This window comes from Lissotriton helveticus, chromosome 5_2 (assembly GCF_964261635.1).
Source record: "Lissotriton helveticus chromosome 5_2, aLisHel1.1, whole genome shotgun sequence".
Lineage (NCBI taxonomy): Eukaryota > Metazoa > Chordata > Amphibia > Caudata > Salamandridae > Lissotriton > Lissotriton helveticus.
In genome coordinates this window covers 4677971-5748624 of record NC_136066.1, presented here as the reverse complement: position 1 = coordinate 5748624, position 1070654 = coordinate 4677971, and the positions used below count along the sequence as shown (strand labels likewise).

Genomic DNA, 1070654 nt, shown 5'->3' with positions numbered 1-1070654 from the left:
GCGGAAGACGGGAACCCGGAAGCAGTTCTCCATAACCCCGGAAGTCCCGCCCCCAGCTCTGCCCCGGAAAGTAGAAAAACCAACGAACCACTAGGAACGGGGTTCCAACCCGCGGACTCGTGGCAGGAGGCAGCAAGGAAGGAACCGGAGCGGAGAGAGAGAAGCGAGGAGAACGAGAGCCGAGCTGCAGAAGAGGAGGAGGACGGCGGCGACGTGTGGACTGAGGACTGGTGGAGTCCCCAGGAGGTGGCTGGAGAGCGGCCGCAACTCACCAGGGAGTTGCGGCGGGCCACGTGAGTAACCACCATCCGTTTCCGTGTGCCTCTTGTAGATAGTTGTAAATAGTGTAAAGCCGCACAACCCTGAGCACAAGAGCACGTTATATATATATATATATATATAGGCCCCTTCCACACCGTGAGCACCCTGTCACCCCTTTTTTCCCCCCTATTGTCGGTCTCTTCCACCTCCCCATCCGACCCTCCCTCACTGTCACCTCTTCCGTACCCTCACGTCACGGTGTCGGTGGCAGTTACGTTACTGCACGAGAGCGTCAGACTAACGGCTCTGTATTCTTCTCTCGCCCCAAACCTCCGAGGCCCACCGGTGGATATCCAAGACACGACGGAGCAGCCGAGAGGGAAGACGCACACCACCCTGACGACTTCAGCCAAGCAGTCGGAAGTCGTCCACCACCCTTCCCGACCCGAAGTCTTCTCTCCTCCGGACACTATCCAGGACCCCAGCGGCCCCCTCCCTGTGACTATATATCACCACCTGGCTGTATCAACAATAAAACCACGTAACCATAGCGCACTATATCTGGCCTCCCCGCCTGTTATTCCGGCCCGCCGAAGCCCACACCCCACAGGCAGGTACCATGAACTCTGCTGTTCACTTGCCATACACTCTGCTGTGCACTTTTCACAGTTTACTAGTGAGGCAGGTACCATGAACTCTGCTGTTCACTTGCCATACACTCTGCTGTGCACTTTTCACAGTTTACTAGTGAGGCAGGTACCATGAACTCTGCTGTTCACTTGCCATACACTCTGCTATGCACTTTTCACAGTTTACTAGTGAGGCAGGTACCATGAACTCTGCTGTTCACTTGCCATACACTCTGCTGTGCACTTTTTACTGTCTTCTAGTTAGGCATGTGCTATGTACTCTGCTGTGCACTTTAATTAGGCATGCTATATACTTTAGTATTAGTACACTGTTTCAAGATTTGTTTATGCGCAAACACTTGGAATTTCTGTTTGAACAAAGGGGGTGGAGACTAGTTAAAAGCCTGTTTAGAGGTGTGGCGCCGCGGCCAGGGCGACTGACGCTGGAATCTGGGGATCAGGGTTCTATCCCCGGCTCCGGCGGCAGGTTAGCCCAGCACCATGTGACTCTGAGCATTAGCTTGCTTAATCTTCCCGACGGCCCCCAGCGCCTAGAGACCCTAACGGGTGATTGTGCGCTATACAAATGTGGATTATTATTATTATTACCCTAAGGTTGCGCGATATGCTAGCTTGTTGTTTATTTGTCAGCTGCCCTACCAACTAATTAAAGGCCTCCATTTCCAGCCTCTGTTTCCTGCTGAGCTCAAGGTTACCCTTTACTTGTTTGTTTGTTTGTTCAGCTGCCCTGCCATCTGTTTAAAGGCATCCACTTCCAATCCCAGTCCCCTGCCAGAATCAGCCTTTTAATTGACATGAAATCGCTCCAGATTAACACTTGCATCTAACCTGATAACTCTGCCCACACTTATCAGATGTGCCCACTGTCATCCATGCTGTTTGCGATGGGCATGGAGGCAGTCCCTTGCCAGCTGTGGCAACACCACTTTCAGAAAGGTCTGTTTCGCAGCACACAGAGTACTAACTACCTTGTATCCTGCTGATGTGGTGGTTGTTGTAAAACATCTAATATCCCTTCGATTGCAAACGCGATTCTCCGCTTTGGACAACTCTCTGGTCTCACTAATAACTGGGAGAAGTAGATATTACACCCGCTGACAAGCAAGACTCATCCAATGGAGATGGAACTCCAGCCCTTATGGACTGCAACCTCTGTTTAACTATATGGAGACTGAGATTCACGAAGGCAAATAACTGTGATGAAGATGGCAGATGAAATTGTTCTTTTTGCAGATGGCAGATGAATAGAGTGCAGGATTGCTTTGATACAAACTGTGACCCTGCCAGGGGGGGGGCGGCACTGGTAGGAGCGGCGGGGCGGGGGCATGGGGTGGGTGGGTCAACAGATGACGGGATAATTAGAATATTTAAAAATAAATAAAGCCACATTACTTGGGCTCGCCACACTGTAGCGTAAGGTGTTTTTTTTAGATCTTATTTGGCCGATCCCGTGGTCTGTCGACTCCCCCGGCGCTCTCACCTGTGCCGGCCGCGCCTGGATCCTGCCTGGATTCCTTCATGTATTTACAAATGTGCCTATGTTTCCAACACAACACATTTTCATCACATTAAAATCACAGCCAAGCAGACTATTCTGGGCAGGCAAGCCCCCCCAGCGGAGCGGACCGCCTTCATCAGACTGTCCCGAGACGGTAGTCTAGAAGTCCTGGATTATTGTGCCAGACTCGATGAGATTACTTCCGGTGTCATCCGCGCCAGACACTGCTGCATGTTGCAGTTGAAAAAGACATATCTGCGCCTACACCATTAAACACGGCTATGCACACACACACACACCCACACACACACACACACACACACAGACGCACACACACACACGCACACATAACAAATGTGCCTCCAGTCATCGCCACAGTTGAAATGCGCTTGCCCGAGGCCACGCAGTGGCCATCAGGAGGGCGGGCTCCTAGTCGCGGAGGGCTGCCCCCGCCCACCTTGTGGCCAGCCTCTCCTCGCCTGGGCAGGTATCGCCCAGTAGGAGGTAGGCCGCTGACGCACGTCCGGGGCGGCGAGGAGGAGCCTCAGGGGGTATATGACCCCAGGGCACCTTTGTGTAGGCCTCTTTGCCGCTCCGGACGGCGCGCGACAGCGTCGGGACACTCTTTTACTCTGCGGTGAGTGTGGCCTTACCCCCCCTCCGCCTACTCCTTCCTTGCTGAAGTATGAGTTATGGCTCGGCGGCCCGCTTAGTGTCGGGCCGCCGTGGAGGTGAGGGTTGCGCCGCGGCGACGAGATTTCTCCCCTCCTGCACTCTCTCTTTGGGGTGCGGGCGAGACCAGTTAGCCCACAAGGTCGTTTGGCCGGCCATTGGGGGTGATGTCCCCCCCCCCCTCCCATGCCTCATATCCTTTGTGAGCCGGGCGGCTCGAGTGGCCCTCAGTTGGGCCCCCAAGGAGGGAAAAGCTCTTGCGCTGGCGGGTTCCCGTCTGTGAACGAGTGTGAGGGGACAAGGTGTTAGCACATGTGTCAGGGCGCATCCTATTGTCTCGGCCCGGGCCCTGAGCTTGCCGTTTGCCGTCTTCGTCACTCAGGCCGGGCGGGGACCGTGAGATGGGTTAGGATGGTCCCTAGCTCCCGCCCCCCTTGTCCCCGTGCGGGCCGCAATTGAACGCTACGCTTCGTTGAATTGAAATTTCATCATCGACAGTGTCTTGTATCTTTGGTGCATTGCTTTTGTGTCTATTTTGTTAGGAGATGTTTGGTAAAGGGGGTAACCGAGCATAATCTTCGCGTGCTTGCTATCATGCAACGCTAAAACATTTCCTGGAACAGTATTGCTCTGTGTAGGTGGGGGATATGTGTGTCGACAGCCATTTTGAATATCGAAACTTGCTGGACATTGTATGCATGTTATCGTTTTATTTCATTGATGAATTCGTTTACATGCGATTGCTTATTCTATTGATGATATACCACGTGTGGTGGGCAGTATTCATGTGTGGGGCAGGTATGGCTTTGATGTTCTCATCATGTCCTGTTATGCTTGGTGATTCCGAGCATTTTGTTGCATAACCTCTCACGGCCCCCCCCCCCCCTATTGCTTGCCATGTGGTGGGCGGTCTCGGTGTGTGATGCCGCCATGCCCGGGTTGCGTGCCGTTTAAGACTTGTTTCGGCAGGGGATTTGTTTATTGCGCTTTGCACGTTGCGGACAGCCATTGTGGTCAGTAGTGTATGTTGTCTCCCGTGCTGGTGTCACAGGCCGGATATCGGCAATTCCTTTGGTACCTGTGCGACTACCATGCCCCGCTTTATTTTCACGTCCACAGCTACATTACTACACCCCCATGCTTCGGTGCCACTGCGGGATCCGGCGGCATTGAGCATCGGTCCTGCGGAATCGGTGGGAGTCACGGCTATGACGCCGCTATTTATGTTCTTGTGAATACGTAAATTAATGTCCTTATTTTATGTGGTGTGTGGCGCGATGGGTTAAGCCTGGTTCTCCTTCCGGGTGCGGCTGGGTGTTCGGCGTCTGGTTGCACGGGCAGCCGGGTGTCGGTAATATCGGTAGCTGGTCGTGAGGGTTGGCTACACTGCATGTGGTCACTGCTTCAGGCCTCATGCAGCAGTAACAGTTTGTGGGGACGCTTTCCTATTGTGCCATTTCTTCACGATTGCAGGCTCAGCTCGCTTCCTTTTATCCCGTTCCGCACTCCCGGCGCCGCGCGGGTTCAAGCAGCTTCAACACCCCTTCGGGGAGGTTTGTATACTGGCGAAGCAGGAGGGGCAGGTTCAGGAGGGAGCCCTGTGCATGAGATTGGAGTGCATTGATGCAATCGCTCGGTGGCCACAAAAAGAGGTGTTTTTATGCTGTTTTACAAGTGTCATGGCGTTGGCAGCAGGAGGGATATGCCTTCCCGTGCGCTATGGTCTTAATTGGGCCCATATTAACTTCAGTGCGATGGATAAGCCTTACGTGCGCAAATTTGTTCATTGCAGGACTGATTTAATTTACACGTGGCATTAGATATTTGCGCGCGAGGGTTCAGCCCATTACGCGCGTAAATGTGTGGGAGCATAGTATCATTGGGCCATAGTACCTCGCGGCCCATTTGTGTTAAATCTTCTTTTAACGCGTTGCATGGCATTCTCAGCGCGATGGGTAAGGATATTCTGTGCACAGTTTAGTTTATGTCGTTCATATTTACAAGGAGGTATGGTATCATTGGGCCTTAGTACATCGAGGCCCAATTGTGTGACTGATTCAATTTGCACGTGGCATTAGATATTTGAGCGCGAGGGCTCAGCCGATTACGTGCAAATTTGTGGTTTGTGGCTGTATTTACAATTGGAGTACAGTATTATAGGGCCATAGTACCTCGAGGCCCAATCGTGTGACTTTCTAAATTTTAACGTGACATTGCGTATTGCTGCGATTTTTCAATTTTTATTTATTATGTTTTGGCTCTCAAAAGAGGGCCACATAAAAGTGTACAAACTTCAACACACAGCAAATACATTTACACAAAGGAAGAAAAAAGCAAGCACAAAACATATACCGTTTGAAAACCCTAGGATAAATACAATACAGACATGTGAACAAAAACTACACAAAGTCGGAAAGTCAAAACATCTCCCGGAACATATTAATAAATAACTAGGAAGCCTTTAAAAAAATTAAAAATATGAAAGCAGAACATTTCATTGGGAGGACAATAAAGTGCAGAGAGGAAGCCATTCAATGTGACAATGCCCAGACGAAGACAGATAGTTTTTAACCATCTGAAGCGCAATTTACGAAGCGCAGGGCAGATCAGTAACACATGCATACAGTCCTGAATATTCACTTTACATAAATTGCACAGAGGAGATGAACCATTCCATTTAGATAACAATCGATTAAGAGGTATTAAATCGTAGCGTAGAAGAAACCAAAATCTACGTATACCATGCGGTAGGGACCATAAAACATAGGGTTGAGGTTGTTTCAACTGATAAGAATCAAGGAGAAGAGCTACATTCCTTTTTTCACAAATTGATTTTTTATCAGATAGAAAACATAGGTCCCATGAGGCTGCTTTCAACACCGACTTTAACTGTAATGGAGAGTACAGAAAAAGAGTAGTTTCATCTAGATTTAACAGAGTTACAGCTTTTCTAAAATTACAAACAAGTTGAGAAAACTCATTAAAATTACCCAACAATTCCTTTCTGAGGAGAGCTCTCATTGTCCCTACTTCAGCTCTAGCAAGGCAAGCCACCCATCTTACAAGGGCACATAATCCCTGGACCCAACTACTCCTAAGCCCAAAGTCGAGCCTACAGGCTGCCAGCGAGCACGCAGTATTTAAGGAAGTGAGAGATCTTAGGAGCTTCCCCTCAAAAAGTCCCATTTTTTCACCTCAATAAGTTCAATACCATACAGTATTGTAGCGGGGATTTTGGATCTATATACTTCCAATAAACTCGGAAAGTGCCGTTTCCCCGTTGCATGGTATAGGGAATTTAAACCTTTGCCATGGGCAATAGCTTTGCGTGTACAATGCTCTATATGGAGCTTCTCACTCAAATTAGCTGTAACAATTTTCCCTAAAAAAGTATAGGACTTTACCACCTCCAGTTTTTGATCCCCAATAAACCAACCATAATCTACAGATCGGCACCTCTTCCTGCCAGCTATACACATGACTTTACTTTTGGTAATGTTGATCTTCATGACATGGGCTGCCGCAAAAGAATGCAAAGCATGAAGCCGATTGGCTAATCCCTTAGGAGTTAAGTCAAGTATGAGGACATCATCGGCATACATCATGCAGGAGATCGGTGCCCCCCCCACCACCGGGGCAATGCCCTCCCCGGCTGCCAAGGCGGCAGGTAAGTCTGCCGTATATAAGGAGAACAAAAGGGGAGCCAATAAACAGCCTTGTTTAAGGCCATTCGAAGTTAAAATTGTATCAGATAACCCCCTTTCGCCCCCCAACAAGACCCTGCACCAGGTCTCTGTGTGTAAAGCCTTCACCAACTCCAACAAATAGAGTGGGAGCCCAAGCACTGCCAATTTTCTCCACAGCGTTCCACGATCAACTTTGTCGAACGCTGTGGAAAAATCAATAAAGGCGGCATACACAACTCCTCCTCTCACCTGAACATACTTATCTATAACCACATGAAGGGCTGTAAGGTTATCTAACGTACCGTGGTTCCTACGGAAACCAGTCTGTTCTATTGGCAGAATATTGTTCTCCTCAACCCACTCGGAGAGGGATGTTAAAATACATTTCGCAAATACCTTTCCGATAGAGTCGAGGAGCGCAATCAGACGGTAGTTACTAGGACTATCCCTAGTACCCTTCTTAAAAATAGGGACCAAGATACTTCCCCTCCAAGAGGCAGGTACCATCTTAGACAAGAAACAGGCTCTAAACAGCGGATACAAGATTTTACTCCACCTTGCAGGATCAGATGTCAAAACCGTCATTGGGAGTTCATCTGGGCCCATTGCCCCTGAGACGCGCATGGTTTTTATAGCCATCTCGATTTCTTTTTCAGCGGGATAATTACTTAGACCCACAGAAGTAGCACCGCTGTCAGAATCATTACCAATGGTAGCACCGTTGGTAATATCATCAATTAAACTCCCATTCCCTGAGTAGAGATCCCGAATATAGGTAGTCCATACCTCTTCCGCTATAGCGATAGGAGATGGGCTTACTCTAGAGCCACACCCCCTGCCGATTATTGCCCAAAATTCTCTGATCCTGCCATGCACAACTGCTTCCCTCAGGCTAATCCATACCTTATCCTCCCCTTCCTTTTTTATTTTTTGCCGGAGTCTACTTCTCTTTCTTTTTAACCTGGAAATTTCTTTTCCGCGATCCATGACTCTGTCGAGATATTGTTCACGGACTAATTTGTTTATTTCCCCATTCAGGCTACGCAAAATACTGGGGACCACCACTCCGTTTTTGGGGCGGGGCATTTTTTTTGCATACGAAGTAATTTTTCGCATGAATTCTGCAAAGTAAACCATTTCATTCCCACGCCACTCATCTAAAACTAATAGGGTATCGGATAGAAAATCCTGCACCCCATTAATGGCTGAAGGATTCCAAAAGCACCTTCCAGAAGAAACATGGAAGGCCGCATCACTGCCGTGCATAGACCAAGGTGCGATTGTCAAAGGATTTAAAGAAATGGTTACAAACAGTATGCTATGATCACTCAGAGAGGTAGCTATGACCTTAAGGTCCAGAATAGAAGGAAACAAACCATAGTCTGTGATTACATAATCTAGGATAGAAGACCCAAAGGGAGACTTGTGAGTAAATTTAGCAGGCACATCCGACGGTAATCTCCCATTTAATATGAGTCCGTCGACGACCGCTAGTTCATTTAGCAAAATCTTCCCACGTTTATTTGTCACTAATTTATCAGGGAAGAGTGATTGAGGAATAAAATAAGCCTCTTCCTTAGGTTTATTCCTAAAGTGCTCCAAACTAACATTGGAGATTTTGCAATTCAAGTCTCCCGCCAACATAATTTCCGGAGGAGATGGGACATTCTTGATTGAAACAATATATTGAAATACCTGCTTTAATATCACATTAAAACACTCGTCAGGAGGAATATAAACATTCAAAATCACAATAGGGGACTTTATGCCATTGTTAAACAAATTATCAATGGTTATAGCATGGAACAATTTGCTTGGATCAATATAATGGGAAAATCTCCATTGCATTTTGTTTGATAGTAAACAAGCAATACCCCCCCTAGCATGCCCTTTCTTGGAAGGGACAGCAGGCACTTCCAGGGCATAATAGTCCTTAGAAACCTTCAACGTATTAATACACCACGTTTCCTGTAAACAGATCACATCAGCTCCCAGGGAATATAAAAAATCAAATTTCTCTGGGCTACTGTGAATCCCTGCCGCGTTCCAGGAAATGATATTTAATGAGGTGTTAAAGATGTTGAAACAGTCTGGGATTATCTTTAGTTCTTGTAGATAAGGCACTTTGCAGCCAGTTCCACCGATTATTGTCCTCTGAAATAGAGGAATTCTGAGTCAGCGGAAGTGGCTTTACTTGGGAGACCGAGCGTTTTCCCTTGGATACCCAAATCCTCAGGTCTCTAAGGGGAGAGGCTGCACCATTTTGCTCCTCTCCTCTGAATACCTCCCCAGAAAACAAGTTTGTATTCCCAAGCTTGAAAATCGGAAGAATATCAATACCTGTACGTTGAAAGTGCTCAGCTTGCTGTAATATCAAGTTTACAATGATAGGTGAATAGAATTTAACCCTTATACTCGTTACCTTAACTTCACCAAATAGGGAAACTAACTCAATGTCCCTAGTTTGGATATGACGGAGACTTTCTATCTCATTAAAACGTTTAAGGAGCCAAGCTCTATTTAAGGGCAAGTCCCCGTCAAAAAGAGGTAAGAAGTCTAACTCAAGAGTTTCCACTGGAGCTTTTAAAGCTGTTACGGGGCGATCCGGAACATGGCGATCTCCCCTCTCAGCAACTACTAAGAAAGGAGAGGCCAAAGGATTAAGAGACCCCGATTGATATTGAATGGAACCTTCAGTCGCTGTCGGTAGAAAGAGACTAGGGAGGGGGCCCCCCCTTTGTGGGATACCATCCAAAGATGTTGACGGGCATAATTCACTTTCTACCTTAAAAAAAGTAGAAATGGGGGGGTTCACTTCCATATCAATATCCGCATTTGTGGGTATAGAAGAAGGATCTGAAACTATCACTTCATTCTCCAGTGTGGTCAGAGAATTTTGAAAAATTATCCGACGCTGCCTTTTCTTCTTGTATTTTCTTAATGGTTTCTTTTTATTCCCCTTATTCTTTCTGAGTTTACCATTTTTAACCTTTATCTCCTGTTTATCATTAATAGGTTCTTTGTTACTTTCAGACATGAAGATGGGAAAAAGATCTTGAGCTGCTTTAAGGCCAGATGTGGATTTATCTTCCTCCACAATCTCAAGAACTGAGTTGTTAATACAGTTGGGCACTGCAGTTTGGGGCATAACTACAGTGTGTGATATCAAGACCGATGTCCCCACTTTCTTGTCAAGATCCACTGGAGCCACATTTATTTCCCTCAATGACAAACCATGTTCAATCATAGTGGGGGGGACACTTCTCGTTTCAGATGACTTTTGTAACAAGGACTTCAGTATTTGGGTGACAGACTCCAAAATACAATCCGAGTTACCAACAAATTTCCCTAAAAGAGATAAAATAGAGGCTAGTAATTGTTCCAAAGCAATCATCGATTCAGAAATTGGTTTTTCACATGCTACCCCTGGCTGACAAATACCTGATAAGTCAAGACCCGGGGGCCCAGAAGCGATTAACAAATCGGACATATCCTGACCATTCAACGAGGGGGTACTACTATACAACAATAGTCCAGATGGAGTAGCACCCCCCGAGGATTTGATAGGGGCTAGAGACTCCACTTTCCCTGTACTTACATAACGGCCGCAGAGATCAAAGTCAATGGATAGTGGTGACGAATCTCCACCCAACTGATCCTTCGGCGGGGTTTGGGACGCAGATGGTAAATTAGATGGTAAATGAGTGAGTTCCCTATCAAGTACTGGGAAGACGAACTCACTCTCATCATTCCCTTCCGAGAGGACACGGGGAGGAGACACCACTGACACAGACTGTTGTAGTACAGGCTGCACGAGAGAGGGCAGCGGGGATGTAGTGGCTTGACTATGGACCCCTAAAGCCATGGCACAGGCACCTTTTTTTGTAGATAAATTAGCGGTCTTGGGGGAGGGCAAATCCCAAAACTCGAAGAGTTGACATTGGCCCTTCAAAGGGGGGTTATTTACAGATTTATTTCTGGTGTGATTAATATCTTTGTTCACAACAGATATACCACCCACTTCCCTACCAGACCGCAATTTCTTAGACATATTCTAAACAAATGTATCCACAAAATAATCTTATAAGAATAAAATTACTCCTGAAGGGTAAAACACAGAATAATATGGTCCTCCTAAAATAAAAAATATAGTCCAGGAGATGCAAGAATGACTGCCCGACAATGAGGGCAGAGAAAGTAACAAAACAGTCTCAATAAAAAGTTACTTTCTCCAACAGACAGGGGTATTTCCCATAGGCGAATGAACACAGGATATAAATCACTGTCGATGAAAATAACTGGGCCCAGCCCGGCCTACCTCGGCCACTGAGGGCCACAGAGGGCCCGCCCTTGTCCCGGGCTTCTCCCGGCGCCCTCCCGCGCGCTCCCGCGCAGCGGTGCCCTTCAACTTCTAATAAGCTATTAGAGCTAAGGGGGGAGGAGCCGGCAGGGAGAGCGCCCCAGCTGATGTCGATTTGGGGAAGTTGCTGGCGCTCCTGGGACAGGTAGTCCTACGCCAGCAACAGCTCGCAGCCCTGCTTCCCTCTCTCACCCTCGTTCAAGCTGGAGTCCGCCTTCCTCGCAGCGGGACCCGCGGAGCGGGTTTCGCAAGCAGTGGGTTGAAGGCAGGTAAAAGGAAAGGCTCTGCAGAATGTAGCAACAGCGTCAGGGCACAAATGATAAATCCCGTATTGCTGCGAGATCGGTAAGACTATTGCGGGCGCGAATTCGTGGCTTGAGTCCATTCATAAAGGTATAGTAGCATTGGGCCATATTATCTCAAGGCCCATTTGAGTGACTCTTTCATCTTTACACTTGGTATTGCTTTTGCAGTGTGATGACTTAGCCTAATGCGTGTGCAGTGGTGTTGATGGTGTCCGTAGTTACAAAGTATATAGTACCTTAGGACATTAGCATCTCGAGGCACTATCAAGGGACTCATTCAGTTCGAACACTTGGCGACGCATATTTCTGGGAGAGAGGTAAGCCATTACGGCTGCAACTTTGTTTTGTGTTCGTATCTCCAATTGGTGTTTACAGCATCATGGGGCCATGGTATCTCTAGGCCCAATCGGTGATTAATTCATTTTATTCGTGGCCTTGCATATCTCAGCGAGTAGGGTAGGCCGATCACGTGCACTAGTTGCTTATTCATTCTCCCGACATCTCATCTACTAGGGGTCATTATTATAGTGCAGATGAGGAACTAAACTACTAATGCACCTACTTCCGGTTGCGAACGAATACTTGCCTAAATCCACAACATTATACCTAAGTTAGGTAATACTGGTTGGCTGAAATATCTTTCCTGGTTTTGTTCCCTTGTACCTGTGTTATGAAATTGTCAAGCTATTTATAAGGAAGGCACATTACGATTTCGAATGAGTGTCAGCCGTGACGGTGCTAACCCTCAATTCCTGTTACTGCTTTACAATACCATCCCACATCGGTGGTGCCTTCCTTTCAAATCTCTAGGAACAGGTGCGAGTGCACAAGCCTAATGTCACCACAAGCCTGGCTGTGTATTACAGTGTGCAGGACCTCACAAATCTTACCTGTGATCTGTGAAGTATTCTTGCAGAGACGACATGAGCCACCACCACCGAACCCACCTTACCCCCAAACTGACTTGTACACAGGTTAGGATGATGATGGGCACGGGGAAGGAGCAAGAGGACGTGCGATGGTCTTAACTGCTTGTAGGGAACCTCTCTGTTTGGGGACCCACTGGGTATACCCGACAGCTGTAGAGGAGAAAGAAAGGCCCCTTAGTACTGGACACAAACACACAATCACATCCTTCTACCTCTCCTAGTACACGTGTGGAAGGTTACAGTACCTGCAGTCTCCCCTACTATTTAATCTTTACATCTTTCCTCTCATCTTCGCTCTTCAGCAGCTGGAGGTCACCGTGTATAACTACGCGGATGACCTCCAGCTCATCTTTGATCTATCCTCTTACCCCCTCTCTGTCTCCAGTTTTCAGCACACTATGACATTCATCAGGGACTGGATGAACCACAACCATCTCAAGCTGAACCCGGACAAAACCGAGTTGGTTCTTACCGGTGGTTCTTCCAGTCCCTGGAACTCCCTCTTCTGGCCCCAAACCCTCGGTCCCGCCCCCACCCCTTCAACCACGGTGAAAACACTGGGGGTTAAAATGAATAATCAGCTCACCCTTCACTCTCAAATCAGTTCTGTAGTTTCCTCCTGTTTTCCTACCCTCCGAACTATTCGCACTGTCTCCCGTTTCTTCACCCCCCAGGCACTCAAAATGATCATGGCCGCGCTCGTGATATCACGGTTGGATTATGCCAACGCCGTCTATAATGGCATACCAGCATACAGCCTAAGGAGGCTACAGTTGGTTCAAAACCAAGCTGCCCGGCTGGTTTTTGGTCTCCCACGCTTCCACCACTCTACACCCCTCCTCAGGGAGCTTCATTGGCTACCTGTTAAGGAACGCTCTCTGTTCAAAACTGCCTGTATGGTCTTCCAGGCCCGTCAAGGCACCGCCCCTGCCTTCATTTCCTCACTTATAAAAGATTACGTCCCCCCAAGAGAACTTCGATCCTCCACCAAGTCCCTTCTTCAAATCCCACGCTTCAGGCGCAAAAAGTGGGGTGGGTCCAATTTTTCCACCTTGGCCCCCACTTTCTGGAACTCTCTCCCTGACCACCTTCGTGCTTCCACCCATTATGCATCCTTCCGGAAGGAATTGAAAACGTTTCTTTTTAAACAGGCTTTCCCTGCGTAACCCTCTCTCTTCCCGGCTCTATTACCGGTTCTCACTTTTGTCTCTGTAGTTAATACCCTCCACCAGCGCCAAGGAACCGACAGGTGTACGCCGCGCTCTACAAATGTTTTAAATTAGAAATTAGAAATTAGGTTGTCCTCAGGTAACAGTGCTCCAGCGTGATGAAGGGATAATCCAACCGTGGGGGATCCACTGTTAGGTAGCAAAAATCAGCAAAGGTGCTTTAGTGTAGATAACCAAAATCAGCAAATGCGCTTCTGGCGCATTAAGGCAATTCAAAATACACAAATGCGCTCCAGCGCAGTGTGGCAGGAACATAGGCAAGAGCGCTCCTAGTACATAGAAACCAAAATCATCAAACGCGCTACCATCGCGATAAGGTATCAAAAAATAAATTAATGTGCTCCAGCACGGTGTGGCAGGAACATAGGCAAGGGTGCTCCCAGTGTTTGGAAACCAAAATCATCAAACGCGCTACCAGCGCGATAAAGTATCAAAAAATAAACAAATACGCACCAGCACAGTGGCAGGACTGTACAGGCGACTTAAATGGCAGGAATAATGTGACCCCAGAGCGTTTGCGAGACAAAGGCAAGGACGCTCCCAGCGCGTGTCAGGCACGAAGAAATAAGCGTCTCTTTTACCTTACCGGTAAACAGGTAGGGAGGGACGCTCCCAGCGTGTCGCGGCCGTCAAGGGTCAGTGCGAACAGCGTAAAAGGCAATGAGATACGGCATGTAGCAGGGAAGCCGTTTACAGGAATTAGGTTCGTGCAGTAAGCTTACCGCTGGTTCTGGAATTCGAAGCACAGAGCGGGCGGAAACCATGGTCCTTATGTGGTTTCCCCCGGAAGTGCTTGTGATCATGTCTGCGTCTGGAGAGCAGCTAGACTGCTAACACCTCCGGACCGGAAGTCGGGCATACCATGCCGTCCAAGGAAACGAACCCGCAGCCCTCCCTCAGGCACACAGTAAGCTACGCTACCGGACCAGACCAGGTCAGCACCCCCCACCAAAACACAGCCCCCACCCAAGAAGCCTCAAACAGGGGTGGCCGGGCGCGGCTGGAGGGGATGGCTAAGGTGAAAGGCCCTAACCAATCGGGGAGCATTGTGTACGTGAGACAAGGGTTCCCAGGAACGCTCCTCAGGACCATAGCCCTTCCAGTCCACAAGATAGAAGAGCCTACCCCGGGTGCGACGGGAATCGAGGATGGCCCCGACTTCATATTCCATGTTGTCGTCCATCAGTATGGGAGCAGGAGGAGCGGATACATGGAAAACAGGGTTCACCTTCATGTGGGAAGGCAGGGTGAGTCTCATGGAAACGCGATTAATCACACGCTCAATAGGAAAAGGACCCACAAAACGGGGCAACAGTTTCTTAGAACCATGTACGTTGAGGTTACGTAAGGTTACATAAGGAGAGCCACACCCTGTCCCCGATTGCATAGGCAGGTTCCGGTTCCCGGTGTCTGTCAGCATTGTGCTTGTACGTCTCCTTAGGTTTTGCCAGCTCAAAACGGGCTTGTTGCCCGAGGTTGCGGAGCATGGAGTGGTATGCTCGTATGGTGGGCAAGGAACTGGTCGACCTCTCCTCCCAGGGTACCGTCGATGGATGCTTCCCTTGGAGACAGTAGAAGGGAGACATGCCTATAGCCGAATGGGAATTGTTGTTGTAGGCGTATTCCACCATCCAGAGCACGTCTGCCCATTCCTTGTCAGTCGTCAACAGCAGGCAGCGCAGGTACTGCTCCATGGTGTGGTTTGTCCTCTCTGCCTGACCGTCGGTCTGTGGGTGATACGCTGAGGACAGGCGGACGTCCATGTCCAAGGCTGCGCAGACCTCCTTCCAGAACCGGGAAACAAACTGAGGACCCCTATCGGTGATCAAAACAGACGGAATCCCATGTAAACGGATGACGTTGTGCAGAAAAGTCAAAGCTAGTTCTGCCTCCGAGGGCAGTTTCTTCAACAGGACGAAGTGTGCCATCTTAGTAAGATGAGCCACGATGGTCAGGATAGTGGTGTAGCCAGAAGTGGTAGAGGGTAGCTCAACCACGAAATCCATGGACAGTGTGTGCTACGGATAAGGAGGCACCGGAATGGGATGCAGCAGACCCACAGAAGAACCTGGCAGAGTCTTCGCCTGGGCACAGACCGCACAACGGGCCACGTATAACTGTACGTCTGTATTCATGGTAGGCCACCAGAAGTGTCTTTGCAACAAGTCCAAGGTTTTGTGATATCCCGGGTGGTTGGATATGGGATGATCATGACACCAGTACATGGCTTGTTGTTGATTGACAGGTAAGTAGTATTGTTCCCCTTTATACAAGAGGCCATTCCGTACTGTCACTCCTTCGTGCGCCTCCACCAGGATAACAATATCCGCTTGACTGAGCCGCGTCCGTAACTGGGTAAGAAAAGTGGATGACATCACCACACCCTGAAAGCAACCGTCGGGTATGATCGGAACAGGTTCAGCAGCCGGCGGGTTCTGGTCATCCTCTTCTAGACGTGACAAGGCATCTGCCTTGGCGTTTTCTCTGCCAGGACGGTAAGTAATAACGAAGTTGTACTCGTTGAAGAACAGTGTCCAACGGGGTTGTCTGGCGGTCAGGGCCCGGGCTGAGTGGAGAAACTGCAGGTTCCGGTGATCAGTATAGATGGTCACCGGGTGTTTGGCGTCTTTCAGGTAATAGCGCCAAACCTCGAATGCCGTCTTGATGGCCAGAAGTCCCCGGTTCGATATGGCATAGTTGCATTCAGCTGATTGCAGCTTTCTGGAATAGTAGGCCACTGGGTGAGGTAAACCCGTTTCGGCATTTCTCTGTGAGAGGACCCCACCCAAGGCATCACGTGAGGCATCCGCTTCTACTATGTACGGCTGTTCGGAGTCCGGGTGTATCAATATGGGAGCCGTGGTGAACTTGTTCTTGAGGTCTTGGAAGGCATGTTCCGCTGCGGTATCCCAACAGAACCGGATACCTTTTCTTAGCAGTTTGGTGATGGGACTCACTATACCGGAGAAACCAGGGATAAAACGGCGGTAGTAGTTCGAGAAACACAAAAATCGTTGGACCTGTTTTACGGTGGTCCGGATGGCCATTGTGTGATGGCTTCCACCTTTTTGCTGTCCATCTGGATGCCTGCGGGGGTGACGATATGTCCCAAGAACTCAACAGCCGTGACATGGAATACGCTTTTCTCTAGTTTAACGTATAGACCATGTAGTTCCAATTGTCGTAATATGGTCCTGACGTGTTGAATGTGTTCGGCTGTGGTCTGCGAGTAAATCAGGATGTCATCGATGTATACGATACAGTACAGGTCGATGTATTCCCTGAGCACTTCATCAATGAAGAACTGGAACGCCGCGGGGGCATTGCAGAGTCCGAAAGGCATGCCCTGGTACTCGAACAATCCATATTTGGTTCGAAATGCGGTCTTCCATTCGTCACCCTTTCGAACTCTGACAAGATGGTAGGCCCCCCGCAAGTCCAGTTTAGTGTAAATGGTGTCGTTCTTTACTTGGTCCAACAGGTTGGATATCAGAGGAAGCGGGTACCTGTTTTTTATGGCAATGGCGTTGATAGCTCTAAAGTCTATGCAGGTCCTCAAGTCTCCCTCCTTCTTTGCCATGAGAGAGGACACTAGTAACCGGAATGCCGTATGAAGCCATTGCGTAAATACTCATCCAGATATGAGCAGAGGTGTTCGTTTTCTTTCTTCGTGAGAGAATAAATCCGACTGCAAGGAAGCGTGGAACCCGGCATCAAGTCTATCCTGCAGTCAAAGGAGCGGTGAGGAGGAAGGGTCTTGGCTCCTTTCTTGTCGAACACTGCTGCAAGATCCAGGTAGTCGTCCGGTACGGTGCCATGAGATATTAATCCAGTACCGGTCAAGGGCAGAGGATTAACCCGTATTGCTGTTTTTCTAAAGGACTCCCGCTGTGTGTAAAAGGAAGAAGTGCACACTTCTGAGTCCAAAGACATACTACCAGATGCCCAATCGATCCGTGGATTGTGGCGTACTAGCCATGGAAGACCCAGGATTACTCGAAATTGGGGCGCATCTATGACATCAAAGAAAATGTGCTCCGAGTGATGGTTCTCAAAGGTCATGACCACTTCCTCGGTTTGGTATCGGATAAGGCCGGAGGTGAGATCAGTGCCATCCACTGCCATGACGGTCTCAGGTTTGGCTTTTTGTACGGCATTCATTCCCAGACCCTTCATGTATTGTGTATCAATGAAGTTGCCCGTTGCTCCTGAGTCTAGAAGCGCTGTGACACACCATACCTGGCCGGTCCGTCCTCCTAAGATAACCTCCACGCCAGGTGCTGAGTGCCCTGCATAAAGGCAGGGGTCGCGGTCTCTTCAAAGTAACAACTCAGTAGTTGAACCCCCTTGTCTACTGGGTTTCCTCGTTTCCCGACTTGGTGCCTCGGGAGATGGGTAGCGCATTTGGCTCGGCTCGGTTTCACTGGGCATTCTCTCACGAAGTGACCGCTTTTGCTGCAGTACAAACACTGGTCCTGTTTTCTTCTCCTCTCCCTCTCTTCCGAGGTCAGAGGTCCCCGAATCCCACCTATCTGCATAGGTTCTGGTGCATCGGTCGAGGTCACGGGTTCTTCTTTTGGTCTTTCCTTGTACGCCAGAAAACGATTGTCACTTCCTTTGGCCTTCTCGGTCTTTCGTTCCTGTAGTCGGTAGTTCATTGTCTGCAGCCTGAACAAAGGTATGACGAGCAAACATGCGTCTCATAGTTTCCTTGAAAACCGGCAGGTTATACAGCATAGGATCGTCGTTGTCCACCAACGAAATGGACCATTGGGCGGCATCGCCTCCCATGTAGGAGAGTATAAAGGCAACCTTGGAGGCGTCATCAGGAAAGGCCGCCGCTCGGGCCATGAAATGGAGATGGCATTGGTGCAGGAAGACGCTGTACTTGGTGCTTTCACCATAAAAGCGTTCGGGTGGTGCCAGCTGGACGGGGTGCGGTGCTATCACTTGAATGGTGGTATCAGGTGAAACAGAGGTGGACGCACCATCAAAGATGAATGTAGGTGGACGGATCAATCCTTCCTGCCTGACTCGGGTAGTGGAAGGCCTTGCCCATGGGTTGGCAGCGCCACCGGCCACCTGACCTTGCAGGACCACTATGTCCTGCATTAGGCTAAGGTTTTCTGCCTGTATCCAAGCTAATAAGGCTGCTATGTCCTGTAGGGTAACTTCGGGGTCGCCCATGTCGTCCGGGCAAGAAGTATTACGTGGGCTTCGAATTCTGTCCAGGACCTCACAAATCTTACCTGTGATCTGTGAAGTATTCTTGCAGAGACGACATGAGCCACCACCACCGAACCCACCTTACCCCCAAACTGACTTGTACACAGGTTAGGATGATGATGGGCACGGGGAAGGAGCAAGAGGACGTGCGATGGTCTTAACTGCTTGTAGGGAACCTCTCTGTTTGGGGACCCACTGGGTATACCCGACAGCTGTAGAGGAGAAAGAAAGGCCCCTTAGTACTGGACACAAACACACAACCACCCCCTTCTACCTCTCCTAGTACACGTGTGGAAGGTTACAGTACCTGCAGAGGTTGTCCTCAGGTAACAGTGCTCCAGCGTGATGAAGGGATAATCCAACTGTGGGGGATCCACTGTTAGGTAGCAAAAATCAGCAAGGGTGCTTTAGTGTAGATAACCAAAATCAGCAAATGCGCTTCTGGCGCATTAAGGCAATTCAAAATACACAAATGCGCTCCAGTGTGGTGTGGCAGGAACATAGGCAAGGGGGCTCCTAGTACATAGAAACCAAAATCATCAAACGCGCTACCAGCGCGATAAGGTATCAAAAAATAAAGAAATGCGCTCCAGCGCGGTGTAGCAGGAACATAGGCAAGGGTGCTCCCAGTGTTTGGAAACCAAAATCATCAAACGCGCTACTAGCGCGATAAATTATCAAAAAATAAACAAATGCGCTCCAGCGCGGTGGCAAGACTGTACAGGCGACTCAAATGGCAGGAATGATGTGCCCCCAGAGCGTTTGCGAGACAAAGGCAAGGATGCTCCCAGCTCGTGTCAGGCACGAAGAAATAAACGTCTCTTTTACCTTACCGGCAAACAGGTAGGGACGCTCCCAGCGCGTCCTGGCCGTCAAGGGTCAGTGCGAACAGCGTAAAAGGCAACGAGATATGGCATGTAGCAGGGAAGCCGTTTACAGGAATTAGGTTCATGCGTAAGCGTACCGCTGGTTCCGGAATTCAAAGCACAGAGCGGGCGGAAACCATGGTCCTTATGTGGTTTCCCCCGGAAGTGCTTGTGATCATGTCCGCGTCTGGAGAGTAGCTAGACTGCTAACCCCTCCGGACCGGAAGTCGGGCATACCATGCCGTCCAAGGAAACTGACCCGCAGACCTCCCTCAGGCACACAGTAAGCTACGCTACCAGACCGGACCATGACATACAGGGCAGATAGGAAATCGTTTCATATACTCACCTGTTAAGCCACTTACTGGCACCCCTATCCCGGAACCAACAATGGAGCCTAGGGCATGGAAGTAACTGCAGATACTGGTCTACATGAAACTTGGTGACTTACATTACATTTGCATGCTCTGACACTCAGTCGCCAAAATATTCCTACATTACAGGCTAAAACTAAACACCCGTACCATACTTAGCTCAAAGAACTACTGTAGCTCACCCACAGAGTATCGGCGCCTGGCTCCAAGGAACTGCTATCTAGCACATACTATAAGCCACTATACGATAGGTCTGACCATCTCCTTGCAGTCAAGGAGCGAGATAGGAAGCTGACTTAGACTTCACAATAACACCTAAACGGGGGTTTTGCTGTATGCAGACACAGGAGAATGCATTACAAGTTTTTTAACAGAGTGGGGGTGTGGCCAAGCAGCATGGCTGGCAGGACGTGAGCTCCACCAGCTCCCGTCCGACGGACCAGAAAATCCTGAAATTAATCCTGTCCAGGCATCTACAGCGGACTGAATCGACTGCCGGAGATCCCCTTGTCCTGGAGACCCCCTGGCTGGCGGCTGGTCGAGACGGCGCCCGCGAATCCTGCGGAAGGGAGAGCCGTTACAGAGGGGCCAAGCCGAGCATCTAAGCAAGACCGGGGATCGCGGCCTGGTGCGGAGGGGTGCGGTGGGAGTGGCCTCTCTGGGCTCCCCAGCGACGGCCGTGTTGTCGTCTCCTCGGCGGAGCCTGATGCCATTTGGGGCTCCGCCGCTCCAACGCCTGTGAAGCCCCGGTGGGCTCTCCAAAAGCACACGGCTCGGCCCAAACCCTGTCGGAGGATCGGAGGTGAGGCGCGGCACCCGCCTTCTCGCCCGGAGGCTGCCGAGTGATCTACGGGGGGCGCCCCTGCCCAGATCGGTGTCCCTGGAGCCGGGACGGGTGGCACTGCGGGACTTGGGGCCTGGCGTGGAGCCCGGGGCGGAGTGGCCTCGCGTCCCGCCCGGTGGCTCTGAGGTCCGGTGCTGAGGCCCTGCCGGGCTGGGCCGCCATCTTGTCCGCGGCATAGCAGAGACAGGGGCTGCGGGCTGCTTCGGGGCCTGTGTGACGTTGTGCTGCTTTCCCCCTCCCGCCCACAGGGGTCGGGTGCCTGAGCGGCCCTGTGTCGGGCCGCGGAACGGAAGAGGGGAGCCAATCTCCGGTGCCCCACAAATGGATATGGGCCCCTAGCCATGGTGACACGGTGTTGGTGAACGGACGTGCGTGCCCGCACTAGCCCTCCGCTCCTGACTCGACGCTTGGTGGAGCCGTTTCTCTCCGCTGGTGCTGGGCCCCGGCCCCCTGGAGTGTGCTGGTTCCCCCGGGCCCCGCCGGCAGCTTGGTGAGAGAGGGGGCTGCTAGATCGCGCTCCGGCTGCTCCCGAGAGACTATTTCTTTGGCTGGTGGCCCTTGGGTGATTGACTAGAGGCCCCGGACTCCCCGCAGGGGCACAGCATTGTGGGCAAGCATCCCGGAATTCCAGGTGCCTGAAAAGCCGTAAGTACATAGGAGTGGAGGACTATTGGAGTGTTAGCCCATCATGACACCCTTGACCCCTGCATTGGCCTGCCTGTTCTGAACCTCGACGCTTGCTGGACGGAGGAGGAGGGATGCATCCTGTGTTCGCTCCCCTAGGACCCCTGGGTCCGTCCAATTCCCGGGCGCTCCAAGGCTGAGCGGGTGGTCGACTTCAACGGCCCCCCACGGACGCCGCTGCTCTAGGGAGGCGAAGGTGGACCTTATAGCCTTCGGCGCGGGTGTATGGGCCTGCCTTGACGCGGCCTGGTGTCCTCTTGTTCCTCGAAGAACTGCCTGGAGCCCTGCGGCAGGAAGACAGGGGGAACGAGAAGTCTCGGAGTCACCCGGGGGGGGATCATTGAGTCCTGTTGCCACTGGCGATGCGTAAAGACAGGATGTCGAAGTCCACCCAGCCCAACACTATTACGCAATACACTACCCAGAGGCTGCCCTCACAAAGAATTACCCGTCAGACTGGCCAAGAGGAGGGTGCGTAGGGGGCGGCGGAACCATCCAGAGCCGAACTGCTGAAAGCTATACAGGGCTCCCACACTGTGCTTGAGCGTCAGATCGAGACAGTTTCTATTGATGTCAACCTCTTGCGGACAGATCTCCGTAAGGTGGCGGATAAGGTCTCCGACGCGGAGGGCAATATCACTCAACTGCAAGGTGAGGTGGCCTCCCTCAAGAAAACGGTAATGACCCTCACGGCTGCGACACATGCCCTGGAGCGGAGAGCTGAGGACGCGGAAGGTAGGGCACGCCGTAGTAACATCAGGGTCCTAGGCGTGCCGGAACGGTTGGAGGCGGGCAACGCCGAACGTTTTCTGGAAACTTGGATTCGGACCCATCTGTGTCCACGGGGACTGTCCAGTGTCTTTGTTATCGAACGGGCGCACAGGGCCCTGGTGCCGCCTCCGCGCCCGGGGGATCCCCCGAGAGCGCTCATCGCCAAGATACTAAACTACAAGGACCGAGACTGTATACTGAGAGCGGCGAGGGAAACGGACAACCTCACTATTGAAAACAGCCGCATCTCCATAGATCCTGACTACACCCAGCAGGTGCAGGAGCAGAGGAAATCTTACCTGGCCGTGAAACAGAAGCTCCGGGAGATGAAGCTGCAGTATATGCTCTTGTACCCAGCTAAGCTCTAAGTACACAAAGTCGTGCTCATTTCTTCGAATCCCCGGTGGAGGTCTGGGAGTGGCTCGAGATACGAGGCGATGATCTACCACCGGGAGAACGAGGAGGACCCCCGGAGACGTGGGGCACCCGCCCTCAGCGACGGCGCCGCGGGAGACGAAGGCGCCGATCTGCCTCAGTGGATCCTCCAGAACCTAGAATCATGGTGGGTGAGGATGGCGTTCTCCTGCTGAGACCGCCCGGGGGGAGGCAGGCCCGGAGTCTCCGATCAGGTCTCTCCCTGGGGACACTTTGGTTCTGGACACCCTACAAGATACGGTGCCCACCACAGATACTGAGGCAACAGTGATTCCAGAGACGGGACTACCCGAGACTATGACGGAGTCGGACCCACCCTGAGGTACTTGTGAACTCTGCAATGTTGTCCTTGGTGTGGGAGGAACTTTGGTGCCCTTGCTGATGTTTTGTGATGCTGGTGGGCTCGGCGGTTTGCTCGGGATGATGGAATGGAGCGGAGGACTTGCATCCAGCTGAAAGGGGAAGCTAGGGCGGGGTAACTGTATGCTCTATTGTAGTATCTTGCCTAAGGTTTGCTATATTAGTCTGGGTCTAGCGGGGAGCTGGGAGGGGGGTGGGTGGGAAGTACCGGTTGGGTTGTGTGTGTGTGGGGGTTATATGGAACAGATGGGGTGGCTGTGCACGTCCTGGCACTGGCAGGGGGAGGGCAAGGTAGCATGTTTTATTGTTTTCACTGCCTGTTTGCTCGTGGGTGGGGATGGCGGGGTGTGTTCTGGGGGAGTTGAGGGGTTTGGGGCTTTCAAAGGTTGGGTGGGGTACAGGGGGATGATTGTTGTTGGCATCGAGGCACCGTTCAGGGTCACAAGCGGGGGAACCCACTGGAATGCGATTAGTACCCCGGAAGGGCATCAACACAGGCCATGGGATATAAGTTGCTGACATGGAACGTGCGGGGCTAGGCACTTGCAACAAGAGACATAGGGTCCTGTCCTTCCTCCGCCGCCACGGAGTCGCCATCGCATGTCTGCAGGAAACGCATCTAACAGACGAGGGTGCTCTAAAACTGGCTAAAAAATGGAGAGGTCAGGTGTTCCACTCCTCCTTCTCTACCTATGCTAGGGGGGTATTGATCTGGGTGGCCCCGGGGGTACCCTTTGCAGTACAATATGTAGAGGCTGATATAGAGGGCAGGTACCTGCTACTGCGGGTGAAGCTTGATGGAAGGGATTTCTCGATCTTAAATTCATATGCGCCCAATGTTGATGACCCTGACTTCTTCTCCCGGCTCCAGGATGTCCTGGTTTTAGAGCTTGATGTCCCCCTCCTTTGGTTTGGGGACTTTAATTGTGTGTTAGACTCGAAGTTGGACAGGCATCCCCCCAGGGCCGGCACAAAACCTTGTATGACGGCGAACCTTAGGGAAGTGATGGCTAATCTAGGGGTTGTCGACGTATGGCGACAGCACCATCCCTCACAAAAATTGTATACCTGCTACACTCCGACGCATAATACTCATAGCAGACTGGACAGGGTACTCGCTGCGAATAGGGACGTATCCCTCTCTCTAACGGTCACCCACCAGGCCCGCTTCTTGTCGGACCACTCCCTGGTGACGTGCTGTTATATCCTCATTTTAATGTGTATCCCTTTAAGTAGTATGACTATGGTCGCATGCCATTGCATGCGACATGTTTTCATTTAAGGGTGTTCTATATTCCACATGTTGGTGGAACTGTAATGTTGTTTTGTGGAGAATCAGTTACAGCTGAACTCTGATACATGAAGATGGATTACCGTGCTGCCAATAAAGATACATCATAATTATACTACATTATCCTGATTATTTAACAAAATATGGCGACGAGGGAAATCACCACTAAGCAGCACGGAATTTGGTGATGTTGAACCCGAAATTTTTTATTCGTTTTCAAATTTTATTGAAGTCTTGGTATGTATTTTGAAACTTAATTTTCTCTTAATGTACTATAATTGTACCTGCGGCTGAAAGGAGTGTTACTGTGCTCTGATTGCACCTGCGGCTGTATTTTCTCTTAATTTAAACAAACTTTACATTCAATTTTTTTGCGTTCCGTACCGTGTCAGATGCAAATATCCTTTTTATCAAATTCAACTTTATCCTCTATGCGTGACACTCATTAAACATTTTTTCTAAAATCTGATGTTTATTTACCTGTTTATTGACTTTGGGACACACGAAGAGTTTCGAAAGTAAATATTTTCCCGATGTTCATTTTCGAGTGTCTCGAGCTCATGCGCAATGATTTCTGATGACGCATAGCGTCCACCGCGTCTTCACGTTCACTACGTCACACGCACAGCGGCGATTTTGATTATCATTAGGAGATGAGGCAATCACGGCATTACTTTTTGCCGATGATACAATCCTCATCTCACAGACCCCGAAGGGCCTCCAAAATCTGGCGAATTCCTTTCATGGTTACTGCGAAAAGAAGGGGTTGGAAATAAACTCATCCAAAACCAAATATATGTCAATAAATCCACAAAAGTCATTTAAGAAAAACTTGTCCTTAAATAAACAAAAATTGGAATATGTGGAGAGCTTTAATTATCTGGGTATTACACTGGACAGTAACAGCTCATGGAAGGGACACCTGACAAAGAGTAGGTTGGCTTTTAAGCAAAACTCTATGCCTATCATAAAAGTGCACGGAACTAGTGACTCCAAAGCCATTACACCGGCATTGGAAGTCTTTAAAGCAAAAGCCCAATCGGCTGCACTTTATGGTGCTGAGGTAAGGGGGCATTGCTGTAAACGCAATTTTGAACGGGATGAAAACCACTTTGTGCGCAGGTTATTAAAAAATACCGACTAGAACCCCCCTAGTTCCAGTATTCCTAGACCTGGATCTTAAACGGGCAGATCACCAAGCAGCCCTCAGGCCATTGATGTATTGGGTAAGGTTATGGACGACCCCTAATTTGTGTAACTATAAAAATGGACTGATAGAAATTACCCAGATTGATGAGTACAAGAAAATTGCATGGCTAAAACACATTGAACAATGGTGTTCCAGGTTAGGGCTGTCCCATTTTTGGGACGAACCCCACAATATGACCTCTGTGTGTAAAAAGATTTTAAATACTACCTATTGGTCGTATGTTAACGACGAGACATCCCACTGTCCATCTATTGGTACATTGATCCAGAAATTTTTGTACATAAAGGATATTGCTGCATTCGAATCATTTATGGATGAGATAAAACCACCACTAGCAAAAACTTTGTATTTACAATTTAGATATGGGGTATTACAGACCAATGCTCATTCATGCAAATGGGGAAATAGCAATGAGGATGGTATCTGTACCCTCTGCCCACTAAAGGCAAAGGAAGATGATGTCCACCTACTGTTTTTCTGTCCCGCTTATGCATCACCTAGACAGCGCTGGATAAAACACGTGTGTAAAAATTTGGGTGTCAGGTCGTACAAAGAGGCTGAGCGTATTATAAGGTCTAATACCACACAATTGGTGTTTTTTTGTATAAGCAGATTCTTATTTAAAGTTTTCATTATTAGAAAACGTTTAGGTTACAAACTATAATGCAATAATGAATTCTGCATTCTTCTCACACAATATTAAATACCGCAGAATGCACTGAGTTTATTTCTTGTACAAATCATACGGTTTTAAAGATTTTAACCTAGGTTTTATCTGGCTTTTTACAAGGAATCAACCTTTTTTTTATGGTTTTAATTAGATTTTATGTGCATAATTTTATTGCATAGAACTAATTGTTACTCTGCCCCACTATATATTAATTGTAATGTGTCATGTGATCAATTATTGCCAAATGCATTTTTTCTAGCTCCTGTCGTAAATGTTGTAAATGTTTTTTTCTTGCCTGTACTTCCTGCTTTTATGGCTATCAGCCGAAATAAAGTTGAACTGACTGACTGACTGACTGATTATCATTGAATTGTTGCCCTGGTAACGCGACGTATTTCTTTTGCCGATTTAGAGGATTTGCATACTTCGTTTTTCGACACAATTTGGTACAACGCTTGGAAGTAAGTGATTATTCATTTTAACCTGTTTTGTGGAAATTAAAAAAAAATAATAATAATAATTATATTTTCAAGACTATCTACACCATATACTGTATCCTGCTACTGGCAAAATACTATCATCAATAGTTTAGTGTCATAACTATCGGTATATTTACAAAATAACATGCAATTTGATCCTCCTGCAAAATTTTTACAACTCAAAGGAGATCCACCCATGCCTTGGACAAGGTGGAAAGAGGAATTCATGACTTATATGAAGGCTATTGATGGTGAAAGAATGGGCTCTGAGAGGAAGAAAAGCATTATTTTGCATTGTCTTGGTTCGGAAGGGCAAGTCATTTTTAGATCTTTACCACAAATAATCTCTCAGAGTGATGGAGGGGGAGATTCCATGAATGTTTATACTGAAGCCTTAGCAAGACTTGAGAAAAGATTTAAACCCAATGTCAGTATTGCTTTGAACCGGTTCAAATTTTACACTAGGAAACAGAAAGAAGACGAATCCTTTGATGACTTTTTAACATCTTTAAGATCTTTAAGTTTACATTGCAATTTTGGTATGATGACAGATGAAATGATACGAGATCAAATCATCGTACATGTTAAATGCAAAAAGATACAAGACAAACTTTGGGTTATGGGTGATCCCAATCTTACAGAGACGATTGCAGTAGCTAAAGCTCAAGAACAATCTGACTTATGGATGAAAACTATTAGGAATAACACGGAGAAGAAAGTATCTGAAGAAGAAGTTTGTGTTATAAAAAAATAGACATGATAACAAGCTAGTTGCTAATCAACTTTCAACAAAATATACGTCATTTAGACCTAAACAAAATTTTACACAAAAACCTAATGAATTTAATAATATGCAAGGAATATGTTTTAGATGTGGAAACAAATCTCACTATGCTTCTTTTCCAGGTTGTCTAGCACTAAAGAAAGAATGCAATTTCTGTAATAGAATTGGTCATTTTAGCAATATGTGTAGAGACAAACGCACTCAAACTTATAATAATAGTTCTGTTTCTTCAGTAGCAGAAGAAAACGTAAATATTATTAATGATATTGAGTCACAAACGAATGGTTTTGTAGTATCTATCATTGATGACCAAGCATTGTTACACCTTAAATCACCTAATTGCATTTTCAAGATTTGTGAACAGGAGTTGTCTCTTATGGTGGATTCAGGTTCACCATGGACTATTATAACACAAGAATATTTCAGCAACACTTTAGCCAAGCCTGAAATGTTGGATGAAATGAAAGAGTCTGATATTTCTGCCAATAATTTTTCTTGTTCAAAAATTGATATAATAGGTTTCTTTCAGGTGATGATTCAATTTAAGAATAGGAAAGCTGACATAAAATTGTACATTTCCCTCAAAGGTGTTAATGTTTTAGGATGGCTGGATCAATGGAAATTAGGAATCCAGATAAATCCACGTGCTAAAGAACCCATTTCTCTTTGTGATGAAAGTCTTATGGGTACTGTTTCTGCAATTGATCCATCTAGTGTAAAGCTTACCAATTTTGAGAAAGGCTGTAATCTAATAAAATCTTTTAGTTCTGTTTTTTGTGAGAAGCTAAGGAAACTCAAACATTTTTCACATAATATTGTTCTCAAAAGAAATCATACACCAGTAGTACAAAACTTTAGAGGTGTGCCCATTAACATAAGGGAAGAACTTAAAGGCATGTTGAGGGATTTACTTGATGAGGGAATCATTGAACCAACAGAATCATCAGAATGGGTTTCTGCCATAGTTTTGGTAAGAAAACCAGATCAAAAATTAAGATTGTGTGTGGATTTAAGGGCGTTAAATGCCAACATTGTAATTGACTGTCATCCTTTGCCTAATATTAATGAGTTGGTGTCAATGATAGAGGGCGCAAAAAAAATTTCAACCTTAGATTTAAGATCAGCTTACCACCAAATTGAATTAACTGAAGCATCTAGGAAACTCACAGCATTCATAACACCTCAGGGTTTATTCCAATACATACATATGCCGTTTGGTCTTGCATCAGAGGCGTCCGTTTTCCAAAGGACAATGTTACATATTTTCAGAGATTTGGATATGTTTGTAAAATGTTTTCAGGACGACATTTTAGTTTTTTCAAAGAATGGGGGCGAACATGAGACCCATTTACAAGAAGTATGCAGAAGATTAGAATCAAATGGTTTAACACGTAAGGCACATAAATGTAAGTTATTTCAGGAGTCAGTTGAGTATTTAGGACACACACTATCGGGGGATGGTGTTGTTCCGAAAAAAATCAAATGTAGATGCAATTATTAAAGCACCCGCTCCAACAAATAAAGATCAGTTGTTGTCGTTTGCTGGAATGTGCGAATATTACAGCAAATTTGTAGTAAACTTTGCAACTAAGATGGAACCCCTAAGAAAATTGTTGAGACAAGGAGAAGAGTTTAAGTGGTCTGTTGCACAACAACAAGCTTTTGAAACAATCAAAAATGATATTATACTTTCACCTACACTTAAACCGTTTCGCATGAACAAGGAATGTGTAATTACAGTGGATGCAAGTTTGTATGGATTAGGTAGTGTGTTGTCACAGAAAGAAGGTAATGTAAGGATTGCAGGCTGGTTCCACAGGAGCGTCAGGAATCCGAAGAGTAGTCCGCAGCCTTCCCCTACGGTCTTCCGACTCTATCAAGCACTAGAGTACGAGAGACACGCCAGGGGAAAACAGGGAAACAAAACAAGGAAAGAAGGGGGGAGACAATGATGGCTGATGGAATTCTCCAGTAGTGAATATGGGGTACTTCAATGAAGGTAACAGGAAAACAGGAAGGCTGAAATGACAAGAGGAAACAAAACACTCTAGCTCTACTCCAATTAAACGGGATATTGATTATACATGTACATAAACATATCACGTACCCCAGGTTCTTAATATGACGCTGATTTAGCAGATGAAGGTGGAAGTAAGGTACAGCGTCTGGAGCTATAATAAGGATGACACAGTTATTGAAAGGAGTACTATAGTCTAGATGTTGTATGTTCGATAGCACTCTAATCAACCCCTCTCTTACTTCGACTATCTTGGAACTGCCTTTGAAGACCCCTTCAATACCGTCTGGTACACAAAGAACCTTCCATTCAATTCTTCTGCAGATGTCTTTATGAATTATCACCATCTATGAGAACCAAACAAAATCTATACAGTCTATTCACATGTAGCAATAATAAGGCAAAAGATTGGTAGCGCATGAACGCTCTTACCGTGATTCCCTGTAGTGAGGAATAGAGGCACCCACCCAGATCCACGCAAGAGTGCCACGAAATACAAAGGACGGGGTTTCCAGTATATAATGGAAAAAGATGGTGGAAGCTCCTGGAAACAGGGACCTTGCAGGTAAAGTGGGGACTGAACGGGGACAGGAAAATAATAAGGAGAAACCTAACTGACTAACTATGAAAAGGAGAAATGGGGAAAACACCACACCGGACAGCGGAGCACAAACCCGGCTGTCAGGCGTAAAAAGAAATACTGGGATGCAAAAGGGAGACTAGTCCCACCGGATGGCGGAGCTAAGCCCAGCCGCCGGGTGGAACTGAGTGTCAGCGCAATACTCAGAAGTTCACAAAATGAAGCCGTGAACGCGTTCTCCGCAAAGCAGAGAACGGAGCGGTGCCCGGCCGGATGGCGGAGCAAGGCCCGGCCGCCGGGCGAGGCACCAGGAGTAGGGGAGAGGAGAGCTAAGAGCACGTACGCACAGAGCAATGCCCGGCCGGATGGCGGAGCAAAGCCCGGCCGCCGGGCGGAGCACACAGCAGAGTACGCCAGAGGCAGAAAGGCGCTGTAACCAAGAGCGTATGTGAGCCCACTAATAGTTGGTGAAGGGGAACTCTACACGCTGAACAGCGGACAACAGCAAAACAGAACCAAGAACAACGAATTCAGGGAAACAGGAACGGAACCGGAAACAAGGGAAGCTTGACGCAGGAACGTGAAGCGTCGTTCCCTGTTTCCTGGTTCCTTACATACCAGGTTTCTTAAAGGGACAGCGTAGGGGATTCCCAAAGCATGACAGTACACTCCCCCCACAATGCTCCCCACCCGGTTTGGGCTTGTCAGGGTATCTCCGGTGAAACTCTCTCAATAATCGAGGGGCATGAACATTGGCCGCAGGTTCCCATGTGCGTTCCTCTATGCCATACCCTTTCCAATGGACCAGGTATTGCAATGCTTTCCTAACCACCCGGGAATCTATGATGGCCCCAACTTCAAACTCCTCCGAATCATGCAGGATAACAGGAGCAGGTCGTACAGGAACCCTAGTCCCCGGTTCAACCGGTTTGAGTAGCGACACGTGGAAGACCGGATGGATCTTAAAGGAGGGAGGCAAGATGATCTTGATGGCTACAGGATTGATCACCCTCTCCACCTTGTAAGGGCCTATGTATTTAGGGCTAAACTTGCGTGGAACCCCCAAAGAGAGATGTTTAGTGGAGAGCCAGACCTCATCTCCTGGCGTATAAATAGGTTCCAGTCTCCTATGTAGGTTTGCCCCTTCTGTGTATCTCACCTTTGCCATCTCCAAATTCTCTAATGCTCTCTTCTGCACTTCGTGTAGGTGTTCTACCCTGTCTGAGGCAGCCGGAGTTGGACAATCAGTAGGGATACCTGAGGGCAATAACCTGGGGTGATAACCATAAGAACAAAAGAAAGGTGAGAATTTGGTGGAGGAGTGTGTGCTTTGGTTGTAAGAGATTTCAGCCAACCAGACCAACTCATCCCATTCATCCAAGGTTTGCAACGTCTGATTCCGTATGTACTGCTCGAAACACTGGTTAACCCTCTCTGTTTGTCCGTCTGACTGCGGATGGTGACTGGACGACAAACGGACATCAATGTGGAGAAGGGAACATAGACTTCTCCAGAATCGTGACACAAATTGTGCCCCTCTGTCGGACACTAGGACAGAGGGAAAACCATGTAAGCGGACTATGTGCTGCATGAATATGGATGCCAACTCTACTGCTGTGGGCAAACCCTTTAGGGGCACAAAATGAGCCGTCTTAGTGAACAAGTCTACTACCACTAACAGTGTATTGTTCTTCAGTTTTGTGAGTGGTAGTTCTACTATGAAATCAAGAGACACGGTATGCCATGGGCCTGCAGGTGAAGGTAGGGGCATAAGAAGGCCCACCGGATTGAGACGTGACACCTTAGTCTGAGCACACACACAACATGTCTTCACATACTGTTCGATGTCTTTCAACATTGTAGGCCACCAAAAACGGTCACGCACAACTTCTATTGTTCTCTTGATTCCGGGATGACCTGCTACTGGATGGGAATGATACCACTTCAGGACCTGTTCCTGTAGCTCTCCCGACGGTAACACCACTCCCCCTTGTACCCGTACCAGTCCTTTTCGCAGCGACATTTCCTGAGCTCCCACCACTTGCATCATGTCTACTGCTACTTGACTTGCTCTAACCTGTGATAGGAATATATCCTCGTTTTGTACAAGTCCTATGATGTTAGCTCTGGGAATGATGTTGACTTGCTCTATGGGGTCTGAAGGAATATCAAAACCCAACCGAGACAGGGCATCCGCCTTGCCGTTTTTTCTCCCAGGTCTGTATTGGACGGTGAAGTCAAATTCACTAAAGTATTGGGACCAGCGTAACTGTCTCATGGATAGGGCTTTAGCAGATTTGAGGTACTGGAGGTTTCTGTGGTCTGTATATACTACAGCAGGATATCTAGCCCCCAAGAGATACTGTCTCCATTCCTCAAACGCTTTCTTAATGGCCAACAGTTCCTTATCTCCTATGGCATAATTGTATTCAGCAGGGGTGAACTTATGTGAGAAGAAAGCGACCGGATGGCATTCGCCAGTCACCGCATCCGCTTGCGACAGGACACCACCCACCGCCACTTGAGAAGCATCCACTTCCACTACAAAGGGCAATGCAGGGTCTGGATAACGCAAGACAGGAGCGCTAGTAAACGCCTTCTTCAGCAGACGAAAAGAACGTTCTGCTTCATCGGACCACACAAAGGGAACGCCCTTCCTCAACAGTGCAGTGACAGGTGATATCAAGGTGGAGAAGTCACGGATGAACCGTCGATAAAAGTTCGCTAGGCCCAGAAAGCTTTGAATTTCCTTTACTGACCGAGGAGCTGGCCATGCCAACACAGCCTCTACCTTGGAGATATCCATGCTAAGGCCTCTAGGGGATACGACATATCCCAAAAAGGGTACTTCTTTAGTGTGAAAGGTACACTTTTCCAGTTTGCAATACAATCGGTTGTCAAACAGTCGTTCCAACACATTGCGAACATGTTGTATGTGTTCTGTCAGGTTACAGGAAAAGATCAACAAATCATCTATGTAGGCAATTACATAGATCTCAAGCATGTCCTTCAACACCTCGTTGATAAAAAATTGAAACGCCGCAGGGGCGTTGCATAGCCCAAAGGGCATCACGAGATATTCATAAAGACCATACTTGGTGCAAAAGGCTGTTTTCCATTCGTCACCCTCCTTGACACGCACAAGATGGTAAGCTCCACGTAGATCTAACTTGGTGAAATATTGGGCATTGCGTATCTTGTCAAGGAGGGAGGCGATGAGAGGCAGGGGGTAACGGTTCTTGATTGTGACATCATTCAACTTCCGATAATCTATGCAGCATCGCAGACCCCCTTCACGTTTCGGAATGAAGAATAAAGAAGAAGAGGCCGGGGACCGCGATTGCCGAATGAACCCTTTCTGGAGCATGGAATCCAGATACTCCCGTAGATACACATTCTCCTTTTCCGTAAGGGCGTAGACTCTGCTGCAAGGAATCCTAGCTCCTGCCTCTAAATCTATACGGCAGTCGTAGACTCTGTGTGGGGGAAGAACCTCAGCTTCCTTAGCATCAAAGACTGCCTGTAGATCTCGGTAACATAGTGGTAAGGGAGTACTAGGCTCATGACTGTCGTGGTCCGTACTTAATCCTTCTACAACTGCCCCTGCTACGGGTGAGGATACGACAGAAGGAAAAGTAACTGTAGACGTTTCCCAATTAATAACAGGGTTTTGGGTTCTCAACCATGGGATACCTAGTAATACTGGGAACTGTGGTGAACAAATTAAATCGAACACCACTTCTTCCTGATGATCGGGATCGATAGTCATACGAATAGGACTGGTACATTGGGTTACGGGGCCGGAAATAAGCGAACTACCGTCTATTGTGGTAACTATACTGGGTGTCTCTCTTGTAGTATAGGCTACCAGATTTTCTTTTGCCCAATCTTGGTCCATGTAATTTCCAGACGCCCCCGAATCTATCATTACCAATACATGTAGACCAAGCGGCCCCTGAGTCATATGTACTGCAATATATAGATGGTTCGTGGGAGTGGTGTTAACCTCAGAAGAAGAGACTGTAAGACCAGATCTACCTGGGTTCCTTGTCTCACAAGAACCCAGGCTCGCTAGTTTCCCTGTACCTTGGATTGTGTGGCTTTGGGTTTCACCGGGCATTCCCGCAAAAAATGTCCTGCTTTACCGCAATAAAGACATAGTCTAAGAGCTCTTCTCCTCTGTCTCTCATCTACGGTCAAAGGCCCTCTGACTACACCTATCTGCATAGGTTCGCAGTCTTCTCCGGCCTTCTCAGGGGTGCTTTTTTTCTCTTTAGTGCTAGCGTATCGGTATTCATGTTTCCCTCTCTCTTTTCTTCTTTCCTGGCAGCGATGATCAATCTTTACCACCAATTCTATCAAAGCTTGACAGGAAGTGGGAAGGTCTACTATCTGAGAGAGAGCGTCCTTTAATTCCTCTCGCAAACCCCTATAAAACAAGGTACTCTGTTTTGCTTCAGGCCATTCAGATTCGACCACCAAGCTACGAAATTTGGTTATGTAAGATACCAAATCTTGAGTACCCTGTTTAAGGTCTAGTAACTCGGTATCAGCAGAATGTGTGTACATGTGTCTGTCGAATAATTTGCGGAACTCTCGCCTAAAAGCCGGGTAACTGTGTAACAAAGGATCATCCCTGTCAACTAATGGAATCGCCCAATCTGCAGCTGACCCGCTAAGATAAGAAATCACAAAGGCTACCTTGGCCTGATCAGAGGGAAAACAAGCTGCTTTGCAAGAAAAGTGTAACTGACACTGGCTAAGGAAGGCAGCGCATCGTTTTGCGTCTCCTGTAAACCTCTCAGGTGGTGCCAGAGGAATGACAGGGGGGGTAGTCACTTGTACTACTGATGTACCCCCTCCAGAGGCTCCCGAGGGCTGCTGTCTCTGGAGGGTGTCCATCCTTGCCATTAGGGTTTGCGTTTCTACTTGTAGATTACCCAACATTCCAGCTAGGTCTGCTAGGGTCACTGCTTCGAGATCCATGACGCTCGGGTAGAACGTACCACTTGGGCTTCACGTTCTGTAAGGATTGCAGGCTGGTTCCACAGGAGCGTCAGGAATCCGAAGAGTAGTCCGCAGCCTTCCCCTACGGTCTTCCGACTCTATCAAGCACTAGAGTACGAGAGACACGCCAGGGGAAAACAGGGAAACAAAACAAGGAAAGAAGGGGGGAGACAATGATGGCTGATGGAATTCTCCAGTAGTGAATATGGGGTACTTCAATGAAGGTAACAGGAAAACAGGAAGGCTGAAATGACAAGAGGAAACAAAACACTCTAGCTCTACTCCAATTAAACGGGATATTGATTATACATGTACATAAACATATCACGTACCCCAGGTTCTTAATATGACGCTGATTTAGCAGATGAAGGTGGAAGTAAGGTACAGCGTCTGGAGCTATAATAAGGATGACACAGTTATTGAAAGGAGTACTATAGTCTAGATGTTGTATGTTCGATAGCACTCTAATCAACCCCTCTCTTACTTCGACTATCTTGGAACTGCCTTTGAAGACCCCTTCAATACCGTCTGGTACACAAAGAACCTTCCATTCAATTCTTCTGCAGATGTCTTTATGAATTATCACCATCTATGAGAACCAAACAAAATCTATACAGTCTATTCACATGTAGCAATAATAAGGCAAAAGATTGGTAGCGCATGAACGCTCTTACCGTGATTCCCTGTAGTGAGGAATAGAGGCACCCACCCAGATCCACGCAAGAGTGCCACGAAATACAAAGGACGGGGTTTCCAGTATATAATGGAAAAAGATGGTGGAAGCTCCTGGAAACAGGGACCTTGCAGGTAAAGTGGGGACTGAACGGGGACAGGAAAATAATAAGGAGAAACCTAACTGACTAACTATGAAAAAGAGAAATGGGGAAAACACCACACCGGACAGCGGAGCACAAACCCGGCTGTCAGGCGTAAAAAGAAATACTGGGATGCAAAAGGGAGACTAGTCCCACCGGATGGCGGAGCTAAGCCCAGCCGCCGGGTGGAACTGAGTGTCAGCGCAATACTCAGAAGTTCACAAAATGAAGCCGTGAACGCGTTCTCCGCAAAGCAGAGAACGGAGCGGTGCCCGGCCGGATGGCGGAGCAAGGCCCGGCCGCCGGGCGAGGCACCAGGAGTAGGGGAGAGGAGAGCTAAGAGCATGTACGCACAGAGCAATGCCCGGCTGGATGGCGGAGCAAAGCCCGGCCGCCGGGCGGAGCACACAGCAGAGTACGCCAGAGGCAGAAAGGCGCTGTAACCAAGAGCGTATGTGAGCCCACTAATAGTTGGTGAAGGGGAACTCTACACGCTGAACAGCGGACAACAGCAAAACAGAACCAAGAACAACGAATTCAGGGAAACAGGAACGGAACCGGAAACAAGGGAAGCTTGACGCAGGAACGTGAAGCGTCGTTCCCTGTTTCCTGGTTCCTTACATACCAGGTTTCTTAAAGGGACAGCGTAGGGGATTCCCAAAGCATGACAGGTAATAATGAGTGGTTGTAGCATTCGCATCAAGAACTCTCAATGCGTGTGAGAGAAAGTATGCGGTGATAGAGAGGGAACTCCTTGCTTGTGTCTGGGCAATTGAACATTTTAGGTTGTATGTTTGGGGTTCAAAATTTACTCTTAGGACAGACCACAAACCGTTGGTCAATATTTTATCGGTTGGTGGAGGATGGAATTCAACAGCTAGGATAGCCAGACTTTCCTCAAGGTTACAAGAATACAATTTTGTCACCTATTATGTCCCTGGCAAAAAGAATGTTACAGCTGACTGTTTATCGCATCTGCGGTATGAACAGGATATAGTGGGTGCACTAAATGAAAGGGATTTTGTAGTTACTGTTCAAGATATTTTACAAGATTTCAAGATATATCTGAATCTTTGTGGTTGGATTGTGTACAGAAGGATACTAAATGGGAGGAACTCAAAGGTTATATCAGTGAGGGATGGCCAAATAAAGATAGAGTTAGAGCGGAGCTGTTACCATTCTATAATGTGGAAGATGAATTGGAGCTAGAATCTGGTTTTATTTTTAAATCTGGTAAGTGTGTTCCTCCAGAAGGAATGCAGGATGTCATACTGAAGGTGGCACATAAAACTCATCCTGGCATTTCTTCTATGAAGAGGTTGGTTAGGTCGTATTTTTGGTGGCCTGGAGTTGATAGGTTTATTGATAGAACAGTCAGAGAATGTCAAGATTGTGCATCTAGTGATAGAATGTTGAAGACTGTTACTCCACCTCTCAAAATGGTAAAATGGTCATCTGAACCGTGGGAGAAGGTTGCATTTGATATTTCTGGGCCTTTCCACATGTTACCAGAGTCTTCAAGATATGCATTGGTTATGATAGATTATCACTCCAAGTGGCCGGAAGTTAATTTTGTTCCTAAAGCTTCCACTGAAGCAGTAATAGGATTTTTCAAAGAAATTTTTACTAGAGAAGGTTGCCCTTCAGTAATGGTCACTGATAATGGCGTGCAGTTAACCTCTATGGAAATGTCTGTATTTCTTAAAGAATGCAATGTTGTTCACAGGTTAACCTCTTTATACGAACCACATGAGAATGGGCAAGTGGAGAGATTTAATCGGGTGTTGAAGAATTTTATTGTAGAATCCATCAAATGCGGAAAAAATTGGGTAAATGCATTAAGAGAGAGGTTGTGGACTTATCGTATTACGCCCCACTCTACCACAGAGGTGAGTCCTTTTAAACTATTCAAGGGTCGTAACCCGGCCTCCAGTGTTTTACCATGGTGGTTAAAAGAGAAATATAGCAAGGTTTCTATGTATGATAAGGAGAATGTTATTGATGTTGCCAAACGTGTGGAAGATAAACAGTTAAAAACGAAATTATGATATGACAAGAAGTGGAATACAAAAAGACAGTTCTTTCAGATGGGTGAATGGGTTAAAGTTCTTAAACCAGGTTTATTGGCCAAAGGAGCCAGTAAATTTAGTGATCCTATTGAAATAAAAAAAGTGTTTACCAATAGTATCATGACCCAAGATGGTAGAATTTGGAATATGAGAAGGTTAGCCAAATGTTCTAAACCTTATAATGTTTACAATAATTGCTCTGACAAGAATCTTATTGTTGACAAAAAAGATTCTGTAGCTTATAGAGTCAAAGATGCAAAACGTGTTGTCATTTTACCCAAAAGATTTTCTGACTAAATATAATGTTACACTTTTGTGTTTCTAATGTTGTACATATGTCTTTTTGTTTTTCTTTTATTTGTTTGTTTTTGAAAAAGGAAGATGTGTTATATCCTCATTTTAATGTGTATCCCTTTAAGTAGTATGATTATGGTTGCATGCCATTGCATGCGACATGTTTTCATTTAAGGGTGTTCTATATTCCACATGTTGGTGGAACTGTAATGTTGTTTTGTGGAGAATCAGTTACAGCTGAACTCTGATACATGAAGATGGATTACCGTGCTGCCAATAAAGATACATCATAATTATACTACATTATCCTGATTATTTAACACGTGCGTAGCCCAGTGGCTTGCCCGGCCATCTCGTCCTCGGACCTGGAGGATGCCGGGGGATCTATTACAAGACCCAGTGGGAAAAGCCCCTGTGGAGACAGCTCTTACTGAATATTTGGATTTGAACTGGGGTGGAGCTGACTTGTCCTATGCGGTCAAATGGGATGCCATGAAAGCAGTGGTACGTGTATGGGCCTGACCTATGGTGTCCGGAAGCAGTTGCTCCGTAACCTGGGTAAAGCGGAGGACCGCCTACGGAACGGTCAGGCTGTTTCGGACCCAGGCGACCCGGATTTGGAGTCGGAGAGGTCGGCCAGGGAGGAGGTCCAGGACATACTGACCAGGCTGGATAAGTACACTCTAGGTCAGTATCGTCAGCGACTCCATCGCGAAGGGGATAAGGCTGGGAGACTACTGGCCTGGATTCTTAGGAGGGAATTCGCCCCGGAACGGATAGCTGCTCTGCGCAACCCTGCGGGGGACCTGGTGCATTCGGAGGCGGGTATCCTGGGGGTTCTACGGGCCCATCTGCAGGCAGTATATGCTGCAGACCCCTCGGTGACGGAGTCCGATTCTCAGGCTTACCTTCGGGGATTGCCCCTCCAGACTTTATCAGAGGAGGCAGCGGAGGAGTTAGAGGTGGCCTTGTCCCTACATGAGCTCAAGGTCGCGCTGGCCAGTCTGCCGCATGCCAAGACCCCTGGAGGGGATGGGTTTCCGCCAAAATTCTATCAGGCGTTTGAGGAGGCCCTAGCCCCCCGGCTCCTGCAGGTCTATGGTGAGGCGCTGGAGAGTGCCGCCCTCCCACCCACTATGAATCAGGGGGAGGTGTGCATGATTCCCAAACCCGGAGGCGACAGCTGCGACCCTGCAGCATATCGGCCCATTACTCTCATCAACACGGACGCTAAAATTCTCACGAAAGTGTTAGCCAATTGCCTGGCACCGCACATGGCGCACCTTGTGCATCAAGATCAATGCGGATTCATTCCCGGCCGCAACACTGCGATGAACCTCAGACGTTTGAACCATATTATTCATGAGGTGCGCGATAGACAGAACCCCCAGGTCCTGGTGTCCATAGATCTGGCCAAGGCATACGACACGGTGGATTGGGGGTATCTACTGGAAGTGCTTCGACTGGCGGGTCTGGGCCCCATCTACTGTAACTGGATCCGGATCCTTTATGAGTCACCTCGAGCTCGGGTTCGCCTCGGCGCAGCCCGATCGGAAGACTGGCCCCTGGGCAGGGGCACGCGGCAGGGGTGCCCCCTCTCGCCGCTGCTCTTTGCCTTGGCAATTGAATCCTTGGCGGACCTCGTGCGGATGGAAATGGCGCAGTGGGGTGTCAGGGTGGGAGACTCCGTCAATGTGGTCTCCCTGTACGTAGATGATGCTCTACTTTACTTAACATCCCCGAATGAGTCGCTGCCAATTTTGTTGCAGCTATTGGATCGCTTCGGCGCGGCCTCGGGTCTCCGGATTAATCCTGATAAGTCCCTCATTTTCCCCTTGGCGGGTTATGGCCCCGACCAGCGGGCGCACCTCCCACACCTGGGGTTGCGATGGGAACTGGTAGCCTTCCAGTATCTGGGCATCCAGGTGACACCGACGGATGATCAGTTGCTGGCCCGCAATGCCGGGCGCGTGGTGCGCTCCCTCCAGCAGTCCGTCTCGTTCTGGAACACGCTTCCGCTTTCCCTCATGGGACGATTGGCGGTAGCTAAAATGGTGATGCTCCCGCGACTGCTATACGTCCTACAGAATTCGCTGTGCCCGATCCCGACAAGCCTGTTTCGCACACTTGACTCATTACTCACGTCACTACTCTGGGCGGGTAAGCGCAGTAGAGTTGCTTTGCGCGCTATCGTCCGGAGTCGGGAGGAGGGAGGTCTGGAGGCTCCGAGATTCGACCTATACTATTACGCGGCACAGCTCCAACCAGCTGCACGCTGGTTCTCCGGCACGGCTAACTGGGAATTGAGCCTCTTGGCAGGACGGGCTGATGAGGAGACCCTACAGGTAGCACTGATGCAAGGACGAGGAGCGGATGTGTCCTTACCCTATGTGGTGAGGCACGCTGCAACGATCTGGCAAAGGTTCGTAGAGAAAATCCTGAAGCGAGCCCCTTTCCATAGGGAATTGCCAGTGTGGATTCTGGCGCCTGTAGTGCGGATGGAAGAACATATGTCCTTCCGGTCCTGGAAGGGGAGGGGGGCTGTGAAACTTTGGCGGATCTGTACCCGGATGACTCCTTTGTAACCTTCGAGGGGGCCACGGCAGCCTTTGGCCTGACGGAGGGAGTTTGAGTTTGAGTTTAAAAGTATTTCTTAAGCGCACGTACACCTAGCGGTTTCATGGCGCTGAACAGTACTGAACTCCAGAGGAATCAGAAACAAGAGCATAAGAAGAAGGTTTAGGTGGGGAAGGCATGTGTGAAAAGAAAAGTTTTCAATGCCTTGCGAAAGAGTGCATACTGGGGACAGGATCTCAGATCAGCCGGAAGGGAGTTCCAAAAGGCAGGGGCGAGTGTGGAAAATTTGGAACCTCCCAACTTTTTGCGTTTGAAACGGGGGACTACGAGCAATTGTTGGGTGGAAGAACGTAGCTCCCTAGGAGGAATATAAGAATGAATTTCAGAAATGATAAAGGCAGGGGCTGATCCGGTCCGGGCGTTAAAGATGATGCATTCTAATTTAAACTGGGCTCGTTCACGAATGGGCAGCCAGTGTAAGGTATTGAGGAGGGGAGTGACATGATGTGACTTGGATAAATTGAAAACCAGGCGTGCTGCCTGGTTCTGGACTAGCTGGAGGCGTTGCACGCTATACGCGGGCATACCACAATAGAGGGCATTGCCGTAATCCAGGCGGGAAATCACCATTGCCAAGACTAAGTTTGAGGGCCGGAAAGGAAAAGAACCGAGAGACTTTGCGGATAGTGCGAAGGGAAAGGAAAGAGGAGGACACCACAGTGCTAACTTGAGAGTGAAGTGAGAGTTGGTGATCCAGTTTGAAACCAAGAGTTTTAACAGAGGGGGAAGGAGATGGTGGAAGACCCAGCGAGGGGGGCCAAAAGGAAGGGGACCAGGGACTGGAGCAACCACCTGTCAGCACCAACTCCGTTTTGTCGGGGTTGAGCTTCAGGTGGTTGTGGTTCATCCAGTCCCAGATGAAAGTCATGACCGACTGAAAGTTAAAAATGGACTCTGGGGAAGCGGATAAGGAAAAAATACGCTGGAGGTCATCCGCGTAATTGTACACGGAGACCTCCAGCTGTTGAAGGGCAAAAATAAGGGGAGCAATATACAGGTTAAATAACAATGGGGAAAGGGATGAACCCTGGGGGACCCCACATTTAACTGGCTGGAAGTCCGCAGAAAAATCACCCAGGCGTACTGTACTGCCTGGGTGCGGCCGCTCAGAAAGGAGGACAGCCAGACCAAAGCCGATCCTCCGATTCCCGCCGCTTTGACACGGGACAGTAAGATGGAATGATCTACCGTGTCAAAAGCGGCGGAGAGATCGAGGAGGACCAGGGCCTGGGGATGGTTAGTATCCATACCCTCTCTGAGGTTTTCAAGGACCGATAATACCACGGACTCCGTAGAGTGTGAGGGACGAAACTCAGCCTGCCGGGGAGCTAATACCCTGTTCTCCTCCACGAAGGTGCTGAGCGTTCTAGTTACATGGCGCTCCAGAACCTTCGCCAAAAAGGGCAGGAGTGAGATAGGGCGGTAGTTAACCAGTACTGAGGGGTCCACTCCAGGTTTTTTTAAGATGGGTAGGATGACGGTCGACTTAAAGGATGGGATGACGATGCCCTGTGAAAGCGAGCTATTGAGAAGGGTGAGGGGGGGCGAGGCACAGGCAGCGTAAATCAGTCTCAGAATATGTGCAGGGCAGGGATCTAGAGGGGAACCGGACTTAACCAGCGGTAGGAGAGAAAAAAAGGATTCTTCTGTAAGGAGGGGAATGAAATCAAGGCCTGCTGTATTGGAAGGGCATAGGGGGTTGACAAAGGAAGGGGAAGGGGGGGATATTAGCTTTAATGGTAGAAATGTTATCAACGAAAAAAGAATTGAGGGAATCGCAAAGATACTGGGAAGGAGAGGGTTTGAGGGAAGCCCTGTCAGAGTATGCCAGATCGTGCACAATGGTGAAAATTTCTCTGGACTGATTTTCGGCGGCTATAATTTTGGCGGAAAAATAAGCGTTCTTGGTCACCAGGATGGATTTTTTATACTGGGCCAAGAGAGTAATATACTGATTTTTAAGTATTGGACAGTAACCCCGTCTCCAAGAGCGCTCTGCACGGCGGACGTTGAGTTTTTGAATTTTGAGATCCTGGTTAAACCAGCGATTTGCGTCGTTAGCGCGTCTGGATGATATACGTTTTAAAGGAACGACTAGGTCGCAGCCTGAACAAAGCCATGAATTGATGGAGTCAGCTTGTTCGAGAGATGACAGCCCATGAAGATCTGGGCAGGAGGCGGAAAGTGTGGCAGACAGGGAGGTTGTATCTACGTAGTTCCAGGAGCGCGCCCAGATGTTTTTAGGTGGGGAGATCTTGCGGGCTGGAGTGAGGGGTAACGAAAAAGAGATGAGGAAATGGTCAGACCAAGTGCATGGGGAAATGGTCAGGGACATTACCTACATTATAGGGGACTGCAGGACATGGCGCGAGTGACCTGGCCGCAGTTCCCAGAGGCGCCTCCGATGTCGCACACCCTTAACATCCTCCTTTCCTGTGGCAGGGGCCGACGGCTCATTGCGTTGTTGTATTCCGCGATGCGGAGGGACTCCGATCCTTCGGTTTCTCCGGCTTGGGCTGCATGGGAGACGGATCTCGGGGTCCCCCTGGAACCCGAACGGCGCAAACGAATCGGCACATTGACCCGTACGGTTTCGTGTAACGCACGGTTCAAGCTCATCCACTTCAATTTTATGCACGCACCTATATGACCCCAGTATCCTTACACCGCATCTCCAACGACAGACGGGACGACTGCCCTAGATTTGGACGGGGTGGGGCGGGATTTCGCCATCTAGCCTAGGAGTGCCCGCCGGTAGCGACCTTCTGGGGGCAGGTGGTTGGGCGCATCAGGCGGATTACGGGTCTCCGGATCGCCTTGGACCCACTACATTGTCTGTTGGCCCTGGTACCCAAGCCTAAAAAGAGTAAATTGTCCTATAAGCTGTTGCAGCTGCTATTGGTACTGGCAAGACGCAGGGTGGCCATCACCTGGATGGGAAGTCGAGCCCCGGAGCTGACATCTTGGCTTAGAGACTTCAAGGAATGGTCCCTGGCGGAGGAAACACACATGCAACATACACGTAGGGATGAGAAGCTGCAAGAGGACCTGTTAGCATGGCGCATGATGTGTGCAGTGGGATCTGTAGATAGTGATTCGGATGCCACCAGTGCTGAGCTGTTCACCCCACAGGGGTCGGTCTCCGGGGAAGAGGTTGACGGGAGTGGAGATGAGGGGATTGCTACGAGCTAGTGTCGTCCTAATACCGCACGCATACCCTCTGTAAATAAGTGATTTACTTGCCATCCCAAATGGATCTGTGTTTGAGTTTAATATGATAACTGCGCCCGGATGGGCCCTGATGACCTGAACGGAATGTATATGCCTGTGTTCTCACTGATGCCGAGTTTGTGGGGGGAGGGGAGGGAAAGTTTTGCCTTTTGTTCTAGTAAAAAGAAAAGAGTACAGTGATGATGTATTTTCACCTGGCTGTCACTACGGCATGTTTAGTGCTTTGTCATGACTACGGAGCCCATGTTTCTGGTACCAAACTGCCGCCCAGCCCCCGGGATGTGGCTGAATGGCTGTGTCTGTTGAGAAATCTCTGGCTCCTTGAGTCAAGGATGAGACATGTGCTGGTTTGCTCCAATCTATGTTTTTGCATCACACTCAAAATAAAGTATTAAAAAAAAAAATTTAAAAAGTTTTTGAAGAGAGTATAGCGCACCCCACTTGGACTCAATATATTAAAACTATGACTGATGTGACAATGGATGAGGCTATTTTTTCTCACTTAACATGACTTTGCCAACAAGTAGCACAGTACTGGACAAAGTATTTAGAGAATTATCTCTGATGATATCAAGGGAAATTGGACCTTATTGAGCCTAATGAGCTGTATGATAGAAATCCCAAAACTACTTTGGAAATGTGTGGGTGTAGCGCTGCTGCTGGCTAGAAGGGTTGCCACAAGATGAGGAGGGGACCCTCACCAAAAATGTCTGATTGGATAAAAGACCTGATTTATTTTAATCAACACATTGAACTATATGCTAAACTGCAGTCGATCACTTAGAGACCTGGGATATAAGGAACCAATATGAACCTACTTAACTAACAGAGAAGTACCATGTACTAACAGATGCGCTCCTGTACCCGTGCTAAGCGACAAAGAGGGAGAAGTGAACTACATGAACTAAAATAACGACAAGTTAAGTTTAGTCCAGCAACTGCTCTCTCGGAATTCTACCAAATTATTGAAAAGATTCTCTCAAGGAGTTCCTGAAATGTAAATCTGGCTCCACTGAGGACCACTGCGCACCCCAAATTCTCAGATTAATGCCCTTATTGTAAAACCTGCTCTCAACGGGATTTGCAACACCTCTTTGAAATCTGGTATCTTTCCTGCTATATGGAAATAGGTGTTCCTATTGCTGCTGCTAAAGAAGCCCAACACGGATCCCAGGGTGCTCAGCAATTTTAGGCCCAGTTCATTGATGCCTGCACTGGCAAAGATATCACCAACTTTCGTCCTTTGTTGAAGGTTGTCATTTGCTTCAAAACTCTCAATCTGGCTTCCGTGCGGGTTACGGCACGGAGACATCTTTATTGGAAGTGTCTGAGACCGTCAGAGCATCTTTGGACGGCAGTGCTTCTGCCATGGTTGTGATGTTAGCCCTGTCTGCAGCACTCAACACAGTGGCCCATTCCACCTTGTTGAATAGATTAAGCTTATTTGGCTTTCAGAGCACAGTGCTGTACAGGATTCGATCTTTTTTGAAAGATTGTTCTCATCGGCTTTTTCTTCTCCCTTTCTCATCTTCTCCCAAACCCCTGGCTTGTGGGGTGCTGCAAGGTCTGCCTCGGTTTGCTGCTCTTCAACCTTCACCTGGCTACGTTGGCCACCCTTATTGAGACCGGATTAGTGAATGTTGCTTCCTACGCAGATGATACACAACTGCTGTTCTTGTTTAAAGAACAGCAAGAAGCAGCCTTTACTCAATTTTAAGGAGTGCCTAAAAGCCACTACCAATTGGATGGACGTCAACTTCTTTAAACTGAACGTGGACAAAACTGAGGTGCTCTTCTTCAGCCGGATGGCTCCTCCCGCCTCCAGCCTCTGGCAGCCCATCAAACTGAACCACCGCTTCAGCCAGAAATTTGGGATCATGTTTTATTCCGACTGTTAGAAATGGGGTTGCCAATTCTACGGGGGGTAGCATGGAGCAGAGCGCGCAGGCCAAACTTCAGAGGACATGTGCAAAGCATCCACGCAGTACCCACAAACGACACACCAGGCACACCACAAAAGAGACACAACACTGCTTCTGGTTGGAAAAAGAATAAGTGTTGTATTATCTCCAACCTGCAAAGGTAAAACACAACAATAGCAGTAATCACAATGGGGCCAACTGGCGCCAGAGCAATGAATGCAAGGGGGATTATTTACAAGGGAAAATGAGGAAAGGAATAAAAGGTTAAGTTCTTGCGTACATGGCTGAAATAAAGACGTGTTATCATTGGCATGAAATCTTAGTAGAAAATGTGAGGGAAAGAAATACTAATGCTGAAACCCAAGGTCAATATCGCAGGGCCAACTCAGGTCTTAATCCTTGGTAGTAGGCTGTAAGTGCAAAACACAACATTAAGCATAACACACAGCAGGGTCTGCATCCGCGTCTCCTGTGAAAAGAAACAGGTGGCACCTGGCATTAACATCTGGCCTAGGCCGGAGCAGGCCTTAATCATGGGGCAGGAAACCCATCCAGCAAGAATACACATATCATTCGAGATCAGGCAACATCACATTAGGCCAGGGAAATAACAATCTCATCAGTTAAGTAGGAACATTTCATTCAGCAGGGTCTGGGCTGGCATAATCACATCCACCCTGGAGCATCAACCTAATCCTGAGCACCTGGGCACAAACACCCTCGTGGGCACAATTCAACAATACCCGGGGTGGTGACTCCCCCTGCTCTAGGTATGATCCTGGGGCCTCAGACAGGAGCCTTATCATTGGGGCCAAACCAGGAGGTACGCCTAAGATAAACCAGGCCTGAATCACATTAAACTTGGGGCACAACCCATTAGCATAGGCAGGTACAGTTCATTAACCAGGCACCCGTACTAACTTGGACCCTCAGGGCAATCCATACAGCGGGGACTCTGAGCTCCTGCGTGGGTAAGTCTAAAAGGGGCGACCCTCTTACAGATGGATGATCTCTACCCATCAAAACAAACTTATAATAATAGTTCTGTTTCTTCAGTAGCAGAAGAAAACGTAAATATTATTAATGATATTGAGTCACAAACGAATGGTTTTGTAGTATCTATCATTGATGACCAAGCATTGTTACACCTTAAATCACCTAATTGCATTTTCAAGATTTGTGAACAGGAGTTGTCTCTTATGGTGGATTCAGGTTCACCATGGACTATTATAACACAAGAATATTTCAGCAACACTTTAGCCAAGCCTGAAATGTTGGATGAAATGAAAGAGTCTGATATTTCTGCCAATAATTTTTCTTGTTCAAAAATTGATATAATAGGTTTCTTTCAGGTGATGATTCAATTTAAGAATAGGAAAGCTGACATAAAATTGTACATTTCCCTCAAAGGTGTTAATGTTTTAGGATGGCTGGATCAATGGAAATTAGGAATCCAGATAAATCCACGTGCTAAAGAACCCATTTCTCTTTGTGATGAAAGTCTTATGGGTACTGTTTCTGCAATTGATCCATCTAGTGTAAAGCTTACCAATTTTGAGAAAGGCTGTAATCTAATAAAATCTTTTAGTTCTGTTTTTTGTGAGAAGCTAAGGAAACTCAAACATTTTTCACATAATATTGTTCTCAAAAGAAATCATACACCAGTAGTACAAAACTTTAGAGGTGTGCCCATTAACATAAGGGAAGAACTTAAAGGCATGTTGAGGGATTTACTTGATGAGGGAATCATTGAACCAACAGAATCATCAGAATGGGTTTCTGCCATAGTTTTGGTAAGAAAACCAGATCAAAAATTAAGATTGTGTGTGGATTTAAGGGCGTTAAATGCCAACATTGTAATTGACTGTCATCCTTTGCCTAATATTAATGAGTTGGTGTCAATGATAGAGGGCGCAAAAAAAATTTCAACCTTAGATTTAAGATCAGCTTACCACCAAATTGAATTAACTGAAGCATCTAGGAAACTCACAGCATTCATAACACCTCAGGGTTTATTCCAATACATACATATGCCGTTTGGTCTTGCATCAGCGGCGTCCGTTTTCCAAAGGACAATGTTACATATTTTCAGAGATTTGGATATGTTTGTAAAATGTTTTCAGGACGACATTTTAGTTTTTTCAAAGAATGGGGGCGAACATGAGACCCATTTACAAGAAGTATGCAGAAGATTAGAATCAAATGGTTTAACACGTAAGGCACATAAATGTAAGTTATTTCAGGAGTCAGTTGAGTATTTAGGACACACACTATCGGGGGATGGTGTTGTTCCGAAAAAAATCAAATGTAGATGCAATTATTAAAGCACCCGCTCCAACAAATAAAGATCAGTTGTTGTCGTTTGCTGGAATGTGCGAATATTACAGCAAATTTGTAGTAAACTTTGCAACTAAGATGGAACCCCTAAGAAAATTGTTGAGACAAGGAGAAGAGTTTAAGTGGTCTGTTGCACAACAACAAGCTTTTGAAACAATCAAAAATGATATTATACTTTCACCTACACTTAAACCGTTTCGCATGAACAAGGAATGTGTAATTACAGTGGATGCAAGTTTGTATGGATTAGGTAGTGTGTTGTCACAGAAAGAAGGTAATGTAAGGATTGCAGGCTGGTTCCACAGGAGCGTCAGGAATCCGAAGAGTAGTCCGCAGCCTTCCCCTACGGTCTTCCGACTCTATCAAGCACTAGAGTACGAGAGACACGCCAGGGGAAAACAGGGAAACAAAACAAGGAAAGAAGGGGGGAGACAATGATGGCTGATGGAATTCTCCAGTAGTGAATATGGGGTACTTCAATGAAGGTAACAGGAAAACAGGAAGGCTGAAATGACAAGAGGAAACAAAACACTCTAGCTCTACTCCAATTAAACGGGATATTGATTATACATGTACATAAACATATCACGTACCCCAGGTTCTTAATATGACGCTGATTTAGCAGATGAAGGTGGAAGTAAGGTACAGCGCCTGGAGCTATAATAAGGATGACACAGTTATTGAAAGGAGTACTATAGTCTAGATGTTGTATGTTCGATAGCACTCTAATCAACCCCTCTCTTACTTCGACTATCTTGGAACTGCCTTTGAAGACCCCTTCAATACCGTCTGGTACACAAAGAACCTTCCATTCAATTCTTCTGCAGATGTCTTTATGAATTATCACCATCTATGAGAACCAAACAAAATCTATACAGTCTATTCACATGTAGCAATAATAAGGCAAAAGATTGGTAGCGCATGAACGCTCTTACCGTGATTCCCTGTAGTGAGGAATAGAGGCACCCACCCAGATCCACGCAAGAGTGCCACGAAATACAAAGGACGGGGTTTCCAGTATATAATGGAAAAAGATGGTGGAAGCTCCTGGAAACAGGGACCTTGCAGGTAAAGTGGGGACTGAACGGGGACAGGAAAATAATAAGGAGAAACCTAACTGACTAACTATGAAAAGGAGAAATGGGGAAAACACCACACCGGACAGCGGAGCACAAACCCGGCTGTCAGGCGTAAAAAGAAATACTGGGATGCAAAAGGGAGACTAGTCCCACCGGATGGCGGAGCTAAGCCCAGCCGCCGGGTGGAACTGAGTGTCAGCGCAATACTCAGAAGTTCACAAAATGAAGCCGTGAACGCGTTCTCCGCAAAGCAGAGAACGGAGCGGTGCCCGGCCGGATGGCGGAGCAAGGCCCGGCCGCCGGGCGAGGCACCAGGAGTAGGGGAGAGGAGAGCTAAGAGCACGTACGCACAGAGCAATGCCCGGCCGGATGGCGGAGCAAAGCCCGGCCGCCGGGCGGAGCACACAGCAGAGTACGCCAGAGGCAGAAAGGCGCTGTAACCAAGAGCGTATGTGAGCCCACTAATAGTTGGTGAAGGGGAACTCTACACGCTGAACAGCGGACAACAGCAAAACAGAACCAAGAACAACGAATTCAGGGAAACAGGAACGGAACCGGAAACAAGGGAAGCTTGACGCAGGAACGTGAAGCGTCGTTCCCTGTTTCCTGGTTCCTTACATACCAGGTTTCTTAAAGGGACAGCGTAGGGGATTCCCAAAGCATGACAGTACACTCCCCCCACAATGCTCCCCACCCGGTTTGGGCTTGTCAGGGTATCTCCGGTGAAACTCTCTCAATAATCGAGGGGCATGAACATTGGCCGCAGGTTCCCATGTGCGTTCCTCTATGCCATACCCTTTCCAATGGACCAGGTATTGCAATGCTTTCCTAACCACCCGGGAATCTATGATGGCCCCAACTTCAAACTCCTCCGAATCATGCAGGATAACAGGAGCAGGTCGTACAGGAACCCTAGTCCCCGGTTCAACCGGTTTGAGTAGCGACACGTGGAAGACCGGATGGATCTTAAAGGAGGGAGGCAAGATGATCTTGATGGCTACAGGATTGATCACCCTCTCCACCTTGTAAGGGCCTATGTATTTAGGGCTAAACTTGCGTGGAACCCCCAAAGAGAGATGTTTAGTGGAGAGCCAGACCTCATCTCCTGGCGTATAAATAGGTTCCAGTCTCCTATGTAGGTTTGCCCCTTCTGTGTATCTCACCTTTGCCATCTCCAAATTCTCTAATGCTCTCTTCTGCACTTCGTGTAGGTGTTCTACCCTGTCTGAGGCAGCCGGAGTTGGACAATCAGTAGGGATACCTGACGGCAATAACCTGGGGTGATAACCATAAGAACAAAAGAAAGGTGAGAATTTGGTGGAGGAGTGTGTGCTTTGGTTGTAAGAGATTTCAGCCAACCAGACCAACTCATCCCATTCATCCAAGGTTTGCAACGTCTGATTCCGTATGTACTGCTCGAAACACTGGTTAACCCTCTCTGTTTGTCCGTCTGACTGCGGATGGTGACTGGACGACAAACGGACATCAATGTGGAGAAGGGAACATAGACTTCTCCAGAATCGTGACACAAATTGTGCCCCTCTGTCGGACACTAGGACAGAGGGAAAACCATGTAAGCGGACTATGTGCTGCATGAATATGGATGCCAACTCTACTGCTGTGGGCAAACCCTTTAGGGGCACAAAATGAGCCGTCTTAGTGAACAAGTCTACTACCACTAACAGTGTATTGTTCTTCAGTTTTGTGAGTGGTAGTTCTACTATGAAATCAAGAGACACGGTATGCCATGGGCCTGCAGGTGAAGGTAGGGGCATAAGAAGGCCCACCGGATTGAGACGTGACACCTTAGTCTGAGCACACACACAACATGTCTTCACATACTGTTCGATGTCTTTCAACATTGTAGGCCACCAAAAACGGTCACGCACAACTTCTATTGTTCTCTTGATTCCGGGATGACCTGCTACTGGATGGGAATGATACCACTTCAGGACCTGTTCCTGTAGCTCTCCCGACGGTAACACCACTCCCCCTTGTACCCGTACCAGTCCTTTTCGCAGCGACATTTCCTGAGCTCCCACCACTTGCATCATGTCTACTGCTACTTGACTTGCTCTAACCTGTGATAGGAATATATCCTCGTTTTGTACAAGTCCTATGATGTTAGCTCTGGGAATGATGTTGACTTGCTCTATGGGGTCTGAAGGAATATCAAAACCCAACCGAGACAGGGCATCCGCCTTGCCGTTTTTTCTCCCAGGTCTGTATTGGACGGTGAAGTCAAATTCACTAAAGTATTGGGACCAGCGTAACTGTCTCATGGATAGGGCTTTAGCAGATTTGAGGTACTGGAGGTTTCTGTGGTCTGTATATACTACAGCAGGATATCTAGCCCCCAAGAGATACTGTCTCCATTCCTCAAACGCTTTCTTAATGGCCAACAGTTCCTTATCTCCTATGGCATAATTGTATTCAGCAGGGGTGAACTTATGTGAGAAGAAAGCGACCGGATGGCATTCGCCAGTCACCGCATCCGCTTGCGACAGGACACCACCCACCGCCACTTGAGAAGCATCCACTTCCACTACAAAGGGCAATGCAGGGTCTGGATAACGCAAGACAGGAGCGCTAGTAAACGCCTTCTTCAGCAGACGAAAAGAACGTTCTGCTTCATCGGACCACACAAAGGGAACGCCCTTCCTCAACAGTGCAGTGACAGGTGATATCAAGGTGGAGAAGTCACGGATGAACCGTCGATAAAAGTTCGCTAGGCCCAGAAAGCTTTGAATTTCCTTTACTGACCGAGGAGCTGGCCATGCCAACACAGCCTCTACCTTGGAGATATCCATGCTAAGGCCTCTAGGGGATACGACATATCCCAAAAAGGGTACTTCTTTAGTGTGAAAGGTACACTTTTCCAGTTTGCAATACAATCGGTTGTCAAACAGTCGTTCCAACACATTGCGAACATGTTGTATGTGTTCTGTCAGGTTACAGGAAAAGATCAACAAATCATCTATGTAGGCAATTACATAGATCTCAAGCATGTCCTTCAACACCTCGTTGATAAAAAATTGAAACGCCGCAGGGGCGTTGCATAGCCCAAAGGGCATCACGAGATATTCATAAAGACCATACTTGGTGCAAAAGGCTGTTTTCCATTCGTCACCCTCCTTGACACGCACAAGATGGTAAGCTCCACGTAGATCTAACTTGGTGAAATATTGGGCATTGCGTATCTTGTCAAGGAGGGAGGCGATGAGAGGCAGGGGGTAACGGTTCTTGATTGTGACATCATTCAACTTCCGATAATCTATGCAGCATCGCAGACCCCCTTCACGTTTCGGAATGAAGAATAAAGAAGAAGAGGCCGGGGACCGCGATTGCCGAATGAACCCTTTCTGGAGCATGGAATCCAGATACTCCCGTAGATACACATTCTCCTTTTCCGTAAGGGCGTAGACTCTGCTGCAAGGAATCCTAGCTCCTGCCTCTAAATCTATACGGCAGTCGTAGACTCTGTGTGGGGGAAGAACCTCAGCTTCCTTAGCATCAAAGACTGCCTGTAGATCTCGGTAACATAGTGGTAAGGGAGTACTAGGCTCATGACTGTCGTGGTCCGTACTTAATCCTTCTACAACTGCCCCTGCTACGGGTGAGGATACGACAGAAGGAAAAGTAACTGTAGACGTTTCCCAATTAATAACAGGGTTTTGGGTTCTCAACCATGGGATACCTAGTAATACTGGGAACTGTGGTGAACAAATTAAATCGAACACCACTTCTTCCTGATGATCGGGATCGATAGTCATACGAATAGGACTGGTACATTGGGTTACGGGGCCGGAAATAAGCGAACTACCGTCTATTGTGGTAACTATACTGGGTGTCTCTCTTGTAGTATAGGCTACCAGATTTTCTTTTGCCCAATCTTGGTCCATGTAATTTCCAGACGCCCCCGAATCTATCATTACCAATACATGTAGACCAAGCGCCCCCTGAGTCATATGTACTGCAATATATAGATGGTTCGTGGGAGTGGTGTTAACCTCAGAAGAAGAGACTGTAAGACCAGATCTACCTGGGTTCCTTGTCTCACAAGAACCCAGGCTCGCTAGTTTCCCTGTACCTTGGATTGTGTGGCTTTGGGTTTCACCGGGCATTCCCGCAAAAAATGTCCTGCTTTACCGCAATAAAGACATAGTCTAAGAGCTCTTCTCCTCTGTCTCTCATCTACGGTCAAAGGCCCTCTGACTACACCTATCTGCATAGGTTCGCAGTCTTCTCCGGCCTTCTCAGGGGTGCTTTTTTTCTCTTTAGTGCTAGCGTATCGGTATTCATGTTTCCCTCTCTCTTTTCTTCTTTCCTGGCAGCGATGATCAATCTTTACCACCAATTCTATCAAAGCTTGACAGGAAGTGGGAAGGTCTACTATCTGAGAGAGAGCGTCCTTTAATTCCTCTCGCAAACCCCTATAAAACATGGTACTCTGTTTTGCTTCAGGCCATTCAGATTCGACCACCAAGCTACGAAATTTGGTTATGTAAGATACCAAATCTTGAGTACCCTGTTTAAGGTCTAGTAACTCGGTATCAGCAGAATGTGTGTACATGTGTCTGTCGAATAATTTGCGGAACTCTCGCCTAAAAGCCGGGTAACTGTGTAACAAAGGATCATCCCTGTCAACTAATGGAATCGCCCAATCTGCAGCTGACCCGCTAAGATAAGAAATCACAAAGGCTACCTTGGCCTGATCAGAGGGAAAACAAGCTGCTTTGCAAGAAAAGTGTAACTGACACTGGCTAAGGAAGGCAGCGCATCGTTTTGCGTCTCCTGTAAACCTCTCAGGTGGTGCCAGAGGAATGACAGGGGGGGTAGTCACTTGTACTACTGATGTACCCCCTCCAGAGGCTCCCGAGGGCTGCTGTCTCTGGAGGGTGTCCATCCTTGCCATTAGGGTTTGCGTTTCTACTTGTAGATTACCCAACATTCCAGCTAGGTCTGCTAGGGTCACTGCTTCGAGATCCATGACGCTCGGGTAGAACGTACCACTTGGGCTTCACGTTCTGTAAGGATTGCAGGCTGGTTCCACAGGAGCGTCAGGAATCCGAAGAGTAGTCCGCAGCCTTCCCCTACGGTCTTCCGACTCTATCAAGCACTAGAGTACGAGAGACACGCCAGGGGAAAACAGGGAAACAAAACAAGGAAAGAAGGGGGGAGACAATGATGGCTGATGGAATTCTCCAGTAGTGAATATGGGGTACTTCAATGAAGGTAACAGGAAAACAGGAAGGCTGAAATGACAAGAGGAAACAAAACACTCTAGCTCTACTCCAATTAAACGGGATATTGATTATACATGTACATAAACATATCACGTACCCCAGGTTCTTAATATGACGCTGATTTAGCAGATGAAGGTGGAAGTAAGGTACAGCGTCTGGAGCTATAATAAGGATGACACAGTTATTGAAAGGAGTACTATAGTCTAGATGTTGTATGTTCGATAGCACTCTAATCAACCCCTCTCTTACTTCGACTATCTTGGAACTGCCTTTGAAGACCCCTTCAATACCGTCTGGTACACAAAGAACCTTCCATTCAATTCTTCTGCAGATGTCTTTATGAATTATCACCATCTATGAGAACCAAACAAAATCTATACAGTCTATTCACATGTAGCAATAATAAGGCAAAAGATTGGTAGCGCATGAACGCTCTTACCGTGATTCCCTGTAGTGAGGAATAGAGGCACCCACCCAGATCCACGCAAGAGTGCCACGAAATACAAAGGAAGGGGTTTCCAGTATATAATGGAAAAAGATGGTGGAAGCTCCTGGAAACAGGGACCTTGCAGGTAAAGTGGGGACTGAACGGGGACAGGAAAATAATAAGGAGAAACCTAACTGACTAACTATGAAAAGGAGAAATGGGGAAAACACCACACCGGACAGCGGAGCACAAACCCGGCTGTCAGGCGTAAAAAGAAATACTGGGATGCAAAAGGGAGACTAGTCCCACCGGATGGCGGAGCTAAGCCCAGCCGCCGGGTGGAACTGAGTGTCAGCGCAATACTCAGAAGTTCACAAAATGAAGCCGTGAACGCGTTCTCCGCAAAGCAGAGAACGGAGCGGTGCCCGGCCGGATGGCGGAGCAAGGCCCGGCCGCCGGGCGAGGCACCAGGAGTAGGGGAGAGGAGAGCTAAGAGCACGTACGCACAGAGCAATGCCCGGCCGGATGGCGGAGCAAAGCCCGGCCGCCGGGCGGAGCACACAGCAGAGTACGCCAGAGGCAGAAAGGCGCTGTAACCAAGAGCGTATGTGAGCCCACTAATAGTTGGTGAAGGGGAACTCTACACGCTGAACAGCGGACAACAGCAAAACAGAACCAAGAACAACGAATTCAGGGAAACAGGAACGGAACCGGAAACAAGGGAAGCTTGACGCAGGAACGTGAAGCGTCGTTCCCTGTTTCCTGGTTCCTTACATACCAGGTTTCTTAAAGGGACAGCGTAGGGGATTCCCAAAGCATGACAGGTAATAATGAGTGGTTGTAGCATTCGCATCAAGAACTCTCAATGCGTGTGAGAGAAAGTATGCGGTGATAGAGAGGGAACTCCTTGCTTGTGTCTGGGCAATTGAACATTTTAGGTTGTATGTTTGGGGTTCAAAATTTACTCTTAGGACAGACCACAAACCGTTGGTCAATATTTTATCGGTTGGTGGAGGATGGAATTCAACAGCTAGGATAGCCAGACTTTCCTCAAGGTTACAAGAATACAATTTTGTCACCTATTATGTCCCTGGCAAAAAGAATGTTACAGCTGACTGTTTATCGCGTCTGCGGTATGAACAGGATATAGTGGGTGCACTAAATGAAAGGGATTTTGTAGTTACTGTTCAAGATATTTTACAAGATTTCAAGATATATCTGAATCTTTGTGGTTGGATTGTGTACAGAAGGATACTAAATGGGAGGAACTCAAAGGTTATATCAGTGAGGGATGGCCAAATAAAGATAGAGTTAGAGTGGAGCTGTTACCATTCTATAATGTGGAAGATGAATTGGAGCTAGAATCTGGTTTTATTTTTAAATCTGGTAAGTGTGTTCCTCCAGAAGGAATGCAGGATGTCATACTGAAGGTGGCACATAAAACTCATCCTGGCATTTCTTCTATGAAGAGGTTGGTTAGGTCGTATTTTTGGTGGCCTGGAGTTGATAGGTTTATTGATAGAACAGTCAGAGAATGTCAAGATTGTGCATCTAGTGATAGAATGTTGAAGACTGTTACTCCACCTCTCAAAATGGTAAAATGGCCATCTGAACCGTGGGAGAAGGTTGCATTTGATATTTCTGGGCCTTTCCACATGTTACCAGAGTCTTCAAGATATGCATTGGTTATGATAGATTATCACTCCAAGTGGCCGGAAGTTAATTTTGTTCCTAAAGCTTCCACTGAAGCAGTAATAGGATTTTTCAAAGAAATTTTTACTAGAGAAGGTTGCCCTTCAGTAATGGTCACTGATAATGGCGTGCAGTTAACCTCTATGGAAATGTCTGTATTTCTTAAAGAATGCAATGTTGTTCACAGGTTAACCTCTTTATACGAACCACATGAGAATGGGCAAGTGGAGAGATTTAATCGGGTGTTGAAGAATTTTATTGTAGAATCCATCAAATGCGGAAAAAATTGGGTAAATGCATTAAGAGAGAGGTTGTGGACTTATCGTATTACGCCCCACTCTACCACAGAGGTGAGTCCTTTTAAACTATTCAAGGGTCGTAACCCGGCCTCCAGTGTTTTACCATGGTGGTTAAAAGAGAAATATAGCAAGGTTTCTATGTATGATAAGGAGAATGTTATTGATGTTGCCAAACGTGTGGAAGATAAACAGTTAAAAACGAAATTATGATATGACAAGAAGTGGAATACAAAAAGACAGTTCTTTCAGATGGGTGAATGGGTTAAAGTTCTTAAACCAGGTTTATTGGCCAAAGGAGCCAGTAAATTTAGTGATCCTATTGAAATAAAAAAAGTGTTTACCAATAGTATCATGACCCAAGATGGTAGAATTTGGAATATGAGAAGGTTAGCCAAATGTTCTAAACCTTATAATGTTTACAATAATTGCTCTGACAAGAATCTTATTGTTGACAAAAAAGATTCTGTAGCTTATAGAGTCAAAGATGCAAAACGTGTTGTCATTTTACCCAAAAGATTTTCTGACTAAATATAATGTTACACTTTTGTGTTTCTAATGTTGTACATATGTCTTTTTGTTTTTCTTTTATTTGTTTGTTTTTGAAAAAGGAAGATGTGTTATATCCTCATTTTAATGTGTATCCCTTTAAGTAGTATGATTATGGTTGCATGCCATTGCATGCGACATGTTTTCATTTAAGGGTGTTCTATATTCCACATGTTGGTGGAACTGTAATGTTGTTTTGTGGAGAATCAGTTACAGCTGAACTCTGATACATGAAGATGGATTACCGTGCTGCCAATAAAGATACATCATAATTATACTACATTATCCTGATTATTTAACACGTGCGTAGCCCAGTGGCTTGCCCGGCCATCTCGTCCTCGGACCTGGAGGATGCCGGGGGATCTATTACAAGACCCAGTGGGAAAAGCCCCTGTGGAGACAGCTCTTACTGAATATTTGGATTTGAACTGGGGTGGAGCTGACTTGTCCTATGCGGTCAAATGGGATGCCATGAAAGCAGTGGTACGTGGTACGTGTATGGGCCTGACCTATGGTGTCCGGAAGCAGTTGCTCTGTGACCTGGGTAAAGCGGAGGACCGCCTACGGAACGGTCAGGCTGTTTCGGACCCAGGCGACCCGGATTTGGAGTCGGAGAGGTCGGCCAGGGAGGAGGTCCAGGACATACTGACCAGGCTGGATAAGTACACTCTAGGTCAGTATCGTCAGCGACTCCATCGCGAAGGGGATAAGGCTGGGAGACTACTGGCCTGGATTCTTAGGAGGGAATTCGCCCCGGAACGGATAGCTGCTCTGCGCAACCCTGCGGGGGACCTGGTGCATTCGGAGGCGGGTATCCTGGGGGTTCTACGGGCCCATCTGCAGGCAGTATATGCTGCAGACCCCTCGGTGACGGAGTCCGATTCTCAGGCTTACCTTCGGGGATTGCCCCTCCAGACTTTATCAGAGGAGGCAGCGGAGGAGTTAGAGGTGGCCTTGTCCCTACATGAGCTCAAGGTCGCGCTGGCCAGTCTGCCGCGTGCCAAGACCCCTGGAGGGGATGGGTTTCCGCCAAAATTCTATCAGGCGTTTGAGGAGGCCCTAGCCCCCCGGCTCCTGCAGGTCTATGGTGAGGCGCTGGAGAGTGCCGCCCTCCCACCCACTATGAATCAGGGGGAGGTGTGCATGATTACCAAACCCAGAGGCGACAGCTGCGACCCTGCAGCATATCGGCCCATTACTCTCATCAACACGGACGCTAAAATTCTCACGAAAGTGTTAGCCAATTGCCTGGCACCGCACATGGCGCACCTTGTGCATCAAGATCAATGCGGATTCATTCCCGGCCGCAACACTGCGATGAACCTCAGACGTTTGAACCATATTATTCATGAGGTGCGCGATAGACAGAACCCCCAGGTCCTGGTGTCCATAGATCTGGCCAAGGCATACGACACGGTGGATTGGGGGTATCTACTGGAAGTGCTTCGACTGGCGGGTCTGGGCCCCATCTACTGTAACTGGATTCGGATCCTTTATGGGTCACCTCGAGCTCGGATTCGCCTCGGCGCAGCCCGATCGGAAGACTGGCCCCTGGGCAGGGGCACGCGGCAGGGGTGCCCCCTCTCGCCGCTGCTCTTTGCCTTGGCAATTGAATCCTTGGCGGACCTCGTGCGGATGGAAATGGCGCAGTGGGGTGTCAGGGTGGGAGACTCCGTCAATGTGGTCTCCCTGTACGTAGATGATGCTCTACTTTACTTAACATCCCCGAATGAGTCGCTGCCAATTTTGTTGCAGCTATTGGATCGCTTCGGCGCGGCCTCGGGTCTCCGGATTAATCCTGATAAGTCCCTCACTTTCCCCTTGGCGGGTTATGGCCCCGACCAGCGGGCGCACCTCCCACACCTGGGGTTGCGATGGGAACTGGTAGCCTTCCGGTATCTGGGCATCCAGGTGACACCGAAGGATGATCAGTTGCTGGCCCGCAATGCCGGGTGCGTGGTGCACTCCCTCCAGCAGTCCGTCTCGTTCTGGAACACGCTTCCGCTTTCCCTCATGGGACGATTGGCGGTAGCTAAAATGGTGATGCTCCCGCGACTGCTATACGTCCTACAGAATTCGCTGTGCCCGATCCCGACAAGCCTGTTTCGCACACTTGACTCATTACTCACGTCACTACTCTGGGCGGGTAAGCGCAGTAGAGTTGCTTTGCGCGCTATCGTCCGGAGTCGGGAGGAGGGAGGTCTGGAGGCTCCGAGATTCGACCTATACTATTACGCGGCACAGCTCCAACCAGCTGCACGCTGGTTCTCCGGCACGGCTAACTGGGAATTGAGCCTCTTGGCAGGACGGGCTGATGAGGAGACCCTACAGGTAGCACTGATGCAAGGACGAGGAGCGGATGTGTCCTTACCCTATGTGGTGAGGCACGCTGCAACGATCTGGCAAAGGTTCGTAGAGAAAATCCTGAGGCGAGCCCCTTTCCATAGGGAATTGCCAGTGTGGATTCTGGCGCCTGTAGTGCGGATGGAAGAACATATGTCCTTCCGGTCCTGGAAGGGGGGGGGGCTGTGAAACGTTGGCGGATCTGTACCCGGATGACTCCTTTGTAACCTTCGAGGGGGCCACGGCAGCCTTTGGCCTGTCGGAGGGAGTTTGAGTTGGAGTTTAAAAGTATTTCTTAAGCGCACGTACACCTAGCGGTTTCATGGCGCTGAACAGTACTGAACTCCAGAGGAATCAGAAACAAGAGCATAAGAAGAAGGTTTAGGTGGGGAAGGCATGTGTGAAAAGAAAAGTTTTCAATGCCTTGCGAAAGAGTGCATACTGGGGACAGGATCTCAGATCAGCCGGAAGGGAGTTCCAAAAGGCAGGGGCGAGTGTGGAAAATTTGGAACCTCCCAACTTTTTGCGTTTGAAACGGGGGACTACGAGCAATTGTTGGGTGGAAGAACGTAGCTCCCTAGGAGGAATATAAGAATGAATTTCAGAAATGATAAAGGCAGGGGCTGATCCGGTCCGGGCGTTAAAGATGATGCATTCTAATTTAAACTGGGCTCGTTCACAAATTGGCAGCCAGTGTAAGGTCTTGACGAGGGGAGTGACATGATGTGACTTGGATAAATTGAAAACCAGGCGTGCTGCCTGGTTCTGGACTAGCTGGAGGCGTCGCACGCTATACGCGGGCATACCACAATAGAGGGTATTGCCGTAATCCAGGCGGGAAATCACCATTGCCAAGACTATAAGTTTGAGGGCCGGAAAGGAAAAGAACCGAGAGACTTTGCGGATAGTGCGAAGGGAAAGGAAAGAGGAGGACACCACAGTGCTAACTTGAGAGTGAAGTGAGAGTTGGTGATCCAGTTTGAAACCAAGAGTTTTAACAGAGGGGGAAGGAGATGGTGGAAGACCCAGCGAGGGGGGCCAAAAGGAAGGGGACCAGGGACTGGAGCAACCACCTGTCAGCACCAACTCCGTTTTGTCGGGGTTGAGCTTCAGGTGGTTGTGGTTCATCCAGTCCCAGATGAAAGTCATGACCGACTGAAAGTTAAAAATGGACTCTGGGGAAGCGGATAAGGAAAAAATAAGCTGGAGGTCATCCGCGTAATTGTACACGGAGACCTCCAGCTGTTGAAGGGCAAAAATAAGGGGAGCAATATACAGGTTAAATAACAATGGGGAAAGGGATGAACCCTGGGGGACCCCACATTTAACTGGCTGGAAGTCCGCAGAAAAATCACCCAGGCGTACTGTACTGCCTGGGTGCGGCCGCTCAGAAAGGAGGACAGCCAGACCAAAGCCGATCCTCCGATTCCCGCCGCTTTGACACGGGACAGTAAGATGGAATGATCTACCGTGTCAAAAGCGGCGGAGAGATCGAGGAGGACCAGGGCCTGGGGATGGTTAGTATCCATACCCTCTCTGAGGTTGTCAAGGACCGATAATACCACGGACTCCGTAGAGTGTGAGGGACGAAACTCAGCCTGCCGGGGAGCTAATACCCTGTTCTCCTCCACGAAGGTGCTGAGCGTTCTAGTTACATGGCGCTCCAGAACCTTCGCCAAAAAGGGCAGGAGTGAGATAGGGCGGTAGTTAACCAGTACTGAGGGGTCCACTCCAGGTTTTTTTAAGATGGGTAGGATGACGGTCGACTTAAAGGATGGGATGACGATGCCCTGTGAAAGCGAGCTATTGAGAAGGGTGAGGGGGGGCGAGGCACAGGCAGCGTAAATCAGTCTCAGAATATGTGCAGGGCAGGGATCTAGAGGGGAACCGGACTTAACCAGCGGTAGGAGAGAAAAAAAGGATTCTTCTGTAAGGAGGGGAATGAAATCAAGGCCTGCTGTATTGGAAGGGCATAGGGGGTTGACAAAGGAAGGGGAAGGGGGGGATGTTAGCTTTAATGGTAGAAATGTTATCAACGAAAAAAGAATTGAGGGAATCGCAAAGATACTGGGAAGGAGAGGGTTTGAGGGAAGCCCTGTCAGAGTATGCCAGATCGTGCACAATGGTGAAAATTTCTCTGGACTGATTTTCGGCGGCTATAATTTTGGCGGAAAAATAAGCGTTCTTGGTCACCAGGATGGATTTTTTGTACTGGGCCAAGAGAGTAATATACTGATTTTTAAGTATTGGACAGTAACCCCGTCTCCAAGAGCGCTCTGCCCGGCGGACGTTGAGTTTTTGAATTTTGAGATCCTGGTTAAACCAGCGATTTGCGTCTGGATGATATACGTTTTAAAGGAACGACTAGGTCGCAGCCTGAACAAAGCCATGAATTGATGGAGTCAGCTTGTTCGAGAGATGACAGCCCATGAAGATCTGGGCAGGAGGCGGAAAGTGTGGCAGACAGGGAGGTTGTATCTACGTAGTTCCAGGAGCGCGCCCAGATGTTTTTAGGTGGGGAGATCTTGCGGGCTGGAGTGAGGGGTAACGAAAAAGAGATGAGGAAATGGTCAGACCAAGTGCATGAGGAAATGGTCAGGGACATTACCTACATTATAGGGGACTGCAGGACATGGCGCGAGTGACCTGGCCGCAGTTCCCAGAGGCGCCTCCGATGTCGCACACCCTTAACATCCTCCTTTCCTGTGGCAGGGGCCGACGGCTCATTGTACGTTGTTGTATTCCGCGATGCGGAGGGACTCCGATCCTTCGGTTTCTCCGGCTTGGGCTGCATGGGAGACGGATCTCGGGGTCCCCCTGGAACCCGAACGGCGCAAACGAATCGGCACATTGACCCGTACGGTTTCGTGTAACGCACGGTTCAAGCTCATCCACTTCAATTTTATGCACCGCACCTATATGACCCCAGTATCCTTACACCGCATCTCCAACGACAGACGGGACGACTGCCCTAGATTTGGACGGGGTGGGGCGGGATTTCTCCATCTAGCCTAGGCGTGCCCGCCGGTAGCGACCTTCGGGGGGCAGGTGGTTGGGCGCATCAGGCGGATTACGGGTCTCCGGATCGCCTTGGACCCACTACATTGTCTGTTGGCCCTGGTACCCAAGCCTAAAAAGAGTAAATTGTCCTATAAGCTGTTGCAGCTGCTATTGGTACTGGCAAGACGCAGGGTGGCCATCACCTGGATGGGAAGTCGAGCCCCGGAGCTGACATCTTGGCTTAGAGACTTCAAGGAATGGTCCCTGGCGGAGGAAACACACATGCAACATACACGTAGGGATGAGAAGCTGCAAGAGGACCTGTTAGCATGGCGCATGATGTGTGCAGTGGGATCTGTAGATAGTGATTCGGATGCCACCAGTGCTGAGCTGTTCACCCCACAGGGGTCGGTCTCCGGGGAAGAGGTTGACGGGAGTGGAGATGAGGGGATTGCTACGAGCTAGTGTCGTCCTAATACCGCACGCATACCCTCTGTAAATAAGTGATTTACTTGCCATCCCAAATGGATCTGTGTTTGAGTTTAATATGATAACTGCGCCCGGATGGGCCCTGATGACCTGAACGGAATGTATATGCCTGTGTTCTCACTGATGCAGAGTTTGTGGGGGGAGGGGAGGGAAAGTTTTGCCTTTTGTTCTAGTAAAAAGAAAAGAGTACAGTGATGATGTATTTTCACCTGGCTGTCACTACGGCATGTTTAGTGCTTTGTCATGACTACGGAGCCCATGTTTCTGGTACCAAACTGCCGCCCAGCCCCCGGGATGTGGGCTGAATGGCTGTGTCTGTTGAGAAATCTCCGGCTCCTTGAGTCAAGGATGAGACATGTGCTGGTTTGCTCCAATCTATGTTTTTGCATCACACTCAAAATAAAGTATTAAAACATTTTTTTTTTTAAGTTTTTGAAGAGAGTATAGCGCACCCCAACTGGACTCAATATATTAAAACTATGACTGATGTGACAATGGATGAGGCTATTTTTTCTCACTTAACATGACTTTGCCAACAAGTAGCACAGTACTGGACAAAGTATTTAGAGAATTATCTCTGATGATATCAAGGGAAATTGGACCTTATTGAGCCTAATGAGCTGTATGATAGAAATCCCAAAACTACTTTGGAAATGTGTGGGTGTAGCGCTGCTGCTGGCTAGAAGGGTTGCCACGAGATGAGGAGGGGACCCTCACCAAAAATGTCTGATTGGATAAAAGACCTGATTTATTGTAATCAACACATTGAACTATATGCTAAACTGCAGTCGATCACTTAGAGACCTGGGATATAAGGAACCAATATGAACCTACTTAACTAACAGAGAAGTACCATGTACTAACAGATGCGCTCCTGTACCCGTGCTAAGCGACAAAGAGGGAGAAGTGAACTACATGAACTAAAATAACGACAAGTTAAGTTTAGTCCAGCAACTGCTCTCTCGGAATTCTACCAAATTTCTGAAAAGATTCTCTCAAGGAGTTCCTGAAATGTAAATCTGGCTCCACTGAGGACCACTGCGCACCCCAAATTCTCAGATTAGATGCCCTTATTGTAAAACCTGCTCTCAACGGGATTTGCAACACCTCTTTGAAATCTGGTATCTTTCCTGCTATATGGAAACAGGTGTTCCTATTGCTGCTGCTAAAGAAGCCCAACACGGATCCCAGGGTGCTCAGCAATTTTAGGCCCAGTTCATTGATGCCTGCACTGGCAAAGATATCACCAACTTTCGTCCTTTGTTGAAGGTTGTCATTTGCTTCAAAACTCTCAATCTGGCTTCCGTGCGGGTTACGGCACGGAGACATCTTTATTGGAAGTGTCTGAGACCGTCAGAGCATCTTTGGACGGCAGTGCTTCTGCCATGGTTGTGATGTTAGCCCTGTCTGCAGCACTCAACACAGTGGCCCATTCCACCTTGTTGAATAGATTAAGCTTATTTGGCTTTCAGAGCACAGTGCTGTACAGGATTCGATCTTTTTTGAAAGATTGTTCTCATCGGCTTTTTCTTCTCCCTTTCTCATCTTCTCCCAAACCCCTGGCTTGTGGGGTGCTGCAAGGTCTGCCTCGGTTTGCTGCTCTTCAACCTTCACCTGGCTACGTTGGCCACCCTTATTGAGACCGGATTAGTGAATGTTGCTTCCTACGCAGATGATACACAACTGCTGTTCCTGTTTAAAGAACAGCAAGAAGCAGCCTTTACTCAATTTTAAGGAGTGCCTAAAAGCCACTACCAATTGGATGGACGTCAACTTCTTTAAACTGAACGTGGACAAAACTGAGGTGCTCTTCTTCAGCCGGATGGCTCCTCCCGCCTCCAGCCTCTGGCAGCCCATCAAACTGAACCACCGCTTCAGCCAGAAATTTGGGATCATGTTTTATTCCGACTGTTAGAAATGGGGTTGCCAATTCTACGGGGGGTAGCATGGAGCAGAGCGCGCAGGCCAAACTTCAGAGGACATGTGCAAAGCATCCACGCAGTACCCACAGACGACACACCAGGCACACCACAAAAGAGACACAACACTGCTTCTGGTTGGAAAAAGAATAAGTGTTGTATTATCTCCAACCTGCAAAGGTAAAACACAACAATAGCAGTAATCACAATGGGGCCAACTGGCGCCAGAGCAATGAAGGCAAGGGGGATTATTTACAAGGGAAAATGAGGAAAGGAATAAAAGGTTAAGTTCTTGCGTACATGGCTGAAATAAAGACGTGTTATCATTGGCATGAAATCTTAGTAGAAAATGTGAGGGAAAGAAATACTAATGCTGAAACCCAAGGTCAATATCGCAGGGCCAACTCAGGTCTTAATCCTTGGTAGTAGGCTGTAAGTGCAAAACACAACATTAAGCATAACACACAGCAGGGTCTGCATCCGCGTCTCCTGTGAAAAGAAACAGGTGGCACCTGGCATTAACATCTGGCCTAGGCCGGAGCAGGCCTTAATCATGGGGCAGGAAACCCATCCAGCAAGAATACACATATCATTCGAGATCAGGCAACATCACATTAGGCCAGGGAAATAACCATCTCATCAGTTAAGTAGGAACATTTCATTCAGCAGGGTCTGGGCTGGCATAATCACATCCACCCTGGAGCATCAACCTAATCCTGAGCACCTGGGCACAAACACCCTCGTGGGCACAATTCAACAATACCCGGGGTGGTGACTCCCCCTGCTCTAGGTATGATCCTGGGGCCTCAGACAGGAGCCTTATCATTGGGGCCAAACCAGGAGGTACGCCTAAGATAAACCAGGCCTGAATCACATTAAACTTGGGGCACAACCCATTAGCATAGGCAGGTACAGTTCATTAACCAGGCACCCGTACTAACTTGGACCCTCAGGGCAATCCATACAGCGGGGACTCTGAGCTCCTGCGTGGGTCAGTCTAAAAGGGGCGACCCTCTTACAGATGGATGATCTCTACCCATCAAAACAGTCCTCCAATTCTCCCTGTGGGCCCTTGCCGAGTCCGGGGGCTCCGGTGTACAATTAGGGCCAACGGGGCCCAATGACAGTCCTCCCAGGGGCGGGCACCGACCCTGTGCCCCGACTCCAGGCCCCAACCAACAGACACTGAGGATCTAATTTAGATCCGGGCCCACTTCGGGGGACTTTCAGTCACTCTGGACCCAGTTGCAGGCTCTCCCCAGGCTAATCCGGGCCAACAGACCCCACTCACCGGCTGTTCCGAGGCTCTCTTCTGCCTCCTCAGTCTTACCCAGGACTTCGAGGCGGAAGGGGCAGGCACCGACAATGTGCCTCTTGGCCCCCCCTCCGTGCTCTTGCAGGCAGCCGCGGGACTCGCAGCAACACTCGGGGCACTCCTTCACCGGCGGAGGCGGGGTAGGCTCCCGCCCTCCGCTCTCTCCTCACGGCGGCATCACCTGGGTTCCTCCGGGACCTCTGTGGGCCTCTTCCGGCTGCCTCCTCTGCACGAACGGGGCTCCCTCCTCGCCACAAGAGCCCCGCGACACCGCCAGCTGGTTTCTTCCAGCCTCTTCAGGCTGCCCGGGCGGCAGCCAATCACTGCGTGGCAGCTGGGGGGGCGCGGCTAGTGACGTCGCGTCTCCCCGTCACGTGATGCGGGAGACGGTTTCGCGCTTCTGAGGCCTAGCGCGGCCTTTCCCTCACTCCGGCTGCCCTCTCCTGGTGCCGGGGGCCACCTCGACGATGCCCACAGCAGCGGGGGGTCTCCTGAAATAGCGCCGGGCCGCGGCGGTGATTTTTGGCAACTTACAACCGGCGTGAGGCAGCGCCAACACTCCCCGGGCTGCGGCAGTGAGATCGGCAGCGATAAGGGGTAGGCTCCCTTTTATTAATTATTTTTAACACACCATAAGCGTGCCAGCACGTGGGGTAGGCTCCCGCGGCGCTATTCGCTCCGCAAAAGGGCGCGAACACGTGGTGTAGGCACCCACAGCGCTATTCCCGGCGCTCAGCTCCTCTCTCGGGCCACACAGCTTTCAGGGCCCTGGGGCTCAAAGAGCCAGCAGCACTTCAGCAAGCAACAGTTCCTTGGGGGCACAATCCTCCCAATACAGCGCTTCTGCAGCACAGCGCTTCCCAGATTATAGCGCTTGGCAGGCAATCAGCAGGGCAGTCTTGGTCACAGCACTCTGGGGTCACAAGCAGTCTTCTGCAGGCCAGCGCTTCCAGGCACACAGCGCAAGGGGGGCGGACAGTCCCAGTAACACGCCCAGAGGTCCCAGGGTAACTCTTCTCACCTCCTGGGGGGGTCCAGTCCACAACACTCCTTTCCTTCTCGGCGCTTCTTTGCGCAGCGCTTGCGTGGTGCAAGGTCCCGGCCACTCCAGGGACCTTGGGGGGCCCTCCTTCTTCAGGGGCTCTGGGGACAGAGCAGTAGCACTACTGGGCCAGGTCAGCAGGTAGTGGGGGCATCATCAAAGCAGGGTGGTAGGCTTTCACCATCCCCACTGCAGCGAGGCCCTCCTCCCACACAGCAGCCTTGAACTCCTGAAGTGGGGCTTTACAAGCCCTGGGGACAGTAGGGGAGTTCTGGATGGGTGCAGGGTCCAGCACACAAGCCCAAGTGGCGGTATCCCCTGGCAGCAGGTCCCCTCACATTCCTGTCCCAGCTCTGTCTCTTCACATGGTGGCACATCCCCCTTACTTATACCCTCCTCACCTTCCCTCCCAGACAATGCCAGAACCTTCTAGAACTCTGTGGCAAACTGGTTTAGACTGGCTCAGGGGGAGGAGTAGAGCACCCTGGGTACCAGGCTTCCCTCCAAAAGCTAGGGGTGGCTGGGTACCTAACACCTAGACTGCTAACCTCCTGCAGTCAGGTGGCACAACGCACAGCCTTGGCAGCCATTTTAAATACAGTGTTTCACCAGGGTACATTTTACAATGGGGGGAAATAAATGTACACACCATTGCATGACATTCAACAGTAACCAGCGCATCTCGTACCTCACATGGCCTATACACTTTATTCACCATGGGGGAGACATCCTACAATTAGAGGGTTAAAAGCGAAAAGATTTGGTGGAAAAGGGGGCCAAGTCCAACACCGACCTTTCCTTTACTAAAATCAGGCAAAGAATGAATGTTGTTAAAGTGGCGAGTCTCCCCTGTAGCCTATGATTAATGCAGCGCGATGGTTTTAATTAGGGCCTATGTGATTACATGTTCATGAAGGCTGTTCATTTTATTTGACTATTTTGGTGCCTCTAGTACATTTTATTCTATGTGTCATAGTGGTTACTTCTGTGCTTTATGCACGTAGAGATAAATGATGGGATGCATTAGTTGTTGTTCACAACAATGATTTCCACTATAGATACTATATACACTGTATATGTATGTATTATACAAGCATTTGGTTCACCAATTTTAAAATATGAATGAACTTTGGTCAACATGAATTTCTTTTGTCTATGATGATAGTAGTGTATATAGACCAACACCAAAATGGCGCCAATCAGATTGAAGAAGGATGTTGCGACAGCCGAAACGCGGCTCTCTGTGCAGGGTCGGAGGAGGCTTACATTGAATAAAAGAGCCTTTACCTGAATTGCCCTTCTGTGCGTGCTCTTTTCCTTCAGTGGAGAAGAGGTTTCCTGTTGATATATATATAAATAAATGTATTAATATATTGTCGTGGAGTGAGTGTAGCGGGCCGGAAAAGCAGGCGAGGAGGCCGTATATAGTTGGCAATATTCGGTCTTTATTACTGATGTACAGCACAGATAGTCCCAACAGATCCAAGGGGTAGCACCAGGCGATGAAGACAGAGGCGCTGCTTCTTCTCCTCTTGATGTCCGCGGACGGTCCGGATATATTCCGATGACGGGGAGGTTCCCAGGAGGACCGGAAGAGAGGAAACAAACAAGGGACCGTTAGTCTGATCGAGTAGACAGAGAGTCTCAACTGTACACCTTCACCCGGGTAGTGCAAGAGCGGGGTCGGAAACGGACAGTGGGGGAAGGACGGTACCGGGAATAAGGAACACAGGTCAGGGTAATAGAGAGGGTGCTGGGGTGGGGTGTGCGAGTAAGGAAAGGGCTTTCTACAGTGAAGTGCTATATACGTATAATACAGTGCACGGGTAGTGTGACTATAATACAGTGCATGGGGAGTGTGACTATGGAGAGGGGGTATATATACAGGGGCTTTAACACGAACTCCTAGTGAGTAGGGATAAAGGAGGCAAAAGGCACTCACGCGGTCCGCCGTAACTCTCCTTTGAGTTACGGCCGCTCTCCAGCCACCTCCAAGGGACTCCACCACTCCTCCGTCCACACTTCTTCCTCGCACGTCTGGTCACCTTCTCCGTCTCCAGCCAGAGGGTCCTGCCACGAAACTCCGACGCCTTGTTGTGCTGAATCCGGGCTTTTATCCTGTGCTGACTCTGCCAGGGGGGCGGGACTTCCGGGGTCAGCTTGGTATGGTTCCTCCCTTCCTGTTGCTCGGGTTGGCTCCTGTGGGAGAGAGAAGGGCGGGGTTTCGTTGGTGATGGAGGTTGCTCGGCGTCCTGTCTCGGCGGTGGCGTGTCGGTGAGTTAAACTCAGTCCCGGGGGTGTCGGACAAGGCATGATAGGGGGGTTTTGGTCCTCGGGGAGGGGTTTACGGGCCGTTCCATCACATCCCCTTCCCCTAGCTGTCGTTCTTGTAATGGGCGGAGAATGCGGATACCGGGACAGAAAATCCGCATTTCCTTGATCGGAACCCTTTCTATGTTTGGTCTGAAAATGAAAGGGTTGGAGGGACAAAAACCAACGCAGGACCCGGTCGTTCTGCCCTTTGTTCCGGGCCATCCACTCCAAAGGGGCGTGATCTGTATAGAGTATGAAGTCTCTGCCCTCAAGGTAATACCGAAGACTTTCTACCGCCCACTTGATGGCTAAGGCTTCTTTTTCAACCACCGCATATTGTTTTTCCCGGGGGAAGAGTTTGCGGCTCACAAATAGAATGGGTCGTTCATTTCCCGCGGCATCCTTCTGGGACAATACGGCTCCTAAGCCGTAGTCCGATGCATCTGTCTGTAGGATGAAAGGGGCTGAATAATTGGGGGGGACCAATACAGGACCCGAGGTCAAGGCTTCTTTGAGGTCTGTAAAGGCATGCCAGGCTTCCGAGGAGGGATTCCTGAGTTGTTCATCTGAGCGGTTTGTTTTTTTCAACAGGTCCGTGAGGGCTGCTGCTCTTTGAGAAAAGTTGGGCCCAAAGCGCCGATAATACCCCAGGAGTCCTAGGAAGGCTCGGAGGTCTTTTTTTGTTTGTGGAAACGGGAGGGATCGGATGGCTGCCGTTTTGCTCTCTTGGGGTCTAATCAGGCCGTCCCCCAGAAGAAACCCCAAATATTTAACTGTTTTTGCGGCCAACGTGGTTTTGGCCGGATTGATGGCAAACCCGTATGAGCCTAAGGAGCTGATAACACTGGATAGGTGCTGTAGGTGTTGGGGCCAGCTGTCGCTAAAGATGACGATGTCATCTAGATACGCGCCTGCGTAAGCTGTATGGGGTCGCAGAACCTGGTTCATGGCCCTTTGGAAGGTGGCGGGGGCGCCATGAAGTCCAAAGGGCATGACAAGGAATTGATATAACCCGTCCGGGGTAGAAAAGGCCGTTTTTCTTCTATCTTGTTCCCGGAGGGGTATCTGCCAGTACCCCTTGCAGAGATCGAGCGTGGAAATGAATTTTGCTTGTCCTATTTTTTCGATCATTTCGTCCACCCTGGGTAAGGGGTAGGTGTCGAACTTGGAGACCTTGTTGACCTCCCGGAAGTCGATGCAGAAACGGACCGAGCCGTCCGGTTTTGGTACCAAAACGATAGGGGAGTTCCACTCGCTGACTGAGGGTTCAATTATTCCCATTTGTTGCATGACTTCCACTTCCTGTCGGATGACATCTCTACGGGCCTCTGGTACTCTATACGGCCTCAGGCGAACCACTTTCCCACGTTCGGTTTCAATCCTGTGTTCGGTGACCGTGGTTCGACCGGGGGAGGTCGAGAAGACGCCTTTCAAGGGTTCCAAGGTGTGGCGTAGCTCCTGGATTTGAACCGGGTTAAGGTCGGGATCTAGACAAGGGTCGAAAGAGAGGATGGAGTTCTTCTGGGTTCCAGACAGCACCGGACGGGGTCCTTCCCACTTCTTAAGCAGGTTAACATGGAAGATTTGAGAGGTGCCTCGGGTAGGATCCAGTTCTATTTCGTACGTGACGGGTGTTACTTGCCGAAGGATGGGGTAGGGTCCTTGCCATTGGCCCAATAATTTGTGGTCGGACGAGGGCATCATAAGGAGCACTAGGTCGTTGACCGCAAAGACCCGACTGCGAGTGCCCTTGTCATATTGTCTCTTTTGGTTATCCTGAGCGGTCTCTAAGTTTTGCCGGACGATATCACGAATCATAGATAGATGTGTCTTGAGGTTTTGCATATATTCTGGGAGTGGACGTGTCCGATCCGGTTCAGCTTCCCAGGCCTCCTGGGCCATGTCTAGGAGGGTACGGGGGGCTCGAACGTACAGTAATTCATATGGGGAGTACCCCGTGCTGCTCTGGGTTTTACAACGGATCGCAAACAAGGCCAAAGGAAGCATGTCTTCCCATCTCTTCGCTTCGAGGCCTAAGAGTTTTTTTAACGTTTGCTTCAACGTGGCGTTGTATCGTTCTACGAGTCCGTCTGTTTGCGGGTGATACGCAGAGGTCCGGAGTTGTTTAATTCCCAACTCCGCACATACCCGTTTCATAAGGGCTGAAACGAAGGGGGTGCCCTGGTCGGTGAGAATTTCCCGCGGGAAGCCAACCCGCGAAAACAAGGCGATCAGAGCTTTCGCTATTGCCTGTGTGGTAGGTTGGCGGAGTGGTATAGCCTCCGGGAAGCGGGTGGCATAGTCCACTATGACCAGGGCATAGCGACACCCGCTGCGGGAGGGCAAGAGGGGACCGATTAGGTCCATCCCGATGCGGCTGAAGGGAACGTCTATGACAGGGAGGGGTTGCAAAGGGACACGGGGTGGTCTGTGTCGGCTGTTCTTTTGGCATGTTATGCATTCGCGGCAGTAAGTCTTGATCCTTTGATACACCCCTGGCCAGTAGAATTTCTCCAAGATGCCTTGGCTGGTTTTCTCGTCCCCGAAATGACCCCCCAACAGGTGACTATGTGCTAAAAAAAGGACTTTGTCTTGAAAGGGGCCGGGGACAAGCAACTGAGCATTCTGTTGGGGCCCCCCCTTTCGATATAACAATCCATTTTTCTTAAAGAAGGAAGGACCTACTTGTAAGGGATCTTCTTGATCGAGTGCTTTTCCCCAGGCCTCCTGTAGCAGAGGATCTTCTCGTTGGGCGGCCCTGAACTCTTGGTCTGTCTGCCAGGGGTGCTCGTCAATAATGGCAGGATAAGCGCTGTGGTGTTCCTTCTTTTCTCTTCTCTTTTGACTCCTAGGTTTGTGGGGTTTGGGATCGGGCACTGGGTCGGGACACTCGGGATAGGGAGCTTCTTTCCACCACTGAGTCAGGGAGTCGGAAGTCTTTTGTAGGAGCATCGGTAGACCCGGATAATCACTCCCTAGGATAGCTTGTTCTGGCAATGCGGGTACAAGGCCCACGGTGAGAGAGGTCCCGGGGTCTTGGGAATGTTGGACTCGTACCTGAGTGGTGGGATATTGTTTAGTGTCTCCATGCACGCATTGTATAGCTACAACCCCAGTAGGATTGCTGAGGGGTTGGGCAAGGTCTTGTGGTCGTAGAACACTCTGTCGACATCCAGTATCGGCGAGAGCCCTCAGAGGCTGTCCATTTATGGACACTGGACAATAGAACGGCGGTGGCGTGTAACCGGGAGGGTTACACAGGTAGTTCCTGACGAAACCGACCTCCATCGGTTCCTCCTTTTGTGGACACATCCGTGCAATGTGTCCGAACCCACCACAGGAATAACACTGGGGTCCGGGAGTCGGGGTTCGGAACACTACGGGGGAGGGAAACAGCGGTGGTGGTTCTGGTCGACGGCCTTGGGGAGGCCGGGTTGGGCGAGTGGACGTAGTAGGCAGGGGCCTGTGGGGGTGGTCGTCCTTACCCCGCTGCAGTTCTTGTGCCCTGCTATAGGCAGATGCTATCTCTATAGCAGTCTCAAGGGTGAGGCGGGAGTGCTGCCTCACCCAGCGTTGGGTAGCCGGGTGTAAGGAGTTAAGAAACTGTTCCAGATAGATTTTCTCCAATATGTTCTCCTTGGTAGAGGTTTCGGGACGCAACCATCGGTTGGCGAGATCGCGGATCCGAAAGGAGAGGGCTCTCGGGTTCTCTTGGGGCTTTTCCCTGGCCTGGCGAAGTTTCACCCTGTAGGTATCATCGTCGATGCCAAGGCGTTCTAGGATGCACCTTTTAATGTCAGCATAGGGAGTGTTGCCCTGGATATTGGCCTGTTGGTAGGCCGCTTGGAGATCACCGGTGAGGAGTGGACCCAAATACTGTCCCCAGCGATCGGCAGGCCAATTGGCGGCTTGTGCTATCCTCTCAAAGTTTGTGAAAAAATAGTCCGGGTCTTCTCCGGGGACATATTTCTGAAGAACGACAGAGGGAAGAGAGGTCATCGGTCTTTGCTGGCCCAGGGCGTCTGCTAACTTGGTCATGGTATCTTCATGGGTCGCCCCCTGGCCTTTCAGAACATCATGGAGCTGACCTCTGTCGTCTTCGGCAGTCTTCAGGAATTGCTCCATAAGTTTCCCGAAGTGTTCTTGGGACTCGGCCATCTTCTTTATTACGGCCTCCATACCTCCAGCAGATCCCACTTCTGACACCAAATGTCGTGGAGTGAGTGTAGCGGGCCGGAAAAGCAGGCGAGGAGGCCGTATATAGTTGGCAATATTCGGTCTTTATTACTGATGTACAGCACAGATAGTCCCAACAGATCCAAGGGGTAGCACCAGGCGATGAAGACAGAGGCGCTGCTTCTTCTCCTCTTGATGTCCGCGGACGGTCCGGATATATTCCGATGACGGGGAGGTTCCCAGGAGGACCGGAAGAGAGGAAACAAACAAGGGACCGTTAGTCTGATCGAGTAGACAGAGAGTCTCAACTGTACACCTTCACCCGGGTAGTGCAAGAGCGGGGTCGGAAACGGACAGTGGGGGAAGGACGGTACCGGGAATAAGGAACACAGGTCAGGGTAATAGAGAGGGTGCTGGGGTGGGGTGTGCGAGTAACGAAAGGGCTTTCTACAGTGAAGTGCTATATACGTATAATACAGTGCACGGGTAGTGTGACTATAATACAGTGCATGGGGAGTGTGACTATGGAGAGGGGGTATATATACAGGGGCTTTAACACGAACTCCTAGTGAGTAGGGATAAAGGAGGCAAAAGGCACTCACGCGGTCCGCCGTAACTCTCCTTTGAGTTACGGCCGCTCTCCAGCCACCTCCAAGGGACTCCACCACTCCTCCGTCCACACTTCTTCCTCGCACGTCTGGTCACCTTCTCCGTCTCCAGCCAGAGGGTCCTGCCACGAAACTCCGACGCCTTGTTGTGCTGAATCCGGGCTTTTATCCTGTGCTGACTCTGCCAGGGGGGCGGGACTTCCGGGGTCAGCTTGGTATGGTTCCTCCCTTCCTGTTGCTCGGGTTGGCTCCTGTGGGAGAGAGAAGGGCGGGGTTTCGTTGGTGATGGAGGTTGCTCGGCGTCCTGTCTCGGCGGTGGCGTGTCGGTGAGTTAAACTCAGTCCCGGGGGTGTCGGACAAGGCATGATAGGGGGGTTTTGGTCCTCGGGGAGGGGTTTACGGGCCGTTCCATCACATATATATTTCGATTTTTTTTATTACTTTAATATATAAACTGTAACCTTATAAACAATTATATTCAACTTACTTTTTGTATGTCTATTTAGAAAACATAGTAATTTATATCTCTCTATATATATATTTATTGTATATTAAAAATGCATATATGTATATTTTTAAAAATATTATACATGTATAATATATATATATATATATATATATATATATATATATACACACACACACACACACACATATATATATATGTCTATATACATATAATAGTGCAGATATCATTGAATATACATGAGTGAAATCAAGACCTAATTATGAATAATTAAAAATATTAACATATGCCTCTTGGCGCCAAATCTTAGGTATTGCTACATGATTCATTTCCGATTTATTTATGGCATTACTTGCCATTAAACACCTTTCCAAGATGGCCGATTCATTCAATACACACCATTTATGTAACTCTCGCAACACAGAACTTTCACTTCCGGGTCCAAGCATTTATAAACACCCCTTTCTTCCTAGCAGTCTCGTTGTCATTTTTAGGTCTCGGCAACGAGAACTATTGTCGCCTAGTAAGCTAGCAAGGGACTACAGAGAGGTGGACGAGCCGACCAGGGTCTGTGGACGCGCACAAAGGCAGGCAGGCAGGCAGGCATGCGCCAGACACACACACAGACAGACACACGCACGCATGCATGCATGCACACACACACACACACACTCTCACACTCTCTCTGCGCCCCCCCCCACTCACCGGGCTCTTTCCCTCCGCATCGGGTCAGTCACGGCAGAAGGCAGACTCGTGTCTTCTCCGGTGATCTTCAGCTGATGTGCACGCCCACCTGCGTCGTGCGCGCCCACCACGCTGTATCGCGCCCGTTGATCCTCTGGCGTGCACACACACACACACACACACACACAGACACAGGCACCCCCCCCCGCCCCCCCCCACTCACCGGGCTATTTCCGCATGTCTCTTGCCCTCCGCGGCTGGTCAGTCTCGGCAGTAGGCAGATTCGGAGGTCGGCGTGTCTTCTCCGACGATTTTCAGCTTGCACCGCTACAGCTGATGTGCACGCTCACGGCACTGCGTCTCGTCTCGGGCGCCCGCACCGCGCTGTTTCACGCCGGGCGATCCTCCGCTTGTTAAAGGACCTGTGCCCTGCTGATGCTCCTTCCACCATCCTGGCACTTTTGGTGAATTTACACTCATGCGGCTCTCCACCTGCCAGCTCTTTCTCGGTTGTAAACACCCGGCTCTCAAAGCGCCCTATCTGAACGCCCTGGCGCGTGACTCACTTCCTGACCTGAGCATGCACGCATCGCGACGGGAAGTGCGTACACCCCCCAGCTCTCCGCCATTGATCAGCCCCTGCTGACTGTTGCTGCGCCTGTTTACGTGAACTCTGGAAGCATGCACGAGCGGGCAACGAGCTTTGCGCTGCCTCTCGAGGGAAAAGGCATTGGGTAATAATGGTATCATTTTCAGAGAGAAGTTGGAGTCAGTGGAAGGATCGGAGAGGTTACTATGCAATGGAGTGGGTGACGAGCACATACCGATACTCCACCCCCCCCCTTTTCCCGCCTCTGAGCTCGCGCAGGTTCTCGGTTACACACTCCTCTGATCATGCCATGCTGGGGGCACTGAGTCATACAAAGTCCTGGAACAGGCTGCACGTTTAGTCACTCGCAGTGTGGTAATGCGGCCGTGTAGAGCTTATGATTCACGGGCTCCGTCCCTCGGAAGGAAGGTGGAAATCAGTGTCATCCTTCAGAGGTCGATAAGTAAGTACCCGGGTGATGGTGAGGTGGGGAGGTAAGGGAAATACTAGTGACTTCCAGGCGTGCCTGTCAGCCCGGGCTGACACAGCTTCGCGGGCTGGCGAGCATGTAATTGCAGCCGCACCCGAGTACTTAACAGGTCTTTACAGACCATTTAGTTGTAAATGAGGCTTTTATTGTGTGGTCACCCCTTCTCACAGCCACTTTGTCCGTGGTTGGAAGAATTAGCCCCTACCCGAAATATTTTCACCCCCCGCCCCCCCCCGAAATTTGGCTCTAGTTGCCCGCCTGGTGATTCCTCTATTTCTGCACGTCCAGGCGAAGGTGACGTCACTCTGTATTAACCTCTTTCACGATCTGCAGAGCAATCTACAAAGTTGTCACAAAATATCCCACCTAACTAGCAGATGTGCGAACACTTAACATAGATATGTGAACTATTTCTAAACTGTAAAAAGAAAATAAAGAAGGGTGTGGGTTATGAAAGGAGACCTAACTTAGTAGTTTGATTTGATTATTAAAACTCTGTTCTGCCTATCTGACTGTCACATCCTAAGGCTTGTCATCACTGCTACTGGGCGTTATATCACGACCACCAGTACTGCACCACCGCTTTCTGCCTCATCATCTCCCTAGCTCGATGGTTCCCGCGCCTTGGTCCTGTGGGACCCTCTTCATTTCGTTGAGGTGCTGTGCCTTTCCCAAACGTCTCTAGGCCAGTCCTAATAAAAAAAAACTCAAACGAACCATTGGATCCAGTAGAAACAATTTATAGCCGGTCAAGTGGAATTTACACCAGGATGGAACTTTCCAAAGATTTGCTTTATGAAACTTGTACGTGCACATACACATTGGATTGTACCTGCGCAGTTGTTAGAAAAGACTCTCTCTGTAAGGAGTCTTGAATTAATTATGCAGGTGCATTCCAGTTAATCGATTTTCGCCCACTTTAACCTTCCAAACCGAGACCAGACATATGCAAAGCATTAGGGGTGCTAGAACTAGGGGTGATCAAGACGAGGCAGCGCCCCAAATGACCTTAAAGGTCAGTCAGACAAAAAGCAATGGAAGCCCTTTGAAGTATGTTTCTTCCGGTAGCATAAGCCGTGCTTTCATCGACAGATTGTGAAGAATTAGACAACTTCTTTTTACAAACTGCTGCTAACTATTTTAGCACAAAGATTTATATAGATTTATATAATTTTCAACTTCAACGTACTAGCACTCTGCCTGTGAGAGAGTGCTGCTTTCAGCTGTTTGTTGCTTTTTTTCAGACAATTTGTGTATTTTACACCATATCAACATCAGACACAAAGTTCAATAACTAGGTCTAAGTTGAACAGATGTTGCCAAAACTGACTACTTGTGTGCGGTTTTCCAAAGACTTGTACAAAGTCGTGTTGCCAACACAGTGATTGAGGAGACAGGCAAGGGAGAAACATATGTAAATGTTACACTTTAGGCCCTGGTTATTCTGGCAAAAACAGCATCATGTCTGCTGCGGGTTTCGTGTTCAGCCTTTAAGTCCCAATTGCTGTCACTCAGTTCAGCGCTGTGGCTGATTGTATCTCGCTCATGACAGCTGTTTAAAGAGTTAGTCATTCAAAATTTCAGAATGAAGCACTGCAAACAGGAGGCCCTCTGGAAAGATAGGAGACAGTTATAAGCCCGTTGAACCTTTCCATATGGATGGTCTGAACGTTTCCTCTCACTACTGGTTTAAACATTCTCCTTGAGGTGAGGGTTAATAAAACATCACTTGTAGCAATTTACTGTTAAAGTAGGTTAGTCAACAAACTGGCTTGTGTGTACCACAGGTAATATGCCCTGTTCCTATCTATTTATATACAATTTGTATTACTCTGTATATAACATCCTATCTGCAGTATGTTGTATACATCAGTTGTCATACTACATGTAGACCTCTTTGTGATTGATATATATATATATATATATATATATATATATATATACACACACATATAATCAGTTTACATACTCCACTAAATATATATCCATCGTATGTCCTCCGAACATAGGAGCCCCCAACCCTTCAGGGCAGGGGCCTGAATATATATATATAATCATTTTACATACTCCACTAAAGGCGCACTACAAAAAGGAGCAGCAAGTAATACCTATGCAAAAGAAACAGTTGATGGGCGGAATGCTGGACAATGCAAACATTTATTTGCGGGTTTATAGCGCGTGAATAAACTCCCGAAGGAGTATCTCCGCGCGCATTCACCCCAAGTCACAAGCATCTGGGTTAAATCCATCATTCTTTTGCTCACCGCACCACCCCAGTTTGGACCCAGCCATATGCAAATCAGTCTTGACCCTGTTCCTTGTGAGCAACCCAGAAACCGGTCCCAGGATGCTTGTTTTGGTCCAGGGAGGACCTGGCTTGGCAGTTCGGTCTGGACTGTTCCCAAGAGGCACAGGGTCAAGACTGATTTGCATATGGCTGGGTCTAAACCGGGGTGGCATGGTGAGCAAAATAACAATGGATTTAATCCGTCCATCATTTGTTTGCATAGCACATCAAGTAATACAGGCAAGAAAGTCTAAATATTGGACTGGCCCTTGGAAATGCAGGTGGGTCAGAGGCTGCAAGGGTGAGTTAACAAGAGCTTAAATCGACAGACATGGGTTGTTCCAAGAGTTGGTTGGATCTAGCCTGAAAGGGGACCTCTTCGTGTTCTAATGCAAAACCGAGCTCCCACTTGCGAGGCGGTTCTTCTCGACTCTCCCACTGGACATCCTGGGAAAACACAGGTATGTGTCTAATTCTGTATTGGATCTGGCACCTGCCACCTGCCACTCTCCTAAGGAAACCGCCACTTCTGCCACTCTAAACTGCTGGTGCAGGCCCTTTTTGGTTGAATAAAAGGAATCTTTGTACTATTTGTTTCAGAAATTGTCTCAAGGAATCCTCAACTCTAAACAGGGTGGGCGATTCCCAGGTTCATGCCAGGGCTCTGCTGTTATCTGCAGCTGTTGCCTTCTAAAAGGTGAGGTCCCCAAAACCTTTCTTCTGCACAACAGGACTCATTTTGAGGTCTGTGGAGCCGGGTCTTCCACTGGAGACCTTCACCAAGCTCCTTGAGTAAACGTATGGTAAGAAATGGCAAGACTAGTCAGTGAGCAATAGTTATTGTGCATTCAGGATATGTTTACACACTTTCCCCTTTCCTGGACCACTTACTCTGGTCTGTTGAACGTACACACCTCTGAACTGTTGTCTCTGCAAGCTTGCCACAGTGCCAGGGGTTGGCTCCACAGAAAAAGGAAGGGATTGTGGGCCCTGCAGCAGCCAGTGACTGCAGCTTGAAGGGGCAGTCTCCCGCGAACAAACCCAACGTAGAAACACGAACGAAGTTTCCTGTGTCCTGCCAGGCTCTCTAGACACCCTCATCAAGGTTTTTATGGAGCTCCTGTGTTTACATCTGACACTTTTTTTTATCTTGAGTGGGTCTTTTTCCTGCTTTCAGAGGAGAGTGTCATCCAGTTCTCACTTGAGCTTCAGTTGCAGGCACTATATATGCCTTTATGCAGAATTTGATCATTTTATTTGAAATTTGACTTATGGTGTCACCATCCAACACTCACATTGTGCACTTAAGCAAGCTTCTATTCTGAAGGGAACACCAAAGGGTACAAGGACAAGACACAGATGGAAAGGGCAGGTTTGTAAAGACCTCTATTTACATGATCAATCTGGTTACAAATCCGTATTAATTAAACTTTCTGCCACTTTGCGAAATGTACTCGGAGGGAGTCTGGCATCTTCCCCTTAGGTCCTCAGTCTCCACAATAACCAGTCTACGGGCGCCCAAATATGATAGTCACACAGACAGCAACAATGAGAGCCAAGAGAACTCCCTCTGAATGTGATCTAGTTCCTGGTGACTTTGCATCCCTCTAGGCCAGCTGAAGGTGCATCACTCCTTCACATGACCTCCCCTTCCATCAGAGTCAGAGATCACACTGTCTAAATTGAATAATTTCAGATCATCTTCAAGTTCACGGTCCCGTCGGGGCTAAGGAGATCCGCACACCACATGAGGCGGACTCCATATTGACATGCTCATGGCAGGACACCTAACTTAGAGAATATTTACCATCAAAATTCTTATATTTCTCCAGTGCGCTTGCCCCTGGATCCTTCATTGCCCATAATTGCATCTCTTCCCACTCCTTTTTTCCCGATCAACCATCAATCATATCAACATAGTCCTTCTCTATCAATTATCCTAGATATTCAGCTACACATCTAAGCCTTCCACCATTCTGGGAGTTGGGGGGGGGGGGGGGAGAGGGGGGTTTCTGCGTCACTTCCTATATCATGGAACTTCAAAGTTTACTCTTTTCCAGACAGGACACAACTCTGCCCGCTTTGTTAGTGCAGGCGGCAGAGACATTTTGTATTAGAGCCAGGGTGCAACCTACAATCCAGAATCGTGCATGCACTAAGGGCCAGCTACTGCAGGGCGCACGTGTCCCCGGGCACGTGCCCTTCGGTCAGAGTTCAAGTGGCATTCCCAGAGGCCTCTGGAAACACAGAGAACAAAGGCTGCGCCCTGCTGCAGTCCCCCATCGTAAATGTACAGATGAAGGGCGCTGAGCCAAAGCCTATGGTGCCGCGGTTTTTAGGTCTCGCCTATTCTATCCCGTAAGTGATAAATAGACAAGAGTATAGAGGCTCAACCATGCTCTGAAACCATCACGGATTTTGTTGAGTGCATGTGCTCGTGCACGCGCTTTCCCGAGCCGCCTGCCTCTGAGAGCTTCACTTCAAAGGCCTTGCTCCCCCGCCCCTACTTCACACTTTTCACAGCCGCCAGGCCGTGTCTCGCATTTCTCCTCCCCCTCCCCCGCCCCCTGCTTCACACTTTACAGGGCCTGGTCTCGCATTTCTCCCCCCCCCCCTCCCCTGCTTCACACTTTTCACAGCCGCCAGGCCGTGTCTCCCATTTCTCCTCCCCCCCCCCCCACAGCAATGCCAAAAGCTTGTTCCTTTACTGCTTGCTGTCTTTGTCCTGACTTCTTGAGTGTGCTTAGGTAGGTTTTCATGTACGGTTACCTGTCCAGACACCAGTGCCACTCCGAGAGCAGCTTCTAGGGGGTTAGCGATGTAACTGCGAAATAAAGTGCTTGATTGGAGGATGCGGCTGCGCTCAGATAAGGCAGCTTCTGCGTTTATAGCATCCATCGTTGGTCCCCAGTGTATTCTCTTGCAGACTTTCATAACGATCTTAAATATTTTCTTAGGATTTAAAGCTGATTGACATTGTGTATGTTTCACAGTTTTTACTGCTCTTCCGAGAAGTTCTTCCTTAATATTTGCCCCTCATTTTAATGTTAACAATTTCAAATATGTTGTTAAGAATAACTATACGTCCACCTTTTTGTTTTTTGTATATGCATAGATGTCATGGGGCCATGTGCTGCATGAATAACTAGAGCTAGTCGTGTGTGTGTGCGTGGTGTTTTTTTTTTGTTTTTTTTTTTTAGTCCGCTTTTAACCAAGAGCAATTGATTTTCCAAAAATATACATTCCGTATATTTACTTAGGCTTTCAGCATGCCCTCCGTATTGATTGGTCTGCAGCAGTCATTCATGTTTTGCTTCCTCCCACTACAGCATACTGCATAGGGTGAGGCCACTGCAGCTATTGTTCCCTTGTGTGCAGTTGGCGACATTCAGCCGAAGCACAGTTTTTGTCAGCCACACAAAGTAATTCCCTTCACTGCTAGGGACTGGTGGGCAAGTGGCCCTTTGCTAAAAAAAAATTTACTTTTATTTTTGTAAATGTTTTTTTTTTTTAGAAAGTCAGGGAATAAACAGTGGCAAAGCCGGGCCAAATTATTGGCTTTACTAATGCATGTTTTTACATTTAATTGGCAGCATTTGGAGTAATGTTTTTTTTGTTTGTTTTTTTGGACACATTACTAAGGTAAAAAAACAACTTTACAAGTCATAAAATGCATTGGGCTTTTGTTTATAGATCAGAACTGAGTCCAAGTCAAATGTAAGCAACATGGGCAGCGATGTGGTGTGTCTGTGTGGCCTTTTTTGTTGTAAACTGGTCATGGCCTTTATACTGGATTTCGTGGCTTTTCCGCGTTTTTAAAGTTTCGCCTCCCTGCAGCGGCCCATGTGAGTGAAATGCTTCCCTTGTTCTGTACTGTCTTGCTGCGTCCTGTCCCAACCCCACTGCAGGGTGCCGCAGCTCTCAGTCAGATGATCACAACAGTGTGCGTAAAAACACGCTGAGCTCTGCAGAGATCTGGTTACTTAACATAAATTAAGCTCCACGGCTCCTGCAGGTTAACGGATCAGTAGATCAGTACAGCAAAATCAGCTGATTGACTGCAAGCACATCAAAATGCAGCTCACGGGGCAAAGTACATTATTTGTTAAAGTCACGCCTGTCAAACTCGATTAAAAAAAGTTTCAGACTTTTAAAAGGATACTCTATATAGATGAATGGACAGTAAAAAGCAGGTGACGGCCGCAAAATGCAGGTGAGTTGATAATTATGTTTGTATGTTTTTCCTAGATACTGATATTGTTGGATAGTTACGTCTCAATTTCAGGTGAACAGTTGTTCCAGTAGTAGCCGTAAAAAACACATAATGAACAGACGAAATAATATGGCACCTTTTAGCAAGTACATAGCTGAAAAACCTCTGTCCTTCACACTGTATTTGCCTGTGTCATCAGGTGCCCATTAAGTCCCTTGAGGCAGTATGCCGCAGGGAGTCTTCATTTTAGTGTCCCTGTGGAGTCACATGGGCAGTTGTTGGCCACCTTTTTATTTATAATAAGTTTATCTTAGTTTCTTAATCATAAAATCATTACATTTAAAATCAATACGCAGTTTTCTGTTGGAGAGAAATGTGAAAAGCTGTTTTGAAGCCCTTTGTACAAAGGCCAGTGGGCAGCAGTGTTCATTGGCCAGAAGGTGTCACTGACGTGGGTGCCACTTCAAAGGCCAGGATTATGCCAACCCCTTTATAAAACGTAATTCCATTTGGCGGAGTAATGCAGCCCTGGCAAGAAGTTTCAGGAACAACTGGCTCACAGTCTTTAAGACACATGATAGCGGTGGTTTGTAAAAATGTCACTTTGGATTTTGTCAGCTTGTTAAGAAGGATGTATTAAATTGTTGCGGGACTTCACTTAGTCAGCGGAGCTTGCATCCCTGCCCTCCATTGTTTTCTCCTTCTGACCCGTGATTCTGTGCTTTTTTCTCCTTCTTCATTGCGTCCTCCCCTCTCCCCCTCCATTCCTTCTTCCTCTTCTCTCTCTCCATTCCTTACGACACCCCCTCCATTCCTTCTTTGTCTTCTCTGCTGTCCCCCCTTCCATTCCGTGCCTGCTAACCTTCACACCTCTGCTTCTACACTCCCACCGCCTTCATTCTTTTGGTCTCCGCATGTGCGCTTTAAGGCTGTTACAATGTGTCTCAAACTAACTAGGCAATGCACAAGGAGTTAATATTCTGAAAGTGATTCATATGCCCCAAACATCCAATCCCCTGTGAATGAACTGTTCACACCTTACATAAATTTACTTCATACCCCCCATCCTAACATCTGGTATGCTAATAAAGCCTGCCCCTCGGTGGCATGGCTCAGGCTGGCCCACTGCTCAGGCCAGCTGCCCCCAGAGCACTTCTACTGGGCACATCTGCAAATAAAACAAACCATTTCTAGACACACTCTCTCCTAGGAGCAGCCTTTTCAGCTCGTCCATTAATTGCAGAATAACACTGGGTTTTAATAAAATGTAAAAGTAATTCCAGCATGTGCGTTAACGACGTGCGCCGTAGTACATAATGCCACCAGATTATGTTCTGAAAGACTTAGCTCCTGAGATATTGGGTGTTCACAGATCCATGTTCCACTGTATCTAGGTGTAACAGGAGGGCGTGCGGTCTCCTGTGATGTTGGGTGTTCACAGATTCATGTTACCACTTTATCTACTTTAGTTTTTAATGATTGCATTTTTTAAATACTCCATACGCTTTGTTTATTCTGTACAAGTGACAGTGGGCTGTGTTTGATTTGTTGGCTGGCATGCCCGAAGAAATGTGCTGAGTTGCTGTAAATAGAACATATTTATGTTTGTCTTTGCTGTAGCATAAATATTCAAAGCAGAGCACCCCTCGTACAAATTTGGAGGCTTACAGCCTCATAAAGGCATGATGATAGTAGCGGACCAATGACACTGCCTCTCCCTTTCTCTGGCACTCCAGCCCTGCCCCCTTACGCCCCCTCTTCACTTATCCATGTCATCCTGGATTGTGTGGAAAAGTACGTCATGACGTGCAGGAAGGAACTTGCAACAATCATGTGTTGCTATCTTTTCCCTCTTGCAAATATTTCTATCACTCATATACACGAAACCTTCACCTTGTGATTTGCACCATGTCAAACATGATCTTTTACTAGCACGCACTTCACTCTAGTACACCACACACCTCGCTCTCCATCATATGCAATAATGCGCAGTTACAGAAGCGGAGGAAAGCTTACACTGCTGCTGCCTGTGATGTATAAGTGCGTAAACTTGTTCTAATTTTGGTGGTCTTTCATGGTGGCAATCTATCTATCTATCTATCTATCTATCTATCTATCTGTCGCCCTCACTCTAACTGTCTATCGCGCTCACTTTATCTGTCTATCGCCCTCACTCTGTCTATCGCCCTTGCACTATCTATCTATCGCCCTCCCTCTATCTCTCTGTCGCCCTCACTCTATCTTTTGCCCTCCCTCTAGCTATCTATCGCCCTCACTCAATCTATGGCACCACCACAGCATCACTCAGGGGCACCACAGCATCACTCAGGGGCATCACAACATCACTATGCGCTACCACAGCATCACTAAACGCCACAGCATCACTTGTCGCCACCACATCTCTCAGCGCCACCATAGCATCAATCTGTGCAACCATTCAACAACAACTGGTTCAAATATGTTCTCTCAATGTTTCAAGCTTTATTACAAATATCACAAAAAGATGTTAATATTTCACTTCTGTTCTTGGATTTTCGTCACAATAAAATACACTAAACATAATCTTCAGAAAAGTTATTTATAAAAGTTTAAGCTATTGCCATTATAAATTACAATACCTTTTATTTAAGTATTAATTATTGAAAAACAACAAAAGCCACTGTTATTTGTAATATCAATACATCTAAGTCACGTAAATACAACACATATTGCAATACAAATGCTATAGGTGTCACATTTGCGAAAGGTATAACTATTGGCATTGTAAACGACAAAGCTATTAATTTCGCTATTTTCAAAACTAACACATAAATAAAAAAATTATCATTTACAATACCAATAGCTCAAACTTTCCAAATGCGAGACCTATTGCATTGCAAATGCTTGTTCAACTGGAGACTGTGAGGAATTCCCGTGACAGTGATCTATGATTTCCGATCGACCTTCTACTCGTGCTTAGTAAGTACAGGCATAACTTCAGGCAAATCGCTAAGCGCATTTTTTAGAGCCAGCATGCCTTAAAAGAAGCCACCGAGAGTAGGCATTTATTTTAAGAACTCGTATATCAGTAAAAATAGGCATCCATGCACTGAATAGTCGGCGTCTAACATTCGATATTAAAAGTGATCGACGTTGTGCATTCACTAAAGACTTCTCTTATCCGGCTTTAAATGCTTGTATTTTATAAATTGTCAAGCGGTCAGCGTTAAACATGAAAAAGCAGACTATTATATACCTTTGCATCTAATTCATAGAACTGTTTTGACAAGGACGGCTTATTCCACCAATATGCCCTGTCACGTCTGTTGGACTTTGGCTTAAATGTACCAATAAGGGAGCACCCGCTTGTCTCAGACACGACAATCATCGTCATTCTGTTATACATTTAAGATTAGACTGCAATGTATCCATGGGTGCAATGTTCGACATTTCAGCTCGAAATAAATTTAGGTCCATACAAGAGCGCATACCGCTATTCTTTTACAATTTTAAGAAATAGGTTAAGCAAGTGAATATATAAATCTTTCCACTGCAGATATCACGATTTCTTCTGATCATTCTGGATATCAGTCAACCTACATCCACATATAAAGCTCTAAAATACAAAGAAGAGCCCTAACAGGTATGTTGCCTATGAACCACATGCATTTAGATGCAGATCAGTATTAATAACCCTATTTTCTAAACTAAGACCATCTACACATTTTCATAGATTCGTTGGGCAATTATTATTCATTCGGAACTAGGACCCATTCCTGAAGATCAGCCTGATACCTTTGACATATCTAAGTAAGTGTCATTTGTGCACTGTATAAGAGAGTATGTGCTGTGAGCCCTGGCTCTATTTTTTAATTGCAATTGTATTTGATTTTTTTTAAATATTTTGATTTCATTCGACACCAAGCCAAGATTTACGTAACGGTGGCTAGAGAAGAGAAGACCCCAATCCAAGAGATAGGTCTTTAGATTGATATTGTTAACACACAGCATGATTGTTAGGCTATTGATGCATTTGATGAGTTGATGATGTTATTGATTTTTGTCGATAGATCATCTAATTTTATACAATTATTTTTGTATAGGGGTTTTTATTTTGATGAAAAATTAAGTCCTGGTGATGGTCTTATAGATGACAACATACAAGACCGAAACGTCGACCAAAGACATCAACTTCTCAGCATTACTTGCACTGAAGGACACCACGATACATTTATGATTTTGGTTTTCCTCATGTATTAACGGAGTTGATGCATTGTTATGAAATGACCAGTTGATATAGATATACTACTTTTCATGACTTTTATTTGAAAGTTTCGTTCTGTTCTTTGTCCCCATGAAATTTTCTTTGTGATTAACTTCAATACAAATAATTTCAAACATAACCTTTCTCTGCTGTGTGCTTCTTCTCGTTACTGTATTGTTTTACTTTTGTAAAAAACTGGTGATTAATATCAGAGTAATCCTGTGGATACATTTGGTTCAATTTAATAAAAGAACCTACAAATAATTACTACACTTATTCCAATCGATTTACAAACAAAATCCCTTGTAGCCATCCCTCACTTTAACTATATACATATAAAACAATTATTTTTATGCCATTTATTTAGCGTTCACCTTAAATTTTAACACTATTATATAATATATATATATTTATATATACATTATAATGCAGTGTTAATATTAAAGGTGAATACTATATTAATATTATATGTTTTAGCTTTTAAAGCACTACTCCTTCACATTCATACAGTTTCTGGGCTACATATTAAACAAGCTAGAGGATGTTTTTTAATCCTGGCAAATTAATAAGTGACCTAGCATTAAATGTGTCACAAATTAAGCAGTAGGAAAGGATCTGTTAATGAGACGTTTCAGGGAGTGCAGCAATTAAGCTCATCTGTAAACGTTGTGCTGGTGCTTACAATGAATATGACCGCTGTTTGTCGTGCACCTTTGTCTTATTGGTTTTGGTGTCACGGTACCTGATGCACCAATAACGCATACGCATAAATGTGAACACTGAAGCATGCCCATGTTCTTATTAGGATGTCCGCTAATATTCTGGGGCACATTTAAATAGGAGTCTGGGCAACTTTGAAGCATTAATTATTGTTTTTAAAAAAAAAAGGAAAAACAGTGAACAGTTGGGGACACTGGGCGTGTGTGACTAGGCATGATAATGGTGATAAGTCGGGCCACAACAAACGTGCATAAAACACTGCTATGCAAAAACGGGTACCAACCAGTATCTATTTTATTATTCCTTATCTGTAGTCCAAGATCTTAAAATGCAGATAACCAGTGATTAAGGATCCCACTGCCCTGTGTGTCTTGGTGTCACTGCACCTGCTGCACCACTTATTTTATTTATTTGAAAGGTTTTAGATAGCGCTGGCTAGACCCGGAGGTATGAGGGCGCTTTACGTGAGTATCAGCCCATAGTTGCAGGGTACACAGTATCAGAGCAAAGCTACATTTGAGAGGTCAAGAAAAACAATAAGGACATATTCGTAAGGGACAAAGCAGGCAAGGGGAGAGATTCAGGGGAGAGGGGGTATGAGCAGGGGAAGTAGACAAAGAATGGAGGAAGGGGAGAGTCAAAGCATGTAAGAGGAGGCGGCGGGTGACGGGGGCACAAACCGGTAGAAGAGTAAAAGCTGATGTATACGCCGAAATCTGAAGTGTGAACCACGCCCATGCTGATAATAGGATCTCTGCTAACATTACAAAAAACATTTTAATAAAAGCCCCGGCAACTCTAAAAATACAATTTCAGTCCAGTAAACGCAGCTGTAAGAGAGATAGTAATAAATTATAGATAATTGAATAAAGAGCTCTGTTTTAGCTTTTAAAGCATGGCTTTTGCCCATTCGTACAGTTTATGCGCTAAATGTTAAGCAAGCTACCCCCAAATAAAGTATGCTATTTAAACCGGAAAATTAATAAACGCACTAGCATTAGATGTGGCACAAATTAAGCCCTATGAAAGGATCAGTTAATATGACGTTTCAAGGAGTGCTAGTAATTTAATTCGTCTCTAGCTGTTGTGCTGGTGCTTAAAATTCATATAACCACTGTTTGGCAGGCCCCACTGTCCTTTGTGTCTTGGTGTCACTGCACCTGCTGCCCCACTAATCCATACGCATAAATATGAACTCTAAACCATGCCCATGCTCTTAAGAAGATATTTGCTATCATTATAGTACACATTTGAAAGCCTTCAAATAGAAACAAACAAGCACTGTACTAAAACCAGCGTTACAGAATCACTTGTGGCTATGTACCGTTGCCTTATCCGTACAGGGTGTGCGCAGCCAATTACACTGTTTCCGTGAACTTTAAAGAGTTTATAAATTGAGCAAACAGTCCAGAGCCGGGAAACTTTGTAAAATGCTGGAAAATAAAACAAAGCAATCACAATACAAAAAGCGCTGGCCCATGGGCACTGCAACATAAGCATTGGCAGTTTCAGCTCCAAAACAACTTCACCAACACATGTGGACAGTTTGTATGCGCACTGTTTAAAAAATTAACCGCCCAAAATACACTATAAAAGACTGACTTTTTATAATAGCCCCTGCACCACTATAGCTACAAATTAAGCACTATAAAAGCGAAAGTAACAAAGCCATTATTTAGCTGTAGTTTCAGACTCTATTGTAACAATATTTTAATTAAAGACACATTTTATGTATAGTTTATGTGCTCTCTGTAACAAACTAACAAAAGGAATATAATCCAGGAAGCTGAAAACATTGCGTTAAACTGTCATATAATGTGAACCCAGGCACTTGACGAAATAACTACTTATAAAAAAAAAGAAAATTGTAGCTACGCTTTTAAACGTGTAGAAAAATATAAGGAGATTTAGGCAATACGCTATAAACAATTTAAACGAAACAATTTGCGTACGTTTATTTTGAAACTGGGCAAAGCTATTGTAATGCATTCCCATTTAGTTCAAACGAAAAACACAGACCGAAAGTCTGCTATAGTGTGAAACATCACATGTTTTCACCAGTTGGAAACGAAACCGGATCAGGCTAATTAAGTGCTTTAAACTGTGTAGTAAAGATTGTAATCTGGTGCCTGGCAGCATCTGGGAGATGCAAAACAACTAACAGCAGGATGCTGAGCTCCGAAAAAAAAAAAAAAATGGAAGTCACTGCTGAATTAAGGGCCAAAAACACCCCTCCCCCCTTTGCAATCGCATACTTCCAAATGCACACAAAATGCTATTACTTTGTTGTCGTCAAGAAATAAAAATTGTTCATGTTTGCCTATATTTTACAAAGAGTACGGACCCAAGAAACTCAGTCAAAAGCCGTAAAATAAATAACAAGAAAGCACTAAAAACAAAGCGCTACGCCCAGGTACATTAAAAAATTAGCTTTACTTAAAATATTTAGTCTTTGTTTTTGTGCATATGGGCATCCAATAAGTTATTTAAAGACGCTTTTAAACAATCCTTTATAAGCACCGTTTCAATACGTGCAACTCAAGAAAGTGTTAAAAACTGTGAGATAAATACAACAATTTTGCTATGCGAGCTGCCACAAGAACAATTCAGCATGCGCAGGCAGGTATATGTTCAACTAGGAACATTGAGAGATCGGTGCTTGCCTTTTGGTGACGTATTTGACTGTCTTTACTTGTGGCGCCATCTAACCTGTACATGGGCATGGTCAAAGGCACATTTAGAGTGTAATTTGGAAGGGAGGCCCACGCGCGCTACATCCTGCGCCTCAAGCTCCCTCTAGTAGGAATAGGCATGGAGGGGGGTGTGAGGCAGCGTCGAATGACCTGGATAGATCGGGATCCTAGTGTGCTTTGCAACTAAGACATCAAACACTGCAAATACAGAGCAAAGAAACTCCTTAAATACCAGTAAAGAAAAATAATAAAACGAACGCATATGTATCACCCCCAAAAAAAACACTACATGGCAGAAAGCAATAGCCACAAAACAAACAAAAGAGTTCCAACAGAAATACTTCAGGCCACTTACTGCATGTTTACTGTAGTTAGGCGGTGTTGCATGGGCGTTCCTGAAAAAAATAAAGGCTGATCTACAAAGCGCATTAGCCTGTCAAAAACTAACACAAGAAAACAGACAAGCTCAGGAACCAATTACTAACAAACTGCCGCAGTAGGCGGAGATTCTACACATATCCAGATTACTTCATGCCTAGTAGAGGCAGCGCATGAGCTGCCCTATGCGAGACCTAAAAACCGGCAACTGTTGCAGGTTTTCTGGATTATGTCTGTGAACTGAAATAGAAGATTTTGTATTAGTACTCACCACAAAATGAGGTTTGTAGATTGTTGGACCGCAGGGTACTTAAGATGTGAGGCACAATCCATTCTTCTATTTTTTTGTTATAAAGCAGGACTGTTTAGACATCCTCTCATTTTCCTCTGATGTCTCCATCTTTCTATTTCCCATTCATTCATCTCTTTTTCCTTATGCTGTTTCTGCTTCCCGCTTTCTCTCCCACCCTTCACTTTTGTCCTGATAATCTCTCATTTTCCACTTCCTTCCTTCCCACCCACTCACTCTTTCCTCTTACTTTGTATTTTCCCTCTTCTGTCTTTCTCATTCGCCCTTTTCCAGCTTACTCTCACAATCTTTTGGCTTTTCTAGTAGCTTTTATTTACTTCTTATTTTCTTCTATTCTTCCAACTGTCTGTCCTTCCCTACTCCTCTTACCATTCTTGTCTCCATTACAAACTTTCCATCTTTCTAATTATGTTGTCTTTCTTCTTCCATCACATCCCTCTCATTTCTCCTTGGGTCTTAGTTACCTTCCTTCTAACATGGTCCGTTTTGTACCTTTTGTGTTTTCATGCTCATTGTAGCTCTCCCTCTCTCCTCCAATCTTGCACTTATTTTTCTGCTCTACTCCCACATACCATCCTCCTCATATGCCTCATATACCTTCCAAATCCTCTGCGTGTCTCTTTTTCGTTCATCACAATACTATTTCTCTCAAGCACTTTTTTCTTGCAAGAGTATTTTTCATAAAAACTTCTTACAACCAGCTTTTCTCCTAACCCAAAGATTTTAGTTCAATCTGAGGAACCAATGTTATGTTTCACGTATAGAAACCAAAATATGTTAAAGTGCTTGATGGCTGCAGAAGCGGCTAAAAAACACATGTTTAAGCTCCCATCACTCAATAAGAACAATATAACTATGTCATTAGAGAGAACTATTTTGAAACGCTACTTCAATTATTCATTCACTAGGATGAAGAAAATACCTCAAAAGAATTGCACACTGCTGCTCTTTGGTACATGATTAATTTTAACAGACCTGTTCATTATTTTGGGCCCAGGATATCAACTGTCTCCAGCGTTGCAGTGCTGACTTTGGCTGGTAAAGTGATATCAAGCATGGGGGTAATCACACTTTTTTCCATTTAGTGAATGGGGTAGTACCGCGAGTGTGGTGGTGGATGCGGAGCTATTACTTAAACCACTGCTCTCTGCAGCACCTCATTGCGCATGGACAGAGGTTAGCTAATTATGCACAACACTAGAATATTAGTGTGGTGATGCGGACATCAGTCCTAAAATGTGTTACTGCAACCAAAGATGCAGTGCTCTTGGAAGGGAAGCCTCACACCCCAGCGCCTCACATAACACACCCTTACCTAAACTTCCCTCAAATATGAGCCTCCCCCACCTTTCAGGAGACTTCCACCTCACATTGCTGCCGGAGCCTCATACCTCACACTCCTGCATGTGGTTCCCTCCTCACACTCCTGCATGTGGCTCCCACCTCACACGTCTGCATGTGGCTCCCACCCCACACGCCTGCATGTGGCTCCCACCCCACACGCCTGCATGTGGCTCCCACCCCACACTCTTACTAGAGCCCTCAAACAACTACACGCCTCACATTCCATCGTCCCGCCTCACATTCCAGCGCAAGCCTCCCGCCTCACTCACATTCCCGCCCAAGCCTCCTGCCTCACTCACATTCCTGCCCAAGCCTCCTGCCTCACTCACATTCCTGCCCAAGCCTCCCGCCTCACTCACATTCCCGTCCAAGCCTCCCGCCTCACTCACATTCCTGCCCAAGCCTCCTGCCTCACTCACATTCCCGTCCAAGCCTCCCGCCTCACTCACATTCCCATCCAAGCCTCCCGCCTCACTCACATTCCCATCCAAGCCTCCCGCCTCACTCACATTCCCATCCAAGCCTCCCGCCTCACTCACATTCCCGCCCAAGCCTCCTGCCTCACTCACATTCCTGCCCAAGCCTCCTGCCTCACTCACATTCCTGCCCAAGCCTCCTGCCTCACTCACATTCCCGTCCAAGCCTCCCGCCTCACTCACATTCCCATCCAAGCCTCCCGCCTCACTAACATTCCCGTCCAAGCCTCCCGTCTCACTCACATTCATGGCCAAGCATCCCGCCTCACTTCCATTCTTGCCCAAGCCTCCTGCCTCACTCACACTGCTGCCCGGGCGAGCCTCCCTTCTCAGACTCCTGCCAGATCACCCAGCCTCGCCCACCCCACCTGAGCCCCCACCTCACCTGAGCCTCCCGCCTCACCTGAGCCTCCCGCCTCACCTGAGCCTCCCGCCTCACCTAAGCCTTCCGCCTCACCTGAGCCCCCGCCTCACCTGACCCCCCGCCTCACCCAAGCCCCCCGCCTCACCCAAGCCCCTGCCTCACCTGAGCCTCTCACCTCACCTGAGCCCCCGCCTCACCTGAGCCCCCGCCTCACCTGAGCCTCCCGCCTCACCTAAGCCTTCCGCCTCACCTGAGCCCCCGCCTCACCCGACCCCCCACCTCACCCAAGCCCCTGCCTCACCTGAGCCCCTGCCTCACCTGAGCCTCTCACCTCACCTGAGCCCCCGACTCACCTGAGCCCCCGCCTCACCTGACCCTCGCACACCTCACCAGAGCCTCTCACCTCACCTGAGCCTCTCACCTCACCTGAGCCTCTCACCTCATGTGAGCCCCACCGCCTCACCTGAGCCCCCCGCCTCACCTGAGCCTCACACACCTCACCGGAGCCTCTCACCTCACCTGAGCCCCCCGCCTCACCTGATCCCCCCTGCCTCATCTGAGCCTCTCACCTCACCGGAGCCTCTCACCTCACCTGAGCCCCCGCCTCACCTGACCCTCGCACACCTCACCAGAGCCTCTCACCTCACCTGAGCCTCTCACCCCACCTGAGCCTCTCACCTCAATTGAGCCCCCGCCTCACCTGAGCCTCTCACCCCACCTGAGCCTCTCACCTCAATTGAGCCCCCGCCTCACCTGAGCCTCTCACCTCACCTGAGCCTCTCACCCCACCTGAGCCCCCGCCTCACCTGACCCTCGCACACCTCACCGAAGCCTCCTGCCTCACCTGAGCCCCCCCACCTCACCGGAGCCTCCTGCCTCACCTGAGCCCCCCCACCTCACCTGACCCTCTCACCTCACCGGAGCCTCTCACCTCACCTGAGCCTCACACCTCACCTCAGCCCCCCTCACCTGAGCCTCTCATCTCACCCCCCTTCCTCTCCCCTCACCTGAGCCTTTCACCTCACCTGAGCCCCCCCTTCTCTTCACCTGAGCCCCCCCCGCCTCACCTGAGCCTCTCACCTCACCGGAGCCTCTCGCCTCACCTGAGCCTCTCACCTCACCGGAGCCTCTCGCCTCACCTGAGCCTCACACCTCACCTCAGCCCCCCTCACCTGAGCCTCTCATCTCACCCCCCCTCCTCTCCCCTCACCTGAGCCTTTCACCTCACCTGAGCCCCCCCTTCTCTTCACCCGAGCCCCCCGCCTCACCTGAGCCCCCCCCCGCCTCACCTGAGCCTTTCACCTCACCTGAGCCCCCCCCCCCCCGCCTCACCGTTCTCGAGCCATCTTCCTTTCCCTCCCGTTCAGTGCTCGCGCCGTCCTCGTGCGCTCTGCGCGTGCGCACTACAGCCCTTCTCACGGTCTTGTCACCCTCGCCGCGCGCCTCCCAGACTCCTCGCGCCCTCCAGCACTGCCGCAACTACTGGTCTGTCCGCGAGCCCCGAACGCTCTCCAGCTCGGCCCTCGCGCTGCTCCTGGCCTATGGGTGAGTTGCTCGCGCTCCTCCTGGCCTATGGGTGAGGTCCTCGCGCTCTCCGCCCGCCCCCTCCTCGGCAGGCGCTCGCGCTCCCTCTGAAGTGGTTTCCAGCCCTCGCGCCTTCTCTCGCCCTCGGTTCTTATCCCCTTTTCACCACCCCCCGTCCTCGTGCCGCGGCCAGCGCGAGCGGTGACCCCCCCCCTCAGCGCGAGCGGTGGCCCCCCCCCTCAGCGCGAGCGGTGGCTGTGCCCGCTGTGGCCCCCGGCGCCCCCCCCTCCCCTCCCCCCCGCGGTCGTTAACGGCCGAGCGTCCGTTCCCCGGAGGGCCGAGACTCCGCCGCCTCCTCGTGTTTCTTCGGACCCCCCCAGGCCCGCGGGGGAGGTGAGTCACGAGCGACGCCCCCTTCTAATACCCCCCAGAGTGTGATCTTCTTTTATTACCCCTCAGAACGGGAGGGTCACGCTTCCTTTGATCACCCTCAGAGGGGGGCAGCGTGACACCTCCTTCAGGACAGGCCCGGGCCGTGCATTGGGACCCCCCCCCTTGTATCACCCCTCAGAGCTTGACGTGTGATGGCTTCCATCAAAACTGGACAGTTTTTTTTATAAAAATGTGTGTGTGCTGGCTGTGTGATGGTCAGAGATACTTGGAAGTGTATATATATATATATATATATATATATATATATATATAAATAAAGGATATGTAAATAGCCCCTACCTGTGTAACACAACCCCATACACACACACAACCCCACACACACACAACCCCACACACACACAACCAACCGCACACACACAACCCCCCCACACACACAACCCCCCCACACACACAACCCCCCCACACACAACCCCCCACACACACATAACTCCACACACACACCCACACACACATAACCCCACACACAGATCTGAACTGCTACACTTCCTTTTATTACTCCTCAGAGCGGCACAGTGTGACACTTCTTGTATTACCTTTAACACTTGTAGCCACCCCCCTTATAATTACCCTCACAAGCTTTAGAGCTTGATGTTTATTTTCTTCAGAAATAAACAGTGAAACGTCCTTTTGTTATCCGAGGTGCACAGCATGACCCCCTCTTTAACGACTTGTTAGGGCTCCTTTTGTTTCTCTTTACACAGGTGCAGATCTGTCTTACAGCGGTGCGGTATAATGGGTCTGGGGAGCCCTTCACTCTGTATCAGGGAGAGGCACTCACCATGTACCTGTTCAATCCGCACTCCTTCATGCACCCTAAGTGGAATGCTTCCATCTTTAAGTCTTCACTCTCAGGCTGGCAACAGGGCTCGCCCCCCTTCCATTTCTCCTTAGTAGGATATACTGTGATCTGCACCGTTCCTATTGGAGCAGGGTCAAGGCCGATTTGCATTTGGCTGGGTCCAAACTGAGGTGAGATGGTGGGCAAAAGAACAGTGGGTTGGAATGCTAGCCCTAGTGATTGGAGCGGTTAGATTTATTGCAGGCATTCCTCTCATCACCCTTTGTGTGTTTTTTTTTTATGTAGTGTTATCTTTTGATACTGTTTGCAACTTACCTCAAAGGGACGCAGTAAAACCCCGCTGCTCTCCTCACCCTGTATGTTGTGTTCTCTATCTTTTCTTGCAGGATGCACACACTAGCCCCAGACTTCCAAGTATCTCTGACCATCACACAGCCAGCAGGCACTTGATTACTTTGTTCAGCCATGCTCAACAACTGGAATTATCTTTTACTGAACTATTTTGCTCTCATAACCTTATCCTCTCCCTCTGCCTTTACCCCAGATTGTCTGGCACCTGCCTCCTTTGCCAGAAAGCTAGTCATTCAATCTACCAGTTGCATACACAAGATTTATGCCCTCCCTCGTCCCCTTTCCTTCATAAATTGAGTGTTTTAAAAAGGTAATCTGGTGAGGCCATGTTAGGGCTATATCTGTTGATATGAGTAATCTGCGGACCCTCATAATGCGAAGCTTAAAATGTATTGATGTGTAAACTAGAACAAGTACCCCCTAAAGCACAGCTTTCCAAACTTTTCAGGTTGGTGACACACCTTTTTGCGAAAAAAAATTCAGGGACACAGTAACGCGAGCGCAGCGATTGAGCCCAAACCACCTAAGGGGGGTGGTTTGCATGGTTAAATTAATGCACCGGCGGCACAAGGGTCATGTAAATAGCCCCTAACTGTGTAACACAACCCCATACACACACAACCCCATACACACACAACCCCCACACACACAACCCCCACACACACATAACCCCCCACACACACATAACCCCCCACACACACATAACCCCCCACACACACATAACCCCCCACACACACATAACCCCCCACACACACATAACCCCCCCACACACAACCACACACGCACAACCCCACATACACACAACCCCACACACACAATCCCACCCACACACAACCCCACATTCTAATGTATTTTTTTTTATATACCGCAAACTCGACTGATGCAGTGCTTTAAATGGAAAAAATAAGTGCAGGTACTCACCAAAAGAGCAGTGGGCGGAATTTAGGGCGGGGCTAAGGGGGAACAAGGGGCGGGGTTAGCTTTTTGACCGTGCCAAGGTTGTATGCACGAAATCTGCATGCATTTTATCACCCGCCTAAGGATTACATTGCTGCTTCAGCCTGCCTTAAATCGAACTGGTGGCCTACAGCCCACTGAGCCATCTGTCCAGTACTGGTACTCTTTTGTGACATGCACACGTCACTTTTCTCTTGTAACATACTGTTTGCTACCTCTTACATTTTGTTTGCTCTCAATACTTGCTCAAGTGCCACAATTGCCTCATGTAACGTTTGTTCTTGTGTTTTAGTGTCCTCTATTTATTGCAGTATTATACCTCTACTTGTAACTTGTACGCTTTTGTAACCTGCACACATCACTTTTTCCTCTTGTAATGTATCGTTTGCTACCTCTTGTATTTTTTTTGCTCACAATTGTCAATATTACCTTATGTAACTTAACGTTTGCTTTTGTAATATGGTCACTTGTAATTTTCTCCTCATGCATCATTACTGTTCCTATTGTGAAGCGCTCTGACACCTTCGGGTAAAGTCCGCGCTATATAAAAACTCATAAAATAAATAAACCAGTCTCTCCTGGAACATTTGTAAACCGGAGTTAGGGCCAGAGCTGACAACGTCTGTACTGAGGAACCAGGTGCCAATCTCCACATTTTTGATTGGTCTTAAGGTCTGTCCAAGGTCGATGAAATAGGAATCAGTGAGTGTGGAAGTGTGCAAGAAAGCAATTCAGATTCGTGCGACTGTAAAAGCCTTCCCATATGTTCTTTTGTTATGTCCTGAGTAGTGCCTCCCACCGCCACCCATTAGATTTTACAGCCCCCTCTTAGCGCCCACTGTCAAAGATCTTTGGATAAGCAAATGACTCAGCAGACACACCCCTGCTCTGATTTACAAAGCAGCTCAAGCTGGGTACTGGTGACGAGCTCCATTGCCTCCCCTTTGGAAGTCGCCGCAAGTGGCCTGCAGCACCAGAGATTAGTCACGGATACGCAAGACGCGGCCCAACGCACGCCTCAAGGGGGCCTGACTGGGGGGCCTGACTGGCGCGACACACCTATGTTTATGGGGTGCGACACAGTAACGTGTCGCGCCACACAGTTTGGAAAGCTGTGCCCTAAAGCATTAACTAAATGGGCCCAAAAACTGTCCAGTGTTGATTATCGGCCCCATGCCTGTTCTGGTATGCCAACACCCACCTTACCTCTTGTGGATTATTTAAACCTCTAATGTTTTCAAGACACAAGGAATATGCTCCTATTTGTAGTCAACATTCACTCCCAAACTGCCAGCTAGCCCATTGTCGTTGAATATTGTAGTGTTTGCCACCTGTACATGTGAGACTGAAATGTTGCTTGCTTTACATTCTCCCAAAAAAGAATCCGGCCCGATCAACACTCATTGCGCCCAACTAATCAGCAAATTATCCCCCTTCACTCCCAAGTAAACCTGTAACTTTAACCCGGAGTGATCTGGGTATGTTATCCAAGTGGGCGAGGGTCACTGCCTAGCCTCCCACCCCTGGTATACCTTATGTCATGCAACTGTAACTACTTGTGGAATGTTAAGGCTTTCCATCATTTTGCAACTGCCAGCTTAATTGGGTTGTTTACACGGTCTCTTTATCCTGCTCCGGTAAAAGCTGCAGGTCCAGGTGGGGTACCCATTGACATCTATAAATCAAGTGTCCACTTATGGGTCCCTCTGTTAACTACTGTGTTACAGAGTGCTGCAGAGGGCCCCATTCTAGACTTCTGGAGATCTACTATCATAATCTCCATTTCTAAACAAGCATTGGTAAATGAATTCAGTTTTGCCTAAGTGATTATTAATCATTTGTTTTTTTGTTGTAATTTGTAGCTTGCTGAGTAGTTGTACAATATACGTTACAGAAAGTCTGTTTTAAAGTGTTATGGCTTGTGTATGTACAAAAAAAGCAATATATTGTGCTATTACTAGTGGAAGAGTGCGGTTAAGTATTAGCAGCATTTTGAAAAATGAAATGTATGAGGAAATAATAAAAATTAATTGATGTAATAGCAGTATTATGTGTTTAGAGGAGTTCTGACCACTTTTAGGCCCAGTGCCACTGCACCTGCTGCACCATTCAAATCATGCTCTAGTGTCTTCAAGATAACTGTATTTGTGACTGCCTGTTTAGTAGTAAAATATAGCAATATTGGGTGTTTAGGGTAGCTATGACATCTTTTGCCCCCCTATGCCACTGCACCTGCTGTACCATTCAAATCATGACCCTATTGCCTGTAAGATAACTGCATGTGTGACTCCTTATTTAGTAGTTAAATATAGCAATATTTGGTGTTTAGAGGAGTTCTGACAATTTTTAGCCTCAGTGGCACTGCACCTGCAGCACTATTGCAATCAGGGCCTTAGTGCCTGCTATTTACCTGCACTTGTGACTGCCTGTTTAGTAGTACAATTTAGCAATATTCTGCCTGTAGTGGGGTCCAGAGAGCTTTTGGCCCCTGTGCACCATTCAAATCGAGCCCCTTTTAACTGGAAGATAACTGCAATTGTGTATGCCTGTATAGTAGTAAAATATAGCAATATTAGGTGTTTAAAGGTACCCTCCCATGTCACATCTCTCCCACTTACATTTTTTTCATCCCTCTGCGAAGCCCACAGCTTTAGACTCCCTACAATTCTTGATCGCGCAAATGCTACTGCCACGTTTCCGCAGATCTACATACTTGGGCTTAAGGTAGCGGTAAGCAATCGTTCCTGGGTTCGAATGCCCTTTTGAGCCTGGCAAACCTACTAAATTGCATGCTTTTAAGGGTTTCCAACAACTCTTCTCTAATCTTTTCCCATACTGAGAAATGTTGGAAATTTACTCCTGAGAATGGCAGACATAAACCTTCTTCCATAGTTGGGGGAAAAAAGTGGTTGGAGGGAAAGTGAACTTGGAAACACTCAGATTTTCACATGAGTAAATCTACACATGCATATTTTGCTCCTGCTAAAATGCAGTTCACAAATATTTTCTAGGCTAAGCAGCTCCCACACCAATAAGGTTTTACGAAAAGAATGCCAAAACAATTCACACATTGACAAAACTAAAAAGCGGACCACCAATTTCAGACCTGCCTTTGCTAATGCTTGTTTATTTTTGTTTCCCATGATATTATTGAAACTGGTTACACTGATTTGTCCATTATGAATATTTTAAAGAAATACTAGCTTGCGTCAACACATGTTAAATTATGCTGCAAAGAAATGGTACCTGAAATTTTACAGTAGTTTAGCTAAAATATTTTTTTCCTGCTTTCATTTTTTGGGTCGAGCCTAGCGTTGCAGCGCATCTGCTGCTCGCTCTGCGAGGCATCCTGTAGTAGGGTATACTGTAAAAGTGCTGTGGAAGCCTCAGCCCATATTTTTCATTGGCTGGTGTCATTGTCCATGGTAAATGCTGGCTTCCGATTTGATAATGAGGCTTCTTAGTCCTTCCTTGTTACTGCCCTGTCTCCTTTTGTGACCGCCCATCAGAACTGGATCTTTTACTTGAAGTTACACTGTCTCCTTCATCAGTCAGAAAGCACTTGTTTAGGTCTCAGCCTGGCGAAAGCAGTGCATGCGCTGCTCTGCCATGCAGAGGGCTTCTTGGAATCAATACGGATTCCGAAGCCGTGTCCCATGTTCGCCTTCAGCTTTCATTCGGGCACGTCGTTTGGCGGCACGAATTATGCCAACGGCAGTTCAATGATTGCACCGAAGGCATGTCAATCCCTCCTTGTTGCCACCCTGTCTCCTTTTAGCCACGCCTAGCGAGATTGGATCTCTTACCGGCGGCGTGACACAGGCTTATTAGCTTGCTGCACTTTTATTTTTAAGACATCGCATGCGTTTATCGCGGGCAGCTTCAACTAGCCGTTTCGCTTGCAGTAAGCTTTACTTCACAGCGCTTTGTTTTCCTGAAGTTTTCCTTTGAATGTTCACACACCACCATATCGTTATTAAATTGTTTAGCTTTTTTTTTTTTTTTTTTTTAAGACATCACATGCTTTTGCTATCGCGGGCAGCTTCAACTAGCCGTTTTGCTTGCTGTAAGCTTTACTTCACAGCGCTTTGTTTTCCGGCGTTTTCCTTTAAATGGTCACACACAACCGTATCGTTATTAAATTGTTTAGCTTTCTTTTTCTTTTTCAAGACATCGCATGCATTTGTTATTGCGGGCAGCTTCAACTAGCCGTATCACTTGCTGTAAGCTTTACTTCACGGCGCTTTGTTTTCCGGCGGTTTTTCTTTAAATGTGCACACAGAACCGTATCGTTATTAAATTGTTTATCTTTGTATTGTATGTGTCAAGCTAATAAGTGTTAGTTTTTTCGTCGCTTTGTTCTCCGGCGGTTTTCATTTTAATGCCCGACGGGTTTCCTTCAATGCGCACAACAAGCGTATCTTTATTAAATTGTTTAGGTGATGCGCAACAATCACTTGCATGTGCGTGTGTAAGATGTGTGTGTAGTTGAGTTTGCTTCTACGGTGAAGTACTCTTCTGCTGCTAGTATTGTGCTTTGTGTGTTAACCAGTGGGTGTGTTTGTGTAATTGGATGTGGTGAATAAATTGCTGCTGGTGTGTTTGTCGTGCCGAGTGCACATGTGTTTGTGCTGCTCGTAATGTGTGTGGACTTGTAGGCATGTTTTGTGCTGGTGATGTAGGTGGGGTGCTGCTGGGTGGGTGGTGTGACAGTTTATCTAGTACTGGCAATGTGTAGTGGTGATCTTGTACGTGGTGCTTGGATCATGACGTGTGTGTTTGTAAAAGTCTATGCAGCCATGGTGGTCTGTGTTGGTGATGATGTGCTTAATGCTGGTTCAAGCATAGTTCAAGTTTTTATATATATATATATATATATATATATAATGTGTGTGGTAATCATGTCTAGTGAGTGTGGAGTGTGATTGAGTAGTGTGTGTGTGTCTGGTGATTGTCCAGTGCTTTCCGTGGTGTGCCGTCTGGGATGGTGCCGGGCTGTATAGTGTTGCGCAGTTCTGAATGCGGGTGTGTTGTGTTGCGCCAATATGCAATGTGTGTGGGTTGCGCGGTGCCTGCTGTGTGGGAGGGTTGCCGGAGATATGAAAGTGTATTATTCGTAAATATTATGGTGCTAAATTCCTGTAGTGTTATACAGCATTTCCTCACACCAGAAGAGCACCAACACCTCAGGCTCTCAATCCAGCCCTCAGTTTACAACCCCCCTCCCGTCGCCCCAGGGTCCCCCCCCCCCCATATTGATCTGAGGTCAGAGGGCGAGAGAGGCAGCAGAGCCCAGGCAGGCGGGAGGGAGGGCTGGGGCTGCTTGGGTGGTCTTGTGTCTCCCTCCGTTTGCTTAGCAGCTAATAATAGGAGATGCGTGTGGGGTAATTTGCCTCTTCCTCAGCCAATGGGGGGAGGTAGAGCCCTTTTCCATTCCAAACCTCCCACCCACCCAGCTGCCCCACCTCTCACTTCTTTTCAAGATCTGCTTGGAGGCAGCTTCTCACCAAATGTTGGTGCGACTGTGAAGAGGAGCTCCGAGACCCCCAGAGCGGCCCTTTTTCTCTCCACTCCTGATTTTCGATGTCTGGCCGTGCTTTGGTTTCTATATTTTTGTTGCAGCTGATCCCTCTTTGGAGTGTGTGCAGTTTTTTGAATTTTGATTTTCTATTGGTGTTGTTTTCGCCGCTCCTTCTGCAACTTTTAAAACTTTGCACCAATCAGGAAGAAGAGGAAAGGGAAAAGAGCATCCCAGAGGAGCTGGGATGACGAAGATCTGGGTTTCGGGTCTCCCCCCTTGATGCCCCCTTTGCCTGGCACCCCCGCCCTTCATGGATTATCTGTCTTGACCGCCTGCGGCTGACTTTCTTTCTGGTTGTGTCTTTGGGTCATTTTCTTTCGTTTTGTTGCTGCTAGTGATTTTGTTTTCCTCTCCTCGCCACCACCACCAACTCCCTCCTTGTGCTTGGATCCCCTATGGCAACGGGTCTTCGCCCCCCCCCCCTTGCGCCCCCAGGAGGGTTTGGGGGCAGCCCCCTGGGTACAGCACCCCTGCACCGCCGACTGTCAACCCGGACCTGCAGAGGAGAACCGGCTACTGCCACGCTGCCTATGGCCTGAAGCAGATCTTCAAGGTAAGAGGGTACGGGGGGTGCCCGGTGGGAGGAAGGGGGTGCAAGTGTGGCGAGAGTGACCCACTTCTTCAAGGTGCTGGAAGTTGTCTTTCAAATCATCTGGAGCTCGGCATCCTCGAACAGAAGCGGGCGAGAGTGTGTCCCGTCTCCTTGCATTAAAAGTGGCGCTCCTTTAAAAACAAGAATTTAAATGCAATAGGTCTCGCCTTAGATTAAGTTAAAGCTATTTGCTTTGCTAATGGTATTGTATAGCAAAGCAAATGGCTTTAACTTAATAAAAGGCGAGACCTATTGCATTTTTAATGTTTGTTTTTTCATGCCGCATGTTTATTTTTGCTTGTCGCTTTCACTTTAACAATAGCTGCTGGCCAACCCCACGAGTGCTGTGTGGGGCAGCAGCTATTGTCTTCATTTATTAGGACACTGCACTTTAAAGTCTACTCCTGCCAGTATTGATGCAGTGCGTTTTAACGCTCTAAACATGTCGAGCTCTCAACCTCACTCATGCCACCAGTCACTTGCGTCGGCATGCGTATGGTGTGCACCATAGATACCAAATGGTGCACAATCTTCTCATTAAGACTAGAATATTCTGACATGATACATTAATGATACATTAATGCCTGTTATTCTGTTTTGTTGCAGGTTGTTTTTAGATCTACAGGTACCACTTTTTAGGGTGCTGTAATGGTGGTCATTACCACACTTCACCAAGTTGTTGACCACTACCAAAAAGTGTAGGTAGATTGTATCTGGTCCTGAAGAATTGCCATTGATAAAAGGGCAAGAAACATGTTGACCCATGTCACAAGCGTGTAACCTCACATCATTAGAGTGAAGATACACGTCTTTTTTACTTTTAATGAGGGTGGTGGCCATGTTTCATTAAAATTATTTAGAGTGGACCTCCATTTCCTATTTTAATCCACACCCCTACACATCACTATCACCTGCACTGATCTAGGGCCTTCACACGCACTTCACACTACGGCATAAGGAATAAAGATCTCCGCCAAAAAGGCCCCATCTCGGGTGCCGATTAGGTATTGCAGTGCCGACCCAGTAAGGAGCAGACCCGATGATGAAGCAAGACACCTAGCTGGCTGGGTATGTGAGGGTCTTTTTCCGAAAAGATGAGATTCTTTTCCTAACTCCACACCACTATGTGGAGCCCCTGATCATACACAACCACCTGCTCGAGACATTAGGAACTGCATACCATTTTTGTAGAGCTGTATTCAATATTCCCTTATTAGGGAAAGTGCTAGAAAAATGTGCGCATCAACAACTGAGCCAACACATCTCTAAATTTGGGGGACATGGCTGCCAGCAGTTAGGCGGTCGCGTAGCTCTCACCTTCCTTCGTGTTTGGTGGTGTGCGTTGCAACGCAAGGGTCTCTACCTGAGGAACAGAGTCGGAGGGCGGGGTGATGGGCAGACCTCTTGGCCTCCCGCAGGGGTGTGCCTTCGGCGAGCGGAGACAGCCGCAGGGCTTTCTGTGCGCAGGGAGGTCCTCGGGCAGAATTTGTTACAGAGGAGCTCAAGGCAGTGCAGACAGAGTCTAAGCTGGGGAGTGTCCGGAGAAAGGAACAGTTGAGGGGGCAGTGTACTATAAAGAAGGATGAACTGACATTTATGACCCCAGCAAGGAATAAAATCGGTAGAAGACCGGCAGCAGCCCCAGCAGTTCTTAACACTAGGGAGGAAGGCAGACAGTTCAGGAAATAAAATCAATACTGAGGTAAGGAGGCTGGAGGGGCTTTCAAAAAGGGCAGGCTAATAGATACACCCTGAGAAATAAACAAATCTTGGTAATCCCTGCTATATCCGATCTAGCCTCAAACAGACAGACACCATTACCTCTCCCCCGACTCCAGATAGTCTGGAAAAACCCGATAGAGGGTCGGAAAACGGTGAAAGAAGGAGGGAGAAAAGAACCAAAATTACTTGTCTGAGTTAAAATAACCCCCTCCTTGCAGTCATATGTTAAAGTTCAAGCCCAGGGATAGGGGCAGCTAAACCAGCCTCCACCAACAGACAAATCTAGTAATGACCAGTATGGGGGAGATTGCGAAAAATAAAATTACCAGTTCTGCCTTGATATTCTAAGCGATTTAGAGACTACTAACAGATACCAAGCTCTGGCAGATAAAGGAATAGAAGAGCCGTCACAGGAAAGTAGTCCAATTTCGCTCTCTGAGCATGTTGTACACGCTAAACACCACACACAAGTAGGAAAAGAAACGCATCCAGAGGTGGAAAAGATGATAAATTCCCCTTTAAGTGCGATAAAAGAGTGATTTGATACATTGGAAATAAATCTGGGAAAGATGCATGAAGTATTTGAGCGCTTAGAATGTAAGGTGAACTCTTTTGTAGAAAGATTGGAAAACATGGAAGTACCTGCAGAGAAGCTAAACAAGGAGGTTGAAATAAATAAAAAAGAAACTCATCCCTTAGGGCAGGTAAAAAGGACTTAAGAGACCAGATCGAGACTCTAGAAAACAATGCATGACGAAATAATATAAGGATTTTATACATCCTCTCTTTCCCTGATTTCCTCCGCCACAGCTCTGTAGGGCTTCTCTGCAATCCTGTCCTTTGCTTTCATCTGCTGTCCTTCAAGCTCTGCTGGGCTTCTTTGCACTCCTCTGTCCCTGGCTCTCCTTCGCCACAGCTCTGCTGAGCTTCTCTGCACTCCTCCGTCAGCTGCTTTCCTCAGCCACAGCTCTGTTGGACTTCTCTGTCCCCTACTGTCCTCCACCACAGATCTGTTGGACTTCTCTGCAATCCTGTCCGTTGCTTTCATCTGTCATCCTTCTCAGCATTCTCTGCGCTGTTGTCCATTCCTGCCATCTGCCGTTCTTAATCACAGCTTTCTGGTGCTTCTTGGAAGTCCTCTGTCCCCTGCTCTCCTCCACAACAGCTCTGTTGGGCTACTTTCTTCTTCTCTGTGCCCAGCTCTCCTCAGCCACAGCTCTGTTGGTCTCCTTTGTTTTTCTCTGTCCCCTGCTCGCCTCCACCACATCTCTGTTGGTCTCCTTTTTTCCCCTCTGTCCTCAACTCTCCTCCACCACAGCTCTGTTGGGCTACTCTGCCCTCTACTCTCCTCCACCACATCTGTTGGTCTCCTTTTTTAGGTCTCGTGGCGCTGAACAGCGCGTAAGCGCTGTCTCACCAGAGATCTATTGTCGCTGGGTCTGCTTCCCAGGAGACAGCACCTGGCCGCGCGCATCTCCAAAAAGGCGATCGGCGCAGGCCACGCGCGCGTGAACACGCTCGCTGTGGCTGTCTGCTGGAAAGCTCCAGCGCATGCGCATACACTGAGACCTAGTCCCCACTGTCTGCTCTCCCCTGTCGCAGCCATCGCTCTTCAACCCAACCACAAATCAGTGCTCCCCCTAGTCACACGCTTCCCCGGGCACAGCAGACTCGCTTGCGCCACTGCTTCTTACCTTTCTGTGAGAGCCTGACCCAGTCCTCGGTGTCGAGTTCCTGAGCTCGACGTCCGTCTTGCGGGATCACGGGCTGAAATCCTCCTCCACCGGACAGCAAGAACAGCGGGGCATCTGTAGGGACCCCGCCGGACGCTTGCAACCCACAGGGCGCACTCCTGGCCGCGGCCGGCATTTTTTCGGCCAAGGTTTACGTGCACTCTACTGGACCCATCACGGAGCCGCGGGAGGGGGCGTGGTGTGTCGCGCGCGTGAGCTTCTACCGACAGCTCACGTCACGTGCCTCTTAGGTTTCGGTTTCGTTTATCTCTTTCCGTGTGCGCGAGACAGAAACAGCCGAGGGAGGGAGGCAGGCAGGCGGGAGGGACGCTGTGAGTGAGTGCCCCTGCCCCAAATCACTAAAATCTACCCATGCCAAAAAAACTAAAAACTAGAGCGGTCGCTTTTGAAGCTGGGGAACAGAGTTGGAGTCTCGGCGGGAGGGTCAAGATCCTGTGAATCTGGGCAAATCACTTAATCTCTCCATGCATAAAAATGAATCTGTCTGTGTGCACTGCAACTGGTTCATCATGTAAAGCGCTCCGATATCATCAAGCCGAGTTTGCTTTATATTAAAGTGAAGAAAAAACACAGGAGACTGAGTTCAAACACATGCACTTGTATGGAGTGTGGGGGCAAAAGGACGGCCGTTTGTGCTAGCATAACATGCTCTTGGCATTGCTGTGGGGAGGGGGAGGGGAAATGCGGGACACGGCCGCCAAGACAGGATGTGGCATAACGGCTCGAGCGGACGCCTTTGACGCTGGGGAACAGAGTTTTAGTCTCGGCGGGAGGGTCAAGATCCTGTGAATCTGGGCAAATCACTTAATCTCTCCATGCATAAAAATGAATCTGTCTGTGTGCACTGCAACTGGCTCATCATGTAAAGCGCTCCGATATCATCAAGCCGAGTTTGCGTTATATTAAAGTGAAGAAAAAATACAGGAGACTGAGTTCAAACACATGCACTTGTATGGAGTGTGGGGGCAAAAGGACGGCCGTTTGTGCTAGCATAACATGCTCTTGGCATTGCTGTGGGGAGGGGGAGGGGAAATGAGAGACACGGCCGGCAAGACAGGATGTGGCATAACGGCTAGAGCGGTCGCTTTTGGAGCTGGGGAACAGAGTTTGAGTCTCGGCGGGAGGGTCAAGATCCTGTGAATCTGGGCAAATCACAGAAAGGGCGCCAATTAGGTGACCATTGAGGAGGGATAATAGGGTCGGATTGCAGGGTAAAGGAAGGATGAGAAGAGTTGGGGGAGGGGTCCGTCCAGGACAATAAATGCAGAGAGATACGCATATGGGTGCGGGCAATGGAGGGACTTTTTGTTACCATTCCAGAATTTGTTTATTTATGCGTTTTGATATAGTGCAGACTTTACCAGAAGGTGTCGTGCCTCCAAAAGAAAGGGACTGGAAGTCCCACTCCATCCATCCCCCCCCACTCCATCCATCCATCCCCCCACTCCATCCATCCATCCATCCATCCATGCCCCACTCCATCGCTATCATCTTGCAAATCATCTTTATACACCAATACAGACTTTGCTAAAAATTTAATGCAACACATTGTCATATACAATGCCAATAACTCAAACTTTAATGCTGCGAGACCTATTGCATTGCAAATGCTTGTTCTTCTCTGTCCCCTGCTCTCTTCCACCACGTCTCTGTTGGGCTCCATTGCTCTTCTCTGTCCCATTGCTCTCCTCCACCACCGCTCTGTTGGGCTCCTTTGCTCTCTTCTGTCCACTGCTCTTCTCTGCCACAGCTCTGTTGGGCTCCTTCGCTCTTGTTAGATTATGCTTGTTGATGCTCTCATAATGCCATGTATAATTTAGCATTCGCTGCGCCATTTTCTTTTTCAGACTCCATTTTGTGAGACTCTACTCGCTTGTTACGCTTTGCTGTTCGAGCAGTATCGTACCCCTCCCCCAAGCGCCTTGAGACCCCCCCGGGTGAGTAGCGCGCTATCAAGTGTCATGATTGATTGATTGATAGGTTCGAAATGAATCCTTCCTTGTTCTGAGAAGTACCCTTTGCTAAGTTTAGTTTCTGTAACAAAGAACTGCTTGTGCCTGGTCATAGTTTTCCCTAGATAAGGAACCTCTCCCGCCTGGCTGTCAGTTTGAGCAGCACAGGATGAAACGGCCTTGAGAGTGTCCTGAACTGTGAAAGATATGAGAGTCAAAACCTTTTTGTCTTTCTCTGTCCGGCCACATCTGTTTGGAAAATTCCATTGTGAGCGTGTTCTTAGCTAACCATGCAATGTAGGGGGGGGCGTGGCCAGGGGCCAGCGAAGATGGCCGCTTTACTCGGGAGCTCCGCCGGAGCTGACCCCTTACCCCTGTTAATCCATCCTAATTTACACTCCTCATATAGCCCTAGCCTGGCACTTCGTGGCAGTGACGGCGGTGCTAACTCCGGAGACTCTACTCGCTTGTTACGCCTTGCGGAAATCCCGGACTGCTGGGCCCTGACGACTGCCGAGGGCGCCGGTGCCACACACCCGGGCTGGAAGTCCACGCGAGGCCCCGGCTTGACAGCCTGCGCGTGGTGGGTCGGCACGTGCCGGGGCTCGCAATTGCTGTCAGGAATCGGAAGGGGTGCTGGCGGTGGCGCGCGGCCATGTGGGGGCCCCCTGGACATGACGGAGGAGCAGTAATGGCGCCAAAATCATCGGTATGAGCCAGTGAGTAGGCCGGCCTGCTGCGCATTTGGGAGCCTGCCGCGACCGTGTGTTGCTCCGCTGTTTGTCTGGGTGACTGGCGGCTCCATTAGACACGAGTGATTGCCGGGCGTTGAGTGCGGCGGCACGAGTCGGAGGCGGCGTCCGCCGGCCTGAAGGGGGCCCATTTGCAGCGCAGGTGAAGCTGGGGTGCCTCCGGCCCCCTTGAAGGAGAAGTGGTGTGTGCTTGGATATAGGCACAGAGACGATCACACCACACCTTGTACAGAGACTCTGCCGAGCCACGTGGGCCATTCTGCTGCCTGGCCCCGGGGGCCGCCATATTAGAGAGGGACGGAGGTAGGAGCGCAGCGGGAACCCGACACGGTGTGCTATCGGACCGAGGGATTAAGGCCTCCAGTCTAAACGAGCTTCAGGGGAACACCGCTTGAGAGGGCGGACCACATTTAAGGCCTACACGGACTGTCCTGTGGGGTAACTTGGAGAGCATACCGCGTAGGAGGCAGCCGGGTGGGCCCCGGAACTGGTGGTGGAGGACTGCATCTATTGACGCCTGTTGAGCGTAGGAAAGGAAGGGGAACTACGAGCCACAGCCGCTGGTGGGAGTGAAGGGTCCCTGGAGCGCGCCTTGTGCCCAACTGCAGTCGTCGGGGTGGCTCTCCGGCGGGCTGTTGTGTGCCACTGGAACCTTGCTCACTGAATGGGTGAGCCAACACCATGAGGCCCAAAAACACTGTTGCCGCACAGACTAACAAGCTGGACAAGTGCGCAGTCCAGCTGGGGACTCCGCAGACTGCTGGTGCATCGGGAGACCAAGCAGCCCCTAAAGAACCGTCCCTGGCTTCAATCATAACGGTGATACAGACACTGGGTACTAATCTGGAGACAAAAATTGACAAAATCTCCATCGAAGTCAACCTTCCCCGCACTGACCACAGTAAAACCTCGGAAAAGGCTAAGGCAAATTAATCTGATATACGGGAGCTCAAAACCTCCTTGAAGGCACTCTAACAACGCGTAAACGAATTACTGCACCAACATCGCCAGGAGGCCCTGAAGCTGGAGGACCAAGAAGGAAGAGCCCGAAGGAAGAGCCCGCAGGAACAACATCCGCGTGGTAGGCGTTCCGGAGGATTCCGAGGAGCCTAGTGTGGAACTCTTTCTGGAAGATCTGATCCTCACCCACCTGAAACCTAAGCGCCTGTCCAACATCTTCACCATGGAATGCGCTCATCGTGCACCTATCCATAAGCCCAAGCCGAGAGCGCCAGCCTGGACAATTATAGCGAAAATCCTGCACCATAGGACGCTATCCTACAGGCAGACGGGTGACCTACAATACGAAAATGCCACAATCCGATTCTTCCCGGACTTCACACTTCAGGAACAACGAGAAAGGCGCTCCTATGCAGGAGTGAAGGCGGCGTTGCGAGATAGAGGAATCAAATACATGATGTTCTTTCCCGCCAAGCTCAAGGTCATTGCGGGGGGCAATTCTTTTATCTTCACTACGCCATCGGAGGTGCAAGACTGGCTCGACGGAGAGTCGTCACGGGCTCCGGACCGGACGAAGGGGGAAAGGTGGAGAGACAATCAGGTCGCCTCACCAGGATCGACGGCCGAGAGGTCGGATGTGGACGGTCAAAGTCAGCGCTCTTGGCGGTCGAGGTCGGCCAGCCCCAAATGGGGGACTCTTCGAGAGGCGGTTGGCCATTAGTGGAGGTTGACCTGGCTACCTGGACCTCCAACGAACTGTAATGTATTGTGTGCTCCTGTGCAAGAGTGTGGGTGCTACACTCTCTGGTGGGTCCTTGGGTATGGGGTGGTTGTTATTTAATCCTGTCATGACCCATAGCCTCTGTAGAGTTAGGCTGCGAATGTTGAAGGTCTACCCCCTTCTATGACTCTGTGGCCCATGATGACCTCCGAAGGGTCGAAATACTAACTTGTCAGTGACAGGCTGCAATCTGATGTGACTGTGATCAAATCCTTGAGGAGTGTACGCTTCTGTAGCATATTGTTAAGTTATGAGGGGTGGGCGTGTGCAGCGGTTGGAGCTGGGGCTGGCGCACTCTTCCCCTTAAGAAGGTTTTTCTGGAGGGGGAGGCTTCCTCACTCCTGGGTTGGGGTTGGGCGAAAGATGCTCTGCTAATTGGGGAGGTGGGTAGTTCAAAGCCTACGGAGCAGGGAAGCGGGGAGGGGGGTTGGGGGAAGACACCAGTTTCTGGGGGTATGGAGGAGCTGGGGTGCAGTTGTGGGACTGGGTGGGTAGTTTGGTACGGTCACACCGAGGTCAGACACATGTTCTCTAACATTGTTTTAGGAAGCGCAGGAAAGGCTTGGCCGGCATCTGTCTGAATGGCTATGAAGTGGGATAAAAGTCTTAAGATGATTAGCTGGAATGTCAATGGGTTGGGGGACAAACTTAAAAGAAGTGTTGTGCTACAGTTTGTTAAGCGCCACCTCCCTGATGTTGTTTTATTGCAGGAGACCCACCTGATGGGGAACACGTGCTATGCACTAAACAGATGGGGGTACACTTTGACGGCACACGCCAGTTTCACATCCGGGTCCTGGGGCGTTGGGATTGTTCTGCGATGAAATTTTCCAATGGTCATTGGTCGTACAGATGTGGATCCTCTGGGGCGCTTTGCTGCTATCTCAGGGAAATGGGAGGGTCGTAGACTCAACTTGGTAACGATCTACATTCCACGGGCCTTCAAAGGCAATCGTACCACGATCTGGGGAAGCTACTGCTTTCCCTCCCAGAGGGGCAGCTCCTCATGTGTGGGGACTTTAATGCTGTGGTGTCAGGTGAATTAGACAGACATCCAGCCAGGGACATTGGGGCAGGACATAGGTGGCTTCCCAACCTTATGGAGGCGTTTGGACTCCTTGACCTTTGGCGCCTCAAACATCCGACACAAAAACAATACACTTTCTTCTCTGGTCCACACCACACTTTCTCACGCTTAGACTACCTCCTGGCACCAATGCACCAAGACGCAACGATCCGTGAGTTCGCCCATCTGGCGCGGGATATATCGGATCATTCCCCACTATGGGCTCATGTAACAATTGGAGACCGGAGAAAGGGGTGTGTGGCGCCGATCAATGCCTGGTACATTTGGGGTGAGGACACAAAAAAGAAATTGTCTCAATCGATTGACCGATATTTTGTGGGAGAACGAATGAACTGTCGAATCGTCAGTAGTCTTGTGGGAGGCCTTTAAGACGGTGCTGCGGGGGGAGGCCCTTTCGGCGATTGCGGGCCACTGCAAAGAATGAGAAGCACAGATCGTTACCATAGAAAATGACCTGCTGGCGCTTGAGGGTACTGCGCAGAGTGGTGGGGATCCAGACACGCTCCACCAAATCCAACTAAAAGCTGCAGAGTACAAGGCTCTGGCCACTGATGCTGCCAAGACCGTGGCGAGAGACAGGGAGGGTAGATTATATGACCAGGGAGACAAGGCGGGCAAATTAATAGCATGGCTGGATAGGAAACTGCAGCGCAGAAGGTGGTGGCCGAGCTTAAGGTTGAATCGGGGCCGTTATTACAGAGCCCCACAAGATTGTCAGGGAGTTTGCGACGCACTTTAGAACGGTATACACTAGGAGATCCGAGCAGTCGGAGGAGGAGTCAGCGGCCTTACTGGGCGACATTTGTTCACCCCACCCTCTCGGCTGAAGAACAGGAGACTCTGGAGGCACCCCTCACCGCTGACTAACTAGTCATGGCCATTCATGTCCTTCGTCCTGGAAAGGCTCTCGGGCCCAATGGTCTTCCGGTCGAGCTTTATAAGCTCAAGCCTGACAGCCTTGGCATACACCTGAAGCATATGTTCGATGACCGCAGAGAACGTAATACTGCCGAAGGACCAACGAATAGCCACTATTGTAGCTATCCCCAAGGTGGGGAAACCTAAAGAGTCATGTGCCTCTTATAGGCCGATATCACTGCTGAATGCTGAGCCGAAAATCCTTGGCAAAGTGCTTGCCAATAGGCTCAAACCGATCCTGAACACCCTAGTACATCCGGACCAATCGGGCTCTATGCCCCACAGCAATACGGCACTTAACTTGCGCAGTCACCATGGAGTGTTGGGGTGTTGCCACCTGCTGCATGAGGATGCTGTGGTTGTGTCATTGGACGCAGCAATGGCGTTCAACACTCTAGAGTGGCCCTACATGATGGCCGTTCTCAGAAAGTTGGGATTTGGTCTGAACTTTATCAGTTGGGTGCGTCTCCTCCATACCGAACCACTAGCTCAGGTGATGGTCAACAACAAAATCTCAAACGTTTTCACACTAGAGAGAGTGACACGAGAGGGGTGCCCCCTCACCTCTACTCTTTGCGCTCTCCCTGGAACCACTTGCCACCTGGATTAGGCAGACTTCCTCCCTGAAAGGGATACGATGGGCAGACAGATGGGAGGACTGGATCTCGCTCTACGCGGACGATAGCCTCCTCTACCTTACAGCGCCGCATGAGGCCATCACAAGGGCCCTAGATATCTTTAATAGTTTCAGAGAGCACTCCGGCTATAGCATTAACTGGGGGAAATCCCTCCTCTACGTCCTACATGAGCCCCCTCAGATCCCGCGCGACTGCCCGATCCAGATAGCCATAAAAGGCTTCACGTACCTGGGCATCTTCATCTCCAAGGATCGGGCCACTCAATACGAGCGAAACCTTTTGCTGAACCTACAACGGCTCAAGAGAGACACTGCCACCTGGAAAAAACTCCCGTTGTCCCTGCTGGGCCGGGCAGCGCTAGTTAAAATGATGGCGCTGTCACGGTTTCTATTGTGGTATATAAATAAATAATACCGGATCTATTTTTGTCTAGGCATAGCAATAACAGATAGCTCAATAAATAAGAGTCAAGATTCGAGGTGGTAGGAGTTTGCAGGTTTATTACAGCATAAAGGACAGGAACAGGACAACCTGCATAGGAATAGGATGGCAGGGCCCGGCAGGGGGGTCCCGACAGCTGCCGGGCAGGATCTGGGATGAGCGCGCTAACATTTAATAACAATACACGATCATATATACTAAAACGGTTGCATTACAATACATACGATAGGCGGAGCAGTGGGTGTGGTCAATAGCAGTCGCGAAAGATAAGGGTGAAAGTAGGTGTAACAGAGGCGTATACATAGACATGTGATGCAAACGTAACAGAATATGTCATGAATGGGGTGGAGACATGGAGGGGGCTACCTAAGGAGCCGGGACCTCTAACCTAATGGTGCGCGCAAACTGACAATGACGTGTTACTAGGAGAAGCTGGGGGCTATGAACTCTGTGCTAAGAGCAGAGACTGAAGTCTGGAGAGTCAGGGCGACATGTACCTAAACAGTATCTAGTATCTGATGTTTAGAGAACATGTTGATAGAATCCAAAAGTTATCGGGGTAAAGGCTAACAGACTCTAAGACTGGAGCATGCATTATTCTACATGTAGTGCGTGATGAAGAATATTAAATGAGCATTAATACAGTATTTCTCTAACATGGAGACGTAAAGGCTAGACTATGATGGTAACTATTGATGCAGTTCAGTAGCTTAGGAATGCAGAGAAGGAGGACTAACTGATAACTGGAATCATAACATACTCTTGGCAGACTCAGAGGCAGAGCCAGGCTGAACCGGGCACTGCGAGGCAGGAAGTAAGTGAAGGGTCAGGAACACAGGTGGGGGCTGTATCGCTCCTCAGCGAGGCTCAGGAGACAGGAGCTGAATCTGGTGTCCAGGCCCTTTTGAGGGCTAGAAACGGGGACTTTACAATGGAATAACGTGCACACTGAGAAACGTGGCAACGTAGCTTTACATAGGCCTGATATTCGTAGTATTCACGAGAACTGGAAATTGGCATACTAGAGGTGGACACAGCTATAATTGCGTCTTTAATCGAACATGGTGAATACATATGCATATTAATCATGCACACATAACATATGATGGAGGACGCGTAGGGACACAGAACATGGCAAAATTTACTTTTCCACATTCCCTCCTTATCACTACGTTTCCATCAGGAAACATCAATATTCATGATACCATCTATCATTTCATACAGTATCATTTGCTCGTCACGAATTTTCTGGGAACGGGTTTTAGAACGGGACTTGGGACTAGGAATACAAGAGGTAGCACAAATGCCGCAAATCGCAGGGCCACATTGTATACAGAGGCAGCAGCTGAATATGATCGCTACTGCAATACCTAGAAAGGACAAGACTTTCCATCCCCAAGCGGAAATTATATTCCAGAACCAACCGGACCATGTCCAGGTGCCTGGATCTTGGTGTAACAGATGGGCAATTTTATGGAGTCTGGTTATAGCTGAATAAACAGACGGCGCGTTATTTGGAATGAAAATGCAGCAACTAGATCCGATGACTCTACAGGCCCCGCCCCTATCGGCCAATATGACGTCAAGGACGAGACGATTCTGTAAAACGACAAATCTCATAGCAGATTGCTCTTCAGTTAAGTTACCTAGAGCAGAGGCAGTCTCATTTACTACAGCTTCAAGGGTTCTGGTTAACCTACGAATTAGCTTACTATTCTGGATAGGTCCTATAAAGAAGAAGAAACCTCTATTGAAATCTGTATATTGTTCTAGAGCAGTTTCAGTATAATCGACAATTGGGGACTCGATCTCCCTTCTATGTCTAAGGTGTACTAGATGTGTGTTTCTATGATAGTCAGATGGGGCTAGGAAAACTGGTGGCAGTAGGAAGGCAATGTAACAGGTTCCCTCCCAATCGAGGGGCAGACGAACATATGCGGTCTGACCACAAATAAAATAAGAATGACGTGAAGCTTTGAAAATAGATTTCCCACTGTCACTATACTTGACAATAGTATTACAATCACTATGTCCTACATGTACGGAACCATTATTTCGGACACATAATTCGCCTTTGACTGGTAGTACTGAAATAGCAGGTAAGTCTGGAGTGGAATCAGACTGAACATTCAGGACCATGAAATTCGAAGAATAATTACCTAAATTGTAAACTTCGTTTTCTAGATCTAACCCTGTTCTGTGGGGAAGACCTTGCTTGTCTGGAAAACATGTACTGTTAAGAAAAGACATATCTGTTGAGGATGACGTTAACGTGGACCATGCTCCACACGAACCATTATGTGAAAATGGATAAGGAAAGAGTGGCAGAACTCCCTTCGGGGTCTGGAAAGGGGGGAGTCGACCACACACCCAACAATTAGTGGCATTGCTGGTCTGGTGTGAATAATGTAACATGCGGATAAAAGAATTGTTACGCATAGCGAGGCGGTAAGAGAGTTCATGAGGAGGCAGATCACTAAACGTGTGCTCTACTGTAGCATTAGAGGACTTATTTACATGAGAAACTGGAAAATACAGATAAAACGCATAACTGGTGCAGGAAATCATAATACTGAGAAATAATATGAAACATAGAAAAACGATACATCAGATTGAGTTTTGACTAACTCTCTCACTATGGGGGTCTATTTTATACATGTCAGAAACCGGTCTAACCGTGTCACCTAGGGGAGGACTTAGACAATCAAACTGGCTGACTTATTTTACTAGACCTTAATTTCTTCTTATACTCCTGTTGCGGAGTTTTCTCTAACAGGGAGGGTACAATATCATTGTCTTTTGCGGGACAGTCCTTAAGAATAGTACTTTGGCAGTCTTTTAAATGTTCGGAAATGTTCTTTGAGACTGGCTTCAATCCATAAAATTTCTTGATGTGCGAAAGATGCACCCAGCCTTTGCGTCCCTCCAACTTCACGGCTGTACGGGTGGCCAGGAGGACCTGTCGGGGCTCCTTCCAGCGAGGCTCCAGCGGACTTGAACGATCAAAATTTCGCACTAGGACCATGGATCCGGGAACGATTTCATGCGGTGCCACCTCGGTATTGTCTGGAAATGCGGCGGCAACCTGTGAACGACAAGAGTGTAGGGCAGACATCAAGGAAGCTAGGTAATCTGTCAGCATATTACTTGAAACATCGGTAATACTTCGGGGTCTAGGAGTACCCCACATGTTAGGGGGGCGGCTGAAAACGACCTCATACGGGGACAGACCTGATCTGGAATGTGCGACCATGCGCATATAGAACAGGGCGACCGGCAGAGCTACTAGCCAGTCCACACCTTTCTCTTGACAAACCTTTGCAATTCGGATTTTCAGGGTCTGATTATGTCTCTCTACGAGACCGGCTGCTTCAGGATGGCGTACACAATGGAACTTCCACTGGTATCCTAACAAAAGGGACACATGCTTCATGAGTTCAGATGAGAATGGCTGGCCGTTGTCAGAATATACGACCCTAGGGAGTCCATAACGGGGGAAGAACTCACGAACCAACTGCTTGGCAGTGGTCGCGGCTGTGTAGTCTGGAACTGGATATGCCTCCGTCCACCTGGACAAAGCGCATACAACTACAAGGACATACTTGAAACCTCGACATCGCTCCATCTGAATGTAATCCATCTGGAGGACTTCAAAAGGGTGGTCAGGGGGCTGGAATCCACCTTGTTCCACCGGGACACTTTTACCTGGATTAAACTGGCAACATATCATACAGGTACGGACTTTCTGCTTGGCTGCAGCTCGTAAATGCTTGTTGAACCAAAGGTTCTGGATACTGTCTAACATGGCTTTTTCTCCTAAATGTGCTGGACTATGTGCGGTATTAATAATGACTTGAACCATAGAGTCGGGGAGAAACCATGTGGCTCTACCCTTCGTTAACCATCCTTGATCTGTCTGTACCCCTCCTTGTTCGGACCATTTCTTGATTTCATCGGGAGTAGCATGTAACTGGATATCTATGACATCTTGAGTAGGGTCTTTAACTGTCATACATGTAGTCGGATCTGGAGTGTGTGTCTGTGTCGGATTAACTGAAGTGTCTGGAGTCTGAGCTGTAAGCTTGGCTGTGCGATCTGCTAGATCATTACCTTGAGAAATAGTGTCAGTAACTTTCGTATGTGCTTTGCACTTCATGATAGCAATGGATGTCGGTAAATGTATTGCATCTAACAGAGCTTGAATAAGGAGACCATGCTGAATCTTGGTTCCATGAGAAGTCATGAAACCTCTCTCTTGCCAGAGCACTCCGAAGTCGTGTACAACTCCAAATGCGTAACGTGAATCGGTGTAAACATTAACTTTCAGGTTCTTGGCGTGTATGCAGGCTTGAGTCAGAGCAACTAGCTCTGCTGCTTGAGCAGACAGGGTGTCAATGCGGTGTGTTTCAATAACTTCAGTGTCAGTAGTCACTGCATACGCGGCTACTAGTTCTCCTGTACTAGTTCTCATGCATGAACCATCCACATAAAGTGTCAGGTCGGGATCTGGTAATGGAATATCTGTCAGATCTTGTCTTGGCTTTGTCATGATGTTAACTACTTCCACACAGTCGTGTGTGGCAGAATTCGAAGTAACTGATGGTAACAATGTAGCAGGATTTAAAACGTTGCAGCGTCTGATTTCTATGTGTGGCTGGAACAGTGTCAATTCATAACCTGTTAAACGTGCAATTGTCAAGTGCTGAGTTTGTGTTCGGTTTAAAAGAACTTCCACGGAGTGTGGAACTTGTACTGTCAGGGAATGTCCTAATACTATGGAATCACTTTGTCTGATAGCTAGTGCTGTGGCTGCAACTGACTTGAGGCACGCAGGCAGAGCCTGGGCTACAGGATCTAATGTGCTCGAAAAATAAGCACAAGGCTTGTATTGTCCTGCTTGATCTACAGGTATCTCGATGAGAGGCAAGCCTACCTCCCTCTCTAGGCTGTTTCATGAATATGGCTGATACTCTGGATACTCAGACTGTGCATACTGGTACATCTGCTGTGTAACATGCTGTGTTGCAGCGATAGGCTGCGGTGCTGTAACTGTCTGTGGTGCATTCTGTGACTGAGGAGTCTGTGTAACTTGTTCTTGTCTCGGCGGACGTGGTCTTTCTTTAGTCTTACCGGTAGCTATGTTGTGTTTCAGAACTGCACACTCGTTTATAAAATGACCTGGCTGTTTACAATAATTGCAGTTTCCTTTAACGGGAGCTGCAGGATGACTGGCTTGATTCGGACCCCTTTTCTGACTGTCTTGAGGAACGGATTGTGCAACTAGTACTTTCATTTTCGTGTCTTTCATACGTTTTCTCTCGTGATCTTGCTCTTCTCTGATTCTATTCTGGTGATATTGAAGCATCTGTAACATTTGGGACGGGGTATTAGCTTGCCAGGTACTTTCGACCTTCAAAACTCGGTTTTTAATTTGTGGACTTGAATTCTCGACTAATTTAGTAACAAAAAGATGAGGGTATGATTCGCTACTTGTCTTGAGGCCACTGTTTATGGTAAAACATTTCTCAAATCTGGAATAATAATCACTAATATCTTCATCTTGTTTCTGTTTACAGGCTGAGATTGCATCCCAGTCTTCTTTTCTAGTTGTTAATAGTCTGGGCAAAACTTGTATTAATAATTCTGGTAATTCTTTACATTTATCTCCAAGACCGGTACCTGGTACTCGTGCCTTGTCTTCGGCTTCTAGAACTGTCCAATCGATCTTTTTCTCTCCCACCTCCCATTCTTTTTCTTTGAGTTTCTCATATACCCCTGCGGGCAACAAGACTTTTAACATTTTAATGATATCTGGATACGTGTATTCTCCCATACGGAGCATGTCTTTTAATTCTCGGTGGAACCCTGCTGGATCTTTATCATGACAGGGAATTAACTTTTTCATCTCTAAGAGTTCCATCTTTGTGATCGGGGTGTAAACAAACACTCGTTGCATTTCACCACCGTCTGTCTTAACTGGATGCACTTCTCGTAACGGATTCTGTCTGTCTATGTAAAAGGGTTTACTTTCTGGGGGTGAGACATGAACAAAATGTGGGTTCAAAAACATACTATATTTGTGGCGCTGTTCTAGAATGACACTAATTAAATCGGTACCTAAACCTTTCCATCTATACTGGAGTAACTCGTTCAGGACATCGTGTAACGGACCTGGATCAGAATGTTGACCCTCATACAATGTAATGAGGTGCTGGATCATATACATACCCACCAGTCGTTGCTCGGCTGGGGGCATTTTCAGAAACATTTGTGCCACTATTTCGTCTGGAAAAGTGGTAGAATCAGTAATCCATCGGACTGCTGATCGGACTAGTTCTTGTTCATGCATAGTACTTAACTCGTTATAACCGATTCGTGATTTCAGAATGTGATCGGTAGCTTGAAATACTTGTTCCAGAGAACCTTGTTCTGGTGCTGGATGATGAAAAATTGACTTGTGTTCTAGGCGCAAATGGCGATCTGGAAATCTAGATTTTCCTACATACGCTATTCTGTCGGGATTCTCGTCCTCTACCTCTTCTGTAGAAGAGTCATTTTCTTTCTCGCTTACTTGTGCTTCTTTACGTTGTTCGTGTATCCTTATTATTTCTTTACGAATCTTCTTGTACATACTCTCTATACTACTGATGGTCTTATGCTTACCCTCGGCTATATTATCACTCCACCTTGTCAGGACTTTCATTTCGGCTCGATCTTTGGTCGGATAATCTTGTTCCCTTATTAGACAATTAATCAGAAACTTTAATATCATGAGCTGGACTTCAACTTTTCTTTGGCACATGACGTCACTAATACTTTCTGGATCATTCCCTGTACGGATGAAACGATATATTCTGTCTAGATCTTCTTTCATATCTGGTAGGGTGACTAGATACTCGGTCACCTTTCTCACGCGTAATGAATATAAAACCATATTATCCTCGCCTGGGACTGGATCATAGCCACATTCGGTAAGGGCTTTTCTTATTTCTGCAACAGATTGATACCTGGGCGTACGCTGTGACGCTTGTGCATGTAATTCGGCTAACGTTAAACGCTTGTGTGGCGGCGGGGTTCCTGGAGGACCTCCCCCTGCGGCCCCTAAACTAGAGTCGTCTACTGATGCTCTTCGTCCTGGCAGAGTGGGAAATGGAAATGCAGGCTGGACTTGTATGGCGGGCTGGACCGGGGGTACCGTAACAGGTACTCCGGTGTCTGGAGGAGCAGGAATTGCCTGATTTACAGGGACCGGCGGAACAGGAACAGGATTTGCATATTCCGGGACTGTGTCGTCCAAATAGGACGAAATGAAAATATCAGCTGCGGTCGGTTTGTGACGTAGCTTGGTCGGAACTAATGGTGGCGGAAAATTACTGAATGCCTCCGGGGTCGCTTTTGGCAAGCCCTCGGCAAGAAGAGGATACATACCCTTGATGAGGGCATGCCTCTGTCTGTCTGACTGTTCTGTTTTAACTCGTTCACCTATCTCGATTAGTTCCCTTTCCTGGGCTCGTTCCAAGGATTCTCTACTTAGTTCAGACTTTCTGATTTCTTTTTCGGTTCTTTTATGAGATTCTTTGCGCCATAACTCAATGGCATCTTTCTGTGACTGTCTGGCTTTCTTTTTCCATAATGCTTCTTCTACTCTCATGATGCACTCGGCATCCCACGTACCTGATACGGGCCATCTATACTTTTCCTCTAACTGTTTGGTATACTCTACCCATAAATCTAGATACAATATGGCGCTTATGCCATGTTTCTGATACATGAAATGACCTGGACTGTCCCTAGGCGGAACAGGAACTGCTGCTTCTAGCAGACCTTTTCTGGTTTTTAACTGACGCAGTTTTGAAAAGAGCGGCATGACTGAACTATAATCTGGACACAACACAATACACAATAAACACGATAATTACTTCACACTCATACCACGACATTAAAATACATGAATAACATTCAGAATAACTGTTCGAACAGAATACTACCTGGAATACGGGAAACAGAATACATGAATTTTCTCGAGAACAGAGCTGACTAGAACAGAAACTAGATGCACTGCTGAAACAGTACGAAACTTACCGGTCTCATACAGAGACACGTCAGGACCCGCATCCACCGAAGTGGACACTTCGTTTTGTGGGTCTGTGTACCACCAACCCACGGACCAGAGTCAATTAGATTGACCCTGTCTAGATACTACCCCAGCAACGGTACTCACCGGGCAGCAAGAACGGAAGGCCTCGGACTGGACTGGACTGCTTCGACGCCGGACGGACGGACTTCGGACTTCTGTTACGGGTGGGCCTCCGGATACCTCGGACCTTGGACTCTCGGCTTGGGCTCTGGTCGGGACTCGCCGCGTTCCTCCACCGCCTCGTCTCGATGCTGGACCGCCTCCTCCGTCTCCTCCGTGGGCCTGAGGGATACTTGAAGCAGAAATATCTGCACGTGCACGGTATGGTTCCGTCACGGCTGCAGAGGGTCAGGGGGCCGGCGTGGCTTCACCGGCGCGTGGGGAAAGGGCAAGTCCCTATTCGGGCGCCATTATGTGGTATATAAATAAATAATACCGGATCTATTTTTGTCTAGGCATAGCAATAACAGATAGCTCAATAAATAAGAGTCAAGATTCGAGGTGGTAGGAGTTTGCAGGTTTATTACAGCATAAAGGACAGGAACAGGACAACCTGCATAGGAATAGGATGGCAGGGCCCGGCAGGGGGGTCCCGACAGCTGCCGGGCAGGATCTGGGATGAGCGCGCTAACATTTAATAACAATACACGATCATATATACTAAAACAGTTGCATTACAATACATACGATAGGCGGAGCAGTGGGTGTGGTCAATAGCAGTCGCGAAAGATAAGGGTGAAAGTAGGTGTAACAGAGGCGTATACATAGACATGTGATGCAAACGTAACAGAATATGTCATGAATGGGGTGGAGACATGGAGGGGGCTACCTAAGGAGCCGGGACCTCTAACCTAATGGTGCGCGCAAACTGACAATGACGTGTTACTAGGAGAAGCTGGGGGCTATGAACTCTGTGCTAAGAGCAGAGACTGAAGTCTGGAGAGTCAGGGCGACATGTACCTAAACAGTATCTAGTATCTGATGTTTAGAGAACATGTTGATAGAATCCAAAAGTTATCGGGGTAAAGGCTAACAGACTCTAAGACTGGAGCATGCATTATTCTACATGTAGTGCGTGATGAAGAATATTAAATGAGCATTAATACAGTATTTCTCTAACATGGAGACGTAAAGGCTAGACTATGATGGTAACTATTGATGCAGTTCAGTAGCTTAGGAATGCAGAGAAGGAGGACTAACTGATAACTGGAATCATAACATACTCTTGGCAGACTCAGAGGCAGAGCCAGGCTGAACCGGGCACTGCGAGGCAGGAAGTAAGTGAAGGGTCAGGAACACAGGTGGGGGCTGAGACAGGAGCTGAATCTGGTGTCCAGGCCCTTTTGAGGCCTAGAAACGGGGACTTTACAATGGAATAACGTGCACACTGAGAAACGTGGCAACGTAGCTTTACATAGGCCTGATATTCGTAGTATTCACGAGAACTGGAAATTGGCATACTAGAGGTGGACACAGCTATAATTGCGTCTTTAATCGAACATGGTGAATACATATGCATATTAATCATGCACACATAACATATGATGGAGGACGCGTAGGGACACAGAACATGGCAAAATTTACTTTTCCACACTATACGCCCTCCAAAACTACCCGGATCTACACAAAGATATTTTGCCACCATAGAGGCCATCCAGGGAGACCTTCTTTGGACCGGAATGCCCTGTATCTCCTTACAAAAGCTCACGCTTGGGTGGTTTGATGGAGATAGCGCTCCCGGACATCCGGAAATACTATTGGGCGGCGCACCTGTAGGCCATCAACCAGGGTACCTACTGTGCAGGGAATGACCCAGGGTGCGAGATGGATAAATGGCTTCATCTGGGCGGGAATTTTGAGGCAGCCCTCTACTCTAGACCGGGTAGGTACCGCCTAACAGGACCTACCAAGCACTCAGTCCAGCTGTGGCACATAGGCCAAAAGAAATTGGGTTGGGCTGACAAACTTACCCTAGCAACCCCGCTTTGGGCCTCGGAAAAACTGGGCACTCTTAGCTGCACAAAAGGAATCCGCAACTGGGACCTGATAGGGATAACTCGGATCAAAGATATGTGGGGCCCGGACGGGGTAATACCATTTGACGCTTTAAACACACCTATGACCTGGCCCGGACAGAACACTTCCGCTACATGCAGGTCCGGCATGCACTTCAGGCCAATATTCCTCCAGGGACGCAGCTCCCTGAGTCCTCACCACTCAAAGACAGACTACTTGATGGCCACCTCCCGGAGAGGTGCCATCTCGCTCACATATAAAAAACTCATTAATCATACCCAGGACCCACTACTAGCTCTGAGGGGGAAATGGGAGGCAGATGGACTCGAAATTGATGATGAAGAATGGCGAGAGGCGCTGGCATCCCCCAGGGAAATAGCAATCTCGGCAAAACTGCGACTGATTCAGTTGAAGATCCTGCATCGAGTCAATGTCTCTGGCACTAGGCTAGTCCTGATGGGTCGTAGCGAAGATGAACTCTGTCGCAGGGGGTGTGGGGAGGCTGGTACCTTCTTACACATAATATGGGAATGCCAGGTGATACAGACCTACTGGACTCGGGTGCTCAATTGTATGTATGAGGTGTGGGGGGTGGAATTGCGCCCTGAGGCTAAGAGGTTCCTTCTTAATATCTGGGAGCCCTCCGATCTCCCATCGAAAGGCAAACTATGGGCGACGTTAGGCCTAGCGATCGCAAAGAGAAACATCGCGAGGTTGTGGGGGGCTGTCACACCACCAACGCTCAGTTCCTGGAAGAAGGATATGTATTGGAGTATGGTTCAGGAGAAGACAGTTTATGTGGCCCGGGGATGTCCACGGAAGTGGGTGGCGGTGTGGTCCAACTGGAATGACTACCGTGGAAATATATGTGTACCCCCCCCCCACATTACTCCCATTGACGAGCTAACTGACTTATGATCTCCATAGAAATACTTATTCCCAGGATTAAATGTGATCTGACAGATTTGTAGTTCCTGTGACTTTCATACGGATGTCATGTACCAAAATGTATTCCTTGTATGTGATGACCACTTTACTTTGTTCTTTTTAAAAATAAAAAGATTTATAAAAAAAAAACATGCAATGTACATAATGTACCTTTGTGCTTACTGTTTCTCAGTTCCCTCTGTAGTACTCTTACAAGACTGTGCAGACGGAGCCCCTATCTGAGCTTATACTAATCAGGTGTGTGGAATTTATTAAAATATCTACTTGTCCATGGGGTAGGTTGCTTCATAAATCTACTTGTCCTGTAACAAAATCCCCTTTTCCCTTTGGTGCCGTGTAGTGCTGCCACAAATTATGGCAGCAATCCCATTATAAGCTCTTATGTAGCCTCTCTGATTATGCCAGGGCATGTACCATAGTAGTGTTTGAATACTAGTAATAATTTTATGTTGCTGTGTTTCCGCAGATCTACATACTGGGACTGAAGATGGTGGTAAGCAGTAGTTCCAGAGTTGGAATGCCCTTTTGAGTCTGTGCAAACCTTCTAACTTGCATGTTTTAAGGGTTTTCAACAAATCTTCTCTAATCTTTCCCATACTGAGAAATGTTGGAAATTTACTTCTGAGAGTGGCAGACGTAAACCTTCTTTCTGAGTTGGGGGAAAAATTAATTGGAGGGAAAAATAACTTTCAAACATCCAGATTTTCACATGAGCAAATCTACAAATGCATATTTGCTCAAGCTAAAATGCAGTTCACAAATATTTTGTAGAAGTACTATTTTTTGCCCTACTAATGTAAATTCTTGTGAATTCATGAAAGTCATATACCAAAGGTGCACTTTTGAGACTTTCTTTAATAATTGGGCCCTTAATTTGGTCTGGCGTTAACCATGACCTTTTGTGTTTATTAAAATTCTCTCTATCTCTGAATCGGCTGGCTTCACTGTGCGTGACGGCATACTGCTCTTTCTCAAGGAGCATATCTGTACACAAAGTAGTTTTGTTTAGTGCCAGTAAGTAATGTGGCAGTGTGTGCTTTTTTTGAGATCAAAAACGATTTTTACTTTTGCCAATGTTTGTTATAATGGTGAGGGCCTGGCAGCTCTCACATCAAGGTTTTACAAAAGCCATGCCAAAACAAGTCACGCATTGCCAAAACTAAAAAGCTGACCACCAATGTCAGACCTACTGGGTTTGCCAAGGCTTGTTTATTTTTGTTTCCCATAATCTTATTGAAACTGGTCACACAAATTTTCCGTTATGAATATTTTTGAGAAATAGTAGCATGCATCAACACATTTTACTAAATGATGCTGCAAAGAAATGATACCTGAAATTTTACAGTAGTTTAGCAAAATGTTTTTTTCCCTACTTTCATTTTTTAGGAACATTTTATATTGAAAGCAAAGAAACATTAATCTTTCTTTCAAGCTTCTGCAATTATTTGCATCTGATCTGAGCATTCTGTGAGCATCATGCATAGCCTCATGTTGCTAAACTTTGAAACAGTATGTACACATTTTCATACTGGAACCACTGTCAGTAGTGCAGTTGGAGCATACATTTACTTAGAGCACTCACCCTAATAATAAAGGCTTTCAATTAATGAACCATAAATACACGCTTGAACAGCATTAATACATGCACACAAATATTAACTTAACTACAGGCAGTACCCTTCCCTGATCCTTAATGTGGTACTGCAAACTGGCAGCCAAAGGATTTGTGTTGCAGGGGGTTGGGCCTACTGGTCCCAAGGACAAAATACACATTAAAACTTGTTGCCCTTGACTCCAAACAATATGTCCTGGGTGTCGGGCTATAGGAATTCAACATCCCTGACTAATAAAGGATTATTGGTTTATATTCTCAACTGTTTCCCTGACTCTTCATTCGATATGGAAGGCAGAGAGGTGGTCTGTGGTGACCCGGGTGGCCCTAAGCGGATCACTTCCTTCATTTGGCGCCTGAACAGGTACTCCATCGCAACATGACCCATCCATTTTCCACAAAAGGAGAGGGTGACGAGAACACAATAAGGTTTGAATGATGGCTCGGGGATCCCTGCATGAAGAGATATGTTTCTCGCAGCTGCTGCCTCTGTCCCACCGGAGAGTCCCTCGCCCAGTGGTGATCCTGACTGGAGTCCAGAACGGCGAACCTGTGATCTGACTGTTTGGTCCGAAGAGTCGGCAGTGGAGAACTGGTCTATCTGTGCGCCTGACATCAGGTGAGTCTGTTTCAGTTCATGTGGATGTGGTACCATTGTAAATTGGTCTTGTTTCAGTCTGAGGGCGGTTTTGGTGAAAAGTGTTTTGCAAATACTTTGCCACGTAAAATAACAACATAGTTTTTCTCTTCTTTGCATTGCCTGGTTTTAGTAAAATTTGGAGTTTGTGCTATCGTTGTCGTTCTACAGGTGCACGGTTGGCAGAATCTCAGCCTGCACCTCCTGAGGGCAGTCCTAATTTTGATATGTATATAAAACATGGCCTTGGCCCTATTATGTTCAGTATGTCATGGCACAAATATACGAGGGACAAAGCAGAGTTACATTGGCCTTTGACAGGATCCTTTGATGAACAAAAGATGTTAAAAAGACATAGTAGACAATCCATGTTTGACTCCCTCCGTACTTGGCAGAAGGAGGCCAAACGGAGGTGCTTAAAAATGGGAAAGGATGCTAGAAAGCGAGGTATGTAGACCCTTACACAGAAGGCTGGCGCTTATGATAAGGAGAAGTAGGAAACGGAGAAAGAATGTGCGGACAGGAGATTTTGGTTGCAAATTGGTTGCTCCTATATGGCTCAGGCGGAAGAAGATACTTTCATGGAGACCCTTTTAGATGCCTGACCCCCACCACCATATGTCCCAGAATGGATATACCCCATTGTTCCCCGTTAGCAACAACACCCTGCACAAGTTGCTCCTGTCTCTACTACTGTCACACCTATTGCCCCTACTTCTTCTCTTTCATTACAATCTCAGACTGCAGCAATACCTGTTACTCCCGTTGCAGTAATTTATCCTCCATTGTCATTAGTTACTGACACACCAGTGCGTGGTTCGGAAGATAGAGGTTTGACCGGATTCAGAGAACGGTTTGGTCGGTTAATGAGAAGTGAAGTGGGGGAAGGAAGAGAGGAAAGTAATAGCTGGCCAGGCAATTTGGTGAGCTTGCAACCCAATTTACTGTCTTGAGGCTATCCGGCAGGTAGAGCAAGACTTCGAACCCTTCTTACAGCAAAATGCCCTTAACCGCATGCGTGCGGGCGGAATTCCGCCCATACGCTGAGATTTCCGAAAGCGCACTTTACTTGACGAGCTGGGCTCGTCATCAGCGTAGCAGGAGGCTACCTCATGACGAGCCCAGCTCGTCATCAGCGTCGAAGGGGTTAAACATATGTCCGACGCACTAATTGACCTCTGGCATACACACATCAAAACGGAAGCACACTAAATATTATTTGATATTAGTGAAGGTGTTTAGGAACATTTCAACTCTGATTACTTATAGACGCCAATTGCAAGATAAGAGTCCCACTCAAATAACTCAGTTCCCAATGCGAGAAGTTCATCCCATTTACAACCCAGAAATCCCTGAAGTGACAGATCAACATGGAGCGATTATCAGACCGGCTGTTGGTGCCCGTTTTCGTGAACAATGGGTTTATACTCCAAGGAAAAGGCGTGAAGTTCTTGCCCTTAAAGCTACGTTGCCTGATCCTAGAAAAAATCTTACTGCTTACTATAAAGAATTGACGGAGGCTGCTTTTCTATTTATTTATTTATAACTGTTATGACCCTCACTGATATTGAAATGTTTTTGGGTCTACTAGTTCCAGTTGATATTTGGCGACAGGTGTATACCCAAGAGCATGTTGAGCGGCACGTGGGATGTGATTAAGGGTTGGAACAGGCACCATCCCCACTCCTCGCAAAGCCCTAAGTGGGAGGTTCAGGACGTAGAGTGAGGAGCAGGGGGTGGCAATGTGGTACCTCTGATGTCCCTGAGAGGGAGTACCCCATACACCATGTTGTTTACACTGCGGCTGTTGGGTTGTTGGCTGACAGTGGAGGGAGGGGGGTGGGATGGCGATGCTGGCAAGTTGGGGATGCTTCAGTGGGTGGGGGGAGGGGCGGGAAGATTCATGGCAGTGCTGTTCGTATGCTATGTTGCCAGTGGTTTAAGATGGCGTAAGACTTCCGGGAGAGTTGCTGTCTGGTTTGGGCAAGGGTGGGTGAGAGGGAGTTGGAGAATGCCTGACATGGTTGGGGGCTGTCAGTGGGTGGGGGGGGGAAGGGACACGATTACAGCACAATGTGGTTGCAAGTGCGATCCAGAATTCATGGTCAGACGGATTATGGTACAACCGGGCTGGAGTCTAGACATGGTGGTGCAGCTTTTGGTACAGTCCTTACCACGGATTATGGCTGATACAGGGTTGAGTAAAGTGTCAATATTATCTTGGAATGTGCGGGGTCTCAATGACGCCAGGAAGGGCAGGAATGTGATTGCTTATTTAGATAGGCATAATGTAAAAATAGCATTGTTGCAGGAAACCCACCTACACCCGCGCTCTGAGCCCAAATTTGCAAGTAAATGGGCGGTGATTAAGAAGTTTGCATCATATTCATCTTATGCAAGGGGGAGTGCTGTGCTCGTCAAGAAATCACTTCACCTGCATCTGTTGGGGGAGATCATGGATCCTCAAGGACGTTACGTGATATTGTGGGGCAGATTAGGTATAGATACGGTTGTATTTGTGAGTTGCTATGCACCAAATGTGGACACCCTGGATTTTTTCACGACACTCTGGGGACATGTGATGGGAGTGGGTGCTATTCATATTGTCTGGGGAGGAGACTTTAATGTGGCACTAGTCCCTGGGATGGATAGGTCGGATGGCTGTGGGCAATATAACAAACAGGCTAGAGATGTGCTGCTGGGCGTACTTGAGGAAGCTGGGTTGGTGGATAGCTGGCGGTTTGTTCACCCAGGGCGCAGAGAAGGACCCATTTCACAACACCCACCAATACCTGGGCTCTGCTTGATTACTGCTTTGTGTCCCGAGGGTTGGCCTTGGGTATAGGGCGAGTGGCACATCTGTCCAGAACATATTCGGATCATTGCCCAGTGTTGCTGCAGCTGGCTCTGCCGGGATATGACAAACTGAGGCCCCCGTGGCGGCTTTTCCCCTCAGTGTTATTGGATACGGTGTTCAAAACTGAGTTGGGAGAAGAAATAGAAGCATTCTTCCCCAGAAACAAGGGTTCGGTTAACAGTGTGGAAATGGTTTGGGAGGCGTTCAAAGTCACGGTCCGTGGGTTCTGTATATCCAAGAGCTGCGGTGTTTTGAGGGACGTCAGAAGAAAAATAGGGAAGTTAGACCGCGAGCTGAAAGAGTTGGAAATTACGATGACGAGAGGTGGAGACCCAGAGGTACATGGGCGATTTAGGGATAAGCTTTCAGAGTATGAGGAAGAGGCAACTAGAGAAGTTAGGTTTATGGGGAAACACTGGACAGCGCGTAGATACTGTAAAGGAGACAGGCCTGGAAAGGTACTGGCGGCGCTCACGAGGAAACGGCGGTTTAGCACTAATATATTGGAAATTGTTACACCAGAGAGCAAGGGCTGTCAGAATACACAGGAGATATTGGAGGAATTCCTGATGCACTATGGGAAACTTTATACCACGCAACAGACTGCAGACATTGACTTAGGAAGTTTCTTAGATGAGAACGCGGTGTGTTGGTTAAGTGATGTCCACAGGCAGTTCCTCGGCGCACCACTTGAACTGGACGAGATACGTGAGGCGATTATGTCGCTGTCTAATGGCAAGGCGTCGGCACTAGATGGACTGCCTGCTGAATTTTACAAATGCTACATTGATGTTATGGCACCAGTCCTAAAAGAAGTCTTTGAGGAGTCCTTGGAAGTTGGGAAGTTGCCGGGATCGATGAGGGAGGTAGTGATAACTTCCCTGTTAAAGCCAGGCAAGGACCCGATGGACACAGATTCCTACCAGCCGTTGTCTCTTATCAATTGTGACGCAAAGATACTTGCTAAAGTCTTGGCGACACGTCTATCTTTGATTATGACTAAGATAGTACTACCGGACCAGGCTGGCTTTGTGCCAGGACGTGCCACAACCCATAATCTTCGTACTTGGTTCTCGCTAATTCCTACCATAGCCCCTGAGATCCCGATTGCAGCCATATTTCTCGATGCGACGAAAGCGTTCGATTCCGTGGAATGGAAGTACCTTTTTGCTATATTGCATAGGATGGGGTTCCCCAGGATATTCGTGGAGTGGGTGGAACTGCTTTATACCAAGCCAGTTGCGAGAGTGTCGATTAATGGAGTATTATCACCTCAGGTGCCCATAACGAGGGGAACTAGGCAGGGATGCCCTCTCTCCCCGCTGCTATTTGCTATAGCCATTGAACCGTTGCCATGCCGCATTCGCCAACTACATAGGGAAAGTGCTTTCAAATGTTTCCAGCGTCAGATAGGGGTATCGCTGTATGCAGACGATATCACATTGTATGTCAAAGAACCGCAGCTCAACCTTAACTCGATTTTGCGCGAGTTCATAGCCATTGGAGGGTTATCGGGAGTGCTAATAAACTGGAAGAAATCACAATTTTTCCCACTTACGTGTGCAGTTCCGAGATTCCAATTGGACTACCCACTTGAATGGTGCGACACTGATCTTCGCTATTTAGGTATTGTTAGATCTCTGAATAGGGAGGAGAGACTTAGACTTAATTATGGTGTTGCCATTACTAAACTGGCCGATGATGTCTCACGGTGGAAATCGCTGCCATTGTCGATGGAAGGCAGAGCAGAGCGTCACTAATAAAAATGGTGGTGTTGCCTCGCTTTCTTTATTTATTTCAAAATATTCCTTATTATCCCGGGGCATATTTTTTCACTAGGCTGCGATCGGAACTCCTACGGCTATTTTGGGGGGGGAAACAACCGAGGGTACGATGGTCAATTCTGACTCAGCCCTACGAGAAAGGAGGCTTTGATGTGCCAGATTTCGAGGTCTACTACATAAGTGCTCAGGCGCAATATGCGTACCATTGGATGAACCGTTCGCCTTTTATGCCACAACTGGCGGTAGAGGATTGGATTGCGCGTCCTATCCCTCTTAGCGGGATGATTCAGGGTACGGTGGCAAACATAGACACACCAGCCACCACGGTAACGTGCACGGTTGATGCGTGGCATAGATTGGCTAAGATCCTTTGTACTTCACTGCTATATTCCCCAGTAATGCCACTCACATATCACCCCCAATTATCACTACTGCAGGAGGCGGGATTTAGACTAATGTGTCGACGTCTTAAGGTTGCCACGTGGGGGGATTTATTTCTAAACGGGCAATTTCGCACTAGAGAACAGCTGTTTCAAGGACTGCAACCGACCCCCCTTGAGGTATTTTATTACATCAGATTGCGTCAGGGGCTGAAGGAAGTGCTGATACACTTTCCGAACGAACCGGAGGTAGTGTTACCACTGCACGCTATGTTGATGTCGGATGGCCGCCATCTTGTTTCTCGATTGTATAATAATGTCAGGCTACAGCGCGACGGGCTGGAAGGTGAAGCGCGACAGCAGTGGGGTTTGGATATAGGCAAGGAAGTTACTGATGACCAATGGAATTATTGTTGTACTATCACTGCCAATATCTCTTCTAGCTGTAAGCTCAAAATCATACACTACAAGTTCTTACAAAGATTCTACTATACCCCGGTCCGGAAGCTGCGATTCCAGCTGGCAGAAGATGATAGATGTGCGCGATGCAATGCGGAGGGGGCGGGCTTCATTCATCTTGCATGGGAATGTCCGGGGTGTATAGCTAATGGACTCAGGTACACGAAGCCTTGCAGATTATGATGGGAGGAGCACTGGATAGGGACCCGCTGGTTATGTTGTTGGGATACACACAGCATATCCCTAAGCCCATTAGAAGATTTGTGGACACTGCTCTAGTGCTTGCCAAAAGGAGGGTTGCATGCCGGTGGGGTAGGGGAAGAGCCCCGAAGTTTAAGGAATGGTTAGACGATGTAATCTACTGTCAGGATCAACACAATATCTATGCTGATTTGCTACCGGTTCGGAATAAGCCGAAAGATATCTGGGGTCCTCTACAGGTGTATTTGATAAGAAATACAGCGTCCCCGGAAGGGTCAGATGATGACAACTAAGGTCATGGGTTATGGGTAGCACACTCTAATGTTTTGTTATCCCAGCGCTGCTGTAGGCATGTCGCTAATTCTCTTAACTTTCTGCTGTTATGTGCTTCTATCAATGTGGAGACCTGATTATTGAGGAATGCTCTTAATGCTCATCTGTGATATAAATATTATGGCTTTAAGACTCCAAATCTTTGACTTTATACAGCCTTTCTGTAGATGTAGCGAGATACAGCACACTCGCATTTGCATTTCGTCTGGACCCTTTACCTCGGACAATGTACCTATTACCCAGTCGCTTGAATGTGTTTGGAATGATTGTAACCACTGTAACCATGTATGATCCATGAAAACTGATAAATAAAGGTTTTAAAAAAAAAAAAAAAAGAGAGACTACAGGTGACATATGCAATAGTCCTATTCTTCCGGTCTTAAAAGGGCACCTTTAATCCTCCTAATAGTGCTAATGATGTATATCTTTTTGTGATTGATTCGCATGAGGTCAATAAAATAGTGGTCCCGCAATTCCTAGTGGTTCCAGATATCACTACACTTTTAACAATTATTCCTTCTGCTAATTTTTTCTCTGTCATTGATTTGAAAAATGCACTCTTTAGCATACCTATACACCCAGACAGCAGGTATTTGTTCGGGTTTTCTCTAGCTGGTAAAAGTTTTCGATTTTGTCGATCTTGCACTCCTCAAAGTCCTACTGAAAGGTCGGTTGGATTCACTCTCCCTTTCTCCAGGCAATGCATTGGTGCAGTATGTCGATGATGTGTTGATTGCTTCTGATATGGAACAAGGTTGCGAGGATAGTACAGCGAAGTTGTTGTTTCACTTGGCACATCATGGTCATAAGGTTTCCCTTTCGAAGCTTCAATACTGTCGACAGGAGGTCATCTATTTAAGTCACTTTTTGTCGAAGGAGGGTAGAAGGTTAACACCAGAACGTATAAGGACCATCAATAAAATGCCCTGTTCACAACATCAAAAGGATGTGTGTGCTTTTATAGGCATCACTTCCTACTGCCACCAGGGGATCCCAAATTATTCCTTACTAATCAAACCTCTGCTTGCATTAACAATGAAAGCAGAGCTTGAGCCTTTGCCTTGGACGCCAGATTGTCAGCAATCTTTTGAACAATCAAAAGCTGCGCTTTGCTCTGCTCCAGTGCTAGGCAAACCTGATTATAGGAAACCGTTTGTATTGTACGTCTGCGAGATGGCTGGTTGTGCTCTTTCTGTTTTGACTCAAAGATTTGGCGATAGACGGAGACCTTGTGCTTATTTGTCTGTTGTGCTCAATCCTGTCACATGAGGCCTCCCGAGCTGTCTGCGAGCGGTCGCAGCTGTGGCCACTTCCATCAGACAATCGGCTGGACTCATACTTCATACTGACCTCACAGGTACGGTACCCAATGCTGTGGATACACTTCTGAATAAAACAAGGACACAGCACCTCACCAGTGCAAGTCTTACCGGCTATGAATTGGCATTGTTTACTAAAGATATTACGATTTAAAGATGTGCCACTGAATCCATCCACGTTACTACCCCTCCCTTCCCAGAATGATGCAGTTGACAATTGTGACTGTATTTTCCAAACAGACGAAGAGACGAAAGGACTGGTAGACTTGACTGATGTTCCCTATCTGATCCCCAAGGAGAACTATATGTCAAAGGCTCTTGTTTTAAATTACCAGATGGCACCCCCACTGCACTACGAGCTTGTAAATTGAGAGAGGGGTTAGTTGTCAATATTTACACAAACAGTATGCATTTGGGGTGGGGCACAATTTTGGGCGCCTGTGGGCAAAGAGAGGATTCCTTACCTCCCATGGTACTACGATACAACATGGACATCTGACATGATTACCTGCACTGACACTTCCTAAGAAAATGGCTATTGTAAAGTGTAGTGCCCACAAGAAAGTGACAGATGATGTAGGTAGAGGGAATGCGTTCGCAGATCAGACAGCCAAGGAGATTACTCCGAGTAAGATGAAGAGAATGTATATTGCAGGCCCAGCAAGATGGGTTCCTGAGAACGCCATGTTTGAAAACACGGTTGAGAGTGTGAAAGAGGCCACGATAGAAGAATTAGCGGTGTGGCAAGAGAGTACAGCACACCTAGATGATGAAGGGTGTTGGACTGATTTGTCTGGAGAATAGAAATGCATGTTACCTTATGCATATGTACTCCCTGTGGTTACTATGGCTCATGGTCCAGCTCATATCAGTGCAAATGGTATTTGTAAATTATTGGCCCCGGTTTGGTGTAATGATAATTTTTCCAAGACAGCTACACATTTAGTGAAAAGGTGCATGATTTGCATGAGTCACAATCCAGGAAAAGGTACCCCTACACCATCCGGTAGTTTTGCACCACCTACATTTCCCTTTGAAGTCCTCCAAATGGACTCAATTTGAGCTAGAATATTGTAACAATCTCAAGTATGTGCAAAAATTCAAGAGACAACAGGTTTGAGATGGCCAGATGCTCTTCCGTTGGCTCGTTTGTCAAATAGGACTACAGCACATTCTAGAACTGGCTTATCATGCTACGAAATAGTTTTTGGCCGCCCAGCAAATGTCTGGGGTGTCCCAAGACTGAAGAAATATTCAGACATTGAATATCCTGTATTGCTTGATTATCTTGGACAATTGACAGAAAGTTTGCTTTCTATTCACAAACAGATACGAGACTCCCTGCCTCCTAAACCAGAGGGACCTGGCCACAGCATCCAATCTGGGGACTTTGTCTTGATAAAGAATTTTCAGAGAAAGAAGAATTTGGAACCCAGGTGGAAAGGTCTGGTGCAAGTTTTTCTGATAGATACATCTGCCGTGTGGATTCCTCACCTTGTGAATATCCCCCTTGCGTCAGCAACGTTCGGAAATTTTCTTCGTAGCACGCCGACGTGGACGACGTCACAAGAGTACGACCTCGCGCGCGACTCCGTCTGACGTCACCGACCCCTTATCAGGCCCACGCCGGCGTGATGACGTCAGTTCCCTTTTTTCCGCGTCTTCGACGCTAACGGTTTTCGGGATCTTCTGCGATACTTAGTATCTGGCTATTATTTAATTGTTACTGTTTCTCCCTTGCGACTTATTTCTTCATCGAGGATGTCGTCGAGGAAGACAGGATTTAAACAATGTGGGTCTTGTGCCCGCATGATGTCTATCAACGACCCACATAACGATTGTTTGTGGTGTCTGGGTTCAGACCACGACGTTAAGAACTGTCGTTCTTGTTTTAAGATGAACCCAAAGGCGCTTCGAGAGCGTGAAGCAAAACTACTTCTCGCGAAGGTAAAGGGAAGAGATGCTGGGAGATCTTCGAGGTCGACGTCGAGACGCTCGAAGTCGAAGCAAAGATCTCGATCGAGGTCGGCGTCGAGGTCCAGAGTGGGGTCGAGATCCAGAGCGAGGACGAGGTCCAGAGAGAGATCTAGATCTGGATCCAAGTCGGCTTCGGGTCACGCTTTGAGCTCCTCGAGGAGAAAGCACAAGAGGAGGAAGCACAGCTCAAGACATCATTCAGGGAAGGAATCTTCTGATTCGAAGAAGAAGTCTCGCAAACAGCATAAGGACTTCGTTTCTCCTTCTCCTGCTCAGTCAATCGGAGGTTCCCCGACTCCGGAACCGGAACTGGATCCAGTATCTTTACATTCTTCGGAACATAAGGATGAAGAAGAGGTAATTCCTCAGACTCCGGCTCCGATGGAGACTCCTGTGGACCCAGAAGGTCAGAATGAACCTGTGTCGGAACGACCTCCTTTAGAGCATCCGGTAGGTTCGTACCCTCCCTTTCCTGGTCCTGGTCAGGACCCCTCGCATTTTCTCAATGCGATGTTTGGAGTGTATTCCAGGGCGATGTACCCCGCTGGAGCACCTGTTGGTCCCATGGGTCCATTATCGTACAATTTGGGTATTCCTCAGTCGTACGCCCCGGCTCCATTTATGCCTTTTATGCCGACGCCTCTTACACCTTGGCTCGGTACGGCACCGCCGAGGTCTTCGACTCCGTATGTGGCTTCGCCGACTCCGGATCGACCTCGTAGTTTGGATCGAGGTTCCACACCTGTCCGTGAGTCTCGTCCTCCAGCTGCCCCGGCTCCTCGCTCGACGTCGAATCCGGCTCCGTCGGAGTCGTTACCGGATCCGTCGACTTCGGTTCGATTGGAGTGGTCGAGACGAAGGGCTCAGCGTCTTCTGGAACAAAGGGGAGGTGAAGATTCAGATGTGGAAGAGGGTGAACTTCTTGATCATGATGATGACTTTGAAGACCTGCGTGATGCTAGTGGTCTGGAGCTCTCTCCTGAGTGGCATTTACCTTCAGCTTCTGATGCTCCTTCTAGGGACGTGGCACCCTATCACGTCGTTATTAGGAAGGCTGCAGATCTTCTCAACTTGAAACTGCCCACGGTTGAGTACAAGCCCAACATCCTTACTGAAGTTTTGCACTCTCCCTCTTCTATTGTTGAACCTACACTGCCGTTCACTGATGCCTTAACAGATCCAATAAAAGAGATTTGGAAGAGACCGTTGTCTGCTCCTGCAGTTTCGAGATCTATTGCAAGACGCTATAGGGTGGCTCCTGATGACCCTGCGTTCCTCTCTTCGCACCCCTCTCCAGAAAGTCTTGTGGTGCAGGCGGCATGTTCTAACAGGGCTGCAGGCTCTTTCCCTCAAGTACCAGCGGACAAAGAATTAAAAAAGTTGGATCAGTCTGCAAAGAAGACTTTCTCTTCAGGGAGCATGGCTCTTAAATCAGCTAATGCTACTTGCCTTTTAGGAAGGTATGTCCATGCATTGATGGATTCTGTGAAGCAGTTATCACCTAAGCTTCCTGAGGAGGATAGAAAGAACTTTAATGAGGTGGTCTCAGACACTCAGGCTGCTGCACGCATGGTTATTCAGAGTGGCATGGACACAGTTGATTCTGTTGTCAGGATTATGGGCTCTTCTATTGCGACCAGGAGGGCCGCGTGGTTAAAATCCTCTGATTTCTCTGCGGATGTGCAATCTACGTTGCTGGACTTACCTTTTGAAGGGACTGGCCTTTTTGGTAAAAAGGCAGATGTAGCCTTGGAAAGGTTTAAAGATAGCTGTGCTACTGCAAGATCTTTGGGTCTCCAGATGAGAGGGTCGACAACTAGAAAGTTTAGAGGCTTTGGTAGATCCTCTTTTTGTCCCTTCAGGCAAGGCCAACAACAACAGCAGCAACAGCAGAACCCTCTATATAAGTCCTATAGAGGTAGACAGAAGGGTCGTGGACGTGGGTGTCAAGTCTCCTCTTCCTCCACTTCCTCCAATAATACCCAACCCGCATCAGCAAAGCAGCCCTAGATCCGCCATTCTGGATCACGTGGGGCCAGTAGGGGGTCGGCTTACTCATTTTCTACGAGATTGGGAATCGGTTACATCAGATCTTTGGGTTCTCAATCTCGTGGAAAATGGGTATGCACTTCCTTTTCAGGAGTTCCCTCCCAATTACCCTCCTTGCCAGGGTTATTGTTCAGAGGACCACCTGCTGCTCCTGCAGGAAGAAGTCCTGGCTCTGTTCCGAAAGGGTGCAATAGAGGTGGTTCCAGAGCAGGAGAGGGGTCAAGGGTGCTACTCCCGGTATTTCTTGATACCCAAGAAGGATGGCAGGCTTCGGCCAATCCTGGATCTCAGGATTTTGAACCTCTTTCTCAAACAGGAGAAGTTCAAAATGCTCACCCTTGCTCAGGTTCTTCAAGCGCTGATGGAAGAAGACTGGATGGTGTCGATCGACTTGCAGGATGCGTATTTTCACATCCCCATTCTGAAGTCGCACAGAAAGTATCTCCGTTTTACGGTGGGATCGCAGCACTACCAGTTTGCGGTCCTTCCGTTTGGACTTACTACTGCGCCTCGAGTTTTCACCAAGGTGATGGCAGTGGTGGCTGCGCATCTCAGGAGATCGGGGATACCTGTGTTCCCTTATCTGGACGACTGGCTGATCAAAGCGGAGTCGCCGGAGAAGGTGCTCCATCATCTGCAAGAGACAACTCAGTTGTTGCACAGGTTGGGTTTTTCGATAAACCTACCCAAATCTCACCTGGTGCCCTCCCAGCGCAACCTGTTCATAGGTGCGGTACTTGACACTACTGTATGTCGTGCATTCCCTCCACTTCAAAGGATTCACGACATACAGGAGATGATTCCTTTATTCTTCAATGGAGCGGTTGTTCCAGTCCTGAAGGTCCTTCGTCTGCTCGGTCTGATGGCTTCTTGCATTCTGTTGGTCAGTCATGCACGCTGGCACATGAGGGCACTCCAGTGGTGCCTCCGCAGGCAGTGGTATCAGCACAATGGAGATCTCAGGGAGTCAGTAAGGATCTCCAGAGAAGCTGCAGCGGATCTGTCTTGGTGGGACGTGGAAGGCAATGTGTCTCAAGGAAAGCCTTTTCAACTGCCTCCATCAGTGTCCACAGTGATAACGGATGCATCCACTCTCGGGTGGGGTGCTCATCTGGGGGACCTGGAGGTCAAGGGCTTTTGGTCTCCAGAAGAAAGGTTGCTTCACATCAACCTTCTGGAATTGCGGGCGATACGTTTGGCGCTCAAGGCCTTCCTCCCTTCCCTTCGCGGTCGGTCGGTTCAAGTCCTGACGGACAACACGACCGCGATGTGGTACATCAACAAGCAGGGAGGAGTAGGGTTGCAGTGTCTCTGCAGAGAGGCTCTGCGTCTCTGGTCCTGGGTTCAGGACCATCAGATTTGTCTGATGGCAAATCATCTGGCCGGGGTGCTGAACGTTCTTGCGGACAGTCTCAGTCGACAGCTCTCTGCCGACCACGAGTGGAGGCTTCACCCAGAGGTGGTTCACGACATCTTTCAGATGTGGGGGGCTCCTCGGGTGGACCTGTTTGCTACTCGCGAGAATGCTCACTGCCCGTCATTCTGCAGTCTCCAGTATCCGTTGCAAGGAGCCTTGGGGGACGCGGTTTCAGTTGAGTTGGGGAAATCAACTCCTTTACGCGTTTCCCCCCATACCCTTGATTCCTCGGGTTCTGAGGAAGATTCGCCAAGACCGGGCCCAAGTCATATTGATCGCCCCGGATTGGCCAAGAAGGGTGTGGTACACAGACCTTCTCCACCTCTCCTCTCACCCGCCGCTCCGTCTCCCTCACAGGGCAGACCTCCTCTCTCAGGTGGAGGGGCAGGTTCTACACCCCCACCTCCAGACATTACACCTTCATGCCTGGAGATTGAACGGGGCAACTTGAATTCTTTTTCTCTCCCTCACGATGTGGTGGATGTCATTCTTTCTGCCAGGCGCGACACCACTAAGTCCATTTATTCCTATAGGTGGTCTAAATTTGTTTCTTGGTGCAGGGAGAGGGATGTTGACCCTTTGAAGGCTCATTTATCTGATATTTTACAATTTGCTCTTTCTCTGGCGCAGCAAGGTTTGGCTGTGGCCACGGTCAAGGGGTATCTTTCGGCGTTATCAGCGTTTCTCTGTTTACCGGATCAGCCCTCTCTTTTTAAATCTCCGGTGGTTTTAAGGTTCTTGAGGGCTCTTATAAATATGTTCCCTCCTACTCCTTTTGTTGTTCCTCATTGGGATTTGAATCTTGTGCTGACTTTCTTAATGGGTTCTCCCTTCGAACCCTTGCACAAGTGTCCATTGAGGCTTCTTTCTTTTAAAACGATCTTCCTCGTTGCAATCACCTCGGCAAGGAGAGTAAGTGAGCTTCAGGCTCTTAGTTCCAAGCCCCCATTCCTGACCATTCATGCTGAAAGGTTGGTTCTCAGGACCAGGGCTGCTTTTCTGCCTAAGGTGGTTACTCCCTTCCATCTTGGACAGTCCATTACCCTTCCTACCTTCTATCCTCCCCCTCACCCTTCTAAGGAGGAAGAGAGACTGCACCGTCTGGACCCTAAGAGGGCGGTGTCTTTCTATCTGGACAGGACTAAAGACTTCCGGGTGGACGACCAGCTGTTTGTTGGTTTTGCTGGCTGTCGGAAGGGCTGAGCGGTGCACAAGCGCACTCTTTCCAGGTGGATAATCCTGTGCATCAAGATCTGCTACTCCCTTGCGGGTAAGGACCCTCCTGAGGGTATTAGAGCACATTCAACTAGAGCAAAGTCTGCAACATCTGCTTTGTCTAGAGGTGTACCTGTTGAGGACATTTGCAGAGCCGCGACTTGGGCCTCCCTCCACACTTTTGCAAAGCATTACTGCTTGGATACCGAGGTGAGGAGGGACGGCCACTTCGCGCGCTCTGTTCTCCAAGATTTCCTGGTGTAGCGGAGTGGACACCCTCCTCCGGGAGTGGGGACTGCTGTGGGACTCTATTCACAAGGTGAGGAATCCACACGGCAGATGTATCTATCAGAAGAACAAGTTACTTACCTTCGGTAACGCTTTTTCTGGTAGATACAATATCTGCCTGTGGATTCCTCACATGCCCACCCGCCTCCCCGTTGTCCACTCTGCTATACCTGGTCTTTCTGTATATATGGTTTATGCTATTGTATTGATTTTGTTCTATATGTACTGTGTACATTTGCATATTTGCTGTCGTTGGTCCGTCCGTGTGCCTCGAAGGCATGGAAAAAAGGGCGGAACTGACGTCATCACGCCGGCGTGGGCCTGATAAGGGGTCGGTGACGTCAGACAGAGTCGCGCGCGAGGTCGTACTCCTGTGACGTCGTCCACGTCGGCGTGCTACGAAGAAAATTTCCGAACGTTGCTGACGCAAGGGGGATATTCACAATGTGAGGAATCCACAGGCAGATATTGTATCTACCAGAAAAAGCGTTACCGAAGGTAAGTAACTTGTTCTTCTGGCTTCATAGACGGCTGTAAAGGTTGCTGCTCGAAAGAATTGCATCCATGGTACTCACTGCAAAAGTATACCTTTGCCGTTGCCTTACGATCAGTGGGTCAAGGAGGGCATAGGAGATGTTGAATGTGAATAGGTGCCCAGATTCGTGCCCTTTCGTGATGCAAAGCTGATTTGGACACAAACTGACAAAGAGAACAATGTTTTGAATGAGGCTGTCCCACCAGAAATACAAGCTATCCAGGACCTTCTCTCTGTTCAGTGATCCCACAGTGCCTGGAGCTGTCTTGTACAATTTACATCCTCGGACGAGGACCACCGAGTCTGGGGAAAAAGAAAGACTAGGGATGGAGTGCATAAGGTAGGAAAGTACTGAGTAGCAGTACCACCGAGGGAGTTGAATAAACAAAAAGTTGCATCTGTTTTGCTCTTGTTGTTAGAACATTAGTCAGGAAAGTATACTTTGTAAGTATACCACCTTTATCAGTGTGGGATAGGTAAGAAAAGAGCATAGGACAGAGCAAGCTCCACTGCCAGAGGAACACACACATATATTGATTTGTTTTAGGTCTCGCCTGGCGAAAGCGGCGCATGCGCAGCTCTCGCCATTGCGAGTACCTTTTGGAATCAAATCTGCGAGGGCTCTCTTGCACGCGTCTGCAATGGACAAAGATGGCTGCTCTCGCCATTTGTCCATTGCAAACAGCATGCGAGTATCCGTGGGACTGTGGACAGTCCCAAGCCATCTTGTTTTTAATGAGTTTGTCACCGCGTTCGGTTTCACATTCACTGTCAGCGCGTTCCTTTTAACGATTGTGTCAGCACGTTTGGTTTCACTTGCGCGTTCGGTTTCACTTTCACCGCCACTAGCGCAATGCTATCTTACAACAGAGGTGGAGACACTTTGCACCCGGGGAGAGCGAGAAATATAATTTTCAGAAGCGGTAGACCTCACTTGATGTTAAGCAGCCTTCAGCATTCTCTGTGATGCAGAGACATCAATGCTCCATTCCTAGACCGCTTTAAGTTTTAGCAGTGTCTCGTCCTTCACACAGAATAACCCCCAGCTCCTGTACAGTGTGTTAAGCCATGGGATTGGTCGTCATACGACCCGGAAGTGCTATAATGAAGGGCCAAATGACATCTGTTGCATGACCAACAACAAACGACGTTCTTCTGATAGATACATCTGCCGTGTGGATTCCTCACCTTGTGAATATCCCCTTGTGTCAGCAACATTCGGAAATTCTTTTTGTAGCCTCGCGCCGACGTGGACTCGGACGTCATAGAGACACGACATCGCTCGCGACTCCGCTGACGTCACCGACGCCTACAATAGGCCCACGCCGGCGTGATGACATCAGTTCCCTTTTTTCCGCGTCGTCGACGCTAACGGTTTCGGGATACTCTGTAGCTTTTAGTAACTCTGTTACTGTAATTCTTCATTTCTCCGTTCTCTGGCCTCTTCGCTCTTTTAATATGTCGACAAAGAAGACGGGTTTTAAACCCTGTAGAGAATGTGGAAAGATGATGTCCGTTACGGACCCACACCAAGACTGTATTTGGTGTCTAAGCTCCGACCACGACGTGGATGGGTGTTCGTCGTGTCAAAAGATGAATCCAAAGGCCCTGCTGTGGAAAAGTAAATTTTGCCATGTTCTGTGTCCCTACGTGTTCCCCATGTTATGTTATATGTGCACGATTAATATGCATATGTATTCCCCATGATCGATTAAAGACGCAATTACAGTTGTGTCCATCTCTAGTATGCCAGTTTCCAGTTCTCGTGAAAGCTACGAGCATCAGGCCTATGTAAAGCTACGTTGCCACGTTTCTCAGTGTGCACGTTATTTCATTGTAAAGTCCCCGTTTCTAGGCCTCAAAAGGGCCCGGACTCAGATTCAGCTCCTATCTCCTGAACCCTCTCCGAGGAGCGATACAGCCCCCACCTGTATCCCTGACCCTTCACTTACTTCCTGCCTCACAGTGCCCGGCTCGGCCTGGCTCTGCCTCCAGTCTGCCAAGAGTATGTTATGATTCTAGTTATCAGTCCAGCCCTCCTTCTCTGCATTCCTAAGTTACTGAATCGCATCAATAGTTTCAGTCATCGTCTAGCCTTTACGTCTCCATGTAAGAGAAATACTGTATTAATGATCATTTAATATTCCTCAACACACACTACATGTAGAATAATGCATGCACCAGTCTTAGTGTCTGTTAGCCTTTGCCCTGATAACTTTTGGATTCTATCAACATGTTCTCTAAACATCAGATACTAGATAGTGTTTAGGTACATGTCGCTCTGACTCTCCAGACTTTCGTCTCTCCTTCTAGCTCAGAAGTCATAGCCCCCAGCTTCTCCTTAGTAACACGTCATCGTCAGTTTGCGCGCACCACTAGGTTAGAGGTCCCGGCTCCTTAGGTAGCCCCCTCCATGTTTCCGCCCCATTTATGACATATTCTGTTACGTTTACATCACATGTCTATGTATACGCCCTGTTCACGCCTCTTGTTACACCTACTTTCACCCTTATCTTTCGCGACTGTTGCTAACTCCACCCACTGTCACACCTACTGTATGTACTGTAATGCAATTGTTTTAGTATATATACTTGTGTATTGTTATTAAAAGCCAGCGCGCTCATTCCAGCTCCTGCCCGACAGCTGTCGGGGCCCCCTGTTGGCTAGCCATCCCAGATCTTGCCCGTGCAGGTTGTCCTGTTCCTGTCCTTTATGCTGTATTAAACCTGCAAACTCCTACTACCTCGAATCTTGACTCTTATTTATTGAGCTATCTGTTATTGTTATGTCCAGTCAAAAATAGAGGTATTATTTATTTATTTACCACATAATGGCGCCCGAATAGGGACTTGCCCTTTCCCCACGCGCCGGTAAAGCCACGCAAGCCCCCTGATCCTCTGCAGCCGTGACGGAACCATACCGTGCACGTGCAGATATTTCTGCTTCAAGTATCCCTCAGGCCCACGGAGGAGACGGAGGTTGCGGTCCAGCATCCAGACGAGGCGGTGGAGGAACGCGGCGAGTCCCGACCAGAGCCCAAGCCGAGAGTCCAAGGTCCGAGGTATCCGGAGGCCCACCCGTAACAGAAGTCCGAAGTTCGTCCGTGCGGCTTCGTAGCAGTCCAGTCCAGTCCGAGGCCTTCCGTTCTTGCTGCCCGGTGAGTACCGTTGCTGGGGTAGTATCTAGACAGGGTCAATTGCATTGTCTCTGGTCCGTGGGTTTGGGTACGCAGATCCAACACGAAGTGTCCACTTAGGTGGATGCGGGTCCTGACGTGTCTCTTTATGAGACCGGTAAGTTTCGTACTGTTTTAGCAGTGCATCTAGTTTCTGTTCTAGTCCGTTCTGTTCTCGAGAAATTCATGTATTCTGTTTTCAGTATTCCAGGTAGTATTTTGTCAAAACTGTTAATTTAAATGTCATTCATGTATTTCAATGTCGTGGTATGAAAGTGGTGTAATTATCGTGTTCATTGTGTATTGTATTGTGTCTAGACTACAGTTCAGTCATGCCGTTGTTTTCCAAATTACGTCAGTTAAAAACTAGAAAAGGTCTGTTAGAAGAAGCAGTTCCTGTCCCGCCTAGGGACAGTCCAGGTCATTTTATGTATCAGAAGCATGGCATAAGTGCCATATTATATCTAGATTTATGGGTGGAGTACACCAAACAGTTAGAAGAAAAGTACAGATGGCCCGTATCGGGTACATGGGATGCCGAGTGCATCATGCGAGTAGAAGAAGTATTATGGAAAAAGAAAGCCAGACAGTCACAGAAAGATGCCATCGAGTTATGGCGCAAAGAATCTCATAAAAGAACCGAAAAAGAAATCAGAAAGTCAGAATTAAGTAGAGAATCCTTAGAAAAAGCCCAAGAAAAGGAACTAATCGAAATAGGTGAACGAGTTAAAACCGAACAGTCAGACAGACAGAGGAATGCCCTCATTAAGGGTATGTATCCTCTTCTTGCCGAGGGCTTGCCAAAAGCAACCCCGGAAGCACCATGTAATTTTCCGCCACCCTTAGTTCCGACCAAGCTACGTCACAAACCGACCGCAGCTGATATTTTTCTCTCGTCCTATTTGGACGACACAGTCCCAGAATATGCAAATCCTGTTCTGCCAGCTCCTGTAAATAATGTAATTCATGATCCTCCAGCCACCGGGGCACCTGTGGCAGTACCTGTTACGGTACCCCCGGTCCAGCCCGTAGTACAAATTCCCGCCACATCAGTCACTCTGCCAGCACGAAGAGTATCAGTCGACGATTCCAGTTTAGGGGCCGCGGGAGGAGGTCCTCCTGGTACCCCGCCGCCAAGTAGACGTTTAGGAGCAGTCGAGTTACATGAACGTGCGTTACAGCGTACGCCCAAATATAAGTCCATTGCAGAAATCAGGCGACTTCTTACTGAATGCTGTTATGATCCAGTCCCAGGCGAGGATAGTATGGTTATATATTCCGTACGTATAAGGCAGGTGTCCGAGTATTTGGTCACCCTACCGAATATGAAAGAAGATCTAGACAGAATGTATCGTTTCATTCGTACAGGACAAGATCCAGAAAGTATTGCTGAAGTCATGTCTCTCAGAAAAGCTGAGATCCAGTTCATGTTATTAAAGTTTCTGATCAATTGTTTAATACGGGAACAAGATTCCCCGACTAAAGATCCGACCGAAATGAAAGTTCTGACAAGGTGGAGTGATAATATAGCCGAGGGTAAGCACAAGACACTCAATAGTATTGAGAATATGTACAAGAAAATTCGTAAAGAAATAATAAGGTTACACGAACAACGCAAAGAAGCTCTAGGAAGCGAGAAAGAAAATGACTCTTCTACTGAAGAGGTAGACAACGAGAATCCCGCCAGAATAGCGTATGTGGGTAAGTCTAGATTTCCAGACCGACAGTCACGCCTAGAACACAAGAAAGTCTTTCATCTTCCAGCACCGGAACAAGGTTCTCTAGAACAAGTATTTCAAGCTACCGATCAAATTCTGAAATCACGAATCGGTTATAGTGAACTTAGTACTATGCATGAACAAGAATTAGCCCGATCAGCAGTCCGATGGACTACTGATTCTACCACTTTTCCAGACGAAATAGTGGCACAAATGTTTCTGAAACTGCCCCCAGCCGAGCAGCGACTGGTGGGTATGTATATGATCCAGCACCTCATTACGCTGTATGAGGGTCAACATTCTGATCCAGGTCCGTTACATGATGTCCTGAACGAGTTACTCCAGTATAGATGGAAAGGTTTAGGTACTGATTTAATTAGTATCATTCTAGAACAGCGCCACAAATATAGAACGTTTTTAAATCCGCATTTTGTTCATGTCTCACCTCCAGAAAGTAAACCGTTTTACATAGATAGACAGTATCCGTTACGAGAAGTACACCCAGTTAGGACACCAGATGGTGAAATGCAACGAGTATTTGTTTACACCCCAGTTACCAAGATGGAACTCTTAGAGATGAAGAAATTAATTCCCTGTCACGACAAAGATCCAGCAGGGTTCCACCGAGAATTAAAAGACATGCACTGTATGGGAGAATACACGTATCCAGATATTATTAAAATGCTAAAAGTCCTGTTGCCTGCAGGCATATACGAAAAACTCAAGGAAAAGGATTGGGAGGTGGGAGAGAAAAAGATCGATTGGACAGCTCTAGAAGCTGAAGATAAGATACGAGTACCAGGTACCGGTCTTGGAGATAAATGTAAAGAATTACCAGAATTATTGATACAAGTTTTGCCTAGATTATTAGCCACTAAAAAGGAAGACTGGGATGCAATCTCAGCCTGTAAACAGAAACAAGACGAAGACACTAGTGATTTTTATTCTAGATTTGAGAAATGTTTCATAATAAACAGTGGTTTGAAGACGAGTAGTGAGTCATACCCTATTCTTTTTGTTACTAAATTAGTCGAGAATTCAAGTCCACAAGTTAAGAATCGAGTTTTGAAAGTCGAGAGTACCTGGCAAGCTAGTACCCCGTCCCAGATGTTACAGATGCTCCAGTATCACCAGAATAGAATCAGAGAAGAGCAAGAACACGAGAGAAGACGTATGAAAGACACGAAAATGAAAGTACTAGTTGCACAATCTGTTCCTCAAGACAGTCAGAAGAGGGGTCCGAATCAAGCCAGTCATCCTGCAGCTCCCGTTAAAGGGACATGCAATTATTGTAAACAGCCAGGTCATTTTATAAACGAGTGTGCAGTTCTGAAACACAATATAGCCACTGGTAAAACTAAAGAAAGACCACGTCCGCCTAGACAAGAACAAGTTTCACAGACTTCTCAGCCACAGAATGCACAACAGACAGTTCCAGCACCGCAGCCTATAGCTGCAACACAGCATGTTACACAGCAGATGTACCAGTATGCACAGACAGAGTATCCAGAGTATCAAGCGTATTCATGAAACAGCCTAGAGAGGGAGGTAGGCTTGCCTCTCATCGAGATTCCTGTAGATCAAGAAGGTCCCTATGTACATAGTCAAGTATTGGGGAAAGACAGAAAGTTTCTGATTGATACAGGGGCAAGTAGGACGACTATTAGTCACGACGAGGTTCCAGGGGCTCCGCTCTCAGGCTCTAGAAATGTTTCCCTTGGATTTTCAGGAAAGCCAATTGTTAACGAGATTTCCAAACCAGTTACTCTGGAAGTAGGTCCATTGTCCCGAACTACTGATCTATTGCTTACGAAGTCATGTCCAGAAAATTTGTTAGGTATTAAGACACTGAAAGAATTAGGTGCAGTTATTTGCTGTTCCCCAGAGGGGATACGTTTGTTTTTACGTGACTTCAAGGGTCACTATGTTTTACGAGATTTTGATCCAAGATTGTCTAATGTCCCGCAGCATCTATGGGCGCAAGGTCCAACTGATGTTGGTTTTATGCAAATCACACCCCATCGTGTGACTCTCAAGCAAGGTATAGTCTTGCCACGAATCAGACAGTACAGATTGCCACCTGAGGCTGTAGCAGCCTTATCCAAAATTATTGACGAGCTCATTGCTCAAGGAGTAGTTGTAGAAACTGACTCCAATGTATGTAATTCTCCTATCATTCCAGTCATGAAACGTACTGATCCAAATGCACCCCCAGTATATCGATTAGTGATTGATCTTCGAGAACTTAATAAATGTATCATCCCCCAGTATCCAGTTGTTCCAGATATCTCATCTCTATTGACAGCCATTGATTCTGAGGCTACATTTTTCACAGTCATAGACCTCAAAAACGCATTTTTCAGTGTCCCCATTCATCCAGACAGCCAGTACCTTTTCGGTTTTTGTTTAAATGGAAGGAGCTATAAATTCACACGAGCTCCTCAAGGTTTCACAGAAAGTCCTAGCATTTACAGTCAAGCACTTAAGAGACAACTAGACAACATTCACATGCCAACTGACACTGCCCTGCTCCAGTATGTCGATGATCTACTGATCACAGCCCGTTCTGAACGTGCTTGCGAGCGAGCATCACTTACAGTCTTGTATTTCCTAGCTGAGATGGGGCACAAGGTGTCCCCTTCGAAGCTTCAATTCTGTGTCCAGCAAGTGATCTACTTAGGCCACTTACTGTCCAAGTGGGGTAGGCAGTTGACACCCGATCGTATCCAGTTAATAGCGAGTCTTCCTCAGCCCAAGACACAGAAGGAGGTACGTGCTTTTATCGGCCTTACTTCTTATTGCAGACAATGGATTCCTCAGTATGCATTTCTAGCCAAGCCACTGATACAGTTAACGACACAGGAGGCAGCCGTATCGACTGTCCTCCCTTGGACATCTGAACATACACTTAGTTTCAATGAATTAAAGAAAGCCTTATGCCAAGCTCCCGTTCTAGCTACACCGAACTACAGTAAGCCTTTTACACTTTTTGTCACAGAACGTAATGGTACAGCATTATCTGTCCTCACACAAGATCAAGCCGGACAATACAAGCCCTGTGCTTATTTTTCGAGCACACTAGATCCAGTAGCCCAGGCTCTGCCTGCGTGCCTCAAGTCAGTTGCAGCCACAGCACTAGCTATCAGACAAAGTGATTCCATAGTATTAGGACATTCCCTGACAGTACAAGTTCCACACTCCGTGGAAGTTCTTTTAAACCGAACACAGACTCAGCACTTGACCATTGCACGTTTAACAGGTTATGAACTGACACTGTTCCAGCCACACATAGAAATCAGACGCTGCAACGTTCTAAATCCTGCTACACTGTTACCGTCAGTTACTTCAAATCCTGCCACACATGACTGTGTGGAAGTTGTTAACACTATGACTAAGCCAAGACAAGATCTGACAGATATTCCATTACCAGATCCCGACCTGACACTTTATGTGGATGGTTCATGTATGAGAACGAGTACAGGAGAACTAGTAGCCGCGTATGCAGTGACTACTGACACTGAAGTTATTGAAACACACCGTATTGACACCCTGTCTGCTCAAGCAGCAGAGCTAGTTGCTCTGACACAAGCCTGCATACGTGCCAAGAACCTGAAAGTTAATATTTACACAGATTCACGCTACGCATTCGGAGTTATACACGACTTCGGAGTGCTCTGGCAGGAGAGAGGTTTCATGACTTCTCATGGAACCAAGATTCAGCATGGGTTCCTTATTCAAGCTCTGTTAGATGCAATACATTTACCGACATCCATCGCTATTATGAAATGCAAAGCACACACGAAAGTCACTGACATTATTTCCCAAGGTAATGATCTAGCAGATCGAACAGCCAAGCTTACAGCACAGACACCAGACATACCAGTTAACAAGACACCGACATCCACTCTAGAACAGACTACTTGTATGACAGTTAAGGACCCTACTCAAGATGTCATAGATATCCAGTTACATGCTACTCCCGAAGAAATCAAGAAATGGTCCGAACAAGGAGGGGTCCAGACAGACCAGGGATGGGTGACGAAGGGAAAAGCCACATGGTTTCTCCCCGACTCAATGGTTCAAGTCATTATCAATACCGCACATAGTCCAGCACACTTAGGAGAAAAAGCCATGATAGACAGTATCCAGAACATTTGGTTTAACAAGCATTTACGAGCTGCAGCCAAGCAGAAAGTCCGTACTTGTATGATATGTTGTCAATTCAATCCAGGTAAAAGTGTCCCGGTGGAACAAGGTGGATTCCAGCCCCCTGACCACCCTTTTGAAGTCCTCCAGATGGATTATATTCAGATGGAGCGATGTCGAGGTTTCAAGTATGTCCTTGTAGTTGTATGCGCTTTGTCCAGGTGGACAGAAGCATATCCAGTCCCAGATTACACAGCCGCGACCACTGCCAAGCAGTTGGTTCGTGAATATTTCCCCCGTTATGGACTCCCAAGGGTCGTGTATTCTGATAACGGCCAGCCATTCTCATCTGAATTAATGAAGCACGTTTCCCTTTTGTTAGGGTACCAGTGGAAGTTCCATTGTGTACGCCATCCAGAAGCAGCCGGTCTCGTAGAGAGACATAATCAAACCTTGAAAATCCGCATTGCCAAAATCTGTCAAGAAAAAGGTGTAGACTGGTTAGTTGCCCTGCCAGTCGCCCTATTTTATATGCGCATGGTCGCACATTCCAGATCAGGTCTGTCCCCGTATGAGGTCGTATTCGGCCGCCCCCCAAATATGTGGGGTACACCCAGACCCCGAAGTATTACAGATGTTTCCAGTAATATGCTGACAGATTACCTAGCTTCCTTGATGTCTGCCCTACACTCTTGTCGTTCACAGGTTGCCGCCGCATTTCCAGACAATACCGAGGTGAAACCGCATGAAATCGTTCCAGGAAGTCTAGTGCTTGTCCGGAATTTCGATCGTTCAAGTCCGCTGGAGCCTCGCTGGAAGGAACCGAAGCAAGTCCTTCTGACCACCCGTACGGCCGTGAAGTTGGAGGGCCGTAAGGGGTGGGTCCATCTGTCTCATGTTAAGAAATTTCACGGACTACAGACTGTTTCCAAGAACTTTTCCAAGGATTGCCAAGATTTTAAGGACTACCGAGATACTATTCTTAAGGACTGTCCCGCAAATGACATTGATACCAAGCCTCCCATGTTAGAGGAAACTCCGCAGCAGGAGTATAAAAAGAAATTACGGTCTAGTAAAATAAGTCAGCCAGTTTAATTGTCTAAGTCCTCCCCTAGGTGAAACGGTTAGACAGGTATCTGACATGTATGAAATAGACCCCCATAGTGAGAGAGTTAGTCAAAACTCAATCCGATGTATCGTTTTTCTAAGTTTTATATTGTTTTTAAGCTTAATGGTTACCTGCACGGGTTATGCATTTCATTTATGTTTTCCAATTTCTCATGTGAATATGTTTTCTAATGCTACAGTAGAGCACACGTTTAGTGATCTACCTCCTCATGAACTATCCTATCGTCTTGCTATGCGCAACAATTCATTTATCCGTATGTTACATTATTCACACCAGACCAGCAATGCCACAAATTGTTGGGTGTGTGGTCGACTCCCCCCTTTCCAGACACCGAAGGGAGTTCTGCCACTGTTTCCTTATCCGTTTTCACATAATGGTTCGTGTGGAGCATGGTCCACGTTAACGTCATCCTCAACTGATATGTCCCTTCTGAACAGTACATGTTTTCCAGACAAGCAAGGTCTTCCCCACAGAACAGGGTTAGATCTAGAAAATGAAGTTTATAATTTAGGTAATTATTCTTCGAAATTCATGGTCCTGAATGTTCAGTCTGATCCTACTCCAGACTTACCTGCTATTTCAGTATTACCAGTCAAAGGCGAATTATGTGTCAGAAATAATGGTTCCGTACATGTAGGACATAGTGATTGTACTACTATTGTCGAGTATAGTGACAGTGGGAAATCTATTTTCAAAGCTTCACGTCATTCTTATTTTGTTTGTGGTCAGACCGCATATGTTCGTCTGCCCCTCGATTGGGAGGGAACCTGTTACATTGCCTTCCTACTGCCACCAGTTTTCCTAGCCCCGTCTGATTATCATAGAAACACACATCTAGTACACATTAGACATAGAAGGGAGATTGAGTCCCCGATTGTCGATCAAACTGAAACTGCTCTAGAACAATATACAGATTTCAATAGAGGTTTCTTCTTCTTTATAGGACCTATCCAGAATAGTAAGTTAATCCGTAGGTTAACAAGAACTCTTGAAGCAGTAGTGAATGAGACTGCTTCTGCCCTAGGTAACTTAACCGAAGAGCAATCTGCTATGAGATTTGTCGTGCTCCAAAATCGTCTCGTTCTTGACGTCATACTGGCCGATAGAGGAGGAGCATGTAGAGTCATCGGATCTAGTTGCTGCATTTTCATTCCTAATAACGCGCCGTCTGTTTATTCAGCTATAACCAGACTTCATAAAATTGCCCATCAGTTACACCAGGATCCAGGCACCTGGACATGGTCCGGTTGGTTCTGGAGTATAATTTCTGCCTGGGGATGGAAAGTATTGTCATTTCTAGGTATTGCAGTAGCGATCATATTCAGTTGCTGCCTCTGTATACAATGTGGCCCTGCGATTTGCGGAATTTGTGCTACCTCTTGTATTCCTAGTCCCAAGTCCCGTCCTAAATCCCGTTCCAAGAAAATTCGAGACGAGCAAATGATACTGTATGAAATGATAGATGGTATCATGAATATTGATGTTTCCTGATGGAAACGTAGTGACAAGGAGGGAATGTGGAAAAGTAAATTTTGCCATGTTCTGTTTCCCTACGTGTTCCCCATGTTATGTTATATGTGCACGATTAATATGCATATGTATTCCCCATGATCGATTAAAGACGCAATTACAGTTGTGTCCATCTCTAGTATGCCAGTTTCCAGTTCTCGTGAAAGCTACGAGCATCAGGCCTATGTAAAGCTACGTTGCCACGTTTCTCAGTGTGCACGTTATTTCATTGTAAAGTCCCCGTTTCTAGGCCTCAAAAGGGCCCGGACTCAGATTCAGCTCCTGTCTCCTGAACCCTCTCCGAGGAGCGATACAGCCCCCACCTGTATCCCTGACCCTTCACTTACTTCCTGCCTCACAGTGCCCGGCTCGGCCTGGCTCTGCCTCCAGTCTGCCAAGAGTATGTTATGATTCTAGTTATCAGTCCAGCCCTCCTTCTCTGCATTCCTAAGTTACTGAATCGCATCAATAGTTTCAGTCATCGTCTAGCCTTTACGTCTCCATGTAAGAGAAATACTGTATTAATGATCATTTAATATTCCTCAACACACACTACATGTAGAATAATGCATGCACCAGTCTTAGTGTCTGTTAGCCTTTGCCCTGATAACTTTTGGATTCTATCAACATGTTCTCTAAACATCAGATACTAGATGGTGTTTAGGTACATGTCGCTCTGACTCTCCAGACTTTCGTCTCTCCTTCTAGCTCAGAAGTCATAGCCCCCAGCTTCTCCTTAGTAACACGTCATCGTCAGTTTGCGCGCACCACTAGGTTAGAGGTCCCGGCTCCTTAGGTAGCCCCCTCCATGTTTCCGCCCCATTTATGACATATTCTGTTACGTTTACATCACATGTCTATGTATACGCCCTGTTCACGCCTCTTGTTACACCTACTTTCACCCTTATCTTTCGCGACTGTTGCTAACTCCACCCACTGTCACACCTACTGTATGTACTGTAATGCAATTGTTTTAGTATATATACTTGTGTATTGTTATTAAAAGCCAGCGCGCTCATTCCAGCTCCTGTCCGACAGCTGTCGGGGCCCCCTGTTGGCTAGCCATCCCAGATCTTGCCCGTGCAGGTTGTCCTGTTCCTGTCCTTTATGCTGTATTAAACCTGCAAACTCCTACTACCTCGAATCTTGACTCTTATTTATTGAGCTATCTGTTATTGTTATGTCCAGTCAAAAATAGAGGTATTATTTATTTATTTACCACACTGCAAGAAAGGGAGTCTAAGCTTCTTGTGGCTAAGCTAAAGGCCGATAAGGTTAGGAAATCTTCGAAATCCCACTCGAAGAAGTCGAGATCGAGGTCTCGAGAGGCGTCGGCTTCGAAGTCTTCGTCAGATCATGCTTCGAGGTCACGTAAGAAGCATAAGAAGAGGAGACATGAATCTCGACGTCATTCGGGTGATGAGTCTGACTCGAGGTCGAGGTCACCCAAGAAGATGAAATCGAAAGTAATTCCTCCACAAGAATCGGATCAAGAAGGGAGGCCTCGCCTTCGGAGTCACAAATTCATTCTCCGACTCCGGTTCCCGATCCGACTCCGGTTCCCGATCCGACTCCGGTTCCCGATCCGACTCCGGCTCCATCTCCGACTCCGGCTCCATCTCCGACTCCAGAAGACGTCGGTGAAGTTCCAGTTGAGGAGGAGGTTTCGACTCCTGTTGTTGAAACAGATTAGAATCTACCTCGAGATCGACCTGAGCATCCACCTTTTCCAGCTCCAGGTCAGGATCGTTCGGCGTTTCTCAACGCTATGTATGGAGTTTTCTCAAGGTCATGGTACCCCTCTGGAGCGCCTTCGGGTCCCATGGGTCCAATGGCTTTCAATTTGGGTATACCTCATTCCTATGCCCCGGCACCTTTCATGCCGTATATGCCAGCCCCGACCCGATGTGGCAGTACCAGGCTCCACCGAGGTCGACGCCGATGTCGACGCCGGCTCGACCGAAGTCGACGACTCCAGCACCGGCGTCGCCCGCTCCAAGCAAGTCTATGGAACATCCTTCTAAGCCTTCGGATTCGATTCCGACATCGGCTCCGGCGCCGTCGGAGTCGACAGTGGATCCGGCTGCACTCCGTGTTAAGCAGAGGTCTAGGAGAGAGGCTCAACGTCTCCTGGAAGAGCGGAGGTATTGTGAGTCTCATTCCGACTTAGAAGAAGGTGAGCTGGATGGGAGTTATTTCGAGGACCTGGCAGAGGCGAGTGGTCTTGAATTTTCCCCAGAGTGGGTTTTACCATCAGGCCCTGATGCACCCTCTAAGGATGTTCAGCCATATCATGTGGTTATGAAAAAGGCAGCGGGACTTTTAAGTTTAACTTTACCTACTGTCGAATTTAAATCAAATCTGCTAACTGAGGTTCTTCATTGTCCGAGCTCTGCTGTGGAGCCATTACTCCCGTTTAATGATGCTTTGACTGAACCCATTATGGAGGTGTGGAAGAAGCCTCTTTCTGCTCCTGCTGTTTCGAAAGGTGTGGCTAGGAGGTATAGAGTAGCTCCTGAGGACCCTGCCTTTTTGTCATCTCACCCTTCTCCTGGGAGTTTGGTGATTCAAGCGGCATGTTCAAGGAAGTCGGTAGGTGCTTTTCCACAGGTACCTGGTGACAAAGAAGCTAGAAAGCAGGATCAAGTGGCCAAGAAGACTTTCTCTTCCGCAAGTATGGCGTTAATACCAACAAATGCCACTTGCCTTATGGGAAGATATGTCCACGCTCTTATGGACTCTATGCGTTCATTGATCCCTAAGGTTCCAGAAGATTGCAGGGGTGACTTTGAGGAAGTTTTATCTGACACTCAAGCAGCAGCTCGTCAGGTTATCCAGAGTGGCCTCGATACTGCAGATTCTGTGGCAAGAATCATGGGCACGGCTGTTGCCACAAGGCGTTCAGCTTGGTTAAAATCCTCGGATTTTTCTGCTGATGTACAGTCTGCTTTGTTAGATCTGCCTTTTGATGGTGAAGGACTCTTTGGCAAAAAGGCAGATACGGCCTTGGAGAGGTTCAAGGATATCAGGGCGACTGCTAGATCTCTTGGTCTTCAAGTTAGAGGTTCTACGACCAGGAAATTCAGAGGTTTTGGTCGCTCTTCTTTTCGTACATTCAGACAAGGTCAGCAGCAGCAACAACAGCAGCAGCAGCAGCAAAATACCTTGTATAGGTCGTACAGGGGAAAGCAAAGAGCACGTCCTCGAGGGCGTCAATCCTCCACCTCCTCCAACCCCCCAGCCACAGAAAAGCAGCCCTAGATCTGCCATTCAGGATCATGTGGGTCCGGTAGGGGGTCGGCTTACCCACTTTCTACGAGATTGGGAATCGGTTACATCAGATCTTTGGGTTCTCAATTTCGTAGAAAATGGGCATGCCCTTACCTTTTGGGAGTTCCCTCCCAATTACCCTCCTCGCCAAGGATATTGCTCAGAGGAACATCTGTTACTCCTTCAGGAGGAAGTTCAAACTCTATTAAGAAAGGGTGCGATAGAGGTGGTCCCAGAGCAGGAAAGGGGCAGGGATGCTACTCCCGGTATTTCCTGATACCCAAGAAGGATGGCAGACTTCGTCCAATCCTGGATCTCAGGATCTTGAATTTTTATCTGAAGCAGGAGAAATTCAAGATGCTCACCCTTGCTCAGGTTCTTCAAGCACTGCTGGAAGAAGACTGGATGGTGTCGCTCGACTTACAGGATGCGTACTTTCACATCCCAATCCTGAAGTCGCACAGGAAGTATCTCCGTTTTACGGTGGGATCGCAACACTATCAGTTTGCGGTCCTTCCGTTTGGAATTACTACTGCGCCTCGAGTCTTTACCAAGGTGATGGCGGTGGTGGCTGCGCATCTCAGAAGGTCGGGGATTCCTTTATTCCCTTATTTGGACGACTGGCTGATCAAAGCAGAGTCGTCAGAGAGAGTGCTCCATCATCTGCAGGAGACAACCCAGTTGTTGTACAGGTTGGGTTTTTCGATAAATGTACCCAAGTCTCACCTGGTGCCCTCCCAGCGCAACCTGTTCATAGGTGCTGTACTGGACACAACTGTATGTTGTGCATTCCCTCCTCAAAGGATTCGCGACATACAGGAAATGATTCCTTTATTTTACAATGGAGCGGTCGTTCCAGTCCTGAAGGTCCTTCGCCTGCTCGGTCTGATGGCTTCATGCATTCTGTTGGTCAACCATGCACGCTGGCACATGAGGGCGCTCCAGTGGTGCCTCCGCAGGCAGTGGTATCAGCACAACGGAGATCTCAGGGAGTCAGTGAGGATCTCCAGAGAAGCTGCGGCGGATCTGTCTTGGTGGGGCGTGGAAGGCAACCTGTCTCAGGGGAAGCCTTTTCAGTTGCCTCCTCCGGTGGCCACAGTGATAACGGATGCATCCACTCTAGGGTGGGGTGCTCATCTGGGGGATCTGGAGGTCAAGGGTCTTTGGTCTCCAGAGGAAAGGTTGCTTCACATCAACCTTCTAGAATTGCGGGCGATACGTTTGGCGCTCAAGGCCTTCCTTCCTTCCCTACGCGGTCGTTCAATCCAGGTCCTGACGGACAACACGACCGCGATGTGGTACATCAACAAACAGGGAGGGGTGGGATCGCTGTGTCTCTGCAGAGAGGCTCTGCGTCTCTGGTCCTGGGTTCAGGACCATCAGATTTGTCTGATGGCAAATCATCTGGCCGGAGTTCTGAACGTTTGTGCAGACAGTCTCAGTCGGCAGTTCTCCGCCGACCACGAGTGGAGGCTTCACCCGGAGGTGGCTCACGACATCTTTCGATGTGGGGTACTCCTCGGGTGGACCTGTTCACCACTCGCGAGAATGCTCACTGCCTGTCTTTCTGCAGTCTCCAGTATCCGATGCAAGGAGCCTTGGGGGACGCGTTTCAGTTGAGTTGGGGAAATCAACTCCTTTACGCGTTTCCTCCCATACCTTTGATTCCTCGGGTTCTGAGGAAGATTCGCCAGGACCGGGCCCAAGTCATATTGGTCACCCCGGACTGGCCAAGAAGGGTGTGGTATACAGATCTTCTCCACCTCTCCTCTCACCCGTCGCTCCGTCTCCCTCTCAGGGCAGACCTCCTCTCTCAGATGGAGGGGCAGGTTCTACACCCCCACCTCCAGACATTACACCTTCATGCCTGGAGATTGAACGGGGCAACCTGAATTCCTTTTACCTCCCGCCTGACGTTGTGGATGTCATCTTATCTGCCAGGCGTGACTCCACTAAGTCCATCTATTCTTATAGATGGTCGAAATTTGTCACGTGGTGTGGGGGAAAGTCTATTGACCCTTTGAGAGCCCATTTATCCGATGTTCTCCAGTTTGCCCTTTCTCTGGCGCAACAGGGACTTGCTGTTGCCACAGTGAAGAGCTACCTTTCAGCGCTGTCGGCATTTCATTGCTTGCCTGACCAGCCATCTTTTTAAATCTCCTGTGGTTTTGAGATTTTTGAAGGGCCTCACAAATATGTTCCCTCCTACTCCTTTTATTGTGCCTCAGTGGGACTTAAATCTTGTATTGACTTTTTTGATGGGTGCTCCCTTTGAACCTCTTCACAAATGTCCTTTGAGGCTTTTGACTCTCAAGACAGTCTTCCTAGTTGCTATAACCTCGGCAAGGAGGGTAAGTGAGCTTCAAACTCTTAGTTTCAAGCCCTCTTTCTTGACCATTCATGCTGATCGAATGGTTCTTAGGACCAGGGCTGCTTTTCTGCCTAAGGTGGTAACTCCCTTCCATCTAGGACAGTCCATTACCCTTCCTACCTTCTATCCTCACCCTCACCCTTCTAAGGAGGAAGAGAGACTGCACTGTCTGGACCCCAAGAGGGCGGTGTCTTTTTACTTGGACAGGTCTAAAGACTTTCGTTTGGATGACCAGCTCTTCATTGGTTTTGCTGGCTGCAAGAGAGGAAGAGCGGTCCATAAGAGGACTTTATCAAGATGGATCGTCCTCTGTATTAAGATCTGCTACTCTTTGGCCGGTAAGGAACCACCAGAGGGTATAAGGGCTCATTCTACAAGAGCTAAGTCTTTGTCCTCAGCATTGGCTAGAGGTGTTCCTGTAGAGGATATTTGTAGGGTGGCAACTTGGTCTTCCCTCCACACTTTCGCAAAGTATTACTGCTTGGACTCCGAAGTGAGGAGGGTCGGTCATTTTGCACGCTCTGTTCTTCAGGTTTTCCTGGTGTAGCGGAGTGGACACCCTCCTCCGGGAGTGGGGACTGCTGTGGGACTCTATTCACAAGGTGAGGAATCCACACGGCAGATGTATCTATCAGAAGAACAAGTTACTTACCTTCGGTAACGCTTTTTCTGGTAGATACAATATCTGCCTGTGGATTCCTCACTGACCCGCCCGCCTCCCCGTTGTCCACTCTTCTTTACCAGAGTTACTGTAATGTATTATATATTTATTTTGTTGTCAGGGTAATGTTTCAATTGCTTTTCTGCATTTGCTTTACACTGTGTGTTTTACCTTGACTTTTATGTACTGTGTATACTGTATACATTTTTACTGTCATTGGTCCGTCCGTGTGCCTCGATGGCACGGAAAAAAGGGCGGAACTGATGTCATCACGCCGGCGTGGGCCTATTGTAGGCGTCGGTGATGTCAGCGGAGTCGCGAGCGATGTTGTGTCTCTATGACGTCCGGGTCCACGTCGGCGCGAGGCTACAAAAAGAATTTCCGAATGTTGCTGACGCAAGGGGATATTCACAAGGTGAGGAATCCACAGGCAGATATTGTATCTACCAGAAAAAGCGTTACCGAAGGTAAGTAACTTGTTCTTTAGGCTGAATTCACAGGCTGTCCATGTAAGTAGAAAGCAGGTATGTTGTATGTAGGAACTATATTCCTGAATGTATAAGTACGTGCATCAAATTTCTTTATTGTTTCATTAACCATGCTCTACTTACGCACATAGTAAACCAAGTATTCAACTGTTGATTCTTTGGTCAAGTTCCTTAGCTGTGAATTAAACCTTAGCTGTTTAAGTTGACTTGCATACAGTATATTTATGACGGTTGACAAGCATCAGGCCTCATTTAAAAGCTTGATTTTCATTTCACGCTTCTTCCTAACAAGAAGTTCCCAAACTTCAAGATGCTGTTTGGAAGTTCCCATAACACTCTGTTCTGCAACTGGAACAGCTCCAATTCAGTGGCATGCTATGTGCAGAATTGCTTCGCCGCCATCTCCTTTATATGCCCTCTTCCTCCCTCGGTTTATATTTGTAGCCCTCCTTAATGACAGTGCAGCAAGATACAAGTAGTAATCGCTGGCTTTTGCCGCCAAATCCTTTACAGCTTTCTATTTTGTTGAGATTTATGTAATAAGTACGTACGGTTATATGACTTTCCTGCATCAATGTATAGTTACATGGTATGTTTTTTAACATTGGAACTATGAATGGCCTACCTTCTCGCTCATGATGTCTATAATATAAAACCCAATAAATATATTCGGGAACAAATATGCAGAGTTGCTTCTTTGCATGTATACTGGAATAAGTAATAACGAAATTAGAGATCGGATTTTATACAGGAATTTATAGGCTCCTGTGTCCTCTAACCCCTTCGGTGCTCATGACGAGCTCAGCTCGTCATGGCATATACCTCTCAGGTGCTCATAACGAGCTGAGCTCGTCATGACCACACCCGTTTTTATTACAGTCCAGCACTGCAGGGGAATTGCTCCAGCAGCCATGAGGGTAAGACCATATACTAAACAGTTTGGATCTACCACAAAGAACTAATCATACCAGACATAAATGCTTGACTACCTTGATGTCTATCCATATAAAAGCTCTGAATGTGTGGAAAGGTTGCTATCCAACTTTTATAAAGCGCTACAAGGCCACACCAATGTTACAAATGTGTTATACAGTTGTTAATAGCACACCATACTGACCGAGCACAGCAACAAGGGCCAGATGGAAGGGTCAATAATGACTGAATGTCTAAGATGTCTGCCCCACTCTCACCAGTCACAAACAAAAAATGTCAGCAAGGGAGTCAACAACCCCCCCCCCCATACAGCACCAGATATCAAGTAATTTGTCAATGGTGCACTGATACAAAAGACCTAACATCCAAAATTGGACACATTTCTCACTACTTTTCTCCAGCACTGGGCACTATAGAATAGGTCCTGCTTCAGTTTTGGGCAATGTATGCTAAAGCTGTACTCAAACTCTGGCTGCAGTAGACCTATGTTAGCCCCTAAAGTAATTGCAGTACTTCCGGCTAGGCAATGAGATATGGGAACTGAAGCACAGATAGAGCTCCGGGTTTAGACACAATAATCCAGTAAGCTTTTCAAATCTGGTCCAAAAATACCATACTTAGCCCCCTTGTTGGTCATAATATGCCACATATGGTGCTAAAAGTTATGGGAGTGACATTTCGCAGTATACGCCATTGATGTGCAAACTGTACAATGATAACAAAACCTTCCTGTTATGATGTTTATCGCTCCAAAGTTACTTTTGCTCTCTTTACGACCCTTCTATAATATTTACACAATGTTTAGTAACCCATTAACACATTCATTGACATTCAAGGACAAGGGTAAGATGCACTGCTATCGAAAGTGCTGTATTTGTTCTTTGTTTTGCACATTACCTTAGTAAAGCCTTTCCCACTAAAATACAAGCATTAAAAATGCAATAGGTCTCACCTTTCATTAAGTGAAAGCCATTTGCTTTGCTATACAATACCATTAGCAAAGCCAATGGCTTTAACTTAATCAAAGGTGAGACCTATTACATTTTTAATGCTTGTTTTATTTTTATTTTCCCCCTTGTTTATTATGTATCCTTTTGGTAGACAAGTTACTACGGAGGATCAGCCTAATGCTCATATACAACGTAGTACGATGTGGTCTATATGAAGTAAAATTGTGTGTGTCATTGTTCTTGTAACGGTGGGAATAATAATATGTGGGGTGTTGTGGTTTCTGGAAGGTGCACATAGTGTTACCACACTTAATGTAGGTGAACACATTTTCCCAGGACGCAATAAGAGGGTTGCCACACATAATGTGTTCATAGAAATGCACAGGAGATTTTTTGAAAAAGAGACTGCCTGCTATCCCACCCGATCTGTCACTAGCCTTTGAACTGCATACCCATTGTCGCTTGTTAACTACACATACGCTCGGCCACCTCAGTTTGTGGAAGTAAAGGGAATGTTCGGATTTGGTTATCCTGGACCATGTCTGAATCATCAAAAACAACAGGGTAGGGGTTATCATGGTTGTGAAAACAATACATATTGTGATAAATTTTATATAGAAAAGTAGAAGATAACACTATTGTGTTGGAATTACAAGGAGTTGACAGTACCCCGAGAGGCTGGTTATTTCCCTGCTTGTTGCTCCATAGTGATTAGTACAGATACCTTTTTGTACATCAATTGTTCAGGGACAATACTATGTAAAATATTCTTTCTCAAGATTCAAGCACTTCCGGAATGAATTCCAGATATGCTGCAGTGAATTATGAAGGGCCGATATATGCACATCCAGGTTTTTTCTTAATGCCCAGTGGCACTTATTCCAATGCTAACGATGATGTGGCTCTCGGAATGGTGCTGCCTTTAGGAGTTTCAAGTAAATATGTGAAACCTAGAACAAGATGGGTAAAAAGGACACTAACTAAATAATTTTGTGAAGGGTAAAAGACTTGAAAGTGAACAGCTATAGTAAAAAGCCAGAGAATATTTTGGATGTAAGTTGCAGATTCTATCCAATACCACTGTGGCAGTCTTGATGGACCCCCCTGGTTTGTGTGCATTGACGATCAGCGCGCACGTCACACATTTCTGAAAACTAGACACCCGGGGCATTCCAGGGAGGTATGGCTTGCGTGGCTCCCTTAACGGTTTCTTACCCAGAATCCCCTGCAAACCTCAAATTTAGCTGAAAAACCTTTTTCCACACATTTTTGTGTGGGGAAGTTGTGGCATCACTGGGCTGACATAAGTTTCCTACCACCCAGCATTCCCACAGGTCTACCGATAAAAATGTTGCCTCACTCGTGGGGAAGGCCCAAGTACCCGCGACAGGCAAGGGCCCAAAACGTATTGAGGCCACATCAAAATTGCCTATCACAAAGCGACCTGGTTTTGCATTTTTATCGGGAGACCTGGGGGAACACTGGGTGGTAGGAAATTTGTGTCAGCCTGATGATGCCACAACTTTCCCACACACAAATGTGTGAAAAAAGTTTTTTTTCAGCTAAAGTTCATGTTTGCAGGGGATTCTGGGTAAGAAAACGTTGGGGGATCCTTGCAAGCCGTACCTCCCTGGAATCAGACCAGGTGTCTAGTTTTCAGAAATGTGTGGGTTTGGTAGGTTTCCCAAGGTGGCCTCCGAGCCCCAGGCCAAAAAGTCATGGGACACCCCTTGCAAAATACGATTTTTTTTTTTAGCTAAATTTCAAGTTTGCTAGGGATTCTGGGTAAGAAAACGTTAGGGGATCCACACAAGTCATACCTCCTTGGAATACCCCGGATGTCTAGTTTTTAGAAATGTGTGGGTTTGGTAGGTCTCCCTATATGGCCGCTGAGCTCCGAGCCAATAACTCATGGGACCATCCTTGCAAAACCAGGTTGGATTGTGATAGGTAATTTTGATGTCGCCTCAATAGGATTTGGTCCCTTGCCTGTCGCGGGTACATGACCCACCCAAGCAAGTATTGTACCATTTTTCTTGTAAGACTTTGCAGAACTCTGGGTGGGTGGAAATTTGTGGATCCACGCAGATTCCAGAATTTTCCACAACAGAAATGTGAGGAAAATTTGTTTTTTTGGACAATTTTTTAGGTTTGCAAAGGATTCTGGGTAACAGACCCTGGTGGGAGCCAGTCAAGTCACCCCATCCTGAATTCTCCATGGTGTCTAGTTTTCAAAAATGCATATGTTTGCTAGGTTTCCCTAGGTGCCGGAAGAGCTAGGGTTCAATGACTGCAGCTAGGCACTTTGCCAAAAAAGGGTAATTTTTCACTGTGAAATTGTGGTGTGTCCACTTTGCGTTTTGCGCCGTTTCCTGTCACGAGCACTAGGCTTACCCACACAAGTGAGGTACCATTTTTATTGGAAGACTTTGGGAAATGCTGGGTGGGTGGAAAATTGCGGGTCCACGCAGATTCCAGAACTTTCCACTACAGAAATGTGAGGAACATATGTTTTTTGGGACAAATCCTTAGGTTTACAAGGCATTCTCGGTAACAGAACCTGGTGAGAGCCAGTCAAGTCACCCCATGCTGGATTCCCCTGGTTGTCTCATTTTCATGACACAGGTTTGCTAGGTTTCCCTAGGTGCTGGCAGAGCTAGGGTTTCTAAACTACAGCTAGGCACTTTGCAAAAAAAGGGTAACTTTTCATTGTGAAAATGTGGTGTGTTCATGTTGCGTTTTGAGCTGTTTCCTGTCATGGGCACTATGCCTACCCACACAAGTGAGGTACCATTTTTATCGGTAGACTTAGGGTAATTCAGATTTGTAAAGCAACTGTTATTACTGATTGACTTTCAATGCATTTCTGCCTTCCAATTGAAAGACAATGTGTAAAAAAAGTCATTTTGAAAAATGATCTATAATTCTAGTATGAGTATTCCTAATTTCGGAAATGTGCAAATATCTACTGTTTCTAAACTCTATATTTTGTTCCCATTTCAGAAATCCATAGGTGTCTTTCATACCTATTTTTCCATGTATACATTTTCCCAGAACAGGTGCTCTATACCCGGTACATGATAAAAAACCATTGCAAGTCGCTGCTCAGTTTTTGGCTCTGCGTTCGTCCGGTTCTTGGTGAACCTACAAGTCCTATATATCATCACAACCAGTAACGTCTAGTGGATGTAACGGTATATTGCTTTCAAAGAGCGGTCATAATTAGAAGAAGTTACAGGTGGAAACGTTGACACAAAAGGTTGTTTTTTCCAACTAATTTTCAATTTTTCCAAAATGTAACTGTTAGTTTCTATAAAGAAACCTTGAAGGATCGACACAAATGACCCCTTGCTGAATTCAGAATGTTGTCTATTTTTCAAAAATGAATAGCTTTCCAGGATCCATTATTGCTTTCATACCCATGTCTCCCATCAACTAGAAGGAGGTTAAAAGCACAAAAAAGTAGCAAAAATAGGCTATGTCCCAGGAAAATGCTAAAACTGTAAAAACTTTTGGTTTTCTGACAAAAGTCTGTCTTCTCTAAAAGCTGGGAAAATGGTGATTTCAGCCCCACAACCCCTTTTTTGATACCATTTGTAGGGAAAAACCCAGATGGTTTCATTTGCAGCACTTTTCACCCCATTTTTCCTTAAAAAAACAACATTTTGCTGTATTTTGGCTAATTTCTGGGTCCCCTCCAGGGGAATCCACAAACCCTGGGTACCTTTAGAATTCCCAGGATGTTGGAAGAAAAGGACGCAAATTTGGCGTGGATACCTTATGTTGTCAAAAAGTTAGTTACTTTGTTCGCCCTAAGTTGGCAGGGTATGCCCAGACGTGGGTCCCTTGCTCACTTTGCTACTGGATTCAAGATAGCCTGGCTGATGAGGGTTATGAACCCGAAACCGGTCCCAGGATGCTTGCTTCCAGTCCAGGGAAGACATGGCTTGGCAGCCCCACAAACCCTTTTCTAATACCATTTGTAGGGAGAAACCCAGACGGTTTCATTTGCAGGACTTTTTTTCCCATTTTTCCCCCAAAAAACAAAATGTAGCTGTATTTTGGCTAATTTCTGGGTCCCCTCCAGGGGAATCCACAAACCCTGGACACCTTTAGAATCCCCAGGATGTTGGAAGAAAAGGATGCAAATTTGGCATGGATACCTTATGTGGTCAAAAAGTTAGTTACTTTGTTCGCCCTAAGTTGGTAGGGTATGTCCAGACGTGGGTCCCTTGCTCACTTTGCCACTGGATTCAAGATAGCATGGCTGATGAGGGTTATGAACCCGAAACCGGTCCCAGGATGCTTGTTTCCGGTCCAGTGAAGACATGGCTTGGCAGTTTGGGCTGGACTGTTCTCATGAGGCACAGGGTCAGACTGATTTGCATATGGCCATGTCTGAACTGGGGTGGGGAAGTGAGCTAAAGAATGATGATGGATTAAACCCAGATCAGTTGACTGGGGGTGAGTGTTGGATTTGCTCTAACGCTCCGTCTATCATCCCCTTTGGTATCGCTTTGTTCGCCGTAAGTTGGTAGGGTATGCCCAGACGTGGGTCCCTTGCTCACTTTGCCACTGGATTCAAGATAACCTGGCTGATGAGGGTTATGAACCCGAAACCGGTCCCAGGATGTTTGAGCCTGTTACCAGGCTAGGTCGCCCCCACGCTCCACTGCTGCCTGCTGCCTGCTACCTTCTAGGTAGCCTCCACGCTCCTGATTTTGCCCCCTTTCTGTTTCTGCTTCGGGCGACCCAGCCGCCGCTGAGCCGCCCGCCCCAGACTCTTCCCGCCGCTGCCTCCCTGCGGCCCCGCCCCCGCCAGCCCATTCGCCACCCCGCTCCCGCCACCCAGCTGACCCTCCCTCCCGGCTCCTTACTTAAGGGGACTGCGCTCACCTGCGAGGGAGCGACCGCTGAGCCTGTTACCAGGCTAGGTCGCCCCCACGCTCCACGGCTGCCTGCTGCCTGCTACCTTCTAGGTAGCCTCCACGCTCCTGATTTTGCCACCCTTCTGTTTCTGCTTCGGGCGATCCAGCCGCCGCTGAGCCGCCCGCCCCAGACTCTTCCCGCCGCTGCCTCCCTGCGGCCCCGCCAGCCCATTCGCCGCCCCACTCCTGCCACCCAGCTGACCCTCCCTCCCGGCTCCTTACTTAAGGGGACCGCGCTCACCTGCGAGGGAGCGACCGCTGAGCCTGTTGCCAGGCTAGGTCGCCCCCACGCTTCACTGCTGCCTGCTGCCTGCTACCTTCTAGGTAGCCTCCACGCTCCTGATTTTGCCGCCTTTCTGTTTCTGCTTCGGGCGACCCAGCCGCCGCTGAGCTGCCCGCCCGCCCCAGACTCTTCCCGCAGCTGCCCCCCTGCGGCCCCGCCCCCCACCAGCCCATTCGCCGCCCCGCTCCCGCCACCCAGCTGACCCTCTCTCCCGGCTCCTTACTCATGACGCCCACGCGTACGCGCAGCGGGCGTGCCGATTGTGCGCCAAAGGCAAGCCCGTCCGCGCCTGGACCGCGCCCAGCGCCAGGACCCCTGGCCCCCGCCGTTGCAAGACCACCCGACGGACCTACTACGCTGCCACCCTCAACGCACTCAATGCCGGCCGGAACCCCGCCTGCTACAGAGCCACCCCGAAACGCACCCACGGACCCTTCACCTGCAAAGCCTGCCGTTTCACCTGCCTCCGAGCCTGCACCGCACCCGCCAAGCCGAGCACCAGCAACAACCACCTGAAGTGCATCTTGCTCAACACCCGCTCCGTCCACAGACACGCCGTGGAACTCTGGAACCTCCTCGACACAACATCACCAGACGTCGCCTTCCTCACGGAAACCTGGATGAATGCCTCCTCAGCCCCCGACATCGCCATCGCCATCCCGGATGGGTACAAGATCACCAGGAGGGACCGCGTCAACCAGACCGGAGGAGTCATCGCCATCGTACACAAGAACACCATCCGCATCACGATCAACTCCGACGACACCCTCACCGCCGCTGAACACCTCCACTTCCAGATACACACCGACCCCAAGACGACCCTCAGAGGCACCCTCATCTACAGACCCCCAGGACCATGCACACAATTCAGCAAAGACATCGCAGACTTCATCAGCCCGCACGCCCTCCCCTCCGCTGGGGACTTCAACTTCCACCTGGAGAACAACAACGACACCAACACCACCACCCTGCTGGACAACCTCGCCAACCTCGGACTCAAGCAACTGGTGAACACACCCACCCACTACGCCGGCCACACGCTTGACCCCGTCTTCTCCTCCAGCAAGCACATCTCCTTCAGCCACTCCACCGGACTTCATTGGACGGACCACAGCTGCGTCCACTTCAGCTTCAGAAGAACCACGACCCACCACATCCCGCAACAGGTTCCTCGCAGGAGCTGGAACAAGATCACCGCCGACCAGCTCACCACCTCCCTCAGCCAGAATCCTCCCGCCAGCGCAACGCACCCCAACGAAGCAGCCAGCAACCTCACACAGTGGATCACCAACTGCGCAGACAACCTCGCACCACTGAAGACCCCTCCCAGCAGACCCGGCAGCAAGAAAGCCTCCTGGTTCACCGACGAACTCAAGAACTCCAAGAAGAACTGCCGTACCCTCGAGAAAGCCTGGAGCAACAACCAGACCACAGACAACATGACTGCCCTCAAGCACGCCTCCCGCAAACACCACCAGCTGATCCGCACCACCAAGAAGACAGCATTCAAGGAACGACTGGACAACAACGCCCACAACAGCAAGGAACTCTTCAGCATCGTCAAAGAGCTCTCCAACCCCAGCGTCGGAAACAACGACATCACTCCCTCGCAAGACCTCTGCGACTCACTCGCCTTGTTCTTCCACAGCAAGATCGCCGACATACACATCAGCTTGGGCGCACAGACCATGCACCCAACCACCGAGCCAACGCCCCCCCCCACCACCCTCCGCGTCTGGACTCCGGTCAGCACCGAAGACACCACCCGCGTGATGAACACCATCCATTCCGGATCACCAACCGACCCCTGCCCCCACCACGTCTTCAACAAAGCCGACTCCATCATCGCACCTTAACTCCGGGACATCATCAACACCTCCTTCAACACCGCCACCTTCCCGGAGAGCTGGAAGCACGCCGAGCTCAGCGCCCTCCTGAAGAAACCAACAGCGGACCCCACTGACCTCAAGAACTACCGTCCCATCTCGCTCCTCCCTTTTCCTGCCAAGGTCATCGAGAAGACCGTCAACAGTCAGCTTGCCGCCTTCCTCGAGACGAACAGATCCCCCGACCACTCGCAGTCTGGCTTCCGAGCCAACCACAGCACCGAGACCGCCCTCATCGCAGCCACAGACGACATCAGATCCCTGCTCGACAACGGGGAAACAGCGGCCCTCATCCTCCTGGACCTCTCTGCAGCGTTCGACACGGTCTGCCACCGCACCCTAGTGCAGCGCCTCAACAACATCGGAATCCAAGAGAAGGCACTGGAATGGATCATCTCGTTCCTCACCGGAAGAACCCAGAGGGTCCGCCTGCCCCCGTTCAGATCCGAGGCCACCGAAGTAATCTGCGGCGTACCACAAGGATCATCACTCAGCCCCACCCTCTTCAATGTCTACATGAGCCCCCTCGCAGCCATCGCACGCCAACACAACCTCAACATCATCTCCTATGCCGACGACACCCAGCTGATCCTCTCCCTCACAAACGACCCCGCCACCGCCAGAACCAGCCTACACGAAGGGATGAAAGACGTCGCCGAGTGGATGAAGAACAGCCGCCTGAAACTAAACTCAGACAAGATGGAAGTCCTCATCCTGGGATCATCGCCCTCCGCCTGGGACGACTCCTGGTGGCCCCCTGCCCTGGGCACCGCTCCCAAGCCAACGGACCACGCACGTAACCTGGGCTTCATCCTGGACTCCTCCCTCTCGATGACCAGACAAGTCAACGCCGTCTCGTCGTCGTGCTTCAACACCCTGCGTATGCTCCGAAAGATCTTCCGGTGGATCCCCACTGAAACCAGGAAGACGGTCACCCAGGCCCTCGTCACCACCCGACTGGACTACGGAAACACCCTCTACGCCGGAACCACAGCCAAACTTCAGAAAAGACTCCCAACGCATCCAGAACGCCTCTGCATGACTCATCCTGGACATCCCCCGACACCGCCACATCTCCGGACACCTGAGAGACCTGCACTGGCTCCCCGTCAGCAAGAGGATCACGTTCAGACTCCTCACTCACGCACACAAGGCTCTCCACGACCTGGGCCCCAGGTACCTCAACAACCGCCTGACCTTCTACACTCCCACCCGCCAGCTACGATCCACCAGCCTCGCCCTCGCTGCCATTACACGCATCCGCAGAGCCACCACCGGAGGAAGATCCTTCTCCTACCTGGCAGCCAAGACATGGAACTCCCTCCCCATCCACCTCCGACTGACCCAGGACCACCTTTCCTTCAGGAAGCAACTAGAGACCTGGCTCTTTGAGCAGTAGCAGACCCCCCCCCCCAGCGCCTTGAGACCCCTCCGGGTGAGTGGCGCGCTATACAAATGCTATGATTGATTGATTGATTGTTTCCGGTCCAGGGAAGACATGGCTTGGCAGTTCGGGCTGGACTGTTCCCATGAGGCACAGGGTCAGACTGATTTGCATATGGCCATGTCTGAACTGGGGTGGTGGAGTGAGCTGAAGAATGATGATGGATTAAACTCAGATCAGTTGACTGGGGGTGAGTGCTTGCAATGTTCAACACTCGGTCCATCATCCCCTTTGGTATCGCTTTGTTCGCCCTAAGTTGGCAGGGTATGCCCAGACGCGGGGCCCTTGCTCACTTTGCCACTGGATTCAAGATAGCCTGGCTGATGAGGGTTATGAACCCGAAACCGGTCCCAGGATGCTTGTTTCCCGTCCAGGAAAGACATGGCTTGGCAGTTCGGGCTGGACTTTTCCCATGAGGCTCAGGGTCAGACTGATTTGCATATGGCCATGTCTGAACTGGGGTGGGGGAGTGAGCCAAAGAATGATGTTGGATTAAACCCAGATCAGTTGACTGGCGGTGAGTTTTTGATTTGCTCTAACGCTCCGTCCATCATCCCCTTTGGTATCGCAAAAAGTTACAGGGGCCTAAGCGCGAACTACCCCAAATAGCCCAAAAAAGGCTTAGCACAGGGAGGGGAAAGGCCTAGCAGCGAAGAGGAGAATTGGTGACCAGTGCGTTATTGGCATAGAGAATTTAGAAAAAAATATAACACAACACATTATGGACTTAATTGAGAACGTCATGGGGATGGCAAGTGGAAATTGGAGTTGGTCTCTTTTAGGTAGTTGGGGTTGGATCCTCAAGGAAATCATTTATTTTATAGCAATATTAATATTCTGTTACATTCTCATTCAATGCCTCCCCCTTTGTTGTTCTTAATGTGCCACTGTTTTAACCCCTTCCATGCTGATGACTAGCTCAGCTCGTCATCCGCGTTACCTACCGTGTGCTGATGACGAGCTGAGCTCTTCATGTAACGCGGTATTTACGAAAATGCCGCACACAGCGGGAAAAACGGCCGCGCGCATGCGGTTAATGCCCAAACAGAAAATGTCAGCCCATGTTACCAATGCCGCTATGATGCTCCAAGCTGATGTCGATGGTCTTATGAATATAGATGAGGGAATATTTGAGGATTCCTCCCTCCTTGCTGTCCCAATGTCTGATGCTCACTATAAAGTGAGCCCATAGCTTCACCTCGATTGCATTTCTAATTTTGAGGCTCTATTAGCTTCTGATGCTGTTACAGTTGCCCCGCATATGTACCTGTTCTCCCTGTTTTTTATTCTGCGTAACAGAAAATGTCTTCGCTCGTGCTAAAAGGAGGATTTGTTAGATTATACTCGTTTATGCTCTCATAACGCCATGTATAATTTAGCATTCGTTGTGCCATTTTCTTTTTCAGACTCAATTTTGTGTGAGGTTCGAATCTAACCCTTTCCTGTTCCGAGAAATACCCTTTGCTAAATTTTGTTTCTGGAACAAAGAATTGCTTGTGCCAGTGCATAGTTTTCCCTAGATAAAGAACCTCTCCCACCTGTCTGGTAGTTTGATCGCAGCCCAGGATGGAACGGCCTTGAGTGCCCTGAACGGCAAGATATGAGAGCATAAACCTTTTTTTTTTTTTTTGTCTTTCGCTGACCGGCCACATCTGTTTGGAAAATTCAATTGTGAGCGTGTTCTTAGCTAACCATGCAATGTACATAATGTACCTTTGTGCTTACTGTTCCTCAGTTACCTCTGTAGTACTCTTACGAGACTGTGCAGACGGAGCGCCGCTCTGGGCGTATACTAATAAATGATATTGGTGTATATTCTCCACTGTTTGCCTGACTCGTCATTCGGTATGCAAGGCTGAGAGGTGGTCTGTGGTGACCCGGGTGGCCCTAAGCGGGTCACTTCCTGCACTCTCTTCTGTCCCCTGTTCTCCTCAGCCACAGCTGTGTTGGACTCCTTAGTTCTTCTGTGTCGCCTGCTCTTCTCCTCCACAGCTCTGCTGGGCTCCTTTGCTCTCCTCTGTTCCCTGTTCTTCTCTGCCACAGCTCTGTTGGGCTCCTGTGTTCCCTGCTCTTCTCCGCCACAGCTCTGTTGGGCTCCTCTGTTCCCTGCTCTCCTCCTCCACAGCTCTGTTGGGCTCCTCTGTTCCCTGCTCTTCTCCGCCACAGCTCTGTTGGGCTCCTCTGTTCCCTGCTCTTCTCCGCCACAGCTCTGTTGGGCTCCTCTGTTCCCTGCTCTCCTCCTCCACAGCTCTGTTGGGCTCCTCTGTTCCCTGTTCTTCTCCTCCACAGCTCTTCTGGGCTCCTTTGCTCTCTGTTCCGTGTTCTTCTCTGCCACAGCTCTGTTGGGCTCCTCTGTTCCCTGTTCTTCTCTGCCACAGCTCTGTTGGGCTCCTCTGTTCCCTGTTCTTCTCTGCCACAGCTCTGTTGGGCTCTTCTGATAGATACATCTGCCAGTGGATTCCTCACCTTGTGAATATCCCCTTGCGTCAGCAACATTCGGAAATTCTTTTCGTAGCCTCGCGCCGACGTGGACTTGGACGTCATAGAGACATGGCATCGCACGCGACTCCGCTGACGTCACCAACGCCTATTATAGGCCCACGCCGGCGTGATGACATCAGTTCCCTTTTTTCCGCGTCGTCGACACTAACGGTTTCGGGAATCTCAGTAGCCAACTGGTACTTTGTTGCCTTATTGTTACCGCTTTCTGCTTCTTTGTTTCTTGTCTCTTCACGATGTCGACAAAGAAGACCGGCTTCAAGCCCTGCAGGGAGTGCGGGAAAATGATGTCCATAACTGACCCGCACGAGGACTGCATTTGGTGTTTGAGCTCTGATCACGATGTGGATGGATGTTCATCTTGTCGGAAGATGAACCCGAAGGCCCTAAGGGAAAGAGAGACCAAACTCCTGGTAGCGAAGCTGAAGGCTGGGAAAGGAAAATCTTCGAGGTCTCGTTCTCGAAGGTCGAGGTCGAAGTCAAGATCCAGATCTCGAGAGGAGTCGCCTTCGAGGTCCGCTTCAGACCAGGCTTCGAAGTCGAGAAGGAAGCATAAGAAGAGGCATGAGTCCCAACGTCGTTCCGGTAAGGAGTCGGGCTCGGGGTCGAGGTCACCGAAGAAGGTACGTTCAAAGGTGGTTACGCTGGATGTCTCGGATCATGAAGGTGAGGCCTCGCCTTCGGAATCACGGGTACAGTCGCCGACTCCAGCTTCGACTCCGTCTCCGGTGCCGTCCCCGGCCCGAGATGAGGAAGAGGTTCAGGTGGATGTGGATTCTGCGCCTGTCGAAGAGCCGAATCCGAACCCTCCACAAGACCAGCCTGAGGGTTTCCAGCCACCCTTTCCAGCCCCAGGCCATGACCCATTGGCGTTTTTGAACGCTATGTATGGCGTCTTTTTAAGGGCGTGGTACCCCTCTGGCGCACCTTCGGGTCCCATGGGTCCTCTGGCCTTCAATTTAGGAGTCCCTCACTCCTATCCTCCTGCTCCATTCATGCCCTATATGCCGGCTCCGACGCTGCCATGGCAATATCCGGCTCCGCCAAGGTCGTCGACGCCGATTCCAGCGTCGCCCGCTCCAGATCGACCTAGAGGGCATCCCTCTGAGCCATCGGATTCGATACTGGCGCCGATCCCGGCTCCGTCGGAGCCGTTGGTGGAACCAGCTGCGAGGCGTGTAAAGGAGAGGTCCAGAAGGGAAGCACAACGCCTTTTGGAAGAGCAAAGGTATATAGAGTCACATCCTGAAATGGAGGAAGGTGAACTGGAGGAGGACTGTTTTGAGGATCTGGCTGACGCTGGTAGCCTGGATTTCTCTCCAGAGTGGGAGGTGCCATCAGGCTCTGATACACCTTCTATGGACGTCCAGCCTTATCATGTAGTGATGAGGAAGGCGGCAGAACTTCTGCAATTGACATTGCCGACAGTGGAGTTTAAGTCCAATCTTCTTACAGGAGTTTTGCATTCGCCTAGCTCTGTGGTAGAACTGTTTCTTCCGTTTAATGATGCCTTAACGGAACCCATTTTGGAGGTGTGGAAAAAACCACTGTCAGCTCCTGCAGTATCCAAGAGTGTGGCGAGAAGGTACAGGGTTGCACCGGAAGACCCTGCTTTTTTGATGTCTCATCCATCACCAGAGAGTCTAGTCATACAAGCAGCCTGTTCCAAAAAGAATGTGAGTGCCTTTCCTCAGGTCCCCCGGGCCACATACTTGACCATTCATGCTGATCGAATGGTTCTTAGGACCAGGGCTGCTTTTCTCCCTAAGGTGGTGACTCCCTTCCACCTTGGTCAATCCATTACCCTCCCTACCTTTTATCCTCCATGTGAGAAGTTGGCCTGATGTGCAGTGTTCACTATTCTAGTGATCACTATATATCAGTCCAAACAACCCTTATTGATGATTGGTTGTAAGTCAACCTTATAGACCAGCTATCCTAGTAGCATGGATACGAGCAGTCTAAGGCTAAGACTCTAGAGGGCGTGTTAAGCCAGCTGTTTTACCATCACATTACCCCTTGAACACCCAGTGAAAGGACACCACACAAGTGTTATGAAAATAAACAGTGTATTTATTAGAATCACAACAACCCTGTACTCTTTATGAGGACAGGGTGCTAGGCACACAACAAAACTCTTACGAAAATACTTAAGTTAGCACGTTATACACAAATGCCCGAGGGGCACGAAAAACCATATACTCTAAAAGTGGAATGCGAAATTACTAGCAGGTAAGTACAGTACTAATAGTCTTTGGACTCGCTAGGACTTGACTATGGAATCGTTAGATTACTTCTAGGAGACCTAGGGGACTCGGGTGCAGAGTGTGTACTCTCACGCGGGATGCGGGACAAAGTCTATGGAAGCTAGTAAAGGCAAAGTTAGTGTTCCCGGGCGAACCCGACCTGGTAGGAAGAAAACGACAGTGGATCCTGACCCTAGGATAGTGAGGCTATGCTGGGACACCGAAGTGCCGAAGTTACCTAGCCCAGGGGCTGCAGCTGCATAGGTCTGAAAAGACGTCGGGAATCTCGTTGCCGGACCAGGAGCCTGGAAGAAGGAAGTTGCTGGCAGGCGACCAGTGAAGAAAAGTTCGATGGATCCAAGCCTGGATCAAGGAAGAAGAAAACCTGAAAGCAGAGGGGACCAAGTTCTTGAATCACTAGCCAGTGATTAAGTGGGCACCAGGATGGCACCGGGCGAAGTCACCTCGACTAGGTGAGTGGGCGACGCTGGCTCTGCAGATCTCACGGACCAGGAGGCGTTGTCGGCGACCAGGATGGAGAGGCGAGCTGTCCCACGATGGATGAAGCTGTCGGCGTCGAAGTTACCCAGGATTGGGCAACAAGCCTTGGCTAATTCAAGCCCACGCGGTGGACTCAAAATGGCGTCTTGAGTGGACCAGGAGGGTCCGGAGTGCTCCTCTTCTGGAAGGGAGCAAGGGCCAGTCTGGAGCAACCAGACTAGCAGCAGTGATGTCGTCGGGCGTCGTTCAGGAGGCCACAAGCCAGCGGGCTAGTAGCCAAACAACGCGGTGAGCAGCAAAAAGCAGAAGGGCCCCACGCCGATCGTGGAGATGCTGGGGGGCTACTCTTCGGTGCTGGAGCTGCTCAGGGTCGGGGCTTCTCGGACCCCAAAGCACTCACCAGGAAATTACTCGGCGGGCTTGCTGTGCAGAAGTCGTGCAGTCTTGAAGATGGCCGGTCCCTCGAGGTCTCGTCACACCCACGAATCTCAGCGTGACTGATGATGTAGGTAGAGGTCAGAGGTGCCAGGGAAGCCGGTTCTCGTCGAGCTGGGCAGTCTTGATCCGGAGGAGAGACTTGCAGCAGACCGCAGTGTTCTTAAGATGGTGCCTGCGGATGAAGGGTGACTACTCCTTAGTCACAAGGGAGAAATCTTAGGAAGAAGTCTTGAGTTCCTTTCGTGGAAAGTAGTTTCAGGATTCAAAGATGATCTGTTTTGGAAGGGGGCCAGTCTCTACCTTTATCTTGGAAAAGGGGGCTGGCACGCGACTAAGTCCTGCCCTAGGGGTGGGACCAGGAGGGGGGTGGTTACACCCACTTCCTTGGCGGGCTTTTCCCCAGCACAGGGTCTGGAGTGTCCCTGGAACTGGTTTAAGCCAGCCTATGCACAGTGAGCACCGGGGTGCCACGTGCAGTCACCTTCCTCTGAAGCCCTGCCTACCTTCAATACACAAAACCCTGTCTGGGACGGTGCTGGCACCACCCCTGGCAGGAAACCCTTTGTCCTTATCTCCTGCTCTGGGAGGACTCCCAGCAGCAGGAGGGCAGACTTGTGTCTCGGTGGCAGCATCCATTTTGTGGAGCTGAGGCTCTGTTTGACTTTAACCGGGGTTAGGGGTTGCATACATGTCGTGTCCCTCTAGAAGGGTGGAATGCTAACCCCGTCGCCAGAATTGGCGAGGGGTTAGTATTCCAATTCGTATGACACCTTACTCGACATGTTTTGATAAAGCGATACCAGAGTTGGCATATAACCGCGAGGATTATAATGCACTTAAGAGTATATGGTATGCGATATCATGGAAACGGCTAAGGGATGGATCCCGAAAGCCGCAGACAGGCTCAGCTCATGCCAGAGCACCATCTCACACGATTCCAAGCACTCTGCCTTCAGGATTGTTAAGGCCTGCCATAGGAGTGACTGATAGGAGATCTGTGTGTCCATTTTAGGGTTAGATATAGGTATACTATATCCAAAGCAAGGGGTGATTACACCACCTTGCCCCAGCTGTCAAGCAGCCAGTTGTGTCAGATTTGGATGGCCAGCCAGGGGTGGCATAATACATGCTGCAGCCCCTGGTAGGCCCTGGGTACACCTATGCCCTGGGTACCTAAGGTACACTGTACAGGGACTGATAAGGTGACTCAGTATCCAATTAGATATGTACCTAAGGTACATGGAATCCATTTTACAGAGAGAGCAGTAGGCCTGGGGTCCTGAATAGCAGGGCCCCAGGTCAACTAAGTCAGAAAACCAGCAAAACACCAGGCAAAAAGTTGGGGGCAACCATAGTCAGGGATCTACCTTCCTACATAACCCCCCCCCCAAACGAAAGGAGATAAGGCTAGCCTTGCCAGGTAAGCCTATATTGCCTGAGTGGCCATATAAGGAAGTACCAGCACTGGCATGGTTACCCCCTATCTCATGGTCCACTAAGCAATCCCTCACCCTAAGGGTGTCTGAGGGTCTCCACCATAGGGAATCTCTACCTGTGGTGTGTTTTGGCAAAGTAAAAGGCTGGTGCTGAAATGGAGTACTGAAGTGAGGCTCCACTAATTTTGGGCTCAGCTTCCTCCAACCATCATCCACCAACGAGGCCTTTCTTTCCAAGACTGAGTTGTTTTGGTCTCTCAGGGTCAACCTCTGGCTACCTACAGCTGGAGGTTGGGTCCCTCTGTTTGGCTTACTGGAGGGACAGGTCAGGTTTGGGGCCCTCAGGTCCCAAGTTTGGCTGTGCCCAACAGTGTCCATCTGTGGGAGGTCCCTAACTAATTTTAAGGGGGATCCCTCGGGAGTAGGTTTTATTTTCACTTGGCTAGGATTACTAGCTTCAGTGCCCTTAATCTGTTGATTGGGAAGTTCTTTTGGACAGGGGGCCCTTTGGGGTCCAACACTGGCCTCCCTGACCTCTACAGCCCTGGGCTGACTGAGGCAGGGTAGAGAGGGGCAGGTTACCTGCTCCAGACTGGGTCCCACCTTGGAAGGGTCCACTGACATCAGGGGTTCTGCCAGGCTAGGCCTGACTACCTCTGTGGCAGCTTCTTCACAAGGGGTCAGATCAGTTCCCTGAGGAGGCTGATCTTTTCCTAAAGTCTGGTGGGAGGGACATTTCTCTTCCTCCTCAATGCTCTCTGTCTGAGTGGAGTGATCCATAGTTTCAGGCTTCACAACACTATCATCTGTCTGAGTTTGAGCTGTGGCCATCACAACTCTCCCAACCTTTTCAGGAGGGGGCTCAGTTTGGGTGTGGGCTGTTACCATGACAGCCTTAACAACCTGTTCTGGGAAGGAAGTTGTCTGAGATTGGGTTGTGACTGGCACAACCCTCCTGACCTGTTCAGGGAGGACATCTTGGACTGGGGCTGTGGCTATCACTGCCCCACTAACCTTACCATGGGTGTTTACCATTTTAGAATGGGTTTCTTGCTCAACTTCAGCCCAGGCTGAGAGCTCTAAATCATTCCCCAGTAGGCAATCTACAGGCAAGTTTGGTGACACTGCCACTCTCTTGTGGCCAGTGACACCTCCCCAGCTGAGATTGACCACTGCCATGGGATGATCTCTCTGTACTCCATCAATATTGGTCACCTGGTATGTGGCACCAGGTAAAAGTTGCCTTGAGGGGACTAGACTCTCAGTCACCATAGTGATGCTAGCCCCTGTATCTCTATAGGCCTCAACTTTTATACCATTGATGAGGGGCTCCTGTCTGTACTTGCCCAAAGTGTTGGGACAAGTTGTGAAGTTGGCAAACCCCATGCCAGTCTCACAGACAAGAGTATCTAAGTCAGGGGACCTGGTTAGGCCAGAGTCCCCAGGAACTCCCAAAGTAAATGCACCCAAATTCTTGGGGGCACTCCCACCACCTGGGGGATTACTACTAGTAGTAACAGGAGGTTTGGGAATGTTACTTGGGGGTATGTTTTCCTTATTGTTATTCTTTGGGCAACTGCTGTCAGTTTTTAAATGACCCACCTGTTTACAGGGATAACAATAAGGTTGCTTCTGGTTGTTGGAAGGATTCTGGGACCCACCCCCCTCAGAGGATTTTTGGGGCCCTGATGTGGTTTGATCTGTAGATTTATTCCCACCCTTCTCTTGAGGCTTGGTTGATTCCTTTTTCTGGTCACCACCTTGGTTCTTGGGCCTAATCCTGGTTCTGACCCATTTGTCTGCCCTCTTACCCAATTCTTGTGGAGAGGTCAGATCAGAGTCTACCAGGTGCTGGTGTAATAACTGGTTCTGACAATTATTTAAAATTTGTTCTCTCATCATTAGATTATACAATCCTGTGTAATCTGTAACCTTGCTACCCAGCAACCAGCCCTCCAAAGCCTTAGTGGCACAATCCACAAAGTCAGACCAGTCCTGAGACTGAGTTTTCTGGGTGTCTCTGAACAGCACCCTGTACTGCTCAGTGGTTAATCCAAACCCATCAACCAGTGTATTCTTCAGGACCTGGTAATTGTTAGCATCCTCTACTCTTGTAGTGAGGAGCTTATCTCTACCTTTACCATCAAAGGAGAGCCACAGTATAGCTGCCCACTGACTCTGGGGAATGCACTGCACAGTGCAGGCCCTCTCCAGAGCAGCCATCCATTTCTGGATATCATCCCCTTGCTTAAAGGGGGGCACTATCTTAGTCAGGTGTTTAGTATCTAAACCCTTCTCTCTATCTCTTGGGAGATTGCTGCCACCAGTGGGAGCTAACCCACTCATCTGCTGCTCTCTTGCCAGGGCAAGCTTCTCTTTGGCCAGGGCAATTTCTTCCCTTTCAATCCTCAGTTCAGCTTGTCTCATCCTAGCTTCATGCTCCCTTCTCTGAGGGGAAGTAAATCTCCTCTGTGGAGGATTCCTTCTCCCCTGAGAAGAGGCATTAGAGTGCAGAGATCTATTGGAGTCCCTAGAAAGAGATCTATCTCTCCTAACTCCAAGGTTAGGCCCACTTCGGGTTAGTACTGGGGGTCCCCCAGATCCTAGCCCAAGTAAGTCTAAGTTGGCCCTGGTTAGCCTTCTGACTACCTCAAGACCTTTGTCTACCTCATCCCCAGAGAGTTCCTCCTGATCCTCCTCCTCCTCAACTGCAGTAGCAGTGTTGGGGAGGTCTGGATCCCCAGAGGTTCCCTCCAAGGCTGGCATGTTCTCATGTAACTGAGAAAGCTTTCTGGCATCATATGTCTCTAAGAGACCTATCAGAAAGGGAATGGTGGGGTTAGACCCCTGCTTCAGTTTCCTGGAGACACAGATCTGTCTCATCTCCTGGAAACGGAGAGCTGCATATCTTGAAGTGACCTGTGGAGGGTCAACACTGACCAGGGGAGTCTCAGTAGATTCTCCCTGGGTAGACATGCTTTTCTAGTGAGGTGTAAGTGGTGCACTTACCTACACTATATGTTTGCCTACTGATCCCTTGCTAGAGTTGTAGTTTAGGGTGTGCTAGGCCCTAGGAGCTACAACAGCTGGTTCAGTAGAACTCAGAGTATTCTAAGCTAAGTTATATGTACCTTTAGTACTTATGTGATCTTTCACAAGATATTCTTAGGGCATGTGTGGTAAAACAACAGCAAGCTCAAATCCCACCGCTGCCACCAATGTGAGAAGTTGGCCTGATGTGCAGTGTTCACTATTCTAGTGATCACTATATATCAGTCCAAACAACCCTTATTGATGATTGGTTGTAAGTCAACCTTATAGACCAGCTATCCTAGTAGCATGGATACGAGCAGTCTAAGGCTAAGACTCTAGAGGGCGTGTTAAGCCAGCTGTTTTACCATCACATTACCCCTTGAACACCCAGTGAAAGGACACCACACAAGTGTTATGAAAATAAACAGTGCATTTATTAGAATCACAACAACCCTGTACTCTTTATGAGGACAGGGTGCTAGGCACACAACAAAACTCTTACGAAAATACTTAAGTTAGCACGTTATACACAAATGCCCGAGGGGCACGAAAAACCATATACTCTAAAAGTGGAATGCGAAATTACTAGCAGGTAAGTACAGTACTAATAGGCTTTGGACTCGCTAGGACTTGACTATGGAATAGTTAGATTACTTCTAGGAGACCTAGGGGACTCGGGTGCAGAGTGTGTACTCTCACGCGGGATGCGGGACAAAGTCTATGGAAGCTAGTAAAGGCAAAGTTAGTGTTCCCGGGCGAACCCGACCTGGTAGGAAGAAAACGACAGTGGATCCTGACCCTAGGATAGTGAGGCTATGCTGGGACACCGAAGTGCCGAAGTTACCTAGCCCAGGGGCTGCAGCTGCATAGGTCTGAAAAGACGTCGGGAATCTCGTTGCCGGACCAGGAGCCTGGAAGAAGGAAGTTGCTGGCAGGCGACCAGTGAAGAAAAGTTCGATGGATCCAAGCCTGGATCAAGGAAGAAGAAAACCTGAAAGCAGAGGGGACCAAGTTCTTGAATCACTAGCCAGTGATTAAGTGGGCACCAGGATGGCACCGGGCGAAGTCACCTCGACTAGGTGAGTGGGCGACGCTGGCTCTGCAGATCTCACGGACCAGGAGGCGTTGTCGGCGACCAGGATGGAGAGGCGAGCTGTCCCACGATGGATGAAGCTGTCGGCGTCGAAGTTACCCAGGATTGGGCAACAAGCCTTGGCTAATTCAAGCCCACGCGGTGGACTCAAAATGGCGTCTTGAGTGGACCAGGAGGGTCCGGAGTGCTCCTCTTCTGGAAGGGAGCAAGGGCCAGTCTGGAGCAACCAGACTAGCAGCAGTGATGTCGTTGGGCGTCGTTCAGGAGGCCACAAGCCAGCGGGCTAGTAGCCAAACAACGCGGTGAGCAGCAAAAAGCAGAAGGGCCCCACGCCGATCGTGGAGATGCTGGGGGGCTACTCTTCGGTGCTGGAGCTGCTCAGGGTCGGGGCTTCTCGGACCCCAAAGCACTCACCAGGAAATTACTCGGCGGGCTTGCTGTGCAGAAGTCGTGCAGTCTTGAAGATGGCCGGTCCCTCGAGGTCTCGTCACACCCACGAATCTCAGCGTGACTGATGATGTAGGTAGAGGTCAGAGGTGCCAGGGAAGCCGGTTCTCGTCGAGCTGGGCAGTCTTGATCCGGAGGAGAGACTTGCAGCAGACCGCAGTGTTCTTAAGATGGTGCCTGCGGATGCAGGGTGACTACTCCTTAGTCACAAGGGAGAAATCTTAGGAAGAAGTCTTGAGTTCCTTTCGTGGAAAGTAGTTTCAGGATTCAAAGATGATCTGTTTTGGAAGGGGGCCAGTCTCTACCTTTATCTTGGAAAAGGGGGCTGGCACGCGACTAAGTCCTGCCCTAGGGGTGGGACCAGGAGGGGGGTGGTTACACCCACTTCCTTGGCGGGCTTTTCCCCAGCACAGGGTCTGGAGTGTCCCTGGAACTGGTTTAAGCCAGCCTATGCACAGTGAGCACCGGGGTGCCACGTGCAGTCACCTTCCTCTGAAGCCCTGCCTACCTTCAATACACAAAACCCTGTCTGGGACGGTGCTGGCACCACCCCTGGCAGGAAACCCTTTGTCCTTATCTCCTGCTCTGGGAGGACTCCCAGCAGCAGGAGGGCAGACTTGTGTCTCGGTGGCAGCATCCATTTTGTGGAGCTGAGGCTCTGTTTGACTTTAACCGGGGTTAGGGGTTGCATACATGTCGTGTCCCTCTAGAAGGGTGGAATGCTAACCCCGTCGCCAGAATTGGCGAGGGGTTAGTATTCCAATTCGTATGACACCTTACTCGACATGTTTTGATAAAGCGATACCAGAGTTGGCATATAACCGCGAGGATTATAATGCACTTAAGAGTATATGGTATGCGATATCATGGAAACGGCTAAGGGATGGATCCCGAAAGCCGCAGACAGGCTCAGCTCATGCCAGAGCACCATCTCACACGATTCCAAGCACTCTGCCTTCAGGATTGTTAAGGCCTGCCATAGGAGTGACTGATAGGAGATCTGTGTGTCCATTTTAGGGTTAGATATAGGTATACTATATCCAAAGCAAGGGGTGATTACACCACCTTGCCCCAGCTGTCAAGCAGCCAGTTGTGTCAGATTTGGATGGCCAGCCAGGGGTGGCATAATACATGCTGCAGCCCCTGGTAGGCCCTGGGTACACCTATGCCCTGGGTACCTAAGGTACACTGTACAGGGACTGATAAGGTGACTCAGTATCCAATTAGATATGTACCTAAGGTACATGGAATCCATTTTACAGAGAGAGCAGTGGGCCTGGCGTCCTGAATAGCAGGGCCCCAGGTCAACTAAGTCAGAAAACCAGCAAAACACCAGGCAAAAAGTTGGGGGCAACCATAGTCAGGGATCTACCTTCCTACACTCCACCACACCCTTCCAAGGAGGAGGAGAGGTTACACCGTCTGGACCCTAGGAGGGCAGTGAGCTTTTACCTGGACAGAACTAAAGACTGTCGAGTGGATGACCAGCTCTTCGTTGGCTTTGCTGGCTGCAAAAAAGGAATAGCGGTTCATAAAAGAACTCTCTCAAGATGGATCATCCTCTGTATAAAGATCTGCTACTCTTTGGCTGGTAAGGATCCTCCAGAGGTTATAAGGGCTCATTCTACAAGAGCTAAGTCGTCAACCTCAGCTTTGTCTAGAGGTGTTCCTGTAGAGGATATTTGTAGGGCCGCAACTTGGTCCTCCCTCCACACTTTCGCGAGGCATTACTGCCTGGATACCGAGGTGAGGAGGGATGGCCACTTTGCGCGTTCTGTCCTCCAGGATTTCCTGGTATAGCAGGGTGGACACCCTCCTCCGGGAGTGGGGACTGCTGTGGGACTCTATTCGCAAGGTGAGGAATCCACTGGCAGATGTATCTATCAGAAGAACAAGTTACTTACCTTCGGTAACGCTTTTTGTGGTAGATACAGTATCTGCCTGTGGATTCCTCACTGACCCACCCGCCTCCCCATTGTCCACTCTTCTATACCAGAATAACTGTATTGTATTTGTTTTATGGTCAAGGAAAATGTGTTATTTCAAATGTTTTCTTGCATTGGCTTCACACTGTGTGTGTTACTTTGACTATCGTGTACTGTGTATACTATGTATATTTCTACTGTCATTGGTCCGTCCGTGTGCCTCGAAGGCACGGAAAAAGGGCGGAACTAATGTCATCACGCCGGCGTGGGCCTATTATAGGTGTCGGTGACGTCAGCGGAGTTGCGTGCGATGCCGTGTCTCTATGACGTCCATGTAGCGAGGCTACGAATGTTGCTGACGCAAGGGGATATTCACAAGGTGAGGGATCCTCAGGCAGATACTGTATCTACCAGAAAAAGCATTACCGAAGGTAAGTAACTTGTTCCTCTGTTCCCTGGTCTTCTCCGCCACAGCTCTGTTGTGCTCCTCTGTTCCCTGTTCTTCTCCGCCACAGCTCTGTTGGGCTACTCTGTTCCCTGCTCTTCTCCCCTACAGCTCTGTTGGGCTCCTCTGTTCCCTGCTCTTCTCCGCCACAGCTCTGTTCAGCTCCTCTGTTCCCTGCTTTCGTCCTCCACAGCTCTGTTGGGCTCCTCTGTTCCCTGCTCTTCTCCGCCACAGCTCTGTTGGGCTCCTCTGTTCCCTGCTATTCTCCGCCACAGCTCTGTTGTGCTCCTCTGTTCCCTGCGCTTCTCCGCCACAGCTCTGTTGGCCTCCTCTGTTCCCTGCTCTTCTCTGCCACCGCTCTGTTGGGCTCCTCTGTTCCCTGCTCTTCTCCGCCACAGCTCTGTTGTGCTCCTCTGTTCCCCGCGCTTCTCCGCCACAGCTCTGTTGGGCTCCTCTGTTCCCTGCTCTTCTCCGCCACAGCTCTGTTGTGCTCCTCTGTTCCCTGTTCTTCTCTGCCACAGCTCTGTTGGGCTCCTCTGTTCCCTGCTCTTCTCCGCCACAGCTCTATTGTGCTCCTCTGTTCCCTGCGCTTCTCCGCCACAGCTCTGTTGGGCTCCTCTGTTCCCTGCTCTTCTCCGCCACAGCTCTGTTGTGCTCCTCTGTTCCCTGCGCTTCTCCGCCACAGCTCTGTTGGGCTCCTCTGTTCCCTGCTCTTCTCCGCCACAGCTCTGTTGGGCTCCTCTGTTCCCTGCTCTTCTCTGCCACCGCTCTGTTGGGCTCCTCTGTTCCCTGCTCTTCTCCGCCACAGCTCTGTTGGGCTCCTCTGTTCCCTGCTCTTCTCCGCCACAGCTCTGTTGGGCTCCTCTGTTCCCTGTTCTTCTCTGCCACAGCTCTGTTGGGCTCCTCAGTTCTCCTCTGTTCCTCCTATTTTGTTTAACACCTCAGTCAGCTTCTGGCTCGCCGCTCCTCTGTTCCCTGCCCCCCCTCTGTGCTCTTCCCACAGCTCTTCCAAGCCTTTCCTCCTCTTCCCCAGCAGCAGCCCTCCCACCCCTCAGCTCTGCCTGCACAGCCCTCCCACCCCTCACCTCTGCCTGCACAGCCCTCCCAACCTCACCTCTGCCTGCACAGCCCTCCCACCCTCACCTCTGCCTGCACAGCCCTCCCACCCCTCACCTCTGCCTGCACAGCCCTCCCACCCCTCACCTCTGCCTGCACAGCCCTCCGACCCCTCACATCTGCCTGCACAGCCCTCCCACCCCTCCCCTCTGCTCTGCACAGCCCTCTGCCCCTTCCCCTCTGCTCTGCACAGTCCTCCCACTCCTCCCCTCTGTACAGCCCTCCCACCCCTCCTCTCTGCATAGCCCTCCCACCCCTCTCCCCTGTCTGTACAGCCCTCCAACCCCTCATCTGTCTGCAAAGCCCTCCCACCCCTCTCCTCTGTCTGTACAGCCCTCCAACCCCTCATCTGTCTGCAAAGCCCTCCCACCCCTCACCTCTGCATAGCCCTCCCACCCCTCTCCTCTGTCTGTACAGTCCTCCCACTCCTCCCCTCTGTACAGCCCTCCCACCCCTCCCCTCTGCATAGCTCTCCCACCCCTCTCCTCTGTCTGTACAGCCCTCCAACCCCTCATCTGTCTGCAAAGCCCTCCCACCCCTCACCTCTGTCTGCACAGCCCTCCCACCCCTCCCCTCTGCCCTGCACAGCCCTACCACCCCTCCCCTTCGCCTGCGCAGCCCTCCCATGCCCCCTCTGCCTGCAGAGGCCTCCCACGCCCCCTCTGCCTGCACAGCCCTCCTCCATCTTCTCTGCCTGCACAGCCCCCCTGCCTGCACTGGGCCCTCAGTGCCTGCCCTGCACAGCCCTCCCATCCCTCCCCTCTGCCTGCACAGCCCTCCCATCCCTCCCCTCTGCCTGCACAGCCCTCCCATCCCTCCCCTCTGCCTGCACAGCCCTCCCATCCCTCCCCTCTGCCTGCACAGCCCTCCCACCCCTCACCTCTGCCTGCACAGCCCTCAGACCCCTCACCTTTGCCTGCACAGCCCTCAGACCCCTCACCTCTGCCTGCACAGCCCTCTCACCCCTCACCTCTGCTTGCACTGCCCTCCCACCCCTCCCCTCTGTGTGCACAGCCCTCAGACCCCTCACCTCTGCCTGCACAGCCCTCTCACCCCTCACCTCTGCCTGCACAGCCCTCCCACCCCTCCCCTCTGCCTGCACAGCCCTCTCACCCCTCACCTCTGCCTGCACAGCCCTCCCACCCCTCACATCTGCCTGCACAGTCCTCTGACCCCTCACATCTGCCTGCACAACCCTCCCACCCCTCCCCTCTGCCATGCACAGCCCTCCCACCCCTCCGCTTACACAGCCCTCCCACGCCCCCCCTCTGCCTGCACAGGGCCTCCCATGCCCCCCTCTGCCTGTACAGCCCTCCTCCATCTTCTCCACCTGCACAGCCCCCCTGCCTGCACTGGGCCCTCCGTGCCTGCCCTGCACAGCCCTCCCACCCCTCCCCTCTGTCTCCACTGGGTCCTCCGTGCCTGCCCTGCACAGCCCTCCCACCCTTCCCCTCTGCTGCGCAGCCCTCCCCTCCCACCCCTCACCTCTGTCTGCACAGCCCTCCCACCCCTCCGTTCTGCACAGCCCTTATTTATTTATGCGATTTTATATAGCGTGGACTTTACCCGAATGTGTCAGAGCGCTTCACAATAGGAACAGTAATGATACATGAGGAGAAGATTACAAGTGAACAAAGTACAACAGCAAACATTAAGTTACTTGAGGCAAAAGTGACACATGTGAGCAATCAATATACAAGAGGTAGCAAACAATACAATTATAGGAGGAAAAAGTGACATCTGTGCAGGTTATAAAGGTATACAAAGTACAAGTAGCGGTATAACGCTGCAATAAATGGTAAACACTCAAACACAAGAACAATCGGTATAATACTGCAATAAATGGTTGTTGGACTGGGCCCTTTTGGCAGGTTCACCCCTAAACTTTTTGCTTTGATATGTGACTTGGTGTTAGTTGTTTTTGGCTTCTGCGCACTTTCACTGTGTCCCAGTGTAAAGTGCGTGCGCACTCTGAGTGCGTGTGGTGAGATTGGCCAGCCTCCCATAGGAATGCATGGGGAATGTTTGTGTCCATGGTAGTTCCTGATGCGTGGGGAGTGCAGGGTCGAGTTTGGTATGTGCGGACTCGTGTGATTAAATGCTGCGCGATGATGTGTGCGGATTTAATGTGCCTAGTGTGAAAGTGCCACTTCTAGAAGTTTATCAAAAGAAGGGGTTTGGCCCAACGAGATAAGGGAGGGAAGGTAGGGCCGATTAACAAGAACAAAAATGAATGTACCCTCTCCTCCAATTTTTTGAGAAATTATTTATGAGGAAATAAACAAAAGTGAATGCGTTTATCCTAGCCGTCAATTTTGGCTAATTAGTTTTAATTATTCTTCATGTTTCAATAAATTCCAAAAAAGAACACAGACAATCCATTCTTGTGCTATCTTACTAACAATACACATAATAATACAATTAACATTCTGTCAAATCAATTTCACAATACTGACAAGAAATATAATAACAATCCAATTTACAAGCCACCGCTATTAACATCTGGCTTGCTGGAAGCTGCGACTCGGTCGCCCCATTACGCTGTATTTCAATTCGACGACTCAAGGACTCCAATAGGTGGTTCAGTGACGACCTAAAGGAACAAAAATTGGCCGTTCGGCAAGCTGAGAGGCAGTGGAGAAGAAATTACTGTCCTTTATTGAAAAACCAATATTCTTCATTGCTAACAGAGTACAAAAAAGCCATTTTAGCCACCAAAACTTTGTATTTTTCCACAAAAATTCATTCAGCTGAAAATAAACCTAGGGAGATTTTCACTATAGTCAACGATCTAGCCTACTCGGACAGGGCTTCACCCCGATCCCCTCCTACCCAGGCCCTGTGTGACCAATTAAATTCTTATTTTCTGGATAAGATTGCAATTATCAAGGCAAATATCCCCCCCCCCCTCTTCTAATTTTGTTGACCCTCTTCCCCCTACTGTCCAGTCCCGTCTCACCTCAATTCCTCCCTTCACCAAAGAAATATTTTTAGAGATGCTGCCTAAAGTCAAATCTGGCTCTCCGGCAGACATCTGTCCGGCACAAATTTTACAACAGATTTATTCTGCCTGCCCCCAGCCCCCAATCACTTTCCTCAATAGCTCCCTTACTCAGGGAGTCGTGATCCCCGCACTCAAATCAGCCACAATAGTGCCCATTCTGAAGAAGCCCGGCGCCGACCCGTCCACCCCAGCCAACTATCGCCCCATTTCCCTACTGCCCTATTTGGGGAAGGTGCTTGAGCGCCATGTCACCTCGGTACTCAGCGCCCTTGTAGAGGTGAATGGAGGCTTGGCGTCTCGTCAGGCCGGCTTCCGCCCTAGGCACTCTACCGAATCCGTCGTGGTGTCGGTCCTGGACAACCTCAGGGATGGCATGGACCAAAATAAACATCAGGCGCTGGTGCTCATCGACCTCTCCGCCGCTTTTGACACGGTGGACCATACCATCTTGCTTTCACGTGTCAGAGCGGCGGGAATCGAGGGCTCAGCCCTGGTCTGGCTATCGTCCTTCCTGAGGGACTGCACCCAGGCGGTTCGGTTGGGGGACTTCACGACTACCCCACTCCACGTCACTTGTGGTGTTCCCCAGGGTTCCTTACTTTCTCCTTTACTCTTTAACCTATACATCTTTCCTCTAATCTTTGCGCTCCAGCAGCTGGAGGTCGCCGTATATAACTATGCGGATGACCTCCAGCTCATTTTCAGTCTTTCTTCTTCTCCCCACTCTATTTCTAATTTCCAGTCTATTATGATTTTCATCAGGGACTGGATGAACCACAACCACCTCAAATTGAACCCGGACAAAACCGAGTTGGTTCTCATAGGTGGTTCTTCCAGTCCCTGGAACTCTCTTTTTTTGGCCCCCTTCTTTTGGTCCTTCCCCACTCCTTCCTCCACAGTCAAAACCCTGGGTGTTAAAGTGAATAACCAACTCACTTTACACTCACAAATCGTCTCCGTCGTCTCCTCCTGTTTCCTCACTCTTCGCACTATTCGCACTGTTTCTCGTTTCTTTTCCCCTCTGGCACTCAAACTGATCATGTCCGCTCTGGTGATTTCGTGGCTGGATTACGCCAACGCCCTGTACAACGGCATCCCTGCGTACAGCCTGCGGAAGCTCCAGATGGTTCAGAACCAAGCGGCACGATTGGTGTATGGTCTTTCGCGCTCTCATCACTCTACACCCCTCCTTAAGGAGCTTCATTGGCTCCCTGTCAAGGAACGTTCCCTTTTTAAAATTGGTTGTATGATTTTTCAGGCTCGCCAGGGTTCTGCTCCCGCTTTTATTTCCTCCTTGATTAATGAATATGCTCCAGCCAGAGAGCTTCGATCTTCGTCCAAATCTCTCCTCCAAATTCCGCGCTACAAACGAAAAAAGTGGGGAGGAGCCAATTTTTCAACTCTGGCTCCTACCTTCTGGAACTCCCTCCCTGACCATTTACGATTTGCCTCCCATTATTCCTCTTTCCGCAAAGACCTTAAATTTTTTTTGTTTAAACAAGCTTTTCCTCTGTAAATTGTGCCTCATGTTATTTCTTGGGCCAGCCATCCACGGCTCCGTTTTGCTTAACTTTGTCTACACAGCTCCAAGAAACCGCAGGGTGTATGTTGCGCTCTACAAATGTTTTAAATTCAATTCATACAATAAATCACAAAAAATAACAGAAAAAACAGTTGTGATATGTAAAATAGAATCACTTTTACACAGTTAAACAATACATTATGTTCCGAAAGTGAAATGATGAATTTTTACAAAGACTCCTATGGGCCAGGGATCAGACTATACTTAATATAGTAGCCGACGCGTTTCAAGTCCTGGTTTTTTGTATTGCCGGACTCTCATCAGGGCTGGATGAGTCTTTTCATAGAAAGCCAACTGGCCTTTCACCCACGAAATTTTAAGACCTTCTGGTGTGAGTTCATGCAGTGCTCGCCTAAAAGGTGCTCCTCTAGGGCGTAATGGTCTCAAACCTTCAAATTCATTGATTGAGGTCGTGGCGCATGGGTTCATACAATATTAGGTTGGTTTCAATTCAAGCAGGACGCCACGACTTAGAAATGTTCGGTTCAGTGCCGATTTCAAATCTTTAAACAAAGCATCATGATTGTTTCCAGTGAATCACTGGAAACGATCATGATGCTTTGTTTAAAGATTTGAAATCGGCACTGAACCGAACATTTCTAAGTCGTGAATCACTGGAAACGATCATGATGCTTTGTTTAAAGATTTGAAATCGGCACTGAACCGAACATTTCTAAGTCGTGGCGTCCTGCTTGAATTGAAACCAACCTAATATTGTATGAACCCATGCACCACGACCTCAATCAATGAATTTGAAGGTTTGAGACCATTACGCCCTAGAGGAGCACCTTTTAGGCGAGCACTGCATGAACTCACAACAGAAGGTCTTAAAATTTCGCTGGTGAAAGGCCAGTTGGCTTTCTATGAAAAGACTCATCCAGCCCTGATGAGAGTCCGGCAATATAAAAAACCAGGACTTGAAACGCGTCGGCTACTATATTAAGTATAGTCTGATCCCTGGACCATAGGAGTCTTAGTAAAAATTCATCATTGCACTTTCGGAACATAATGTATTGTTTAACTGTGTAAAAGTGATTCTATTTTACATATCACAACTGTTTTTTCTGTTATTTTTTGTGATTTATTGTTATTATATTTCTTGTCAGTATTGTGAAATTGATTTGACAGAATGTTAATTGTATTCTTATGTGTATTGTTAGTAAGATAGCACAAGAATGGATTGTCTGTTGAGTAGACTATGTGTTCTTTTTTGGAATTTATTGAAACATGAAGAATAATTAAAACTAATTAGCCAAAATTGACGGCTAGGATAAACGCATTCACTTTCGTTTATTTCCTCCTAAATAATTTCTCAAAAAACTTCTAGAAGTTGGCATGTCTGTGTAATAAAGGTGAAATGACTGTCTGGCTTGTGATTGGCTGGAGATGGTTGGTGTGCCTGGCTCCAGGAGTCAGGATGGGTCTGCCCCGGTGGTGAATAGAGAGATTGACAGCCAGATGGGTGGGAGGAGTGCATCTGGGACCTGAATAGGGCTGGGCTTTCCCTACACAATGCTGGCTCCGCCCCCTGTGGTGCGACTGATGTCCCTAGCCTGGCCAGTGAATGGGGAGAGGGGCTGAGCACAACAGAGTGCTCCAAAACCAGCTGCGTCTGGTTTTTCCCCACCCTACAACCCAAAGACAAAGGATTTATGTGTGTAAAAAGGGTCTGTGACCCCATGTAAAATGTTCTTTCCCTGATTCTAACTCGAGGGGGGCCTGCTGCTGCTGGGTGCCAGGAGGAACCGCCACTGGGGACTGCCTCCCTGCCTGGAGGGCCCTGTGAGCTGGCCCCTGGGCCCAGCCTTTCCCCCCCCCTCTGCCTTCCTAAGGACTTTTTGCTATACTTTCCCTGGACTTTGGCGGACCCTAGCGCTTGGGAGCGCTATATTTGTCCCTGCAGCGCCTGGGAAGCGCTTTATTCCCCTTGCCAGGAGCGCTGTCTTACTGGCCACTTGCCCTCTTTATTTAGGGGGAAGCAGGTGCCCACCCTGCATTTTGCCCGCATTGTTATACTGATTCTAGCGGGTGCCTACCCTGCTTCCCTTATTTAAACAACGATCAGGTGCCCACCCTGCCGGCCCGAGCGGCCAGGAAGCTCTGTGCCCAACCATAGGCAGGCCCTGCAGCATCCCTTCCGCTCCCCCCCCGCGCTGCCAAGGAAGGAGGCGAGACGCGGTGAGAAGCCTGCGGGAGCCGCTGCACTGCCGGAGGTGACCTGGAAGAGGACGGGGGCTCGGTAGAAGCCGACAGGAAGTAAGCGGGTTGACCCGTGGGACTCCCGTACTAGGGAAGAGCCCCGCGGTGTGGAACGCGCCTGCAGACAGAGCCAGGCAGGAGCCAACCCCGCCATCTGCAGCATTACCGGGAACAGAGTAGCGGACGGGAGCCTACCCCGTGCTCCAGGACCAGGTGAGGAGGGGCCTGGGGATGACGAGGGAACCCAGGCACGTTGTTGGAGGCTGCCCCCACCCACAGGGACTCCGAGAAATCTCCCAGTGCAGCCCCAGTGAGTGAGGGGGAGCTGACTGCACCGTAGTGTTGCTGCTGGTGACACATTTGTTTTTAGAGCCTGTCGGGCTCCACCTATTGCGGGGGGCATATTTGTGTTAGAAGCCCAAGAGGCTCTCGGGCACATTGAAGTTAGAGGGGGCGTCGGGGCACATTGCCGGTGACCGCCCCCCCCCCCTCCCCCAGTTGTGCTAACTTCATTCCGGGGGCATTTCTAGTAGATGGAGCCAAAAGGCTCCAACGTGAACGGGGGCATTTCTGGTGGTAGAGCGGCCCCGGTTGGCAGCGGGCCGCTCCCCCAGTGGTGGCAGCATTTTAATTCAGAACCCACGAGGCTCCCGAGGGCACAGTTGTTTTGGTCAGAGACTGCAAGTCTCACACATTGTTTTGGGCCCTATTGTTTATTTGGAAGCCCAGAGGAGAGCCAGGAGGCACGCTGGTGCCAGGCTCAGGTTCCCCAGCTGCCCAGCACTTAGTGGGCAACTACTACGTTTAGGCCCTTGCGCATTCTTCTTTGGCTGCCTGCGCAGCCCGCCCAGAGATTCTGGACATTGGGCCTGTGAGCCCCTGAGAGGCCAGGTTGGCCTGGGGTCAGTAATGGGATTTTTGGCGCAAATTTGATGACCTGCCTAATGTGATTCCTGCATCATGTGTAATCCCTTTTTGCCTATACCTCTGAATGTTTTTTTATGCTTAGGAGGTTGTTTTTCCTAGTATAGGTTATGCTAGTGAGTTCATGATTCCCTGCGTGATATATGCCTATGGTGGTTAGGGTTAAGTAGTGTGTACTTACCTTTTACCAGTGATTACTGGTTGTGTGCTACATTTGCTATTTGGTGCCACAGTTATTATATGTTCTATGTGCTAAGCGTTATCTCTACAAAGTGCTAGTTCTACCAAGTGCTTATTCCTGACAGTGGTCCATGTTATGTTATGTTATGCACATTTATTAAGCGCACAGATGCTCCAGCGAAGGAGCGTCCTGGCGCCCGACAAGGTAGCAGCACAACATAACTAGACAATACCGTGTAATAAAAACAGACTTAAGGGAACAAAAAAGTTTTAACGGCTCGGCGGAAGGAGAGCAAGTCACTAAGAGCGCGAATCGCCGGGGGAAGGGAATTCCAGAGCACTGCAGCGCGGACTTGAAAAGAACGGCCACCAGCCCTGCTACGCTTGTGGCCCTGTCCTGTGTATATAATCCCCTGTAAATTCCACCCGTGCCAGTTGGCACAGTGTAAATTGTGTGTTTATTATCTAATGGGTTTGGTATAATACAAAGGCTTTTTTTATATATAACCTTGTGTGGAGTTTCCTTTGTGGTGGGCCTTGGGTGTTGTTGCTGAGTGCGCGCACAGACGCTTCACACATCGCTTCCTAGATAAGCCTGACTGCTCGTACCAAGCTACCAAGGGGGTGAGCAGGGGTTATCTTGGCGGGTGACTTCCTTGCCCTGACTAGAGTGGTGGTTTCTGCCTGGCTTTGGCGAAAGCAAACCAGAAATACCCATTTCTAACAATGGTAGACACTCAAACACAAGAACAATCGTTACGTAGGCAACGGTGGCACTTGTGCAAGTATCTAAAGCAAACAAAATGTAAGAGGTAGCAAACAGTGTGTTACAAGAGAAAAGTGACGTGTGCATGTTACAAAAGAGTACCAAACACAGGTAGAAGGATAATGCTGCAATACTTGGCAGACACTCAAACCACAAGAACACACTGGGAAGGCACTTCCATAGTCATGGAGAATAGAATATTCAATACTGGAAGGTCTTTCTTCAGGTAATAGAGAGGGCGTGAATTAAATTTGGAAGTGTCTTTGATGGAGGAGAACCTTGAGATCAGTTTTAAAGGCCTGGAAGGAGGTGGTGGTCCGGAGCTGAGGCGGAAGTGAGTTCCAGATTCTCACTGCGTTGCCTGAAAAGGATTGGGCCATCGATCTTTCCTTCTTGAAAGTGGGAGGTTTGAGCAGTAAATTTTCCGCATTACGTGATGGTCTAGAGCCTCCAGAGAGTTTGTTTATTCACCAGGTAGTGAGGAGAGGAGGAATGCAAGGCTTTGTGGGTGATACAGGCAGTCTTGTAGATAGATCTTGCCTCGATGGGAAGCCAACGGAGGGTGGGTAACATGGCTGTGATGTGGTCACTTCTTTTGGCCCCATAAATGAAACGAGCTGCTGAATGGAGAACAGATTTAAGGGGGAACAGATGGGATTTGAGGAGGCCAGTAAGAAGAGAATTGCAGTAGTCCAGTCTGGAGAGGACCAGCGATTGGACCATTGTTTTAAGGTCTGTCTCCGGGAAGAAGCGACGAATTCCCCAAAGAAGGGGCAGTTGGTATCGAGCAGACTTTGCAATGGAATTGACGTGGGAGATTAAATTTAGTTTTTTATCGAGTATGACACCAAGGGATTTTGCACTGTCGACAATGATGGGTTTATTGTTAAGTCGATTCATCTGATCCATCCATGTTTGAACCGGGGAAGGAGAAAGCGAGGAGGAGGAATTCATTTTTGGAGGGATTCAGAATTAGTTGATGAGTTGACATCCAGTTTTGAATGGAGTCGAGAGTATAACTTAGGATGGAGAGATCGTGAGTGGAGGCAACCTTGAGGTAGATTTGAGTGTCATCCGCATAGAGATGATAGTGGATCCCGGATTTACTAAGGAGATTTCCCAGAGGTTCTAGATAGAGATTGAACAATGTGGGTGCAAGTATAGAGCCTTGAGGAACACCTTGACCTACCGCCAAAGGAGATGAAAGACTGTTCGCTATTTTGATCATTTGGGATCTATCGGAGAGGAAAGAAGCAAACCATTTAAGCACAGTGCCCTCCATGCCCGTTCTCTGTTGGAGAGTGTTGAGGAGGGTGTTGTGATTGACATTGTCAAAGGCTGCAGAAAGGTCAAGGAGAATTAGAAGACAAGACCCCCCCCCCGAATCGAGTATCCGCAGCGCATCATCAATCACTTGCAGCAGGGCTATTTCAGTGCTGCAGTTTTGGATGAAGCCAGACTGAAAATTATCAAGAAGATCATTGTCCTTGATATGACGAGAGAGTTGTTTCGCTACACATTTTTCTGTGATCTTCGCAAGAAAGAGTAGGTTGGTGATGGGGCGGAAGTTGTTGAGGTTATTTGCATCCGCAGTGGGTTTCTTAAGCAGAGGGGTGACCTGCCAAGTTTTGAAGGAGACAGGAAGGGAGCCTTGACTGAGGGAGAGGTTGACCAGAGTGGTCCAATAGGAAAGAGAAGGGGTATAGAAGTCAAAGGCAATGGCACTAGGGATGGGGTCCAGGGAATGGTTGGAGGGCTTTGTTACGTGGATGCAATTGAGGAGGGCATCTTCGGGGATGGGGTCAAAGTTCTGCCAAATGGCTAAGGATTTGCGCTCCTCTGGAGGGATAGAATGAGCGACCTGATCCACCAGTGATTTCACTTTTTCGTTAAGCAATATAGCGAAATCTGTTGCTTTCTTTGTAGAATCCTCCAGCTTGGAGGTTGGGGGAGAGCAGTTAGGATTCTTGATGAGATCGAATAGTTTTTTGGGTCTATTTTTGGATGAGTCAAGGAGGGTTCTGTAGTGCGACGCTTTCCCAAGGAAGATGTGTTTGTGGTACTGTAATGACCTGCTTTTCTGTATATTTTGGTGCTTCTGTCAGTCACCAGGCCATTACTTACCACATCCTTTCTCAGGATCCAGAAAGACACCACATTTCACAATACTTACCCAAGAAAGGAATAAACACTAACAACATATAAGACCTTTGCTGAGGAGCTCGCAAATAACAATTCACAACACCTCCCCATCCTAGAGGGTACACAGCGCATGCTCCTCCTAGCAATGTATTGGATAGAATAATTAGAATTTAGACATCCCTGCTGGGAGTCAATTTCCCTTCCGTATCAACAATTGCCCATTAGAGGGGAATCACCCATCCCTCTGTACGTACTTGGTAAAAAAGGGGCCTGACCTTCCTTCACAATGAATAAGGACAAATTATATGCTCTAAGGATCTTTTATTACATGATAATAGGATGACAAGGAAGAAGAAATAACTAAATATCACAGTAAACATTTGTAGCAATCACCAACACATACATATACATAGAACCTGAAAATAAAAGCATAGTTAGATAAAGTTAGATATACATGGAACACCTCACCATAATCTTAGGCATCTTTGCATCTGAAGAAGGGTCCAGCTCTCTTTCTCTCTCTCTGGTTCGGTCAGGACTCTCTGTTCCACAAACACGACTGCACGTCTGCACCGTGATGTATCACCAGACCACCAGACCAGTATCTCACCCTCTCTCGGGCCCCCTTTCTCTAATATAGAATGCAGCTCTCCATCGAAGTTCCTAGCAAACTCCACCTACAGGTCTCACTGGATTCCTGTACCACCTCGTACCAAGAGAGCACAACAAGCAGCTGGCCAAGCGTTTTGCTATGACTCCGGCTTCGAGTGAGCACATTCCTCCGATAAGAATCGGTCCTCTCTGGTTCACTGCTTGTGAACAACACATGGAAACTAAAATATAACCTCTCACTTAAAGAGGCTCAGAAGATGGCTACAGTTTAGAATATGGAGTTGCTCAAGCATAGGCCTCTACTCCTGCAAAGAGCCAAAATTAGTATGCAAGAAGGTATAAGATTATGCCAAAGCCAATAGGCAAGCCCTACCATTAAGCAAGATAAAGTCAGAAACAGAAAGAGACATAATCAAACCCTTCTTTGTAGCTTCAGGTCTACACATCACTATGTCTATGTGATGATATGAATTGCAAAGCAAGATAACATGAAAGCATGTCAAAGACAATAGTCAGCACTGCCATAAAACAAGGTAAAGTCAGAAATCAATCAATCAATCATATCATTTGTAAAGCGCACTACTCGCCCGTGAGGGTCTCAAGGCGCTGGGGTGGGGGATGCTGCTACTGCTCGAAAAGCCAGGTCTTGAGGAGTTTTCTGAAGGTCAGCAGGTCTTGGGTCTGCTGTAGGTGGATGGGGAGGTTGTTCCAGGTCTTGGCGGCGAGGTGGGAGAACGATCTGCCACCTGAGGTCGCTCTTCGGAAGTGGGGGACTGTAGCGAGGGCGAGGTTGGCGGAGCGGAGCTGGCAAGTGGGGGTGTAGATGCTGAGTCATCTGTGGAGGTACGTTGGTCCGGTGTTGTGGAGTGCCTTGTGTGCGTGGGTGAGGAGCTTAAAGGTTATCCTCTTGCTGACCGGGAGCCAGTGCAGGTCTCTCAGGTGGGGTGTGATGTGGCTGCGGCGAGGGATGTTGAGGATCAGGCGTGCAGAGGCTTTCTGGATGCGTTGGAGCTTTCTCAGGAGTTTGGCCAAGGCTCCTGCGTAGAGGGCGTTTCCATAGTCCAACCTTCTGCTGACAAGGGCCTGGGTGACTGTTCTTCTCGTTTCCGTGGGGAGCCACTTGTATATCCAACGGAGCATGCGGAGGGTGTTGAAGCAGGAGGAGGAGACTGCGTTGACCTGTTAAGTCATGGAGAGGGTGGAGTCGAGGATGACCCCTAGATTGTGTGCGTGGTCGGTGGGTGTTGGAGCGGTTCCCAGTGCGGTCGGCCACCAGAAGTCGTCCCAGGCCGAAGGGTTGGATCAGAGGATGAGGACCTCCGTCTTGTCCGAGTTCAGCTTCAGTCGGCTGTTCCTCATCCATTCAGCAACAGCCTTCATTCCTTCGTGAAGGGTGGTTTTGGCGGTGTGGGGGTCCTTGGTGAGGGAGAGTATCAGCTGGGTGTCATCGGCATAAGAGAGGATGTTGACGTCATCCCGAAGGGCGACGTGGGCGAGCGGTGCCATGTAGATGTTAAACAGGGTTGGGCTGAGGGATGAGCCCTGGGGTACGCCGCAGATGATCTCTTTGGCTTCGGAGCGGAAAGGGGGAAGGCGGACGCTCTGTGTTCTGCCGGAGAGGAAGGAGGTGGTCCAGTCCAGGGCCTTCTCTTGGATCCCAGCGTTGTGGAGGCGTGTTCGTAGTGTGTGGTGACGGACCGTGTCGAAGGCGGCTGACAGGTCCAGGAGGATGAGGGCCGCCGTTTCTCCGTTGTCCAGCAGGGACTTGATGTCATCGGTGGCGGCAATGAGGGCAGTCTTCGTGCTGTGGTTGCTGCGGAACCCGGACTGAGAAGGGTCCAGGATGTTGTTCTCCTCGAGGTAGCGGGTCAGTTGTTCGTTGACGGTCTTCTCGATGACCTTTGCCGGGAGCAGGGAGATGGGCCGGAAGTTCTTGAGGTCCTTGGGGTCCGCCTTGGGTTTCCTGAGTAAGGCGTTGATCTCGGCGTGCTTCCAGCTCTCCGGGAAGGTTGCTGTCTCGAAGGAGGTGTTGATGACTTTCCGGAGATGGGGTGCGATGGATGTGCTGGCTTTGTTGAAGATGTGGTGTGGGTATGGATCTGACGGAGATCCGGAGTGGATGGTGTTCATGATCTTGATGGTGTCATCGTCGTTGATGTTGGTCCAGTAGAGCAGGCGGTTGGTGCGGATGGTGGTCGTGGGGGCGGAGGTCTCAGTGGTTGTCGGGGCGGTCGTGGCGTTGAAACTGTCGTGGATGTCTGTGATCTTGCGGTGAAAGAAGGTGGTCAGCGAGTCGCACAGATCTTGCAAGGGTGGGACGTCGTTAATGTTGGAGCTGGGGTTGGAGAGTTCCTTCACGATGTTGAAGAGCTCTTTGCTGTTGTGCGCGTTGTTGTCTAGGCGGTCTTTGAAGGAGGCCCTTTTGGCGGATCTGATGAGATGATGGTGTCTGCGGGTGGCATTCTTGTGGGCGGCGTGGCTGTCCGCCGTTCGCTCACGGAGCCAGATCTTCTCCAGCTTTCAGCAGGTTTGCTTGGAGGCCCGGAGGTCTTCAGTGAACAAGCTGGCTTTCTTGTTGGTATGATTGTTGGAGGGTTTCTTGAACGGGTCGAGGGTGTTGGCGCAGTCATTGATCCACTGTCTGAGGTTGTGGTCGGCGGTGTCGGGGTCGGTATGGTCGGCGGATGGGCTCTGGGCGAGGTGGTGGTTAGCTGGTCTTCGGTGACTTTGCTCCAGCAGCGGTGAGGCATCTGTTGGGTGCGGTGGTGCGTGGTGGGTTTCTTGAAGGTGAAGTGGATGCAGCGGTGGTCAGTCCAGTGGAGTTCGGTGGTATGGTTGAAGGAGACGTGGGGGCTTGCGGAGAAGATGGTGTCAAGCGTGTGACCGGCAGAGTGGGTGGGTGTTGTGATGAGTTGTCTGAGTCCGAGGTTGGCTAGGTTGTCGATCAGGGAGTTGGTGTCGTCATTGTTCTCGAGGTGGAAGTTCAGGTCCCCGAGGAGGATGTAGTCCATGGAGGCGAGGGCGTGTGTGCTGACGAAGTCAGCGATGGAGTCGCTGAACTGTGGTCGGGGTCCGGGTGGTCTGTAGATGAGGGTTCCCCTGAGGGTGGTGTTGGGGTCGGTGTGGATCTGGAAGTGCAGGTGTTCGGCAGTACTGAGGGTGTCGTCGGTGTTGGTCGAGACTCAGAGTGTTCCTGCGGACGATGGCGATCACCTCCCGCTCTGTTGGTGCGGTCCTTGCGGGTGATCTTGTAGCCTTCCGGGACGGCTATGGCTATGTCGGGTGCCGAGGCGGGGTTCAGCCAGGTCTCTGTCAGGAAGGCGACGTCTGGGGAGGTTGAGTCGAGTAGGTCCCTGAGTTCAACGGCATGTTTTCGGGCGCGGCGGGTGTTGAGAAGGATGCATCTGAGGTGGTTGGGTTCTTTCCTGGTCTGCAGCATGGTGGGGCGGATGCTTGTGAAGCTGCAGTTCCGGCAGGTGAAAGCTCCGTGGGTGCGCTTCGGGCGGCCAGGAAGCAGGTGTGTGATCGTCCGGTGTTGAGTGTGTGGAGGGTCCTGGCATCGTAGCGGTGTCGGGCGTCGTGGTGTCCAGGGGTCTTGGCGCTGGGCGCGGTCCAGGCAGGGACGGGCACAGACGGGCTTGCCTTAGGTGCGCTAGCGGCACGCCTGCTGAGCGCGGCCGCGTAGCGGCTTCCATATGAGGGGATGTGGGAGGGAGGAGCAGCTGGGAGGCGGGAGCGGAAGGCGAATGGGATTGCAGGTGGGCGGGGACGCAACGGCGGGAAAAACGGGCGAGGGCCGCGGGAGAACTGGGCACAGGAAGGAAAAACAAGTTTAGGCAAGAAAACAAGTACAGGCACAGAAGAATAAAAACATGTCTGGGAAAGAAAGCAAGTTAGGCACAGGGGAATAAAAACAAGTCTGGGCAAGAAAGCAAGTACAGGCACAGGGGAATAAAAACAAGTCTGGGCAAGAAAGCAAGTACAGGCACAGGGGAATAAAAACATGTCTGGGCAAGAAAGCAAGTTAGGCACAGGGGAATAAAAACAAGTCTGGGCAAGAAAGCAAGTACAGGCACAGGGGAATAAAAACATGTCTGGGCAAGAAAGCAAGTTAGGCACAGGGGAATAAAACCAAGTCTGGGCAAGAAAGCAAGTACAGGCACAGGGGAATAAAAACAAGTCTGGGCAAGAAAGCAAGTACAGGCACAGGGGAATAAAAACAAGTATGGGCAAGAAAGAAAGTTAGGCACAGGGGAAAAATACAAGATTAGGCAAAAACAATGCAGGCAGAGCCGTGCAGCAGCGTGGGGAGCGACCTGCTTGCGAGCAGGGTCATAGGTTGCTCCTTTCACCGCTGCGCGGCTTCCATATGAGGGGATGTGGGAGGGAGGAGCAGCTGGGAGGCGGGAGCGGGGCGGCAAATGGGATTGCAGGTGGGCGGGGACGCAACGGCGGGAAAAACGGGCGAGGGCCGCGGGAGAACTGGGCACAGGAAGGAAAAACAAGTTTAGGCAAGAAAACAAGTACAGGCACAGAAGAATAAAAACATGTCTGGGAAAGAAAGCAAGTTAGGCATAGGGAATAAAAACAAGTCTGGGCAAGAAAGCAAGTACAGGCACAGGGGAATAAAAACAAGTCTGGGCAAGAAAGCAAGTAGAGGCACAGGGGAATAAAAACAAGTCTGGGCAAGAAAGCAAGTACAGGCACAGGGGAAAAATACAAGATTAGGCAAAAACAATGCAGGCAGAGCCGTGCAGCAGCGTGGGGAGCGACCTGCCTGCGAGCAGGGTCATAGGTCGCTCCATTCACCACTGTGCGGCTTCCATATGAAGGGATGTGGGATGGAGGAGCAGCTGGGAGGCGGGAGCGGGACGGCAAATGGGATTGCAGGTGGGTGGGGCCGCAGGGACGCAGCGGCGGGAAAAACGGGCGGGGGCCGCGGGAGAACTGGGCACAGGAAGGAAAAACAAGTTTAGGCACAGAGGAATAAAAACAAGTCTGGAACCAGGAGGTAGCCCTCTTAGGTTGGCCAAGAGTTATAGAGTGTGATAGGTGAAGAGAGAATGGGATGAGGAGGTGGTCAGACCAGTCTACATGAATAGGGGTAGCGATAGAAAGCATGCCTGCTTTAGAAATCACAAGGTCCAGGATTGATCCCTTAGAGTGTGTTGATTCTGTGCAGTGTTGGATGAGATCGTTAACAGAGAGGAAGGTGGCCAGCAAGTTCGCGGAAGAGTCTTGCGGTAAGCTCCAGTGGAGATTGAAGTCACCCACGAAGGTCTGATTATCACTTTGCGAATATTGGTCACTGATGAAGTCAGTGAGTTCCTCCATAAACGAAGGGCCGCTACACGGCGGGCGGTAAATTGCATGGAATCTGAGGGATGAGCGGTGGTGTAATTGAAGCTCAAGAGATAGGCATTCAAAAGTGCGGAAGGAGCTGATAGGAAAAGCCTTGAGTTGAAGGGAGTTTCTAAATATGACTGCAACACCTAAAGTAAAGCATAGCCTGTGGGTAGTAGGAGATCAAACATAGAGTGAGAGGTATCTTTGAACCAGGTCTCTGTGAGTAAGAGCATGTCTAAGTTGTGAAGGGTGATGGTGTCGGAGATTTCAAGTTTGTGTTTGATTGCAGATCTGCAGTTGTGAAGCAGACAGCGCAGCTCTGTCAAGACTGTTTTGGTGACTGGGGCACTTGGGCTAAGAAGGGTGATAGGGATATTGTTCTTATACGGGGATGCTCGGGGGGTTTAGGTGGATGCTTGATTCTGACAGAGGAGATGGTCGGAATATTGTAGATAGTAGGGTTACTAGGAGAATCAGGTTAGAGAGGAGTGGGGTTCAAGGGACTGTGTGAGTTGACCATGTTTGCATACGACACCCCACCCCTCCCCTCTGCCCTGCACAGTCCTCCCATCCCTCCCCTCTGCCTGCACAGCCCTCCCTCCACTCCCCTCTGCGTGCACAGCCCTCCCACCCCTCACATATGCCTGCACAGCCCTCCCCTCCCTCTCCTCTGCCTGCACAGCCCTCCCTCTCCTCTGCCTGCACAGCCCTCCCCTCCCTCTCCTCTGCCTGCACAGCCCTCCCTCTCCTCTGCCTGCACAGCCCTCCCTCTCCTCTGCCTGCACAGCCCTCCCTCTCCTCTGCCTGCACAGCCCTCCCTCTCCTCTGCCTGCACAGCCCCCCCTCCCCTCTGCCTGCACAGCCCCTCTGCCTGCACAGTCCCCCCTCCCCTCTGCCTGCACAGCCCCTCTCCCCTCTACCTGCACAGCCCCCCTCCCCCCGCCTGCACAGCCCCCCCGCCTGCACAGCCCTCCCCTGCCTGCACAGCTGCCCTCCCCTCTGCCTGCACAGCCCCTCCCCTCTGCCTGCACAGCCCCTCCCCTCTGCCTTCACAGCCCCTCCCCCCACCTGCACAGCCCCCCTCTGCCTGCACAGCCCCCCTCTGCCTGCACAGCTGCCCTCCCCTCTGCCTGCACAGCCCCTCCCCTCTGCCTGCACAGCCCCTCCCCTCTGCCTGCACAGCCCCTGCCCTCTGCCTGCACAGCCCCCTCCCCTCCGCCTGCACAGCCCCCTCCCCTCCGCCTGCACAGCCTCCCCCTCCCCTCTGCCTGCACAGCCCCCCTCCCCTCTGCCTGCACAGCCCCCCTCCCCTCTGCCTGCACAGCCCCCCTCTGCCTGCACAGCCCCCCTCCCCTCCGCCTGCACAGCCCCCTCCCCTCTGCCTGCACAGCCCCCCTCTGCCTGCACAGCCCCCCTCCCCTCCGCCTGCACAGCCCCCTCCCCTCTGCCTGCACAGCCCCCTCCCCTCTGCCTGCACAGCCGCCCCCCTCCCCTCTGCCTGCTCAGCCCCCCTCCCCTCTGCCTGCTCAGCCCCCCTCCCCTCTGCCTGCTCACCCCCCCCTCCCCTCTGCCTGCTCAGCCCCCCCTCCCCTCTGCCTGCTCAGCCCCCCTCTCCTCCCTCCCCTCTGCCTGCACAGCCCCCTCCCCTCTGCCTGCTCAGCCCCCCCCTCCCCTCTGCCTGCACAGCCCCCCTCCCCTCTGCCTGCACAGCCCCCCTCTGCCTGCACAGCTACCCTCCCCTCTGCCTGCACAGCCCCTCCCCTCTGCCTGCACAGCCCCTGCCCTCTGCCTGCACAGCCCCCTCCCCTCCGCCTTCACAGCCGCCCCCTCCCCTCCGCCTTCACAGCCGCCCCCTCCCCTCTGCCTGCACAGCCCCCCTCTGCCTGCACAGCCCCCCTCCCCTCCGCCTGCACAGCCCCCTCCCCTCTGCCTGCACAGCCGCCCCCCTCCCCTCTGCCTGCACAGCCCCCCTCCCCTCTGCCTGCTCAGCCCCCCTCCCCTCTGCCTGCTCAGCCCCCCTCCCCTCTGCCTGCTCACCCCCCCCTCCCCTCTGCCTGCTCAGCCCCCCCTCCCCTCTGCCTGCTCAGCCCCCCTCTCCTCCCTCCCCTCTGCCTGCACAGCCCCCTCCCCTCCGCCTGCACAGCCCCCCTCCCCTCTGCCTGCTCAGCCCCCCCCTCCCCTCTGCCTGCTCAGCCCCCCTCCCCTCTGCCTGCACAGCCCCTCCCCTCCGCCTGCACAGCCCCCTCCCCTCTGCCTGCTCAGCCCCCCTCCTCTCTGCCTGCTCAGCCCCCACTCCTCTCTGCCTGCTCAGCCCCCCCTCCTCTCTGCCTGCTCAGCCCCCCCTCCCCTCTGCCTGCTCAGCCCCCCCTCCCCTCTGCCTGCTCAGCCCCCCCTCTCCTCCCTCCCCTCTGCCTGCACAGCCCCCTCCCCTCTGCCTGCTCAGCCCCCCAGCCTGCTCAGCCCCCTCCCCTCTGCCTGCTCAGCCCCCCCTCCCCTCTGCCTGCTCAGCCCCCCCTCCCCTCTGCCTGCTCAGCCCCCCCTCCCCTCTGCCTGCTCAGCCCCCCTCCCCTCTGCCTGCACAGCCCCCCTCTGCCTGCACAGCCCCCTCCCCTCTGCCTGCACAGCCGCCCCCTCCCCTCTGCCTGCTCAGCCCCCCTCCCCTCTGCCTGCTCAGCCCCCCTCCCCTCTGCCTGCTCAGCCCCCCTACCCTCTGCCTGCTCACCCCCCCTCCCCTCTGCCTGCTCAACCCCCTCCCCTCTGCCTGCTCAGCCCCCCTCCCCTCTGCCTGCTCAGCCCCCCCTCCCCTCTGCCTGCTCAGCCCCCCTCTCCTCCCTCCCCTCCGCCTGCACAGCCCCCTCCCCTCCGCCTGCACAGCCCCCCTCCCCTCTGCCTGCTCAGCCCCCCCTCCCCTCTGCCTGCTCAGCCCCCCTCCCCTCTGCCTGCACAGCCCCTCCCCTCCGCCTGCACAGCCCCCTCCCCTCTGCCTGCTCAGCCCCCCCTCCTCTCTGCCTGCTCAGCCCCCCCTCCTCTCTGCCTGCTCAGCCCCCCTCCCCTCTGCCTGCTCAGCCCCCCCTCCCCTCTGCCTGCTCAGCCCCCCCTCTCCTCCCTCCCCTCTGCCTGCACAGCCCCCTCCCCTCTGCCTGCTCAGCCCCCAGCCTGCTCAGCCCCCTCCCCTCTGCCTGCTCAGCCCCCCTCCCCTCTGCCTGCTCAGCCCCCCCTCCTCTCTGCCTGCTCAGCCCCCCCTCCCCTCTGCCTGCTCAGCCCCCCCTCCCCTCTGCCTGCTCAGCCCACCTCCCCTCTGCCTGCTCAGCCCCCCCTCTCCTCCCTCCCCTCTGCCTGCACAGCCCCCTCCCCTCTGCCTGCTCTGCCCCCCAGCCTGCTCAGCCCCCCTCCCCTCTGCCTGCTCAGCCCCCCTCCCCTCCGCCTGCACAGCCCCCTCCCCTCTGCCTGCTCAGCCCCCCCTCCTCACTGCCTGCTCAGCCCCCCCTCCCCTCTGCCTGCTCAGCCCCCCCTCCCCTCTGCCTGCTCAGCCCCCCTCCTCCCTCCCCTCTGCCTGCTCAGCCCCCCCCTCTGCCTGCTCAGCCCCCCCTCCCCTCTGCCTGCTCAGCCCCCCCTCCCCTCTGCCTGCTCAGCCCCCCTCTCCTCCCTCCCCTCTGCCTGCACAGCCCCCTCCCCTCCGCCTGCACAGCCCCCCTCCCCTCTGCCTGCTCAGCCCCCCCCCCCTCTGCCTGCTCAGCCCCCCTCCCCTCCGCCTGCACAGCCCCTCCCCTCCGCCTGCACAGCCCCTCCCCTCCGCCTGCACAGCCCCCTCCCCTCTGCCTGCTCAGCCCCCCCTCCCCTCTGCCTGCTCAGCCCCCCCTCCCCTCTGCCTGCTCAGCCCCCCCTCCTCTCTGCCTGCTCAGCCCCCCCTCCCCTCTGCCTGATCAGCCCCCCCTCCCCTCTGCCTGATCAGCCCCCCTCCCCTCTGCCTGATCAGCCCCCCTCCCCTCTGCCTGATCAGCCCCCCTCCCCTCTGCCTGATCAGCCCCCCCTCCCCTCTGCCTGCTCAGCCCCCCCTCCCCTCTGCCTGCTCAGCCCCCCCTCTCCTCCCTCCCCTCTGCCTGCACAGCCCCCTCCCCTCTGCCTGCTCAGCCCCCCAGCCTGCTCAGCCCCCCCCCTCCTCTCTGCCTGCTCAGCCCCCTCCCCTCTGCCTGCTCAGCCCCCCTCCCCTCTGCCTGCTCAGCCCCCCCTCCTCTCTGCCTGCTCAGCCCCCCTCCCCTCTGCCTGCTCAGCCCCCCCTCCCCTCTGCCTGCTCAGCCCCCCCTCCCCTCTGCCTGCTCAGCCCACCTCCCCTCTGCCTGCTCAGCCCCCCCCTCTCCTCCCTCCCCTCTGCCTGCACAGCCCCCTCCCCTCTGCCTGCTCTGCCCCCCAGCCTGCTCAGCCCCCCTCCCCTCTGCCTGCTCAGCCCCCCTCCCCTCCGCCTGCACAGCCCCCTCCCCTCTGCCTGCTCAGCCCCCCCTCCTCACTGCCTGCTCAGCCCCCCCTCCCCTCTGCCTGCTCAGCCCCCCCTCCCCTCTGCCTGCTCAGCCCCCCTCCTCCCTCCCCTCTGCCTGCTCAGCCCCCCCCTCTGCCTGCTCAGCCCCCCCTCCCCTCTGCCTGCTCAGCCCCCCCTCCCCTCTGCCTGCTCAGCCCCCCCTCCCCTCTGCCTGCTCAGCCCCCCTCTCCTCCCTCCCCTCTGCCTGCACAGCCCCCTCCCCTCCGCCTGCACAGCCCCCCTCCCCTCTGCCTGCTCAGCCCCCCCTCCCCTCTGCCTGCTCAGCCCCTCCCCTCTGCCTGCACAGCCCCTCCCCTCCGCCTGCACAGCCCCTCCCCTCCGCCTGCACAGCCCCCTCCCCTCTGCCTGCTCAGCCCCCCTCCTCTCTGCCTGCTCAGCCCCCCCTCCCCTCTGCCTGATCAGCCCCCCCTCCCCTCTGCCTGATCAGCCCCCCCTCCCCTCTGCCTGATCAGCCCCCCTCCCCTCTGCCTGATCAGCCCCCCTCCCCTCTGCCTGATCAGCCCCCCTCCCCTCTGCCTGCTCAGCCCCCCCTCCCCTCTGCCTGCTCAGCCCCCCCCTCCCCTCTGCCTGCTCAGCCCCCCTCTCCTCCCTCCCCTCTGCCTGCACAGCCCCCTCCCCTCTGCCTGCTCAGCCCCCCCTCCCCTCTGCCTGCTCAGCCCCCCCTCCCCTCTGCCTGCTCAGCCCCTCCTCCCCTCTGCCTGATCAGCCCCCCTCCCCTCTGCCTGCACAGCCCCCTCCCCTCTGCCTGCTCTGCCCCCCAGCCTGCTCAGCCCCCCTCCCCTCTGCCTGCACAGCCCCCTCCCCTCTGCCTGCTCAGCCCCCCCCCCTCCTCCCCCCCCCCCCGCCTGCTCACCCCCCCCCCCCCCCTGCAGTGGGTCCTCCGGGCCTGCAGTGGGAGCTCTGCTCCTCCTCTTTGTTGCCACCGCTCCTGCGTGTTGTTTTGCTGCGCACACATCTCGCCTGCACAGCAAAGCTCAGCTCAGCACAGCTCAGCTCCGCCGGGAGGGCTGCCTGGGGGTCTACAAGGGGGGACTCTGGGCCCCGGAGCCTCTGATCGGACCCGCTCGTGCTGCGGTGAGCCTCGTGGGGGGAGCAGGGGGTGCGGGGGTCATTGGGGGGCTGGAGTGGGGCGACCCTGCTCCGCCGGGGCTGCGCCTGGCTCCACACACACTGGCGTGTGACTGCGGTGCATTCTGGGTCTTGTGGTCCGAGCCGGTTTCCAGCACCGCCCTCGTGTGTAGGGTGAGCCCCCCCTGGCACAGGGGGCGCTGTCCTGTAGGGGCGGGCGCAGCTGCGGGGTCCTGGGGTGGCTGGGGGGACTTTACCCTGTCATGGGTGGGCTCCTACCGTCTCTTGTCAAAGTGTGATAGTGTTTGATACACAGGTGTGCAGGGAGACCAGCCCAGTGTAGGCTCCTGTAGTGTTTGATACACAGGTGTGCAGGGAGACCAGCCCAGTGTAGGCTCCTGTAGTGTTTGATACACAGGTGTGCAGGGAGACCAGCCCAGTGTAGGCTCCTGTAGTGTTTGATACACAGGTGTGGTGGGAGCACAGCCCAGTGTAGGCTCCTGTAGTGTTTGATACACAGGTGTGCAGGCAGTGCAGCCCAGTGTAGGTTCCTGTAGTGTTTGATACACAGGAGCGCAGGGAGCACAGCCCAGTGTAGGCTCCTGTAGTGTTTGATACACAGGTGTGCAGGGAGACCAGCCCAGTGTAGGCTCCTGTAGTGTTTGATACACAGGTGTGGTGGGAGCACAGCCCAGTGTAGGCTCCTGTAGTGTTTGATACACAGGTGTGCAGGCAGTGCAGCCCAGTGTAGGTTCCTGTAGTGTTTGATACACAGGAGCGCAGGGAGCACAGCCTAGTGTAGGCTCCTGTAGTGTTTGATACACAGGTGTGGTGGGAGCACAGCCCAGTGTAGGCTCCTGTAGTGTTTGATACACAGGTGTGTAGGGAGCACAGCCCAGTGTAGGCTCCTGTAGTGTTTGATACACAGGTGTGAAGGGAGCACAGCCCAGTGTAGGCTGCTGTAGTGTTTGATACACAGGTGTGCAGGGAGCACAGCCCAGTGTAGGCTGCTGTAGTGTTTGATACACAGGTGAAGGTCTGCAGGCAGTGCAGCCCAGTGTGGGTTCCTGTAGTGTTTGATACACAGGTGAAGGTCTGCAGGCAGTGCAGCCCAGTGTAGGCTCCTGTAGTGTTTGAAACACAGGTGTGCAGGGAGCACAACCCAGTGTAGGCTCCTGTAGTGTTTGATACATAGGTGTGCAGGGAGCACAGCCCAGTGTAGGTTCCTGTAGTGTTTGAAACACAGGTGCGCAGGGAGCACAGCCCAGGTGTAGGCTCCTGTAGTGTTTGATACACAGGTGTGTAGGGAGCACAGCCCAGTGTAGGCTCCTGTAGTGTTTGATACACAGGTGTGCAGGGAGCACAGCCCAGTGTAGGCTCCTGTAGTGTTTGATACACAGGTGTGTAGGAAGCACAGCCCAGGTGTAGGCTCCTGTAGTGTTTGATACACAGGTGTGCAGGGAGCGCAGCCCAGTGTATGCTCCTGTAGTGTTTGATACACAGGTGCGCAGGGAGCACAGCCCAGGTGTAGGCTCCTGTAGTGTTTGATACACAGGTGTGCAGGAAACACAGCCCAGTGTAGGCTCCTGTAATGTTTCATACACAGGGAGCACAGCCCAGTGTAGGCTCCTGTAATGTTTGATACACAGGGAGCACAGCCCAGTGTAGGTTCCTGTAGTGTTTGATACACAGGTGTGTAGGGAGCACAGCCCAGTGTATGCTCCTGTAGTGTTTGATACACAGGTGTGCGGGGAGCACAGCCCAGTGTATGCTCCTGTAGTGTTTGATACACAGGTGTGCAGGGAGCACAGCCCAGTGTAGGCTCCTGTAGTGTTTGATACACAGGTGTGCAGGGAGCACAGCCCAGTGTAGGCTCCTGTAGTGTTTCATACACAGGTGCGCAGGGAGCACAGCCCAGTGTAGGCTCCTGTAGTGTTTGATACACAGGTGCGCAGGGAGCACAGCCCAGTGTAGGCTCCTGTAGTGTTTGATGCACAGGTGTGCAGAGAGCACAGCCCAGGTGTAGGCTTCTGTAATGTTTGATACACAGGTGTGCAGGGAGCACAGCTCAGTGTAGGCTCCTGTAGTGTTTGATACACAGGTGTACAGGGAGCACAGCCCAGTGTAGGCTCCTGTAGTGTTTGATACACAGGTGCGCAGGGAGCACAGCCCAGTGTAGGCTCCTGTAGTGTTTGATACACAGGTGCGCAGGGAGCACAGCCCAGTGTAGGCTCCTGTAGTGTTTGATACACAGGTGCGCAGGGAGCACAGCCCAGTGTAGGCTCCTGTAGTGTTTGATACACAGGTGCGCAGGGAGCACAGCCCAGTGTAGGCTCCTGTAGTGTTTGATGCACAGGTGTGCAGGGAGCACAGCCCAGGTGTAGGCTTCTGTAATGTTTGCTACACAGGTGTGCAGGGAGCACAGCTCAGTGTAGGCTCCTGTAGTGTTTGATACACAGGTGTGCAGGGAGCACAGCCCAGTGTGGGCTCCTGTAGTGTTTGATACACAGGTGTGCAGGGAGCCTGTCCAGGCGTAGGTTTCTTCAGTGTTTGATACACAGGTGAAGGTGCGCAGGGAGCACAGCCCAGTGTAGGCTCCTGTAGTGTTTGATACACAGGTGTGTAGGAAGCACAGCCCAGGTGTAGGCTCCTGTAGTGTTTGATACACAGGTGTGCAGGGAGCACAGCCCAGTGTAGGCTCCTGTAATGTTTGATACACAGGTGTGTAGGGAGCACAGCCCAGTGTAGGTTCCTGTAGTGTTTGATACATAGGTGTGCAGGGAGCACAGCCCAGTGTAGGCTCCTGTAGTGTTTGATACACAGGTGTGCAGGGAGCACAGCCCAGTGTAGGCTCCTGTAATGTTTGATACACAGGTTTGCAGGGAGCACAGCCCAGATGTAGGCTCCTGTAGTGTTTGATACACAGGTGCGCAGGGAGCACAGCCCAGTGTAGGCTCCTGTAGTGTTTGATACACAGGTGTGTAGGAAGCACAGCCCAGGTGTAGGCTCCTGTAGTGTTTGATACACAGGTGTGCAGGGAGCACAGCCCAGTGTAGGCTCCTGTAATGTTTGATACACAGGTGTGTAGGGAGCACAGCCCAGTGTAGGTTCCTGTAGTGTTTGATACATAGGTGTGCAGGGAGCACAGCCCAGTGTAGGCTCCTGTAGTGTTTGATACACAGGTGTGCAGGGAGCACAGCCCAGTGTAGGCTCCTGTAATGTTTGATACACAGGTGTGCAGGGAGCACAGCCCAGATGTAGGCTCCTGTAGTGTTTGATACACAGGTGCGCAGGGAGCACAGCCCAGTGTAGGCTCCTGTAGTGTTTGATACACAGGTGTGCAGGGAGCACAGCCCAGTGTAGGCTCCTGTAATGTTTGATACACAGGTGTGTAGGGAGCACAGCCCAGTGTAGGTTCCTGTAGTGTTTGATACATAGGTGTGCAGGGAGCACAGCCCAGTGTATGCTCCTGTAGTGTTTGATACACAGGTGCGCAGGGAGCACAGCCCAGTGTATGCTCCTGTAGTGTTTGATACACAGGTGCGCAGGGAGCACAGCCCAGGTGTAGGCTCCTGTAGTGTTTGATAAACAGGTTTGTAGGGAGCACAGCCCGGGTGTAGGTTCCTGTAGTGTTTGATACACAGGTGTGCAGGGAGCACAGCCCGGGTGTAGGTTCCTGTAGTGTTTGATACACAGGTGTGCAGGGAGCACAGCCCAGGTGTAGGCTCCTGTAGTGTTTGATAAACAGGTTTGTAGGGAGCACAGCCCGGGTGTAGGTTCCTGTAGTGTTTGATACACAGGTGTGCAGGGAGCACAGCCCAGGTTTAGGCTCCTGTAGTGTTTGATACACAGGTGTGCAGGGAGAACAGCCCAGTGTAGGCTCCTGCAGTGTTTGATACACAGGTGTGCAGGGATCACAGCCCAGTGTAGGCTCCTGTAGTGTTTGATACACAGGTGCGCATGTGTAGTGTAGTTCCTATATTCCCAATAGGCTCTGCGCATTGGAATAACATAGACAGCAGTTTAGACGTAGGACTGAGGTCATCTAGGTCTCTACTGACTATGTTAGACTTAATTAGGTTTGCCAGCTAGCTCAGAGGTCACTAGAAACGTTCTCGAATGTCCAGGAAAGAGTTAAATCTCCTGATTAGACAAGAAGGGATTAGTTTCTGACAACCGCATAAACATCAAAAAAAAACACGAGAGGTACTTTCAGACTCTGTATCTTCTCTGTCTCACTTCTCTGACATGACACTGTCATTTGTTTAGATTAACGGTGTGGTCTGAACATGAATACGGGACACAATTAGGTTCCAGTAGACTTCTCATTTCTAGACTCTTAGTACCTCTCGTGTTTTTTGCTGTGAAGTTGGGGGACAAGGTACTTTTTCAGTCTATAAACAAATTCCCCTAGGACCCTCCACCACTCCGTTTGTCTTTTTGTTAACCGCATAAACATGACAACTTTGCTCCCTCAGAATAAAGAGTATATCTCTAGTCGTGTGAAAACAATAGACAGCTATTTCACTCAGTCAATCGTGCATGCGGGCGTTTTCAATAAAAGGTGTTATTTATTGAGCAGTCTTCTTTCTCGTGCAAGAGAAGTGAGTTGCAACAATTGCAATGCTTATCATGAAGTAAAGTGAGTACAGAAAAAGGAGTATTATGAAATAAATCTGTAAAAGCATTGATATGGTTTCTTAGCCATATGATACTTTAAAACGGATAAAATATATACATACATAAACACATTGACTAACGTACTCAACTGGTGCTTCTAAGATACGCCTACCCCGGTGTACCTGACCTAAGCCTAATGCGTGGGAAGGAGTAAGTAAGTTGTAGTTTAAGTTAAGTGGTTTTTGCCAAGAATCTGAATCAAGAATTCTCTTAAGGGTTTAATCAGCTCCGTACCTTGGTAATAGAATGTAGGAGGTCTTGTATCTCTCTCTCAGAACTCGATCTCCCAGCAAACCCGCAAGGGTGACTGGAAACACCGGAGCTGGATTTTCTCGGCTGGAGACAAAGACAGCGTCTCTCTCAGTGCGTCAAATGGGAGGGTCGGCTTCCTTCGGCTCTCGCATCAGCTGGGCTTCAGGCAAGTAGATAGCCGCTCTGCTCCAAACCACCGTGTCTTTGCTTAAGGCAACGTTGGTATATTTATACCTGAAAGGTGCCGTGTTTGACGTAAGGTTGGACATACGACGTCACTAAGAACTAACAGTTCTTTCTGGACTCCAGGAGTTCTTGTGCAAATCAAAACAAAAGCAGGGGGATTTCCCGGGCTGCTGGAGGCTTGGTTTGTTTAAAGAACGCGTTGTACTTTCTAGGAGTCTATGGGAGTAGCCTTGCCGTATTTGGACCGCATTGGCTATTACTAAATATGGATATGATTCGTATGCCTTTATAAGGATATTATTTGTTATAACCATATAAGGGCATACATCGGGAATATCGAATTAGGGTCCTAGATAGAACCACAACACCCACTCCACGTATTAATGTCCATCATTACTAAATACTAAGCAATACTAAACATATAACAATGCATGTGTGTTTTCCAACCCACCCCAAAATACATATATTGCATTTGAAATGGTATTTGGTAAATACACGAAAATGGGTATTTATACTGTACGCTTTTCAAGCAGTGTGATCATTCGGGAAATGCATATATAAATATTGGCTGAATGAATTGCGAAAATTGCATTTGAAATGGCTCTGAATACAGAAAAGAAGGTCGAGACCATTTCATCACATATTTATACAATACTGTACAGGTGCTAGAGGCTGAGGTAAAATATTGTCTCTAGTGTCTCTAAAATAGAAGCTCTGTTCTCTAAGAATAGTTCTACTTTAAGCAGAGTACCATGTGCCAGAAAAAAAGGTAAATATTTTGGAAATGGAAAAAATAATTTCGCTTTCAGGGGAAAAAATAGTTCCAATTGTTTTCAGTAGTGTTGTTTATCAAACTGAAGGCCGAATTCAGAGTTCAGGGAACGCTATGTGCTCGTTGTTTTAAAAGTTATTCTCGTCGTTAGGAAAGAACATCATATCAGACAGGCTTGTGAAAAATTGGTCTATAACATCAGGTGAAAGTGCGACCAAGTTCGAAAATGCTGAAATTGTACATATGTGAGAATGATTGTTATCATCGATGTCGGGATCAGCAATGCTCACAGAAGGTTGTACCTGTTTGGTGCTGCTTTCCTCTCGTACTTCACCGCCACCTACTCGTAATGGTGAAGTCTCAACGAATGCCGTCATCAGAATAGGTAGCCGCTGGGGCCAACACGTTGCATGAGTCGTTACCGAGCCTAGCAAAGTATCGATATCCATTGGTAGTGTAAGACAGACGTCTAACACGCATTCTTCTCCGCATAGCAGACATCGAAGCACAGGTAAGATGCAATCTTGCCAGATTGGTCTGAATTAAAGAAACCGGGTTGTATTCAGATCTCTTAGCCGGGCTAATCCGAGGACTTTAGTGATTCGGTCTCGGTAGCGTATTGCTAGGATCGTTTCTTCCATTGTAGCTGGAGTTTTGTCTGTGGCTTGGCTTGCCATATCGGAGCAGAAGGATCAAAAATAAAATTCCTGCTATGAGTCCCAAAAGAAGAGGCAGGCAGCCGAAAAAGGAATGCACAAAATTCGAGAAAATGCCCAGAACTGTTTCAAAGGGTGCTAACAGTCCCGAAAAAATTGTCTTAAATACATGTGCGATGCCACTGGTATCAGACATGTTTAAAATTTGACCTAACATTTCTACGAACTGGACGGGGCAATTTGTTGATAATAGGGTATGTATCTCTGCTGCTGTCCTTGCAACTTGCAGATCATACGTCTCTTTGGACGAGGTTAAAGGCACAGTTGTCTGTAAAAGAATAGACTTCATTCTGCTTAAAGTATCAATTCGAATAGAAGAGATATTCAAAGAAGGCCATATTGCCGCCTCCATGTCTGGATTGCTGTTTGGATACAATACTTGCATACAGCAAGTGACCATGGAAGTAACGCTCACGAGATAGGCTTTTCCTGGCACCATGCCACAACAGCTGTGGTCACTTATTAGAACTAGCTGCCGTTAGAAAGCTGTCTGAAAAATGGCTCTATCTGTGTTGCAGGTGTGCCATGCAGGTGACATGAAAGGTTATTTGATGACCCTTCGCAGGCTCCATGCAAGTTAATACCTTGACACAGGAGTGTACCGCTTAGAGATTTTTAGGTTTTGCCTAGCGATCCGCTGCGCAGCAGCGTTCGCGCAGGCGAAATCTTTTGAGAATAGTATGTGCCTTTGTCCCGCCTCTCACTTCCATTGGCTAGCTCCATAAATGGAGGCTAGCCATTGGAAGTGAGATCTGTCCGTCATGGTCCGAGGCGATTCGTGGGCGTTCCGGCGATTTTTTTTTTTTGGATTTTTTTCTTCATTTTCCGCCCCTTGAAGAACGTCATTGCGGCGGTGGGTGTTTATTTTTTTTTTTTTTTTGCCTCATGTTTGCGGCCGCCATTTTTTCATGGAGCTGGGGCTGAGCGGATGTTCGAGATGTTCCGTTCTCCCCAGGAAACTGTCTTCGGCGGCATCCTTACGGCTCCCTTCTTCCTGCTGAGAGGCACAAACCACACAGCCGCGGAACACCAGAGTCTCCACAGCATCAAAATCGGCCGTCGGCACAATGCTGGCCGGAGCTGCTATCGCGGTAAGTCTGCACCCCCTGCCCCTCTCCTACCGGCACCCCACGGCCGTATTTGGGCTGGTGTTTGCCAGAGGGGAAGGGGGGTCATGCAGCTCCTCCGGCGGCTGTGCGGGCCTCTGGGCCGGAGTGGCGGGAGGTCGCCAACCGAGAGGAGTTGCCGCATTAGAGCGTCGGCAGAGCACGGCGGTGACCGGAGACTTCTGTGGTGAGTGCAGCAGTGCGGAGCTCGCTTGCACCCGATCCTCTGACCCCGCCCCCCTCTCCTACTGGCACCCCAAGGCCGTTTAATTACTTCTGTTGACGTATATTGTGCTCCGAGGTTGCTTGGGCATTCACCCCGTGATTACATAACCCCGTTTCCTGGCTGTTGAACCTTCACTGGCATTCAACACTGTTAATCTCTTTTGTCTCTTGTCTGACCCCTTCAACTGCCAGCTCGCTGATTTCAACACGTTTAAATCCCGGTTCCTTCCATTCTTGCGTTGAGGATTCGCTGCTCTGTGGCAGTCTCTGGCTGCCTCTCCACTCCCCCTTTAATAAATCTTATCTCATTTTTCACTCTGCTTGGATGAAATGTCACCTCTAAACCAATTATCCTTTGCTAAAATAGCCCTTTGCCCTTGTTTTAGATTTGATTAGCTTCTGCTTAACTCACAATTGCTTGAAGTGAGTGCGAGGAAGCTGCACTGAGATGCAATAAAGCAAATTCAAAATGCTAGGGTAATAACAAACATGCTTCCTGCAGAAGCGCCAGGATTAATCCTACTAGTTGGGACTCTGATATTACAAAAACAAGAACCTGCCGTTTGCTGAAGACTCAGGTTTCTGCGCCTGTCATTCACACTCAGAGCTGCAGGGATGGTGCAGTTCTGAGACTGTTCTCCGTGTGATCAAAGAATGCCAACCAGACATCAAAAACCTCCTTTTCATACAGTGTACAAAACCACAAAAAAGGCTGTGTTGCACGCTGCAGACAATTTAAAGGAAAGCAATGGGCAGCCGAGCAGGCACTCAAGCAAAATTTACAAGCCTGTAATAAATATTGCATGAACTAAAATGTTCAATCTCATCACATCCAGTCCAGGAGAAAAGACTAAACATGACAGAGCATGAGCACAGCTGGGCTGATGGCTCCCACAATTCGGGAGCATGTTTTGCAAATGCTATATGATGTCACTGTACTATTTCATTCTTAACGGTAGTAGTACACATAGCTGCCAAGATTGAATTTTATTGGTGTGATGGAGTAGTCTCAGTGTGTGTGTGTGGGGCTGTGTGTGTGTGTGTGTGGGGGGGGGGGGGGCTCACTGTGCGTGTGTGTGGGGGACTCTTTGTGCGTGTGTGGGGGGCTCTGTGCGTGTGTGTGGGGGGACTCTGTGTGTGTGTGTGTGTGTGGGGGGGGGTTCTGTGTGTGTGGGGGGCGCTGTGTGTGTGTGGCTCTGTGTGGGGGGCTTTCTGTGTGTGAGTCTCTGTGTGTGAGTCTATGCGTGTGTCTGTGTGTGTGGGTGCACATGCAATAGGTCTCGCATTTGCAAGAGATTAAGCTATTGGCATTGTAAATGAAAATGCCATTTATTTATCTGTTTTCAAAACCAACTCATAAATAAAAATGTTGTCATTTACAATGCCAATAGCTCTAACTTTGGCAAAAGCGAAACCGTTGCATTGTAAATGCTTGTTTACAATTGTTACCACTAAGGAATACCTCTTTTTTTCCTTCACTATACAATTTGTGTGTATAAGGTAAATTCCATGTTAACTTGATGTATCCTTTACCCAACCTTTCATACAGGCCTGCTGGTATATATTTTTGGCAATACTTAAACTGGAAAGTTTTTATCGGAATTGTAATTGTTCCGAGTATTATCCATTCAATGACAGGTCTCTCTGACATTGTCAATGGTAATCTCTCAAGTTTTTCAATGCTCAGAATCGTATAGTCTGCTCCTTTTTGTGCCAAACTGATTTGTTTATCAGTAAGGTTAAAGATAGAAAATAATGACGCTATGTTGATTAGATGCCATGGCACGTAGCCTGAACGCAGATTTTGCAACGTCCAGCCAAGTTGTACAATAGAACGCAATTGGGACTGACCATGTTGTAACATTAGTAAGTCCTGCTCTATTATATCAATAGCAGATGATACAATGCTGTCCAGTGAATATATTCTGGAGGACAGAGTCGTTAACCCATTGTCCACTACAGAAAGTGATTTTTCCAAATTTATATGATCAATTTCTCGTATTTTTTCAGCAGTTTCAATTTGCGTTACTTTCCAAGCTTCGTTGTAAGCAGAGTATATACCGGCGTATATGAAACGTTTTTGACGCTGTATGCGAGGTCCCAGTATGAAATCTCGCAAGTCAGCACCGTCTTTAAGTAAAGTCAAGTGTTGCTTAATTTCAGCCAGTGTGGATTTCTGTAGCCACTCAAGGCATAGTTTCCCTACACTGTATGTTGTAACTATCCCTGGATGTTGTCTCTGGGAGTATCTTGGGTCTGGCCTGTTCTGTTTGAACCCCTGTGTTTTGTTCAGGAATCTATCTTGACAGTTTAGTGTCTGTGGGCCAGATCAACCATTTTTTCCAATCAGGATTTGTTCTGTATTGGTGTAAAATATGGGATACATCTATCTCCACATCTGTAGTCCTATTACTATCAGGTATGGGCTTCGGAATAGACTGTTTATTTAAGTCTTTAATCTTGGCTAGGCCGAGACAAGTTGTTTGTTGAATGGTGTCACTCAGGAATATTATCTGTTCTGGGATCATGCAGGCTCTAAATAATGCTTCTAGACCTTGTACCTGCCAGTCTTTTGAACCCCAGATGGTTTTTGTTTCAATGTTGTTTTTCCAAAATTCAAAACCAAATGTAGACATGTTGTCATAACATTTTTCAGAATAAATCAATTTAGTATTTGTCAACATTGTTTTCATTCCTGTCCTATTTAACATTTTAAAATAAAACGTTTCTGGGTCACTGTTGTTAAACCCCTGAGAAGTATTGGAATTTCTCATAAAATGTTTTTGAGCTGCCTTTTGGCGGAGTTGGACAATGTTCCCATTGATTATAATTAAAAACATTTCTAGGTTGAGCAGATTTATGCAAATAGTGAATACCAAAATGAGTATAACAATACAACTCTTCATAATTTGATGAACCCTGTAAATAATCATGTTCTGTGAATTTAGCTGACATTACTAAATCTGACATCATATTATTAATATTTTCAAAGTCCCAATCATCAGAGAAAGTACTTGGTGTCACAAAGTCACTTAAGGAAACCTTAAACTGGTGTGGATATTTCAAGAGCTCAATCGGGCCATAGATTTCATAATCCATTTTGTCCCATGCTACCCCACCGGGTATTGGATTGGCTGTGATGTTCACTGATAACAGTTCTCTTTTCTCGATGTGAGAGGATCTGTGAGGCTTTGGGACCAAGTTGATGTTATGACTTGCTGTGTCCATTGTACTATATTTTCCATCAATAATTCTACCCAAACATAAAACCATGATGAGCCAAAGTAGGAGGAAAAGTACACCTAACACAATCCAAAATTCAATCCATGGTGAAATCAGATATGTTTCTTTTAGTTGGTGAAAAAGTTCAGTCATTTTTTCTTTGAAAGTTTTTGTTGCTGGTGTTTCTTCATGCTCGCTTGGATCTTCAGAAAAGTGATCGAAATTGATGAAGTAGCCAGATGCAGTTCTGTCAATTGTTGGAATTGCTTCCGGATTTCCATTAGTCTTTGCATTTTTCTTTGTTTCATTAGCATAGTCTGAGGCTACATCGTTGTAGATTGGTGTTTCTTGACGAACTGTTGCAATTGGGGTTTCAAGAGCCACAAGTTCCATGGCTTTGTTACATAGTCCTTTTGTATTCACTGCAGGTTTATCAAATGTGATTAGTCTCTCAGTTTGAACCTCTTGGATTGTAGCAAGATTTGATCTTCTGCTATTTCTTGGGAGTCCACTGGGCCTACTACTTATTATTGGCCACATGATTGTGGTTTTACCAGGTCGATGGAAACAACTCTGTTCTCCTTTTTACCAGCAAGGGGCGATAGTACTTCTGATCTTGTTCCGCTGACAGCTAAGACAGGTACTGCTTTTCTGTAAGAAGGCCCAAATTCCTTCTTCACCGCGATCTTCTCTCTGACCAGATCCCCAATCTTTGGAATCCAGACAGGTCTTGCTAGGACAGGTGGTTTTTCTTCAGTGGTCGTTGGCTTTAACTTTATGTTACTTAGACTTCTTCTTGTTTCATTTAAGTCCTGTAAAACAGCCAAACGGTCTTTGATATCAAAGGCTTTTTCTTTCACCACTGAAGTCTGACAATCTAAGTCAAGGATGTGCATTCTAGTGCCGAACAATAGTTCGTATGGAGTGATACCTTTTAGAGAATTTCTTGGCAGATTAAGACTACGTTGGACACTTGTTAGATGTTTGACCCACCCATCACCCGAACCTAATACCCTCGCCGTTATAGATTGCTTTATGTCAAGTTTTTTTCTTTCCACTACCGCATTTCCCTCAGGATGGAAGGGAGAAGAGTACCGCAATGCAATGCCCATGCTGGCCATGGCCTCCTTGTAAGCCCGAGAGCTAAACGCAGGACCCTCGTCAGAATGTAGCATGCCAATTGCGTATGTGCCGATAAAGACTCGCAAATCTTTTATAACAGTTCTGGCGTCAGCCGAGCGCTGGGGCCTACATCTTAAGTGAATCTAGTCTTAATAATTATGGGAACGCATTTCTTCGGCTGGATTTCTGCATATAGATAGCCTGATGCTTTCTAATAAAGGAGTCCTGGCAGTGGTCTGGTCCGATTCACAACTGCGATCTCTGTTGCAGTCTGGACAATCCTTTGCAAATTTGTAATTTTGCAGGCTCATCCCCGGCCACCAGTATTCTGATTGTAATTCTTTTAGAGATTTCACGATCTCTTGGTGCCTTAGACCCAATCCCATGTGTGCGTCTTCAATCAAGAAGATTCTCCGGTTCGTGTTTGGAATTACACTATCCCCCACTCTAGGGATTTGAGCAAAAGGAACAGAGTTTGCATCAATTATGTATGTATTATTGAGTGGATAGTCGAGAGGTAATGCTGCATAGTCGCCTTTTAATGAGGCTTTTAGCATGGTTTCTCCATCAATGTGTTTTTTAGAACGCTTTTTTGTGACTACGGGAGCCGGTTGAACCGCTGCCGCTGTGGCTCTGTCAGCCAATGAATTCCCTGCAACGTGAACGCCAACACCTCGATGACTCAGTGTATGTATCACATGAGTATTTCGTAGTTCTTTCTGCAAAAGAACTACTTGTTACCAGAGCTTTTTATGCTTTAATGTGACACCTGTGTCATCTTTGTAACCTTTTTTGATCCATGTCTGCATGTCATTATTGTAAGACCTGATGCTGAAATGCGAATCGCACTCTATTAGTGTCGGGAATTCACGATCGGCATTTTCAAGCGCCATCTTTAAAGATCCTATTTCAGCTCGCTGAGCTGTACAGTTTCTGAGTGATTCAGTTTTGGTGATTATCGGTTTGAATTTACCAAAGCGCCAGCGACCTTTAGCAATCGCGCACGCTGCGTTGTAGGATTTTTTTCTCTACATCGTAGTGTTGTGCAAATCTGTCCATGTAGATTACACAGCTGTCCTGTTCGAGAGGCAGAATTTCGATTGGCAGAGGATATTCATGTTCGTATTCTAGATCTTCTAGTTTTTTCATTTTCAGGTCAAAATAGTGCTTCACGTCTTCTGCAGCAAGAGAATTTTCCCTTTGGATCTAATGCCACTGCATTTAGATTGCGTGGGCTTGTTAATGCCTCAAGGGCTGATTCTGCTGTTAAAACAGATATCCTTTTGCCTTGGGCTAGGGCTCTTTCTTTTGCTACAGCAGTTTGAACCGCTATTAGAATCTTTTCAGTAGAACTGAATTTCATTTCAGCTTGTGTGTACAAGTGTGATTTGTAAGCTATTGGTACAGTTTCTCCCTCATTAGAGGTCAGGTACGTGAATCCGCATCTTCCTGGGATGACTCGGATTACAAGGTTGCGTACGCTTTCGTGTGTTTGCAATTTTGTTTTAGTTAACATGTCTGTTTGTAATGATCTTAAAATTTCTGTGTGTTTCTGAGTCCAATTGATTGGTTTGAAATCAGGTTTTATTAATTCATAGAGAGGTTTAACCCTCTCTGCATAATTTAGAATGTATGTTCTTCCGAAATTCAGGAAACCTAGTATTGATTGTAAATTCTTCAGCGTTTATGGAGCTTGGAGTACAGCACACTTCTCTAAGAAGTTGTCTGCTAGGCTTTTGCCTTCACTTGATAATTCATATCCTAAAAACAGGACAGTTAGATGGGGAATTCGTGACTTTTTAAAGTTGAATTTGTACCCTTCAGCTGCGAACCCAAGTATTATGGTGTTCACTCTTTTTAAGTGAGTCTCCAGGTCATCATCTGTGAGATAGATGTCATCGACATAAGATAATGCCTCTTCATCATATATTTGTAGTAACTCTGTTACCCTTGCTGAGAATAATCCTGGGCTATTCTTGAATCCCTGAGGAAGTCGACAGAATTGTTTTGTGACCCCATTATTGAGAAAGCGGTCAAATACCTGCTTTCAGGTGCAATGTTTTGACAAAAGAATCCGATATCTAATGTTGTTTTATATTTTTTGCGCACAATGTTATTCATTAGTGCTGCACTGTGTGAGTTTTGTACTGCAAATGTTTTGCAGCAAGAGTTTAAGTGTCTGTATTCCAAAACTAGACAATATGAATCGTCTGGCTTGGAGACAGGAAACAAAGGATTGTTCATTTGTGAGGTGCATGTTTCAATCACCCCCTGATATTCAAGTTGATCTAAGATCTCCCTGACTTGCTTTTTAGCTTCTTGTTTAACTGGGTACTGCCTTTGTGCAGTGGGTTGATTTTTTTTAACTGGATTTTGTGAGGAGGAGAATCCTCATCCCATCCTACATGATTTTTATATAATGCAGGAGCTTGGGCTACTGCCCATTTTCTTGCAAATGTATATTTTTTATGTATTGGAATATGATTTGAGAAGGCAGGCATAATCATTTCTTCGCCATGAGGGCACTCCCTGACAAACTCTGGTGGCCAGTCATAGCCTTTCGACAGGTTATCCCAAAAGTGACCCCTTACTTTCCTAATTGTGACCCCTCTAAACGCAATGTTATTTCATATAATTTATGGGGGTTTGCTAACCCTGGTGTCTGCAGTTTCCACCTGAATGTATTCATTCGTGTCCACTGTCTCCAGAAGATTCATCAGGATCTTGCGTGCTATGGTTACTTCTGCTGCGCTGTCTAGCATTGTCTGGGCCCACTTTCCGTTTTTCAGTTGTGTCCTCAGTATCCTCGGCATGTTTTATTCTAATACTAGCTACCTTCTTTTTTGGAAATTTTTATTTTTTACTTTGATGAGCAGGTTCCTTGTCTTTGGACTTGACGTGCTCTTCTTTGTGTTCTGACCGTCCTCTTCTTTCCGATTTCTGTGAGGAAGTCTAAAAAGATCGAGAGGGATGTGTATCGATATCTTGATATCTATCAGGTTTTCTCAATTTATCCCTATCTCTAAGGTTGTATCTTTTCTCAGAGGGCTCCCTCTGGGGAGACTTGCCTCCTCGTTCTGGAGATCTATCTCTTCGTTGAGGAGACCTTCCTCTGGACTGGAATAGTTTTTCTCTGGGAGTGGATTGTTTATTACCATCCCAACTATTTTTTGGAGTGTTTAGATTATTTTTAATAAATGTTTTTTCAGGATTTTCAGTTAGTTGGGGTTTTACTGGTTTCCCACCCAAACTATCTCTACCTAGTTCTTCATATGATTTTTCTATGATTCTGGCAAGTTCAAATGGTTGTTCTGCTATATCTGTTTACTTTCAATTTCTGCAGTTGTGTGATATCGTCCATTGCCAATTGAACTAATTCTCTATATGCCTTTGTTAATTCTTTTAGTTTAGCTAAAAGTTCTTCGCTTGACATTTTGTTAATGTCGGGATATGGTGTGTAGCTGGCTAGAGCCGGCCACGTGGCTCCTGGTCTACCTAGTGGCCTGAGCCTGGTGATCTGATTTTGATGTTTTAGGGCTCCATTAAACCAGAGCAGGTGCTCTTGGTAAGGCAGTGGGATTTCAACGTCCTCGAAAGGAGCGTATTCATCCGGAGGTTCCTCTATTTTGTAATAGTGGAAGTCCTGTGTTACAGCGTTTGCTGCTGGAAAATGTATCCATGAATAGAATGCCTCTGTCTGCCGATATTCGTGAGCCTCTACCACAAATATGACTGTACCACCTCTTGATGATAGTCCATTTTCTATAAGTTTAACAGTTATAGTTCTTCTTACATTTACCGGAATGATTATAGCATTCGGGTTTTCTTCTCGGAGACTTGTGTCATCCGCTAGGAGTTGAGCTGCTATTCTAGATCCCTCCCTTTCATCGTCACTTTCCGTCATTTTACTGAATGAAAGTTTTGTTGCTTTGCAGAGCAAGTTTCAAGGAAACAAAGATTAGGTGCACAATATTTTGGAACACTGTATCCTTCAACGTTGAATAAACCAAAAACTAATACATAGGCATCTCTGTGAAAAGCACGACTGAGTTACTCTAATGTCTTGCGGTAGATTATCGCCTTACCAAACGTTGGGCGCCATGTAGTGTAGTTCCTATATTCCCAATAGGCTCTGCGCATTGGAATAACATAAACAGCAGTTTAGACGTAGGACTGAGGTCATCTAGGTCTCTACTGACTATGTTAGACTTAATTAGGTTTGCCAGCTGGCAAAACTTTCTCGAATGTCCAGGAAAGAGTTAACTCTCCTGATTAGACAAGAAGGGATTAGTTTCTGACACCCGCATAAACATGACAACTTTGCTCCCTCAGAATAAAGAGTATATCTCTAGAGTCGTGTGAAAACAATAGACAGCTATTTCACTCAGTCAATCGTGCATGCTTAATTTCACCAGAGTGCAGAGAAATAGAGAGACGGGCGTTTTCAATAAAAGGTGTTATTTATTGAGCAGTCTTTCTCATGCAAGAGAAGTGAGTTGCCACAATTGCAATACTTATCATGAAGTAAAGTGCGTACAGAAAAAGGAGTAGGCTCCTGTAGTGTTTGATACACAGGTGTGCGGGCAGCACAGCCCAGTGTAGGTTCCTGTAGTGTTTGATACACAGGTGTGCAGGGAGCACAGCCCAGTATAGGTTCCTGTAGTGTTTGATACACAGGTGTCCAGTGAGTGCAGGCCAAAGTAGGTTCCTGTAGTGTTTGATACACAGGTTTGTAGGGAGCATTGTAGGTTCCTGTAGTGTATGATACACAGGTCTGCGGGGGTGCAGCTCAGATTTGGGTTTAGTAGTATTTGATACACAGGTGAAGGTGTGCAGGCAGTGCAGCCCAGTGTAGGTTCCTGTAGTGTTTGATACACAGGTGTGCAAGGAACACAGCCCGGTGTAGGTTCCTGTAGTGTTTGATACTCGGGTGTGCAGGGAGCACAGCGCAGGTGTAGGCTCCTGTAGTGTTTGATACACAGGTGTGCAGGGAGCATTGTAGGTTCCTGTAGTGTTTGATACACAGGTGTGTAGGAAGCACAGCCCAGGTGTAGGCTCCTGTAGTGTTTGATACACATCGTGCAGGGAGCACAGCCCAGTGTAGGGTCCTGTAGTGTTTGATACACAGGTGCGCAGGGAGCACAGCCCAGTGTAGGCTCCTGTAGTGTTTGATGCTCAGTTGTGCAGGGAGCGCAGCCCAGGTGTAGGCTCCTGTAGTGTTTGATACACAGGTGTGAAGGGAGCACAGCCCAGTGTAGGCTGCTGTAGTGTTTGATACACAGGTGTGAAGGGAGCACAGCCCAGTGTAGGCTGCTGTAGTGTTTGATACACAGGTGTGAAGGGAGCACAGCCCAGTGTAGGCTCCTGTGGTATTTGATACACAGGTTTGTAGGGAGCACAGCCCAGTGTAGGCTCCTGTAGTGTTTGATACACAGGTGCGCAGGGAGCACAGCCCAGTGTTGGCTCCTGTAGTGATTTATATACAGGTTTGTAGGGAGCACAGCCCAGTGTAGGTTCCTGTAGTGTTTGATACACAGGTGTGCAGGGAGCACAGCGCATTGTAGGTTCATGTAGTGTATGATACACAGGTGTGCGAGGGTGCAGCTCAGATGTGGGTTTAGTAGTATTTGATACACAGGTGTGCTGGGAGCGCAGTCCAGGTATAGGCTCTTGTAGTGTTTGATACGCAGGTGTGTAGGGAGCACAACCCATTTTAGGTTTCTGTAGTGTATGATAAATAGGTGTGCGGGGGTGCAGCTGGCATGTAGGTTAAGTAGTGTTTGATACACAGGTGTGGTGGGAGCGCAGTCCAAGTGTAGGTTTCTCCAGTGTTTGATACACAGGTGAAGGTGTGCAGGCAGTGCAGCCCCGGTGTGTGTCCTGTAATGGTTGTTACTAGGTTTGAAGCCCAGGTGTAGTTTTCTATGCTGTTTCGACTCACCAAGCTTTTCCTGCAGTCAGTACCGTGGGTTGTGAGGGGGGAGGACGGGAGCAGCTCTCTCATTCTTTGCTCTATTTTCAGGTTTGCTTTGTTACGGCGATTGAAGATGTTTAATCAGCACCATCCTCATCTCCCGCATCCTCCACCGCCTCACCCCCAGCAGCACTTCCACCAGCACATGATGCAGCTGCAACAACTGCTGCAGCAGCAGCAGCAACAGCAACAGCACCGCCCGCTGCCCATCCCTCACGGAGGAAGGTAAGTCTACGCACTTGCTGTACTCGTCACATCTTGTTCCCATGGAGGGCGGTTCTCCAGTATTGTATCTTTTATAGATTCACATGCTTGATTCTTCCCTGAGTCTCCCTGTAACAGTAATAAGAGCAGTGTGTCAATTCACATTGATTTAAGAAACCCAAACTTCAGCCAATCAGAGCAGAGGCCCTGGAGTACTCATCCACTGCAGACCCACCATACCTCAGATTTCTTACCGCACATCGTGTGATAGGGAGTCTTCCTGAGCTCTGCTCATTCAGTGTTTCCCTGTTACCCTTTTGACCAGTTCATCTCTTCACCTCATATCGTCATCTGAGGTAGAGTTGGTAAGTGTTTAGCTGCGCTTTCACTCAGAATGTCTGAGTCTGCAAGACTTGTGGAAAATCCAGACTTTTCTCTGAAGATCCACAAAAAGAATGTCTTTATTGCCTTTTTCCGGATCAGAGACCCATAGAATGCAAGTACTGCCATACTTTTTCCGTAAAACCCTCAAAGATTGAGAGCGTAGATTGCTTCTGTGGCTACAGAAAAAGAAGGCTGCCAAGGACTCGGGCTCTGAGTATGAGGAGAGAGCTCATACCTCCTCTAGAGAAAGAAAGGAGGGAGAAGTGTCCTCTTCTCACGCACAGTAAAAAAGTTAGGTCTCAAAGCAAAGAAGACTGAGGAAAAAAGATGAAAAAAGGAGCTGTCTGGCTCTTCTTCCTCTAATCAAAGATTTGGTTCAGTTCCTCCATCGGTTCCTTCCACCCCCTTCAAGGATGGATGAAGCACTCACCGGCTACAGCCACTGTTTCCAGGATCAGGCCCACCATCAACCGTCTCGTGGCGACTGCCACTATGTCGACGATCCGCAGTCGTCAAAGGACGTGATAATGTACTTATCACCTCCTTTTGGTTGGCACTTTGCCCCTGAGAGTTTTCACAAATTAATGGGCTGCTGATAGGAGTGCCTTGTTCGTAAAACTTTCTCAGAAACTGTCAACCATGTTAGTTTTGTCTGTCTCAGCTGTGTCTCTTCAGCTGAAATGACTCAAATCACTATGTGAAACTTTGGGGACCAGAAGTAGTGCAAATGCATTTAGAATTCTGAGATCGGATTCCTTTCTATTAATTGTTATCTCAGTTGCTAAGTTTTTGGGCTGGACGTGGACATCGAGGTCAAAGACGTTCCCTAAAAAATGTATGGTGTTGCTAACACACAATATATAGTTGAAATACACACAGCTCAGTCAACCATAGATGTAAGCTGTAATGCTCTTTGCTCTTGTGTGTTGGCTATCGTGCGCACTAGGTTGTAGCCCAACAATTTATTATCCGTTTGTGGTAATAGTGTATTTCATTGGTTTTATGTTTTGCTAACTTGAAGTCATCTTAAGTATACTACATTAGACATGGGTTTGAGTATGTAAGCTGACATGGAACTTCTTTTAATTGTGAATTGCTGTACAAGTGTTTAATAGTTTTTTTTATCGCTTTGATAAATTACCTGATTTGAAGTGTATCAACGGAATAGGTGGAGGAATTGCCATCGTCCACAGAAACACCCTTAAAATCTCGACAGACGCCGACGACACCCTCAGCACCGCCGAACACCTTCACCTCAAGATCCATACCGACCCCAACACCACCCTCAGAGGCACCCTCGTCTACAGACGCCCGACCTCAGTTCAGCGACTCAATCGCCGACTTCATCAGCACACACGCCCTCGCCTCCACGGACTACATCCTCCTCGGGGACCTGAATTTCCACCTCGATAACAACAATGACTCCAACACCTCCACCCTGATCGACAACCTCGGACTCAGACAACTCGTCACATCACTCACTCACTCCGCCGGCCACATGCACCCACGTCTCCTTCGACTTCACCACCGAACTCCACTGGACCGACCACCACTGCATCCATGTAAGGCCCAGCAATCCTCGGAGACGTACGATGCTATGTGTGGTCCACCTCCTGATATCTCTACGGTCTGATTATAGCCACAGACTCTTTTGAGTGATCAGGTGAGGGAAGTAAAGGGAGGGAACCGCAGGGAAGGAGATCTGTAACGAGAAGCACACAATGGTAAATACTTCCTAGTGTTACAGTGTTTATGGTAACCAATATAAGAATACTTTGTATGAAATTGCCTTCCTTAATACCTGTAAAGAAAAATAACTGTACTTCATTCCAGGGTAGAATCGCCTAAGCCACTGCCTCTACTAGATGAGTATCATAATTGTTTGTGGGCAATGTTATCAAATAAACAACTGCACTGCCGCGCAGTGATTTGTCGGCAAGCTTCGAGGTCAACTAACACCCAAAGTCTGTGCACAAAGTGGCAACCTCACAAGAGTCACGAAGACTCAACCAACGAGGTTGCGATTCCCGGACTAGCAAGATCGTGAACGCTATACGTGCGTTCTCTGAAACAGGCTTAGCCCCGCAAGAGTCAAGGAAAGAGACTCGTCCAACGGAGCTAACATGGAAAACTCAGCCCCGCAAGAGTCACGGAAAAGACTCAACGGGCTAATCAAAGGCTTTCATCCGCTCGTGACAGAAGCGGAAAATAGCACTCAGGAACAAATGCCAAGAGAAGTTTGGTGCAAAGCACTCCTACCCGATCCTGAAGTCGCTGTAGCTGCAGGGTACAAACCAGGAATTAGCGGCAGAGACGGGAGTTTCAGGAAGCACTATATCCGGTTTCCAGCGTGCGCCTGACGTCATCGATGGAACGTCCCCCACCGTCTCATGGGATATGTAGTTCTGTTAGAGACTCCTCCGTCTACACAGAGCTGCGAAATTCGTCAGTGTTCTTTTGGGCCGCCTGGAATGCGCTGTGACAATCCACTTCACCTTCAGGAAACCCACGACTGCACTCAGCCGATACCTCGCCGCAGCTGGGGCAAGATCACCGAGGACCAGCTAACCATCGCCCAGAGCCCACCGACCCCAACACCGCCGCCTGCAACCTCAGGGAGTGGATCAACGACTGCGCCAACACCCTCGCCCCGCTCAAGAAACCCCCCAACACCCAGACCAACAAGAGAGCCAGCTGGTTCACCGAAGACCTCCCAGGCCTCCAAGCGAACCTGCCGAAAACTGGAAAAAAATTGGGCCCGTGAAAGAACACCGGAAATCTACACAGCCCACAGGAACGCCACCCGCGGACACCACCAACTCATGAGATCCGCCAAAAGGACCACCTTCAGAGACCGCATAGACAACAACGCACGCAGCAGCAAAGAGCTCTTCAGCATTGTGAAGGAACTCTTCAACCCCAGCACGAACACCAACGACATCCTACTGTCTCAAGACCTGTGCGACTCACTGTCCACCTTCTTCTATCGCAAGATCGCAGACATCCACGACAGCTTTGACGCTGTCATCACCCCGGCAACCACCGGCGCCACCACCTGCACCAACCTCCTGCTCGCATTGACCAACATCAACGACGACGACACTATCAAGATCATGAACACCGTCCACTCCGGATCCCCAGAAGACCCCTGCCCACACCACATCTTCAACAAAGCCAGCAGCACCATCGCACCCCATCTCCGGAAAACCATCAACATCTCCTTCGAGACAGCGACCTTCCCGGAGAGCTGGAAACACGCAGAGATCAGCGCCTTACTCAAGAAACCCAAGGCGGATCCCAAGGACCTAAAGAACGTCCGACCCATCTCCCTGCTCCCGTTCCCGGCGAAGGTCATCGAAAAGGCCGTCAACAAACAACTGACCAGCTTCCTCGAAGAGAACAGCATCCTGGACACTTCCCAATCTGGATTCCGTAGCAACCACAGCCCCGAAACTGCCCTTATCGCTGCCACCAGGCATTAGGATCCTGCTCAACAACGGAGAAACTGCAGCCCTCATCCTCCTGGACCTGTCAGCCGCTTTCGACACAGTCTGCCACCGCATGCTAAAAATACGCCTACATGACGCCGAAACCCAAGAAAAGGTCCTGGACTGGACCACCTCCTTCCTCACTGGGAGAACCCAGATCGTCCGCCTCCCACCCCCCACTCACCCCCCTTCCGCTCCAAAGCCACTGAGATCAACTGCGGTGTACACCAAGGACCATCTCTCAGCCCAACATTGTTCAATGTATACATGGCACCGCTTGTCCACATCGCCTGACAACACGACCTAAACATAATCTACGCTGACGACACCCTGCTGAACCTCTACGAAGGAATGAAGGCAGTCGCAGACTGGATGAGGAACAGCTGTCTGAAGCTGTACTCAGACAAGACTGAGGTCATCATCCTCGGTCCCACCCCCTCAGCCTGGGACGACTCCTGGTGGCCGACGGCACTAGGAGCACCCCCTACACCCACCGACCACGCACGAAACTTGGGGGTCATCCTCGACTCCACACACTCCATGACAAAGCAGGTCAACGCCACTTCCTCCTTCTGCTTCAAACCCTCCGCATGCTTTGCAGGATCTTCAAGTGGATCCCCACCAGAACCAGAAGGACGGTCACCCAGGCCCTCGTCAGCAGTAGACTGGAATACAACAACGCACTCTATGCAGGAACCCCGGCCAAACTCCTGAAACGGCTCCAATGCATCCAGAACGCCTCCGCACGCCTGATCCTCGACATCCAGCTCCGCAGCCACATCACACCCCACCTGAGAGACCTGCACTGGCTCCCCATCAACAAGAGGATAACCTTCAAGCTCCTCACCCACTCACACAAGGCACTCCACGACACTGGACCAGCATACCTCAACAGCCGACTCAGCCTCTACCCCCCCCCCCCCCCAGCACCTTGAGACACTCACGGGTATGTAGTGCGCTTTACAAATGCTATGATTGATTGATTGATTGATTGATATATTCATGAGCTTTGTAAGATGACCAAGATATGATTATACGACACAATTGAGCCCATACCCTTTGTGATCAAAGTTCGTCTTATCCGCCCTCGCAGCTGCTCCACTGACTAAGATTCCTCTTCAATCCACATCATCCGTGTTGCTGTCTACGATGTCAGCGGACCCGTCTACAGCCCCATCAATGAGGGAAAAAGATTTTGCGCTTGCTCCATCAAAAGGCACCACTCCATCTCTGCTTCAGGATTTTTCCAAAATTTCTCCATTGCCCCCAGCTCGCCTCCTGGATTTTCAGGAAACGAGGATGAAGGTCCGTTCGGCTCTGCATACAACCCTTCACAATTAAGAGTCAAATGTCAGTAGTCGGAGGAAGATGAGGAGTAGGACGCCCCATCAGCTTACCTTGAGGGCAACTACTCCTTCTCTGATAGCGGGCATCCCTCCGCTCAGCATTTGGATACCTTCCAGGAACATTACCTGTACGAAGACCACGAGGATGAGCACCATCAAATCCATGAACCTTATCTATAGCATCATTAGACAACAAATCTCAAAGCCAGTGTCCGCATCTGTACAGGCGTCCAAAGAACTCTGTGACAACTTCGCCCATTTCTTCAACGACAAGATCTCAAAAATCGAACTATCATTAGACATCAACAACTCACACCTCACGAAGAGCATCACGGTTGTGCCACATGTTCCATCTCCTGGCTTCTCTCCCAACTCCTGGCTCAGCTTTCGTCCCTTTCAAGAAATGGAGATAATCACGTTGATCTCCACCTCCAAACCCTCCGCACATGTCCTAGACCCCATTCCTCCCCTACTGTTAAATAAAAAGAAACACGCCTTTGCACTGATCTGGAGCAAAATCATAAATAGCTCCCTAAAACACTGAGTGGTTCCTGATTGCCTTAAAATGGGGCAAGTCACCCCCCTGTTGAAAAAACCCAGCCTAGATCCGACAGATCTGAACAATTTCAGACCTGTGTCAAACCTCCCCCTGCTCTCAAAAACACTCGAAAGATGCGTACTACATCTACTAACACAGCACCTGGACAACAACAACCTATTGGACCCCCACCAGTCTGGCTTCAGAAAAGGCTGCAGCACAGAAAACGCGATTCTCAACATCATGGACGATATACATGGATCACTAGACTCTGACAAATGCTGCCTCCTCATTCCCATTGACCTCTCGGCAGCATTTGATACTGTTGACCACAAACTCCTCATAAGGGTTCTCCAAGAAAGAGCTGGTCTTGGTGAGGTAGTTCTCAAGTGGTTCTCCTCTTTTATCCACAATCGCACGCAAAAAATCGAAATCAAAATCTTAACCTCCGAAATCCAGCAAGTCAACAAGGGCGTCCCCCAAGGATCTGTGCTCTCTCCATAACTCTTTAACATCTTCATGGAACCTCTTTCCAAACTACTCAGAAAAGCCAACATCTGCTTCCACCTCTATGCGGATGGTACGCAGATCTATCCGGAAACTAACTCTCTCAAAGTCATTCAAAGACTAATTGATGTCCTGAAAGATGTACAAGACTGGCTGACAAGCAACCACCTGAAACTAAATCCTGACAAGACCGAGACGCTCCTCATCTCGAACAAGGATGATCTCCCCCAAATCACCGAATGGTTAAAGGCTATTGATGCGCTCAAGGGGAATCTCACTCTAGCAGATTCTGTCAAATCTCTAGGCATCACCATAGACCCAAAACTGAACATGATGAGACACATTAAGAACTCAGCCAAAAGTGCGTTCCTTAACCTCCGACTACTGAACAAAATCAAACCCTACATTCCAACCAAGGATCTCAAACTGGCCACCCAATCTCTGGTACTGTCAAGACTGGACTATGGGAACGCAGTCCTAACAGGAATCCGTAAATCGCACTTGGCCCCCATCAAAACAACATTACACGCGGCAGCAAGAATGATCACCGGCATCAAAAAATCTGATCATATCTCCCCTGCACTCAAGGAACTCAAATGGCTTCCAGTAGAAATGCAAAGTAGCTTCAGAACAGCCTGCTTAACCCATAAAGCCCTTCACACCGGCAAACCCGAGTACCTGGCGAAAAAACTCAGAAAAGAAGTCCAATCCAGGAATCTGAGAAGCTCTAACTCCCTCCTACTCATCCCACCTAAAACCAGAAGGAAAAGAACAGCGGAATGTTCTTTCACCGGAAGTGTCCCCAAAATTTGGAATTCCATCCCCCTGCATATCAGAACCCTGCCTTCCTTTGTGGAATTCAAAAGACAACTCAAATCCCTGTTCCTCAACCGATCCAAAGGAAGTGTATATCTTGGGACAGTCAGTAATCATCGAGCTCTGCTCCAATTCTAAGACTCAGAAGAATCTTGAAGCCAATAAGGCTCTGCACTACAATACGCTGCTCTTTACTCTGACACTCGTTGGTTGTTACATTGCTCCTATGTCATGTATCCGATGATTATATATGCTATGCTCCTACCATAAAGCGTTCCGATACCCTTGGGTCTGGACAGCGCTATAGAAAACTTCTTAAATAAATAAAATAAAATGTGTCAGTTTCTTTAGTCAAAGATTTACTTGTGATGCTTAACGATTATTACAAACGCTTCCCTGAGGCAAACTCTGCTCAGTGGCCTCCACCTAGGCAGGAAATCCCTATTGCCACTCCTGCTACACAAAGTACACCTAGGCGGCAAATGATAAAAATATACCACCTTCTATATCAATCTCGGAAAATTTGCAGTACAGCGACAACCAACAATTGGAAGAGGATGAGCTCCAAACAGATCCTGATACTTTTGATGATTGGGATGATTACGTCGCACCAATTCCACCTTTTCCGTTTCCACCAGTAGCTGATTTGTCGCATGCAGACATCAATAGGTTTTCATGACCTTTCTGGCCTAGTTACCCCAACTTTTGCCTGGTGTCAGTGTGTTCAGACTGTTTTACCCTGGGATACTGCTAACCAGGGACGCAGTCGCAGTGCTCTGTTCTCTAAGTTTGATGGTAAGCACTTTGTACACCCCACAATTGGCATACTGGGGTACCACTCGAAGTCCCTAGTATATGATACTTGATACCCAGTGTATTGGTACACCAGGTGTCTTCCATGAGCTGTAGCACGTATTGTGCCACCCAAGGGAGTCCATGCAAACTGTATCTACAGAGCTGCTATCGCAGTCTGCGTGAAATGGTGCTTGCACCTTTCACTTTGGATACAAGGTTTTCCTTGTATCCCGGCCACTGCACTTTTGACTTCTACGTCACCCCTAGGGTAGGCCCTTCAGTCCAAAGGCAGAGTGCATGATTCTAAGTGCTTTCTTACTACCATCTGATTGGGTTTCCTTTTTTTGGTTCTTGGATACATTTCTCAACTAATAAACCTTCTGTGTCTGTCATTACAATGTATACCCTCTTGATTTTTCTGTATCGGAATTCATCTACGATTGCCCAGGTCTCTTGCTCTTATCAGCATTGAGAAAGCCCTAGGTGTGGCAGCCACACGTGTTGGCTGTTCAGTGTCAAATCAGGCTCTCACCCTGATGTTTCTAAATAAAATCAATCAAAATATTAAGGCCTTCTTTGGACATTTACAACTGCAATTAGTTGCATGATAGCCTGTACTGGGGGGCTCCTTAGAGAACCACCACAATACCCACCTGTGTAGCCATACAGGGTCTGCTTGCCAACCTGCACTGCTGCCGACCCTAGACAGTGTCCTTCTGATGAGCTTAACTTGCGCAGGGGAAGCTGTACAAATGATTTCCAGCAAAGGAGAGGTTTGACCACCTCTCCTTTAGAATTAGTAACATTGGGGGGTGCTTTCGAGCGCCTCCAGACTGCTTGGAAGGGCACATTTGGTGCCCTCCTTGCGCATAAACCAGTTTTGCCCAGGTCGGGAACCCTTGGCTCCCGCTCTCGCGCAAAACTTACCAAAGGACAGGGGAGTGTCAACCCCTTGTCCAGGTCCTCCCTAGGGAGATGCCCAGAGCTCCTCCAGGTGGCAACTTCATTTTGCCATGTTGAATCTTGGCCCTTGTGAGTATCTGACTAGCTAGGCCAGCTGAGTAGCCTCCATGACCCCTGCCCCCGATAGATGGGTCACAGCAGAAGAGTTCCTCACCCCTTTTAGGGTTAAGTAAGGGCGCCTCTGACCGACTCCCTTACTTCCTAAGATCGTCTAATGACTCTTCTGCTGGTGGGCGCAGGAACTCTGTTGTTTCTTCGAGCCAGGACTAAAGACAAGACTGCTCCTGATGGGAAGACTCCTGTTGCAGCTTTGTCTCCATGCTCTTCAAGATTCTGCAACTTTGTGGCTGTGCATCCTGCGAGTCAACATGGACTCTGCCTGCATCCAAGCAAGAAGGAATCTCCCTTGGAGTGAAGGAGTTACTTATCCAGTATTGGGGTATCGAGGTCGACGAGGATTACTATCCTTTCTAAGAAGACCTCCGTCAAAGAATCGTCTACGAAGACCTCGTCGACTAAGTCCGCGTCGAAGTCCACGTCGACGACAGTACCGTCGACGAAGCCTCCATCGTCGACGAAGACGCAGTTGTCAACTGCCCCGTCGGCAACACCATCGACGACTGCCCTGTCGACGAAGAGCCCGTTAGCGATCGTTCCGTCGACGACGATCCCGTCGACGACCTTGGCGAAAAGCCCGTCGACGACAAGTCTATCGACGGAGAGCCCGTTGACGACAATTCCATTGACGGTGGATTTACCTGTTCAGTCTACGGCACCAGCTTTGATTGTTGCTCCTACTCAATCAACTCCTGTCTCATCTAGGTGTTTTCAGCTCAAAACGTTTCAAAGACAAGAGTATTGCAATATTTCACCACTTACTCCTTCACATCTCCTTGAAACATATGGGCAGGAATATGACGATGATTATGAGGACAAAGAGAATGAAAGACCGTTTGGGATAGCTCATCATCCTTCTGAGCTCCACATCAAATGTCAAGATGATGATGATGAGGAGGAAGATTATCATGAGCAGTATTATCAGGAGGATATTGTTGTTCCACACCATAGGGTTTATCATAGGCAGTCTCGCCAGAGTGAGATGAGCCATCTGCCTCCTACTCTTATACAGGACCTGCAAGCCATGCTAGCAGATTACAGGCAGCGTTTTCCCCCACAGCAGGTTACTCCACAAATTCCACCTCTACCTGTGGCTGTTCCGGATCTTTTGCCTCGGCCTGCGCTGCTGCTTCAATGCCTCAGATTCCAGACCCTCCTCAGTAACAACAGCTTCTCACCATGGGCAAGACACATCCTCCGAGGAGGAAGTTGAAGAGGGCAATCTACCAGATGCCCATACTGCAGATCCTTGAGATTCATACATTATTCCGATGCCTTCTCCACCGCCTCCTCTACCATCTGATTCACCCCAGAGGATATAGAGGGATTTCACAATCTTATGCAGCGAGCGGCTGCTAGATTTCAATTGCCTGTCACGGTTGAACAAACCGAATGCTTCTTACATGATTTTAAGGAGGAATCCAGAAAGATTACATGGTCTGTCCCGATAATTGATTACATCTGGAACGAAGGGATCAAGATAATGAAAACTCCTGCATCTGTTCCAGCAGTGATTCCACGTATTGAAAAGAAATACTGTGCACCTGCTAATAGTCCATCCTCTCACATTGGCCACCCCACAGCTAGATTCGGGCATTTCTCAGGCTGCCCAACAAAAATCAAAAACCCGGCAACACCCATTACTACACCGCCTGACAAAGAAGGGCGTTGTCTTGATCTAATCGGCAAAAAATTATCAACAGTGGCAGCAGCCTCCATTAGAGCAGCTAACTCACTAGCAATAATCAGGCGTTATGACTGCCAAATGTGGTCAGATATGGCCGGCCTTATTGAGCTTATTCCTGAAGACCGGAGACAAGAAGGCAAAAAAAATCCTATTAGAGGGAGAACGTGCTGCATCCGAAATCATAAATTGAGCACTTGACATTCTTAACACTAATTTTCGCCAGCTTGCAGGTGCGGCAGTACTCAGACTCCAGAGTTGGCTTAAGCCCACCACTTTCAGGCCTGAGGTCCAGACAAAAATTTTAGACATGGCCTATGATGGCGAATCGTTCGGAAAACACATCGATGAAGCCCTCCAAGCCATAAAGACTGACAAGGATACCGCAAGATCATTGGGCTCATTGCAATACAAACGTGGATCCTTCAGAGACGCAAAGGGATGTGGTTTTTCCTCAAGAGGAGGATACCAAAACCAGCAGAACAGGCAGTACCAACCCCAGTATAGGCAGACTTGCAGCCAGTCATCATACCTGCAATACAGCTCAGCTGGTTTCTCTCGTCAAGGTGGTCGAAAACGATCACAAAATCAAGGACGAGACGCCAACAGGAAGCAGTGATCTCCGCAGGGCGCCAATCACACCTACTCCTATTCCCGTGGGCGCGAAAACTTCAGCATTTGTGGAAAAGTGGCAAGAAATTACCTCAGATCAATGGGTTCTAGACCTGGTGAACAACGGACATACCCTAGAATTTGTCAAAAAGCCACCTACCACACCACCCAAGGGACCCCCTCCTCCCCCATCTTCACTTATTATTCAAAGAAGCCTTAACGATGCTCCTCAAGAATGCAATAGAGAAGGTTCCATCACATCAGAAACGGACCTGTTTCTATTCTCGTTTTTTCCTGATCAAAAAGAAGTCTGGGGAATGGCGACCAATTCTAGATCTTCGCAACCTGAACAGATTCTTCAAAAAACAAGGTTTCCGCATGGTCACACTTTCAGAGATTCTAGGCTGTCTAAACGAGGGAGATTTTATGGATTTTCTGGATCTGGAGGACGCTTACTTCCACATCCCAATCCATCCCAAACATCGCAAATATCTTCGCTTCACTGTGGCTGGCGCTCATTATCAGTTCAAAGTGCTCCCGTTTGGACTAAAATCGGCTCCGAGGGTCTTCACAAAGTGCCTAGCTCCTGCAGCAGCACCGTTAAGATCCCGGGGAATCCAAGTATTCCTGTATTCAGACGATTGGCTGATCAAAGGTCCTTCGAAACAAGCAGTCAAGACTGCCACTACAATGTCTCTTCATCTCTTTTAATTCTCTGGGGCTGACTGTCAACAAGAGCAAATCTCAGTTACGCCCGATGCAAGTCCTTCCATTTCTTGGAGCACTATTGGACACGGTCCAGTGTAAGGCATTCTTATCTCACGAACGACAGATAGCTGGCTTCAAAAGCTGGCAACTCTAATTTCAAGAAAAAGGTCAGGTTCTGTCCGCATGTTTGCTTCACTCCTGGGGATGTGATCTTCGGCAATAAATCTCATCCCTTTGGCAAGACTCAGAACGAGACCTCTACTAGAGGAGCTGCACCTTCAGAGGCAACAAGCCGTTGGTTCCTTCGACAATACCCTCATTCACACCACGCATGAAAAGTGCTCTCTCTTGGTGGTCGCAGGTGACCAACTTAGCAGAAGGACTCACTTTCATTCAGGATATTCCAAATTTTGTCTTAATGACAGATGCCTCCATGCAAGGATGGGGAGGTCATCTCCAAGATTTGCAAATACAAGGAAAGTGGTCTCAAGCGTACAAGAGACAGCATATCAACAGCCTGGAGTTACGAGCAATATTTCTGTCCCTGCAAGCTTTCCTTCCAAGGATTGCAGGTTCATCAGTGCTGGCTCGCACCAACAATACCACCAGCATGTTTTACGTAAACAAGCAGGGAGGGACAAGATTGGCAACTTCGTCACGAGAGGCTCAAGAGTTGTGGGAATGGGTCACACTCCACAACATAACCCTCAGAGCAGAACATATCAGGGGCCTCCACAATACCCTGACAGACACGCTCAGCAGGTCTCAATCGTACTGCCACGAGTGGGACCTAGAGCAGAATCAAGTGAACAAGGTGTTCCGAACCTGGGGCAAACCAGCACTGGATTTATTCGCAACGAAGGACAACAAGAAATGCCGAGATTACGCCAGCAGGTACCCTCAACAGGTATTTATTTATTTATTTGCTTGTATAGCGCTGAACTCTACCCCCGAAGGGGTATCTCCGCGCTTGATTCGCTGATGGTGCCAGATTCGGTGCCTTTAGTGGGTGTAAATAGGGAGCTATGTCTCACAGAAGAGATATGTCTTGAGTGCTTTCCGGAATGATAGAAGATTAGCATTTTGTCTCATACTAATGGGGAGTTTATTCCAAATGGAGGGTCCTATGTATGAAAGTGCTCGGCCGCCCTGCCTGGCCTTCTTAATGGGGGGAATTTTTAGTAAGGATTGATTGCTTGAACGCAGGAGACGTTCTGGTTTATGGATTTGGAATATCTGAGTCAGGTATTGGGGGCCTGATCCAAAAAGGCTCTTATGTATGATGCAGCAAATCTTGAAGTTGATTCGCTGGCCTATGGGCAACCAATGGAGCTGTTCCAATAGGGGCCTTGATGATGTTCTCGAGGGGACATTGAGGACTAGCCTGGCCGCAGTGTTTTGGGCCACTTGAAGACGGTTAAGTGCGTATTCATTTGCTGAGATGAAAAGACCATTGCAATAGTCCAATCGACTTATTACAAGGGCCTGGACAAGGGTCTTTCAATACACGTCTGATAAGAAGGGATAAACCCTTCTTCGGAGACCGAATGTCCGGAAACAGGATCCTGCCACTAAGTTCACATGTTCTTTTAGAACCAGGTCTTGGTCCAGTCTTACTCCCAGATTTTTCACTGATTGCTTTGGGCAAGGGACTGGTCCTAGCTCTAAGGGCCACCAGTCCGGTGACCATAGGAGATTGGCTTTCCCGAAGAGCATGACTTCTGTCTTGCCGACATTACACTGGAGGCAGTTGGAGGCCATCCAGGTGGATACCCCTCTCATGCCCTCGGCAAAGGAGTTCTTAATTTCCGGGGTAAAAGTCTGAAAGGGAAACAAGAGCTGGATATCGTCGGCGTACGACACTGGAGTAAACCCATATGCTCTCACAATGTCAGCAAGGGGGGCCATGTACACATTAAATAATGTGGGGCTTAAACATGAGCCCTGTAGGACCCCTTGGTGAGCTCCCTAAAGGTGGAACAGTAGGAGCCCTAGCTGACACTTTGTGAGCGGCCAGTGAGAAAACTCTCCAACCAGGACAGAGCTACGCCTCCAATTCCAGCTCTCTGCAAACGGCCGAGAAGGATCTCATGTGACACAGTGTCGAAGGCTGCGGACAGGTCTAACAGCACCAGAATCATAGAGCCTCCTCTATCTTGTGTCATCTTGATGTTACCTGTCACAGAGAGGAGCGCGGATTCGGTGCTGTAGTTGGGTCTCAACCCTGATTGAGAATGGTCCAGACCCCCTGTGGCCTCGATGAATTTTGACACATGTGTGTTCACGAGCTTCTCGGCCAGTTTGCTTAAGAATGGCAATAGGGAAATGGGGCGGAGATTGGGGAGGTCTGCCCATGGCAAGGCTGTGTTTTTACGGATTGGGTTAACTATTGCTTTTTTCCAGTCTTGTGGTATTTGTCCTTCTTTAAAGGAGAGATTAATAATTGTTTGTATCATTGGACAAAGTAAACTGCTTAGTGGAGTCATTATTTTGGCCGGGATAAGATCTAACGGAGAGCCTGTTTTGATGCTACCTATCAATGACAGGATTTCCGTATGACTGGCTTCAGGAAAGGCGGTCAGCTTAACTTGACTATTGCTGGAGGGTGTCCAGATGCATTCGGCACTGTCCCTAGAGTTATTGGCCATAGTAATTTGGTCATAGATAGCATCTATTTTATTTTCAAAGAAAAGAGAGATGTCATTACATAGGGTTTGGGAGAATTCATCAGGACTCTCACAGGCTGAGGGTTTCACAAAAGTCTGTAGGATCCTGTGCAGCTCTCTTGAGGAGTTCCCGGCTTCTGCTAGCTGTGATGTCAGGTTACTTTTCCTGGCTAGTCTGATGTTTTTATAGTAAGAAGATAAAGCTTCTGAATGATTTTTCCTGCTGTCTTCAGTATGGCACTTTCTCCATACTTTTTCTAGCCTCCTACAGTTCTGCTTTTCTTTCCTGAGCTCTTCCGTATACCATTTCTCCTGCTTTGATGTGGGGTGCTGTTTCAGAAGTTCCAGCGGTGCTAGGAGGTCTACTGCTTCCCTTAGTGCTAGGTTGTATTTAGAAAGAGCTGATTCTACATCATCTCTAGCTATTATGTGTGGTTCTTTCCATATTTTCTGGATCTCATCTAAGGTGACCCTTTGCCATTGTCTGCGCCATATGGGGGGAGCAGGGGGTTGTTTAGCAGGTTTGCCTAAGCCGGGAAGGGTAAATACAATTAGGCAATGGTCAGACCAGTTGACTCGGGTCGGTGGGTGACTACATATAGTAGGGCCGTTAGAGAAAATTAGGTCTAGAGTGTGTCCTCCTGTATGGGTGGACCCATTATTCTGCAGTTGAAATCCTAACTGGCCGAGGTCCGATAGCAGGGACCGGGTGTCTGGGTGGTCGGAGATATCCGCATGAACATTAAAGTCCCCTAGTAGGAGAAAGTTTTCTTTAGCTTTAAGATGTTGGGCTATTAGCTCGGTTAGAGAGAGGGAGAAACCAATATTGGGCCCAGGAGGACGATATATCAGAGCGCCTTTCCAGTTTTCCTTAGAGCCTGATGTTATCTTAAATATCATTACTTCCATCAATGGGCAGCTACTCTGCTCAATTAAGGAGACTTTTAAACATTCTTTGTGTATTATGGCTATTCCGCCTCCGATTTTTATTGGGCGGTCAAGTTTTAAGATTTTATATCCTACTGGGATACCAAGTGTTATGACCGAAGTGGTGTGTGGCTTTAGCCAGGTTTCTGTTAGAAAACATATTTCAGGGTTGGTAGTACTAATAAGGTCCCATATCTCAAGATGGTGTTTCGGAAATGAGCGAACATTAAGAAGAAGGCTTTTCAGTCCCTTGGGCTCTGGCTTTCTACTAACCACATCTCCAATGCAGATGGAGGTATGAGATGCCTGAAATCTGCACTGAACACATGAGAAAGGACCTTCCGGACATGGCCATTGGTCACTCATACAGCCCCCTGATCCTTTGGGTTGTAAGCTGAGAAGGGCTTGGGGTGTATATCTAATTCTGGAGTCCTTCAAGGGTTCCATCTTAAATCAATCAGAGTGTATAGCCCCTAGCCCCGTCCAGTCGCGGACGGGCGCAGACGGGCCACTCTTCGGCTCCTCTGCGCGCGATCGCTGCGCGCTCGGGAGGGGCGAGGGCTAAATAGCCCAGAGAAAAGCAGGCACTAGAGAGCTAACCGCTCAGGAAATGCCCCCACAGGAAGTGCCTGGCTCTTCCTGACCCGCCCTCCGCGCAACAGTACTGGCTACCGTGTCGGACCAGGGCGGGCAGGAGTGAAAGACGAGCACAGGCTTCCTTTGCTAACCAGAATTATTATTCCCCCCCCTATTGATTCAGGACTGGGAGAAAAGGTGGCACAAGTAGCGCTAACACAGCAAGTATGGCGTTTTTACATGAGTGCTGACCCAGAGAATTTAATGTTTTTTAAAACGTGTAAATTTCACAAATAAAAGTCCGTTTTCAATCAACAGAACAACATCGTTTTTAAATCAACAATGGTTAAAATGCAGGTAATTCTCTTCACACAGCAATTCAGGCACAGCGCAAGGCACAGTTGTAATACCTCTGGCGAGCAAAAGCGGATCGGGGACTCTGCCACAGTGACCATACCCTATCAAGGGAGAATGCCCTGTCCATGCGATGGTCAGGGATTTGTGCATACGCTTTTCCCCCAATACCTCTAATCCTGAGAGTAATACGCAAAATGAAGCTGGAGGGTTGCCGTCTCATCCTGATTGTATCCCAGTGGCCACGGCAGTACTGGTTCCAAGAACTTCTGTTACTACCTCAGGAAGAACCGATCCGCTTTCTTCCAACTCCCACGATGTTGTCGAGGGACAAAGGTCAGGTGGTTTATCTGGACCCTTAATCTCTACATTTACACGCATGGCTCCTGACTTCTTAGAATTCAAAGATCTTCACATCCCACAGGACTGTATTGAGATCTTGACACAATCTCGAGCTCGCAGCACGATTAAGACTTATCGTCTAAAATGGGAGCGTTTTTGCTGTTGGTGCGAGGCTGATAATATTCACCCGATTGAAGCTCCCGCGGAAAAGATCCTCCCTTATTTGCTCTATCTAGCGAGGTCAGGACTTACTTTTTTATCAGTCAAGGTCCATCTAGCCGCACTTTCCAGATTCAGAAAAGGTGCTAAACTTCCATCTCTCTGTTCATCCTCATTAATCAAACAATTTATGAAAGGGCTCTTCCAATTGTTTCCTCCGATACGGCCTCCCCTGCCCGATTGGGAGCTTAACACTGTCTTAACGCAACTGATGAAACACCCATTCGAGCCGATCCACAAGGCTGAACTCCAATTTTTCATGTGGAAAGTCTTCTTACTTTTGGCTCTAACATCCGCCAGAAGGGTGAGTGAAATTCAAGCTTTCACTATAAAGGAACCATTTCTACATTTCACTCAGAATTACGTTACCCTCCGGACTAATCCTACATTCATACTCAAAGTACCGTCACAGTTTCACCTCGACGAACCGGTAAGATCAAGGACTTTCTTTCCGAATCCATCCACACCAGCGGAAAGATCTTTACATTCTCTCGATATCAAACAATGTTTAAAATTATACCTACAAAAACCAAAGGACATTAGAAAATCTGACCAATTGTTCGTGGCTTACGGCCAAGCTACTCTTGGAACTACAGACACAAAAGCCACAATTGCCAGATGGCTGGCATCTACAATTCATTTCTGCCATGACAAGGCTAACAAGCCGTTGCTAAGGAAAGCCAAGGCCCACTCTACAAGAACTGTGGCAGCGTCTACAGCGTTGTTTGCTGGAGTGACTCTAGAAAATATCAGTCATGCTGCGACATGGAAGAATGTCCACACGTTCACGAAGCATTACTGCCTTCAATCTACACATCAGGAGGATGCAGCAACCTACGCCATCTTTTTCTTTGAAGTCAGATTCAGGTACCCTCTCTGTCTTTTTAAGGCTATCTATTGCTGTCATTATTCATGATGCAGGCAATTTATGCGTTTATAGAAATGTTCTCATATGTATATAATATGGTCATAAATTAGATGCATATCCATATAGTGATATTTGTATGCATGTTTCATTTCCATAGGTCTGTGACATGCTTTTAAGTTTTAAAGACTTGTTTATTTTTAAATTTTATTAACAGTTATGGATGCAATTTGGGCGTTTACGAACACTTGTCTTCCACCATCCGTAACCGACGGTATACTGCTTGATTCAGGCATGTGAATCTATGAAAGATACCCCAATACTGGATAAGAAAACAAGTTACTTACCTGTAACTACAGTTATCAAGTATTGGTATCTTTCATAGATTCACATGCACCCACCCTCCTCCCTGGAGAGTCAGTTCTCTATTATTTGGGATACTTGCTTCTCACTTGTGCTAAGGAAAATCTGAGGAGAACCGGCTCTGCTGAGTGTTCTAGAGGGTGCTGATTGGTTGGGGCCAACTTTTGGTTCTTTTACCATAATGAGGTAGACAGGCTGCTAAGATCTAGGCCTCAGACCTTTTCCTTTGGGCCTACTACTATTATTTACTTTTGGCACTACTTTTGTATTTACCGTGGGACTCCCGCTTCGGCGACGGGGAATGATTCAGACATGTGAATCTGTGAAAGATACCAACAGTGGATAACTGTGTTTTCAGGTAAGTAACTTGTTTTCTTCCCTGCACCCGGAGGCACCTCTGTATCAATGACCGGTTTGCTGATCCTGTCGTCCCATGGATATAACCCCGCTCTGCAACACAGGCAGTGGTTTATTGGTTCTCCAGAGGCCTGACTAGTCTTCCTTACAACTTAGGCAATTGTATGCCCTTTTCGGCAGGTATGAACCGCCTCAGCAGAACAGACACCACCACCATGTTTTATCTGCTAAAAAAGGTGGGACGAGATCTCAGGCCATCTCCACCCAAGCACAACAAATATGGGAGGGGCTGGTAGCCAACGGATTCCCAGTAAAGGTGGCGCATGTACCAGGAACCCAAAACGAGTGGGATGACTTCCTGAGCAGGGACACCAAGTAATGTGACAAGTGGGAGCTCAACCAGAAACAATTACAAAAGGTTTTCCAGTCTTGGGGGTTTCCAACCCATGATTTATTCGCTACATTCCTCAATAAAAAATGCAATCTCTTTGCCAACAGGTTTCCTCACCCAGGTTCTTGGGGTAACGCCTTCCACTTCTCATTGAAAGGAATTTTTGCTTATGTGTTCCTCTCATCCCAAAGATTTTACAGAATCTGAAACAAGAGCCGTGCTGGCTCATTCTTATCGCCCTGGCTTGGGTGTGGCTACACTGGTTCACCAAGCTGCTTCGCCTATTGGAGTGCTTTTCCGTTTATTTCTGGCCGACAGGATCTCCTTTCCATGAACCATGGCCAAGGGGTTCAGCCGCAGATTCACACTCTCCATTTATTGGCCTGGCTCCTCACCATGCTGAATTTAAAGCTCTGACCATTTCTGATGAATGCAAGTCGATTCTTCTGAAAGCTCAAGCTACTTCTGCACTCAAGTGCTACTCGGCAACATGGATTATGTTCTGTTCATGGTGTCCTTTGCAATCTTGCCATCCTTTTTTCCTCAACACCCGAACAGATTCTACCCTATCTTCTTCATCTCGCCAAATCAGGCCTTACCCATTCATCCATTAAGGTACACCTAGCGTCAATCTCCTGATACAGACTGCGTCTGGCCAGTTGTCCTTCTGGTCTAACAGGCTCATGAAGGAGTTTTTATGAAAGGTCTATTCAGAGCTTACCTGCCTATAAAGCCTCCTGCAGTGCTCTGGCAGCTGAACACAGACTTATCGCAGTTCATGAGGTCTCCATTATTCTGTTCACAAATGCGAATTGAAATTCCTTTCATGGAAGGTGGCATTTCTATTAGCCATTACATCTGCTAGGCATATTAGTGAGATTCAGGCTTTCACCACAACAGAGACTTTTTACCTATCGTTCCTCGAAGACGGAGTGGTCCTGCACACCATCCTTCTTTCATTCCCAAAGTGCCTTCAACATGTCATCTCGATGAACCAGTGATTCTGCCTTCATTTTTTCCCAATCCTCCTTCGCCTGCAGAGAGAGCTTTACATTCACTGGACATAAAGCAGTGTTTGAAATTACACTTGCAAAGGACAAAGACTTTCTGTAAATCTACTCAGTTGCTCATTTCCTTCGCTGCTCTCAGAAAAGGTAAAGCCTTAGTTGCTGGGTCTTCTCAACTCTAGTCTTCTGTCATGAGAAGGCTGGACATCCGCTAGCTGCAAAGGTGAAGGCTCACTTGACTCGGAAGGTGGCAGCGTCCTCAGCCCTGTTCGCAGGAGTAGCTTTACGTGACATCTGCAAGGCGGCGACATGGGTGCACCCCCATTCTTTCACAAGGCATTACTACCTGGATGCCTGGAGCAAGGTGGATGTGGCATTTGGTCAGGCTGCCCTGCAAAGACGATTCACACAAGGTATGCAGCTGTTAAGCTCAAATTTCTCTATGTTATAATGGTGGGTAGTTTTTCACAATTTGTTGTCCTTTTATTATGATTGATTAATGCAATGCTGTCTCTCTTCTGATTTTGTGCAATTTCAATGTCGATGATTCGACTAAACGTATTTAAGTTTGAGTCTCATGGTGGGATGGTTCGCCTTACCCACTGCCATTAGTCTTCAGAAACTGCCAACTACTCTCATTCAAGCACGTGAATCTATAAAAGATACAATACTGGAGAAGAAACAACTTACTTGCCTGTACACTGTGGTTCTCCAGTACTAATATCTTTTATAGATTCACAAGTGACTCTCCCTCCCCCCCGGTTCAGGCTCACCAATTGCATACCTCTATTATTTTATTCACATGCATGCTTGAAAATGGCGGCTCTGCAGGGGATGAGTACTCCAGGTCCTCTGCTCTGATTGGCTGAAGTTTTGGTGTATTAAATCCATGTGAATTGGCTAAGAACTACTATTATTTTTTCAATGGAGTTTAATGCTAATGCTTTAGCACTGCTTTTATTACTGTTACCGTGGGACTTCCACCATGACTACGGGGGAGATGCAAGCATGTGAATCTATAAAAGACATCAATACTGGAGAACCACAGTGTACAGGTAAGTAACTTGTTTCTTACTCAGCAGTGGTGTAGCATCAGGGGGTTGTTTGGGGTGTGACACCCCTTAAAATGAATGCATTCATGGCTTTGCAGTTGGGTCAGTGGGCCCTTAGTTGGGTTTGTTACCTCTGTGTCATGTTTTCTTATTGTGAGCCTAGAATGAAAGACAAAACAGTAAGCTTTCATGTAAACGAGAGAAAAAGAGACAGAGATACAATCTGATGGCTGATTTTAAAAATATGAAATCAAACCTTTCTTCCCTGCTTGTCCAAACTGTGTGATCCTAGGCACATATATTGTATTTCACAGATCCTCCTTTTTTCTTTGTCACATGTGAGCCCACTTTGAAATATTTGTGATCATGTTATCCAGTATTGGGGTATCTTTCATAGATTCACATGCCTGAATCATTCCCCATCGCCGAGGCTGGAGTCCCACTGTAAAAATATATATATATATATATATATATATATATATATACAAAAGCAGTGCCTTAGTAAGAACTGTAGTAGGCTAAAAAGACAAGAGGCCCAAACTTAGTAGCCTATCTATCTCATTATATGAAAAGAACTAAAAAATAGTTCCAACCAATCAGCTGCCAGTACCCTCTAGAACCTTCCCAGCAGAGGCAGTTCTCCTCAGATTTTCACCGCACATCGTGTGGAAGGGAGTCTCCCTGAGTGCCTACTCAGTTTTTCTTCATATTTTCTTCAAGATGTCAGAAAATAAAGCTCTCTTTAGAGCCTGCAGGACCTGTGATAAAAAGAGGGTCCATGTAGATGATCAGCACAAGGACTGCATCTACTGTCTACATCCTAACCATATGGTTAAGGATTGTGGAATATGTCATACCTTTCCTGCCAAAACCATCCGAGACAGGATTTATGTTTTTTTATGGCTTTTTTATTTATTTTATTTATGGTTGAAATCCTCTTCAGCTGAGGAGGATGACAAGGCCTTTACATCTAGCAAGAGAGCTAGATCCAGAGACAGCTCTTCGTTGGAGGGAAGGAAACACCACAAATCTTCTCATGGAGCTTCTGATCAGCCAAGGAGATCTCCCATTTCTCCTTCTGGATCAGCCTTGTCTCTGTCATCTGAGAGCTCCAGGCCTTCCACTACCAGAACCGTGAGTAAAGCCCAGGTCAAGACTCTCTCTGGTGTCTTCTCATACGATAGCTGTGACCTCTGCTGCTTCTATTTCTTCAACTACGGTCTCAACCATGGCTATTACCTCACTTATTGCGTCTTCTAAAATATCTACGTCAAAAAGATCTTCTGTGACCAAAGAATCGTCTTCCAAAAAGTTCCTCATCTAAACCTACGTCGACGACAACTTCGACTTCATCGACGACCGTTCCCTCTCAATGAAGACATCGTCGACGAAGAGCCCGTCGACGTCAAAGACCTCGTCGACGAAGATCCCGTCGACATCGGCACCACCGTCGACAAAGAGCCTGTCAATGACGACACCATCGACGACAGTCAACAACAGTTCCGTCGAAGAAGAGCCCGTTGACAACTACGTTGACGAAGAGCCCGTCGACGACGACACCGACAACGACAACACCGTCGACGACCCAGTCGTCTACGACACTGTTGGCCAAGGCAGCCCCGTCGACGACAAAGAGCGCCTTGATGACGAAAAGTCCATCGACAAAGGGTTGGTCAACAGCAATTCCTCCAGTATCTCAGATGATGCCTATTTCCTACACTTTTGTTCCAGTTGAAAACCTACCAAAGACAAGACTATAGCAATATTTCTCCATTATTGCCATCACATATTTTGGAGACTGTGGCGCCTCGGGGTCGCCCTGTCTATCTGGCGGAGGTGGGAGAGTAGGGGGTGACTCCCCCAATAGACTTACTGACACAGGTAATCTGGGTAATGCAGGTTTTATTATTTTTAGAGTTCTTTTTCGGGGTAGGGTCTTTCTGTAGTACGGAAGAGGGGTCTCCGTCTCTTCCGTGAGTCTTTGTAGTCGTTTCTCTGTCGCCTTCCGTCTCTCGCCCTGGTGCCTTCTGGGACTGGTGGTTCGTTCGTCTTCCTCCACGATGTCGCGGCGTCTCTCCCGTTAAGGAAGGAAAGATAGGGTGGATTTTAGGTACCGTACTACTTTTCAGCACAGGGTAGGGAGTGGGGGAACACACGTGCTCAAGAAGTATGCTAGGGTCCCAAGTGCAAGGGGGAGTGAGGGTCGGGGTAGTGCAGTGGATGGGAGACAGGCGGTCTTTAGGGAGTTTTACGCCACTTAAAACCCGCCCAGCCCGAAAGCCTTGATCGTACCTCTGGTAGCCACACTTCCCTCGATGAAGTGTGGCTGGGCGAAGCGCCTTCCTGTTGGCCTCCTGGCTTGGTGGGGTCGTCTCCCGCCGACCGGCTTCTGCTTCTCTCTCCTTCCTCGTCTCTGCCAGCCGCCTCTGTTCTCCTCCGTTGCTCTCTCTCCTCCGTCCTTGTTCCCGCCTCCGTCCTCCGCTGTTCTTTGTCCTCCGACTCCTGCTTCACCTCCGCTCTTCCTTCGTCTCCGCTCAGCTCCCGCCTCTCCTCGACCTCCGCTCTCCAGCTCCACTCCCTTCCGCTCCCGTCCTCCTCTTCTCCGCTCACGTCCTCCTCTTCTCCTCGCCTGCCAACTCTCTCGCCTCCTTCACCTCCGGGTGTAAAACACACCTGTGAGGGGTCCTGGGCGGTCTTTACCTGGTTGGAGGAGGCGGGTCCTGTGACGGGCTCCCAGTCCAGCTCCGCCCAATTAAAGAAGCAGGACTCGTCTCTGGCTTCCGTGTCCGGTTAGTCTAGGGCGTCCGTGTACCTCCAGGCTCCTGTATGCTGATTAAAAAGAGGTGAGACAGGTAAGCCTGGCGGTCCCCATTCCTCCCCGTCACAGAGACGTATATGGAAGATGATGAGTCTGATGACGAAGGTCCTTTTGGCATAGCTCACCATCCCTCAGAATTGCAAATAAAATGCCAGGATGAGGACGATGAAGAAGATTATCAAGAAGATCTATCTACACCTTATCACAGGTATCCCAAAAGGGCTCTACATCAAGGAGAGACAAGTCATCTTCCTCCTTCTTTGATTGAAGACCTAGGGGCCATGTTGGCTGTTTATGGGCAAAGGTTTTCTCCAGAGCCGACTATTCCTGTTGTCCCGCCCTCACCGGCAGTCATACCAACACCACTACCACCGGTGAAAGTTCCTGCTTCACCAAGACAGCCCTCTGCAACAGCACCACAGGGGGACCAAGATACTTCATCCTCGGACGAGAAAGGAAGGGAGGAAGGTGAATTACCCAACAACAGTGATGATGGGGACCCCTGGGATGACTACACCATTCCCATGCCCTCACCTCCTACTCCTCAGCCATCGTATTCTCCTCCTGAGGATATCGGTGGCTTTCACAACATCATGCAATAGGCCGCAACAAGATTCGAATTGCCAGTCACTATTGAACAATCTGACTGTTTTTTGCATGATTTTAAGGAAGGGTATAGAAAAATGAGCGATTCCAATTATAGACTTAATTTGGAATGAAGGTCTTAAAATAATGAAAACATCTGCCTCCATACCCGCGGTGCTGCCACGGATTGAGAAAAAATACCGAGCACCTCCAGATACTCCATCTTGCCTTATAGATCATCCATGCTCGGATTTAGTCATATCCCAAGCTGCTCAGCAGAGATCAAAGAATCCGGCCATCCCAATTTCAACTCCGCCTGATAAGGATGGTAGAAGATTGGATATGATAGGAAAGACATTTTCTACTAATGCTGCATCCTGGATCAAGCCCTGATCTTTTGACTGGGTAGGAGTGTTCTGCTTAATTCAGATACTCTGTCCATCACCACCCCCTTTATGAAGCATCCTCCATCAAAGCAGCAAATTCTCTGGTAATCTTGGCACGATATGACCGCCAGATGTGGTCGGATTTGTCAGAGTTCATAGACCTCATCCTGCAAGAGACAAGAAAATTGTGTTGGAAGGTGAACGAGCTGCGTCCGAAATTATCGACTGCGCTCTTGTCATCGCCAATACCAATTTCAGGCAGCTTGCAGGTGCTGCGGTAATTAGACGCCAGGGATGGCTTAAGGCAACATCGTTTAGGCCAGAGGTGCAAACCAAGATACTGGATATGGCCTATGACGGCGACTCATTATTTGGGAAGCATATAGATGAAGCCTTGTTGGCTATCAAAACCGACACAGACCCTGCTAAATCGTTGGGTGCTCTCCAGTACAAACGAGGATCTTTCCGAGGAACCAGAGGCTGTGGTTTTTCCTCTAGGGGAGGTTATCACAATCAGCAGAACAGGCAGTATCAATCACAATATAAACAACCTTACAACCAATCATATAGGCAAGCTTCTTCCGGTAGTTTCTCTCGTCAGGGCAGACGAAGACGGTCGAACAATCAAGGCCGTGACTCAAACAGAAAACAAGGAGTTCAGCCAGATGCCAGTCAAAATGTCCACTCTCCCTGTGAGCGCAAAGATCTCAGCTTTCTTTCATCAATGGCAACAGATCACGTCAGATCAGTGGGTCCGCGACCTACTACACAAGGGTAACACTTTGGAATTCATAAAGAAACCACCTACATCCCCGCCCAAGGGTCCCCCTCCCTAACGTCTTCACTTACTTTTCAAAGAAGCCTTAAACATGCTTCACAAGAATGCGATAGAAAAGGTTCCAGTGTCGCAGAGGTGAAAGCGTTCTACTCTCGCTTCTTCCTCATAAAGAAGAAATCTGGGGAGTGGCTCCCGATTCTTAATCTTAACAAACTCAACAAGTTTCTGAAAAAGCAGAGTTTTCGAATGGCGACGCTTGCCGAAGTGCTAAGCTGTCTCAACGAAGGGGACTTTATGGCTTCTCTGGATGCATACTTCCATATCCCTATACATCGCAAACATCGCAAATACCTACGATTCACAGTGGCTGGCGTCCACTTTCAGTTCAAAGTGCTTCCGTTCGGACTGAAATCAGCACCAAAGATCTTCACGAAATGCCTAGCTCCAGTCTCTGCAACCCTGAGGTCTCAGGGATTACAGTGTTTCCCTACCTCGACGACTGGTGGTTCAAGGGACCTTCGGAACAGATTACAAAAAAGACTGTCAGGAGATGCCTACATCTCTTTTCAAGTTTAGGTCTCACGCTCAACGTAAGCAAATCACAGTTGCATCCTCTCCAAGTGATACCTTTTCTGAGGGCATTGCTAGACACCATACAGTGCAAAGCATTGTTATCAGAAGACTACAAAATCTAGCAAAGTCAATCTCAGAAAGGTGGTCCGTTTCTGTCTGGACATTCGCATTCCTTCTGGGGATGTGCTAGTCTGCAATAAACCTGGTTCCGTTGGCAAGGCTCAGAATGAGACCTCTGCAAGAAGAACTACACCTGCAATGGCAACAAGCCGTAGGATCATTCGACGACTCCATCAAGGTGACATTGCGCATGATTCATGCTTTCCATTGGTTGTCTCGGAAAGAGAACTTGTCTCCGGGCCTCACGTTCTTGACAACCCCCCCAGAATTCGTTCTAACAACGGACGCATCCATGGAGGACTGGGGAGGCTATCTTGAAGACTTACAGATTCAAGGAAGGTGGTCCCAACAGTACCAGCAAAAACACATCAACAGTTTGGAATTGCGGGCCATCTTTCTCTCTCTGCAGGCTTTCCTTCCGAGGATTGCAGGCTCCTCAGTGCTGGTCCGTACCGACAATATGACCAGCATGTATTACATCAACAAACAGGGGGGACGAGGTCACTGTCCCTATCGCAAGAGGCTCAAGAGCTGTGGGAGTGGGTTACAGAACACAGTAGTTCGAGGCATGTGGGATGCTGAATTCATATCTGTGCATAGATCGCCACCTAGTGTTGGGTCCGGATGATTGCACTTTGTTGTCTTGGAAGAGTCTTCGAAGTATCACGAGATAGGTGACTCCTCCCCTGGACTACAGTGTGCATGGGCATCTTCTCCATCCTCAGATTGTTTTTTCCGCCATTGGGTTTGAATGCTAACTCCACAACTCCAACTTCGGAAATCGAAACAAAACTTTTCTAAAGGCCAAAAGGCCTTCAGCTTCGACGGTATTGTTCTCGCTCGGTACCTCTATACTCGATCCAGCCTTCCATCTCCTCTCGGTCGTCGACGCGGGCCGTTGGGCCTTTTCGACGCCACGTGAGCCGACCGTCGATGGAAAGAAGCCCTTTTAAAAGGTGCCCACAATGCCACTCCGAGTTCCCACATACTGACAAACACTCTGTATGCAACAAGTACCTTTCCCCAGATCATAGGGAAGAAACCTGCCCGGCCTGCGCCCAGGTTCGATCGAAGAAAACGATACGGATCCGACGGGCCGCAAGGCAGGAGATGCAGCGACAGGCACCGGAACCGGACAACATCTTCGATGATGACCAAGAACTATCGGAAGCTCCAGATTCGGACCTCGAGATCGTCACCGTCGAGGACTACTCGGACTCCGATGATGAGATCCCGCCGGGGGAAAACCGTGAGTACACTGCCCCCGACACCAATCAGCCCGTTACCAAAGGCTCCGGTCGAGGCATCGCCAAAAGGCCTTAGCCAAGATCATAAAAAAGTTTCGCCTGCTCCGCCATCCGGCTCGGCACCGAAACCTTCAGCGACCCCCAGGGCCCAGTACCACCGTCCCGAAGAAGGTTCCAGAGCCAACAAAGGTCGTCGACCCGAAGGGCGTCGAACCGAAGAAGGCCGTACAACCAAAAACTGTCGAGCCAAAAAAGACTGTCGACCACAAGAAGGCCGCTCAGCCAAAAACTGTCGAGCCCGGAAAGGTAGTCGAACCGAAAAAGGGCACGCAGCCGAAGGGCGTCGAACCGAAGAAGGTCGCCGACCCGAACAAGCCTACCGGTCCAAAAACCGTCGAAACAGCTAAAGGCGCCGACACACAGGGTGCCGTACCGAAACCCGTAGCACGGCCAGAAAAACCTGTTGCGCCAAAGACAAGTGCTCTGAAAACACCAGTCGATCCGAAAAAGAACGCCGACTCGGGGAAGGACACTCATCCAAAAAAGCCCACGGAGCACAAAAAACGGGTCGACCCGAAGGTTCCAGTCGATCCCGATTCACTCGTCGACCCCAAAAAACGGCCCGAGCCGTAGGAAAACCAATAAAACACCCAAAGTCGTTGAAAAACCAGGTGCTGCAGACCCAAAGGAGTCGAACACCCAACCCAGGACTGTAGAGGAAGAACTCTTCCACCCAGATCCATCAAACGACCAAGCCAAAATATACATCAATCCAGAGACTGGTAAAGTTACCATCCTGCACAGAAAGAAGAGGCCTTTGGACTCTGGCTCTCATTCCCCAATTCCATTAAAGAAAAAGGACTTTGGGACTTCTCCTTCTAGACCCTTCATCCCTTTTCAACCTATCATGCCTACTACACCCTTTAATCCTTACATTCCTTACTCTCCTTCTCATGGGGACAATGAGGGTAACATAGGGGATGAGCCACAGCCTCAATATGATATCCCCCAAGATCTTCAACCACAAGAGGAACCATGGGTAGAGCCAACAGACCCTTACGACACCCATTACATCCCTGATGTACCCTCTTATCCTACTTAGCCGTCACCTACAGATGACACCATAGTGTTCAGTCAACTGATAGATAGGGCAGCACAATTCCACAATGTAGATATGCATAATGACCCTGTTGAGGAAGACTTCTTATTCGACACCTTCCCCACCTCAGAAAAAAGTGTTAGAACACTACCCATGTTAAAGGGAGTTCTAAAACATGCGCCTGACATCTTTAAGGATACAGCCAGGGCACGGGTAATCAACCCCAGAATAGAGAAAAAGTATAGGGCTGCTCCTACAGACCCAACTTACATCAAAGGGCAGTTACCACTAGACTCACTGGTAGTGGCCAACACACGTAAAAGGGCCAACTCCCAAACAACTGGGGAAGCACCTCCCACCGATAAAGAGTCAAAAATACTGGAGGCATCAGGCAAAAGGGTAGCAGCACAAGCCTCCAACTCATGGAGGATTGCTAACACACAAGCCCTACTGGCTCGTTATGACAGGGCGCATTACGATCAGCTCGAAAGCCTAATGCAACACCTGCCTGAGCCTTTTAAAGCACAAGCTGCTGACCTCATACAAGAGGGCAAATTTATAACAAACGCCTCCATCAAATGCGCACTTGACGCAGCAGACACCGCTGCTAGGTCAATTAACACTAGTGTCTTACTACGCAGAAATGCATGGCTGCGTATTTCCGGTTTCAAGAATGAGGTGCAGTCTACCATTCTTAACCAACCTGTCAATCTGGATTTTCTATTTGGCCCTGCTGTCGACACTATTTTGGATAAAATGAAAAAAGACACAGAAACCGCAAAATCTATGGGGGCATTGCAATTTCAGGAACACAGGGGCTCCTTTCGTCGCTCCTCATACAGGGCAACTACACGAGGAAATACCTCGCAAACATCTGCCACATACAAAGGTAACACACAAGGTTCCTTCAACAAAAACACAAACCGAGGAGGTTATAGGGGCAACAATAGTAAGGGAAGAGGACGTGGAGGCAATAACACCAGAGCCTCCACTGCCACAAAACAGTGACTTCATCACGCTGCCTCCAGACCACCTAACACCAGTCGGAGGCAGGCTCCAACAGTTCCTGCCTGTCTGACACGCAATTACCACGGACAGGTGGGTTACAGAAATTATCCAGTTTGGTTATTGCCTAGAACTGACTTCTACGCCACCAAACATACCACCCAGACATCGTCCTATGTCCACAGAACACATCACCCTGCTCCAACAAGAGATGAAATGCATGCTGGAAAAGAGGGCCATAGAGCAAGTCCCTTTCCACCAGCAAGGGACAGGAGTATACTCTGTATACTTCCTTATTCCCAAGAAGGACGGTTCCCTCAGACCAATATTAGACCTCAGACCTCTAAATCAATACATACTGTCGGAGCACTTCCATATGATCACACTACAGCAAGTGCTCCCGTTGCTACAACAAGGGGATTTCCTAGCAACACTAGACCTCAAAGATGCGTATTTTCACATACCCATCCATCCAGCCCACAGAAAATATCTCAGGTTCACAATAGAAGGTCAACACTACCAATTCAAGGTTTTGCCCTTCGGGGTTACCACGGCTCCAAGAGTCTTTACGAAATGCTTAGCAACAGTAGCAGCGCATCTCAGGAGGCAACACGTCCATGTGTACCCTTACCTGGACGATTGGCTGATACAAGCCAAATCGTACCAACAGTGCGCAGCACACACATCTCAAATAATCCAGTTGCTACACAGCCTGGGGTTTTCAATCAACTACCCAAAATCGCATCTGCAACCATCCCACCAACAGCAATACTTGGGAGCCACTATAAACACCTCAGTGGCAAAGGCATATCCAAACTCAGCAAGGATAGCCAGCATGCAGATACTCATTCGCAAATTCCTGCCACAACACTCTCTGCCAGCGCGAGTCTTCATGCAGCTCATAGGCATGATGGCCTCCTGCATTTCCATTGTCCCCCATGCCAGTCTTCAAATGCGCCTATTACAAGAATGCCTAGCACGGCAATGGAACCAGGCTCACGGACAACTAAAAGACCTAGTGTTGGTAGACAGTCGCGCTCACTACTCTGCTGTGGTGGAACCCACAAAACCTTTCCAAGGGGCGACTGTTCCAAGAGCCGGTTCCACAACTAGTACTAACAGCGGACGCAACACTCACAGGCTGGGGAGCCCACCTCCTTCAATACACAGTACAAGGGTTCTGGACACCCAAACAAAAGAAACTGCATATTAACCAACTAGAGTTGCTAGCGATATTCCTAGCCCTGAAAGCATTTCAGAAATACTTGTACAGCAAGACGGTGTTGATCCGGACGGACAACATGACCGCAATGTACTATATCCAGAAACCGGGAGGAACGCACTCTCCACAGCTGTCCCATCTGGCACAAAGCATATGGAAGTGGGCGATTCCAAATCAAATTTTTCTTCTAGCAGAACACCTTCCAGGGAAGAACAATCAAATTGCCGACCTGCTCAGCAGGCACAGCCAACAACTACACTAATGGGAGATTCACCCCCAAGTTCTCCAACCATTCTTCGAACATTGGGGTCACCCAGAAATAGACCTGTTTGCCACAAAAGAAAACTCCAAACGCCAGTACTTTGCCGCCAGGTTTCCACATCCGTTGTCTCAGGGCAATGCGATATGGATGAACTGGACAGACAGATTTGCGTACGCTTTCCCCCCAGCACCACTGATCCCGCTGGTGGCACGCAAACTGCGGCAACACTCACTCACGCTAATCCTAGTTGCTCCCACATGGGCTAGACAACCATGGTACACAACGTTCCTAGAACTTTCAATAGTTCCTAATCAAAGACTGTCCCTTGCAACCCATCTTCTAACTCAGAACCATGGAGAAATCAGACACCCAGATCCCAATCAGATGAACCTAGCGATCTGGCCTCTGAGGTCTTAGTTTGGATACCTTAACTTGCCCCCAGACTGCATGAACATCATTAGGGAGGCAAGACGACCAACCACACGAGCGTGCTATGCAGCTAAATGGAAGAGATTTGTTATTTACTGCAACAATAACCAAATCAACCCATTAGACGCTTCCATACAAAACATTATATGTTACCTGCTGCATATACAAAGATGTAACTTAGCGTACTCTTCTATACGGCTACACCTCGCTGCTATAGCAGCATACCTTCAAAACAGGCAATACCTTTCACTGTTTAGAGTACCGGCAATCAAAGCCTTCATGGAGGGCCTAAAAAGGGTGATCCCTCCAACACACCCCCCTTCCCCAGTCTGGAATCTAAATATAGTACTTACCAGACTTATGGGCCCCCTCCTTTCGAACCTCTACACTCATGCGAACTACAATTCTTAACGTGGAAGGTTGCATTCTTAGTTGCCATTACCTCACTCAGAAGAGTGAGCGAATTACAAGCACTAACAATTCAAGAACCTTTCATGCAGGTACATGCCAACAGGGTGGTTCTTAGAAGAACCCTAAGTTCATGCCTAAAGTTGTATCCAATTTGCATATCAACCAATCAATAGAGCTGCCAGTATTCTTTCAAAATCCACAGTCAGTAGCTGAGAGAGCCCTACACACATTAGATGTAAAGAGAGCTCTCCTTTACTACGTAGACAACACAAAGGAAATCCTATTTCATAATCAGGAATAGCCAGATGGATAGTTAAATGCATTCAAATATGTTATCTAAAGGCAAAACGCACTTTAACCGTCCCCCCAAGAGCACACTCTACAAGGAAAATGGGGGCATCCATGGCTTTCCTAGGAAATATTCCTCTTGAAGACATCTGTAAGGCAGCCAATTGGACCACCATACACGCTTTCACAAAACACTACTGTGTAGATGTGCAAGCAAAACAGCAAGCTGCTGTAGGCCAGGCTGTCCTCAAAATTCTTTTTCAAACTGCTGCAGCTGGCACAGGTGGCCACCGCTAGAGGAGATACTGCTATACAGTCTATGCACAGATATGAATTCAGCAGCCCACATGCCTCGAACGGAATATGCTACTTACCAGTATGCATCTGTTCTTGGCATGTAGGGCTGCTGACGTTCATATTGCCCGCCCTCCTCCCCGGTGCCTGTCGCATCTGCAGCATTATCTTTGGCATGGCCATCTCTTACTTTCCTATCTCCATCTCTGCCACAATGGCGAAAAACAATCTGAGGATGGAGAAGATGCCCATGCGCACTGTAGTCCAGTGGAGGAGCCACCTATCTCGTGATACTTCGAAGACTCTTCCAAGACAACAAAGTGCAATCATCCGGACCCAACACTAGGTGGCGATCTATACACAGATATGAATGTCAGCAGCCCTACATGCCAAGAACAGATGCATACTGGTAAGTAGCATATTCCTAACCCTAAGAGCTGAGCATGTCAAGGGGCTTCAAAACACTTTGGCCGACACCCTCAGCAGATCTCTCTCAGGATGTCACGAGTGGGAGCTGGAGCAGGAGCAGGTGGAAAAGATCTTTCGCGTTTGGGGCAAGCCAACTCTAAATTTGTTTGCAACGAGAGAGAACAGCAAATGCCTTTATTACGCCAGCAGATTCCCTCAACGGGGATCAAGAGGGAATGCCCTGTCCATGCGATGGTCAGGGATTCCCCCCAATACCATTGATACCGAAAGTGCTTCAAAAGATAGAGGGAACATTGCAGTCTCATCCTGATTGCACCTCGCTGGCCGAGACAGTATTGGTTCCAAGAGCTGCTCCGATTATCACAGGAACACCCTGTTCGTCTACTTCCAACACTCACAATGTTGACAAGGGAAAAAGATATCAAGTTGAGAACTGCTGCACTCTGTTAATCTGCATCCAAAAAATTTAAAAAAGATTGTTTTTCCTTTGGGTGCTCGAGATGATCACCTCCTAGTCCTTGAGGTGCAAACAGAAATATACAAAGGAAACCTTACACAGTGTAAGGTAAAATCTTGTGCATTCCACTGGCGTGAATAAGCGCTGATATATTTTAAACATCAAGTAAACTGAGAAATTTTTCCATGTCAGAAAGCAAAGAATTTTTTAATTCTTGATTATATCAATGAAGACCATCATATTCCGTCATATGATCAAGCGTCAGTAATTCAATATTGAAGACATATGAATTAGTCATGTTCAGTCTATGAATCTCATGGATTACATGAGTGAGCTATATCCCCTATGCATTTCGTGCATAGCACTTCGTCAGGGGGAATCTACAATAAAACAGACGAAAACGAGCATGTATCGCTGTCCTGCCATAAGTTGGAATGCAAAAAGGAAAGTGTATTGAAAGTGTGAATACGGTACTCAATCCAGTAATTGTGCAAGAAAGGCGATATGTGATGAGTGAAGCGAAAGTTGTCCGGTATTGTGGCTGAAAAGTGACAGTCTAAAAAAGTACAACGTGACTGATGTGACAACCTTCAATCCATCAGCATGCATTATAAAAAACAGGAAACAAGAGGCACAGCGTACCTAGAGTGCCGAAAAACAAACATACAGGCGTGTGATAAATGTGAATAGTCACTTTAAAAACCTGTGCACGATTGCATCAGTGAGTGGCTAGATATTCGGAAAGACATAAACACCCGTGTGACAAAGTGTTTACTTGCTCAAAGCAATATAAACGTGAGTCTGCGGTATGAACTCTGTAATCCCAGGGTGAGTAAGTAAAAAGAACCCGGAAGACGCAGGTTAAATTAACGCGCGAGTTAAAGTACTGGTACTAAAAATAGAAAGCGGACTCGGCTGGGTGAGTGAAAGGTGAATAAACATGGAAAACAGAATAAACTTGGTATTTCTGATGGATACATCTGCCAGTGGATTCCTCACCTTGTGAATATCCCCTGCGTCAGCAACATTCGGAAAATTCTTTCGTAGCTAGTCACGCTGACGTGGACGACGTCACAGAAGCACGGCATCGCGCGCGGCTCCGCTGACGTCACTGAATCCATAATAGGACCCCGTCAGCGTGATGACATCAGTTCCCTTTTTTCCACATTGTCGACGCTAACACTTTTTTCTTGGGATCAACAGTAGCTCGTGTGTTACTTTGTTATGGTTACTTGTTTCGAGATATTTTGTTTCCTTTTGCCATGTCATCGAGGAAATGAGGCTTCAATCCCTGTGGGGCATGCAGGAAGTTGATGTCTATCACGGATCCGCACGAGGACTGCGTTTGGTGCCTTTCATCTGACCACGATGTCCAAGGATGCTCCAGCTGTAAGAAAACGAACCCAAAAGCGCTTCGAGAGGCGAAGCTACTTGTAGCGAAAATAAATGAGAAGAGAGGTAGGAGACGTTCGAGATCCCGTTCGAGATCGGCTTCGGGTTCGACTTCGGGACATACTTCTCGATCTAAGAACAAGAAGCATGGGTCGCGACGTCACTCTGGAAGAGTTAGATCCGAGGTCGAAGTCTCCGAAACATCGACATCGAAAGGACTATGTCTCTCCTTCTCCTGTTCTATCGAATCCGGTGTCGCTAGGTGAGCCTTCTCCTGAGGCTTCTCCGGAGCATTCCCCGGCGCCGGTCTCGAATCATTCTCCGGCGCCGACACACTCTCCATCTCAAGATGAGGTTGAAGCTCCATTACCTGAAGGGTCTTTGACGCCGATGCATCCTCCCTCGGGTCCGGTTGTCCCCACTCCTATTGTGCCACGACAGGAGCAGCCTATGGGTCCATACCCTTCCTTTCCAGGCCTGGGGCAAGACCCTACGCATTATTTGAATGCGATGTTCGGCATCTTCTCAAGAGCCATGTACCCCTCTGGAGCACCTTCTGGTCCCATGGGTCCAATGGCCTATAATCTTGGTGTTCCACAGGCTTATGCACAGGCACCGTTTTTGCCTTTTATGCCGGCGACGCCTTCTTGGAACTTCCCTGCGCCGAGGTCTTCGACGCGGATTCCATCTTCTCCGGCTCTGGTTCAGTCACGAACTCTTACGTTCCAGACTGTTCCTCCGGATCTGAGCTCGACGCCAGCTCCGGCTCAATCGGAGTCGTTTCTAGCTCCAACGACGCCGAGGATGAGGTCTAGGCGTGAGGCTCAAAGGCTTTTGGAGGAACAAAGGTATCGAGCAGAGGAGATGGAGGAGGGAGAATTACAAGAGTCTGAGGACTTTTTTGAAGAGCTTAAAGAGGCAAGTGGATTAGAATTATCTCCAGAGTGGGAGCTTTCTTCGACTTCTGATGCTCCTTCAAAGGATGTTGTTCCGTATCACACGGTTATTAGAAAAGCAGCTGAGCTTTTGGATTTGAGTTTGCCTACTGCAGAGTTTAAATCTAACATCTTAACAGAGGTGCTTCATTGCCCTTCTTCAGATGTGGAACCAATGTTGCCATTTAACGAGGCTATTACTGAGCCAGTTTTGGAGATTTGGCGTAAGCCCTTTTCTTCTCCTGTAGTATCAAGGACTGTGGCAAGGAGATATAGGGTTGCTCCTAGGGATCTGGACTTTTTGTCTTCACATCCCTCTCCAAAGTCTGGTGGTTCAGGCAGCCTGCTCCAAGAAATCTACCAGTGCCTTTCCTCAGGTTCCAAGTGATAGGGAATCAAAGAAATTGGACCAATCAGCAAAGAAAGTTTTCTCATCAGTCAGCATGGCTTTAAAATCTACGAATGCGACATGCCTTCTGGGTCGTTATATCCACGTTCTTATGGATTCTGCGAAGCAGTTGGTCATAAAATTACCTGTAGAGGATAGGCAGAACTTCAGTGAGGTTCTAGCTGACACGCAGGCTGCCGCTCATCAGGTAATGCAGAGCGGTTTGGATACGGCTGACTCTGTGGCAAGGGTCATGGGTTCTTCTGTTGCCACAAGAAGGGCTGCTTGACTGAAGTTATCTGAATTTTTTCCTGATGTACAGGCGACTTTGATAGATCTTCCTTTTGATGGATCGGGTCTGTTTGGCAAGAAGGCTAGCGCCGGGAAACCCACTGCGGGTAGCTGTTGCGCGTTACAAGTTAAATAAATAAGGCTGATGCGGCCTTGGAAAGATTCAAAGACAGCAAGACGACAGCTAGGTCTCTGGGTCTACAAACCAGAGGATCTTCAAATAAGAGATTCAGAGGTTTTGGAAGGTCTTCCTTTCGTTCTTACAAGCAGCCACAACAGCAGCAGCAGCAGAATTCCCTGTACAAATCGTACAGGGGCAGGAACAGGACCTGTGGTCGACGACGTCAGGCCTCCTCTTCCTCCTCCTCCTCTTCCTCTTCCTACCCCCCTCCTGCCACAGCAAAGCAGCCCTAGATCCCCCATTCCGGATCATGTTGGTCCTGTAGGGGGCCGACTTACTCATTTTCTACAGGATTGGGAATCGGTCACATCAGACCTTTGGGTTCTCAATCTTGTAGAGAATGGGTTCTCAATCTTGTAGAGAATGGGTATGCTCTTCCCTTTTGGGATTTTCCCCCAAATTACCCTCCTTGTCAAGGTTTTTGCTCGAAGGACCACCTACTTCTCCTACAGGAGGAAGTCCTGGCATTACTGAGAAAAGGTGCGATAGAGGTGGTTCTGGAGCAGGAAAGTGGTCAGGGATGCTACTCCCGGTATTTCCTGATCCCCAAGAAGGATGGCAGACTTCGTCCAATCCTGGACCTCAGGATCTTGAACCTCTTTTTGAAGCAAGAGAAGTTCAAGATGCTCACCCTTGCACAGGTTCTTCAATCGCTGCAGCAAGAGGACTTGATGGTGTAGATCGACTTACAGCATGGGTATTTCCACATTCCAATCCTGAAGTCGCACAGGAAGTATCTCCGTTTTACGGTAGGATCGCAACATTACCAGTTTGCGGTTCTTCCGTTTGGTCTTACTACTGCACCTCGAGTCTTAACCAAGGTGATGGCGGTGGTGGCGGCCCATCTCAGAAGGTTGGGGATACCAGTATTCCCTTTTCTGGACGACTGGCTGATCAAGCACAATCTCCAGAGAAGGTACTCCATCATCTGCAGATTACAACTCAGTTGTTGTACAGGTTGGGTTTCTCGATAAACGTGCCCAAATCTCACCTGGTGCCCTCTCAGCGCAACCTGTTCATAGGTGCGGTACTGGATACAACTGTGTGTCGGGCATTCCCTCCTTCACAAAGGATTCTCGACATTCAGGAAATGATTCCTTTATTTTACAATGGAGCGGTTGTTTCAGTCCTGAAGGTCCTTCGTCTGCTCGGTCTGATGGCTTCCTGTATTCTGTTGGTCGACCATGCACGCTGGCACATGAGGGCGCTCCAGTGGTGCCTCCGCAGGCAGTGGTATCAGCACAATGGAGATCTCAGGGAGTCAGTGAGGATCTCCAGAGACACTGCGGCGGATCTGTCTTGGTGGAGCGTGGAAGGCAATCTGTCTCCAGGAAAGCACTTTCATCTGCCTCCATCGATGACCACAGTGATAATGGATGCATTCACCATAGGGTGGGGTGCTCATCTGGGGGATCTGGAGGTCAAGGGTCTTTGGTCTCCAGAGGAAAGGTTGCTTCACATCAACCTCCTAGAGTTGCGGCCAATACGTTTAGCGCTCAAGGCCTTCCTCCCTTCCCTTCGCGGTTAGTCGGTTCAAGTCCTGACAGACAACACAACCGCGATGTGGAATGTCAACAAACAGGGAGGAATGGGTTTGCATTGCCTTTGCAGAGAGGCTCTGCGTCTCTGGTCCTGGGTTCAGGACCATCAGATTTGTCAGATGGCAAATCATCTGGCCGGAGTTCTGAACGTACATGCAGACAGTCTCAGTCGGCAGTTCTCAGCCGACCACGAGTGGAGGCTTCATCAAGAGGTAGGTTGTCACGTCTTTCGGACGTGGGGAACCCCTCAGGTGGACCTGTTCGCCACTCTTGAGAACGCTCACTGCCCGTCATTCTGCAGTCTCTGGTATCCGATGCAGGGAGCTTTGGGGGACGCGTTTCAGTTGAGTTGGAGCTCACAACTCCTTTACGCGTTTCCTCCCATACCCTTGATTCCTCGGGTTCTGAGGAAGATTCGCCAAGACCGGGCCCAAGTCATATTGATCGCCCTGGATTGGCCAAGAAGGGTGTGGTACACAGATCTTCTCCACCTATCTAGGTGTCCGCTGCTTCGTCTCACTCTCAGGGCAGACCTCCTCTCGCAGTCGCAGGGGCAGGTTCTACACCCCCACCTCCAGAGCTTACACCTTCATGCCTGGAGATTGAACAGGGCAACTTGAATTCTTTTTCTCTAGCACCTGACGTGGTGGATGTTATTTTATCAGCCAGGCGGCACTCCACCAAGTCTATCTATTCTTATAGGTGGTCCAAGTTTGTCTCCTGGTGTGGCGAGAAGTCCATTGACCCCTTGATGGCTCGTTTGTCTGACATTCTTCAGTTTGCACTCTCTTTGGCTAGCAAGGATTTGCTGTAGCGACAGTGAAAGTTTATCTTTCGGCTTTGTCGGCATTCCTTTGCTTGCCGGACCATTCGTCCTTATTTAAGTCACCTGTAGTTTTAAGATTTTTAAAGGGTCTTACGAATACATTTCCTCCAACTCCTTGTATTGTGCCTCAATGGGACTTGAATCTTGTCCTTACTTTCTTAATGGGTTCACCTTTCGGGCCCTTGCACAGGTGTCCCTTGAGGTTGTTATCTTTTAAAACGAACTTCCTGGTTGCAATTACCTCAGCAAGGAGGGTAAGTGAGCTTCAAGCTCTAAGTTCAAAACCCCTCTTCTTGACTATTCATGCTGAAAGAATGGTACTCAGGACCAGGGCTGCTTTTCTGCCTAAGGTGGTAACTCCCTTCCTTCTGGGGCAGTCCATTACCCTCTCTACCTTCTATCCTCCCCCTCACCCTTCCAAGGAGGAGGAGCGGCTTCACCGTCTGGACCCTAAGAGGGCGGTGAGCTTCTACCTTGACAGAACCAGAGAGTTCCGAATTGATGACCAACTCTTCGTGGGTTTTGTTTGCTGCAGGTACGGCAGAGCGATGCACAAGCGCACGCTGTCTAGATGGATTGTCTTGTGTATCAAGATTTGCTACTCTCTGGCCGGTAAGGAACCTCCAGAAGGTTTAAGCTCATTCTACTATAGCAAAGTTGTAGGAGAGTAGGGTCTGCAATCCTATGATCACCCAGATTTTTGCTTTTTGCTTCACTGGTTTACGACTTTCCCTGGCTGTGGGCCTGCTAATCAGACCCACAGCCTAGCTGTTCTCTCTACTCCAAATTGTACCCAGGTACTGAATTGGCACTGGGCCCTCTCCAAGTCCCTGTACCCAGGGCTGAGGTGTTCCCAGAAGTCTCCCAGGGGATGCAGCATGTATTATGCCACCCCTGGGTTGACTAACTAAATCAGACACAACTGGCTGCTTGACAGCTGGGGCAAGGTGGTGTAATCACCCTTTGCTTTAGATATAGTATTCCTATATCTAAACCTACAATGGACACCTATATTCCTATCAGTCACTCCTATGGCAGGCCTTAACAATCCTGAAGGCAGAGTGCATGGGATAAGGTGAAATGGTGCTCCGGCATGAGCTGAGCCCGTTTGCAGCTTGCGGAACCAAGTCCTAATAGCTGTTCCATGATAACGCATACCATATACTCTTAAGTGCATTATAATCCTCGCGGTTATATGCCAACTCTGGTATCGCTTTATCAAAACATGTCGAGTAAGGTGTCATACGAATTGGAATACTAACCCCTCGCCAATTCTGGCGACGGGGTTAGCATTCCACCCTTCTAGAGGGACACGACATGTATGTAACCTGTAACCCCGGTTAAAGTCAGACATAGCCTTAGCTCCACAAAATGGATGCTGCCACAGAGACACAAGTCTGCCCTCCTGCTGCTGGGAGTCCTCCCAGAGCAGGAGGCAAGGACAAAGGGTTTCCTGCCAGGGGCGGTGCCAGCACCGTCCCAGACAGGATTTTGTGTATCCTAGGTAGGCAGGGCTTTAGAGGAAGGTGACTGCAAGTGGCACCCCGGTGCTCACTATGCATAGGCCGGCTTGAACCAGTTCCAGGGGCACTCCAGCCCCTGACCTGGGGAAAGCCCGCCAAAGGAGAGGGGTGTAACCACCCCCCTCCTAGTCCCACCCATAGGGCAGGACTTAGTCGCGTGCCAGCCCCTTTTTACAGGATAAAGGTAGGAACTGGCCCCCTTCCAAATTAGATCATCTTTGAATCCTGAACCAACTTTCCACGAAAGGAACTCAAGGCTCTTCTCAAGATTTCTCCCTTGTGACTAAGGAGTAGTCACCCTGCAGCAGCAGGCACCATCCAAGCATCGCGGTCTGCTGTAAGTCTCTCCTACGGATCAAGACTGCCCAGCACGACGAGAACCGGCTTCCCTGGCACCTCTGACCTCTACCTACATCATCAGCCCAGCTGTGATTCGTGGGTGTGACGAGACCTCGAGGGACCGGCCATCTTCCAAGACTGCACGACGCTTGACCAGCACGACTCCCGAGTGACCCTCGACCGAGTGATTTGGGGTAAGAGAAGCCCCGACCCTGAGCAGCTCCAGCACCGAAGTTCAGCCCCCCTGCCTCCACGAGATCTGCGTGGGGCCCTTCTGCTCTTTGCTGCTCACCGCGTTGTTGAGGTCACTTGCCCGTTGGCTAGTGGCCCTTTTACGACGCTCCACGACGACAAATACTGCTGGTCTGGTTGCTCCAGACTAGCCCTTGCTCCCCTCCAACAGAGGAGCACCCTGGACCCTCCTGGTCCACTCCAGACACCATTTTAGGTCCACCGCGTGGACCTTGCATTTGCCAAGACTTTTGCCCCAATCCTGGGTCCAGCGACGTCAGAAGCAGATACCTTCGTGGGACAGCTCGCACCTCCATCCTGGTTGCCGACAACGCCTCCTGGTCCGAGAGACTGCAGAGCCCAGCAGCGCCCACTCACCTGGTTGAGGTGACTTCGTCCGGTGCCACCCTGGTGCCCACCTAAATCACTGGCTAGTGATTCAGAACTTGGTCCCCTCTGCTTTCAGGTCTTCTTCTTCCCTGATCCAGGCTTGGATCACCATGAACTTCTTCACTGGCCGCCTGCCAGCAACTTCTTTCTTCAGGCTCCTGGTTCTTCAACGAGGGTTTCCGACGCAACTTGAACCCTATGCAGCCGCAGCCCCTGGGCTAGGTAAACCAAGTAATCCGGTGCTTCAGCATAGTCCAACACTCTAAGTGTTCGGATCCACCCTTGTTTTCGACCCACCTAGTCGGGTTCGCCCGAGAACAGTAACTTTGTCTTTGCTAGCCTCCATAGACTTTTTCCCGCCTTACGCGTGAGAGTTCCCACTCTGCACACGACGTCCACAGGCCTCCTGCTTCTAATCTAAGGGTTTAGTATTGTAGGCCTAGCGTTTCTAAAGTCTATGAGAATAGTTACTTACCTGCTAGTAATTCGCATTCCACTTTTGTAATATATGGTTTTTCGTGCCCCTCGGGCATTTGTGTAAATTGTGCGACTTAAAGTATTTTCGTAAGAGTTTTGTTGTGTGCTTAGCTCCCTGTCTCATAAAGAGCCAGGGTAGTCTTGTTATAAATAAATATCTGTTTATTTTCATAACCACTTGTGTGGTGTCCTTTCACTTGGTGTTCAAGGGGTAATGTGATGGTAAAACAGCTGGCTTAACACGCCCTCTAGAGTATTAGCCTTAGACTGCTCGTATCCATGCTACTAGGATAGCTGGTCTATAAGGTTGACTTACAACCAATCATCAATAAGGGTTGTTTGGACTGATACAAAGTGCTCACTAGAATAGTGAACATTATATATCAGGCCAACTTCTCACATTGGTGAGCAGCGGTTGGGATTTGAGCTTGCTGTTGTTTTACCACACATATCCTAAGAATATCATTTGAAAGATCACATAAGTACTAAGGTACATATAACTTAGCTTAGAATACTCTGAGTTCTACTGAACCAGCTGTTGTAGCTCCTAGGGCCTAGCACACCCTAAACTACAACTCTAGCAAGGGATCAGTAGGCAAACAAATAGTGTAGGTAAGTGCACCACTTACACCTCACTAGAAAAGCATGTCTACCCATGGAGAGTCTACTGAGACTCCCCTTGTGGCAGTTGACCCTCCACAGGTCAAATCAAGATATGCAGCTCTCAGTTTCCAGGAGATGAGACAAGTGTGTACCTCCAGGAAACTGAAACAGGGGTCTAACCCCACCATTCCCTTTCTGATAGGTCTCTTAGAGACATATAATGCTAGGAAAATTTCTCAGCTAGATGGGAATATGCCAGCCCTAGAAGGTGACCTTGGTGATCCAGACCTCTTCAACATTAATGAAAATGCAGTTGAAGAGGGGGATCAAGAGGAGATCTCTGGGGATGAGGCAGACAAGAGGTCTGAAGTAGTCAGCAGACTTACTAGGACCAACTTAGACCTACTTAGGCAAGGAGCTGGGGGACCCCCAGTACTGACCCTAATAAGGCCTAACCTTGGAGTTAGAAGAGATAGATCTACTTCTAGGGACTCCAACAGATCTCTGCACTCTAATGCCTCTTCCCAGAGGAGGAGGATTTCTCCCCAGAGGAGATTTACTTCCCCTCAGAGAATAGAGCATGAAGCTAGGATGAGACAGGCTAATCTGAGGATTGAAAGGGAAGAACTTGCCCTGGCCAAAGAAAAGCTTGCCTTTGCAAGAGAGCAGCAGATGAGTGGGATACCTCCCACTGGTGGCAGCAATCTCCCTAGAGATAAGGAAAGGAGTTTAGATACTAAACACCTGACAAAGATAGTGCCCCCCTTTAAGCAAGGGGATGACATCCAGAAATGGATGGCTGCTTTGGAGAGGGCCTGCACTGTCCAGTGCATCCCCCAAAGTCAGTGGGCAGCTATACTGTGGCTCTCCTTTGAAGGCAAAGGAAGAGACAAGCTCCTCACTACAAGAGTTGAGGATGCTAACAACTACCAAGTCCTGAAGAACACACTGGTTGATGGGTTTGGCTTAACCACTGAGCAGTACAGGTTGCTGTTCAGAGACACCCAGAAAACTCAGTCGCAGGATTGGAATGACTTTGTTGATTGTGCCACTAAGGCTTTGGAAGGCTGGTTGCTGGGTAGCAAGGTTACTGATTACACAGGATTGTATAATCTGATCATGAGAGAGCAGATTTTAAATAATTGTCAGAACCAGTTGTTGCATCAGCACCTTGTTGATTCAGATCTGACCCCTCCCCAAGAATTGGGAAAGAAGGCAGACAGATGGGTCAGAACAAGGGTCAAGCAGAACCAGACTCAGAACCAGGGTGGTCAGAAGAAAGCAGACCAGAAGGGTAGTAACAAGAGTGAACAAAATGACCAGAAGTCTTCAACAGGTCCCCAACAAACCAAAGAGGGTGGGGGTCAGGCTTCACAGCAGAAAAAGAAGACTCAAGAAGGCCAGTCAAAAAGGTGGTGCCAGTACTGTAAAAGTAAGTCTCACTGGTTTAGTGAGTGCACCAAAAGAGGAGGGCAACCTCCTACCACTACAGCCCCTAAGGCAACTGCACCCCCTAGTACAGTCAGTAGTGGTAGTGCTCCTCCCAAGGGAATAGTTGGGTTAACCTTGGGAACTGAGGGGGTCTGACAACTTAGTTGGCACACTCACTCAGGCTGTCCTTGTCTGTACAGGGGATATGGATATGTCCCCTGATGTCAGTCCCAATACTTTGGGCAAATACAGGCAGACACCTTTGATAAATGGCAAAATGGCTCAGGCCTATAGGGACACTTGTGCCAGTGTCACCATGGTGACACCTAACTTTGTGGACCCTGGACAGATCATGCCAGGTACAGAATTCCTGGTGACCAATGCCAGCAACGTCACTACCAGTCATAGTATGGCGATTGTTGCTTTCTCCTGGGGAGGGGTAAGTGGCCAAAAGAAAGTTGTGGTTAGTTCAGACCTCCCAGTGGATTGTTTGTTGGGCAATGATTTGGAGTCATCACTATGGTCAGAAGTGGAGCAGAGGACTCACATGGAAATGTTAGGCTTGCCAGCACATGTGCTTGCTGTGACTAGGTCACAGGCCAGAAGATGCCCCACCAAACAGGTGCTGGATCCTGGAACAATGGACCAGACACCTCCCAAGAAGAAGAGCAGTAGGGTTAAGGCATTGCCTTCCCCCTTGCCCCAGGTTGAGGATCAAGTCTCTGAGGAGGCTGATCTGAGAGAGCTGAGGGAAACTGAGCCTAAAGAGCTTGAACTTGATCAAGTTGAGTTTCTGGGCTCAGGGGGACCCTCCAGAGAAGACCTGGGGAAGGCACAGTTAGACTGCCCTTCCCTTGAACCCCTCAGACAGCAGGCTGCTGCTGAGGCTGCAGGGAATGCCACAGGTGCCCACAGGGTATACTGGGAAGATGGACTCCTGTACTCTGAGTCAAGAGACCCCAAGCCTGGTGCAACCAGGAGGTTGGTCATCCCCTTGTCTCAGAGGGGTTTCCTTCTCACCTTGGCCCATGAGATTCCCCTTGCAGGTCACTTAGGCCAGACAAAGACTTGGGACAGGCTTGTCTCACACTTTCACTGGCCTCACATGAATGAGAATACCAAGGAGTTTTGTCGCTCCTGTGTCACTTGCCAAGCCAGTGGTAAGTCAGGTGGCACAACAAAGGCCCCCCTCATACCACTACCTGTGGTGGGGGTTCCCTTTGAAAGAGTGGGGATTGACATTGTTGGTCCAATGGAACCCCAGACAGCATCAGGGCACAAGTTTATACTGGTGGTGGTGGACCATGCCACCAGGTATCCTGAAGCTATTCCACTTAGGACCACTACAGCACCTGTAGTGGCAAGGGCCCTAGTTGGAGTGTTCTCCAGAGTGGGCTTCCCTAAGGAGGTTGTTTCTGACAGAGGTGCAAACTTCATGTCAGGATATCTGACTGCAATGTGGAAGGAATGTGGTGTCAACTACAAGTTCACCACACCCTATCATCCACAGTGCAATGGGCTTGTTGAAAGATTCAACAGGACCCTCAAAGGGATGATTCATGGACTACCTGAAAAGCTCAGGCGTAGATGGGATGTCCTGATACCCTGCCTCTTGTTTGCTTACAGAGAGGTCCCACAGAAGGGGGTTGGCTACAGCCCTTTTGAACTTCTGTATGGGCATCCTGTAAGAGGACCCCTGTGTTTGGTGAAGGAAGGATGGGAGAGACCTCTCAAAAAGCCTGCAACCAACATAGTGGACTATGTACTTGGTCTCCGCTCCAGGATGGCTGAATACATGGAGAAGGCATCTAAAAACCTTGAGGCCAGCCAAGAACTCCAAAAAGCTTGGCATGACCAGAAGGCTGTCCTGACTGTGTACAAGCCTGGACAGAAAGTGTGGGTGCTGGAGCCAGTGGCCCCAGCAGCACTCAAAGACAAATGGTCTGGGCCCCACACCATCATTGAGCAAAAGGGAGAGGTCACCTACCTGGTGGACCTTGGAACTCCCAGGAGCCCCCTCAGGGTGCTCCATGTGAAAAGGCTCAAGGCATATGTCGACAGGAAAGACATGAGCTTGCTCATGGCCACAGATGAGGGACAGGAGGAAGAGAGTGACCCTCTCCCAGACCTGCTCACTCAGAATCCTGATGATGAATCAGTAGATGGTGTTGTGGCAGCCTCTCTGAACATCAGCAACAGGATTGTAGACAAGTTCTGCAATCCTTTAGACATATGTTCTCTCCGACACCCAGCCAAACTGATTGGTGTACCCATGAAGTTGACACTGGAGACAGTCTGCCTGTCAAGAGTAAAATCTACAGACAGCCTGATCATGTCAGAGACTGCATCAAGACAGAAGTGCAGAAAATGTTGGAGCTGGGAGTCATTGAGCCCTCAGATAGCCCTTGGGCTAGCCCAGTAGTTCTAGTGCCAAAACCTCACACCCAGGGTGGTAAGAAAGAGATGAGGTTTTGCGTAGACTACAGAGGACTCAATGCAGTCACTAAGACTGATGCCCACCCAATACCAAGGGCAGATGAACTTATAGATAGATTGGCTTCTGCCAACTACTTAAGTACATTTGACCTGACAGCTGGGTATTGGCAAATCAGGTTAGCTGAGGAGGCCAAGCCCAAGACAGCATTTTCTACCCCTGGTGGGCATTATCAATTTGTGGTAATGCCCTTTGGTTTGAAAAATGCACCTGCCACCTTCCAAAGGCTGGTGAATCAAGTTCTCACTGGGTTGGATGACTTCTGTGCAGCATATCTTGATGATATAGCTGTCTTTAGGTCCACCTGGGAGGATCACCTGGTCCACCTGAGGAAAGTGTTAGAGGCACTGCAAAAGGCAGGTCTCACTATCAAGGCCACTAAGTGCCAGATAGTGCAGACACAGGTTGTATACCTGGGCCACCTTGTAGGTGGAGGCCAGGTTCAACCCTTGGAGAGCAAGATACAGGCCATCAAGGACTGGGCTCCTCCAACCACCCAGACTCAGGTTCGAGCTTTCTAGGGCCTGACTGGGTACTCTAGGAAATTTGTCAAGAATTATGGGTCCATTGTGACTCCACTTAATGACCTGACAAGCAAAAAGATGCCAAAGAAAGTTCAGTGGACAGCAAGCTGTCAGAAAGCATTCAATGACCTAAAGCAGGCCATGTGCACAGCACCTATCCTAAAGAGTCCAGATTACTCCAAGACCTTCATTGTCCAAACAGATGCTTCTGAGTTGGGTGTGGGAGCTGTTCTATCTCAGCTGAATTTTGATGGTAACGACCAGCCCATTGCTTTTATTAGCAGAAGGCTGACCCCCAGAGAGAAAAATTGGTCAGCTATTGAGAGGGAGGCCTTTGCTGTGGTGTGGGCCCTGAAAAAGTTGAGGTCATACTTGTTTGGCACTCACTTTAAGATTCAGACCGACCATAAGCCCCTCTTATGGCTAAATCAGATGAAGGGTGAAAACCCCAAACTACTTAGGTGGTCCATTTCCCTACAGGGGATGGATTTTACAGTGGAGCATAGACCTGGTACTGATCATGGCAATGCTGATGGGCTCTCCAGGTATTTCCACTTAGAGCAAGAAGACTCACCTGGTCAAGGTTAGCTTATTGTCCCAAAGTTTGGGGGGGGGTCATGTAGGAGAGTAGGGTCTGCAATCCTATGATCACCCAGATTTTTGCTTTTTGCTTCACTGGTTTACGACTTTCCCTGGCTGTGGGCCTGCTAATCAGACCCACAGCCTAGCTGTTCTCTCTACTCCAAATTGTACCCAGGTACTGAATTGGCACTGGGCCCTCTCCAAGTCCCTGTACCCAGGGCTGAGGTGTACCCAGAAGTCTCCCAGGGGCTGCAGCATGTATTATGCCACCCCTGGGTTGACTAACTAAATCAGACACAACTGGCTGCTTGATAGCTGGGGCAAGGTGGTGTAATCACCCTTTGCTTTAGATATAGTATTCCTATATCTAAACCTACAATGGACACCTATATTCCTATCAGTCACTCCTATGGCAGGCCTTAACAATCCTGAAGGCAGAGTGCATGGGATAAGGTGAAATGGTGCTCTGGCATGAGCTGAGCCCGTTTGCAGCTTGCGGAACCAAGTCCTAATAGCTGTTCCATGATAACGCATACCATATACTCTTAAGTGCATTATAATCCTCGCGGTTATATGCCAACTCTGGTATCGCTTTATCAAAACATGTCGAGTAAGGTGTCATACGAATTGGAATACTAACCACTCGCCAATTCTGGCGACGGGGTTAGCATTCCACCCTTCTAGAGGGACACGACATGTATGTAACCTGTAATCCCGGTTAAAGTCAGACATAGCCTTAGCTCCACAAAATGGATGCTGCCACCGAGACACAAGTCTGCCCTCCTGCTGCTGGGAGTCCTCCCAGAGCAGGAGGCAAGGACAAAGGGTTTCCTGCCAGGGGCGGTGCCAGCACCGTCCCAGACAGGATTTTGTGTATCCTAGGTAGGCAGGGCTTTAGAGGAAGGTGACTGCAAGTGGCACCCCGGTGCTCACTATGCATAGGCCGGCTTGAACCAGTTCCAGGGGCACTCCAGCCCCTGACCTGGGGAAAGCCCGCCAAAGGAGAGGGGTGTAACCACCCCCCTCCTAGTCCCACCCATAGGGCAGGACTTAGTCGCGTGCCAGCCCCTTTTTACAGGATAAAGGTAGGAACTGGCCCCCTTCCAAATTAGATCATCTTTGAATCCTGAACCAACTTTCCACGAAAGGAACTCAAGGCTCTTCTCAAGATTTCTCCCTTGTGACTAAGGAGTAGTCACCCTGCAGCAGCAGGCACCATCCAAGCACCGCGGTCTGCTGTAAGTCTCTCCTACGGGTCAAGACTGCCCAGCACGACGAGAACCGGCTTCCCTGGCACCTCTGACCTCTACCTACATCATCAGCCCAGCTGTGATTCGTGGGTGTGACGAGACCTCGAGGGACCGGCCATCTTCCAAGACTGCACGACGCTTGACCAGCACGACTCCCGAGTGACCCTCGACCGAGTGATTTGGGGTAAGAGAAGCCCCGACCCTGAGCAGCTCCAGCACCGAAGTTCAGCCCCCCTGCCTCCACGAGATCTGCGTGGGGCCCTTCTGCTCTTTGCTGCTCACCGCGTTGTTGAGGTCACTTGCCCGTTGGCTAGTGGCCCTTTTACGACGCTCCACGACGACAAATACTGCTGGTCTGGTTGCTCCATACTAGCCCTTGCTCCCCTCCAACAGAGGAGCACCCTGGACCCTCCTGGTCCACTCCAGACGCCATTTTAGGTCCACCGCGTGGACCTTGCATTTGCCAAGACTGTTGCCCCAATCCTGGGTCCAGCGACGTCAGAAGCAGATACCTTCGTGGGACAGCTCGCACCTCCATCCTGGTCGCCGACAACGCCTCCTGGTCCGAGAGACTGCAGAGCCCAGCAGCGCCCACTCACCTGGTTGAGGTGACTTCGTCCGGTGCCACCCTGGTGCCCACCTAAATCACTGGCTAGTGATTCAGAACTTGGTCCCCTCTGCTTTCAGGTCTTCTTCTTCCCTGATCCAGGCTTGGATCACCACGAACTTCTTCACTGGCCGCCTGCCAGCAACTTCTTTCTTCAGGCTCCTGGTTTTTCAACGAGGGTTTCCGACGCAACTTGAACCCTATGCAGCCGCAGCCCCTGGGCTAGGTAAACCAAGTACTCCGGTGCTTCAGCATAGTCCAACACTCTAAGTGTTCGGATCCACCCTTGTTTTCGACCCACCTAGTCGGGTTCGCCCGAGAACAGTAACTTTGTCTTTGCTAGCCTCCATAGACTTTTTCCCGCCTTACGCGTGAGAGTTCCCACTCTGCACACGACGTCCACAGGCCTCCTGCTTCTAATCTAAGGGTTTAGTATTGTAGGCCTAGCGTTTCTAAAGTCTATGAGAATAGTTACTTACCTGCTAGTAATTCGCATTCCACTTTTGTAATATATGGTTTTTCGTGCCCCTCGGGCATTTGTGTAAATTGTGCGACTTAAAGTATTTTCGTAAGAGTTTTGTTGTGTGCTTAGCTCCCTGTCTCATAAAGAGCCAGGGTAGTCTTGTTATAAATAAATATCTGTTTATTTTCATAACAACTTGTGTGGTGTCCTTTCACTTGGTGTTCAAGGGGTAATGTGATGGTAAAACAGCTGGCTTAACACGCCCTCTAGAGTATTAGCCTTAGACTGCTCGTATCCATGCTACTAGGATAGCTGGTCTATAAGGTTGACTTACAACCAATCATCAATAAGGGTTGTTTGGACTGATACAAAGTGCTCACTAGAATAGTGAACATTATATATCAGGCCAACTTCTCACAAAAGTCATCTACATCTGCCTTGTCTTAGGGGTGTTCCTGTGGAGGACATTTGCAGGGCAGCAACTTGGGCCTCTCTTCACCCAAAGCATTATTGTTTAGATGCAGAGGTGAGGAGGGACGGACACTTTGTTCGTTCCGTCCTTCAGGACTTCCTGGTATAGCAGGGTGGACACCCTCCTCCGGGAGTGGGACTGCTGTGGGAATCCATTCACAAGGCGAGGAATCCACTGGCAGATGTATCCATCATAAGAACAAGTTACTTACCTTCGGTAATGCTTTTTCTAGTGGATACAGTATCTGCCTGTGGATTCCTCACTGACCTCCCCGTTGTCCACCCTTATATACCTATAATAGTTGCTATTGCTATTGTGCATGTTGTTTTTAAGGCAATGTCTTGTTTCTTTTTGCTCTATTGCATTGTCTTCACACTGTGTGTGGTACCTTGATAATTTTGTACTGTGTACACTGTATATATACTGTTGTCGGTCTGTCCGTGTGCCTCGAGGGCACGGAAAAAAGGGCAGAACTGATGTCATCACGCCGACGGGGTCCTATTATGGATTCAGTGACGCCAGCAGAGCCACGCGCGCGATGCCGTGGTTCTGTGATGTCGTACTGTCAGCGTGCCGATCTACGAAAGAATTTTCCGAATGTTGCTGACGCAGGGGATATTCACAAGGTGAGGAATTCACAGGCAGATACTGTATCCACCAGAAAAAGTGTTACAGAAAGTAAGTAACTTGTTCCTTTCATAGATTCACATGCACCCACCCTCCTCTCCGGCAGGACAGCTCTCTATTTGGGATAACTACTTCTCACTTGTGCTAAGAAAATCTGAGGAGAACTGCCTCTGCTGGAAAGGTTCTAGAGGGTGCTGGCAGCTGATTGGTTGGAACAATTTTTCATATGAGGTAGATAGGCTACTAAGGTTGGACCTTCTGGGCCTCTTGTCTTTTTAGCCTACTACAGTTTTGTATATATATATATATATATATTTTTACCGTGGGACTCCCACCTCGGTGAATGATTCAGGCATGTGAATCTATGAAAGATACCAATACTGGAGAACTAAAGTTACAGGTAAGTAACTTGTTTTCTTATGCGCTCTACAAGCACCTCTTATATTTCATAAAATAGACTCTAATGTTGCTCCATCTATAATAAGAAGCTCGGCCATGGTTAGGATTTACATGACTACTCGCTTACCTGTAAGCTTCGAATGTCATTGTCGTTCAGGGAAAAGCCTTTAACGTTTCTAAAAAAATATCACTTTTCAGAAATGTTTCTCCATGCAGCGATACAAACTGATGTACTAATGTGAAACGTTTCTCCATGTTAAAAGAAATACGAGGAACGAGATGTTTTGTGTTTTCTGGATTTTAACGAATGATGTATTTATTGTATATGTTTTTTTATTTGCTAAGTCAAATCGAATAAAGTGAATTTTGACACTTTTTACAATTCATCATTTTTTTACATTGTTTCTTTCATGATATAAATGGCAAAGGTTTTTGTGGATCGGCACATGCACGTAGTCTTCAAGGCAAGCCAGAAGCATTGCTCAGCTCGCCCCACTAATTTGGCTGTCCATTCGCCTCTACTTGCTACTCAGGCTGAGTAAATGGGCTGTCAGTCACTTCATAACATTATTTGTAATATACGAGGACTGGAAACATGGTGCCAGTTATAGAAAGAGTAGGAACAGCGATTACCAAATAGCGAATTTATCCGAATCGCTATTTGGAAATCTCTATTCCTTATGTATGAAACATTTGGTTTCTTACTTGCGATTCCTAGTGTGTCGCAGATCGACCTACCTCATGAATATTAATGAGGTAGCTTACAGTTTGCGACCCATTAGGAATGCCTGCCATCACAGGGATGGTGGCCTACTGAGGTCAGAAAAGTACACTGTCCCAAGAGACATCCACAGTTAACAAAGGAATAAAACCAATAGTAATAACTACCACAAGCATAATACTACTGCCTAATTGAAATGATCCACCACTTTGAAAAAGATTGGATTACACAATGGAATAAGCAAAATATGCGTATTTTATGTCAAGGTACATTTGTTCATTTTATTCAAAACACAATGTATATACAATCAATATTGACTTAATGATAAGATTTAAAAAAACATGGTTAAAAACAAATATTAAAATACATCACAGTAAATACAAAAATACAAATAGCGTTGTGAGAAAAAAGTTGTCGACGCAGCGTTTCGGTGTATGTACAGATTCTTACACCTTCCTCAGGACAATTTCTCAACTACAGGTTTGTGAGTGAGATAAACTTGTTCACCAAAACACCAAGGTATTTATCATCATAAACCTTTGGTTTCAACTGTGCCAGCTTAATCCTGCAGTTCGCATCAGAAAGGACTCTTTCCTTAGGGTACAAACATATACCCACTCCACGTCTTACAGAGGGGCCACCGATTTCTATAGATCAGGTTCAGATTTCATTCAATGAGCTGAGGCGTAAAGAACGTGATTCAATTTAGAAAATCTACCGCTGCAGCTGTGTTTGCTGATGTGCTTATTATTTCGGCGGTGTTTCCTCACTTAGGAGTATGTAGGCAACGATTGGTTAAATTCAATCTTTACTTCGACAAACGGCCTCCCTGCGCCCTCTCGCGTGCGTATCGTCTTCACTATCGCCTACTGAGGTCAGCACACCACGATGTCTGTGATGTAAAGGAAAACTGGATGCGTTTCAACAATAAAAAATGTAACGTTTTGTTTAAATTTTTTAAGAGCAGACAGTGGTCTGTGGGACCGCTGCCTGTTCTTTAATTTTTTTCCTACATTCAGAAAGGGACCCCTTCCAAATTTGCGAATGCATTACCCCCAACTTTGAGTTGGTGGTAAAATATCAAGGTTTTTACGACCTCACTTAGGTCATAAAACCTTGATATATAAAACTGGAAATCGCTATTTGGAATGGACGCCCTAAACACGCCCTTCTAAATATCAATTTCTATACCCAAACTATGATTCTGGAGAATCGAGGTTTTCTGTCGCAAATGGCCCGGTACTGCGAATTGGGCCTTTTGCTACGACAAAAATGCTTCATACATGTGGGCCGTCAGGACTTTTTGTAGCAGAGATGAAGAAGCGGGGGTACAATGAAGATCTATTTAAAAGAAGTGAGCCCAGGGCAGGGACTCCAAACCTTTGGGTTGTACATGGCCAAAGTCTTGAGTTCCCAGGGAGAACTACCACACCCAAGGTGCAGGTGTGTAGCTTCTGTCGTTTTTTGGAGTGTGACACCTCTGAAATGCATTCTTGGCTTGGTAGTTAGGTTTTGAGGCCCGGAGTGGAGTCTGCTATGTACATATGGTGTTGGGAGGAATGCTTGTAAATAGTCGTAAGCAGCGGCAGTCACTCGGGATACCAATCCAACCCATTTTTTTTAACACACACTGCCTCTCTAGACAGAGGCCCACCTAATGCAAATCAGTACTGATCCTATTCTTCATGGAAACAGTCCATCCTGAGCCATGGTCTTCTTACTCCACCCTGCAGTCCACAGCTTTTTTAATTGAGAATTGAGATTCACCCTCCCCCAAAAGCTCACTGACTAAGCTACACCTCTGTGACTCAGTCTGACCCGGGCTGCACTATTTTCGCACCTTACCCTGACGCACCTAGAGGATGGCAAGTCACCAGGACACAATCAGCACCCTTCTGAAAACCGTGTTCTATCCATGGAGGGTAGTAAGTCACCAGGACACCGACTGTACGCTGCTCCAGCCCATCCTATCCTCCACAGAGCTGAGCGATTAGTCACCCGGACACCGGCTGCGCTCTCTTTGCATTTCATCCTATCCTTCACGGAGGGCGGTAAGTCACCAGGACACCGGTTGCTGCCTCTGCACCCCACCCTGTCCTCCACGGAGCGGGACAATAAGTCAGCAGGACACTGGCTGCCTACCTTTGCACCACACCCTGTCCTCCATGAAGGGCAGTAAGTCACCAGGAGACTGGCTGCCTTCCTCTGCAACCCGTGCTGTCCTCCACAAAGCTGGACAGTAAGTCACTAGCAAACCGGCTGCCCACCTCTGCACCCAACCCTGGCCTCCATTGAGCGGGACGGTAAGTCACCAGGACACTGTCTGCCTTCCTCTGCCCCCCATGCTGTCCTCCACGGACCTGGACAGTAAGTCACCAGGACACTGGCCACCTACCTCCACACCTCATCCTGTCCTCCTTGATAAGGCAGTAAGTCACCAGGACACTGGCTGCCTTCCTCTGCCCCCCCCCCACCCCGGCCTCCACGGAGCTGGACAGTAAGTCACTAGAACACTGGCTGCCCACCTCTGCACCCCACCCTGTCCTCCACGGAGCTGGACGGTAAGTCATCAGGACATAGGCTGCTGCCTCTGCACCCCACCCTGTCCTGCACGTAGCGGGACAGTAAGTCACCAGCACCCCACCCTGGCCTCCATGGAGCGGGACGGTAAGTCATCGGGACATTTGCTGCCGCCTACCTCTACATGACATCCTCCTGCTTTTGTTTATTTATTGTGTTCCAGCATGGGGTAACTCTTCATACAAAACCTGTACATTTGGCCAAGAGTGCAATCTGGTTCACGAGGCAATAGATGTTTTGCGTGGAATTACTATTCTCTGCATGCCTTTGTAAAGCTGGCCCCTTTCCTGACCATTCCTCTTCTCTGCATGCCTTTGTAAAGCTGCCCCTTTCCTGACCATTCCTCTTCTTCTCTGCATGCCTTTGTAAAGCCGTCCCTTTCCTGACCATTCCTCTTCTTCTCTGCATGCCTTTGTAAAGCTGCCCCTTTCCTGACCATTCCTCTTCTTCTCTGCATGCCTTTGTAAAGCCGTCCCTTTCCTGACCATTCCTCTTCTACTCTGCATGCCTTTGTAAAGCTGCCCCTTTCCTGACCATTCCTCTTCTTCTCTGCATGCCTTTGTAAAGCTGCCCCTTTCCTGACCATTCCTCTTCTTCTCTGCATGCCTTTGTAAAGCTGCCCCTTTCCTGACCATTCCTCTTCTTCTCTGCATGCCTTTGTAAAGCTGTCCCTTTCCTGACCATTCCTCGCCTTCCCTGCATGCCTTTGTAAAGCTGCCCCTTTCCTGACCATTCCTCTTCTTCCCTGCATGCCTTTGTAAAGCTGCCCCTTTCCTGACCATTCCTCTTCTTCTCTGCATGCCTTTGTAAAGCTGGCCCCTTTCCTGACCATTCCTCTTCTTCCCTGCATGCCTTTGTAAAGCTGCCCCTTTCCTGACCATTCCTCTTCTTCTCTGCATGCCTTTGTAAAGCTGTCCCTTTCCTGACCATTCCTCTTCTTCCCTGCATGCCTTTGTAAAGCTGTCCCTTTCCTGACCATTCCTCTTCTTCTCTGCATGCCTTTGTAAAGCTGTCCCTTTCCTGACCATTCCTCTTCTTCTCTGCATGCCTTTGTAAAGCCGTCCCTTTCCTGACCATTCCTCTTCTTCCCTGCATGCCTTTGTAAAGCTGTCCCTTTCCTGACCATTCCTCTTCTTCCCTGCATGCCTTTGTAAAGCTGCCCCTTTCCTGACCATTCCTCTTCTTCTCTGCAAGCCTTTGTAAAGCTGCCCCTTTCCTGACCATTCCTCTTCTTCTCTGCATGCCTTTGTAAAGCTGCCCCTTTCCTGATCCTTCCTCTTCTTCTCTGCATGCCTTTGTAAAGCTGCCCCTTTCCTGACCATTCCTCTTCTTCCCTGCATGCCTTTGTAAAGCTGCCCCTTTCCTGACCATTCCTCTTCTTCCCTGCATGCCTTTGTAAAGCTGCCCCTTTCCTGACCATTCCTCTTCTCTGCATGCCTTTGTAAAGCTGTCCCTTTCCTGACCATTCCTCTTCTTCCCTGCATGCCTTTGTAAAGCTGCCCCTTTCCTGACCATTCCTCTTCTTCTCTGCAAGCCTTTGTAAAGCTGCCCCTTTCCTGACCATTCCTCTTCTTCTCTGCATGCCTTTGTAAAGCTGCCCCTTTCCTGACCATTCCTCTTCTTCCCTGCATGCCTTTGTAAAGCTGTCCCTTTCCTGACCATTCCTCTTCTTCTCTGCATGCCTTTGTAAAGCTGTCCCTTTCCTGACCATTCCTCTTCTTCTCTGCATGCCTTTGTAAAGCTGCCCCTTTCCTGACCATTCCTCTTCTTCTCTGCATGCCTTTTGTAAAGCTGCCCCTTTCCTGACCATTCCTCTTCTCTGCATGCCTTTGTAAAGCTGCCCCTTTCCTGACCATTCCTCTTCTTCTCTGCATGCCTTTGTAAAGCTGTCCCTTTCCTGACCATTCCTCTTCTTCTCTGCATGCCTTTTGTAAAGCTGCCCCTTTCCTGACCATTCCTCTTCTCTGCATGCCTTTGTAAAGCTGCCCCTTTCCTGACCATTCCTCTTCTTCTCTGCATGCCTTTGTAAAGCTGCCCCTTTCCTGACCATTCCTCTTCTCTGCATGCCTTTGTAAAGCTGCCCCTTTCCTGACCATTCCTCTTCTCTGCATGCCTTTGTAAAGCTGCCCCTTTCCTGACCATTCCTCTTCTCTGCATGCCTTTGTAAAGCTGCCCCTTTCCTGACCATTCCTCTTCTTCCCTGCATGCCTTTGTAAAGCTGCCCCTTTCCTGACCATTCCTCTTCTCTGCATGCCTTTGTAAAGCTGCCCCTTTCCTGATCCTTCCTCTTCTTCTCTGCATGCCTTTTGTAAAGCTGCCCCTTTCAAAATGGGAGAGGTGTGGCGCCGCGGCCAGGGCGACTGACGCTGGAATCTGGGGACCACGGTTCGATCCCCGGCTCCGGCGGCAGGTTAGCCCAGCACCATGTGACTCTGGGCAATAGCTCGCTTAATCTTCCCGACGGCCCCCAGCGCCTAGAGACCCTTACGGGTGATTGTGCGCTTTACAAATGTGGACTTTACTTTTTACTTTCCTGACCATTCCTCTTCTTCTCTGCATGCCTTTGTAAAGCCGTCCCTTTCCTGACCATTCCTCTTCTACTCTGCATGCCTTTGTAAAGCTGCCCCTTTCCTGACCATTCTTCTTCTCTGCATGCCTTTGTAAAGCTGTCCCTTTCCTGACCATTCCTCTTCTTCTCTGCATGCCTTTGTAAAGCTGCCCCTTTCCTGACCATTCCTCTTCTCTGCATGCCTTTGTAAAGCTGCCCCTTTCCTGACCATTCCTTTTCTTCTCTGCATGCCTTTGTAAAGCCGTCCCTTTCCTGACCATTCCTCTTCTACTCTGCATGCCTTTGTAAAGCTGCCCCTTTCCTGACCATTCCTCCTCTCTGCATGCCTTTGTAAAGCTGCCCCTTTCCTGACCATTCTTCTTCTCTGCATGCCTTTGTAAAGTTGTCCCTTTCCTGACCATTCCTCTTCTTCTCTGCATGCCTTTGTAAAGCTGTCCCTTTCCTGACCATTCCTCTTCTTCTCTGCATGCCTTTGTAAAGCTGTCCCTTTCCTCACCATTCCTCGCCTTCCCTGCATGCCTTTGTAAAGCTGTCCCTTTCCTGACCATTCCTCTTCCTTGCATGCCTTTGTAAAGCTGCCCCTTTCCTGACCATTCCTCGCCTTCCCTGCATGCCTTTGTAAAGCTGCCCCTTTCCTCACCATTCCTCGCCTTCCCTGCATGCCTTTGTAAAGCTGTCCCTTTCCTGACCATTCCTCGCCTTCCCTGCATGCCTTTGTAAAGCCGTCCCTTTCCTGACCATTCCTCTTCTCTGCATGCCTTTGTAAAGCTGCCCCTTTCCTCACCATTCCTCGCCTTCCCTGCATGCCTTTGTAAAGCTGTCCCTTTCCTGACCATTCCTCGCCTTCCCTGCATGCCTTTGTAAAGCTGTCCCTTTCCTGACCATTCCTCGCCTTCCCTGCATGCCTTTGTAAAGCTGTCCCTTTCCTGACCATTCCTCGCCTTCCCTGCATGCCTTTGTAAAGCCGTCCCTTTCCTGATCCTTCCTCTTCTTCTCTGCATGCCTTTGTAAAGCTGCCCCTTTCCTGACCATTCTTCTTCTTCTCTGCATGCCTTTGTAAAGCTGCCCCTTTCCTGACCATTCCTCCTCTCTGCATGCCTTTGTAAAGCTGCCCCTTTCCTGACCATTCCTCTTCTTCTCTGCATGCCTTTGTAAAGCTGCCCCTTTCCTGACCATTCCTCCTCTCTGCATGCCTTTGTAAAGCTGCCCCTTTCCTGACCATTCCTCTTCTTCTCTGCATGCCTTTGTAAAGCTGCCCCTTTCCTGACCATTCCTCTTCTTCCCTGCATGCCTTTGTAAAGCTGTCCCTTTCCTCACCATTCCTCTTCTCTGCATGCCTTTGTAAAGCTGCCCCTTTCCTGACCATTCCTCCTCTCTGCATGCCTTTGTAAAGCTGCCCCTTTCCTGACCATTCCTCGCCTTCCCTGCATGCCTTTGTAAAGCTGTCCCTTTCCTGACCATTCCTCGCCTTCCCTGCATGCCTTTGTAAAGCCGTCCATTTCCTGACCATTCCTCTTCTCTGCATGCCTTTGTAAAGCTGCCCCTTTCCTGACCATTCCTCTTCTCTGCATGCCTTTGTAAAGCTGCCCCTTTCCTGACCATTCCTCGCCTTCCCTGCATGCCTTTGTAAAGCTGCCCCTTTCCTGACCATTCCTCGCCTTCCCTGCATGCCTTTGTAAAGCTGTCCCTTTCCTGACCATTCCTCGCCTTCCCTGCATGCCTTTGTAAAGCCGTCCCTTTCCTGACCATTCCTCTTCTCTGCATGCCTTTGTAAAGCTGCCCCTTTCCTTACCATTCCTCGCCTTCCCTGCATGCCTTTGTAAAGCTGTCCCTTTCCTGACCATTCCTCTTCTTCTCTGCATGCCTTTGTAAAGCTCCCCCTTTCCTGACCATTCCTCTTCTTCTCTGCATGCCTTTGTAAAGCTGCCCCTTTCCTGACCATTCCTCTTCTCTGCATGCCTTTGTAAAGCTGCCCCTTTCCTGACCATTCCTCTTCTTCTCTGCATGCCTTTGTAAAGCTGCCCCTTTCCTGACCATTCCTCTTCTTCTCTGCATGCCTTTGTAAAGCTGCCCCTTTCCTTACCATTCCTCTTCTTCTCTGCATGCCTTTGTAAAGCTGTCCCTTTCCTGACCATTCCTCTTCTTCTCTGCATGCCTTTGTAAAGCTGTCCCTTTCCTGACCATTCCTCTTCTTCTCTGCATGCCTTTGTAAAGCCGTCCCTTTCCTGACCATTCCTCTTCTTCTCTGCATGCCTTTGTAAAGCTGCCCCTTTCCTGACCATTCCTCTTCTCTGCATGCCTTTGTAAAGTTGCCCCTTTCCTGACCATTCCTCGTCTCTGCATGCCTTTGTAAAGCTGTCCCTTTCCTGACCATTCCTCTTCTTCTCTGCATGCCTTTGTAAAGCCGTCCCTTTCCTGACCATTCCTCTTCTTCTCTGCATGCCTTTGTAAAGCTGCCCCTTTCCTGACCATTCCTCGTCTCTGCATGCCTTTGTAAAGCTGGCCCCTTTCCTGACCATGCCTCTTCTTCTCTGCATGCCTTTGTAAAGCTGGCCCCTTTCCTGACCATTCCTCTTCTTCTCTGCATGCCTTTGTAAAGCTGTCCCTTTCCTGACCATTCCTCTTCTTCTCTGCATGCCTTTGTAAAGTTGTCCCTTTCCTCACCATTCCTCGCCTTCCCTGCATGCCTTTGTAAAGCTGTCCCTTTCCTGACCATTCCTCTTCTTCTCTGCATGCCTTTGTAAAGCTGCCCCTTTCCTGACCATTCCTCTTCTTCTCTGCATGCCTTTGTAAAGCTGCCCCTTTCCTGACCATTCCTCTTCTTCTCTGCATGCCTTTGTAAAGCTGTCCCTTTCCTGACCATTCCTCTTCTTCTCTGCATGCCTTTGTAAAGCTGTCCCTTTCCTGACCATTCCTCTTCTTCTCTGCATGCCTTTGTAAAGCTGTCCCTTTCCTGACCATTCTTCTTCTTCTCTGCATGCCTTTGTAAAGCTGGTCCCTTTCCTGACCATTCCTCTTCTTCTCTGCATGCCTTTGTAAAGCTGCCCCTTTCCTGACCATTCCTCTTCTCTGCATGCCTTTGTAAAGCTGCCCCTTTCCTGACCATTCCTCGTCTCTGCATGCCTTTGTAAAGCTGGCCCCTTTCCTGACCATTCCTCTTCTTCTCTGCATGCCTTTGTAAAGCTGGCCCCTTTCCTGACCATTCCTCTTCTTCTCTGCATGCCTTTGTAAAGCTGCCCCTTTCCTGACCATTCCTCTTCTCTGCATGCCTTTATAAAGCTGCCCCTTTCCTGACCATTCCTCTTCCCTGCAGGCCTTTGTAAAGCTGCCCCTTTCCTGACCATCCCTCTTCTCTGCATGCCTTTGTAAAGCTGTCCCTTTCCTGACCATTCTTCTTCTTCTCTGCATGCCTTTGTAAAGCTGCCCCTTTCCTGACCATTCCTCTTCTCTGCATGCCTTTGTAAAGCTGCCCCTTTCCTGACCATTCCTCTTCTCTGCATGCCTTTGTAAAGCTGTCCCTTTCCTGACCATTCCTCTTCTTCTCTGGATGCCTTTGTAAAGCTGCCCCTTTCCTGACCATTCCTCTTCTTCTCTGCATGCCTTTGTAAAGCTGGCCCCTTTCCTGACCATTCCTCTTCTTCCCTGCATGCCTTTGTAAAGCTGGCCCCTTTCCTGACCATTCTTCTTCTTCTCTGCATGCCTTTGTAAAGCCGTCCCTTTCCTGACCATTCCTCTTCTTCTCTGCATGCCTTTGTAAAGATGCCCCTTTCCTGACCATTCCTCTTCTTCTCTGCATGCCTTTGTAAAGCTGCCCCTTTCCTGACCATTCCTCTTCTCTGCATGCCTTTGTAAAGCTGCCCCTTTCCTGACCATTCCTCTTCTTCTCTGCATGCCTTTGTAAAGCTGCCCCTTTCCTGACCATTCTTCTTCTCTGCATGCCTTTGTAAAGCTGCCCCTTTCCTGACCATTCTTCTTCTCTGCATGCCTTTGTAAAGCTGCCCCTTTCCTGACCATTCCTCTTCTTCTCTGCATGCCTTTGTAAAGCTGCCCCTTTCCTGACCATTCCTCTTCTCTGCATGCCTTTGTAAAGCTGCCCCTTTCCTGACCATTCCTCTTCTCTGCATGCCTTTGTAAAGCTGCCCCTTTCCTGACCATTCCTCTTCTCTGCATGCCTTTGTAAAGCTGCCCCTTTCCTGACCATTCCTCTTCTTCTCTGCATGCCTTTGTAAAGCTGTCCCTTTCCTGACCATTCTTCTTCTCTGCATGCCTTTGTAAAGCTGTCCCTTTCCTGACCATTCCTCTTCTTCTCTGCATGCCTTTGTAAAGCTGCCCCTTTCCTGACCATTCTTCTTCTCTGCATGCCTTTGTAAAGCTGCCCCTTTCCTGACCATTCCTCTTCTCTGCATGCCTTTGTAAAGCTGGCCCCTTTCCTGACCATTCCTCTTCTCTGCATGCCTTTGTAAAGCTGCCCCTTTCCTGACCATTCCTCTTCTCTGCATGCCTTTGTAAAGCTGCCCCTTTCCTGACCATTCCTCTTCTTCTCTGCATGCCTTTGTAAAGCTGCCCCTTTCCTGACCATTCCTCTTCTCTGCATGCCTTTGTAAAGCTGCCCCTTTCCTGACCATTCCTCTTCTTCCCTGCATGCCTTTGTAAAGCTGCCCCTTTCCTGACCATTCCTCTTCTCTGCATGCCTTTGTAAAGCTGCCCCTTTCCTGACCATTCCTCTTCTCTGCATGCCTTTGTAAAGCTGCCCCTTTCCTGACCATTCCTCTTCTTCCCTGCATGCCTTTGTAAAGCTGCCCCTTTCCTGACCATTCCTCTTCTTCTCTGCATGCCTTTGTAAAGCTGCCCCTTTCCTGACCATTCCTCCTCTCTGCATGCCTTTGTAAAGCTGCCCCTTTCCTGACCATTCCTCTTCTTCCCTGCATGCCTTTGTAAAGCTGCCCCTTTCCTGACCATTCCTCTTCTCTGCATGCCTTTGTAAAGCTGCCCATTTCCTGACCATTCCTCTTCTCTGCATGCCTTTGTAAAGCTGCCCCTTTCCTGACCATTCCTCTTCTTCCCTGCATGCCTTTGTAAAGCTGGCCCCTTTCCTGACCATTCCTCTTCTTCTCTGCATGCCTTTGTAAAGCTGGCCCCTTTCCTGACCATTCCTCTTCTCTGCATGCCTTTGTAAAGCTGCCCCTTTCCTGACCATTCCTCTTCTTCTCTGCATGCCTTTGTAAAGCTGCCCCTTTCCTGACCATTCCTCTTCTCTGCATGCCTTTGTAAAGCTGCCCCTTTCCTGACCATTCCTCTTCTTCCCTGCATGCCTTTGTAAAGCTGCCCCTTTCCTGACCATTCCTCTTCTCTGCATGCCTTTGTAAAGCTGCCCCTTTCCTGACCATTCCTCTTCTCTGCATGCCTTTGTAAAGCTGCCCCTTTCCTGACCATTCCTCTTCTTCCCTGCATGCCTTTGTAAAGCTGCCCCTTTCCTGACCATTCCTCTTCTTCTCTGCATGCCTTTGTAAAGCTGTCCCTTTCCTGACCATTCCTCTTCTTCTCTGCATGCCTTTGTAAAGCTGCCCCTTTCCTGACCATTCCTCTTCTCTGCATGCCTTTGTAAAGCTGGCCCCTTTCCTGACCATTCCTCTTCTCTGCATGCCTTTGTAAAGCTGCCCCTTTCCTGACCATTCCTCTTCTTCTCTGCATGCCTTTGTAAAGCTGCCCCTTTCCTGACCATTCCTCTTCTTCTCTGCATGCCTTTGTAAAGCTGTCCCTTTCCTCACCATTCCTCTTCTTCCCTGCATGCCTTTGTAAAGCTGTCCCTTTCCTGACCATTCCTCTTCTTCTCTGCATGCCTTTGTAAAGCTGCCCCTTTCCTGACCATTCCTCTTCTTCTCTGCATGCCTTTGTAAAGCTGTCCCTTTCCTCACCATTCCTCTTCTTCCCTGCATGCCTTTGTAAAGCTGCCCCTTTCCTGACCATTCCTCTTCTTCTCTGCATGCCTTTGTAAAGCTGTCCCTTTCCTGACCATTCCTCTTCTTCTCTGCATGCCTTTGTAAAGCTGCCCCTTTCCTGACCATTCCTCTTCTCTGCATGCCTTTGTAAAGCTGCCCCTTTCCTGACCATTCCTCTTCTCTGCATGCCTTTGTAAAGCTGCCCCTTTCCTGACCATTCCTCTTCTTCTCTGCATGCCTTTGTAAAGCTGTCCCTTTCCTGACCATTCCTCTTCTTCTCTGCATGCCTTTGTAAAGCTGCCCCTTTCCTGACCATTCCTCTTCTCTGCATGCCTTTGTAAAGCTGCCCCTTTCCTGACCATTCCTCTTCTTCCCTGCATGCCTTTGTAAAGCTGCCCCTTTCCTGACCATTCCTCTTCTCTGCATGCCTTTGTAAAGCTGGCCCCTTTCCTGACCATTCCTCTTCCTCTCTGCATGCCTTTGTAAAGCTGCCCCTTTCCTGACCATTCCTCTTCTCTGCATGCCTTTGTAAAGCTGTCCCTTTCCTGACCATTCCTCTTCTTCCCTGCATGCCTTTGTAAAGCTGCTCCTTTCCTGACCATTCCTCTTCTCTGCATGCCTTTGTAAAGCTGCCCCTTTCCTGACCATTCCTCTTCTTCTCTGCATGCCTTGATAAAGCTGCCCCTTTCCTGACCATTCCTCGCCTTCCCTGCATGCCTTTGTAAAGCTGCCCCTTTCCTGACCATTCCTCTTCTCTGCATGCCTTTGTAAAGCTGTCCCTTTCCTGACCATTCCTCTTCTTCCCTGCATGCCTTTGTAAAGCTGGCCCCTTTCCTGACCATTCCTCTTCTTCTCTGCATGCCTTTGTAAAGCTGCCCCTTTCCTGACCATTCCTCTTCTCTGCATGCCTTTGTAAAGCTGCCCCTTTCCTGACCATTCCTCTTCTCTGCATGCCTTTGTAAAGCTGCCCCTTTCCTGACCATTCCTCTTCTTCTCTGCATGCCTTTGTAAAGCTGCCCCTTTCCTGACCATTCCTCTTCTCTGCATGCCTTTGTAAAGCTGTCCCTTTCCTGACCATTCCTCTTCTTCCCTGCATGCCTTTGTAAAGCTGCCCCTTTCCTGACCATTCCTCTTCTCTGCATGCCTTTGTAAAGCTGCCCCTTTCCTGACCATTCCTCTTCTCTGCATGCCTTTGTAAAGCTGCCCCTTTCCTGACCATTCCTCTTCTTCTCTGCATGCCTTTGTAAAGCCGTCCCTTTCCTGACCATTCCTCTTCTTCCCTGCATGCCTTTGTAAAGCTGCCCCTTTCCTGACCATTCCTCTTCTTCTCTGCATGCCTTTGTAAAGCTGCCCCTTTCCTGACCATTCCTCTTCTTCTCTGCATGCCTTTGTAAAGCTGGCCCCTTTCCTGACCATTCCTCTTCTTCTCTGCATGCCTTTGTAAAGCTGCCCCTTTCCTGACCATTCCTCGCCTTCCCTGCATGCCTTTGTAAAGCTGGCCCCTTTCCTGACCATTCCTCTTCTTCTCTGCATGCCTTTGTAAAGCTGCCCCTTTCCTGACCATTCCTCTTCTCTGCATGCCTTTGTAAAGCTGCCCCTTTCCTGACCATTCCTCTTCTCTGCATGCCTTTGTAAAGCTGCCCCTTTCCTGACCATTCCTCTTCTCTGCATGCCTTTGTAAAGCTGGCCTCTTTACTGACCATTCCTCTTCTTCCCTGCATGCCTTTGTAAAGCTGCCCCTTTCCTGACCATTCCTCTTCTCTGCATGCCTTTGTAAAGCTGGCCTCTTTCCTGACCATTCCTCTTCTACTCTGCATGCCTTTGTAAAGCTGCCCCTTTCCTGACCATTCCTCTTCTTCTCTGCATGCCTTTGTAAAGCTGCCCCTTTCCTGACCATTCTTCTTCTCTGCATGCCTTTGTAAAGCTGCCCCTTTCCTGACCATTCCTCTTCTTCTCTGCATGCCTTTGTAAAGCTGCCCCTTTCCTGACCATTCCTCTTCTTCTCTGCATGCCTTTGTAAAGCTGTCCCTTTCCTGACCATTCTTCTTCTCTGCATGCCTTTGTAAAGCTGCCCCTTTTCTGACCATTCCTCTTCTTCTCTGCATGCCTTTGTAAAGCTGCCCCTTTCCTGACCATTCTTCTTCTCTGCATGCCTTTGTAAAGCTGCCCCTTTCCTGACCATTCCTCTTCTTCTCTGCATGCCTTTGTAGAGCTGCCCCTTTCCTGACCATTCCTCTTCTCTGCATGCCTTTGTAAAGCTGCCCCTTTCCTGACCATTCCTCTTCTTCTCTGCATGCCTTTGTAAAGCTGCCCCTTTCCTGACCATTCCTCTTCTTCTCTGCATGCCTTTGTAAAGCTGTCTCTTTCCTGACCATTCTTCTTCTCTGCATGCCTTTGTAAAGCTGCCCCTTTTCTGACCATTCCTCTTCTTCTCTGCATGCCTTTGTAAAGCTGCCCCTTTCCTGACCATTCTTCTTCTCTGCATGCCTTTGTAAAGCTGCCCCTTTCCTGACCATTCCTCTTCTTCTCTGCATGCCTTTGTAAAGCTGCCCCTTTCCTGACCATTTTTCTTCTCTGCATGCCTTTGTAAAGCTGCCCCTTTCCTGACCATTCCTCTTCTTCTCTGCATGCCTTTGTAGAGCTGCCCCTTTCCTGACCATTCTTCTTCTCTGCATGCCTTTGTAAAGCTGCCCCTTTCCTGACCATTCCTCTTCTTCTCTGCATGCCTTTGTAAAGCTGTCCCTTTCCTGACCATTATTCTTCTCTGCATGCCTTTGTAAAGCTGCCCCTTTCCTGGCCATTCCTCTTCTTCTCTGCATGCCTTTGTAAAGCTGACCCTTTCCTGACCATTCTTCTTCTCTGCATGCCTTTGTAAAGCTGCCCCTTTCCTGGCCATTCCTCTTCTTCTCTGCATGTCTTTGTAAAGCTGCCCCTTTCCTGACCATTCCTCTTCTCTGCATGCCTTTGTAAAGCTGACCCTTTCCTGACCATTCTTCTTCTCTGCATGCCTTTGTAAAGCTGGCCTCTTTCCTGACCATTCCTCTTCTACTCTGCATGCCTTTGTAAAGCTGCCCCTTTCCTGACCATTCCTCTTCTTCTCTGCATGCCTTTGTAAAGCTGCCCCTTTCCTGACCATTCTTCTTCTCTGCATGCCTTTGTAAAGCTGCCCCTTTCCTGACCATTCCTCTTCTTCTCTGCATGCCTTTGTAAAGCTGCCCCTTTCCTGACCATTCCTCTTCTCTGCATGCCTTTGTAAAGCTGCCCCTTTCCTGACCATTCCTCTTTTCTGCATGCCTTTGTAAAGCTGCCCCTTTCCTGACCATTCCTCTTCTTCTCTGCATGCCATTGTAAAGCTGCCCCTTTCCTGACCATTCCTCTTCTTCTCTGCATGCCTTTGTAAAGCTGCCCCTTTCCTGACCATTCCTCTTCTTCTCTGCATGCCTTTGTAAAGCTGGCCCCTTTCCTGACCATTCCTCGCCTTCCCTGCATGCCTTTGTAAAGCTGGCCCCTTTCCTGACCATTCCTCTTCTTCTCTGCATGCCTTTGTAAAGCTGGCCCCTTTCCTGACCATTCCTCGCCTTCCCTGCATGCCTTTGTAAAGCTGGCCCCTTTCCTGACCATTCCTCTTCTTCTCTGCATGCCTTTGTAAAGCTGCCCCTTTCCTGACCATTCCTCTTCTTCTCTGCATGCCTTTGTAAAGCTGCCCCTTTCCTGACCATTCCTCTTCTCTGCATGCCTTTGTAAAGCTGCCCCTTTCCTGACCATTCTTCTTCTCTGCATGCCTTTGTAAAGCTGCCCCTTTCCTGACCATTCCTCGCCTTCCCTGCATGCCTTTGTAAAGCTGCCCCTTTCCTGACCATTCCTCTTCTTCTCTGCATGCCTTTTGTAAAGCTGCCCCTTTCCTGACCATTCCTCTTCTTCTCTGCATGCCTGTGTAAAGCTGTCCCTTCCCTGACCATTCCTCTTCTTCTCTGCATGCCTTTGTAAAGCTGCCCCTTTCCTGACCATTCCTCTTCTTCTCTGCATGCCTTTGTAAAGCTGCCCCTTTCCTGACCATTCTTCTTCTCTGCATGCCTTTGTAAAGCTGCCCCTTTCCTGACCATTCTTCTTCTCTGCATGCCTTTGTAAAGCTGCCCCTTTCCTGACCATTCTTCTTCTCTGCATGCCTTTGTAAAGCTGTCCCTTCCCTGACCATTCCTCTTCTCTGCATGCCTTTGTAAAGCTGCCCCTTTCCTGACCATTCCTCTTCTCTGCATGCCTTTGTAAAGCTGGCCCCTTTCCTGACCATTCCTCTTCTTCTCTGCATGCCTTTGTAAAGCTGCCCCTTTCCTGACCATTCCTCTTCTGACCTGCATGCCTTTGTAAAGCTGCCCCTTTCCTCACCATTCCTCGCCTTCCCTGCATGCCTTTGTAAAGCTGGCCCCTTTCCTGACCATTCCTCTTCTTCTCTGCATGCCTTTGTAAAGCTGCCCCTTTCCTGACCATTCCTCTTCTTCTCTGCATGCCTTTGTAAAGCTGACCCTTCCTGACCATTCCTCTTCTTCTCTGCATGCCTTTGTAAAGCTGCCCCTTTCCTGACCATTCCTCTTCTTCTCTGCATGCCTTTGTAAAGCTGCCCCTTTCCTGACCATTCTTCTTCCCTGCATGCCTTTGTAAAGCTGCCCCTTTCCTGATCCTTCCTCTTCTTCTCTGCATGCCTTTGTAAAGCTGCCCCTTTCCTGACCATTCCTCTTCTTCTCTGCATGCCTTTGTAAAGCTGCCCCTTTCCTGACCATTCCTCTTCTCTGCATGCCTTTGTAAAGCTGCCCCTTTCCTGACCATTCCTCTTCTACTCTGCATGCCTTTGTAAAGCTGCCCCTTTCCTGACCATTCCTCTTCTACTCTGCATGCCTTTGTAAAGCTGCCCCTTTCCTCACCATTCCTCTTCTCTGCATGCCTTTGTAAAGCTGCCCCTTTCCTGACCATTCCTCCTTTTCTCTGCATGCCTTTGTAAAGCTGCCCCTTTCCTGACCATTCCTCTTCTTCTCTGCATGCCTTTGTAAAGCTGCCCCTTTCCTGACCATTCCTCTTCTCTGCATGCCTTTGTAAAGCTTGCCCCTTTCCTGACCATTCCTCTTCTTCTCTGCATGCCTTTGTAAAGCTGCCCCTTTCCTGACCATTCTTCTTCTCTGCATGCCTTTGTAAAGCTGCCCCTTTCCTGACCATTCCTCTTCTTCTCTGCATGCCTTTGTAAAGCTGCCCCTTTCCTGACCATTCCTCTTCTCTGCATGCCTTTGTAAAGCTGGCCCTTTCCTGACCATTCTTCTTCTCTGCATGCCTTTGTAAAGCTGCCCCTTTCCTGACCATTCCTCTTCTTCTCTGCATGCCTTTGTAAAGCTGCCCCTTTCCTGACCATTCCTCTTCTCTGCATGCCTTTGTAAAGCTGGCCCCTTTCCTGACCATTCCTCTTCTCTGCATGCCTTTGTAAAGCTGCCCCTTTCCTGACCATTCCTCTTCTTCTCTTCATGCCTTTGTAAAGCTGCCCCTTTCCTGACCATTCCTCTTCTTCTCTGCATGCCTTTGTAAAGCTGCCTCTTTCCTGACCATTCCTCTTCTTCTCTGCATGCCTTTGTAAAGCTGTCCCTTTCCTGACCATTCCTCTTCTTCTCTGCATGCCTTTGTAAAGCTGCCTCTTTCCTGACCATTCCTCTTCTTCTCTGCATGCCTTTGTAAAGCTGCCCCTTTCCTGACCATTCCTCTTCTTCCCTGCATGCCTTTGTAAAGCTGGTCCCTTTCCTGACCATTCCTCTTCTTCCCTGCATGCCTTTGTAAAGCTGGCCCCTTTCCTGACCATTCCTCTTCTCTGCATCCCTTTGTAAAGCTGCCCCTTCCCTGACCATTCCTCTTTTCTGCATGCCTTTGTAAAGCTGCCCCTTTCCTGACCATTCCTCTTCTTCTCTTCATGCCTTTGTAAAGCTGGCCTCTTTACTGACCATTCCTCTTCTTCTCTGCATGCCTTTGTAAAGCTGGCCCCTTTCCTGACCATTCCTCTTCTTCTCTGCATGCCTTTGTAAAGCCGTCCCTTTCCTGACCATTCCTCTTCTTCTCTGCATGCCTTTGTAAAGCTGCCCCTTTCCTGACCATTCTTCTACTCTGCATGCCTTTGTAAAGCTGCCCCTTTCCTGACCATTCCTCTTCTACTCTGCATGCCTTTGTAAAGCTGCCCCTTTCCTGACCATTCCTCTTCTACTCTGCATGCCTTTGTAAAGCTGCCCCTTTCCTGACCATTCCTCTTCTCTGCATGCCTTTGTAAAGCTGCCCCTTTCCTGACCATTCCTCTTCTCTGCATGCCTTTGTAAAGCTGCCCCTTTCCTGACCATTCCTCTTCTTCCCTGCATGCCTTTGTAAAGCTGCCCCTTTCCTGACCATTCCTCTTCTTCTCTGCATGCCTTTTTTAAAGCTGCCCCTTTCCTGACCATTCCTCTTCTTCTCTGCATGCCTTTGTAAAGCTGGCCCCTTTCCTGACCATTCCTCTTCTCTGCATGCCTTTGTAAAGCTGCCCCTTTCCTGACCATTCCTCTTCTCTTCATGCCTTTGTAAAGCTGCCCCTTTCCTGACCATTCCTCTTCTTCTCTGCATGCCTTTGTAAAGCTGCCCCTTTCCTGACCATTCCTCTTCTTCTCTGCATGCCTTTGTAAAGCTGCCCCTTTCCTGACCATTCCTCTTCTCTGCATGCCTTTGTAAAGCTGCCCCTTTCCTGACCATTCCTCTTCTTCTCTGCATGCCTTTGTAAAGCTGCCCCTTTCCTGACCATTCTTCTTCTTCTCTGCATGCCTTTGTAAAGCTGCCCCTTTCCTGACCATTCCTCTTCTCTGCATGCCTTTGTAAAGCTGCCCCTTTCCTGACCATTCCTCTTCTCTGCATGCCTTTGTAAAGCTGCCCCTTTCCTGACCATTCCTCCTCTCTGCATGCCTTTGTAAAGCTGCCCCTTTCCTGACCATTCCTCTTCTTCTCTGCATGCCTTTGTAAAGCTGGCCCCTTTCCTGACCATTTCTCTTCTTCTCTGCATGCCTTTGTAAAGCTGCCCCTTTCCTCACCATTTCTCTTCTCTGCATGCTTTTGTAAAGCTGCCCCTTTCCTGACCATTCCTCTTCTCTGCATGCCTTTGTAAAGCTGCCCCTTTCCTGACCATTCCTCTTCTCTGCATGCCTTTGTAAAGCTGGCCCTTTCCTGACCATTCCTCTTCTCTGCATGCCTTTGTAAAGCTGGCCCCTTTCCTGACCATTTCTCTTCTTCTCTGCATGCCTTTGTAAAGCTGCCCCTTTCCTGACCATTCCTCTTCTTCTCTGCAAGCCTTTGTAAAGCTGCCCCTTTCCTCACCATTTCTCTTCTCTGCATGCTTTTGTAAAGCTGCCCCTTTCCTGACCATTCCTCTTCTTCTCTGCATGCCTTTGTAAAGCTGCCCCTTTCCTGGCCATTCCTCTTCTTCTCTGCATGCCTTTGTAAAGCTGTCCCTTTCCTGACCATTCCTCTTCTTCCCTGCATGCCTTTGTAAAGCTGCCCCTTTCCTGACCATTCCTCTTCTTCTCTGCATGCCTTTGTAAAGCTGCCCCTTTCCTGACCATTCCTCTTCTTCTCTGCATGCCTTTGTAAAGCTGCCCCTTTCCTGACCATTCCTCTTCTTCCCTGCATGCCTTTGTAAAGCTGCCCCTTTCCTGACCATTCCTCTTCTTCCCTGCATGCCTTTGTAAAGCTGTCCCATTCCTGACCATTCCTCTTCTTCTCTGCATGCCTTTGTAAAGCTGTCCCTTTCCTGACCATTCCTCTTCTTCTCTGCATGCCTTTGTAAAGCTGTCCCTTTCCTGACCATTCCTCTTCTCTGTATGCCTTTGTAAAGCTGGCCCTTTCCTGACCATTCCTCTTCCCTGCATGCCTTTGTAAAGCTGCCCCTTTCCTGACCATTCCTCTTCTTCTCTGCATGCCTTTGTAAAGCTGCCCCTTTCCTGACCATTCCTCTTCTTCTCTGCATGCCTTTGTAAAGCCGTCCCTTTACTGACCATTCCTCTTCTTCCCTGCATGCCTTTGTAAAGCTGCCCCTTTCCTGACCATTCCTCTTCTTCTCTGCATGCCTTTGTAAAGATGCCCCTTTCCTTACCATTCCTCTTCTTCTCTGCATGCCTTTGTAAAGCTGACCCTTCCTGACCATTCCTCTTCTTCTCTGCATGCCTTTGTAAAGCTGCCCCTTTCCTCACCATTTCTCTTCTCTGCATGCCTTTGTAAAGCTGCCCCTTTCCTGACCATTCCTCTTCCTTGCATGCCTTTGTAAAGCTGCCCCTTTCCTGACCATTCCTCTTCTTCTCTGCATGCCTTTGTAAAGCTGTCCCTTTCCTGACCATTCCTCTTCTACTCTGCATGCCTTTGTAAAGCTGCCCCTTTCCTGACCATTCCTCTTCTACTCTGCATGCCTTTGTAAAGCTGCCCCTTTCCTGACCATTCCTCTTCTCTGCATGCCTTTGTAAAGCTGCCCCTTTCCTCACCATTTCTCTTCTCTGCATGCTTTTGTAAAGCTGCCCCTTTCCTGACCATTCCTCTTCTTCTCTGCATGCCTTTGTAAAGCTGCCCCTTTCCTGACCATTCCTCTTCTTCTCTGCATGCCTTTGTAAAGCTGGCCCCTTTCCTGACCATTCTTCTTCTTCTCTGCATGCCTTTGTAAAGCTGCCCCTTTCCTGACCATTCCTCTTCTTCTCTGCATGCCTTTTGTAAAGCTGCCCCTTTCCTGACCATTCCTCTTCTTCTCTGCATGCCTTTGTAAAGCTGCCCCTTTCCTGACCATTCCTCTTCTTCTCTGCATGCCTTTGTAAAGCTGGCCCCTTTCCTGACCATTCCTCTTCTTCTCTGCATGCCTTTGTAAAGCTGCCCCTTTCCTGACCATTCCTCTTCTCTGCATGCCTTTGTAAAGCTGCCCCTTTCCTGACCATTCCTCTTCTTCTCTGCATGCCTTTTGTAAAGCTGTCCCTTTCCTGACCATTCTTCTTCTTCCCTGCATGCCTTTGTAAAGCTGTCCCTTTCCTGACCATTCCTCTTCTTCTCTGCATGCCTTTGTAAAGCTGCCCCTTTCCTGACCATTCCTCTTCTTCTCTGCATGCCTTTGTAAAGCCGTCCCTTTCCTGACCATTCCTCTTCTTCTCTGCATGCCTTTGTAAAGCTGCCCCTTTCCTGACCATTCCTCTTCTACTCTGCATGCCTTTGTAAAGCTGCCCCTTTCCTGACCATTCTTCTTCTCTGCATGCCTTTGTAAAGCTGCCCCTTTCCTGACCATTCCTCTTCTTCTCTGCATGCCTTTGTAAAGCTGTCCCTTTCCCGACCATTCCTCTTCTTCTCTGCATGCCTTTGTAAAGCTGCCCCTTTCCTGACCATTCCTCTTCTTTTCTGCATGCCTTTGTAAAGCCGTCCCTTTCCTGACCATTCCTCTTCTTCTCTGCATGCCTTTGTAAAGCTGCCCCTTTCCTGACCATTCCTCTTCTTCCCTGCATGCCTTTGTAAAGCTGGCCCCTTTCCTGACCATTCCTCTTCTCTGCATGCCTTTGTAAAGCTGCCCCTTTCCTGACCATTCCTCTTCTCTGCATGCCTTTGTAAAGCTGCCCCTTTCCTGACCATTCCTCTTCTCTGCATGCCTTTGTAAAGCTGGCCCCTTTCCTGACCATCCCTCTTCTTCTCTGCATGCCTTTGTAAAGCTGCCCCTTTCCTGACCATTCCTCTTCTCTGCATGCCTTTGTAAAGCTGCCCCTTTCCTGACCATTCCTCTTCTTCTCTGCATGCCTTTGTAAAGCTGCCCCTTTCCTGACCATTCCTCTTCTTCCCTGCATGCCTTTGTAAAGCTGCCCCTTTCCTGACCATTCCTCTTCTCTGCATGCCTTTGTAAAGCTGCCCCTTTCCTGACCATTCCTCTTCTTCTCTGCATGCCTTTGTAAAGCTGTCCCTTTCCTCACCATTCCTCGCCTTCCCTGCATGCCTTTGTAAAGCTGTCCCTTTCCTGACCATTCCTCTTCCTTGCATGCCTTTGTAAAGCTGCCCCTTTCCTGACCATTCCTCTTCCTTGCATGCCTTTGTAAAGCTGCCCCTTTCCTGACCATTCCTCTTCTTCTCTGCATGCCTTTGTAAAGCTGGCCCCTTTCCTGACCATTCCTCTTCTCTGCATGCCTTTGTAAAGCCGTCCCTTTCCTGACCATTCCTCTTCTTCTCTGCATGCCTTTTGTAAAGCTGCCCCTTTCCTGACCATTCCTCTTCTCTGCATGCCTTTGTAAAGCTGCCCCTTTCCTGACCATTCCTCTTCTTCTCTGCATGCCTTTGTAAAGCTGTCCCTTTCCTGACCATTCCTCTTCTTCTCTGCATGCCTTTTGTAAAGCTGCCCCTTTCCTGACCATTCCTCTTCTCTGCATGCCTTTGTAAAGCTGCCCCTTTCCTGACCATTCCTCTTCTTCTCTGCATGCCTTTGTAAAGCTGCCCCTGTCCTGACCATTCCTCTTCTTCTCTGCATGCCTTTGTAAAGCTGTCCCTTTCCTGACCATTCCTCTTCTTCTCTGCATGCCTTTGTAAAGCTGTCCCTTTCCTGACCATTCCTCCTCTTCTCTGCATGCCTTTGTAAAGCTGTCCCTTTCCTGACCATTCCTCTTCTTCTCTGCATGCCTTTGTAAAGCCGTCCCTTTCCTGACCATTCCTCTTCTTCTCTGCATGCCTTTGTAAAGCTGCCCCTTTCCTGACCATTCCTCTTCTTCTCTGCATGCCTTTGTAAAGCTGCCCCTTTCCTGACCATTCCTCTTCTTCTCTGCATGCCTTTGTAAAGCTGGCCCCTTTCCTGACCATTCCTCTTCTTCTCTGCATGCCTTTGTAAAGCTGCCCCTTTCCTGACCATTCCTCTTCTCTGCATGCCTTTGTAAAGCTGCCCCTTTCCTGACCATTCCTCTTCTTCTCTGCATGCCTTTGTAAAGCTGTCCCTTTCCTGACCATTCCTCTTCTCTGCATGACTTTGTAAAGCTGCCCCTTTCCTGACCATTCCTCTTCTTCTCTGCATGCCTTTGTAAAGCTGCCCCTTTCCTGACCATTCCTCTTCCTTGCATGCCTTTGTAAAGCTGGCCCCTTTCCTGGCCATTCCTCTTCCTTGCATGCCTTTGTAAAGCTTGCCCCTTTCCTGAGCACTGCTCTGCTGACCTGCTGTGTTTGTTCTTCATTGGAGGGGCTGGTCCCTCTTGAGCAGAGGGTCACGTGGACTCTTGCTTCATCTCACTGCTGGTGGGAGGAAAATCTACCCCAATGGAGAGGAGCTGTTCTCCCTTCACCCCAGCATGGAGACCACAGATCGGCTGGCCCATGTCTCTGGTGTTTGATTTGTTCAAACGCTCCGTCCATCATCCCCTTTTGTATCGCCATGTCTCTGGTACCCATGAGTGGGCTACTCTGGTACGGGAATGGTGGACTTTTATGTGGGTGCTGCACGCAGGGCGGGTCTATATGTTGGTCACCTTGGGAGCTGTCCCTGTTGACTGGGGACTCCCAATACCTCCCATGGTCTTGATTGGGTTTCCCGCAGGCTCAGATGCTTTTGGCTGTCAATCAACTCGATGTCAGTGGCTGTTCCAATCAGAGTCCCTCTAAATCCTGCTCTTGATCAGCCCTGACTGGCCTGAAATATGATTCATGCTATACCGACCCTCCAAAAACAAGTCAAAAGGACATGATGCACTTCCTCTGGATAGGAGGAGGTAGAGGAGGGGTGTGCCTTCCTCAAACTTGTAACTTTGAAATCCTCTGGACTTCGATGAGACCCTTCACACCAGTTTGAGAAAAGACGCTTGTTAAGGCCAGGACTGTGGCTGCTTTCTGTCTGCCGTGCGGGCTGGGACAAACCCTGGATCGTGGAAGAACCCTTGCTAAAGAGAGTGACTAGTAAAAGAGGATCTGACCTTCCCAGAGGGGAGAGGAACAGGCCCCTGACTGGTAACCATGGCAAGGCCCAGCTGACTGAGGTTCTCTCTGGAGATTGCCTCTGAGGAGTGATCTGCCCACCCCTAGGGAGATGTCTGTGATCCAGTAGCTATCACCAATGCAGCAAATGCCATCATCTGCAGGAGGCTGCAACCAGCACCTGGGGCCGTCGTACATAAAGTGCCCCCGGGCATTTTGGTATTACAGAAGATGCCGCAGGCGCTTGTACGGCCCCTTCTGTAACACTGATGCACATAAAATGCCAGCACTATCTTCAAGGGGGCGTCCCCTCATTTGCATGGGGGCGTGCTCTATGCAAATAAGGAAATCCCTTCGCCTCTCGCCCGCGCCGAATTAACGACGCGAGACAAACAAGCCCTCGGGAGGCGCACTGACAGAGCGCCCGACCTCTGCAGGGGGTAAATGGGTCCTATTAATCCCGCAGACATCACCTTTAGAAGTACAGGTGGGTGGCAGCCTGCTGAGTTAAACAAGGAGCAGCTGTGAAGCAGCCACTCTGTATTTCACGTGAATGCGCTGCCCCCGGGGCAGCACGAGGTCGCAACTACCCTGGGGGCAGCACATTCACCAAAATATGGTGCATATTCCATCATTGCGCCGAGCACCCCATTTTGAAGGAGCCGCCGACCCAATGAAGGACACTGGGCCCATGTGTGATGCGGCTCCTGGACACCTCTGGACTTCACACACCCCATCGTGGTGGTGGATTCTGGTGTCTTCTGCTGGTCACGTTTATTCTTTTTTTTTTTCTTTTTAATTCTTTATTGACAAGCAGGTCAAGGTGATCAACAAATACATTTTTAACAAAACATATAATATAAAATAACGGTACAGATCAAAATTCAAATAAAGTAACGCCAGACTCTTTGCATTACATATCCTTCAAATGTAGCCATAAGACAGAACAAAAAGCAAATAAATAAATGATTATAGTCCTGTATCAACAATGACAAAATGGAAAAACACAGATATATTCCCTGAGGCCTACTACTATTAGTGTCTTCTGTAGTCATGTACTATTCTAAAAAGGTGCCCCAAATTTTAACAAACTTCCCGGTTGCTTTTATTCCCCGGTTCCTTGCAATTGAGCCCTCCATAGTATAGATCTCATTAACTAACGCCCACCATTCCATTGTATGAGGAGGGTCCGGGAAGATCCAAGCTCTCGCAATAACTAATCTAGCACTGGTCAGAAGTATATTTAACAAGTCTGTGTTGGTAGTGCTAGATGGATATATAGCAAGTAAAATTGAGGCTGCTGATAATGCAGAACTAATCACTTTTTGTTTATGTGAGAAGTTGGCCTGATATATGATGCTCACTAGTTCTAGTGATCACCTTGTATCAGTCCAAACAACCCTTAAGGTGATTGTTTGTAAAGTCAACCGTATAGACCAGCTATCCTAGTAGCGTGGACAAAAGCAGTCTTTTAGGCTAATCTCTTTTGGCATGTGAAGCCAGCTGTTTTACCGTAGTATAACCCCTTGAATACCAGATGAAAGGACACCACACAGGTTGTTATGAAAATAAACAGTATATGTATTAATAACAACACCTCTGAACCCTTTATGAGATCAGAGGGCTAAGCACATGACAATACTAAAAAGGAAATACGAGTTCGCACAATATTTACACAAGTGCCTTAGGGGCACGACAAACCATATACTCAAAACAATGGAATGCGAGGAAAGAAAGTACTGTAAGGAGATCCAGAGGCTGGAGGATCGTTGGGACTACGCTACGAACTAGGTAAGTACGGAGCAGGAGGCCCACGGGACTCACGTGCAGAGTGGGAACTCTCACGCAGGATGCGTACCAACGTCTAAGGATGCAACAGTTTACAAAGTTAAGGATACCGGACGAACCCGGCTGGATGGAGGGAAAACAACAGTGGACCTGGACACTAGGAGAGTGAACACAGACTTCAGGACCTAGAAGCTTTAGTTACCTAACCCACAGGCTGCGGGTGCATAGGGCTGAAGTAGTGTCAGGTTTGCTGCGTTGATCCCGGTGATGCCTGAAACAAGAAGTTGCTGGCAGGCAGCCAGATGGAGGAGTCCGGTGGTTCCAAGGATGGAACTGGGAAGAAGGAAGTCCTGAAAAGGAAGGGGACAGAGTCTTGGTCACTAGCCAGTGACGGTGCTGGAACCAGGAGGGAACCAGATGCTGTCGCCGCGTTCAGGTGAAGAAGGGGTCGCTTCTCTTTGTAGCTGCGAGGACCAGGAGCTGCTCTTCCCGACCAGGCTGGAGGCACAAGCTGTCCCACGTAGTCTGCTGCTGTTGGCGGTGTCGGATCGTCGATCTGGACAACAGGCCTTTGCCTAATGCAAGCCACGCAGTGGAACAAAGATGGCGTCTGATGTGGACCAGGAGGGTCCGGGGTGCCCCTCTTTTACAAGGGAGCAAGGGCCAGTCTGGGGGACCAGACTAGCAGTGTTGAAATCTTCGGGCCGTCGTCTCAGAGGGCACAAGCCGGCCGGCAAGTGACCAGACAACAGGAAGGGCAGCAACCAGGCAAAAGGGCCCCACGCACATCACGGGGATGCTGGGGGGCTGGTCTTTGGTGCAGGAGCTGCGTCGGTGTGGGGCTTCTCAGTCCCCAATGCACTCACTTGAGGAACCCTCAGGGGTCGTGCAGGAAGCGCTGTGCAGGTTTCTTCAAGATGGCCGTCTCCACGTTGCTCGTCGCACCCACGGGTCCCAGCTGTGCTGTGGATGTGGGTAGAGGTCAGAGAGGTCTGGAGGTCCGGGTCTTGTCGAGCTGATCGTCGGATTCCGGGCTGGAAGGACTTTGCAGCAAACCGCACAGAAGCTTGATGGTGCCTGCGGAGCAGGATGGTCACTCCCTGACCATAGGGGAGATTCTTCAGTCTTCTGATGGATCAGGAGGTCGAAGGTCAAGAGTTTCTTTGTGGAAGGTTGTCAAGATTAATCTAACTTGGAATGGCACCAGCTCCTACCTTTATCCGGCTAAAGGGGGCTGCACTACGACTAGGTCCCTCCCCTGGGTGGGACCAGGAAGGGGGGTGGCTACACCCCCTTTCCTTTGTCCAGTTTCCCGCCAGAGCTGGGGCTGGAGTGCCCCAGCAACTGGTTGGAACCGGTGTACGCACAGGGCACCTTTTGTGCCCCAGGCATGTCTCATTCCTTTCAGCCTGGCCCTACCTAATACACAAAATCCTGTCTGGGGTGGTGCTAGCACCTCCCAAGGCAGGAAACCCTTTGTCCAAGCCTCCCTCGCTGGAAGGACTCCCAGCAGCAGGAGGTCAGACTTGTGTCTGTGGTGGCAGCATCCATTTTGTGATGCTGAGCTCGAGTTAACTTTAACCGGGGTTTACAGTTACATACATGTCGTGTCCCTCTAGAAGGGTGGAATGCTAACCCCGTCGCCAGAATTGGTGAGGGGTTAGTATTCCAATTCGTATGACACCTTACTCGACATGTTTTGATAATGCTATGCCAAAGTTAGCATTTAACCGCGAGGATTATAATGCACTTAAGAGTATATGGTATAGCGTTATCATGGAACAGCTATTAGGACTTGGTTCCGCAAGCTGCAAATGGGCTCAGCTCATGCCAGAGCACCATCTCACATAAATCCAAGCACTCTGCCTTCAGGATTGATAAGGCCTGCCATAGGAGTGACTGATAGGAATATATGTGTCCATTTTAGGGTTAGATATAGGAATACTATATCTAAAGCAAAGGGTGTTTACACCACCTTGCCCCAGCTGTCGTGCAGCCAGTTGTGTCAGATTTGGGTGGCCAGCCAGGGGTGGCATAATACATGCTGCAGCCCCTGGTAGGCCCTGGGTACACCTATGCCCTGGGTACCTAAGGTATACTGTACAGGGACTGATAAGGTGGCCCAGTACCAATTGGTGAATGCACCTAAGGTACATGCTTGTCAATTTAGAGAGAGAACAGCTAGTCTGTGGGTCTGATTAGCAGGCCCACAGCCAGGGAAAGTCGTAAACCAGTGAAGCAAAAAGCAAAAATATGGGGTGGCCATGGGATTGCAGACTCCACTCTCCTACAGTTTATATAAAATATTTTCTATTACCGACCAATACCCTGTTAATACCGGACATGTATAGATCATATGTACAATATCTGCAGCCACCAGCCCACACTTAGTGCATTTAGTACGGTCACTGCTCAGATTGTTTTGTGCCCATTTGGAAATTCTCAGTGGTGTATAGTATAAGTGAGATATTGTTCTGTACGATTGAAGTATTAGACTAGATGAATGAGTCACTTTATTAATGTTTACTAAAGCGGCTGTAATATTCTGAGTTGTCACATTAGATCCTAATATGGAAGTCCATTTTATCGCTAAACGAGGAGCTTCATCCAGCTTGTTTTGATTTAAGCACTTATATCCCATACTAATTAATGATTTCCGATTTGTTGAATAAAAACAACTCCATAAATCTGAGCTACTTACAGATATCAAGTTCATCTTACGGATTAAATAGTCCCTTATTTGAATATACTTAAAACGCATCATTTCCGGTAATTTGAACAAAAGTTTCAAAGTTTCAAATTGTAAGAAGCCACTTGAACCATATAAGTCTCCCAGTTTTAGAATACCATATTTAGCCCAATCTCGTCCAGTATTATCACTAAAAATCCCTGGAAGTCCAGGATTACCCCAAAGTAACAGGTCAGTGTGAAAAAAAGAAGTCTCACAATTAATCATAATCATATTCCAGATACGTACTGCATCCCGTGCGGTTTTAAATTTTACACGTTTAAAATAATTCGGGTCCTGCACTTTTGCCAAAAATTGTTTTGCCTCTCTGCCAAGCATAAATTGATGAAAAAAAAATTGATTATAACTAGTAAACAGACTACAAAGCCGGTTCAAAAAAGTTTGGAGGCCACTAGTGGCTTACCTTTGCAGGAGCGAATACGCTAGGAATATGCCCCCATCGCTGCGAGCATTGCAATTGGTGGAAGATGCGGCGCTCCCCTATGCTCCTCGCAATTTGTAACGCCCCCACTGCAGCGACTGTCTCCTCTACTTCCGCCCTACTCCTCCCCTGCTCTTCTTCTCTTCACCTTCTAACCTCTGCTTTCCTCTTTTGACGGCCTTCTCTTGGGCCTCTGGTTGACTGTTGGGCCCCTGGGGCCGGTTACTTGTTTCTGTTTGATATGTTTGCATTAGCCCGCTCCGCGGGAAGATTTGTGAGGCGGGGTATCACTGGGGTGTGCCGGGCAGCGCTTTTTGGCCCCCTTCTTGATCGACTTCGTGGGATCTTGCTGGACTTTGATGTGCAGATCGATGAGTGCGATTGGACGTTCCGATTTATGCAAACTTCGCACCACGAATTCTTTCACGCGGCCGGCCCCATGAGGGTTGTAGGCTTATCGCTGTGTCACTGTGACCCTTTTCTTATGTGTGTCTCGAACTGAGGCTTAATAAACAGAAGTTGAAATAAAAAAAGAAGCAAAAAAGTAGGCTCTAAAATCAGGGAAGTTAAGACCCCCTTTTTCCAATGGTAATTTCAGAATTGCCATCGATCTTCGAGGCTTCTTATAGCCCCACAAAAAGCTATTAATAATGCTGTCCAATTTTTTAAAAAGCAAATTATTAACGCGCAGAGGAATACAACGAAAAAGATATAAGAATTTAGGCAAGATATTCATTTTAATCAGATTCGATCGTCCCAACAGGTTAAGCGGAATCTTATGCCACTTTTTAGGTCTCGCTCTGGCGAGACAACTTATGTAGTTACTTTTCGGGGAATGTGGACAGCAGAGTTCCACGCGCTTTCCCTTGCCGAGATTGAACCTCGGGAGCGCGCACGTCGCCGTGCCTCATAAAGCCTCACTCACGCATGCGCACATACACAGGCATACACACACTGCATACACACACGCACCCCCCTTAAACAGAGACACGCACACACAGACAGACAGACACACGCACGCACACACACACTCAGACACACACCTCTCCTCTCCCTCAACACACTTACCTGTTCTGGCGGTGCTCGGCGGCGGTTCTGGCTGTCGGGCGGCGGTAGCGCTTTGCGGGGCTCTCTCACCACATGAGAGCCCTGCCTTCCCGATGCGCCCGGCCGCTCTTCACCCGGTCCCCCATCTCGGGACCGGGACTCAATCAGGAGCCTTCGTGGCTCCTCGGGCAGCTCTCTCTCGCTCTCGCCGCGATGGGGCGGGACTTGTGATTGGCCGGCTGCCGAACCGCTTCCGGGTCGTCGCAGGCAGCGCGGCGGCCCGGCGGGGATTTTTTTTTTTTTTACTTTTTGGAGAGAAACCTTTTGGAGATTTTCCCCTGACACAGAAGCCACAAGCGCAGGTATGACTAAGATTGCTGAAATTCATTTTGAGATGGTATAACCCCAAAGACAGCAGTTATTAATTTAGACGTTATTGATTTATAACTCGGAAATATTGGTGCTTTCATAATAAAAATAAAGCAGTGGTTAATATGCAAGCATATTATTGCAGTTTGCTTTTGAACGAACTGGGGTGTCAGTGGGGTTGTCGACTCTTAGCCTCAACATTGCAAGCACTACACCCTGTGCCATCTTGGCCTCTGCTGCGTCCCTGAGAGACATCTGGTTTTGACTATTTCGCCTGTGTCACATGTTTCCATTTATGCTTTGCAGCAAACATGAGCCCGCTGACCCCCACGGTGTACTGTAACTCCCACCACAACAAGAAACAAGCATTGAAAATGCAATAGCTCTCGCCTTTGTTTAAGTTAAAGCCATTTGCTTTGCTAATGGTATTGTATAGCAAAGCAAATGGCTTTAACTTAATGAAAGGCGAGACCTATTGCATTTTTAATGCTTGTTTAAAAGAGCTGCCACTTCTTTCAATAAAGGTTCATAGTTTAATGAGTTTATATCCGAGATCTTTGAAGAAATTTTAACCCCTAAATAAACCCTCAGCCAGACAATATCCTGGAACTTGAGGATTAGACTGGTAATTCATTATAACTTGCGTTTTATTTATGTTAAGTTTGTAACCTGCAATAGCCCAGAAATTATTAGCTTCTTCTGAGATCCCTACCAGTGCTTCTACCACATTGGTAGTGTAAATGGCTAAATCATCGGCATAAGCAGTGATTTTCAAAGTTTTGTCTTCATGATGCATGGGTTTTATTTTAGCTTGCTCTTGAAGGGCATTAATAAACGGTTCCATGGAAAGAGCAAAGAGTATGGGTGACAGAGGGCACCCCTGCCGTGTCCCCCGTAAGATTGAAAATTTAGATGAAACAGCCCCTGCATAGCTGATCTTGGCATTAGGATCTTTATACAAAGCTTGTATACTTCTTAAAAAACGTCCTTTAAAGCCGTATTGTTTCATCACCCCCCATAAGTAATCCCACCCCACTCGGTCAAACGCCTTCTCTGCGTCTAAAAGTATCATCCCGAGTGGGGTGTGATTAGTTGCTGCAACATCAAAGGCGGTAATCACCATGTTAACATGGGTAGTAGTGTCCCTCCCAGCTACAAAACCATGTTGTTGTTCATTTACCAACAACGGCATAAGTGGGGCCATGCGAAGAGCTAACATCTTGGAATATGCTTTGAATCTTGCTATACTGTTTTGGGTCATTTGTCTTTCTGTATGAGAGCAATACAGAGGGTTGAGGTTCCTAGGGAATCCTCTCTGGTTGGCTGCCCCACAAGCGGCAGCAGAGGATAGGGGGATGCTTCCGGGTAGGTACAGGGGGAGGGATCTAGGGAAGATGGAGGGAGGCTTCCGGGTAGGTACAGGGGGGAGGGAACCAGCTGTCCCTGGGGCAGGTATGGGGGGACTGTGGGGGAGGCTGGGGGGGGGGGAGAGAAAAAGAAAAGGACAAGGTAAGGTTTAAGGTGGTTAACATTAGAAACTGTGGACAGGGAATGTTATGGCAATTAATGAGAGGTGCAGAATGTTTTGTTTTATTAAGAATTTATAATGTTGCAATTTAGGTGTTTAGCTTGGAATGTTTCGGGCTTGAATAACAAGAACAAAAGGCGTATGGTGTATGAGGAACTTAAAATGTATGATCCACATTTAATTATGTTAACAGAAACGCATATTTGCTTTAAAGACAAGAAAATACTGAGTCAACTGGGATACGAGGTGGTGGTGTGCACTACTTTTAATGCTCCCATTAGGGGAGTTGCAATCTTGAAAAAAAAGCAACCATGGGGGGGTAGTGATTAAAACTGCTTCGGACAATGGAGGCCGGTGGGCCATTACTCAAATGCAGGTTGAGAACAGTAAATTTGTTTTTTGTGCCATATACGGGCCAAATATTGATGACCCGCGCATCTTTGATTGGTTAAATATTGAATTGCTCTCGTGGGAGGGGGAACTTATTATGATGGGGATTATAACTGCGTGCTAAACTATGAACAGGATGTGACTAAGAGAGGTTTATTTAGACGCATGCGTAAAACTAGGGCGGCGATATTAGAACTAGCTCGGATACACAATGTAAAAGATGTATGGAGGAACTTGTATCCAGATCAACCTGGCTATACGTTTTACTCCTCACCCCGCAAACTGTATTCACGAATAGACTTGGCATGGGCATCAGATGAGGTTATTGAGGTTGGACGTATGGAGATCTTTCCAAAGGTCTCGTCGGACCACAATCCAATTTTATTGTCATTCAGTATAATACAAAGGGACCCGGAAGTTAGATTGTTTACCTTTCCTAGATATATATTGGCAGATGCAGTTTTTGTCGGAACGTTGAAGGCGCATATTAAAGAATTTATTTAAATCAATTTAGGAAGTGCATCACTCTTATCAGTCTGGGACGCTTGTAAAGCCTCTATCAGGGGGCTCGTGCAACAGTATGTATATAAACAAAACGCAGAACAAAGGAAAAAGGATAAGATTGTAATAAATGGTATTTTGCAGCTGGAAAAACAATTAGCCGACAATTTAAGAGCTGGTGGTTTGGGGGCGCAAGATATTGAACAATTAGAAACTAAATTAGTGACTGCACGCTCGATCCTTAAATGTGCTTTAAGGGAAAATAATAGTCGAAAGCTGCTTAAATACAAATTGGCACAATATGAATGTGGGGATAAGGTAGGAAAGGCCCTGGCTTACAAGGTGATAGATGACCGAGCTACAACATTAGTCAAATCCATTAAAGGCCCTAATAATATATCATATACTCAGCCAGTACAAATAATGGATCAGTTTGTAACATACTATAAAAATCTATACACTCCAGAGGGTAGCTGTACAGAAATGCAGACACAAATGTATATTAATAAAAATCTCCCAGTTCGTGAATACCTAGATCAAGAATGTGTTAATGGGCTGGAGGAAGAAGTTACATTAAAGGAACTGCACTATGCTGTTACCTCTCTCACCTCTAATAAGGCTGCTGGTGAGGATACTCTCCCCATAGAATTATATAAAATTTGTGCAGATGAAATCTTACCACTTTTACGCTTAGTTATTAATTTAATTGGCGTCACTGGGCAGGTACCAGATTCGTGGAATACAGCTAAAATTATGTTTTTTCTTAAGAAAAATAAATTACCAACGGAATGCGGCTCTTATCGTCCTATATCATTGTTCACGTTTATTCTAATGTTGGGACCCTCCTCATAGCTTTGATGTGTCCTAAATTATCTAAGTTTGAGGATCTAATTAGTCCCTTCCTTAAATGATCAGTTCCCAGTTTGGAATGTGAGGCCCAGAGGGCTAGTGGTGCTTCTGTTAAAGTTTGGCAACAAGCAGGGGCTCTGGGGGGTTGCTGGACCCGTCTTCATGTGAATGCCCTCCTCACATTGTATGGACTTCAGGCGTCCAGCCAATGCCCTCCTCACTTTGTATGGACTTCAGTCGTCCAGTCAATGCCCTCCTTACATTGTATGGACTTCAGGCGGCCAGCCAATGCCCTTCTCACATTGCATGGACTTCAGGCGTCCAGTCAATGTCCTCCTTACATTGTATGGACTTCAGGCATTCAGCGAATGCCCTCCTGACATTGTGTGAACTTCAGGCATCCAGTCAATGCCCTCCTCACATTGTGTAGACTTCAGGCGGCCAGCGAATGCCCTCCTTACATTGCATTGACTTCAGGCGGCCAGCCAATGCCCTCCTCACATTGTATGGACTTCAGATGTCCAGTCAATGCCCTCCTCACATTGTATGGACTTCAGGCGGCCAGCCAATGCCCTCACATTGCATGGACTTCAGGCATCCAGTCAATGCCCTCCTTACATTGTGTGCACTTCAGGCGGACAGTCAATGCCCTCCTCACATTGTATGGACTTCAGGCGTCCAGTCAATGCCCTCCTCACATTGTATGGACTTCAGGCGGCCAGCCAATGCCCTCCTCACATTGTATGGACTTCAGATGTCCAGTCAATGCCCTCCTCACATTGTATGGACTTCAGGCATCCAGCCAATGCCCTCCTTACATTGCATTGACTTCAGGCGGCCAGCCAATGCCCTCCTCACATTGTGTGGACTTCAGGCGGACAGTCAATGCCCTCCTCACATTGTATGGACTTCAGGCGTCCAGTCAATGCCCTCCTCACATTGTATGGACTTCAGGCGTCCAGTCAATGCCCTCCTCACATTGTGTGGACTTCATGAGGCCTGTCAATGCCCTCCTCACATTGTATGGACTTCATGCGGCCAGTCAATGCCCTCCTCACATTGTATGGACTTCAGGCGTCCAGTCAATGCCCTCCTCACATTGTATGGACTTCAGGCGTCCAGTCAATGCCCTCCTCACAGTGTATGGACTTAGGTGTCCAGCCAATGTCCTCCTCACATTGTGTGGAGTTCAGCCGGCCAGCCAATACCCTCCTCACATTGTGTGGAGTTCAGGCGTCCAGTCAATGCCCTCCTCACATTGTGTGGACTTCATGCAGCCAGTCAATGCCCTCCTCACATTGTATGGACTTCATGCGGCCAGTCAATGCCCTCCTCACATTGTATGGACTTCAGGCGTCCAGTCAATGCCCTCCTCACATTGTATGGACTTCAGGCGTCCAGTCAATGCCCTCCTCACATTGTGTGGACTTCAGGCATCCAGTCAATGCCCTCCATACATTGTATGGACTTCAGGCGTCCAGTCAATGCCCTCCTCACATTGTATGGACTTCAGGCACCCAGCCAATGTCCTCCTCACATTGTATGGACTTCAGGCGTCCAGCCAATGCCCTCCTCACATTGTATGGACTTCATGCGGCCAGTCAATGCCCTCCTCACATTGTATGGACTTCAGGCGTCCAGCCAATGCCCTCCTCACATTGTATGGACTTCATGCGGCCAGTCAATGCCCTCCTCACATTGTATGGACTTCAGGCATCCAGCCAATGCCCTCCTCACATTGTATGGACTTCAGGCATCCAGTCAATGCCCTCCTCACATTGTGTGGACTTCAGGCATCCAGTCAATGCCCTCCTTACATTGTATGGACTTCAGGCGTCTTGTCAATGCCCTCTTTACATTGTATGGACTTCAGGCAGCCAGCCAATGCCCTCCTCACATTGTATAGACTTCAGACGGCCAGGCAATGCCCTCCTCACATTGTATGGACTTCAGGCATCCAGCCAATGCCCTCCTCACATTGTATGGATTTCAGGCGGCCAGCCAATGCCCTCCTCACATTGTATGTACTTCAGGCATCCAGCCAATGCCCTCCTCACATTGTATGGATTTCAGGCGGCCAGCCAATGCCCTCCTCACATTGTATGGACTTCAAGCATCCAGCCAATGCCCTCCTCACATTGTATGGACTTCAAGCGTCCAGTCAATGCCCTCCTCACATTGTATGGACTTCAGGTGTCCAGCCGGAACCTAAGCGTGTCTGGGCATCAAGGGACTAAACCCACCTGGCGTCGGCTACCCAACCAGGTGCCCCACCTGTGGATACCGAAGCCGGAGATCATGGCGCTTTTGGTATTTGATACGGATGCATATTTGTAAAATGAATCTTTTGATTGATTGTTTTGCTTTTCCAAACAGCAAAACCCAACAATCAGGGAGCTCCATAAATAGTGCTGCACAGGACATATAAAATCGAGCCGGGCATGTCGAGCACAGCGTTAACACTCTGAATCATCACTATTAAGGCGCTCCGGGTCCTGTGTCTTGGGGCGTCCTGTTTTTCAAATGTTTTTGCGCTTTGTGGTCGTGTTGCATGATTGTTGTCTGTATGAGTTCAAATCCGCAGATCTTCCACTCTCTTGCACTCAGGGCTACTGAGAAACCGGCAAAACCGCCTCAAAGAGTTGCTTACTCCTTATCTACATTTATTAAAGGTATTTGCATAATGCTGACCAATCACTGGTGAGATTTGTAAAGATGATAAGAGAAAGGTAAAATGAATGTACCAATATAGTTCGGATCCCAGTGGGGTTTGAAAGAAGGCTAGTGAGTGGTCACCAATGGGATTGCGTAAAAACAAAGCATGGAAAGATTGTCCAAACGGGGGTCATCTTCTTTGTCCAGAACCCACCATGGTAGCGTGCTGTACGTTTATCTGTGCTTGTTTAGTTTGTTTCTGATTTTTCTAGAAATCAATGCTTTTATTCTTTGTATCTTTGCAGGGTGATGCTTCCACCACAGCAGCCTCCTGCCCCACAGCAGCCCCCACCGCCACAGCAGCAGCCGCAAATGATGACCCTGCAGGCAACGACTCGTGCAACCATTTTAAGCCCCAACCCAATGCTGCAGCAAGCTCTGTTTATGCAACACATGCAAGGTACTGCCAGTTGTATGTTTGTCCTTGGGTCAAGGTGAATTTTAAAGAAATGTCCTCTGAGCCAAGCAAGACGCTTCCAGAGCAGTGTTTCTGAGCCAAGCAAGACCCTCCAGGGCAGTGTCTCTGAGCCAAGCGAGACGCTTCCAGAGCAGTGTGTCTGGGGCAAGAGCCTTCCAGAGCAGTGTGTCTGAGGAAAGCAAGACCCTTCCAGAGCAGTGTGTCTGTGATAAGCAAGACCCTTCCAGAGCAGTGTGTCTGTGATAAGCAAGACCCTTCAAGAGCAGTGTGTCTGAGCCAAGCAAGACCCTTCCAGAGCAGTGTGTCTGAGGAAAGCAAGACCCTTCAAGAGCAGTGTGTCTGGGGCAAGCAAGACGCTTCCAGAGCAGTGTGTCTGACCCTTCCAGAGCAGTGTGTCTGTGATAAGCAAGACCCTCCAGAGCAGTGTGTCTGAGCCAAGCAAGACCCTTCCAGAGCAGTGCGTCTGAGCCAAGCAAGACCCTTCCAGAGCAGTGTGTCTGAGTAAAGCAAGACCCTTCAAGAGCAGTGTGTCTGGGGCAAGCAAGACGCTTCCAGAGCAGTGTGTCTGACCCTTCCAGAGCAGTGTGTCTGTGATAAGCAAGACCCTCCAGAGCAGTGTGTCTGAGCCAAGCAAGACCCTCCAGAGCAGTGTCTCTGAGCCAAGCAAGACGCTTCCAGAGCAGTGTTTCTGAGCCAAGCAAGACCCTCCAGAGCAGTGTCTCTGAGCCAAGCAAGACGCTTCCAGAGCAGTGTTTGAGCCAAGCAAGACCCTCCAGGGCAGTGTCTCTGAGCCAAGCAAGACCCTTCCAGAGCAGTGTGTCTGTGATAAGCAAGACCCTTCCAGAGCAGTGTGTCTGAGGAAAGCAAGACCCTTCCAGAGCAGTGTGTCTGTGATAAGCAAGACCCTTCAAGAGCAGTGTGTCTGACGCTTCCAGAGCAGTGTTTCTGAGCCAAGCAAGACCCTTCCAGAGCAGTGTCTCTGAGCCAAGCAAGACCCTTCCAGAGCAGTGTGTCTGGAGCAAGCAAGACCCTTCCAGAGCAGTGTGTCTGAGGAAAGCAAGACCCTTCAAGAGCAGTGTGTCTGACCCTTCCAGAGCAGTGCGTCTGAGCCAAGCAAGACGCTTCCAGAGCAGTGTGTCTGGGGCAAGCAAGACGCTTCCAGAGCAGTGTGTCTGAGCCAAGCAAGACCCTTCCAGAGCAGTGTCTATGGGGCAAGCAAGACCCTTCCAGAGCAGTGTGTCTGACCCTTCCAGAGCAGTGCGTCTGAGCCAAGCAAGACGCTTCCAGAGCAGTGTGTCTGGGGCAAGCAAGACGCTTCCAGAGCAGTGTGTCTGAGGAAAGCAAGACCCTTCAAGAGCAGTGTCTATGGGGCAAGCAAGACCCTTCCAGAGCAGTGTGTCTGTGATAAGCAAGACCCTTCCAGAGCAGTGTGTCTGAGCCAAGCAAGACCCTTCCAGAGCAGTGCGTCTGAGCCAAGCAAGACCCTTCCAGAGCAGTGTCTATGGGGCAAGCAAGACGCTTCCAGAGCAGTGTGTCTGGGGCAAGAGCCTTCCAGAGCAGTGTGTCTGGAGCAAGCAAGACCCTCCAGAGCAGTGTGTCTGACCCTTCCAGAGCAGTGTGTCTGGGGCAAGCAAGACCCTTCCAGAGCAGTGTGTCTGGGGCAAGCAAGACCCTTCCAGAGCAGTGTGTCTGGGGCAAGCAAGACGCTTCCAGAGCAGTGTGTCTGGGGCAAGCAAGACCCTTCCAGAGCAGTGTGTCTGGGGCAAATAATACCCTCCAGAGCAGTGTGTATGGAGCACGCAAGCCCCTTCCAGAGCAGTGTGTCTGGGGCAAGACGCTTCCAGAGCAGTGTGTCTGGGGCAAGCAAGACCCTTCCAGAGCAGTGTGTCTGGGCCAAATAATACCCTCCAGAGCAGTGTGTATGGAGCACGCAAGCCCCTTCCAGAGCAGTGTGTCTGGGGCAAGACGCTTCCAGAGCAGTGTGTCTGACCTTTCCAGAGCAGTGTGTCTGAGCCAAGCAAGACCCTTTCAGAGCAGTGTGTCTGAGCCAAGCAAGCCCCTTCCAGAGCAGTGTGTCTGACCCTTCCAGAGCAGTTTGTCTGGCTGGGACAAGACGCTTCCAGAGCAGTGTGTCTGGGGCAAGACGCTTCCAGAGCAGTGTGTCTGGCTGGGACAAGACGCTTCCAGAGCAGTGTGTCTGAGCCAAGCAAGACCCTTCCAGAGCAGTGCATCTGAGCCAAGCAAGACCATTTCAGAGCAGTGTGTCTGAGCCAAGCAAGACCCTTCCAGAGCAGTGCATCTGAGCAAAGCGAGACCCTTCCAGAGCAGTGCGTCTTGGGCAAGCAAGAGCATTCCAGAGCAGGGTGTCCGAGCCAAGCAAGGCCCTTCCAAAGCAGTGTGTCTGGAGCAAGCAAGAGCCTTCCAGAGCAGTGTGTCTGGGGCAAGGAAGACCCTTCCAGAGCAGTGTGTCTGGGGCAAGGAAGACCCTTCCAGAGCAGTGTGTCTGGGGCAAGCGAGACGCTTCCAGAGCAGTGTGTCTGGGGCAAGAGCCTTCCAGAGCAGTGTGTCTGGAACAAGCAAGAGCCTTCCAGAGCAGTGTGTCTGGAGCAAGCGAGACCCTTCCAGAGCAGTGTGTCTGAGCCAAGCAAGACTCTTCCAGAGCAGGGTGTCTGGGCAAAGGATGACCCTTCCAGAGCAGGGTGTCTGGGCCAAGCGAGACCCTTCCAGAGCAGTGTGTCTGGGCCAAGCGAGACCCTTCCAGAGCAGTGTCTCTGAGCCAAGCAAGACCATTTCAGAGCAGTATGTCTGAGCAAAGCGAGACCCTTCCAGAGCAGTGTGTCTGAGCAAAGCGAGACCCTTCCAGAGCAGTGTGTCTGGGGCAAGCAAGAGCATTCCAGAGCAGGGTGTCCAAGCCAAGCAAGGCCCTTCCAAAGCAGTGTGTCTGAGCCAAGCAAGACCATTTCAGAGCAGTGTGTCTGAGCAAAGCGAGACGCTTCCAGAGCAGTGTGTCTGGGGCAAGAGCCTTCCAGAGCAGTGTGTCTGGAACAAGCAAGAGCCTTCCAGAGCAGTGTGTCTGGAGCAAGCAAGACCCTTCCAGAGCAGTGTGTCTGGGGCAAGCGAGACCCTTCCAGAGCAGTGTGTCTGAGCCAAGCAAGACTCTTCCAGAGCAGGGTGTCTGGGCAAAGGATGACCCTTCCAGAGCAGGGTGTCTGGGCAAAGGATGACCCTTCCAGAGCAGTGTGTCTGGGCCAAGCGAGACCCTTCCAGAGCAGTGTGTCTGTGATAAGCAAGACCCTTCCAGAGCAGTGTGTCTGAGTCAAGCAAGACCCTTCCAGAGCAGTGTGTCTGAGTCAAGCAAGACCCTTCCAGAGCAGTGTGTCTGGGCCAAGCGAGACCCTTCCAGAGCAGTGTGTCTGAGTCAAGCAAGACCCTTCCAGAGCAGTGTGTCTGTGATAAGCAAGACCCTTCCAGAGCAGTGTGTCTGAGTCAAGCAAGACCCTTCCAGAGCAGTGTGTCTGGGCCAAGCGAGACCCTTCCAGAGCAGTGTGTCTGAGTCAAGCAAGACCCTTCCAGAGCAGTGTGTCTGAGTCAAGCAAGACGCTTGCAGAGCAGTGTGTCTGGGGCAAGCAAGACGCTTCCAGAGCAGTGTGTCGGGGGCAAGACGCTTCCAGAGCAGTGTGTCTGAGTCAAGCAAGACCCTTCCAGAGCAGTGTGTCTGAGTCAAGCAAGACCCTTCCAGAGCAGTGTGTCTGAGTCAAGCAAGACGCTTGCAGAGCAGTGTGTCGGGGGCAAGACGCTTCCAGAGCAGTGTGTCTGGGGCAAGCAAGACCCTTCCAGAGCAGTGTGTCTGGGGCAAGCAAGACCCTTCCAGAGCAGTGTGTCTGGGGCAAGCAAGACCCTTCCAGAGCAGTGTGTCTGGAGCAAGCAAGACCCTTCCAGAGCAGTGTGTCTGTGATAAGCGAGACCCTTCCAGAGCAGTGTGTCTGAGTCAAGCAAGACCCTTCCAGAGCAGGGTGTCTGAGTCAAGCAAGACGCTTGCAGAGCAGTGTGTCGGGGGCAAGACGCTTCCAGAGCAGGGTGTCTGAGTCAAGCAAGACCCTTCCAGAGCAGTGTGTCGGGGGCAAGACGCTTCCAGAGCAGTGTGTCTGAGTCAAGCAAGACCCTTCCAGAGCAGTGTGTCTGAGTCAAGCAAGACGCTTGCAGAGCAGTGTGTCGGGGGCAAGACCCTTCCAGAGCAGTGTGTCTGGGGCAAGCAAGACCCTTCCAGAGCAGTGTGTCTGGGGCAAGCAAGACCCTTCCAGAGCAGTGTGTCTGGAGCAAGCAAGACCCTTCCAGAGCAGTGTGTCTGTGATAAGCGAGACCCTTCCAGAGCAGTGTGTCTGAGTCAAGCAAGACCCTTCCAGAGCAGGGTGTCTGGAACAAGCAAGACCCTTCCAGAGCAGTGTGTCGGGGGCAAGGAAGACCCTTCCAGAGCAGGGTGTCTGGAACAAGCAAGAGCCTTCCAGAGCAGTGCGTCTGAGCCAAGCAAGACCCTTCCAGAGCAGTGTGTCTGAGCCAAGCAAGACTCTTCCAGAGCAGTGTGTCTGGATCAAGCTGGTTGGTTGGTTGATAGCTTTATTTCGATATGCAGATATCATAAAAGCATAGTAGTAATCCCCCAGGTGGTGGGAGTGCCCCCAAGAATTTGGGTGGATTTACTTTGGGAGTTCCTGGGGACTCTGGCCTAACCGGGTCCCCTAACTCAGATACTCCAGTCTGTGAGACTGGCATGGGGTTTGCCAACTTCACTGATTGTCCCAACACTTTGGACAAGTACAGACAGGAGCCCCTCATCAATGGTCTGAAAGTTGAGGCCTATAGAGACACAGGGGCTAGCATCACCATGGTGACTGAGAGCCTAGTCCCCTCAAGGCAACTTATACCTGGTGCCACATACCAGGTGACAAACGTTGATGTAGTGCAGAAGAGTCATCCCATAGCAGTGGTAAATCTCAGCTGGGGAGGTGTCACTGGCCCCAAGAGAGTGGCAGTGTCATCAAACTTGCCTGTAGATTGCCTACTGGGGAATGATTTAGAGCTCTCAGCCTGGGCTGAGGTAGAACAAGAAACCCATTCTAAAATGGTAAATCTTCCTGAACAGGTCAGGAGGGTTGTGCCAGTCTCAGCCCAATCTCAAGTAGATTCCTTCCCTGAAAAGGTTAGCAGGGCTGTGATGGTAACAGCCCACACCCAAACTGAGTCCCTTCCTGAAAAGGTTGGGAGAGTTGTGATGGCCACAGCCCAAACTCAGACTGATAATAGTGTTGTGAAGCCTAAAACAATGGATCACTCCACTCAAACAGAGAGCATTGAGGAGGAAGAGAAATCTCCCTCCCACCAGACATTAGGAAAGGATCAGCCTCCTCAGGGAACTGATCTTACCCCTTGTGAGGAAACTGCCCCAGAGGTTGCCAGGCCTAGCCTGGCAGAGCCCGTGATGTCAGTGGACCCTTCCAAGGTGGGACCCAGTCTGGAGCAGGTAACCTGCCCCTCTCTACCCTGCCTCAGTCAGCCCAGGGCTGTAGAGGTCAGGGAGGCCAGTGTTGGACCCCAAAGGGCCCCCTGTCCAAAAGAACCCCCCAATCAGCAGATTAAGGGCACTGAAGCTAGTAGTCCTAGCCAAGTGAAAATAAAACAAACTCCTGAGGGATCCCCCTTAAATTTAGTTAGGGACCTCCCACAGATGGACACTGTTGGGCACAGCCAGACCTGGGACCTAAGGGCCCCAAACCTGACCTGTCCCCCCAGTAAGCCAAACAGAGGGACCCAACCTCCAGCTGTAGGTAGCCAGAGGTTGACCCTGAGAGCCCAAAACAACTCAGTCTTGGAAAGAAAGGCCTCTATGGTGGAAAATGATTGGAGGAAGCTGAGCCCAAAATTAGTGGAGCCTCACTTCAATACTCCATATCAGCACCAGCCTTTTTCTTTACCAAAGCACACCACAGGTAGAGATTCCCTATGGTGGAGACCCTCAGATACCCTTAGGGTGAGGGATTGCTTAGTAGACCATGAGATAGGGGGTAACCATGCCAGTGCTGGTACTTCCTTATATGGCCACTTAGGCAATATAGGCTTACCTGGTCAAGGATAGCCTTATCTCCTTTCGTTTGGGGGGGGGGGGGGTTATGTAGGAAGGTGGATATCTGACTATGGTTACCCCAACTTTTTTCCTGGTGTTTTGATGGTTTTTGACTTAGTTGGCCTGGGATCCTGCTATTCAGGACCCCAGGCTTCCTGCTCTCTCTGTAAAATGGACTCCATGTACCCTAGGTACATATCCAATTGGATACTGGGTCACCTTATCAGTCCCTGTACAGTGTACCTTAGGTACCCAGGGCATAGGTGTACCCAGGGCCTACCAGGGGCTGCAGCATGTATTATGCCACCCCTGGCTGGCCACCCAAATCTGACACAACTGGCTGCACGACAGCTGGGGCAAGGTGGTGTAAACACCCTTTGCTTTAGATATAGTATTCCTATATCTAACCCTAAAATGGACACATATATTCCTATCAGTCACTCCTATGGCAGGCCTTATCGATCCTGAAGGCAGAGTGCTTGGATTTATGTGAGATGGTGCTCTGGCATGAGCTGAGCCCGTTTGCAGCTTGCGGAACCAAGTCCTAATAGCTGTTCCATGATAACGCTATACCATATACTCTTAAGTGCATTATAATCCTCGCGGTTAAATGCTAACTTTGGCATAGCATTATCAAAACATGTCGAGTAAGGTGTCATACGAATTGGAATACTACCCCCTCGCCAATTCTGGCGACGGGGTAGCATTCCACCCTTCTAGAGGGACATGACATGTATGTAACTGTGAACCCCGGTTAAAGTTAACTCGAGCCTTGGCATCACAAAATGGATGCTGCCACCACAGACACAAGTCTGACCTCCTGCTGCTGGGAGTCCTTCCAGCGAGGGAGGCTTGGACAAAGGGTTTCCTGCCTTGGGAGGTGCTAGCACCACCCCAGACAGGATTTTGTGTATTAGGTAGGGACAGGCTGAAAGGAATGAGACATGCCTGGGGCACACAAGGTGCCCTGTGCATACACCGGTTCCAACCAGTTGCTGGGACACTCCAGCCCCAGCTCTGCCGGGAAACTGGACAAAGGAAAGGGGGTGTAGCCACCCCCCTTCCTGATCCCACCCAGGGGAGGGACCTAGTCGTAGTGCAGCCCCCTTTAGCCGGATAAAGGTAGGAGCTGGTCCCATTCCAAATTAGATTACTCTTGACAACTTCCACGAAGAACTCTTGACCTTCGACGTTCTGCTCCACAGAAGACTGAAGAATCTCCCTTGTGGGCAAGGAGTGTCCACCCTGCACCAGCAGGCACCATCAAGCGCCCAGCGGCTTCCCTTTGTCGTCTTCACTCGAGGATCCAGACTTCAGAGTCCGACGAGACCCGGATTCCCAGACCTCTCCGACCTCAACTCACATCTGCAGCAAAGCTGAGACCCGTGGGTGCGACGAGACACGTGGGACCGGCCATCTTGGAAGAAACTGCACTTCGCTTCCAGCACGACTCCCGAGGTAAACTCGACCAAGTGCTTTGGGGACTGAGAAGCCCCATCCCCGAGCAGCCCCTGCACCGAAGTTAAGCCCTCCAGCATCCACGAGATCTGCGTGGGGCCCTTCTGCTTTGTTGCTGCTCGACGCGTTGTCTGGTCACTTGCCCGCTGGCTAGTGACCTCCCAGACGACGAACCTGTGAATTTCCACTGCTGATCTGGTTGCTCCAGATTGGCCCTTGCTCCCTTCCAAAAGAAGAGTACCCCGGACTCTCCTAGTCCGCACCAGACGCTTTTTCCACTCACCGCGTGGGTTGCCTTTGCCAAGGCCTGTTGCCTCCAATCCCGGATCCAACACCGCCGACAGCGAGAGCCTGCGTGGGACAGCTCGTGCCTCCATCCTGGTCGTCGAAGACACCACCTGGTCCACGTGGCTGCAGAGTCAAGCGTCCACTCTTCACCTGAACACGACGACGACATCTGGTTCCTTCCTGGTTCCACTCCAGTCACTGGCTAGTGACTGTGAACATTGTCCCCTCTGCTTTCAGGTTTTCTTCTTCCTAGTTCCATCCTTGGAACCACCGGACTCCTCCATCTGGCTGCCTGCCAGCAACTTCTTGTTTCAGGCATCACCGGGATCAACGCAGCAAACTCGACACTACTTCAGCCCTATGCACCCGCAGCCTGTGGGTTAGGTAACTAAAGCTTCTAGGTCCTGAAGTCTGTGTTCACTCTCCTAGTGTCCAGGTCCACTGTTGTTTTCCCTCCATCCAGCCGGGTTCGTCCGGAATCCGTAACTTTGTAAACTGTAAGATCCATAGACGTTGGTACGCATCCCGCGTGAGAGTTCCCACTCTGCACGTGAGTCCCGTGGGCCTCCTGCTCCTTACTTACCTAGTTTGTAGCGTAGTCCCAACGATCCTCCAGCCTCTGGATCTTCTTACAGTACTTTCTTTCCTCGCATTCCATTGTTTTGAGTATATGGTTTGTCGTGCCCCTAAGGCACTTGTGTAAATATTGTGCGAACTCGTATTTCCTTTTTAGTATTGTCATGTGTTTAGCCCTCTGATCTCATAAAGAGTTCAGAGGTGTTGTTATTAATAAATAGATTGTTTATTTTCATAACAACCTGTGTGGTGTCCTTTCATTTGGTATTCAAGGGGTTATACTGTGGTAAAACAGCTGGCTTCACATGCCAAAAGAGATTAGCCTAAAAGACTGCTTTTGTCCACGCTATACGTCTATACGGTTGACTTTACAACCAATCACCATAAGGGTTGCTTGGACTGATACAAGGTGATCACTAGAACTAGTGAGCATCATATATCAGGCCAACTTCTCACATCCGCAAAGAACAACTGACCTAACTGTCACACCTGCGGCATGATGGAAAACTAGGGGTCATGACTGCCTTAGAGACACAGTGCCAGTTTATTCTGTGTGTTTCTGTGGGTTCGCGTTTCAGCTTTCTACACTGATGTTTCTACAATGCAGCCTATGTGCTGGCAATGTTCTTTCATTCCTCTTTGCAGGATTATGGTTTCTGCTGTGCATTAAAGCAGTTTTTCAAATGTATTATCTTTCTCCCTGCTTTATTGGAATTGTATTTATGTGCAAGGGGAATTGTTACAACATTGCTCAGTGTTTCTAGTATATGGAAGGCTGCATTGTGTTTTTATTTTTTTTATATATATATATTTATATCTACATATGTTTTTATATGTTTCCGGGGTCCCGAGCATGGGTGGGAATATTTATGTGCTTATGACTTAGATGACGATACCCCTGGACCAAGCTATACCTCTCTGAAGAGCTCTAATTAGAGCGAAGCACTGTGTCAGGCGTTGCTTTTATTCATTTCAGGTTGGCTTGGTTGGTATTTTCCAATTCAAAACTGTAATATTGTGCCTGGAGTGATGAATGGCTTTTGGCATTTTACAGCTCGGCAAGGACAGCACTGTGCTAGTCCTATGCTTAAAAACTTTGCTGTAGACATGGCTAAAGACTTTGTCCATTTCTATCTCGGTGTGGATAGCACTGTGCTAATCCTATGCTTAAAGACTTTGATAGAAAAGCAGACATTTGAGTTGAGCAGATCTAGAGTGTCACTGGTGTTGAGAGTGCTCTATACAGGAGCTGCTTTCCACCTAAACTTGAGAACTACCCAGAGTTCTCGGCTTCTTTTTTTGCATCTGCTTCTTTTTTGCATAATTTATTCGTCACTCTATGCTTGAAAGGGTATTTCTTTGAGATGTATATATATATATAGAGCTACATATATGGTTTCCACATATATGTTTTTATATGTTTCCGGGGTCCCGCGCATGGGCGGGAATATTCATGTGCTTATGACTTTGATGAGGATACCCCTGGAAGAGAACTAGGATTACAGGTAAGTAACTTATCCTTCTGTTCCGGCCGGCTTCCACTAGAACATTAGGGGTCTGACTCCTCCCCCCGTTTCGCTCCGAGGCCACCGAAGTCATCTGCGGCGTCCCGCAAGGATCTTCACTCAGCCCCACCCTCTTCAACATCTACATGAAACCTCTCGCAGCCATCGCATGCCAGCACAACCTCAACATCATCTCTTACGCCGACGACACCCAGCTGATCCTCTCCCTCACCAGAGACCCCGACACCGCCAGAACCTGCCTACACGAAGGGATGAAAGACGTCGCCGAGTGGATGAAGGACAGCCGCCTGAAACTGAACTCGGACAAGACGGAAGTCCTCATCCTGGGATCTTCGCCCTCCGCCTGGGACGACTCCTGGTGGCCCCCAGCCCTGGGCACCGCACCCAAGCCAACCGACCACGCACGCGACCTGGGCTTCATCCTGGACCCCTCCCTCTCGATGACCAGACAAGTCAACGCCGTCTCCTCATCGTGCTTCAACACCCTGCGTATGCTTCGCAAGATCTTCCGCTGGATCCCGACCGAGACCAGGAAGACTGTCACCCAGGCACTCGTCACCAGCCGACTGGACTACGGAAACGCCCTCTACGCCGGAACCACAGCCAAGCTACAGAAAAGACTCCAGCGCATCCAGAACGCCTCCGCCCGACTCATCCTGGATGTCCCCAGACGCAGCCACATCTCCAGCCACCTGAGGAACCTGCACTGGCTCCCCGTCGACAAGAGAATCACGTTCCGGCTCCTCACCCACGCACACAAGTCTCTCCACGACCTGGGCCCCAAGTACCTCAACGACCGCCTGACCTTCTACACGCCCACCCGCCAGCTACAGTCCACCAGCCTCGCCCTCGCAGCCGTACCACGCATCCGAAGAGCCACCGCCGGAGGAAGATCCTTCTCTTACCTGGCTGCCTAGACTTGGAACTCCCTCCCCATCCACCTTCGGCTGACCCAGGACCATCTCGCCTTCAGGAAACAACTCAAGACCTGGCTGTTCGAGCAGTAGCATACCCCTCCCCCCAAGCGCCTTGAGACCCTCCCGGGTGAGTAATGCGCTATACAAATGGCATGATTGACTGGGGATGAATGTGACGGTAGCTCGGGTGGCTCACAGATGTTCCCTCTATATGTATTCCAATTCCCCCACACTTGCATCCATTTCTTAGGGCATCCCCTTGATGTATATACTGTTTTCTCCATTAAAACATGCACCAATCCATATCCTCTTCCCATTCCCTCAGTGTTGGAGCCGTCTGCACTCTCCACTTTCTAACAATATGTTCGAGGCATGTGGGCTGCTGAATTCATATCTTAGCATAGATCGCCGCCTAGTGTTGGGTCCGGATGTTTGTACCTTGTTGTCCTGGAAGAGTCTTCGAAGTATCACGAGGTAGGTGACTCCTCCCCTGGACTAAAGTGCGCATGGGCATCTTCTCCATCCTCAGATTGTTTTTTTCCGCCATTGGGTTCGGATGCTATTCCTCAACTCCAACTTCGGAATCGAAACTTTTCAACTTTCTAAGGCCAAAAGGCCTCTACCTCGACGGTATTGTTCTCGTTCGGTACACCTTGACTCGATAATACTTTCCATCTCGATCCGGTCGTCGACGCGGGCCGTTGGGCCTTTTCGACGCCACGTGGGCCTGCTGCCGATGGAAAGGACCCCGTTTAAAAGGTGCCCACAATTTCACTCCAAATTCCCACATACTGATAAAAATACAATTTGCAACAAGTGCCTCTCTCCCGAGCACAATGAGGAAAACTGTCCAGCTTGTGTTCAGTTCCGGTCGAAGAAAACGATCCGGAACCGAAGGGCCGCTAGACAAGAGATGCCGCGGCAGGCACCGGAACCCGAGAACATCTTCGTAGACGAACATGACCTCCCAGAAGCGGCGGACTCCGACCTAGAAATTGTCACCGTAGAAGACCAGTTGGACTCCGATGACCAGATCACACCGAGGTAAACCGTGAGTACCACGCCCCCAACCCCGCTTCCATCTCAAGACAAGGCTCCGGTAGAAGCATCGCCTGTAGGCCTTAGCCGAGATCGACAAACTCCTTCAGAGGCCCCGCCTTCCGGCTCGGCTCCGAAGACCAAACCCAAGCCTTCAGATACCCCGGGAACGAGCGGCACTCTTCCCAAAAAGGACACCGAACTGAAGAAGGTTCTCGAGACGAAGAAACTGGTTGATACAAAAAAGGGCGCCGAAACAAAAAAGGTTGTCGATCCCAAAAGAATAGTCGACCCGACAACGGCCGCCGAGCCGAAAAAGGGTGTCGACCAACAAAAAGCAGGTCACACTAAAGATCCTGTCGACCTGAAAAAAACGGTCGATTCACCTAAAAAAACGGTTGATCCGAAAAAGGTTATCGAACCGAAAACACCAGTCGATCCTAAAAAGGTTATTGACCCAAAAACACCAGTCGATCCAAAAAAGGTTATTGACCCAAAAACACCAGTCGATCCGAAAAATGTTATCGACCCGAAAAAATAGGTCCATCCGAAAAAGGTCGTCGAACCAAAGAAGGTCGCCGAACCAAAATAAAAGTACACCCAACAAAAGACGTCGAACCAAAGATAGTCGCCGACCCGAAAAAAGGCCTTCGAGCCGAAAAACGCTCCACAGCCAAAGGCCCTCGAGCCAAAGACTCACCACAAACAAGCCACTAAGCCAAAAACATCGGCGCCAAAACCACGGACAGTTGAGGAAGAACTTTTCCCTCCTGATCCAGTGAGTGAAGAACAGCCTAAACTGTATATTGACCCGGAAACAGCACGGTTAACAGTTTACCACAGGAAGAAGAGACCTTTGGACACTGCACTTCTTCCTCTGTTCCTCCAAAGAAAAAAGATTTTGCAACATCCCCTTTAAGGCCTTTCACTCCTCCTCCTTTCTTTCGTAACGTGCCTTTTGTGCCTTACTCTCCTACATATGATGAGACAGAAAACATAGAGCAAGATCCTCAAGATAACTTTGTAGAACCTGAGGATCAGGATATACAAGATAACACATGGGATGACCAGAATGATCCTTATGATGCATACGAGCCACAACCCATTCCTGACACCTCTACATATCCTACAAAGCCGTCGCCTACTGACGACACCATTGTCTTTAACCAACTAGTGGACAGGGCAGCTAAATATCATAAGGTAGACATGCACACTGACCCAATAGAAGAGGATTTCCTATTTGGCACTTTTCCAACTTCAGAAAAAAGTGTACGCACACTTCCTATGTTAAAAGGGGTACTAAAACACGCACCAGACATATTTAAAGACCCAGCCAGAGCGCGTGTACTCAATCCCAGAATTGAGAATAAGTTTAAAGCAGCCCCTACAGACCCTGCTTATATTAAGTCACAATTGCCTTTAGACTCATTAGTTGTAGCAAACGCTCGAAAACGAGCTAATTCACAAACAGGAGATGATTCCCCTCCTGACAAGGAGTCAAAGATATTGGAAGCATCAGGCAAAAGAGTGGCATCCCAAGCAGCAAATTCTTGGAGAATTTCAAACACACAGGCTCTATTAGCACAATACGATAAAGCACATTATGACCAGCTGGAGGGTTTACTACAACACCTGCCAGAACCTTTTAAAGCTAAAGCTGACGACCTTATACAAGAAGGCAAATTAATCACAAAAGCTTCCATTAAATGTGCAGTTGACGCAGCTGCCACAGAAGCCAGATCCATCAACACTAGCGTATTACTACGCCGGCATGTGTGGCTACGCATTTCCGGATTTAAAAATGAAGTGCAATCAACCATCATCAACGAACCAGTTAACCAAGATTTTTTGTTTGGTCCTGCAGTAGATACCATCTTAGAAAAGATGAAAAAAGATACTGATACTGCTAAGTCTATGGGCGCACTTCAGTTTCAATAATCTAGAAGTTCCTTTCGCTACTCCTCTTTTCGAGGCTCATGTAGAGGTAACACATCCCAAACTTCCTCTACATTCAAAAGTAACACCCAGAGCACCTTTAATAAAGGCTCCAACAGAGGAGGTTATAGAGGCAATAATAACAAAGGCAGAGGACGTGGCGGCAACAACACCAGAGCCTCCACCGCCACCAAACAGTGACTTGCTCTCACTTCCTCCAGACCACTCAACACCGGTCGGAGGCTGACTAACTCAATTCCTACCAGTCTGGAACGCAATTACCACAGACAGGTGGGTGAGACAAATAATCCAGTATGGTTATTGCCTGGAACTCACTTCTACTCCACCCAACATACCACCCAAACACCGTCCAATGTCCAAAGAACACATCACGCTGTTACAACAAAATGTGACATCCATGCTAGAAAAGGGAGCCATAGAGCCAGTCCCTCTTCAACACCAGGGGACAGGAGTATACTCCCTATACTTCTCATTCCCAAAAAAGACGGGTCCCTCAGACCAATATTGGACCTCAGACCTCTAAACCAATGCATACTCTCAGAGCATTTCCATATGGTCACTCTACAACAAGTACTCCTGTTACTCCAGCAAGGCGACTTCCTCGCTACATTAGACCTCAAAGATGCGTACTTCCACATATCTATACATCCAGCTCACAGGAAATACCTCAGGTTCACAATAGAAGGTCTCCACTATCAATTCAAAGTTCTACCCTTAGGGGTCACTACAGCACTAAGGGTTTTCACAAAATGCCTAGCAATAGTAGCATCACACCTCAGAAGCCAACACATCCATGTGTTCCCCTACATGGACAATTGGCTCATAAAAGCCAACTCATATGCACAGTGTGCAAACCACACGTCTTAGACAATCCAGCCACTGCACAGTCTTGGATTTACCCAAAATCACATCTGCAGCCCTCCCACATACAACAATATCTGGGAGCAACAATAGATACCTCAGTGGCAAAGGTATATCCAAATCAAGCCAGGATAGCCACCATGCAGTCTCTGATTCAAAAATTTCACCCACAACACTCATTGCCAGCTCGAGTGTTCATGCAGCTTATAGGCATGATGGCCTCCTGCATATTCATTGCCCCTCATACCCGACTTCAAATGCGTCCATTGCAGGAATGCCTAGCACGGCAATGGAACCAAGCTAAAGGGCAACTAAAAGACCTAGTGTGGGTAGACAGCCGCACTTACAACTCTCTGCAGTGGTGGAACCCACAAAACCTTTCCCAGGGGCCACTGTTCCAAGAGCCGGTTCCACAGGTAGTACTAACAGCGGACGCATCACTGACAGGTTGGGGAGCCCACCTACTTCAATACACAGTCCAAGGGCTCTGGACAGTCAAGCAAAAGACACTGCATATAAACCACTTAGAGTCGCTAGCAGTATTTCTAGCAATGAAAGCCTTCCAGAAATACTTGTACTGCAAGGCTGTGTTAATCCGGACGGACAACATGACAGCCATGTACTACATTCAAAAACAGGGAAGGACACACTCTCTGCAGCTGTCTCACCTAGCACAGAGCATATGGAGGTGGGCAATTCCAAAAAACATCTTTCTCCTAGCAGAACACCTCCCAGGAATAGACCATCAGATGGCAGATCTACTAAGCAGACACAGCCATCAGATACACGAATGGGAAATTCACCCTCAAGTCCTCCAACCATTCTTCCGAAAGTGGGGGCATCCAGAGATAGATCTGTTTGCCACAAAAGAAAAATCTAAATGCCAGTCCTTTGCCGCCAGGTTCCCACACCCGTTGTCACAGGGCAATGCGATATGGATGAACTGGTCAGGCAGATTTGCGTATGCTTTTCTGCCAACCCCACTGATTCCATTTGTGGCACGCAAACTAAAGCAACAGTTACTCACAATGATCCTGGTTGCTCCCACATGGGCAAGACAGCCATGGTACACAACGCTCCTAGAACTCTCAGTAGTTCCCCACCAAAGACTGCGCCTCTCTCCACAGCTATTAACTCAAAACCATGGAGAAATCAGGCACCCAGATCCCAATCAGATTAACCTAGCTATCTGGCTCCAGAAGTCTTAGAATTCGGATATCTTAACTTGCCTCCAGACTGTATGAACATTATCAAGGAAGCAAGACGGCCAACTACTAGAGCATGCTAAGCAGCTAAATGGAAAAGATTTGTAATTTATTGCTATAATAACCAAATCAATCTGTTAGATGCCTCCATCCAGAACATAATCTAGCATACTCTTCTATAAGGCTACACCTTGCTGCTATAGCAGCATATCTCCAAAACAGACAACACGTGTCCCTGTTCAGAATACCACCTATCAAAGCTTTTATGGAAGGACTTAAAAGAATTATCCCTCCAAGACAACCACCTTCTCCGGTCTGGAACTTAAACGTAGTACTTACCAGACTTATGGGGCTACCTTTCGAACCACTCCATTCGTGCGAATTACAGTTCTTAACATGGAAGGTGGCATTTTTAGTTGCCATTACCTCCCTGAGGCGAGTAAGTGAGCTACAGGCACTAACTAATCAAGAACCTTTCATGCAAATACATCACAATAAGGTAGTGCTCCGTACCAACCCAAGTTCATGCCAAAAGTTATATCAACGTTCCATATCAATCAGTCAATAGATTTGCCAGTTTTCTTCCAAAACCTGCAGTCAGTGGCTGAAAGAGCCCTACACACACTAGATGTACAAAGAGCTCTGTTATATTACGTTGACAGAACTAAAGCTTTCAGAAAGACAAAACAACAATTTGTTGCTTTTGCTCCACAACATAAGGGTAACCCATTTCAAAAGCAGGAATAGGCAGATGGATAGTTAAGTGCATTCAAATATGCTATCAAAAGGCAAAGCGCACTCTAACAGTTTCCCCAAAAGCCCACTCAACGCGCAAAATGGGGGCATCTATGGCTTTCCTAGGAAATATTCCATTAGAAGACATATGTAGGGCAGCTACATGGTCTACCATACACACTTTCACTAAACACTACTGTGTGGACGTGCAAGCTAAACAACAAGCTGCTGTAGGCCAGGCTGTCCTCAAAACTCTTTTTCAAACTGCTGCAGCTGGTACAGGTGGCCACCACTAGAGGAGATACTGCTATACAGTCTATGCACAGATATGAATTCAGCAGCCCACATGCATCGAACGGAAAATGCTACTTACCAGTATGCATCTGTTCTTGGCATGTAGGGCTGCTGACGTTCATATCACCCACCCTCTTTCCCGGTGCATGTCACAGCTGCAGGGTTACCTTCTTAACATACATTTACATGGTCATCTCTTATTGTTCTATACTCCATCTTTGCCACAATGGGGAAAAACAATCTGAGGATGGAGTCGATGCCCATGCGCACTGTAGTCCAGGGGAGGAGTCACCTACCTCGTAAGACTTCAAAGACTCTTCCAGGACAACAATGTGCAAACATCCGGACCCAACACTAGGCGGCGATCTATGCTAAGATATGAATGTCAGCAGCCCTACATGCCAAGAACAGATGCATACTGGTAAGTAGCATTTTCCTTCTCTTGGCAGCCATCCAGCCCAGTGCCACCCATGTTTTCTCCTTGTTCCTCAAGTCCGTCTGTTTCTATATGTGTAATAAGCACTGTTTGGCATCCAGTGTTACTGGTTCTCCCATAGCTTCCCTCAAACATGAGGTGACTCTGTTCCAGTATCTGCTGATATGAGGGCATTCCCATATTCCCTCTCACCAAATTTGAGGCCAGTATCCCTCATGGGGGGTTGCAATAGCCGAACTCCTGTGCTTTGCATCCAAGTTGCAGTTCCAAGGGCTTGTTGGCTTCTTGACAAGAAGATCTTCGGGCTCCTAGAAGCCCCAACCTCGAGCACCTCCAGTGACCAGAATCTTCAGCCACATTGCATCGTGTGCATCATAGCCTGCATCTTTTGGTGAGCTGCTTGAGGTCCCCTCGCGACTCCAGTGCCTCCGGCCTGTGGGTGCACTTGGGGGTCACACTTGTTACTTTTGGGCTCCTCTGATTGCTCAGGGCCTGACTCCTCTGCCTTTGGTGAGTCCCCTGGACCTTGCTGGTCCCAACATTGCTCCTTCTTTGATTCCTGCGTGGCTTGCCTTTGCCAAGGCTTGTGTGTGCTCCTGACGGACACTCACCACTCAGCACTCGACATCCTTCATGGGACAGCTGTACCTAGGTCCTGTTCTTCCTCAGCGTTGCCTGGTCCTCACAGCTGCAGAGTCAAGGTCACCGTCATCCTTCCTGAAGCACCCGACATCGGAGGGCATTTATCTTCCAAGTCTCCTAGTCACTCCTGAGTGGCATAGACGCTGTCCCCTCTGCTTTCAGGTACTCCTCTCAAGAATCCATGTTTGGGTTCCCAAGGACTCTTTCTCCTCTTCCAGCAGCGTCACTTTCCTTAAGTCCTACTTTGGGTTCAGCGGCGGTTTCCGACACCACTTCTCACGTATGCACCCACCTTCCCCGGTGTAGGTAACGTGGGTAACAGGGTATGCACTGGTGGGGTGGCTCTCCACCTTCTGTATTCCACGGGGTTTCTTCAGGGTCCACTGGGAAGGGTCCTTAATCTTTAAAATTCAACAGTGACTTACACATGGTGTTATACGGAACACGCAGCTGTGTTTCCACACTGCACACGCTCCCTGGGATCCCTGTCTACTCACCATGGGTGCTTCCTTGGGATCCCAACACTTCTACATCCTCTCAAAACAATCTTGATTCAAGTTGTGGTTCTTATACCACTTTCATAGTATATGGTTTGGTTCCCCCCTGGGGCACTTTGTATTTCGTGCTATGTACTGTGTTTCTTTGCTGAAGTATTGTGTGCATCGTGTTCATCTCCGTGTTGGAGATATTGGAACATACTAGAGAGTATTATATAATAAATACATATGTTCGAGGCATATGGGCTGCAGATGGTACATTTATGAATAGATCGCCATCTGGTGTTGGGCTCGGATGATTGCACTTTGTTTTTCTTCTGGAGAAGTCTTTGTCGTCATAGGTGACTCCTCCTCTCGGTGTTAGTGCGCATGGGCATCGGCTCCATCCTTAGATTGTTTTTTTCCGCCATCGGGTTCGGATGAGGATCGAAGCGCTCCGGACCGACTTCAACAAAGAAGGTTATAACCGGCGCGTATTCCTTTCCAAATCGACGGTATCGTTATCGAACGCGACTTCACTCCATACCGACGCGATTCGAAGGACGACGACTACGAGAAACTCGACGTAGTCCAGCCCGGGGTCCATGGAAAGGACTCCATTCAAAAAATGTCCAACGTGTGGTGCTAAGTTCCCACACAAGGACCTACACGAAGTGTGCAACCTCTGCTTGTCCCCTGAACACGAATCCAGGGACTGTGAGGCCTGTGCAGCGTTCTCGTCAAAGTCGACGATTAGAAACCGTCGAGCCCGAAGACACGAGGTATCGAGAATGCAGTCACAAGCAATCCCGGAGCTGTTCGAGGACCAGCACCCAGAAGAGGAGGAAGAAGAGGCCGACGAGGCGGGGTCAGAAGCGGACGAGTCCGACGTCGAGGAAATCGACGTCCAACAAACCGTGAGTGACGACGTCCCTTTACCGAAAAACAGACCCCGCACGGTGTCGACCCCGCCCTCGAGCCCGGTCAGACAACCGAAAAAAGTTTCCAACGCCCCGCCTTCGAGCCCGGCAACGAAACAGAAACCGAAACACTCGGTCCCCCATCATAGTGGTTCCGGTTCCGATAAACCAACCACATCGACACCGAAGCACCAGGCCAAGGAAAGCTCGAAGTCGAAGCAGTCCATGTCGACACCGAAGCACGCTTCAGCGCCGAAAACACCCTCGACACCGGGGACATCTTCGATACCGAAGAAGTCGGATCCGAACAAAACTTCGGCACCGAAAATACAAATGGACATTTCAAAGAAAAGACACCTTTCGGAACCGAAAACTGCGGTACCGACACAGGAACACGGAACGGATCCTAAACAAAAGACTTTGTTTATTGACCCAAAGACTGGCAAGGTAGTCACAGAGCTACCTAAAAAGAGGAAACATGAACATTTGGACGACAAGGCTCATCCAAAGAAGAGAACAATGGGGACGAATACAACTCCTCCCCCTTCTCCCAAACCTCACACACCATCTTCGCCTATTCCTCACAATAGGCCAGATATTCCTCCCACACGTCCATCTACACCTACAACAGATGGAGAAAGTGACACAGGGGAGGGGGGACACCCTGGGGATGATGAGGACACAATCCCAGAGGAGGCAGACCCATGGGAGGAGTATAATGTGGGATCAGGTAATGATACCGACCTTGAGTCATATCCCTCAAAACCTTCACCTCCTGATGACAATACTGGGTTTGCACAACTCATTACTAGAGCAGCAACATTTCATAAGGTAGACCTACATACAGAACCTCTAGTACAGGACTTCTTATTAGAGACATCAGGAACACTACCAATGCTAAAAGGCCTTCTCAGTCATACATCAGAGATATTCAAAGACCCAGTGAGGGCTAGGGTATTGAACCCAAGAATTGATAAAAAATATAGGGCAGCTCCAAAAGACCCAATATACATTAAGGGACAAATTCCTCTAGACTCACTAGTGGTCACAAACGCTCGCAAGAGAGCAAACTCTTTATCTACGGGAGAAGCGCCACCTCCTGACAAGGAGTCTAAACTAATAGATGCCTCTGGCAAGAGAGTAGCATCTCAAGCGGCAAACAGTTGGCGCATAGCTAATACGCAAGCACTACTTGCAAGGTATGACAGAGCGCATTATGATGAGTTAGAAACACTCATCAAACATCTCCCTAAAGAACATCAAAAGAGAGCTGATCAACTTATACAAGAAGGGAAGTTAATTACTAACACTTCAATAAAGTGCGCCCTAGACGCGGCAGAAACTGCGGCAAGGTCGACAAATACAAGCATCATGCTAAGGAGACATGCATGGCTCAGAGTGTCAGGATTCAAACAAGAGGTACAAACCTCGTTACTTAATCAACCTTTTGATGGGAAAACACTTTTTGGCACAGGGACAGATGAGGCCCTAGAAAAAATGAAAAAGGATACAGAAACGGCTAAATCAATGGGAGCATTGCAGCAGCCGACACAAAGAGGTTCCTTTCGTAGATCCACCTATAGAGGAGGATCCAAAAGTACAGGTACAAACCAACAGCAAACCTCTTTTACACCTACATCACCCAGAGGTAATTCTAGAGGTGGATACAGGGGTAACAACAACAAGGGTAGAGGTCGCGGAAACAACAACAACCGCAACTCTCCAACCCCAAAACAGTGACTTCATAGAGCTTCCCCCAGACCATATAACACCGGTAGGGGGACGCCTATCACAGTTCCTACCTGTCTGGGAAAACATCACATCAGACAAGTGGGTAAGACAAATTATCCAACATGGTTATTGCCTAGAACTCACAGCTACCCCACCAAACATCCCCCCCAAACAGCGTCCAATGAAACAAGATCACCTGACACTGTTAAAACAGGAAGTAATATCACTGCTAGAAAAGCATGCCATAGAGAAGGTTCCACAGCACCAACAGGGAACAGGAGTATACTCCCTATACTTCCTAATCCCCAAAAAGGACGGGTCTCTAAGGCCAATACTGGACCTAAGACCTCTCAACGCATACATAAATTCGGAACATTTCCACATGGTCACGCTCCAACAAGTACTTCCTTTACTGAAGAAAGGGGACTTTCTTTCTACACTGGATCTAAAAGACGCTTACTTTCATATCCCTATTCACAAAGCCCACAGGAAATACCTCAGGTTTGTGGTAGAAGGACAACATTATCAGTTCAAAGTCCTCCCATTTGGTGTCACGACGGCACCAAGGGTGTTCACAAAATGCCTGGCAGTGGTAGCAGCTCACCTAAGAAGACAACAAATTCATGTCTTCCCATACTTGGACGACTGGCTAATAAAAGCCAGGTCGCAAGAGGAGTGTCTGCAACACACACAAAAGACAATTCAGCTACTACACCAGCTAGGGTTCACGGTGAACTACACAAAGTCACACCTACAACCAAACAAAGTTCAACAATATCTGGGGGCTACCATAGACACAGAAAAAGCCAAAGTGTACCCCAACCCAATAAGAGTCCAAGCAATGCTTACAATCATTCAGAGATTTCAGCCACAACACTCACTAACAGCAAGAGTGTTCATGCAGCTACTAGGCATGATGTCATCCTGCATACTGCTAATACCATATGCAAAACTACAAATGCGTCCGCTACAAGAATGCTTAGCGACACAGTGGAATCAGACTCAAGGACAGATTACGGATCTGGTGTTGGTAGACGACCGCACACACCGCTCTCTGAAGTGGTGGAACAGAACAAACATTACCAAGGGGCCGTCGTTCCTAGAGCCAATTCCACAGGTGACAATAACAGCAGACGCATCGCTCACCGGATGGGGAGCACATATGGACAAATACACAGTACAAGGAAGGTGGAGTGTGCAGGAAAAAACACTGCACATCAACTATCTAGAACTACTGGCAGTGTTTCTAGCATTGAAAGCCTTTCAGATACATGTTATCCACAAAGCAGTCCTGATCAGAACAGACAACATGACAGCAATGTATTATATTCAAAAACAGGGGGGGACGCACTCTCTCCAATTATCCAGACTAGCACAGGAGATTTGGAGATGGGCCATTCCTCAAAACATCTATCTGTTAGCCGAACACCTACCAGGAGTTCAAAACCAGATAGCAGACATCTTAAGCAGACAGTCGGAACAAATACACGAATGGGAACTGCACCAACAAATACTGCAGCCATTCTTCCAAAGATGGGGACAACCAGAGATAGACCTATTTGCCACTCATCAGAACGCAAAATGCCAAAGCTTCGTGTCCAGGTACCCACATCACCTGTCGCAGGGCAATGCGTTATGGATAAATTGGTCCAACAAATTTGCATACGCTTTTCCCCCTCTCCCACTAATCCCATTAGTGGTCAGGAAACTGCAACAACATTCAATGACCATGATACTAGTAGCACCCACGTGGGCAAGACAGCCGTGGTTCACCACGCTCCTGCAACTCTCACAAGTGCCACATCAAAAGCTACGAATTCTACCCATGCACCTTACACAGAACCATGGAGAGATAATGCACCCAGATCCAACTCAATTGAACTTAGCGATCTGGCTCCTGAAATCCTAGAATTTGGATACTTAGATCTCCCACCAAATTGCATGGAAATAATTAAACAAGCGAGACGTCCAACCACCAGAGCATGCTATGCAGCTAAGTGGAAGAGGTTTGCTATACACTGCACTAATAACAATATCAACCCTCTAGACGTATCAACAAGGGAGATTATTTGCTACTTGTTACACTTACAGCAATGTAATCTAGCGTACACATCTATCAGAGTACATCTAGCAGCTATAGCAGCATACCTACAAAACAGGCAGCGCATATCACTGTTCAGAGTACCAGCGATAAAAGCATTCATGGAAGGTCTTAAAAGAGTCATTCCACCAAGATTACCACCTGCCCCAGTCTGGAACCTCAACGTAGTACTCACCAGACTAATGGGGCCACCCTTCGAACCTATGCATAGGTGCGAAATACAATTCCTTACATGGAAGGTGGCATTCCTTATAGCCATTACCTCACTCAGAAGAGTAAGCGAGTTACAGGCATTAACAATACAAGAACCATTCCTACAGATACACCAGAATAAAGTGGTTCTTAGAACAAACCCAAAGTTCTTGCCTAAAGTAATTTCAGCATTCCACATCAATCAGCCAGTGGAATTACCAGTCTTCTTTCCAAAGCCACAGACGGTGGCAGAAAGGGCTCTACATACACTAGATGTTAAAAGAGCCATTTCATACTACATAGAAAGAACACAAGACTTCAGGAAAACTAAACAACTATTTGTAGCATTTTCCCCAACACATAAGGGCAATCCTATCTCTAAAGCAGGCATCGCAAGATGGATTGTAAGATGCATACAAATATGTTACATTAAAGCAAAGAGAACATTAACTGTTCCTCCTAGAGCTCATTCCACAAGAAAACTAGGAGCATCTATGGCATTCTTAGGGAACATTCCCCTAGATGACATATGTAGAGCAGCAACTTGGTCTACACCACATACATTCACAAAGCACTACTGTGTTGATGTACAGGCTGCACAACAAGCCAGAGTGGGCCAAGCTGTATTAAAAACTCTATTTCAGACAGTTGCGACAGACACTGGTGACCACCGCTAGGGAGGTAACTGCTGTACAATCTATTCATAAATGTACCATCTGCAGCCCATATGCCTCGAACGGAATATGCTACTTACCAGTATGCATCTGTTCTTGGCATAGAGGGCTGCAGAGTGGTACATGCCCTCCCTGCCTCCCCGGAAACCTGTGTCTGTCCCAACATTATCTTATTTAGATACATTTACATGGGCATATCTTTATGTACTACACTACACTACTCCATCTAACCCTACTATGGCAAAACAATCTAAGGATGGAGCCGATGCCCATGCGCACTAACACCGAGAGGAGGAGTCACCTATGACGACAAAGACTTCTCCAGAAGAAAAACAAAGTGCAATCATCCGAGCCCAACACCAGATGGCGATCTATTCATAAATGTACCACTCTGCAGCCCTCTATGCCAAGAACAGATGCATACTGGTAAGTAGCATATTCCTTTTTATAAATGCTTGGTGTGGTTCATTTTCACTTAATCTATACTATAAGATTGCATTCTGGTGAAACAAGCTGCTTTACACTCCTTCTGGACTAAGCCTGTAGGCTGCTTTCCACAGCTACCCCATAGAGAGCTTTCTACGGTTGTCTAAGAGCTCTTAAATCATCATAAGGGTTGTCTGGACTGGTGCAAGGTAGCCACTTACATTAGTGGACATCATATACCAGGCCAGCTTCTCACATTGGTAATTGAACATAGTACTTTTACGCCGGCCCCTTTTGAGCCTATTCATAAAGCCTCATTACAACACCTTTCCTGGAAGGCTGGTCTTACTAGTGGCTATTAAATCAGCATATAGGGTTAGTGAGATTCAGGCTTTATGCTCTCACAAAACGTATTGGTGTTCCATAGTAGTAAGTTGCTTATATGATATGTTTTCTTCGTGGTGTGAGTCTGTAGTAAGGAAGGGGTGGGTCTGCGTCCTTCTCGGGTGAAACACAACTTCTCGGGGAGCTCCTCTCCCGTCTTTTCCACTCCAGGATGACGTCTTTCGTGGTATGTGGCTCGCAATGGTCTAGGGTGAGCGAAAAGAAAAGGGGGAAAGACTGGGTTCGGTTGGGGGCTCAAAAAGTGATACGCGTGAGGGGAGGGGAGTGAGGAGATACACTGTGCACACTCTTCAAAGCTCTAGGTGACAGTGGTGCTCAGGGCAGGGAAAACAGGAACTCTGGTGCACGATTACTAAGGTCTAGCGTTTCCCTTCTTGCCCGTCCAACCCGAGATACGCGATCGTACCTGTGCAAGCCACGCTTCTCCGGAAGCGTGGCTGGGCGAGTCGCGGGGTCGTTGGCCTCCGGGCTCCTGTAGTCTCCGGGCTGGTACTGCGGTCGGCTCTCCGTCTGTGCTTCTCCTCTCGTCTCGATTCTCCGGTCTCTCCGCGGTCTCACACTCCTCACCTCCTCTGGTGTTTGAACACACAGGTCTCCCTCCGCTTCCGGGATTTGAAGGTCCGGCTTCCTCCGCGTCATCCGTGGGGGCGTGGCTTAGAGAAAACTCCTCTCAGTTAAAGTAACACTGGAATTTTTCTTCTTCCGTGGAATAGTGGTGGGAGGCTGCTCCGCCCATGGCCTAAATTGAGACTTGAGGATTTTCATGCATTCCTTATTGATAACCCTCTTAGTCTTTTTACCAATGTTGAAATAGGCTATGATATGTTTTGTGACTGCATTACTCGGGCATTGGACTCTTTGATCCCGGCATGCTGGTGTAAGAGTCGTACCCATGAGTCCAGTCTATGGTATAACGATTCGTTGTCCGTGCTAAGGAAGGCATGTAAAAAAAACGAACTTGCTTGGAGGAAAGAGTATGATCTTGGATTAAAAAAACAATATCTGGCCAAGCTTAAACTATATCACAGAGCGGTCTGTAAATCCTGGGAAGCTTATTATACTAATGAGATTAATCTCAGCGCTAACCCTGCCAAAAGTATTTTTAAGATTTTAAAAGACCTTAGAGTTAGAAGGAACTCGGAGCCTGTAATTACTTCAGAATCCCAGTGTGAAATAGTGGCCTCCTTTTTTGTTGAAAAGGTGCACGCAATATATAAATCCTTTCCTCCTGAGACTTCTTCCTCTGGTTTGATTCCTTTAAGGTCAGGCCCGAGCTCTAGCTCTAGGCTTATGGTTATTCCTGAGATTTCTCATGAAGAGCTTGGCAGGCTAAGTATAAAAATTAAATCTGGTTCTCCAGCTGACCCTGTAAAGCCCGCTCTTTTTAAAGAATTTCTCTCATTATTTTCAGCCCCGCTCTGTCAGATTCTCAACTTGTCCTTTTCCTCTGCGGTGGTGCCTACTCGGTGGAAACAGGCTTGGGTGTCCCCCATCCTTAAGAAGCCCATACTGGACCCGTCTAAGCCTGAAAACCTCAGGCCTATATCCCTCCTTCCTTGGGTGGCAAAAGTAGCGGAATCCCATGTCAACACCACACTAACCAACTTTCTGCAGTCCAATTACATTCTGGACATGTCCCAAAATGGTTTCCGGTCCGTACATAGTACCGAAACTGCCCTCCTGGGCATGACTGAGCATCTACGTACCATTCTGGATGCTGGTCAGACGGCGGCACTGATCCTATTGGACCTCAGTGCCGCATTTGACACTATTTCTCATGACATCTTGATACAACGCCTGGAGGAGGCAGGTATAATAGATATGGCTCTGGAATGGTTTCGTTCTTTTTTGTCTGAGAGATCATTTCGGTTACCGCCCCGCCCTATCTGAGGCTCACGCTATTGAACAAGGGGTTCCTCAGGGCTCTGCCCTGAGCCCCACTTTATTCAATCTATATGCTCAGCCACTTGCTGCGGTCGCCAAGCAGTGGGATCTTAACATCATCTCGTATGCGGATGACACGCCGCTGGTGGTAGCATTGACAGAAGAATCTACTATGCAGGCCTCTAAATTTAGAGATGGTTTGATGGCGGGGTCCGAATGGATGACCTCTAATTACCTACAATTAAACACCAGTAAAACTGAGGTTCTGATAGTTGGTAAGAATGCTAGTCTGTGGGGTGAACATTGGTGGCTTAGGGCGCTGGGTAAGACTCCTGAGTCTAAGGTTGAGGTCAAGAACTTAGGGGTATGGATGGATTCTTCCCTTAGTTTTCGGTCGCATACAAAAAAGGTTTCCAACACATGTTTTGGTTTATTACGGGGACTCAGACCTCTTTTGAAGTTCTTTGAGCCCGCAACACATCAGTTGATTATCCAATCAATGATTTTATCTCGACTAGACTATGCCAGCTCCCTGTTCTTAGGCGCCAATCAAGCCGGCATTGTTCGACTCCAACGCACTCAAAATATGGCGGCCAGAGTTTTGTTAGGGCTTCCTCGGTGTTGCTCTATCTCCAAGACTATCCGTAAACTTCATTGGTTGCCTATGGTTTAAAACTTTGTGTCTTTCATTTAAGATACTTAAATGTGCTTCACCCAGCCTGCTTTGTAACATTCTGACTCCCTATGTACCATCTCGTGCGTTGCGCTCTTTTGGGCAGCATTTAGTTACTGTCCCTCGCGTAAAGCGCTCTAGAGCTGGGGGCCGCTCTTTTTGCTATTTAGCGACAAAACTATGGAATTCTCTGCCACTTGAGATTCGAGGCATGGATGGCCTATTGGACTTCAGGAGAGCGATTAAAACGTATCTTTTCCCACCGCAATAGTTCTGTTATCGGCCCGTATCTAAATCCCCTGTTCTTTTGGTTCCCGGGACTGGTCTGTGTGAATGAAAGCGCCAGGACGCCCCTTTGCTGGGGCAGCTGTGCGCTATAGAAGCATATATAATATAACATAACATAACATAACATTCTGAGTCCTTCCAGACTTCCGGCTGCTGAAGAAAGAGAGGGGCGAGGGAATCGTTCATATCATCCCATCCGACCCTCCTCGTCACATATAGACTGTAAAACATTAATCTCTTAAGTGCTTCTCCAGTCCTTCCTGGCGAAAGGCAAACATTGACACTTTAGAAGATCTATGGTAAAGAAGTGCTCCTGAACCCCGCAAGTGGGAGGGACTATTCAGTGCTTATGTTTTCAATGGAGATTCCCAAGATAAAAGCAGGATAACTGGTAAGAAACTATTCCTTCCTTTCACCTTCCCTTTCTTTGTGTCAAAAAGCTGGTAAAGTAGTACAATTGACTTCCTGCAATGCTTGTTAAAACTAAATGATATCTGCTAAATAATGTAATGTTTGCATGTAGGACTTCCCACACCCAACAGAACCCCTTAAACAGAATACCTCCTATACATGGATCAAAGCCCTTGTGCTGTAGGTAGCCGGGTCCCTCAGAAGCACTGGCCACCAAGGTATGGCACAGACCAACATCCAGCAGAACACTGGAGGCTAAATCCTTCACCTCCATCCAACACAGCACAGATACATCAATGCCACCAAAACCTATACTCAATACAGTGACACTATAGAAGTCAAGATGTGTTGGATTTGCAAACGTTTGCTAATTTTCCAGATGTCTATTTGTTATCATTAAAAGATAAAGAAATTCATTGGTGCCTTTACTTATCGTAAGGAAAGCCTAGCAGAGTTTCTCAGTCTTTAGTGATGCTTTTCTTCTGCAGGGAGCATGCGTGGGTTTGCGATGGGGCCTTTACTTGTCCTATCCGAGTCTTTGTTCCTCAGTCTTCAGTGATGCTTTTCTTCTGCAGGGAGCATGCGTGGGTTTGCATTGGGGCCTTTACTTGTCCTATCCGAGTCTTTGTTCCTCAGTCTTCAGTGATGCTTTTCTTCTGCAGGGAGCATGCGTGGGTTTGCGATGGGGCCTTTACTTGTCCTATCCGAGTCTTTGTTCCTCAGTCTTCAGTGATGCTTTTCTTCTGCAGGGAGCATGCGTGGGTTTGCATTGGGGCCTTTACTTGTCCCAGCCGAGTCTTTGTTCCTCAGTCTTCAGTGATGCTTTTCTTCTGCAGGGAGCATGCGTGGGTTTGCGATGGGGCCTTTACTTGTCCTATCCGAGTCTTTGTTCCTCAGTCTTCAGTGATGCTTTTCTTCTGCAGGGAGCATGCGTGGGTTTGCATTGGTGCCTTTACTTGTCCCAGCCGAGTCTTTGTTCCTCAGTCTTCAGTGATGCTTTTCTTCTGCAGGGAGCATGCGTGGGTTTGCGATGGGGCCTTTACTTGTCCCAGCCGAGTCTTTGTTCCTCAGTCTTCAGTGATGCTTTTCTTCTGCAGGGAGCATGCGTGGGTTTGCATTGGTGCCTTTACTTGTCCCAGCCGAGTCTTTGTTCCTCAGTCTTCAGTGATGCTTTTCTTCTGCAGGGAGCATGCGTGGGTTTGCATTGGTGCCTTTACTTGTCCCAGCCGAGTCTTTGTTCCTCAGTCTTCAGTGATGCTTTTCTTCTGCAGGGAGCATGCGTGGGTTTGCATTGGGGCATTTACTTGTCCTATCCGAGTCTTTGTTCCTCAGTCTTCAGTGATGCTTTTCTTCTGCAGGGAGCATGCGTGGGTTTGCATTGGTGCCTTTACTTGTCCCAGCCGAGTCTTTGTTCCTCAGTCTTCAGTGATGCTTTTCTTCTGCAGGGAGCATGCGTGGGTTTGCATTGGTGCCTTTACTTGTCCCAGCCGAGTCTTTGTTCCTCAGTCTTCAGTGATGCTTTTCTTCTGCAGGGAGCATGCGTGGGTTTGCATTGGTGCCTTTACTTGTCCCAGCCGAGTCTTTGTTCCTCAGTCTTCAGTGATGCTTTTCTTCTGCAGGGAGCATGCGTGGGTTTGCATTGGGGCATTTACTTGTCCTATCCGAGTCTTTGTTCCTCAGTCTTCAGTGATGCTTTTCTTCTGCAGGGAGCATGCGTGGGTTTGCATTGGTGCCTTTACTTGTCCCAGCCGAGTCTTTGTTCCTCAGTCTTCAGTGATGCTTTTCTTCTGCAGGGAGCATGCGTGGGTTTGCATTGGTGCCTTTACTTGTCCCAGCCGAGTCTTTGTTCCTCAGTCTTCAGTGATGCTTTTCTTCTGCAGGGAGCATGCGTGGGTTTGCATTGGTGCCTTTACTTGTCCCAGCCGAGTCTTTGTTCCTCAGTCTTCAGTGATGCTTTTCTTCTGCAGGGAGCATGCGTGGGTTTGCATTGGTGCCTTTACTTGTCCTAGGCGAGTCTTTGTTCCTCAGTCTTCAGTGATGCTTTTCTTCCGCAGGTAGCATGCGTGGATTTGCGATGGGGCCTTCTCCTGCCATGCCGCAGTTCTTCACTCACTCAAGACATTCCATGATGAGAACTCCTCCCGCTGGAATCTCAATGAAACCCCCGCGGTTGGGCTTTCCAGGCCTGTCCTTTCAGCAACAGAATCGGATGTTTTACAAGGTAAGAGACACTTCAGGCCTATGATGGGCGTCACATCTAATGGAAGAGAGGACGCGTGTGTCGCTCTTTGTTAACATGACTTGTTTAAACATACAATATTCCAAGACTGGTCTTCCCTCTGGGCAAACATTTCTGGTCCCCAAACAGCCGTGGAATTCTTTCACCATCGGTGATACTGATTCTGTTTTTGAGAGAGCGCAAACATAAAAGAAGTGGAGAACATGGAGAAGTGTGGCTCACTGGTTAGAGGAGGCAGACCTGGAAGCAGACGTCAGCCCGGGACCAGGGTTCAATTCCCGGCTCGGTGGGGTCTTGAGTCCTAAAATGTCCATGGACTCGACAATTCTCGCTCCGGTGCCTACTCGATTCATGGGTTCACACTCTGCGACTCTGGGCAATAGCTTGCCTAATCTCCACAACGGCCCCTCGCGGCGGGATGCCTGGCTTTCACCTTGTGGATACCCTGCCGGGGTATCTCACAGGGGAATACCAGGACGGGTTCCCTAAGCAAGCGCTTAGAAACCGCTCGGTGATTTGCGCTATATAAATTCCTGTACATTTACATTTACATTTACATAAAACTACTTTTTGTTGAAGAACATTTCTAGACCCAAACACTAGATGGTGAAATCCTGCCCTGCATGTGAATCTAGAAAGGTCTCCGGCTTCAAAAGTAGTGCTAAAGGAATGTACATGCTGTCCTCTTTCTATTGCTGAGAAACAATGGACTTAGGGAGATGAGGAGGAAGACCATATCAAAATGGTGAGTTCTCTTGGGGGGAGCGGGGGGGGGGAGAGGGGGCCAAGATGGCGACTGCAGCAGACTTATCATTAGGAGCTCTGTTCTGGGCCCGCTAGGTATCCCACATTCATCCACCACATCCCTGCCATCTTGAGCCCATATACCCGCCTACATGTCACGTCTGACCCGGGGGGGATCACCAACAGCAGCCTTTTGTAGGAGTGGAGGCGCAGTCTGACCTGGTGTGGCGGCCTGGCTGGGGGGCTGGCTCGCACAGGGCGGGCTCGCACAGCACTCTGGATCACGTCCTCGCTTCCAGATACTGGTGGGCGCCCGGAGTTGGAGGTGCCTCTACCTGCGACTGCTATGTTGACCGAGGGCTGTACGAGTATCGCCCCTCACTGCTGGGGGAGCGGAGTGGGCCTGGTCAGCCCCCCGCCGAGCTGAGCGTCCTGCTCTGCAATCCTGAGCGCTGAACCTATCACTAACTGGAGGATCCAGTGCCTGGTGACTCAATCTTAGGAGGGCACGGATTCCCTGGGTGCGTCCTCCTGCCCTCTCTTGTGGGAACTCGGGGCTGGTGCTGCTGGGTGCGGGTGGCAAATCTTGCTGCCCTTACATGGGGCCCTCGACTGGACCGACCGGCCAACTGGCAGTGGAGTGACTGTGCTGCTTATCAGACCCCGACAACCGCCCTGGCTGGTGCACATAACACGGGACCCCAGAGGGGGGTTACTGCACCACTAATGCAGTGTGTTCACTATTGTTTCTATTGCTCTGGGAGATCTGTCTTGGCTGGGTGGCTGTCGACTCCGCCCTGAGCCTACTGACTTCTGTGTGCCACCCAGTAAAGAAGGTGAAGCCAAAGGGTGCCAGGCCACAGCTTACGGTAAGCGGCGAAGCGGAGATGGACCGGACGCCGATGGAAAAGACTCTTGGCAGCCTTCAACACCTTGAGAAGACTCTTCAGGCCCACTCTACACACTTCGACAGGGTACTTCAGGCCATCGTGAACACTAAGACTGGAAACCTGCATAGACTCTGTTTCTGTGGAGCTTAATCTGATGCCTCAAGTTGGCAGAACGAGTGGGGGAAATAGAGTCCCCTTTGGCAGCTGTAAGACCATCAGGTCAAGAACACAGGGGCTTCCGAAACAGGTGGAAGCAGAAGTCGCCACCTTACATTGCACGCGGTCGTCAACGTGGTCTTTTTCGGAGGTACATTTTTGTCTGGTAGCTTTTTAGATGTTAAAGACTTAGCAGACTTTCTCGGGGGCGTAGAAGGTCTAGATTTAGCAGGTGGAGAAGCCTTCTTTGTTGTAGATGTAGAAGGCAAGCTAAACTCCTTAGCTTTTCTCAACACCTTAGCCCCAGGAGAGGATACCTCATCTTCAAGTTTTCTCTTTTTAGGAGACTTGATAGACCCCGAAGCCAAACTCCCTACCTCAGAAAGAGCATCATCCATGTCCTTGAGCTTCTGCAGCCATTATAGAAGCCGACCTTCTCTGTCCCTGAGGGTCTTCTGAGGAAAGGTCCTGCAGATTTTACAATCCTTCACCTCATGTTCAGGGTATAGGCAATAAATACATTTTGTGTGGGGATCTTCCTTGAAAAGCCTAAGCTTCCCACAAGACTCACATGGTCTGAATAAAGATTTTGATGTAGACATCTCAAAAGTAGGAGAAAAAACCAGTAGATTGAGAAATACTCCAATACTGGAGAACCACAGATTACAGGTAAGTAACTATTGTTCTTTCACTTGTTGTGGTTTAACTAGATGCTCTGAAAGTGTTCCAAACAGTACTTGTTGCTTTCCTGCATGTCACATATAAGTATAGGCCTTACCTAGAATCCATGGGACGGTTTTGGGATGGGCAGGGATGTCTCACACTTTTCCCTTTTGCTTTGCACTGTGATCACCTTGGCAGACAAACTGGTCGATGCCCGTTTCCCCTAATATCATATCATCACCAGGAACGTGTGTGGTGCGGCCACTCCATCAAAACGCTATTGCATCCATGCCTTAAGCAGAGTCATGTACACATAGCTATTCTCCAGAAAACACACCTTAATGTCAAGAGTTACATAAGCTTTTGGCTGAATGGAGAAGGCAGGTACATGGCACTTCATCGTCCTTCTTGGCTCGTGGGGTACTAATATGGATAGCACTAGGAGTACCTTACTTTGTGAATACACGAAAGGTGGACGCCGGGGGCCAATATGTGATTCGGGAAGGCCAGCTGGATGGTGCACCTCTTACACTGGCTGTGATCTATGCTCCCAACACACAGCAGGGAACACTTGTGCTCTCTGGGGATCCGTCTTTACCTTGACTCTGGGGTGGGACCCATCCCCTCTGAGCAGCTGCTACTAGGCGTACAGCTCAGTACCTCAGTCAATGGTTAACATGAATGCGTCTTCAGAAAGCATGGCGGCTCCTACACCCATTGGACTGCGAGTACTCCTTTTACTCACAGGTGCACAAAGTGCACACCAGAATTGACCTTTTTTTATGGACGGCCCAACTTGATGCCCAGTTGGCTGGGGCGGAATTCCTGGCATGCACCCGGTCTGATCACTTGCCATTGCTGCCTACCTTGCAATGGGAACGTCAGTGTCCAGGTATACTCACCTGGTGACTACAAGTGGAGGCTTTGTCTGACCCACCTTTTCGTGCAGATCTAGCCCAATGCATCGAATGGTACTTGGCACTCAAAGCAGGTATGCTAAATCAAGGGCAGTCAAGTGGGTGCCCATAAGGTGGTGGTGCGCAGCCTCTGTTTATCGGCTTCCTGGGGCATACGCAAACCTTTGTTGAGGGACCTTTGGAACATTGAACGCGGCCTTAGTTCCCTAGAAATACGGGTGTATACACGTATTTTGAACGCATGCAATGGTAGTTTCTCCAATATTTTTCAGTGAAGAAAAAGGAAACTGTGAGAAATAACCCATCTCCTAGAATCTCACAATTTAGAGAAGTGAGCTTGCTCCGAAATGTTCTGGTTTTACTTTGTGGTATCCCGCCACTACATCGGCGTTTGATTCCCTCTGCCTGCTTGCGTGACAGGCCTTGTCTTTAAATCTTGGCGCCTGCGTTTAGTGTGTGTGGCAGACAAGTCACATGTAAGCTCGACTCGTTCAAGAGTACCCTGGGCAGAGCCAGAGCAAGGCATCTGGCTCGAGCTTGTATGGGCTCGCCCTCTACTTTTACTCCCCTGTCCCCCATGTGCAGTTCACTGCCCCAGAGCCTCCTTTTTGCTTCCACCCAGTGTGCTCTTGAGCGCATCTTTGCGGCTGCTACATGTCCTATACGCCACATCTTTACAGCATTAACCTCTTGAATGGCCTCTAACTTGTATCAGATTAGCGAGACTTTGCGTTTGTTTTCTGTTATTTTAGTTGGGTGAGCAAGCCTCGGAATTTTGCTGTTTCTGTAATTTCTCGATCGTGGTAAGCGCCATGCTCCCACCCCCCATGATGTGAAAAATCCCATGGAACTGCTCCCTTTCAGAAAGGCCCTTAAGACCGGGCCTTTCACCCTTCTGTCATGATCTGCATCGTCTGAGGGGCCTCTGCTTTTTCTTGTGCAGTACTTCCAGGTTGTAGCGCCTAGACGCCTTAAGGTATTAGTTTGCGCTCTTCAAATATAAAATCAAATCAACACAGTGCATCAGTGAAAGTGGCTGCTCGATGTTCCCGAACACGAGTGGCTAAGCTCACACTTGCCCTTGAGAAGAAAGGGTTCAGGTCCGCTCTTGTGCGCTTTTGTCCACTGACACAAAGGAGGTAAAAGTCTGCCTGACAGGTCCTCTCAGCCTGCGTCTACCTCACCCTCAAATCCGTCGTTTCTGGCCCGCTTTCACACACAAAAACACCACGCCTGTTCGCCTGAGGCACAGCATTAAGACACATTCCTTTCTTAAACACTTTAAAGCAAAACCAATCATGTGTCAATTAACGTGGAGTTACACCCTCTTATTTTGCTCGGCTACGTTAGCAATTGTTGAAAAAGGATCTTTTTCAAATAGCAGAATAGAACCGAAAGCAAGTGGAAAGATTGACTTCTATGGCTTTCAAAGAGCCAGTTAGTTATGCTCATAGACAAGCAGGCAACCACCCAACCGACTACAGACTTTCCAATAAATGCAATGTAGTCGCTGCAGTCCAATCTCCGTAGCTGTATCACAGCATAATTTGTTCGATTCCAAAAAAGCAATAAAGCTGTGGTCAAAGTATGTCATTAAAAATGTTAGGATTAAATAAATACACATTGGAAATATGCCATATTCACCAGACATGCAATCGAGCGGGGACTGTGACGATTTGTTGGTCGAACTCGTTGTGAAATAAACGATTTGTTAATGTCAATGTCAATGTCAATCGCCTCTTAAAAGTAAGCAACAATACATTGTTTTCTGCCATTGTTTACAAAAAGAATGAAAACCTGATCGAAGTAAGGAAAATGAAACAAAAATGTTGCTAAAACAGACATAATCGCACCACAGCACCACTCAGCACCATCACATTATCACTCAGCACCACCACATTATCACTCAGCAGCACCACTCTGCACCACCACAGCACCACTCTGCACCACCACAGCACCACTCAGCACCACCACAGCACCACTCAGCACACTCAGCACCACCACATTATCACTCAGCACCACCACATTATCACTCAGCACCACCACATTATCACTCAGCACCACCACATTATCACTCAACTCACCACAATATCACTCAGCACCACCACAGCATCCCTCAGCACCACCACAGCACCACTTAGCACCACCACATTATCACTCAGCACCACCACATTATCACTCAGCACCACCACAGCACCACTCAGCACCACCACAGCACCACACAGCACCACTCAGCACCACCACATTATCACTCAGCACCACCACATTATCACTCAGCACCACCACATTATCAATCAGCACCACCACATTATCACTCAGCACCACCACATTATCACTCAGCACCACCACAGCATCCCTCAGCACCATCACAGCCCCACTCAGCACCATCACAGCACCACTCACCACAACCACAGCACCACTCAGCACCACCACAGCGCAACCACAGCACCACTCAGCGCAACCACAGCACCACTTAGCGTCACCACAGCACCACTCAGCGTCACCACAGCATCACTCAGCACAACAACAGCATCAATCTGTGCAACCATTCAGCAACAACTGGTTCAAATATTTTCTCTCAATGTTTCAAGCTTTATTACAAATGTCACAAAAAGATGTTAATATTTCACTTCTGTTCTTGGATTTTCGTCGCAATAAAATACACTGAACATAATCTTCAAAAAAGTTATTTACAAAAGTTTAAGCTATATCCATTACAAATTACAATCACTTTTATTTAAGTGTTAATTATTTAAAAAAATTAAAAGCCATTGTTATTTGTAATATGAATACATCTAAGTCACGTAAATACAAAACATGTTGCATTACAAATGCTATAGGTGTCACATTTGCGAAAGTTAAAACTATTGACATTGTAAATGACAAAGCTATTAATGTAGCTATTTTCAGAACCAACACATAAATAAAAAAATTATCATTTACAAGACCAATAGCTCAAACTTTCCTAATGCGAGACCTATTGCATTGCAAATGCTTGTTGCGCTCGCCATGCAGCCCTTGGCCTGCCACGTTGCCAGCGGGCTGCGCGCGGGAGCATCCATGAACGTGACTTGTATCCTGATGATGCCTTGGTCTTCCTACGGGAGGTGGAGTCGTCGCTCTCAGGCCTAATGTAGATTTTGATGGCTCTGATTTGATCTCTGGTTTATGCAGGAGTTGTTCCCCGAGTGTGCAGACCTATTGAGGCCCGGACGGAACCCCACGGACTTGTGTGCAGGGCTCTCACAATACTTTCAAGTACTTCAGCATACACGTTTACTACCCTGAGAAGGACCTTAAGGCGGAAAACCTTGACGAAGCGATAATCTCCATACCCCGATCCGTGTCCTCCTGGCGCTCGCTCCCCAGACCCTATACGGTTGAGCAGGCATTTCTAAAATGTTTGTTCTTCCCCGATGGATGGACTCTCTTTGCGGCCCCTCCCCTTGTGCTCCCTGCATGGCCTGCTCCCTCCCCCTTGTGCTCCCTGCATGGCCTGCTCCCTCCCCCTTGTGCTCCTTGCTGCCCTGCTCCTAGAGCGAACACAGAGCGTGTGCCGCCGCCGGGGTGCGCACTCACTGAGGGTGGAATCAGAGCACCTAAACCGAGCTCTATTACAATGGCCTGTGGTGCGGTCGTGCACACCACAAGCCCCCAACACTTTCTTCTGCGTGCAGCTTTGCAAGGTATGAGCACCTATACCTGGCTGTCCAATCCTGCCGTCTCCCCTTAGGCTCAAGTTCAGACAGACGGTGGCAGCCAGTGCCTGCTCGCGCAGATCCGTACATCGCAAGAGCCCCATCGCAAGAGCCCCACACGCCCATACTCTTCATCGATTGTGATTTGGGATTTACCGCTGCTGCGCTGGGAAGTGCAACGCATTCAAGCAGCTCAGAGGAGCGACGTTCAGCCCACTCAAGGAGGTGAGCTTTGCATACGTCATTCCAAGGAATAGTTGAAACATCTGGGCGAGCGCCGGTTCCTTCTTAACATTGTGCTCTTCAAAAGACTGGAGCACTGGGGGTGCCGAGCCTCCTGCAGTTCACACCCCATTACAAGCCTGTTCCAATATCCCTCCGCCTGACCACGCGTTGAGAGCGCTCACTAGAAGGATTGAGGTGTTAGAACAACCTCTCACCAATGCCACCTCCAGAGGACGAAGGGGGCGTCTCACAACCCCAGGCTCCCACCGATGCGGCCTCCAGAGGACGAAGGGTGCGTCTCACAACCCCAGGCTCCCACCGATGCGCCCTCCAGAGGACGAAGGGTGCGTCTCACAACCCCATGCTCCCACCGATGCGCCCTCCAGAGGACGAAGGGGGCGTCTCACAATCCCAGGCTCCCACCGATGCGCCCTCCAGAGGACGAAGTGTGCGTCTTACAGCCCCAGGCTCCCACCGATGCGCCCTCCAAAGGACGAAGGGTGCGTCTTACAGCCCCAGGCTCCCACCGATGCGCCCTCCAAAGGACGAAGGGTGCGTCTTACAGCCCCAGGCTCCCACCGATGCGCCCTCCAGAGGACGAAGGGTGCGTATTACAGCCCCAGGCTCCCACCGATGCGCCCTCCAGAGGACGAAGGGTGCGTCTCACAATCCCAGGCTCCACTCCACACAGTTAAACTCCATACACCACCCTTCACTCTCCAGCGCAGGCTTCCGGAACTATCCCCAGAACGGCCAGATGCAAGTTACACATGGTATAGCCGCACGTCACTGCACTGACATGGGCGATGGTCCCAGCAGTGGTGGCTGTCATGGTCAGCACATACCCTCAGTCCCACTTCTGACCCCTGCTTGCTGGGACGGCGCCCCCGAGCGAAGGGGGATAAATGTGTACATTTCTTATTGAATTGTCCTTTGTCCTGTTTAAACGTAATAAACCCATTGTAAGAAACTAACTCTATATATACTGCACCAAAGTGAGGTACAGTGTGCACAGAGTCCAAGGGTCTCCAGAGGTTTGGTAGAGGCTAAAGTTAGATAGAACCTTACTCTCTAAAGTGGTAGCTTGGTCGAGCAGTAAGGCAGTATCAGGACAGTGTAAAGCATTTGATGTACACACTCAGTCGGCAAATGGTCTCACACACTCATGAACTGAACTCCAGGCCAATTGTTTTATTAAAAAAATATGCTGTAGTTTTATTTCTAGATCCAAGCAAGCCTGGTGCAGGTAAGCATAAAAATACTTTTCAGTAGTAAATTACTTGTATGAACACAGATCAAAATTGCGGTGTAACTTGTGCGGGTTTTGATTACAGTTTTAAGAAAGCAGTTTGTAACACATTGCAGGTATAGTACATTCAATTGAATGGGGGGACACACTAAACCTGTTTTGTTTGCTTGCTCACCGTCACAAGTTACCGGCTTTGGACCTGCGCTGGTGTTCCGCTCTCCCTCCGCTACCGCAGTCTGACAGCAGCCGCTGAGTGAGGGAGAGCGAGAGGGCTCAAGAAAAACTACCCTTCCCAGCTGCCCCTGCCCCGGGACCGGAAGCTGTATCCCGAAGTAGCGCGCCAGGTGGCGCATAAAATCCAGGCTCTACATCGGTGGAGCGGGGGACACACTAAGCCTGTTTTGTTTGCTTGCTCACCGTCACAAGTTACCGGCTTTGGACCTGCGCTGGGGTTCCGATCTCCCTCCGCCGCTGCAGTCTGACAGCAGCCACTGAGTGGGGGAGAGCGAGAGGGCTCAAGAGAAACTACCCTTCCCAGCTGCCCCTGCCCCTGGACCGGAAGCTGTATCCGAAGAAGCGCGCCAGGTGGCGCATAAAATCCAGGCTCTACATCCGCGTTGCTGGAGCGCCGGGCTAAGCCCGGGCAAAGGGCTGGCCCTTTACGGCCCTCTGAGGCCGGAGGAGGCTGGGCTAGCCCTCCCCCCCCCTAACTTCTCGCTACTGGACTGCTTTGAGGACAACATACTCATCTAAAGGTACTACTAACATCATCATAAAGCCCCGTGGCCCTAAAAGTGCTTGGTGATATCGCTTGGATTTCCAAGTCAGAAAGAGATAACTTCCACCTGGTGAGGACACCTCTTAAACCTGACAAGCATTGACTATCAAAGAATGAGGAAGGTGACCAAAATCGCTAGGATACCCACGCTACGTTCAAACACCAGACTGAAAGCAGCCATACCGCAGCCCCTACCTAGCCTAACAGCAATAGATTAGATGTTGCAACAAACTATAGGGGCAGTAGCTACGGCAATTGTAAACACTGAAAGAAGGCTATCACTCCCACCCACTGTATCTATCCAAGACTTAGGAGGGGACTTTTCAGTGGTTGGAACAGACGTTCCGGACACAAGCTTCTGCTTAACGTCTTCTTATGCTGAGCTCCCCTGCGCACAGGCACCCACAGGGACCCCCATAGTGGTTGAGGACACTCCTATAGATCTAAATCCTCCCCTTGCTCCAGAAAAGCTGACAATAACTAATACAGGCCCGAGAAGGAATAAAGAAACTTCAGTAAACAAGAAAAAGGGAAATAACCACACTGCCAATCATAACCTGGTGACACCAACACCTAATACTACACCAGGTATACCCTGTTGGGTGGCAAACATGGTAGCCGACTTACAGGCATGTCTGGAACAAACTATTATCACTCATATCAAACCCCTGGTGTCAAAGATTGATAGACTAACCTCTATAATAAATAACAGGGGGGTAGGAACGGCAAAGCCGGCGGCTTCCGTCGGAATCCCAGCTTCGGCCGAGCAGGAAAGGGACATATCAAACAACACACATAGGGATAAGGTGGCACCAGCAGTTAACCCGTCCACAACAAATCCAAAGAAGGAAACACAACTTACCACTTCTAAAAACACCAGAGTTCCCTTACCCCCTTGTCCTACCACTACCCCTCATGACCACATCCACCAGGGAGCGGGAAAACTTATTTCCGCAAATGGTAAAATGGGCCCCAACCCGAAGGAGAGTAATAATGTGACCAAAAATACCCTTCCCAAAAATGTAACAGACAAACCAGGCCCAGCTCGCTTCCCGACTATAAACCTCCCACCGGAAGCCCTGCCCTTTGTTGTAGTATTAACAGGTGTTCCGCCCTTAAAGGAAGGGAAAAGAGAAAACCATTCTGAGTTAAAAAAACAAGTGTGTGCAATGGTTAAAGGTGAACAGACCGCTACCCCCAAATATCTCAGGGGAAATACTTGCCGTCAGAAGAGGGGGTGTATTGGGAAGGGATTAAAAACGGTGGCAGGAGACATCATAATAATAAATTTTAGGGACCCTTCTGCAGTGAATTATATATGTAATGCCCCCTTAGGCAGCTCAAACACCCAGATATACCCACTGCACCTGTCATATTTTTATCCCACCACACCCCAGAGACCAGCGCATATAAACAGGGTCTGTGTCAGCAGGGATTATTATGGCCCCCAAAACAGAGTGCAACAGTGGCGAGCACCTGGGGAGGGTACATCTGCATACGATCTTGCTATCCCACTGTATGCCCATTGGAATAGGTTCTGTGTATTAGATGAGGTGGATTGACCTGCAAGGGGATTATCTGGTAAAGGGTCCACATGGATGGGAAACATACTATCCACCACCCCCGAAGAAAGTAGCAGCAAGGGAGCCAGTAAGAAGGATGTCCTAGAGCAACAAGGGGGGATACGGTGCACAGAGCATAAGGCATGTAGGAAAGACATGAGGGTTACATCTATTCCAGAGAAATCAGTAAGGCCAAATGCAGATAATGTAGTCGCCTTAAAGGATATAATAATAGTTGGGGAGGAAAGGAAACCCTTCCACCAGGGGATGGGGCAAATATTTTATTGGTAAATTGGTATAACGCGGTAGGCACAAATAGTAGAGGAAAGGTAATAAAAGAATTAGATTCCCGCTTAGATGTTCAGTTATCGCCAACAAATGTAGCAGCTGCCCCGTGCGTTATCCTCGCACGGGACTTTAATTGTCACCTCTGTGGGAACTTGAGGCCATTGAATAAGGACTGGTCGCGGTGCACAGTGTCAAAAGGACCACACTTTCTACACTCCGCAGAGGGGTGGGAAATAGATAAGGTGACGAAAAGGCACAATTTGGTGTACACGATGGACCTGATTGAGATAGGTATTAGTGGGGAACCTAGCCCAACCATTAAGGGTAGAGGCTGTCACTCGTATATAGATTTCATTATGGTGTACCATATATATATATATATATATATATATATATATATATATATATATATATAAATAAGCAATTGCAGCCTAATAAACACTAGAGCTGAATCATGCTGTAAAGAATTTCCACCATACATGAATAACATTCATGAGAAACAAAAATAAAGTTTGTTTTAGAACTGTTTTAATGCTCAGAAAACAGCAGAAATTCTTATAAAACACTGAAAGCATTGCAAACACACAGTCTAAAAAGACTGAAAAGCTAACCTGTAGCTGCATGCAATAAACTGACACCGTGCCTTTAAGGCACTCCTGACCCCTAGCTTCCCATCATGCCTCAGTGGTGACAGTTAGGTCAGTTGTTCTTTCCGGCTCCTTCTGGAAGGATCCTGGCAACACAGCTCCACTCTTTTCTGATTTCTTCAGAAAAATCTTTTCACTTTTGACAACTTTTTCTCTTTACTTCGACGTTTTACATCTTTAGAAGTAAGAGACTGTCCTTTTTTGACAGATTAAGGCATTTTTAACTCCTTAAAATGCCGTCTCTTTTTGACTCTTGCCCTTCTTGTGGTCATAAGAAGGCCAAAACAGACTCTCACGAAGTCTGTATCCTTTGTCTCCCCGAAGACCATGACGAAAGTCCTTCTCTCACTGTCAGCATCTGACCAGCAGAACTTTGAAAGACCGAGAGCAAATTCGTATTTGTGGCCTGAAGATCTCCAGTCAAGAAGGGCCCCAAGAGGGCTAGAACATCTTCTAGAAGTAAGTCCTTGCGTCCTTCAGCTTCAGCGTCGGGCTCGGCGCTGAAAAGAGATCTTCAAATGGGTCATTTATCGTAGAAAAGACCCTCGACGACGGGCTCGCCGTCGAGAAAAGGTATGTCGTCGACATCGAAGATTCATCCTCCGCCGTCATCAACCAGGCGGCGATCGGCGTCGAGAGACAAGACTCCTCCGCCGTCGTCAACCCGGCGACGATCGGCGTCGAGGAGCAGAGACCCTTCGCCGTCGTCATCTCGACGACAATCGGCGTCGAGGTACCAAGGCCATACGTCGGCAAGGCGTTCGACGTTGAGGGCAGGTTCTCTTCTGTCGTCGCAATCCCACCAGCGATCGACGTCGAGAACGAGGACACCTCCGCCGTCGTCAACTGGGTGACGATCGGCGTCGAGGTTGAAGTCTCCGACATCGTTTCAACCGCTTTCGGCGTCGAGGGCGAGACAAACCCCTCCGCCTCAAAGACCTTCAACGTCGAGACTGGATCCAGCTCCGCCGTCGTCTAGAAGACATTCGGCGTCGGCTTCTCATCGCCGTTCGACGTCGAGAGAGCACTCACCTGCGTCTCATCGGCACCGATCGACGCCGAGGATGCGTTCGACGTCGAGAGGACGGCAGGAGCCTAGATTGGCGTCCAGAATGCGTTTGACGTCGAGACAGGCCTCGGTGAGATCTGGGGACTCAGTGGTACTGGTGACGGAGTCGGCGTCACGACATTCGTCTCCTCACTCTTCCAGGAGGGCATATACAAAGTCGCCCACTCCTGAACCTGCTACCCGCGTCCGCAAGTCTCCTTCACAATCAAAGGGGGCCCCTGCTGCGACTCAGTTGTCCCCAAGATGGTACCTACCTGCAAGTCACTGGAAGGACTCTGGAGCAGCAAGGCGGATGCAGGAATATGCCAGCTCTGTACATAGGTCTCCTTTGCAGAGACTAGTGGACGAAGCAGACAGAGCGAGCCCTCCTAGACACAGACAGGAGAGGTCTCCAGAGACAAGGCGCCACAGGTCTCGCTCTCCGAGACGCGAGGACCGCACTGGGAGATCGAGAGAATGGAGGTTTTCTGAACATCGACGGCGTAGGAGAACACCATCTACATCCTGGTCTTCCTCCACCCAATCCTCCATGAGAGATTACTCTCCCACACTATCGGACAGCCCGACTACCAGGGTCTCTCCCATAGACGATATTGCTACCTACCATGAGGTTCTGCAAAGAGGTGCCCAAAAGCTTAATATTGAGATGTCTGTCCCGAAAGTCACGACAACAGTGATTTTCGAAACTCTCCATAAGAAGACAGCATCTCGACCTCTACTGCCACTGGTTGCTGGGATCCTTGACCCAGTCATGGACATGTTTTTTACTCCAGCGACCATTAAGGCGGTTCCGGCACGTCTCTGGAAAAAATACAAGCTGGCTACCTCAGATCCAATCTTCGTCAAGACAGACCCTCTTGCAGACTCTGTCATTGTGGCAGCAGCGAAAAAGACACATGCTGTTTAGGCCACTTCTTCTGTTCCACCAGACAAGGACAGCAGGTCCCTGGACTCGTGGGGTCGCAAGGTATGCACTTCTGCTGCTACTTCTCTTAAGGTCTCCAGCGCGGCTGCGTTGCTTGGCAGGTATGACAGGGCTCTCTGGGACTCTTTGGAGCGTATCCAAGCCAAGCTCCCAATGGAAGACCAGAAAGATTTCGCAGAGATAGTCACAGAGGGATCTTTGGTGGCTAACCAAGCAATAAGCACAGTGACAGGTGGCGCTGTGTTATCAGCGCACTCTTACGCTCATGGAATATGCGCCAGAAGATCGTCCTGGTTACGGTTTACAGGACTTAAGCCAGACGCTCAACAAAGGATCATGAACCTCCCGTTCTCCGGCTCTTCTCTCTTCGGCTCCCACGCTGACGAGGAGATGACTAGGATGAAAACCGAGTTGGACACGGTCAAGGCAGTTGGGCTGGAGAAGAAAAAAGAATGTTCGAGGCATATGAGCTGCAGATTGTACACTTAGCAATAGATCGCCACCTGGTGTTGGGTTCGGATGATTGCAGGTTGTTGTCTTCTTGGAAGAAGTCTTTGTAGTCACGAGATAGGTGACTCCTCCATTGGACAATACTGCGCATGGTCATCGACTCCATTCTCAGATTGTTTTTTTCCGCCACTGGGTTCGGATGAAAGTTTTCTGCTGTGGCTAGAAAACACTTTTCTGCATTTTCGAAGCGTGAAACTTTAGATAAACTTCTTTGATATCGAATAGACTGTTCGACATCACCAGCTACATCCCGGTGCGTCGACGCGGGCCGTTGGGCCTATCGGCGCCGTACGGCCTACGCCTCATGGACAGAACTCCATTCAAGAGATGCCCGGTATGTCGAGCAAAATTCCCTCATAGCGACCATCACGAGGTTTGTAACCTCTGTCTCTCGCCAGAACACGACGAGTCGACCTGCACAGCCTGTGCCTCCTTCCGATCGAAGAAGACCATTCGGGATCGGAGGGCCCGTCAACACGAGATGCGGAGTTCAGCGCCAGCACCGGAGGCCATCTTTGAGGAGGAGATTGTCGAAGAAGACGTCTCCGAGGACGAGGATCCACTCGAAGATATCTCCGAGGACGAGGCTCCACTCGTCGCCGAAGAAGACTCGCCTGATCTCCAGATCATATCGGGAGCAGAGGACTCAGACGATTCGAATCCATCTCGACAACCCGTGAGTACCTCTGCCCCTGCACCACAGATACTACCCAAACAAAAGGCAACGGTCAGCACTCCGCCCATGGGGCCCAGGCGAGACCAAAATGTACCCTCTAACGCCCCGCCTTTGGGCTCGGCTCCGAGGAAACAGACTACGCCTTCCGCTGCCTCAGCACCGAAAAAACCACATATGCCAATTCTACCTCCTCCATTGGCACCGAAACATCCTTCGACACCGAAGGACTCGTCGACACCGAAGCCAAAACGCCCTTCGGTGCCCAAAGACAAAGACCCTTCGGCACCCGAACCAAAAGACACATCGGTGCCGAAGCCAAGAACCGTACCGGACCCGAAAGCTTCGACTCCGAAACCTTCCGGTTCCAAAAACAAAGAAGGGAAGCCAGATTCCGGCACCGCAGGCCCAACAAAATATGTCTCCACGCCGAAACCTTCAATATCGGTACCAAAGACTCCAGACAAGCCTAAACCACCTTCGGCACCGAAAAAATTGCTACAGGACTCAGTTACTCCTAAGGCGAAGAACACTAAACAACCCCTATCGTCACTGAAAAAATCGACGCCGAAGAAGACTATAGAAGAGGAAGATCTGTTTAGACCAGATCCTAGACAGAAAAAAGTCCATATTAATCCAAAAACTGGACATGTGGAAGCAATTCCTTATAAAAAAAAGACCGGCAGATACACCACTTCCACCTGTGGTTCCTGCCAAAAAGCATTTTGCAACTTCTCCAATGCACCCTTCCTCTCCTTCACCTTCTTCCTCTCCTATTACTCCATATATTGAACCTATAACTTCTCCTGCTCAATCTCCTGCAAGAGTACCTGCAATTAAAGCATTATGGAAGGATTAAAACGAATAATTCCACCTAGGTTACCACCTGCACCAGTATGGAACCTAAACGTGGTCCTTACAAGACTTAGGGGTCCCCCTTTTGAGCCTTTACACAACTGTGTACTGCAATTCCTAACATGGAAAACTGCCTTCCTTGTTGCCATTACCTCTCTCAGAAGAGTGAGTGAAATACAAGCATCCACAATAGAAGAACCATTTTTTCAAATACACCCTACAAAGTGGTTCTTAGACCCAATCCATAATTCCTGCCAAAAGTCATTACTCCTTTTCACCTTAACCAATCAGTAGAGTTACCAGTGTTTTTTCAAAACCCGGACTCTGTTGCAGAAAGGGCTTTACACACCTTAGATGTTAGAAGAGCTCTGTTATACTACACAGACAGAACTAAATCCTTCAGAAAGACAAAACAACTATTTGTATCTTTCTCTCCCCCACACAAAGGCAATCCCATCTCTAAAGGAGGAATTGCCAGGTGGATTGTGAAGTGTATTCAAATATGCTATCACAAGGCTAAACGTACACTAACAGTTCCTCCTAGAGCGCACTCCACTCGCAAACTAGGAGCCTCTATGGCTTTCTTAGGAAACATACTACTAGAGGACATATGCAAGGCAGCAACATGGTCTACAATACACACCTTCACTAAACACTATTGTGTTGATGTGCAAGCCAAGCAGCAAGCTGCAGTATGTAGGAGAGTAGGGTCTGCAATCCTATGATCACCCAGATTTTTGCTTTTTGCTTCACTGGTTTACGACTTTCCCTGGCTGTGGGCCTGCTAATCAGACCCACAGCCTAGCTGTTCTCTCTATTCCAAATTGTACCCAGGTACTAAATTGGCACTGGGCCCTCTCCAAGTCCCTGTACCCAGGGCTGAGGTGCACCCAGAAGTCTCCCAGGGGCTGCAGCATGTATTATGCCACCCCTGGGCTGACTAACTAAACGGACACAACTGGCTGCTTGACAGCTGGGGCAAGGTGGTGTAATCACCCTTTGCTTTAGATATAGTATACCTATATCTAACCCTCAAATGGACACACAGATCTCCTATCAGTCACTCCTATGGCAGGCCTTAACAATCCTGAAGGCAGAGTGCTTGGAATCGTGTGAGATGGTGCTCTGGCATGAGCTGAGCCTGTCTGCGGCTTTCGGGATCTATCCCTTAGCCGTTTCCATGATAGCGTCAGACCATATACTCTTAAGTGCCTTATAATCCTCGCGGTTATGGTAACTTTGGACTGACATTATCTAAACATGTCGTGTAAGGTGTCATACGCTTTGGAATACTACCCCCTCGCCAGTTCTGGCGACGGGGGTAGCATTCCACCCCTCTAGAGGGAGAAGACAAGTTGGTAACCTGTAACCCCGGTTAAAGTCAGACAGAGCCTCAGCTCCACAAAATGGATGCTGCCACCGAGACACAAGTCTGCCCTCCTGCTGCGGGGAGTCCTCCCAGCAAACGGAGGCCTGGACAAAGGGTTTCCAATCAGGGGCGGTGCCAGCACCGTCCCAGACAGGATTTTGTGTATCCTAGGTAGGCAGGGCTTTAGAGGAAGGTGACTGCAAGTGGCACCCCGGTGCTCACTGTGCATAGGCCGGCTTGAACCAGTTCCAGGGGCACTCCAGCCCCTGCTCTGGGGAAAAGCCCGCCAAAGGAGAGGGGTGTAACCACCCCCCTCCTAGTCCCACCCATAGGGCAGGACTTAGTCGCGTACCAGCCCCCTTTTGCGGGATAACGGTAGGAGTTGGCCCCTTCCAAATTAGATCATCTTTGAATCCTGAAACTACTTTCCACGAAAGGAACTCAAGACTTCTTCCTAAGATTTCTCCCTTGTGACTAAGGAGTAGTCACCCTGCAGCAGCAGGCACCATCCAAGCATCGGTGTCTGCTGTAAGTCTCCTCACCGGATCAAGACTGCCCAGCTCGACGAGAACCGGCTTCCCTGGCACCTCTGACCTCAACCTGCATCATCAGCCCAGCTGTGATTCGTGGGTGTGACGAGACCTCGAGGGACCGGCCATCTTCCAAGACTGCACGACGCTTGTCCTGCACGACCACCGAGTGACCCTCGACTGAGTGCTTTGGGGTAAGTGAAGCCCCGACTCTGAGCAGCTCCAGCACCGAAGTTCAGCCCCCTTGCATTCACGAGATCTGCGTGGGGCCCTTCTGCTCTTTGCTGCTCACCGCGTTGTCCAGGTCACTTGCCCGTTGGCTAGTGGCCCTTTTGACGACGAACTTCGACGACAACACCGCTGGTCTGGTTGCTCCAGACTGGCCCTTGCTTCCCTCCATCAGAGAAGCACCCTGGACCCTCCTGGTCCACTCCAGACGCCATTTTAAGTCCACCGCGTGGGCTTGCATTTGCCAAGACTTGTTGCCCCAATCCTGGGTCCAGCTACGTCTACAGCAGATACCACCGTGGGACAGCTCGCCCCTCCATCCTGGTCGCCGACAACGCTTCCTGGTCCGAGAGACTGCAGAGCCCAGCGTCGCCCACTCACCTGGTCGAGGTGACTTCGCCCGGTGCCATCCTGGTGCCCATCTAATCACTGGCTAGTGATTCAGAACTTGGTCCCCTCTGCTTACAGGTATCCATCTTCACTGATCCAGGCTTGGATCACCACGAACTTCTTCACTGGTCGCCTGCCAGCAACTTCTTTCTTCAGGCTCCATAGACTGCAACGAGGATCTCCGACGTCTTTTCAGCCCTATGCAGCCGCAGCCCCTGGGCTAGGTAACCTGAGCATTTTGGTGCTCCAGCATAGTCTTACTATCTAAGTGTCAGGATCCACTGTCGTTTCAGCTCTACTTAGTCGGGTTCGCCCGAGAACACTAACTTTGCTTTTACTAGCCTCCATAGACTTTTTCCCGCCTTACGCTTGAGAGTTCCCACTCTGCACACGACGTCCCTAGGCCTCCCACTTGCAATCTGAAGGTTCAGGGGATTAGCCCTAGCGATTCTAAAGCCTATGAGAATAGTACTTACCTGCTAATAATTTCGCATTCCACTTGTGTAGTATATGGTTTTTCGTGCCCCTCGGGCATTTGTGTAAATTGTGCGACTTTAAGTATTTTCTTAAGAGTTTTGTTGTGTGCTTAGCTCCCTGTCTCATAAAGAGCCAGGGTAGTCTTGTTATAAATAAATATACGTTTATTTTCATAACCACTTGTGTGGTGTCCTTTCACTTGGTGTTCAAGGGGTATATGTGATGGTAAAACAGCTGGCTTAACACGCCCTCTAGAGTTTAGCCTTAGACTGCTCGTATCCATGCTACTAGGATAGCTGGTCTATAAGGTTGACTTACAACCAATCATCAATAAGGGTTGTTTGGACTGATACAAAGTGATCACTAGAATAGTGAACATTATATATCAGGCCAACTTCTCACACAGTAGGCCAAGCTGTCCTTAAAACACTATTTCTGTATGCTGCAACGGCTACAAGCGACCACCGCTAGGGGAGACACTGCTGCACAAACATTGCTAAGTGTACAATCTGCAGCTCATATGCTTCGAACGGAATATGCTACTTACCAGTATGCATCTGTTCTTGGCATGTAGAGCTGCAGAGTTGTACACGCCCTCCCGCCTCCCCGGGACTTGTATCCGTTCCAGTACTCATCTTACTTAGATGCACACGAATGGACATCCTTTTCTCTTTACTTCTACTAACTCCATCATTTCCCATCATGGCGAAAGACAATCTGAGGATGGAGTCGATGACCATGCGCAGTATTGTCCAAGGGAGGAGTCACCTATCTCGTGACTACAAAGACTTCTTCCTAGAAGACAACAACCTGCAATCATCCGAGCCCAACACCAGGTGGCGAACTATTGCTAAGTGTACAACTCTGCAGCTCTACATGCCAAGAACAGATGCATTCTGGTAAGTAGCATATTCCTTAAGCGCCGCTACAAATCCAGCCCGGGTAAAGGGCCTCAACAGAGGGTTCAAATCCCTCAGTGGTCCCAAAATAAGAACCAGGGGAAGACCCATTTTCGAGGAGGAAAGTCCAACAGAGGTAGAGGTGGTCACCAACAGCAGTCCTCTACCACGATGATAGGAGAGAAGTCCTGAGCAGTGGCTTCCTCCGCCTCCGTTGCCCACTCCAGTGGGAGGAAGTGCTTCTCAACATCTATCAGAGTGGGCCAGCATCACAAAAGATTGTTGGGTGCTAAATATACTGAGCAATGGATATGCGCTACGTTTCTGGGCGCTTCCGAAGGACATTCCACCAAAAAAGTCTTGTCCCCATCAGTTACAGCTGCTTCGAAAAGAGGTGAGAACTCTTCTCCAAAAGCAGGCGATAGAGGAGGTTCCACCCTCTCAAAGAGGAAAAGGAGTTTACTCCAGATACTTTCTTGTCCCCAAAAAAGATCAGGAGGGCAAGTTTCGACCGATTCTGGACCTTCGACTACTGAACAAAGTCATAGTGAAGGAAAAGTTTCGCATGTTGGCCCTTCACCAAATATGTCCAGTAGGGGATTGGATGTGTTTGGTGGACCTCCAAGATGCGTACTTCCACATCTCCATCACTAAACGACATCGAAAGTACCTGCGGTTTGTGGTCGGTCACAAACATTATCAATACAAGGTTCTGCCCTTTGGACTGAAGTCGGCTCCGCAAGTCTTCACCAAATGCATGGCAGTGGTGGCAGCCTTTCTTCACAGAAAAGGACTTTTCGTCTATCCATACTTGGACGACTGGCTGCTAAAAGGTCCATCCCCACCGCAAGTGAGTCACGACTTCCAGTTCTGCCTGCAGCAGTTACACGACCTCGGGCTGCTTGTCATCGTGGACAAGTCGGTGCAGCAGCCCACCCAGACCATCCACTATCTCGCCTCCGTTCTGGACGCAAGCGTGGGAAGAGCGTATCCTTCAGAGGAGAGACTGTTTTCCATGAAGCACAGATGCAGGCTTCTGCTCCAGATGCAGAATCCGACAGTCAGGCAGGTGGCATCCCTGCTAGGATCCATGGCGTCCTGCATCTTCCTAATTCCCAACGCCAGGTTGAGGATGCGTCCTCTGCAGCAGACTCTGGAGGACCAGTGGGAACAGTCGACAGGTCGCTGGGAGGATCAGATCTCTCTCTCTCTCAGGCGGCCAGATCCTCTGTCTCATGGTGGACCCAGCAGTGGAATCTGATGGTGGGAGTCCCTTTTCACCAACCACTACCAGTGCAATCGGTGGTGACAAACGCATCTCTGCAAGGCTGGGGCGCACACATGGGATGCCTTCAGATTCAAGGACGGTGGTCGGAAAAAGAACAGACCTACCACATCAACATGCTGGAACTCCGGGCAGTCCATCCAGCTCTGAAAGCTTTCCTGCCTGCAATCGAGTCCGATTCAGTCCTGGTCCAGACAGACAACACGACAACCATGTTCTACCTGAACAAGCAAGGTGGAACTCGGTCACGTCCGCTCTCCCTGGAGTCTCAGGCCATCTGGCATTGGCTGCTCGCCCGGAACCTCTCGGTGGTGGCTGTGCATCTTCCAGGAGAGCTAAACGTCAAGGCAGACTCCCTCAGCAGGCACTTCGAAGATCAATCAGACTGGGTGCTGCACGACGAGGTGGTGGCAGACCTTTTCCATCGTTGGGGTCGTCCGGAAATAGATCTGTTCGCGGACGACGAAAACACAAAATGCCACGCCTTCGCGTCCAGGTTCCACCGTCCAGGGACAAGAGTGAATGCTCTTTTGATGGACTGGTCAGGGACATTTGCCTACGCCTTTCCTCCTCTGCCCCTGATCCCGAAGGTGGTGTCCAAGCTACTCAGATCCAACATGACCATGAATCTGATAGCTCCAGACTGGCCATGGCAGTGGTGGTACCCAGACCTTCTACATCTGTCGGTGCTTCCACACAGGAAACTATCTTGCAGGCCGGACCTGCTGTCCAAGATGGGAGGGAGGATTCTTCATCCCAACCTTCCCTCACTGAACTTGACAGCATGGCTCCTGAAGTCCTACAATACGGACATTTAAATCTGCCTCCTGATTGTATGCATATTTTAAAGGAAGCGAAAAGACTATCCACAAGAACGTCATATGCGTTTAAATGGAAGAGGTTTTTTCTTTGGTGTAGAGAGCATCACTTTAATCCCACGAAGGGACAGGAGGATGTTATTCTCCCTTACCTTCTGTACCTAGCAGGATCTGGTCTTAAATATGCTTCGATCAGAGTGCATTTATCTGCCATTACAGCTTATAGGAAGTCACCTAGTCAGCCCTCCTTTTTCCAAATGCAGGTGGTCAAGGACTTCTTACAGGGGTTAAAGAAAGTGTATCCCCCTGTTAGAAACCCTTCTCCTCCATGGGAGTTGAACCTGGTGTTGTCTAAGTTGATGGGCCCTCCCTTTGAGCCCATCCACAGAGCTTCCTTGCAGCACTTATCTTGGAAGGCCGCTTTTCTAGTAGCGATCACATCAGCGCAGCACAGCGAGTAAGCGAGATACAAGCTTCTGATAGATACATCTGCCGTGTGGATTCCTCACCTTGTGAATATCCCCTTGCGTCAGCAACATTCGGAAATTCTTTTTTCGTAGCCTCGCGCCGACGTGGAGTCCTGACGTCATAGAGACATGACCTCGCTCGCGACTCCGCTGACGTCACCGACGCCTATAATAGGCCCACGCCGGCGTGATGACATCAGTTCCCTTTTTTCCGCGTCGTCGACGCTAACGGTTTCGGGATACTCTGTAGCCTTAGTACATTGTTACTTTGTTTCTTCAATTCTCCATTCTCAAATAATTTTGTTCTGTCGTCATGTCGACAAAGATGACCGGTTTTAAACCTTGTAGAGAATGTGGGAAGATGATGTCCGTTACGGACCCTCACCAAGACTGCATCTGGTGTTTAAGTTCGGATCACGATGTCGATGGGTGTTCTTCATGTCAGAAGATGAATCCGAAGGCTCTTCGTGAAAGAGAATCCAAGCTTCTTGTGGCCAAATTTAAAGCGAGTAAGGTTAAAAGATCCTCGAAGCATTCGAAGAAGTCGAAGTCGAGATCCAGGTCGAGGTCACGGGAGGCATCGGTCTCGAAGTCTTCATCCGGTCACGCTTCCGGTTCTCACAAGAAGCTTAAGAAAAGGAGACATGGATCCCGTCATCGTTCTAGATCGAAGTCTCCCAAGAGGATGAGGTCAAAGGTGATTCCTCCTCAGGTGTCGGATCAGGAAGGTGAGGCTTCACCTTCGGAGTCGATGGTCCATTCTCCGACTCCGAATCCGGATCCGACTCCAACTCCGTCTCCGGCTCCATCTCCGGCTCCAGAAGACAATGATGGAGTTCCTGTTGAGGAAGAGGTTTCGAATCCTGTTGAGGAAACAGATTCAAACGTACCTCGAGATCGGCCTGAGCATCCACCATTCCCGACTCCAGGTCAGGACCCCTCTGCGTTTTTAAACGCGATGTATGGGGTTTTCTCGAGGTCATGGTACCCCTCTGGAGCGCCTTCGGGCCCCATGGGTCCTATGTCTTTTAATTTGGGTGTTCCTCACTCATACGCTCCGGCACCCTTCATGCCGTTTATGCCAGCTCCGACTCCGTTGTGGCAATTCCAGGCTCCACCGAGGTCGACGCCGGTATCGACGCCGGCTCGACCGAAGTCGACGACTCCGGTTCCGGCGTCACCGGCTCCTTTGGATTCTATGGGACAACCTGCCAAGCCCTCGGATTCGATTCCGAAGTCGGCTCCGGCACCGTCGGATTCGGCGTTGAATTCGGCTGCACTTCGTGTTAAGATGAGATCTCGTAGAGAAGCTCAACGTCTTCTGGATGAACAGAGGGTTGATGAATCTTCTTCTGAAGTAGAGGAAGGTGAGCTAGAAGGGAATTGTTTTGAAGACCTGGCGGATGCTAGTGGTCTCGAGTTTTCTCCGGAGTGGTCTTTGCCTTCAGGGTCTGATACTCCTTCCAGAGACATTCAACCTTATCACGTCGTCATGAAGAAGGCAGCTGGACTTTTGGGTTTGGTTTTGCCCTCTGTTGAATTTAAGTCGAATTTATTGACAGAGGTCCTCCATTCTCCGAGTTCTTCAGTGGAACCTTTGCTACCTTTTAATGATGCTCTAAAGGATCCCATAATGGAGGTTTGGAAGAAGCCTTTTTCTGCCCCTGCGGTTTCAAAAAGTGTGGCTAGGAGATATAGAGTGGCTCCTGAAGATCCTGCTTTCTTATCTTCTCATCCTTCCCCTGAGAGTTTGGTAATTCAGGCAGCTTGCTCTAAGAAGTCAGTTGGGGCTTTTCCACAGGTGCCTGGCGACAAAGAGGCCAAGAAACAAGATCAAGTCGCGAAGAAGGTTTTTTCTTCGGCTAGTATGGCTTTGAAATCCTCTAACGCCACTTGCCTTATGGGAAGATATATTCATGCTCTCATGGATTCTATGCGTTCATTGGTCCCTAAGGTTCCTGAAGATTGTAGAAAGGACTTTGAAGAGGCTTTATCTGACTCTCAGGCGGCGGCTCGTCAAGTCATCCAAAGTGGACTTGATACTACTGATTCTGTGGCAAGGATCATGGGCACGGCGGTGGCCACGAGACGTTCAGCCTGGTTGAAGTCTTCTAATTTTTCAACTGATGTGCAGTCTGCCTTATTGGATTTGCCTTTCGATGGTGAGGGGCTTTTTGGAAAGAAAGCAGACACAGCCTTGGAGAGATTCAAGGACAGCAGGGCAACTGCTAGATCTCTTGGCCTTCAGATCAGAGGTTCTGTGACCAGAAAATTCAGAGGATTTGGCCGCTCTTCCTTTCGATCATATAGACAAGGTCAGCAGCAGCAACAACAGCAGCAGCAGCAGAATACCTTGTATAGGTCTTACAGAGGGAAGCAGAGGGCATGTCCTCGAGGTCGTCAAGCCTCTTCCTCCTCCGCCTCCTCCAACCCCCCAGCCACAGAGAAGCAGCCCTAGATCCGCCATTCAGGATCATGTAGGCCCAGTGGGGGGTCGGCTTACCCACTTTCTACGAGATTGGGAATCGGTTACATCAGATCTTTGGGTTCTCAATCTCGTAGAAAATGGGTATGCCCTTCCCTTTCAGGAATTCCCTCCCAATTACCCTCCTTGCCAGGGGTATTGCTCAGAGGAACATCTGTTACTCCTCCAGGAGGAAGTCCAGACCCTATTGAGAAAAGGTGCGATAGAGGTGGTTCCAGAGCAGGAAAGGGGTCAGGGGTGCTACTCCCGGTATTTCCTGATCCCCAAGAAAGATGGCAGGCTTCGGCCAATCCTGGATCTCAGGATCTTGAATTTTTATCTGAAGCAGGAGAAATTCAAGATGCTCACCCTTGCTCAGGTTCTTCAGGCTCTGCTGGAAGAAGACTGGATGGTGTCGCTCGACTTGCAGGATGCATATTTTCATATCCCAATCCTGAAGTCGCACAGGAGGTATCTCCGTTTTACGGTGGGATCGCAGCACTACCAGTTTGCGGTTCTTCCGTTTGGACTTACTACTGCACCTCGGGTCTTCACCAAGGTGATGGCAGTGGTGGCAGCGCATCTCAGAAGATCAGGGATTCCTGTATTCCCGTATCTGGACGACTGGTTGATCAAAGCCGAATCGTCAGAGATTGTGCTTCATCATCTGCAAGAGACAACCCAGTTGTTGTACAAGTTGGGTTTTTCGATAAACGTACCCAAATCTCACCTGGTGCCCTCCCAGCGCAACCTGTTCATAGGTGCTGTACTGGATACAACTGTATGTCGTGCATTCCCTCCCCCTCAAAGGATTCGCGACATACAGGAAATGATTCCTTTATTTTACAATGGAGCGGTCGTTCCAGTCCTGAAGGTTCTTCGCCTGCTCGGTCTGATGGCTTCTTGCATTCTGTTGGTCAACCATGCACGCTGGCACATGAGGGCACTCCAGTGGTGCCTCCGCAGGCAGTGGTATCAGCACAACGGAGATCTCAGGGAGTCAGTGAGGATCTCCAGAGAAGCTGCGGCAGATCTGTCTTGGTGGGGCGTGGAAGGCAATCTGTCACAAGGGAAGCCTTTTCATCTGCCTCTGTCAGTGGCCACAGTGATAACGGATGCATCCACTCTCGGGTGGGGTGCTCATCTGGGGGACCTGGAGGTCAAAGGGCTTTGGTCTCCAGAGGAAAGGTTGCTTCATATCAACCTTCTAGAATTGCGGGCGATTTGTTTGGCGCTCAAGGCCTTCCTCCCTTCCCTTCGCGGTCAGTCGGTTCAAGTCCTGACGGACAACACAACCGCGATGTGGTACGTCAACAAGCAGGGAGGAGTGGGGTCGCAGTGTCTCTGCAGAGAGGCTCTGCGTCTCTGGTCCTGGGTTCAGAACCATCGGATTTGTCTGATGGCAAATCATCTGGCCGGAGTGTTGAACGTTCGTGCGGACAGTCTCAGTCGGCAGTTCTCTGCCGACCACGATTGGATGCTTCATCTAGAGGTAGTTCGTCACGTCTTTCGGACGTGGGGAACTCCTCGGGTGGACCTGTTCGCCACTCGCGAGAATGCTCACTGCCCGTCATTCTGCAGTCTCCAGTATCCGATGCAAGGAGCCTTGGGGGATGCGTTTCAGTTGAGTTGGAGAGGTCAACTCTTTTACGCATTTCCCCCCATACCCTTGATTCCTCGGGTTCTGAGGAAGATTCGTCAAGACCGGGCCCAAGTCATATTGGTCGCCCCGGATTGGCCGAGAAGGGTGTGGTATACAGATCTTCTCCACCTCTCCTCTCACCCGCCGCTCCGTCTCCCTCTCAGGGCAGACCTCCTCTCTCAGATGGAGGGGCAGGTTCTACACCCCCACCTCCAGACATTGCACCTTCATGCCTGGAGATTGAGCGGGGCAACCTGATTTCCTTTTCCCTCCCGCCTGACGTTGTGGATGTCATCTCGTCAGCCAGGCGTGACTCCACTAAGTCTATCTATTCTTATAGATGGGCGAAATTTGTCTCGTGGTGTGGGGAAAAGTCTATTGACCCTTTGAAAGCCCATTTGTCTGACGTTCTCCAGTTTGCCCTTTCTCTGGCTCAGCAGGGTCTTGCTGTTGCCACGGTGAAAGGTTATCTTTCTGCGCTGTCAGCATTTCTCTGTTTGCCTGACCAGCCCTCTCTTTTTAAATCACCTGTTGTTTTAAGGTTTTTGAAGGGCCTCACAAATAAGTTCCCTCCTACTCCTTTTATTGTGCCTCAGTGGGACTTGAATCTTGTATTGACCTTTTTGATGGGTGCTCCCTTTGAGCCTCTCCACAAATGTCCCATGAGGCTTCTTACCCTTAAAACAGTCTTCCTCGTTGCAATAACCTCGGGAAGGAGGGTAAGTGAGCTTCAAGCTCTTAGTCACAAGCCCCCTTTCTTGACCATTCATGCTGATAGAATGGTTCTCAGGACCAGGGCTGCTTTTCTGTCTAAGGTGGTAACTCCCTTCCATCTAGGACAGTCCATTACCCTACCTGCCTTCTATCCTCCCCCTCACCCTTCTAAGGAGGAAGAGAGACTTCACCGCCTGGACCCTAAGAGGGCGGTGTCCTTTTACTTGGACAGATCCAAGGACTTTCGTTTGGAAGACCAGCTCTTCGTTGGTTTTGCTGGCTGCAAGAAAGGAAGAGCGGTCCACAAAAGAACCTTGTCGAGATGGATCGTCCTCTGCATAAAGATCTGCTACTCTTTGGCCGGTAAGGAACCACCAGAGGGTATAAGGGCTCATTCTACAAGGGCTAAATCTTCATCCTCAGCATTGGCTAGAGGTGTACCTGTTGAAGAAATTTGTAGAGCGGCAACTTGGTCTTCCCTCCAAACTTTCGCGAAGCATTACTGCTTGGATTCCGAGGTGAGGAGGGACGGTCACTTTGCTCGCTCTGTCCTCCAGGATTTCCTGGTTTAGAAGAGTGGACACCCTCCTCCGGGAGTGGGGACTGCTGTGGGACTCTATTCACAAGGTGAGGAATCCACACGGCAGATGTATCTATCAGAAGAACAAGTTACTTACCTTCAGTAACGCTTTTTCTGGTAGATACAATATCTGCCTGTGGATTCCTCACTGACCCACCCGCCTCCCCGTTGTCCACTCTTCTATGCCAGAGTTACTGTAATGTAATGTATATATATATTTTGTTGTCAAGGTACTGTTTCAATTGCTTTCCTGCTTTTGCTTAACACTGTGTGTTTTGCCTTGACTATTGTGTACTGTGTATACTATGTGCATTTCTACTGTCATTGGTCCGTCCGTGTGCCTCGATGGCATGGAAAAAAGGGCGGAACTGATGTCATCACGCCGGCGTGGGCCTATTATAGGCGTCGGTGACGTCAGCGGAGTCGCGAGCGAGGTCGTGTCTCTATGACGTCAGGACTCCACGTCGGCGCGAGGCTACGAAAAAAGAATTTCCGAATGTTGCTGACGCAAGGGGATATTCACAAGGTGAGGAATCCACAGGCAGATATTGTATCTACCAGAAAAAGCGTTACCGAAGGTAAGTAACTTGTTCGTTATGTACCAATGAGCCTTACACTATTTTCCACCATAACAGAGTAGTCTTAAGGGCACATCCTTCTTTTCTCCCTAAGGTGGTGTCTGATTTTCACATCAATCAGTCCATTTCCCTGCCATTTTTCTTCCCTGATCGCTTCATTCCTTAGATCTTAAAAGAGTACTTAAGTTCTACTTACAGAGTACAAAAGAGATAAGGAAGACAGATCAATTGTTTGTTAATTATGGCGCTGAGAACTGGCTTCCCAGCCGCTAAGAGATCCATTTCAAGATGGATTGTTTCATGCATTACCTTAGCTTATCAGCTGGTGAAAAGGCCCTTACCTTTACCTCCCAAGGCTCATTCCACCAGGGGGAAAGCGGCCACTGTTGCATTCTTGCATGACGTCCCTATGTCAGAAATTTGCAAGGCCGCAACCTGGAAATCAGTTTGTACTTTTACGAGGCACTACTGCCTAGAGTCTGATTCCAGGGCTGATGCTCAAGTAGGCCAGGCCTCCTTGAGGAATCTGTTTGGATAGTGTTTTTTTACTCTATCCTAGCTTGGTGTTTTTAAATAAGCTTACTGATTATATTTACTATGTTTTCATTTGCCTGCAGGGAGATGAGGTGAGGCTCGCTATTCTATTCTAATGCTTATGACTATTGATGAGTATCCCCTGGAAGAGAAGGATAAGTTACTTACCTGTAATCCTAGTTCTCTTCCAGGGGTATCTTCCTCAAAGTCATAAGCAACCCTCCCGCCTCCCCAGGCAAAGGACTATTTTAAGTTGGAGATATTGGTAACCTCTTAGTTTTCATGGTTTTTCAGTCTCCGCAAAGAACAACTGACTTAACTGTCACCCCTGAGGCATGATGGGTAGCTGGGGGTCAGGAGTGCCTTAAAGGCACGGTTTCAGTTTATTGCATGCAGCTACAGGTTAGCTTTTCAGTTTTTTAGACTGTGTGTTTGCAATGTAGCCTGGGAGCTTCCTATGCTTTCAGTGTTTTATAAGAATTTCTACTGTTTTCTGACCATTAAAACAGTTCCAAAACAAACTTTATTGTTGTTTCTCATGTTTCTAATGCATGGTATTCATGTATGGTGGACATTCTTTACAGCATGATTCAGCTCTAGTGTTTATTAGGCTGCAATTGTATATATATATATATATATATATATATATATATATATATATATATATATATATATATATATATATATAGTTATATAGTTATATATATATATATATATATATATATATAGTTATATAGTTATATATATATATATATATATATAGTTATATATATGTGGGGCACATATAATATAGTGTTTCTGGGGTCCTGCGCATGGGCGGGAATATTCTAATGCTTATGACTTTGTTGAGGATATCCCTGGAAGAGAACTAGGATTACAGGTAAGTAACTAATCCATATTGGTGATATTCTTTCACTCGTCTTTTCAGCGTATGGATATTTTTGCATAGAACTGTGATGATACTCACATCAGCGCCTGGGTGTGAGAGATCTTCCCTGAGGCTTATATTGGTGTCTAGGTTATAAAATCTTGGGTCTAGAAGCCGGCCAGTCCAGCCAGCAGTGGAACTGGAAGTTGGAAGCATAGGCACCATAGGAGTACCAGAAGTAGAAGGGCTACCAGTACTGCCTTAATGGTAAAGAGGTGACGTTATATAGCGTGTATGTGCCTAATATGGATCAGGCGGCCTTTTTTAATCACCTCTCAGGGAAACTAGCACCATTTTTGACTGGTCCTGTAATTAAGGGCAGTGATTTTAATTCTGTAACGGACACAGTCATGGATAGGTCCCACCCCTACCTCCCCCCCACCCCCGTTGCCAGAGACGCCCATACACAGAATCTACAAACCTAGACAGGACTGGCAGACTAGATGGGGACTGATAGAGACTGCGCGCACCGCCAGGGGGAACCGGATTATGCCTTTTTCTCATTCCACTTGAATAACACTTGCGCCTGGATGCGATATTATGCACTCTAGACATACACGTTAAGGTGGGACACAGTGAATATTTTGCACGAACACTTTCGGATCATAACCAGTTATTGTTGAGAATCCAGTGGGTGCAAGAGCGGCCTGTGGTTCCGACCTGAACATTGCGCCCAGAGGCACTGGAGGATCAGGCCTTCTGTGAAGAAGTCGGGATGGGAATAGCTCAATACTTTACTGAAAATGAGGGAAAGGCATCGTCACCGGCAATTAAATGGGACACTTTTAGGGCCAGATGTAGTATACCGGTCGGTAACGGCCAAAATTACCGAATTTCGGCCGTTACCGACCGGTATTAGGCATTTTAGATGTAGGGGCCTAATTTAAGGATTCGGTAATTTACCAAATCGGTAATTTAAGGAATCAGTAAATTACCGAATTCTTAATGTAGGAAGCACTCAAGTGAGTGATTTACACTTGTAAGGATTCGTTATTTACCACCAACTACAAGTTGGTGGTAAATAACGAAAACCGTTAAAAAACCTATTTTTTGCTTTTTAGGTCTCGGCCTGCGTAGGCTGCGCTTGCGCAGTCTCGCAGGCGAGATCTTATGTCTCTTAGTGTGGGGCTTGAACCCGCCCCTCTTCTCCATTGGCTGGCTTCCTAAACGGAGGCCAGCCATTGGAGAAGAGGGGCGTCTGTCAGTTTAAGCCCCGTCATTTTGGGATTCGGGGGCGTGTTTTTTCATGTTCTTTCTCTCCTCTTCCCATTGGCTGGAATTTTACATTCCAGCCAATGGGAAGAGGAGAGAAAGAAAAACACGCCCCCGAATCCGAAAATGACTGTGCGTTTCTCCGAGGCATTTCTGCATGGCCTCGGAGAAACGTGGTGGTGGGCATGGCGTGGTCCGCTTTGCTTCCGGAGCTCGCTTTGCTGCCATCTAACGAGGGTAAGTATCTGCCCTCGCTGTTGAGGACAGTCCGGCTGGTATTGGAAATGAGGGTGGTCGCGAGGGACAGTAGAGTGCCCAGGGAGAATATTTGAGGGGAGGAGTCCCAATCTCGTTGTCACAGTCGTAGACAGGCCCGCCAACAGCCACCACGCACCCGATGATTATATGGGGCCCTATGCACTCACCATCTTGTCTCCTGGGGCTGACGCCGGCCCCTGTCACCAGTCGGCACACCTACTCTAATCCGGGCCCCACCACCGGGGCCAAGCGGCATCCAGTGCACTGCGCACGCTCTGCCGGGGCGCGAATTCGGGAGTCTGCAGGGGGGGCCCGGTGTTGGTCCTGTCTATGCCTCCAATATACTGGCACCCGGTTGCGGCCGCGGACAGCAGCGTGCCGGAAGACTCTCCAAAATGACTGCCAGCATGGGGAAGCAAGTATGCCCCGACCGGGCTCCACCAACATTCCAGGTTGCGGGGCACTGCAGGCGCCATGTCGGCAGGTCCCTGCTGCTGCGCGGCCGTTAGGGTATACAGGAGGCACCGGCCTCCGCTCCAGGGGCGACGCGAGGACTCCAGTGCAGGCCAACCCTGAGCAACCGCCGCGCCGGCATTTTCCAGGATTTTCTAGTAATTTCTACATAAGGATCTCCCAATTGAAAAAGAAGTGACAGCAGGCTCGGCTGGCAGCGGGAGGATAGTGCGGGAGCAAGATCCGAAGAAAACAAAAGGCAACAGAGCACAGGACGAGCAGGCTTCGGCGAAGACTACAAAGCACACTTTTCTGGACAGACAACCAAAGAGCTATTGGGACTGGGAGCAGGCTCCCCAACTCGCTGGATTGAGAGTGCGTCTCGGCAGTATGGAGCGTGCAGGCCCCAGAGGCACTTCGAACAGGTAGGTTCCTGGGTCTTGGCGGTCAGGCACTGGTGAAGAGCGGTGTTGAGTCGCAGAAAGCGGTTCGGTTCGGAAACGAGGAGAACGGAATCGCCATGGCCAAGTGGGGTCAGGGGGATCCTCGCTGGATCGTGGAGCAGAGAGCAGATGCTACCAACGTTAACCACTGGCACTGGTAAGTGGTTATCAATTGTATAGATTTCCGGTGGTGCTGTAGAAGGTAGATTGATGGAAGAATGAACCAACCCTGTCGCTGAAAGAATGTAATTATTTTTCTGGTAAATAGTTGGGTGTATATGCTTTTAGTCGGGTATATGGAGAGGTCTCTGGTCTCTGGTTTGAAAGAGGTCTCTGGTCTCTGGTTTGAAAGTCTTAAAAAATGCTGTATATTCTATGTTTTTTTACAAAATATTGTTTCCTCTCACTTAATACGCCTACTAGTTGGCATTCGTCTCCCTTTCCCCTGGCCCTGTATACCCTCACGTGTCCTGCTTGTCATATAATGCATTTTGACATTGCATGCCAGCAAGATTGTTGGAAAATCTGAAACTTCCCTTCCCACCTTCCCCCTCCCCAGCATGCCCCCCCCTTCTCTCACTGGCATAGCCTCGCCCCCGCCCATAGCTCATAGCTCCCCTCTAAAGTGTCCATGTTCAATGTCCGATCCCAGTATTACTAGTTCTGGAGTTTGAGGAAACTGTATGCCCAGCACGGATGCCACCCAAGGCCACCTGACACAAAGGACCTGGATTGCAGACTTTCAGATCACCCGCTTTGTAATTTGAATTTCGGCCACGGATCCTGTAAAGTTTTCAGACTGTGCCAACAGACTAAGGTTCATAGACGCCGCTTGATACACCGACAGCGAGGCCACTACACCTGACTGCTACATGCTCCGTTAATCAGGCCGGCGACCGGCGAAATACCATGGCCCCAAAGGAGCTGTCCCACTTTAGGTCCGAGGACACTTGCACATGTACACCACTGACCCCCTGCCGTACTGTAACATCATCGGCACATACCACACTGTTCAGAGGTGTCTCCTATCTACACCGTGCGACTGGGACGGACCTGATGTGGGGAAGTCACGATAGGAAAGTTGGAACATGCCGATACGAACTGTTTTGTTTAGTTTGCTGTATTCATGGCTTAGTTCTAGAAAAACTGAAAAATAAGACGTCATTTATGGACCTATTCTTTTCTTGATTTCTGGCAATGTGACTATACTATTTATGATCTACTGTACCGGGGACAAATGGGGCGCAATGATACGCCCTCATATGCAGAATTGCACCCTCACGATCTACAGTTCCATTGCAGCCGGCCCGCAGGGTTGTAGGCTTTGCTATGTGTAATGCACCCTTGAGCATTAATAAACGTCTTCAAAAAAAAAAAAAAAAAAAAAAAAAAAAAATGGTAATATCTGTAATAGCTATAAATGTTTTTTCAATTATTAAAGAGTTCGCTGAGTCTGTTAAAAAAACAAAAAAAAAACAGACTAAGGTTCATTTCCACTTTGATGTGAAGATGCGCTTTGAGGCAATCGCTGTTTTACTTTTTCAATGGACCAAAGTTCTTGCATCGGGGAAGCACAGTTTACAACATCGGTGGTAAATGCCCTGTTCAGGGCCTGCATTTCAGATGCTGGCAGCGTTTAGTAAAGACAGGCTTGTTTCTGAAGTATACCCAGTACCTAAAGCTGGGCATACTTGCCGAGGATCAAAGGCAGAGTCTGTGGGTCTAGCGCGCAGATTCTGGCGGGATAATGCTCACATCTATTGTTATAGACGCTGCCCCAGGAGCTCAGCGGGCGCCACTCTGGCCGGGCGTGGGAGAGACCAACTGCAGACCTCCTGCCGTGCCTGTAAGAAGGGGAGCTCACAAAAGCAGTTGCAGGAGCCAGGGATGGAGAGATGCAGAACCAGGGGGGGACGCAGGCTTCTGCACATCCACCACCACATCCACCAACACCACATCCACCACCACCTCCACACCCATCACATCCACCACCACCATCACATCCACCACCACCATCACATCCACCACCACATCCACCACCACCACATCCACCACCACATCCACCACCACATCTACCACCATATCTACCATCACCACCACATCTACCATCACCACCACATCTACCATCACCACCACATCTACCATCACCACCACAACCACATCCACCACATTCACCACATCCACCACCACCACATCCACCATCACCACATCCACCATCACCACCACATCCACCATCTCCACCACATCCACCATCACCGCCACATCCACCATCACCGCCACATCCACCATCACCACCACGTCCACCATCACCACCACGTCCACCACCACCACATCCACCACCACCACATCCACCACCACCACATCCACCACCACCACATCCACCACCACCACATCCACCACCACATCCACCAACACCACATCCACCAACACCACACCCACCACCACATTCACCACATCCACCACCACCACATCCACCACCACATCCACCACCACCACATCCACCAACACCACCACATCCACCAACACCACCACATCCACCAACACCACCACATCCACCAACACCACCACATCCACCAACACCACCACATCCACCAACACCACCACATCCACCAACACCACCACATCCACCACCACCACATCCACCACCACCACATCCACCACCACATCCACCATCACCACCACATCCACCATCACCACCACATCTACCACCACATCCACCACCACCACATCCGTCTCGCATTTGCGAGAGATTAAGCTATTGGCATTGTAAATGAAAATGCCATTTATTTATCTGTTTTCAAAACAAACCTAAATAAAAGATTTGTCATTTACAATGCCAATAGCACCCATGCACTATTCAGGGGTGCAACAGGGTGTCAAAGTGCCACCCTGCCACCCTTGAATGTGTTCCCCATTTTACTGAATCGGTATTTACCGATTCAGTAATGCCCATTAATTTCCCAGACCTTCTACCCACAGATCTAGTCTGTGGGGGTAACTAGCACTAAAACCTCTGCCTCCGATGGAAATTCGTAAGCCTCCATGTAACAAGACACCTGTCTACTGGCTTTAACTTTTCCTCATAATTATTCACTCTTAAACTTCGATTGGCTTTTCGAACAGATGAGACCAACAGGCATTTGACTGTTTGTATCTTTGAGCATAGGTCTTGGTTGGTGCACGAACACCCTGATGTATTTCACCAACTTTTTGAATGTTGCCATTGGTGACCCCCTGAGGCATCTCTCCCGCCTTTGTTGATAACCTGTTTGCCCCCAGAACCCGGGGGACACTTAACCCCTGCAGTGTCTTTCCGGGCTTTGAATGTTGGCACCTTTGACCACAGATCTCGAAGGGTTTACGTATACCCCTTATGGCATCTCGCCTTCATTTGAAAGTCGGTACCATTGTCCACTGATCTCGAAGAAGGTACATATATATACCCCTTGTGGTATGTCACCAGCCAGCCTTTGATTACGTACTGTAGGAGAGTAGGATCTGCTCTTATAGTTATCCCCAATTTTTGCAGATGTTTCACTGTTTTTCGACTTCAGTCTGGCTGGGGCCTTGCTATCCAGGACCCCAGCCCAGCTGCTTCCTCTCTAAATTGATTCCAAGTACTTTAGGTACACTCCAGTTTGGTTACTGGGGTTCCCTTATGAGTCCATAGTATATGGTACCATAGGTACCAAGGGCATAGGTACCCCAGATGCCTACCAGGGGCTGCAGCATGTATTGTGCCACCCCCGGGAAGCCTTACAAAATGACACCACAGAGCTGCTACTGCAGCCTGGGTAAGGTGGTGCATGCACCCCTTACTTAGATATAGGTTACCTATATCTACCTTTAATCACTGCACATATAAACCTATCAGTCACCCCTATGGCAGGCCTTATCAATCCTGAAGGCAGGGTGCTGGGTTTTGTGTGAGAGGGTGCCCTTGCATGAGTAGGGCCCCTCTGCAGCCTTCGGAGTCTATTCTCTGGGGCTGTTCTGTGATGCAGTCAGACCATAGACTCTTAAGTGCATTATAACCTCGCGGTAAATGCTAACGTTGGAATGGCTGCACGGAAACATGTCGTGTTTGGTGTCAAACACTTTGGAATCCTACCCCCACCAATCCTGGCAGTAGGGGGTAGAATTCCACCCTTCTAGACAGAGAGACATGTACACACCGGTATACCCAGTACCAGTTTAAAAGAGCCCTGGCATCACAAAATGGATGCTGCAGCCACAGACACGAGTCTGGCTTCCTGCTGCTGGACGTAACTCAGAGTGCTTTAAAGTCTGCCCTGGGGGCACATTTGGTGTCCCTGTGCATAGCCCAGTTCAAATCGGTTGCAGGGGCTACCAGCCCCAGCTCTGGCATGAAACTGGACAAAGGAAATGGGTGTAGCCACCCCTCTTTCCAAACCCTCTCATAGTTGGGTCCCCAGAGTAAGTCCAACCCCTTCCTTGTATACAAGAAAGGAACCCCTGACTACAGGACTACAGATTACACCTTGACGAAACTCTGCTACAGATATCCTGGAACTTCGACGATCTACACGACTAGATGACTAAAGAATCTCCCTTGGAGTAAAGGAGTTACTCCCCTGCTTGGCAGGCACCATAGACGCATCTGAGCGGTCTGCATCTCCAAAGCTCCCGCCGGACTCTGAAGTAATTGGAGCCCAGGATGTGGATTTCTAGACTTCTCCGAGGCCGACCTAATTCCCCAGCGAAGCTGAGACCCGCAGCCCTCGTGAGTACCGTTGAACTGGAACCCCTGGACACCGTGCACATTTGCAATTATCTTAGCTTCTCGACGTTCCTTGAGGCTGTGCATTGGGTTACTTGTAGCCCAGAACCCGTGCACCTTTTCCACCGAAGATTGCTGGCCTACACTCCACGAGTGTTCCGTGAGCCGGCCCTTTGTGTTTTCGCTCGAGGTACCTTCGCGATCCCTGGTCCGTTGACTGGTGGGTCCCTGAGAAGGCAACTTTGACTTTCCGTGGGTTTACCTGGTTGCTCCAGGCGTGCACTGACTCTCCACCACTTGGTGAGTCCCTTGGACCTTGCTGAGTCCCTTGGACCGAAGCATTTCTTCATTTTCTGCGTGGGTTGCTGTTGCCAAGGCTTGTTGGGTCCAATCCGGTCACCAACTCTGCAGCACTCGACATCCTTCGTGGGACAACTCAAATCCAGGTCCTGGTCATCGTCAACGCCTCCTGGTCCTCGTGGCTACAGAGTCAAGCGTCACCTCTACAACCTGAAATCACCCGACATCGGTGGGCCTTCGACTAGCGTGCCCTGGTCACTGGCAAGTGACCCAGACTCTGTCCACTCTGCTTTCAGGTTCTTCTCATCTTCGATCCAGGTTTGGATCACACCAGACACTTTCCACTTAGGCAGCAGCAGTTTGCAGCAGATCGCCATTGAAATCAACAACGATTCCCGACACCAAAACACACCTATGCACCCGGCTTCCCTGGGTGAGGTAACTAGAGTACTCCGGTGCTCCTGTGGGTGTTGGCTCTAGAACCCCTTAAATCTAAAAGGGTTTGCTCAAAGTCTTCTCCCAAGTGTCCTTAATCTGTAAATTTCCCACCGTGACTTTCCCCATAGAAGCTAACGGTGTCTCGCGGCTTTGTTCTAACACTGCACACATTCCCCGTGGGTCCCCTGTGTCACTACCTTGAGTGGTTCCTTGCGGGCCCAGCGATACTACAATCAATCAATCATGTCACTTGTAAAGTGCACTACTTACCCGTGAGGGTCTCAAGGCGCTGGGGAAGGGGAGGGGTGCTGCTACTGCTCGAAGAGCCAGGTGTTGAGGAGTCTTCTGAAGGTCAGCAGGTCTTGGGTCTGTCGTAGGTGGGTAAGGAGGGTGTTCCAGGTCTTGGTGGGGAGGTGGGAGAAGGATCTGTTGCCGGCAGTCGTTCTTTTTATGCGGGGGACTGCGGTGTGGGGGAGGCCGGCGGAGCGGAGCTGGCGGGTGGGGGTGTAGAAGCTGAGTCGTCTGAGGTATGCTAGTCCTGTGTTGTGGAGTGCTTTGTGTGCATGGATGAGGAGCTTGAAGGTTATCCTCTTGTTGACGGGGAGCCAGTGCAGGTCTCTCAGGTGGAGTGTGATGGGCTGTGCTGGGTATGTCGATGATCAGACATGCAGAGTCGTTCTGGATGCGTTATAGCCGTCTCTGGAGTTTGGCCGAAATTCCTGCGTAGAGGGCGTTTCCGTAGCCCAACCTGCTGGTGACGAGGACCTGGGTGACTGTTCTTCTCGTTTCGGTGGGGATCCACTTGTAGATCCTGCGGCGCATGTTGATGCAGGAGGAGGAAACAGCATTTACCTGCTTAGTCATGGAGAGGGTGGAGTCGAGGATGACCCCTAGGTTGCGTGCGTGGTCGGTGGGTGTCTGGTTGTTCCCAGTGTGGTTGGCCACCAGGATTCGTCCCAGGCTGAAGGGGTGGATCTGAGAATGAGGACCTCCGTCTTGTCCGAGTTCAGCTTCAGTCGGCTGTTCCTCATCCATTCGGCGACGGCCTTCATTTCTTCGTGGAGGTTGGTCTTGGCAGTGTGAGGGTCTTTGGTGAGGGAGAGGATCAGCTGGGTGTCATCGGCATAGGAGATGATGTAGAGGTCGTGCTGTCGGGCGACATGGGAGAGGGGTGCCATGCAATGCAGATGTTGAACAGTGTTGGGCTGAGGGATGAGCCCTGGGGCACGCCGCAGATGATCTCGGTGGAATTGGAGCGGAAGGGGGGGAGGAGGATGCTCTGTGTTCTGCCGGAGAGGAAGGATGTGGTCCAGTCCAGGGCCTTCTCTTGGACCCCTGCGTCGTGTAGGGTGTTCGTAGTGTGCTGTGGCAGACCGTGTCGAAGGCGGCTGACAGGTCCAGGAGTGTCGAAGGGGGCTGACGGGTCCAGAAGCTACAGGCTCTAGGCCTTGTGTCTAGTCAAATTGTGGTTCTTATACCACTTCCTTAATATATGGTTTGGTACGCCCCTAGGGCTCAACGTATATTGTAGTAATGTACTGTGTGATATTAAGTGTAATGTATCTGCTTTTACCTCTAGCCTCACTAAGAGACTAGTAGGGTGTGTTTAGAATAAATACGTATATTTTATATATACCTAGTGTGGTTCTCCTTTCATTTGGTCATTCAAGAGATTATAGACTGGTAAAACAAGCTGCTTTACATTCCTTCGAGACTTAGCCTGAAGGCTGCTCTCCACAGCTACCACTAGGCTAGCTTTCAATAAAGGTTGTCTTTAACCTATCAGGTCTAAGGGGTTGTTTGGACTGGTGCAAGGTGCCCACTATAACTCGTGGACAGCATATGCCAGGCCAACTTCTCACAGGTACTATTAACCACAGATCTCAGAAGGCATGCATACTCCCTGGGATCTCTCTACATACAGCCTTTGCATGTTGGTACCTTTGACCACAGGTCTGATATACACCCCTTGAGGTACCTCACCAGTCCTTACGTGTTGGTACCATTGACAAAAGATCTCTGGAATCTCTGAGCCTTCCTCCAAGGTATCTCGCCAGCTCCTGGATGTTAGTACTTTTGAAATTGATCTGGGAGTACACATCTTTTTGGAGTATCTCATCAGTCTTTGAATTTTGGTTCATAAATGGGTCAAACATGCACTTTGAACTCTGGTATGGGATGATGCTCCTTTGGGTGTCAGTTGCCCTCAGACCTATTGCTTTGAATGTCTATAGATAAATGGTATTTGTGTAGCTCAAACCTAGCCAAAATAGACTGCAGAGTTCTGTTTAGAGTCCTAGTCGTGCATACAGTCGACGAGTGACAGTAGGGGTAGCTGTTTACTGGATTCTTCCTTCATTGTGAAATAGTGTTCTTGTAAGGTATGTGTCTACAGCTCTTTCCTACATTGGAGCAAAGTTGCCTTGTTTTTCCTGTTTACGCTTCTTATTTTCCAGTCTGATGGTGGCTTCCCTGTGGGCTTGCCAGGAGCCTTCAGAGATGTTGAGCTTGTCCGCAGGATAAGTGGGGGTGCTGTTGATGATGGCTTGAAAATGATGCCGCTCGTTGTAAAGATGGTGCAGGCCTGCAGGAGGAGCCAGTGGAGTTCCATCCGGATGGGTGTGACATCATCATATTTCTTGCGGACCCTGATAAGACGTACCGTGGCATATAGGATGCCCCAAGGGGTGCCAGTGCAGAGTCTGGGAGGCTATTTAGCAGGATTTTACCACCAGCCACATGAAAGAGTAGAACAGGTTGAACCAAAGTCCTAAAGATGCTTTGAAGAGGGCTGGGCCTAGTCCATCTTTGTTTTTTGGCAATCTGTTGCTTGAGTCAGAAGTTGCAGTCCACTGTGAATTTAAGTGACTCTGCATTCAGTAAAACTGGGGGTTCAAATCCCTGAAGGTTAATGACATTGAGCTGTGTTTGTACTATTTCTTGTTTGTTGTTCATGACAAATCATGGAAATTGCGTAAAGCTAGATTGCGCCTCGTTCAATATAAAATCTTACATAGAATATACTACAATAAAGAGAAATGACACAAGATGTTCAGGGTAGAGGCATCATATTGCCTTAAGTGTAGGAGCGTTAAGGGTATCTTCTTTCACACAGTATGGACCTGCCCCCTATCCAGGTCTATTGGAGGGCAATCGTTGAGAAGCTTGGTGCGATTATGGGGGTACAATTGCAGTCGGAGCCGGGTTCTGTCCTCCAGGGAATACCAAACGATGCTGATGCAACAGGGTTCAGCTGCTCTTCGGCTCTTTAGGTCTGATGGTGGCCAGACTTTGGGGTGCAGAAGAGGTCCCCGCGGTTCAAGAGTGGAGGAGGGGGATGAATCTCCGTATGGGGGCTGAATGTACCACATACAGTAGCGGGGGATGCCCCGAACGTTTAGTAAAATATGGGGTCCTTGGAGGCGCTACTATGGGCTGGACACAAACTGGTGTCATCAACAAATGTATATGCTGACACCGCCACACACTGAAGAAACCATCAGATTTGAATCCAAGAGTTTGTCCCTGCACTTAGGCCAGGAGACAGAAATGGGATTGAACGAATTTCTACGCTATTCACTGAGTATACATGGACACATTGGAGCCAATGCAACGCTGTCCTTGATGAATGTGCTTTACACACCTGAAGTTATTGTAACAGGGCCGCCTTTAGCACTGTTGGCGCCCTGTGGAACAATGTTTGTTGGATCCCCCCCCTCCCACGGGCACCACCCCAGACTCCCTCACTACCACCCTTAAACAGTGCCCCTCAAGTCTCCATAACCACTCTCTCAGATGTATTTAATTAGTTATCTAGTGTCTCCTATAGCAGTGTAGGGTGTCAGAGCACTTTACATCACTCACACATTACACCAAGACAATCAATCATATGTGTGTCAATCATTGTAGAGGAAATGTTACATAAGCCAGAAGACTACAAGGTGAGTCGCATGTCATGCACGCCGGTTGACTGTAGTTATACAGCCTGGTCTGGAGAAGCGCAGGCTCCGAATTTAAAACATAATCCCATGGTTGGGGAGTTACATTTAATAATACGGTTTTTTTGTTACCAAAATGAACCCTTTTTGCAACATTAGGATAAGGAAAGACTGGGAATAAATCATAATTCTCTAATCTATATTTTTCATTTTGCATGCAGCTCTTTGATTGCTGTTATGAGATCACTGTTCCATGTTAGATGTTAACATCTACACTGCTAGTAACACAAGGATCTCTGACAAAAGCAGGGACCCATTTAAATGAGATGCACTTTGTGATCTGCATGGTGCCTGTTCTTTGTGGCAGGCATCTTGACCCTACGTGCTGCTATAAAATGAGTTAAAACTTCCACGAGACAAAGCTCCTCTCTGCACTCCAGGAAGAGCATTAATCACCAGAGTTATCTTGACATGTTTATTGTAGTAAGAAAGTCCTGCAATGCAGCAGCAGGTGCTTTTCAAACCATAACATACTCCCAAACAAGGCGCCCCTTCGAAGAGTCTGCACCCGGTGCGGTGGCACCGGTTGCACCGCCCTAGAGCCGGCCCTGTATTGGTATGTTTGTTACCTAAAACATGCAAATGTTGTCTTGGGGTGAGCTTCAGGTAGGTCTGGCTGATGTGCAGGCGGTGTTTGGGGCATTGCCATATTGGTGAATAATGATGCGGTTATCTGTGAGTAGAGCCGCAAGGGGCTGCATGTAGTGGTTTAAGATGACTGGACACAGTATGGAGCCCTGGGGAGGGATCTTTTGGGACCTGGAGGTGACTCAGTGAACTGGGGTCATCTTAAGAGGACGTTCCCTGTAATGTGTAAGGTAGCGGTGGCCATGCTGTAGCATGCTCTAAAGCCAGGTGGTGTTATTAAGGTTGCTTTTCAATGACCTTGCTGATGAATGGTAGCTGAGTTACAGTCTGGTAGTGTTATTATGGTATCATCTAGGTTTCTTTAGGATTGGTCTGTCTTGAGAGCTTCTAGTGATGGTGTTCAGGGGGTGAAAGGTTGTCCTAAGAGAGCTTGGATGGGGATAAGATCTCATTTTTGTAAGAAGTGGCTCTTAGCAGGTTAAGTATGCCGGCGAGATCTGATCTTGAACGATGACCTCTGAAGGATTCTATGAGAAAAGGTGGCCATAAGAGACTTTCACGCAACAAGCGTAATGCTGGATATTCTACAGAATTACGCTGGAGTTATGAACCATCGACACTGACCATCACTGTCCTGATGGTCAGTCACAACAGGTTTTCTTTTAGAATCTCAGGGACCTCATTTTACTGAGACTTGTCTGCAGCACTGTAGGGCACCAGTTCAAATCCGAACTAGAATAACTTGGCCCTTGACTCTGCCTTTCATGCTTATACGGTTGATAACATTGATATTGGTCACTGATAAAGTTAATGTGACTGTATTAATAAACGCTATGCATGTTGAGTAGTGCTTTACCGTACATAATTGCATATGACAAAGAATATTTGACACTGTAAGCATTTAGGCCAGGATGTTCCCATGTGAGTTGATGTGTTTACATACTGAAACATTTCCTATTTCTTGTTTGGTTTGTAGGATTATCAGCGAGGCTTTGAGAGGAAGCGCGAATTAGAAGCAGGGTCTTCACAGGCAACAGGGAGTGGCGAGAAACCCATGGAAAAGACTGACTTGGAGGTCCCAAAAGCAGCATCAGAAGCAGAGCAGGGCGCCATCTCCCCAGCCGGTAAGTCATTATTTGCTGCTTACTTTGTTCATTTCTGGATCCTTTCCAGTATAAGCTTGTTTTGGGAATTTTAGATACTGTGTGATAAAGACATGTTTCTTCTTGTGTGTGTATTCTTTCCTCTATCACTCTTACCAAACATTACTGACCAGACATTGTGTAACACTGGGCCCTTTTATCCTGTGTGTATCTGTGAATGCACCTCAACTTGACTCGGAACAAGCTCTTCTTGCAGCCTGTTTTATTGGTAACCAGCGAGCCCGTTATGACGCGTTCCTGTTTTTTGTAATTATCTCAGGGGTAGGAGGGGTGAGAATGAGTGAGTAAAGGGCATCTGAAACAAAACAGTCACGTGACCTTGCAAGGCAATGGAGACCATAGAGGGCTTTATTGATTTACTGTGCACTCTATTGTAAACCACAAAACGCTTACTATACAGACGCACTCCAGCGCCTCGTGTGCCATTGATGGCATCTGGCGCTTTACCATGACCAACCAAGCCCTTCCTGCATCCTGTTTTATTAGTAACCATCAAGCTCGTTATGACATGTTCTTGTTTACTGTAACTATCTTAGGTGTGGTAAGCAGGGTGAGAATAAGTGAGTGAAGGGCAACTCAAATGAAGCATCACGTGGAGACCACGGAGGGGACTGCTGACTTTCTTGCTCTCTCTCTCATAACAAATGTTCTCCTGGTAATTGAAAAGTATGCTGTGGTTGAAAGACAAGATGAGACCATGATTTACAGGCCCGTTCCAATATGCTCGGAGAAGCACAAAGCAAGCAGCCATGGGGGTGTGGGAGGGAGCAAGCTGCAGCGGGAAGAGGGTGATTAGGGGACAGGATAAGAAAAAATGCAGAGTGGGGGAGAGCAATTTCACTACGGTCTGGGAAGCAGAAGGTGAGCAGACACTGCGTGCAGGATGGAGAAAGTGACAGCGAACGGAGGGTGATTGAGGAACGGGAGAAGAAACGAGATAAGAACGTAATGTTCGAGGCATATGAGCTGCAGATTGTACATTTAGCAATAGATCGCCACCTGGTGTTGGGCTCGGATGATTGCAGGTTGTTGTTGTCTTCTTGGAAGAAGTCTTTGTAGTCACGAGATAGGTGACTCCTCCCTTGGACAATACTGGTCATGGTCATCGACTCCATCCTCAGATTGTTTTTTTCCGCCACTGGGTTCGGATGAAAGTTTTCCGCTCCAGCTAGGAAACACTTTTCTGCATTTTCGAAGCGTGAAACTTTAAATAAACTTCTTCGGCATCGAACAGACTTTCGACATCACCAGCTACATCCCGGTGCGTCGACACAGGCCGTTGGGCCTATCGGCGCCGTACGGCCTACGCCTCATGGACAGAACTCCATTCAAAAGATGCCCGGTATGTCGATCAAAATTCCCTCATAGCAACCAACACGAGGTTTGCAACCTCTGTCTATCGCCGGAACACGACGAGTCGACCTGCACAGCCTGTGCCTCCTTTTCATCGAAAAAGACCATTCGGGATCGGAGGGCCCGTCGACACGAGATTAGATCAGCACCAGCACCGGAGGCCATCTTTGATGAGGAGATCGTCGAAGAAGACGTCTCCGCGGATGAAGATCCGATCGAAGATATCTCCGAGGACGAGGCTCCACTCGTCGCCGAGGAAGACTCGCCTGATCTCCAGATTATATCGGGGGCAGAGGACTCGGACGATTCGATTCCATCTCGACAACCCGTGAGTACCTCTGCCCCTGCACAACACACACTACCCAAACAAAAGGCAACGGTCAGCACTCCGCCCATGGGGGCCCAGTCGAGACCGAAATTTACCCTCCGACGGCCCGCCTTCGGGCTCGGCTCCGAGTAAACAGACTATGCCTTCGGGTGCCTCGGCACCGAAAAAACCACATGTGCCAATTCCACCACTTCCGTTGGCACCGAAAAATCCTTCAACACCGAAGAACTCGTTGACACCGAACCCAAAACGTCCTTCGGTGCCGAGAGACAAAGACCCTTCGGCACCAAAAGACACATCGGTGCCGAAGCCAAAGACAGTACCGGACCCGAAAGCTTCCACTCCGAAACCTTCCGGTTCCAAAAACAAAGAAGGGAAGCCAGATTCCGGCACCGCAGGCCCAGCAAAACCGGTCTCCACGCCGAAAGCGACAATATCGGTACCAAAGACTCCAGATAAACCTAAACCACCTTCGGCACCGAAAAAATTGCCACAGGACTCAATAACTCCTCCTAAGGCAAAAAACACTAAGCAACCTCTATCGGCACCGAAAGAATCGACGCCAAAGAAGATTATGCAGGAGGAAGATCTGTTTAGACCAGATCCTAGACAGAAAAAAGTCCATATTAACCCAAAAACTGGACATGTGGAAGCAATTCCTTACAAGAAGAGGCCAGCAGACACACCACTTACACCTGTGGTTCCTGCAAAAAAGGATTGTGCAACCTCTCCAATGCACCCTTCCTCTCCTTCACCTTCTTCCTCTCCTATTAATCCATATACTGAACCTATAACTTCTCCTATTCAATCTCCTGCATCATCACACCACACTGACGAGGAGTATGACTTAGGTGGGGGGGAATGATGTACCAGAGACACATACATACCCTTTAGATGAGGATATCAACCCAGAATATCCCAAGGAAGATGATGCATATAATTTTGCACCAAACAATGCTCCAGACATCCCTGATCCTCAGTACTACCCAACAAAACCTTCACCTCCAGAGGATAGTATTGGGTGTAATCATCTATTAAATAGATCTGCCCTTTACCATGGAGTTTCAATGCACTCTGATGCTATTGAGGAGGATTTCTTATTAGACACTTTTGAACAGTCACAAAGGTCTACCCAAATATTACCCATGATCAAAGGAGTCATTAAACATGCTCCAGACATTTTTAAAGATCCAGTAAGGTGTAGGGTGCTAATTCCCAGAATAGAGAAAAAGTACAGACCAGCACCAGTCTACATTAAGGGACATCTGCCACTAGACTCTTTGCACGTGTCAAATGCACGTAAAAGAGCCAATTTTCAAACTTCTGGTGACACACCCCCGCCTGACAAAGAATCCAAGATTATTGATGCGTCAGGGAAACGGATTGCTGCGCAAGCAACAAACATATGGCGCATAGCAAACACACAAGCCTTACTCTCACGATACAACAGGGCCCACTACGACCAACTAGAAAAGTCAATGGAACACCTACCAGATCAACACAAAGATCTTGCAGCAGAACTCTTACAGGAAGGTAAATTAATATCTAATGCCTCAATTAAATGCACACTAGATGTAGCTGACACAGCATCCAGAGCAGTTAACACTAGTATTATCCTCAGAAGTCATGCATGGTTACGCATTTCTGATAGATACATCTGCCTTGTGGATTCCTCACCTTGTGAATATCCCCCTTGCGTCAGCAACGTTCGGAATTTTTCTTTGTAGGGCGTCGGCGTGGGCGACGTCATAGGAACGCGGCATCGCGCGCGACTCCGTCTGACGTCGCCGACCCCTTATTAAGCCTACGTCGGCGTGATGACATCAGTTCCCTTTTTTCCGCGTCGTCGACGCTAACGGTTTCAGGGATCTTCTGTAGTTACAGATAGAGACTTTGTTTCTTTTTGTTGTTACTGTTTCTGTTCTTCGTCGAGGATGTCATCGAAGAAAACGGGATTCAAACAGTGTGGCTCGTGTGCCTGGATGATGTCAATTACTGATCCACACGAGGATTGTTTATGGTGTTTGGGATCAGATCACGACATCAAGTGCTGTCGATCCTGTTCGAAAATGAATCCGAAGGCTCTACGTGAATGAGAAGCAAAACTTTTATTAGCCAAAATTAAAAGTAAAGAAGCCGATAGATCTTCGAGATCAAGATCAAGACACTCCAGATCGAGACCGAAGTCGAGATCGAAGTCACGATCGAGGTCGCGATCGAAGTCATCGAGGTCGAGGGCCAGATCGGAGTCGGCATCGAAATCAGCTTCTGGACATGCTTCGGGTTCCTCGAAGAAAAAACATAAGAGGAAGAAGCATAGTTCTCACCATCATTCGGGATCTTCGGACTCTAAGAAGAAATCTTCTCGAAAGCATCACAAGGACTTTGTGTCTCCATCTCCTGTTGATGCTACCACTCCGGTAAGATCTCGAGAGCATACACCGGAGCCGGAACTGGATCCGAATCCGGCTTCGGGTCAGTCTTCGGAGCATGAGGACGTCGTGGAGGTCCCTCAATCTCCGATTCCGGAGGATGAACCGGAAAATCTAAAGGACCAAGAGGAGCCGAATCCAGTTCATCCTCCTACGAATCCTATGGGTTCTTACCCTTCTTTTCCTGGTCCTGGTCAAGATCCATCGCATTTCCTAAATGCTATGTATGGAGTGTATGCGAGGGCAATGTACCCCACTGGAGCACCTGCGGGTCCTATGGGTCCTTTGTCTTTCAACTTGGGTGTCCCCCAAGCTTATGCACCGGCGCCTTTTCTACCCTTCATGCTGACTCCATATCCTTCTTGGATCGGTTCAGCGCCGCCGAGGTCATCGACTCCGCGCACGGCTTCGCTGACTTCGGAGCGACTTCGGAATTCGGATCGAGGCTCGACGCCGGTTCCTGTTTCTCTACCTCCTGTTGTTCCAGCTCCTCGGTCGACGCCGGCTCCGACTCCATCGGAGTCGTTACCGAATCCGTCGACGTCGATCCGTATGGAGTGGTCGAGACGTAGAGCCCAGCGTCTACTGTAGGAGAAAGAGTATGTGGAACCTGAAGTGGAGGAAGGTGAACTTCAGGAACATGATGATTATTTTGAGGATCTTCATTCTGCTAGCAGTCTTGAACTTTCTCCGGAATGGGGATTACCTGTGGTTTCAGATGCACCCTCCAAGGATGTCGTTCCATACCATATGGTAATTAGAAAAGCTGCTGATTTACTATACTTAACTTTACCAACAGTTGAGTTTAAACCTAATATCCTCACAGAAGTCTTACATTCACCTTCTTCTATCATTGAGCCTACTCTACCTTTCACTGAAGCTCTGACCGAACCAATTCTGGAAGTTTGGAAAAAGCCTTTTTCTGCACCTGCAGTATCTAGATTGGTGGCGAGACGATATAGGGTGGCTCCTGGGGATCCTGACTTCTTGTCATCTCACCCTTCGCCAGAGAGTCTGGTAGTTCAGGCTGCTTGTGCGAATAGATCAGCTGGCTCCTTTCCTCAAGTTCCTGGAGATAAAGACTCCAAGAAGTTGGATCAGGCCGCTAAGAAGGTCTTCTCCTCAGGTAGCATGGCCTTAAAATCAACAAATGATACTTGTTTGCTTGGCAGATATGTGCATGCCTTAATGGACTCGGTCAAACAATTATCTGCTAAACTTCCAGAAGAAGACAGGAAAAACTTTAATGAGGCTGTTTTGGACACTCAGGCTGCAGCCCGCCAAGTTATTCAGAGTGGCATGGACACTGCAGACTCTGTGGCTAGAATAATGGGTTCTTCAGTAGCTACCAGAAGAGCTGCTTGGTTAAAGTCCTCAGAGTTTTCCACTGATGTACAGGCTACTCTTTTGGATTTACCTTTTGACGGGGTTGGTCTCTTTGGAAAGAAAGCAGATACAGCTCTGGAGAGGTTCAAAGATAGCCGGGCGACGGCTAGATCTTTGGGTTTACAAGCGAAAGGTACAGCCACCAGAAAGTTCAGAGGTTTTGGCAGATCTTCCTTTCGTCCTTTCAGGCAAGGCCAGCAACAGCAGCAGCAACAGAACCCTCTGTACAAGTCTTATAGAGGTAGACAGAAGGGTCGTGGACGTCAAGCCTCTTCCTCCTCTACTTCCTCCTCTAATACCCACCCCCCACCTGCAGCAGCAAAGCAGCCCTAGATTCGCCATTCCGGATCATGCAGGTCCGGTAGGGGGTCGGCTTACTCATTTTCTACGGGATTGGGAATCGGTTACATCAGATCTTTGGGTTCTCAATCTCGTAGAAAATGGGTATGCCCTTCCCTTTCGGGAATTTCCTCCCAATTACCCTCCTTGCCAAGGTTATTGTTTGGAGGATCACCTGCTTCTCCTGCAGGAAGAAGTCCTGGCGTTGTTCAGAAAGGGTGCGATAGAGGTGGTTCCGGAGCAGGAGAGGGGTCAGGGATGCTACTCCCGGTATTTTCTGATCCCCAAGAAGGATGGCAGGCTTCGGCAAATCCTGGATCTCAGGATCTTGAACTTGTATCTGAAACAAGAAAAGTTCAAGATGCTCACTCTTGCGCAGGTTCTTCAAGCGCTGTTGGAAGAAGACTGGATGGTGTCGATCGACTTGCAGGATGCTTATTTTCACATCCCTATCCTGAAGTCGCACAGGAAGTATCTCCGTTTTACGGTGGGTTCGCAACACTACCAGTTTGCGGTCCTTCCGTTTGGACTTACTACTGCGCCTCGAGTTTTCACCAAGGTGATGGCAGTGGTGGCAGCACATCTCAGAAGATTGGGGATTCCTGTATTTCCGTATCTGGACGACTGGCTCATCAAAGCAGAGTCGCCAGAGAAGGTGCTCCTTCATTTGCAAGAGACAACTCAGTTGTTACACAGGTTGGGTTTTTCGATAAATGTACCCAAGTCTCACCTGGTGCCCTCCCAGCGCAACCTGTTCATAGATGCATTGCTGGATACTACTGTATGTCGTGCATTCCCTCCACCTCAAAGGATTCGCGACATACAGGAAATGATTCCTTTATTTTTCAATGGAGCGGTTGTTCCAGTCCTGAAGGTCCTTCGTCTGCTTGGTCTGATGGCTTCTTGCATTCTGTTGGTCAACCATGCACGCTGGCACATGAGGGCGCTCCAGTGGTGCCTCCGCAGGCAGTGGTATCAGCACAATGGAGATCTCAGGGAGGATCTCCAGAGAAGCTGCAGCGGATCTGTCTTGGTGGAGCGTGGAAAGCAATCTTTCTCAGGGAAAGCCTTTTCAGCTGCTCATCTGGGGGATCTGGAGGTCAAAGGTCTTTGGTCTCCAGAGGAAAGATTGCTTCATATCAACCTTCTAGAGTTACGGGCGATACGTTTGGCGCTCAAGGCCTTCCTCCCTTCCCTTCGCGGTCAGTCGGTTCAAGTCCTGACGGACAACATGACCGCGATGTGGTACATCAACAAGCAGAGAGGAGTAGGGTCGCAGTGTCTCTGCAGAGAGGCTCTGCGTCTCTGGTCCTGGGTTCAGAACCATCAGATTTGTCTGATGGCAAATCATCTGGCCGGAGTTCTGAACGTTCGTGCAGACGTTCTCAGTCGGCAAGTCTGCCGATCACGAGTGGAGGCTTCACCCGGAGGTTGTTCACGACATCTTTCAGATGTGGGGGACTCCTCGGGTGGACCTGTTCGCCACTCGCGAGAATGCTCACTGTCCGTCATTCTGCAGTCTCCAGTATCCGATGCAAGGAGCTTTGGGGGACGCGTTTCAGTTGAGTTGGGGAAATCAACTCCTTTACGCGTTTCCCCCCATACCCTTGATTCCTCTGGTTCTGAGGAAGATTCGCCAGGACCGGGCCCAAGTCATATTGGTCGCCCCGGATTGGCCAAGAAGGGCGTGGTACACGGACCTACTCCACCTCTCCTCTCACCCGCCGCTCCGTCTCCCTCTCAGGGTAGATCTCCTCTCTCAGATGGAGGGGCAGGTTCTACACCCCCACCTCCAGACATTACACCTTCATGCCTGGAGATTGAACGGGGCAACCTGAACTCTTTTTCTCTCCCTCACAATGTGGTGGATGTCATTCTTTCGGCCAGGCGTGACTCCACCAAGTCCATCTATTCGTATAGATGGTCTAAATTTGTTGTTTGGTGTAGGGAGAAGGCTGTTGACCCCTTGAGGGCTCATCTGTCTGATATTTTGCAGTTTGCTCTCTCTTTGGTGCAGCAAGGATTTGCTGTTGCCACAGTCAAAGGTTACCTTTCGGCGTTATCGGCATTTCTCTGCTTGCCGGACCAGCCGTCTCTTTTTAAATCTCCAGTGGTTTTGAGGTTTTTGAAGGGCCTCACAAATAAGTTCCCTCCTTCTCCATTTGTAGTGCCTCAATGGGACTTAAATCTTGTCTTAACTATCTTGATGGGTTCTCCCTTCGAACCCTTACACAAGTGTCCCATGAGGCTTTTGTCTTTCAAGACGGTCTTCTTAGTAGCGATCACCTTGGCAAGGAGGGTGAGTGAGCTTCAAGCTCTTAGTTCTAAGCCTCCATTCCTGACCATTCATGCTGAACGAATGGTTCTTAGGACCAGGGCTGCTTTTCTGCCTAAGGTGGTAACTCCCTTCCATCTAGGACAGTCCATTACCCTTCCTACCTTCTTTCCTCCCCCTCACCCTTCTAAGGAGGACGAGAGACTGCACCGTCTGGACCCTAAGAGGGCGGTGTCTTTTTAGCTGGATAGAACTAAAGACTTCCGGATTGATGACCAGCTGTTTGTTGGTTTTGCTGGCTGTCGGAAGGGCAGATCGGTGCACAAGCGCACACTTTCCAGGTGGATAATCCTGTGCATCAAGATTTGCTACTCCCTGGCGGGTAAGGACCCTCCTGAGGGTATAAGAGCTCATTCCACTAGGGCAAAGTCTTCTACTTCTGCTTTGTCTAGAGGTGTACCTGTTGAGGGCATTTGCAGAGCCGCGACTTGGGCCTCCCTCCACACTTTCGCGAAGCACTACTGCTTGGATACCGAGGTGAGGAGGGACGGCCACTTCGCACGTTCTGTCCTCCAAGATTTCCTGGTGTAGCAGAGTGGACACCCTCCTCCGGGAGTGGGGACTGCTGTTGGACTCTATTCACAAGGTGAGGAATCCACAAGGCAGATGTATCTATCAGAAGAACAAGTTACTTACCTTCGGTAACGCTTTTTCTGGTAGATACAGTATCTGCCTGTGGATTCCTCACTGACCCGCCCGCCTCCCCGTTTGTCCACTCTGCTATACCTGGTCTTATTTGTATATATATTTGTATATTTATTGGGTTTTTGATACCTTTGCTACGCACTATTTGTGCTATTATGGTTTGTATGTACTGTGTACACTGTATATATGTATATTTCCTGTCATTGGTCCGTCCAGGTGCCTCGAAGGCACGGAAAAAAGGGCGGAACTGATGTCATCACGCTGACGTAGGCCTAATAAGGGGTCGGTGACGTCAGACGGAGTCGCGCGCGATGCCGCGTTCCTATGACGTCGCCCACGCCGGCGTGCTACAAAGAAAATTTCCGAACGTTGCTGACGCAAGGGGGATATTCACAAGGTGAGGAATCAACAGGCAGATACTGTATCTACCAGAAAAAGCGTTACCGAAGGTAAGTAACTTGTTCTTCAGGTTTCAAACCAGAAGTACCAACTACCATCCTAAACCAGCCCTTCAATCAGAACCAGTTGTTCGGGCCAGAAGTAGATAACACACTAGAGAAGATGAAGAAGGACACGGACACAGCTAAGTCTATGGGTGCATTACAATCCACCCAAACTAGAGGTTCTTTTCGCCGCTCCTCTTATAGAGGAGGCTCCAAGTAAACCGGCACAGATACCACATCATCTTTTAAGACACACACACAAACCTCCTCTAATAAAGGCTACTTTAGAGGAGGATACAGAGGCAATAACAACAAGGGAAGAGGTAGAGGTAATAACAACAACCACTCCTCTTCCACTCCCAAACATTGACTTCCCACTGCCTCCCCTACAGCATTCCACCCCTGTGGGGGGCAGATTATCACAGTTCCTACCTGTCTGGAATTCCATCACAACAGACAAGTGGGTAAGACAAATTATCCAAAATGGCTACTGCCTAGAACTCACAGCAACCCCCCCAAACATACCACCCAGGCAGCGTCCAATGTCCACAGAACACATAACTCTGCTTCAACAGGAAGTCCTAGCACTCCTAGAAAAAGATGCTCTTCAAGTAGTTCCTCTACAAGAACAAGGAACAGGAGTTTACTCCCTGTACTTCTTAATCCCCAAAAAGGACGGGACATCAAGACTGATTCTCGATCTCAGGCCCCTCAACCATTATATACATTCAGTGACCCATGATCACTTTACAACAAGTACTCCCATTGCTAGAACAGGGAGATTTTCTGTCCACACTTGACCTAAAGGACGCCTACTTTCACATTCCTATACATCCTGCACACAGGAAGTACTTAAGATTTGTCATACAAGGACAACACTATCAGTTCAAAGTCCTTCCATTCAGGGTCACAACTGCACCACGAGTGTTCACAAAGTGCTTAGCAGTAGTAGCGGCACATCTCAGAAGACAACAGATACATGTCTTCCCTTACCTAGACGACTGGCTCATAAAGGCCGTTCAGCCAATGTGTACAACACACAAAACAAACGATTCAAACATTACACGACTTAGGGTTTACAATAAACTACACCAAGTCGCACCTAGAGCCTTCGCACGTTCACCAATATCTAGGAGCTACCATAGACACATCGGCAGCTCTAGCGTATCCCAGTCAAGCCAGGATTCAAAGCATTCAGACCTTAGTCTCCCTTTTTCAATGCCAACACTCTCTTCAAGTCAGAGTGTTCATGAAACTAATAGGCATGATGGCGTCTTGCATCTTCATAGTCCCTCACGCAAGACTGCAAATGCGCCCATTACAGGAATGTCTAGCACAACAGTGGAATCAGGCTCAAGGTCAGCTCTCAGACCTGGTGTTGGTGGACAGCCGTTCATATCGCTCTCTGCAATGGTGGAACACCAAAAACTTGACAAAGGGACGGCCGTTCCTAGATCCAGTTCCACAAACAGTGCTCACGACAGATGCATCCCGCACAGGATGGGGAGCCCATCTCCTACACTATACCACTCAAGGCCAATGGAACAACCAACAGAAACAGTTACACATCAATCATTTAGAGCTGCTAGCAATTTTCTTAGCACTCAAAACGTTTCCAGTACAAGTACAAAACAAAGCTGTTCTTATCCGGACGGACAATATGACAGCCATGTATTATGTACAAAAACAGGGGGGACACACTCTCTGCAACTGTCCCAGCTTGCACAGAACATTTGGAGAGGGGCCATCCCTCAAAACATACACCTGACAATAGAACACCTTCCAGGAATCCACAATCAGATAGCAGATCTGTTGAGTCGTCACAAGTTCTCCAACCATTCTTCCAAAGGTGGGGGCATCCACAGATAGATCTGTTTGCCATCCACGAAAATGAAAAATACCCAACCTTCGCCGCCAGGTTTCCACACCCACAATCGGAAGGAAATGCGATATGGATGAACTGGTCAGGCAGATTTGCGTACGCTTTTCCGCCTCTCCCACTCATTCCACTAGTAGTGCGCAAGCTCAGACAACAGTCTCTCAAACTGATACTAGTGGCTCCCACATGGGCACGTCAGCCGTGGTTCACCACACTGCTGGATCTCTCACTGGTTCCACATCAAAAATGACGGCTCACGCCATCCCTGTTAACACAGAACCATGGAGAAATAAGACACCCAGACCCAAACCAACTGAATTTGGCAATCTGGCTCCTGAAGTCTTAGAGTTCGGTTACTTAAACCTACCACCAGACTGTATGAACGTTATTAAAGAAGCTAGAAAACCCACTACCAGAGCATGTTATGCTGCAAAGTGGAAAAGATTTGCAATATACTGTAACAACAATAACATTGATCCATTGGATGTTTCCATTCAAAGTATCATCTGCTACCTTCTACACCTACAAAGGTCCAATTTGGCATATTCTTCCATACGCCTACATTTAGCAGCAATTGCAGCCTATTTACAAAATAGACAGCATCTATCTCTCTTTAGAGTACCTGCAATCAAAGCATTTATGGAAGGATTAAAACGAATAATCCCACCTAGGTTACCATCTGCTCCAGTGTGGAACCTAAACGTGGTCCTTACAAGACTTATGGGTCCCCCTGTTGAGCCTTTACACAACTGTGAACTGCAATTCCTAACATGGAAATCTGCTTTCCTTGTTGCCATCACCTCTCTCAGAAGAGTGAGTGAAATACAAGCATCCACAATAGAAGAATCATTTTTTCAAATACATCCTAACAAAGTGGTTCTCAGGCCTAATCCATAATTCCTGCCAAAAGTCATTACTCCTTTTCACCTTAACCAATCAGTAGAGTTACCAGTGTTTTTCCAAAAAACAGACTCTGTTGCAGAAAGGGCTTTACACACCTTAGATGTTAGAAGAGCTCTGTTATACTACACAGACAGGACAAAATCCTTCAGAAAGACAAAACAACTATTTGTATCTTTCTCTCCCCCACACAAAGGCAACCCCATCTCTAAGGGGGGAATTGCCAGGTGGATTGTGAAGTGTATTCAAATATGCTATCAAAAAGCTAAACGTACACTGACCGTTCCTCCTAGAGCGCACTCCACTCGCAAACTAGGAGCCTCTATGGCTTTCTTAGGAAACATACCACTAGAGGACATATGCAAGGCAGCGACATGGTCTACAACACACACCTTCACTAAACACTATTGTGTTGATGTGCAAGCCAAGCAGCAAGCTGCAGTGGGCCAAGCTGTCCTTAAAACACTATTTCAAACTACTGCAACGGATACAAGCGACCACCGCTAGGGGAGACACTGCTACACAATCGATGCACAGTATACGATCTGCAGCTCCTTTGCCTCGAACGGAATATGCTACTTACCAGTATGCATCTGTTCTTGGCATGTAGAGCTGCAGAGTCGTACACACCTTCCCGCCTCCCCGGGACTTGTATCCGTTCCAGTACTCATCTTACTTAGATGCACACGCATGGACATCCTTTGACATCCTTTTCCTATTTTCTTCTACTAACTCCATCATTTCCCATCATGGCGAAAAACAATCTAAGGATGGAGCCGATGCCCATGCGCAGTATTGTCCAAGGGAGGAGTCACCTATCTCGTGACTACAAAGACTTCTTCCAAGAAGACAACAACAACATGCAATCATCCGAGCCCAACAGCAGGTGGCGATCTATTGCTAAATGTACAACTCTGCAGCTCTACATGCCAAGAACAGATGCATACTGGTAAGTAGCATATTCCTTACAGGCTTCTTTCCAGAAACAGTGCGGCGCTCAGAGCTAGTGAAAACATGACCGCTCCTGAGGTGTGCTCTTAAACTAAGAAAAAAGAAGTTCGTGAAATGGTCATTAAATGGGAGGGATGGATATGGATAGTAATTGGTCCATGCTCTTGGGGAGGGGTAAACTGAGGAAGAGGTATCACGCATGCATGCCATGGACAAATGGTGAGAGATTAGGAGAGCAACGATGGAGCCAGCGAATGCTAAAGCCTACAAAATATATACAACATGTATCTTTTGAGACCCCGTATGCGCTGTCTTGAGTCGAGACCTAAAAATACAGAGTGGGGGAGAGCAGTTTCACGATGATCGGAGAAGCACAGGGCAAGCATACGCGGAGGCATGGGATGGAGAAAGCGACAGCTGGTAGGGTGATTGGGGTACAGGGTAAGAAGCTAGATAAGAATATTATTCACAATCCTGTTTACAGAAACTGTGTGCACTCGAAGCGAATAAAAACATAACCACTCCTGAAGTGGGCTCTTAAACAAAGAAAAAAGAAGATCCTGAAATGGTCATTAAATGGGATGAGTGGATGGATAGTAGTAATTAGTGCCTGTTCTAGGGGAGGACTAAACAGAGGAAGAGGCATGACGCAGACATGCCTTGGACAAAAGAGACGAATGTTTAGGACAGCGTCGATTGAGCCAGCAAATGGGAAGCCTATGAGTGGGCCAAAGCCCGTAAAGAATATACAACAGGTCTCTTTCGAGAGAGCACATGCGCTGGCTGGAACCGAGCCCTAAAATGCCATCTAGGCCTAAGACCACTTCGGAACAAACACCTCCCCGAAGTAGACATTCATTAGGAGGTAGGAAATGAGTCTCTAAAATCACCTCCTTCCTTCCCCCCTTTACCTATTACTTTGGGGGGAGTGGACAGAAATTACTAAAGACATCTGGGTGCTAAAGATTGTATCTAATGAATACTTTCAAGGCCATTACACCGCAAGTTCCTCTGAAAGTGTCAACAAAACACCAACTTACTATGCTGAAGTATGAAACGTCGATCCTTCTGCCAAAACACACAATAGAGCGGTTACCCACACCGACAGAGAGGTCAGGGAGTGTACTCAAGGTATTTTATAATACAAAAGAAAGGGACCAAAAAAGAATACAGACTGATATTAGACAGACGGTTCACAAACAAATTCATATTGATAGAAAAATTCTGAATGCTCACCCTACATCAAATGTTTCCACATGTAAGGCATGACGACTGGACGTGAGCAATAGATCCTCAGGACGCATACTTTCACATTCCAGTAGCATCTCTACACAGAAAATACCTAATATTCAGAATAGAAAATAATCACTCCCAACACCCAGTCCTGCCTTTCGGTCTGAAATCAGGTCCTTGCATGTTTTCAAAATGCATGGCAGTCATATCTGCCTATTTAAATAAGAAGGGTGTTTTCATCTACCCCAGTCTGGACGCCTGGCTACTGAAATCCATCACTCAGCAGAAAGAAAGACAGGATTTTCCTGAAACCTCTGATTTTCTTTAAAAGCTAGTTCCTCAGGTCCGCGTACAGACGTCAACTCCCACGCCACCTCAGAAATGGACTCCTCTGGAGGCGACAATAGACACAAGAAAAGGAAGAGGAGAGTGTGTCACCTGTTCAAGCCAAATGTCATCTTTTGTGCAACACCATCAATCCATCAGCAGGACACATATCCTCTGCTATAGGTTCTGTGGCTTCTTGTATTTACATGGTCCCAGACGCAAGCTTGCACAAGACTTCTCCAACAATACAGGAGACCAAAGGTACAAGAAGAATTGGGAAGGCAAATTGCTACTAACCACAAACTTGAAACAATATTTAACATGGTAAACAATCAGGATCCTCTACAGGAAGATCCTGTGCAGAAACAGGCTCCCTCACAGACAGTATTCACAGATGCAAACCTATCAGAATAGGAAGCTCACCTGCAGGTACAATGGGCAGAACTCTAAAAACCATACCACATAAATCCGTTGGAGCGAGATCCATTCAGCCTGTCTCCCATGGAACCACAGTTCTGATGTAAACGGACCACACCACCAATATGCAAGACAAAAACAAGCAGAGAGGTACACGGTCAAGAGAACTGTCCACGAAAGTGTTGTCAGTTTGGATTTGAACTGTAGCTGGGATGTGTCATAAAAAGCAGAACACATCCTAATGACAGTGAATCAGCTGTCCGATGTTCTCAGTATGAAAAGAATCACAAATGACTCCTGGACGATGATGTCTTAGATAACATGGCCGAAGAGTGGGAAAGAAACCTTCGATAAACCTCTTTGCAATGACACAAAATGCTAAAAATTGGCTTTCAGGCTACCAGAACGGTGAGGCAATGACCTCTTGGTGAAATAGAGAGGAGGTTCTCTATGTGCCTGTCCTCTAAACTGTTAATCCCCTCTGTGATATGAAACTGAGTAAGACTTTAGCTAAGCAAATTCTAATAGCCACTTGGGGCCAGATGTAGGTAGCTAAATAACGGTCGGTAACGGACAAATATCTGTGAATTTCCTGTTACCGACCGGTATTTAGCCCTTCCTAATGTAGGAGGCTGTAAATAAGGATTTGGTAATTTACTGCTTCCTTATTTTAAGGAATCGGTAAATTACCGAATCCTTAAAACCTATGTAGGTAGCACTCAAATGAGTGCATTTTTGCTTTCAGTTTTTGTGAGAAAGTGCCTCTATTGCATGGTTAGCCCCCCCACCACCCACACTTTTTGCCTGGCTTCTATGTGCTTTCAAATGTAGTGCACCGGGTCCCTGTCAGCCAGGTCCCCTGTGCCAGTGCTCCTTGCCTAAAAGCAAATCCCTAATTGGCACTTCTGCCCTCTATAAGTCCCTAGTAAATGGTACTCTGAGTACCTATGGCCTGGTAGCTGGAGAGGATCTCCCTGGACCACCTTCACTGGGACTGCGCTCTGCCTCTGCCGCTTGCATGCCCCTGGCAGGGAGAAAAGGACAAAGCCGACATTGCATCCTGCCTGGGTGCCATGCCAACCAGCACTACCTGAAGGCATAGGTAAATGGCCCCTCTAGCAGGCCTGACAGCCCTTAGGCAGGGTGCACTATACCACATGAGGGCATGCCTGACTGAGCAGATATGCCACTACAATATTGGGGTCTCTTACCTAATATTGTTAAGTGCCAGTGAATCCATAGAGAGTACATGAGCTGGAAACTCGACAACTCAAGTTCCACGGCACCAAGATGGCTTCACTGAACCCATGAGTGTTTGGTACCAAACAACTCCCCTTAATAAACCCACACTGATGCCAGTAGTATAAACACAGAGGGCACCTTGTTGTGCTCTCTGGCTGACTGAAAGCAGCCAGCCACCACCGGACATGTTTCTGGACCCCTGGGCAGATACCCCCTGCTCCCCGAAATAATGCACTAAATGGGCCGAGGTGTCGCCCTTCCTCCCCCAGGATGGTCCACTGCTCAAAGAGGGGACCTTCAAAGGCTCCTGCGTATGTAATGCCATCCCCAGCCTCTGCTGCCAGCAGCAGATGGCAGCCCCTGCTCTCTGGGCCCAGAAACAATGCACTTCCTGGGCAAAGGTGTCATTCCTCCTCCCCCAGGATGGTCCAGTGCTCGAAGAGGGGACCTTCAAAGGCTCATGCGTATGTAATGCCACCCCCCGCCCCCCAGCCTCTGCTACCAGCAGCAGATGGAAGCCCCTGCTCTCTGGGCCCAGAAACAATGCACTTCCTGGGCAAAGGTGTCATTCCTCCTCCCCCAGGATGGTCCAGTGCTCGAAGAGGGGACCTTCAAAGGCATGCCTTTGTCATGCGACCCCCGGCCTCTGCTGCTAGCTGCAGATGGCAGCCCCTGATTTACATCCCCACTTTGGGTGGGAGAACCGGCGGGAAAAACTAAAAATTACAGGAGGTGTGCCCACCTCTGTCAACCCCACCGCTAAATGTAAATGTAAATGTAAATGTATAGGCATTTATATAGCGCACTACTTACCCGTAGGGTCCCAAGGCGCTTCGACCGCTGCGAAACCCTTCCTGGCTTCCCTGAGAGATGGTCCCTTAATGGGTATCTCCAGGGTGAGACCAGGCATCCCCGGCGGTCTGGTGGGGCCGTTAGTGAAGATGAGGCAAGCTAATGCCCAGAGTTGCCGAGTGTGAACGCTGATCAGAGTGGGCACCGAGGCGAGAGAATTATCGAGTCCGCTGACCCTGGTCCAGAAACCTGCCGCGCCGGGAATCGAACCCTGGTCCCGGGCCGTCCTCTGCTCTCGGGTCTGCCGCCTCTAACCAGTGAGCCACACTACTTCACTAAGATGGGCGATGCGAGGTGAAGCACACATTTCAGTCCCCACCGTCTTGAAGATGGGAAGATCCCTCCAATCAGGGCTAGGTCTATGCCCCCCTCCTACAGGAAGGTGGCATAATAGAGGCTGTTGTCTCCCCAGGCAAGGTGCCCATTGGCCCTTCCTGCTACACCCCGAGTATTTGGGTGGATCCCCCAGACCTTTCACTCAGATCTGCAATGACCTAAGAAAAAAGAAGATGACCCTGCAGAGAAGACTGAAGACGACGACTGCCTTGGCTCCAGCTCTTCGGGCCTGTCTCCAGTTTCTGTGAAGCTGCGACCTGTCTTGCAGCCTGCGACCTCTGAAACTCCTGGGAGAACTGCCGCCTTCAAAAGGGACTCCAATCTTCCCTGGACACCTAACCTGTCTTGAAGAAACCTACTCCAGGGACTCCCAATTCAGGCGGATCTGTGTCTCCTGCCCACTCTGCACCCGACACCCACGGCCCAAGTCTGAGTGGCTCACCTATGCAGTAAAGTCTCCCCAATGATCCTGACCTTGTACCCACTGTTGGCAGACCTCTCCTGGTGTCCACGACGGCATCTGCAGCGTGAAGCCAGAGGCTGCCCCTTACTCTGACCGGCGCCAGTAAGAAGACTGATGTCGAAGTGCTCCCGAAGCCCCTGGGCCTTGGTTAGCTGAACAGACGGTGCCCCTATGACCCCCTACATCCTAACTTACCTCTGGTGTCGTTGGTCTTCCTCTTGCGAACTCTAGTGCCACGCCTGCAGCCTCTTTGCCATAAGAAGAATCTTCATTGGAACGCATTGGGCGCCCAATGTCGAAATGGCACCCTGGACCCGGCCTCCCCTGTGCCGCTGGTGGTGTATGTTTGGTGCTGCTTTGTGGCTGTGCTTTACCTAACACCCAAAGCGTTGCCCCTGCAACCAATCTACTTACCTGCAAGCTGTGTGCCTCCTGCCCCCCCCCGCTCCACTGGAAAGCAGTGGGCCCGACTCCAATTTTGACCGCTGCACAAGGCCCCTGTTTTGGTAGTCACCTGACCCCTGGCCCTTGCTGACTTTTGGCTCTGAAGACTAGGATTGTAAGTGTAGTACTTAGCTGTTTAACCGCGTTATTGTTTTCCCCATAGGGTAACATTGGACTATGTTGAAAAGTTGAAGTGTCGATTTTTCAAAGTGAAAAGTATTTTTCATTAAAAATGTACTTACCTTATTACAAAGACCTAGGTCTTAAAATAAAATACGAACAAAGTATATATTCTAAAATGTATCGGAATCTCCTTGAGTTCTGTGTCCATCATTGATCCTTGTTGTGCAACAAATTTCTTCGACTCCTGTGTGTGAGGCCTCAGGCTGCTCGCCCACACTACCACGAGTAGAGCACTTTGGGTTTTACATTGAGCCCTGTACACTTTGGGGAACCTCTGGACCCTGTGCACAGTGCCACCACCTAGTGGTAATACCATGTACAGAGCCACCGTCCTCCAGATGTGCTACATCAAGGCATGGAGGGTGCTCTAGGCTCCTCCATGGGCGCACTCACCAGAGCTGAGCTGCCTGGTCATCCCATCATACTTTTACAAGCATCATTACCTGGACATCTTGGCCCATCAGCAAGCTCTGGTTGGCCCAGCCATGGTAAAGGCATCATTCCAGACATATGCCTCATCGCGCACTAACCAGGCAGCGTGGAGTCTCCTAAACCGCGTGTGCTCAGCGTGACTATCGCACTTATACTCGCCAGGAATGGACCCTGTAAGCATCTGTTCATAGCGTGCAGTGCTGTAGATTCACAGGCTCCCACCCTCGCCCAGCGAATGCGTCTGCCGCGTGCATGCATCTTATTGTGCATTGCGCCGGCCCACCCTCTCTTTCGCACTCCATACATCCTTTTGTCCGTTGTACGAAAAACAATCTAATATATACTCATTGCCCATGTGTAGTGTACAAGAGAAGGCATCACAGCACATCCCATAACTTGAGAAACTTCTTAGAAGAAAAACAACTTGCAAACACCACCCGGCAGGAGTGTCCCAAGCATTTGAATCTACAGAACTACACACTACAGGTACTTTACGTTCATTCTGTGAAATCTGAGGTTTGCTGGCCTCAGGGGGAGCGGTGTTCTCTTGCCTGAATATATGGCATATTCAAATGAGATGATTGTGCCATGTGACTGTTTTCAGCCATTCAGGCTCCGATTAGGGTTCTTCTGCTATTTTAAAGTTATTGTGGCTCTCCAAACTCGAGTAGTGGGAACTATATAGACATGTCAATCTGTAAATAGTACCTGCATTAGGAAACTGTAATTGCAGGTACACAACAGTCTCCCTGTGTTTAAAAAACAGCCTTGTTTTATTTAGGAAAATAGACTCTTTGATATCATCATTTTCAGGGCAAAACTCCAGCCCTAGGTTGGCACTAAGCGCGTTAAACTGTCCCACCGCAGAAGGAGGAGTAGCAGCGCCATATGTTAAATCCTAGTACTAGGCATATTCTGACCAATATTTTACCAGATGCAGAACCGTGCAATATCTGAATCCATATCATGAAAAGGATGTAATGGAGATTATGGTAAAGGTTAGTAACGTAAAGCTTATTTTCAGATTAAGAAAATCACAGGAAAAAAGACATTAAAAAAATAATTCCGTAATTTCTGAAAAGAAAGCCCTTTTTATAAGAGTTTCTCAATTCCATACTTTATTGTGTCTCGCCTAGAGAGTTTGGCTTTTAAAAACCAAGATTCATTTTTATACAACAATAGTAGCTAGATGAAAATCAAATGCCTTCTCCAAATTAGCTTTGTTTTGTTCAGCTGGAAATAAATGGAAGATTTGAGAAGAAAAATAGACCGCAGTAACGATGAATACAAACTTGCTCCAATGGTCTTCCACTCTTATTTACCGAACTCATAGGACAATGTCTCCTGAGCTGATATTCGACCAAAGGGAATAAAAATCTAACTTAATTGAACACGCCGTATTAAAAAAGCAGGTTTCTGGAAAAAACATCTGATGAGAGTCAAGCAAAAAATTTTATTTCTCAAAATTTCCACTAATTGGCAGAAGTAGGACATTGTGTCATCAGAAACATAGAGCAAAGTTAATGTATTTACCTTTTCTGTACTAAGTGGCAAGTTTAAAAAAAAACAATTTTTATTACGAGAGGTTGGTGTATTGTAGAACAATTTATTAAATTAAAATCCACCCAGAAAGCTCAATACATTGTTTTAGATGTTAGGCCACCAAAGGCGCAAATTGGTCCCATATCTTTTAGGTCTGTCCTGGTTTATCCAGTTTTTAGTGCTCCATAGTTCAATATCTTGAAAGTATTCTTTCGATTCAAATTCCTCGACATCTGATTAATCCTTTGTTGGGCTATTCCCCAATTCAGAGATTAGCCTGGAGATGCCAAGATGTGATCGGTACTTCAGTGCTGGCGGCTTACGCGGTAATGTTACAAACTCGGAGGACCAAGGGTTGGCTCCAGAAACTGTTTAGATTGTGGCAGTGTGAAGACTTGTATACAAAGCAGGCTGGAGCAAGTCCAAAGCATCCGAAAATGTGGGAGGAATTGTTGGTCTAACTCACTATTGCATGTTAGTATTTTAGCATTCATTGGTCTGTCCTGCTAGTTGTTGGTATGTAGATGTCTCAGTGATTCCATTAATGAATTCTATACTTGTGCAGTTTGAGAAGTAACATTAGGTTTTTTCACTGTGTGCACTTTAGTGTTTCAAAGCTTGACTTGAGGCATACATGACAAAGTAGACTAATTGTATTCGTTACTTTATCAAATGTGCGTTACTATATTTATGTACCTCTACATTAAAAAATAGAAAGGTACATAGCTTGTTTCTTATTTCATTTGACCTGCTATGTACTTCTCAAGCTGTACTTCCTCGCTCGTGAGAATTGTTCTGCTTTTTTAGCTTTCCTTTAATGTTCTTTAAGATATGTGATCTGTTTTTCAGAACCAGAAAACCAAGTGGAATCTACATCTGAAGACGCGCCTGAGCCCTCAGCGAAGAGGCTGAAGAGGTATGGGTTTCACTGGTCAAGGCCTGTGTTTGGCAGCGGTGGTGGCAGTGTGGGAAGAGATGGGGCGCCTCTGTTGGTTGGTGCGTTTGGTTTTCCTTATGTTCAATGGAAGGATTTCTCTATGATTGATTCGTAACTAGATGATCAGGGCATGTCTGAAGTGGAGATGAATGTTCTTGTCGTCAGAGGGCGAGTGCTGCTGTCTCCAACTTTCACTTCCCCCACTGCAGTGGATACTGCAGCCTCAGGACCTGAAAACTCTGCTTTTTGACGATGTTCTATAAAATTCAACACACGTCTTTCAATGGGTGATCGAAGGCCCTTCCAGCAGAGCTGTGGTTGCAGATGTAGCTTTTCTAAAAGCATATCACCATCACAGAGGTTTGATGAACATCCCCATAGTCGATTCCATGTATATCCAGGAAACCTTGGATATTTATTCATTCTCTGATTTCTGGTTTGTCACAAGTGTTGGCCTGCCCTGTCTTGGCTAATCTGTGAGTCGTCCTAATGTGATCTGCTGAGGCAATCTGCTAAGTAAAATATAAATGTAAATGTACATGTATTTATATAGCGCAAATCACCGACACGGTATCTAAGCGCTTGCTTAGGGAACCCGTCCTGGTATTCCCCTGTGAGAAACCCCGGCAGGGTGTCCACAAGGTGAAAGCCAGGCATCCCGCCGCGAGGGGCCGTAGTGGAGATTAAGCAAGCTATTGCCCAGAGTCGCAGAGTGTGACCCCGTGAGTCGAGTAGGCACCGAAGCGAGAATTATCGAGTCAGTGGAATTTTTGAGCCTGAGACCCGCCGAGGCGGGGAATCGAACCCTGGTCCACGGTCGATCTCAGCTTCCGGGTCTGCCGCCTCTAACCACTGAGCCACGCTTCTCCACGTAATTGAGCTCGAAGAGCATGTATTTATGCCTGAGCTACTCTCTCTGCTCTTTGTTCATTTTCAGTCCCCTGGCGGCTGCTTGCATCCTTCTAGCCTTGTGAAACAAGCTTGAGTTTGAGGAATGATTGAGAGTAGGTATGATCTGGACTGCACCTGAGGGACATGCTTCTGTGGTACCTTTCCAGGTGGCAATGGTATAGCAACAGTTCCCAACCCTCTCTTATACATCATTGCTTAACAGACTTTTCTATTTCCCTTTTCCCTTGTCAACCACTTTCCTATGAAAAATGAGATTGAAAATTAAATGTTCTGGAAATAGTTTAGTTTCTGCAACCACCCTCATTTTTTTATGAAAAGGTATGTCTGTGTGGATGTTGATACGCATGTTCTGCATACTCCTGCCTTGTAGTATTGGGCTCGACATTTGCAACTTTTTTCTCTTCGGAGAAGTCTTTAGAGTTACAGGGTATAGTGACTCCTCTCTTCGCTGGCAGTACCCCTGGGCACCACCTTCATTGTTTGATTATTTTCCACCATTGGGTTCAGACATGCACGGATCGGGCTCCGTGTCCGTTTCCTAATATCACTTTCCACTGGGACCAATTGACCACTCGACTCGCATTTTATGGAAGAACTCTGATCCTCAATCCCGCTTCTCCTTCGATTGAACATGAAAACCAGACAGATGTTGGTGCCTTTCTGTTGGGGTCTCAATCCTCTCTGGTACCCTGTCAACAAGAATGCCAGGTCAGGAAAGCGCATCCTCCAATACTGCCCCTAGTGCCACTCTGAGGTCCCCATGGCAGCACACCATCGAGTCGTAATCTCCGCCTTTCTATGAGCACGACAACAACACGTGCCAGGCTTACCCCACCTTCAAGTCGAAGAAGACTCTTCAGTACCAACGCAAGTGGAGGTAAGCCCATCCGGGCATACAGAGACAGGGGGCTGATAGCACCCCCAATATCTCGGGGGAACGCAGCACTAAACTGGAGGAAGAGGCCTTTCCATCAGAGCCCAGCTGGTACATTACAGTTTGGAGGCACGCTTACACTCTGAGTCCGAAGCTCCACAACTGTGGAAGACTTGGACTATGAGCATGGTAGACACCAACCCATGGCCACACAGCAACCACGTGCACCGACAGATGACCACTCCAGTGTGGGTCTGGCTCAATAACAGCCAGCTAGTGCACCACTGCCTCCGGGTCATGGCCATCACCAACCAAAGTCATTGGAGAGTATGATGCTCCCCTCTCCAGCTACAAAAGCAACGCCCCTGTAAGAGCTGACAGTCTACTCGACTCCGGACTCAAAGCCACCCTTGCACCGAAGCAAGCACTGAAAACATCGGCACTAAATGCTTCCACGCTAAAGATCCCATCGACGCCAAAGGAGAAGTTAGTTGCTTGTTAAAAGCATTTGTTTATGCACCCGCAAACTAGCTGGCTGGGTAAAACGGATATAGCAGCTGATGCCCAACTGCAGAGACATTTTAAGGCATGGGCAAAGTGGGCTCTGGCCCAGAGCCACAGCCTTTCAGGGGGGCCCTGATAGAGCGAGCTCTGTTCCGGAGAGAGTCATGCCATGATGATTTTGAATAATTCTTAAACAGATTGTTTTAAATAGCAATTTCCTTTAATTTATTTTTAATGTGGGTGATGTGTGAGAGTCTGTTACAGACCAATGTTGCTTTTATAATCCATGCAACATCCATAAAAAAAGTTTCTTTTACATCAAAACAGTTCCTCACATATGCAAAATGGGAGTCTGTCACAGAGTATAATTTGTAATAATGTAAGTGAGCAGCTGCTGTGTTTGTGAATATTGAAAACACGTGACTATCCTTGAATATTAGATGTAAACACATTTAGATTATGGACGAGTGTGCCTGTGCACGGTCAGTGTCTTTGAATAAGAGGGCATAAGAGAGCTAAAATTGGATCATAAATCAAAACGGTTTGGCCCAGTGCCCCCAAATACTCTATCATGCATCTGCCATCTTCCTGGATTGACCAAGGCCCCCGTGATGCAACAACTTTTTGTCACCTACACCAAACCACTCAAGGCCGTCACCCTCTTCAAAGCGGGCATAACCAGATAGCTGGACAAGGGCGTCCGATTTGCTTTAAAAAGGTTTAAGGACAACTACCTGCCCCACCAGGCCCCACCCTGTCCCCTACCCACAAAAAAGGGCCGTTATGGCCTTCCTTGGTAACATTTCTAGGGTTGATATATGTAAAGCAGCTCCTTGGTCCACTCTACACACATTTACCAAATACTACTGTGTGGTTTTCTTAACATACCAATAAGCAAAGGTTGGCCAGGCTGTTCAAGGTACCCTTTTTCTCTCCACTGCAACATCCTCCGGCCAGCTACCGCTTATGGGACAACTACGTTAGAGTCTGTGCAGAGAATGTGTATTTCTCTTCCAGGGAATCCTCATCAATAGTCATAAGCACTGAATATTCCCGCCCATGTGCGGGACCCCGGAAACAATATAAAAATATATATGTAAAAAACACATATATCTAACTCCACATATATGTATGTACATATATTATTTTTTCTCATACCAATGCAGCCCCAAAAAGAGGCTAACACAATGTAAAACCTTGTACATGTACTTCAATTATAAAGGAAACAAAGAACACATTAAATCAAATATCCTTTGAATATTGTGTTTTAATGAGTAAAACCACTCATAACTCCTGAAAATTGCTCATAAAAAGACATTGTTAGTCTCAGGCTGCATTGAAAAGCAATAACATAGAAAATGAAAGCATTTTCCAACAAAAAACTGGCACTGTGCCTTTAAGGCAGCCATGAACCCAGGCTTCCCATCATGCCTCAGGGGCGACAGTTAGGTCAGTTGTTCTTTGCATAACCCTGATGTCAGGGTTAAATATGTAGGAGACTAGGGTCTGCAATCCTATGATCACCCAGATTTTTGCTTTTTGCTTCACTGGTTTACGACTTTCCCTGGCTGTGGGCCTGCTAATCAGACCCACAGCCTAGCTGTTCTCTCTACTCCAAATTGTACTCAGGTACTGAATTGGCACTGGGCCCTCTCCAAGTCCCTGTACCCAGGGCTGAGGTGCACCCAGAAGTCTCCCAGGGGCTGCAGCATGTATTATGCCACCCCTGGGCTGACTAACTAAACAGACACAACTGGCTGCTTGACAGCTGGGGGCAAGGTGGTGTAATCACCCTTTGCTTTAGATATAGTATACCTATATCTAACCCTCAAATGGACACACAGATCTCCTATCAGTCACTCCTATGGCAGGCCTTAACAATCCTGAAGGCAGAGTGCTTGGAATCGTGTGAGATGGTGCTCTGGCATGAGCTGAGCCTGTCTGCGGCCTTCAGGATCTATCCCTTGACCGTTTCCATGATAGCGTCAGACCATATACTCTTAAGTGCCTTATAATCCTCGCGGTTATATGCCAACTCTGGTATCGCTTTATCAAAACATGTCGAGTAAGGTGTCATACGAATTGGAATACTAACCCCTCGCCAATTCTGGCGACGGGGTTAGCATTCCACCCTTCTAGAGGGACACGACATGTATGTAACCTGTAACCCCGGTTAAAGTCAGAATTAGCCTTAGCTCCACAAAATGGATGCTGCCACCGAGACACAAGTCTGCCCTCCTGCTGCTGGGAGTCCTCCCAGAGCAGGAGATAAGGACAAAGGGTTTCCTGTCAGGGGCGGGGCCAGCACCGTCCCAGACAGGATTTTGTGTATTCTAGGTAGGCAGGGCTTCAGAGGAAGGTGACTGCAAGTGGCACCCCGGTGCTCACTATGCATAGGCCGGCTTGAACCAGTTCCAGGGGCACTCCAGCCCCTGATCTGGGGAAAGCCCGCCAAAGGAGAGGGGTGTAACCACCCCCCTCCTAGTCCCACACATAGGGCAGGACTTAGTCGCTCCCCAGCCCCCTTTCTCAGGATAAAGGTAGGAGCAGGCCCCCTTCCAAATCAGATCATCTTTGAATCCTGAAACTACTTTCCACGAAAGGAACTCAAGACTTCTTCTCAAGAATTCTCCCTTGTGACTAAGGAGTAGTCACCCTGCAGCAGCAGGCACCATCCAAGCATCGCGGTCTGCTGTAAGTCTCTCCTCCGGATCAAGACTGCCCAGCTCGACGAGAACCGGCTTCCCTGGCACCTCTGACCTCTACCTGCATCATCAGCCCAGCTGAGATTCGTGGGTGTGACGAGACCTCGAGGGACCGGCCATCTTCAAGACTGCACGACGCTTGCCCAGCACGACCACCGAGTGACCCTCGACTGAGTGCTTTGAGGTTTGAGAAGCCCCGACCCTGAGCAGCTCCAGCACCGAAGTCTAGCCCCCTTGCATCCACGAGATCTGCGTGGGGCCCTTCTGCTCTTTGCTGCTCACCGCGTTGTCCAGGTCACTTGCCCGTTGGCTAGTGGCCCTTTTGACGACGAACCACGACGACAACACCGCTGGTCTGGTTGCTCCAGACTGGCCCTTGCTCCCCTCCAACAGAGGAGCACCCCGGACCCTCCTGGTCCTCTCCAGATGCCATTTTGAGTCCACCGCGTGGGCTTGCATTTGCCAAGAGTTGTTGCCCCAATCCTGGGTCCAGCGATGTCGACAGCAGATACCACCGTGGGACAGCTCGCCCCTCCATCCTGGTCGCCGACAACGCCTCCTGGTCCGAGAGACTGCAGAGCCCAGCGTCGCCCACTCACCTGGTCGAGGTGACTTCGTCCGGTGCCATCCTGGTGCCCACCTAATCACTGGCTAGTGATTCAGAACTTGGTCCCCTCTGCTTACAGGTCTCCTTCATCGATCCAGGCTTGGATCACCACGAACTTCTTCACTGGTCGCCTGCCAGCAACTTCTTCTTTCAGGCTCCATAGACTGCAACGAGGATCCCGACGTCTTTTCAGACCTATGCAGCCGCAGCCCCTGGGCTAGGTAACCTGAGCATTTCGGTGCTCCAGCATAGCTTAACTATCTAAGTGTCACGATCCTTTGTCGTTTCAGCTCTACCTAGTCGGGTTCGCCCGAAAACACTAACTTTGCTTTTACTAGCCTCCATAGACTTTTTCCCGCCTTACGCGTGAGAGTTCCCACTCTGCACACGACGTCCCTAGGCCTCCTGCTTACAATCTGAAGATTCAGTAGATTAGTCCTAGCGATCCTAAAGCCTATGAGAATAGTTACTTACCTGCTAGTAATTCGCATTCCACTTCTTGTGTATATGGTTTTTCGTGCCCCTCGGGCATTTGTGTAAATTGTGCGACTAAGTATTTCTTTAAGAGTTTTGTTGTGTGCTTAGCTCCCTGTCTAATAAAAATTTTCATGTGTGGTGTCCTTTCACTTGGTGTTCAAGGGGTAATGTGATGGTAAAACAGCTGGCTTAACACGCCCTCTAGAGTCTTAGCCTTAGACTGCTCGTATCCATGCTACTAGGATAGCTGGTCTATAAGGTTGACTTACAACCAATCATCAATAAGGGTTGTTTGGACTGATACAAAGTGCTCACTAGAATAGTGAACATTATATATCAGGCCAACTTCTCACAAAATACACATGAAAACGTACAGCTCTCATTTACCTGGGGAGGCGGGTGGGTTGCTTATGACTTTGATGAGGATACCCCTGGAAGAGAACTAGGATTACAGGTAAGTAACTTATCCTTCTCTTCCAGGGGATCCTCTTCAATAGTCATAAGCACTGAATAGAATAGCAAGCCCATCAACCCCCTGCAGTAAATGAGAAATACATCTTCTAACTTAAAAGACCCAACATCACAGCCCAGACTGGCTGCTAAACAGATTCCGCAAGGAGGCTTGGCCTACTTAGGTATCTGCTCTCGTGTCAGAATCAAGACAATAATGTCTGGTAAATGTATGGACGGACCTCCAGGTCGCCGCCTTACAGATCTCAGACATGGGCACATTATTGAGAAAAGCCGCAGTCGCAGCTCTTCCCCTGGTGGAATGCGCCTTGGGAGAAAACCCCAGGGGTTTTTGTGCTAGCTGGTAAGCAAGTTAATACATGAAACGATCCATCTGGAAATGGAACGTTTCAAGGCAGCCTGGCCTGTCCTGATCGATCAATAGTTAACGAAAAGATGATCAGAATGACGAATCACTTTAGACCTGTCCAGATAGAATTTCAAAACCCTTTTCAGGTCTAAAGAATGCAGAGCCCTCTCAGCTGGAGTAGAGGGGTTGGGAAAAAAAGTGGGCAGAGAAATGATCTGATTTACATGAAAATCTGACACCACTTTAGGCAGAAAAGATGGATGCGTCCGTAGCACCACCCTATTCAAATGGAACACCGTATAGGGTTCTGATGCACAGAGGGCTTGAATCTCGCTGACTCTGCGAGCTGACGTGATAGCCACCAAAAAAGCCGCTTTCCATGAAAGATGTTGTAAAGTGGCTTTGTGAATGGGTTCAAAGGGAGGACCCATTAACTTTGATAGCACCAAGTTCAACTCCCAGGGTGGAGAAGGAGGACGCACTGGAGGGTATACTTTTTTTAACCCTTGCAGGAAGTCCTTGACAGATGCTAGCTGGAAAAAAGAGGTTTGAGAAGGTGACCGCCTTTAAGCCGTTATGGACGCTAGGTGCACCTTGATAGAATTAAATTTCAAACCTGCTTTAGCCAGATACAACAAATAAGGAAGAACTGCTTCTTCTTGACATTTGATCGGATCATGACTATTCTGTATACACCATATATAGAATCGCTTCCACTTGCATGCATAAGAATGTCTCGTGGAGGGACGCCGTGCCTCTTTCAGAATGAACATGAAGTCCTCTGGCAATCCTAGATGGCCGTATTGGATGACCTCAGGAGCCATGCTGCCAAGCTCAGTGACGAAAGATTGGGATGGAAGATCCTCCCGTCCATCTTGGACAACAGGTCCGGCCTGCATGGCAGCCTCTTGTGAGGTGTCACTGACAGATGAAGCAGGTCCGTTGCCTTGGCCAATCGGGAGCAATCAGAATCATTGTTGTGCACGAGTGTGTTAGCTTGCTCACCACCTTCAGAATCAACGGGAGAGGTGGAAAGGGGTACACAAATTCGTTTGACCAGTCGATCAAAAGAGCATTCCCTCTCGAGCCTGGCCGGTGGAATCTGGAGGCGAAGCTTCAGCATTTGGCGTTTTGGTCGTCTGCGTACAAGTCTATGGAGGGACGACCCCAGGATTGAAAAAGTTCCTCCACCACTTCGTCGTGAAGAACCCAGTCTTCTTTGTCATCGAAATGACGGCTTAGAGCGTCTGCCCTCACGTTTTGTTCTCCTGGAAGGTGAACCGCCATGACAGATAGCCCTCGAGCCAGAAGCCAATGCCAGATCCTCTGCGTTTCCAATGACAAAGTTTGTCATGGAGCTCAGCCTTCAGCAGATGTGGTTACTGTTACAGAACGGCTACAAAAATCTGAGGCTCTGAGGTTCTCTCAGAAGGGTTCTGTGGGGTGAGGCGGCTCTGATTGGTTGTTGCAAGTTTTTGGTCTCTTTTACAAAAAGAGGTGGATATGCTACAAAATGAGATGAGGCCTAGGCCTTTCTTTCTCTTTTGTACCTACTGCTATGGTATTTTTTATTTAATGGGGCTCCCATTCCGACGACGGGGAATGATACGAAGCATTGGAATCTATGAAAGTTACCAATACTTGGGAACCAAAGTTACAGGTAAGTAACTTGTTTTCTTATCTGCGATATATTTAAGAGATGCTGCACTCCCTCTAAAGACCTCTTTGCTACAGAAGAAAACAAAAAATGGTAAGAGTTTGCATTAAGACGACCGGAAAACCGGACAAAAGGCAATGCCCATTTGATGACGTGGTCGCAAGATTTTCTGTATGCCTTTTGTGAGAAGTTGGTCTGATATGTGATGTCCACTATTCTAGTGGGCACCCTGTATCAGTCCAAACAACCCTTATGGTGATGGTTGTAAAGTCAACCTTATAGACCAGCTATCCTAGTAGCATGGACAAAGCAGTCTTAGGCTAACACTTCAGAGAGCATGTGAAGCCAATTGTTTTACCAATAATAGTCCCTTGAATACCAAATGAAAGGACACCACACAAGGTATATATCAAATATATATGTATTTAATACTAACACAACCCCTCTGCACTCTTTATGAGGTCAGAGTTCGAGATACAGCACAAGTTACTCAATAAGCATACTATAAGTTGCACAAATACAATTCTGCCCTAGGGGCCTCATGAACCGTATACTAAAGAAGTGGTATAAGAACCACTTCAGGAAAGGTGAGTAGGCCTAGGGCCTAGGAAATCGCTGGGGCTACACTGATCAACCAAAGGACTGGAAGTAGGAGACCCACAGGATAAGTGTGCAGTTTCTAAACACACATGCCAGTTACCATAGACTTTCAATGGGAACGTAAAGTTTACAAAGTAGTTGATTTCGGACACTTCCGGGTGGACTACGGGAAAACCCAGTTAAACTAGGACACTTGGATAGTTGTTACCCACGGGAGCACCGGAGTACTCGAGTTACCTCACCCAGGGAAGCCAGTTGCATAGGTGTTCTATTGTGTCAGGTTTCGTCGTCGAATCCTACGGAGAGCTGCAAGAAGATGCTGCAGGCGACCAGGAAGAAGATGTCCGGGTGTATCCGAGGGTGGATCGAAGTCGAGAAGAACCGGAAAGCAGATGGGACAGAGTCTGGGTTACTAGCCAGTGACCGGGAAGGAACCAGGCGATGTCGAGATGCAATCAGGTGAGGATGTGAAGCTCGTCTCTGCAGCCACATGGACCAGGAGGCGTTGACGACGACCAGGAGCGGGATACGGACTGTCCCACGAAGGATCTCGCTGTTGGCAGCGTCGGTATCCGGATGTTCAGGTGTTCTTTTGTGTCCGGTTTCGTCGTCTAATCCTATGGAGAGCTGCAAGAAGATGCTGCAGACGACCAGGAGTAAGATGTCCGGGTGGATCGAAGTCGAGAAGAACCGGAAAGCAGAGGGGACAGAGTCTGGGTCACTAGCCAGTGACCGGGAAGGAACCAGGCGATGTCGAGATGCAATCAGGTGAGGATGTGAAGCTTGTCTCTGCAGCCACGTGGACCAGGAGGCGTCAACGACGACCAGGAGCTGGATACGGACTGTCCCACGAAGGATCTCGCTGTTGGCGGCGTTGGTATCCGGATTGGACCCAACAAGCCTTGTCAAAGGCAACCCACGCAGGAAAGGAAGATCGGCTTCTGTTCAGACCAGCAAGGTCTGGGGAGCTTCCCCTTTACAGGAAAGCAGGAGCAAGCCCAGAGCAACCAGGCAAGCGGTGTTGATTCAAAGTGATGTCTTCAGGAGGGCCCCTAGCCAACGGGCTAGCAACCGCGAAGACGCGTCGAGGAGAAATGCAGGCACAGGCCCCACGCGTGGAGTGTGGAGGGCTGAGCTTCAGTGCACTTACTGCTCGGGGTTGGGGCTTCTCAAACTCCAATGCACAACTTCGAGGACGCCTCAGAAGCTGCACAGTTAGCAAAAAGCAGGTACTGCAGGATGTCCGGTCCCACGTCTCTCGTATCCGCCACGGGTCTCAGCTTTGCTGTGGATGTGGGTCAGAGTCAGAGAAGTCTGGAAGTCCAGAGGCTGCGTCGCTAAGTCTTCGGGATCCGATTGGAGCGTCAACAAAGCAAACCAGCAGTTTACTGGTGGTGCCTGTTTGCACAGGGTGGTCACTCCTTGACCACAAGGGAGATTCTTCAGTCTTCTAGTTTTAGTAGAATTTCAAAGGTCCAGAGTTTCAGTTCAGGATAATCTAAAGTCTCTAGACTCAGCTCCTAGCTTTATACTAATCTAAGGGGCTGGATTACCTGCTAGGTCCCTCCTATGGGTGGAACCTGGGAAGGGGGTGGTTACACCCCTTTCCCTTTGTCCAGTTTCGCGCCAGAGCTGGGGCTGGAGTGCCCCAGCAACTGGTTTGAACCGGGCTATGCATGGAGCACCTTGTGTGCCCCAGGCAGTGTCTCATTTCATTCAACCCACCCTGCCCCAATACACTACAGGCTGTCTGGGGAGGTGCCAGCACCTCCCTAGGCAGGAAACCTATTGTTCAGGCCTCCCCTGCCGGAGTTTCGTCCAGCAGCAGGAGGTCAGACTCGTGTCTGTGGCAGTAGCATCCATTTTGTGATGCTGAGGCTCTGTTTAAATTTAACCGGGTAAAGCTACAACTACATGTCTTCTCCCTCTATCCCTCTAGAAAGGTGGAATGCTACCCCCGCCGCCAGAACTGGCGGGGGGAGGGGGGGACAGTATTCCAAGGCGTATGACCCCTTACACGACATGTTTTGATAAAGCCAAACCAAAGTTAGCAATAACCGCGAGGATTATAATTCACTTAAGAGTATATGGCATGGCAATATCATAGAACAGCTATATGGACATGGTTCCAAAAGCTGCAGAAGGGCTCAGCTCATGCTAGAGCACCATCTCACACATAACCAAGCACTCTGCCTCCAGGATTGTTAAGGCCTGCCATAGGAGTGACTTATAGGTATATATGTGTCTATATATAATGGTAGGTATAGGAATACTATACCTAAGCAAGGGGTGATTACACGACCTTGCCCCAGCTGACTTATCAGCCAGTTGTGTCAGTTTGGATGGCCAGCCAGGGGTGGCATAATACATGCTGCAGCCCCTGGTAGGCCTTGGATGCACCTATACCCTGGGTACCTATGGTACACTATACAGGGGCTCACAAAGGTGACCCAATACCCAATTGGCTATGTACCTAAAGTACATGGTATGAATTTAGAGAGAGAACAGCTGGGCTGTGGGTCTTATTAGCAGTCCCACAGCCACACTAGAGTGGAAAAACCTGCGAAAAAACAGTGAAAGTGGGTTTGACCATCGGAAGCAGACTCTACTCTCCTACACCTTTCCTGCCTTGATTCTGCTGGCAATCCAGAAATTGTCAACATCGCCAGGGAAGATGATCCTGATAACTCTGGAATGGTCAAGCAGTGGTGGTTTATGGATCTTCGATAAATGTCCATCAAACCAAACAAGCGACCTCCACTCAAGTCAGCCTGTTATTGAGACTTCAGGGTCATACTCTACACCTGAACTTGACATCACTGAATTTGGCAGCTTGCCTTTAGAAGTCAGACAGTATGGTCATCTAGGATTACCACCTGTCCTCATCCAGTGCTTTTTCCAACCTAGATCTGAGACTTTAATTTTCCTATTTGCGGTACTTTGCATTTATGCTGCATAACCTTTTCTTGACATAAGGCATGCATGACAATTTAGTGTCTTTTTTCGCCAACATCCTGCGGACTCTAAAGGTACCTAGTGTTTGTAGATTCCCCTAGAGGAAACTGAGAAAATAATCAAAATATAGATACATTTGGTAGTTTTGTGACAAAGTGCTGTGTAGAAAAGTGCTTGTTCTAAAAATGGCATCAACGAAAGACTTTCTTTGCTAATATCAACATCTTCCCAGCTTTCAAGAACAAGCACAGCTATATACCAGAATTTTGGCATTTTCTAAGCGGTTTCCCAATATAACAAATTTTTGTGTTTACAACCTACTTGTAGTTTGTGATGGAAACAAGTGTGACGCTTATGAGTGATCCTAGAGAGCTAGATATTTTTTAAAAGCATACAAACTTTTGAATTCAAGAGGTCATTTGTGTAGAACGCTCAATGTTTCCCAAAGAAACTAACTGTAGAATTAAAAAATAATGAAATGAGTAGGAAAACAACAGCCATGTGTGACAACGTTGCATCTATAGGTTCGAGGCATGTGGGCTGCTAAATTCATATCTTAGCATTAGATCGCCGCCTAGTGTTGGGTCCGGATGATCGCACATTGTTGTCCTGGAAGAGTCTTCGAAGTATCCTGAGATAGGTGGCTCCTCCCCTGGACTACAGTGCGCATGGGCATCGGCTCCATCCCCAGATTGTTTTTTTCCGCCATTGGGTTCGGATGTGGTCTCGACGTCTCTGTCGAAACCGAGTAAAACTATCTTTTAGCGGCCAAAAGGCCTCGTTTTTTGCGTCGGTATTGTCTGCGCACGGTCTCGAGTCTTCCGTCTCTTGGAGCCGGAATAAGCGGAGTCTTGTTTCGCTTTTCGAACTTTGAGGCCTTCTCATCGCGACTCGACTGCAAAACTTTTCAGACATGGAGCGGAGCCCGTTTAAATACTGCCCGCTTTGTGGGTCCAAGTACCCACACATCAATCTACACCCCGTTTGTAACAAATGCCTTTCGCCTGACCACGACGACGGCAAGTGCAAGGCCTGTGCACAGTTCCGGTCTAAGAAGACTCTCAAGCTTCGGCGCGCGGTGCGCATGGAAGCTAGACAAGCGGCCCCGGATCCGGAAAACATCTTCGGCGACCAAGATGAAGAGGACCAGGGTCATCATCTTCAGATCTCCCCACCCGAGACGGAGGTCGAGGCGGATCCGGTAGACGACGACGGTGTCGTGGGTCAAGGCCTTGAATACGTCGACGAGGTAGGAGACGACGAAGAGATTTATGGGGCCGCGGCGGATAGCTCAGGGGACGAGCTCTGCCCCGAAGGTTTCGAGGATACCGACCGGGTCACGGGATCGCCTGTAGGCCTTACCCACGACCCCATGCCGCAAGCCACAGCCCCGCCTTCTGGCCCGGCCACGGACTTACTTGCTGAGCAGACTGTATCGAAACCGAAACCGAAAGCATCGGGATCGACTCCATCTAAAATGGCCGACCCGAAACCGAAACTTAAGGACTCGAGCGTCCCTAAGATGGCTGCCGTGCCAGCGAAAACGACTGTCCCCGCTAATCCATCGACTCCGTCGACCTCCGGTCCGCAGAAGTCGAAGAAGTCCGTCGATTCCGCTGCTGCTCATTCGAAATCGACGCCTGAGGAGGGGTCCTCTAAAAAAGATGGTCGGCACGGATCAGCATCGGCGCCGCCGTCCAAGCCCGCAAAGGCCGGCTCCACGGAGTCTACGCAAACGAAGACTGGCACGTCTGCGCACCGGTCCCAGGACTCGGGGTCGGTGTCAGCGGGTTCCGCGTCGAAAGCCCACAAGGCCCACAAAGACGTCGGATCCGAAGGAAAGGTCAAAACATCCTCGTCGGCTCCAAAACCAACTGAGAGTGAGGCGTCCCTCGTCGCCGCATCACTACAGCGAATTAGGGAGAAGGCCTCTGCTCCGTCGGCTCCGATTTCGTCGCCGAAGGCACAAACAGACAATCCAGCGAAGCCTTCTGGTAAACTTCTCTTTGTTTTGCCGCCAAAGGAGGCGCCGAAAGCCTTTTCCACCAAATCGGCACCGAAGAAGACGGTTTCTTCAACGGCTGGCCCACTTCCACGTCGGGTTCTCGAATCAGAGGATGATTCAGAGCAGTTCATCGACGCAGACACCGGCAAATTGACCCTCTATAAGAGGAAAATAACTTCAGAGTCAGTGGACTCATATGTCATCCCACTGAAAAAGAAAAGGGTGCCCCTTGATGCTTCAGGCCTCACAGAACCAATCCTGCCTCCTCCAAGACGGAGCCCTACTCCCTCACCAGAACACTCTGCGGGTGAGGGGTATGATGAGGATGAACAATACAATTTCCCTATCAATGAACCAGATGCACAACCGGATTCATATGATGACACTGGTGACCAGGGCACCCAAAATGTGGGGCAGGACCCGCAGCTTTTTAATGCACGTGCATCCCCCACTGAGGATTCAGCAGGTTTTCATGCGCTACTTGAGAGGGCAGCGGCCAATCATGATGTGGACATGCATGCTGACCCGATAGAAGAAGACTTCCTTTTCGACACATTCTCAGTCTCTGAAAGGACAGTAAAAACGCTGCCTATGCTTAAGGGAGTCCTCAAGCATGCGGGGGATATCTTTAAGGAGCCTACCAGGGCACGAGTGGTCAATCCACGCATTGAGAAGAAGTACAGACCTGCACCTGCAGACCCCGCATACATTCGGGGACAGTTGCCACTGGACTCTCTTGTGGTCGCCAATGCCAGGAAACGTGCCAACTCCCAGACAACGGGTGAAGCTCCTCCCCCGGATAAGGAGTCCAAAGTGCTAGAGGCAGGGGGCAAAAGAGTAGCTGCGCAGGCCGCAAACTTTTGGCGCATTGCCAATACACAGGCACTCTTAGCACGTTACGATAGGGCGCATTACGACACCCTAGAACAGGTTATACAACACCTGCCTCCAAAGTTCCAAGAAGGCACCAAACTGCTTATTGAGGAAGGGAAGCTAATCTCAAACGCAGCCATCAAGTGTGCACTTGACGCCGCAGACACAGCTGCTAGAGCTATCAACACTAGCGTTATGCTGAGACGACAGGCGTGGCTCCGCATCTCGGGGTTTAAACCAGATATACAGACAACCATTCTCAATCAGCCAGTCAATCCTGATAGTCTGTTTGGTCCAGATGTTGACACCACCCTAGAAAAAATAAAAAAAGACACAGAAACTGCTAAGTCCATGGGGGCCCTCCAGTCGCAACAGTTTCGTGGCAACAATTTTCGTCGCTCAGGTGCACGTGGAGTCACCAGAGGACAAATGGGTCAACAGTCTCAGTTCTCAAAAGGTGGAGCACAATCCTCGTTCCAAAAGCAGAACAAGGGAGGTTACAGAAATAACAGCAACAGAGGTCGCGGCAGAGGAAACAACAGCTCCCGCTCCTCTACCCCAAGCAAACAGTGACTCTCCGTCACTGCCCCCCGACCACTTAACACCTGTCGGGGGGAGACTGCAGCAGTTCCTGCCCGTCTGGAGAAACATCACCACAGACAGGTGGGTGCGACAACTAGTCCAGTATGGTTATTGCCTAGAGTTGAAATCCACTCCACCCAACATCCCGCCAAGGCAAAGGCCTATGTCCGCAGAGCACTTGCTCTTATTGCAGCAGGAAGTGGTGGTGATGCTGCAAAAAGGAGCAATCGAGCTCGTGCCGGTGAGAGAGGAAGGCACAGGGGTGTACTCCCTGTACTTCCTTATTCCAAAGAAGGACGGATCTCTCAGACCCATTCTAGATCTACGCCCCCTCAACCTGTACATACTGTCAGAACATTTCCACATGCTCACACTGCAGCAGATTCTTCCCTTGCTAAACCAAGGAGACTTCTTAGCAACCTTAGATCTCAAGGATGCTTATTTCCACATTCCACTACACCCGTCCCACAGGAAATACCTCAGGTTCACTATTCAAGGCAAGCATTACCAGTTCAAGGTCTTACCCTTTGGAGTCACCACAGCCCCAAGGGTGTTTACCAAGTGTCTGGCGACGGTAGCAGCGCACCTCAGGAGGCAGAACATCCATGTCTACCCCTACCTCGACGACTGGCTCGTGCAAGCCAAGTCGGAACGACAGTGCGCCGCGGACATGTCAACTACAATTCACCTTCTTCACGATCTGGGTTTCTCGCTGAACTACCCAAAGTCCCATCTACAACCAGCACATGTCCGGCAGTTCCTAGGTGCGACGATCAACACCCTGACGGCCATGGCTCAGCCAAACCAGGTCAGGATAGACAGTATGCAGTCTCTGATCCAAAAGTTCAGACCACAACACTCGCTTCCGGCGAGAGTATTCATGCAGTTGATAGGCATGATGGCCTCCTGCATCTTCATAGTCCATCACGCACGGTTACATATGCGCCCGCTCCAGGAGTGCTTAGCAAATCAGTGGACACAGGCTCAGGGGCAATTGACAGACCTAGTGTTGGTTACCAGTCGGGCATACGACTCTCTGCATTGGTGGACTCCACACAACCTTTGCAAGGGCCGACTGTTCCAAGAGCCTGTGCCGCAGATTATCCTGACAACGGACGCATCTCTCCAGGGATGGGGAGCTCATCTGCTCACTTACACAGTGCAGGGACTATGGACGACGCGGCAGCAAAAGATGCACATCAACTATCTAGAACTGATGGCAATCTTCATGGCGATCAAGTCCTTCATTGTACATCTGTGCAACAAGGTAGTGTTAGTCCGGACGGACAACATGACTGCGATGTACTACATTCAAAAGCAGGGAGGCACCCACTCGCCACAGCTGTCTCATCTGGCTCAGAGCATGTGGAAGTGGGCCATTCAGAGGAACATTTTCCTCATGGCAGAACACCTCCCAGGGAAGGACAACCAGATGGCGGATCTGCTCAGCAGGTTCAGCCATCAAATGCACGAGTGGGAGATACACCCATCTGTCCTCCACCCGTACTTCCAGCAGTGGGGTCATCCGGAGATAGACCTGTTTGCCACAAAAGAAAACGCAAAATGCCAACACTTTGCCGCCAGGTTCCCTCACCCACAGTCGCAGGGGAATGCGATATGGATGAACTGGTCAGGCAAATTTGCGTACGCTTTTCCGCCAGCCCCTCTGATACCGCTGGTCGCAAGAAAGCTAAGGCAACACGCGATGACTCTCATCCTAGTTGCTCCAACGTGGGCGCGCCAGGCTTGGTACACCACGTTCCTCGAACTCTCAGTGGTGCCGCATCAAAGACTGCGCCTCACGCCCAGTCTTTTGACGCAGAACCATGGAGAAATTCAGCATCCAGATCCGCAACAGCTCAACCTGGCGATCTGGCTCCTGAAGTCCTAGAGTTTGGATACCTTAACCTACCTCCAGAATGCATGAACATCATCAAGGAGGCAAGGAAGCCAACTACCAGAGCATGCTATGCTGCGAATTGGAAGCGTTTTGTCATTTACTGTACAGCCAATGACATCAACCCGCTAGATGCATCTATCCCCAACATCATTTGCTATCTGTTGCATCTTTACAAGTGCAATCTAGCGTACACTTCCATTCGGATACATCTATCCGCCATAGCGGCTTATCTTCAAAACAGGCAGCACCTCTCTGTCTTCAGAGTGCCCGCCATTAAAGCCTTCCTTGAAGGTCTGAAACGAGTCATTCCCCCAAGAACACCGCCAGCTCCGGTGTGGAACCTCAATGTCGTTCTCACCAGACTGATGGGACCGCCATTTGAGCCACTGCACTCGTGTGAACTCCAGTTCCTTACGTGGAAAGTGGCTTTCCTGGTAGCTATTACGTCTCTGAGGCGTGTCAGTGAGCTGCAAGCGCTCACAATCCAAGAGCCATTCATTCAGATTCATCCAAATAGGGTAGTGCTACGCACTAACCCCAAATTCCTTCCGAAGGTGGTGTCACAGTTTCATCTAAACCAAACTATTGACTTGCCAGCATTCTTTCAAAACCCGCAAACGGTGGCAGAAAGAATGCTCCATACCTTAGATGTACGGAGGGCGTTGATGTACTACATAGACAGAACACAACCCTTTAGAAAGACAAAACAACTTTTTGTTGCCTTCGCACCACAACACAAAGGCAACCCTATTTCCAAAGCAGGGATAGCCAGATGGATTGTTAAGTGCATCCAGATATGTTATCAAAAGGCCAAGCGCACTTTAACAATACCCCCAAGGGCGCACTCCACACGCAAACTGGGGGCATCCATGGCTTTCCTAGGGAACATTCCTTTAGAGGATATTTGCAGAGCAGCCACGTGGGTTACACCACACACCTTTACAAAACACTACTGTGTTGATGTGCATTCCAAGCAGCAAGCTGCTGTAGGACAGGCTGTTCTCAAAACACTTTTTCAGGTTTCTGCAGCTGGCACGGGCAACCGCCGCTGATGGAGGGACTGCTATGTATTCTATGCTAAGATATGAATTTAGCAGCCCACATGCCTCGAACTGAATATGCTACTTACCAGTATGCATCTGTTCTTGGCATGTAGGGCTGCTAACATTCATATCGCCCGCCCTCCTCCCCGGTGCCTGTCGCAGCTGCAGATATACTATTGTATTTATTCATTAGCATGGACATCCTTTACACTTTTCACTCCATCTCCTGCCACAATGGCGAAAAACAATCTGGGGATGGAGCCGATGCCCATGCGCACTGTAGTCCAGGGGAGGAGCCACCTATCTCAGGATACTTCGAAGACTCTTCCAGGACAACAATGTGCGATCATCCGGACCCAACACTAGGCGGCGATCTAATGCTAAGATATGAATGTTAGCAGCCCTACATGCCAAGAACAGATGCATACTGGTAAGTAGCATATTCACTTCTTGTCATGATGATCGATTTACAAAACCAATATACTGTTATGTCGATACAACCTTCTGGTTGTGGCGATATATAGGGATTTTAGGTGATCTAAGAACACGAGATGCCCAGAGCCAACAAGTGAGTTATACCTTACAATGATTATTCGTTGTATACCGAGTAAAGAGCATTTAGTTTGGTAAAATATAAAGAGTGAAAAATAGGTATGAAGGAAACCTATGTATTTCTGAAATGCACATGAGATACTGAGTTTAGAAGCATTGGTTATTTGTTTACCTCTGAACTTTTGGGTAACCATACTTATGTGATTCAGAGGCCATTTTACAAAATATCTTGTTCGAGGCATATGAGCTACAGATCGCACACCATGCATAGATCGCAATCTGGTGTTGGGCCCGGATGTTTGCAGTTTATTGTCTTGGAAAAGTCTTTGGGAGTCACAAGATAGGTGACTCCTCCTTTGGACAATAGTGCGCATGGGCATCGACACCATCTTCATATTGTTTTTGTCTGCCATCGGGCTCGGATGTGTTCCACGCGTTCCAGTTCGGCATCGTTACGGAGTCAACTTTCGACGCGCGATCCTTACCCAATTCTTCGGTATTGTCTCGATCGCGTTTCCCTCTCGACACACATCTTCGCAAACTTCTACTCCGGTTCCAGTCGTCGAAGCAGGCCTTCGGGCCTAGCTGCGCCAACAGTCCTTTCTGGCTCATGGAAAGGACTCCCTCCAAGAAATTTCCTCAATGTGGAGCCAAGTTTCCGCACGCTGATCTGCATGAGGTGTGTAACTGTACCGGGGTGGCTGGCGCTGAAGGGACTGAGTCAGAGACTTTTATAAATGATCGTAAAGAGGGCTTTATTTGGATATAGGATCTCCTCTTCCTGCTTGTAATCCTCTCAAGGCAAACGCTGCCGGGTCAGTGAAGGGCTTCGTCAAAGGCTCCAGGATTCCGTCGTCAGGATGGACCCTTTCTCATCAGGCACCGCAACCGGAAAGGAAGCAGAGAATAGGAGCTGGTTAGGGGCGGGATTCACAAGGATAGGTACAGGGCCGGGTGTGAGGATAAAGAACCCAAGTGTATCCGTGACAGGCGCCCTCAATCGTAGTGCGAAAACAGTGCTCGTGAGGAGGGAGGGGTGTCAGGGAACTAATTACACGGCTCTTTACACTATCTACAGATTTACACAACAGGTCGGGGACTCCGTCCCACCCAGCCCGCTACTTTGCCCCGTACCTGTTGGAGCCACGCCCCTCCCGTGGAAGCATGGCAGGGCGGATCGCGATGTCGGTGGCCTCCTGGCTTCTCCAGTCCTTCTCCTTCGGTATCGGCTGTTTCCAAAGTCTCTGCGTCCTCGCTCGTCCTCTTCCTGCCGGTCTCTCGCCTTTCTCGCTTTACCTCGGAAACGCCGTCCGTCGCTTACTGGGTTCCTCCTCTTCTTGACGCGGGTAGGGACGTCACGTGGGTCTGGGGCTCCACCCCCTTAAAGGGATATCGTTCTTCTTCCTCGGTGTCCCACCGGTGTCTATCTTCTTCCTCTTCGGGCCAATCGGGCTGCTGCGGAGAAGGGACAGAAGTGGGTAACAGGGGGGCATGTGTCCACCAGTTCGTGTTCTCGGTTTGTCCCGGGGGCGTTTTACCCGCCCCGTCACAGTAACCTTTGCCAGTCACCTGAATACGAGGCCAAAGACTGTCCGGCTTATGCCTCTTTCTGCTCCTAGAAAAACATCAGAGATCGTCGGGCTCAAAGAAGCATGGCTCGATCATAGACATCGATACCGGACAACATCTTCCAGGAAGGCATCGATGTACCGGAGCAGGAGCAGATGGAAGAAGGCACCTTCAGCGCCTCCACCGTCGAGCACTCCGACGTCGAAGACATCACCCCGGTGCAACGGGTCGTAAGTACTGATGTTGACCCTTCCCCCCCCCCCCCGCGTCCCCCACCTACCCATCCAAAGGCTTTGGTAGCACCTTCACCTTCTGGCCCAAGTGAACAGCATGAAAAAACTTCCCACGCCCCGCCTTCGGGCTCGGCAAAGAAGTCTACAATTAAGCCTTCAGGCCATTCGGGACCAAGTCAGCCTTTCGTCAGTGCTAAAACTCCATCACGGCACCGACCAATGAGAAACCAAAAGACAAACCATTGTCTTCCTCCGCTCGAAAAAGCCCGGTTCCGCACCGGCGCATTCGGCACCGAAACCAAAAGACACTCAAACTTTGGATCCGAAAAATTCCTCGGAACCAAAGAAACCACTGGTTCTAAACACACATCGGAACCAAAAAAACAACCGGTTCCAAAAACACCCGGCACCTCCGACCTGAAAAAATCATCAGAGGTAACCAAGCAACCGGTTCCAAAGACTTCAACACAACCTTCGGAACTCGCAAAAACTCCTCAGGCCTAAACAAAGGGGCATAAAACTACTGCAAAGACTGTGCCACATAAGCATTCGGACCCGAAAAATAGGCACCGAAACACCACGCTTTCGAGGAACAGCTTTTTTAACCTGATCCTACACAAAAAACTCTCGAAATAGACCCAGAAACAGGTCATCTTAGGATTAGTCCATCCAAGAAAAGGAAAATGGACAAACCTACACCATCTCCACTTCCCGTAAAGAAAAGAGACATTGCCACCTTTCCTTTAAGGATCTCTTCTCCACAATACATTTCTCCTGTTCCCTCTCAAAGACCAATACAATCTCCTCCACCTCCAGATACTGATGATACCACTGGTGACGAAGGAGATAATGAACCTCTACAAGAGCCTATTCATTATATCCCAAATGATCCATGGGTCATTATGGTACACCAAATGTTCCTGATGTACCACAGGAAGATGTCTATCCATCTAGACCATCCCCTCCAAAAGATACTATAGGTTCCACTCAGTACACAGGGCTGCACAATACCACGGGGTAAACTTACGTACAGACCTCATAGAGGAGGATTTCCTCATGGACACTTTCAAAACACCCCAAAGGTCCACCTCTATTCTACCAAAGCTAAAAGGGGTAATTAAGCATGCTCCTGAAGTCTTTAAAGCCCCAGTGAGAGCTTGTCATTAACCCTAGAATAGAGAAGAAGTACAAGGCTGCCCCAACGGATCCTACATACATTAAGGGACAGCTTCCATTAGATTCCCTAGTTGTTTCCAACGCCAGGAAAAGGGCAAACTTTCAAACATCAGGTGATGCTCCACCACCTGACAAAGTGTCAAAACTATTGGATGCATCTGCCAAAAGAACAGCATCACAAGCAGCCAACGTATGGAGGATTGACAACACACAGGCTCTACTAGCCAGATATGATAGGGTGCACTATGACGAGCTAGAGATCCTACTACAACACCTTCCAGATGAATATGAATCAAAAGCCCATGATCTTATACAGGAAGTAAAATAATAACTAATACCTCCATTCGCTGTGCTCTAGATGCCGCAGATACAGCCTCCAGAGCCATAAACACCAGTGTCCTTTTATGCAGACATGCCTGGCTAAGAATATCTGGGTTTAAACAAGAGGTTCAGACTACCATACTGGACCAACCCTTTGACGAACAACACTAATTTGGACCTGAGGTGGATTCATCTTTAGAAAAGATGAAAAAAGACACTGACACTGCTAAATCATTGGGAGCCTTGCAATCGTAAGCTCCCAGAAGCTCCTTTCGTCACTCCTCTTATAGGGGCGCCTCTGGAGGCTTCAACACAGATAATGCCACCACTTCATGCAAAAGTCCCACACAAACCTCCTCTACCAGAGGTTATTACAGAGGAGGCTACAGGGGCAATAACAGCAAAGGTAGAGGTAAAACTACCAATACTCGTACAGCCGCCACCACAAAATAATGACTTCCCGTCGCTTCCCCCCAGACCATTCTACTCCATTTGGGGGACGATTAACCCAGTACTACCTGTCTGAACAATATCACCACAGACAGGTGGGTGAGGCAAATTATCCAATCTGGTTATTGCCTGGAGCTCACGGCCACTCCCCCCAATATACCACCCAGACAGCATCCAATGTCAGCAGAACATTTAGCGCTTCTAAAACAAGAGGTGCTTTCCCTACTGCAAAAACGTGCAATAGAGCCAGTTTCCCTTCATCATCAAAACACAGGCGTTTCCTCCCTGTACTTTCTGATTCCAAAGGTTTTTGGGCAGGTGGAAAGTAACAGCATTAGAGTTGCTCTAGCTTTGCCGTTTGTTTTATTTTTATAGCGCGGGGACACACTAGTACAGTGTAACCAGGCGCTCTATAAATTCAATTATCAAAGAAGGATGGAACCCTGAGGCCCATATTAGACCTCAGACGATTAAACCCATACATACAATCAGACCATTTCCACATGGTCACTCTTCAACAAATCCTTTCCCTACTCAAACAAGGCGACTTCCTTGCCACTTTAGATCTCAAGGACGCCTGCTTCCACATTCCCATTCACCCTGCTCACAGGAAATATCTTCGGTTTGTAGTGGACGGGCAGCACTATCAATTCAAAGTTCTCCCATTCGGAGTTACCCCAGCACCCAGAGTATTCACACAATGTCTAGCAGTGGTAGCAGTTCATTTAAGAAGACAAAAGATTCACGTCTTCCCATACTTGGACGACTGGCTCATAAAAGTCAAGTCACATACTCAGTGTGTGTACATCATACACACACCACAATCCAACTACTCCACAACTTAGGGTTTACAATAAATCACCCAAAGTCTCACCTCCAACCATCCCAGAACACACAATATTTAGGTGCCACAATAAACCCTCAATAGGCCTTGCACATCCCAATCCAGCCAGATAGCAAGCATGCAGACCCTTATAACAAAGTTCCAACCGCAACACTCGCTGCCAGTTCGAGTGTTCATGCAACTAATAGGAATGAGGGTCTCTTGTATATTCATAGTACCTCACGCAAGACTCCAGATGCGCCCCTTACAGGAATGCTTGACACGTCAGTGGAACCAAGCTCAAGGTCATCTAATAGATCTTGTGTTGGTGGATGGCCGCACAAATCACTCTTTGCAGTTGTGGAACACACAAAACCTTTCAAAGGGCGACCGTTCCTAGAGCCACTTCTACAAATCGTGTTAACAGCAGACGCATCACTCACCGGCTGGAGAGCTCATCTACTGCATCACACCATACAGGGCAAATGGATACCTCAAAAAAAGCTACTCCACATCGATCATTTGGAGCTACTAGCAATGATTCTGGCATTAAAATCATTCCAGAAACTCGTATTGGGCAAAGCTGTCTTAGTCCAGATGGACAATATAACAGCGATGCATTATCTACAACAAGCATTTACAATGCAATGGTTTTGCCTTTGTTAAAGTTAGAGCTATTGGCATTGCTCTTGACATTATTTTTATTTGGGTTTTTTTTTAACATAAATAAATGGCATTGTCATTTACAATAGCAAATTCAACCACTCATCTAACCCATCTGAACACCCGGCCACTGATCCACCCGCTCATCTATCTACGCATGCACTTGCCAATCTCGACATTCACCCACCCAGCTGCCCACTTGTCCATTCTGGTACCCACTCATCTATCAAAGCAGGCGCCCGCCGACCTCATCATACATCCGCTCCCTCGTCCCTCCCTCCAGCTGCCCACCTACTCATCCATCCACTCATCCTTCCACCTATTCATCCATCCGCTCACACATCCAACCGCCCACTCATCAATCTGCTCATCCGTCCACCCGCTCATCCATCCTCTCACTCATCCATATGCTCATCCTTCCACCCACCCATCCGCCCGCTCATCCTTCCACCTACTCATCCATCCACTCATCCTTCCACCTACTCATCCATCCATCCACCCACTCATCCATCCGCTCATCCTTCCACCTACTCATCCATCTGCTCATCCTTCCACCACCTCATCCATCCACCCACTCATCCATCCACTCATCCTTCCACCTACTCATCCATCCACTCATCCTTCCACCTACTCATCCATCCGCTCACACATCCATCCGCCCACTCATCAATCTGCTCATCCTTCCACCCGCTCATCCATCCTCTCACTCATCCATCCTCTCACTCATCCATCCTCTCACTCATCCATCCGCGCATCCATCCGCTCATCCTTCCACCCACGCATCCATCCGCTCATCCTTCCACCTACTCATCCATCCGCTCATCCTTCCACCTACTCATCCATCCACCCACTCATCCTTCCACCTACTCATCCATCCACCTACTCATCCTTCCACCCACTCATCCTTCCACCCACTCATCCATCCGTTCATCCTTCCACCTACTCATCCTTCCACCTACTCATCCTTCCACCCACTTATTCATCCGCTCATCCTCCCACCCACTTATTCATCCGCTCATCCTCCCACCCACAGGGGAAATATTTCCTTATGGTGAAAAAGGTACAGTGAAAAGCTGCGAACATGCATTTCCGCCATGTATTCTCCAGCGGATTTTTCCTCCTCGTGGATAAAGCAAACACTTGATTGTATGTGGCACAATACACGTCGATTTATCACTTAAGTTCTGCAGTGCAGCGGTTATACGTGATTTGTGCGGCATCCCCTGTACATATAGCCATGTATCGGAGTGCAGACATTCATGTTTTTATCAGATTTATTTTCTGTGTATTGCACTACTTGAACAGCAGACACGAGTAAACAGAAAGTGGCAGTTCAGAAATATCACATTCTGAGGGCGGCATGGGGGGGAAAAAAAACCGATTTCACTGCGTGTCAAAAACATCGCAACACATTTTCCATTGAGCCAAGAAACCTATAGAATGTTTGCTTCTATGTAATATTTGCAGAGGTCCACATGAAAGAAAACTAATAGCAACTGAGCCCCGCTAATTTTATTTTCACTATTATGTAACTCCTGACTTTTACAGTCACTCTCACGTTTCCATCACCTTTCTTTCGCTGCTAAAACACCCGATTTTAATTTAATCTTAAAATTGTACTTCTATTTCAAGCGAATACTTTCACATGCTCTCTGCTTAGCTGCGAGGCATCTACATTTTTGAACCACCCGCAGTCCATTCATGATTCACAAGCCTGGACCTTTCATCTGTCCGTGCTCCAGCCTAACGCGCGCTGATCATAGTTTTACTCTACGTTTGAAACACTTCAGCTCTGGATATGAAGATGACACCGGTAGGTAGGTGCACACGTGTACAGTTCATTCATTGCACACGATTCTGCTGCAATCACCCATGACATTCGCAGGCCGAGTGCTTTTTACAGACCCAGGTATGCTCGCTGTTCTCATATAAAAAGTGAGAAAATAGATATTTACATTCCACCACAAGAGTTAGAGGCATTTTCTAATAAACGCATAGCCCATGTGGTTGTCGAAAAATAAAAGAACCGTCCGTTCTCAAACGGGAGAGCGGGATGTATCCATAACACGGAGTTTTTTTAAGCCACATCCAAGACGCTCGAAACAACACCCACACCACACGAAATACACATCTCACTCCATGCAGAGAGGAAATACACCTCACACCATGCACGGAGGCCAAATGTACACATCTGCCCACAACCCCGAGCAGGAAGGCGGGTGCCTGCAATGCGGGACCAGATTCGGGGGCGTTCCCGAGGACAGGCTTTCGGCTGACGTCGCCAAAAGCCAAAAATTCTCGGGAACGCCCCCGAATCTGGTCCGGGATTGACGGACAGAGCCGTCTTTCAATGGCTAGCCTCCATTTATGGAGCTAGCCAATGAAAGACGGGGGCGGATTCCCAGACCCATACTATACTCATTAGGTTTTCGCCTAGCGAAACGATGCTTTCGCATCGTTTTCGCCAGGCAAAACCTAAAAACAAGGGGGGACGCATTCTCTGCAGCTCTCTCAACTAGCTCAGAGCATATGGAGATGGGCAATTCCTCAAAACATATCTCTCTTAGCCCAACATCTTCCAGGAATACAGAATCAGATGGCAGATCTGTTAAGTCGTCAGACACAACAAATCCATGAGTGGGAACTTCATCCAAATGTGGGGGCATCCAGCGATAGATGTTATGTTATGTTAACATTTTGTTAAGCGCACAGCTACCCCAGCAAAGAGGCGTCCCGGTGCTAGTGGGCTTGTTCTACAGATTACACATAGAGCTAACCACAGAAATCACAAACCCTAGGACAGTGGAAAAAGGAAGGCCTTAATAGCTTTGCGAAAAATAAGTGTGTCCTCAATGCCGCGGATAGAGGGTGGCAAGGAAATCCACAATTTTGCTGCTAGGAGCCGAAAGGAGCGGCCTCCGGCACGACAGAGTTTTGTCCTGGGTACAATCGCCAGATGTTGTCCCAGTGATCGCAGACTGCGTTGGGGAGTGTATGGGGTTAAGAGAGGCCGCAGCAGCACAGGGCTATTGCATTTCAAGATTTTAAACGCCACACAAAGTGCTTTAAACTGGATCCGTGCGCCAATCGGGAGCCAGTGTAGACCTCTAATGGTAGCTCTGGCAGAGCATCTACAAGGAAGTCCTACCAGTGCCCTGGCTGCCGAGTTTTGGACTCGTTGGAGTCGCAAAACCTCGGCTTTCTTAGCGCCCAGAAGCAGCACACTCGCATTGTCCAGGCGCGATAATATCGTAGCCTGGGCAATAAGCTGCCGAACTAGCGCATTAAAGAACTTCAGGATGGGATGGAGACCTCAACAGGCCCACACAAGTCACCGCCACCTTCTTAGTGTGGGCCTGAAAATTGAGGGCCTCATCCATCCACACTCATCCACACAGATCTCTTCGCCACACATTTAAATACAAAATGCCCAAGCTTCGCCGCCAGATATCCACACCCGTTGACCAAAGGCAATGCGATATGGATGAAGTGGTCAGGCATATTTGCCTATGCTTTTCCTCCTCTCCGACTTATTCCATTAGTGATACGCAAGCTGCAACTACAGTCACTAACACTCCAACATAGGCCAGACAGCCCTGGTACACAACCTTGCTGGAACTATCGGTAGTTCCCCACCAAAAACTACATCTCTCCTCCCAACTGTTGACACAGAACCATGGAGATATCACACACTCAGATCCAGCACAGCTCAACCTAGCGATCTGGCTCCTGAGATCCTAGAGCTTGGGTACCTAAATCTTCCACCTGATTGTATGAACGTCATTAAAGAAGCTAGGCGCCCCACCACTAGAGCCTGCTATGCAGCCAAGTGGAAAAGATTTGTGATATACTGTACCAATAACGCAATGAATCCTCCAAATGCATCTATTCAAAACATCATATGTTACCTCCTGCATCTTCAAAAGTGTAATCTGGCATACACATCTATTAGATTACATCTCGCTGCCATAGCAGCTTACCTGCAAAATAGACAACATTTATCACTGTTCAAGGTACCTGCCATTAAAGCATTTATGGAAGCCTCAAAAGACTAATTCCTCCCAGGGTACCACCCTCTCCAGTGTGGAATCTAAACATCGTCCTCACCTGGTTAATGGGTCCTCCATTTGAACCTCTGCATAATTGTGAGCTACAATTTCTTACATGGAAAGTTGCTTTCCTTGTAGCTATCACATCTCTCAGGAGAGTCAGTGAGCTACAGGCACTCACTATTCAAGAACCATTTTTACAACTCCATCATAACAAAGTGGTTCTCAGAACAAACCCTAAATGCCTTCCTAAGGTTATTACTCCCTTCCATCTCAACCAATCTGTAGAGTTTCCAGTCTTCTTCTCGCAACCACAAACAGTAGCAGAAAGAGCTCTTCGTAAATTAGATGTAATAAGAGCACTTCTTTACTTCATTGACAGAACAAAACCTTTTCACAAAACAAAAATGCTGTTTGTTTCCTTTTCACAACCACATAAAGACAATCCCATATCAAAGTCTGGAATCGCAAGGTGGACTGTCAAATGTGTACAAATTTGCTATCACAAAGCAAAACGTACACTTTCTATTCCCCCTAAAGCTCATTCCAGTCAGTTTAGCAAAACAACAAGCTAGTGTGGGCCAGGCTGTACTCAAAACACTACTGCAACAGATACTGGTGGTCGCTGCTAAAGGTACGGTACTGCTATGCAATCTGTGTATAGTGTGTGATCTGCAGCTCATATGCCTCGAACGGAAAATGCTACTTACCAGTTTGCATCTGTTCTTGGCATGTAGAGCTGCAGAGTCGTACACGCCCTCCCGCCTCCCCGGGACTTGTATCTGTTCCAGTATTATCTTATTTAGATACAACATACATGGATATCTTTCTGTTCTCACAAAACTCCATCATTTCCCTTCTTGGCGAAAAAACAATCTGAAGATGGAGTCGATGCCCATGCGCACTGTAGTCCAAAGGGGGAGTCACTTATCTCGTGACTTCCAAATACTTTTCCAAGACAATAACAAACTGCAAACATCCTCGTCCCAACACCAGATGGCGATCTATGCATAGTGTGTAAAGCTGCAGCGCTACATGCCAAGAACAGATGCATACTGGTAAGTAGCATTTTCCTTTTTATACACAATAGCTTATATTTGGAATCCAGAAATGCAGAGCAATCCAAAACTTAATAACAAGTGTACTACTATTCTATGTTCCCACTTTTGTCCCGATAAAAACTGTACCTCAGCTGTGTAGCTTGGCTAATGGCCTGCAACAAAAAACATCTCAAAACATGACTTGGAGACATCACATTTCACCCAGGAAAATCAAAGTTTCTTTACAATGTGGGTAGCTGCAGATTTTGGGCACTAGCTTAGCCACCACCCAGGGAAGCCTACCGTATCCAGGCATTTCTGAAAGCTGGTCATACAGGGTAGTGTGACCTGTGTGGTTCTCACAAGGTTTTGTTTACCTAAAACCCTTTGCAAACCTCAAACTTTGACTAAAAACTTGCTTTTTTCTCAAATTTTCAGAGAGGTACTGAATCCGCGGAGAGCCACTAATTTCCTACCATCCAGCATTACCACATGTGTCCTGATAAAAATGGCACCTCACGTGTGTGGGTGGGCCTAGTGCCCCCAGCATGAAAGGGCTTTAATGCAACATGGACACATCAAATGTTTCCACACAAAACCGACCTGTTTTCTCATTTTGAATCTGTGTGGATTTTAGGCCCTAGGTCAGGCACCCAATGTACCAACCATTCTGATTTCTAACTGCGGATTCCTCACCTTTTGGATATTTTCCCAGACGTTTCATTGGATGTGGAAAATCTTCAGCAGTACCACTGCATGCTAGTAGACAGCCCCGTGGCTCTGCCTCCTTGTCGTTCCTCGCTAGATGTGATGTGTGCGGGCATATATCGAAGCCACCCATGCGCACTGACATCAGTTCCTTTCTTGACACTTATATGAGAAGAAGACCAGACTCCTTAGTAAAGACCAATATGCAGATCCCTAGATTGAGATCTTTTAATGTGGGGAGACCAGTTCATGGAACCGGGGGAGGGAGGGTCTATGAGGAATCTGCAGTTAGAGAGAAAGAGTGTTACCGAAGATAAGTAACTTATTCTTCTGCTAGAGACTTCTCACCGCAGATGCTTCACATTTTGAATAGATGCCCAAGCAATACCTCCTATGTGGTGGGTTTCGGAAGTAGCTCAAACCTTAACATCCCGGAGGACGGAGTGGGCAAATGCCTATCTCAGGGACCTGACGGTTCAGGCAATAGTGCCTCTTGAACATATGGAGTGACACCCTTGTAGCAGCTGGACACATGTCTAGAACAGGCAGCCTATGGGCCAGCACAGTGGTAGCAGCCTTGGCTCTGGTAGAATGAACCTGCTAGCCATCTGGAGCAGCAGATCTCAATCCAGAGCAGAATCCAGTGGAAGATGGTCCTTTTTCTGCACAGCGTTGCGTTTCTTCTCCCTTATGAACTCAATAAGGAGCTGATCCTCCACCCAGTGGTCACTGGTATGATCATTCTAGAAGCGGAGAGCTCTTTTTGGATCCAACCTGTGAAGCGATTCCTCCATCTTAGAGGGATGAGGTGAAGCAAAGAACACCAGAAGGGTAAGGGTCTGAGCAACATGAAATGGAATCCTCATCATCTTCGGAAGGAAGGAGGCACGTGTCTGGAGGATTAGCTTGTCTGGTTAAGGCAGGTCAACAGAAAGGGCCTGTAGCTCGCTGACCCGTCCCTTGTTATATTATGGCAACAACAAAGACTGACTTGAAGGTAAGGAGCCTGAGAGGACAACTGTTGAGGGACTGAAAAGGCAAACACGTGGAATGTGAGGACTACATTTTAGTCCCTTTGAGGCGTACCGTAAGAAGGAGGAGGAAAACCATATTGTAACCCCTTGAGGAAATACATCACCACTGATTTGAACAACTAAGGCTGGTCCAGCAACTAAACAACAAAACTTCAGACTGCTCGGTATGGGGTGGGTTGAACTGTTTAGAAGCACACTAGGTCACAAAGTTATACCAATGGCAGGTATATATAGATTTGGATGATGGACGTCTGGCTTCCAAGAGGACATTCACTACTTCTGGAGGAATGTTGAAAGCACTCAACTGTTGCCGTACAATCTCCAAGCATGGAGGTGCAGGTTGCGCAGGCCCAGGTGCAGGACCCGGCTCTCCTGATGCAACAAGAAATCTTCCAGAAGGGGTAGCTAGATTGGAGGACATAGCATAGCATGTGTATTTGTAGAGCGCACGTGTAGGAAGGTGGATACCTGACTATGGTTACCCCAGATTTTTTGCCTTGTGTTTAGCTGGTTTTCGACTTAGCCCGGGCCCTGATTAGCAGGATCCCAGGCCAACTATCTGCTCTCTCTGTAAAATGGACTCCATGTACCTTAGGTACATACCTAATTGGGAATTGGGTCACTCTTATGAGTCCCTGTACAGTGTATCATAGGTACCCAGGGCATAGGTGCACCCAGGGCCTACCAGGGGCTGCAGCATGTATTATGCCACCCCTGGCTGGCCATCCAAACTGACACAACTGGCTGATCACTCAGCTGGGGCAAGGTCGTTTAATCACCCCTTGCGTAGGTGTAGTATTCCTATACCTACCATTATATATAGACACATATGCACCTATAAGTCACTCCTGTGGCAGGCCTTAACAATCCTGAAGGCAGAGTGCTTGGTTTTATGTGAGATGGTGCTCTAGCATGAGCTGAGCCCCTCTGCAGCTTTCGGAACCATTTCCTTATAGCTGTTCTATGATATAGCCATACCATATACTCTTAAGTGCATTATAATCCTCGCAGTTAATGTTAACTTTGGTTTGGCTTTATCAAAACATGTCGTGTAAGGTGTCATACGCTTTGGAATACTAACCCCTCGCCAGTTCTGGCGACGGGGGTAGCATTCCACCCTTCTAGAGTGAGAAGACATGTTGTTCCTACTAATCCAGGTTAAAGTTAACCAGAGCCTCAGCATCACAAAATGGATGCTGCTGCCACAGACACAAGTCTGGCCTCCTGCTGCTGGACGAAACTCCGACAGGGGAGGCCTGGACAATAGGAGGCAGATGATGATGGTTCAGGGCAGTGGTGTATGAGGAGGGTGAGTCATGGGTGGGGCTTCAGTGCCAGAACAGGAGGCAGAGGATGGTTCAGGGCAGTGGTGTATGGGGAGGGTGAGTCATGGGTGGGGCTTCAGTGCCAGCACAGGAGGGTTCAGGCCAGTGGTGTATGAGGAGGGTGAGTCATGGGTGGATCTTCAGTGCCAGCACAGGAGGCAGAGGATGGTTCAGGGCAGTGGTGTATGAGGAGGGTGAGGCTTCAGTGCCAGCACAGGAGGCAGAGGATGGTTCAGGGCAGTGGTGTATGAGGAGGGTGAGTCATGGGTGGTGTGAGAAGTTGCCTGATATATAATGTTCACTATTCTAGTGAGCACTTTGTATCAGTCCAAACAACCCTTATTGATGATTGGTTGTAAGTCAACCTTATAGACCAGCTATCCTAGTAGCATGGATACGAGCAGTCTAAGGCTAAGACTCTAGAGGGCGTGTTAAGCCAGCTGTTTTACCATCACATTACCCCTTGAACACCCAGTGAAAGGACACCACACAAGTTGTTATGAAAATAAACAGTTATTTATTTATAACAAGACTACCCTGAACTCTTTGAGTCAGGGAGCTAAGCACATAACAAAACTCTTAAGAAAATACTTTAAGTCGCACAATTTACACAAATGCCCTAGGGGCACGAAAAACCATATACACAGTAAGTGGAATGCGAACTTGCTAGCAGGTAAGTAATACTTTTCTAGACTCAGGAATCGCTAGGCCTACAATTCTAAACACTGGGATTAGATGCAGGAGGCCTGTGGACGTCGTGTGCAGTGTGGGAACTCTCACGCGTAAGGCGGGAAAAAGTCTATGGAGGCTAGCAGTTGCAAAGTTACTGTTCTCGGGCGAACCCGACTAGGTGGGTCGAAAACAAGAGTGGATCCGAACACTTAGGGTGTTGGACTACGCTGGAGCACCGGAGTACTCGGGTTACCTAGCCCAGGGGCTGCGGCTGCATAGGGTTGAAGTTGCGTCGGAAACCGTTATTGAAGATCCAGGAGCCTGAAGAAAGAGTTGCTGGCAGGCGGCCAGTGAAGAAAGTACGGAGTGATCCAAGCCTGGATCAGGGAAGAAGAAACCTGTAAGCAGAGGGGACCAAGTTCTGAATCACTAGCCAGTGATTTGAGTGGGCACCAGGATGGCACCTCAGCCAGGTGAGTGGGCGCTGCTGGGCTCTGCAGTCTCTCGGACCAGGAGGCGTTGTCGGCGACCAGGATGGAGGTGCGAGCTGTCCCACGAAGGTTCTTGCTGTCGACGCCGCTGGACCCAGGATTGGGCAACAAGTCTTGGCAAATGCAAGGCCCACGCGGTGGACCTAAAATGGCGTCTTGAGTGGACCAGGAGGGTCCAGGGTGCTCCTCTTTTGGAGGGGAGCAAGGGCTAGTCTGGAGCAACCAGACCAGCAGTGGTTGTCGTCGTAGAGCGTCGTGAGGGGGCCACTAGCCAACGGGCAAGCGACCTGGACAACGCGGTTGGCAGCAAAGAGCAGAAGGGCCCCACGCAGATCTCGTGGATGCAGGGGGGCTGAACTTCGGTGCTGGAGCTGCTCAGGGTCGGGGCTTCTCTTACCCCAAAGCACTCAGTCGAGGGTCACTCGGGAGTCGTGCTGGACAAGCGTCGTGCAGTTCTGAAGATGGCCGGTCCCTCGAGGTCTCGTCACACCCACGGATCACAGCTGGGCTGATGATGTAGGTTGAGGTCAGAGGTGCCAGGGAAGCCGGTTCTCGTCGTGCTGGAGCAGTCTTGATCCGAAGGAGAGACTGGCAACAAACCGCGATGCTTGGTTGGTGCCTGCTGCTGCAGGGTGACTACTCCTTAGTCACAAGGGAGAATCTTGGGAAGAAGTCTTGAGTTCCTTTCGTGGAAAGTAGTTTCAGGATTCAAAGATGATCTGATTTGGAAGGGGGCCAGTTCCTACCTTTATCCTGCAAAAAGGGGCTGGCACGCGACTAAGTCCTGCCCTATGGGTGGGACTAGGAGGGGGGTGGTTACACCCCTCTCCTTAGGCGGGCTTTCCCCAGGCCAGGGGCTGGAGTGCCCCTGGAACTGGTTCCAGCCGGCCTATGCACAGTGAGCACCGGGGTGCCACTTGCAGTCACCTTCCTCTAAAGCCCTGCCTACCTAGAATACACAAAATCCTGTCTGGGACGGTGCTGGCACCGCCCCTGGCAGGAAACCCTTTGTCCTTGCCTCCTGGGCTAGGAGGACTCCCAGCAGCAGGAGGGCAGACTTGTGTCTCGGTGGCAGCATCCTTTTTGTGGAGCTAAGGCTCTGTCTAACTTTAACCGGGGTTACAGGTTACATACATGTCGTGTCCCTCTAGAAGGGTGGAATGCTAACCCCGTCGCCAGAATTGGCGAGGGGTTAGTATTCCAATTCGTATGACACCTTACTCGACATGTTTTGATAAAGCAATACCAGAGTTGGCACATAACCGCGAGGATTATAATGCACTTAAGAATATATGGGATGCGATATCATGGAAACGGCTAAGGGATAGATCCCAAAAGCCGCAGACAGGCTCAGCTCATGCCAGAGCACTATCTCACACGATACCAAGCACTCTGCCTTCAGGATTGTTAAGGCCTGCCATAGGAGTGACTGATAGGAGATCTGTGTGTCCATTTTAGGGTTAGATATAGGTATACTATATCTACAGCAAAGGGTGATTACACCACCTTGCCCCAGCTGTCGTGCAGCCAGTTGTGTCAGATCTGGATGGCCAGCCAGGGGTGGCATAATACATGCTGCAGCCCCTGGTAGGCCCTGGGTACACCTATGCCCTGGGTACCTAAGGTACACTGTACAGGGACTGATAAGGTGACTCAGTATCCAATTAGATATGTACCTAGGGTACATGGAATCCATTTTTCAGAGAGAGCAGTAGGCCTGGGGTCCTGAATAGCAGGGCCCCAGGTCAACTAAGTCAGAAAACCAGCAAAACCCCAGGCAAAAAGTTGGGGGCAACCATAGTCAGGGATCTACCTTCCTACAGGTGGGACGTCAGTGCCAGCACAGGAGGCAGAGGATGGTTCCGGGCAGTGGTGTATGAGGAGGGTGAATCATGGGTGGGACTTCAGTGCCCCCACAGGAGGCAGAGGATGGTTCAGGACTCTGTGTGTTGTATGAGGAGGGTGAGTCATGGGTGGGACTTCAGCGCCAGCAGAGGAGGCAGAGGATGGTTCAGGGCAGTGGTGTATGAGGGTGAGTCATGGGGGGGACGTCAGTGCCAACACAGGAGGCAGAGGATGGTTCAGGCCAGTGGGGTATGAGGAGGGTGAGTCATGGGTGGGACTTCAGTGCCAGCACAGGAGGCAGAGGATGGTTCAGGACAGTGGTGTATGAGGAGGGTGAGTCATGGGTGGGACGTCGGGACCAGCACAGGAGGCAGAGGATGGTTCAGGGCAGTGGTGTATGAGGAGGGTGAGTCATGGGTGGGACGTCGGGACCAGCACAGGAGGCAGAGGATGGTTCATGGCAGTGGTGTATGAGGAGGGTGAGTCATGGGTGGGGCTTCAGTGCCAGCACAGGAGGCAGAGGATGGTTCAGGGCAGTGGTGTATGAGGAGGGTGAGTCATGGGTGTGGCTTCAGTGCCAGCACAGGAGGCAGAGGATGGTTCAGGGCAGTGGTGTATGAGGAGGGTGAGTCATGGGTGTGGCTTCAGTGCCAGCACAGGAGGCAGAGGATGGTTCAGGGCAGTGGTGTATGAGGAGGGTGAGTCATGGGTGGGGCTTCAGTGCCAGCACAGGAGGCAGAGGATGGTTCAGGGCAGTGGTGTATGAGGAGGGTGAGTCATGGGTGGGACTTCAGTGCCAGCACAGGAGGCAGAGGATGGTTCAGGGCAGTGGTGTTGGACGTGTGCAGCGGACAGGCTGAGTCGGTACTGATACAAGGCATGTCCAATCAATCAATCAATCAATCAAGAAATGTGTATAGCGCGCTACTCACCCGGAGGGTCTCAAGGCGCTTGGAGGGGGGGGGGGGTCTGCTACTGCTCGAACGGCCAGGTCTTGAGTTGCTTCCTGAAGGAGAGGTGGTCTTGGGTAAGACTGAGGTGGATGGGGAGGGAGTTCCAGGTCTTGGCTGCCAGGTAGGAGAAGGATCTTCCTCCCCTGGTGGCTCTTCGGATGCGTGGAACGACGGCGAGGGCGTGGCTGGTCGATCGTAGTTGGCGGGTGGGAGTGTAGAAGGTCAGGCGGTTGTTGAGGTACCCGGGGTCTCAGTCGTGGAGGGCTTTGTGTGCGTGGGTGAGGAGGCGGAACGTGATTCTTTTGCTGACGGGGAGCCAGTGCAGGTCTTTCAGGTGTCCGGAGATTTGGCTGTGGCAGGGGATGTCCAGGATGAGTCGTGCGGAGGCGTTCTGGATGCGTTGGAGTCTTTTCTGCAGTCTTGCTGTGGTTCCGGTGTAGAGGGTGTTTCCGTAGTCCAGTCGGCTGGTGACAAGTGCCTGGGTGACCGTCTTCCTGGTTTCGGTGGGGATCCATCGGAAGATCTTTCAGTGCATGCCTAGGATGTTGAAACATGAAGACGTTGACTTGTCTGGTCATTGACAGGGAGGAGTCCAGGATGAAGCCCAGGTTGCGTGCGTGGTCCGTTGGTTTGGGTGCGCTGCCTAGGGGCGTGGGCCACCAGGAGTCGTCCCAGGCAGATGGTGATGATCCAAGGATGAGGACTTCCGTCTTGTCTGAGTTCAGTTTCAGGCGGCTGGTCTTCATCCACTCGGCTACTTCTTTCATCCCTTCGTGCAGGTTGGTTCTGGCGGTGGCGGGGTCATTGGTGAGGGAGAGGATCAGCTGGGTGTCATCGGCGTAGGAGATGATGTTGAGGCTGTGTTGGCGTGCGATGGCTGCGAGGGGGCTCATGTACACGTTGAAGAGGGTGGGGCTGAGTGATGATCCTTGTGGTACGCCGCAGATGACTTTGGTGGCCTCAGATCTGAACGGGGGGAGGCGGACTCTCTGAGTTCGTCCGGCGAGGTACGAGATGATCCACTCCAGTGCCTTCTCTTGGATTCCGACGTTGCTGAGGCGTTGTACTAGGGTGCGGTGGCAGACAGTATCGAACGCTGCGGAGAGGTCCAGGAGGATGAGGGCCGCTGTTTCCCCATTGTCAAGCAGGGTTCGGATGTCGTCGGTGGCTGCGATGAGGGCGGTCTCGGTGCTGTGATTGGCCCTGAAGCCGGACTGTGAGTGGTCGAGGGATCCGTTCGTCTCGAGGAAGGTGGCCTGCTGTCTGTTGACGGTCTTCTCGATGACTTTGGCAGGAAACGGGAGAAGCGAGATGGGGCGGTAGTTCTTGAGGTCGGTGGGGTCTGCTGATGGTTTCTTCAGGAGGGCGCTGAGTTCGGCATGTTTCCAGCTCTCCGGGAAGGTGGCGGTGTAGAAGGAGCAGTTGATGATGTCCCTGAGTTGGGGTGCTATGACGGAGTCGGCCTTGTTGAAGACGTGGAGAGGGCATGGGTCGGTTGGTGATCCGGAGTGGATGGTGTTCATCGTGTGGATGGTGTCTTCGGTGTTGACTGGGGTCCAGTCGTGGAGGGTGGTGGTGGGAGGCGTCGGTTCTGTGGTGGGATGCGTGGTCTGTTCGTCGAAGCTGTTGTGTATGTCTGCGATCTTGCTGTGGAAGAACGTGGCGAGTAAGTCGCAGAGGTCTTGAGAGGGGGTGACGTCGTTGTTCCCGGCGCTGGGGTTGGAGAGCTCTTTGACGATGCTGAAGAGCTCCTTGCTGTTGCGCTGCGAGGCCTCAGGGTAGTTACGCGCTATACAAATGCAATTTTTCATTTCATTGTGTGCGTTGTTGTCTAGTCATTCCTTGAATGCTGTCTTCTTGGTGGTGTGGATCAGCTGGTGGTGTTTGCGGGTGGCGTACTTGAGGGCGGTCATGTTGTTTGTGGACGGGTTCTTTCGCCAGGCTTTCTCGAGGGTGCGGCAGTTCTACTTGGAGTTCTTGAGGTCGTCGTTGAACCACGGGGCTTTCTTGCTTCCGGGCCTGTTGGGATGGGTTGTCAGTGGTGCGAGGTCGTCGGCGCAGTTGGTGATCCACTGTGCGAGGTTGAGGGCTGCTTGCTTGGTTGGGGTCCGTTGATCTGGCGGGAGGGTTCTGGTTCAGTGATGTGGTGAGCTGGTCGGTGGTGATCTTGTTCCAGCACCTACGGGGAACCTGTTGCGGGTGGTGGTGAGTCGTGGTCTTTCTGAAGCTGAAGTGGACGCAGCTGTGGTCTGTCCAGTGGAGTCCGGTGGAGTGGCTGAAGGAGATGTGCTTGCTCGAGGAGAAGATTGGGTCGAGCGTGTGTCCGGCGTAGTGGGTGTGGGTGTTCACAAATTGCTTGAGTCCGAGGTTGGCGAGGTTGTCCAGTAGTGTGGTGGTGGTGTTGTCGTTCTTGTTCTCCAGGTGGAAGTTGAGGTCCCCTAGGAGGATGTAGTCAGCGGAGGGGAGGGCGTGTGGGCTGATGAAGTCTGCGATGTCTTCGCTGAATTGTGTGCGGGGTCCTGGGGGTCTGTAGATGAGGGTGCCTCTGAGTGTGGTCTTGGGGTCGGTGTGTATCTGGAAGTGGAGATGTTCGGCGGCTGTGAGGGTGTCTTCGGAGTTGGTCGAGATGCAGATGGTGTTCTTGTGGACGATGGCGATGCCTCCTCCAGTCTGGTTGAAGCGGTCCCTCCGGGTGATCTTGTATCCGTCCGGGATGGCTATGGCGATGTCGGGTGCTGAGGAGGCGTTCATCCAGGTATCCGTGAGGAAGGCGACGTCCGGGGATGTGGTGTCGAGCAGGTTCCAAAGTTCCACGGCGTGTCTGTGGACGGAGCGGGTGTTGAGCAGGATGCACTTCAGGTGGTTGCGGTTGGCGCTTGGCTTGGCGGGAGCGGGTGGGTTGCAGGTCCGGATGCAGGCGAACTTGCAGGATTGGCAGGTGAAGGGTCCGTGGGTGCGTCCTGGGGTGGCTTGATGGCAGCCGGGGAGGCGTCCGGTGTTGAGTCCTCTCAGGGTGGCGGCGTCGTACGTCCGACGGTTGGGATGGCATCTGTGGGGACCAGGGTGGTCTGGCGCTGGGCGCAGTCCAGGCGCGGATGGGCGCAGACGGGCTTGCCTTTGGCGCGCCTTCGGCGCACAACCGGCGCGCCCGCTGCACGTACGCGTGGACTCTGCCATAAATGGAGAGTGGAGGGGGCAGAGCGAGGGAGGAGCAGCTGGGAGGCGGGAGCGGAGTGGCGAGTGGGGAGGGGAGCGATGCGAGGTGAGGCTGAATGAACGGGGGTGGGGCCGCGGGGGAGCAACGGCGGGGAGCGGGGTGGATCAGCGGGAGGACGGGGAGAACAGAAATACAATCAGGGGCACAGCAGTGACAAAACAGGGCGCAGGCAAACAGTCAGGGGCACAACAGCGGGAGAAAAACTGCGATGGAGCGGACAAACCAGTCAGGGGCACAACAGTGACAATCAGGGCACAACAGGGCACAACAGCGGGAGAAACTGAGTACTGGCACAATACAATAACAATCCAACAAAAACAGTTACTGGCAGGGGCGGCGGCAAACGGGGACTGGGCACACGCAGGTGGGCCACGCGGCGGGTGGAGCGACCGGCACTGACCAGGTCAGGTCAGGTCCAGGGACCCATCTTGGGACTACTGCCAGGCAGTCTTCCTCACTTCTCTGCCTGAGTGGAAGATTGTGCTTGAAAAAAGCCAGGGTAAAATAGAGGAAGGAGAGGGGCAGAACAGAATTAACAAGAGAGAGGTCAACGATTTAGGGTTATCAAAGGAATGAGGAGATATCTAGTGGAGTGATGATCCAGAGGGGTGCAAAATTAGGGGGGAGAGAAGTCCGAGCAGGTGTATAAGCCAGAGGGAGGTTGTGCCTGTGGTGCAGGTGGGCTGCGCTTGTGATGGATGTGGGTGGGGGCCTCCTATAAGCTTGTATTCCCTGGGAGTTTAGAATTCTTCTTTTCTTTTTTTTCTTTTGCTCGATCATGGGATATTGTTCCGTTTTTATTTTGCTAGTTGGAAGGTTGAACCCACGGAACCGTGAGTTTTCCTCATGGCTGACCAGTTGCCTGTCTTGGAGCCCCTCTTAAGCGTGTGTGCCTTGAGTGGGGCAGGTGACCCCCGCACGCAGTGGGTTCATGGGCTTTTTTCTTGCTCCCGGCGCAAAGAGTTGGCATTTCTGGCCTCATTTTTTAACGAGGACCCAGAGAGGGAAAACAGATGCGCCTTTATAATGCAGAGGTGGAAAGACTATCAAGCTATTGTGTTTATTTCAACAAATCGGCGTCTCTAAGAAACATTGGTAAGGTTGAGACTCTTCACTGCTTAAGACTTCGACGCAGATATCCCTTCAGCATGGTTGGGACTAGAGGTTCTTCGCTTGTTCTTGTGTTTGCTTCAACTCTCAGTTACCAAGATCCATCCCTGCAAACCCCTGTTTGAGTGTTGATCTGTCCGCACCTGGAATGTACCAGGGGGTTAAATGTAGCCTCCCCATACTGGCAAACCTTTCCACTTTGGTTATTTTGAATAAATAAAGGAAACCACGGGAGAATGGTAACAGGCATAAGTAAATAATGATCGTTTTGTTTTTTTCAGCTTGGAAGAAGAAGGCTGTGACGGAGAACCTTGTGTTGGCGTGAGCCAGGAGGAAGAGGAGACGGATTCCCCAGAAACAGGTGACCGGAGTGTTTCTTCTGGTGTTGAGAAGGGGGTGCTCACTTCACCCCTAAGGCAGTGTCAGAGCAGGTGCCATGACACCGAAGACGCTGTGGCCCTTTGCCAGAGCTTGTGCCACCTTTGCCCACTTAGGGGGGTGTAACTCTTCAGCCACTGAGGAAGGTTTGTCCTTTTGCCCATCAAGTAAGAACGCTGAGAAGGACAGATAGAGTCCTGCAGATCCAACGGGTGAGAACATACCAGACCTCTAGATCAGTGATTTAATGGAATATGGCAGCATCCTCCCAATCACAAGCATCCCTGCAACATTGACAGACATGTGGCCACACCCTCCGCCAGTTCCCTCTTTCTGAACCCCTTTGTTTGAAGAATAAAGAAAGAAAGTCCCTGAAACAAGAAAACATGCATAGTCTAAGAGCCATCTATAGAGTTTGACAGGGTGGGGGGTGTGAGAAGTTGGCCTGATCTATGATGCTCACTAGTTCTAGTGATCACCTTGTATCAGTCCAAACAACCCTTATGGTGATTGGTTGTAAGTCAACCTTATAGACCAGCTATCCTAATGGTAGCATGGACAAAGCAGTCTTAGTCTAAACTCTTTTGGCATGTGAAGCCAGCTGTTTTACCACAATATAACCCCTTGAATACCAGATGAAAGGACACCACACAGGTTGTTATGAAAATAAACAATATATTTATTAATAACAAACACCTCTGAACTCTTTATGAGGTCCGAGGGCTAAGCACATGACAATCTCTTAGGAAAAATACGATAAGTTGCACAAGATTACAATGGTGCCCTAGGGGCACGGCAAACCATATACTAAGTAAGTGGAATGTGAAAGTCGATAGGAAGAATAGAGCTGTCCAGAAGCTGTAGGATCGATGGGACCACGCTACACTAACACTAGGTAAGTAATAGGAGGCCCACGGGACGCGAGTGCAGAGTGTGAACTCACACGCGAGATGCGTAACAACGTCTATGGACAGTACAGTTCAAGTTAAAGGTGAGTACAGACAATCCTGACTAGTTAGGACAACAACGACTGTGGAACTGGACACTAGGACAGTTAAACTACCCTTGAGCACCGAAATGCTCTCGTTACCTCACCCACGGGCTGCGGGTGCATAGGTGTCAAAGTGTGTCGGGTTCTCGCGTTGAAGTCTATAGAGCCTGGAAGAAAAGATGCTGCAGGCGACCAGGAGGAAGATGTCCGGTGCGATCCAAGGGTGGATCGGTGAAGAAGAGGACCTTAAAGCAGAGGGGACAATGTTCACAGTCACTAGCCAGTGACTGGAGTGGACCAGGAAGGAACCAGATGTCGTCGTCGCGATCAGGTGAAGAGTGGACGCTTGTCTCTGCAGCCACGTGGACCAGGAGGTGTCTTCGACGACCAGGATGGAGGCACGAGCTGTCCCACGCAGGCTTTCGCTGTCGGTGGTGTTGGATCCGGAATCGGAGTCAACAGGCCTTGGCAAAGGCAACCCACGCGGTGAGTGGAAACGGCGTCTGGAGTGGACCAGGAGGGTCCGGGGTGCTCCTCTTTTGGAAGGGAGCAAGGGCCAGTCTGGAGCAACCAGACCAGCAGTGAAGAGTTCAAACTTCATCGTCTAGGAGGTCACTAGCCAGCCGGCAAGTGACCAGACAACGCATCAAGCAGAAAACAAGCAGAAGGGCCCCACGTAGATCTCGTGGATGCTGGAGGGCTGGTCTTCGGTGCAGGAGCTGCTCGGGGTTGGGGCTTCTCAGTCCCCAAAGCACTCGGTCGAGTTTACCTCGGGAGTCGTGCTGAAAGCGAAGTGCAGGTTCTTTCAAGATGGCCGGTCCCACGTGTCTCGTCGCACCCACGGATCTCAGCTGTGCTGCAGACGTAGGTTGAGGTCAGAGAGGTCTGGGAATCCGGGTCTCGTAGGGCTCTGAAGTCTGGATCCTTGAAGGAAGACGACAAAGTGAAGCCGCTGGACGCTTGATGGTGCCTGCAGTTGCAGGGTGGACACTCCTTGCCCACAAGGGAGATTCTTCAGTCTTCTGTGGAGCAGACTGTCGAAGGCCAGAGTTTCTTCTTGTAAGTTGTTCAGGATAATCTAATTTGGAATGGGACCAGCTCCTACCTTTATTCTCCTAAAGGGGGCTGCACTACTGACTAGGTCCCTCCCCTGGGTGGGACCAGGAAGGGGGGTGGCTACACCCCCTATCCTTTGTCCGGTTTCCCGCCAGAGCTGGGGCAGGGATGCCCCAGCAACTGGTGTGAACCGGTGTATGCACAGGACACCTTTTGTGCCCCGGGCATGTCTCATTCCTTTCAGGCCTGTCCTACCCAATACACAAAATCCTGTCTGGGGTGGTGCTAGCACCTGCCAAGGCAGGAAACCCTTTGTCCAAGACTCCCTCGCTGGAAGGACTCCCAGCAGCAGGAGGTCAGACTTGTGTCTGTGGTGGTGGCATCCATTTTGTGATGCCAAGGCTCGAGTTAACTTTAACCGGGGTTCACAGTTACATACATGTCGTGTCCCTCTAGAAGGGTGGAATGCTACCCCCGTCGCCAGAATTGGCGAGGGGGTAGTATTCCAATTCGTATGACACCTTACTCGACATGTTTTGATAATGTTATACCAAAGTTGGCATTTAACCGCGAGGATTATAATGCACTTAAGAGTATATGGTATAGCGTTATTATGGAACAGCTATTAGGACTTGGTTCCGCAAGCTGCAAACGGGCTCAGCTCATGCCAGAGCACCATCTCACATAATTCCAAGCACTCTGCCTTCAGGATTTATAAGGCCTGCCATAGGAGTGACTGATAGGAATATATGTGTCCATTTTAGGGTTAGATATAGGTATACTATATCTACAGCAAAGGGTGATTACACCACCTTGCCCCAGCTGTCGTGCAGCCAGTTGTGTCTGTTTAGATGGCCAGCCAGGGGTGGCATAATACATGCTTCAGCCCCTGGTAGGCCCTGGGTACACCTATGCCCTGGGTACAGGGACTGATAAGGTGGCCCAGTACCAATTGGTAAATGCACCTAAGGTACATGGATGTCAGTTTAGTGAGAGAACAGCAGGCTGTGGGTCTGATTAGCAGGCCCACAGCCAGGGAAAGTCGTAAACCATTGAAGCAAAAAGCAAAAATCTGGGTGATCATAGGATTGCAGACCCTACTCTCCTACATGACCCCCCCCCCCAAACTTTGGGACAATAAACTAACCTTGACCAGGTGAGTCTTCCTGTTCTAAGTGGAAATACCTGGAGAGACCATCTGCATTGCCATGGTCAGTCCCTGGTCTGTTCTCCACTGTAAAGTCCATCCCCTGTAGGGAAATGGACCACCTAAGAAGTTTGGAGTTCTCACCCTTCATCTGATTTAGCCATAGGAGGGGCTTATGGTCGGTCTGAATCTTGAAGTGAGTACCAAACAAGTATGGCCTCAGCTTCTTCAGGGCCCAAACCACAGCAAAGGCCTCTCAATAGCTGACCAACGTTTCTCTCTAGTGGTCAGCCTTCTGCTTATAAAAGCAATGGGCTGGTCATGACCATCAATATTCAGTTGAGATAGAACAGCTCCCACACCCAACTCAGAAGCATCTGTTTGGACAATGAATGGTTTGGAGAAGTCTGGACTCTTTAGGATAGGTGCTGTGCACATGGCCTGCTTTAGGTCATCAAATGCCTTCTGACAGCTTGCTGTCCACTGAACTTTCTTTGGCATTTTCTTGCTTGTCAGGTCATTAAGTGGTGTCACAATGGACCCATAATTCTTGACAAACTTCCTATAGTAACCAGTCAGGCCCAAGAAAGGTCTGACCTGAGTCTGGGTGGTTGGAGGAGCCCAGTCCTTTATGACTGTATCTTACTCTCCAATGGTTGAACCTGGCCTCCACCTACAAGGTGGCCCAGGTACACAACCTGACTCTGCCCTATCTGGCACTTGGTGGCCTTGATAGTTAGGCCTGCCTTTTGCAGGGCCTCCAAAACTTTCCTCAGGTGGATCAGGTGATCCTCCCAGGTGGAGCTAAAGACAGCAATATCATCTAGATACGCTGCACAAAAGTCATCCAACCCAGTGAGAACTTGGTTCACCAACCTTTGAAAAGTGGCAGGTGCATTTTTCAAACCAAAGGGCATCACCACAAATTGGTAATGACCTCCTGGGGTAGAAAATTCTGTCTTGGCCTTGGCATCCTCAGCTAACCTGATCTGCCAATAACCAGCTGTTAGGTCAAATGTACTCAAGAAAGTTGCAGAAGCCAACTTGTCTATGAGTTCATCTGCCCTGGGTATCGGATGAAAATTATTTGTTGAGAGTGGATCTGCACACCCGTATTCAATTGTAAAGATATCTTTCACAGATGATGCGAATTAAGAGGATTACATCAGATGAAAATCAATGTAAGGAAGACATCCAAAAACAAACTCAGTAATATAAGGAGCGATGTTATCCAGATCAAATACTTAGAGAATCTGTTCATACCTTATCAGGTAAATCTCGTGAAGAACTATTGACACCTAAAGCTAAGATTCCAATGAAAAGAGAAGTATTTGTCATCAAAAATTCAACTCAAACCACACAGATTAAGACTATAATCAGGAACCGTTGGGAACTCATTGAGAACGAACCAGATTTTGCAACAGTGTTTCATGGTTGTCCACTATTTGCACACACTAGGACCAAATATTTAAGGGAATTTTTGAAATCCCCCAAAAACAATGTAAGACAAAAAGAAAAAGGAATGTTAAAATGTTACAACTGTGGACAATGTGGTAATGTCATCACTGGTGATCAATTCTGGCATCCACACACGGGTGCAAGTATAAAATTAAGACACAATGCAGATTGCAACACGGAAGGAGTGATATATGCGATTAAATGCCCATGTGGGCTGGTTTATGTGGGACGTACCAGCAGGAAGATAAAGACACGAATAGTGGAGCATAAGAGTCGCATTAGGAATCGTAACACAAACTCCTCATTAGCCAAATATTGGGTAGAAGCCAAACACACTATTCCCCAACTCAGGTACACAGTTTTAGAACGTATTGTACATACTCCAGGAATGGATTTGAATACCCTCCTAGCTAGGAGGGAAACTCATTGGATAAAGTCTTTAGGAACTGTGATCCCGGGAGGTTTAAATGACCATTATGAATTATTATGTTTTCTTTAGTAACACATGAATGTTTATTAGATTGTAAGGGAGTACACTGAGATTCACCTCACACATCTTTAAACACATTAATTGTATATCCCTGCACCTACACGTGTTGTTCTTTTGGGTATATTTCTTTTTGATTGAATAGTTGGCACGTGCACCTCTATTTTCAGTAGGGGCCTTGAGATTCACTTATGTTCTAGCCTTGCTTTATTTCATGGTTCATTTTTATTCTCTGATTTATTTATTACACTCTTTCTGCATATTTTTTTTTTTTTGCAGCAATTTTTACACAGCGCTCTTCATTTTTACGTATTACTAATAGTTCGAACGAGGAGGTTTTCCAGTAACACCTACTTAAACAACTCAGCCTGTAGAGCACTTTTTTACTTCCTTTGCATTAGTAACCTGGTGCACGGAGGATTATGTGAACCTTTTACGTTCCCAGTAGTCCGTTTTTAGTGTTTGAGCATGTCTTTTTACATCCGGCGAGTTCCGCACCACGTGACCAGATGGGCGGACTCGCATCTTTGGATTCACACAGGGTGTCGGCGTTGGCGGCTACAGGTCGGTGTATTTATCAAATCCGACATGAAAAACCTTACTAGTTTTTTGGTACTCAGGTTTAATATACTCATAGTATGCTTACATTTCCATTGTAGATAGATTTTTCACGAGTCGAGAATAGCGGATTTGGCACTTCTTGTCATTACAGGCGGTAAGCTTCATTTTATCATCCACAGCCGGTTTAATTTCGCAACAAATCCCACACATTAGTTTTAAACAATTCCCGCCCGTGTATTTTCAGGATACGGGATTGGCACCAGTATCAGCGCTGGATTATCGGTCTCGGTGACGTCATCAGGGCGTTTTTCAGTGATAGTACGAAAACCCCTTTTTTTGAGCATGCAGTCATTTTAATAGACCTTCATCTTGGTGACGGTCTTTATTTATAACACCGGTAGCATTTCACTCTGGATACTTTTCACCCGCATGACATTTCACACGACCACTTGATTTTGCACCTTTCAGATATTGAGTAGACACACTATTTCTATATGGTTTCTTCACATTTACAACAAGGGGTATCTCTCCTCAATCACGGGGTTCTTCTTCTTTTTCTCGATGGCACTCCAGAGCGTTTTTCTGAATATTGTTTCTCATGTTTTTAATCGCGCTACCGGCGTATTAGTGACTACTACTGGTATGCTGTTACAGCGCTGAGCTAATTTAAAAAAAAGAATTCTTTTAATTCATTTGGGCACTGGTGTGAAAGAGAGCGGGTCGCTGTACTCGCGCTGCTCATATTTGCGCTATTGCTGTATTTACCGGAGGACTGGCCGCATTTAGGACTCCGTTCTGCTGAGGCACTCGGGAAGCTGACAGGCAGCTACAGCATCCAATTACAAAGTACTGGACTCGCCCCTCCCTCCCGCCTCGTTCTGACGCCGGTGGCTAGCACCGTTTGAGCAGAGGGCGTGGAGGGTCCGAGCCAGCTACTTCCTGGATTCCACCTGCAGCGCTCTAGTTGTTGGGACGCTGGGGGGGATATAAGGCGGATGTGCCCCAGGCAGCGCAGCGGACGAGCGCAGCGGGCGCGACGAAGGCGCGCCGAAGTTGCGCCTAAGTTAAGCCCGTCTGCGCCCGTCCGCGGCCGGGCGCGGGCCAGGGCCATACCCCCTGTCTCTCCATCGAGGCACTTGGCCTGGAGTCGTGAAGACCTACTGGCCCTCCGGGGCACACAACCCGGGCCATGCCTGCATAAAATGAAGGCGGAAGATATTCTAGGATGTAACTACTGTGATTTCGCTTTCTATCAGGGTGTCGCGACACCAAAGGGCCATCATGCACTGGTCTGCGGTCTACTTAACGTCCGCTCTTTGCGTAGGCATTGCCTTGACATGCATGATCTCCTTAGTAATAAACAATGGGATCTGGTCTTTATCACGGAAACGTGGCTCGACCAACATTCCATGCCTGAGGTTCTCGACGCTATCCCGGAGGGGTATTCTCTTGTGAGGTTAGACCGGGAGATGGGAAGAGGTGGCGGGATAGCTATCATAACCAGACAGGGCCTTCATTGCCAATTAGAACAGGCCAAGATCGTGGGTGGTGAGGTTGGAGCATTTTCCATCTCTGTCAATGGCAGTTGCACTCTGAAGGGCCTTCTGATTTATAGGCCTCCTGGCACTGCTGCAAGATTCAGTGAGAGTTTATTTGAGGGAATTACTGAGGCAGCAGTGCGAGTTGATAAATATCTGGTATTGGGTGATCTCAATCTTCACCTTGATGATCCCACTGACAGAGTAGCTAGGGACTTTCAGCTAAATATGAAAGTACTGCATCTTGAGCAGAAAGTTCTTAAGCCCACTCACCAACTAGGCCACACACTGGACCCGATTTTTGCTAATTGGGAACAGATAGAAGTCTCCGATCCCATCCCCATTCCCTAGACAGATCACCACCTGGTTCCCTTCCTGATTTACATTCAGGGAGCTCGGCCGGTGATACCGTCGGCCTCTAGACACCGCAGTCGACGATGGTCGAATTTTTCCCAAACTAAATTTAATTGGGCCCTCAAGGATAAAGGTCATCCAGGGGGAGTGGGAGTGGAAGCCATAAATACTAATTTTGATCAGCTCATCACGGAGGCTCTGGACCAGGTGGCTCCACTTGGCATAACAAGGGGAGGTGGCCGGGTGCAGAGCACGGCACCATGGTATGATAAGGAGGTGCGGGCAGCTAAAGTGGTGTGCAAACATGCGGAACAATGGAGGAAAGTTCTTACGGCACATGCGAAAATAGAGTACACAGCTAAACGGCGTATTTACCATCGATTGATTAGGAAAGCCAAAACCTTATATTTTGGCGCCAGGATTTTGGAAGCCGAAAATTCTACCAAAGAATTGTTCCTAATCTATAAAACGCTATCTGTAGGGAAACCTGCAGCAGTGCCGGAGGAGCTTTGCACAGTAGAGGGCTGCGACCCTATAGCAGAGTTTTTTGCTAAAAAGGTAGCAACAATTTATGCCTCCTTTCCACAGCAGACTGTCCAGATTTCTAAGCCTCTGGAAACAACTCATGTATTAGGGAAACAACGGCTGTCTAGTTTCACCACCCCCCCGACTGAGGAGCTCATTCGTATTTGTGGATCTATACGATCTGGTTCACCTAGGGACCCCACTACACCCAGACGGCTAATGGGAAGCCTGGATGTCCTCGAACCTTACATACGTCATCTGTTAAACACCTCTTACGAGACACAGACTGTTCCCGCTGCGTGGAAGCAAGCGATTGTTCTCCCGCTGCAAAAGAAAGCGATTGTCAGTTTTGATAAACTTGAGAACCTGCGCCCTATCTCCCTCCTGCCATATATGGCGAAGGTTGCGGAAAAAATTGCGAATCTCCAGCTGATGAAACACGTGGACGATACCTCTCTGCTCCACGATTCTCAGTTTGGTTTCCACCCCCGTCATTCGACGGAGTCTGCCCTTCTTATGGCGGTGGAGACCCTGCGTCAGGGTGTGGATGAAGGCCAGACTATGGCCTTGATCCTGCTGGACCTCAGCGCTGCATTCGACACTGTAGCACATTCCATCTTGCTACAGTGTCTGAATGAAGGTGGAGTTTCAGGAGCAGCGCTGGGGTGGATAGGATCATTTCTAACTGACAGACGCTTTCAGGTCCGGCTGGGTGACTGTTATTCGAGAGAGATTGGGTTGGGCCAGGGAGTGCCTCAGGGCTCGTCCCTGAGCCCTACCCTGTTCAATCTCTATGTCTCCCCTTTGGCAAGAATTGTTGAGAAGTATGGTTTGTGCCTAGTGTCCTATGCCGATGACACGCAGCTGGCCATCTCCCTCTCACGTACCCCGGATCTTGCGGCGGACAATTTCAGGAATTGCATGAAAGATCTTGCAACCTGGATGTCCGCCTACTGTTTAAAGCTCAACGGTAGCAAGACCGAGGTACTGATTGTGGGTGGGACGCCGGCTGCTTGGTCGTCGGCTTGGTGGCCTTCCTGCTTGGGTGAGACGCCAGTCCCTTGTCGGGAGGCAAGAAATCTTGGGGTCTGGTTGGACACTGGCCTGACCTTTGACACACAGGCCGGTCGTGTGGCTGGGGTATGCTTCGGCGTTCTGAAGACTTTGAAAAAGGTGTTAGATCTTCTCCCGCTTGCAGCTCGCAGAACGTTGGTGCATGCCCTGGTGACATCCCGCCTCGATTACGGCAATCTGTTATATTTGGGTGCCACGAGGAAAGTCACCAAACGCCTCCAGGTGCTGCAGAACGCGGCAGCCCGCTTAGTACTGAGGCTCCCCAGGAGGTCTCCCTCCAAACTAGCGCTCCACGCTCTCCACTGGCTCCCAGTTGCCAGTAGGGTGGAATTTAAATCTCTTTCCACATGCCACCGTATTCTGAATGGTAAGGCTCCTGCTCTGCTCAGAAATTTGGTGACTGGGTATGAGCCCACACGCAACCTGCGCTCCTCTTGCACGGGTCTTCTGACGGTGCCTAGAGTAAGGAAGGCGCGCATGGGAGGTAGATCCTTCAGATACCTGGCGGCCAAGCAGTGGAATGCTCTGCCCTTATGTCTACGTTTAGAACCGTCTGAATCCATATTTAGAAAAAAACTTAAGACTTTTTTATTTAGCAGGTAGACGACTGGGAGGGTGGGCGGATTGTTAGCTCTCACTTATCACAGCGCGGGGACACGCCGGTGGGCGTACTTCCAGGCGCTTTATAAATGTCCAAAATGAAATGAAATGAAATGTGAGAATTCAATACAGTTTCTTATGTTGCTGTTTTGTAGATCTCGTTGAATCTGCACTACAAGACGTCGACATTCTACGAATTTTGTACCCTTGACCTCATTTCATTGATCCCCTGACGAAGGGTTCATTTTGCAACTCGAAATGCATTGGGACTTCGGATATCAATTTGGTGTAACAACACTTATGTGACTGTTAACATACAGCAAGTGATTTGAAAATACGATGATTTAATATTTTCAGCTACTTTTGCTAATACTGAACACAAATGCAAAATGATGTACTTTTGTATTACTTGTTTTTGATGTAGATGTTATCTATTGATAAATAAATGTGTATGGTTTATGCAGATGAATTAAGGTTTAACACCTACTTTGAATTTTTAAAGGCTTAACGCCCAGCAGCAGTGCATCTAGTAGTCCAGGGCACCCCTGGGTTCATATTTACTAGGTATTGGATGGGCATCTGTCTTAGTGACAGCATTGAGACCCCTGTAGTCTACACAAAACCTCATCTCTCTCTTACCATCCTGGGTGTGAGGCTTTGGTACTAGAACTACAGGACTAGCCCAAGGGCTCTCTGAGGGTTCAATGACTCCCAATTCCAACATCTTTTGTACTTCCTTCTTTATGCAGTCCCTGACGTGGTCAGGTTACCTGTAGATTTTACTCTTTATAGGCAGACTGTCACCAGTGTCCACCTCATGGGTGCACCAGTTTGTCTGACTGGGGGTCAGAGAAAACATTTGTCTAAAGGATTGAAGGACCTGCTTACAATCCTCTTGTTGATGTTCAGAGAGGCTGTCAGAAAAGACTACACCATCTACTGACCCATCATCAGGGTTCTGAGTGAGCAGGTCTGGGAGAGGGTCACTCTCTTCCTCCTGCCCCTCATCTGTGGCCATGAGCAAGCCCATGTCCTCCCTGTAGACAAATGCCTTGAGCCTGTTCACATGGAGCACCCTGAGGGGGCTCCTGGGAGTTCCAAGGTCTACCAGGTAGGTGACCTCTCCCTTTTGCTCAATGGTGGTATGGGGTCCAGACCTTTTGTCTTGGAGAGCTGCTGGGGCCACTGGCTCCAACACCCACACCTTCTGTCCTGCATGATAAACAGTTAGGACAGCCTTTTGGTCATGCCAAGCTTTTTGAAGTTCCTGGCTGGCCTCAAGGTTTTTAGATGCCTTCTCCATGTACTCTGCCATCCTGGAGCGGAGACCAAGTACATAGTCCACTATGTCAAGTTTAGGCTTTTTGAGAGGTAACTCCCATCCTTCCTTCACAAGACATAGGGGTCCTCTTACAGGATGCCCAAACAGAAGCTCAAAAGGGCTGTAACCAACCCCCTTCTGTGGGACCTCTCTGTAAGCAAACATAAGGCAGGGTAAAAGGATGTCCCATCTTCGCCTAAGCTTGTCTGGTAACCCTTTTATCATCCCTTTGAGGGTCTTGTTGAATCTCTCAACAAGCCCATTGCATTGTGGGTGATAGGGTGTGGTGAATTTATAATTGACACCACATTCCTTCCACATAGCAGTCAAGTATCCTGACATGAAGTTTGCACCTCTGTCAGAGACAACCTCCTTAGGAAACCCCGCTCTGGAGAAAACTCCAAGCAGGGCCCTGGCCACAACAGGAGCTGTAGTGGTCCTAAGGGGAATAGCTTCTGGATACCTGGTGGCATGATCCACTACCACCAGTATAAATCTGTGCCCAGATGCTGTTGGGGGGTCCATTGGTCCAACAATGTCAATCCCCACTCTCTCAAAGGGCACCCCCACCACAGGTAGTGGTATAAGGGGGGCCTTTGTGGTGCCACCTGATTTGCCACTGGCTTGGCAGGTGACACAGGAGCGACAAAACTCTTTAGTGTCCTCAGACATGAGGCCAGTGAAAGTGTGGGGCAAGCCTGTCCCAAGTCTTGTTCTGGCCTAAGTGACCTGCAAGGGGAATTTCATGGGCTAAGGTGAGAAGGAAACCTCTAAGAGACAAGGGGATGACCAGCCTCCTGGTAGCACCAGGCTTGGGGTCTCTTGCCTCAGAGTATAGGAGTCCATCATCCCAATATACCTTACGGGCACCTGTAGCATTCCCTGCAGCCTCAGCAGCAGCCTGCTGTCTGAGGGGTTCAAGGGAGGAACAGTCTAACTGGGCCTGCCTCAAGTCTGCCCTGGAAGGTCCCCCTGTCCCAAGAAACTCAACCTGTTCAGGCTCAAGCTCCTCTAGGACAGTTCCTTATGGGGTCTTGGGGTCAGCCTCCTGAGAGGGCTGATACTCAACCTGAGGCAGGGGGGAAGGCTCAGCCTTACCCCTACTGCTCTTCCTCTTGGGTAGTGTCTGGTCCATTCTTCCAGGATCCAGCACTTGTTCAGCTGGGCATTTCTTGGCCTGTGACCTGGTCACAGCAAGGACATGTGAGGAGAGACCTAGCATTTCTACATGAGTCCTGTACTCCACATCTTACCACAGTGAGGATTCCAAATCATTGCCCAAAAGACAATCTACTGGGAGGTATTAACTAACTATAACCCTTTTGAGGCCAGTTACCCCTCCCCAGGGGAAATTAACAACTGCCATACTGTGATTGGTAGTGACATTGCTAGCATTGGTCACTAGGTAGTCTGAACCTAGCATGATCTGGTCAGGGTCCACAAATGTTGGTGTCACCATAGTGACACTGGCACATGTGTCCCTGTAGGCCTGAGCCATCTTTCCATTTATCAAAGGCGTTTGCCTGTATTTGCCCAGAGTACTAGGACTTACAGTAGGGGTCATATCCATGTCCCCAGTACAGACAAGAACTGCCTGAGTAGGTATTCTAACTAAGTCCGAATCCACCTCAGTTCCCAGGGTTAACCCAACTATAGCCTTGGGAGGTACACTACCACTACTAACTGTACTAGGGGGTGCAGGTGTCTTAGGGACAGTAGTGGTAGGAGTTTGGCCTTTCTTGGTGCACTCACTAAACCAGTGAGTCTTACTTTTACAGTATTGGCACCATGGTTTCTTAGGACCATCATTCTTCTTCTTTTGGGACGTTTGGGACCCACCCTCCTTAGGTTGTTGGGGCCCTGTTGAAGACTTCTGGTCATTTTGCTTATTCTCATTACCCTTCTGGTCTGCTTTCTTCTGGCCACCACCCTGGTTCTGGTTCTGCTGCTTGACCCTTGTCCTGACCCATCTGTCTGCCTTCTTTCCCAATTCTTGGGGAGAGGTCAGATCTGAGTCAATCAAGTGCTGATGCAACAACTGGTTCTGACAATTATTTAAGATTTGCTCTCTCATAATTAGATTATTCAATCCTGTGTAATCAGTAACTTTACTTCCCAGTAACCAGCCTTCCAAAGCCTTATTGGCACAATCAACAAAGTCAGTCCAATCTTGAGCCTGAGTTTTCTGGGTGTCTCTGAACATTAACCTGTACTGTTCAGTGGTTAAGCCAACCCCATCAATCAGTGCATTTTTCAAGACTTGGTAATCATTAGCATCCTCATCTCTAACAGTGAGGAGCTTGTCTCTTCCTTTACCTTCAAAGGAGAGCCACAATATAGCTGCCCACTGACTCTGGGGTACCTGCTGTACTTTGCAGGCCCTCTCCAGAGCAGTTATCCACTTGTGGATATCATCACCTGTCTTATAGGAGGGCACTATTTTAATCAGGTTTCTAGTATCAAAACCCCTTTCTCTATCCCTAGGGGTATTGCTGCCACCAGTGGGTACTACCCCACTCAACTGTTGCTCTCTAGCAAAGGTAAGCTTCTCTTTGGCAAGGGCAAGTTCTTCCCTCTGGATCCTCAGATTAGCTTCCCTCATCTTTGCTTCATGCTCTCTCCTCTGAGGGCAAGTCATTCTCCTCTGAGCAGATGCATGAGAGTGCACAGATCTATTGGAGCCCCTAGAATGAGATCTATCTCTTCTGACCCCAAGGTTAGGCCTGCTCATGGACAGCACTGGGGGTCCCCTAGTACTATCCATAAGTAAGTCTAAGTTGGTCCTGGTGAGTCTGCTGACTACTACAGGACCTTTGTCTGCCTCATCCCCAGATGATTCCTCCTCCTCCTCCTCTTCCTCAGCTACATTCTCTGTCTCAGGGAGGTCTGGATCACCACGAGTACCTTCTAAGGGGGGCATGCTCCTATCTGGATTAGAGGGGTCTGTGTCAGCAGCCCTTCTTGCATCACATGTCTCTAAGAGACCTAACAGAAAAGGAGTGGTAGGGTTAGAACCCTGTTTTAATTTCCTGGAGGTACACAATTGTCTCATCCTTTGGAAACTGAGAGCTGCATATCTGGAAAGGACCTGTGGAGGGTCACTAACCACTAGGGGAGTCTCTGAGGACTCTCCATGGGTAGACATGTCTTCTAGTGAGGTGCAAGTGATGCACTTACCTACACTATGGGTTTTCCTACTGATCCCTTGCTAAGAGTTGTAGTCAGGGTGTGCTAGGCCCTTTCTACTACAACAGCTGGTTCAGTAGAACTCAAGAGTATTTCTAAGCTTGTTATATGTACCTAGAGTACCATATGTGATCTTTCAAATGATATTTCAAGATTATATTTGGTAGAAAGAACAGCAAGCTCAAATCCCACCGCTGCCACCAATGTGAGAAGTTGGCCTGATATATGATGCTCACTAGTTCTAGTGATCACCTTGTATCAGTCCAAACAACCCTTATGGTGATTGGTTGTAAGTCAACCTTATAGACCAGCTATCCTAATGGTAGCATGGACAAAGCAGTCTTAGGCTAAACTCTTTTGGCATGTGAAGCCAGCTGTTTTACCACAATATAACCCCTTGAATACCAGATGAAAGGACACCACACAGGTTGTTATGAAAATAAACAGTATATTTATTAATAACAAACACCTCTGAACTCTTTATGAGGTCCGAGGGCTAAGCACATGACAATCTCTTAGGAAAAATACGATAAGTTGCACAAGATTACAATGGTGCCCTAGGAGCACGACAAACCATATACTAAGTAAGTGGAATGTGAAAGTCGATAGAAAGAATGGAGCTGTCCAGAGGCTGGAGGTTCGCTAGGACTACGCTATCTTCACCTTAGGTAAGTAATAGGAGGCCCACGGGACGCGTGTGCAGAGTGTAAACTCACACGCGAGATGCGTAACAACGTCTATGGACAGTACAGTTCAAGTTAAAGGTGAGTACGGACAATCCTGACTAGTTAGGACAACAACGACTGTGGAACTGGACACTAGGACAGTTAAACTACCCTTGAGCACCGAAATGCTCTCGTTATCTCACCACGGGCTGCGGGTGCATAGGTGTCAAAGTGTGTCGGGTTCTCGCGTTGAAGTCTATGGAGCCTGGAAGAAAAGATGCTGCAGGCGACCAGGAGGAAGATGTCCGGTGCGATCCAAGGGTGGATCGGTGAAGAAGCGGACCTGAAAGCAGAGGGGACAATGTTCACAGTCACTAGCCAGTGACTGGAGTGGAACCAGGAACGAACCAGATGTCGTTGTCGCGATCAGGTGAAGAGTGGACGCTTGTCTCTGCAGCCACGTGGACCAGGAGGTGTCTTCGACGACCAGGATGGAGGCACGAGCTGTCCCACGCAGGCTCTCGCTGTCGGCGGTGTTGGATCCGGAATCGGCGTCAACAGGCCTTGGCAAAGGCAACCCACGCGGTGAGTGGAAACGGCGTCTGGAGTGGACCAGGAGGGTCCGGGGTGCTCCTCTTTTGGAAGGGAGCAAGGGCCAGTCTGGAGCAACCAGACCAGCAGTGAAGAGTTCAAAGTTCGTCGTCTAGGAGGCCACTAGCCAGCCGGCAAGTGACCAGACAACACGTCGAGCAGCAAACAAGCAGAAGGGCCCCACGCAGATCTCGTGGATGCTGGAGGGCTGATCTTCGGTGCAGGGGCTGCTCGGGGTTGGGGCTTCTCAGTCCCCAAAGCACTCGGTCGAGTTTACCTCGGGAGTCATGCTGAAAGCGAAGTGCAGGTTCTTTCAAGATGGCCGGTCCCACGTGTCTCGTCGCACCCACGGATCTCAGCTGTGCTGCAGACGTAGGTTGAGGTCGGAGAGGTCTGGGAATCCGGGTCTCGTAGGGCTCTGAAGTCTGGATCCTTGAAGGAAGACGACAAAGTGAAGCCGCTGGACGCTTGATGGTGCCTGCAGTTGCAGGGTGGACACTCCTTGCCCACAAGGGAGATTCTTCAGTCTTCTGTGGAGCAGAACGTCGAAGTCCAGAGTTTCTTCTTGTAAGTTGTTCAGGATAATCTAATTTGGAATGGGACCAGCTCCTACCTTTATTCTCCTAAAGGGGGCTGCACTACTGACTAGGTCCCTCCCCTGGGTGGGACCAGGAAGGGGGGTGGCTACACCCCCTATCCTTTGTCCGGTTTCCCGCCAGAGCAGGGGCAGGGATGCCCCAGCAACTGGTGTGAACCGGTGTATGCACAGGACACGTTTTGTGCCCCGGGCATGTCTCATTCCTTTCAGGCCTGTCCTACCCAATACACAAAATCCTGTCTGGGGTGGTGCTAGCACCTCCCAAGGCAGGAAACCCTTTGTCCAAGCCTCCCTCTCTCGAAGGACTCCCAGCAGCAGGAGGTCAGGCTTGTGTCTGTGGTGGTGGCATCCATTTTGTGATGCCAAGGCTCGAGTTAACTTTAACCGGGGTTCACAGTTACATACATGTCGTGTCCCTCTAGAAGGGGGGAATGCTACCCCCGTCGCCAGAATTGGCGAGGGGGTAGTATTCTAATTCGTATGACACCTTACTCGACATGTTTTGATAATGTTATACCAAAGTTGGCATTTAACCATGAGGATTATAATGCACTTAAGAGTATATGGTATAGCGTTATCATGGAACAGCTATTAGGACTTGGTTCCGCAAGCTGCAAACGGGCTCAGCTCATGCCAGAGCACCATCTCACATAATTCCAAGCACTCTGCCTTCAGGATCGATAAGGCCTGCCATAGGAGTGACTGATAGGAATATATGTGTCCATTTTAAGGTTAGATATAGGTATACTATATCTACAGCAAAGGGTGATTACACCACCTTGCCCCAGCTGTCTTACCAGCCAGTTGTGTCTGTTTAGATGGCGAGCCAGGGGTGGCATAATACATGCTTCAGCCCCTGGTAGGCCCTGGGTACACCTATGCCCTGGGTACCTAAGGTACACTGTACAGGGACTGACAAGGTGGCCCAGTACCAATTGGTAAATGCACCTAAAGTACATGGCTGTCAATTTAGAGAGAGATCAGCTAGGCTGTGGGTCTGATTAGCAGGCCCACAGCCAGGGAAAGTCGTAAACCAGTGAAGCAAAAAGCAAAAATCTGGGGTGGCCATAGGATTGCAGACCCCACTCTCCTACAGGGGGTTCTTCCAAAAAGTGGGGAATATCCGGCCTGCCCTCTTTAATGTGCCATTGACAGTGGTGGACAAGACCTCTGCCCCTCTGCAGTAGCTATCCGTCATACAACAAACTCTTGAAGAAGTGTTCGCATAAGCTAGGTGGACAGATCACCATCATGGGTGTGAGAAGTTGGCCTGGTATATGATGTTCACTATTCTAGTGAGCACCTTGCACCAGTCCAAACAACCCTTATGGTGATGGTTGTAAAGTCAACCTTATAGACCAGCTATCCTAGGGGTAGCATGGATAAAAGCAGTCTTAGGCTAAACTCAAGAGGGCATGTGAAGCCAGCTGTTTTACCATATGTAACCCCTTTAATACCAAGTGAAAGGACACCACACAGGTTGTACATCAAAATATATATGTATTTATTTCTAACACAATCCTCTGAACTCTTTAGGAGGTCAGAGGCACCAGCACATAGCAAGATACTTAATTAAAATACAATAGGTTGCACAAAATTCCGTAATGCCCTACGGGCACTTCGAACCATATACTAAAATAGTGGTATAAGAACCACGTCAGGAACAAAGGATAGGCCTAGAGCATCGCTGTGGCTACCCTGTACTACCAGTGGATGGAGAGCAGGAGGCCCACAGGATGCGCGTGCAGTGTCTTTACACGCACGCAAGTTACCATAGAGTTAGAATGGGAACGAAAGAAATGGAAATTAGTTCTTTTAGGACACTTCCGGATGGACTAGGGAAAAGCTACTTGAAACTAGGACACTAGGATAGTCAATACCCGCAGGAGTACCAAAATACTCGCGTTACCTCACCCACAGGAAGCGGGTGCATAGGTGTCAAAGTGTGTCGGGTTTCGTCGCTGATTCCTATGGAGCCTTGGAGAAAGATGCTGCAGGCGACCAGGAGAGAAGTGTCCGGGTGGATCCAATGGCGGATCGAGGATGACTAGTACCTGAAAGCAGAGGGGACAGAGTCTGGGTCACTAGCCAGTGACCAGGATGGAACCAGGAAGGAACCAGGCGATGTCGCGAAGCAATCAGGTGATGTCGTGAAGCTTGTCTCTGCAGCCACGTGGGCCAGGAGGTGTCGAGGACGACCAGGAGCTGGATACGGACTGTCCCACGAAGGCTCTCGCTGTCGGCGGTGTCGGCTTCCGGATTGGAGTCAACAAGCCTTGGCAAAGGCAACCCACGCAGAAAAGGACGATGGCTTCTTAATCAGACCAGCAAGGTCTGATGGGCTGCTCCTTTTCAGGGAAGCAGGGGCCAGTCTGGAGCAACCAGACCAGCGTTGTAAATCAAAGGTTTCGTTGTCACAGAGGCCACTAGCCAACGGGCAAGTGACCGGACAGACGCTTTGAGCAGGAATATGCAGAAGGGCCTCACGCAGAACTCGTGGAGTGTGGAGGGCTGATCTTCGGTGCAGTTGGTGCTCGGGGCTGGGGCTTCTCAATCCCCAATGCACAACTTCGAGGGTGCCTCAGAAGTTGCACGGAAAGCAATTCGCTGGCTTTCCAAGATGGCCGGTCCTACGTCTAATGTCGCCTCAACGGGTCTCAGCTTTGCTGTGGCTGTGGATCGGGCTGAAGGAAGTCTGGACGTCTGGGTCTTGTCAGGCTCCGTGCTCGGGCTCCGGCAGGAGCGTCAACAAAGCAAACCGGTGATCGCTTGATGGTGCCTGCTTGTGCAGGGTGGCCACTCCTTGACCACAAGGGAGATTCTTCAATCTTCTACGTCGAGTAGGATGTCGAAGGTCCAGAGTTTCGTATCAGATTTTTATTCAGGATAAATCTAAAGTCTTGGGACTCAGCTCCTACCTATATACCAAATTTAGGGGCTGGATTACCTGCTAGGTCCCTCCTATGGGTGGGACCCAGGAAGGGGGTCGTTACACCCCTTTCCCTTTGTCCAGTTTTGCGCTGAGGCTGGAGTGCCCCAGCACCGGTTTGAACTGGACTATGCATGGGACACCTTGTGTCCCCCAGGCATTGTCTCATTTCATTCAGCCCCCCCTGCCCCAATACACTATAGCCTGTCTGGGGTGGTGCCAGCACCTCCCAAGACAGGAAACCTATTGTCCAAGCCTCCCTCGCTGGAAGGACTCCCAGCAGCAGGAGGTCAGACTTGTGTCTGTGGCAGCATCCATTTTGTGACGCTGGGGCTCTGGTTAACTTTAACCGGGATTAGTGGAAGTAACATGTCTTCTCCCTCTAGAAGGGTGGAATGCTACCCCCGTCGCCAGTACCGAAACCTACAAGGCCTGATTCCGATGCGCTCAAGCCCTCGAAACAGCCTACGACTCCGAAAACATCACCTTCGGGGCAAAAATCTACGCCAAAGGACACAGTAACAACTCCTAAGGCTAAAGACAAGCAGCAACCACCCACGGAACTGGAAAAATCGGCGCCGGCAAAGGTTCCGCAAAGAGAAGAACTTTTTCTACCAGATCCTCTACAAAAGAAGATCTACATTGACCCAAAGACAGGTCATGTATCCACTACACCACACAGGAAGAGGAAGTCAGACACAGCACCTACACCTGCAGTGCCTGTCAAGAAGAAGGACTCTGCCACATCCCCTATGCACCCTCCTTCTCCTATACTTCCTTCTCCTTCATCTCCTTTTCCTCTTAACAATTCACCACAAATGTCTCCTTCACATTCTCCTCCTTTATCCTCACACTCACCTCAAAATGATGATGAGTATAGTTTAGGAAGAGGGATAGACACAGATGAGCCTTTCCTATACCCTATATATGATACAGACTGGGAGTACCCAAACCCACAAGATACACCAGATATTCCTGACCCACAGTCATATCCATCAAAGCCTTCTCCCCCAGAAGATAATATTAGTTTTGGGCACTTGTTAAATAGGGCTGCCATTTACCACGGGGTCACAATGCATTCAGATGAGGCAGAGTAAGATTTTTTGTTAGATACATTTGAACAATCTCAAAGATCTGTTCAAATTCTTCCTATGATTAAAGAGATCATCAAACATGCTCCAGAGGTATTTAAAGATCCTGTACGTGCTAGGATACTAAACCCTAGAATTGAGAAAAAGTACAGGCCTGCTCCTGGGCATCCAGCCTACATTAAAGGACAACTACCCTTAGATTCAATAGTTGTTTCAAATGCTAGAAAGAGGGCAAACTCAGACGTCAGGTGAAGCACCCCCACCTGATAAAGAATCTAAGGTGATAGCTGCTTCAGGCAAGAGAATAGCTGCACAAGCTACCAATACATGGTGTATAGCTAACACACAAGCCCTCCTTGCAAGATACGACAGGGCTCATTGTGACCAGTTAGAACAACTACTACAAGGTCTACCTGAACAATATAAGGCGCAGGTAAATGACCTTATACAAGAAGGTAAGTCAATTTCGAATGCTTCAATCAAGTGTGCGCTTGATGTAGCAGACACTGCATCTAGAGCTGTAAACACTAGTGTCCTACTTAGACGTCATGCGTGGCTAGGTATTTCAGGTTTTTAAGCAGGAAGTGCAAACTACCATCTTAAATCGGCTATTTAACCAAAATCAATTATTTGGACCAGAGGTAGACACAGCACTTGACAAAATGAAGAAGGATACAGACACTGCCAAATCTATGGGAGCTTTACAGTCCACACAAGCTAGAGGCTCCTTTCGTCGCTCCTTCTATAGAGGAGGCTCCAAACAAGCTGGAGCAGACAATACAACGTCCTTCAAGTCCTATACACAAACATCCTCTAGCAAAGGATATTTTAGAGGAGGATATAGAGGTAACAACAACAAAGGAAGAGGTCGGGGTAACAACAATAATCAAACCCCTTCCACCACAAAACAGTGACTTCCATCTGCTCCCCCAGCACCATTCCACTCCTGTGGGGGCTGATTAATACAGTTTCTACCTGTCTGGAATTTCATCACAACAGACAAGTGGGTAAGACAAATTATCCCGTATTGGGGTATCTTTCATATGCCTGAATCATTCCCCGTCGCCGAGGCGGGAGTCCCACGGTAAATAAAAAAGCACATTATAGTAGTAGGCCCTAGAAAAAGGCCTGAGGCCTAGATTGTAGTAGCCTATCTACCTCATTATGCTAAAAAGACCAAAGTCTTTGCACCAACCAATCAGCTTACAGCACCCTCTAGAACCCTCTCTGCAGAGCCAATCCTCTTCTACGGATGACGATGACAAGGCCTCTACCTCCAGCAAAAGAGCGAGTAGAAAAATCCCACCATCCTCAAGCTGGTGGGAACTGAAAAATGTGCTTCACTCGCTTCCTGCACCTGAGGTGAGTTCATGTCCCTCTAAAAACCCATCCTTCTCTCCTTTAACCCCTTCTTACTCCAGTCAAACCCCTTTTGCTCAGCATTGTTATGGGAGGCTGCATTGTGTGTTTATTGTTTTGTGTGTGTGTGTGTGTGTGTATATATATATATATATAACTACATATATGGTTTCCACATATATGTTTCCGGGGTCCCGCACCTGGTTGGGAATATTCCTGGGTCCCGCGCATGGGCAGGAGTATTCATGTGCTTATGACTTGGATGAGAATACCCCTGGAAGAGAACTAGGATTACAGGTAAGTAACTTATCCTTCTTTCGTTAATCATAAGGGAGGGGAAACAAATTCGCTTAGTTTAACCCAGCGTGCTTTACAAATCAAACCGCTCTATCAGACCTAGAATACAGAGTTTTTGCCAATTGCTCATGAGGAATATCTAGAAAAACTTCATATGATGAGTTGTCTTTGAGAAGCAAAATTGATTTATCTGATAGAGACTACTAGCCGCAAATTCCTTCACGCAGAATTATCCCCAGGCGGAGACTGGATCCGGAAAATCTTTTGCTCTGCATCCCTGCGCGCCGGGGGGATGGCATCACCCGACTCCGCGCAGGCATTGTCCGCGTACGTGACGTCAGCGAGGTCACATAAGTCCCACCCCGGCGCGCCAACGTACGTTTTTTCCTTTTCCACGTGCAGCGCGGATTCTGTTTGTGCTACTGGGCCTGTTTAGGCCTTTCCCTTTCGCTATTGCGTGTGTGTGGGAACAGTGTGCGAATGCCTTCTGGCTTTAAGATGTGCTTGTCTTGTGGACCCCTGATGTCGGCGACGGACCCTCACCCCATCTGCATGTGGTGTTTGGGGGAACACCACGACTCCACTGATTGTGAGGCATGCCAGCAGATGAAGCTGAAGTCCCGGCGGGAGCGCCGGATAAAACCCCTCTCGGCTTGCATGTCCAGGTCGGTGGCGTCCTCTCGCCCGGCCCCTGCGAAGGGTTCTCGCCTGTCGGTAAATGTCGCAGTTTGTCCCCGAGGGTCGGTTTCCACATGGTGCGGCCCCGCGTGTCGTCCCCTTATCCGCTGTTTCCCGGTGTGGGGGCGACTAGAGCCCAGATGGAGACATTTGCGGCGACTTTGCAGGCCTCGCTGGCTTCTCCCCCTCCTCCTTCCCCTCCTGGGATGTCAGCGGATCCCTTGCAGTGTGCGGGGACCTCCGTGGTGTCGCCGGTGCATCCGGCCCCGGCGCCGACTGGCTCGGATCCAGCTTCGGAGGATGGGGTGCCGTTGGGGTGCGGCCCTTCGGAGTTCCCTACTCCGGACCACGGCGCCTCTGCTTCGCCGCGAACTCCAGCAAGAGTCCCTGTGGTGTCACCGAGTCTCAGGACACACCCCCGAGCTCCTCGCGGTCCTCTGGACAGGCGGCGGTCTTGTCCGAGGCCGAGGTGATGCCGCTTTGGCACTGGCGGCGCCACAGGGGTCGGCGGAGGGCCCCTCTCACCCAGTCAGGGGTTGAGGCTGGCTGGGAACCCCTCGTCCCTTCCCGGGTCCCTCTCATACCTCCACGCAGGCTGCTGCCTCGTCGTTGGTTGGGTCGATGCCTTTCCAGCGCCGGCCCCTCGCCGCCCTGGCCCAGCCCGGTCTCCTGCGCCAGGGCGGTCTCCCCCGGCGCCGGCCAACGACTATGTCCTGCCTCAGATTGCGGACTTTACAGTGCCAGGCCGACGTCAGGTTGTTGACTCGTCTTCAGACGCCTCCTCTTCTCCAGAGGTTCGCGTTTGCTAGTGTGATCGTCGCCGGAGACGAGCCGCCGCGTCATAGCTTTTTCACTGACGTCATCTAAGGGCAGCTCCTCGCCGTCGCTGTGGCCGCAGGCTTCGCCAGAGGAGCCGCAGGTTCCCCACTCCTCGGTCCCTCTTCCTTCTTTCCGGACCTGGCCCTTCCCTCCTCCGGTTGGCTTGGGGGATGGCTGCCTTAGCTTGCAGCCATCACCTAACGAGAAGCTGCTTTCCCCTGCGCGGGGCCCTCCAGAGGTGGGTGCGGCTTTCGCTCACGCTGTTTCCACGGCTGTGGGAATTTTGCGCATGGGTGATAAAGCTACCCATTTCCCCGCAAATCATCTTCTGGAGGTTCTCCATTCTGGTGGCAGGGAGCTGTTGCTTCCCTTGAAGGGTTCACTCCATTCTTCTCTCTTGGGGACTTGGGGCCGTCCCGCCACGCGGAACCCGGTGCCCCAATGCCTTCTACACCGCCATCATCCGGCGACGCATGATCAGGTGCGTCTTTCCCTTCACCCCTTGTAATGACGTGTTTCTCTGTATGTTTTGGTGCTTCTGTCAGTCAGCAGGTCATTACTTACCACACCCTTTCTCAGGTTACAGAAAGACACCACATTTCACAATACTTACCCAAGAAAGGAATAAACACTGACAACATATAAGACCATTGCTGAGGAGCTCGCAAATGACAACAAGTCACAACACCTCCCAATCCAAGAGGGTACACAGCGCATGCTCCTCCTAGCAATGTAATTTAGACATCCCTGATGGGAGGCACTTTCCCTTCCGTATCAACAATTACCCATTAGAGGGGAATCACCCATCCCTCCGTAAGTACTTGGTAAAAAAAAAGGGTCCCGACCTTCCCTCACAAGGAATACCAACAAATGATAAGCTCTAGGGTTTCTTTATTACATGATAATAGGATGACAAAAGAAAGAAATGACTAAACATCACAGTAAACATTAGCAGCAATCATCAGCACATAGATATACATAGAGCCTGAAAATAAAAGCATAGTTAGATAAAGTTAGATATACATCAAACACCTCACCATAATCTTAGGCGTCTTGTCATCTGAAGAAGGGTCCGTCTCTCTTTCCCTCACTGGTTGGTTCCGGACTCTCTGTGGCACACACACCTCTGCACCGTGATGTATCATCAGACCGCCAAAACACCAGACCAGCATCTCAGCATCTCTCAGCATCTCAGCTCTCTGCCTCTCAGAAACTCTCTCTCTCTCTGCTCTCTTGGACCCCCTTCTCTAATATAGAACTCTATCCTCTATCGAAGCTTCTGGAAGAACCCGCCTACCTTTCTCACAAGATTCCTGTACTTTTCCCCACCAGGCACCCAACAGCAGCTGGCCAAGCATTTTGTTATGGCGCCAATGCGAAGAAGGCACATTCCTCCTGATAAGAACTGGTCTGCTCTGGTTCACTGCCGGTGAACAACACATGTAATCTCAAATATCACCTCTCACCTACAGAGGCTCAGAAGATGGCTGCAGTTTAGAATATGGAGTTGCTCAAGCATAGGCCTCTACTACTTGGAAAGCAGAATGCTATTATACCAAGTCAAAGCCAGTAGGCTAAAGTCATAATTCACCTAACTCAAATAACACTATGCACGTAATCCCTCAGTATCCCCTATGGAGCACATGTGTGCACCATCACCAACGACACTGCACCTTGACATCCCACACCTTCTATGCTTTGGCAAGATTATTCTAATGCAGGACCATCCTACATTAAGGCTAAAGGAACATAGCACACTAAAGTCAGTACACAATGGTGGTGATCGAGGGTCATCACAGATCATCAGACCACTAAAGTGGCTCATTCACTACACCCCTCTACCAGAGGCCCTCTTTTGCAGACTGCCTTTCCTTCTCTGCTGCCGCTCTTGTCTCCCCCATCGCGGGAGGCCCGCTGGCTGGACTCCTGGGGGTGCAATATGTACGCCTCGACCAAAGCGGCTCTGCGGGTCCTTAACATGCTGTGTGTTTTGGCTCAGGCCACTTCTTGTTTGTGGGACTCGGCGGAGTCCCTTATGTCTGCTGCTTCACAGGAGGGTGTCTGTGTTGATTTGAGACGCCGCCCCGATTGCCTGTTCTGTGTGCTTCACAGCCACCCTAGTCCTCCTTGTTGGGACTGTGGTTCTGTTAGCTGCTGGCCAGCCCTTCTTCTTGACTGTTTGTTTTTCCTTCGGGTTTTCTGCACCATGCTGGCCCTGAGATTGGGCTGCTTGTTAAGCCTTCTGCGGAGTTTTTGCCGCAGGCCTTTTTCTGTTGTCCTCTGCTGCGGAAGTGTTTTCCTAAGAGGTTCCCATGTCTTGGGACATGACCTGCCCTATTTGGGGTACTGGTGGCTGTTACATAGCCCTGTTATGTGCTGGGGAGCTGTGGTAGCCTGCGGGCTTCTGCTCTCTGTGGTGTTATAGTATATTGCAGGTTCAATCTTCTTGCTGATGTCTTGGACTAGCTTGAGTTCCGCCCCAGGGTGTTCTTCTCTTGAGTCGCTGCGCTGTTTTGCCTGGTCTGGCCTGCTGTCCATGGCCTGGCGTCATGGTCTTGTCCAGTCCCACTTCTTTTTGGGCCGTGTGTGCGGTCTCCTCCCTGGGGCGTGTCTGGACTGTTCTTTTTCTTCTTCTTTGTCTGGAGTCTGGCTTGCTCTGAATGCTTCTTCCAGTGGGCCTTGCACCCGGTTTTACCTCTTCTTCCTGTGGAAGGGGTTGATCTCTGCCGTCTTGTCCCTTTTTTGCAGGCGCAGTTCGTCCCTGTGGGCTGTTGGGAGGTTCTTCCTGGTTGACCTTAGGTTAAGCTTTTAGGCTTCCGCCTGTTTACTGCTGGCGGCGCTGTTCTGTCTGGGATTGCCTTTGCTCTGCCTCTTCTCCTTGGGTTCTCTAGGTTACTCTTCTCCTTCGGTGCTCCTCTTCCTGGCCTTGGCCAGAGGTTTGTTGCCTTGTACGGGCATGGGGTGCTTGGCCTCCTTTTGCCTTGCCTTGCTTCCTCTGCTGGGTGAAGGACTGGCTGCCTCTTCTTTCTTTTCCTGCATCCCCTTTGGGGTTGGTGGTCTTCCACTGGCTGGGTTCCCCTTGCCTGGGGGGGACAGGGCTCCTCGTCCTGTTTTGGGTCTCGGCCCCCGTGGGACCTTCTGTTATGGCCAGGCGGGTGGAGTCCTCTTGCAGACCCTCCTTCCCCTTGGCTAGGGTATCTATTCTACGTGAAGGAAGCTGCGGCTAGTAGTCTCTATCAGATGTACGAGTTACTTACCTTCGGTAACGATGTATCTGATAGAGACGATTCTAGCCGCAGATTCCTTCATGGCCCGCCCTTCCTCCCTGTTCTGCGAGGACTTTTAGCTTGGTCTTTTGCACTTGCCTTCCTGTAGGTGACTGTCTTTTATGTGTACATTCTTTCCCTCTTTCTGGCAGGATGTTCGTCCTGTTGAATTGTTCCTGTCCTCCCCTTTTGGCACATTGGAGGATAGGTTTGTGGGAGCTTCTGTTCCTTTATGCTCTGGTTGCTCCAGGTTGGGGCCTACCTTCCACCCCATTCCTCCCCTCCCTTCCTCCCCCCTTTTCTTACTAGAGTACTGGGCCCTCTGTTGTCTTCTAAGTTGGGGTCTTTTGGCTGTGCCTCTACCCTTTGTTCCTTGTGGGGGTTGTCACACTCTGTGATGGGGCTGCCTTGGAGTTTTGTCGTTCCTTGTCTGTCCCGAACTGGTACCACTTTGTTGCTTTGGTTGGGGTTGTAGTCCTGCCACATGTTGCCTTGACATTTTTACATGTGCCCTTTGTCTCTGTACTGGCAGGGTTGCTGCTCAGGGCTGGGCTCTGTCCTTTAATCTTTTCCTGCCTTTGGGTGCTGCAGTGCCACACCTCATGGTGTTGTTCCTCACCATTCCTTTTCTGTTTTTCTCACACAGTTCCCATACTCTCACAGTTTTGTCTGATGGCTCTGTGTTGTGGCGCGGAAAAGTTCTCCGAAGAAAACTGACATAGGCGCGCCGGGGTGGGACTTATGTGACCTTGCTGACGTCACGTACTCGGACAACGCCTGGGCGGAGTCGTGTGATGCCGTCCCCCAGGCGTGCAGGGATGCTGCCCAAAAGATTTTCCGGCTCCAGTCTCACGCCTGGGGATAATTCTACGTGAAGGAATTTGCGGCTAGTATCCTCTCTACCAGATACATTGTTACTGAAGGTAAGTAACTCGTACATTAGTCTCCCATGACCAGTATGGAAGAGACTAGCTTGGATATACTCCCAATAACCAGTTTTTAACTGTTTCTTTGAGGCAAGAGTCAATGATGTGGGTCCGACCAAACTCATCTAAGGCCTAATTTTTCAAACCAGGATTGGACATGCCGAGCCACGGGAAAGTCAGGCCTTTCTCAATAGACAGCAATTCCTTACAACATTTCAGTATGGCTTACGCTCCTCCTCACCCAGTATGTAAGCGGCCTTAGCCGGGCAATTTCTTCCACCCTTTTAAGTACCCCATCAAGGAACATGGGGGTAAGGGGAGTACTCTTGGGAATATGGAGAAGCAAGCAAACAAATGTGTTTTTGCTAAGATAATGTGGGTCTGTATGCATGTGTCCCCATATTTCATTGTCATATAAGGCCGCTGATTGAACCTTTAGTTTGTATAGCTCTATAGCCAGAAGCTCTTGAAGTTGTCCCCTGGTGTGAGCACGGCCCTTCTTTTCTGAATATTGAGGGTCCACAAGGCCCTGCGTTTGAACATAATGGCCAAATATTAAAATCTAAAAACTCATTCCAGATCCTCAATGCCCAGGGCGAGGATGTTTTCGAATGATCTCTGTGGTCTAAATACCATAAATGTTGTTTTTGAGATGTTAATCTCTAGGCCTCTAGCCCCACAAATGGTCCAATAGTTGCTGCAATCCCATAGGTGTCTGAGAGATTAGGAGGATTTTGTCAGTGAATAATAAAGCAGGAACACAATTCCCTTCTAAATTGAAGGTGTCTATATATCCTTGACGAAGGGCCTCAATAACAACAATAACAAATTAGGGGAAAAGGGTGGGGGCCAACACGCATCCTTGTCTCACCCCTCTCCATATTGGGATTCGGATAGATACATCTGCCGTGTGGATTCCTCACCTTGTGAATATCCCCCTTGCGCCAGCAACGTTCGGAAATTTTCTTCGTAGTACGCCGACGTGGGCGACGTCACAGGAGCACGGCATCGCGCGCGACTCCGTCTGACGTCACCGACCCCATATCAGGCCCACGCCGGCGTGATGACGTCAGTTCCCTTTTTTCCGCGTCTTCGACGCTAACGGTTTCGGGATCTTCTGCGATACTTAGTATCTTTCTGTTAATTAATTGCCACTGTTTCTCTCTTACGACTTGATTCTTCTCCGAAGATGTCGTCGAGGAAAACAGGCTTTAAGCCATGTAGGTCTTGTGCCCGCACGATGTCCATCACTGACCCACATAAGGATTGTTTGTGGTGTCTTGGTTCGAGTCACGACGTCAAGAACTGCAATTCCTGTTTTAAGATGAATCCAAAGGCGCTTCGAGAGCGTGAAGCTAAATTACTTTTGGCAAAAGTAAAACAGGATTCTGGGCGTTATTCGAGATCGACGTCACGAAGATCGAAGTCGAAGCAAAGGTCTCGATCGAAGTCGGGATCGGCGTCGAGGTCCAGAGCGGGTTCGAGATCTGGAGAGGAGTCGAGATCTAAAGCAAAGTCAAAATCCAGAGAAAGATCTAGATCTAGATCTAAATCGGCTTCAGGTCACGCTTCGAGCTCCTCGAGGAGAAAGCATAAGAGGAGGAAGCACAGTTCGAAACATCATTCGGAGAAGGAATCCTCTGATTCGAAGAGAAGGTCTCACAAACATCGTAAAGACTTTGTCTCTCCTTCGCCTGCTTTATCAAAAGAAGGTTCTCCGGCCCCGGAGCCAGAACCGGAGCCGGATCCGATGTCCTCGGAACATGAGGAAGAAGAGGTGATTCCTCAAGAACCGGCTCCAGCGGAGACTCCTGCGGATCCGGAAGGTCAGAGTGAGAGTGTGTCGGGACGACCTCCATTGGATCCGGTAGGTCCGTACCCTCCCTTTCCTGGTCCTGGACAGGATCCTTCGCATTTTCTAAATGCAATGTTCGGAGTATATTCCAGGGCAATGTACCCCACTGGAGCACCTGTTGGTCCCATGGGTCCATTATCATACAATCTGGGTATTCCTCAGTCGTACGCCCCAGCTCCGTTTATGCCGTTCATGCCGGCGCCTCTTCCACCATGGCTCGGTACGGCTCCACCGAGGTCTTCGACTCTGCATGCGGCTTCGCCGACTCCGGATCGACCTCGCAGTCGAGATCGAGGTACCACACCTGTTCATGACTCTCGTCCTGTTGCTCCGGCTCCTCGATCGACGTCGGAACCGGCTCCGTCGGAGTCGTTACCGGATCCGTCGACTTCGATTTTCGATTGGAGTGGTCGAGACGAAGAGCTCAGCGTCTTCTAGAACAAAAAGATGATGAAAGTTCTGATGTGGAAGAAGGCGAGCTTCCTGATCATGACGATGATTTCGATGAGCTTCGGGATGCTAGTGGTCTAGAACTCTCTCCCGAGTGGGTTCTGCCTTCAGCTTCTGATGCTCCATCTAGGGACGTGGCACCCTATCACGTGGTCATTAGGAAGGCTGCTGACCTTCTTAATTTAAAGCTGCCCACAGTGGAGTACAAACCCAACATCCTCACTGAAGTCTTACATTCTCCTTCTTCAATTGTGGAGCCTACACTGCCATTTACTGATGCCTTGACGGATCCAATAAAGGAGATTTGGAAGAGGCCTTTATCTGCTCCTGCAGTTTCAAGAGTTATTGCAAGACGCTATAGGGTGGCTCCTGATGACCCTGCATTTCTTTCTACGCACCCATCCCCGGAAAGTCTTGTGGTTCAGGCGGCTTGCTCTAATAGGGCTGCTGGCTCCTTCCCTCAAGTACCAGCTGACAAAGAGTCTAAAAAATTAGATCAGTCTGCGAAGAAGACTTTCTCTTCTGGGAGCATGGCTCTTAAATCATCAAATGCTACTTGCCTTTTAGGTAGATATGTGCATGCGCTAATGGACTCAGTGAAGCAATTATCATCAAAACTTCCTGAGGATGATAAGAAGAACTTTAATGAGGTAGTCTCTGACACTCAGGCTGCTGCCCGCATGGTCATTCAAAGCGGTATGGACACTGTGGATTCTGTTGCTAGAATTATGGGTTCATCCATTGCGACCAGGAGAGCCGCATGGCTAAAGTCTTCAGATTTCTCTGCGGATGTGCAATCTACATTGCTGGACTTACCCTTTGATGGAACTGGCCTTTTCGGTAAGAAGGCTGATGTAGCCTTGGAAAGGTTTAAGGACAGCCGTGCCACCGCAAGATCTTTGGGTCTGCAGATGAGAGGGTCGACGACTAAAAAGTTCAAAGGATTTGGCAGATCTTCTTTTCGTCCCTTCAAGCAGGGCCAACAACAACAACAGCAACAGCAGCAAAACCCTCTATATAGATCCTATAGAGGTAAACAGAGGGGTCGTGGACGTGGACGTCAAGTCTCCTCTTCCTCCACTTCCTCCAATAATGCCCAACCCCCACCCGCATCAGCAAAGCAGCCCTAGATCCACCATTCTGGATCATGTAGGGCCAGTAGGGGGTCGGCTTACTCATTTTCTACGAGATTGGGAATCGGTTACATCAGATCTTTGGGTTCTCAATCTCGTAGAGAATGGGTATGCACTTCCTTTTCAGGAATTCCCTCCCATTTACCCTCCTTGCCAAGGTTATTGTTCGAAGGACCACCGGCTTCTCCTGCAGGAGGAAGTCCTGGCACTGTTTCGAAAGGGTGCGATAGAGGTGGTTCCAGAGCAGGAGAGGGGTCAAGGGTGCTACTCCCGGTATTTCTTGATTCCCAAGAAGGATGGCAGGCTTCGGCCGATCCTGGATCTCAGGATTTTGAACCTCTATCTCAAACAGGAGAAGTTCAAAATGCTCACCCTTGCTCAGGTTCTTCTAGCGCTGATGGAAGAAGACTGGATGGTATCGATCGACTTGCAGGATGCGTATTTTCACATCCCAATCCTGAAGTCGCACAGGAAGTATCTCCGTTTTACGGTGGGATCGCAACACTACCAGTTTGCGGTTCTTCCCTTTGGACTTACTACTGCGCCTCGAGTCTTCACCAAGGTGATGGCAGTGGTGGCTGCGCATCTCAGAAGGTCGGGGATTCCTGTATTCCCTTATCTAGACGACTGGCTGATCAAAGCAGAGTCGCCGGAGATGGTGCTCCATCATCTGCAGGAGACAACTCAGTTGTTACACAGGTTGGGTTTTTCGATAAATGTACCCAAGTCTCACCTGGTGCCCTCCCAGCGCAACCTGTTCATAGGTGCGGTACTGGACACTTCTGTATGTCGTGCATTCCCTCCACCTCAAAGAATTCACGACATTCAGGAGATGATTCCTTTATTCTACAATGGAGCGGTTGTTCCGGTCCTGAAGGTCCTTCGTCTGCTCGGTCTGATGGCTTCTTGCATTCTGTTGGTCAGTCATGCACGCTGGCACATGAGGGCACTCCAGTGGTGCCTCCGCAGGCAGTGGTATCAGCACAACGGAGATCTCAGGGAGTCAGTGAAGATCTCCGGAGAAGCTGCAGCGGATCTGTCTTGGTGGAGCGTGGAAGGCAATCTGTCACAAGGAAAGCCTTTTCAACTACCTCCATCTGTGGCCACAGTGATTTCGGATGCATCCACTCTCGGGTGGGGTGCTCATCTGGGAGACCTGGAGGTCAAAGGTCTTTGGTCTCCGGAAGAAAGGTTATCTCACATCAACCTTCTGGAATTAAGGGCGATACGTTTGGCACTCAAGGCCTTCCTCCCTTCCCTTCGCGGTCGTTCGGTTCAAGTCCTAACGGACAACACGACTGCGATGTGGTACATCAACAAGCAGGGAGGAGTAGGGTCGCAGTGTCTCTGCAGAGAGGCTCTGCGTCTCTGGTCCTGGGTTCAGGACCATCAGATTTGTCTGGTGGCAAATCATCTGGCCGGAGTTCTGAACGTTCGTGCAGACAGTCTCAGTCGGCAGTTCTCTGCCGACCACGAGTGGAGGCTTCACCCGGAGGTTGTTCACGACATCTTTCGGATGTGGGGGACTCCTCGAGTGGATCTATTCGCCACTCGCGAGAATGCTCACTGCCTTTCGTTCTGCAGTCTCCAGTATCCGATGCAAGGAGCATTGGGGGACGCGTTTCAGCTGAGTTGGGGAGATCAACTCCTTTACGCGTTTCCTCCCATACCTTTGATTCCTCGGGTTCTGAGGAAGATTCGTCAAGACCGGGCCCAAGTCATATTGGTCGCCCCGGATTGGCCAAGAAGGGTGTGGTACTCAGACCTTCTCCGCCTCTCCTCTCACCCGCCGCTCCGTCTCCCTCACAGGGCAGACCTCCTCTCTCAGATGGAGGGGCAGGTTTTACACCCCCATCTCCAGACATTACACCTTCATGCCTGGAGATTGAACGGGGCAACTTGAGTTCTTTTTCTCTCCCTCACGAGGTGGTGGATGTCATTCTTTCTGCCAGGCGTGACACCACTAAGTCCATTTACTCCTATAGGTGGTCAAAATTTGTTTCTTGGTGCAGGGAGAGAGATGTTGACCCTTTGAAGGCTCATTTGTCTAATATTTTACAATTTGCCCTTTATCTGGCGCAGCAAGGTTTGGCTGTGGCCACGGTCAAGGGGTATCTTTCTGCCTTATCGGCATTTCTATGTTTGCCGGATCAGCCATCTCTCTTTAAATCTCCGGTGGTTTTGAGATTCTTGAGGGGTCTCATACATATGTTCCCTCCTACTCCTTTTGTTGTTCCTCATTGGGATTTGAATCTTGTGCTGACCTTCTTAATGGGTTCTCCCTTCGAGCCCTTGCATAAGTGTCCATTGAGGCTTCTCTCTTTTAAAACGATCTTCCTCGTTGCAATCACCTCGGCAAGGAGGGTAAGTGAGCTTCAAGCTCTAAGTTCCAAACCCCCATTCCTGACCATTCATGCTGAAAGGATGGTTCTCAGGACCAGGGCTGCTTTTCTGCCTAAGGTGGTGACTCCTTTCCATCTTGGGCAGTCCATTACCCTTCCTACCTTCTATCCTCCCCCTCACCCGTCTAAGGAGGAAGAGAGACTGCACCGTCTGGACCCTAAGAGGGCGGTGTCGTTCTATCTGGACAGGACTAAAGACTTCCGGATGGATGACCAGCTGTTTGTTGGTTTTGCTGGCTGCAAGAAGGGCAGAGCGGTGCACAAGCGCACACTTTCCAGGTGGATAATCCTGTGCATCAAGATCTGCTACTCTCTTGCTGGTAAGGACCCTCCTGAGGGTATTAGAGCACATTCTACTAGAGCAAAGTCTGCAACATCTGCTTTGTCTAGGGGTGTACCTGTTGAGGATATTTGCAAGGCCGCGACTTGGGCCTCCCTCCACACTTTCGCGAAGCATTACTGCTTGGATACCGAGGTGAGGAGGGATGGCCACTTCGCGCGCTCTGTCCTCCAAGACTTCCTGGTGTAGCAGAGTGGGCACCCTCCTCCGGGAGTGGGGACTGCTGTGGGAATCTATTCACAAGGTGAGGAATCCACACGGCAGATGTATCTATCAGAAGAACAAGTTACTTACCTTCGGTAACGCTTTTTCTGGTAGATACTATATCTGCCTGTGGATTCCTCACTGACCCACCCGCCTCCCCGTTGTCCACTCTGCTATACCTGGTCTTTCTGTATATATGTTTATACTATTGATTTAGTTCTATATGTACTGTGTACATTGTATATTTGCATATTTGCTGTCGTTGGTCCGTCCGTGTGCCTCGAAGGCACGGAAAAAAGGGCGGAACTGACGTCATCACGCCGGCGTGGGCCTGATATGGGGTCGGTGACGTCAGACGGAGTCGCGCGCGATGCCGTGCTCCTGTGACGTCGCCCACGTCGGCGTATTACGAAGAAAATTTCCGAACGTTGCTGGCGCAAGGGGGATATTCACAAGGTGAGGAATCCACAGGCAGATATAGTATCTACCAGAAAAAGCGTTACCGAAGGTAAGTAACTTGTTCTTCAGGCTGTTAGTTGCCCCTGGGGCCCCATCTCACCTGGGCAAAGGTATCTTGATGAATTCTTACTGTTTGGCCAAGAAGGGCGTCAAGAACCCCTCGGGTTTTTCGTGTGTCCATAGGAACCCGAGGGACCAAGTCAAAGGCTGCTTTAAGGTAAACAAAAGCTATATACTGATGATCTTTGAGCCTTGTGTACTTCCAGATTATAAGGAGCAGCCTCAGGACTTGGTCTGTGGCGCTGACTTTGGGTCAAAACCTGGCTTAGAAAAAGATTAAGATCTCTGCGTCCTCAATCAAGTAATTTAGTTTATTTGGCAACTGCCTCGCATAAACCTTTTGGAGAATATCCAAAAGGATTATTGTCCTATAGTGGCCAGTTCTTCTCCGATCCCCCTTTTTATAAATCGGGATAATTTCCCCCCTTTCCATGTCCCGTGGATCGGAGCCCCTGCGGCTGTTGTATTGTTCAGGCAGTTCACATATGGTGCCCAAACTGACCTGTCATGGCGCAGTAGCTTGCTGAAAATGTATCTAGTCCTGGGCCTTTGCTGAGTTTAATCGCAGCAATAGGTACCCCAGTTTTCTCAAGTGTAAAGTGAAGGTCTGAGGGAAAAAGGTCAGGGAGGGAGCAAGCAGGTGCGATAAGCTTAATTGGGGCATGATCATATCAACTTAGTGAATTATCTATATATCGTTTTAAAAAATTCTCCAGGATCCCACACATGGGCAGGACTTTTAAATGCTCATAACAGGAGAAACAGCGGCCCTCATCCTCCTGGACCTCTCCGCGGCCTTCGACACTGTCTGCCACCGTACCCTAGTACAGCGCCTCAGCAACGGCGGAATCCAGGAGAAGGCACTGGAGTGGATCATCTCCTTCCTCGCCGGAAGGACACAGAGAGTCCGCCTCCCCCCGTTCAGATCGGAGGCCACCGAAGTCATCTGCGGCGTTCCTCAAGGCTCCTCGCTCAGCCCAACACTCTTCAACGTCTACATGAGCCCCCTCGCAGACATCGCACGCCAGCACAACCTCAACATCATCTCCTACGCCGACGACACCCAGCTGATCCTCTCCCTCACCAACGACCCCGCCACCGCCAGAGCCAACCTGCACGAAGGGATGACAGACGTAGCCAAATGGATGTCGAACAGCCGCCTGAAACTGAACTCGGACAAGACGGAAGTCCTCATCCTGGGATCATCACCCTCCGCCTGGGACGACTCCTGGTGGCCCCCCGCCCTGGGCAGCGCACCCAAACCCACAGACCACGCACGCAACCTGGGCTTCATCCTGGACTCCTCCCTCTCCATGACCAGACAAGTCAACGCCGTCTCCTCGTCGTGCTTCAACATCCTGCGCATGCTACGTAAGATCTTCCGATGGATCCCCATCGCGACCAGGAAGACGGTCACCCAGGCCCTCGTCACCAGCCGTCTGGACTACGGCAACTCCCTCTATGCCGGAACCACCGCCAAACTCCAGAAGAAACACCTCAGCACGACTCATCCTGGACATCCCCCGCCGCAGCCACATCTCCGGACACCTGAGAGACCTGCACTGGCTCCCGGTCAACAAGAGAATCACCTTCCGTCTCCTCACCCACGCTCACAAAGCCCTATACAACCAAGGCCCAGGATACCTCAACAGCCGCCTCAACTTCTACGCTCCCAAACGCCAGCTTCGATCGACCAGCCACGCCCTCGCCGCCGTCCCCCGCATCCGAAGAGCCACCACAGGAGGAAGGTCCTTCTCCTACCTGGCCGCCAAGACTTGGAACTCCCTCCCGATCCACCTCCGCCTGACCCAAGACCACCTCGCCTTCAGGAAGCAGCTCAAGACCTGGCTGTTTGAGCAGTAGCGGACACCCTCCCCCCAGCGCCTTGAGACCCTCCGGGTGAGTAGTGCACTATATAAATGCTTTGATTGATTGATTGATTGATTGATTGATTGATTGATTGATAACTATGATGAGGATTTCCCTAAAAGAGATGTATTATTACAGGTAAGCAACTTTTAATTCAACATATTGGTGTGTGATACCTTTGCTCCGAAGGGGTCCACTTCTTTGAAGCCGAGAGTTCACCCATGTGACTTCCCAACCTTTGGACTCTTATGTCGTTCAGTTCCAAATATCAGTGACTAATGCTGTATCTCCTGCCATGCTTCTCTTTCTCTCTCCTCTCTGGCCTCTCCTTTTTCCTCCCTGCTTTTGACTCTCACTGGTGTTTTGCCTTCCCCTGTCCCGCTAGGCGCTTCCCTTCCCTCTCCTTCAATCCTCTCTTTCTTTACTTCATATACTCCTGTCACATCTCCTTCCTGTCTCGCTCATTTACTTGCCTCCTCTGCCTTCTAACAAGAAAAGTAAACATGGACCAAGAAGCGTTCACTTGACAGGTGCAGGTTGGGGAACTGGCGTGCTCAAGAGTACAAGTGTATTTGTGTGGCAAGGCACACACAAAAGTATCTGACCATAAAATCTACATGATACATACAGTACAATCCAGAGCATCCCTGATAATCAGTTGGTTCAGTGGGGGACTCTCTATCCACAGAGTGATCACACTTGCATGGGTAAGATGGAAAATCACAAGATGTCTTCATTCCTGAGCGAGTGATAACTTACATGGTGAACTGGCTGGAAGATTGCAGGTCCAATGACCCTTTCCTTAGCACCGTCACTTGGGTTAGCCCCCGCCTCATTGATCTCACACAAATGGGTTCAATGGAAGGTTGTGAGGTCAGTCCTCATCCCCTTCAAGTGACTGGCCGATCATGGGTAAGGCGGAGGCTCACAAGGCCCCATGCACCCTACAGAGCTGCCTCTGGTGTGGCAATGCAAGGCTGTCGATGGCAGTCTGCAGCCGTAATTCCCAACAGCACCAGTTGCCTAGGAATTGTCGACGACTTTACTATGAAAAAGCCTAACATAACAACGGCAAATATATTGTAGTGAACTTGTGGGCTTCATATAATGTTCTTTGTTTCCAGGCCTCGATGGATTGCAACAGTGCCAGGTTGACTGCCTTCCAAATGCACAGAACATCTCTATGGATTCCAAGACTGAGGTGGGTAATTCAGAATTGTGTCATTTCCTCCCTCCTCGCCTCTCCCTGCCACCCCTCCCATCCCTCCAACATCATGGAGCTAGAAATGTTCAGTTAAGGATTACAAGAAGAGATATGCCTGAATTTCATATGTGGGTTAAGCCTCTGTTGGTGGTAGTTAGTAATAACTCCTGCGTCTACCACTCACATGTCAGCAGAAGACTGGGATTGGTCACATTTGCATACAAAATATTCAATAACTAGGCAAGTGAGAACTAAACATGTTGTAGTGTTTGAGTACTATTGTCCCAGTAAAACACATTTTGTAGCCACACCTCAAAAATAAAGAGTAATTTTATATTCGTCTAGACTACTAATATATCACAAAACGCAATGCGTGATGGCCAAGCAAGGGTTGGTGATAATGAACACAGAACAATACTCTCCACCAGCTGTAAAGAATGTTTCCTTCTCCAGCCTTGGATCGTTCATAGATTCACTTGCTTAAATATTCCTCAACTTCAGGCTGGGAACCCATGGTAGACAATGTTCTCTTCCAGGGGATCCTCAGAAATAGTCCTAAGCAGTGAAGTGATCCACCGACGCACAAGATAACTACAATATATAATTATATATTGTTAGACCTGACACCCTTGGATGGTGGTCCCCCAAACCTTTTGCCTTGGCCGCTCCTATTTTGCTAAATTCTTTTTTGTTGGCTTTAGGACTCTGCACGCTCTACCATTGCTAAAGTTCTGTCTCCCTAAAACATGGTACAATTGGCATAAACCTAATTAGCATATTGAATTTACATATAGGACTCTAGTAAATGGTACTACATGCAGTGGCAGCTAATGACATTTAAAAGTGGTGGGGTGAATCAGCAGCAGGTGTCAGGGCTCACGGCTAATGGGAGTAACTGTATAGCCATGTACTCCAGCCAAATTAGTTTCACTTACAGTTTGAAAAATGTAATATGTTAAAATTAATTTTAAAAAACAACACAGAAGGGGCGTGGCCAAGATGGCGGGCTGACAAGACGCTCTTGCCGTGAGCTCCTGAGACCCCGGAGCCCCTGAACCGTCCTACGCCGCTGATCTCCCCCGGACTGAGCGGAGGGGAGGTCGGACGCGGCTGTGAGCTCGGAGTGAGCTGTTTGAAGCCTCCGGAGACGCTGGAGCATAGCGCGACGCCTCGCCGTGCCGGTCCCTGGAGCAAGCGAGAATCACAGCTCCGACGCGGCCGCGAGAGAACGAGGTCGCGGCCAGCCCACGGAGCCCTTGGGACGTGGTGAGTCTCCGACCCCACCGACCGTCGGGGATTCGGGGATATACTCCTCCCGGACCACCGGAGCACTCTTGAGGGTGGAGGCGACGACCGCGGCCGAGCCGCGCCTTCCGGAGCGGACTGGGGAGGAGCCGGCGTAGAGTCGCTACGCGACCCCGGGGATCGGAGGGGCCGAGAGGCCTAGCGGACCGGAGATGCCAGCGGATTCCCTCCGGGGGCCCCAGCTGAGAGGTGCGCCGCGGGAGGCCCCAGGGGACGCCTCTGACTGCCCGGCCGGTCCCGTGTACGGTGGGGAGGACCCGAGAACGGGAGACTACCACGCTGGGCCTGGGCGGAGGAGCCGCCGCGCGAATCGCCTGTCCTGCCTACCGCCGGGCCATTGGCCCCCCCGGGCCTGCGCTGGGACACCACACTCGCAAGAGGGCTTCTCGGACCCGAGGACCGCCCCAGGGCCCTATGGACAATTGCCCAGCTAGCTGCGGTGGCACGATGTGTAAATGTAATGTAAATGTAAATGTATAGGCATTTATATAGCGCACTACTTACCCGTAGGGTCCCAAGGCGCTTCGACCGCTGCGAAACCCTTCCTGGCTTCCCTGAGAGATGGTCCCTTAATGGGTATCTCCAGGGTGAGACCAGGCATCCCCGGCGGTCTGGTGGGGCCGTTAGTGAAGATGAGGCAAGCTAATGCCCAGAGTTGCCGAGTGTGAACGCTGATCAGAGTGGGCACCGAGGCGAGAGAATTATCGAGTCCGCTGACCCTGGTCCAGAAACCTGCCGCGCCGGGAATCGAACCCTGGTCCCGGGCCGTCCTCTGCTCTCGGGTCTGCCGCCTCTAACCAGTGAGCCACACTACTTCATATCTGGCCAGGAGAGGGCCTACCCCGTATTGCGTCTCCCACTGCGGCGGTGAACGCCCGGACAGTTGCGGAGGAGTAGCGTCGCGGCCAACAGCCTGGAGCCAGCGTGGTGATCTGCTCCTGGGAGGTGGGGGTGCACTCGGAGAGTGTCGCTGTTGGACAGTGGTCGATACCCCTTTATCGGCTGACTTGCAGTTGTGTGTTGACTATTGCGCCCGCGTGTGGGGCGCTGCCCCAGGGCCCTGGGACTCAACTGATCTGACCTGCTGCGGAGGCACCCCGAGCGAGGAACGCAGCTCCATCAACATATCGACGGCCTTCCTCCCCCTGCGACGCGCCCCCACCTCTGAGATGTCGGGCAGTAGAGGGGGCAAGAAAGGAGAGCGCACCCTGCCCGAAATGCTGGGCAGAAACGCCCCAAGACAGGACAGGTCCCAGCCGGCACCGAGCCCTTCGACTAGCTCTCGAGGGGCGGAGGGGGGTGAGCCTCCGGTCACCAGGTCCTTTCTGGAGTCGCTGTTTAGCACCCTCAGGGAGGACTTTCAGGCGCTGAAACAAGAGGTGGCTGGCGAGGTCCGAGAGGTGAGGAGAGAAGTCGACTCTCTTGGAGACCGTGTCTCTACCATGGAGGAAGCTAATCAATCCCGGGACGAGGAGATCGTGCACTTGCAGCAGGAAGTACTGCGGCTTAGGGACCAACAGATTGACCTCCAGGCCCACGCCGAGGATCTCGAGAATAGGTCCAGGCGCAACAACATCAGGGTCAGGGGCGTTCCGTCTAACGAAGAGGGGGAAGACACAGCAGCCTACCTGAGGGACCTTTTTCGCGACATACTGGGCGAACCGCGAGACTTCCCAGTGAGAATCGACAGGGCACACAGAGTTGGACTCCCGCGCCGAGCCTCAGCGCCGCCCCCGGATATCTTGGCCTTCTTACCGGATTTTCCTCTGAAGGAGCGGATCCTGCGCGAGGCACTTCAAAAACACCCGGTGAACTTCCGAGGTCAGCAACTAGCCTTGTTTCAAGACTTATCCACGGTCACGTTGCAGAAACGCAAGTCCTTCAAGATTGCCACGGACTTTCTGCGAGAGCACGACACGCGGTACTCTTGGGGCCATCCCTTCAGGCTTATTTTCCGATGGAACGGAACGCTGCATCAACTGCGATCCCTTCAAGACACATGCGGAGTGCTGGGTATCACCGCTGCGGATGACGATGTGCCGGCGCCTCGCCGCCGTAACTCCAGGGAGGGATGGCAAACGGTCCGACGGCGCCGACCCACGCTCCTGCCTCCTAGACCGGACTCCCCCACGATCAGAGCGGACATGGACAGCGCAATACGGGAGGTCTCCGGCACCACGTCGTCTAGTGACACGGCCTTGACGGCCTGAGCAACCTCCGGGGGGAGATCGTCTTAGCATCATCGACATTGCAGGGTCGAGGGTTCTGGGGGGGAGGGGGGCTCCGGGAGGGCAATGGTGGTGGCTGGACGTCCACTCGGATACTTTTCCACAGACTTGTCCGCTAGGGACTGGACTGGGACAATGGAGTTTTCTGCAAAGTTGGGGCTGGGGCTGCAGGGAGAGGGGGGGGAGGCGGGTAGGGCTCTGGACGGGGGAGGGGGATACGGGGAGTTGGGGAGTTCGGGGACTGTTTGGGGAGTTGGGGTGGGGGGAATTCGGGGTTCGGGCTGTGCTGCATTTGCTTACTGCCGCGCTTGCTATGTTCTACTGTCACTTTACTGGGGCGAGTTGAGGACTACCCAAGGGGGGATCCAGAATTCGCATTGGGTTGATGTCCTAATTCCTTGTTGCTGCTCTTGCCTTGTCCTTCCTCCGCAGGGCCAGTGGGCGCTGTATCGTGCTAGTTGTATGTGGCTTTTGTTCCGACCCACGTTGCCGGCTTGTGCTGGACCCCCTGTTACTTCAGGCCCACTTAGCACCACTCTTACGATGTTTCTTCATGGCTCTTAGAATTGTCACTCTTAATGTCAAGGGGTTGAATAATCCGGTCAAGCGCAGGGCGATACTGTCCCTTCTCGAGAGTACCCAGGCGGACATCTGCCTCCTGCAGGAAACTCACTTGCTGGCCCGAGACTGTCCCAGGTTGCGGTCTCCAAAGTTTCCGGTGCAGCTCTTTTCCTCTGGGGCTACTAAGACGGCGGGAGTGGCTATCTTGATGTCCGGGAGGTTCAGAGGGGAGGTACTGCACAAGGTCGCGGAGCAAAAGGGGAGACTCCTGGCTTACAGGGTTAAGATAGGGAGATTTCTATTCACAGTGGGCTCCGTATATAGCAACAATGACAGTCAGGATCTATTTCTACAAACTGCCCTGGCAGACATTGCGATTACCCCAGATAGGCACATAATCATTGGGGGCGACCTAAATATGGTCTTTAACTCGTCCTTAGACAGGTCCACACAGCGCCACCCACACACCGGGGAATTTTCACAGCTGAGTAACTCCCACCTAGGGGATCTGGACATGCATGATCTTTGGAGACGCTTACACCCCACTACACAAGCCTATTCTTACTACTCCCACGCACATAGGACGTATGCGAGGCTGGATTATCTCCTGGTCACGGGGCCGATGGCGGAATTGGCATCCGCTTCTGAGATAGGGGTCCTCGCGTTGTCTGATCACGCTCCGGTGACGGGATCCTTCCGGCTGCCGCCGGAGTCCCCGCCTCGCGGGGTCTGGCGCCTCCGGGATACCCTGTTACACAGACCAGCGATACTGAAACAGGTACGCGCTGCGATTGCTGAGTTCCGGGAACACAATGAGAACGATGATACCTCCCGAGCGACGCAGTGGGCAGCCCTGAAAGCGGTGCTCCGGGGTGAATTTATCGCCATCTCCTCAGCGGAGAATAGGGACCGCCAACGGAAAAGGGACGAACTTACTGATACCGTGCGGGAGCTGGAACAGATGCATCGGAGGACAGGGGCCCCCAGAGTCTGGAGGCAACTCAAAGCGGCCCGGAAGCTCCTTTCCGCGCTCGACATGGATAGAGCGGAATATGCGGCGCTGCGCATGAAACACGCGTACTACACCGGCGGCGGCCGACTGCTAGCGAATAAACTTAGGGTGCAGCATCTGCGCCAAAGGGTCACGGAATTGTCCACCCCTGGCGGTACATTGGCCACGGAGGACCACCGGATCGCGGACGGATTCCGCCGCTATTACGCCGACCTGTACGCGGGTGAGGCCCCTTCGGCCTCAGCTGGGACCGATTACCTCGCGTCGGTCGACCTCCCTGTTCTCACATCAGAGCAGGCGGGACATCCGACCGGAGGAGGTGATTAGTGCTATCTCCCGCCTCAAGCATGGGAAGGCCCCGGGTCCCGACGGTTACACCCCGCTTTTCTATAAAATATTCTGTCCAGAGCTGGTGCCGTTGTTGACGCGGCTCTTTAACTCCTTTGCCGAACCTGGGGCCATCCCTCCGGATCTCCTACAGGGCCACGGTGACGGTTATCCCTAAGCCTGGGAAGGACCGGACCGAATGTGCCTCTTACCGGCCGATTTCACTACTCAATGTGGATCTCAAGCTCTACACTGGGATTCTGGCGGCGCGTCTGGCGCCGCACTTGCCGGGCCTTGTGGACCCAGATCAGGCCGGGTTTGTCCCGGGCCGACAGACGGTGGACAACACTAAAAGAGTGGTCCACGTCCTGGAGAAGGCCTCCCGTATCCCCGGTGAGCGCATGTTGCTCTCGGTTGACGCGGAGAAGGCGTTCGACCGGGTGCATTGGCCATACCTTGAACAGGTGCTTTGCAAATTGGGTATAGGAGAGAAGTTCCGCACCCTCATATTTAATTGTTACAAATCTCCCACTGCGATAGTGAGAGTGAATGGCTGCAACTCTGACCGATTCGCGATAGAGAGAGGGACCAGACAGGGGTGCCCACTCTCCCCACTGCTCTTCGCTCTTTACATGGAGCCTTTTGCTCAGATGATTCGGCGCACTCCGGAGGTGACCGGCGTCCGGATGGGGGGCTACATTCACACTATCAGCTTATATGCGGATGACGTGATTTTAATGCTTGATAACCCGAGGGAGTCGCTCCCCGCTTGCATTGCCGAGATGGACGCCTTCGCCGCGGTGGCGGGTTTTAAAATGAACATGAGAAAGTCGGCGGCCCTTGACATCTCGCTCGCCTCTGCTACACGGCTTGAGCTGCAGGGTAACTTCCCCATGCGATGGTCTAGAGATCTGATCCCATACCTTGGGGTACTACTGGGGCCCTGTCTAGGTGGCTCTAGCAAAGAAACAACGCAGAAAGAAGAAATAAAATGGAGCAAGATGCCTATTCGATATTTAGGTATTTACCTTACAAGCTCAGCATGGGATGTCTAGCTACATAATCTATTGCCTTCATTAGAAGCCTATTACAAAGGTTTATGATTATGGTGGAAGATGGGGAGCTTGCTAATGGGCCGAGTGGCCAGAATTAAAATAAACCTCTTAGTGATACTCCTCTGTATGTTAAATGGCTACCACCTAAACCTTCTAAAGCTACCACCTAAACCTTAAGCTAGCACCTAAACCTTCTAAAGCTACCACCTAAACCTTCTAAAGCTACCACCTAAACCTTCTAAAGCTACCACCTAAACCTTCTAAAGCTACCACTTAAACATTCTAAAGCTACCACCTAAACCTTCTAAAGCTACCACCTAAACCTTCTAAAGCTACCACCTAAACCTTCTAAAGCTACCACCTAAACCTTCTAAAGCTACCACCTAAACCTTCTAAAGCTACCACCTAAACCTTCTAAAGCTACCACCTAAATCTTCTAAAGCTACCACCTAAACCTTCTAAAGCTACCACCTAAACCTTCTAAAGCTACCACCTAAACCTTCTAAAGCTACCACCTAAACCTTCTAAAGCTACCACCTAAACCTTCTAAAGCTACCACCTAAACCTTCTAAAGCTACCACCTAAACCTTCTAAAGCTACCACCTAAACCTTCAAAGCTACCACCTAAACCTTCTAAAGCTACCACCTAAACCTTCTAAAGCTACCACTTAAACATTCTAAAGCTACCACCTAAACCTTCTAAAGCTACCACCTAAACCTTCTAAAGCTACCACCTAAACCTTCTAAAGCCCTCTCTGCCTGCCATGGTTACTGCTAACTACGCGGCCTTGGGCAGGAAAATGAAGGAGGAACTGCTCCGTTGGAGCAAGGGTACGCTATCATTGTTGGGACGGATCGCCGCGGTAAAGATGACCCTCTTGCCGCAGGTACTGTACCTGTTCCGGGCCTTACCACTCCAGCCGCCGAGGGGATGGATACGTCAGGCTCAGACCGATATCGCGCGGTTTGTCTGGCAGGGCCATAAACCCAGACTCAGGAGGGCCCTGTCTACGCTGGCACCCGAGTCCGGTGGTCTTGGCATTCCGGACCTCCACAAATATTTTCAGGCAGCGCAGCTGCGGTACCTGGTTGAATGGAGCAAATGGGAGTCTGACAGACACTGGCTGTTCCAGGATCAAGCGGTGGCGGGCAGGACTCTACAAGAGATACCCTTCCTTCGCAAAAGTCACCGACCCCCCAATCTCTATGCGTCCTTTGTCACCCAGGTCCCGCTCCGTGACTGGGACGCGGTGAATATTAAACACGACCTTACCACCTTCCCGTCACCGTTTACGCCACTGGTGGGGAATCCCGACTTTCACCCCGGAACGGAACCTGGAGCGTTCTCGCTTTGGCAGGCAGCTAGATGCTGCGCACTGTTCCATATCTATGGCCCTGAAGGTGCCGTGCCGTGCGAAGACCTTCGCCGGGAATACCACTTGCCTGAGACTGAGCGTATGCGATATCTGCAAGTACGCCATTGGGCGCTTCAGCCGCAGGTGCGGGAGCTGGCTGATCGGAAACTTACTCCGTACGAGATGTGGCTGGCAACGCGTTCCTCGGACGCCAAGCTCATTTCTGACATATATCGACTCTTGCAACCCCCCCCCTTACCACATTCATAACCCCGGGAGGGCTCGCTGGGAACGAGAGCTGGGGAGGGAACTGAGTCATAAGGAATGGGATGACATCTCCTACCGAGCGCGTCATTCCGCATACCACACTGGGCTCACTGAGACCTTCACTAAGATTTCTACATATTGGTACTACACGCCTCAGAGGTTGCACGAAATGAATCATCACGTCCCGGACACTTGCTGGCGCGACTGTGGGCAGACAGGCACACTTACGCACATTTTGTGGGATTGTCCGCTGCTGGATCCATACTGGAAAGAGGTCTTAGACGAGATAGACCAGTGCTTTGGCATCAAATTACCTCGCCTCCCTGCTTATGTGCTATTAGGGTTACCCAATGGAATGATGTACCCTCTGCGCTCCAAGAAGGGCAGACAGATAGCGATCGCCTTAGGCTCGGCGATCCAGAACATACTCATATACTGGCGAACCACCACCATTCCTAATTCCGTAGGCTGGCTGCACAGGTTATGGCACGTTCTGGGAATGGAGAAACTGTCCCTCACGGTGGCGGGGGAGGTGGATAGGTTCGACGACCTGTGGCAGCCTTTTCTAATCTTGTTGCAGTCGGAGTTCAAAGAGATTACCTGTCCACGATATCTTAGGCTGCTGCGACTGACAACCCCGATTACGCAACCGACATAGAGAGGGAGTACGTTGGAGGGTGTAGCTCCTCTAAGGAAGTGCAGGAGATGTAGGGCATTTGCACAGGCACGAAGGGTGAGGGAGGGTTTGGGAGGGAGGGTTTGGGAGGGAGGGTTTGGGAGGGAGGGCACGGGAGGGGGGAGTTGAGGGGGATTGTTGGTTCTGGAATCTGTCGTCTCAAATCCTTTGCCTAATACTATGGCTATGCGACTGCGTAGATAGCAATAAGTGATTTTCAGACGGTGGCACAGGAGGAAAGCCTATGCAGTACTTAATCACGACGATTGTATTTCTTGTTTGTCCTGTTTTTCTTTGTTCATGAAAATGCAATAAAATACTTTAAACCTAAAAAACAACACATCCACTTCTCAGGGCCTCCAAAATACAGACAATATCAGCTTCTGGGTTCACAGTAACTTGGGCCAATTGTCTTTTGATTGGCCCTGGACAGTCTGACGCAGCCATCAGGTGCCACTGGAGCATGTCCACCTGCCGATCACCTTATTTGTACTTCATTTGTCCATGTAATCGAGTAAAGGCAATTTTTAAGCAGCAAAGAATGTGTTGTATACGAACTAGAAAGTATCACTGCGGAACAGCAGGGAGAAGCAATGGTACTTCTCTCGATCGATACAGATAGGGCATTTGAGAGAATTCTTGCTAAAACTGTCACATGTCAGAAAAAGTCCAAGTACATGATCGCCAGTATCATGAATTCCTCGGCTAAACTCGGGATGAATGGCAAATATTCCTCATTCTTATCACTAACTACAGGCCTTGAGACAAAGGTGGCCACTCACTCTGTTGATCTTTGCATTGTCTATTTAACCCCTAGAAACGACCATGATTTTGAAGGTATAACACTTGGAAAATTAGAGTATAAATCTCCACTCTTTACAAATGATGTTCTGTGTTTCCTCACAGACCCTGAAACACTGATCCACGTCTTGTTGTGAAAACAAGACAATTTTACTGAGGCCCCAGGTTTAAAGGTTAATTTCTAAATCGTCTGCAGTGTGAGTTTCATACCTAGGTGGCTCTAGCAAAGAAACAACGCAGAAAGAAGAAATAAAATGGAGCAAGATGCCTATTCGATATTTAGGTATTTACCTTACAAGCTCAGCATGGGATGTCTAGCTACATAATCTATTGCCTTCATTAGAAGCCTATTACAAAGGTTTATGATTATGGTGGAAGATGGGGAGCTTGCTAATGGGCCGAGTGGCCAGAATTAAAATAAACCTCTTAGTGATACTCCTCTGTATGTTAAATGGCTACCACCTAAACCTTCTAAAGCTACCACCTAAACCTTAAGCTAGCACCTAAACCTTCTAAAGCTACCACCTAAACCTTCTAAAGCTACCACCTAAACCTTCTAAAGCTACCACCTAAACCTTCTAAAGCTACCACTTAAACATTCTAAAGCTACCACCTAAACCTTCTAAAGCTACCACCTAAACCTTCTAAAGCTACCACCTAAACCTTCTAAAGCTACCACCTAAACCTTCTAAAGCTACCACCTAAACCTTCTAAAGCTACCACCTAAACCTTCTAAAGCTACCACCTAAACCTTCAAAGCTACCACCTAAATCTTCTAAAGCTACCACCTAAACCTTCTAAAGCTACCACCTAAACCTTCTAAAGCTACCACCTAAACCTTCTAAAGCTACCACCTAAACCTTCTAAAGCTACCACCTAAACCTTCTAAAGCTACCACCTAAACCTTCAAAGCTACCACCTAAACCTTCTAAAGCTACCACCTAAACCTTCTAAAGCTACCACTTAAACATTCTAAAGCTACCACCTAAACCTTCTAAAGCTACCACCTAAACCTTCTAAAGCTACCACCTAAACCTTCTAAAGCTACCACCTAAACCTTCTAAAGCTACCACCTAAACCTTCTAAAGCTACCACCTAAACCTTCAAAGCTACCACCTAAACCTTCAAAGCTACCACCTAAACCTTCTAAAGCTACCACCTAAACCTTCTAAAGCTACCACTTAAACATTCTAAAGCTACCACCTAAACCTTCTAAAGCTACCACCTAAACCTTCTAAAGCTACCACCTAAACCTTCTAAAGCTACTACTTAAACATACTAAAGCTACCACCTAAACCTTCTAAAGCTACCACTTAAACATTCTAAAGCTACCACCTAAACCTTCTAAAGCTACCACCTAAACCTTCTATAGCAGCAATAAACCATCTAAAGGTACCACATAACCTTCTAAAGCTACCACCTAAACCTTCTAAAGCTCTCACATAAACCCTCTAAAGCTCTCACCTAAACCTTCTAAAGCTCTCACCTATACCTTCTATAGCAGCAATAAACCATCTAAAGGTACCACATAAACCTTCTAAAGCTACCACCTAAACCTTCTAAAGCAGCAATAAACCTTCTAAAGCTACCACATAAACCTTCTAAAGCAGCAATAAACCTAATGCAGAATAAATTGGTGACCTTTGGAAATGTAAAGCCTCAAAAGTACGAAGGCCCTCCCTATATAGTAAGCCATTATAGGGAGGGCTAGGATTCCCAAATGTGGAAAACTATATGTACAAAGCCCAACTGCAGCCAGCACTTAATGGCTCCTGTCTCAGCGTGGTGGGCCATTGTAGAAGTAGCCCATTCCAAGGTTCTACTTCATAATCTGCCGTGGCTGCCCGGAGACACAAGTCCTATGGCATCAGTAATCAGTTTTATATCACAACATTATTGCATTACTAGCATACCCTTACAATTCCTTCCCTGGAGTTGTCAATCACTCACAGCCCTGGCTTTCCTCTGGGGCTGTCAAGTACTGGTTTCCAGAGATGAAGCGGACACATACCTCTGAGGTGAGGAGATGCATACATGCATTGAGAAATGGAAGACTGGCGAATAGAAAGAAAACCCTCTCCGAGTCCAAATGTCATAATAAGCTAGCAACAAAAGGCTTTCACTCTTACATAAACAGCTTACAGGCAGACGAACCACACAGATACACGGCTAACCGGGCTAGAGTTTTTGGGGGACTGATTGGATACGAACGGCCAAGTCCACAACAGGCACACAGCTCACAGAGAGTGGATGTAGCATTGGAATGAGATAGTACTTTACCCCCACTGGATAAAGAAACGTTTATAGGTGTCCTGACTGATGTGGAAGGTTTGTGTCGAACAAGGAGACATGATTCTCACGTAGATCTGCATGCCTTCAAGCTTGTGAATCCATGAACGATCCAACACAGGAGAAGAAGAGCTATAGTTTGCCAGCATTGGTGGTGGTAACAGATGTGCATGCCTTCAAGCTTGTGAATCTATGAAAGATCCAACACAGGTGAAGAAGAGCTATTGTTTGGCAGCATTGGTGGTGTTAACAGATGTGCATGCCTTCAAGCTTGTGAATCCATGAACGATCCAACACAGGTGAAGAAGAGCTATCGTTTGGCAGCATTGGTGGTGTTAACAGATGTGCATGCCTTCAAGCTTGTGAATCTATGAAAGATCCAACACAGGTGAAGAAGAGCTATCGTTTGGCAGCATTGGTGGTGTTAACAGATGTGCATGCCTTCAAGCTTGTGAATCCATGAACGATCCAACACAGGTGAAGAAGAGCTATCGTTTGGCAGCATTGGTGGTGTTAGATGTGCATGCCTTCAAGCTTGTGAATCCATGAAAGATCCAACACAGGTGAAGAAGAGCCATAGTTGGACAGCATTGGTGGTGTTAGATGTGCATGCCTTCAAGCTTGTGAATCTATGAAAGATCCAACACAGGTGAAGAAGAGCTATCGTTGGACAGCATTGGTGGTGTTAGATGTGCATGCCTTCAAGCTTGTGAATCTATGAAAGATCCAACACAGGTGAAGAAGAGCTATCGTTGGACAGCATTGGTGGTGTTAACAGATGTGCATGCCTTCAAGCTTGTGAATCTATGAACGATCCAACACAGGTGAAGAAGAGCCATAGTTGGACAGCATTGGTGGTGTTAACGGATGTCCATGCTACCCACCTTTCTCACTTTCATAGAGGCTTCACTCTTTATACTTAGAATGTTTGTACTTTTCAGTAGCCAAATAAGACTGACAAAGAGTTGGAAATCGAGCAGCATACATCTCATTTTTTTATAGAGTATGAACATTACACCATAAGTAAGAAATTTAGTTTGCCAATTACTGCAGATCGTACATTAAAAGTTCACTGTTAATACTTAACTGGCCCCTGAAAATCTGGCAGACGGAACCTCAGTGACGGAAGTAAAGCTCACTGCCTGTCCACTGGAGTGGTTAGACTTTGGGTCATAAAAGGAGATGGATGGGCTCTGTTTGGCTATGGCTCTTTTCATTGTTATTGTAGTGCCTAATTGAACACTACTGCATAACACTTTCTACATCTGCTTCACAACCTAACTATGGGAACTATTCAAGTATCTTCATCTAGGAAAGATATCTAACCTGGAGAACCGTGAAAGTAGGTAGGAGCACTGCTTGCATGTAACAGCGCCGTCACCCCATAGCGTCTTGGTAGTTTCATTCAGTTTTTCACACAAAGTTCATATTATTTTTCAGCTAATGCCATCTTTCAAAATCGTATCTCTAGACACCAGTTTTTTGGGATTCCTCCCTCATCAGTAGAGAATATTTTCGGGTTGTTGGACATGCTGCCAATTTTCTTAGGTATAATCCCATTTGTAGCGTGCAGGCGTTACAAAGCTCGTGAGCTTGCGGGCAGGTCACAAGAGCCTTTTATCAGTGAAAGTGGGTAGCAGAGCACTGCTTGCATGTAGAACTGTGTTTACAAATAAGTAACTATGCAGTCAGTAACACAGATACTAATAGAGAAATATATGTATTACACCATGACATTCAACCTCTCCTCCTACACCGCCTGCCATGTAAATCTACTTCCAGCTCAACCTTCTGAAAGGTGATCCTCTTGCTAATAATCTAAGCTGTGACTCATGTGCTCTGGAGTTTGGGTTTGTAGCATGGTAGGCGGCCGATGATGCCCATGCAGCTTTGCTTGATAAACATGGGATATCGTATAGCTCCATTAGGACTTCCTCACGCTCACCCAAGTGCAGTCCTTTGCCTACGCTTGCTGCCCATTCCAGGTCGTGTCCAGTTGTAGAACATTACAGAACTCCCTCTAGATCCCCATCTCTAAGATGGCAGTTTAGTATGCAGGTTCTAGCAAGGCAAAGCCATACACACCAAACCCAAAATGTACTAGCTCAGTATCACAATACACATCAACATTTTACTGTCTTTAGCACTTAACAGGAGTTCTACCTTGCAATTGTGTTCCTACAGATCTCAGGATTTCTGCTTCACTGTTGACTATAGGATCAGAGTCGATGTCAAAACACGATCATCAACATCTATCAAGCTAATGTTTGACATCAAAGCACACCCGACCGAAATCAGCTTAGCATTCTCGATCAATCTTCTCAACATCATCACATTCTTAAAATGTGTACCTATTGCACCATCGTGACATCACACAAATCGACATCACGGTTTTCAGTGTCCATTCCATCAAATGAGATGTCTTTATTTACCCAAGAAAATATTAAGACTGTGACCATCTTCTGACTAATCTCCACAAATTCTAGGACCTCTGTGCTTTGTTAACCGATTTGAGGATCCATTATAAACACCTCCCTAGTCACCTCCACCTCCTAAGAGGAGTTCCTAGGCAGACTTCAAGGTTGCCGATAAGGAAGTTTCAATTGATTCTTAGACTGACATATGTTTCTCTTTTAGCAATACCTTCTCCATCGAGAGATCTGAACCCACTGCATGCACCCGTTCACCTAACACTCCCCTAAAAGATCCTTGCTCTTAAATGATGGGTATTCGGAATCACCTTCCATACCGACCTTCTTGATGTGCTGTCCTGCAAAGGTCACATCAGGATCTTCTAGAGCTGTGTGGTTTCTCGTAATTGGATGCTGTCCACTCTATCCCCAACGTAGGAATCTCCTAGCCCATGTAAATGCTTGACTAAAGATTGCACTTCCAAGAGGAAAACAGGGGACACAGTGAGCGATACCAGCGATGGTTGTTGCAGTTTGTTGTTATCATTATAAAGCAGCTCTGTGAAAAAGGAAATGTTTGAGGCATATGAGCTGCGGATTCTACACTTTGCATTAGATAGCCACCTGGTGTTGGGCTCGGATGATTGCATGTTGTTGTCGTCTTGGAAGAAGTCTTTGTAGTCAAGAGATAGGTGACTCCTCCCTTGGACGATAGTGCACATGGGCATCGGCTCCATCCTTAGATTGTTTTTTTCCGCCACTGGGTTCGGATGAAACTTTCCCGCTCCGGTTCGAAATCTACTTTTCAAGTACTTCGACGCGTAAAAATGTCTTCAAACTTCACCAAACAACTTTCGATACCAATAAACATCGACTATACTTCGTCAGCTCGATTCCGGTAGTCAACGCGGGCCTTTGGGCCTACCCACGCCGTGAGGCCTACACCTCATGGAAAGGACGCCATTCAAAAGATGCCCCGAGTGTGGAGCAAAATTTCCACACAGTGACCATCACGAGGTCTGTAACCTGTGCTTATTGCCATACCATGACGAATCCAACTGCACAGCCTGTGCATCCTTTCACTCGAAAAAGACCATTCGGGATAGGAGGGCCCGTCAATGCGAGATGCAGAGATCAGCGCCGGAAATAGTGGATATCTTCGAAGGTCCATGTGTCCCGGAAGAAGATTCCGATGATCTCCAGATCGTATCCGAGGCAGATGACTCCAATGACTCCATACCTTCGGGTCAACACGTGAGTACCACTTCCCCTACCCCAGCCCAAACACCAAAACCCAAGGCAAAGGTCAACACTCTACCTGCAGGGACCAGTCGAGACCGAAAAAACACTTCGAAAGCCCGGCCATCGAGCCCGGCTCCGAAGAAAATAATGAAGCCGTCCGGTAGCTCCATACTGAGCAAACCGCATGTGCCTATACCACCTGCTCCCTCGGCACCAAAACAAAAAGAAGTCCCAATTCCAAAAGTCACTCCGAAACCGTCGACTCCGAGAGACAAAGCGGCTCCGAAAACAACTAAGCCTGTTTCCGATGCCCCGAAAACAGCTTCCACTCCGAAGCCGATACCCTCGATGCCGAAACAGACAAAGCCTGCTTCTGATACTTCCAAGTACACGAAACAGGCTTTGGCTCCAAAGACAATACTTTCGGTGCCAAAATCTACGCCAAAGGACTCAACATCGGCTCCTAAGGCTAAAGACAAGCAACAAACAGGTTCGGAACTGAAAAAAACGGCGCCAAAGGCTGTGCCTCAAGAAGAGGAGCTTTTCCAACCAGATCCTTTACAAAAAAGGATCTACATTGATCCAGAAAAAAGGACATGTTTCCACCACACCACACAGGAAGAGGAAGTCGGATACATCACCTTCACCTCCAGTGCCTGTCAAGAAGAAGGACTCTGCCACATCTCCTATGCACCCTTCTTCTCCTGTATCTCCTTCACCTGCTTTTCCTTTAAACATTTCACCTCAAAATTCTCCTCCTCATTCTCCACAACATACACCTCCTCAGGATGTTGATGATGATGAGTATAGTATGGGGGGAGGGAGAGACCCAGATGACCCTTTTCCCAACCCAACAGGTTCACCAGACTGGGAGTATCCAAACCCACAGGATATACCAGATATTCCTTACCCACATATATATCCATCTAAGCCTTCTCCTCCAGAAGACCATATTGGGTTTGGACACTTAATAAATAGGGCTGCCATCTATCACAATGTCACCATGCGATCAGATGAGGCAGAAGAAGATTTTTTACTAGACACTTTTGAACACTCTCACAAATCTGTGCAAATACTGCCAATGATTAAAGGAGTCATTAAACAAGCAGCAGAAGTGTTTAAAGATCCGGTACGGGCTAGAATCATAAACCCAAGGATAGAGAAAAAGTACAGAGCAGCTCCTCGGGACCCTGCTTACATTAAAGGACAGCTACCCTTAGACTCCCTAGTAGTTTCAAACACTAGGAAAAGAGCAAACTCCCAAACATCATGTGAAGCACCACCTCCTGATAAAGAATCAAAGATCATAGATGCTTCAGGGAAAAGAATCGCTGGCCAAGCCAGCAATACATGGCGCATCGCTAACACACAGGCCCTCCTCGCAAGATACGACAGGGCTCACTATGATCAGCTAGAAAAGCTCTTACAACATCTACCTGACCAATATAAGGCGCAAGCATATGACCTCATACAAGAGGGTAAGCTTATATCAAATGCCTCCATTAAATGTGCACTAGATGTAGCAGACACTGCATCCAGAGTAATAAACACCAGTGTCCTCCTAAGACGTCACGCGTGGCTACGCATTTCAGGGTTTAAGCAGGAGGTGCAAACTACTATCTTAAATCAACCATTCAACCAACAACAATTGTTTGGTCCAGAGGTAGACACAGCACTTGAAAAAATGAAGAAAGACACGGACACCGCAAAGTCAATGGGAGCTCTGCAGTCCACACAAGCAAGAGGCTCCTCTCGTCGCTCCTTCGACAGAGGAGGCTCCAAACAAACTGGAGCAGACAATTCAACTTCTTTTAAAACAAATACATAAGCATCCTCTAATAAAGGATACTTTAGAGGGGGCTACAGAGGCAATAACAACAAGGGAAGAGGTCTAGGAAATAACAATAATCAAACCTCTCCCAACACAAAACAGTGACTTCCTTCTGCTCCCCCAACAGCATTCCACTCCTGTAGGGGGCAGACTAACACAGTTCCTACCTGTCTGGAATTCCATCACAACAGACAAGTGGGTAAGACAAATTATCCAGTATGTTTACTGCCTAGCGCTTACAGCTACCCCTCCACATATACCACCCAGACGGCGTCCAATGTCCACAGAACATCTAACGCTACTCCAACAAGAGGTTCTCTCATTGCTGCAAAAAGATGCAATAGAGATAGTTCTCTTAAAACATCAAGGAACAGGGGTTTACTCACTCTATTTCCTAATACCCAAATAGGACACGACACTGAGACATTCTAGACCTAAGGCCTCTCAATCTGTATATAAACTCAAATCATTTTCATACGATCACTTTACAACAGGTGCTCCCATTGTTGCAACAAGGCGACTTCCTTACTACACTAGACCTCACGGACACCAACTTCCACATTCCCATACATCCTTCTCACAGGAAGTATCTAAGGTTTGTACAAGAAGGACAACACTATCAGTTCAAAGTTCTTCCATTCGGGGTCACAACTGCACCACAAGTGTTTACAAAGTGCCTAGCAGGAATAGCAGCACATCTCAGAAGACAACATATTCACGTCTTCCCTTATCTGGACGATTGGCTCATAAAAGCCAAGTCATTCAATCGGTGTGTCCAACACACATCTCAGACAATTTAAACTCTAAACAAATTAGGGTTTACAATCGACCTCACCAAGTCACATCTCCAGCCCTCTCACATACATCAGTACCTAGGGGCTACAATAAATGGTGCACAGACATAATATCGACTCCAAAATATCGTCTGGACAGAATATCGAGTTTTAAATATCGTTTGGAGAAAATATCGACTAGACAGAATATCGACAGCCAAAATATCGTTTTTAAGGTAAGTGAAGTAATATCGACTGTAAATAATATAGACAGTGAAAATATCCAAGTATATAATCTAGATAGTAAAAAATATAGTTTTTTAAATAATATTTAATTATTTATAGTGTGTTTATGTTATAATATGTGTGAAAAGTGTCAATTTATTTTATTATTTTTTTTAATTAATTATTTTTTTAATTATTGTGTAATTTAATTCTGTAGCGGGTTGTGGGTTTATAGGGGAATAGGGTGGGAAGTAATTTAATTATAATTAATTAAATATGTAAATTTATTAATTGGTAGTAATAATTAATTAATTGGTAATTAAATAATATATGTTAATTATTTAAAATTTAATTGGTAATTAATTTTATTTAATTGATTAATTGCTAATTATGTCAATTAAAATAATTTATTTTCTCTAGCGGGTTGTGGGTTTATAGGGGAATAGGGTGGGAAGTAATTTAATTATAATTAATTAAATATGTAAATTTATTAATTGGTAGTAATAATTAATTAATTGGTAATTAAATAATATATGTTAATTATTTAAAATTTAATTGGTAATTAATTTTATTTAATTGATTAATTGCTAATTATGTCAATTAAAATAATGTATTTTCTCTAGCGGGTTGTGGGTTTATAGGGGAATAGGGTGGGAAGTAATTTAAATATAATTAATTAAATATGTTAATTTAATAATTGGTAGTAATATTTAATTAATTGTTAATTAAAAAATGTTTGTTAATTAATTAAAATGTAATTGGTAATTAATTTTATTTAATTGATTAATTGCTAATTATGTTAAATGAAAGGGGTATTTTTAGGGTTCAGGGTCAGTTTTTAGTTTTTGGGTAAAGGGGTATTTTTAGGGTTCAGGGTCAGTTTTCAGTTTTTGGGTAAAGGGGTATTTTTAGGGTTCAGGGTCAGTTTTCAGTTTTTGGGTAAAGGGGTATTTTTAGGGTTCAGGGTCAGTTTTTAGTTTTTGGGTAAAGGGGTATTTTTGGGGTTCAGGGTCAGTTTTCAGTTTTTGGGTAAAGGGGTATTTTTAGGGTTCAGGGTCAGTTTTCGGGTAAAGGGGTATTTTTTGGGTTCAGGGTCAGTTTTTAGTTTTTGGGTAAAGGGGTATTTTTAGGGTTCAGGGTCAGTTTTCAGTTTTTGGGTAAAGGGGTATTTTTAGGGTTCAGGGTCAGTTTTCAGTTTTTGGGTAAAGGGGTATTTTTAGGGTTCAGGGTCAGTTTTCAGTTTTTGGGTCAAGGGGTATTTTTAGGGTTCAGGGTCAGTTTTCAGTTTTTGGGTAAAGGGGTATTTTTAGGGTTCAGGGTCAGTTTTCAGTTTTTGGGTAAAGGGGTATTTTTAGGGTTCAGGGTCAGTTTTCAGTTTTTGGGTAAAGGGGTATTTTTAGGGTTCAGGGTCAGTTTTGGGTTTTTGGGGTACATATACAATATTGCCTATTTAATTAAATGTTGTTACTATATATATATGTTTTAAGAAATATGATTAAAAATTTTTTTTTTTTTTTTACTTTCATTAAATATTTAATTATTAAAAGTTATTTTAAGTATTGTTAATTATATTTTAGTAATTAATTTTTTATATTAATGTAATTAAACATTGTTTTTAGTAAAGTCGATATTTTTTACAACGATATTTTTGTAAACGATATTTTGTAGTCGATATTTTTGTACTTACCTGTTTGTACATACAAACTCGATATTTTTGTAGTAGATATTTTCACCTCGATATTTTGGGTACTCGATATTGTGGTAGTCGATATTCTTTCAGTGATCCACAATAAATATGTCTACAGCTCTAGCTTATCCCAGTCCAGCCAGGATACAGAGCATTCAAGCCTTAGTCAGAGCCTTTCAACAGCAACAATCTCTGCAAGCCAGAGTGTTCATGCAACTCATAGGCATGATGGCATCTTGCATTTTTATTGTACCATATGCAAGACTGCAAATGCGTCCGTTTTAGGAATGTCTAGCACATCAGTGGAATCAGGCTCAAGGACAACTAACAGACCTGGTGTTGGTGGACAGCCGCACACATCGCTCTCTGCAGTGGTGGAACACCAAAAACTTGTCCAGAGGGCGGCCGTTCCTAGAGCCAGTTCAACAGATAGTACTGACAACAGACGCATCCCTGATAGGATGGGGAGCACATCTGCTCCACCATGCCACTCAGGGAAGATGGACCGCTCAACAAAAGGTGTTTCACATCAATCACCTAGAGTTGCTGGCAATTTTCCTATCACTGAAGTCCTTCCAAGTGCACATACAGAACAAAGCTGTCTTAATCCGGACGGACAACATGACAGCCATGTACTACATACAAAAATAAGGAGGCACACATTTCCTGCAGCTGTCCCACCTCGCACAAAACATTTGGAGATGGACCATTCCACAAAAGATATATCTGCTTGCAGAACACCTTCCAGGAGTTGACAATCAGATAGCCGATCTGTTAAGTCGACAGACACAACAGATTCACGAATGGGAACTACATCTGAAAGTTCTTCTACCATTCTTTCACAAGTGGGGTCATCCAGACATAGACCTGTTTGCCACACATGAAAACGCAAAATGCCCAACCTTTGCCGCCAGGTTTCCACACCCGTTGTCCAAGTGCAATGCGATATGGATGAACTGGTGAGGCAGATTTGCGTACGCTTTTCTGCCTCTCCCACTAATACCACTAGTGGTAAGCAAGCTCAGACAACAGTCTCTCAAACTGATCCTGGTATCTCCCACATGGGCATGCCAACCGTGGTTCTCCACACTGCTAGAACTACCTAGACGCCTGTTCCTCAAGAGTGCATCTCCAACTCTTCTACAGCAGCACCTCGCTTACTGCATTCAACAATTGCATCAGCTGGGTCTACCCGTCAATTTAAAAGAAAATCCATCCTCAATCCAACACAGAGGATACATTACCTGGGCGCAACTTTGGACACAGTTTACGCAAGAGCGAATCCTTCGGAGGAGAGACTAGCATCCATTCTCCAGAAGTGTCAGACCCTCCTGAAGATACCTCAGCCCACGGCCAGGCAGGTCTCATCTCTACTGGGTTCGATGGCCTCATGTATTTTTCTATTTCCAAACGCCAGACTTCACATGACACCTCTACAGCAGACTCTAGAGGGTCAATGGTCTCAAATCTCCAATCGCTGAGAGGACACTCTAACTCTGCCTCTGTCTGTCCGGCTCTCCATCAGATGGTGGATGCGACGGACTCATCTCATCATAGGAGTTCCTTTTCAAGAGGAACTGCCCAAGCAGACTCTGGTGACGGATGCATCCCTTCAGGGATGGGGCGCTTATATGGGGTCACTACAAATCCTAGGAATGTGGTCAGAGAGAGAACTACTATACCACATAAACATGATGGAGCTCAGAGCGGTGCATCTTGCTCTCAAAGGCGTTTTTTCCTTCCATCAAATCGACTGCTCTGCTTGTTCAGACAGACAATACAACAACGATGTACTACCTGAACAAGCAGGGGGGCACCAGGTCCAGACCCCTGTTGCTGGAAGCACAGGCGATTTGGAAGTGGCTTCTAGCACGAGAAATTAAGATCTCCACAATTCATTTACCAGGCGTCCTCAACGTCAATACGGACGGCCTAAGCAGGCATTTCGCAGAAGCTTCGACTGGCTGCTAAAACAAGAAGTGGCGCAAGACATCTTCCACAGCCGGGGAACACCAGACCTAGATCTCTTCGCAGACGCAGAAAACGCAAAATACAGCGTCTCTGCCTCCAGATACCCGAAACCAGGCTCCAAAGGTCAGAGACATTACTCTGTTTTTCCACCAGTCCCCCTCATTCCCCTGGTGATCAGAAAACTGTACGAATCCAAGACAGAGATGATCCTGGTTGCTCCAGAGTGGCCTCGCCAGTGGTGGTACCCGGACCTTCTTCAACTGTCCAAAGTACCTCACAGGAGGTCACCATGTCATCCAGATCTGCTGACCAGGGCGGGCGGCAAGGTGTTCTATCCCAACCTGCCGTCCCTGAGGTTAGCAACATGGCTCCTGAGTTCATCCAATATGGACTTTTAGATCTCTCTCAAGACTGCATGCAGATTTTAAAAGAGGCTAGGAGATCTTCTACGAGGAAGTCTTACGCTTTTAAGTGGAAGCGTTTTTACATGTGGTGTACTGCTGAGGGTCATGACCCTATTCGAGGTCAGGAACAGGTACTGTTACCATACTTACTGTATTTGGCCAAAGCAGGTTCACAATACTCCTCCATAAAGGTTGTTTCTATATGCAGCCTCTCTAGGCTGATCTGCCTCTATGCTCTTGCCTTTTTACCTTTGAAAATAAAGATTGTGTGTTTCAAAGCAAACTCAAAGCAGTTTTCTTTATATGTATCATGAGAATATTATGACTTATGTTTCTTTATTTTTTCAAATGTTAAAGATTTACAATGCATTTGTGGCAGTTTTGAGCATAGTAACATGTTTTTAGGCTGTATATGTGTGTTTCGTGAATAAAGCTGACTCCAATGGTTCCCCTGTTGTGCCCTCTTCTCTTTCTACGGAGGAGTTGTGGACATTTATTCAGCGCGATCACCAGTGTCTCGCTTAAGAGGCCCCCGCAGCATCAAGTTGGCCTTGGACTTGCTGGACTCTGCCTCGGTGGAACTTTTGTTGCTTCCAGGTTACTGGAATTTCCACGGCCCCCCTCTGGGCCCGGGAAAAGATGGAGCGGTGAGGCAGTCATTGACTGCACGTTGGGCAAAGTGGATTTCCAGCCTTGCCCTCACTGTAAGGATCCCTGTGACTATGGGGTTGCTGCGGTCTGGGGACTCGAGGAGGGAGCGGAATTCGTGGGACATACGGACTTTGGGGGTTTGTAAACATCAGAGCTCTAATCCACCCCCACAATACCTGCCGGCAAGAATGTTGCATTCTGGGACCTGCAGGCGCCATGCATTAGGCGGCCTACAGGAGGTATATGTACATGGAACTCACCTGGGGGGGCAGAGCGGCTCACGAGCAATCAGGACGGGTTGGGGTATTTAAATCCAGAACAAGCGCCTGCATCCTAACACCACCCCTGGCGCTGAAGAAAAGGCAAACAGACATCGAAATGCATTCGCCATGATGTGTGTTTCGTGAATAAAGCTGACTCCAATGGTTCCCCTGTTGTGGCCTCTTCTCTTTCTACAGAGGAGTTGTGGATATATGTATATATGTAGATATATATATATATGTAGATATATGCATATTATTTGCTATTGCTCCGGGGTCCCCGCACGTAGGCGGGACTATTCATTGCTTATGACTTTGATGAGTATACACCTGGAAGAGAACTAGGATTACAGGTAAGTAACTTATCCTTATCTCCGCTCACAGAGTTGGTGAGATTCAGGCACTTTTGATTCTTTAACCATGTAGAATTTTCCATTCTAATAGGGTAGTCATGACAACCCATAACGTTTTCTTTTCAAAAGTGGTTTCAGAATATCATATTAACTATATTATTGCTTTCCGAGTTTTTTTAAAACTATCCTCTAGCTGAACGTTGCTTACCCTCGATAAACATCAGGAAGGTTTTATGTTTTTGTGTTAGCTCAAAATATCACACAAATTAAACCCTTTGTTTATCAGCTGTGGCCCATGTACACAGGCCTAATCTCCTCAAAAAATCTATTTCTTGCTGCTTTGCGTCCTCTATATCTCTTTTGTTAATTGGCTAATGAACGGCTGCCATGTAAACCCAGAGCCCATTCCACCATATGAAACCTGGTTCTCATCCAGGGGATACTCATCAATAGTCATAATCTATGAATAATCCCTGCCCATGTGCGGGATCCCGGAGCATATAGAAAATACATTTATATGTATACATAAGTGAAAAACATATATTTGCAGCCTAAAACATTTCCCAACTGGCAAATCTGCAAAACATTACATAGATTAGCATACACACAGTAGTGCTCTCCCAACCCCTAAGGAAGAAAGAGAGCAGTAAACATTTGCATACAACAATGCTTTATTGCCATAGGAAAACCTGTAATTGCAGGCATTTGCCAGTAGGCTGCAGTAGAGTATAAAGAAACAAAGAAAGACTAACACCTTGCCTTTAAGGCATTAGAGTAGGGGTACCGTGCCTTTAAGACCTGAAGGCGACCCCCTGCTCCCATGATGCACCACAGGTGGCAGTTGGGTCAGTTCTTTTTTCCGGCTCCTTCTGTGAGGATCCTGGAGCTTGAGCTCTTCAGTTTTTGACTGAAATTGTTAATTTGAGTGAATTTTTTCGGACAATTCGACATCTTCTGTTTTATTAAGGCTTCTACTCTGGTTTTTTGTGGTATTCCACAAAAAATTTCTGTCAGAATGCCTTCTTTATTTCGGAAGTGTCCTTGTGGCAAGAAGATGGCACTGGCTGACCCTCACTCAGTGTACATTGTGTGCCTTCCATCTGCACATGACCCTGACCACTGTCAGAAGTTCTCTAGGCGGACCCTTCGTGACAGAGAACGTATCAGACTATGCCATTATTGAGAAAGACAAAAGACATCAGGTGAGTCGCCATGAAGGCCCCAGGACGTCTTCAAGCAAGCATGGCCAAAAACTGCGACGTTCCGCATCTCCTGCCTCCAGAAAGAGGAAGGGAGGACGAAGATCACCGTCGATGTCGCCGTCGAAGAGGCCCAGATGGTCTTCTGGATCACCATCACGACGGCGAGAGTCTCCGCCGCATCCAAGTAAGTCTGCGTTGAGACTCCACACTTTGGGCTCGAAGTCTGTGGCTGCTGGCATGTCCAAGTCTCCGTTGACATCGAGGCTTCCGTCGAGACACTCTCCGCCACCCTCGAGAGTTATGACGGCTTCCAGATCGCCGCCGCCTGACGTGCCGCCATCGAGAGGGTCGTCAAGATCCCACCATTCGACTTCGAGGCGACGTCAGGAAGGGTCGCCGTCGACACGACGTCGAAGATGGTTGTCGTCGACACGACGCCATGGAGGTTCGCCGTCGATCCGCCGCCGAGGAAGATCGACGTCGAGGTCACCAACTCGACGCCGAAGATCGCACTTGATGTCACCACGGCGTGGCCTCGCTCTATGCCATTGGTCACACAAACATCTTCGACGTCTAAGCTTTCGCCGTCAAGGGAACAGGTCACGGTCATTGTGGAGTCACCTGGATCCAGGTCATCAGGAGACAGATCTTCATCTCCTGGGTTGAACATGGTGGAGATCTCTCCAGAAGGTTCCCCCAGATCTGCGGACAGATCACGCAGTGTCATATCTCACCGTCCTCAGGGGGCTGTAGTCCGGGCTCGGGTTACTCCCGCACATTCTCACCGTCTGGTCCAAGGACAAGTACTCCCGTCAGACCATCTAAGTCTCCTCCTCGGAGGCCACGACCCTCATCCAGACCAAGATCTCCTGCCAGATCACGCTCTCCAGCACGGCCAAGAATGCCTGCCAAGCCAAGATCTCCCCCCAGGCCAAGATTTCCGTCTAGACAAAGGTCTAGATCCAGGGGTCGGCACAGCCGTCATCGCGACAGGCCCCATAAAAGAGGACGCACAAGATCTCCAACTTGGTCCTCTTCTACGAGGTCTACGGTCTGGGACTATTCTCCGACCGTCTCCTCTACTCCTCCCTCACGAGTCTCACCTATTGATGACATCGCAACTTTTACAGATGTACTGGGCAGGGGAGCAAAGAAACGTAACATCTCTCTGTATACTCCTGTCGTACCCACCTCTATAATCTTTGATACCCTTCATCACCGGACAGCGCCCAGGCCTCTGCTGCCTCTGGTGCCTGGCTTTATTGAACCGGCGATGGCTACCTTCCTCTAGCCTGCAGTGGTAGGTTCTGTTCCATCTAGAATTGCCAAGAAGTACAAGGCTCCCGCAGAGGACCCCTTGTTCCTCAGATCGGATCCACCTGCTGACTCCGTTATCCTGGCGGCTGCCATGAAGTCCCATTCGGCCTCCACCTCATCTTCGGTACCCCCAGAAAAGGACAGCAAACTCATGGATTCGTTTGGCAGGAAGGTATGCAACACCTCTGCATCATATATGAAGGTGGCCAGTGCTTCTGCTCTACTCGGAAGGTACGATAGGTCCCTCTGGGACTCCCTCACTTGCTTCACATAGAAGCTTCCTAAGGAAGACCGACAGGACTTCGGCGAAATCCTACAGGAGGGAGGGCTCGTAGACAACCAGGTCATCCGTGCCGCAGCGTACGCTTCTGACCTCGCGGCCCATGGCTACTCCCATGGAATCTGCTCAAGGCGTTCGGCTTGGCTCCGCCTTACAGGCCTCAAGCCGGATGCTCAGGAGAAGATCTTGAACCTCCCCTTTAATGGTACGCCTCTCTTCAGTTCACACGCTGACGATGAAATGAGCAAAATGAAATCAGAAATGTACACTGTTAAAGCTGTGGGTTTGGAGAAGCGTAAAGAATTTAAAAAGCGCTTTCGTCAGGGGGACTAGTGATCTTACCAGCAGAGGGTTCAAACCCCTCAATGGTCATCCCAAACACAGCAGAAAACCCAATTTCAGCAGAGACGCCCTGGCAGAGGCAGAGGCAACAATAACAAACAGCAGTCTGCCTCAAAACAGCCTCCCAAGCCCTGAGCTGTTGCTTCCTCCGCAACTGTTCGCCACTCTGGTGGGAGGGAGTGTTTCTCATCATCTGGAAGAGTGGAGATCCATAACAAAGGACAGATGGGTGCTGAGTATTGTGCAGCATGGTTACTTTTTAAGGTTCAAATCCACCCCTTACCCCCCTGCAAGTCTTCCCCCAGATAATGCACCTTCCCCGATTCCACAGTCAACTGCTGCAGGACGAAGTTTCTGTCCTCCTCAAGAAGAAGGCCATAGAGGAGGTTCCTTCCATGCAGACAAATCAAGGAGTTTACTCCCGCTATTTTCTTGTTCAAAAAAGAGGAGTAGTCAAAGAACACAGGCCCATTCTAGACCTACCACTACTGAACAGATTCGTCAAAAGAGAAAAATTCCGCATGTTAGGCCTGCACCAGATCTTCCCGCATCTTCATCTCGGAGACTGGATGTGTGCCATCGACCTGCAGGACGCTTACTTTCACATACCTGTCTCAGTAAAGCACCGTAAGTTTCTCAGGTTTCAGATCTGACGCCATCACTACCAGTATAGAGTGCTTCCGTTTGGCCTCAAATCCGCGCCACAGACATTCTCCAAGTGCATGGCGGTGGTGGCTGCTTTTCTCCGCAGGCGGAAGATCTTCGTCTATCCCTATCGAGATGATTGGCTGCTGAAAAGCTCCATTCCGTCTCTGCTTCAGACCCATCTTTCGTTCTGTCTCAACCTGATGAACTCATTGAGGTTGCAGGTCAACTTCAAAAAGTCAGTACTCAACCCTTCCCAACGGATTCATTACCTGGGCTCTTCCCTGGACTCCAAGCGTGTATCCTTTGGAGGAGATGTTGTCATCCATGCTCCTGAAGTGTCGCCTTCTACTGGACAAACACAGTCCCACAGCCAGGCAAGTGTCCTCTCTCCTGGGATCGATGGCCTCGTGCATCTACATCGTGCCCAATGCACGCCTTCACATGAGGCCTCTGCAGCAGGCTCTCGAGGACCAATGGTCTCAGAGGTCAGGTCACTGGGAGGACCGTGTTTCTCTTCTACAAGGTGCAAGAGACTCAATCAGATGGTGGATGAAGCGATCCAATCTTCTCCGGGGAGTTCCATTCCTTCGCCCTCCTCCATCTCAGTCAGTGGTTACGGATGCCTCTCTTCAAGGCTGGGGTGCTCATATGGACCAGCTTCAGGTCCAAGTTCTCTGGTCCGAAGTAGAGCGAGGCTACCACATCAACTTCCTAGAGCTTCGAGCCGTTCATCTGGCTCTCAAATCTCTTTATCCTTCTCTGGGCACCAACTACATCCAAGTGCAGACGGACAACACAACAACTATGTTCTATCTGAACAAGCAGGGAGGCACCAGGTCAAGAGTCCTATCCCTGGAAGTGCATGCCATCTGGCACTGGCTCCTGGCATGAGGTCTGTCCATCATGGCAGTTCATCTACCAGGGATCCAAAATGTCCAAGCGGACTGCGTAAGCAGAGACTTCGTAGAAGCGCACGATTGGGTGCTCAACGAAGAAGTTGCACAGGTATTTCAACAATGGGGCGTAACGGACATAGACCTGTTCGCAGACGCGGCAAACGCAAAATGCCCCGTCTTTGCGTCCAGGTTCCCCCAACAGGGCTCACGGGGGAACGCACTTTTGTTCATCGTACTTATTTATTATTTATAAAACTTATAAAGCGCACTGTCGCCTTGCAGGCATCCTGGCGCTGATGGGTGCTCCTTTCGAGCCTATACATAAGGCTTCTTTGCAGCACTTGACCTGGAAAGCTGCTTTTTTAGTGGCGATTACCTCTGCCCGTAGAGTTAGCGAAATCCAGGCCCTGTGTTGTAAGGAACCTTACACAGTGTTTCACGCCAACAGGGTGGTACTCAGGACACACCCAGGTTTTATGCCTAAGGTAGTCTCAGACTTTCATATCAACTAGTCTATCACCCTGCCTACCTTCTTTCCTCAACCTACCACTCCTCCGGAGGGTTCTGAAGTTAGGAAGTCTGACCGTCTTTGTTAATTATGGAACCACTAATACTGGTCTGTCAGCCTCAAAAATGTCCATTTCTCTTCCAGGGGATACTCATTAATAGTCATAAGCACTGAATTATCTCCGCCCATGAGCGGGAACCCGGAACACATAACAATATACATATATATGTGTAAAAATATCAAAAAGTACATAGTACTAAACTAATTATACACATATAAATGTATAACAACCATAATATGCAGCCCAACATATATACAGAGGCTAATAAAACCAACATTACATAAGTTCTGAAGCATGAAAATATGCTATATATAAAAGCAATAAACAGGCATGAGCCCAAAATGCATTTCATAACCATGAAAAACTTTTATTTTCATCAAAGAACCTGTTGTAAACAGTTATTAGCCTAAAAAGGCTGCATATGAAAATTTGTCTGTGTACAGAAAATCAGACTGGCACCCTGCCTTTAAGGCCCCAGAGAATCTGCACACTTTGCCTTTAAGGCCTCTAGGAGAACTCTGTTCCCATCATGCACCACAGGTGACAGTTAGGTCAGTTCTTTTTTCCGGCTTGTTCTGTGAGGAACCTGGAACTTGAGCTCTGCTTATTTGTAGTATTTTTTTAGGTCTCGCCTTTACCATTCCGAAGGAATGGGAAATGGCGAGAATTCAAGTGCTCGAACTGATTGTCAAACCACCGCATTTTTTCGTGGCGTTTTCTTCGAGTGCACGTGGCCACAGGCACGCGCTTTTGGCCCATACACTTTCATGGCCATCTGTTCCTCAATGTCCCTCCCACCCTTCGTTTGATCTTGCCGCAAGTTCAGGCTAATGGCCCTCCCCCAGCACAGAGCGCGCATCGCGGCCGCACAGCACATCAAATGGCTTCTCCCAGCGTGTGCTGTGCGGCTTCTCCTCCCCTAATTATGTGGCCGGCCGTACTTGTGTTTCCCGGCCGCTCTTGTATTTAATTAGCAGCAGCAGCATTTCTCCTGCGCCAGGCCACATCAAAGGCTCTATGCCACTTTCACCCACACAGCAACACTTACAGACACGCAACGCCACTCACACCCACACAAGCCCACTATCATCCACGCAACACCACACTCACCCACGCAACGCCACTCACCCAAGCAACACCACTCACACATGCAACGCAACTCATCCACGCAACCCCACTCATCCACGCAACCCCACTCATCCACGCAACCCCACTCATCCACGCAACCCCACTCATCCACGCAACGCCACTCATCCACGCAACGCCACTCACACACGCAACGCCACTCACACACGCAACACAACTCACCCACGCAACGCCACTCATCCACGCAACGCCACTCATCCACGCAACGCCACTCACACACGCAACGCCACTCACACACGCAACGCCACTCACACACGCCACTCACACACGCCACTCACACACGCAACACAACTCACCCACGCAACGCCACTCACCCACGCAACGCCACTCACCCACGCAACGCCACTCACCCACGCAACGCCACTCACTCACCCACGCAACGCCACTCACCCACGCAACGCCACTCACCCACGCAACGCCACTCGCACACGCAACGCCACTCACACACGCAACGCCACTCACACACGCAACGCCACTCACACACGCAACGCCACTCACACACGCAACGCCACTCACACACGCAACGCCACTCACACACGCAACGCCACTCACACACGCAACGCCACTCACCCACGCAACGCCACTCACCCAACGCCACTCACCCACGCAACGCCACTCAACCACGCAACCCCACGCAACTCCACTCACCCACGCAACCCCACTCACCCACGCAACGCCACTCACCCACGCAACGCCACTCACCCACGCAACGCCACTCACCCACGCAATGCCACTCACCCACGCAACGCCACTCACCCACGCAACGCCACTCACCCACGCAACGCCACTCACACACGCAACGCCACTCACACACGCAACGCCACTCACACACGCAACGCCACTCACACTCACACACGCAACGCCACTCACACTCACACACGCAACGCCACTCGCACTCACACACGCAACGCCACTCACACACGCAACGCCAGACTACACATCATAAATAACAATCATTTGCAATGCTATAGGTCTCCCATTTACTTAAATTGAACATAATGGCATTGTAAATGACAATAACTTTCAAAAATGTTTACTTTTACAATAAATTGAAAAGGCATTGTCATTTACTATGCCAACAGCTTAAAGTTGCCTAAATGCAAGACTTATTGCATTGCAAATAGCCAATAGGGCTCGCTTTTGGGACCATCTAAGTGTTTATGCATGCGACATTTTATGTTGTTGCAACAAGGAAATTATGCTGCATAACTACTTATAAGGGCCCAAAAGCGAGACCTATTGGCAATGCCAATGCTTGTTCTGTCAGAAGTTGGTTATTTCTTACCTTTTTTTTTTTTTGACAAAAGATTATTTTGGTGGTGTTTTCTATCCTGTTCTGACTAACTGTTGGTATTTTTTTAGTCAGAATGCCACCTTTATTTTACAAATGTCCTTCCTGTGGGAAGATGTCAAAAAAGGATCCACACTCTGTTTGTGTGGTGTGTCTTCCAGCTTCTCATAAGGTGGAAGATTGTTATCACTGCCTCAACCTTTCCAGTAGAACTTTAAGAGAAAGGGAGAAAATGAGGTTGCTGGGCCTCCTGGAGAGAGAAAACCGTGGTGAGAAGAGTTCCAAGGGCTTATTATCATCTACTAAGCCATCTTCTCATCCTAAACGTCGAAGATCAGCGTCTCCAGAAGGTAGAACTAAGAAATCTCGACTCCAGGGAGCGTCGCCGTCAAAAAAGGTGCGGTCGACGTCGAGATCCAAATCGCCGTCAGCGTTGTCGGCGTCGAAGAGGGCTCCGTCGACGTTGAGGACTTCGCCGGTGAGGCAAGGTTCAGCGTCCAAACAGTCGCCGCCGAAATCTTTCTCGACGTCGAGACATCTGGTGTCGATTGCTGTGAAGACGACGTCGAGGGTGCCATGATCGACGTCGAAGACTCGTGAGAAGTCGACGTCGAGGGAAGAGAGGTGTCCGACGTCGAAGGAGGCATCGAAGGTTGGTGTGTCGACGTCGAAGGATGGTGTGTCGACGTCGAAGGATGGAGTGTCGACGTCGAAGGATGGAGTGTCGACGTCGAAGGATAGGCCGAGGTCGAGACGGTCGACGTCGAGAGAAAGGACGACGTCGAAGGAGTCGACGTCGAGACCTAAAAAGAGAAGATCGAGGTCTCCATCGCGACATAAGTCGATGTCGAAGTCTGCTTCGGGCTCGAAGCATGGAGGGTCTAGGTCTCCCCTACCTGAACACGGGTCGGCGTCGAGACTATCCAGACCAGCCTCTCGGACCTCAATTAGGTCTTTGTCGAGGTCAGACATTAGTCCAGAACATTTGTCTTCTCTGCGAGACCAGCAAGACTACAGGGCCCGGGTTGATAGAACCAGCGATGAGATCATTCTTAACTCCGGCCACGGTGGGTTCTGGTCCTTCTAGGATTGCTAAGAAGTACAGGGCTCCAGCAGAGGATCCTTTATTTTTGCGTTCTGACCCTCCTCCAGATTCACTTATTGTGGCGGCAGTCAGGAAAGCACATTCCGAGGCATCTACCTCTTCTGCTCCACCTGAAAAGGATAGTAAGAGTATGGATTCCTTGGGGAGAAGAATGTGCAACACCTCCGGTTCGGTCATGAGAGTGGCCAGTGCGTCAGCCTTATTGGGCCGCTATGATCGTCTTCTCTGGGACTCAGTGGCTCGTTTTGCTGAGAAACTCCTAAAGGAGGATCAGAAGGACTTTATGGAAATAGTAGAAGAAGGAGGATTGGTGGCTAACCAGAGTATAAGCGCAGCTGCTGATGCGGCGGATCTGTCAGCCCATGGCTATGCACATGGTGTTTGTGCTAGAAGTACAGCTTGGCTTCGCCTTACGGGGTTAAAGCCGGAGGCGCCGAGAAAAATTGTCAATTTACCTTTTAATGGTTCAACTCTGTGTGGCTCTCACGCTGACGACGAAATGTCTAAAATAAATGTGGAGTTGGACACTCTAAAGGCCGTCGGTCTTGAAAAGAAAAAAGACTTTAGACGTTAGGGTAATTTTCGTCCCTTTGACAAAAGATCTTTTCAGCAGAGGGGCCAACAGTCGAACTGGTCCTCGCAAAATCAAGGCCAGACTCAACAGAGGGCGCAATTCCAACAGCGTCGACCTGGACGAGGCAGAGGCAATGGAAACAGGCAGCAATCCTCTGCTACCAAGCAGCCTCAAAAACAATGAACGGATGCTTCCTCCACAACCGTGTGCCACTCCGGTTGGAGGAAGTATTGTGTGGTATCTGGACGAGTGGAAGCAAATCAGACGGGACAGATGGGTGCTGAGTATCATACAGAGCGGATACCTTTTGAGATTCAGGAAGCCCCCGCCTGTCATTCGCCCTCTAAAGATGGTTCAGTGGAATATAGGGCGTTTGCAACAGGAAGTGGACGTCCTTCTGAAGAAGAACGCCATAGAACCAGTACCATCTCAACAGAGAGGTCAAGGCCTGTACTCTCGATTTTTTCTCGTACAGAAAAAAGGTCCAGCTACGGAGTTCAGACCCATTCTGGATCTGAGGATATTGAACAAATTCATTCGGAAGGAGAAATTTCGAATGCTGGCTCTTCATCAGATTTTCCCTCAATTACACCAAGGGGATTGGATGTGCTCCATCGATCTGGAAGATGCCTACTTTCATATTCCAGTGTCCAGAAAGCATCGCAAGTTCCTCAGGTTCCAAGTAGGGGTTCGTCATTACCAGTACTCAGTCCTCCCTTTTGGCCTGAGATCAGCTCCCTTAACATTTTCAAAATGTATGGCGGTAGTGGCAGCGTGTCTTCGAAAGAGACGGATTTTCATATATTCGTACTTAGACGACTGGCTTCTGAAGAGTTCATCCCCATCTCTACTAGAAGAACATCTATCGATATGCCTCCAACTCATGTGCAAGTTGGGTCTGCAAGTCAACTACAAGATGTCCATAATGAATCCCACCCAGAAGATCCACTACCTGGGTGCGCAGCTGGACACAGAAAAAGAAAACGTGTGTCCTTCGGAGGAGAGATGGTCATCTATCAAGGCGAAGTGCGTGCTTCTCCTCCAGTATGCATGTCCGACAGTTCGGCAAGTATCTTCTCTCCTGGGGTCCATGGCATCATGCATATTCATCGTGCCAAACGCACGTTTGCAGATGCGTCCTCTGCAGCAGTGTCTGGAAGATCAATGGAAACAGAGGACGGGACGCTGGGAGGATCGGATTCATCTCCAACAGTCGGCAAGAGATTCCATTCGGTGGTGGATGAAGAAGGCACACTTGATGAAGGGAGTTCCTTTTCATCAGGACCCTCCAACGCAGTCTCTAATCACGGATGCCTCTCTCCTTGGTTGGGGGGCACATATGGGCCCTCTTCAGGTACAAGGGCTATGGTCAGACTTCGAGAAAGGATATCACATCAATCTACTCGAACTCAGAGCGGTTCATCTTGCTCTCAAGTCTCTGGCTCCATCTTTACAGACTCGGTCCCTTCTGGTGCAAACAGACAATACAACAACAATGTATTATCTAAACAAGCAGGGGGGTACCAGATCCAGGACGCTGTCCATAGAAGCCCAGACCATCTGGCATTGGCTACTTGCTCGGGACCTGTCCAAAACAGCAGTTCACCTACCAGGGAGTCTCAACTCAGAGGCGGACGGTCTCAGCAGAGACTTCGTCGAAGCGCACGACTGGGTTCTCAACGAAGACGTCGCGCACAGCATTTTCCAGGCTTGGGGAACACCAGACATCGATCTGTTCGCAGACGCAGCAAACACAAAATGCCCCGTCTTCGCGTCCAGGTTTTCCCAGAAAGGGTCTCAAGGGAATGCCCTTTTGATAGACTGGTGTCAAAACTTGCTGTACGCTTTTCCACCGACACCGTTGATACCAGCAGTGATCAACCGGATGTACAAGACCAGCTCCAGAATGATACTGATTTGCCCGGAGTGGCCACGCCAGTGGTGGTTCCCAGATCTCCTTTAGTTGTCAATCAGACCACACAGGAGATTGCCTTGTCGTCCGGATCTTCTTTCCAAGCAGCAGGGGCGAGTGTTTCATCCCAATCTGCCCTCCCTGCGCTTGGCAGCATGGCTCCTGAAGTCATCCAGTACGGACATTTACAGCTGACTCCGGAGTGTATGAGCATTCTTAAGGAGGCGAAGCGCCCTTCTACAAGACAATCCTACGGATTTAAGTGGAAACGCTTTTACCTCTGGTGTCAGAGTAAGGGTCTTGACCCTATTCATGGTCAAGAACAGGTGATCTTGCCTTATCTTCTTTACCTTGCTGAGTCTGGTTTGCAGTTTAGCTCTATCAAGGTCCATCTTGCTGCAATAACTGCTTATAGAAAATCACCAACACAGATATCGTTTTTTCGGATGCCTGTGGTGAAGGATTTTCTAGAGGGGTTAAGGAAGGTGTTTCCTCCAGTCAGGTCTCCTTCTCCACCTTGGGAGCTTAATGTGGTATTGACTAAGTTGATGGGTCCACCATTTGAGCCCATACATAAAGCTTCTTTGCAACACTTATCTTGGAAAGTAGCATTCCTGGTAGCCATCACGTCTGCTCGTAGAGTGAGCGAAATTCAGGCTCTGTGTTGCAAGGAACCGTACACAGTTTTTCATGGAAACAGAGTGGTGCTTAGGACTCATCCTGCTTTTCTACCAAAGGTGGTGTCGGATTTTCATGTGAACCAATCCATAACATTGCCTACTTTTTTTCCAAACCCTTCGAGTTCTGCTGAGCGGACTTTGCATTCATTGGATCTAAAGAGGGTTTTGAAATTTTACTTAGATAAAACGAAGTCGTTGAGACACACGGACCGTTTGTTTGTGAACTATGGTCCTACGAATACTGGTTTGGCAGCATCCAAGAGATCCATTTCTAGATGGATAGTGTCATGTATCTTACTGGCGTATCAGCTAGCCCACAAGTCTTTATCAGGTAGACCTAGGGCTCATTCTACGAGAGGGAAATCTGCTACCACAGCTCTCCTTAGGAATGTAGATATGTCAGAGATATGTAAAGCAGCTACTTGGCGTTCAGTGCATACGTTTACACGCCATTACTGTTTTTTTAAAAGTGCAGCTATGCATTTATCTGTTCGCCCGCTTCTATTGGGTATGAGCTTGCTACTCTATTCAGTGCTTATGACTATTAATGAGTATCCCCTGGAAGAGAAGGATTAGTTACTTACCTGTAATCCTAGTTCCCTTCCAGGGGTATACTCATTAAAGTCATAAGCACCCTCCCGCCTCCCCGGGGGAACAGTAGCATTTACGTGTTTTTCAATATGTATTATGAAGGTTTTCAGTGCAGATTCCTGCTACAAGTTTACTGTACCGTACAAAAGAACTGACCTAACCGTCACCTGTGGTGCATGATGGGAACAGAGTTCTCCTAGAGGCCTTAAAGGCAAAGTGTGCAGATTCTCTGGGGCCTTAAAGGCAGGGTGCCAGTCTGATTTTCTGTACACAGACACATTTTCATATGCAGCCTTTTTAGGCTAATAACTGTTTACAACAGGTTCTTTGATGAAAATAAAAGTTTTTCATGGTTATGAAATGCATTTTGGGCTCATGCCTGTTTATTGCATTTATATATAGCATATTTTCATGCTTCAGAACTTATGTAATGTTGGTTTTATTAGCCTCTGTATATATGTTGGGCTGCATATTATGGTTGTTATACATTTATATGTGTATAATTAGTTTAGTACTATGTACTTTTTGATATTTTTACACATATATATGTATATTGTTATGTGTTCCGGGTTCCCGCTCATGGGCGGAGATAATTCAGTGCTTATGACTTTAATGAGTATACCCCTGGAAGAGAACTAGGATTACAGGTAAGTAACTAATCCTTCTCGTTGGATAGTCTCCTGTATAGCTCTGTCTTACCAATTAGCTAACAAGGCTTTACAGGGTAGACCTCATGCACACTCCACTAGAGGGAAAGCTTCGACCACGGCTCTCCTTCGTAATGTTCCAATTTCTGAAATTTGCAAGGCGGCTACATGGCGTTTGGTGCATACCTTTACCCGCCCTTATTGGCTAGATTCAGATGCACAGGCCGATACCCAAGTGGGACAGGCCTCTTTGAGATTTTTTTTGCATAGTTCTATGTAAAATGTGAAGTTTATTCATGTCTCTATGTATAGTTATTTGCTCGTCCGCGACACTTTGGGTATGAGCTTGCTAATCTATTCATAGATTATGACTATTGATGAGTATCCCCTGGATGAGAAGGATTAGTTACTTATCTGTAATCCTAGTTCTCATCCAGGGGTATACTCATCAAAGTCATAAGCTCCCGCCCACCTCCCCGGACGAGCATGATCATAAAGTTTTGAAAGGTTACTATGGATTTACTCAGGTGCTTATGCACCTCCAAAATGAACTGACCTAACTGCCACCTGTGGTGCATCATGGGAGCAGGGGGTCGCCTTCAGGCCTTAAAGGCACAGTACTCCTACTCTAATGCCTTAAAGGCAAGGTGTCAGTCTTTCTTTGTTTCTTTATACTCTACTGCAGCCTACTGGCAAATGCCTGCAAATACAGGTTTTCCCATCGCAATAAAGCATTGTTGTATGCAAATGTTTACTGCTCTCTTTCTTCCTTAGGGGTTGGGAGAGTACTACTGTGTGTATGCTAATTCATGTAACGTTGCGGCAGATTTGCCAGTTGGGAAATATTTTAGGCTGCAAATATATGTTTTCACATATGTATACATATATATTTATATGTATTTTCTATACGCTCCAGGATCCCGCACATGGGCGGGTTTTATTCATAGTTTATGACTTTGATGAGTATACCTCTGGATGAGAACTAGGATTACAGGTAAGTAACTAATCCTTACTACAACCTGGATGAGAAACATCTTGTTAACAAATGTATTGATCCTGATAAGAGAACTAACACTAGTGAAGGTCAAGGTATTTTGAGAAATCTTTTTGGGTGACTGTCTATTAACCTCTTGGCTGCGGAACGATTCCCCCGCTGTCTGGGGGGAGGGGGGCGCGCACTGCGCCCCGGTGCTCATGACGAGCTGAGCTCGTCATGAGCCACGTTTCTCGTGTGCTCATGACGAGCTGAGCTCGTCATGAGCACGCCTGTTCCTTAGAACGTCCAGCACAGCAGGGGAATTAGCCCCGCACCTGAGCGTCCTAACGGTCATGACGAGCTGAGCTCGTCATGAGCACACGAGAACCGTGGCTCATGACGAGCTGAGCTCGTCATGAGCGTCGGAGGGGTTAAGAGTTTAACCTTCTGTACAGTTGATTTAAATTTGACCCTTTCTAACCAAAAACCCCTTGGGTAAAAATGACTTTGCTTGCTACTCTAATCTAAGGTTTGACTATCAATGAAGATTCTGTGAAGCAGAAGAAATTGTGACTGAATTGTGTCCAGTTTCTGCATAATAAGCATGTTTGTTGAAGTCATAAACAAACCACCTCCCTCCCCAGCTTTCTCTCTTAGTTAGATGTGATAAAGTGTAGTCTCTGGTTCCACCAAAAAGACTTTACTCTGAGAGGCAGTTTAGGCCTTGAGACTGTATTTCTCTAAATGATCGTCTCACTTGTTTTCTGATTCATATTCTATAATCCTTCGTACCCTGTGGCTCTTCTCCCCTCTTAGTATTAGTCAACGATTTCACTTGGGTTGAGCCATCGAGATCTCGGATTTGATGACCCAACTGGTTTCTTTGTAGTAGGCTGCAGCTTTTTCAGATCCTGTTTCAGAGAGGACTTTGCTCTGAGAGAAATGTGAAGTTGTCTTGGATTTTGTTTTCATAGGCACCAAGTAGTGGGAGCTCTTTGAAGGTGACGATCCAACAGAGCAGCGAGAGTCGCGCCATCAGCGCCACCGCCCAGAAGCCTGCACCGAGGAGCAGCGAGGGGAGCACCGCAGTGCAGCCAGCTCCAGGAGCCGGGACCAAGTTCTTCTGCTACATCTGCAAAGCCAACTATCCCACCCTGGAGGTAAGGCACATGGGCCAGGCGCCAGGTCCACCCTGCGGATTGCCTGAGAACAGACGTGACGTGATCGAAATAACCTGAGTGGTTTAGCAAATGCTTTGAAAATGAAGAAGTATTGACCGTTCTCTGCAGCAGTGACTCTCCATTGATAGTCATAAGATCTCCATAACACCAGTCAGTACGAGATCCTATAGCACCGTCACAAAATAGTTCAAGCAAGCACCTTTGTTCACAAAACGTGATTTCTTTTCATGCAAAATTCCAATTGTGGTAAATTATTAGAAATTCTTTATTGGCCGAATTTCACTTAAGGCTTGATTTAGGACTTGGTGGACAGGGTACTCCGTGACAAACATGACAGAAATCCCATCTACCTCATTACTAGAGCATTGTATCCTACGGCACTGGAGTGACGAAGGAACCCTCCTCCAAACCAGGCCCTTCTTTTCTTTACAAACCAGGCCAGTACTTCTTTGAAATGATCAATACATTAAGAAACAAACGAAACGAAGAGGAAAGGTGGGCAGTGTAGTCCGCCTGCAGGTCATTGGAGTTGGGCAGTTGGGCTGCTCCTTGAAAGATACACAGGCAGCTCCTACTTAAAACAGAAAGCAGGCAGGATAGAGCCCCAGAGGGTCTGCACTGTTTTTCTTCCTTCCTCTCACCATCCTAAAGAATGCAAGATCTGTAAAAAAAATATCCTGAAAAACTCTGAAGGAGAGAAAAATATGTGGGCTGCATTGGCAAGCAGGAAAAGGCAGCACCATTAATATGTTTCGAAAACCTGCAAATGGCGCATAAACACGCACTTTGTACTTATAGTCCTTGCTTACGAGAAGCAAGCCTGGCAGTAATAGAGGCGCAGTTACTGCCAGCCTTGCTTCTCGTAATCAACAACTATAAGTACAAAGTGCGTGTTTACGCGCGGCTTGCAGTTTTTCAAAACACATAAATAAAAGGCATTGTCATTTACAAATGCCAATGGTTTAAACTCTTGCAAATGCGAGACCTATTGCATTGCAAATGCTTGTTTAAAATGACCCTAGCTGGAGCTCTATGCTCTTCAGCTGGAGTGCAATGCCCTCTTGTGGTTGTTTTTGTGATTACATTTTGTTGTCTCTGAGACCGGTTTGTTTTATAAACAAAACAAAGTCTTGAGTTTCTCTCTTCACATTTTCCACCCCACCAAAAGGAATCATAAACAATATTTTTGTAAGCCGCAATGCATCTTGGAGAAGTAAACTTCACTGTTTGCACCGTTGGTCCTGAGTGCGGCTGGTTCTTTTGAGCAGCGGTTTGTTGGCTTATGGATTTGACTAACACTGAGCTCCGCTCGCAACACTGTCTTGGATCCGGCATCCGCAGTAGAGGTTGTTTGGTCTTTTATATATATTTATATCGATTCATTGAAAAAAACATAGGTTATAGAGACATTACAGTTGGGTTCAAATTTTACACACACAGAACCATAGAAATTCAGCCGTTCTAGTTCTACTTCCCTCAAGAAACTATAACCGCGGCGCCACCATGCACGGTCTTCTCTCAATGATTTTATTGCAAATGTCGCAGTGATATTATCAATGATGTCATTGAAGATGTCATGACTGATGCAATATGTGGGGTAATTAGCAGTGCATGGCGAGGGCGTGAGTTATAGTTACTTGTGGCAAGGCCCTGTGGCCTACCCTCCGAAGGCAGACAACCCGGGAAGCGGCATGCAGGCCCCTCCTCAGGCTGATATCAGTACCAGGGACCCAATCCCATGGGCCCTGCCGCATCTTGTAGGGGAGGGGAGTATCTCCTGGGGGCTGGCCTTATTGTAAATGGGGAAGAGGGGCATGCAGTCCCCCTCCCTGAGCCATTTTTTGGCTCTCGGGCCCCATCTTTAGGGGCCGAGCCTTATTAACATGGGGAGGAGGGGCACGCAGCTCCCCACAAGGGGAGGAGGAGCACGCAGCTCCCCCTCCCTGGGCCAATATTGGCCCTGGGGACTCTTTCCATTTGTTACTTGGGCAGGAGGCCCGTCGGCCCCCATCCCAGGCTGATTTTGGCCCAGGCGACCTCATCTCCCAGGGCCAAGCCACATTATGTGGGAGGGGGGCACGCAGCCCCTCTCCCTGGGCTAGTATTGACCCTGGCTGGAGACCACATCGCCCAGGGCCCGGGCCAGTAAAGTCTGGGTGCCCCGGAACCGACACAAGGCACTCACTACAACATTGTTGGAGGTCGCAACAGAGCCCAATGCCCCTATGGTCCCAGCCGGCTCCCTGCCTCCAGCAAGAGCCAGAAATTGGTACCACCCACAGATAGCAGCTAAAAATGCTGCAGGAGCAATTCTTCCAGCTGTTTCCCTCCCCACCTCCGTGCGAGCAGGGAAACAGATGAAAAGTCCACTCCCAGCGGGTGGGAACATGTTTTTTGCTCCTGCCCGTTGGGAGCAGACTTAGTGTTTGCTCTTGCTTAGCGGGAGCTTTAAAATTGCTCCCGCCAAGCGAGATAGGACACAGGTTTCCCTGGCCACACCTGTGTGGGCAGGGAAACTGCTATGACCCTGGTGGGTACCCTTCGACATAACTGGGGCTGGCCCTCGGGGATGGGGTCCCCAGGGCTTTTAATGGCTCCGGGAGGGGTGCAGCCCCTCTCCCATTTGTTTGCACATCTGGAATTTGGGACCCCCGGGAATGAAATTGGCCTGGAGGAGGGGCGTATGCCACTCTCCCCTTCATTGTTTTGGCCGGGGGCAGGGGTGGCTGTCCCCAGAGTCAAAATTGTCCCAGAAGGGGGTTTTGTGCCCCGCCTCCCAATATTACAAAAGGCTTGTCCCCAGGTAATGGGGTCCCCAGATCCTGAATCGGACCAGGGATAGGGAAGTGCAGCCTTCCCTCCCAATGTAAATATCAGCTGTGCCCTGGTTAGTGGTTGATCCCTGGGCCGAAAGCGGCCATGTGAGCCCCCTCCCAAGTTAATATAATAACCGATTCCCCTGGGACCTGGTCCACCCGGGGGGCTAATGAAAACAGTGCAGGAAAACGTGCTTGTTGTTTTAAAAAAAATTCCCACTCCACAAATTGGCAGTAAAAAATATTTTAAAAAATGAAAATGTTTTAGGCCACCAGAGGATTAGTGTATTCCTACCCTGCCCACTTATCTGTTTTTAATGTTTTTTCTTGAGACTCGGCCGAGTTTGAGTCCGAAGAGTACTGCCACCACTTCTGGCCAATCAAGGCATTCCTAATGGTACATACATTCCCGGATTCACTGCGGTGGATCCGCGTCCCTAGATATTTGTAAATGTTTTTTCTTTAATAACTCCAAAACTATTGAATGGATTTACACCAAATTACAAAAAGAGATCTCTTTGGACCAAGATCTAGCTTTCTGCCAAATTTGGTGTAATTCCATATAAGGGTACGGACATAGTTGTGTCTAAAATCCCTATAAGAAATTGCATAGAGACGATGCATTTTATGACCCCACACCCTTTTTTCTTGCCCCTGCTTAACAAATCAACTCAAAACTTTCAAGGCAGCAGCTGAAGTGAGTGGCAAACAAGTTTTGAAAATGTTGTGACGATTCATCAAATAGCGCCTAAGTTAAAAGCAAAACAAAAAACGCTCCATCTATGGAAACTAGGTCCTAACTATACCTACTGTCGCCGACCAGTAGGTAATAGGTTTTATATAGCGCTGGCTAGACCCGGAGGTATCAGAGCGCTTTACATGAGCATCGGATCATAGTTACAGGTTACATCGTTACAAAGGTTACACGGTTATTGGGGCATGGCAACATAGTTACTTGTAAGGTCGAGATAAACAATAAGGACAGATACGTAAGGGGAAAAGAAGGCAGGGGGAAAATTCAGGGGAGGGGGAAGGAGCACGGGAAGTAGACAGGTAATGAAGGCGGAAAAGAGGAGGGGAGGGTGAAGGACACCGCATGGAAAGAGGAGAGGAAGGGTGACTGGGACACAAACCGGTAGACGAGCCAAAGCAACGTCCAAAGTCCAGTAAGTTGTGATCCCAGGGGAAGTGGTATCACTTCCCTATCTCTGTTGCGAGAGGCTCCCTTTGCGCAGTGGACTCTCTGAGACTCCAAGGCCTACATACTGGATCCTTCCCCAAAAAGGGGAGAGGGAGTGCTTTGGCAAGGGGTGCCACACCATACCTCAGCTGTGAGTGGCTCCCTTGGCGCAGTGGACTCTCTCAGCGGGTTCGCTGAGACTCCAGAGTATAAATATTGGATCTTTCCACAACAAGGGTAGAAGGAGTGCTTAGTCAAAGGGCACAAAGGACAGGAGCTAGGAAGACTAGCAGACAAGGTGAGAGATTCAGGGGAGATTGGATAGGAGCTAGGGAGGTAGAGAAAGAGTACTAAATGGGAACAAATATAATTAATGAGTTATTATATAGCGCTGACTAGACCCGAAGGAATCAGAGCGCCTTACATGAGGAATAATAATGTTGCAATTTACATCAGTTAACATCAGTTAACACCTTGCCTGCTAAGGCAATTCCCGCTGGGTGCTGAACTCTTCAGATACCCATTGTTCATGACAAGGTCAGCTCGTCATAAGCACAGCTCCAGTGTACTGCATGACGAGCTGACCTTGTCATTAGCATGGAAGTGGTTAAAACTATACATAAGTATCAAGAAAAGCATTTAAAGAACATAGGGGACAAGGTGAATGGAGCAAGGAAGGGTAAGGGGATAGGGTAAAGGGGTAGGAGGAAGATAGGACGTAGAGACGAGGGGAAAATCTGCCCAAGGTCCAATTGGGACCTTTTTTTTATGGGAAAATAGAGGAAATGCAAGTCAATTTTAAGACGTAGTCTATGCATCTAGAGTACTAAACTGACACTGTGCCTTTAAGACCTTAACCTTGCTCCAATGTCCCATCATGCACTGGGGGTGACAGGTCAGTTCTTTTTTCCGGCTCTTGTCATAAGGACCCTGGGGCACTGAGCTTAGCTAAATTAAGCTACCTCCCTCTACATCCTTTAGGACCAGAGAGATTTTCCATCATTTTCTGGCTTGAACTTATTTATTTCTGACAAATGCCTTCATTCTTTATGAAGTTTCCGAATTGTGGCAAAAAAGCCCTGACAGACCCTCACAGTCTCTGCATAGTATGCCTTCCGGAAGACCATCGCCTGGCAGATTGTAACCATTGCAAAGAAATGCCATGAAGAACCATGAAGGACAGGTAGAGGATCAGACTGCTCGGGCTACAAGAGGCGTCAAGTGGGTTGAGGAGGTCATTTAGCATCTATCACTTTTCACACTTTACAGATTACGTAAGTATAGTAGAGCCAAGTAGTGCAGAAACTCCACAAAAAACGCGAATCCTGATCGACGTCGAGACCCATGATGTCGATTACAGGTACAGCACCAACCTGCTCACCGTGAAGAGGTGATACTGTAATCTCCTGACATCAACGGCAAAGTAAGTCAGCGACAAAATTGAAATTGAGGCAGAGACCTCAGTCGAAGACAAGAATGTCACAGACATTGAGGCAGCCACTGTTGACGTTGAGACCACCACCATCTACCCCGGAAGAACGGTCTCATTTGACGTCAAAACCTCTGTCCTCTGTTTCACCATCGCAGAGAAATACTGATGACATCAATACCTATATTGATGTTTTGGTAAGAAGAGTTCCAAATTAAACATACCTATTCCGATTCCTGCTACATCTTGTTCTGTGATGTTCGAGACAAACCATCACAGAACTTCTTCAAACCTTATACTTCCCTTTGTAGGAAGCTGGCTCTTTATATAGTGTACCATAACGAAGAACACTGTGCAGAGAGTCCACTGGGTCTCCAGTTGGTTCACGGAGGCAAAAGTAAATAATACTAATGCTCGCTTTTGTGGTAGAGTGGGCGAGCAGTTAGGCTTATCAGAGGGTAGTGCTAAGCATTTGTTATACTCAGAGGCAATAAATGAGACACACACTTAAAGAATGAATCTGAGACCAAATTAGAAAAATAGCACTTCTTTTTATATATGTTTCGAACTCGAAAACTTAATTTCAAGGTAAGTGCAGTTCTGATAGATACATCCGCCAGTGGATTCCTCACCATTTGAATATCCCTCTTGCATCAGCAACATTCGGAAATTCTTTTTGCAGCTTTGCGCCGATGTGGACGAAGTCATAGAGGCACGGCATCGCGCGCGACTCCGCTGACGTCACCTACACCACAATAGGCCCACGCCGGCGTGATGACATCAGTTCCCTTTTTTCCGCGTCATCGACGCTAACTGTTTCGGGGAATCTCTGTAGCTGTTAGTAACTTTGTTACTGTTTTCTCGATTTTTCTGCTTCTTTGTGTCTCTAGCGATGTCGACTAAGAAGATCGGGTTCAAGCCTTGTGGAGAGAGCGGCAAGATGATGTCTATCACGGACCCGCACGAGGATTGTATCTGGTGCCTGAGTTCGGACCATGATGTCGATGACTGCTCTTCGTGTAGAAAGATGAACCCAAAGGCGCTTCGTGAGAGGGAGACCAAGCTTCTGATGGCGAAGTTGAGAGGTAGTAAAGAAAAGAAAACTTCGAGATCACGTTCGAGAAGGGCGAGGTCGAAGTTGAGGTCGCGGTCAAGATCCCGAACAGCGTCGCCTTCGAAGTCTTCATCTGATCATGCTTCGAAGTCGAGGAAAAAACATAAGAAACGAAGGCATGGGTCTCGACATCACTCCAGTAAGGATTCGGACTCGAGACCGAAGTCGCATAAGAAGAAGCATGGGAAGGATTTTGTGTCTCCATCGCCGGAAGTCTTGGATCCAGAAGGTGAGGCTTCGCCTTCGGAATCGCGAGCTCATTCACCGACTCCGGTTCCGAATCCATCTACGTTGCCGTCCCCAGCTCGAGAGGATGAAGAGGTCCCTTTGGAAGAGGGTTCAGTACCTGTGGAAGAAGAGGCGAATCCGGAGCATGTAAAGGGTCAGTCTGAGGGTTCTCACCCTCCTTTCCCGGCCCCAGGTCAAGACCCTTCGGCATTTTTAAATGCTATGCATGGTGTCTTTTCCAGAGCATGGTACCCCTCTGGTGCACCTTCGGGTCCTATGGGTCCTCTGGCTTTTAATTTAGGAGTTCCCCACTCCTATGCTCCAGCTCCCTTTATGCCTTTCATGCCGGCTCCGACGCCGCCTTGGAAGTACTCGCCTCCGCCGAGGTCGTCGACGCCGATACCGACGTCGCCTGCTCTGAGTCGACCTCGTGACCCCGATGTCGATCCCGGCTCCGTCGGAGTCGTTCACGGATCCGACGGCGCGGCTGTTGAAGGAGAGATCTAGGAGGGATGCTCAGCGCCTCTTGGAAGAACAAAGGTATAGGGAGGCTGAGACTGAGATGGAGGAAGGTGAGCTTCAAGATGATTGTTTTGAAGATCTAGCGGAGGCTAGTGGTCTGGAGCTTTCTCCTGAATGGGAGCTGCCATCTGTATCTGATGCCCCTTCAAAGGACGTTAAGACATACCACATGGTCATGAGGAAGGCTGCAGATCTTTTGAATTTAACCTTGCCTACGGTCGAATTTAAATCTAATCTTCTGACTGAGGTTCTCCATTCCCCAAGTTCTGTAATTGAGCCGTTGCTCCCTTTTAATGAGGCTTTAACTGAGCCTATTTTGGAGGTTTGGAACAAGCCTCTAACAGCTCCTGCAGTGTCTAAAAGTGTTGCAAGGAGGTATAGAGTTGCACCTGGGGACCCTGAATTTTTAACGTCACATCCTTCGCCTGAAAGTCTTGTTATTCAGGCAGCCTGTTCTAAAAGACTGAGGGCGCATTTCCTCAAGTGCCTGGGGATAAGGATGCCAAGAAACAGGACCAGACTGCTAAGAAGTCCTTTTCTTCAGCAAGTATGGCTTTAAAGTCAACTAATGCCACTTGCCTTATGGGGAGATACATTCATGCCCTTATGGATTCGCTGCGTCTGTTGGCTCCTAAAATTCCTGATGACAACAGGAAGGATTTTGAGGAAGTGTTGACTGATGCTAAGGCGGCTGCACGCCAAGTGATCCAGAGTGGGCTGGATACTGCTAATTGGGTTGCTCGCATCATGGGAACCGCTGTTGCCTCTAGGAGATCTGCCTGGCTGAAGTCATCGGACTTTTCGGCGGACGTTCAGGCCGCATTATTGGATCTGCCTTTTGACGGTGTTGGACTTTTTGGAAAAAAAGCTGACGCAGCCTTAGAGAGATTTAAGGACAGTAGGGCTACTGCCAAATCTTAGGGGCTGCAGACCAGGGGTTCATCTACAAAAAGGTATAGAGGATTTGGACGTTCTTCCTTTCATCCCTACCGGCAAGGTCAACAGCAACAGCAGGAGCAGCAGCAAAACCCCCTGTACAGGTCTTACAGGGGTAAGCAAAGAGCTCGTCCTCGAGGACGTCAGGCCTCCTCCTCCTCCACCTCTTCCAACCCCTGAGCTACGGAAAAGCAGCCCGAGATCCGCCATTCAGGATCATGTTGGTCCGGTGGGGGGTCGGTTTACCTATTTTCTACGGGATTGGGAATCGGTTACATCAGATCTTTGGGTTCTCAATCTCGTAGAAAATGGGTATGCTCTTCTGTCTCGGGAATTCCCTCCAAATTACCCTCCTTGCCAAGGTTTTTGCACGGAGGAACATCTATTACTCCTGCAGGAGGAAGTCCAGACACTGTTAAGAAAGGGTGCGATAGAGTTGGTTCCGGAGCAGGAAAGGGGTCAGGGATGCTACTCCCGGTATTTCCTGATACCCAAGAAGGATGGCAGACTTCGTCCAATCCTGATCTTGAACCTTTACCTGAAACAGGAGAAATTCAAGATGCTCACCCTTGCACAGGTTCTTCAGGCGCTGATGGACGAAGACTGGATGGTGTCAATAGACTTGCAGGATGCATATTTTCACATCCCTATTCTGCAATCACACAGGAAGTATCTCTGTTTTACGGTGGGTTCACAGCACTACCAGTTTGTGGTCCTACCGTTTGGTCTTACTACTGCGCCTCGAGTTTTCACCAAGGTGATGGCTGTGGTGGCTGCGCATCTCAGAAGATCAGGGATACCGGTATTCCCGTATCTGGACGATTGGCTGATCAAAGCCGAATCCCCAGAGATAGTGCTCCATCATTTGCAAGAAACAACTCAGTTGTTGCACAGGTTGGGTTTTTCGATAAATGTACCCAAATCTCACCTGGTGCCCTCCCAGCGCAACCTGTTCATAGGTGCGGTACTGGAAACAACTGTGTGTCGTGCATTCCCTCCACCTCAAAGGATTCGCGACATACAGGAGTTGATTCCTTTATTTCAAAATGGAGCGGTCGTTCCAGTTCTGAAGGTTCTTCGTCTGCTCGGTCTGATGGCTTCTTGCATTCTGTTGGTCAACCATGCATGCTGGCACATGAGGGCGCTCCAGTGGTGCCTCCGCAGGCAGTGGTATCAGCACAACGGAGATCTCAGGGAGTCTGTGAGGATCTCCAGAGAAACTGCAGCGGATCTGTCTTGGTGGGGCGTGGAAGGCAATCTGTCTCAAGGGAAGCATTTTCAACTTCCTCCAGCGGTGGCCACAGTGATAACGGATGCATCCACTCTAGGGTGGGGTGCTCATCTGGGGGATCTGGAGGTCAAGGGTCTTTGGTCTCCAGAGGAAAGATTGCTTCACATCAACCTTCTGGAATTGTGGGCAATATGTTTGGCACTCAAGGCCTTCCTCCCTTCCCTTTGTGGTCGGTCGGTTCAAGTCCTGACGGACAACACCCCCGCGATGTGGTATGTCAACAAGCAGAGAGGAGTAGGGTCGCAGTGTCTCTGCAGAGAGGTTCTGCGTCTCTGGTCCTGGGTTCAGGACCATCAGATTTGTCTGATGGCAAATCATCTGGCCAGGGTTCTGAACGTGCGTGCAGACAGTCTCAGTCGGCAGTTCTCGGCCGACCACGGGTGGAGGCTTCATCCGGAGGTGGTTCGTGACGTCTTTCAGTCATGGGGGACTCCTCAGGTGGACCTGTTCGCCACTCGTGAGAATGCTCACTGCCTGTCATTCTGCAGCCTCCAGTATCCGATGCGGGGAGCCTTGGGGGACGCGTTTCAGTTGAGTTGAGACTCACAGCTCCTTTACGCGTTTCCCCCCATACCCTTGATTCCTCGGGTTCTGAGGAGGATTTGCCAAGACCGGGCCCAAGTTATATTGATCGCCCCGGATTGGCCAAGAAGGGTATGGTACTCAGATCTTCTCAACCTCTCCTCGTGCCCGCCGCTCCGTCTCCCTTTCAGGGCAGATCTCCTCTCTCAGATGGAGGGGCAGGTTCTACACCCCCCCACCTCCAGACCTTACACCTTCATGCCTGGAGATTGAACGGGGCAACCTGAATTCCTTTTCTCTCCCACATGATGTGGTGGATGTCATTCTTTCGGCTAGGCGTGACTCCACCAAATCAATCTATTCATACAGATGGTCTAAATTTGTCACTTGGTGTGGAGAGAAAACTGTTGACCCTTTGAAGGCTCGTTTATCTGATATTCTGCAGTTTGCTCTTTCTTTGGCGCAGCAAGGGTTTGCTGTTGCCACGGTTAAGGGTTATCTTTCGGCTTTGTCGGCATTTCTCTGTTTGCCAGATCAGCCGTCCTTGTTCAAATCTCCTGTGGTTTTAAGATTTTTGAAGGGCCTTACAAATAAATTTCCTCCTACTCCCTTTATTGTGCCTCAATGGGCCTTAAATCTGGTGCTTACTTTCCTGATGGGTTCTCCTTTCGAACCTTTGCACAAGTGTCCCATGAGACTTTTGTCTTTTAAGACGGTCTTCCTTGTTGCAATTACCTCAGCGAAGGGTAAGTGAGCTTCAAGCTCTTAGTTCACAGCCCCCATTCCTGACCATTCATGCTGAACGAATGGTTCCTAGGACCAGGGCTGCTTTTCTGCCTAAGGTGGTAACTCCCTTCCATCTAGGACAGTCTGTTACCCTTCCTACCTTCTATCCTCCCCCTCACCCTTCCAAGGAGGAAGAGAGACTGCACCGTCTGGACCCTAAGAGGGCAGTGAGCTATTATCTCGATAGGACTAAAGGCTATCGTGTGGATGACCAGCTCTTTGTTGGATTTGCTGGCAGCAAGAAAGGAAGAGCGGTGCACAAGCGCACACTTTCGAGATGGATTATTCTATGCATCAAGATCTGCTACTCCTTGGCGGATAAGGACCCTCCAGAGGGTATAAGAGCTCACTCTACTAGAGCAAAGTCATCAACATCTGCTTTGTCTAGAGGTGTACCTGTTGAGGACATTTGTAGGGCGGCTACTTGGGCCTCCCTCCACACTTTTGCGAAGCATTACTGTTTAGATGTTGAGGTGAGGAGGGACGGTCACTTTGCGCGCTCTGTCCTCCAGGATTTCCTGGTTTAGAAGAGTGGACACCCTCCTCCGGGAGTGGGGACTGCTGTGGGACTTTATTCACAAGGTGAGGAATCCACTGGCAGATGTATCTATCAGAAGAACAAGTTACTTACCTTCGGTAACGCTTTTTCTGGTAGATACAGTATCTGCCTGTGGATCCCTCACTGACCCACCCGCCTCCCCGTTGTCCAATCGTCTCTACCTGAGTTACTGAAATGTAATGTATATATATTTTATTGTCAAGGACATGTTTTATTTCAATTGCTTTCTTGCATTTGCTTCACACTGTGTGTGTTATCTTGTCATTTGTGTTCCGTGGAGAAGTGTGGCTCAGGGGTTAGAGGCAGCAGACCCGGAAGCTGAGATCGGTGCTGGACCAGGGTTCAATTCCCCGCCTCGGCGGGGTCTTGGGCTAAAAATTCCACGGACTCGATAATTCTCGCCCCGGTGCCTCCTCGACTCACGGGTTCACACTCTGCGACTCTGGGCAATAGCTTGCTTAATCTCCACAACGGCCCCTCGCGGCGGGATGCCTGACTTTCACCTTGTGGATACCCTGCTATCTCACAGGGGAATACCAGGAAGGGTTCCCTAAGCAAGCACCGGGAAACCCACTGCGGGTAGCTGTGCGCTATATAAGCTCAACTACATTTACATTTACATTACTGTCATTGGTCCGTCCGGGTGCCTGGAAGGCACGGAAAAAAGGGCGGAACTGATGTCATCACGCCGGCGTGGGTCTATTATGTGTCGGTGACGTCAGCGGAGTCGCGTGCGATGCCGTGCCTCTATGATGTTGTCCACGTCGGCGCGAAGCTACAAAAAGAATTTCCGAATGTTGCTGACGCAAGGGTGATATTCACAAGGTGAGGAATTCACAGGCAGATACTGTATCCACCAGAAAAAGCGTTACCGAAGGTAAGTAACTTGTTTTTTTCAATAAAAATATTCAAAGTTAAGTAAAGCATTCAAACCAGTGCGCTTGTACACACAATGCAATCAATCAAACAATCTTTAATCGATCATTTCCCAGATGATCATAAAATATGCTCATGATTTAAAAAAACTCATGGATTCATATAAAACAGTCAAACGATTACAAAATGTTAAATACAGCAAATGAAAATAGAAAGCATACCAGGCACGATAGTCTTAAAAAAGACCAATTCTAAAAGTGAGATAATATAAAACAATACAGTCACAAAAGCCAGAACATAAGATATAAATAGAATTGAGCATTCGTTGGTTAGAATTACATTGCCTTTCTCACATGTTTATTTTATTTATTTATTTATTTAAAAGGTTTTATATAGTGCTGGCTAGACCCGAGGGTATCAGAGCGCTTTACAATGGTTGGGTGAGGAAAACAATTACAATATAACATTTGTACAAAAAGGTAAAATGCAGGACCGTAAAAACCGTTTTCACAGGACAATTATAACATGGGCAAGAAAAATAAGAAATATAGGGCCAGATGTAGGAGCCGAAATACCGGTCGGTAACGGCCGATTTCGGCCGTTACCGACCGGTATTTAAGAATTGGGATTTAGGGGCATTCTTTTTACAGAATCTGTAAATTTACAGATTCGGTAAATTTACCGATTCGGTAAAATACCGAATCGGTATTTTTACCGATTCGGTAAATCCCAGATGTAGGTGGGACTCTTCTGAGTCCCAAAGGCCCTACAAATTCGGTATTTTACCACCCAATCCAATTGGGTGTTCAAATACCGAATTCAGGTGTGCATGCACATGTGTGCATGCACACCTAGCCATGTGACAGAGAGACATGCCCTTAGGGCATGTCTGTGTGCCACATGGCGCATATGCCTATTTGTGGGGTGCCAGAGGTTGTCAAAGTGACACCCCCTGCACCCTTGCAGTATTCGGTATTTACCGATTCGGTAATTACCGAATCGGTATTTCCCATTGATTCCTATGGGCTTCACAGCCCATAGGAATCAATGGGAAATACCGATTCGGTATTTACCGAATCGGTAAATACCGAATTTTAACTAATCGGTATTTCCACATCTGGAAATACCTACATCTCCCCCCTTCATATTTACCGACTCTTAAATACCGAATCGGTAAAATTCGGTATTTAAGAGTCTGTAAATATGAATTACCTACATCTGGCCCCTAGTTAGGCCCTAAAAAGTATTGGATAGTTAAGCTAGCGTGGAAGGTCAGGGATGTGGGGGGGAATATGAAAGAAGGAGGGAACTGAGGAGGGTGATGGGAGAGGTGGTAGCATGCGGGAGTAGACAGTAATTATAAGAGAACTGGAGGGGGAGGTTAGAAGTATATGAAAAAATGAGAAACGGGAGGGAGTGAGTCCGGTATAATGGGGCGGGAACATAGTACAGTCCAGAGCAGGTTGAGACACCATGCTAGGTGGCAAGGATTAAGGACCCCAGTATTTGTTAGAAGGTGCAGCTTGAGGTCTTTTTTGAAGCGGAGGTAGGAGGGGTTGCAACGTAGATCTTTAGGGAGTGAGTTCCAGATAGGCACATACCCGGAGAAGGAGCGTGATTGAGTAGATTTCTTGTTGAACAAAAGAGGAACTAGTATGAGAGCGTTGGTGCTCCTCATTTCTCTAGAGCAGCCCGCTTTGTGGAGTTTACCTGAGAGATACAATGGTGTGTGATGATGCAGGGCTTTATGCGTCATGCAAGCCGTTTTGTAGGTGGATCTGCCTTCGATGGGAAGCGGACGGGGGAGATGTGGTCAAACCGTCTACAATCAGAAATAAGCCTGGCCCGAGGTTGAGGACTGATTTGATTAGGGCTAAGTGGGCTATCGGTGTTCCAGAGAGAACGGCATTACCATAGTCCAAATTAGACAGTACCAGTGATTGAACAACTAATTTAAAGGCATCATTAGGAATGAAGGGTTTAATTTTCTTGATGTGATGAAGAGTGAAGAGAGCTCCTTTGGGAGAATTTTTTATGTGGGGAGTAAGGCTGAGGTTCTGGTCAATGTTTATTCCGAGGGATTTAACTGAGTTAGAAGTGGAAAGAGAGCAGTTGAGAGCTTTAAAGTCGGGGATCCAGTGATGAATGGAGAGCCGGTTGTTTTTAGGAGCGAAGAGAATGATTTCTGTTTTTTTAGGGTTGAGTTTAAGGTTATTGTGATGAAACCAGTGGAGAATCTTAGTCGGGGCATCATTGAGGTGTAGAATGTCAGCTTGGGATTTGATCTGATAGTAAAGTTAGGTATCATCAGCATAGAGGTGGAAGTTGATTCCTGCTTGCCTAAGAATGAGGGTGAGGGGTTCCATGAAGAGGTTAAATAGAGAGGGAGAGAGAATAGAGCCCTGGGGAACACCCAAGACAGGAATAGGTTTAGAGAGGCAATTGCTGATTTCAATTTGTTGTGTTCTGTGCTGAAAGAATGAGCTGAACCATTTGAGAACAGGACCATTGAAGCCGAAACGATCTTTGAGGGTGTTAAGTAAGACGGAGTGGTTAACCGTTTCAAAAGCAGCAGAGAGGTCAAGGGGAATGAGAACGAAGTCCTCCCCCTTGTCAAAGGATTGGTGGATGTCATCAATAATGTTGAGCATAGCAGTTTCAGTACTGCAGCCCTTTCTAAAGCCTGCTAGAATGTGTCCAAAAGGTTAAGAGTCAATGTGTTTGTCCAATTGGAGCAAGGCGCATTTTTCGAGGGCCTTGGATAGAAGCGGAAGATTAGAGATACCTCGCAAATTGTTGAGGTCGTTGGGGTCGGCTGTAGTGTTTTTGAGGGTGGGAGTGATTTGTCTAAGCTGGAGGGAAACCGGGACACAACCCGTGGCCAAGGAGGAGTTGATGATGGTGGTCCAATATGGCGCAATGATTTGTTTTAAGTCTTGAACAAGTTTAGCGGGAAGAGGGTCCATGGTATGAGAGGAGGGTTTAAGCTCGGTGATAATGTTGAATACTTCAAGCTCTATAACGTGAGTTAAGCCAAGAAGCATTATTTTTGAGCTGGGGTTTGGTGAAGAAGTGTTCAGGAGGGGGCATAGCGAGTGGGAGATGAACAGAGCGGGGGGGGCAAAGGTGTGAAAGGAGACTTGGAGGGGAGGTCATAGAGGGGTGATGAGAAATCTGGAGGGGGGGGTTAAGCCACAGGATTGATCGATTTTGGAGATTTTTTGGGGAAAGTAGTTCTCAATTTCTTCACATCTTTCGATAGAGGCCATCAATTTGGGGGGTGCCGTAGCTGTTTGATTTTTGATGATGCTAAATAGTTCCCTGGGTCTATTTTTAGCCCAGTCGAGTTGTGCGCGGAAGATGGAAGCCTTCTCGTTAAGGATGTGCTTTTTAGGTCTCGCCTGAGCCAGCGCATGCCCTGCTCTGGCAAGACATTTAGTGTGTGGGCTTTAAAAAGCCGACCACAGCTTTTTCGCTGGCATACAGCGTGCGGTTACGAGCACAATGACGAGCAGAGGCGCCATCTGGCTTTCTTCTCTCGTCATGGTGCACGCACATCGCGGACTACTTGCCAGCCTGATTTCACTTTTGCCAAGACGTGATATGACACTAGAATCAGAAATACTTTTTACGTACTGAAGTGTCCATGCGGGGAGAATGTCTGTCAGAGAGATGTCACAAAACATATAGATCAGGTGTCAGAAACATGAATCCGAAACACAAAGTAGGAACATAAATCCGAGTGCTGCATGGCATTTATATTCCTACATTTCACAACTTTGAAATATCAGGTTTATAAATCATACTCAGACCTCCAGGGATTAACATTACATACACGTTTTTAGGTCTCGCCTGTCGATGCGCATGCGCATCGAGCAAGCGAGACTATGGGGGCTTATCCACTCTTTGTCCAACTTGCAAGGAATCGTGGCGATTCCTTGCAGTGCCCGTGACTTTTAAGCTCAATGCGCATGCGCATTGAGCTTAAAAGCGCGTGCACATGCCCCCAGCCGCCTGCCTTGCCTACTCTCCCGCCCCCTCACTGCTTGATTGCATGGCCGCTAGGCCGTGCCTCCCCTACTCCTCCTCCTACTCTCCTCCCCTCGCCGTCTGTTCCCGCACTCCTCCCACACCCCCGCTCCGTGTGTCACTTAAACCGCCAGAGTTCCCTTCGAGTTGTGGTTGGTGCAAGCAGTCTTCAAGTCCCTCCTTTTGGAGATTGTTTTTCGGAACAGATACGGTATCATTGGAGGACTTTCTTTTAGGCTTTGTTCTGTCCCCGATAGAGCATTTCCTGTGGCATGTGTTTTTTAACGCGTTTTAGGGTTTGTTTTGTCTTCGATAGCAGAGCATTTCCTGTAGCATGCGTTTTCTAACTCGTTTTAAGCTTTAGTTTGTTTCTGATACTTTTGTGTCCGATAGCAGAGCATTTCTTGTGGCATGTGTTTTCGAATGCATTTTAGGCTTTGGTTTCTCTTTCATAGCAGAGCATTTCCCGTACTAGTTTTTTTTTCTAAAGCGCTAGCCTTTTTTTCATCTCTGATGGCAAAGCATTTCTCCTGTTGTTCGTAAACATATTCTATTCCGTTTTCGTAAGCGCTCGGCTTTCTTTCATTTACGATAGCAGCGCATGTTTTTGCGTGTTTTTAACGAGCACATAATTTCACTGCACAGCAAGCGTTATTTTTTTTTGCTGGAGCCGCTCTTATTTACTGCGCTTATTAATTTACGGACCCAGTACTTGTGCTTTCTAGTTGCCGGCATGTTAGCTTTTTCCCTAACTGGCTCTTTATTGTTACTCCGTGGTAACAGATTTATTAGTGGACGCTGTGTGTGCGTCCTCTTACCGCTTTAGGGATACTTTGCTGCACCTTCTTCTGTTTACTATGGTTATTTTCCTTTTTAACTGTCTCCCCATTGCTTATTTTCACACACAAGTCAGTGCGTCACAGTTTTACCGGAGAGGGCACAGCTCTCTCCAAGACACAGCTCTTCCTCTGCTCTCAACACTTGGGCCCAGTGCGAGGAAGGGGGTAGTGTTATTCCTTAACAAAACCCTGTCCGTTCTCATTATCAAACTCACTTACTTCACACAGCACTCCAGGCCCCTGCTGCTTTCACACCCCCTCCCCGCTCCGCCCCCTCCCCTGCCCGCCGTCTGTTCCCTCAGCCGTCTGTACCCTGCTGCTTAACACCCTCTCCCCCGCTCCGCCCCCTCCCCGCCATGTCGCATGCAATCGTTTCGTATTTTTGTACCACTTACTCCCAACCGGCTAAAGACACCAACGTCAAAAGAAAAGAAAATGTTCCACAGTGTCTCATCAATAACTTACTGAGTCTGTCATTTCTTACATACTAGATATCCGGAGCAGAAAACATTTAAAAATCAACCCTCTCCCCGCTCCGCCCCCTCCCCGCCATGTCGCATGCAATCGTTTCGTATTTTTGTACCACTTACTCCCAACCGGCTAAAGACACCAACGTCAAAAGAAAAGAAAATGTTCCACAGTGTCTCATCAATAACTTACTCGGCGGGTGTAGGAAGGTTGATCCCTGACTATGGTTGCCCCCAACTTTTTGCCTGGTGTTTTGCTGGTTTTCTGACTTAGTTGACCTGAGGCCCTGCTATTCAGGACCTCAGGCCCACTGCTCTCTCTGTAAAATGGATTCCATGTACCTTAGGTACATATCTAAATTGGATACTGAGTCACCTTATCAGTCCCTGTACAGTGTACCTTAGGTACCCAGGGCATAGGTGTACCCAGGGCCTACCAGGGGCTGCAGCATGTATTATGCCACCCCTGGATGGCCATCCAAATCTGACACAACTGGCTGCTTGACAGCTGGGGCAAGGTGGTGTAATCACCCTTTGCTTTAGATATAGTATACCTATATCTAACCCTAAAAATGGACACACAGATCTCCTATCAGTCACTCCTATGGCAGGCCTTAACAATCCTGAAGGCAGAGTGCTTGGAATCGTGTGAGATGGTGCTCTGGCATGAGCTGAGCCTGTCTGCGGCTTTCGGGATCCATCCCTTAGCCGTTTCCATGATATCGCATACCATATACTCTTAAGTGCATTATAATCCTCGCGGTTATGTGCCAACTCTGGTATCGCTTTATCAAAACATGTCGAGTAAGGTGTCATACGAATTGGAATACTAACCCCTCGCCAATTCTGGCGACGGGGTTAGCATTCCACCCTTCTAGAGGGACACGACATGCCTGTAACCTATAACCCGGTTAAAAGTCAGACAGAGCCTTAGCATCCACAAAATGGATGCTGCCACCGAGACACAAGTCTGCCCTCCTGCTGCTGGGAGTCCTCCCAGAGCAGGAGATAAGGACAAAGGGTTTCCTGCCAGGGGCGGTGCCAGCACCGTCCCAGACAGGGTTTTGTGTATTGTAGGTAGGCAGGGCTTTAGAGGAAGGTGACTGCACGTGGCACCCCGGTGCTCACTGTGCATAGGCTGGCTGGAACCAGTTCCAGGGTCACTCCAGACCCTGTGCTGGGGAAAAGCCCGCCAAGGAAGTGGGTGTAACCACCCCCCTCCTAGTCCCACCCATAGGGCAGGACTTAGTCGCGTGCCAGCCCCTTTTTACAGGATAAAGGTAGAGACTGGCCCCCTTCCAAATCAGATCATCTTTGAATCCTGAAACTACTTTCTGCGAAAGGAACTCAAGACTTCTTCCTAAGATTTCTCCCTTGTGACTAAGGAGTAGTCACCCTGCATCCGCAGGCACCATCCAAGAACACTGCGGTCTGCTGTAAGTCCTTCCTCCGGAATCCGACTGCCCAGCTCGACGAGAACCGGCTTCCCTGGCACCTCTGACCTCTACCCACCTCTACAGCCCAGCTGAGAACCGTGGGTGCGACGAGACCTCAAGGGACCGGCCATCTGCAAGACTGCACGACTTCTTTCCAGCAAGCCCGCCGAGTAATCTACTGGTGAGTGCTTTGGGGTCCGAGAAGCCCCGACTCTGAGCAGCTCCAGCTCCGAAGTGCAGCCCCCCAGCATCTCCACGATCTGCGTGGGGCCCTTCTGCTTTCCGCTGCTCACCGCGTTGTTTGGCTACTAGCCCGTTGGCTTGTGGCCTTCCTGACGACGCCCGACGACATTTCTGCTGCTGGTCTGGTTGCTCCAGACTGGCCCTTGCTCCCTTCCCGAAGAGGAGCACCCTGGACCCTCCTGGTCCACTCAAGACGCCATTTTGAGTCCACCGCGTGGGCTTGAATTAGCCAAGGCTTGTTGCCCACTCCTGGGTAACTTCGACGCCGACGACTTCAACCTTCGTGGGACAGCTCGCACCTCCATCCTGGTCGCCGACAACGCCTCCTGGTCCGAGAGACTGCAGAGCCCAGCAGCGCCCACTCACCTGACTGCGGTGACTTCGCCCGGTGCCATCCTGGTGCCCACTTAATCACTGGCTAGTGATTCAAGAACTTGGTCCCCTCTGCTTTCAGGTTTTCTTCTTCCTTGATCCAGGCTTGGATCCATCGAACTTTCCTTCACTGGTCGCCTGCCAGCAACTTCTTCCTTCCAGGCTCCTGGTCCGGCAACGAGATCCCCGACGTCTTTTCAGACCTATGCAGCTGCAGCCCCTGGGCTAGGTAACTTCGGCACTCCGGTGTCCCAGCATAGCCTCACTATCCAAGGGTCAGGATCCACTGTCGTTTTCTCCCTACCAGGTCGGGTTCACCCGTGAACACTAACTTTGTGAATTCTAGCATCCATAGACTTTGTCCCGCATCCCGCGTGAGAGTGCACACTCTGCACCCGAGTCCCCTAGGCCTCCTAGTAGTAATCTAACGATCCCTGTCTCATAAAGAGCCAGGGTAGTCTTGTTATAAATAAATACACTGTTTATTTTCATAACAACTTGTGTGGTGTCCTTTCACTGGGTGTTCAAGGGGTAATGTGATGGTAAAACAGCTGGCTTAACACGCCCTCTAGAGTCTTAGCCTTAGACTGCTCGTATCCATGCTACTAGGATAGCTGGTCTATAAGGTTGACTTACAACCAATCATCAATAAGGGTTGTTTGGACTGATATATAGTGATCACTAGAATAGTGAGCACTGCACATCAGGCCAACTTCTCACAGCGGGCGTCTGTATCGAGTAAACCCCACATCGAGAGAGGTACTTTCCCTGTTTTAACGTGTCCCTGCTGCTTTTTTGCCTCAGCCATTCATGCTCACCCCTCTCAGCACTATACAGCTGTACCCCTATCTCTAAGCCTTACCTGTGCTCCGTTTCGTTGATCTTCCGGGTCATCTCATCCTACTATTTTCATTGGCAGTTCATGTTTCATTTATTTCTAGTTCTGTTGGATTCCGCCTGCGGGGACACCTGGTATGTACCCGGTTACTGCGCTCTACTTCCCCAGTAGTTTGTAAGCTCCACCCTTTCTGCAGTTCATGAGTTTCTCTACAGTTCCTAATACTTCCATACGGCTCATTCTTTCCCTTATAGACTGTTTCCCACTCGTGCAGTTGTTACTCATTGCCCCTGCAATTATTGCATTCAGCTCTAAATGTTCTCGTTGAACATTCCTGCTATTTTACTAATTTTATTGTCTTGGGCCGCTCCTGGCCCTCTTTGCGCAACAGTCTTCCGTCACACTGCTGCCTTTCTTGTGTGTTCACAGTTCGTGGTGTCCTAAGAACGCACTCACCTTTGCTAAGTGCGCACCCTATTGCACCTGTGTCTTTGTAATGTCTCGCCCGAGGCCTGGAAACAGCCAAGCCAAGCCAAGCCTCTGTTCTACAAAGGCGGATTGTGCCACGTCATGATCACCCTCAACCCCTCACCCTCACTCACCCTCAACCCCTCACTCACCCTCACTCTCACTCATCCTCACCCTCACTCACCCTCAACCCCTCACCCTCACTCACCCTCAACCCCTCACTCTCACCCTCACCCCCCCACCCTCACCCCCTCACCCCTCACCCTCCACCCTCACTCACCCTCAACCCCTCACCCTCACACCCTCAACCCTTCACCCTCAACCTCTCACTCACCCTCATTCACCCTCAACACCTCAGCCTCACCCTCACTCAGCCTCACCCTCACCCTCACTCAGCCTCACCCTCACCCTCACTCACCCTCAACCCCTCACACTCACTCACCTCACCTCAACTCCTCACCCTCACTCACCCTCACCCTCACCCTCACTCACCCTCACTCTCACTCACACTCACCCTCACTCACCCTCAACCCCTCACCCTCACTCACCCTCAACCCCTCACCCTCAAACCTTCACCCTCACCCTCAAACCTTCACCCTCAACCCCTCAAACCTTCACCCTCAACCCCTCACTCACCCCTCACTCAGCCTCAACTACTCCCCCTCAACCTCACTCACCCTCAACCCCTCACCCTAACTCACCCTCACTCACCCTCAACACCTCACTCGCCCTCACCCTCACTCACCCTCAACACCTCACCCTCAACCTCAACCCCTCACTCACCCTCACCCTCACTCACCCTCACTCTCACTCTCACTCTCACTCTCACTCACCCTCACCCTCACCCTCACTCACCCTCACTCACCCTCACCCTCACCCTCACCCTCACTCTCACTCTCACTCTCACTCACCCTCAACCCCTCACCCTCACTCACCCTCAACCCCTCACCCTCACTCACCCTCACCCAGTGCAATAGGTCTCAGACCATTTCAGTTAGAGCTTTTAGAAATGTTTATGGCTTTTTTTATTTGTAATTCTTTAGCATTGGCTACAGGAAACAAAAATGCTAAACATTTACAAAAAAAACCCATAAACAATTCTAAAAGCACTAACTCTAATGGTGCGAGACCTATTGCATTTCCAATGCTTGTTACACAGAGTTATCTGTTGTTGGATCACATTTGGACACTGCAAGGTCAAAAGGTGTACATGGATTTCAAAGCTACACATTTTTGTAACGATGTGATACAAAAAAACAAGAAAGTCTATATATAGATCAACAGAAAATAATGAATCACCAGCACAATTTCTGTTTTGAAACTGTCTTATTACTCACATGATTGGCTTTGCAGCCACCTATTTGTACTGTTTGTTCTATTGATTTATCTGTCTGACTATGCTCCATCATGTACCCCTTCTATGTAAAGCGCTCTGATAGCTGCAAGGATCTTGTCCGCGCTATATAAAACTTACAAAATAAATAAAATAAAAATAAAAATAAAAAATAAATCACTAACAACTGCACGGTTGAGCTCAGCTTCCTTATTTGACCAAATGGAACACCAGAGGGTTACAGGGGCAGCACCAATAGGGTCCTGAACATACTCAAGGCCTAATTCTTGGTGCAGGGGGAAGTGGGGTGTCGAGGTAGAAACTCCCAACAGGCGACAGCAAAATCTATTTTCCTGAACTTGAATGGTGGGAACGTCCCTGTAAACCCATTCACCCATGTCATAGGTCAAAGTTAGAAGGCATTTCCTTTTATGCATTTCTTTTAATGGGGCCAGTGGCTGTCTACCAATGCAAGCAGCAAGAGAGAAAATAGTGCAGACTGCACAAGAAAATCGGGTTAGTGTACTTCTAAAACATTCGGACCATGTGCAAGTATCATCAAAATCTAGGCCAAGATAGGAAAAGAGGATACCCTGTCTAATGTTTTCCCTTCAATCAATTAAGTACTAGTTTTGGTGTTCTTGGGACAGCACACCATAATGAATGTTTTGGAGTCATTTTGTTTCCAAGTCAAGAGCCTTCATGAATTTAACTTTAAATTACTGAGTAATAACTTCAGACCCTTTGCCGTTCTAGCAAGAAGCACTGCGTCATCCACATAAAATAAGACTGGCTCAGCTTTATTTTCAACAAGCATTACATCTGCCCCAGCAACATCTAGTGTCATCTCCAAATCATTAATATACAATAAAAATAGGATGGAGGCAGGTACACAGCCTTGGCGTACTCCTCGATTGACTTTAAATGGAGAAGTACACTCTCTGGCCTCACCAAACCTTACTGAGGCTATGAGATCCTGGTGTAGGAGTCTGAGCTATCCTGGCTGAAGAAACCGGTCCTAGGATGCTTGTTTCTGGTCCAGGGAGGACCTGGGTTGGCAGTTTCAGCTGGACTGTTCCCATGAGCACAGGGTCAAGACTGATTTGCATATGGCCATGTCTGAACTGGGGTGGCATGGTGAGCAAAAGAATGATGGATTTAACCCAGATCTCTTGACTAGGAGTGAATGTTAGGATTTGTTCTGCATTCTGTCCCTCAATTGTGTGTCTATAGTATATATAGAGCCAGCTCCCTACAGCACCTTCTTCCACCATAAGATTAATATAATCTACGACAACATCGACAACCCAGACCACCTCGTCGCTCCAGCTCCCCTCTCATGCGACGCCACCCAACAGACTCTGCTCAAATGGATCCTGCTCATGACAGAAAACACCTTGAAGACCATGAACAGCATCCACTCTGGAGCACCCTCAGACCCCTGCCCACACCACATCTTCCACAGAGCCGCCTCTGCCATCACACCCGAACTACGTCGGACAATCAACTGCTCCTTTAAGATCGCCACCTTCCCCGACGACTGGAAACATGCCAAAGTCAATCTATACCTGAAGAAACCCTCTGCGGACCCAATGGACCTCAAGAACTTCAGGGCCATCTCCCTGCTCTCATTCGCAGCCAAGGTCATCGAAAAGGCCATCAACACCCAGCTAGCAAACTTCATCGAACCTAACAACGTCCTGGACATCTCCCAATCCAGATTCCGAAGCAACCACAGCACCGAGACCACCCTACTTGCCACCACTGAAGACATCCGCTCCCTCCTCAACCAGGGCGAAAGGCAGCCCTCATCCTCCTGGACCTTCCTGATGCATTCAACACCTTCTCCCACCACACCCTAGCCCCCAGACTCCACGACGCTGGCATCTGCGGCAAGGCCCGCGACTGGATACGCAACTTCCTCACTGGCAGAACTCAGCGGTTCAGACTCCGTCCGTACATCTCGGAACCGTCAAAGACCAACTGTAGAGTGCCCCATCCTTGGCTCCACCCCCTCTACCTGGGACGACTCCAGGTGGCCCTCCGCCCTCAGAAATACCCCCGCCCTGACAAACCGCACTCGAAACCTCGGCATCATACTAGACTCATCGTTCACAATGAACCACCAGATCAACGCCGTAACCTCGACCTACTCCAACACTCTCTGCATGCTTTGAAAGACTTTCAGATGGATCCCAACCGAATCCAGAAAAACTGTCACACATGCACTCATCAGCAGCAGACTGTACCACGGCCACGCTCTACACCAGAATCAACAAGAAACTCCTTTGCAAACTCCAGACTGCACAGAACACCGCAGACAGACTGTTCCTTGACATCACCCAACACTTCTGCGATCTCCACTGGCTTTCAGTGAAAAGAATAACCTTCAAACTCCTCACCCACGCATTCAAGGCCCTTCACAACAAAAGACCCCAATACCGGAACCGCCACCACTCCTTTCACGTACCCAAAAGACACCTTTGATCAGCCCATCTCTCTCTTGCCACCGTCCCACTTATCAACAAGACCAGTACAGGAGGAAAGGCCCTCACAGCCAAAGCCTGGAACATCCTCCCCCTCCGGCAGTCTCCCACATTGCCCCAGTTCAGGAGGGACATCAAGACCTGGCTTTTCGGATGACCCCAGCACTCAATGGAGCCAACCCCCTCCCCCAGTGCCTTGAGACCCTCATGGGTGAGTAGTTGCGCTTTACCAACCCTAATTGATTGATTTAAAGCAGGTATAGCTAGATGGATTGTTAAATGCTTACAAATGTTATGCCAAAGCAAAACGAACACCCACAACTGTGCCAAGACCACATTCAACAAGATAACAGGAGAAACCACAGCTCTTTAGGAAATACCCCTCTCAATGACGTTTGCAAAGCAGCAGCACGGATAAACACACACGCTTTCACAAAGCAGTATTATGTGGATGTTCAATCAAGACAACAAACTCTAGTTTCTATCAAACAACTGCACCATCTCATGCCTAAAGCCACAGCGTGGAGGGTGTAGGAGAGTAGGGTGTGCTTCCTATGGTCACCCCCACTCTTTGCTTTTGCTTTACTGGTTTTCAACTTAGATGTGGCTGTGGGCCTGCTAATCAGACCCACAGCCCAGATGCACTCTCTCTAAATTCAAACCATTTACTCTAGGTACATCCACAATTGGGAATTGGTTCACCTTGTCAGCCCCTGTAGAAGTGTACCCTAGGTACTCAGGGCATAGGTGTAACCAAGGCCTACCAGGGGCTGCAGCATGTATTATGCCACCCCTGGCTGGCCACTCAAACTGACACAACTGGCTGATCACTCAGCTGGGGCAAGGTCGTGTAATCACCCCTTGCTTAGGTATAGTACTCCTATATCTACCCTTAAATATAGACACACAGTAACCTATAAGTCACTCCTATGGCAGGCCTTAACAATCCTGGAGGCAGAGTGCTTGGTTATGTGTGAGATGGTGCTCTAGCACGAGCTAAGCCTGTCTACAGCTTTCGGAACCATGTCCTTATAGCTCTTCTATGATACTGCCATACCATATACCCTTGAGTGCATTATGAACCTCGTGGTTAAATGCTAACTTTGGTTTGGCTTTATCTAAACATGTTGTGTAAGGTGTCATACGCTTTGGAATACTACCCCCCGCCCAAAATTCTGGCGACGGGGGTAGCATTCCACCCTTATAGAGGGAGAAGACATGTAGTTGCTGACTATCCCAGTTAAAGTTAACCAGAGCCCCAGCGTCACAAAATGGACGCTGCTGCCACAGACACAAGTCTGACCTCCTGCTGCTGGGAGTCCTTCCAGTCACGGAGGTTTGGACAATAGGTTTCCTGCCTGGAGAGGTGCGAGCACCACCCCAGACAGGACTTTGTGTATTGGGACAGGGAGGGCTGAATAGAATGAGACACTGCCTGGGCCACACTAGGTGCTCCATGCATACTCCAGTTCAAACCGGCTGCTGGGGCGCTCCAGCTCCAGCTCTGGCGCGAAACTGGACAAAGGAGAGGGGGTGTAACCACCCCCCTTCCTGGTCCCACCCATAGGAGGGACCTAGATAGTAATCCAGACCCCTTTAGTTGTATAAAGGTAGGAGCTGACCCAGGAGACTTTAGATTAATCCTGGAATCGAATTTGACACGAAACTCTGGACCCTTCGACATTCACCTGACTGAAGACTGAAGAATCTCCCTTGTGGCCAAGGCGTGACCACCCTGGGCAACCAGGCAGCATCCAGCAACTCGACGGCTTGCTTTGTCCCCGTTCCCGCCGGAACCCGAGCACAGAGCCTGACAAGACCTCGACTCCCGGACCTCTTTGACCCCACTGCACGACTCAAGCACAGCTGAGCCCCGTGGAAGGCGTCGGAACCCGTGGACACAGGCAACTTGGAAAGTCTTCAACTTGCTAACAGCGCAGCTCCTGAGGCATCCTCGAAGCTGTGCACTGGGGACTGAGACACCCCGACACCGAACTCCACCTCCACCAGCCCTCCACACTCCACGAGATCTGCGTGGGGCCCTTCTGCTTGTGTTCTGCTCGACGCGTTGTCCCGGTTGCTGGCCAGTTGGCTAGTAGCCCTGTGACGAAGATCCTTTTGAAAATCCATCGCTGGTCTGGTTGCTGCAGACTGGCACTTGCTTCCCTGAAAAGGTGAAGTACCTCAGACCCTCCTGGTCTGCACCAGAAGCTCTTTGTGTATTCTGCGTGGGTTGCCTTTGCTTAGGCTTGTTGGCTCCGATCTTGAAGTCGACCCCTCCATCTGCGAGAACCTTCGTGGGACAGCTCCTTCCAGCACCTGGTCGTCCTCGACGCCTCCTGGTCCGCGTGGCTGCAAAAACAAGCTTCATGACAGCACCTGATTGCTCCTCGACGACATCTGGTTCCTTCCTGTTTCCACTCGGTCACTGGCTAGTGACCTAGGCTCTGTCCCCTCTGCTTTCAGGTCTTCTTCAACACCGATCCACCCTTAGATCCAGCCGGACATTTTCCTCCTGGTCGCCTGCAGCATCTTCTTCCAAGGCTCCATAGGAATCAACGAGAAAACATGACACACTTTGACACCTTTGCACCCGCAGCCCGTGGGTGAGGTAACGCGAGTACTTCGGTGCTCCTGTAGGGATTGACTATCCTAGTGCCTAGTTTTGTTAGTTGTACATCCCTAGTTAGACCGGAAGTGTCCTAAAACTCCATTTACTTACCTTTTACGTTCCTATTGACTTTCTATTGACTCTCGCGTGAGTGTACTGACACTGCACGCGCCGCCTGTGTGCCTCCCACTCCTAACCTAAGGGTCGGATAGGGTAGCCCCAGCGATTCCCAAGGCCCTAGGCCTTCTCCTTTCCCAAGTCGTGGTCATTATACCACTTACTTAGTATATGGTTTTACGCGTCCCTAGGGCCTAACTGTAAATTGTGCTATTTAAAGTATTTCTAAGAGTAACTTGTTATGTGCTTTTGCCTCTGACCTCATAAAGAGTTCAGAGGAGTGTGTTAGTGAATAAATACATATATATTTTATATATATCCTGTGTGGTGTCCTTTCATGTGGTATTCAAGGGGTTACATTTGGTAAAACAGCTGGCTTTACACGCCCTCAAGAGTCTTTTATCCTAAGACTGTTCTGTCCACGCTACCACTAGGATAGCTGGTTTATAAGGTTGACTTACAACCATCACCATAAGGGTTGTTTGGACTGATACAAGGTGCTCACTAGAATAGTGAACATCATATACCAGGCCAACTTCTCACAGAGGGGTACTGCTTTACAGTCTATGCATAGCATGTGTATCTGCAGCCAACGCATGCTACGAATGGATTGTTATTTACCCTGTAAGCATCTATTCGTAGCATGTAGTGCTACAGATTCACATTCAGGAAACCAATGTGGGAGCACACCCCTTCACCTCCCACCGGGTTCGCCCCTGAGCATTGTGGTCAATGCAGTTCACAAGCGTGTATGCTTTTAGGAAAGTCTAGAGTAATCACACAGTTGTGCTGGCCATCTCTGGACACGTGTTTCTGGATCTTTATCCGTCATCAGCAGAGATTAGGCATCAAGTATTCACATTCACCCTCCTGCCTCCCGACAGGTATTAGATGGTGACAAAATGCTTACAACACAGTATGTCTAACAGAGAATGCCAACTAAGCAGACTATATCTCACTCCTTTCATGGCAAAATGAAAACAAACTTTTCAAGGAACAAAGCGTTCGACATGCGCAATGCCTCGAGTGGGAGGAGAAACGATGCACAACGCTGATCGTAAAACTTCCTCGAGAAAAACAACTTGCAGAGTCCATACCCAACACTAGATGGCAGGGGTATGCATAGAATGTGAATCTGCAGCACTACACACTACTAATAGATGCTTACAGGGTAAGTTACCTAATCCTTCCACTGCTCCTCCATCCACTGTCTCTCTGGATAAGGAGAGTAAGAAGCTCAACTCAGTGGGAAGGAAGATATGCAGCACATCTGCTACTACAGTGAGTAGTGTTCGTGCCTCTTCCCTGTTAGGCAGATGTGACAGGTTTCTGTGGGACGTCCTCCAGCAGTTCGCTAACCACCTGCCTAGGAAAACGTCTTAGAAGTACTTAACGAGGGCATGTTGGTATCAAACCAGGTTACTAGTGGTGCTACAGATAACTCCATCCTTGCTGCGCACAGTTACTCTAATGGCCTGACCGTAAGACAATATTTGTGGTTAAGGCGTTCAGGCCTCAAACCTGAGGCACAAAAAGAATCCTTAACTTGCCTTTTTCTGGAAACACCTTATTCGGCTGGCCGTGATAAGGCCCGAATTTAAGCCAAGATGGAGTCTCAAATGGTTGTAGGCCAGGAAAAAAAGAAGCAGAAAAAACTGTTTTACAAGCCTTACCATCAGCACTCTTATCCAAAGAAGCTTCAAGCCCATAAGTGTCCGCAGCATAATATCAGAAGTAGCCAGATCGCTAACAAATAAACCAGTCCGGGGCCAGCTAGGAATATCAACCGGCAGCAGAACCTGATAAGCCTTCAGGAACCAATCAGTATTCTTCAGTTCCCCCTTTTCTGTTGCCCACTTCGGCGGAGGACAACATCTAAAATGTAAGGAAAAATGGTGATCCCACCCCACAGAAAAATGGGTCCTGAAATTCATTCAAAATGGCTATTATGCTAGATTCAGATACCTCTCCCAGTGATACCACCAAAGAAATAAGTTTCACACATCTCTAAAAGCTTCAAGAAGCCGACCTCCACTTATAGAAGCAAGCTAGGGAGAAAGTTATCTCTTCCTTAAAAAGTTTTGAATGTATTCCTCTTGTTTTCTGGTGAAAAAGTAAGACCCCAAAAACGTATGCAGACCAATTCTGGGTCTAAAATGGGCAAACAGATGAATAGAGGCTATGTTCCATAGATCTTCAGGATATGAACTGCGGTGTACACATAGTGAAGAAACATTGGACATTTCTGAGATTTGTAGTAGAGGCAACTATTACGAATACTAGGACTTGTCATTCTGCCGACAGTCTGTAACGAGGACCTTTCTCGAAATGATTGGCAGTGATTACAGTCCATCTCCCCAAACAGAAGAACTGCCAGTGCTTCTCAAAAGATACAGGAACTCCATGGAGCAGTGAAACTGTTCCCCTGCATCTTGCAGGTACCAAAGACTGTGCTGTGAGGCTTTAAGACTGTGAAAATCTGACGTCGGAAGGCACCACTTCACACGAGTCGCCTAGCCCGAGCTGAAGTGGGCTAACGGTGTTGCCGTGGTTCCCAGATCCTCCAGACTTGAAGCGCACCTTGGGTTTTCTCGATGTGGACTTCTCGCCGCCGCCTGCAGCCTCTGTGCCAAGCATTGTGAGCCCTGAACCCCCTTGTTGATTCACCCCGACTGGCCTCCCAGTCCGACTCTGCAGCGTCTGTTCACAAAGACCGATGCCCATCAACATGCACTGGGCACCCAACACTGTTCTGCACCCTGCCCTAGTGCAGCTGGAGGTGACCTGTTGGTGCTGCCTTGAACCTCGCCTGATACTCACCTCAAATCCAGGCGGTTGGTCTTAAGTGCAGCAAAGAACTTGTATGCTGTATTTGGTTTTTCTCCCATAGGATAACATTGCAGCCTCTGAAAAATGAACTAAGTATCGACTTTTCATACAAAAGTACTTCTCTTGAGCGTATTGATTCTGGTGCTTAAACCTATATAAAGATACATGTAATTTTTATAAATTGATGTGGCTCTCCTTATTGAGTAGCGTACATCGTTTATTGGCTATTGTGTGTATTTGCAGATGTCAAACTCTCCTCTCTGAAAAGTCTTAGACTGTTTGACCACACTACCCCTTAGAAGAGCACATTGGATTGCTAGAGCAAGCCCCTGTTCACTTATAAGGGAATTCCCGGACTCTTTGCACTGTCTATCTTTTTTTGATATACTACATAAAGAGCCGGCTTCCTATAACAGGTTTCTCCGTCATAGGGGAAACAGAGTATCTGTCTGACAAACGCTGCGCACCCTATTTTAAGTCAGGCAGACGTTCAGGTTTACGCTGACGAAGTAAAATTTACTAAGACAGTGTAAACATCCCTCCAATGGCCTGGAGGTAAGCCATCCGAACGTCCGCTCTCTTTAGAGTGGGCAATTGTGGCTGTTCTTTTTATGTACTTTTAAAAATACAACAAATATCCCCACAGTATGAGTGCAAACTCCTATAGTGTTGGGCCCATTCATATTTTTTCTTTTCCAGAAGCAAACTCCCACTTTGGAAGATTGTTTTAGGTGTAAACATCTGTCACCAATGGTGGACGCACAGAAAACTTTTCAAATGGCTTTGTATGAACTGCAGTGGCTGTCAGTTGACTCTAAATTTGTCAGGCTGAGTAAATGTAAATGTAAAAATGTTTTTGAGCTTGTAAAAGCGCACTGCTACCCGTCCATAGGTTTCCTGGCGCTGTATAACTCTGGGGAACCCGTCCTGGCTTTCCCTGTGGGATGGTCCCTTGCTGGGAGTCCCCAAGGTGGAGCCAGGCATCCCCGGAATTGGTGGGGCCGTTGTGGAAATTAGGCAAGCTAATGCCCAGAGTTGCCGAGTGGAACCCCTGATTAGAGTAAGCACCGAAGCGAGAATTATCGGGTCCGCTGACCAAGGTCCACGACCCTGCCGCGTCGGGAATTGAACCCTGGTCCCGGGCCGACTTCTGCTCTCGGGCTTGCCGCCTCTAACCAGTGAGCCACACTACTCCACCAAAGTAAAAGAGTAAAAGCAGTGTGGCAGATGTAAAGTCCTCCGCCACCCTGACTCCCTTCAATCTGTCGGCCAAACTCTAAATCAAACCCAAAGAGTCCAAAAAATAAGGTTGTTAGGTTACAAAGAGAATTACATTAAATTCTACGTAAATCATTTCTTTGTGACTGCACAGCCTTGCCACGGTGAATCATCCAAGAGTATCTGTATCTTTGAAAGATACCAAATACTGGAGAACTGTAGTTGCAGTTGAATGGCTTTTTAGGGATCGGCCTGCGTAGGCTGCGCTTGCGCAGTCTCGCTGGCGAGAAATTTTGTTTTTCAGTATGGGGCGTTGAACCCGCCCCTCTTCTCCATTGGCTGGCTTCCTAAACGGAGGTCAGCCATTGGAGGAGAGGGGCGTCACTCCGTTCAAGCCCGGATTCGGGGGGTGTTTTTTCGCTTCTTTCTGTTTTGTTTCTCTCCTCTTCCCATTGGCTGGAATTTTACATTTTACAGAGAGAAACAAAACACGCCCCCGAATCCAAAAATTACACTGCGTTTCTCAAAGGCATTTCTGCCTCGCCTTGGAGAAACATGGTGGTTTCTGAGTGTCTGTCCCTCGGGGCTCAGCTTGTTCCGATACCGGCACCGGCACCACACAGTGCCAACAGAGATAGGGATCCATGCCTCCACCAGGGCTGTCCCGCCGGTAAGTTTTCTTGCCTCTGTTCCCTGGCCCGACATGATAAATAGTAGTGTTGTTTATGCCCCGCCAACATGATAAACAGTAGTGTTGTTTATGCTCCTATATAGAGCACCTTACACGTGCTGTGCCCTTGCCTTCGCCTCCTCAGCGCCACCTACAGAATTTCCAGCTACTTGTAAACATCTCTCAAGATGCAATGCCCTCCTACTACTATCGGGCAATCCGCGTGACTACCTCCTCCTATAGCGCCACTTCATGCCTTGTGACATACAAATAATAACAGCATAGCACTGTAGCTTTGTGCCGTACGATAACACAGTCCTATTCAGGGTGGGCGTATCCATATTCAGTGGGTGGGGGTGATGGGCGAAAGAAAAACAAGCGCATCAAACCAAGCAACAGCATGCACGTGACACGAGACCCCCTGCCTTTGGAGACGCATGCCTCCATATTTACCTGTCCCCAGCCCATGCCACACAGCGGGCAGCGCCTAGAGGTTACTTAACTCGCAACGCGCGATATGGAAGCTTCAGACCATATTACATGCGCAAGGCAGTGCCGTGCCAACCGATAGTATGCGCTAGGGAGACCGCGTCAGCCAACACATCGCATGTGTCTGTTTATGCCGTTCCCCGTTGCAATTCAGAAAAGGGGGTGGTGATGAACAGAGTGTCTGAATTAAGCAGACCACTCTTACCCAGTCCAAAGATCAGGGCTTGATCCATCACCGTTATTTAGCTCACTGCCCCATCCCAGCTCAGAACCTGGCTATATGCAAATTAGTCTGTCCCTGGCCCAGTGCATCATGGGAACAGGGCAGACCAAACTACCAAGCCAATTCTTCACCAGAAAGGATACAAGCTACCGGGGACCGGTTTCTGGCATTTCAGCCTCATCGGCCCGGCTTGCTTGAATCCTGATGGAGCAGTGAGCAAGGGACTCATGTCTGAGTATACCCTGCCACACCTATAGTGGCCAAAAACGATTCAGAAAAGGGGGTGGTGATGAGGCAAGCCGGGCCGACGACGCCTGAAATGGCAGAAACCGGTCCCCGGAAGCTTGTTTCCTTCCCAGTACAAGAATTGGCTTGGTAGTTTGGTTTGCCCTGTTCCCATCATGCACTGGGACAGGAACAGACTAATTTGCATATAGCCAAGTTCTGAGCTGGGATGGTGCAGTGAGCTAAAAAACGGTGATGGATCAAGCCCTGATCTTTGGACTGGGTAAGAGTGGTCTGCTTAATTCAGGCACTCTGTTCATCACCACCCCCTTTTCTGAATCATTTTGTCCACCATAAGCGTGGAAGGGTATACTCAGATGTGAGTCCCTTGCTCATTGCACCATCAGGATTCAAGCAAGCCGGGCCGACGACGCCTGAAATGGCAGAAACCGGTCCCCGGAAGCTTGTTTCCTTCCCAGTACAAGAATTGGCTTGGTAGTTTGGTTTGCCCTGTTCCCATCATGCACTGGGACAGGAACAGACTAATTTGCATATAGCCAAGTTCTGAGCTGGGATGGTGCAGTGAGCTAAAAAACGGTGATGGATCAAACCCTGATCTTTGGACTGGGTAAGAGTGGTCTGCTTAATTCAGGCACTCTGTTCATCACCACCCCCTTTTCTGAATCATTTTGTCCACCATAAGCGTGGAAGGGTATACTCAGATGTGAGTCCCTTGCTCATTGCACCATCAGGATTCAAGCAAGCCGGGCCGACGACGCCTGAAATGGCAGAAACCGGTCCCCGGAAGCTTGTTTCCTTCCCAGTACAAGAATTGGCTTGGTAGTTTGGTTTGCCCTGTTCCCATCATGCACTGGGACAGGAACAGACTAATTTGCATATAGCCAAGTTCTGAGCTGGGATGGTGCAGTGAGCTAAAAAACGGTGATGGATCAAGCCCTGATCTTTGGACTGGGTAAGAGTGGTCTGCTTAATTCAGGCACTCTGTTCATCACCACCCCCTTTTCTGAATCATTTTGTCCACCATAAGCGTGGAAGGGTATACTCAGATGTGAGTCCCTTGCTCATTGCACCATCAGGATTCAAGCAAGCCGGGCCGACGACGCCTGAAATGGCAGAAACCGGTCCCCGGAAGCTTGTTTCCTTCCCAGTACAAGAATTGGCTTGGTAGTTTGGTTTGCCCTGTTCCCATCATGCACTGGGACAGGAACAGACTAATTTGCATATAGCCAAGTTCTGAGCTGGGATGGTGCAGTGAGCTAAAAAACGGTGATGGATCAAGCCCTCATCTTTGGACTGGGTAAGAGTGGTCTGCTTAATTCAGGCACTCTGTTCATCACCACCCCCTTTTCTGAATCATTTTGTCCACCATAAGCGTGGAAGGGTATACTCAGATGTGAGTTCCTTGCTCATTGCACCATCAGGATTCAAGCAAGCCGGGCCGACGACGCCTGAAATGGCAGAAACCGGTCCCCGGAAGCTTGTTTCCTTCCCAGTACAAGAATTGGCTTGGTAGTTTGGTTTGCCCTGTTCCCATCATGCACTGGGACAGGAACAGACTAATTTGCATATAGCCAAGTTCTGAGCTGGGATGGTGCAGTGAGCTAAAAAAAAAAGGTGATGGATCAAGCCCTGATCTTTGGACTGGGTAAGAGTGGTCTGCTTAATTCAGGCACTCTGTTCATCACCCCCCCCTTTTCTGTTCCCCGTTGCAAAGCATGCAGCACACACCGCCTGCAGGCGCGGTGCAGGCGGATCACACCTCGGTAGATAAGCATTCCTTGTGAGTGGATCTGCCCAGAGCCCTCTCTGGGAGCATTGCAGCAGAGAGAATGCCCGCTCCCCGAGTACGCGCACCGGAGAACCCCATGCAGCCCTCACCGAGTTTCCAGCCAAAGAGACGAGGCGCAGGCAGCAGCTGTGCGTGTGCACTTCCCATGTAAACACCGAGAGATGGAGGTGTACGCAGCCAAAATGTGCGTCAGGAAAGAGTCACGAAAGCCCCTCCCTCAGGACTCCCACCGTGCCAGGCCAGTCGCAGGGCACGGAGGCAGCAGCAAGGCAGGCGGCTTTGAGCAGGCAGCAAGGGGCACCCAACCTCACTGTCCGCAGCATATCCGCCCACTCGGAGTCCTTGGGTGATTAAAGCCTCTGACATCACTTCCAGGAGGTTTAAGAGGGCACGAGACCGGGGAGGGGGAGAGTAGGGAGGCCTTCCTGTGTGCAGCTGCACCCTGGGAGTTGTAGTCCCGCCCCTTCCAGCGATGGTCCTGGGCACTGCAGTAGGGTGAAGGCGACAGTATAGCAAACACAGCATCAGCTGTTGTAGCACGAGGTGTTCTGTGCTGAGAAATGTGCACAGGCAGGTAGTGTGTGGCTCTGTGTGTGTGTGGCTCTGTGTGTGTGTGACTGTGTGTGTGGCTCTGTGTGTGTGTGGCTCTGTGTGTGTGTGGCTCTGTGTGTGTGTGTGGCTCTGTGTGTGTGTGTGGCTCTGTGTGTGTGTGACTGTGTGTGTGGCTCTGTGTGTGTGTGTGGCTCTGTGTGTGTGGCTCTTCCTCTGTGTGTGTGTGGCTCTGTGTGTGTGGGTGCGTGTGGCTCTGTGTGTGGGTGCGTGGCTCTGTGTGTGGGTGTGTGTGGCTCTGTGTGTGTGGGTGCGTGTGGCTCTGTGTGTGTGGGTGCGTGTGGCTCTGTGTGTGTGGGTGCGTGTGGCTCTGTGTGTGGCTCTGTGTAAGTGTAGGTGCAATGCAATAGGTCTCGCATTTGCGAGCGAATAAGCTATTGGCATTGTAAATGACAATGCCATTTATTTATATGTTTTAAAATCTAAAATGAGCAATGCCAATAGCTCTAACTTTAATAAGGACGAGACCATTGCATTGTAAATGCTTGTTGTCTGCTTGTAAGTGAAGTTATGCTAATGAAGAAATCTAATGCTGTTTTTGTTCCTTCTGGCATCACAGCAGTTCCAATCTCACATGGCTACAGCACAGCACCTGCAGAGACTTCAGGAGATTCAACACATAAGCAATACCTGCCTGGTGACATTCATGCCCATTGCCAAGGAGAGCCAGTTTCCTGTTCCTGGGAGAGATGGGTGAGTGTCGCTAAGCAGTTACGACCATGCCATAGGGTTATTGACTTGTACATTCTACTTGGGAGAAACATGAAAGTACGATCCTTACTGGGAACATTGCTTGAATCTTTACATTTGCAGAGGAAAGCTGCTTTATTTTGGTATAGGCTTTAATCCCATGCTGTACGTGTTGTTATTCAGGGTCACATCTTTGGGAAGGCCGCATGATGATCTCCCTGGTCTTTAGAGTGTCTCACATGATCTGATGGAGACTTCCAGATGCAGATTCCTTACCTTAGAATTAGACCTAGGTGTCAGACTGGATCTAGAAATTGTTTCATGAGCAGTATAGTACCTCTGTGTGCCGGTAGGTTGCATCGTTCAGCTCCGCATTGCGTCGGCTGTGCCGGAAGTGACGTGCCCAGTGCCTATACAGGCACCACCCTAGCGCGCTGACATCATTTCTTTTCTTTTTGCACCAGTCATTGCAGATCAGGGGAAAAGCTATCTCCAGTCACTTTTTGACTGAGCTTTTTTTTACCCTTTTGTCGAAGATTTTCTGAGCCATTATCTCCTGGTGTTTCAGGGATGTCCGCGTGGAAGGCTGGCTTTAAGCCCTGTGGCACCTGTTACTGGGAAATGTTGGTGATGGACCCACACCTCATCTGCCTCTGGTGCCTCGAGAGCGACCACGGAATGAAGATCTGCATTGATTGTTGCACTATGCTCCCCAAGGCTTTGAGGGCGGTCTCTATCCTGATCGAGAGGAAGGTCTTGGGATTTCTCGCGTAGCGGCTACAAACGGTCGCCTTTGCACTCTGTCATTTGGGTAAGTGCCGCTTCAACTTCGCCCCATCCATCAAAGTCATCCGATGAGATGAGGGAGCGTTGGCATTCGCGGCCGGGCTCCACGGTTGAGCCTGGCTGTTTCTGCGCCACCCCGAGTTTCCAGGACCCAGAGAAACCATGGCCCAACTCCAAATTTTAAAAGGCCATTCACCTCATATTTGCCATCCTGTATCCACTTGAGCACATTTGGTCCCCTACTGGCCCCCCCGCGCCCCCCTTACCCCCGGCGGGTCTCCGGCACCAGTTAGGCACTTTGGATCTAGAGACTGATCCGGACTTGCGCTTGTCGAGCCACCTTTATCTTCCCCGTCTCCGGCCCTACTGTCACTGTTTCCTGTGTCGCTCCCAATCTCATCCCCGACTCCGAAACTGAGCCGCTTGACTCCAGCGCTGACTGGAGGCATTCCATCCTGGCCGGAGCCTATGCCCTATTCCTTTTGACTATGCCTTGGGGATGACTGGCAGAGGACACTGGACTCTGAAGAATACTAGCCCCTAGATGTCACAGAGGACACCTGGTGTGAGAATTGTGCAGATGGCAGTGGAATGGGCACCACCCCTGATACTGTCATGGTCTCTTCTCCTACCGTGGCCACGGAGGAGGGAGCCTCATTTGCTATGGTGGTTAGTGCGACCAAGGTCCTGGACCTTCAGCTGCCCTCTTTGTCTATCAAGAGTAACGTCTTAACTGAGTGCTTTAGATGTTCTACTTGGGGCCTGGTCAAAGCCCTGCACAGGTGCTCCTGTGAATGGGACAATTTCCTGCTGCCATCACCCCACCGGACCTCAACTTGTTCATCCAACACCCAACCCGAAGAGGTTGGTGGTCGTAGCCTCCACTTCCAGAGTGAATCCTCGATCCTTCCCTACCCCTCCACTGGACAAGAAATCCAAGAGGCTGACTACCTTGGGAAGGAAGATATGTTCGAGGCATATGAGCTGCAGATACTACACTTAGCATTAGGTCGCCACCTGGTGTTGGGCTCGGATGATTTCATGTTGTCGTCTTGGAAGAAGTCTTTGTAGTCATGAGTTAGGTGACTTCTCCCTTGGACGATAGTGCGCATGGGCATTGGCTCCATCTTCAGATTGTTTTTTTCCGCCACTGGGTTCGGATGAAAGTTTTCCACTCCGGCTAGAAGTAGACTTTTCCAGCACTTTCGAAGCGCAAAAAATGTACAAAAAACGTATCAAACTACTTTCGATATCGACTAACATCGTTTCGACTCCATCATCTCGATTCTGGTCGTCGACGCGGGCCGGAGGGCCTATCCACGCCGTGAGGCCTAAACCTCATGGAAAGGACGCCGTTCAAGAGATGCCCCGGGTGTGGAGCAAAGTTTCCACACAGTGACCACCACGAGGTCTGCAACCTGTGCTTAACGTCAGAACATGACGAATCCAGCTGTATAGCCTGCGCGTCCTTTCGATCCAAGAAAACCATCCAAGTTCGAAGGGCCCGTTGACACGACATGCAGAGATCAGCTCTGGATCCGGTGGATATCTTCGACGAGGAGGTTCCGCTCGTTCCCGAAGAAGATTCCGATGATCTCCAAATCGTATCAGAGGCAGACTACTCGGATGACTCCATACCATCAGGTCAGCGCGTGAGTACTACTGCCCCTGTACCACATTCAGCACCCAGATCGAAGTCAAAGGTCAACACTCCGCCTCCGGGGCCCAGTCGTGACCGAAAACCACTTCGACAGCCCCGCCATCAAGCCGGGCTCCGAAGAAAGTCATTAAGCCTTCCGGTAGCTCGGTACCGAGCAAGCCGCACGTGCCGATCCCACAAATCCCCTCGGCACCGAAACCGAAAGAAGTCTCGGCTCCGAAGCCGTCGACTTCTAAAGACAAAGGTATGAAGCCAGCGTCCGACGCCTCGAAGCCGACGAGACCAGCTTCCACTCCGAAACCATCGTCTTCGGTACCAAAACCGACAAGGCCTGATTCCGATGCATCCAAGCCCTCGAAACAGCCTGCCACACCGAAAACAACACCTTCGGTGCCGAAAACTATGCCAAAGGACATTGTAACACCTGCTAAGGCTAAAGACAGACAGCAACCTCGTCCGGAACCGAAGAAATCGGCGCCGACAAAGGTTCGACAAGGAGAAGACCTTTTTCAACCAGATCCTCTGCAAAAGAAGATCTACATTGACCCAAAGACAGGTCATGTATCCACTACACCACACAAGAAGAGGAAGGCAGATGCAACACCCACACCTGTAGTTCCTGCCAACAAGAAGGAGTCTGCCACATCTCCTATGCACCCTTCTTCTCCTATACTTCCTTCTCCTTCATCCCCTGTTCCTCTTAACAATTCATCACAGAGATCTCCTCCACATTCTCCTCTTTTATCTCCACACTCACCTCAAAATGAAGATGAGTATAGTTTAGGAAAGGGATAGACACAGATGAGCCTTTCCCATACCCTATAGATGATACAGACTGGGAGTACCCAAACCCACAGGATGTGCCAGATATTCCTGACCCACAGTCATACCCATCAAAACCTTCTCCCCCAGAAGATAACATTGGTTTTGTAATTTACCATGGGGTCACTATGCAGTCTGATGAGGCAGAGGAAGATTTTCTGTTAGACACATTCGAACAATGGCAAAGATCTGTTCATATTCTTCCCATTATTAAAGGGGTCATTAAACATGCTCCAGAGATATTTAAAGACCCTGTGCGTACTAGGATCCTAAACCCTAGAATTGAGAAAAACTGTAGGCCTGCACTTGCAGATCCGACCTACATTAAAGGACAACTACCATTAGATTCACTAGTTGTGTCAAATGCTAGGAAGAGAGCAAACTCACAAACTTCCGGCGAGGCACCCCCACCGGACAAAGAATACAAGGTCATAGATGCCTCAGGCAAAAGAATAGCTGCGCAAGCTACCAACATATGGTGTATAGCTAATACACAAGCCCTCCTTTCCCGATATGATAGGGCTCATTATGATCAGTTAGAGAAACTGCTAGAACATCTACCTGACCAATATAAAACACAGGCACACGACCTTATACAAGAAGGCAAGCTTATTTCTAATGCCTCAATCAAGTGCGCACTAGATGTAGCAGACACTGCATCTAGAGCTGTGAATACTAGTGTCGTACTTCGAAGACATGAGTGGCTACGCATTTCAGGGTTTAAACAGGAAGTACAAACTACCATTTTAAATCAACCAATTAATCAGAACCAATTGTTTGGACCAGAAGTATACACAGCACTTGAAAAAATGAAGAAGGATACAGACACTGCCAAATCTATGGGAGCTTTGCAGTCCACACAAACTAGAGGTTCCTTTCGTCGCTCCTTCTATAGAGGAGGCACCAATCAAACTGGAGCAGACAATACAGCATCCTTCAAATCTAATACACAAACATCCTCTAACAAGGGATATTTTAGAGGAGGATGTAGAGGGAATAACAACAAAGGAAGAGGTCGGGGTAACAACAATAATCGATCCTCTTCCACCACAAAACAGGGAGTTCCCTCTGCTCCCCCAACAGCATTCCACTCCTGTGGGGGGGGAGGGGTGGGGGGGGGCAGACTAACGCAATTCCTGCATGTCTGGAACTCCATCACAACATACAAGTGGGTAAGACAGATTATCCAGTATGGCTACTGCCTAGAACTTACAGCAACCCCTCCACACATACCACCCAGGCAACGTCCAATGTCTACAGAACACCTTACTCTGCTCAAACAAGACGTTCTGTCACTTCTACAGAAGGACGCAATACAAATAGTTCCTTTACAAGAACAAGGAACAGGGGTTTACTCGCTGCATTTTCTAATTCCCAAAAAGGACGGGACACTAAGACCAATTCTCGACCTCAGGCCCCTCAATCATTACATATAGTTAGATCATTTTCATATGATCACTTTACAACAAGTGCTCCCACTGCTGCAACAAGGCGATTTCCGTACAACACTAGATCTAAAGGACGCCTACTTCCACATTCCTATACATCCTGCTCACAGAAAGTATTTAAGGTTTGTACTGGAAGGACAACATTACCAGTTCAAAGTCCTTCCATTCGGAGTGACAACGGCACGACGAGTATTCACAAAGTGCCTAGCAGTAGTAGGAGCACATCTCAGGAGACACAAAATACATGCCTTCCCTTATCTGGACGATTGGCTCATAAAAGCCAAGTCATCCAATCAGTGTGTTCAACACACACATCAGACAATTCAAACATTGTAAGACTTAGGGTTCACAATCAACTACACCAAGTCGCACCTGCAACCCTCTCATATACATCAGTATCTGGGGCTACAATAAACACGTCTATGGCTCTAGCGTATCCCAGTCCAGCAAGGATACAGAGCATTCAAGCCTTAGTCAGAGCCTTTCAACAGCAACAATCTCTGCAAGCCAGAGTGTTCATGCAACTCATAGGCATGATGGCATCTTGCATTTTTATTGTACCATATGCAAGACTGCAAATGCGTCTGTTACAAGAATGTCGAGCACAGCGCTGGAACCAGGCTCAAGGACAACTAACAGACCTGGTGTTGGTGGACAGCCGCACACATCGCTCTCTGCAGTGGTGGAACACCAAAAACTTGACAAAAGGGCGGCCGTTCCTCGAACCTGTCCCACAACTAGTGCTCACAGCAGACGCATCCCTCACAGGATGGGGAGCCCATCTCTTACATCATACAACTCAAGGACAATGGAACAGTCAACAAAAATTGTTCCATATCAACCATCTAGAGCTGCTAGCAATATTCTTAGCACTCAAAACATTCCAAGTACAAGTACAGAACAAAGCTGTCTTAATCCGCACGGACAACATGACAGCCATGTATTATATACAAAAACAGGGGGGGGGACACTCTCTACAACTGTCCCAGCTCGCACAGAACATTTGGAGATGGGCCATTCCACAAAACATATATCTGTTGGCAGAGCACCTTCCAAGAGTTCACAATCAGATAGCAGATCTGTTGAGTTGGCAGACACAACAAATTCACGAATGGGAACTACATCCACAAGTTCTTCAACCATTCTTCCAACAGTGGGGTCATCCAGACATAGATCTGTTCGCCTCACACAAAAACGCAAAATGCCCAACCTTCGCCGCCAGGTTTCCACACCCGCTGTCCAAGGGCAATGCGATATGGATGAACTGGTCAGGCAGATTTGCGTACGCTTTTCCGCCAATACCACTAATACCATTAGTAGTATGCAAGCTCAGACAACAGTCTCTCAAATTAATCCTGGTAGCTCCCACATGGGCATGCCAACCGTGGTTCACCACGCTGCTAGAACTCTCTCTAGTTCCACCCCAAAAGCTACGACTGACTCCATCCCTGCTAACGCAGCACCATGGAGACATCCGACATCCAGACCCAAATCAACTAAATTTGGCGATCTGGCTCCTGAAGTCTTAGAGTTTGGTTATCTTAACCTACCACTGTATGAACATCATTAAAGAGGCCAGGAGACCTACTACCAGAGCTTGTTAGGCTGCAAAATGGAAGAGATTTGCCATTTATTGCAACAATAACCTAATGATCCCCTGGATGCTTCCATCCAGAAAATAATTTGCTACCTCTTACATTTACAAAGATGTAACTTGGCATACTCATCCATACGCCTGCACCTTGCAGCAATTGCAGCATATTTACAAAATAGACAACATCTGTCTCTTTATCGAGTATCTGCAATTAAAGCATTTATGGAAGGATTGAAAAGAATCATTCCCCCCAGGTTACCACCCTCTCCAGAGTGGAACCTAAACGCTGTTCTTACAAGGCTCATGGGACCACCTTTTGAGCCTTTACATAAATGTGAACTGCAATTCCTCACGTGGAAAACAGCTTTCCTTATTGCTATTACCTCTCTCAGAAGAGTAAGTGAGATACAAGCTTTCACAATACAAGAACCATTTTTACAACTACATCGTAACAAAGTGGTTTTAAGAACTAATCCAAAATTTCTTCCAAAAGTCATTACTCCTTTTCATTTAAACCAATCTATAGAGTTACCTGTGTTTTTCCAAAACCCTGACTCTGTGGCAGAAAGAGCTCTACACACACTAGACGTTAAAAGAGCTCTTCTCTATTATATTGATAGAACCAAATCTTTTCGTAAAACAAATCAATTGTTTGTATCTTTCTCTCCGCCACATAAGGGCAACCCCATCTCTAAAGCTGGGATTGCAAGGTGGATTGTAAAATGTATACAAATATGCCATCAAAAAGCTAAACGTACATTAACAGTTCCTCCTAGAGCGCACTCAACACGCAAACTAGGAGCCTCTATGGCTTTCTTAGGGAACATCATCCTAGAAGACATATGCAAGGCAGCAACATGGTCTACAACACACCTTCACTAAACACTACTGTGTTGATGTGCAAGCGAAGCAGCAAGCTGCAGTGGGGCAAGCTGTCCTTAAAACACTATTTCAGTATGCTGCAACGGATACAAGTGACCACCGCTAGGGGAGACACTGCTGCACAATCGTTGCTAAGTGTACAATCTGCAGCTCATATGCCGCGAACGGAAAATGCTACTTACCGGTATGCATCTGTTCTTGGCATGTAGAGCTGCAGAGTTGTACACGCCCTCCCACCTCCCTAGGACTTGTATCCGTTCCAGTACTCATCTTACTTAGATGCACACGCATGTACATCCTTTTTTCTTTACTTCTACCAACTCCATCATTTCCCATCATGGCGAAAAACAATCTAAGGATGGAGCCGATGCCCATGCGCACTATCGTCCCAGGGAGGAGTCACCTATCTCGTGACAACAAAGACTTCTTCCAAGACGACAACAACCTGCAATCATCCAAGCCCAACACCAGGTGGCGATCTAATGCTAAGTGTACGACTCTGCAGCTCTATATGCCAAGAACAGATGCATACTGGTAAGTAGTATTTTCCTTTCTTCTGCCAGCCTGGCAATACAGTCGGTGAAAATATTGTGCCCTTTGGGGTGATACTCTCATTCATTTGGGACTCGTTGCGCAGGTGGTGCTATGGTCGCAGAGGAGGTCCAAGCTATACCCTACCAGGTTGTTGCTGACGGAAGGGATGCATGTAAGTTCACCCTACACTGTGGGCTGGATACAACTGAAGCACTAGGCAGGCAGATCGCTTTCATCGCCAGTGGCCCTTAGGCACCAAGCCTGGTTGAGAACCACTGGCTTTTTGAGGGATGTCAGTCCTCACTCATCATCATGCCCTTTGATGGCTCCCGTCTCTTCAGAGACAAGACGAACTCTGCACTGGAGCACTTCAAGGACAGGAGAGCTATGGCCAAGTCCTTGGGACTTTCCATGGGTCACCGCCAACCCCAATCCACCCTCTGCTCCTTTCGTGGTCATGGAAGGGGGTTAGGCCGCGTCTCTACCCACCCAGCCACCGCGGCACGCAATATTCCCAGCCTTTACGTGGGCAAGGACATGGTACCCACATATCTCACAGTCTTCGAGCCTCTTTAGTTTTCCCTCCAACCATCATAGACTCTCAGTGGGAGTCCAGATACACCATCACCTGCACCACTAGAGGTCGATAACATCCGACGTTGGGTTCTTCAGACTGTCTGAAGAGGCTACTCCCTCCCCTTCGTGACTACTCCCCTACCTGTGCCACTGACTTTGACAGGCTGGCAGAGGACCATATCTCCTTACTCAGCCAAGAAGTGGCAGCTCTCTTGGTCAAGGGAGCCATAGAGAGGGTGTCTGCATCAGAAGTCGCCCATGGTTACTATTCCCACTACTTTCTGGTGCCCAAGAAGGGCGCAGGCCTTCATCCTATCCTAGATCTGTGCCCTCTCAATTTCTTTCTGAAAAAGGAGAAATTCAAAATACTGACACTCGCTCAAGTCCTGTCTGCCCTGGACCCAGGAGACTGGATGGTAGCATTTGACGTGCAGGAGGCATACTTCCCCATCCCTGTCTAGCCTGCCCACTTGTTACCTACTGTTCACAGTGTGCCATGAGCACTTTCAGCTAACCGTGCTTTCATTAGCCCTAATCAGTCCTTGGGTGCCAAGGGGATGGCAGTGGTTTCAGCTCTCCTGCGGAGATCAGGGATGCCGGTCATCCCCTATCTCGATGACTGGCTGTTGAAGGTGGTCTTGCCCCAGGCAGTCATCTCCCACCTCCGGACTATGGCGGACCACCTGCACTTGCTTGGGTTCACTATCAACGTGCCGAAGTCACACCTCACCCCCTCTGAGACGTTCCCTTTCATTAGAGCTGTTCTGTGTACAGTGCGATTTTGAGCTTATTCTCCGGAATGGCGTAGGCGTCAGCAGGGATCTGGAAAGCTGGGAAGTGCGGTCCAAAGTGCCCTAGCAACAATCCATTAGGCAGGCAAAAGAAAAACAGGCTTCCCGCGCTGCGGGAGCCCGCAGCCATTTATGAAGCGCCTCTGGGCGCGATGATGCAGCGCGGGCGTAGGCGTCAGCGGGGCTCTGGAAAGCTGAGACTTGTGGTCGGGAGTCCCCCATCCAGCAGGCAGGCAAAGGAAAAACGGGCTTCCCACTCTACGGGAGCCCGCCACCGCTTATGAAGCGCCTACGGGCTCGATGATGCGACGTGGGGCGGCGTAGGCGTCAGCGGGGCTCTGGAGAGCTGGGACTTGTGGTCCAGATTCCCCCATCCAGCAGGCAGGCAAAGGAAAAACGGGCTTCCCCTACTATATTTGGGAGCTAAACAAACACTAATGATGTGCAACTATGCCTAGACACGGTTAAGTGTCAAAATTAGAAAGTAATGAACACGATCACAGAATGTACCACATGCTGCATAAATTGGCCCCCTGCTGCTGCATACTTCCAGTGCCTCTGGCTGTACTTCAGTGAGCCTCAGTCAGTGGCTCACAATTATTAGATGCTGTCAGTGAACTACTTTAAGGAGAATGATACCAATATATAACCAAACTACACAACTTGTATGTTTTGACACATCTTATTTCTCTCTTTTGCAGTATTCCCAAAAGAATGGCTTTCTGTTTCTCTGCAATGTATCAATATTGCTCATTGAAGAGCAACTCAATCAATATTAAATAATACTTTATAGTGTGGTACCTACTGTTGTTTGCCTGTAACTTTACATATGTTTTTATTTTTGTCAAAGGTGTTTTTATTAATATTTTGTAGAACAGAAAGAAAAAGAAAAACATGCGACAGTCCCGCACAACTTCCCACGCAGGGGGCATATGTAAAGTCAGGCGGTAGAGATGGCATGGACCAAAGGAGCACGTGCACCGAGGCTTAGTAGGCCACGAGTCCAGGAAAGTACATGAAGCATAGCCCATTTCCGACACAGAGTAGTACAGAGTTAGGGCTATCGGCTGGAATAGGTGCTACTGCATAGTCAAAACAATGAAAGAGGCCTGCACTCTCCTCCGCTCTGTCCATCTCACCGCCTCAGCCATGTGTCGGGGCATTGCCGGATCATGAACGAAAAACCCCCACACCCACCCCTATTCCCTCGCCCTCCCCAGTGGTGGTAGCCATATTCACACATACACAGTCAACTGGGTGGATAACACTTACACTTGAAATAAATGAAGGGCTCTCACCGTAGGCGGGCAAACCACAGACGGCAAGCCTTTAGAGAGAAAACGAACTAGGGGGCCCCAGCGAAACGTGAAGTTTCGAAAGTCGCCCAGGAAGACATCAGCCATGCGTTCCATGCTCAACAACTTCCATAATCTCGCATGCCACAGTGAAAGCGCTGGTGCTTCCTTCTTCTTCCAGGCCGCTGCTAGGGTCAGTTTGGCCGATCCAATACAAAGCCAAAGTATCTTTTTGTCTGCCCTGGTTTGGTGTTCAAGATTCGGATCCCGAAGACCCAGCAAAATATGGGCCATAGAATCCGAATTCGGGTAGCCCAGAATCTCCTTAATATGGGATAGGATCTCCTCCCAATAGGGACGGATGACAGGGCAGTCCCACCAGATGTGCCTGAAGTCTCCCAGCAGGCCACAGCCCCTCCAACATCTATCCGAGGAGCCCGGAAAAATCTGGCTCAACTTAGCCGGATATAAGTACCAGTCCGTCATCGTTTTAAGATGGGCCTCCCTAAGCTCCACCGAATGGTTGTGTTTAGCTATATCATGCCACAGGTGGGACCACTCCCCATCTGAGATATTACGTCCGAGGAGTTCTTCCCAAAGGGAAATGTATCCCGGTCTAGGGGAAATGGTCATAGAAAGCAGGAGGCTATAGAGGAAGGAAATGACCCCCCGCATGGTGGATGTCTTAGAAAGGAAGGTTTCGAAGGGGGTAAGCGGTCTGGTGGCCGCATCTCTGACCGAGGGGGACAGCGCCCAATGGAGTAATTGGGTATGGCGGAACCGCTCCGACCGTTGGACCTCGTAATCCCGTCTACAGTTGTCAAAAGTGAGCGGGCATAGCCATGGAACAATGGCACACAAGACCCTCCGCTACCACCACTACCCTCCCACCCCTTCCCGCCGTGCCCCTCTCGTGCAGGCGAGCCGATAGCTCCGCCCCCCCTGTTGCTGCAGACCGTTCCCCTCTCCGCCAGGCCAGGGAGCGCGATAGACGCCCCGATGGGGAGCCCCCCTCCCCGGAGGTCGTGGTGGCGTCATCCAGGCCAAGGAGCTCCCTGGCTGCTGATAAAGATCTGACCTGGACAAGCCTGTTTTGCCGTAGAAAGATGAGGCGATAAGGGTGGCCCCAGGAGTAGGCCACATTCTGATCTCTTAGGAATGTGGTCACAGGGCGGAAGTCTCTTCGTTTCTGCAGTGTCGAAACAGCCAGGTCTTGAAAGAGCTGAGGACGGTGGTCACGAAATTGCAGGGGATTAATTCCTCGTGCCTTCCTAAGTATGCGCTCCTTCAGCTGGAAGTCATGGACACAGACCAATATATCAGCCAGCGCTAGGATGCCTGCAATGGCGACAGTGCGCTCTATAAGTTCTATAAATAATAAATAAATAAATATCAGGCGGTGGTGCTCTCTGGCCCCGCGGCAAGCCCACCCGGTGGACCCTATCCATACGAATTTCTTTGAGGTCGTCTTCCGCCAAGATCTGTAGGAAGAGGGCTTCCACATAGCCTCGCAAGTCCCCCCCTTCTCCTTCCCAGGGCACCGCTCGGATCCTGATATTGTTTCAGCGCGACCTGTATTGTAAGTCCTCTGCATGGGCCTGGAGGTCCAGATTCTGCTCCGTCAGTCGAAGCACTTCCTGCTGGAGCTGGTGCACATCTCCCGCTAGCCCCAGGTCATGTTCCTCCAAGGTCGCCACCCGCTCTCCTATGCCGTCCACATCCATCCTCACCTCACGCAGGTCCGATGCCAGCTGGGAGCGGAGCTCCGAGATGTCTTCCTTGATGGCTGTAAAGAGCTCAACCATAAAGGCCTTGGTGGCGGGCGCGTCATCGTCTCCTCGCGGGGGCGATTTGCTGGTCCCAGGGGACGATGCAGGCGGCGGACCCTTCGGCACTCCATCCTTGCCCGGTTTGTCCTTACGGGGTCTGGTCGTCATACCGCCAATCCAGAGGCCCACCCGGGTACAGGAGAGCTAGCCTGAACACCCCCTACACAGCACACGTCCGGAGTGCAAATCAGGCGTCCCCAATCAAGGTTTTGCAACACCGCCTGTACCCCCTTAGTCCCGTAGCCTGGATCTCTTGGCGGGCACTCACTCAGTCGTCCTCAACGCTGGAGCCCGGAATCTAAAGGCACCGTTGTTCGCCGCCACTGAAAGGCTCCACAAGGCGCAGGTCCGCCGTGCTGCAGAACCTGGCCTCCACTGTCCGCCACGTCTAACCACACTGCCAGTTATGGGTGGCAACCCCGGGTAAGGGGCCCACAGTGAGACCACAGGTTAACAACGTCGGTCGCAGCTGCCGCTCCTCCCTTTGGGCAGTCAGTGGAAGGTTCAGGGCCCCCCAGAAACAGTCCAGGCCTCAGCGCCAAGGCAGCACTATGCCAGGCATAGGTCGCTCTGCTCCCCCGTCAGCGGCCGATCCCCCACTGACTGATCTTCCTCTGGCTAGGCTCGATCCCGAGGGCCCACTGCAAGCCCACAGATCACCGCCGCTCCAACACCGGCCGGCCTCGGCGCCACGTGGAGTTGTGGCCACACCGGTGCCCAAGGTCCCCCGATCCAATTGGGGACCCCACGCAGCTCTCCACGCTCCTCCAGGCACAGGGCCCCTGCAACGCCGACTCCGCCGCCCCTCGGAAGTGTGGGGGGACCGTGAAGCACGGCAGGGCGCCCGGCTCGGATAGTCCCAAAAGCGCCGGCCTCGATTAGCGGGCGCCGGCCCCCGGGAGCGGCCCGATCACCGGACGCGGCACCACACCAGGGGTCTGCGAGACCCGGCTCCGGCCGAAGCGCGAGGCCGCCTCACCGCAAGGGGCTCCAAGCTGTCCGCGTGCAGTCTCCGGCAGCCCACATCAATTCGTCCCTGCCAGGTCGGGCGCGGGAGCCAGCAGCAGTCCGATCGGGCAGAAGCAACAGAGGTCGCAGAGCCAGGCCTCGATTCGCTCTTCCTCGGATCGCCACTTATCTCGCTCCGGGAGGCAGAAAAGTGACGCCCCTCGCTCCCCTCAGGCAACGGGCATCAGCAGGCACATGTTCGAGCCTGAAGTCAGCCCCAGGAGGCAGCTTCTCAACGCTGGGCAATTTGTGGCGCCGGAGGGACACAAAGGCACGTCTCACTCCGTCGCCATCTTGGCCACGCCCCTACGTTTTGCACCGCAGAGGGCAGTCTTGAAGGTTGTGGAGGGGGTGGTACTGCAGAGGGCAGTCTTGAAGGCTGTGGAGGGGGTGGGCACCGCAGAGGGCAGTCTTGAAGGCTGTGGAGGGCCTGGGCATTGCAGAGGGCAGTCTTGAAGGCTGTGGCGGGGGTGGGCACTGCAGAGGGCAGTCTTGAAGGCTGTGGAGGGGGCTGGCACTGCAGAGGGCAGTCTTGGAGGCTGTGGAGGGGGTGGGCACTGCAGAGGGCAGTCTTGAAGGCTGTGGCGGGGGCTGGCACCGCAGAGGGCAGTCTTGAAGGCTGTGGAGGGGGTGGGCACCGCAGAGGGCAGTCTTGAAGGTTGTGGAATGGGCTGGCAATGCAGAGGGCAGTCTTGAAGGTAGTGGAGGGGGCTGGCACCGCAGAGGGCAGTCTTGAAGGCTGTGGAGGGGCTGGCACCGCAGAGGGCAGTCTTGAAGGCTGTGGCTGGGGTGGGCACCGCAGAGGGCAGTCTTGAAGGCTGTGGAGGGGTGGGCACCGCAGAGGGCAGTCTTGAAGGCTGTGGAGGGGGTGGGCACTGCAGAGGGCAGTCTTGAAGGCTGTGGAGGGGGTGGGCACTGCAGAGGGCAGTCTTGAAGGCTGTGGAGGGGGTGGGCACTGCAGAGGGAAGTCTTGAAGGCTGTGGAGGGATGGGCACTGCAGAGGGCAGTCTTGAGGGTCGTGGAGGGGCTGGGCACTGCAGAGGGCAGTCTTGAAGGCTGTGGAGGGTGCTGGGCACCGCAGAGGGCAGTCTTGAAGGCTGTGGAGGGGGTGGGCACTGCAGAGGGCAGTCTTGAAGGCTGTGGAGGGGGCTGGGCACTGCAGAGGGTAGTCTTGAAGGCTGTGGAGGGGTGGGCACCGCAGAGGGCAGTCTTGAAGGCTGTGGAGGGGGCTGGGCACCGCAGAGGGCAGTCTTGAAGGCTGTGGAGGGGCTGGGCACCGCAGAGGGCAGTCTTGAAGGCTGTGGCGGGGGCTGGCACCGCAGAGGGCAGTCTTGAAGGCTGTGGAGGGGGCGGGCACCGCAGAGGGCAGTCTTGAAGGCTGTGGAGGGGCTGGGCACCGCAGAGGGCAGTCTTGAAGGCTGTGGAGGGGGCGGGCACAGCAGAGGGCAGTCTTGAAGGCTGTGGAGGGGGCGGGCACCGCAGAGGGCAGTCTTGAAGGCTGTGGAGGGGGTGGGCACCGCAGAGAGCAGTCTTGAAGGCTGTGGAGGGTGCTGGGCACTGCAGAGGGCAGTCTTGAAGGCTGTGGAGGGGTGGGCACCGCAGAGGGCAGTCTTGAAGGCTGTGGAGGGGGGTGGGCACCGCAGAGGGCAGTCTTGAAGGCTGTGGAGGGGTGGGCACCGCAGAGGGCAGTCTTGAAGGCTGTGGAGGGGGCTGGGCACCGCAGAGGGCAGTCTTGGGGGCTGGGCACCGCAGAGGGCAGTCTTGAAGGAGGCTGTGGAGGGGGTGGGCATTGCAGAGGGCAGTCTTGAAGGCTGTGGAGGTGGCTGGCACTGCAGAGGGCTGTCTTGAAGGCTGTGGAGGTGGCTGGCACTGCAGAGGGCAGTCTTGAAGGCTGTGGAGGTGGCTGGCACCGCAGAGGGCAGTCTTGAAGGCTGTGGAGGGTGCTGGGCACCGCAGAGGGCAGTCTTGAAGGCTGTGGAGGGGGTGGGCACTGCAGAGGGCAGTCTTGAAGGCTGTGGAGGGGGCGGGCACCGCAGAGGGCTGTCTTGAAGGCTGTGGAGGGGGCGGGCACCGCAGAGGGCTGTCTTGAAGGCTGTGGAGGTGGCTGGCACCGCAGAGGGCAGTCTTGAAGGCTGTGGAGGGTGCTGGGCACCGCAGAGGGCAGTCTTGAAGGAGGCTGTGAAGGGGGTGGGCACTGCAGAGGGCAGTCTTGAAGGCTGTGGAGGGGGGTGGGCACCGCAGAGGGCAGTCTTGAAGGCTGTGGAGGGGGCTGGGCACCGCAGAGGGCAGTCTTGAAGGCTGTGGAGGGGGCGGGCACCGCAGAGGGCAGTCTTGAAGGCTGTGGAGGGTGCTGGGCACCGCAGAGGGCAGTCTTGAAGGAGGCTGTGAAGGGGGTGGGCACTGCAGAGGGCAGTCTTGAAGGCTGTGGAGGGGCTGGCACTGCAGAGGGCAGTCTTGAAGCCTGTGGAGGGGTGGGCACCGCAGAGGGCAGTCTTAAAGGCTGTGGAGGGGGCTGGGCACCGCAGAGGGCAGTCTTGAAGTCTGTGGAGGGGGTGGGCACAGCAGAGGGCAGTCTTGAAGGCTGTGGAGGGGGTGGGCACTGCAGAGGGCAGCCTTGAAGGCTGTGGAGGGGGCTGGCACCGCAGAGGGCAGTCTTGAAGGCTAGGAGGGGGCTGGCACCGCAGAGGGCAGTCTTGAAGGTTGTGGAGGGGGTGGCACCGCAGAGGGCAGTATTGAAGGTTGTGGAGGGGGTGGCACCGCAGAGGGCAGTATTGAAGGCTGTGGAGGGGGCTGGGCACCGCAGAGGGCAGTCTTGAAGGCTGTGGAGGGGATGGGCACTGCAGAGGGCAGTCTTGAAGGCTGTGGAGGGGGTTGGCACCGCAGAGGGCAGTCTTGAAGGCTGTGGAGGGGGTGGTACCGCAGAGGGCAGTCTTGAAGGCTGTGGAGGGGTGGGCACCGCAGAGGGCAGTCTTGAAGGCTGTGGAGGGGTGGGCACCGCAGAGAGCAGTCTTGAAGGCTGTGGAGGGGGTGGGCACTGCAGAGGGCAGTCTTGAAGGCTGTGGAGGGGGCTGGCACCGCAGAGGGCAGTCTTGAAGGCTGTGGAGGGATGGGCACTGCAGAGGGCAGTCTTGAAGGTTGTGGAGGGGGTGGGCACAGCAGAGGGCAGTCTTGAAGGCTGTGGAGGGGATGGGCACTGCAGAGGGCAGTCTTGAAGGCTGTGGAGGGGGTTGGCACCGCAGAGGGCAGTCTTGAAGGCTGTGGAGGGGGTGGTACCGCAGAGGGCAGTCTTGAAGGCTGTGGAGGGGTGGGCACCGCAGTGGGCAGTCTTGAAGGCTGTGGAGGGGTGGGCACCGCAGAGAGCAGTCTTGAAGGCTGTGGAGGGGGTGGGCACTGCAGAGGGCAGTCTTGAAGGCTGTGGAGGGGGCTGGCACCGCAGAGGGCAGTCTTGAAGGCTGTGGAGGGATGGGCACTGCAGAGGGCAGTCTAAAGGCTGTGGAGGGGATGGGCACTGCAGAGGGCAGTCTTGAGGGCCGTGGAGGGGCTGGGCACTGCAGAGGGCAGTCTTGAAGGCTGTGGAGGGGGCTGGCACCGCAGAGGGCAGTCTTGAAGGCTGTGGAGGGGGCTGGCACCGCAGAGGGCAGTCTTGAAGGCTGTGGAGGGGCTGGCACCGCAGAGGGCAGTCTTGAAGTCTGTGGAGGGGGCTGGCACCGCAGAGGGCAGTCTTGAAGGCTGTGAGGGGGCTGGCACCGCAGAGGGCAGTCTTGAAGGCTGTGGAGGGGTGGGCACCGCAGAGGGCAGTCTTGGGGGCTGGGCACCGCAGAGGGCAGTCTTGAAGGAGGCTGTGGAGGGGGTGGGCATTGCAGAGGGCAGTCTTGAAGGCTGTGGAGGGGGCTGGGCACTACAGAGGGCAGTCTTGAAGGCTGTGGAGGGGGCTGGGCACCGCAGAGGGCAGTCTTGAAGGAGGCTGTGGAGGGGGTGGGCACTGCTGAGGGCAGTCTTGAATGCTGTGGAGGGGCTGACACTGCAGAGGGCAGTCTTGAAGGCTGTGGAGGGGGTGGGCACTGCAGAGGGCAGTCTTGAAGGCTGTGGAGGGGGGTGGGCACCGCAGAGGGCAGTCTTGAAGGCTGTGGAGGGGGCTGGGCACCGCAGAGGGCAGTCTTGAAGGCTGTGGAGGGGGCGGGCACCGCAGAGGGCAGTCTTGAAGGAGGCTGTGAAGGGGGTGGGCACTGCAGAGGGCAGTCTTGAAGGCTGTGGAGGGGCTGGCACTGCAGAGGGCAGTCTTGAAGCCTGTGGAGGGGTGGGCACCGCAGAGGGCAGTCTTGAAGGAGGCTGTGAAGGGGGTGGGCACTGCAGAGGGCAGTCTTGAAGGCTGTGGAGGGGCTGGCACTGCAGAGGGCAGTCTTGAAGCCTGTGGAGGGGTGGGCACCGCAGAGGGCAGTCTTAAAGGCTGTGGAGGGGGCTGGGCACCGCAGAGGGCAGTCTTGAAGTCTGTGGAGGGGGTGGGCACAGCAGAGGGCAGTCTTGAAGGCTGTGGAGGGGGTGGGCACTGCAGAGGGCAGCCTTGAAGGCTGTGGAGGGGGCTGGCACCGCAGAGGGCAGTCTTGAAGGCTAGGAGGGGGCTGGCACCGCAGAGGGCAGTCTTGAAGGTTGTGGAGGGGGTGGCACCGCAGAGGGCAGTATTGAAGGTTGTGGAGGGGGTGGCACCGCAGAGGGCAGTATTGAAGGCTGTGGAGGGGGCTGGGCACCGCAGAGGGCAGTCTTGAAGGCTGTGGAGGGGGTTGGCACCGCAGAGGGCAGTCTTGAAGGCTGTGGAGGGGGTGGTACCGCAGAGGGCAGTCTTGAAGGCTGTGGAGGGGTGGGCACCGCAGAGGGCAGTCTTGAAGGCTGTGGAGGGGTGGGCACCGCAGAGAGCAGTCTTGAAGGCTGTGGAGGGGGTGGGCACTGCAGAGGGCAGTCTTGAAGGCTGTGGAGGGGGCTGGCACCGCAGAGGGCAGTCTTGAAGGCTGTGGAGGGATGGGCACTGCAGAGGGCAGTCTTGAAGGTTGTGGAGGGGGTGGGCACAGCAGAGGGCAGTCTTGAAGGCTGTGGAGGGGATGGGCACTGCAGAGGGCAGTCTTGAAGGCTGTGGAGGGGGTTGGCACCGCAGAGGGCAGTCTTGAAGGCTGTGGAGGGGGTGGTACCGCAGAGGGCAGTCTTGAAGGCTGTGGAGGGGTGGGCACCGCAGTGGGCAGTCTTGAAGGCTGTGGAGGGGTGGGCACCGCAGAGAGCAGTCTTGAAGGCTGTGGAGGGGGTGGGCACTGCAGAGGGCAGTCTTGAAGGCTGTGGAGGGGGCTGGCACCGCAGAGGGCAGTCTTGAAGGCTGTGGAGGGATGGGCACTGCAGAGGGCAGTCTAAAGGCTGTGGAGGGGATGGGCACTGCAGAGGGCAGTCTTGAGGGCCGTGGAGGGGCTGGGCACTGCAGAGGGCAGTCTTGAAGGCTGTGGAGGGGGCTGGCACCGCAGAGGGCAGTCTTGAAGGCTGTGGAGGGGGCTGGCACCGCAGAGGGCAGTCTTGAAGGCTGTGGAGGGGCTGGCACCGCAGAGGGCAGTCTTGAAGTCTGTGGAGGGGGCTGGCACCGCAGAGGGCAGTCTTGAAGGCTGTGAGGGGGCTGGCACCGCAGAGGGCAGTCTTGAAGGCTGTGGAGGGGTGGGCACCGCAGAGGGCAGTCTTGGGGGCTGGGCACCGCAGAGGGCAGTCTTGAAGGAGGCTGTGGAGGGGGTGGGCATTGCAGAGGGCAGTCTTGAAGGCTGTGGAGGGGGCTGGGCACTACAGAGGGCAGTCTTGAAGGCTGTGGAGGGGGCTGGGCACCGCAGAGGGCAGTCTTGAAGGAGGCTGTGGAGGGGGTGGGCACTGCTGAGGGCAGTCTTGAATGCTGTGGAGGGGCTGACACTGCAGAGGGCAGTCTTGAAGGCTGTGGAGGGGGTGGGCACTGCAGAGGGCAGTCTTGAAGGCTGTGGCGGGGGCTGGCACCACAGAGGGCAATCTTGAAGGCTGTGGAGGGGGCGGGCACTGCAGAGGGCAGTCTTGAAGGCTGTGGCGGGGCTGGCACCGCAGAGGGCAGTATTTTTTTTTTTATATATATATTTTTTATTTTAACAGTAAGACAAGAGTAGGCATTACAAATATCAGGTGCCAAACGGTACAATGCAGGAAAGGGACAGGCGGGGGAAATATACATACAAAAACCATCGTAAGGAACCCATGGTATGACACGATTATACACAGCAGAGAGGAAGAATAAACAGTCTATCATACGATCGAAAACAATCCCACCACATCCGCCCCCATCCGCAATGATACAGGGTAATTAAAGCCAGTGTAGACACCCGAGCAAGAAAGGACCCGTGAAGAATAAACAGCCCACTTCTCGTAGAAGGAAAAAGGAAAGATAAAAGGAGCCATAGAACAAAACAAAGGGAAAAAAAAACCCTTCCCCTAACCCCCCACCCTGCACCCCTGCAATGGCTTCGGCCTAACCCCACTAGCAGCGTGCCTGTCGCCCAAGAACTACCCTAAAAGAAGGGAAAGAGAGAAAGAGTGGAGGAGGAGAAACCAAACACACTCCCGGTCTCCCGTGCCCCCCGCCAACAGCGACCACCCCCAGACGCAATTTAGCCAACATTCAGCAAAATATATAAACCAGTCGGGGGAGTATAGTCAATAACCACCCAACTCCCGTTACGATATAGGCACAACCCCGGCATTGCTGAAAGCTACAATATCGGATCGAAGCAATAAAGTTCAGCCCTGGCCGGTACGATCTTCCTTAAGAGTCTTCTTCCCTCGAGCCGCCATCTTGATAAAAAAGGCAAAGCGTCCATGAAAGTTCTCGTCAGTGCAGTATAGTCGCATGCAGGATAAAAGTTCACGAATAAAACGATGAAATGCTTCCAGAAACAGCACGTATTTAAAAAAGTCACTGAAGAACTTGTTACCACACTGGAGACCGTTCATAGATGTAGCATAAGGAAACAGAATCGAACAGGAGACGCTGGCGATAAGCACAGGCTTGAACGTCGTTGATTCGGAACCGCCAGGGCTCAGGAAGTCCGGTATCAGCACAGGGAGCTCGATTCCAGACGTTCGGTGCACCGCTGGTACCTTTGCCAGCGGAGAACTCAGCAAAGAGTCATCCTCCGGTTCCAGGATAGCGTCCACTTTCACGATCAGTGTCCGGAACACAGCGCAAGTATGTGAATGGAGCGCCCCAATGGCAGCCACGACGGCCTGCAGCGATGGCGTGCCTTCCATCCGCTCCGTCCCCTCTCAGTAGGCGTCAGAGCCGGATTTGAACCCCGGAGGCCGGCTACTCCGGGGTAACAGGCCACGCAAAGCAGATGTCGAACAGTGGGCGCTCCTTGTATAGCAGAACACACCTTTGCCGTCAGCGAGGGCCCCGTCCCGTCGACCCCGGGAGGTCAGCAAGGTCTTCGGGCACCGGACCCCCACCACGGCATCCGGTGGAACACGCTGGTGTGTCCTCGGTGTAGATCAATCTCGGGACCGTCACCAAAAAGCAACAATTCACGGCACACTTCGGGAGACCGGGCTCAGTCCAGGTCTCACGGCCGTTGTTGATCACTTCCAAACCGGATAGGTTAGAAATCGAGGTCCCGGCTTCCATACGATGTTAGGCCGAGAATGGAGACACGGCGTATCTTCGTCAACCGATGAGGTAGAAAACTCGGGATTGCACCGTTAGAAGCAGTAAAACTTCATAAACAGGGGAATCAGGTGTGAAATCAGGATTGAAGGCAGGATATTCGAGCTGCTGGCGGAGGTCGGCGGAGCCGGGAGCTTACGCGGCCATCTTGGTTGCTAGCGTAGCTCCTCCTCCGAGGGCAGTCTTGAAGGCTGTGGAGGGATGGGCACTGCAGAGGGCAGTCTTAAAGGCTGTGGAGGGGGCTGGGCACCGCAGAGGGCAGTCTTGAAGTCTGTGGAGGGGGTGGGCACTGCAGAGGGCAGTCTTGAAGGCTGTGGAGGGGGTGGGCACTGCAGAGGGCAGTCTTGAAGGCTGTGGCGGGGGCTGGCACCACAGAGGGCAATCTTGAAGGCTGTGGAGGGGGCGGGCACTGCAGAGGGCAGTCTTGAAGGCTGTGGCGGGGCTGGCACCGCAGAGGGCAGTATTTTTTTTTTTATATATATATTTTTTATTTTAACAGTAAGACAAGAGTAGGCATTACAAATATCAGGTGCCAAACGGTACAATGCAGGAAAGGGACAGGCGGGGGAAATATACATACAAAAACCATCGTAAGGAACCCATGGTATGACACGATTATACACAGCAGAGAGGAAGAATAAACAGTCTATCATACGATCGAAAACAATCCCACCACATCCGCCCCCATCCGCAATGATACAGGGTAATTAAAGCCAGTGTAGACACCCGAGCAAGAAAGGACCCGTGAAGAATAAACAGCCCACTTCTCGTAGAAGGAAAAAGGAAAGATAAAAGGAGCCATAGAACAAAACAAAGGGAAAAAAAAACCCTTCCCCTAACCCCCCACCCTGCACCCCTGCAATGGCTTCGGCCTAACCCCACTAGCAGCGTGCCTGTCGCCCAAGAACTACCCTAAAAGAAGGGAAAGAGAGAAAGAGTGGAGGAGGAGAAACCAAACACACTCCCGGTCTCCCGTGCCCCCCGCCAACAGCGACCACCCCCAGACGCAATTTAGCCAACATTCAGCAAAATATATAAACCAGTCGGGGGAGTATAGTCAATAACCACCCAACTCCCGTTACGATATAGGCACAACCCCGGCATTGCTGAAAGCTACAATATCGGATCGAAGCAATAAAGTTCAGCCCTGGCCGGTACGATCTTCCTTAAGAGTCTTCTTCCCTCGAGCCGCCATCTTGATAAAAAAGGCAAAGCGTCCATGAAAGTTCTCGTCAGTGCAGTATAGTCGCATGCAGGATAAAAGTTCACGAATAAAACGATGAAATGCTTCCAGAAACAGCACGTATTTAAAAAAGTCACTGAAGAACTTGTTACCACACTGGAGACCGTTCATAGATGTAGCATAAGGAAACAGAATCGAACAGGAGACGCTGGCGATAAGCACAGGCTTGAACGTCGTTGATTCGGAACCGCCAGGGCTCAGGAAGTCCGGTATCAGCACAGGGAGCTCGATTCCAGACGTTCGGTGCACCGCTGGTACCTTTGCCAGCGGAGAACTCAGCAAAGAGTCATCCTCCGGTTCCAGGATAGCGTCCACTTTCACGATCAGTGTCCGGAACACAGCGCAAGTATGTGAATGGAGCGCCCCAATGGCAGCCACGACGGCCTGCAGCGATGGCGTGCCTTCCATCCGCTCCGTCCCCTCTCAGTAGGCGTCAGAGCCGGATTTGAACCCCGGAGGCCGGCTACTCCGGGGTAACAGGCCACGCAAAGCAGATGTCGAACAGTGGGCGCTCCTTGTATAGCAGAACACACCTTTGCCGTCAGCGAGGGCCCCGTCCCGTCGACCCCGGGAGGTCAGCAAGGTCTTCGGGCACCGGACCCCCACCACGGCATCCGGTGGAACACGCTGGTGTGTCCTCGGTGTAGATCAATCTCGGGACCGTCACCAAAAAGCAACAATTCACGGCACACTTCGGGAGACCGGGCTCAGTCCAGGTCTCACGGCCGTTGTTGATCACTTCCAAACCGGATAGGTTAGAAATCGAGGTCCCGGCTTCCATACGATGTTAGGCCGAGAATGGAGACACGGCGTATCTTCGTCAACCGATGAGGTAGAAAACTCGGGATTGCACCGTTAGAAGCAGTAAAACTTCATAAACAGGGGAATCAGGTGTGAAATCAGGATTGAAGGCAGGATATTCGAGCTGCTGGCGGAGGTCGGCGGAGCCGGGAGCTTACGCGGCCATCTTGGTTGCTAGCGTAGCTCCTCCTCCGAGGGCAGTCTTGAAGGCTGTGGAGGGATGGGCACTGCAGAGGGCAGTCTTAAAGGCTGTGGAGGGGGCTGGGCACCGCAGAGGGCAGTCTTGAAGTCTGTGGAGGGGGTGGGCACTGCAGAGGGCAGTCTTGAAGGCTGTGGAGGGGGTGGGCACTGCAGAGGGCAGTCTTGAAGGCTGTGGAGGGGGCTGGCACCGCAGAGGGCAGTCTTGAAGGCTGTGGAGGGGGCGGGCACCGCAGAGGGCAGTCTTGAAGGCTGTGGAGGGGGCTGGCACCGCAGAGGGCAGTCTTGAAGTCTGTGGAGGGGGCTGGCACCGCAGAGGGCAGTCTTGAAGGCTGTGAGGGGGCTGGCACCGCAGAGGGCAGTCTTGAAGGTTGTGGAGGGGATGGTACCGCAGAGGGCAGTCTTGAAGGCTGTGGAGGGGGTGGGCACCGCAGAGGGCAGTTTTGAAGGCTGTGGAGGGGTGGGCACTGCAGAGGGCAGTCTTGAAGGCTGTGGAGGGGTGGGCACTGCAGAGGGCAGTCTTAAAGGCTGTGGAGGGGATGGGCACTGCAGAGGGCAGTCTTGAAGGCTGTGGAGGGGTGGGCACTGCAGAGGGCAGTCTTGAAGGCTGTGGAGGGGGCTGGCACCACAGCGGGCAGTCTTGAAGGCTGTGGAGGAGTGGGCATTGCAGAGGGCAGTCTTGAAGGCTGTGGAGGAGTGGGCATTGCAGAGGGCAGTCTTGAAGGCGGTGGAGGGGCTGACACTGCAGAGGGCAGTCTTGAAGGTTGTGGAGGGGGCTGACACTGCAGAGGGCAGTCTTGAAGGTTGTGGAGGGGCTGGGCACCGCAGAGGGCAGTCTTGAAGGCTGTGGAGGGGCTGGCACCGCAGAGGGCAGTCTTGAAGGCTGTGGAGGGGGCTGACACTGCAGAGGGCAGTCTTGAAGGTTGTGGAGGGGGCTGGCACCGCAGAGGGTAGTCTTGAAGGCTGTGGAGGGGCTGGCACCGCAGAGGGTAGTCTTGAAGGCTGTGGAGGGGCTGGCACCGCAGAGGGTAGTCTTGAAGTCTGCGGAGGAGGTGGGCACTGCAGAGGGCGTGGGCACCGCAGAGGGTAGTCTTGAAGCCTGTGGAGGGGCTGGGGCAGTCTTGAAGGCTGTAGAGGGGGCTGGTACCGCAGAGGGCAGTCTTGAAGGAGGCTGTGGAGGGGGTGGGCACTGCACAGGGCAGTCTGGAAGGCTGTGGAGGGGCTGGGCACTGCAGAGGGCAGTCTTGAAGGAGGCTGTGGAGGGGGCAGGGCATTGCAGAGGGCAGTCTTGAAGGCTGTGGAGGGGGCTGGTACCGCAAATGGCAGTCTTGAAGGAGGCTGTGGAGGGGGTGGGCACTGCAGAGGGCAGTCTTGAAGGAGGCCGTGGAGGGGCTGGGCACCGCAGAGGGCAGTCTTGAAGGCTGTGGAGGGGGTGGGCACTGCAGAGGGCAGTCTTTAAGGCTGTGGAGGGGGTGGGCATTGCAGAGGGCAGTCTTGAAGGCTGTGGAGGGGTGGGCACTGCAGAGGGCAGTCTTGAAGGCTGTGGAGGGGTGGGCACTGCAGAGGGCAGTCTTGAAGGCTGTGGAGGGGATGGGCACTGCAGAGGGCAGTCTTGAAGGCTGTGGAGGGGGTTGGCACCACAGCGGGCAGTCTTGAAGGCTGTGGAGGAGTGGGCACTGCAGAGGGCAGTCATGAAGGAGGCTGTGGAGGGGGTGGGCACTGCAGAGGGCAGTCTTTAAGGAGGCCGTGGAGGGGGTGGGCACCGCAGAGGGCAGTCGTGGGGGCTGGGCACTGCAGAGGGCAGTCTTGAAGGCTGTGGAGGGGGCTGGCACTGCAGAGGGCAGTCTTTAAGGCTGTGGAGGGGGTGGGCATTGCAGAGGGCAGTCTTGAAGGCTGTGGAGGGGCTGGTACCGCAGAGGGCAGTCTTAAAGGAGGCTGTGGAGGGGGTGGGCACTGCAGAGGGCAGTCTTGAAGGAGGCCGTGGAGGGGGTGGGCACTGCAGAGGGCAGTCTTGAAGGCTGTGGAGGGGCGTGCACTGCAGAGGGCAGTCTTGAAGGCTGTGGAGGGGCGGGCACTGCAGAGTGCAGTCTTGAAGGAGGCTGTGGAGGGGGTGGGCACTGCAGAGGGCAGTCTTTAAGGCTGTGGAGGGGGTGGGCATTGCAGAGGGCAGTCTTGAAGGAGGCCGTGGAGGGGGTGGGCACTGCAGAGGGCAGTCTTGAAGGCTGTGGAGGGGCGTGCACTGCAGAGGGCAGTCTTGAAGGCTGTGGAGGGGCGGGCACTGCAGAGTGCAGTCTTGAAGGAGGCTGTGGAGGGGGTGGGCACTGCAGAGGGCAGTCTTTAAGGCTGTGGAGGGGGTGGGCATTGCAGAGGGCAGTCTTGAAGGAGGCCGTGGAGGGGGTGGACACTGCAGAGGGCAGTCTTGAAGGCTGTGGAGGGGGTGGGCACTGCAGAGGGCAGTCTTGAAGGCTGTGGAGGGGCTGGCACCGCAGAGGGCAGTCTTGAAGGCTGTGGAGGGGGTGGGCACCGCAGAGGGCAGTCTTGAAGGAGGCTGTGGAGGGGTTGGCACCGCAGAGGGCAGTCTTGAAGGCTGTGGAGGGGGCTGGACACCGCAGAGGGCAGTCTTGAAGGCTGTGGAGGGGCTGGCACCGCAGAGGGCAGTCTTGAAGGCTGTGGAGGGGGTGGGCACCGCAGAGGGCACTCTTGAAGGCTGTGGAGGGGGTGGGCACCGCAGAGGGCAGTCGTGGGGGCTGGGCACCTCAGAGGGCAGTCTTGAGGGCTGTGGAGGGGGGTGGGCACCGCAGAGGGCAGTCTTAGGAAGAGGCTTGGTGTGGACAATAGACTTGGGAAGTGGGTGAGTACCAAAGGGCAGTCTTACAGAGTATGGGGTTGCAGAGGGCAGACTGTGGGGTGGTGCAGAGCAGAGCCTTGTGATGAAGGCGTTGTAGAGAGCAGCCCAGGAAGGTGGTTTGGTGTAGGGAGATGACTTGGGAGGTTGGAAAGTTGCAGAGGGCAGACTGGGGTGTGGGGTTGCAGGGATGGCGGTTGGTTTTAGAGTAAAAACCTTGAGGTCGGTGGGGGGTGGGGGGCAGCCTCTGGGGGCCGCAAAGGGCAGACTGAAGCCTGCACAGAGTGTTGCTTGATTGAGCCTTTATCTCTTGAGGGTTGGCATGAATGGAGGTTTGTTTCTTTTGTTCTCACAGGAGAGTGAAGCCGCAGCAGAGATGGTGCAACGCCTGCCAGCTCCACTTCAGCGGAGATCTGATTCTGCACCGACGCACCCCGGAGCATAAGGTACCAAGATAATCATTGTATATGTAAGCGATTGTGCAGAGATAGCAATTTGTGAAAGTAGACCTAGAGGTTCTCCACTAGGGGATGTTCAGGTGTGTGATCTGTGACCACTTTTTACAAAATATATACGGTATCGTACTTTCAATATTGAATCCAAAAATAAAGCTTTGATTGCCTAATGCTGGACAATTGTCATTCATTTTCCCTAAAAGAAGGTGGCAACTTCAAAGATAGATAAAGACGCTATTTAATTAAAAATGCACAGAAGACCTTCACAAACACTTGTTAATTGAAAAGTGTGAGACAAAAAGTGTAGTGTCTCTGAATAGGCTGCAGCTTGAGAATGCTGGAAACTTGGCACAGCTTCTTGAAGGATCCAAGCAAATCAGCATGGAAGCACGGTTTGATATTAAAGCACTCAACATCGAAATAAACGTAATCTCCTAAGAGGACAACATTGAGCAGATCTCTCATCCTTTGAGGGAAGTAGGTTCACAAAGTAAGAGGAGGAAAAAACCCAAACACTTTGGACTCTGAGTAATGTAGGGTGTAATCACCAATAAGCCATACTTTGCTGACTGAGCATTACTACGGTGTGTTTCACCGGCACCCGCTTCTCTTATCCCCGCTGCCCCAAGACCACCACCACTTGCCGCTCCTTAACAAGTCTTTTCTCCACCAACTCCTCAGCCAGTGTCTTCTTCGAATGACTTCGTCAATTGCTCCTCTCCGTAGACGGTCTACGGCTGTTAGCCAGCACTGTAGAACACCAGGGAGGTGTTCTAGAAGATCTAGACATCATTCAAGCTGTTTAAGATCCAGAAAACATTTTACGTGAGCACATCCATTCGCATTGAAGGTCTCAAACCAACTCTTCCTGGTATTCCATCAGAGAATCGCGGTCCTAGTCTCTCATAGGGTATTTCCATGTATAGTCATAAGCGTTAAATAGTCCCGCGTGCCTGCGTGGACCCCCTGGGCCAAATGGGTATCCCGCTGATTTTTTTTTTTTTTAAACGGCAGAGCTTCTTGGTAGCCACCTACTGGCCCTGTTTGAGGGGGCAGCCCAGGAGGGCATCTTACCGCCAGACCTGCGTATGGCCACAATTGTCCCGATCTATAAGCAAGGTAAACCCCCTGAGGAGTGTGCGTCTTACCGCCCCATATCCCTCCTGAATGTGGAGGTTAAACTCCTGGCGACAATCTTTTTTTTTTTAAAATCTTTTTATTGAAGTGAAACAAGAGGAAACATTACAAATATCAGGTGCCATACAACAGAATAGATTACAACCGTATGTAGGTGAAGAGGCCAATGCAGAGAAATCAATAAACAGCATATGAAAAAGGAGAGACAGAATAATCAACAACCTCGGTAAGCATCAGTCTGCAGGACCCGCCCACCCACGATTCAGGATATTTAAGACGAGAGTAGACACCCAGATAAGAGAGAAAATTAGATTCAGGATAGACAACCCACCTCTCGTAAAAAGGAGAAAGAAAAAAAAAGGGGAAAAAACAAAGGCCATAGAACTAAACAAAGACAAAATGTTTTTAAAAAACTCAAACCTCCCACCCTGCACCCCTGCAATGGCTACGGCCTAACCCCACTAGCAGCGTGCCTGACGCTCAAGAACTAAACCTAAAAGAAGGAAAAGAATGGAGGAGGAGATGTCAAACAGGCCCCCGGTCTCCCTTACCCCCCCGCCAGAAGCAACCCACCCCTAAATATAATCAAGACAATTGAAAGCGACAATTACAAGCCAACCGGGGGAGTTTGTAAAAACCACCCGACTCACACATCATTATAGGTTACAAGTCCCGTAACAAATGAAGCCATTTTATCAAACCCAGACAGTCGAATTCAACCCTGGCCACTCCGATTTTTCATGCGAGCCCTCTCCGCTCGAACCGCCATTTCAATAGAAGTATCCAAATGTTCCAAAAAGTGAAAGTCAGTACGGTAGGATCGAAACCAGGATATTAGTACTCGAAGTCCACGAGTCCGACCGAGATAACTGTCCACCAAAGAGAAGACACAAGAACGTAATGGAGCCAACTGGACGGAAAAGGATAATGAGTCACTCAGATAGTCACTGAGGAACTTATTATGGAGTATAAGATCCTCTATGTCCATCTTGGGCGGTATCGGTCGTGCGCATGATGAGCTTATGGTAGTCCCAGGCTCGCTAGCTGGTATGTGGGAGCCGACAGAAAACACCAAATCAGGCTTCCTCACGGGGCCCTCAGTCTCAGGCTTAACCTACTCCGCGGGTAACACAGCTTGTTTCAAACCTATCGAGGGGTCGTAGTCCGGTCTCAGGCAGATATTGTCAACTGTTACGACCATTTTCTGGATGATGGCGGTGACCTGCGAGTGGAGCGCCCCAACAGCGGCCATTACGCTCCGCAGCGACGGCGTATATTCCACCCGCTCCATCCCCTCTCGCAAAGCGACAGATCAGGTCTTGAACCCCGGAGGTCGACTACTCCGGGGTATCAGGCACAGGAGGGGCCGATGGCAACAGCGGGCGCTCTCAATTTCGCGATATTGACACCTTCGCTACCGGCGAGGATCCAAGCCCGTCGGCCCCGGGAGCCTAGCAGAGCCTCCGGGCAACGGACCCCCGACCACAGCGACCGGCGCGACACGCCGCTGTATCTTCGGAGTCAACCGACCACAGTCTCGCCATCCAAGTCAGTCAGGATATTCTCCACTTCGGGAGATCGGACGCCGCCCAAGTCCCGCGGCTGATGTTGTTCAATTCCAACCCGGATGGGTTAGAAATCGAGGCCCCGGCTTCAACGCTGGGTTAGGCCGAGAATAATAACACGGCATATCTTCATCATTCGAGAAGATAGAAATCTCAGGATTGCACCTTTAGATTCAGGAACACCTCAGTCACCCGGGAGTCCGGTGCAAATTCAGGATAAATACTAGGATTTACGAGCTACTGGCGGAGGTCGGCGGAGCCGGGAGCTTACGCGGCCATCTTGGTTGCTAGCGTAGCTCCTCCCCCTGGCGACAATCTTAGCCCTCCGACTGCGTCAGGTCCCGACCTGGTCCACTTGGATTAGACTGGTTTCCTGCCAGATAGGGCAACTAGGTTGAATCTTAGGAGGACCCATAACTGGCTGATGGAGGTGCACAATCGTCAGGACCCCCATTTGTTTTTATCCCTGGACGCCGAAAAGGCGTTTGACGCGGTGCATTGGCCCTTCCTCGAAGGAGTACTATCCAAGTTCGGATTTGGCCCCAAGTTCCAGCAGTGGGTGAGGTTACTGTATATGGACCCACGAGCCAGAGTAAAAGTCAACGGGGTGCTATCAGAGGATTTCCCCATAATAAGAGGGACCAGGCAAGGATGTCCCCTGTCCCCACTGCTCTTTGCCCTAACCATAGAAGTAGTAGCGTGCAAAATTAGGCAGAACAAGGATATTAGGGGATTTAAAATAGAGCAGACGGACACGTATGAGGAAAAAATATCGCTATATGCGGATGACGTCCTCTTGTATGTCACCCATCCTGTCACCACAATCCCGGCGCTGTTTGTCACGCTGAGCCGTTATGGCGCTTATGCTGGTTATACGATAAACTGGCACAAGTCAATATTATACGACTACCGGCGGAGGGAGGACTGGTCTTTACTACCTGGTGCTCTCAGGACTACAGACGAGGGATTTGTGTACTTGGGGGTATACATAACCTTGGATAGAAGCCTCTCATACCAGAAGAACGTTAAGCGGGTGCTGGAAAACTTTGTTGAGGACGCTGCTAGGTGGAAGATGCTCCCCCTTACGATCCTAGGACGTGCTGCAAATGTTCTAAATGATTACGCTACCGCGGTTTCTGTACGCCTTACAAAATTAATATTTCCCACTTCCCTGGCAGGTTTTTACTGATATAAACGCTGAATTGAGATCACTGCTCTGGCTGGGGAGACAATCCAGAATAGCATTGGGGACCTTGCAAAGAAACCAGTATAATCGAGGGATCTCCCTGCTGAATATTGAAGCCTATTACTGGGCTGAACACCTAGCCCCCATCAATGAATGGTTTCACGCTCCAGCAGACCATCCCACATACAGCCAAGAGAGGAGAACAATGGCACGGCGCAGCTGCCTATATTATATATACGGGGGAAAGGGGAAGGAAAGACTGCATTCAGCAACAAGGGTTATGCTAGGGATATGGGAGAGGGCGACTAAAGCAATTGGTTGGACTCCTACATCGACGAAACAGACCCCAATATGGCACTGCACATGGTTGAAGGAGCTGAACAAGCTACGAGGTTTCAAGAGGTGGGACGACATCGGTATCTCCGTACTGGGGGATCTGATGAAGAGGGGGAACTAAAGTCTTTACAGGTCTTGAGGGCGGAATTCGGGCTGCACCACACTCAGTACCTCAGCTATGCGCAATTGCGACATGAGTGGCGAGCGGAGGAGGCGCTTGCCTTGCCCTTACCAGAGTATGCCCCGCTTGAAGGACGCTTATTGCAGGAACGCATCCCGTGCAAGACAGTTTCCCTGACCTACAAAACACTGATCAATAATATGCCGGATGGGTTGGTAAAGCTCAGAGAATTGTGGGAGCAAAATGTGGGGGAGATGGATACAGTGGATTGGGAGGCAGCCCTGATGCATCCAAGGGACATCGCAATTAAGTCCCACTTGCAGCTTATTCAATATAAAATCCTGCACAGGATATATTATGACAGGGTGCAGTTGCACAGCATGGGGAGGGCTAGCGACCCAAATTGTCTGAGATGCGGTCAGGGGCAAGGGGACTTTTACCATACTGTCTGGACGTGCCCCGTATTACAGGCATACTAGGCTGAGGTCCTGGGAGAGTTGGGAGAGGTCCTGGAAGTCACTCTGCCGTTAGACCCCAAATTGGTGCTCCTGGGCATAACAAACGCCCACTCCTAATCTTTGTAGCTCTTGCATTAGTGGTGGCTAAGAGAGACGTGGCCTGGGCGTGGGGGGTCCCCACGCCACCGAGGTTAGATGATTGGAGAAGGGGCATGGACCTATACATGGCAGCGGAGAGAGTAACGTACAAGGCAAGAGGGTGCCCAAAGAAATTCAACAGAGTATGGGTAAATGGCGTCGATATCATGGATTGGATGGGGGATTGTGAATAAGAGAGGAGGAGGGACACGGCTGCACTGGCTGAGTGCGGGGCGAATTTGGAATGTTTATTCGCACTTTACGGACTTCTGGAGAAGCAGAGTACAGTCCTGTCAGGAGGAAGAGGGGAATATGGCTTGGCGGGAGGAGGGTGGAGGGAAGAAGGGATGTGGATGATGGTTATATGTGACATGCCTGTTTTGTTCATGCATTATAAATAAAAATATAAATAAATAAAAAATAAGTTGCGTTCAGCTTTTTCAATCATCTAGGTCTGTATCTCAACAAAGACAAATCAGTCTTTCTTTCATCCAGGACGTCAAGTTTCTGGGTTCCATTCTGGATACAAGAAGCTGCAAAGCTTTCCCATCGGAGGAAAGACAGAAAAAGCTAATCTTCTCTGTCAGCCAATTGCAAAAGAGACGGTCCCTGTCAGTACGTCTATACAAATCTCCCCTAGGGTCGATCTCATCTTGCATACCATTAGTTACGCATTGCAAACTGCGTGCGTGCCCCTTGCAAGAACAACTAGAATTGCAATGGCGCCAGGCGGAAGGTTCTTTCGAGGAGAAGATATAGGTCACTCCTCTCATGAGGAAGGCAACGGTTTGGTGGACTATCAAAGAAAATATCTAAAGAGGTCTCTTTCAGGATGGCTCCATCCCCTCTGATTATAACCACAGATGCCTCAATGGAAGGCTGGGCCGCTGTCTTACAGGATCTCCAGGTGAGCAGTCACTGGAACCCTGAAGAGCGTCTTCTCCATATCAATCTCTTGGAACTCAGGGCGATTCGTTTGGCCTTGCAAGCTTTCCTGCCGAGGGTTCGGGGCTCCACCGTTCTGGTCCGTACAGACAACACGAGGGCCATGCATTATATAAACAAGCAAAAGAGGCCCTGGAAATATGGGAATGGGCGATTCTCAAGAACGTCGTCCTTTCAGCAGAGCATCTACCAGGCACCCTCAACACAACAGCAGACGCCTTGAGCCGTCTGAAATTGGCCTGTCACGAGTGGGAATTGGATCAAGATACTTTGTCCGAAGTTTTCGCATATTGGGGCACTCCAACCATAGACATGTTCGCTACGCCAGAAAACAGGAAATGCCGATTCTATGCAAGCAGGGATCACCATCGAGGGTCACTGGGGAATGCTCTTTCGATGTCCTGGTCAGGCGCATTTGTTTACGCCTTTCCCCCAATTCCCCTGATCCCGAGGCTTCTCAGGAAACTAAAGATGGAACCTTGCAGAATGATTTTAATTGCACCTGCGTGGCCTCGCCAATTCTGGTTCACGGAGCTTCTCCTGCTTTCTCAGGATCAGCCTTTTCACCTATGTCCCATTCCATCTCTATTAACAATGTCCCAGGGACAAGTGGTGTAGGAGAGTGGGGTCTGCAATCCTATGGTCACCCCAGATTTTTTGCTTTTTGCTTCACTGGTTTACGACTTTCCCTGGCTGTGGGCCTGCTAATCAGACCCACAGCCTAGCTGTTCTCTCTCTAAATTGACAAGCATGTACCTTAGGTGCATTTACCAATTGGTACTGGGCCACCTTATCAGTCCCTGTACAGTATACCTTAGGTATCCAGGGCATAGGTGTACCCAGGGCCTACCAGGGGCTGAAGCATGTATTCTGCCACCCCTGGCTGGCCAACTAAACAGACACAACTGGCTGCACGACAGCTGGGGCAAGGTGGTGTAATCACCCTTTGCTTTAGATATAGTTCTATATATCTAAACCTAAAATGGACACATATATTCCTATCAGTCACTCCTATGGAAGGCCTTATCAATCCTGAAGGCAGAGTGCTTGGAATTATGTGAGATGGTGCTCTGGCATGAGCTGAGCCCGTTTGCAGCTTGCGGAACCAAGTCCTTATAGCTGTTCCATGATAACGCTATACCATATACTCTTAAGTGCATTATAATCCTCGCGGTTAAATGCCAACTCTGGTATAACATTATCAAAACATGTCGAGTAAGGTGTCATACGATTTGGAATACTACCCCCTCGCCAATTCTGGCGACGGGGGTAGCATTCCACCCTTCTAGAGGGACACGACATGTATGTAACTGAGAACCCCGGTTAAAGTTAACTCGAGCCTCAGCATCACAAGATGGATGCTGCCACCAGAGACACAAGTCTGACCTCCTGCTGCTGGGAGTCCTTCCAACGAGGGAGGCTTGGACAAAGGGTTTCCTGCCTTGGGAGGTGCTAGCACCACCCCAGACAGGATTTTGTGTATTGGGTAGGGTAGGCTTGAAAGGAATGAGACATGCCCGGGGCACACAAGGTGTCCTGTGCATACACCGGTTCCAACCAGTGGCTGGGGCATCCCTGCCCCAGCTCTGGCGGGAAACCGGACAAAGGATAGGGGGTGTAGCCACCCCCCTTCCTGGTCCCACCCAGGGGAGGGACCTAGTCAGTAGTGCAGCCCCCTTTAGGAGAATAAAGGTAGGAGCTGGTCCCATTCCAAGTCAGATTATCCTAAACATATTCTACAAGAAGAAACTCTGGACTTCGACGTTCTGCTCCACAGAAGACTGAAGAATCTCCCTTGTGGACAAGGAGTGTCCACCCTGCACAAGCAGGCACCATCAAGCGTCCAGCGGCTTCCCTTTGTTGTCTTCCCTCGAGGATCCAGACTTCAGAGCCCGACGAAACCCGGATTCCCAGACCTCTCCGACCTCAACCCGCATCTGCAGCAAAGCTGAGACCCGTGGGTGCGACGAGACACGTGGGACCGGCCATCTTGGAAGAAACTGCACTTCGCTTCCAGCACGACTCCCGAGGTAAACTCGACCAAGTGCTTTGGGGACTGAGAAGCCCCAGCCCCAAGCAGCCCCTCCACCGAAGATCAGCCCTCCAGCATCCACGAGATCTGCGTGGGGCCCTTCTGCTTGGTTCCTGCTCGACGCGTTGTCTGGTCACTTGCCGGCTGGCTAGTGGCCTCCTAGACGACGAACTTTGAAATCTTTACTGCTGGTCTGGTTGCTCCAGACTGGCCCTTGCTCCCTTCCAAAAGAGGGGCACCCCGGACTCTCCTAGTCCGCACCAGACGCTTTTCCTCCTCACCGCGTGGGTTGCCTTTGCCAAGGCCTGTTGACGTCGATTCCGGATCCAACACCGCCGACAGCGAGAGCCTGCGTGGGACAGCTCGTGCCTCCACTCCTGGTCCACGTGGCTGCGGAGTCAAGCGTCCATTCTTCACCTGATCGCGACGACGACATCTGGTTCCTTCCTGGTTCCACTCCAGTCACTGGCTAGTGACTGTGAACATTGTCCCCTCTGCTTTCAGGTCTCCTTCTTCACCAATCCACCCTTGGATTGCACCGGACATCTTCCTCCTGGTCGCCTGCAGCATCTTTTCTTTGAGGCTCCATAGACTTCAACGCGAGAACCCGACACAACTTCGCACCTATGCACCCGCAGCCCGTGGGTGAGATAACGAGAGCATTTCGGTGCTCAAGGGTAGTTTAACTGTCCTAGTGTCCAGTTCCACAGTCGTTGTTGTCCTAACTAGTCAGGATTGTCCGTACTCACCTTTAACTTGAACTGTACTGTCCATAGACGTTGTTACGCATCTCGCGTGTGAGTTCACACTCTGCACACGCGTTCCGTGGGCGTCCTATTACTTACCTAGTGTTAGGGTAGCGTGGTCCCATCGATCCTACAGCCTCTGGACAGCTCCATTCCTTCTATTGACTTTCACATTCCACTTACTTAGTATATGGTTTGTCGTGCCCCTAGGGCACCATTGGGATTTCGTGCAACTTAACGTATTTTTCAGAAGAGATTGTCATGTGCTTAGCCCTCTGACCTCATAAAGAGTTCAGAGGTGTTTTGTTATTAATAAATATATCGTTTATTTTCATAACAACCTGTGTGGTGTCCTTTCATCTGGTATTCAAGTGGTTATATTGTGGTAAAACAGCTGGCTTCACATGCCATAAAGAGTTTAGCCTAAGACTGCTTTGTCCATGCTACCATTAGGATAGCTGGTCTATAAGGTTGACTTACAACCAATCACCATAAGGGTTGTTTGGACTGATACAAGGTGATCACTAGAACTAGTGAGCATCATATATCAGGCCAACTTCTCACAAGTGGTACATCCAGATCCGAGCTCTCCAATTGAAGGCTTGGCTCCTGAGCACCGAGAATTCCCCAGCTTAGATTTCCCTCAGGAATGTAGGGAAATATTAACTCAAGCTCGCGCTCCAAGTACAAAAAGGACCTATTGTGCTAAATGTACGCGTTTCTGCCTATTGTGCCGCCGTAAAAACCTTCATCCGTTCTCTTAGGCTCCTCATCAGATACTGCCTTACATTTTGTCGCTGGCCAAGTCAGGTCTTTCACTTTCTTCCATCAAAGTACATCTGGCGGCTATTTCAAGATTCAGAAGGACAGCCTCTGGTCCTTCTCTCTGGTCTGCTAGAATTATCAAACAGTTCCTGAAGGGTCTTTTCAGGGTCTTCCCGCCAGTTTGGCCTCCACCTCCAGCTTGGAATCTCAATCTGGTTCTGGCTCACCTCATGAGACCTCCATTCGAGCCAATCCACGGAGCGGATTTAAAATATTTGTCTTGGAAGTTATCTCTCCTTTTAGCCCTCACTTCAGCTAGGAGAGTGGGGGAGCTGCAAGCTCTCTCCATTTCAGAACCCTTTCTACAGTTCAAAAAGGACACTCTGTTTTTAAGGACAAATCCGAAATGTATTCCGAAAGTCCCTTCGGATTTCCATTTGAACGAACCAGTGGTACTAAAATCTTTTTTCCCCCGACCTGCGTCTCCAGCAGAACGGTCTCTACATTTCTTGGATGTCCAGAGGTGTCTCAAATTTTAACTTGAACGCACAAAGGATTTTAGAAAATCTTCACAGCTTTCTGTGGCTTTTAGTGCTCCTCGAAAAGGATGTCCACTTTCAAAACAAGGAATCTCACGCTGGATTTCAAGTACAATTCATTATTGTCACCAAGCGGCAGAGAACTGCTAGAAAGACATGTGCGAGCTCACTCCACAAGATCAGTCTCATCCTCTACGGCTCTCTTCGCTGGGGTTCCTATCAAAGACATTTGCAGGGCGGCTACATGGAGCAGTGCCCACACGTTCACAAAGCATTACTGCCTGGACTCTTCCACAAGGAGTCCAATGAGCGGTGAGCTTTCCCTTCTAGCCTTCCTTCCTGTGATTGCACATTTTGTATCAGATAATCTTTCCGATATATTGTTACAAGGTATATTATTTCATAAGAAAATGAGTATGCTGAGGTATACTCATGTAACAAAATGTGCACTTGCTAGCTACTCTGATACAAAGCCTGGGAATCTATGAAAGTTCCAATACTGGGGCAAGAAAACAAGTTACTTACCTGTATCTTTGGTTCCCCAGTATTGGTAACTTTCATAGATTCCCATGCGCCCACCCACCTCCCCGGAGAAAGCTCAGCCTTCAGCAGATGTGGTTACTGTTACACAACGGATGTGAAAATCTGAGGCTCTCTCAGGAGGGTTCTAGGGGGTGAGGCTAATCTGATTGGTTGTTGCAAGTTTTTGGTCTCTTTTACAAAAAGAGGTGGATATGCTACAAAATGAGATGAGGCCTAGGCCTTACTTTCTCTTTTGTACATACTGCTATGGTATTTTCTATTTTCCGAGGCTCCCAAGCTGACGACGAGGAATGATACAAAGCATGGGAATCTATGAAAGTTACCAATACTGGGGAACCAAAGTTACAGGTAAGTAATTTGTTTTCTTCTAAACTCAAATATTTGAAGTGCTTTCATATGGGATAATTAAGAAAAACAGGTTGTGGTGAAATATAATATTTGCCTGTTCCAAGGATTACACAGTTTAAGTGGGGGTAGCATGATTTATCTAGTTTTCTGATTTCACTTTCACTTTGTACAAAGCAGTCAGTAAAAGGTTTACTTTATTACTGCTTTGGCCCTAACACACACTGGAGTGCCCTTACAAACAACAGCACTAGTTGGTGAAATACCGTTACAGCCACAGGCTTCCTTTTTGCAGGAGTCCATAGCGAATTAATTTTGACTCTGGAGAGAGACTCACGACACCCAAGGTGACTCCTGTAGCCTTAGAGCTATCAGTGTGCTGATCTCCGTGTCTGGTTGAAGCAACACTATCTGCAGAACACCTGCCAGGCTAAGACACACGTCGCCACTCTGCCAGGGCTATGCTCGAATCCCACTCCTGATCGTGACGTTCTCTTAACTTTGCAACTCAAAGAATCCGGCCTAGGGGACCTTCACACTCACTTCAATGCATCGTTGAAGAGGCTCCCAATGCAGACCCGCCTTGCCACACCCTAGCATGCACATGCCCATAAGTCAAGTGCATGTGAAAGTTCTGCCTTGTCCTGCTATGAAGTCGCCAGTGCTGTCTTGTATACTAATGGCGCCTGGAACCGGTCCGTAAGCATGAACTATTTCCTTTTTAAACACTAAATTAAACCAAATCTATTTCATTTTTTGTAAGGGCCTCCCATAATATGATTGATTTGTCCTGACAAACAGAGAAGCCAGGGGTCGCAAGCAAGGAGGCAGGGGTCGCAACGGGTGGCGTCCATGGCGACCCCTAATTGATGTCCATGGATCAGTGCCTAGTTACAGGATTAAAGCAAGAAGCCCAGCAGAGAATGCTCAATCTGTCCTTCTCTGGGGCTTTCTTATTTGTCTCTCATGCAGATGAAGAGGTGAAGCACATGAAGGTGGAGTTGGAGACCCTTAAGGCAGCTGGCTGAAAGAAAATGATATCGCAGACATCAGTACAAACCTTATGACCGTTGTTGTTCATTAATTAAAGTTCAATCCCCCTCAGTGGCCGCATCAGTACTACTTACAGAGCCACCGTTTCAACCCAGCGAGCTAGCTAAAGGGCGAGGTGGGGGATCAGGCTTCTGTGGCAGTCTATGACTAGATGCAGACCCATTTTTTATGTGGCAAAGGGCAAACAAATGCATAAAAAGGAAAAACATTAAATGTTGGCCATGCATCAAATCTACTTTCAATTACATTAAAGGGACTGGTGGTGTGTGATAGATTTGTATGATGTCTATTTTCAAATTCAGATCACAAAGAAGCACCACACACATTCTTGAGATTCATGGTTTGAAACAATCACTCCCAATTGAGTCCCTCCCTCCTATCTCAATTTCACACCATTAATGTTTTTAAAATGCATTGCAGTGGTGGCTGTGCATCTCAGAAATAAAAGGATTTCTTACAGCGGATCCTCATCAATAGTCCTAAGCACTGAATATTCCTGTCTATATGCGGGGACTTCGGTGCACATATTAAATATTATATATATATATATATATATATATATATATATAACACTTCTCGTTCCTGACGGGCAGAGAACACACACAAAGTTGCAGAATAAAAGCTTCTTTTTAATTCATCGGACTGTCCTCAGTCCAAGAAGCAAAGAGAAACACGCGTTTCGGCTGTCACAGCAGCCTTTGTGTGTATGTATATATATATATATATATCAAACACACCCCTCCGTAGGAAGAATCAGAGGCTGCCACGGGGAAGCTGGAGGGAAAACACTTTATTGCTGAATAGGCATAATGCATTTCGGCCTGGCAAAGGCCTTCCTCAGATGCCGTCTTAAAATTGCTGGCGACTGTGCTGCTCGCTTAAATAGTGCCTGCCTCAGTCCCATTGGTTACGGGGCGCCACACCTTCAGCATATATATATATATACACACACACTTACTTGATGGCATGTGTGGCTGTAGATACACATGATTAGTTTAGGTCCGCCATCTAGTGTTTGGCTCGGAAGTGTGCAAGTTGTTTTTCTTGGAAGAAGCTCTTCAAGTCATGAGTTATAGTGACCCTACCTCTTGCTTGCATTGGCATCGATTCCATTGTTAGATAATTTTTTTCCACCCTCTGGTTTGGTTGTGTGTTCCTCTGCTCCAGTTGGCACCATCAATAGGATCCTTTTCTATCACCGTCAGTATTGTTATCGATCAAGATTCAATCTAAAATAGGAACAGACACCTTTTAAATCCTGTCCCTCATGTCATTCCAAATTCCCACATACAGATTTACACAAGGTTTGTAATTCCTGCCTCTCATCGGATAATCAAGATCAAAACTGTGAGGCCTGTAAATCTTTCAGGTCAAAGGAGACTCTTGGGGACCCTAAAGCAAGAAGAATGCAAATGTCTCGATGCAGCATCGATGAAAATAGAGGCACATCCGTAAGCTGCAGACGAGGGTGCTTTCTCTCAAGAACAAACCTCTGACTCTGAGGCAGAAATCCTTACACCTGGGCAACAAACCAAGAGTAAACTACCCCAAAAATGTACGCCCAATATACAAAAGTCTGCTGACTGGCCTCTACTACCTTCGGGCCATGGTCAGCACAGAACAACTGATCACAGAAAGTCTGGCCTCAGCTAAACCTCGAAAAGACAGTCATAAACTATCGATCCCAAACAGTCGACCTCTGAATAAAAAAGAAATCTTCAGAGTCGGAAACATCCAAAGTAGATACGTCCAAATCTTCGGTACCAAAATCTTCAGATCCCTAAAAAAAAGCTCAGACTCCAGCTTTAAATCTAAAGCCTCGTGTCTGAAACACTCGTCACCGAGGCATACTGGAGACAAATTAGTCAAAAAGCGTACAGTTGAGCATTCTTCAAACCAGTATTTGAAAAATTGCAACAGCAATTGGACAATAAACAAAAACATCTAATAATTCATCCAGATACACGAAGAATACCTACTAGACCTCCTCAAGAACATGTAATTCCTGAAAAGAGAAGAAAACAGGAGGATAAAGCCATCAGTCAACTTAGGCTTACTCCTCCTCCAATACCACACACACCTTTACCTCAACAGTCTCCAGACCATGAGGATAAACATTCAGAGAGGTCAGAAAACTCATGTTTGAGGTATATGAGCTGCAGATTACACACTGTTGCATAGATCGCAATCTAGTGTTGGGCCCGGATGTTTGCACTTGTTTTTGTCCTGAAAAGTCTTTGTAAGTCACGAGATAGGTGACTCCTCCTTTGGATCACATTGCGCATGGGAATTGGCTCCATCCTTCGATTGTTTTTTCCGCCATCGGGCTATAATGTGTTTCCTGCGCTCCGGTTTGGAATCGATTCTACTTTCGGTGCGCAATCCTTCACCCTTTTCGGCGGTATTGTCTCGAACGCGTTCCTCAATCGACACGAGTCTCAAAACTTCGAAGTCTTCGATTCCGGTCATCGACGGAGGCCTTCGGGCCTACCTGGGCCGTATCCTTTAGCTCATGGAAAGGACGCCATTCAAGAAATGTCCTCGATGTGGGCCGAAGTTTCCCCACACCGATCTCCATGAGGTGTGCAATATCTGCCTCTCACCGGAGCACGAGGCCAGAGACTGTTCAGATTGTGCCTCCTTCCGCTCCAAAAAGACAATTACTCCAGTATTGGAGCTTTCATAGATTCACATACCTGAATCATTTCCCCATCGTCGAGACGGGAGTCTCCGGTACATAAAAAGCAATGCTTAGCAGTATAGCTAACTGAAAAAAGGCCTAGGCCCATTTCTCCTTTGTAACCCATAACCTTTGTTATGTAAACAAGGACCAAATGTTTCCCTTAGCCAATCAGGGCTTCTCACCCTCTCGAACCCTCCTGAGAGAACCTTTTGCCCCTCAGATTTTCACGCACTTCTGCTATAATACTTTTTGTGCCAAATCCGAGGTGAACCTCTGAGGGGAGGAGGGTGGGCATATGTGAATCTATGAAAGCGTCCAATACTGGAGAACTACAGTTACAGGTGTGCAACTTGTTTTCTTACTCCAGTAATGGAGCTTTTCATAAATTAACATACCTGAATCAGAATAGCGTGCAGTAAATCATAGCACATTTAGTTTTTGTCACTTACTTCTCACAAATTGGCAACACATGATACTTGCACATAATAGTAACTGTGTATATATATGTATATATAAATGAAAAAGCACTCCTTGTTCCGTTAATGACCGGTGGAACCCAACAGGTCAATCAATCAATCAATCAATCAATCATAACACTTGTATAGCGCGCTACTCACCCGGGAGGGTCTCAAAGCGCTTGGGGGAAGGGGTCCGCTACTGCTCGAACAGCCAGGTCTTGAGTTGTCTCTTGAAGGTGAGATGGTCCTGGGTCAGTCGAAGGTGGATGGGGAGGGAGATCCATGTTTTGGCCGCCAGGTAGGAGAAGGATCTTCCTCCGGCGGTGGCTCTTCGTATGCGTGGAACGGCGGCGAGGGCGTGGCTGGTCGATCGTAGCTAGCGGGTGGGAGTGTAGAAGGTCAGGCGGTCGTTGAGGTACTTGGGGACCAGGTCGTGGAGAGACTTGTGTGCGTGGGTGAGGAGCCTGAACGTGATCATCTTGTTTGTTGACGGGGAGCCAGTGCAGGTCCCTCAGGTGGCCGGAGATGTGGCAGCGTCGGGGGATGTCCAGGATGAGTCGGGCGGAGGCGTTCTGGATGCGTTGGAGTCTTCTCTGTTGCTTGGCTGTGGTTCCGGCGTAGAGGGTGTTTCCGTAGTCCAGTCTGCTGGTGACGAGTGCCTGGGTGACCGTCTTCCTGGTTTCGGTCGGGATCCATCGGAAGATCTTGCGGAGCATGCGTAGGGTGTGAAAGCAAGATGAGGAGACGGCGTTGACTTGTCTGGTCATCGAGAGGGAGGAGTCCAGGATGAAGCCCAGGTTGCGTGCGTGGTCTGTTGGCTTGAGAGCGGTGCCCAGGGCGGGGGGCCACCAGGAGTCGTCCCAGGCGGAGGGCGATGGTCCCAGGATGAGGACTTCCGTCTTGTCTAAGTTCAGTTTCAGGCGGCTGTTCTTCATCCACTCGGCGACGTCTTTCATCCCTTCGTGTAGGCTAGTTCTGGCGGTGTCGGGGTCTCTGGTGAGGGAGAGGATCAGCTGGGTGTCGTCGGCGTAGGAGATGATGTTGAGGTTGTGTTGGCGTGCGATGGCTGCAAGAGGTCTCATGTAGACGTTGAAGAGGGTGGGGCTGAGTGATGATCCTTGTGGTACGCCGCAGATGACTTTGTTGGCCTCGGATCGAAACGGGGGGAGGCGAAAAGATCCAAAAGCTCCTCTCAATGCAGCGAAAATCAAGCAAAGAAAAGTCACTCCTCAAGCCAGTTGCAGGATGACGATTTATTCAATTATAATATATATATTATATATATAAAGTAAGTGATCAGTGAGTGTCACCCTGTGACTAGAACTGGTGTGCGACAAAGTGCAGTTAATAGGAAAGTGCTTTAAAACTGGTTTGGGGATACCAAATAAACCTTTATTCGTCGGTTCCACAACCAGGATTAAAAGGAAAAAATAGGATGTGTAGTGTTTAAAGAGAAGATTTAAGTTCTCAAAACACCCTTCCTGATTCCGCTTGTGTGAACATGTTTCGACCGACTTACTGCGCCTTAAGAGGTCACTCCGGTCTTCTTCAGGACATATGTTGTTCCCAGTCCAGATATTGGCCTAAACGCAGTTCGGTCAAAGTGCCAAATGACTGATCACACAAGGTTTCAAGTCAATCATCACGTGTGGAGGGAATCCCAACAACACGGGAAACATAAACTGAAACAATAAATAATCACAATTAGACATATTGTATTTAGGTGCCAGGGAGTTGTGTACTGTCTCAGGCCACCCCATCAGCTATAACAACATGTGACCTTTAAGTGGTCCACTGTAACAGCCTGCGAGGTGAGTATATTTATCACCCCTGGCTACGAGTCAAAAAGAAAAAGAATGTATGTACAATGCTACAAGAAACGGGTCACTACATCCATCTAAGTCCAAACGCTCTTTCAACCTGTCTCAATTGTCAAAGAGTATATGTATCCCACACACATCTCAGAGAGACGTATTACTGTTCCCATTCATGTACTCACCGAGTTTATTCTAGTTGTAAACTCGACATGGCGCCCTGCAGGAAGGTATCCCAAGAACACAACCTATATCCCAAGGGACGAGACAAGTACATGTATGTCACAAACGCCTCTTATCATGAGCAATATATGAATCAGCCCCTTCCACGGACATCTCATCGTAAAATTAAATAGTCATGCGATGCGATGTGAGGTAAAAGCAAGCCCGTGGATATGAGCCTGAATATACCGATAACAGAGTAAGCAACCCCCCCTGTAGCCTCCTTACTGTTCCAAGGGAAAGACCTCTCAACACTGCCTGCTTCCGGATCGCCGCACGGTCAATGGCGGCTCCGGAAGATCTGGTAAATAACGTTTGACTCCGACGTTACCAGTAGTTCTATGCGCCCCACGTGACATCGTGTGTGACATGATCACGCCCCGCGTGTTTACGTGAGGGTATTCTGGGTAACGAAGTTTAAGTTAGCATAGTACTTTTTAGAAGCTGGGGGGGGCACAATGAACAGCAAGTGCTCGTCCCGTATATCAGATAAGAAAAGACAAGAGGCAAGGACGGGGGCCAGTTTAAGACGTAAACAAGATAGAGCTGTAGGTCAACAAGAAGCCCCCACAGTTTGAACTTCAAAGAGGGAAGAAGAGGAAACCTGTCTCTATATTTTTCCAGACAGTGAGGTAAGATGTATCAATACGCGATTCAGATGGCACAAAGAGACGGAATACACCTGATCATACTGCTAATACAAAGGGAGTGGGCATATATATATATATATATATATATATATATATATATATATATATATATATATATATATATATATATATATATATAGAGTATATATATATATATATATATATATATATAGAGTCTATATATATATATATATATATATATATATAGAGTCTATATATATATATATATATATATATATATAGAGTCTATATATAAATATGGAGAGTTTGTACTCCCTAGGTAGGGGTAAAACAAGGCGACTACAGATAGAACAAGAGTCCAGGCTCCTCATATCCCCGATCACAATAGTGGAATAGAAATGGAAATTCCCGGGGGATGCCAAAACTCCCTCTCAAGTCCAGGTACAACATGGGCCTGGTTGATGTATTGCTAGAAGTATCCAAGTGTTTATGTTCAAGCCAACCAATACATCTATTGTCTCCCCAGAGTTTGCCAAGGTATATCGTCGTTGAGACCAGTAATATGACTTCTGAGGCGAAAGACCCATTTCTGTTCCCGGAGGAGCAAGATACGCTGGTCGTCTGCCATATGCCTTCCCAGGTTTAGTTTCTCAATGATAGTCCACCTTAGCTCATCAGCAGAGTGTCCCCTCTCCAGGAAGTGCGCTGTCAGTTTGGTGTTTAATCTGCCACATCTAACTGTGCTACGGTGCTCTGTTATCCGTGTTCTCACCTTCCTGCTTGTCATCCTCACATAAAATTTATTGCAAGGGCATGTAATAAGATAAATGACCCCCTGGGAGTTAGGTAGTGTGGGATCTCTGTTCCCAGGGGGTAGGAAGGCCCAAATCAATGTGTTTGGTGTTAGAAGTGAGGTTGCATACACTACACGCGCCACATCTTGTGTGGCCCATCTATCTGGGTAGACCTGCCACTGCAATGGTGTCCCTAGTCACAGTAGTAACTCTAGGTCTCGTATGGACTAAAAGGTCCTTAAGGTTCTGACTTCGCCTGAACGAAAATAGTGGCTTCTCCATATACATCTAACAAAAAGAGGGTTCCTTCTCCTGGGAGTAAATAATGCTTAAAATCCCAACTGGGGGATGATTTGCAATAAAGGAATGGGTTGCAGTGTTACGCCGATTACCAAATTTACAACTCAATATGTATGGACCATAAAGATGTCATTAAAACCATGAGGCATACTTGTTAGTTAAAACATTTTCATACATTTATTAGAATAAGTAATCTTAGGTAGTAGTATGTACAAATCATATACACAATTTTATTCACACATTTAAAAAAGGTTTTCCAAGGAATAATTAAAAAACATTTAAAACTTCACTAATTTGGTACTTAAACATAAACATTACATAATCATATTCATAAAACAAAAAATTGTTACAAGAACGAAATTGTCGACGCGGCGTTTCGGTGCTTTTTTTCTATTCTGCACCTTCTTCAAGGACTCGTTCACAGCTTAATATTTTCTAGAAAACATATCATAATACATATCGTTAGGTCCAGATTTTTTCACAGTTGCACTTAGATTTATATTGCATGTTTAAACTGTTTTCCCTCTATTTGGTAACCCCGAACACTTAGCAACCCCAGATCGTACGTTACTATATTCTCATATCTTTAGCGAGAGTATAGTGGATTATTGTCATCACTAGTCTAGTGTCCATGTCTTGGTTTTATTTTCTTGACATGAATAGGCAAACGATTAGCTTTTCGTGCCACAAAGAATTGTTATATATTATTGTTATTATTCTAGGCCATTATATTCAGTATTATTCTTTACAGCCCATCGTTGTCTTTAACTTACCCAGGTTTAGTCTTTCCTGGTTTCGTTGTTATAGGTATTTCTGAGCACGTATCCCTCTGCTCATGTTGCTTTCATTCTTTACTACTATAGGAAAGATATGTCTAGTTTTAAATTAGCTCTATTTATTCAGGGAGTGTTGTATTTACGAGGAGCAGTCATGTGTAACTCTACCTTGTTTCTGTGATGTGTTGAAAAACTTTCCTCGGGTTTTGAAGAAAATGGACCAACTTCAATCCTATTGCAAGGATACATTTATATTATAAAGGTGGTCTCTTTGTTAGTAAATTACACACATTCCGATTTGTCAGAGATTTATTATTTTTATTTATCTAACATTCTCTCCATCTCTAATCGGTTTTGCTACTTCAAATTAGCCAGGTTAAAAATCCTCACAGTTAAGTTATAATTTCTCTAAGGTGAAGATTCACTTTTGTGTTGCATGTGATTGTCCCTCACCCGCATCTCTGGTTTTTCAAAGAGTTATTTAAAAATTATTAAAAAATATTTAAAAAGATATCTTATTCTCAAGCTTACCGATCCTATTTCCTTGATCGTTGTAGTAGTAGGGGGGACGCCTCTGGGAGCTACCTTATGCTATTCTGTCCACCACTTTCACTGCAGGGCAAATGATATTGCTGGTTGGTTTTTAATTTATATATGATTTATTTTTACTAGCCTCACTCTAAGGGCTGATATTAAGTCATGGTTTCCTTACCTCTGTGTAGACAGGAATCTTTTAAGCGGTTAACTCTTGCATGTATTCATCATGGAATCAAGGGTCACTTTCTTTAAGCTTTTTTTAAAATTAGCTGTTCACTCTAGAGAAAATAAAAGAGTATAGAATTCACTACTTATTCTATATTAGAGCTAGTTTCTATCTGTAGTTGCTGCTAAAGTTTTTGGTGGAGACACCCTTCTCTTACTTACTTATGGCTGGTAGCTGATCTGCGTGGCGTCCTCCTCCTCCCAAGGTTGGTTTCGAATGACTAGCTCTTAATCTGTGTTTGGTATTTATACTCTCCTTAATTGGTAGATTTTTAACACCTGTTTGGTGTTGTTGATGATTAGAGTGTGCTTAGGGATGGATAGAGCAAACCCGTCGCCATCTTGTAGTGTGTTTTTATTCATGTACTTCACACCCTCAAGTCGTTTGTTGCAGACTTATGGGTTCCTGTACTGTTTTTTGTCTATTTCTTAGTGATCCTGTAGAAATGTGTCTTCTAAAGACCTGCTCTTATTATCCGTGTTCGTTATGCCGTAAAAATAACTAAAATTAATTAGGAAGCCTGCTATAATTTCTCATTATCTGTATTTGGACAATTTTTTGTTTATTTTATTAAGCGCCTCTGTTTTAGTAAGCCAGGTTTAGCATCAGTTAATTCTTTACCTGAACACGATGTATTTCGGCCGATTCTAAAAGCGGCCGCCATCTTGAAACGGGGAATAAGTAACGAAAAACATTTATCGTATTCTCATCCCTACTCTACAGTGGCTGTTTCTTAGCTACCATTCCCAATGTTTGTATGGCCCATGTAGACCTACTCGAATTGGGTTATTTTGTATACACATGTTTTAGTTATATATAGTTAAATGTGTAAACAATCGCCGTCTATTTTCGGCCGCCATTTTGAAGTGGGAACGAAGGACGAGGGTCAGTCCTTATGTTATCCTACATCCTTAGGGGGGGTTTTAATATACATGCCCCCAGTGTTTAGAATTCTCCAGTTGCGTAAGACCAGGCGTCTGATCTGCTGGGACGCTGTATTAAAAGTGGAAACGAAAACAGGTTTATTTGTCTTCGGTCTTACTGAAAGGAAAGAATCGCGATCGGCATTCAGTGCCCGTTTCTTGGCTCTCTTAATGGTGTTAGGTGTGTACCCCCTTTGTTTTAATTTCTGAGTTAGGGCACCAGCCTCGATGACAAAATAAGCACGATCCGAAAAGTTCCGGCAAATTCGAAAGAATTGACCCTCCGGCAAGTTCTCCCGTAGGGACTTGGGATGGAAACTTTCGAATGCCAACAAAGCATTCTTGTCTGTAGGTTTATGAAACACTCTTGTTTTCAATCTTCCCTCACTTGGTTCTAACAATAGGTCCAGAAAGGGTAGGCTGGTTTTTGTGACTGTCGCGGTTAAATGGAGAAGCGGGGTTCTCTTGTTTAACCAATCAAGGAAACAGACCACAGATGATTCATCACCTCTCCAAATCACCAAGACGTCATCAATATAACGACGCCATAACCTCAGGTGGGAAAACCACGGGCCCGTGGTATCAAAAATCGTGAGTTGTTCAAAAGCCCCCACATATAATCCGGCCAAACTGGGTGCAAAGACACTACCCATGGAAGTACCATACCATGGGTTTGTAGGTACATAGTGCCCTCGAATTCAAAAAAGTTCCTCATTAGAGGTATTTCCGCTAGATGTAATGTAAAGGCTCTAGGTGTATGGTATTGCCACTCCTCCTCGAATAAAATGGTCTCCAGCATTCTGAGGGTTTCTCTCTGAGGAATATTTGTACATAGAGCCTCTATCTCAAGGCCTATGAGAAACTCAGTGTCTGGGTCAAATGGGATGTCTTTGAGAAGATTCAGAATATCCAAAGTGTCCCTCAAATATGCAGGAAGTTCCTGGACAAGAGGTTTAAAAAAGAAATCACAAAATTGTGACAGGGGCTCAGGTAGAGATCCCATCCCGGAGACAATAGGTCTCCCGGGAGGGGGTCTCACTGCCTTATGGATCTTTGGTAAGATTTAAAAGTACGGGGTTTTAGGATGTTTATTAATTAGAAATTCCGTCACATGACCCGTGATTCAGTCGTTAGTTCGAGCCTCCTCCACCACCATCGTGATCTCCCTGGTGATGGTGTCAGTAGGGTCGTCCGTTAGTCTACGGTAAGTTCTAGGGTCAGATAGTAAGCGGGTGCATTCAATGCGGTAGGCGTCCCGATCCAGGATCACCGTTGCCCCGTCTTTATCCGCAGGCTTAAGGATGATTTCTTTGTTATCCACAAGTTTCTTAAGTGCATGTCTCTCTAGATTGGACAAATTTGAAAAGTGATGATATTGTTCTAGATTCGAGTTCTCTAAGTCATGAATTACGGCCTGTTCAAAAGCCGCCACTTGTGGAGGTAACAGAGATAATTGGGCGGTGAACTGCAACTTAGGTCGGAAGGAGGTGTCCCCTCTGTCAAAATCTAAGGATTCCTGATCCTGAAAAAAGACTTTTAGTCTGAGATTACGGAAAAAGGCTGCTAGATCTTGCCGAAGTAAGAATAGATCAGGAGGGTTGGTAGGAACGAAACCCAACCCTTTGTTCAGTACCATTTCCTGTAGAGGGGTTAAAGGACAAGAGGATAAATTAACAACTAGGGTGGCACACTGCTGGTACTCGGAAGGCTGCTCTGTGCCATGCTCCTGGTTATCCGTTGCGTGATCTCCTGGTTCTGGTCCTCCCAGGTCACTTGTTGCTGACCTCTCTGTTGACCACGTCCCTTGTTCCGGCCTCTCCCTAAAAAAGGCCTCTGGTAATTTTGGAACTGTGGGGTCTGGTACTGAGGATTCTGAAACAGAGGGTTCTCAAATTGTGGATTTTGAAACTGTGGGTTTTGAAAGGGTCCTGTCGGGAGGTATCCCATTCCAGGCCAATTAAAAGCCTGGTTAGGGTGTTGTTGGAATGGCTGGTGGAACATTGGTGGCCTCGGCCCTCGACTGTATCCCCGGCCCCTCCCTCTCTTTCTCTGTGGAAAATCCCCTTCACTGCCCTCACTAGAGCTGCTGGTGGTATAGTGGCAAGGCCGGCCCTGCTGATTATTCTTATTGTTCTCTGCCAATTTCTGTTTTGCATATTCATCATTAGTGTATGGATTTGCCTTTTCCCTGGAAAAGTTCTTCAAGTCCTTTTGTAGTTTCGAGATCTTCGAGTGTATCAAATGGTCCCTATATTCAGACGGTTCCGTATTAATCAAATCCAGTTTATGGTCAAATGTGGCCATTACAATCTTAGTTTGAAGTCCTGATTCTGTTGTTTGAATCTCGATGAGGAGGGCATCTGCTAGTCGTTTGGCCATGCTAATAATCAAGACTAACCAGTCTCGAGTGCACTTCCAGGCCACTAGGGCCCAATCGCGTCTGAAAGATTCATCTTCTAAAAATATCAAGGGTTCGTTTGTAACAAGAAGACCCCTTGGGGCAGCATTGACCCGCAAATACTCAGTTAAGATGGCCCCATGCAATATCGTCTTGACTTGGGTTTTCTTCAATTCCAAAAGAGTGTCCCAGCCTTCCCCTTGTGCTAGAACATCAGAAACAGCTGCATCGCCTAAGAGCGTAGGTCCTGCCAGTATATCCAACACTATGTCTTCCCCAAAAGACAATCCGGGGATTAAGGCCATGTCGTTGGATTAGGGGCGCCCACTAATATTCATAGACATATTGCCCATAAATTACATATCCAATAGTATACAACAATAAAATGTGCTTCTCTTACCAACCAAAGGAAGGAGGGATGACAAAGAAGGCTCACCGTTATTGGCAAAGGTTCCTCAGCACCGCTTGTCCCACTGCTACATCGCTTCTTGCATGAGCATGTTGGCAGTAATGCCTGGTGAAGGTATGCGTACTCCTCCAGGTAGCCGCCCTGCAGATGTCCTGAATAGAGACACCTGAAAACAGAGCAGTTGAGGTTGACACCGCTCTTGTTGAATGTGCACAAACACGTGCTGTCAATGGCTTCCCGCCGCCTGATGACAGAATTGAATGGCATTCTAGATCCATCGTGCAATTCCCCGTTTTGATAACGGGAAACCTTTCCTGGGGGCACTAGAAGCCACAAACAATTGTGAAGATTTTCTGAAAACTCTTGTCCTTTGCAAATAAAACTTCAGGCAACGCTGGACATCCCTTTCGTAAGACAAAACAACTTTTTGTGTCTTTCTCACCACCACACAAGGGCAATCCCATTTCAATATCTGGGATAGCTAGATGGATTGTCAAATGCATACAGATTTGCTACCACAAAGCTAAACGTATGTTATCTGTTCCTCCTAAAGCCCACTCTACCAGAAAGATGGGGGCTTCAATGGCATTTTTAGGGAACATTCCCCTAGATGATATATGCAAAGCAGCCACATGGGTTAGACACCGCACACATTCACAAAGCATTACTGTGTAGATGTGCAAACTAAACAACAAGCCACTGTGTGCCAGGCTGTTCTCAAAACATTATTCCAAACTACTGCAACAGATACGGGTGGTCGCCGCTAAGAGTGGGTACTGCTATACAATCTATGCACAGTGTGTAATCTGTAGTTCATATGCCTCGAACGAAAAATGCTACTTACCAGTATGCCTCTGTTTTTGGCATGTAGTGCTGCAGAGATGCACACACCCACCCGCCTCCCCAGCTACCCTTGTCTGTTCCAGTATTATCTTAATTAGATACAAATCACATTGACATCACTATCTCTTAGCTCCATCACTTGCCTGCTGGCGAAAAAGAACCTGGGGATGGAGCCGATGTCCATGCGCAATGTGGTCCAAAGGAGGAGTCGCCTATCTCGTGACTTCCAAAGAACTTTTCAGGACAACAACAAACTGCAAACATCCGGGCCCAACACTAGGTGGCGATCCATGCACAGTGTGCAACTCTGCAGCTCTACATGCCAAGAACAGATGCATACTGGTAAGTAGCATTTTACTTTCATATAGTCAAGTCAAGTCAAGTCAGATAATTTATATAGCGCACTACATACCCAGAGGGTCTCAAGGCGCTTAGAAAGGGGAGGAGGATTACTTGTCAAATATCCACGTTTTAAGTTGTTTTCTGAATGCTAGGTGGTTCTGGGTAAGGCGAAGGTAAGCGGGGAGTGAGTTCCATGTTTTAGCAGCTAGGTATGAGTAGGATCTGCCTCCCATGGTGGTCTTGTTGATGCGAGGTACAGTAGCGAGGGCTTGGCTGGAAGAACGTAGTTGGCGGGAGGGGGTGTAGAAGGACAGTCGTGAGTTAAGGCATTCTGGTCCGATGTCGTAGAGTGATTTGTGTGCGTGGGTTAGCAGTCGGAAAGTGATTCTCTTATTGACGGGTAGCCAGTGGAGGTTTTTCAGGTGACCGGAGATGTGTTCGTTGCGCGGTATGTCTAATATAATCCTGGCTGAGGCGTTTTGGATTCGTTGGAGTTTCTTCTGGAGTTTAGCGGTAGTACCTGCGTAGAGGGTGTTTCCGTAGTCCAGTCGGCTCGTGACCAGAGCATGGGTGACTGTTTTCCTCGTTTCGGTGGGGATCCAACTAAAAGTTTTTTTGAGCATGCGGAGAATGTTGAAGCAGGATGAGGATACGGCGCTGACTTGTCTGTTCATTGAGAGTGAAGAATCCAGGATGACGCCTAGGTTCCGTGCGTGGTCTGTCGGTATGGGTGCTTTTCCAAGGGCTTCCGGCCACCAAGAGTCGTCCCATGCAGAGGGGGATGTGCCTAAGATGAGGACTTCTGTTTTGTCTGAGTTCAGTTTCAGACGGCTTTGTTTCATCCATTCGGCAACTTCTTTCATTCCTTCGTGTAGGTTAGTTTTGGCTGTGTTGGGGTCATTGGTGAGGGAAAGGATTAGTTGAGTGTCGTCTGCGTAGGAGATGATGTTGAGGTTGTGTTGGCGTGCGATGGCCGCGAGGGGGCTCATGTATACGTTGAAGAGGGTGGGGCTGAGTGAGGACCCTTGGGGTACGCCGCAGATTACTTCAGTGGCCTCGGACTTGAATGGTGGAAGGCGGACTCTCTGCGTTCTTCCGGTGAGGAACGAGGTGATCCATTCAAGTGCTTTTCCTTGTATTCCGATGTTTCTGAGGCGTTGTAAAAGGGTGCTGTGGCATACTGTGTCGAAGGCTGCAGAGAGGTCGAGGAGGATGAGTGTGACTGTGTCTCCATTGTCCAGTAGAGTTCGAATGTCGTCTGTTGCTGCGATGAGGGCGGTCTCAGTGCTGTGTTTTGCTCGGAAGCCAGATTGTGAGGAGTCGAGGGATTTGTTGGCTTCGAGGAAAGCGGCGAGCTGGTTGTTGACAGCTTTCTCGATTACTTTGGCCGGGAATGGAAGGAGCGAAATGGGGCGGTAATTTTTGAGTTCGGTGGGGTCCGCTGTGGGTTTTTTCAGAAGGGCGGTGAGTTCAGCGTGTTTCCAGTTTTCTGGGAAGGTTGCGGAGTTGAGGGAGCAGTTGATGACGTGTCGGAGGTGCGGTGCTATGACGGAGTCAGCTTTGTTGAAAATGTGGTGAGGGCAGGGGTCTGTGGGGGATCCTGAGTGGATGGAGTTCATCATGCGGATGGTGTCCTCAGTGGAGATTGGGTTCCAGTCGTTAAGGGTGTTCGCGGGGGGTGAGTGTTCAGCATATGGTTGGGTGGGTTGGTCTTCGGGTTGGTTGTCGAAGCTGTTGTGGATGTCAGCAACCTTGTTGTGGAAGAATGAGGCTAGGGAGTCGCAGAGGGCTTGAGAGGGGGTGATGTCGTTGGAGTTGGCCGAGGGATTGGAAAATTCCTTGACGATGTTGAAAAGTTCCTTGCTGTTGTGGGCGTTGTTGTCAAGTCGATCCTTGAATGCTGTTTTCTTGGCCTTTCGGATTAGTTGATGGTGAGTGCGGGTTGCGTTTTTGAAGGCGTCCTTGGTGCTAGTGGTTGGGTCTTTTTTCCAGGCCTTTTCAAGGGAGCGGCAGAGTTTCTTGGATTTCTTAAGATCATCGTTGAACCATGAGGCCTTCTTGTTGCCAGGTTTGCTTTGACGTTTTTTCAGTGGAGCTAAGGTGTCGGCGGTGTTGGATAACCATAGGGTGAAGTTGGCGGCGGCTTGGTCTGGGTTAGAAGAGTGGGCTGGGGTGTTTTGAAGGAGCGATGAGGAGATCTGGTCGATGGTGATTTTGTTCCAGTTTCTTTGCAGAGTTGGTTGGAGGTGGTTGATGGGTTTTGGCTTGTTGTAGGTGAAGTGAACGCAGCTGTGGTCCGTCCAGAGGAGGTCCGTAGTGTGGCTGAAGGAGACATGATTGCTGGAGGTGAAGATGGGGTCGAGTGTGTGACCTGCGATGTGGGTGGGGGAAGTGACCAGTTGTTTAAGTCCGAGGTTGGTGAGGTTGTCCAGGAGGGTGGTGGTGTTGTGGTCGTTGAGCTTTTCAAGGTGAAAGTTGAGGTCTCCCAGAAGGATGTATTCTTTGGAGGGGAGCGCGTGGGGAGTGATGAAGTCCGTGATGTCTTCACTAAATTTTGCGCGGGGTCCTGGTGGTCTGTAGAGGAGGGTGCCTCTGAGTGTGGTCTTGGGGTCGATGTGGATCTGGAAGTGAAGGTGTTCGGAGTTGGTGAGGTTGGCGTCAGAGCTGGTTGAGATGCGGATTGATTTCTTATGGACGATAGCGATTCCTCCTCCTGTGCCGGTACGGTCCTTGCGAGTGATCTTATAGTCTTCAGGGATGGCAATGGTGATATACAATCCTGGTTGAAAATGACACAACTTTGTGTAACCCAGAGAGCTAATTGAGGTAATGTTGGGATTCCGTACGCTGACACCACCGGTTCCATTCCACTAAGAAAGGACACAGAACATGCATGTTGCTAGTGGTTACACAGCTATCACATGTTTTGATAGGTATCACTGCAGGTCCTGTCAGAGGCAGACTGGGCGGCAAAGTTATAGTATGTGTTGACCATGGAGACACGACCCCTCTCCGTACATGTGGTGTCCGCTTGTCCTAAGGTGTATGGCAGTGTCACACGGAGTGGGTCCCACTTACGGGAGTAAAGGAGGGAGCTCTGGTCAGAGGAATAGATCAGCCATGCAAGAGCTATTCGTGGTAGCGACAAGGGTTGGCACCTGTGGTTGTGCCGGATCGGTGGGGTGCAATGCTTTTCAAGGGAAGAATGTTACCCCTCATTTGAAGCTGCTGCACTCGATTGTATGTGGGAACAGAAGTTCATCGGTCTGAGCACAGTGTCCACGTGCAGCTTGAACACTTCTGTGAGAACACTGATGAAACTGTCTGAAATCTGCCTATGTGAAGTCTCCGTGCTAGAAAGGGCAGCCCCCTGTTCATAACGGGGTGGGGGCGGGGCAATATGGCCACTGACACAACAGCTACCTGTCCCATCTCACTCTGTCATTTGTCGTTCTTGTTGCAGCTGGCCAAACATTCCCTGCGTCCCTTCTGCACTGTGTGCAGCCGACACTTCAAAACTCCACGGAAGTTTGTGGAACACATGAAGTCACCGGAGCACAAAGAAAAGGCTCGTGAGGTAAAGCAAACCTAGACTTGTGGCTGCTGAAGGCTGCCAGGGTTGATTGGAGGAGACACTCATGCTGCTGGTGATGGGTGGTGGACTTACTCTTAGCGTTCATTGGGTGGGAGTGGCAAAGTCTGTTACTGACTTCCCAAGTTGAAGAGGAGAGGGGATGTCAAGTTTAAGGTGTGTGAACCCATTTTAAAAACACTTATTTTCTTCATATTGACACAGAAGAACATAAATAAACCAATGGAATTCCTATAGTTACAGATCAGCATATTCTCTTTTACATGTGGTACTGTGTGTTGTTAGTCCATCAATCGGTAAGACCTTGAATGGGCAGGGTGCTTCTTACTTTTACATCTGGGTATCCGTGGATTTCTCTCTGCTGGTTCACTCCCACCGCCCACCCCGCTCTCCATTCCCTGAGGTCCTGCTTTGTAGACCCCAAGATGAAGAATCCCGAGTCGTGAGCTGACTGCGGTCTGTCCCTTCATTGCAGGAAAGAGTCTTGGAGAAGGAGCCGGGCGGCCCTGAGGACGCAGAGGAGTTAATTACAGTCGATGCAGTGGGATGTTTCGAAGATGACGACGACGATGAGGAGGATGGGACTGGCGAAGAAGAAAACGCGGAGGTGCTGTTTGAAGGAGAAGACTGTACTACCAGAAAGGTAATTTAAATGCTTTTATTGAAAGGATTGTTTTTGCAGCTCTTTCTTCTTGGGTTACCCTACTCTTGTAATTGTGTATATTCGTTCTACTCACCTGGCTGCACTCAAAACGTTTTGTTTTAAGGCCAATGAAGCTTGTAAAATGGTTCAAACGTTCTTATGACTTAAGTACAAAAGGCCAGTGTCCTAGACGGATCCACTGGAGCCGAGGATCCCAGTCTGACCTCTTCCAACTCAATGCATAGGAAGGCCCTGCAGAAGGACTCTTCGTCAGCATCAGGATGGCCACACAGTCCTTGTGAAGCTGTACGTGTGCGGACCCAACCTCTGTCTATCGCCGGAACACGACGAGTCGACCTGCACAGCCTGTGCCTCCTTCTGATCGAAGAAGACCATTCGGGATCGGAGGGCCCGTCGACACGAGATGAGGAGATCAGCGCCAGTACCGGAGGCCATCTTTGAGGAGGAGATCGTCGAAGAAGACGTCTCCGAGGACAAGAACCCACTTGAAGATATCTCCGAGGACGAGGCTCCACTCGTCGCCGAGGAAGACTCGCCTGATCTCCAGATCATATTGGCAGCAGAGGACTCGGACGATTCGATTCCATCTCGACAACCCGTGAGTATCTCTGCCGTTGCACAACAGACATTGCCCAAACCAAAGGCAACGGTCAGCACCGAAATTTACCCTCCGACGCCCCGCCTTCGGGCTCGGCTGCGAGGAAAAAGACTACGCCTTCCGGTGCCTCGGCACCGAAAAAAACACGTGTGCTAATTCCACCTCCTCCATTGGCACCGAAACATCCTTCGACACCGAAGGACTCTTCGGCACCGAAGCTAACACGCCCTTCAGCGCCCAAAGACTCTTCAGCACCCAAACCTAAACAGGCATCGGTGCTGAACCCAAGAACCGTAACGGACCCGAAAGCTTCGACTCCGAAACCATCCTGTTCCAAAAATAAAGAAGGAAAGCTAGATTCCGGCACTGCAGGCCCAACAAAACCTGTCTCCACGCCAAAATCTTCGATAGCAGTACCAAAGACTCCAAGGCCTGATACAGACAAGCCTAAACCACCTTCGGCACCGAAGAAATTGCCACAGGACTCAATCACTCCTCCTAAGGCAAAAAACACTAAACAACCACTATCGGCACCGAAGAAATCGACGCCGAGGAAGATTATACGAGAGGAAGATCTGTTTAGACCAAATCCTAAACAGAAAAAAGTCTATATTAATCCAAAAACTGGACATGTGGAAGCAATTTCTCATAAGAAAAGACCAGCAGACACACCACTTCCAACTGTGGTTCCTGCCAAAAAGGATTGTGCAACTTCTCCAATGCACCCTCCCTCTCCTTCACCTTCTTCCTCTCCTATTACTCCATCACTCCTTATATTGAGCCTATAACTTCTCCTGCTCAATCTCCTGCATCATCACACCACACTGACGAGGAGTATGATTTAGGTGGGGGGGAATGATGTACCAGAGTCACATACATACCCTTTAGATGAGGATATCAACCCAGAATATCCCAAGGAAGATGATGCATATAATTTCCCACCAAATAATGCATCAGACATCCCTGATCCTCAGTACTACCCAACAAAACCCTCCCCTCCAGAGGATAGTATTGGGTGTAATCATCTATTAAACAGAGCTGCACTTTACCATGGAGTTTCAATGCACTCTGATGCTATTGAGGAGCATTTCTTATTAAGACACATTTGAGCAGTCGCAAAGGTCTACTCAAATATTACCCATGATCAAAGGGGTCATTAAACATGCTCCAGAGATTTTTAAAGATCCAGTAAGGTGTAGGGTACTAAATCCCAGAATAGAGAAAAAGTATAGACCAGCACCAGCTGATCCAGTATACATTAAGGGACATCTGCCATTAGACTCGTTGATAGTGTCAAATGCACGTAAAACAGCCAATTCCCAGACTTCTGGTGACACCCCCCCGCCTGACAAAGAATCAAAGATTATTGATGCGTCAGGGAAACGGATTGCTGCGCAAGCAACAAACATATGGCGCATAGCAAACACACAAGCCTTACTCTCACGATACAACAGGGCTCACTACGACCAACTAGAAAAATTAATGGAACACCTACCAGATCAATACAAAGATCAGGCAGCAGAGCTCTTACAAGAAGGCAAATTAATATCTAATGCCTCCATTAAATGCGCACTAGATGTAGCTGACACAGCATCCAGAGCAGTTAACACTAGTTTTATTCTCAGACGTCATGCATGGTTACGCATTTCCCGTTTCAAACCAGAGGTACAAACTACCATCCATACCAGCCCTTCAATCAGAACCAGTTGTTCGGGCCAGAAGTAGATAAGACACTAGAGAAGATGAAGAAGGACACGGACACTGCTAAGTCTATGGGTGCATTACAATCCACCCAGACTAGAAGTTCTTTTCGTCGCTCCTCTTATAGAGGAGGCTCCAAGTAAACCGGCACAGATACCACATCATTGTTTAAGACACACACACAAACCTCCTCTAATAAAGGCTACTTTAGAGAAGGATACAGAGGCAATAATAATAAGCGAAGAGGTAGAGGTAATAACAACAACCGCTCCTCTTCCACTCCCAGACAGTGACTTCCCACTGCCTCCCCTACAGCATTCCACTCCTGTGGGGGGCAGACTATCACAGTTCCTACCTGTCTGGAATTCCATCACAACAGACAGGTGGGTGAGACAGATTATCCAACATGGCTACTGCCTAGAACTCACAGCAACCCCCCCAAACATACCACCCAGGCAGCGTCCAATGTCCACAGAACACATAACTCTGCTTCAACAGGAAGTCCTAGCACTCCTAGAAAAAGGTGCTCTTCAAGTAGTTCCTCTACAAGAACAAGGAACAGGAGTTTACTCCCTGTACTTCTTAATCCCCAAAAAGGACGGGACATCAAGACTGATTCTCTACCTCAGGCCCCTCAACCATTATATACAATCAGACCATTTTCACATGATCACTTTACAATAAGTACTCCCATTACTACAACAGGGAGATTTTCTTTCAACACTAGACCTAAAGGACGCCTCCTTTCACATTCCTATACATCCTGCACACAGGAAGTATCTACGATTTGTCATACAAGGACAACACTATCAGTTCAAAGTCCTTCCATTCGGGGTCACAACAGCACCACGAGTGTTCACAAAGTGCTTAGCAGTAGTAGCGGCACATCTCAGAAGCCAACAGATACATGTCTTCCCTTACCTCGACGACTGGCTCATAAAAGCAAGATCGTTCAACCAGTGTGTACAACACACAAAACAAACAATTCAGACATTACACGACTTAGGGTTTACAATAAACTACACCAAGTCGCACCTAGAGCCTTCGCACGTTCATCAATATCAAGGAGCTACAATAGACACATCGGCAGCTCTAGCGTATCCCAGTCAAACCAGGATTCAAAGCATTCAGAGCTTGGTCTCCCTTTTTCAATGCCAACACTCTCTTCAAGCCAAGGTGTTCATGAGACTAATAGGCATGATGGCGTCTTGCATCTTCGTAGTTCCTCACGCAAGACTGCAAATGCGCCCACTACAAGAATGTCTAGCACAACAGTGGAATCAGGCTCAAGGTCAGCTCACAGACCTGGTGTTGGTGGACAGCCGTTCATATCGCTCTCTGCAATGGTGGAACACTAAAAACTTGACAAAGGGCCGGCCGTTCCTAGACCCTGTTCCACAAACAGTGCTCACGACAGATGCATCCCTCACAGGATGGGGAGCCCATCTCCTACACTATACCACTCAAGGCCAATGGAACAGCCAACAGAAACTGTTCCACATCAATCATTTAGAGCTGCTAGCAATTTTCTTAGCACTCAAAACTTTTCAAGTACAAAACAAAGCTGTTCTAATCCGGACGGACAATATGACAGCTATGTATTATATACAAAAACAGGGGGGGACACACTCTCCACAACTGTCCCAGCTCGCACAGAACATTTGGAGATGGGCCATCCCTCGAAACATACACCTGACTGTAGAACACCTTCCAGGAATTCACAATCAGATAGCAGATCTGTTGAGTTGTCAGTCACAACAGCTTCACGAATGGGAGTTGCACCCACAGGTTCTACAACCATTCTTCCAAATGTGGGGGCAGCCACAAATAGATCTGTTTGCCACCCACGAAAACGCAAAAATGCCCAACCTTTGCCGCCAGGTTTCCACACCCATGGTCGGAGGGGAATGCAATATGGATGAACTGGTCAGGCAGATTTGCGTACGCTTTTCCGCCTCTCCCACTCATTCCACTAGTAGTACGCAAGCTCAGACAACAGTCCCTCAAACTAATACTAGTGGCCCCCACATGGGCACGCCAGCCGTGGTTCACCACGCTACTAGATCTCTCACTGGTTCCACATCAGAAATTACGGCTCACGCCATCCCTGTTAACAAAGAACCATGGAGAAATAAGGCACCCAGAACCAAGCCAGCTGAATTTGGCGATCTGGCTCCTGAGGTCTTAGAGTTTGGCTACTTAAATTTACCACCAGACTGTATGAATATAATTAAAGAAGCTAGAAGACCCACCACTAGAGCATGTTATGCTCCTAAGTGGAAAAGATTTGCAATATATTGTAACAACAATCACATTGATCCATTGGATGTTTCCATTCAAAGTATCATCTGCTACCTTGTACACCTACAAAGGTTCAACTTAGCTTATTCTTCCATACGCCTGCATCTAGTAGCAATTGCAGCCTATTTACAAAATAGACAGCACCTATCTCTCTTTAGAGTACCTGCGATAAAAGCATTTATGGAAGGATTAAAACGAATAATCCCACCTAGGTTACCACCTGCACCAGTATGGAACCTGAACATTGTCCTTACAAGACTCATGGGACCCCAGTTTGAGCCTTTAAACAAGTGTGAATTGTTATTCCTAACATGGAAAACTGCATTCTCCAGTATTACATCTTTCATAGATTCACATGCTTGTATCTTCCCCGTCGTCATGGTGGGAGTCTCACGGTAACAGAATGACCAAAGCAGTATCATAGAGAAGAGAAAACTGCATAGAAAATCCCATAGGGACTGTAGCATTTAGTAACCAGACCATGTCGTTATTTGGTCCAAAAGTCAGCCAATCAGCATTGCTGCCCTGCCCTCACACTCCCCAGCAGAAGCTTCCTGCCTCAGATTTCCAACCGCCTTCGTGTGAGAAAGGAGTCTCCCTGAGCTCTGCTCAGTTTACTGTTCCTGAGTGAACTTTTGACCTTTTGCTTCTTATATCCTGACTACTGGATTAAGGTATTGTGTGTGCCTATATTTCTCAATATGGCTGACAGCTCTAAAAAGAGGCTGTTCAGGCCTTGCAGATCCTGTGGGAAGGCCAGGCTTTACTCCGAAGACCCTCATAAGGACTGCCTATACTGTCTTCATCCTAAGCATGTTGCTAAGGATTGTAAATACTGTAGAACTTTTTCTGTCAAAACTCTTAGAGACAGAGAGGCTCGCTTGCTGTTATGGCTTCAGAAGAAGAAGGCCATATCAGACTCAGATTCTGGGGAGGAATCTTCTAAACTGACACCTAAGAAGAGAAAGGCCTCTATTTCTGAGGAGAAAGTGGAGCCTAAAAAGAGTAAATCTAAAGAGAAAGCAATGTCATCTCTCCCTATTACTCCTCTGAAGAAGCTGTCAGATCAGAAAGGGACAGGGTCTGCTCCGTCGACCAGTTCCCTAGCTTTTGCTTCAAAATCTGTGGAAAAGCCTTCAGCTCCGTCGACGACTTCATCGTCGACGACGACGGCTTCATCGACGACAGGATCTAAAGCAGCGTCGACAACGTCGACGACAACAACGTCGACGAGTAAGATTATACCGTCGACGAAGAGACCGACAACGACGACGACATCGTCGACGAAAGGTTCGACGACGAGGATGTCGACGGGGGCCTCGTCGACGGTAGACCCGTCGACGACGGTTCCGTCGACGAAAATTATTCTGAAAACGGCAAAAGCTTTCAAGTCACCACAGTCGAAGACTATGATTTCTATCCGGTCTTTTCAGTCGTCCACGGGTTCGGCGACTATTAGCAAATCTGCGGAATTCACATCATGGACGAAGATTTCACCTCTTGCACCATCTTCTTTGTTGGAACAAGACACAGATGGTGAGGAGTCCTCAGGTGCCGCTTACAGTCCTTCACAGCTCCAAATAAAGAGCCAGGACACAGACGAGGAGGAGGTATTCTCCTTTAAGGACAGGACTCATTCTTCCAGATATGAGTCTTTCCAAGACACATGTGAGTATAATGAGGAGGAGGAGCAACAAGAGGAATCACGAGAGCAAGAGCGGCAGGAGACAGTTTCCATACCGATATCTCTTGTATCTGACCTCAGATTCATGATAAACGACTACTACCGTCGTTTCCCGGAGGCAAACGCCCCTCAATCAGCTACGCCGATAGCCTCTTCGCAGCCATCCAAGACGAAAGACACCACTCAAGAGCAAGGGGTGAGATCACCTCCAGTGGTTACAATAAGAGATGATCTAACGGAATCCGACGAGGATGAACAACCTGAAGAAGGGGAACTTGTTCATGATGCTTCGGGACAAGAATGGAATGAATACATCTTGCCATCGGCCCCGTCACCTTCCCCACTGCCATCCACCTCTCCTCCTCAAGACATCGGAGGGTTCCACGACATCATGGAAAAGGCGGCGAAGAGGTTTAAATTAGATATGGAAGTTAAAGAAACAGACTGTTTCTTGTATGATTTCAAGGACGATGCCAGGAAATCAGCTCAATTTATTCCAATTATCCCTCATATTTGGGAAGAGGGTCTAAAAATTTTGAAGACACCGGCTTCCATATCGGTTTCAGTTCCAAGGATTGAAAAGAAGTATAGAGCGCCAGAGTCTGCTGCAGCCTGTCTAATAGGACACCCCAGACCAGAATCAGTTGTGACGCAGGCGGCGCAGAGAAATTCAAAGAACCCGGTGGCTACTTCCTTGGTGCCACCAGACAAAGAGGGAAGGAGAATGGATGGTGCCGGTAAGAGGTTTGCGGTCATGGCAGCCTCTAATATTAAGGCAGCCAATGCTATGGCCCTTATTAGCCGTTTCAACAGGCAAATGTGGTCAGATCTGGCACCCATACTGTCTGCGCTACCGGAAGATAGGAAAGAGGAAGCGGTGGCCATCCTCAATGACGGAGCAAAGTCTGCGGCTGAATCTATTGACATCGCCATGGACGTTTCGTCTATGGCTTTCAGACAGATGGCTGGGGCATTTTCGCTTCGCAGACAAGGCTGGCTTAAGGCTACCTCATTTCGTCCGGAGGTGCAAGCGAAGATTGTGAATATGCCGTTTGACGGCGAAAATTTATTTGGGAAACATATAGACGAGGCGTTGCAAGGCATCAAATCTGACACGGATACTGCTAGAGCGCTGGGATCTCTTCAACAAGGAAGGTTCCAGTCCTTTCGTAGAAGAGGTACAAGAGGTCAATTCAATCAGAGATCCTCATATCAGACCAACAGATATCAGCCGTATAACCAACAGAATTATCGGCAATACAATTCAAACACCCAGTTCAAGCCCTACAACTCCTCTTACCAGCAGCAATCTAGGGGCAAGTCTGGCACCAGAGGGAAGAATCAACAGTCTAACAGACGTCAATGATTTCAGGCCGGCGCTCCCCACAATGCAGATCCGGAAAACGACCACTATCTGTCTCAATACTTCAACAACTGGACGTCCATAACATCGGACAAATGGGTTCTAGATGTCATCAGCAGGGGTCATACCCTGGAATTTGTAGAAATGCCGCCGGATCGGCCCCCGGTGCTCAGGCTCTCTCAACATCGTCAGGAATTGCAGAGGGAGGTCCACTCGCTTCTGCAAAAGGGAGCCATAGAAGAAGTGCCGCAACATCTCAGAGGGAAAGGCTTCTACTCGCATTTCTTCCTCATCAAGAAGAAACAAACCCTGAAATGGAGACAGGTATTGGATTTGAGGGATCTGAATCAATACATAAAAAAGATTCCCTTCAGAATGCTATCATTGCAAGAGATCCTGCAAATGTTAAAGGAACAAGACTACATGGCGTCTTTGGATCTCATGGATGCGTACTTCCATATTCCAATTCATTGGAAGCACAGAAGATATTTAAGATTCATCGTGGAGAGTCGCCACTTTCAATTCAAGGTCCTTCCATTCGGCCTCAAATCGGCCCCGAGGGTGTTCACAAAATGCATGGCCCCGGTGGCAGCCCATTTAAGATTGCAAGGGCATTACATTTATCCCTATCTGGACGACTGGCTAGTGACAGGTCCATCTTTCAGAGAAACAGCAACATCTCTCCAGTGCTGCATTCGACTGTTTTGGCGCTTGGGACTAAGGACCAACTTGGAGAAGTCCTCGCTGACTCCAGCCCAGGGCATTCACTTCTTAGGAGCATGGATATGCACCAAGGCAGTGAAAGCTTATCCTTCCAAGGAACGGATGAGAAAGATAATGGGTCTGGCCACGACCCTTCAGTCAAAAAGGTTAACTTCTGTGAGAATATACAAATCCATGTTAGGGATGATATCTTCTTGCATCCCACTGGTACCAAATTGCCGTCTTCGAATGAGGCCTTTGCAGGAACAACTGGACGAGCAGTGGGTCAGTCCAAAGGAACCTTCGAGGATCGCATTACCATCACGAACCGTATGAAGGTGGCCATGTCATGGTGGAAAGCACAGAAGAACTTGGATCAGGGCTTAACCTTTGGAACTCAGAATCACAATTACGTGATGACGACGGACGCCTCCTTGCAAGGATGGGGTGCACATCTTCAGGAGCTGGAGATCCAGGGCCTCTGGTCAGACTGGGAGGCACAGCTTCACATAAACATGTTAGAACTCAAAACTGTGTTCCTGGGGCTCCAAGCCTTCCTACCCAGGATACGACATGCATCGGTGCTTATTCAAACGGACAGCACCACGACTATGTTTTATCTGCTAAAGCAGGGTGGAACAAAATCCAAACAACTGTCGATGTTGGCGCAAAGAATCTGGAAGTGGCTGATAACCCACGGCATTTCAATTCAAGTCCAACATATACAAGGCATCCTCAACACACGGGCAGATGCCCTGAGTCGCACACCGAATGTGATGCACGAATGGGAACTACACGACACTCCGCTCCGCAGAGTGTTTCAAAGGTGGGGCACTCCCACATTAGACTTGTTCGCAACCAGGGACAATTCAAAGTGCGTCCAGTTTGCGTCCAGGTACCCTCAGCAAGATTCCAGGGGAAATGCATTCCACATGGATTGGACGGACATGTTTGCCTACGCGTTCCCTCCGTTTCCACTGATACCGCGAATACTTCGCAAAATAAGGTTGTAACCGTATCAGGTAATACTGATAGCACCAGCCTGGCCGGCATGGTATTCAGAACTGCTACGGATGTCAAAGGGCAACAAGCTACAGTTTCCGACATTCCAGAACATCATTTCCATGAAAGACGGTCAGATTCTGCATCCGGACCTACAATCGCTAAAATTGTCCGCATGGAACCTCATGAGCGGGAATTCCAGGACTTAAACATTCCTCAAGAATGCAGACATATCCTGTCACAAGCCAGAGCTATGTCAACCAACAAGACATATGCAGCTAAATGGTCTCGTTTCTGTCACTGGTGTGACAGTCAAAACTTGCATCCGTTAACAGTACACCCTGAAGGTATTCTACCTTACCTGTTGTCACTATCTAAGGCAGGACTGTCGCATGCCTCGGTGAAGGTACACTTAGCAGCAATATCACGCTTCAGGAGAAAGCCAAACGAGCCATCTCTCTGGTCTTCCAGGCTAATAAAAGAGTTCATTAAAGGACTTTTTAGAGTTTTTCCGCCCATTCGGCGCCCGCCAGTGCCATGGCACCTCAATACAGTCCTGTCGCAACTTATGAGGCCTCCGTTCGAGCCTATCCACAACACAGACTTACAGTTTCTATCATGGAAGACAGCCCTGCTCCTCGCCTTAACATCAGCAAGTAGGGTTAGCGAAATTCAAGCCTTTTCAGTGGAAGAACCCTTTTTACAATTTCGCCAAGACAGGGTTATTTTAAGGACAAATCCTACTTTTATACCCAAAGTCCCTACGTCTTTTCACCTCAACGAGCCTATTATTTTGCCTACCTTTTTCAGCAATCCCTCAACTGATGCAGAAAGAGCATTGCACTCTTTAGACATTGCTAGATGTCTGAAGTTCTACATTGAACGAACAAAGACATTCCGCAAATCCAAACAGTTATTTATTGCTTTTGAAGGCCAAAGGAGAGGCCTTCCTCTATCAAGACTGAGTATTGCAAGATGGATATCATCGGCTATACTGAAGTGTCATGAGAAAGGGGCAAGCCGCTCTTTTCTAAAGTGAATGCACATTCCACAAGGAAGATGGCGACATCAATGGCCTTATTCGCAGGAGTGTCGCTGCCAGACATCTGCAGAGCAGCGACGTGGAAGAGTGTGCACTACTGTCTGGACACTGCATGGAAAGAAGACACGGCAGTGGGACAAGCTGTTTTGAAACGCCTATTTCAATAAGGTATCATTTTGATTATCTGCTAATTTGTCTATTCAGTACTTTTGCCTTATGTTTGCATGTATAATTGTATATACATATATCTCTGCATACTTAGTATTATATGGGTATGTATTGTTCTAACATTGCTTTACTGCAGAACTTCCTTCTGGGTTCTATCCTGGAAACGCTGCAAATTTTTGTGAGCACTGCTTACTACTCTGATACAAGCATGTGAATCTATGAAAGATGTAATACTGGAGAAGGAATTAGTTACTTACCTGTACACTATAGTTCTCCAGTATTATCTTTCATAGATTCACATGCGCCCACCCGCCTCCCCGTTTCGCAGGCAGAACCTGTTCTCGGTATTTATCCATGTCTCTCACTCGGGGACGGAAATCGGAGGCAGGAAGCTTCTGCTGGGGAGTGTGAGGGCAGGGCAGCAATGCTGATTGGCTGACTTTTGGACCAAATAACGACATGGTCTGGTTACCAAATGCTACAGTCCCTATGGGATTTTCTATGCAGTTTTCTCTTCTCTATGATACTGCTTTGGTCATTCTGTAACCGTGAGACTCCCACCATGACGACGGGGAAGATACAAGCATGTGAATCTATGAAAGATAATACTGGAGAACTATAGTGTACAGGTAAGTAACTAATTCCTTCCTTGTTGCCATCACCTCTCTCAGAAGAGTTGGTGAAATACAAGCATTCACAATACAAGAACCATTTTTTCAAATACACCCTAACAAAGTGGTTCTTAGACCCAATGCAAAATTCCTGCCAAAAGTGATTACTCCTTTTCACCTTAACCAATCAGTAGAGCTACCTTTGTTTTTCCAAAAACCAGACTCTGTTGCAGAAAGGGCTTTACACACCTTAGATGTTCGAAGAGCTCTTTTATACTACACAGACAGGTCTAAATCTTTCAGAAAGACAAAACAACTATTTGTATCTTTCTCTTCCCGACACAAAGGCAACCCCATCTCTAAAGGAGGAATTGCCAGATGGATTGTAAAGTGTATTCAAATATGCTATCAAAAAGCTAAACGTACACTGACAGTTCCTCCTAGAGCGCACTCCACTCGCAAACTAGGAGCCTCTATGGCTTTCTTAGGAAATATCCCACTAGAGGACATATGCAAGGCAGCGACATGGTCTACAACACACACCTTCACTAAACACTATTGTGTTGACTTGCAAGCCAAGCAGCAAGCTGCAGTGGGCCAAGCTGTCCTTAAAACACTATTTCAGTATGCTTCAACTGATACAGGCGACCACCGCTAGGGGAGACACTGCTGCACAAACGTTGCTAAGTGTACAATCTGCAGCTCATATGCCTCGAACGGAATATGCTTCTTACCAGTATGCATCTGTTCTTGGCATGTAGAGCTGCAGAGTTGTACACGCCCTCCCGCCTCCCCGGGACTTGTATCCGTTCCAGTACTCATCTTACTTAGATGCAAACGCATGGACATCCTTTCTCTTTACTTCTACTAACTCCATCATTTCCCATCATGGCGAAACACCAGGTGGCGATAAGCGTACTACTCTGCAGCTCTACATGTCAAGAACAGATGCATACTGGTAAATAGCATATTCCTTTCTCCATAGGAACCCATTGTCTGCTTTTCTATGAAATTTCTTCTAAGTGTCTACTTTTGAAAACTGCAAATATTCTTTAAAAATTGTACGAAATACTGAAACCCAATTACCTACCTGTTTTGAGTTAAGCCCCCAGTGCTGGCCCTAGGAGACCAGTGCTGGGTTACAAAAGTAACACAAACGTACTTTACCTGTAACCTGAATTTCCTCCCATTGGATAACATTGTCAGAATCACCTTGAAAAGTTTGTAAGTGTGAACTTTTAAAACAGCTTTATATTCAGGAAAAATCATCTCAGTAACTAAAACGTGTTTGCTAATCTGGTTTCAGCTTAGACCCCAGGACTGAATCCAAGATCTAGTCCTGGAACTACCAAAGTAATCCATAAAGTAATCAACTGTACTTTCCTATGAAAACCCATTGAGCTCAATGCTAGAGTGTGTTTAAGAACTGTATTGCTTATTAGCTATCCTGTAATTATTGTGTGTACAAACTTGTTGCTCCTCTGCAAAGTATTTACATGAGACTACTCGTACCTTGAAAGGTATATTTTTATAACTGTTGGTTCTTAGAATAAAACAACCATATCTTTGGATATACAAACAATTGGCCTTGAGATCAATTCTTGAGTGTGTGGAACCTTTTGCTGACTGAGTGTGTACAACAAATGCTTTACACTGTCCTCTGATACTGCCTTACTGCTCGACCAAGCGACCACTTTGGAGAGTGAGGTCAGTTCTAACTTTAACCTCTGTTAAACCTTTGGGGTTGGCGGACTCTATACACACTGTACTTTATTATAGTCCAGTATATATAGAGCCACTTTCTCAGACAGCCCTAGGTACTGTGTAGGATTGTAGGGTCATGCCATATAGAACTGTTTTTTGGGCTCAGGTTACTTACCTGTATAGAAATGTAGGACCTTGTCCTATAGAAGTGTCTTCAGCGCTATGGTCACAGGTCTAGTTGCTGTATAGGAATACAACTACTGCCTTCAGCTGTACTGCCACTGAACTGAATCCGTGTAGGGACGCAGGGCCAAGTTACACAGAGTAATTGCCATTAGGCATGAGTTTAACAATTCTAAATACTTTGTGGGGACCTATGCAAGGCCTTGTTGTCCTAATCACTTCATGGGGTTAGTGCCACCCGTCTGTCAGTACATCCTGTATCATGGCTGGATTCAGCTCTCGCGTCACAGTACTGAAAATTGTATAGAGATGCGAGGCTCTCTTATCTAAAACGACTGATGCCTTATCCTCTGGAAAGAGTCCCTGGATCATCGGAGCTCTGATAATAACCTGTCGGCGGAGCCTTGTAGATACGTTCTGCAGCTCTGTCCGGTGTCCATGATAAGAAGGGGGCGCTTGTTTTGTTTGTTGAACATGAAGCACAAATGTAGAACGTATCAAAGAATTTGTTGTAAAGGCTAGAGACAAAGTCAGACAGTTGGTTGTGCATTTCATGAGTACAACTGCATTATCTTTAACATACCTATGTTTTGGTAAATATCAACCACGTGGTGCAGGGACCAAGGAAGAACCCCTCCTCAGTGGCTTCTTGTCCGCCAGACCCCCCTGCCCACCAGCGAGAAGAGATGACAGAGTTTGTGTTCTTTCTTGTTTTCAGGACGGGATGAAGGAGAAGTGTTTTGAAGACTGCGAAGACAACGAGGAGTACTGCCCAGACCTGGTGTACGGTAAGTGTCCACACTCTGACATGTAGCCGTTCACGGACAACCTGCACAGGTAGGATTGTCTTTGAGGCTGGTACATCCTTTATGGTAAGTGTCCTTACGGCTCAGATCATAAAGATAAGGTGATGCAAAACCTGTGCGTGGTACCTAGCTTTACCTCCAGTCTCAATGGACCACAGAGAGTCCCTTGCTGCACACCAAGTCGCCTGTGCTCTTGACTTGTGCTGTCCTGTGCCAGCACCACCTAGGGTTCCTGCACCCCAGGACAGGTGATCATTCATTGGTCTACACTTGATGCTGTTCCAAGATAGAGATAGATTTGTTGCCCTCCACGTCTGTTCCTGGGACACCGATCCCTGTAGAGCCACGGTTAGAATCTGTCTTGCGCTGCTCTCTGTATTCTAAGACTTCGTCCTCCAATACTCCTTCAGTGCTCCATCCATCTCTCCTGAGACCTGTCTTCTGGGTGTGTTGTCTTAGCTAAAGGAGGAGTGTAGAATGCTGTGTCAATGCAGACTTTGAGTTGCCAGGATCTTTGAGAGAAGTCCATCCTAGGGTGGACATGTGGACGCACATGGATGGACTAACCTGGCTTGCAAAGTGATGGGTGGGACTTAAAAAACTACTGTGGAATTGGCCTTCTGAGCAGTCTGGAAGAGTTCTAGCAGGCGCAGTGATTCTGGGGACTGCCTGGATCTTGAGTTCATTGTTAATAGCTCATTGCATTTCATCTCTTCTTTGCTTCTGTGTGTCGCGTCCTCTGTCCTCACTTTCTAATGCTGTTCTCTTGGCTCTTGTGACATCTCCACTCCTGTACCCCCTAATGGGCGCTGTCTGTCCCTCACACCTTCCCTTAGCCTGCTGATGGGAAGCCCTGCTCTTCTGGACCAGCAAGCTATTCCTGTGCCTTCTGTAACCTTCCTTCTTTCTTATCATTTGTATTGACCCTGATGTCTGACTTGCCCTCCCGTTTCGCAGGCCCGGATTTTATGGTCCCTGTGGCAGGTTACCTCTGCAGACTGTGTCACAAATTCTACCCTAGCGACTCGGCCGCCCGGATCGCACACTGCAAGTCCCTGATGCATTTTCAGAACGTAAAGGTCAGATTCTTCTGCTGCTGCTGCATGGCTCTGCTTTTGTGTTTCTTTCTCCATCTTCCCATGGATGTGAACTATACCATAACCCTTATGTTTTTATTTGCTGTGTGGGCTTGCTTTTGTAATTTGTGCCATAACTACTTTGTTCTGTGTTGCAGCCCCTGCTTTGTGTCCTGTACATCTCTTCTGCTTCAGCATGGCTCATGCTAGTCGTAGTCTTTTCTGTGCTGCATGAATCCGCGTTTGTTGTTCTCTGTGGCTGTAATCCTGCACTGTCTTGCGTGCCACAGCCTCTGTGTTCTCTCTGCTATACAGCGTGCCTTTTGTTATTCTGTGGCCTCTTCCCCCTCAATGTCAACCATGCCACCACCCCATGCTCTCTGTGCAACATCACTTGGATTTTGGTTTTCTACCTTGAATATCGTCCTTCTCAATGTGCTATAAGCCACGAGACTACTTGACACGTACGTGTGTGTGTGTGTGTGTGTGTGTGTGTGTTTGTCTGCGTGAGTGCGTGCACGCGTTCGTTCGTTCCACCATGGCGTGAATTGTTAAATATTGTTTTATGATGCATGGCCTGCTGTACACTGTTTGCCGGATCACCCTCGGTGATATGTTTGCGTATCTGTGTTCTCTCAGTTGCATGGACCGGTTTTTCCTTGTCTGTGTTGGTCTTCCTTTTAGATTTGAATTGTCTCATACTCCTGCGTTCACGTTTTTGAATTGCCTCCTTTTACCATTACATGTCTGGTCGCCTTCGTCTCTGTTCTCCTCAATGTGAATTGTGCCACAGTCCTGTCCTTTTTGTGCTGCATCCGCCAAGCTTTTGTAGAACTGTTGATGTAAATTATGATTTCTGAATTAATCTCTGCTTTTGCATCAGTCCTCCCCTTTTATTCATTTTTTTCTGAATTTCGTTTGGCCTCAGACTCTGATAACAATGCTGCACCTCTTCCTGACACCCTTGAGCTGAAGTGCCCTTACAATGCTGCCCTTTCATTAAGTTTCTCTGCACCATTTACTGCTTCTATACCAGTGCTTGGATGCCGCTCTGTGTCGTTAACCTACTATGGTCTTTAAAGAGGCGCTTGGCTTTTGGCTAGTCAGAATTGTACATGCTGTCCCTCTCCAGTGCCAGTGTTCCCTTAGTGGTCTACCAATGTCTCCTCATTCACCCTTTACTGTCACAGGTGACCTACTGCAGTAACTAGTCCTGTTGACGTTGAGCTGGCTTGAGGTTTCAGTTAGTGTGCTCGGAAAACAGCCATTAAGGTTAGGATCAAGTCACTTGGCAGCACTTGTGAAGGATTTAAGTAATAGTACAGCAAATTTAAATAGGGCCACGGTTCTTGAATTTTATCAGTTCACCACTGTTAAATAATGGTGGTTAAGAAGTGCTTGCGCCCAACATTAGATCTTTCATGTATGTATGTATGTATTTGGTATTTATAGAACGCATATATCACCACAAAGGTCTCATAGCGCTTGCTAGTGCTCAGGGCATGACAGGAAAAAACGCGACAGCCAGATGGAGAGGACTGGGCTAGAATAGCCAAGTTTTAAGGAGTCTACGGAACTTCTTGTGGTCTGTTTCCAGGCGGAGGGATAAAGATAGTGTATTCCAAGTTTCAGGGGCCATCCGGGAGAAAGATCTACCACCATTTCTGACAGTGCTGATCTTCGGCACTGTCAGAAGGTATTTGCTATTGGACTCAAGGGTTCTAGCCTGTTGGTGTATAGTGAGTTCACATATCTGAAAAAAACCTTTTCTAGATTCCTTACCTTAGAATTACCCCCAGGCGTCAGACTGGATCCGGAAAGTCTTTTGTCAGCAGTACCTCTGCTCGTCGGAAGGTGGCGTCGGTCGGCTCCGCATCCGTCATTGGCGTCGTGGTCGCCAGGATGATGTCGCGGTAGCTACTTAGTTCTCTTCCAGGGGATCCTCATCAAAGTCATAAGCACTGAATATTCCCGCCCACGTGCGGGGACCCCGTAAACAATATAAAAATATATATGTAAATCACATATAAACAGCCCCGCATATGTGTATGCACATATATCATTTTTTCTCACACCAATGCAGCCCCAAAACTGAGGCTAAACAATGTAATTACTCATACATGCACTGAAATTAGCAAAGAAATAAAAAAAAACATTAGATCAAATAGCCCTTGAACTTTGTGTTTTAATGAGCAAAAATACTCATAAATCAAGAAAATTGCTAATAAATAGACATTGTTAGCCACAGACTGCATTGAAAAGCAATAGCATAGAAAATGAAAGCATTTTCAACAAAAACTGGCACCGTGCCTTTAAGGCAGCCATGACCCCTGGGTTCCCATCATGCCTCAGGGGTGACAGATAGGTCAGTTGTTCTTTCCGGCTCCTTCTGTCAGGACCCTGGTTTAACAGCTCCCACCTTTTTTGACTTTCTGTCAAACATTATTGGTGTTTTTCTTCAATTTTTGCTTTCACTTGACGGTTTTTAACCTTAGAGAGTTAGTGCTGCATTTTTTGAGCTTCAAAAGAGGATAATTTTTGCCAAAATGCCTTCTCTTTTTGACAACTGCCCTTCCTGTGGGAAGAAGAAGGCCAGGACGGATACACATCCTTTGTGTATCCTCTGTCTCCCTGAGACACACTCTGCAGATACCTGTCAACACTGTAAGACTTTGTCCAGAAGAACTCTCAAAGATAGAGAGCGGATAAGGATTTATGCCTAAGAGGCAGAAAAAACGAAAGACGCGGTCGACGTCGAGAGAAGTTCTGACTTGTTCGCCTTCGGCGTCAGGATCGGCTTAGAAGATGCCGTCGACGACGGTGAAGACGAGTCACCTTCCTTCGACGAAGAAGACTTCAGCGTGAAGAGACAAGGTACCTCCGCTGCCGTCAACAGGGAGACGTGCAGCGTCGAGAGACTTTCGACGTCGAAGCAACCTCCGTCGTTGCCCAGTCACCAGCGCTCGACGTCGAGAATGTCTCCGTCGACATCGCACCACCGACGTTCGACGTCGGCACATCTGTCGTCGAGGCAAGTCTCTCTCTCACGTTCCCAGAGGAGGTCATCTTCGGGACACAAGACTCCGGAGGGAGTTCATCAACCCCCGGCGCAGTCCCAATCCACAGCGTCTAAGCACACCACGACGCGGAGTTTGCCAACTCCGTCGCCAGGTCATAGACCTCGGTCACAACAGAGGTCTCCAAGGTCAGCTGTAGCTGCGGAAGGAGAATCCGTCTCAGGGAGAAGGTCTAGATCAATAGAACATTCTCCAGTGACTATGAGCAGTGCTGCTAAAAGGATGAGAGTTTCGGAGGATCGTGCTTCTCGGAGCCACACAAGATCTCCTTCTAAGCACCCTTCAAGAGGAAACACGTCTCCACTGAGCCTGTCATGATCCTCTTCAGGCTCTCGTTCGTCTCACCGTAATAGATCGCCAGATGTGGTTATCTATTCCTCCGACAGTGAGAGGTCAAGGCATTCTCCTGCACTTTCGCGGCATGAGCAGACGGATTTGCCACCCCCGGCAGAGCACACACAGAAGTCGCCTGAGGCTATCTCCAAGATGGAATAGGCCTCTTAATCACGGGGCTCCAGACAAGCAAACAGCGACCAGGTTGCAAGCGGATCAAGGCAGGCAAGTTTTGCAGCCCAGAGAACGATCGCGCTCCCAGGTGCGCTCCAGTAGGTGAAGTTCTAGGAGCAGGAGACGGGAACACAGATCTCCAACTACTTTTACGTCTTCCCTGACCCGCTCTCATAGAGATTATTCTCCGACCTTGACGGACAGTCCTCCATCGAGAATATCTCCAATAGACGATATTTTCACTTTTCAAGACATTTTGGGCAGAGGTGCTCTGAAACTGGGAGTGCCCATGACAACTCCTCAAGTCAAGACCTCGATGATCTTTGAAACGTTGCTTCACAGATCTGCACCCAAACCTCTGTTACCTTTGGTACCCGGGATTATAGAACCCGTGATGGAGGTATTCCTCACCCCAGCGATGATCAAGGCAGCCCCAGCGAGGATTCTCAAAAAGTACAGCTCGCCAGGGGACCCTCTTTTCCTCAGGGCCAACCCACCACCAGACTCGGTGATTATAGCAGCGGCGAGAAAATCCAGTGCGGTAGCTTCCTCCTCCACAGTGCCTCCGGATAAGGAAAGTCAATCTCAGGATTCATGGGGGAGAAGAGTCTGTAACACCTCAGCCTCATTTTTCAAGGTATCGAATGCGGAATCCCTCCTGGGGCCTTAAGACATATCCCTGTGGGATTCTCTGCATCGTTTTGTCAAAAAACTCCAGCAAGACGACCGAAAGGATTTTGAGGAGATTCTCTTGGAGGGCAGTCAGGTCTCCAATCAGATAATCGGCGCCGCAGCGGACGGAGCTACCATCGCAGCGCATGGCTATGCGCATGGGATATCTGCCAGAAGGTCCTCCTGGCTGCGCCTTACAGCCTTAAAACCAGAGGCTCAGGCTAGAATCCTGAACTTGCCATTTTCAGGAACATCTTTGTTTGGGGCAAGTACTGACGAAGAAATGCAGCGAATGAAATCAGAGTTGGACACTCTTAAAGCCGTAGGGCTTGGGAAGAAGAAAGAATTTCGGAAGAAGTATCGCTCCTACAATAAGGGCTCTTCTAAACAGAGGGTTCAAACCCCTCACTGGCAGAAGGGTCAGGACCAGCAGGGGCAGCAGAAGTCTCAGTTCAGAGGCAAGCGCAATTCCAGAGGAGGTGGAAATCAGCGCCAGGGCAACAATTCCAACAAGTCCCAGTCGAAGCAATGAGTCCTTCCTTCCCCCAGCGCCGTTAACCACTCCAGTGGGGGGAAGCGTCGTGCATCATATGACAGAGTGGCAAAGCATCACACAAGACCAATGGGAGTTGACTACACTTCAGAATGGATATTGTCTTCGTTTCAAACACCTGCCTCCACCCGTTCCTCCAATGCCAACATCAAATCATCAGCTAAACCTTTTGAAAAAGGAAGTAGCTATCCTCCTCGAGAAGTCAGCCATCGAGAGGGTGTCAAACGCTCAAAGGGGGAAAGGAGTGTACTTCCGATATTTTTTGGTCAGAAAAAAGGGCCAAAAGACAGAATACAGACCCATTCTGGACTTGAGAGCACTCAACCTGCATATCAAGAAAGAAAAGTTTTGCATGTTGGCGCTTCATCAAATATATCGACATCTCAGGAGGGGAGATTGGATGTGTTCGCTGGACCTACAAGATGCCTACTTTCATGTCCCGATACACACCAAACACAGAGGATTCCTTTGGTTCCGGGTGGGGACCTCTCACTACCAGTTCAAGGTCCTTCCGTTTGGGTTGAAGTCAGCTCCCCGAGTATTCACTAAGTGTGTCGCAGGGGTAGCGGCCGCACTACGCAACAGGGGGTTTTGGTCTACCCATATCTGGATGATTGGCTATTGAAAGGTCCTTCCCCAGGCAGTGTAAGAAATCAATTCCAGACCTGCATCGAACTCTGTCAGCGGTTGGGATTACATGTCAACTTCAGCAAGTCAGTCTCTCAGCCCACCCAGAAGATTCACTTCCTAGGAGCTCTGCTAGACTCCGAGGTAGGAAAAGTGTTTCCTTTGGAGGAGAGACCGTGTTCTATAACTCAGAAGTGTCAGCTGCTTCTTCGCAACAAGGTTCAGAAAGTGCGAAGAATTGCCTCCCTGCTAGGGTCGATGGCTTCATGCATCTTTCTGGTCCCGAATGCCAGGCTTCGGATGCGTCCTCTTCAGCAGGATCTGAAGGACAAGTGGGACCAACAGTCAGCTCGCTGGGAAACCAGATTACTCTGTCAGAAACAGCTGAAGCCTCCATTCCGTGGTGGACAAAGAAGCAGAATATGCAGGTGGGAGTTCTGTCCCATCAACCTCCTCCTGCACAGACGTTGATCACCGACGCTTCTCTTCAAAGCTGGGCGGCGCACAGGTGCAAGGTCTGTGGTCCCCCAAGGAATGTACTTACCACATCAACATGTTGGAGTTGAGAGCAGTCCACCTAGCTCTCAAAGGGTTCCTGCCCTCGATTCAAGAAACATCAGTATTTGTACAAACGGACAACACCACCACGATGTACTACTTGAACAAGCAGGGGGGGAACACGCTCACGGACTCTTTCATTGGAAGCCCGGCGCATCTGGCATTGGCTTCTGGCTCACAAGTTGTCAGTCACAGCAGTCATCCTCCCAGGAGAACAGAATGTGAGGGCAGAGGCGCTAAGTCGGCACTTCGTAGACAGAGAAGATTGGGTTCTCAACGACGAGGTAGTCGAAGACATCTTCCAGTCTTGGGGTCGTCCCACCATAGATCTGTTCGCAGACGACGAGAACATCAAATGCCGAGACTTCGCCTCTAGATTTTACCGTCCAGGATCGAAAGGGAATGCCCTTTTGATCGACTGGTCAGGGGAATTTGTGTACGCCTTTCCACCCCTTCCGTTGATCCAGAAGGTGGTGAGCAAGCTGACACACTCGTGCACAATGATATTTATTTATTTATTTATGGCATTTGTAGAGTGCTCTGCAACCCTACGGGCATCCTGGCGCTAATGATGATCCTCATTGCCCCCGACCGGCCGAGGCAATGGTGGTACACGGACCTGCTTCATCTGTCAGTAACACCTCACAGGAGACTGCCATGCAGGCCGGACCTGTTATCCAAAATGAACGGGAGGATTCACCGTCCCAACCTTCCGTCACTGAGCTTGGCAGCATGGCTCCTGAGGTCATACAATACAGCCATCTAGGATTGCCTCAGGACTGCAAGTCCATCTTGAAGGAAGCGAGACATCCTTCCACAAGACATTCTTATGCCTGTAAATGGAAGCGCTTCTATATGTGGTGTGTGCAGAATGGTCATCATCCTATTAAGGGTCAGGAAGAAGTCGTTCTTCCTTATTTATTATATCTAGATTAAGCAGGTCTAATGTTTAATTCTATTAAGGTGCATTTAGCGGCTATAACAGCTTATAGGCGGTCACCTTCACAACCTTCTTTTTTCCAGCTTCCAGCTGTAAAGGACTTCCTGCAAGGGTTGAAAAAAGTGTACCCTCCAGTGCGTCCTCCTTCCCCGCCCTGGAGGCTGAACCTGGTGCGATCAAAATTAATGGGTCCTCCTTTTGAGCCCATTCATACAGCTAGTTTGCAGCATATTTCCTGGAAAGCTGCTTTTTTGGTAGCAATCACGTCGGCTCGTAGGGTGAGCGAAATTCAAGCTCTCTGTTCTAAGGAACCCTATACTGTGTTTCACTTGAATAGAGTAGTACTGAGGACGCATCCGTCTTTTCTTCCTAAAGTGGTGTCAGATTTTCATGTAAATCAGACCATTTCTCTGCCCACCTTCTTTCCCGATCCCTCTACTCCAGCTGAAAGGGCTTTGCATTCTTTGGACCTGAAAAGGGTATTAAAATTCTATCTGGATAAGTCCAAGTCTATACGTAAGTCTGATCAACTATTTGTCAACTATGGATCGATCAGACCAGGTTGTGCATCCTCGAAATGTTCTATTTCAAGATGGATAGTTTTGTGTATCAAGTTTGCCTACCAATTGCCGCTGAAGACTCTAGGTTTTTCTCCTAAGGCACATTCCACCTGAGGTAGAGCTGCGACTTCAGCTTTTCTCCATAATGTGTCCATGTCTGAGATCTGTAAGGCGGCGACCTGGAGGTCCGTCCATACATTTACCAGACATTACTGTCTTGATTCTGACACTAGAGCAGATATCCAGGTAGGCCAGGCCTCTTTGCGGAATCTGTTTAACGGCTGAGTTTCTTGGCTGTTACGCTGGTTTTGGTTGGGTCATGTATTTCTCATTTACCTGCAGGGGGTTGATGGGCTTGCTATTCTATTCAGTGCTTATGACTATTGATGAGGATCCCCTGGAAGAGAAGGATAAGTTACTTACCTGTAATCTTAGTTCTCTTCCAGGGGTATCGTCATCAAAGTCATAAGCAACCCACCCGCCTCCCCAGGTAAATGAGATTTGTGTGTTTCTGGCTTATGGTTGAGCCCTGACATCAAGGTTATACAAAGAACAACTGACCTAACTGTCACCCCTGAGGCATGATGGGAACCCAGGGGTCATGGCTGCCTTAAAGGCACGGTGCCAGTTTTTGTTGAAAATGCTTTCATTTTTTAGGTCTCGGCTAGCCGCGCGAAGCGCGTCTCCGCCGAGCCCCTTTTGTCGGCATGTGTGCTTCCCAGGAGACAGTCCTGGCCGCGCGCTTCGCCTTGGAGGCGATTTGAAAGTGACACGCGCACGCGAACGAGCGCTGCGGCCAGGCGCTGTCTCCTGGGAAGTGCTTCGTGAAATTGCAGATGACGGTAAGTGGATTTATTTACATTGCGTGTGTCCTCTTTTCCCGCCTCCACCCCTGGGGCAATCCCTCGTCTATCCTTGCTCCCCGAACACCAGCCCAGCTCCCTCCCAAGCTCCGGCTGCGGCTTTACCTTTCCAGCGGCGCCGAGCCGGATGCGCGCTCAGATGTGAAGGAACAGATCCCACGGAAATGAAACCGGGAGAGCGAGCGAGCTCCGCCGGGAGGCTCACATCGAGAGGCGCGGGGAGTGGGGCAGCTGCAGTGCGCTTCCACCGACTGCAGGGGGGCGGCACCGAGCGGCTTGCCGAGGAAAGCGGTGGGAGGCAGGGGCCGAGCTTGCGGGAGGAGGTAAGGGGAGGAGGGAGGAGAAACGAGAGCGCGCTCGAGGGCCTGACTGACATAAGCACGAGGAGGCAGGACTTCTCACGAAAAACAGAATTGAGCTCTAGTTGGCACCCCCGGGGTACCAAAGAGTTGTCGGCGTGAAGGAGTAGAAATGTCTCGCCCTGTGGGTATTAACATTTTAAAACTTGGTGACGCTACTCTCGTAAGTTAATAAAATGTTGGCCATCGCAAATCGTACCCAAGCCACCACGCGTACCTCTAGAAAACGGACCCCTCAGCTTGTGATATACCAGACCCGACCCTTTAGTGAAGATATGTTAGGAGCTCAGGCTCTTGAAGTTTTAAGGCTAGCCTGACTCAAAGAATGAAGGCGGTGTTCTTACCCTTGTTGCACGGAACCACCGAATACTAAAGGGCACTAAAGATGGAACTAAAAAGTAGTAAGTGAGTAGTGAGTGCAGAGTAGTGAGTGCAGAGTAGTGAGTGTGCAGAGTAGTGAGTGTGCAGAGTAGTGAGTGTGCAGAGTAGTGAGTGTGCAGAGTAGTGAGTGTGCAGAGTAGTGAGTGTGCAGAGTAGTGAGTGTGCAGAGTAGTGAGTGTGCAGAGTAGTGAGTGTGCAGAGTAGTGAGTGTGCAGAGTGAGTGAGTGCAGAGTGAGTGAGTGCAGAGTGAGTGTGTGCAGAGTGAGTGTGCAGAGTAGTGAGTGCAGAGTAGTGAGTGCAGAGTAGTGAGTGCCGAGTGGTGAGTAGTGAGTGCAGAGTAGTGAGTAGTGAGTGCAGAGTAGTGAGTGCAGAGTAGTGAGTAGTGAGTGCAGAGCGGTGAGTAGTGAGTGCAGAGTAGTGAGTGCACAGTAGTGAGTAGTGAGTGCAGAGTAGTGAGTGCAGAGTGAGTAGAGTAGTGAGTAGAGTAGTGAGTGCAGAGTAGTGAGTAGAGTAGTGAGTAGAGTAGTGAGTAGAGTAGTGAGTGCAGAGTAGTGAGTGCAGAGTAGTGAGTGCAGAGTAGTGAGTGCAGAGTAGTGAGTGCAGAGTAGTGAGTAGAGTAGTGAGTAGAGTAGTGAGTAGAGTAGTGAGTAGAGTAGTGAGTAGTGAGTAGAGTAGTGAGTAGTGAGTGCAGAGTAGTGAGTGCAGAGTGAGTGTGCAGAGTAGTGAGTGCAGAGTGAGTGTGCAGAGTAGTGAGTAGTGAGTGCAGAGTAGTGAGTAGTGAGTGCCGAGTAGTGAGTGCCGAGTAGTGAGTGCCGAGTAGTGAGTGCCGAGTAGTGAGTGCCGAGTAGTGAGTGCCGAGTAGTGAGTGCCGAGTAGTGAGTGCCGAGTAGTGAGTGCCGAGTAGTGAGTGCAGAGTAGTGAGTGCAGAGTAGTGAGTGCAGAGTAGTGAGTGCAGAGTAGTGAGTGCAGAGTAGTGAGTGCAGAGTAGTGAGTGCAGAGTAGTGAGTGCAGAGTAGTGCGTGCAGAGTAGTGAGTAGTGAGTGCAGAGTAGTGCGTGCAGAGTAGTGAGTGCTGAGTGCAGAGTGAGTGTGGTGAGTAGTGAGTGCCGAGTAGTGAGTGCCGAGTAGTGAGTGCAGAGTAGTGAGTAGTGAGTGCAGAGTAGTGAGTGCAGAGTAGTGAGTAGTGAGTGCAGAGTAGTGAGTGCAGAGTAGTGAGTAGTGAGTAGAGTAGTGAGTAGTGAGTAGAGTAGTGAGTAGAGTAGTGAGTGCAGAGTAGTAAGTAGTGAGTGCTGAGTAGTGAGTAGAGTAGTGAGTGCAGAGTAGTAAGTAGTGAGTGCTGAGTAGTGAGTAGAGTAGTGAGTGCAGAGTAGTAAGTAGTGAGTGCTGAGTAGTGAGTGCAGAGTAGTGAGTGCAGAGTAGTGAGTGCAGAGTAGTGAGTAGTGAGTGCAGAGTAGTGAGTGCAGAGTAGTGAGTGCAGAGTAGTGAGTAGTGAGTGCAGAGTAGTGAGTGCAGAGTAGTGAGTAGTGAGTGCAGAGTAGTGAGTGCAGAGTAGTGAGTAGTGAGTGCAGAGTAGTGAGTGCAGAGTAGTGAGTGCAGAGTAGTGAGTAGTGAGTGCCGAGTAGTGAGTGCAGAGTAGTGAGTAGTGAGTGCAGAGTAGTGAGTGCAGAGTAGTGAGTAGTGAGTGCAGAGTAGTGAGTGCAGAGTAGTGAGTAGTGAGTAGAGTAGTGAGTAGTGAGTAGAGTAGTGAGTAGTGAGTAGAGTAGTGAGTGCAGAGTAGTAAGTAGTGAGTAGTGAGTAGAGTAGTGAGTGCAGAGTAGTAAGTAGTGAGTGCAGAGTAGTGAGTGCAGAGTAGTGAGTGCAGAGTAGTGAGTGCAGAGTAGTGAGTGCAGAGTAGTGAGTGCAGAGTAGTGAGTGCAGAGTAGTGAGTAGTGAGTGCAGAGTAGTGAGTGCAGAGTAGTGAGTGCAGAGTAGTGAGTGCAGAGTAGTGAGTGCAGAGTAGTGAGTGCAGAGTAGTGAGTAGTGAGTGCAGAGTAGTGAGTAGTGAGTGCAGAGTAGTGAGTGGCTGGCCCTGTTTCTAGCTCAAGCGGCACCGGCACCTGTAGTCTAAAGATAATACCTCTGCCTCAAGTGAAGTACTCTGGTACCCAAGGATGACCAGCAAACAATATTATTCACAACGTTGCTTACTATTCAGCAACATTTGACAGTTTGCAATCAATCTTTATAAAACAATTCAGAGTTTGATAACAAATTAATGCAACACATTGTAATATACAATGCCAATAGCTCAAACTTTAATGCTGCGCGACCTATTGCATTGTAAATGCTTGTTATGTAATTGCTTTTCAATGCAGCCTGTGGCTAACAATGTCTATTTAATAGCAATTTTCAGGATTTATGAGTATTTTTGCTCATTAAAACACAAAGTTCGAGGGCTATTTGATCTAATGTGTTTATTTCCTTGCTAATTTCAGTGCATGTATGAGTAATTACATTGTTTAGCATCAGTTTTGGGGCTGCATTTGTGTGAGAAAAAATTATATATGTGCATACACACATGTGGGGCTGTTTATATGGGATTTACATATATATTTTTATATTGTTTCCGGGGTCCCGCACATGGGCGGGAATATTCAGTGCTTATGACTTTGATGAGGATACCCCTGGAAGAGAACTAGGATTACAGGTAAGTAACTTATCCACACCGCCCTCACGTCATCTCAATTCTTTCTTTTTTCCGCACCAGCCAGCGCAGATCCACAGAGCAGTACCTCCAGTCACTTTTTGACTGAACTTTTTGAGCAACTTTTGTCGACGTCTTTTGCCTGGAGCACAACCATGACCCCCAAGTCGTGCTCCGACTGCCGGACCATAGCTCCGTAGTCTTTGCTGGAGCGGTCCCGAAAGCATCTTGGGTGCTGGCAGTCAGCTCCATGCCATTCAAGGTCCCAGTCGTGAGGAAGGTTGAGGGAACGGTCGCGGAGCCATCACCACTCGTCATCCAAGTCTTCGCACTCTGGGTCCGGTAAGTCGAAGCACAAGAACAAGTTGAAGAAGCTCTTCGACTTCTTCCCGTCGGTCGGCTGACGTGACGAAAGATGTGGGTGGTGCCACTCCTGCGGCTCTGCGTGCATAGTCTGAAGGGCCGACTCAAAGTTTCCTTCCCTTTCCGGGACCTGGAAAGACCCCTGCCCAACTTAGTCAGTTTTACGAAGCCATGCAGGCCATCTTTGGGCAGCCCAACTGTGGCGGCGCACCTTCAGGCCCCGTAGACTCGGTTGGGGGCCCTAGACCAGCCCCGGCGCCACAGGGCCCCGGATCGGCGCCGGTCGACCTTGTGACACCTGCACCGGCGCAGACTCGACCGGCACGGCTTCCGCTACCGACGCCGCCTAGACCCCCAGCCGGTGTCGACCCTGGCTTCCAACCTGATGTGAACACGGAGCTGGACCTGCGCCGGCCGACCCTGGATCCGGCGCAGATGGCTACCTTTGCCCCTGTGTTCCACCCTGGCCATTTTCAGCCAACCTGGCAGCCAGAGGAGGGTGAGGAAGACTGGGAGAGGTCTGGGGACCCTTTGTCAGACCAGTTAGAGTACGAAAAGGACTGGAGAGAGCACCTGGGGGGATGCCAGTGGTCTGGATACCTCCCCAGACCTTGGCATGTTGTCTCCTCCTACTGTGGCTACAGAGGAGGGAGCGTCTTAGGCAGTGGTGTTGCGTAGGGTGGCTGAGGCTTTCAACCTCGAGCTCCCTACGGTGGTATTCAGGACTAACCTCCTGACAGAGGTGCTTCAGCCAAGAGAGAGTTCTTCGGAGCCCCTGCTGCCGTTCAATGAGGCCCTGATCGACATCCTTTTGGGCACTTGGTCCAGGCCCAACACGGGGGGCTCCCGTGGATAAGATGGTTGCCCGACACCACGGCCCGGCCCCGGGCGACCCCACTTTCCTTTTTTGCAACACCCCACCCCATAGAGCTTGGTGGTCCAAGCTTCTACTACCGAGAGCGCATTCCCTAACACACCACCAGATAGGGAATCCAAGAAGCTGGATCATCTTGGGAAGAAGGTTTTTCTTCCGCCAGCTTGGGACTGTGGTCGGTAAACACTGCATTTCTATTGGGGCGTTATTTCCACTCTGTGTGGGAAACCGTTGCGCAAGTGCTGCCTCAGTGTCCAGAGGAGGCCCGGGCTGTCCTCTCCCAGGCCGTTGCTGCAGGGAGAGATGCAGCAAAGTTTACCATCCGCTGTGGGCTGGATACTGCTGACTCTCTAGGCAGGACGAATTCCACGCCGGTAGCCCTTCTCACTACGCCTGGATCAGATTGACTGGCTTTTCTGGGGATGTCCAGAGCGCTCTTCTAGACATGCCCTTTGATGGCCGTCACCTTTTTGGCGACAAAGCAGACCACGCTCTAGAGCGTTTCAAGGACTTAAGGGCTACGGCCAAGTCCTTCGGCTACGGAAGGGGTACCCCACTACGTCCCACCCAGGGCCACAGGCCGGCGCAAGCTGCACAACCTTTGTGGGGACGTGGCAACCACCGCCGTGATTCTGGGAGCCAGCGAGCGGGCTAGTCCACCAACCCAACCCCCTCCCCCCTGCTTCCACCTCCAAACCTTCCTAGTCCAACCTTTCTGGTCCATCAAATGCCAGCGGGCGTCGGGATCCGCCATCACCTCCCCCACTGGCGCACCATCACGTTGGACAGGTGGGTTTTGCAGATTGTCCGAAGGGGCTACTTCCTCCCCTGCGAGACTACCCCTCCAGCCATGCCACCTCTGTACCATAGCATGTCGGAGGATCACCTGGGTCTTCTCCAATAGGAAGTTTCGGCTCTCTTGGCCAAGGGAAACGTTGAGTGCATTCCTGTCTCAGAAGTGGGTTGTGGTTGCTATTCCCACTACTTCCTGGTACCCAAAAAGGACAAGGGCCTGCATCCTATCTTGGACCTCAGGAGCGTCAATCGCTTCCTCCGGAAGGAGAAGTTTAAAATGTTGACTTTAGCTGAGGTCTTGTCTGCCCTCGACCCTGGAGACTGGATGGTAGCGTTGGACCTGCAGGATGCCTATTTTCCATCCCCGTCCTGCTGGCCCACCGGCGCTACTTACGGTTCATGGTAGGCCATGAGCATTTTCAGTTTACCGTGCTCCCCTTCAGTCTTATCAGCACCCTTCAGGTGTTCACAAAAGTGATGGCAGTGGTTGCAGCTCATCTACGCAGATGAGGGGTTCCAGTCTTCCCCGATCTCGATGACTGGTTGTTGAAGGCCAGCTCGCCCCAGGCTGTTATCTCCCACCTCCAGACTATGGCGACCTCCTGCATTCGCTGAGGTTCCCCATCAACGTGCCAAAGTCACACCTGCTGCCCTCTCAGAAGCTCCTCTTCATCGGAGCGGTTCTGGATACAACGCGGTTTCGGGTCTATACTCCCGAGCAGCGAGACCGGGATATTCGAGCTATGATTCCAATCTTTCAGCCCTTACCCTGGGTTTCGCTCAGGATGACCCTCTGGCTGCTGGGCCTGATGGCCTCCTGCAGCAATTCTGCGCATAGGAATTTCCAAGGCGGCAGTCACTAGGCGGCGCTTTTCGTCGAGAGAGGAGTTGCGCTCCGTAGTACGCCTTTCCTCCTATACCGCTTCTGCCCAGAGTGCTTAAGAAGATCAAATGTGACCGGGCCCAAGTCATTCTTGTGGCTCCGGATTGGGCACGAAGAGTCTGGTATCCCGAGCTACTCAACATGGCCATCAATCCTCTGATTCGACTGCCTCTTCGGGAGGATCTTCTGTCGCAGCAGCAGGGGACGGCCCTCCACTTGAACCTGAGCAGCCCCCACCTCCTTGCGTGGAGATTGAGCGGCGGCAGTTGACGTTGTTTGACTTGCCTCCTGAAGTCTGTGATGTAATCTTGGCAGCCAGGCGTCCCTCCACTAAGACGGTATACGCCTGTCGATGGAACTAATTTGTGGCATGGTGCGCACCAAAGGCTGTGGATACCCTTTCTGCCCCTCTTTCTGAGGTTCTCTTGTTCCTCCTTTCTTTGGCCCAGCAGGGCTCTGCTCTGGGCACTAGTGAGGGCTATCTCTCCGCCATTTCCGCCTTTCTAAGGCTTCATGATCAGCCTGATCTCTTCAAGTCCCCGGTTGTAAATCATTTCTTAAAAGGCATTACTCATCTCTTTCCTCCTATCCTCTTCGTAATGCCCTCAGTGGGACTTGAATTTGGTCTTGACCTATCTGATGTGCGCTGCTTTACAAATGTCATTTACGACTTTTAACTATTAAGACTGCTTTCCTGGTAGCCATCACATCTGCCAGAACAGTGAATAAGCTCCAGGCTCTTTCATCCAAACCTCTTTTTCTGGCTGTACATTCGGACAAGGTTGTACTAAGAACTCCTCCATCTTCTTCCCAAGGTGGTAACGTCCTTTCACATCGGGCAGACCATCACTTTGCCCACCTTCTTTCCGCTTCCGCATCCTTCTAAAGAGCAAGAGAGGCTCCACCGCCTAGACCCAAAACGTGCCCTTTCCTTCTATCTGGTTCGCACAAAACAGTTCTGGGTGGATGCCAACTCTTTGTTGGCTACGTGGGCGCCAAGTAAGGTCTGGCCGTACACAAGCGGACCATTTCTAGATGGGTCGTTTTGTTTATTAAAGCCTGCTATTCTCTATCTAAAAAGGAGCCTCCAGTGGGTCTACGCACGCATTCCACCAGGGAGACGGCAGATACTACTGCTTTGGGACAAGGAGTCCCTCTGAATGACATATGTCAGGCAGCCACATGGGCATCGCTGCACACGTTCACCAAATAATACTGCCTGGACAGCCAGGTCCAGAGAGACTGCTTCTTTAGCCGTTCTGTTCTCCAGGACTTTCTTGTGTGATCTTGTTTCGCAGACCCACCACCGGGGTTAGTATTGCTAGGATATCTATTCTAAGGTAAGGAATTTATAACTAACTGTTTCTTTCAGATGAACAAATTACTTACCTTCGGTAACGATATACTTGTTCGCTTGAATTATTCCCCTGTCGTCCTGTTGAAAACACTTGGTAGGCAACTCACATACACGTTCAATAAAATTACAGCAGGCTTGAACTACATTCAGTCAATCAACCTCATTATATGACCTGAATTTTGAGCAATCAGGTGACAGGACCGAGAACTGTACAATTCCAAAGACTTCGAACTGCCAGATTTTCTGCAGCATGTCTAATGTACCATTTTACAACCCAAAGTGGATTATGGCTGAGGCACCTGAGAAAAAGCCTTTCTTAAAGGTCTGTATTCATGTGACAAAAAGCAATTTTGCAGCATGAATCCTTTTCTAGATTCACATGCTGTGCATTATTCCGCCATCTAGTGGTTGGGTCTGGAATAGTGCTGGTTTGTTTTTCTTTACCCTTGTTTTTGGGCGCTGTCAACTACCATTTGGTGCCAGATACGTCCCCTGTGTGATGTCAGACGGTGACCTGGAGGTCGTTGCGCGTGGTAGCCATCTTCAGATTCTTTTTTCCACCTTTGGGTCTGAAAGCAAGACCGGAAGCGCCAATGTTTTTTCAGGATATCCTGGAAAGAAAAAAAGGCCGGAAAAGGTTCCCGAGAATTACACCGAACATCGATGTCTCAACCAGAGATAAGAATAGGACTCCGGGATCAACAAGGAAGACCTCTAAGGTCGACAAATGGTGAGGTAGGGGCCATGGAATATACCCCTTATAAGTTCTGCCCTGATTGCCACCACAAGTTGGCACAACGCGATCCACACGACCTGTGCAACCTCTGCCTACCGAAGGACCATAAAGACAAGGACTGTGAGGCCTGTGCGATGTTCCTAGTCGAAAACCGAGAGAGGACCACTATGCCACCATGTTTCAAACATCGAAGAATATTTTTCTTAAGGACCTGGGCCTGTCCAGTGACAACGAGGACCAGGGAATGTCAGCAGAGTCGACGCACGAGGGATTGGACATCAAAGTTCTGGAAGGAGACTCCAAGAAACCACCCGACCCCAAGAAGGTGAGCGACACAGGGAAGAAGACTAATAAGGTAAGACACCATACACATCCGTCAGCAGACAGAAAACTGTTCCCACAAATGGGAGCTGAACCACAAAACAGTACTATATATCTTCAATCTCTGGGGAACATCAGTGAAAGACCTGTTTGCAACAATACAGAACAAGAAATGGCAGTTCTTTGCCTCGAGATTTCCACAACACCTGTCAAGAGAGAATGACCTGTCACTAAACTGGTCAGGGACATTTGCATACACTTTTCCTCCAATATCCCTAATGCAAAGGGTGCTAGAAAGGACAAGACAACCAATAACAAACCTAATCCTCATTGCCCCGCAAAGGCCAAGACAGACATGATACTCAAGCCTGTTAGAACTGTCCAGGGGAAGGATAATCAAGATCAAAACATAGAAGGACCTATTGACAGTGCAACAGGGCCAGATCTTCCACCCAGAGCCAAAGCCGCTGCAACTAGCCGCCTGGCACCTGAATACGTAGAGTTTGGCCACCTCAACCTGCCTCAATGAACAATGGAAATCCTTAAGGAAGCAAGAAAGCAAACTACAAGAAATGCAATGTCGCAAAATGGGAGTGCTACACCTCCTGGTGCGTAGCTAAGAACCACATAAATTCAACCACCACACAAGAAACAGCGATCATCTACTGGACAGCCACATGAACTACTCAAGCATAAAGGTGCATCTCACTGCTATCGTAGCAACTATGAGGGAAAGCAAAAGCTTCTTCACAAGGCCAGTCATGCACCCCCTCGAACAGCACCAGTGCCCATGTGGATGCTAAATACCGCGCTCCCGCAACTAATGACAAAACTGTTTGAGCCCATGCATTAGGCAGAACTCAAGCACATCGCCTTAAACACACCCTTTCTCATTGCCATAACATCCTTACGGAGAATAAGCATATTATAAGCATTAACCATACAGGAACCATACATGCAAAAACACAAGGACATGGTAATTTGAAAAACAAACCCAAAGTTTCTGCCAAAAATGGTATAAAAATACCACTTAGACCAAAATATCCTCTTCCCGATCATCTTCAAAAACCCAAAAGATTAAGGGAGAAAAAAGCCTCCATACCCTGGATGTAAGGAGGGCACAACTTCACTACTTACAAAGAACAGAACAAACGCGAAAATCCAAACAGTCGTTTGTGGCCTAAGTACACACCAACACAGGATCGCCTGTCACAACAGCAATAATCTCAAGATGGATAGTCCAAGCTATCCAAATTTGCTATGCCACCGCTAATAAGGAATTAACAACACAGCCAACAGCTCAGTCCACAAGAAAGAAGGGATCAACCATGGCATTTGTGGCCAATGTGCCCATAGACAATATATGTGCAGCAGCTGCAAGGGCATCACCACACCCCGTTCACAAAGCATTATTGTGTGGACATACAAATGAATAAGGAAGCACAGAGAGGACAGAGAGTACTCTAACACCTGTTTGCAGAGTCTTCCTCTTACCACAGCCTCCCCAAGATGGGAGAAACCGCTACGTAATCTGATGCACAGCATGTGAATCCAGGAAAGGTTTCCCTCTGCAAAACGAAATGGTTACTTACCAGCAGGAGTAGTTTTGCAGCTTGAAGAATTTTCTGGATTCACAAAGGACCTACCCGACCTCCCCTGCGAGGAGAACAAACGGATGGTGAAGAGATTTACAGTAATTATCTAGATAACCATTGACAGGACTTCTAACTAAGAACACAAACAGATAAAAGAATCCGAAGACGGCTACCACGCGCAACGACCTCCAGGGCGCAGTCTGACGTCACACAGGAGACGTACCTGGTACCAAATGATGGTCGACAGCGACCAAAAACAAGAAAGAAATACAAGGACTATTCTGGATCCCACCACTAGATAGCAGAATAATGCACGGCATGTGAATCCAGAAAAATCTTCAAGCTGCAAAACTACTCTTACTGGTAAATAACTATTTTGTTATATATGTATGACCTACAAACACAAAACACATATCTACTGTTTGCAACCTGGGTGCCATTTTTCTAGCGTTCAGCACAGATACTGAAGCAGGCCTGGACTGGGCTTTTATTCAGGCGGGCATTATCCCAGTGGGCTGGAGCCATTGCCGTTTTTGGAAACTCAGGGACGCTGCTGAAGCCTTTGGGCCAGATGTAGGTAGGATTGATTTACCGATTCATAATTACCGAATTTTACCGATTCGAGGGGTGGGTATGTAGGTATTCCAGATGTGCTGGAATACCGAATCGGAGAAGCCCATAGGAATGAATGGGCATTACCGATTCGGTATTTACCGAATCGGTAAATACCGAATTTCACAAGGGTGCAGGGGGTGTCACTTTGACACCCTCTGGCCCCCCCAAAAGAGGCTCGGGTGCCATGTGGCAGGCATACCTGCCCTAAGAGCAGGTCTGCCTGTCATATGGCATAGGTGTGCATGCACACATGTGCATGCACACCGGAATCGGTATTTTACCATCAAATTGGATTTGATGGTAAAATACTGATTCAGTAAGGCTTGTGGGACTCAGAAGAGTCCCACCTACATATCAAATTTACCGAATCGGTAAAAATACCGATTCGGAATTTTACAGAATCAGTAAATTTACCGATCGGTAAATTTACCGATTCTGTAAATATATGCCCCCTACATCTCAAATTCCAATTACCGGTCGGTAACGGCCGAATTCGGCCGTTACCGACCGGTAATTGGCCACCTACATCTGGCCCTTTGTCTCTTTCCCAGCCTCCCTGTGGCTTATAGCAGCAAGCATACGGGGTTTTAAGATAGAGTGAGAGAGAATGAATTGATAAAAGAGCTAGAACGAGCAGAGGACAGAAGGGGGCTGGTTTGAGCTTTTTTGCCAAGCTTTTTTTGGTTTCCCATTCCAGAGATGGATAGCCATTAAGGCGTTATCGGAAAAAGTGGACATGTCTTCTTCTGGTGTAGAAAAACAAAGATTGAAGCTAGCATCAGCCTCAGAGAAGTCAGTGACTACAATAGCAGCTAAGGGACCTATGGCCCTGCTCTTAAAGCCCAGACTTCTAGTCCGGCACCTTCAACCACAGAGAAGACAACTTCGGCTCCTACGAAGCATGCTCACAAGTTCGAAAGGTCACTGTCACTAGATTTTGAGTTGCCTCAAAAGAAATTCAACATTTTTTCATCTACGTGCTTGTCTGCACCCAAATAGACAATGACAACAATGAAATAGACGGCTCCTCCATTACCTCATTCCTCCCCGTCTCCATAGGTGAAAGCAACATCGCGGAGGACAAGTATTCTGCCAGCAGTGAGACTGCCGTCAGTGGCATCCATCCTAACCCTGGGCACAATACTACGCTACGCTAACGGAGCATGCAAAGTTTGTACTAATTCACACTTCGCAAATTGCACGTAGTACAGTACCAAAACTGTGCTTAATCACGTAGCGTAACAGCTAAATCAACAACACGAGTCAAATGCAAAGCATTGAAATTATTCTTACATCAAGCTGCAGTTCCACTGGTCGTCCCTAGATGTCCCTCACGAGTCAATGCAAAACCATTGAAACCCTTTTGTCAAGCATTTGCATTTGACTCGTGAGGGACATCTAGTAACCACCAGTTGAACTGCAGCTCTTTGTAGAATTATTTTGATATTGGATACTATATAATATTCACTGCCCCCTGCTAATCTGATCCCATAATGCTTTGCAGGGCCTTTGATTGGGAATGTTTTTTTTGCCAATAACTGTGCTTGGGGTGGTCCTAGGAGGATGGGACCACCACCAAATCGTTCAATAAGATGTGCTTTTTTGTTTTCAAGGCATCTGTTTGGTACTCTCCCCTAGGTTAGGGAGGATCCCAAAATCATCACCTCTCTTACTGCTTGCTAATTTTTTTGTTTCACTTTTGTGAAAGTACTATATGCGCTTTAGCATGTAAAGATCGAGATACTTGCTTTAACATAACTGGCACTGTGCCAGATGATGCCATTTGCAATTATTTTGCAATTTTTTCACAGTGCAGACAAGTACACAGTTATCAGTTATGCTACGCAGACTGCGTGAAGTTCAAAGTATACTACGTGAAGCTTCGTGTAGTGCTGTTACGCAAACTACGCCCAGGCCTATCCCTTCATCGAAAGGGGCTCCGACGTAACCAGGGTGTATCCATCATCATTGAGTCTTACCGCCCCTTCACAACCACCACCAGATGCTGCATCTTAGGATCCTCACTGATAGTCATGAACGTAAAATATTGCTGCTAACATGTAGAACTCTGGAACACTTCTGGACAGAAAGGTTTCTTTGGAGGAGAGATTTAAAAGTTTTCACTTACATTTCCTATACCAAAGTATGGTATAGTGTGCACCGACTCCAGTGGCTTTAAGCTCTATTTGTGGTAGTGTGGTCGAGCAGTTAGGCTGATCAGAGGGTAGTGCTAGCATTTATTGTACACACTCAGACAAGAAAGGATTACACACACTCAAAGACTGTATCCAAGAACAATTGTTTGGTATACAAAGGTATTACTTGGTTTTATTTTAGAACGAGGAGGAAATCAGTTGCAGGTAACAATTTTAAGAATGGTAATACTTTTCAAATGCATTAGGTATTGTTTTGTTAAGGCTGTCAAATACTTTATTGTGGAATGAAAATACTTTGGCAATGTCAATCAAACAGTAGCAAACTTAGCAAATGTAAAGATAGACATTTAGTGTAATAGATAGAATGCAATGCAATCCTATGGAAGGAAAAGAACAATTGTTCCTTACCTGTAAACAGGTGGTTCTCCAGTATTGGTGTCTTTCATAGATTCAAATGCTTGAATATATTCCCCGTCGTCGGAGTGGGAGTCCAACGGTAAATAAAATAGCAATAACATACTAATAATATGTATATGTAAAACATAACACATGAAATACACATTAGAAAAAAGGCAGTAAATGCCTAGACATAATTCCACATAGGAATACATGAAGAGAGAAAAAACACTTGTAGTCTATTCCTGTCATTATGTTGGTCCAAACTGTAGCCAATCAGGCACCAGCAGCCCTCCAGAACCTTCTCCTCAGAGCTCAGTACCTCAGATTCTCTACCGCACGTCGTGTGAAAGGGAGTCTCCCTGAGCTCTGCTCAGTTTTCTCTACTTCTTCAGGTTTTTCCTGTGTTTTCAGCATGTCTTCAAGTAGGAAGTCTCTTTTTAGACCTTGCTCTTCTTGTGGAAAGCTACGTCTTTGTTCAGAAGATCCACACAGTAAGTGTATTTACTGTCTTTACCCCGACCATGATGTGGGTAAATGTAAGTTCTGTAGAACTTTTTCTACAAAGACTCTAAAGGACAGCGAAGGCCGTCTCCTACTGTGGCTTCAGAGACTTAAGGACAAGGATAATGTACTTTCTGATGCCGAATGTCTCATTTCTGGTCGTTCCCAAGCAGCTTCTAAACGTAGTAGTGTGCAGGAGTTGCCCTCTCCATTCATTAAGAAGAAGAAGATGTCTCTCTCTATGGCCCCTGCGGTGTCTTCACCTCTACCTACTACTTCCACGCCCACGAGACCTGGCTCTCAGGCGTCTGCTGCATCTTCCACTCATGTTTCTGTGAAAAAACATGTTTCATCGTCGGGCACTGGCACTGGCATCAGTCAAGCCATCATGGAGCTGTGGAGTTCATAATGATAAACTCCCAGCCCATGTACTCCGTATGGCTTCACTGCACTTACAATGTCTAAGAGTGGACTTAAGACACTGTAGGGGAATATTGCTCATGCAGCTAATCCCTCACCGGGGGTATAGTGCACCCTCCCCTAGGGCTGCGAGGCCTGCTACATTGGAGATTTACCTATGCCACAGGCGGTGGTTCTGGGCATGGCACATAGGGATGAGAGCTATGTCCACTCTTGGGTTTTGTCTGCACCAAAACACACTGTCTGCAGGGGGTATGTGTTTGGTGAGGGGTCTCTGAGGCTGCCACAATACATGCTGCAGCCCTCTGAGTCCATCTCTAGTCACAATGCATTTGTTAACACAGGTTCCTTTTACAAGGGACGTCTGTGTGGGCAGAGGTGTGCCAATTGTGGAAACAAAGGTACAGTTTTGGGAAAGAACACAGGCCCTAGTAACCTGATTAGCAGGAACCAAGTGCACATTCAATCAAAGTGTATCAAAAATCAGGCAAAAGTGGGAGGTAACCTTTGCAAAAAGGGGAACTTTCCTACACCAGCTATCTCAGGAGGGCTGTCATTCCCGAGCTGTATCTCACGGGGTCAGGACCACCATGAGATACGGCCACCCAAGGTATCAAACGCCTTTTTTTTGTCAAGGGATGCAGCCCGTCATCCCTGTGCGCCTCACCCAGTCCATCGCGTGGAACAACTACTAGAAATTTAACAAACATGTTGCGTCCAGGTATAAAATCATTGTGGTCTGAATGCACCAAGGAGGAGACCACCACAGTCAGGCGATTGGCTAGGACTTTGCTGAGGATCTTGTAGTTGAGATTTAATAAGGACAGTGGGTGATTGGACTTCACATTTAGAGGATTATGCTCCGATTTAGGGAAGATAACAACTATTGTTTCCCTCGTGGAGAAAAGTAAAGATCTGCGGCCAAATTTTATCTACTTTCAGCAATGGAGGGGCCAACTAGGTGCCATGAGCATAGAATTCAATGTGAAACCCTTCCGTACCAGGCACATTCCCAGTGATGATCTGCTTTATTGCTTCTTTAACGTCCTCCACAGTAATCGGACTATCCAACTCCTGGCATTGTAGAGAGCGAACTGTGGGAGTATGGATGAATTGTAAGAAGTGGAAATCCTCTCTGGCTCCTCCTCTACTGATGCTTCATACAAGCCCCTGTAGTACTCCCCAAACATATTGTGGATCTCTGCCTGAGTGTTGACCACCTGGCCCGTCTGAAGGCGAAGAGCTGAAAATGGGTGTTTGTGGATGGGGGAGGGGGGTCTCTGAGCGTAGCAACCATGCCAGTGAGTGGCTAGCCTTATCACAATGTTTAAGTTCTCGCCGCAAATGAACCTTGTAATCAAAATGAGACAATCTGACCACTAATGCTCTATAGTCTTTTCACGTGGTGAGCAAGAAAGCATGCTTACTGTGATCAGTCGTACAGTCCCTTTCTAGCCGTCCGATACGGTCTGCTGCCGCAAGCGCTTTCTCACTCAGATCCGTGCACACTCCATACACTGTTTTCATATCCCCCCTCCCCTTTTAGAAGGTGTCTCATTCAGCCATGGTGTCTGAAGCTGTCCCTTCCTTGTCTAGGAAATAGTGGTCTAATACCTCACCAATCTAAACACTGAAACCCGCTTCATCAAGAGCAGCAGCAGGTAAGCACCTGGTAGAGATCTTCTGTTTAGGCCTGCCCCAACTAAATGTGATCAGTGAAGTGCTGTGGTCTTAAGTGGTGCATCCCAGATCCTCCGCAAGCGAGCACTGAGTGACCAACATCAAGGGCCAAACACCATATCCAGCCGTGAGTGCAGCTCATCTACCATGGAGAAGTGGTAGGACTCTGTGTACAGGATGCAAAAGCGCAGGACCGTGCGCTTGGTAGAGGAGCCGTAAATCTACCCGCTGCCCGTCCTAACACCCCTTTAAAATCCCCACACCACAGTGTAGGGTCCCTGGGTCTGCGAGCAGGGCAGGCGACAGAGTTGTGGTCCGGGCATATACTGCCACTACTGTCAGTTGCCGCCCATCCAGCATTCCCCCATCACTGTGAAGCGGCCCTCTGGATCCGTCAGTGTGTGTGTACTCCCAGAGCCACCCACACAAGTTCTCCCTGCGCACAGCTTGAATAGGTTGTCCGATATATACCCCCACAATAGTCTGTTTAGCCTGGTGCGGAGGTAATTTTCTTGTAGGCATGCAAAGTGTACCTGGCGCTTCTGCATGCAAGCCTAAATGAGGTGCCGCTTGACATAGGAGACCATTTCTCTCACATTCCACGCGAGGACCCGGTATTACTGCAACCACATAAGTGAGGAGACCTACACTCTCGGGTGACTTCATGTGTAGAAACCAAGAGAGTAGCGTCAGCTCATACAGCCACACATGCGGTACCCAAAGGTGCACAAAACCCCAAGCTTCCTTCCCCAGGCCGTGGTGTAACAGCGCAATGCCCTACCACAACCCATACATAGTGTACAATGCACAGAGAAAAACTTGTTGGGGTGAGGGGAGTTGATACATGGCTGCCTATCTAGAGAACTCCACATGCCCCTTAACGTACTGTTGAGTGTGACATATTCGTCACCACCACCATAGTACGGTAAAGAGCTGTACACCCCATGGCAAACACAACTGTAACATTGACTACCCCCCCCCCCCCCTCACTTATCATAGAGAAAGGATAGATAAACCCTAATGTCTTTAGAGAAGACCTTGAGGGCCCCTGCAATGTCTCTGGGATTTCTTCTGGTATGGACCCACTCAAGGATAGCATCACCAAAACTTCTATGGCAGCAGCCTCTGCTCCAGCACCAGGGGACCCCACTCACACCACTGCCGCCACTACCTGGGCTCTCTCCTACGCTGCCTGTTCTTGTGTACTGCGTGAGGAAGTTTTGCGATTCGTCCGGCGTCTATTTCGTTTTGCCGTCTTCTCTGCTGAATGTAAATGTAGTTGAGCTTATATAGCGCACAGCTACCCGCAGTGGGTTTCCCGGCGCTTGCTTAGGGAACCCCTCCTGGTATTCCCCTGTGAGATAGCAGGGTATCCACAAGGTGAAAGTCAGGCATCCCGCCGCGAGGGGCCGTTGTGGAGATTAAGCAAGCTATTGCCCAGAGTCGCAGAGTGTGAACCCGTGAGTCGAGGAGGCACCGGGGCGAGAATTATCGAGTCCGTGGAATTTTTAGCCCAAGACCCCGCCGAGGCGGGGAATTGAACCCTGGTCCAGGACCGATCTCAGCTTCCGGGTCTGCTGCCTCTAACCCCTGAGCCACACTTCTCCACTGAAGCAGGGGACTGAAGCAGGGGACACGCTCACAGTGGCGCCATCCACAATAAGGTAGCGAGCAGGAGCAGTCGGGTGTGCACCCTGCAAGTTGGCAATGCGCGGATGAGCCCTGGATGGGGTGGATTTACAGGATAATCGTGGCGTTGGGACAGAGCACGCGTCTATGCGTTTCCTCCCATTGCCATCTTGGCCACGACCCCACTGTAAACAGATTCTTAGAGCCACGAGAGCACCGTTTGCAATGAAAACCTGTACCCAATAGTGGAATTGTATCACATATTGGCCAAGACCGTGGGTCTTGTTTTTGATGTCACTGTATCCTTTGTTCCATATGGGTTAGAGCTGGTGAAATCAGGGTTGCGCTTCTAAAAAAGTTAATTTTGTTGCAATTTCGAGGTATCTCAGAAGGCCAGAGTAACCACTGATAATCATAAGCACTGAACAGTCCCACCCACAGGCTGGGTCCATGGAGCATATGCTTTAAAGTCACATTTCCTCTGAGACGAGTTTTCACTGCTATTGTTTTGCAATAGGATGGATACGTCTTGCTGTCGTTGCTCAAGATGATTAGGAGATGATATCTTTGGTGGCATTGCTGGCGGAGAATACTTCAATCTGAGACAGTATCCATTATGTACAATATTCAGAACCCATGTGCCGCTGGTTTTATTTTTCCACTCTTACAGGTAACATGTAATGCTTCCTCTTACCAGAGTGGATAATAGAGATGGGGAACAGAAAACTCGTTGCATGCCACCAGGGTTTGGTTTAGTGGCTTGGTCAGGTTGTTGTTTTCATCCTCTCCTTCTAGATTGCTGTTGTGGCTACTCTTGAGGCCAGTGCACCCTCTGATGGAAATATCGTTGATTGTAGGGCCTACAGGAATATCTTCTACATTCCTATTTTTTCGTTAGCCCACTGCCCACATTGTGTTATGTTCTGTATTCATGCAAGACATCTCGTTGTCAGCATGAGGTTCAAACAATGTGCTCCCTGAAAAGGGGGTTCAAGATCCGGTGTTGGGGTTCAGGTTTCAGCCCTGTGAGTCTGATCCAGGTTGAGCAATGTAAAGCCAAACCATGGCGTTACCCTTGAGCTGCTAGTGTGGAAGTGTCGGCTGCAGCACTGATGATCTGGCTGGATACTATCATGCCCATATTGACTATTTCTTATAAATATCGATGGTGTAGTGGCTGTCAAGACAATATTTGATTTGTTGGCACCCCTAATCAGAACCTCCAGGAATGTATTAATATAATCTACAGGAGAAATCCTCACTGGAGGGGAGTCCACCAATGTAGAAGAGAAGAGACCAGAAGAAGTGGTTGTATGATCTGATCGTGACGATCTCGATCCGGATGGAAAATCGATTCTGGAGGTTGAACGTCTGGGAGATATTGATCAACAGTGATGGCGGTGATAGCTGGACTTTAATCTAGACCCAGACCTGTGACAAGGTCTGGTATAATGTGATCGAGATCTAGAATGCCTTTGTGCCGGTGCAATTGGGGCGACCAACTTATGTGTGCCTGACTGGTCTGCACCAGCGTGCCACTTCTCGACAGGAGCCTTTTGCTCTTATGGGTCAGAAGCAAAGCCTGCTGTGGGTGGAGGTGCTTCACACCTACCCCCAAGCAGGAACAGCATAGCACAGCGGTGACCCTCAAAGGCTTCCTGCCTTTTGTTATGCTGACCAGCGCCTCTCCAGCTAGTGGAGATGCCTGACCAAGACCACTTTTGGCGGCAAGGTCGGCAGGAAAATTAGTAAGCAGGAGAGGTGTGTCCCCTCTCGGCCAGTACCACCCCTAAGGTGCCCTGAGTTGAACTGTCCCCCTCCTTTGAAAATGTCCATATTGTTTTGGAGGATTCTAGCCAGTAGGGTTAGGGGTATGCCCCATTCCCTGAGGGAGTGGACATACAAAGGGTGTAGTTCATTGGCTACTACCTTCGAATCCCTGTAATGCCCCAAAATTTAGTATTTAGGGGCACCCCTGAATCTTAATTCTCAGATTACGGATGATCTACAAAGAAGAGCCATGCAGCAGCGAAGACTGAGGACACCAACAGACGTGGCCCTAGCCCTACCGGCCTGTCTGCAGCATTTAAAGACCCTGCTACAGAAGAGCCACTGGTCCCGTAGCCCAGCGACATCCAGAACCCTGGGAGGACTGCCTGCCTTCTAAAAAGACTGAGGATCTCATTTGGACAGCAGACCTGTCCAGAAGAAAAACAACTTTAAAGACCAAAGCTCTGCCTGTGGAACCGCAAAGTTGACTCCCTCTGCACCAGACACATTCGACCCACGTCCAAGTAGCCCACCGGTCCAGAAAAGATTCCCCAGCGATCCTGAGCAAGAGTCCCTCGTGGGTTGACCCCTGCCAGACTCCATGTCGATGCCTGCAGCCTCTGCTCGACTAACTATCCCCCCTCCCCCGACTGCACTGGTAAGCGGACTTTCAACACCAAAGGACACCACTGCACCCAGATCCCCTGGGCCTTAGGGAGATCTACTGATCGTGTCCAAATGCTCCAGCATATCCCAACATACCTGTGCAGCTCTAGGTTTCTTTCATCAAGCCTCCTGGCTTGAGCCTACAGCCTTTTTCCAAGTTCGAAATTCCCCATTGGTTTGCATTGGGTGCCCAATGCTATGTTGGCACTCTGCACCCAACTACCCCTGTGCCACTGGAGGTTTAAGTTTGGTGCTGCCTTGTGGCCCCTCCTGTGCTTACCTTAACCCCCGGAGACTGGGTTCCAAAACCGTACTACTCACCTGCAGGTAGTACCACTTTGATTGAGCCCTTTCTCCATTGAATAACCTCTGCACCCGGCTGTCCCTGTGCGTTGGGGGTGCACAGAGGTCTCTTACCTGAACCTTGCCTGGTACGTATTCTTATCCAGTATTGGGGAATCTTTCATAGATTCACATGCCTGAATCATTCCCCGTCGCCGAGGCAGGAGTCCTGCGTTAAATAAAATAGCAGTGCCAAAGGTAAATAACAGTAGTAGGCCCTAAGGAAAAAGGCCTGAGGCATAAATCTTTGTAGCCTATCTAAATCATTATGCTAAAAGAACCAAACTTTTGGTAAAACCAATCAGCTAACAGCACCCTCGAGAACCCTCTCTGCAGAGCCAGTTCTCCTTAGATTTTCACCGCACCTCTTGTGGAAGGGAGTCTCCCTGAGTGCCACTCAGTTTTTTCTTCAAGATGTCTGACAGGAAGGCCTTGTTCGAACCCTGCAGAACCTGCAACAAAAAGAGAGTCCATGTTGATGATCAACTTAAGGACTGCATTTACTGCCTCTATCCTAAGCATGAGGCTAAGGATTGCAAAAAACCCTAAGGGATAGGGAGGCAAGAGTCCTGTGGCTTAAATCTTCTTTGGGCGAAGAGGATGACAGAACCTCAACTTCCAGCAAGAGAGCTACATCTCAGGACAGTTCTTCAAGTGAGGGGAGAAAACATCTAAAATCCTCCCACTCTGGCCCTTCTCAGAGGTCTCCCTCTACTTCCTCTGGGCCAGTGCAGTCTCCACAGACTACAGCTCTCAAGGACTCAAAAAAAGATTCTTCAAAAACAGTGAGTAAAACCTCTACAAAATCCTTGGTTTTACCTTCTTTTGTTGATTTCTGTCACGTCTTCAGCTCCTTCGTCGACGGCGACAATATCTACTACTTCTATTACTTCTCCTATACTATCGACGAGAATTTCCATTGTGACTAAGAAGACTGTCGTTGAAGAATCGTCGACAAAGGCTTCATCGACGAAGTAGTCATCTATACACTCGTCGACGAAGGTACCGTCGACGAAGCCTCCGCCGGCGACGAAAGTCTCGTCGACGAAGACGCAGGTATCTATGGTGCCGTCTACGACTGCCCCGTCGACGACGATCCCTTCGACGTCGAGCTCGTCGATGATGATCCCGTCGACGTCGAGCCCATTTTTTCCTAATCAAAAAGAAATCCGGGGAATGGAGACCAATCCTAGACCTTCGCAACCTGAAGAAATTTCTCAAAAAACAAGGGTTTTGCATGGTCACCCTCACAGAGATAAAAAGCTGCCTTAACGAAGGAGATTTTATGGCTTCTCTGGACATGGAAGATGCCTATTTCCACATCCCAATCCATCCCAAACATCGCAAGTATCTCTGTTTCACTGTGGCTGGCGCCCATTATCAGTTCAAAGTGCTCCAGTTTGGGCTAAAATCGTCTCCAAGGATCTTCACAAAGTGTCTAGCCCCTGTAGCAGCAACATTGCGTTCCTGGGGAATCCAGGTATTTCGGTATCTGGCCGATTGGTTAATCAAGGGTCCTTTGGAGCAAACGGTAGAGACTGCCATTTCAACATTTCGCCATCTCTTCACCTCTATGGGTCTGACTGTAAACAAAAACAAATCCCAGATATGTCAGAGGCAAATCCTGCCTTTCCTCGGAGCTCGTCTCGACAAGATCCAGTGCAAGGCATTCTTATCTCAAGAAAGGCAACTTAGTCTTCAGAAACTAGCACTTTGTGTCTCAAAAAGAAAGTCAGTTTCGGTTTGCATGTTTGCCTCCCTCCTGGGAATATGCTCATCAGCCATAAATCTTGGCCCTTTTGGCACGACTCAAAATGAGACCTTTGCAGGAGGAACTGCACCTTCAGTGGCAGCAAGAGATAGGTTGCTTCAACGACATCATCAAGGTCACACCATGCATGGTGGACTCTCTCCACTGGTGGTCACGGATGACAAATTTCTTTTCCACTAAGTTGTCCAATATCTATTCAGCCTTCCTTCCCATTGATACTACCAATAACACCTCCCTTTTGACTATGCCTGCACCTCCTGTAGTTCTTGACTCTTTCCCTGCGCTTGATTTACCCACGGTTTAAAGACTCCTTGGGAATCTTAAATCCGGCCCTCCATCAGACGCCGCCCCTCCATCGCTCCTTAAGCAGGTCTCGGCAACCGTTTCGCCAGTCATTAGGGATGTTATCAACTCCTCCCAGACGGCAGGTGTAGTTCCATCTCTGTGGAAGCAGGCCAGAGTCAAGGCGCTCTTAAAGAAACCTAGTCTTGACCCAGAAGATTGGTCTAACTACCGACTCATTTCCCTGCTCCCTGGGCTTAGCAAAATTGCAGAGAAACATGTCAATTCTGCTTTATCGTCCTTCATTGAGAACGAGGTAGCCCTTTACTTCACCCAAACGGGATTTAGAGTTAAGCAAGGTTCAGAGACCGCTCTGGTTGCTGTAGTAGAGGAAACCAGGAAAATTGTGGATGCAGGAGGCTGCGCTGCGGTGGTCCTGTTGGACCTCAGCGCAGCCTTCGACACGGTAAACCACCCACTCATGATTAACCGCTTGCGGGAGGTAGGAGTCACAGGGGTGGCCCTTAAATGGCTCCAGTCCTTTCTCTCTGAGAGAACCTTTTCTGTTTTTGAAGACGAATCAGCATCTAAACAACTTCCTCTGCATTACGGCGTTCCCCAGGGGTCTTCACTGAGCCCGACCATGTTTAACACCTTCAATGCTACAGGATATTTTTCTCCTGTGCTGCAAATCGATATTTTCCATTGTTCATGACAAGGTCAGCTCGTCATAAGCACAGCTCCAGTGTACTGCATGACGAGCTGACCATGTCATGAGCATGGAAGGAGTTAATATCTACATGAGGCCACTGGCTGATGTGGTTCTTCCCTGGGGAATTTAGTTGGTCACCTACGCCGATGATACGCAGCTGGTCGTCTCCCTTGCTGGGGTGGACGCTTTGGATCCTGGGATAAATAATCTGTCCCCCTGACTAAGGTCCTAGAATGGATGGACTCCTCCTTCCTAAAGCTTAACCGCTCTAAAACCGAAATCATGTTGTTGGGATACAAGGCTCCCATCAATCTCGACCCTTGGTGGCCTAATTGCCTTGGCGCCCCCCCCCCCCCTCTCTCCTCCCCACCTCCACGAAGAACCAAATCAAGAGTTTGGGGGTCTGGCTTGACCCTACTCTGGGTTTCCAAGTTCAGGCTCGAAAGGTCACCTCGACATGCTACGGCTTGCTCAGGCTTTTAAGGAAGGTGCTGACCCTTCTTCCTTTTGAGGCCAGACGCCTTCTTGTCCAGTCCCTTATTCTCTCCCGACTGGACTATAGGAATGCGGTCTATCTGGGTGCACCTTTAGGCACTATTAAAATACTACAGTTCGTTCAGAACTGTGCAGCTCGTCTGCTCATGGATTTACCCAGACATAGCTCCGCGAGGGATGCCTTGCGATCTCTCCATTGGCTCCCGGTGCAGGAAAGGGTCCTGTTATAAGCTATGTGTATGGTTCACAAGTCAATAACTAATAATGGCCTGGTCATCCTGCGCCCTTTGTTCTGCCACTATAAATCTCCTAGAGATCTAAGATCTAACCATCTCAATCTTCTGACCGTCCCTAGGGTCAAGCGGTTGCGTATGGGTGGCCGACGGTTCACATTTCATGCAGCTAAATTGTGGAACCAACTCCCCTAGATTATTCGGTGTGAATCCAACCATCTGTCCTTTAGGAAACGGCTGAAGCCCTACTTGTTTTGCTGACGGGTGGTGTCCTGTTATGGGTCTAAAAGCGCTGGGATGCCTCGGGTAGCCATGCGCTATATAAGTTTGTACTCATTCATTCACTCATTCATTCATTTAGCAGAAGGACTCACGTTTATACAAGGAGGCCCAGATTTCGTTCTGACCACAGAGACGTCAATGAAAGGTTGGGGAGGTCATCTTCAAGACATACAGATACAAGGCAAGTGGTCTCAAGAGTACAGACAACGTCATATCGACAGCCTGGAGTTACGAGCCATCTTCCTATCTTTACAAGCTTTCATTCCAAGGATTGCGGGCTCATCGGTACTAGTTCGAACCGACAATATCACCAGCATGTTTTACGTGAACTAGCAAGGAGGGGCAAAATCAGCAACTCTGTCAAGAGAGGCTCAGGAGTTGTGGGAATGGATCACTTTCCACAACATCACCCTCAAGGCGGAGCTTGTCAGAGGCCTTCACATTACCTTGGCGGACACGCTCAGCAGATCCCTATCAGACTGTCACGAGTGGGAGTTAGAGCATGACCAGCTAAACAGGGTGGTTTTTTTCTTGTTCTGCTTTGTTGCGAACAGATCCAACGTTGGTTTGCCCCAAACTTGGATCTGTTCGCAACAAAGCAGAACAAGAAATGCTAATATTACGCCTGCAGATATCCTCAACAGGGTTCAAGGGGGAATGCCCTGTCCATGCGATGTTCAGGGATTTGTACTTACGCTTTTCCCCCAATCCCTCTAATACCAAAGGTGTTGCGCAAGATGAAATCGGAGGGTTGCCGTCTCATCCTAATTTCTCCCCGGTGGCCACGACAGTACTGGTTCCAAGAACTTCTCTTGCTATCCCAGGACCAGCCAATCCGTTTCTTTCCATCACCCAGACTGCTGTCGAGGAACAAGGGGCAGGTGCTTCACCCAGACCCTCAATTTACACGCATGGCTCCTGATTTCCTAGAATTCAAGGACCTTGATATTCCTCAGGATTGTCGCGACATCTAAACCAAATCAAGAGCTCAAAGCAAGTGGAAGAGATTTTGCTGTGGGTGTGAAACAAAGTGCATCCAATAGAAGCACCCGCTGAACAGATTGTTCCTTATCTACTACATCTGGCTAGGTCTGGTCTCACTTTCTCATCAGTTAAAGTCTATTTAGCCGCTGTCTCCAGATTCAGAAAAGTTGCTAAAATTCCATCACTATGTTCATCATCTCTAATCAAACAATTCATGAGAGGTCTTTTCCGAACTCTCCCTCCGGTGACACCTCCTCCAATGGAGTCGGAACTCCTCACACAGTTGATGGAACACCCATTCGAACGCATTCACAAAGCCGAACTCAAGTTTCTAACATGAAAGGTTGCTCTGCTTCTGGCTATAACATCCGCTAGAATAGTAAGTGAAATTCAAGCCTTCACTATAAAGGAACCCTTTGTTCGCTTAATATTTATATATATATATATATATATATATATATATAGAGAGAGAGAGAGAGAGAGATAGTTATACATGTATAAATGTATTTATTTTCATGTAAGATGTACATAAAGTTTACATATTCATGGCTGTATGTAAATATGCATGTATCTTTACAAGTCTTTATATCATGTCGTACATGTGAAAAGTCGGATTATGATGCATTTGTTAATTATTTATGGGTGCAACTGGGAGTTTATCAGTACAAGTCTCCCACCATCCGCAACCGCCTGTCTAATGGGCATACTGCTTGCTACTCTGATTCAGGCATGTGAATCTATGATAGATACCCCAATACTGGATAAGATAACAAGTTACTTACCTGTAACTACAGTTCTCCAGTATTGGTGTCTTTCATAGATTCACATGCGGCGACGGGGAATGATTCCGGCATGTGAATCTATGAAAGATACCAATACTGGATACCTGTAGTTAAAGGTAAGTAACTTGTTTTTTTCTTCCAAAAGTTTTAGTTCGTAAAACATTTACTTACCTGCAAATTGCTGATTGCGTTTCTTACAATAGGATAACAATCGTTTTGATTGAAAAATGCACTATGTCCACTTTTAATATTGAAAAATGTATTTTACTGCAACAAAGTACCTTTGGTTCTATAAAATAAATATACTAAAAGTAATATTTTTACAGACCATTGGTCTCGAATTTGACAATTGAGTGTGTGTAATCATTTCTTGCTTGTGTGTGTACAACAAGTGCCTAGCACTGCCCTCTGATGAACCTAACTGCTCAACCATACTCCTACAAAAAAGAGCATTAGTATTATCTACTTTAGCCTCTGGGGATCCACTGGACTGTGCATACTGTACCTTAATTTCATATAGTATATACAAAGCCAGCTACCTTCAACATCGGGCAATCCATCACTGTGCTGTCTTTCTACACACCACCTCACACCCAAGGAAGAGGAACGCATACGCTGTCTTGACTGTGAGGGCCCTCACTTTTTAAATCGATCGGTCTAGAGAGAGCTGTTTGTGACTTCCATCTCCCAATGGATTGTGCTACGTATTAGATGTGCTATTGACTAGCCAAAAAGCAGCCCCTGAAAAGCTTGCATGCTCATTCACCAGAGTAAATGCTGCTATGTGGTGTGCTAGTCTTGAACTTTTGTCACGCTGCTACGTGGGTGTGCCGTCACACTTTCAAGAAGCACTTTTGCCTAGATAACCAGGTCCAGTGGGGTGGGCATTTAATCGAATATGTCCTGCAGGATTTCCTGATGTGAGCCATTCCACAGACCCATCACCGGGGTAGGTACTTCTTGGGTATATTTTCATAACACGAGGACTCTACAGTTTGTTACCTCTGTTTATAGGGTTAAGGAGATCCCGGACTGATCGGCTTACGAACCTTACACCTCAGTTAGTTACCTCAGTTTACAGGGTGAAGAAATAGTGGCAGCCAGGTAGACTATCACTGCACCACCAGTGTGTAACGAAGGATTTGGGACTCTGGTAGGACTTTGCCGCTTACCAACTATATTTCTTCTAGCACAAAACTTTTTTTTGCCATGAAGAAGCCCTTGTTTGGGGCGAAACATGTTGGTTGCATCTGATTGTTATATTTTCAAGATTGAAAGAGAAGAGTCAAAGAACTTTGAAGCAATTTTGGACTTTATAAATGCGTTTTGAAAGGTCTTTTTCGCTTATGTGTTGCCTCTCATTCCTTGTGTTCTAAGTTTATAAGGTTAATGAGATCCAGTTAACATTATCTCAATTTATGCGATTTAGGAGCTCCAGGTCGGATCAGCTTACGAACCGTCCACCTCAGTTAATGTTCCCTCGCGTTATAAGGTTAAGGAAATCCTGGCCTAATCGGCTTATAACCCTTCCACCTCAATTAAAGTTACCTCAGTTTATCGGGTTAATGAGATCCAGATATGATTGGCTTAGGAATCTTTCACTATTTTCGACCCCGATAGGGTTTTGACCCAAATTCCTATTTTGTATACGATGGGTCCAGATCAATTTCATTATCATTCTGTTTAAAAATCCTTCACACTGCAAATGTTTGTCACGTTCTCAAATGCACTGTAGGCAAGACAAAAGACATCTCTCATCGGACTCCTAGAATTGAGGATTTACTCGTTGTAATTGTGTCCAACATGAAGCTGCAGATGGGACCTCTCGTAGAGTGCAGGGCGCATCACTGGAGCCAGCACTACAGAGAGCCGAAAGGAAAAATGTCATTGTCCACTTTGCTATCATTCTGGATGAGAAGTTGTTGAAACCAGCTTAATACTCTTCTAGCAACAGCCGGTCGACAGCTAAGCATCTCGGCTAGTGTAACCATAGGAAGATTTGCCACTCCCCTCTCCCTGCAACCCGGTCCTGTGCATCCCACTATCGCTTTATTACTAAGTTTGTGCTATACAAGACCACAAAATAATGCATTCAAAGGTGTCCCTTAGCAAACAATAGTAACTTTGCAACCTTACTAGAGTAGTAGGGAGTCTGCTTCAGATTCGGTGCTTCCAAATGGATATCGTACTGCACTTTTCCAACAGCGAAAGCGAGAAGTAAAGTGCTGATTCAAACAAACAGTACAACAACCTTATCAGCTGAGACAGTAAGGAACTTTGGGACACCTGGCACTGGCTCTTCCCCAGGAAGCGCGCCTTCACAGCAGTTCACCTAGTGACTGTACACAACGGCCAGGTGCACAGGGTAGAATCCTCCCTGCAAGGCAGAAGTGAGTCCTCTTTAACAACTTTCCCAGCCAGACCTTCGGTCACGTTCTAAAACCTCAAATATTCTGTGTTTGAAATAGTAATAAAGTAATATACAAACTGCCAAAACGGTACTACTAGTTTAAAGACGTAAGCAAGCCAGGATCCAAGGGAAAACTCACTTTTGATGATCTTTTCAGACATCTAATGCTTTTCAATGAAATTGTGTTCCAGACTGTGGTGATTGAATTGAAAGGGCAAGCATGAGCTGAATCTATCCACAGTAGACATGACAGTGATGCTTCCCAGACCTCTTTAGTCATCAGAACAGCTACCCCGGTGATTGTCAAACTGAGCCTGCTCGCCAGGGTGCGAGGCACAATCTTACACGCTACTGGCCTTCCTCACATATTTGTAGAATGTAGTCATTTAAAACTGTCCCGCGTTGTATGAACATCTTGAAATAAGGCAAACACCTTCCACAAGTCATCATTCACATTTCAGCAGAAGATGTTTCACATTTGAGGTTTAGAGATGCCCCCAGCCCCATGATCTACAGGGTATGGTGTTACTGTACTTCTAATATTTAGCAAAGCCCAGTTGACAGTTGCAGATATGTGCATCAAAAGCTCTTCCCAGATGTCTTGTTCACTATCCCAGGGATCTCATGGAGGGAATTAGAAAACTGTTCTCGTCACTGTGGGCAGGGAGGTTGTATGTTTCTGCAAAACTGTATTTACCAAACAAAAGGTTGCCCCATCTGAGACATTGCACACAAGTGTACTGCCCCTCCCCTAGTAGCCATCAAATCTGCACACAGGGTTAGTGAGATCCGAATATGTGCTTGAATGAGCCTTCTGTGCGCTGTTTCGATGGACTCCCTGCACCGCAAAGATCCTGGTTTAAGGTACTATGCCTAATTCTGTAGAACAAGTCCGCTCTGCTTGTGATCTGGCTTCACATTATAAATTTACCAGGAGTTTAAGATCCAAGAACGCTGCTCACCTCGGCCAAAGCGAGCCCAGATAAATCAAACACTGAGGAAGAGGCCTCAAAGTCCAGGGCACCAGCCACTGAAACAAACTGAGCTATCCTGAAGTAATAGCCTTCCGGGAACGACCTATCCCTTTAGACGTGCCCTTAAATGACCATTGACTGAGGGGAACCACCTCTTCACGTTGACCGGCCAGTCCCTCTAATATGACTGCTCCAAGATCTGTCACCCTTGTTAGTGCTTCCAGGTAGACTGCTTGAACATTTCCACTGGCCTGGAGGTCTTGGACTAAACTGATTCACGAGTCAAATCCACTCCCTGGGCTCTGACCTGGTTGCAAAGCAGCATGTTTCAGCACTCCACAAACACATTCAATAAATAGGAGCCCATTGACTTTCCTGGCCAAAGTCATCCGATTACCATGGAAATCTGATGATGCATCACTTCCAATATTTATTCTAAAGCTCCCCTCCCCGAGACACAAAAAGACCCTTGCCCCCTCTTTTCTTATCTGGAAAGGGCTCTCCGGGACCGGCTAGATTAAACAAAACATAAATTAGTCGAAAGAGTAGTTCATCAACTATACAATGTGGTTTATGGTGACTGCGTCTCCCAAGCTCTACTACAAAACATCAAACCAACCCCTGTAAGGATTACCAGAAGCTCATCATCCAGTGAAAATTCAGTATTCACAGCTCTTCTCCGAAGCATCAGCTGCTGAGCTCTGCGGTGCACCGCTGTCTAGACCCAGACTCCCCAGCGGCTGAGCTCTGAGGTGCACCGCTGTCAAGACCCAGACTCCCCAGCGGCTGAGCTCTGCGGTGCACCGCTGTCAAGACCCAGACTCCCCAGCGGCTGAGCTCTGCGGTGCACCGCTGTGTAGACCCAGACTCCCCAGCGGCTGAGCTCTGAGGTGCACCGCTGTCTAGACCCAGACTCCCCAGCGGCTGAGCTCTGAGGTGCACCGCTGTCTAGACCCAGACTCCCCAGCGGCTGAGCTCCACCGCTGTCAAGACCCAGACTCCCCAGCGGCTGAGCTCTGCGGTGCACCGCTGTGTAGACCCAGACTCCCCAGCGGCTGAGCTCTGCGGTGCACCGCTGTGTAGACCTAGACTCCCCAGCGGCTGAGCTCTGCGGTGCACCGCTGTCTAGACCCAGACTCCCCAGGGGCTGAGCTCTGCGGTGCACCGCTGTCAAGACCCAGACTCCTCAGCGGCTAAGCTCTGCGGTGCACCGCTGTCTAGACCCAGACTCCCCAGGGGCTGAGCTCTGCGGTGCACCGCTGTCAAGACCCAGACTCCTCAGCGGCTAAGCTCTGCGGTGCACCTCTGTCTAGACCCAGACTCCCCAGCGTCTGTGCTCCGCGGTGCACCGCTGTCAAGACCCAGACTCCCCAGCGTCTGTGCTCTGCGGTGCACCGCTGTCTAGACCCAGACTCCCCAGCGGCTGAGCTCTGCGGTGCACCGCTGTCAAGACCCAGACTCCCCAGCGTCTGTGCTCTGCGGTGCACCGCTGTCTAGACCCAGACTCCCCAGCGGCTGAGCTCTGCGGTGCACCGCTGTCTAGACCCAGACTCCCCAGCGGCTGAGCTCTGCGGTGCACCGCTGTCTAGACCCACACTCCCCACACTTCTCTGCAGACCATGTTTAGAGACCCACACTTCTCTGCAGACCATGTTTAGAGAATTGTTGTAATAAAGCAGCTGTCCACTCCAACTCTTTTCATTCACCTTTGCGGATTACCGAATGGTGGGAAGATTGGGATTCTGTTGGGGGTTTCACAAATATCGCTTAATATTTCAAGATGGAGACGGAAACATTTTCTTGTGATCCTTGTTCTCTGACATGAAGACTCTTCCCACCTCTTTGGAATACCTGGAGTGCACAACCATAGGTTGAGACCTTCCAAAACTGGCCCACTGCTCTTTGGGAGGATAATAGGTATACAAGACAGTATTTCTAGCCTGTGCCACCAACTGCGCATTTTCTTAGATTTAAAAAAAAAAATCTGTTTACCGTTCTATAAAAAAATAATCCGATGCTCTTCGATGGGTGTATGCTTTTAAAAAAAATGTATTAAGTGCTCTTTTACCAAATGTTCTGGCGTCTCGTAGAAATACAAAAAACTATTCACTGTTGAAAAAAACAAAATCAGGAAAGATTTCCATGATGCAAAACTAGAATAACAACTCGGCAGCCTTTCCTGGTTTGTGATCAGAAGGCTCTATGGTGGAATTAAGGGTCACTGCTCCCTGTGGGAGGTGCTGGGCTGCATGAATGCATGCTGGAGTGGTGACACTGACCATGTACCCTCAGGCCCTCCAGCTTAGAATGGAAGGATTAGTTGCAGAGAGAGCTGTGGACAAGGCCCAGATGTCCGCAGCAGCAGGTATGTCCGCGTTGAGCCAGGCGCAGAGCAGTGCCGTGAACCAGGGAGCGTTCTCCCTGAACCTGCGCTTGCTTTGGGCACTTGAGCCAATTGCTGCGCAGTCTACTGAAGAAGCTGGCTGGCGCGGCACAGTCAGAAGAATTGCAACCACAGTCAGCCTTTGTCACTTCTACAAGATGCCCACTGTAATCGGGGGATTCATCTTGGGGTCCAATGAAGATCCCACAGACAGGGTTTCCCATCCTCCGGGCCAGGCTGGCCCTCCTCCTCCGGCTCAGAGGGGTGCACTGGTGCAATGTGCTTGTGCTGTGCATACACTGCAGCACTCTCATTGCACTGGCATTAGCAAGAGCATGATCTCAGGCTTGTGAACTTCTGCACACCTTCCCCAAAGGTGCATAAGGGGGTTATTACTCTGTGCTGATGCAGGCCGAAAAAGCTGTATACGATTAGATGTTGCACCCATGAAGTCCCCGTCTACCCATTCCCCTGCTACTGTGCTAAGAACTAGGCCTGACACCCCCCTGATGTGTTCTTTCTTCTTTTCCCACAGAAATTGAGAACAGAAAAAAGTCGAGCACAGCAAGAGGCGAGCTTGTGCCCTCAGGATCCTGGATCTGCTCTGGAGGGTGACCAGAGCCTGGAGCATGGCAGCCAGGGCCCAGGTGAGGTGGAGCCCTGGCCCCCTGGAGACGGCAGTGCCCTCGGAGAGGATGGCAAGGACATGGGTGAGACCACAGCAACAGCCGGAGACAGCGAGACTGAGCGTGAACACGAGGAAGAAGGCCGGGAGGAAGGTGCAGAAGCTCACGAGACCGGGGATGCTACCTTGGAGGAAGGCGAAGCATCGGCTACAAGACAGGACCTCTCACCGGCTGTCCGCAGGCGCTCATGCAGGCGCAAAAACAGATAAAAATACTCAGACGGCCTTTGCTTAAATATGCGAAATAAACATATTTTCTTCGAGCAACAATGACCAAGTAGGTTGTACTGGCATGTGGTTTATTTTAAATTAGTAATAAAACTGGTTTGATATTCTTTAGTGTGTTTTTATTGTAGCTTATTTCTGGCACATTGAATTAAAGCAAACGCTGTACCAAGAACGCCGCATGTAGGATATAAAATGGTCAGTCGTGGTTTTTTCTGTTCCTCACAAGCAGGCCAGGAGCTGTCCTGTGAGAAGGTGTCTCCAAGGTGGACAGAAGTAGCCATTTTTTCTGTTCAGAGGGGCAGCTTCTCACCATTGACCACTGGGATGAACAGTGACCGCAGGGTTGGAAGGTGCACACAATTCACAAATCTGCCTCCTGCGCGATAAGTGATACCAAGTGAAACAAAATGGCATTGCAGGTCCTAGGTTCAAGAGGTCAGCAGCGCCTTCAAATAGCCATTAGTGGGGCAAGAGTAGTAGAAGGGATCATAATGCCGCTAGATCATGTCAGAAGAAGCCATCCAGCGACTACAAGGGAGGAACACTTGAAGGACAGCTCTCCCAGGACAGGGGCTGATGGAAGCCAAAGGCCATTGAACAATAGAGGGGGCAAAATCACACCGACAGTAATAAAGACTTGTTATTCATTATTTTTATTACATTATTCCACATAGATTCAGAAAAGCACAAGTGCTCCGAGTTTGATGCCCCTTGCTATCGATCCTCCAAGGCTGCCGAAACAGTCTGCGAACCCTACAACAGCCTCCTACGACTACCCTGGCAGCGGTGTTTCCATTGGGCCACCGCAGGCTAGATACCGGGTGGAAGGCCACAGCTCAGTACCATGCCAATCGGTTCCTCTAGATGTATATTGCACAAGACCCCAGCTTCGGGCAGATCCGCTAGCACCCATGAGCACACGTCAATGCGTTGTTTCTTCCAACGAAGAAGCGAGCGCGTCAATCCTGTCCATCGCCCTGCGAGAGGACACCTTGGCTGCCGCTCTGCTCCTGAAACTCCCGCCGAGCCTCACGGTTGAGCTCCAGCAGCTCCTGCAGCTGCTCATGTAGATGGTCGTTCCTCTCCTCCAGATGGTCCAAGCAAGAGTTGATCTGATCCAGCATTGAGTTTATGGATTCATACTCTAGAGAGAGACAGAGAGAGAGAGACCACCAATTAACACCTTACAAACAGAGCACACAAAGCAGCACAGAAAGCAGCTTTCTTTGCAGAGCCTGAAGCCTGCATTCACTCTTCTTCCCTGATGTAAGAGAAGTTGCAAATTATGTCACTTTGTAATATTTTTCTGTTCACTCCCTTTGCATTGGTACTTCTACGGTCCACGCGGAGCCAGACCTCTCAAAGGTCCAACACAATGAAGCCATTTTCTTTCTTTGCACTGCTGTAGATCACGTGGGATCACTGACATTTTCAATTTGTGGTTTAAAATAGTGTTTTCTACCTGAGTGTGCATGGTAGCAAGCCTTTTTTGTACATTGTGATCTACATATATTCACTACTATTGTAATTTCTCAATCAATTAAATAAACGTTATTCCGTTTCACAAAAGTAAACCATAAAAGTTACAGAAGAATCCAAAATACATTAAGACACGATTACAATAAATAGTATACCATATAAAATATTTAAAAACCCGAAGCTTCCCCTCTTAATTTAGTCAAAAACAATAAAATGCCTAGAAACCGGACAGATCATATCCCCCTTAGATTGATAGTACCCATTAAGGGTGGGCTGGTCCTCGGCCTAAAAAACCCATAAAGGATCCACGGTTACGCTTAAGAATCTAGAATAGCCCTAGTTCTTACAGTGGATTTTAAGTAGCCAACAATAAAATATATACAGTCCTCCTTCAACAATTGTAGATACAGGAGAGCAGGGCGAGCCTGGGTAAAATTCAACCTCTTTAGAATAGACACTAAAAAATGCCTACGAGGTATCACAAAAAAGGTACAAAAGAGCACAAAGTGTAGCAAATCCTGTGGAGACTGTCCTTCACAGCCACAGGGTGCCAGCAATTGTCCTCTACTGCACCCTCTTGGCCTGGCAAGCAAGAGGTGGGAAAGATTCATTCGAAACCTAGTCAATAACAAGCATTTACAATGCAACGGTTTCGCCTTTGGAGAAGTTAGAGCTATTGGCATTGTAAATGACAAAATTTGTATGTATGTGTTGGTTTTGAAAACAGATAAATAAATGGCATTGTCATTTACATTGCCAATAGCTTAATCTCTTGCAAATGTGAGACCTATTGTACCCTACGGACGAGCTCAGCAGACAGCAATTACTACCACCCACACACACACCCAGAGCCACACACACACACACCCAGAGCCACACACACACACACCCAGAGCCAGCCACACACACCCAGAGCCACACACACACACACCCACAGAGCCAGCCACACACCCACAGAGCCACACACACACACACCCACAGAGCCAGCCACACACCCACAGAGCCACACACACACACACACCCAGAGCCAGCCACGCACACCCAGAGCCAGCCACGCACACCCAGAGCCAGCCACGCACACCCAGAGCCAGCCACGCACACCCAGAGCCAGCCACGCACACCCAGAGCCAGCCACACACACACAACCAGAGCAGTCACACACACACACCCACTGGAGCAGTCACACACACACACACACACACACACACACACACACACACACACACACACACACACTCTGGAGCAGTCACATACACACCCACCCACCCAGGAGCAGTCACACACACACACACACACACACACTCTGGAGCAGTCACATACACACACATTCTAATAGATACATCTGCCGTGTGGATTCCTCACCTTGTGAATATCCCCCTTGCGCCAGCAACGTTCGGAAATTTTCTTCGTAGTACGCCGACGTGGGCGACGTCACAGGAGCACGGCATCGCGCGCGACTCCGTCTGACGTCACCGACCCCATATCAGGCCCACGCCGGCGTGATGACGTCAGTTCCCTTTTTTCCGCGTCTTCGACGCTAACGGTTTTCGGGATCTTCTGCGATACTTAGTATCTTTCTGTTAATTAATTGCCACTGTTTCTCTCTTACGACTTGATTCTTCTCCGAAGATGTCGTCGAGGAAAACAGGCTTTAAGCCATGTAGGTCTTGTGCCCGCACGATGTCCATCACTGACCCACATAAGGATTGTTTGTGGTGTCTTGGTTCGAGTCACGACGTCAAGAACTGCAATTCCTGTTTTAAGATGAATCCAAAGGCGCTTCGAGAGCGTGAAGCTAAATTACTTTTGGCAAAAGTAAAACAGGATTCTGGTCGTTATTCAAGATCGACGTCACGAAGATCGAAGTCGAAGCAAAGGTCTCGATCGAAGTCGGGATCGGCGTCGAGGTCCAGAGCGGGTTCGAGATCTGGAGAGGAGTCGAGATCTAAAGCGAAGTCAAAATCCAGAGAAAGATCTAGATCTAGATCTAAATCGGCTTCAGGTCACTCTTCGAGCTCCTCGAGGAGAAAGCATAAGAGGAGGAAGCACAGTTCGAAACATCATTCGGAGAAGGAATCCTCTGATTCGAAGAGAAGGTCTCACAAACATCGTAAAGACTTTGTCTCTCCTTCGCCTGCTTTATCAAAAGAAGGTTCTCCAGCCCCGGAGCCGGAGCCGGATCCGGATCCGATATCCTCGGAGCATGAAGAACCGGCTCCAGCGGAGTCTCCTGTGGACCCGGAAGGTCAGAGTGAGAATGTGTCGGGACGGCCTCCATTGGAACATCCGGTAGGTCCGTACCCTCCCTTTCCTGGTCCTGGACAGGATCCCTCGCATTTTCTAAATGCGATGTTTGGAGTATATTCTAGGGCAATGTACCCCACTGGAGCGCCTGTTGGTCCCATGGGTCCATTATCGTACAATCTGGGTATTCCTCAGTCGTACGCCCCGGCTCCATTTATGCCTTTCATGCCGGCGCCTCTTCCACCATGGCTCGGTACGGCTCCACCGAGGTCTTCGACTCCGCATGCGGCTTCGCCGACTCCGGATCGACCTCGCAGTCGAGATCGAGGTACCACACCTGTTCATGACTCTCGTCCTGCTGCTCCGGCTCCTCGATCGACGTCGGAACCGGCTCCGTCGGAGTCGTTACCGGATCCGTCGACTTCGATTCGATTGGAGTGGTCGAGACGAAGAGCTCAGCGTCTTCTCGAGCAAAAGGATGATGAAAGTTCTGATGTGGAAGAAGGCGAGCTTCCTGATCATGATGATGATTTCGATGAGCTTCGGGATGCTAGTGGTCTGGAACTCTCTCCCGAGTGGGGTCTGCCTTCGACTTCTGATACTCCGTCTAGGGACGTGGCTCCCTATCACGTGGTTATTAGGAAGGCTGCTGACCTTCTTAATTTAAAGTTGCCCACAGTGGAGTACAAGCCCAACATCCTCACTGAAGTCTTGCATTCTCCTTCTTCAATTGTTGAGCCTACACTGCCATTTACTGATGCCTTGACGGATCCAATAAAGGAGATTTGGAAGAGACCATTATCTGCTCCTGCAGTTTCAAGAGTTATTGCAAGGCGCTATAGGGTGGCTCCTGATGACCCTGCATTTCTTTCTACGCATCCATCTCCGGAAAGTCTTGTGGTTCAGGCGGCTTGCTCTAATAGGGCTGCAGGCTCTTTCCCTCAAGTGCCAGCTGACAAAGAGTCTAAGAAATTAGATCAGTCTGCGAAGAAGACTTTCTCTTCTGGGAGCATGGCTCTTAAGTCATCAAATGCTACTTGCCTTTTAGGTAGATATGTGCATGCTCTAATGGACTCAGTGAAGCAATTGTCATCAAAACTTCCTGAGGAGGATAAGAAGAACTTTAATGAAGTGGTCTCTGACACTCAGGCTGCTGCCCGCATGGTCATTCAGAGCGGCATGGACACTGTGGATTCTGTTGCTAGAATTATGGGTTCATCCATTGCGACCAGGAGAGCCGCATGGTTAAAGTCTTCAGATTTCTCTGCGGATGTGCAGTCTACATTGCTGGACTTACCCTTTGAAGGAACTGGCCTTTTTGGTAAGAAGGCTGATGTAGCCTTGGAAAGGTTTAAGGACAGCCGTGCCACCGCAAGATCTTTGGGTCTACAGATAAGAGGGTCGACGACTAGAAAATTCAAAGGATTTGGAAAATCTTCTTTTCGTCCCTTCAAGCAGGGTCAACAACAACAGCAGCAGCAGAACCCTCTATATAGATCCTTTAGAGGTAGACAGAGGGGTCGTGGACGTCAAGTCTCCTCTTCCTCCACTTCCTCCAATAATGCCCAAACCCCACCCGCATCAGCAAAGCAGCCCTAGATCCACCATTCTGGATCATGTAGGGCCAGTAGGGGGTCGGCTTACTCATTTTTTACGAGATTGGGAATCGGTTACATCAGATCTTTGGGTTCTCAATCTCGTAGATAATGGGTATGCACTTCCTTTTCAGGAGTTCCCTCCCAATTACCCTCCTTGCCAAGGTTATTGTTCGGAGGACCACCTGCTTCTCCTGCAGGAGGAAGTCCTGGCACTGTTTCGAAAGGGTGCAATAGAGGTGGTTCCAGAGCAGGAGAGGGGTCAAGGATGCTACTCCCGTTATTTCTTGATTCCCAAGAAGGATGGCAGGCTTCGGCCGATCCTGGATCTCAGGATTTTGAACCTCTATCTCAAACAGGAGAAGTTCAAAATGCTCACCCTTGCTCAGGTTCTTCTGGCGCTGATGGAAGAAGACTGGATGGTGTCGATCGACTTGCAGGATGCGTATTTTCACATCCCAATCCTGAAGTCGCACAGGAAGTATCTCCGTTTTACGGTGGGATCGCAGCACTACCAGTTTGCGGTTCTTCCCTTTGGACTTGCTACTGCGCCTCGAGTTTTCACCAAGGTGATGGCAGTGGTGGCTGCGCATCTCAGAAGGTCAGGGATTCCTGTATTCCCTTATCTAGACGACTGGCTGATCAAAGCAGAGTCGCCGGAGATGGTGCTCCATCATCTGCAAGAGACAACTCAGTTGTTACACAGGTTGGGTTTTTCGATAAACGTACCCAAGTCTCACCTGGTGCCCTCCCAGCGCAACCTGTTCATAGGTGCGGTACTGGACACTTCTGTATGTCGTGCATTCCCTCCACCTCAAAGGATTCACGACATTCAGGAGATGATTCCTTTATTCTACAATGGAGCGGTTGTTCCGGTCCTGAAGGTCCTTCGTCTGCTCGGTCTGATGGCTTCTTGCATTCTGTTGGTCAGTCATGCACGCTGGCACATGAGGGCACTCCAGTGGTGCCTCCGCAGGCAGTGGTATCAGCACAACGGAGATCTCAGGGAGTCAGTGAAGATCTCCAGAGAAGCTGCAGCGGATCTGTCTTGGTGGGGCGTGGAAGACAATCTGTCGCAAGGAAAGCCTTTTCAACTGCCTCCATCAGTGGCCACAGTGATAACGGATGCATCCACTCTCAGGTGGGGTGCTCATCTGGGAGACCTGGAGGTCAAAGGTCTTTGGTCTCCGGAAGAAAGGTTGTCTCACATCAACCTTCTGGAATTGAGGGCGATACGTTTGGCGCTCAAGGCCTTCCTCCCTTCCCTTCGCGGTCGTTCGGTTCAAGTCCTAACGGACAACACGACTGCGATGTGGTACATCAACAAGCAGGGAGGAGTAGGGTCACAGTGTCTCTGCAGAGAAGCTCTGCGTCTCTGGTCCTGGGTTCAGGACCATCAGATTTGTCTGGTGGCAAATCATCTGGCCGGAGTTCTGAACGTTCGTGCAGACAGTCTCAGTCGGCAGTTCTCTGCCGACCACGAGTGGAGGCTTCACCCGGAGGTTGTTCACGACATCTTTCGGTTGTGGGGGACTCCTCGGGTGGATCTATTTGCCACTCGCGAGAATGCTCACTGCCTTTCATTCTGCAGTCTCCAGTATCCGATGCAAGGAGCATTGGGGGACGCGTTTCAGTTGAGTTGGGGAGATCAACTCCTTTACGCGTTTCCTCCCATACCTTTGATTCCTCGGGTTCTGAGGAAGATTCGTCAAGACCGGGCCCAAGTCATATTGGTCGCCCCGGATTGGCCAAGAAGGGTGTGGTACTCAGACCTTCTCCACCTCTCCTCTCACCCGCGCTCCGTCTCCCTCACAGGGCAGACCTCCTCTCTCAGATGGGGGGGCAGGTTCTACACCCCCACCTCCAGACATTACACCTTCATGCCTGGAGATTGAACGGGGCAACTTGAGTTCTTTTTCTCTCCCTCACGAGGTGGTGGATGTCATTCTCTCTGCCAGGCGTGACACCACTAAGTCCATTTACTCCTATAGGTGGTCAAAATTTGTTTCTTGGTGCAGGGAGAGAGATGTTGACCCTTTGAAGGCTCATTTGTCTAATATTTTACAGTTTGCCCTTTATCTGGCGCAGCAAGGTTTGGCTGTGGCCACGGTCAAGGCGTATCTTTCAGCCTTATCGGCGTTTCTATGTTTGCCGGATCAGCCATCTCTCTTTAAATCTCCGGTGGTTTTGAGATTCTTGAGGGGTCTCATAAATATGTTCCCTCCTACTCCTTTTGTTGTTCCTCATTGGGATTTGAATCTTGTGCTGACCTTTTTAATGGGTTCTCCCTTCGAACCCTTGCACAAGTGTCCATTGAGGCTTCTCTCTTTTAAAACGATCTTCCTCGTTGCAATCACCTCGGCAAGGAGGGTAAGTGAGCTTCAAGCTCTAAGTTCCAAACCCCCATTCCTGACCATTCATGCTGAAAGGATGGTTCTCAGGACCAGGGCTGCTTTTCTGCCTAAGGTGGTGACTCCTTTCCATCTTGGGCAGTCCATTACCCTTCCTACCTTCTATCCTCCCCCTCACCCGTCTAAGGAGGAAGAGAGACTGCACCGCCTGGACCCTAAGAGGGCGGTGTCGTTCTATCTGGACAGGACTAAAGACTTCCGGATGGACGACCAGCTGTTTGTTGGTTTTGCTGGCTGCAAGAAGGGCAGAGCGGTGCACAAGCGCACACTTTGCAGGTGGATAATCCTGTGCATCAAGATCTGCTACTCCCTTGCTGGTAAGGACCCTCCTGAGGGTATTAGAGCACATTCTACTAGAGCAAAGTCTGCAACATCTGCTTTGTCTAGGGGTGTACCTGTTGAGGATATTTGCAAGGCCGTGACTTGGGCCTCCCTCCACACTTTCGCAAAGCATTACTGCTTGGATACCGAGGTGAGGAGGGATGGCCACTTCGCGCGCTCTGTCCTCCAAGACTTCCTGGTGTAGCAGAGTGGGCACCCTCCTCCGGGAGTGGGGACTGCTGTGGGAATCTATTCACAAGGTGAGGAATCCACACGGCAGATGTATCTATCAGAAGAACAAGTTACTTACCTTCGGTAACGCTTTTTCTGGTATATTATATCTGCCTGTGGATTCCTCACTGACCCACCCGCCTCCCCGTTGTCCACTCTGCTATACCTGGTCTTGCTGTATATATGGTTTATACTATTGATTTAGTTCTATATGTACTGTGTACATTGTATATTTGCATATTTGCTATCGTTGGTCCGTCCGTGTGCCTCGAAGGCACGGAAAAAAGGGCGGAACTGACGTCATCACGCCGGCCTGATATGGGGTCGGTGACGTCAGACGGAGTCTCGCGCGATGCCGTGCTCCTGTGACGTCGCCCACGTCGGCGTACTACGAAGAAAATTTCCGAACGTTGCTGGCGCAAGGGGGATATTCACAAGGTGAGGAATCCACAGGCAGATATAGTATCTACCAGAAAAAGCGTTACCGAAGGTAAGTAACTTGTTCCTCTGGAGCAGTCACATAAACACACACCCAGGAGCAAGTCAAGTCAAGTCAGAGAATTTATATAGCGCACTACATACCCAGAGGGTCTCAAGGCGCTAAGGAGGGGTGGGGAATTACTTGTCAAATATCCACGTTTTAAGTTGCTTTCTGAATGCTAGGTGGTTCTGGGTAAGGCGAAGGTAAGTGGGAAGTGAGTTCCAGGTTTTAGCTGCCAGGTAGGAGAAGGATCTACCTCCCATGGTGGTCTTGTTGATGCGAGGTACAGTGGCAAGGGCTTGGTTGGAAGATCGAAGCTGGCGGGAGGGGGTGGAGCAGTCACACACACACACACACTCTGGAGCAGTCGCATGCACGCACACTCTGGAGCAGTCGCATGCACGCACACACTGGAGCAGTCGCACACGCACACACACACACTGGAGCAGTCACATACAAACACACCCTGGAGCAGTCACACACACACACACACACACACACCCTGGAGCAGTCACACACACTCTGGAGCAGTCACATGCACGCACACACTGGAGCAGTCACGCACACACTCGGGATCCCTCATGTATAGACAGCGGGTGAGATCGTTGGTGTTTTCAAATATAGAAGAACGGGCAAAATGGAAGACTTTACTAAGGTCTAGTGCTTATAGAAATAGTAGAAGTGCTATATAAAAAACATGAAAGTCGTGTGGTCACACAGCGGAGAAGGTGGACTGTGTGCATCGATGGGCTGGCGCTACCAGTACAGGATGAGCTACAGGACAAATTGCAGGCACCCAGTAAAGCGCACATCTAGAGAAGAACTTTAAATGAGTTTGTGACTTAGGGCGGATACTAAAAGGGAACGGGCGCCCGAGGGAAAATTCATGTGAGACGAGTACTTACACAGTGTTTATTTTACAAACGTTTTTCTCTAGATTACCAGTTTACCACCCTCTTTTCACGTCTTTTCTTAAACAGTGCGAAGCGCCTAAACGTACAAATCTTGATAAAAGCCTGGCACGCAGGGGCCATATTACTCAGTCATGCTCGAGGGGCCCCTGCATCGCCTTAAGTGACATCCTCGACTTGTCAAATAAATCCGGTGGATGAAACGCTCACTGCGACATCTTCGCGCAACCTGCAGCCCACAGACTTAAATCACAGCGAGACTGTCAGTCTATCATTCTTCTTCCAAAAGTGGACATGATCGTTCACTTCAGTAACAGCAACACTTTTGACATGCAGTGCTACGAAACTCCAGTTTTGTATTTCCAAACGCTACCCTACATTTTCTTAAAGCTTCACTAGGCGCCGGCACCGTAAAACACTGTTCATCTGCTTTTAAAAAACAAATACAAGTCTTTACAACTACTCCCTCAATACGGCATGTGCCCCACGTCACGTGCACTGCGCGGGAATCGCCGTCACCCAATAATTGTTTAAGGGGCAAGGCTTTACTCAATTTTACTCGAAAAGCAGGGATGGATAACGAAGGGAAAGTCCCACCATGTTATCTCTTTTCAGATGTTTTAATGTTTCCTCAATGTTATTTTCTTTGCCGTATTTATCATGGTAGACTCATGATTGGCCTCAAGGCAGGTATCAAATGGCCTCCGACTTTAAAAAGTCGCCTGTACTCTGGATTCGGCTGGTACTGCAATCATCTGGGGGGCAATTGTCCCTAGCCTTTCACTAGCGCCGCCTCTGGGAAGTGGAGCAGGCGCCATGGTCTTCTAGGCACCCCCAGGTACAAAGTGTTCATGCTGTGTTTCGTTTAATCAGGGTAGATAGCTTCCGGCTGCTAATCACAATGGTCAGCCTCCCAGAAGTGTTGAGCGCCCCCTACAGCCGTCAAAAGTAGCTGCAACCACCTGGGAGACTTAACCTGCTGCTGTGGCCACCAAGTGACCCCGCCCTCACCCCCCATATGTGGCACATTCCGTCAGTCCTGGTTGTGAAGCCCTTGGAATGCTGAGGCCTGCAAGTCCACTTGACCTAGAAATAACCCCAAGAACAACAAGTCCAGGGGAATAAAGCACAGCACCTGAATGGTGAGAGACAGAAGAGAGCACGCATGACTGGCAGCAGGGGCGCGCTCGGCATCACACACCAGATCACCACAAACTATCACCACGTACAGGCGGCCGGAGTAAGTTCAAGAAAGCCATATGTAAAGAGCAGGCACGCAGAGATCAGAACACTGCGGACAGACACACCTAAGGACAGACACGTTTACCCCGTACCCACAAATAGTATTATAGGAGCTATAACGTGCACACGCAGCGCTACAAAATAGGGAATTACTATTAAACGAGGAGGCACTGCAGAGGGGGCAGCAGGCGTGGTGGGGGTTAAGCACACCGGCACGAGGCTGAGGACAGCGGTCAGAGGTGAAAGGGCACCCAGGGTTGAGGAAGGGCACGGGTGCGAGGTCCAAGAGTGAAGGGTGAAGAGAGAGCGGGTAGGCCATGTTAGTGAGACAGAGGACAGGCAGGGTGGACACGTTAGTGAGACAGAGGACAGGCAGGGTGGACACGTTAGTGAGACAGAGGACAGGCAGGGTGGACACGTTCGTGAGACAGCAGGACAGGCAGGGTGGACACGTTAGTGAGACAGAAGGACAGGCAGGGTGGACACGTTAGTGAGACAGCAGGACAGGCAGGGTGGACACGTTAGTGAGACAGCAGGACAGGCAGGGTGGACACGTTACTGAGAAAGCAGGAGAGGCAGGGTGGACACGTTAGTGAGACAACAGGCAGGGTGGACACGTTAGTGAGACAGCAGGACAGTGGGGTGAGACAGGACAGGCAGGGTGGACAGTGGGGTGGACACGTTGAGATAGCAGGATAGGCAGGGCGGAAACGTTCGTGAGACAGCAGGAAAGGCAGGGTGGACACGTTAGGGAGACAGGACAGGCAGGGTGGACACGTTGGTGAGACAGGACAGGCAGGGTGGACAGTGGGGTGGACACATTCGTGAGACAGCAGGACAGGCAGGGTGGAGTGAAAGATGACACGCGAGAGCACCAGAGCGAAGTCGGGCCGGGCCTGACCTGTGCTGTAGAGCGCTCCGGGAGGGTAGCAGAGCGGGTAGATCGGCTGCAGGACGGGGGCTCTGGGGAGCCAGCTCTCCTCCCAGCCCCAGCGGGCAGGACTGGCCCTGGCTGGCGGCGCAGGCGGGTCCGCTCTGCCCAGCAGGGCCTCGATGGTGAAGGATTTCCCAGGCTGGGGGGCTTTGGCCTGCAGTTGATGGGTCCAGGGTGGCATCGGCTGCGAGAAGGCTTTGGTCGGAGGCTGCAGGGCCCAGGGCGGCAGCTGCTGAGCCATCATCATCATCCTCGGGGTGTCCAGGCTGAAGGGAGTGCGCGAGTGTGTGCACTTCTGTGGTGCACGGCAGATCTGAAGAGGCAGAGGGCTCAGCTCGACCTTTTATGCAGGACCCGCCGCCCTCTACAAACAGCCCCCAGCAGCCCGACCAACCAGCAGCCGCCCCAACTAGAAAGAGGCAATTAATGAAAGGCCGGAGCCCCGCTGGGGTGCCAATGGCCCCACTCAGGCCATGCTGGGCGCGCTGCCGCCGAGGACCACCAGAGGGCGCGCTGAGCACCACTGAGCGGGCCTGGGACTAAACTTTACAGCCTTCACACCTCCGTCCCTGTCCTGATTAACACCCCGTCCCCACCCAAAACAGAGCAGCACTGAAACCAACGCACAACAACGCCACTCAGATCGCAACTCGAGGGCTGACACAACATCTAAAACTATCACAACAGGCACGAGTCATGGCGCTGGGGCAAAATCACAACTCACCGCGGACCCGCGTTCGAGCACTGAGGAAAAAACACAACTTCACGACCACCCCGATAAAAACAGACGAGTCACCACAGACCCTAGTCCTGACCTTAGTACTCGACTACAATCACTCTAGTCCGCATCCTTGGTACTGGGACACAACATAGTTAAATCCTGGCCTTAGCACTAATGTAAACCCACAACTCACCACGAACTCCAGGCCTGGCACTCATAAACAACCACAACAGGCTCCGCGGTGAACCCCACAACGCTGGAGGGAGGCACACAGACAGCGGGAGGGGGTGGTCGGGAAGGCTTCCTCCGTTGGAGGGGGGTGCGGCAAAGTACTCACCTGGACTTCCTCCGGCCGCGGAATGACGAAAAGCAACCTCGACAAAAACAAAAATAAACCCCGCCCACGATGACGATGCGAAAAGGGTGGAGAGGGAAAAAATCTTGGGAACGCCCCCGAATCTGGTCCGGCCTTGACGGACAGATCCGGCTTCCAATTAGCCAATGGAAGAAGGGGCGGATTCAAGTCCCCCATACTGCAAAACAAAAGATTTCTCCTGGGCGGAGCTAGGAGCTCCGGCCCCAGGCGAAACTTAAAAACTGCTCATATGTGGATAAAGGCCCCAAAAGATATGGTTCAGTAGATGGACTTGTTTTAAGCGTTAAATAAAAACGAACACTAGATTTCTGCAGTTCCCGATCATCTCTTTCCAATTTTCTTAAGGTGAGAAAGGAATCCCTAATTGTCTCCACGTCCTTCTTTACAATAGTTTCGGGATTAGAGTATAAATCACCACATCCTAACCCTTCAAGGCTATTTTTGATATATTTGAGCCAAGGAAATCGGGACTCATTCAGCCAGCACTTCAGCCAAAACACAAGTCGGCGTACTGCCAGGATGTCACTTAAATAGGGGACCCCCTGTTCCTCATGGGCCGCCAGGTTAGACATACCACGGGGAACGCACAGCAGGCGCTTCAAAAAAGTATTCTCGGCCACCTGAAGAGAATCCGCGAGAATATGCCCCCAAATTTCACTACCATAGCTAGCTGTAGCCACACTTTCTGCTTGATAGATTCTCTTCACTAGTTTGGAAGCAAAATTAAATATGGCCGCATTCACCCAGGCCAGATCTCCCGTTTTCCTGCATAATTGTGGCCCCAATTTTAACTGGTTATCCATAAGGACCTCCAGGTAGGAAAAAACATTGGTCCTGGGGACTTTAGCGGGGCCAACTAGAAATTGAAAACTTTTTTCAGGACGAGACCCTACCTGCATTACATAAGATTTTGAATTATTGACAGATAGGTCCCTGTCCGCCATAAAGTTGGAAAAAGAGTCTAACAAGGATCGCAGACCTCTCGAAGTCCTCGATAAAAGGACTGCGTCATCCGCATACAGAATGACGAGAAGACCACGTCACCCTACATACAGATAGTGTACCCCCGGGGCTCTTAGCACTCCAAGGCAATTGATGTAAAGATTGAACAAAAAGGGGCCAGAATACATCCTTGCCGTACTCCCCTACTGCTGCTAAAGTCTCGAGAGACATGGAGGTCCTGGGAAAATTGGACATTTGCCTTAGTCTTCCTTTGCAGGTCCTGTAAAAAGTAAACAATATTAATCTCTACCCCCATAGCCCTCATGGACTGCCACAGTTTATCCCTGTTCATGCAATCAAATGTGGAGGCCAGGTCCATGAAGGCTGGGTAGACGCTCCACAGTATATTTGCTTAGAACCATGGTTAGATTAAGGGATGGGGCAACAATAGACCGCCCAGGGCGAAATCCAAACTGAACATCGGACAAGATCTTATGATCTTCCGCCCAAATGAAAAGGTTTTCTAAAAGTATAGGGCCCACCACCTCAACCACTGAATCAAGGAGTGAGATTGGCCTATAGCAATAGGTGCTATTCCGATCATCCTTCTTCAAAATGGGGACAATAGTAGAAGTTGCCCAGGACTCAGGGCTACCTCTCCGAGCTGCTGCATTCAACAGCCACAAGGACCGAGACCCAAAAGAGTGGGTCAGACTTAAAAAGATCAGGAGGAATACCATCTGGTCCTGGAGCTTTGTTGGCCGTTAATCCTACAATGCCAACCTCGACCTCTCCCTGTTCGAAAACCATTACAGAGGCGTCCATATCATGGCCTGCCAGACAGGTTTGTTCCATTGGGCTTTCAAACATGGTTTTAAAATGGAGATCCCATTCCTCCTCTGTAATATGCGAGTCTAAAGCCCTCCTACATCATGCTCAAAGAGTGGTCTATTAACCATGCACCAAAACCAGGAGCTATTCCTAAGGGTACTCAACTAACTCCCTCCAGGCCTCCTACAAATCTCTCTTCCGTTTGGCTAATATTATTTTATACTCTTTGCGGCACACACGAACCAGAGATTGGTTTCTCAGGTTAGCTATCAAGGCTTCCTTCAGCTTTCTTGCCGCCTCGGAGCAAGAAGAATCAAACCATTTGGGGGTAGAAGTTGTAACTCTACGAGCCGGCACAATTAGAAGTTCTCCAATTTTGATGAAGATAAGATTATAAGCACTGATAACCTCCTCGGGGGAATACCCTGCGAGGTACACAGTGCAAGCTCGGAAGCACAAGATTCTTTAACTGCATAATAAAACTCATCTGGAGAGATCTGGGACCATTTAAGTCGTTGTTGTGCATCTTATTGTTGGTCTTAACGTACCTTTAGATGCCACGCTACTACTTCATAATAAAAGCGGACCACACAGTTGGGCGCAGAGCGGGTTATGGTCACTAAAAACACTTTCCACAATAGTGAAACCGCAAAATAAAGCGGATGAAATTAAAATGTGTTCTATAAAAGAACCACTACCTCTCTCTTTAAAAGTGGGAACGAGGGCAATGCTATGTAGGTCGGACAGTGCTATCAGGTTCATTTAACCCCTTAAGTGCTGCCGTTGGACGTCGCGAGCACTACCTTCGTAGTGCTGCGCACGGCCGATGCGGCCCCGCCCGTTTTGCGGAAGTGCCGCACTGCCGCGAAATTGCGGCAAAGGGGTTAATAAATCATTTAATAATTTCCCCTGGGCAAGCTGATCAAAGGGGGACCGGAGATGTGCACTCCGTATGCGTGTACATCTCCTGTCCCCGTGTAGGGCTAACATTTCAACACAGCGTGCGCATGGCGCGCTTTCCCTCCCTGGAGAGCAGGAAGCAATCTTCATATTTTGAGCTCACTGGGAGGACTTCCGCGCGCACGCTGCATCACATCTGTTTTTTCAGGGCATTATAAATCGGATAGCAGTAATGAACTGCCAGTCGGGGTGATTCAGGACAGTTCATTCCTGTCAGAACGGAGATATTGGACTTCACAGGGAGTTTTAATTTTAAAACTAACCCCCACCGGGTAGAAAGACGGTAGTTGTATATCTTGTGCATGCGAACAAAGCTAGAGGTGCTCTGGTGCTGCTTCCGCGGCGCTAACTGCTGACATTCAATCCTGTGACCATTTTTATACAAAAAAATATAGTTCACATTTGTATGGCAATCATTAAACCAGCATTTACAAAGCCAATCAACCTTGCTTTGCCACTGCTTGTTGTTTGTCAGCATTGGAGTTACCGCGCAGTTTTAGTTCTTATCATGAAGGTTTTCGATTTTTACTGCATCTTTATTCTTTAGATATTTGCCAGACTGTTCTTAATTTTATTAGAGGGTCTTTGAGTATCAGAAGAGATAAGGGTAACGTGATGGGACTCAAGATTTACTATTGAGATATTTTAATGGTTATGGATGAAATGAATTGTATGTGTTTTATATACTTTGCTATACAATTTTGACTGATTGACAATGCAGTGGAATAACTGGCAAGGCCAATAACGGCACGGACTATCTTGGATTTTTTTTTTTATACTTCTAAGATGGCCGCCATGCTGCGTGTATACACAATTTAGTGACCATTTTGAAGTATTGTAAAATAACATTTAGCCAATTAGAATATTATTGTCTATTTTTCCAGGAAGACCACCGCTTGAGTATTGATTGAACATGCCAGCCATCTTGGAAGCATAGGAAACAAACCTCCACAAGGTCAAGTCATAGCTTCTGGCCTTACCAAATGCTTGCAAAACAAGCCTTGGCAAAACCATTAACTGAGGTTGGCAATCTTAGAACATTATTTTCTATAATTTCAAGATAGTGACCCCAAGACATCTATTTTGTTTTGGACACTTCAAATACTGTCTTCAATCACAAGATGGAACAACGCCACATCGGTCATTATAGATGCCAGCTCTAATGATCAAAATATGGCAGAACAATCTAGATGGGAAGAAACACAGAAATAACATCAAAGGGGCATCTTTAGCTATAAATTAAGTAAATGATGCTGTTCTGATCCGACTAAAGGTTGTCGCCCGAAAGGTTTCAAAATGAAAATGTGTTCAATGAGAACTTAGGTGGACTTCTGCTAATAGACCTGAAGCCTCTCATTCATCATTCATTGTATTTTAAAGTGTTTGGTCTGGCAAATATACCAACCCCCTCTACCCCCCACCCTCACAGAGAATGTACAGTATTTGAGAAAGACAAATAAAATGAAAATGTTATTATCGATGACAAAATATACAAAAAAGAAATATTGACAGGCAAGTCTAGATTTTCTATACCTTTGTCCACACACGGTACATGTATCTTCAAGGTGCCTAGATGTGGGATCAGGAATAGTAAGTCTATACTTCCCTCTACGCACTCACCTATTTTGTCCTTGATATTCTTGTAACACGAGGCTCTGGAGGTTGATATTCAGAAGAACAATTCATTAAATTAGCAGGCCACCAAATGAGTGCTCCAAAGTGACCGCAAAGACTTTACAAACTCGCAGACATTTTTCTTCCAGCTCAGACAATTCTGACGATTCCACTCCTTCAAGTGGCGTGAACATGAAGACAGGTGATCAATGGTATAAATGCAATAGTCTTGCCATTTCTTTACTCCTTCTTAGCAATGCTTACTAAACCCAGCCAAGAGCAATAGAATATCACTGGGCATCCAATGAGCAATCTAAGAAAGAGAAGGGTCACCCCCGCCAGTCTCTCTCAAATTACTCCAACAGCTTCCTATTCGAGAATGGGCAAAGTTGAATCTACTCTGGGGCATTGACAGGTGTCTAGCGGTGGTAGCCTCACATTGCCCTACGAACTCAGACATTCACTCTGCAGTGCCAATCCATTTCTTCCCTCTAATCTTCTATATATTTATTTCTTAGATACCACAAAAGGATTTCTGCCACCAAGAATGCCGCTGCCACCCTTCAGAAGAACTTCTCTCCTATTTAATAACCCAACACTTTTCTCCTTCACGAAAGCCTTACACTCATAGGTGTTCAGTAATTCCCTGTAGGACCACACGGCAAATTGAGACCATTCGTTTTGCCTTATCAATGACGTAAACTCGAATATAGAAAAATCCCATTTCAACTTACAAAGTTTATGCGATCTTTTGTTATTGAAAGCTGTGCATTTTCTGTAGTAAAACATGGTTTAGGAAAACAGGGATATTGGCTTATATTGCATCTTTATTATAAGTTCATCAGCTGCTTTTGAAGACATTGTTCAGTGGTGCTTCTAAGGTGGGTTGATCTGGAGAATGTTTAATGAGAGGAATATTTGTCTGACGTGTGGGTATATCTGTTCTCTTGCATGTTCAGGGAGTAGCCCTAGGAAGCAGTGTGCTGCTGACTCAACAAGCTCACTCACTCCTGCCCATCAAGAAGTGTGAGAGATTGACAAACAGTTGGACTGAGGGCCTAGAAGAAGTGAGGAGGCGAGGGAGAAGCCCTGGAGCTTGGGTACTGAAACGATGACAGATTGGATCAGAGTGAAAGTGCATACTTGGTGAACTGGATTCCCAGTGTGGAAGAATGGCATAGATAGTATAACACCATGAAAGTATCATTTTAAAAAAAACTGTGTATGCAGCCGTCAGCTGTTGGTGCTTTTCTTGCACTCATTTTAGTGTGAAATACATCCAGGCTGCAGAAATTGCAACAAAAACACATTTTTGTACTAAACTATAGTGCAAACGATGTATTTGCATTTTGCGCAATTACTCGTTATTTTGCATATTTTTTTGCTGGAATTTCATGAATTATGGGAACACAAATCCCGCAAGTTTTGTCCACCCCCAGGAAAGACCATTAAATGCATTGAAGAGAAAAATGCAAAAAGAGCAATTAATGGACCGAATGCTGAACAGTGTCAAACACTCATCCCAGGGATAGAGATCAGACCCAAATCCATCCTTTTGTTGCTGACCATGCCACCCCAGTTTGGATCTAATCCTCTACAAATGAGTCTGGACCCTGCTCCCCATTCAGAGCGTGGCTGGAGTCTCGCGGGGTGGGCACTTCTTGAGCAGCAGGCACACTGTGTATCATGGGTGCTGTTTAATTAGCAACCTCAGCCACGCAGGCCCCCAAACCTCGCAAGTACGAGTGCAAAGTGTGTTCTTCCACATCAGAGACTGTGTCTTGTACTGGGTTTACCTCACAATTCTTGTTTAATGCCCGATCCCACCATGGGTCTCCGAGTTCCTCCTAATCTTTGGGTATTGACGCCCTCAAATGTTCCCACTACACAGAGGGGAGGTCCTACCAGGTATTTCCTTCTTGTGGCAGTAAGTTGGGCTCACAGGCCTGGCAGGTGGGCTACAGCCCACTATATTTACAAATCTCATCCTCCCAGGTGGAGATGCCTTCAGAGAAGCCCCATTCATGGTGGCTGCTTTAAAAGCACTGAAAGCCGCGATGTTTCTTGCGGCTGCTAAGCAATATTTTTTGTTTTACGAAAGCTAATTACCTAGACACCCTGGGAGTTTATTCGATGTTGTGTGGGTCATTTTTTGGGGTCGAGCCGGCGCAGGCAATGCACTGCTCTGCAAAAATGCTGTATTGGAGTGTGCACCTGATGCCCCGCCCACTCTCCACCCACATTTGTCACTGGCTTGTGTCGTGGTCCTTCGTAAATCTGGCTTCTGATTCGTAAATAGGTTTGTTAGTCCCTCCTTAGTACCAACTTGTCTTCATTTGAAACCTCCCATGAGGACTCCCCCTTTTACAGTATTGTTGCTCAGTAGGCTTAAATTACAGCCTCAGAGCTCTGTTTACTTTAATGTTTTTCGCATGCCTGCTGTTAGCAGCAGGACGCGCTCTCTCGCAACAGATGTTTTTTTTTTTTACATAGCAAGGCATGCCTTGCTAATAGTGGCGGCCATCCCTTTGCTTTACTTGCTGCCTCAAACGTGGCCGCATGTTGAATGCCCCATGGCGCACTTAAACTTTAATGTCACAGCACCCCTTTCCTTAAAGAAGCCGAGTCCATGGAAAGGGGCGTGGCCGCCATTAAAGTGAAAGCACAGAATGGGGCACTTTTACAAAAAGCATTTGTTTACCCACTTTACAAACAAATGCTTTTTTTGTAAAAGCGCACCATACCACGCTTTCACTCTAATGGTGACCACACCCCTTTCTTTAAACATGGCTCGACTAAATAAAAAGGGGCGCAACTTGCATTTGTGATGCAATAAGTTTCACATTTACAAAACTCGAAAATGCGAGACCTATTGCATTGCAAATGCTTGTTAGTATCAGCGCCTGTATCCCTGGACTTGGAGATGGCACGACCTGGATCTGGCAATCGACTGCCAGAGCTATACAAGTAACAAGGCCACCTTCGGTCTTCCACCCCACGAGGGGGAGGCTGGCACAAAAAAAGCCTTGTATCCCTCCAGGAATAAATCACAGCCACGTTTCTTGTAAACAAATCACAGAAAATGTGTTCACAAATTGCAACCATAATGGGTCTTGAATCTTGTTGGCCAAACCCGCTATGCTCCACGATAAGATATTATTAGCAGATAAGGATGGGGCTTCCTCAACTACCACTGGAGAATGCTGTTTATTAGGATCGAGCTCAGAAGCAGATACGCTTGGAGCCCCCTCAGCGATCACTGGGGAATGCTGTTTATTAGGATCGAGCTCACAAGCAGATACGCTTGGAGCCCCCTCAGCTACCACTGGAGAATGCTGTTTATTAGGATCGAGCTCAGAAGCAGATACGCTTGGAGCCCCCTCAGCGATCACTGGGGAATGCTGTTTATTAGGATCGAGCTCACAAGCAGATACGCTTGGAGCCCCCTCAGCAATCACTGGGGAATGCTGTTTATTAGGATCGAGCTCACAAGCAGATACGCTTAGAGCCCCCTCAGCTACCACTGGAGAATGCTGTTTATTAGGATCGAGCTCACAAGCAGATACGCTTGGAGCCCCCTCAGCGATCACTGGAGAATGCTGTTTATTAGGATCGAGCTCACAAGCAGATACGCTTGGAGCCCCCTCCGCCATCATTGGGGAATGCGGATTATTAGGATCGAGCTCACAAGCAGATACGCTTGGAGCCCCCTCAGCGATCACTGGGGAATGCTGTGTATTAGGATCGAGCTCACGCGCAGATACGCTTGGAGCCCCCTCCGCTATCATTGGGGAATGCGGTTTATTAGGATCGAGCTCACAAGCAGATACGCTTGGAGCCCCCTCAGCGATCACTGGGGAATGCTGTTTATTAGGATCGAGCTCACAAGCAGATACGCTTGGAGCCCCCTCCGCTATCATTGGGGAATGCTGTTTATTAGGATCGAGCTCACAGATACGCTTGGAGCTCCCTCAGCGATCACTGGGGAATGCTGTGTATTAGGATCGAGCTCACAAGCAGATACGCTTGGAGCCCCCTCAGCTACCACTGGAGAATGCTGTTTATTAGGATCGAGCTCACAAGCAGATACGCTTGGAGCCCCCTCCGCTATCATTGGGGAATGCTGTTTATTAGGATCGAGCTCAAAAGCAGATACGCTTGGAGCCCCCTCCGCTATCATTGGGGAATGCGGTTTATTAGGATCGAGCTCACAAGCAGATACGCTTGGAGCCCCCTCCGCTATCATTGGGGAATGCTGTTTATTAGGATCGAGCTCACAAGCAGATACGCTTGGAGCCCCCTCCGCTATCATTGGGGAATGCTGTGCATTGTAAGGCTCCTGAGTCAATCACACTCCTCCAACCCTGCCAAGGAAGACAATCTATTACTTTACTCCTGATTAGGAGGGGCGATCTACTACCAGCCCGACAGCGATGTTGCATGAGCTCGTGGTGTAGGCAATTGCGCAAGTGCAGGTGGGAATCTTCGTGACCACCCTTCTTGGCTAACTTCCGTAGAAAAGTTTCTAGGGATATCCATGGGTAACTCCGGTTTATAAAAGAAACCCAGTGGTAGAGCCCTTATAACCGATCCATATTTACAACAAGGGGTGGTGAGGGACAGAGTCTCTGAATTAAGCAGAATACTCTCACCCAGTCAAGAGATCAGGGCTAGATCCAACACCGTTTTTTAGCTCATTGCACCATCCCAGTTTCAGAACCTGGCTGTATGCAAATTAGTCTGTCCCTGGCCCAGTGCATCATGGGAACAGGGCAGGGCAGACCAGACTACAAAAGACAATTCTTACACTGGGAAGGAAACAAGCTTCCGGGGACCGGTTTCTGGCATTACAGCCGTCTTCGGCCCGGCTTGCTTGAATCCTGATGGTGCAATGAGCAAGGGACTCATGTCTGAGTATACCCTTCCACGCTTAGGGTGGACAAAAATATTTACAACAAGGGGTGGTGAGGGACAGAGTCTCTGAATTAAGCAGAGTACTCTCACCCAGTCAAGAGATCAGGGCTAGATCCAACACCGTTTTTTAGCTCATTGCACCATCCCAGGTTCAGAACCTGGCTGTATGCAAATTAGTCTGTCCCTGGCCCAGTGCATCATGGGAACAGGGCAGACCAGACTACAAAAGCCAATTCTTACACTGGGAAGGAAACAAGCTTCCGGGGACCGGTTTCTGGCATTACAGCCGTCTTCGGCCCGGCTTGCTTGAATCCTGATGGTGCAATGAGCAAGGGACTCATGTCTGAGTATACCCTTCCACGCTTAGGGTGGACAAAAATATTTACAACAAGGGGTGGTGAGGGACAGAGTCTCTGAATGAAGCAGAATACTCTCACCCAGTCAAGAGATCAGGGCTAGATCCAACACCGTTTTTTAGCTCATTGCACCATCCCAGTTTCAGAACCTGGCTGTATGCAAATTAGTCTGTCCCTGGCCCAGTGCATCATGGGAACAGGGCAGACCAGACTACAAAAGCCAATTCTTACACTGGGAAGGAAACAAGCTTCCGGGGACCGGTTTCTGGCATTACAGCCGTCTTCGGCCCGGCTTGCTTGAATCCTGATGGTGCAATGAGCAAGGGACTCATGTCTGAGTATACCCTTCCACGCTTAGGGTGGACAAAAATATTTACAACAAGGGGTGGTGAGGGACAGAGTCTCTGAATTAAGCAGAATACTCTCACCCAGTCAAGAGATCAGGGCTAGATCCAACACCGTTTTTTAGCTCATTGCACCATCCCAGTTTCAGAACCTGGCTGTATGCAAATTAGTCTGTCCCTGGCCCAGTGCATCATGGGAACAGGGCAGACCAGACTACAAAAGCCAATTCTTACACTGGGAAGGAAACAAGCTTCCGGGGACCGGTTTCTGGCATTACAGCCGTCTTCGGCCCGGCTTGCTTGAATCCTGATGGTGCAATGAGCAAGGGACTCATGTCTGAGTATACCCTTCCACGCTTAGGGTGGACAAAAATATTTACAACAAGGGGTGGTGAGGGACAGAGTCTCTGAATTAAGCAGAATACTCTCACCCAGTCAAGAGATCAGGGCTAGATCCAACACCGTTTTTTAGCTCATTGCACCATCCCAGTTTCAGAACCTGGCTGTATGCAAATTAGTCTGTCCCTGGCCCAGTGCATCATGGGAACAGGGCAGACCAGACTACAAAAGCCAATTCTTACACTGGGAAGGAAACAAGCTTCCGGGGACCGGTTTCTGGCATTACAGCCGTCTTCGGCCCGGCTTGCTTGAATCCTGATGGTGCAATGAGCAAGGGACTTATGTCTGAGTATACCCTTCCACGCTTAGGGTGGACAAAAATATTTACAACAAGGGGTGGTGAGGGACAGAGTCTCTGAATTAAGCAGAATACTCTCACCCAGTCAAGAGATCAGGGCTAGATCCAACACCGTTTTTTAGCTCATTGCACCATCCCAGTTTCAGAACCTGGCTGTATGCAAATTAGTCTGTCCCTGGCCCAGTGCATCATGGGAACAGGGCAGACCAGACTACAAAAGCCAATTCTTACACTGGGAAGGAAACAAGCTTCCGGGGACCGGTTTCTGGCATTACAGCCGTCTTCTGCCCGGCTTGCTTGAATCCTGATGGTGCAATGAGCAAGGGACTCATGTCTGAGTATACCCTTCCACGCTTAGGCTGGACAAAAATATTTACAACAAGGGGTGGTGAGGGACAGAGTCTCTGAATTAAGCAGAATACTCTCACCCAGTCAAGAGATCAGGGCTAGATCCAACACCGTTTTTTAGCTCATTGCACCATCCCAGTTTCAGAACCTGGCTGTATGCAAATTAGTCTGTCCCTGGCCCAGTGCATCATGGGAACAGGGCAGACCAGACTACAAAAGCCAATTCTTACACTGGGAAGAAAACAAGCTTCCGGGGACCGGTTTCTGGCATTACAGCCGTCTTCGGCCCGTCTTGCTTGAATCCTGATGGTGCAATGAGCAAGGGACTCATGTCTGAGTATACCCTTCCACGCTTAGGGTGGACAAAAATATTTACAACAAGGGGTGGTGAGGGACAGAGTCTCTGAATTAAGCAGAATACTCTCACCCAGTCAAGAGATCAGGGCTAGATCCAACACCGTTTTTTAGCTCATTGCACCATCCCAGTTTCAGAACCTGGCTGTATGCAAATTAGTCTGTCCCTGGCCCAGTGCATCATGGGAACAGGGCAGACCAGACTACAAAAGCCAATTCTTACACTGGGAAGGAAACAAGCTTCCGGGGACCGGTTTCTGGCATTACAGCCGTCTTCGGCCCGGCTTGCTTGAATCCTGATGGTGCAATGAGCAAGGGACTCATGTCTGAGTATACCCTTCCACGCTTAGGGTGGACAAAAATATTTACAACAAGGGGTGGTGAGGGACAGAGTCTCTGAATTAAGCAGAATACTCTCACCCAGTCAAGAGATCAGGGCTAGATCCAACACCGTTTTTTAGCTCATTGCACCATCCCAGTTTCAGAACCTGGCTGTATGCAAATTAGTCTGTCCCTGGCCCAGTGCATCATGGGAACAGGGCAGACCAGACTACAAAAGCCAATTCTTACACTGGGAAGGAAACAAGCTTCCGGGGACCGGTTTCTGGCATTACAGCCGTCTTCGGCCCGGCTTGCTTGAATCCTGATGGTGCAATGAGCAAGGGACTCATGTCTGAGTATACCCTTCCACGCTTAGGGTGGACAAAAATATTTACAACAAGGGGTGGTGAGGGACAGAGTCTCTGAATTAAGCAGAATACTCTCACCCAGTCAAGAGATCAGGGCTAGATCCAACACCGTTTTTTAGCTCATTGCACCATCCCAGTTTCAGAACCTGGCTGTATGCAAATTAGTCTGTCCCTGGCCCAGTGCATCATGGGAACAGGGCAGACCAGACTACAAAAGCCAATTCTTACACTGGGAAGGAAACAAGCTTCCGGGGACCGGTTTCTGGCATTACAGCCGTCTTCGGCCCGGCTTGCTTGAATCCTGATGGTGCAATGAGCAAGGGACTTATGTCTGAGTATACCCTTCCACGCTTAGGGTGGACAAAAATATTTACAACAAGGGGTGGTGAGGGACAGAGTCTCTGAATTAAGCAGAATACTCTCACCCAGTCAAGAGATCAGGGCTAGATCCAACACCGTTTTTTAGCTCATTGCACCATCCCAGTTTCAGAACCTGGCTGTATGCAAATGAGTCTGTCCCTGGCCCAGTGCATCATGGGAACAGGGCAGACCAGACTACAAAAGCCAATTCTTACACTGGGAAGGAAACAAGCTTCCGGGGACCGGTTTCTGGCATTACAGCCGTCTTCTGCCCGGCTTGCTTGAATCCTGATGGTGCAATGAGCAAGGGACTCATGTCTGAGTATACCCTTCCACGCTTAGGCTGGACAAAAATATTTACAACAAGGGGTGGTGAGGGACAGAGTCTCTGAATTAAGCAGAATACTCTCACCCAGTCAAGAGATCAGGGCTAGATCCAACACCGTTTTTTAGCTCATTGCACCATCCCAGTTTCAGAACCTGGCTGTATGCAAATTAGTCTGTCCCTGGCCCAGTGCATCATGGGAACAGGGCAGACCAGACTACAAAAGCCAATTCTTACACTGGGAAGAAAACAAGCTTCCGGGGACCGGTTTCTGGCATTACAGCCGTCTTCGGCCCGTCTTGCTTGAATCCTGATGGTGCAATGAGCAAGGGACTCATGTCTGAGTATACCCTTCCACGCTTAGGGTGGACAAAAATATTTACAACAAGGGGTGGTGAGGGACAGAGTCTCTGAATTAAGCAGAATACTCTCACCCAGTCAAGAGATCAGGGCTAGATCCAACACCGTTTTTTAGCTCATTGCACCATCCCAGTTTCAGAACCTGGCTGTATGCAAATTAGTCTGTCCCTGGCCCAGTGCATCATGGGAACAGGGCAGACCAGACTACAAAAGCCAATTCTTACACTGGGAAGGAAACAAGCTTCCGGGGACCGGTTTCTGGCATTACAGCCGTCTTCGGCCCGGCTTGCTTGAATCCTGATGGTGCAATGAGCAAGGGACTCATGTCTGAGTATACCCTTCCACGCTTAGGGTGGACAAAAATATTTACAACAAGGGGTGGTGAGGGACAGAGTCTCTGAATTAAGCAGAATACTCTCACCCAGTCAAGAGATCAGGGCTAGATCCAACACCGTTTTTTAGCTCATTGCACCATCCCAGTTTCAGAACCTGGCTGTATGCAAATTAGTCTGTCCCTGGCCCAGTGCATCATGGGAACAGGGCAGACCAGACTACAAAAGCCAATTCTTACACTGGGAAGGAAACAAGCTTCCGGGGACCGGTTTCTGGCATTACAGCCGTCTTCGGCCCGGCTTGCTTGAATCCTGATGGTGCAATGAGCAAGGGACTCATGTCTGAGTATACCCTTCCACGCTTAGGGTGGACAAAAATATTTACAACAAGGGGTGGTGAGGGACAGAGTCTCTGAATTAAGCAGAATACTCTCACCCAGTCAAGAGATCAGGGCTAGATCCAACACCGTTTTTTAGCTCATTGCACCATCCCAGTTTCAGAACCTGGCTGTATGCAAATTAGTCTGTCCCTGGCCCAGTGCATCATGGGAACAGGGCAGACCAGACTACAAAAGCCAATTCTTACACTGGGAAGGAAACAAGCTTCCGGGGACTGGTTTCTGGCATTACAGCCGTCTTCGGCCCGGCTTGCTTGAATCCTGATGGTGCAATGAGCAAGGGACTCATGTCTGAGTATACCCTTCCACGCTTAGGGTGGACAAAAATATTTACAACAAGGGGTGGAAAGGCAGGGTATCTGTCCCTAGACAAAATCCTACCAGCAAGATGTGGGCCATCAAAATTCATAACACATTCGCCAGAACCCAATTTACCCGAGCTGCCAACCCAGCTGACTCAGTGCACCATGATGATATTATTGGCCACCCGTGCACCCAAAACAGTATTAATAGATAGCCAATGCAATACGTTTTTTTTTAGCTGGCCATAATCATCATTGATCTCACGGGGGTGAGATGGCACATTCCCCAGAACAACTACATACGGGGTGGATTCAGGTGGCAAGTCAATAACTGGAAGTCTCGATGACTAGGCCACTTCACTGCCCATCATCTGGGTCCTTGAGCAGAGACTTTCACCTGTAACATTACCCTGTACAGGGATATAAACTCCAAGCCCCCCCTGTACTACAGGCTGCATCTGAAGTGGAGTATGTCCCTGATCCACTGTAGTGTTAGTCGGGTTTGTCCGTACTCCAGGAACTCTTGCGGTACTCTGACTCTGATTAGTCTTTAACCCTTCTGACGAGGGAGGTAAGTCATTAGTTTCTCGATCCGAGTCAGCCTCTCCACAATGGAGCTCAATTTTAAATCCAGTAAGCTGGTCATCACTGCCTGGAAGGCCTCCAGTGCCCTGGGAAGATCCAAGATAGAGTTGAGCATAGAGGGTACCAAGGCGGGTACTGGGGTTTTAGGGACCAAATTAACTTTTGATTTCTTCGTTTTACCCGCAATCAGTTGACATTTATGTTTAAAACTACCATCTAACTGTGCATTCCCTTTACCTACCAGGTAAACAAGCATTTGCAATGCAATAGGTGTCACATTTACGCAAGTTTGAGCTATTGACATTGCAAATAACAATGCTTTACTTTTTTTTTCGTTTTTGAAACATAAATAAAAGGCATTGTCATTTCCAATAGCTTAAACTCACGTAAATGCGAGACCTATTGGCTATGCCAATGCTTGTTCTTTACAGCAAGGGTTGTGTCAGAAGAAGACCGCCCTGGGCGGCAGAGAGCTGCATGAGGCTGGAGCCAACCAGAGCTGAACTGGATACAGAGGCGCTCAACCTGCAAGGTCAGCAGGTGCACAGAAACAAGGGCTGCACATACATAGACAACGCTACAGGTGTGCAGGGCTATATGTTATGTTATATAGACTTTTTGAGCGCACAGCTGCCCCAGCGAAGGGGCGTCCCGGCGCTATAACTGAAAAGAACATAACTAACAGAGCAGAGAGCAAGAAGAAAGCTAGTAGGGCAGGGGAAAAAGATATGTTTTAACAGCTTTCCTAAAGACAAAAAGATTTTCTAAGGAACGAATGTGGGCAGGAAGTGCATTCCATAATTTGGAGGCCATCACCATGAACGATCGACCGCCCAATCTGCATTTTTGAAATCGGGGAACAAGTGCCAGACTTTGGCCAGCCGAACGCAGGCTACGTAAGGGAATGTAGGGAGTCAAAAGATGCTGAAGGATGGCAGGGGTATCAGATTTCAAGATTTTGAAAGCAAAACATAGCGCCTTGAATTCGATACGTCTGATGATTGGCAGCCAGTGAAGTTTGAAAATTGTGTTGCGGGCTGAGCAAAACCGCGGGAGGCCCACCAGGGCTCTAGCTGCCGCATTCTGGACCCGTTGGAATCGCAGGACTTCCACCTGGTTAGCACCTAAAAGTAATGCACTGGCATAGTCGAGTCTAGATAGTACGCTCGCTTGAACCACCATCTGACGGGTGGGGGCATCAAAAAATTTGAGGATAGGCCTCAAACCACGTAAGATGCCAAAGCACATAGATGCCACCTTTTTGGTGTGGCACGAAAAGGAGAGTTTGGAATCCAGCCAAACACCCAAATTCTTGAGTTCCGACACAGGTGTTGGCGGGGGTCCTAATTCATTAGGCCACCACTTTGCACCCCATAGATCAGGATGTTTCCCCAATACCATCACTTCGGTTTTGAGGGCGTTGAGCTGTAAGCAGTTGGCCGTTAGCCAACTGGCAACAGCCCTCAAACCGTCCGCAAAGTTGGATGCCAGTTGGTCGGAATCTCCATTGAGTGCTACCGCCAACTGGGTATCATCGGCGTATGATACCATAGTGAGACCCCAACTCTTCGCAACCTCCGCCAACGGTTGGACGTAAAGGTTGAAAAGAGTGGGGCTCAACGCCGACCCCTGCGGGACTCCTTGGGTGATGGCATGTGACTTGGATCTAAATGGTGGTACAACCACCTGAAAGGAACGTTCCGAAAGGAACGACTGAAACCAGTCTAGCGCCCAGCCTGATATGCCTGCCTCACCAAGCCTCTGGACAAGAATGGTATGGGATACAGTGTCAAAGGCGGCACTAAGGTCCAAAAGGACCAGTGCCACCGTTTGACCCGCATCTAGTACAGAGCGGAGGTGTTCAACCATGAATAAGAGTGCCGTCTCTGTACTATGTTCAGGTCTAAAACCATTCTGTGTGGGATCCAGTAGATGAGCAGAAGTCAGATGTTTCGTTAAGATGACATTCACATGGGCCTCAGTGATCTTTGCCACCCATGGAAGGAGAGAGATGGGTCTATAACTCTCCGGCTTCAATGGATCCAGCCCCGGCTTTTTTATAATAGGCATAACACAGGCAGCCTTCCAGGCAGGTGGAACTGAGCCGATGGTAAGCGATTGCTCCACCAGATGGCGAATAGGAGGGAGGCAGAGAGACGCTGAGTCCATAAAGTGGGCTGGTCTCAAAGGGTCATCTGGTGAGCCAGATTTGACCCTGGCCGCCAGGAGATTAAACTCCACCTCCGATGGTATGGGAAGAGTGGTCAGACATTGAGGGGTACGAGGTGTTATAGCCGTATTGTCCAGGTCAACTTTGGGAAAAGAGCAATAGATGGCATTAACTTTTTCCACAAAGAAACTGGCTAACCCCTCACAGTGAGCAAGGGAGCAAATCTCCGTATTTGGGAGTCTGTTTGCTGTGAGATCCTTCAGGACTTTGAAAACCAGTTTGGAGGGGTTAGAACTTGCCTGGAATTCCCTTGCATAATAGTCAGCTCGAGCCCGGCAGACAGCTCTATGGTATACCTTAACCTTGGCCAGGTAGGATACTTTTAAATCTTTCTCATAGCTCTTCCTCCAAGCTCTTTCGGCTTGTCGACAGGTGGCTTTTATACACCTGAGATCCTCCGAGTACCAGGGATTGGACTGGGAGGAACGGTTCCTACTCCAAGTAGCCGGTATCAGTGCATCAAGCGCTCGAACAATCCAAGTACAGAAGGTGTTATACCCAGATTCGACGTCATCCGAATGAGCCAGGGGTGTGGTGGTCAACACACGGTGGAAATCCTCCAATTTGAGCTTTTTCCAGGGACGCCTGAATGTTTTATCGGGCTTCCCAGTGGGGTAGACCACCGATGTAATAGAAAGCTCAATGAGGTGATGGTCACTCCATCCCATAGGTCTAGGGGATGAAACCTCAGCCAATTGAAGGTTAGTGAAAACCGGATCTAAAATATGGCCACCCTCATGGGTCGGATGACGGACCAGTTGGGTTAACTGTACAGCTTCGAGATCGTCAAGCAGACCACTGACCGCTGGTATCTCTAAGGCGTCGAAATGGATGTTAAGATCGCCGATAATGGTGAGATTGGAGGTAAGCAGAGAGAGAGAGCTTACTAGCTGAGGAAGAGCTTTCTTAAAAGCACAGTCACTCCCAGGAGGGCGATATATCACCAGACCTGTAAGGGTCTGGTTCGAACTTGTGCTGATGGAAAAATGTGCACACTCAGCGCCAACCAAGTTCATAGGCTTCCAAACACAGGTGAAACAGGTTTTCAAAGCCATAGCAATTCCTCCACCTCTCCCCTTCCGATTCAAGGTGTAAATAGCATAGCCTGGGGGAAGGGCTAGATTAATGATGGCAGAGTCCTCATCGCCAAGCCAGGTCTCTGTCATGAAGAAGACATCCGGGCCTTCTAAGGAGATGAGATCGTAAATCTCTCGGTGGTGTTTTGACAGGGACCTAACATTATGGTGCCACATTTTGATAGTACTAGGGGGAGAGAAATCCTTCTTCCGATGTAACACTACCTGACTGGGGGCCTTCAACGGGGCCGATAGTTCCCACCAGCCGCATGGACAGGTGTGGGGACCACATAGGGGATGGTGATCCGAATGCGAGCAGGGGGGCAAAGAATGCAGACACACACTTTATAAGAGACTCTCCCAGTGCATCTGACACAGCCACAGGGTCAGACCTAGGTTAGAGGACACATCGAAGACCCTGAGCTCCAACTGTGACAAGTGCAGACACACCACTGGTGTCCTCGAGCCATCGCTCACCTATCAGGGAAGCACTTACCCACCACATAAAGAACAGAAGGAGCGTGTGTTACATGAACATCTGCGGGTGAAAAAGAAAGGGCTCGAGAAGTACTGGAAGGGTTACATACTGCTCTCCCTCCCCCCCACTTTCTCCCCAAGTCCTCCTCCCTCACTTTGGTCACTCGCTCCACCTTCCTCCCCAGTTTTTCCTCCCCCCTCACTTTTCTTGCCAGCTCCCTCTCATCCCCTACTCCTTGCTTTCTTTGTCCCTGGGCCCCCTCCCCCCCCCCCCTCAGGCCTCACCCTCCCCCCCCCCCCTCAGGCCTCACCCTCCCCCCCCCCTCAGGCCTCACCCTCCCCCCCCCCCTCAGGCCTCACCCTTCCCCCCCCCCCCCCTCAGGCCTCACCCTCCCCCCCCCCCCTCAGGCCTCACCCCCCCCCCTCAGGCCTCACCCTTCCCCCCCCCCCTCAGGCCTCACCCTCCCCCCCCCCTCAGGCCTCACCCTCCCCCCCCCCCTCAGGCCTCACCCTTCCCCCCCCCCTCAGGCCTCACCCTTCCCCCCCCCCTCAGGCCTCACCCTTCCCCCCCCCCCCCCTCAGGCCTCACCCTCCCCCCCCCCCCTCAGGCCTCACCCCCCCCCCTCAGGCCTCACCCTTCCCCCCCCCCCTCAGGCCTCACCCTCCCCCCCCCCCTCAGGCCTCACCCTTCCCCCCCCCCCCCCTCAGGCCTCACCCTCCCCCCCCCCCCTCAGGCCTCACCCCCCCCCCTCAGGCCTCACCCTTCCCCCCCCCCCTCAGGCCTCACCCTCCCCCCCCCCTCAGGCCTCACCCTCCCCCCCCCCCTCAGGCCTCACCCTTCCCCCCCCCCTCAGGCCTCACCCTTCCCCCCCCCCTCAGGCCTCACCCTTCCCCCCCCCCCCCCTCAGGCCTCACCCTCCCCCCCCCCCCTCAGGCCTCACCCCCCCCCCTCAGGCCTCACCCTTCCCCCCCCCCCTCAGGCCTCACCCTCCCCCCCCCCCCCAGGCCTCACCCTTCCCCCCCCCCTCAGGCCTCACCCTTCCCCCCCCCCTCAGGCCTCACCCTTCCCCTCTCAGGCCTCACCCTCCCGCCCCGGCCCCTCCCCGGCCTCCAGGAGCCCTCAGTCTCCCCCCCGGTCCTCACCGTACTCCTCCAGCCGGTCCCCCTCCTCCGCGGCCCCCGGGGGCCCCTCCAGGTCTCCGTTGGGCCCGGACATGTCTCCTGGGCTCGGCTCAAGCTCTGCCTGACCTTGAGAGTCACGTGACTGCGCCTGACACGTGACGGTCCTTCCTGCATCCGCCTGACTCTAACATGGCTGCGGCCGCGGATCGCACATGCGCAGTAGGGGCATGCTGGTAGACACCTTGGATCACACCTAGTAGCCAGACCAACGGTGTGCGTGCGGGAGGGATAAAGAGAGGTTCTGCGCATGCGCTCTACCCAAGGACGTTTAATAGTCTGTGTCTCGGGCCCGCCCGCTCCAGTGACGTCAGCGCTCAGGACACCAAGATGGCGGCCTGCAGGGGGAGTGTGCTGAGGCTCAGACCCAGGCTGGAGGCGGGCAGGGGCTGGCTGCTGCTCCCGGGGGCAGCATGGAGGAGCTGCAGGGCCACCCCGGGGGCAGGAGGGAGGGGGCAGCAGACCCTCCCAGGGGCAGGAGGGAGGGGCTACCACACATCATGCAGGACCAGCACTGCCCTCCCTGGGGCAACAGCCAGGGGGCAGCAGACCCTGCATGGGGCAGGAGGGAGGGGGCACCACACAGCATGGAGGACCAGCACTCTCCTTCCTGGGGCAGCAGCCAGAGGGCAGCAGACCCTGCATGGGGCAGGAGGGATGGGGCAACAGACCACCCTAGGAGTGAGGGGGTACCACACAGCATGCAGGACCAGCACTGCCCTCCCTGGGGCAACAGCCAGGGGGCAGCAGACTCTGCATGGGGCAGGAGGGAGGGGGCAGCAGACTCTCCATGGGGCAGCAATCATGGGGCATCTGAACCTCCCAGGGGCAGGTGTGAGATGGCTGGGGACCTTCTCTGGGGCAGGAGCCAGTGGATCTTTGCCCTTCCCTTGGCTGAGGGGTAAAGGGCCCCTGCCAGTCCCTGGGCCTGGAGTGCAGGGCAGCTGGTCCCCTGCAGGGGTGGGTGGTCAGCGAAGGTACGGCGCTGGGGGAGGCGGGCATGGCCCGTCCGGTGCCCAGAGCAGGCGCCGCGGGTACCTGGGCATTGCCTTCCTCCTAGGGGGTGCGCTGGGCCTCACCCAGGCTGTGTGGTACTACACGACGGAGCACCTGGCTGAGCCGGCGGCGACGAAGGTAAATGTGGACTGAGTTGTAGCGTTTCTGACCTTACATGCTGTGTTACACTGCTTCGTCTCTGCATCCTTCAATCAATCATTCAGGGAATTGTAAGCGCGCAACTCGCCCGTTAGGGTCTCAAGGCGCGGGGTGTCAGCAGATCTGTTTAGCCGAAGAGCCAGGTCTTGAGAGCTTTCCTGAATGCGTCCAGGGTGGGAGCCCGTCTAATGTTTGCCAGGAGCTTGTTCCATGTTTTGGCCGCGATGTAAAAGAAGGATTTTCCACCTGCTCTGACTCTGTGAATGCGTGGGGTTTCAGCCAATGCCAAGTTGGCTGGTCGAGATTTCTTTTGGGTACGTGGAAGGTGATTCTGTTGTTGAAGTATTTCGGTTAGGTGTTGTGTAGGCACGGGTGAGGATTATGAAAGTGACTCTTTTCTTCACAGGGAGCCAGTGGAGCTTCCTTGGGTGTTGGCTGATGTGCTCGTGCCGAGGGATGCCAAGGACGAGTCTGGCGGCAGTGTTCTGTATCTTCTGTAGTTTGTGCAGTAGGGACTTGTTATACCGGCGTAGAGTGCGTTTCCATCGTCCAGTCTGCTGGTGATGAGTGCGTGGATGACTGTCTTTCTTCACTCAGGAGTGGGGTCGGGTGGGGATCCATTTGAATGTCTTATGAAGGATGCCGAGGGTGAAGAAGCAGCTGGAGGCGACAGCTTTGACCTGTCGGTTCATGGTGAGGGATGAGTCGAGTACGATGTTGAGGTTTCTGGCGTGGTCCAAAGGGGTCGGTGGGCTGCCGAGGGCGGTGGGCCTCCAGGTGTTGTCCCATGCTGAAGGGTTGGATCCGAGGACAAGGACTTCTGTCTTCTTGCCGTTGAGCTTCAGGTAGCTGTTGGTCATCCTGACTGTGACGTCCTCCATTCCTTTCTGGAAGTTGAGTCTGGCAGTGGTGGGGTCTTTGGTGCGGAAGAGTATGAGCCGGGTGTCGTCAGCATAGGATACAATGTTGAGGCTGTGTTGTCGGACGATGGCGGGGTCGGGGACCATGTAGATGTTGAAGAGGGCGGGCTTAGTGATGACCCCTGTGGGACTCCGCAGGTGGTTTCCCTGGGATCGGAGAGGAAGGGTGGCAGTCTGATCCTTTGGCTTCTTTTGGTGAGGAATGATCAGACCCAGTCTTGGGGTGGTTCCTTGTATGCTGGCATTGTGTAGTCTGGCGACGAGTGTGCCTTGGGAGACGGTGTCGAAGGCTGCTGATAGGTCGAGTAGGATCAAGGCTGCGGAGTGGCCTTGGTCCAGGAGGGTGCAGATGTTGACTGTGGCGGCGAGTAGGGCGGTCTTGGTGCTGTGGTTGCTTTGGAATCTGGATTGAGACGGGTCGAGGACGGCGTTGTCATCAATGAATCTTGTCAGTTCCCTGTTGACTGTTTTCTCCGTAACTTTGGCCACGAAGGGGAGGAGCGAGATGGGCCGGTAGTTCTTTAGGTCCATGGGGTCAGCTGAGGGCCTCTTGAGCAGGGGCCTGACTTCTGCGTGTTTCCAGTCATCTGGGAAGGTGCCTGTTTTGAAGGTGGTGTTAATGGTGCGTTTTAGCTCGGGTGCGGTGGCGGCTCTGTGGTAGATGTGTGGAAGGCAGGGGTCGGTGGGGGCCCTGAGTGGGTGCCTTTCATGGTTGAGGCTGTGATCAGTGTCCAGGTGGAGCCGGTGGGCTGGCTGGTGTGTCTGGGGTGCGGGCCGCCTGAGGCATCTGGTGGATGGTTGACAAAGTTGTCATAGAGGTTTTTGATCTTGAGGTGGAAGTAGATTCCAAACTTATCGCAGAGGTCTTGGGACGGGGTGATATCTGTGGCTTCGCTGCGAGGGTTGGTGAATTCCTGGATGACACTGAAGAGTTCCTTGGAATTGCTGGAGTTGGCAAGGAATTTGTTGTGGATGAAAGTTCTTTTGGTGGTTTTGATTCAGTTGTGGTAGTCCGTCATAGCGTCCTTGTAGGTGGTGTAGTTTCTGAAAATCTTCTTGTTTCTTCAGTTCTTCTCCAGGCATCTGCAGGTGTGTCTGGCTTCTTGGAAATCGGTGGTGAACCAGGTGGCTTTCCTGGTGCGCTGTTTGTCAGGGTTGCGTAGCGGGGCAAGCTTGTCTGCGGCGTTGGAGATCCACGTGTGGAATTCTCTGGCTGCTAGGTTGGTGTCTGGTTTTCTGGGTGCAGTTGTCTCGGATGAGGGTGGGGTTAAGTTGTTCGTCGGTGACTTTGCTCTAGTTCCTTCGTGGTGGGCGTAGGGCTGGTTTGAGTGGCTTGGGTTTGTCGACGAGGAAGTGTTCGCAGTGGTGGTTGGGCCATGGGGGTTGCGTTGTGTGACTGAAGTGGATGCTATTTCCTACTGCGAAGATGGGGTCAAGGGTGTGACCTGCCCTGTGGGTCGGTGTGGTGATGAGTTGTTTGAGTCCTATGTTGGCGAGGTTGTCACGAAGGGGTGTGGAGTTGGGGTCACTGGGGTTGTCGAGGTGGAAGTTCCGGTCTCCAATGAGTATGTCTTCGGTAGCACTCCTTCCGACCTACATTTTTTTACCTCCGAACAGTTGCTATCAGTTGTGGTCTAGTGAAAGCAGACAAGGACTACAATGCCCTTAATGCATCACATTGTCTCATGAAAGCCCAAGGCAGAATACTGAGTCCCCTTTAACATGGAACGAGGTGGCCAAACTTACTGCTCAGGGTTTATCCACCATTGTGTTATGCTAAACCATCACACTACAGTCCTTATTCACCACTGCATGATGCTAAACCATCACACTACAGTCCTTATTCACCGGGGCATGATGCTAAACCATCACACTACACTCCTAATTCACTGCTGCATGATGCTAAACCATCACACTACACTCCTTATCCACCATTACACGATGCTAAACCAGCGCACTACAGTCCTTATCCACAGCTGCACGATGCTAAACCACCATCCACTACTACACGATGCTAAACCACCACACTGCAGTTCTTACCTGCCGCTGCATGATGGTAAACCACCACACTACGGTTCTTATCCACCGCTCTACGATGCTAAACCACCACACAGGGATGTGGAATTCCTATAGCCCGACGCCCAGGACATATTGTTTGGGGTCAAGGGCAACAAGTTTTAATGTGTATTTTGTCCTTGGGACAAGTAAGCCCAACCTCCTGCAGCACAAACCCTTTGGCTGCCAGTTTACGGTACCACATTAAGGATCAGAGAAAGGCACTGCCTGCAGTTAAGTTAATATTTGTGTGCATATGTTAATGCTATTCGAACTTGTATTTATGGTTCATTAATTGAAAGCCTTTATTTTTAGGGTGAGGCCTCTAAGTAAATTTAACTTCTGACTGCACTACTGACAGTGGTTCCAGTATAAAAATGTGTACACACTGTTTCAAAGTTCAGCAATATGAGGCAAAGCATAATGCTCCCAAAATGCTCTCTAATTAGATGCAAATATTTGCAGAAGCTTGAAAGCAGGATTAACGATTCTTTGCTTTCAATATAAAATGTTCCTAAAAATGAAAGTAGGAAAAAAAACATTTTGCTACACTACTGTAAAATTTCAGGTACCATTTCTTTGCAGCATCATTTAGTAAAATGGGTTGATGCATGCTAGTATTTCCCAAAAATATTCATATTGGAAAATCAGTGTAACCAGTTTCAATAAGATTTTGAGCAACAAAACTAAACCAGCATTTGCAAAGCTAGTAGGTCTGAAATGGTGGTCAGACTTTAGTTTTGGCAATGCGTGACTTGTTTTGGCATGGTTTTTATAAAACCTTATTGATGTGAGAGCTGCAAGGCCCTCACCATTATAACAAACATTGGCAAAAGCAACAATTATTTTTGGTCTAAAAAAAGCACACACTGCCACATTCATCACTGGCACTGAACAAAACTACTCTGTGTGCCGATATGCTCCTTGGGGAAAGAGCAGAATGCTGTCACTCACAGTGAATCCAGCCGATACAGAGAGAGAGAATTTCAATAAACACAAAAGGTCATGGTTAACGCCAGACCAAATTAGGGGTCCAATTATTAAAGAAAGTCTCAAAAGTGCACCCATGGTATATGTCCTTGCATTAAGTGCAGCTTTCATGAATTCCCAAGAATTTACAGTAGGGCAAGAAATGGTACTCCTAGAAAATATTTGTGAACTGCATTTTAGCATGAGCAAAAATATGCATGTGTAGATTTGCTCATGCGAAAACCTGAGTGTTGGCAGGTTTATTTCCCTCCAACACTTTTTTCCCCAATTCTGGAAGAAGGTTTACGTCTGCCATTGTCAGGAGTAAATTTCCAACATTTCTCAGTATGGGAAAAGATTAGAGAAGAGTTGTTGAAAACCCTTAACACATGCAAGTTAGTAGGTTTGCACATACTCAAAAGGACATTCCAACCCTGGAACTATTGCTTACCACTACCTTCAGTCCAGTATGTAGATCTGCAGAAACGTGGCAACATAAAGGGATTGCTAGTATTCAAATACTAGTATGGTATGAGCCCTGGCATTATCTGAGAGGCTGTATAGGAGATCTTATATAATGAGTTTGCTGCCATAATTTGTCGCTGCACTACATGGCACCAAAGGGACAAGTGGATTTTGTTACAGGACAAGTAGATTCATGAAGCAACCTGCCCCATGGACAAGTAGATAATTTAATAAATTCCACACCCCTGACCACACTGCAGTTCTTACCTGCTGCTGCCCACACTACAGTCCTTATCCACTGCTCTACAATGCTAAACCATCACACTACGGTCCTTATCTGCCACTGCATGATGCTAAACCACCACAGTACAGTTCTTACCCGCCACAGAATGATGGTAAACTACCGCACTACAGTCTTTATGCACCACTGCAAAATAGTAAACCACCATCCATCACTGCACGATGCCAAAACACCACACCACACTACACTCCTTATCTGCCACTGCACAATGCTAAAACACCACACTACACTCCTTATCCGCCACTGCATGATGCTAAAACCCCACACTATAGTCCTTATGCACCACTGCATGATGGTAAATAACCACAATACAGTCCTTATCCTCAGCCACAGAATGCTAAAACACCACAGTACACTCCTTATCTTCCACTGCATAATGGTCTACCACCACTCTACAGTCCTTACAAATCACTGCACAATGGTAAACCACCAGCCACCACTGCACAATACTAAACCACCACAATACAATCCTTATCCACCTCTGCGTGATGCAAGTAAGTACATTTTTATTCGGTTATATTCATTAACATAAAAGAATATGGTATAAATATACATACATATCAAGCATAAGAACAGCAAGCTCACAATATGAACACAAGTTATAAAAGATGATAAAAACAACAAATATCCCTTATAGATAACATCCACAGTGTCGCTTATATAAACATTCTCAAATAGCAGCAACAAAAGTAATGAGTCCTAGAATGCCTCGATCTTAACGCAGCTCTTAAAAAGTAATAATCTGTGAATCCATGTTCAATTCAATAGGCTTTATTCGATTTTCACAATATTAAAAATCATAAAAGCAAGTACAAACAAAAATACATCTATACAATCCAACACCAATAAATAACATCTAAATTAAAAAAGTATTAAATCCTTAGAGTGAATCTATCGAATAGTTAGCAGTTCATAGTAAATTCCGTGATCTTAAAACATTTTTTAAAAACATTGTCATAAACAGTATGCATGCAGGGTTCCCTAATTGCTGCAAGTTCAGATATGATGGCCTACATTGCCGCCATGCACCACCTCTCACGTATTGCTTAATCCATCTACAGCGTTCTTTTTTTATATAGTTTAAAGAACATGACCAGATGGAAAGTGGATTGGGATGACATGTTGTCACATGGGCATACGGCCAGGGTTCTATGCCAGTCGTTTTTATCTGGGAACGTCACTAGATGGTGGAATAGATTAAATCTAAATCTGGTCAGAATGAAACGTTCAAACCCCAAAGTCACGAGGTTTAGATAAGGTTGTATTCTACGGGTGGTCAACAGCAATTGATGTTCGGGCACAGTTTTCTTAATGACCTGTTCATGTTCATTGGATCGGAGCTGAAGACACAAATGAGTAGGTCGAACTTGCATAACATTCATGGATTTCACTAGTGCCGTGATAAACCAACTTCTAGGTAAGCTAAAACATCTGCAGAACATTGTGAAATGTAGGGTGTTCTGCGGGGACACATTGTCGCAGCTGCAGGGACCCAAGGTGCCAGGCCGGCGCCAGCCGCTAGTAGAGGCCAGAAGATGATGCAACATCTTAAATCAAAATCTGGCCAACAGAAATGTCTCCCTATTGCTTGAGACAGTGAATAAATACGGTTCCATAGATTGAACTGTTTTTAAAAGCATATGCCTCCTGGCCATGGGTTTCATCAGTTCTATCTGCTCTATTAGTCGTGATTTGCGTGCTAAAAACGAATCCCTCACCCACTTCAGCTCCAAAGTGGCAGGGACTGGGACCTTTGGAATACATCATCGCTACCCAGGTTATTAACGGCGGCCTTGACGTATGCGAACCAAGGGACCTTGTCCACGGGGTCAAGAGGCAATCAGAGAGGATCAGCCTGTTCAGCTGAGATTTCTCCCCGTACCATACCTTGATCCAAAATAACAATATTCTGAGAACAGTTACTTCTTCCATATATTTTACTCCTAGCTCCTCGTGGACACAAAAAGCTGAGGTACTTTTGGGAGTCTGCAGCATAAGCCTTAAAAACATATTTCCTTCAGGCTGGATATCAGCTTTCGTGTATCCTCGTTCCCCTGCCATTTAAAATCTTAGAGACGCATTTATCCTGGTAAACCTTGGTTAAAATACTGCAAGCCTGGAGCCCATGCACCATACTTGTGGCTTTACTAAGCTTCACTTTCTTCGCATCGGTCAGGGGCTTCCAGGGCCGGATTGGCCGTAGCGGGCATTGGGCGTTTCCTCGGGAGGCTGGAAGGGTGAGGGGGGCGATTTTGCAGCGGAGTAGGCTGTTTTTATTACTGGCTGCTGCTATATCGACCCCCAGTAACAAAAGAAGCAGGGGGCGGTGTTCCATCAAAATTGCCTGGGCTGCTCTGGTTTCCCAGTCCGGCCCTGGGGGCTTCCAGTTTTTATTCAAATCAAACAGGACCCCGAGATATGAAAAGACTGGAACATTGTGAGCCAACAACCATCACATACAACTTTGTAAATGTTACTGCAAGTTCCAGGCTAGCCATAAAGGCAACACACTTGTCCAGTAATAACTGTAAACCCCCAGCGGTCAGTACCATGAGGACCACGTCGTATGCGTACATGGTATAAAAACACCAATCATAAAACACCAAGTCCATACCATCCGATTCCACCATTTTGAAGGCCTATTTTTAGGTCGAAGCCTACTAGACAGCGCATCTTTCTGGTATGCTAACGACCTCTTGGTGGCATTTGGAAAGCTTCCCTGGGAATGGATTCTGCCTGTTGTTTACCCTTGGTTTTGTGGTTTGTAACTCACATTTGCTTGCTTTCTATTTGCTGGCTCTATCTGTGTTAGGCTGTCCATCACGAGTTTTTCTCATCCCTTCACGAAAGCCTATTTACTGTATTCCTCCATCAGTGCTTAATTTCAGTAAACAGGCCTTTTAATCTTGTTCTTTTCTTGACACGTTTGCTGTGCATTCAAAGACAGTGGTCAAACGTCGGGCTCTTTCTTCCAGGGAGCTTGGTGTTTACTTTTCTTTCTCTGACTTCAAAGTGCGAGGAGTTATGTGACAATCATGCTGGCTGTGGGGGAGTGCTTGAGGAAGGCTATTCAATGCTATTTTTTTATAGCCCACAACAAAATGTAAATGTCTGTAAATGAACTGTGCAGATATTTCATAAGTAGAAAAGCCCAAATTAAAGCACATTTTTTTGTAACTCTAACACGTGGTAGAAAAAATATTTAAAAGTCAACACATTATTGTTTTTGCGCTCTATATTTTTATCAGTGAAACTGTGTGTCTGCAAATGTAACGGTGATTTCAATTAAAGGTGTGTTGTCTATAATGAAAGTACGATACCACATCATGCGTATTCCACGATAGGCCACTGGACTCTACTCTGCACCACTCCATTTTACACCATGCCACTGCACTCTACTCCGCTCTGCACTACTCAACTCTTCTCTACACAACTCTGCACCACTCTACGCCAGTACTCTCCATACCAATCTACACCACTGCACTCTACACCACTCCAGCCTCGACCACTACTCTCTAATATGAACAACTCCACTATGCGCCACTGCACTCTGCGCCACTGAGCTCTTCTCTGCACCACTGTAGTCTAACCCACTGGTCTCTGTCTCTCTACTCCACTGCACGACACTACTCTGCAACACTGTACTCTCTCCAACGCTACTCTAATGCACTCCGCCACTGCACTCCACTGTATGCCACTGCACTCTACGCCTCTCGACTCTGCATCACTGTCCGGCACTGCACTCTATGCCACTCTACTCTGCAGCACTCTAACAGCCTGATTCATCATTCTCCCGTTTTGCGAGCCCCTAATAGCGATTCATAGCGAATCGCTATTAAGGACTCGCAAAACGGTATTCATGTAGGAATTGCTAAATAAATAGCGATTCCTACACATTCCTTATTTGCAAGTAGCAAATTGCTAATCGCAAATAAGGAATAACTCCCCATTCATTCCTATGGGCCAAATAGCCCATAGGAATGAATGGGGAGTATTCCTTATTTGCGATTAGCAATTTGCTACTCGCAAATAAGGATGCGATTTAAAGGGTGCCAGGGGTGTCCAAAGGACACCCTATAGCACCCCTTAAATGCACATTTGAACAGGTGTTGCGCACACACATGCCCAAAGGACATGTGTGTGTGTGTAACATGCAAAAGAAAAAAATGCACTAAAGTGCTTTTTACACTATTTTCGCAATTTACCACCAAGTCAGACTTGGTGGTAAATTGCGACCAAATATTGCGATTTCGCAATTTCTAATTGGTTGATGAATTGCCTTTAAGGAATCTCTATTAGAGATTCCTTAAATCCAATTCCTCGCAAATATGCGATTTCGGTAATAGAGATTTTTGCATTTGGGATGATGAATCCCAAATGCAAAAATCGCAATCACAAAGGGCCAGATTCTCAGAATCTGGCCCTTTGCGAGCGCAAATCAGCTTGATGAATCAGGCTGTATGTCACTGTATTCTATGCCACTGCTCTCTACTGTGCACCACTTTAATCTATGCCACTGCATTTTACTACTGTGCATTGTATGCCACCGAATTCCATGCAACTGCACTCTACGCTAATGCACTCTACACCAGTCCACTCTACTTTACGCCACTCCACTGTTACCGCCGTTGCCATGTCACTCTACTCTTCAACACTCTACTCTGCGCTAGTGCTCTCCATGACCATCTACTCTGCAACACTGCACTCTGTGCCACTGAACTCTACGACACTCTACTGTGCATTACTGCATCCTTTGCCACTGCACTCTGCGCCACTCTACTCTGCATCACTTCACTCTACGTCACTGCACTGCATGCCACTACACGCTACGGCACTATACTCTACTCTGCATCACTTCACTCTACGTCACTGCACTGCACGCCACTACTCTATACAGCACTAAACTCTACTCTGCAACACTCTACACAATTGCACTCTATGCCACGGAACTCTACTATGCAACTCTCTGTAAATTTGGACATATTACTTTTGTGTTCGGGCTGTAAAAACCTTGCAGAAATTAGGCAAATACATGTGCTGTACTCTCTGCCGTTTCAGTCGGTATCCCCTGGGGTGTACGGATCGCAGAGATCCATCTCTCGCCCTCCTCCTTTTGGCTAGCCAGGCCAGGAGTTTGCCTGTCTTGTCCTCCTGCTCGTAGATCTTACTTTGCTTGGTGTTTAGAGCGTTCTGGTTTGCTGCTGCAGCGTTTGTCAAGATCAATCAATCAATCAATCATGCCATTTGTATAGCACACTACTCACCCGGGAGGGTCTCAAGGCGCTTGGGGGGAGGGGTATGCTACTGCTCGAACAGCCAGGTCTTGAGTTGTTTCCTGAAGGCGAGATGGTCCTGGGTCAGCCGAAGGTGGATTGGGAGGGAGTTCCAAGTCTTGGCAGCCAGGTAAGAGAAGGATCTTCCTCCGGCGGTGGCTCTTCGGATTCGTGGTACGGCTGCGAGGGCGAGGCTGGTGGACCGTAGCTGGCGGGTGGGCGTGTAGAAGGCAAGGCGGTCGTTGAGGTACTTGGGGCCCAGGTCGTGGAGAGACTTGTGTGCGTGGGTGAGGAGCCGGAACGTGATCCTCTTGTCGACGGGGAGCCAGTGCAGGTTCCTCAGGTGGCTGGAGATGTGGCTGCGTCGGGGGACATCCAAGATGAGTCGGGCGGAGGCGTTCTGGATGCGCTGGAGTCTTTTCTGTAGCTTGGCTGTGGTTCCGGCGTAGAGGGCGTTTCCGTAGTCCAGTCGGCTGGTGACGAGTGCCTGGGTGACAGTCTTCCTGGTCTCGGTCGGGATCCAGCGGAAGATCTTGCGAAGCATACGCAGGGTGTTGAAGCACGATGAGGAGACGGCGTTGACTTGTCTGGTCATCGAGAGGGAGGGGTCCAGGATGAAGCCCAGGTTGCGTGCGTGGTCGGTTGGCTTGGGTGCGGTGCCCAGGGCTGGGGGCCACCAGGAGTCGTCCCAGGCGGAGGGCGAAGATCCCAGGATGAGGACTTCCGTCTTGTCCGAGTTCAGTTTCAGGCGGCTGTCCTTCATCCACTCGGCGATGTCTTTCATCCCTTTGTGTAGGCAGGTTCTGGCGGTGTCGGGGTCCCTGGTGAGGGAGAGGATCAGCTGGGTGTCGTCGGCGTAAGAGATGATGTTGAGGTTGTGCTGGCGTGCGATGGCTGCGAGAGGTTTCATGTAGATGTTGAAGAGGGTGGGGCTGAGTGAAGATCCTTGCGGAACGCCGCAGATGACTTCGGTGGCCTCGGAGCGAAACGGGGGGAGGCGCACTCTTTGTGTTCGATCACTCCCTGAGGTGGGATAGGCGGTCATCTTAACTTGTGTCCGGAGCCTCCCCTAGCTGTATCTCCTCCAGCTTCAGTATCTTGGCCTCACTATCCCGTTTCTTTCCTATAACATGGGAAATAATTCGACCTCTCAGTACTGTTTTTTAGCTCCCTGAGAGGACCAGCCCGGAGGATACCGACCCCGTATTTGTCTGAAAATAGCAGAATGTTTCCTCTTGGACAAGTTTCCAAGTGGTCCAGTCTGTTAACTCCCAGCGATCTAGGTGCCGGACATGCATTTCTTGGTGCCAGAGTTAAGTGAATAGTGGGGAGTGGTCCAAGATATCTCTCAGTCTGTACCAGGCGTGTTTTGTTATCTGTGGCATTAGGGTGTGAGTACTAGGACATAGTCTAGTCATGCCAATGAGCGAGCTGTGTTGGAAGAGTAGGAACATTACGTAGCCTAAGGATGTGTGGCCCTCCACAAGTCTGTCAGCCTCAAGGCTTCTGTGAATGTGCGGAGACGTGCACCTTACCAGGGTGACCCCCCTGATTTAAGTGCTCTATCTACACCGCCCTATGAAGTCACATTGAGGTCCCCTCTCACCATCACCAGCCCATCAGCACATCGGGGATCCCGGTCAGCCACTTCCTCATCTTTCTCAGGCCTTCCTCCTGAAGACCCAGAGGGAGGTAGCAGGACTTCATGATCAGCCTTTCCCCGTTCCACATGCTCTCCACGGCAGCCCTACTTCCCTCAGGGTCCACCCATGTTTTTGCCACCAGGAAGGGCAAAGACCTACAAACAAGTATCCCTGTCCCTCTGGACTTAGTGGAGTAGCCTGCTTGGACCAGGCCCCTTCCCAAGAACCCACAGTTGTTGCCTGCCAGGTGTATTCTACTATGAAGGATAACATCCGGGGAGTGGCGGGAGAGGTACTTTATCTCCACCCCTCTTTTTAGTTTGTTGCCAAGGCCATTATGTTCCAGAATCTTAAGGAAGGTGTCCTCCCTCAGTGTGTGAGGTGTAGTCTGTGACACAGATGGGGGGGGATTGTTCCAGGGGCCTCTGACAGGCCTCCCTCGAGTCTTTGTCCAATGGTCAGTCACCTTCGCTGCAGCCTCCCTCACCCAACCCACCCTCCCAATCCCTCGTGCTGTGAGTTCAAAACTACACTCCACCCCAAGTTCTGTGTGTGGACACATTCATCAGAGAGCTTGAAAAATGTGTAGATCCATTCGCTTTCTCTTGGCAGCAAGGCCCCAGAGGTATCCGTAAAGCCAAAGTTGTACTTCAGGGAGGCACTTATCCACCTTCTGAGGGATTTGTTAAGGGAAGATTGGATGATCTGCCTAAACTTGACCAAAGTCTGTTGACGGGTTTTTAGCTTTTCGCCCATCACAGGATTCTCTGTGTTTTACAGAACCTCCTGCATTGGACAATCCCCACCCCAGGACGTGGGCAGCGTGATCAATGCAGCAAAATCAGACCTGCTTCCCAGCAGGCCTGTGGAATTGCTTGCTTCAGGATGGGTTCCTAAGCAGCAAAACCTCAGTTGTTCACTTTCAACATACAATCAATAAAGGAATGGAGGAGAGTGTTCCTTCAGGGGAGCCTCTCTCTGGCCCGTTTGATGAGGTTCCTAGGCCTTCTTACTTCCTCCTTTCAAACCATTTTCTGGGCCCTCTGCATTACTGGGTCCTCCAAAGTCTGAAACTCTTTCAACTGGTAGTTCTGACAAAAGAGGCCAGGCAGGAGGTCCTCTGATGTCTTGGCCACATGCAGGTGTAAAAGGAAGGGCACATTTCAATTCCTCCCTCAAGTTACTGCAAATCAGACGCCAGAAGACCAGGCTGGGGAGCAAGGTGTCGCAGCTTACCCACAGGTGGGAGGTGGTCCGACGGAGACCGGCGTCTACACATCACCGGTGTCTGGAACTTTGGTATGACATGGCTGACACTGCGCCGGTAAAACATGGAGTGGAGCATATTCCGGCCATGACAAATAACATTTTCAGTTTCATTCAGGACACTGCCAAGGATTGAAATCTGTGTTCCTAAGACTTGGTTTTGGGAAACGTTGCGACTGTTCACGGAAGAAGTCTAGAGTTGTAGTAGTCTTGTATGTTCAGTATCCCATAAAAGTGGTAAAGAAAGTGAAATGTTTAATTCTTGCCTCTGTGTCTTCATTAGATTTGGAAATTCTCATTTCTGATAGCTAGAATTGTTTCATTCCGATTGGTGGGGGATCATCTGCCCTTTTACCAGTAATGGTCATTGTTTTTTTCCAGTACTCACTCACAGGGGAACAGTTTCCTTTCCCAGCATTTCCTTCATGCTTAGCGGTGTCCAGCCTGGAGGCACGCTCTTGAGACACCAGCTCCGATGCCCCTGAGGCGATGCGTCACCTACTCTGGCAGCGTTTGCCTGCTTCCTGTGGGCTCCTCTCAGACACCCTAGGCCTTCCCTTAACCTTGCAATGGACGGTGTGGCTGGGGGAAGTCAACTGCTTGTTCTGTGGCCCTGAGCTCTTCCACCTTCTCTTATATTCTTTCCCAAATCCTGCTTACATCCCGTCTATATTCTTTCCAAACCCTGTGTACACCCAGCACCCTCTTATGACCACAAATGTTCTTAAGACTACTATGAAATGGCCTCTGATGCCCAATGGACCTGTGAGTGCTGACCCTTAAAGAGTCTCTGTACCACGGATCCCCGCGATTGGACCAGATATCCTTGTGAAGTTCCCATTCGCGGAAGTAACGCACTTTGTGTCACTTCCTGTTCGAAGGCATGCAGGTTGGTGGGGAAAGTGATTCTGTTGGCTTGTGCTGTTGGCATTTCTTTGTGTTCTCATACGAGACCTGGTTATTCTCTTTTACAGCAGTCTGAAGGTGACCTCCCTTTGACTCTTTATCAATATCAGACGTGTCCATTTTGTAGCAAGGTCCGCGCCTTCCTTGACTACCACAAGGTGCCCTATGAAATTGTGGAGGTGAACCCAGTCCTGAGGAGTGAGATCAAGTTTTCCAGCTACCGTAAGGTGCCCATCGTCCTGGTGGGTGCGGATGACGCCCTTGTGAGTATTGCCAGCCCTTCTTTTGGTTGAGTCTGACCCTGTGTGAAGGCCTAGTCTGATATTAGGAATTGGAAATCATGATCATGTTTGTAGATATTGTAATTTGAAGACCCCTGACGAAGGGTCCGACTCGACCCGAAATGCATTGGGTAGTATCTTTGCAGCGATAACAGTATGAACTGTGGAATATAACACATTATCATGGATACGGATTGCTAATGAACATCACAGCTAATTAAATGTGATGATTAACCTTGGAAAAAGTGTGATTATTGAAAAATAATTGGTAGAATACCTGAAGAAAAACAAATTGTGTTTTAATGCGAAGTGCGACCGGCAGCTAGGGAGGGGTTCTTCTGCACCTGTCTCATATTTGCTTATCATAAAGCCTGGTCTGATGCCAAAGCACTCGATTTACCATCATTTTTAATGTTTTGTTTTTTCTGCAGCAGCTGAACGACTCCTCCGTGATCATCAGCGTGATCAAGACGTACCTAGTGTCCAAGTAAGCGCGTGTGACTGCTGCTGCGTTGGGCATGGTGGGGCCGAGCATTGAACATACGTGTAAGAGGTCTATTTGTATGGTGGGGCTGAGCATTGAACATACGTGTAAGAGGTCTATCGGCATGGTGGGGCCGAGCATTGGACATACGTGTAAGAAGTCTATTGGTATGGTGGGGCCGAGCATTGAACATACGTGTAAGAGGTCTATCGGCATGCTGGGCCGAGCATTGAACATACGTGTAAGAGGTCTATCGGCATGGTGTGGCCGAGCATTGAACATACGTGTAAGAAGTCTGTCGGCATGGTGTGGCCGAGCATTGAACATACATGTAAGAAGTTTATTTGTATGGTGGGGCTAAGCATTGAACATACGTGTAAGAGGTCAATCGGCATGGTTGGGCAGAGCATTAAACCTATGTGTAAGAGGTCTATCGGCTCACCGTATGGGTCTGATCCACGTGTTTGACAATGGGGCGGCCCTCTCCTGCAGCTCGTAGATCTGTTCTTGGCCTGGATTTCAGGCCCAGCAGAACATGCCATTGGCCGGGGAGCTTTAAGAAGACAGCTGGATGATATGGGAGTGGTTCTGGAGAGTGCCACTACTGGAAAACCAACACCATCTTTTCTATTTTAGCTCCAAGAAATTTGAGCACTTCATGTATCAAGTAAAACCCTATACCACACCACACTCTGATCTGATCAAGCCGAGTTACCACAGTCTCCGAGAGGGCACGCTTTCTTGTCAAGCACACCTCTCGGTCTATTTCAAATTAGATAGATACAAGGACACCCGCTCTGTCCATCAAGTTTACACATCAGGAATGTGCACACTAACTCCCCCACCTGTCCCTCAGGCCCACCCATTTCTGCCCCTCACATGTACGCACCCCCTAACGTTCGACAGGGCCTCCCCTCTCTGGCCCTCACTTGTACTCACCCTCACCTCTCTATCAGGCCCACCCCTCTCTGTCTGTCTCTGTACTCAGCCTCACCCATCCATCAGGCCCACCCCTCTCTGTCACATGTACTCGCCCCCTCCTGTTCATCAGACCCACCCCTTTCTGCCCCTCACATGTACTCACCCCCGCACCCATCCATCAGGCCTACCCCTCTCTGCCCCTCACATGTACTCACCTCCTCCTGTCCATCGGGCACACCCCTCTCTGCCCCTCACATGTACTCACCCCTCTTGTTCATCAGACCCACCCCTCTCTGCCTCTCACATGTACTCACTCCCACCCCTCTCTGCCTCTCACATGTACTCACTCCCACCCCTCTCTGCCCTCACATGTTCCTCCCCCCTCCCCGCCCCGCACGGAGGGTCATGGCATGGAGGGGATGGGAGCAGGGTGTGGTCTGCCCTGGTGAAGGGTGCTCTTGTCTCAGCAGTGGTGTTGTTTGGTGACCCTGACCTGTGTGTTGAAGCAGGTGTGTGTGGAGTAGAGGGACGGTGTGTCCTTCCTTTGCCCTGATGTCTGTCTATTGTAGTGCTTTGTTTCTCTCGTACCTCTGGCGGCACAGCTCTGATGGATGAGTTTCTGTTTACAGGCGGAAGTCGCTGGCCGAGATCGTGTCGTACTACCCTTCAATGAAGGCTGTGAACGAGAAGGGCAAGGAGGTGATCGAGTACAACAACAAGTACTGGCTGATGCTAGATAAGCAGGAGCGTCACTCTGTGTACCCCACCAAGGAAGCCGGAAAGTAAGTACCCAGGAAGGGCTGGTGTGCCCCAGAGACGTCCATGAGAGGACCATAAACAGTGGCCACTCATATGTAAGCAATGGTGCCGCAGCAGAAGAATAAAGAGCAAAGATTCTACCGGTGTGGAAGTAACCAAGGGAGCCTGATCGTAGGCTTCATAAGCAGGGCTGGTGCGTACTGACCCAAAGAGGCGGAAAACAGCCCTCTTAGCAGGACTGGCGTGTACCTAACCGTGAGAGCTCAAGCGTGACTCCCGTTTACAGGACTGGCGTGTACCTAACCGTGGGAGCTCAAGCGTGACTCCCGTTTACAGGACTGGCGTGTACCTAACCGTGAGAGCTCAAGCGTGACTCCCGTTTACAGGACTGGCGTGTACCTAACCGTGGGAGCTCAAGCGTGACTCCCGTTTACAGGACTGGCGTGTACCTAACCGTGAGAGCTCAAGCGTGACTCCCGTTTACAGGACTGGCGTGTACCTAACCGTGAGAGCTCAAGCGTGACTCCCGTTAGCAGGACTGGCGTATACCTAACCGTGGGAAATCAAGCGTGACTCCCGTTAGCAGGACTGGCGTGTACCTAACCGTGGGAAATCAAGCGTGACTCCCGTTAGCAGGACTGGCGTGTACCTAACCGTGAGAGCTCAAGCGTGACTCCCGTTAGCAGGACAGGCGTGTACCTAACTGTGGGAAATCAAGCGTGACTCCCGTTAGCAGGACTGGCGTGTACCTAACCGTGAGAGCTCAAGCGTGACTCCCGTTTACAGGACTGGCGTGTACCTAACCGTGGGAGCTCAAGCGTGACTCCCGTTTACAGGACTGGCGTGTACCTAACCGTGGGAGCTCAAGCGTGACTCCCGTTTACAGGACTGGCGTGTACCTAACCGTGGGAGCTCAAGCGTGACTCCCGTTTACAGGACTGGCGTGTACCTAACCGTGAGAGCTCAAGCGTGACTCCCGTTTACAGGACTGGCGTGTACCTAACTGTGGGAGCTCAAGAGTGACTCCCGTGAGCAGAACTGAGGTGTACCGAACCGTGGCAACTCATTAGTCCCATGAGCAGGACTGGCATGTACTAAACCATGGGAGCTCAAGCATGACTCCCGTGAGCAGGACTTCGTGTACCTAACCATGGGAGCACAAGCATCAGCCCTCTGAGCAGGACTGGCGTGTACCCAACCGTGGGAGCTCAAGCGTGACTCCCGTGAGCAGAACTGAGGTGTACCGAACCGTGGCAACTCAAGCATGAGTCCCATGAGCAGGACTGGCGTGTACCTAACTGTGGGAGCTGAAGCGTGACTCCTGTTAGCAGGACTGGCGTGTACCCAACTATGGGAGGACAAGCGTCAGCATTGACCAACCCCAAAGGAGACTCCATGAAAGGATCTCGTCAACCCCCATTAGGCAATTGTAAAAGTACCATCATAATTAATAAAAAAATGACAAAAAGCAATAAGGGTTACCGGAGATATGAATTTTAAAATCTGTTGTAAAAATAGCACCACAAAGCGCCAGTGATAGTCAATGCTGACGCAGTATGCAGGCTAATTGTTCCCCAGTCGTCTGGATATACACAGATCTAAAACCAAACTGAAATGATTCATTTTGGCATCCAGCGTTACAAAAGAACTGCCCTTGGGCTCGACATCCTCCTGTTATGAGCTGCAGGAAATGGGAATAAATCACTAACGGGCTGCCAGCAGAAATGACACTTTACCGCTGGAGCGCTTCGGCCAATATTTATTTATTTTAGAAATTTGTAAAGCGCGTCTGTCACCATTGCAGGGATCCTGGCGCTGATCAGATCAGAGGAGACGGAAAGTGAAACACGGGGAGTGTGAGCTTACAGGCGGTTAACAGGGAAATAACCAGGTATTGTCTCATATGGCCTTATAGTCCGCAGTAGAGCGCGGACTATTAAAGGCCCGCTTTGACTTGGGTGCCTTTAACAAGGGAGCGGGCCTTTAATGGCCGGTAAAGCCCAGCTGCACATGGCTATAAGGCTATTGGAACATTTCGCCCCAAAGGGCAGAATGCTTTAACAAATAAAACCAAGGCCTGTCGGAGCTGTGAAGGGCAACGTTGGAATGTTGATGCTCCGGGCCTCTACGGTTGTTAGAAGCCGGGAGCACTCCACTGTCTTCAATACGGCGCCCAGCACCCCAGTGTTCTGTAAAATGGAAGCCACTGTCCTGCCCTCATCACAAAAGCACAAGTCAAAGAAAGGCAACAAATATCTAAAAAAAAAACATAGCAAAAAATACAAGCTTTTTATAAAAGAAATTAGGCACAACTAAAAAAAGAACCAGAGAAAAACAACCACGTTTTGGGACTTGGTCAGATGGGGATGCGAACGGCCAAAGAAGAGTCTATGATCGGGAATCACCTAGATGGTATACAACGAGTAGGATTCATGTCACGGGTGAGCCACCCCCCCCACCTCGGTTCTCTTGTTGCAACTCCCATGCCAGCTCGGATCACCCACCCAGGCCAAGAAGCTACTATGGGTCCTATATCTGAAGCTTCGCTTAGCGCCTCAATGTATAACGGGCAGTCTTGGGCCAGAAGTTGTGGAAAGCCCCAGCCCCCCACCAGGGAACGCCCGGTGCCTGCTAAGGCCAGTAGTCAAGGAAGCCCCAGGTCCCCACCAGGGCACGCCCGGTGCCTGCTAAGGCCAGTAGTCAAGGAAGTCCCAGGCCCCCACCATGGCACACCTGGTGCCTGCTAAGGCCAGTAGTCAAGGAAGCCCCAGGCTCCCTCCAGGGCACATCTGGTGCCCGTTAGCTCCAGTCCTGCCCCAGCCCCACAGTGTGCCAGCGGATGTCTTCTGAGATGATGTATCCATCTGGGTTTCAGCCTTCGCTAGGGCACTGGATGCTGTATGGCGCCATCATCCGGCCCGACGTCGGGGAACAAGGCAGCAAGGATTGCCATCCATGAAAAGGAACCAGGGGATCCCACCGACTGCAGGCCAGTGTCTACTCTAGATGCTGCGGGAAGAGGATGCTAGGCTGTAGGGCTCGTCGAGGGGACCAGACACTGTCAGACATTTCAGAAGGGTGAGGGCACCATTCATCAGGCTACAAGGCTTGTTTGGATCTCCCTCAATAGATAGCAGTCAAAAACTGGTCCTACAGTTTTGACTTGTAGCTGTCCCTTCTGATTGGCACCCCTGAGAGCTCAGGGTGTTCCCGCGAAGGGAATCTCGGCCGTCCAAGATGTTTGAGAAGAGCCCGCCCTTCAAAGCTGAGGGTTAACGGGGGGCAGCACTTTTACCTTTTCCCTTTAACCTCTTCCTAAATGATATGGGTGAAATCCTCTTGCACCCAGATCTGGACCTTCCCAGGATTGGAGGATTCCAGTCCCAACGTCGCGCTTTGCTGACTTCACTGCCTTCTTACCACAGACCAAGCAGTCACTGCAGCTGCTTCGGGAGGTCACAAGATATTGCCTCAATGCAAATTGAACCATCAATAAAACAATATTCAGGGTCATATGACCCTGAAGACATCTGGAATCAGTATTTTAAAAACCTGGACTAAATCGGAGAGCGCAAAACGTTTCGCCTATCTGGGCATGCATTTTGACGAGAAGATGGCGCATCCATCCAAAAACGGGGCCTCCTGAGACCAAAGGTGGGTGCAATCCTCCGTCTGCCCATCACTTTGGCAGTCAGTCACTCAAACCTGCCATTGATGCATACACACCAAAGGCAGTGGACCCCATGGCCGCTCCCCGTAGCCAACACTGGGTGTGCAGACCTCAGTACTGAGTCCCCTCAGGTTTCCGAGATCGCCAAAGACCCCATCTGGCCACCGGCGGTCACCGTGAGTATTGTGGACGGGCTGCTCATTGCAGCCACATGCTATCATTTGTATTTGAACCATATCTAGTTTGTTACTCTCGGAAAAGAAACTGAGTTTTTTTTCAAAATTCTGACTCTTAGTACATTTTATCTTGCACTAAAAAATGGTTAAAAAACAGAAGAACCAGTGACCCATGTGCATGTATTCGAGGAGGCCGAGAAACAGGTCTGCCCTTTCTATTGATTCACCCTGGCCCTGCCAAGGGACATCAGGCAAGCCATTCTTTTAAATCACTCACTCAGCCAGTGATCTTAGAAAGCGCTGCGGTGACCCGTGAGGGTCTCAAGGCGCTGAATCACTATACAAGAAAATTCAGCGAGGCTTTATCACTCTTCCTCCAGAAAGACTTACAAGAAGTGTACACAGAAGTGTCTTCACATCTTCCGCGAAACTGGCCTGATCACCATCACTCACCGGGGCGAGGGACAGATCCTGTTGCTTTTTTACTACCCAGATCGAAGCACCGAGCAAAACATTCATAGCCCTTTATCTATTTTGTTTTGGGAAAAATGTACAGCATTTTGCAAGTTTTTTTCTTTTTTACTCACTTTTGTAGTGATTCGCTTTATTTGTATGGCCTTTGGCCCTCCAGAATAAACACAAAATACACCCTGAAGGACTATTTCAACAACAAGTTTATTTTTAAAACCTTTATTTGTGAGTGGTACCAAGTCACTGTTAGTATTACATAATACAACAAACTTATTATTTTTTGATGAGGCTTACTCTTTTATATACAGTAAACGTCCAGGTTAATTTAAAGAGCAAAGATAGGGGTCTTATAAAAGAGACACCCTGAAGGACTATTTCAACAACAAGTTTATTTTTAAAACCTTTATTTGTGAGTGGTACCAAGTCACTGTTAGTATTACATAATACAACAAACTTATTATTTTTTGATGAGGCTTACTCTTATATACAGTAAACGTCCAGGTTAATTTAAAGAGCAAAGATAGGGGTCTTATAAAAGAGACACAACTGCTAACTCTAAAGACACCAAAAATATAGATGTTACTATAGTCAACCAGAGAATTGACTCAACCAATCACAGTAGTCCATACTCATTTTACTTTATGGATTATTCCATTTGGTCTGTTCAAGAAGAGTACCAGTGAATATATTGTTGACTCTTCGGTCTCTGTCGTCATCAAAAAGTCCATAAGACCATCTTTGTCCAGGCGCTTTATTTAGACGTAAAACCATTTAGCAACCAGCATTAAAATCTGTCCCAACGCTCTGCTTCCGAGCCCTGCTCACGGGTGAATAGAACGTTCCTGCTCACAAAGCTCCAGTGATCGTCAGTGGTTGCAATAGACCAGACCTGGGCACAGTTTCAGACGGACTGCAGTGGACCGTGGGTCAGATAGACCAACCAGGTTCATCCGTTTAAAGATTTTACCTTCTGACTTAGTTTTAAGTCCCAATCAACCACAGGAGTGCACATGTAAAGCTCCTGAAGACCCCAGGGGAGGCGCTTTGAGACTCCCAGGGTGTCAGCTTGAGGCCAACAGCAAGTTCCAGTCAGGGTCCAGTTACCACTGGTCATCTGGGTATTTCCAGGAGAAGGCCTCTTGCAGCTTGTTTCCCTGTAGCCACACAGGAGATCAAGCAACTGACCCTTGGGGTCCACATCTTAGTCCTGGGTACTAGCTGGAGCAGCTCCAGTCCTGTGTTGATCTTCTGCAGATCCAGAGAGTGTTTTTGAAGAGGGCTCCTAGGAATGCCACATTTATGCCTGGCACCGGCTAGTGGATGAAGGGGGCTCCGGGTTCCTTCTTCTCCAGTGGGGTGACGGTTACCAGGGGTAACCTGGCCCCTTTTACAGCCGTTCCTCTTTGCCTTACAAAGTCTCCGGCCACTCTAAGATGGGCTCTGAGAGCTGGGAGTGTATGTGAAGAGTGTACGACAGTAATCCGTGTGTCCTCCCACATCTAACACTAGACTCTAGTTTGAAGCAGTTACTGAATCCACAACAAACCCCGAGACGGGCGTCTGGTAGGAGTCAACAAGGGCCCTCCAGCATCCAGACAGGGGATCCACAAGAATGGTCTTGGCATCCTGCTCTCTCCCATTCATCTGTACCCCGAGTGTTACATGTGGCTGAACCGATCTATCGAGCACAATCTGACAGTGTGGAGTCACAGGAGGCCCACTGCCCCCCTCTGAATATTCTGTGGAGTTCAGAGGCTTCATCTCTGCCCTATCAGGTCGGCCTATTGTTTGTTCCTTGAAGGCATGCACACATCATTCACACCTATTTAAGGCTGAGCACAGGCTGAGAGCCGATGGTTTATGCTATTTAGCTTTCTGTCCGCTCAGGAAATCAAAGGTAACTTTTTGAAAGTTACTTTTCCTTAATATTTATTAAAAATTCGACTTTATGTTTGAATTCGATTTTTAAAAGGAGTGGTTTAATTACTTTTGTAGCTGTGCCTATTCCTGAGATACACTATAGTATTTTAAGCTGTGCTCTGGTTTTCTACGTAGGACAGCTAGGCTGCCACAGTGAAAATAGTTTTTTGGGCCTGGTTGGTTACTGTAAGGCCATGGTAATATTAATTTTCTACATGTCGCACTTTTAAATACCATGTATCCTGTACCTTGTAGGCTACAAGGCCTACATAGGCGTGATTTACTATGGCCTTATAGCCCGCAGTAGCAGGCTATACCAGCTATTAAAGGCCTGCTCCAACGTTAAAGGCCTGAGCCGAAGGCAAGGGACTTTAACAAGGGAACGGGCCTTTAATAGCCAGTATAGCCCTGCTACGAAGGGCTATAAGGCTATTAGAACATTCTGCCACTAGAGGGAAGAATGTTCTAACAAATAAAACAAAGACCTCTCACAGCTCGAGGGGATTTAAATCCCCTCGAGCTCCGAGAGGCCTTTGTAACACATTGGAATGTTGCTCTTTACCGGCCTGTAGAAGCAGGGAGGGCTCCTCTGAATGCAATGGAGCTCCCAACATTCTAATGTTCTAATAATATTTAAAAGGGAGGTTTTTACCTGTCAAAAAGGGTTATTTTAAGAGGTCGCGTTGCAGGTTTTACACGTCCCAGTCCGGTTTTAGAGGGTAGGCCTGAAAGCATGTTTTCTTTTGTGACAGTAGTGAATGGCGCAACAAATGCGGTAATACGCAGGTGATAGTTAACTTTTCAAGACAATGGTGTCGTTTTGCACCATATACTATGACCTTCTAGAAAAGTTAAATACGCCAATCGGGATTTGCTAATGTCCTGATGTTTAGCAGTCGTTGCACATACACTAGTCGCTGGACAGCAGTGCCCAGTGTGCAGAATAAACTAGTGCCAAACAAAAGGCAATATTCAGGAATGAGCACACACAAATGTGAATTTCTTGCATACGTCATTCAATCAACTGCCCATTCATGCATGGCTCCATCCAGCCCCTGCGATAGGTGCTAATATTCACAACCTCACTCGCAGCTTTCTGCTTCTTATGCGTACCCTGCCTACTCACGTGTTCATTTGCCTCCACAGGCTTGTATGTTTATATCTTCTTTTTCTTTTCACTGGCATTTTCTTCTTTCTGACTTGTATTCAGGGAGGAAATGAAGTGGAGGCGATGGGTGGATGACCGGCTGGTCCACCTCATCTCTCCCAACGTTTACCGCACTCCTGGCGAAGCTCTGGCCTCCTTCGATTACATTGTCCGTGTGGGCAAATTTGGTGCAGTGGAAGGTTTTTTTGCCAAGTACTTTGGTGCAGCTGCCATGTTCATCATCGGCAAGAGGCTGAAGAGCCGGTGAGTGAAGTTTTAGAAAACTGAACCTACAAATATACGTAGGAATCATTTGCTGTCTCCTAAATTTCTGCCCATTCAGCATTTTCAGTTGAATTCTAGTCCTGTGGTTCCTATGCTCTTGCCTCCCCCCCCACCCCTTTTTCCTTCTGGGTGTTCTGTGACATCTGCTCCTTGTGTGTGATGCTAGCGGTAGAGTGCTGGTGTGACTGGTATTTATTCATGTGTGTGTGGTGTGTAGTCTGTAGTCTTTGCAGGATTGAGGTATCTCTTCACACAGAATACATTGTTGGTACTATACATGCCTGAGATGCATCAGTGCTGTGTCATGCTGTCTGAAGTGGGTACTTGAGAGAGATCTGTAGTGTACACATAGGATTGATATCTGTGCTTATGTATGAGTTCCGGCTCAGTGTGTGTGTGCGAGTGTCATCTGTTCTTATGTGTGAGATCAGGCCCAGCATGTGTACGCGTGTCTTCTGTGCTCGTGTGAGAGAGCAGGCCCAGCATGTGTACGCGTGTCTTCTGTGCTCATGTGTGAGAGCAGGCCCAGCATGTGTACGCGTGTCTTCTGTGCTCATGTGTGAGATCAGGCCCAGCATGTATACGCGTGAGTGTCATCTGTGCTTATGTGTGAGATCAGGCCCAGCATGTGTGCGCGTGAGTGGTATTTGTGCTCATGTGTGGGATCAGGCCCAGCATGTGTACGCGTGTCTTCTGTGCTCATGTGTGAGATCAGGCCCAGCATGTGTACGCGTGTCTTCTGTGCTCATGTGTGAGATCAGGCCCAGCATGTATACGCGTGAGTGTCATCTGTGCTTATGTGTGAGATCAGGCCCAGCATGTGTACGCGTGTCTTCTGTGCTCATGTGTGAGAGCAGGCCCAGCATGTGTACGCGTGTCTTCTGTGCTCATGTGTGAGAGCAGGCCCAGCATGTGTACGCGTGTCTTCTGTGCTCATGTGTGAGATCAGGCCCAGCATGTGTACGCGTTAGTGTCATCTGTGCTTATGTGTGAGATCAGGCCGAGCATGTGTGCGCGTGAGTGGTATTTGTGCTCATGTGTGGGATCAGGCCCAGCATGTGTACGCGTGTCTTCTGTGCTCATGTGTGAGATCAGGCCCAGCATGTGTACGCGTGTCTTCTGTGCTCATGTGTGAGATCAGGCCCAGCATGTATACGCGTGAGTGTCATCTGTGCTTATGTGTGAGATCAGGCCCAGCATGTGTACGCGTGTCTTCTGTGCTCATGTGTGAGAGCAGGCCCAGCATGTGTACGCGTGTCTTCTGTGCTCATGTGTGAGAGCAGGCCCAGCATGTGTACGCGTGTCTTCTGTGCTCATGTGTGAGATCAGGCCCAGCATGTGTACGCGTTAGTGTCATCTGTGCTTATGTGTGAGATCAGGCCGAGCATGTGTGCGCGTGAGTGGTATTTGTGCTCATGTGTGGGATCAGGCCCAGCATGTGTACGCGTGTCTTCTGTGCTCATGTGTGAGATCAGGCCCAGCATGTGTACGCGTGTCTTCTGTGCTCATGTGTGAGATCAGGCCCAGCATGTATACGCGTGAGTGTCATCTGTGCTTATGTGTGAGATCAGGCCCAGCATGTGTACGCGTGTCTTCTGTGCTTATGTGTGGGATCAGGCCCAGCATGTGTACGCGTGTCTTCTGTGCTCATGTGTGAGATCAGGCCCAGCATGTGTACGCGTGTCTTCTGTGCTCGTGTGTGGGATCAGGCCCAGCATGTGTACGCGTGTCTTCTGTGCATATGTGTGAGATCAGGCCCAGCATGTGTACGCGTGTCTTCTGTGCTCATGTGTGAGATCAGGCCCAGCATGTATACGCGTGAGTGTCATCTGTGCTTATGTGTGAGATCAGGCCCAGCATGTGTACGCGTGTCTTCTGTGCTCGTGTGTGGGATCAGGCCCAGCATGTGTACGCGTGTCTTCTGTGCTCATGTGTGAGATCAGGCCCAGCATGTGTACGCGTGTCTTCTGTGCTCATGTGTGAGATCAGGCCCAGCATGTATACGCGTGAGTGTCATCTGTGCTTATGTGTGGGATCAGGCCCAGCATGTGTACGCGTGTCTTCTGTGCTTATGTGTGGGATCAGGCCCAGCATGTGTACGCGTGTCTTCTGTGCTCGTGTGTGAGATCAGGCCCAGCATGTGTACGCGTGTCTTCTGTGCTCGTGTGTGGGATCAGGCCCAGCATGTGTACGCGTGTCTTCTGTGCTCGTGTGTGAGATCAGGCCCAGCATGTGTACGCGTGTCTTCTGTGCTCGTGTGTGGGATCAGGCCCAGCATGTGTACGCGTGTCTTCTGTGCTCGTGTGAGAGATCAGGCCCAGCATGTGTACGCGTGTCTTCTGTGCTCGTGTGTGGGATCAGGCCCAGCATGTGTACGCGTGTCTTCTGTGCTCATGTGTGAGATCAGGCCCAGCATGTATACGCGTGAGTGTCATCTGTGCTTATGTGTGAGATCAGGCCCAGCATGTGTACGCGTGTCTTCTGTGCTCATGTGTGAGATCAGGCCCAGCATGTGTACGCGTGTCTTCTGTGCTCATGTGTGAGATCAGGCCCAGCATGTGTACGCGTGTCTTCTGTGCTCGTGTGTGGGATCAGGCTCAGCATGTGTACGCGTGTCTTCTGTGCATATGTGTGAGATCAGGCCCAGCATGTTTACGCGTGAGTGTAATCTGTTCTTATGTGTGAGATCAGGCCCAGCATGTGTACGTGTGTCATCTGTGATTATGTGTGAGATCAGGCCCAGCATGTGTACGCGTGTCTTCTGTGCTCATGTGTGAGATCAGGCCCAGCATGTGTACGCGTGTCTTCTGTGCTCGTGTGTGGGATCAGGCCCAGCATGTGTACGCGTGTCTTCTGTGCATATGTGTGAGATCAGGCCCAGCATGTGTACGCGTGTCTTCTGTGCTCATGTGTGAGATCAGGCCCAGCATGTATACGCGTGAGTGTCATCTGTGCTCATGTGTGAGATCAGGCCCAGCATGTGTACGCGTGTCTTCTGTGCTCGTGTGTGGGATCAGGCCCAGCATGTGTACGCGTGTCTTCTGTGCTCATGTGTGAGATCAGGCCCAGCATGTGTACGCGTGTCTTCTGTGCTCATGTGTGAGATCAGGCCCAGCATGTATACGCGTGAGTGTCATCTGTGCTTATGTGTGAGATCAGGCCCAGCATGTGTACGCGTGTCTTCTGTGCTTATGTGTGAGATCAGGCCCAGCATGTGTACGCGTGTCTTCTGTGCTCATGTGTGAGATCAGGCCCAGCATGTGTACGCGTGTCTTCTGTGCTAGTGTGTGGGATCAGGCCCAGCATGTGTACGCGTGTCTTCTGTGCATATGTGTGAGATCAGGCCCAGCATGTTTACGCGTGAGTGTCATCTGTTCTTATGTGTGAGATCAGGCCCAGCATGTGTACGTGTGTCATCTGTGATTATGTGTGAGATCAGGCCCAGCATGTGTGAGTGTCATCTGTGCTTATGTGTGTGATCAGGCCCAGCCTGTGTACGCGTTACTGGTATATGTGCTTTTGTGTGACATCAGGCCCAGTATGTGTACGCGTGTCTTCTGTGCTCATGTGTGAGATCAGGCCCAGCATGTGTACGCGTTAGTGTCATCTGTGCTTATGTGTGAGATCAGGCCCAGCATGTGTGCGCGTGAGTGGTATTTGTGCTTATGTGTGGGATCAGGCCCAGCATGTGTACGCGTGTCTTCTGTGCTCATGTGTGAGATCAGGCCCAGCATGTGTACGCGTTAGTGTCATCTGTGCTTATGTGTGAGATCAGGCCCAGCATGTGTGCGCGTGAGTGGTATTTGTGCTTATGTGTGGGATCAGGCCCAGCATGTGTACGCGTGTCTTCTGTGCTCATGTGTGAGATCAGGCCCAGCATGTGTACGCGTGTCTTCTGTGCTCATGTGTGAGATCAGGCCCAGCATGTATACGCGTGAGTGTCATCTGTGCTTATGTGTGAGATCAGGCCCAGCATGTGTACGCGTGTCTTCTGTGCTCATGTGTGAGATCAGGCCCAGCATGTGTACGCGTGTCTTCTGTGCTCATGTGTGAGATCAGGCCCAGCATGTATACGCGTGAGTGTCATCTGTGCTTATGTGTGAGATCAGGCCCAGCATGTGTACGCGTGTCTTCTGTGCTCATGTGTGAGATCAGGCCCAGCATGTGTACGCGTGAGTGTCTTCTGTGCTCATGTGTGAGATCAGGCCCAGCATGTGTGCGCGTGAGTGGTATTTGTGCTTATGTGTGGGATCAGGCCCAGCATGTGTACGCGTGTCTTCTGTTCTCATGTGTGAGATCAGGCCCAGCATGTGTATGCGTGTCTTCTGTGCTCATGTGTGAGATCAGGCCCAGCATGTGTGCGCGTGTCATCTGTGCTTATGTATGAGATCAGGCCCAGCATGTGTACACGTGAGTGTCATCTGTGCTTATGTGTGAGATCAGGCCCAGCATGTGTACGCGTGTCTTCTGTGCTCGTTTGTGGGATCAGGCCCAGCATGTGTACGCGTGTCTTCTGTGCTCATGTGTGAGATCAGGCCCAGCATGTGTACGCGTGTCTTCTGTGCTCATGTGTGAGATCAGGCCCAGCATGTATACGCGTGAGTGTCATCTGTGCTTATGTGTGAGATCAGGCCCAGCATGTGTACGCGTGTCTTCTGTGCTTATGTGTGGGATCAGGCCCAGCATGTGTACGCGCGTCTTCTGTGCTCATGTGTGAGATCAGGCCCAGCATGTTTACGCGTGTCTTCTGTGCTCGTGTGTGGGATCAGGCCCAGCATGTGTACGCGTGTCTTCTGTGCATGTATTTGAGATCAGGCCCAGCATGTTTACGCGTGAGTGTAATCTGTTCTTATGTGTGAGATCAGGCCCAGCATGTGTACGTGTGTCATCATTGATTATGTGTGAGATCAGGCCCAGCATGTGTACGCGTGTCTTCTGTGCTCATGTGTGAGATCAGGCCCAGCATGTGTACGCGTGTCTTCTGTGCTCGTGTGTGGGATCAGGCCCAGCATGTGTACGCGTGTCTTCTGTGCATGTGTGAGAGATCAGGCCCAGCATGTGTACGCGTGTCTTCTGTGCTCATGTGTGAGATCAGACCCAGCATGTATACGCGTGAGTGTCATCTGTGCTTATGTGTGAGATCAGGCCCAGCATGTGTACGCGTGTCTTCTGTGCTCGTGTGTGGGATCAGGCCCAGCATGTGTACGCGTGTCTTCTGTGCTCATGTGTGAGATCAGGCCCAGCATGTATACCCGTGAGTGTCATCTGTGCTTATGTGTGAGATCAGGCCCAGCATGTGTACGCGTGTCTTCTGTGCTTGTGTGGGATCAGGCCCAGCATGTGTACGCGTGTCTTCTGTGCTCATGTGTGAGATCAGGCCCAGCATGTGTACGCGTGTCTTCTGTGCTCGTGTGTGGGATCAGGCCCAGCATGTGTACGCGTGTCTTCTGTGCATATGTGTGAGATCAGGCCCAGCATGTTTACGCGTGAGTGTAATCTGTTCTTATGTGTGAGATCAGGCCCAGCATGTGTACGTGTGTCATCTGTGATTATGTGTGAGATCAGGCCCAGCATGTGTACGCGTGTCTTCTGTGCTCATGTGTGAGATCAGGCCCAGCATGTGTACGCGTGTCTTCTGTGCTCGTGTGTGGGATCAGGCCCAGCATGTGTACGCGTGTCTTCTGTGCATATGTGTGAGATCAGGCCCAGCATGTGTACGCGTGTCTTCTGTGCTCATGTGTGAGATCAGGCCCAGCATGTGTACGCGTGTCTTCTGTGCTCATGTGTGTGATCAGGCCCAGCATGTATACGCGTGAGTGTCATCTGTGCTCATGTGTGAGATCAGGCCCAGCATGTGTACGCGTGTCTTCTGTGCTCGTGTGTGGGATCAGGCCCAGCATGTGTACGCGTGTCTTCTGTGCTCATGTGTGAGATCAGGCCCAGCATGTGTACGCGTGTCTTCTGTGCTCATGTGTGAGATCAGGCCCAGCATGTATACGCGTGAGTGTCATCTGTGCTTATGTGTGAGATCAGGCCCAGCATGTGTACGCGTGTCTTCTGTGCTTATGTGTGAGATCAGGCCCAGCATGTGTACTCGTGTCTTCTGTGCTCATGTGTGAGATCAGGCCCAGCATGTGTACGCGTGTCTTCTGTGCTCGTGTGTGGGATCAGGCCCAGCATGTGTACGCGTGTCTTCTGTGCATATGTGTGAGATCAGGCCCAGCATGTTTACGCGTGAGTGTAATCTGTTCTTATGTGTGAGATCAGGCCCAGCATGTGTACGTGTGTCATCTGTGATTATGTGTGAGATCAGGCCCAGCATGTGTGAGTGTCATCTGTGCTTATGTGTGTGATCAGGCCCAGCCTGTGTACGCGTTACTGGTATATGTGCTTTTGTGTGACATCAGGCCCAGTATGTGTACGCGTGTCTTCTGTGCTCATGTGTGAGAGCAGGCCCAGCATGTGTACGCGTGTCTTCTGTGCTCATGTGTGAGATCAGGCCCAGCATGTGTACGCGTTAGTGTCATCTGTGCTTATGTGTGAGATCAGGCCCAGCATGTGTGCGCGTGAGTGGTATTTGTGCTTGTGTGGGATCAGGCCCAGCATGTGTACGCGTGTCTTCTGTGCTCATGTGTGAGATCAGGCCCAGCATGTGTACGCGTGTCTTCTGTGCTCATGTGTGAGATCAGGCCCAGCATGTATACGCGTGAGTGTCATCTGTGCTTATGTGTGAGATCAGGCCCAGCATGTGTACGCGTGTCTTCTGTGCTCATGTGTGAGATCAGGCCCAGCATGTGTACGCGTGAGTGTCATCTGTGCTTGTGTGTGAGATCAGGCCCAGCATGTGTACGCGTGAGTGTCTTCTGTGCTCATGTGAGAGATCAGGCCCAGCATGTATACGCGTGAGTGTCATCTGTGCTTATGTGTGAGATCAGGCCCAGCATGTGTACGCGTGTCATCTGTGCTTATGTATGAGATCAGGCCCAGCATGTGTACGCGTGAGTGTCATCTGTGCTTGTGTGTGAGATCAGGCCCAGCATGTGTGCGAGTGAGTGGTATTTGTGCTTATGTGTGGGATCAGGCCCAGCATGTGTATGCGTGTCTTCTGTGCTCATGTGTGAGATCAGGCCCAGCATGTGTATGCGTGTCTTCTGTGCTCATGTGTGAGATCAGGCCCAGCATGTGTACGCGTGAGTGTCATCTGTGCTTATGTATGAGATCAGGCCCAGCATGTGTACACGTGAGTGTCATCTGTGCTTATGTGTGAGATCAGGCCCAGCATGTGTACGCGTGTCATCTGTGCTTATGTGTGAGATCAGGCCCAGCATGTGTACACGTGTCATCTGTGCAAGATCAGGCCTAGCATGTGTACTTGTGAGTGGTATCTGTGCTTATGTGTGAGATCAGGCCCAGCATGTGTACGTGTGTCATCTGTGCTTATGCGTGAGATCCGTCCTAGTGTGTGTACGTGTGAGTGGTATCTGTGCTTGTGTGAGATCAGGCCCAGCATGTGTACGGGTGAGTGGTATCTGTGCTTATACATGAGATCCGTCCTAGTGTGTGTACGTGTGAGTGGTATTTGTGCTTATGTGTGAGATCAGGCCCAGCATGTGTGCGCGTGTCATCTGTGCGAAATCAGGCCTAGCATGTGTGCGCGTGAGTGGTATCTGTGCTTATGTGTGAGATCAGGCCCAGCATGTGTACGGGTGAGTGGTATCTGTGATTATACATGAGATCCGTCCTAGTGTGTGTACGTGTGAGTGGTATCTGTACTTATGCATGAGATCAGGCCCAGCATGTGTACGCGTGTCTTCTGTGCTCATGTGTGAGATCAGGCCCAGCATGTGTACGCCTGTCTTCTGTGCTCATGTGTGAGATCAGGCCCAGCATGTATACGCGTGAGTGTCATCTGTGCTCATGTGTGAGATCAGGCCCAGCATGTGTACGTGTGAGTGGTATCTATGCTTATGTATAAGATCCAGCTCAGAGTATGTACGCGTGAGTGGTAGCCCCTGCAACCGGGTTGAACTGGGCTATGCACAGGGACACCAAATGTGCCCCTAGTGCGGACTTCAAAGCACTCTTGGAGTGCACACACCCAGCCCCAATATACTAAAGCCTGTCTGGGAGGTGGTTACACCTCCCTGTGACAGGAAACCTGTTGTTCAGGCATCCCCTGCCGGAGTTTCGTCCAGCAGCAGGAGAACAGACTCGTGTCTGTGGCATCCATTTTGTGATGCCAGGGTTCAGTTAAGCTGGTACCGGGTGTACCGGTGTGGTCATGTTTCTCCCTCTAGAAGGGTGGAATCATACCCCTGCCGCCAGAACTGGGGGGGGTATGATTCCAGACGCAACATGTTTCCTTGCAGCCATTCCAAAGTTAGCATTTACCGCGAGGTTATAATGCACCTAAGAGTATATGGTCTGGCTGCATCACAGAACAGCCCCAGAGAATAGATTCTGAAGGCTGCAGAGGGGCCCTGCTCATGCATGGGCACCCTCTCACACGAAACCCAGCACCCTGCCTTCGGGATTGATAAAGCGATACCACAGGGTCAGACTGATTTGCATATGGCCATGTCTGAACTGGGGTGATGGATTAAACCCAGATCTGTTGACTGGGGGTGTATGTTTGATTTGCTCAAACGCTCCGTCCATCATCCCCTTTGGTAGCGTTCATGATTGATTAAGCCTGCCGTAGGGGTGACTGATAGGTGTATATGTGTAATTATATAAGGTAGATATAGGGAACCTATATCTCAGTAAGGGGTGCATGCACCACCTTACCCAGGCTGCAGTAGCAGACCTGTGGTGTCATTTTGGAAGCCTGCCCGGGTGGCATAATCCATGCTGCAGCCCCTGGTAGGCCTCTGGGGTACCTATGTCCTGGGTACCTAAGGTACCATATACTAGGGTCTCACACGGGTACCCCAGTAACCAAACTGGAGTGTACCTAAAGCACATGGAATCTTTTGAGAGAGGAAGCAGCTAGGCTGGGGTCCTGGATAGCAGGGCCCCAGCCAGACTAAAGTCGAAAAACAGTGAAACACCAGCAAAAAGTGGGGGTAACTATAAGAAGCAGATCCTACTCTCCTACAGATGGGACGCCTCATGAGACGAGCAGCAATAGGGAAGGCTCCTGCTGAGTTATCCTGATGTCTTCATTGAGAGCCCTGAAGCTTCACTGAGGAGTTGTCCCAGTTGGAATCTATTGACACTTCCAATTTTTCAGACAGACTTGGGAGGAGTTGGGAGGAGGAGCTTTAGGAACTTGCAAATGCTCTAAACAGCCCGAGTTAGGAGGGGGGACGAAGGGTGCGCCTTCAAATGACAGGCTAAGGCGCTCGACCTCGGACCTGGGGATCTGGGTTCGAGTCTTGGCAACGACACCAAACATCCTGTGATTCTGGGCAAATCACTTAATCTCCCCGTGCCTAACAAAAGTGAATGTGTGTCCTCATGTAACGTAACTGGTGCTATGTAAAGCGCCCTGATACCTGATTCAGTTTGGGTCAAGTTTGCGCTATTTAAAACTTTGAAGAAAAAAAAAAGTTGTATCTCAGTTGTCAGTTTCTAATACTTCGGCTTTCTGAGAACTTCGAAACCTGCAAACCTTTCACTTGTTTGCTCATCAGAAATGTTGGTGAATGACAGTTAGCGCGCGGATCATGTGGCAAGCACCACGGCGGTCTCTATGCCAGTGTTTACTTCCCCCTGCTTTCTGGACAAAGTCGCTCAATTAAGTCTTCTTGGCTTTGGGAGGTGCCTCTGCTGACCCTTCCCAGAGACGCGTGATGTGGTTATGGATCTTACTCTGGTTTCCTCTCTTGGAAGCACTTCCAGGCACTAGAGCACACGCAGCAAAGGCTGCTGGGACACTAATTCTTAAACAAGAGTGGCTCTTCCTTAGCAAGGAGACACATTCTCTCCAGATGGTACAGTTAGAATGCCACATTGCTTGACATTATGTATGCAAACAGACTAAATGGTTGATGCAAATTTTTATGCCCCATAACTGACCTATGACAGCTGTTGATACTCTCCAGATCAAGTACCTCACTCAGGCCAAAGTTTCTCATTTGAATGTGGTGACCTATCGAGTGCCGACTGTTCTCACCTATTGCCGCTATAACCGACAGCGCGGTTAAGATTGAAGTTATTACTGGGAGAGATTGGGGGATAGCTGTGATATTCTGAAAAGAAAGCAGAACCCGTAAATTTATCTCTGTGATGTATGAATTTGTGTCAGAGAATTATCCGTTACAGGATGCACTGTCTCCAGTGCCCACGTGTGAGTGGTGTTGGCGTTCATACACATATGTTGCACTGTTTGGGTACTTGTGTGTGTGTACAGCACTGCATCCAGTGCCCACAGGTGAGTGGTGTTTGTGTTCACACACGTCTTGCTCTGTTTTGGTACTTGTGTATGTGTGTGCACAGCACTGCTCACGTGAGTGCTGTTTGTGTTCACACAGGTGTGTTGCCATAAATGGGTACTTGTGTGCACACAGCACTGCATTCAGTGCCCACGTGTGAGTGGTGTTTGTGTTCACACGCGTGTTGCCATGTTTGGGTATCTGTGTGTGTGTGTGTGCACAGCACTGCATCCACTGCTCACGTGTGAATGGTGTTTCATACACGTGTGTTGCACTGTTTTGGTACTTGTGTGTGTGTGCACAGCACTGCATCCAGTGCTCATGTGAGTGGTGTCTGTGTTCACACACATGTGTTGCTCTGTTTTGGTATGTATGTGTGTGAGTGCACAGCACTGCATCCACTGCTCACGTGTGAATGGTGTTTCATACACGTGTGTTGCTCTGTTTTGGTACTTGTGTATGTGTGTGTGCGCAGCACTGCATCCACTGCTCACGTGTGAGTGGTGTTTCATACACGTGTGTTGCACTGTTTTGGTACTTGTGTGTGTGTGCACAGAACTGCATCCAGTGCTCATGTGAGTGGTGTCTGTGTTCACACACGTGTGTTGCTCTGTTTTGGTATGTGTGTGTGTGCACAGCACTGCATCCACTGCTCACGTGTGAATGGTGTTTCATACACGTGTGTTGCACTGTTTTGGTACTTGTGTGTGTGTGCACAGCACTGCATCCAGTGCTCATGTGAGTGGTGTCTGTGTTCACACTCGTGTGTTGCTCTGTTTTGGTATGTATGTGTGTGAGTGCACAGCATCCACTGCTCACGTGTGAATGGTGTTTCATACACGTGTGTTGCACTGTTTTGGTACTTGTGTGTGTGTGCACAGCACTGCATCCAGTGCTCATGTGAGTGGTGTCTGTGTTCACACACGTGTGTTGCTCTGTTTTGGTATGTATGTGTGTGAGTGCACAGCACTGCATCCACTGCTCACGTGTGACTGGTGTTTCATACACGTGTGTTGCACTGTTTTGGTACTTGTGTGCACACCCTGCCTCCAGTGCTCGAGTGATCAGTTCTTCTGAGCACTCTTCCATCCTTTCTTGTATACAATGTAAATTATAAACAGGACAACTGGAATTATGCGATGCTATGGAATTTTCTGCATAAGTATCAATTTGCCACAAACGCCATCATCTGCATAAGTTACAAATTAAAGAAAAAAAGTTTCTAGTTCAAACAAATCAAAAGTTGCTTAAACATTGCTCTACTTGTTGCAGTGCAGAGCAAGGACGTTTACCGCGCTTTACTCGTCCCTTCCTTTGCTGACTATCGCATGCAGGTGTTAAACTGATACTGATGAGCTACAACATCTGCCAGACAGTGTTAACAGTGTAAAAATGAAGAAATAGTGATACTGCCACATAATCTGGCATTGTGCTGCATAATTTGCCTTTACTTGCCACTTAATTTAGTTATCCGTACCTCATAATTTGTTCCACCCCAGCAGCATACCTTCAGTGACCCTGTTCAAATAAACTGCCCTTAACAGGGCTGTAAAGGGCTCAGCTGCCCGTTTGGTGCCTTTGAAATACTGTGAGTTAGAGTGACTTGTGTTCTTACATATGTTGTACGCAGTGTACATGTGAGCGATCTGAACTGTTGTATGTGCTGAGTCTAGTGTGCATATGAGAGGGTTATGTGAGTGTTAATGTGCACTACTTGTAGCATGCAGACGTCCGTGGTATCGGTTAACCATGTAGGCGCTGTGCTGTCTGTAATTTTTTAAGGGAGTCTGGTATGTGCTTGGAAGACGCCTTCTGTGTTGTATTTCTGGTGCCGCATACATTAAGAGGGTGTTTGCGTGCTGAGGGTGAAGTGTTTGAATCAGGCTGGTGTTCTGGTGTTGATGCACACACTTGTGCATATGTATTCGCCATGTGTGTGTAACGGTACCCACACGTCTCAGTTTCCTAATTGTGTCATCTCTCTGATCACAGGCACCACCTCCAGGATGACGTTCGCCAGGACCTGTACAAAGCAGCGGACGATTGGGTGAAGGCCATTGGCAAACACCGGCCCTTCATGGGCGGCGAGCAGCCCAACCTCGCTGATCTGGTGAGCAAAGGTTTAGGGAGGTGTCAGTCCCATCAGGGAGGGAGACTTACGGATATATATATATATATCGAGTGACACATCTGTCCTGGGCTGTTTGCCATAGGTGCACACGCTCACAGTAGCGTGGGTGCCAGGACAGATGTGCCACTTTACCGGACTCTTGCAGGTCCAACTGGTGAACCCGTTCATTCGAATTTCTTGGATCACTGGTTTGGTATCTCAACAATCCGATGCGTTGTTATAATTATGCTTTGTTTTGTTGATTCACTTTTTTCACACAGCAGTAGCCATAATAGAGATCCTGATGAAAGCCACAACACTTCCTAGGCCGAAACATGTCGATCACTACTCAGCGCACCTGCATCTAATGATTGCAGCCGCACTTTTTCTTTTATTTTTTTACCCTGGCACTTTACCCTGGCACAGGGTGGCAAGAATAAAACTCACCGGGGTAACCCTGTAGCTAGTTTTACTTACTCACTTCCTTGCACTGCACCCTTCCCATCCCTCCATTTGCTCTCATTGGGTTTTAGGAATACCCCGTACATCTGAAAACATCCCTGAGCTCCTCCCTCACAGCGAGGGGAGTGTAGCCCGATTCATGACTTGACTTCATGATGCGAGGACGACTCCCCATGATGAAGCATGACCCCTTTGGTGTGTGAGGTAATCCGTCCTTAAAAGGGACACACCCCACCCCCTGTAAGTCAGTCTGTTTACCTTCTGAGACGTCACTCAGTTTTTCCGGACCTGAGGTATTTTTGTGTACTGAGTTATTGACTGCGGACCTTGCCCTCGCTGGTCCCTCCTCTCTCCTCGGGTCCTCCTTGTGTGTTTATCTGATCACACTAAAACCTTTGTTTCCATCACACTTCAAAATTACAGAAAAAAGATCTTCATTTTGCTTTCCCAACTGCTGAATATGTTTAGTTTGTTTACAGGTATTTTACACGGTGTGTGTTTAAAGAAATGACATCCCCCAGCCTGCCATTCCCTCCTCATTCACCCCAGCAGGAGTGTCGCATAATTCACTGTATTTCTCTTTCTCTGACTGCAAAGTGAGAGTAGCTTGTAAACACCAGACCTGACATTTGACCTCCGTCTTTGAATCACTAACACAATAAATAGAGAAATTAAAGGCATCTTTGTTTATTGCCTTCACTTTGGCGACTCACCAGTGGGTCGTAACCCAAAGTTTGGGAAACATTGTTCTATTCGCCCTGATCTGAACACAGCTGGCTGTCTGGGTTGGAGAGTCTAAGCCCGCGTGGTGCCTAGGCGCCACACCTAGATTCGTTCCACTTGTTTCTTCTCCAGTGTCTTTAACGGACATGTCCTTCGAAAGCTCTTGGCTGTTCGAAGTGAAGCCTGACTCTGCCTTTGAGTGTTTCAAAGACAGGAACGCAATCAGCCAGTGACAAATCCGGGTCCATGTCTACCTCTGGCTGGAGGCGCATCACCAGATATCCATGGGTGCTCCTGGTTGCAGAGCGCTGACATTCCCTCCCTTTCCTGGTCTATGTCCTTAACATGCCATCTATTCCTCAAAAATTCCCAGAGCATCACTTGTCCAAACTCCATGGAGAAGCTGTCGCGCTCTTGGCCAAGGGAGCAAGAAAGAGGGTGCGGATATCTGCGATCAGGACTGGCTGCTACTCCTATCATTTTTCACATACTGGAAGAAGGATGGTGGCCTTCGCCCCATTTTTGACTTTTGCCTGATGGCGTTCGATCTCCTTCCCGAAGTGATTGGTGTCACCTACACCTCCTTGCATGGAGGTTGAGCGGTAACAGTTGATGGCGTTCGATCTCCTTCCAGAAGTGATTGCTGTCATCTACACCTCCTTGCCTGGAGGTTGAGCGGTAACAGTTGATGGCTTTTGATCTTCTTCCTGACATGATTGGTGTCATCTTAGCAGCTGAGCATTCACCCATAAAGTCTGCATACCTCAGACGCTGGGAAACATGTGTTGCTCGGTCTTCTACTTCAAGCGTTCAGCCCCTGAAATACCATATATGAGGTCTTCTATTGTTCTGTCGTTCGCACCGCGAGTCCTCGCTGCAGGAACTGTTAAAGGTTAGTTTTCGGCTTTCCTACATTTGCCAGATTAGCCTTCCCTCTTCAAGTCACTTGTTGTGATGCGGATTTTGTAGGGGCTGGGCCAGTGGTTCTACAAGGACTTGTGTTCAGCCATCTTCTTTCATTGGTCTGTTCAGGAAACTGCCACATTTTGTTCTCGCTCACAACAGCATCCCGCACGAGGCAGTGTGTCAGTCCACTTCATCGATTGTGTGTCTTTAGTGACAGCATTTCACAGATTGCATGTGCACTTCAGTACCTGAAGGCTGCTCCTATTTTTTTAAATATTTTTATGTAACATCCATGCAAAAAAAGGGAAATAAAAACGATTGCACGCTTGCAAAGGCCAACCTATTGGCATTGCCAAAGCTTGTTTTGTTTATTCGTAGCCAGCTTTCCAGAGCCAGGGCTGCAGCTGCCACAAGTGCACTGCTGCAATCTCTGGACGTCTAGACATCCCAGGGTAGGCACTGAGTGGCGGTATCTTGTTCTTATCTTTTGTGTAGTCCTAAGGGACCCGATTGTGCTGGTCCATGTTCACTGTGCCGAGGGGCAGTGCCAGGGCCTGGGTTGTTGTTTTATTTCTAGGGCCCCTTAACTGGGCAGTTATTTCTTCAGAGCCTAATGACAGTAGGTTTCTTCTCACCTACACTGCTTCTTGGTGTCCATGAAAATTGAGATATAGGTAGCATTCAGCCATGTGCCTGGTGCTCAGTATTAAAATAGGCTTTTAATTTGTCAGATGACCATCTGCTTATTGCACATTTTCACTTTTAATGTTTTATTTTGTCTTCATATTTGTTTTGAGCAGTCTGGCCGCCCGCAGCAGCCATACTAGAATTGTGTGTGTTGCCTTCTTACTTGATGTCTAAATAAAGTCTTGGGTATGTTCTGTCTTTTGGTGTAGACACTTTGTGATTTATGCCCGGAAAGCTGTCGAGAGAGAGAGAGATCGAGAGAGAGAGAGAGATCGAGAGAGATCGAGAGAGAGAGAGAGATCGAGAGAGATCGAGAGAGAGAGAGAGATCGAGAGAGAGAGATCGAGAGAGAGAGATCGAGAGAGAGAGAGAGAGATCGAGAGAGAGAGATCGAGAGAGAGAGAGAGAGATCGAGAGAGAGAGAGAGAGATCGAGAGAGAGAGAGATCGAGAGAGAGATCGAGAGAGAGATCGAGAGAGAGATCGAGAGAGAGATCGAGAGAGAGATCGAGAGAGAGAGAGATCGAGAGAGAGATCGAGAGAGAGAGATCGAGAGAGAGAGATCGAGAGAGAGAGAGATCGAGAGAGAGAGATCGAGAGAGAGAGAGATCGAGAGAGAGAGAGATCGAGAGAGAGAGAGATCGAGAGAGAGATCGAGAGAGAGATCGAGAGAGAGATCGAGAGAGAGATCGAGAGAGAGATCGAGATTGAGAGAGATCGAGAGAGAGAGAGATCGAGAGAGAGAGATCGAGAGAGAGAGAGAGATCGAGAGAGAGAGAGATCGAGAGAGAGAGAGATCGAGAGAGAGAGATCGAGAGAGAGATCGAGAGAGAGATCGAGAGAGAGATCGAGAGAGAGATCGAGATTGAGAGAGAGAGAGAGATTGAGAGAGAGAGATTGAGAGAGAGAGATTGAGAGAGAGATCGAGAGAGAGAGAGAAATCGAGAGAGAGAGAAATCGAGAGAGAGAGAAATCGAGAGAGAGAGAGAGAGAGAAATCGAGAGAGAGAGAGAGATCGAGAGAGAGAGAGAGAGAGAGATCGAGAGAGAGAGAGAGAGAGAGAGATCGAGAGAGAGAGAGAGATCGAGAGAGAGAGATCGAGAGAGATCGAGAGAGAGAGAGAGAGATCGAGAGAGAGATCGAGAGAGAGAGAGAGAGAGATCGAGAGATCGAGAGAGATCGAGAGAGAGAGAGAGAGATCGAGAGAGAGAGAGAGATCGAGAGAGAGAGAGAGAGAGATCGAGAGAGAGAGAGAGAGAGAGAGAGATCGAGAGAGAGAGAGAGATCGAGAGAGAGAGAGATCGAGAGAGATCGAGAGAGAGATCGAGAGAGAGAGAGAGAGAGAGATCGAGAGAGATCGAGAGATCGAGAGAGATCGAGAGAGAGAGAGAGAGATCGAGAGAGAGAGAAATCGAGAGAGAGAGAGAGAAATCGAGAGAGAGAGAAATCGAGAGAGAGAGAGAGAGAGAAATCGAGAGAGAGAGAAATCGAGAGAGAGAGAGAGATCGAGAGAGAGAGATCGAGAGAGAGAGAGAGAGATCGAGAGAGAGAGAGATCGAGAGAGAGATCGAGAGAGAGAGAGAGAGATCGAGAGAGAGATCGAGAGAGAGATCGAGAGAGAGATCGAGAGAGAGAGAGAGATCGAGAGAGAGAGATCGAGAGAGATCGAGAGAGATCGAGAGAGAGAGAGAGAGAGAGAGATCGAGAGAGAGATCGAGAGAGAGAGAGAGATCGAGAGAGAGAGAGAGAGAGAGAGAGAGATCGAGAGAGAGAGAGAGAGAGAGAGAGAGAGAGAGATCGAGAGAGAGAGAGAGAAATCGAGAGAGAGAGAGATCGAGAGAGAGAGAGAGAAATCGAGAGAGAGAGAAATCGAGAGAGAGAGAGAGAGAAATCGAGAGAGAGAAATCGAGAGAGAGAGAGAGAGAAATCGAGAGAGAGAAATCGAGAGAGAGAGAGAGAGAGAGAGATCGAGAGAGAGAGAGAGATCGAGAGAGAGAGATCGAGAGAGAGAGATCGAGAGAGAGAGATCGAGAGAGAGAGATCGAGAGAGAGAGATCGAGAGAGAGAGAGAGATCGAGAGAGAGAGATCGAGAGAGAGAGAGATCGAGAGAGAGAGATCGAGAGAGAGAGAGAGATCGAGAGAGAGAGAGAGATCGAGAGAGAGAGAGAGATCGAGAGAGAGAGAGAGAAATCGAGAGAGAGAGAAATCGAGAGAGAGAGAGAGAGAGAGAAATCGAGAGAGAGAGAGAGAGAGAGAGAGATCGAGAGAGAGAGATCGAGAGAGAGAGAGAGATCGAGAGAGAGATCGAGAGAGAGAGAGAGAGAGATCGAGAGAGAGATCGAGAGAGAGAGAGAGAGAGATCGAGAGAGAGATCGAGAGAGAGAGAGAGAGAGAGATCGAGAGAGAGATCGAGAGAGAAATCGAGAGAGAGAAATCGAGAGAGAGAGAGAGAGAGAGAGAGAGAGAGAGAGAGAGAGAGAGAGAGAGATCGAGAGAGAGATCGAGAGAGAGATCGAGAGAGAAATCGAGAGAGAGATCGAGAGAGAGATCGAGATCGAGAGAGAGAGAGAGAGAGAGAGAGAAATCGAGAGAGAGAGAGAGAGAAATCGAGAGAGAGAGAGAGAGAAATCGAGAGAGAGAGAGAGATCGAGAGAGAGAGAGAGATCGAGAGAGAGAGAGAGATCGAGAGAGAGAGAGAGATCGAGAGAGAGAGAGAGATCGAGAGAGAGAGAGAGAAATCGAGAGAGAGAGAAATCGAGAGAGAGAGAGAGAGAGAAATCGAGAGAGAGAGAGAGAGAGAAATCGAGAGAGAGAGAGAGATCGAGAGAGATCGAGAGAGAGAGAGAGAGATCGAGAGAGAGATCGAGAGAGAGAGAGAGAGAGAGAGAGAGATCAAGAGAGAGAGAGAGAGAGAGAGAGAGAGAGAGAGAGAGAGATCGAGAGAGAGAGAGATCGAGAGAGAGAGAGAGATCGAGAGAGAGAGAGAGATCGAGAGAGAGAGAGAGATCGAGAGAGAGAGAGAGATCGAGAGAGAGAGATCGAGAGAGAGAGAGAGATCGAGAGAGAGAGAGAGAGATCGAGAGAGAGAGAGAGATCGAGAGAGAGAGAGAGATCGAGAGAGAGAGATCGAGAGAGAGAGATCGAGAGAGAGAGAGATCGAGAGAGAGAAATCGAGAGAGAGAGAGAGAAATTGAGAGAGAGAAATCGAGAGAGAGAGAGAGAGATCGAGAGAGAGAGATCGAGAGAGAGAGATCGAGAGAGAGAGAAATCGAGAGAGAGAGAAATCGAGAGAGAGAAATCGAGAGAGAGAGAGAGAGAGAGATCGAGAGAGAGAGATCGAGAGAGAGAGATCGAGAGAGAGAGAGAGATCGAGAGAGAGAGAGAGATCGAGAGAGAGAGAGAGATCGAGAGAGAGAGAGAGATCGAGAGAGAGAGATCGAGAGAGAGAGAGAAATCGAGAGAGAGAGAGAGAGAGAAATCGAGAGAGAGAGAGAGAGAGAGAGATCGAGAGAGAGAGAGAGAGAGAGATAGAGATCGAGAGAGAGAGATCGAGAGAGAGATCGAGAGAGAGATCGAGAGAGAGATCGAGATCGAGAGAGAGAGAGAGAGAAATCGAGAGAGAGAGAGAGAGAGAGAGAGAGAGAGAGAGATCGAGAGAGAGAGAGAGATCGAGAGAGAGAGAGAGAGAGAGAGAGATCGAGAGAGAGAGATCGAGAGAGAGAGATCGAGAGAGAGAGATCGAGAGAGAGAGAAATCGAGAGAGAGAGAGAGCGAGAGAGAGAGAGATCGAGAGAGAGAGAGAGAGAGATCGAGAGAGAGATCGAGAGAGATCGAGAGAGAGAGAGAGATCGAGAGAGAGAGATCGAGAGAGAGAGATCGAGAGAGAGAGATCGAGAGAGAGAGATCGAGAGAGAGAGATCGAGAGAGAGAGATCGAGAGAGAGAGAAATCGAGAGAGAGAGAGAGCGAGAGAGAGAGAGATAGAGAGAGAGAGAGATCGAGAGAGAGATCGAGAGAGATCGAGAGAGAGAGATCGAGAGAGAGAGATCGAGAGAGAGAGATCGAGAGAGAGAGATCGAGAGAGAGAGAGAGAGAGATCGAGAGAGAGAGAGAGATAGATAGATAGATAGGTCTTTTCATTCAGATGTGACTGCTGCGTGATTAATTCCCAGGAGCTATCTTCTGTTTCTTTAAGTGTGTGTACCTGTGTACGTGTGTGTACATTAGTTACGTTCTCCCAGTGAGGCGGTCTTCTCTCCCTCCGGATACTGAAGGCAGTGTGTGCCTCTCATTACACCACCATCTGTGCTCGAGTCATCGCGTCTGTTCCTCTCATACAAGGCTGTGATATTGAACGTCTGTTTCCATCCATGACATTCAGTGTTTTCTGCTCCTCTTTCTTGTGGTGCAGGCGGTGTACGGCGTCCTCCGAGTGACCGAGGGCCTGGAGACCTTTCACGACCTCATGAGCAACAGCAAGATCGGACCCTGGTACTGCAGGATGGAGAGGGCGATACAGGGGAACAAGGTGCCCTCTGGCTGAAGAGGGTGAGGGTCTCTCCAAGGTGGTTCTGTGAGAAGTAGTTTGCGACCCCTCTAGGCTTACACGACGAAGAAGAGATGCCGACACGTAGAGCCATCCTTCATAACGCCCACACTTTCCGTTTTCGAAGACTCTTTCATGCACACTCCAACCTCTCTGCCCATTCAGACCTGCACCGCTCCCCTATTCTTCAAGACCCCTATAACCATGCCCTGACACTTTCTCACCACCTGTCCACTAAGAGCAGTCCGAAGTGACCGCACTTCACGGCGCTTGATATGTTCCTCTCTCGTGAAGGGAGCGCTCAGGCTACAGAAGCTCTCAGGGGTCTGCACCGGGGCTGGAATCTGGTGTCTGTCCACCACCAAAGAAAATGATGTTTTTCACCTCTGTGAGCACTTGGAGCTATGTTTAGGCTTTACTGTACTGTGACTGGCAACTGTTTGATGCCAGAATGTTTGGAAACGGTTATTATGTGGAACTTTGTGATTTTTCGCGTTGACTTCTGAGAAGATTGCTGTACAGGCCTAGGGTCTTGGCCTGTACAGCGATAGATTACAGGATGCCTGCCTTCCTTCCAAGCCCTTCTGCCTGTGAGGTCTTGGCCTGTGCAGTGATAGATCACAGGATGCCTTCCTTCCAGGTCTTTCTGCCTGTGAGGTCCTGGCCTGTGGCAGAAGGATTCGCTGCTCCTTCCTGTGCGGAGAAGATCCACTTACTCAGGACGCATCCAACGGCCTATGAGGGGACGGTTCCTGGATCAGCGACCTCTCTGCTGAGCTAACTCGGAGTAAACCTTTGGGAGGCCTCTGTCCCTCCTCTCAGAGATGCAGCAGCAGTCAGCAGTAAATGGAATTAGCAGAGCTTGTTGGTCCTTCCCATTGGGGGCTTGGTGCTTTGCAAACATTTGTCTTTTGGTATCTGGGGGACTTTGTCATGAGGATCACAGTCTGAACAAACCATTACCTGCATGATCGCAGGTTGTACCCAAACATTTTCTGTGGTCACCGACTGGGTTTAATTTGCTGTAGTTGGTTCACCAGTCTCTACTTTCAGTATAAGGATGAAACCACAGACGAGAGTGCAGAAGTACTAAAGACTATATAATTAAACGGTTCTAAAAAACAAAGCTGTGGTCCATGTTTACTGTCAAATATCATACTTTGAAGACTTTATTCCTGATGCTGGTATTGGGCAGTACTTGGGAAGTACTCTGGCATTGGGAAGTATTCCGGCATTGGGAAGTATTCCGGCATTGGGCAGTATTCTGGCATTGGGCAGTATTCTGGCATTGGGCAGTATTCTGGCATTGGGCAGTATTCTGGCATTGGGCAGTATTCTGGCATTGGGCAGTATTCTGGCATTGGGCAGTATTCCAGTATGGGGCAGTACTCTGGCATTGGGAAGTATTCCAGCATTGGGCAGTGTTAGACGGACCGGGAGGGTCGGCCGAGGATACGGGGAGAGGTCTCCGGGGAGAGCCGTCTCCAGTGAATCGTACAGACAAGTAACTTCCCCCCCACAGACGGACACCACACAATGATAAAGTTCAACGATACTTTATAGACAATTCTTCAAGTACGGTAGAATGGTACAAGGAGGTCTGGACTCAGGGGTCCCCTCTATTCTGGTCTCTGTTCGGGAAGAGGGTAGCGGGACAGTCTTGTTACCAAAACGATGGAAAATAGCTCTCAATCCTCGAGCTCGGTGGTGTAGATGAACGGGCCGCGGCGGAGCCAGCAGGTCCCGAGATGGATGAAGGCAGACGACGGTCCGCGGCAGAGCCAGCAGGTCCCGATGAAGGTGGTGGTTACAAACGGTCCGCGGCTACGCCAGCAGGTCCCGACGATGATGAAGGATAGGGTGGTTCCCAAAGCCGCGGCAGCGCCAGCAGGCAAGACGAGGGTGCACAAGACAGAGCTACGGCAGCGCCAGTAGTCCGTCAAGGATGAGTTCTTCTTTGCGTCTCTCGACTCCAAGATACAACTCCCGTCCTGCTCTGGAGCTGCCCCAGTTATAGGGCTGGTGTGCTTTGATGTCCGGACCCTCGCACTTGGAGGTCGGGAGGTCCGGGATGAGGGGGTTCAGACACCCAGCAGGGGGGTGGAGCCAGCGTCCGGGGAGGCGATGGGCGAGCGGCACTTGGCGGGTGAGAGCCATCGACACCTCCTGCTCCCATTGACTGACCAAGTAGCCCGCTCACCTCCTGGGTGGATGTTGGTGCCGGAATGTCTGAGGCCTGGCCAGGCCCAGGGTTGAGGTCGATCGGGGGCCAGGCGGCCTCGTGGTGGAGTGTCCAAGATGGCGCCCAGGATGGGCGCGCAGGCCGGTAGTGGGTCGGCCTACGGGGTCAACAGGTTCGAGTGTAGGGGTCCCTGCGGGGACGGTGGACGTGCAATGGTGGTGTGTGGTACTTGCGTGGCTGGTTCGGGCCTGGTTGGGCCGGGGGAGAGCGGCCCTTCATGTGGCCTGTCCAACATGCGTCCCCCCCAGCTGAAGGCGGGGAGAGTTACCCGTTCTCTTGGGGACTCTTCGCGTCGAGGCGGAAGAACCGGGACAGGCCATCTGCGTTGGCGTGATCGGGCCCAGGCCGATGTTCAACTGTGAAGTCCATCCCTTGTAGGGAGATGGACCAGCGTAGTAACTTCGGGTTTTCCCCCCGCATCTGCATCAGCCACTGCAGGGGTCGGTGGTCGGTCTGTACCCGAAAGGGTGTGCCAAAAAGGTAGGGCCGGAGCTTCTTGAGGGCCCATACCACCGCGAAGGCCTCCCTCTCTATGGTGCTCCAGCGTTGTTCCCGTGGTAGGAGTCGCCGGCTGATGAAGGCCACCGGCTGGTCATGGCCTTCGGTGTTCACTTGGGACAGGACTGCCCCAATGCCATGGTCGGAGGCATCCGTCTGGACGATGAACTCCCGGCTGTAGTCGGGGGCCTGGAGCACAGGGGCGGAGCACATGGCGGCTTTCAATTGTTCAAATGCAGCTTGACACTCTGGGGTCCAGTTGACTTTCTGGGGCTGATTTTTTGACGTGAGCTCTGTGAGGGGCCTCACGATAGTACCATAGTCTTTCACGAACCTTCGGTAATAGCCCGTGAGGCCCAGGAAGGCTCGTACCTCGGTCTGGGTAGTGGGGGGCTGCCAGGACTGGATGGCGGCAATTTTTAGCTGCAGAGGGGCCACCAGGCCGCTTCCCACCTGGTGCCCGAGGTAGGTTACAGACCCTTGCCCAATTTGACATTTGCTGGCCTTGATCGTGAGGCCAGCTTGCTGAAGGGCGTGCAGTACTGCTCGGAGGTGGTGGAGGTGCTCGGACCACTGGTTGCTGTATACAGCGATGTCGTCTAAGTAGGCGGCGCTGAAGCCTTCGAGCCCCGCCAGGACCTGATTGACGAGCCGTTGGAATGTTGCTGGGGCATTCTTCATGCCGAAGGGCATGACTGTGAAATGGTAATGGCCATCGGGCGTGGAAAAGGCAGAACGTTCTTGTGCCCGGGGTGTGAGGCCGATTTGCCAGTAGCCCGCCGTCAGGTCGAAGATACTGAGGTAGCGGGCAGCTCCCATGCGGTCGATTAGTTCATCTGCCCGGGGGATGGGATGTGCGTCTGTCCTGGTGACCGCATTCAAGCCCCGGTAGTCGACGCAGAACCGGAGTTCTGGTGTGGTGCCGGGGGCAGCTGCCTTGGGGACCAGTACTACAGGGCTGGCCCAGGGGCTGTCTGAGGGCTCGATGACCCCGAGCGTGAGCATTTTGGCTACTTCCTCCTGGATGCAGGCCCGTACCCGATCTGGCACGCGGTAGGCCCGGTGGCGGATAGGGGGGCTGTCCCCCGTGTCCACATCGTGCGTACACCAGGAAGTGACACCTGGGGTGAGGGAGAACAGGCTGGCGAATTGTGATAGGAGAACTTGGCACTCCTGGTGTTGCTCTCGGGTGAGGGTCTCTGAGAGTCGGACCCCATCTACGGAACCGTCTTTCTCCCGCGTTCGTAGGAGGTCCGGGAGGGGCTCGGAGTCCTCTTCAGCCCCATTGTCTGTGGCCATCAGGAGGCTGAGTTCTGTCCGTACAAAGTGCGGTTTCAGTCTGTTAGCGTGGAGGACCCGGAGGGGGTTCCGGGAAGATTCCAAGTCGATGAGATAGGTAGCCGGACCCTTGCGCTCGACCACCTTGAAGGGCCCTGTCCACTTGTCTTGTAGGGCGCAGGGTTCGGTGGGGGACATCACCCATACCTGTTGCCCAGGTTCAAACTCGATGGAGGAGGCATTCCGGTCATACCACCTTTTCATGTCCTCCTGACTGGCCTCTAGGTTGGCTTTTGCTAGTTCTCGGAATCGCCGGGTCTGGTTGCGGAGTGTTAGGAGGTAGCGGAACACATCTGGTGGGTTCTTTAGAGGGGGCATCTCCCAGCCTTCCTTAACTAGGCTGAGCGGCCCGCGCACGGGGTGTCCATACAGCAGTTCAAATGGGCTGAAGCCCAGGGACTTCTGGGGAACCTCTCGATATGCGAAGAGAAGGCACGGCAACAGTACATCCCACTGGCGACGGAGGGGCTCTTCCAACCCCCCGATCATCCCTTTGAGCGTGCGGTTGAACCGCTCAACGAGTCCGTTTCCTTGAGGGTGATAGGGGGTCGTGAACCGGTAGGTAACCCCGCACTGTTGCCAGAGAGATTTCATGTATTTCGAAATAAAGTTCGTGCCCCTGTCACTGACGACCTCCCGGGGGAAGCCCACCCGGGAGAAGATCCCCATCAGAGCCCGGCCGACTACCGGGGCTGTCACAGTCCGCAGGGGAACAGCCTCCGGGTAGCGGGTGGCGTGGTCCACTAGCACCAGGATGAATCGATGGCCTTGTTTTGTGCGCGGGTCCAGGGGCCCTACGATATCGATTCCGACCCTCTCGAACGGGGTGGTGACCACGGGAAAAGGTTGCAGGGGGGCTTTCAGTTTGCGGCCGCTCTTCCCACTGGCTTGGCACGTGGGGCAAGATCGGCAATGCTGGTGTACATTGTCCCTCATTTTGGGCCAGAAGAAGTGGGTCACCAGGCGGCTATAGGTTTTGTCTTGACCCAAGTGTCCTGCCAGGGGGACATCGTGGGCCAGGTTTAGCAGAAAGTCTCTAAAACGGAGGGGTACCACTAGGACTCGGCTGGCCCCCAGCTCCGCGATTCTTTGCTCACTGTACAGCAGATCATTGTCCCAGTAGACCCAGTGAGTTCCGGAGGTATCCCCTGCGCTTTGGGCTAGCGCTTGCTGGCGGAGTCCCTCGAGGGACTGACAGGTCCTTTGTTCTTGGCGAAATTGTTCTTGCGTGGGCCCCCCCTCTTGAGGCCACTGGTCGAGGTTAGCGAGGTCTGGAGGTTGAGCTGGTTCGGGGGGGACGTCACGGTCGGTGGTTTCGGCGGGGGCGACCGGAGGCGGTGGCGCCGGCCATTCGAGTTCCTCTGGGCGGGTGTTGGCACGGGCGGTCATGGACCGGGTGGTGACGCACGCCCAGTCCGGGACGCCCAGCATCCCCAGGTGCTCTTTTCGTTCGACTGCTGCCCATGGAGAGCTTTCCAGGTCATTACCCAGGAGGCAGTCTACGGGGGCATCATCTCGGACCGTCACCTTCAACATGCCGGAGACCCCTCCCCATTCGAAGGGGACGCAGGCCATCCGACACAGACTTTCTGAGTTATCGGCTGAACGTACAGGGCAGAGAACGTTTGGTAAGTATTGTTCGGGGGTCACCAGGTGACAGCGGACGGCTGTTACACTGGCCCCAGTGTCACGAAGGGCTTCCGCCCGGCGTCCATTGATGCCCACCCATTGGCTGTACTTCTGGGTATTAGCGGGTAGGGGGACCCGCGGGACCATGTCTCTCCCCCCTAGGCAGGCGAGAGCCATGGCGGCTGGCTCCCATTCTGGGTGTTCCTGTTCATATTCTTCTTGTTCCTCTGAGATCCGTTCCTCCCCCAGAGCAGCAGCGGCTACTTGGCGGGGTCTTGGGCTCTGGTACTGGGGGCAGTTTGGGTCGTTTGCATAGTGTCCGACTCGTTGACATCGATGGCAGGTAACATTGGCTCGAGGTCCCGGTCGCGCTGGGGTGCTGCCCCGGTTGGACGGGGGGGTGGGGCTGATAGTGGGGGTGACCGGAGCGTTGCTTCTTCCGCGTCCTTGGCCTCCACCTCCTCGGGGACGGTGCTGACCATTGTTGTTCCGGTTCTGTTCGGAGGACCCATTTCGACTCACTCTGGTGATCTCCCACCGGTCAGCTTCGGCTGCGAGCTGCCGGGGATCCGTTAACTTGCTGTCGAGGAGGTGCTGGCGAAGTTCAATGAAGCAATTGTTCGACAGATGCTCCCATACCATAAGATTGAACAGTTGTTCGTAGGTTGTGACCTTGCTTCCTTTGATCCAGCCCTCGAAGGCTCGGCTAAAGTAATTGACATAGTCCACCCAAGTTGTACCTGGGATGCGGGTGCAGTCTCGGAACCTCTGACGGTACATCTCGGGTGTGAGGCCATAGCGGGTGAGGAGTGCCGCTTTCATATGGTCATAGGAGGTCATCTGCTGGTCCGGGAGTTGCAGCAGGGCGTCGCGGCCCTCATTGAGGAATCTCCCCCACAGACCGGCCCCCCAATCGCTTCTATCGATCCGGTGTGCAGTCATAGCGATTTCATAGGCCTTAAACCATTGCTGGATGTCGTCCTCTCGGAAGTATTCTCGAACGACATCCTTGGGGATGTGTACCTTCTTCTCTGTTGCCCCTGGAGTGTGGGGTTGCTCGGGCACCCCTGTTTCTTTATTCTGTTTGCGTAGGTCGATTTCAGCTAATTTCCGTTCATGTTCATATGCCAGTTTCTTTTCCTCGAGCTCCCTTTGTCTCTGTTTCTCCTCTCTTTCTTCTCGGAGACGCAGGTGCTCTAAGTTGATTTTCTGTTCGGCCAACTTTAGTTCAACGTCCATTTTGAGCCGGGCCATTTCCAGCTCGTGTAGTCGGGTTCTTTCTCGTTCCTGGATCTCGCCTGGCGAGAGACCCGTTCTTCGCTCTTCAGGGCCCATGGGGGTTTGTGCTGTGATGTCTTGATCGGGGGTTCCGGCAGCCCCGGTTTCTGCCCAAGATTCCAGGGCCTGCTTAAAGTCATCTTTGGTATTTAGTCCGGTGGTAGCGATACCTAATTCGATACAGAACTGTTTAAGTTCACGATGGCTGTACTCGCCCAATTTCTCCATCTGGAATTTCTCCGTTGATCCGCTTTCTTTAGTTGACATCGTGATTCGCCGTGGGGTGAGCTACTCTCTGTACGGTTTATGCGGTGATTCGGATCCCGTCGCTGGCCACCAATGTTAGACGGACCGGGAGGGTCGGCCGAGGATACGGGGAGAGGTCTCCGGGGAGAGCCGTCTCCAGTGAATCGTACAGACAAGTAACTTCCCCCCCACAGACGGACACCACACAATGATAAAGTTCAACGATACTTTATAGACAATTCTTCAAGTACGGTAGAATGGTACAAGGAGGTCTGGACTCAGGGGTCCCCTCTATTCTGGTCTCTGTTCGGGAAGAGGGTAGCGGGACAGTCTTGTTACCAAAACGATGGAAAATAGCTCTCAATCCTCGAGCTCGGTGGTGTAGATGAACGGGCCGCGGCGGAGCCAGCAGGTCCCGAGATGGATGAAGGCAGACGACGGTCCGCGGCAGAGCCAGCAGGTCCCGATGAAGGTGGTGGTTACAAACGGTCCGCGGCTACGCCAGCAGGTTATGTTATGTTATGTTATGTTATGTGGTTTTTATTAGGCGCACAAATGCTCCAGCTAAGGAGCGTCTTGGCGCCCGACAAGGCAGCTACACAACACAACTAAATAAAACAGCACAGAACACACTAACTAAGGAAATAAAAATGTTTTCAAGGCACGACGAAAAGAGAGCAAATCGCTCATAGCGCGAATTGCCGGGGGTAAGGAGTTCCACAGAGCGGCGGCCCGCACTCGAAATGAGCGCCCACCGGCCCTGCTTCGCTTAAAGCGCGGTACCACGGCCAATTCGAGATCTGACGATCTTAAGGGTCGTGCCGGAATATAGTTGGCCATGAGGGTCGTAAGGATCATTGCCGGGGACCCCTTCAAGATCTTATGGGCGACGCAGAGTACCTTAAACTGAATCCGCTGCGCCACCGGGAGCCAGTGCAGTGCTCGAATGGTGCTGGAGGTGGGGCAGAATCTTGGAAGGCCCACCACCGCTCTTGCTGCTGCATTCTGGATCCGCTGCAGGCGCCCTATCTCAGCTACATTCAGACCGGCCAACAAAGAACTAGCATAATCCAATCTGGAGATGACGGTCGCTTGGATCATGAGTTGCCGGGTGGGGGCATCGAAGAACTTTAGCACAGGACGAAGCCCACGCAAGATGCCGAAGCAGCAAGCAGCCGTGCGTTTAGTGTGGCATGCAAACGTAAGGGAAGGGTCCAGCCAGACCCCGAGGTTTTTAAGCTCGGTGACTGGGATGGGAGCGGAACCCAGCTCCTCCGGCCACCATCTCTCTCCCCACAGTTCCGGTCGCCTACCAAATACCATCACCTCGGTCTTACTAGCGTTTAGCTGGAGACAATTAAGCGTCATCCATCTAGCGACCGCCCTCAGTCCTTGTTGAAACCTAGGAGCGTCGACCTCCGCATCCCCGCTGATCGTGACCGCTAGCTGGGTGTCATCGGCATATGACACCATGGTCATACCCCATTGTTTGACAACCTCAGCTAGCGGCCTTACGTACAGATTGAACAGCGTAGGACTCAGCGAGGAGCCTTGGGGGACGCCCAGGTTCAACGGGTGGAATTTTGACTGAAAGGGTGGGACGGTCACGCTAAAGGCCCGGTTTGATAAGAACGACCGGAACCAGTCCCGACGATGATGAAGGATAGGGTGGTTCCCAAAGCCGCGGCAGCGCCAGCAGGCAAGACGAGGGTGCACAAGACAGAGCTACGGCAGCGCCAGTAGTCCGTCAAGGATGAGTTCTTCTTTGCGTCTCTCGACTCCAAGATACAACTCCCGTCCTGCTCTGGAGCTGCCCCAGTTATAGGGCTGGTGTGCTTTGATGTCCGGACCCTCGCACTTGGAGGTCGGGAGGTCCGGGATGAGGGGGTTCAGACACCCAGCAGGGGGGTGGAGCCAGCGTCCGGGGAGGCGATGGGCGAGCGGCACTTGGCGGGTGAGAGCCATCGACACCTCCTGCTCCCATTGACTGACCAAGTAGCCCGCTCACCTCCTGGGTGGATGTTGGTGCCGGAATGTCTGAGGCCTGGCCAGGCCCAGGGTTGAGGTCGATCGGGGGCCAGGCGGCCTCGTGGTGGAGTGTCCAAGATGGCGCCCAGGATGGGCGCGCAGGCCGGTAGTGGGTCGGCCTACGGGGTCAACAGGTTCGAGTGTAGGGGTCCCTGCGGGGACGGTGGACGTGCAATGGTGGTGTGTGGTACTTGCGTGGCTGGTTCGGGCCTGGTTGGGCCGGGGGAGAGCGGCCCTTCATGTGGCCTGTCCAACAGGCAGTATTCTGGCATTGGGCAGTATTCTGGCATTGGGCAGTATTCTGGCATTGGGCAGTATTCCAGTATTGGGCAGTACTCTGGCATTGGGAAGTATTCCAGCATTGGGCAGTATTCTGGGATTGGGCAGTATTCTGGCATTAGGCAGTATTCCGGCATTGGGCAGTATTCCAGTATGGGGCAGTACTCTGGCATTGGGAAGTATTCCAGCATTGGGCAGTATTCTGGCATTGGGCAGTATTCCAGTATGGGGCAGTACTCAGGCATTGGGCAGTACTCTGGCATTGGGCAGTATTCCGGCATTGGGCAGTATTCCGGCATTGTGCAGTATTCCGGCATTGGGCAGTATTCCGGCATTGGGCAGTATTCCGGCATTGGGCAGTATTCCGGCATTGGGGCAGTACTCTAGCATTGGGCAGTACTCTGGCATTGGGCAGTATTCCAGTATTGGGCAGTACTCTAGCATTGGGCAGTATTCCGGCATTGGGCAGTATTCCAGTATGGGGCAGTACTCTGGCATTGGGCAGTATTCCGGCATTGGGCAGTATTCCAGTATGGGGCAGTACTCTAGCATTGGGAAGTATACTGGCCACTGCTCATAACACTGCACTTCGAGACCAAACAGTGCATTCCACACCTCTCTCTCTCATGCTTTCAAATGCACATCGCACACGTTCTGTTCTTGGCAAGGCTGTCCTCCCGTGGCAGCTCCCACTGAAAGACTGCAAGATTACAAGAAATAATATGCAGGACGTCGTACATTCAGGCTAGGATTAAACAACACCAAAGTCAATAAAAATAATGGTAGTCAAAGGTCATCACAAGGTGTCAGACCACAAGAGTGCCTCTAGCACTACATGAGGGTGGCCTGCATACTTTGAGGGTGTGGCAGCACTGAAGAACTTGGTGTATTCTGCTATTGGGGACTAAACGTTCTACCACGTTTCCTGAAAACATACTCAACTCTGTAGGTTTACAGGAACCATCGTCATAATCTCTAAATTTATGACCAAACTGGGACCCCGTGTTCTCCATCAAACCTCAGACTCTTATTGGTGGAGCCTTTGCCCTTTTTACTGAAAGTTAGAGGTGGGTTTTACACCCATCTACAAGGTCATTATGTTTTTAAACATATTTTAGCTGCTTCTTGCTCATTTAAAAAAAAAGAAAAATATTTATATTTGGTACCACTGTATCTTTTTAACACTTTTACCTTCTTTCTGTTGAATTTTAGATGATATGTGCTTTCTTGTCTGTTTTATCCTAAGTTGTCATGATTTTAAGTAATCAAATTCAAATTCAAATAAGCTTTATTCGATTTTTTAAATTAAAAATCATAAAAGCATCAACAATACAAAAATAAAAACCGTAAACATTTCATTTCATAGGCACAGTAAAAGATCATTACAGAATTATAAAAACAAAATTCGATAAATACAACTAATCGGCTAATCAATATGTAGGGGTTTCATTACCAACAATTTTTGTACAGAATTCAATTACCATTAAAGGCTAAAGAGTTGGATCTATGTAATATGAGAGGAGCTCGGGTAGAAATCGTACAGATCCCAAATACGAATGGTGCCTTGTCTTTCTTTGGGGGGGCTAAATCGTAAAAAGGGAGCAACATTCCTGTTTTTGAATTTAATTAGTACTAGGTCCCCGGCGATGCATTAGGGCCGCGTCCCTAACCATCCCACCCTCCTGACACTTAAGATACCTCCATCTAACTCCGGCGGCAAGGGTCTATTGTTTTTTAGCCAGAAAATGGCCTTGTTTAGCAGGTCCTGCTGGGATTCGCGTGTTCCCTGGGTGAGGGCAGGGACCCCAGAGAGGACAGACACATACGGGGCGGCCTCAGGGGGCAGGTTGATACGTGGCATTTTTACTAAGGCGGATCTAGCCACTGTATGGGTTGTTGATGGAGGTTTTAAGATTACTTTAGGGCCTATTAGAGTAGGGGCACAAGGTGGCTGTATTTGAGTGACACCGTTAACAGATTTATTCTTTTCGGGGACGATGGGAGGGTTAGGGCAGACGGATGTGGTCATTATGTTAGCTGAAAAAGGATACTTTCTGATTACTGACTCAATGTTAATCAGCCTTTCCCCTAAATCATCAATTTTTGTGACCAAGGTAGAGATGACAGCTAAAAGCAGTTGCTCAATTGAGCCAGTAATGCCAATTTGGGAGACAAGAGAGGGTCCTCTAATTTGTTCGCGGCCGGGTCCTCCATGAAAGCTGTTGGTTTAGCAGGAGATGATAATACATTTGTGCACAAAAATTTTGTACTTTTATTGTTCCCAATGTCAGTTTCGCTGTCGTGCTTCCCTCTATTGTTGGAACCCAGGGGCGCAGCATTTACTTGGTTGTAGTCTTTATTTACGGAGCCATTTGACTTAAGACAAAATTTACCCACAGTAGGGGAGGTTATAGAATCAGGGGCGTACTTGGTGCCACACAGGGCGTTGAGTTCTTCCCAAATGGACATCGTGTTTGTGATAGTAGTAAATACGCCAAAAAGGTCGAATAAAATTGCAGCACAATACCTCCTTCTGTGATGAGAACAAGTGGGGTGGCCCGTCCCGTCCTCCTCGTGCCTCTGAGGGCCTCAGAGGGCCCGCCCTTTGCCCGGGCTTAGCCCCGGGCGCCGACCCGCGCGCGATCCCGCGACGCGGGGGCTCGCGCTGACCTTAAGCGCACCTCCGGGGGCGGGACAGGATGCACGCCTTCCTCGGCACAAGCGGTGCTGGGGGATGTAGTCCCCGGTCTGCCGCCTCGCCGCGGTGATTGAGAAGCGGCAGGCAGCAGGGAAGTGGAGAGCCTGATTGGTGTTCCAGCAATGCAGCGCTGGGGCTGTGGTAGGGCTATGAAGAAGGGAGAGCCCAAACGAAGACCTCCCAGGTCAGTGACAGCCCAAGTCCCCCGCTCCCCCGGGGCTCGCGCTGACCTTAAGCGCACCTCCGGGGGCGGGACAGGATGCACGCCTTCCTCGGCGCAAGCGGGGCTGGGGGATGTAGTCCCCAGTCTGCCGCCTCGCCGCGGTGATTGAGAAGCGGCAGGCAGCAGGGAAGTGGAGAGCCTGATTGGTGTTCCAGCAATGCAGCGCTGGGGCGGTGGTGGGGCTATGATGAAGGGAGAGCCCAAACGAAGACCTCCCAGGTCAGTGACAGCCCAAGTCCCCCGCTCCCCCGGGGCTCGCGCTGACCTTAAGCGCACCTCCGGGGGCGGGACAGGATGCACGCCTTCCTCGGCGCAAGCAGTGCTGGGGGATGTAGTCCCCGGTCTGCCGCCTCGCCGCGGTGATTGAGAAGCAGCAGGGAAGTGGAGAGCCTGATTGGTGTTCCAGCAATGCAGCGCTGGGGCTGTGGTGGCGCTATGATGAAGGGAGAGCCCAAACGAAGACCTCCCAGGTCAGTGACAGCCCAAGTCCGCCAATTGTTTTATCAAACAATAAACAATTGATAGGAAAACATAGGATATTGAAATATTTGAAAGGCTTCAATACGTTTAGGTTATTTCTCTATAGCATTTTTTTGTCCCTGATATTCCAGGATCTTAGTAGCATTCACTTTAGGGTCGATTTTGGAATCTCGACGGAGGCCAGACCCAGTTGTCAGGAGTGGTGCGTGTTAACTTTGGTTTGGGGAGGTCAATTTCAGTGGATATTCCCAGCAGAACAAACTGGGTACTAAGCGGAATCGTCTCTCCCAGGACAGTTTCCAGCTCTTCCAACAGGGTGGCCCAATACACTTGAATCTTGAAACAGTCCCACACTGTGTGAAAGAATGTACCTGCGGACGCCCTACAGCGCCCTATACGGTGCAGTCGCGCTCTGTCATAGTATGCTCTATGCACATACTTAAAACTGAATCAGTCGGAGCTTGGGCTTAGTGGCCACCTCTCGAGGATGCATCAACGCCATTTCCCAATCTAAGTCCTCCATCTCACCCAACTCCGACTCCCATTTCGCACGCAGCTTCAGCACAGTGTCTGGCTAGTTATTAATTATTGTTCTATATGTCCAGGAAACAGCCTTCTCCACTAGCTCCCCCATCAGGAGTCGCCCCTCCAAAGGTGCTTACTTGTGAATGTTATTCCTCCTAGTTCTATTTTCTAAATCTTCGGCATGTTGTTGAAGATTGTAGACTGTTTTTTCTAAAGATGAAGATTCGTTGAGAGTTACTGTGTATCTCTGAAACTTGTTGTTCCACTGAAGACACTCTACTTTCCATAGTAGACCATTTATCTTTGAGAAATTACATTTTATTGTTGGTTTTCTCCACAAAGGGGTTGTCAGGGACTGTCCGGGAGTCAGAGGAGAAAGAGGGATCCAAAGGGGAAGCCTGTACAAGTGAACAAGATGGGTAAGACTCAGAAAGGAAGGGCACTCACAAGGCAATTTAGCATTCAGACTATACACCCAGGACGGACGTGCAAAACATATATAATACAACATTAACAATAAAGGGGGGTTGGGGTAAAGCACTCAGGAGCTCCACATGGTAAGACTGAAGCTCAGTACGTTTCTTACCTGCAATTGCTGTTACAGATACTGACTGCAAATACCCACATGTAGGATATGCATGCAAAGGCAGGGTCTGTGGAGCTTATACCTATAGTGATGTTATAAATGTAACTCAAAGACAATACTCACAGTGAACAAGAAACACCACCTAGGTAGTCAGCTGAGCCCATGGATCCTGGCGATCAAACAGGAACGCGCAAGGCAGTAACAGCAAAGGGGTAGAACTAAACACAAGCACAATAGACAAGGAGTTAGCAAGGAGGAGTGCTTAACAGGAAAGGAAGGAAATGACAGGGCACACTTGGCAGAAAGCAGGTAACAAACATACAAGGTAACAGAAGTAAGACAGCAGAATAGAAAGGCAGCAAACTAGAACTGGAACCAAGGAAATGGGAAGCAAGGCAGGGACTGGAAACGGATATACAGAAGCGGAGGCTACAAGGGTATACTAGAATAGTGCAGGGTAAGGAATCAAGAAAACAAAGTAGCAGAGAAGGCAGTGCTGGGGCAGGAACAAGAAGTGAGCTAAGGCTCAGGAGTCAAGGCAGCACTGCAGACAGTGCTGGTTCAGGGACAGGGAACTACCAAAGCTTCAGGAGTCAAGGTAGCACTGCAGGCAGTGCTAGTTCAGGAACAGGGAAATTACTAGAGCTCAGGAGTCAAGGTAGCACTGCAGGCAATACTGGTTCAAGGAAACAGGACATAGCTACAGCTCAGGAACTCAGGAAACAAGGTAGCATTGCAGGCAGTGCTAATTCAGGTACAGGGAATAGCTATAGCTCAGGAAATCAGGAAACAAGGTAGCACTGCAAGCAGTGCTAATTCAGGAGAAGGGAAATTACTAGAGCTCAGGAGTCAAGGTAGCACTGCAGGCAATACTGGTTCAAGGAAACAGGACATAGCTTCAGCTCAGGAAACAATGAGTCAAGAGAGCACTGCAAGCAGTGCAAATCAGGAACAAGAACTAGCTAAGCCCAGGAACAAAGAATAACTATAGCTCAGGAACTCAGGAAACAAGGTAGCACTGCAGGCAGTGCTAATTCAGGTACAGGGAATAGCTATAGCTTTGGAACTCAGGAAACAAGGTAGCACTGCAAGCCGTGCTAATTCAGGAACAAGGAAAACAGCAGCAGTTCAGAAACAAGGAATACTAAGGCTCAGGGGTCAGGGTAGCACTGCAGGCAGTGCTAGTTCAGGAACAGGGGAAACAGCAGCAGGTCAGGAACAAGGCATAATGAAAGCTCAGGAACCACTTGCAACAAGAATAGCTAAAGCTCAGGGACCTCTGGAACCAAGGATTGCTCTCACCGTTAAACAGCTACAATGACCAACCTGGGTCTGAAGGGAGCTGGGGCTTCAAAGAGCTCACAGTAATCACATGCAGCTGGTGTGAGCAGGCTAGCAGCAGCCAGCCACAGGTGAGCGGAATTCCTCCACCCATCCTTGGCCTGCAGGGGTGGAGACAAAGCAGTGAGCAGGGAATTCTGGGTAATGCAGTGTTCGAGGCATGTGGGCTGCTAAATTCATATCTTAGCATTAGATCGCCGCCTAGTGTTGGGCTCGGATGATTGCACATTGTTGTCCTGGAAGAGTCTTCGAAGTATCCTGAGATAGGTGGCTCCTCCCCTGGACTACAGTGCGCATGGGCATCGGCTCCATCCCCAGATTGTTTTTTTCCGCCATTGGGTTCGGATGTGGTCTCGACGTCTTACTGTCGGAACCAAGTAAAACTATCTTTTACCGGCCAAAAGGCCTCGATTTTCTTGCGTCGGTATTGTCTGCGCTCGGTCTCGAGTCTTCCGTCTCTTGAAGCCGGAATAAGCGGAGTTTTCTTCGCTTTCTAAACTTTGAGGCCTTCTCATCGCGACACGACAGCAAGCCTTTACGGACATGGAGCGGAGCCCGTTCAAGTACTGCCCGCTCTGTGGGTCCAAGTACCCACACATCGATCTACACCCTGTGTGTAACAAGTGCCTTTCACCGGACCACGACGACGGCAAGTGCAAGGCCTGTGCACAGTTCCGCTCCAAGAAAACTCTCAAGCTTCGGCGCGCGGTGCGCTTGGAAGCTAGGCAAGCGGCCCCAGATCCGGAGAACATCTTCGGCGACCCGGAAGAAGAGGTCCAGGGTCACCTTCTACAAATCTCCCCATCACAGACGGAGGTCGAGGCGGATCCGGGAGACGACGACGGAGTCGCGGGTCAGGTCCTCGAATACGTCGAAGAGGTAGGAGACGACGATGAGATTTATGGGGCCGCGGCGGACAGCTCTGCGGACGAGCTCTGCCCCGAAAGTTTCGAGGATACCGACCGGGACACGGGATCGCCTGTCGGCCTTACCCTGGACCCGTTGCCGCAAGCCACAGCCCCGCCTTCGGGCCCGGCTACGGACTCACTTGCTGGGCGCGATGTTTCGAAACCGAAACTGAAACCGTCGGGGTCGTCAACACCTAAAATGGCCGACCCGAAATCGAAACTGAAACCAAAGGACTCGAGTGTCCCTAAGATGGCTGCCGTGCCTGTGAAGAAGTCGGTGCCCGTCACCCCGTCGGCTCCGTCGACCTCCGGTCCGCAGAAGCCGAGGAAGTCTGTCGATTCCGATGCTCCGAAATCGAAGCCGACGCCCGAGGAAGGGGCCCCCAAGAAAGATGGTCGGCACGGATCAGCGGCTCCGGCGCCGTCCAAGCCCGCCAAGGTCGGCTCCAAAGAGGCTACGCCCAAGAAGTCTGCGCCCCGGCCTCAAGATTCGGAGGAGCCGAAGAAGGTTTCCGCGCCCAAACCGCACAAGGCCCGCGAGGACGTCGGATCCGAGGGACCGCTCAATGCATCCTTGTCGGCGACGAAACCCACTGGCAGTGTACCGTCCCCCATTGCGGAGTCACTGCAGAGAATCAGGGAGAAAGCCTTTGCTCCATCGGCTCCGATGCCATCACCGCAGCCGCAAAAGGACGCTCCGGCTAAGCCTTCTGGGAAACTCCTTTTTCTCTTGCCACCTAAGGAGGCGCCGAAAGCGTTTTCGACGAAATCGGCTCCGAAACAGGGTTCCTCGCTGCCTGACCCTCTTCCACGTCGTGTACTCGAATCGGAAGACGATTCAGAGCATTTCATCGATGCTGCCACCGGCAAGCTGACACTCTATAAACGGAAGATCACTTCGGAGCCGGTGGACCCCTACGTCATCCCGTTGAAGAAGAAGAGGGTGCCCCTTGACGCCTTAGGCCTCACGGAACCGATTCCGCCTCCTCCTAGACGGAGCCCTACTCCCTCCCCAGAACACTCTGTGGGTGAGGAAGATGATGAGGATGAACAGTACAATTTCCCCATCGATGAACCTGATGTCCAACCAGATTCATACGACGACACTGGTGACCAGAACACCCAAGGTGCGGGCCAAGACCCGCAGACCTTTAATCCACGTGCATCCCCGACTGAGGACTCAGCAGGATTTCATGCACTAATTGAACGGGCGGCGGCCAATCATGATGTGGACATGCATGCCGACCCGGTTGAGGAAGACTTCCTTTTTGACACCTTTGCCATATCTGAAAGGACAGTAAAGACACTTCCTATGCTGAAAGGTGTTCTCAAACATGCTGGAGACATTTTTAAGGAGCCTACGAGGGCTAGTGTGGTCAACCCTCGCATTGAAAAGAAGTACAGGCCTGCTCCTGCGGACCCCGTCTACATCCGGGGACAATTGCCACTGGACTCTCTTGTGGTTGCCAATGCCAGGAAACGTGCCAACTCCCAGACAACGGGTGAAGCTCCTCCCCCGGATAAAGAGTCCAAAGTGCTTGAGGCAGGAGGCAAAAGAGTGGCTGCACAGGCGGCAAACTTTTGGCGCATCGCAAATACACAGGCGCTCCTGGCGCGTTATGATAGGGCGCACTACGACACCCTAGAACAGATTATACAACACCTGCCCCCACAGTTCCAAGAAGGCACCAAGATGCTTATTGAGGAAGGAAAGCTAATATCAAACGCAGCCATCAAGTGTGCACTTGACGCTGCGGACACAGCTGCTAGGGCTATCAACACTAGCGTTATGCTGAGAAGACAAGCCTGGCTCCGCATCTCAGGGTTCAAGCAGGATATTCAGACAACAATTCTGAATCAGCCAGTCAATCCTGATAGTCTGTTTGGTCCGGATGTTGACACCACCCTAGAGAAGATAAAGAAGGACACGGAAACTGCTAAGTCTATGGGGGCCCTGCAGTCCCAACAGTTTCGTGGCAGCAATTTTCGTCGCTCAGGTGCACGTGGAGTCACCAGAGGACAGATGGGTCAACAATCCCAGTTCTCCAAAGGTGGGGCGCAATCCTCGTTCACTAAGCAGAACAAGGGAGGTTATAGGAATAACAGCAACAGAGGTCGCGGCAGAGGAAACAACAGCTCCCGCACCTCGACTCCAAGCAAACAGTGACTTTCTGTCACTGCCCCCCGACCACCTAACACCTGTCGGGGGGAGACTGCAGCAGTTCCTGCCCGTCTGGAGAAACATCACCACAGACAGGTGGGTGCGTCAACTGATCCAAAATGGTTATTGCCTAGAGCTGAAATCCACTCCACCCAACATCCCACCGAGGCAAAGGCCTATGTCCGCAGAGCATTTGCACTTATTGCAGCAGGAAGTGGTGGCGATGCTGCAAAAAGGCGCAATCGAGCTCGTGCCGGTGGGGGAGGAAGGCACAGGGGTATACTCCCTGTACTTCCTTATTCCAAAGAAGGACGGTTCTCTCAGGCCCATTCTCGATCTACGTCCCCTCAACCTGTACATACTGTCAGAGCATTTCCATATGCTTACACTGCAGCAGATTCTTCCCTTGCTAAACCAGGGAGACTTCTTAGCGACCTTAGATCTCAAGGATGCTTATTTCCACATTCCACTACACCCGTCACACAGGAAATACCTAAGATTCACTATTCAAGGCAGGCACTACCAGTTCAAGGTCCTACCCTTCGGAGTCACTACGGCCCCGAGGGTGTTCACCAAGTGTCTAGCGACAGTGGCGGCGCACCTCAGGAGGCAGAATATCCATGTCTACCCCTACCTAGACGACTGGCTCGTACAAGCCAAGTCAGAGCAACAGTGCGCCGCAGACATGTCGACTACAATTCACCTTCTTCACGATCTGGGTTTCTCCCTAAATTACCCAAAATCCCATCTTCAGCCGGCACATGTCCGGCAGTTCCTGGGTGCTACGATCAACACCCTGACAGCCATGGCTCAGCCAAACCAAGTCAGAATCGACAGCATTCAGTCACTGATCCAACGATTCCGACCGAGACACTCCCTGCCAGCGAGAGTGTTCATGCAGTTGATCGGCATGATGGCCTCCTGCATCTTCATAGTCCCTCACGCACGGTTACATATGCGCCCGCTCCAGGAGTGCTTAGCGAATCAGTGGACACAGGCTCGTGGGCAATTGACAGACCTAGTGTTGGTTACCAGTCGGGCATACGACTCTCTGCATTGGTGGACTCCACACAACCTTTGCAAGGGCCGACTGTTCCAAGAGCCCGTGCCGCAGATTGTCCTGACGACGGACGCATCCCTCCAGGGATGGGGAGCACATGTGCTCACTTACACGGTGCAGGGACTATGGACGACGCAGCAACAGAAGATGCACATCAACTATCTGGAACTGATGGCAATCTTCATGGCGCTCAAGTCCTTCATTGTACATCTGAGCAACAAGGTCGTGCTAGTCCGGACGGACAACATGACCGCGATGTACTACATTCAGAAACAGGGGGGCACCCACTCGCCACAGCTGTCTCATCTAGCTCAGAGCATGTGGAAGTGGGCCATTCAGAGGAACATTTTCCTCATGGCAGAACACCTCCCGGGCAAGGACAATCAGATGGCGGATCTGCTCAGCAGATACAGCCATCAGATGCACGAGTGGGAGATACACCCTTCTGTTCTCCACCCGTACTTCCAGCAGTGGGGTCATCCGGAGATAGACCTGTTCGCAACAAAGGAGAACGCAAAATGCCGACTCTTTGCCGCCAGGTTCCCTCACCCACAGTCGCAGGGGAATGCGATATGGATGAACTGGTCAGGCAAATTTGCATACGCTTTTCCGCCAGCCCCTCTAATACCGCTGGTCGCAAGAAAGCTAAGGCAGCACTCCATGACTCTCGTCCTGGTTGCTCCAACGTGGGCACGTCAAGCTTGGTACACCACGTTCCTCGAACTCTCAGTGGTGCCGCATCAAAGACTGCGCCTCACACCCAGTCTTTTGACGCAGAACCATGGAGACATTCAGCATCCAGATCCACGACAGCTCAACCTGGCGATCTGGCTCCTGAAGTCCTAGAGTTTGGATACCTTAACCTACCTCCAGAATGCATGAGTATCATCAAGGAGGCGAGGAAACCTACTACTAGAGCATGCTATGCTGCTAAGTGGAAGCGTTTTGTCATCTATTGTACGTCCAATGACATCAACCCGCTAGATGCATCTATTCCCAACATCATCTGCTATCTGTTACATCTCTACAAGCGCAATCTGGCGTACACTTCCATTAGGATACATCTCTCAGCCATAGCGGCTTATCTTCAGAACAGGCAGCACCTCTCTGTCTTCAGAGTGCCCGCCATTAAAGCCTTCCTCGAAGGTCTGAAGAGAGTCATTCCCCCAAGAACTCCACCAGCTCCGGTGTGGAACCTCAACGTCGTTCTCACCAGACTGATGGGGCCACCATTTGAGCCACTGCACTCGTGTGAGCTCCAATTCCTTACGTGGAAAGTGGCCTTTCTGATAGCTATTACGTCTCTGAGGCGTGTCAGTGAGTTGCAAGCGCTCACCATACAAGAGCCGTTCATTCAAATTCACCCAAATAGGGTAGTGCTACGCACTAACCCTAAATTCCTCCCTAAGGTGGTGTCACAGTTTCATCTTAACCAAACTATCGACTTACCAGCATTCTTTCAAAACCCGCAAACGGTGGCGGAAAGAATGCTCCATACCTTAGATGTACGGAGGGCGTTGATGTACTACATAGACAGAACACAACCCTTTAGAAAAACAAAACAACTCTTTGTTGCCTTCGCACCACAACACAAAGGCAACCCGATTTCCAAAGCAGGCATAGCCAGATGGATTGTTAAGTGCATCCAGATATGTTATCAAAAAGCCAAGCGCACTTTAACAGTACCCCCCAGAGCACACTCCACACGCAAACTGGGGGCATCCATGGCTTTCCTAGGGAACATTCCTTTAGAGGATATTTGCAGAGCAGCCACGTGGGTCACACCACATACCTTCACAAAACACTACTGTGTTGATGTGCATTCCAAGCAGCAAGCAGCTGTAGGACAGGCTGTTCTCAAGACACTTTTTCAGGTTTCTGCAGCTGGCACGGGCAACCGCCGCTGATGGAGGGACTGCTATGTATTCTATGCTAAGATATGAATTTAGCAGCCCACATGCCTCGAACTGAATATGCTACTTACCAGTATGCATCTGTTCTTGGCATGTAGGGCTGCTAACATTCATATCGCCCGCCCTCCTCCCCGGTGCCTGTCGCAGCTGCAGATATACTATTGTATTTATTTCATTAGCATGGACATCCTTTACACTTTCACTCCATCTCCTGCCACAATGGCGAAAAACAATCTGGGGATGGAGCCGATGCCCATGCGCACTGTAGTCCAGGGGAGGAGCCACCTATCTCAGGATACTTCGAAGACTCTTCCAGGACAACAATGTGCAATCATCCGAGCCCAACACTAGGCGGCGATCTAATGCTAAGATATGAATGTTAGCAGCCCTACATGCCAAGAACAGATGCATACTGGTAAGTAGCATATTCATTCAGGCATGAGTAGGCTGGCTTTAAGTCTAAGCAGGCTGGCTTTCACAAAACCCGGCATGGATTGGGAATGGATGTCAGTTCCCAAATAGTGTCCAAATGGCTGGAAGTCAAGATATGCATGCAGGGGAGTGTCAGGAAGCATATTAGAACACTGGAGAGTCCCACAGTTCAGCCCCCTGGTGGTGGACACGAGAACACAGGGAGCGAATCGTGACAGGGGTGCAAAGCACGTATCTCGTCCAAAAGTAACTCCATAGAGATGGAAGATGGAGATTTGTCAGGAAATGGAGGGTCATGCTTCAAACGTTTAGATGTGGAGGTAGATGGAGAAGATTTATTTGAAGCAGATTGTGATGAGGAACAGCGATAAGAGGTTACTCCAGCCATCTGCTGTGTAGTAGAGGAGGAAACTGGTGATGATAAAGACGGAGGAGTTTCCAATGGACTATGTTGTGATGAGACAGAAACAAATTTCGGTTTGCGCAGTTTTCCCATAAATAACTGTCTCACAGAGAGTAGAATGAACGTTGCACAGGCTTAGTGGAAGCCGTGATCAAAAGTTCTCTAAAAGAAGCAGCAGATGGCTTGACTAGCAGTTCAAAGTTTCAAAGTTTTATTTATTATGATTTGGCTCTCATCGAGGGCCACATAAAATAACATACATAATATCAATAACAAAATAAGCACAAGATACAGACAACTTCAGAAGTAACAACTAAATATAAGCAAATAATAAACTCCGCAGCATCTCCCAAACTCATATTAATATATATCTAAAAATCCTTTAAAATAATTAAATAATCTGGAACAGAACATTTCGTTAGGTGGGCAATACAGAGCATGGCAAAACATTTTTATATTCAAAATTCCCAACTGTAAACAGATAGATTTTATCCATTTTTTGCGCCATACATGTAATATCGGGCAAACAAACAATACGTGGTTGAGGTCTTGAGCAGCATTATTGCATAGATTGCATAAAGGAGTCACATCATACCATTTTGCAAGAAGTGTATTAAGTGGAAGCAAGTTATGGCGTAAGAGGAACCATATCCTACGGACACCATGAGGTATATTCCACCTTAAATATTGTTGTGCAAGTTTAGGTGTATAGGTTAGGACCAGAGCTTCCCTTTCTTTATACTTCTGTTGGGCCATTATATCCATCTTATAGCATAGTTCCCAGGACCTACTTTTTAGCTTTTGCTTTAATTCTAATGGAGAAAGAGAAAATAACATACTTTCATCTAATTCCAGTAATACAACAGCTTTTCTAAAATTTTTCACCAGCTGCGAAAACTCATTAAAGGTACCTAAAAGCTCTTTTTTTATGATTTCACGTAGGGTTCCTGGTTTAGCTCTGGCCAGGGAAGCTATCCACCTCACAAGAGCAGCCAGCCCTTGGGCCCAGCAACTTCGCAGACCAAATTCTAGTCTGCAGGAAGTCGTGGAGCAGGCTGAATTAAGTGAGGAGATTTTCCTTAATATCTTTCCCTCCACTTTTTGCATAAAATCCCATTGCTTTAAATCCACCAATTCTGTTCCATAGAGAAGGGTGGCAGGAATCTTCGCTCGAAACACCTCCAAGCAAGAGGCGAAATGCCTCTTCCCTGTCGCATTATACAATGAACATAATCCCATACCGTGGGCAGTTGCCTTTCTAGAGTTATTTTCGATGTGAGGCTTCTCACTAAGGTTAGAAGATATAATTTTGCCCAAAAATGTATAGGAGTTAACTACTTCAAGTTTTTCTCCGCTTAATGACCAATTATAGTTCCTCGATCTGCATTTCTTTTTACCAAAGATGCACATGATCTTGCTTTTAGAACTATTAATTTTCATACAGTGTTTTTCCGCGAAATCATTCAAACTATGAAGACGATTAGCAAGACCTTTAGGAGTCAAGTCTAAAATTAGTATGTCGTCAGCATACATTAGAATAGATACGGCAGTCCCTCCAATTACTGGGGCAAAACCATCACTTTCTGCAATTACCGTAGGCAGATCGGCCATGTACAGGGAAAACAATGTGGGTGCTAGTATACATCCCTGTTTTAACCCATTGCGTGAGGGGATTGCTTGCGTAAGACCCCTTTCTCCGCCTTGTAGCACCTTACACCAGGTGTTACAGTGCAGGGACATAACTAACTCCAATAAGTATCGCGGCATACCAAATGACATCAGTTTTCTCCATAGCGTCGGTCGGTCAACCCTATCGAACGCTGCGGAGAAATCAATAAATGCTGCATATATGCCCCCACCACGTACACGCACATATTTGTCCGTAATTACATGCAACATAGTTAGGTTATCTAAAGTTCCATGCTCTTTTCGAAAGCCTGTCTGTTCCCTGGGAATAACATTATTTAAAAAAACCCAGTCTGTTATTAATATTAATAGCAGTTTAGCGAAGATTTTTCCAATCGCATCTAATAACGCAATTAGGCGATAATTAGCAGGATTCTCGCGGTCTCCTTTTTTAAAAATTGGAATTAAAATACTTCCCCGCCAGGAGTCAGGAACTGTTCGCTTTTTGAAGCATGCCTGAAACACAGGAAGCAGGATCCTGCTCCAATTTGTTACGTCTTGCTTAATTATAGACATGGGCACTTCATCTGGACCCATAGCCCCAGAAGAACGCATGCTCTTAATTGCGGTGGCTATGGAGTACTCAGTGGGGAGTTCCATTTTATCATCAATGTTACCGTCTGGAACCCAAGTGTCCCCGCCTGCTCCATTGGATGCATATAAGGTGAGCACATATTGGATCCAGACATCTTCAGTAATAACAGAGGGAGTGGATGTTTTAACAGACCCACATCCTTGTCTTATTATGGACCAAAAAGCTCTAGAGTTTTTACTCCAAGATGCTTCTCTTAAACTGATCCATACCATATCTTCTTTGTCTCTTTTTAATTTGGCTCTCAATCTCACCCTCCTTCGCTTTAGTAACGCTAGCTGTCTCCCAATTTCTCCCGATCTGAATAGATATAGCGTCCTAACAAGTTTGTTAATCTCTTTATTTAACTTTAATAACGGACTGGGAGAGAAGTATTTCTTTTTAAGCTTTCCTTTACTCCTGGCCATTTCAGTAATTTTTAGGATAAGCGTTTCAAGGAATATGAATTCCCTACCTTGCCAAGAGTCAAGATTAGTTAGAAATTGAATAAGGATGTTTTGTACATTATTATTAGAGTTGATACCCCAATAGCATCTCCCAGAAAGGCAATTGATAGAGAAGCCTTTATTCATTAGGGACCAGCGATCAGATTCCGGGGGTATTAATGAGACAGTTAGTTTAATAATTTTATGGTCACTCAGAGGGGTATGTGTAATTACCAGGTCTTTAAAGCAAGAGAACGTATCAAAATCTGTTATTGCATAATCCAAAATGGATTCACCCCTGATAGAGCCATGTGTATAATTAGCAGGGGAATCAGAGGGCATTCTACCATTTATAATAATTCCCTCCATAGCACTAAGCTCCCCGAGAAGGATCTTGCCCCTTTTATTCGTTTTTATATTATTAGGCAAGCAAGCTTGGGGAATATTAAAAACTTCTTCTTTTACTTTGTTTCGAAACAGGTCTAGGGAAGTATTGGACACTTTACAATTTAAGTCCCCCACCAGTAATAAGTACGGTGGGTCATCCACCTCTAATACCTGCTTTATGTAGGCAAACATACGTTTTAACACTGGGGTAAAAATATCTTCGGGAGGGATGTAGGCATTTAATATTATAAACGATGACCGTTGTACAACAGTATCCAGATTAGAAATGGTTATGGATTGAAATAGATTACTCTCATCCTTTTGGTGTGAGAATTGCCATTGTAATGTATTAGATAGCAAACAAGCAATTCCACCTTTAGCGTGGCCCCTTTTGGAAGGCGTTGCAGCGGCTTCTAGGATGAAGTAATCATTCCCCCCATACGGGAGAGTATCACACCATGTTTCTTGTATACAGTACAGATCTGCCTTCAGAGAAAGAAGATAATCAAATTTCTCCGGACAGTTAGACAAGCCAGCAGCATTCCAAGACACTATATTTAAACACTGGTTAAAGATATGAAGATGATCGTGGGTTTCTCGGGGTGGTGTTTGAGAGAACTCCCGGTAACCAGTTCCACCTTGAAGCATCTTCATCTAGAGGGTTATCCGTGTTACCCGTTAATGGAAAGACCTGTGAAACCATACGTTTACCTCTGGAAAGCCAAATTTTCAGGTCATTATTACCTACAGGATAATCATCCTGACCAGAGGATAACCTTGTGATTCCTTCAACGAAAGAATAACCTACGTTTTTGTTAACAAAAGGTAACACGTCAATGCCTCTACGTTGAAAGGCTTCTGCTTGTTGAAGGACCAGATTAGCAATAATTTTTGAATAAAACTTGACCCTTATTCGTTGGCCATTTATATTTCTTATAGGAAAAACTAAATCAATATCATTTGTCTGGACCAACTTTAAGCTTTCAATTTCATTAAAACAGCTTAGTAGCCAAGATCTATTCATTCTCAAATCAGAGTCAAGTAAGGGCAAAAAATCCAGTAACAAGGTATCCACATAGGAAGTAATACCCTTAGATGTCTGTTGAGAAACATTTCTGGATACTTCAGCCTGAGGCAGAAAAATAGGGGCTGTTGGATTAAATACTCTTGTTACTATTGAAGAATGTCTGTCAGTCACATTCATAGGTTGGGAAACATGGGCACCACTTGCAGACCCAGAAACCACCAAATTCGGAATTGCATCATCTGTGGCCTCAGTTACTAATCCAGAAGTCACCCCATTCGTAGTTACTTCAGCTGGGGTATCATTGGAGTCATTTAAGATACATTTAAGATGCTTGACTAGCAGTAACTTGTGCAAGTATCACCAACAAATTACAGAGTGACAAGCATTGGAGAAGTTAAAATGTTGACCAAGTGTTGAAAAATCTGAAATGTAGTCGTAGTATGTGAAGGAAAAGAAGAAGGACGCCAATCTTGTCACATAAAGCCAAGTGGTCGTTGAGGTGTACAATAGACAGTTAGTTGAAGTGGCTTGGCTATATGAGTGACAAAATACTTAATGAGGCATGTTAAACATGAAGCCGGAGCCCAGCAACACGATGCACAAAAAGATGAGAGGCACATTTGAAGAGCAATAGTGTACTATCTCAAGAAAAGCCAGCCAGTATGGAGATTTTATGAAGGAACAGAAGAAAAGCAGCCACGTCATGTGGGAAAAATGACGAAATTCCAGTCATGCCACAAAAAGCCAGGTGTTATTCAAGGCATGGAGCGTTCAGTCACTTGAGGGGGTGAGGTAAAATAAGACATGGAGCCAGAGTCAAGTATAGCATCAAAATAAAAAGAGACAACATCTACAGCTGCATAAAATGAGCGTGTGTCTATTTAAGGATTAGTAGCAAGTCACTAGAGGGTTAAGGAAGGCTCCAGAGCGCCAACCGCATTTACGCTGCTGTGAGATTATTTGACAGGTCGCGCCTCCAAAATGGCGAGCGCGCTGAGAAAAGAGAAGGCGGCAGGAAGAGAACAGAAAAAAACAAGCATTTGCAATGCAATAGGTCTTGCATTTGCAAGATTTTGAGTTATTGGCATTGTAAATGACAATGCCTTTTATTTATGTGTTTAAAAAACCTGCAATAATCAAAGGTATTGTCATTTACAATACCAATAGGTCAAAGTTTCTAAAATGCAAGACTTATTGCATTGCTAATGCTTGTTTTAGATTGTTCTGGTCAGTTAACGTAATATGATCTGATGTACATGCAGTACAACACTATCAAATCTTAGTAAAAGATTTGGTTGTAATGTGGTTTTATGCTATATACATATAAATACAAACACTTGCTTCACGGTTATACAATTATTCGGCATGTGTGAAGGATGATTATATAGCTCTCTTTGAGACTGTCTTTAGCGACAAGTGATAGGCCATGTTTTTAATTTCTCTGTTAGAGAAGCCTCGTCTGCGATGTTGTGGTTTATGAATTGGTAGCATATAAAATATTGTGATTGTCTTAATTCACAAGAAAACCATTCAAATTGTTTGAAAGTAAGATGCATTCCGTTAGCAAATGACGAAGAAATAATTTTAAAAGTAGGGGGCTCATCACTTTGATCCTCATTTTTGAAAAACAAAAGTACATTTAGGCTGAGCTGGCAGAGAAGTTATACACGTGGCTTTTATGTCAAGTGTTTAATATGATCCTTCCCATACTTGGCTGCGAGGAGTGTGTACTCGCTCTTTTAGCCTTCCTTCTAGGGTGTCTTGGAGAATTTGTGCTGACGCCGGGTTAGATTGTTTGTGTTTGTTTTTTTTGTACTTGTATAGCACACAGCTACCCGCAGTGGGTTTCCCGGCGCTTGTACGAATACCGCTGTGGAACCCATCCTGGCTTTCCCTGTGAAGTGTCCACTCCTGGGCACCCCCATGGTGCAGACCAGGCATCCTTAGCGTTGTGGGGGCCGTTGTAGAGACTAAGCAAGCTATTGCCCAGAGTTGTAGCATGGGACCCATGATTAGAACAGGCACTGAGGCGAGAATATCCGGTCAGGGGAATTAATGAGCCCGAGACCCCGCCGAGGCGGGAATCGAACCCTGGTCCCTGGCCAGAGCTCTGCATCAAGGTCTGCCTGCTCTAACCATTGAGCCACACTTCTCCAGATTTCTGAGCTTGGAGAACGGAGAACTACACTGCGTTTTGCAGGACTTGGGTTAGAGAGTGCAAACTTTCCCTTAAGGATAGGTCTAAGTAATAGACTCTGGTTGTGAGAAGTTGGCCTGGTATATGATGCTCACTAGTTCTAGTGATCACCTTGTACCATGCCAAGCAACCCTTATGGTGCAGGTTGTAAAGTCAACCTTATAGACAAGCTATCCTAGGGGTAGCATGGACTAAGCAGTCTTAGGCTAAACTCTGCAAAGGCATGTGAAGCAAGCTGTTTTACCATACACAATCCCTTGAATACCAAATGAAAGGACACCACACAGATATATATTGAAAATATATATAGATTTATTTCTACAAATATCCCCTATACTCTTTATGAGCACAGAAGCAAATGCGTTAAAACAAAACACAGTTTAAATATACAAAGTTGCACAATTTTGGATGAGCCCTAGGGGCCACCTAAACCATATACTAAAATAGTGGCATAAGAACCACTATGGGGAAAGTGAAGAGGCCTAGGGCCTGGGGAATCGCTGGAGCTGTTCGGGACTAGCAGTGAAGAAGTCGGGAAAGGCCCGCGGGACTCGGGTGCAGTGCGGAAAGTGCACGCTTTACCAATGCAATGTCAATGGTGCGTAAAAGTTACAAAGTTAGTTATTAAGGAACCTTCCAAGTGACCTAGAAGGATGAAACTTTAGACACAGACACTAGAGGTGTATACCAGTGTGGGAACACCGGCGTTGCTGAGTTACCTCCCCCACAGGAAGCGGGTGCACAGGGTCGAAGTAGTGTCGGGTTTCGTCACGCAGGTCGATGGTGCTTGGAGCTGAAGATGCTGCAGGCGGCTCGATGTGAAGAGTTCCGGTGGATCCAAGGGTGGATCTGAAGAGGTGAAGACCTGAAAGCAGAGGGGACAATGTTCAAAGTCACTAGCCAGTGACTACCGTGGAACCAGGAAGGAACCAGGCGATGTCGGGTGCAAACAGGTGATGTCGTGAAGATTGTCTCTGCAGCCACGTGGACACGAAGAGGTCAAGGACGTCCAGGAGTCGGTCACAAGCTGTCCCACGTAGGCTCTCGCTGATGGCGGTGTCGGCAACTTGATTGGAGCAAACAGGCCTTGGCTAAAGCAAGCCATGCAGGAAGTGATTCAAGCTTCTCACTCGGACCAGCAAGGTCAGAGCGGGTGCTCCTTTTCAGGGGAGCAAGGGCCAATCTGGAGCAACCAGACCAGCGGTGTAGTTCGTCGTTTTCGTCGCCAAGATGGCCGCTAGCCACGTGGCAAGTGGCCGGGATGGCGCGTCGAGTGGCACGGTGCAAAAGGGCCCCACGCAGATCGTGGAGATGCTGGGGGGCTGATATTCGGTGCAAGGGCTGCTCGAGGTTGGGGCTTCTCAAACCCCAAAGCACAGCGTCGAGGGTGCCTCAGGTGCTGCGCAGTCAGCTTCTCGGGGGTCTTTCAAGAGGTCCGGTCCCACGTCTCTCGGTGCCTCCACGGGTCCCTTCTTTGCAGGGACTGTGGATCGGGCTGTGAGAAGTCTGGGAGTCTGGGTCTTGTCAGGCTCTGGGCTCGGGCTCCGGCGGGAGGCGGCGGCAAAGCAGACGTCGAGTTGCTGGATGGTGCCTGTGTTCACAGGGTGGCCACTCCTTGGCCACAAGGGAGATTCTCTTCCGTCTTCTGAGCAGCAGAATGTCGAAGTCCAGTTGTCTTCTTAGTTTCAAGTTGATTCAGGATGATCTGAAGTCTCAGGACACAGCTCCCACTCTTATTCGAATCTGGGGGGCCGGATCACCTACTAGGTCCCTCTGGGTGGAACCAGGAAGGGGGGTGGTTACACCCCCTTTCCTTTGTCCAGTTTCGCGCCAGGACTGGGGCTGGAATGCCCCAGCACCGGTTTGAACTGGCCTATGCACAGGGACACCTTGTGTGCCCCAGGCATGTCTGATTCTATTCAGCCCTGTCCTACCCAATACACAAAATCCTGTCTGGGGTGGTGCTAGCACCTCCCAAGGCAGGAAACCCTTTGTCCAAGCTGCCCTCGCTGGAAGGACTCCCAGCAACAGGAGGTCAGACTTGTGTCTGTGGTGGCAGCATCCATTTTGTGATGCTGAGGCTCTGTTTAACTTTAACCGGGGTTCAGGCTAGGTACATGTCGTGTCCCTCTAGAAGGGTGGACTGCTACCCCCGTTGCCAGAACTGGCGAGGGGGTAGTATTCCAATTCGTATGACACCTTACTCGACATGTTTTGATAAAGCCAAACCAAAGATAGCATTTAACCGCGAGGTTCATAATGCACTTAAGAGTATATGGTATGGCAGTATCATGAAACAGCTAAAGGACATGGTTCCGAAAGCTGCAGACAGGCTCAGCTCATGCCAGAGCACCATCTCACATATTTCCAAGCACTCTGCCTCCAGGATTGATGAGGCCTTCCATAGGAGTGACTGATAGGAACATATGTGTCCATTTTAGGTTAGGTATAGGCTTACTACACCTAAGTAAGGGGTGGTTACACCGACTTACCCCAGCTGAGTGATCAGCCAGTTGTGTCAAAATATGGAGGCCAGGCCAGGGGTGGCATAATACATGCTGCAGCCCCTGGTAGGCCTTGGAAGCACCTATGCCCTGGGTACCTGGGTACACTGTTACAGGGGCCAATAAGGTGAACCAGTTCCAATGTCGTTATGCACCTAAAGTACATGGGTAACAATTTAGAGAGAGAACAGCAGGCTGTGGGTCTGATTAGCAGGCCCACAGCCACATTAAGTCATAAACCAGTCAAGCAAAAAGCAAAAATTTGGGGTGACCATAGGATAGCAGACCCTACTCTCCTACACAACCCCCCCGCCCCCAAACGCAGGGACATTAGACTAACCTTGACCAGTTGTGTCTTCATGTTCTAAGTGGAAGTACCTGGAGAGACCATCTGCATTACCATGGTCAGTACCTGGGCGGTGCTCCACTGTAAAGTCCATCCCCTGTAGGGAAATGGACCACCTGAGCAGTTTGGGGTTTTCACCCTTCATCTGATTAAGCCATAAGAGGGGCTTATGGTCGGTCTGAATCTTGAAGTGAGTGCCAAACAAGTATGGTCTCAACTTCTTCAGGGCCCACACCACAGCAAAGGCCTCCCTCTCAATGGCTGACCAACGTTTCTCTCTGGGGGTCAGCCTTCTGCTAATAAAAGCAATGGGCTGGTCTTGACCATCTACATTAAGTTGTGAAAGCACAGCTCCCACTCCCAACTCAGAAGCATCTGTTTGGACAATAAACTCTCTTGACTAGTCAGGACTCTTCAGGATAGGTGCAGAGCACATGGCCTTCTTCAGGTCATCAAATGCCTTTTGACAGTATTCTGTCCACTGAACCTTTTTGGGCATCTTCTTGGATGTCAGATCATTAAGAGGAGTCACAATGGACCCATAGTTCTTAACAAACTTCCTGTAGTACCCAGTCAGGCCCAAGAAAGCTCTGACCTGAGTCTGGGTAGTTGGAGGAGTCCAGTCCTTTATGGTCTGAATCTTACTCTCCAGTGGTTGAACTTGGCCTCCACCCACAAGGTGGCCCAAGTACACAACCTTACTCTGCCCTATCTGGCACTTGGTTGCCTTGATAGTGAGGCCTTCCTTTTGCAGAGCCTCTAGCACTTCCTTCAGGTGGACCAGGTGATCCTCCCAGGTGGAGCTAAAGACAGCAATATCGTCCAGATATGCTGCACAAAAGTCATCCAACCCAGTAAGGACTTGATTCACCAACCTTTGGAAGGTGGCAGGTGCATTTCTCAAACCAAAGGGCATCACCACAAACTGGTAATGCCCACTGGGGGTAGAAAATGCTGTCTTGGCTTTAGACTCCTCAGCTAACCTGATTTGCCAGTAGCCAGCTGTCAAGTCAAATGTGCTCAAATACTTGGCAGAAGCCAATTTGTCTATGAGCTCATCTGCCCTTGGAATAGGGTGTGCATCTGTCCTAGTGACAGCATTGAGTCCTCTGTAATCCACACAGAACCTCATCTCTCTCTTTCCATCTTTGGTGTGAGATTTGGGGACCAGGACCACTGGGCTAGCCCAGGGGCTCTCTGAAGGCTCAATGACACCTAACTCCAGCATCTTTTGCACCTCAGCCTTGATACAGTCTCTGACATGGTCAGGCTGCCTGTAAATTTTGTTCTTTACAGGAAGACTATCACCAGTGTCCACCACATGGGTACACCAGTTAGTCTGACTGGGTGTCAGGGAGAACATATGTCGATATGACTGCAAAACCTGTCTACAGTCATGTTGCTGATGTTCAGTGAGGCTGCCATCTAAGGCCACACCATCAACTGAGCCATCCTCAGGATTCTGAGTCAGCAGGTCTGGGAGAGGGTCACTCTCTTCCTCCTGCCCCTCATCTGTAGCCATGAGCAAGCCCATGTCTCTCCTGTCAACATATGCTTTCAGCCTGTTAACATGGAGCACCCTGTGGGGGCTCCTGGGAGTTCCAAGGTCCACCAAGTAGGTAACCTCTCCCTTTTTCTCAAGGATTGTATGGGGTCCAGACCATTTGTCTTGGAGTGCTGCTGGGGCCACTGGCTCCAACACCCATACCTTCTGTCCAGGCTGGTACTCAGTCAGGACAGCCTTTTGGTCATGCCAGGCTTTCTGTAATTCCTGGCTAGCCTCAAGGTTTTTGGATGCCTTCTCCATATACTCAGCCATCCTGGAGCGGAGACCAAGTACATAGTCCACTATGTCTTGCTTGGGCTTTTTGAGAGGTAACTCCCATCCTTCCCTCACCAGACATAGGGGTCCTCTTACAGGGTGTCCAAACAACAATTTAAAGGGGCTGAAGCCAACACCTTTTTGTGGGACCTCTCTGTAAGCAAACAGAAGGCAGGGCAGAAGGATATCCCATCTTCGCCTGAGCTTCTCAGGTAATCCTTTGATCATGCCCTTTAGGGTCTTGTTGAATCTCTCAACAAGCCCATTGCATTGTGGATGATAGGGAGTGGTGAACTTATAGTTGACACCACATTCCTTCCACATAGCTGTCAAGTATCCTGACATGAAGTTTGCACCTCTATCAGATACTACCTCCTTAGGAAACCCCACTCTGGAGAAAACTCCAAGTAAGGCCCTGGCCACAACAGGAGCTGTTGTGGTCCTAAGTGGAATTGCCTCTGGGTACCTGGTGGCATGGTCCACCACCACCAGTATGAATCTGTGCCCAGATGCTGTAGGGGGACTCATTGGTCCAACAATGTCAATCCCTACCCTTTCAAAGGGCACCCCCACCACAGGTAATGGTATTAGGGGGGCCTTTCTGGTACCACCTGCTTTGCCACTTGCTTGGCAGGTTACACAGGAGCGACAAAACTCCTTTGTATCTTCTGACATGTGAGACCAGTGAAAGTGACATACAAGTCTGTCCCATGTTTTGTTCTGGCCTAGGTGTCCTGCTAAGGGAATATTGTGTGCCAAGGTAAGAAGGAAGCCCCTAAATTGCAGAGGTATGACCAACCTCCTGGTTGTACCAGGCTTGGGGTCTCTACCCTCTGAATAAAGGAGCCCATCATCCCAATAAACCTTATGGGTACCTTGAGCATTCCCAGCAGCCTCAGCAGCAGCCTGCTGTCTGAGGGGTTCAAGAGAAGGACAGGATAACTGAGCCTGCCCCAAGTCTGCCCTAGAAGGTCCCCCTGTCCCCAGAAACTCAACCTGATCAGGTTCAAGCTCTATAGGGACAGTTCCTTCAGGCGTCTCAGAATCATCTTCCTGTGAAGGCTGATCCTCACTTGTAGGCATTTGGGAAGGCACAGCCTTTACCCTCCTGTTCCTTGTCTTGGAAGGTACTTGGTCCATTGTTCCAGGATCCAAGACCTGAGGTTCAGAGAGGCACTTTTTGGCCTGTGACCTGGTCACAGCAAGGACATGTGATGATATCCCTAACATCTCTGCATGAGTCCTGTACTCAACTTCTGACCATAGAGAGCTCTCCAGGTCATTGCCCAACAAACATTCTACTGGGAGATCAGCACTAACCACAACTCTTTTTAGGCCAGTTACCCCTCCCCAGGAAAAGTTAACAATTGCCACACTATGTGTAGTAGTGACATTGCTGGCATTGGTCACCAGGTAATTATCACCTGGTATGTACTGTCCAGGGTCCACAAAGCTAGGCGTCACCATAGTGACACTGGCACATGTGTCCCTGTATGCTTGAGCCACTTTTTCATTAATTAAGGGTGTCTGTCTGTACTTGCCCAAATTATTGGGACTGACAGTAGGGGAAAAATCAATCTCCCCATCACAAATCAGAACAGCCTGTGTGGGGATTCTGACTAGGTCAGAATCTCCATCAGTTCCCAAGGTGATACCCACTAGCCCCTTAGTCTGTGGACCAACACTGCTAACTGTACTAGTGGGTGCAGGTGCCTTAGGGGCTGCAGTGTTGGGGGCTCCACCCTTTTTACAATCACTTGTCCAGTGAGTGGTGTTTTTGCAAAAGCTACACCAGGGTTTTCTTGGACCTTCTTTCTTCTTCTTCTTGGAAGTTTGGGACCCACCCTCAGTATTAGTTTGGGGCCCTGTTGAAGACTTCTGGTCTTTAGCTTTCGGCTCCCCACCCTTCTGGTCTGTTTTCTTTTGGTCACCACCCTGGTTCTGGTTCTGGTTCTTTTGCTGAACTCTGGTTCTAACCCATTTGTCTGCCCTCTTTCCCAATTCTTGGGGAGAGGTTAGATCTGAGTCAACCAAATGTTGATGCAACTGCTGGTTCTGACAGTTATTTAAAATCTGTTCTCTCATAAGCAAATTGTACAATCCTTCATAGTCTGTAACCTTACTTCCCAGCAACCAGCCCTCCAGAGCCTTAGTGGCACATTCAACAAATTCAGACCAGTCCTGAGTCTGTGTCTTCTGGGTGTCTCTGAACATTAACCTGTACTGTTCAGTGGTTAAGCCTAACCCATCAATCAGAGCACTCTTCAGGACCAGGTAGTTTCTAGAATCCCCATCACTAACTGTGAGGAGTCGGTCTCGGCCTCTACCTTCAAAGGAGAGCCACAAGATTGTTGCCCACTGCTCCTGAGGGACCTGCTGTACTTTGCAAGCTCTCTCAAGTGCAGTCATCCATTTGTGGATATCATCCCCAACTTTGTAGGGGGGCACAATCTTACTCAGGTTTCTATTGTCATAGGACCTGTCTTTATCCTTAGGGATAGTGCTGCCACCAGTGGATACTAATCCACTCTCTCTAGGCTGCCTTGCTCTAGCAAGTTTCTCTTTGGCCAAGGCAACTTCTAACTCTTGCCTCTGGATCCTAAGTTCAGCCTCTCTCATCTTGGCCTCATGTTCCCTTCTCTGAGGGCTAGTCAACTCCCTTCTGGAGTTGCCATGAGAACCTCTAGAAACATGGGAAGTATTGGACTCACCTGAGTGATTCCTCCTCCTCCTATGCTCCTGGTTAAGTCCATTTGGGGGTCTGAATGGGTTGGACCCACCTTCAGTCCCAAATAAGCTTAGGTTAGCCTGGTTAAGCCTGCTGACTAACACCTGGCTATTTCTCTCTTCATCAGACCCACTTTCCTCCTCCTCCTCCTCTTCTTCCTCATCCTCTGGCTGAGTATCTCCAGTGACCTGGTCTTCCTCATCTATGTGGATAACAGGGGCAGGTGCATTAGTGTTTTCTTCTTCAGAAGGAGAACCTTCCTCACCAGTCCCTGAGGGGCCTGGTTTGGAGTTCTTTCGAGCTTCAGATTGGTCTAACAGCTCTCTGAGGTGTCCTGCTGTAGGAGTAGGACCTGTTTTGATTCCTCTCATGGAACTCAGTTGCCTCAGTTCCTTAAATGGAAAGATAGCAAATTTGGATGATGCCCTTGGAGGGTCACTCTCAACAGAGATGGGTCCAGTGGATCCCTCTGCTCCAGACATTGCTCTAGTGTGGTGGATGTGTTGCAATCTACCTACACTTGTGTTTTCCTACAAAACCTATCTAGTAGTTGTAGTCAGGGTGTGCTATTCCCTATCCTCTACAACAACTAAGTTCAGTAGAACTTAAGTATATCTAGTCTTGTTTTAGTGTACCTATCAGGTACCTGTATGATCTTTCAAATGATACTTTCAAAGATTGTAATGGTAAAACAACAGCAAGCTCAAATCCCAATCCGCTGCTCACCAATGTGAGAAGTTGGCCTGGTATATGATGCTCACTAGTTCTAGTGATCACCTTGTACCATGCCAAGCAACCCTTATGGTGCAGGTTGTAAAGTCAACCTTATAGACAAGCTATCCTAGGGGTAGCATGGACTAAGCAGTCTTAGGCTAAACTCTGTAAAGGCATGTGAAGCAAGCTGTTTTACCATACACAATCCCTTGAATACCAAATGAAAGGACACCACACAGATATATATTGAAAATATATATAGATTTATTTCTACAAATATCCCCTATACTCTTTATGAGCACAGAAGCAAATGCGTTAAAACACAGTTTAAATATACAAAGTTGCACAATTTTGGATGAGCCCTAGGGGCCACCTAAACCATATACTAAAATAGTGGTATAAGAACCACTATGGGGAAAGTGAAGAGGCCTAGGGCCTGGGGAATCGCTGGAGCTGTTCGGGACTAGCAGTGAAAGTCGGGAAAGGCCCGCGGGACTCGGGTGCAGTGCGGAAAGTGCACGCTTTACCAATGCAATGTCAATGGTGCGTAAAAGTTACAAAGTTAGTTATTAAGGAACCTTCCGAGTGACCTAGAAGGATGAAACTTTAGACACAGACACTAGAGGTGTATACCAGTGTGGGAACACCGGCGTTGCTGAGTTACCTCACCCACAGGAAGCGGGTGCACAGGGTCGAAGTAGTGTCGGGTTTCGTCACGCAGGTCGATGGTACTTGGAGCTGAAGATGCTGCAGGCGGCTCGATGTGAAGAGTTCCGGTGGATCCAAGGGTGGATCTGAAGAGGTGAAGACCTGAAAGCAGAGGGGACAATGTTCAAAGTCACTAGCCAGTGACTACCGTGGAACCAGGAAGGAACCAGGCGATGTCGGATGCAAACAGGTGATGTCGTGAAGATTGTCTCTGCAGCCACGTGGACACGAAGAGGTCAAGGACGTCCAGGAGTCGGTCACGAGCTGTCCCCCGTAGGCTCTCGCTGATGGCGGTGTCGGCAACTTGATTGGAGCAAACAGGCCTTGGCTAAAGCAAGCCACGCAGGAAGTGATTCAAGCTTCTCACTCGGACCAGCAAGGTCAGAGCGGGTGCTCCTTTTCAGGGGAGCAAGGGCCAATCTGGAGCAACCAGACCAGCGGTGTAGTTCGTCGTTTTCGTCGCCAATATGGCCGCTAGCCACGTGGCAAGTGGCCGGGATGGCGCGTCGAGTGGCACGGTGCAAAAGGGCCCCACGCAGATCGTGGAGATGCTGGGGGGCTGATCTTCGGTGCAAGGGCTGCTCGAGGTTGGGGCTTCTCAAACCCCAAAGCACAGCGTCGAGGGTGCCTCAGGTGCTGCGCAGTCAGCTTCTCGGCGGTCTTTCAAGAGGTCCGGTCCCACGTCTCTCGGTGCCTCCACGGGTCCCTTCTTTGCAGGGACTGTGGATCGGGCTGTGAGAAGTCTGGGAGCCTGGGTCTTGTCAGGCTCTGGGCTCGGGCTCCGGCGGGAGGCGGCAGCAAAGCAGACGTCGAGTTGCTGGATGGTGCCTGTGTTCACAGGGTGGCCACTCCTTGGCCACAAGGGAGATTCTCTTCCGTCTTCTGAGCAGCAGAATGTCGAAGTCCAGTCGTCTTCTTAGTTTCAAGTTGATTCAGGATGATCTGAAGTCTCAGGACACAGCTCCCACTCTTATTCGAATCTGGGGGGCCGGATCACCTACCCGGTCCCTCCTCTGAGTGGAACCAGGAAGGGGGGTGGTTACACCCCCTTTCCTTTGTCCAGTTTCGCGCCAGGACTGGGGCTGGAAGGCCCCAGCACCGGTTTGAACTGGCCTATGCACAGGGACACCTTGTGTGCCCCAGGCATGTCTGATTCTATTCAGCCCTGTCCTACCCAATACACAAAATCCTGTCTGGGGTGGTGCTAGCACCTCCCAAGGCAGGAAACCCTTTGTCCAAGCTGCCCTCGCTGGAAGGACTCCGAGCAACAGGAGGTCAGACTTGTGTCTGTGGTGGCAGCATCCATTTTGTGATGCTGAGGCTCTGTTTAACTTTAACCGGGGTTCAGGCTAGGTACATGTCGTGTCCCTCTAGAAGGGTGGAATGCTACCCCCGTCGCCAGAACTGGCGAGGGGGTAGTATTCCAATTCGTATGACACCTTACTTGACATGTTTTGATAAAGCCAAACCAAAGATAGCATTTAACCGCGAGGTTCATAATGCACTTAAGAGTATATGGTATGGCAGTATCATGAAACAGCTAAACGACATGGTTCCGAAAGCCGCAGACAGGCTCAGCTCATGCCAGAGCACCATCTCACATATTTCCAAGCACTCTGCCTCCAGGATTGATGAGGCCTTCCATAGGAGTGACTGATAGGAACATATGTGTCCATTTTAGGTTAGGTATAGGCTTACTACACCTAAGTAAGGGGTGGTTACACTGACTTACCCCAGCTGAGTGATCAGCCAGTTGTGTCAAAATATGGAGGCCAGGCCAGGGGTGGCACAATACATGCTGCAGCCCCTGGTAGGTCTTGGAAACACCTATGCCCTGGGTACCTGGGTACACTGTTACAGGGGCCAATAAGGTGAACCAGTTCCAATGTCGTTATGCACCTAAAGTACATGGGTAACATGGGCCCCAGGCGGCACTGGTCCGTTGCAGCGGCCTATATAATCTATTTGGGGACACACGCTGACACTACTGTCAGTCAGTGTACCCAAATAAAATATAAAAGCCGCTGCAACGGACCAGTGCCGCGAGGCCGTCGTTTGACGTGCAAGCCCTGCACACGTGACGTGACCTGCTTGCAAATATCTCCATGCACTTTGATGGTCTTTTGGAGGGAGGAGGGGTTGTGGGAAATGCATTAGTGTTATATCGATGAGAAGATGCCTGGGCAGAGTTAAGTCTAAAACTTCTGTCGCCCTCCTAATCACTGTGACAAAGAAGATGGACTCTTCTATACCATAGCCTGTTTAGGCGAAGAAAGGACAGTATCTCAAGAGTTGTCCAGCCCATTAGCATCAAATAAATCCAAAACAATGGCCTCTCCATCATAGGGTTCATCATCATTGTCAGTATCAGCAGGAGGTTGGGAGGTTTCAGATTCCAAAAAAGAATAAAGGCGTGCTGTGTATGACCTGTGGAGGGCTGTGGGGTGCGAATTGAGTTTCGGACTGCCAATAAAAGTGCTCTGGTTTTGAACTCGGTCCAGCGTTGCGGCCCAGGGTGGCGTCGTTGGTTTCAGCGTCTAAGGCAGAGTCAGGCTCAGTGATGTTTTATGTAACATGCTTTGGTTCAGACTGGTTTAGTCACCCCTCATAGCCACCTACACAGTGTATCTTTATGAGAGATGCTCACTGCAATGTACTTTATGTGTTGTCTTTTGTTGACAAGTATGACGTGATGTGATAGCCAGCTGTAAGGTATGCAGTTATGTGTCTGTCTCTGCTCGCACTTGGTTGGCATGCTGCAGAATGTGATGAAAATGCACGGATTGTTGGCACCCCTACCACCACTCCCCGATGACGGTGGATGAATAAGCTATGGTGCCTGACACCCCCGGATAGGACCCGTTCCCTTGAAGTGTCCTACTGTGCCGCAGGTGGGGTGGTGGGTAGTGGGAGGGGCACGTGGGATGGTTTCTACTGAGCTCTCATGGGGGCTTGGGTGGAGTTAGAAGGCTTCCACTGCAGGGCTGGTACTGCCCCAACTGCAGAACTCAAGTTAGTCTAGTGATCAGGTGCATTGGACTCACCTGTAGTATCCCGAAGGTGCTGCCGGGGAATCATGGCCAAACCCAGTGTGGTGGACCGGTCTGCAGACATTGCTGAGGTCATGGACAGGGCAGACAGGGGACAGGGAACAAGGGCCCTGCACAAGCTGTGATGTTATGAGTGTGATGTCACAAACAGGGTAGGTAGGACTGATGTAAGTTTTGGATTTCCTTCTGCTTTTCCTTCAGTGGCGTAATTAGGTGGGGGCGGTCCGCCCCAGGCGGCAATGTTTTGGGGACGGTTACAAGTGCACTCATTGAGGGGCCAAGAGACGACGAGGAGCGATGACAATGGAGTCTCGCCAAGCGAACACAAATGTTTGAAGAAGAGCCTCCAAAGTGACACCTTTGTAAGCGGACTTCAGCGGTGTCTGTACATTCCTTGCATTGTTGTATGCGGCTGTTTTCCGAATGACCCCATGCATGCATGGTTTAATTAGCATCTGGGGGGGCTGTGCACCATCTGCTAATATCTAATGTTGAACAGTTCTCGTATGTGTGCGTGTGTGTGTGTGTGTGTTTGGTACCCACTGCTGAAGCACAAAGGCTCTCCCCCCCTTCTCTCCCTCCCGGGGGGCCAGAGCGGCTCGGGGGCAGGGGTAATCACCACAGGTTGGGGGGCTGGAGCGCAATGCGTGCAGTTCTGCTACCTCACCCCCGGGAGTTTCTGTTGCTCACAGTGCCCCTGTTGCGCCGCTGCCGATGTAAACCCAACATGCAGTTACCACCACCCCGCCCCTCCTGCCGACACAGACTCCCTGGGGGCAGGAAGCTGGCGGCGAGCATGCCGTGCTCCAGGGCATCGTTTATAGTGCAGACCCGGGTTCTGACCGCGAAGGTGTCAGAGCGCGGCACAATACAACACTAATGACACATGAGGAGAAACGACAAGTGAACAATTTAGAAAAGCAAAGGTTACATTATAGGAGGCAAAAGTGACAATAGTGAGCAAACAAAATACAAGAGGTAACTAACAATACTCACAGACAAAAAAACTAAGTGACGTGTGTGCAAGTTACAAAAGCGTGCAAAGACAAGTAGAGGTATAATAATGCAATAGATAGCGCTTTGAGGCCCGTAAGGTAGCATTTGCCACGAGGGTTATAACTTCAATTAACGCCCTTTGGTGCCTTGCCTGGGGGTATGTTGCAGTTCCATCTGGGGGGCGAGGCACAAGGTTACAGCGCTTAAGACCTGGATGGATAGTTAGGGTGGTGAAAGGACGGCCTCCGCACTGCGGCGAAGCTTTAGGCAGCTAGGTCTTCTCCCCGCACCCTCGCCGCAAAGCGGTCCCGGCTTCCTGCAGGCCTGTGCCCCCATCGGTCACACTGCAGACTCTTACGGACCCCACCCATCCGAGGGGCGGCTTGCAGCGTTGGGCACAGCTGGCAATCCCAGCGGGCAATACAAGGGGCGAGTTGGGAGCCCACTGATCAGGTCTTGGGCCATGCAATAATTGTGGGAGCGTAGAGCGGCGACCAATTAGTAGATCCTGCCCTGGTCACCACAATTTTCTTTCAGCGGGTTATCCGTCAGCTGTACCACGTGGACAGACATTGAGGGCAGAGTTTAAAATTTGCTAACATTTGTGCCAAGAATTTTCAATTCTATTAAGGACAGGAGGCGAGGATTATGCTTATCTCAATTTCTTTACTGAAACACAGCAGCCAATAAAAACACAGTAAAGAAACGAAAAAACTACATTACCCATAAACCCTGGGTAACCATAGAGTACATAAACAGTATATAAAGAGTCATAGAGGTCACCACTTCCTCTTTTTTTGTCCAGAACTAAAAGGAATAACAACGACAAGTCCAGCAATCCATTAAGGACGTCCCACGGAGAAGTCATCATCTGGATGAAGGGACGAAGGAACTTCCCATAGCCACTGGAACAACAGTAGACCAATGAATAGAAGAAACTCGCAACACACCTCATTTAAGGTCGGAGCCTGGAGGAAATAAAAAACAGAGCCGTAAAGGCCATTCCGAAGGAAGACTTACAAAGTTTAAAACAGGGCGGGAAAAAAAGTCATAGAATAATCAACATAATGATACAGCAATAATGCAGAATTAATACAATATAAACTGTAAATAAGGGTGGGATAATCCGCGCCTCCTGGCCTTAATAGAATTGAAAATTCTTGGCACGAATGTTAGCAAATTTTAAATTCTATGTCAGGACGGAGGCTCCGATTATGCTTGATTAAAGCTTAGCAACCACAACAAAAGCAACATCAACAATAGGTTTGAAATAAAACGTTTTGAATACAGATTCCAAAGACCAATCAGCAACCTTCATGATATCCTGGAGGCCGACCCCCAAGGAAAAAACCTTCGAAGCCATGGCTCCCCGAGTAGAATGGGCACCAAAGACGGAAACGTCAATACCCGCTTCCAACATGAGCCAGCGTACCCAACGTGCCAGGGTAGCGGGAGAGACAGGCTTAAAAGGCTTTTGCAAAGCTATAAGAAGTTGACCCTTTAAATCATGTCGAAAAGGTGCAGTACTCACCTCGTAATCCTTAATGCATTGAACCACACACAGTTTCGGATTGTGTGGAAATGAAGGATAAGACACAGAAGACGTGTTACATTTAGTACGGCGAGAAATGGCAAAAGAAACACCTTCCGGAGAAAATGTGCGTCCGGCAAGATCCAGAGCACGAACATCTGACACGCGCTTGCAGGACAACAGGTATAGCAACATAGTGAGTTTGGCTGATAGTTGCTTATGAGAAAGCAAGGAATTAGCCGGCCAGGAACTCAAGAAACGTAAAACCACGGAGACATCCCATAAGGCCACATACTTCGGGCAAGGAGGTTTTACCATCCGAACGCCTCTGAGCAATTTGGAAACCAAAGGATGCTCCCCAATAGGTTTACTATCCACAGGAACATGACCAGCAGAAATAGCAGAACGAAAGTTATTTATCGTTCTGTAAGCCAAACCCGAAGAAGCAAGAGAAGCAAGAAAATTCAGAACTAACGTGACATCTGCAGAGGGGGATCCACTGACCATTGAGTACACCAATCACACCACCGTTTCCAAGCTGACGCATAACGTTTGTGGGTGTTGGGGGCCCAAGCTTCGCCGATAAATCGGGCAGCGTCTGAAGAAAGGCCTGAGACTTGCCAGCGTCCCCCGAAATTCACCACGCCACAAGATGGAGATGACCCGAAAGAATGAGGGGGTGAGGCTTAAGAAGAGGGTCCAGCAACAGGTTCCACCTGTTGGGGAGAAGGAGCGGCGGAGAGCAACTCATCTCCAGAAGCACTGGAAACCACGCCTGAGCCCTCCAAAGAGAAGTGATGAGAATGATCTCCGAGAGAAACCGCCTTGTGCGGGCTAGAACTCTGGGAATCATCATGAAGGGAGGAAATGCATAGCACAGGTGAGACGGCCAAGACTGGAGAAAGGCATCCGTGGCGAGAGCCTCCGGATCCGGACGCCAGCTGTAAAACAGGGGAAGTTGACTGTTCAGGCGAGAGGCAAAAAGATCCATGTAGCATGGTCCCCAAGTCCGGGACAATGTCCGAAACACCCGAGGGTGAAGACGCCAGTCGCTGTAATCCCGCAGATGGCGAGAGTTCCAATTCGCAATACGATTGTCGCGACCAGGAAGGTATTCAGCAATAATCGTGATCTGGCGCTGAAGGCACACATGCCAGAAGTCCTTCGCAATTTCCGCCAGAAGTTTGGACTTCGTGCCCCCGAGCTTGTTGACATACCTCACCGCTGAAATGTTGTCCATGCGGAGGAGAATGCAACAGTTCGTCGCCTGAGGGGAGAGACAACGGATCGCGAAAGAGCCCGCAAGAAGCTCTAGACAGTTGATGTGGAGGGATAACTCCTCCTGGGACCAACGACCCCCGGTCGTCAGAGAACCGCACCGGGCTCCCCAACCCCAAAGACTCGCATCTGACTCTATAACCACGTCTGGAGTCTTCCCGAATAGTGCACGACCGTTCCAGGACTCCATGTGGTCCAGCCACCACAACATTTCCATGCGAGCCTCCTCCGAAAGAGGAATGAGATCTGAGTAGCAAAGGCCTTTCTGAAGATGTTTGATCTTGAGGTGCAGAAGAGCGCGATAATGTAAGGGACCCGGAAAAATGGCTTGGATGGAAGAGGACAACAGACCCACGATCCGAGCCACTGACCGCAAATAGACCACCTGTTTGGACAATACCAAGCGCAATTCCCGTTTGATCGCTCTGATCTTCTGGCCGGGAAGAAGGAGCTGACAGGCCACCGAGTCGATGCGGAACCCGAGAAAGTCCATCTTCTGCGAGGGTTGAAAATCTGACTTCAGAGGGTTGATAAGAAAACCCAGAGACTGTAAGAGATCTATGGACCATTGTAAATGAAGTTGCAGAAGAAGAGGGCAATGAGCCATCAAAAGAATGTCATCGAGATAGACAATCAAACGGATTCCACGGGCCCGCAAAGATTCCATCACGGGGCGCATGAGCTTCGTAAAGCACCATGGAGCGGAAGAAAGACTGAAAGGGGGGACAGTGTACTCGAACCATTTCCCCAGCCACTGAAACTGAAGGAAGCGACGATGAGGAACATAGATCGGCACAGACAGATAGGGGTCTTTCAGGTCCAGACGGACCATCCAGTCCCCTTCTTGAAGAAGATCTCGAAGAAGATGGATACCCTCCATCTTGAAATGACGGTATACAACTCCGCCATTTAAATCTTTGAGGTTGAGGACCAGACGTGAACCACCTCCTTTTTTCTCTACTAGAAAAATGTTGCTGACAAAGCCGTCGGGATGACGGGAAGAATGAACGATGGCCCCTTTCGCCAGAAGAGAGTCGACTTCTTCGGAGATGAAGTCCTGATCTAGTTGGGAAAAAACAAGGGGAAAAGGAAGGCGGTGTTGGAGAGGGCGTTCGTAAAACTCTAGATTGAAGCCTTGCACCGTCTCCAACACCCAGGCATCGCTGGAGATTAGCCGCCAATTGTGGAGAAAAAATGTTTGTCTGCCCCCCAAAACAACCTCGGAAGCTAGAATCAAGCTCACCTGAGTTGGAGGAATCTTGACGTCCTCCTTGGGCTCCTCCATAGCCGCCTTTGTTGTAGTTGCCTCTGCCCTTGCGTGAAGGGTAGAATCTGGATTTGCCAGATCCATAGTTGTCTTGGCCGCTTCCTCTGTGGGACTGACCACCTCGCTGGTTAGGCTGGTTACCTCCCCGGCCGGACGAACGTCCCCTTCGTCCGGCCCGTCCGAAAACCGGACGGAAGTCATGACGCAAATTGGTTTGCGCCTTGTCGAGGCCACTGAACGTTGCCACAAAGTTTGTCAATTCTTTCAAAAATGGAGGACCAGAGAGAAAGCCTTGCGCCATTGAACCTGACTCAGAAGGGGCGAGATCCGTCAACTTAGGATCCAACTTCATCAGAATGGAACGGCGACGTTCGCAGGACAGGGCACAATTTGCATTGCCCAGAATGCAGATGGCCCTCTGAGACCATCCTACTAATTCCTCAGGATCAATCATAGAGTTGGAATTTTTTGCACAATATGCCAAATCTAAAATCTTAGTCAAGGGACCCAAAAGATCCAATAATTTGTCCTGGCAGGACCTCCAAGATCTGTCCAGACCTTTTTTCGGATCCTTGGAATACTTGCGCATGTAGGTAACCATAGTTGGATCAACTTCTGGAGTATCCGCCAACTTATCAGCTAGATCCGGACGGGGACACTCAGAGCGCAAGCGTGCGCGGACATCCTTTTCAAAAGGCCTACGAATGTGTGATTGTACATAGTCCGCTACCTCAGGAGAGGGAAGCCAGGCAGAAGAATTGGGGTGGATAATGTCATCCGGATCAAATGTTATCACCTGGGGAGTGGAAGAAGCATCTATGAAATGCTCTTTGCGAGCCTTCTTCTTAGGTGGTGGAACCGCAGCTTCTGAAGAAGTGTCAGTGGAGGAAGAATCATCAATAATGGGAGAAACCTGTTGCGCCTTCACATAAGTGGATGATTTTTTGGAAGATTTTGAAGAAGATAGATTCTTGGCCAATTTAACAAAATCCGCCATATGAGGATTCTTGGGTGACTTTTTTGAGCGTCCTGACTTGGGTAGCCAGCCCTGCTGAGTGGCATACTCTGATAAATGCCGTTTCAGAGGGGCGATAGCGTGGTACAAGGCCTGGTCCATATATGCAGCACCCTCAGAGCCAGCCGGCTCTTATTCAGCGTAATAGTAATCATCCTCATCCTCATAATAGTCACCCATTATGACCTTTTGTAAAGGAAAATATGCCCAATGAGGAGAAGAAAATATATTGACACGCAAAGGGCAACGCAGGGGGAGTGTAAACCCCAAAGCAAGCCAAAATGTAGCAGGAAGTAACCTGTCAAATTGTTTAAAGTGTGGAGGGAGGGCTTGCTAAAACACTCTAGGCAAAGCCTTATTTAAAAATTATTACAACCCCATTCCTATAATAAACCAGGGCGTCAGGGGTCTAACGGCAGGCAAAAGGGCAAGGCTGACAGCCAAATTCACTTATCTCCTCAAGGAGTATGCTCGTAGCGCTCGCAAAGTCCTGTCAGAATCTGGCAATACAAGGACTAACACGCAGTTCCACCGCCGGCCGCTGAGGCAGAACAAGTGGTGAAACTGCGCATGCGCGGAGCGTGCCTGCCGAAAATGGGAGACGCGCGAGAAGGACGCGCGTCTCTCAGCCCCGCTCCCGCTCCACTAGTCAGTCAGTCAGTCAGTCAGTCAGTCATAAAAACTTTTATTCGGTTACAGTTTTACTTAACCATAAAAAGTACATACACTGGTTAAAAGACTACATTTCTAATTACATCTTAGTTAATAAAAACACAATTCATCATGTACATTTGTTTTTTTTAAAAGATTAAAAAGAACTACAGATAACATACAATTAGAACTGTAAACTGGGCCTTGAGTTTTTCTACACCCTATCTTGGGCGCAATTCTAATATGCTCCACTAAAATACCTACAGGCGCAGATAGCAAGCCTGCAACGGGGGGGGTGAGCACACGCCCCCGACAACCAAGCGGCGTTAAAGAAACGGCCGGTAAGCAGCAGCGCGAGCAAAGGAACCGGAGTGTTCCAATTAGCATACAACAATAGCGCAAGCCGATATAAACAAAGCGCAAGCAATTATAACAAAGCGCACTCAATTATAATAAAGTTGAAAAGCACAATAATGCAATAGTAAGGAAAAGCACTTAACTGGCTGCGGAGCAGCAAAGAAAGAGGAATTGGTGACCTCTATGACTCTTTATATACTGTTTATGTACTGTATGGTTACCCACGGTTTATGAGTAATGTAGTTTTTTCGTTTCTTTACTGTGTTTTTATTGGCTGCTGTGTCTAGAAAAGAAATTGACATAAGCATAATCGGAGCCTCCGTCCTGACATAGAATTGTCCAACTCAGCGCATTCCCCTCCAGGCCTGCTGCGGGGGAGGGTGAGGGTGGAGATAGCGGCCAAACACCCTCCCACCCTCCTTGTCCGACCGAGAATACAAGCGGGCAGTTTTTCCTGCGAGCCCAGACAGAGAAACGAGCAGAAGCTACAAAAGCAGAGCGGTTCGAGGAATTACTCTCAGCAGTTACAATATTGTATTATGTTGGGAACGAGGGACAGCCTTAGAGAGATTCTGGCTCAATGGTTATTAGCCGGGCTTGGAACCAGGGAAGTTAAGTTAGAGTCGCGGTGTCAGCTTGCAACTTGTTATTCTGGGCAAACCAAACCATCTCCCGGTGTTTGAAACTGGATGGGACTGCCCGGGGTTGCCATTATGTGCACAGAGACAGATCGGCTGGTAACACAAAATGGGCTTTTAATCGGAATACGAGACAAGCAGGGCTAATGCGTAGAGTGTGCTGGCCCCAGTCAGAGCTGATGGTGTGGCTGCAATCTGGATCAATTTTGGGAGGAGCTACAGTAGCTTTAGGGTCGGTTGCGAAAACCCCCTCTCCAGTCCATCGCAGCACCGAAAGTTGGAGTATAAAGTGGGAGTTTAAAGGACTGTTTTCATGCACCGGTCCTCAGTCCACAGTCAACAAAGTTAGGAGCCCCCCACGTACAGCACCAAGGGCCCTCCTGTGTAGGGTGCTTTTCAGCTGTGGTATGATCGCATCAAGGGTTATGTTCTTTAACCGCATCGCTGGGGGGCACGGCGGCCGCATGCTGGTGATGGAACCGCTCCGTCACCAGCCGCGGTTGGGCTGTGCTGATGACGGAGCGGTTCTGACATGGCCCCGCCCGCTCAATAGAACGCCCAGCGCAGGCACGAAATCCACGCCGCGCAGGCGCGGCGGCCGGGCCATGACGGAACCGCTCCGTCATCAGCACAGCGCCACCGCAGTTGATGACGGAGCGGTTCCGTCATCAGCATAGAAAGGGTTAATCGGGGCATCGTCGGATAGCTACATGTTTTCATCTTCTTTTCTGCTTGATTGTGCTCACGGAAAGGGGTCCTCAAATCGGTGAATGAGCACCTGTTACACGGAACTTATAGAAATGTCACTTACAGCAATTCATTACTTTGGCAGCCATCTCCTATGTTTATCCCATTCCCTGCCATTTACACTGACCTTTACAAATCACGCGAGGGGTAAGAAGCGATGATACGAATGTTCAGCAGCGATAGCAGCCAATAATCTGAATTGGTAAGACAGGGCTCCCCCCCCCCCCCATCAACCAAACAATGTAAACAGGTAAAAACAGAACGTTCACGGCAGGCAAGAGGTCTTGCTGCATCATAAGCAATACTGTCTGTCAGCGCGCTCAAGTGGAACGTTGGCAAGATTACTTACAACCTCAGTGGTGCTTTTTAGGGCTCGGGCCTACGTCACCACGAAGTGGGGGCGGAGCTTCCGAGCTCTTATGCATTTAGAAAAAAAAAGAATTCTAAAAGGGGTCCGGCTGGCACATTCCTTAGTTTTTTATGGCATCTGCCTAGTGATTCGTCTTCGCTGTGCTGTCTATTTAGTAGCCTTGACGTGATAGGCTATATGTAATTTACGCGCGCCCGATTGGGCATATTCTCGGCGGTTTCGCGCACGACAGACTTATTAATCTTAATTAGGAGCTGTCAGAGTGCCCGTGTAATGCAATCCAGATGGTGCGAGCGCGTTCACCATTGCATTGCATGTATCATGCGCGCGTTTAACATTTACCTTTCGCGCACGGCAGTCCATTCATTTTAATTAGGAGCTGTCAGAGTGCCACGTTCACGGCGGAGATAATGGAAAGAAGTTTCCTGTAGCTTCAAGGGCAGTCACAGTATTTTTTAAGATACCGCGCATACAAGCACCCTTGCCTCCCCAATCCACGTGTCTTCTAAAATAAAAGTGCGTGTCTTCTAAAATAAAAGTGCGCAGTCTTTCAAAATTTCTGAAAAGATATTTCTGTTGTTGCACGAACATTTGCCTCTTCTCTGCGAGGAGTGATTTCCGTAGCTGTTTTCTCCTCCCTTCAATATGTTAGAGTTTAACAGAGATTTTCGCAATAAACAAATACACCTATGTAGATTGCGGCGTGTTTTATTTGCCATCACCTTGAGTTGATTTTTACGTACGTATTTCACACACACACAGTAGTGAGGGCAGAGTAGGGAGGGCAGAGTAGGTAGGGCAGAGTAATGAGGGCAGAGTAGTGAGGGCAGAGTAGAGAGGGCAGAGTGCAGAGTAGTGAGGGCAGAGTGCAGAGTAGTGAGGGCAGAGTAGTGAGGGCAGAGTAGTGAGGGCAGAGTAGTGAGGGCAGAGTGCAGAGTAGTGAGGGCAGAGTAGTGAGGGCAGAGTGCAGAGTAGTGAGGGCAGAGTGCAGAGTAGTGAGGGCAGAGTAGTGAGGGCAGAGTAGTGAGGGCAGAGTAGTGAGGGCAGAGTAGTGAGGGCAGAGTAGTGAGGGCAGAGTGAAGAGTAGTAAGGGCAGAGTGCAGAGTAGTGAGGGCAGAGTAGTGAGGGCAGAGTAGTGAGGGCAGAGTAGTGAGGGCAGAGTAGTGAGGGCAGAGTAGTGAGGGCAGAGTAGTGAGGGCAGAGTAGTGAGTGCAGAGTAGTGAGGGCAGAGTGCAGAGTAGTGAGGGCAGAGTAGTGAGGGCAGAGTAGGGAGTGCCGAGTAGGGAGTGCAGAGTAGGGAGTGCAGAGTAGGGAGGGAACATTAGTGAGGGCAGAGTAGTGAGGGCAGAGTGCAGAGTAGTGAGGGCAGAGTAGTGAGGGCAGAGTAGGGAGGGCAGAGTAGGGAGGGCAGAGTAGTGAGGGCAGAGTAGTGAGGGCAGGGTGCAGAGTAGTGAGGGCAGAGTAGTGAGGGCAGAGTAGTGAGGGCAGAGTAGTGAGGGCAGAGTAGTGAGGGCAGAGTAGGGAGGGCAGAGTAAAGAGGGCAGAGTAGTGAGGGCAGAGTAGTGAGGGCAGGGTGCAGAGTAGTGAGGGCAGAGTAGTGAGGGCAGAGTAGTGAGTGCAGAGTAGGGAGTGCAGAGTAGGGAGTGCAGAGTAGGGAGTGCAGAGTAAGGAGTGCAGAGTAGGGAGTGCAGAGTAGTGAGGGCAGAGTAGTGAGGGCAGAGTAGTGAGGGCAGAGTAGTGAGGGCAGAGTGCAGAGTAGTGAGGGCAGAGTAGTGAGGGCAGAGTAGTGAGTAGTGAGTAGAGTAGTGAGTAGTGAGTAGAGTAGTGAGTAGAGTAGTGAGTAGTGAGTAGAGTAGTGAGTAGAGTAGTGAGTAGAGTAGTGAGGTGAGTAGAGTAGTGAGTAAAGTAGTGAGTGCAGAGTAGTGAGTAGTGAGTAGAGTAGTGAGTAGTGAGTAGAGTAGTGAGTAGTGAGTAGAGTAGTGAGTAAAGTAGTGAGTGCAGAGTAGTGAGTAGAGTAGTGAGTAGAGTAGTGAGTAGAGTAGTGAGTAGAGTAGTGAGTAAAGTAGTGAGTGCAGAGTAGTGAGTAGTGAGTAGAGTAGTGAGTAGAAAGTAGTGAGTGGAGAGTAGTGAGTAGAGTAGTGAGTAGTGAGTGCAGAGTAGTGAGTAGTGAGTAGAGTAGTGAGTAGAGTAGTGAGTAGTGAGTAGCGTAGGGAGTTGTGAGTGCAGAGTAGTGAGTAGTGAGTAGAGTAGTGAGTAGTGAGTAGAGTAGTGAGTAGAGTAGTGAGGTGAGTAGAGTAGTGAGTAAAGCAGTGAGTGCAGAGTAGTGAGTAGAGAAGTGAGTAATGAGTAGTGAGTAGAGTAGTGAGTAGTGAGTGCAGAGTAGTGAGTAGTGAGTAGAGTAGTGAGTAGTGAGTAGGGTAGTGAGTAGTGAGTAGAGTAGTGAGTAGTGAGTAGAGTAGTGAGTAGGGTAGTGAGTGCAGAGTAGTGAGTAGTGAGTGCAGAGTAGTGAGTGCAGAGTAGTGAGTAGTGAGTAGAGTAGTGAGTAGTGAGTAGAGTAGTGAGTGCAGAGTAGTGAGTAGTGAGTGCAGAGTAGTGAGTAGTGAGTAGAGTAGTCAGTAGTGAGTAGAGTAGTGAGTAGAGAAGTGAGGTGAGTAGAGTAGTGAGTAAAGTAGTGAGTGCAGAGTAGTGAGTAGAGAAGTGAGTAGTGAGTAGAGTAGTGAGTAGAGTAGTGAGTAGTGAGTAGAGTAGTGAGTAAAGTAGTGAGTGCAGAGTAGTGAGTAAAGTAGTGAGTGCAGAGTAGTGAGTAGTGAGTAGAGTAGTGAGTAGAGTAGTGAGTAGAGTAGTGAGTAGAAAGTAGTGAGTAGAGTAGTGAGTGGAGAGTAGTGAGTAGAGTAGTGAGTAGTGAGTGCAGAGTAGTGAGTAGAGTAGTGAGTAGTGAGTAGAGTAGTGAGTAGTGAGTGCAGAGTAGTGAGTAGTGAGTAGAGTAGTGAGTAGTGAGTAGAGTAGTGAGTAGAGTAGTGAGGTGAGTAGAGTAGTGAGTATAGTAGTGAGTGCAGAGTAGTGAGTAGAGAAGTGAGTAGTGAGTAGAGTAGTGAGTAGTGAGTGCAGAGTAGTGAGTAGTGAGTAGTGAGTAGAGTAGTGAGTAGTGAGTAGGGTAGTGAGTAGTGAGTAGAGTAGTGAGTAGAGTAGTGAGTAGAGTAGTGAGTGCAGAGTAGTGAGTAGTGAGTGCAGAGTAGTGAGTGCAGAGTAGTGAGTAGTGAGTAGAGTAGTGAGTAGTAAGCAGAGTAGTGAGTAGAGTAGTGATTGCAGAGTAGTGAGTAGTGAGTGCAGAGTAGTGAGTGCAGAGTAGTGAGTAGTGAGTAGAGTAGTCAGTAGTGAGTAGAGTAGTGAGTAGAGTAGTGAGTGCAGAGTAGTGAGTAGAGAAGTGAGTAGTGAGTAGAGTAGTGAGTAGTGAGTAGAGTAGTGAGTAGAGTAGTGAGTAGTGAGTAGAGTAGTGAGTAGAAAGTAGTGAGTAGAGTAGTGAGTAGTGAGTAGAGTAGTGAGTGGAGAGTAGTGAGTAGTGAGCAGAGTAGTGAGTAGTGAGTGCAGAGTAGTGAGTAGTGAGTAGAGTAGTGAGTAGAGTAGTGAGTAGAGTAGTGAGTAGTGAGTAGTGAGTAGTGAGTAGAGTAGTGAGTGGAGAGTAGTGAGTAGTGAGTAGAGTAGTGAGTAGTGAGCAGAGTAGTGAGTAGTGAGTGCAGAGTAGTGAGTAGTGAGTAGAGTAGTGAGTAGAGTAGTGAGTAGTGAGTAGTGAGTAGAGTAGTGAGTAGAGTAGTGAGTAGAGTAGTGAGTAGTGAGTAGAGTAGTGAGTAGTGAGTAGAGTAGTGAGTAGAGTAGTGACTAGTGAGTAGAGTAGTGAGTAGAGTAGTGAGTAGAGTAGTGAGTAGTGAGTGCAGAGTAGTGAGTAGAGAAGTGAGTAGTGAATAGAGTAGTGAGTAGTGAGTAGAGTAGTGAGTAGAGTAGTGAGTAGAAAGTAGAATAGTGAGTAGAGTAGTGAGTGGTGAGTAGTGAGTAGAGTAGTGAGTGCAGAGTAGTGAGTAGTGAGTGCAGAGTAGTGAGTAGTGAGTAGAGTAGTGAGTAGAGTAGTGAGTAGAGTAGTGAGTAGAGTAGTGAGTAGAGTATTAGAGTAGTGAGTAGAGTAGTGAGTAGAGTAGTGAGTAGTGAGTGCAGAGTAGTGAGTAGAGTAGTGAGTAGAGTAGTGAGTAGTGAGTGCAGAGTAGTGAGTGCAGAGTAGTGAGTAGAGTAGTGAGTAGTGAGTGCAGAGTAGTGAGTAGAGTAGTGAGTAGAGTAGAGTAGTGAGTAGGACATCACAGGCAGCAGCTGTGCAAGCTTCTTACACTCACAAGGAGACCACAGGCAGCTGAGGTGCAATCTTCTCACACTCACAAGGAGATCACTGGCAGTACACACCACATGAACACACTCCATAACACATAGCAACAATACATTGGCATTTACAATGCCATTAGCTCAAACTCAAATAAATCCGAGCCCGATTGCATTTCTAATGCTTGTTCTCTTATGCAACTAGCAACTTTGACAAAGCTTACAACCCTGACATGTCCGGCATGATTTTCTTGTTGATCACATATCCGCATGCAAGGTCAGAAACCGTAAAATACCAGTCAGGAGGCACACCACCTAGGCACGGAATAGCTCCATCAACCGCAGGGGGACCCTGGTGCAGGTACTCGAGGGGTGTGACAGGGGGCAGGCTTCAAGTACACAGAGGGGACACCGGGTGCATTACTCATGTGTGGTCACGGGGTGCAAACTCACATTGTGTCTCGACCTGCAAAAGTAAGTCACGTTCCCTGGTAATAAAACTGGGGTATCTAAGTTTGCAAGAACAGACAAATGAATAAATCCGGCAAGGCATTCATTTTATTTGACAGAAGGGCCAGGGCACTTGTCAAGTGTAAATGTAAATGTATTTGAGCTTGTAAAGCGCACTGCTACCCGTCCTTAGGTTTCCTGGTGCTGTATAACTCTGGGGAGCCCGTCCCGGCTTTCCCTGTGGGATGGTCCCTGCTGGGAGTCCCCAAGGTGGAGCCAGGCTTTCCCGGAATTGATGGGGCCGTTGTGGAGATGAGGCAAGCTAATGCCCAGAGTTGCCGAGTGGAACCCCTGATTAGAGTAGGCCCCGAGGCGAGAATTATCGAGTCCGCTGACCAAGGTCCACGACCCTGCCGCTGTCGGGAATTGAACCCTGGTCCCGGGCTGACTTCTGCTCTCGGGCCTGCCGCCTCTAACCAGTGAGCCACACCACTCCACAAGTGCCATTGACAGTACCCGTGGGTAAGTGCATCAATTAAAGCTTTCCAATTCCCCCCCCCCCCCTCATTATACAAACAACACCTCACGGGGGGACAGTAGGTGCCCCGGGGACATGGTTTCAGCGGGTGGGCACAATGGTTCCCGGGAGTACATGATGTGGTTTGGCCGTCTGGGTCGGGGTCTGGACAGACTTAAAACTGGCGGTCAGTCCCGGCTCCCCACCTGACCCAACGGTGTGATCACAGGCGCATGTGCACTTCAAATCGCTTCCTTGTACTCATCACACGCGGCACGATTCATATCATTTCCAAACCAGGTCAGGAGTGCATACTCGCGCGCAACAACACACGAGGTAGTATTATCAGTTACCCTTGGTAGAACCTTATTTGGCGGCTCCTGTTGGGATCAGCGTGCTGAGACAGCAGCCCCTTTTATGCCCTCCTTGGGGAAAGTTCAGCTTGCTCAGGCTGTTGCGGCCGCAGAGTTTGGGGCGGGTTAGCGTCCCCTCATTACCGTTAGCATTCCAACAGCACAGTAGTTGACAGATCGTGGGAAACATTTTCCAAAATCTGGCACCTGAACACAAAGTTAGTCAGGGCCTACCTGCCTGTTGGGTCCCTGTACAGGTGAGGACTCAAGTCAGCTCCTGCACAGTCCCATCAATTGGGAATTAAAGCGTCGCCTGAGTTATTACTGGGCATAAAGGAAGGCCAGGTAAGCAGCCACTGGTCCGCAGAGCAGGATTTCTTAGCGTAGTATATGCCGGATACACAACCTACACCTAGGAAGTAATCAGGCCTATCAAGTGTTGGGCATGACCCATACTAGGCAGGAGGAGGGATGTGGAAGTGATTGCACATCCTTAGCAGCTGACTAGCTCACAGGAGGATGGAGGCTCATTCAGTGGACTCAGGTGGGGTGTCGGCAACGCTATGACTGGGTAGGAAATTTCGCATCGCCATACAGAAGGGTGCCATGTGGCAAGAACCAGTAAATGCGTTAACCCATGGGTGCCTTTGGCCTTGCTGTTTAGATCTTTTCAAAGGGAAGCGATAAGTTAGGTACCCAATAGCTTACAACATAGCACATTAATGCAGGCGGTGTTGTATGGTGATGCAGCAAACGGGTAACATATACCGTCTAGTCAGAGACGGAGGGCCCCGGGGGCACGCGCGCTACTATAACACAGGCTGCAACCGGAAAAGTGCCAAGTGGCAACAACCAGTGAATAGGTAAGAGGTAGCTCTATGGCCTCACAGCTGTGGGAAGCCCTCCTTAAGTTTGAGGTACGCCCAGGAGGATTGGGTGCTTCTCAAGGTCCTCATGACCACTGTGGCTTGCTGTGGCACGCCAAGAGAACCGTCCAAGGTCACCCTGTGCTGCCGTACCAAGAAACGGGGAAGTAAGGTGTCAAGCACGAAAGACTAGGTAATCAAGCACGTGGCTTGTCCAGTGTGCTACAAGAAGTCAAATTCAGCAGGGCAGGTCATAGCCCCCCCCCCCCGGCGCTGCTCAGTGTGTGCAGGTGAAGCCCCTGACCCCCTATTCGTGAATATGCTAGGGAGGGGGTAAGCAGGACCTAGTCCTTAAAGGTAGGCAACATATGACCGGCAGGGGCTCGGCATAGTTCGGACAGTCTGCGAGTCGGTAGGCCCGGGGGGATCCTCCACAGAAGGAGCTGCATTGGCGATCCCTTGCTCTTGGTCACATACTTATAGTTATGGACAACCAGGTGCGGCATGATTTAAGAAGTAGAATGACGGTGCAAATGCGAAAGTTTATTCCTTTTCACCCTAACAGCCTAAGTGGGCAGGCGGGTATGAGAGCGGTCAGCTAACAAGGGGCTGCGGCCCCTTAAGAGGTGGGGCACAGGTGTGCAAGATACACAGTGCAGCCTGGTGCGAACAGCAAATTCAGGAGGCCAAGTGAACCATAGTGCCTGAACCCACCCTGCCCGAGTGGTACGAGGCAGAGTCATGTAAAGCGATGGAACTTTCCCACGGGAGAACCAGTTCCTGGCACAAGTTCACTTGCCATAAAAGCCTCCGTCAGGAGACTCGGGCGGTCTAACGTCAAGGGTCACTGGGATATAGATTGGGTCTCCTGCCCAATTTTGGCATGGGGCCTGTAGATGAGAAGTCGCAGGGGAGAACAGAGCTGTTTTGGTAGGGGGGCCTTGTCAGCGATGGTGGCCGCCGCCAGAGTTGTGGCGGAGTTACAGGGCGATCTGGAAGCAAATGGGTACAGAAGGGTACCTCTGCACGGCACATAGGGGTGCCAGAGCCCAGGAGCCTCATGGGAGGTTCCTGGAAACCGTGTTGGCTCCCCGTTGGTCCTTCGGGCGGTTGTGGGCATGAACAACCGGGGGCTTGCCTTGCTACGCTCCGCCCTAAAAGGGGCGTGAGTAATAAGTGTGTAACTTGCGGGGTAGGGAAAGGCAAGAGACGTGTCTTTGTTAGGGTAGGCTTTATTTGATGAAACAACAAGTCTGTACAGGTTTTCCGGGGTACGGCTCTCCTAGGGGATCTGCTCCTTTCCTTGCGGCACTTTCTCAGGATTCCCTCCTCCCTTCGGCGAGTCGGACTCCTCCTCCGCTTTCCTTCTTCGGGCTCCGTTGTGGAACAGGCTCTGCCGGTGGGGGAAACACAAGAGAGGGGGGGTGTCAGTCCACACACTCTACTCAAATGACCGTAAGCGGAAGGGGAGTGAGGGAAACAAAAGTGCTCTGGGTTAATACGGAAGTGAAGGACAGTGGTTACCAGGGGACTAGGGAGGATTCACGGGGTGCCTCTACCCTTCCTTCCAACCCAACCCGAGATACGTTTACACACCTCTGTTAGCCACACCCCTCCTGGCGTGCGGCTGGGCGACCCGTAGTGTCGTTGGCCTCCTGGCTCCTGCGCCTCCACCGGGTCTCTTCTGTCCTCTGCCTCCGTTATTCCTCGCGTCTCCTCCGCCTCCGATTTTACTCACGTCTCCTCCGCCTCCGATGTTCCTCGCGTCTCCTCCGCCTCCGTTCTCCCGATTCTGCTCTTGTCTTCTCTCTTGCTCCACGCCGCTCCTCTCCACACGCTGTCCACTCCTCCGGTGTATTGACACACCTGGGCTCTCTCGCTGACGACATTTAAGGCGGGACCAGACTCCTCCTCCTCCGTACTCATGCTTGTCCAATTAAAGGGCCCGATACCTTCTTCTTCCTCGTCGCAACTGTACCGTTCATTGGGCATGTTCCACACAGGGGGCATTGGTGGCTGTAGAAACAAGAGGGAGGGGTCACAGGTTGAATGCTCACACCGGGGTTCAGGGTGCAGAGGCAACCCGTCCCCGTTACAAAGTGTCACCTGATCTCGGAGGAGTATCACCAGAAGGGGCAGCACAGATGGGGTTCGCCCCAGTGCTGCTTGGCTCATCAGGCGAGCAGGTGGTGAGAATGCTGCCTGCCCTTGGATCACCCGTAAGATAACCCACCATTTTACATAACGTTGTATGTAATAAACCTGCAGCAGTTCTTCCCAATAACAAATTTGTGTTGTGTGTATTTATTTGCATGCATGCCATGTGCCTGGGGGTGGGGAGCGCTGTCGCCATGAGGGTACTATGCGGCTGCCCGAGGCCACCGCAGGAGGCCACTCAAGAAGGCGGCCCTCTAGTGCCATCGGGCATTCCACACACCCCTTTCCTCCCAATGGGGGCAGGGACTCTCAGGGAGTCCCCTCCTGGGCGCGGCCAGTGCCACGTCATGTCCGGTGCGAGAGGCGGGGTGAGGGGGTATATATCCCCCCTCACCACGCCGACGACCTCTTTGTCAACGCACCGGACACGTGCGGCCGCTGCCTCGCGGGACACGCCGTCTCCCACCCTACCGCTTACCCGGCGTGGTCGGTGGTAGGAATGATGGTGAGAATGTTGTAATCTTATACTTTTTTCGTTGCAGGCGGAGTTACAGGGCAATCTGGAAGCAAATGGGTACAGAAGGGTACCTCTGCACGGCTCATAGGGGTGCCAGAGCCCAGGAGCCTCATGGGAGGTTACTGGAAACTGTGTCTGCGCCCCGTTGGTCCTTCGGGCGGTTGTGGGCCTGAACAACCGGGGGCTTGCCTTGCTACGCTCCGCCCTGAAAGGGGCGTGAGTAAGAAGTGTCACGTGATCTCGGTGGAGGATCACCAGAAGGGGCAGCACAGATGGGGTTCGCCCCAGTGCTGCTTGGCTCATCAGGCGGGCAGGTGGTGAGAATGCTGCCTGCCCTTGGATCGCCCGTAAGATAACCCACTATATTACATAACGTTGTATGTAATAAACCTGTAGCAGTTTTTCCCAATAACAAATTTGTGTTGTGTGTATTTATTTGCATGCATGCCATGTGCCTGGGGGTGGGGAGTGCTGTCGCCATGAGGGTACTAGGGGTATGGAGGCTCCATGCCGTCCAATGCGGCTTCCCTGGCTCCGGGGCCCGCCTCTCTCAGGACAGCTGTGAAGTGGGGGGTGCCGCTGGGCACTCTTTCCCGTCTTTTCCTTCGAGGCAGTGGTGGCATGGGCCTGATGTGGTGTAGGTGGCTATACTGTGGCGCGGGGTGCGTTCTCACACACACTAGCCCCGCCCCCTTTGTGGACTATTGCACCAATGCTGTGTCTGAACGTGGGGTGCTGTGGGGGCCGGCAGCGACCGCCTGGCTGGTTGCTCCATCCACCGATGGGATCACCCATGCTGTGTCCTAGCATGGGGGCTGCTGCTGCCTCCCCCCTGACATCCTCCACGCGAAAGCTGCCGTTAAGTGGAACAGTGAGGATAATGCTAAGGGGCAAAAAAAAAGAGCGGAGCTAGCACCGCTTACCCGGCGTGGTCGGTGGTAGGAATGATGGTGAGAATGTTGTAATCTTGTACTTTTTTCGTTGCAGGCGGAGTTACAGGGCAATCTGGAAGCAAATGGGTACAGAAGGGTACCTCTGCACGGCTCATACGGGTGCCAGAGCCCAGGAGCCTCATGGGAGGTTACTGGAAACTGTGTCTCTTGAGAGGGTGGGAGTAGGGGCCCGGAAAAATTGCAAGGGCACCTTAGGCATTCTTGCAAAGGGTGTGACTAGGAAGCTCAATGATGCAGACTACAACGACGTTCCAATTCAGAAACCCAGTAATTTAGTGAATTGTTTCTTTAATCTTAGAAGTGTCTGCGTGGATTAATATATACTTTACTCCCACACTTCTCGGCAGAGTCGGTAAACTGCAGCGTGAAAGGGAGTGCTGGCGAAAGCACAGGGCGCAGTTGCAGGCCGGCAGGAGTTGCATACTTTTTAGGTCTCGTGGCTATAACAGCGCAAAGCGCTGTCTCGCCAGAGATCTATTGTTACCGACTCTGCGCATTTCCTCTCCGAGAAGGCGATCGGAGCGGGCCACGCGCACGCGAACGCGCTCGCTGTGGCCAGCTGCGGTCTCCTGGGAAGCTCCAACACCACAAACGCATGCGCATACACAGAGACACACACACACGAGCGCCCATGCACGCACACATACATACAGAGAACCCCTCCCACCCCCGCCGTCGTCCACATACACACACGCGCACACACAGACACACGCGCGCACACATCCCCCTCACACCCCACTCACCAGGTTCTTCTCGAGTGCGCCTCAGCAGCCAGCGGGTCATTCTGGGCAGCAGGCGGGGGCCACGGGGCTCTCCACGAGCACGGGAGCCCCGCTAGCTGAGACGCAAATCTTCCGGCGGGCACAGGAGCGCGGGGTAGGCTCCCGTCTGCTTCCTGTATTTGTCCGGCCCCGCCCCCGTCCCAACAAAGGTTGCCTGGCTTCCTGTTGAAGCCGGGCTGCGGCGGTGAGTTTGCTTGTTGTTTGTTTCTTCACTAAAATTCAAGACAGTGGCAAATATGGCGGGGCAGTGGGGGATGCGAGGCGAAGGGAGGAGGGAACACGGAGAAGGAGGCATCACTCCCTCGCATCGGTCGCTAGTCCGTGGCTCTACCTTTGGTACTCCTGTTAGGTGTGGCTTCGGGTGACCACATCACTCCCGCTTTATTTGATGCAATGTTATATAGCGCGAACTTTTCCCGAAGGTGTCGGAGCGCTTTACATGAGGACCAGTTGCAAAGCAGAAGGATTTAGGATTACATGAGTTACATAAAAGATACACAGAGAAGAGACTGGGGATTATCGTTATTTCAATATACATAGGGCAGGGACATGCTCTATCGCATTTCGCAGAGAGCCCCCATAATTTTGTTTTACGCCACTGGCCAAACTTCCGCTTTTGCCAGAACCTGACTAGACAGAACAGGGGTTGGTATTAGGCGGTGTAACGGTTCCCAAATACCAACTGCTAAAGGACAGAAGGCCAATTTGGCAAAGGAGCGAAAAGTACAAGTAGAGGTATAATAAGGCAATAAAAGGCAGACACTCGGCAATAGCAAAGGTTCACATGGGGAGGGGGGGTCACAGGGTGGGGGGGTTAGGGGCGCAAGAGGGTGGTGCTCAAGGGGAGGCATTTAAAGGGGACTTTTCAAAGAACGCGGGAGGCGCACTGGAGGCATAGCACCCGCCAACAACAGAAATGCACGATAGATTGCTCAGGGTCACGCGAAAGCTGACGTTAAGTGGAACAGTGAGGATAATGCTAAGGGGCAAAACAAAAAGCGGAGCTAGCACCGTCAGTAACAGCTGAGCCCTTTTAAAGGGTGCATTTATCGGGTGGGGGAAGAGTGAGAGAGAACGCGCGAGACCAAGGGCCTGTCTAGGTGGTAGGTGCTGCGGGTGCGCCTGTCAGTGGAATGTTAAGGTGACTGGAGTGCTCCAGAAGCTCACTGCTGATGCACTTCCAAGGAAGGCGCTATCGCCATGATTGGGTCTTTGAAAATGCTGCCCTGCGCTCCTCTTTAGAATAGTCACTAAGCGAGATTAAATAAATGGGATTTCCCGATTTCTCCGTTCTACGTTACATCCCCGTAGGGCACGTCAAGAGAATGTAGTGGCAAGTTCTTCATGATCCACTGTTTAAAATAAGGCATGTGCACCGTGAAAGCGCCTGGCAGCCCTCTATGTATATCAAATGTACACATCCATGTACTCAAGTGTTGTGAATTAAACTTGAACTTAAACGGGGAATTGCTGTGGAAAGTGCCAAGAGGCGCTAAGTGCTAAGTAGGCTACATTTACAGAAAAGTCACATTGCCCTCTGCATTGTTTATCTCCCGGGTGTTTAAATACCAGCCATGGGACAATTACGCTAGACTGTCTGGTGTCAACTTAAATAAGAAGGAGGCTTGATTTCTCAGTGTGTGTCTTGAGGTATAACAACAACATTTGATTTTGTAATTGGTGTGAACTAAATTATGTAGCATGGGTTCAGAGTCTGATGACACCCAAGATTGACTTAAAAACAACAGATCTAAACTGCATTATTTATACAAATCATATTTTTTTTATTTAGGAGCACCCTCCTGAAGAAACCAACAGCGGACCCCACCGACCTCAAGAACTACCATCCCATCTCGCTCCTTCCTTTCCCGGCCAAAGTCATCGAGAAGACCGTCAACATACAGCTTGCCGCCTTCCTCGAGACGAACGGATCCCTCGACCGCCAGCAGTCTGGATTTCGGGCCAACCACAGCACCGAGACCGCCCTGATCGCAGCCACTGACGACATCAGAACCCTGATCGACAACGGGGAAACAGCGGCCCTCATCCTCCTGGACCTCTCCGCAGCGTTCGACACAGTCTGCTACCGAACCCTAGTGAAGCGCCTCAGCAACATCGGAATCCGAGAGAAAGCATTGGAATGGATCATCTCGTTCCTCACCGGAAGAACCCAGAGAGTCCGCCTCCCTCCGTTCAGATCCGAGGCCACCGAAGTCATCTGCGGCGTACCACAAGGATCTTCTCTCAGCCCGACCCTCTTCAACGTCTACATGAGCCCCCTCGCAGCCATCGCACGCCAACACAACCTCAACATCATCTCCTACGCCGACGACACCCAGCTGATCCTCTCCCTCACCAACGATCCCACCACCGCCAGAGCCAACCTACACGAAGGGATGAATGACGTCGCCGACTGGATGAGAAACAGCCATCTTAAACTGAACTCAGACAAGACGGAAGTCCTCATCCTGGGATCATCACCCTCCGCCTGGGACGACTCCTGGTGGCCCCCGGCCCTGGGCACCGCCCCCAAACCTACAGACCACGCACGCAACCTGGGCTTCATCCTGGACTCCTCCCTGTCAATGACCAGACAAGTCAACGCCGTTTCTTCCTCGTGCTTCAACACCCTGCGCATGCTCCGTAAGATCTTCATATGGATCCCCACTGAAACCAGGAAGACCGTCACCCAGGCCCTCGTCACCAGCCGACTGGACTACGGGAACGCCCTCTCCGCCGGAACTACAGCCAAACTCCAGAGAAGACTTCAACGAATCCAGAACGCCTCCTCACGACTCATCCTGGACATCCCCCGACACAGCCACATCACCGGACACCTGAGAGAACTGCACTGGCTCCCCGTCAGCTAGAGAATCACGTTCAGACTCCTCACCCACGCACACAAGGCTCTCCACGACCTGGGCCCCAAGTACCTCAACGACCGAATGACCTTCTACACGCCCACGCGCCAGCTACGATCTACCAGCCACGCACTCGCCACCGTACCTCGCATCCGCAGAACCACCGCCGGAGGAAGATCCTTCTCCTACCTGGCAGCCAAGACCTGGAACTCCCTCCCCACTCACCTTCGACGTACCCAAGACCATCTCTCCTTCAGGAAGCAACTCAAGACCTGGCTGTTCGAGCAGTAACACACCCCTTTCCCCCAGCGCCCTGAGACCCTCCCGGGTGAGTAGCGCGCTATATAAATGCAGTGATTGATTGATTGATGCAGATCGAACATTGCCTGAGTGCTATACTGATTATCAAGGTTAGCTAGTGTTAGAAATACCTTATGACAGGGAGTAACATCGAGTATGTTTCCTATAGCTAAAATGTCAGTGTAGAAGCAATGAGAGATTACAATTAAGTGGACTATGCCCACAGTTTCGCTACTTTTCGTGGAGCAAAAAAGGAAGTGTCTAGTGATATCGGTTTTCTCAAAAAGTCTTGTGGTATGCTTTGTGCACAGGGTCTCTTCTTGTCCAGTTCTGTTCTTGAATTATTTTGCTGAACAGGATTGTAGAAGTGTATTCTAACTTTGAAGACTTGGCACTAGTAAACCTTTTTAATCCTGGTGCTGCCAGCATCTTTGGCCCTAACAGCTCTTCTGCAGCCCTGCCTTTATTTTTCTTAGCTTCTTCTCATGCTCAAAAGTGTTTCCAGACGGAGGCACAGAGTCATTTGTACCTTATAAACAGTTAAGGCAGCCACCAATATGAGTCCATTATTTGTATAGTTTTAAATGAGGGGCTCAGTTAGTACATGCCATGTAATTATGTCGGTGCCTTGCGAGTGTGTTTGTCTGTATACAAAACAATCAAAAACCCTTCTATGGTTCCTGACCACACAAGTATTTCACCAGTTGCTTAGGAGCCAAGACCAGGTGCCATGTGAATCAGAGAGACTTAAAGCAACTTCTAAAGGTGGTAATACGACGCTATGCCGGTGTTTTTGTTCTTTGGAACTAAGGGCACCATACAACAATTATACATTTGCATATCAGGAGAGGTAAGTTCAATACTTGTTTACTAGCAGCACATGTATTCATCTTACAACCATGAAGTCATAACTAAATGCGAGACTTGCAATCAGATCTGCTCTTTCTCACTATCTCTACTGCATGTCACCAAAAGCTAAGTACACTTCTTACCTAGTGCTATGGTGTTTTATTCTTCCTACTTTCTGCTGAAGTAGCAACGTATTTGTTCCTTAAGTGTTGCGTCTTTCTTTGCGAAGATTATGTTCAGTGTATTTTATTGTGACGAAAATACAAGAACAGAAGTGAAATATTAACATCTTTTGTGACATTTGTAATAAAGCTTGAAACATTGAGAGAACATATTTGAACCAGTTATTGTCGAATGGTTGCACAGATTGATGCTGTGGTGGTGCTGAGTGATGCTGCTGAGTGATGCTGTGGTGGTGCTGAGTGATGCATTCTTGGCCCTTAGTGATGATGTGGTGTTGAGTAATACTGTGGTGGTGCTGAGTGATGCTGTGGTGGCCCTGAGTGATGCTGTGGTGACCCTGAGTGATGCTGTGGTGGTGCTGAGTGATGCTGTGGTGGTGCTGAGTGATGCTGTGGTGACCCTGAGTGATGCTGTGGTGGTGCTGAGTGATGCTGTGGTGGTGCTGAGTGATGCTGTGGTGACCCTGAGTGATGCTGTGGTGATGCTGAGTGATGCTGTGGTGGTGCTGAGTGATGCTGTGGTGACCCTGAGTGATGCTGTGGTGACCCTGAGTGATGCTGTGGTGGTGCTGAGTGATGCTGTGGTGGTGCTGAGTGATGCTGTGGTGACCCTGAGTGATGCTGTGGTGACCCTGAGTGATGCTGTGGTGGTGCTGAGTGATGCTGTGGTGGTGCTGAGTGATGCAGTGGTGGCGCTGAGTAAAACATTAATGCAAAGCATTGTCATTTACAATGCCAGTAACTCAAACTTTAATGCTGCGAGACCTATTGCATTGTAAATGCATGTTTATTAATGATATTGGGCCCGGTCAGACAGAGGGGACAGTCAGGACTATTAGCGACCGAATTTAGTGCAGAAAAAGTTGGCGGGTCTCGCGGGCTTCAACGTCCTGTGTTCCTGGGCAAGTGACCCCTATGCACACAACACCAGTCTTCCGTTGTTGGCAGCGGGGGAACAGGAGCCGTAGTACGGGGTCAAGAGTCTCTGCTGAGAGGCCAAGGATCAAATGGGCAGTGTGATGAGCTTGTATGCTTGGGATGCACTTGTCAATAAGCACACGTTGGATAATTAAACTAAACATGTGGTGAGAAGAGCGAGGCTGTTATGTGTGCTGCTCACAGGAGGCTGGGGCCTCAGGGTGATGTCGGGCGGGCAGTTGGGACGCCGATACCCTCGCGGTCGGGGGTGGGGCAGCGCGAGCCCGTCGGTGCCCTTTTTCAGTGCAGATTTCCCCATGTGGTGCCTCTAACGAGGGCTGATAAAGACATCACGTCCACAGCCTGTGATTCTGGGCCTGTTCTTTATGAAGGCGGCGTGGATGGGGCAGAGATTTGAGCCCCCGATATTTCGCAGTGCGAGTCCGGCCGCTTGGCGGTGTATGCAGAGGCATTGCTTGTCCTCCTATCCCTACGCGCCCTTACCAGCAACATTCTACGTCTTCAACTGGTACGTAGCAGCATGGATTTGTACAACCGCGATTTGACTTGACCTTAGGGATCAGCTGATACTTATATTGAGAAGACCAGTTGGTAAGCCTTAATGTTTGAGTGGTCGACCGAGTTCGGGTCTCTGCAACGACGCAAAACATGTTGTGATAATCAATTATTTCCCAGAGCCTTACAAGTGAATATGCTCACGGAACTGGTGCTCATGTTACCCTCTGATACACTACGTCTCAGTTTAGTTTGCGCTATATAAAATTCTACATAGAAATAAAATAAATATTCTCAGTTCAACCCTGAAGGCATGCTAAGATCCAGGGACTGGATCTTATGCAGGGATTGACCACATGTACCAACACAAGTACCCTTATTGTAGACGGTCATGCGGCTGAGGGCGCCCTTTTTAGGTCTCGGCCTGCGTAGGCTGCGCTTGCGCAGTCTCGCTGGCGAGAAATTTTGTTTACAGTATGGGGGCTTGAACTCGCCCCTCTTCTCCATTGGCTGGATTCCTAAACGGAGGCCAGCCATTGGAGGAGAGGGGCATCACTCCTTGAAGACGGGATTCGGGGGTGTGTTTTTTACTTTCTTTCTGTTTTCTTTCTCTCCTCTTCCCATTGGCTGGAATTTTACATTCCAGCCAATGGAAAGGGGAGAGAACGAAAACCACGCCCCCGAATCCGAAAATGTCGACGCTTTTCGGAAGCCATTTCTGCTGGACCGCCGGCGGAAGAAGTAGAGAAGCTGCCAAGTCCTCCGGTGAGTGCTCGCTTTTCTTGCCTCTGTGCGTCTGCCCCCTCGTTGTGTTTGCATTCTGGCCCCCTCGTTGTGCGTCTGCCCCTTCGTTGTGCTTGCTCTCCTTCCCAAGTTCCCCCAAACTCCTCCCCCCTGCCCGGGCACTTCCCTTCCCCAACAACAAACGCTGTGTTGAATTTGCAGGTAGCAATCAGTGGCTCGGTTTATAACACGCCCCACGCACATCGGCGACCCGGTGCCTCCTTCAGTGCTTCGAGGACGAGCTTCCGACGCGTTGAAGTAATTAAAGTGCCGTGGTGATCTCCTCGTCGCCGCTGAGGTCACGTCAGCAGCTCCTGTGAACGGGTCCACGGCCTCTGCCCCGGGCGCGCCCCTCCGGCGCACTGACACCTCCGCCAGTAATGGCCTGTGTGAGCTTTTGGCTCTCACGGCCTGTTAGACAAATTACCTCTAATACCAGGTTAAAACCTGTCAGTCTCGGCTGCAGACCCGCGCGCAGGCCGCCTCATTCGCGAGCCTCCATCTGCAGCCCAGGCCACAAAGGGGCTATCAGAGCGCGAGCCAAAGCAAACAGGCCGGGGCATCCTCCAGGCTGCCAGGCCCTTCAATGGGCCACTTCACAGAGCAATTAGCCGTCCGGCGAAGGCCCTGTGCCTGAGCGGGGACACGGGAAGCCCGGCCTGCAGAGGCTGCAGGCAGCCTGCTCGGGCAGACGGGGTGGAAAAGGCAAGGAGCAGATGTACCAGGGTCGGTGAGTGAGAGCTGCCCATTAACACACATCCGATTGCCATCCAGAGCAGGCGTGCGCCGGTTTGTAGATACTGAAGGCAAGTCTTTCTCACATTGGTGCCAGTTCTGAGTGGTCCTGGTAACCCTCATGGTAACGTTGGCCTCTCTGAGTTACTGATACGTTTTTCTTGCCCTCTGTTCTCACGTTTTTCTTGCCCTCTGTTCTCACGTTTTTCTTGCCCTCTGTTCTCACATTTTCCTTGCCCTCTGTTCTCTCGTTTTTCTTGCCCTCTGTTCCCTCGTTTTTCCGGCCCTCTGTTCCCTCGTTTTTCCGGCCCTCTGTTCCCTCGTTTTTCTGGCCCTCTGTTCCCTCGTTTTTCCGGCCCTCTGTTCCCTCGTTTTTCTTGCCCTCTGTTCTCTTGTTTTTCTTGCCCTCTATTCTTTCGTTTTTCTTGCCCTCTGTTCCCTCGTTTTTCCCGCCCTCGTTTCCCCTGTCTTTCCGGCCCTCTGTTCCCCTGTTTTTCCGGCCCTCTGTTCTATCGTTTTTCCGGCCCACTGTTCCCTCGTTTTTCCTGCCCTCTGTTCCCTTGTTTTTCCGGCCCTCTGTTCCCTCGTTTTTCTGGCCCTCTGTTCTCTCGTTTTTCTTGCCCTCTGTTCAATCGTTTTTCTGCCCTCTGTTCTCTCATTTTTATGCCCTCTGTTCCCTTGTTTTTCCGGCCCCTGTTCTCTCATTTTTCCGGTCCACTGTTCCCTCGTTTTTCTTACCCTCTGTTCCCTCATTTTACTTGCCCTCTGTTCCCTCGTTTTTCTTGCCCTCTGTTCCCTCGTTTTTCTTGCCCTCTGTTCCCTCGTTTTTCCTGCCCTCTGTTCCCTCGTTTTTCCTGCCCTCTGTTCCCTCATTTTTATGCCCTCTGTTCCCTCGTTTTTATGCCCTCTGTTCCCTCGTTTTTATGCCCTCTGTTCCCTCGTTGTGATCGTTTTTTCTGGCCTCTGTTCCCTGTGTGTGGCTCTTTGTGTGTGGGCGGCTCTGTGCGTGTGGGGGGGCTCTGTGCATGTGTGGGGGTCTTTGTGTGTTTGTGGGGGGGCTCTGTGTGTGTGGGGGGGCTCTGTGTGTGTGTGGGGGCTCTGTGTGTTTTTGTGGAGGTTCTGTGTGTGGGGGGCTCTGTGTGTGTGTGTGGCTCTGTGTGGGGATATGTGTGTGTGGGGCTCTGTGTGTGTGGGGCTCTGTGTGTGTGGGGGGCTCTGTGTGTGTGGGGGGCTCTGTGTGTGGGGGGTTCTGTGTGTGTGTGTGGTGGGGCTCTGTGTGTGTGTGGGGCTCTGTGTGTGTGGGGGGGGCTCTCTGTGTGTGTGTGGGGCTCTGTGTGTGTGTGTGTGGGGCTCTGTGTGTGTGGGGGGGGGCTCTGTGTGTGTGTGTGTGTGTGGCTGTGTGTGTGTGTGTGGGGCTGTGTGTGTGTGTGGGGGGCTGTGTGTGTGTGTGGGGGGCTCTGTGTGTGTGTGTGTGGGGGGGGGGGTTCTGTGTGTGTGTGGGGGGCTCAGTGTATGTGTGTGGGGGGGGCTCTCTGTGTGTGTGTGTGTGTGTGTGTGTGTGTGGCTCTGTGTGTGTGTGGCTCTGTGTGTGTGTGTGTGGCTCTGTGTGTGTGGGGGCTCTGTGTGTGTGTGGGGGGGCTCTGTGTGTGTGTGTGTGTGGCTCTCTCTCTGTGTGTGGGGCTCTGTGTGTGGGTGTGTGTGTGTGGCTCTGTGTGCATGTGTGGCTCTGTGTGTGTGGGTCCCTGTGTGTGTGGGGCTCTCTGTGTGTGTGTGTGGGACTCTATGTGTGTGTGTGGGGGGGGCTCTCTGTGTGTGTGTGGGGAGGGCTCTGTGTGTGTGTGTGTGGGGGGGCTCTCTTTGTGTGTGTGTGGGGGGCTCTGTGTGTGTGTGTGGCTCTCTCTGTGGGGGGCTTTGTGGGTAGCTTTTTTTGTAGGTGGCTCTATGTGTGGGTGGCTCTGTGTGTGTGTGTGGGTGGCTTTGTGTGTGTGGCTCTGTGTGTGGGTGCAAATGCAATAGGTCTCGCATTTGCAAGAGATTAAGCTATTGGCATTGTAAATGACAATGCCATTTATTTATATGTTTTAAAAACAAAAACATAAATAAAAATAATGTCATGAGCAATGCCAAAAGCTCTAACTTTAACAATGCTGAGACCATTGGATTGTAAATGCTTGTTCCCCCTGTGATATCAAACTCTTGTGCTCCTGTTGTGCGTGGGGAAGCCCTCCGAGAACACCGTATCGCCTCTTCATACCAGAGCCTCATGGTGCTGTCAAATTGGCCATATTGGTTCCGTTTCACAGCAATATGGAGGTGGCGGATGGGAAGGTTGGGAAGGGGGAGTTTTCCTCAATGAAACACAGGCTGAGGGTCCGTGACTGATGCGATAATGTCCTCGCTTGTAACGGACAGGTGGGACAGTTTCTCAACTAGCAATTAAACAAGGGCACCTCAGTCTGTTGTCACAGGCCCCTTCTTTAAGGCAGATTCACGGAGCAGATTCCCAGTTAGGCTGGGATTAGTATCAGGTGTTTTTCCAGGCATAGGGTATACTGCGCGTAAAGCACCAGCATCCCAATCTCGAAGAGGTACAGGTGTCCCACGGGCTGGACCTTTGTCATGGAATGGGGGCTGGGGCTTCAGTCCCGGCTCCAGCTAAAATAATATTCCTTTCCCTAATCTAGATGGGCCAAGTCCCTGCCAGACAATAACCTAAATCTCCTCACTGACGGGCTCAGGCTTAGGTGTTTATGGCTGTCGTCGGTGTGGGTGAGCATATTGGCGCGGGACTGCATAGGGGCGAAGGCCTCACCCCTCCATCGTTTTCAGGTGCTGGTTGTCCATGCGCGGTTTTTGTTTCGTAGGAGCACGCGGCGAGCGTTGCCAGGGACCCGAGATCCACTCTTCGCAAGGGGACAAGGCACAGAAGGTTAGTTGCAGGTTCTCTGCACAAACTGGCCCAGTAGAACCTGGAATGAGCAGGCGCGGGGCTGCAAGCGCCAGGGGTAGCTGGGCAACTGTTGCTTGAGTGGTTACCCTTGAATGAGTGTTTCTTGTCGTGCTCTGTCCTTGGCCAGAGTGCATCCAGGTGGTTTAATTCACTTGCAGTCTTGTATAGCCCGTACTTGGCCCGTAGGCAGAAGGCTTTGCAACAAGAGCAGGACTACAAGCCAATGCGTGTTAGTTACAATGATTTAACACAGCTGCCAGGGCAGAACGCTATGTGTGACATGCTCAAAACTTCAGTGTAATAATGTGATGTTTCAACGACTAAGGGTGACACTTCCACTGTTATAACAGGGGCACGCTTGATTGGTTAGCAGCCCAGGCCTCTGCAGTTTGTTCACCAAATTGGCTCTGCCCATGGTTTAGGAATTGGCTTCCGGTGTAGGTGCGGTAACTCCAGAAGTTAATTTTGATTAGGTGGTTGCTGACAGTGTGGTGCCGGAAGATTAGTCTGATGATAGTTGCTTCCCTTTACCCTGTCAGCACGCTGGAGCTCACTGGAGAGGCACGTGATGTGTTTTTATGGGTAGTAGGAGAAGCTTGGCTCAGTGGTTAGAGGCGGCAGACCCGGAAGCTGAGATCAGCCGTGGACCAGGGTTCGATTCCCCGCCTCGGCGGGTCTCGGGCTCAAAAATTCCATGGACTCGACAATTCTCGCTCTGGTGCCTACTCGACTCACGCACGGGGTCACACTCTGCGACTCTGGGCAATAGTTTGCTTGATCTCCACTACGGCTGTGGTAAATAAATAAATAATACCCTATTTTTGGATGAATGAATGAATAACAGATAGCTCAATAAATAAGAGTCAAGATTCGAGGTAGTAGGAGTTTCTGTAGGTTTATTACAGCATAAGGACAGGATCAGGACAACCTGCATAGGAACAGGATGACAGGGGAAAAGAGGCCCGGCAGCTGCCGGGGCTTGGTCTGGGATGAGCGCGCTAACATTCAATAACAAGACATTCATTTATATACATAACGCAAACACATAGCATTACATTGCAGTAGGCGTAACAGTGGGTGGAGTAGAAGGCATGACGTGTAGCAGTCGCGAGAGATAACAGTAAAAAGAGGTGTAACTGGGAGTTTACTTAGACATGTGAAGTAAAACGTAACAGAATATGTCATGAATGGGCGGACACATAGGAGGGGGCTACCTAAGGAGCCGGGACCTCTAACCTAATGGTACGCGAAAACTGGCAATGACGTGTTACTAGGAGAAGCTGGGGGCTACGAACTCTGTGCTAGGAGCAGAGACTAGAGTCTGGAGGGTCGGAGCGACATGTACCTAAACCCTATCTGGTATCTAATGTTTAGGGAACACGTTGATATAAATTAGAAGTCATGAGGGGAAAAGCTAACTTGATTCTAAGACTGGACCATGCATTATTCTACATGAAATGCGTGATGAAGAATACTAAATGACCATTAAATACAGTATTTCTCTAACAGGGAGACGAGAAGGCTAGACAACGACGGAAACTATTGATGCAGTTCAGTAGCTTAGGAATGCAAAGGAGGAGGACTGAACTGATAGCTGGAACTATAACATACTTTTGGCAGACTTAGAGGCAGGGCCGGGCTGCACCGGGCAGTGCGAGGCAGGAAGTAAGTGAAGGGTCGAGGATACAGGTGGGGGCTGTATCGCTCCTCAGCGAGGCTTTCAGGAGACAGGAGCTGAATCTGTGGTCCGGGCCCTTTTGAGGCCTAGAAACGGAGACTTTATAATTGAATAACGTGCACACTGAAAAACGTGGCAACATTACTTACATATGCCTGATATTCGTAGTATTCACGAGGATTGGAAACTAACATACCAGAGGTGGACACAACTGTAATTGCGTCATTAATCGGACATGGGGAATAACATATGCATATTGGTCATGCACACATAACATATGATGGATGAGGCGTAGGGACACAGAACACGGCAAAATTTACTTTTCCACATTCCTTCCTTGTCACTACGTTTCCATCAGGAAACATCAATATTCATGATACCGTCTATCATTTCATACAGTACCATTTGCTCGTCTCGAATTGTCTTGGAACGGGATTTAGAACGGGGCTTGGGACTAGGAATACAAGAGGTAGCACACATGCTGCAAATCGCAGGGCCACATTGTATACAGAGGCAGCAGCTAAATATGATCGCTACTGTAATACCTAAAAAAGACAGGACTTTCCATCCCCATGCGGAAATTACATTCCAGAACCAACCGGACCATGTCCAGGTGCCTGGATTTTGATGTAACAGATGGGCAATTTTATGGAGTCTGGTTATAGCTGAATAAACAGACGGCGCGTTATTTGGAATGAAAATGCAACAACTGGATCCGAGAATTCTACAGGCCCCGCCCCTATCGGCCAGTATGACGTCAAGGACGAGACGATTCTGTAAAACGACAATTCTCATAAAGGATTGTTCTTCAGTTAAGTTACCTAGAGCAGAGGCAGTCTCATCTACTACAGCTTCAAGGGTTCTTGTTAACCTACGAATTAACTTACTATTTACAACTGTACCTAAATAAGGGAAAACACCTTTATCTATATCAATGAATTGCTCTGCGGCGGTTTCAGTATAATCGACAATCGGGAGATTTCTCTTGTGTCTAGTGTGTACTAAGAAAGAATTCCTATGATAGTCAAGTGGGGCTAGGAAAACAGGTGGCAGTAGGAAAGCAATGTAACAGGTTCCCTCCCAGTCGAGGGGCAGACGGTCATATGCAGTTTGACCACAAACAAAATAAGAATGACGTGAAGCTTTAAAAATAGATTTCCTACTGTCACTATACTGGATAACAGTAGTACATTCACTATGACCTATATGTACAGAACCATAACTACGGACACATAATTCGCCTTTGACTGGTAGTACTGAAATAGCGGGTGAGTCTGGAGTAGTATCAGACTGAACATTCAGAACCATGAAATTCGACGAATAATTTCCTAAATTATATACTTCATTTTCTAGATCTAAACCTGTTCTATGGGGGAAACCTTGCTTGTCTGGGAAACATGTACTGTTAAGAAAAGACATATCTGTTGAGGATGACGTTAGCGTGGACCATGCTCCACACGAACCATTGTGTGAAAATGGATAAGGAAACAGTGGCAGAACTCCCTTCGATGTCTGGAAAGGGGGGAGTCGACCACACACCCAACAATTAGTGGCATTGCTGGTCTGGTGTGAATAATGTAACATACGGATGAATGTGTTATTACGCATGGCGAGGCGGTATGAATATTCGTGAGGAGGCAGATCACTAAACGTGTGCTCTACTGTAGCATGAGCAGACATATTTACATGAGGAACTGGAAAACACAGATAGAAAGCATAACTGGTGCAAGAAATCATTATGCTGAGAAATAATATGAAACTCAGAAAAACGATACATTGCAGTGAACTTCGACTGACTCTCTCACTATGGGGGTCTATTTTATACATGTCAGAAACAGTCTAACCGTTTCACCTAGGGGAGGACTTATACAATCAAACTGGCTGACTTATTAGACCTGAGCTTTAACTTATACTCCTGTTGCGGAGTTTTCTCTACCAAGGGAGGGGTTGTAATAAAGTCTGGTGCGGGACAGTCCTTTAAAACAATGTTCTGGCTATCCTTCGAATCCGGGGAAATGTTCTTGGCAATGTCTTTGAAGTCTGGCTTTGGTCCTTTGAAAAGTTTTACATGAGAGAGGTGGACCCACCCCTTCCTGCCTTCTAACTTGACGGCAGTTCGGGTGGTCAAGAGGACCTGACGTGGCTCCTTCCAACGTGGTTCCAGCGGACTTGATCTGTCAAAATTGCGGACCATCACCAAGGATCCTGGAACGATCTCGTGCGGTGCCACCTCTGTATTGTCTGGAAATGCGGCGGCAACCTGTGAACGACATGAGTTGAGGGCAGACATCAAGGAAGCTAGGTAATCTGTCAGCATATTACATGAAACATCGGTAATACTTCGGGGTCTAGGAGTACCCCACATGTTAGGGGGGCGGCCGAATACGACCTCATACGGGGACAGACCTGATCTGGAATGTGCGACCATACGCATGTAAAATAGAGCGACTGGCAAAGCTACTAACCAGTCCACACCCTTGTCTTTACAGATTTTTGCTATACGGATTTTCAGAGTCTGATTATGTCTTTCGACTAGTCCAGCTGCTTCTGGATGGCGTACACAATGGAACTTCCACTGGTACCCTAACAACAGGGAAACGTGTTTCATGAGTTCGGATGAGAATGGCTGACCGTTATCAGAATATACGACTCTAGGGAGTCCGTATCTAGGGAAGAATTCACGAACCAGCTGCTTGGCAGTGGTCGCGGCTGTGTAATCTGGGACTGGATATGCTTCTGTCCACCTGGACAAAGCGCATACAACTACAAGGACATACTTGAAACCTCGACATCGCTCCATCTGAATATAATCCATCTGGAGGACCTCAAAAGGGTGGTCAGGGGGCTGGAAACCACCTTGTTCCACCGGGACACTTTTACCTGGATTAAACTGGCAACATATCATACAGGTACGGACTTTCTGCTTGGCTGCAGCTCGTAAATGCTTGTTGAACCAAATGTTCTGGATACTGTCTAACATAGCTTTTTCTCCTAAATGTGCTGGACTATGTGCGGTATTGATAATAACTTGAACCATAGAATCGGGGAGAAACCATGTGGCTCTACCCTTCGTTAACCATCCTTGATCTGTCTGGACCCCTCCTTGTACAGACCATTTCTTGATTTCATCGGGAGTAGCATGTAACTGAATATCTATGACATCTTGTGTAGGGTCCTTAACTGTCATGCATGTAGTCAGATCTGGAATATGTGTCATGTTAACTGGAATGTCTGGAGTCTGTGCTGTAAGCTTGGCTGTGCGGTCTGCTAGATCATTACCTTGGGAAATAATGTCAGTAACTTTCGTATGTGCTTTGCACTTCATGATAGCAATAGATGTCGGTAAATGTATGGCATCTAACAGGGCTTGAATAAGGAGACCATGCTGAATCTTGGTTCCATGAGAAGTCATAAAACCTCTCTCCTGCCAGAGCACTCCGAAGTCGTGTACAACTCCGAATGCGTAACGTGAATCTGTGTAAACATTAACCTTCAGGTTTTTGGCGTGTATACAGGCTTGTGTCAGAGCAACTAGCTCTGCTGCTTGAGCGGACAGGGTATCAATACGGTGTGTTTCAATAACTTCAGTGTCAGTAGTCACTGCATACGCGGCGACCAGTTCTCCTGTACTAGTTCTCATACATGAACCATCCACATAAAGTGTCAGGTCAGGATCTGGTAACGGAATGTCTGTCAGGTCTTGTCTTGGCTTTGTCGTAATATTAACTACTTCCACACAATCATGTGGGTCTGGATTTGAACTAACTGATGGTAACAGTGTAGCAGGATTCAGGACATTGCAGCGTCTAATTTCTATGTGTGGCTGAAACAGTGTCAATTCATAACCTGTTAAACGTGCAATTGTCAAGTGCTGAGTTTGTGTTCGGTTTAAAAGAACTTCTACTGAATGTGGAACTTGTACTGTCAGGGAATGTCCTAAAACTATGGAATCACTTTGTCTGATAGCTAGTGCTGTGGCTGCAACTGACTTGAGGCACGCAGGCAACGCCTGGGCGACTGGATCTAATGTGCTTGAAAAATAAGCACAGGGCTTGTATTGACCTGCTTGATCTTGTGTGAGAACAGATAATGCTGTACCTTCGCGTTCTGTAACGAAAAGTGTAAAAGGCTTACTGTAGTTCGGTGTAGCTAGAACTGGAGCTTGGCATAGGGCTTTCTTTAACTCGTTGAAACTAAGTGTATGTTCGGATGTCCAAGGGAGGACAGTCGATACGGCTGCCTCCTGTGTCGTTAACTGTATCAGTGGTTTGGCTAGAAATGCATACTGGGGAATCCATTGTCTACAATAAGAAGTAAGGCCGATAAAAGCACGTACCTCCTTCTGGGTTCTGGGCTGGGAAAGATTCGCTATTAACTGGATACGGTCGGGTGTCAACTGCCTACCCCTCTTGGACAGCAAGTGTCCTAAGTATACCACTTGCTGGACACAGAATTGAAGCTTTGAAGGTGACACCTTGTGCCCCATCTCGGCTAGAAAATACAGAACTGTAAGTGATGCTCGCTCGCAAGCACGTTCAGAACGGGCTGTGATCAGTAGATCATCGACATACTGGAGCAGGGCAGTGTCAGTTGGCATGTGAATATTGTCTAGTTGTCTCTTGAGTGCTTGACTATAAATACTAGGGCTTTCTGTGAAACCTTGAGGAGCGCGTGTAAACATATAGCTCCTTCCATTTAAACAAAATCCGAAAAGAAACTGGCTGTCTGGATGAATTGGAACGCTAAAAAATGCATTCTTGAGGTCAATAACAGTGAAAAACATGGCTTCGGAATCAATGGCAGTTAACAGGGAAGAAATGTCTGGAACAACTGGATACTGAGGAATAATACATTTATTAAGCTCTCGTAAATCAATCACTAATCGATATACTGGGGGTGCATTTGGATCAGTACGTTTCATGACTGGAATGATCGGAGAATTGCATACATTGGAGTCAGTTTCTACAACTACTCCTTGAGCCATGAGCTCGTCAATAATTTTGGATAAGGCTGCTACAGCCTCAGGTGGCAATCTGTACTGTCTGATTCGGGGTAACACTACACCTGGTTTGAGAGTCACACGATAGGGTGTGATTTGCATGTAACCTACATCAGTTGGACCTTGCGCCCATAAATGCTGCGGAACATTAGACAATCTGGAATCAAAATCTCGTAATACATAGTGACCCTTAAAGTCACGTAGGAACAGACGTATTCCCTCTGGGGAACAGCAAATAACTGCACCTAACTCTTTCAGTGTCTTAATACCTAACAGATTTTCTGGACATGCCTTAGTAAGTAACAGATCAGTAGTACGGGACAATGGACCTACTTCTAGAGTAACTGGCTGAGATATTTCATTAACTATGGGTTTTCCTGAAAATCCAAGGGAAACATTTCTTGAGCCTGAGAGCGGAGCCCCTGGAACTTCGGCGTGACTAATTGTGGTCCTACTTGCCCCTGTATCGATCAGAAACTTTCTGTCTTTCCCTAATACTTGACTGTGTACATAGGGACCTTCTTGGTCTACAGGTATCTCGATGAGAGGCAAGCCTACCTCCCTCTCTAGGCTGTTTCATGAATATGACTGGTACTCTGGATACTCAGACTGTGCATACTGGTACATCTGCGATGTAACGTGCTGTGTTGCAGCAATAGGCTGCGGTACTGTAACTGTCTGTTGTGCATTCTGTGACTGAGGAATCTGTGAAACTTGTTCTTGTCTCGGCGGACGTGGTCTTTCTTTAGTCTTACCAGTAGCTATGTTGTGTTTCAGAACTGCACACTCGTTTATAAAATGACCTGGCTGTTTACAATAATTGCAGTTCCCTTTAACGGGAGCTGCAGGATGACTGGCTTGAATCGGACCCCTCTTCTGACTGTCTTGAGGAATAGATTGTGCAACTAGCACTTTCATTTTCGTGTCTTTCATACGTTTTCTTTCGTGTTCTTGCTCTTCTCTGATTCTATTCTGGTGATACTGGAGCATCTGGAGCATCTGGGACGGAGTATTTGCTTGCCAGGTGCTTTCGACTTTCAAAACTCGGTTTTTAATTTGTGGACTTGAATTCTCGACTAATTTGGTAACGAAAAGATGAGGGTATGACTCACTACTTGTCTTGAGACCACTATTAATACTGAAACATTTCTCAAATCTAGAATAAAAATCACTAATGTCTTCATCTTGTTTCTGTTTACAGGCTGAGATGGCATCCCAGTCTTCTTTTCTAGTTGTCAATAATCTGGGTAAAACTTGAATCAATAATTCTGGTAATTCTTTACATTTATCTCCAAGACCGGTACCTGGTACTCGTGCCTTGTCTTCAGCTTCTAGAGCTGTCCAATCGATCTTTTTCTCTCCCACCTCCCATTCTTTTTCCTTTAACTTTTCATACACCCCTGCGGGTAGCAGAACCTTTAACATTTTAATGATATCTGGGTAAGTGTATTCTCCCATACGGAGCATGTCTTTTAATTCTCTATGGAACCCTGCTGGATCTTTGTCATGACAGGGAATTAGCTTTTTCATTTCGAGGAGTTCCATCTTTGAAATCGGAGTGTATACAAACACTCGTTGCATTTCGCCACCCGTCCCTTGGACTGGGTGGACTTCTCGTAACGGATTCTGTCTGTCTATGTAGAATGGTTTACTTTCTGGGGGTGAGACGTGAACAAAATGCGGGTTCAGGAACGTTCTATACTTGTGACGCTGTTCTAGAATAACACTAATTAAATCGGTACCTAGACCTCTCCATCTGTACTGGAGTAACTCGTTCAGGATATCGTGTAACGGGCCTGGATCAGAGTGTTGACCCTCATACTGAGTAATGAGGTGCTGGATCATATACATACCCACCAGTCGTTGCTCGGCTGGGGGCAGTTTCAGAAACATTTGTGCCACTATTTCGTCTGGAAAAGTGGTAGAATCAGTAATCCATCGGACTGCTGATCGGGCTAATTCTTGTTCATGCATGGTGCTTAACTCGCTATAACCGACTCGTGATTTCAGAATGTGATCGGTAGCTTGAAATACTTGTTCTAGAGAACAAGGCTCTCGTTCTGGTGCTGGATGATGAAAAATAGACTTGGGTTCTAGACGTAAATGGCGATCTGGAAATCTGGATTTCCCTACATACGCTATTCTGGCGGGATTCTCGTCTTCCTCTTCAGGATCAGAGATACTTTCTTTCTCACTTACTTGTGCTGCTTTACGCTGTTCGTGTAACCTTACTATTTCTTTACGAATTTTCTTGTACATACTTTCCATGGCACTAATGGTCTTGTGCTTACCCTCGGCTATATTATCACTCCACCTTGTCAGGATTCTCATTTCGGCGGGATCTTTAGACGGGTAATCTTGTTCTCTTATTAGACAATTGATCAGGAACTTTAATATCATGAGCTGAATCTCGGCTTTCCTTTGAGACATAATCTCGCCAATACTTTCTGGATCATCCCCTGTACGGATGAAACGATATATTCTGTCTAGATCTTCTTTCATATTTGGTAAGGTGACTAGATACTCGGTCACCCTTCTTACGCGTACGGAATATAAAACCATATTATATTCGCCTGGAACTGGATCATAAACACATTCGGCAAGGGCTTGTCTGATTTCTGTAACAGACTTATTACTTTTAGGAGTACGCTGTGATGCTTGAGCATGTAATTCGAGTGCTGATAAACGTTTGTGTGGCGGCGGGGTTTGAGGAGGACCTCCTCCTGCGGCCCCTAGACTGGAATCGTCGACTGACATTCTTCGTGCTTGCAGGGTCGGTAATTGTAACGTGGGCTGAACTTGTATGGCAGGCTGACCCGGGGGTACCGTAACAGGTACTCCGGTGTCTGGAGGAACGGGAAGTGCCTGATTTACAGGGACTAGCGGAGCGCGAACAGGATTTGCATATTCTGGAACTGTGTCGTCCAAATAGGACGAAATAAAAATATCAGCTGCGGTCGGTTTGTGACGTAGCTTGGTCGGAACTAATGGTGGCGGGAAATTACTGGGTGCCTCTGGGGTCGCTTTTGGCAAGCCTTCGGCAAGGAGAGGATACATACCCTTAATAAGGGCATGCCTCTGTCTGTCTGACTGTTCGGTTTTGACTTGTTCACCTATCTCGATTAATTCTCTTTCTTGGGCTCGTTCTTGGGATTCTCTACTTAACTCTGACTTTCTGACTTCCTTTTCCGTTCTTTTATGAGCTTCCTTACGCCATAACTCGATGGCATCTTTCTGTGACTGTCTGGCTTTCTTTTTCCATAATGCTTCTTCTACTCGCATGATACATTCGGCATCCCATGTACCCGATACGGGCCATCTATACTTTTCTTCCAACTGTTTGGTATACTCTACCCATAAATCTAGATACAATATGGCGCTTATGCCATGTTTCTGATACATAAAGTGACCTGGACTGTCCCTAGGCGGAACAGGAACTGCTGCTTCCAGCAGACCCTTTCTAGTTTTTAACTGACGTAACTTGGAAAAGAGCGGCATTCTAAACTTGAATCGGAACACAATACAATACACGAAAAACAATAACAATTGGGGAAACAATTCAGGCATACCACGACATTGGAAATACATTAAACAACATTATAAATAACAGTTCGAACAGAATACTACCTGAAAATACTGAAAACAGAAACAGAACAGAATTCTCGAGAACGGAACAGACTAGAATTACTGGATGCACTGCTATAACAGTACGGAACATACCGGTCCCATAAAGGAACACATCAAGACCCGTATCCACCTAGGTGAACACTTCGTTTGTGAGCTTGGGTACCACCAACCCACGGACCAGAGTCAATTTAGACTGACCCTGTCTAGACACTACCCCAGCAATGGTACTCACCGGGCAGCACGGAACGGAAGGCCTCGGACGGGACTGGACTACGACGACGAACTTCGGACTTCGGACTTCAGTTACGGGTGGACCTCCGGATACCTCGGACCTTGGACTCTCGGCTTGGGCTCTGGTCGGGACTCGCCGCGTTCCTCCACCGTCTCGTTCGGATGCTGGACCGCCTCCTCCGTCTCCTCCGTGGGCCTGAGGGATACTTGAAGCAGAAATATCTGCCAGGTGCACGGTATGGTTCCGTCACGACTGCAGAGGGTCAGGGGGTCGGCGTGGCTTCACCGACGCGTGGGGAAAGGGCAAGTCCCTGTTCGGGCGCCATTATGTGGTAAATAAATAAATAATACCCTATTTTTGGATGAATGAATGAATAACAGATAGCTCAATAAATAAGAGTCAAGATTCGAGGTAGTAGGAGTTTCTGTAGGTTTATTACAGCATAAGGACAGGATCAGGACAACCTGCATAGGAACAGGATGACAGGGGAAAAGAGGCCCGGCAGCTGCCGGGGCTTGGTCTGGGATGAGCGCGCTAACATTCAATAACAAGACATTCATTTATATACATAACGCAAACACATAGCATTACATTGCAGTAGGCGTAACAGTGGGTGGAGTAGAAGGCATGACGTGTAGCAGTCGCGAGAGATAACAGTAAAAAGAGGTGTAACTGGGAGTTTACTTAGACATGTGAAGTAAAACGTAACAGAATATGTCATGAATGGGCGGACACATAGGAGGGGGCTACCTAAGGAGCCGGGACCTCTAACCTAATGGTACGCGAAAACTGGCAATGACGTGTTACTAGGAGAAGCTGGGGGCTACGAACTCTGTGCTAGGAGCAGAGACTAGAGTCTGGAGGGTCGGAGCGACATGTACCTAAACCCTATCTGGTATCTAATGTTTAGGGAACACGTTGATATAAATTAGAAGTCATGAGGGGAAAAGCTAACTTGATTCTAAGACTGGACCATGCATTATTCTACATGAAATGCGTGATGAAGAATACTAAATGACCATTAAATACAGTATTTCTCTAACAGGGAGACGAGAAGGCTAGACAACGACGGAAACTATTGATGCAGTTCAGTAGCTTAGGAATGCAAAGGAGGAGGACTGAACTGATAGCTGGAACTATAACATACTTTTGGCAGACTTAGAGGCAGGGCCGGGCTGCACCGGGCAGTGCGAGGCAGGAAGTAAGTGAAGGGTCGAGGATACAGGTGGGGGCTGTATCGCTCCTCAGCGAGGCTTTCAGGAGACAGGAGCTGAATCTGTGGTCCGGGCCCTTTTGAGGCCTAGAAACGGAGACTTTATAATTGAATAACGTGCACACTGAAAAACGTGGCAACATTACTTACATATGCCTGATATTCGTAGTATTCACGAGGATTGGAAACTAACATACCAGAGGTGGACACAACTGTAATTGCGTCATTAATCGGACATGGGGAATAACATATGCATATTGGTCATGCACACATAACATATGATGGATGAGGCGTAGGGACACAGAACACGGCAAAATTTACTTTTCCACACGGCCCCTCGCGGCGGGATGCCTGGCTTTCACCATGTGGACACCCTGCCGGGGTTTCTCACAGGGGAATACCAGGACGGGTTCCCTAAGCAAGCGCCGGGACGCTTACGGGCAGCCGTGAGCTTTACAAGTCCAGCACATTTACATTTAGTGTTGCAGTGCTTGGTGTAATGGCAAAAGCAAGCAAACGGTTATTATGGTTCGGGGACATTTATTATTACACGCGCTATTGTGTTGTCTGCGGGTAAACGCAACCCGAGATCGGAAGCAAAAATCGAAGTCCAAGTATAGAATGTATTAGCCTATTTGGAGTGACAAAAGGGGGTGTTGTAGCCAGCGTTTTGTGCACGTTGTGGATTCAAGTACAAGGCGTACATCTGGGCCACATGCTTATAATCATGCTTGTACTTGTATAGGGAGGGTACGTATATTTTATTGGTAGCAGCACGGTTTACAAAAGAAGGCAAAGGTTACAGCACGGTAACTCTGTTTCATCCAGAACGCAGGGTCATTAGTCTTGCAGTCCCTTCATTGCAGAACATCAGAGTTGTAAACATTCTTCAAGGAAGCCATTATTATCAGGAAGGTATTGAACCTGGAGAGGCAATGGTGGTGGGTTTCTTGCACAACAGTAGTAAGGGAACTACATTTACTTTGGATAGGCCTGAGCACACACACTTGTAATGAAGTTTAGCCGCGACTTCAGCCAGCTGGGCTCATTACGAGTTTTATGGTTTAAAGTATTTTATTCAGCACCACACACAAAGACCAAGTAGCAACAACAGGAGACATTCAGTTCAGTCGGGGAGAGCCCCAGTTCCAGCTACAACGGTTAAATGCAATGTATGGCATCAGTCCCTTTCGGCTATACCTGGAGCGCCCCGGCTCAGTGTGAGATAACATTCCCATTCCAAACTCCCCCCCTGCACCCCAACAGCCCAACTCCCGGATCCCAACCCCCTTCCCTCCCTCCCCCCCACGTCCAGTGCACCGCCATCAGTCAAGGCCAACATCAGGATCCCCGCCTGCGAGGAGAGTGTGTCCCCCACCAATTCACGGGGCTTGTGTTACAGGGCTCGTGAGCCGCAGGAGGCGGAGGTACTTAGGGCAAGTAATTTCTTTAAATTCCATTGACAACAGGGAGTTCCTGCAGGGGTCGCCCCGCCACCGCCTGGTCCTGGAAGAGCCAGTGTTTATCGGACTCCCATCTACTCCACTCCACCAGGTAACGCAACTGCGTTGCTTGGAAATACCTACGGAAGTCAGGTATCCCCAATCCTCCCGCCTCAGGGGCCAGTAATGAGAGTGCTCTACGCATTCTGGGTTTCTTCCCCTGCCAAACGAAGCGCGAGACGTCCGCTTGTAGCTGCGGGATCCACCCTGCCGGCGGTTGGAGCGGCAAGGCCCGGAATAAATATAGCACCTGCGGGAGAATTGTCATTTTAACCGGAGCTATCCTGCCCAGCCAGGAAAGGGTGCCGCGGTTCCAACGGCCCAGCTCCTCCCGGATTTTAACACCTAACGCCGTGTAGTTGGCCGACACCATGGCCGGTAAGGTGGGCGCTATCTGGATCCCCAGATAGGGTATCGCTTCTGACGACCACATCATGGGGAAGCGGCTCTGCAATTCCGTCCTGGTGGAGGGATCAAGGGAGACATCCAAAGCCACCGACTTCCCCATATTCAGTTTAAACCCCGCCACCGCGCCAAAGGAGGCCAGCTCCTCGACGCAGGCCGGCAAGGCTGTCCGAGGTTCGTCAAGTGACAAGATGACATCATCAGCATAGAGGCTGATAGCGTGCGTAAAGCCTCCCATCCGCACGCCGGTCACCGCCGGGTTGTTCCGTATCCGTTGGGCGAACGGCTCCATATAAAGAGCAAAGAGCAGGGGGGAAAGTGGACACCCCTGCCTGGTGCCCCTCTCAATGTTAAAATCCCGAGAGGCATACCCGTTCACCCGAACCACTGCAGTCGGCCGTCTGTAGCAGTTGAAAACCATAGAGCGGAACTTGTCCCCTATGCCCACCTTCACTAGTACTTGTTCCAGGTAGGGCCAGTGCACTCGGTCGAACGCCTTCTCAGCGTCCACCGCTAACATCATACGTTCCCCCGGGATCCGGGAGGCCTTCTCGAGCAGGTGAACGATCCGTTTCGTATTGTCAACCGTCTGCCTCCCCGGCACGAAACCAGCCTGGTCAGGGTCTATAAGACCAGATAAGTGCGGGGCCAAGCGAGCGGCTAGGATCCCCGTATACAATTTTAGATCGACATTCAGCAGAGATATCGGCCTGTACGATCCACAGAGCGTCGGGTCCTTCCCGGATTTGGGGATCACCGTGATGGAGGCGCGCAAAAGATCAGGCAGAATAGCCCCCGTTGCGGCAAACAAATTGAAAAGACGGGTAAGGATAGGGGCCAGCGATGCACAAAACGTTTTGTAAAAAAGCGCGGTATACCCGTCCGGGCCCGGTGCTTTGCCATGCTTAAGCCGGGCAATGGCGGAGATCACCTCCTCTATCCTAATATCCCTGTCCAGGTGTTCCGCCTGTAGGGGGTCCAGGGAGGGCAGGGCGACAGAGTCCAAATACGCGGCCGCGGCCGGCGCATCCGGCGGCTCCCCAGTGTAAAGGTCCTCATAAAACCCACGGAAAACGGCCGCGATGTGGGCGTCCTCCGTTTCCGTGGTCCCCGTAGGGCTAGAGATCGCCTTCACTAGTTGACTCTGGCGTGCTACTCGAAGTCTGTTGGCTAGCAACTTGCCACAGCGGTCACCCCCTGTGTAGAAGGTGTGACGCAACCGGAGTGCAGCGTACTCCGCTCGGTCCAAGTCCAGAGCAGCTAGGGCCTTCCTTGCACCTTTAAGCTGTCGCCATATTCTAGGGGCCCCCGTTCTGCGATGGATCTGTTCAAGCTCGCGGACCGCGTCGGTGAGCTCCTCCCTTTTCGCCTGTCTCTCTTTATTTTCAGCCGAGGAGATCGCTAGGAATACCCCCCTGAGGACCGCTTTCAATGCCGCCCACTGTGTAGCCCGGGCGGTGTCCGTGTTGTCATTATGCGTCAGGTATTCCCGGATAGCGTCGTCAATACGATCTACCACCACCTTCCTGTGCAGCAGGGTGTCTCGCAGGCGCCACGTCCGAGGGGGAAGAACCACTGGGGGTAAACTCAACGTGGCATCTACCGGGGCGTGATCCGAAAGGGACAGCACCCCTATGTCCGATCCCGAAACTAGCGCCCGCACAGGGGACGTGACCAACAAGTGGTCCAGCCTAGCATACGTCTTGTGCGCATGGGAGTAGTACGAGTAGTCCCTGTCCGTGGGGTGCAAGTGGCGCCAGAGGTCGAGGAGCCCCACCTCCGCCAGCCACGCTTTACCGTCGGCCGAGAGTTCCCCGACCTGCGGGTAGCGCTGTGCCGACCGGTCGATAGCCGAATCAAAGACCATGTTGAAATCCCCTCCAATGATGACATATCTATCTTGTGAGGCAGTGATATCCTCGACCGCTGTACGCAGGAAGCGTTCTTGTCGGTCATTAGGGCTATACAGGGACCCTATGGTAAACATAAGACCCCCAATTCTAAACCGATACGCCAACAGCCTACCCTTCTGTTCCGCTAATTTGTGGAGGACCTCCCCTTTAAAGTGACTAGATACCAGAATTGCCACCCCTGGAGGAACTAGATGAGAAGAACTGTGACGGGAACTTACGGGAGCGCAGTCTATGTGTGTCCTGCGGCAGCAGGTGCGTCTCCTGCAAGAGGCAAATGTCAGCGTGTGTATTCTCAAGGAGGGAGAGCACCGCCCGCCGTTTGACAGGATTGTTCAGACCCCTAACGTTCAGGGTGACTACCTTAAAGGAAGTAGGAGGCATGGAAAGAAGAAAGGCAGCAAGCAAGAGGAACCCCGCCTGCTAAGGCGGAGCGCAAAGGCGCCCACAACGGCATCAAAAGCAGCAAAGCAGAGAGGGATATGCATGTGTGCATGTGGCCTCCTGACGCAGGCAAACTAAATCGTGTGATCATCTTCAAAACTCCCAACATTCGTACTGTGCACTGGACGACCCTCCCCCCCCATCCCAACTCCCGGATCCCTCCCCCCTTCCCCCGAACAACCCCTGAACTATCCAATTCCCCGATTCCCCTCCCTACCCTCTCCCCCAGGTCCCCCAACTGACCCAAAGAACCCATTGTCCCAGTCCGGTCCTTAACGGACAAGTCTGTGGAAAGGCACAAAAGTGGACGTCCAGCCACTACGCATCAACCCGCCCCCCTCCCTCCCCCAGGACCCCCAAACCTGCATTACACTAGAAGCGTTGACGATCTCCCCCCGGAGTACTTCTTAAGCAGTCAGCGCCATATCTCCAGACGCCGTGTCCCTGGCCACTCCTCTCACCGCGTCGTCCATCTCAGCTCGAATGGTAGGTGAGTCCGGTCGGGCAGAAGAGGCAGAGGGGCGACGCCTAGGGACCGCCTGCCAACCGTCCCTGGTGACGCGCCAGCGATTCGGAGTCGGGGTTTCCTCGTCCGTCGCAGTGATGCCCAGGACACCACAAGTGTCTTGGAGAGAGCGTAGCTGATGCAGGGTCCCGTTCCAGCGGAAGATGATGCGGAAAGGATGTCCCCACGAGTATCGAGTGTCATGTTCCCTCAGAAAGTCAGTTGCGATCTTAAAGGCCCGGCGTTTCTGTAGGGTGATCGTTGACAAGTCCTGGAAGAGGGCCACCCGGTGACCCCGAAATTCCAAAGAGAGTTTCAATGGTGCTTCTCGAAGGATTCGTTCCTTCAGAGGGTAGTCTGGCAGGAACGCTAGGATATCCGGAGGGGGAGCGGAAGAACGGCGCCGCAGGCCAACTCTATGCGCCCTATCAATTTGAACTGGAAAGTCGGCCGGCTCCCCCAGGACCTCCCTGAATAAGTCTCTCAAGAAGCCGGCCATGTCTTCCTCCTCTGCTCCGGAAGGAACTCCCCGGACGCGAATGTTGTTTCTCCGGGACCGGTTTTCAAGGTCCTCGGCATGTGCTTGGATGTCAATTTGCTGGTCCCGTAGCCGTACCACTTCCTGCTGCAGCTGTGAGATCTCTTCGTCTCGGGCATGACCGGCTTCCTCCATCGTGGCTACCCTCTCGCCCAGCCCGTCAACCTCTCGTCGCACCTCCCGCACTTCACCAGCCACCTCTTGTTTTAGCGTCTGAAAGTCTTCCCGCAGGGAGCTGAAAAGAGATTCCAGGAAAGATCTGGTGACCGGGGGTTCCCCTCCGTGCGCTCCCTGGGAGCCACCCTGGGGGCTCGAAGATTGCTGCCCTCGATCTTGCCTCGCAGCGTTTCTGTTCAGCATATCCGGTAGGGTCCGATCCCCCTTCTTGGGCCCTCTGTTGCCGGCCATCCTGCTTGCAGTAGCGTGTTCCTGGGCCACGTAAGGCGCCGCCAATCCGATGCTGTCGCCTCTCTCCTCCCCTGGGTGCTACCGGCAGTCTGCTGCTGGTTCTCGAGGCGCACCGCACCCCAGCCACATGCACCACGCTCCGTCCCCCCCCTCTTCTAGGCCGGACAGCGTTGCCGGGTCCGCAATCCCAGGGCTGGGCCAGCGGCAAACGAGGGGCGCCACACTGTCACTCCACCCGTCCAGGAGCCACCCAGGCACTCGGGAGCCCCGCTCGCCGCGCTGTCCCCTCCTCGGGCGCCGAAGACCAGGCACTCTAGGCGAACCCCCAAGCCGCCAGGGCCATGCAGTCACAGAGGCACAAATCAGGTAGCCCTCCTCCTCTTCTAGCAGCAATCCTGTAGAGGGGCGGCTCACTCCACCTCAGCCCCTCACAACGTCACCCCTTCCGCACTGGTAGGCCCAATTATCGCCAAATCGCCAGAGGGGCCTGGGCGATGGGCCGCAGCCGGCGTGTCTCGCAGCACCTCCCGATGGCAGAAATAAAGACCACAACAGGCCCCCTCGGGTGCGTGCTCCAGTCCGGTATCTCGTCCCGGTGGCAAGGAGCGCGTGGCAGGGCGAGGGCGCTCCCCAACCTCAGCCGAGGCCCAGTGTGTAGGCCGCAGCTCCGGCCCCTTCCAGCCCTGGCCAAGGCCCAGTGTGTAGGCCGCAGCCCCGGCCTCCCGTAGCTCCTCCGCCGGGGCCCGCACTCGTGTCCTTGCACCCTCGGGCGTCAGCCTTCACTCGACTCCGGGACCTCCCTCGTGGCCGGGCCTCCTGTCACCTCCCAGCAGGGGCGCCGAGACAGGCGCTTCTGGGTCGTGCCACCTCCCCGGGGGCTGCTCCTTACTTGCTTCGGGTTTGGGCCCCAGGCCGCCGTCCCCTCGAGTGGCGGCGGTGTCCGGTCCCAGCTTCCGCTCCAATGGTAGGGAGCGTGTGGTAGGGCGACGACGCTCTCCAGCCCCCGCCAGGGCCCAGTATGCAGGCCGCAGCCCCGGCCACTCGTAGCTCCTCCCGCCGGGTCTGCACTGATTCCTCCTCACTCTCGGCCGTCAGCGTCTGCGCCTTCGCTGCTCCGGGGCCCCCCGCGAGGCCGGGCCCGCCTCTCCGCCACCTCAGGGCAGGGTCGCCAGGCCAGGCGTCTCCGGCCGCACCACCCCCTCGGGGCTGCTCCTCTCTGCGCCACGGGCCCGGGCTTCGGTCAGCCGTCCCTTGCAATGGCGCCGGTGTGAGAAGTTGGCCTGATATATGATGCTCACTAGTTCTAGTGATCACCTTGTATCATGCCAAGCAACCCTTATGGTGCAGGTTGTAAAGTCAACCTTATAGACAAGCTATCCTAGGGGTAGCATGGACTAAGCAGTCTTAGGCTAAACTCTGTAAAGGCATGTGAAGCAAGATGTTTTACCATACACAATCCCTTGAATACCAAATGAAAGGACACCACACAGATATATATTGAAAATATATATGAATTTATTACTACAAATATCCCTGATACTCTTTATGAGCACAGAACCAAATGCGTTAAAACAAAACACAGTTTAAATACACAAAAGTTGCACAATATGGATGAGCCCTAGGGGCCACCTAAACCATATACTAAAATAGTGGTATAAGAACCAATATGGGGAAAGTGAAGAGGCCTAGGGCCTGGGGAATCGCTGGAGCTGTTCGGGACTAGCAGTGAAGAAGTCGGGAAAGGCCCGCAGGACTCGGGAGCAGTGCGGAAAGTGCACGCTTTACCAATGTAATGTCAATAGTGCGTAAAAAGTACAAAGTTAGTTATAAAGGAACCTTCCGAGTGACCTAGAAAGCTGAAACTTGGGACACAGACACTAGAGGTGTGGACCAGTGTGGGAACACCGGCGGAGCTGAGTTACCTCACCCACAGGAAGCGGGTGCATAGGGTCGAAGTAGTGTCGGGTTTCGTCACGCAGGTCGATGGTGCTTGGAGCTGAAGATGCTGCAGGCGGCTCGATGTGAAGAGTTCCGGTGGATCCAAGGGTGGATCTGAAGAGGTGAAGACCTGAAAGCAGAGGGGACAATGTTCAAAGTCACTAGCCAGTGACTACCGTGGAACCAGAGTGGAACCAGGCGATGTCGGGTGCAAACAGGCGTCGAGGTGTAGCTTCTCTCTGCAGCCACGTGGACACAAGGGGTCGAAGACATCCAGGAGTCAGTCACGAGCTGTCCCACGCAGGCTTCTCGCTGTTGGCGGTGTCGGCGACTTGATAGAAGCAAACAGGCCTTGGCTAATGCAAGCCACGCAGAAATCAAGAAAGGCTTGTCACTCGGACCAGCAAGGTCAGAGCGGGTGCTCCTTTTCACAGGAGCAAGGGCAAGTTTGGAGCAACCAGACCCGCAGTGAAAGTTGTAGATTTTGTCGCCAAGATGGCCACTAGCCGCGTGGCAAGTGGACGGTTAGGCGCATCGAGTGGCACGATGCAAAAGGGCCCCACGCAGATCGTGGAGATGCTGAAGGGCGGATCTTCGGTGCAAGGGCTGCTCGAGGTTGGGGCTTCTCAAACCCCAAAGCACAGCGTCGAGGGTGCCTCTGATGCTGCGCAGTCAGCGTCTCGGGGGTCTTCCAAGATGTCCGGTCCCACGTCTCTCGGTGCCTCCACGGGTCCCTTCTTTGCAGGGACTGTGGATCGGGCGGTGAGAAGTCTGGGAGTCTGGGTCTTGTCAGGCTCTGGGCTCGGGCTCTGGCAGGAGGCGGCGGCAAAGCAGACGTCGAGTTGCTGGTTGGTGCCTGTGTTCACAGGGTGGTCACTCCTTGGCCACAAGGGAGATTCTCTTCCGTCTTCTGAGCAGCAGAATGTCGAAGTCCAGTCTTCTTCTTTATTTCAAGTTGATTCAGGATGATCTGAAGTCTCAGGACACAGCTCCCACTCTTATTCGAATCTGGGGGGCCGGATCACCTACTAGGTCCCTCCTCTGGGTGGAACCAGGAAGGGGGGTGGTTACACCCCCTTTCCTTTGTCCAGTTTCGCGCCAGGACTGGGGCTGGAAAGCCCCAGCACCGGTTTGAACTGGCCTATGCACAGGGACACCTTGTGTGCCCCAGGCATGTCTGATTCTATTCAGCCCTGTCCTACCCAATACACAAAATCCTGTCTGGAGTGGTGCTAGCACCTCTCCAGGCAGGAAACCCTTTGTCCAAGCTGCCCTCGCTGGAAGGACTCCCAGCAGCAGGAGGTCAGACTTGTGTCTGTGGTGGCAGCATCCATTTTGTGATGCTGAGGCTCTGTTTAACTTTAACCGGGGTTCAGGCTAGGTACATGTCGTGTCCCTCTAGAAGGGTGGAATGCTACCCCCGTCGCCAGAACTGGCGAGGGGGTAGTATTCCAATTCGTATGACACCTTACTCGACATGTTTTGATAAAGCCAAACCTAAGATAGCATTTAACCGCGAGGTTCATAATGCACTTAAGAGTATATGGTATGGCAATATCATGAAACAGCTAAAGGACATGGTTCCGAAAGCTGCAGACAGGCTCAGCTCATGCCAGAGCACCATCTCACATATTTCCAAGCACTCTGCCTCCAGGATTGATGAGGCCTTCCATAGGAGTGACTTATAGGAACATATGTGTCCATTTTAGGTTAGGTATAGGCATACTACACCTAAGTAAGGGGTGGTTACACCGACTTACCCCAGCTGAGTGATCAGCCAGTTGTGTCAAATATGGAGGCCAGGCCAGGGGTGGCACAATACATGCTGCAGCCCCTGGTAGGCCTTGGAAGCACCTATGCCCTGGGTACCTGGGTACACTGTTACAGGGGCCAATAAGGTGAACCAGTTCCAATTTCGTTATGCACCTAAAGTACATGGGTTACAATTTAGAGAGAGAACAGCAGGCTGTGGGTCTGATTAGCAGGCCCACAGCCACATTAAGTCATAAACCAGTGAAGCAAAAAGCACAAATTTGGGGTGACCATAGGATAGCAGACCCTACTCTCCTACAGCCGGCAATGCCGATTCCGGCTGTCACAGGGCCGGCCCCCACACCGGGCGACTCCGCCGGGATCCCGTGACCCCCCCGCTGCCGGATCACAGCAGCTCGGGGGGAGATCGATGCTAGATGACGGTTCTAGGGCCCGGGATCAGAGGAGCTCGCAGCAGATGCGACCACTCACTCCGCCATCCTGGCCACGCCCCCTCATTACGAGTTTTAGATGCTGGGTTGTTCCCTCTCCATGGATAGGTAAATGATTGTGGTGCTTGGTTGGGTTCCCAAAACCGCACTTCCAGGGAAATGGATAGGCACCCAATAGCTCACCGAGCATAGGCTCTTTCGAGGGTACTCTACTACACAACCCCCCCCCCCAAACGCAGGGACATTAGACTAACCTTGACCAGTTGTGTCTTCATGTTCTAAGTGGAAGTACCTGGAGAGACCATCTGCATTACCATGGTCAGTCCCTGGGCGGTGCTCCACTGTAAAGTCCATCCCCTGTAGGGAAATGGACCACCTGAGCAGTTTGGGGTTTTCACCCTTCATCTGATTAAGCCATAAGAGGGGCTTATGGTCGGTCTGAATCTTGAAGTGAGTGCCAAACAAGTATGGTCTCAACTTCTTCAGGGCCCACACCACAGCAAAGGCCTCCCTCTCAATGGCTGACCAACGTTTCTCTCTGGGGGTCAGCCTTCTGCTAATGAAAGCAATGGGCTGGTCTTGACCATCTACATTAAGTTGTGAAAGCACAGCTCCCACTCCCAACTCAGAAGCATCTGTTTGGACAATAAACTCTCTGGAGTAGTCAGGACTCTTCAGGATAGGTGCAGAGCACATGGCCTTCTTCAGGTCATCAAATGCCTTTTGACAGTATTCTGTCCACTGAACCTTTTTGGGCATCTTCTTGGATGTCAGATCATTAAGAGGAGTCACAATGGACCCATAGTTCTTAACAAACTTCCTGTAGTACCCAGTCAGGCCCAAGAAAGCTCTGACCTGAGTCTGGGTAGTTGGAGGAGTCCAGTCCTTTATGGTCTGAATCTTACTCTCCAGTGGTTGAACTTGGCCTCCACCCACAAGGTGGCCCAAGTACACAACCTTACTCTGCCCTATCTGGCACTTGGTTGCCTTGATAGTGAGGCCTGCCTTTTGCAGAGCCTCTAGCACTTCCTTCAGGTGGACCAGGTGATCCTCCCAGGTGGAGCTAAATACAGCAATATCATCCAGATATGCTGCACAAAAGTCATCCAACCCAGTAAGGACTTGATTCACCAACCTTTGGAAGGTGGCAGGTGCATTTTTCAAACCAAAGGGCATCACCACAAATTGGTAATGCCCACTGGGGGTAGAAAATGCTGTCTTGGCTTTAGACTCCTCAGCTAACCTGATTTGCCAGTAGCCAGCTGTCAAGTCGAATGTGCTCAAATACTTGGCAGAAGCCAATTTGTCTATGAGCTCATCTGCTCTTGGAATTGGGTGTGCATCTGTCCTAGTGACAGCATTGAGTCCTCTGTAGTCCACACAGAACCTCATCTCTCTCTTCCCATCTTTGGTGTGAGGTTTGGGGACCAGAACCGCTGGGCTAGCCCAGGGGCTCTCTGAAGGCTCAATGACACCTAACTCCAGCATCTTTTGCACCTCAGCCTTGATACAGTCTCTGACATGGTCAGGCTGCCTGTAAATTTTGTTCTTTACAGGAAGACTATCACCAGTGTCCACCACATGGGTACACCAGTTAGTCTGACTGGGTGTCAGGGAGAACATATGTCGAAATGACTGCAAAACCTGTCTACAGTCATGTTGCTGATGTTCAGTGAGGCTGCCATCTAAGGCCACACCATCAACTGAGCCATCCTCAGGGTTCTGAGTCAGCAGGTCTGGGAGAGGGTCACTCTCTTCCTCCTGCCCCTCATCTGTAGCCATGAGCAAGCCCATGTCTGCCCTGTCAACATATGCTTTCAGCCTGTTAACATGGAGCACCCTGTAAGGGCTCCTGGGAGTTCCAAGGTCCACCAAGTAGGTAACCTCTCCCTTTTTCTCCATGATTGTATGGGGTCCAGACCATCTGTCTTGGAGTGCTGCTGGGGCCACTGGCTCCAACACCCATACCTTCTGTCCAGGCTGGTACTCAGTCAGGACAGCCTTTTGGTCATGCCAGGCTTTCTGTAAAGCCTGGCTAGCCTCAAGGTTTTTGGAGGCCTTCTCCATATACTCAGCCATCCTGGAGCGGAGACCAAGTACATAGTCCACTATGTCTTGCTTGGGCTTTTTGAGAGGTAACTCCCATCCTTCCCTCACCAGACATAGGGGTCCTCTTACAGGATGTCCAAACAACAATTCAAAGGGGCTGAAGCCAACTCCTTTTTGTGGGACCTCTCTGTAAGCAAACAGAAGGCAGGGCAGAAGGATATCCCATCTTCGCCTGAGCTTCTCAGGTAATCCTTTGATCATGCCCTTCAGGGTCTTGTTGAATCTCTCAACAAGCCCATTGCATTGTGGATGATAGGGAGTGGTGAACTTATAGTTAACACCACACTCCTTCCACATAGCTGTCAAGTAACCTGACATGAAGTTTGCACCTCTATCAGATACTACCTCCTTAGGAAACCCCACTCTGGAGAAAACTCCAAGTAAGGCTCTGGCCACAACAGGAGCTGTTGTGGTCCTAAGTGGAATTGCCTCTGGGTATCTGGTGGCATGGTCCACCACCACCAGTATGAATCTGTGCCCAGATGCTGTAGGGGGATCCATTGGACCAACAATGCCAATCCCCACTCTTTCAAAGGGCACCCCCACCACAGGTAGTGGTATTAGGGGGGCCTTTGTGGTACCACCTGCTTTGCCACTTGCTTGGCAGGTTACACAGGAGCGACAAAACTCCTTTGTATCTTCTGACATGTGAGGCCAGTGAAAGTGACAGACAAGTCTGTCCCATGTTTTGTTCTGGCCTAGGTGCCCTGCTAAGGGAATATCGTGTGCCAAGGTAAGAAGGAAGCCCCTAAATTGCAGAGGTATGACTAACCTCCTGGTTGTACCAGGCTTGGGGTCTCTACCCTCTGAATAAAGGAGCCCATCATCCCAATAAATCTTATGGGTACCTTGAGCATTCCCAGCAGCCTCAGCAGCAGCCTGCTGTCTGAGGGGTTCAAGAGAAGGACAGAATAACTGAGCCTGCCCCAAGTCTGCCCTAGAAGGTCCCCCTGTCCCCAGAAACTCAACCTGATCAGGTTCAAGTTCTATAGGGACAGTTCCTTCAGGGGTCTCAGAATCATCTTCCTGTGAAGGCTGATCCTCACTTGTAGGCATTTGGGAAGGCACAGCCTTTGCCCTCCTGTTCCTTGTCTTGGAAGGTACTTGGTCCATTGTTCCAGGATCCAAGACCTGAGGTTCAGAGAGGCACTTTTTGGCCTGTGACCTGGTCACAGCAAGGACATGTGATGATATCCCTAACATCTCTGCATGAGTCCTGTACTCAACTTCTGACCATAGAGAGCTCTCCAGGTCATTGCCCAACAAACATTCTACTGGGAGATCAGCACTAACCACAACTCTTTTTAGGCCAGTTACCCCTCCCCAGGAAAAGTTAACAATTGCCACACTATGTGTAGTAGTGACATTGCTGGCATTGGTCACCAGGTAATTATCACCTGATATGTATTGTCCAGGGTCCACAAAGCTAGGCGTCACCATAGTGACACTGGCACATGTGTCCCTGCATGCTTGAGCCACTTTTTCATTAATTAAAGGTGTCTGTCTGTACTTGCCCAAATTATTGAGACTGACAGTAGGGGAGAAATCAATCTCCCCATCACAGATCAGAACAGCCTGTGTGGGGACTCTGACTAGGTCAGAATCTCCATCAGTTCCCAAGGTGATACCCACTACCCCCTTAGTCTGTGGTCCAACACTGCTAGCTGTACTAGTGGGTGCAGGTGCCTTAGGGGCTGCAGTGTTGGTGGCTCCACCCTTTTTACAATCACTTGTCCAGTGAGTGGTGTTTTTGCAAAAGCTACACCAGGGTTTTCTTTGACCTTCTTTCTTCTTCTTCTTGGAAGTTTGGGACCCACCCTCAGTATTAGTTTGGGGCCCTGTTGAAGACTTCTGGTCTTTAGCTTTCTGCTCCCCACCCTTCTGGTCTGTTTTCTTTTGGTCACCACCCTGGTTCTGGTTCTGGTTCTTTTGCTTAACTCTGGTTCTAACCCATTTGTCTGCCCTCTTTCCCAATTCTTGGGGAGAGGTTAGATCTGAGTCAACCAAATGTTGATGCAACTGCTGGTTCTGACAGTTATTTAAAATCTGTTCTCTCATAAGCAAATTGTACAATCCTTCATAGTCTGTAACCTTACTTCCCAGCAACCAGCCCTCCAGAGCCTTAGTGGCACATTCAACAAATTCAGACCAGTCCTGAGTCTGTGTCTTCTGGGTATCTCTGAACATTAACCTGTACTGTTCAGTGGTTAAGCCTAACCCATCAATCAGAGCACTCTTCAGGACCAGGTAGTTTCTAGACTCCCCATCACTAACTGTGAGGAGTCTGTCTCGGCCTCTACCTTCAAAGGAGAGCCACAAGATTGCTGCCCACTGCTCCTGAGGAACCTGCTGTACTTTGCAAGCTCTCTCAAATGCAGTCATCCACTTGTGGATATCATCCCCAGCTTTGTAGGGGGGCACAATCTTACTCAGGTTTCTATTGTCATAGGACCTGTCTTTATCCTTAGGGATAGTGCTGCCACCAGTGGGTTCTAACCCACTCTCTCTAGGCTGCCTTGCTCTAGCAAGTTTCTCTTTGGCCAGGGCAACTTCTAATTCTTGTCTCTGGATCCTAAGTTCAGCCTCTCTCATTTTGGCCTCATGTTCCCTTCTCTGAGGGCTAGTCAACTCCCTTCTGGAGTTGCCATGAGGACCTCTAGAAACATGGGAGGTATTGGACCCACCTTCAGTCCCAAATAAGCTTAAGTTAGCCTGGTTAAGCCTGCCGACTAACACCTGGCTAGTCCCATCATCAGATTCACTCTCTTCCTCCTCCTCCTCCTCTTCTTCCTCAGGCTGAGGATTCCCAGGTGTCTGGTTTTCCTCATCTACCTGAACTACAGGGGCAGGGGCATCAGAGTTATCATCTTCAGTGGGGGATCCTCCATCTCCAGTCCCTGAGGGGCCTGGTTTGGAGTCCCTTAGAGCTTCAGACTGGTCTAAAAGCTCTCTGAGGTGTCCTGCTGTAGGCGAAGGACCTGTTTTGATTCCTCTCATGGAACACAGTTGCCTCAGTTCCTTAAATGGAAAGGTAGCAAATTTGGATGGTGCCCTTGGAGGGTCACTCTCAACAGAGATGAGTCCAGCGGATCCCTCTGCTCCAGACATTGCTCTAGTGTGGTGGATGTGTTGCAATCTACCTACACTGGTGTTTTCCTACAAAACCTATCTAGTAGTTGTAGTCAGGGTGTGCTACTCCCTATCCTCTACAACAACTAAGTTCAGTAGAACTTAAGTATATCTAGTCTTGTTTTAGTGTACCTATCAGGTACCTGTATGATCTTTCAAATGATATTTTCAAAGATTGTAATGGTAAAACAACAGCAAGCTCAAATCCCAATCCGCTGCTCACCAATGTGAGAAGTTGGCCTGATATATGATGCTCACTAGTTCTAGTGATCACCTTGTATCATGCCAAGCAACCCTTATGGTGCAGGTTGTAAAGTCAACCTTATAGACAAGCTATCCTAGGGGTAGCATGGACTAAGCAGTCTTAGGCTAAACTCTGTAAAGGCATGTGAAGCAAGCTGTTTTACCATACACAATCCCTTGAATACCAAATGAAAGGACACCACACAGATATATATTGAAAATATATATGAATTTATTACTACAAATATCCCTGATACTCTTTATGAGCACAGAAGCAAATGCGTTAAAACAAAACACAGTTTAAATACACAAAAGTTGCACAATATGGATGAGCCCTAGGGGCCACCTAAACCATATACTAAAATAGTGGTATAAGAACCACTATGGGGAAAGTGAAGAGGCCTAGGGCCTGGGGAATCGCTGGAGCTGTTCAGGACTAGAAGTGAAGAAGTCGGGAAAGGCCCGCAGGACTCGGGAGCAGTGCGGAAAGTGCACGCTTTACCAATGTAATGTCAATGGTGCGTAAAAAGTACAAAGTTAGTGTAATGCCATGCTTCTTTTACATGTACAAATTCCTTTTAGAACTCAGATTCCTCGTTTGTGAGCATTCTGAGTATGAAGAATGTTAGCGAGATTCCAGGCAGTTGAGAGCCTGGCTGTTGGTGGATGAGGCAAATAAAATACTCTTCTGAACATTCTTCGTGTTTCCTCTCTAAATACTTGTGGCAGACACCACATATTTACTGGCGACGATCGTCCTACCTCCTCTCTGCCTCAACACGCAGCCGTCCCCGACGTGTCACCTCTCCAGCGCCTGAGTCATCGTCAAAGGAAGCGTTGTCTTCCCAGCGGCGGATCACCAGCTGCATCACCGGTTTCCTTTAGAAGATTGTACGGTGAGGAGTGCAGCGGGAGGTGTTTTCTTAAAAAAAGGGGGCTTAAAATAACAAAAGAAAGAAACGGAACGATATAGCATAATTTGACAGTTACTCGCGCACTCACTCGCGCATGGAATTGTGAGACGCAGAGTGATGGCCGTGCGTTTCAGTGACGTGTACAGTGCGTGTCATTGACGCATCACGTTCACATCAACTCGCGAGTGTTCTCAACAAAGGAATAATTTTTACACATCAATAAGGGGCAAAGCATTGTGACGCTAGAAGAATTCTATGAAAAGAAAACTCCTTTTTGGAAGATTAAGCTCAGCGCTTCACAAGTTAATTGGCTTTATGACATAAAAAGAAAAAGGGAGAAATAAACTGGAAGGAAGAAACCCATTGTTACTCAACAATTCTTGAATAGAATATAAATTCAGTAAAGAATTTTTACAAGTGAAGTCATTCTTTTTACAAGTGAATCTATTCTCTTTGTTATTACAAGCAGCATTCAAGTGTAATTACAAAAGGCACTAAACAATATAATATAATTTAAAAAAATAAATAAATTAAAAAAAAAGAGGCAAAGTTGAAAATTAAAATGCAGAATGTAACACAACCCGCATTATTTTTGACAAGTCCTGGAGAACTAAATGTGAAATGGCAGAAATGGAAAAAAATATTAGCAAACTATGCAAGAGTATGTGGGACAAATTTGAGTGCAGAGAGAAAACACTCATTACTGTTACACTGTTTAGGAGGAGAAGGCCAAGATGTCTTAGAACATTTACCAGAACTCACAGCATCTGAACAAAGAAATTTGAATGAGTACGAGATAGCCATTGAGCAATTAGATCGACACTATTTGCCCAGATTGAGTACGATAATGGAAAGATACCATTTTGGTTTAAGAGGGCAAAAGAAAGATGAGTCGGTAGAAGACTATGTTTCTGCATTGAGAAAGTTAGCCTCATCTTGTAAATTTGGACAGACCTTGGAAGAAAGAATTAGAGACCAATTTGTTTTGAAATGTGCTCACGACAGCATTCGAAAAGAGCTATGGTTGAAAGACGAACCTCCTTTAGAAGAAGTTCTAGTTATAGCAAAGCAGGTTGAACACATGACAAAATGTGTGGATGAATTAAAAGGAGAAAAAGAAAAGATGACTGAACCCGAAAAGAAAGATGAACCTAAAGTTGAAGAAGTCGTCTGTCAAGTGAAGAAAGAAGAAAAAATGTCCAGTGAAAAAAGCGATAGTGGAATGAATAGTTTCAATCCTAACTTAAATGTTTCTAACAGGTTTTCTTGTTTTAGATGTGGGAATATTGGTCATCTAGCTAACTCTCCCAATTGCCCTGCTTTGAAATCTATTTGTAATAATTGTGGAAAAAAGGTCATTTTTCAAAATGTTGTAGAACTAGAGGCAACAAGAGGGACAATGTGAATAGAAAATGGTCTCAACCCCAAGTGAAAACTGTAACTTTCCAAATCAGTAGCGGTCCATTAGATCATCCCTCACATTTAGTGAAGGTGAATGATGCCATAATTGAGTTTAAGTTTGATTCATGTTCCCAGATTACCATGATTGATGAAAAATTATTACTTAAGACTTTTGGAAAGAGTGTCAAACTTTTCAAAAGCGATATCATACCGTTGGGTTATGGCAGGAAACCAATTAAAATATTAGGCTATTTTAAGGCTACTATTGAATTGGGAAGTCGCATTATTCCTGGTAAGATTTATGTAACTAATTTGGGTGATTCCTTAATTAGTTGGAGGGATCAGCGAGATTTAGGAGTTACACTTAATCCGAATGCCACACCTCAGGTGCAAATACAAGAGGTAGAGAATTTGTCAGAAATGTTTGCAGGAAAATTTCCTAATGTATTCAAAAATAAGTTGGGTTGTTTGAAAGGTTACAAACATTGCATAAAATTGAAAAAGAATGCGATACCCATAGTAGCTAAAGTAAGAAGGATTCCTTTAGCTGAACAAGACAAAGTGCAAAAAGAGATTGACAAACTTATTGAGAACAACATAATAGAACCAGTGGAAGCAACAGAATGGTTGGCTCCCATTGTCATAGCTAAGAAGCCAACTGGTGAAATACGTCTATGTATAGATTTGAGGGCTTTAAATAAAGAGGTAGTGGTAGACAGATTTCCGTTGCCCAACATAGATGAGATTGTGGGTACTTTGGAAGGTGCAAAGTATTTTACCACCTTGGATCTTGCTTCGGCCTACCACCAGGTGGAACTGGATGCCTCTTGCCAAGATTTGACTGCTTTTATAACCCCCATAGGAACTTTTAAATTTAAAAGAATGCCTTTTGGATTAATTTCAGCTGCTTCTGTTTTTCAACGAATTATGGCAAATATACTCAAAGGTCTTCAGGGCATGAAATGTTACCAAGATGACTTACTGATTTTTGGTGCCAACATGCTAGAGCATAATGAACATTAAAAGAGTGCATTCAGCTTGCAAGAGTCAATGGGTTAAATTGGAAAGAAGCACTTAAGGAAAGGATTGAAGCTTACCGTTGTTCACCTCACTCTACCACTGGTAAATCTCCCTTTGAATTATTTAAAGGTAGAGTTCCTAACACCATGTGGTGTCCTGGTTGGATGAATTTGAACAAGGGTTTTGTTGACAATCATGTTGGTGCTTGGAGGGAGAGGGAATTAGAAAAACAAGTTTGTAGAAAAATTTATTTTGATAGGAGAAAATGTGTTCAATTTCAAGAAGTTAAAGTAGGTGATCTAGTCAAAATAAAAGTACCTGTTGGAAGAAAATCATGGTCTAAATATACTCATGTTAGACCTGTTATTAAAGTTTTTGGTAATGCCATTAAGTCACAAGATGGGAGAATTTGGAACAGAAGTCGTGTAGTTGTGGTTAAGTCAAGGAATGTTTCTCAAGGTGATATTGATCCTGTCTGTGAATCCTCTAGTACTATTAATCTTCCTCTTACCTGTTCTAGCAGTTCACCTTCTGGTCGTATGAGAAGTCAAAGACTACGCAGAGCACCATCCTATATGAAAGACTATGTATAAACCCATTTGTGTCACTATTAAGAACATTAAGTTGCTCAGTTTTATTATCTTCTATTACTTCACTTTTGTTATTATGTTTATTGCTGTTGTAAAGAAGGGAGATGTGTAATGCCATGCTTCTTTTACATGTACAAATTCCTTTTAGAACTCAGATTCCTCGTTTGTGAGCATTCTGAGTATGAAGAATGTTAGCGAGATTCCAGGCAGTTGAGAGCCTGGCTGTTGGTGGATGAGGCAAATAAAATACTCTTCTGAACATTCTTCGTGTTTCCTCTCTAAATACTTGTGGCAGACACCACAGTTAGTTATAAAGGAACCTTCCGAGTGACCTAGAAAGCTGAAACTTGGGACACAGACACTAGAGGTGTGGACCAGTGTGGGAACACCGGCGGAGCTGAGTTACCTCACCCACAGGAAGCGGGTGCATAGGGTCGAAGTAGTGTCGGGTTTCGTCACGCAGGTCGATGGTGCTTGGAGCTGAAGATGCTGCAGGCGGCTCGATGTGAAGAGTTCCGGTGGATCCAAGGGTGGATCTGAAGAGGTGAAGACCTGAAAGCAGAGGGGACAATGTTCAAAGTCACTAGCCAGTGACTACCGTGGAACCAGAGTGGAACCAGGCGATGTCGGGTGCAAACAGGCGTCGAGGTGTAGCTTCTCTCTGCAGCCACGTGGACACGAGGGGTCGAAGACGTCCAGGAGTCGGTCACGAGCTGTATTATTATTAAAATTATTTATAACGCGCACTATCACCATCAGTTTCTTGGCGCTCATTGACAGGTAGCGTGGACCAGAGACAGAGGATTAGTCATATGCGGCTTGGAAGAGAAGGGTTTTTAAAAGTCTGCGGAAACAGTCATACTTTGGGCAGAGACGGAGAGAAGGTGTAAGGGAGTTCCAAGTGGAGGGGGCCAGGACAGAGAAGCTCAGGCCACCGTGCTTTTTTCTTTTAAATCTGGGAACCTCAAGGAAGTTTAATGAGGCTGAGCGAAGAGCTCTAGTAGGGATATGACGGGACAAGGCCGAAGAGATGAAAGCGGGGGCTGCATCCGAAAGGGCCTTAAAGGTAGTGCATGCCAATTTAAAAGTGCAGCGTTTAGAGACAGGGAGCCAGTGTAGACTACGAAGGAGGGGAGTGACGTGTTGATGTTTAGGCTGGTGGAAAATCAGGCGGGCGGCCTGATTCTGCACCAGCTGCAGTCGTTGGAGGTGGCATGCCGGAATTCCTGCATATAGAATGTTCGCATAATCGAGCCTGGAGGTGATGAGCGCAATGACAACTTGGGTCAGGGCTTCTTTGCTAAGAAACCTGCTGATCTTACGAATCCGCCTGAGGTGGAAGAAGCAGGCAGAAGTGACCGCGTTGATATGCGGTCTCATTGATAGATCTTCAGAGATGATCACCCCCAGGCTTTTGACTGAGCTCACGGGGGAGGGTGCAAGCCCCAAGGATGTTGGCCAGAACGTGGAATTCCAAGGGTGATTGGGGCCTCCTACCAAGACGAGCTCTGTTTTGGTAGGATTCAGCTTTAAGTGGCTGTGGTGCATCCACTCCGCAATGGTCAGCATGGTGGACTGGAAATTGGTACAGGAGGAAGGGAGGGAGTCTATGGGAAAAATTAACTGAAGGTCGTCCGCGTAATTAAAAATTGTGACCGGGGAGTTGCGGAGGGAAGCTAAAAGTGGTTGGAGGTACAAATTAAAAAGGAGAGGAGATAATGCTGAGCCCTGTGGAACACCGCAGGGAAGGGAAGTGTAGGGTGCAGAGAAAGTGGAAAGGTGAACGGACTGTGAGCGTTGATGCAGGAAAGATCTGAGCCAGTCAAGGGCCACTCCCTGAATGCCGGCGTTATGGACACGGTCGATCAAGATGGTATGATCGACCGTGTCGAATGCCGCCGAGAGATCTAATAGGACAAGGGCTTGAGAAGTGTTTTTATCCGCACCTTTCCTAAGGGTGTCCATGACTGCTACTATGACCGCCTCGGTGGAGTGGAGGGGTCTAAATCCCGCTTGTTGAGGGTCTAAGAAGGATGATTTCTCTATAAAAGAGCTCAAACAGCGGGTGACGTAGGTCTCCAAGATCTTTCCTAGGTAGGGTAGGAGGGAAATGGGTCTGTAGTTACTGAGTATTGTGGGGTCTGCATTGGGTTTCTTTAATATAGGTAGAACTGCAGCTTGCTTGAGAGAAGATGGAACCTCCCCGATAGCAAGGGAGTTGTTAAGTAGTGCTAAAGGGGGGCCTGGGCATGCAAGAAAGGCTTCTTTCAGAACCTGCGGGGGACAGCAGTCATTGGGGGATCCCGAGCTGACTTTGTGAAGGAGAGTGGTGAACTCTTGTGGAGATATAGGTGGGAACTCTGTCAAGATACTAGTATTTGTAGGGGGAAGACGAGGAGAATTAGGAGATGCCGGAGTCGGAATATTGTTTTTTATTGTAATTATTTTTTCTGTGAAGTAAGAGTTGAGCGAGTCACAAAGGGTTTGGGTCGGCTGGGGTTGAGGGGTGACTCTATCTGGCAGGGAGAGCTCATTTACTATTGAAAAGATTTCTTTAGTTTTGTTATTAGAGTTCAAAATTTTTTGTGAAAAATATGCCGTCTTGGCTGCCAAGATTGATCGTTTATAAGATTTCAAGGTCTCGATGTAAGCGAGTTTAAGCTGAGGGTCATATGGCGACGCCAGCGGCGTTCAGTTTGCCGCAATGCAAGTTTTTCCGCTTTAAGTTGGTCCGTAAACCAACGTTGTGCGTCGTGGGGGCGCTTAGTTTTGATTTTTTTTAAGAGGGGCAGCTTTGTCACTAGCCTGACGCAGCCATTCATCAAGATTGTCAGCCTGATTCTCTAATAAGGTCGGCGACAAGGGTGCAGTAGAGGTCAGTGAGTCATAAAAATCAGGCAGGTTGGCCCTTTTCCAGTTGCGAGCCATGATATTAGTGGTACGGGGGGGAGGACTCAAAATGTGCAGATGTAAGTGAAAGGAAATGAAATAATGGTCAGACCAGGAGCAAGGGAAAACTAAGGGAGGTGAAATATCAAGGTTTGATGTCCAGACTTGGTCGAGAATATGACCTTTCAGGTGGGTGGGGGTGTGAATGTGTTGGATAAGATTCATGCCTTTTAGAAGGTCTGTGAAATCTACCGACGATTGGCTTTCTCGGACATCAGATGGCCAATAATTGAAATCACCAATTACCACGATATTGGCTGTCCCACGCAGGCTTCTCGCTGTTGGCGGTGTCGGCGACTTGATAGAAGCAAACAGGCCTTGGCTAATGCAAGCCACGCAGGAATCAAGAAAGGCTTGTCACTCAGACCAGCAAGGTCAGAGCGGGTGCTCCTTTTCACAGGAGCAAGGGCAAGTCTGGAGCAACCAGACCCGCAGTGAAAGTTGTAGATTTCGTCGCCAAGATGGCCACTAGCCGCGTGGCAAGTGGACGGTTAGGCGCGTCGAGTGGCACGATGCAAAAGGGCCCCTCGCAGATCGTGGAGATGCTGGGGGGCTGATCTTCGGTGCAAGGGCTGCTCGAGATTGGGGCTTCTCAAACCCCAAAGTCAGCGTCGAGGGTGCCTCTGATGCTGCGCAGTCAGCGTCTCGGGGGTCTTCCAAGATGTCCGGTCCCACGTCTCTTGGTGCCTCCACGGGTCCCTTCTTTGCAGGGACTGTGGATCGGACGGTGAGAAGTCTGGGAGTCTGGGTCTTGTCAGGCTCTGGGCTCGGGCTCCGGCGGGAGGCGGCGGCAAAGCAGACGTCGAGTTGCTGGTTGGTGCCTGTGTTCACAGGGTGGTCACTCCTTGGCCACAAGGGAGATTCTCTTCCGTCTTCTGAGCAGCAGAATGTCGAAGTCCAGTCTTCTTCTTTATTTCAAGTTGATTCAGGATGATCTGAAGTCTCAGGACATAGCTCCCACTCTTATTCGAATCTGGGGGGCCGGATCACCTACTAGGTCCCTCCTCTGGGTGGAACCAGGAAGGGGGTTGGTTACACCCCCTTTCCTTTGTCCAGTTTCGCGCCAGGACTGGGGCTGGAAAGCCCCAGCACCGGTTTGAACTGGCCTATGCACAGGGACACCTTGTGTGCCCCAGGCATGTCTGATTCTATTCAGCCCTGTCCTACCCAATACACAAAATCCTGTCTGGAGTGGTGCTAGCACCTCCCCAGGCAGGAAACCCTTTGTCCAAGCTGCCCTCGCTGGAAGGACTCCCAGCAGCAGGAGGTCAGACTTGTGTCTGTGGTGGCAGCATCCATTTTGTGATGCTGAGGCTTTGTTTAACTTTAACCGGGGTTCAGGCTAGGTACATGTCGTGTCCCTCTAGAAGGGTGGAATGCTACCCCCGTCGCCAGAACTGGCGAGGGGGTAGTATTCCAATTCGTATGACACCTTACTCGACATGTTTTGATAAAGCCAAACCTAAGATAGCATTTAACCGCGAGGTTCATAATGCACTTAAGAGTATATGGTATGGCAATATCATGAAACAGCTAAAGGACATGGTTCCGAAAGCTGCAGACAGGCTCAGCTCATGCCAGAGCACCATCTCACATATTTCCAAGCACTCTGCCTCCAGGATTGATGAGGCCTTCCATAGGAGTGACTTATAGGAACATATGTCCATTTTAGGTTAGGTATAGGCATACTACACCTAAGTAAGGGGTGGTTACACCGACTTACCCCAGCTGAGTGATCAGCCAGTTGTGTCAAATATGGAGGCCAGGCCAGGGGTGGCACAATACATGCTGCAGCCCCTGGTAGGCCTTGGAAGCACCTATGCCCTGGGTACCTGGGTACACTGTTACAGGGGCCAATAAGGTGAACCAGTTCCAATTTCGTTATGCACCTAAAGTACATGGGTTACAATTTAGAGAGAGAACAGCAGGCTGTGGGTCTGATTAGCAGGCCCACAGCCACATTAAGTCATAAACCAGTGAAGCAAAAAGCAAAAATTTGGGGTGACCATAGGATAGCAGACCCTACTCTCCTACAGCCGGCAATGCCGATTCCGGCCGTCACAGGGCCGGCCCCCACACCGGGCGACTCCGCCGGGATCCCGTGACCCCCCCGCTGCCGGATCACAGCAGCTCGGGGGGAGATCGATGCTAGATGACGGTTCTAGGGCCCGGGATCAGAGGAGCTCGCAGCAGATGCGACCACTCACTCCGCCATCCTGGCCACGCCCCCTCATTACGAGTTTTAGATGCTGGGTTGTTCCCTCTCCATGGATAGGTAAATGATTGTGGTGCTTGGTTGGGTTCCCAAAACCGCACTTCCAGGGAAATGGATAGGCACCCAATAGCTCACCGAGCATAGGCTCTTTCGAGGGTTGAGCCCATATGTGGGTAGCAGGAAACGCATGCTTTGCAGAACCGAGTTACCTTTCAGGAGGGTATATGCAGGAAATATGCAAGAGGTCCCCCCCATTTAAATTCCACTAGGATGTGTGCTCTGGAATTGAGGGCATGTTACAGGGGTTGGAGTTACGCATAACATTCTCCACCCGGAGAGCCATGCAGCGCCGGAGTGGAAGCTGTTTTCCACAAGCTGGCTGCTGTCCCAAATCCTGTGGAAAGAATGGGTAAAAGCACGAAAGTCTACCATGTATTGAGAACAGTTGTCAATTCCATGTCAAGATAAGGCAGTTATATGCACAGATTGTTCCCCTCCGGCTCCCAACCAGTTGTCGGCTCCATGGTACACATTAGCAGATGCAGGATGTGCATGACGTTCTCGGGGAGGAGACAGTGATAGAGCAAGATTTCGCATCACGACTTGCTCGAGTCAAGAACCTCGAAATTTGTTATAATCCCGTAATACCAATTGTATGTTTTACTAATATTCATTATATGTTGATATGCGTGTGAATTAGTGAAGCTTGCCTATGTGTTTTACTAATACAAATAATCCTTGTCCATAAAAATGGCCGCTGATTGTATTTCTGCTTCTGCGCATGCGTCAGGCATAGTCATGTGTTGTGACGCAGTCACATTTTTGGTGGGAAAGGGTGCGCATGCGTAATAGCCACAAAATGGCAGCGCTTACTCGTAAAACGTGATGAAGCTTACCCCGCTGCTCTCGTGATTGTGTTCGTTGCACTCACACATTAATGCATAGTATATTTTTATGATGATAAACGTGAAGTACAAAATTATGACATGTAATACCTTCATTTATTTCTATGTACTAATTTGTTTTCGCTTACTTTTCATGTATCCTCGGCACTGAGGGGTGAATGGGGATGGGGAGTCCATCTTGGAGGGCAGATCCGCGCATGAGCAGTCGCGGTGAAGTGGCATTGAAACCAAGCCAAAGAAGGTTGTTGGCAGAGCCTGCATGGGAACGTGCACCTTCACCCAGCCAGAGCATCTAGATTGTACTATATTGTAATACATTGTATAAGTTTTCATTGTATTCTGTGCGACTTCTCGTGGGAACCCCAATCTTGCTAGGCGGCACCCAAAAATGTAAATAGGGCCTTAGAATAGTCTGTTCCTATTGGTGTGTTAACCAAAGCCTACCTTAGGACCAACCGAAATTGAGGATTTCTGACACTTTGCAACATTGGGGGGTGGTACACTGCCCCAAAACAGTATATCTACCCTGGGTTCACCTAGGGAATTTGTCCGACTTGTCTGAATAGCTGACCTGTCACTGACCCAACGCACTCAATAGGTGACTTGATACAGAGCTGCTGCGGAGCACTCTGTCCGAAATTTGACCATAGACTCTGGAGGTTTTACTGAACCTTAAGTGCTGGCGGGGCACTTTGCTGGGGAATTCGCTGACCCAATCGGGGTCCTGACTGATAGCTGCAGAGAGGGTGGAGCGCAGGCGTTGCTTCCAAACTGCGGGTGCTGGTCATATCCTGGTGGTCCTGTCCTGATCCTAATCTGGGTTTCCTGTCCTGTCCTGGGGTGTCCATTCTGCACCTGCTGTCCCATTGAGGGTTCTCCTTCCTTGAGGGTTTTCCTGTCCTTAACTGACCCGTGGCCAGGGTTGGTTTTCACACCAGTCTAGGTAAATATTGCTCTAAAATTCTTAAAACTGCACCTTTCTATTTTTCTGTCTTTGCTTCAATAAAGACATATCTTTGCACGTGAATAATTTTCCATGCTTTCTCCCGCAACCATTGCATTTCATAAAGTTATTTACATTTGATTTCATAGCGTGTTCCTATGTTACCCTACCTTTTAGAAATCATTTTCTGCATTGCAGTCTGCAATTTCCTGTTATGGTCTCTGATTTTCTCTCATAAAAACTGACTAAAGTAATTCAGATTATAGCGTGTTCACTTTGCCCTTACCTTAGTTTTTTCATTTAGCGGGTTCTCTGTCGCACTAGCAATTTTATAAAACTCAATGACTGTCCTCCTAGATCTTTTTTTATAGTTATGTACTCTTTGCTAATTTGATTTTAGACTGTCTCCTCGTAGTGGAGTGTGTATATGTAAGTGATTGAATTTGAGATAAAACTTTCAAAACTTCTAGTTGTCCGTGGTCATTTCATGAAAAGTAAAGTCATATGTTGAATAAGTATATTTTGCTGCCTTTCCTTTTACAGCTAGCTCCCTGATCCATTGTGGTCATAGGTACCCGTAGCGGTGGATGGTAAATCGGGTACACTAGGAAAACGGTAGAAAGGGTTTTACAAATTATTGGTAGTAGATTGTGAGGTCATCCGATCAATGTATTTAGTGATTTGAAATATATTGGCCCGAAGCCGGAAGTGGCGAAAATTATTGGTTGGGTGACCCGCGATCTCTATCAGTAATTCTCTGGTAGCAGAGTTATGGTTAGGGACTAGTTAAAGGTTAGGTAGGACTAGTTAAGTTAGCTAGGTTGGACGCTGCTAGTTCAAATGACAAACTGCTGCTAAAAGTAAAAGTGTTTCTCTGGATTGATCACCCACGGGAAATGCCTTGCTTTGGAATATTATGAAATGTTTTAAATTGTTTTTCTTATTATTGTACTGATATATGTATTAACCCATTCGTTCGTAATTGTTTCATGTTGTTAGGAATCCCCGGGGAATTGAATAGCGAATGGTGAATAGAATCCATTCGCGTCGAGGTCACCTGCTCTAAGGAAAGTTGGTGCAGGTTAGGCAGAACTGGAAGCACTAACTAGGGTTTTTCTGAATGTATGATTGAATAAATGGTAGCAACGAGGTTCGTTGGCAAAATTCCTATTGTGGCGTAACCTAGTCAGGGTCACATCGGAAGAGTAGCGGGTTCATCGGAGCTTGCGTGAAAGCAAAGGGGTTCGCGGGGGAAACCTTAGTCTCAGATATATCCCGGAGAAGTGGATGAGACTAGGGAAGTAGCAGGTTCTCCAATGCTAGAGTGAAGGGTAGGCAGAAGAGATCTATCCGCAGTGAGTGAAAAGTAAATGGAAGTAGTTTACTTGTAGTGAAACAAATTCTTTCCTGTCTAGACACTTGAGCACGGTGGCGAATGTGTATTCGTTGTGAATTAATAAAGTACTGAGCACCTTAGAAAGAAAGAAAGTTTCCGTTACCTTGTGAAGGAGGGAGTCAGACGCGAAGCAGTTCTGACGTCACTCGGAGCCGCGCTGGGATTGGTAGACGCAGCGGGCGGGTAGCGAAGCTGGAATTGTAAAGGAGGGGTGAGTGCCGGAGCGTGGGAACTGTCTCACGAAGGGGCCGCGCACCCATTGGTCGAGATTATTTGAACTTGTGCATTTCATTGGTCGCACGAAAATAAAAGACGCATTTAGATTGAAAGTAATTTGTAAACAAAAGACAAGCGTAGGAATCGTATGTGGCACTCGTACAGACCGCATACTAGACCTGATCCGAGAGATTTGGGATTTGTGAGAGATCAGTTTAAAGGCATAAAGCACGACATTATGTACGGAAACAAGAGAAAACTGTCCCTTGTAAATAAGGTGAAGAATTATTTCAAGAAGGACAAGCCAATTAAAACTAGAGAAGGTATTGTCATTCCGCCACCAAATACTCCCGCATCTTTTATGATGTTCGATAAAGGGTACAATACCTGTATATGGTTGGAAAATTGGGTGGAATACACGAAAGATGACGGAGTACTGGCTTTTCCATTAGAAGGTACTTTTAACAGCAGGATTTTATTTAATTTGAGAACCAGAATGAATGATTTACATCCCAGACCTAGATTGACGCAGTATGAAGCACTAGAGGAGTGGGAAATCGAGGCTTTTGAAAGAGACAAGCCCCGAATGGATAAAGGGTTGACTAAATTTTATCCGAAGTTGAAGCAGGAAACCCGAGCTAAGAAAATGAAACAGTGGAGGCAGAGTATGATTGTAGAGGGACTGTTTCCAATTATGCCAGCGGATGGTCCTCCAGGGGGGGAGAAGAGAGCAGAAAAATGTAAACACTGGGTGCCCCTGGGAGAGTCGGATGATGAATTATTAGATGACATGTGTATGAGAAGTCCGCCTCCTTATAATGAAGGACACCGTCCTTCCAGTGCAGGAGATATTTCCCGAAGACTTCCTCCCCAGGAGGAGGCCAGGTCTGCGAGCATGGGAGGGGGTTACCCAATACCTCCCTATACCGAAAATCTAGGACCCGTAGATAAAAGAGACATCTACCCCAGAATGCCAGCTAGTGGGGAGGCAGGATATTCACGCGAAAGAGATTTTTGTGCGAGGAAGGACCCAGATCCCTAGGCACAGGAAGTTTGTTCCCCAGACCAAATTATGGTGAAGGACCGAGCGAGACACATCCCACTGCCCCGAGTTGTGCTCCCACTCTAACACCGCTGGTGTTGCACGATAAATCTTTAAGCAAGTTATTGGAAGAAAAGGAACGAGAGGCTTTAACAGAACAGAGAGCTGAGATAATTCAGAAAATTTCTCAGTTAAATACAAGTCCTGAAGCATTGACCATCCCAGTAACTATCGGACCGGTGGTTCCGTTGTACGGGGATCATCAAGGGAGCCCGACAACCCCAGTAATTACTCCTGTCATAGCACAGCCCAGACCAGAGCCCTTAATTGTAGACGATCAGACAAGTGAATGTGAGTCTGAGGTCTCACTACTGGATTTGCCCATTAGGAGCACAGGGAAAAGGATGCAGAAAAGACATAATCCTTTTAACACGAAGGAAATTCAGATGGAAACGACTTCAGGTATCAGGAATGTCACGTTGGTGACTCCTGAAGAAATTGAAAGGTGGAGTCAAGAATTAGAAAAACAGGTTCCTCAGTCAGGTTTCAGGTTTCAAGTCTTTATTTCGATTTTTAACAAATCATAAAAGACACATTAAAATACAAGTAATCAAACCAATCATCAATAAACAGGTACTAAACACATTTAAAACAAACCAAAAAGTAAAGTAAAAAAGTATTAAATATCGGTTAAATGGAAACCTGAATAAAATTTAAGGAGAAATGAATTATGTAGAAAAAGAGCATTTCAATTCATATTCATTATCAATGAGCCCTTTCTTGCCGAGTGTGCAAAGGATGCGGATGGGAAATACTAATGACAAGTGATTTAAACTGGTACATGTTCTATCAAATTACGAGACAATATGAGTGGCCCAGAGAGCTACAACCTGTGTTTTAGCCTTAAGGGCCAGGCCCAGCCCAAATATTTTGCCAGACTTACAACAAAGAGTTCAGAGGTGTTGGTCTTAAGCGCCCAAATAGCTTCCGCAGATGTTTTAAATGGTGATTTTTGGAACAGAGGTTTCAACCATTTCTTTCGGGGTACAGCATATCTAGGACAAGCAAAAAGAAAATGTCCTTCAGATTCATTGTGACCTAGGCAATATTTACAGTTGGTTGATGACCCTGTGGACCATTTGTTTGAGAAAGAGTTCAGAGGCAAAGATCCCACTCTAAACTGATGGTACAGTTTTTTATCTAGTGGTCTGGTTATTATATCCCAATAGGGCTCTCGTAATAGGTCGAGTTTGAATGTTAAAAACCTGCCCGTAAGACTATTATTGTTAGAGAGTAAAACTCTTTTTAAACGGATCGAGGCCCAGTACAGGGATTTAAACTCGTGTTTAGAGGGGAAGACATTGGATTGGGGGGATGACCAAAGATGTTCTAAGCCCATATCAGTAAGAATGGTTTTTACAGCAAAAAACCATGGGATTTTCCCAGATCCAATGATAGACCTGACTTGAGCCAATTCTTTTGCAAAAAGAAATAAATCTGGAGACGTCCATATGCGTCTCCACAGGGCCACCAGCCTAAATCTAGCCATCTCGTTAATCGGAGGAGACCCTAGATCCAGGCAGAGAGGAGTCGAAGGGGTCGACTGTGGGAGACCTACTAAATTACGGAAAAACTTACATTGTGTTTTAAATAAGTTGAGCAGGTCCATATAGCCCCAAAGATCAGCGCCATAAAGAATGGCGGAGGAGATTTTAGCATCATAGATCTTGAGGGCCGGTAGAACCCGCTTTGTGGTCGATTCCTTTTGCTCTTTAACGAGGCAGCCAGTCAACCTTGCAAATTTGAGATGTTGAATGTTAATTTGGTCTTTCCATCTCAAACGGCTGTCAAGGGTGACCCCCAAGTAGGTCATGGTATCGACCTGCTCGAGGTTAACCCCGTTCAACCTCACGGAGCTCCGAACTGGGTGATTTTTAGTGAAGACCATAAACTTTGTTTTCCCCACATTTACCACCAGGTTGTTAATAGCACAGTACTCCTCAAAGCGGTCCAGATCCCGCTGAAGTCCGCTACGTGTTCTTGAGAGGAGTAGAGTGTCGTCGGCGAAGATGAGAAGGGGGAATCTCATCCCAGCCAGCATTGGGGCATCCGTAGGGGTATCCAAGAAGAATTTAACAACTTGGTCAATAAAAAGGAGGAAGAGTGTTGGGGCCAGAACCCACCCCTGACGGACACCTCGAGTTACGGGAAATGTTTCCGTCACTTGTCCCTGGCCACCCCACCTTACCCTCGCATAGTTATCTTCATGGAATCTGATAATGAGGTCTAGTAGGTCTAATGGACATCCCAATTTTTCCAGCACACCCCACAATTTGTCCCTTGGTACCAAGTCGAAGGCGGACTTCAGATCAATGAATGCAGCAAAGATGGTACCGCCGCCGAGCCAGACCACCTTCCAATAGATCAGGCAGAGTCTAAACACCTGATCTATGGTGCTTATTCCTGATCTGAAGCCCGCCTGCATGGGAGATAGGATGCCCTCTGTTTCGATCCATCCCTGGACCCGACCCAAGACCATACGTGCTATAATTTTTTGTACCGAATCGATCAAGCTGATCGGGCGGTAGTTCCCTGGTATGGACTTGTCGCCCTTTTTGTAAATCGGGACTATCTCAGCTCCCTTCCACGATTTCGGGACTGTGGCTCCGCGGGCTAGCGAGTTAGCTATCATGGTTATATACGGGAGCCACATGGCGGGGTTGGATTTAAATAGGTCCGCCGGAATCAAATCCATACCAGGGGCTTTTCCTCGTGAAGTCAAGGCCAGGGCCAACTCCGCCTCACCAACTGAGAAAATTATTTTTTCCCCATGGGGAATCAACGGGAGTGTCCTGCCCAAGGGATTTATAGCTTTGGGGTCATCGGCTCTGAATTGGGCAGAGTAAAATAGTACCCAATCCTCGAGGGGCACATTATTAGCCGGGGTGGAAGAGTCACGATTTTTCCCCCATTTAACTAAATCCCAAAACTTTTTTTGGTTATTTGAGGTGGACGCCTCCAGGAGGTCAGACCAGAACCTATCTTCCCACTCCCGTTTTGCTACCCGAAGGGTTTTCCTATAATGGAGCCTGGCAGCCTTAACTGCGACTATGTCCCGTGATTTAATAGATAAGATAAGAGCCGAATGTGCCTCCCTGCATTTTCTATTATACCATTTCTGGGGCAAGGGATTGGTTTTAGTGGAAGCACTTCTGCACGGGAGGGAAAGTAGGGATTTTATCTGGTCAAAGCATATAGTATGTAATTTCATAACATTGTTAGCTAAACCAGAGTCTGCCCCCAGCAAATCAATTTGCGACATATCATTATACACGTTATTTGCCACCATATTGACATTGTCCCATAAAGATTTATCCTCCATGACCCGGGACCATTTCAGTCTCCTCCTATCGTTGGTTAATGTGGCATCCCCTGTATGAGAGGTGGTAGGCTCCTCTTGTCTCTTTAGGCCTGGTAATTTCAGTGACAATGACAGCGGGTTGTGATCGCTTTCCGGGCGCTGTAATACTGCCATGTCAATTAATAATGGCCAATGTTCCATTTTTAGCAGGATATAGTCAATGCGGCTCTGCCTCTGCCCATTGTCAAAGGTGCAATTGGCCTCTTTGTCCGAGGTTGAGCGGCCATTACATGCACGAAAACCCCTATTTAGGCAGAATGCCATCCAGGACACTGCCACCTCTGTTGTCTTTGCCCTCTTAGTCACTTTTAGATCGGGAATGTCCCAAACAGAGTCCTCAGCCATGCTCCAGCTGTCTCCCATATCAAATAATGGCTCTATAGTGCAGTTTAGGTCTCCAGCTAGTATAGTAACATTCTCGCTGCCTATTTCGGAGATTTCGTGGTCGATAATGTTCAACAAGGGCGGACTTCGACCACCGGGCAGGCCTCTCGCGTAGATATTTAAAATGTGCACATGTCGTTGATTGTCTTTGCCTAGTTTAATTTGGAGGAGATCCGGATGTTGAACAGAAAGCTCAGTAGGGTGGAGGCCCAAAGACTGTTTCACCCAAATCGTCAGACCACCTGAGGCACGCCCTTTGCCCCCTTTGATCGCATGTTTAAAAAAGTTAATGAAACCCAGCTTGTAGACTGGCTCAGTTGCCCAGGTTTCTTGCAGCAAGATGATGTCATAGCTGTCCACAAAGTTCAGCCAGTCAGTAGAAACTAAGCGGGCCTTAATTCCTGCTATATTCCAGGACAAGATTTTCAAGTTGTCATTCGATTGGACCAAAGGGGGAGGTTGCAAAGAAGAAGGCGGCGTAACTGCCTGTGAATACCCTCTATCATTTTTTACATCAATGTGCCCAACATGGTATATTGGAGCTATAGGGTCATCCTTAATCGAGGTCTCTTTAATATCTCTACCAGCCTCTGGGCCACCGCCCACCACTACTGAGTTGCAGAGTGGGTATGGGTTTGCCATACTGTGCCCTATAGGCTCTTGGGCTACCGATTTGACAGGGGGTTGCTCACAGAGTGGGTCATGGGGTCAATCGATGGCCTCAAGGTCAGAAAGGGGGCCGAAGTGGTTAGAAAGTAAAGGGCGCTGACGGTCAAGGGGAGTTAGTGCCAAGGGGTGTCTTACGGCTGGAACCTGACGAAATAAAGGGTAAGGCTGGAGGGGTATTTGCCTATGTGGGTAGAAATATGATAGGGCTAAGGTTTGTACATCCCCCTGTCTTGCAAACCTGGGTTCTCTTCGGATAGCATCTACCACCCATATATCTTTAAACGAGATTAAAATGCAATCTCCCTCCAAGTCTTTGGTCCCATGACCCACCCAATCTACTCTTCTCACAAATAGTATCTCCGTGGGAGAGGAGGGTGGTAAAGGGCGGTTTTTGTTTAGCCAGAAAATGACTTTATTACGAAGGTCCCCATATGTCTCCTTACTGCCTGGTTTTAACGGGGCTACACCTGTCAGGACAATAGTATGTTGAGCTGCTTCAGGTGGTAAATCAACACGGGGGGTAGTTATTCTTTTACGTCCCCCCTCCCTATGGTTGTTGTAGGCGGTGCGTTGGTCTCTTTGTGTGCTGGGGGGGGCTGGGTTTGTGATAGATTGTGATGGAGGTCCCGTGCTTTGATGCCCACCAGTGTTTTGCTTATCCATAGATTTTGACTTTAGCTTGGGTGACTGAGTGAGGATGCTAGTGCCTGGTTTGGAAGATGTGATATTAAGTTTTTCTCCCCCTTTAAGCGTAATGGTGTTTGGCCCTGAGGTTTTGTTAGGTAGTGGTTTGCCCCTTACCATGTTATTACTAACAGGGGCCATAGTGACTTTTTGTGTTTTGCTGACAACCGTATGGTTTGTGCCAAGTAAGGTTTGTAACATAGCATGGTTTGAATTAGTCATAGCCTCCATGCTATCAATTTTTGAGGTCATGAGTCTTGTCCGCTCCAAGACAGGTAATAATAAAGTTTTAAACATGGCCTCCATTTTTGCTAACAAAACTTCGTCACTATTAAGGCACATGGGGCAAGTGCTAGAGGAACCCAAGGCCGAGAGGGAGGGGCATAGCATTTTGGCGAATACAGAAGGATTTAGAGGGTCTGGGAGAAGCTCAGGCCCCTGACTCCATTCGCCTTGGGCATCATTTGTTTTTGAAATTTTCAGGTCTCTCTCCCCCGACAATCTGGAATCCAACTTTCTCTTTTTAACGTTAGGACCAGAATTAGGTACAGGGTGGTTTGTAATTTCGGCAGGGTTAGAGTTGTTAGAGTGGTTAAGGGGAAGGTATCCGGAGGGCTGACTGAGATCGGGCCCCCCACTATTCCATGAATCATCCCCCTGACTGCATTGAGAGACATCTATACTGTGCCTTTCCTCCTTCGAAATGCAGGCTGATGAACTCACCCCTACACTTTCTAGATGGACAATAGCGTCCGTGGAGGAAGTGTGGACACAGTTGAAGGCAGCATGTGGAACGGAGGGTACAGGGGAGGTAGATGTAGCTAGAGCCCCCAGTGATGATCGCTTGCCACTAATAAGATCTATTGAAAGTCTTTTCTCCACCATGGCAATTTCCTTCTCCAGGATTCCAGTAGCCCGTGAGATAAATGCATCAAGGGGGCCAGATACGACTCCCTTGGTGGTGTGGATTTGGACGGATCGTTCTTTGCCTGACCGTAGCGGCATTGTGAGGGATACAGGTAAGAGAGTGTCAAGCAAAAGTTTTTAGGCTGTCTTAGCAGCACCAAAGGGCAAAGGATATACGTGCACAGCCCACCACCTACCTTGAGGCCTTCCGATCGGCCAGGGTGGAAGGGCCTAGGCCGGACTCGAACGGCCTCAAACGGCCCGCTCTTTGCCCGGTCTTCGCCCCGGTCGCTCCCGCGCTCTCCCGCGCAGCGGGCGCTCCACCCTATAGAAGTAGGGGAGGGCAGGGGGCTGCGCCGGCAGGGAGAGCAGCCACAGGTGATGCACGCAGGGACTCCTGGTCACTGGAGTCCCTGCTAGGCAGCTCGCAGCCCCGCCGGGGTCCAAGGCTTGATGATGGTGATGAGAGCAGGCTCCCCCTCTCCTTCCACACAGGGTGAGTCACACGACGCAGCGGGACCCGCGCAGCGGGTCCGGCAAGGCGTTGAAGGGCAGCAACAGGACACACGATACTCCAAACGCCAGTAAACTCCGTAGAAGCTTCCCACAAGACAAAGGAAACACTGGCCCTTTTAGATCCGCCTGTCAGGGGCGGCGCCTGCAGGGAGAGCAGCCACAGGTGATGCACGCAGGGACTCCTGGTCACTGGAGTCCCTGCTAGGCAGCTCGCAGCCCCGCCGGGGTCCAAGGCTTGATGATGGTGATGAGAGCAGGCTCCCCCTCTCCTTCCACACAGGGTGAGTCACACGACGCAGCGGGACCCGCGCAGCGGGTCCGGCAAGGCGTTGAAGGGCAGCAACAGGACACACGATACTCCGTAGAAGCTTCCCACAAGACAAAGGAAACACTGGCCCTTGTAGATCCGCCTGTCAGGGGCGGCGCCGGCAGGGAGAGCAGCCACAGGTGATGCACGCAGGGACTCCTGGTCACTGGAGTCCCTGCTAGGCAGCTCGCAGCCCCGCCGGGGTCCAAGGCTTGATGATGGTGATGAGAGCAGGCTCCCCCTCTCCTTCCACACAGGGTGAGTCACACGACGCAGCGGGACCCGCGCAGCGGGTCCGGCAAGGCGTTGAAGGGCAGCAACAGGACACACGATACTCCAAACGCCAGCAAACTCCGTAGAAGCTTCCCACAAGACAAAGGAAACACTGGCCCTTTTAGATCCGCCTGTCAGGGGCGGCGCCGGCAGGGAGAGCAGCCACAGGTGATGCACGCAGGGACTCCTGGTCACTGGAGTCCCTGCTAGGCAGCTCGCAGCCCCGCCGGGGTCCAAGGCTTGATGATGGTGATGAGAGCAGGCTCCCCCTCTCCTTCCACACAGGGTGAGTCACACGACGCAGCGGGACCCGCACAGCGGGTCCGGCAAGGCGTTGAAGGGCAGCAACAGGACACACGATACTCCGTAGAAGCTTCCTCAGTCAAAACCTTTAGATATCTGCCAACTGAGAATAGAGATAGAAGAACTATTGGCTGGAAATGTAGGATTGGACAGATTAAATACATACTCTGAAGAAGAGTTACTGTTCATTTGTAAAAATCTCACCCGAAGTGTCAGAGTACTTCACGAAAAATTGACAGACACAGCTGCTACCATGGGAATAGATATCTCAAAATCGAAACCTTTGCAGAAACCATACAGAGCAGATTTCTCGGACAAAGATTTGGAAAACTTGAATGTGTCAGGGAAAAAAGCACAGGTCAAAGAACTATTGTCAGTGTTGCAGAAATGGGGAGACGTGGAAAAATGGAAAGCTAGATGGGCTAAGAAAAGGGATGAGGCCAGATCTAAGCAGGTAACTCCCGAATTCGCACTAAGAGAAGCTGAAAGGCCAGAACAGCTATGCCCTATGAGAGAAGTGCCAGGGGGAAAATACGTGCATGCCCCATGGTCCCGACAGGATATCGTATCCTTTACTAATGACTTCCCAAAATTGCGAGAGAAGCCCGTGGATTGGTACAGGCAGGTAGAAAGATTCGTAAAAGTGCAGAAATGTCTATGGAAGGACCTGGATGGGTTCTTCGACATAGTGGTCCCTGTAGACCTGTGGACCGAGTGTAAGATAGCTATAGCCTGGCCTAGTGAGGAATACCCGAGAGATGAAAAGACAGGGGAACCATCAAAAGAGGTGATGAGAAAATATGAACAAGTAATTCAGCATTTGAAATTAAAAGTGCCCGCAAAAGAAACTGATTGGACCAAAATAGATAGAACGACGCAGGAAAGGGATGAGACAGTGCACTCCTTTTATGAAAGGCTGTTGCAGGTGTTCAAAACATACAGTGGTATAGATAACATCGAGATGAAGGACATGACACATTTCATTTACAGGTTTGTAAACGGTTTAAGACCCGAAATTTGTCAGTGGATAAAGGATAATAAAATTTGTTGGCAATCCAAAAAGATGGATGAGGTCCTACGGTACGCAAAGTACTGTGAGGATGAGATGGCAGAAAAGAAAAAGGCCCTGAAGGAAAAGGTGATGTGGGCTCAAGTAAAGCTCGCAGAACAGCAGGAAAAGCAACTGAGTAAATTAAATAAAAATACTCAGAACCCAGGTCCTGGGGGTGGGAATGGAGGAAAGCCCCGACCTAAAATGAACAGAGAAGAAGCCAAAAAGAAATTTCCCTGCCACCAGTGCGGAGAAATTGGACATTGGCGAGACGAGTGTCCGTATTTACAAGGTGATAATGCCCAAACACCTGATTTAATTCCACAGACGCAGAATGAAAAACAAAGAAAGACCCAGCAACAGGTAAAAACGATTCAAGTGCCCCGAGCACCTAAACCTATTTTTAAGGGGAAATCACCGCAGGGTGACGACGTAGAGATCTGGGGAGGCGATGAAAACAGAAATACAGCAACTTCGCAGTATCTCTTGAACGACACGTTTTTCTGTGATGACCAGTACTGACGGGGCCTGAGAGGGGAGGACGAGGAGTGTGTACTTGGCGCCTCCTTGCCAGTAGACCAGTCAGGGCCATACATTGAAGGAAAGGTTGATGGAAATGATGTCACCTTTCTGTTGGACACTGGTGCTACACGTTCTACTGTAAGAACAGTGGACGTTCCAAACCTACCCCTCTCGGGAGAAGCAATCCAAGTAGTAGGAGTATCTAATCAATTGATTAGTACACCTGTTACCGAGCCCATGGAGATCACAATTGGAAATTTTAAACAAATGCATAGATTTGTAGTTTGTGACACTAGTCCGGTAAACTTACTGGGACGTGATTTGCTGTGCAAAATGAATTGTACCATCTTTTGCACACCAAAGGGCGTCGAAATTCAGACCCCAGATGAAGATGGCATCTATAAATTAATGTTAATCAGACCTGACTCAGAAATAAAGCGAATGACTTTACAGGACTTACCTGAAGAACTCCAGCAGACAGTGAAACAAGAAGTGTGGGACTTTACAGGGAAGGATGTAGGATTAATGAAAAACGTAGACCCCATACAAATAGCCATGAAAGAAAATGCAGTATACCCCAACACTAAGCCTTACAAGATGAGTGCCGAAGTGAGAGCAGGTGTTGCCATTGAAGTACAGAAATTGCTAGAAGCAAACATCATACAGGAAGTAATGAGTAGCCCGTGTAACTCACCCATTATGGGCATCAAAAAGCCTAATGGCAAGTACAGAGTAGTGCAGGACCTGAGAAAGGTAAACAAAATAGTGGTTCCTTGCTGCCCTATTGTCCCGAACCCAGCAGTGATTCTGTATCAGATCCCCTGGGATGCTGAATGGTTCACAGTGATAGACTTATGTCATGCTTTCTTTTCAATCCCATTGCATCCAGATAGCAAATTTCTTTTCTCATTTGCCTTCGACAGTCACGTGTATGTCTGGAATAGGGTCCCCCAGGGGTACACAGAAAGCCCCTCTATCTTTAATCAGATCTTGAAAAAATGTCTTGAATCTTTAGTCTTACCTGGCAAGTCTGTTTTGGTGCAGTACATTGACGACCTATTGGTGGCGTCCAAAAGTCACAGGGATTGTGTAATTGACACCATTGCCCTACTGAATCATCTGAGTGAAAAGGGACATAAAGTGGCCCCTGAGAAATTACAGTTCTGTTCGAAATCGGTGAAATATCTGGGACACCAGATAGAAAAAGGTATTAGAAAAGTCACCTCAGAGAGAGTCAGAATAATTCAAAATATGCAGTTACCCCGTACGCAGAAAGAAATCAGAATGTTCCTGGGAGTTGTAGGTTACTGCAGGCAATGGATTGTGGGATTCGCAGTCCTTGCAAAGCCCTTGATTCAAATGACAAAGAAAGGAGCAAAGGACCCAGTGGAGTGGAATGACGAGAGCCTGACAGCTTTCACAAAGTTGCGAGATTGTCTGTGTACAGCCCCTGCTCTGGGGATGCCTGATTATTCCAAGGAATTTGGCCTCTTCTGTGACACTCGTGATAATTGTGCCTTGTCAGTCCTGACTCAGAAACATGGCTTGAACAGAAGGCCTGTGGCATATTTTTCTGCCACTTTGGATCCAATGGCTGCTGGACTACCTGGATGTCTGAAAGCAGTAGCTGCAACGTGCACAAGTTTAGAACAGAGTGAGTCCATTATCATGGGACATCCTGTAACTGTGTATGTTCCACATGCAGTTGTGATTCTATTGACCCGCACGAAAACTCAGTATCTCACCCCTAGTCGGCTGACTAAATATGAGAGGATTCTCATGGGCGCTGCAAACATTGTCATCACCAGATGCAATATTTTAAACCCCGCCACTCTACTCCCTGAATCAATGGTAATGGAAGATAAGGGAGAGAATGAGCATGACTGCATTTACTTAACAGAATTCAGTACCAAACCACGCCCAGACATTAAAGAAACTCCTTTGCCTGTACATGATGAGGAATGGTTTGTGGATGGTTCGTGCCTGAGGCATGAACTGGGAGGCCTAAGTGCTGCCTATGCTGTAGTTACATTGAACAAAATTGAAGAAGCATCCTATTTATTTGGAGTAAAGTCTGCACAAGTAGCTGAATTGATCGCTCTGATTAGAGCTTGCAAATTGGGAAAAGACAAAAGAATAACAGTGTTTACTGATAGCCAGTACTGTTATGGGGTGGTGCATGACTTTGGCCAATTATGGCTCCAAAGAGAATTCCTGACTTCTTCAGGTACCCCCATTCGGAATGGAAAAGTTGTTCAAGACCTTTTAGAGGCAATCCAGTTACCAAAGGAACTGGCAGTGGTCAAATGCGTTGCCCATAAAAAGGGCCTTGACTCTGTGTCATTGGGAAATGATTTTGCTGATCGAGTGGCAAAACAATGTGCTATGGATCAAATGAGAATAAATCCAAAACGGGGAGGGGCTGGAAACAGCTGCCAACTTAGAATGTTTGAAGAAGTACCTACATGGGATGAAGTGAGAGAATGGCAGCATGCTGTGCCCTGGGAAGAGAAAGAGAAGTGGAAAGAACAAGGTTGTAAACCGAGACGTGAGGATGGTGTCATTGTGGGCCCAAATGGTATGCCTGTGTTACCCCGACACTTGCTCGCCCCTATGGCCCGGTTGATACATGAAGGATCACACATTGGTAGGGATGCCATGGTTCTGGTGTTTCAACAGACTTGGTACAACAAGAAATTCAGGAAGGTAGCAGAGTCCCTCTGCCAGAGGTGCTTGACGTGGCAGCAGTTCAACGCTGGCAAGAGAACAGTAGTTGAACTGGGGAAAATTGGGAGATCAGGGGGTCCCTTTGTGAGAATACAAATTGACTTCATTACCATGCCCCGGTGTGAGGGAAAGAGATATGTCCTTGTCATTGTCTGCCTGTTTTCAAAATGGGTGGAAGCTTACCCAACCTCCCAATGTGATGCCATATCAGTAGCCAAGATGTTACTGAGAGAGTTAATACCGAGGTTCGGGGTTCCAGTCTATATTGAATCAGATAGAGGCGGACATTTTCAGAATGAAATATTGGCTCAACTCTGCAAAGCATTTGGGATCACACAAAAGCTGCACTGTGCATACCATCCAGAGGCTTCTGGAGTAGTAGAGCAAATAAATGGCACTATCAAGAATAGATTGGCAAAAATATGTGATTCCACTGGCATGAACTGGATAGCTGCCTTGCCTCTTGTTCTGATGGGACTCAGAAGCATTCCAGATCGGAAAACAGGCCTGAGCCCCCATGAAATCTTGATGGGAAGAGTGATGAGACAGGCATGGGTACCAGGATACAAACTGTTAAGCATTTCTGATGATTTGGTACTTGAATACTGCAAGCAACTGGGTGACCAAGTGCGTTCTATCTCTCGCCAGATTGGGACAGACGCCGTCGCCAACCCGACAACACCAGTTCACAAATTGGTTCCTGGTGACTGGGTTAAGATAAAGAAGCATACTCGTTCAAGTTGCCTTGAGCCAAGGTGGGGGGAAAAGCGCCAAGTAATCCTGGTGACCACAACTGCGGTGAAGTGTGCAGGCGTTCCCAGGTGGATCCATGCCAGCCATACCCAGAAGGTGATACCTGACGAGGAACGTGGAGCCGAAGGTTGTCCAGCTGAAGGGTCTGCAGACGTTGGTCCTGAAAGAGCTGAAGACAGACGGCCGAGCACCAGTCCCATTGAGGGTCCTGCAGGCGTTGGTCCAGAGGCAGCTGATGACATATGGCCAAGCACCAGTACTGCTGAAGATCCCACGGATGATGGCCCGGAAGTAGCTGATGACGAGCTGCCGAGGATCTGGCCAGAGGAGTGGATACCCATAATTGACCTTCCTGGAGACCCACTCAGAACAAGAGAGCGAATAAGGGAAGACAGAGAGGGAAATAGAGAGGTCGAGGAAGGCACAGGCGAAGACCCTCAGATCATTGAGATTCACATCAAGTCTGAGGACGAAGAAGAAGGTCAGACAGGGACAGATCAGGTGATTGACACACCTCCACTGACTCCTGAAATCGAAAAGGGACAGACTAGACATAGTGTAATAGTTCGAGCAGAAGAAAATCAAGGGTTCGAAGTGCTTGAACAGGATCAGACAGAACTAGAAGAACGTGTTCAGGAAATAGAAACAGAGACATTTGAAAGCCAAAATCAGAATTTACCTGAACCAGGCCAGCTTAGTAACCAGGCAGAAGAAATAGATACAAGACCTGGGACTAGTCAGACAGAAAAGGAAAAGCCAGAAACTGAAGTGCCCCAAACAAGTGAAAACAAAAGGACATTAGAAGAAAGCCAAATATCAGTGCCAGCTAAAAGACTAAAGAAAAAGAAGCACATTGAGCCAAGGTATATTAAGAGACTGAGACTAAGAATAAAAACAGTCCAAGAGAAACTTGCAGATAGAAGGAGAAGTCCACGAATCGCAGAGCTACCTGAAGATAGCTCCAAGAGAAGGAGTGACCGAATAAGAAAACTGAATGAAAAATATCAAGATCCTGAGTGGACATATCTGATCTTGGAAAATTTTGAAGATCTTGATATAACTGACGAAAGTGACGAAGATCGAGTTGCTGATTTGTCTACCGAAGAAGACGAGCCCACCTGAAATTGCACAGAGTAAGCTACCTGTGTAAAGTTACAAAGAGGGGTTGTAAAACTTCTTCTGAAGCCAAAATGTCTGATTCAAGATCGAATGGAAGGCCTAGCCGCAGTTGTTGCAAAACATGCTGCAAATTATGTATATGTAGTATAGTTATAGTTATATTAGTTTGGATAGGACTAACAGTTTTCATTCCCTTTATGGTTAGCAAAAATACTAATATTGGCCCTACGCAGATTACTGACACTGAAGAGCTAACAACACGAAGCGTAGAAAGACCAGAAAAAGCACTCAGACAAACTCAACGAGACTTAGAAGCATCAGATGAGGAAGGACTACACTACCATGGAGTTAAGAACCAGACTCATTTAAATGTTTTTGCAAATCTGTTAGTACATTATGTAGAAACTATGGAAATAGAAGACTGCTATGTCTGCATGAAGCTACCTACTTCTGTGGCTGAAGGCGTGACATACCATCACCTGCCCCTGACATATGGAATATCTTGTAGCGTTTTAGCAAGTTTATTTTATAAAAGAGGACCGTTACAGTACTATTACTCTAACAACGACGTGATCTTTTCTGAACTTCCCATTCGTGGAAATCTGAATCCTGTACATACCAAAAGTGACGTAATACGATATATGGGAGACTACTTTCTGACTATAGGCAATATAGACATAGCTGAAGCACACAGAGACAACCTGACCTGTTCATTGCATGAACAAGAGAAAATATTTTTAAACATGGCAGAGAAGAGAAGGGAGAGTTTCCAAAGAAAGGCAAATGACAAAAGGCAGAAAACTCCAAAGTGGGCTGAGAACATGGAAAGCACCTCAACTGGCGAGGCAGGGCCTGCTTTGTTGCTGGATTTTGAAAAGAAATGGAAACTCTGTCTTCACCGCGAGAAGACTAGTTATTATAATAACAATTTCATTGGTTCCAGTCAATGTGAGCACAATTACAAGGTAATTGGAGGTTGGGGATTCAAAAATGGGTCAGAGCCTGTGTTTCCTGGAATTTATTATATATGTGGAGACAGGGCTTATTTCAAATTGCCGGATCACTGGTATGGAAGCTGCTACTTTGGCATTGTCTTCCCGAAAATATACCATGTGAATGAAATTTCTGGAAGCAATGAAAATACTAATGGCTTAGTGCGTAGTAAAAGAGAAAGTGTAGGCGAAATAATGGGTAGTATTTTTAGTGCACTGATACCTGGAGTGGGAGTGGTTCTGAACACTCACAGAATTTGCAAATTGTCCACTATAGTGGATGTGTTGTCTACTGACACAGCTCATGGATTCCTGCTGGTCAATACCGAAATGGTTGCGATCAGATCAATGGTTTTGCAGAACAGACTTGCTCTTGACACCTTATTAGCAAAAGAGGGCGGAGTCTGCCGGATGTTGAAGGCGCAACATTGTTGCACTTATATTCCGGACAAAAGTGTGCAGCTCAAAAGATATGTGAAAAACATTACTAATTTGGAAAAGGAACTCAAACCACTCGAGGTTGACAGTGCCTGGAAGAGACTAGTTGATGGTCTCTCAAATGTAGGTCATTGGTTTGCTAGTTTAGGTAAAAGCTTATTGTTTAAAGTACTGATGCCAATTGGAGTGATAGGTCTTGTCTTATTTCTCATATTCATCTGTTGCAAATGTCGCAAAAACACAAAGAAGTATCAGGTGAATGCAAGAGGAGTGAAACGAAGTGCGGATGAGCTTGAATTGGAAGAAATGAATAATCAGATATACAAAAGGGTGAAAAATTCTCACCCTACCAAAAACGAAAAGGAGAAACTGAATCGCCTATTGGAAGAGATTGAGATGTACAAAGTGTGATTGAAAGAAGTTGGCATCTGGTTCCATTATTATGTGATGATAGTAAATATCATCAACGAGGGGATTGATAGAGCAAGATTTCGCATCACGACTTGCTCGAGTCAAGAACCTCGAAATTTGTTATAATCCCGTAATACCAATTGTATGTTTTACTAATATTCATTATATGTTGATATGCGTGTGAATTAGTGAAGCTTGCCTATGTGTTTTACTAATACAAATAATCCTTGTCCATAAAAATGGCCGCTGATTGTATTTCTGCTTCTGCGCATGCGTCAGGCATAGTCATGTGTTGTGACGCAGTCACATTTTTGGTGGGAAAGGGTGCGCATGCGTAATAGCCACAAAATGGCAGCGCTTACTAGTAAAACGTGATGAAGCTTACCCCGCTGCTCTCGTGATTTTGTTCGTTGCACTCACACATTAATGCATAGTATATTTTTATGATGATAAACGTGAAGTACAAAATTATGACATGTAATACCTTCATTTATTTCTATGTACTAATTTGTTTTCGCTTACTTTTCATGTATCCTCGGCACTCAGGGGTGAATGGGGATGGGGAGTCCATCTTGGAGGGCAGATCCGCGCATGAGCAGTCGCGGTGAAGTGGCATTGAAACCAAGCCAAAGAAGGTTGTTGGCAGAGCCTGCATGGGAACGTGCACCTTCACCCAGCCAGAGCATCTAGATTGTACTATATTGTAATACATTGTATAAGTTTTCATTGTATTCCGTGCGACTTCTCGTGGGAACCCCAATCTTGCTAGGCGGCACCCAAAAATGTAAATAGGGCCTTAGAATAGTCTGTTCTGATTGGTGTGTTAACCAAAGCCTACCTTAGGACCAACCGAAATTGAGGATTTCTGACACTTTGCAACATTGGGGGGTGGTACACTGCCCCAAAACAGTATATCTACCCTGGGTTCACCTAGGGAATTTGTCCGACTTGTCTGAATAGCTGACCTGTCACTGACCCAACGCACTCAATAGGTGACTTGATACAGAGCTGCTGCGGAGCACTCTGTCCGAAATTTGACCATAGACTCTGGAGGTTTTACTGAACCTTAAGTGCTGGCGGAGCACTTTGCTGGGGAATTCGCTGACCCAATCGGGGTCCTGACTGATAGCTGCAGAGAGGGTGGAGCGCTGGCATTGCTTCCAAACTGCGGGTGCTGGTCGTATCCTGGTGGTCCTGTCCTGATCCTAATCTGGGTTTCCTGTCCTGTCCTGGGGTGTCCATTCTGCACCTGCTGTCCATTGAGGGGTATCCTTCCTTGAGGGTTTTCCTGTCCTTAACTGACCCGTGGCCAGGGTTGGTTTTCACACCAGTCTAGGTAAATATTGCTCTGAAATTCTTAAAACTGCACCTTTCTATTTTTCTGTCTTTGCTTCAATAAAGACATATCTGTGCACGTGAATAATTTTCCATGCTTTCTCCCGCAACCATTGCATTTCATAAAGTCATTTACATTTGATTTCATAGCGTGTTCCTATGTTACCCTACCTTTTAGAAATCATTTTCTGCATTGCAGTCTGCAATTTCCTGTTATGGTCTCTGATTTTCTCTCATAAAAACTGACTAAAGTAATTCAGATTATAGCGTGTTCACTTTGCCCTTACCTTAGTTTTTTCATTTAGCGGGTTCTCTGTCGCACTAGCAATTTTATAAAACTCAATGACTGTCCTCCTAGATCTTTTTTTATAGTTATGTACTCTTTGCTAATTTGATTTTAGACTGTCTCCTCATAGTGGAGTGTGTATATGTAAGTGATTGAATTTGAGATAAAACTTTCAAAACTTCTAGTTGTCCGTGGTCATTTCATGAAAAGTAAAGTCATATGTTGAATAAGTATATTTTGCTGCCTTTCCTTTTACAGCTAGCTCCCTGATCCATTGTGGTCATAGGTACCCGTAGCGGTGGATGGTAAATCGGGTACACTAGGAAAACGGTAGAAAGGGTTTTACAAATTATTGGTAGTAGATTGTGAGGTCATCCGATCAATGTATTTAGTGATTTGAAATATATGGGCCCGTAGCCGGAAGTGGCGAAAATTGCGATCTCTATCAACAGCAGCGGGGCTGCACAGTGAGGAGACATGAAGTTAGGTACGGCAGCGCTCATAACGTGCATAGTAGGCTGCTGCTTTAAGCTCAAGTGGCAACTGGGGGATTTCCTTCTAATAGCGGCAGCAGCAACTGGGGGAATCCTCTCACTTATTTCAGATCCTGTTTATTTGAGGTTGACGCAGAGTTTGGGACAGGTAGAGCTGATCGAGGGTTGGTAAATTTTTCGACATGTTCTAGGCTGTGTGGTGACTTGTGGGGGGTTTATTAAGGTATGACGCTGGCCCTCCCAAAGCCTGAGACATAAACGCGGCGCTCCTATAGAATGTAGACATGGGGGTTTGATGTTTATGCCTAGGAATTCAAATATTTGGCCAAAGTTCTTAGCTTTGCTCAAGAGGAGAATTATTCATGCAGCGGCACTTTATTAAAATTAGGAGCGAGCTACAACTATGCTGACAATAGACTCATCCCCATACTCAGGCCCATGGCGAGGTGCACAGGTAACATTTTGTTCCCTTAGACGGTATTTATTTAGTGGTTAAACCATACTAGGTGGGGATACCTTTGGCAGTATTTCCATGCCTGAACGTAAGAAGGGAAGAAGTACAGTGCCCCATGTTGTACCTTGCATATACTTTGGTATTGGAAGTTTGTTAGAAGGTTCCTTTGGTCTAACAGTGCCACGTTAACTGGGACGACTCATACAAGAAACAAACAAGGGTGGTTCTCAACACTGTGGGATAGAAGGGATGTTGTCAAGAGCAGAACTCAAACAAATTGGCATTAAACACATGATAGATTTTTTAAGCGACATGCATAATAGATGTAAACGTGGTGCTAAAGGGAGGGCATACCAAGGGAGATATCTTCCATATTCTCTGGAGCCGCTCAATCCGACACGCCTAAGCAAAGCAGAGGATGCCTTCTGGTTTTGTTAGACCTGCTGTTAGACCCGGCTTCCTGGGCGCCAGGGCACTCAGGGGTAACTGCGCTCCAATCGCATCAACTGGAGTGTTCCCTCACTGGTGTCCTGGGGCCTCCAGCACTTGACTCTCTCAGGGTAGCGAGACAGAGCAGTCCAAGGCTTACTCAAGGAGGTGAGGTGGGGTTAGACATTCAGAATACAGTGTAAACCGTACCACCAGCTGATAAACTCAATGTCCAGTCAGTGCTTTACTTTTTATAAAAGAAAAGTACTTTAATACACATAAGATAATTATACTACACATAAAACTAGGATAAACAGTGAAAACCAGAAGTCTCTACAACCCTCTGGGGCAGAGTTCTGACCCCAAACAGTATTATAGCGCCTAGACACCAAGCACTATAAAAACACAGTTAACATGAAAACACACAGTAAGCATTGCATATTACAGATCATGTTACACAGGGCTGTTCTCATTCACTAGAGCCTTGATACCAAACTTTGTATTGAAAGGATATAGTTTCAGCATATGATGTGAAGTCAAATGTTCATGATCAGCCCCATAACCCCCCACCCAAAGCAACAGAAGTGCCCTCCCATTGTGAGTGAGGACACCGCTCTAGTGGTGTCAGGTATCTGATCAAAGGTGCCGGATGTCTTGGCACAGTTTACTGGAGTCCCACTAGTCCAGTAGCCACTGGCTAGCTGAAGAAGGGTAGTGGCTGGACAGAGTGCCAGTTCACCCTGATACCCTCAGAGTTCACAAAAAGAAAGGTGGGGGCCTGCTTCACTGGCCTCTATTCCCAGTTACTGCTTGTACAGGCTCCCACAGCGCAAGGGAGGAGCCTAGAGGGGATTTGATCTCACCTTCAAGGACTAGAATCAAGCATCCTCCTCTCTGGCTCTCGTCATGTGCTGCAAGCTTCTTTCCACCAGCCTCTGTGATGTGCTGTAAGCTTCCTCTCCACACTGGGTGATGTGCCGCAAGCTTCCTTCCCACACCTTGGGCAGCTGTCTGTAATTTCCTTGGTCCAAAGCGAACGCTCCTCCAAGCCTCACAAGCAGCTGGTCCTTAATGATGCCTTTCTTCCAGACCGCAGTGAACAGTCTTATCTTCTGTCTTCACACCGCGGGGTCGCGGCTGGTTACTGTCAGAGGGCTCTGGTGTGGCCACTCGTCAGTCATAGACCAGTCTTGAACCACAGCTGACCACTCAGGCCAGACTTTTATCACCTCTGATTGATAGGCTCATCCAATCAGAGGGTCTGCCGCTTTCTGCATTCTGAAGACACCTCCAATCACAGACCATTCACCGCGTGTTCAATGCATGGGTAAAGCATGTAGCAGGTCCTGTTCTGGTATCAGGCTGTGCAACCCTCTAGAGAGGAATTTTAATTAACTCCAGCCCAGGAGGCCCTGACCAGTGGGGGAAGATTCTCTCCACAAAGTTAGTGCAGCTAAACCCAGATAAGAGCAGAGTGTCTACCCCAGCCCACCAGGCCTTTCTAAGGAAATAGGGAGGGGCACAGGGTGGAGCTGGGATGTCCAGCAGAACAGCTCGCATTCCTCACACTGGCTCAAATCACCATGCTTCCCCTGTACACCCACGGGCTCTCAAACACACATCAGTCAGACAAAGGCAACAGGCCCACAGGCATGGCAAACTGCACAGACTTGGTCAGGAGGGTGCCTAGGGACTCACCCCTCCTGACTATAGATTTATTGCTGCCACCACTGTCAGTCTACCACAGCCATAATAGAGAGGGCAGTAGCCACTCTCTGAAAAATAGGGGTGCACTAGGCTTGCCCCCTCGACCTCAGAGCCAAGCTCTAGGGTCTCAATCCATGTAAACAGGGAGACCCTCAGTGGACATGTATGATTGTCATGCTCACTGAGGTAGGGATCTAGAAACTATACAGTAGGTTTTGAGTGACTTGCCTGGAGATTAGCATAAGGCAGGGGAAGCACTCTCTCCAGAGACATGCAGGAGACTTCCCGTCCCAACATATGCCCTCCCCAGATCAGAATGGCCGGTACTTACTTCCCAGTCGGAGAAGACCGATCATCTGATTGGAAACTGGCGGGAAAGTCCATCTGCATTACCGTGCTGTAAGCCTGCTTTATGTTCCACTGTAAAATCTAGTCCCTGCAGAGATATGGACCACCTGAGCAACTTTGGATTCTCACCTTTCATTGCCATAAGCCACTTGAGGGGCTTGTGATCTGTCTGAACCACAAACGTTGCACCAAACAAGTAAGGCCTGAATCTTCGAAGGGTCCACACTATGGCAAAGCATTCTTTTTCAACTGCAGACCAGTTCTGCTCCCTGGGGAGTAGTCGGCGGCTGATAAAGGCCACCGGATGCTCCCTTCCCTTTTCATTGAGCTGGGCAAGAACTGCCCCAACTCCCTTGTCTGAAGCATCTGTCTGCACAATGAAGGTCTGACTGTAATCAGGGGCCTTCAACACAGGTGCATTGCATAGTGCAGCCTTCAATCTATCAAATGCCTTCTGACACTCTTCAGTCCAGATCACCTTCCTGGGCTGCTTCTTAGCAGGCAGGGTGTCCTCTGTGTCTGTGTCAAGCGCACAGACAGGCGTCAGCCCAGGGGTAAGTAAAAAGAGACGGGACAATCTCCCCAGCAGCTCTTTACACTCCACCTGCTGTTCAGGTGTCAGGTCAGAGGCAAGCTTAACTCCCTCAAGTAAAACATCCTTCTCATCACCTTGCAATAAGTCAGGGAGGGACTCACTCTCCTCTTCCAACTCTTCAGCCATTGCAAGTAAAGAAACCGTGTCATTCCTAGGAAGACACACCACCCTCTCTAAGTGTACCTCCACGACTGGTAGGGGAACCAATGGTGCCTTCATCGGGCCGCCAGACATGCTGCTGGCCTGACAGACCAGACAGGTATGGCAAAACCTCTCCACATCCTGATCTACTCCTGGCCAGTAAAACAGAGGTGCTAACCTGTCCTTTGTCTTTTTGATGCCCAAGTGCCCAGCTAGGGGTACATCAGGGGCTAGATGCAGCAGGAAATTCCTGTGCAACTGAGGAACCACCAACCTTTTGCTGGTTCCTGGCTCTGGGTCAGGAGGTTCACTGTAAAGGAGTCCATCTTCCCAAGCCACCTTGTGCTTTCCGACTACTCCAGTGGAGACCTGCTCCTGAGCAGTCGTCCGCAGGCCAACAAGTGTAGGACACTCAGCCTGTGCCTTGCAAAACTCCTAACGGGACAGTCTTCCTGCCACAAGCAGCTCCTGCAGCTCTGGCAGAGACCCAGACTCCAACACCTTATCCGCCTCTGGATGCACACCCTCCTCTCCAACAGGAGCAGGAGGTGCAGACACCAGGACAGGTGCCTTCTCAGAATCTGCCCTTAGTTCTTGTTCTGGCCTGTTCCCCCCTAGTGTCTCTTCCGCTAGAGTTGTCCCCACTTCACTAGGAAGCAGTTTTTCAGTCTGTGCCCTTGTGAGCACAGCTGATGAAATCCAGGCCATATAGGCCTCAGGGCCTGGTACAAACCCGGGTTCAACAAGATCATTCCCCAGAAAGCACCCAGCACCCTGCTTCTCTCGCACCCCGACATTGACCATGGCCTTCCTGCCATTCACCTCTACCTGCACTCTAGCAAGAGGGTACTCAATGTCATCACCACTAGCTACAAGTCCATACCCCTTGGAACCAGGAATGATCTCTTCAGGTTTGAGATATTTACGTCAACCATAGTCCTGTGGGCACCAGTATCCCTCATGGCAGGAACCTTCCTTCCATTGATACTTGCCACACTCATATACCCCGTTGAAGTAGGGTGAATATGCTTAAGGGCTTCTGGGTCAAGTTCCCAGATGTCCCTGGTGACTAAGTTAAACTCACTTGGGCCTCCCTTCATGTCTGCCCCCACTGAAAGCACACTTGCTATCACGGGTGCCACTGGCACCACGTCCTTCACTGGGCAGTCTAGCTTTAAGTGTCCCTCTCGGTGGCACTTATAGCATGTAATCACCGTTGGAGTGAAAGGACCCTTACCTCCTTTCCCCTCCTGGTACTGACTAGAGGCCTTAGACTCTTGTCCTGACTGAGAGCCTTGGGAACCGTTCTGGCCCTTCCCCTCTGGTTTAGGGCCAGCCTGCTGGGAGTTCTTCTCCCCCTTGGGCTTGGAAAGGGGTTGCCCCTGCCCCCTGTTCACTCTGTTGGCAAGCCACTTATCTGCCATCACTGCAAGTTTCTCAGGATCCCCCTCAGGAAGGTCAGACAAATACTGTCTGAGTGGGACAGAGCACTCCTCCCGGAGACGCTCTGCAATCATCACCTGATTTAGGGACTGGTAATAATTTGCTTCCACCCCTCTCACCCACTCATTCCAGTCTCTCACTATGTCATGGACCCAATTCTCAAAAGGAACCCCCTCTGCCTTCTTGTTCTCACGGAACCTCTGCAAGTACTGGGCTGGTTTCAACCCAAACCGCCTAATCAAAGCATCCTTCATGCACTCATATGTCAGACTGTCTTTCTCAGGCATCCTTTCAATCACTTAATTTCCTTCCCGAGGGAGGAGACTCAGTAAAGTCGCTGCTTTGGACTGACCATTAAGACCTTGAGCCTTACATGCTAAATGAAAGGCGCGCATCCAACTGAGAATATCAGTGCCAGGGACATACATGTGTATCAATTCTTTTGGTACCTTGGTGGTATTTTCCTTTCCCTGGGACTTTGAAGTGGATGCACCATCCACAGAGCTAAGCCCTCTATCAGCTGCTAACTTGAGCTTCTCTTTCTCTAGGGCTATCCGCTCTTTCTCCAATTCCCTTTCCTTCTCTTTCTCCTGTCTCTCCCTTTCTTTCTCCCGCATCTCCCTTTCCCTCTCCTTCTTCTTCCAAGCCCACTCTTCCTGTCTGACCCTTCGCTGCTCCTCTTCTGCCTGGCGGGCCATCCTTAGCTTCTCCCTTTCATACTCCCTTGCTTTCTCCTCTGCTAAATCCTTAGCTTCCTGGAGTTTCAGCTGACGTTTAAGGGTCTCTGCTAGCTCAGTCCCTCCTAAGGAGGCGAATCCTGGGACAGGGGAAAAGGTAGCCCTGGAGATAGGGGGAGGTGAAAGTCTAGGGGCAGGTCTAGGGGAATACCTAGGGGAAGCATAGGGGAAAGCCTTGGGGAATGCCTTGGGGCTGGTACAGGAGAAGCCTGCACTGACTGACTTGGCAGGCTTGTGGTATCAGTGCTCTCCAACTCTTGCCCAACAGTGACTTCTTGCTCAAAGCATTTTCTCATGTGGCTAATCAGGTGCTCCCTGTCCTTAGACCTTGGGACCTTCCACCCCCTTTCAGCACACATTTGCTTTAATTGCTCCACAGTCAAGTTCTGCAATTCCAATTCCTCTCCAATGTTATCTGCCATTTTACATATAGCTTATTGATATCTGCTGGAATTATCAACTGGCCTCAGTGTCCACTGAGTCTGAAGTCTAGTGATCCATCGCCGCTTGCCACCAATGTTAGACCCGGCTTCCTGGGCGCCAGGGCACTCGGGGGTAACTGCGCTCCGATCGCATCAACTGGAGTGTTCCCTCACTGGTGTCCTGGGGCCTCAGTACTAAGGGACCCAAAACTGGATAACCAAGTCCTCCCCTCCAGCACTTGACTCTCTCAGGGTAGCGAGACAGAGCAGTCCAAGGCTTACTCAAGGAGGTGAGGTGGGGCTAGACATTCAGAATACAGTGTAAACCGTACCACCAGCTGATAAACTCAATGTCCAGTCAGTGCTTTACTTTTTTATAAAAGAAAAGTACTTTAATACACATAAGATAATTATACTACACATAAAACTAGGATAAACAGTGAAAACCAGAAGTCTCTACAACCCTCTGGGACAGAGTTCTGACCCCAAACAGTATTATAGCGCCTAGACGCCAAGCACTATAAAAACACAGTTAACATGAAAACACACAGTAAGCATTGCATATTACAGATCATGTTACACAGGGCTGTTCTCATTCACTAGAGCCTTGATACCAAACTTTGCATTGAAAGGATATAGTTTCAGCATATGATGCGAAGTCAAATGTTCATGATCAGCCCCTTAGCCCCCTCCCAAAGCAACAGAAGTGCCCTCCCATTGTGAGTGAGGACACCGCTCTAGTGGTGTCAGGGATCTGATCAAAGGTGCCGGATGTCTTGGCACAGTTTACTGGAGTCCCACTAGTCCAGTAGCCACTGGCTAGCTGAAGAAGGGTAGTGGCTGGACAGAGTGCCAGTTCACCCTGATACCCTCAGAGATCACAAAAAGAAAGGTGGGGGTCTGCTTCACTGGCCTCTCTTCCCAGTTACTGCTTGTACAGGCTCCCACAGCGCAAGGGAGGAGCCTAGAGGGGATTTGATCTCACCTTCAAGGACTAGAATCAAGCATCCTCCTCTCTGGCTCTCGTCATGTGCTGCAAGCTTCTTTCCACCAGCCTCTGTGATGTGCTGTAAGCTTCCTCTCCACACTGGGTGATGTGCCGCAAGCTTCCTTCCCACACCTTGGGCAGCTGTCTGTAATTTCCTTGGTCCAAAGCGAACGCTCCTCCAAGCCTCACAAGCAGCTGGTCCTTAATGATGCCTTTCTTCCAGACCGCAGTGAACAGTCTTATCTTCTGTCTTCACACCGCGGGGTCGCGGCTGGTTACTGTCAGAGGGCTCTGGTGTGGCCACTCGTCAGTCATAGACCAGTCTTGAACCACAGCTGACCACTCAGGCCAGACTTTTACCACCTCTGATTGATAGGCTCATCCAATCAGAGGGTCTGCCGCTTTCTGCATTCTGAATACACCTCCAATCACAGACCATTCACCGCGTGTTCAATGCATGGGTAAAGCATGTAGCAGGTCCTGTTCTGGTATCAGGCTGTGCAACCCTCTAGAGAGGAATTTTAATTAACTCCAGCCCAGGAGGCCCTGACCAGTGGGGGAAGATTCTCTCCACAAAGTTAGTGCAGCTAAACCCAGATAAGAGCAGAGTGTCTACCCCAGCCCACCAGGCCTTTCTAAGAAAATAGGGATGGGCACGGGGTGGAGCTGGGATGTCCAGCAGAACAGCTCGCATTCCTCACACTGGCTCAAATCACCATGCTTCCCCTGTACACCCACGGGCTCTCAAACACACATCAGTCAGACAAAGGCAACAGGCCCACAGGCATGGCAAACTGCACAGACTTGGTCAGGAGGGTGCCTAGGGACTCACCCCTCCTGACTATAGATTTATTGCTGCCACCACTGTCAGTCTACCACAGCCATAATAGAGAGGGCAGTAGCCACTCTCTGAAAAATAGGGGTGCACTAGGCTTGCCCCCTCGACCTCAGAGCCAAGCTCTAGGGTCTCAATCCATGTAAACAGGGAGACCCTCAGTGGACATGTATGATTGTCATGCTCACTGAGGTAGGGATCTAGAAACTATACAGTAGCTTTTGAGTGACTTGCCTGGAGATTAGCATAAGGCAGGGGAAGCACTCTCTCCAGAGACATGCAGGAGACTTCCCGTCCCAACACATGCTATTAGTTTTAATAAAACACCAGATACTATGAATTAGTGACATTTGTACTTCAATCATAGGTACTTCCTGGACACATGTTGTTCAATACACACACCTCTGGACATTACCCCCACCCCCTTGAGCAAAGGGAAGTAGAACACTCTATGGGGTGGCATGCTTTTGCAGACATTGGTGGCAGGCTCGCACATGTGGGTTTTCCGCTGAGTTTGGGGGCAGATTGCATGCTTCATCTTGTCACTTCCCTGTCAGAGCCAGCGGACCCCTAGGGTGACAGCGTGCTCAAATACACCTTATGTTTGAGGTAGGTCCAAGATGAAAGATTGTGCTGGGTGAGGCTCAAAGCCAAAGTGGTTGTGGTATCTTTCCAAGGGGCACATCTGGTTGGGCAGTACGAAATTTTGAAATAAAACCAAGGATCCCCTCATTTATGTCAGATCCTGCTTATTTGTTTCTGCAGAGTTTGGGGCAGGTTACCTGGCCGCATCTTGTTTCGGTGGGTTTGATGTGTGGTCGGGTCAACTGACCAAATACCGTCATTTCCACTTGGTATATCGGGGCATGAAGGAATGTCAGCCAAGCTCCGAGCAAAGGCAGGTAGCAGTACTTATGGGGTATGTGATGTATTATCTCGCTGGCAGGCTGCCATGCAGGGGGACTACTAACCTAGGTCACCCGCATCAGGCAGAGGTGCCCAGTGGAATCATGAGGGGGAGTGCACAGAACAGGACACTGCACAGGCTAGATGCCAGCAAATTGCAGCGGGCACTACGGCACGTGGCAAAGTAATCCTGGACTGATTCACATGCGGGGCATGGTGGCGGTGGTGGTACCTACCTCATTTCTCAGGCTCACTCCCTGTTGGGCGTAGCTATCGATCATCTCAATGGACTTTAAATTTACAGCCTCTCATGAAACTTTGCAGCCAGAAACTGAATAGGCAAAGACAGAGGTGCGTCTCTAGCTCAGGCATGTCCAAGTAGGGGTTATGGTGCCTGAAGTCTGTTCGGGGATACATGTTCACAGGCAGGTGGAGCGGCGGAACTGAAAGGGGATTAGGTTCGACCGCTGGTCACAGGTTCCGATCCAGTAGGTCCACCTAGCAGTTCAGCCTTCTGTGGTCATTGAAACAAGTACCATTGAGTCGAGTAACAAGAACATGTGCAATTTCTCCCGCCCTAATGCCTTGGCTGGCAGCCATTTAAAAAAAAAAAAAGAATTACCTGGCCACCAGTTTTGGAACTGCTAGTTACTCATGCAGATTTGGAAATACAATGCATCACGTCATTGCATTTTACTTTCACAGTTGTATTAATTCAACTTAATTTCAAACATCCTTTCATTTTTTTAAAGCATGAAAAGAATACACATATCATTCATTTATACATTCCTCATGAATAAATATTAATAAACACATAAAAAACTGGACAATTCAAAAACTTGAACATGACAACAATCAATTCAAATCTAACGATTAATCAAAACAATTGCAGCCAAGCAGTTTGTGGAAGTTGTCATCCAACAAGTGTGCTATGGTCCATAAGATTGGGGAAAGCCCTGGGTTAAACACAAAGGGGCTACAAAGTATTAAAAAACACTTGCATTCCCTGTTTTCAAATAAGGGAGGTATTTATACTTATGGTTCCCCTCTGGTTCACACGGTCCTGTCTGCTCCCTGGTATACTAGCAGAAGTTTGGAAGGGCAAGGCATCACCTAGGGTGGTGACTGACTGAATGCAATGGACATACTCCGACACGTGCTATACACGGATAACTGGGTGAAAGAGGAAGTAAGGCTGGCTTGTTAATTCTTACTTCCACCAGCATTGGCACTTCCTGTCAGGAGTGGCTTATCATAGGTATTGCTCTTCAGCCAAGCAATGTTTACAGTGAACCATCACCAAACTAATGGTTTTAGGTCATACTGGGCACATGTACATAAAAGGCTGGGCGAGGCGGGTACCACGGATTCTGGGTCCCTCCTCCGAGTTGCAGACTCAGCAGGAATCTGGGAGAGGCCCGGTAATCAGCAGGATGTAGGTAAAGATGCCTACCTTGGTGGGGGGCCCTGGTTGTGACGGTGGCCACCCCCAGAGCTGTGGAGGAGTTACAGGGCGATCCAGGGTCTGAAAGGTACAGAAGGCTACTACATGCAGCAGCACATTAAAGGTGCTAAGTCAAGGATACCCAGGGATGTCTTAGCGTGTCTCCTGGAAGTACGACGGCGCCCCGTTTGTCCTACGGGCGGTTGTGGGCCTGAGCAACCGGGGGCTGCCTGGAACGCTCCGCCCCCTTTTGGGGGGCGTGAGTAAGTGCGTGGACTGGCGGTCCACGGATGGGAGGGGTGGCCCCTCTCAAAATTGGTAAGCACCGATTGGCGACGGCCACGGTGTAATTTGGCTCATCAGGCGGGCAGGCAGCATAGGGGCTAGCCTGCCCTTGGATCGCCCATAAGATAACCCACCATATTGGCATATTTGTTATGCAAATAAACCTGCAGCAATATTCTCCACTATCAAGGTGTCTTGTGGTTTATTTATGTATGTTGCTGTAAAACTTTTCTCTTTCCCAGGGCATAACCTTTGTTCCGTTTCTGCTCCCTAACGATCCACTTCTGTCTCGTCCTCTAAGCTTTTTTGCAGTATTCAGCGCGGGGACACACTGTTTTTGGGTAACCAGGCGCTTAATAAATGGTTTTATTATTATTATTATTATGAAAACTGAGGAGTGTTGCCGATATTGGCACTAATGGCATACGCTTGTGTCTAATGTGTGAATGTGTATCCACCAGGCTTGAGTGCTAGCTCGGGCTTTCCCACATGACCACACATCGTGTGATCCTGGACAAATGACATCAAATTAGTGTTCCTCAGTGCCTGTATGCCAGCACTAGGAATACTTAAAAATGTGTCACATGCTGCTTACATAGCGCTATGTAAATAATGGACTTGGCATAGTAAATGTGCTGTTCTCATTTGTGATGTAATTGTAGCAGAGTGTGTCATTTTGCTGTTAAAATTACGGGGCCTGCCATGAGCGGCTACATGTTTTCTTAAGAAACCTGAATACCCGAGAGCCAATCATGGCGCACCCACATGATAAGATTGGGTGACCTTTGACCACCCACTTTACTCCTCGTTTGGTTTTACATCAAACTAACATTTGTAGCGCTTGCGAACATGCTAACCTCAAAACTAGTTTCAGTATATACAAAAAATAGAATGCCTATATTTGCGATCTTTAGTATATATATGTATTTATATATATTCACTGAAAAAAACAGGTTTCAGGGACGTTATAGTTAGTTGGACATTCCACTCGTACAAAACCATAGAAATTCGTCCGTTATAGTTAGTTCTGCTAACTATAACTTGTGCCCTTGCAATGCACTGCTGATGACGTCACATATTACATTATTCACGACATGGTCAGTGACATCACTGATGACATCACTGATGACATCTCAAATGACATCACTGACACCAACTAACTATAACGTCCCTGAAACCTATGGTTTTTTCAGGGAATTTCAAAAGTTTTTTAATTGCTAATTTCTAACTATAATGTTCATTATACCTATTGTGTTTTTAGTATCTTTCATTTTTTTGGGTGATATTTTGTAACTTTAAAATCCTAAAAATAGTTTTTTGTTTTTGTTAATAAAATTATATATTGTCTTCTATTTTCTTAAATATTACTATTTTTTTTGTTGAGAAGAAATACCTATCTCGGTGGGTGCGCGCCTTCATGGAGCCATATTGGTAAAGTTGTGAAAAATGAGCATTTGGTTGGCGACTGGTACGCGGTACCTGGCCCCGCGTAATGTCATATACGTATGGGGTCGCGCCAGGTGCGTGTTTGGTATGCGAGGGGTGCGCAGTACCTGGCCCCGCATAACGTCATGTACATATGAGGATGCGCCGGCTGCGCGCCTCCCGTAAATATTTTTAATGTTTCAAAACTATATATATATAACTTTAATGTTTATATGAGGGCAAGACATTATCTAAACTATGTATAAAAATAATATATTTGTACTTGTAATAAACTTATATCATTGTTAAATATATTTTTGCAAAGTCGCCCCGCGATTGCCCTATTTGCGCGCCGGGTGCATGACTTCCATGTCACTGTAAAAGAAAGCATTTCATCGGTTCATAAGTTTTCCCATTGTAAAAATTGAAGGACCCCACTCATTTTAGTCATTTTGTCTGCAGAATCACTGGACAGACACCTCTTGTGGCTTGGCAGCTATTCTGATAATTTGTTGGTGTTTTTTTTACTATAAAACTATTGAAATGGCTTTTTCAAATCCGGATCCACAACTTCCATCTGATGATGAAGACATCGAAGAACCACCTCCCAAGAAAAGACCTGAATCCATTGTCTGCAAGTTTTTCACCATCCCAAATGGTGAAAGTAAAGTTAATGCTCGGAAGGTGAGCTGTACTCCATGTCTTTGGATTTTGTCAAGAGGAAGTGACAAATAGTACTCATGTGGGACATCGAGTATGTACAAGCACCTGCAGACAATTCATCCGAGACATTTTGCACAAGAGCAGGTGCGACGCGCACAAGAAAACATGCAGCAAGGTGACCAGGGAGCTGATCCCAGCACTTCTCGAGCATCAAGCACCTCGTCTCGAGGTCCGGACATTCGCACCGAGTTTGTCAACTTCCAACAACCATATTACGTTGTGGTGAACAATCTGGGGATGCTGTTTGTTCTGCAGCAAGGCATCATCGCTGCTAAAATTTTTTATTTTTTTATTAGATTATGTTTATAATCCCAAAAGTTAATAAGTTCAAGTTCAAGTTCAGGCATTTATATAGCGCACTACTCACCCAGAGGGTCTCAAGGCGCTAGAGGGAAGGGTTCATTGTTTATCGAAAAGCCAAGTTTTCAATTCTTTTCTGAAGGAGATGTGATTTTGAGTGAGGCGGAAGTGGGTGGGGAGTGAGTTCCAGGCCTTGGCAGCCAGGAAGGAGAAGGATCTGCCGCCCATGGTGGTTTTTCGGATGCGCGGGACTGCGGCGAGGGCTTGACCGGATGATCTAAGTTGGCGGGTGGGATAGTAGAAGGACAGTCGGGAGTTGAGGCATTCTGGTCCTAGATTATAGAGGGCCTTGTGTGCGTGGGTAAGAAGGCGGAAAGTGATTCTCTTGTTGACGGGAAGCCAGTGGAGGTTTTTTAAGTGTCCGGTGATGTGCTCTTGGCGCGGGATGTCTAATATGAGTCTCGCTGATGCGTTTTGGATGCGCTGGAGCTTTTTCTGTAATTTTGTTGTAATTCCGGCGTAGAGAGTGTTGCCATAGTCCAGTCGACTTGTGACCAGTGCATGGGTGACAGTCTTTCTTGTTTCGAGGGGGATCCAGCGGAAGATCTTTTTGAGGATGCGAAGGACGTTGAAGCAGGAGGACGATACGGCGTTGACTTGTCTGGACATTGAGAGAGAGGAGTCTAGAATGAAGCCAAGGTTACGTGCATGGTCAGTGGGAGTGGGCGCTGATCCCAGAGTGGAAGGCCACCAAGAGTCGTCCCACGCTGAGGGGGAGGATCCAAGGATGAGCACTTCAGTTTTGTCTGAGTTGAGTTTTAAGCGGCTCTGTTGCATCCATTCGGCTACTTCTTTCATGCCTTCGTGAAGATTGTCCTTGGCGGTGTTGGGGTCTTTGGTGAGGGAAAGTATCAGCTGGGTGTCGTCTGCGTAGGAGATGATGTTGAGGTTGTGTCGACGTGCGATGGGGGCGAGGGGACTCATGTAGACGTTGAAGAGGGTGGGACTGAGTGAGGAGCCTTGAGGTACGCCGCAGATGACTTCGGTGGGCTCTGAGTAGAAGGGGGGGAGTCGGACTCTCTGGGTTCTCCCGGCTAGGAATGAGCTAATCCAGTCTAAGGCTTTTCCTTGTATGCCGATGTTGTTGAGGCGTTGTATGAGGGTGCTGTGACAGACAGTGTCGAAGGCGGCGGAGAGGTCGAGGAGAATGAGGGCCACTGTTTCACCGTTGTCCAAGAGTGCACGGATGTCGTCGGTCGCCGCAATGAGGGCGGTCTCGGTGCTGTGTTTGGCTCGAAAGCCGTTCTGTGAGGGATCCAGGGAGTTGTTGGATTCAAGGAAGGCTGCGAGTTGGCTGTTGACGGCTTTCTCGATGACTTTGGCCGGGAAAGGGAGGAGGGAGATGGGTCGGTAGTTTTTCAGTTCTGAGGGGTCTGCTGTTGGTTTTTTCAGAAGGGCGCTGAGATCGGCGTGTTTCCATATTTCTGGAAAGGAGGCTGAGTTGAAGGGCAGTTGATGACATCACGGAGTTGGGGAGCGATGATGGAGTCAGCTTTGTTGAAGATGTAGTGGGGGCAGGGGTCAGAAGGTGAGCCAGAGTGGATTGAGTTCATGAGGCGAATGGTTTCTTCAATGTTGATTGGGTTCCAGGAATTGAGGTAGTTAGTTGGAGGGGTGGGATCAGAGGGGGGTGGGGTGAGTTGGTCATTGGGAGTGTTCTTGAAGCTGTTGTGGATGTCGGCAATTTTGTTGTAGAAGAAGGAGGATAGCGCATTGCAGAGGTCTTGGGAGGGGGTGATGTCGTTGGATGCTGCGGGAGGGTTGGTGAATTCTTTGACGATATTGAAGAGTTCCTTGCTGTTGTGAGAGTTGTTGTCGAGACGGTCCTTAAATGCTGATTTCTTGGCGGAACGAATCAGTTGGTGGTGTTTGCGGGTGGCTGTCTTGAGAGAGGTCATGTTGTCTGAGGTTGGTTCTTTCCTCCAAATCTTCTCGAGGGTGCGGCAAGTCTTCTTGGATTTTTTAAGGTCATCATTGAACCAGGGAGCCTTTTTGCTGAATGATTTCAACTGGTGTTTTTTCAGGGGTGCTAGTTCGTCTGCGCTGTGTGTAATCCATTGCCTGAGGTTTGTGGCCGCTTGGTCTGGGTCCGTTGTTAGGGTGGGAGTGTTTTGGCTGAGGGATGTGAGGAGTTGGTCGATGGTGATTTTGTTCCAATTTCTTCGGGGTATGGGTTGTGGACGGTTGTGGGTCAGGGTTGTTTTGTAGCTGAAGTGGACACAGCTGTGATCCGTCCAGTGGAGAGCTGTAGTGTGATACTTTAGCCTGTTGCTTTTTTCATTTTTCTAAAAACACCCCAAAAATTACAAAATAGTTTTAAAAAAACACAAAAAAATGTAAAAACAAAAAAGAAGAAAAAAAAGAGTTCTTTTCAGAACTACCTTATCTGGTTAAAAAAGAGAAATAACTGCATGCTACTATCTGGGTGATTGCATGAGTACATGTATAGAGATTGATTGATTCAAAGGTCTGCATGTGCAGTGCACAGGTAATTGGAGCAGTGCATGTGTTACTGCCTGGGTTATTGCATGACTACATGAGTAGTAACTGGATGATTAGAGTACTGCAAGGAGAGTGCATGGTGAATTTATAAGTGCTAGGGTATTGCTGTAGTGATTGGATAAGTACATGGTGTTGCCTCGGTAATTGGAGGAGTGCATGGGAAGTGACAGGGAGAGGGCTGGACTGCATGGGTAGGACCTGGGTAATTGGAAGAGTGAATCAGTAGTGTGTAGGTGGATAGAGGTCTGCATGGGAAGAGCGTGGAGAATTGTACTGGTGCATTAGTTAGTGCCTGGGTCTTTCCATGAGTACATGCGTAGTGACTGGATGATTAGAGTACTGCAAAGAGAGTGCATAGTGAATTTATGAGTGATTGGGTGTTGGTGGAGTGATTGGATAACTACATTGTGTGGAATGTGCGATTGGAGGAGTGCGTGGGAAGTGACCGGGGGATTGCTGGACTACATGGGTACTACCTGGGTAATTGGAGGAGTGTATAAGTGTATATAAGTAGTAAGTATGTAGGTGGTTAGAGGTCTGGATGGGTAGTGCATGGAATATTGTAGCCGTGCAGGAATTAGTGAACAAAACATTCGGAATCACACAGATGTGTCATGTCTATGTTCACTCAAAGTTGAAATATTAGCTAAATATAGGGACATACATTGCACAACAAATACACCCCGATAAATGACATCAATGCACATCTATGAGCCTGACACACCTGGCCAATTAGATGACTGAATGGGTGAACTAGCGGTGGTCTCATTGCACATGAACAACAATCACGCAATCCCCCAACGTAGGCCCACGTACATGTATAAAATGGAGCTGTGTATAGAAATGTCAAAGTTGGTAGCAGACCCGAAGCAGTGTCCCCATCACATGTTGCAACATAACATCTGTTCACATTATCTACTCACACACATCTGTGTAGACACTGCCTGTTATGATGGATCACATTGATCCACATGGCAGGAGTGTGGACACCATACTCACATTGCTGAGGACACGTAAGGGCACAGTTGTATCAGCAGCTGTCACAACCACAATCTCTACTGCGCAGAGGTGGGGATGGCTAGAGGGACTCACCCCCAATGTACATGCGTCAGTCAGTCCCTCCCTGTGTACGGACAATGCTCAATGAGGCATACGATTTGTCGTTCTCCTCAACCCTCATCACAGTTGGACACTGGTGAAGTAGCGTATGTTTTATTAACATGTGCGTGTCCGTACGGGCAAGGCAAGTGCCAGAAACTGTAGACAAATGCATCAGACAATAACAGAAAGCGTACGTACATGTCGAGGGCCACTATATGGGGATGCAAAAATTAACACAGATCATTATGGGTGGCAACGTGCTCAGCCCACCTTGCCTTCCTGGATGAGTTATCTGATGTTTGCTGTCTGCTCCTTGCCCGTGTCAGGGAACAAGAGTCACAGCCCGTGGGATCTGCATCACCTTGCAAAGGTGCATACCAACATGCGTAGGTACACGCACATGCATTCTGAGTCCGGGCGAATGCTGACATGTCTACTGTTGTAATGGGATATGTGACCATTCCTCCGAGATGCAACAAGGTGTTGGGACCTGTGCTCTGGGTTACAATCAGTTGTAACTGCAGGTACGTACTCATTCCTCCATAAATGCGAGCGCAGCCTCGTGTTAAAATCATTTCCAGAAGTACGTCGTTGTGGGAGGGCGGGTTTGATAAAGAGGCGAGGAGGCTGTATGAATTTACAAAAAGGTCGATTTTTATTGTCAAGAGTAGAAGTGGTAGTCAGAGGCACGACAACCAATGATACTGTCGGTAGACATAGAGAAAGCATTTGATAGCCTGGAATGGGAATATCTTTACAAGGTGCTAAGGCGCTTTGGAGTAGGAGGGGACTACCTAAGATGGACGACAGTGCCATACACCTCAGCGGTGGCCAGAGTGCGAATGGGCACGCTGATATCGACACAATACCCCGTGGAAAGAGGCACGAGACAGGGGTGCTCACTGTCTCCACTGCTATTCGCCTTGGCAGTGGAACCTCTCGCGATTTCGATCCGGATGGGGGATCACTATGGGGGACTGCAAAGTAGAGCTGGACAACAATATATATCACTATACGCAGATGACCTTCTGCTCTTCCTTGAGGATGCTGACGATGCAATGACGGGAGCTGAAAAGTTGCTGTCGAGCTTCGGAGAACTTTCTGGCTTGAGGGTAAATTGGTCCAAGACATGCTTGTTCCCAACGCGACAGGGGGAAACCCAACCCTCCATGACACGAGCGGTGAGATGGGAACCCACCTGTATGAAATACCTAGGAGTGTACATTTACCACACAACGGCCGACTTGCTGGAGGGAAATATTGGTCGTGGAATAAGGGCATTGAAAGGCAGTATGGCCTTTTGGGCTACTCTCCCACTATCGCTAACAGGCCGAATAGCACTATTGAAGATGATAGTGCTTCCTAGACTCTTATATTATTTTAGAACACTACCAGTGTGGATACCTGGCTCCACCTTTAAACAACTGAAGTCCTTGATAGTGTCTTTTCTTTGGAGCGTGGGACGGCGAAGAGTAGCACAGGCTACGCTGATAAGACCTAAGGCAGAGGGAGGGTTTGCGGTCCCCGATGTTGAGCTGTACTTCCTGGCGGCTCAGCTACAGATCTACACACAGGAAATAGCACGAGAATTCAGAGGACCGGAACATATGAGGGGTCAAGGTATGCCCCGCCATGTCCTCTCTTTCATAGCGCTGCAGCAGAAACTGGATCTTAGGGATCTGACGCAAGAGGAAAAAACTATCAGACTGTGCTGGAATCGCTCACAGCGTAGGGCAGGGATATTACACCCTATGCCCCCGAAATCCCATTAGGGATGTTGACGGCGCTACCACTCGGTGGCGATTGGTCACAATTGCAAGAGTGGGAGGAAGCGGGAGTCCAAATGCTGGGAGACCTATACAAAGACGGAGCGATGTTGCCCTACCAAACACTCCTAGACAGATTTGACTTACCAAGGGGTGGTTTTCTGCTGCATGCAGCATTAACAAGAGCGATACAGACACACTGGAGAGAAGGCCTAATAGAACCAAGGACAACAATGGCTTGCCAATACACTATGATGGCAGCGGGGACCTTCAAGGCGGTCACATGCCTCTACTCCAGAATGCTCAATGAAGGACTACCACCTCTGGAGGCATTAAAAGGAAAATGGGAAACAGATCTAGGGAAAGACATCCCCGAAACAGCATGGGCGCAGATAGTGCGGAGGGCTTGGAAGAGCACGAGAAATGCAACATTCCAGTTGGTGCATTTCTATATCCTTCCTCGAGCATATCTGACACCTGGGAAGATTAAAAAGTACTTTAAAGTAGACGATGCAGCGTGTCCGAGGTGCACGAAAACCGGGGTAGAACTGGATCATATGTAGTGGACATGCCCAATGCTGGAGCTTTACTGGAAGGAGGTGGGAGATACCTTGAATGCGATAACAGAACGGGGATTAGAGTTTAACATGGCCCTAGGGGTCCTACACTGGTTCCCCCACACGTCGAAGAACAAAATTACAAGTAAATTTATAGATATGGGACTCATACTGGCGAAATGCGAGATTACAAAACACTGGAAGGCAACAGTAGGGCCCAATGGCACTAGGTGGAGGAACGAGTTCCTCAAGTGGCCTGGCAGCGAAAGCGCGTTACGATTTCAGACTGCGCGTAGGCAATGCAACGAAAAAGCGCTAGAAACAGCAATGGCATGGGAAGCATTAGTACAGGCATTGCGTGACTATGGAACTCAGGAGGAAGGAGTAGAATAGTAAAACGATGTGGGAATATCCTCGAACATGACAGGTACATCACACAGAACAATACTTGATCATTCCTGTGCACACATAAAACTAAGATCAGAACCACTGGCACGCTTCGGTGATGGGGATTCAGGGAGGAGCGAGGGACTATAGGGGATTTAATTAGGAGTATAGAAAAGGGCATTTCAGGGCCTAGTTTATAATGGTGCACTGATCGCATTGACTGGTTTGCATTATAACCCAATATGGTATATGTGGTTGAGGGGGTTTCCTTGACTGACATAGTGGGATTAAGATAGCGAAGTTAATGTACCAGATTTTATATACCATGTGGAACACAAAAACCAATAAACTACGTTTTGAAAAAGAAAAAAAAAGAGTAGGAGTGGTACATTGTTCAGGTTGTTGTTCTTCCTGTTCTTCCTCTGATGTATCCTGTATTGAGCTTGATGGGGACGAGGTTGGTGTTCCCGGCTCCTTCTCCTCGTTCCCAAGGTGATCTCCCCGGAGGCTCATAGGATGGAAAAAAGAGGGAGCCGTCAGATAGGGTTTTGATTATGTACGTTTTGTTTTAGACCCGTCACCACACCTTATAGTGCTGGGGCTGGCTTCTCTTGTGCTGGTTGGGGAGGGGGGTTTTGTTATAAAGTGCCTAGGGGTTCTGGTAGTGCTCGGTTCACTGTGTACTACTTTTCAAATGCCACACAAACATTAACAGGAAGTGGTTCAGCTGGGGGGGGGAATACGAAGGGTGCCACTTGTTTGGGATATCACAGGGCTCAAAACACACAGGCTTTGATTAGCGAGACCTCCCGCTCCTTTATCCGTAACCCACCCCGTTTTCACCACCCGCTACCCTTAACCCCACTCCCTGGTCCCTCGAGACGATCTCATTCACCGGCTCTGCCGCAACTCTCCAGAGTTGCGGCCGCTCCCAAGCATCCTCCGGAGGGCACCACCAATCCTCGCACCACCTCTCGTCCGGTTCTGCGTCTTCTCCTTTCGAGCCCACGTCTTCTCCATCCACGACGTCCTCGCTCCAGGGTTCTCCTTCCGTGGTCCACGCACAGGGTCCGTCCTCGTTCTTCTGCTCTCCTGACTTTCTTCCTCTTGCCAGCGCACCACCGGTCTGAGACGCCTCCCCTTGAATTCCGCCTGATTTCATTGGATCGTGGCAAATACTTCAGGAGTCGTTCCCTCCCACTTCCGGGTCTCCGTCAGCATCTCGCTGTGGATAGACATGAGAGGGGTATGGTTTTTGTAGCCCTCTGACATAGTCCTGGCCATCAAAATAATCCCGTTTTGAAGAGTCCTCCCACAACGACACCCCGGTGAGTCCTTCCGGTATGTCCTGTATTTTCTCACAGTCGTTCTCGAGTTCAACGAATACGAGGGAGACCCAATCCATTAACTGGTCTGGACATATGTGCTGCGTGCAAGCCGTTTCACCAATCCACACCACAGCCCAATAAGGTAGCGCCTTGAAGTGGTCACTGCACACGATGATTTGGGCAATCTCCCATCCACTACTGCCAGAACATACGCCACATATCAAGGCATCCCATGCACGGGTATCCCGGTTACACTCCTGTTCGTGGGCCAACAGGGGCCACAGACACAAGTCATAATCCAGTTCAGCTACCATTGTGTTGGATAGGCAGACCTCCATGGGCCACTCAAATGTGCATGTTCCACAGTGGAACCAGGGCTGGATGCAGGTGACGTACGCAAGACGGAAGCTCAGACGGTAACTGGTCCGCAGCACTGCCATTGGCAGAGATCCCAACAGATGCAGCAGATGTGCACGGTACGGTTCCACGTGACAGGGGTTCTGCATGTCCCCGGGATGGCCGGCTATTACGTTTGTTGGTCTCCTAGAGCCGGCACTCTCCCGACCGGCGTCAGTTATGTGGATGATATGCAACAGCTCTGAGCATTGTGTCCTCTGTGTGTGCAACAATTGGACTTTTAAATCGCGTTTAATATCATTGTCAAGGGCATCCCATGGAGGGGTGCCTCATGCAGTGAATACTGTGTGTGGGGTGTGGACAAGTAGCTATTTCATTAACGCAGTTCGTGGTGTGGGAGCCGTCAAAATGTGGTATGGTATCTGTTTCCCGGGTTAACAGCCTCATTGACGACCAAGGTCGCAGGTGCAGCTGTCCTTCAGTCTTAGTTCAGAAAGCCACCTGCTTTTTGTGGTGTAAATCCGTTCGGTAGTTGCTGAGAAATTTAAAAAATTAAAAGTTTCAAAATCAATTTTCCATAGGAAACTTTAGCCAAGGCTACACTCGGAACTGCTCAACGGACCCCCTTATGTATGGAGACAAAGCAGCTTTAATTCCTAATGTTGGTCTGAGTACTGCTTGCATTTTATAAATGTGATGTGGCCTTGGCGCTGCACTTGATGCCAGGCCTTCGAATTATGTTGCTCCTATAGCGAGAGACACACCACAATATTTGGGTTGGATGTCCCAAAGGCCTGAGTACTGTTGCGCTCATTGTACGGTCTCTCATTTTCTCTCTTTCTCCCTCTCTCCCTCTCTCTCTCTCTGTCCATTGATGAGTGCATGACACACCTTCTTATCTTGGATTTTGTCTTGCAGGCTGTGACTTACAGATTGTCCAGGAATGAGGCGCCATGAGTCTTCCTAATAGTTGTTTTGAGTCACATATGAATCTGATATTTTTTTGGGACTTTCAACGATGTTATGTTATGTGATGTTAATCAGGGATTTGTTGAGCGCACAGCTACTCAACAGAGTGTCCCGCCGCTGTGACAGAAGAGACATGAGAGCAAAACTGCGAAAGCCAAAAGAGTGCCAAAAATCTAAGGTAGCTGTTGAAACAACCAGGTTTTTACCTGCTTTCTAAACTCCAAAAGAGTCGCGGTCTGTCTTAGCGATATAGGCATGCTATTCCAAAATCGGGCCACTTGAACCTGAAAAGACTGACCTCCACAGCAAGCTCTACAGAAACTCGGTGTTGCGATCAAATATTGGTGGGCTGATCTTAACGATCTGCGAGGAGTGTAGAAGGAAATTCTATTTCTGATGTATTGTGCCCCTACCCCATGAAGAGCCTTGAAGGCAAGAGTCAGAGCTTTGAAACGGTTTCTCGCCCAGATTGAGAGCCAATGAATTAATGATTCTCCTTTTTCTGCCCCCCCCCCCTGCATATTTAATTAAAGCCCCGGGTGCCGATCCCCGAGGCTTCTGGAGGACTCGGAGGGTCCCAAAAAATCATTTAACAAGCCCCATGGAGGTAATGGTCCCCGGGGCTACGGGAGGTCCGTGTGCCCTCCCGCACCTAATTTACATAGACCCGGTGAGGAGGCGGTCCCCGGACCTGCGGAGACCCCGCACGCCCCCGTAATATAATTATAGAACGGCCCCCGGAACCTACCCCACCCGGGGGCACATTTAAATGAATTGTGGGAAACCTCTTCATTTTTTTTTTTCTTCATCTGGATTCGCGCACCCAGCGCGCATTCTGACGTTTTAAATAAAGAGCCTGCAGCTCCTTGTGGGACCCCTGTGAGCAGGACTAGGGGGTCAGGGCATTTCTACCCTGCCCCCTTTTCTTTTTTTTTTATGTTTGTTTCACTGTTTTCTTCTGACGCGGTTCTACCGAGTCACAATATGGCTGCCAACACTTCCTGGTTTAGAGTGTTGGCAGCCAATCACAGTGAAGCTTGTGGTCGTGACAGCCAATCACAGTCAGGCGCGTGGTCGGGAGGGTGCGCAAACTCACCGCTGCCCCAGATATAAAAACTTTTATTTTAAAAATTTCTCAGCAACTACTGAACGGATTTACACCATTTCAAATAAAGACGTTTCTGAATCAAGCACTACCCTTTTGCCAAATTTGGTGTCATTCCATTCAGCAGTTCGAGCTGTAGCCTTGCCTGAAGTTTCCTATGGAAAAATTATTTTTCACTTTTCTTCTTTTAATTTCTCAACAACTACTAAACGGATTTACACCATTTAAAAAAAAGGTCGCTTTCTGAAGCCAAATTTGGTGTAATTCCTTTCAGCAGATTGGGCTGTAGAAATTTACATGGAGAAACCACTTTTTGGGACCCCCCTTATTTTCGCAGCCCCCACTTGACAAATCACCCCCAAATCTTCAGGATAGGAGCTGACCTGGATAGACATTTTTTGGGGAGAATTTCGCGAAGATTCATCAAATGACGCCAAAGGTATTAGCAAATCAAAAAATGCTTTTGCTATGGAAACTAGGTTCTAACTATAACTACCTACTGGCGACCGCCAGTAGGATATATATATATATATATATATTCACTGAAAAAAACATAGGTTTCACACCAGTTATAGTTAGCTGGACATTTTACTCATTCATTTACCCATACAAATACTCAGTTAAGAAACCAATAACAAATATAGTCTTTAACATAGCAATTAAGACAAAGCAATAAAGACTTTCACACAGTTTAGTAACTACACATTAAATATAGTGAGACTCTGCAAATTAGTCAAGGAAACAATCAATGACACTGTTACTAAATCCACCATTCACACATTTATAATTATATATCCACTCATTCTTCAATGCAAAGTAGTGTATTTATAATACATATTTAAATATCAAAGCAAACCACATTCACTGGATGATGTCATCAGTGATATCATTTGAGATGTCATCTGTGATGTCATCAGTGATGTCACTGACCATGTCATGAATGATGTAATATGTGACATCATCAGCAGTGGATTGCGGGCACGCGAGTTATAGTGAGTACAACTAACTATAACGGGGGAATTTCAATGGTTTTGTATGAGTAAAATGTTCAGCTAACTATAACTGGTGTGAAACCTATGTATTTTTCAGTGAATTTCAAAGGTTTTTTAAATGCTAATTCCTAAATATAACGAGTGTGAAACCTACGGGGCCTTATTTACGAGCCCCTTGCGCCTCCGGAACGTCACTTTATGTGACGTTCCGGTGGCGCAGAAGACTGAGTGATATTTATCAGGCAGGACTAAGCCACTTTTTGTGGCGTAATCCTGCCTGATAAATATCAGTCCCTTTAACGCAGTGTTCCTGCGTTAAAGGGGCGTGCAATGGGTGTTGCTGGGGGCGTTCCCAGCAGCATCCATGGACTTGAGTAATTTATAGCATCCTCAAAGTCATTCTTTCAAAAATTCCAAAGTATAGGACATGATCATCCAAATCCAAATGTTTCTCAAGAAAAGCCATAAACCGTGTCCGTGGGTCATATCTGCCCAAACGCCGATATTCCGAACAATTGAAAATGACTTTTCTTGAGAAACATTTGGATTTGGATTATCATGTTCTATACTTTGGTATTTTTGAAAGACTGACTTTGAGGATGCTATAAATTACTCAAGTCTGCCTGAATTGTTTGGGTAAAATTGATACCTAGTCACTTTGAATAAGAATGTACTTACGACTCGTCTAACATTTGGAAGAAATATCTAGTTATATGACAACAGGATACCGACATAACTTGAAGGAAATAAGAACGCCCTGAAGAAGTTCTGTTGTACAGAACGAAATGCGTCGGCTGGCTGTGGTACATAAACTTAAGGAAAATAAAAGCATTTGAATATACACCAAGATTCAGCGCTTCAATAAGGACTCTAAGTGATATGATTTGATTGGACTTATTGTGCAAGTGGTGCTGTGCCAAACTTTGGAATATTCTCCACTACTCTCTACTACTCACTCTCTACTACTCCACTACTCTCTAATACTCACTCTCTACTACTCTCTCTCTACTACTCACTCTTTACTACTCACTCTCCTACTCTCTACTACTCACTCTCTACTACTCTCTACTACTCACTCTCTACTACTCTCTCTACTACTCACTCTCTACTACTCACTCTACTACTCACTCTCTACTACTCACTCTACTACTCACTCACTACTACTCTCTACTACTCACTCTCTACTACTCTCTACTACTCACTCTACTACTCACTCTCTACTACTCTCTACTATTCTCTCTCTCTACTACTCACTCTCTATTACTCACTCTCTACTACTCTCTACTACTCACTCTTTACTACTCTCTACTGCTCTCTACTACTCACTCTACTACTTACTCTCTACTACTCTCTACTACTCACTCTCTACTACTCAGTCTCTACTACTCTCTACTACTCACTCTACTATTCACTCTACTACTCTCTACTACTCACTCTCTGCTACTCTCTCTACTGCTCTCTACTACTCTCAGCTACTCACTCTCTACTCTCTATTACTCACTCTCTACTCTACCTCTCTCTACTTCTCTCTACTTCTCTCTCTACTAGTTTCTACCTCTCTACCTCTAATTCTCTACCTCTACCTCTCTCTACACGCACACATATACACATATATATATGCATATGCATTTATATATATATATATATATATATATATATGTATGTGTATATATATATATATATGAAAACCAAATCCTGGATTGAATAAAGCGAACTCCTTCACCAGGAACGGACCACCACAAAAGGTTTTTAAGTTCAGTGCAATTTATTAAAGCCTTCTCACAACATGACGCGTTTCAGCCGGGTTGCCCCGGCCTTGATCACATATATATATATACATACATATATAAACATATATAATCTGCATATCTATATAAATACAAATATAAATGCATGCATACATATACATATATGCATACATATGCATGTTATTTACATGAAAGTTTGAAAAACACTAATAAACGCAAAGCTAAAAAGCCACCTCATTACAAACAGAATGGCTTTAACTTAAACGAGGGCGAGATCTGTTGCATTTTCAATGCTTGTTTACTTTGGTTCCATCAGGAAGGCATTCAAATGTGTCACACATTTGCCATAAATTCTGAATGTTAGCACTCTAGTTGCTCATTAGATCACTGTAGTAAAGCTACTGCTCACCAGGGAAGTCTGCTGCTGGTATTCAAAGTACATGTTTCAGTCTGCATGTCAGAATTTTTTTAATGAAATAGAGGAGGATTTGAGAAGTCAAAATGTGCCCTAATTTTTCTTTCTTCAGCGCTAATCATAATTTCTATGGCAAAATGAACCCCCTCATTTTGTTCCTTTGCAAATTAAATGTTTTAAGTGTTACCACTTTATTCCAATCAAGCTGACTTCAGGTGTGCCATACTTTTGTCATAAGTAAGACTGTTAGCGCTCTAGTTGTTCTTTAGAACACTCTGGGACATTCTGTCATTGGGCTATATTTGGACAACATCTGGGTGATATTTGGGCTACATTTGGGCTCTTTTGTCTCTGGTGGCCATCTTGGGAGACTGCATGTCAGAATTTGTTTAATGAAATAGAAGAGGATTTGGGAAGTCACTCAAAATGTGCCCTAATTTTTCTTTCTGCAGCACTAATCATACTTTCAATGGCAAAATATACCCCCTCGTTTTGTTCCTTTTTAAATTAAATGTTTTAAGAGTTACCACTTTATTCCAATCAAGATGGCTTCAGGTGTGCCATACCTTTGTAATAAGTAGGACTGTTAGCGCTCTAGTTGTTCTTTAGAACACTCTAGGAGGCTGCAGTAGAACACAAAGGAATCAACTGACAGTCTCTGTCCTTGTTGGATGTACATGTTTTACTGAGAATGTCAGACTTCATTCTCACATGACTGAGAAAGATAATGTGAATTTACAGAAAATATGCTTTCAGTTTAGCTTATAGATCCCCTTCCAAACCACTGTGGGAAAAGCATGAGATAATAGTTTTCTTTCAAACATGATTCATGATATCCCAGCAGAAGGCTTTTGCACATGGTAAAATCACCTTAGAACACACCACAATTCCTAAAATGAGTATGGTACTGATAGAGCGCGCGGGTCACCCGACCAATAATTTCGCCACTTCCGGCTTCGGGCCCATATATTTCAAATCACCATATACATTGATCGGATGACCTCACGGTCTGCTATCAAATATTTGGGGAGTTCCTTTCGTTATTCTTCAGCATACCCGACTTACCATCCACCGATGCGGGTACCTATGACCACAATGGATCAGGGAGCTAGCTGTGAAAGGAAAGGCAGCAAAATACAAACCCAACAAATAACATTCAATAGTCTTTGTAAAATGACCACGGACAACTGGAAGTTTTAAAGTCTTTATCTAATTTAGTAAAATTCAGAGAGTATCAAATTCACAGTAATTAAGCAATCGATAATCAGAATAACAGAAAGTACATAGCTGAATAGCAAATAAGTCAGTGCAACCATTTATAAACTAATGGAACCAGGACACACTTAAATGAAGGATCAGGAATTAGAACGTTTAAGATGAATCACTAAAGATGGGATAGGCTTTGATTAGGACTAGTATTCTAGAATTATTTCAAGGGAATGAGACAGGAGTTCGGGACATTTATATAACTATAGGAGAGTCTATGAAGAGAGACACGCTATGCTTTAAGGCAAAAGTTCTTTAGACAGTTTAAGTAAGGAGGTTCTAGACCATATCAGGAAATGACAAACTGCAATGCAAAATATAATTTCTAACAGGTAAGGTAACATAGGAACACGTTATGATACCAAAGCAAATAACTTTATGATTCAATGGTTGCGGAAAAGCATGGAAAATTAACATATGCAAAGGTATGTCTTTATTGAAGCAAAAGACAGAAATTCAGAAAGGTGCAAGGTTCAGAGTTTTCAGAGTGATATTTACCTAGACTGGTGTGGAAACCAAACCCTGGCCACGGGTCAGTTAAGGACAGGAACCCCTCAAGGAAGGATACCCCTCAATGGACAGCAGGTGCAGAATGGACACCCCGGACAGGACAGGAAGACCAGATTAGGATCAGGACAGGACCACTCGGACAGGACCCTCAGGACAGGACCGGCACCCGCAGTTCGGAAGCAACGCCTGCGCTCCACCCTCTCTGCAGCTATCGATCACGACCCCGATTGGGTCAGCGAACTCCCAGCAAAGTGCTCCGCCAGCACTTTAAGGTTTAGTAAAACCTTAGTCTATGGTCAATTTCGGACAGAGTGCTCCGCAGTACTCTGTATCTTCAGTCACCTATTGAGTGCGTTGGGTCAGTGACAGGTCAGCTAAACCAGACAAGTCGGACAATTTCCCTAGGTGAACCCAGGGTAGATATACTGTTTTGGGACGGTGTACCACCCCCCAATGTTGCAAAGTGTCAGAATCCCTCAATTTGGATTGGTCCTAAGGTAGGGTCTGGGTAACACACCAATCAGAATAGACTATTTGGAGGCCTACTTTGCATCTCTGGGTACCGCCTAGCAAGATTGGGGTTCCCATAGGAAACTGTACAGCAAACAATATCGCAACACACAATGTATCATATAAGGAGCAACTTTCTCCATTCTCGTAGGGCAGAGGTGGCTTTCCCATGAGCATCTTGACTGTGGCTGCCAGCTGGCTGAGTTCCACTGTCCAATGTTGCCACCTTTCAGTGCACCACGAGTATGCGCAGAAGGGACCTTCAATATGTCTCCCAACCGGTTCGGGCCCCCATTCCCCGCAGTACATGAAAAGTAAGCGAGAACAAATTAATACATAGAAATAAATGAATGCATTACATGTCATAATTTTGTACTTCATTCTTATCACTATAAAAATATACTATGCAGTTTAAATGTTAGCAACATATACACACTCACAAGAGCATCACCACGTTATTCACGAAAGCTGTGTATTACGCATGCGCACCCTTTCCCACCAAACTTATAACTACATCAGGTCACGTGAGTGTGACTGACGCATGCGCAGAAGCCATTTACCAAGCGGCGGCCATGTTTAGGAACACGGATTAGTTGTATTAGAAATACACGTACGCAAGCTTCCTCTACTTCGTTCGAATATAAAAATAAAAGATTAGTAAGACGTACAAATTTTATTAATTGATTACACACGGGCGAGGTTCATGACTCGAGCAAGTCGCGATGCGAAGCTTGCTCTATCAATCCCCTCTTTGATGATATTTACTATCATCACAAAAATAATGGAACCAGATGCCAACTTCTTCACACTTTATACAACTCTATCTCTTCCAACAAGCGATTCAGCTTCTCTTTCTCATTTTTGGTAGGGTGAGAATTTTTCACCTTTTTGTATATCTGATTATTCATTTCCTCTAGTTCAAGCTCATCCACACTTCGTTTCACTCCTCTGGCATTCACTTGATGCTTTCTGGTGTGCTTACGGCATTTGCAACAGACAAATATGAAAAATAGGATAAGACCTATAATTCCAATTGGCATCAGTACCTTGAACAATAAGCTTTTACCTAAACTAGCAAGCCAATGACCTACATTTGAGAGACCATCTACCAGTCTCTTCCAGGCACTGTCAACCTTGAGTGGTTTGAGTTCCTTTTCCAAATTAGTAATGTTTTTCACATATCTTTTGAGCTGTACACTTTTGTCCGGAATATAAGTGCAACAATGTTGCGCCTTTAACATCCGGCAGACTCCGCCCTCTTTTGCTAATAAGGTGTCAAGAGCAAGTCTGTTCTGCAAAACCATTGATCTGATCGCAACCATTTCGGTATTGACCAGCAGAAATCCATGAGCTGTGTCCGTAGACAACACATCCACTATAGTGGACAATTTGCAAATTCTGTGAGTGTTCAGAACCACTCCCACTCCAGGTATCAGTGCACTGAAAATACTACCCATTATTTCACCTACGCTTTCTCTTTTACTACGCATTAAGCCATTAGTATTTTCACTGCTTCCAGCAACTTCATTCACATGGTATATTTTCGGGAAGACAATGCCAAAATAGCAGCTTCCATACTAGTGATCCGGCAATTTGAAATAAGCCTTGTCTCCACATATATAATAAATTCCAGGAAACACAGGCTCTGACCCATTTTTGAAACCCCATCCTCCAATTACCTTGTAATTATGTTCACATTCACTGGAACCAATGAAAATGTTATTATAATAGCTAGTCTTCTCGCGGTGAAGACATAGCTTTCCTTTCCTTTCAAAATCCAGCAACAGAGCAGGTCCCGCCCCACCATTTGAGGTGCCTTCCATGTTCTCAGCCCATTTGGGCGTTTTCTGTCTTTCGTCATCTGCCTTTCTTTGTATTTTTATTCTCCTCTTCTCTGCCATGTTCAGGAACATCTTTTCCTGTTCACGCAAAGAGCAGGTCAAGTTATCTCTGTGTGCGTCACCTATGTCGATATTACCTATAGTCAGAAAGTATTCGCCCATGTAGCGAGTAATGTCACTTTTGGTATGTACAGGATTCAAGTTCCCACGTATAGGAAGTTCAGAAAAGATCACGTCATTGTTAGAGTAATAGTACTGTACCGGTCCTCTTTTGTAAAATAAGCTTGCTAAAATGCTATAGGATATTCCATATGTCAGGGGCAGGTGATGGTATGTCACGCCTTCAGCTACAGAGGTAGGTAGCTTCATGCAGACATAGCAATCCTCAATTTCCATAGTCTCTACATAGTGTATTAACAAGTTTGCGAAAACATTTAAATGTGTCTTATTCTTAACTCCATGATAATGTAGTCCTTCCTCATCTGATGCTTCAAGGTCTCGTTTTGTTTGTCTGAGTGCTCTCTCATGTCTTGCTACACTCTGTGTTGTCAGTTCTTCATTGTCAGTATTTACAATCTCAGTAGGGTCAACATTAGTATTTTTTCTCACCGCAAAAGGAATGAAAACTGTTAGTCCTATCCAAACTAATATCACTATAATTATACTACATACACATACCTTGCAGCATGTTTTGCAACAACTGCGACCAGGTCTACCATTCACGGTTGAATCAGACATTTTGGCTCAGAAGAAGTTTCTCGACCCCTCTTTGTCTCTTTGCACGAGTAGCTTACTTTTGTGCAATTTCACGGTGGCTCGTCTTCTTCTTCGGCAGAGTACTCAGCGACTGGTTCTCCGTCGCTTTCGTCAGTTATATCAAGATCTTCAAATTCTTCCAAAACGAGCGTCCATTCAGGAGACTTGTACTTTTTGTTTTGTCTTTTTATTCGATCGCTCCTTCTTTTGGAAGTGTCTTCTGGTTGCTCTGCTATGCGAGAACTTCTCCTTTCTTCTGCACGTTTTTCTTCTACCGTTTTTATCCTCAGTCTCAATTTCTTTATGAATCCAGGCTCAATATGCTTTCTTTTCTTAAGTCCTTTAGTTGGCACTGGGACTTCGTTCTCTTCTCTTGCCCTTTTATTTTCATTAGTTTGTGGCAATTCTGCTTCTACTTCTTCCCTTCCTATCTCACTAGTTCCAGGACTTGCATCTATTTCTTCTGCCTGGTTACTAATCTGGCCTTGTTCAGGAGAGTTTTGTGTTTGCTTTTCAAATGTCTCTGTTTCTGTGTCCTGAACACGTTCTTCTAATCCTATCTGATCCTGTTCGAGCACTTCGATCCCTTGATCTTCTTCTGCTCGAACTATTACACTATGTCTAGTCTGTCCCTTTTCGACATCAGGAGTCAGTGGAGGTGTATCAATTATTTGCTCAGTCCCTGTCTGACCTTCTCCTTCCTCAGTTTTGACGTGAATCTCAATAGTCTGAGGTTCTTCGCCTGTGCCTTGCTTTTCCTCTCTATTCCATTCTCTACCTTTCCAAATTCGCTCTCTTGTTCTGATTGGGTCTTCGGTGAGGTCAATCAAGGGTATCCACTCATCTGGCCATATGCTTGGCAGCTCGTCATCAGCTACTTCTGGACCAACTTCTGGGAACCCTTCAGCAGGCTTGACTCTTGGTAGCTCGTCATCAGCTACACCTGGACCAACGTCTGCGGACCCCTCAGCTTGACTGGTACTGGGCTGTACGTCGTCAGCTACTTCTGGTCTTGCTTCTGCAGGCCCCTCTACTGGACGGCCTCCTTCTCCAGGCTCCTCGTCTGGTAATACCTTCTGGGTGTGGCTGGCGTGGATCCAATGGGGAACACCTGCACACTTCACTGCTGTGGTCGTTACCAGGATCACTTGGCGCTTCTGTCCCCACCTTGGTTCCAGGCAGCTCGACCGAGTATGCTTCTTTATTTTGACCCAGTCCCCGGGAACCAGTTTGTGGAGAGGAGTCGTTGGATTGGCGACGGCGTCTTCTCCGATCTGGCAAAAGATATAACGCACTTGGTCACCTAATCTCTTGCAGTATTCAAGCACCAAATCATCAGTAATACTCAACAATTTGCTTCCTGGTACCCATGCTTGTCTCATCACTCTTCCCATCAGGATTTCATGAGGGCTCAGGCCTGTCTTCCGGTCCGGAATACTTCGGAGTCCCATCAGAACCAGAGGCAGGGCCTTTACCCAGGTCATGCCAGATGCATCACACAATTTCGCTAGTCTTGTTTTGATAGTCCCGTTTATTTGTTCCACTACTCCAGATGCCTCTGGATGATATGCACAGTGGAGTTTTTGCGAGATCCCAAATGCCTTACAGAGTTGGTCGATCACATCATTCTGAAAATGTCGGCCTCTATCTGATTCAATAGTGACTGGAACCCCGAATCTAGGTATCAGTTCTTTCAGTAAACACTTTGCTACTGTCAGTGCGTCACTTTGGGGAGTAGGGTAAGCTTCCACCCACTTTGAAAATAGGCAGACAATGACAAGGACATAACGCTTCCCCTCACAACGTGGCATGGTGATGAAATCAACCTGTATTCTCACAAAGGGACCCCCTGACCTCCCAATTTTCCCTAGTTCCACCATTGTTCTCTTGCCTGGATTCATCTGTTGACATGACAGGCACCTCTGGCAGAGGGACTCTGCTACTTTCCTGAACTTTTTGCTGTACCAAGTCTGTTGGAATACCAGAATCATGGCGTCCCTACCAATGTGTGATCCCTCATGTATCAATCTCGCCATTGTGCCAAGCAAGTGTCTGGGTAACACAGGCATACCATTTGGGCCCAAGATGACACCATCCTCACGTCTTGGTCTACACCCTTCTTCCTTCCACTTCTCTCTCTCTTGCCAGGGTGCCGCCTGCTGCCATTCTCTCACTTCATCCCATGTAGGCACTTCTTCAAACACTCGAAGTTGGCAGCTGTTTCCGGGCCCCCCCCGTTTTGGATTTATGATCAATCGATCCCTGGCGCATAATTGTGCCACTCGATCAGCAAAATCATTTCCCAAAGATACAGGGTCAAAGTCCTTCTTATGGGCAACACACTTGACCACTGCCAATTCCATTGGTAATTGGATTGCCTCTAAAAGGTCTTGAACAACTTTTCCATTCCTAATAGGGGTACCTGATGAAGTCAGGAACTCCCTCTGTAGCCATAATTGGCCAAAGTCATGCACAACTCCAAAACAGTACTGACTGTCAGTATACACTGTTAGGCGTACGTTTTTCCCCAATTTGCAAGCTTTTATCATAGCGATCAATTCGGCTACTTGTGCAGACTTTACTTCAAATAAATAACCTGCTTCTACAATTTTGGTTAAGGAGACTACCGCATAGGCAGTACTCAGGCCTCCTTGTTCATGTCTTAGGCATGAACCATCCACAAACAATTCCATGTCATGTTTAGGCAAAGGTGTTTCTTTAATGTCTGGGCGTGGTTTTGTGCAAAATTCTGTTAAATCAATGCAGTTATGTTCATCTTCCTCCCCATCTTCCATATCCATTGAGTTGGGAAGCAGAGTGGCGGGGTTCAGAATGTTGCACCTGACAATTGTTATATTTGCAGCACCCACGAGAATCCTCTCGTATTTAGTCAGCCGACTAGGGGTGAGATACTGAGTTTTCGTTCTCGTTAGCAAAATTACCACTCCATGTGGAACATACACAGTTACAGGATGTCCCATGACAATGGATTCACTCTGCTCTAAACTTGTGCAAGTAGCAGCTACTGCTTTCAGACATCCTGGTAATCCAGCAGCCACTGGATCCAGGGTGGCAGAGAAATATGCCACTGGCCTTCTGGTTGTGCCATGTTCTTGGGTTAGGACTGACAACGCGCAATTATCGCGAGTGTCACAGAACAGGGCAAATTCCTTGGAATAGTCTGGCATTCCCAACGCAGGGGCTGTACACAGACAATCTCGCAATTTTGTGAAGGCTGTTAAGCTTTCATCATCCCATTCTACAATATCTGGTGTTCCTCTCTTGGTCATTTTTATCAAGGGCCTAGCTAGGACTGCAAATCCCACAATCCATTGCCTGCAGTATCCTATCACTCCAAGGAACATTCTGATTTCTTTCTGAGTACGGGGTAACTGCATCTTTTGAATTATTCTCACTCTTTCTCTATCTGGTGCCCCAGATATTTCACTGATTTTGCACAGAACTGTAATTTTTCAGGGGCCACTTTATGTCCCTTCTCACTCAGGTGATTCAGTAGGGCAATGGTGTCAATCACACAGTCCTTATGACTTTTGGACGCCACCAAGAGGTCGTCAATGTATTGCACCAAGACAGAATTTCCAGGTAAGACCAAAGTTTCCAAGCATTTTTTCAAGATCTGATTAAAGATAGAGGGGCTCTCTGTGTACCCCTGGGGGACCCTGTTCCAGACATACACGTGACTGTTGAAAGCAAATGAGAAAAGAAATTTGCTGTCTGGATGCAAGGGAATGGAAAAGAATGCATGGCACAGGTCTATCACAGTGAACCACTCAGCATCCCATGGAATCTGGTACAGAATCACTGCTGGGTTCGGGACAATAGGGCAGCAGGGAACCACTATCTTGTTTACCTTTCTTAGGTCCTGCACTACTCTGTACTTGCCACTAGGCTTTTTGATGCCCATAATCGGTGAGTTGCATGGGCTACTCATTACTTCCTGTATGATGTTTCCTTCTAGCAATTTTTGTATTTCCAGGGCAACACCTGCTCTCACTTCTGCATTCATTCTGTAGGGTTTAGTATTAGGGTATACTGCATTGTCCTTGATGGCTATCTGTATGGGGTCTATGTTTTTCATTAATCCTACATCTTTTCCGGTAAAGTCCCATACCTCTGGCTTCACTGTTTCTTGGAGTTCTTTGGGCAAATCCTGCATAGTCATTCGCTTAATTTCTGAGTCAGGTCTGATTAACATTAATTTATAAATGCCATCTTCATCTGGGGTCTGAATTTCAACACCCTTTGGTGTGCAAAAGATGGTACAGTTCATTTTGCACAGCAAATCACGTCCCAGTAAGTTCACTGGACTGGTGTCACAAACGACAAATCTATGCATTTCTTTAAAGTTTCCAATTGAGATCTCCATGGGCTCGGTAACAGGAGTACTAATCAATTGATTAGATACACCCACTACTTGGATGGCTTCTCCCGAGAGGGGTAGGTTTGGAACGTCCACTGTTCTCACAGTAGAACGGGTAGCGCCAGTGTCCAACAGAAAAGTGACATCATTTCCGTCAACCTTTCCTCAATGTATGGCCCCGACTGGTCTACCGGTAAGGAGGCGCCAAGTACGCACTCCTCGTCCTCCCCTCTCAGGCCCCGTCAGTATTGGTCATCACAAAGGAAGGTATAATTTAGTAAATACTGCGAAGTTGCTGTATTTCTGTTCTCATCGCTTCCCCAGACTTCTACGTCATCACCCTGCGTGGATTTTCCCTTAAACACTGGCTTTGGTGCTCGGGGCAACTGAATCGTTTTTACCTGTTGTTGGGTCTTTCTTGGTCTTTCATTCTGCGTCTGTGGAGTTAAATCAGGTGTTTTGGAGTTATCATCCGGCAAATAGGGACACTCGTCTCGCCAGTGTCCAATTTCTCCGCACTGGTGGCAGGGAAATTTCTTCTTAGCCTCCTCCCTGCTCATTTTGGGCCGGGGCTTTCCTCCACCCCCACCCCTAGGACCTTGGTTCTGAGTAGTTTTGGCCATTTTATTCAATTGTTTTTCCTGCTGTTCTGCGAGCTTCACTTGAGCCCACATAACCTTCTCCTTGAGAGCCTTTTTCTTTTCTGCCATCTCGTCCTCACAGTACTTTGCGTACCGTAGGACCTCATCCATCTTTTTAGTATGCCAACAGATTTTGTTATCTTTTATCCACTGACAAATTTCGGGTCTTAAACCATTTACAAACCTGTAAATAAAATGTGTCATATTCTTCATCTCGATGTTATCTATACCACTGTATGTTTTGAACACCTGCAACAGCCTTTCATAAAAGGAGTGCACTGTCTCGTCTCTTTCCTGCGTGGTTCTGTCTATCTTGGTCCAATCAGTTTCCTTTGCTGGCACTTTTAGTTTCATATGCTGAATTACTTGTTCATATTTTCTCATCACTACTTTCGATGGTTCCCCTGTTTTGCCATCTCTCGGGTATTCCTCACTAGGCCAAGCTATGGCTATTTTACACTCGGTCCACAGATCTACCGGGACCACAATGTCGAAAAACCCATCCAGGTCTTTCCACAGGCATTTTTGCACCTTTACGAACCTTTCCACCTGCCTGTACCAGTCAACTGGCTTCTCGCGCAATTTCGGGAAATCGTTAGTAAAGGACACAATATCCTGTCTGGACCATGGAACGTGCACATACTTTCCACCTGGTACTTCGCGCATAGGGCATAACTATTCGGGTTTTTCAGCTTCTTTTAGCAAGAATTGGGGAGTTGCCTGCCTAGACCTGGCCCCATCCTTTTCTTGGCCCATCTGGCTTTCCACCTTTCCACATCTCCCCATTTTTCCAATTCTGTCAATAATTCTTTGACCTGTGCTTTCTTCCCCGACATATTCAAGTTTTCCAAATCTTTGTCTGAGAAATCTGCCCTGTATGGTTTTCGCAGCGGTTTCGATCTTGAAATATCTATTCCCATGCTAGCAGCCGTGTCTGTCAGTTTTTCATGAAGTACTCTGGTACTTCGGGTGAGACTCTTGCAGATAAACAGCATTTCGTCTTCAGAGTAGGTATTTAATCTGTCTAATCCTACGTTTCCTGCCATCAATTCCTCTATTTCTATTCTCAGCTTGTAGAGATCTAATGGTTTCGTTGGGGACGCTTGTTTTTCCAATTCTTGACTCCATCTTTCGATTTCTTCAGGAGTCACCAATGTGACACTCCTAGTACCTGAGGTCGATTCCATCTGAATTTCCCTCGCATTAAAAGTATTCTGTCCTTGCGGTATCCTTTTTCCAGTCTTTCTAATGGGCAGATCTAGCAGCGAGACCTCCGACTCGCACTCACTTGTCTGGTCATCTATAATTAAGGGTTCTGGTCTGGTCGGTGCAATGACAGGAGTAATTACAGGAGGTTTCGGACTTCCTTGACGGTCCCCGTACAGCGGAACCACCGGTCCGATCGTTACTGGGATCGTCAAGGCTTCAGGACTTGCATTTAGCTGTGACATTTTCTGTATTATCTCAGCTCTCTGATTTCCTAGCGCTTCCCGCTCTTTCTCTTCTAATAACCTGTCCAAAGTGTTTCCATGTAACACCTGCGGGGTTAGAATGGGAGCATAACTCGGGGCAGTGGGATGTGTCTCACTTGGTCCTCCGCCATAATTAGGTTTCTGAAACAGACTTCCTGTGCCTAGAATTCTCTGATCTTCCTCATCCCGGGACTGTAATCGTGGCATTCCTGAACTCAAGGACCTCACCTCACCTCCGTAGGGGGGACGAGAGCAAAAATCTCCTTCACGTGAATATCCCGTCTCCCCACCCACGGGTCTCCTGGGGTAAATACTTCTGGTTTCTACGGGTCCCAGACTCTCAGTATAAGGAGGAATTAGATAATCCCCTCCTACACTTGCGGACCTGACTTCCTCCCTTTGTAGGGGTCTCCGGGGAATATCTCCTGCACTCGAAGGTCGGTGTCCCTCATTATAAGGAGGCGGACTTCTCATGCATATGTCATCTAACAATTCGTCATCTGATTCTCCCAGGGGCCCCCAATGTTTGGTCTTTTCTGTTCTTTCCCCCCCCCAGGAGGATCTTCTGCTGGCATCATGGGAAACAGTCCCTCAACAATCATACTCTGTCTCCATTGTTTCATCTTTTTGTGTCTGGTTTCTTGTTTCAGTTTTGGGTAATACTTTGTCAGCCCTTTATCCATTCGGGGCTTTTCTCTTTGGAAAGCCTCAATCTCCCATTCCTCTAATGCCTCATACTGCGTTAGTCTCGGTCTGGGATGTAATTCATTCATTCGGGTTCTTAAGTTGAATAAGATCCTACCATTAAAGGTACCTTCTAACGGAAAGGCCATTATTCCGTCGTCTTTTGTGTATTTCACCCAATTTTCTAACCACACACATGTATTGTACCCTCTGTCAAACATCATGAAAGAGGCGGGAGTATTTGGTGGTGGAATAACAATGCCCTCTCTAGTTTTAATCGGCTTGTCCTTTTTGAAGTAATTCTTTACCTTATTTACAAGGGACAATTTTCTCTTATTTCCGTACATAATGCCGTATCTATTAGCCTTCCACTGATCCCTTTCAAACCCTAGGTTTCTTGGATCGGGTCTAGTCTCTGGAGTATACGAGTGCCACATACGATTTCTACGCTTAACTTTGTTTACAAAATTACCTCCAATCAGAATGCGTCTTGCAATTCCGTGCGACCAATGGGGTGCACGAGTTCAAATAATTTCGGCCAATGGGTGCGCGGCCTTTTCGCGAGACAGTTATCACGCTTTCGGCGCTCACCCCTCCTTTACCATTCCAGCCCCGCTACCCGCCCGCTGTATCTACCAATCCCAGCGCGGCTCGGAGTGACGTCAGAGACGCTTCGCGACTGACTCCCTCTCTTCACAAGGTAACGGAAACTTTCTTTCTTTCTAAAGTGCTTAGTACTTGGTTATTTTACGACGAATACACATTCGCCACAGTGCTCAAGTGTCTAGACAGGAAAGAGTTGTTTTACTGCAAGTAAACTACTTCCATTTACTTTTCACACACTACGGGTAGATCTCTTCCGCCTACCCTTCACTCTAGCATCAGTGAACCTGTTACTTCCCTAGACCCATCCACTCTTTCCGGGATATATCCGAGTCTAAGGTTTCCCAGCGGACCCCTTTGCTTTCACCCAAGCTCCGATGAACCTGCTACTCTTCCGATGTGACCCTTACTAGGTTACGCCACTATTGGAATTTTGCCAATGAACCTCGTTACTAACATTTATTCACACATGTATTCAGAAAAAGCCCTAGTTAGTGCTTCCGGTTCTGCCTAACCTGCACCTAACTTTCCTTGAGCCTGCGACCTCAAGGCAAATGGATTCTATTCACCACTTGCCATTCAATTCCCCGGGGAGTTCCGACAACACTTAACAAAACGTTTTACATACGCATGGATTATTACATATAACAATATAAGAACAAGAAAAACTATTTTCAAACAATTCATAAATTTCAAAAGCAACACATTTCAAGAGAGTGATCAATTCCTCGAAACGGCCGCTCTTGTAGCAGCATCAATATACTAGCAGCTACCGACTTGACTTAGCTTAACTAGTCCTACCTAACCTTTAACTATTCCCTAACCATAACTCTGCTACCAGAAAATACTGATAGAGCGCGCGGGTCACCCGACCAATAATTTCGCCACTTCCGGCTTCGGGCCCATATATTTCAAATCACCATATACATTGATCGGATGACCTCACGGTCTGCTATCAAATATTTGGGGAGTTCCTTTCGTTATTCTTCAGCATACCCGACTTACCATCCACCGATGCGGGTACCTATGACCACAATGGATCAGGGAGCTAGCTGTAAAAGGAAAGGCAGCAAAATACAAACCCAACAAATAACATTCAATAGTCTTTGTAAAATGACCACGGACAACTGGAAGTTTTAAAGTCTTTATCTAATTTAGTAAAATTCAGAGAGTATCAAATTCACAGTAATTAAGCAATCGATAATCAGAATAACAGAAAGTACATAGCTGAATAGCAAATAAGTCAGTGCAACCATTTATAAACTAATGGAACCAGGACACACTTAAATGAAGGATCAGGAATTAGAACGTTTAAGATGAATCACTAAAGATGGTGATAGAGCGCGCGGGTCACCCGACCAATAATTACGCCACTTCCGGCTTCGGGCCCATATATTTCAAATCACCATATACATTGATCGGATGACCTCACGGTCTGCTATCAAATATTTGTGAGTTCCTTTTGTTGTTCTTCAGCGTACCCGACTTACCATCCACCGATGTGGGTACCTATGACCACAATGGATCAGGGAGCTAGCTGTAAAAGGAAAGGCAGCAAAATACAAACCCAACAAATAACATTCAAAACTCTTTGTAAAATGACCACGGACAACTGGAAGTTTTAAAGTCTTTATCTAATTTAGTAAAATTCAGAGAGTATCAAATTCACAGTAATTAAGCAATCGATAATCAGAATAACAGAAAGTACATAGCTGAATAGCAAATAAGTCAGTGCAACCATTTATAAACTAATGGAACCAGGACACATTCAAAATGAAGGATCAGGAATTAGAGCGTTTAAGATGAATCACTAAAGATGGGATAGTCTTTGATTAGGACTAGTATTCTAGAATTATCTCAGAGAAAATGAGACAGGAGTTCGGGACATTTATATAACTATAGGAGAGTCTATGAAGAGAGACACGTTATGCTTTAAGGCAAAAGGTCTTTAGACAGTTTAAGTAAGGAGGTTCTAGACCATATCAGGAAATGACAAACTGCAATGCAAAATATAATTTCTAACAGGTAAGGTAACATAGGAACATGTCATGAAATAAATGCAAATGACTTTATGATTCAATGGTTGCGGAAAAGCATGGAAAATTAACATATGCAAAGGTATGTCTTTATTGAAGCAAAAGACAGAAATTCAGAAAGGTGCAGGGTTCAGAGTTTTCAGAGTGATATTTACCTAGACTGGTGTGGAAACCAAACCCTGGCCACGGGTCAGTTAAGGACAGGAAACCCTCAAGGAAGGATACCCCTCAATGGACAGCAGGTGCAGAATGGACACCCAGGACAGGACAGGAAGACCAGATTAGGATCAGGACAGGACCGTCAGGACAGGACCGGCACCCGCAGTTCGGAAGCAACGCCTGCGCTCCACCCTCTCCGCAGCTATCGATCACGACCCCGATTGGGTCAGCGAACTCCCAGCAAAGTGCTCCGCCAGCACTTTAAGGTTTAGTAAAACCTTAGTCTATGGTCAATTTCGGACAGAGTGCTCCGCAGTACTCTGTATCTTCAGTCACCTATTGAGTGCGTTGGGTCAGTGACAGGTCAGCTAAACCAGACAAGTCGGACGACTTCCCTAGGTGAACCCAGGGTAGATATACTGTTTTGGGACGGTGTACCACCCCCCAATGTTGCAAAGTGTCAGAATCCCACAATTTGGATTGGTCCTAAGGTAGGGTCTGGGTAACACACCAATCAGAATAGACTATTTGGAGGCCTAATTTACATCTCTGGGCACCGCCTAGCAAGATTGGGGTTCCCATGAGAAAGCCGCACAGAATACTATGAAAAGAATACATTTCGATACAATAGAACATAATCATGACGCTTCTGCTGGGTGAAGGTGCTCTTTCCCAGGGTGGCTCTGGCATCAACCTTCTTTGGCCTGAGTTCAATGCCATGGCAACTTCTAGTGATTCTGCACAGAAATACCCTCCAAGATGGACTCCCCAGCCCAGCACCCCTCCGAGTCGAGGATACATGAAAAGTAAGCGAAAACAAATTAAAACATAGAAGTGACGGTATGAAAAACACATCATGGATTTTGTACTTTAAACTTATCATTATAAAAATATACTATGCCGTTTAAATGTTAGCAACATATACACTTTCACAAGAGCATCACCACGTTATTCACGAAAGCTGTGTATTACGCATGCGCACCCTTTCCCACCAAACTTATAACTACGTCAGGTCACGTGAGTGTGACTGACGCATGCGCAGAAGCCATTTACCAAGCGGCGGCCATGTTTAGGAACACGGATTAGTTGTATTAGAAATACACATACGCAAGCTTCCTCTACTTCGTTCGAATATAAAAATAAAAGATTAGTAAGACGTACAAATTTTATTAATTGATTACACACAGGCGAGGTTCATGACTAGCAAGTCGCGATGCGAAGCTTGCTCTATCAATCCCCTCTTTGATGATATTTACTATAATCACAAAAATAATGGAACCAGATGCCAACTTCTTCACACTTTAAACAACTCTATCTCTTCCAACAAGCGATTCAGTTTCTCTTTCTCATTTTTGGTAGGGTGAGAATTTTTCACCTTTTTGTATATCTGATTATTCATTTCCTCTAGTTCAAGCTCATCCACACTTCGTTTCACTCCTCCGGCATTCACTTGATGCTTTCTGGTGTGCTTACGGCATTTGCAACAGACAAATATGAAAAATAGGATAAGACCTATAATTCCAATTGGCATCAGTACCTGGAACAATAAGTTTTTACCTAAACTAGCAAGGCAATGACCTACATTTGAGAGACCATCTACCAGTCTCTTCCAGGCACTGTCAACCTCGAGTGGTTTGAGTTCCTTTTCCAAATTAGTAATGTTTTTCACATATCTTTTGAGCTGCACACTTTTGTCCGGAATGTATGTGCAACAATGTTGCGCCTTCAACATCCGGCAGACTCCGCCCTCTTTTGCTAATAAGGTGTCAAGAGCAAGTCTGTTCTGCAAAACCATTGATCTGATCGCAACCATTTCGGTATTGACCAGCAGAAATCCATGAGCTGTGTCCGTAGACAACACATCCACTATAGTGGACAATTTGCAAATTCTGTGAGAGTTCAGAACCACTCCCACTCCAGGTATCAGTGCACTGAAAATACTACCCATTATTTCACCTACGCTTTCTCTTTTACTACGCACTAAGCCATTAGTATTTTCACTGCTTCCAGCAACTTCATTCACATGGTATATTTTCGGGAAGACAATGCCAAAATAGCAGCTTCCATACCAGTGATCCGGCAATTTGAAATAAGCCTTGTCTCCACATATATAATAAATTCCAGGAAACACAGGCTCTGACCCATTTTTGAAACCCTATCCTCCAATTACCTTGTAATTATGTTCACATTCACTGGAACCAATGAAAATGTTATTATAGTAGCTAGTCTTCTCGCGGTGAAGACATAGCTTTCCCTTCCTTTCAAAATCCAGCAACAGAGCAGGTCCCGCCCCACCATTTGAGGTGCCTTCCATGTTCTCAGCCCATTTTGGCGTTTTCTGTTTTTCGTCATCTGCCTTTCTTTGTATTTTTATTCTCCTCTTCTCTGCCATGTTCAGGAACATCTTTTCCTGTTCACGCAAAGAGCAGGTCAAGTTATCTCTGTGTGCGTCACCTATGTCGATATTACCTATAGTCAGAAAGTATTCGCCCATATAGCGAGTAACGTCACTTTAGGTATGTACAGGATTCAGGTTCCCACGTATAGGAAGTTCAGAAAAGATCACGTCATTGTTAGAGTAATAGTACTGTAACGGTCCTCTTTTGTAAAATAAGCTTGCTAAAATGCTACAGGATATTCCATATGTCAGGGGCAGGTGATGGTATGTCACGCCTTCAGCTACAGAGGTAGGTAGCTTCATGCAGACATAGCAATCCTCAATTTCCATAGTCTCTACATAGTGTATTAACAAGTTTGCGAAAACATTTAAATGTGTCTTATTCTTAACTCCATGATAATGTAGTCCTCCCTCATCTGATGCTTCTAGGTCTCGTTTTGTTTGTCTGAGTGCTCTCTCATGTCTTGCTACACTTTGTGTTGTTAGTTCTTCAGTGTCAGTATTTACAATCTCAGTAGGGTCAACATTAGTATTTTTGCTCACCGCAAAAGGAATGAAAACTGTTAGTCCTATCCAAAGTAATATCACTATAATTATACTACATACACATACCTTGCAGCATGTTTTGCAACAACTGCGACTAGGTCTACCATTCACGTTTGAATCAGACATTTTGGCTCAGAAGTTTCTCGACCCCTCTTTGTCTCTTTGCACGAGTAGCTTACTTTGTGCAAATTCACGGTGGCTCGTCTTCTTCTTCGGCAGAGTACTCAGCCACTGGTTCTCCGTCGCTTTCGTCAGTTATATCAAGATCTTCAAATTCTTCCAAAACGAGCGTCCATTCAGGAGACTTGTACTTTTTGTTTTGTGTTTTTATTCGATCGCTCCTTCTTTTGGAAGTGTCTTCTGGTTGCTCTGCTATGCGAGAACTTCTCCTTTCTTCTGCACGTTTTTCTTCTACCGTTTTTATCCTCAGTCTCAATTTCTTTATGAATCCAGGTTCAATATGCTTTCTTTTCTTAAGTCTTTTAGTTGGCACTGGGACTTCGTTCTCTTCTCTTGCCCTTTTATTTTCATTAGTTTGTGGCAATTCTGCTTCTTCTTCTTCCCTTCCAATCTCACTAGTTCCAGGACTTGCATCTATTTCTTCTGCCTGGTTACTAATCTGGCCTTGTTCAGGAGAGTTTTGTGTTTGCTTTTCAAATGTCTCTGTTTCTGTTTCCTGAACACGTTCTTCTAACCCTATCTGATCCTGTTCGAGCACTTCGTTCTCTTGACTTTCTTCCGCTCGAATCTCTTTACTAGGTCTAATCTGTTTGTTTTCGACTTCTGGAGTTTGGGTAGGTGTATCAATTATTTGCTCAGTCCCTGTCTGACCTTCTCCTTCCTCAGTTTTGATGTGAATCTCAATAGTCTGAGGTTCTTCGCCTGTGCATTGCTTTTCCTCTCTATTCCATTCTCTACCTTTCCAAATTCGCTCTCTTGTTCTGAAGGGGTCTTCGGTGAGGTCAATCAAGGGTATCCACTCATCTGGCCATATGCTTGGCAGCTCGTCATCAGCTACTTCTGGACCAACTTCTGGGAACCCTTCAGCAGGCTTGACTCTTGGTAGCTCGTCATCAGCTACCCCTGGACCAACGTCTGTGGACCCTTCAGCTTGACTGGTACTGGGCTGTACGTCGTCAGCTACTTCTGGTCTTGCTTCTGCAGGCCCCTCTACTGGACGGCCTCCTTCTCCAGGCTCCTCGTCTGGTAATACCTTCTGGGTGTGGCTGGCGTGGATCCAATGGGGAACACCTGCACACTTCACTGCTGTGGTCGTTACCAGGATCACTTGGCGCTTCTGTCCCCGCCTTGGTTCCAGGCAGCTCGACCGAGTATGCTTCTTTATTTTGACCCAGTCCCCGGGAACCAGTTTGTGGAGAGGAGTCGTTGGATTGGCGACGGCGTCTTCTCCGATCTGGCGAGAGATATAACGCACTTGGTCACCTAATCTCTTGCAGTATTCAAGCACCAAATCATCAGTAATACTCAACAATTTGCTTCCTGGTACCCATGCTTGTCTCATCACTCTTCCCATCAGGATTTCATGAGGGCTCAGGCCTGTCTTCCGGTCTGGAATACTTCGGAGTCCCATCAGAACCAGAGGCAGGGCCTTTACCCAGGTCATGCCAGATGCATCACACAATTTTGCTAGTCTTGTTTTGATAGTCCCGTTTATTTGTTCCACTACTCCAGATGCCTCTGGATGATATGCACAGTGGAGTTTTTGCGAGATCCCAAATGCCTTACAGAGTTGGTCGATCACATCATTCTGAAAATGTCGGCCTCTATCTGATTCAATAGTGACTGGAACCCCGAATCTAGGTATCAGTTCTTTCAGTAAACACTTGGCTACTGTCAGTGCGTCACTTTGGGGAGTAGGGTAAGCTTCCACCCACTTTGAAAATAGGCAGACAATAACAAGGACATAACGCTTCCCCTCACAACGTGGCATGGTGATGAAATCAACCTGTATTCTCACAAAGGGACCCCCTGACCTCCCAATTTTCCCTAGTTCCACCATTGTTCTCTTGCCTGGATTCATCTGTTGACATGACAGGCACCTCTGGCAGAGGGACTCTGCTACTTTCCTGAACTTTTTGCTATACCAAGTCTGTTGGAATACCAGAATCATGGCGTCCCTACCAATGTGTGATCCCTCATGTATCAATCTCGCCATTGTGCCAAGCAAGTGTCTGGGTAACACAGGCATACCATTTGGGCCCAAGATGACACCATCCTCACGTCTTGGTCTACACCCTTCTTCCTTCACCTTCTCTCTCTCTTGCCAGGGTGCCGCCTGCTGCCATTCTCTCACTTCATCCCATGTAGGCACTTCTTCAAACACTCGAAGTTGGCAGCTGTTTCCGGGCCCCCCCCGTTTTGGATTTATGATCAATCGATCCCTGGCGCATAATTGTGCCACTCGATCAGCAAAATCATTTCCCATAGATACAGGGTCAAAGTCCTTCTTATGGGCAACACACTTGACCACTGCCAATTCCTTTGGTAATTGGATTGCCTCTAAAAGGTCTTGAACAACTTTTCCATTTCGAATAGGGGTACCTGATGAAGTCAGGAACTCCCTCTGTAGCCATAATTGGCCAAAGTCATGCACAACTCCAAAACAGTACTGACTGTCAGTATACACTGTTAGGCGTACGTTTTTCCCCAATTTGCAAGCTTTTATCATAGCGATCAATTCGGCTACTTGTGCAGACTTTACTTCAAATAAATAACCTGCTTCTACAATTTTGGTTAAGGAGACTACCGCATAGGCAGCACTCAGGCCTCCTTGTTCATGTCTTAGGCATGAACCATCCACAAACAATTCCATGTCATGTTTAGGCAAAGGTGTTTCTTTAATGTCTGGGCGTGGTTTTGTGCAAAATTCTGTTAAATCAATGCACTTATGTTCATCTTCCTCCCCATCTTCCATATCCATTGAGTTGGGAAGCAGAGTGGCGGGGTTCAGAATGTTGCACCTGACAATTGTTATATTCGCAGCACCCACGAGAATCCTCTCGTATTTAGTCAGCCGACTAGGGGTGAGATACTGAGTTTTCGTTCTCGTTAGCAAAATTACCACTCCATGTGGAACATACACAGTTACAGGATGTCCCATGACAATGGATTCACTCTGCTGTAAACTTGTGCAAGTAGCAGCTACTGCTTTCAGACATCCTGGCAATCCAGCAGCCACTGGATCCAGGGTGGCAGAGAAATATGCCACTGGCCTTCTGATTGTGCCATGTTCTTGGGTTAGGACTTACAACGCGCAATTATCGCGAGTGTCACAGAACAGGGCAAATTCCTTGGAATAGTCTGGCATTCCCAACGCAGGGTCTGTACACAGACAATCTCGCAATTTTGTGAAGGCTTTTAAGCTTTCATCATCCCATTCTACAATATCTGGTGTTCCTCTCTTGGTCATTTTTATCAAGGGCCTACCTAGGACTGCAAATCCCACAATCCATTGCCTGCAGTATCCTATCACTCCAAGGAACATTCTGATTTCTTTCTGAGTATGGGGTAACTGCATCTTTTGAATTATTCTCACTCTTTCTGATGTTACTTTCCTGATGCCTTTCTCTATCTGGTGCCCCAAATATTTCACTGATTTTGCACAGAACTGTTATTTTTCAGGGGCCACTTTGTGTCCCTTCTCACTCAGGTGATTCAGTAGGGCAATGGTGTCAATCACACAGTCCTTATGACTTTTGGACGCCACCAAGAGGTCATCAATGTATTGCACCAAGACAGAATTTCCCGGTAAGACCAAAGTTTCCAAGCATTTTTTCAAGATCTGATTAAAGATAGAGGGGCTCTCTGTGTACCCCTGGGGGACCCTGTTCCAGACATACACGTGACTGTTGAAAGCAAATGAGAAAAGAAATTTGCTGTCTGGATGCAAGGGAATGGAAAAGAATGCATGACACAGGTCTATCACAGTGAACCGCTCAGCATCCCAGGGAATCTGGTACAGAATCACTGCTGGGTTCGGGACAATAGGGCAGCAAGGAACCACTATTTTGTTTACCTTTCTTAGGTCCTGCACTACTCTGTACTTGCCACTAGGCTTTTTGATGCCCATAATCGGTGAGTTGCATGGGCTACTCATTACTTCCTGTATGATGTTTCCTTCTAGCAATTTTTGTATTTCCAGGGCAACACCTGCTCTCACTTCTGCATTCATTCTGTAGGGTTTAGTATTAGGGTATACTGCATTGTCCTTGATGGCTATCTGTATGGGGTCTACGTTTTTCATTAATCCTACATCTTTTCCGGTAAAGTCCCATACCTCTGGCTTCACTGTTTCTTGGAGTTCTTTGGGCAAATCCTGCATAGTCATTCGCTTAATTTCTGAGTCAGGTCTGATTAACATTAATTTATAAATGCCATCTTCATCTGGGGTCTGAATTTCAACACCCTTTGGTGTGCAAAAGATGGTACAGTTCATTTTGCACAGCAAATCACATCCCAGTAAGTTCACTGGACTGGTGTCACAAACGAAAAATCTATGCATTTCTTTAAAGTTTCCAATTGAGATCTCCATGGGCTCGGTAACAGGAGTACTAATCAATTGATTAGATACACCCACTACTTGGATGGCTTCTCCCGAGAGGGGTAGGTTTGGAACGTCCACTGTTCTCACAGTAGAACGGGTAGCGCCAGTGTCCAACAGAAAAGTGACATCATTTCCGTCAACCTTTCCTTCAATGTATGGTCCTGACTGGTCTACCGGCAAGGAGGCGCCAAGTACGCACTCCTCGTCCTCCCCTCTCAGGCCCCGTCAGTACTGGTCATCACAAAAGAAGGTATCATTTAGTAAATACTGCGAAGTTGCTGTATTTCTGTTCTCATCGCTCCCCCAGACTTCTACGTCATCACCCTGCGGTGATTTTCCCTTAAATACTTGCTTTGGTGCTCGGGGCAACTGAATCGTTTTTACCTGTTGTTGGGTCTTTCTTGGTCTTTCATTCTGCGTCTGTGGAGTTAAATCAGGTGTTTTGGAGTTATCATCCGGCAAATAGGGACACTCGTCTCGCCAGTGTCCAATTTCTCCGCACTGGTGGCAGGGAAATTTCTTCTTAGCCTCCTCCCTGCTCATTTTGGGCCGGGGCTTTCCTCCACCCCCACCCCAGGACCTTGATTCTGAGTAGTTTTGGCCATTTTATTCAATTGTTTTTCCTGCTGTTCTGCGAGCTTCACTTGAGCCCACATAACCTTCTCCTTGAGAGCCTTTTTCTTTTCTGCCATCTCGTCCTCACAGTACTTTGCGTACCGTAGGACCTCATCCATCTTTTTAGTATGCCAACAGATTTTGTTATCTTTTATCCACTGACAAATTTCGGGTCTTAAACCATTTACAAACCTGTAAATAAAATGTGTCATATCCTTCATCTCGATGTTATCTATACCACTGTATGTTTTGAACACCTGCAACAGCCTTTCATAAAAGGAGTGCACTGTCTCGTCTCTTTCCTGCGTGGTTCTGTCTATCTTGGTCCAATCAGTTTCCTTTGCTGGCACTTTTAGTTTCAGATGCTGTATTACCTGCTCATATTTTCTCATTACTTCCTTCGATGGTTCCCCTGTTTTGTCATCTCTTGGGTATTCTTCACTCGGCCAAACTATGGCTATTTTACACTCGGTCCACAGATCTACAGGGACCACTATGTCGAAAAACCCATCCAGGTCTTTCCACAGGCATTTTTGCACCTTTACGAACCTTTCCACCTGCCTGTACCAGTCAACTGGCTTCTCGCGCAATTTCGGGAAATCGTTAGTAAAGGACACAATATCCTGTCTGGACCATGGAACGTGCACATACTTTCCACCTGGTACTTCGCGCATAGGGCATAACTGTTCTGGTTTCTCAGTTTCCCTTAGAACAAATTCGGGAGTTGCCTGCCTAGACCTGGCCTCATCCTTTTTCTTGACCCATCTGGCTTTCCACCTTTCCACATCTCCCCATTTTTGCAATACGGTCAATAGTTCCTTGACCTGTGCTTTCTTCCCTGAAACATTCAAGTTTTCCAAATCCTTGTCTGAGAAATCTGCCCTATATGGTTTCTGCAGCGGTTTCGATCTTGAAATATCTATTCCCATGCTAGCAGCAGTGTCGGTCAGCTTTTCATGAAGTACTCGGGTATTTCGGGTGAGACTCTTGCAGATAAACAGCATTTCGTCTTCAGAGTAGGTATTTAATCTATCTAATCCTACGTTTCCTACCATCAATTCCTCTATTTCTATTCTCAGCTTGTAGAGATCTAAAGGTTTCGTTGGGGACGCTTGTTTTTCAAATTCTTGACTCCATCTTACGATTTCTTCAGGAGTCACCAATGTGACACTCTTAGTACCTGAGGTCGATTCCATTTGAATTTCCCTCGCGTTAAAAGGATTATGTCTTTTCCGTATCCTTTTTCCTGTATTTCTAACGGGCAGATCTAGCAGCGAGACCTCTGACTCGCACTCACTTGTCTGGTCATCTATAATTAAGGGTTCTGGTCTGGCCGGTGCAATGACAGGAGTAATTACTGGAGTTTTCGGACTTCCTTGACGGTCCCCGTACAACGGAACCACCGGTCCGATCGTTACTGGGATCGTTAAGGCTTCAGTACTTGCATTTAGCTGTGACATTTTCTGTATTATCTCAGCTCTCTGATTTCCTAGCGCTTCCCGCTCTTTCTCTTCTAATAACCTGTCCAAAGTGTTTCCATGTAACACCTGCGGTGTTAGAATGGGAGCATAACTCGGGGCAGTGGGATGTGTCTCACTTGGTCCTCCGCCATAATTAGGTTTCTGAAACAGACTTCCTGTGCCTAGAATTCTCTGATCTTCCTCATCCCGGGACTGTAATCGTGGCATTCCTGAACTCAAGGACCTCACCTCACCTCCGTAGGGGGGACGAGAGCAAAAATCTCCTTCCCGTGAATGTCCCATCTCCCCACCAATTGGTCTCCTTGGGTAAATACTTCTGGTTTCTACGGGTCCTAGATTCTCAGTATAAGGAGGAATTAGATAATCCCCTCCTACACTTGCGGACCTGACCTCTTCCCTTTGTAGGGGTCTCCGGGGAATATCTCCTGCACTCGAAGGTCGGTGTCCCTCATTATAAGGAGGCGGACTTCTCATGCATATGTCATCTAACAATTCGTCATCTGATTCTCCTAGGGGCCCCCAGTGTTTGGATTTCTCTGTCCTTTCCCCCCCCCCAGGAGGATCTTCTGCTGGCATCATGGGAAACAGTCCCTCAACAATCATACTCTGTCTCCATTGTTTCATCTTTTTGTCTCTGGTTTCCTGTTTCAGTTTTGGGTAATACTTTGTCAGCGCTTTATCCATTCGGGGCTTTTCTCTTTGGAAAGCCTCAATCTCCCATTCCTCTAATGCCTCATACTGCGTTAGTCTCGGTCTGGGATGTAATTCATTCATTCGGGTTCTTAAATTGAATAAGATCCTACCATTAAAGGTACCTTCTAACGGAAAGGCCATTATTCCGTCGTCTTTTGTGTATTTCACCCAATTTTCTAACCACACACATGTATTGTACCCTCTGTCAAACATCATGAAAGAGGCGGGAGTATTTGGTGGTGGAATAACAATGCCCTCTCTAGTTTTAATCGGCTTGTCCTTTTTGAAGTAATTCTTTACCTTATTTACAAGGGACAATTTTCTCTTAGTTCCGTACATAATGTCGTATCTATTAGCCTTCCACTGATCCCTTTCAAACCCTAGGTTTCTTGGATCGGGTCTAGTCTCTGGAGTATACGAGTGCCACATACGATTTCTACGCTTAACTTTGTTTACAAAATTACCTCCAATCAGAATGCGTCTTGCAATTCCGTGCGACCAATGGGGTGCACGAGTTCAAATAATTTCGGCCAATGGGTGCGCGGCCTTTTCGCGAGACAGTTCTCACGCTTTCGGCGCTCACCCCTCCTTTACAATTCCAGCCCCGCTACCCGCCCGCCGTATCTACCAATCCCAGCGCGGCTCGGAGTGACGTCAGAGACGCTTCGCGACTGACTCCCTCTCTTCACAAGGTAACGGAAACTTTCTTTCTTTCTAAAGTGCTTAGTACTTGGTTAATTTACGACGAATACACATTCGCCACAGTGCTCAAGTGTCTAGACAGGAAAGAGTTGTTTTACTGCAAGTAAACTACTTCCATTTACTTTTCACACACTACGGGTAGATCTCTTCCGCCTACCCTTCACTCTAGCATCAGTGAACCTGTTACTTCCCTAGACCCATCCACTCTTTCTGGGATATATCCGAGTCTAAGGTTTCCCAGCGGACCCTTTTGCTTTCACCCAAGCTCCGATGAAACTGCTACTCTTCCGATGTGACCCTTACTAGGTTACGCCACTATTGGAATTTTGCCAATGAACCTCGTTACTAACATTTATTCACACATGTATTCAGAAAAAGCCCTAGTTAGTGCTTCCGGTTCTGCCTAACCTGCACCTAACTTTCCTTGAGCCTGCGACCTCAAGGCAAATGGATTCTATTCACCACTTGCCATTCAATTCCCCGGGGAGTTCCGACAACACTTAACAAAACGTTTTACATACGCATGGATTAATACATATAACAATATAAGAACAAGAAAAACAATTTTCAAACAATTTATAAATTTCTAAAGCAACACATTTCAAGTGACTGATCAGATCTCCTGAAGTGCCTGCTCTTATAGCAGCATCAATACTAGCAGCTACCGACTTAGCTAGACTAACTAGTCCTACCTAACCTTTAACTATTCCCTAACCATAACTCTGCTACCAGAAAATACTGATATAGCGCGCGGGTCACCCGACCAATAATTTCGCCACTTCCGGCTTCGGGCCCATATATTTCAAATCACCATATACATTGATCGGATGACCTCACGGTCTGCTATCAAATATTTGTGAGTTCCTTTCGTTGTTCTTCAGCGTACCCGACTTACCATCCACCGATGCGGGTACCTATGACCACAATGGATCAGGGAGCTAGCTGTAAAAGGAAAGGCAGCAAAATACAAACCCAACAAATAACATTCAAAACTCTTTGTAAAATGACCACGGACAACTGGAAGTTTTAAAGTCTTTATCTAATTTAGTAAAATTCAGAGAGTATCAAATTCACAGTAATTAAGCAATCGATAATCAGAATAACAGAAAGTACATAGCTGAATAGCAAATAAGTCAGTGCAACCATTTATAAACTAATGGAACCAGGACACATTCAAAATGAAGGATCAGGAATTAGAGCATTTAAGATGAATCACTAAAGATGGGATAGTCTTTGATTAGGACTAGTATTCTAGAATTATCTCAGAGAAAATGAGACAGGAGTGCGGGACATTTATATAACTATAGGAGAGTCTATGAAGAGAGACACGTTATGCTTTAAGGCAAAAGGTCTTTAGACAGTTTAAGTAAGGAGGTTCTAGACCATATCAGGAAATGACAAACTGCAATGCAAAATATAATTTCTAACAGGTAAGGTAACATAGGAACATGTCATGAAATAAATGCAAATGACTTTATGATTCAATGGTTGCGGAAAAGCATGGAAAATTAACATATGCAAAGGTATGTCTTTATTGAAGCAAAAGACAGAAATTCAGAAAGGTGCAGGGTTCAGAGTTTTCAGAGTGATATTTACCTAGACTGGTGTGGAAACCAAACCCTGGCCACGGGTCAGTTAAGGACAGGAAACCCTCAAGGAAGGATACCCCTCAATGGACAGCAGGTGCAGAATGGACACCCAGGACAGGACAGGAAGACCAGATTAGGATCAGGACAGGACCGTCAGGACAGGACCGGCACCCGCAGTTCGGAAGCAACGCCTGCGCTCCACCCTCTCCGCAGCTATCGATCACGACCCCGATTGGGTCAGCGAACTCCCAGCAAAGTGCTCCGCCAGCACTTTAAGGTTTAGTAAAACCTTAGTCTATGGTCAATTTCGGACAGAGTGCTCCGCAGTACTCTGTATCTTCAGTCACCTATTGAGTGCGTTGGGTCAGTGACAGGTCAGCTAAACCAGACAAGTCGGACAATTTCCCTAGGTGAACCCAGGGTAGATATACTGTTTTGGGACGGTGTACCACCCCCCAATGTTGCAAAGTGTCAGAATCCCTCAATTTGGATTGGTCCTAAGGTAGGGTCTGGGTAACACACCAATCAGAATAGACTATTTGGAGGCCTAATTTACATCTCTGGGCACCGCCTAGCAAGATTGGGGTTCCCATGAGAAAGCCGCACAGAATACAATGAAAAGAATACATTTCGATACAATAGAACATAATCATGACGCTTCTGCTGGGTGAAGGTGCTCTTTCCCAGGGTGGCTCTGGCATCAACCTTCTTTGGCCTGAGTTCAATGCCATGGCAACTTCTAGTGATTCTGCGCAGAAATACCCTCCAAGATGGACTCCCCAGCCCAGCACCCCTCCGAGTCGAGGATACATGAAAAGTAAGCGAAAACAAATTAAAACATAGAAGTGACGGTATGAAAAACACATCATGGATTTTGTACTTTAAACTTATCATTATAAAAATATACTATGCCGTTTAAATGTTAGCAACATATACACTTTCACAAGAGCATCACCACGTTATTCACGAAAGCTGTGTATTACGCATGCGCACCCTTTCCCACCAAACTTATAACTACGTCAGGTCACGTGAGTGTGACTGACGCATGCGCAGAAGCCATTTACCAAGCGGCGGCCATGTTTAGGAACACGGATTAGTTGTATTAGAAATACACGTACGCAAGCTTCCTCTACTTCGTTCGAATATAAAAATAAAAGATTAGTAAGACGTACAAATTTTATTAATTGATTACACACAGGCGAGGTTCATGACTAGCAAGTCGCGATGCGAAGCTTGCTCTATCAATGGGATAGGCTTTGATTAGGACTAGTATTCTAGAATTATTTCAAGGGAATGAGACAGGAGTTCGGGACATTTACATAACTATAGGAGAGTCTATGAAGAGAGACACGCAATGCTTTAAGGCAAAAGTTCTTTAGACAGTTTAAGTAAGGAGGTTCTAGACCATATCAGGAAATGACAAACTGCAATGCAAAATATAATTTCTAACAGGTAAGGTAACATAGGAACACGTTATGAAACCAAACCAAATAACTTTATGATTCAATGGTTGCGGAAAAGCATGGAAAATTAACATATGCAAAGGTATGTCTTTATTGAAGCAAAAGACAGAAATTCAGAAAGGTGCAAGGTTCAGAGTTTTCAGAGTGATATTTACCTAGACTGGTGTGGAAACCAAACCCTGGCCACGGGTCAGTTAAGGACAGGAACCCCTCAAGGAAGGATACCCCTCAATGGACAGCAGGTGCAGAATGGACACCCCGGACAGGACAGGAAGACCAGATTAGGATCAGGACAGGACCACTCGGACAGGACCCTCAGGACAGGACCGGCACCCGCAGTTCGGAAGCAACGCCTGCGCTCCACCCTCTCTGCAGCTATCGATCACGACCCCGATTGGGTCAGCGAACTCCCAGCAAAGTGCTCCGCCAGCACTTTAAGGTTTAGTAAAACCTTAGTCTATGGTCAATTTCGGACAGAGTGCTCCGCAGTACTCTGTATCTTCAGTCACCTATTGAGTGCGTTGGGTCAGTGACAGGTCAGCTAAACCAGACAAGTCGGACAATTTCCCTAGGTGAACCCAGGGTAGATATACTGTTTTGGGACGGTGTACCACCCCCCAATGTTGCAAAGTGTCAGAATCCCTCAATTTGGATTGGTCCTAAGGTAGGGTCTGGGTAACACACCAATCAGAATAGACTATTTGGAGGCCTACTTTGCATCTCTGGGTACCGCCTAGCAAGATTGGGGTTCCCATGGGAAACTGTACAGCAAACAATATCGCAACACACAATGTATCATATAAGGAGCAACTTTCTCCATTCTCTTAGGGCAGAGGTGGCTTTCCCATGAGCATCTTGACTGTGGCTGCCAGCTGGCTGAGTTCCACTGTCCAATGTTGCCACCTTTCAGTGCACCACGAGTATGCGCCGAAGGGACCTTCAATATGGCTCCCAACCGGTTCGGGCCCTTATTCCCCGCAGTACATGAAAAGTAAGCGAGAACAAATTAATACATAGAAATAAATGAATGCATTACATGTCATAATTTTGTACTTCATTCTTATCACTATAAAAATATACTATGCAGTTTAAATGTAAGCAACATATACACACTCACAAGAGCATCACCACGTTATTCACGAAAGCTGTGTATTACGCATGCGCACCCTTTCCCACCAAACTTATAACTACGTCAGGTCACGTGAGTGTGACTGACGCATGCGCAGAAGCCATTTACCAAGCGGCGGCCATGTTTAGGAACACGGATTAGTTGTATTAGAAATACACGTACGCAAGCTTCCTCTACTTCGTTCGAATATAAAAATAAAAGATTAGTAAGACGTACAAATTTTATTAATTGATTACACACGGGCGAGGTTCATGACTCGAGCAAGTCGCGATGCGAAGCTTGCTCTATCAGTACCATCAACAAATGATTTATAATGTAACTAAAGTCCTAAAACCTTCTATTAACTGCAATGCTTTTTAATGGGGTGTGTTCATGTATATTGGTCCCAAGATGGCTGCCAACAGTTTCTGGTTTGGAGTGTTGACAGACAGTTGACAGCCAATCAGCATGCAGCTCGTGCTCGGAATGCTAGATATATATATTTTGTTTCTTTTGATTTTCTCAGGAACTACTGGAGAGATTTACACCATTTAAGCAAAAGCGTGATCTGCGAATCAGACTCTACCATGTTGCCAAATTTCTTGTAATTCCGTTCAGCAGTTCGGGCTGTAGCCGTGTCTAATCGTCCTATGGAAAATAACATGGGGAAAACACGTTTTTCTCTCTCTACTACTCTCTACTACTCACTCTCTACTACTCTCTCTACTTCTCACTCTCTACTACTCACTCTACTACTCTCTCTCTACTACTCTCTACTACTCACTCTCTACTACACACTCTACTACTTGCTCTGTACTACTCTCTACTACTCACTCTACTACTCACTCTCTACTACTCCCTACTACTCACTCTACTACTCACTCTCTACTACTCACTACTCTCTACTTCTCATTCTCTTATACTCTACTACTCTCTCTACTACTCACTCTCTACTACTCTCTACTACTCACTCTCTACTACTCTCTCTCTCTCTACTACTCTCTACTACTCACTCTACTACTCATTCTACTACTCACTCTCAACTAATCTCTTCTACTACTCTCTACTACTCACTCTAATACTCTCTACTACTCTACTACTCACTCTACTACGCTCTACTACTCACTCTCTGCTAATCTCTCTACTACTCTCTACTACTCACTCTCTACTCTCTAATACTCACTCTCTACCTCTCTCTCTACTACTCTCTACCTCTACCTCTCTACCTCTACACCTCTACCTCTCTACCTCTCTCTACCTCTCACTACACACACACATATGCACATATATATATGCATATGCATTTATATATATGTATGTGTGTATATATATATATGCATACATATATAAACATATATATAATGCATATCTATATAAATACAAATATAAATGCATATATACATATACGCATACAAATGCATGTTATGTACATGAAAGTTTGAAAAACACTAATACAAGCAAAGCTAAAAAGCCACCGAATTACAAACAGAATTGCTTTAACTTAAACGAGGGCGAAACCTATTGCATTTTCAATGCTTGCTTACTTTGGTACCATCAAGAAGGCATTCAGATGTGTCACACATTTGCCATGAATTCTGAATGTTAGCACTCTAGTTGCTCATTAGATCATTGTAGTAAAGATACTGCTCACCAGGGAAGTCAGCTGCTGGTATTTAAAGTGCATGTTTCAGTCTGCATGTCAGATTTTTTTAATGAAATAGAAGAGGATTTGAGAAGTCAAAATGTGCCCTAATTTTTCTTTCTGCAGCACTAATCATAATTTCTGTGGCAAAATGAACCGCCTCATTTTGTTCCTTTGCAAATTAAATGTTTTAAGTGTTACCACTTTATTCCAATCAAGATGGCTTCAGGTGTGCCATACTTTTGTCATAAGTAAGACTGTTAGCGCTCTAGTTGTTCTTTAGAACACTCTGGGACATTCTGTCATTGGGCTATATCTGGGCTACATCTGGGTGATATTTGTGCTACATTTGGGCTCTTTTGTCTCTGGTGGCCATCTTGGGAGATGTATTTGTTATGAAGTTTCCTAATTTCCTCATTTACTACAGTCTCCTCAGTAGGAAATACTTTCAGTTTTTTACTTTGATTCCATCAAGGAGGCATTCAGATGTGTCACACATTTGCCATAAATTCAGAATGTTAGCACTCTAGTTGCCTATTAGATCACTGTAGTAAAGCTACTGCTCACCAGGGAAGTCTGCTGCTGGTATTGAAAGTGCATGTTTCAGTCTGCATGTCAGAATGTTTTAATGAAATAGAAGAGGATTTGAGAAGTCACTCAAAATGTGCCCTAATTTTTCTTTTTGCAGCACTAATCATAATTTCTATGGCAAAATGAACCCCCTCATGTTGTTCCTTTTTAAATTAAATGTTTTAAGAGTTACCAGTATATTCCAATCAAGATGGCTTCAGGTGTGCCATACCTTTGTAATAAGTAGGACTGTTAGCGCTCTAGTTGTTCTTTGGAACACTCTGGGAACCTGCAATAGAACACAAAGGAATCAACTGACAGTCTCTGTCCTTGTTGGATGTACATGTTTTACTGAGAATGTCAGACTTCATTCTCACATGACTGAGAAAGATAATGTGAATTTACAGAAAATATGATTTCAGTTTAGCTTATAGAAACTCCTTCCAAACCACTGTGGGAAAAGCATGAGATAATAGTTTTCTTTCAAACATGATTCATGATATCCCAGCAGAAGGCTTTTCACATGGTAAAATCACCTTAGAACACACCATAATTCCTAAAATGAGTATGGTACCATCAACAAATGATTTATAATATAACTAAAGTCCTAAAACCTTCTATTAACTGCAATGCTTTTTAATGAGGTGCGTTCATGTATATTGGTCCCAAGATGGCTACCGACACTTCTTAGATGAAGTGCTGACAGCCAATCAGATCTCACCATGAGATGTGTGGTTAGGCTCCGCCCAGATATATAAATTTTTTCACATTTGTTTTTCTCAACAACTACTGGAGGGATTTACGATCTGCGAATCAGACTCTACCATTTTGCCAAATTTCTTGTAATTCCGTTCAGCCGTTCACCATATACATTGATCGGATGACGTCACAATCTACTACCAATAATTGTGAGTTCCTTTCGATTATTTCTAGTGTACCCAACTTACCATCCACCGTTATGGGTACCTATGATCACGATGGGTCAGGGAGCTAGCTGTGAAAGGAAAGGCAGCAAATTACAAAACCTTGCTAATTTGTATTTTTAATTTTCATGAAATGACCACTGACAACTGAGAGTTTTAAAAGCTTTATCTTAGATTTAAAATCTTTAGAAAATACACTCCACTACGAGGAGACAGTCTAATATCAAAATTGCAAAGAATACATAGCTGTATAAGAGAACTATAAGGGCAATCATTTGCGTTTAAATGCTAATGCAACAGGGAAACAAACTAAGGAAACTATTGAGCTAAATTTCAAAGTTACTTTAGTAATATTTATGGGTGAAAAACAGAGACCATAACAGGAAGTTGCAAACTGCAATGGCGAAAATGATTTCTAAAAGGTAGGGTAACATAGGAACACGCTATGCAAATAAATGCAAATAGTTTTATGAGATGCAATGGTTTGCGGAAAGCATGGAAAACTTATCATATGCAAAGATATGTCTTTATTGAAGCAAAGACAGAAAAATAGAAAGATGCAGTTCAAGAGCTTCAGAGCGATATTTACCTAGACTGGTGTGGAAACCAACCCTGGCCACGGGTCAGTTAAGGACAGGAAACCCTCAAGGAAGGATACCCCTCAATGGACAGCAGGTGCAGAATGGACACCCAGGACAGGACAGGAAACCCTCAGATTAGGATCAGGACAGGACCACCAGGACACGACCAGCACCCGCAGTTTGGAAGCAACGCCTGCGCTCCATCCTCTCTGCAGCTATCGATCAGAACCCCGATTGGGTCAGCGAACTCCCAGCAAAGTGCTCCGCCAGCACTTTTAAGGTTTAGTAAAACCATAGTCTATGGTCAAATTCGGACAGAGTGCTCCGCAGCGCTCTGTATCTTCAAATCACCTATTGAGTGCGTTGGGTCAGTGACAGGTCAGCTATTCAGACAAGTCGGACAAATTCCCTAGGTGAACCTAGGCTAGATATACTGTTTTGGGACAGGGTACCACCCCCCAAATGTTGCAAAGTGTCAGAATCCCCAATTTCGATTGGTCCTAAGGTAGGATTTGGTTAACACACCAATCAGAACAGACTATTCTAAGGCCTATTTTTCATTCTAAGGTGCCGCCTAGCAAGATTGGGGTTCCCACGAGAAGTCGCAGGGAATACAATGGAAAGAAATACAATGTATTCAAATATGGTACAAGTTAGACTTTCTCGCTGGGTGAAGGTGCATCTTCCCATGCAGGCTCTGGCAGCAACCTTCTTTGGCTTGGTTTCAATGCCACCTCGCCACGGCTGATCCTGCGCAGTATTGCCCTCCAAGATGGACTCCCCAGCCCCATCACCCCTCAGTGACGAGGATACATGAAAAGTAAGCGGAAACAAATTAGTACATAAAAATAAATGAATGTATTACATGTCATGATTTCATAATTCAGTTTTATCATTATAAAAATATACTATGCAATTAGATATTAGTGCAACACTTAACGACACGAGAGCAAAGGCACGAGCTTCACCACATGGTTATGTTTGAGCGGCCTTTCTAGGCTATTACGCATGCGCACCCTTTCCCTCTCAAACTGTGACTGCGTCATGTCCCGTGACTATGCCTAACGCATGCGCAGAAACAGAAATACAAGCAGCGGCCATTTTTAGGTACAACGATTATTTATATTAGTAAAACACATAGGCAAGCTTCGCTACCACACACGTATTTTCAAAATAAAGATATTAGTGAAACGTACATTTGTTATGATGTTATGACAGGTTCGAGGTTCATGAATCGAGCATGTCGCGATGCGAAATCTTGCTCTATCAATCCCCTCTTTGATGATATTTACTATCATCACAAAATCTCGGAATCAGATGCCAACTTTCTTTCACACCTTGTACAACTCTATTTCCTCCAACAGGCGATTCAATTTCTCTTTCTCATTTTTGGAAGGGTGAGAATATTTCACCCTTTTGTAAATCTGATTATTTCTTTCCTCCAATTCAAGCTCATCCGCATTCCGTTTCACTCCTCTTGCATTCACCTGATACTTCTTAGTATGTTTTCGGCATTTGCAGCAGACGAATATAAGAAATAGGATAAGACCTATAATTCCTATTGGCATCAGTACCTTGAACAATAAGCTTCTACCTAAGTTAGCAAACCAGAGACCTACATTTGAGAGACCATCAACTAGTCTCTTCCAGGCACTGTCAACCTCGAGTGGTTTGAGTTCCCTTTCCAAATTAGTAATGTTTTTCACATATCTTTTGAGCTGCACGCTTTTGTCCGGAATGTAAGTGCAACAATGTTGCGCCTTCAACATCCGGCAGACTCCGCCCTCTTTTGCTAATAAGGTGTCAAGAGCAAGTCTGTCCTGCAAAACCATTGCTCTGATCGCAACCATTTCAGTATTGACCAGCAGAAATCCATGAGCTGTGTCAGTAGACAGCACATCCACTATTGTGGACAATTTGCAAATTCTGTGAGCGTTCAGAACCACTCCCACTCCAGGTATCAGTGCACTAAAAATACTACCCATTATTTCACCTACACTTTCTCTTTTACTACGCACTAAGCCATTAGTGTTTTCATTGCTTCCAGTAATTTCATTCACATGGTATATTTTCGGGAAGACAATGCCAAAGTAGCAGCTTCCATACCAGTGATCCGGCAATTTGAAATAAGCCTTGTCTCCACATATATAATAAATTCCAGGAAACACAGGCTCTGACCCATTTTTGAAACCCCAACCTCCAATTACCTTGTAATTGTGCTCACATTGACTGGAACCAATGAAAATGTTATTATAATAATCAGTCTTCTCGCGGTGAAGACAGAGTTTCCCTTTCTTTTCGAAATCCAGCAACAGAGCAGGTCCCGCCCCGCCAGTTGAGGTGCTGTCCATGTTCTCAGCCCATTTAGGGGTTTTCTGCCTTTTGTCATTTGCCTTTCTTTGGAAACTCTCCCTTCTTTTCTCTGCCATGTTTAAAAATACCTTTTCTTGTTCATGTAATGAACAGGTCAAGTTGTCTCTGTGTGCTTCATTTAAGTCTATAGTACCTATAGTCAGAAAGCATTCTCCCATATAACGTGTAACGTCACTTTTGGTATGTACAGGATTCAGATTTCCACGTATGGGAAGTTCAGAAAAAATCATGTCATTGTTAGAGTAATAGTACTGTAACGGTCCTCTTTTGTAAAATAAGCTTGCTAAAACACGACAGGAAATTCCATATGTCGGGGCAAGTGATGGTATGTCACGCCTTCAGCTACAGAAGTAGGTAGCTTCATGCAGACATAGCAATCTTCTATCTCCATAGTCTCTACATAGTGTACTAACAAGTTTGCGAAAACATTTAAGTGTGTCTGGTTCTTAACTCCGTGGTAATGTAGTCCTTCCTCATCTGATGCTTCTAAGTCTCGTTTTGTTTGTCTGAGTGCTTCCCCACGTCTTTCTACACTACGTGTTGTCAGTTCTTCAGTGTCAGTAATCTGTGTAGTATCAATATTAGTATTTTTACTAACCATAAAGGGAATGAAAACTGTTAGTCCTATCCAAACTAATATAACTATAACTATACTACATATACATACTTTGCAGCATGTTTTGCAACAACTGCGACTAGGCCTTCCATTCGTTCTTGACTCAGACATTTTTGGTCAGACGAAGGTTTTTTCCAACCCCTCTTTGTAACTTTACACAGGTAGCTTACTCTGTGCAATTTCAGGTGAGCTCTTCTTCTTCGGTAGACAAATCAGTAACCTGATCTTCATCGCTTTCGTCAGTTATATCAAGTTCCTCAAAATTTTCCAAGATTAAGTAGGTCCACTCCGGACCCTGGTATTTTTCGTTCAGTCTTTTTTATTCTTTTACTCCTTCTTTTGGAGCTATCTTCCGGTAATTCTGCAATACGGGGACTTCTTCTTATATCTGCAAGTTTTTCCTGGACTGTTTTTAGTCTTAATTTCAGTCTCTTAACATACCTTGGCTCAATGTGTTTCTTTTTCTTTAGTCTTTTAGCGGGCACTGAGATTTGGCTTTCTTCTAATGCTCTTTTATTTTCACTTGTCTGTTGCGCTTCGGTTTCTGTTTCTTCCCTTCCTGTCTGACTAGTCCCAGGTCTTGTATCTATTTCTTCTGCCTGGTTACTAAGCTGGCCTGGTTCAGGTGAAATTTGGTTTTTGCTTTTGAATGTCTCTGTTTCTGCGTCCTGAACACGTTCTTCTAATTCTAACTGATCCTGTTCAAGCACTTCGATCCCTTGATTTTCTTCTGCTCAAACTTTTACGCTATTTCTAGTCTCTCCCTTTTCGATTTCAGGAGTTAGTGGAGGTGTGTCAATCACCTGATCTGTCCCTGTCTGACCTTCTTCTTCGTCCTCAGACTTGATGTGAATCTCAATGATCTGAGGGTCTTCGCCTGTGCCTTGCTTGTCCTCTCTATTCCACTCTCTGTCTTCTCTTATTCGCTCTCTTGTTCTGAGTGGGTTTCCAGGGAGATCGATTATGGGTATCCAATCGTCTGGGCTGGTTCTCGGTTGCTCGTCATCAGCTACTTCCGGACCAACGTCTGTGGGATTCTCAGCAGTACGGGTGCTCGGCCATACGTCATCAGTTACTTCTGGGCCAACGCCTGTGGGACCCTCAGCTGGGCTGGTGCTCAGCCGTCTGTCGTCAGCTACTTCAGGACCAACGTCTGCAGACCCCTCAGCTGGACAACCTTCAGCTCCAGGCTCCTCGTCAGGTATCACCTTCTGGGTATGGCTGGCATTGATCCACTTGGGAACGCCTGCGCACTTCACAGCTGTCGTGGTTACCAGGATTACTTGGCGCTTTTTTCCCCACCTTGGTTCAAGGCAACTCGAACGAGTGTGTTTCTTTATCTTAACCCAGTCACCAGGAACCAATTTGTGAACTGGGGTTGTCGGGTTGGCGACGGCGTCTGTCCCAATCTGGCGAGAGATAGAACGCACTTGGTCACCCAGTTGCTTGCAGTATTCAAGTACCAAATCATCAGAAATACTTAACAGTTTGTATCCTGGTACCCATGCGTGTCTCATCATTCTTCCCATCAAGATCTCATGGGGGCTCAGGCCTGTTCTCCGATCTGGAATGCTTCTGAGTCCCATCAGAACAAGAGGCAAGGCAGTTATCCAGTTCATGCCAGTAGAATCACATATTTTTGCCAATCTATTCTTTATGGTGCCATTTATTTGTTCTACCACTCCAGAAGCCTCTGGATGATATGCACAGTGCAGCTTTTGTGTGATCCCAAATGCTTTGCAGAGTTGAGCCAAGATTTCATTCTGAAAATGTCCGCCTCTATCTGAGTCAATAAAGACTGGAACCCCGAACCTAGGTATCAATTCCTTCAGTAATAACTTGGCTACTGTTATGGCGTCGCAATGTGTGGCAGGGTAAGCTTCCACCCATTTTGAAAATAGGCAGACAATGACAAGGACATATCTTTTTCCCCCACATCGAGGCATGGTAATGAAATCAATTTGTATTCTCACAAAGGGACCCCCTGATCTCCCAATTTTCATCAGTTCAACTACTGTTCTCTTGTCAGCGTTGAACTGCTGACATGTCAAGCACCTCTGGCAAAGGGACTCTGCTACCTTCCTGAACTTCTTATTGTGCCAAGTCTGTTGAAACACCAGAACCATGGCGTCCCTACCAATGTGTGATCCCTCATGTATCAATCTGGCCATTGGGGCAAGCAGGTGTCTGGGTAACACAGGCATACCATTCGGGCCCACAATGACACCATCCTCACGTCTCGGTCTACAACCTTGTTCCTTCCACTTCTCTTTCTCCTCCCAGGGCGTCACATGCTGCCATTCTCTCACTTCATCCCACGTAGGCACTTCTTCAAACATTCTAAGTTGGCAGCTGTTTCCAGTTCCCCCCCGTCTGGGATTTATTGTCATGTGATCCATAGCGCATTGTTTTGCCACCCGATCAGCAAAGTCATTTCCCAAAGATACAGGGTCAGGCCCTTCTTATGAGCAATACATTTGACCACTGCCAATTCCTTTGGTAACTGGATTGCTTCTAAAAGGTCTTGAACAACTTTTCCATTCCGAATGGGGGTACCTGAAGAAGTCAGGAATTCTCTTTGGAGCCATAACCTGCGCCAAAGTCATGCACAACCCCGTAACAGTACTGACTATCAGTATACACTGTTATTCTTTTGTCTTTTCCCAATTTGCAAGCTCTTATCAGAGCAATCAATTCAGCTACTTGTGCAGACTTTACTCCAAATAAATAAGATGCTTCTTCAATTTTGTTTAACGTGACCACAGCATAGGCAGCACTTAGGCCTCCAAGTTCATGCCTCATGCATGAACCATCCAGGAACCATTCCTCATCCTGCACAGGCAAATGAATTTCTTTAATATCTGGGCGAGGTTTAGTACTGAACTCAGTCAGATCAATGCAGTCATGCTCATTATCTCCCTTATCTTCCATTACCATTGAGTCAGGGAGTAGAGTAGCGGGGTTTAAAATATTACATCGGGTGATGACTATATTCGCAGCACCCATGAGAATCCTCTCATATTTAGTCAGCCGACTAGGGGTGAGATACTGAGTTTTTGTGCGAGTCAATAGGATCACAACTGCATGTGGAACATACACAGTTACGGGATGTCCCATGATAATGGACTCACTTTGCTCTAAACTGGTGCAAGTCGCAGCTACTGCTTTCAGACATCCAGGTAATCCAGCAGCCACTGGATCCAAAGTGGCAGAGAAATATGCCACAGGCCTTCTGGTCAATCCGTGCTCTTGAGTCAGGACTGACAATGCACAATTGTCACGAGTGTCACAGAATAAGCCAAACTCCTTGGAGTAGTCAGGCATCCCTAGAGCAGGGGCTGTACACAGACAATTTCGCAACTTTGTGAAAGCTGTCAAGCTCTCGTCATTCCATTCCACTGGGTCCTTTGCTCCTTTCTTTGTCATTTGAATCAAAGGTTTCGCAAGGACTGCGAATCCCACAATCCATTGCCTGCAGTAACCTACAACTCCCAGGAACATTCTTATTTCTTTCTGAGTACGGGGTAACTGCATATTTTGAATTATTCTGACTCTCTCTGAGGTGACTTTTCTGATGCCTTTCTCTATATGGTGCCCCAGATATTTTACTGATTTTGAACAGAACTGCAATTTCTCAGGGGCCACTTTATGTCCCTTTTCACTCAGGTGATTCAGTAGGGCAATGGTGTCATCCACACAGTCCCTATGATTTTTGGACGCTACCAAGAGGTCGTCGATATATTGCACCAAAACAGATTTTCCAGGTAAGACTAAAGATTCAAGGCATTTTTTCAAGATCTGATTAAAGATAGAGGGGCTTTCTGTGTACCCCTGGGGGACCCTATTCCAGACATACACGTGACTGTTGAAAGCAAATGAGAAAAGAAATTTGCTATCTGGATGCAATGGAATCGAAAAGAATGCATGACATAGGTCTATCACAGTGAACCATTCAGCATCCCAGGGGATCTGATACAGAATCACTGCTGGGTCCGGGACAATAGGGCAGCACGGGACCACTATTTTATTTACCTTTCTCAGGTCCTGCACTACTCTGTACTTGCCATTAGGCTTTTTGATGCCCATAATGGGTGAGTTACACGGGCTACTCATCACTTCCTGTATTATGTTTGCTTCTAGCAATTTCTGTATTTCAATGGCAACTCCTGCTATTACTTCTGCACTCATTCTGTAAGGTTTGGTATTGGGGTACACTGCATTTTCTTTCATGGCTATTTGTATGGAGTCTACGTTTTTCATTAATCCTACATCTTTTCCTGTAAAGTCCCACACTTCTTGTTTCACTGTCTGTTGGAGTTCTTCCGGTAAGTCCTGTATAGTCATTTGTTTGATTTCTGAGTCAGGTCTAACTAACATTAACTTGTAGATGCCATCTTCATCTGGGGTTTGAATTTCGACGCCTTTTGGTGTGCAAAAGATGGTGCAGTTCATTTTACACAGCAAATCTCGTCCCAGTAAGTTTACCGGACTAGTATCACAGACGACAAATCTGTGCATTTCTTTAAAGTTTCCAATTGAGATCTCCATAGGCTCGGTAACAGGTGTACCAATCAGTTGATTAGATACTCCTACTACTTGGATTGCTTCTCCCGAGAGGGGTAGGTTTGGAACGTCCACTGTTCTCACAGTAGAACGGGTAGCACCAGTGTCCAACAGAAAGGTGACATCATTTCCATCAACCTTTCCTTCAATGTATGGTCCCGACTGGTCTACCGGCAAGGAGGCGCCAAGTACGCACTCCTCGTCCTCCCCTCTCAGGCCCCGTCAGTACTGGTCGTCACAGAAGAAAGTGTCGTCTAACAAATACTGCGAAGTTGCTGTATTTCTATTCTCATTGCCTCCCCAGAGCTCCACATCGTCACCCTGCGGTGATTTCCCTTTAAAAATAGGTTTTGGCGCTCGGGCACTTGAATCGTTTTTACCTGCTGCTGGGTCTTTCTTTGTTTTTCATTCTGCGTCTGTGGAATTAAATCAGGTGTTTGGGCATTATCAGACTGTAAATATGGACACTCGTCTCTCCAGTGTCCAATTTCTCCGCACTGGTGGCAGGGAAATTTCTTTTTGGCTTCCTCTCTGCTCATTTTAGCTCTGGGTTTTCCTCCACCCCCGCCCCCAGGGCCTTGGTTCTGAGTAGTTTTGTTTAACTTACTCAGTTGCTTCTCCTGCTGTTCTGCGAGCTTTACTTGGGCCCACATCACCTTTTCCTTGAGAGCCTTTTTCTTCTCTGCCATCTCATCCTTACAGTACTTTGCGTACCGTAAGACCTCATCCATCTTTTTGGATTGCCAACAAATTTTGTTATCTTTTATCCACTGACAAATTTCGGGTCTTAAACCGTTTACAAACCTGTAAATGAAGTGGGTCATATCCTTCATCTCGATGTTATCTATACCACTGTATGTCTTAAATACCTGCAACAGCCTTTCATAAAAGGAGTGCACAGTCTCGTCCCTCTCCTGCGTTGTTCTATCTATCTTATTTCAATCAGTTTCCTTTGCGGGCACTTTTAGCTTCAGATGCTGAATTACCTGTTCATATTTTCTCATCACTTCTTTAGAGGGTTCTCCTGTTTTAGAATCTCTCGGGTATTCCTCACTGGGCCAAGCTATGGCGATTTTACACTCGGTCCACAGATCTACAGGGACCACTATGTCAAAGAACCCATCCAGGTCCTTCCACAGGCACTTCTGTACTTTTACAAACCTTTCTACCTGTCGGTACCAATCCACGGGCTTCTCTCGTAATTTCGGGAAGTCATTAGTAAAGGACACAATATCCTGTCTGGACCATGGAACGTGTACATATTTTCCACCTGGCACTTCGCGCATGGGGCATAACTGCTCTGGTTTGTCAGCTTCCTTTAGAACAAATTCGGGAGTTGCCTGCTTAGTCCTGGCCTCATCTTTTTTCCTAGCCCATCTGGCTTTCCATCTTTCTACATCTCCCCATTTCTGCAATACTGTCAATAGTTCTTTGACCTGTACTTTCTTTCCAGACACATTCAGGTTTTCTAAATCTTTGTCTGAAAAGTCTGCTCTGTAGGGTTTCTGCAAAGGTTTCGATTTTGAAATATCTATTCCCATGCTAGCAGCCGTGTCTGTCAATTTTTCATGAAGTACTCGGGCATTTCGGGTAAGACTTTTGCAAATAAACAGCAGCTCTTCTTCAGAGTAGGTATTCAATCTGTCTAATCCTACATTCCCTGCCATTAATTCTTCTATTTCTACTCTTAATTTGTAGAGATCTAAAGGTTTCGTCTGTGGAGTTTGTTTCTCTAATTCTTGACTCCATCTTTCGATTTCCTCAGGAGTCACCAACGTGACACTTTTAGTACCCGAAGTTGATTCCATTTGAATCTCCCTCGTGTTGAAAGGATTATGTCTTTTCTGCATCCTTCTCCCTGTATTTCTAATGGGCAGATCCAATAGTGAGACTTCAGATTCGCCCTCACTTGTCTGTTCATCTACAATTAAGGGCTCTGGTCTGGGTTGTGCTATGACGGGAGTAATGACTGGAGTTTTCGGACTCCCTTGACGTTCCCCATACAACGGAACCACCGGTCCGATAGTTACTGGGATTGTCAAGGCTTCAGGACTGGTATTTAACTGGGAGATTTTCTGAATGATCTCAACTCTCCGTTTTGCTAGAACCTCCCGCTCCTTTTCTTCCAATATTCTCTCTAAGGTTTTGTCATGTAACACCTGCGGGGTCAGAGTGGGAGCATAACTCGGGGCAGTGGGATGTGTTTCACTTGGTCCTTCGCCATAATTAGGTCTTGGGAACAAACTTCCTGTGCCTAGGGATCTTGGTTCCTCCTCATACTGAGGGTGTAGGAACGGCATTCCTGAACCTGAGGGTCTTGCTTCACCTCCGTAGGGAGGTCGAGAGCAAAAGTCTTTTTCACGGGAGTATCTTGCCTCCCCACTAACGGGTATCTTTGGATAAATATCCCTCTTCTCTACAGGACCTAGACTTTCGGGGTAGGGAGGTATGAAGCATCCCCCTCCTGCACTGGCAGATCTGGCCTCCTCCGGGGGAGGAGGTCTTCGGAAAATTTCCCCCTCACTAGAAGGTCTACGGTCTTCATTATAAGGAGGTGGGCTTCTTGTAAATATGTCATCTAACAATTCATCATCCGACTCTCCAATGGGCCCCCAATGTTTACAATTTTCTGTCTTTTTCTCCCCTGAAGGAGGGCCACATGCTGGCATCATTGGAAACAGCCCTTCTACAATCATATTCTGTCTCCACTGTTTCATCTTTTTGGCTCGGGCTTCCTGCTTCAACTTTGGATAAAACTTAGTTAACCCTTTATCCATCCGGGGCTTGTCCCTCTCAAAAGCCTCAATCTCCCATTCCTCTAACGCTTCATACTGTGTTAACCTAGGTCTGGGATGCAAATCATTCATTCGGGTTCTCAAATTAAATAGAATCCTGCTGTTAAAGGTACCCTCTAACGGAAAAGCCAATACTCCGTCATCTTTCGTGTATTCTGCCCAATTTTCCAACCATACACAGGTATTGTACCCTTTATCGAACATCATGAAAGATGCGGGAGTATTCGGTGGTGGAATGACAACACCTTCTCTAGTTTTAATCGGCTTGTCTTTTTTGAAGTAATTCTTTACTTTATTTACAAGGGACAATTTTCTCTTATTTCCGTACATAATGTCGTATCTGTTAGTCTTCCACTGATCTTTTCCAAACCCTAGGTATCTTGGATCGGGTCTAGTCTCCGGAGTATACGTGTACCACATACGATTTCTGCAAGCGGCTTTGTTTACAAGTCACTCCCAATCCAAATGCGTCTTTTATTTTTCGTGCGGCCAATAGAATGCACGAGTTCAAATATTTTCGACCAATGGGTGCGCGGCCCTTTCGCGAGACAGTTCTCACGCTCCGGCGCTCACCCCTCCTTTACAATTTCAGCTCCGCTACACACCCGCTGCGTCTACCAATCCCAGCGCGGCACGGAGTGACGTCAGAACAGTTTCGCGACTGACTCCCTCCTTTACAAGGTAACGGAAACTTTCTTACTTTCTAAAGTGCTTAGTGCTTGGTTATTTTACAACAAATACACATTCGCCACTGTGCTCAAGTGTCTAGACAGGAAAGAAAATTTCACTGCAAGTAAACTACTTCCATTTACTTTTCATACACTACGGGTAGATCTCTTCTGCCTACCCTTCACTCAAGCATTAGGGAACCCGCTATTTCTTTGACTCATCCACTTCTTTTCGGGATATATACTGAGCCCAAAGTTTCACCAATGTACCCCTTTGCTATCACTCAAGCTCCGATGAACCTGCTACTTTTCCGGTGTGACCTTCACTAAGTTATGCCACAATAGGAATTTTGCCAATGAACCTCGTTGCTAACAGTTATTCAAACATACATTCAGAAAAAAAACCCTAGTTAGTGCTTCCAGTTCTGCCTAACCTGCACCAACCTTCCTTAGAGCAAATGACCTCAGAGCAAGTGGATTCTATTCACCACTCGCTATTCAATTCCCCGGGGATTCCCAACATACATAGAACACTTACGAACAAATGAGTTAATACATATATGAGTACAATAATAAGGAAAACAGTTTAAAACATTTCATAATTTTTTCAAAGTAAACATTTCAAGTGAGTGATCAGATCACCCGAATTGCCTACTCTCGTTAGCAGCAAATAAGGTTTCCTACCTAGCAGCATCAAACTTAGCCAATCTAATTAGTCCTACCTAACCTTTAACTATTCCCTAACCATCCTCGATGCTACCAGAAAATTACTGCTAGAGATCGCGGGTCACCCGACCAATAATTTCTCCACTTCCGGCCCATATATTTCAAATCACCATATACATTGATCGGATGACGTCACAATCTACTACCAATAATTGTGAGTTCCTTTCGATTATTTCTAGTGTACCCAACTTACCATCCACCGTTATGGGTACCTATGATCACGATGGGTCAGGGAGCTAGCTGTGAAAGGAAAGGCAGCAAATTACAAAACCTTGCTAATTTGTATTTTTAATTTTCAAATGACCACTGACAACTGAGAGTTTTAAAAGCTTTATCTTAGATTTAAAATCTTTAGAAAATACACTCCACTACGAGGAGACAGTCTAATATCAAAATTGCAAAGAATACATAGCTGTATAAGAGAACTATAAGGGCAATCATTTGCGTTTAAATGCTAATGCAACAGGGAAACAAACTAAGGAAACTATTGAGCTAAATTTCAAAGTTACTTTAGTAATATTTATGGGTGAAAAACAGAGACCATAACAGGAAGTTGCAAACTGCAATGGCGAAAATGATTTCTAAAAGGTAGGGTAACATAGGAACATGCTATGCAAATAAATGCAAATAGTTTTATGAGATGCAATGGTTTGTGGAAAGCATGGAAAACTTATCATATGCAAAGATATGTCTTTATTGAAGCAAAGACAGAAAAATAGAAAGATGCAGTTCAAGAGCTTCAGAGCGATATTTACCTAGACTGGTGTGGAAACCAACCCTGGCCACGGGTCAGTTAAGGACAGGAAACCCTCAAGGAAGGATACCCCTCAATGGACAGCAGGTGCAGAATGGATACCCAGGACAGGACAGGAAACCCTCAGATTAGGATCAGGACAGGACCACCAGGACACGACCAGCACCCGCAGTTTGGAAGCAACGCCTGCGCTCCACCCTCTCTGCAGCTATCAGTCAGAACCCCGATTGGGTCAGCGATCTCCCAGCAAAAGTGCTCCGCCAGCACTTTTAAGGTTTAGTAAAACCTTAGTCTATGGTCAAATTCGGACAGAGTGCTCCGCAGCGCTCTGTATCTTCAAATCACCTATTGAGTGCGTTGGGTCAGTGACAGGTCAGCTATTCAGACAAGTCGGACAAATTCCCTAGGTGAACCTAGGCTAGATATACTGTTTTGGGACAGGGTACCACCCCCCAAATGTTGCAAAGTGTCAGAATCCCCAATTTCGATTGGTCCTAAGGTAGGATTTGGTTAACACACCAATCAGAACAGACTATTCTAAGGCCTATTTTGCATTCTAAGGTGCCGCCTAGCAAGATTGGGGTTCCCACGAGAAGTCGCAGGGAATACAATGGAAAGAAATACAATGTATTCAAATATGGTACAAGTTAGACTTTCTCGCTGGGTGAAGGTGCATCTTCCCATGCAGGCTCTGGCAGCAACCTTCTTTGGATTGGTTTCAATGCCACCTCGCCACGGCTGATCCTGCGCAGTATTGCCCTCCAAGATGGACTCCCCAGCCCCATCACCCCTCAGCGACGAGGATACATGAAAAGTAAGCGGAAACAAATTAGTACATAAAAATAAATGAATGTATTACATGTCATGATTTCATAATTCAGTTTTATCATTATAAAAACATACTATGCAATTAGATATTAGTGCAACACTTAACGACACGAGAGCAAAGGCACGAGCTTCACCACATGGTTATGTTTGAGCGGCCTTTCTAGGCTATTACGCATGCGCACCCTTTCCCTCTCAAACTGTGACTGCGTCATGTCCCGTGACTATGCCTAACGCATGCGCAGAAACAGAAATACAAGCAGCGGCCATTTTTAGGTACAACGATTATTTATATTAGTAAAACACATAGGCAAGCTTCGCTACCACACACGTATTTTCAAAATAAAGATATTAGTGAAACGTACATTTATTATGATGTTATGACAGGTTCGAGGTTCATGAATCGAGCAAGTCGCGATGCGAAATCTTGCTCTATCAGAGCCACTTAGGAGCTTGGGAAGGTGTGTACTTCTCAACAGGGCCGCAGTGCATGAATAATGCAGACCGGCACTTCTTATTAGGCCTCAAATACGTGCACGGTAAAGTGCTCACAGTTTTAATCCATCCATACACCCATCCATCCATGCACCCATCCATGCATGCACCCATCCATGCATGCACCCATCCATGCATCCACCAACTCATCCATTCAAGCATTACAACAAGAGCCCGCAGCTCTCCTTCGTCTCTCCTCGCCCCCCCTTCCCTGAGTCCGCAGCTCTCCTTCGTCTCTCCTCGCCCCCCCTTCGTCTCTCCTCGCCCCCCCTTCCCTGAGCCCGCAGCTCTCCTTCGTCTCTCCTCGCCCCCCCTTCCCTGTGCCCTGCCCTGCTATTGTAAATGACAATACCATTTATTTATGTTAAAAAAAAACATAAAGAAAAATAATGTCAAGAGCAATGCCAATAGCTCTAACTTTCACAAAGGCAAAACCATTGCATTGTAAATGCTTGTTTAAATTAAGCCAGCCGCCTTTTTTATCTTGAAACTGGCAATTTTTCTTTTCATAAGAGGTATAGGCTTACACGTTTGAAAACGCAAAATGTTATTTGTTAAAAACCTTGCAGAGACTGTCTAAAAGTGCCACATGACAGCTAGACAGTGGAATCGACCCCAGAGCATGGACAATATCAGGCTATACACCTGGTCCTCCCCTGTATTCATAAATAAAGCAATTTGTTGTGATTTTTATACGGTCAAATGTTTCGCCAAGGTTCATTAAGGTAAAAAAAAACGATATGGCATTTTAAATAACAATGCCTTTTATTTATGTGTTTTTACAACGTGCAAGCATTGCGTAAACATGCACTTTGTACTTATAGTAGTTGCTTACGAGAAGCACGGCTGGCAGTAAATGCGACTGTTTTACTGCTAGCCTTGCTTCTCGTAAGCAAGGACTATAAGTAAACATGCTTGTTTACGCACCGCTTGCGGGTTTTCAAAACACATAAATAAAAGGTAATGTCATTTACAATGCCAATAACTTAAGCTTCCGTAAATGCAAGACCTATTGCATTGCCAAGGATTGTTAATTGAGTAAAAAAGACTGGAAGTCCTAGAATTCAAAGGGAAAAAAAACGGACTAGAGCAGCACATCACGCATGGACCCTGGAAAATGGCATGACTCCTTTGATTTAAGTCATTCTGTATCTCTCAGTTGGGGAGAGGGTGTGGTGTAACAGCCAGAGCTGCTGACTTAGGGACCAAGGAACCAGGTTTGAGTCTGGCTTCCGCTGAATATCTTGTGATTCTGGGCAAATCACTTAATCTCCCCGTGCCTATAGAAAGGAATGGGCTCTTGTGTAATGTAAGTGGGAAAAATGTGAAAGCGAAGTACTTCAATGTTTGCAAAATGTTCCAGTAATTTTTTCTCCCAAAATCTGGTCACCCTATCTTTAAAGCCTTCTTTGAAGACCTGCTTGTGCGCTTAGGATAATAATAATGCCAACCAATAGTAAGCAATGGGCGGGACTAAGTGCACTTTATGCTAACAATAGGGAATAATTGAATCTGGTCAGCCAGACTTAAAACAAATACACAGAAAGTCTAGTCCGTTTTTAGGTCGAGGACCTAAAGGCTGCGCTTGCGCAGTCTGGGGTCGGAGATTTAATGTCTCTTAGTAGCGCTGTAGAACCCGCCTCCCTGCCCCGTCTCTCCTCCATTGGCTGGCTTCCTAAACGGAGGCCAGCCATTGGAGGAGAGATGCATCACTCCGATTTAGCCCCGTCTTTTTCGGATTTGGGGGCGGAAGTTTTGCTGTTCTTTAGACAGTGACGTTGTCTGTCACTCAGCACCTCAAAACCACGCCCCCAACTCCGAAAATGGCCATAGTATTGTAAATGCCATTTTGCGCTGATCGTCTCTGCAAGAAGTCGCTGAATACTTCTTGCGACGGTATGCATGCTTGCTTGTTTTTCTTTTGATGTAAGCTTTTTTTTGCTAATCTTATGTTTATTCTCTCTTTTCTAGGTCCAACATGGCCCGTGGCGTCTCCCTGCAGCGATGTGCACCGCTGTGCACGGAGTGGTTCCGATATGCGGCTCTTTTGCAGTTTGAGGTAAGCTATCTTTTCGATTTTACTAATCTACTGTTTTTTCTCTCTTTTCTAGGTCCAACATGGCTCGTGGCGTCTCCCTGCAGCCGTGTGCACTACTGTGCACAAAGTTGTTCAGACGGGTATGTATGTTGTTGTTGTTTTCGTTTAGACGTAAGCCATTTTGTTTTTTTTGCTAATATTATGTTTATTCTCTCTTTTCTAGGTCCAATGTGGCCCGTGGCGTCTCCCTGCAGCGATGTGCACCGCTGTGCACGGAGTGGTTCCGATACGCGGCTCTTTTGCAGTTTGAGGTAAGCTATCTTTCGCTTTTACTAATCTAATGTTTTTTCTCTCTTTTCTAGGTCCAACATGGCTCGTGGCGTCTCCCTGCAGCCGTGTGCACTACTGTGCACAAAGTTGTTCAGACGGGTATGTATGTTGTTGTTGTTTTCGTTTAGAGGTAAGCCATTTTGGTTTTTTTTGCTAATCTTATGTTTATTCTCTCTTTTCTAGGTCCAACATGGCCCGTGGCGTCTCCCTGCAGCGATGTGCACTGCTGTGCACGGAGTGGTTCCGATATGCGGCTCTTTTGCAGTTTGAGGTAAGCTATCTTTTCGATTTTACTAATCTAATGTTTTTTCTCTCTTTTCTAGGTCCAACATGGCTCGTGGCATCTGCCTGCAGCCGTGTGCACTACTGTGCACAAAGTTGTTCAGACTGGTATGTATGTTGTTGTTGTTTTCGTTTAGAGGTAAGCCATTTTGGTTTTTTTTGCTAATCTAATGTTTTTTCTCTCTTTTCTAGGTCCAACATGGCCCGTGGCGTCTCCCTGCAGCGATGTGCACCACTGTGCACGGAGTGGTTCCGATATGCGGCTCTTTTGCAGTTTGAGGTAAGCTATCTTTTCGATTTTACTATTCTAATGTTTTTTCTCTCTTTTCTAGGTCCAACATGGCTCGTGGCGTCTCCCTGCAGCCGTGTGCACTACTGTGCACGAAGTTGTTCAGACGGGTATGTATGTTGTTGTTGTTTTCGTTTAGAGGTAAGCCATTTTGTTTTTTTTTGTTAATCTTATGTTTATTCTCTCTTTTCTAGGTCCAACATGGCCCGTGGTGTCTCCCTGCAGCGATGTGCACCGCTGTGCACGGAGTGGTTCCGATATGCGGCTCTTTTTCAGTTTGAGGTAAGCTATCTTTTCGATTTTTACTAATCTAATGTTTTTTCTCTCTTTTCTAGGTCCAACATGGCTCATGGCGTCTCCCTGCAACCGTGTGCACTACTGTGCACGAAGTTGTTCAGACGGGTATGTATGTTGTTGTTGTTTTCGTTTAGAGGTAAGCCTTTTTTTTTTTTTGCTAATCTTATGTTTATTCTCTCTTTTCTAGGTCCAACGTGGCTCGTGGCGTCTCCCTGCAGCGATGTGCACCGCTGTGCACGGAGTGGTTCCGATACGAGGCTCTTTTGCAGTTTGAGGTAAGCTATTGTCAGACGAAGTCTTCCTCAGGATCTGATGTGAAGATATAAGGGTCCACCTCTCGATACCTCCAATTCTGATTGTAATAAATACACAGAATATTGAAGTGATCAAGCGGGGGGAATTAGGGAATTAGGAAGGGAACTGCGGGGAGGGAGATCTGAAAAGGAAAAGTTATTGTTGCGAGTTTTCTTAATGCTTCACTCGACTCTAGGACAAAATATAAGTAATAATATCTTTACACTTGAAAGATCAAATTAGCTTGGAAATAATATATACTTCAATTGTCAATAGAAAAGACTGTTGTCTCTTTTAGCGCATTAACAAACAATTTGTTCCCAAAAGAAATAACGCAAAGAAACTTGCGACTGATTTATCTTGTAAATAGCCTCTTTACAATCTGCGCAACCTCTAAAGTTGTATCTTTAAAACATCAACAAATAATCACTTTTACTTATTCTCATACTTTTGTAAAAGACCCAATTTCAGTAAATGTTGCGACTAAGCAGTTCTGTATTTGCGACCATTCAGTTCTGAATTGCGACTAGGCAAACTACCAAGCACCTCAATTTACCCATAGAACCATGAATTGAAGAAATTAAAACATCACTTAAATTTCAACAAAGGTGTAGAGATGCTCTTAATAATTTAACCAAGAAATATCACAAATAACCTTTGCGCATAATATCTCTAAAAATCAGAAAATATAATCTTTACTCTCTTTGACAAATCACTTTAAATCTCTTAATTGAAAGTTTTTACTTTCTCCTACCTGTAGAGTACGACCTACTCTACAAACTGGAAGGGTGTGTCAGCCACTCTAGATTCTCGAAATCAGTCTTCTATTGGAACTGGAATCAGCTTCTCCTCTGCAGCCCTCGATAGGAAAACGCCTCATAAACCTGGTAACTTGCTGCCAAAGACTCGACCCCTGGAAGAGACTGCAAACACTTCTTCTAGAAACTTCCCCAGATTAGAGTACCTGGGACAAGCTGCTACACCTTCAAAATCCTCAGAATAGTGAGCACGGGCGTTTGGGCGCGGTCGCGTACGTTAACGTGACAACGCCTATGCTAAATCCCACGCATGCGACCGGTAAGCTAAAGCTAACACATCCGGCGGACGCGATAAGGGTGCTAAACCTCACGCATCAGGCGGACTATATCGAATTGGATTGTGACACATTTACAAAAACTATGGACCTTCTGACAATGTCTTTACTAAGGCCCTCTTGCACATTTCTGCCACCAACGTCCTCCCAGATTAGCCTGGTGCATTTTGCCACATAGTGGCAACAGACATGGCGGACGATAGTGACGCCTGCAGAGTGGGGCGGGCCCTAGACCGCAAGGCACCCTAGTCCTGACAGCTATCTTTTCGATTTTACTAATCTAATGGTTTTTCTCTCTTTTCTAGGTCCAACATAGCTCGTGGCGTCTCCCTGCAGCCGTGTGCACTACTGTGCATGAAGTTGTTCAGAAGGGTATGTATGTTGTTGTTGTTTTCGTTTAGAGGTAAGCCATTTTGTGTTTTTTTTGCTAATCTTATGTTTATTCTCTCTTTTCTAGGTCCAACGTGGTCCGCGGCGTCTCCCTGCAGCGAGGTGCACTGCTGTGCACGGAGTGGTTCCGATATGCGGCTCTTTTGCAGTTTGAGGTAAGCTATCTTTTCGATTTTACTAATCTAATGTTTTTTCTCTTTTCTAGGTCCAACATGGCCCGTGGCGTTTCCCTGCAGCGATGTGCACCGCTGTGCACGGAGTGGTTCCGATATGCGGCTCTTTTGCATTTTGAGGTAAGCTATCTTTTCGATTTTACTAATCTAATGTTTTTTCTCTCTTTTCTAGGTCCAACATGGCTCGTGGCGTCTCCCTGCAGCCGTGTGCACTACTGTGCACATAGTTGTTCAGACAGGTATGTATGTTGTTGTTGTTTTTGTTTATGGGTAAGTCATTTTGGTTTTTTTTGCTAATCTTATGTTTATTCTCTCTTTTCTAGGTCCAACATGGCCCGTGGCGTCTCCCTGCAGCGATGTGCACCGCTGTGCACGGAGTGGTTCTGATATGCGGCTCTTTTGCAGTTTGAGGTAAGCTATCTTTTCGATTTTTACTAATCTAATGTTTTTTCTCTCTTTTCTAGGTCCAACATGGCTCATGGCGTCTCCCTGCAGCCGTGTGCACTACTGTGCACGAAGTTGTTCAGACGGGTATGTATGTTGTTGTTGTTTTCGTTTAGAGGTAAGCCTTTTTTTTTTTTTTTGCTAATCTTATGTTTATTCTCTCTTTTCTAGGTCCAAATCTGTGGCGTTTCCCTACAGCGATGTGCACCGCTGTGCACGGAGTGGTTCCGATATGCGGCTCTTTTGCAGTTTGAGGTAAGGTATCTTTTCGATTTTACTAATCTAATGTTTTTTCTCTCTTTTCTAGGTCCAACATGGCTCGTGGCGTCTCCCTGCAGCCGTGTGCACTACTGTGCACGAAGTTGTTCAGACGGGTATGTATGTTGTTGTTTTTGTTTAGAGGTAAGCCATTTTGTTTTTTTTTGCTAATCTTATGTTTATTCTCTCTTTTCTAGGTCCAACGTGGCCCGTGGCGTCTCCCTGCAGCGATGTGCACCGCTGTGCACAGAGTGGTTCCGATATGCGGCTCTTTTGCAGTTTGAGGTAAGCTATCTTTTCGATTTTACTAATCTAATGTTTTTTCTCTCTTTTCTAGGTCCAACATGGCTCGTGGCATCTGCCTGCAGCCGTGTGCACTACTGTGCACGAAGTTGTTCAGGCGGGTCTGTATGTTGCTGTTGTTTTCGTTTAGAGTAAGCCATTTTGTTGTTTTTTTGCTAATCCTATGTTTATTCTCTCATTTCTAGGTCCAACATGGCCCGTGGCGTTTCCCTGCAGCGATGTGCACCGCTGTGCACGGAGTGGTTCCGATATGCGGCTCTTTTGCTGTTTGAGGTAAGCTATCTTTTCTATTTTACTAATCTAATGTTTTTTCTCTCTTTTCTAGGTTCAACATGGCTCGTGGCGTCTCCCTGCAGCCGTATGCACTACTGTGCACGAAGTTGTTCAGAAGGGTATGTATGTTGTTGTTGTTTTCGTTTAGAGGTAAGCCATTTTGTTTTTTTTTTGCTAATCTTATGTTTATTCTCTCTTTTCTAGGTCCAACATGGCCCGTGGCGTCTCCCTGCAGCGATGTGCACTGCTGTGCACGGAGTGGTTCCGATATGCGTCTCTTTTGCAGTTTGAGGTAAGCTATCTTTTCGATTTTACTAATCTATTGTTTTTTCTCTCTTTTCTAGGTCCAACATGGCTCGTGGCGTCTCCCTGCAGCCGTGTGCACTACTGTGCACAAAGTTGTTCAGACGGGTATGTATGTTGTTGTTGTTTTCGTTTAGAGGTAAGTGTAGGAAGGTGGCTACCTGACTATGGTTACCCCAGATTTTTTGCCTGTGTTTAGCTGGTTTTTTGACTTAGTTGACCTGGTTCCCTGCTAATCAGGGCCCCAGGCCATCTGCTCTCTCTGTAAAATGGATTGCATGTACCCTAGGTACATACCACAATTGGAAATGGACTCCTTGTCAGCCCCTTTATAATGCACTATAGGTGCCCAGGGCATAGGGGCCACCAAGGCCTACCAGGGGCTGCAGCATATCTTTTGCCACCCCTGGCTGGTTCTTAAATTGACACAACTGGCTGATCACTCAGCTGGGGTAAGGTGGTGTAATCACCCCTTGCTTAGATATAGTATACCTATATCTAAACCTATATCTGGACACATATTAACCTGTGAGCCACTCCTATGGAAGGCCTCATCAATCCTGGAGGCAGAGTGCGTGGTTTCATGTGAGATGGAGCTCTAGCATGAGCTGAGCCTGTCTGCAGCTGTCGGGAACAACTCCCTAAGCTGTTTCAGGATAACGCCATACCATATACTCTTAAGTGCCTTATAATCCTCGCGGTTATATAGCAACTCTGGTTTGGCTTTATCAAAACATGTCGTGTAAGGTGTCATACGATTTGGAATACTATCCCCTCGCCAGTTCTGGCGACGGGGATAGCATTCCACCCCTCTAGAGGGGTAAGACATGTTACTTTACTTAAATGCGGTTAATTTCTAAAAGGACCTTAAATCCACAAAATGGATGCCTCTGCCACAGACAAGAGTCTGACCCCCTGAAGCTGACCGAAACTCAGCCAAATGGGGCCTGGACAAAGGGTTTCCTGTTGCAGGGAGGTGTTACACCCCCTCAGACAGGAGATAGTGGATTGTAGCAGGGAGGTTTGAAAGAAACCAGACACTGCATGGGGAGCACAAGGCTGCCCCTTGCATAATCCGGCCAAACCGGTTCTGGGGCACTCCAGCCCTCGTGCCAGGGCGGCCTGGATCAAAGGAAGGGGGTGTATCCACCCACTTCCTGGGTCCCACCCATAGGAGGGGACCTAGCAGGTAATCCAGCCCCCAAAATTAGTATAAGACTGGGAGCAGTGCCAATGCACTTTAGATCATCCTGAAATCACCTTTAAACTAAGAACACGACTGGACTTCCACATTCTGATGAACAGAAGACTGAAGAGCATCTCCCTTGTGGCCTAGGAGGGGCCACCCTGTGAACACAGGCACCACCCAGCACCTCGACGTCTGCTTTGCCGCCGCCTCCCGCCGGAGCCCGAGTGCAGAGCCTGACAAGACCCAGCTTCCCAGACTTCTCCCAGCCTGATCCACAGTCCCTGCAAAGAAGGGACCCGTGGAGGCACCGAGAGACGTGGGAGCGGACATCTTGAAAGACCCCCGAGACGCTGACTGCGCAGCACCCGAGGCACCCTCGACTCTGTGCTTTGGGGTTTAAGAAGCCCCACAATCGAGCAGCATTTGCACCAAAGATCAGCCCTCCAGCATCTCCACGATCTGCGTGGGGCCCTTTTGCTTTGTGCCACTCGAATCGCCATCCCGGCCACTTGTCACGTGGTCAGCGGCCATCTTGGCGACGAAACCTACGATTTACACTGTGGGTCTGGTTGCTCCAGACCTGCCCTCGCTCCTGTAGAAAGGAGTACCCGCTCTGACCTTGCTGGTCCGAGTAATAAGCCTTTTTTTACTTTCCCCGTGGCTTGCATTAGCCAAGGCTTGTTTGCTTCAATCGAGTTGCCGACACCGCCATCAGCTAGAGCCTTCGAGGGACAGCTCGTGATCGACTTCTGGACGTCCTTGACCTCTTCGTGTCCACGTGGCTGCAGAGAGAAGCAACACCTCATCACCTGTTTGCACCCGACTTTGCCTGGTTCCAATCTGGTTCCACGGTGGTCACTGGTCAGTGACTTTGAACACTGTCCCCTCTGCTTTCAGGTCTTCACCACTTCAGATCCACCCTTGGATCCACCGGACACTTCTCCTTCACATCGCCTGCAGCATCTTCAGCTTCAAGCGCCAAGAACCTGCGTGTCAAAACCCGACGCCACTTCGACCCTGTGCACCCACTTCCTGTGGGTGAGGTAACTTTGCTCTGCCGGTGTTCCCACACTGGTACACATCTCTAGGGTCTGTGTCTTAAGTTTTGTTCCTCTAGGTTCAGCAGAAGTGTCCTTAAACTTTAACTTTGTAACTTTAACGCACCATTGGTTAACATTGGTGCATGCGTGCGCTTTCCGCACTGCTCCCGAATCCCGTGGGCCTCTCCCGACTTCAGCACTGCTTGTCCTGACTGCTCCCAGCGATTCCCTAGGCCCTAGGCCTAACCACTGTTCGATTGGTATCTCTTATACCACTTGTTTAGTATATGGTTTGAGTGGCCCCCCGCCCTCATCCATAATTGTGCAACTTTGTATGTTTAAACTGTGCTTTTAATTTAACGCTTGTGCCCCTTTATTCATAAAGAATACTGGGGATTGTTTTTAGTAATAAACACATATATTTTTATAATATATACTTGTGTGGTGTCCTTTCATTTGATATTACAGGATTGTATGTGGTGAAACAGCTCGCTTAACACGACCTCTTAAGTTAAGCCTTTAGGCTGCTTAGTCCATGCTACCCCTAGGATAGCTTGTCTAACAAGGTTGACTTACAACCTGACACCATAAGGGATTGTTTGGTCTGATAATAGGTGGTTCCAGAATTGGAAACATCACCTATCAGGCCAACTTCTCACATTGGTGAGCAGCGGTGCGGATTTGAGCTTGCTGTTGTTTTACCATTGCAATCTTTTTATCAAATTGAAAGATCACATCAAGTACCTCTAGGTACATATAAATCAAAAGCTTAGCATATTAAGTTCTACTGAACTTAGTAGTTGTAGATTAAAGGGATTAGCACACCCTGACTACAACTCACTAGCAAGGTACAGTAGGAAAACACTTAGTGTAGGTAAGTGCACCACTTACACCTCACTAGCAGTCATGTCTGACACAGGAAAAGCCTCAGGGTCTGCTCCTGTGACAGTTGACCTTACCAAGGCAACTTCCAGCTATGACAAGTTAACCCGAAAGGACTTGATAGCCTTGTGCATATCAAGAGGGTTAAAAAGGGGCAGAAGTCCCACATGTCCTATCCTGATAGCCATTCTAGAGCAGGATGACTTAGAGAAGGGAAATGAAGCTCCCTTAGAATCAGGAGATGGAGTGAACCCCCCTGTAACTGATACCCCTCAAGAGGAAGGAGAAGAGGAGGAAGAAGAGGAGGAGGAGGACTCAGATGTAGAGGACCCAGAAGATCAGGATCAGAGGGGTAGCCAGGTCCAAGTTGCCAGGCTTAACCAGGCCAACTTAGACCTACTGGGGAATGGAGAGGGCCAGCACCTCCCCAGATCCCACCATGTCATTCTCCCAGGCAACAGAAGAGTGAGATCTCCCTCAGGGGACTCTCATATTTCTAGTGCCTCCAGAGAATCTCAGAGAGGCATGACTGCTTCTCAAAAGCTAGAGCATAGGGCCAGAATGAGGGCTGTCAAACTCCAAATAGAGAGGGAGGAGGTAGCCTTGGCTCAAGCTAGACTTGCCTTGGCAAGAGAGCAAAAATTGTGTGGCTTAGATGCCACTGGTGGCAGCAATATTCCTAAAGAGAAACCCAGGTCCTATGATAGTAGAAACCTGACAAAGATTGTGCCCCCCTACAAGGAAGGGGATGACATCCACAAGTGGATAACTGCTCTTGAGAGAGCCTGCATGGTACAGCAGGTTCCTGAGGAACAGTGGGCAGCAATCCTATGGTACTCCTTTTCAGAGAAAGGGAGAGATAAGCTCCTCACTGTTAGACATGAGGATGCAAACAATTACAAAGTCCTGAAGAGTGTCCTAATAGATGGGTTTGGCTTAACCACTGAACTGTACAGGTTGAAGTTCAGAGACACCCAGAAGACACAGACTCAGGACTGGACTGATTTTGTTGATTGTGCAACTAAGGCTCTGGAGGGTTGGCTACATGGCAGCAAAGTACATGACTTTACAGGATTGTATAATTTGATTATGAGGGAGCAGATCCTAAGTAATTGTCAGAACCAGCTCTTACACCAGCACCTGGTGGACTCTGATCTGACCTCTCCCCAAGAATTGGGAAAGAAGGCAGACAAGTGGGTCAGAACCAGGATTAGGCCTAAGAATCAGGACAGTAACCAGAAGAAGGAGTCTACCAAGCCTCAAGATAAGGGTGGGGATAAAAATAAAGAAAAGACTTCCCCAGGGCCCCAAAACTCCAAGAATGGGGGTGGGTCCCAAGACACTTCTTCAACCGAGAAAAAGCCTTATTGTTATGCCTGTAAACAGGTTGGGCATTACAAAACAGACAACTGTTGTCCCAAGAATAACAATAAAGAGAATATACCTCCAAAGCCAGCTCCAACACCTCCTGTTACTGTCAGCAGTAATCCCCCAGGAAGTGGGAGCACACCCAGGAATCTGGGTGGGTTTACTTTTGGAGCACAGGAGGACCCTGGCCTATCCAGCTCCCCCTCCCCAAATGATCTTGTTTATGAGACTGGCAGGGGGTTTGCCAACTTCTCTGATTGCCCAAATACTTTGAGCAAATATAGACAAGAACCCATCATCAATGGTTTGAAAGTTGAAGCTTTTAGAGACACAGGGGCTAGCATCACCATGGTGGCTGACTGTATAGTCCCCTCTAAGCAACTTTTACCTGGTGCCACATACCAGGTAACAAACATTGATGGCATCAAAACAAATCATCCCATGGCAGTAGTAAGTCTCAGCTGGGGAGGTGTCATTGGCCCAAAGAGAGTGGCAGTGTCATCAAACTTGCCTGTAGACTGCCTACTTGGTAATGATTTGGAAATCTCAGCCTGGGCTGAGGTTGAACAGGAAATCCATTCTAGAATGGTAAATTCCAATGGAAAGGTTAGTGGGGCTGTAATGGCTACAGCCCCAATCCAAGATGTCCTTCCTGAAAAGGTTGGTAGGGCTGAGAAACTCTCTGCCCCATCTTTAGCAAAAGCTCTTCCTGAACAGAATAGCAAAGCTGTTATGATAACAGCAGAAACCCAAACTGAGTCTCCTCCTGAAAAGGTTGGTGGGGCTGTGATGGCCACAGCCCAAACTCAAACTGATATGTGTGTTGTGAAACCTGAAATGATGGATAACTCCACACAAACTGAGAGCATGGAGGAGGAAGAGAAATCTCCCCCTCACCAGACTTTAGGACAGGATCAGCCTCCTCAGGGAACTGATCTTACCCCTGATGAAGGAACTGCCCCAGAGGTGGTTGGGCCTAGCCTGACAGAGCCTCTGATGGCGGTGGACCCTTCTCAGGTGGGACCCAGTCTGGAGCAGGTAACCTGCCCCTCTCTCCCTTGCCTTAGCCAGCCCAGGGCTGCAGAGGACAAGAAGGACAGTGAGACCCAGAGGGCCCCCTGTCAAATAAACCACCCCCATCAACAGATTAGGGGCACCAAAACTAGTGGCCCTAGTGAGGTGAAAATTTTAAAAACTCCTGAGGGAGCCCCCTTAAAAACAGTTAGGGACCTCCCACAGATGGATTCTGTTGGGCACAGCCAAACCTGGGACCCAAAGGGCCCAAACCTGAACTGTCCCTCCAGCAAGCCAATTCAATTCAAAACTTTATTCGGAAACATGTAAATCATGTCCATAAAAGTACATACATACAATACATGTTAAAAGAAAATGCACTTTAACAATCGCAATCAGCTACAAATACAGTAAGATACATATAACAATCAAATGACACACTTAAAAATTTTCCAATAAATAAAATGTTATAAGAAATTTGATATGTGTTTTTTAAAAAATCATGCTTTTCCTATAGCTAATGGCCCTAAGTAAATAACTAGCCGTATAAAAACAGATGTCAGGGTGATGCAAGTTAAAAAGTAATTTCATTGCCGCTTTAACAGTTCTTACTCCAAATTTAATAAATAAAGGTTTTAAAAAGAATTTACGACATTCGCTATACAGGTTACATATAAGTAGAAAGTGCTCTGTGCTTTGTTCCGAAATATTGTCGCACCGACATGGACCTGTAGGGCGCATCTTAATCTCAGGGAATGCAACCAATAGGTGGACCGTACCCATCCTCATCCTGGTGAGAACAAACCGGTGTTGCCCTTTGGTCACCTGGAGGAGGTAAGGGTGTAGGCCCACAAATTCGTTCAAATGGTTATAACGTATACAGGTGGAAAGTTTAAGATCATCCGTAGCTCGTCTTTCTGCACAATGATTTAAGAAAATTGATTTCAGACTCTCCTTAGAGAGATCCGAGGCAGAACAGTGATCTAATGTAACGTTAAGCCCAAATACACTAGAGAAAGATTCAATTGTGTATTTAATCCATGGGATTTTGAGAAAATAGTCTAGACGTAAACAATCCTCAATGATGGCCCTATTAAATGAGGTTTCGTCTTTCATCCAGACCGAACGCCACAACATCAAAGGTCTCAATAATAATAGATCGTTTATATGGTGTAGTCCTAGTTCTTTATGGACCAAACTATTAGCAGTAGAGGTCGGGAGACACAGTAATTTTTTCAGAAACATATTCTCTTCTACCTGTAGAGATTCTACCCTGGATACCCCCCATACCCCTGCTCCGTAGAGGGCAGCCGAGAGACACCTAGCTTCAAAGATCTTAAGCATTTCTTTAGGCCTTCTACTACCTAATTTACTTGCAAATGCAAATATTCCATTGGCACTCCTGATCATTTTGTCGCGCACCACCTTGTGCTCGACATCCCAGTGACCATTTTTGGAAAAGTTAACTCCCAGGTAGCAAAAGTTTTCCACAGACTGCACCACTTGGCCGTCAATGAGATACCTATAGGGCTTTTTAATTTTCACCTTACTAGCTCCGCACTCCATCACAAATGTCTTGCTTTTGTTAATGACCAGCTTTCTTTTCTCAATAAAGGCCACAAATTTATCCATCAAAAGCTGTAGACCCCGGGGAGTCCTAGAGAGCAACACAGCGTCGTCCGCATAGAGTAACACGGGGATGGTGCTTGTGTTTACTCTAGGTGCGTCAGCTGGTGCCCTCTGTAAGATCGAGTCTATTTCATTAATAAACAGAGTGAAAAGCAAGGGTGCCAATACACACCCTTGTCTGATACCTCTCCTGACCCTGAATTTGTCTGTGCATTCGCCCGAAGGCCCGTACCGGACACTCGAGCTAAGCCTCTCGTATAAACGGGCCAGAAAATATATAATTTCCCTTGGTGCTCCCATTTCTAGCAAAGTAGTCCATAGTATGGCGTGATCCACCAGGTCAAAAGCGCTGCTCAAATCAGCGAAACAGAGGTAAAGTGAACCATTTTTTGCTCGGGTGTATTTCCCAATCAGTAGCTCCAAATTTAAGCATTGTTCAATGCAACCTCTTCCTTTCCTGAACCCATATTGGCAGTCTGTCATTATTTGATTAGACTCTGCCCATTCTTCCAATCGGCGAGGAGTACACGGCTCATAATCTTGACGGACGAATCCAACAATGAGATTGGCCGGTAGTTTTTGACGTTTCCTCGGTCCCCTTTCTTATGAATTGGAACTATTATAGATTCAGACCAGGTGCACGGAATAGTATAGCGAACAGCAGCGTTAAAAACTTTGGCTAGTACTGGCCCCCAAGTCTCAGGCGCAAATTTGTATACATCAACTGGGACACCATCGGGTCCCTGGGCCTTACCGCCCTTACTAGCCCTGATACTACTTAGGACCTCCTGTAAGGTGATATCTAGGTTAAGTACTGGCCAAGAGCAACTTATCGGCAACGTTACCGTGTCAGGATTAAAAATGGCAGAAAAATGCTGTACCCATGATTCCTTACCCACGTTTGAGGTTAACATGGGAAGTTTATCATCTCTTAAAAAGGGGCTGTTTACTACTGCCCAAAAAAGCGTACAATTATTCGATACAGCCGCTAGATCAAATCGCTCCCAAGCTTCCTCACGTAATTCAACTTTCCTTTGCTTAAGAGCTAAATTATAGTCAGATCTAAGCTTAGCTACAACTGTTTTGTCTCTAGGTTTGATGGATAATGCCTTTTTTAATGTCTTCCATGCCACAGTGCATGCATTGTTAAACCATCCCCTAGCTTTATTATTAAAATTTCCAGCAGACCTAGTAAACTTACTACTAATAAAAACATTGATTTTTGTAAAGTGGGAAATACAGGCCTTCATATTTGGTTTCTCGTCAATAATTGATGTAATATCATTTAAGCAGCAGGAGATAATGCAATTAGAAGTTACTTCAGCCTTATCCCCTGCCCACCTTATTCTGAATCCATTCGGCCTATGTACTTCAATGTTTAAAATAGGACTACTATCTGGAATTATACAAACTTCCCAAAACCTAGTTTCAATAACAAGACAGTTATGGTCACTAACCATGGGTCTACAACCTTGACATCAGAACTAAAATCAGCTAATTCGGAAGACATGCAAATAAAATCAATCACACTGTTCGCCCCTCTCCCCACAAAGGTTGGCAAACTATCACCCTTCCCGTCCTGCTCAAACTCTAAGATCTCCAAGTCGTAGGCGAGTAGGAAGGAGTTCAAAGTTTCTCCATATGTGTTGTGTTGGAAGTGTGTAGCTGGCTCTCCAACACGGTTCAAGATGCCACACAACTTTTGGTTAGAGAGAGGGCAAACAGAAATATTAAAATCTCCAACATATATGAATTCAAAAACTGTATTGGAGGCTTTCATCAATTGTTTGATTGCGACGTCTAATTCTAAAATAACCGTATATCTGCTGGCATCAAAAACATTATTATACATATTAATCAACAGAATGTTTTTGTCTGCCTCATCCGCTAACCATAGCAGTTGGGAATTATTGCCCACAGTAATATGCTCCCTCACCCTGATTCGCATTTTCACAGAAATCAGAATTAGCAAACCACCTTTGGCCCCCCCTGAGGTAGTTGCCACTGCTGGTAACTCATAGGCTACAAAACCATCAAGGCCCTTAAAATTTAAACACCAGGTCTCTTGTAAACATAAGATATCAAATGTTCTAATTAGTTCTAGCCACCCTAGTACATTTAATTTAGAAACTAGTCCTGCTATATTCCAACTGGCAATAAGGCAAGTTGTTGACGCCCCCACTAAGGTATTGCAAGATGTACCCACAGACTTAGGCAGTGTACTACCAGTTGTAATTGGGGGCTGATGTGAATCTACTCCTGCAACCACTGCGGCAGACTCGTGTCTGACCTCTTGTCAATCGCAGTTGTTAAGACCAGACAGGGCATCATATCTATTGTGCAATAGCAGACTTGGTACTAGGGGGGATGCCCAGCGGTTATGCATATTCAAGTTGTTATTCAAGTTGTTATCCCATCCTAATGCTGGCGTTTTTGGTAGGGTTACATTTTGCTGTTCCCCATGGAAAATTTTTAGTGTTAGGGGAACCACCGTACCTCTTCTACGCTGAGGTGGAAAAATATGTGTTAGAACATTAGGAAGTATATTGGGATGTGCAAATGTTACCGCCACGCAGTCCCCTTTAAATCTTTTGGGGCGATTCCCTATCCAGGGAACACGTTTAACTGCTTTGATATCATGCGCCAGTTGCTGTAACCCACCAGGCGCTAACCTCATATTACCAGAGAGCCAGTGAAGGGCCTTACTACTCAGAGAGCTGGCTGACTCGATAATACCGTCATCCAACTGGGGTACATTAGCTAACACTAATACAACAGGTGAGGCTTCCTCAATAAACTGCAGAGGGTCTGTACCGTGGACTTGTGCTTGTGGAATATTAACTATCAACGGGCACCCTTCTACTGTTGTTATATTATGATTAACTTTTGGGGCCGGCGTATGGGCTGGATCAATCAGCACATCAGGTATCCCTTCTCCGGCTTGATTAACCCCTTCTATAATATTTCTTGTTAATAACGAAGTATTAAGACTGCCTATTTCCTCCGTCAGCTTAGTTTGCGTACCTCCAAGTCTTTTTACTTCCGCCTGGAGTTTATCTATTTTAGAGATCAGAGGTTTTACAATTTCGATAAGTTTACCCTCTACAACCTCAAGCAGTTTAGCAAACATTTCATCCTCTCCTCTGTTTCTTATAGTCCCTTCCCCTACTGCCTTTAGGGGAGCTCTCGAGGAACCTGGAGATAATGTTCTTTTCCTTTTCACTCTTGGTCTTTGACCACCCTGTTTCCGCTGATTCTTCACACAGGCACGCACAGGTCGGGGTGTGTGCTCTATCAGAGGTAGATCGTCCTCCACAGGACCAGTAACAGTGTCTGGATCTGAATCAATAACATTATCAAAGTCTACATCCAAAATAACAGGGGATACTAACGTGATCAGTGGCTGACTGTCAGACTCAATCATAGGTGAATCGTTAGTTGAGGCCCTTGTTTCCACCATCACAAAAGGGCTATCCTCTGCTGACATAGGTAAGGTAGGGCTTAACCTGCGCAAATCTGGTGACTGGCTTAGCCCAAGTGATTCCCTCCTTTGTTCATTTATTTTCTTTACAGTTTGCACAACATAATTATCCATGGTATTAGCGGGCAGAACAGCAGGTTTCTTTTTAGTCGCCATCTATATGTAACACGGTAAACAACAGAGCAACTAAGTCTTACTTGTGGACGCGTCTCTGGTGAAACAGGGGGTCAGGCCCTGCCCCTGCCTCTTCCTGCCGATGAGGGCCGTAGAGGGCCCGCCCTTTGCCCGGGCTTAGCCCCGGGCGTCCCGCTCGCGTCCCGCGCAGCGGGTAACTGAGGCGCTTTATTGCGCCTCCTCCTGGCGCCCTCGCGACGTTGGTAGGCGCGCCGCCGCGTAGGCTGCCGGGAATTGAAGTCCCGGAGCGGCGGCGCGTGTGGCGTGAGGGAAGATGACTCTCGGCGGTGGCGGCTTTCCAGCAGGTGCCTGTTTGCCCCAAAAAGACTCCTGGCGGTGGCGGCGTCGCAGCGTCTAGCAGGTAAGTGCTTCTGTGTCCTCCAGCAAGCCAAACAGAGGGACCCAGCCTCCAGCTTTAGGTAGCCAGAGGTTGACCCTGAGAGCACAGTGCAACTCAGTTAAAGAAAGAAAGGCACACATGGTGGAAGATAATTGGAGGAAGCCAAGCCCTAACTTAGTAGAGCCTCACTTCAATACTCCATATCCAAACCAGCCTTTAACTTTGCATAAACACACCCAAGGTAGTGATTCCCTATGGTGGAGACCCTCTAATACCCAAAGGGTGAGGGACTGCTTAGTGGACCATGAGACAGGGGGTACCCATGCTAGTGCAGGTACTTCCTTATATGGCCACTCAGGCAATATAGGCTTACCTGGCCAAGGATAGCCTTATCTCCTTTCGTTTCGGGGGGGGTTATGTAGGAAGGTGGCTGCCTGACTATGGTTACCCCAGATTTTTTGCCTGTGTTTAGCTGGTTTTTTGACTTAGTTGACCTGGTTCCCTGCTAATCAGGGCCCCAGGCCATCTGCTCTCTCTGTAAAATGGATTCCATGTACCCTAGGTACATACCACAATTGGAAATGGACTCCTTGTCAGCCCCTTTATAATGCACTATAGGTGCCCAGGGCATAGGGGCCACCAAGGCCTACCAGGGACTGCAGCATATCTTTTGCCACCCCTGGCTGGTTCTTAAATGACACAACTGGCTGATCACTCAGCTGGGGTAAGGTGGTGTAATCACCCCTTGCTTAGATATAGTATACCTATATCTAAACCTATATCTGGACACATATTAACCTGTGAGCCACTCCTATGGAAGGCCTCATCAATCCTGGAGGCAGAGTGCGTGGTTTCATGTGAGATGGAGCTCTAGCATGAGCTGAGCCTGTCTGCAGCTGTCGGGAACAACTCCCTAAGCTGTTTCAGGATAACGCCATACCATATACTCTTAAGTGCCTTATAATCCTCGCGGTTATATAGCAACTCTGGTTTGGCTTTATCAAAACATGTTGTGTAAGGTGTCATACGATTTGGAATACTATCCCCTCGCCAGTTCTGGCGACGGGGATAGCATTCCACCCCTCTAGAGGGGTAAGACATGTTACTTTACTTAAATGCGGTTAATTTCTAAAAGGACCTTAGATCCACAAAATGGATGCCTCTGCCACAGACAAGAGTCTGACCCCCTGAAGCTGACCGAAACTCAGCCAAATGGGGCCTGGACAAAGGGTTTCCTGTTGCAGGGAGGTGTTACACCCCCTCAGACAGGAGATAGTGGATTGTAGCAGGGAGGTTTGAAAGAAACCAGACACTGCATGGGGAGCACAAGGCTGCCCCTTGCATAATCCGGCCAAACCGGTTCTGGGGCACTCCAGCCCTCGTGCCAGGGCGGCCTGGATCAAAGGAAGGGGGTTTATCCACCCACTTCCTGGGTCCCACCCATAGGAGGGGACCTAGCAGGTAATCCAGCCCCCAAAATTAGTATAAGACTGGGAGCAGTGCCAATGCACTTTAGATCATCCTGAAATCACCTTTAAACTAAGAAGACGACTGGACTTCGACATTCTGATGAACAGAAGACTGAAGAGCATCTCCCTTGTGGCCTAGGAGGGGCCACCCTGTGAACACAGGCACCACCCAGCACCTCGACGTCTGCTTTGCCGCCGCCTCCCGCCGGAGCCCGAGTGCAGAGCCTGACAAGACCCAGCTTCCCAGACTTCTCCCAGCCTGATCCACAGTCCCTGCAAAGAAGGGACCCGTGGAGGCACCGAGAGACGTGGGAGCGGACATCTTGAAAGACCCCCGAGACGCTGACTGCGCAGCACCCGAGGCACCCTCGACTCTGTGCTTTGGGGTTTAAGAAGCCCCACAATCGAGCAGCATTTGCACCAAAGATCAACCCTCCAGCATCTCCACGATCTGCGTGGGGCCCTTTTGCTTTGTGCCACTCGACTCGCCATCCCGGCCGCTTGTCACGTGGTCAGCGGCCATCTTGGCGACGAAACCTACGATTTACACTGTGGGTCTGGTTGCTCCAGACCTGCCCTCGCTCCTGTAGAAAGGAGTACCCGCTCTGACCTTGCTGGTCCGAGTAATAAGCCTTTTTTTACTTTCCCCGTGGCTTGCATTAGCCAAGGCTTGTTTGCTTCAATCGAGTTGCCGACACCGCCATCAGCTAGAGCCTTCGAGGGACAGCTCGTGATCGACTTCTGGACGTCCTTGACCTCTTCGTGTCCACGTGGCTGCAGAGAGAAGCAACACCTCATCACCTGTTTGCACCCGACTTTGCCTGGTTCCAATCTGGTTCCACGGTGGTCACTGGTCAGTGACTTTGAACACTGTCCCCTCTGCTTTCAGGTCGTCACCACTTCAGATCCACCCTTGGATCCACCGGACACTTCTCCTTCACATCGCCTGCAGCATCTTCAGCTTCAAGCGCCAAGAACCTGCGTGTCAAAACCCGACGCCACTTCGACCCTGTGCACCCGCTTCCTGTGGGTGAGGTAACTTTGCTCTGCCGGTGTTCCCACACTGGTACACATCTCTAGGGTCTGTGTCTTAAGTTTTGTTCCTGTAGGTTCAGCGGAAGTGTCCTTAAACTTTAACTTTGTAACTTTTACGCACCATTGGTTAACATTGGTGCATGCGTGCGCTTTCCGCACTGCTCCCGAATCCCGTGGGCCTCTCCCGACTTCAGCACTGCTTGTCCTGACTGCTCCCAGCGATTCCCTAGGCCCTAGGCCTAACCACTGTTCGATTGGTATCTCTTATACCACTTGTTTAGTATATGGTTTGAGTGGCCCCCCGCCCTCATCCATAATTGTGCAACTTTGTATGTTTAAACTGTGCTTTTGATTTAACGCTTGTGCCCCTTTATTCATAAAGAATACTGAGGATTGTTTTTAGTAATAAACACATATATTTTTATAATATATACTTGTGTGGTGTCCTTTCATTTGATATTACAGGATTGGATGTGGTGAAACAGCTCGCTTAACACGACCTCTTAAGTTAAGCCTTTAGGCTGCTTAGTCCATGCTACCCCTAGGATAGCTTGTCTAACAAGGTTGACTTACAACCTGACACCATAAGGGATTGTTTGGTCTGATAATAGGTGGTTCCAGAATTGGAAACATCACCTATCAGGCCAACTTCTCACAGTAAGCCATTTTGTTTTTTTTTTGCTAATCTTATGTTTATTCTCTCTTTTCTATGTCCAATGTGGCCCGTGGCGTCTCCCTGCAGCGATGTGCACCGCTGTGCACGGAGTGGTTCCGATATGCGGCTCTTTTGCAGTTTGAGGTAAGCTATCTTTTCGATTTTACTAATCTAATGTTTTTTCTCTCTTTTCTAGGTCCAACATGGCTCGTGGCATCTCCCTACAGCCGTGTGCACTACTGTGCACGAAGTTGTTCAGGCGGGTATGTATGTTGTTGTTGTTTTCGTTTAGAGTAAGCCATTTTGTTTTTTTTCTGCTAATCTTATGTTTATTCTCTCATTTCTAGGTCCAACATGGCCCGTGGCGTTTCCCTGCAGCGATGTGCACCGCTGTGCACGGAGTGGTTCCGATATGCGGCTCTTTTGCAGTTTGAGGTAAGCTATCTTTTCGATTTTACTAATCTCATGTTTTTTCTCTCTTTTCTAGGTTCAACATGGCTCGTGGCGTCTCCCTGCAGCCGTATGCACTACTGTGCACGAAGTTGTTCAGACGGGTATGTATGTTGTTGTTGTTTTCGTTTAGAGGTAAGCCATTTTGGTTTTTTTTGCTAATCTTAATTTAATTCTCTCTTTTCTAGGTCCAACATGGCCCGTGGCGTCTCCCTGCAGCGATGTGCACCGCTGTGCACGGAGTGGTTCCGATATGCGGCTCTTTTGCAGTTTGAGGTAAGCTATCTTTTCGATTTTACTAATCTAATGTTTTTTCTCTCTTTTCTAGGTCCAACATGGCTCGTGGCGTCTCCCTGCACCCGTGTGGACTACTGTGCACGAAGTTGTTCATCTATTTCTATCTCACTATCTCACTCTCACTACCTCACTATATCACGACACACTCTCTCAAAACTTCACTACATCACTCTCTCACTACCTTACAACTTCACTCTCTCTCTCTAACTCACTACTTCACTCTCTCTCTATCTCACTACCTCACTCTCTCTACATCACTACCTCGCTCTATCTATTTCTATCTCACTATCTCTCTCTCACTACCTCACTATATCACGACAGACTCTCTCTAAAGTTCACTACATCACTCTCTCACTACCTCACAACTTCACTCTCTCTCTATCTCACTACCTCACTCTCTCTCTCTCAAATACACCAACTCACTTTCACTCTCTCATTCACTACCTCACTCTCTCTCTAGCTCACTACTTCACAACATCACTCTCTGTTTCTATCTCAATACATCACAACAACTCTCACCCTCACTACCTCATTCTTTCACTACCTCACTCTCTCTATCTCTCACTACCTCACTCTCTATCTACTTCACTCTCTCACAAAAAAAACTCTCACTACATCACTACTCAAAATATATCTATAACACTATCTCACTCTCTCTCTCTCCCTAACTCTCTCCCTAACATCACTCTATCTATTTCCATATCACTCTCACTACCTCACTATAACACAACTCACTCCCTCAAAAATTCACTACATCACTCTCTCGCTAACTCACTCTATCTCACTACCTCACAACTTCACTCTCTCTCTCCAACTCACTACGTCACTCTCTATCTCACTCTCTCTCTTTCTATCTCACTAAGTCACTTTCACTCTCTCTTTCACTACCTCAATCTTTCTCTATCTCACTATGTCACAACATCACTCACTGTTTCTATCTCACTACCTCACAAAATCCCTCTCCCTCACTAACTCACTCTTTGTCTCTCACTACCTCACTCTCTATCTACCTCACTCTCTCTCACTACATAACTCTCTATACATCACTACTCCCCTCTATATCACTACCTCACTATCTCACAACTTCTCTCTCTAAAAACATTACTACCTCACTCTCTCACTACCTCACTCTCTATCTCACAACATCACAACTTCACTCTCTCTTTCTCTAACTCACTCACTCTCTATCTCTCTACCTCATTCTTTCTATCTCACTAACTCACTTTCACTGTCTCTTTCACTACCTCACTCTCTATCTCACTACATCACAACATCACTCTCTGCTTACATATGACTACCTCACAACATCTTTCTCCCTCACTACATCACTGTTTCAATACCTCACTCACTCTCTCTCACTACCTCACTCTCTCTCACTACCTCACTCTCTCTCTCTACCTCACTCTCTCTCACTACCTCACTCTCTCTCTCTACCTCACTCTCTCTCTCTACCTCACTCTCTCTCACTACCTCACTCTCTCTCACTACCTCACTCTCTCTATCTCACTACCTCACTCTCTCTATCTCACTACCTCACTCTCTCTATCTCACTACCTCACTCTCTCTATCTCACTACCTCACTCTCTCTATCTCACTACCTCACTCTCTCTCTGCTAATGCAATAGGTATCACATATGCAAAATATTACGCTAATGCCAACAGAAATAACAATGACATTTATTTAGGGATAAAAAAAGCAATACCAATAGCTCTACCTATAATATTGCCGAGACCATTGCATTGTAAATGCTTGTTCATGTTTCTGCCGTGTAGTCAGAAGTGTGGTGACCCAGAGTCACAGTCAGCAGTCTAGTGTTTCTGTATGCCCTACACTAAACACCCACCCACCACTGATGTCACTGGTCAGGTGACACAGCTTTAATAAAAGGGGCCGAGCCCATGTGCTCTGGGCCAGTTGTACCCAGTAGCTGACTGTGTCTGCGTCAGTCCTTTCCAGCAATGAGGGCCCAGGGCCCCCAACATTACATTGGCGACGAGGAGGGCAGACGCTAGCCACGCGTGCCGCATTTACAAGAAGAAAAACCCCGGAATGAAGAAGGGAACTGCCCATGTGCAGGGCACCCCTGGGGAAAGCGGCGCCGGCCGCCGAGAGGCCCGCGGGGCGTGTGCTGTGCCCCGGGCCTGAAAACCCATAAGGAGGTGACCGGGAGCTCACCCCGCACCTCCATGCCCAGCGTGAGCCTCCCGGCTTGAGGAGAAAGTACAGCGGACCGACCAGAGCCCACCTGTGCCGGCCGCAACCGCGCGCCATGTGGAGGCGCGGCCCGAAGTGCCCAGGAAGGAGCGGACCGACCGGAGCCCACCCGCGTAGGCCGCCAATGAGGCCCCACCGTGTGGTGACGGATGCGGAGCCCACCCGCATGCTCACAGCGCCTAGCCGAATGCTATGACCTCCGCGGAGCCCACCCGCGTGAAGGAAGCCAGCCGAAGGTGAGCGGAGGGGGGCCGCGCAAGCCTAAAGCGACCCCCGTTACGGTATCAAAAGCGGTGTCCACCCGCATGACCAGCGCGCCTTGCCGGGCGCAACGTAGCCGAAAATAACCCTGGGACAGACAGCAAGGCCAGCGGAGCCCACCCGCGGCCTGCCCTCAGCGCCTCCTGTCCCCCGCCGCGCAACATGTGTGTAGCGAAGCTGCCGCGGCGAGGGTGAAAGGATCGGGCAGGAGGCACGAATAAAGCGGAGCCCACCCGCTGCGACGGTGAACACTGTGCCCCATACGTGAGCAGAGCCAGCGGAGCCCACCCGCGGCCTGCCGTCAGCGCACCCTGTCCCCCGCACTGCAGAACCGACTCCTGCCCCCACCGCAGCGCATGAGCTGAGAAGCGGCTGCGGGTGGGAGAAGCGAGGAAGAATAGCGCCCGACCCACAGCAGGTACGAGCAGCGCAAACCCCCTCTGCGCAGCCTAACCAGCAGGACCATCGGAGCTCACTCCGCAGCGCGAGTAAGGTGGGGCAACTTGGAGGAGCAGTGACCCCAGGGACAGCGCTCGAAGGAGGGCGACAGGAGCAGCCGGACACGCAGCACTGCAAGGCCGACGCTCCTCCCCCACCGGGCCGCGTGTGGTATGCGAGGCTGCTGCGGGGAGGAAGGAGAAACTCACCGCAAAGGAGACAGAGTGGCAGGCTGCAGCACCAAACCCCCTGAGCAGCCTGTGAAGACTGAGGCCAGCTGCGAGGGGCACCGAGGGAACGAGTTTCCCCCCCCAACTCCTTCCTCACAAAGCAACTCCTTCCTCAAAAAGCCTCTGCCAAATTAAGACCCTACCTGTAATCCATGAAGCCTGCACCTCTCTCCCCCAGCGGCAGCGAAACCTAGCACCGGTCATAGAGAGAGGGAACACACTGAGGTGAGGACTGCCGGTGTTTGAAGAGATATATACAAAACAATGGTTCTGTTGGGGTTTACACAAATCTCTTTGTCAAATGGCAATTCTTCACACACAGCCCTTCAAATATATTTCACAATATCATTCTTGGAAATATTATAATATAAAACTTATATTATAATATTTCCAAGAATGGTGGAAGGACGCAGAGTCGCCAGACGGAAATAATGGCGTGTAAAGGATCGCTTGTAAGTGATAATGCCGAATAAACTGCGGCCTTAATTCTTCCATAAAACAGACTGGTGTGGTCTGAAGTTATAGGGATCCGGGCGGTGCGACCATGCGGGGGTGCCTCTGCTGTGTCTGCGTCAGTCCTTTCCAGCAATGAGGGCCCAGGGCCCCCAACATTACAAGAAAGTCTAGTCCGTTTTCCATGTTTCTGCCCGTGTAGTCAGAAGGTCTAGTCCGTTTTCCATGTTTCTGCCCGTGTAGTCAGAAGGTCTAGTCCGTTTTCCATGTTTCTGCCCGCGTACTCAGAAGGTCTAGTCCGTTTTCCATGTTTCTGCCCGCGTACTCAGAAGGTCTAGTCCGTTTTCCATGTTTCTGCCCGTGTAGTCAGAAGCTCTAGTCCTTCCTCCATCACGCTGTCTTTCTTCCATGTCCGCTCGACGCCTCCAGAGACGCTGGCGCGGCGCGTGCCCCGTCTCCATGGCAACCATGGGCCCGCGTTCTATTTCCCTTTTCCCGGGCGGCGGGCTGCAAATCAGGGCGGCGGGGCGGGGTCATCGGGTTCGGGGGGCCAATGGCAGGGCAGAGGGGCGGGGGCACGGGGTCCGGGGGGCCAATGGCAGCGGGCGGGGCGGCGTCCCGGAAGCCGTGCCCGCCGGGCTTCGGGAGGCTGGCCTGGTACATCCTGCACGGGGGCTTCGGGGACCCGGAGAGCCGGAGCGGCCGGGGGCGGAGGTGAGGAGCAGGGGGCGGAACCAACGAGACCGAGGCACGGGGGGCGCGGGGGGGCTGAACCAAGGGAGCAGGGGGGGCGGAGGTGAGGAGCAGGGGGGCTGGAAAGATGGACCACTGAGGGGACAACTGAGGAGGAAGAGGATAAACCATTATACCAGGAGGGGGGTCTGTACCACTGGGACCTGAGGGAGAATGACAGATGAAGAAGAGGGGAAACCATTATAGCCGGAGAGACTATACCCCTGGGACCTCAAGTAGCACAACATGGAGGAGAGGCCAAACCATTATAGGAGGAGGGGGTCCACACCGCTGGGACCAAGGGGAGGATAACAGAGGAAGAAGAAAGTAAACCACCATAGCAGAAGGGGTGGAGATTAACAGAGGAAGAAAAGGATAAACCATTACAGCAGGAGGGGGTGTATACCATTGGGGGTGGGGAGCAATAGAGGAAGAAAAGGATAAACCATTACAGCAGTTGGAGGTGCATACCATTAGGACATGTGGGAGAATAATAGGAGAAGAAACTGATGCATCATTACAAGGGGCTATGCCACTGGTACCTCAAAAAGGATGAGATGGTAATAAGAGGATGTACTATTACAGCAGGAGAGCCCTGAAGAGGATAAGTAAAGGATAAACTGTTACACCAAGTGGTGGTTTATACCCCTGGAACCTGGGAAAGGATACCAGTTTTTGCTAACATCCCATGGGAGCATGGTAAAAACAAAAACAGTGGTGCCGGGCATGATTAGCGCATATCTCCCTTTGCCCACTTTTGAGCCCAGGCTGGGTTTATAATTGAAGGGGAATTTGTCCCAGGGACCACTTCCCCCAGGGACCAATGTATTTTTTAAGGTAAGGAGAGCGGGCCGCACTACCCCCAACCCATCCAAGAGACTTTAAATCCCCTGGGGACCCCATCCTACAGAGCTGTGACTTTTGATAAAAGGGAGGGGGCCGCATGCATCCCCTTCATAAGGCTTTAGTTGTCCCAGTACCCCATCCCCTAGAGTCAGTTCACATACTGTGTCCCGGTGTGCCCGGCACCCCAGGGCACAACAATTTCCCTGTCCACACCCACGCAGGCAGGGAAACTTGTGTTTGCTCCTGCCTGGAGGAAGAGTTTTCAAACTCCTGACCAACGGGAGCAAACACAAAGTCTGGGCCAAGCCAGCGGGAGCTTTAAAAATGCTCCTGTTGGCTGGGAGCAGACTGGAGATCTGTTTCACTGCCGCCCACACTGCTGCGGGCAGGGAAACAGCTCAAGATATTACTCCCGCCGAGAGGGAGCAGCATAAATAGCTCCTTTATGCGGACTGGAGCAAAAACTGCTACTGCATCATGCAGGGAACTTAGCTTGCAGCCCCCAACATGTTGATTGTGGGTGCCCCAGGTGGGCACCAACCAAATTAAGATAGCGGCCCCGGGGGATGGGCTCTCCGGGGCTAAAATAGGCTCGGGGAGGGTGGGTGGTCGGGTGGGATTCAGGTGAAATTATGAACCACAAACCCAAAGGTTCAGTTGTTTGTAAACTTCACTGGAACCATAACATGGCAAAGTTTGACCATATTGCACATTATCCAGTATATATTTCTTGAAAAATTGTGTTTATTTTGTGGTAGTAGGCTTTTTTTTAGAACCTATAAGTTTTTGAGAACAGAAAATGAAATACTGAGCTATACTTTTTTTATTTGTCAGTAGAAAAAGAGATGAAAAACGAACAGCTTTAGAAAAAATACCCTTTGTTCTGTGTAAAGGACATTCGTCTGTAGAAGGGATACACTGTTGACCCGAATGGTCAAGCAAACAGTGGCTACGAATCAGAATTGTAAAATGTTAATGAAACAATAGACCGTGGTTTATTTATTTGGGCTGTTACTGTGATTGCGTGTGCCAAAAGCCGCTACAAGGAAACGTTGGCCAAGTACAAAACAATGATTAGAGACGCTAAGAAAAAGTTCTTTAGCAAAAGGATTGAATCAGCCAAAAACTCAACTAAGGAACTCTATGACACAACCAAGCATTTAGCCGGTTATTCTTTTAACCTGACCCCACCCCCTTCCCAATCCATTTGCGACGCCCTGGCCAATTTCTTTTTCAGGAAGGTCAATGATATCTTTTCGGCTTTCTCAAACAATACCAACTCCCGTCCTATAATCACTACCCCAAATCACACTGGCCCTACACTTACCCAGTTTTTAGACATTTCCATTTCTCAGACGGCTGATATAATTTCCACGATTAGAACCGGTTCTGCTCTCGACCCCTGCCCGTTCAAAATACTTCCACCCATCATTGATGCTCTCCTTCCCGCCTTCACCTCCATATGCAATTCCATGTTCATAACAGGTATTTATCCAGCCACCTTAAAAGAAACTCTGCTTAAACCGCTACTAAAGAAACCACAACTTGACATGGACGAACTGAAAAATTATCGCCGTATTGCTTGCCTCCCATTCCTGGCAAAAATCGTCGAAAAGGCTATGAACCAACAACTGGCTGCCTTTATAGAGGAACACCATCTACTCGACGAGACCCAATTCGGCTTCCGCCGATTTCACGGGACGGAGACGGCCTTAAGTAAAGATGCGGACGACATCAGATCCATCCGAGACGTTGGTGGAACAGCAGTATTAATACTGCTGGATTTGTCGGCTGCTTTCGACACGGTTGATCACTCCATTCTGATCGACCGTGTCGAAAACATGGGTATCCAACAAACAGCCAAGAAACTGCTAGCATCTTTTCTGGCTGACAGGACTCAGGCTGTCACTCTGGGCCCCTTTCAATCATCTAATCTGTCGCTGCCATGTGGGGTACCTCAAGGCTCATCCCTAAGTCCGACACTTTTTAACATCTATGTGTCGGACCTAGCCAACATCATTCGAGCATATGGGATGAGCCTTACCTCCTACGCTGACGACACGCAGTTGGTCCTTGCCATTAAAAATAACGGCCATAAAATAGCCGAAAACTTCAAACAGGGCATGTTGGCAATTGGGGACTGGATGGCCTCCAATTGCCTAAAACTCAATTCCGACAAGACGGAAGTGGTCATCTTTGGACAACTATCCCCAGAATGGTCCTCTGTCTGGTGGCCTATGGCTCTTGGACCCCCCCCTAAACCCGCCAGTAAAGTGAGGAATTTGGGAGTTATCTTTGACGACCATCTCAACTTTCTCCCACACGCCAATCAAATTTCCTCCTCCGCCTTCCACAAACTAAGACTCATAAAAAAAATCCTTCCCTTCCTCCCCGAAACGGCCGGTAAAACCTTGGTAACCTCGCTGGTACTGTCCACCTTGGACTATTGCAATGCTTTGTTTACAAACGCACAAGCAAGGGTCATAAATAAAATGCAAGTTGTTCAGAATGCAGCAGCTAGGCTCTTGGGCAGAATCCCTAAATATCAGTCCGCCACAGAAACCATTAGATACCTACACTGGTTACCAATTACAAACAGGATAAAGTTCAAAACCCTCTGTATTGTGTACAAGTCTTTGCATAACCAAGGACCTGCATTCCTCACACACAATCTGGTTCCCTACTGTCCCCCTAGACTGTTGCGTTCATCTACCCTCAATGACCTAGTGGTTCCCCGCACCAAATTGGTTTCCTGGGGGGACCGAAGGTTCCTGGTATCAGCCCCAAAACTATGGAACACTTTGCCCCACTCAATAAAAACAAGTACTTCACTTTGGTCATTTCGCAAACAGTTAAAAACCTGGCTGTTTAATCAGTAAAACTCAGACCTTTGCCTCATTGGAGTAAATATCGCAGATAATTCAGCGCCGAGACGCCCTAGGGCCATTGTTCGCGCTCTACAAATATCATTAATAAATAAATAAATAAATTTGACACGGACCATGAAATAATTTGTGTTTCACTGACCCCTCTGAAATGGGTCTTCCAACCCATTCAAAAATAGCTACCTAGACCTATATGTGCGTATCCCATGGTGACCATCTTTGATATTTTTTAAACTCTATTAAAACCTATTCAAATGTCTGCTTGTGCCAACATGTGCACTTCAAATGTCATTGTAAAACTTAAGCCTGCCAGGGTTGTGGTTGCATGCATGTGAACACAAGGGTGAGAAAAAAAATGTTTGTAATAAAGATTTACTAAAACATTTAAAGTAAAACGTTGCTGGCAGCCGATGCATAACAGATGGGCGCTGTTATTTAATACCTTTTGGCTTGGCTTTTTAACATTAAAACAAGTTTTTCCATTGACATGGCCAGTCTGGTTCGATCTGTCCAGGGAATGGGTGTGTAGTAATGGGAAGAGAGACGAGCAGTGTTTCCAACTTTAACTCTTAGCGGAAACTTTGCTGTCTGCTACAGGTAAACAGACAGACAGCATCACACCAAACTTGCTTTGCCTTTCGTGAAAGTTCGTTCAGTAGGTTTTTAGAAATTAGCATTAAAATGTACGTTGGATGGTCCTGAAGGGTTTGAAGATAAAGCTAACTTGAAAGTTGCAAAGGTGTTTTTTGATTTGTCTCTAAGGTTAGCATTGTTTGCACAGGATGTGGGAGATGTTTGGCATCCTTGTTAGTGTTGGACATTTGCACCGGTCCGTCGTGGGGCAAAAGTGTTTATTTTTTAAAACGGTGGCATACTTTGACGCATCTACATGTCGTTTGACCTTACGCATGATTGGTCCTCTGTGGCATGACATGTTTTCATGGCCTAGCAACTTTGGAGCAGGTTAGTGCATATGTGAGCATGTTGGTGGCTGCCCTTAAGCCAAGCTCCCTGCAAGTATTTCTGGTTTCATGCAGATCTGAAGGGGAGGGGCAAGTCTATGGGAAGGTGGGTCAAAAGTGATTTGATTTGATAATACCTTTGGCTTAATTTCACGGCCTTGCACATCTTTCGGCACAGAGCCCGTTCTTGGTACCTACATTGCATGCAAATACTTCAGGAGGGGCACAGATATGGGAGGATATTAAAAAAAAAAGGTCTATTTGTTCTTGTTTAGTGAATCAGAATGAAAGTTTGCGCCTGTTGGCAAGGGCAATGCGGGGGTTTCAGTGATATTAGATAAAGGGCAGAGTAAAAGAGGGGCATGTGAAACGCCTGATGTGTTTATACGTTAAGTGCGAGTTCATAGATCTGCACAGAATGTGGCACACTTGGTGTTTTTAACTTATGTCCTATATGGATTTTCAGAGAAGTCCGTCAGAGGGGGATGCATGGAAAGAGGGTGTGAAATAATGACTGACGTGTCTGTCAGAGGGGGATGCATGGTTAAAGAGGGTGTGAAATCATGACTGACGAGTCCGTCAGAGGGGGATGCATGGAAAGAGGGTGTGAAATAATGACTGATGTGTCTGTCAGAGGGGGGTGCATGGTTAAAGAGGGTGTGAAATCATGACTGACGAGTCCGTCAGAGGGGGATGCATGGAAAGAGGGTGTGAAATAATGACTGACGTGTCCGTCAGAGGGGGATGCATGTTTAAAGAGGGTGCGAAATAATGACTGACGTGTCAGTCAGAGGGGGGTGCATGGTTAAAGAGGGTGTGAAATAATGACTGACGTGTCTGTCAGAGGGGGATGCATGGTTAAAGAGTGTGAAATAATGACTGACGAGTCCGTCAGAGGAGGGATGCATGGTTAAAGAGGGTGTGAAATAATGACTGACGTGTCTGTCAGAGGAGGATCCATGGTTAAAGAGTGTGTGAAATAATGACTGACGTGTCTGTCAGAGGGGGATGCCTGGTTAAAGAGGGTGTGAAATAATGACTGAGGTGTCTGTCAGAGGGGGATGCATGGTTAAAGAGGGTGCGAAATAATGACTGACGTGTCCATCAGAGGGGGATGCATGGTTAAAGAGGGTGTGAAATAATGACTGACGTGTCCGTCAGAGGGGGGTGCATGGTTAAAGAGGGTGTGAAATAATGACTGAAGAGTCCGTCAGAGGGGGATGCATGGTTAAAGAGTGTGTAAAATCCTGACTGACGAGTCCGTCAGAGGGGGATGCATGGTTAACCCCTTTAGAGCTTGTAAACAAACCTCCCCAGTGCTGCGCTGTCCATTATCCAGTGCTGAACTGGACGTCCAACGGTCGTGCGCAGCACTGGGGAGGTAGTGGCCGTGACGACCGTTGGCCGACGGCAGCAATTAAGGGGTTAAAGAGGGTGCGAAATAATGACTGACGTGTCAGTCAGAGGGGGGTGCATGGTTAAAGAGGGTGCGAAATAATGACTGACGTGTCAGTCAGAGGGGGGTGCATGGTTAAAGAGGGTGCGAAATAATGACTGAGGTGTCTGTCAGAGGGGGGGATGCATGATTAAAGAGGGTTTGAAATAATGACTGACGTGTCTGTCAGAGGAGGATCCATGGTTAAAGAGGGTTTGAAATAATGACTGACGTGTCAGTCAGAGGGGGGGATGCATGATTAAAGAGGGTTTGAAATAATGACTGACGAGTCCGTCAGAGGGGGATGCATGGAAAGAGGGTGCGAAATAATGACTGACGTGTCTGTCAGAGGAGGATCCATGGTTAAAGAGGGTGTGAAATAATGACTGACGATTCAGTCAGAGGAGGGATGCATGGTTAAAGAGTGTGTGAAATCATGACTGACGAGTCAGTCAGAGGGGGATGCATGGTTAAAGAGGGTGCGAAATAATGACTGACGTGTCCGTCAGAGGGGGATGCATGGTTAAAGAGGGTGCGAAATAATGACTGACGTGTCCGTCAGAGGGGGATGCATGGAAAGAGGGTGTGAAATAATGACTGATGAGTCCGTCAGAGGGGGATGCATGGTTAAAGAGTGTGTGAAATAATGACTGATGAGTCCGTCAGAGGGGGTTGCATGGAAAGAGGGTGTGAAATAATGACTGAAGAGTCCGTCAGAGGGGGATGCATGGTTAAAGAGTGTGTAAAATCCTGACTGACGAGTCCGTCAGATGGGGATGCATGGTTAAAGAGTGTGTGAAATAATGACTGACGTGTCAGTCAGAGGGGGATGCATGGTTAAAGAGTGTGTGAAATAATGACTGACGTGTCAGTCAGAGGGGGATGCATGGTTAAAGAGGGTGCGAAATAATGACTGACGTGTCTGTCAGAGGAGGGATGCATGGTTAAAGAGGGTGCGAAATAATGACTGACGTGTCAGTCAGAGGGGGGTGCATGGTTAAAGAGGGTGTGAAATAATGACTGACGTGTCCGTCAGAGGGGGATGCATGGTTAAAGAGGGTGTGAAATCATGACTGACGAGTCCGTCAGAGGGGGATGCATGGTTAAAGAGGGTGTGAAATCATGACTGACGAGTCCGTCAGAGGGGGATGCATGGAAAGAGGGTGTGAAATAATGACTGACGTGTCTGTCAGAGGAGGATCCATGGTTAAAGAGTGTGTGAAATAATGACTGACGAGTCCGTCAGAGGGGGATGCATGGTTAAAGAGGGTGCGAAATAATGACTGACGTGTCCGTCAGAGGGGGGATGCATGGTTAAAGAGTGTGTGAAATAATGACTGACGAGTCCGTCAGAGGGGGATGCATGGTTAAAGAGGGTGCGAAATAATGACTGACGTGTCAGTCAGAGGGGGGTGCATGGTTAAAGAGGGTGCGAAATAATGACTGACGTGTCAGTCAGAGGGGGGTGCATGGTTAAAGAGGGTGTGAAATAATGACTGACGTGTCCGTCAGAGGGGGGATGCATGGTTAAAGAGTGTGTGAAATAATGACTGACGAGTCCGTCAGAGGGGGATGCATGGTTAAAGAGGGTGCGAAATAATGACTGACGTGTCAGTCAGAGGGGGGTGCATGGTTAAAGAGGGTGCGAAATAATGACTGACGTGTCAGTCAGAGGGGGGTGCATGGTTAAAGAGGGTGCGAAATAATGACTGACGTGTCTGTCAGAGGAGGATCCATGGTTAAAGAGGGTTTGAAATAATGACTGACGTGTCAGTCAGAGGGGGGTGCATGGTTAAAGAGGGTGCGAAATAATGACTGACGTGTCTGTCAGAGGGGGGGATGCATGATTAAAGAGGGTTTGAAATAATGACTGACGAGTCAGTCAGAGGGGGATGCATGGTTAAAGAGTGTGTGAAATCATGACTGACGTGTCAGTCAGAGGGGGGTGCATTGTTAAAGAGGGTGTGAAATAATGACTGACGTGTCTGTCAGAGGGGGATGCACGGTTAAAGAGGGTGCGAAATAATGACTGACGTGTCTGTCAGAGGGGGATGCATGGTTAAAGAGGGTGTGAAATAATGACTGACGAGTCAGTCAGAGGGGGATGCATGGTTAAAGAGGGTGCGAAATAATGACTGACGTGTCAGTCAGAGGGGGGTGCATGGTTAAAGAGTGTGTGAAATAATGACTGACGAGTCCGTCAGAGGGGGATGCATGGTTAAAGAGTGTGTGAAATAATGACTGACGAGTCAGTCAGAGGGGGATGTATGGTTAAAGAGGGTGCGAAATAATGACTGACGTGTCTGTCAGAGGAGGATCCATGGTTAAAGAGGGTGCGAAATAATGACTGACGAGTCCGTCAGAGGGGGATGCATGGAAAGAGGGTGAAATAATGACTGACGTGTCAGTCAGAGGGGGGTGCATGGAAAGAGGGTGTGAAATAATGACTGACGTGTCAGTCAGAGGGGGGTGCATGGTTAAAGAGGGTGTGAAATAATGACTGACGAGTCAGTCAGAGGAGGGATGCATGGTTAAAGAGGGTGCGAAATAATGACTGACGTGTCCGTCAGAGGGGGGATGCATGGTTAAAGAGTGTGTGAAATAATGACTGACGAGTCTGTCAGAGGAGGATCCATGGTTAAAGAGGGTGTGAAATAATGACTGACGTGTCTGTCAGAGGGGGGTGCATGGTTAAAGAGGGTGTGAAATAATGACTGACGAGTCCGTCAGAGGGGGATGCATGGAAAGAGGGTGAAATAATGACTGACGTGTCAGTCAGAGGGGGGTGCATGGAAAGAGGGTGTGAAATAATGACTGACGAGTCAGTCAGAGGGGGTGCATGGTTAAAGAGTGTGTGAAATAATGACTGACGAGTCTGTCAGAGGAGGATCCATGGTTAAAGAGGGTGTGAAATAATGACTGACGTGTCTGTCAGAGGGGGGTGCATGGTTAAAGAGGGTGTGAAATAATGACTGACGAGTCCGTCAGAGGGGGATGCATGGTTAAAGAGTGTGTGAAATAATGACTGACGTGTCTGTCAGAGGAGGATCCATGGTTAAAGAGGGTGTGAAATAATGACTGACGTGTCTGTCAGAGGGGGGTGCATGGTTAAAGAGGGTGTGAAATAATGACTGACGAGTCCGTCAGAGGGGGATGCATGGAAAGAGGGTGAAATAATGACTGACGTGTCAGTCAGAGGGGGGTGCATGGAAAGAGGGTGTGAAATAATGACTGACGAGTCAGTCAGAGGGGGTGCATGGTTAAAGAGTGTGTGAAATAATGACTGACGAGTCTGTCAGAGGAGGATCCATGGTTAAAGAGGGTGTGAAATAATGACTGACGTGTCTGTCAGAGGGGGGTGCATGGTTAAAGAGGGTGTGAAATAATGACTGACGAGTCCGTCAGAGGGGGATGCATGGTTAAAGAGTGTGTGAAATAATGACTGACGTGTCTGTCAGAGGAGGATCCATGGTTAAAGAGTGTGTGAAATAATGACTGACGTGTCCGTCAGAGGGGGGATGCATGGTTAAAGAGTGTGTGAAATAATGACTGACGTGTCCGTCAGAGGGGGGATGCATGGTTAAAGAGTGTGTGAAATAATGACTGACGAGTCCGTCAGAGGGGGATGCATGGAAAGAGGGTGAAATAATGACTGACGTGTCAGTCAGAGGGGGGTGCATGGTTAAAGAGGGTGTGAAATAATGACTGATGAGTCCGTCAGAGGGGGATGCATGGTTAAAGAGTGTGTAAAATCCTGACTGACGAGTCCGTCCGAGGGGGATGCATGGTTAAAGAGGGTGTGAAATAATGACTGACGAGTCAGTCAGAGGGGGATGCATGGTTAAAGAGGGTGCGAAATAATGACTGACGTGTCAGTCAGAGGGGGGTGCATGGTTAAAGAGTGTGTGAAATAATGACTGACGAGTCCGTCAGAGGGGGATGCATGGAAAGAGGGTGAAATAATGACTGACGTGTCAGTCAGAGGGGGGTGCATGGAAAGAGGGTGTGAAATAATGACTGATGAGTCCGGCAGAGTGGGATGCATGGAAAGAGGGTGTGAAATAATGACTGAAGAGTCCGTCAGAGGGGGATGCATGGTTAAAGTGTGTGTAAAATAATGACTGACGTGTCTGTCAGAGGAGGATCCATGGTTAAAGAGGGTGTGAAATAATGACTGACGAGTCAGTCAGAGGAGGGATGCATGGTTAAAGAGTGTGTGAAATAATGACTGACGAGTCCGTCAGAGGGGGGTGCATGGTTAAAGAGGGTGTGAAATAATGACTGACGAGTCAGTCAGAGGGGGGTGCATGGTTAAAGAGGGTGCGAAATAATGACTGACGTGTCAGTCAGAGGGGGGTGCATGGTTAAAGAGGGTGCGAAATAATGACTGACGTGTCTGTCAGAGGGGGGGATGCATGATTAAAGAGGGTTTGAAATAATGACTGACGAGTCAGTCAGAGGGGGATGCATGGTTAAAGAGTGTGTGAAATCATGACTGACGTGTCAGTCAGAGGGGGGTGCATGGTTAAAGAGGGTGTGAAATAATGACTGACGTGTCTGTCAGAGGGGGATGCACGGTTAAAGAGGCTGCGAAATAATGACTGACGTGTCTGTCAGAGGGGGATCCATGGTTAAAGAGGGTGTGAAATAATGACTGACGAGTCAGTCAGAGGGGGATGCATGGTTAAAGAGGGTGCGAAATAATGACTGACGTGTCAGTCAGAGGGGGGTGCCTGGTTAAAGAGGGTGTGAAATAATGACTGATGAGTCCGTCAGAGGGGGATGCATGGTTAAAGAGTGTGTAAAATCCTGACTGACGAGTCCGTCCGAGGGGGATGCATGGTTAAAGAGGGTGTGAAATAATGACTGACGAGTCAGTCAGAGGGGGATGCATGGTTAAAGAGGGTGCGAAATAATGACTGACGTGTCAGTCAGAGGGGGGTGCATGGTTAAAGAGTGTGTGAAATAATGACTGACGAGTCCGTCAGAGGGGGATGCATGGAAAGAGGGTGAAATAATGACTGACGTGTCAGTCAGAGGGGGGTGCATGGAAAGAGGGTGTGAAATAATGACTGATGAGTCCGGCAGAGTGGGATGCATGGAAAGAGGGTGTGAAATAATGACTGAAGAGTCCGTCAGAGGGGGATGCATGGTTAAAGTGTGTGTAAAATAATGACTGACGTGTCTGTCAGAGGAGGATCCATGGTTAAAGAGGGTGTGAAATAATGACTGACGAGTCAGTCAGAGGAGGGATGCATGGTTAAAGAGTGTGTAAAATAATGACTGACGAGTCCGTCAGAGGGGGGTGCATGGTTAAAGAGGGTGTGAAATAATGACTGACGAGTCAGTCAGAGGAGGGATGCATGGTTAAAGAGTGTGTGAAATAATGACTGACGAGTCCGTCAGAGGGGGGTGCATGGTTAAAGTGTGTGTAAAATCCTGACTGACGAGTCCGTCAGAGGGGGATGCATGGTTAAAGAGTGTGAAATAATGACTGACGAGTCCGTCAGAGGGGGATGCATGGTTAAAGAGTGTGTAAAATCCTGACTGACGAGTCCGTCAGAGGGGGATGCATGGTTAAAGAGGGTGCGAAATAATGACTGACGTGTCAGTCAGAGGGGGGTGCCTGGTTAAAGAGGGTGTGAAATAATGACTGATGAGTCCGTCAGAGGAGGATCCATGGTTAAAGAGGGTGTGAAATAATGACTGACGTGTCTGTCAGAGGGGGATGCACGGTTAAAGAGTGTGAAATAATGACTGACGTGTCTGTCAGAGGGGGATCCATGGTTAAAGAGTGTGTGAAATAATGACTGAAGAGTCCGTCAGAGGGGGATGCATGGTTAAAGAGTGTGAAATAATGACTGACGTGTCTGTCAGAGGGGGATGCATGGTTAAAGAGGGTGTGAAATAATGACTGACGAGTCTCTCAGAGGGGGATGCATGGTTAAAGAGGGTGTGAAATAATGACTGACGTGTCTGTCAGAGGGGGATGCATGGTTAAAGAGGGTGTGAAATAATGACTGACGTGTCTGTCAGAGGAGGATCCATGGTTAAAGAGGGTGTGAAATAATGACTGACGTGTCTGTCAGAGGGGGATGCACGGTTAAAGAGTGTGTGAAATAATGACTGACGTGTCCGTCAGAGGGGGATGCATGGTTAAAGAGTGTGAAATAATGACTGACGTGTCTGTCAGAGGAGGATCCATGGTTAAAGAGGGTGTGAAATAATGACTGATGTGTCTGTCAGAGGGGGATGCACGGTTAAAGAGTGTGTGAAATAATGACTGACGTGTCTGTCAGAGGGGGATGCATGGTTAAAGAGTGTGTGAAATAATGACTGACGAGTCCGTCAGAGGGGGATGCATGGTTAAGGAGGGTGTAAAATAATGACTGACGTGTCTGTCAGAGGGGGATGCATGGAAAGAGGGTGTGAAATAATGACTGACGTGTCTGTCAGAGGAGGATCCATGGTTAAAGAGGGTGTGAAATAATGACTGACGTGTCTGTCAGAGGGGGATGCACGGTTAAAGAGTGTGTGAAATCATGACTGACGTGTCTGTCAGAGGGGGGCGCATGGTTAAAGTGTGTGTAAAATCCTGACTGACGAGTCCGTCAGAGGGGGATGCATGGTTAAAGAGTGTGAAATAATGACTGACGAGTCCGTCAGAGGGGGATGCATGGTTAAAGAGGGTGTGAAATAATGACTGACGTGTCCGTCAGAGGGGGGATGCATGGTTAAAGAGTGTGTGAAATAATGACTGACGTGTCCGTCAGAGGGGGGATGCATGGTTAAAGAGTGTGAAATAATGACTGACGTGTCTGTCAGAGGAGGATCCATGGTTAAAGAGTGTGTGAAATCATGACTGACGTGTCTGTCAGAGGGGGATGCATGGTTAAAGAGTGTGTGAAATCATGACTGACGAGTCCGTCAGAGGAGGGATGCATGGTTAAAGAGGGTGTGAAATAATGACTGACGTGTCTGTCAGAGGGGGATGCATGGTTAAAGAGTGTGTGAAATAATGACTGACGTGTCTGTCAGAGGGGGATGCATGGTTAAAGAGGGTGTGAAATAATGACTGACGTGTCTGTCAGAGGGGGATGCATGGTTAAAGAGGGTGTGAAATCATGACTGACGTGTCCGTCAGAGGGGGATGCATGGAAAGAGGGTGTGAAATAATGACTGACGTGTCCGTCAGAGGGGGATGCATGTTTAAAGAGGGTGTGAAATAATGACTGAAGAGTCCGTCAGAGGGGGATGCATGGTTAAAGAGGGTGTGAAATAATGACTGAAGAGTCCGTCAGAGGGGGGTGCATGGTTAAAGAGGGTGTGAAATAATGACTGACGTGTCTGTCAGAGGGGGATGCATGGTTAAAGAGTGTGAAATAATGACTGACGTGTCTGTCAGAGGGGGATCCATGGTTAAAGAGTGTGTGAAATAATGACTGACGTGTCTGTCAGAGGGGGATGCATGGTTACAGAGGGTGCGAAATAATGACTGACGTGTCTGTCAGAGGGGGACGCATGGTTAAAGAGTGTGTGAAATCATGACTGACGAGTCCGTCAGAGGAGGGATGCATGGTTAAAGAGGGTGCGAAATAATGACTGACGTGTCTGTCAGAGGGGGATGCATGGTTAAAGAGTGTGTGAAATCATGACTGACGAGTCCGTCAGAGGAGGGATGCATGGTTAAAGAGGGTGTGAAATAATGACTGACGTGTCTGTCAGAGGGGGATGCATGGTTAAAGAGTGTGTGAAATAATGACTGACGTGTCTGTCAGAGGGGGATGCATGGTTAAAGAGGGTGTGAAATCATGACTGACGTGTCCGTCAGAGGGGGATGCATGGTTAAAGAGTGTGTGAAATCATGACTGACGAGTCCGTCAGAGGAGGGATGCATGGTTAAAGAGTGTGTGAAATAATGACTGACGTGTCTGTCAGAGGGGGATGCATGGTTAAAGAGTGTGTGAAATAATGACTGACGTGTCTGTCAGAGGGGGATGCATGGTTAAAGAGGGTGTGAAATCATGACTGACGTGTCCGTCAGAGGGGGATGCATGGTTAAAGAGTGTGTGAAATCATGACTGACGAGTCCGTCAGAGGAGGTATGCATGGTTAAAGAGGGTGTGAAATAATGACTGACGTGTCTGTCAGAGGGGGATGCATGGTTAAAGAGTGTGTGAAATCATGACTGACGAGTCCGTCAGAGGAGGGATGCATGGTTAAAGAGTGTGTGAAATCATGACTGACGAGTCCGTCAGAGGAGGGATGCATGGTTAAAGAGGGTGTGAAATAATGACTGACGTGTCTGTCAGAGGGGGATGCATGGTTAAAGAGTGTGTGAAATAATGACTGACGTGTCTGTCAGAGGGGGATGCATGGTTAAAGAGGGTGTGAAATCATGACTGACGTGTCCGTCAGAGGGGGATGCATGGAAAGAGGGTGTGAAATAATGACTGAAGAGTCCGTCAGAGGGGGATGCATGGTTAAAGAGGGTGTGAAATAATGACTGAAGAGTCCGTCAGAGGGGGATGCATGGTTAAAGAGGGTGTGAAATAATGACTGAAGAGTCCGTCAGAGGGGGGTGCATGGTTAAAGAGGGTGTGAAATAATGACTGACGTGTCTGTCAGAGGAGGGATGCATGGTTAAAGAGTGTGAAATAATGACTGAAGAGTCCGTCAGAGGGGGATGCATGGATAAAGAGGGTGTGAAATAATGACTGACGTGTCTGTCAGAGGGGGATCCATGGTTAAAGAGTGTGTGAAATAATGACTGACGAGTCCGTCAGAGGGGGATGCATGGTTAAGGAGGGTGCGAAATAATGACGGAAGAGTCCGTCAGAGGGGGGGTGCATGGTTAAAGAGGGTGTGAAATAATGACTGACGTGTCTGTCAGAGGAGGGATGCATGGTTAAAGAGTGTGAAATAATGACTGACGAGTCTGTCAGAGGGGGATCCATGGTTAAAGAGTGTGAAATAATGACTGACGTGTCTGTCAGAGGGGGATCCATGGTTAAAGAGTGTGTGAAATAATGACTGACGTGTCTGTCAGAGGGGGATGCATGGTTACAGAGGGTGCGAAATAATGACTGACGTGTCTGTCAGAGGGGGATGCCTGGTTAAAGAGGGTGTGAAATAATGACTGACGAGTCCGTCAGAGGGGGATGCATGGTTAAAGAGTGTGTGAAATAATGACTGACGTGTCTGTCAGAGGAGGATCCATGGTTAAAGAGTGTGTGAAATAATGACTGACGTGTCCGTCAGAGGGGGGATGCATGGTTAAAGAGTGTGTGAAATAATGACTGACGTGTCCGTCAGAGGGGGGATGCATGGTTAAAGAGTGTGTGAAATAATGACTGACGAGTCCGTCAGAGGGGGATGCATGGAAAGAGGGTGAAATAATGACTGACGTGTCAGTCAGAGGGGGGTGCATGGTTAAAGAGGGTGTGAAATAATGACTGAAGAGTCCGTCAGAGGGGGATGCATGGAAAGAGGGTGTGAAATAATGACTGAAGAGTCCGTCAGAGGGGGATGCATGGTTAAAGAGGGTGCGAAATAATGACTGACGTGTCAGTCAGAGGGGGGTGCATGGTTAAAGAGGGTGCGAAATAATGACTGACGTGTCAGTCAGAGGGGGGTGCATGGTTAAAGAGGGTGCGAAATAATGACTGACGTGTCTGTCAGAGGGGGGGATGCATGATTAAAGAGGGTTTGAAATAATGACTGACGAGTCAGTCAGAGGGGGATGCATGGTTAAAGAGTGTGTGAAATCATGACTGACGTGTCAGTCAGAGGGGGGTGCATGGTTAAAGAGGGTGTGAAATAATGACTGACGTGTCTGTCAGAGGGGGATGCACGGTTAAAGAGGCTGCGAAATAATGACTGACGTGTCTGTCAGAGGGGGATCCATGGTTAAAGAGGGTGTGAAATAATGACTGACGAGTCAGTCAGAGGGGGATGCATGGTTAAAGAGGGTGCGAAATAATGACTGACGTGTCAGTCAGAGGGGGGTGCCTGGTTAAAGAGGGTGTGAAATAATGACTGATGAGTCCGTCAGAGGGGGATGCATGGTTAAAGAGTGTGTAAAATCCTGACTGACGAGTCCGTCCGAGGGGGATGCATGGTTAAAGAGGGTGTGAAATAATGACTGACGAGTCAGTCAGAGGGGGATGCATGGTTAAAGAGGGTGCGAAATAATGACTGACGTGTCAGTCAGAGGGGGGTGCATGGTTAAAGAGTGTGTGAAATAATGACTGACGAGTCCGTCAGAGGGGGATGCATGGAAAGAGGGTGAAATAATGACTGACGTGTCAGTCAGAGGGGGGTGCATGGAAAGAGGGTGTGAAATAATGACTGATGAGTCCGGCAGAGTGGGATGCATGGAAAGAGGGTGTGAAATAATGACTGAAGAGTCCGTCAGAGGGGGATGCATGGTTAAAGTGTGTGTAAAATAATGACTGACGTGTCTGTCAGAGGAGGATCCATGGTTAAAGAGGGTGTGAAATAATGACTGACGAGTCAGTCAGAGGAGGGATGCATGGTTAAAGAGTGTGTGAAATAATGACTGACGAGTCCGTCAGAGGGGGGTGCATGGTTAAAGAGGGTGTGAAATAATGACTGACGAGTCAGTCAGAGGAGGGATGCATGGTTAAAGAGTGTGTGAAATAATGACTGACGAGTCCGTCAGAGGGGGGTGCATGGTTAAAGTGTGTGTAAAATCCTGACTGACGAGTCCGTCAGAGGGGGATGCATGGTTAAAGAGTGTGAAATAATGACTGACGAGTCCGTCAGAGGGGGATGCATGGTTAAAGAGTGTGTAAAATCCTGACTGACGAGTCCGTCAGAGGGGGATGCATGGTTAAAGAGGGTGCGAAATAATGACTGACGTGTCAGTCAGAGGGGGGTGCCTGGTTAAAGAGGGTGTGAAATAATGACTGATGAGTCCGTCAGAGGAGGATCCATGGTTAAAGAGGGTGTGAAATAATGACTGACGTGTCTGTCAGAGGGGGATGCACGGTTAAAGAGTGTGAAATAATGACTGACGTGTCTGTCAGAGGGGGATCCATGGTTAAAGAGTGTGTGAAATAATGACTGAAGAGTCCGTCAGAGGGGGATGCATGGTTAAAGAGTGTGAAATAATGACTGACGTGTCTGTCAGAGGGGGATGCATGGTTAAAGAGGGTGTGAAATAATGACTGACGAGTCTCTCAGAGGGGGATGCATGGTTAAAGAGGGTGTGAAATAATGACTGACGTGTCTGTCAGAGGGGGATGCATGGTTAAAGAGGGTGTGAAATAATGACTGACGTGTCTGTCAGAGGAGGATCCATGGTTAAAGAGGGTGTGAAATAATGACTGACGTGTCTGTCAGAGGGGGATGCACGGTTAAAGAGTGTGTGAAATAATGACTGACGTGTCCGTCAGAGGGGGATGCATGGTTAAAGAGTGTGAAATAATGACTGACGTGTCTGTCAGAGGAGGATCCATGGTTAAAGAGGGTGTGAAATAATGACTGATGTGTCTGTCAGAGGGGGATGCACGGTTAAAGAGTGTGTGAAATAATGACTGACGTGTCTGTCAGAGGGGGATGCATGGTTAAAGAGTGTGTGAAATAATGACTGACGAGTCCGTCAGAGGGGGATGCATGGTTAAGGAGGGTGTAAAATAATGACTGACGTGTCTGTCAGAGGGGGATGCATGGAAAGAGGGTGTGAAATAATGACTGACGTGTCTGTCAGAGGAGGATCCATGGTTAAAGAGGGTGTGAAATAATGACTGACGTGTCTGTCAGAGGGGGATGCACGGTTAAAGAGTGTGTGAAATCATGACTGACGTGTCTGTCAGAGGGGGGCGCATGGTTAAAGTGTGTGTAAAATCCTGACTGACGAGTCCGTCAGAGGGGGATGCATGGTTAAAGAGTGTGAAATAATGACTGACGAGTCCGTCAGAGGGGGATGCATGGTTAAAGAGGGTGTGAAATAATGACTGACGTGTCCGTCAGAGGGGGGATGCATGGTTAAAGAGTGTGTGAAATAATGACTGACGTGTCCGTCAGAGGGGGGATGCATGGTTAAAGAGTGTGAAATAATGACTGACGTGTCTGTCAGAGGAGGATCCATGGTTAAAGAGTGTGTGAAATCATGACTGACGTGTCTGTCAGAGGGGGATGCATGGTTAAAGAGTGTGTGAAATCATGACTGACGAGTCCGTCAGAGGAGGGATGCATGGTTAAAGAGGGTGTGAAATAATGACTGACGTGTCTGTCAGAGGGGGATGCATGGTTAAAGAGTGTGTGAAATAATGACTGACGTGTCTGTCAGAGGGGGATGCATGGTTAAAGAGGGTGTGAAATAATGACTGACGTGTCTGTCAGAGGGGGATGCATGGTTAAAGAGGGTGTGAAATCATGACTGACGTGTCCGTCAGAGGGGGATGCATGGAAAGAGGGTGTGAAATAATGACTGACGTGTCCGTCAGAGGGGGATGCATGTTTAAAGAGGGTGTGAAATAATGACTGAAGAGTCCGTCAGAGGGGGATGCATGGTTAAAGAGGGTGTGAAATAATGACTGAAGAGTCCGTCAGAGGGGGGTGCATGGTTAAAGAGGGTGTGAAATAATGACTGACGTGTCTGTCAGAGGGGGATGCATGGTTAAAGAGTGTGAAATAATGACTGACGTGTCTGTCAGAGGGGGATCCATGGTTAAAGAGTGTGTGAAATAATGACTGACGTGTCTGTCAGAGGGGGATGCATGGTTACAGAGGGTGCGAAATAATGACTGACGTGTCTGTCAGAGGGGGACGCATGGTTAAAGAGTGTGTGAAATCATGACTGACGAGTCCGTCAGAGGAGGGATGCATGGTTAAAGAGGGTGCGAAATAATGACTGACGTGTCTGTCAGAGGGGGATGCATGGTTAAAGAGTGTGTGAAATCATGACTGACGAGTCCGTCAGAGGAGGGATGCATGGTTAAAGAGGGTGTGAAATAATGACTGACGTGTCTGTCAGAGGGGGATGCATGGTTAAAGAGTGTGTGAAATAATGACTGACGTGTCTGTCAGAGGGGGATGCATGGTTAAAGAGGGTGTGAAATCATGACTGACGTGTCCGTCAGAGGGGGATGCATGGTTAAAGAGTGTGTGAAATCATGACTGACGAGTCCGTCAGAGGAGGGATGCATGGTTAAAGAGTGTGTGAAATAATGACTGACGTGTCTGTCAGAGGGGGATGCATGGTTAAAGAGTGTGTGAAATAATGACTGACGTGTCTGTCAGAGGGGGATGCATGGTTAAAGAGGGTGTGAAATCATGACTGACGTGTCCGTCAGAGGGGGATGCATGGTTAAAGAGTGTGTGAAATCATGACTGACGAGTCCGTCAGAGGAGGTATGCATGGTTAAAGAGGGTGTGAAATAATGACTGACGTGTCTGTCAGAGGGGGATGCATGGTTAAAGAGTGTGTGAAATCATGACTGACGAGTCCGTCAGAGGAGGGATGCATGGTTAAAGAGTGTGTGAAATCATGACTGACGAGTCCGTCAGAGGAGGGATGCATGGTTAAAGAGGGTGTGAAATAATGACTGACGTGTCTGTCAGAGGGGGATGCATGGTTAAAGAGTGTGTGAAATAATGACTGACGTGTCTGTCAGAGGGGGATGCATGGTTAAAGAGGGTGTGAAATCATGACTGACGTGTCCGTCAGAGGGGGATGCATGGAAAGAGGGTGTGAAATAATGACTGAAGAGTCCGTCAGAGGGGGATGCATGGTTAAAGAGGGTGTGAAATAATGACTGAAGAGTCCGTCAGAGGGGGATGCATGGTTAAAGAGGGTGTGAAATAATGACTGAAGAGTCCGTCAGAGGGGGGTGCATGGTTAAAGAGGGTGTGAAATAATGACTGACGTGTCTGTCAGAGGAGGGATGCATGGTTAAAGAGTGTGAAATAATGACTGAAGAGTCCGTCAGAGGGGGATGCATGGATAAAGAGGGTGTGAAATAATGACTGACGTGTCTGTCAGAGGGGGATCCATGGTTAAAGAGTGTGTGAAATAATGACTGACGAGTCCGTCAGAGGGGGATGCATGGTTAAGGAGGGTGCGAAATAATGACGGAAGAGTCCGTCAGAGGGGGGGTGCATGGTTAAAGAGGGTGTGAAATAATGACTGACGTGTCTGTCAGAGGAGGGATGCATGGTTAAAGAGTGTGAAATAATGACTGACGAGTCTGTCAGAGGGGGATCCATGGTTAAAGAGTGTGAAATAATGACTGACGTGTCTGTCAGAGGGGGATCCATGGTTAAAGAGTGTGTGAAATAATGACTGACGTGTCTGTCAGAGGGGGATGCATGGTTACAGAGGGTGCGAAATAATGACTGACGTGTCTGTCAGAGGGGGATGCCTGGTTAAAGAGGGTGCGAAATAATGACTGACGTGTCTGTCAGAGGGGAATGCATGGTTAAAGAGTGTGTGAAATCATGACTGCCGAGTCCGTCAGAGGAGGGATGCATGGTTAAAGAGGGTGTGAAATAATGACTGACGTGTCTGTCAGAGGGGGATGCATGGTTAAAGAGTGTGTGAAATAATGACTGACGTGTCTGTCAGAGGGGGATGCATGGTTAAAGAGGGTGTGAAATCATGACTGACGTGTCCGTCAGAGGGGGATGCATGGTTAAAGAGTGTGTGAAATCATGACTGACGAGTCCGTCAGAGGAGGGATGCATGGTTAAAGAGGGTGTGAAATAATGACTGACGTGTCTGTCAGAGGGGGATGCATGGTTAAAGAGTGTGTGAAATCATGACTGACGAGTCCGTCAGAGGAGGGATGCATGGTTAAAGAGTGTGTGAAATCATGACTGACGAGTCCGTCAGAGGAGGGATGCATGGTTAAAGAGGGTGTGAAATAATGACTGACGTGTCTGTCAGAGGGGGATGCATGGTTAAAGAGTGTGTGAAATAATGACTGACGTGTCTGTCAGAGGGGGATGCATGGTTAAAGAGGGTGTGAAATCATGACTGACGTGTCCGTCAGAGGGGGATGCATGGAAAGAGGGTGTGAAATAATGACTGAAGAGTCCGTCAGAGGGGGATGCATGGTTAAAGAGTGTGCGAAATAATGACTGAAGAGTCTGTCAGAGGGGGGTGCATGGTTAAAGAGGGTGTGAAATAATGACTGACGTGTCTGTCAGAGGGGGATCCATGGTTAAAGAGTGTGTGAAATAATGACTGACGTGTCTGTCAGAGGGGGATCCATGGTTAAAGAGTGTGTGAAATAATGACTGACGTGTCTGTCAGAGGGGGATCCATGGTTAAAGAGGGTGTGAAATAATGACTGACGAGTCCGTCAGAGGAGGGATGCATGGTTAAAGAGTGTGAAATAATGACTGACGTGTCTGTCAGAGGGGGATCCATGGTTAAAGAGTGTGTGAAATAATGACTGACGTGTCTGTCAGAGGGGGATCCATGGTTAAAGAGTGTGTGAAATAATGACTGAAGAGTCCGTCAGAGGGGGGTGCATGGTTAAAGAGGGTGTGAAATAATGACTGACGTGTCTGTCAGAGGAGGGATGCATGGTTAAAGAGTGTGAAATAATGACTGACGTGTCTGTCAGAGGGGGATCCATGGTTAAAGAGTGTGTGAAATAATGACTGACGTGTCTGTCAGAGGGGGATCCATGGTTAAAGAGTGTGTGAAATAATGACTGACGTGTCTGTCAGAGGGGGGTGCATGGTTAAAGAGTGTGTGAAATAATGACTGACGTGTCTGTCAGAGGGGGATGCATGGTTAAAGAGTGTGAAATAATGACTGAGGAGTCATTCAGAGGAGGGATGCATGGTTAAAGAGTGTGTGAAATAATGACTGACGTGTCTGTCAGAGGGGGATCCATGGTTAAAGAGTGTGTGAAATAATGACTGACGAGTCCGTCAGAGGGGGATGCATGGTTAAGGAGGGTGTGAAATAATGACTGACGAGTCCGTCAGAGGAGGGATGCATGGTTAAAGAGTGTGAAATAATGACTGACGTGTCTGTCAGAGGGGGATCCATGGTTAAAGAGTGTGTGAAATAATGACTGACGTGTCTGTCAGAGGGGGATCCATGGTTAAAGAGTGTGTGAAATAATGACTGACGTGTCTGTCAGAGGGGGATCCATGGTTAAAGAGGGTGCGAAATAATGACTGACGAGTCCATCATAGGGGGATGCATGGTTAAGGAGGGTGTAAAATAATGACTTTGACAAGCACAATGAAGTTAATGATAGGGGGTAAAAAAGCGAATATTTGCTGATTACTTTGGGAGCGTTTGGGGGGTTGCATTAAAGTTGAGATGTCAGAAATGGCTTTTATTTGCAAACTACATGTGCATCTGGCGGTTGGAAGCATGGGAGGCTTGTTGCCTGTGGCAAACCACCAGTGCTCACCTCCAAAGCCTGGTGTGTTTGCACATGGCCTGGTCTGTGAGCAAGCCTTGCATTGATCCACTCTACACAAAGCTAAAGACTGTGCAAAACTGCTGTGGGGGCCGCCTGCAACAATATACTCGGGGATTACTCGTCAATTCCACATATACAAATGCACACATCTAGCAGTTAAATACCTTTAATTGTTAAAAAATAATAATATGAATTTATGTTGGCTTGGATAATAACACTTTTTTAATGTGTTTTAAAAAATCAATCTGCAGGTCACTTAAAAACACAGTAAAAGTGCAGTTCTAGTTACCAAAGCTGAAACTTAAAGGAATTAATGGAAGGTGTTATCAGGAGTGGAGACTGCAGCTTTCTCAGCATGGGAAACCTCAACTTTCCCCAACACAGAGATGGTTGTTGATGTTGATGGCTCTTTCTCCAGTCGATAGGTGGCTCTGCATGGCTGTTTTGGTTGGAATAGTGACTTGACTGTTCAAATGATACTGGGAGGTCACCCAACTAGTTAGTGTAGTGGATTTTATTATTATTAATAATGTCTAACTATATGAGTTATTACCTTTTTAAATCCTTAATATACAATGTCAAGTCTGTCTATGTCTTCTCCTTGTATTTACTGCAAACATTCCATTATGAGTGCTACCCATTTCTCAGAGTGTACATATTTTTGGTTTAGTTTGGTGTATTGATGTAGTGGTGCACAACTGTATAGAACTAGTTGTATGAAAAGTTATAATCAGGGTAGAGCGTGTCTGGAGTGATATATTTTGGTACACAGTCAGAAGTCTCAGAGTGGTGTGCAGGTGTATATAATATTTGGTGTACAGAAGTGTGGATTAGAGATGCATATTGGCTGTTTTGAGAGGCGGTGCTATCAAATCCGTGATGTGCAATGTTTGCTGTTAGGCTGGTGCGTCAGCAGCATGGGAAGCCGAGACCGGATACAAAGGTTTTGATTGAAGTGGTATATTAGTGTAGTGCAGAGGTATCCATCTAGTGGTGCACAACGTTTCTGCCTCCTTTGATGTGTAGGTTGGGGCAGTGGGATAGATCAAGCAGTGTACACAGTTTGTGGTTAGGGTGATGTCGGTGGGATATAATTGCGTGGAACCAGTGTGTAGAAAGTTGGTGACTAAGATGATGTATTGGTGGTGAGTAGGAGTGTAGCCCCAGTGATGTGCAAAGATTGTGGTTTGGGTAATAGATCTGCGGAATAGGAGCGCAGTGCTAGGTCTGATGCCAGGGTGCCATTGTTTTCCAGACAATGTCCTGGATTTTATCCCTGCTTCCAGTGATTTATTGCTTTTAGGGGTCTGATGGCTGGGAATATGACGGTCGTTTAAGACTTTATCAGTGACTGTCCTTGTCCCCATTCAGGTCAGTTTGCAGAGACAGGAATGCAGCAACTTCAACCAGGAAACACAAGTTACCAAGACCACATCCCGCACTCCATGAAACGGTAAGTGAACCTCTGGTATGGGAATATGGTAGATGATCCCTTCTGCACTCCAGAGTGGTGTATATAACCTCACACACTGCAGCAAAAGTGTTAACCAGCCCCCACACCACCATAAGCTGGGTGCGCTCCCTTTATCCAGAATATGACAGACAATCGCTCACTTCAGAATGAGGTCATTGAACTTTTCTGCACTCCAGATTCAGGCATCTAATGCCCAGAAACCCTCTACTCTATAAAATAATGTATTTCAAAGCTCTTTCTACCTGAATAAAATGGGTAATCTCCCAAAGTCTAGAATACATCAATATTTATTGTTTGATTAATAAAAATCTTTACAATATTCAAATGGATAAAAACAGAATGGAAGAAGAGAGAAATTAAGATGAAAATAAAATAACATGTATTCTTAACAATAAAAGTCAAAATGTTCTGACCCTAAAAAGCCCTCTCTGGACATGTATCTTTCGTTAAAACACCATGTGTGTATCCAGGGCGAGATTTTCGCTAAATGGCATTTCTACCACCACGTTCTTCTTTCCCTGACCAATGTTTGCACTAGATAGTAGGTGCCTTTGTCTGTTCAGTTTCCTGTAGCAGTTTTGTTACCTTGGTCATAAATCTTACTCCCCGGCATGACAGAATGGATGAGGCACCTCCTAGCCAGCTTATCACCGCTTGTCTGTAAGTGCGTATCTTTAGTGAGATCAAAATTCCCCGTAGGTGCCTTCTTCTTAGAGTCAATAGGGCCGGACACGTACATAACAAGTGCTTCAATGTTTCCTTCTGATATCCGCATAATCTGCAGTTGAAACTTTCCGTTTGTTGTTTCCAAGAGGGCATTACATCTTTTGATGGGTGCATGCCCATTCGGTACGCTAAAAAAGCTTTTTTTAGATGTTGACTGTAGTGCGAAGCTAGATATCCTTGCGGTTTTTGGTTGATATAGGAGTTGACTACTGTCCAAGCATGTCGTTGTTTAGTTAAAGTTGTTGTATCTTTTAGCAAGGAAGCCTTTTTTGCTAATCCATTTGCTACTTTACAGAAGTGTACGTGGTCGATTTTTTTTCCATACTTCGTGCAGAGTCAGTGTGGTCAAACTCGCACTGAGATATCTAGAATACAATTGATAAACCCTCGCACACCTCCGAATACACTAGCTAATACATCCAGCACAGCTGATGTAATTTCCTTTCTAGTCACACCACCAGACATGGCTCAGGAGCTATTTCTCATCTCTTTGAGACCCCTAGCTCAATCAAAAATTAATATTTAAGTGCAAAGGACATGGCCCCTCCCCAAAAGACTGTTGCAAACAAATGTCTGTAGCAGATCTTCATCAGATTTGACTGTGGTGCCTGGGGTCGAGCCATGACTCTAAGGCCTGCAGTGACTGTGCGTCAGTTAACCTGAAGGGCATAGACATGATACAACAAGACAAAACAACACATCGCCAAGCACCAGGAGACTCTGGGACGAGACTGGTCCCATTCGTTATCCAGAAGTAACAGGGGTTGTTCTAGGGTTCCGTCTTTGTCTCGATAAAGCTCCTTGAGCAATTCAAAGAAAAAAAAAAGAAAAAATGTAATCAGGACTCTGCCCTTTCCTGTCACTCACACTCCCCATAGAATATGCCGGGGCAGCACCATAGTCTCAATCTTGCTCCTGAAGCTGTTAGACTTTGTATCGATCCCGCAGTTTGTTCCGGGATAACCCGAGTTTTTGGGGCCATCTACCACTCCTAAACAGAGTAAAGAGTTCCGCGAGGGCGTGCTCTGAATCTTTGTATCCTTGCTGACTCCCTCTGGCAAGCCTGCAGGTCCCATGGACAAGAGAGGTTCTCCCCCTGGATTACTGCCAGAGGGTTCACCCTCCGTGCCAGCTGGACCCTCCAGGCCCACAACGGGGCAGCCTGTGGCTCCTGCCTGAGTCTGACTTCAATGCCGCGGTCCATGCCAGTACCTGGTACTTTGAGCTGACTCCATCGACGCTGGAAAATGAGGCTCAAATTGTCCTCTCTGACACTCGGTTGGCTTCTGTCCAGAGATGTCCTACTTACTCCTTTAGAGCTGGCTCCACAAAGACAAATGTGCACCCTGCATTCCCCGTTTGGCACAAATTCGGACAGTGACTATGGTGCGGGTGGTGAGATTTACCAACTATATCCTGAAGAGAATTGGTGTGATGGACTGTAGGAGGCTAGTGGCCTGATGCCTCCCCTAGGTTGAGGCTCCTAATGTAAGAAAGTAAGGTACAGTGCGTACAGAGTCCACAGCCCCCAGAGGTATGGCTAAAAGTTACAGCACTGGGTTCTCTCCTGATAACAGGTGAGTAAATCGGAATTCGGTATTTGGCTGATTTTAGATGAATATTTTTTTTTTTTTTTTTCAAAACCGTGTTTATTAAGAGTTCAATCAAGAGTCAGGACAGCCCTCCACAGTCAGGAGGAGACTGTCAACAACACAGACAGAGAAAGGCATGGTAATGAACTCAGAGTTTTATGGAAACAAAAGGGGCACGCCCCTAAACCCCCCCAGCCCACCCATTCCCAACAGCATCCCCCAACTCCCCTTCCGACTACCCACCCCTTATCCCACCCTAACCCAGTGCACGTGATCGCTAGTCAGCAACAGGAGACGGAAGCAATGTCAGAGTTGGCTAGTAGCCTAGGGCCCGGGGTCCGCATCAAGGGCCAGCACATCATCAATGTCAGCTGGGGGATCGAGGTCCAGATCCCTGTAGTCCGCCCACCGCTTCCAGATCTTATAGTGTTTCCGGGGGCACCCCCTGGCCTCAAACACGGGTAATTCTAAACCCATCAGGTAGTCCAACCCTGCCTTCCACGCACTCAGGGGGGGGGCACGTTCGCACTTCCATGCTTGGGCCAGGTCACGCTTAGCCACCACGAGCCCCAACAGCAGTAGGTGGCGCTTGTAAATGTTACCCCCAACATTTTCCAGAATATGAAGGAGACCCAGCCTAGGGGTACGGGGAACATCCCACCCCAGCACTTCCGACAGGCAGTCCCACACACCCGCCCAGAATCGGGTCAGCCTCTCACAGGACCACACGGTATGGAAAAGTGTCCCCCTCTCAGCACCACACCTCAGACATTCAGGGGTAGCTATGAGGCCCGCACGCCACAGCCGCTCCCTAGTATAATAGGCCCTATGGAGGTATTTAAATTGAATGAACCGAAGACGGACGGCTATAGCTGCACACCGAGGAGATTCGAGGGCCTCCCGCCAATCGTCCTCATCCAAGGGGCCAACATCACTCTCCCAGGAGGCCTTCAAGGTCGAAAGGGAGGGGGAGCAGCTGACGACCAGGGAGCGGTATATCTGAGAGACTTTCTTGTCGCCCAGGTCGCCCATAAACAATTTAGCCTCAATGGGACTAAAGTCGGGGAGCTGTTCCAACCCCACTAGGCTGGGGCCAAGGGCATGCCGGAACTGAAGATAGCGAAAGAATTGGGACCTGGACAAATTATACTCGGAGCTAAGGTCCTGAAAGGACTTAAGCGTGGTTCCGTTGAGGACATTACCGAGGGACGAAATCCCGATCGCGTCCCAGCCGCCGAACCCGGACAAGGAGGCCAGCTCTGGTAGTAGACCGTTATGCCACAGTGGCGTCTCGGCCGTCAGCCTGCCCCACCACCCCATGCGGCGCAGAGCCTGCCGCCAGATCGCGAAGACCACCTGAGTGACCCTTGGCAAGGCCCTCCTCCGCCTGGCCGAGTACAGCAGAGTGTGGAGAGTGGCACCGCCCATCAAGGAGTGTTCCAGTGCATAGGCCGGATCGCTACGATCCCCATACCACCACTCGTTGAGCACTAGAAGATGGGAGGCCTGGTAATACGATAGCAGATCAGCGGACGCCAAGCCGCCACAGTAGGTAGAGAGGAAGCAGGTATGCAGTGCCACCCTAGAGGCACCCCCGGCCCACAGAAATCTGCCCAGCACCGAGTTGACACCACGGAACCACTGCGGGTCTATTTTATACGGGTGATTCTGTAGTTGGTAGAGGAGCCGAGGCAGGGCCACCATTTTGAAAATAGCCGACCGGCCATAGATATTGAGGGGCATACGCGTCCAGGTCTTAACATCAACCTGGACCCTGTCCCACACCGGCTGGATGTTACGATCCCATGCCACAGCAGGCGAGGCCGAGAGGTGTACGCCCAGGTACTTCATGCCGTCGACCGCCACCTGAAGAGACGCAGCCCACTGGCAACTCACCGAGGCACCCCCCAGAATCCACAGGGTAGACTTGCGAGGGTTAAGAAAGAGCCCCGACGCCTGGCCGAACTCCCGCATTATGTCAATAACACGGGGTCCTGTATGGTGTAAATCGGTCATGAAAAAGAGCACGTCGTCCGCATATAGAGCAATGCGGTCCGAGTGGCCCGACCCCCACACAAAGCCCCGGTAAAGCGCGTCCTGGCGCACTCGGGCGGCCATGGGTTCCATGGCCAGCGCGAAGAGGTACGGGGAGAGGGGGCACCCCTGACGAGTGCCCCTGGCCACGGGGAATCGCGCGGAAATTGCCCCAGAGACGCGCACAGAAGCGGTGATATCGGTATAGAGTAGCTTTACATAGGAGACGAAAACCGGACCCAGGTTCAGAAGTGGCAGGAGGGTAAGGAGGTAGGCCCAGCTGACCGAGTCAAAGGCACTATCTATGTCAGCCAACAACAGCGCCGCCTGGTCCCCAGTCGTCCCAATCGCGTCAATCGCCGCCTGCGCCCGCCGAATGTTGTGTCGCGTCGCCCGGTGCGGCATGAATCCCGCCTGATCTGGGTGGACAAGGGCCGATATGTGGGGAAGCAGGCGATTCGCAAGCGCCTTGGCCAGGAGTTTGGCTTCAAAATTAATAAGGGAGATGGGTCGGTAGGACTCGCGGCGCTCGGGGGGTCTGCCCGGCTTTTGAAACACCACAATCTCGGCGTGGCGCCAGTCCGGGGGGAGGCTACCCCGCTCCCGAGCCAGTTCCAGAGCCCGCCTGTAATGCGGCCCAAGCTGCAGGTGGAATTTCCGGTAAAATTCACTGGGGAACCCACTAGGCCCAGGTGCTTTACCCGTATTGAGTTGACCCAGCGCGTCACCCAATTCCTCAGCTGTCAGGGGGAGATCCAGGGCATCGCGGACCTCGTCAGGTACCGCCTGCGGGCGAACCGCCGCGAGGTAAGCCTCAATGCCATCGGGGGAGAGGCTCTCACGAGGGGCATACTGACGCTCGTAGTAGCGCGCGAAGCTCGCAGCAAGGATCGAGGGGTCTGTTATTGCCACCCCCGCGCCGTCGACCAGCCCCGGTAAAGTGATCGGCTGAAAAGTCTGCTGACACAACCGGTGGAGCATGGTGCAGGACTTGTCGCCCCACTGGTACACCCTACTACGCGTAGCCAGCCACGCTTGGCGGGCCTCGTCCAACAAGACCGAGGAGTAAGACCGTTGTGCTTGTAACAGCAGCCGCAACGTCATATCATCGGCCGCCTCCCTGTGTCGTGCCTCACGCCTTTCCACACTCTCCGCCGCAGTGGCGATACTTTCCTGTCGGGTCCGGCGGGCAGATGCGCACCAGGCAATATCGACAGCCCTCATGGCGGGTTTCATGGCTTCCCACACTGTCACTGCATCAACTTCCTCCGTCAGATTGTCCCGCCAGTAGTGGGCAATCGCGCCGCGCAAGTGCCGAGAGTAGCCCGGTTGCTGCAGGTGCCATGTAGACATCCGCCACCTGAATGGTTGGCGCGCCTTGCAAAGGTCAATTTGAACCGCCACCGGGGAGTGGTCGGACAGCCCGCGAGGTCGGATCGCCGCCCCCTTTACTCTATCAAGGAAAGTCCCCGGTACAAATACACAGTCTAAGCGTGAAAGGGAGCCATGCACAGCAGACACATAGGTGTATTCTCGTCTCTCTGCATGAAGGTGTCTCCACACATCCACCCATCCAAGGCCATCAATCATTGCACTCAGCTTCGTAGGCGAGGCCGCAGCCGCGACCCCCTGCCTCCTCTGCCTGTCCAGAGCCACATCCAACACGTCGTTCCAGTCGCCACCAATTACCGCCAGAGAACGGGGAAGTTCGGCCCACAGGGTAAACAGTCTCTCCGCAAGGGCCCACTGCAGCGGGGGAGGGGCATACACACTACCAAGGATTACGGGCTCCACACCAATCTTCCCTTGCACAAACACAAACCGGCCCTGCGGATCAAGCCACTGACGCTCATGGGTATAAGCTAGTCTTTTATGAACCAGGATGGCTACCCCCCTCGAGCCCCTGGCAAACCCTGCATGAAACACCTGGTGGAAGCCAAACCTCTGTAGGCTCAGAGCCTTCGTACCCAGCATGTGCGTTTCCTGGAGGAGGAGCACGTCAGCCAGGTCCCTTTTTGCCCAGCGGAGCACAGCCCCCCGTTTGATCTTGTCCAGGAGCCCCCGGACATTCCAACTCAGTACACGCATGAGAGCAGTAGATGGCACAAGTCGTGGGGCATCAGCCATTGTCCCAATGGGTCCGTGTCCACAATCCCCGCAACCCAACCCAAACTCCCAGCCCACCAGCCGCCGACTGCATACGAAACACGTGCATCCCACAGAACACATTCCCAACCCCCGCTACCCCACTAGTCCCAACCCAACCCCCCAACAACCAAACACCCCAGAGCCCCCCTCCCCCACCCCAATACCTCAATAAACAATGAAGCATCTGTCGCGGTATACGGTACTTCAGACCCAAAACACAGCGTCTAAAGCCAGTCATACCAATGGATCCCAACTAGACTCCCTTTAAAACCCTAACCAGGCACACTCCCAGAACCACCCCCCAACCCCATCCGGAGGAGGCAGCCCATAAAGTGCACCCCGAACCCACTCCAGGGAAACAGCAACATCAGTAGTAAGGCACCACAAACCAAGGGGTGTCGGACCGCAAGCGTCCACACCCCCACCAGGAAAGGAGTCAATACTGCACCAGTCAACGGCTGCTCCATCGGCCAGAGTTCAGCAGCCACGGGGTAGAGACATCGACGAGAGGCCGCCAGCAGGTAGCCCTGGCCTGCGACAATCCTGAGTCTTCGCCAGGCTATTCTGTGTCAGGTTGTGTGTCCCCCAGCAAGGGATCCCGGGACAGGGACCTCCGTCGGGAGCGGGATTTGCGATGGCGTTTCCCCTTGGCAGGCGGGTCGCTCCGGTCCGTCGAGGAGCCACGTGGCGACCCGGAGTGCAACCCCGGCTGGACGTGCGGGCGAATCCTGACAGTTTCATCAGTCCAAGTGAAGACGGCCTCTGGTGTATCGAAGAAGAGAGTCTTTGAGTTGAAGACCACCCTGAGGCGAGCCGGATATAGTAGCGAATACTGGATCTTGAGACCTCGCAACTTGGCCTTCGCCTCCAGAAAGGAATGCCTCTGCTGGTGGACCAGTTTGGTGTAATCAGGGAATATCATAATCTTGTGGTTGTCATAGAGCAGCGTGTCCTTGAGCCGCGCTTCCCGGAGGATGACATCCCTGTCGTGAAAGTTAAGGAGCCTTGCAATGATCGGGCGAGGTCGCTCCCCAACTGGCGGTTTCTGCGTCAAGGTGCGATGCGCGCGCTCCACCACAAAGCAGCTCGACAGGGCGTCCGGGGGCAGCCAGCTCTCCAGCCACCGAGGCAGGAAGACATCCATGGGCCCTTTCTCACAGTCCTCCGGAAAGCCAACAAAGCGCAGGTTGTTCCGTCGCGCCCGCCCCTCGGCATCTTCCACCCGCAGTGCCAGGCCTCGTTGAGTCTGTTCCATGTCGGCAATCTTCTTCCTAAGGACGCCAACATCCCCCTCAACTGTCGTGACTCTGGTCTCCGTCTCCGTTATGCGAGCGACCGCGTTGCGGAGGTCCTGGCGCAGAAGCATCACATCGGTTCCCACCGCTCCAATTTTCGCATCTAACATATCACGGGACTGATTGATGGCTGTCAGCAGTGCCGCGTTGTCTGGTCCAGTACTCTGACCCCCACTAGCCGCTCCAGCACTTCCACCGGGGCCGGTAAATTTGTCGATTGGCCCAGACTTTGTGGCGGCCGTGCCCCTGGTCATGGCGGCAGCGGCAGAGGCGACCCACCAGTAGCACGCACCTGTAGGGGGGTCGCACCGCTCGAGGGTCCCCCACTCAGGCCCCAGCCGGGGCGGCCGAAGCACACCAGTCCACTCAGGATCTCGCCGTCGCCGAGCCGTCGGTCACAGGGAGGGACTCAAGTCGTGCAGCCTCGCCAGATCCCAGCGCACGGAAGCCTCCCCCCAGGTGTCCGACTCCTCCGATCTATGCCAGTGGGACCAGCGAGCCCCAATGTCCACAGGGGCACAATGTCCTGCACTTGCTCCCGTGCAGTTCGGCAGTCCCCACAGCGGGCCGGCGCCCGGGCCACACCGATCTCACCGGCACCCCCGGCTCGTCACGGGCACTGGCCGCCCCCGCCCGACTCGGTCCACGAGGGCGGAGGGTGCAGCGCGCACCGACGGCCCGGCACCGCGGTCGGCCGCCGTGAAGAGCGCCGTGTCCGCCGGCAGCAGAATGCGCCGAAGGATGCAGGGCGCTGCAGGCGCCAACAGCGGAGGGTCCCAGGATCAAAGGGTCCACGAGGCGCGGGGGTCGCCAAACTCGAGGCCCCGGCTCCGCCGAAGCAGGAAGGCCGCAGCTCCACCAGGGCGCCCACAGAGGCACGGGCCCCCACCGCTGGCAGTGTGGGGGGAGATAGGGCACTCCTCAATGGGCCGCCGGTAGTGGGTAGCCCTGGAGCGCCTTCTGGAAGCAGCGCCGTCCGCCCCGGGTCCGGCCCGGGCACGCCAAAATTGAGGCCCCGGCCTGTCCGGCGGGCACCAGGCCGCTCGCTTCACCCACTCGCCTCTTCGCGCCAGATGGACTCCGCGCTTCGTGTCAGGCACCGGACGGCTCCCAGCGATGTCCGCTCAGGTCTCCTCGGTCGTGGCACACTCCGTAGGGTTCAGGGACCAGGATAATGCCAGGATAAGTGTCGGGCCGGCGGGAGCTCTAGCAAGCCACGTCCGCCATGATCGCCCGCTAAGCCACGCCCCCTAGATGAATATTTTAAAGTTTCAAAACTCCACACTTAGAAGAATTTCCAAGTAAAACCAGTCATGTTAACCTATGGAAGGAAGTGAGTTATCAGCTTTTAGGTAAGTACTTGAGTGGTAGAGTTAAGGTTCTGGGCACAGACTCGGGGGTCTCCCAGGGTCGGAAAGGTACAGTTGTTGCATCCTCCGCGGCACAGGGGCAGCCGGGTGCAGAGAGAGTAGGCCCAATGTAATCCTGAGGATCGGGGGCCTTCAGTTGGTGGTTTGAAGCAAGCAGGCCACGCGGCTGTGGGAGCTGACCTCCTGGTCACTTACACAAGGCAAATGGGGAAGTAAAGTAGGGTAGTTGCTGCACTTGCAGTGGCACTCGGGCGGCTGGGTGCAGGGTGCTTTTGAGCCGTCGGGCGCTCAATGTTAATCAATGGAAGAGTTAAAAAATGAACAAAGGCTGCATACTCGGGGACGGAGATTCTTCAGGTGCGATCACCACTTCGAGAGGTGAGTTGGGATCTTGGAGAAGAGGTAGGTACCCCAGAGGAAGGCACAGGGGGCCGCAGGGTACCGGGTGCAGGGGTGTCTTTTGGTGTCGGGAAATCTTACCCTCAACTACTCGCGGTTGGAGGAGTCCCCGGTTCTGAGGCTACAGGCGTTGTCTGGTTAATCGAGGAGGATCTTTGGGCACTGGACTCCGGGTCACAGACGCCGGGGGACGTCCTCGTGGGCTTTGTTCACTCAGGCACAGGCCTGGCTCGGCAGGTGCAGAGTGGGCTCGATTCGCGGTTCCTGGCTGGAACCAGGGGTGTTACTATTTGAGCAGAACCACTGCTCATGGGAGTCCCAGTCTTTGAGAGGTTCTAGGCAGGCAGGTCCTCCGGGGTTTTCGAGGTTGCTGTCCGCAGGAGACGCTGGATTTAGCAGGAGCAGGTTCAAGGATCAACAGGCCTGTAGGGTTCTGGGGCCAAGTCAGTTGATGTCGTCCTCTTGTTAGCAGCTGCACGGCAGCTCTTCTTGTTTCTTGTTCTTGTTCTTGTTGCAACCGGGATCTGAGGAAGGAAGGTTCAGGGTGCCCCATAATACTAAATTTAGGGGCGTTACAGGTATGGCAAGGGCAGGGATCAATGGGTTCCTGTTCTATCTCTGATTGGGCAGGGCTCCCCATCCTCAAGATGGCCGGAGCCTGGAGTTGTGTTTCACCTCGCCTCTCCCATCTGAGGGGTGGAGTTGGCATAGGCTGGCACACCCCGTTTCCTCACTTAGGGTTTCCCGCCGTTCTTCCTGCCAGAGTGGGGGTCAGAACCGGTGGGGGCCAGTTGCTGAGTACAGCAATCGGCCTGGAGAAGCTCACAAAAGGCGGCATGCCTTTGAAGCTTCCCTGCCCATCCTGGGGGAGGAGGCTTGGCACCTCGCCCCAGGATGTGCATTGTTACAGGCCCCCGAGAGCGGCAGGCTCTCGGCCCAGAGGTCCAGAAACATGTCTGGTGGTGGCAGCCTCGGTAGCCATGCAGTCAGGACACTGGGAGTTGGTTAGGTTTCAGGGGGCACCTCTAAGATGCCCTCTGTCGTGCATTTTACATTAGATCCATCACTGGCAACAGTGCGGGTTGAATGTGCTGAGAAGTTTGATATCAAACTTCTCAGTCTTCAGTGTAGCCATTATGGTGCTGTGGAGTTCGTAAAGACAACCTCCCAGCACCATATACTCTTAATGGCATCACTGCACTTACAGTGCCCAGGAATGGCGCTGGGTACTGTAGGGGCACAGGGCTCATGCACCTGTGCCCACACCACTGGCATAGTGCACCCAGCTTGAGGGGTGACTGAAGAATGCCAGGCCAGTGTGTTTGTGGGCGTGGCCCACAGGGATGTGTGCCATGTTGACTCTTTGCTGAGTTCTGCACTAAGACACTCAGCCTGCAAAGGCAGTGTGTGTGTGTGTGTCAAGGTACAGGGCCCCTAAGGGAGGCACAATAAGTGCTGCAGCCCTTAGGGGTCTTCTCTGGTCACCATGCCCTGGGTGTCTAGGGTACCATTTACTAGGGGCTGACAGGTGGCCAGAGATGCCAATTGGTTTTTAGTTTCAACACAGTTTTAGTGAAGGAACATAGGCCCTGAGTATCTGATTAGCAGGAGCCCAGGGCACACTCAGTCAAAGCACATCAGCAATTCAGCAAAAATTGGGGGCATACCAATGCAAGAAAGAGGGCACTTTCTCACACCTCTCACATCCTGGTCACGCGCAGAGGAGTGTGTGTCTTATACCATGGTCATAAGTAGGGTGGCCGAAGTTCTTCACCTTCAGCTGCCGACCTTGGAGGTTAACATCAATGTTATGTTCTTACAGAAGTCGTTCAGCCCGGACACACATCCACTTAGCCCCTTTTACCGTTTAACAAGGCCCTTCGAGATACATTGTTTTGGGCATGGGTCAACGCTTGTTCTGGCACACAGGCCAACTGCCGGATTGCACGATGCTACCACCCTGCCCTGGGGAATTCACTATTTTCATCTCCTCAAACCTCCCCTGAAAGCTCTCCTCTCCCCGATAGGAAATCAAAATGGTTGGAGACATCTGGGAAAAGTTTTTTCGTCCACCAGTTTGGCACTTAAGTCAGAAAAGGCTAGCTGCGAGCTGAGACGTTATTCCCACAACTTTTGTAGTTTGGTGGCTCAAATGCGCTCAGGTTGTCCTCAAGATCTCCAACCTGTCCTTGTACAAGCCATACAGGACAGTTGTGACGCAGCCAAGTTCACAGTGTGTTCTTGTTTGGACACCACCGATTCAGTTGGCATCGGTTTCACCATTCGCAGTCACGCTTGGCCACGGTCCACCAGATTGAGAGATGCTGTCCAGTAAACCTGCATGGACATGTCTTTCCATGGGACTTGTCTGTTTGAGAACAAGGCAGACTCTGCTCTCGAGCAGTCCAAGGAGAATAGGGCCGCGGCACGCTCCCTTCGTTTCTCTCCCACCTCGCTAGCTACTTGAGCCCTACCAGCTCCTTTTGAGGTTTCAGCAGAGGCACCTCATAATGACTGTAGAAAGTGCCTTTTTGACACTGTTAGCCCTCACTTGTTTGGCTGATGCATGATGTCATATTGAATGTAAGTGCACGGGGTCCCTGCTAACCAGGCTCCCAGTGCCAGATCTCTGTTCTAAAACTGTACTACGATTGGCACCACCTCAGCACCCTCGTAAGTTGGATTTACTATTGCCAGTCCGTGTTTTGCAGCCGTCCCAGTGGAGCAGAGGAGCTGTGGAGCAGGTTGCGTGCTGGTGTGAGCGCTGGGAGTGTGGAGCGCTGTGAAAACAACACCGCCGTAGCCTGTAGCATCCAGCGGTGGGGGACGAAACCTACCATCGGGAGCCCGGGAAACCTGGGAAGCAGTGGGGGTCAGGCCCGCCTAGACAGCCTGACAAACCTGAGAAGCGGAGTAAGCGGGGGCGGCCAGGACACGGAACTGCACGGAATATCACAGAGTGCTCTGAGCTCGAGCACTGAGAAGAGAGGCTTGATACACCCTTCATGTCCACTGCCCGCAGCTGCAGCCTGTGGTGTATTTCAACTTGCAGGGTGTTTGCAGCGCGGCCGACCCGCATTATCCGCACTACCTTCGTATCAAGGCACCAGCAGCTACCGGGGAAACCACTGCCTGCGACCTCCGGAGTCTGCTGGAGCCTGTTGGAACTGTCTCGAGCTGCCTGGGGAAAAAGCTTGTGGTAAGCGTTCCCTCAACTACATATCACCTGATCACCTACGGGAGCCCTCTAGCTCTCTAGCCCTCTAGCACCAACCGCGTACCCCCTGCAGGGAGTATTTGCGGGGGGGGGGGGGGGTACCTGCGGGGTCATCTGCATCTTTGCATATCTGCACAAAGTACGAGTGACTGTTGGGGGCTCCACCGAGCACCGTGCGCCCCCTCTGTGTCTCTGTGTCTCATCGGCAGCAGCAGTGGGTGAGCCAGCGTCTGGGAATGAGAATGGGAAAGCGGTGAAACGGGCAGGGGCGCAAGGTGAGCTGCAACCCCCACGAGCCGTGGAACCACCACCACTGAGACCTACTGTAACTAATGTGGCCCACCGAGTTCCACCGAGACACCAGGGACACCAGCTCTGACCCACGGAGATGGAAGCAGGGGCTGTGAACCCTCCTCTGCACCACAGCGTGAGGGGGAGATTAGTGACCTCGCCTAGCTCCCCCCCCCCCGTCACTCCGCTTCACCGACGCTCCACTTCACAGCGGAGGCCAGCACCACCCTCGACCCCCCGACCCCTCACTCTTTTGGTAAGGGTGTGCGGTTACCCTTGACAGTCCGTAGGGTACCGCAGGGGGTTTTAGCTAACTCAACATGAGGTCTGGTAAGAAAAGGGTCTACCTGGAAAAGAAACCGAAGGCTAAATCAAAGCCCCAGTTAAAGGCAAACGGGAAGCCCACCATCAAGCACCAGCGAGACAGGAAAAACCAAAGAAGTTAGTGGGAGCTGGGCAGCGACTCAAGGAGAACCTGGAGCGTTAAGCGATCAAAACTCTCCAGTTGTGATCCCCCATCCCAACTTGCGACAACCAAATATTACTTCAAAATGTAATTTTATGAAAGACCCTTTTTCCACTTTCTTTTTGTCTAGCGGGAAAATTGTGGGCCTTCAGGATTCACTTCTTCCTCTTTCCCCGATGGATCCGCCGCTTGCACAATCTTTGCAGCAAGCCAGCTGTACCTCATTTCACACTTCCTCGTTGGGCAGTCAACCAGAATTGAGTCTAGTGCCAGCAGGGGGAACAGAGCCCTGGTCGAACACAAGCTCTCCAACAAGGCCATTGGTAGACCATCACCACCCCTAGCAGGCAGCTGGGGGGCAACGTCTGTTCTTCATCTTCCCTCTTCTGCCACGGACCTAAACTCTTCAGGGGATCCAGCGGCTTTAAATTCATGCACAACATGTTAGGGGTTTGAGAGCAGCTACAAGGATTAGACATTGACATGTGTGTAAATAGCCACCCCGTGTCTCTTTTCCCTCATTCCCCCAGCAAATAATATAGACTGCTCTTTAGAGACAATCCCTTCATCACGTAAAGGGACGCTCTACCCTGAAGCAGACGCTTGGCTTACTGCCGTGACCACGCCCCCCCCTTTCCAGTTCTGTTTGTTGCTCATCGCCATTACTCCTATCGTGGCGCTTGCTTGCTGGTTCCGACCCACATCCCCCAACTCTCAGAGATTGCTTTCGGGGAGATCGCTGAGAATCTTTATCAGCACGGACTTCCCCGCCTACCTCATTTCCACGCCCTCGGTTAACACGGAAACCGGGTCCCTATTTTTGTCCGCACCGCCCGGTGCACGACTCAGCTTGGAAGCCGAATTTTGTTTTCGCTTCCTTTGAAAGACATTACCTTTCCGCACCGGTTGGTGCATGTTTAGGCTTGAAAGCCGAGTTTGTTTTTCCCCGCAAGTGGCGTGCTGTGCCGGAATACGCCATTTGTGTTCAGCTCGTTGAGTAGACTTCCCCCTGTCATTTCTTCATCCCTATGTGAGAGAGGGTTGCTCCGCCTGGCGCCTGGTTCTGGGACGGTCTTCGCCTCTCTTGAGAGAGTACATGCTCCGCTCTTCGGTGCCCCAGAAGAGCCGGCCATTGCTCCTCAAATCCCTACGTTAAAACCCTTGAGTTGCTTTCCTTTTTGGTCTGTATGGTTGTATGTCGTGTGAGTGCGAGATTGATTAGCCCTCCCCAGTCCATAAGGACTCCTATCTTCTCGAGTCCAGTATATTACCCGCACTACTCTTCAAGGACATTTCGAGACCTACCTGGGGTAAGTGTAATGCTATGCTAGTCACATGTCAATGTACTGCTAGGTAAAAGTGTGTAGAACAGTGTATTGGTATATTCTTATTGTTTCCTTGCAGCATCTTGAGACCAGACAGACCTATTACCCTCCTGCAATTCCACCCCACGTATGGGGAGAGTGGTGGACACTCCTTGGAATTTTCCCCCATACTTTTAGAGAACAGCCCATAGGAGTGTATGGTACTCCTCAATCCTGTGGTTGTTTTTTAGAGGTTAAGGGGATTTCTCTTCACTCCTGTGGACTCTTGGGCATCTGGTTAGCGATCCCTGACACAACAAGCCAGATTCAGAACAGTTTCACGCATAACTCTCCCTCCAGCAGCGGTGTGGAGCTCAACCAACGGCAAGAAGCCCCGAGCAGTGATGACATAGGTCACCCAAACAACTTGCCGATTGAAGATAGCAGTCATCTGCCCCAACCGGTTAGTACAAGATCCCTCTCACAGCCCCCAGCAGGAGCAGCAAAAGTTCAGCTAGATTACAGCAAGGAGGACGGTGCCAACAAACCAAATCCAGGGAGCGACAGCCTTGCCAATACAACTTATTTGGGCTCGCAAGAATGGGCCGATCTAGTTGCCACATACATTCCACTCACGCACACGGATCCAGCGACACCAAAGGTGGAACCAACAAATAACATTCAGGCTTTCCGACAGGGTCCAAGCCTGGAGGGTCCTCTCTCAAACTCAACCTCCGTGCCTAATGCCTCATTGTCTTCAACCCCCAACAAAAGGGGCATTGATTTGGGGCAACCTACAAGATCACAAGTAACCGAAGTGTCAAAAACGTGGGACATTCTGCTCAACACTATGCAACGAACCGTTGATACCCCCCACTTTCAATCAGACAAAATGGACCTACAGTTGTCTCTACTAGACACCCTGGCCGTTTTTGTTGGGCGGATAGACAAACTCGGCCAATTAAATTCGCTAATTAGTAGGGCCCAGCAGGAGGCAAAGCTGTCATGCAGCTGCGGTCCCATTATTGATAAACTCGCAACACTTCCGGAAATTGTATCTTGTCTATTAGAAGGGCTGCCAAAAGGGACAAACGGACGACCTCAATGCACCAATCCGGACGGGCCAGCCTACTGCGCTTCTCCAATAGGAGGGTCATTTGCACCGGGCATCTCCGACAGAGTTTCACCGGAGCCGCCGTTGGGTTGTCAACCACCGACCCCCTGCTCACACTGAAACTAGTTCCACTTCGCCTCCAAATGCTTGGAAGCCGCCCCTAAACGTGAAAGGGCGGCGCCAGCTAAAAAGGAAAGGCCGGAACAAACAAACCTTAATAGGTATGCCAGAAGTTTACCCACTCTTTCAATCAGGGAAAAAATCTGAACAGCTGGTCAGGAGTCCTATCGCAGTAAGCTCCGTCAGAAGGGATCCACCCTCCACTGCCCCCGGACTCTCCCCTAATGGAGCACTACCAAAAGCTAGTCTTTCCCCTTCCACGTTGGAGGACGGCAGAGTTTTATCCGAAAACAGCAACGGATTCCAACATAAGCCTGAAGAACACAGTCTCTGCAAAGTGACTGATGTAAGTCCTCCTCTTTTTCTACCTCGGATATCTGAACCGGTAACAGTTCAGCCAACCCAAAATCTGGATCCTGTACGGAACGAACCAACCACTTCAAGCAATGTAAGTTTCCGTCCCCAAGAGCTGGCGGTACCTAGGGTCTTGAGCCCTCAAATTAAATTCTCATCCTCCACAGCCAGCCCCCTCATGGATCTTTCTATGCCCGCTCTATCAACCATCACCTCTGGTGAAAATCCTATTGGGATCCAGCCGCACCCGGATCACAGTAATTCAAATCCGCAAGCTCCGAACAACCAGCCATTTCCCCTGCAACCCTATCCAAAGGATCTTTCTTCCACCATCCTTTTTACTCCAGAGTATCAATCAAAGGGCCCATTTGATATTCTGAATAGACGGAACTTACTGTGGCTATTTAGCACCATACCAGCACTTAAGGACTTGTCTTCAGTGGACCTCTTGTCTATTGAATTCATAAAGTCAGGCAGGTTGGATGGGAATGAGGCGACAAAAGCTACATGGTCTTCCCCTGACATAGTCAACAAAATCTTCAAGGAGCAAGGTCTCCTTAAAGCATGGGGGATCGACACAGCAGTCCACTACAACACTGGATACCCGCTGCCCCTACTTGAGCGGCCCCAGCAGCGACCAGACACGATTTCAACAACTAGGTCCATGCTGAGGGGTGCACTGGGTCGCTCTACTATAGTACCACAGGCGATACCCACGCAAAATATCTCAAGGCCTACTAACACGTATCGCACAATTGAACACCGGCTCATCAGGATATGTAATTCTCAAGGACATTTTCAATCACAAGGTAATTCTCAATGACAAGGTCATCGAACAGAGAGAGATCCGCGTATGGAGGCACCACACATGGACCTATGCTCCTGGAACATCAACGGGCTCTATAACAAAGCAGCGGATACTGATTTCCTACAATATGTCAAATCGTTTGACATTATCCTTCTCCAGGAAACATGGCTATTCATCTAGAGGGCTATACTTGTCATCATTCCCCAGCCACAAGGAAAAGCAAGTTTGGTCGTCTGTCAGGAGGCCTAGCAACCTATCTCAAAATATCAACGATTGGTTACGCTCGGGCACTCAGCACAACTTCCTTGGCCATAAACACAGTGGAGGTACTACTTAACTTCGGGGGTAAGAAGAAAGCGGTACAGCTGACTAACACCGACATCAACCCTAAAAACAAGGGAAAGGAGGGGAAAACCCTAACAGACCACTTATACAACGTTATGAACACCCGAACATCCCCAAATCTAATTTTGTCTGGAGACTTTAATCCGTGCATCTTGGGGACTTCAGCAAACAATGATATTCAGGCACAGTCTTATCACTGGGATATCCCGAACCAATTATTTAGCAGTCAGTGCAAGGCATCAAAGGCGGCAAAGGCACTACTGGAAGACCTTGAACACATGGGCCTGAGGGTCTTAAACGGAAGATTCGTAAAGGATTCAGCATCTGTGGCCTCATTCATCTCAGGCTCTACTACCTCTCTTATTGATTATACGTTAGTCTCCCTCACGCTATTTCATCACGTTTTGGGCTACAACTTAGGAGACAAGGGTGAAAGCAACCATCGCCCTCAAGAGGTCAGTTTAGGAGCCCTCCCAGACGATATTCTTCTAAACGCAACCGGGCCGCAGGACAGTTACACCATCAACCTTAAACGTATTAAAACGTCAGTAGCAAACACTGCGGAGGTACTTCTAGCGGCAAAAACTCAACTGACCACCTTAAACTATCCTTCCGGCAATATAGTGGTAGGCTGGGAACAATTTACGATGGAGTTTGCGAACAACTACTCGACAACTGTACGGCATTTTCCACGACCAGCACAGGGTGCTACAAGGAAGATCTCGGGCACCCAGAAACTGGCAATGAAATCATACAAAAAAGCGATTAATAAAGCTTTAAGATTGTTAAAGAAAACCCCGGGGGATGTAATGCTGCTAGCATGGATCCGCAAGTACCGAGCGGATATCAAAAAACTGAAATGGGCAATCAAAAGGGCTAACGACGTTGACTTCTGGGCCAAACTTCATCATGCATCCATGGGCAACAACAGCGCCCAGTTCTGGTCGATCATAATCAAACTGCTAAATCCCAAAATCAGCAGTATAACATCACACATGTTGAAATCATCTTGGGAATTATTTCTTGATGAACATTTTAATCCCCAGAACAGGTAAACAAGGGGGTCTCTCAATCTTCTGGGTGGCAGACAACCGCAAATTCGCTCACCAAGCGAAGACGTCATTCTAGTATCCTCTGCGGCTCAAATCAGGAAATTAATCTCCAAAGGTAGAAAAGACGGGGCAGCTGGACCAAACGGTATTCCCCCGGCCCTCTTCAAACTTGAACCTGATTACTAGGCCAACACATTGATCCCCCTCTATTCATCTGTCACAAACTCTGGGTGTCTTCCCGCCTCATGGAGGGGTTCAATCATCTCACCGATCTATAAAGCTGGGGGACTCCTTCCAAAAAACTACCGACTGATTGCACTCCTTGACGTTGAGGCCAAATACTTTGCAGGACTCCTATTGATCCATCTGCGAGAATGGGCTGCAAACCAAAGCTTAATACCATCCAGCCAAACGGGGTTCTGAAAAGACATGGGGACAACAACCAACTTGATCGCCATCTCGTTGCTCATTGACAAGGCAAGAGCGACCAAGCAGGCTCTCCACCTCTGCTTTGTGGACTTTAAAGCGGCCTTTGACAACGTCAACCGAGAAATCCTATGGCGAAAACTGGCCTCCTGGGGGATTCCCTCACCTCTACTAAACCTCTTGATTGAGTTGCACACAAACACATGGGTCCAGGTAAAGCTTGGGAACGTCTCGCAACTCTCTAGGCGCATTCCGACCACAAAGGGCCTAAAACAGGGGTGCGTATTAGCTCCAACTCTTTTCAATCTTTTTACAGCTGACCTGCCACCCGCCTTAGATGCCTGCAATTCGCATGCTCCGCGGTTAGGAGGCAAAGGGCTGTCCAGCATCTCCTACGCAGACGACGTGGTCCTGGTCAGTCACACGAAAGTTGGCCTTCAAAACCTTATCAACACGCTTCATGGTTAAGCCATCGAAAACCTACTAGAAGTGAACACTAGTAAAACAAAAGTTCTTTCTATAACTAGAAGCAAAAAGTCGCACACTTGGATGCTTGGTTCGGATGCAATCCCAAACTGCGCTGAATACAAATATCTTGGGATCCAAGTCGATAAAGGTGGCCGCTACCAAAACCAATTAGAGGCCATCAAGAGGAAAGGCATGCTAATAGCCGTGACATTGAACCAGCTAAAGACCAATCTGACCGGAGAGACTCTACTTCCTCTATTACGAGTAGCCAAAATCAAAATAGTCATCAATCACATATGACAGTGAGGCTCTAAGAGGAATTGATGCTAAACTTCTGGACACAACCATCTCAAAGGCCTACAGATTTTTTTTTAATCTACCACCCTATACTTCGCAGGCCCAGATTCGGTTGGAATTCGGGCTGACGTGCCAAACACTTGCTCGAAGAGGTTCATACATCAAGTGCTGGCACAAATTAAAGAATTCTCAAGAAAACACCCTGAACCGACAGCTCTGGCAAGACATGCTTACCACATTGCGAATGCCGGCGGAAAAAATACCTAGAGGAGTCCTTGTCCATCACAGGACTGAAAGACCTATGGGAGACTCCTGTATCACATGCGCAATTTAAGCGCATAGTGAACAAGAGTCTAAAGAGACAATCGCATGTGGAGGACAAAGCTTTGCTCTCTTATAGGCGCCATGCCTGGATGACTTTGTACACATACGGAACACCGGGGCTCCAAGCATATTTTGGTCTGGGGTACGGCTGGAAAACAAAAGAGGCCTTTTTCAAACACAGGCTGGGGATTCTACCCGCCATTCCTCACCCAACACCATGGTTGAGGCAGAACTATGGGACCAAATGCCGGCTCTGCGGAACAGGAATCGAAGATTTGGAACACCTATTTTGCACTTGCCCGAGGCTGAACGAAGAAAGAGTAGCTCTGTTGAAACAGCTTTCAACGAACTAGGAGTTCGCTCACGCAGACAAGCTGTCCTCGCTTGTTTTGACCCTGGCCTCCCGCCACTAAACGGGAAGCTAGTGAAATTTCTGAAACTAGCGGAATGGAAACAAATAACCCAGGCACTTGGCTAAGTGGAAACCCGGGTCAGGACCAAGTGCCTTGAACATTTTTTCCCGCGGGGTCTTACTGTTTTTTACCTTTACTATTCGATCAACCATGAATATCTGCTTTTAAGGTCTTTCAAACTTCTTATGACATTGTTTTATTGTACTTTTTGTAACGGTTTTTATTAACCTAAAACAATAAAGAATTACTAATACTATTGCCCTCGTAAGTCACTATAAAATGGTATCCCTGTTACCTGGGGCCTGGGTACTGTAGAGGGCCCTCTAGGGCTGCAGCCCGAAATGTGCAACCATCGGGACCCCTCACCAAGACCATGCAAGCTGCAGTTGCAGGCTGCGTGTCTTGGTGCAGAGAAAACTGAAGGGTCAACATGACACACTTCCTTGTGTTGAATCGGTGTATATGTGCACACCAAATTTCTCAATATATTTTTTCTTGAACTATTTTGTACTAAAACTACTCCATTGCGTGCAACACTGCCTTGTATGCGCCAAACACACTTACGTGAAATCTCTAGCTACACCAAGCGCTGTTAGTCACTTGAATACAGTGTGCACTGCGTGCACATTCATCCAACAATATAATTCAGAAACCTTTTTCAAAATTCAGTTTAATGTTTACATCACAGAATTCATATTTAAAAACGCTAATACATAAACCTCTCTTACTCTTGTGGACAAAAATATCCAATTCTCTGAACAAACACCAAATATTTTTTGCATACAATCATTGTAGATTAACCAATTGCTTTGAAGTGAAATATTTGTGTCTGTGCCCGGTGCATTTCGGGACCATTTCTCTTCTCCAGGGGCCTCTGTAAATAAACAGTGATGCATAGAGGCTATTATATGTAATTATAATTGTGTCTTTCGATGGTGCTTACCACTTATTCACTTATAATAGCTTGAGAACACAATAAGATGCTTACGAAAACAAAACTCACATCTGTATACAAACTAGTGAAGTGTTAACGTCACAAAGTGCCAAAGGTGCTTTCTCCATGTTTTGTGTGAAAGCCTCCCTGTGGTTGTTCTTACTAAACACTTAAAAACGAAATCCATAAGTGCAAGCCAGACTACAAATCCATGACCTAAACCACTGTGCCACGCTTGGTGCTCTTCACACACATGCATAGTAGATATCTGAACTATATGTAGTACACACGACATCTAGAACGAAGACGAGTGAAGACATTGACAAACTATCAAAGTCGGTCTCACTGTGTGAACAAAAGGTTTGAAGTTAGTTAGACCTTGAACCAAGTGATGACTACACCATCGCAGTGTACCCCGCATATACACATACCTCCCTCTGTAAGTAGAGTAATCCAGGTAACAATCTTTTCCCGACAGCCTCCACAGGCGACCAAAGTGAATGTATAAAGTTATCCTATAACATCAATAAGTAAGCACTTATAAACTACCACATCTACAAAGAAACCCTTCCTTATTGCTTCTATTTATTCCAACATACCGTTTCATCCAACATACGAGCGTAAGCACATTGCTCTGGAGCCATCTCTTTGCAACCGCCTCACCGCTGTCTGCTTTAAATGGAACCCTGATGTCAATGTGTCTTCCGTGGTAGTCTTAGAAACAAGACAACCCATCATCACTCTGTGCTACATCAGCGCCATATTAAAGTGGCTAGATACCCATGTCTCATATTTTTTCAAAACCTGTGTGTTGCTATCCCCTATTGCCTTCAGTGCGCACACAAAAAAAACCCACTTATTTTAAAAAAAAGGAAGAAAGATCCCTTCAACTCACGTTAACGATAATCCCCCAAACCAAGACTCTATGTGCAAAATTAGAAAGAACGATCTGCACAACTTCTAAATAACAGTAATTCAACCAAACCTAAACTGAAAATATCTTGCAGTTCTCTAGACTCCTAAGTAAAACACTACTGAATAATATCTGTGACGAAATTGTGCACTGGTGTTTTTACATTTATGAAACAATAATGATAAATCTAAAATCGACGAGTAAACAGTTTTTCCAAATGAATACTATACTTTAAGTGTATGTGTTATCTCCTAAAACAAATTAACCTATTTCTCCATACTTCTTTGCTCAAGCTATTTGACAGAATAAAATTTGTATTCTATGATTTATCTTAATTATATTACTCGCTCTTGACTTTCAAATATAAAGAAAAGGGTGATAAACCTTTTGTCCTTTTATATCAAATGCCATTATAGAAAACAACTAATTTCCAATTTGTCGTTTAATCCCTTAGGGGTCATAGTATCCAATCTTTTAATCCAAATTGTTTCTCTTTTTGAGAGAAGTTTTGGGTTGTTACGGCCTGGAACAGTCTCAAGCACCTCTATAGCTTGAAAGCGCAGTTGTGCAATATTATGTTGCAAGTTCACCCAATGCCAAATTCCAGTTTGTGTTTTTTTCCTACAAATCATGCTTTTATGTTCAGTGATTTATATTTTCAGTTTCCTTACCGTTTTTCCAATCTAAACTGACCCACAGGGTCTTTTTATGCAATACATTACATTGAAGTATTGCAGTCAGCTGTCGGTGCAAGTTTAATTTGTTCTCCCGTTCTTGGTGTGTGATGTTTTTACTGATTACAATGAATTCAATTATTGCACTACTTCATGCCATCCGTCTGACTGACTGTTAATAACTCCTTTAAATTCCTAGTTCTTGTATATGCGAATAAAGGTTTATTTTTAAATAAACCTCGAAAATCCGGTTCACTTTGTAACAGTTCCCACTGTGTATTATTCTTGTTATTGCTGTGGATTTAATTGAAACTTTGGAAACAAAGACCACTATGTGATTGTATTTTTGACCTTTTTGATTAGAAGATTCTTCTGGTTTAACCCCATTACTCGGGATAATGTGTCTTCCAATAACGTCTGTGGATATCCTCTAGCCATAAACCTGCGTTTATTTTTTCCAGTTTTACTTTGCACCTTGTTGTATCCTCAGTTTTTGAGAATTAGAAGGATTGCTTCAAATAGGGTAAATTCTCAATAAGTCTGGAAGAATGAAAGCTTTGATACGATAAAGTATTACGTCTGTCGGTTGTTTATAAACCAAAGTTTCAATGCTTGAATTTGTAATTTGTATTTTCACATTCAGAAAAGCAAAATCCACATCACTTATTGAATTGGTAAATTGTATTCAACTCTGTGATGTTTCGCTCCAAACTTTCTCTTGTGTTATTCCAGATTTTTTTTAAAAAGTAGTCAATGAAACAAAAATATATAATCAGATTGTTTTACCACGTTGGAGCATTAAATATGTGATTTGCTCATAAATGTATTCTTGTAAGTTGGAACTTAGTAGAGCATTCTGGTCTTGTGTCTGAGGCCGGTAGATGTGGTCCAGTCTTAGGGGCCTATTATGATTGCGATTTTTCCGCATCCTCCGGGCCGGCGGAAGCCACCGCCGGCCCAGAGAATGCGGAAAAACCGCAGCGGACCCACCAAAGACCCACCGCCACATTAGGATGGCTGGTGGGTCCTGGTTTCCGTCCGCAGCTTTTCCGCCGTGGTTGGCTTACAACTGCGGCGGAAAAGCTCTAATATGGTGGCGGTGTCTCTCAGACACCGTCCGCCATATTAGGAAGGGCTTTAAAAGATGCTTTTCCGCGGCGGGTTTTCCGCCGTGGAAAAGCTTGTGTAACTTCACTGCGGGGGCCCGTTGCGGGCCCCCTAGGTGAAGGGGGGGTGGGGGTGCACATGGGGGGTACCTTTGGTACCCCCCTGCATTTGTATGCAGAAATCGGCAGGCACCGCACGGTGCCTGCCGCTTTCTGCATACAAATGCAATGTATGCATTTTTACCATTGCGGCGGATGCAGCTTGAAGCCGCACCCGCCGCAATGGTAAAAATAGAGGATGTGACCGCCAGGGTGGCGGTCACATCCTAATTGCACAGGAGGGAACTCCACAGGCAATGCGGAGGTTCCCTCCTGCTCTATGGTGGCGGACGGACTCGGGTCCGTCCGCCATCATAATCGGCCCCTTAGTGTGGCTGCATGTAGCAGTGAATGAACGCATGGTATGCAACAAGTGTGAGGTAGAATCCCAGCGCCTGCTTATACAAACCAGTGTGATTTGTTGCCTGGTAATAGGTTATTGTCTGGTTTTGCACCTGCTAGGTCAGTACTGCTCTCCATACTCTAAATGGAGTCCGATCAGCCCGAGTCTCCTTGAGAGTGTGCTTCAGGGCCCGCTTACCTGGATGGAGGAGAAGCTCCCATCAATGATGGTTTTGGTGGGAGTGCGCACAGTGACATATGTTCTTGGGTGAGGTGTGTTGTTCTTGCTTTGAATAGATGGATGAAGTTTGTGGGGATGAGACACGTTGGCATTGGTACTGGTTATTGTATTTGCAGCGCATAAGTGGTTCTGATGTGTGTGCTTGTTGCAGAGGGGTCGCACAAGCCCTGTTTGCTAGGTGTACATCAGTAAACTGTGATGTGGTGGCTCAAGTCTGCATATGTGAGTGAGGCGACGTGCCACAGTAATCTTGGTCAGTGTATATGTCCGTGAGGGAGTGGTGGTCTCTGAGCAGGTCCGTTGTCCTGGTGTTTGCTGGCTTTGGCACTTTGTAACGTGGTCGAGAAGCAGACCAGGACAAGATAGGGTGTTCTTTCAACAGATTACGGTTTATTGGGGGGAAAACACAATAGTTAGAAGAAACAGGGAATGTTCGTCCCAGAGGCTTCTAGAGAGTCTATACTTGGGCCTTCTTTACAAGGGATTATGGGAGTCGTAGTCCGCTTCCTTCCAGGGATTACTGGGGATACCTCCGTGTTTTGTGGCAGCCCCTCCCGTCGCTGGACTTAGTTGGTGCTCCGCGGGATGTTGTGTCGGACCACAGGGGAAGAAAGAAAACAAAGAAAAGAAATGTCAGGAAGGGGTTTCTCCTTCCTGTACGTGTCGCGGGTGTGCCGGGGAAGTGTAGGGAAAGTCACCACTACCGTCATCAAAGTGTGAGCGCTCCTGCGGCGGTTAACGGGCTCTTATACTTGCTCCCGGCATCAGCCCGAGACGTCCCGTACCTTGTTGAGCCACGACCCTTCTCCTGGGCCGTGGTGGGCTTCAGCGTGTTGCCAGCTAGGGTCTGGCTGCCCTCCTCGTCGGTCGTCCGTTCTCTCCTCCTGCAGTGAAGTTTCTTCGGCAGTAGCTGGTTCCTGGCTCTTCTGCGACGGCGTAGCCTTGTTTGACGGCAGCACTTCAAAGGTTGTCACCAGCGTCTGCTCCTCACAAGCAGGTCTCCATGAACGGCTGTCTTTCTCGGCGTCTTCTGTTTTCACAACGCCTGAACCATGTGACCCCATCACATGACCGGCCCAGGCATAGGAATTAAAGGGACCGTACTCCCCGGGGACGTTCTGCAAATATAGAAGGGGACAGCAGTGAGGGGAAAAGTTCCCCGATTGTGCCTCCAGAGAGTCCGTGTCCTCACACACCCCTACCCTAGTTTGTTCACGTTCGGGGAACAAAGGAAGGCGGGAAAGAAAGTCAGCATTTCCATTGTCCGTTCCCTTCCGATGGACCACATCAAAGGAAAAGGGCTGGAGGGAAAGGAACCATCGCAATATTCTTGGATTGTTTCCCTTGTTGTGGCTCATCCAATGTAAGGGAGCATGATCTGTATACAGAAGGAAATGGGCCCCCTCCAGATAGTATCTTAATTTCTCAATTGCCCACTTAATAGCCAGGCATTCCTTCTCTATTATAGGATATTTCTGCTCACAGGAAAGAGTTTTCTGCTAATAAAAAGGAGTGGGTGTTCTACACCTTCAGATGACAACTGGGATAATACCACCCCTAACCCGTGTTCAGAAGTGTCTGTGTGTAACAGGAAGGGTTTCGAAAAATCAGGAGACCTCAAAATTGGGGCAGTGGTTATGGCCGTTTTCCGGTTCACAAAGGCTGTTTTGGCGCTCATGCTGGGGTGTTGCAGGTCTTTCGTCTTAACGTTTTTCTGCAGTAGGTCGGTCAGGGGAGCAGCCAGTTCAGAATATTGTGGGATAAACCTTCTGTAATAACCAAGGAGCCCCAGGAATGCCCTAACCTCTTTCTTGGTTGACGGAAAAGGGGCCTCTACTATTGCCTTTATTTTCTCAGATTGTGGTTCGATAACACCGTTTCCTAAAAGGAACCCAAGATATTTTACCTTCCTAAACCCTGCTCTGGATTTTTTTGCATTGATATGCAAACCTACCTCTTGAAGGGACTTAAGAACCTGGGTACAATGCTGTAAAGGGGTTTCCCAATCAGGGCTGAATATAACGATGTCATCAAGGTATGCGGAGGAGTACTCTTGATGCTGTCGCAATACCTTGTTCATGAGGCGTTGGAATGTGGAAGGCGCCCCATGTAACTCAAAGGGTAAGACAGTAAATCCGTACAGGCCCGTTGGTGTAACAAAGGCAGTCTTTTCCTGGTCGTCCGGTTTGAGGGGCACCTGCCAATAGCCTTTTATGAGGTCAAGAGTTGTAATGTATTGAGCCTCCCCAGTTTCTCTATTAGCTCATCGACCCTAGGTATGGGATAAGAGTCACATTTTGAAATAGAGTTTACGGCGCGGAAGTCAATGCAAAAGCGAACTGAGCCATCCGGCTTTGGTACGAGCACGATTGGGGAAGACCAGTCGCTTTTGGATGGCTTTATGACGCCCAGGTCTAGCATGTTTTTAACCTCTTCTTCTATGGCTTGTCTTCTGGCGGCTGGTATGCGGTATGGTTTCTGTTTGACTATTTTTCCTGCTTGTGTTTCTATGGCATGTTCAGCTAACAGGGTTTTTCCTGGTATGTTGGAAAAAAGATGGGGAAAGGGGCTCAGGGTATCCTGAAGGGTTCTATCTTGGTCCTTAGTCAAATCAGGATTGACAACCAGCTCCTTCAGGGTGGTTTCGTTCTGAGATGGTTTGCCTATGTTATGTACATTTTGAGGGGGGGGGACCGAACAACTTTTTGAGCAGATTTATATGGTACAGTTGGGTCTTCTTTGGCTTGATCTGTATTTTGTAAAATGTTAAACTTACTTTTTCTGTGACTTTATACGGGCCCTGCCACCCTGACCGTGGTTTCCCTAGGTTGGAGGGTAAAAGGACCAGCACCCAATCTCCTACATTGAGGTGGTGCCACTTCTTTCCCTTGTTATATATCGTGTGTTGTTGTATTTGGGCTTTCTCTAGATTGGAATCAGCAAATTCCCTTAGTTTATGGAGTCGTGAGTGAAGGTTCTGTGTATACTCAAGAACATTTTTAGTATCCTCTTCTTTCTCTTGTTCCCATACTTCCTTAGTAATCTCCAAAAGGCTCCGAGGTTCTCTCCCATATAGGAGTTGGAACGGGGAGTACCCTAGACTGGTTTGAACCTGGCTCCGGATTACATATGAGGCTAGAGGAAGCAGCAGGTCCCATTCTTTACCCTCGACGGTTAGAAGCTTCTTCAATGTCAATTTCAAAGTGGCGTTGTAACGCTCACAGAGTCCATCCGTCGGGGGATGATACACCAACGTTTTAATGTGGGAAATATCCAAAGACTTACAGATTTGTCCCATTAGCTTAGAGACAAAGGGAGTACCCTGACCGGTAAGTATTTCCCGAGGGAAACCGACCCGTGAGAAGAGCTCCAGGAGTTTCTCAGAAATGTTGCGGGTTGTGGGATTGCGTAAAGGGAAGGCTTCCGGATATCTCGTGGCATAGTCAACCACGACCAAAGCATAGACGTAGCCCTTCTTGGTACGTGGCAAAGGACCAATGAGGTCCATACCAACCCTTTCGAACGGGTTACCCACAACCGGTAATGGGTGTAATGGAACTGCTGGTGGCCTGTACGGGTTCTTTTTTTGACAAATCTCGCATTCTTGGCAGAAGCGAGTGACTTGCGAAAATATGCCAGGCCAATAAAAATGTCGCAATAACATCTGTATAGTCTTTTGGGCCCCACTGTGTCCTGCCAGCAGATGCGAATGAGCAAAAACAAGAACCTGTTCCCGAAACGCTTGAGGCACCAACAATTGGGGATCATCCCCTTGTTTCGCTGTGCGATATAACAAGTCATTTTTTGTTTGAAAAGAAGGGTAACTAAGGGGTGTCTGTTGAACTTGAGCCCATGCTGATTGTAAGCTCGGGTCGTTTTTCTGAGCATACCTGAAGCTTCGATCTATGACCCATGGAGCTTGGGTTAGAAGAGTAGGCGGTGCTTCAGATATGGAAGGGACTCTCTACAACTTGTCTCTTAGCATTTTAAGGAATGAGGGATTGTCTTGCCCTATTATCATTTGCTCGGGCAGACTAGGAACAACCCCAAGCCTGATATCTATAGTCTGACCTTGGGGAAGAGTGACAGGGACTTGTATGACCGGATAAATCTTAACATCCTCGTGTCGTGTACACACCTAATCGGTACAGAGTCTTTGACCTTATCAGGGAGAGGTGACACAATGGACTGGAGAATGACTGACTGTTTGCATCCTGAGTCTAGTAATGCCTTCACTTGCACACCCTTTACTTGGACACTTAAGTGGAAGCTGGTCCTAGTTCCGCGGAATATAGAATGGAACGGGGAATACATCCAATGTCCATCGGCTCTTCGGGTGGTTTCTTCCGGGGACAGTTTCGTGCTATATGACCCCACTCTCCACATTCAAAGCACTGTGGATTACGTAGGGGAGGCGGTTCTAAACGGGGTATTCTTGGCTTTACTATTTCTAGCGGAGCCTTTAGGGGTTTCTTTTCAGGTTTTACTGGCCCTCCCATTGGTTTTGTGGATTTGTCAGAGTCCCAAGGTAAGGCCCTAGGTTGTGCCCTATAAAAAGTAGTGGCCATTTCTACCGCCTGTTCAGGACTTGTGTGTTTGTGTTGCTTCAGCCATCTTTGAATGGGGTATGGCAGGGCCTCTAAGAACTGCTCTAAATAAATCATATCTATGATTTCATCCTTTGTTTGAGAACGGGGTCTTAGCCACTTATCTGCTGCTGTTTTTAACTTGAAATACAGAGTTTTGGGGTTATCTGATGTGGTGCCGCGTTCTTTCCTGAACCGAGCCCTATATGCCTCCGCATCCATGCCCATATGATCCAATATCCAGTCCTTTATTTCTGCATACGGAGTATTGCCATTAGGATTAGCCACCTGGTAGGCGGCTTGTGCTTCTCCAGTAAGAAGGGGGGCTAAGAAGAAAGGCCATTTAGTTTCAGGCCACCCAGATGCCCTTGCCGCCCTTTCGAAGTTAAGAAGGAAAGCGTTGGGGTCTTCTCCTGTCACATACTTTTGGAGAGATACGTTTGTCCCGGTTCCTGCCCTTATTTGGAGTTGTGTTGTTAGTTCCCGCCTATCGTCTGCTACTTTCTGCATTTGGTCTGCATGATTAGCCAGACTCTCTCTCACAAGTTCCCGGTTTGCTTGGGCAGAGGTCATTTGTTTTTCTACTGCCCATTCCAGCTTTTCTTGCCCACGGATTAATTGCTGGATTAAGTTTTCCATCGTGAGGCGAACCAAGATCCCACTTCTGACTCCACGTGTAACGTGGTCGAGAAGCAGACCAGGACAAGTTAGGGTGTTCTTTCAACAGATTACGGTTTATTGGGGCGAAAACACAATACGTAGAAGAAACAGGGAATGTTCGTCCCAGAGGCTTCTAGAGAGTCTATACTTGTTCCTTCTTTACAAGGGATTATGGGAGTCGTAGTCCGCTTCCTTCCAGGGATTACTGGGGACACCTCTGTGTTTTGTGGCAGCCCCTCCCGTCTCTGGACTTGGTTGGTGCTCCGCGGTATGTTGTGTCGGACCACAGGGGAAGAAAGAAAACAAAGAAAAGAAATGTCAGGAAGGGGTTTCTCCTTCCTTTATGTGTCGCGGGTGTGCCGGGGAAGTGTAGGGAAAGTCACCACTGCCGTCACCAATGTGTGAGCGCTCCTGCGGCGGTTAACGGGCTCTTATACTTGCTCACCCGTACTACCACCAGTCTTCCCCTCAACCCAGGTCCCTCCCGGCATCAGCCCGAGACGTCCCCGTACCTTGTTGAGCCACGACCCTTCTCCTGGGCCGTGGCGGGCTTCAGCACGTTGCCAGCTAGGGTCTGGCTGCCCTCCTCGTCGGTCGTCCGTTCTCTCCTCCCTCAGTGAAGTTTTTTCGGCAGTAGCTGGTTCCTGGTTCTTCTGCGACGGCGTAACCTTGTTCCACGGCAGCACTTCAAAGGTTGTCACCAGCGTCTGCTCCTCACAAGCAGGTCCCCACGAACGGCTGTCTTCCTCGACGTCTTCCATTTTCACAACGCCTGAACCATGTGACCCCATCACATGACCGGCCCAGGCATAGGAATTAAAGGGACCGTACTCCCCGGGGACGTTCTGCAAATATAGAAGGGGAGAACAGTGAGGGGAAAAGTGCCCCGATTGTGCCTCCAGAGAGTCCGTGTCCTCACACACTTGTATATTTGGATTGCCTTGTGTCAGGGTTACTTTCTGGTACTGTTCTCCGATTGTTGTTCAGTTGCTTTAGGGGATAGCAGTGGTCCTGTTCTGTGTTTGTCTGAGCAGAGTTGTGACCTGGCAATCGCGCTTTGTGTGTGTGTACTTCAATGTGTTAAAGTGATGTTATGTTCTGTTAGTGAGACTTGTTGTAGCGCAAATTAAACACCCCCAAAGTGGGTCTCTCAGCACTTGGCGGCTGGCAGTGTTCGGGCGCAGACGGGATTGCCTCTGGCGTATGCATCCGCTGCAGGATGCAGATTAAAAAGCCCTCGGGGTTGGGGGACTTGACTGCCGACCACGTCTAAAATGGCAGTCGCAGTTGTTTCAAACAGGTCTCTTGTTTCCCTCCGCTCAAACGGCACAGCTGGGTGGACCAGGGAACAGAAAGTACAGAAAGTACAGTGTGCAAGGAAACTGTTCAAAGAGCAGGATAAATGTGACGGCAGCGAGTGAGCAATGCGCAAACCGAGGAGAGTGCAAAGAGCAGGGTTAATGTGACGGCGGCGAGTGAGCAATGCGCAAACCGAGGAGAGCGCAAAGAGCAGGGTAAATGTGCCGACGGCGAGTGAGCAATGCGCATACAGAGGAGAGCGCAAAGAGCGGGGTAAATGTGCCAGCAGCGAGTGAGCAATGCGCAAACCGAGGAGAGCGCAAAGAGCAGGGTAAATGTGCCGGCGGCGAGTAAGCATTGCGCAAACAGAGGAGAGCGCAAAGAGCGGGGTAAATGTGCCGGCGGCGAGTGAGCAATGCGCAAACCGAGTAGAGAGCAAAGGGCAGGGTAAATGTGCCGGCTGCGAGTGAGCAATGCGCAAACCGAGGAGCACACAAAGAGCAGGGTAAATGTGCCGGCAGCGAGTGAGCAATGCGCAAACCGAGGAGAGCGCAAAGAGCAGGGTAAATGTGCCGGTGGCGAGTGAGCAATGCGCAACCCGAGGAGAGCGCAAAGAGCAGGGTAAATGTGCCGGCGGCGAGTGAGCAATGCGCAAACCGAGGAGAATGCAAAGAGCAGGGTACAAATGTCAGGTACAGTTTCAAAAAAACAAATAGTTTTTAGATCTAATTTTAATTATGGTCTGCATTTACTTAGGCATGGTGTAGTGTTTGTGGGATTGTGGTCCTGGTCTCTTTTTGCATTCGTGTGGCAACAGAGGAGAGCGCAAAGAGCGGGGTAAATGTGCCATCAGCGAGTGAGCAATGCGCAACCCGAGGAGAGCGCAAAGAGCAGGGTAAATGTGCCGGCGGCGAGTAAGCATTGCGCAAACAGAGGAGAGCGCAAAGAGCGGGGTAAATGTGCCAGCGGCGAGTGAGCAATGCGCAAACCGAGTAGAGAGCAAAGGGCAGGGTAAATGTGCCGGTGGCGAGTGAGCAATGCGCAAACCAAGGAGAATGCAAAGAGCAGGGTAAATGTGCCGGCAGCGAGTGAGCAATGCGCAAACCGAGGAGAGCGCAAAGAGCAGGGTAAATGTGCCGGTGGCGAGTGAGCAATGCGCAAACCAAGGAGAATGCAAAGAGCAGGGTAAATGTGCCGGCAGCGAGTGAGCAATGCGCAAACCGAGGAGAGCGCAAAGAGCAGGGTAAATGTGCCGGTGGCGAGTGAGCAATGCGCAAACCAAGGAGAATGCAAAGAGCAGGGTAAATGTGCCGGCAGCGAGTGAGCAATGCGCAAACCGAGGAGAGCGCAAAGAGCAGGGTAAATGTGCCGGTGGCGAGTGAGCAATGCGCAACCCGAGGAGAGCGCAAAGAGCAGGGTAAATGTGCCGGCGGCGAGTGAGCAATGCGCAACCCGAGGAGAGCGCAAAGAGCAGGGTAAATGTGCCGGCGGCGAGTGAGCAATGCGCAAACCGAGGAGAATGCAAAGAGCAGGGTACAGATGTCAGGTACAGTTTCAAAAAAACAAATAGTTTTTAGATCTAATTTTAATTATGGTCTGCATTTACTTAGGCATGGTGTAGTGTTTGTGGGATTGTGGTCCTGGTCTCTTTTTGCATTGGTGTGGCAACAGCTGTGATCTCTGTTGTATTAGGGTCGGGGTGACGGTCCTGCCCTCCGTGTGTCTGTCAATTATCTTTGTTATTGTGTGTCAGTGGTCCTGCTCTCCGTGTGTATGTGGAGGAGGTATGTTGGGGGGCTCCTGGCCTATGTAAATGTGGGAAAGGCGTGTTGTGATGAAGCACTGGTCCAGGTCTGTGTGTATGTGGATGAGGTGTGTGGCGTGTTAAGGGGTCCTGTTCTTTGTATATATGAGGTGAGGTGTGTAACGGGCGCAGATCTTGCCTTGGTCTGTTCTATGTGAGTAAGTAGTATTGAAGCGCTGCCCTCGACCTGGTCTCTGTATTTACAGTGAGGCGTGTTGCTGTGTGACAGTGCTCATGACCTGTGCTGTGTGATGAAGTCTTGGTCTTGCTCTGTGTAAATGTGAGTGAGGTGGGGTGTGGTGCAGCAGTGTTTATGGTCTCTGTGTGCTGGGTGCAGCTTTGATCCAGGTCTGTGTGTTCATGGATGAGATATGTCAGTGTGCCACTGGTTTGCCCTTTGTATGAGTAAGGTGTATTCAGGGGTGACAGCGCTCATGGTCTATGTTAAAGTGTGGTGGGTACAGGTACTTACTCTGTTCTTATGCAGATTGTGTTTTGGAGTTCAGTATTGTCAATAGGCTCCTTATGTGTGTGTAAGGCATATTGGGGTACAGCAATGCTCTGTTTATATGTGGATGGGGTGTGTCGAGGTGCAGCATTAGGTATGTCCTGTGTATGCATGACTGATGTGTGTTTAAATTTAGAATTTGTTGTGTTCTGTGGATGAATTGTGTAAAGGTGGGACCCGTTCTGCCCTATGTATGTGTGAGCGAGGTGTTCTCAGGTGTGGCAGTGCTCAAGGTCTGTGTATAATCGGGTGAATCATGTTGGGGGGTGTGGCACTAGTTTTAGCCCTTGTACTTGTAGATGAACCGTGTTACAGAGGGTCACTGATCTGCCCTGTGCATGTCCAATGAGGTGAGTTGGGTTGGGTACTGGTCATTATCCCTTCATGTGTGTATGCGGTTTGTTGATGTGTGGGCACTGCTCCTGCACTGTATGTGTGAGTGACTTGTGTTCAGGTGTGGCAGTTATTGAGGTCTGTGTGTATGTTGGTGCAGTGTATTGTGGTGGGGCTCTTGTCCTGTATCCATACTTACAAATGTTGGGCTGTCTCTTTAGCTGGATGAAGCAGGTTGGAAGTTTCATTGGAAGTCAGCGTCCTTGACTAATGTATCTTTCTTTTCTTTCCCTGTCAGATAAAAGATATGAAGAACTGCTCTCCGACGCCACCCTTGCACGTTCATGTGGATGAAAGCACCCCTGTGCACGTCTATGTTAAAAAGAGCCAGAAGGTTTCACCCCCAAGAGTTCAGGTACAAGGATGCTGTCCATCCTCTAGCACTGTAGCACCAAGCAGGGCCTTAAGAAGGTGTGGGGGCTGACTCTTTGTCCACTGTGTGTTAATAAATCAAGGTGTGAACGTCTCTCCTCCGTAGGGGAGGCCAGCAGTCCATGCTGTCCATCCTCTAGCACCAAGCAGGACCTTAAGAAGGTGTGGGGGGGACTCTTATTCCACTGTGTGTTAATAAATCAAGGTGTGAACGTCTCTCCTCCGTAGGGGAGGCCGGCAATCCATGCTGTCCATCCTCTATCACTATAGCAGGGCCTTAAGAAGGTGTGGGGGCGACTCTTATTCCACTGTGTGTCTGTTGATAAATCAAGGCGTGAACGTCTCTCCTCCGTAGGGGAGGCCAGCAATCCATGCTGTCCATCGTTTAGCACCAAGCAGTACCTTAAGAAGGTGTGGGGGGGACTCTTATTCCACTGTGTGTTAATAAATCAAGGTGTGAACGTCTCTCCTCCGTAGGGGAGGCCGGCAATCCATGCTGTCCATCCTCTATCACTATAGCAGGGCCTTAAGAAGGTGTGGGGGCGACTCTTATTCCACTGTGTGTCTGTTGATAAATCAAGGCGTGAACGTCTCTCCTCCGTAGGGGAGGCCAGCAATCCATGCTGTCCATCGTTTAGCACCAAGCAGTACCTTAAGAAGGTGTGGGGGGGACTCTTATTCCACTGTGTGTTAATAAATCAAGGTGTGAACGTCTCTCCTCCGTAGGGGAGGCCGGCAATCCATGCTGTCCATCCTCTATCACTATAGCAGGGCCTTAAGAAGGTGTGGGGGCGACTCTTATTCCACTGTGTGTCTGTTGATAAATCAAGGCGTGAACGTCTCTCCTCCGTAGGGGAGGCCAGCAATCCATGCTGTCCATCCTCTAGCACCAAGCAGGACCTTAAGAAGGTGTGGGGGCGACTCTTATTCCACTGTGTGTTAATAAATCAAGGTGTGAACGTCTCTCCTCCGTAGGGGAGGCCAGCAATCCATGCTGTCCATCGTTTAGCACCAAGCAGTACCTTAAGAAGGTGTGGGGGGGACTCTTATTCCACTGTGTGTCTGTTGATAAATCAAGGCGTGAACGTCTTCCCCTCATTTTGCTGCGTATTCTGCTCGCGCCTTGGAAGACGGGGTTGTCATGGTGGTGGACCCATCCCCCAAATCTCTCCCCTCCCCCACAGTGGTATCTGATGAAGGTGTGAGGGGCTCATCCTTATTCACTGAGTGTGAGATCAGTGAAGGTGTGGTGATCTGGACCTGGAAGTGCAGCGTGTTCTCTCACAGTCGATCATGATATGGGGTTGGGCCCTTGGAAAGAGGGGAAAAGGCTTGGATGCAGAAACCATGTATACAATGGGAAAACATGGCCTAGCCCGCTAACTTAAAACATTTCTAGACTCGAGGATAAAATTGCATCGGTCAGTCACTGCAAATATATTTCATAACAACATTCAATGCGCACACTTTCTTCCTTTTTCTATACTTCGGTTTGTGGAAACCATAGACCAGAGCACAGTTTCTGAATGTCCTTCCATTTCTTGACAAAGATTTCAAGACTTGCCCCATATCAAACACGAGATAATGTGCTTGAACCCATGTGAGTGCTTGTGAATGTAACCCAAGAAGGTGACAACATCTTGACAATTATGAATTCTTAAATTACAATGAAAACAGAAAACACAGTAAGTTGGAACACCAGTCCAGGTAGTGCAATTTGCACACATAGTAAGAAAAAACTGCTGCATCAATAACTAAACTAGTATAAATGTACAAAAGGGGCAACATCTATGTCAGAAAGGAAATGACAACAGGCCCCTGTCCCCGTGCATATCCACATCCCCAGGGTTAGCTTGAGCTGATACACTCAACATTACAAGAGCTACCGCCCCATCCCGTACCCCAAGTCGCCTGATATGCATGAACACCAGACTATGTTAGGACCTACACCCAAAGTAAACTGTTGACGTACACGTACGGTATATTAGGGGCAGTTGTTAACGTTAATAATAAGGTTTATTGTGATCTATTTGCACAATCAATGTCACCGTCAGTTCCTGTCGGGACATTAATGTTGCACTACTTCGTTATTGTACAAATAATGTTGTCGATATATCCTTTTCCATATCAACGCTCTGTTAGCAATTGCATGACAGAATGTTTGCACAATTTATACTGTAGAGAATTGATATACAAACTCATGAAGAATCAATAAGCAGTATTTAAAAATAAAAATATACAAGCGATCTCGGCGAGAAAGAGAAGAAGAGCCCAGCTGCTCAGTTCGCTTGCCCTTCACCAGAGTATTTTAAAACAATTTGAAGTCCAAGTTTCTTTGCTCAAATGCTGTCGACGTGTTTGGACCTCTGACCTCTGGAGTTCTCCTCAGGGCATGGAATCATGGGATGGTGTGGTGGTCTTAGTTTCTGGAAACCCACATGCAGGGTATCGATTGCTGAGATTGCCTGGTAATAACTTCACAAACTCTGAGCAAACGGGGTTGACCCTCACTTGTTGTTTCTTTTGTTTTCACGGCGATGTCCTGCTCCGTCATACGGCATTCCAGATAAAATTCCTTTAGAAGCACAGCACTGTGTCTTTGAGTTTCCTCACAGTCTCATATGACTGCATGAGGGGCTTATCCCTTCTTTATATCCTACGGCAGTGCCACATGAAAGTGTGATGGACTGGCTCTCACTGCTGTTCATGTGTCAGGGACAGATGTAGGTAAGAAGATGTGAAGGGCTGGCCGGTGCTCTGCTGGGTGTTGTCCTGCAATAATCTATGACACTAGAAAACCTTTCTTTTTTTCAATAAATGTATCAAAATCGTTTATATGTCGTAGAATAGTATGTATTTTTAATTTTGATGAATTGATATCTATGGGGCAGATGACCTAGGCATTCTAAATAAGCAAGGACATTTGACTACGATTTTAGGATGTTAGTCTTACCATTATTGTTTTAATTGTATTTTAATACCTGCCCGAAAGGATATTCAGCTTGGTAGTGTCCTTTGATTATCTAGTTGAATAATGATTAGTCTGCATTAGATTCCTCCAGTGTTTCAAAATATCAATTTAACTTGCCATTTAAAATAAGATTATATTAAAGTAAACCTTTTTTTAGACCCGTTTTAATATTTTAATTTTGAAGCATTGTAATCTGTGTGTGAATTGTGATATATTCTAATGATTTTTTTCAATTGAGCTATAGAGCATATTATGATTTTTAGGATCAGTCAATGAACTTACTTTCAATGAACTTGGTGAACGACATCTTATCATTGCTGTGTATCTGGTACTGCTGTGGTGTATTGAGATAGTTGTGATAAAGATCTTCCACAATAGAATACAAATGTGTTTTCCTTTTTCTCTTCACATTTTTAGATCCGGCCATCCATAAGTAAAATGAAAGGGGAGGTTGGGAACCTGCGGCGCACTGTCAATGTTAAGACCAAGGCCCCCTGGATCCCTCCAGGAAAAACATCGCAACCACCAAAGGATTTTAAGTGGGAGGTACGTGACACTTCGCTCCGCCCACGCACACTCTGACACTCTTGTCTCTTTCACCTGTACGTGACGCACCGCTCCGCACACTCTGACACTCTTGTCTCTTTCACCTGTACGTGACACTTCGCTCCGCCCACGCACACTCTGACACTCTTGTCTCTTTCACCTGTACGTGACGCACCGCTCCACACACTCTGACACTCTTGTCTCTTTCACCTGTACGTGACACTCCGCTCCGCACACCCTGACACTCTTGTCTCTTTCACCTGTACGTGACACTCCGCAAACTCTGACACTCTTGTCTCTTTCACCTGTACGTGACGCACCGCTCCGCACACTCTGACACTCTTGTCTCTTTCACCTGTACGTGACACTTCGCTCCGCCCACGCACACTCTGACACTCTTGTCTCTTTCACCTGTACGTGACGCACCGCTCCACACACTCTGACACTCTTGTCTCTTTCACCTGTACGTGACTCTCCGCTCCGCACACTCTGACACTCTTGTCTCTTTCACCTGTACGTGACACTCCGCTCCGCACACCCTGACACTCTTGTCTCTTTCACCTGTACGTGACACTCCGCACACCCTGACACTCTTGTCTCTTTCACCTGTACGTGACACTCCGCAAACTCTGACACTCTTGTCTCTTTCACCTGTACGTGACGCACCGCTCCGCACACTCTGACACTCTTGTCTCTTTCACCTGTACGTGACACTTCGCTCCGCCCACGCACACTCTGACACTCTTGTCTCTTTCACCTGTACGTGACGCACCGCTCCACACACTCTGACACTCTTGTCTCTTTCACCTGTACGTGACTCTCCGCTCCGCACACTCTGACACTCTTGTCTCTTTCACCTGTACGTGACACTCCGCTCCGCACACCCTGACACTCTTGTCTCTTTCACCTGTACGTGACACTCCGCAAACTCTGACACTCTTGTCTCTTTCACCTGTACGTGACGCACCCCTCTGCACACTCTGACACTCCTGTCTCTTTCACCTGTACGTGACGCACCGCTCCGCACACTCTTGACACTCTTGTCTCTTTCACCTGTACGTGACGCTCCGCTCCGCACACTCAAACTCTTCTGTCTGTGTCACCTGTATGTGTCACTCCCAGTTTCACACATCCTCAGGGGTGGCTGTCTGATGGATGTCCACAACTGTCCTACCTCCTTCAGTGGGCTCGTGTGGAGCCGTGGCCAGTCCTTTTGGCAGAAGTGAAGTGAATCGGAGGACCCCAGGGAAGGTGTTCTCTTCCCGCTACTTGTTCCTGTTTTTTTTTTCTTCTTTCATGGTTTGCCTAATCCATGCAGTGAGTGCAGCTTCGATACAAACCTATGTGCTCTGCACTTCTGGTATGTATTTTCACACTAGCAGGTAGCACTGGGAGGACTATGTTTTGATTAGAGAGACCAAATGAGTGTTTATGGCTCCTAATCTCGAGGCCTTGGGCATGCTCAGGAAAGGGATTAGTACATCACTAACCCCTTGTCTTTTTTAATGTATAGAATGCAGCAAGCGATGCAGGTCGGAAGGGTTATCCATTTATCACTGAGAGGAAAGCCAAACCCAGTGAAGGAGTGGTCGCCTGCATTTAAAAATCATATTGACGCAAGCAGCGTTTGGGTTGCATTACTAGATCTATACATAAATGTTCAAATGGCTGTCTGCGAAAAACATGTTTTTTAGTTCAGGCAGGTGCACCTAAAACGCACCTAAAACGCCCCCATAGCCAGTAAATTCCATAATCCCAGAAGTACATCCTTCTTCCTTGTGTCTCTCAGCTGTGTCTATAGTAATTGGCAAGAAGGTTTTTGAATGTTCTCCATAGTGTCTAATTGATGCAGTTATTGTTGCCCTAACTAGGCCCGAGATGAACTCCCAGCTGTAAGCTTCACCGTCTGCATCCGAGGGCGAGCTGCTACTCTTTAGAGTCCACACTGAAGGGAAGGGAGAATCACCAGGAATCATTCACAACAGAGTTGGCCTCCTCTTAACTCTGATGCAGCGCGGGGAAGACTCTGGATCTAATTTAGTTTTTACTTTTTTTCTCCAGACGGTGATGGTGACTAGATCTGGATCTGAGCCCCCTCTGACCATCTGTGCAGAGAGGGTCAAACTCTGGATCCAGCCCCCTCTGACCATCCGTGCAGAGAGGGTCAAACTCTGGATCCAGCCCCCTCTGACCATCCGTGCAGAGAGGGTCAAACTCTGGATCCAGCCCCCTCTGACCATCCGTGCAGAGAGGGTCAAACTCTGGATCCAGCCCCCTCTGACCATCCGTGCAGAGAGGGTCAAACTCTGGATCCAGCCCCCTCTGACCATCTGTGCAGAGAGGGTCAAACTCTGGATCCAGCCCCCTCTGACCATCTGTGCAGAGAGGGTCAAACTCTGGATCCAGCCCCCTCTGACCATCCGTGCAGAGAGGGTCAAACTCTGGATCCAGCCCCCTCTGACCATCTGTGCAGAGAGGGTCAAACTCTGGATCCGAGACCCCTCCTCCCTCCTCCCATCCATGCAGAGAGGGTCAAACTCTGGATCCGAGACCCCTCCTCCCTCCTCCCATCCATGCATAGAGGGTCAAACTCTGGATCCAGCCCCCTCTGCAGAGAGGGTCAAACTCTGGATCCGAGACCCCTCCTCCCTCCGCCCATCCATGCAGAGAGGGTCCAACTCTGGATCCAGCCCCCTCTGTCTCTAACCATCCATGCAGAGAGGGTGAAACTCTGGGTCTGAGCCCCCTGCTCCCTCTGACCATCCCTGCAGAGACGGTTGCTATTGTTTTCTCTTATTATTTTAGCACCATTTCATATTTTTGTAGGTTCCAAATTTGGTTCATAAAAAGCCTTCAGTAATCTGCTTGCCGCTGGTGGTGGTGTGGGTTGCAGTGTGCCATGCTCTTCCCTTGTACACGGCTGTGTTTGTATGGCTGTGTTATATGTTCAGTGCCTTTTACTGGTGGCGCTCTGGATGTACGTGCAGGAGGCAGATCCTACTGTGGCCGCCTGGTACAACAAGTTGTCTTCTATGCTCGCACAGTTCTCTCTCTTTTGTAGACACAGAGTGATTATGTCCTGTTTAAATTAGATTTGGTGGGTGCAACGTTACTCGAAAGGGTTTGGAAATTCTCTGTATCGCCATAAATGATGGACTACACGCTGTGTAATAGCGGGCCCTGTCGCAGGGTTTATGAAATGATAGCAAAGGTGAGCTTCATGGCAGTAGGGCTAGTAATGGTACAACGTTTATCACCGTGCTTTATCTTTGAATATGCAGGAACCGCAACCAATTCCGAAGATCCAATTTAAGCCTTCTGCCGCCCCAAGTGCCTTGCCAACACCCAGCCGTCTGCCAAGCAAGTCTAAGGTGCCCCAAGCAGCAGATAGATCACTCAGCAGCACCAGTGCAGGTTCTACCGTGCCAGTAAGTGAGAGCAGGACTTCTTTACTTCCATCAGTGTCACAAGCGTAAGTGAGGGCAGGGACTCGTTCACTTCCATCAGCACCGGCAGGGGACGTTCTACCTGGTCAGTAGGTGAGAGCAGGACTTCTTTATTACCTTACGACCACACCACGTATTTCCATAAAATAATGCTTGTTAATTTACATTCGCAAGTATTATTCATTGGACATAGGTGATTGTAGGGTTGATTGACTAGTATTACCAGACTAATTGAAGGCTGCTCTCTTTGATATAGTTTGAGTCGGGGGAACACTAGTGGCGTAACGAAACTTTAGGGGGCCCCCCTGCCAGGTACATGAAGGGCCCCCCTCCAGACTCTCCTGCTGAAGTGCTGTGCTGAGGTGGCCCCCGCACCGCAGGTGCTGCAGGGGCCTGTGTTACCCCCCACCCTGGGGAAGATGGGTAGAATCTTATTTGGAATCCTTCTCTCTCCCTCATTCTTTATGATCTTCTTTATTTCCATTAGCATCACAAGGGCACAGATTCTTTCTGCGTTGCCCCGTGCATCAGAGTTAGACTAGTGCCTTTAGTCTCTTTCTCAGTTGTTGGGTAATACTGCATAGTTTGAATTAATAAGCAGAAGTTTTTCTACCACTTAATGTGTCCTCTGGGAAAGGTCCAGTGGAACACCGCTCCATCTGGCGTCTTACTCCATGCTAGTTTCATCTCCTTGTTATTGCATGCTGGTGGACTCCATGGATTGTCCGTTGCCTCACCCTGGAGTGACAGACTGCTTGGACGATGAGTTGTTTCTCAGCTACACTCTCCTTTGGTCTTCACCGTGCTGTGCACCGCTAAGAACTAAGGCTAGGCTCTGGTTGCTTTCTGGTTTATGGCTGCGTCTGGAATCTGATGCCAGGTGTGGATGTAAAGCTCCATGACTAAAGAGGGGGCATGGGTGGGTCATGTATGTGTGATCAAGGGTTTTAATCACTCCTCGCCTTTCTCAGTAATGACTCGCACCAAAGCTAAAGACCCTTCATTTAATCCGGGAAGGACAGTCCTTGCCAATACCCCATGTTTCAAAAGGTACTTTTGTTTTTTTCTTCTAAGTGGGGATGAATGCTCTCACACACACTTCACTGCTTCATCCGTTGGCCCCTCCTCTCGTGGCACGCAAGACTGAAGCGGACCTATTTTTTTGGTAGCCTTTTTCTCACTGAAACCCACCTCAAGACGAATCTATTAGCTGTTTATTTGGAACTTCAGAGCTTTTATTTAAAATCGACTTTTGGTGGATAAATGTCCTTTGATTCTGTCCCTCAGTTATTTGCAAAGTTAAAAAACCAGAGGGTGTTTTTAGACCCCGTTTGTCTGTTAAGATAGTTGACTTGTTTCGGCCGCTCTTACCTATAAAAGATCTCTTGGCCTTCTGCTGGACCATGGATCAAGCATGGCACCAAGTGCACATCTGGCCCGAGAGCAGCATGAGGTATGAGTGACCTAGAGAAGGGCTCTTGTTGACTAATACAATTATTGGCTAGTAATCTAAACCATAGAGTGGTAGATTTATATTTGAGTAAGAGCAACTTGGCAAAAATGTTTTGGAATGAAACTGTCTTTGGGTACACAGGAGCAGCAGCCCGCAGTGAGAGACGGAAAGCAGGAGTCTCCCGACCCAGTTGTTTTGGCGCCACTCTCAAGTCTACCACGCAAGATATCAGAGTCCAGCCTGTCGACTGCAGCAGATAGACAGAGCAGTGCCATGTGGGCAGATTCTACCGGGGCAGTAAGTGAGAACAGGGCATTGTTTACGTCCGAGCTGTACAGCCCGTGCAGGTCCTACCTTGTAAGTGAGAACAGGGCATTGTTTACGTCCGAGCTGTACAGCCCGTGCTGGTCCTACCTTGTAAGTGAGAACAGGGCATTGTTTACGTCCGAGCTGTACAGCCCGTGCAGGTCCTACCTTGTAAGTGAGAACAGGGCATTGTTTACGTCCGAGCTGTACAGCCCGTGCAGGTCCTACCTTGTAAGTGAGAACAGGGCATTGTTTACGTCCGAGCTGTACAGCCCGTGCAGGTCCTACCTTGTAAGTGAGAACAGGGCATTGTTTACGTCCGAGCTGTACAGCCCGTGCAGGTCCTACCTTGTAAGTGAGAACAGGGCATTGTTTACGTCCGAGCTGTACAGCCCGTGCAGGTCCTACCTTGTAAGTGAGAACAGGGCATTGTTAACGTCCGAGCTGTACAGCCCGTGCAGGTCCTACCTTGTAAGTGAGAACAGGTACTCATTTACTTCCAGGCAAGACCATGAGTAGTGATTCTATCTTCACTGTGAATGAGAGCAGGTCTTTAAGTTCTCGCAGTCCCCCAAGGGTCGATTGTCTTGGCCACAAATAAGGACAACGCCTCGTTTATGTCCAAGACTCAATGCAAGTACAAACGGTACTTTGGCAGTGATTGAGAGATGGGTATGTTTACATCTAGTTTGGCACCTTCCAGAGCTATTGGATCTTAATCTACGATACCGTGAGTCCTTTCAGCCTGTAAAACCATGCCTTGCGTGATACACTTGTTGTGCCACGAGCCATATGAGACATAAAGGATCACATGCCCCTTCTGTCTCAGACTTGATGGGCCAAGCGTGCCGTCCATCTCTGCGACCTCATGTTCCAGGGGCAGATTGCATTCAATGCCAGTGCCTCTGTCTCTGTTGGACCATGTTACGATTCCTCGCCTGGTTGTGTGTCAGCAGCTGGCACAATCAGGGCTAGACCCTTTTGAGGCACTGGCAGAAGGCCACTACCAGGACTGGCTGTGAGATCTGAACATGGGTTAGATTATGTCGTCAGAGTAGGAGAAAAGAAGCAGAAACCTTTAGGGTACCCCGCAGCAGAGGGCTAGTAATGAAATTGTTTTTGAATACACAGGAACAGCAGTCAGCGATGAACGGTCATATCCTGGCATCTACCGCCCCAGAGGACTTGGCACCTCGCACAAGTTTGTCAAGCTGGTCGTGCGAATCCTGGTTGTCCAGCGCAGCAGATAGAACATGCAGTGACATATGTGCAGGCTCTACCTTGGCAGTAAGTGAGAACAGGGCCTCGTTTGTACCTATTAATTCCACCAGGCAGATACTATCTTCTCAGTGACATCAGGGCATCATTTGCACCACTGGTACCACAGGTGCAGAGTTGACCTCTGCAGTCGGTGCGAACAAGGGCCTTGTTTTCTTCCAAGCAGTTCTGTGTGTGCAGTTTCTTTCTTGGGCTTACATGAGAGCAGGGCCCCTTTTTGTAGCAGGAATCTGTTATGGATTGACATGCTGTATGTTATTTTGGCATCTAGAAGTTGGATCCAGAAAAAGTATTTTGGAGACAGGAGGAGCCTTTATTTTTAGTGTCGACCAGAGGGGAATTCAGAGTGATAACTTTAACCAGAAGCACACATTCTATTTGTCATCACCTAATTCAGAAGAATGCACGCAGTAGGATATTAAACATTAATTGTTAGCATCAAAACAAAATGCAACCGACTGAATCTAGCAAAATGTGACCACTTGGAACTGATACTAAAGAGGAACAGATCAATTTGAAGGCTCACAGCCTTTTCATATTTAACATAGACATTAATCATAGGGGCGCCCAGATTGTTCGTAATGAGATCTGTGCTCCTCTTCCCTCTTCTTGGGGGGGTTCTTTCTTTATGTTGATCAACAAAACTCCTTTCAGGCTCTGCCATTAGCATCAACACCTGTCGGCATATCAGCAAACAGGGTGTCATTTATGTTTCCCACTACATAAGAACAATACTAAGTGGCCGGCTGCCTGGCTTGGAGTCCTAAAAGCTTAGCCTGCTGGCTATTGCAATCTGACACCAATGTTGTACAGGTCTCTGAAACGGGACTTGGGTTTTGGCATGCATGATGCTTCCAAAGTTGAGTGCATTGAGTCGTACAGGTGGAATAGGCCTCTTAGAAGAGGAACAGGAAAATGTGTCTGAGGTTATGCAAATAGATATGGCCTTGCCAGAGTATCATATGCCTTTCCCAGGTCCAGGACCAGGCACGCGGCCTGGGGGTATCGACTCTGGACCTGATCCTGAACATGGAACAACCGCCGGATATTATGGGAGGTACATCTTCCCGATACAAACCCACATTGGTCTCGGTGCACTAGGGTTGGGAGCATTGTGGCATAGCGCTCTCCCAATATCTTGCCAAATATTTTATAGTCTGCAGACAATAGAGCGATAGGATGATAATATCCTAGGTGGCAAGGGTCATGGTCCGGTTTTCAGAAGGATACTATCAATGATTCTCGGAGGGAATATATTTCTGCCAGCCGTAGTGCCAGCATTGTGGAGAACGTATGATCAAATTCTAATGGCAGGCCATCGAGACCTGGGCCTTTATTTTTGGCCAGATTTTGTATTGCTTGTGTCGCGTTCGCTGGCGTGATTTTTGCATCAAGAGTATCTCTGTAAGCTGCCTAATGCACGACAGTGAGTGAGTAGTTAGGAACTTCTCCATCGCCACGGGGTCTGTTTGGCTATGGGCTGTGTTTAGTCTCGCGTACTACTGCTGAATGCTTGTGTAATGTCCGTTTGGTATCGGGCTGTCGTACCACTGATAGTGTTCACCTCGGATATAGGGTGAGGGATAGTGTCTTGCCGAACCAGCCATGCCAATAGTGTGCCTGCTCTGTCCCCCTCTCTGTGTGCCCTGGCAGCATGTGCTCTGAAGTTGTATCATCTGAGATCCGCTAGCACTTCCTCATATGTGGTTTTTGTGTCCGCTACCAGAGCCAGTGACTCTTCATTTTTGTCCGTCGCTCGTGTCAGTGTAGCCAGCTTTTGCTCCTCGTCTAATACACGCCGTTCCAGGGTTTTGCGGACACCGGAGATGTTCCTGATACATGTACTTCTAATCACTACTTTAAACGCATCCCTTTCTATTGCTCTTGTGGTTGCCGATTTAGCGTTGTCATAAAAATAATTCTGGATGTGCGTTTTATGTTCCAGTCGCGCAGTAGATGCCAAGTGGGGACTGGGGGTAGCGGTGGTTCCCAAGTCAAAGAGAGTGTATGTGCATCATGATCGGATAGGACTTGCCCTAGATACTCCGTGATTTGAATCGTGGGGATTATGTGTAAGGAGCATAGGAATCGATCAGGATGAACTCTGAGATTATGCGGAATAGAATGAAAGGAGTATATTCTGGTCTTGGGACGTTTGCTGCGCCGTACGTCTACCGGACACCAGTGGCGAGCCCAGGCGTTAAAGCGATTCGTCTGTGTTATGGCCGGAGATGCTGGGTGTGGAGGTGCGACCTTGTCTAGAGAGAGGTCCTGCACACAATTATAGTCTCCTCCAATATCCAGGGTGTTGCTGTATATTGAGAAAGAGTGCGGGATAGAGAGTCCCAATATTTCCCCTGTTCTGTGTTTGGCGCATAGATGCTGCCTAATACGATCGGCCTGTCATCCAGACGTCTATCCAGGAGAGCGTAGCGACCTTCCTTGTCTACTGCTCTGCACAGCTCCTGGAACGAGACCCCGGCCGAAACTAGAGAAGTGCCCCCGTGCGAAAGCTGAGCATGTGGTTACCCAGAATGTGCCTCGCCATCGGCTCATAGTTTGTTGAGTTCTCCCATTCTTAGATGCATTTCTTGAAGAAACGCTATCTGCGCTTTCTGCCGCTTTATGTATGCATATACCGCGTATCTCTTGCGAGCAGTGTGCATGCTTAATACATTGAGTGTAATGATGTTATCGTTGTGTATCATTGGGTAATTTGAGGGTTGCTACCTGGGAGCTGCGGGGCAGATTGTGTATGCATTTTTCTTCGACCGACCGTAGTGCCGTTTATGTACTGATTATGCTCATGCATCTGCAGATGTATATTCAGTGCTTGGGGAGTCGTTGAAAGTATGGATAATAACTGGAAAGGGAGAAACTCCCTGTAAGAAATGGGGTTACCAAATCTCCAGGGGGGTAGCACGGAACCAAGCGGGCAGGCCAAACTTCGGAGGACATGTGAAGCACTCACGCAGTACCCACAGACGACACACCAGGCACACCACAAAAGAGGCAGGACACCAGTTTGAGTTGGAAAAACAATAAGTACTTTAGTATCTCCAACCTGCAAGGCACAAATGCATCAACAGAGGTATCACAACACGGCGCCAACTGGCACCAGAGCCAAGTGTATCAGGGGGGATTATTTACATGGGAAGTAAGGGCTGAGTCTGTAAGTCCATGGCTGAAATAAAGAAGAATGTTTAAATTGTCATTAAACCTGGGGTCACAATGGCGGGGCCAACTCAGGCTCTCATCCTTAGCAGTTTAACTCCAACCCGACCCCTGTAAAGGAAAACTTCATGGCATCACAGCAAATCCCAACAGACAGGAACACCTGTAATAAATCAGCAATGGGATATAACCAGGGGCCTGGAATGACACGTCAGGCCAGCACCGGGGCAGGACACCTGCAGTAAAAGGGCACATCAACATTAGATATTGGTCTCATCACCTTAGGCCAGGGAGATGACCATCTCATCAGGGTAGTAGGCACCTTGTATGCAATAGAACCTTAGGCATACACATTACGCTGACACATACACATTACGGTGACCACTGCGCCTTCCGGCCGGGTCACCCCCAAGCTCCTGTGCCTGTGCCTGCTCCCGCAGCCCCAGACACCCGAGGGCCGCCGAGCCCACACCAGCCTCCCGCAGCCCCAGCCACCCGAGGGCCGCCAAGCCCGCTCCAGGAAGCAGCTCAAGACCTGGCTGTTCGAGCAGTAGCGGAACCCCCCCTCCCCAAGCGCCTTGAGACCCTCCGGGTGAGTAGTGCGCTATACAAATGCTATGATTGATTGATTGATTGACGCTGTGACATTAGGCATTTAACCATAAGCACATCAACACTGGCGCATTATTCCTGAGCAATACCCTGGGCATCCAACACATTGCGTACCTCACCAGTGCGTACATTAGGCTCACTTAGGCAGGTAAATAACATCCGCAGGGGCCCACAACCTTATTTGTATAACAGCCTGGGGTCAGCGTAGGATCACCTAACAGGCGTGAAACATCAAAATACATTGGCATCAGTAACGGTAGTAACTGGTCACAACCAATCAAACATTTCCCATAACCTGGTCACTGTGCAGGAATCAATATTTCATTAGGGCAAACCTAAATATCTCCTAAGGCGAATAACACTTCCTCAGAGGGTCATACCCATTCCATCAAAGGGACAAACAAAGGTTCCTTAGTCAGCAATAACTTCTCAGTTGGCCAGAATAACCAGGGGCATTAACACTAGGCCAATATACACCCTAGCATGACTTCCTGGGACAAACACAATATGTCAAGAATCACACCCCAGCTGGGGGTTACTCCTCCTTCAGCCCAGTCTGTAGGGGCTTAATTCAGGCTCTTGCCCAGTCCAGGACGTCTTAACGGGATTCTTAGGGCCAACAGGGCCCTTGCAACAGTCACCCCAGGGGAGGGGGCGAGCGGACACCGAGCCTGTGCCCCGACTCCCGACCTCTTCAGTGGCAGGTGTGCCCACTGCCAGACGGGGCACCTGTAAATCAAGGGCAGTCCCGGGGGCGGGCACCGGCATATGCCCCAGCTCGCCCTCTCCAGCCCTCCACACAGTTTGCATAAGGCCCCACTCACCGGGCTACTCCGGGGGTCCTCTTCCCCTGCAGGGCTCACTCTCTTTTCCGTGGAGGGGGCCAGGCACCGACCACGTGCCTCAAGGCCCTCCCCTCTGTACTCCTGCAGCCGGCAGCAACACACGGGGCACTCTTTTCCCGGCGGAGTCACCCGGGCCCCTCCTCCTCACGGGGGCCCGTGGGTCCAAAACGGCCTCTGGGCGGCCACGGTGGGCAAACGCGGGGGCCTGGCCCACGTGGGGGAAGCCCGCCTGGCTTTCCTCCCACCTCACACGGGGCTCCCTCGACCTCCCGGGAGCCCCGCAACGCCGTTGGGTCGCTTCTTTTGGGGAGGCGGGGCTGGCACCGACAGTGTGCCCCGGCCCCGCCTATTCCACCGGCCCCTCACTCAGGGGCACAGACCGGCGGGGTGGGCTCCCGCTCCGGTCGCTTCCAATCGGGGGCTCCCCCTTGACCATGGGGGCCCCTCACCGGCACTTCACCTGGGTCCCCCTCCCTCACGGGGACCCAGGGCTTCGGGTCGACTACTCTTCTCTGGCTGCCGGCCGGCAGCCTTTCCGTGCGCGGCGTTGGCGGGGGCGGGCCGATGACGCGGCCGGGGCGCCCCCGTCACGTGATGGGGATGAGGAAGGCTTCAGGGCCTAGAGCGGCCCTCTCTTCACTTCGGCGGCCCTCTCCTGGCACCGGGGGCTGCCGCAACGGTGCCCACCACAGCGGGGGAGGGGGGTCTGCACGACAGCGCCGGGCCGCGGCGGTGATTTTCGCCTATTTACAACTGGCGCAAGGCAGCGCCAACACTCCTCGGGCTGCGGCGGTGATATCGGCGGCAATAAGGGGTAGGCTCCCTTTTTATTAATTATTTATATGGCGCTACTCTCCTCAGCAAATAGCGCTATTCTCCTCAGAAAAAGGGCGCTTTTCACGGAGCACAGCTCCTCCCTCGGCCCACACAGTTCTCAGGGCCAACAGCACTTCAGGGGCCACACCAGTCGCAGGGCACAGTGCTTTAGCATGCGACAGTCCCTCGGGGGCACAATCCTCCCCAGGCAGCTCACAGGCAGCAACAGTCTTTGGACTCACAGCGCTTAGGGGGCAATACTGCAGTTTACGCCAGTCAGCAGTCCACAGCCCTTCACCATAGGCACCTCACAGCCCAGCGCTTCCAAAGGGGCCACAGCTTCACCAGAGGGGGGGCAGACAGTCCCACAACAGCTCCGCAGGGGCACACTCCTCACCTCCTGGGCGCTTCTTCACGCACTGCTGGCGTGGTACCCGGTCCAAACAGCGTCAGCGACCTGGGTTGGGGCCCTCCCTTGTCAGGGGCCCAGGGGACAGCAGAGTAGGGGGTTTTAGGGGTGCAGGGCCCAGCTCACAGACCCATGTGGCGGTAGCACCTTGCAGCAGGTCCCCTCTCTTTCTTGTCCCAGCTCTGACTGACTCTCTGGTGGCACATCCCCCTTACTTATACCCTCCTCCCAGGCAGTGCCAGAACCGTCTAGAATGTTAGCAAAGCTGGCCTAAACTGGCTCAAGGGGAGGGGTTGAGCACCCTGGGTGCCAGGCTTTCCCTCCAAAAGCTAGGGGTTATTGGGTAATAATAACTAGACTGCTGACCTATGGCAGACCAGTGGTAAAACCCATGGCCATGGCATCCATTCTAAACACAGAACATTGTAGTCGGGTGCATTTCTAAAATGGGGGAAATTTACAAGTGCTCACACGATTACATGACATTACATTTTAACACAGGGCAACTCCTACCACACATGGCCTATACAGGTTTATTACCATGGGGGAGACATCCTAAATTAGGGGGGCAAAAGCGAAAAATTTCGGGGGGGGGGGGGGGCGGTTGGAAGGCCAAGTCCAACACTCCCATTACTCCGGACATATGCAACAGGTGGCACATCCAAACTTTGCATTTGGCGCAAGCTCTAATGTATGGTGGGGTCGGGCTGGCTGCGCATTTAAGCTAACTTCACGAGTGGCATTTGCAGGATCTATGTGTCGAGAGGGGTCAAACATGCATTCATCATATACTGCTTGTCATACATGTGCAGATATACCTAAGATGTGCATACTTTACATAAGTAATGCTGGCTTACGCTTAATAAAGGATGCAGTTCATATAAGTGTGTCCGCAGTTTGTGGTGGCACCAGCAGTGGGGTCACCGAGCCCATCTGGGACATGGTCGTGTCACTTCCTTCTTCCGAGGGATCCTATAGCTGGAGCGTAAGTCCTAGATTCAGATCGCTTTCTATGCCTCTTGGAAGGACGGTGTCTACTTTTCGCTTTTTGAGGTTTCTCAGTGCCTCTTGCAGTTGGGTGTTGATGCTTTTGGGAATTTTGCTCGATCCATTCGTAGGTTGTTTCAGGTCTGTAAAAAATGTGGTGATACCCTCATGCCTGATTTTGAGGTGTGCCGGAAATATTGGATGCCCTCTAGGCGAAGACTTCCTGGAACGAGGACCGTTGGCGCTGTACTACTCGAGTGTAGTCTGGAAAAAGCATGATGTGCTTGTCTTCGACTCAGATGGGCCCATGTTGTCTAGCGGCACGAAGCACTGCATCTCTGTAACTCTGTAATGAAGAAACTTCGCTACCATTGCGTGAGGAGGGGATCCTGGGGGTGGACGGCAGGCTGGCATCCTGTGTGCTCTCTCTATGGAAATGAAGGCAGTTAGATCTGTAGCCGGTGTGAAGGAGGGTAACCAGGGTTCCATGTATTTGATGGATTTTGTACCCTCTATTCCTTCTGGCAGTCCTAGGACATGAATGTTTCACCTTCTCGAGCGGCCTTCTAGGTCATCCACATGCTCCTCCAGGGTCGCAACACGATTTTGCAGTGTCTGTAGTGTTTCTTGCTGCGTTTTGGCTAATGGATGCTGGGCGGCGACCGTTTTCTCCCCATCCACAACTTTGTATGCCAGTTTATGATGATCGTCGCGAAGTAGACCAAGATCGGTGCCTAGGGTGCCAAATCGCTCCTCCGTCGTGACTCTGGAATGTTCAATGGCCGCCAGCACCTTATCTAACTTATCAGACATAGTCAGTACCGAGGGTGGCTCTGAGTCTTCCAGCTGCGATTTGGCAGTGTGAGCGTTACCTTGTGATGTGGCAGGCTGCAAGGGGCCAGCGTTGGAGCGGAGCTTCCCCATATTTGTACTTGGTGCATGTGGATTCCTGTGCTTGGCTCTAGCTTCTTCGTGAGAGTTGTACTTGTTACTGGGTTCAGGCTTTATTCTGACGCAAATGGCGCAATGAACTCCTAATGATCTCCCTGTCTCCTGTGCTCCAGCCGGGGCTTGGTCGGGGCGGAACTGATGAGGCGTTGGTTGCACCATGGGCCGCACTTGCTCTTCTGCGGTGAGCCTCACCTCGATTTATGTTGCAGAGTGTCTTGGACTAAATGTGGGGTTGCACTTGTCCAGGCCCACCAGATGTGCTTGGCCTCCCTTCGTCTCCAGTTGCGGGTCGGGGGCTCCAGTGGAGGCCAGGCAAGAGGGGACTGCGGGCCTGCTCTCTAACCCACCATCTTGGTTGCAGCCCTTAGAGTACTGGGGATGTCGGTTCCGGTTGTGGCCAGTAAGGCACCTGGTCGTCCAGAGTTTCTGCTCTCAGTGCCGAGGGTCCCATGCCAGAATACCCAGGCGGCCCCCGTGGCGTCAATTAGTCACTAGTGTCACAAGGTTGTCGCTTGTTTCTTTGTACAGGGGCACTGTGTGGCCAGCTACAGGGATGGGGCCTCCTGTTCACTTGGGAACGCAACTCCTCAATATCTGTGGGGGAAGCTCGCTTACCAAGTCCTTGGTTCCTTCCATCACTATGGGCTACTTTTATGAGTCGGGCGTTTCTCTCACCTGAGCCACCCTGGTGTCTCTTGGCGCGGAGGGCGCCTGAATCCGGGTTGTCGCTGCTCCTCGGCACTAGGTCCCCCGCCGGGTCCCAGGCCGTCACTCCACGGCACTGGTCACCGTGGGCCGATTTTGATGCTGCTTCGCCCACTGACAGATGTGGCAGACAGGCCACAGACCCTCCCGGTGTACCAGACCACCCCCGCCGGGGTGTCTGCTGCTCTGGTTGCTCCGGATTGGCTTCTTTCACTAGTCTCGGTGCCCCGCTGCTCACCACAGGACGCCATAGCAGGCGCATCGTGATGCGGCTGCCGGAACTGAAACACTGATAGCGGGCTCTTCCTTACTGCACGGACACTGCCATTTTGGTTCCTCAGCACACGTGGCGTGGATCGTGCTTCTCACGTCTCTGGGGGCTGGATATTCTAGGGGTTGGCGCGGCACAGTCCCTTTGGTTAAGCGGGAGCCTGCGATATTGTTTGGTGGCCCACTCTACACAGATTCTGCACGAGGCGCCAACCGACTCGTGGAGCCTCACTCAGGCACGTCCACCATCTTGGCTGGCTTCGCCACGTCCCACTTAAACCTCCAAACATATCAACATTTCATGTAGTCTTTAATAAAAGAGCAGTGGGCAGCTATGGGCTGCAATTAGAGGAGGTACTAGAAAAATCTCTTTAGTTAACATTTCCAGGTCCTCTTCAAAGAAAGCCATTACCTTACTTTGCTTCCTGGTTTCATTCAGTAACGGAATTAAACTTTGGAAAGTGCAGCAAGCGCTAACTCAGTGTTAATCCTTCGTATGCTACTAACACATCACGCCCACTTCCTTGGCTCGAATCCTGCTGTGTGACTGATACGTGGTATGTAAATCAGAACAGGTTTGCGCTACAAAAGAAACACGTTTCTTAACTGTAGTAATAGGTTTGCTGTTTGGAAATTGTCTATAGTCACATGATCTCCTCTGAAACCAGTAGTACACATCAGCAGAATGAAGATATAAATAGGTTGCCAACCAATTAAGATGGATTTCCTAACCTCATACATCAGTCGGTGTAAAATAGACTGAGTATGGCTGTCACAGTGAGGTATTGTGAGATTGTGGTCAGTGTCAACATGAGGCATACAGACTCCACCTCTGGTCAACAACTAAAATAAAGTTCATTTTTTTCCAACATGTTTTTTCACACCCAGCTTCTAAATAGCTGATGTAAAGCCTAGAATGACAATTTAGAACAGCCTGTAGCTGCAAATCTATAGTTACAGGCATGTCGCTTTTTTGTTACGTCCAAGAAGGGCTGCAGAAGGGGATCCTTCACGCTCAAGCAGTAGCGGAAGTGCACGTTCTACCTTGCCCACAAGCTAGGGTAGAACACCTTTTATGTCCAAGCATTAGGACTTGTGCACATCCTCCCTTGGGTGCGAGTGAGTGTAGGCCATCCTTTACGTCTGCGCAGTACCGCGTGTGCAGACTCTAGCTTGACAGCAGATGAGCGAGTAAGATCTTGTATGAAGAGCGGATACAAAACTACCCCTCTCTTGGTGCCTGCATATCCTGCGATCACCAGGAACACGAGTGCCAATTCAGCTGAGGCCATGAGTGAGCGCAGGGCCTCAGTTCACCTCACCAGGAACACGAGTGCCAATTCAGCTGAGGCCATGAGTGAGCGCAGAGCCTCAGTTCACCTCACCAGGAACACGAGTGACTATTCTGCTGAGGCCATGAGTGAGCGCAGGGCCTCAGTTCACCTCACCAGGAACACGAGTGACTATTCTGCTGAGGCCATGAGTGAGCGCAGGGCCTCAGTTCACCTCACCAGGAACACGAGTGACTATTCTGCTGAGGCTATGAGTGAGCGCAGGCCTCAGTTCACCTCACCAGGAACACGAGTGACTATTCTGCTGAGGCCATGAGTGAGCGCAGGGCCTCAGTTCAACTCACCAGGAACACGAGTGACTATTCTGCTGAGGCCATGAGTGAGCGCAGGGCCTCAGTTCACCTCACCAGGAACACGAGTGACTATTCTGCTGAGGCCATGAGTGAGCGCAGGGCCTCAGTTCACCTCACCAGGAACACGAGTGACTATTCTGCTGAGGCCATGAGTGAGCGCAGGGCCTCAGTTCAACTCACCAGGAACACGAGTGACTATTCTGCTGAGGCCATGAGTGAGCGCAGGGCCTCAGTTCACCTCACCAGGAACACGAGTGACTATTCTGCTGAGGCCATGAGTGAGCGCAGGGCCTCAGTTCACCTCACCAGGAACACGAGTGACTATTCTGCTGAGGCCATGAGTGAGCTCAGGGCCTCAGTTCACCTCACCAGGAACACGATTGCCAATTCTTCCTGGTCAGCAAGAGCAGGGCCTTGCTTCTCACCAAGTAGTATCACAAGTGCAGATTCCTTCTTGGGCGTGACTGAGAGCTCGTGATCCATTCCATCCAGTTTGACTCCTTCAATCCTCCTCTGGGATCTGAATTTACCGAGCAGTGTGAATCCTCTGTGTCCGACTGTGCCTTGGGGAGTCACTTATTGGTGATCATGTGGCAGAGGCAGACGTGAAGGACCACACGTCTCTCTGGTCTGTTTCAGAATGAATGGTCCATGAACCCTTCGGCCCCTGTTACCAGCAGAGGCAGGCACAGACTCCATGGACCAGGAGTTACCAGAACCAGCTTTGAAAAGAGTGCAAGGACCTTGGGACTTTACAGCCTACATCTAGTTCTAGTCCACCGTCAGCTGTGGGCCCTCAGTCAGCAGAGCAAGAACTAGTTCTAGTTGGTGTTTGTGGGGCTCTTGGCAAGCCTATGCCGTTAGTAGCTGTGAGCCATGAACAGTAGTTAGATTTATGTTTGGGGGTTGGAGAAAAGGGGTAGACATCCTTTGGGGCCCCAGGTATCTGCAGAGCGGCTTGTAATGAAAATGTCTTTCAATACACAGGTAGATCTATCAGTGATGGGAGACCGAAATCTAGCGTCTGACACCCAAGATGAGTTGGCGCCGCTCACAAGTCTGTCAAACAAGATGTGCAAGCCCTCTTGGTCCTTATCAGCAGATAGCTCGTGCAGTGACGTGTGTGCAGATACCAACTGGGCAGTAAGTCAGAACAGGGCGCCATTTATGTATGTTAGTACCACGAGTGCAGACCCTACCAGTGCATGAGTGAGAACAGGGCGCCATTTATGTATGTTAGTACCACGAGTGCAGACCCTACCAGTGCATGAGTGAGAACAAAGCGCCATTTATGTATGTTAGTACCACGAGTGCAGACCCTACCAGTGCATGGGTGAAAACAAGGCGCCATTTATGTATGTTAGTACCACGAGTGCAGACCCTACCAGTGCATGAGTGAAAACAGGGTGCCATTTATGTATGTTAGTACCACGAGTGCAGACCCTACCAGTGCATGAGTGAGAACAAGGCGCCATTTATGTATGTTAGTACCACGAGTGCAGACCCTACCAGTGCATGAGTGAAAACAGGGTGCCATTTATGTATGTTAGTACCACGAGTGCAGACCCTACCAGTGCATGAATGAAAACAAGGCGCCATTTATGTATGTTAGTACCACGAGTGCAGACCCTACCAGTGCATGAGTGAGAACAGGGCGCCATTTATGTATGTTAGTACCACGAGTGCAGACCCTACCAGTGCATGAGTGAGAACAGGGCGTCATTTATGTATGTTAGTACCACGAGTGCAGACCCTACCAGTGCATGGGTGAAAACAAGGCGCCATTTATGTATGTTAGTACCACGAGTGCAGACCCTACCAGTGCATGAGTGAGAACAGGGCGCCATTTATGTATGTTAGTACCACGAGTGCAGACCCTACCAGTGCATGAGTGAGAACAGGGCGCCATTTATGTATGTTAGTACCACGAGTGCAGACCCTACCAGTGCATGAGTGAGAACAGGGCGTCATTTATGTATGTTAGTACCACGAGTGCAGACCCTACCAGTGCACGAGTGAGAACAGGGCGCCATTTATGTATGTTAGTACCACGAGTGCAGACCCTACCAGTGCATGAGTGAGAACAGGGCGTCATTTATGTATGTTAGTACCACGAGTGCAGACCCTACCAGTGCACGAGTGAGAACAGGGCGCCATTTATGTATGTTAGTACCACGAGTGCAGACCCTACCAGTGCATGAGTGAGAACAGGGCGTCATTTATGTATGTTAGTACCACGAGTGCAGACCCTACCAGTGCATGAGTGAGAACAGGACGCCATTTATGTATGTTAGTACCACGAGTGCAGACCCTACCAGTGCATGAGTGAAAACAGGGCGTCATTTATGTATGTTAGTACCACGAGTGCAGACCCTACCAGTGCATGAGTGAAAACAAGGCGCCATTTATGTATGTTAGTACCACGAGTGCAGACCCTACCAGTGCATGGGTGAAAACAAGGCGCCATTTATGTATGTTAGTACCACGAGTGCAGACCCTACCAGTGCATGAGTGAGAACAAGGCGCCATTTATGTATGTTAGTACCACGAGTGCAGACCCTACCAGTGCATGAGTGAGAACAAGGCGCCATTTATGTATGTTAGTACCACGAGTGCAGACCCTACCAGTGCATGAGTGAGAACAGGGCGCCATTTATGTATGTTAGTACCACGAGTGCAGACCCTACCAGTGCATGAGTGAGAACAGGGCGTCATTTATGTATGTTAGTACCACGAGTGCAGACCCTACCAGTGCATGAATGAAAACAAGGCGCCATTTATGTATGTTAGTACCACGAGTGCAGACCCTACCAGTGCATGAGTGAAAACAAAGCGCCATTTATGTATGTTAGTACCACGAGTGCAGATACCAACAGGGCAGTAAGTCAGAACAGGGCGCCATTTATGTATGTTAGTACCACGAGTGCAGACCCTACCAGTGCATGAATGAAAACAAGGCGCCATTTATGTATGTTAGTACCACGAGTGCAGACCCTACCAGTGCATGAGTGAGAACAGGGCGCCATTTATGTATGTTAGTACCACGAGTGCAGACCCTACCAGTGCATGAGTGAGAACAAAGCGCCATTTATGTATGTTAGTACCACGAGTGCAGATACCAACTGGGCAGTAAGTCAGAACAGGGCGCCATTTATGTATGTTAGTACCACGAGTGCAGACCCTACCAGTGCATGAGTGAGAACAAGGCGCCATTTATGTATGTTAGTACCACGAGTGCAGACCCTACCAGTGCATGAGTGAGAACAAGGCGCCATTTATGTATGTTAGTACCACGAGTCCAGACCCTACCAGTGCATGAGTGAAAACAGGGCGCCATTTATGTATGTTAGTACCACGAGTGCATGAGTGAAAACAAGGCGCCATTTATGTATGTTAGTACCACCAGTTCAGACCCTACCAGTGCATGAGTGAGAACAGGGCGTCATTTATGTATGTTAGTACCACGAGTGCAGACCCTACCAGTGCATGAGTGAAAACAAGGCGCCATTTATGTATGTTAGTACCACGAGTGCAGACCCTACCAGTGCATGAGTGAGAACAGGGCGCCATTTATGTATGTTGGTACCACGAGTGCAGACCCTACCAGTGCATGAGTGAAAACAAGGCGCCATTTATGAATGTTAGTACCACGAGTGCAGACCCTACCAGTGCACGAGTGAGAACAAGGCGTCATTTATGTATGTTAGTACCATGAGTGCAGACCCTACCAGTGCACGAGTGAGAACAGGGCGCCATTTATGTATGTTAGTACCACGAGTGCCGACCCTACCAGTGCATGAGTGAAAACAAGGCGCCATTTATGTATGTTAGTACCACGAGTGCAGACCCTACCAGTGCATGAGTGAGAACAGGGCGCCATTTATGTATGTTAGTACCACGAGTGCCGACCCTACCAGTGCATGAGTGAGAACAAGGCGCCATTTATGTATGTTGGTACCACGAGTGCAGACCCTACCAGTGCATGAGTGAAAACAAGGCGCCATTTATGTATGTTAGTACCACGAGTGCAGACCCTACCAGTGCATGAGTGAGAACAAGGCGTCATTTATGTATGTTAGTACCACGAGTCCAGACCCTACCAGTGCATGAGTGAAAACAAGGCGCCATTTATGTATGTTAGTACCACGAGTGCAGACCCTACCAGTGCATGAGTGAGAACAGGGCGCCATTTATGTATGTTAGTACCACGAGTGCAGACCCTACCAGTGCATGAGTGAGAACAAAGCGCCATTTATGTATGTTAGTACCACGAGTGCAGATACCAACTGGGCAGTAAGTCAGAACAGGGCGCCATTTATGTATGTTAGTACCACGAGTGCAGACCCTACCAGTGCACGAGTGAGAACAAGGCGCCATTTATGTATGTTGGTACCACGAGTGCAGACCCTACCAGTGCATGAGTGAAAACAAGGCGCCATTTATGTATGTTAGTACCACCAGTTCAGACCCTACCAGTGCATGAGTGAAAACAAGGCGCCATTTATGTATGTTAGTACCACGAGTGCAGACCCTACCAGTGCATGAGTGAAAACAAGGCGCCATTTATGTATGTTAGTACCACAAGTGCAGACCCTACCAGTGCATGAGTGAGAACAAGGCACCATTTATGTATGTTAGTACCACGAGTCCAGACCCTACCAGTGCATGAGTGAGAACAAGGCGCCATTTATGTATGTTAGTACCACGAGTCCAGACCCTACCAGTGCATGAGTGAAAACAAGGCGCCATTTATGTATGTTAGTACCACGAGTGCAGACCCTACCAGTGCATGAGTGAGAACAGGGCGCCATTTATGTATGTTAGTACCATGAGTGCAGACCCTACCAGTGCACGAGTGAGAACAGGGCGCCATTTATGTATGTTAGTACCACGAGTGCCGACCCTACCAGTGCATGAGTGAAAACAAGGCACCATTTGTCTATGTTAGTACCACAAGTGCAGACCCTACCAGTGCATGAGTGAGAACAAGGCGCCATTTATGTATGTTAGTACCACGAGTGCAGACCCTACCAGTGCATGAGTGAAAACAAGGCGCCATTTATGTATGTTAGTACCACGAGTGCAGACCCTACCAGTGCATGAGTGAGAACAGGGCGTCATTTATGTATGTTAGTACCACGAGTGCAGACCCTACCAGTGCATGAGTGAGAACAGGGCGTCATTTATGTATGTTAGTACCACGAGTGCAGACCCTACCAGTGCATGAGTGAGAACAGGGCGCCATTTATGTATGTTAGTACCATGAGTGCAGACCCTACCAGTGCACGAGTGAGAACAGGGCGCCATTTATGTATGTTAGTACCACGAGTGCCGACCCTACCAGTGCATGAGTGAAAACAAGGCGCCATTTGTGTATGTTAGTACCACAAGTGCAGACCCTACCAGTGCATGAGTGAGAACAGGGCGCCATTTTTGTATGTTAGTACCACGAGTGCAGACCCTACCAGTGCATGAGTGAAAACAGGGCGCCATTTATGTATGTTAGTACCAGGAGTGCAGGAAGTGATAGCCGGGCCTCGTTCACTCAGTACCACAAGTCCAGACCCTACCTGTGTAGGAAGTGATAGCAGGGCCTCATTCATATTCACTCAGTACCACGAGTGCAGACCCTACCTGTGCAGGAAGTGATAGCAGGGCTTCATTCACATTCACTCAGTACCACGAGTGCAGACCCTACCTGTGCAGGAAGTGATAGCAGGGCCTCATTCACATTCACTCAGTACCACGAGTATAAGTCGTTCCTGTGCAGGAAGTGATAGCAGGGCCTCATTCACATTCACTCAGTACCACGAGTCCAGACCTTACCTGTGCAGGAAGTGATAGCAACAGGGCCTCCTTCACATTCACTCAGTACCATGAGTGCAGATACTGCCTGTGCCTTCGGTTACATTCTGCTTCTCGTCCTCTCTCTGCTGTGAACCCTCTGTTGATGGAACAAGGACCAGTGTCTGGCACTTGCAGCACCAATGGTATCAGGAGTAGATATAAGCCACAGGCAGTTTTTATTTTTATTTTTTTACTTTTTTGGCACTACACCGCAGGGAGCCAGGGTTACTGTGAGCCTGAAGCAGTTGCTAAAGATACCTTTGAGTGGTGGAAAGCGATGGGGCTCTTTTGAACCCCTCTTCGAGTGCTGTGAGCTGGTAATGATACTGTCTTTGGATGTGCAGGTCCAGCAGCCCACGATGGAAGACCGAAACCTGGTGTCCGACACCTCCGATGACGTGGCATCCAACACCAGCCTGTCGAGTCAGACGTGCGCGTCTCGGTTGGCCAGCTCATCAGAGAGCTCGTGCAGTGATGTTTGTACAGATTCCTCCTGGGAAGTAAGTGAGAGACAGAGCTCTTCCTCTTCATTCGTTCCACTGGTGGAGCTTCTACCCAGTCAGCGAGGGCGGTCACCATCCACACCATCTAGGCCACCATTGCAGATCCTGCCTTGGCAGTACCTTCTAGCAGGGTGGTGTGTAGTTCAATCAGTGGTACCAGTGCAAAGGCCTACCCTGGTCTTAAGTGAGAGCAGAGGAATCACCTTTACCCAGGCAGCACCGTGAGTGCAGAGTCTACAACTGAGTACAGTAATATGGGCCGTCACTTGTCTTCTGCAGAGCATGACTCCTGTCAACTACTGGGTATTGAGTATATTCCTTGGAAAGATATAAAAAAAAGTCCTAAAGTTTCAGTGGTGCCATGTACTAGCATCTGCCCACATGGTGAGGCCCTGCCCCATGCCTGTTCTTCATGAGTCCTCCGCACTCCCTTTTCTTTTCTCCACCAATTGGCAGCTTTTCGCTGAGCTTCCCAAGATGCCCTGCGTCTTGTTCATTCGCTGGTTACCCATCCTGAAAGGTCTTTAGTTCTTTTTTAAATAAAAACTTTCCATGTTATTATTTATTATTATTATTTATTTATTATTTTTGTGTTTTATTGAGCGCGAACGTGACCCGTGAGGGTATCAGAGCGCTTTACAAGGTATACATTGTTGAACAAACAAAATGATTAAGGTGCAGGGAGAAACAAGAACAACCAGTATGGTTACAGTCATCGTCAGAGTCAGGAGCAAAAACAAGGTTCCAAATGTTCTCGTCGTGGGCAGTTGGTGATCAGGGAAGGCGGTAGTCAAGGAGTAGCCCGCTTAATGGGGTGGTTGAGGGCAGGCCTTAGGCGAGGAATTTACCCATGAGGAAGGTTTTGGTCTCATTTTTTAAGCTTGCTAGAAGAGGGATTTTCCTGATGGAAGGTGGAAGAGAGTTACAAATTCTTGGTGCTACTCCGGTGAACGCCCTGTTGTAGGTTCTTTTTTTTTTAAAAGGAGGCAGGTTGGAGCTGGAGGTTTCTGGCGGACCTGGAGTTCCTGCTTCCCCCGGATATCACTTGTTTCTGTGCCAAATAAGCAGTAGGAGATGTTGGCGGAACGGAGAACTTCAATGAGTGGCTCTAGGTAAAGGTTGAAGAGGGTGGGGGAGAGGGTTGAACCTTGGGGGACTCCGACCGTGACCGGGGTGGGAACTGATAGTTTGCCGTTGATGAGGAATCTCTGAGAGCGGTTGTGGAGGAAGGACCTGAACCATTCTAGAACCACGCCATCTAGACCCATGTTGAGTCTGAGGCGTTCAAGTAGTTTTCATGGTTGACTGTATCGAACGCGGAGAATAGATCAAGGAGGATTAGAAGGCAGGTTTTGCCTTGGTCTAGGGCTTGGAGGGCATAGTCCACGATGTGGAGCATATTTCAGTTTCTGTGCTGTGCCCTGCTCTGAATCCAGATTGGAAGTCATCTA

General features: G+C 48.8%; 4 protein-coding genes and 1 long non-coding RNA gene across 19 annotated transcripts in view; 3 read left to right on the top strand and 2 right to left on the bottom strand.

Annotated features, from left to right (window-relative positions):
* The first annotated feature begins 95732 nt into the window (after positions 1 to 95732).
* CIZ1 (CDKN1A interacting zinc finger protein 1) lies at positions 95733 to 677779 on the top strand. Of its 9 annotated transcripts, XM_078646623.1 has the most exons (18): positions 96087 to 96161; positions 127074 to 127100; positions 128700 to 128838; positions 228401 to 228577; positions 316354 to 316508; positions 346812 to 346978; positions 390156 to 390303; positions 411654 to 411720; positions 452768 to 452847; positions 490278 to 490354; positions 529192 to 529377; positions 565529 to 565662; positions 592029 to 592119; positions 620837 to 620950; positions 621441 to 621608; positions 635407 to 635476; positions 636452 to 636573; positions 677295 to 677779. In XM_078646623.1, exons 4-18 carry the CDS (start codon positions 228426 to 228428, stop codon positions 677652 to 677654), a joined length of 2091 nt encoding a protein of 696 aa, XP_078502749.1. In that variant the 5' UTR covers positions 96087 to 96161; positions 127074 to 127100; positions 128700 to 128838; positions 228401 to 228425; the 3' UTR covers positions 677655 to 677779. The 9 variants fall into 9 exon arrangements, with proteins under 9 accessions (XP_078502745.1, XP_078502747.1, XP_078502750.1 ...); XM_078646619.1 differs by lacking the exons at positions 96087 to 96161; positions 127074 to 127100; positions 128700 to 128838 and adding an exon at positions 95733 to 95789; XM_078646624.1 differs by lacking the exons at positions 127074 to 127100; positions 128700 to 128838 and having other exon boundaries at positions 95993 to 96161.
* On the bottom strand, positions 612294 to 612652 carry LOC144761114 (uncharacterized). Its single transcript, XR_013595604.1, has 3 exons — positions 612620 to 612652; positions 612408 to 612510; positions 612294 to 612307 (listed from the first exon to the last, which is right to left on the bottom strand). It is a non-coding gene; the product is annotated as an uncharacterized LOC144761114 (long non-coding RNA).
* A 527-nt stretch (positions 677780 to 678306) lies between the features above and the next one.
* BBLN (bublin coiled coil protein) lies at positions 678307 to 710397 on the bottom strand. The gene is made up of 2 exons (XM_078646626.1): positions 710256 to 710397; positions 678307 to 678816 (listed from the first exon to the last, which is right to left on the bottom strand). Exons 1-2 carry the CDS (start codon positions 710326 to 710328, stop codon positions 678632 to 678634), a joined length of 258 nt encoding a protein of 85 aa, XP_078502752.1. The 5' UTR covers positions 710329 to 710397; the 3' UTR covers positions 678307 to 678631.
* A 191-nt stretch (positions 710398 to 710588) lies between these two features.
* On the top strand, positions 710589 to 756293 carry PTGES2 (prostaglandin E synthase 2). The gene is made up of 7 exons (XM_078646616.1): positions 710589 to 711425; positions 725313 to 725507; positions 725957 to 726012; positions 727560 to 727712; positions 735137 to 735337; positions 747727 to 747844; positions 755033 to 756293. Exons 1-7 carry the CDS (start codon positions 710622 to 710624, stop codon positions 755162 to 755164), a joined length of 1659 nt encoding a protein of 552 aa, XP_078502742.1. The 5' UTR covers positions 710589 to 710621; the 3' UTR covers positions 755165 to 756293.
* A 227491-nt stretch (positions 756294 to 983784) lies between these two features.
* The window catches only part of ODF2 (outer dense fiber of sperm tails 2), a 306180-nt gene continuing 219310 nt past the window's right edge, over positions 983785 to 1070654 (top strand). Inside the window, exons 1-9 of one of the 7 annotated variants that reach the window (XM_078646608.1) lie at positions 983785 to 983907; positions 1007843 to 1007924; positions 1042306 to 1042422; positions 1045828 to 1045956; positions 1049238 to 1049384; positions 1050997 to 1051152; positions 1052293 to 1052448; positions 1063841 to 1063996; positions 1069045 to 1069200. In XM_078646608.1, the coding sequence (XP_078502734.1) occupies positions 983789 to 983907; positions 1007843 to 1007924; positions 1042306 to 1042422; positions 1045828 to 1045956; positions 1049238 to 1049384; positions 1050997 to 1051152; positions 1052293 to 1052448; positions 1063841 to 1063996; positions 1069045 to 1069200 (1218 nt within the window). In that variant the 5' untranslated portion in view covers positions 983785 to 983788. Of the gene's footprint in view, positions 983908 to 984052; positions 984073 to 1007842; positions 1007925 to 1042305; positions 1042423 to 1045827; positions 1045957 to 1049237; positions 1049385 to 1050996; positions 1051153 to 1052292; positions 1052453 to 1063840; positions 1063997 to 1069044; positions 1069201 to 1070654 lie in introns of those variants that run through there. The other 6 variants (XM_078646609.1, XM_078646610.1, XM_078646611.1 and 3 more) reach the window with 6 other exon arrangements.

Coding starts and splice junctions, on each gene's coding strand:
- CIZ1 (XM_078646617.1), top strand. CDS start 128,687: ATGTTTCTCGCAGCTGCTGCCTCTGTCCCACCGGAGAGTCCCTCGCCC. Junction 390,304..411,653: donor GGGCGCCATCTCCCCAGCCG/GTAAGTCATTAT, acceptor TCTGTTTTTCAG/AACCAGAAAACCAAGTGGAA. Junction 621,609..635,406: donor AAGACTGTACTACCAGAAAG/GTAATTTAAATG, acceptor TCTTGTTTTCAG/GACGGGATGAAGGAGAAGTG.
- BBLN (XM_078646626.1), bottom strand. CDS start 710,328: ATGTCCGGGCCCAACGGAGACCTGGAGGGGCCCCCGGGGGCCGCGGAG. Junction 678,817..710,255: donor GGACCGGCTGGAGGAGTACG/GTGAGGACCGGG, acceptor GTCTCTCTCTAG/AGTATGAATCCATAAACTCA.
- PTGES2 (XM_078646616.1), top strand. CDS start 710,622: ATGGCGGCCTGCAGGGGGAGTGTGCTGAGGCTCAGACCCAGGCTGGAG. Junction 725,508..725,956: donor TGGGTGCGGATGACGCCCTT/GTGAGTATTGCC, acceptor TTTTTTCTGCAG/CAGCTGAACGACTCCTCCGT. Junction 727,713..735,136: donor CCCACCAAGGAAGCCGGAAA/GTAAGTACCCAG, acceptor ACTTGTATTCAG/GGAGGAAATGAAGTGGAGGC.